Source organism: Aphelocoma coerulescens (genome assembly GCF_041296385.1).
Source record: "Aphelocoma coerulescens isolate FSJ_1873_10779 chromosome W unlocalized genomic scaffold, UR_Acoe_1.0 ChrW_unloc_scaf_1, whole genome shotgun sequence".
NCBI classification, from domain to species: domain Eukaryota; kingdom Metazoa; phylum Chordata; class Aves; order Passeriformes; family Corvidae; genus Aphelocoma; species Aphelocoma coerulescens.
Genome location: NW_027184080.1, coordinates 7,396,488 through 8,549,920, shown reverse-complemented (window position 1 = coordinate 8,549,920; position 1,153,433 = coordinate 7,396,488). Strand labels below are relative to the sequence as shown.

At 47.5% G+C, this 1,153,433-nt stretch overlaps 3 protein-coding genes and 1 pseudogene across 8 annotated transcripts; 2 read left to right on the top strand and 2 right to left on the bottom strand.

The window, feature by feature from the left end:
• The first annotated feature begins 191,389 nt into the window (after positions 1-191,389).
• LOC138102680 (NADH-ubiquinone oxidoreductase chain 2-like) lies at positions 191,390-200,984 on the top strand (annotated as a pseudogene).
• A 73,525-nt stretch (positions 200,985-274,509) lies between these two features.
• On the top strand, positions 274,510-333,738 carry LOC138102736 (mothers against decapentaplegic homolog 7-like). The gene is made up of 4 exons (XM_069000492.1): positions 274,510-275,341; positions 275,921-275,974; positions 290,993-291,064; positions 331,912-333,738. Exons 1-4 carry the CDS (start codon positions 274,837-274,839, stop codon positions 332,448-332,450), a joined length of 1,170 nt encoding a protein of 389 aa, XP_068856593.1. The 5' UTR covers positions 274,510-274,836; the 3' UTR covers positions 332,451-333,738.
• A 119,733-nt stretch (positions 333,739-453,471) lies between these two features.
• LOC138102788 (CBP80/20-dependent translation initiation factor-like) lies at positions 453,472-951,697 on the bottom strand. 6 transcript variants are annotated; one of them, XM_069000540.1, is made up of 13 exons: positions 951,548-951,697; positions 888,298-888,486; positions 883,619-883,831; positions 881,128-881,211; positions 788,531-788,604; positions 787,514-787,618; positions 778,463-778,538; positions 722,495-722,571; positions 585,090-585,531; positions 582,852-583,181; positions 515,918-516,073; positions 456,325-456,378; positions 453,472-454,536 (listed from the first exon to the last, which is right to left on the bottom strand). In XM_069000540.1, the coding sequence occupies exons 3-13, from the start codon at positions 883,796-883,798 to the stop codon at positions 454,321-454,323; spliced, it is 1,794 nt and encodes a 597-aa protein (XP_068856641.1). In that variant the 5' UTR covers positions 883,799-883,831; positions 888,298-888,486; positions 951,548-951,697; the 3' UTR covers positions 453,472-454,320. The 6 variants fall into 6 exon arrangements, with proteins under 6 accessions (XP_068856641.1, XP_068856640.1, XP_068856643.1 ...); XM_069000539.1 differs by lacking the exon at positions 888,298-888,486; XM_069000542.1 differs by lacking the exons at positions 787,514-787,618; positions 888,298-888,486.
• Positions 951,698-1,011,329: 59,632 nt separating this feature from the next.
• On the bottom strand, positions 1,011,330-1,012,910 carry LOC138102679 (uncharacterized). Its single transcript, XM_069000398.1, has one exon. The coding sequence runs from the start codon at positions 1,012,908-1,012,910 to the stop codon at positions 1,011,330-1,011,332; it is 1,581 nt and encodes a 526-aa protein (XP_068856499.1).
• Positions 1,012,911-1,153,433: the final 140,523 nt, after the last annotated feature.

Sequence of the window (1,153,433 nt, the reverse complement as noted above, 5' to 3'; positions counted from 1 at the left end):
CCACGGAGCCTGTCCCTGGGGCAGAATCTGACCCGGCGGAGGCTATGGCAGCAAAGAGGAGAGAGTTGTGGCAGGCGCTTGCCCGAGACGGCATGGAAAGGGGAGATTCCAAACTCCTAGCAGCGGCACAAGAAGCGATGGCTTTCCCTGTTGTTTTCACTACTAATGCGCAAGGGGGTCAGAATGCGCAGTTTGCCCATCTCGACTGGAAACTCCTGTCCCAGCTGAGAGCAACAGTCAGTAACTTTGGGGTGTCTAGTGAACCAGCTAAGCAGATGTTAGATTATCTTTTTAATGCCCACATTCTTCTGCCTGCCGATATCCTGGCTATCACGAAACTCATTTACACCCCCTCTCAGAGATTGCTTTTTGAGGCAAGGTGGAGAGAGGAAGCGGCAAGTAGCGCTAATCTCCCCAGACCCCAAGGGGACCCCTTAACAGGCCTTACTGTAGACGAGCTTATGGGACAGGGCCCGTATCTCAGAGTTGAAGCTCAAGCTGGACTAGGGCCACATAAACTTAGGGAGGCAATGGCAGTAGCTAAGAGAGCAATAGATAAAGTCAGGACATCGGGAGGGACCCCCCTATATATGAGCATCAAGCAGGGTCGTGATGAATCGTTAAGCTCCTTTGTTGATAAGGTTATGGATGCTATCTCTAGGGCAGGGATACCCGATCATATGCAAGATGCTATTTTAAAACAGTGCATTTTGCAAAATAGCAACCCTAGCACCAGATCTTTGATTACCTCTATACCTGGTGATTGGACCACTCAGGCATTACTAGATAAAGCTGCGACCTTGCCCTCAGGTGCTCAAGCCTTTTTAGTCCACGCGTTAGAAAAGCTGGGGGAGGGATTGAAGGAACAAGCAGCTAGTTCTCAGATGCAGGTAATGGCCGCCCTTGCTCCCCTCCAAGCAGCAGCCATGCGCCCCCGGTTGCCTCCAGAGGGAAACAGAATGAGATGCTATCGATGTGGCCAGTCGGGTCACCTTCGTCGGGAGTGCTCAGCATCCGGAGTTTGGTGCAACAAATGCCAATCCAACACGCATAACTCGAATGCCTGCCGTAACAAGAAGCGGGGAAACTCCCGGAGCAGCGCGTCCAGCAGCCGCGCAGGGACACAAGTAGCAGCTGCAAACCCTTGCCCTGCCTCCAGCCAGCAACAAGTGGCAGCCTTGGCCTGGACTTGGCAGCCTCAGTAGACTATGATCTCCTGACGTCTGAAATCCATAACATCCCTACAGGACTAACAGGACCCATCTGCCTCAATGGTACACCAGTAGGAGGCTTGATTCTTGGCCGATCATCTGCCACTGCCCTAGGACTATTCGTTCAACCAGGCGTGGTGGACGCTGACTCACAAGGTGATATCTTCATACTGGCTTATACTGTTCATCCACCTGTAAGGATTCCTAAAGGCCAAAGACTAGCTCAATTTGTACCTTTGCCTCAAGCCACACAAGGCATGCAACCCTTGCAGGCTCAACCAAATGCTCATACAGGCTACGGCTCAACTGGGGAACTAACCTTGCTCACCATCGATCTTAATAGCCGTCCACGGAAGCCGTGTGCCCTAACCTATAAAGGAGAAACAATCACGTTACAGAGCCTCCTAGACACAGGGGCAGACTCCAGCATTGTCGATGTGAACACATGGCCCTCACATTGGCCTCTTCTGCCAGCAATGACAGCCATCACTGGTGTCGGAGGAATGAAACTAGCACACAAATCTCCGCTGATAACTGTAGAAATTGAGGGCAAGAAAACTACCGCAACTTTTTCTATCGCCCCTCTACCCCCCACAGTTGACTTCCTCATTGGAAGAGATGTATTGGCCCAAATGAGTTTTGTGCTTACCGATGATCGCCATTTCTGCTAAGGGCCGTTGCTTGGAATTTCCCGCTGCCACTAAGATGGACTGACAATAACCCTGTAGTGGTTAAGCAATGGCCTTTAAAACGGGAAAATCTGCTTCAAGCACACGCTCTAGTCAATGAGCAGCTTCAACAAGGACATCTCAAGCCGTCGACAAGCCCATGGAACACCCCAATTTTTGTCATCCAAAAGAAGAATGGCACGTTTCGTCTGCTACAAGACCTTCGAACTGTCAATGCTCGTATGGAGCCTATGGGAGCGCTGCAGCCAGGACTCCCTAATCCAGCAATGTTGCCACAAGATTGGCCTCTTCTTATTATTGACTTGAAAGATTGCTTTTTCACAATTCCACTACATCCAGATGATACGAAGCGATTTGCCTTTTCATTGCCTGCTCTTAATCGTGGTGAACCAGACAAACGTTTTGAGTGGACCGTATTGCCGCAGGGAATGCGCAACTCTCCCACCATATGTCAATTGTATGTCGATGCAGCGTTGCAACCACTGCGACAAAAGTTACCTCAGACCATCATTTATCATTATATGGATGATATTTTGTTTGCGCAGAAGGAGCCTTTTGACCAAACAGAAATTCAGCTTATTACCTCCTCTCTTCAAGAATGGTCCTTAGTAATAGCTGCTAACAAAATTCAAATATCCTCCCCGTGGAAGTATTTAGGATGGGTCATCACCAATCAAAGAGTGAAGCCTCAAAAACTGCATATCCAAGCCTCAATCACCACTTTAAATGACGCTCAAAAACTGTTAGGTGATCTGCAGTGGTTGAAGCCAATAGTAGGAATCCCCAATGTTCTTTTAGACCAGCTCCGTCCCTTACTAAAAGGATCAGATCCATGCGCACCGGTACACCTAACGCCGCAGCAGCAAGAAGCTCTACAACAAATCACCACCTGTATCACAGACGGTTTTGTTTCGCGTCTTAATCCAGACATCCCCCTCTCTCTTACTATTTGGAATTCTGAAACTCACCTCCTCGGCGCAATTACGCAGCTAAAGAAAACAGGGGAGCTGACGGTTTTAGAATGGATATCACCACAGTTGCAGCAACGAAAAACTATTACCACAAAACTTGAAAATTTGGCTAATTTAATTAAGAAAGGACGTTTGCGCATTCTGGAAATTGGAGGACAAGAACCTGAGTGCATCAATCTCCCGATGGAAAAACCTGCCTTGGACTGGTACTTGCTAAATTCTTCATCACTCACGGAAGCGCTGTTGTCCTCAGGAGCCAAAATTCAGACCGGTCCCCTGTTTCCCAAGGCATTACAGTGGATAGGAGCATGGAACTGGATTTCAAAACCCTTGCGAGAAGATAAGCCTATCCACAATGCCATTACTGCATTCACAGACGCCGGAAGAAAGACAAGGAAAGCAGCCATCGTATGGAAACAAGACCAGCAATGGCATCAGCATTTAATAAATGCCTCGTCAGATGATACCCTGCAAACCTTAGAATTACTTGCAGTCGTTTGGGCAGTAACCCACCTCACAGGACCCTTAAACGTAGTTTCGGACTCGCTGTATGTAGTGGGCGTCGCCTCAAGAATTGAGGATGCAGTCATTAAGGAAGTACAAAACAAAAGGCTTTATGAACTCTTTCTGCAACTAAAACGCGCCCTAAGAGAACGGTCACACCCCTATTCCATTCTCCATATTCGCAGCCACATGTGGAATGAAGGCCTGGGTGAAGGAAACGAAAGAGCAGATAAACTTGTCTCGCTTGCCCAAAACATTCTCCCGAAACAAACAATGGCGCGAGAAAGCCATGCTATTTTTCATCAGAATTCCAAAGGCTTGTCAAGGGAATTCGGTATCCCAATCGAAGAGGCAAAAGCCATAGTTAAAGCGTGTCCCGTGTGCAGTTTCCACAATAAGGGGCTAGGTTTGGGAGCAGGTGTTAACCCCAGGGGCCTAAAGGCTAACGAAATTTGGCAAATGGATGTCACTCATGTCGCCAGCTTTGGACGGCTAAAATATGTTCATGTTACTATAGACACCTATAGTCATTTTATGTGGGCAACTGCACAAGCAGGAGAAACAGCCAAACGTTGAACGCCATATGAATAGCTGTATTGCTATTATGGGAGTCCCTATAACAGTTAAGACAGACAATGGGCCCGCCTATTGCAGTATGCGAATAGCCAGATATATGACCCAATGGAATATTGTCCACAAAAGGGGAATTCCTCACTCCCCCACGGGTCAAGCAATTGTGGAAAGAGCACACGGTACATTAAAACAATATCTAGAAAAATATCCTGACATTCCTAATACCCAAGACAAGCTACTGAAATGCTTATTTGTTTTAAATCATCTTTGCATTTTTGGAGATAGACAGTCTCCTCCTGCCATAATCCATTTTACCCCACCTTCTAATCCGCAACCAGAAGTGTGGGTCAGATTTAAAGACCCCCAGTCAGGATTATGGCAGGATCCAGCCAAAGTTTTGTACTGGGGCAGAGGTTATGTTTGTGTTTCTACCCCGACAGGACCGCAGTGGATCCCTGCCAAATGGACTAAGCCAGCTTATACGCAGGGACAGTCCGCGACAGAGGAAGAAGAGACGACTCCAACAGGTGGTCTCACAAGTGCTACATAACACCGAAGAGGAATTCCATACTAAATTTCTAATAGACTCTGAACGGGAAATTGAAGAGTCCCTCATTCCCCAATTATACATGGACTTTTTGCTACATTGCTAACGCTCATGCATTGTTTGTTATAATCGTTGCCATTTAGCTCGGGTTAGAATTCATTGCAGAGGTTGTAATTTACAGTGGTGGATCTTTCAGCGACAAGTGTCCACAGAGTTGAGGTGCCTCAATTGTGAGTTTCAGTGGAATCGAGCATCAGCTCAGGAAAATCTTGGTAAACTAACGGGAGTACCTCTAGATCAGAGTTTAGCGTTACTAGAAAATATCGAAGACCTCCACCTAAGAGAATTGCGGTGGGAATTAAAGCATATTAGCTAACAAACGTTCCGCTATCCTAGAAGCCCGTCACAAGACAGGCCTTGATGTCCCAGAGCTGTGGCAGGTTAAACCCCGTGACTGGGACAATGTGTGCCGCCGGTATACTCGCCGTATTGGGTCTTCTAAGCGTCCCAGGCACTTTGGCCCTCAAGCATAGTTACCCTCCTAAGCTATTCGATCCAAGGCAAAATGTTTGGGTATCTTTGGCACACGAATTAAATACAACTACGTTCTGTGCCAGCTTAGCTACCCCAAGTACTCCTTTTCTTACGTGCCTAATAGGAGTCCCCCTAACAAATACAACTTGGCTCCATTTCAGGTCAGCCGCCAATGATACAGGGTTCCGATCAGGCCGAATTACTGGCAATAACATCATTGAAAGTTTCGAGCAGTATGACGTTTGGGATGACGGCCTCCCATTTGGGCCTGAGCCGCAAGAGATTGAATTGATTGATTCTTTAAACGCCACTAGTTGCTTTTATATAGATAGCAGGAATTCACACTGCTCTGAAGGCACGCATACCAACTGCTGGAAAAATGTATCTACTCCTACTTGGTTGTCTCCCATAGGGAACAGTTTAGAATGGGAAAAATCGTGGTGCAACCACACTGGTAGGACACAGGAAAAACCTGCACCAGGCACAGTCATACCCAGAAGGCTGCCCCCTGGATATTTTCTAATTTGCGGAAATCGTGCTTGGTCCGGCATCCCTACCTTGCCCGTTGGCGGTCCGTGTACAATCGGACAGCTTAGTTTAGCCCTTCCACAGCACCACCCAAATAAAACCCACCCCACCAGATGGCGCAGAGACCTATCCCAGACCCTCCAATCAAATTGTGATGATGAATTGACCTTGTGGAACAAGTGGGAGGTAATTTTTTCATCACTATTTTTGCCTGGAGGGGCAGCAGCTCGAGCTCATCGCAATATAGAGAGATTAAGCTGCTGGGTAGTGAAGCAAGCAAATGGAACAAGTAGAGTACTGTCCGCACTTGCAGATGATTTAAGCACAGTCCAACATGCTGTATTACAAAATAGAGCTGCTATTGATTTTCTGTTGTTAGCTCATGGACACGGGTGTGAAGAATTTGAAGGACTATGCTGCATGGATCTAAATGATCATTCTCGCTCTATTCATGCAGAGATTCAACAGCTTATAAATCACTCTCAAAAAATTAAGGAAGATACAGGTTTCTTTGGCCTAGATGGGCTGGTCAGTGAATTGGGATTGGGTGGTTGGGTAAAAAGCATGGTAAAAACATTGTTTCTCTTATTGATCATGGTTTTGGTAGGATTAGTCCTGTTCAGCTGCGCTCTAACTTGTATCAAGAGGGTACTGCTAAAAACAACAACTCTGAGCATGATAGCACATAAAGAAAACGGGGGAAGTGTAGAGAGCTTATCTGAGGAATGGCTGCACAGCAGAGGACATGATAAGATAGAGCCTTGCAGGATGTAGGAGTTAGCCTGTCGTGGGAAAAGGGGTTTCTTATCAACAAGGTGTCCAACAGGACACAAGCCAGAGCAGATTGGAATGAAGAAACCATCACTGTGGGGTGTGTTGTTCCCACAAGAGAAGATGACCAATCGTGAGCTCAGGTTTTGCAATATGTATGAGCTGTTTAAGTGTTGTATAAATAAGAGATGAAAAGACAATAAAATCGAGGCTTGCCGATCATGAAATCATGAGCTCGTCTCCCGCGCCTTTCCCGACACTACGGCGTGAGCGATTTCCTGCTTGATCTGGGCAAAGGCTTGCTGCTGTTCAGGGCCCCAGTGGAAATCGTTCTTCTTGCGGGTAACCAGGTAGAGAGGGCTCACGATCTGGCTGTACTCAGGAATATGCATCCTTCAGAAACCTATGGCGCCTAGGAAAGCTTGTGTTTCCTTCTTGTTGGTCGGTGGAGACATCGCAGTGATCTTATTGATGACCTCAGTGGGAATCTGACGTCGTCCATCTTGCCACTTCACTCCCAGGAAGTGGATCTCTCGGGCAGGCCCCTTGACTTTGCTCTTCTTGATGGCGAAACCAGCTTCCAGGAGAATTTGGATTATTCTCTCTCCTTTCTCAAACACTTCTGTTGCGGTGTTCCCCCACACAATGATGTCATCAATGTACTGCAGATGTTCTGGGGCCTCACCCTTTTCCAGTGAAGCCTGGATCAGTCCATGGCAGATGGTGGGACTGTGCTTCCACCCCTGGGGCAGTCGGTTCCAGGTGTACTGCACACCCCTCCAGGTGAAAGCAAACTGAGGCCTGCACTCTGCTGCCAGAGGAATGGAGAAAAATGCATTCGCAATGTCAATAGTGGCATACCACTTCGCTGCTTTGGACTCCAGCTCATACTGGAGCTCCAACATGTCCGGCACAGCAGCGCTCAGTGGTGGAGTCACTTCATTCAAAGCACGATAGTCCACAGTCAATCTCCATTCCCCATCAGACCTGCGCACAGGCTAAATGGGGCTGTTGAAGGGTGAGTGGGTCTTGCTGACCACCCCTTGGCTCTCCAGCTCACGGATCATCTTGTGGATGGGAATCACAGCATCTTGATTCGTCCGATACTGCTGGCGGTGCACTGTCGAGGTGGCAATTGGCACTCGTTGCTCTTCCACTTTCAGGAGCCCAACTGCAAAAGGATTTTCAGACAGTCCGGACAGGGTGTTCAACTGCCTAATGCCCTCTGCCTCCACAGCAGCAATCCCAAACGCCCACCTGAGTCCCTTTGGGTCTTTGTAATAACCATTCCGGAGGAAGTCTATGCCCAGAATACATGGGGCCTCTGGACCGGTCACAATTGGATGCTTTTGCCACTCCTTCCCAGTCAGGCTCACCTCAGCTTCCAAAAGGGTCAACTGCTGTGATCCCCCAGTCACCCCAGCAATGGATACAGGTTCTGCCCCCACATGTCCCGATGGCATTAAAGTACACTGTGCCCCAGTATCAACCAATGCATCATATTTTTGTGGCTCTGATGTGCCAGGCCATCGGATCCACACCGTCCAGAAAACCCGGTTCTCCCGTGCCTCTTCCTGGCTAGAGGCAGGGCCCCTCTAGCCCTGGTTATCATTCTTTCCCGGGGCATACATACTAGAGGTACCTTCGAGGGGATCTGACATATCATCCTCCCTTCTGTAATACCTGGCAGCTCGGTCACGGGAGGCTGAGGCTACTTTCACCTTAGTGGAACCCCCTCGGTTAGTGCCTCCCTCCTTGAGTTCACGCACCCGGGCTGCCAGGACAGAAGTGGGTTTCCCATCCCACCTTCTCATGTCTTCCCCATGCTCACACAGGAAAAACCACAGCTCAGCTCGTGGGGTGTACCCTCTCTCTCTAGCAGGGGGACGACGGGCTCTGACTTGGGGGCCTGTGACTCGCACTGGTGCCACACTGACCTTCCTCATCTCCTCCATCTCCTCCCTGATTTCCTTCATCTCCTCTTTGAGGTCCTGGACCACAGCAGAGACATGAGCTTTCAGCGGGCCATTGACCATGCTGTCATAATTCCTGAGCTTGTTGGCAACAGAGCCCACTGTTTCTCGGTTATTGTCAGCATCAATGGTTGCAATGAAAGTGGTGTATTGCAATGGCCCTACCCTTGCCAGGTTCCACATCATCTGTCCTGTGCACCTGACCTTATCGGGGTCATTACCGTGCTGTCCATCCCTCCCAAAGAGTACCTCTAATACTGCCACCTCTCTTAGCTGTTGGATCCCTTCCTCAAGTGTCTTCCACTGCATTCTATGATGGTACTCCTGCATTCTCTCTTTGTGAATGAACCTTTCTCTCACACTCATTAAGAGCCGGTCCCAGAGAGAAAGGGGCCCTGGCTCCCTCACAAATACCTGGTTCACGCCGGGGTCCTGGGTCAACGATCCCAGATACCTTGCCTCACCACTATCCAGTTGCACACTTGTGCCCATAAGGTCCCAAACCCTAAGCAGCCAAGTGGTATAAGGCTCACGCCCCCTTCGCACAATGTCGTCTCGCATACCACAGAGACTGTCGTACGACAGGGACTCAATGATGATTTCTGGCTCTGGCTCCCCTGCTGGTTGTGAGGGCCCTGGTTCCCCATCATCATTAACTGGTCGTACTGATTTGGTCTTACACTTCCTCCTTTGCACAGGGGCGACTGCTGCTGGCTGTACTTGTCCTTGGGGTTCAGCTGAAACCTGGATGGTTGTAACATCCGTGGGTTCCACTGCTGCACCGTCGGACTCACCCTCTTTGGGGCAGGGAGAGGGTTTTTCACTAGCTGAGGAGGTGTATTCCCTTAGCAATTGGCATATCCCCTGGTGCACCTGGCCCATCTCCTGGCGCACCTGGCCCATCTCCTGGCACATCTCCTTGTGCACCTGGCCCATCTCCTGGCATATCTCCTTGCGCACCTGGCCCATCTCCTGGCACATCTCCTGCATCCCTTTCGCCAGTACCCCCACCCATTTCCGGTAGTCCATTTCTGAGGTGGGCTGTTGGGCGGTATCAGGCTGTGGGGCAGGGTCTCTAGTATCTGGGGCCGTGTCAGGTTCCGGGGCAGGATCAGGCTCTGGGGCAGGAACTCTACTCTCTGGGGCCGTGTCAGGTTCCGGGGCAGGATCAGGTTCTGGGCCAGGATCAGGCTCTGGGGTAGGATCTCTAGTCTCTGGGGCTGGTGTCTGGGTAGTTATCCAAGCCAATCTCAACTTATCCTTGAATGCTAAATAGAGTAGGCCTACCAGCAGCAGGTGGTTAGTATTCAGAGGGAATCTAAACCCTTCGAAAATTGATGGGGTGGGTCCAAAGAACTGGTTGAGGGGTTGGGGGAAAACTTCCCCTGGTGTCATTTCCTCACAGAAGGTACCATTGTTAACATAACCCCAAAAACATGCGCTCAGTGTGTGGTAGCCGTTTATCCACGTGCCCACATTCCGGAGGAAGTTAAAAACCCATGAATTCCTCACCTTCTCGACCCACAGCACAAGCTGGATAACAGCAATGGTAGCCTTAGTGAGAGGACCCATATTCAAGTAAGGAGCTGCAAAGGGGAAGAATATAGCCACGGCCACATGCCACCCGAACCAGGGCAAAGTAGACCACATAGTGCTGCCTACCAAGGTTCCTATATCCAACACACAAACTTAAGTTATTCAGCAACTGTTATTCCTTTTTCACCTCTCTCTCTTAATGCCCTCAGGCCCCACGGTTGGGCGCCAAAATCTGTCTCGGTTTGAAAGACAGGTGTCTGCTAAGGAAGGCAGAAGCCTCCCTTGAAGTGGCAGATATAACCCCTTTCCCTCTGAGTTATTATGATTTTGAAATCAAGGGTCTTTAGGCAAAGATGTGGGAAATAGGAATAACAGTTCTTTACTATATATATATATATATATAGATATATAGATATATAACCAGTCAAACAAAACAACAACAACTATGACAGTAACAGCAAACAATCACAAACCCAGTCTCAGCCTTCTTGGCTGTCAGGCTACTCCCCCTCAGGTGCAGTTCCGCTGGCAGCCGGCAGGTATCGCTGGCGGCTCCCGGTGAGCAGGGCAGGTGCGATGGTTCCCCCGCGGCTGCAGGGGGCGCTCCGGAGCGAGCTCGGGAAACATGCGGCTGCTCTGGTGCCCTGGGATCCCGGGGAAGGATGGAACAAAGGCTTCACAAACCCCTGGGCAGGCGATCCTGGACTCCCGGAACAGTAGACTGGAATGGCAGGCTGGAGCGGCAGGCACAAACCCAAATCCCGGGTGGCAGACGAGATGTATCCAAAAGGGGAACCCCCCGGGGCTCCAGGCAGGCAGGGTGAGCACGGCTACAATGCAGCGAAGGCTCGAAGCAGCAGCGGGGCAGGGAAAACAGCCTTGGGATCCCGGTGTTGTTTCCAGCAGAAAGGAAAGACGCCGAAAACGGGAACCAGCAGCTCCTCTCTCTGCAACTTCTCCGTCCAGACGCTGAGAGCAAACTGAACTGACAACCAGGTGAAAAACAAAAGTCTGGGCAGGCCCTTTTGCCTTTCTTAAGTACGGTCATCTTCTCTTAAGTACTGCCATTTATCTCCTAGCAACATGCATATGGGAAAAATTCCTTTAACAGAAAAAACTAGGACTAAACTAAAACCCCAGCATTATCCACCCCGAATTTTTTCCATACTAACATGTTACATGAAACTTAACCTTTTAAACCATATAAATACAAGCATCACCTAAATTATATACATATATACATGCTGATACTGATACAAGTACAGAGCCATGGGTAGTTCACTCTAAAACAAGGTCCCCTTGAGGTATGCATCGGGTCTCTCCATCCCTTTGCATCACCCACCAGGTACAACCTGGTCCCTGAGCAAAAACAACCCCACGGATGGGTTTGTCTTTGCTCAAGGCAGACTTTACCCAAACAGTTTTTCCAAGCATACCTCTCACATGCACCACTGGAACCATATCCCCGTCTGTCGTTTGTAGGGGTTCGGATTGGGCAGGGCCTGCTCGGCTGGTGGAGCCTCGGGTGTTAACTAACCAGGTGGCTCTTGCTAAATGCACCTCCCAGTTTTTGAAAGTCCCCCCACCCAGTGCCTTCAAGGCGGTTTTAAGCAGTCCATTACACCGCTCAACCTTCCCAGCTGCTGGTGCATGATAAGGGATGTGGTACACTCACTCAATGCCATGTTCTCTAGCCCAGGTGTTAATAAGGCTGTTCTTAAAATGAGTCCCATTGTCAGATTCAATTCTCTCAGGAGTGCCATGCCTCCAAAGGACTTGCTTTTCAAGGCCCAGGATGGTGTTCTGGGCAGTAGCGTGAGGCACAGGGTAGGTCTCCAACCATCCTGTGGTGGCTTCTACCATTGTGAGCACATGGCGCTTGCCTTGGCGGGTTTGAGGCAGTGTGATGTAATCAATCTGCCAGGCCTCCCCATACTTGTATTTGGACCACCGCCCACCATACCACAGGGGCTTCACCCGCTTGGCCTGCTTGATCGCAGCGCATGTCTCACAGTCATGGATCACCTGGGAGATACTGTCCATGGTCAGATCCACCCCTCGGTCTCGTGCCCACTTATAGGTGGCATCTCTGCCCTGATGGCCTGAGGCATCATGGGCCCATCGAGCTAGGAACAACTCTCCTTTATGTTGCCAATCCAAGTCTATCTGTGACACCTCTATTTTCGCTGCCTGATCTACCTGCTTGTTATTACAATGTTCTTCATTAGCCCGGCTCTTGGGGACGTGAGCATCTACATGACGGACCTTCACAGACAGCCTCTCTACTCGAGTGGCAATGTCTTTCCACTCCTCAGCAGCCCAGATTGGTTTTCCTCTGCGCTGCCAATTTGCCTTATTCCACCTTTCCAGCCAACCCCACAGAGCATTGGCTACCATGCATGAATCAGTGTAGAGGTAGATCTTTGGCCACTTCTCTCTTTCAGCTATGTCCAGAGCTAATTGAATGACTTTGAGTTCAGCAAATTGGCTCGATCCACCTTCTCCTTCAGTAGCCTGTGCAACTTGTCTTGTGGGGCTCCATACAGCAGCTTTCCATTTCGGGCTAGCGCCTACAATTCGGCAGGAACCATCAGTGAAGAGGGCATATTGTCTTTCACTCTCTGGTAGCTCGTTATATGGTGGGGCTTCTTCAGCACGCGTCACTTGCTCCTCTTCTTCTTCAGAAGATAACCCAAAAGTCTCACCTTCTGGCCAGTTTGTAATTATTTCCAAGATCCCAGGGCGATTTGGGTTTCCAATTCGTGCGCACTGCGTGATGAGGGCGATCCATTTGCTCCAAGTAGCGTCAGTGACGTGATGCGTGGAGGGAACCTTTCCTTTGAACATCCACCCCAGCACCGGTAGTCGGGGTGCCAGGAGGAGCTGTGCCTCTGTGCCGATTACCTCTGAGGCAGCTTGGACTCCTTCATAAGCTGCCAAGATTTCTTTCTCTGTTGGGGTGTAGTTGGCTTCAGACCCTCTGTAGCTTCGGCTCCAGAATCCCAGTGGTCGGCCCCGAGTCTCACCAGGCACCTTCTGCCAGAGGCTCCAGGACAGGCCATTGTTCCCGGCTGCAGAGTAGAGCACGTTCTTCACCTCTGGTCCTGTCCTGACTGGGCCAAGGGCTACGGCGTGAGCGATTTCCTGCTTGATCTGGGCAAAAGCTTGCTGCTGTTCGGGGCCCCAGTGGAAAACATTCTTCTTGCGGGTAACCAGGTAAAGAGGGCTCACGATCTGGATGTACTCAGGAATGTGCATCCTCCAGAAACCTATGGTGCCTAGGAAAGCTTGTGTTTCCTTCTTACTGGTCGGTGGAGACATCTCAGTGATCTTATTGATGACATCGGTGGGAATCTGACGTCGTCCATCTTGCCACTTTACTACCAGGAACTGGATCTCTCGGGCAGGTCCCTTGACTTTGCTCTTCTTGATGGCGAAACCAGCTTCCAGGAGAATTTGGATTATTCTCCCCCCTTTCTCAAATACCTCCGATGCTGTGTTCCCCCACACAATGATGTCATCAATGTACTGCAGATGTTCTGGGGCCTCACCCTTTTCCAGTGCAGCCTGGATCAGTCCATGGCAGATGGTGGGACTGTGCTTCCACCCCTGGGGCAGACGGTTCCAGGTGTCCTGCACACCCCTCCAGGTGAAAGCAAACTGAGGCCTGCACTCTGCAGCTAAAGGAATGGAGAAAAATGCATTGGCAATGTCAATAGTGGCATACCACTTTGCTGCTTTGGACTCCAGCTCATACTGGAGCTCCAACATGTCCGGCACAGCAGCACTCAGTGGTGGAGTCACTTCATTCAAAGCACAATAATCCACAGTCAATCTCCATTCCCCGTCAGACTTGCGCACAGGCCAGATGGGGCTGTTGAAGGGTGAGTGGGTCTTGCTGACCACCCCTTGGCTCTCCAGCTCACAAATCATCTTGTGGATGGGGATCACAGCATCTCGATTTGTCCGATACTGCCGGCGGTGCACTGTCGAGGTGGCAATTGGCACTTGTTGCTCTTCCACTTTCAGGAGCCCAACTGCAGAAGGATTCTCAGATAGCCCAGGCAAAGTGTTCAATTTCCTAATGCCCTCTGCCGCCACAGCAGCAATCCCAAATGCCCACCTGAGTCCCTTTGGGTCTTTGTAATAGCCATTCCGGAGGAAGTCTATGCCCAGAATACACGGGGCCTCTGGGCCGGTCACAATCGGATGCTTTTGCCACTCCTTCCCAGTCAGGCTCACCTCAGCTTTCAAAAGGGTCAACTGCTGTGATCCCCCCGTCACCCCAGCGATGGATACAGGTTCTGCCCCCACATGTCCCGATGGCATTAAAGTACACTGTGCCCCAGTATCAACCAATGCATCATATTTTTGTGGCTCTGATGTGCCAGGCCAACGAATCCACACCGTCCAGAAAACGCGGTTCTCCCGTGTCTCTTCCTGGCTAGAGGCAGGGCCCCTCTAGCCCTGGTTATCATTCTTTCCCTGGGCGTACATGCTCGAGGTACCTTCAAGGGGATCCAACATATCATCCACCCTTTTGTAACACCTGGTAGCTCGGTCATGGGAGGCTGAGGCTACTTTCCCCTTAGCGGAACCCCTCGGTTAGTGCCTCCGTCCTTGAGTTCACGCACTTGCGCTGCCAGGACAGAGGTGGGTTTCCCATCCCACCTTCTCATGTCCTCCCCATGCTCACACAGGAAAAACCACAGCTCAACTCGTGGGGTGTACCCTCGCTATCTAGTTGGGGGACGACAGGCTCTGACTTGGGGGCCTGTGACTTGCACTGGTGCCACACTGACCTTCCTCATCTCCTCCATCTCCTCCCTCATTTCCTTCCTCATCTCCTTCATCTCCTCTTTGAGGTCCTGGACCACAGCAGAGACATGAGCTTTCAGCGGGGCCATTGACCATACTGTCATAATTCCTGAGCTTGTTGGCAACAGAGCCCACTGTTTCTCGGTTATTGTCAGCATCAATTGTTGCAATGAAGGTGGTGTATTGCGATGGCCCTAATCTTGCCAGGTTCCACATCATCTGTCCTGTGCACCTGACCTTATCGGGGTCATTACCGTGCTGTCCATCCCTCCCAAAGAGTACCTCTAATACTGCCACCTCTCTTAGCTGTTGGATCCCTTCCTCAAGTGTCTTCCACTGCATTCTATGATGGTTCTCTTGCATTCTTTCTTTGTGAATGAACCTTTCTCTCACACACATTAAGAGCCGCTCCCAGAGAGAAAGGGGCCCTGGCTCCCTCACAAATACCTGGTTCACACCTGGGTCCTGGGTCAACGATCCCAGATACCTTGCCTCACCACTATCCAGTTGCACACTTGTGCCCATAAGGTCCCAAACCCTAAGCAGCCAGGTGGTATAAGGCTCACGCCCCCTTCGCACAATGTCGTCTCGCATACCACGGAGACTGTCGTACGGCAGGGACTCAATGATTTCTGGCTCTGGCTCCCCTGCTGGTTGTGAGGGCCCTGGTTTCTCATCATCATTAACTGTGCGTACTGATTTGGTCTTACACTTCCACCTTTGCACAGGGGCGACTGCTGCTGGCTGTACTTGTCCTTGGGGTTCAGCTGAAACCTGGGCGGTTGTAACATCCGTGGGTTCCACTGCTGCACTGTCGGACTCACCCTCTTTGGGGCGGGGAGAGGTTTTTTCACTAGCTGAGGAGGTGTATTCCCTTAGCAATTGGCATATCCCCTGGTGCACCTGGCCCATCTCCTGGTGCACCTGGCCCATCTCCTGGCACATCTCCTGCATCCCTTTCGCCAGTACCCCCACCCATTTCCGGTAGTCCATTTCTGAGGTGGGCTGTTGGGCGGTATCAGGCTGTGGGGCAGGGTCTCTAGTGTCTGGGGCTGTGTCAGGCTCTGGGGCTGAATCAGGCTCTGGGGTAGGATCTCTAGTGTCTGGGGCCGTGTCAGGTTCCGGGGCAGGATCAGGCTCTGGGGTAGGAACTCTACTCTCTAGGGCCATGTCAGGTTCTGGGGCAGGATCAGGCTCTGGGGTAGGATCTCTAGTCTCTGGGGCTGGTGTCTGGGTAGTTATCCAAGCCAATCTCAACTTATCCTTGAATGCTAAATAGAGTAGGCCTACCAGCAGCAGGTGGTTAGTATTCAGAGGGAATCTAAACCCTTCGAAAATTGATGGGCTGGGTCCAAAGAGCTCGTTGAGGGGTTGGGGGAAAACTTCCCCTGGTGTAATTTCCTCACAGAAGGTACCATTGTTAACATAACCCCAAAAACATGCGCTCAGTGTGTGATAGCCGTTTATCCACGTGCCCACATTCCGGAGGAAGTTAAAAACCCATGAATTCCTCACCTTCTCGACCCACAGCACAAGCTGGATAACAGCAATGGTAGCCTTAGTGAGAGGACCCATATTCAAGTAAGGAGCTGCAAAGGGGAAGAATATAGCCACGGCCACATGCCACCCGAACCAGGGCAAAGTAGACCACATAGTGCTGCCTACCAAGGTTCCTATATCCAACACACAAAATTAAGTTATCCAGGAACTGTTATTCCTTTTTCACCTCTCTCTCTTAATGCCCTCAGGCCCCACGGTTGGGCGCCAAAATCTGTCTCGGTTTGAAAGACAGGTGTCTGCTAAGGAAGGCAGAAGCCTCCCTTGAAGTGGCAGATATAACCCCTTTCCCTCTGAGTTATTATGATTTTGAAATCAAGGGTCTTTAGGCAAAGATGTGGGAAATAGGAATAACAGTTCTTTACTATATATATATATATATATAGATATATAGATATATAACCAGTCAAACAAAACAACAACAACTATGACAGTAACAGCAAACAATCACAAACCCAGTCTCAGCCTTCTTGGCTGTCAGGCTACTCCCCCTCAGGTGCAGTTCCGCTGGCAGCCGGCAGGTATCGCTGGCGGCTCCCGGTGAGCAGGGCAGGTGCGATGGTTCCCCCGCGGCTGCAGGGGGCGCTCCGGAGCGAGCTCGGGAAACATGCGGCTGCTCTGGTGCCCTGGGATCCCGGGGAAGGATGGAACAAAGGCTTCACAAACCCCTGGGCAGGCGATCCTGGACTCCCGGAACAGTAGACTGGAATGGCAGGCTGGAGCGGCAGGCACAAACCCAAATCCCGGGTGGCAGACGAGATGTATCCAAAAGGGGAACCCCCCGGGGCTCCAGGCAGGCAGGGTGAGCACGGCTACAATGCAGCGAAGGCTCGAAGCAGCAGCGGGGCAGGGAAAACAGCCTTGGGATCCCGGTGTTGTTTCCAGCAGAAAGGAAAGACGCCGAAAACGGGAACCAGCAGCTCCTCTCTCTGCAACTTCTCCGTCCAGACGCTGAGAGCAAACTGAACTGACAACCAGGTGAAAAACAAAAGTCTGGGCAGGCCCTTTTGCCTTTCTTAAGTACGGTCATCTTCTCTTAAGTACTGCCATTTATCTCCTAGCAACATGCATATGGGAAAAATTCCTTTAACAGAAAAAACTAGGACTAAACTAAAACCCCAGCATTATCCACCCCGAATTTTTTCCATACTAACATGTTACATGAAACTTAACCTTTTAAACCATATAAATACAAGCATCACCTAAATTATATACATATATACATGCTGATACTGATACAAGTACAGAGCCATGGGTAGTTCACTCTAAAACAAGGTCCCCTTGAGGTATGCATCGGGTCTCTCCATCCCTTTGCATCACCCACCAGGTACAACCTGGTCCCTGAGCAAAAACAACCCCACGGATGGGTTTGTCTTTGCTCAAGGCAGACTTTACCCAAACAGTTTTTCCAAGCATACCTCTCACATGCACCACTGGAACCATATCCCCGTCTGTCGTTTGTAGGGGTTCGGATTGGGCAGGGCCTGCTCGGCTGGTGGAGCCTCGGGTGTTAACTAACCAGGTGGCTCTTGCTAAATGCACCTCCCAGTTTTTGAAAGTCCCCCCACCCAGTGCCTTCAAGGCGGTTTTAAGCAGTCCATTACACCGCTCAACCTTCCCAGCTGCTGGTGCATGATAAGGGATGTGGTACACTCACTCAATGCCATGTTCTCTAGCCCAGGTGTTAATAAGGCTGTTCTTAAAATGAGTCCCATTGTCAGATTCAATTCTCTCAGGAGTGCCATGCCTCCAAAGGACTTGCTTTTCAAGGCCCAGGATGGTGTTCTGGGCAGTAGCGTGAGGCACAGGGTAGGTCTCCAACCATCCTGTGGTGGCTTCTACCATTGTGAGCACATGGCGCTTGCCTTGGCGGGTTTGAGGCAGTGTGATGTAATCAATCTGCCAGGCCTCCCCATACTTGTATTTGGACCACCGCCCACCATACCACAGGGGCTTCACCCGCTTGGCCTGCTTGATCGCAGCGCATGTCTCACAGTCATGGATCACCTGGGAGATACTGTCCATGGTCAGATCCACCCCTCGGTCTCGTGCCCACTTATAGGTGGCATCTCTGCCCTGATGGCCTGAGGCATCATGGGCCCATCGAGCTAGGAACAACTCTCCTTTATGTTGCCAATCCAAGTCTATCTGTGACACCTCTATTTTCGCTGCCTGATCTACCTGCTTGTTATTACAATGTTCTTCATTAGCCCGGCTCTTGGGGACGTGAGCATCTACATGACGGACCTTCACAGACAGCCTCTCTACTCGAGTGGCAATGTCTTTCCACTCCTCAGCAGCCCAGATTGGTTTTCCTCTGCGCTGCCAATTTGCCTTATTCCACCTTTCCAGCCAACCCCACAGAGCATTGGCTACCATGCATGAATCAGTGTAGAGGTAGATCTTTGGCCACTTCTCTCTTTCAGCTATGTCCAGAGCTAATTGAATGACTTTGAGTTCAGCAAATTGGCTCGATCCACCTTCTCCTTCAGTAGCCTGTGCAACTTGTCTTGTGGGGCTCCATACAGCAGCTTTCCATTTCGGGCTAGCGCCTACAATTCGGCAGGAACCATCAGTGAAGAGGGCATATTGTCTTTCACTCTCTGGTAGCTCGTTATATGGTGGGGCTTCTTCAGCACGCGTCACTTGCTCCTCTTTTTCTTCAGAAGATAACCCAAAAGTCTCACCTTCTGGCCAGTTTGTAATTATTTCCAAGATCCCAGGGCGATTTGGGTTTCCAATTCGTGCGCACTGCGTGATGAGGGCGATCCATTTGCTCCAAGTAGCGTCAGTGACGTGATGCGTGGAGGGAACCTTTCCTTTGAACATCCACCCCAGCACCGGTAGTCGGGGTGCCAGGAGGAGCTGTGCCTCTGTGCCGATTACCTCTGAGGCAGCTTGGACTCCTTCATAAGCTGCCAAGATTTCTTTCTCTGTTGGGGTGTAGTTGGCTTCAGACCCTCTGTAGCTTCGGCTCCAGAATCCCAGTGGTCGGCCCCGAGTCTCACCAGGCACCTTCTGCCAGAGGCTCCAGGACAGGCCATTGTTCCCGGCTGCAGAGTAGAGCACGTTCTTCACCTCTGGTCCTGTCCTGACTGGGCCAAGGGCTACGGCGTGAGCGATTTCCTGCTTGATCTGGGCAAAAGCTTGCTGCTGTTCGGGGCCCCAGTGGAAAACATTCTTCTTGCGGGTAACCAGGTAAAGAGGGCTCACGATCTGGATGTACTCAGGAATGTGCATCCTCCAGAAACCTATGGTGCCTAGGAAAGCTTGTGTTTCCTTCTTACTGGTCGGTGGAGACATCTCAGTGATCTTATTGATGACATCGGTGGGAATCTGACGTCGTCCATCTTGCCACTTTACTACCAGGAACTGGATCTCTCGGGCAGGTCCCTTGACTTTGCTCTTCTTGATGGCGAAACCAGCTTCCAGGAGAATTTGGATTATTCTCCCCCCTTTCTCAAATACCTCCGATGCTGTGTTCCCCCACACAATGATGTCATCAATGTACTGCAGATGTTCTGGGGCCTCACCCTTTTCCAGTGCAGCCTGGATCAGTCCATGGCAGATGGTGGGACTGTGCTTCCACCCCTGGGGCAGACGGTTCCAGGTGTCCTGCACACCCCTCCAGGTGAAAGCAAACTGAGGCCTGCACTCTGCAGCTAAAGGAATGGAGAAAAATGCATTGGCAATGTCAATAGTGGCATACCACTTTGCTGCTTTGGACTCCAGCTCATACTGGAGCTCCAACATGTCCGGCACAGCAGCACTCAGTGGTGGAGTCACTTCATTCAAAGCACAATAATCCACAGTCAATCTCCATTCCCCGTCAGACTTGCGCACAGGCCAGATGGGGCTGTTGAAGGGTGAGTGGGTCTTGCTGACCACCCCTTGGCTCTCCAGCTCACAAATCATCTTGTGGATGGGGATCACAGCATCTCGATTTGTCCGATACTGCCGGCGGTGCACTGTCGAGGTGGCAATTGGCACTTGTTGCTCTTCCACTTTCAGGAGCCCAACTGCAGAAGGATTCTCAGATAGCCCAGGCAAAGTGTTCAATTTCCTAATGCCCTCTGCCGCCACAGCAGCAATCCCAAATGCCCACCTGAGTCCCTTTGGGTCTTTGTAATAGCCATTCCGGAGGAAGTCTATGCCCAGAATACACGGGGCCTCTGGGCCGGTCACAATCGGATGCTTTTGCCACTCCTTCCCAGTCAGGCTCACCTCAGCTTTCAAAAGGGTCAACTGCTGTGATCCCCCCGTCACCCCAGCGATGGATACAGGTTCTGCCCCCACATGTCCCGATGGCATTAAAGTACACTGTGCCCCAGTATCAACCAATGCATCATATTTTTGTGGCTCTGATGTGCCAGGCCAACGAATCCACACCGTCCAGAAAACGCGGTTCTCCCGTGTCTCTTCCTGGCTAGAGGCAGGGCCCCTCTAGCCCTGGTTATCATTCTTTCCCTGGGCGTACATGCTCGAGGTACCTTCAAGGGGATCCAACATATCATCCACCCTTTTGTAACACCTGGTAGCTCGGTCATGGGAGGCTGAGGCTACTTTCCCCTTAGCGGAACCCCTCGGTTAGTGCCTCCGTCCTTGAGTTCACGCACTTGCGCTGCCAGGACAGAGGTGGGTTTCCCATCCCACCTTCTCATGTCCTCCCCATGCTCACACAGGAAAAACCACAGCTCAACTCGTGGGGTGTACCCTCGCTATCTAGTTGGGGGACGACAGGCTCTGACTTGGGGGCCTGTGACTTGCACTGGTGCCACACTGACCTTCCTCATCTCCTCCATCTCCTCCCTCATTTCCTTCCTCATCTCCTTCATCTCCTCTTTGAGGTCCTGGACCACAGCAGAGACATGAGCTTTCAGCGGGGCCATTGACCATACTGTCATAATTCCTGAGCTTGTTGGCAACAGAGCCCACTGTTTCTCGGTTATTGTCAGCATCAATTGTTGCAATGAAGGTGGTGTATTGCGATGGCCCTAATCTTGCCAGGTTCCACATCATCTGTCCTGTGCACCTGACCTTATCGGGGTCATTACCGTGCTGTCCATCCCTCCCAAAGAGTACCTCTAATACTGCCACCTCTCTTAGCTGTTGGATCCCTTCCTCAAGTGTCTTCCACTGCATTCTATGATGGTTCTCTTGCATTCTTTCTTTGTGAATGAACCTTTCTCTCACACACATTAAGAGCCGCTCCCAGAGAGAAAGGGGCCCTGGCTCCCTCACAAATACCTGGTTCACACCTGGGTCCTGGGTCAACGATCCCAGATACCTTGCCTCACCACTATCCAGTTGCACACTTGTGCCCATAAGGTCCCAAACCCTAAGCAGCCAGGTGGTATAAGGCTCACGCCCCCTTCGCACAATGTCGTCTCGCATACCACGGAGACTGTCGTACGGCAGGGACTCAATGATTTCTGGCTCTGGCTCCCCTGCTGGTTGTGAGGGCCCTGGTTTCTCATCATCATTAACTGTGCGTACTGATTTGGTCTTACACTTCCACCTTTGCACAGGGGCGACTGCTGCTGGCTGTACTTGTCCTTGGGGTTCAGCTGAAACCTGGGCGGTTGTAACATCCGTGGGTTCCACTGCTGCACTGTCGGACTCACCCTCTTTGGGGCGGGGAGAGGTTTTTTCACTAGCTGAGGAGGTGTATTCCCTTAGCAATTGGCATATCCCCTGGTGCACCTGGCCCATCTCCTGGTGCACCTGGCCCATCTCCTGGCACATCTCCTGCATCCCTTTCGCCAGTACCCCCACCCATTTCCGGTAGTCCATTTCTGAGGTGGGCTGTTGGGCGGTATCAGGCTGTGGGGCAGGGTCTCTAGTGTCTGGGGCTGTGTCAGGCTCTGGGGCTGAATCAGGCTCTGGGGTAGGATCTCTAGTGTCTGGGGCCGTGTCAGGTTCCGGGGCAGGATCAGGCTCTGGGGTAGGAACTCTACTCTCTAGGGCCATGTCAGGTTCTGGGGCAGGATCAGGCTCTGGGGTAGGATCTCTAGTCTCTGGGGCTGGTGTCTGGGTAGTTATCCAAGCCAATCTCAACTTATCCTTGAATGCTAAATAGAGTAGGCCTACCAGCAGCAGGTGGTTAGTATTCAGAGGGAATCTAAACCCTTCGAAAATTGATGGGCTGGGTCCAAAGAGCTCGTTGAGGGGTTGGGGGAAAACTTCCCCTGGTGTAATTTCCTCACAGAAGGTACCATTGTTAACATAACCCCAAAAACATGCGCTCAGTGTGTGATAGCCGTTTATCCACGTGCCCACATTCCGGAGGAAGTTAAAAACCCATGAATTCCTCACCTTCTCGACCCACAGCACAAGCTGGATAACAGCAATGGTAGCCTTAGTGAGAGGACCCATATTCAAGTAAGGAGCTGCAAAGGGGAAGAATATAGCCACGGCCACATGCCACCCGAACCAGGGCAAAGTAGACCACATAGTGCTGCCTACCAAGGTTCCTATATCCAACACACAAAATTAAGTTATCCAGGAACTGTTATTCCTTTTTCACCTCTCTCTCTTAATGCCCTCAGGCCCCACGGTTGGGCGCCAAAATCTGTCTCGGTTTGAAAGACAGGTGTCTGCTAAGGAAGGCAGAAGCCTCCCTTGAAGTGGCAGATATAACCCCTTTCCCTCTGAGTTATTATGATTTTGAAATCAAGGGTCTTTAGGCAAAGATGTGGGAAATAGGAATAACAGTTCTTTACTATATATATATATATATATAGATATATAGATATATAACCAGTCAAACAAAACAACAACAACTATGACAGTAACAGCAAACAATCACAAACCCAGTCTCAGCCTTCTTGGCTGTCAGGCTACTCCCCCTCAGGTGCAGTTCCGCTGGCAGCCGGCAGGTATCGCTGGCGGCTCCCGGTGAGCAGGGCAGGTGCGATGGTTCCCCCGCGGCTGCAGGGGGCGCTCCGGAGCGAGCTCGGGAAACATGCGGCTGCTCTGGTGCCCTGGGATCCCGGGGAAGGATGGAACAAAGGCTTCACAAACCCCTGGGCAGGCGATCCTGGACTCCCGGAACAGTAGACTGGAATGGCAGGCTGGAGCGGCAGGCACAAACCCAAATCCCGGGTGGCAGACGAGATGTATCCAAAAGGGGAACCCCCCGGGGCTCCAGGCAGGCAGGGTGAGCACGGCTACAATGCAGCGAAGGCTCGAAGCAGCAGCGGGGCAGGGAAAACAGCCTTGGGATCCCGGTGTTGTTTCCAGCAGAAAGGAAAGACGCCGAAAACGGGAACCAGCAGCTCCTCTCTCTGCAACTTCTCCGTCCAGACGCTGAGAGCAAACTGAACTGACAACCAGGTGAAAAACAAAAGTCTGGGCAGGCCCTTTTGCCTTTCTTAAGTACGGTCATCTTCTCTTAAGTACTGCCATTTATCTCCTAGCAACATGCATATGGGAAAAATTCCTTTAACAGAAAAAACTAGGACTAAACTAAAACCCCAGCATTATCCACCCCGAATTTTTTCCATACTAACATGTTACATGAAACTTAACCTTTTAAACCATATAAATACAAGCATCACCTAAATTATATACATATATACATGCTGATACTGATACAAGTACAGAGCCATGGGTAGTTCACTCTAAAACAAGGTCCCCTTGAGGTATGCATCGGGTCTCTCCATCCCTTTGCATCACCCACCAGGTACAACCTGGTCCCTGAGCAAAAACAACCCCACGGATGGGTTTGTCTTTGCTCAAGGCAGACTTTACCCAAACAGTTTTTCCAAGCATACCTCTCACATGCACCACTGGAACCATATCCCCGTCTGTCGTTTGTAGGGGTTCGGATTGGGCAGGGCCTGCTCGGCTGGTGGAGCCTCGGGTGTTAACTAACCAGGTGGCTCTTGCTAAATGCACCTCCCAGTTTTTGAAAGTCCCCCCACCCAGTGCCTTCAAGGCGGTTTTAAGCAGTCCATTACACCGCTCAACCTTCCCAGCTGCTGGTGCATGATAAGGGATGTGGTACACTCACTCAATGCCATGTTCTCTAGCCCAGGTGTTAATAAGGCTGTTCTTAAAATGAGTCCCATTGTCAGATTCAATTCTCTCAGGAGTGCCATGCCTCCAAAGGACTTGCTTTTCAAGGCCCAGGATGGTGTTCTGGGCAGTAGCGTGAGGCACAGGGTAGGTCTCCAACCATCCTGTGGTGGCTTCTACCATTGTGAGCACATGGCGCTTGCCTTGGCGGGTTTGAGGCAGTGTGATGTAATCAATCTGCCAGGCCTCCCCATACTTGTATTTGGACCACCGCCCACCATACCACAGGGGCTTCACCCGCTTGGCCTGCTTGATCGCAGCGCATGTCTCACAGTCATGGATCACCTGGGAGATACTGTCCATGGTCAGATCCACCCCTCGGTCTCGTGCCCACTTATAGGTGGCATCTCTGCCCTGATGGCCTGAGGCATCATGGGCCCATCGAGCTAGGAACAACTCTCCTTTATGTTGCCAATCCAAGTCTATCTGTGACACCTCTATTTTCGCTGCCTGATCTACCTGCTTGTTATTACAATGTTCTTCATTAGCCCGGCTCTTGGGGACGTGAGCATCTACATGACGGACCTTCACAGACAGCCTCTCTACTCGAGTGGCAATGTCTTTCCACTCCTCAGCAGCCCAGATTGGTTTTCCTCTGCGCTGCCAATTTGCCTTATTCCACCTTTCCAGCCAACCCCACAGAGCATTGGCTACCATGCATGAATCAGTGTAGAGGTAGATCTTTGGCCACTTCTCTCTTTCAGCTATGTCCAGAGCTAATTGAATGACTTTGAGTTCAGCAAATTGGCTCGATCCACCTTCTCCTTCAGTAGCCTGTGCAACTTGTCTTGTGGGGCTCCATACAGCAGCTTTCCATTTCGGGCTAGCGCCTACAATTCGGCAGGAACCATCAGTGAAGAGGGCATATTGTCTTTCACTCTCTGGTAGCTCGTTATATGGTGGGGCTTCTTCAGCACGCGTCACTTGCTCCTCTTCTTCTTCAGAAGATAACCCAAAAGTCTCACCTTCTGGCCAGTTTGTAATTATTTCCAAGATCCCAGGGCGATTTGGGTTTCCAATTCGTGCGCACTGCGTGATGAGGGCGATCCATTTGCTCCAAGTAGCGTCAGTGACGTGATGCGTGGAGGGAACCTTTCCTTTGAACATCCACCCCAGCACCGGTAGTCGGGGTGCCAGGAGGAGCTGTGCCTCTGTGCCGATTACCTCTGAGGCAGCTTGGACTCCTTCATAAGCTGCCAAGATTTCTTTCTCTGTTGGGGTGTAGTTGGCTTCAGACCCTCTGTAGCTTCGGCTCCAGAATCCCAGTGGTCGGCCCCGAGTCTCACCAGGCACCTTCTGCCAGAGGCTCCAGGACAGGCCATTGTTCCCGGCTGCAGAGTAGAGCACGTTCTTCACCTCTGGTCCTGTCCTGACTGGGCCAAGGGCTACGGCGTGAGCGATTTCCTGCTTGATCTGGGCAAAAGCTTGCTGCTGTTCGGGGCCCCAGTGGAAAACATTCTTCTTGCGGGTAACCAGGTAAAGAGGGCTCACGATCTGGATGTACTCAGGAATGTGCATCCTCCAGAAACCTATGGTGCCTAGGAAAGCTTGTGTTTCCTTCTTACTGGTCGGTGGAGACATCTCAGTGATCTTATTGATGACATCGGTGGGAATCTGACGTCGTCCATCTTGCCACTTTACTACCAGGAACTGGATCTCTCGGGCAGGTCCCTTGACTTTGCTCTTCTTGATGGCGAAACCAGCTTCCAGGAGAATTTGGATTATTCTCCCCCCTTTCTCAAATACCTCCGATGCTGTGTTCCCCCACACAATGATGTCATCAATGTACTGCAGATGTTCTGGGGCCTCACCCTTTTCCAGTGCAGCCTGGATCAGTCCATGGCAGATGGTGGGACTGTGCTTCCACCCCTGGGGCAGACGGTTCCAGGTGTCCTGCACACCCCTCCAGGTGAAAGCAAACTGAGGCCTGCACTCTGCAGCTAAAGGAATGGAGAAAAATGCATTGGCAATGTCAATAGTGGCATACCACTTTGCTGCTTTGGACTCCAGCTCATACTGGAGCTCCAACATGTCCGGCACAGCAGCACTCAGTGGTGGAGTCACTTCATTCAAAGCACAATAATCCACAGTCAATCTCCATTCCCCGTCAGACTTGCGCACAGGCCAGATGGGGCTGTTGAAGGGTGAGTGGGTCTTGCTGACCACCCCTTGGCTCTCCAGCTCACAAATCATCTTGTGGATGGGGATCACAGCATCTCGATTTGTCCGATACTGCCGGCGGTGCACTGTCGAGGTGGCAATTGGCACTTGTTGCTCTTCCACTTTCAGGAGCCCAACTGCAGAAGGATTCTCAGATAGCCCAGGCAAAGTGTTCAATTTCCTAATGCCCTCTGCCGCCACAGCAGCAATCCCAAATGCCCACCTGAGTCCCTTTGGGTCTTTGTAATAGCCATTCCGGAGGAAGTCTATGCCCAGAATACACGGGGCCTCTGGGCCGGTCACAATCGGATGCTTTTGCCACTCCTTCCCAGTCAGGCTCACCTCAGCTTTCAAAAGGGTCAACTGCTGTGATCCCCCCGTCACCCCAGCGATGGATACAGGTTCTGCCCCCACATGTCCCGATGGCATTAAAGTACACTGTGCCCCAGTATCAACCAATGCATCATATTTTTGTGGCTCTGATGTGCCAGGCCAACGAATCCACACCGTCCAGAAAACGCGGTTCTCCCGTGTCTCTTCCTGGCTAGAGGCAGGGCCCCTCTAGCCCTGGTTATCATTCTTTCCCTGGGCGTACATGCTCGAGGTACCTTCAAGGGGATCCAACATATCATCCACCCTTTTGTAACACCTGGTAGCTCGGTCATGGGAGGCTGAGGCTACTTTCCCCTTAGCGGAACCCCTCGGTTAGTGCCTCCGTCCTTGAGTTCACGCACTTGCGCTGCCAGGACAGAGGTGGGTTTCCCATCCCACCTTCTCATGTCCTCCCCATGCTCACACAGGAAAAACCACAGCTCAACTCGTGGGGTGTACCCTCGCTATCTAGTTGGGGGACGACAGGCTCTGACTTGGGGGCCTGTGACTTGCACTGGTGCCACACTGACCTTCCTCATCTCCTCCATCTCCTCCCTCATTTCCTTCCTCATCTCCTTCATCTCCTCTTTGAGGTCCTGGACCACAGCAGAGACATGAGCTTTCAGCGGGGCCATTGACCATACTGTCATAATTCCTGAGCTTGTTGGCAACAGAGCCCACTGTTTCTCGGTTATTGTCAGCATCAATTGTTGCAATGAAGGTGGTGTATTGCGATGGCCCTAATCTTGCCAGGTTCCACATCATCTGTCCTGTGCACCTGACCTTATCGGGGTCATTACCGTGCTGTCCATCCCTCCCAAAGAGTACCTCTAATACTGCCACCTCTCTTAGCTGTTGGATCCCTTCCTCAAGTGTCTTCCACTGCATTCTATGATGGTTCTCTTGCATTCTTTCTTTGTGAATGAACCTTTCTCTCACACACATTAAGAGCCGCTCCCAGAGAGAAAGGGGCCCTGGCTCCCTCACAAATACCTGGTTCACACCTGGGTCCTGGGTCAACGATCCCAGATACCTTGCCTCACCACTATCCAGTTGCACACTTGTGCCCATAAGGTCCCAAACCCTAAGCAGCCAGGTGGTATAAGGCTCACGCCCCCTTCGCACAATGTCGTCTCGCATACCACGGAGACTGTCGTACGGCAGGGACTCAATGATTTCTGGCTCTGGCTCCCCTGCTGGTTGTGAGGGCCCTGGTTTCTCATCATCATTAACTGTGCGTACTGATTTGGTCTTACACTTCCACCTTTGCACAGGGGCGACTGCTGCTGGCTGTACTTGTCCTTGGGGTTCAGCTGAAACCTGGGCGGTTGTAACATCCGTGGGTTCCACTGCTGCACTGTCGGACTCACCCTCTTTGGGGCGGGGAGAGGTTTTTTCACTAGCTGAGGAGGTGTATTCCCTTAGCAATTGGCATATCCCCTGGTGCACCTGGCCCATCTCCTGGTGCACCTGGCCCATCTCCTGGCACATCTCCTGCATCCCTTTCGCCAGTACCCCCACCCATTTCCGGTAGTCCATTTCTGAGGTGGGCTGTTGGGCGGTATCAGGCTGTGGGGCAGGGTCTCTAGTGTCTGGGGCTGTGTCAGGCTCTGGGGCTGAATCAGGCTCTGGGGTAGGATCTCTAGTGTCTGGGGCCGTGTCAGGTTCCGGGGCAGGATCAGGCTCTGGGGTAGGAACTCTACTCTCTAGGGCCATGTCAGGTTCTGGGGCAGGATCAGGCTCTGGGGTAGGATCTCTAGTCTCTGGGGCTGGTGTCTGGGTAGTTATCCAAGCCAATCTCAACTTATCCTTGAATGCTAAATAGAGTAGGCCTACCAGCAGCAGGTGGTTAGTATTCAGAGGGAATCTAAACCCTTCGAAAATTGATGGGCTGGGTCCAAAGAGCTCGTTGAGGGGTTGGGGGAAAACTTCCCCTGGTGTAATTTCCTCACAGAAGGTACCATTGTTAACATAACCCCAAAAACATGCGCTCAGTGTGTGATAGCCGTTTATCCACGTGCCCACATTCCGGAGGAAGTTAAAAACCCATGAATTCCTCACCTTCTCGACCCACAGCACAAGCTGGATAACAGCAATGGTAGCCTTAGTGAGAGGACCCATATTCAAGTAAGGAGCTGCAAAGGGGAAGAATATAGCCACGGCCACATGCCACCCGAACCAGGGCAAAGTAGACCACATAGTGCTGCCTACCAAGGTTCCTATATCCAACACACAAAATTAAGTTATCCAGGAACTGTTATTCCTTTTTCACCTCTCTCTCTTAATGCCCTCAGGCCCCACGGTTGGGCGCCAAAATCTGTCTCGGTTTGAAAGACAGGTGTCTGCTAAGGAAGGCAGAAGCCTCCCTTGAAGTGGCAGATATAACCCCTTTCCCTCTGAGTTATTATGATTTTGAAATCAAGGGTCTTTAGGCAAAGATGTGGGAAATAGGAATAACAGTTCTTTACTATATATATATATATATATAGATATATAGATATATAACCAGTCAAACAAAACAACAACAACTATGACAGTAACAGCAAACAATCACAAACCCAGTCTCAGCCTTCTTGGCTGTCAGGCTACTCCCCCTCAGGTGCAGTTCCGCTGGCAGCCGGCAGGTATCGCTGGCGGCTCCCGGTGAGCAGGGCAGGTGCGATGGTTCCCCCGCGGCTGCAGGGGGCGCTCCGGAGCGAGCTCGGGAAACATGCGGCTGCTCTGGTGCCCTGGGATCCCGGGGAAGGATGGAACAAAGGCTTCACAAACCCCTGGGCAGGCGATCCTGGACTCCCGGAACAGTAGACTGGAATGGCAGGCTGGAGCGGCAGGCACAAACCCAAATCCCGGGTGGCAGACGAGATGTATCCAAAAGGGGAACCCCCCGGGGCTCCAGGCAGGCAGGGTGAGCACGGCTACAATGCAGCGAAGGCTCGAAGCAGCAGCGGGGCAGGGAAAACAGCCTTGGGATCCCGGTGTTGTTTCCAGCAGAAAGGAAAGACGCCGAAAACGGGAACCAGCAGCTCCTCTCTCTGCAACTTCTCCGTCCAGACGCTGAGAGCAAACTGAACTGACAACCAGGTGAAAAACAAAAGTCTGGGCAGGCCCTTTTGCCTTTCTTAAGTACGGTCATCTTCTCTTAAGTACTGCCATTTATCTCCTAGCAACATGCATATGGGAAAAATTCCTTTAACAGAAAAAACTAGGACTAAACTAAAACCCCAGCATTATCCACCCCGAATTTTTTCCATACTAACATGTTACATGAAACTTAACCTTTTAAACCATATAAATACAAGCATCACCTAAATTATATACATATATACATGCTGATACTGATACAAGTACAGAGCCATGGGTAGTTCACTCTAAAACAAGGTCCCCTTGAGGTATGCATCGGGTCTCTCCATCCCTTTGCATCACCCACCAGGTACAACCTGGTCCCTGAGCAAAAACAACCCCACGGATGGGTTTGTCTTTGCTCAAGGCAGACTTTACCCAAACAGTTTTTCCAAGCATACCTCTCACATGCACCACTGGAACCATATCCCCGTCTGTCGTTTGTAGGGGTTCGGATTGGGCAGGGCCTGCTCGGCTGGTGGAGCCTCGGGTGTTAACTAACCAGGTGGCTCTTGCTAAATGCACCTCCCAGTTTTTGAAAGTCCCCCCACCCAGTGCCTTCAAGGCGGTTTTAAGCAGTCCATTACACCGCTCAACCTTCCCAGCTGCTGGTGCATGATAAGGGATGTGGTACACTCACTCAATGCCATGTTCTCTAGCCCAGGTGTTAATAAGGCTGTTCTTAAAATGAGTCCCATTGTCAGATTCAATTCTCTCAGGAGTGCCATGCCTCCAAAGGACTTGCTTTTCAAGGCCCAGGATGGTGTTCTGGGCAGTAGCGTGAGGCACAGGGTAGGTCTCCAACCATCCTGTGGTGGCTTCTACCATTGTGAGCACATGGCGCTTGCCTTGGCGGGTTTGAGGCAGTGTGATGTAATCAATCTGCCAGGCCTCCCCATACTTGTATTTGGACCACCGCCCACCATACCACAGGGGCTTCACCCGCTTGGCCTGCTTGATCGCAGCGCATGTCTCACAGTCATGGATCACCTGGGAGATACTGTCCATGGTCAGATCCACCCCTCGGTCTCGTGCCCACTTATAGGTGGCATCTCTGCCCTGATGGCCTGAGGCATCATGGGCCCATCGAGCTAGGAACAACTCTCCTTTATGTTGCCAATCCAAGTCTATCTGTGACACCTCTATTTTCGCTGCCTGATCTACCTGCTTGTTATTACAATGTTCTTCATTAGCCCGGCTCTTGGGGACGTGAGCATCTACATGACGGACCTTCACAGACAGCCTCTCTACTCGAGTGGCAATGTCTTTCCACTCCTCAGCAGCCCAGATTGGTTTTCCTCTGCGCTGCCAATTTGCCTTATTCCACCTTTCCAGCCAACCCCACAGAGCATTGGCTACCATGCATGAATCAGTGTAGAGGTAGATCTTTGGCCACTTCTCTCTTTCAGCTATGTCCAGAGCTAATTGAATGACTTTGAGTTCAGCAAATTGGCTCGATCCACCTTCTCCTTCAGTAGCCTGTGCAACTTGTCTTGTGGGGCTCCATACAGCAGCTTTCCATTTCGGGCTAGCGCCTACAATTCGGCAGGAACCATCAGTGAAGAGGGCATATTGTCTTTCACTCTCTGGTAGCTCGTTATATGGTGGGGCTTCTTCAGCACGCGTCACTTGCTCCTCTTCTTCTTCAGAAGATAACCCAAAAGTCTCACCTTCTGGCCAGTTTGTAATTATTTCCAAGATCCCAGGGCGATTTGGGTTTCCAATTCGTGCGCACTGCGTGATGAGGGCGATCCATTTGCTCCAAGTAGCGTCAGTGACGTGATGCGTGGAGGGAACCTTTCCTTTGAACATCCACCCCAGCACCGGTAGTCGGGGTGCCAGGAGGAGCTGTGCCTCTGTGCCGATTACCTCTGAGGCAGCTTGGACTCCTTCATAAGCTGCCAAGATTTCTTTCTCTGTTGGGGTGTAGTTGGCTTCAGACCCTCTGTAGCTTCGGCTCCAGAATCCCAGTGGTCGGCCCCGAGTCTCACCAGGCACCTTCTGCCAGAGGCTCCAGGACAGGCCATTGTTCCCGGCTGCAGAGTAGAGCACGTTCTTCACCTCTGGTCCTGTCCTGACTGGGCCAAGGGCTACGGCGTGAGCGATTTCCTGCTTGATCTGGGCAAAAGCTTGCTGCTGTTCGGGGCCCCAGTGGAAAACATTCTTCTTGCGGGTAACCAGGTAAAGAGGGCTCACGATCTGGATGTACTCAGGAATGTGCATCCTCCAGAAACCTATGGTGCCTAGGAAAGCTTGTGTTTCCTTCTTACTGGTCGGTGGAGACATCTCAGTGATCTTATTGATGACATCGGTGGGAATCTGACGTCGTCCATCTTGCCACTTTACTACCAGGAACTGGATCTCTCGGGCAGGTCCCTTGACTTTGCTCTTCTTGATGGCGAAACCAGCTTCCAGGAGAATTTGGATTATTCTCCCCCCTTTCTCAAATACCTCCGATGCTGTGTTCCCCCACACAATGATGTCATCAATGTACTGCAGATGTTCTGGGGCCTCACCCTTTTCCAGTGCAGCCTGGATCAGTCCATGGCAGATGGTGGGACTGTGCTTCCACCCCTGGGGCAGACGGTTCCAGGTGTCCTGCACACCCCTCCAGGTGAAAGCAAACTGAGGCCTGCACTCTGCAGCTAAAGGAATGGAGAAAAATGCATTGGCAATGTCAATAGTGGCATACCACTTTGCTGCTTTGGACTCCAGCTCATACTGGAGCTCCAACATGTCCGGCACAGCAGCACTCAGTGGTGGAGTCACTTCATTCAAAGCACAATAATCCACAGTCAATCTCCATTCCCCGTCAGACTTGCGCACAGGCCAGATGGGGCTGTTGAAGGGTGAGTGGGTCTTGCTGACCACCCCTTGGCTCTCCAGCTCACAAATCATCTTGTGGATGGGGATCACAGCATCTCGATTTGTCCGATACTGCCGGCGGTGCACTGTCGAGGTGGCAATTGGCACTTGTTGCTCTTCCACTTTCAGGAGCCCAACTGCAGAAGGATTCTCAGATAGCCCAGGCAAAGTGTTCAATTTCCTAATGCCCTCTGCCGCCACAGCAGCAATCCCAAATGCCCACCTGAGTCCCTTTGGGTCTTTGTAATAGCCATTCCGGAGGAAGTCTATGCCCAGAATACACGGGGCCTCTGGGCCGGTCACAATCGGATGCTTTTGCCACTCCTTCCCAGTCAGGCTCACCTCAGCTTTCAAAAGGGTCAACTGCTGTGATCCCCCCGTCACCCCAGCGATGGATACAGGTTCTGCCCCCACATGTCCCGATGGCATTAAAGTACACTGTGCCCCAGTATCAACCAATGCATCATATTTTTGTGGCTCTGATGTGCCAGGCCAACGAATCCACACCGTCCAGAAAACGCGGTTCTCCCGTGTCTCTTCCTGGCTAGAGGCAGGGCCCCTCTAGCCCTGGTTATCATTCTTTCCCTGGGCGTACATGCTCGAGGTACCTTCAAGGGGATCCAACATATCATCCACCCTTTTGTAACACCTGGTAGCTCGGTCATGGGAGGCTGAGGCTACTTTCCCCTTAGCGGAACCCCTCGGTTAGTGCCTCCGTCCTTGAGTTCACGCACTTGCGCTGCCAGGACAGAGGTGGGTTTCCCATCCCACCTTCTCATGTCCTCCCCATGCTCACACAGGAAAAACCACAGCTCAACTCGTGGGGTGTACCCTCGCTATCTAGTTGGGGGACGACAGGCTCTGACTTGGGGGCCTGTGACTTGCACTGGTGCCACACTGACCTTCCTCATCTCCTCCATCTCCTCCCTCATTTCCTTCCTCATCTCCTTCATCTCCTCTTTGAGGTCCTGGACCACAGCAGAGACATGAGCTTTCAGCGGGGCCATTGACCATACTGTCATAATTCCTGAGCTTGTTGGCAACAGAGCCCACTGTTTCTCGGTTATTGTCAGCATCAATTGTTGCAATGAAGGTGGTGTATTGCGATGGCCCTAATCTTGCCAGGTTCCACATCATCTGTCCTGTGCACCTGACCTTATCGGGGTCATTACCGTGCTGTCCATCCCTCCCAAAGAGTACCTCTAATACTGCCACCTCTCTTAGCTGTTGGATCCCTTCCTCAAGTGTCTTCCACTGCATTCTATGATGGTTCTCTTGCATTCTTTCTTTGTGAATGAACCTTTCTCTCACACACATTAAGAGCCGCTCCCAGAGAGAAAGGGGCCCTGGCTCCCTCACAAATACCTGGTTCACACCTGGGTCCTGGGTCAACGATCCCAGATACCTTGCCTCACCACTATCCAGTTGCACACTTGTGCCCATAAGGTCCCAAACCCTAAGCAGCCAGGTGGTATAAGGCTCACGCCCCCTTCGCACAATGTCGTCTCGCATACCACGGAGACTGTCGTACGGCAGGGACTCAATGATTTCTGGCTCTGGCTCCCCTGCTGGTTGTGAGGGCCCTGGTTTCTCATCATCATTAACTGTGCGTACTGATTTGGTCTTACACTTCCACCTTTGCACAGGGGCGACTGCTGCTGGCTGTACTTGTCCTTGGGGTTCAGCTGAAACCTGGGCGGTTGTAACATCCGTGGGTTCCACTGCTGCACTGTCGGACTCACCCTCTTTGGGGCGGGGAGAGGTTTTTTCACTAGCTGAGGAGGTGTATTCCCTTAGCAATTGGCATATCCCCTGGTGCACCTGGCCCATCTCCTGGTGCACCTGGCCCATCTCCTGGCACATCTCCTGCATCCCTTTCGCCAGTACCCCCACCCATTTCCGGTAGTCCATTTCTGAGGTGGGCTGTTGGGCGGTATCAGGCTGTGGGGCAGGGTCTCTAGTGTCTGGGGCTGTGTCAGGCTCTGGGGCTGAATCAGGCTCTGGGGTAGGATCTCTAGTGTCTGGGGCCGTGTCAGGTTCCGGGGCAGGATCAGGCTCTGGGGTAGGAACTCTACTCTCTAGGGCCATGTCAGGTTCTGGGGCAGGATCAGGCTCTGGGGTAGGATCTCTAGTCTCTGGGGCTGGTGTCTGGGTAGTTATCCAAGCCAATCTCAACTTATCCTTGAATGCTAAATAGAGTAGGCCTACCAGCAGCAGGTGGTTAGTATTCAGAGGGAATCTAAACCCTTCGAAAATTGATGGGCTGGGTCCAAAGAGCTCGTTGAGGGGTTGGGGGAAAACTTCCCCTGGTGTAATTTCCTCACAGAAGGTACCATTGTTAACATAACCCCAAAAACATGCGCTCAGTGTGTGATAGCCGTTTATCCACGTGCCCACATTCCGGAGGAAGTTAAAAACCCATGAATTCCTCACCTTCTCGACCCACAGCACAAGCTGGATAACAGCAATGGTAGCCTTAGTGAGAGGACCCATATTCAAGTAAGGAGCTGCAAAGGGGAAGAATATAGCCACGGCCACATGCCACCCGAACCAGGGCAAAGTAGACCACATAGTGCTGCCTACCAAGGTTCCTATATCCAACACACAAAATTAAGTTATCCAGGAACTGTTATTCCTTTTTCACCTCTCTCTCTTAATGCCCTCAGGCCCCACGGTTGGGCGCCAAAATCTGTCTCGGTTTGAAAGACAGGTGTCTGCTAAGGAAGGCAGAAGCCTCCCTTGAAGTGGCAGATATAACCCCTTTCCCTCTGAGTTATTATGATTTTGAAATCAAGGGTCTTTAGGCAAAGATGTGGGAAATAGGAATAACAGTTCTTTACTATATATATATATATATATAGATATATAGATATATAACCAGTCAAACAAAACAACAACAACTATGACAGTAACAGCAAACAATCACAAACCCAGTCTCAGCCTTCTTGGCTGTCAGGCTACTCCCCCTCAGGTGCAGTTCCGCTGGCAGCCGGCAGGTATCGCTGGCGGCTCCCGGTGAGCAGGGCAGGTGCGATGGTTCCCCCGCGGCTGCAGGGGGCGCTCCGGAGCGAGCTCGGGAAACATGCGGCTGCTCTGGTGCCCTGGGATCCCGGGGAAGGATGGAACAAAGGCTTCACAAACCCCTGGGCAGGCGATCCTGGACTCCCGGAACAGTAGACTGGAATGGCAGGCTGGAGCGGCAGGCACAAACCCAAATCCCGGGTGGCAGACGAGATGTATCCAAAAGGGGAACCCCCCGGGGCTCCAGGCAGGCAGGGTGAGCACGGCTACAATGCAGCGAAGGCTCGAAGCAGCAGCGGGGCAGGGAAAACAGCCTTGGGATCCCGGTGTTGTTTCCAGCAGAAAGGAAAGACGCCGAAAACGGGAACCAGCAGCTCCTCTCTCTGCAACTTCTCCGTCCAGACGCTGAGAGCAAACTGAACTGACAACCAGGTGAAAAACAAAAGTCTGGGCAGGCCCTTTTGCCTTTCTTAAGTACGGTCATCTTCTCTTAAGTACTGCCATTTATCTCCTAGCAACATGCATATGGGAAAAATTCCTTTAACAGAAAAAACTAGGACTAAACTAAAACCCCAGCATTATCCACCCCGAATTTTTTCCATACTAACATGTTACATGAAACTTAACCTTTTAAACCATATAAATACAAGCATCACCTAAATTATATACATATATACATGCTGATACTGATACAAGTACAGAGCCATGGGTAGTTCACTCTAAAACAAGGTCCCCTTGAGGTATGCATCGGGTCTCTCCATCCCTTTGCATCACCCACCAGGTACAACCTGGTCCCTGAGCAAAAACAACCCCACGGATGGGTTTGTCTTTGCTCAAGGCAGACTTTACCCAAACAGTTTTTCCAAGCATACCTCTCACATGCACCACTGGAACCATATCCCCGTCTGTCGTTTGTAGGGGTTCGGATTGGGCAGGGCCTGCTCGGCTGGTGGAGCCTCGGGTGTTAACTAACCAGGTGGCTCTTGCTAAATGCACCTCCCAGTTTTTGAAAGTCCCCCCACCCAGTGCCTTCAAGGCGGTTTTAAGCAGTCCATTACACCGCTCAACCTTCCCAGCTGCTGGTGCATGATAAGGGATGTGGTACACTCACTCAATGCCATGTTCTCTAGCCCAGGTGTTAATAAGGCTGTTCTTAAAATGAGTCCCATTGTCAGATTCAATTCTCTCAGGAGTGCCATGCCTCCAAAGGACTTGCTTTTCAAGGCCCAGGATGGTGTTCTGGGCAGTAGCGTGAGGCACAGGGTAGGTCTCCAACCATCCTGTGGTGGCTTCTACCATTGTGAGCACATGGCGCTTGCCTTGGCGGGTTTGAGGCAGTGTGATGTAATCAATCTGCCAGGCCTCCCCATACTTGTATTTGGACCACCGCCCACCATACCACAGGGGCTTCACCCGCTTGGCCTGCTTGATCGCAGCGCATGTCTCACAGTCATGGATCACCTGGGAGATACTGTCCATGGTCAGATCCACCCCTCGGTCTCGTGCCCACTTATAGGTGGCATCTCTGCCCTGATGGCCTGAGGCATCATGGGCCCATCGAGCTAGGAACAACTCTCCTTTATGTTGCCAATCCAAGTCTATCTGTGACACCTCTATTTTCGCTGCCTGATCTACCTGCTTGTTATTACAATGTTCTTCATTAGCCCGGCTCTTGGGGACGTGAGCATCTACATGACGGACCTTCACAGACAGCCTCTCTACTCGAGTGGCAATGTCTTTCCACTCCTCAGCAGCCCAGATTGGTTTTCCTCTGCGCTGCCAATTTGCCTTATTCCACCTTTCCAGCCAACCCCACAGAGCATTGGCTACCATGCATGAATCAGTGTAGAGGTAGATCTTTGGCCACTTCTCTCTTTCAGCTATGTCCAGAGCTAATTGAATGACTTTGAGTTCAGCAAATTGGCTCGATCCACCTTCTCCTTCAGTAGCCTGTGCAACTTGTCTTGTGGGGCTCCATACAGCAGCTTTCCATTTCGGGCTAGCGCCTACAATTCGGCAGGAACCATCAGTGAAGAGGGCATATTGTCTTTCACTCTCTGGTAGCTCGTTATATGGTGGGGCTTCTTCAGCACGCGTCACTTGCTCCTCTTCTTCTTCAGAAGATAACCCAAAAGTCTCACCTTCTGGCCAGTTTGTAATTATTTCCAAGATCCCAGGGCGATTTGGGTTTCCAATTCGTGCGCACTGCGTGATGAGGGCGATCCATTTGCTCCAAGTAGCGTCAGTGACGTGATGCGTGGAGGGAACCTTTCCTTTGAACATCCACCCCAGCACCGGTAGTCGGGGTGCCAGGAGGAGCTGTGCCTCTGTGCCGATTACCTCTGAGGCAGCTTGGACTCCTTCATAAGCTGCCAAGATTTCTTTCTCTGTTGGGGTGTAGTTGGCTTCAGACCCTCTGTAGCTTCGGCTCCAGAATCCCAGTGGTCGGCCCCGAGTCTCACCAGGCACCTTCTGCCAGAGGCTCCAGGACAGGCCATTGTTCCCGGCTGCAGAGTAGAGCACGTTCTTCACCTCTGGTCCTGTCCTGACTGGGCCAAGGGCTACGGCGTGAGCGATTTCCTGCTTGATCTGGGCAAAAGCTTGCTGCTGTTCGGGGCCCCAGTGGAAAACATTCTTCTTGCGGGTAACCAGGTAAAGAGGGCTCACGATCTGGATGTACTCAGGAATGTGCATCCTCCAGAAACCTATGGTGCCTAGGAAAGCTTGTGTTTCCTTCTTACTGGTCGGTGGAGACATCTCAGTGATCTTATTGATGACATCGGTGGGAATCTGACGTCGTCCATCTTGCCACTTTACTACCAGGAACTGGATCTCTCGGGCAGGTCCCTTGACTTTGCTCTTCTTGATGGCGAAACCAGCTTCCAGGAGAATTTGGATTATTCTCCCCCCTTTCTCAAATACCTCCGATGCTGTGTTCCCCCACACAATGATGTCATCAATGTACTGCAGATGTTCTGGGGCCTCACCCTTTTCCAGTGCAGCCTGGATCAGTCCATGGCAGATGGTGGGACTGTGCTTCCACCCCTGGGGCAGACGGTTCCAGGTGTCCTGCACACCCCTCCAGGTGAAAGCAAACTGAGGCCTGCACTCTGCAGCTAAAGGAATGGAGAAAAATGCATTGGCAATGTCAATAGTGGCATACCACTTTGCTGCTTTGGACTCCAGCTCATACTGGAGCTCCAACATGTCCGGCACAGCAGCACTCAGTGGTGGAGTCACTTCATTCAAAGCACAATAATCCACAGTCAATCTCCATTCCCCGTCAGACTTGCGCACAGGCCAGATGGGGCTGTTGAAGGGTGAGTGGGTCTTGCTGACCACCCCTTGGCTCTCCAGCTCACAAATCATCTTGTGGATGGGGATCACAGCATCTCGATTTGTCCGATACTGCCGGCGGTGCACTGTCGAGGTGGCAATTGGCACTTGTTGCTCTTCCACTTTCAGGAGCCCAACTGCAGAAGGATTCTCAGATAGCCCAGGCAAAGTGTTCAATTTCCTAATGCCCTCTGCCGCCACAGCAGCAATCCCAAATGCCCACCTGAGTCCCTTTGGGTCTTTGTAATAGCCATTCCGGAGGAAGTCTATGCCCAGAATACACGGGGCCTCTGGGCCGGTCACAATCGGATGCTTTTGCCACTCCTTCCCAGTCAGGCTCACCTCAGCTTTCAAAAGGGTCAACTGCTGTGATCCCCCCGTCACCCCAGCGATGGATACAGGTTCTGCCCCCACATGTCCCGATGGCATTAAAGTACACTGTGCCCCAGTATCAACCAATGCATCATATTTTTGTGGCTCTGATGTGCCAGGCCAACGAATCCACACCGTCCAGAAAACGCGGTTCTCCCGTGTCTCTTCCTGGCTAGAGGCAGGGCCCCTCTAGCCCTGGTTATCATTCTTTCCCTGGGCGTACATGCTCGAGGTACCTTCAAGGGGATCCAACATATCATCCACCCTTTTGTAACACCTGGTAGCTCGGTCATGGGAGGCTGAGGCTACTTTCCCCTTAGCGGAACCCCTCGGTTAGTGCCTCCGTCCTTGAGTTCACGCACTTGCGCTGCCAGGACAGAGGTGGGTTTCCCATCCCACCTTCTCATGTCCTCCCCATGCTCACACAGGAAAAACCACAGCTCAACTCGTGGGGTGTACCCTCGCTATCTAGTTGGGGGACGACAGGCTCTGACTTGGAGGCCTGTGACTTGCACTGGTGCCACACTGACCTTCCTCATCTCCTCCATCTCCTCCCTCATTTCCTTCCTCATCTCCTTCATCTCCTCTTTGAGGTCCTGGACCACAGCAGAGACATGAGCTTTCAGCGGGGCCATTGACCATACTGTCATAATTCCTGAGCTTGTTGGCAACAGAGCCCACTGTTTCTCGGTTATTGTCAGCATCAATTGTTGCAATGAAGGTGGTGTATTGCGATGGCCCTAATCTTGCCAGGTTCCACATCATCTGTCCTGTGCACCTGACCTTATCGGGGTCATTACCGTGCTGTCCATCCCTCCCAAAGAGTACCTCTAATACTGCCACCTCTCTTAGCTGTTGGATCCCTTCCTCAAGTGTCTTCCACTGCATTCTATGATGGTTCTCTTGCATTCTTTCTTTGTGAATGAACCTTTCTCTCACACACATTAAGAGCCGCTCCCAGAGAGAAAGGGGCCCTGGCTCCCTCACAAATACCTGGTTCACACCTGGGTCCTGGGTCAACGATCCCAGATACCTTGCCTCACCACTATCCAGTTGCACACTTGTGCCCATAAGGTCCCAAACCCTAAGCAGCCAGGTGGTATAAGGCTCACGCCCCCTTCGCACAATGTCGTCTCGCATACCACGGAGACTGTCGTACGGCAGGGACTCAATGATTTCTGGCTCTGGCTCCCCTGCTGGTTGTGAGGGCCCTGGTTTCTCATCATCATTAACTGTGCGTACTGATTTGGTCTTACACTTCCACCTTTGCACAGGGGCGACTGCTGCTGGCTGTACTTGTCCTTGGGGTTCAGCTGAAACCTGGGCGGTTGTAACATCCGTGGGTTCCACTGCTGCACTGTCGGACTCACCCTCTTTGGGGCGGGGAGAGGTTTTTTCACTAGCTGAGGAGGTGTATTCCCTTAGCAATTGGCATATCCCCTGGTGCACCTGGCCCATCTCCTGGTGCACCTGGCCCATCTCCTGGCACATCTCCTGCATCCCTTTCGCCAGTACCCCCACCCATTTCCGGTAGTCCATTTCTGAGGTGGGCTGTTGGGCGGTATCAGGCTGTGGGGCAGGGTCTCTAGTGTCTGGGGCTGTGTCAGGCTCTGGGGCTGAATCAGGCTCTGGGGTAGGATCTCTAGTGTCTGGGGCCGTGTCAGGTTCCGGGGCAGGATCAGGCTCTGGGGTAGGAACTCTACTCTCTAGGGCCATGTCAGGTTCTGGGGCAGGATCAGGCTCTGGGGTAGGATCTCTAGTCTCTGGGGCTGGTGTCTGGGTAGTTATCCAAGCCAATCTCAACTTATCCTTGAATGCTAAATAGAGTAGGCCTACCAGCAGCAGGTGGTTAGTATTCAGAGGGAATCTAAACCCTTCGAAAATTGATGGGCTGGGTCCAAAGAGCTCGTTGAGGGGTTGGGGGAAAACTTCCCCTGGTGTAATTTCCTCACAGAAGGTACCATTGTTAACATAACCCCAAAAACATGCGCTCAGTGTGTGATAGCCGTTTATCCACGTGCCCACATTCCGGAGGAAGTTAAAAACCCATGAATTCCTCACCTTCTCGACCCACAGCACAAGCTGGATAACAGCAATGGTAGCCTTAGTGAGAGGACCCATATTCAAGTAAGGAGCTGCAAAGGGGAAGAATATAGCCACGGCCACATGCCACCCGAACCAGGGCAAAGTAGACCACATAGTGCTGCCTACCAAGGTTCCTATATCCAACACACAAAATTAAGTTATCCAGGAACTGTTATTCCTTTTTCACCTCTCTCTCTTAATGCCCTCAGGCCCCACGGTTGGGCGCCAAAATCTGTCTCGGTTTGAAAGACAGGTGTCTGCTAAGGAAGGCAGAAGCCTCCCTTGAAGTGGCAGATATAACCCCTTTCCCTCTGAGTTATTATGATTTTGAAATCAAGGGTCTTTAGGCAAAGATGTGGGAAATAGGAATAACAGTTCTTTACTATATATATATATATATATAGATATATAGATATATAACCAGTCAAACAAAACAACAACAACTATGACAGTAACAGCAAACAATCACAAACCCAGTCTCAGCCTTCTTGGCTGTCAGGCTACTCCCCCTCAGGTGCAGTTCCGCTGGCAGCCGGCAGGTATCGCTGGCGGCTCCCGGTGAGCAGGGCAGGTGCGATGGTTCCCCCGCGGCTGCAGGGGGCGCTCCGGAGCGAGCTCGGGAAACATGCGGCTGCTCTGGTGCCCTGGGATCCCGGGGAAGGATGGAACAAAGGCTTCACAAACCCCTGGGCAGGCGATCCTGGACTCCCGGAACAGTAGACTGGAATGGCAGGCTGGAGCGGCAGGCACAAACCCAAATCCCGGGTGGCAGACGAGATGTATCCAAAAGGGGAACCCCCCGGGGCTCCAGGCAGGCAGGGTGAGCACGGCTACAATGCAGCGAAGGCTCGAAGCAGCAGCGGGGCAGGGAAAACAGCCTTGGGATCCCGGTGTTGTTTCCAGCAGAAAGGAAAGACGCCGAAAACGGGAACCAGCAGCTCCTCTCTCTGCAACTTCTCCGTCCAGACGCTGAGAGCAAACTGAACTGACAACCAGGTGAAAAACAAAAGTCTGGGCAGGCCCTTTTGCCTTTCTTAAGTACGGTCATCTTCTCTTAAGTACTGCCATTTATCTCCTAGCAACATGCATATGGGAAAAATTCCTTTAACAGAAAAAACTAGGACTAAACTAAAACCCCAGCATTATCCACCCCGAATTTTTTCCATACTAACATGTTACATGAAACTTAACCTTTTAAACCATATAAATACAAGCATCACCTAAATTATATACATATATACATGCTGATACTGATACAAGTACAGAGCCATGGGTAGTTCACTCTAAAACAAGGTCCCCTTGAGGTATGCATCGGGTCTCTCCATCCCTTTGCATCACCCACCAGGTACAACCTGGTCCCTGAGCAAAAACAACCCCACGGATGGGTTTGTCTTTGCTCAAGGCAGACTTTACCCAAACAGTTTTTCCAAGCATACCTCTCACATGCACCACTGGAACCATATCCCCGTCTGTCGTTTGTAGGGGTTCGGATTGGGCAGGGCCTGCTCGGCTGGTGGAGCCTCGGGTGTTAACTAACCAGGTGGCTCTTGCTAAATGCACCTCCCAGTTTTTGAAAGTCCCCCCACCCAGTGCCTTCAAGGCGGTTTTAAGCAGTCCATTACACCGCTCAACCTTCCCAGCTGCTGGTGCATGATAAGGGATGTGGTACACTCACTCAATGCCATGTTCTCTAGCCCAGGTGTTAATAAGGCTGTTCTTAAAATGAGTCCCATTGTCAGATTCAATTCTCTCAGGAGTGCCATGCCTCCAAAGGACTTGCTTTTCAAGGCCCAGGATGGTGTTCTGGGCAGTAGCGTGAGGCACAGGGTAGGTCTCCAACCATCCTGTGGTGGCTTCTACCATTGTGAGCACATGGCGCTTGCCTTGGCGGGTTTGAGGCAGTGTGATGTAATCAATCTGCCAGGCCTCCCCATACTTGTATTTGGACCACCGCCCACCATACCACAGGGGCTTCACCCGCTTGGCCTGCTTGATCGCAGCGCATGTCTCACAGTCATGGATCACCTGGGAGATACTGTCCATGGTCAGATCCACCCCTCGGTCTCGTGCCCACTTATAGGTGGCATCTCTGCCCTGATGGCCTGAGGCATCATGGGCCCATCGAGCTAGGAACAACTCTCCTTTATGTTGCCAATCCAAGTCTATCTGTGACACCTCTATTTTCGCTGCCTGATCTACCTGCTTGTTATTACAATGTTCTTCATTAGCCCGGCTCTTGGGGACGTGAGCATCTACATGACGGACCTTCACAGACAGCCTCTCTACTCGAGTGGCAATGTCTTTCCACTCCTCAGCAGCCCAGATTGGTTTTCCTCTGCGCTGCCAATTTGCCTTATTCCACCTTTCCAGCCAACCCCACAGAGCATTGGCTACCATGCATGAATCAGTGTAGAGGTAGATCTTTGGCCACTTCTCTCTTTCAGCTATGTCCAGAGCTAATTGAATGACTTTGAGTTCAGCAAATTGGCTCGATCCACCTTCTCCTTCAGTAGCCTGTGCAACTTGTCTTGTGGGGCTCCATACAGCAGCTTTCCATTTCGGGCTAGCGCCTACAATTCGGCAGGAACCATCAGTGAAGAGGGCATATTGTCTTTCACTCTCTGGTAGCTCGTTATATGGTGGGGCTTCTTCAGCACGCGTCACTTGCTCCTCTTCTTCTTCAGAAGATAACCCAAAAGTCTCACCTTCTGGCCAGTTTGTAATTATTTCCAAGATCCCAGGGCGATTTGGGTTTCCAATTCGTGCGCACTGCGTGATGAGGGCGATCCATTTGCTCCAAGTAGCGTCAGTGACGTGATGCGTGGAGGGAACCTTTCCTTTGAACATCCACCCCAGCACCGGTAGTCGGGGTGCCAGGAGGAGCTGTGCCTCTGTGCCGATTACCTCTGAGGCAGCTTGGACTCCTTCATAAGCTGCCAAGATTTCTTTCTCTGTTGGGGTGTAGTTGGCTTCAGACCCTCTGTAGCTTCGGCTCCAGAATCCCAGTGGTCGGCCCCGAGTCTCACCAGGCACCTTCTGCCAGAGGCTCCAGGACAGGCCATTGTTCCCGGCTGCAGAGTAGAGCACGTTCTTCACCTCTGGTCCTGTCCTGACTGGGCCAAGGGCTACGGCGTGAGCGATTTCCTGCTTGATCTGGGCAAAAGCTTGCTGCTGTTCGGGGCCCCAGTGGAAAACATTCTTCTTGCGGGTAACCAGGTAAAGAGGGCTCACGATCTGGATGTACTCAGGAATGTGCATCCTCCAGAAACCTATGGTGCCTAGGAAAGCTTGTGTTTCCTTCTTACTGGTCGGTGGAGACATCTCAGTGATCTTATTGATGACATCGGTGGGAATCTGACGTCGTCCATCTTGCCACTTTACTACCAGGAACTGGATCTCTCGGGCAGGTCCCTTGACTTTGCTCTTCTTGATGGCGAAACCAGCTTCCAGGAGAATTTGGATTATTCTCCCCCCTTTCTCAAATACCTCCGATGCTGTGTTCCCCCACACAATGATGTCATCAATGTACTGCAGATGTTCTGGGGCCTCACCCTTTTCCAGTGCAGCCTGGATCAGTCCATGGCAGATGGTGGGACTGTGCTTCCACCCCTGGGGCAGACGGTTCCAGGTGTCCTGCACACCCCTCCAGGTGAAAGCAAACTGAGGCCTGCACTCTGCAGCTAAAGGAATGGAGAAAAATGCATTGGCAATGTCAATAGTGGCATACCACTTTGCTGCTTTGGACTCCAGCTCATACTGGAGCTCCAACATGTCCGGCACAGCAGCACTCAGTGGTGGAGTCACTTCATTCAAAGCACAATAATCCACAGTCAATCTCCATTCCCCGTCAGACTTGTGCACAGGCCAGATGGGGCTGTTGAAGGGTGAGTGGGTCTTGCTGACCACCCCTTGGCTCTCCAGCTCACAAATCATCTTGTGGATGGGGATCACAGCATCTCGATTTGTCCGATACTGCCGGCGGTGCACTGTCGAGGTGGCAATTGGCACTTGTTGCTCTTCCACTTTCAGGAGCCCAACTGCAGAAGGATTCTCAGATAGCCCAGGCAAAGTGTTCAATTTCCTAATGCCCTCTGCCGCCACAGCAGCAATCCCAAATGCCCACCTGAGTCCCTTTGGGTCTTTGTAATAGCCATTCCGGAGGAAGTCTATGCCCAGAATACACGGGGCCTCTGGGCCGGTCACAATCGGATGCTTTTGCCACTCCTTCCCAGTCAGGCTCACCTCAGCTTTCAAAAGGGTCAACTGCTGTGATCCCCCCGTCACCCCAGCGATGGATACAGGTTCTGCCCCCACATGTCCCGATGGCATTAAAGTACACTGTGCCCCAGTATCAACCAATGCATCATATTTTTGTGGCTCTGATGTGCCAGGCCAACGAATCCACACCGTCCAGAAAACGCGGTTCTCCCGTGTCTCTTCCTGGCTAGAGGCAGGGCCCCTCTAGCCCTGGTTATCATTCTTTCCCTGGGCGTACATGCTCGAGGTACCTTCAAGGGGATCCAACATATCATCCACCCTTTTGTAACACCTGGTAGCTCGGTCATGGGAGGCTGAGGCTACTTTCCCCTTAGCGGAACCCCTCGGTTAGTGCCTCCGTCCTTGAGTTCACGCACTTGCGCTGCCAGGACAGAGGTGGGTTTCCCATCCCACCTTCTCATGTCCTCCCCATGCTCACACAGGAAAAACCACAGCTCAACTCGTGGGGTGTACCCTCGCTATCTAGTTGGGGGACGACAGGCTCTGACTTGGGGGCCTGTGACTTGCACTGGTGCCACACTGACCTTCCTCATCTCCTCCATCTCCTCCCTCATTTCCTTCCTCATCTCCTTCATCTCCTCTTTGAGGTCCTGGACCACAGCAGAGACATGAGCTTTCAGCGGGGCCATTGACCATACTGTCATAATTCCTGAGCTTGTTGGCAACAGAGCCCACTGTTTCTCGGTTATTGTCAGCATCAATTGTTGCAATGAAGGTGGTGTATTGCGATGGCCCTAATCTTGCCAGGTTCCACATCATCTGTCCTGTGCACCTGACCTTATCGGGGTCATTACCGTGCTGTCCATCCCTCCCAAAGAGTACCTCTAATACTGCCACCTCTCTTAGCTGTTGGATCCCTTCCTCAAGTGTCTTCCACTGCATTCTATGATGGTTCTCTTGCATTCTTTCTTTGTGAATGAACCTTTCTCTCACACACATTAAGAGCCGCTCCCAGAGAGAAAGGGGCCCTGGCTCCCTCACAAATACCTGGTTCACACCTGGGTCCTGGGTCAACGATCCCAGATACCTTGCCTCACCACTATCCAGTTGCACACTTGTGCCCATAAGGTCCCAAACCCTAAGCAGCCAGGTGGTATAAGGCTCACGCCCCCTTCGCACAATGTCGTCTCGCATACCACGGAGACTGTCGTACGGCAGGGACTCAATGATTTCTGGCTCTGGCTCCCCTGCTGGTTGTGAGGGCCCTGGTTTCTCATCATCATTAACTGTGCGTACTGATTTGGTCTTACACTTCCACCTTTGCACAGGGGCGACTGCTGCTGGCTGTACTTGTCCTTGGGGTTCAGCTGAAACCTGGGCGGTTGTAACATCCGTGGGTTCCACTGCTGCACTGTCGGACTCACCCTCTTTGGGGCGGGGAGAGGTTTTTTCACTAGCTGAGGAGGTGTATTCCCTTAGCAATTGGCATATCCCCTGGTGCACCTGGCCCATCTCCTGGTGCACCTGGCCCATCTCCTGGCACATCTCCTGCATCCCTTTCGCCAGTACCCCCACCCATTTCCGGTAGTCCATTTCTGAGGTGGGCTGTTGGGCGGTATCAGGCTGTGGGGCAGGGTCTCTAGTGTCTGGGGCTGTGTCAGGCTCTGGGGCTGAATCAGGCTCTGGGGTAGGATCTCTAGTGTCTGGGGCCGTGTCAGGTTCCGGGGCAGGATCAGGCTCTGGGGTAGGAACTCTACTCTCTAGGGCCATGTCAGGTTCTGGGGCAGGATCAGGCTCTGGGGTAGGATCTCTAGTCTCTGGGGCTGGTGTCTGGGTAGTTATCCAAGCCAATCTCAACTTATCCTTGAATGCTAAATAGAGTAGGCCTACCAGCAGCAGGTGGTTAGTATTCAGAGGGAATCTAAACCCTTCGAAAATTGATGGGCTGGGTCCAAAGAGCTCGTTGAGGGGTTGGGGGAAAACTTCCCCTGGTGTAATTTCCTCACAGAAGGTACCATTGTTAACATAACCCCAAAAACATGCGCTCAGTGTGTGATAGCCGTTTATCCACGTGCCCACATTCCGGAGGAAGTTAAAAACCCATGAATTCCTCACCTTCTCGACCCACAGCACAAGCTGGATAACAGCAATGGTAGCCTTAGTGAGAGGACCCATATTCAAGTAAGGAGCTGCAAAGGGGAAGAATATAGCCACGGCCACATGCCACCCGAACCAGGGCAAAGTAGACCACATAGTGCTGCCTACCAAGGTTCCTATATCCAACACACAAAATTAAGTTATCCAGGAACTGTTATTCCTTTTTCACCTCTCTCTCTTAATGCCCTCAGGCCCCACGGTTGGGCGCCAAAATCTGTCTCGGTTTGAAAGACAGGTGTCTGCTAAGGAAGGCAGAAGCCTCCCTTGAAGTGGCAGATATAACCCCTTTCCCTCTGAGTTATTATGATTTTGAAATCAAGGGTCTTTAGGCAAAGATGTGGGAAATAGGAATAACAGTTCTTTACTATATATATATATATATATAGATATATAGATATATAACCAGTCAAACAAAACAACAACAACTATGACAGTAACAGCAAACAATCACAAACCCAGTCTCAGCCTTCTTGGCTGTCAGGCTACTCCCCCTCAGGTGCAGTTCCGCTGGCAGCCGGCAGGTATCGCTGGCGGCTCCCGGTGAGCAGGGCAGGTGCGATGGTTCCCCCGCGGCTGCAGGGGGCGCTCCGGAGCGAGCTCGGGAAACATGCGGCTGCTCTGGTGCCCTGGGATCCCGGGGAAGGATGGAACAAAGGCTTCACAAACCCCTGGGCAGGCGATCCTGGACTCCCGGAACAGTAGACTGGAATGGCAGGCTGGAGCGGCAGGCACAAACCCAAATCCCGGGTGGCAGACGAGATGTATCCAAAAGGGGAACCCCCCGGGGCTCCAGGCAGGCAGGGTGAGCACGGCTACAATGCAGCGAAGGCTCGAAGCAGCAGCGGGGCAGGGAAAACAGCCTTGGGATCCCGGTGTTGTTTCCAGCAGAAAGGAAAGACGCCGAAAACGGGAACCAGCAGCTCCTCTCTCTGCAACTTCTCCGTCCAGACGCTGAGAGCAAACTGAACTGACAACCAGGTGAAAAACAAAAGTCTGGGCAGGCCCTTTTGCCTTTCTTAAGTACGGTCATCTTCTCTTAAGTACTGCCATTTATCTCCTAGCAACATGCATATGGGAAAAATTCCTTTAACAGAAAAAACTAGGACTAAACTAAAACCCCAGCATTATCCACCCCGAATTTTTTCCATACTAACATGTTACATGAAACTTAACCTTTTAAACCATATAAATACAAGCATCACCTAAATTATATACATATATACATGCTGATACTGATACAAGTACAGAGCCATGGGTAGTTCACTCTAAAACAAGGTCCCCTTGAGGTATGCATCGGGTCTCTCCATCCCTTTGCATCACCCACCAGGTACAACCTGGTCCCTGAGCAAAAACAACCCCACGGATGGGTTTGTCTTTGCTCAAGGCAGACTTTACCCAAACAGTTTTTCCAAGCATACCTCTCACATGCACCACTGGAACCATATCCCCGTCTGTCGTTTGTAGGGGTTCGGATTGGGCAGGGCCTGCTCGGCTGGTGGAGCCTCGGGTGTTAACTAACCAGGTGGCTCTTGCTAAATGCACCTCCCAGTTTTTGAAAGTCCCCCCACCCAGTGCCTTCAAGGCGGTTTTAAGCAGTCCATTACACCGCTCAACCTTCCCAGCTGCTGGTGCATGATAAGGGATGTGGTACACTCACTCAATGCCATGTTCTCTAGCCCAGGTGTTAATAAGGCTGTTCTTAAAATGAGTCCCATTGTCAGATTCAATTCTCTCAGGAGTGCCATGCCTCCAAAGGACTTGCTTTTCAAGGCCCAGGATGGTGTTCTGGGCAGTAGCGTGAGGCACAGGGTAGGTCTCCAACCATCCTGTGGTGGCTTCTACCATTGTGAGCACATGGCGCTTGCCTTGGCGGGTTTGAGGCAGTGTGATGTAATCAATCTGCCAGGCCTCCCCATACTTGTATTTGGACCACCGCCCACCATACCACAGGGGCTTCACCCGCTTGGCCTGCTTGATCGCAGCGCATGTCTCACAGTCATGGATCACCTGGGAGATACTGTCCATGGTCAGATCCACCCCTCGGTCTCGTGCCCACTTATAGGTGGCATCTCTGCCCTGATGGCCTGAGGCATCATGGGCCCATCGAGCTAGGAACAACTCTCCTTTATGTTGCCAATCCAAGTCTATCTGTGACACCTCTATTTTCGCTGCCTGATCTACCTGCTTGTTATTACAATGTTCTTCATTAGCCCGGCTCTTGGGGACGTGAGCATCTACATGACGGACCTTCACAGACAGCCTCTCTACTCGAGTGGCAATGTCTTTCCACTCCTCAGCAGCCCAGATTGGTTTTCCTCTGTGCTGCCAATTTGCCTTATTCCACCTTTCCAGCCAACCCCACAGAGCATTGGCTACCATGCATGAATCAGTGTAGAGGTAGATCTTTGGCCACTTCTCTCTTTCAGCTATGTCCAGAGCTAATTGAATGACTTTGAGTTCAGCAAATTGGCTCGATCCACCTTCTCCTTCAGTAGCCTGTGCAACTTGTCTTGTGGGGCTCCATACAGCAGCTTTCCATTTCGGGCTAGCGCCTACAATTCGGCAGGAACCATCAGTGAAGAGGGCATATTGTCTTTCACTCTCTGGTAGCTCGTTATATGGTGGGGCTTCTTCAGCACGCGTCACTTGCTCCTCTTCTTCTTCAGAAGATAACCCAAAAGTCTCACCTTCTGGCCAGTTTGTAATTATTTCCAAGATCCCAGGGCGATTTGGGTTTCCAATTCGTGCGCACTGCGTGATGAGGGCGATCCATTTGCTCCAAGTAGCGTCAGTGACGTGATGCGTGGAGGGAACCTTTCCTTTGAACATCCACCCCAGCACCGGTAGTCGGGGTGCCAGGAGGAGCTGTGCCTCTGTGCCGATTACCTCTGAGGCAGCTTGGACTCCTTCATAAGCTGCCAAGATTTCTTTCTCTGTTGGGGTGTAGTTGGCTTCAGACCCTCTGTAGCTTCGGCTCCAGAATCCCAGTGGTCGGCCCCGAGTCTCACCAGGCACCTTCTGCCAGAGGCTCCAGGACAGGCCATTGTTCCCGGCTGCAGAGTAGAGCACGTTCTTCACCTCTGGTCCTGTCCTGACTGGGCCAAGGGCTACGGCGTGAGCGATTTCCTGCTTGATCTGGGCAAAAGCTTGCTGCTGTTCGGGGCCCCAGTGGAAAACATTCTTCTTGCGGGTAACCAGGTAAAGAGGGCTCACGATCTGGATGTACTCAGGAATGTGCATCCTCCAGAAACCTATGGTGCCTAGGAAAGCTTGTGTTTCCTTCTTACTGGTCGGTGGAGACATCTCAGTGATCTTATTGATGACATCGGTGGGAATCTGACGTCGTCCATCTTGCCACTTTACTACCAGGAACTGGATCTCTCGGGCAGGTCCCTTGACTTTGCTCTTCTTGATGGCGAAACCAGCTTCCAGGAGAATTTGGATTATTCTCCCCCCTTTCTCAAATACCTCCGATGCTGTGTTCCCCCACACAATGATGTCATCAATGTACTGCAGATGTTCTGGGGCCTCACCCTTTTCCAGTGCAGCCTGGATCAGTCCATGGCAGATGGTGGGACTGTGCTTCCACCCCTGGGGCAGACGGTTCCAGGTGTCCTGCACACCCCTCCAGGTGAAAGCAAACTGAGGCCTGCACTCTGCAGCTAAAGGAATGGAGAAAAATGCATTGGCAATGTCAATAGTGGCATACCACTTTGCTGCTTTGGACTCCAGCTCATACTGGAGCTCCAACATGTCCGGCACAGCAGCACTCAGTGGTGGAGTCACTTCATTCAAAGCACAATAATCCACAGTCAATCTCCATTCCCCGTCAGACTTGCGCACAGGCCAGATGGGGCTGTTGAAGGGTGAGTGGGTCTTGCTGACCACCCCTTGGCTCTCCAGCTCACAAATCATCTTGTGGATGGGGATCACAGCATCTCGATTTGTCCGATACTGCCGGCGGTGCACTGTCGAGGTGGCAATTGGCACTTGTTGCTCTTCCACTTTCAGGAGCCCAACTGCAGAAGGATTCTCAGATAGCCCAGGCAAAGTGTTCAATTTCCTAATGCCCTCTGCCGCCACAGCAGCAATCCCAAATGCCCACCTGAGTCCCTTTGGGTCTTTGTAATAGCCATTCCGGAGGAAGTCTATGCCCAGAATACACGGGGCCTCTGGGCCGGTCACAATCGGATGCTTTTGCCACTCCTTCCCAGTCAGGCTCACCTCAGCTTTCAAAAGGGTCAACTGCTGTGATCCCCCCGTCACCCCAGCGATGGATACAGGTTCTGCCCCCACATGTCCCGATGGCATTAAAGTACACTGTGCCCCAGTATCAACCAATGCATCATATTTTTGTGGCTCTGATGTGCCAGGCCAACGAATCCACACCGTCCAGAAAACGCGGTTCTCCCGTGTCTCTTCCTGGCTAGAGGCAGGGCCCCTCTAGCCCTGGTTATCATTCTTTCCCTGGGCGTACATGCTCGAGGTACCTTCAAGGGGATCCAACATATCATCCACCCTTTTGTAACACCTGGTAGCTCGGTCATGGGAGGCTGAGGCTACTTTCCCCTTAGCGGAACCCCTCGGTTAGTGCCTCCGTCCTTGAGTTCACGCACTTGCGCTGCCAGGACAGAGGTGGGTTTCCCATCCCACCTTCTCATGTCCTCCCCATGCTCACACAGGAAAAACCACAGCTCAACTCGTGGGGTGTACCCTCGCTATCTAGTTGGGGGACGACAGGCTCTGACTTGGGGGCCTGTGACTTGCACTGGTGCCACACTGACCTTCCTCATCTCCTCCATCTCCTCCCTCATTTCCTTCCTCATCTCCTTCATCTCCTCTTTGAGGTCCTGGACCACAGCAGAGACATGAGCTTTCAGCGGGGCCATTGACCATACTGTCATAATTCCTGAGCTTGTTGGCAACAGAGCCCACTGTTTCTCGGTTATTGTCAGCATCAATTGTTGCAATGAAGGTGGTGTATTGCGATGGCCCTAATCTTGCCAGGTTCCACATCATCTGTCCTGTGCACCTGACCTTATCGGGGTCATTACCGTGCTGTCCATCCCTCCCAAAGAGTACCTCTAATACTGCCACCTCTCTTAGCTGTTGGATCCCTTCCTCAAGTGTCTTCCACTGCATTCTATGATGGTTCTCTTGCATTCTTTCTTTGTGAATGAACCTTTCTCTCACACACATTAAGAGCCGCTCCCAGAGAGAAAGGGGCCCTGGCTCCCTCACAAATACCTGGTTCACACCTGGGTCCTGGGTCAACGATCCCAGATACCTTGCCTCACCACTATCCAGTTGCACACTTGTGCCCATAAGGTCCCAAACCCTAAGCAGCCAGGTGGTATAAGGCTCACGCCCCCTTCGCACAATGTCGTCTCGCATACCACGGAGACTGTCGTACGGCAGGGACTCAATGATTTCTGGCTCTGGCTCCCCTGCTGGTTGTGAGGGCCCTGGTTTCTCATCATCATTAACTGTGCGTACTGATTTGGTCTTACACTTCCACCTTTGCACAGGGGCGACTGCTGCTGGCTGTACTTGTCCTTGGGGTTCAGCTGAAACCTGGGCGGTTGTAACATCCGTGGGTTCCACTGCTGCACTGTCGGACTCACCCTCTTTGGGGCGGGGAGAGGTTTTTTCACTAGCTGAGGAGGTGTATTCCCTTAGCAATTGGCATATCCCCTGGTGCACCTGGCCCATCTCCTGGTGCACCTGGCCCATCTCCTGGCACATCTCCTGCATCCCTTTCGCCAGTACCCCCACCCATTTCCGGTAGTCCATTTCTGAGGTGGGCTGTTGGGCGGTATCAGGCTGTGGGGCAGGGTCTCTAGTGTCTGGGGCTGTGTCAGGCTCTGGGGCTGAATCAGGCTCTGGGGTAGGATCTCTAGTGTCTGGGGCCGTGTCAGGTTCCGGGGCAGGATCAGGCTCTGGGGTAGGAACTCTACTCTCTAGGGCCATGTCAGGTTCTGGGGCAGGATCAGGCTCTGGGGTAGGATCTCTAGTCTCTGGGGCTGGTGTCTGGGTAGTTATCCAAGCCAATCTCAACTTATCCTTGAATGCTAAATAGAGTAGGCCTACCAGCAGCAGGTGGTTAGTATTCAGAGGGAATCTAAACCCTTCGAAAATTGATGGGCTGGGTCCAAAGAGCTCGTTGAGGGGTTGGGGGAAAACTTCCCCTGGTGTAATTTCCTCACAGAAGGTACCATTGTTAACATAACCCCAAAAACATGCGCTCAGTGTGTGATAGCCGTTTATCCACGTGCCCACATTCCGGAGGAAGTTAAAAACCCATGAATTCCTCACCTTCTCGACCCACAGCACAAGCTGGATAACAGCAATGGTAGCCTTAGTGAGAGGACCCATATTCAAGTAAGGAGCTGCAAAGGGGAAGAATATAGCCACGGCCACATGCCACCCGAACCAGGGCAAAGTAGACCACATAGTGCTGCCTACCAAGGTTCCTATATCCAACACACAAAATTAAGTTATCCAGGAACTGTTATTCCTTTTTCACCTCTCTCTCTTAATGCCCTCAGGCCCCACGGTTGGGCGCCAAAATCTGTCTCGGTTTGAAAGACAGGTGTCTGCTAAGGAAGGCAGAAGCCTCCCTTGAAGTGGCAGATATAACCCCTTTCCCTCTGAGTTATTATGATTTTGAAATCAAGGGTCTTTAGGCAAAGATGTGGGAAATAGGAATAACAGTTCTTTACTATATATATATATATATATATAGATATATAGATATATAACCAGTCAAACAAAACAACAACAACTATGACAGTAACAGCAAACAATCACAAACCCAGTCTCAGCCTTCTTGGCTGTCAGGCTACTCCCCCTCAGGTGCAGTTCCGCTGGCAGCCGGCAGGTATCGCTGGCGGCTCCCGGTGAGCAGGGCAGGTGCGATGGTTCCCCCGCGGCTGCAGGGGGCGCTCCGGAGCGAGCTCGGGAAACATGCGGCTGCTCTGGTGCCCTGGGATCCCGGGGAAGGATGGAACAAAGGCTTCACAAACCCCTGGGCAGGCGATCCTGGACTCCCGGAACAGTAGACTGGAATGGCAGGCTGGAGCGGCAGGCACAAACCCAAATCCCGGGTGGCAGACGAGATGTATCCAAAAGGGGAACCCCCCGGGGCTCCAGGCAGGCAGGGTGAGCACGGCTACAATGCAGCGAAGGCTCGAAGCAGCAGCGGGGCAGGGAAAACAGCCTTGGGATCCCGGTGTTGTTTCCAGCAGAAAGGAAAGACGCCGAAAACGGGAACCAGCAGCTCCTCTCTCTGCAACTTCTCCGTCCAGACGCTGAGAGCAAACTGAACTGACAACCAGGTGAAAAACAAAAGTCTGGGCAGGCCCTTTTGCCTTTCTTAAGTACGGTCATCTTCTCTTAAGTACTGCCATTTATCTCCTAGCAACATGCATATGGGAAAAATTCCTTTAACAGAAAAAACTAGGACTAAACTAAAACCCCAGCATTATCCACCCCGAATTTTTTCCATACTAACATGTTACATGAAACTTAACCTTTTAAACCATATAAATACAAGCATCACCTAAATTATATACATATATACATGCTGATACTGATACAAGTACAGAGCCATGGGTAGTTCACTCTAAAACAAGGTCCCCTTGAGGTATGCATCGGGTCTCTCCATCCCTTTGCATCACCCACCAGGTACAACCTGGTCCCTGAGCAAAAACAACCCCACGGATGGGTTTGTCTTTGCTCAAGGCAGACTTTACCCAAACAGTTTTTCCAAGCATACCTCTCACATGCACCACTGGAACCATATCCCCGTCTGTCGTTTGTAGGGGTTCGGATTGGGCAGGGCCTGCTCGGCTGGTGGAGCCTCGGGTGTTAACTAACCAGGTGGCTCTTGCTAAATGCACCTCCCAGTTTTTGAAAGTCCCCCCACCCAGTGCCTTCAAGGCGGTTTTAAGCAGTCCATTACACCGCTCAACCTTCCCAGCTGCTGGTGCATGATAAGGGATGTGGTACACTCACTCAATGCCATGTTCTCTAGCCCAGGTGTTAATAAGGCTGTTCTTAAAATGAGTCCCATTGTCAGATTCAATTCTCTCAGGAGTGCCATGCCTCCAAAGGACTTGCTTTTCAAGGCCCAGGATGGTGTTCTGGGCAGTAGCGTGAGGCACAGGGTAGGTCTCCAACCATCCTGTGGTGGCTTCTACCATTGTGAGCACATGGCGCTTGCCTTGGCGGGTTTGAGGCAGTGTGATGTAATCAATCTGCCAGGCCTCCCCATACTTGTATTTGGACCACCGCCCACCATACCACAGGGGCTTCACCCGCTTGGCCTGCTTGATCGCAGCGCATGTCTCACAGTCATGGATCACCTGGGAGATACTGTCCATGGTCAGATCCACCCCTCGGTCTCGTGCCCACTTATAGGTGGCATCTCTGCCCTGATGGCCTGAGGCATCATGGGCCCATCGAGCTAGGAACAACTCTCCTTTATGTTGCCAATCCAAGTCTATCTGTGACACCTCTATTTTCGCTGCCTGATCTACCTGCTTGTTATTACAATGTTCTTCATTAGCCCGGCTCTTGGGGACGTGAGCATCTACATGACGGACCTTCACAGACAGCCTCTCTACTCGAGTGGCAATGTCTTTCCACTCCTCAGCAGCCCAGATTGGTTTTCCTCTGCGCTGCCAATTTGCCTTATTCCACCTTTCCAGCCAACCCCACAGAGCATTGGCTACCATGCATGAATCAGTGTAGAGGTAGATCTTTGGCCACTTCTCTCTTTCAGCTATGTCCAGAGCTAATTGAATGACTTTGAGTTCAGCAAATTGGCTCGATCCACCTTCTCCTTCAGTAGCCTGTGCAACTTGTCTTGTGGGGCTCCATACAGCAGCTTTCCATTTCGGGCTAGCGCCTACAATTCGGCAGGAACCATCAGTGAAGAGGGCATATTGTCTTTCACTCTCTGGTAGCTCGTTATATGGTGGGGCTTCTTCAGCACGCGTCACTTGCTCCTCTTCTTCTTCAGAAGATAACCCAAAAGTCTCACCTTCTGGCCAGTTTGTAATTATTTCCAAGATCCCAGGGCGATTTGGGTTTCCAATTCGTGCGCACTGCGTGATGAGGGCGATCCATTTGCTCCAAGTAGCGTCAGTGACGTGATGCGTGGAGGGAACCTTTCCTTTGAACATCCACCCCAGCACCGGTAGTCGGGGTGCCAGGAGGAGCTGTGCCTCTGTGCCGATTACCTCTGAGGCAGCTTGGACTCCTTCATAAGCTGCCAAGATTTCTTTCTCTGTTGGGGTGTAGTTGGCTTCAGACCCTCTGTAGCTTCGGCTCCAGAATCCCAGTGGTCGGCCCCGAGTCTCACCAGGCACCTTCTGCCAGAGGCTCCAGGACAGGCCATTGTTCCCGGCTGCAGAGTAGAGCACGTTCTTCACCTCTGGTCCTGTCCTGACTGGGCCAAGGGCTACGGCGTGAGCGATTTCCTGCTTGATCTGGGCAAAAGCTTGCTGCTGTTCGGGGCCCCAGTGGAAAACATTCTTCTTGCGGGTAACCAGGTAAAGAGGGCTCACGATCTGGATGTACTCAGGAATGTGCATCCTCCAGAAACCTATGGTGCCTAGGAAAGCTTGTGTTTCCTTCTTACTGGTCGGTGGAGACATCTCAGTGATCTTATTGATGACATCGGTGGGAATCTGACGTCGTCCATCTTGCCACTTTACTACCAGGAACTGGATCTCTCGGGCAGGTCCCTTGACTTTGCTCTTCTTGATGGCGAAACCAGCTTCCAGGAGAATTTGGATTATTCTCCCCCCTTTCTCAAATACCTCCGATGCTGTGTTCCCCCACACAATGATGTCATCAATGTACTGCAGATGTTCTGGGGCCTCACCCTTTTCCAGTGCAGCCTGGATCAGTCCATGGCAGATGGTGGGACTGTGCTTCCACCCCTGGGGCAGACGGTTCCAGGTGTCCTGCACACCCCTCCAGGTGAAAGCAAACTGAGGCCTGCACTCTGCAGCTAAAGGAATGGAGAAAAATGCATTGGCAATGTCAATAGTGGCATACCACTTTGCTGCTTTGGACTCCAGCTCATACTGGAGCTCCAACATGTCCGGCACAGCAGCACTCAGTGGTGGAGTCACTTCATTCAAAGCACAATAATCCACAGTCAATCTCCATTCCCCGTCAGACTTGCGCACAGGCCAGATGGGGCTGTTGAAGGGTGAGTGGGTCTTGCTGACCACCCCTTGGCTCTCCAGCTCACAAATCATCTTGTGGATGGGGATCACAGCATCTCGATTTGTCCGATACTGCCGGCGGTGCACTGTCGAGGTGGCAATTGGCACTTGTTGCTCTTCCACTTTCAGGAGCCCAACTGCAGAAGGATTCTCAGATAGCCCAGGCAAAGTGTTCAATTTCCTAATGCCCTCTGCCGCCACAGCAGCAATCCCAAATGCCCACCTGAGTCCCTTTGGGTCTTTGTAATAGCCATTCCGGAGGAAGTCTATGCCCAGAATACACGGGGCCTCTGGGCCGGTCACAATCGGATGCTTTTGCCACTCCTTCCCAGTCAGGCTCACCTCAGCTTTCAAAAGGGTCAACTGCTGTGATCCCCCCGTCACCCCAGCGATGGATACAGGTTCTGCCCCCACATGTCCCGATGGCATTAAAGTACACTGTGCCCCAGTATCAACCAATGCATCATATTTTTGTGGCTCTGATGTGCCAGGCCAACGAATCCACACCGTCCAGAAAACGCGGTTCTCCCGTGTCTCTTCCTGGCTAGAGGCAGGGCCCCTCTAGCCCTGGTTATCATTCTTTCCCTGGGCGTACATGCTCGAGGTACCTTCAAGGGGATCCAACATATCATCCACCCTTTTGTAACACCTGGTAGCTCGGTCATGGGAGGCTGAGGCTACTTTCCCCTTAGCGGAACCCCTCGGTTAGTGCCTCCGTCCTTGAGTTCACGCACTTGCGCTGCCAGGACAGAGGTGGGTTTCCCATCCCACCTTCTCATGTCCTCCCCATGCTCACACAGGAAAAACCACAGCTCAACTCGTGGGGTGTACCCTCGCTATCTAGTTGGGGGACGACAGGCTCTGACTTGGAGGCCTGTGACTTGCACTGGTGCCACACTGACCTTCCTCATCTCCTCCATCTCCTCCCTCATTTCCTTCCTCATCTCCTTCATCTCCTCTTTGAGGTCCTGGACCACAGCAGAGACATGAGCTTTCAGCGGGGCCATTGACCATACTGTCATAATTCCTGAGCTTGTTGGCAACAGAGCCCACTGTTTCTCGGTTATTGTCAGCATCAATTGTTGCAATGAAGGTGGTGTATTGCGATGGCCCTAATCTTGCCAGGTTCCACATCATCTGTCCTGTGCACCTGACCTTATCGGGGTCATTACCGTGCTGTCCATCCCTCCCAAAGAGTACCTCTAATACTGCCACCTCTCTTAGCTGTTGGATCCCTTCCTCAAGTGTCTTCCACTGCATTCTATGATGGTTCTCTTGCATTCTTTCTTTGTGAATGAACCTTTCTCTCACACACATTAAGAGCCGCTCCCAGAGAGAAAGGGGCCCTGGCTCCCTCACAAATACCTGGTTCACACCTGGGTCCTGGGTCAACGATCCCAGATACCTTGCCTCACCACTATCCAGTTGCACACTTGTGCCCATAAGGTCCCAAACCCTAAGCAGCCAGGTGGTATAAGGCTCACGCCCCCTTCGCACAATGTCGTCTCGCATACCACGGAGACTGTCGTACGGCAGGGACTCAATGATTTCTGGCTCTGGCTCCCCTGCTGGTTGTGAGGGCCCTGGTTTCTCATCATCATTAACTGTGCGTACTGATTTGGTCTTACACTTCCACCTTTGCACAGGGGCGACTGCTGCTGGCTGTACTTGTCCTTGGGGTTCAGCTGAAACCTGGGCGGTTGTAACATCCGTGGGTTCCACTGCTGCACTGTCGGACTCACCCTCTTTGGGGCGGGGAGAGGTTTTTTCACTAGCTGAGGAGGTGTATTCCCTTAGCAATTGGCATATCCCCTGGTGCACCTGGCCCATCTCCTGGTGCACCTGGCCCATCTCCTGGCACATCTCCTGCATCCCTTTCGCCAGTACCCCCACCCATTTCCGGTAGTCCATTTCTGAGGTGGGCTGTTGGGCGGTATCAGGCTGTGGGGCAGGGTCTCTAGTGTCTGGGGCTGTGTCAGGCTCTGGGGCTGAATCAGGCTCTGGGGTAGGATCTCTAGTGTCTGGGGCCGTGTCAGGTTCCGGGGCAGGATCAGGCTCTGGGGTAGGAACTCTACTCTCTAGGGCCATGTCAGGTTCTGGGGCAGGATCAGGCTCTGGGGTAGGATCTCTAGTCTCTGGGGCTGGTGTCTGGGTAGTTATCCAAGCCAATCTCAACTTATCCTTGAATGCTAAATAGAGTAGGCCTACCAGCAGCAGGTGGTTAGTATTCAGAGGGAATCTAAACCCTTCGAAAATTGATGGGCTGGGTCCAAAGAGCTCGTTGAGGGGTTGGGGGAAAACTTCCCCTGGTGTAATTTCCTCACAGAAGGTACCATTGTTAACATAACCCCAAAAACATGCGCTCAGTGTGTGATAGCCGTTTATCCACGTGCCCACATTCCGGAGGAAGTTAAAAACCCATGAATTCCTCACCTTCTCGACCCACAGCACAAGCTGGATAACAGCAATGGTAGCCTTAGTGAGAGGACCCATATTCAAGTAAGGAGCTGCAAAGGGGAAGAATATAGCCACGGCCACATGCCACCCGAACCAGGGCAAAGTAGACCACATAGTGCTGCCTACCAAGGTTCCTATATCCAACACACAAAATTAAGTTATCCAGGAACTGTTATTCCTTTTTCACCTCTCTCTCTTAATGCCCTCAGGCCCCACGGTTGGGCGCCAAAATCTGTCTCGGTTTGAAAGACAGGTGTCTGCTAAGGAAGGCAGAAGCCTCCCTTGAAGTGGCAGATATAACCCCTTTCCCTCTGAGTTATTATGATTTTGAAATCAAGGGTCTTTAGGCAAAGATGTGGGAAATAGGAATAACAGTTCTTTACTATATATATATATATATATAGATATATAGATATATAACCAGTCAAACAAAACAACAACAACTATGACAGTAACAGCAAACAATCACAAACCCAGTCTCAGCCTTCTTGGCTGTCAGGCTACTCCCCCTCAGGTGCAGTTCCGCTGGCAGCCGGCAGGTATCGCTGGCGGCTCCCGGTGAGCAGGGCAGGTGCGATGGTTCCCCCGCGGCTGCAGGGGGCGCTCCGGAGCGAGCTCGGGAAACATGCGGCTGCTCTGGTGCCCTGGGATCCCGGGGAAGGATGGAACAAAGGCTTCACAAACCCCTGGGCAGGCGATCCTGGACTCCCGGAACAGTAGACTGGAATGGCAGGCTGGAGCGGCAGGCACAAACCCAAATCCCGGGTGGCAGACGAGATGTATCCAAAAGGGGAACCCCCCGGGGCTCCAGGCAGGCAGGGTGAGCACGGCTACAATGCAGCGAAGGCTCGAAGCAGCAGCGGGGCAGGGAAAACAGCCTTGGGATCCCGGTGTTGTTTCCAGCAGAAAGGAAAGACGCCGAAAACGGGAACCAGCAGCTCCTCTCTCTGCAACTTCTCCGTCCAGACACTGAGAGCAAACTGAACTGACAACCAGGTGAAAAACAAAAGTCTGGGCAGGCCCTTTTGCCTTTCTTAAGTACGGTCATCTTCTCTTAAGTACTGCCATTTATCTCCTAGCAACATGCATATGGGAAAAATTCCTTTAACAGAAAAAACTAGGACTAAACTAAAACCCCAGCATTATCCACCCCGAATTTTTTCCATACTAACATGTTACATGAAACTTAACCTTTTAAACCATATAAATACAAGCATCACCTAAATTATATACATATATACATGCTGATACTGATACAAGTACAGAGCCATGGGTAGTTCACTCTAAAACAAGGTCCCCTTGAGGTATGCATCGGGTCTCTCCATCCCTTTGCATCACCCACCAGGTACAACCTGGTCCCTGAGCAAAAACAACCCCACGGATGGGTTTGTCTTTGCTCAAGGCAGACTTTACCCAAACAGTTTTTCCAAGCATACCTCTCACATGCACCACTGGAACCATATCCCCGTCTGTCGTTTGTAGGGGTTCGGATTGGGCAGGGCCTGCTCGGCTGGTGGAGCCTCGGGTGTTAACTAACCAGGTGGCTCTTGCTAAATGCACCTCCCAGTTTTTGAAAGTCCCCCCACCCAGTGCCTTCAAGGCGGTTTTAAGCAGTCCATTACACCGCTCAACCTTCCCAGCTGCTGGTGCATGATAAGGGATGTGGTACACTCACTCAATGCCATGTTCTCTAGCCCAGGTGTTAATAAGGCTGTTCTTAAAATGAGTCCCATTGTCAGATTCAATTCTCTCAGGAGTGCCATGCCTCCAAAGGACTTGCTTTTCAAGGCCCAGGATGGTGTTCTGGGCAGTAGCGTGAGGCACAGGGTAGGTCTCCAACCATCCTGTGGTGGCTTCTACCATTGTGAGCACATGGCGCTTGCCTTGGCGGGTTTGAGGCAGTGTGATGTAATCAATCTGCCAGGCCTCCCCATACTTGTATTTGGACCACCGCCCACCATACCACAGGGGCTTCACCCGCTTGGCCTGCTTGATCGCAGCGCATGTCTCACAGTCATGGATCACCTGGGAGATACTGTCCATGGTCAGATCCACCCCTCGGTCTCGTGCCCACTTATAGGTGGCATCTCTGCCCTGATGGCCTGAGGCATCATGGGCCCATCGAGCTAGGAACAACTCTCCTTTATGTTGCCAATCCAAGTCTATCTGTGACACCTCTATTTTCGCTGCCTGATCTACCTGCTTGTTATTACAATGTTCTTCATTAGCCCGGCTCTTGGGGACGTGAGCATCTACATGACGGACCTTCACAGACAGCCTCTCTACTCGAGTGGCAATGTCTTTCCACTCCTCAGCAGCCCAGATTGGTTTTCCTCTGCGCTGCCAATTTGCCTTATTCCACCTTTCCAGCCAACCCCACAGAGCATTGGCTACCATGCATGAATCAGTGTAGAGGTAGATCTTTGGCCACTTCTCTCTTTCAGCTATGTCCAGAGCTAATTGAATGACTTTGAGTTCAGCAAATTGGCTCGATCCACCTTCTCCTTCAGTAGCCTGTGCAACTTGTCTTGTGGGGCTCCATACAGCAGCTTTCCATTTCGGGCTAGCGCCTACAATTCGGCAGGAACCATCAGTGAAGAGGGCATATTGTCTTTCACTCTCTGGTAGCTCGTTATATGGTGGGGCTTCTTCAGCACGCGTCACTTGCTCCTCTTCTTCTTCAGAAGATAACCCAAAAGTCTCACCTTCTGGCCAGTTTGTAATTATTTCCAAGATCCCAGGGCGATTTGGGTTTCCAATTCGTGCGCACTGCGTGATGAGGGCGATCCATTTGCTCCAAGTAGCGTCAGTGACGTGATGCGTGGAGGGAACCTTTCCTTTGAACATCCACCCCAGCACCGGTAGTCGGGGTGCCAGGAGGAGCTGTGCCTCTGTGCCGATTACCTCTGAGGCAGCTTGGACTCCTTCATAAGCTGCCAAGATTTCTTTCTCTGTTGGGGTGTAGTTGGCTTCAGACCCTCTGTAGCTTCGGCTCCAGAATCCCAGTGGTCGGCCCCGAGTCTCACCAGGCACCTTCTGCCAGAGGCTCCAGGACAGGCCATTGTTCCCGGCTGCAGAGTAGAGCACGTTCTTCACCTCTGGTCCTGTCCTGACTGGGCCAAGGGCTACGGCGTGAGCGATTTCCTGCTTGATCTGGGCAAAAGCTTGCTGCTGTTCGGGGCCCCAGTGGAAAACATTCTTCTTGCGGGTAACCAGGTAAAGAGGGCTCACGATCTGGATGTACTCAGGAATGTGCATCCTCCAGAAACCTATGGTGCCTAGGAAAGCTTGTGTTTCCTTCTTACTGGTCGGTGGAGACATCTCAGTGATCTTATTGATGACATCGGTGGGAATCTGACGTCGTCCATCTTGCCACTTTACTACCAGGAACTGGATCTCTCGGGCAGGTCCCTTGACTTTGCTCTTCTTGATGGCGAAACCAGCTTCCAGGAGAATTTGGATTATTCTCCCCCCTTTCTCAAATACCTCCGATGCTGTGTTCCCCCACACAATGATGTCATCAATGTACTGCAGATGTTCTGGGGCCTCACCCTTTTCCAGTGCAGCCTGGATCAGTCCATGGCAGATGGTGGGACTGTGCTTCCACCCCTGGGGCAGACGGTTCCAGGTGTCCTGCACACCCCTCCAGGTGAAAGCAAACTGAGGCCTGCACTCTGCAGCTAAAGGAATGGAGAAAAATGCATTGGCAATGTCAATAGTGGCATACCACTTTGCTGCTTTGGACTCCAGCTCATACTGGAGCTCCAACATGTCCGGCACAGCAGCACTCAGTGGTGGAGTCACTTCATTCAAAGCACAATAATCCACAGTCAATCTCCATTCCCCGTCAGACTTGCGCACAGGCCAGATGGGGCTGTTGAAGGGTGAGTGGGTCTTGCTGACCACCCCTTGGCTCTCCAGCTCACAAATCATCTTGTGGATGGGGATCACAGCATCTCGATTTGTCCGATACTGCCGGCGGTGCACTGTCGAGGTGGCAATTGGCACTTGTTGCTCTTCCACTTTCAGGAGCCCAACTGCAGAAGGATTCTCAGATAGCCCAGGCAAAGTGTTCAATTTCCTAATGCCCTCTGCCGCCACAGCAGCAATCCCAAATGCCCACCTGAGTCCCTTTGGGTCTTTGTAATAGCCATTCCGGAGGAAGTCTATGCCCAGAATACACGGGGCCTCTGGGCCGGTCACAATCGGATGCTTTTGCCACTCCTTCCCAGTCAGGCTCACCTCAGCTTTCAAAAGGGTCAACTGCTGTGATCCCCCCGTCACCCCAGCGATGGATACAGGTTCTGCCCCCACATGTCCCGATGGCATTAAAGTACACTGTGCCCCAGTATCAACCAATGCATCATATTTTTGTGGCTCTGATGTGCCAGGCCAACGAATCCACACCGTCCAGAAAACGCGGTTCTCCCGTGTCTCTTCCTGGCTAGAGGCAGGGCCCCTCTAGCCCTGGTTATCATTCTTTCCCTGGGCGTACATGCTCGAGGTACCTTCAAGGGGATCCAACATATCATCCACCCTTTTGTAACACCTGGTAGCTCGGTCATGGGAGGCTGAGGCTACTTTCCCCTTAGCGGAACCCCTCGGTTAGTGCCTCCGTCCTTGAGTTCACGCACTTGCGCTGCCAGGACAGAGGTGGGTTTCCCATCCCACCTTCTCATGTCCTCCCCATGCTCACACAGGAAAAACCACAGCTCAACTCGTGGGGTGTACCCTCGCTATCTAGTTGGGGGACGACAGGCTCTGACTTGGGGGCCTGTGACTTGCACTGGTGCCACACTGACCTTCCTCATCTCCTCCATCTCCTCCCTCATTTCCTTCCTCATCTCCTTCATCTCCTCTTTGAGGTCCTGGACCACAGCAGAGACATGAGCTTTCAGCGGGGCCATTGACCATACTGTCATAATTCCTGAGCTTGTTGGCAACAGAGCCCACTGTTTCTCGGTTATTGTCAGCATCAATTGTTGCAATGAAGGTGGTGTATTGCGATGGCCCTAATCTTGCCAGGTTCCACATCATCTGTCCTGTGCACCTGACCTTATCGGGGTCATTACCGTGCTGTCCATCCCTCCCAAAGAGTACCTCTAATACTGCCACCTCTCTTAGCTGTTGGATCCCTTCCTCAAGTGTCTTCCACTGCATTCTATGATGGTTCTCTTGCATTCTTTCTTTGTGAATGAACCTTTCTCTCACACACATTAAGAGCCGCTCCCAGAGAGAAAGGGGCCCTGGCTCCCTCACAAATACCTGGTTCACACCTGGGTCCTGGGTCAACGATCCCAGATACCTTGCCTCACCACTATCCAGTTGCACACTTGTGCCCATAAGGTCCCAAACCCTAAGCAGCCAGGTGGTATAAGGCTCACGCCCCCTTCGCACAATGTCGTCTCGCATACCACAGAGACTGTCGTACGGCAGGGACTCAATGATTTCTGGCTCTGGCTCCCCTGCTGGTTGTGAGGGCCCTGGTTTCTCATCATCATTAACTGTGCGTACTGATTTGGTCTTACACTTCCACCTTTGCACAGGGGCGACTGCTGCTGGCTGTACTTGTCCTTGGGGTTCAGCTGAAACCTGGGCGGTTGTAACATCCGTGGGTTCCACTGCTGCACTGTCGGACTCACCCTCTTTGGGGCGGGGAGAGGTTTTTTCACTAGCTGAGGAGGTGTATTCCCTTAGCAATTGGCATATCCCCTGGTGCACCTGGCCCATCTCCTGGTGCACCTGGCCCATCTCCTGGCACATCTCCTGCATCCCTTTCGCCAGTACCCCCACCCATTTCCGGTAGTCCATTTCTGAGGTGGGCTGTTGGGCGGTATCAGGCTGTGGGGCAGGGTCTCTAGTGTCTGGGGCTGTGTCAGGCTCTGGGGCTGAATCAGGCTCTGGGGTAGGATCTCTAGTGTCTGGGGCCGTGTCAGGTTCCGGGGCAGGATCAGGCTCTGGGGTAGGAACTCTACTCTCTAGGGCCATGTCAGGTTCTGGGGCAGGATCAGGCTCTGGGGTAGGATCTCTAGTCTCTGGGGCTGGTGTCTGGGTAGTTATCCAAGCCAATCTCAACTTATCCTTGAATGCTAAATAGAGTAGGCCTACCAGCAGCAGGTGGTTAGTATTCAGAGGGAATCTAAACCCTTCGAAAATTGATGGGCTGGGTCCAAAGAGCTCGTTGAGGGGTTGGGGGAAAACTTCCCCTGGTGTAATTTCCTCACAGAAGGTACCATTGTTAACATAACCCCAAAAACATGCGCTCAGTGTGTGATAGCCGTTTATCCACGTGCCCACATTCCGGAGGAAGTTAAAAACCCATGAATTCCTCACCTTCTCGACCCACAGCACAAGCTGGATAACAGCAATGGTAGCCTTAGTGAGAGGACCCATATTCAAGTAAGGAGCTGCAAAGGGGAAGAATATAGCCACGGCCACATGCCACCCGAACCAGGGCAAAGTAGACCACATAGTGCTGCCTACCAAGGTTCCTATATCCAACACACAAAATTAAGTTATCCAGGAACTGTTATTCCTTTTTCACCTCTCTCTCTTAATGCCCTCAGGCCCCACGGTTGGGCGCCAAAATCTGTCTCGGTTTGAAAGACAGGTGTCTGCTAAGGAAGGCAGAAGCCTCCCTTGAAGTGGCAGATATAACCCCTTTCCCTCTGAGTTATTATGATTTTGAAATCAAGGGTCTTTAGGCAAAGATGTGGGAAATAGGAATAACAGTTCTTTACTATATATATATATATATATAGATATATAGATATATAACCAGTCAAACAAAACAACAACAACTATGACAGTAACAGCAAACAATCACAAACCCAGTCTCAGCCTTCTTGGCTGTCAGGCTACTCCCCCTCAGGTGCAGTTCCGCTGGCAGCCGGCAGGTATCGCTGGCGGCTCCCGGTGAGCAGGGCAGGTGCGATGGTTCCCCCGCGGCTGCAGGGGGCGCTCCGGAGCGAGCTCGGGAAACATGCGGCTGCTCTGGTGCCCTGGGATCCCGGGGAAGGATGGAACAAAGGCTTCACAAACCCCTGGGCAGGCGATCCTGGACTCCCGGAACAGTAGACTGGAATGGCAGGCTGGAGCGGCAGGCACAAACCCAAATCCCGGGTGGCAGACGAGATGTATCCAAAAGGGGAACCCCCCGGGGCTCCAGGCAGGCAGGGTGAGCACGGCTACAATGCAGCGAAGGCTCGAAGCAGCAGCGGGGCAGGGAAAACAGCCTTGGGATCCCGGTGTTGTTTCCAGCAGAAAGGAAAGACGCCGAAAACGGGAACCAGCAGCTCCTCTCTCTGCAACTTCTCCGTCCAGACGCTGAGAGCAAACTGAACTGACAACCAGGTGAAAAACAAAAGTCTGGGCAGGCCCTTTTGCCTTTCTTAAGTACGGTCATCTTCTCTTAAGTACTGCCATTTATCTCCTAGCAACATGCATATGGGAAAAATTCCTTTAACAGAAAAAACTAGGACTAAACTAAAACCCCAGCATTATCCACCCCGAATTTTTTCCATACTAACATGTTACATGAAACTTAACCTTTTAAACCATATAAATACAAGCATCACCTAAATTATATACATATATACATGCTGATACTGATACAAGTACAGAGCCATGGGTAGTTCACTCTAAAACAAGGTCCCCTTGAGGTATGCATCGGGTCTCTCCATCCCTTTGCATCACCCACCAGGTACAACCTGGTCCCTGAGCAAAAACAACCCCACGGATGGGTTTGTCTTTGCTCAAGGCAGACTTTACCCAAACAGTTTTTCCAAGCATACCTCTCACATGCACCACTGGAACCATATCCCCGTCTGTCGTTTGTAGGGGTTCGGATTGGGCAGGGCCTGCTCGGCTGGTGGAGCCTCGGGTGTTAACTAACCAGGTGGCTCTTGCTAAATGCACCTCCCAGTTTTTGAAAGTCCCCCCACCCAGTGCCTTCAAGGCGGTTTTAAGCAGTCCATTACACCGCTCAACCTTCCCAGCTGCTGGTGCATGATAAGGGATGTGGTACACTCACTCAATGCCATGTTCTCTAGCCCAGGTGTTAATAAGGCTGTTCTTAAAATGAGTCCCATTGTCAGATTCAATTCTCTCAGGAGTGCCATGCCTCCAAAGGACTTGCTTTTCAAGGCCCAGGATGGTGTTCTGGGCAGTAGCGTGAGGCACAGGGTAGGTCTCCAACCATCCTGTGGTGGCTTCTACCATTGTGAGCACATGGCGCTTGCCTTGGCGGGTTTGAGGCAGTGTGATGTAATCAATCTGCCAGGCCTCCCCATACTTGTATTTGGACCACCGCCCACCATACCACAGGGGCTTCACCCGCTTGGCCTGCTTGATCGCAGCGCATGTCTCACAGTCATGGATCACCTGGGAGATACTGTCCATGGTCAGATCCACCCCTCGGTCTCGTGCCCACTTATAGGTGGCATCTCTGCCCTGATGGCCTGAGGCATCATGGGCCCATCGAGCTAGGAACAACTCTCCTTTATGTTGCCAATCCAAGTCTATCTGTGACACCTCTATTTTCGCTGCCTGATCTACCTGCTTGTTATTACAATGTTCTTCATTAGCCCGGCTCTTGGGGACGTGAGCATCTACATGACGGACCTTCACAGACAGCCTCTCTACTCGAGTGGCAATGTCTTTCCACTCCTCAGCAGCCCAGATTGGTTTTCCTCTGTGCTGCCAATTTGCCTTATTCCACCTTTCCAGCCAACCCCACAGAGCATTGGCTACCATGCATGAATCAGTGTAGAGGTAGATCTTTGGCCACTTCTCTCTTTCAGCTATGTCCAGAGCTAATTGAATGACTTTGAGTTCAGCAAATTGGCTCGATCCACCTTCTCCTTCAGTAGCCTGTGCAACTTGTCTTGTGGGGCTCCATACAGCAGCTTTCCATTTCGGGCTAGCGCCTACAATTCGGCAGGAACCATCAGTGAAGAGGGCATATTGTCTTTCACTCTCTGGTAGCTCGTTATATGGTGGGGCTTCTTCAGCACGCGTCACTTGCTCCTCTTCTTCTTCAGAAGATAACCCAAAAGTCTCACCTTCTGGCCAGTTTGTAATTATTTCCAAGATCCCAGGGCGATTTGGGTTTCCAATTCGTGCGCACTGCGTGATGAGGGCGATCCATTTGCTCCAAGTAGCGTCAGTGACGTGATGCGTGGAGGGAACCTTTCCTTTGAACATCCACCCCAGCACCGGTAGTCGGGGTGCCAGGAGGAGCTGTGCCTCTGTGCCGATTACCTCTGAGGCAGCTTGGACTCCTTCATAAGCTGCCAAGATTTCTTTCTCTGTTGGGGTGTAGTTGGCTTCAGACCCTCTGTAGCTTCGGCTCCAGAATCCCAGTGGTCGGCCCCGAGTCTCACCAGGCACCTTCTGCCAGAGGCTCCAGGACAGGCCATTGTTCCCGGCTGCAGAGTAGAGCACGTTCTTCACCTCTGGTCCTGTCCTGACTGGGCCAAGGGCTACGGCGTGAGCGATTTCCTGCTTGATCTGGGCAAAAGCTTGCTGCTGTTCGGGGCCCCAGTGGAAAACATTCTTCTTGCGGGTAACCAGGTAAAGAGGGCTCACGATCTGGATGTACTCAGGAATGTGCATCCTCCAGAAACCTATGGTGCCTAGGAAAGCTTGTGTTTCCTTCTTACTGGTCGGTGGAGACATCTCAGTGATCTTATTGATGACATCGGTGGGAATCTGACGTCGTCCATCTTGCCACTTTACTACCAGGAACTGGATCTCTCGGGCAGGTCCCTTGACTTTGCTCTTCTTGATGGCGAAACCAGCTTCCAGGAGAATTTGGATTATTCTCCCCCCTTTCTCAAATACCTCCGATGCTGTGTTCCCCCACACAATGATGTCATCAATGTACTGCAGATGTTCTGGGGCCTCACCCTTTTCCAGTGCAGCCTGGATCAGTCCATGGCAGATGGTGGGACTGTGCTTCCACCCCTGGGGCAGACGGTTCCAGGTGTCCTGCACACCCCTCCAGGTGAAAGCAAACTGAGGCCTGCACTCTGCAGCTAAAGGAATGGAGAAAAATGCATTGGCAATGTCAATAGTGGCATACCACTTTGCTGCTTTGGACTCCAGCTCATACTGGAGCTCCAACATGTCCGGCACAGCAGCACTCAGTGGTGGAGTCACTTCATTCAAAGCACAATAATCCACAGTCAATCTCCATTCCCCGTCAGACTTGCGCACAGGCCAGATGGGGCTGTTGAAGGGTGAGTGGGTCTTGCTGACCACCCCTTGGCTCTCCAGCTCACAAATCATCTTGTGGATGGGGATCACAGCATCTCGATTTGTCCGATACTGCCGGCGGTGCACTGTCGAGGTGGCAATTGGCACTTGTTGCTCTTCCACTTTCAGGAGCCCAACTGCAGAAGGATTCTCAGATAGCCCAGGCAAAGTGTTCAATTTCCTAATGCCCTCTGCCGCCACAGCAGCAATCCCAAATGCCCACCTGAGTCCCTTTGGGTCTTTGTAATAGCCATTCCGGAGGAAGTCTATGCCCAGAATACACGGGGCCTCTGGGCCGGTCACAATCGGATGCTTTTGCCACTCCTTCCCAGTCAGGCTCACCTCAGCTTTCAAAAGGGTCAACTGCTGTGATCCCCCCGTCACCCCAGCGATGGATACAGGTTCTGCCCCCACATGTCCCGATGGCATTAAAGTACACTGTGCCCCAGTATCAACCAATGCATCATATTTTTGTGGCTCTGATGTGCCAGGCCAACGAATCCACACCGTCCAGAAAACGCGGTTCTCCCGTGTCTCTTCCTGGCTAGAGGCAGGGCCCCTCTAGCCCTGGTTATCATTCTTTCCCTGGGCGTACATGCTCGAGGTACCTTCAAGGGGATCCAACATATCATCCACCCTTTTGTAACACCTGGTAGCTCGGTCATGGGAGGCTGAGGCTACTTTCCCCTTAGCGGAACCCCTCGGTTAGTGCCTCCGTCCTTGAGTTCACGCACTTGCGCTGCCAGGACAGAGGTGGGTTTCCCATCCCACCTTCTCATGTCCTCCCCATGCTCACACAGGAAAAACCACAGCTCAACTCGTGGGGTGTACCCTCGCTATCTAGTTGGGGGACGACAGGCTCTGACTTGGGGGCCTGTGACTTGCACTGGTGCCACACTGACCTTCCTCATCTCCTCCATCTCCTCCCTCATTTCCTTCCTCATCTCCTTCATCTCCTCTTTGAGGTCCTGGACCACAGCAGAGACATGAGCTTTCAGCGGGGCCATTGACCATACTGTCATAATTCCTGAGCTTGTTGGCAACAGAGCCCACTGTTTCTCGGTTATTGTCAGCATCAATTGTTGCAATGAAGGTGGTGTATTGCGATGGCCCTAATCTTGCCAGGTTCCACATCATCTGTCCTGTGCACCTGACCTTATCGGGGTCATTACCGTGCTGTCCATCCCTCCCAAAGAGTACCTCTAATACTGCCACCTCTCTTAGCTGTTGGATCCCTTCCTCAAGTGTCTTCCACTGCATTCTATGATGGTTCTCTTGCATTCTTTCTTTGTGAATGAACCTTTCTCTCACACACATTAAGAGCCGCTCCCAGAGAGAAAGGGGCCCTGGCTCCCTCACAAATACCTGGTTCACACCTGGGTCCTGGGTCAACGATCCCAGATACCTTGCCTCACCACTATCCAGTTGCACACTTGTGCCCATAAGGTCCCAAACCCTAAGCAGCCAGGTGGTATAAGGCTCACGCCCCCTTCGCACAATGTCGTCTCGCATACCACGGAGACTGTCGTACGGCAGGGACTCAATGATTTCTGGCTCTGGCTCCCCTGCTGGTTGTGAGGGCCCTGGTTTCTCATCATCATTAACTGTGCGTACTGATTTGGTCTTACACTTCCACCTTTGCACAGGGGCGACTGCTGCTGGCTGTACTTGTCCTTGGGGTTCAGCTGAAACCTGGGCGGTTGTAACATCCGTGGGTTCCACTGCTGCACTGTCGGACTCACCCTCTTTGGGGCGGGGAGAGGTTTTTTCACTAGCTGAGGAGGTGTATTCCCTTAGCAATTGGCATATCCCCTGGTGCACCTGGCCCATCTCCTGGTGCACCTGGCCCATCTCCTGGCACATCTCCTGCATCCCTTTCGCCAGTACCCCCACCCATTTCCGGTAGTCCATTTCTGAGGTGGGCTGTTGGGCGGTATCAGGCTGTGGGGCAGGGTCTCTAGTGTCTGGGGCTGTGTCAGGCTCTGGGGCTGAATCAGGCTCTGGGGTAGGATCTCTAGTGTCTGGGGCCGTGTCAGGTTCCGGGGCAGGATCAGGCTCTGGGGTAGGAACTCTACTCTCTAGGGCCATGTCAGGTTCTGGGGCAGGATCAGGCTCTGGGGTAGGATCTCTAGTCTCTGGGGCTGGTGTCTGGGTAGTTATCCAAGCCAATCTCAACTTATCCTTGAATGCTAAATAGAGTAGGCCTACCAGCTGCAGGTGGTTAGTATTCAGAGGGAATCTAAACCCTTCGAAAATTGATGGGCTGGGTCCAAAGAGCTCGTTGAGGGGTTGGGGGAAAACTTCCCCTGGTGTAATTTCCTCACAGAAGGTACCATTGTTAACATAACCCCAAAAACATGCGCTCAGTGTGTGATAGCCGTTTATCCACGTGCCCACATTCCGGAGGAAGTTAAAAACCCATGAATTCCTCACCTTCTCGACCCACAGCACAAGCTGGATAACAGCAATGGTAGCCTTAGTGAGAGGACCCATATTCAAGTAAGGAGCTGCAAAGGGGAAGAATATAGCCACGGCCACATGCCACCCGAACCAGGGCAAAGTAGACCACATAGTGCTGCCTACCAAGGTTCCTATATCCAACACACAAAATTAAGTTATCCAGGAACTGTTATTCCTTTTTCACCTCTCTCTCTTAATGCCCTCAGGCCCCACGGTTGGGCGCCAAAATCTGTCTCGGTTTGAAAGACAGGTGTCTGCTAAGGAAGGCAGAAGCCTCCCTTGAAGTGGCAGATATAACCCCTTTCCCTCTGAGTTATTATGATTTTGAAATCAAGGGTCTTTAGGCAAAGATGTGGGAAATAGGAATAACAGTTCTTTACTATATATATATATATATATAGATATATAGATATATAACCAGTCAAACAAAACAACAACAACTATGACAGTAACAGCAAACAATCACAAACCCAGTCTCAGCCTTCTTGGCTGTCAGGCTACTCCCCCTCAGGTGCAGTTCCGCTGGCAGCCGGCAGGTATCGCTGGCGGCTCCCGGTGAGCAGGGCAGGTGCGATGGTTCCCCCGCGGCTGCAGGGGGCGCTCCGGAGCGAGCTCGGGAAACATGCGGCTGCTCTGGTGCCCTGGGATCCCGGGGAAGGATGGAACAAAGGCTTCACAAACCCCTGGGCAGGCGATCCTGGACTCCCGGAACAGTAGACTGGAATGGCAGGCTGGAGCGGCAGGCACAAACCCAAATCCCGGGTGGCAGACGAGATGTATCCAAAAGGGGAACCCCCCGGGGCTCCAGGCAGGCAGGGTGAGCACGGCTACAATGCAGCGAAGGCTCGAAGCAGCAGCGGGGCAGGGAAAACAGCCTTGGGATCCCGGTGTTGTTTCCAGCAGAAAGGAAAGACGCCGAAAACGGGAACCAGCAGCTCCTCTCTCTGCAACTTCTCCGTCCAGACGCTGAGAGCAAACTGAACTGACAACCAGGTGAAAAACAAAAGTCTGGGCAGGCCCTTTTGCCTTTCTTAAGTACGGTCATCTTCTCTTAAGTACTGCCATTTATCTCCTAGCAACATGCATATGGGAAAAATTCCTTTAACAGAAAAAACTAGGACTAAACTAAAACCCCAGCATTATCCACCCCGAATTTTTTCCATACTAACATGTTACATGAAACTTAACCTTTTAAACCATATAAATACAAGCATCACCTAAATTATATACATATATACATGCTGATACTGATACAAGTACAGAGCCATGGGTAGTTCACTCTAAAACAAGGTCCCCTTGAGGTATGCATCGGGTCTCTCCATCCCTTTGCATCACCCACCAGGTACAACCTGGTCCCTGAGCAAAAACAACCCCACGGATGGGTTTGTCTTTGCTCAAGGCAGACTTTACCCAAACAGTTTTTCCAAGCATACCTCTCACATGCACCACTGGAACCATATCCCCGTCTGTCGTTTGTAGGGGTTCGGATTGGGCAGGGCCTGCTCGGCTGGTGGAGCCTCGGGTGTTAACTAACCAGGTGGCTCTTGCTAAATGCACCTCCCAGTTTTTGAAAGTCCCCCCACCCAGTGCCTTCAAGGCGGTTTTAAGCAGTCCATTACACCGCTCAACCTTCCCAGCTGCTGGTGCATGATAAGGGATGTGGTACACTCACTCAATGCCATGTTCTCTAGCCCAGGTGTTAATAAGGCTGTTCTTAAAATGAGTCCCATTGTCAGATTCAATTCTCTCAGGAGTGCCATGCCTCCAAAGGACTTGCTTTTCAAGGCCCAGGATGGTGTTCTGGGCAGTAGCGTGAGGCACAGGGTAGGTCTCCAACCATCCTGTGGTGGCTTCTACCATTGTGAGCACATGGCGCTTGCCTTGGCGGGTTTGAGGCAGTGTGATGTAATCAATCTGCCAGGCCTCCCCATACTTGTATTTGGACCACCGCCCACCATACCACAGGGGCTTCACCCGCTTGGCCTGCTTGATCGCAGCGCATGTCTCACAGTCATGGATCACCTGGGAGATACTGTCCATGGTCAGATCCACCCCTCGGTCTCGTGCCCACTTATAGGTGGCATCTCTGCCCTGATGGCCTGAGGCATCATGGGCCCATCGAGCTAGGAACAACTCTCCTTTATGTTGCCAATCCAAGTCTATCTGTGACACCTCTATTTTCGCTGCCTGATCTACCTGCTTGTTATTACAATGTTCTTCATTAGCCCGGCTCTTGGGGACGTGAGCATCTACATGACGGACCTTCACAGACAGCCTCTCTACTCGAGTGGCAATGTCTTTCCACTCCTCAGCAGCCCAGATTGGTTTTCCTCTGCGCTGCCAATTTGCCTTATTCCACCTTTCCAGCCAACCCCACAGAGCATTGGCTACCATGCATGAATCAGTGTAGAGGTAGATCTTTGGCCACTTCTCTCTTTCAGCTATGTCCAGAGCTAATTGAATGACTTTGAGTTCAGCAAATTGGCTCGATCCACCTTCTCCTTCAGTAGCCTGTGCAACTTGTCTTGTGGGGCTCCATACAGCAGCTTTCCATTTCGGGCTAGCGCCTACAATTCGGCAGGAACCATCAGTGAAGAGGGCATATTGTCTTTCACTCTCTGGTAGCTCGTTATATGGTGGGGCTTCTTCAGCACGCGTCACTTGCTCCTCTTCTTCTTCAGAAGATAACCCAAAAGTCTCACCTTCTGGCCAGTTTGTAATTATTTCCAAGATCCCAGGGCGATTTGGGTTTCCAATTCGTGCGCACTGCGTGATGAGGGCGATCCATTTGCTCCAAGTAGCGTCAGTGACGTGATGCGTGGAGGGAACCTTTCCTTTGAACATCCACCCCAGCACCGGTAGTCGGGGTGCCAGGAGGAGCTGTGCCTCTGTGCCGATTACCTCTGAGGCAGCTTGGACTCCTTCATAAGCTGCCAAGATTTCTTTCTCTGTTGGGGTGTAGTTGGCTTCAGACCTTCTGTAGCTTCGGCTCCAGAATCCCAGTGGTCGGCCCCGAGTCTCACCAGGCACCTTCTGCCAGAGGCTCCAGGACAGGCCATTGTTCCCGGCTGCAGAGTAGAGCACGTTCTTCACCTCTGGTCCTGTCCTGACTGGGCCAAGGGCTACGGCGTGAGCGATTTCCTGCTTGATCTGGGCAAAAGCTTGCTGCTGTTCGGGGCCCCAGTGGAAAACATTCTTCTTGCGGGTAACCAGGTAAAGAGGGCTCACGATCTGGATGTACTCAGGAATGTGCATCCTCCAGAAACCTATGGTGCCTAGGAAAGCTTGTGTTTCCTTCTTACTGGTCGGTGGAGACATCTCAGTGATCTTATTGATGACATCGGTGGGAATCTGACGTCGTCCATCTTGCCACTTTACTACCAGGAACTGGATCTCTCGGGCAGGTCCCTTGACTTTGCTCTTCTTGATGGCGAAACCAGCTTCCAGGAGAATTTGGATTATTCTCCCCCCTTTCTCAAATACCTCCGATGCTGTGTTCCCCCACACAATGATGTCATCAATGTACTGCAGATGTTCTGGGGCCTCACCCTTTTCCAGTGCAGCCTGGATCAGTCCATGGCAGATGGTGGGACTGTGCTTCCACCCCTGGGGCAGACGGTTCCAGGTGTCCTGCACACCCCTCCAGGTGAAAGCAAACTGAGGCCTGCACTCTGCAGCTAAAGGAATGGAGAAAAATGCATTGGCAATGTCAATAGTGGCATACCACTTTGCTGCTTTGGACTCCAGCTCATACTGGAGCTCCAACATGTCCGGCACAGCAGCACTCAGTGGTGGAGTCACTTCATTCAAAGCACAATAATCCACAGTCAATCTCCATTCCCCGTCAGACTTGCGCACAGGCCAGATGGGGCTGTTGAAGGGTGAGTGGGTCTTGCTGACCACCCCTTGGCTCTCCAGCTCACAAATCATCTTGTGGATGGGGATCACAGCATCTCGATTTGTCCGATACTGCCGGCGGTGCACTGTCGAGGTGGCAATTGGCACTTGTTGCTCTTCCACTTTCAGGAGCCCAACTGCAGAAGGATTCTCAGATAGCCCAGGCAAAGTGTTCAATTTCCTAATGCCCTCTGCCGCCACAGCAGCAATCCCAAATGCCCACCTGAGTCCCTTTGGGTCTTTGTAATAGCCATTCCGGAGGAAGTCTATGCCCAGAATACACGGGGCCTCTGGGCCGGTCACAATCGGATGCTTTTGCCACTCCTTCCCAGTCAGGCTCACCTCAGCTTTCAAAAGGGTCAACTGCTGTGATCCCCCCGTCACCCCAGCGATGGATACAGGTTCTGCCCCCACATGTCCCGATGGCATTAAAGTACACTGTGCCCCAGTATCAACCAATGCATCATATTTTTGTGGCTCTGATGTGCCAGGCCAACGAATCCACACCGTCCAGAAAACGCGGTTCTCCCGTGTCTCTTCCTGGCTAGAGGCAGGGCCCCTCTAGCCCTGGTTATCATTCTTTCCCTGGGCGTACATGCTCGAGGTACCTTCAAGGGGATCCAACATATCATCCACCCTTTTGTAACACCTGGTAGCTCGGTCATGGGAGGCTGAGGCTACTTTCCCCTTAGCGGAACCCCTCGGTTAGTGCCTCCGTCCTTGAGTTCACGCACTTGCGCTGCCAGGACAGAGGTGGGTTTCCCATCCCACCTTCTCATGTCCTCCCCATGCTCACACAGGAAAAACCACAGCTCAACTCGTGGGGTGTACCCTCGCTATCTAGTTGGGGGACGACAGGCTCTGACTTGGGGGCCTGTGACTTGCACTGGTGCCACACTGACCTTCCTCATCTCCTCCATCTCCTCCCTCATTTCCTTCCTCATCTCCTTCATCTCCTCTTTGAGGTCCTGGACCACAGCAGAGACATGAGCTTTCAGCGGGGCCATTGACCATACTGTCATAATTCCTGAGCTTGTTGGCAACAGAGCCCACTGTTTCTCGGTTATTGTCAGCATCAATTGTTGCAATGAAGGTGGTGTATTGCGATGGCCCTAATCTTGCCAGGTTCCACATCATCTGTCCTGTGCACCTGACCTTATCGGGGTCATTACCGTGCTGTCCATCCCTCCCAAAGAGTACCTCTAATACTGCCACCTCTCTTAGCTGTTGGATCCCTTCCTCAAGTGTCTTCCACTGCATTCTATGATGGTTCTCTTGCATTCTTTCTTTGTGAATGAACCTTTCTCTCACACACATTAAGAGCCGCTCCCAGAGAGAAAGGGGCCCTGGCTCCCTCACAAATACCTGGTTCACACCTGGGTCCTGGGGTCAACGATCCCAGATACCTTGCCTCACCACTATCCAGTTGCACACTTGTGCCCATAAGGTCCCAAACCCTAAGCAGCCAGGTGGTATAAGGCTCACGCCCCCTTCGCACAATGTCGTCTCGCATACCACAGAGACTGTCGTACGGCAGGGACTCAATGATTTCTGGCTCTGGCTCCCCTGCTGGTTGTGAGGGCCCTGGTTTCTCATCATCATTAACTGTGCGTACTGATTTGGTCTTACACTTCCACCTTTGCACAGGGGCGACTGCTGCTGGCTGTACTTGTCCTTGGGGTTCAGCTGAAACCTGGGCGGTTGTAACATCCGTGGGTTCCACTGCTGCACTGTCGGACTCACCCTCTTTGGGGCGGGGAGAGGTTTTTTCACTAGCTGAGGAGGTGTATTCCCTTAGCAATTGGCATATCCCCTGGTGCACCTGGCCCATCTCCTGGTGCACCTGGCCCATCTCCTGGCACATCTCCTGCATCCCTTTCGCCAGTACCCCCACCCATTTCCGGTAGTCCATTTCTGAGGTGGGCTGTTGGGCGGTATCAGGCTGTGGGGCAGGGTCTCTAGTGTCTGGGGCTGTGTCAGGCTCTGGGGCTGAATCAGGCTCTGGGGTAGGATCTCTAGTGTCTGGGGCCGTGTCAGGTTCCGGGGCAGGATCAGGCTCTGGGGTAGGAACTCTACTCTCTAGGGCCATGTCAGGTTCTGGGGCAGGATCAGGCTCTGGGGTAGGATCTCTAGTCTCTGGGGCTGGTGTCTGGGTAGTTATCCAAGCCAATCTCAACTTATCCTTGAATGCTAAATAGAGTAGGCCTACCAGCAGCAGGTGGTTAGTATTCAGAGGGAATCTAAACCCTTCGAAAATTGATGGGCTGGGTCCAAAGAGCTCGTTGAGGGGTTGGGGGAAAACTTCCCCTGGTGTAATTTCCTCACAGAAGGTACCATTGTTAACATAACCCCAAAAACATGCGCTCAGTGTGTGATAGCCGTTTATCCACGTGCCCACATTCCGGAGGAAGTTAAAAACCCATGAATTCCTCACCTTCTCGACCCACAGCACAAGCTGGATAACAGCAATGGTAGCCTTAGTGAGAGGACCCATATTCAAGTAAGGAGCTGCAAAGGGGAAGAATATAGCCACGGCCACATGCCACCCGAACCAGGGCAAAGTAGACCACATAGTGCTGCCTACCAAGGTTCCTATATCCAACACACAAAATTAAGTTATCCAGGAACTGTTATTCCTTTTTCACCTCTCTCTCTTAATGCCCTCAGGCCCCACGGTTGGGCGCCAAAATCTGTCTCGGTTTGAAAGACAGGTGTCTGCTAAGGAAGGCAGAAGCCTCCCTTGAAGTGGCAGATATAACCCCTTTCCCTCTGAGTTATTATGATTTTGAAATCAAGGGTCTTTAGGCAAAGATGTGGGAAATAGGAATAACAGTTCTTTACTATATATATATATATAGATAGATATATAGATATATAACCAGTCAAACAAAACAACAACAACTATGACAGTAACAGCAAACAATCACAAACCCAGTCTCAGCCTTCTTGGCTGTCAGGCTACTCCCCCTCAGGTGCAGTTCCGCTGGCAGCCGGCAGGTATCGCTGGCGGCTCCCGGTGAGCAGGGCAGGTGCGATGGTTCCCCCGCGGCTGCAGGGGGCGCTCCGGAGCGAGCTCGGGAAACATGCGGCTGCTCTGGTGCCCTGGGATCCCGGGGAAGGATGGAACAAAGGCTTCACAAACCCCTGGGCAGGCGATCCTGGACTCCCGGAACAGTAGACTGGAATGGCAGGCTGGAGCGGCAGGCACAAACCCAAATCCCGGGTGGCAGACGAGATGTATCCAAAAGGGGAACCCCCCGGGGCTCCAGGCAGGCAGGGTGAGCACGGCTACAATGCAGCGAAGGCTCGAAGCAGCAGCGGGGCAGGGAAAACAGCCTTGGGATCCCGGTGTTGTTTCCAGCAGAAAGGAAAGACGCCGAAAACGGGAACCAGCAGCTCCTCTCTCTGCAACTTCTCCGTCCAGACGCTGAGAGCAAACTGAACTGACAACCAGGTGAAAAACAAAAGTCTGGGCAGGCCCTTTTGCCTTTCTTAAGTACGGTCATCTTCTCTTAAGTACTGCCATTTATCTCCTAGCAACATGCATATGGGAAAAATTCCTTTAACAGAAAAAACTAGGACTAAACTAAAACCCCAGCATTATCCACCCCGAATTTTTTCCATACTAACATGTTACATGAAACTTAACCTTTTAAACCATATAAATACAAGCATCACCTAAATTATATACATATATACATGCTGATACTGATACAAGTACAGAGCCATGGGTAGTTCACTCTAAAACAAGGTCCCCTTGAGGTATGCATCGGGTCTCTCCATCCCTTTGCATCACCCACCAGGTACAACCTGGTCCCTGAGCAAAAACAACCCCACGGATGGGTTTGTCTTTGCTCAAGGCAGACTTTACCCAAACAGTTTTTCCAAGCATACCTCTCACATGCACCACTGGAACCATATCCCCGTCTGTCGTTTGTAGGGGTTCGGATTGGGCAGGGCCTGCTCGGCTGGTGGAGCCTCGGGTGTTAACTAACCAGGTGGCTCTTGCTAAATGCACCTCCCAGTTTTTGAAAGTCCCCCCACCCAGTGCCTTCAAGGCGGTTTTAAGCAGTCCATTACACCGCTCAACCTTCCCAGCTGCTGGTGCATGATAAGGGATGTGGTACACTCACTCAATGCCATGTTCTCTAGCCCAGGTGTTAATAAGGCTGTTCTTAAAATGAGTCCCATTGTCAGATTCAATTCTCTCAGGAGTGCCATGCCTCCAAAGGACTTGCTTTTCAAGGCCCAGGATGGTGTTCTGGGCAGTAGCGTGAGGCACAGGGTAGGTCTCCAACCATCCTGTGGTGGCTTCTACCATTGTGAGCACATGGCGCTTGCCTTGGCGGGTTTGAGGCAGTGTGATGTAATCAATCTGCCAGGCCTCCCCATACTTGTATTTGGACCACCGCCCACCATACCACAGGGGCTTCACCCGCTTGGCCTGCTTGATCGCAGCGCATGTCTCACAGTCATGGATCACCTGGGAGATACTGTCCATGGTCAGATCCACCCCTCGGTCTCGTGCCCACTTATAGGTGGCATCTCTGCCCTGATGGCCTGAGGCATCATGGGCCCATCGAGCTAGGAACAACTCTCCTTTATGTTGCCAATCCAAGTCTATCTGTGACACCTCTATTTTCGCTGCCTGATCTACCTGCTTGTTATTACAATGTTCTTCATTAGCCCGGCTCTTGGGGACGTGAGCATCTACATGACGGACCTTCACAGACAGCCTCTCTACTCGAGTGGCAATGTCTTTCCACTCCTCAGCAGCCCAGATTGGTTTTCCTCTGCGCTGCCAATTTGCCTTATTCCACCTTTCCAGCCAACCCCACAGAGCATTGGCTACCATGCATGAATCAGTGTAGAGGTAGATCTTTGGCCACTTCTCTCTTTCAGCTATGTCCAGAGCTAATTGAATGACTTTGAGTTCAGCAAATTGGCTCGATCCACCTTCTCCTTCAGTAGCCTGTGCAACTTGTCTTGTGGGGCTCCATACAGCAGCTTTCCATTTCGGGCTAGCGCCTACAATTCGGCAGGAACCATCAGTGAAGAGGGCATATTGTCTTTCACTCTCTGGTAGCTCGTTATATGGTGGGGCTTCTTCAGCACGCGTCACTTGCTCCTCTTCTTCTTCAGAAGATAACCCAAAAGTCTCACCTTCTGGCCAGTTTGTAATTATTTCCAAGATCCCAGGGCGATTTGGGTTTCCAATTCGTGCGCACTGCGTGATGAGGGCGATCCATTTGCTCCAAGTAGCGTCAGTGACGTGATGCGTGGAGGGAACCTTTCCTTTGAACATCCACCCCAGCACCGGTAGTCGGGGTGCCAGGAGGAGCTGTGCCTCTGTGCCGATTACCTCTGAGGCAGCTTGGACTCCTTCATAAGCTGCCAAGATTTCTTTCTCTGTTGGGGTGTAGTTGGCTTCAGACCCTCTGTAGCTTCGGCTCCAGAATCCCAGTGGTCGGCCCCGAGTCTCACCAGGCACCTTCTGCCAGAGGCTCCAGGACAGGCCATTGTTCCCGGCTGCAGAGTAGAGCACGTTCTTCACCTCTGGTCCTGTCCTGACTGGGCCAAGGGCTACGGCGTGAGCGATTTCCTGCTTGATCTGGGCAAAAGCTTGCTGCTGTTCGGGGCCCCAGTGGAAAACATTCTTCTTGCGGGTAACCAGGTAAAGAGGGCTCACGATCTGGATGTACTCAGGAATGTGCATCCTCCAGAAACCTATGGTGCCTAGGAAAGCTTGTGTTTCCTTCTTACTGGTCGGTGGAGACATCTCAGTGATCTTATTGATGACATCGGTGGGAATCTGACGTCGTCCATCTTGCCACTTTACTACCAGGAACTGGATCTCTCGGGCAGGTCCCTTGACTTTGCTCTTCTTGATGGCGAAACCAGCTTCCAGGAGAATTTGGATTATTCTCCCCCCTTTCTCAAATACCTCCGATGCTGTGTTCCCCCACACAATGATGTCATCAATGTACTGCAGATGTTCTGGGGCCTCACCCTTTTCCAGTGCAGCCTGGATCAGTCCATGGCAGATGGTGGGACTGTGCTTCCACCCCTGGGGCAGACGGTTCCAGGTGTCCTGCACACCCCTCCAGGTGAAAGCAAACTGAGGCCTGCACTCTGCAGCTAAAGGAATGGAGAAAAATGCATTGGCAATGTCAATAGTGGCATACCACTTTGCTGCTTTGGACTCCAGCTCATACTGGAGCTCCAACATGTCCGGCACAGCAGCACTCAGTGGTGGAGTCACTTCATTCAAAGCACAATAATCCACAGTCAATCTCCATTCCCCGTCAGACTTGCGCACAGGCCAGATGGGGCTGTTGAAGGGTGAGTGGGTCTTGCTGACCACCCCTTGGCTCTCCAGCTCACAAATCATCTTGTGGATGGGGATCACAGCATCTCGATTTGTCCGATACTGCCGGCGGTGCACTGTCGAGGTGGCAATTGGCACTTGTTGCTCTTCCACTTTCAGGAGCCCAACTGCAGAAGGATTCTCAGATAGCCCAGGCAAAGTGTTCAATTTCCTAATGCCCTCTGCCGCCACAGCAGCAATCCCAAATGCCCACCTGAGTCCCTTTGGGTCTTTGTAATAGCCATTCCGGAGGAAGTCTATGCCCAGAATACACGGGGCCTCTGGGCCGGTCACAATCGGATGCTTTTGCCACTCCTTCCCAGTCAGGCTCACCTCAGCTTTCAAAAGGGTCAACTGCTGTGATCCCCCCGTCACCCCAGCGATGGATACAGGTTCTGCCCCCACATGTCCCGATGGCATTAAAGTACACTGTGCCCCAGTATCAACCAATGCATCATATTTTTGTGGCTCTGATGTGCCAGGCCAACGAATCCACACCGTCCAGAAAACGCGGTTCTCCCGTGTCTCTTCCTGGCTAGAGGCAGGGCCCCTCTAGCCCTGGTTATCATTCTTTCCCTGGGCGTACATGCTCGAGGTACCTTCAAGGGGATCCAACATATCATCCACCCTTTTGTAACACCTGGTAGCTCGGTCATGGGAGGCTGAGGCTACTTTCCCCTTAGCGGAACCCCTCGGTTAGTGCCTCCGTCCTTGAGTTCACGCACTTGCGCTGCCAGGACAGAGGTGGGTTTCCCATCCCACCTTCTCATGTCCTCCCCATGCTCACACAGGAAAAACCACAGCTCAACTCGTGGGGTGTACCCTCGCTATCTAGTTGGGGGACGACAGGCTCTGACTTGGGGGCCTGTGACTTGCACTGGTGCCACACTGACCTTCCTCATCTCCTCCATCTCCTCCCTCATTTCCTTCCTCATCTCCTTCATCTCCTCTTTGAGGTCCTGGACCACAGCAGAGACATGAGCTTTCAGCGGGGCCATTGACCATACTGTCATAATTCCTGAGCTTGTTGGCAACAGAGCCCACTGTTTCTCGGTTATTGTCAGCATCAATTGTTGCAATGAAGGTGGTGTATTGCGATGGCCCTAATCTTGCCAGGTTCCACATCATCTGTCCTGTGCACCTGACCTTATCGGGGTCATTACCGTGCTGTCCATCCCTCCCAAAGAGTACCTCTAATACTGCCACCTCTCTTAGCTGTTGGATCCCTTCCTCAAGTGTCTTCCACTGCATTCTATGATGGTTCTCTTGCATTCTTTCTTTGTGAATGAACCTTTCTCTCACACACATTAAGAGCCGCTCCCAGAGAGAAAGGGGCCCTGGCTCCCTCACAAATACCTGGTTCACACCTGGGTCCTGGGTCAACGATCCCAGATACCTTGCCTCACCACTATCCAGTTGCACACTTGTGCCCATAAGGTCCCAAACCCTAAGCAGCCAGGTGGTATAAGGCTCACGCCCCCTTCGCACAATGTCGTCTCGCATACCACGGAGACTGTCGTACGGCAGGGACTCAATGATTTCTGGCTCTGGCTCCCCTGCTGGTTGTGAGGGCCCTGGTTTCTCATCATCATTAACTGTGCGTACTGATTTGGTCTTACACTTCCACCTTTGCACAGGGGCGACTGCTGCTGGCTGTACTTGTCCTTGGGGTTCAGCTGAAACCTGGGCGGTTGTAACATCCGTGGGTTCCACTGCTGCACTGTCGGACTCACCCTCTTTGGGGCGGGGAGAGGTTTTTTCACTAGCTGAGGAGGTGTATTCCCTTAGCAATTGGCATATCCCCTGGTGCACCTGGCCCATCTCCTGGTGCACCTGGCCCATCTCCTGGCACATCTCCTGCATCCCTTTCGCCAGTACCCCCACCCATTTCCGGTAGTCCATTTCTGAGGTGGGCTGTTGGGCGGTATCAGGCTGTGGGGCAGGGTCTCTAGTGTCTGGGGCTGTGTCAGGCTCTGGGGCTGAATCAGGCTCTGGGGTAGGATCTCTAGTGTCTGGGGCCGTGTCAGGTTCCGGGGCAGGATCAGGCTCTGGGGTAGGAACTCTACTCTCTAGGGCCATGTCAGGTTCTGGGGCAGGATCAGGCTCTGGGGTAGGATCTCTAGTCTCTGGGGCTGGTGTCTGGGTAGTTATCCAAGCCAATCTCAACTTATCCTTGAATGCTAAATAGAGTAGGCCTACCAGCAGCAGGTGGTTAGTATTCAGAGGGAATCTAAACCCTTCGAAAATTGATGGGCTGGGTCCAAAGAGCTCGTTGAGGGGTTGGGGGAAAACTTCCCCTGGTGTAATTTCCTCACAGAAGGTACCATTGTTAACATAACCCCAAAAACATGCGCTCAGTGTGTGATAGCCGTTTATCCACGTGCCCACATTCCGGAGGAAGTTAAAAACCCATGAATTCCTCACCTTCTCGACCCACAGCACAAGCTGGATAACAGCAATGGTAGCCTTAGTGAGAGGACCCATATTCAAGTAAGGAGCTGCAAAGGGGAAGAATATAGCCACGGCCACATGCCACCCGAACCAGGGCAAAGTAGACCACATAGTGCTGCCTACCAAGGTTCCTATATCCAACACACAAAATTAAGTTATCCAGGAACTGTTATTCCTTTTTCACCTCTCTCTCTTAATGCCCTCAGGCCCCACGGTTGGGCGCCAAAATCTGTCTCGGTTTGAAAGACAGGTGTCTGCTAAGGAAGGCAGAAGCCTCCCTTGAAGTGGCAGATATAACCCCTTTCCCTCTGAGTTATTATGATTTTGAAATCAAGGGTCTTTAGGCAAAGATGTGGGAAATAGGAATAACAGTTCTTTACTATATATATATATATATATATAGATATATAGATATATAACCAGTCAAACAAAACAACAACAACTATGACAGTAACAGCAAACAATCACAAACCCAGTCTCAGCCTTCTTGGCTGTCAGGCTACTCCCCCTCAGGTGCAGTTCCGCTGGCAGCCGGCAGGTATTGCTGGCGGCTCCCGGTGAGCAGGGCAGGTGCGATGGTTCCCCCGCGGCTGCAGGGGGCGCTCCGGAGCGAGCTCGGGAAACATGCGGCTGCTCTGGTGCCCTGGGATCCCGGGGAAGGATGGAACAAAGGCTTCACAAACCCCTGGGCAGGCGATCCTGGACTCCCGGAACAGTAGACTGGAATGGCAGGCTGGAGCGGCAGGCACAAACCCAAATCCCGGGTGGCAGACGAGATGTATCCAAAAGGGGAACCCCCCGGGGCTCCAGGCAGGCAGGGTGAGCACGGCTACAATGCAGCGAAGGCTCGAAGCAGCAGCGGGGCAGGGAAAACAGCCTTGGGATCCCGGTGTTGTTTCCAGCAGAAAGGAAAGACGCCGAAAACGGGAACCAGCAGCTCCTCTCTCTGCAACTTCTCCGTCCAGACGCTGAGAGCAAACTGAACTGACAACCAGGTGAAAAACAAAAGTCTGGGCAGGCCCTTTTGCCTTTCTTAAGTACGGTCATCTTCTCTTAAGTACTGCCATTTATCTCCTAGCAACATGCATATGGGAAAAATTCCTTTAACAGAAAAAACTAGGACTAAACTAAAACCCCAGCATTATCCACCCCGAATTTTTTCCATACTAACATGTTACATGAAACTTAACCTTTTAAACCATATAAATACAAGCATCACCTAAATTATATACATATATACATGCTGATACTGATACAAGTACAGAGCCATGGGTAGTTCACTCTAAAACAAGGTCCCCTTGAGGTATGCATCGGGTCTCTCCATCCCTTTGCATCACCCACCAGGTACAACCTGGTCCCTGAGCAAAAACAACCCCACGGATGGGTTTGTCTTTGCTCAAGGCAGACTTTACCCAAACAGTTTTTCCAAGCATACCTCTCACATGCACCACTGGAACCATATCCCCGTCTGTCGTTTGTAGGGGTTCGGATTGGGCAGGGCCTGCTCGGCTGGTGGAGCCTCGGGTGTTAACTAACCAGGTGGCTCTTGCTAAATGCACCTCCCAGTTTTTGAAAGTCCCCCCACCCAGTGCCTTCAAGGCGGTTTTAAGCAGTCCATTACACCGCTCAACCTTCCCAGCTGCTGGTGCATGATAAGGGATGTGGTACACTCACTCAATGCCATGTTCTCTAGCCCAGGTGTTAATAAGGCTGTTCTTAAAATGAGTCCCATTGTCAGATTCAATTCTCTCAGGAGTGCCATGCCTCCAAAGGACTTGCTTTTCAAGGCCCAGGATGGTGTTCTGGGCAGTAGCGTGAGGCACAGGGTAGGTCTCCAACCATCCTGTGGTGGCTTCTACCATTGTGAGCACATGGCGCTTGCCTTGGCGGGTTTGAGGCAGTGTGATGTAATCAATCTGCCAGGCCTCCCCATACTTGTATTTGGACCACCGCCCACCATACCACAGGGGCTTCACCCGCTTGGCCTGCTTGATCGCAGCGCATGTCTCACAGTCATGGATCACCTGGGAGATACTGTCCATGGTCAGATCCACCCCTCGGTCTCGTGCCCACTTATAGGTGGCATCTCTGCCCTGATGGCCTGAGGCATCATGGGCCCATCGAGCTAGGAACAACTCTCCTTTATGTTGCCAATCCAAGTCTATCTGTGACACCTCTATTTTCGCTGCCTGATCTACCTGCTTGTTATTACAATGTTCTTCATTAGCCCGGCTCTTGGGGACGTGAGCATCTACATGACGGACCTTCACAGACAGCCTCTCTACTCGAGTGGCAATGTCTTTCCACTCCTCAGCAGCCCAGATTGGTTTTCCTCTGCGCTGCCAATTTGCCTTATTCCACCTTTCCAGCCAACCCCACAGAGCATTGGCTACCATGCATGAATCAGTGTAGAGGTAGATCTTTGGCCACTTCTCTCTTTCAGCTATGTCCAGAGCTAATTGAATGACTTTGAGTTCAGCAAATTGGCTCGATCCACCTTCTCCTTCAGTAGCCTGTGCAACTTGTCTTGTGGGGCTCCATACAGCAGCTTTCCATTTCGGGCTAGCGCCTACAATTCGGCAGGAACCATCAGTGAAGAGGGCATATTGTCTTTCACTCTCTGGTAGCTCGTTATATGGTGGGGCTTCTTCAGCACGCGTCACTTGCTCCTCTTCTTCTTCAGAAGATAACCCAAAAGTCTCACCTTCTGGCCAGTTTGTAATTATTTCCAAGATCCCAGGGCGATTTGGGTTTCCAATTCGTGCGCACTGCGTGATGAGGGCGATCCATTTGCTCCAAGTAGCGTCAGTGACGTGATGCGTGGAGGGAACCTTTCCTTTGAACATCCACCCCAGCACCGGTAGTCGGGGTGCCAGGAGGAGCTGTGCCTCTGTGCCGATTACCTCTGAGGCAGCTTGGACTCCTTCATAAGCTGCCAAGATTTCTTTCTCTGTTGGGGTGTAGTTGGCTTCAGACCCTCTGTAGCTTCGGCTCCAGAATCCCAGTGGTCGGCCCCGAGTCTCACCAGGCACCTTCTGCCAGAGGCTCCAGGACAGGCCATTGTTCCCGGCTGCAGAGTAGAGCACGTTCTTCACCTCTGGTCCTGTCCTGACTGGGCCAAGGGCTACGGCGTGAGCGATTTCCTGCTTGATCTGGGCAAAAGCTTGCTGCTGTTCGGGGCCCCAGTGGAAAACATTCTTCTTGCGGGTAACCAGGTAAAGAGGGCTCACGATCTGGATGTACTCAGGAATGTGCATCCTCCAGAAACCTATGGTGCCTAGGAAAGCTTGTGTTTCCTTCTTACTGGTCGGTGGAGACATCTCAGTGATCTTATTGATGACATCGGTGGGAATCTGACGTCGTCCATCTTGCCACTTTACTACCAGGAACTGGATCTCTCGGGCAGGTCCCTTGACTTTGCTCTTCTTGATGGCGAAACCAGCTTCCAGGAGAATTTGGATTATTCTCCCCCCTTTCTCAAATACCTCCGATGCTGTGTTCCCCCACACAATGATGTCATCAATGTACTGCAGATGTTCTGGGGCCTCACCCTTTTCCAGTGCAGCCTGGATCAGTCCATGGCAGATGGTGGGACTGTGCTTCCACCCCTGGGGCAGACGGTTCCAGGTGTCCTGCACACCCCTCCAGGTGAAAGCAAACTGAGGCCTGCACTCTGCAGCTAAAGGAATGGAGAAAAATGCATTGGCAATGTCAATAGTGGCATACCACTTTGCTGCTTTGGACTCCAGCTCATACTGGAGCTCCAACATGTCCGGCACAGCAGCACTCAGTGGTGGAGTCACTTCATTCAAAGCACAATAATCCACAGTCAATCTCCATTCCCCGTCAGACTTGCGCACAGGCCAGATGGGGCTGTTGAAGGGTGAGTGGGTCTTGCTGACCACCCCTTGGCTCTCCAGCTCACAAATCATCTTGTGGATGGGGATCACAGCATCTCGATTTGTCCGATACTGCCGGCGGTGCACTGTCGAGGTGGCAATTGGCACTTGTTGCTCTTCCACTTTCAGGAGCCCAACTGCAGAAGGATTCTCAGATAGCCCAGGCAAAGTGTTCAATTTCCTAATGCCCTCTGCCGCCACAGCAGCAATCCCAAATGCCCACCTGAGTCCCTTTGGGTCTTTGTAATAGCCATTCCGGAGGAAGTCTATGCCCAGAATACACGGGGCCTCTGGGCCGGTCACAATCGGATGCTTTTGCCACTCCTTCCCAGTCAGGCTCACCTCAGCTTTCAAAAGGGTCAACTGCTGTGATCCCCCCGTCACCCCAGCGATGGATACAGGTTCTGCCCCCACATGTCCCGATGGCATTAAAGTACACTGTGCCCCAGTATCAACCAATGCATCATATTTTTGTGGCTCTGATGTGCCAGGCCAACGAATCCACACCGTCCAGAAAACGCGGTTCTCCCGTGTCTCTTCCTGGCTAGAGGCAGGGCCCCTCTAGCCCTGGTTATCATTCTTTCCCTGGGCGTACATGCTCGAGGTACCTTCAAGGGGATCCAACATATCATCCACCCTTTTGTAACACCTGGTAGCTCGGTCATGGGAGGCTGAGGCTACTTTCCCCTTAGCGGAACCCCTCGGTTAGTGCCTCCGTCCTTGAGTTCACGCACTTGCGCTGCCAGGACAGAGGTGGGTTTCCCATCCCACCTTCTCATGTCCTCCCCATGCTCACACAGGAAAAACCACAGCTCAACTCGTGGGGTGTACCCTCGCTATCTAGTTGGGGGACGACAGGCTCTGACTTGGGGGCCTGTGACTTGCACTGGTGCCACACTGACCTTCCTCATCTCCTCCATCTCCTCCCTCATTTCCTTCCTCATCTCCTTCATCTCCTCTTTGAGGTCCTGGACCACAGCAGAGACATGAGCTTTCAGCGGGGCCATTGACCATACTGTCATAATTCCTGAGCTTGTTGGCAACAGAGCCCACTGTTTCTCGGTTATTGTCAGCATCAATTGTTGCAATGAAGGTGGTGTATTGCGATGGCCCTAATCTTGCCAGGTTCCACATCATCTGTCCTGTGCACCTGACCTTATCGGGGTCATTACCGTGCTGTCCATCCCTCCCAAAGAGTACCTCTAATACTGCCACCTCTCTTAGCTGTTGGATCCCTTCCTCAAGTGTCTTCCACTGCATTCTATGATGGTTCTCTTGCATTCTTTCTTTGTGAATGAACCTTTCTCTCACACTCATTAAGAGCCGCTCCCAGAGAGAAAGGGGCCCTGGCTCCCTCACAAATACCTGGTTCACACCTGGGTCCTGGGTCAACGATCCCAGATACCTTGCCTCACCACTATCCAGTTGCACACTTGTGCCCATAAGGTCCCAAACCCTAAGCAGCCAGGTGGTATAAGGCTCACGCCCCCTTCGCACAATGTCGTCTCGCATACCACGGAGACTGTCGTACGGCAGGGACTCAATGATTTCTGGCTCTGGCTCCCCTGCTGGTTGTGAGGGCCCTGGTTTCTCATCATCATTAACTGTGCGTACTGATTTGGTCTTACACTTCCACCTTTGCACAGGGGCGACTGCTGCTGGCTGTACTTGTCCTTGGGGTTCAGCTGAAACCTGGGCGGTTGTAACATCCGTGGGTTCCACTGCTGCACTGTCGGACTCACCCTCTTTGGGGCGGGGAGAGGTTTTTTCACTAGCTGAGGAGGTGTATTCCCTTAGCAATTGGCATATCCCCTGGTGCACCTGGCCCATCTCCTGGTGCACCTGGCCCATCTCCTGGCACATCTCCTGCATCCCTTTCGCCAGTACCCCCACCCATTTCCGGTAGTCCATTTCTGAGGTGGGCTGTTGGGCGGTATCAGGCTGTGGGGCAGGGTCTCTAGTGTCTGGGGCTGTGTCAGGCTCTGGGGCTGAATCAGGCTCTGGGGTAGGATCTCTAGTGTCTGGGGCCGTGTCAGGTTCCGGGGCAGGATCAGGCTCTGGGGTAGGAACTCTACTCTCTAGGGCCATGTCAGGTTCTGGGGCAGGATCAGGCTCTGGGGTAGGATCTCTAGTCTCTGGGGCTGGTGTCTGGGTAGTTATCCAAGCCAATCTCAACTTATCCTTGAATGCTAAATAGAGTAGGCCTACCAGCTGCAGGTGGTTAGTATTCAGAGGGAATCTAAACCCTTCGAAAATTGATGGGCTGGGTCCAAAGAGCTCGTTGAGGGGTTGGGGGAAAACTTCCCCTGGTGTAATTTCCTCACAGAAGGTACCATTGTTAACATAACCCCAAAAACATGCGCTCAGTGTGTGATAGCCGTTTATCCACGTGCCCACATTCCGGAGGAAGTTAAAAACCCATGAATTCCTCACCTTCTCGACCCACAGCACAAGCTGGATAACAGCAATGGTAGCCTTAGTGAGAGGACCCATATTCAAGTAAGGAGCTGCAAAGGGGAAGAATATAGCCACGGCCACATGCCACCCGAACCAGGGCAAAGTAGACCACATAGTGCTGCCTACCAAGGTTCCTATATCCAACACACAAAATTAAGTTATCCAGGAACTGTTATTCCTTTTTCACCTCTCTCTCTTAATGCCCTCAGGCCCCACGGTTGGGCGCCAAAATCTGTCTCGGTTTGAAAGACAGGTGTCTGCTAAGGAAGGCAGAAGCCTCCCTTGAAGTGGCAGATATAACCCCTTTCCCTCTGAGTTATTATGATTTTGAAATCAAGGGTCTTTAGGCAAAGATGTGGGAAATAGGAATAACAGTTCTTTACTATATATATATATATATATATAGATATATAGATATATAACCAGTCAAACAAAACAACAACAACTATGACAGTAACAGCAAACAATCACAAACCCAGTCTCAGCCTTCTTGGCTGTCAGGCTACTCCCCCTCAGGTGCAGTTCCGCTGGCAGCCGGCAGGTATCGCTGGCGGCTCCCGGTGAGCAGGGCAGGTGCGATGGTTCCCCCGCGGCTGCAGGGGGCGCTCCGGAGCGAGCTCGGGAAACATGCGGCTGCTCTGGTGCCCTGGGATCCCGGGGAAGGATGGAACAAAGGCTTCACAAACCCCTGGGCAGGCGATCCTGGACTCCCGGAACAGTAGACTGGAATGGCAGGCTGGAGCGGCAGGCACAAACCCAAATCCCGGGTGGCAGACGAGATGTATCCAAAAGGGGAACCCCCCGGGGCTCCAGGCAGGCAGGGTGAGCACGGCTACAATGCAGCGAAGGCTCGAAGCAGCAGCGGGGCAGGGAAAACAGCCTTGGGATCCCGGTGTTGTTTCCAGCAGAAAGGAAAGACGCCGAAAACGGGAACCAGCAGCTCCTCTCTCTGCAACTTCTCCGTCCAGACGCTGAGAGCAAACTGAACTGACAACCAGGTGAAAAACAAAAGTCTGGGCAGGCCCTTTTGCCTTTCTTAAGTACGGTCATCTTCTCTTAAGTACTGCCATTTATCTCCTAGCAACATGCATATGGGAAAAATTCCTTTAACAGAAAAAACTAGGACTAAACTAAAACCCCAGCATTATCCACCCCGAATTTTTTCCATACTAACATGTTACATGAAACTTAACCTTTTAAACCATATAAATACAAGCATCACCTAAATTATATACATATATACATGCTGATACTGATACAAGTACAGAGCCATGGGTAGTTCACTCTAAAACAAGGTCCCCTTGAGGTATGCATCGGGTCTCTCCATCCCTTTGCATCACCCACCAGGTACAACCTGGTCCCTGAGCAAAAACAACCCCACGGATGGGTTTGTCTTTGCTCAAGGCAGACTTTACCCAAACAGTTTTTCCAAGCATACCTCTCACATGCACCACTGGAACCATATCCCCGTCTGTCGTTTGTAGGGGTTCGGATTGGGCAGGGCCTGCTCGGCTGGTGGAGCCTCGGGTGTTAACTAACCAGGTGGCTCTTGCTAAATGCACCTCCCAGTTTTTGAAAGTCCCCCCACCCAGTGCCTTCAAGGCGGTTTTAAGCAGTCCATTACACCGCTCAACCTTCCCAGCTGCTGGTGCATGATAAGGGATGTGGTACACTCACTCAATGCCATGTTCTCTAGCCCAGGTGTTAATAAGGCTGTTCTTAAAATGAGTCCCATTGTCAGATTCAATTCTCTCAGGAGTGCCATGCCTCCAAAGGACTTGCTTTTCAAGGCCCAGGATGGTGTTCTGGGCAGTAGCGTGAGGCACAGGGTAGGTCTCCAACCATCCTGTGGTGGCTTCTACCATTGTGAGCACATGGCGCTTGCCTTGGCGGGTTTGAGGCAGTGTGATGTAATCAATCTGCCAGGCCTCCCCATACTTGTATTTGGACCACCGCCCACCATACCACAGGGGCTTCACCCGCTTGGCCTGCTTGATCGCAGCGCATGTCTCACAGTCATGGATCACCTGGGAGATACTGTCCATGGTCAGATCCACCCCTCGGTCTCGTGCCCACTTATAGGTGGCATCTCTGCCCTGATGGCCTGAGGCATCATGGGCCCATCGAGCTAGGAACAACTCTCCTTTATGTTGCCAATCCAAGTCTATCTGTGACACCTCTATTTTCGCTGCCTGATCTACCTGCTTGTTATTACAATGTTCTTCATTAGCCCGGCTCTTGGGGACGTGAGCATCTACATGACGGACCTTCACAGACAGCCTCTCTACTCGAGTGGCAATGTCTTTCCACTCCTCAGCAGCCCAGATTGGTTTTCCTCTGCGCTGCCAATTTGCCTTATTCCACCTTTCCAGCCAACCCCACAGAGCATTGGCTACCATGCATGAATCAGTGTAGAGGTAGATCTTTGGCCACTTCTCTCTTTCAGCTATGTCCAGAGCTAATTGAATGACTTTGAGTTCAGCAAATTGGCTCGATCCACCTTCTCCTTCAGTAGCCTGTGCAACTTGTCTTGTGGGGCTCCATACAGCAGCTTTCCATTTCGGGCTAGCGCCTACAATTCGGCAGGAACCATCAGTGAAGAGGGCATATTGTCTTTCACTCTCTGGTAGCTCGTTATATGGTGGGGCTTCTTCAGCACGCGTCACTTGCTCCTCTTCTTCTTCAGAAGATAACCCAAAAGTCTCACCTTCTGGCCAGTTTGTAATTATTTCCAAGATCCCAGGGCGATTTGGGTTTCCAATTCGTGCGCACTGCGTGATGAGGGCGATCCATTTGCTCCAAGTAGCGTCAGTGACGTGATGCGTGGAGGGAACCTTTCCTTTGAACATCCACCCCAGCACCGGTAGTCGGGGTGCCAGGAGGAGCTGTGCCTCTGTGCCGATTACCTCTGAGGCAGCTTGGACTCCTTCATAAGCTGCCAAGATTTCTTTCTCTGTTGGGGTGTAGTTGGCTTCAGACCCTCTGTAGCTTCGGCTCCAGAATCCCAGTGGTCGGCCCCGAGTCTCACCAGGCACCTTCTGCCAGAGGCTCCAGGACAGGCCATTGTTCCCGGCTGCAGAGTAGAGCACGTTCTTCACCTCTGGTCCTGTCCTGACTGGGCCAAGGGCTACGGCGTGAGCGATTTCCTGCTTGATCTGGGCAAAAGCTTGCTGCTGTTCGGGGCCCCAGTGGAAAACATTCTTCTTGCGGGTAACCAGGTAAAGAGGGCTCACGATCTGGATGTACTCAGGAATGTGCATCCTCCAGAAACCTATGGTGCCTAGGAAAGCTTGTGTTTCCTTCTTACTGGTCGGTGGAGACATCTCAGTGATCTTATTGATGACATCGGTGGGAATCTGACGTCGTCCATCTTGCCACTTTACTACCAGGAACTGGATCTCTCGGGCAGGTCCCTTGACTTTGCTCTTCTTGATGGCGAAACCAGCTTCCAGGAGAATTTGGATTATTCTCCCCCCTTTCTCAAATACCTCCGATGCTGTGTTCCCCCACACAATGATGTCATCAATGTACTGCAGATGTTCTGGGGCCTCACCCTTTTCCAGTGCAGCCTGGATCAGTCCATGGCAGATGGTGGGACTGTGCTTCCACCCCTGGGGCAGACGGTTCCAGGTGTCCTGCACACCCCTCCAGGTGAAAGCAAACTGAGGCCTGCACTCTGCAGCTAAAGGAATGGAGAAAAATGCATTGGCAATGTCAATAGTGGCATACCACTTTGCTGCTTTGGACTCCAGCTCATACTGGAGCTCCAACATGTCCGGCACAGCAGCACTCAGTGGTGGAGTCACTTCATTCAAAGCACAATAATCCACAGTCAATCTCCATTCCCCGTCAGACTTGCGCACAGGCCAGATGGGGCTGTTGAAGGGTGAGTGGGTCTTGCTGACCACCCCTTGGCTCTCCAGCTCACAAATCATCTTGTGGATGGGGATCACAGCATCTCGATTTGTCCGATACTGCCGGCGGTGCACTGTCGAGGTGGCAATTGGCACTTGTTGCTCTTCCACTTTCAGGAGCCCAACTGCAGAAGGATTCTCAGATAGCCCAGGCAAAGTGTTCAATTTCCTAATGCCCTCTGCCGCCACAGCAGCAATCCCAAATGCCCACCTGAGTCCCTTTGGGTCTTTGTAATAGCCATTCCGGAGGAAGTCTATGCCCAGAATACACGGGGCCTCTGGGCCGGTCACAATCGGATGCTTTTGCCACTCCTTCCCAGTCAGGCTCACCTCAGCTTTCAAAAGGGTCAACTGCTGTGATCCCCCCGTCACCCCAGCGATGGATACAGGTTCTGCCCCCACATGTCCCGATGGCATTAAAGTACACTGTGCCCCAGTATCAACCAATGCATCATATTTTTGTGGCTCTGATGTGCCAGGCCAACGAATCCACACCGTCCAGAAAACGCGGTTCTCCCGTGTCTCTTCCTGGCTAGAGGCAGGGCCCCTCTAGCCCTGGTTATCATTCTTTCCCTGGGCGTACATGCTCGAGGTACCTTCAAGGGGATCCAACATATCATCCACCCTTTTGTAACACCTGGTAGCTCGGTCATGGGAGGCTGAGGCTACTTTCCCCTTAGCGGAACCCCTCGGTTAGTGCCTCCGTCCTTGAGTTCACGCACTTGCGCTGCCAGGACAGAGGTGGGTTTCCCATCCCACCTTCTCATGTCCTCCCCATGCTCACACAGGAAAAACCACAGCTCAACTCGTGGGGTGTACCCTCGCTATCTAGTTGGGGGACGACAGGCTCTGACTTGGGGGCCTGTGACTTGCACTGGTGCCACACTGACCTTCCTCATCTCCTCCATCTCCTCCCTCATTTCCTTCCTCATCTCCTTCATCTCCTCTTTGAGGTCCTGGACCACAGCAGAGACATGAGCTTTCAGCGGGGCCATTGACCATACTGTCATAATTCCTGAGCTTGTTGGCAACAGAGCCCACTGTTTCTCGGTTATTGTCAGCATCAATTGTTGCAATGAAGGTGGTGTATTGCGATGGCCCTAATCTTGCCAGGTTCCACATCATCTGTCCTGTGCACCTGACCTTATCGGGGTCATTACCGTGCTGTCCATCCCTCCCAAAGAGTACCTCTAATACTGCCACCTCTCTTAGCTGTTGGATCCCTTCCTCAAGTGTCTTCCACTGCATTCTATGATGGTTCTCTTGCATTCTTTCTTTGTGAATGAACCTTTCTCTCACACTCATTAAGAGCCGCTCCCAGAGAGAAAGGGGCCCTGGCTCCCTCACAAATACCTGGTTCACACCTGGGTCCTGGGTCAACGATCCCAGATACCTTGCCTCACCACTATCCAGTTGCACACTTGTGCCCATAAGGTCCCAAACCCTAAGCAGCCAGGTGGTATAAGGCTCACGCCCCCTTCGCACAATGTCGTCTCGCATACCACGGAGACTGTCGTACGGCAGGGACTCAATGATTTCTGGCTCTGGCTCCCCTGCTGGTTGTGAGGGCCCTGGTTTCTCATCATCATTAACTGTGCGTACTGATTTGGTCTTACACTTCCACCTTTGCACAGGGGCGACTGCTGCTGGCTGTACTTGTCCTTGGGGTTCAGCTGAAACCTGGGCGGTTGTAACATCCGTGGGTTCCACTGCTGCACTGTCGGACTCACCCTCTTTGGGGCGGGGAGAGGTTTTTTCACTAGCTGAGGAGGTGTATTCCCTTAGCAATTGGCATATCCCCTGGTGCACCTGGCCCATCTCCTGGTGCACCTGGCCCATCTCCTGGCACATCTCCTGCATCCCTTTCGCCAGTACCCCCACCCATTTCCGGTAGTCCATTTCTGAGGTGGGCTGTTGGGCGGTATCAGGCTGTGGGGCAGGGTCTCTAGTGTCTGGGGCTGTGTCAGGCTCTGGGGCTGAATCAGGCTCTGGGGTAGGATCTCTAGTGTCTGGGGCCGTGTCAGGTTCCGGGGCAGGATCAGGCTCTGGGGTAGGAACTCTACTCTCTAGGGCCATGTCAGGTTCTGGGGCAGGATCAGGCTCTGGGGTAGGATCTCTAGTCTCTGGGGCTGGTGTCTGGGTAGTTATCCAAGCCAATCTCAACTTATCCTTGAATGCTAAATAGAGTAGGCCTACCAGCTGCAGGTGGTTAGTATTCAGAGGGAATCTAAACCCTTCGAAAATTGATGGGCTGGGTCCAAAGAGCTCGTTGAGGGGTTGGGGGAAAACTTCCCCTGGTGTAATTTCCTCACAGAAGGTACCATTGTTAACATAACCCCAAAAACATGCGCTCAGTGTGTGATAGCCGTTTATCCACGTGCCCACATTCCGGAGGAAGTTAAAAACCCATGAATTCCTCACCTTCTCGACCCACAGCACAAGCTGGATAACAGCAATGGTAGCCTTAGTGAGAGGACCCATATTCAAGTAAGGAGCTGCAAAGGGGAAGAATATAGCCACGGCCACATGCCACCCGAACCAGGGCAAAGTAGACCACATAGTGCTGCCTACCAAGGTTCCTATATCCAACACACAAAATTAAGTTATCCAGGAACTGTTATTCCTTTTTCACCTCTCTCTCTTAATGCCCTCAGGCCCCACGGTTGGGCGCCAAAATCTGTCTCGGTTTGAAAGACAGGTGTCTGCTAAGGAAGGCAGAAGCCTCCCTTGAAGTGGCAGATATAACCCCTTTCCCTCTGAGTTATTATGATTTTGAAATCAAGGGTCTTTAGGCAAAGATGTGGGAAATAGGAATAACAGTTCTTTACTATATATATATATATATATATAGATATATAGATATATAACCAGTCAAACAAAACAACAACAACTATGACAGTAACAGCAAACAATCACAAACCCAGTCTCAGCCTTCTTGGCTGTCAGGCTACTCCCCCTCAGGTGCAGTTCCGCTGGCAGCCGGCAGGTATCGCTGGCGGCTCCCGGTGAGCAGGGCAGGTGCGATGGTTCCCCCGCGGCTGCAGGGGGCGCTCCGGAGCGAGCTCGGGAAACATGCGGCTGCTCTGGTGCCCTGGGATCCCGGGGAAGGATGGAACAAAGGCTTCACAAACCCCTGGGCAGGCGATCCTGGACTCCCGGAACAGTAGACTGGAATGGCAGGCTGGAGCGGCAGGCACAAACCCAAATCCCGGGTGGCAGACGAGATGTATCCAAAAGGGGAACCCCCCGGGGCTCCAGGCAGGCAGGGTGAGCACGGCTACAATGCAGCGAAGGCTCGAAGCAGCAGCGGGGCAGGGAAAACAGCCTTGGGATCCCGGTGTTGTTTCCAGCAGAAAGGAAAGACGCCGAAAACGGGAACCAGCAGCTCCTCTCTCTGCAACTTCTCCGTCCAGACGCTGAGAGCAAACTGAACTGACAACCAGGTGAAAAACAAAAGTCTGGGCAGGCCCTTTTGCCTTTCTTAAGTACGGTCATCTTCTCTTAAGTACTGCCATTTATCTCCTAGCAACATGCATATGGGAAAAATTCCTTTAACAGAAAAAACTAGGACTAAACTAAAACCCCAGCATTATCCACCCCGAATTTTTTCCATACTAACATGTTACATGAAACTTAACCTTTTAAACCATATAAATACAAGCATCACCTAAATTATATACATATATACATGCTGATACTGATACAAGTACAGAGCCATGGGTAGTTCACTCTAAAACAAGGTCCCCTTGAGGTATGCATCGGGTCTCTCCATCCCTTTGCATCACCCACCAGGTACAACCTGGTCCCTGAGCAAAAACAACCCCACGGATGGGTTTGTCTTTGCTCAAGGCAGACTTTACCCAAACAGTTTTTCCAAGCATACCTCTCACATGCACCACTGGAACCATATCCCCGTCTGTCGTTTGTAGGGGTTCGGATTGGGCAGGGCCTGCTCGGCTGGTGGAGCCTCGGGTGTTAACTAACCAGGTGGCTCTTGCTAAATGCACCTCCCAGTTTTTGAAAGTCCCCCCACCCAGTGCCTTCAAGGCGGTTTTAAGCAGTCCATTACACCGCTCAACCTTCCCAGCTGCTGGTGCATGATAAGGGATGTGGTACACTCACTCAATGCCATGTTCTCTAGCCCAGGTGTTAATAAGGCTGTTCTTAAAATGAGTCCCATTGTCAGATTCAATTCTCTCAGGAGTGCCATGCCTCCAAAGGACTTGCTTTTCAAGGCCCAGGATGGTGTTCTGGGCAGTAGCGTGAGGCACAGGGTAGGTCTCCAACCATCCTGTGGTGGCTTCTACCATTGTGAGCACATGGCGCTTGCCTTGGCGGGTTTGAGGCAGTGTGATGTAATCAATCTGCCAGGCCTCCCCATACTTGTATTTGGACCACCGCCCACCATACCACAGGGGCTTCACCCGCTTGGCCTGCTTGATCGCAGCGCATGTCTCACAGTCATGGATCACCTGGGAGATACTGTCCATGGTCAGATCCACCCCTCGGTCTCGTGCCCACTTATAGGTGGCATCTCTGCCCTGATGGCCTGAGGCATCATGGGCCCATCGAGCTAGGAACAACTCTCCTTTATGTTGCCAATCCAAGTCTATCTGTGACACCTCTATTTTCGCTGCCTGATCTACCTGCTTGTTATTACAATGTTCTTCATTAGCCCGGCTCTTGGGGACGTGAGCATCTACATGACGGACCTTCACAGACAGCCTCTCTACTCGAGTGGCAATGTCTTTCCACTCCTCAGCAGCCCAGATTGGTTTTCCTCTGCGCTGCCAATTTGCCTTATTCCACCTTTCCAGCCAACCCCACAGAGCATTGGCTACCATGCATGAATCAGTGTAGAGGTAGATCTTTGGCCACTTCTCTCTTTCAGCTATGTCCAGAGCTAATTGAATGACTTTGAGTTCAGCAAATTGGCTCGATCCACCTTCTCCTTCAGTAGCCTGTGCAACTTGTCTTGTGGGGCTCCATACAGCAGCTTTCCATTTCGGGCTAGCGCCTACAATTCGGCAGGAACCATCAGTGAAGAGGGCATATTGTCTTTCACTCTCTGGTAGCTCGTTATATGGTGGGGCTTCTTCAGCACGCGTCACTTGCTCCTCTTCTTCTTCAGAAGATAACCCAAAAGTCTCACCTTCTGGCCAGTTTGTAATTATTTCCAAGATCCCAGGGCGATTTGGGTTTCCAATTCGTGCGCACTGCGTGATGAGGGCGATCCATTTGCTCCAAGTAGCGTCAGTGACGTGATGCGTGGAGGGAACCTTTCCTTTGAACATCCACCCCAGCACCGGTAGTCGGGGTGCCAGGAGGAGCTGTGCCTCTGTGCCGATTACCTCTGAGGCAGCTTGGACTCCTTCATAAGCTGCCAAGATTTCTTTCTCTGTTGGGGTGTAGTTGGCTTCAGACCTTCTGTAGCTTCGGCTCCAGAATCCCAGTGGTCGGCCCCGAGTCTCACCAGGCACCTTCTGCCAGAGGCTCCAGGACAGGCCATTGTTCCCGGCTGCAGAGTAGAGCACGTTCTTCACCTCTGGTCCTGTCCTGACTGGGCCAAGGGCTACGGCGTGAGCGATTTCCTGCTTGATCTGGGCAAAAGCTTGCTGCTGTTCGGGGCCCCAGTGGAAAACATTCTTCTTGCGGGTAACCAGGTAAAGAGGGCTCACGATCTGGATGTACTCAGGAATGTGCATCCTCCAGAAACCTATGGTGCCTAGGAAAGCTTGTGTTTCCTTCTTACTGGTCGGTGGAGACATCTCAGTGATCTTATTGATGACATCGGTGGGAATCTGACGTCGTCCATCTTGCCACTTTACTACCAGGAACTGGATCTCTCGGGCAGGTCCCTTGACTTTGCTCTTCTTGATGGCGAAACCAGCTTCCAGGAGAATTTGGATTATTCTCCCCCCTTTCTCAAATACCTCCGATGCTGTGTTCCCCCACACAATGATGTCATCAATGTACTGCAGATGTTCTGGGGCCTCACCCTTTTCCAGTGCAGCCTGGATCAGTCCATGGCAGATGGTGGGACTGTGCTTCCACCCCTGGGGCAGACGGTTCCAGGTGTCCTGCACACCCCTCCAGGTGAAAGCAAACTGAGGCCTGCACTCTGCAGCTAAAGGAATGGAGAAAAATGCATTGGCAATGTCAATAGTGGCATACCACTTTGCTGCTTTGGACTCCAGCTCATACTGGAGCTCCAACATGTCCGGCACAGCAGCACTCAGTGGTGGAGTCACTTCATTCAAAGCACAATAATCCACAGTCAATCTCCATTCCCCGTCAGACTTGCGCACAGGCCAGATGGGGCTGTTGAAGGGTGAGTGGGTCTTGCTGACCACCCCTTGGCTCTCCAGCTCACAAATCATCTTGTGGATGGGGATCACAGCATCTCGATTTGTCCGATACTGCCGGCGGTGCACTGTCGAGGTGGCAATTGGCACTTGTTGCTCTTCCACTTTCAGGAGCCCAACTGCAGAAGGATTCTCAGATAGCCCAGGCAAAGTGTTCAATTTCCTAATGCCCTCTGCCGCCACAGCAGCAATCCCAAATGCCCACCTGAGTCCCTTTGGGTCTTTGTAATAGCCATTCCGGAGGAAGTCTATGCCCAGAATACACGGGGCCTCTGGGCCGGTCACAATCGGATGCTTTTGCCACTCCTTCCCAGTCAGGCTCACCTCAGCTTTCAAAAGGGTCAACTGCTGTGATCCCCCCGTCACCCCAGCGATGGATACAGGTTCTGCCCCCACATGTCCCGATGGCATTAAAGTACACTGTGCCCCAGTATCAACCAATGCATCATATTTTTGTGGCTCTGATGTGCCAGGCCAACGAATCCACACCGTCCAGAAAACGCGGTTCTCCCGTGTCTCTTCCTGGCTAGAGGCAGGGCCCCTCTAGCCCTGGTTATCATTCTTTCCCTGGGCGTACATGCTCGAGGTACCTTCAAGGGGATCCAACATATCATCCACCCTTTTGTAACACCTGGTAGCTCGGTCATGGGAGGCTGAGGCTACTTTCCCCTTAGCGGAACCCCTCGGTTAGTGCCTCCGTCCTTGAGTTCACGCACTTGCGCTGCCAGGACAGAGGTGGGTTTCCCATCCCACCTTCTCATGTCCTCCCCATGCTCACACAGGAAAAACCACAGCTCAACTCGTGGGGTGTACCCTCGCTATCTAGTTGGGGGACGACAGGCTCTGACTTGGGGGCCTGTGACTTGCACTGGTGCCACACTGACCTTCCTCATCTCCTCCATCTCCTCCCTCATTTCCTTCCTCATCTCCTTCATCTCCTCTTTGAGGTCCTGGACCACAGCAGAGACATGAGCTTTCAGCGGGGCCATTGACCATACTGTCATAATTCCTGAGCTTGTTGGCAACAGAGCCCACTGTTTCTCGGTTATTGTCAGCATCAATTGTTGCAATGAAGGTGGTGTATTGCGATGGCCCTAATCTTGCCAGGTTCCACATCATCTGTCCTGTGCACCTGACCTTATCGGGGTCATTACCGTGCTGTCCATCCCTCCCAAAGAGTACCTCTAATACTGCCACCTCTCTTAGCTGTTGGATCCCTTCCTCAAGTGTCTTCCACTGCATTCTATGATGGTTCTCTTGCATTCTTTCTTTGTGAATGAACCTTTCTCTCACACACATTAAGAGCCGCTCCCAGAGAGAAAGGGGCCCTGGCTCCCTCACAAATACCTGGTTCACACCTGGGTCCTGGGGTCAACGATCCCAGATACCTTGCCTCACCACTATCCAGTTGCACACTTGTGCCCATAAGGTCCCAAACCCTAAGCAGCCAGGTGGTATAAGGCTCACGCCCCCTTCGCACAATGTCGTCTCGCATACCACGGAGACTGTCGTACGGCAGGGACTCAATGATTTCTGGCTCTGGCTCCCCTGCTGGTTGTGAGGGCCCTGGTTTCTCATCATCATTAACTGTGCGTACTGATTTGGTCTTACACTTCCACCTTTGCACAGGGGCGACTGCTGCTGGCTGTACTTGTCCTTGGGGTTCAGCTGAAACCTGGGCGGTTGTAACATCCGTGGGTTCCACTGCTGCACTGTCGGACTCACCCTCTTTGGGGCGGGGAGAGGTTTTTTCACTAGCTGAGGAGGTGTATTCCCTTAGCAATTGGCATATCCCCTGGTGCACCTGGCCCATCTCCTGGTGCACCTGGCCCATCTCCTGGCACATCTCCTGCATCCCTTTCGCCAGTACCCCCACCCATTTCCGGTAGTCCATTTCTGAGGTGGGCTGTTGGGCGGTATCAGGCTGTGGGGCAGGGTCTCTAGTGTCTGGGGCTGTGTCAGGCTCTGGGGCTGAATCAGGCTCTGGGGTAGGATCTCTAGTGTCTGGGGCCGTGTCAGGTTCCGGGGCAGGATCAGGCTCTGGGGTAGGAACTCTACTCTCTAGGGCCATGTCAGGTTCTGGGGCAGGATCAGGCTCTGGGGTAGGATCTCTAGTCTCTGGGGCTGGTGTCTGGGTAGTTATCCAAGCCAATCTCAACTTATCCTTGAATGCTAAATAGAGTAGGCCTACCAGCTGCAGGTGGTTAGTATTCAGAGGGAATCTAAACCCTTCGAAAATTGATGGGCTGGGTCCAAAGAGCTCGTTGAGGGGTTGGGGGAAAACTTCCCCTGGTGTAATTTCCTCACAGAAGGTACCATTGTTAACATAACCCCAAAAACATGCGCTCAGTGTGTGATAGCCGTTTATCCACGTGCCCACATTCCGGAGGAAGTTAAAAACCCATGAATTCCTCACCTTCTCGACCCACAGCACAAGCTGGATAACAGCAATGGTAGCCTTAGTGAGAGGACCCATATTCAAGTAAGGAGCTGCAAAGGGGAAGAATATAGCCACGGCCACATGCCACCCGAACCAGGGCAAAGTAGACCACATAGTGCTGCCTACCAAGGTTCCTATATCCAACACACAAAATTAAGTTATCCAGGAACTGTTATTCCTTTTTCACCTCTCTCTCTTAATGCCCTCAGGCCCCACGGTTGGGCGCCAAAATCTGTCTCGGTTTGAAAGACAGGTGTCTGCTAAGGAAGGCAGAAGCCTCCCTTGAAGTGGCAGATATAACCCCTTTCCCTCTGAGTTATTATGATTTTGAAATCAAGGGTCTTTAGGCAAAGATGTGGGAAATAGGAATAACAGTTCTTTACTATATATATATATATATATATAGATATATAGATATATAACCAGTCAAACAAAACAACAACAACTATGACAGTAACAGCAAACAATCACAAACCCAGTCTCAGCCTTCTTGGCTGTCAGGCTACTCCCCCTCAGGTGCAGTTCCGCTGGCAGCCGGCAGGTATCGCTGGCGGCTCCCGGTGAGCAGGGCAGGTGCGATGGTTCCCCCGCGGCTGCAGGGGGCGCTCCGGAGCGAGCTCGGGAAACATGCGGCTGCTCTGGTGCCCTGGGATCCCGGGGAAGGATGGAACAAAGGCTTCACAAACCCCTGGGCAGGCGATCCTGGACTCCCGGAACAGTAGACTGGAATGGCAGGCTGGAGCGGCAGGCACAAACCCAAATCCCGGGTGGCAGACGAGATGTATCCAAAAGGGGAACCCCCCGGGGCTCCAGGCAGGCAGGGTGAGCACGGCTACAATGCAGCGAAGGCTCGAAGCAGCAGCGGGGCAGGGAAAACAGCCTTGGGATCCCGGTGTTGTTTCCAGCAGAAAGGAAAGACGCCGAAAACGGGAACCAGCAGCTCCTCTCTCTGCAACTTCTCCGTCCAGACGCTGAGAGCAAACTGAACTGACAACCAGGTGAAAAACAAAAGTCTGGGCAGGCCCTTTTGCCTTTCTTAAGTACGGTCATCTTCTCTTAAGTACTGCCATTTATCTCCTAGCAACATGCATATGGGAAAAATTCCTTTAACAGAAAAAACTAGGACTAAACTAAAACCCCAGCATTATCCACCCCGAATTTTTTCCATACTAACATGTTACATGAAACTTAACCTTTTAAACCATATAAATACAAGCATCACCTAAATTATATACATATATACATGCTGATACTGATACAAGTACAGAGCCATGGGTAGTTCACTCTAAAACAAGGTCCCCTTGAGGTATGCATCGGGTCTCTCCATCCCTTTGCATCACCCACCAGGTACAACCTGGTCCCTGAGCAAAAACAACCCCACGGATGGGTTTGTCTTTGCTCAAGGCAGACTTTACCCAAACAGTTTTTCCAAGCATACCTCTCACATGCACCACTGGAACCATATCCCCGTCTGTCGTTTGTAGGGGTTCGGATTGGGCAGGGCCTGCTCGGCTGGTGGAGCCTCGGGTGTTAACTAACCAGGTGGCTCTTGCTAAATGCACCTCCCAGTTTTTGAAAGTCCCCCCACCCAGTGCCTTCAAGGCGGTTTTAAGCAGTCCATTACACCGCTCAACCTTCCCAGCTGCTGGTGCATGATAAGGGATGTGGTACACTCACTCAATGCCATGTTCTCTAGCCCAGGTGTTAATAAGGCTGTTCTTAAAATGAGTCCCATTGTCAGATTCAATTCTCTCAGGAGTGCCATGCCTCCAAAGGACTTGCTTTTCAAGGCCCAGGATGGTGTTCTGGGCAGTAGCGTGAGGCACAGGGTAGGTCTCCAACCATCCTGTGGTGGCTTCTACCATTGTGAGCACATGGCGCTTGCCTTGGCGGGTTTGAGGCAGTGTGATGTAATCAATCTGCCAGGCCTCCCCATACTTGTATTTGGACCACCGCCCACCATACCACAGGGGCTTCACCCGCTTGGCCTGCTTGATCGCAGCGCATGTCTCACAGTCATGGATCACCTGGGAGATACTGTCCATGGTCAGATCCACCCCTCGGTCTCGTGCCCACTTATAGGTGGCATCTCTGCCCTGATGGCCTGAGGCATCATGGGCCCATCGAGCTAGGAACAACTCTCCTTTATGTTGCCAATCCAAGTCTATCTGTGACACCTCTATTTTCGCTGCCTGATCTACCTGCTTGTTATTACAATGTTCTTCATTAGCCCGGCTCTTGGGGACGTGAGCATCTACATGACGGACCTTCACAGACAGCCTCTCTACTCGAGTGGCAATGTCTTTCCACTCCTCAGCAGCCCAGATTGGTTTTCCTCTGCGCTGCCAATTTGCCTTATTCCACCTTTCCAGCCAACCCCACAGAGCATTGGCTACCATGCATGAATCAGTGTAGAGGTAGATCTTTGGCCACTTCTCTCTTTCAGCTATGTCCAGAGCTAATTGAATGACTTTGAGTTCAGCAAATTGGCTCGATCCACCTTCTCCTTCAGTAGCCTGTGCAACTTGTCTTGTGGGGCTCCATACAGCAGCTTTCCATTTCGGGCTAGCGCCTACAATTCGGCAGGAACCATCAGTGAAGAGGGCATATTGTCTTTCACTCTCTGGTAGCTCGTTATATGGTGGGGCTTCTTCAGCACGCGTCACTTGCTCCTCTTCTTCTTCAGAAGATAACCCAAAAGTCTCACCTTCTGGCCAGTTTGTAATTATTTCCAAGATCCCAGGGCGATTTGGGTTTCCAATTCGTGCGCACTGCGTGATGAGGGCGATCCATTTGCTCCAAGTAGCGTCAGTGACGTGATGCGTGGAGGGAACCTTTCCTTTGAACATCCACCCCAGCACCGGTAGTCGGGGTGCCAGGAGGAGCTGTGCCTCTGTGCCGATTACCTCTGAGGCAGCTTGGACTCCTTCATAAGCTGCCAAGATTTCTTTCTCTGTTGGGGTGTAGTTGGCTTCAGACCCTCTGTAGCTTCGGCTCCAGAATCCCAGTGGTCGGCCCCGAGTCTCACCAGGCACCTTCTGCCAGAGGCTCCAGGACAGGCCATTGTTCCCGGCTGCAGAGTAGAGCACGTTCTTCACCTCTGGTCCTGTCCTGACTGGGCCAAGGGCTACGGCGTGAGCGATTTCCTGCTTGATCTGGGCAAAAGCTTGCTGCTGTTCGGGGCCCCAGTGGAAAACATTCTTCTTGCGGGTAACCAGGTAAAGAGGGCTCACGATCTGGATGTACTCAGGAATGTGCATCCTCCAGAAACCTATGGTGCCTAGGAAAGCTTGTGTTTCCTTCTTACTGGTCGGTGGAGACATCTCAGTGATCTTATTGATGACATCGGTGGGAATCTGACGTCGTCCATCTTGCCACTTTACTACCAGGAACTGGATCTCTCGGGCAGGTCCCTTGACTTTGCTCTTCTTGATGGCGAAACCAGCTTCCAGGAGAATTTGGATTATTCTCCCCCCTTTCTCAAATACCTCCGATGCTGTGTTCCCCCACACAATGATGTCATCAATGTACTGCAGATGTTCTGGGGCCTCACCCTTTTCCAGTGCAGCCTGGATCAGTCCATGGCAGATGGTGGGACTGTGCTTCCACCCCTGGGGCAGACGGTTCCAGGTGTCCTGCACACCCCTCCAGGTGAAAGCAAACTGAGGCCTGCACTCTGCAGCTAAAGGAATGGAGAAAAATGCATTGGCAATGTCAATAGTGGCATACCACTTTGCTGCTTTGGACTCCAGCTCATACTGGAGCTCCAACATGTCCGGCACAGCAGCACTCAGTGGTGGAGTCACTTCATTCAAAGCACAATAATCCACAGTCAATCTCCATTCCCCGTCAGACTTGCGCACAGGCCAGATGGGGCTGTTGAAGGGTGAGTGGGTCTTGCTGACCACCCCTTGGCTCTCCAGCTCACAAATCATCTTGTGGATGGGGATCACAGCATCTCGATTTGTCCGATACTGCCGGCGGTGCACTGTCGAGGTGGCAATTGGCACTTGTTGCTCTTCCACTTTCAGGAGCCCAACTGCAGAAGGATTCTCAGATAGCCCAGGCAAAGTGTTCAATTTCCTAATGCCCTCTGCCGCCACAGCAGCAATCCCAAATGCCCACCTGAGTCCCTTTGGGTCTTTGTAATAGCCATTCCGGAGGAAGTCTATGCCCAGAATACACGGGGCCTCTGGGCCGGTCACAATCGGATGCTTTTGCCACTCCTTCCCAGTCAGGCTCACCTCAGCTTTCAAAAGGGTCAACTGCTGTGATCCCCCCGTCACCCCAGCGATGGATACAGGTTCTGCCCCCACATGTCCCGATGGCATTAAAGTACACTGTGCCCCAGTATCAACCAATGCATCATATTTTTGTGGCTCTGATGTGCCAGGCCAACGAATCCACACCGTCCAGAAAACGCGGTTCTCCCGTGTCTCTTCCTGGCTAGAGGCAGGGCCCCTCTAGCCCTGGTTATCATTCTTTCCCTGGGCGTACATGCTCGAGGTACCTTCAAGGGGATCCAACATATCATCCACCCTTTTGTAACACCTGGTAGCTCGGTCATGGGAGGCTGAGGCTACTTTCCCCTTAGCGGAACCCCTCGGTTAGTGCCTCCGTCCTTGAGTTCACGCACTTGCGCTGCCAGGACAGAGGTGGGTTTCCCATCCCACCTTCTCATGTCCTCCCCATGCTCACACAGGAAAAACCACAGCTCAACTCGTGGGGTGTACCCTCGCTATCTAGTTGGGGGACGACAGGCTCTGACTTGGGGGCCTGTGACTTGCACTGGTGCCACACTGACCTTCCTCATCTCCTCCATCTCCTCCCTCATTTCCTTCCTCATCTCCTTCATCTCCTCTTTGAGGTCCTGGACCACAGCAGAGACATGAGCTTTCAGCGGGGCCATTGACCATACTGTCATAATTCCTGAGCTTGTTGGCAACAGAGCCCACTGTTTCTCGGTTATTGTCAGCATCAATTGTTGCAATGAAGGTGGTGTATTGCGATGGCCCTAATCTTGCCAGGTTCCACATCATCTGTCCTGTGCACCTGACCTTATCGGGGTCATTACCGTGCTGTCCATCCCTCCCAAAGAGTACCTCTAATACTGCCACCTCTCTTAGCTGTTGGATCCCTTCCTCAAGTGTCTTCCACTGCATTCTATGATGGTTCTCTTGCATTCTTTCTTTGTGAATGAACCTTTCTCTCACACTCATTAAGAGCCGCTCCCAGAGAGAAAGGGGCCCTGGCTCCCTCACAAATACCTGGTTCACACCTGGGTCCTGGGTCAACGATCCCAGATACCTTGCCTCACCACTATCCAGTTGCACACTTGTGCCCATAAGGTCCCAAACCCTAAGCAGCCAGGTGGTATAAGGCTCACGCCCCCTTCGCACAATGTCGTCTCGCATACCACGGAGACTGTCGTACGGCAGGGACTCAATGATTTCTGGCTCTGGCTCCCCTGCTGGTTGTGAGGGCCCTGGTTTCTCATCATCATTAACTGTGCGTACTGATTTGGTCTTACACTTCCACCTTTGCACAGGGGCGACTGCTGCTGGCTGTACTTGTCCTTGGGGTTCAGCTGAAACCTGGGCGGTTGTAACATCCGTGGGTTCCACTGCTGCACTGTCGGACTCACCCTCTTTGGGGCGGGGAGAGGTTTTTTCACTAGCTGAGGAGGTGTATTCCCTTAGCAATTGGCATATCCCCTGGTGCACCTGGCCCATCTCCTGGTGCACCTGGCCCATCTCCTGGCACATCTCCTGCATCCCTTTCGCCAGTACCCCCACCCATTTCCGGTAGTCCATTTCTGAGGTGGGCTGTTGGGCGGTATCAGGCTGTGGGGCAGGGTCTCTAGTGTCTGGGGCTGTGTCAGGCTCTGGGGCTGAATCAGGCTCTGGGGTAGGATCTCTAGTGTCTGGGGCCGTGTCAGGTTCCGGGGCAGGATCAGGCTCTGGGGTAGGAACTCTACTCTCTAGGGCCATGTCAGGTTCTGGGGCAGGATCAGGCTCTGGGGTAGGATCTCTAGTCTCTGGGGCTGGTGTCTGGGTAGTTATCCAAGCCAATCTCAACTTATCCTTGAATGCTAAATAGAGTAGGCCTACCAGCAGCAGGTGGTTAGTATTCAGAGGGAATCTAAACCCTTCGAAAATTGATGGGCTGGGTCCAAAGAGCTCGTTGAGGGGTTGGGGGAAAACTTCCCCTGGTGTAATTTCCTCACAGAAGGTACCATTGTTAACATAACCCCAAAAACATGCGCTCAGTGTGTGATAGCCGTTTATCCACGTGCCCACATTCCGGAGGAAGTTAAAAACCCATGAATTCCTCACCTTCTCGACCCACAGCACAAGCTGGATAACAGCAATGGTAGCCTTAGTGAGAGGACCCATATTCAAGTAAGGAGCTGCAAAGGGGAAGAATATAGCCACGGCCACATGCCACCCGAACCAGGGCAAAGTAGACCACATAGTGCTGCCTACCAAGGTTCCTATATCCAACACACAAAATTAAGTTATCCAGGAACTGTTATTCCTTTTTCACCTCTCTCTCTTAATGCCCTCAGGCCCCACGGTTGGGCGCCAAAATCTGTCTCGGTTTGAAAGACAGGTGTCTGCTAAGGAAGGCAGAAGCCTCCCTTGAAGTGGCAGATATAACCCCTTTCCCTCTGAGTTATTATGATTTTGAAATCAAGGGTCTTTAGGCAAAGATGTGGGAAATAGGAATAACAGTTCTTTACTATATATATATATATATATATAGATATATAGATATATAACCAGTCAAACAAAACAACAACAACTATGACAGTAACAGCAAACAATCACAAACCCAGTCTCAGCCTTCTTGGCTGTCAGGCTACTCCCCCTCAGGTGCAGTTCCGCTGGCAGCCGGCAGGTATCGCTGGCGGCTCCCGGTGAGCAGGGCAGGTGCGATGGTTCCCCCGCGGCTGCAGGGGGCGCTCCGGAGCGAGCTCGGGAAACATGCGGCTGCTCTGGTGCCCTGGGATCCCGGGGAAGGATGGAACAAAGGCTTCACAAACCCCTGGGCAGGCGATCCTGGACTCCCGGAACAGTAGACTGGAATGGCAGGCTGGAGCGGCAGGCACAAACCCAAATCCCGGGTGGCAGACGAGATGTATCCAAAAGGGGAACCCCCCGGGGCTCCAGGCAGGCAGGGTGAGCACGGCTACAATGCAGCGAAGGCTCGAAGCAGCAGCGGGGCAGGGAAAACAGCCTTGGGATCCCGGTGTTGTTTCCAGCAGAAAGGAAAGACGCCGAAAACGGGAACCAGCAGCTCCTCTCTCTGCAACTTCTCCGTCCAGACGCTGAGAGCAAACTGAACTGACAACCAGGTGAAAAACAAAAGTCTGGGCAGGCCCTTTTGCCTTTCTTAAGTACGGTCATCTTCTCTTAAGTACTGCCATTTATCTCCTAGCAACATGCATATGGGAAAAATTCCTTTAACAGAAAAAACTAGGACTAAACTAAAACCCCAGCATTATCCACCCCGAATTTTTTCCATACTAACATGTTACATGAAACTTAACCTTTTAAACCATATAAATACAAGCATCACCTAAATTATATACATATATACATGCTGATACTGATACAAGTACAGAGCCATGGGTAGTTCACTCTAAAACAAGGTCCCCTTGAGGTATGCATCGGGTCTCTCCATCCCTTTGCATCACCCACCAGGTACAACCTGGTCCCTGAGCAAAAACAACCCCACGGATGGGTTTGTCTTTGCTCAAGGCAGACTTTACCCAAACAGTTTTTCCAAGCATACCTCTCACATGCACCACTGGAACCATATCCCCGTCTGTCGTTTGTAGGGGTTCGGATTGGGCAGGGCCTGCTCGGCTGGTGGAGCCTCGGGTGTTAACTAACCAGGTGGCTCTTGCTAAATGCACCTCCCAGTTTTTGAAAGTCCCCCCACCCAGTGCCTTCAAGGCGGTTTTAAGCAGTCCATTACACCGCTCAACCTTCCCAGCTGCTGGTGCATGATAAGGGATGTGGTACACTCACTCAATGCCATGTTCTCTAGCCCAGGTGTTAATAAGGCTGTTCTTAAAATGAGTCCCATTGTCAGATTCAATTCTCTCAGGAGTGCCATGCCTCCAAAGGACTTGCTTTTCAAGGCCCAGGATGGTGTTCTGGGCAGTAGCGTGAGGCACAGGGTAGGTCTCCAACCATCCTGTGGTGGCTTCTACCATTGTGAGCACATGGCGCTTGCCTTGGCGGGTTTGAGGCAGTGTGATGTAATCAATCTGCCAGGCCTCCCCATACTTGTATTTGGACCACCGCCCACCATACCACAGGGGCTTCACCCGCTTGGCCTGCTTGATCGCAGCGCATGTCTCACAGTCATGGATCACCTGGGAGATACTGTCCATGGTCAGATCCACCCCTCGGTCTCGTGCCCACTTATAGGTGGCATCTCTGCCCTGATGGCCTGAGGCATCATGGGCCCATCGAGCTAGGAACAACTCTCCTTTATGTTGCCAATCCAAGTCTATCTGTGACACCTCTATTTTCGCTGCCTGATCTACCTGCTTGTTATTACAATGTTCTTCATTAGCCCGGCTCTTGGGGACGTGAGCATCTACATGACGGACCTTCACAGACAGCCTCTCTACTCGAGTGGCAATGTCTTTCCACTCCTCAGCAGCCCAGATTGGTTTTCCTCTGCGCTGCCAATTTGCCTTATTCCACCTTTCCAGCCAACCCCACAGAGCATTGGCTACCATGCATGAATCAGTGTAGAGGTAGATCTTTGGCCACTTCTCTCTTTCAGCTATGTCCAGAGCTAATTGAATGACTTTGAGTTCAGCAAATTGGCTCGATCCACCTTCTCCTTCAGTAGCCTGTGCAACTTGTCTTGTGGGGCTCCATACAGCAGCTTTCCATTTCGGGCTAGCGCCTACAATTCGGCAGGAACCATCAGTGAAGAGGGCATATTGTCTTTCACTCTCTGGTAGCTCGTTATATGGTGGGGCTTCTTCAGCACGCGTCACTTGCTCCTCTTCTTCTTCAGAAGATAACCCAAAAGTCTCACCTTCTGGCCAGTTTGTAATTATTTCCAAGATCCCAGGGCGATTTGGGTTTCCAATTCGTGCGCACTGCGTGATGAGGGCGATCCATTTGCTCCAAGTAGCGTCAGTGACGTGATGCGTGGAGGGAACCTTTCCTTTGAACATCCACCCCAGCACCGGTAGTCGGGGTGCCAGGAGGAGCTGTGCCTCTGTGCCGATTACCTCTGAGGCAGCTTGGACTCCTTCATAAGCTGCCAAGATTTCTTTCTCTGTTGGGGTGTAGTTGGCTTCAGACCCTCTGTAGCTTCGGCTCCAGAATCCCAGTGGTCGGCCCCGAGTCTCACCAGGCACCTTCTGCCAGAGGCTCCAGGACAGGCCATTGTTCCCGGCTGCAGAGTAGAGCACGTTCTTCACCTCTGGTCCTGTCCTGACTGGGCCAAGGGCTACGGCGTGAGCGATTTCCTGCTTGATCTGGGCAAAAGCTTGCTGCTGTTCGGGGCCCCAGTGGAAAACATTCTTCTTGCGGGTAACCAGGTAAAGAGGGCTCACGATCTGGATGTACTCAGGAATGTGCATCCTCCAGAAACCTATGGTGCCTAGGAAAGCTTGTGTTTCCTTCTTACTGGTCGGTGGAGACATCTCAGTGATCTTATTGATGACATCGGTGGGAATCTGACGTCGTCCATCTTGCCACTTTACTACCAGGAACTGGATCTCTCGGGCAGGTCCCTTGACTTTGCTCTTCTTGATGGCGAAACCAGCTTCCAGGAGAATTTGGATTATTCTCCCCCCTTTCTCAAATACCTCCGATGCTGTGTTCCCCCACACAATGATGTCATCAATGTACTGCAGATGTTCTGGGGCCTCACCCTTTTCCAGTGCAGCCTGGATCAGTCCATGGCAGATGGTGGGACTGTGCTTCCACCCCTGGGGCAGACGGTTCCAGGTGTCCTGCACACCCCTCCAGGTGAAAGCAAACTGAGGCCTGCACTCTGCAGCTAAAGGAATGGAGAAAAATGCATTGGCAATGTCAATAGTGGCATACCACTTTGCTGCTTTGGACTCCAGCTCATACTGGAGCTCCAACATGTCCGGCACAGCAGCACTCAGTGGTGGAGTCACTTCATTCAAAGCACAATAATCCACAGTCAATCTCCATTCCCCGTCAGACTTGCGCACAGGCCAGATGGGGCTGTTGAAGGGTGAGTGGGTCTTGCTGACCACCCCTTGGCTCTCCAGCTCACAAATCATCTTGTGGATGGGGATCACAGCATCTCGATTTGTCCGATACTGCCGGCGGTGCACTGTCGAGGTGGCAATTGGCACTTGTTGCTCTTCCACTTTCAGGAGCCCAACTGCAGAAGGATTCTCAGATAGCCCAGGCAAAGTGTTCAATTTCCTAATGCCCTCTGCCGCCACAGCAGCAATCCCAAATGCCCACCTGAGTCCCTTTGGGTCTTTGTAATAGCCATTCCGGAGGAAGTCTATGCCCAGAATACACGGGGCCTCTGGGCCGGTCACAATCGGATGCTTTTGCCACTCCTTCCCAGTCAGGCTCACCTCAGCTTTCAAAAGGGTCAACTGCTGTGATCCCCCCGTCACCCCAGCGATGGATACAGGTTCTGCCCCCACATGTCCCGATGGCATTAAAGTACACTGTGCCCCAGTATCAACCAATGCATCATATTTTTGTGGCTCTGATGTGCCAGGCCAACGAATCCACACCGTCCAGAAAACGCGGTTCTCCCGTGTCTCTTCCTGGCTAGAGGCAGGGCCCCTCTAGCCCTGGTTATCATTCTTTCCCTGGGCGTACATGCTCGAGGTACCTTCAAGGGGATCCAACATATCATCCACCCTTTTGTAACACCTGGTAGCTCGGTCATGGGAGGCTGAGGCTACTTTCCCCTTAGCGGAACCCCTCGGTTAGTGCCTCCGTCCTTGAGTTCACGCACTTGCGCTGCCAGGACAGAGGTGGGTTTCCCATCCCACCTTCTCATGTCCTCCCCATGCTCACACAGGAAAAACCACAGCTCAACTCGTGGGGTGTACCCTCGCTATCTAGTTGGGGGACGACAGGCTCTGACTTGGGGGCCTGTGACTTGCACTGGTGCCACACTGACCTTCCTCATCTCCTCCATCTCCTCCCTCATTTCCTTCCTCATCTCCTTCATCTCCTCTTTGAGGTCCTGGACCACAGCAGAGACATGAGCTTTCAGCGGGGCCATTGACCATACTGTCATAATTCCTGAGCTTGTTGGCAACAGAGCCCACTGTTTCTCGGTTATTGTCAGCATCAATTGTTGCAATGAAGGTGGTGTATTGCGATGGCCCTAATCTTGCCAGGTTCCACATCATCTGTCCTGTGCACCTGACCTTATCGGGGTCATTACCGTGCTGTCCATCCCTCCCAAAGAGTACCTCTAATACTGCCACCTCTCTTAGCTGTTGGATCCCTTCCTCAAGTGTCTTCCACTGCATTCTATGATGGTTCTCTTGCATTCTTTCTTTGTGAATGAACCTTTCTCTCACACACATTAAGAGCCGCTCCCAGAGAGAAAGGGGCCCTGGCTCCCTCACAAATACCTGGTTCACACCTGGGTCCTGGGTCAACGATCCCAGATACCTTGCCTCACCACTATCCAGTTGCACACTTGTGCCCATAAGGTCCCAAACCCTAAGCAGCCAGGTGGTATAAGGCTCACGCCCCCTTCGCACAATGTCGTCTCGCATACCACGGAGACTGTCGTACGGCAGGGACTCAATGATTTCTGGCTCTGGCTCCCCTGCTGGTTGTGAGGGCCCTGGTTTCTCATCATCATTAACTGTGCGTACTGATTTGGTCTTACACTTCCACCTTTGCACAGGGGCGACTGCTGCTGGCTGTACTTGTCCTTGGGGTTCAGCTGAAACCTGGGCGGTTGTAACATCCGTGGGTTCCACTGCTGCACTGTCGGACTCACCCTCTTTGGGGCGGGGAGAGGTTTTTTCACTAGCTGAGGAGGTGTATTCCCTTAGCAATTGGCATATCCCCTGGTGCACCTGGCCCATCTCCTGGTGCACCTGGCCCATCTCCTGGCACATCTCCTGCATCCCTTTCGCCAGTACCCCCACCCATTTCCGGTAGTCCATTTCTGAGGTGGGCTGTTGGGCGGTATCAGGCTGTGGGGCAGGGTCTCTAGTGTCTGGGGCTGTGTCAGGCTCTGGGGCTGAATCAGGCTCTGGGGTAGGATCTCTAGTGTCTGGGGCCGTGTCAGGTTCCGGGGCAGGATCAGGCTCTGGGGTAGGAACTCTACTCTCTAGGGCCATGTCAGGTTCTGGGGCAGGATCAGGCTCTGGGGTAGGATCTCTAGTCTCTGGGGCTGGTGTCTGGGTAGTTATCCAAGCCAATCTCAACTTATCCTTGAATGCTAAATAGAGTAGGCCTACCAGCTGCAGGTGGTTAGTATTCAGAGGGAATCTAAACCCTTCGAAAATTGATGGGCTGGGTCCAAAGAGCTCGTTGAGGGGTTGGGGGAAAACTTCCCCTGGTGTAATTTCCTCACAGAAGGTACCATTGTTAACATAACCCCAAAAACATGCGCTCAGTGTGTGATAGCCGTTTATCCACGTGCCCACATTCCGGAGGAAGTTAAAAACCCATGAATTCCTCACCTTCTCGACCCACAGCACAAGCTGGATAACAGCAATGGTAGCCTTAGTGAGAGGACCCATATTCAAGTAAGGAGCTGCAAAGGGGAAGAATATAGCCACGGCCACATGCCACCCGAACCAGGGCAAAGTAGACCACATAGTGCTGCCTACCAAGGTTCCTATATCCAACACACAAAATTAAGTTATCCAGGAACTGTTATTCCTTTTTCACCTCTCTCTCTTAATGCCCTCAGGCCCCACGGTTGGGCGCCAAAATCTGTCTCGGTTTGAAAGACAGGTGTCTGCTAAGGAAGGCAGAAGCCTCCCTTGAAGTGGCAGATATAACCCCTTTCCCTCTGAGTTATTATGATTTTGAAATCAAGGGTCTTTAGGCAAAGATGTGGGAAATAGGAATAACAGTTCTTTACTATATATATATATATATATATAGATATATAGATATATAACCAGTCAAACAAAACAACAACAACTATGACAGTAACAGCAAACAATCACAAACCCAGTCTCAGCCTTCTTGGCTGTCAGGCTACTCCCCCTCAGGTGCAGTTCCGCTGGCAGCCGGCAGGTATCGCTGGCGGCTCCCGGTGAGCAGGGCAGGTGCGATGGTTCCCCCGCGGCTGCAGGGGGCGCTCCGGAGCGAGCTCGGGAAACATGCGGCTGCTCTGGTGCCCTGGGATCCCGGGGAAGGATGGAACAAAGGCTTCACAAACCCCTGGGCAGGCGATCCTGGACTCCCGGAACAGTAGACTGGAATGGCAGGCTGGAGCGGCAGGCACAAACCCAAATCCCGGGTGGCAGACGAGATGTATCCAAAAGGGGAACCCCCCGGGGCTCCAGGCAGGCAGGGTGAGCACGGCTACAATGCAGCGAAGGCTCGAAGCAGCAGCGGGGCAGGGAAAACAGCCTTGGGATCCCGGTGTTGTTTCCAGCAGAAAGGAAAGACGCCGAAAACGGGAACCAGCAGCTCCTCTCTCTGCAACTTCTCCGTCCAGACGCTGAGAGCAAACTGAACTGACAACCAGGTGAAAAACAAAAGTCTGGGCAGGCCCTTTTGCCTTTCTTAAGTACGGTCATCTTCTCTTAAGTACTGCCATTTATCTCCTAGCAACATGCATATGGGAAAAATTCCTTTAACAGAAAAAACTAGGACTAAACTAAAACCCCAGCATTATCCACCCCGAATTTTTTCCATACTAACATGTTACATGAAACTTAACCTTTTAAACCATATAAATACAAGCATCACCTAAATTATATACATATATACATGCTGATACTGATACAAGTACAGAGCCATGGGTAGTTCACTCTAAAACAAGGTCCCCTTGAGGTATGCATCGGGTCTCTCCATCCCTTTGCATCACCCACCAGGTACAACCTGGTCCCTGAGCAAAAACAACCCCACGGATGGGTTTGTCTTTGCTCAAGGCAGACTTTACCCAAACAGTTTTTCCAAGCATACCTCTCACATGCACCACTGGAACCATATCCCCGTCTGTCGTTTGTAGGGGTTCGGATTGGGCAGGGCCTGCTCGGCTGGTGGAGCCTCGGGTGTTAACTAACCAGGTGGCTCTTGCTAAATGCACCTCCCAGTTTTTGAAAGTCCCCCCACCCAGTGCCTTCAAGGCGGTTTTAAGCAGTCCATTACACCGCTCAACCTTCCCAGCTGCTGGTGCATGATAAGGGATGTGGTACACTCACTCAATGCCATGTTCTCTAGCCCAGGTGTTAATAAGGCTGTTCTTAAAATGAGTCCCATTGTCAGATTCAATTCTCTCAGGAGTGCCATGCCTCCAAAGGACTTGCTTTTCAAGGCCCAGGATGGTGTTCTGGGCAGTAGCGTGAGGCACAGGGTAGGTCTCCAACCATCCTGTGGTGGCTTCTACCATTGTGAGCACATGGCGCTTGCCTTGGCGGGTTTGAGGCAGTGTGATGTAATCAATCTGCCAGGCCTCCCCATACTTGTATTTGGACCACCGCCCACCATACCACAGGGGCTTCACCCGCTTGGCCTGCTTGATCGCAGCGCATGTCTCACAGTCATGGATCACCTGGGAGATACTGTCCATGGTCAGATCCACCCCTCGGTCTCGTGCCCACTTATAGGTGGCATCTCTGCCCTGATGGCCTGAGGCATCATGGGCCCATCGAGCTAGGAACAACTCTCCTTTATGTTGCCAATCCAAGTCTATCTGTGACACCTCTATTTTCGCTGCCTGATCTACCTGCTTGTTATTACAATGTTCTTCATTAGCCCGGCTCTTGGGGACGTGAGCATCTACATGACGGACCTTCACAGACAGCCTCTCTACTCGAGTGGCAATGTCTTTCCACTCCTCAGCAGCCCAGATTGGTTTTCCTCTGCGCTGCCAATTTGCCTTATTCCACCTTTCCAGCCAACCCCACAGAGCATTGGCTACCATGCATGAATCAGTGTAGAGGTAGATCTTTGGCCACTTCTCTCTTTCAGCTATGTCCAGAGCTAATTGAATGACTTTGAGTTCAGCAAATTGGCTCGATCCACCTTCTCCTTCAGTAGCCTGTGCAACTTGTCTTGTGGGGCTCCATACAGCAGCTTTCCATTTCGGGCTAGCGCCTACAATTCGGCAGGAACCATCAGTGAAGAGGGCATATTGTCTTTCACTCTCTGGTAGCTCGTTATATGGTGGGGCTTCTTCAGCACGCGTCACTTGCTCCTCTTCTTCTTCAGAAGATAACCCAAAAGTCTCACCTTCTGGCCAGTTTGTAATTATTTCCAAGATCCCAGGGCGATTTGGGTTTCCAATTCGTGCGCACTGCGTGATGAGGGCGATCCATTTGCTCCAAGTAGCGTCAGTGACGTGATGCGTGGAGGGAACCTTTCCTTTGAACATCCACCCCAGCACCGGTAGTCGGGGTGCCAGGAGGAGCTGTGCCTCTGTGCCGATTACCTCTGAGGCAGCTTGGACTCCTTCATAAGCTGCCAAGATTTCTTTCTCTGTTGGGGTGTAGTTGGCTTCAGACCCTCTGTAGCTTCGGCTCCAGAATCCCAGTGGTCGGCCCCGAGTCTCACCAGGCACCTTCTGCCAGAGGCTCCAGGACAGGCCATTGTTCCCGGCTGCAGAGTAGAGCACGTTCTTCACCTCTGGTCCTGTCCTGACTGGGCCAAGGGCTACGGCGTGAGCGATTTCCTGCTTGATCTGGGCAAAAGCTTGCTGCTGTTCGGGGCCCCAGTGGAAAACATTCTTCTTGCGGGTAACCAGGTAAAGAGGGCTCACGATCTGGATGTACTCAGGAATGTGCATCCTCCAGAAACCTATGGTGCCTAGGAAAGCTTGTGTTTCCTTCTTACTGGTCGGTGGAGACATCTCAGTGATCTTATTGATGACATCGGTGGGAATCTGACGTCGTCCATCTTGCCACTTTACTACCAGGAACTGGATCTCTCGGGCAGGTCCCTTGACTTTGCTCTTCTTGATGGCGAAACCAGCTTCCAGGAGAATTTGGATTATTCTCCCCCCTTTCTCAAATACCTCCGATGCTGTGTTCCCCCACACAATGATGTCATCAATGTACTGCAGATGTTCTGGGGCCTCACCCTTTTCCAGTGCAGCCTGGATCAGTCCATGGCAGATGGTGGGACTGTGCTTCCACCCCTGGGGCAGACGGTTCCAGGTGTCCTGCACACCCCTCCAGGTGAAAGCAAACTGAGGCCTGCACTCTGCAGCTAAAGGAATGGAGAAAAATGCATTGGCAATGTCAATAGTGGCATACCACTTTGCTGCTTTGGACTCCAGCTCATACTGGAGCTCCAACATGTCCGGCACAGCAGCACTCAGTGGTGGAGTCACTTCATTCAAAGCACAATAATCCACAGTCAATCTCCATTCCCCGTCAGACTTGCGCACAGGCCAGATGGGGCTGTTGAAGGGTGAGTGGGTCTTGCTGACCACCCCTTGGCTCTCCAGCTCACAAATCATCTTGTGGATGGGGATCACAGCATCTCGATTTGTCCGATACTGCCGGCGGTGCACTGTCGAGGTGGCAATTGGCACTTGTTGCTCTTCCACTTTCAGGAGCCCAACTGCAGAAGGATTCTCAGATAGCCCAGGCAAAGTGTTCAATTTCCTAATGCCCTCTGCCGCCACAGCAGCAATCCCAAATGCCCACCTGAGTCCCTTTGGGTCTTTGTAATAGCCATTCCGGAGGAAGTCTATGCCCAGAATACACGGGGCCTCTGGGCCGGTCACAATCGGATGCTTTTGCCACTCCTTCCCAGTCAGGCTCACCTCAGCTTTCAAAAGGGTCAACTGCTGTGATCCCCCCGTCACCCCAGCGATGGATACAGGTTCTGCCCCCACATGTCCCGATGGCATTAAAGTACACTGTGCCCCAGTATCAACCAATGCATCATATTTTTGTGGCTCTGATGTGCCAGGCCAACGAATCCACACCGTCCAGAAAACGCGGTTCTCCCGTGTCTCTTCCTGGCTAGAGGCAGGGCCCCTCTAGCCCTGGTTATCATTCTTTCCCTGGGCGTACATGCTCGAGGTACCTTCAAGGGGATCCAACATATCATCCACCCTTTTGTAACACCTGGTAGCTCGGTCATGGGAGGCTGAGGCTACTTTCCCCTTAGCGGAACCCCTCGGTTAGTGCCTCCGTCCTTGAGTTCACGCACTTGCGCTGCCAGGACAGAGGTGGGTTTCCCATCCCACCTTCTCATGTCCTCCCCATGCTCACACAGGAAAAACCACAGCTCAACTCGTGGGGTGTACCCTCGCTATCTAGTTGGGGGACGACAGGCTCTGACTTGGGGGCCTGTGACTTGCACTGGTGCCACACTGACCTTCCTCATCTCCTCCATCTCCTCCCTCATTTCCTTCCTCATCTCCTTCATCTCCTCTTTGAGGTCCTGGACCACAGCAGAGACATGAGCTTTCAGCGGGGCCATTGACCATACTGTCATAATTCCTGAGCTTGTTGGCAACAGAGCCCACTGTTTCTCGGTTATTGTCAGCATCAATTGTTGCAATGAAGGTGGTGTATTGCGATGGCCCTAATCTTGCCAGGTTCCACATCATCTGTCCTGTGCACCTGACCTTATCGGGGTCATTACCGTGCTGTCCATCCCTCCCAAAGAGTACCTCTAATACTGCCACCTCTCTTAGCTGTTGGATCCCTTCCTCAAGTGTCTTCCACTGCATTCTATGATGGTTCTCTTGCATTCTTTCTTTGTGAATGAACCTTTCTCTCACACTCATTAAGAGCCGCTCCCAGAGAGAAAGGGGCCCTGGCTCCCTCACAAATACCTGGTTCACACCTGGGTCCTGGGTCAACGATCCCAGATACCTTGCCTCACCACTATCCAGTTGCACACTTGTGCCCATAAGGTCCCAAACCCTAAGCAGCCAGGTGGTATAAGGCTCACGCCCCCTTCGCACAATGTCGTCTCGCATACCACGGAGACTGTCGTACGGCAGGGACTCAATGATTTCTGGCTCTGGCTCCCCTGCTGGTTGTGAGGGCCCTGGTTTCTCATCATCATTAACTGTGCGTACTGATTTGGTCTTACACTTCCACCTTTGCACAGGGGCGACTGCTGCTGGCTGTACTTGTCCTTGGGGTTCAGCTGAAACCTGGGCGGTTGTAACATCCGTGGGTTCCACTGCTGCACTGTCGGACTCACCCTCTTTGGGGCGGGGAGAGGTTTTTTCACTAGCTGAGGAGGTGTATTCCCTTAGCAATTGGCATATCCCCTGGTGCACCTGGCCCATCTCCTGGTGCACCTGGCCCATCTCCTGGCACATCTCCTGCATCCCTTTCGCCAGTACCCCCACCCATTTCCGGTAGTCCATTTCTGAGGTGGGCTGTTGGGCGGTATCAGGCTGTGGGGCAGGGTCTCTAGTGTCTGGGGCTGTGTCAGGCTCTGGGGCTGAATCAGGCTCTGGGGTAGGATCTCTAGTGTCTGGGGCCGTGTCAGGTTCCGGGGCAGGATCAGGCTCTGGGGTAGGAACTCTACTCTCTAGGGCCATGTCAGGTTCTGGGGCAGGATCAGGCTCTGGGGTAGGATCTCTAGTCTCTGGGGCTGGTGTCTGGGTAGTTATCCAAGCCAATCTCAACTTATCCTTGAATGCTAAATAGAGTAGGCCTACCAGCTGCAGGTGGTTAGTATTCAGAGGGAATCTAAACCCTTCGAAAATTGATGGGCTGGGTCCAAAGAGCTCGTTGAGGGGTTGGGGGAAAACTTCCCCTGGTGTAATTTCCTCACAGAAGGTACCATTGTTAACATAACCCCAAAAACATGCGCTCAGTGTGTGATAGCCGTTTATCCACGTGCCCACATTCCGGAGGAAGTTAAAAACCCATGAATTCCTCACCTTCTCGACCCACAGCACAAGCTGGATAACAGCAATGGTAGCCTTAGTGAGAGGACCCATATTCAAGTAAGGAGCTGCAAAGGGGAAGAATATAGCCACGGCCACATGCCACCCGAACCAGGGCAAAGTAGACCACATAGTGCTGCCTACCAAGGTTCCTATATCCAACACACAAAATTAAGTTATCCAGGAACTGTTATTCCTTTTTCACCTCTCTCTCTTAATGCCCTCAGGCCCCACGGTTGGGCGCCAAAATCTGTCTCGGTTTGAAAGACAGGTGTCTGCTAAGGAAGGCAGAAGCCTCCCTTGAAGTGGCAGATATAACCCCTTTCCCTCTGAGTTATTATGATTTTGAAATCAAGGGTCTTTAGGCAAAGATGTGGGAAATAGGAATAACAGTTCTTTACTATATATATATATATATATATAGATATATAGATATATAACCAGTCAAACAAAACAACAACAACTATGACAGTAACAGCAAACAATCACAAACCCAGTCTCAGCCTTCTTGGCTGTCAGGCTACTCCCCCTCAGGTGCAGTTCCGCTGGCAGCCGGCAGGTATCGCTGGCGGCTCCCGGTGAGCAGGGCAGGTGCGATGGTTCCCCCGCGGCTGCAGGGGGCGCTCCGGAGCGAGCTCGGGAAACATGCGGCTGCTCTGGTGCCCTGGGATCCCGGGGAAGGATGGAACAAAGGCTTCACAAACCCCTGGGCAGGCGATCCTGGACTCCCGGAACAGTAGACTGGAATGGCAGGCTGGAGCGGCAGGCACAAACCCAAATCCCGGGTGGCAGACGAGATGTATCCAAAAGGGGAACCCCCCGGGGCTCCAGGCAGGCAGGGTGAGCACGGCTACAATGCAGCGAAGGCTCGAAGCAGCAGCGGGGCAGGGAAAACAGCCTTGGGATCCCGGTGTTGTTTCCAGCAGAAAGGAAAGACGCCGAAAACGGGAACCAGCAGCTCCTCTCTCTGCAACTTCTCCGTCCAGACGCTGAGAGCAAACTGAACTGACAACCAGGTGAAAAACAAAAGTCTGGGCAGGCCCTTTTGCCTTTCTTAAGTACGGTCATCTTCTCTTAAGTACTGCCATTTATCTCCTAGCAACATGCATATGGGAAAAATTCCTTTAACAGAAAAAACTAGGACTAAACTAAAACCCCAGCATTATCCACCCCGAATTTTTTCCATACTAACATGTTACATGAAACTTAACCTTTTAAACCATATAAATACAAGCATCACCTAAATTATATACATATATACATGCTGATACTGATACAAGTACAGAGCCATGGGTAGTTCACTCTAAAACAAGGTCCCCTTGAGGTATGCATCGGGTCTCTCCATCCCTTTGCATCACCCACCAGGTACAACCTGGTCCCTGAGCAAAAACAACCCCACGGATGGGTTTGTCTTTGCTCAAGGCAGACTTTACCCAAACAGTTTTTCCAAGCATACCTCTCACATGCACCACTGGAACCATATCCCCGTCTGTCGTTTGTAGGGGTTCGGATTGGGCAGGGCCTGCTCGGCTGGTGGAGCCTCGGGTGTTAACTAACCAGGTGGCTCTTGCTAAATGCACCTCCCAGTTTTTGAAAGTCCCCCCACCCAGTGCCTTCAAGGCGGTTTTAAGCAGTCCATTACACCGCTCAACCTTCCCAGCTGCTGGTGCATGATAAGGGATGTGGTACACTCACTCAATGCCATGTTCTCTAGCCCAGGTGTTAATAAGGCTGTTCTTAAAATGAGTCCCATTGTCAGATTCAATTCTCTCAGGAGTGCCATGCCTCCAAAGGACTTGCTTTTCAAGGCCCAGGATGGTGTTCTGGGCAGTAGCGTGAGGCACAGGGTAGGTCTCCAACCATCCTGTGGTGGCTTCTACCATTGTGAGCACATGGCGCTTGCCTTGGCGGGTTTGAGGCAGTGTGATGTAATCAATCTGCCAGGCCTCCCCATACTTGTATTTGGACCACCGCCCACCATACCACAGGGGCTTCACCCGCTTGGCCTGCTTGATCGCAGCGCATGTCTCACAGTCATGGATCACCTGGGAGATACTGTCCATGGTCAGATCCACCCCTCGGTCTCGTGCCCACTTATAGGTGGCATCTCTGCCCTGATGGCCTGAGGCATCATGGGCCCATCGAGCTAGGAACAACTCTCCTTTATGTTGCCAATCCAAGTCTATCTGTGACACCTCTATTTTCGCTGCCTGATCTACCTGCTTGTTATTACAATGTTCTTCATTAGCCCGGCTCTTGGGGACGTGAGCATCTACATGACGGACCTTCACAGACAGCCTCTCTACTCGAGTGGCAATGTCTTTCCACTCCTCAGCAGCCCAGATTGGTTTTCCTCTGCGCTGCCAATTTGCCTTATTCCACCTTTCCAGCCAACCCCACAGAGCATTGGCTACCATGCATGAATCAGTGTAGAGGTAGATCTTTGGCCACTTCTCTCTTTCAGCTATGTCCAGAGCTAATTGAATGACTTTGAGTTCAGCAAATTGGCTCGATCCACCTTCTCCTTCAGTAGCCTGTGCAACTTGTCTTGTGGGGCTCCATACAGCAGCTTTCCATTTCGGGCTAGCGCCTACAATTCGGCAGGAACCATCAGTGAAGAGGGCATATTGTCTTTCACTCTCTGGTAGCTCGTTATATGGTGGGGCTTCTTCAGCACGCGTCACTTGCTCCTCTTCTTCTTCAGAAGATAACCCAAAAGTCTCACCTTCTGGCCAGTTTGTAATTATTTCCAAGATCCCAGGGCGATTTGGGTTTCCAATTCGTGCGCACTGCGTGATGAGGGCGATCCATTTGCTCCAAGTAGCGTCAGTGACGTGATGCGTGGAGGGAACCTTTCCTTTGAACATCCACCCCAGCACCGGTAGTCGGGGTGCCAGGAGGAGCTGTGCCTCTGTGCCGATTACCTCTGAGGCAGCTTGGACTCCTTCATAAGCTGCCAAGATTTCTTTCTCTGTTGGGGTGTAGTTGGCTTCAGACCCTCTGTAGCTTCGGCTCCAGAATCCCAGTGGTCGGCCCCGAGTCTCACCAGGCACCTTCTGCCAGAGGCTCCAGGACAGGCCATTGTTCCCGGCTGCAGAGTAGAGCACGTTCTTCACCTCTGGTCCTGTCCTGACTGGGCCAAGGGCTACGGCGTGAGCGATTTCCTGCTTGATCTGGGCAAAAGCTTGCTGCTGTTCGGGGCCCCAGTGGAAAACATTCTTCTTGCGGGTAACCAGGTAAAGAGGGCTCACGATCTGGATGTACTCAGGAATGTGCATCCTCCAGAAACCTATGGTGCCTAGGAAAGCTTGTGTTTCCTTCTTACTGGTCGGTGGAGACATCTCAGTGATCTTATTGATGACATCGGTGGGAATCTGACGTCGTCCATCTTGCCACTTTACTACCAGGAACTGGATCTCTCGGGCAGGTCCCTTGACTTTGCTCTTCTTGATGGCGAAACCAGCTTCCAGGAGAATTTGGATTATTCTCCCCCCTTTCTCAAATACCTCCGATGCTGTGTTCCCCCACACAATGATGTCATCAATGTACTGCAGATGTTCTGGGGCCTCACCCTTTTCCAGTGCAGCCTGGATCAGTCCATGGCAGATGGTGGGACTGTGCTTCCACCCCTGGGGCAGACGGTTCCAGGTGTCCTGCACACCCCTCCAGGTGAAAGCAAACTGAGGCCTGCACTCTGCAGCTAAAGGAATGGAGAAAAATGCATTGGCAATGTCAATAGTGGCATACCACTTTGCTGCTTTGGACTCCAGCTCATACTGGAGCTCCAACATGTCCGGCACAGCAGCACTCAGTGGTGGAGTCACTTCATTCAAAGCACAATAATCCACAGTCAATCTCCATTCCCCGTCAGACTTGCGCACAGGCCAGATGGGGCTGTTGAAGGGTGAGTGGGTCTTGCTGACCACCCCTTGGCTCTCCAGCTCACAAATCATCTTGTGGATGGGGATCACAGCATCTCGATTTGTCCGATACTGCCGGCGGTGCACTGTCGAGGTGGCAATTGGCACTTGTTGCTCTTCCACTTTCAGGAGCCCAACTGCAGAAGGATTCTCAGATAGCCCAGGCAAAGTGTTCAATTTCCTAATGCCCTCTGCCGCCACAGCAGCAATCCCAAATGCCCACCTGAGTCCCTTTGGGTCTTTGTAATAGCCATTCCGGAGGAAGTCTATGCCCAGAATACACGGGGCCTCTGGGCCGGTCACAATCGGATGCTTTTGCCACTCCTTCCCAGTCAGGCTCACCTCAGCTTTCAAAAGGGTCAACTGCTGTGATCCCCCCGTCACCCCAGCGATGGATACAGGTTCTGCCCCCACATGTCCCGATGGCATTAAAGTACACTGTGCCCCAGTATCAACCAATGCATCATATTTTTGTGGCTCTGATGTGCCAGGCCAACGAATCCACACCGTCCAGAAAACGCGGTTCTCCCGTGTCTCTTCCTGGCTAGAGGCAGGGCCCCTCTAGCCCTGGTTATCATTCTTTCCCTGGGCGTACATGCTCGAGGTACCTTCAAGGGGATCCAACATATCATCCACCCTTTTGTAACACCTGGTAGCTCGGTCATGGGAGGCTGAGGCTACTTTCCCCTTAGCGGAACCCCTCGGTTAGTGCCTCCGTCCTTGAGTTCACGCACTTGCGCTGCCAGGACAGAGGTGGGTTTCCCATCCCACCTTCTCATGTCCTCCCCATGCTCACACAGGAAAAACCACAGCTCAACTCGTGGGGTGTACCCTCGCTATCTAGTTGGGGGACGACAGGCTCTGACTTGGGGGCCTGTGACTTGCACTGGTGCCACACTGACCTTCCTCATCTCCTCCATCTCCTCCCTCATTTCCTTCCTCATCTCCTTCATCTCCTCTTTGAGGTCCTGGACCACAGCAGAGACATGAGCTTTCAGCGGGGCCATTGACCATACTGTCATAATTCCTGAGCTTGTTGGCAACAGAGCCCACTGTTTCTCGGTTATTGTCAGCATCAATTGTTGCAATGAAGGTGGTGTATTGCGATGGCCCTAATCTTGCCAGGTTCCACATCATCTGTCCTGTGCACCTGACCTTATCGGGGTCATTACCGTGCTGTCCATCCCTCCCAAAGAGTACCTCTAATACTGCCACCTCTCTTAGCTGTTGGATCCCTTCCTCAAGTGTCTTCCACTGCATTCTATGATGGTTCTCTTGCATTCTTTCTTTGTGAATGAACCTTTCTCTCACACTCATTAAGAGCCGCTCCCAGAGAGAAAGGGGCCCTGGCTCCCTCACAAATACCTGGTTCACACCTGGGTCCTGGGTCAACGATCCCAGATACCTTGCCTCACCACTATCCAGTTGCACACTTGTGCCCATAAGGTCCCAAACCCTAAGCAGCCAGGTGGTATAAGGCTCACGCCCCCTTCGCACAATGTCGTCTCGCATACCACGGAGACTGTCGTACGGCAGGGACTCAATGATTTCTGGCTCTGGCTCCCCTGCTGGTTGTGAGGGCCCTGGTTTCTCATCATCATTAACTGTGCGTACTGATTTGGTCTTACACTTCCACCTTTGCACAGGGGCGACTGCTGCTGGCTGTACTTGTCCTTGGGGTTCAGCTGAAACCTGGGCGGTTGTAACATCCGTGGGTTCCACTGCTGCACTGTCGGACTCACCCTCTTTGGGGCGGGGAGAGGTTTTTTCACTAGCTGAGGAGGTGTATTCCCTTAGCAATTGGCATATCCCCTGGTGCACCTGGCCCATCTCCTGGTGCACCTGGCCCATCTCCTGGCACATCTCCTGCATCCCTTTCGCCAGTACCCCCACCCATTTCCGGTAGTCCATTTCTGAGGTGGGCTGTTGGGCGGTATCAGGCTGTGGGGCAGGGTCTCTAGTGTCTGGGGCTGTGTCAGGCTCTGGGGCTGAATCAGGCTCTGGGGTAGGATCTCTAGTGTCTGGGGCCGTGTCAGGTTCCGGGGCAGGATCAGGCTCTGGGGTAGGAACTCTACTCTCTAGGGCCATGTCAGGTTCTGGGGCAGGATCAGGCTCTGGGGTAGGATCTCTAGTCTCTGGGGCTGGTGTCTGGGTAGTTATCCAAGCCAATCTCAACTTATCCTTGAATGCTAAATAGAGTAGGCCTACCAGCTGCAGGTGGTTAGTATTCAGAGGGAATCTAAACCCTTCGAAAATTGATGGGCTGGGTCCAAAGAGCTCGTTGAGGGGTTGGGGGAAAACTTCCCCTGGTGTAATTTCCTCACAGAAGGTACCATTGTTAACATAACCCCAAAAACATGCGCTCAGTGTGTGATAGCCGTTTATCCACGTGCCCACATTCCGGAGGAAGTTAAAAACCCATGAATTCCTCACCTTCTCGACCCACAGCACAAGCTGGATAACAGCAATGGTAGCCTTAGTGAGAGGACCCATATTCAAGTAAGGAGCTGCAAAGGGGAAGAATATAGCCACGGCCACATGCCACCCGAACCAGGGCAAAGTAGACCACATAGTGCTGCCTACCAAGGTTCCTATATCCAACACACAAAATTAAGTTATCCAGGAACTGTTATTCCTTTTTCACCTCTCTCTCTTAATGCCCTCAGGCCCCACGGTTGGGCGCCAAAATCTGTCTCGGTTTGAAAGACAGGTGTCTGCTAAGGAAGGCAGAAGCCTCCCTTGAAGTGGCAGATATAACCCCTTTCCCTCTGAGTTATTATGATTTTGAAATCAAGGGTCTTTAGGCAAAGATGTGGGAAATAGGAATAACAGTTCTTTACTATATATATATATATATATATAGATATATAGATATATAACCAGTCAAACAAAACAACAACAACTATGACAGTAACAGCAAACAATCACAAACCCAGTCTCAGCCTTCTTGGCTGTCAGGCTACTCCCCCTCAGGTGCAGTTCCGCTGGCAGCCGGCAGGTATCGCTGGCGGCTCCCGGTGAGCAGGGCAGGTGCGATGGTTCCCCCGCGGCTGCAGGGGGCGCTCCGGAGCGAGCTCGGGAAACATGCGGCTGCTCTGGTGCCCTGGGATCCCGGGGAAGGATGGAACAAAGGCTTCACAAACCCCTGGGCAGGCGATCCTGGACTCCCGGAACAGTAGACTGGAATGGCAGGCTGGAGCGGCAGGCACAAACCCAAATCCCGGGTGGCAGACGAGATGTATCCAAAAGGGGAACCCCCCGGGGCTCCAGGCAGGCAGGGTGAGCACGGCTACAATGCAGCGAAGGCTCGAAGCAGCAGCGGGGCAGGGAAAACAGCCTTGGGATCCCGGTGTTGTTTCCAGCAGAAAGGAAAGACGCCGAAAACGGGAACCAGCAGCTCCTCTCTCTGCAACTTCTCCGTCCAGACGCTGAGAGCAAACTGAACTGACAACCAGGTGAAAAACAAAAGTCTGGGCAGGCCCTTTTGTCTTTCTTAAGTACGGTCATCTTCTCTTAAGTACTGCCATTTATCTCCTAGCAACATGCGCATGGGAAAAATTCCTTTAACAGAAAAAACTAGGACTAAACTAAAACCCCAGCATCTAGGAACTGAGGTTTTCTCCTTTCCCGTCTGGAGCAAAAGTCCTCATCACTTCCATCTCTCCCTGTTCAAGCTTCTCATGAAATTACAGCTGCATCAGCATCTGCCTATCTCAGCGCAGGTGCTTTTGCTCACAAGTACAAGTTGAACGCTCCCCCCCCCCCCACGCCTTCATGAAATTACAACAGGTACTCTGATATATCATAACTTCACAACAGAATTTTAGCTTTAAGCATCTCCTCTTTCTTCTCCCTCAGGTTTTCAGCTCTTCACAGCACTAAAAGGGTTAATCTCCCCTCGGCCTTGCAGCTGGAATGTCGCTTATGGCTGTTGGTCACATGATCTTTTGCTGGCCAGCAGAGCAGCTTTCAGCTGAATCTTGGCCGCACTGGAGAGGGGGAGCCGAGACACTTTGGCTGCAACATAGCAGGCTGTGGGGGCGGGTTCCACGGGTGGAACAGGGCTCATCAGCCCCAGGATGGCTGTGACCTGGCCTCCGCACAGGGCCTGCAGCCACCTGTCCCAGCTCCAGAAATGAGAGAGAAACTCTGGCCGGGGCTTGTCTATTCTTTAGTGTGGATCACAGAGGTGGTCACAATTTTAAGTGGCTTGAAGAATTGTCCATATTCAAACTGGCCAGCTGATAGGTTCTGTCAGGTCACAGAGGAAAATGTAAGCACCCCTTTGCAAGAACATCACTTCCAAGACTATGCTTGCTAACCTATGACAGTATACTAGTTTGAAAGCAAACCAGTGAGAGACTCCAAGTCAGAACTAGAATTTAATAGGAAAATTAAAAATAAATGCAGTAGTACAGAAACACTGACACTGTCAGGATACAACCTGACACCCTGTAGGTCAGGATGGTGGTAGCAGTCTGACTAAATGGTGGCTACAGGCCTCTTGAGGTGATAGATATGTAATGCACTGTATGTGGGTTCGTGAAGGGTAGCTGCGTTTCCCTGAAACATCCCTGGCAAGGAATCGTTCCGGTGGGTGCAGTATAGCACTCCAGCAAGCTTACTCCTTTCACCCACGTGGCTGTTAGGCGCGGATTCTCACACACACACTCAAGCCAGATAGCTCACGTGTTACCAGAAGCAAAGAGTCAGGAGGGCTCTCCCACATGGCATTCCACAGAAGATGGTTTATTGCATCCTGCCACGAAGGGAACCAGAGATGAAAGAGAGCAGATCATGCAGGGTCCAGGGTTTATGTACTGGAGTGGGGCAAGCATCAGGAACCAATGATCTGAGGGCATTGGGGTGGTACAAAGGCGGGACTAGTGAAAGGGAGCCAATGTGGAAGATTAGGAGGCATGTAGGGGTACAAGCCATTCAGACAGACCAAGTCTGCACAGCACCACAAAGGCTGATGGGAGAGGCCTTTGCTTTCTCACCATGAGGTCAGGAGATGTTCTTAAACCTCAGAATCGGTCCACCAGCAGGCCCCTGCTATTTCGGGGCTCCTTGGCCCCTCAACCATCACAATCGCTGGCTCGGCGGCTACAACAGATATGGTTCTGTTGAAGCGGTGATCCTGTAGAAGGGTCTGGTCTTCCTCTGAAGGTCCAGTGGTGGTTATGTAGCTCTTGTCCCCTGGGAACCCAGTAGGTAAGGTCTGGCTGTGGTGTTCCAAACCTCAGATTATATCCAGGTAGGAATGCTTGGTTCCTCTCCCTTGGTGGAGCATCTCACAATGGGATGATGTAATTTTATGAGTCATGCAGTGAGGCTTGAAATCCCATTAACAGAAAAATATCTCTACAGAGGGAGTTATCAGGGATGTGTCATGGAAGAGATAAAAGAACACTTCCCCACCTGGTTTTAACAGATGGTGATAGAATACATACTTTTGGTTTCATCTTACATTGTAACCTAAGACAGTTGGGTAGGTATGTGTTGTATATAATACTTAGTCCATAAAGCATTTGATCCTTAGGTATAAATATTACTGTAATATGAATGAGCAGTCAGAATTGAAACATATTGTTCAGACAATAAAATTCTAATATTGGAACTGAATAATACCTACTTTTAATATCTCCTGTGTCTTCTGTTACATGGAGAATTATATATACATATATTGCAGTAGTCTCATAACTGTGGAAAGTTTTATGTTAGGATTTTGTGGGATGTTTTAATGTCTTATGGGTGAAAGATGGTGTAGTGGGTTGACCTTGGCTGGATGCCAGGTGCCCACTAAGTTGCTCTATCACTCCCTTTCCCAATGGGACGGGAGAGAATAAGATGGAGAACAACCAGCGGGTGAGATAAGGCAGTTTTATTACAGTGAAAGAAATAAGCAAGAATCTGTGCGTGCATAAGCTAAAGAAAAAAAGGTCAATCTCTACTTCCCATCAGCAGCAATGTTCGGACACTTCTTGGGAAGCAGGGCTTCAGCACACATAATGATTCCTCCAGAAGACAAACATTGAAGAATCATTAATGCCCCCCCCTTCCTCCTCTCTCCCTTAGCTTTATATATCTGAGCTGACATCATATGGTATGGAATATCCCTTTGGTTAATTTGAGTCAGCTGGCCTGGTTGTGTCTCCTCCCAGGATCTTGCCCACTCCCATCCCCTTTGATGGGGGAAGGAATGTCAGAGGGACAGTGCTGCTCAGCAGTAGCCAAAACACCGGTCTGTTATCAACACCCTTCCAGCTACTAATGTAGAGCACAGCGCTGTAAGGGCTGTGAACTTTATCTCAGTCAGACCCAATACAGATGATCTGAAACCTGGAGTTCTTGGATGCAAATAGGAATCAGCCAAAAACCTTGGTGCAGCAGCCTTGCTAATACTTGATGTATTGGGTCTGGCTGAGCTGGAGTTCATTTCCCCATAGCAGCCCTCATATTGCTGTACTTTGCATTGGTAGCTAGAAAGGTGTTGATAACACACCAGTGTTTTGGCTACTGCTGAGCAGTGCTGACACAGCATCAGCACTGTATCTCAACATTCCCCCCCATCAAGGTGAAAGAAGAAAAACAAAAAGTGATTGTGCAGCTGTAATTGTGGCCAGAGAAGAGCAGGGTGAGAATATGTGAGAGGAACAACTATGCAGACACCAAGGTCAGTGGAGAAGGAGGGGGAGGAGGTGCTTCAGGCACTGGTGCCGAGATTCCTCTGCAGCCTGTGGTGAAGACCATGGTGAAGCAGCTGTCTCACTGCAACCCTTGGAGGTCCATGGGGATGCAATGATCCACCTTCAGCCCATGAAGGAGACCCATGCTGGAGCAGGTGGATGCCTGAGAGGAAGCTGTGACCCTGTGGGAGGCATGTGGAGAGAGGATCCCATGCTGGAGCAGTTTGTCCTCAAAGGACTGCACCTCATGGAAGAGTGACCCATGCTGCAGCAGTCTTGGGAGGACTGTTCCTTGTGAGATGGACTCAGATTGGAGAAGTTCATGGAGAACTGTCTCCTGTGGGAGGGACCACACAGTGCAGCAGGGGAATGACTCCTCTCCCTGAGCAGTGGGAGAAACCATGGGTGATGAACTGACCATAACCCCCATTCCCTATCTCCCTGCGCTGTTGGTGGGATGAGGGAGAGCTAGGAAGGAGAGAGGGGTGGGAGGAAGGTGTTTTTAAGGGTTTATTTTACTTCTCATTATCCTACTCTGATTTTGTTAGCAATAAATTAAATTCATATCTCTAATTAGAGCCTGTTTTGCCTGTGACAGTATTTGATGAGTGATCTCTCGCAGTCCTTTTTTCAACTCATGAACCCTTTGTTATATTTTTCTCTCCCCAGTCCATCTCTGGAGGGGAGTGAGAGAGTGGCTTTGGTGTGTGCCTGGTGTACAGCCAGCATCAACCCACTTCACCGAGCAACCACTATGCGTGCTGAAGTTCTGCTTCCCAGGAAGTGGCTGAACATTACTTGCTGATGGGGAGTAGAAAATAAACTTGTTTTTTTCTTTGCTTGTGTGTGTGCAAACTTTTGCTTTTGCTTCCGAAAACTGCCTTATCTCAACCTATGAGTTGTTTTCCATCTTATTTTCTCTCCCCTGTCCAGCTGGGAAGGGAAGTGGTAGAGCAGCTTGGGGACCTGGCATCCAGCCAAGGTTAACCCACCACGCTTGAATAAGCACGTTCCTGTCTTTACAGTGATATTGTCCACTTTGCTTGAAAGGAAAGTGATGTCCATTTGTTTTAGTTCATAAAGCAACAAACTATATAGGTAACCAGAGTGCTGTTATATATGGAAATGGAAATTTGTTAGGTGGTCAAATGTATAACAACATCACTTCTTAATTTATTTTTATATGGTTGTGGTAAAGACCCACAGATGGCATCGTAAAATTGTCTGCATGACTGTCTCAAATACTTAAAGTACTCATTAAAGAAACCCCAAAACACAACTATATATAATCTATATTATTCAGGTTTTATTCAGGTTATCTTCAGACTCAGCCAGACAACCATGGCAAGGATAATTTTGGATAGGGGAGCTGGCTATACTGGACAAATTAGTAAAATGCCAGCATTGGCAATTAAGTTGTGAAAACAGTAGGAAATGTAATCCTTAAAAGAACTATAATTACTTGTCTAAAATTATTTAAATATAAGGTTTAGAAAACATGACCATTTTTTTTCCAAATTTTCTTGGTTTAAGACAATTTAAAGGGGCGGACACTCTAAAATGAGTTGCCTCCCTTTTAGTTGAACCCATCCTTTTCCACCCATAAGAAGAAATGAATATGAGTAGATATAAGTGAACAAATAACAGTTTACTAAAAAAACAAAATAGCAATAGGCAAAAAACCCCCCAGTAATAGTCACTAGTTACAAAGTTGCTGAAATCTTGTGGACTCCCTGGGAGCAAAGAGAAACTCAAAATGGTGGAGTAACCCCTCCAAGATGGTGCCCTCCGCAGGCAACCACACAGTCTGGGAGACAAAAGGGAGATGGCAGACAAACCCTGCTCAGCTCAACCTTCCCCCACAACAAAAAAACCAGGAAGGTAGTGAATCGCCCAAACTGGGCCAGGAGACACTTCAGAGACAGAGTCAGAGAAGTGGGTATTTGCTTTATTCAGCGCCAGGTGCGTGGGGGATCACTCCTCCAAACACACACACACGGCACTTCCTACAACACAATATTATGGGTAAAATTCATGAATAGTCATCACATTCCTTGGGATAGGAGTGGTTATACAAATTAGTTCTCGGAAGTCATTAATACCATTAGCATATGTGTCACACATGCGTGGTGTGTCCTGGTGGTCTCACTGAGGAAGACTCCTCTTCTTCTTCAGGGGTCTTTCTGATGCAGATCAGTAGTCTTCATCACAATGCACTTTTCACTTTTCTTTCTGGGGCATGCATAGTCCTTTGTAGGATGATTCAGCGGCTTCTGTGTTGGTCTCAAGTAAATTCTTGTTCCTCTGATCTTGACAAGATTAAGGTGAATCCTGCTTCTTAGGTTTTGTGATCAACATTTGCTGTGTCCCAATAGTTAACTGTGCTTACATGAGTTAACTATTGATCAGTCTTATCAATCCCCCCTTTTTCTTTGGTCATTTGTAATTCTTTACAAATCTCGCATATCTTGAAAGTAAGTACCCTTCTCTATCTTGCTTCTAAGTTTGTACTTTTGCCATTGAGCATAAGCATCATGATTCCAAGTACATAAAATCGTACAACAATAACTACTAATGCAAACAGTAAATAACAATTCAATAATACAAATAACTATTACGAACAATTGTTTAAGCCAGGATAAGTTGGGTAACCATGCTGTAAGTTTGTCCCATACCTCTTTAAACCCCCAAGAAGTGTCATCTAAGGTGATCTGATGCAATGTTTGTGTTTTGTCCAGAATTGTCTGCAAATCTGTTTCTATGTATTTATTTAAATCAACATAACTGCAACAGCTTGTATTTATATCTGTACATACTCCTCCCTCTTTGGCGTACAACAATTCTAATGCAAGTCTATTCTGTATAGCTAAGTGTGAGATGCTCTTAATCTCTATTTGCTGTGCTCTTATGGCATCTGCACTGGCATTCATTATGGTTTCTACGGTAGTGGAAAGATTCACTATTAATTTTAGCGGGGGGGGGGGGGGGGGGTCCCGGTTGCAGGGGAATCAGCCGGAGTAATGACACGAACACCGATACGATTTGAGCATCATGCTACCCTTTATTGTTTACTTACACCAAGTTATACTTTGCAAAGTTCACGCCCCCTTCCCACTAGAATGCGTCTAAGCAGCGGGGGAGCTGACCAGTGTATACCTTTTCCCAAGGCTGTTCAAGGCTGCTGGCTAGCAGGTGCCTTGCAAGCCTATCTTCAGCCTGAGGCCCTGTCAGGGGTACTTCTGCAACAACCCTGGGATGCCCAAGCTCTCCTGGGGTATCCTATGCCCCCACTCCACAAGGAATTCCTCTACATATCCACCGTTTTCTTTTTGGGCAACCCAGGCCTGGTCGATGATCTTTCACAGCCCCGCTTTAAGGCAAGAAAAAATGCACCCAAGTACTATTAAGCCTAATATAACTACAAATAGCAATTGGCAGCCTTCTACTACCAAGGTACGCAGCCATCCGGTGATACCCAGACCCTTAAGCCTATCTCCAATAGGGTCGTCTGTCTCCTGAATGTTGTGCAGGCCCCTCTGGAGGTCAGAGAGGTGCTTGTGAATTGAGACAGATTGGTCAGAAAGATTCATACAGCACATATCTTGGAAATCTTCACAGCCGTGGCCATGAGCTAGTAGTAGAAAATCAATGGCAGCCCGATTTTGTAATACTGCATGCCTAACACTAGTAACATCTGCGCTTAGCTCATCAAGCATCTGCGAAATTATGTTTAACTCATCCCTCTCCCAGCAAGCAAGTTTATGCAAAATCACGTGAGCCCTGGCTGCTGAAGCACCAGGTAAAAACATAGATACTAGCCAAATTATACCACAACTCCAAAAGACAGGCTCTTCATTTCTTTTACACTGGAGCTCATGGATTGAACGCCACGCCCTGGTTTCAGTGCGGTGGGTGATATTTAAGTGTTGATTCAGGCCTGGATGGAACAGGGTGAGTTTCCCTAAATAGCACGGTCCCCCATGTGGGCTGGCAGGAACCCCATTCCACGCATGGTGCCCGCATATTAAGAACGTACCACTGGGGAGGCGCTTCAGGGCTTGACCCGTGAGGTTGATTTGGGGGTAAATTGTAGTTTCTCAGAAGCCAGTCTGCAAGAGGGTCAACAGTGGTCCAAAGGCGCCTATTAACATTTACAGGGCAAGCAAGGGCATCCACTGCGTGCCAATCACCCTCAATGATTGCATCACGGATAACTCCATTCCATCTCCTTCTCAATGGGTCAGTCCTCCCCATCGGGGCTGATGGAGGCGATGGCTGCACCTCCCCTCGATGGAAGGGAGGGGCTGTAGGCACTGTGCCCCATTCTCCCTACGGGAATGTAGGAGCTCTGGGTGCTAACTTGACCGGTGGGGCCACGGGACGTGACGGTGCTGATGGTGTAATATCACAAGCCTTGGATTCCATCACGTCTTGCCGTGTAGATAATTCAGCAAGCCTCTTGATTACTTCATGCATCATCTCTCGGTGGTTCTCCTCCTCTTGGGGCTGACCCCTGGCTGCTCTGGCTGGCTCTGGCTCTGCAGGAGACGAAACCGCAGAGGCTGCTTTGCAGTGAGACATTGCTCCGCTGTCCGTCAGAGGGGGGTTATGCTCTGCCGCTTTCGGCCAGGCGCTAGGACTGCTCGTTTCTCCTTCGCCCGCCTGCGCCCCCGCCCCCTGAGTCGGGCGGCTCTGCATCCGCCTTTGCAGCCATTTCTCCCTCAGACGTAACTTCCTTCCCCGCCGAGTCCAGCAACTCCCGCAGCAAGCGGACAGGTGCTGCTGTGCCCTTAATCAGTCTACCCGCGGCCAACCCCAAGAACCGTGCTACCCTGGACTCCTCCCTGGTCCCTGGCCCCTGCTTTGTAAGACCTCCGTCTGTTTCCTTCCTGGAACCACCACGCCCTAAAGCCTCAATGGCCCCCGCGGCCACTGTCCTTTCGGCTTTCATCTCTGCGAGAGTGTTAGTTACTGGTCTCCAGGTTAAGCCAAGAGCTTTAGCTTCTTTAGCTTCCTTTCCACCCTCAATCGTGGACAGCCACAATTCGTTCCCTACTTCCCACCACGCTTCAGTCAAAAACAAAAGCGAAGTGTAACTCAATAATCCATTTCCCGGGCCCACGTAACGAGGGCATTCAGATCTCGGTCTTTCACAATCTCACCTCTCTTAGAGAGGATACTAGCTAGGAGTCGAGTCCCTGCCTCGTAATCCATAGCTTCTTTGCTGCGGGTACTCGCTTGGGCGTGCGAAAATACGGTCTCTGGCCACTCGGCTTTGAGGTTTAGCCCCCGGCTTTACTTGGCTTTGGGGCTTATCCTCCGGCCTTTTAATCGGCTTTGAGACCGGGCCCCTGACTTTACTCGGCTTTGGGGCCACCCACTCTGATTCCCCAGGCTTTGTCGCACCGATACGATGAGTTGAAGTCTTACCGCCTTTAAGCGAACCTGCATGTAGCAAAACTCACTCGGGTCCCTGCCGTTTGGGAGCCAGGTTTAGCAGGGGGGGGTCCCGGGTGCAGGAGAGCCAGCCAGAGTCACGACACGAACACCGATACGATTTGAGCATCGTGCTCCTATTTTATTGTTTACCTCCACCAAGTTATACTTTGCAAAGTTCACGCCCCTTTCCCATGAGAAAACCTCTAAGCAGTGGGGGAGCTGACCAGTGTATACCTTTTCCCAAGGCTGTTCAAGGCTGCCAGCTAGCAGGTGCCTTGCAAGCCTATCTTCAGCCTGAGGCCCTGTCAGGGGTACTTCTGCAACAGCCCTGGGATGCCCAAGCTCTCCTGGGGTATCCTATGCCCCCATTCCACAAGGAATTCCTCTACAATTGGTTTCTCTAGCTCACTTACTCCGAGGCTGGGTATAAACCATCTGGCAAAGCTGTGAAATCCAGTGGGTCTATCTATCAAGGGGTTTGATGTCCTTTTGGTCCTGCGTATAAAAGTTCAAAGCAAGCCTTGTAGTTGAGAGACAACTTTAATGTGGGGAAATACTGGTCCTATCGCACAGTGGCCTTGCCATCCTAAGGGTAAAACTTTATAGGCGCTGTGTCCACATATCCAGTACCAACCCTGTCCTGAGGGCACTGGCCAACCCTTGGGCTTTGGTCCTCATCTTGTTTGATTCTTATTCTACATGTTAGCCCCCCCATAGGTCCAAAAACTTGAGCAGTTGGGGTAGCTGCCTATAAATGTTAAGCTCCCACATTTGGAATCCGTCTTATTTCCTCCTGAGTTTTTGGGTATAGATTCCTCCCAGCACTGCTGCATGCAGGGTACCAGTGAGGACATTTATTGGCTCCTCAAGCTCTAATTTCCACTGAAGTAGATCTAGGGATATGTTGACATAATGTGAAAGGTTATTAGTACTAAGTGCAGCATGGATTTCTGTTGTATTAGGGAATGTTGCCCTGTCATAGGTTAGCAAGCATAGTCCCGGAAGGGATATCCTTGCTAAGGGGTGCTTACAGCTTCCTCTGGGACCTGATAGAACCTATCAGCTGGCCAGTTTGAATATGGACAATTCTTTAAGCCACTTAAAGTTGTGACCGCCTCTGTGATACACACTTAAGAATAGACAAACTCCCACCCCAGCTCTCTCTCGTTTCCGGCGCTGGGACAGGTGGCTGCAGGCCCCGTGCAGGGGCCAGCAGGCCCGGCCAGGCCCTGCTTGGGCCAGGCCGGGCCGGGCCACGGCCAGCCTGGAGCCATGGGCCTGTTCCAGCTGTGGAACCCCCCCCCCCCCCCCCACTGCCTTGCCGTGGGCAGCCGGAGCGGCTCGGAACCCCCCCTCCACTGCGGCCGAGATTCAGCAAAGCAGCACCTCTGTCCGGCAGAGGTCAGGTGACCAACAGCGATAAGCCACATTCCAGCTGCAAGGCCGAGGTGAGATTAACCCTTTTATTGCTGTGAAGAGCTGAAAACCTGAGGGAAGAGAGAGAGGAGATGCTTAAAGCTGAAAGTCTGTTGTGAAGCTATGATATATCAGAGTATCCTGTTGTAATTTCATGAAGATATGGGGGGTGGAGTGTTCAACTCATAAGCAGAAGCACCTGCGCTGAGATAGGCAGATGCTGACGCAGCTGTAATTTCATGAGAAGTTTGGACAGAGAGAGATGAACCAGATGAACCAGATGAGGACTTTTTGCTCCAAAGAGGAAAGGAGAAAAACCTCAATTCCTAGAGATGCTTCCAGAGATAGTTTTAAAGATGAAGATGACCCTTTGCTCCCAGGGAAGGAGAAGGGCCTCTGTTTTTCTTTGTTTCTGAACAGCTCAACCTTAAAATTGTACCCCAGAAAACTTTCAAGAGTGGACCCTCGAAAGCAGTTGCGGGAAAAGCTGCAAGTCGGGGGAAGGGACTCACATCGCAAGCAGAGAGACTCCTCTTCCTAAATGGACTGAACAATATTTGGAAGTGGGTGGCTGTCTCGGTGTGATACTGTTTTCATAGCATGAGCAAAAAGAGACTTCTCTTTCTAAATGGACTGAACCAGGTTATTATGGAAGTGGTAAACAGACTGAACATCTTAAGGGTTGTCTTTACATTGTCAGTGGGAGACGGGAGGAAGGTGGGGGGAGGAGGAGAGTTCTAAAGGTGGTATAATTTTTTTCTTTTCTTCTTTTAGGTCTGTTAATAAACTTCTTTATATTCATTCAAGTTGGTGCCTGCTTTGCATTTCTCCTAATTCTTATCTCACAGAAGATAAACAGTAATGAGTATTTTAGACCAAACCACTACATGCCCCAACCAAAAGAAAGCCTCTGGCAGAATTTTCAGGTAGCTGGGAACATATCCAGCAATCAATTAGATTAAAGTTCTCAACAACACCTTTGAGCAATCGAAGGTATGTATTTTGATCCCATGCACCCGCCCCAGTTACTAATGCCACTAATATGGTCCAAATCATGTTGTGTTGATTTTTCGTGTTTGAAGGCGCAGAGGTCCTGTTCTTCTTGCTTCCCACTCTGGTTTTGGTGCAGGTTTGGTCATTGTATAATGGATCCAAGTCAGTTTTCCTTGTACTTGAATTGCTGTATGAGTGGTCAGCAGTGTCTGATAAGGTCCTTCCCATTTTTCCTGAAGTGGATCCCCTGAAAGAGACTTAACATAAACCTAATGTCTTGGATTCACATTATGAAAGGGTTCATCAGGTGGTGGCAGTTGACAATTAAAAACTGTAGTGCGTATTGATTGTAATTTTTGACCTAAATGCTTTACATAATCTATTAAGTAGCTTTGCCCTACCAGAGCCACACTCACTGTGAATCACGTTTGTTCCATAGGGCCTTCCATACAGAATTTCAAAGGAACTTAGTTTTTCCTTAAGCCGTGGTTTTACCCTAATTCTTAGCAAAGCCATGGGCAGAGCCTGATACCAATATAAATTAGTTTCTTGACAAATTTTGGCTGTTGCTTTATTAAGTGATTCATCTTTTCCACTTGTCCACTTGCCTGAGGCCTGTATGGTGTATGTAACTGCCAGCATATACCCAGTAGATGACTCACTCCCTGCACCATCTGGGCTACAAAGTGTGATCCCCTATCAGAATTCATTTCCCTGGGCACCCCAAAATTGTGGAATAATTTCTTGTACTAAAGCTTTAACAACTTCTCTAGCTTTATTCATCCTACAAGGAAAAGCTTCTGGCCAACCTGAGAAAGTGTCTGTGAGGGCTAAAAGATACCTGTATCCCCCTTTTTTAGGTAGTTCTGAAAAGTCAATTTGCCACACATCCCCTGGTAAAGCTCCTTTAGGGATAGTCCCTGTGTTTAACCTAACAGTGGTATTAGGGTTGTTTTTAAGACAGATGTCACAAGTGGAAGTTATGTCCTCAATTGTCTCCTTTAATTTTGGTGCTATCACTTTGTCCTCTAAGTGGTTATGCAGAGCATCAACTCTCTAATGTGTCTTAGAATGTTTGCTCTGGATAAATAATTGTCATAGGTTAGCAAGGATAGTCCCGGAAGGGATATCCTTGCTGAGGGGTGCTTACAGCTTCCTCTGGGACCTGACAGAACCTATCAGCTGGCCAGTTTGAATATGGACAATTCTTTAAGCCACTTAAAGTTGTGACCGCCTCTGTGATACACACTTAAGAATAGACAAACTCCCCCCCCAAGCTCTCTCTCGTTTCTGGCGCTGGGACAGGTGGCTGCGGGGCCCGTGCGGGGGCCAGCAGGCCCGGCCAGGCCCTGCTTGGGCCAGGCCGGGCCGGGCCACAGCCAGCCTGGAGCCATGGGCCTGTTCCAGCCATGGAACCCCCCCCCCACTGCCTTGCCGTGGGCGGCCAGAGAGGCTCGGAACCCCCCCTCTCCACTGCAGCCGAGATTTCAGCAAAGCGGCACCTCTGTCCGGTAGAGGTCAGGTGACCAACTGCGATAAGCCACATTCCAGCTGCAAGGCCGAGGTGAGATTAACCCTTTTATTGCTGTGAAGAGCTGAAAACCTGAGGGAAGAGAGAGAGGAGATGCTTAAAGCTGAAAGTCTGTTGTGAAGCTATGCTATATCAGAGTATCCCGCTGTAATTTCATGAAGATATGGGGGGTGGAGTGTTCAACTTGTAAGCAATACGCAGATGCTGATGCAGCTGTAATTTCATGAGAAGTTTGGACAGAGAGAGATGAACCAGATGAACCAGATGAGGACTTTTGCTCCAAATGGGAAAAACCTCAATTCCTAGAGATGCTCCCAGAGATAGTTCTAACAATGAAGATGAGGAAGACCCTTTGCTCCCAGGGAAGGAGAAGGGCCTCTGTTTCTTTGTTTTCTGAACAGCTCAACCTTAAAATTGTACCCCAAAAAACTTTCAAGAGTGGACCCTCGAAAGCAGTTGCGGGAAAAGCTGCAAGTCGGGGGAAGGGACTCACATTGCGAGCAGAGAGACTCCTCTTCCTAAATGGACTGAACAATATTTGGAAGTGGGTGGCTGTCTCGGTGTGATACTGTTTTCATAGCATGAGCAAGAAGAGACTTCTCTTTCTAAATGGACTGAACAAGGTTATTATGGAAGTGGTAAACAGACTGAACATCTTAAGGGTTGTCTTTTTACATTGTCAGTGGGAGAAGGGAGGAAGGTGGGGGGAGGAGGAGAGTTCTGAAGGTGGTATAATTTTTTCTTTCTTTTCTTCTTTTAGGTCTGTTAATAAACTTCTTTATATTCATTCAAGTTGGTGCCTGCTTTGCATTTCTCCTAATTCTTATCTCACAGAAGATAAACAGTAATGAGTATTTTAGACCAAACCACTACACTAAATTGGTGTTTCCGCCCGGTTACAAACCCAACCCGTGACAATAATTTTAACAATTTTCTGGGTATGACTATGAGACCCTTTATCCCAGCCCACCCATCTGTTCCCATTTGTCTCTTTTCTTCTTGTATCTAATTTAAATCATCAGTGTCTGTCATAGGTTAGCAAGCATAGTCCTGGAAGGGATGTCCTTGCTGAGGGGTGCTTACAGTTTCCTCTGGGACCTGATAGAACCTATCAGCTGGCCAGTTTGAATATGGACAATTCTTTAAGCCACTTAAAGTTGTGACTGCCTCTGTGATACACACTTAAGAATAGACAAACGCCCCCCCCCCCCCCAAGCTCTCTCTCGTTTCCGGTGCTGGGACAGGTGGCTGTGGGCCCCATGCGGGGGCCTGCTTGGGCCAGGCCGGGCCAGGCCAGGGCCATCCTGGAGTCGGTGGACCTGTTCCAGCCGTGGCACCCCCCCCCCCCCGCCCCACTGCCTTGTCGTGGGCAGCCGGAGCGGCTTGGCTCTCCCCCTTCTCCTACTGCGATAAGAAAAATTCAACATTCCAGCTGCAAAGCTGCAAGGCTGAGGTGAGATTAACCCTTTTATTGCTGTGAAGAGCTGAAAACCTGAGGGAAGAGAGAGAGGAGATGCTTAAAGCTGAAAGTCTGTTGTGAAGCTATGATATATCAGAGTATCCCGTTGTAATTTCATGAAGATATGGGGGGTGGAGTGTTCAACTCATAAGCAATAGGCAGATGCTGACGCAGCTGTAATTTCATGAGAAGTTTGGACAGAGAGAGATGAACCAAATGAGGACTTTTGCTCCAAAGAGGAAAGGAGAAAAACCTCAATTCCTAGAGATGCTCCCAGAGATAGTCCTAACAATGAAGATGAGGAAGACTCTTTGCTCCCAGGGAAGGAGAAGGGCCTCTGATTTTTGTTTCTGAGCAGCTCAACCTTAAAATTGTACCCCAAAAAACTTCAAGAGTGGACCCTCGAAAGCAGTTGCGGGAAAAGCTGCAAGTCGGGGGAAGGGACTCACATCGCGAGCAGAGAGACTCCTCTTCCTAAATGGACTGAACAATATTTGGAAGTGGGTGGCTGTCTCGGTGTGATACTGTTTTCACAGCATGAGCAAGAAGAGACTTCTCTTTCTAAATGGACTGAACAAGGTTATTATGGAAGTGGTAAACAGACTGAACATCTCACGGGTTGTCTTTTTACATTGTCAGTGGGAGAAGGGAGGAAGGTGGGGGGAGGAGGAGAGTTCTGAAGGTGGTATAATTTTTTTTCCCCCCTTCTTTTAGGTCTGTTAATAAACTTCTTTATATTCATTCAGGTTTGGTGCCTGCTTTGCGTTTCTCCTAATTCTTATCTCACAGAAGATGAACAGTAATGAGTATTTTGGGCCAAACCACTACAGTGTGGTATGGTGGGGGGTTTTCACCCATAAAGATGTTGGAAGGGATTAGAGCTAGGGCTTGGATCTGAACCCCACTAACCACTGCCTTTGCTGTTTTGTCTGCCATAGCATTTCCCCGTTCAGGGATGGTGCTGCCCTGGGAGTGTCCTTTACATTGCATTATAGCCACTTTTGAAGGTTATAGCACTGCTTCCAGCAACTGTAAGATTTCAGTAGCATGCTTGATTTCTTTCTTCTGTGAGGTTAATAAACCCCTTTCTTTCCAGATAGCTCATGGTGAGCATGTACCACCCCGAAGGCATACCTTGAATCAGTCCAAATGTTGATAGGTTTTCCTTCGGCTAATGCCAGGGCTGGAGTCAGGGATATTATTTCAGCCTTTTGAGCTGATGTCTCCACAGGTAACGGATTTGCTTCGATGATGGCATCTGTGGTTGTAACTGCATACCCAGCAAGCCGCTTACCATTCTTGACATAACTGCTTTCATCAGTCAACCAGTTTTCCGCATTTTCTAGCGGAGAGTCCTTCAGGTATGGATGGCTGGAGTAAACTACCTCCACGGTTTCAATGCAGTCATGCTATACGGGCTCTTCAGTAACTTTGCCCTGGAGGTAAGCTGCTGGATTTAAGATGTTAGTTACTTGAATACTCACGTCCTTTGATTCTTCTAGGACAGCTTGGTATTTGAGAAAGCAAGATGGAGTTAACCAGTGATTTCCTTTCTGTGTGAGTGCTGCTGACACTGTGTGAGAGACAAAAACAGTCATCTGCTGGCCCATTGTGAACTTGCGAACTTCCTCTATGTTCAGGATCACGGCTGCCACTGCACGCAGACAGGGGGGCCATCCTTGGCTGACCATGTCCAGCTGCTTGGAGAAATAAGCCACTGGCCTTTTGTACAGTCCCAGCTTCTGTGACAAAAGTCCCGGCGCCAGTCCTTGTCTCTCATGTGAGAACAACAGAAAAGGTTTAGTGACATCCGGTATGCCCAATGCCTGAGCTTGCATCAACTCACGTTTCAGAGTTACAAATGCATTATTAGTTTCTGGTGTCCAGCACAGGTGAGTTCCCCCAGTCTCTTTTAGGAGTTGGCATAAAGGTTTCACAATTAGTCCATAGTTGTAGATCCATAATCTACACCATCCTGTCATTCCCAGAAAAGTTCTCAGGTTTTGTTTTTTTTATTGTAGTTGGCCTGGGCATTTGACAAATTGCCTCCTTCCTGTTATTTCCCAAGGCTCTCTCTCCTCCCGCCAGTTCATATCCCAGATATGTAACTTTCTGGAGGACTAGCTGAGCCTTTTCAGGGGAGAGCCTATATCCACTTAGTCCCAGAGACTTTAAAAGACTTACAGTCCAGTTCTTGCAGTCTTCACGGGTCCTTGCTGCTATTAGTAGGTCATAAATGTACTGCAGGAGTGTACCTTCCTGAAGTGGTGGTGTCCAGCCTTCCAGTTCCTTGGCTAATTGATCTCCAAATATCGTGGGGCTATTTTTGAATCTTTGTGGCAATATAGTCCATGTAAGTTGGCTTTTTCTCCCTGTTCTGGGGTTTTCCCATTCAAAGGCAAAAATTTCCTGACTGCTTTCAGCTAATGGCAGACAAAAGAAGGCATCCTTTAAATCTAAAACTGAAAACCACACCCAGTCACTTTGTAATTTTGTAAGTAAAGTGTAAGGATTGGCCACTAAGGGATGAAGTGGTTTTGTTATTGCCTTTATTGCCCTTAGGTCCTGAACCAATCTATAACTTCCATTTGGCTTTTGTACTGGTAGAATTGGTGATTTACAAAAATATGGGCATTGATTTAATATCGACACCCAACTAAGACGGACAAAGACTCTCTAACAGTTTAGAGTTAGAAAGTGTATGTTTATTCCAGCGCCATACAGCTGCACGGGATAGCTCCCTAATACGCAGTGCAAAGTTACAAGCCAATACAAAGTCTATTTATTTACAAAAGTTCTGAATATTAAAAATACAAATGCATATTTTTAACATCAACACCTCCCATTCTTTTCTTTGTATGATAATTAGCTTAAAAGTTATTAAGCATGCATGGTATGTTCTCTGAATTGGGTCGGTGGTCTCCCTATTTGGGGAGGGGTCCTGGAAGATGAAGTAAAACTACTCTTCCTCACTCTGAACTTTCTACCTTTCTGGGTTTTGACAATACAGATTACTCTTGGTGAACTTCCAGTTCCTCTCTTTGTGACTTCTAAATAGGTTGTCAGATGGCGGAAATTAGTAATTGTCTACATTTCTTTAGATCTATTTATCAATGTTTCTGTTTCTCATTATAAGCACAGCTAAACAAATATAAAAGTAACAAGCAATCAATTACCTAGCAATCAGTTACATCTTAAAAGCTCATTTCAGGTCTGGCTCTTCTTAACCAATTATTAACTTTTAATTGATTCCAGCTGGGCTTACATATCCATCTATTTTAACTAATTTCAACAAATTAACCTTTAACTAAAATCTTAATATTTCTTTTAAAATCCATGTTTCATTGGGGTATTGTAGGGAGACCTACACTCTCTCGACAACCTTTGATCAATAAATTTAGCAATTATTGGTTCTATTCCCACTCCTGCTTTTTGTCTTAGTGGATACTGTTTAACTGACACTGGTCGTGCGCCTTCCAGTAGGTCAATAATCATCGGGGAAGCCCGTTTTGATCTCCCTGGAATTTCAACATCCCATACTAGTGGGATCACTTGATCTGTTATTTCACTATCTATGGGTATTTCTCCTCTTTCAGGGAAATTTGCTAAACTTAAGGCCATAATTAATTTTTCCTTGGGAACCTGTAGTCTCATTCCTTGTTCTGTAAATTCTATTTTTGCTTCTAACCAAGTTAATAGATCCCTGCCTAGCAGTGGCTTTGGTGAATTTGGAATATATAAAAATTGATGTATTCCCATCTTTTTACCTAGTGTAAATTTTAAGGGTCTTAAAAAGTAGGCTTTTTCTGTTTTCCCTGTGGCCCCAATAACTTGGACATAATCACTGCTTATAGGACTCAAAGTCTGATCCAGGACTGTGGCTCCAGTATCTACCAAAAATTCCACCTCCCGTTCCCTGAGCCTAACTTTAACCAGTGGGTCTGCTAGGGAGGGACAGCCAGTCCCCGTCACTCCTGATACAGTTGTGCTACAGTCACTGGTTCTGACGGCGCTGATGATTGTGTCGTCGGAATCGCAGCATGATTCATAGGACAATTCCACTTCTAATGCCTGAGCTGGCCACACAGTAAACATTGGTTAGGGGCTGGGCATTGCTGTCTTTGCCCCCTAGGTGAAGGCCTCCTCCCACCCCTGGGGAATCTGGGTCCCCTAACCTGGGCAACCGCGACCGTAAGGGGCCGTGCTCTGTTTTTATAAACTTCCCACGCCACTGCTAAAAGTTTCTCTAAGTTTCGGTTATCTGTTTCCCTGATCTTTTGCACTTTTCTGTGTATATCTGGTGCTGACTGACCCATAAATAAGGATATTAACTGGTGCTGCTCTATTTTAGAAGCTGGATCCAGTGTAGTGTGTCTCCTCATATTATCCCTTAGCCTTTCTACAAATGAGCCTGGGAACTCAGTGGTTTCCTGGTTAATACTGAACAACAATGACCAATTAACCGTTTTAGGTATAGTGTTTAGCAGTCCCCAGTGTATTAATTTCCTGTATCTAACCAAAAACGGATATGTTTGTGGATCATTTGGGTCCCAATGTGGATCTGCCGTGGGGAAAATGTTATCTATGTTACCATGTAATATCCCAGTAGCTATTTGTCCCTGCACGTGTGTTCTTGCTGTGGATATTACAGCTGCTTTTTCTGTTTCAGTTAACTCTGATAGCATTAAGTCTATATCCTCCCAATCAACATCCTGATTTCTAACAACTAATTCAAACCTCTTTGCTACCTTTTCAGGGTCTTCTCTATACATTCTGGCTGCCTCCCTCCAGGTATCTAAATCCAGAGCTGTAAATGGTGCTTTTACTTTTGTTATTCCACCATCTGGCCCCACCACTTTGAGCGGTGCTATGAGCTTCTTCTCTACAGGGGCCTTGCTCCTAGTTCTGGATGATATTCCTGAGCTAGCCTCACTTGTCCCTTCATTCCCACTACCCTCTGGGGATCTTAGGGATGCTGGGGATATTGTCCCTGATGTTAGGGTGTCACCACTGCATTTCATTAACTCCTGGGTTTCTAAGGGATCCTGGTCTCCCTCAGTTTTGAACTTTAAACATCTCTGCCCTATAATGCATGATGAGCAACACCTCTTCATGCAGCTTTTCCCTTTTGCCTCCTTTTCTAAAAGCAGGACCATTGAATCCTGGGGTGCCAAATTGATACCACACTGTTTCTGCCACTCTGGTTTACGTCTTAAAGTAAAAAAACAATCCGCAAAGGAAATTTCATCCCATCTATTCTCCCTCCTTAAAAATAACATTAATTGTAGTAAGGTGTTGTAGTTTAAAGTCCCATTTTCTGGCCACTTTTCACCATCACCTAATTTGTATAGTGGCCACCATTGGTTACAGTATTTAATTAGGGCGCTCTTTTTCATAGTCCCTCCGGGGATTCCTCCTAGTTCCTTCCAGTGTGCCAACACACATCCCAGCAGACCCTTCTGGGTTATTTCCTTGCTTTCTGATGATCCCATTGCCACCTTTGTCTGTTCCGCTCCTTTCTCTCTATCTTGGGGTGACTTTATGATGTGTATCCCATATGCCCAGAAATTAATTTTGTGCCTTTCTATGCTTTTAAACTGAGCCTGAGAGGGGGAAGGAAAACCTGAGAAAAACTTCTTCAAAGCAGTTTGCAGCTTGTTCAAGGTCACACAGAGATAGAGACTTTTTTTTCAGCTGCGGCAGGAGAGCGAGGAAGCATCCGGCTTGCTGCTTTCCAGTCAGCTTTTGGCCAGTTTTTCAGCTTCTTTTTCTCCGGAGCAAGACTGAGAGTTGAACTTTTTTTTCCCTGGAATTTCAGATTTTTCCCTTTTCTGCTGGACTGCTTCAATATTAGAACACATCGGGAGGACTTTCCACCAAGCACAGAGGGCCTGGCCCTGGGCCAAGCCCCAGCTCCGAGGAGACCAAAGGGAGGACTCTAACACTTTTTCCCAGGTTTTTTTCTCCACAGCGAGAGATTTTATTATTTAGCATTATTTTCCTTTTCCTGTGTGTTTGGTAAATAAATAGTTTTTATCTCTTTCACTTTCCTTCGAGGAAAATTTATTTTTTCCTGAACCTGGCGGGGAAGGGGTGGTAGTAGCCTGCTTTCTCTTAGAGGATGTATTTCTAAATTTGGCCAAACCGGCACACTCTCCCTCTCTTCTCTCTTCCACGCAAGCCTTCCTGCACATCTCCTCCCACTTTTCTTTCCAAGCCTCCCAAATCCACACACTAAAGCCACAATAAACCTCTTACTATTCTCTGTCACTCTCCCCTTACTTTAGCATTACCTACACCCTCATTTTGGACACTACCAATTTCTTCTAGTACAATACCATTTTCTCTCACAATTAATACATGTACAAAAAGTACAAGCCTCACCACTGTTTCTATGGAATTTCAGAAGGGAAGTTAGGTGGAGCTACATTAGAAAAGGGGTTGGGTATCTGGGTGTTCTCAATTTAATGTCTAAAATCTCTGCCCTCCAGTGATACAATCCACCTCCCTCCGGATAACAAGGTTGAATTCTAAACCAATAGTTTATATGATTGTCTTGGGGTGACTTTGTGATGTGTATCCCCTATCGCTGCCTGTCTTGATTTTGAAAGACGGGTGTCTGCTAAGGAAGGCAGAAGCCTCCCTTGGAATGGCAGATGCAACCCCTTTCCCTCTGAGTTATTATAATTTTGAAATCAAGGGCTTTTAGGCAAAGATGTGGGAAATAGGAATAACAGTTCTTTACTATTATATATATAACCAGTCAAACAAACAACAATAACTATGGCAGTAACAGCAAACAATCACAAACCCAGTCTCAGCCTTCTTGGCTGTCAGGCCCTTTTCCCCTCAGGTGCAGTTCTGGTCACAGCAGGCAGGGGCGCTGGCAGCTCCCGGTGAGCAGGGCAGGTGCGATGGCTCCCCCGCGGCTGCAGGGGGAGCTCCGGAGAGAGCTTGGGAAGCACGTGGCACCGGTGGCCTGGGATCCTGGGGAAGGATGGAACAAAGGCTTCACAAACCCCCGGACAACTGGCCCCGGTGTCCGGCTGGACCTTCGGGAACAGCAGGCTGGAATGGCAGCCTGGAGCAGCAGGCTGGAGCGGCTGGGATGAGCACAAATCCTGGGTGGCAGATGCGATGTATCCAAACGGAGAACCCCCCAGAGGTCTAGGTAGGCAAGGAGAGCATGGCTACAACGCAGCGAAGGCTCAAAGCAGCGGCGGGGCAGTGCGGCCACAGCCTGGCTCCAGCGGGGCAGGGAAGGTGGGCCAGGAATCCTGGGATCTTTCTCCGAAGAAAGAAAAACGGCCGAAAAGAACCAGCAGCTTCTCTCGCCGAACACAGAGAGCAAACTGCCCCCACATCAAGTGAAACAGAAGAGTAGCCAGGTCCTTTATCTTCTTTAAGCACAGCCATTTGTTCCCTAGCAACATGCATATGGGAAAAATTCCTTTAACAGGAAAAAAAAACTAGGACTAAACTAAAACCCCAACATTATCCACCCCGATTTTTTCCCATACTAACATGTTACATGAAACTTAACCCTTTTAACCATATAAATACATGCATCGCCCGAATTATATACATATATACATGCTGATACTGATACAAGTACGGAGCCATGGGTAGTTCACCCTAAAACAAGGTCCCCTTGAGGTATGCATCGGGTCTCTCCATCCCTTTGCATCACCCACTAGGTACAACCTGGTCCCTGAGCAAAAACAACCCCATGGATGGGTTTGTCTTTGCTCAAGGCAGACTTTACCCAAACAGTTTTTCCAAGCATACCTCTCATGTGCACCGCTGGAACCATATCCCCGTCTGTTGTTTGTAGGGGTTCGGAATGGGCAGGGCCTGCTCGGCTGGTGGAGCCTCGAGTGTTAACTAACCAGGTGACTCTTGCTAAATGCATCTCCCAGTTTTTGAAAGTCCCCCCACCCAGTGCCTTCAAGGTGGTTTTAAGCAGTCCATTACACCACTCAACCTTCCCAGCTGCTGGTGCATGATAAGGGATGTGGTACACTCACTCAATGCCATGTTCTCGAGCCCAGGTGTTGATAAGGCTGTTCTTGAAATGAGTCCCATTGTCAGACTCTGTTCTCTCAGGGGTACCATGCCTCCAAAGGACTTGCTTTCCAAGGCCCGGGGTGGTGTTCCGGGCAGTAGCGTGAGGCACAGGGTAGGTCTCCAGCCATCCAGTGGTGGCTTCTACCATTGTGAGCACATAGCGCTTGCCTCGGCATGTTTGAGGCAGTGTGATGCAATCAATCTGCCAGGCCTCCCCATACTTGTATTTGGACCACCGCCCACCATATCACATGGCCTTCACCCGCTTGGCCTGCTTGATCGCAGCACGTCTCGCAGTCATGGATCACCTGGGAGATACTGTCCATGGTTAGATCCACCCCTCGGTCTCGTGCCCACTTGTAGGTGGCATCTCTGCCCTGATGGCCTGAGGCATCATGGGCCCATCGAGCTAGGAACAACTCTCCTTTATGTTGCCAATCCAAGTCTACCTGGGACACCTCTATTTTTGCAGCCTGACCTACCTGTTTGTTGTTACGATGTTCTTCGTTAGCCCGGCTCTTGGGGACGTGAGCATCTACATGACGGACCTTCACGGATAGCTTCTCTACTCGAGTGGCAATGTCTTTCCACTCCTCAGCAGCCCAGATTGGTTTTCCTCTGCGCTGCCAGTTGACCTTCTTCCACCTTTCCAGCCAACCCCACAGAGCATTGGCTACCATGCATGAATCAGTGTAGAGGTACAGCTTTGGCAACTTCTCTCTTTCAGCAATGTCCAGGGCTAGTTGAACAGTTTTGAGTTCAGCAAATTGGCTCGATCTACCTTCCCTTCCGTAGCCTGTGCAACTTGTCGTGTGGGGCTCCATACAGTAGCTTTCCATTTCCGGCTAGCCCCTACAATGCGGCAGGAACCATCAGTGAAGAGGGCATATTGTCTTTCACTCTCTGGTAGCTCGTTATATGGTGGGGCTTCTTCGGCACACGTCACCTGCTCCTCTTCTTCCATTTGCTCCAAGTAGCGTCGGTGGCATGATGCGTGGAAGGAACCTTCCCCTTGAACATCCACCCCAGCACTGGTAGTCGGGGTGCCAGGAGGAGTTGTGCCTCTGTGCCGATTACTTCTGAGGCGGCTTGGACTCCTTCATAAGCTGCCAAGATTTCTTTCTCTGTGGGAGTGTAGTTGGCTTCAGACCCTCTGTAGCTTTGGCTCCAGAATCCCAGGGGTCGGCCCCGAGTCTCACCAGGCACCTTCTGCCAGAGGCTCCAGGACAGGCCATTGTTCCCGGCTGCAGAGTAGAGCACGTTCTTCACTTTGGGTCCTGTCCTGACTGGGCCAAGGGCTACGGCGTGAGCGATTTCCTGCTTGATCTGGGCAAAGGCTTGCTGCTGTTCAGGGCCCCAGTGGAAATCGTTCTTCTTGCAGGGAACCAGGTAGAGAGGGCTCATGATCTGGCTGTACTCGGGAATATGCATCCTCCAGAAACCCTTGGCGCCTAGGAAAGCTTGTGTCTCCTTCTTGTTGGTTGGTGGAGACATTGCTGTGATCTTATTGATGACCTTAGTGGGAATGTGACATCGTCCATCTTGCCACTTTACTCACCGGAACTGGATCTCTCGGGCAGGTCCCTTGACTTTGCGCTTCTTGATGGCGAAACCAGCTTCCAGGAGAATTTGAATTATTCTCTCTACTTTCTCAAACTCTTCTGCTGCAGTGTTCCCCCACACAATGATGCCATCAATGTACTGCAGATGTTCTGGGGCCTCACCCTTTTCTAGGGCAATCTGGATCAGTCCATGGCAGATGGTGGGACTGTGCTTCCACCCCTGGGGCAGTCGGTTCCAGGTGTACTGCATACCCCTCCAGGTGAAAGTAAACTGAGGCCTGCACTCCGCTGCCAAAGGAATGGAGAAAAATGCATTAGCAATGTCAATAGTGGCGTACCACTTCGCTGCTTTGGACTCCAGCTCATACTGGGGCTTCAACATGTCCGGCACAGCAGCGCTCAGCGGTTGAGTCACTTCATTCAAGGCATGACAGTCCACAGTCAATCTCCATTCTCCTTCAGACTTGCGCACAGGCCAGATGGGGCTGTTGAAGGGTGAGTGGGTCTTGCTGACCACCCCTTGGCTCTCCAGCTTGCGGATCATCTTGTGGATGGGGATCACAGCATCTCGATTTGTCCAGTACTGCCGGCGGTGCACTGTCGAGGTGGCAATTGGCACTTGTTGCTCTTCCACTTTCAGGAGCCCAACTGCAGAAGGATTCTCAGATAGTCCAGGCGGGGTATTCAATTGCCTAATGCCCTCTGCCTCCACAGCAGCAATCCCAAATGCCCACCTGAGTCCTTTTGGGTCTTTGTAATAGCCATTCCGGAGGAAGTCTATGCCCAGAATACACGGGGCCTCTGGGCTGGTCAAAATCGGATGCTTTTGCCACTCCATCCCAGTCAGGCTCACCTCAGCTTCCAAAAGGGTCAACTGCTGTGATCCCCCAGTCACCCCAGCAATGGATACAGGTTCTGCCCCCACATGTCCCGCTGGCATTAAAGTACACTGTGCCCCAGTATCAACCAATGCATCATATTTTTGTGGCTCTGATGTGCCAGGCCATCGAATCCACACCGTCCAGAAAACGCGGTTCTCCCATGCCTCTCCCTGGCTACAGGCAGGGCCCCTCTATCCCTGGTTATCATTCTTTCCCTGGGCGTACATGCTCGAGGTACCTTCAAGGGGATCCAACATATCATCCTCCCTTTTTTAATACCTGGCAGCTCGGTCACGGGAGGCTGAGGCTACTTTCACCTTAGCGGAACCCCCTCTGTTGGTGCCTCCCTCCTTGAGTTCACGCACCTGCGCTGCCAGGACAGAAGTGGGTTTCCCATCCCACCTTTTCATGTCTTCCCCATGCTCACACAGGAAAAACCACAGCTCAGCTCGTGGGGTGTACCCTCTCTCTCTAGCAGGGGGACGACAGGCTCTGACTTGGGGGCCTGTAACTTGCACTGGTGCCACACTGACCTTCCTCATCTCCTCCCTCATCTCCTCCCTCATCTCCTTCATCTCCTCTTTGAGGTCCTGGACCACAGCTGAGACACGAGCTTTCAGCGGGCCATTGACCATACTGTCATAATTCCTGAGCTTGTTGGGAACAGAACCCACTGTTTCTCGGTTATTGTCAGCATCAATCGTTGCAATGAAGGTGGTGTATTGCGATGGCCCTAGCTTTGCCAGGTTCCACATCATCTGTCCTGTGCACCTGACCGTATCAGGGTCACTATCATGCTATCCATCCCTCCCGAAGAGTACCTCTAATACTGCCACCTCTCTTAGCTGTTGGATCCCTTCCTCGATTGTCTTCCACTGCATTCTATGATGGTACTCCTGCATTCTTTCTTTGTGAATGAACCTTTCTCTCACACTCGTTAAGAGCTGCTCCCAGAGAGAAAGGGGCCCCGGCTCCTTCACAAATATCTGGTCCATGCCTGGGTCCTGGGTCAATGATCCCAGATACCTTGCCTCACCACTATCCAGTTGCACACCTGTGCCCATAATGTCCCAAACCCGAAGCAGCCAGGTGGTATAAGGCTCACCCCCCCCTTCGCACAATGTCGTCTCGCATACCACGGAGACTGTCATATGACAGGAACTCAGTGATGATTTCTGGCTCTGGCTCTCCTGCTGGTTGTGAGGGCCCTGGTTCCCCATCATCATTAACTGGTCGTACTGATTTGGTCTTACACTTCCGCCTTTGCACAGGGGCGACTGCTGCTGGCTGTGGTTGTCCTTGTGGTTCAGCTGAAACCTGGACGGTTGTAACATCTGTGGGTTCCACTGCTGCACCATCGGACACCCTCTTTGGGGCAGGGAGAGGGTTTTTCACTAGCTGAGGAGGTGTATTCCCTTAGCAATTGGCATATCCCCTGGCATACCTGGCTCATCTCCTGGCACATCTCCTGCATCCCTTTCACCAGTACCCCCACCCATTTCCGGTAGTCCATTTCTGAGGTGGGCTGTTGGGCGGTATCAGGCTGTGGGGTAGGGTCTCTAGTGTCTGGGGCCGTGTCAGGTTCCGGAGCAGGATCAGGCTCTGGGGTAGGAACTCTACTCTCTAGGGCCATGTCAGGTTCTGGGGCAGGATCAGGCTCTGGGGTAGGATCTCTAGTCTCTGGGGCTGGTGTCTGGGTAGTTATCCAAGCCAATCTCAACTTATCCTTGAATGCTAAATAGAGTAGGCCTACCAGCAGCAGGTGGTTAGTATTCAGAGGGAATCTAAACCCTTCGAAAATTGATGGGCTGGGTCCAAAGAGCTCGTTGAGGGGTTGGGGGAAAACTTCCCCTGGTGTAATTTCCTCACAGAAGGTACCATTGTTAACATAACCCCAAAAACATGCGCTCAGTGTGTGATAGCCGTTTATCCACGTGCCCACATTCCGGAGGAAGTTAAAAACACATGAATTCCTCACCTTCTCGACCCATAGCGCAAGCTGGATAACAGCAACGGTAGCCTTAGTCAGAGGACCCATGTTTAGGTAAGGAGCTGCGAAGGGGAAGAATATAGCCATGGCCACCTGCCACCCGAGCCAGGGTAAACTAGACCACATATTGCTGCCTAGCAAGGTTCCTATATCCAGCACACAAAATTAAGTTATCCAGGAACTGTTATTCCTTTTTCACCTCTCTCTCTTAATGCTCTCACGCCCCACGGTTGGGCGCCAAGATCTGTCTTGGTTTTGAAAGACAGGTGTCTGCTAAGGAAGGCAGAAGCCTCCCTTGGAGTGGCAGATGCAACCCCTTTCCCTCTGAGTTATTATAATTTTGAAATCAAGGGCTTTTAGGCAAAGATGTGGGAAATAGGAATAACAGTTCTTTACTATTATGTATATAACCAGTCAAACAAACAACAATAACTATGGCAGTAACAGCAAACAATCACAAACCCAGTCCCAGCCTTCTCAGCTGTCGGGCCCTTTTCCCCTCGGGTGCAGTTCTGGTCACAGCTGGCAGGGGCGCTGGCAGCTCCCGGTGAGCAGGGCAGGTGCAATGGTTCCCCTGCGGCTGCATGGGGTGCTCCGGAGCAAGCTCAGGGAGCGCGCGGCACTGGTGGCCCTGGGATCCTGGGGAGGGATGGAACAAAGAAGCTTCACAAACCCCTGGGCAGCTGATCTCGGTGTCCGGCTGGAGCTTCGGGAACAGCAGGCTGGAACGGCAGGGACGAGCACAAATCCCAGATGGCAGATGAGGTGTATCCAAACGGGGACCCCCCCGGGAGGTCTGGACAGGCAGGGCGAGCATGGCTACAACGTAGCGAAGGCTTGAAGCAACGGCGGGGCAGGGCGGCCACGGCCCGGCTTTGAGCGGGGCAGGGAAGGCGGCTTTCTGATCCCGGGGCTTTCCAGCACAAGGAAAAGCAGCCGAAGAAAGCAGACTCCACTCTGTCTGAACACCAGAGACCCAACTGCCCACACACTCAGATGAAACAAAAGGAGCAGCCAGGTCTTTTGTTTTTCTTAAGCCACCAGCTATTTGTTTCCCTAGCAACATGGGGGGGGGGAATTCCTTTAACAAAAAAAAACCAAAAAAACCAGGAGAGCTCCTAAAAACCCCAACACCGTGGATGACTCTTGATTTTAAGACCAGGAAAAGGCATCATGGTCAGTGCTCTGGCATGGGGAACTTAAGAATTATAGGTTAAGGTGGAGGAATTTGAAGGCAGGGTTCCAGCTACCTCTTGTTTCTTTTCTCTCTTGGGTGTTCATCTTGGAGCAAGTGAGCTGAAAAGTGTGAGCAGAGGATCGGAACTTGAGGCAGACACAAACCTGATCTGTCTTTACTCCAAGAAATAAAGGTTTTGTGGCCCTCTGCTTGACCCTCTCCAGTAGCTCATTGTTTTTCTTGTATTGAGGAGCCCAGAACTGGACACAGTATTCCAGATGTGGCCTTACTAGTGCCAAATAGAGGGGGGAGGACCACCTCTCTCAACCTGCTGGCCACACTCATCCTGACACACCCCAGGATACCATTGGCCCTCCCGACCACATTGCTGGCTCATGGTCAACTTGTCATCCACCAAGACTCCCAGGTCCTTCTCAGCAGAGCTGCTCTCTAGTAGGTCAGCTCCCAACCTCTACTGGTACTTGGAGTTATTCCTCCCCAGGTACAGGACCCTACACTTGCCCTTGTTGAACCTCAGTAGGTTTCTCTCTGCCCAGTTCTCCAGCCTATCAAGGTCCTGTTGAATGGCAGCAGGACCTTTAGGTGAATCAGCCACTGCCCCAAGTTTCATATCATCAGCAAACTTGCTGAGGGTACATTCTATCCCTTCATCCAGGTCACTGATAAACAAGTTGAATAAGACTGAAGCCAGTATTGATCCCTGAGGAATGTCACTGACTACAGGCCTCCAACTGGATTCTACTGGATTTCTATTTAGAAAATAATATCAATAATAAACATTTTCCTCATTTTTGTCAGATCTCACCTTTTAAAGACTTCTTTATTGCTTAATAGTGTCCTATATTCTTTTTGCTGGCAATTAGTTGTTTCTGAAATATTTGGGTACTGTGAATTTGCTCTAAATCCCAAATATAAGTTCTTCAGAGAGCCTCCACAATGGCTGAAAACATTGCAGCTTTTTGTTGCATCTTGTAGTTTATTTTTAGTAAGCTTTCCTCATTTTTATGTTGTTCTTTATTAATATTAACTGCTTCTAGATTTGTCTTTTCTGGAAGTAACTGCTGCTGCAAAGATGATGAGTTCTAAGAGAATCCGTACGGGAGTGATTCTTGAAACAGGTCCTGTACCTTTGTCAAGTTTAAGGGAAGAGTTGCTGCTGAGTAGTAGCTCACATCTAATATAGCTGTCCCTGTTCTTATGTCTTCTACCAACTTAGGAGTGAGTAGGTTACACAGTAATATGCTGCACAGTGCTTTTATCTTGATGGGGGTGGTTTTTTTTAAATACCAACCTTTAAAGCTATTTGTCACAGTTATTTCTTCTCAAAAGATGGAAGATTATTGAAGCTGATGTCCTGGAATGATACAAATTGCATAGGAGCATCACTGGCACATAGTTAATAGCATTGTGGTGGTTTTTTTTCTTTAATTAAATTGTTTATAAAGGTGAGAAGTGCTGAAAAGCAGCATGAAGAATTGAAAGCTTCTCATTCTTCGCACAGATCAAGTACAACACAGCTAATAATGAAAAGAGGGTTTGGAGTGCCAACTTCTGCGGTATTGCTTCAAAAAGCAGTTGTGTTTCTGATGTGACCGATAGAGGGTCTGAAGCCAACTACACTCCAACAGAGAAGGAAATCTTGGCAGCCTACGAAGGAATCCAAGCTGCCTCAGAGGTAGTCGGCACTGAAGCACAACTCCTCCTGGCACCCCGACTACCAGTGCTGAAGTGGATGCTCAAAGCAAAGGTTCCCTCTACCCACCATGCCACCAATACCACATGGAGCAAATGGATTGCTCTCATCACACAGAGCGCCTGTATTGGAAAACTGAATCCCCCTGGGATTTTGGAAATAATCACAAATTGGCTTGAAGGTGAAAACTTTGGTCTCACTGATGAAGAGGAAGAAGAACAAGTGACACATGCTGAAGAAGCTCCACCATACAATCAACTGCCATCAGAAGACACACGCTACGCTCTTTTCACCGATGGTTCTTGTCGAATCGTAGGGATGAAAGGAAAGTGGAAAGCAGCCATATGGAGTCCCACACGACGGATTGAAGAAGCTACAGAAGGAGAAGGATCAAGCCAACTCGCTGAACTCAAAGCTGTTCAACTAGCCCTGGACATTGCTGAAAGAGAGAAGTGGCCAAAGCTCTACCTCTACACTGGCTCATGGATGGTAGCCAATGCTCTGTGGGGATGGCTGGAAATGTGGGAAAAAGCTATTTGGCAGCATAGGGGAAAACCAATCTGTGCTGCTGAAGAGTGGAAAGACATCTCTGCCCGAGTAATAAAGCTACTTGTGAAAGTCCACCATGTAGATGCCCATGTTCCCAAGAGTAGGGCTAATGAGGAACACCGAAACAACAAGCAGGTAGATCAGGCTGCAAAGATAGAAGTGTCACAGATAGACTTAGATTGGAAACACAAGGGAGAATTGTTCCTAGCTCGATGGGCCCATGATGCCTCAGGCCATCAGGGCAGAGATGCCACCTATAGGTGGGCACAAGATCAAGGGGTGCATCTAACCATGGACAGTATCTCCCAGGTGATCCATGACTGTGAGACGTGCTGCAATCAAGCAGGCCAAGCGGGTGAAGCCCCTGTGGTATGGTGGGCGGTGGTCCAAATACAAGTATGGGGAGGCCTGGCAGATTGATTGCATCACACTGCCTCAAACCCACCAAGGCAAGCGCTATGTGCTCACGATGGTAGAAGCTGCCACTGGATGGTTGGAGACCTACCCTGTGCCTCACGCTACTGCCCGGAACACCATCCTGGGCCTTGAAAAGCAAGTCCTTTGGAGGCATGGCACCCCTGAGAGAATTGAATCTGACAATGGGACTCATTTTAAGAACATCCTTGTAAACACCTGGGCTAGAGAACATGGCATTGAGTGGGTGTACCATATCCCTTACCCTGCACCAGCTGCAGGCAAAGTGGAACGGTGCAATGGATTGTTGAAAACCACTTTGAAGGCACTGGGTGGGGGAACTTTCAAAAATTGGGAGCAGCATCTGGCAAAGCCCACCTGGTTTGTTGTCACCCAAGGTTCTACCAATAGAGCTGGTCCAGCCAAATCTGAATCCCTGCATACAGTAGATGGGAGATAAGGTCCCAGTAGTGCATGTCAGAGGTCTGTTAGGAAAGACTGTGTGGATAAATTCTGCCTTGAGTACAGACAAACCCATCCGTAGGCTTGTCTTTGCTCAGGGACCTGGTTGCACATGGTGGGTAATGCAGAAAGATGGAACAACACGTTGGGTACCTCAGTGAGATCTGATTGTTGGGTGAAAACCATCTGTAATGTGACATGCCTGTATACCACTGCTTGCTGATTGTCACTGTCACTGTTTGTACATAGCTGTGTATATATATATGTATGTATTGGTGTGTGTGTTTAGAGTTAGAATATATTAGTTTGGGCATTGAGCCAATGATATGGGATAAGGGGTGGAATGACTTGGGGTGACTTTATGATATGTATCCTGTTGGAAGCCGCGTGGGACAGGGAGCCCGGATCCCCGGCGGGGGGAGCGAGAAAAACAGAAGCCAAACCAATATGGTTGAAAAATGAACTCCAATTTATTAGCAGTCTAAAGACACTTATATAGTATACCAGCTTGTTATCTCCTAAGTGGCTTAAAGCTTATCAAGATACATTTCTATTTCTACATAATTGGACTACATTGGCAGTTTTCCACAGTCTTGTTATGATCAAAAGAATTTTGTGCTTGCCTCCCTCCTATCACGCCCAGATATCACACCTGCAAGTTCTTTACTCCCTGAATTTTCTCAGGCCGAAACTGTTGTTTCACACAGGGACTTTCCCACAGAAAATGTCTCTCACACACACAAGCCTAAAAACCTCCAGCTCAATAGCTTGCACAGTTCTTTTATTGATCCCAATAATTCTATTCTCCAACAAATTCCCCGTTTTTCTTTTGTGCAAGCAATACTGGATGGGTGACAGATGTAGTGACTTAATATATTACCTACTGCAAGCATCGGGAGGCAAGGTGAACACACTGCTATTAACAGTATTGCTAGTTCTACAGTAATCAAATGCTACACAAATAAAACTAGTTATAACTTTAAACCTAATAACTTTAACATCACTTAAACTCTACACAACTTAAACTTAGCAGAACTTAAAATTAACTTCACTTAAACTTAACTTTGCTTAAACTTAACAACACTTAACACGAATTAACCTTAACACTACTTAAATGTTGCTCAACTTAACCTTATCTCTTAAATTCTGCAGAACTTAAACTTAACAGAACTTAAAATTAACTTCACTTAAACTTAACTTTACTTAAACTTAACAACCCTTAAAATTAACAGAAATTAAACTTAAAAGAACTTAACCTTAACAGAAATTACCCTTAACATCACGTAAACTTAACAGAACTTAAATGTACTCTTATTTCAAGACATTCAAAAAAACAATTCTTCACTTTACTTCTGAGTTTGGTGTTATACTCAAAGATTTTTTGCAATATACCCAAAAATTCATGCAATTATTTTTCTTAGTTTTGTCTTTGGAAAGAGTTCCCCGACATCCATCACCAGTCACTAGCAACCACCTAGGGCAGCTGTTAGATTTGCCCCAGAGTCTCATTATTTCTCCCACTATGGAGAATGGTGGATCTGGCAAGTCCTCAGCTCCTTCACTCTGAAACCTGTCCCGAGGAGCCTTGAGAGAGGCTGAGACATGGCTAAGTCCCAGCTGTTATGGTAGCCGCATCACGTTCCTCAGGAGCTGATGCCGACTGTGCCGTCTCGTTTCGGGGTCCTGTAGCATGGCACTACTTTGCTGGGCACCTCTCTGGTCAGTGATGCAGCGATGACTTGTCCCTGTTGTTGCAGGACATTCTGCAGTGTTGCAGTCCACGTTTGTTCCCAGAGCAGGAACTGTGAAGGGGTTAACAACAACTGTGCGATGCTGATGTAATGCTTTTGAACACAGGACATCTGCTATAAAGACAAACTGTAAAATGCTTAGTATAGATAAGTTAGCAAGCTTTTTGATGACTTTTTGCATTATTTGTTGTTACTTCTCTTTCATTTGGGGCTGTTTTTGGGCTGCCCCGGCCGGCTTTGGCTCTGCTGCTTTTGGCAGAACGGCAAGACTGTCTGTATCTCTTTGGCCTGCCTGCGCCGCCCCCCCCCCCCCCCCCCCCCCCCCCGGGTGTGGTGTCTGTGTTTCTGCGGCCATTACTCTTCCGGCCATCGGAGAGTTAACATCCGCCTCTGCCGGGTTTAGTAGCTCCGGCAATGAGCGAACGCACGCTGCTGTGTTTTTAATGGTTTTTATCGCGGCCAGCCCGAAGGACCGCGCTACCCCGAACTCCGCCGCGGTCTCTGGCCGCCGCTCTGTAAGTCCTGCGTCTGTTACTTTCGCAGAGCTGCTAAAGCCTGCACTGCAGCTCTCTACAGTCTCTATGGCAACCGCGGCAACTGTCTTTTCTGGTTTTACTTCTGCGAGAGTGCTAGTTACTGCTCTCCAGGTGAATTTGGGAGCTCTTGTTTCTGTAGCTTTCATTTTAAACGATCTTGGTTTAACTAGTTCCTTATAAAGGTTTATCTCCTTAATTCTCTGCTTTTCTAAAAAGCGTAAAAATACATTAAAGGCTACCTCAGTTTCCATGACCACGTCTTAACCACAAACCCGCGTCTCAGCGCGAAATACAACTGCGTGCAAACCGCGAACTACCAAAACCGCACCCAAAGCGCAAAACCCGCGTCTCTGCGTGAACTATACCCGCGGATAAACCGCAAACCCGCGTCTCAGCGCGAACTGTACCCGCGACCAGCGCAAACCCACTCCTCAGCGAGAAATGAAACCGCGGATAAACCGCGAACCGCGAACCAGCGGAAACTGTGTACCACACCGCAAACTACGTACCAAAACCGTAAAACCACAGACTACCCTGACACAACCCGCCTCTTTGCGCTCCTCTATTATCCAGGTCCTGCAGCATTCAGGTGAGCCTTTATCAGCCAGACGGCGAACCCCCGATGTCAGGGCGGTCCAGGCTGGAGGTTGGCCGACCCGCCGAACCTCCACGCCCTCTGGCGCTGCCCCGGCACTGCAGTAGGCTCCCGCCGGGTCAAAAGGAACAAAATACCAGTCCCAGTCCAAATTCCGAGCTCCGTGTTGGAGTCCCGTACTCCGTGTTCCAAGTTCTGAGTTCGGTGTTCCAAGTTCGGGCGCCAGATGTTGGAAGCCACGCGGGACAGGGAGCCCGGATCCTCGGCGGGGGGAGCGAGAAAAACAGAAGCCAAACCAATATGGTTGAAAAATGAACTCTGATTTATTAGCAGTCTAAAGACACTTATATAGTATACCAGCTTGTTAGCTCCTAAGTGGCTTAAAGCTTATCAAGACACATTTCTATTTCTACATAATTGGACTACATTGGCAGTTTTCCACAGTCTTGTTATGATCAAAAGAATTTTGTGCTTGCCTCTCTCGTATCATGCCCAGATATCACACCTGCAAGTTCTTTACTCCCTGAATTTTCTCAGGCCGAAACTGTTTAGTTTCACACAGGGACTTTCCCACGGAAAATGTCTCTCACACACACAAGCCTAAAAACCTCCAGCTCAATAGCTTGCACAGTTCTTTTATTGATCCCAATAATTCTATTCTCCAACAGTATCCCATATCACTGCCCTATGCCAAGAAATTAATTCTTGTGCCTTTCTATGCCTTTAAACTGAGCCTGAGAGGAGGAAGGAAAAACTGAGAAAAACTTCTTCAAAGCAGTTTGCAGCTTGTTCAAGGTGGCACAGAGATAGCAACTTTTTTTTTTTTCCAGCCAGCTTTCAGCCAGTTTTTCAGTTTCTTTTTCTCCGGAGAGTGACTGAGAATTGAACTTTTTTTCCTTCCCTGGAATTTCGGATTTTTTCCCTTTTTTCTGTGGATTGCTTCAATATCAGAACACATCGGGAGGACTTTCCACCGAGCACAGAGGGCCTGGCCCTGGGCCAAGCCCCAGCTCCGAGGAGACAAAAGGGAGGACTCTAACACTTTCCCAGGTTTTTCCTCCACAGCAAAAGATTTTATTATTTAGCAGTATTATCCTTTTCCCGTGTGTTTGTTAAATAAATAGTTTTTATCTCTTTCATTTGAGGAAAATTTTTTTTTCCCCAAACCTGGTGGGGGGAGGGGTGGTTGTGCCTTCTCTCAGAGGATATATCTCTAAATTTGGCCAAACTGGAACAAGATCACAGTGTGTTACTGCTAAAATTGGGAAATGCTTTTAATCTGTAATAAATTGGAAATGTGTTTGAGATTTTGAGCTTTCAATTTTTTTTTTTTTTTATTTTTGCTGTGTAGTGGTTTGGTTCACAATATCCATTACTCATGTACTACTGATGGAGCCCTCCTCAACCAAAAACCCAAACTATGCTAAACCATAACATTCTGTTAAAACAGAACTGCTGTCAAAATGAATGGTAGCCAAATGGGTTTTTCTTTTCAGACGGGGAAAAATTAGTGCAGATTTATGACTACCCTGAGCTCCTCGAATATAAATTAGTGATTGAATGAAGAATGGAATACAATTTCTGGTGAGGTATAGTTTATATGTGACATGACTTCCCTCTTTGCTGTCTTATGTGCAGTAGCTTCTGAAAGACAAAGAACCAAATTTATTTTCATAACACTTTGGAGTGGATCAGGTAGATAAACTGTGTCCTACTACTGTGTTCCTGTGAGTAAGTGAAAGTTCAGGCAACTGGAATCGAAAATGAATTGTTAAGTTTGGAAAAGACCTTCAAGATCATTGACTCCAACTGTTAACCCAACACTGCCAAGCCCACCACTAAACCATGTCCCTAAGTGCCACATCTACATGTCTTTTAAATCCCTTCAGGGATGGTGACTCCACCACTGCCCTGGACAGCCTGTTCCAATGCTTGACAACCCCTTCAGTGAAGAAATTTTCCCTAATATCCAATCTAAACCTCCCCTGGCACAACTTGAGGCCATTTCCTCTCATCTTATGACTTGTTACTTGGGAGGAGAGACTTACATCTTCTCACTTTGACAAAAGATTCACTTTTTAATATTATTTCCTGTTTTATAGTCACTGTACTTGAAATGCATGTTGCAGTGCCTGATAGTAGGATGACTGAGCACTGGAATGGGTTGCCCAGAGAGGTTATGGAGATATTCAAAAGCCACCTGGACATGGTCCTGGGCAACTGGCTCTAGGTGGCCCTGCTTGAGTAGGGAGGTTGGACAAGGTGACTTCCAGAGGTTCCTTTTTACCTCAGCCCCTCTGTGCTTCTGTAATATCTATGTAAACCAGCTAATGGGTTGGGAAAATTAAGTGCTTCATAGAAATATTTAATTGCTACTTTGTAGCGAATTTTCACTTCAAGTACAGGAACCCAATTGCTTGTGTAACCATTTTTATTTTTCCCCCCTTCCCTAGCGTTGAGTTAAAGCTCTTGGAAGAAGCCACAATCTCAGTCTGCAAGTCTTTAGGTGAGAAATTGACATCTTTTTTTCCATGTGCTTAATCAGAAAAATTAGGAAACAGCATTCATGTGCACATCCATGTCTTCAGTACTCTTACTGCTACCTGTATGTTTCACTAGTAAGAATAGTGTGTTTATATATAGCCCAAAGTTTTAGAAACTTCCATCATTAACTGTTTTCTAGAACTTAAAATGACTGAAAGGTTTAAGAAAAATAATTACATCCCTGCTATGTCTTTTTGCCTCTGCCCTCTAAGCTTATGAGTAAGAGGAAAGAATCAGATGATGAAAGAAAGGGATAATATAAATGTGATCAAAGATGTTTCAAGAAGGTAAAAGGTAGTTGTGAAAACCTGCCCAGTTTTCTGACAAGAGACTATTGTGCTGTAGACAAGCCTTGGAAAGGAAGCAATGTGAGTTCCATATTTGGGATATTTTAAATCTAGGATGAATAGTATGTTTAGAGAACAATTATGGAGTAGTAAAGCATGCACTGGAGAAACTTAAGAGAAGAACAATACCTGTACAGAAAAGCAGACACACTGTGCTTTATGTAGAAATATTTAAAGCATTGAAATTTCGTTTCATTCTGTATATTGTTGGAAATAAATAGTGTCAACTTATGCATGCTATATAATCATATCTTATTTTTCCTCATCTAGTTGAGAAGAATCCTCAAACAGGAAACCTTGGTTCATTGATTAAAGTCTTTCTTTCTAGGACCAAAGAGTTAAAAATTTCAGCAGAATGTCAGAAGTAAGTCCCTGGAAAAAAGCTGTGCATGTCATTTCACTTTCTAAATGTTCCTTTTGTTGCTACCTTTTGAGATTTTACCCACATACTCACGGACCAAAACTTAGAATTCTCCTCAGTTGTTATTTGAAAGAGAACAAGTATCTAGTACTTTTTCAAACACGGAAGATTAAGTGTAATGGGTAAATAGATTGCTCGGGGAAAAAGATGTTTGTATTCATTCTGTGTGTTAGATGACCACATTTGTGTACAAATGGTGCAACTTATGGTTTAGAGATCTTTAAAAATCACCTGAACTATATTTAGCTCAGTCTTAGTGTATGAGCCAGTATTTTATCTTGGAAATATTTTAAATTGGGTTAGATTTGAACACAAACTTCTGTATAAAGATATTACTTTCAAATCACATCATGCAACTGCCATTGGTTTTGCTTGCCCCTTTCAGCAGTAGGAAAGAACTCCAAGAGGTTATGTGTGCAGGACTGTATTGTGTGTGTTGCATAGAAAAATCATTTTATTGTGCTCATGAAGTCTGTAAATGCCTATGGTCATCTGAAGGATATTTTGACTGGGAGAAGTTTCAGAGAGCCAGAGTAGCTTTCAAGTCTGAACCTGTTGGAAATTTTCAAATGTCTGGGTGCCTTGCGTCTATAGTATCTAAAAACATTTAGAAGTATGATGAGCCATTTGGTGAGCTCTTCAATGAGTGGTACTTCTGACAACTGTAGTGTTTTTAACAATACAAATTTATTTAGGAATAAGATTGTATTTTCTTGGGGGAAGAAAAAAATACATTTTCAGTGTGTTTGCTGTGGCATCAACTGAAGACTCCCTGCTTGAGCACTTGGGCTTTTCCTTGCTTCAACTGTAGGAACCCCTTTGTTTACTCTGGCATTTATTTTCTTGTGTTTTTTGATGCATGTTCACAGGTGAAGCATTACTGATTCTTGTTTGTTCCTGCTTCTTTTCTAGTCACCTCTTTATTTGGCAGGCTCACAATGCACTGTTTTTTATTTTCTGTTTGCTGAAAGTATTCATCAGTCAAATGTCATAAGAGGAGCTCCAACTTCATTTTACTTATGAAGAGAAAGCACCAGGCTCATACGGTAGGTGTACACTATTGCTAGTGAAACAAATGTCCCACAAGACATAAAAACGTTCTGATGTTTGTAGATGTGGTGCTGAGAGGAACCAATCTGATTTTTATTCATGCCTCAATATATGTTATACATGAGGTGAAAAATCACTCTAGGGGCTGTACACGTGCTGAGAACCCTGTCCCTGGGGAGGCTTCGCCTGACAGCCAATCAGGAAAGAGGAAGCTTCCACGATTAGGCTGCAAGTGACCCCCCACTGGCTGGTGGGGCAGATCCCCGGATGCCCAGGAAAAATGCCCAGGAAATTGGGCTGTGGGAGGAGCCTTAGCACATAAAAGCAGTTAACTGCAACACAATGGGGGCCATTTTGCTTTGGGTTTCTTGGGAGGGATCAGGGGCTCGCCCAGAGGATCAGCTTGGCCCTCCTCCCCCCCCACCTTTTTCCTCCCTGCGGTCCTGCTTTCCTGTCCTCACCTGTCCTGCCCTGCTTCGCTGCTTCCCTGAGGCAGCTCGTTGCTGGGACGACCTGGTGCTCCGCTGTTTGCCCAATGGAGCAGACACTGCCTGCACCCAGCCGCGGCCATCGCCACCACCGTGTTTCACACGTTGTCCGTGGCAGCCATCCCACTGCACCAGCCTGCAGCAGCCAGCCCACAGTGGCCAGACCACAGCAGCCGGCCCACAGCCGTCTTTCGCCAGTGCCGGAGACACACTGCCGCTGCCGCTTGGAAATCGCACCGAGCCACTCATAAAAGCTATGTGGGTTGTTGCTGCTCGCAGCACGCACGCTTCATCTGCCGAGTTGACGCCAACAGGGAGCCCGGGGTACAGCAGTAACGGTCTGTCTCTGTCTTCTGTTTCTCTCTGTCTCTCTTTTTCCCTCTCTGCTCTCTTTTCTATCCCACTTTGGTAGGAACACTTACCCTTCTTTATCAATAAACAGTTCTCAGATATAATAGTGCCGCGTTTGGGCTTTATTTTCATCCAAGAAATCTATCAAAAAGAATCCTCCCCGACTCCCCCTTTGTAGTGGGTTCAGTTCATAAACCAGGCAGAAACACCAATTTAGTGTAGTGGTTTGGTTCAAAATATCCATTACTTACTTATTTTCCTTCTGTGAGATAAGAATTAGGAGAAAGCAAAGCAGGCACAAACCTTAAACAGTCGCAGTACAAAGAAAGAGTTTTATTACTAACAGAATTAAAAGTAAAGAGAAATAACAAGAAATTAAAGCAAACCCCCTCCCCCTTTCCAGCACTTTCTTCCTTTTACCCAACTCGCACAAAGGATAACAGAACATGGGATTTTAGTCAGTGTTGCAGTTCTTGAAAAGTCTCTTCCTTATGCTTAAGGGAAAAAGGGTTTTCTTCAGCTGCACATGGTTCCCAAACTGCCACCAAACTCAGACCCGCCCGGAAAGAAACAATCTGCTGTGGTGTAAAACATCTCTCCCATGAAAAATCTCACAGTTCGTTCACGCTGCAAAACATGAGCCATCACATGGGGTTATTAATCTTTTTAAGGATGAGTTACTTTAGTCTGAACACAAAGGCTTTTTTTTCTCCACAAGTCTCTAAAAGCCTCTCAATACTTCTATATAGCCTGGCATAGGCACTCTTCACAATTTCCACAGGCCACACATGAACTTTTTATCCCCCCATGTACTTCAAATGGATTAAAGAGACAAACAGTTTGTGATATTACAGTTTCTTACCACGGCATTGAAGAAGTTTTTTTAAGCTATGTGCAAGAATCGCGGCACCGCCCTCTTTTTCTCCCGTCGCCATGTTCAGCTTCGTCTCATGTGGCTCACTTTCTCTGACTCTGAAACCACCATGTTGAAGAGTGTCCTTGTTCAGGCTTTACGGTGGAGAAAGCCTCGCTCCCTTTGTGCTGCTGGCTGCATGGTGTCTTCTTCAGTTTGGCACGAAGTGTACTGGCTGCAGACAGGAGGCTACGCCGGGTACCGTTGGCTCAGCCGGCTCCACATGGACAGGAGAGGATAAGGACCCGCCGGTCCCAGGAAACCGCGCTGGACGAGTTTAGATGTGTGGCAGTCCATGGCTGGTTTTAGCTGCCTGCGGCTCTGGGACAGTTCCCTGTTACAGTGGGGATACTGTAACGCCTATATCAAACCAGAAGTCCAGTGGAAAAGAAATATATGTGGACGGATTCTTGATAGATGTTTCAGAGATGTTTATTTCTCCAGCCGCATGGCCGGGCTCTGCCGAGGAACTGCTACAGTCAGCACCCGAGGTCCTTTGCCCGCGCAGGAAACACAAACCAACCAATGGGGAACGAGGCTGACCAGGGGCAGGGAAACCCAGTGCCTCCCCTCAGGGCTACATGGCGGGCAGAGGAGACCCCGACATTTCACCCGTTTTATTTTAATAAAAGGAGAATGAAGACAACTGGATAAACATAACAAGAACAGTTTCAAAACAAAACAAGCCACCCTCCTGAGTCTTTAAATGTCCAAACAGATTCTCTGGAACATCTTAGGGCTGACAGAAGGGAGACAGAACTCTCTGAGCATGCTTTGTGGGGAAACTGAGGCAGGAGAGGGTTTCTTCCCTCCCCCTTTTCATCCCCCCATCGGCATCAGAGAGGAATTGTAGGGAAATGGAACTGTATAAGGAAGCCATGGAGTGAAAAACGGATTAGGAATAAACTGGGGATAGGGTAAACTTAGGAAAGGGTTCATATTGGGTATAGGGTAAAAGGGGAAATTAGGCTGTGGGTAGGGAAATTGCTGGAGTGGATATTGTTTATAATTTTGTGCATAACGGCTGCCTTTGACCGGAATACCTCCAGGCCCAGTAACATTCGCTGCTTGTAAACCCTTCTTTCCTTGCACTATATCAAATTGTACAACTTCCCCATCTCCTACACTTTGCAGGTAATTTTTAGGGTTATTCCTTTTAATGGCAGTTCTATGGATGAATAAATCTTCCCCTGTATCATCTCGTGTTATAAATCCATAGTTGTCTTTACATTGTACCATTTCACAGTTCCTGTGATTTTCTTTGCTAGAACTTCTCCTATCATGTGCTTACGTGTTTGTCGTGGGTGCCAGTCCCGCGTGGCTGCCGCCTCGCTGACTCCGACGTCTCGGTCAGGCCCCCACGTTGCGGCTGCTCTGTGCTCTCTGAGTGGCGCTGCGCGGCCCCGCTCCAGTGTGTGTCTGGGCTCTGCGCGGCCCCACATTGCCATCGCCGCTGGCTCCATGGCCTGTGAGTGGTTCGGCTCCGCAAACTCCATGCTGCTTTGAGAGCGGCCCTCTCTTGGCTCAGCTTTTCCTGTGAACATCTGTAGTTGTCTCTCTCCTTTTTTAAGGCTTCTAACTGCAGGGAATTGAGCGGGCAGGGAGCTATATTTCTCCCTCTTTGCTTCTGCTAATGGTATTTGCTCTGCAGCTGATACAGGTATCACTTTTAGAGCTATTAAAGTGCTAGATCGCCTGTGCTGCCTCTCTGGGTTGCTCGAGGCTTTCTAAGGCATTGAAATACAAGCGCTAGCCGGTATAAAGCTGAAAAGATACCATTCCACAGTTCCCCCACCATCGACCCAGGATCTGTGCTGTGGCGTTGGAAGGGGGCAGGGAGGGCAGGGGCCCCGGCCCAGCCCAGCGTGGTTCGGAGGGCCCCCCCCCCCGTGTTATGGCAGACCAGCTCGAACAAAAGGCAATTCCCGCCTTTCCGTGCGGTTTAAATATGTAAATTGTGAGAAGCGTCATTAGTCTAAAAGACTGTCCATCAGCTCAGGTTCAACCCACTATACCCTTTTACAGCAGGATGGGACAGGTGCTTAGGGACATGGTTTAGTGGTGGACTTGGTAGAGTTAAGTTAATGGCTGGACTCAATGATCTTAAGGAATCTCCAGGAAATGGAGCATGTATTACACAAGACAAAAGATGACAGGGAAGATGCTCTCTTTCTGCTATCAGCTCCTTTTTGAATGTGAATAATGCAAATGTCCTCAAACTCAGTTTGATTACAGCAAAAAGAAAGGCATAACACTATCTGCCACAAATCTTTGTATAACACTGTATCAAGATACCCTTATGGAACACATGATGGATAATGCTGGCACAGGAGCCTTGATTTCCTTTGCTTTGTTGTAAATCATAGAATCATTTAGTTTGGAAAAGACCTCTAAGATCACTGAGTCTAACCATTAACCCAGCACTTCCAAGTCCAAGTTAAGGTACTGTTGATTTTGTAATTACATGTTGTTTATTGCATAAAGCAAAAAATGGTGTCAGAATGTTAATACAGTGTTAGTGGATTGTGGAAGAACAGCCAAATGTACCTGACTGTGGACTTCCCTGAACAAGGACACGTGTTGAGGATGCCTAATAGCTGTTTGCTTATTGAATAGTGAAGACTGTTCATTAAAATCTGTTTTAACTCCTTGGCGCCTGCCATTGCTATAGGGAAATCAGACTTCTGGTGCCAAAAGATTAAGTACTGCATGTTCAAATGGTTTAATGTATTTAAACTGTTACGAGTGATATCCAAGAATGAAGTCAGCTAGCTGATGCATTAGAAAGGAAAACCTATTTATAAGCTATCACTGCAGACTGCTCATAAGTTTATACTTGGTTTAAAAAAATTGCCCACCTCTTCCTTCAGTGGTGTTTACACAGTTTTATTAGTACTTTAGTAAAGTTTTACATGCTTAACACTATCTGTGATGAACATACTTTATAAAGTTCTTACTTATCCTTGCTTGCTGTCTTTTCATTTACCAAAGCATGATATTGTTTTACTTTTCTTCAATTGCAAGCATGATAAAACAAACCTTATGAAAGACATTATTAACTATATAATGTAAATAAAATATTCATCTAGATAAAAGCTTTAATACAGTATCTGAATTTTAAAGTTTACTTATTTTCTTAATGGCTGGTGAGTAGCTATTGGAAAGAACAGTACAACCAACCAACACCACAAACAACCTTTCTGATCTTTGTATGCCTTGTTCAATCTCTCAACCTTTTGGGAAAAGGTAACCATTCTTTTCAGGATTACCTTAAAACTCCTTTGGAAATTACTGTGTGGTGGTGTTTGTTTCCCTGTTTAAACTATGAGCATAATTTTTTTTTCTTCTAGTCAGAGAATATACCCTAGTACCATGTTCTCTTAGTTTAAATATAGCACCTGGGAATTCAGAGTGCAAAACTGCAGTGTCAACACATTGGGATGCTCACACTGCAGTTGGTCAGAGCATCAGCTCCTGCTGTGAGGTATTTGGTACGTTGGGCAGAAGGGCATAGTGTATGATAGTAATGGTGTATGGAAAACAACCTTGTCACTGGCTACTCAGCAATATGTCTTGTATTTTGACAGGTTATATATGATAGAGGCACTATTGTTTAGTTATTTTTTATAATTGTCTTATCTGGAAGAATTCTCCTCTCAGATTTTGCAGTTCGAATACTTTCACTTTTTCTGAATGTCCAATTTGTACTTTTTCCCTGCTAGACTGTGTTTTAAACCCAGAAGAAAGCTGTGAAATTGTGCTTTGTCATAAAATGGGATTATCAAGGTTTTTCATTTTGCAAAAAGTTTGAGTGCATGGCTATGTTTTAGCCTACCATTGTAAAGTTGTAATGAATAAATTGCACAAAGTCGAGTCCCTGCTAACAGCACTGTTTATTGATTTCCTTCAAGAATAGTCAAACCACTAGTAGAAGTTTGTTCTGTTTGACAATTTTCAGATGGTTCTTTAACCCAGGAAGTGCAACCTTTGACTCTTCATCCATAATTAGGAATTTGCATATAATTTTGGAGGATATTGCACAATTTTAATTGCAGGAAAATCCTTATAGAGACTTAAACCATATTCTTTAAGAGTCAACTAAAAAAATACTGATATTAGTAAATCCTATACTGGACCCAGCATATGCTGATCTGAAGCTGGAGTTACTCTCATTAACACGAATAATTCACCTTTCTGCTGTCTGTAGCCCATAATTTCTGCAGTCTTTATTGTGATTCAGTGGTATAGGAGGGCATATGCTGTGTATTGTATTCTAAATCAAACCATCAGTTCATTTAACCTATTCCCTGAGCTGTAGTAGGAAACTTTATCCATTCTCTATAGAGAAGTTTTTATTACGAGACTGCTAAGGACTGTATTTGGTGTATTAAAGCAAATGACAGGACATAGAGGAGGAAATAAATAACAATACATTTAATGCAAACTTTAAATGATTTAATGAATGTTCAGCTATCATATAAAGGAAATGAGGGATTGCAATTAGTTTATGTACTCATTATTAACACTCTTAAGTGAAAGTTGGGCGCTTTTGAGAGATCAAACCACAAAACCCAAAGAAGGCTTAAGTCTGCTGGTTGTATAATAAATTGAATGGATGGGGCTTTAGGTACTGGTTTGCAAGTAATGAATTATTTCATTACTGGTGTCTAGGTTCAATCCTATCTGTAGGAGCAATAGGGCAGAAAAACAAGTAGCATCTAAGGTGAGGCAATACCTTGCTATTGCTTGAATATCTTATTAATATTAGACACATCCAGCTGATACAGCAGCTCAGTTCAGGTCTTGACAATATAATAGGTTTTTGAGAAGAAAGACTTATACTGTCTATGTTAGACCCTGAATCATGGCCAAGGATGGAGCCGGGCTAGTTTTAGCAGAAGTGGAGTCTCCTGTCAAATATGCTTTATTCTGGGTAAGCCATTTTGCCTGTGTGGCATCTGCTAATCCAATGTCTGTAATGTGCATAGATTTGAAAAAGTTTAAAAATAAAAATTTATTATTTGTGTTATTTAAAAATATTGAAATTATTTATGTGAAAACCCCACACCAAACCCAAAACAAATAAACCTCACCAAAAAGCCAAAATCTTACAGTCTTGGGGTGATTTTATGATGTTTAATCTATTCCCTGATTGTCTGCTTTATTCCTAAAAATGGCTGTTGTATCTTTAAGGTCGGTCCAGAGGGTAGGGGGAGCCTTGGGGCTCTTTGTCGGGTTTTTTCAAAGCCTCACTCCCCAGGCATCTGGGTTCCATGCATTCTGGGTTTTTTTTTGCTAAGCTAGCTTGGTTTTTTTGTTAGCTTAGGCAAGAAGTTTTTCCCTTCCCTGGTCTTGGAGAGGTTGCAGTAGCAATCCTTGGGCAGCTTTTCGAAGTGAACTGGACAGTTTGGTTTTGGTCCAAGATCAGAGAGAACAACCAGTGGTAGAGGAGTCGGCTTGGACTGGCGGGAAAGGTGAGGGGCCGCTCCATTTCAGCAGAATGTCTTGGAAAAAGCTGAGCTGGTAAGAGAAAGCACACCAAGCCCATCTGCTTCATCTGCTGCGAAGAGGGGACCAAGACCAGGGATTCACCAGGTTCCCATCTGTTTGCCCCAGCTGCTGCGTGAACCTTTTAGTTTGTTTTTTTCCTGAGGCAAGAGCCAGCATCATCTTTCTCCCCACCACGTGGCAGGTTTTTTTTCTTTCCCTGGCATTTTGGGTTTTTCTTCCAGTGTGTGTTTGGGGGTGGGGGGGGGGGGGGTAATGTCTGACAGTTCAATATCTAGCATTTATTTACCTTTTCTTGTGCCGTGTGGGTACTCTATTTGTCAATAAACGGTTGGGTTTTTTCACTTTCATCCACTGGTATTCATTTCCTATTGGCAGAAAGGGATAGTTGGAACCCCTGTTTTTTAGAGGAAACACTCATTCTAGAGTGTTTTTCTCCTAAACTTGTCTCTCAACCTGATACGCGGAAAAGACTCCACGACTCAAAAGTTGTAAAGTAGGTATGTTCTAATCAGCTGAGACGTGTGAGGGATCTTTCCTCCAAAGACATGCGCACCTTCAGTGGCTCTTGACTTAGTATTTATCCAGTTACAAACTACATATGCATCAAATTACACAATACACCTATACATATTCATTGCCTGTCCCTGCTTCGTATTATAATTAGCCCTAAAGTTGTTGCCGTGAACCATAGCCAACCCCAGGGTCAGCCAGATCAAGTGGACCCAAAGGTCCATTGGTTTCATGCCTCCACAGCCCAAAAGCCTTAAAGTCACAGGCAGCACCCAAAAGGCTGTGAAAAATATCTGTGCCTTACCATTGGCCACTGCCCTCCCCTCCCCTTATTTCTCATATTTGGTTGTCTTTCCAGAGAGTTCTATGTTCTTCGGTAGTTGATTGGCCCCTTGTTACTCCCCCCTGCCTACTCCTTCTCCCATTTGCTACCCTGCCTTTGTAGCGCCCCCTAACTGAAGTGTTATTGGTTACCCCGTGTTCCCCGTGCCCATTCTGTGGGGGTATAAGACCCCATGTCAGCCCCATTTTCTCGGCTTCTCCGTGGTTTTCCTGTGTTCTCCAATAAACCCTTTCCCCCACGAAGAAGTCCCTCCGCTTTTTTCCTGCCTCCTTTGTGCACCTTCGCCATCGGTGGGCAAGGCGAACCCAACCTGGAGCTTTGCATGCCCTACTGCACTGTGATCGGCCTCCGTCCTCCCCTTCGGGGCAGGCAGAAGATTGCCTGGTGCCCAGGGCAGCATGGTAGCTGGCAACGGCACCGCGGCAGCTGGCTACCATGGCCGGGCAGCTGACCAACTGACCAGCTGTCCATCACCCTGCCTGCCTCCGGCAGAGGCGGATTAGAGCATCCCCACCGGCTGAGGCCAGCGTGAGTTGTAGCTAGACACCAATCGCCTGCTTGTGGAGCTGCTGCCAGCATGCAGCTCCTCAAGGGTCTGCGGGACACCTCCTCGCCAGAGACCTGCAGCCAGAAGGAGGATGCTCACTTGATTTTCTGTTCCAGGGTATTCCTGCAGTAAGTGCACCCCTGGAGGGCTCGGCGCGTGGCGCTTAGCGTGCAGTGCGAGCAGCTCCGAGACAGGGGGGAAAGATACCCAGGTTTTCCGTTTATTTCTCCATTTTACACCCGGTGGAGGGGAGGAACATGAGTCATGGGGAATAAATTCTCCCAGGCTTAGCAGAGTTTTATGTCCCAGTTGTGGGTATTCTTCAGGGTTATGATTTTCAGTTTTCTAAAAGCCTTCCTAAGCAGTTTGTGAGGTGGATTTTCCACTGCTTCCCTGCAGACCGATTTCGAGACCCTATGTTTTGGGCTCGAGTCGGGGAGCGGCTAGGAGAAGCAGCTGCCACAGGAGACAGAGCAGTTTATCTGTTCATGCCTCTGTGTTCAGCTGTCATAAATGCTCTTAGGAGGTCCAGGGGGGAGGGCAACCCCAGTTCTACCCCCAGTTATGCCCCTTCATCTTCCCCTGCCCCCGGCTCTCCATCTCCCTGTGCCCCTAAAGGGACTAGTCTCTGAGATGCATCCCGCCTGACGGCGCAGGGCTGCTCTCGTCTCCCCGGCTCTCTGGAGGCTCCTCCCCACCCCCCTCAAGCTGGGTCTGTGAACCCCAACTTGAGCTCTTCCCTCAACCTCTTCTCCTCTCCCTCATCCCCTGTTCTGCCCAAGAAAGAGTCCATTGTACCCCCTAAAGACCTCAATCCCTTCTTGCCCCTGTGCCCCCCGCATCCTATTCTTCTCCACTTAATCAGTTCCTACCAACCCAAGATGGCACCCATGCCCTCGTGGCTGCCCCCGCCATCTTGGGGCAAGACAAAGGGTCCTCCATTTTGTGTCCCTTGTCCTCTCAGTTTCCGGCCGCTTCACACAGCTCTGCCCTCGGCCCCTCCTTTGTTCCCCCCCCCTTCTCTCCTCCCTCCTCCTCCACGTCAGCACCTCCCATTTCTGCGTCGATAGGCCGATAGGTGTTCCTGCGTTGGGCCCCTCCTACCTTGTCAGGTCCTTCCCCCTCCTCAGCTCCTCCCTGCTGGCTCCTCCTCACACCGGAAGCTCCACCCCCTACGCCCCTTAATCCAGTTCCCACGCTTCCTCTTCCCGTTCCCACAGCTCCAGAACCAGAAGTCAGGATGCAGAAGGCCAAATGCTGAGTCAAATACAGGCTGCCCCAGTTATTTATAACCAAGCTGAAGTGTACCTACAATGGGAACCCTTCCCCCATGCAGATCTAAAGGAGCTGTGCAAAGCAAGCAAAGAGTTTTGGTCCCTCATGACATTAAGAATGTCATGGCCTGCTTCCTTTCCCAGACTGAGTATCTCCTCTGGAAAAGGATGTGGAAAAGTGTAGGGTATGCCCAGCCACTGCCCTGGAGGGATGTCTGCTGAGATTGCAGAATCGTCCAGCAGGACTCCCTGGAAAGGCAACCACTTCTTTAGTCACGACGAGAAAAGACAGACCCACAATCCTTTAGGAGACCCTATGCAGATCCCTTGTAACCCATTGGCCTTTACCCTCTGAAACTCATCCCCTGTATCCCTATAAAAGCTAGCCCTCTGCCCCTATGAAGGGAGATGCTCGCCCGTAGCTCCCCTTCGCCGGAGTACGGATAATAAAGCTACCTCGTGCGGAACCAGCTACTCGAGCTTCTCGTCTCTCTCTGGTCTGGCTTGGCCTGGAGGCTGCCCTGCAGAGCTGAGCTGAAATCATGAGCTGACAATCACTAAAGAGCTGACAGTCTCTTCACGGGCCCTCCTAGCTAGCAGCTGAGGGAAGACACCGGGCCTCGGGAAGGCGATTCCTTTCAGAACCATCTCTCCTGACCAGTCACCTCTTCCTGGGTCAGAGCCACTGACCCCATCACCAGCTGTCATAGAAAAGGGGGCTGCGAGATCTTCTTGCCTCTTACCAAAGCTATCCCCAACTTGCAGTGCTCTCTATGGACCACCTCTGCGAGCAAGAGACTTGGACTAAGCCCCAAGATCAGGCTGCTAACATCCCTGAAGCAGTCCTGCAAGACATCAAGCAGGCCATCCAGAGAGCTCTGTTCCTCACTCCCACCACTGCCACCCATAAGCCCCACTTCACACAGGTCCTTCAAGGGTGATCAGAACCCTTTGTAGACTTTGTAGAGCGCCTTACACAGGCCGTTCGCTCGCAGACAGAGGGGCACAAATTTCAACAGCAGCTTCTGACAGAGATGGCCGGCTCCAACCCAAACAAAGCCTGTAAAGCAGTTCTCAGAGCCCTACCTTTAGATCCTCCTCCCATCTTAGACCAAATGATCGAAGCCTGTGTGAAACTGGTATCACTCAACCCCGAAGTTCAAAATAATAAAAAAGGGGGAGTTGTAGGTGTGGTGAGTCAAGGAGGGAAACCTCCATCCCAGAGTCGGTGTCACTGCTGTGGGAAGCTAGGGCACTGGGTGAAGGGATGTAAGGAACCCCAGGCAGTAACACCTGTGCCCGAGCCTCTCATTTCAGGTTTGGGCCACCCAGGGCAGGGATGTTGCTGCAGCCACCGACGGAACACCCAAGCACCACCCTTGGGAAACTGAGTAGACAGCGCAACACAGCTCCACGCGGGAACATAAATGGAGATGCGGTACCATCAAAAAGAGGCACCTTACAGGACTGGACAGAAGCTGAGCTAGCCAATGAGGCAGTTAAATTTTATACCTGGAGACTGGGTAGGACAGGGCCTATCATCCTGACCTCCAGCCTCATCTTCAAAAACCCTGGTGACAGAACTATTCCGGCTCGACTGGCAATATCCATCCCGCCAGAGTCAGACATTTTTATTACTGGACTTGCAGCACCTGAGCACCTGGAAATCCAAGTCTTCCCATCCATACTTACCACTGACAGGGGAGGGGGGCTTGTATTTCTAGTCAAATGTCATCATCCTCCTCTTTTCATTCCAGAGGTGCAGTGGTTTGGTCCAAAATACTCATTACTATTTACCTTCTGTGAGATAAGAATTAGGAGAAAGCAAAGCAAGCACAAAACTTGAAAGAATATAAAGGAGTTTATTAACAGACCTAAAAAGAAGGGAAAAAAGGAAAAAAAAATCATACCACACCTTCAGAACTCTTCTCATCCCCCCCCCCCCCCCCCTTTCCCCCTTCTCCCACTGTAAAAAGACAACCCTTGAGATGTTCTGTTACAGCGGGGAAACTGCAACACGATGTATCAGACAATGAGGCCCATGGAAAGAAATATATATGTACAGATTCTTGATTGATGTTTCAGAGAGATGTTTATTTCCCCAGCCGCGTGGCTGAAGATCTGCCAAGGAACTGAGGCTATCACAGGACCCGAGGGTCCTTGCCCGCACAGGGGAACACAAAACAACCAATGGGGAATGAGGCTGACCAGAGGCTAGGGAAACGCCTTGTCTCCCCCCCAGGGCCCCTCTCCCAGGACCACATGGCAGGGGGAGGGCCCCAACAATGTTCAGTCTCTTTACCACCTCCATAATAACCTTGTTCAGTTCACTTAGGGAGAGGAGTCTCTCTTGCTCATGCTATGGAGACATCTCCATAAGAGATTCTGTCATGGCTTCAGTATCACAACGAGACAGCCGCCCGGGTTGGTTCTCTGCTGGCATGTGAGAGTCCCTTCCCCCCACTTACAGCTTTTTCCCACAACTGCTTTCGAGGGTCCAATCTTGAGCTACTGGGGTACAATTTTAAGGTTGAGCTGTTCAGAAACAAAAGTTCTCTTCACCCATCTCTGGGAGCATTTCATCTCTAAGAATAGAGGCCCTCCTCCTTTCCTGGGAGACACAGGTCCTCATCATCTTCATCTCTAGGACTATCTCTGGGAGCATCTCTAGAAACTGAGGTCTTCTCCTTCTGATTGGAGCAAGAATCCTCATCTCTTCCATCTCTCCCTGTTCAAACTTCTCATCAAATTACAGCTGCGTCAGCATTTGCTTATTCCAGCACAGGTGCTTTTGCTCACAAGTTAAATGCTCCACCCCCCATGCCTTCATGAAATTACAACAGGTACTCTGATACATCATAGATTTACAACAGAATTTCAGCTTTAAGCATCTCTTCTGCACGTAGCAGGGCTGTGGGGGGGCCGCTTATCGGCTCCAGGATGGCTGTGTCCCAACCTGGGCCCGGCCTGAGCAGGTTCCAGCAGGCCCTCTGGGCCCTGTACAGGCCCAGCCCAGTTACCTGTCCCCTGGCCGGAAGCAAGAGAGAGGGCTTCCCGGGGTTTGTCCATTCTTAAATGTGGACCACAGAGGCGGTCAAAATTCTAAGGGGCTAAAAAAATTGTCAATATTCAAACTAGCCAGTTGATAGGTTCTGTTAGGTCACAGAGGAAGCTGTAAGCACCTCTTTGCAGGAAAATTGGGAGCTATGCTTGCTAACCCATGACACAATTGCACAAGGACGAGTCATCCCGAAAGGTTGCCTAACAACCCACCAAGAGCCACAAGTGTTCTGGGCAGAAGTGATGGGACCTAATCGGTCAACCCTCAAGTGTGAGTTGAGCCAAGGGGGTGAGCGAGTTCACATGCCAGGTATGGTGGATACAGGGGCAGACATCACTGTGATCTCTTGTAGAGAGTGGCCCCAAGCATGGGAACTCAAACCAGTGGCCAAGAACATTGCTGGGGTTGGGGGTAAAGCTACGGCTTTAAGGAGCACCCAAAATGTGACCATCCAAGGTCAGGAAGGAAATTTGGCTACTGTCCGGCCATTTGTTTTTGACACAGGGTTTACCCTGTGGGGAAGAGATACCTTGTCCCAGTGGGGAACTCGAGTTGTCGTTCCAGCAGCCCAGGGTTTTTAGGGCAGGCCACTGTTGAGTGCGACCACCCACACATTATTGGCTAACTGACACCCCAATTTGGGTGGAACAGTGGTCTTTATCCATCAAAAAGCTTCATGCCCTCGAGTCCCTCGTGGAGGAGCAGCTTAACAAGGGCCACATAGTTCCAACTAATAGCCCTTGGAATTCCCCCGTGCTCGTTCTCCCAAAAGCGAAAAGAAATGGGTGGAGGCTCCTACACAATCTGCGTAAAATTAACACAGTCATGGAGGATATGGGACCCCTGCAACCAGGCATGCCCACACCGTCGATACTCCCTCGTATGTGGAAGTTAGCTGTCATAGACATCTGTCTTGGGGTGACGTTATGATGTGTATCCCATATCGCTGCCTATGCCCAGAAATTAATTTTTGTGCCTTTCTGTGCCTCTAAACTGAGCCTGAGAGGGAGAAGAAAATACTGAGCAAAACTTTCTCAAAGCAGTTTGCAGCTTGTTCAAGGTCACATAAAGATAGGAGGCTTTTTTTTTTCCCAGCCGTGGCAGGGGAGCGAGGAAGCACCCGGCTTGCTGTGTTCCAGTCAGTTTTTGGCCAGTTGTCTTTCAGTTTCTGGTTCTCCGGAGAGAGACTGAGAGTTGGACTTTGCTTTTCCTTCTCTGGAATTCCGGATTTTCTCCCTTTTCTACTGGACTGCTTTCAACCTCAGAGCACATCGGGAGGACTTTTCATCGGGCACAGAGGGCCTGGCCCTGGGCCAAGCCCAAGCTCCAAGGAGACAAAAGGGAGGACTCTAACGCTATCCCAGGTTTTTCCTCCACAGTGAAAGATTTTACCATTTAACCTCATTTTCCTTTCCCGTGTGTTTGTTAAATAAATAGTTTTATCTTCTTCACTTTCCTTCGAGGAAAATTTATTTTTTTCCCGAACCTGGTGGGGGAGGGGTGGTTGTGCCTTCTCTCAGAGTATATATTTCTAAATTTGGCCAAACTGGTACAAATTTAGTGGCGCCCAACTGCATGGCTCGAAGGAAAGTGAAAAACCTGTGCTAATTACATTTTGGTTTGAATTTACTTATTCTGTGCTGGACTAAAATAGTCATCATGTTGGTTGAGTTCATAACATTTCTCTGGCTTGATATATTCATGTATTTCTGGTCTGTAAGCTTGTTTAAGGTACTAGTGCCTTTCTGGTCCCTAGGCTTATTTGCCTATCCACAACTTGGTCCGATCTTATCCTTGATAAGGAATTTTTGCAGAGCAGGGACACGAATTGGGATTTCTATTTTGCTGTGCTCGGTGATAATGATTTATAAGAAGTTGACAGAGGTACAGGCAGCTGTTCAAAGTGTGTATGATAAATGGTTTCTCCATCCTAACCCCAGTCCTAGCTTCAGTAGCCTGTTTTGGGAATTTATTAGTAACTGCACCGAGATTGTTAGAGGAGGAGGAGTCGGGGTTTCCCTTCCCTTTAAATTTGCTAGGTTTTCTTTTGAGAGTGTTCAGTTTCCCCTGGATGTTAAAGAGACCACCCTCCTGGTATTTAATCTGGTAAGCTTCCTCTATGTGCTCTGTATGTCTCGCAGCTTGTCTAGAATAAGAGCTCAGATTTCCCGGGCGACTGCCGAGACACCTGACCCAGAGGTGGAGCATCCTGAGTGGTGTGGGGAATGGGAGGATATAGGCCAAATCCTGAAGAAATTCTCTGACCCAACGGTTTGCAAATTTTCCCCTGAACAAGTTCAGAAACCAGCTGAGGTGGGGAAATATCTGAAAGAGAAATACAATGACAATTCTAATGCGAACAAGCTCCTTGCAATATGTTGGGTCTTGGCATATGCCTATCGCACACTGCAGCCGGTAAGGGTAGACAGGCAGGAAGATCAATCAGCAAAGCCTGCAGATACCCCAGTCACTCAGGCTGCAGACAAACCAGACAGCAAGCCCAAACCAGATGGAGGGTCTAAGCCAGTGGCTTCTGTTACAAGGAAAAAGCACATAACCAAAACTGATCGCCCAGTGAAAGATGAGGATAATGCAGGGGAAGGAACCTCAAAAGATGCAGGGGAAGGAACCTCAAAACCACCAACTGACTCAGGCACAGAAACCATTACAGAGTCCATGTCCATAAAGGACCTTCACAGCCTAAGAAAGGATTACACCCGAAGGTCTGATGAATCCATAATAAGTTGGATGATCCGTATTTGGGATGCGGCAGGTGATGATGTGATGCTGGACGGTGCTGAAGCGAGGCATTTGGGATCCCTGTCACATGATCCAGTGATCGACCAAGCGATGAAAAGGGGGGCTGACTCTACCAGTGTCTGGAGACGGGTTCTGACAGGCGTGATTGAAAGATATATGTGTGGAGATGATCTCTACATGCAGCAACCCCCGTGGAAGACCATAGAGCAAGGGATCCAACGCCTGAGAGAACTAGGGGTGGTAGAGGTTGTCTTCACAAATGACCCAGGATTGAGGAGTCCAGACCGGGCCAGAGTTATTCCATACATGTGGCGAAAACTCATACAACTTGGGCCACCAGAATATGCTTCTGCTTTAGCAATAATGAAACCGGACTACGGTGCGAATGAGACTGTGCGGGATATGGCAGTGAAGCTCCGAGCATATGCAGACTCCGTGCATGGCCCAACACATGCAAGAATCGCAGCTGTGGAAACACGTATGCAGAAAATGGAAGATGAAATGAAGAAGAATCACCAGGAGATTAAAGAGTGCCTTCTCCGCGGACGTTCCCCAGAGAGACGGCACATCCCACGAAGTGAGCTGTGGGATTTCCTGTGTGACAGTGGGGAAAACATGAAGAACTGGGGTAGACAACCCACTTCTGCTTTGGCAGCACGAGTGCGTGAATTGAAGGAGCGCAAGTCTCAGAAAGGAGGATCTACCAAAAAGGAAGTAGCTCCAGTTGCCTGTAGTCAAACTGCTGGAAATGATGGAAAAGAGGATGACATGTCCAATTCCCATGAAGGAACCTCTAAGATGCAGGCCCAGGGAAAGAAGGATAACCAGGCATAGAGGGGCCCTGCCTCTAGCCAGGTAGAGGTTAGGGAAAACCGTGTTTTTTGGACTGTGTGGATTCGTTGGCCTGGTACATCAGAACCACAAAAATATGATGCCTTGGTTGACACTGGTGCACAGTGTACAATAATTCCATCGCAGCATGTGGGGGTAGAATCTGTTTCTATTTCTGGTGTAACAGGTGGATCACAAAATTTGACCTTGGTGGAAGCTGAGGTGAGCCTGACTGGAAATGAGTGGAAGAAGCATCTCATTGTGACTGGCCCAGAGGCCCCGTGCATTTTGGGCATAGACTTCCTCTGGAATGGGTATTTTAGAGACCCAAAGGGACTCAAGTGGGCTTTTGGAATAGCTGCTGTGGAGACAGAGGGCATTAAGCAATTGAACACTTTGCCTGGGCTATCAGGAAACCCGTCTGCAGTCGGCCTTCTGAAGGTGGAAGAACAAAAAGTACCAATTGCTACCTCGACAGTGCATCGCCGACAGTACCGGACAACTCGAGATGCTGTGATTCCCGTCCACAAGATGATTCGTGAGCTGGAGAGCCAAGGGGTGGTCAGCAAGACCCACTCACCCTTCAATAGTCCCATTTGGCCTGTGCGCAAATCTGAAGGAGAATGGAGATTGACTGTGGACTGTCGTGCCTTGAATGAAGTGACTCCACCACTGAGTGCTGCTGTGCCAGACATGTTGGAGCTCCAGTATGAGCTAGAGTCCAACGCAGCGAAGTGGTATGCTACTATTGACATTGCCAATGCATTTTTCTCCATTCCTTTAGCTGCAGAGTGCAGGCCTCAGTTTGCTTTCACCTGGAGGGGTGTGCAGTACACCTGGAACCGACTGCCCCAGGGGTGGAAGCACAGTCCCACCATCTGCCATGGACTAATCCAGACTGCACTAGAAAAGGGTGAGGCTCCAGAACATTTGCAGTACATTGATGACATCATTGTGTGGGGGAACACTGCAGCAGAAGTGTTTGAGAAAGGAGAGAAAGTTATCCGGATTCTCCTGGAAGCTGGTTTTGCCATCAAGAAGAGCAAAGTCAAGGGACCTGCCCAAGAGATCCAGTTCCTGAGAGTGAAGTGGCAAGATGGACGGCGTCAGATTCCCGCTGAGGTCATCAATAAGATCACTGCAATGTCTCCACCAACCAACAAGAAGGAAACACAAGCTTTCCTAGGTGCCATAGGCTTTTGGAAGATGCACATTCCTGAGTACAGCCAGATTGTGAGTCCTCTTTACGTGGTTACCCGCAAGAAGAACGATTTCCATTGGGGCCCCGAACAGCAACAAGCTTTTGCCCAAATCAAGCAGGAAATCGCTCATGCGGAAGCCCTTGGCCCAGTCAGGACAGGACCCGAAGTGAAGAACGTGCTCTACTCTGCAGCCGGGAGCCATGGCCTGTCCTGGAGCCTTTGGCAGAAGGTGTCTGGTGAGACTCGAGGTCGACCACTGGGGTTTTGGAGCCGAAGCTACAGAGGGTCTGAAGCCAACTACACTCCCACGGAGAAGGAAATCTTGGCAGCCTTTGAAGGAATCCAAGCCTCCTCAGAGGAAATTGGAACCGAGGCACAACTCCTCCTGGCACCCCGACTACCGGTGCTGGGGTGGATGTTCAAAGCAGAGGTTCCCTCTACCCACCACGCCACCCATGCCACATGGAGCAAATGGATTGCTCTCATCACACAGCGCGCCTGTATCGGAAAACTGAATCGCCCTGGGATTTTGGAAATAATCACAAATTGGCCTGAAGGTGAAAACTTTGGTCTCGCTGATGAAGAAGAACAAGTGACACGTGCTGAAGAAGCTCCACCGTACAACCAACTGCCATCAGAAGACACACACTACGCTCTTTTCACCGACGGTTCTTGTCGCATTGTAGGGATGAAACGAAAGTGGAAAGCTACTGTATGGAGTCCCACACGACGGGTTGCCGAAGCTACTGTAGGAGAAGGTGGATCAAGCCAACTCGCTGAACTCAAAGCTGTTCAACTAGCCCTGGACATTGCTGAAAGAGAGAAGTGGCCAAAGCTCTACCTCTACACTGATTCATGGATGGTAGCCAATGCTCTGTGGGGATGGTTAGAAAAGTGGGAAAAAGCTAATTGGCAGCGTAGGGGAAAACCAATCTGGGCTGCTGAAGAGTGGAAAAACATTGCTGCCCGAGTAAGAAAGCTGGTTGTGAAAGTCCGCCATGTAGATGCCCATGTCCCCAAGAGTAGGGCTAATGAAGAACCCCAAAATAACCAGCAGGTAGATCAGGCTGCAAAGATAGAAGTGTCACAGGTAGACTTGGACTGGAAACACAAGGGAGAGTTGTTCCTAGCTCGATGGGCCCATGATTCCTCAGGCCATCAGGGCAGAGATGCCACCTATAAGTGGGCACGAGATCAAGGGGTGGATCTAACCATGGACAGTATCTCCCACGTCATCCATGATTGTGAGACATGCGCTGCGATCAAGCAGGCCAAGCGGGTGAAGCCCCTGTGGTATGGTGGGCGGTGGTCCAAATACAAGTATGGGGAGGCCTGGCAGATTGATTACATCACACTGCCTCAAACACGCCAAGGCAAGCGCTATGTGCTCACAATGGTAGAAGCCACCACTGGATGGCTGGAGACCTACCCTGTGCCTCACGCTACTGCCCGGAACACCATCATGGGCCTTGAAAAGAAAGTCCTTTGGAGCCATGGTACCCCTGAGAGAATTGAATCTGACAATGGGACTCATTTTAAGAACAGCCTTATTAACACCTGGGCTAGAGAACATGGCATTGAGTGGGTGTACCACATCCCTTACCATGCACCAGCTGCAGGCAAAGTGGAACGGTGCAATGGATTGTTGAAAACCACTTTGAAGGCACTAGGTGGGGGAACTTTCAAAAATTGGGAACAGCATCTAGCAAAGGCCACCTGGTTAGTTAACACCCGAGGTTCCACCAATAGAGCTGGTCCAGCACAATCTGAATCCCTGCATACAGTAGATGGAGATAAGGTCCCAGTAGTGCATGTCAGAGGTCTGTTAGGAAAGACTGTGTGGATGAATTCTGCCTCAAGTACAGACAAACCCACCCGTGGGGTTGTCTTTGCTCAGGGACCTGGTTGCACATGGTGGGTAATGCAGAAAGATGAAACAACACGCTGTGTACCACAGGGAGATCTGATTGTTGTGTGAAAACCACCTGTACTGTGAAATGCTTGTATACCCCTGCTTGCTGATTGTCACTGTCACTGTTCGTATATAGCTGTGTATATATATATATATATGTATTAATGTGTGTGTAGAATTAGAATATCTTAGTTTGGGCATTGAGCCAACAATATGGGATAAGGGGTGGAATGTCTTGGGGTGACATTATGATGTGTATCCCATATCGCTGCCTATGCCCAGAAATTAATTTTTGTGCCTTTCTGTGCCTCTAAACTGAGCCTGAGAGGGAGAAGAAAAAACTGAGCAAAACTTTCTCAAAGCAGTTTGCAGCTTGTTCAAGGTCACATAAAGATAGGAGGCTTTTTTTTTTCCCAGCCGCGGCAGGGGAGCGAGGAAGCACCCGGCTTGCTGTGTTCCAGTCAGTTTTTGGCCAGTTGTTTTCAGTTTCTGGTTCTCCGGAGAGAGACTGAGAGTTGAACTTTTCCTTCTCTGGAATTCCGGATTTTCTCCCTTTTCTACTGGACTGCTTTCAACCTCAGAGCACATCGGGAGGACTTTTCATCGGGCACAGAGGGCCTGGCCCTGGGCCAAGCCCAAGCTCCAAGGAGACAAAAGGGAGGACTCTAACGCTATCCCAGGTTTTTCCTCCACAGAGAAAGATTTTACCATTTAACCTCATTTTCCTTTCCCGTGTGTTTGTTAAATAAATAGTTTTATCTTCTTCACTTTCCTTCGAGGAAAATTTATTTTTTTTCCCGAACCTGGTGGGGGAGGGGTGGTTGTGCCTTCTCTCAGAGTATATATTTCTAAATTTGGCCAAACTGGTACAACATCAAAGACTGCTTCTTCCACATACCTCTACACCCCAGCGATGCTCCTAGATTTGCCTTCTCAGTGCCGTCTGTTAATTGACAAGCCCCCATGCACAGATATCATTGGACAGTGATGCCCCAGGGCATGGAGAACAGCCCCAGCATTTGCCAAAGGTATGTTGCGCCGGTCCTGTCCCCTGTCTGGAAACAGGCCTCAGAGGCAATCATCCTTCATTACATGGATGACGTCCTTGTGTGTGCTCCAGAGGAGACACACTTAGACCTAACCCTAGATCTGACAATTCAGGCAATTGAAGCTGCAGGTTTTATAGTCCATCCTGACAAGATCCAGTGCTTGTGCCCCCTGACCTACCTTGGCCTCCAGATCCATGAGACGACCATCGCTCCCCAACAGCTTGCCATTGCTGATGAGCCCCGGACCCTCCATGACCTGCAGCAACTGTGCGGTACAGTGAACTGGGTCTGGCCACTGTTAGGGATCTCCACAGAGAGCCTCACCCCCCTCTTTAACCTGCTGCAAGTCAATGGTGCATTGGACTCTCCCCAATCTCTAACCCCTGAGGCACGAGAGGTCCAGAAAGCTCTTTCCACCAAGCAGGCACACCAGATGGAACCAGATCTGCACTTCAAGTTTATAATTATGGGCCAACTACCACATCTGCAAGGCCTTATTTTCCAGTGGGACGAGAGGATCAAGGACCCCCTCCTGAGCATAGAGTGGGTGTTTTTGCCTCACCAGCTGTCCAAAAGCATTACCACGCCACAAGAATTGATGGCGCAACTGATAAGGAAGGCCAGGTCTCGTCTCCGCGTTCTCGCAGGGTGCAAATTTGCGTGAATTTACATGCCATTTAAATTAGATGATGTTGAATTTGCCCTACAGAGCAGCGAGTGCCCCCAGTTTGCCCGAGATAGTTACTCAGGGCAACTCTCTAGCCACCACCTGCCACACAAATTGTTTAATCTAAATTTCAAATTAGTCCCTAAATTGTTTCAGAGTAACAAACTTCACCGATGGCTCAGGGCCTTCTCACAAGTTCGTTATGACTTGGAAGAACCCCCAAACACCTGAGTGGGTAAAAGATGTTGAAGTAGTTGAAGGATCTCCTCAAATTGCAGAGTTAGCCACCATAGTCAGGACCTTTGAGCGATTCCAAAAAGAACCAATAAACATCGTCACCGATTCGGCCTATGTAGCTGGAGTGGTAGAGAGAGCAGAGTACTCAATGCTCAAAGAAGTATCAAATCCTAAATTCCTACTGCAAGCAGCTGCTTCAACTCTAGTACTATTTTCCAGCATAACTAATGCATGATACACTGGACAATGAGACATTACCCAGTTAACCCACCCAACATCCTCCCTAATCTTAACTGCAGCTATTTCAATGAAGTTAGGACTAGTACCATTCCACTTTTGATTCCCAGAAGTACTACAAGGTTCCCCCCTGACTACCCGTCTTCTTCTATCCACAGCCATAAAATTCCTACCAATTACCCTACTCTTTATAACGTCTCAATCACTTAACCCTATGCTACTAACCACTATGGCTATTCTCTCCACAGCTCTGGGGGGATGAATGGGATTAAATCAGACACAAACCTGGAAAATCATAGCCTTCTCCTCCATCTCCCACTTAGGCTGAATAGCCATTATTCTCATCTACTACCCCAAACTCACCCTACTCAACTTCTACCTATACACCATGATAACTGCTGCTGTGTTCCTAACCCTAAATTCAATAAAAATCCTAAAACTATCAACATTAATAACTGCATGAACAAAAGCACCTTCACTTAGCACAATCCTCCTACAAACACTCCTATCTTTAGCCAGCCTCCCCCCTCTGACTGGCTTCCTCCCAAAATTACTCATTATTCAAGAGCTAACTGTCACGATCCGCTAATGCAAGCCGGGGTCGTGATGGTTCGTTTATCGATCTCAGAGTGTAAAAGGACACAAGAGATTTCAGTTTTAATCAGAACAGTTCACCTTTATTAAGTGCCCACAACACAGTAATGCAATAGAAGAGTGAAAGAGAGAGAGAGAGAAAGAAACACAAAGTAGAGAGGAAGAAAAAGAGGGGGGGCAATAGCTACCAATGGATGAGACGAAGTCCTCGTGGTCTTCTGCCAATAGATTCGTCTTCTTTCCGTGGGGAGATCTCAGACTTGGTTATTTCAGAAAGTCCCTTTATAGTCCTTTTCAGAAGCGAGGGGCAACTGGCCAGGAGGTTGGGAAATCCACAGCCGTTGTTATGGGGCCCGTTGCTTTGGGAAACAGGTACAGGACAGACGTACAAGACAGGTGTACAGGACAGGTGTACAGGACAGGTCATTCCTTTTCGCTTCAGCGCAGTCCTTCCTGCCTGGGCAGCAAGAACGGCGCAGTCCATTGGGACCTGCACTAATTTCCTCAGGAATGCGTACCAGTTCCCAGCGGGTACACCTGCAGGCAACACTTGGCAGACATCCCACCTCAGCAGGGCCAGGACTCCTGTGTTCAGTCTCTGTCCTCGGCGATGATTGTGAGGCAGATGAGGGATTTTTGGACCATCTCTTACACCACCCCGTGACTCACGACTGTCGTCAGGAGAGCTCTATCAGCATGATTTTGTCGAAGTCTTCAAGACTCGTCAATGTTGGTAGCATATCCCGGAAAAGGGGTGGAGAACATATGAAAGGAAGGGAAAGAAAAGAAAAGAAAAAAGAAAAGAAAAGAAAAGAAAAGAAAAGAAAAGAAAAGAAAAGAAAAGAAAAGAAAAGAAAAGAAAAGAAAAGAAAAGAAAAGAAAAGAAAAGAAAAGAAAAGAAAAGAAAAGAAAAGAAAAGAAAAGAAAAGAAAAAGAAGGAAATAAATAATTTTTTAATCAGAATACGCATGTAATTTTCCAATCAAAATACCTCTAATTTCTTATCCACAACTTATTTTAATACTTGTGTAGTTCGTCTAATGTCAATAACCTTGGGTATGTCCACAGTGGATGGGATATTGGCCAAATCGTGGACATCTATTATAGATGTCAACTGTGTTAACCGTTTCATCATTCTCCAATTCATGATGTATAAGACTGCTGATAAAGCAAAACCAATCAAAACTAAAATCAAGAGAACAGTGATGAGATGACACAATTTGTTCAGGACACCTGTAGCAGTAGGTGACCACCCAAAAAGAGTATCCCACCACCTGTGTTCAGCATCTTTCTTTACCCTTTCTAGAACACGATGTATTTCTTTCACATTGTGATGAACAGTTACCAAGGTTTTCTGTCCATTTTTCTTGATCTTTTCCAAAATTTCAATTAAATCTTGGTGAAGCAACAATTGCTTTACCAAAGTAAGGTTCATCCCAATGGGGGTAGGCAATAATCGGTGGATCAGTGTGTAATTGGACTGTAAAAGGTGGTAAGAAGTAACTGGGGCTACATATGAAAAATCACATCCTATGATTTTAGTAAAGTTACAAACACAAAAATTTGAATGATTTTTTGTATCTACTACTAAATTTTCTACAAATACTTTATTGCAAGCAGTTCTTAAGCATGCACATCCATTACCTATATAGACAAGCACTGTTTCAGGAATCTCGTTAGGATGAATTTCAAAATGACAGATATTTTGTTCTGTATCTAAACAAATGTCTTGAGCTCTAATTGCATTACTTTCACAGATGAACCCTTGTTGTTCTTGGACAATACAAGTTTCTAAATTAACAGTTTGCCACTTCTCACCAATTTGACGGGCCCATTCTCTATGCTCAAAAGGATAGAGAACAGCTTCATCATGGTTCAGCCCTAATGCAATGATAGGGAATATCAAATGCACTGAAGCATTACGTATGGTCAGTACAAAGGCTGTGGCTGTGTTTTTGATGGGATCGTAGGTAAAATTTACTAAGTTCCACCAGGATTGGAATTCTCTTTCAAAATCAGTGGCACTGTCCCAGATTATTTTCCAAATTTCAGTAGGAAAAGTGCCTTCTTCGCCTTCTCTTATAATTGAGACAGGAACTGACTGCATCCATAATTGAGCCTGGATGCAGCTGAGAGCCAAAGAAATGTTATTTTGTGTAGCATCGAGTGCGTCAATTATCAATTTGTGGTCATTCATATTTACCTTTTCCCAATTTGGTAATATGTTTGATAACAACCACTGATGGCTTCCCAAGGCTAATAGGAATGACTGCAATGGTTGTTGTATTTTAGTCAAATCTGTAGTTGTGGCAGCCAATTTATTCATTAGTACTTCTGAATCAATACTATTTAAGATTCCCAATCCTGTTCTCACAACACCGGTTATGTCTCTTTGCATTCGTTTCTTAGAAGGGTTCCGCTTTCGCAACCAGGTTGTCCACCCCTAGAAGGAAGTTTGCAGAAAAAGGTGAACAAGCTGGCTGAACTTCTGACACATTGTTTTGCATCAGCAATTTGACTTGTTTAAGGGACCATGCCGGATTCTTCATGTCCCTCGGAGTTCTTCTGTGAAAAGCAAACACAAACAGAGTCTGTCACCAAAGGCAGAAAATTAGAATGATGGAATTATCCAGTGTGTATGTATCCGATGCTCTCTCCCTAGGGCATCAGAGGCTACCCATGCATATTTATTCAGAGGGCTTTTTAGCACTAGTGGTACTTCTACAGTAGGGAGGTCTACCAAAACAGGTTGTCCAGAGTAGTGTGCAGGATTCTTAGGATCATTTGGTCCCTGTAGTGAAGGAATTATGCTTGGAGCTGTTGGGCAAAAGGCAGTGATTTTGGGACACCTGTTTACCCCCCCTCTATCATTCACACCTTTCACAGCTTCCCATAGTCGAACATCCCAATTTCCCTCCTGTGGTTTCAGAAGTCGTTTCAAGAGACCATTGGTCCTTTCTACAATCCTGTTAGCTTGAGGGTAGTAAGGGGTGTGGAAAGTCCATTTAATCCTTTCAGTTTTTGCCCAGTCCTGTAAAACTTTGGCAGTAAAGTGAGACCCATTATCAGATTGAATTTCTTGTGGTTTTGGGAAAGTTCCAAACCATCCCTGCAATGCTTTGACAGTGTTATCTCCTGTAGCTCTTTTAAAGGCATCGGCCTGGACTAACCCAGATATAATCTCCACTCCTACCAGCACAAAGTGTTTGCCTCCTGACTTTTTAAAGGGGCCAATATACTCTACCTGCCACACATCCCATAAGCCTTTACCCTTTCTTAAATGCAGAGGGTCATCTTCCAAAGGGTGTCTTTCTAGCCGTCTGCGGCATTGTTCACAGGCTGATATGCATGTTTTACACATTTCTCTGGTAACAGGCCAACCGCGAGCAAGGGCTCCTGTTGGAGAATAGAATTATTGGGATCAATAAAAGAACTGTGCAAGCTATTGAGCTGGAGGTTTTTAGGCTTGTGTGTGAGAGACATTTTCCATGGGAAAGTCCCTGTGTGAAACTAAACAGTTTCAGCCTGAGAAATTTCAGGGAGTGGAGAACCTGCAGCTGTGTTATCCGGGAGTATACAGAGGAGTTGAGCACAAAATTCTTTTGATCATAACAAGACTGTGGAAAACTGCCAATGTAGTCCAATTATGTAGAAATAGAAATGTGTCTTGATAAGCGTTAAGCCACTCAGGAGCTAACAAGCTGGTATACTATATAAGTGCCTTTAGACTGCTAATAAATCGGAGTGTATTTTTCAACCATATTGGTTGGCGTCTGTTTTTCTCCCCCCGCCGGGGATCCGGGCTCCCCGTCCCGCGCGGCTTCCAACAGGCTTCTTTGTACAAAACTTTTGCACCTGTGTGTTTTCTTTTTACATGCAACCATTCTAATAAATGCTCCCAGTCCTCTGTAATCTGATCCTTTTTCACAGGACTTAGTCTTGCTAATTCATCAGCTTTATTGTTCCACTCTCCTGCTGGATTTCCATCTGTCTCGTGAGAGGCTACCCACCCCACAGAAAAATTCCCTTGACTTGCAATATTTAGAATTTCTTGCCACTTTTCCTTTTGCCATACTGGGATTCTGTTAACTTCCCAGTCATTTTGCTGCCAAAAAGGAAGCCACTCAGTACATCCCTTAAACACAGCATAGGAATCGGTGTAGACACAGACAAGAGAAGTATTCTGTGCCTCACGTTGGAAAACACTCCAAACAGCTATCAGCTCACCAACTTGGGCGCTGCCTTCCCCCTCTGTGATAATTCATTCACCTGAGGAAGTGTGGAGGGCTACAGCCTTATATTTCCACACCTTTCCTTCTCGCCTGGCAGAAGCATCTGTAAACCAAGAATTTGCTGACTGTTCAGGGGAAAAAGGAGGGGCTACTTTAATGACTGAGGCAGGTTTGTCCTGGCTGCTACTCAAGTTTTCAGTCTCTTGGATTGCCAGATTTTTTACAGCTCCTTCAGTTACTGAGAAGATGCTACAATAATGTTCAATCTGAGCATACCACTTCCTTACTGAGGCCCTCTGGGCCACCCTGTCAGATGGGGGGGGTCCCAGTAGAGACTGCCTTAATAACTTTGAAAGGGCCTCTCAAAACAATTGGTTGTTGTCGTGCAATCTTCTCCACTTATATGAGAGCTAAGCTAACCACAAACAATCCTTTCTCCCAGGTAGTGTACCTTTTTTCAGCATCTTTAAAGCCACGGGAGTAAAAACCAACAGGCCTCGTCGGACCCTCAGGACCCCGCTGCCATATGTGCACTGACAGCCCTGAGGAGGCAAATCCCCATTCCACCTGGAAAGGATCTGTAGGGTGAATAGGGCCCAGGGCTTGGTGAGCTGTTGATTCAAAAATCAACAATTGCAATGCTTCTTCTTGAGAAGCAGTCCATTCCCATTTTATCCCTTTTCTTAACAAGTTATAAAGAGGTCTGGCAATTATGGAAAAATCTGGGATGTGTTTTCTCCAGAATACTAATAATCCTAAAGCATGTTGGAGATCTTTTTTGGATTCAGGCATTTTAATCTGGTCTAAAGAGGTTAGGGTATCAGGTGGGATACGTCATACCTCCTTTCCACCAAATTCCCAAAAATTTCACTTCATGTGAAGGATTTTGGATTTTTTCTGAGGGAATTTTCAAATCAAGGCTTTCTAAGTGGGAGATTATTTTCTGTTGGGTATCTCTCACTTCTTCTATTTCATCTCCTCCCACAAGGATGTCATCAATGTATTGATAAACAGTCATATTGTCAGCTTTGGGTATTTTTTCTAACTCTTGGGCTAAAGCGTGATGAGCCAGGGTGGGGGAATGTTTGTACCCTTGGGGAAGCCTAGTGAAAGTGTATTGCTGACTTTCCCATGTGAAAGCAAAACGGTCCATATCTTCTGGCTGTAAAGGTATCAAAAAACATGTCTTTGACATCTATAGTTGCCATGATTGAATGAGCCTTTTCTTGAATCAATGTTATTAATTTTGCCAGATTTGGGACCGCTGCTGTAAGAGGGTCTGTGTTGGCATTTAGCCTGCGAAAATCTATTGTCAGCCTCCACTTCCCACTAGGCTTTTGTACTGGCCACACCGGAGAATTGAAAGGAGAATGAGTATTAACTATTACTCCTTGTTCTCGTAGCTCCTGTATCACTGGCTCAATGCCCTCTTTGGCACCCAGGGGGAGGGGGTATTGTTTCACATTAGTTACTTTGCTGAATGGTAGGGAGGGTGCGGCTTGGAGCAGTCTGACGTTAAAACATGGAGTGCCAAAAGACCACAGAAGACCCTCTGAGTCCTCCGACTGTCTTCCAACGAGGGCATTCGTCCCTAATAGATTGGTTGGGATATCTCCAATCACCACATTAATAGAGAGTTGGTTTTCCTCTCCAGGCAAAGTGAGCTTGACTAGGGCCACATTCATAGATTCTGTCATTCCCAAGGCATTTAAAACACAATATCGGTTCTTTGTTGGGACAATTCCACACCTCTGGGCGTCTTTCTTTGTCAGTGCAGAAATTTGTGCCCCAGTGTCAATCAGAAAAGTTACAGGTGCCCGTTTAGGGCCTGTAATAGCTGTGATCATTATATCTCCTGTTTTATTTTTAGTGAGCATTCTCAGGTACACCCATGCTCCGTCTCTTCGCCCACTGACAAGAGACGAAGGGTCTAGTTTCCCTGGTTTTGAGGGAGAGGTTGTTTTGGCTCACTGCACAGACTTTGAGGGAGAGGTTGCTTTGACTCACTGCCCAAATTCTGAGGGAGGAGGGGTGCACTGGGTTGAACTGACGGATTTGGTAGAACGGGTTTTCAGCAGTGCCAGTTAGACACTACCTTACTCAATTTATCAAGGGGTAAGCCATCCATCACATCTCTGGGGGCCCCCTTTTTGATGCCCAATAACCACCAATGCTGACGGTTAGAGATCTGTTTTACATTTTCCGGCTTTTCGCTATGAGGAGCCCTAATGTACCTGACACCTTTTGTTTTGTCTGATTTTTCCTCTGGGATTTTTATAGGTCCATATTTTCTACTGTAATTAATCAGATCTTCTGCAACCTCACTCCATGTCCAAACTTTGCCATCACCAGCAGATGAATTCGATTGTGAACCTGGCGGCTGAGAGGGGGTTGAGTATGGAGTAAACCCAGGACTGGTAGATCCAGTTTGATTGCTCGCGTTTCCAAGGAATCTATCCAGCCTTTCTACGGGACTTACAGCTGCTATGGTTTTTTGAAGGACAATTGCTGTAGGTTTGAGTGATTCTGGAAGGCCTCGAATTAAAGGGGTCATTAGTTCAGGTTTAACAGGTAATTGCATGGGGGATTCATATCCAGGAGTTAATTTCCTTTCATGGATCATTTGCAAACAGGCAGCTTTGTGGACACTTTCTAGGAGTTGATCGGGGGTACCAACTATAGCTAAAGGGTCTCCCCTTTCTAAAGGATTGAGTCCCCTGGCCCAGAAAGCCACGTGCCACGTTTGTCTCCTGTTGTCAAGAAAACTCCATGTCTCCAGTATCCACTGGCCTCCTGTTCAGTTAATTGAATTTGGTCTCCTCCAGTGAGAGACACTTGGAAGACATATTCCGTCTCAGATTCGTGGGGGAGCCGCCCATACTCCTTTTTTAATCTAGCCAATTCAACAGCAGTGTATGGTATTTGTTTAGTGGTGATATGCGGTTCAAAATCTTCATCATTGATATAATTATATTCTGTTTTAATCAGAGGCCTCATACGAGGGCAGCAGTTTTCTCCACAATTTTTTACTAGTATTAGTTCTTTCTGGGGGTATATTTGGTTAATGTGAGGAGTTTTCTTTTCCTCTGTCTCTTTTGGTGAGTCAGTATTCTTTGAATTCCTAAAATATTCCTCTTTTAAAGCAGCCTCTAGCAAATGATTTTTATTCTTCTCTTCATCTAATTGTTTTTGTAAAATCTCCACTAGGTTTTGAAGGGAATCTATGATTGCTTTCTCCTCAGTACATCGCTTTAAGCGATGATCTATAGCTGCCACAAGGCATGCCCCTAAAACAGAGCAGATTATGGTTTTATTTTGGCCAAATTTAAATCTAGTCTCATGTTGTAAAGAACATACTCTATCAGTCACATAATCCAAATTAAACCAGTTATTTTGAGCCCATTCTTCCCCTCCTGAAGAAGGCCGGGCATTATGTTTTGCTAGCAGAGCATAAAACGCAGCTTTAACTTTTGCACTGGGGTTTTCAGTCATTTTATGAAGGGATCAAAACCACCACAGGGAGGTAAAAGTTAATTACACACTGCAACACACACAGCTTTGCTGTGTCTCCCTTCGCTTCCCTGGGTGGGTGAAGAGACCAAATCTGCTTGGGAGGTACTCCTTAAGTTACTTATGGTTGTCTCTTCACTACACCAAGCAGTCCAAATTCACGCACACACCAAAAAAAACACAGTTCCCCCTTTTACACTAAGATCTTTTGCGAAAAATCTGAAGACAGAGCCCTCAACTGAGTATGGGGTGCTTTTCACCTAGGCATGTGCAGTTTGCGGGAAATTCGAGTCACCCCCCTTGCTTTCTGGACACCGCTCACCCTTTTCGGGGTGTCGGGCTAGGTGCGGCTGGAGCGAAACGTCCTTCCCCTATTACAGACTACACACAACCTTGCAACCCCTTCTGTCTGTCAGATCCTGTCCGTGACGCCAGTTTAATGTCACGATCCGCTAATGCAAGCGGGGGTCGTGATGGTTCGTTTATCGATCTCAGAGTGTAAAAGGACACAAGAGATTTCAGTTTTAATCAGAACAGTTCACCTTTATTAAGTGCCCACAACACAGTAATGCAATAGAAGAGTGAAAGAGAGAGAGAGAGAAAGAAACACAAAGTAGAGAGGAAGAAAAAGAGGGGGGGCAATAGCTACCAATGGATGAGACGAAGTCCTCGTGGTCTTCTGCCAATAGATTCGTCTTCTTTCCGTGGGGAGATCTCAGACTTGGTTATTTCAGAAAGTCCCCGTCTCTTACACTAACCAAACAAGATATAGCCCCAGCAGCAATGATTATCTCACTTCTATCCCTACTAGGGCTCTTCTTCTACCTTCGCCTCGCATATTGCGCAACAATTACACTCCCACCACACACTACAAACCACATAAAACAATGACATGTCAGCAAACCGATTAATGCCTCAATTGCTGTTCTAACCACCCTTTCCATCATGCTCCTCCCCATTTCCCCTATACTCATCACCATCGTCTGAAAAGAAACTTAGGATTACTTAAACCGAAGGACTTCAAAGCCTTAAACAAGAGTTAAACCCTCTTAGTTTCTGTTAAAATCTGCCGGACATTACCCTGCATCCCCTAAATGCAACTCAGGTGCTTTAATTAAGCTAGGATTTTACACCCCTAGACAGATGGGCTTCGATCCCATAATACTATAGTTAATAGCTATATGCCCAAACCAACAGGCCTCTGCCTAATGGACCCTGGTGTACAGCTAGTACACATCAATGAGCTTGCAACTCACCATGAACTTCACTACAGAGCCGATAAGAAGAGGAATCAAACCTCTGTGAAAAGGACTACAGCCTAACGCTTACACACTCAGCCATCTTACCTGTGATTTTCATTAACCGATGACTATTCTCAACCAACCACAAAGACATTGGCACTCTGTACCTAATCTTCGGGGCATGAGCCGGGATAGTAGGTACCGCTCTAAGTCTCCGAGCATAACTAGGTCAACCTGGTGCTCTATTAGGAGACGACCAAATTTATAATGTAATTGTTACGGCCCATGCCTTCGTTATAATCTTTTTCACAGTAATACCAATCATAATTGGAGGATTCGGAAACTGACTAGTCCCTCTAATAATTGGTGCCCCAGACATAACATTCCCACGAATAAACAATATAAGCTTCTGACTTCTTCCCCCTTCATTCCTACTCCTTCTAGCTTCTTCAACAGCAGAGGCAGGAGTAGGAACAGGATGAACTGTATACCCCCCACTAGCTGGCAACCTAGCCCATGCTGGAGCCTCAGTTGACCTAGCTATTTTCTCACTGCATCTGGCAGGTATCTCCTCTATTCTAGGGGCAATCAACTTCATCACAACAGCAATTAATATAAAACCGCCAGCCCTATCACAGTATCAAACTCCCCTATTCGTATGATCTGTACTAATCACTGCAGTACTACTCCTCCTCTCCCTCCCTGTTCTTGCCGCCAGAATTACCATGCTTCTAACAGATCGCAATCTCGATACCACATTCTTTGACCCAGCAGGGGGAGGAGACCCAGTACTATATCAACATCTATTCTGATTCTTCGGACATGCAGAAGTTTACATCTTAATTCTACCAGGATTTGGCATCATCTCCCACGTCATCTTTTTGCTGTCCCACCGAGAGCAACCCTATTATGTTATGCACATGAGGTCGCACACCGACCTCCCAGATCCTATTGTAGAAGGGAACCAGAATGCCGACGCCTTGGCTGCCCCGGTGCAATTACCATCATTACTGGGAATGTTCCAACAAGCAAAGTTGAGCCATCGATTCTACCACCAAAATGTCCCAGCTTTGGTCCGCATGTTCCATCTCACGCGCAGCCAAGCTAAGGCCATTGTGACAACATGCCCGGACTGTCAGAAACATCAGATCCCATCGCTAGGCTCCGGTGTGTGTCTGCGTGGTCTCAATAGCTGCCAGCTATGGCAGACCGATGTGACTCACATCCCTGAATTTGGAAGGTCTAAGTATGTCCATGTCTCTGTTGATACCTTCTCAGGAGCAGTTATTGCCTCTTCTCATTGCGGGGACAAGGCAAAAGATATCATTAAACACTTTCTGTTAGCATTAATCACTCTGGGAGTGCCAGCAGAAGTTAAGACAGACAACGGTACATCTCAAAGGACGTCCACCGGTTCTTCAACACATGGGGGATTCACCACACTACAGGTATCCCTTATTCCCCCACGGGCCAATCTATAGTCGATCGTACCCATCAAACGCTAAAAAGAGTCCTTGCCCAACAGCGGGGAGGAGCAGAGACTAATTTGCCCATTGAGTGACTATGCAGGGCCCTCTTTACTATTAACTTTTTTAATTGTTCCTTCAAGGAGCCCAACCCCCCCGTATACCAGCATGTTAGAAATTCAACCAGAACTAAACTGAAAGAAAACCCGCCAGTGTTGGTCAAAGACCCTGAGACTCACAAAGTTGATGGCCCGTTCAAGTTACTAGCTTGGGGAAGGGGATATGTGTCGACCCCAGCTGGACCAAAGTGGGTGCCAGCAAAGTTCATCAAGCCGCACCTAACCTCGCCAGGCAGTGACGACCCCAAAGCAACAGCTTGGAAGAGGCACCGACACCGGACAGCATCTGAAGAAGAACTTGCTGCCTTCTTCCTGCTGTTCCCTTTCCCTGAATGTTTTCCCTTTTCCCCTACTCCCTAACTTCCCACACCCACCTTTTAATTTGAAAAACAGGGAGTTAACAAGAGGCCAATGTTTCTTTAGAAGTTTCAAGCCATTTACCCTTTCTGTTTGTTTTACCCACAGAAATCTCGGCAAAATTTCTAGAGTCTCCAGGATGGTGACCCAGACCTTCCTCCTTGGCCTCAGACTTCTTGTCCTGCCCTTTCCACTGGTAACAGCGTAGATCGTGCAGCAGCCCCAAGCTAATGTTTGGGTTACATTAGCCCAGGCATTTAATGAAACTGGAGTTTCAAGGACTCTGCTGCCTCAATTTAACATCTCACAGCAAATCGATCCACGCCCAGATTGAGGAGATCCACAAGCAAGTTACCCATCTCAAAGAGGAAGGAAACGACTGGTTTACCAACATCTTTTCATCCTGGGGACTCTCTAGCTGGGTTTCTACAATAGTCAAAGGCACTGTTTGGGTCATACTCACCTTTTTGCTAATCCTACTTGCTCTCCCTATACTTAGATGTTTCATTCTAAAATCCATTAAAACTTACCTCCATTTGTTTCAAAATAATAAAAAGGGGGAGATGTTGCGTCGAACCATGGCCAACCCCAGGGTCAGCCAGATCAAGTGGACCCAAAGGTCCATTGGTTTCATGCCTCCATAGCCCAAAAGCCTTAAAGTCACAGGCAGCACCCAAAAGGCTGTGAAAAATATCTGTGCTTTACCATTGGCCACTGCCCTCCCCTCCCCTTATTTCTCATATTTGGTTGTCTTTCCAGAGAGTTCTATGTTCTTCAGTAGTTGATTGGCCCCTTGTTACTCCCCCCTGCCTACTCCTTCTCCCATTTGCTACCCTGCCTTTGTAGCTCCCCCTAACTGAAGTGTTATTGGTTACCCCGTGTTCCCCGTGCCCATTCTGTGGGGGTATAAGACCCCATGTCAGCCCCATTTTCTCGGCTTCTCCGTGGTTTTCCTGTGTTCTCCAATAAACCCTTTCCCCCACGAAGAAGTCCCTCCGCTTTTTTCCTGCCTCCTTTGTGCACCTTCGCCATCGGTGGGCAAGGCGAACCCAACCTGGAGCTTTGCATGACCTACTGCACTGTGATCAGCCTCCATCCTCCCCTTCAGGGCAGGCAGAAGACTGCTCACTGCCTGGGGCAGCATGCTAGCCGGCAAAGGCACCGTGGCATAAAGTCTTTAACATATCTGTGCGCTTGAGCAGTGCCGCCTGGTGGTCGCAAGATGGGGTCTCTGGGATGAAGTAAAGGTCTTCCTCCGATGAAGTAAGTAGTCTTCCTCAGGTTGAACTTTTAACCTCGCCTTCTTGCACATGCTCTCTGAGTTCCTGGCCCAAGTCCAAACTTCAGAGCTGGTTTGGGCTGGTTTCAGGGTCCGAGCAGGATCTTCGGTCACGGTTTCTTCCCCTTATCAATGGTCTGCTACATCCTCCCTTTTGCTTGGCAAGTGCAATAAATGTTAAACAAGCAATAAGCATTGTTTAGCAAGCAGCTACAAAGTTCAGCAATACTAGGAATACCACGGTCAATAGTTAGTTCTTAAAATCCAAAGCCCCCTGTATCAGTCCTCCCTTTTCTATGAAGTTAGTAAATTCTTTTACTAATACACAGATTCTTCTTCTAATAAACTCTTACGGTAAGCATCTCTTAGTGTTTTACCATGCGCATTTATCAGAATGGTTAAAAAGGATAATTTTCTTAATATTCTATAATTCCAAACAAGCAGCATGATGGATAACAGACGGCTAACACCTACCAAAATCAACAACACAATTATGGGGTGACATAACATATTCAAAATGCCAGTTGCAGTAGGTGACCATCCAAATAGTGCATCCCACCAATTGTGAGTTGCATCTTGTTTTACCCTCTTCAAGACCTTGCTTATTTCTTGTGTGTCATAATGGATGGTAACCAAGGTCTTTTTCCCATTTCTTTGGATTTCTTTTAAAATTTTAATCATATCTTGATGTTTTACTAATTGCCTTACTAATGTAAGGTTCATTCCAATAGGTGTGGGTAACAATTGGTGGTACAGGGTGTAGTTTGACCTTACCAATTGATGGGGTACAACTGGTGCTGAATACGAGAAGTCACACCCAATAATCCTGGTAAAATTACAAACACAAAGACTAGAATAGTTTTTAAAAGAAACATTGTCATTATCTATTTCTATAAAAGTACAAGCGGTTCTCAAACATACACAACCTTGGTCAATATATGATGCGGCTGGTGTGGGGTCTGTAGCTCAGACCCAGGAAGCTGTGACCAGTCCGGAGAGATGGTCCCGTGAGGAACCATCTTCCCAGGGCCCGGTGTCTTCCCTCAGCCATAGCCGGAGTGCCTTTGCAGAGAAGCTATCAGCTCTTTAGTGATTTTCAGCTCGTGATTTCAGCTTTTGCTCTGCAGGGCAATCTCCAGGCTAGACCAGGAGGAAAGAGACGAGAGACCCGTATAGCAGTTCTGCATGGGGCAGCTTTATTAGTCTGCACCCTGCGAAGGGGAGGCTAGGGATGAGCTCTCTCTCACAGGGGCAGAGGGCTAGATCTTATAAGGATACAGGGGGTGGGTGTCAGAGGGTAAAGGCCAATGGGTTACAAATGATCTGCATAGGGTCTCCAAGAGGATTCTGGGTCTGTCTTCTTCTCACTGTAACTGAAAGGCAGTTGTCTTTCCAGGGGAGTTCTGCTGGGAGGTTATGCAATCTCCTTATCTCAGCAGGCCTCCCTCCAGGGCAGAGGCTGGGCATACCACACAGATATATATGAATACTGTCTCCTGGGTAGTATCTGGCTGGATTTCAAAATGACAAATGCCTTGCTCAGCATCACGGCATATCGTCTTTGGCATCGTGTTACCTTTGCAGATAAACCCTTGTTGTTCCTGTGTGATACAAGATTCCAAATTCACAGTTTGCCACTTTTCTTCTACCATTTGGGCCCACACTCTATGTTTGGAGGGGTGAAAGACTGTTCCCTTGTGATTCAATCCTAGTGCAACAATAGTGTGGATTAAGTAAATGGTGGCATAACATACGGTTAAAACAAAGGCTGTAGCTATATTAGTAATTGGATCATGTTGCTATGACCCAGCCCACTGCGGGACTGGGGCAGCGAGATGCCAATCAACCCCGGACCATCCCATGGAAGACACAGACTCAGAGGGTGGGTTGAGGGGCGGCTCAGAAGCTTAAGCTGCATCCCCCCTGGGCGGCACCTGGATCCAAGCTCCCTCCCCATGTTTGGGAAATTTCTCGGTTACTCGGTTGTTCATGGGTTCTTCGTTATAACTCCCACCTCTCGGTTTCCCCCCATTGGTTCTTGTTGAATTGTATCCTCCCCCTGCCTTGTAACTCATTGGTTGTTTCCCCCTTTCCCCGCAGTTTTCAAACCCCCTATAAAACAGGAAAAGCCTCTTAGGGAGATCCCAGATTAAGATCATTGCCATGTTCTGGTTGCTAAACTTCTGACAATAAACCTGTTAGAAGCCAGACCAGAACCATGTCTCTCTTCCTTTATCTCCAAACTAACATGAGCTTATATTATTGGCTCTTGCCGTGTCTCCTCTGCAAAGAAGCCAGCGAGTGCGCCCAGCCAGTGCCTATCCTGATGCTGAAGTAACTTCTGCGATGCACAGAAGTAACGCAGCTGGACTGTCTCTGATCGAGGGCACGCCAGAGCTCGTGCCGCAAGCACTGAACTGCTTTAGGATCATAAGTAAAATTTACCAAAGTCCACCAGGATTGAAGTTTTCTTTCTAGCCCAGTGGCATTATTCCAAACAGCTTCTCTAATCTCAATAGGAAAAATGCCTTCATTCCCTTCTCTTATGATTAAGGAGGCTGTTGATTGCATCCATAACTGAGCTTGAATGCAGCTAAGGGCTGGTGAGACATTGTCCTGGATCACACCAAGCACGTTAATTATCAATTTGCGATCTTGATCATTAGCTTTTGCAAAATCCAGGAATATTTTTGAAACTTGCCACTGATCGTTCCCTAATGCTAATAGGGAAGACTGTAGGGGTTGTTTTAACTTGGTCAGGTCACTGATTGCTGTGCTCAATTTATTCATCAGTATCTCTGAGTCAATTCCATTTAGGACTCCCAGTCCTGTTCCTAGCATGCCAGTCAAATCTCTTTGCATTCTACTTTTGAGGGGTGTTTGCTTTTGCAGCCAGGCTGTCCACCCTTCAAAGGATGTTTGTATTAAAGGGGAGCAGGCTGATTGTATCTCAGAAACATTAATTTGCATTAGTAATTCTACACGTTTAAGAACGTAAAATTATACCAACAATTTGATTCACTTGAATGAATACAAATTTCATCGTGTCTGTTTGCAGGAGTGGTTGAGACACTAATTTGGGTTGCCTTTTTATGAGTAGTTCCATTAATCATTTGGCATCCTATTTTAATTTCTTCTCCTACAGTCCCTTGAAGTTGCCAAGTTTTTTGTCTTTCCCATTCTTGCCTTGTATATACTTGATTTCCATGCATGACCACAGTTAATAGATTTAAGTCCTTTAGATCAAAATATTTTCCCATGAGTCCAGTAAACCTAATAAAGGCTTGGGACCAAATGTCCTTTTGTCTATGGACAGCCTCACAGCCAAAAATTACAGATATGACTGCAAAAGGAATTATCAAACCCATGATGGGTTGGCCTTTATCTCTTCCCAATTTGATTTGGCTATTTCGCAGTCGCATTCTGGGACTTCTCAATTGCGTGGCAATGTGATTTGTTTTCCACACAAATATCCACAAATTAACAACTCCTTGTTTTCTCCTCTAAAACACCTTCTACACCTTGGTCATGCTCTAGAAATGGGGCAATAAAAGCGTTCCCCACAGCTATAACAATAACACAATACCCACGGTTTACAGTTTTCACAGCTGCACTGGTTAGGACGAGTTGTGAACTCATTATTTGTCAGCCACGCATTCTACCTCCAGTAAGCTTTAGTTTTAGTTCATCACCACCAGGGGTCACTCTCCATGGGGCCTCTGGAGCCTTCTTTACTCTGGTGTGACGAATCCAGGTATTCTGTTCTTTAATCTTGATTGCCATGAAAGTAGTGAGAAGCACCTGGAATGATCCTTCCCACTGTGGCTCCAGAGTCTTTTCTGCAAGAGACTTAACATATACATAATTCCAAGGCTGTATATCATGTACAGGACCATCTAAACCCGGGCTTCAGGTTCCAGCCACATGCTTTTCAATTTTCCTGAGCTGATTGCTCAAAGCTACCATATAGGTGGCTAGTGTTTCTTCCCCAATTTGATTAGATATTCCTTTTTGCACTCCGTATGGTCTCCCATAAAGCATCTCAAAAGGATTTAACTTTTCCTTAGTTCTGGGTTTTGTCCTTATTCGTAACAATGCAAGTGGTAGAGATTAGGGCCAAGATAAGTTTGCTTCTTGTCCTAACCTCACAATTTGTTGTTTAATTAAGTGGTTCATTTTCTCTACTTGGCCACTTGATTGAGGGTGATACAGAGTGTGAAGTTGCCAATCTATACCCAAATGACAGCTAATCTGCTGTACCACCTTTGAAATAAAGTGTGGTCCTCTGTCTGAGGAGATTGTGGCTGGGACTCCGAAACGTGGTATTATTTCTTGTAACTGCTTTAGTTACCTCCCAAGCTGACACTAACCGTGCCGTAATTATGCCTCCCCTGATGGGGGAGAATTTTAGAGTCTTTGCCAGGAGTCCGAGAGACGAACGGGACCTTCAGCCTTCTCTGATTTCAGATAGTTGTTCATTAAGTCTTATCAGAGAAATAGAGCCACTTAACATGACCCAGACAGCACAGAGCAGAGAATGCAGGAGAATGCCCCATTATCAAGATTTACACAGTCTTTTAAAGGTAAATCACCCAATGAAAACTTAAAACGAAAGATATTTTCACTTTTCTTCCAATGTCTAGTAAATTGTCTGGTCACGTAGACAGGAACTGCGGAATTCTTTATCCAATCATCCCAAACTACTTCTACTGCAGAATATGGAGTAGTAGAAGAAGAAGGTCTGGAGAACAATAACAATCCTCCATTTTGAAGTGTTTTGCTTTTATCAATTTACTACATTAACAAACGCAAATCCTCTAAATTTTTCACCCTGTGACAATCTTACATAGTATTCTATCACCTAGTTCACACCAGTGTAGATTCTAATTCTTCCCAGAGGGTAGGCAATTTTCTCCAAGCACGAAGGTCAAAAACAGTGTTGTCCAGGGGGGTAGAACCCTTCAAAACAGGCAGAGAAATATTCTCTGCACTCTGGGTTCCCACACCAAGCTTTAGTGGTTCTGGTGGGGAAGGCTTCTGGTAGTCCTGAAAAGGTATCTGTTAATACCAACAAATATCGGCACCCCCCTTTTCTTGGGAGTTCCATGAAATCAATCTGCCACTGTTGCCCAGCCCCATGGCTCATTTTTGGTTTAGGGGTATTCTTGGGCTTAGTCTGGAGGCAAAGATCACATTGTCGGGTTTCCTGTATAACAGTAGCTTGTAGGTTTCTTGTGATAATTCTTTCAATTAAATAGTTATATAGGGCATCTGTTCCCCAATGGGTTTTCTGGTGTTCTTCCTTTACTAACGACCACAACAAATAAGAGGGAATGTGGGACGCTAGCTGGGGATTACCCAAAGGGGCACAGCGTCCTCTCTGCAGACGTCTGTGGCTGAGCAGCTGCAGCTTGCGCAGGCGGGCTCCTCTGCTCTAGGAGCAAACCCCAGGAAAAGATAACAGGAGTGTCGGAGGAGGCAAAGAAGAGGGAGAGGTTCTCTGTATAGGTTCCACAAGCGAGGTTTATTCCATGTTCAGGTGAAGGGTCCAGGGACAAAGAACAATTTGAAGGTAGGGTCCAGGGTTCTTATACTAAGAGGGATAGGGGAGGGGAAAAGGGAAATAACCAGTGGGGTACAACAAGAGGGGTGGAACTTTTTGAGCAACAACCAATGGGGACAACATGAAGGCGGGAGTTAGGTCAGGGAGCCAATGGGTTGTCAAACTTAACAGAACCTTCTAGAGAAGGGTGGCGGCCTCAGATCTCGGTTCCACCCATGGATCTGCCCTCAGATCCCTCCTCAGATCTGCCCTCATCCAGCCATTGGAGGGCTAGAGTTTCATGGGCATTTGATCGCCACAGCCCATTGATGGGCTGGACCACAGTAACAACTCAGGACAGAGTCAGTATGATTTTGAGAAACCTGACTTGCAGACTTCCTAGCGCATCACCATAAACAAAGAAATTAATAATAATAATTATTATTATTATACTTGGCATGCAAGGACAATAGCTGTTGGGGCTGTGAATGGGATGATTCTTGCAAAGCACTGTTTACGGTGCTGGTCATATCATGAAGTCTGGCAGGAGGTCTGCAGCTCAGATTTCTTAAGAGCTTTAGGAGGTGGTAATTGTCTCACTTTTGCTTCAAACACAGCATTAATTATGTTTTTAAACAGTGACTATAAACTTGTCCTTTAATTCTTTGTAAAGTGGTCTTCCCTGTCTCTATGATCTGGGGAGGTAAGTGTTGGAAGGCATTGGGGGGGTGCCACAGTTAAATACCATCACTAGGGCTATCAAACAACAAGCCTCTCTTTTTAATTTTGCTCATTGTAGTTGATACACTTTAATCTCAAAGATCTTTCTCTAATCTTAAAGGCACAGTTAGCATAGGATCCATTAGAGTGCACTTTCCCTCTTTGCTTCAAATCAGTTTTCTTCTCTATTCCATAGGCGGGGTTAGGTTGTTCAACTTTGTGTCATTAATTTATGCCAGTAACCCCCCCAAAAAACCACAAAATGTGTCCTGGTTGTAGAGAAAGGACAGAGTTTAGAGCTGTGTGGGCATGGCTAGGTTGCTATTCTATACCACCCTGTCATCACTGGGGGGAGAAAAAAACCCATACCTCTGGAAATGTGCCATTTTGTCTCACTGTCTTGATTGGGGAGGTTGCCAGGATCAGCCCTGTGAAACCTGTCCTCTGCCGCTAGCACCCATCTCCTTCCCGTTCCTCCAAGACATGGCTCAGAGATGTGGTTCTGAAAAAGCAGCCATTGCAGCTCCGTGATGTAGTGCTGAAAAGTGGCACTGATGTAGGAAGTCACAGAACTGAGCCCACGTGGTCCTGGAAGCAGCTGCACAGAATCGAGTCCAAAGTGGCAGCGTCACATGATGCGGAAGATCTAGCTTTTGGGAGTTTGTCTGTCATTGTTTTCTGTTGTCAAGAGAGACCGCTGTGGGAAGTGCCCACCATCTTGTCTTTCTCTGACGAAACCAAGTGGTGCCATGCCCAGGAACAGCCACCATCTTGTCTTTGTCCTGGTGGCCAAGCAGAACTAAGTTGAGGTGGTGAATACCTTTCTTGTGTGTAAAGCACCTTCTCTGTTGTATACTTTTGTTATTAATATTGTTGTTGTTACTGCACATTTCCTATTCCATTGCTGTTTGCTTTCAATAAATTCTTATCTTAACCCACAGTCTCTGCCCCTCTCTTGCCAGAGCAGGGGGGAAGGGGAGTGGCTTTTTTGGAGTTGAATTTCTGGCTGGTGTTAAACCACTATGTGAGAAATGAGACAACTCTTAGTTAAATAAAAAAATTAAAATAATTTATTGAAAATGGAAAAATGGAAAAATTACAGAAATTAGAAAAATATAAAAATTTGGGATCCTATGGCTCTATAGATGGTATGCCCCAGGAGCGCAGGGATTTGAGATCCTCTGGCTGAGACAGCACTGGATCTCAGGTAGAGAAAAAGGACTTGCAGGGCTGGGCTGGATTTTGGCTGGTCCAAAAGTCAGGAAAAAAATTACTAAAGGCTCCTTAATAGGAGTAAGGCTTTCCCAGCACTGATGTCCACCACAGCTAGCCTGCAGAGAGAGAGGGCGTGTCTCTGTCTCATTGTTTTATAGTGCCTTTGCTCTGCCCCAGTCTGCCCACAGCCCGCCCACAGCCCACCCCTTCAGTTTAAAGTGATTGGTGCTTTCCCTTTGACAGATCATCTCTGTCCACCAATGGCGCATAGTTGTCAGAGGGGTGGTATTAGTTGAGATAAGGGTGCTAAAATGCCTTCATTAAAATTCAGGTTGCCATGGAGCTTGCCTACAGGGTAATGGCTATGGGGCTAAAAATAGCTGCTGGCTGTTAGAACTGGGGTTTTTGGAATTAGCCTTGGAACCAAAGTACAAGTAAAAACACCTAAAAAAAGTATTAAAATACATCCAACACATCTTAAAACACTTGTAAAAGTATACAGTAAACACAGGAAAGATAACTCTTATGGTGTACAGGTGGTTTGAAGTTTGAAAAGGGAGCATTAAGTTGGGAATTTTTAACTGGGGAATTTTTAACTGGGAAGGGTGCAACTCTCTTAATAAACTACTTTGAACAATTGAAAACACTCATAATGGAACTTGATTTTTGTACCTGGGCTGATGGGTTAATTTTTAACATTCAATTTAAAAATATTTAACTCAAAATTAATTAAAGCACTTAATATGCAAAGACCAAGCACAAATAGGAATTTCATGTATGACACACGCTAAGCAGTACAGAATTTGAAAAATATAAAAGTTAAAACCTAAGGCATCAGGGAGAATCAGACTAGATATAAGGAAGAATGTTTTTACACTGAGGGTGGTAAGTCACTTGCACAGGTAGTCCAGAGAAGTGGTAGATGCCCCATCCCTGGAAGTGTTCAAGGCCAGGTTGGATGGGGCTCTAAGCAAGTTTGTCTATGTTATACATGAAAGGCTAACTCCAAAAACCCCAGTTCTGACAGCCAGCAGCTATTTTTATCCCCATAGCCATTACCCTGTAGGCAAGCTCCATGGCAACCTGAATTTTAATGAAGGCATTTTAACACCCTTATCTCAACTGATACCACCCCTCTGACAACTATGCGCCATTGGTGGACAGAGATGATCTGTCAAAGGGAAAGCACCAATCACTTTAAACTGAAGGGGTGGGCTGTGGGCGGGCTGTGGGCAGACTGGGGCAGAGCAAAGGCACTATAAAACAATGAGACAGAGACACGCCCTCTCTCTCTGCAGGCTAGCTGTGGTGGACATCAGTGCTGGGAAAGCCTTACTCCTATTAAGGAGCCTTTAGTAATTTTTTTCCTGACTTTTGGACCTGCCAAAAGCCAGCCCAGCCCTGCAAGTCCTTTTTCTCTACCTGAGATCCAGTGCTGTCTCAGCCAGAAGATCTCAAATCCCTGCGCTCCTGGGGCATACCATCTATAGAGCCATAGGATCCCAAATTTTTATATTTTTCTAATTTCTGTAATTTTTCCATTTTTCCATTTTCAATAAATTATTTTAATTTTTTATTTATCTAAGAGTTGTCTCTTTTCTCACAGTGTAATTGAAGATATCCTTGCTCATTACAGAGGGGTTGAACTAGATGATCTGTAAAAGTCCCTTACAACCCAAAGCATTCGATGATTCTATGATTCAAACAGATTTTATTCCTTGTGGGTTAACAGTGCCCCCGGTATGTTGTGATGTCCCCTCAAGATTAGGATACAGTCTATTCTCTTCCTTATACAAATCACAGGCTAAGGCTAAAACCTGAGGACTCTGACAGAAACAGTCCTGATCCTCCAGTTTGGTATGGAAGTATTCCTCCCCAAGGGGGTGTCAGAGTGTTATAAATAAAGTATGTAACTCGTGCTATTATATATAAAACTGGAATGTAATTAGACCCCACAGAGACCGAGTTTCTAAATCCAATCCCTCCACCAGCCTGGCTGAGAGAAAAATCCTACAACACTAAAAGTATTTCTTTCGCAATAAGTGAGGATTCCACCTAGGTGGGGTTGGATCTTATCACCGGGACATTTGCACCATGACGACTTGATCACCACACTCTGATATCTACATCGCATCTGATAAGGAATCGGACATTCCGGGAACTAAGAATAACTATTCCAGGAACCAGAGATGGCCCATCCATCAGCAGAAATGACCCACTCATCACCCAGGATGGACAATTCATCAGACCCAGGAAAGGCTTTGTGCGGCCCAACTCCGGGACAAGAAAACTTCATGAATACGAGAAGAATAGAATTAATTCGGACTCTACCCAAAAACTGTATAAGAAGGGACCAGCCAAAGCAGCATCCATGAACTTGGGAGGTCTGGTGCGATAGAGATCAGATCTGTGCGTGTTCACCCATCTCCGACTGTGGGCTCGGTGCTGCTTTTCTCGATCATGGCTTTTGAAACTGATATTTCAGTCGCATAATAAATGTCATTTCTTTATAAATTTTGATTGGGAAATTTCTGTTTATCTCATTTTGGTGACCCCGACGTGATACAATTTGGGGTATCCCGGACCCCTTGTTGGGTCAGGAGGCGCCCCGCTAATTTTTCTAGCGGCCTGGCTGGACAGGGGATCCCGCGGACCAATCGTATCAATGAACCTAATTTAAAGTAGCACCTCGATCCAGAAAAGGGAATAAAATGAGCTCTCAGGGAACTCGGGGGGGACCCAGGGTGGGATCCCCAGAGCCGCAGCAGGGTAATTCACTCATAAAAGTCTACGTGCACGAAGAATCCACGCAGGAAAATGGACTGTAAGTATTGCGTGGTTGAGTGAGGGCAACCGAGCATGTGTGTGAGACGTGATATTATCACGAAGTGAGTGTGGACCCCAAGATCGCAGTTCCTCTCTCCCGCGAAGGAAGAGGTTGGTCAAGGGGGAAGCGAAAGAAAAACCTAATTTTTTTTCCACACGTCAAGCCCGAATAAATCAAGACATTCGGGGGATCGATCGTGGACGACTAGGGGGAAGGGTACATCCTTTATCGAGTTCAAGGATTGGTAAGCCCCCTAGTCTCGGACATAGTCCAGGTAAAAGTCAGAACTTTGAGAGCAGTTACAGGAGGAAAACCCCCAGACTGGTCCTCTGCGAGGGCTACTATGCCGGTAACATATTAAATACAAATTTGAAAGGGTACAGAATTCAGGAACTTAGAGGACTCTGCACAAAGTCCAGGTAAGAAGTAATTTTTTTTCTTTAAGATGGAACAGAAAAAGAGTAAAATCCCGAGAAAACCCCAAGAAAAATCAGGGGGTGGGAAAGAACAAGGGATACCTGAAATCCCGAGAGATAGTCCCTAAGCTGGATACTAGAACATTGGGGGGACTGTCCCGAAAGGAGAAATAAACCCAAGGAAAGGAGAAAAAGGCAAACAAGAAAGAGAGGGGTTGAGCCCCCTTGGAAGCATTGCCCCGCCCCCCCCAAGCCCAGGCTCCTGTTGCGCCTCCGCTCCTGGAGCCCGAGGTCGCGCCTGTCCCGGCTCTCACAGCACCGCCCGTGGCACCACCGCTTGTCCCAGCGGCGGCAGCTCCACCGGTAGCCCTGGTGCTCCCGCCGCCCCCTCCAGCCCCTGCGGGTCCGGCAGCAGACCAGCATCCCCTTATGGCCTCCCGCCCATGCCCCTGCCCCGGCCTCAGTGGTAGCCCCAGTCTCAGCTCCAGCCCCGGTCCCGATGTCCGTGGCCGTTCCGCCAGCCCCTGCCCCCGCTGCGTTGTCTGACACAGCTCCATTGAACCTGGCTGCGGTCCCATGGGCTACGCCAGGCCAGCCAGCAGCAGAGTTCTGCCGCCGTTGCTTCTGTGGACCCGTGCAGAGGGTCCACCCCAGGTTCTGGTGTCCGTCAGAGGAGCTTGTCCCCTTGCCAGTTCCAGCGGCACATTCCGCTAACCCCCCCCCCCCCGTTGCTGCCTGTTCTGAGCTTCCCCTCCCCCTCCCAAAGACACGTGCTCCTGCCCATGTGCTCCGAGCTCCTTTGTTCTAAGTGCGGGCAAAACCAAATGTGACTCAAACTCTTTAGCAGTGTCTGATTGGCCAGTCACCCTGGGTCCGCCCCCCAGTCCTCCCCTTTCCCCTTCTCCGAATAAAAGAGATGGTCGAGGGAGGCGCCGCCCTCTCTCTCAGCTCAGCTATCTTCCTGTGAACATCTCTGGTTGTCTGTCTCATTTTGAAAGCTTCTAACTGCAGGAAATTGAGCGGGCAGGGAGCTATATTTCTCCCTCTTTGCTTCTGCTGATGGTATTTGCTTTGCAGCTGATACAGGTACCGATTTAGAGCTACTAAAGTGCTAGATCACCCGTGCTGCCTCTCTAGGCTGCTCGAGGCTTTCTAAGGCATTGAAATACAAGCGCTAGCCGGTATAAAGCTGAAAAGATTCCATCCATATTTGCTGCCTAACATTCTATCTCTGAACTCCGGTTCTAAGAGACTTTCAGGGTGTCCCGGCAGCTGTGTGTCTGCTGGAGTTAGCTCTGCACGTCCTGCTGTGCCAGCTCTGTGTAGCGAGCTGTTACTTTTTGCGTAACAGTGAGCCCAGAGGCTCAGCCTGTACCCTCCCCCACACCACGTGGCGAGGGAACGGCTGGTAAGCAGAAGACCCTTCTCGCATGTTTTTTTTCTCCGGACCTGCTTTCCTGTGGTAAAATCCAGAATTCTGATGAGTATTTCCCTGCTGGTTTAGGGGCTCCTGTCTTAAGCTGGTGCTGGTTCAAACTTTCTCTTTTTTTTCCTCCTTTTTGGCGAGTTGGGTTGAGGTTTAAAGTGGTGGTGCATTCATAATGGGATCTGAAGTTTCTGCACACCATAGAGAAATATGCCACCAAGTTCAAAGCTACCTTTCTTGTACTGGGCATAAATACCCTAAAAATCTAGTTCAATCTTTTGTACAATGGCTTTTTCAGTACTCTCCTAATCTTACCTCCGAAGACATAAGATCTCCTGAATTTTGGGATAAGGTGGGGAGAAAACTTTCCTCTCTTAGGCGTGCAGGAGATGAAACAGTTTCAAAATTCTTTCCTCTCCTGTTACTAAGTTATACTTTGCCGGAGAAAAAGGCAGTACATGAAAAGCCTCTGCAAAAACCCCCTGTTAATTCCCTTATGCCCTCTTCCAACCCCTGTGTCCCAGACCCCTCTTCCCCTATGCTGGAAAACACAGCTAGAGCAGACTGCTTTTTAGCACAGGAGAGCTATCGTCCTCCTGGCTCACCCGTGTTTCCTCAGCACCCTGCCTTGGACAGGAATCCGGAGCCCGTCCCAGGACCTTCCCAACCCCTTTTCTCCACTCCCTTGTCCCCAGTTTCTAGCCCTCATGTTTCAAGCACGCGTAAAAACCCCTTCTCCCGTGATCTCTTTGTTCCCAGGGACAGCCATTGCCATGTGCTCGCAGCCTGGGAAAAACCCACTCCCCCCAACCCCTTTTCTCCGAGTTTGTTTGTCTCCAATAATGGCAGATGCAATGTTCCTTCCTCTCCAAACTACACTTCCTACAATCCCTTTCTCCCCCACCCCACAAATCCCTTCTTGTCCCCATCCCCTCCCACTCCCACGTCACAACCTGACCCTGCCCCTAACCCCGCCCCCACAGCGTCATGTTTCACCCCTCCCTCTGTTCCTGCCCATAGCTCAAGTACTGCCCCTGACTCCCACAACCCCACCCCGAACCCCTCCCCTCCTCCAGCCGTGTCCCCTGCCTCCACTCCCCGCCCCTGCCCCTCCACTCCCCGCCCCTGCTTCCCATTGTCCCGCCCCAAGTTCCCACAATCCTGTGACTACCTCTCTAAATCCGGGAACCCATGGCTACCAGGAAGTAACTCCAACTGCTTCTACTACACTCTCTCCTACTAGCAATGGAGCAAACCCTGATTGGAAACTCTTTCCTTATTCTAATATTAAGGATTTGTGCAAGGCAATTAAGGAATTTGGAATGCAGAGTAATTATTTTAAGAGCCTTTTAAGTGCTATTTTTGCAACTCACTTACTTGTACCTCATGATTTAGTTACATTGATGCAAACTCTTTTCACACCTGGTGATTTTATGATGTGGAAAAAGCAATGGAAAATAATTTTATCTGATTTATTAAAAATTTTGTGGCAAACACCAGATAATTACCTGGACTTTGAGAATAATTATATTACATTAGACCTTTTATCTGGTGACAATAATATGGCAAATCCTCAAAAACAAGCAATGCTTATCCCTCGTCCAGTTCTTACTGAAATCACACGTGCTGCTGAAAAGGCCTTAACATTATTACCATCTCAAACTCCTAATTCTCATTATACCACCATCAAGCAATTGCCAAATGAAAATATTATTCATTTTTATAACTGTTTGCAAGAAGCTGTCTCTTCCCAGGTCCCTAATCCCGACCTCCAACAAGCGCTCCTACTCGAACTTCTCCAAGTGAATACAAATGATGCTTGCAAACAAGTCATCCTCACTTTTCCTTTGCATCCCCCTCCGACTGTCGAATCCATCCTCGAAGTCTGTACAAAGAAGGTGCAGCTGAACACAGCTGCTCCCTTTTTGAAAAAAGTGGGGATGGTTGGGGAGCTTGTGGAGAATGCTACGGGTACAGGGGAAACTCAATCGCGTGGTAACCTTATATGCTATCGTTGTCAGAAAAAGGGACATGTAGCTCGCAATTGCAGAGCGATTATAACTGCTGATAAAAACTCTCCAAAGACTGTTTCCCCAGGCCAACAGCAGGGAAACTAGCGACTCAATGCGTCCTAACAGTTCCGCATTCAGACATAAATAGGGCTGCAGACAAAGCAACTTGGACTTCTGGACTCAGGTTTAAGGTAACCTGTGCTGAAACACACCATTTCAACAACAACAAACAGACTGTAATACCCATCTCATTCCAGAATGTGGACCACATGCAAGACTTTACATACCTTTTTGTTATTGGGGACACTTGGGTAACACCTGCTGGGATAGAGGTTACACCCACACTCATGAAAGTGGATCAGAATGGGTGTTCTAACCTAATTGTACAATGTATATATCCACCGTACTTTATGCCAAAGGGTCAAGTCATTGCACAGGCCATTCCACTGCCCAAATACCTGCCCACAGATGGTCATATCCCAGACATCTGTTGGACTGAGGTTTTGGGAAACGACAAACCTATAATAGAATGTAAGCTCCGTCACAAATCACATAAAATCAGTATAATGGGAATGATAGACACAGGTGCTGATGTGTCTGTCATTCCATTTGATAAGTGGCCTGAGCAATGGGAGTTACAATCTCAGGGCATCATACAAGGGATTGGAGGTACCCAAATTGCAAAGCAATCCAAACACACCATCCAAATTGAAGGTCCTGAAGGACAAATAGCAACTCTTCGTCCATATGTCCTGGACACCAAATTCACCCTGTGGGGAAGGGATGCCATGTCTCAGTGGGGAACAAAAATTGATATCAACCCTAGATATCAAATTTTTCCCTTGCAGGACACTGAAGCAGAGTGCCATCCACAAAAATTAACTTGGAAAACAGATGAACCAGTGTGGGTTAACCAGTGGTCGCTAAAAAAAGAAAACTTAGAGGCACTCAAAACGTTAGTAGCTGAACAATTAGCTAAAGGAAATATACTTCCAACTAACAGCCCATGGAACACACCTGTGTTTGTAATACAAAATCCGGGAAAGAACAAATACAGGCTCCTCCAAGATCTTAGAGAAGTTATTAAAGTTATTGAAGACATGGGACCCCTTCAACCAGGTATGCCATCACCTTCAATGCTCCCACAACATTGGCATTTAGCTGTTCTTAACATTAAAGATTGCTTCTTTCATATTTCACTCCATCCTGCAGATGCCCCTCGATTTGCATTTTCTGTACCATCTCTTAATAGTGAAACTCCCATGGAACGTTACCATTGGCTTGTGCTTCCCCAAGGTATGAAAAATTCCCCAACTCTCTGCCAAGAGTATATTGCTAAAATTCTATCTCCCATCCATGCCAAAGCAGAGAAAGCCATCATCCTACATTACATGGATGATGTGCTGGTGTGTGCTCCCAATAATCAGTATCTCGAGGAGACACTTAACATGGTGATTGAGGCCCTAGAGGCCAAGGGCTTTAAATTGCAACCTGAAAATTGAAGAGAACAAGCCCTTGGAAATACCTCGGACTCAAAATCACAGAAACCTCTATCACCCCAACACCTGTCACCATTAATAATAACCCAAAAACATTAGAGGAAGTACAACAGATCAGTGGGACACTGAAGTATTTAAGGTCCTGGTTAGGACTCACCACAGAGGATGTAGCTCCTATTGCAAACCTGGTAAAAGGGGAAGGCAGTCCAGCATCCCCCAGATCCCTGACAGAAGAGGCAAGGCAGTCTCTCAGAAAGATACAAGAGCTCATTTCCACCAGACAAGCACACAGGTATCAGCCCTCTCTACCCTTTAAGCTTGTAATTCTAGGGAAAGTACCACGTTTTCACAGCCTCATATTTCAGTGGGACAAAGAGCAGAAGGAACCCCTCATCATAAGTGAATGGGTATTCCTTCCACTCCAACCTCCTAAAACCATCACACAGCCACAAGAACTAATGGCAAAAATTATCATGAAGGGTAGAGCAAGGCTCCGCACCCTGGCAGGATGTGACTTTGCATGCATCTACTTACCGGTAACAACAGATGCATTAGATCACCTACTCCAAAATAATATAAATTTACAATTTGCATTAGATAGTTACTCAGGCCAAATCTCCAATCATTACCCAAAACATAACATGTTTAATCTGGCATTCTCTTTCATCCTGTCTCGGTTTGAAAGACAGGTGTCTGCTAAGGAAGGCAGAAGCCTCCCTTGGAGTGGCAGATATAACCCCTTTCCCTCTGAGTTATTATAATTTTGAAATCAAGGGTCTTTAGGCAAAGATGTGGGAAATAGGAATAACAGTTCTTTACTATATATATATATATATATATATATATAACCAGTCGAACAAAACAACAACAACTATGACAGTAACAGCAAACACAAACCCAGTCCCAGCCTTCTCGGCTGTAGGCTATTTCCCCTCAGGTGCAGTTCCGCTCGCAGCCGGCAGGGGCGCTGGTGGCTCCCGGTGAGCAGGGCAGGTGCGATGGTTCCCCCGCGGCTGCAGGGGGGCGCTCCGGAGCGAGCTCGGGGAACACGCGGCTGCTCTGGTGCCCTGGGATCCCGGGGAAGGATGGAACAAAGGAGCTTCACAAACCGGTGGGCAGCTGGTCCCGGGTTCCCGGAAACAGCAGGCTGGACTGGTAGGCTGAAGCGGCAGGCACAAACACAAATCCCGGGTGGCAGACGAGATGTATCCAAAAGGGGAACCCCCCGGGGCTCCAGGCAGGCAGGGTGAGCACAGCTACAGCGTAGCGAAGGCTCGAAACAGCAGCGGGGTAGGGCGGCCGCAGCCCCAGCCTCCAGCAGGGCAGGGAAAGCAGCTTTGGGATTCCCGGTGTTGTTTCCAGCAGAAAGGAAAGACGCCGAAAACGGGAACCAGCAGCTCCTTTCTCTGCACCTTCTCCCTCCAGACACTGAGAACGAACTGAACTGCCCGCCAGGTGAGAACAAAAGCCTGGACGGGCCCTTTTGTCTTTCTTAAGTATGGCTATCTCCTCTCAAGTATGGCCATTTATCTCCTAGCAACATGCTATGGGAAAAAATTCCTTTAACAGAAAAAAAACTAGGACTAAACTAAAACCCCAACACATCCCTCGAGAGATTCAAAGTAGAAAACCCCTCGATGCGATTACCGTTTTTACTGATGCTTCAGGAAAAAGTAAAAAGTCCATGGTCACATGGAAAAATCCAAAGACTCAAAAGTGGGAATCTGACATCAAGGTAATCCAAGGATCACCACAAGTAGCTGAATTAGCAGCTGTCGTTAGAGCATTTGAGAGGTTCAAAGAACCCTTTAATTTGGTCACAGACTCATCATATGTAGCTGGAGTAACTGTTAGAGCTGAGCATGCTCTCCTAAAAGAAATCTCAAACAAAAAAATTTATGATTTGCTCTCAAAATTAATTTATCTAGTTTCCCACCGAGAGCATCCCTATTTTGTCATGCATGTGAGGTCACATACAAACCTGCCAGGATTTATTGCAGAGGGTAATCGTAGAGCTGATGCTCTGGCTATGCCAGCAGACATAGTTCTATCAGCCGACTTACCAAAGCTCCCCCAAGTTTTTGAACAAGCAAAATTGAGCCATGCCATGTACCATCAAAATATCCCTGCTCTTATCCGCATGTTCCATCTGTCGCAGACACAGGCAAAAGCAATAGTGGCAACATGTCCCAACTGCCAGAAGCTACAGCTTCCATCACTGGGCATGAGGGTCAATCCCAGAGGCATTAATAGTGGTGAAGTGTGGCAGATGGACGTCACACATTTCCCTGAATTTGGGAGATTAAAATACATCCATGTCTCTAGTGATACCTTCTCTAGTGCTATATATGCCTCTGCACATGCAGGTGAAAAGGCTAAGGATGTTGAAAAACATCTTGTCCAAGCTTTTGCTGTGCTCGGTATACCTGAGGAGATAAAAACTGGTAATGGACCTGCCTACACCTCTCAGGAGTTTAAAAACTTCCGTCAGCAGTGGGGATTTCGACATGTTACAGGTATTCCTCACTCCCCAACCGGACAAGGCATTGTTGAACGTGCCCATCAAACCCTCAAGCGAATGCTGCTACAACAATCAGGGACCACCAAACTCAACTCACCTGTCCTCAGACTCAGCAAAGCACTGTTTACCATAAACTTCCTGAATGGTACCTTTGAGGATCCAAACCCTCCCATCTATCGTCATTTCCAGAACACCGGGAGACAGAAACTGAAGGAGAATCCAGAAGTCCTGATCCGGGACCCAGAGACTCAAAAAATCCAAGGACCATACAAACTTGTAACTTGGGGACGTGGGTATGCCAGTGTATCTACCCCTCAAGGACTGAGATGGATCCCAGGGAAATGGGTAAAACCTTATGTCACTTCCTCAAAAATTAAGGAGGTTAAAACTGCCTCCTGGAAGAGACGCCGTAAAAAGGATCCTGATTTTGCACTCTCATGTAAGCCCCCTACTGCAAATTTTGATGTTAATCCCTTAAGTTGCACTGTTTTGCACTCAGGTTTTGCACTGTATTCTGTAAATCTTCGTCCTGATACTCCATACCATAGATGTCCTGACTAACCCCCTGAGTTTTTTGCTGGGGAACTAGTTTAAAGGCATCCTAGGTACTATCGAGTTGTAGGGACGATAGATTCCAATTATGTTTTGCACTGTTGTTTTGTTACTGTTCTATGCACTTTAAGTTACTAAGAGTTACAACCCAGCTTTAAGGAAAAAAAATAGGGAATTGTTGCTGCCTGTTCTGAGCTTCCCCTCCCCCTCCCAAAGACACGTGCTCCTGCCCATGTGCTCCGAGCTCCTTTGTTCTAAGTGCGGGCAAAACCAAATGTAACTCAAACTCTTTAGCAGTGTCTGATTGGCCGGTCACCCCGGGTCCGCCCCCCAGTCCTGCCCTTTCCCCTTCTCCGAAGAAAAGATGGTGGAGGGGAGGCTCCGCCCTCTCTCTCAGCTCAGCTATCTTCCTGTGAACATCTCTGGTTGTCTGTCTCATTTTGAAAGCTTCTAACTGCAGGAAATTGAGCGGGCAGGGAGCTATATTTCTCCCTCTTTGCTTCTGCTGATGGTATTTGCTTTGCAGCTGATACAGGTACCGATTTAGAGCTACTAAAGTGCTAGATCACCCGTGCTGCATCTCTAGGCTGCTCGAGGCTTTCTAAGGCATTGAAATACAAGCGCTAGCCGGTATAAAGCTGAAAAGATACCTCCCACACCCCCCTCTCCTGGAAGAATCAGCCCCGGAGACGATCCTCACCTCCTACCCCGCCCCCCCCCCCCTCGACTGCACTGTTCCCTTTCCAACGACCGCTTCTGCCATTTCTCTTAAAGGAGAAGCAAACACCAAGGTTTGAGCAGATCTCAAATATTTAGCACACAAGAAGAAAAAGAGGTTGATTCATGGGAGAAGGATGAAAGATGAGAAAATCTTTCAGAACGTCTAGTACTGTCAGAGGCTTCTCAATCTAAGGTCCAGGAAGCCCTTGATAAAAGTCGTACCCTTAAAGAAAGAACTAATTTTTTGGTAGACTTGGGAGCTGAACAAACCACCGTTCAGTGACTGCCGAGTGGATGTACAACAAGCAAAGATACCCTTGTTGCCCACCGACCACAAACACAAACCAACAGAGAGTCAGTTTATGCGGTGCTTTATTCAGGGCCCGGGGACCTGGGGACTAGTGTCCCAAATCAGGCTTCCCCAAGGCCTATCGTTTCACTCAGCTCTTTATACAGTTTCAAACATTGGCACACATACAAGATTTAATCTTCAAAGTAAAACATACATCACAAGGATTAACAATTGATAATCATACCCTACGCCATATCTCTCTATGGTTGTCTAGTCTTAGATAATGCTCAACGAGCTCCTACCACTGAAATCCCCCTTGCATGCAACATATATCAACCCAGAACAATTTACTTTTAGACAGGTTCACCGTGCCTAGCTAATTCACTAACGGGTTCACCATGCCCAGCTAATTCACTAACGGGTTCACCATGCCCAGCTAATTCACTATTCCTAACCTCCCCACCCAGTACATTCTATTCCTGTTTCCCCAGAGAACTATTTCTACACCTGAGGCCTTACAGCCTAGCAGAGCCTTAGCCTTACTACTTCTAAAATCCAATATCCTATCCTTTTTGTAACAAGTCCCCCCTTTTGAGCATCCTTCGAGCTTCTTCTGGGTTCGCAAGGATGCTCAACAATTCATGTCGCTGTTTCGCGATAAGCAGGAGGTGGAACGGCTGGTTCTGCCAGGACTTCTCTTCGCATTATCGCCTTCATTATTCGCCGAGTATGTTGACCTTCCTTGACAATCATTCCTAAAAGACACTTATATACTATTAAGGCAACTAAAATGATTATAACAATCATGATTCCATATTGTACAATTGAGGATATCCATCCGGACATCCGAATTCCCAGGGAGCTGAACAGTTCTCCAACCCAATTGTGTTCTGCCTCTTTCTGAATATCATTCACCTTTCCTTCAATCCGTTCTAATTGACTTATATCCTTTTCTACTTCTTGTGTAACATTCGGGATGTGAATGCAGCAATGGTCGTCTCTACCATGCAGATATCCACATACGCCATGCTCCTTCAACAATATCATATCTAGAGCCATCCGATTTTGAATTGTCATTCTAGACGTAGCTTGTAACTGCAGATTTAAGTCCTTGAATCCCTTCTTAGTCACAGCCGCTAACCTTTCTGTTTGTCCTAACAATTTGTACAACATTTCCCTGTTTCGATATGATGATATTTGTGCAAAGAGAGATTCTAATACCCACCCAAATTTAATTCCTGAAGAAGGTTCATGCCAATCTTCCCCTTCTTCTAACCCTATGTCCCCAATTTCCTGACTTATATCTCGCTTATGTCTTATTTGTATTTCTGAGGCCGTCAATTTTGTCGATTTCCAGAAAGGACAAAGAGTTGGAACTCCTAAAGTAATTTGTGTAGTTGGACCATCTACCGGCATATGAGTGGTCCAATGTCCATGACCCATTACCCAAACTAAATTTCCTGGAGCTCGGATTGATGTAGTTTTACAGTTTAACTCTCCTTCTGTATTTTTGTCTGTTATCGTGTGGTTATATCCCCTACATTCACAGCCAAATCTCAAAAGTACCTTTACCGGCAGTAGACTCACAGACTCACTTGGGCTGTCACAAGTGAAGACCTCAGTGCAATTCCAATCGGTCATCCTAGGTGCATCTTTCCTCCAACTATCCTGTTCTTGATAGGTCTTTGAGTAAGTTTGATTTTTCCGTCCCTTCCAATGAATACACCATTGAACTGTTCCTATATAACTATAAGTTTCCAACAAACTAGGTCCCCAGATTGTCTGCCATTGTTCCATGGTAGTTGTGTTTGTAACATTCTGGCATGTTATTTCAAAATATTGTTCAGTTGCCGGGACTTCTCGTGTTTGCCTCTCATCGTATTCACACCATCCTACTCCCTGGAATCTTCCGATTCTGGTAAATACAGCATTCGGAAGCTTATAACAATCTGCTCGAGTCCTCGGGGTTTTCCTCCTTATCACATTTGTCCGATTAACCAATTTAGTTCGGCTCCTAATCTCCTGGGTACAACTTAAGGTAACTGTTCGATTAGATGCAGGCATGTCTGGAGCTGGTATAATTCCCCATGGTATAGGGTCTCCTGCCGCATGGGGCAAAGGCAGACATGCAGTGATTGCTGATACATTTTGTGTTTGCCCAAAATCCCTAATTAAACCCACAATCAGATTCTCTGGTTTGGTTTGGATTTCATCCTCTAGTACCTGCCGAGTCACCCTTGTTCTTTCAACATAAACACTAATCATCCCGGCTGCCCACCAATCATCTCGAGCAACCCAACACCAGTATTGTCCATTATCTTGCTGTTCTAGGACTTCTTTAATTACTAACACTATTTCTTGGGGTTTTCTTTTAATTTGATATTTCCCTTGAGCCACCAAGCTTTGTCCTCCAAACCACCATTCATACTCAGTGTAGCTTTCGGTTGGTATCCTACATCTTAAAACCAAATCCTGCCCTTCCTTTGCGTTATATATTTCCTGTTCAGGCTTGATTCCTCGCTCCTGTTGTAATACCACTTCTACCTTCCTAACCCCATAACCTCCACTATTACCACAAATGATAACACAAAGGTATTTACCCTCTGATCTACCAATCTCTGAGTTCGTTATATTCAACCATCCCCTGCTCTCATTTCCCAGCGTCCACCAACTTGTCCCTTGTACCTGTGGATTCCACATTTCCTGTGTCGTGTTCCATTTCCACCATTTCATTCTAATCTGTTTCTGACACCCTGTCTTAAACCTATGAGTACATTTTATTCTGAGGGGAGGTCCGTCCCACATATCTACTTTCCCATTTGGGAGATTCACCTGGACCTTATTTTCTGATTCTGTTTGGGAGATATTTAAAATGTCAAGATTTACGAATCCATAATCATAAGTCCCTTTTATCCAAACCACACAAGCGTATTTTCCTGTTCTGGCTTTTGTTATATTGGATATCTGCAGGGTAATCCTACCTTTTTGCTGCTTCTCATCCCAGACCGTTTCTACTCCTTTATCGGGAATTTGATCCTTGGTGATCCATTTCCATTGTGCCCTGACTCTGTCCCGTCCAGCTCCCTGATCATCGACAAACAAACATGTAAGATTTACATTTGAATTCTCCGGTACCCACACCCTTGATTCAGGTATTGTGATTTTAACAAAGGTTTCAACAATTATTATTTTACTCAAGAGTAACAACAACAGCATTAATTTTTGGCTTTGAACACCATTCTGGTGGGAGATAGGGGTTCCACCGACCATCGGGAGGGGACCTTTTTGACCCGTGTGTAATGGATCCAGCTGTTGATCCCGTCGACCTTGACGGCGGTGTAAGTTGTCATTATCACTTGATGGGGGCCGTCCCATGTTTCCTTCAGAGGTTCCACTGACCAGTTCTTCACGTAAACTTGATCTCCTGGGTGAATATCGTGAGCAGGAGTGTCCAGAGGTAACGGTCGATTCCACTCCAGCGTGGATCTCAGTGCTGCAAGGGTCTTATTTAAAGACAGAACATAATTTACAATCATCTGATCCCCAATTACATGTGGGTCCCCTTGATAGGTTACAGCATGATATGGTTTGCCGTACAAAATTTCATACGGACTTACCCCTATCCTTTCTCGTGGTTTAATCCTAATCCTCAGAAGGGCTAGAGGCAATGCTTGGGGCCACTGTATTTTAGCTTCTTGACAAATCTTTTTAATTTGATTTTTCAGAGTTTGATTCATTCGTTCCACCTGACCACTAGATTGAGGTCTCCAGGGGGTGTGTAAGTGCCACTGAATTCCCAGAATAGTAGAAACTTCCTGCACGATCCCTGCAGTAAAATGTGGTCCTCTATCTGATGATATTCCTAAAGGAACCCCAAACCTTGGAATAATTTCCTTGAGAAGGGTTTTCACTACCTCCTTGGCCTGATTCGTCCTGCAAGGGAAAGCTTCGGGCCATCCCGAAAAGGTGCACACATAAACTAGTAAGTACTTGTATGCCTGAGATTTTGGTAACTCGGAAAAATCTATTTGCCAATAATCCCCTGGTTGTGGCCCTACACGTATTTTCCCCATTTGGACCTGTCTTCTAACCAACGGGTTATTTTTAATGCAAATCGGGCAGGTGGCATTTATTCTTTTGGCCATTGTTATCATCGAATTAGAGAGTACTATTTTCTTTAGATATTCTACCAATGCTTCTGCACCACAGTGGAGTTTGTTATGTTCAGTTTCCATGACTACTTTCATCAATCCTACTGGCAGTATAACTTGTCCGACCGGTGTTACATACCATCCTACAACATTCCTTCTTGCTCCAGTGATTTGTGCCAACCGTTCATCCTCCGGAGAGTAGCACGGTTTCTCTTCTAAATAAGGTGCAGCGGGATTTTCTCTTGTCGGTATCAGAGCCATTTGAGTCCAGACCAATCTGGCTGCCCTTTTCGCAGCTTCATCTGCCATCCGATTCCCCTGAAATTCTTTCCCGGAGTCTGCTTGATGACCTCGGACATGCATGATCGCTACTGCTTTAGGTAAGTGTACAGCTTCCAGCAACTGAATTATTACTTCTTTATGTTTGATCTGTGAGCCTTGAGAGGTCAAAAGTCCTCTTTCTTTCCACAAAGCCCCATGGATGTGAACCACACCAAATGCATACTTTGAATCAGTCCAAATGTTTACTTTCCTGTCTTTACTAAGGACCAATGCCCTTACCAACGCCCATACTTCTGCTTTTTGCGCTGAAGTTTCTGGAGGCAGTGCTTTAGCTTCCACTATTTCTTGGAGTGTCACCACAGCATACCCTGCATACCTGGTTCCATGCTCCATAAAACTGGATCCGTCCGTGAACAGCTCCACATCGGGATCTGCCATCGGGACATCTTTCAGATCCTCACGGCTGGCATACACTTGTTCGATCACCTCCACGCAGTCATGCTCCAGTTCTCCTTCCTCTTGGGTGGACCTGAGGAATTCTGCTGGATTGAGATGGTTGGTTATTTTTAATTCAACATCATCTTGTTCCCGCAACTGAGCCTGGTACTGCATCATTCTGCTGGAGGAGAGCCAATGCCCCCCTTTTTGTTCCAAGACGGCTATGACCATGTGAGGTACATATACCGTGATGTGTTTTCCCAGCGTCAGTTTCCGTGCTTCCTGAATTAGGATTACCGTAGCAGCCACTGCTCGCAAGCACCCCGGCCACCCTCCGCTCACCATGTCCAGCTGTTTCGAGAAGTACCCCACGGGCCTCTTCCATGACCCCAATCGCTGTGTGAGTACTCCTAAAGCTAATCTCTGCCTTTCATGCACATACAATTGAAAGTCTTTTGTCAGGTCTGGCAGACCCAGGGCGGGGGCCTCTTTGAGTGCTTGCTTTAATTCCTGGAAAGCCTTGTGCTGTGTCTTACCCCACTTGAATTCGGGTTCCTTGATTGTTTCGTACAGTGGTTTGGCCATGAGTCCGAAATTCGGAATCCACAGGCGACACCAGCCGACTATCCCTAGGAAAGATCTTAATTCCTGATTATTTCGTGGTACAGGGATTGCATAGATGGCTTGTATGCGATTCACTCCTATTCTCCTGACTCCTTGTGATATTTCACATCCCAGATAAATTACCTTCTGTCGCACCAGCTGCGCTTTTTCCTTGGATACTCGGTATCCTGCCTGACCCAACATGTTTAATAGTTCAATTGTTAACTTTAAGCACAGTCCCCGCTCCTCTGTTCCCAGGAGTATGTCATCCACATATTGTAAAACAACATAAGAAAAAGGAGACTCTTTTACCTTGGTAGTTTTCCATTCCTCTAACTCCTTTGCTAGCTGGTTTCCAAAAATGGTGGGTGAACACTTAAATCCTTGTGGCAACCTGGTCCATGTTAACTGTCGCTTGCGGCGAGTGTCTGGGCTTTCCCATTCAAAGGCAAAAATGTATTGACTCTCGGGGGCCAGTGGGATGCAGAAGAAGGCGTCTTTTAGATCAATCACTGTGAACCACTGAAAATTCTCAGAAATCGATGTTAACAATGTATATGGATTGGCCACCACCGGGTGTATATCTTTGGCAATTGCATTTACTGCTCTCAGGTCCTGCACCAACCTGTATTTCCCATTTGGTTTCCTTACCGGAAAGATTGGAGTATTAAATTCTGATTCGCATTCTTGTAAAATCCCTAATGCTATAAATTGTGTGATCATTGGGGCAATTCCTTTCCTGGCTTCCAAACTAATAGGGTACTGTCGAACTCTTACCGGGTGTGCCCCTTCCTTTAGTTCAATTTTTACAGGAACGGCTACCCTGGATCTGCCCGGGGTCCCTGTTTCCCATACCCACGGGACTACTGCCTGCTCTATTTCCTGGGGTATCTCCTCTGTCTTTGTCTCTTTAATCACAAAAAGTTTTGCCAGATTCCCCTCCGGGATTTCTAGTTTAGCACGCCCTTTCTCGAATATGATTTTTGCATCCAGTGCCGATAATAAATCTCGCCCCAACAAGCATTCCGGGCTGCTTGGCATATATAAAAACTGGTGATCCAATTCTTTGTTTCCAAATTTGATTTCCAGTGGCCGCAAGAATGACCTCTCCACCACCTCCCCCGACACCCCTACTACTTTCACAACTGAATCACTTAACGGTCCTATTTGTTCATTGATTGCAGAGAAAGTGGCTCCTGTATCTACCCTAAATTCCCTGGGCCCCCCGTCAACTTCCAGGACCACTTTTAGATCTTTATCTAGTCAGCTCTGATTTTGATAGTTCCCCATCATAAAGGCTTGAGCAACACCTTGTGGTCCTGGCGCGAAAGGGTTTAACCCATCATTCGCGTTCATTCCCTGATTTATGAGATTCCTTCCTGGAAAGTTACTCATCGGTGTCCCCATCCCCAAATTGAGGGGGCACTCATTCTTCCAATGACCTTCGGCGAAGCATCGGGCGCACTGATTGGGCCCCAATTTACCTCTACCCCTACCCATCATCTGATTCCCTACATTCTGATTCACAAAACCTCCGAAACCACCTCTTCCCATGCCCCCGTTTCCTCTGCCTCGTCCCCTCCCCCGGCCTCTCACATTCATCTGACTTGCCTGTTGTAACACTGCCAACATGCTTGCTTGTTGCTTCTTTACTGCCTCTTTTTCTCTATTATTATACACTTTCCATGCTACTTCAAGCATTTTCTCCAAGTCCCGAGTGTCATTCCCTTCTAGCTTTTGTAGCTTCCTCCTAATATCCTCCTGTGACTGTCCCATAAATATCAAGGCCATTTGTAGTTTTCCTGCCTCCGATTCCACGTCTAAGTCTGTATACCTCCGTGCTATTTCTTTCAGCCTCTCCAAGAACGCAGATGGTGACTCTGCCTTATCCTGTCTTACCGCATACAACTTAGACCAATTTAAAGTCTTTGGGATTCCCCTCTGAATTCCTTCCACCAACAGCTCCTGATAAACCTGCAACCTATGATACTCTTCTGCCAAATTAGGGTTCCATTCTGGATCTTCCCTTGGTACTATTTCATTCACATTCCCTATTCCTTGTAGTGCTGGTGCTTGCAACTGAATCATGTCCCTTGCCCGATTAGACATAGCTTTAAATACCATCTCCTTTTCCGTAGAATCCATTATCGAGTCTAGCAACACCTGTAGGTCATTCCAGTCCGGATTCTGTGTCTTTATTACCATTTTCACCACCCGAGCCACCTTTTCAGGATTTTCTCTATAAGCTCCAGCAGATTGCTTCCACATTATTAAATCATTGGGGGAAAACGGAACTTTCACTCTGACCCGATCCCCTGTTGGTCCAACTGCTTCTCGCAATGGGGCCATTAGATGTGCTCGAGAAGCGCTTTTTCCCCTGTCCAGACGCCCTCTGCGAGTACGCTGGGAGAGTGGAGTTCGGGATTGTTCCCTCCCTCTCTCCCTGGGTTCGGGAGTTCGGGATCGTTCCCTCTCTCCTTCCTCGGAGTCAGATTCCTCTTCCGAAGAATCTGAGTCCGGGAGGGGGAGGTTGATTGGGTCGGATGGTGATACCAACAAAGACACATCCTCCTCAGGCTCAGAGAACCGTACCCTTCGCTCTTTACAACCCACGCATTCTTCTGGTTCCGTTTCTAACACCATCATTCCACATTTCCTCTGCCAATCCTTTTTTCCTATTAGCTGATAGAACAAATCCAAATAGGGTATCTCATCCCACTTCTCATTTTCCCGTAGGTACCGCATCATGGAGGTTATAATTTCAGAATTAATAGTGCCATTCCACGGCCACTGCATCCCCCCAGTTTCATATTCAGGCCATACCTTATTACAATAATCAATCAATTCCCTTTTCCGCAGCTCCCGTCCCAATTTACCCTCCTTCCAATGACTTAGCAAACACCCGAGGGGAGAATCCTCCGGAATATCCTTATCTGAACTTGACAAAGCCCGAAACACCCGCAACGGCATCATTCCAGAGGTATGCAACCACACAATAACACACACACACCTAGTAACACACAGACTAATACCAATACCAATTACCACAATATCCAATTCCCTCCTTGCTTATCTCGTCGCCGCGAGAAGCAAGGGCTGGCTCTGCAAAGCTTTCGCTCTGTCTGACGGCCAGCGCCTAGGCTTTATAATCCAACCCAATGCCCCAACCCTGCGAGTAGAGACTCGTCTTACCGGGCAGGCTACCACCACCGGTTTAAAAGGAATAAAGCACCTTATGGGCTTACCTCACAGTTGTCCGTCGGACGCGGGGTCGGGCACGGGCTGATGTCTCCCCAGAAATCACCTGGTGCCGGCACGGAGCAGATCACCCCGCGAACCGCCCCTACGACCCCCGGAGTCCTGCCGCGGTCGCCAGAAAACTGTTGCCCACCGACCACAAACACAAACCAACAGAGAGTCAGTTTATGCGGTGCTTTATTCAGGGCCCGGGGACCTGGGGACTAGTGTCCCAAATCAGGCTTCCCCAAGGCCTATCGTTTCACTCAGCTCTTTATACAGTTTCAAACATTGGCACACATACAAGATTTAATCTTCAAAGTAAAACATACATCACAAGGATTAACAATTGATAATCATACCCTACGCCATATCTCTCTATGGTTGTCTAGTCTTAGATAATGCTCAACGAGCTCCTACCACTGAAATCCCCCTTGCATGCAACATATATCAACCCAGAACAATTTACTTTTAGACAGGTTCACCGTGCCTAGCTAATTCACTAACGGGTTCACCATGCCCAGCTAATTCACTAACGGGTTCACCATGCCCAGCTAATTCACTATTCCTAACCTCCCCACCCAGTACATTCTATTCCTGTTTCCCCAGAGAACTATTTCTACACCTGAGGCCTTACAGCCTAGCAGAGCCTTAGCCTTACTACTTCTAAAATCCAATATCCTATCCTTTTTGTAACACCCTGACGGTGGTCGGAGCAAAAGGGGAATCCTTTAAGGTCCCAGTTATTAAAAATGTAGAGTTCAAATCTGAAACCAGGACATGCCGAGGGAATGTTTTGTTGATTGAAGAGGCAGACTACAATTTGTTAAGAAGAGATTTGATGGTGGCTTTGGAGGTAAGCTTGATTGTTCAGGAGTCACAGCTTGTAGTGAGCTTATACAAACTAACCATAGAAGATAAAGACAAGGTGAATCCGAAAGTCTAGTATACCAAAGGAGAGGCAGGGAGAATAGAAATGACACTCATTCATATCGAGATTAAAAGGCCAGAAGATCTGATTAAGGGTTAAACAATATCCTCTTCCTATAGAAGGGAGAAAGGGACTAAAGCAAGTAATAGCTGGGGTGCTGCTCCCCACGGTCCCCTAATCCTTGCACTTTGCTGGGTGACACCCCTGCTCAGATACCTGGTGTAGCGTGGTAGACTTGAGAGGTGCCTTTTGGACTTGTACTCTGGCAGAGGAAAGCTGGGATTGTTTCACTTTTCGGTGGGGGGATCCAGGAACCCGCTGGGGGCGGCGGCTCGGGTGAGCCTCCTTGCCTCAGGGGTTTGTGGACTTGTTGGGGTCTCCTCCCCCCCGCCATGTAGCTCCGGGAGCCCTGAGGGAGGCACGGGGTTTCCCTGCCCCTGCTCAGCCTCGTTCCCCATTGGTTGGTTTGTGTTCCCCTGCGCGGGCAAAGCAGCTCGGGTCTTGACTGTAGTAGTTCCTGGGCAGAGCCCGGCCATGCGGCTGGGGAAATAAACATCTCTGAAACATCTAGCAAGAATCCGTCCATATATATTTGTTTTCCACGGGACTCCTGGTTTGATATAGGCGTGTTGCAGTATCCCCACTGTAACATGGACTCACCGAGCTTGTTTGGTCGGGCTCTTGAGCAAGTGCTCAGCTGGTTTTGTTCGGGGAGCCAGGCTGCCTCAGTGCGTGGATGGCTTGCTGGTAGCTGGACCAGCAGAAAGCGATGTGAGAAAAGCAACTATCAGGTTGTTAAATTTCTTAGGAGACAAGGGGTTAAAAGTCTCCAAATCAAAACCCCAGTTCACTGAACCCGAGGTAGAATACCTGGGACATTGGCTAACGAAAAAAAAAGGGGGGGGGGGGAACTATTTTTACAGACTCCAAGTATGCATTTGGTGTAGTACACACTTTTGGGGAAATCTGGGAAGAAGGAGAGTTAATTAACACCAGAGGGAGAGGAGTAATCCATGGGGAAATAATAAAACAGATCCTGGAAGCTGTCAGGGAGCCAGAGGCGATTTCAATAGTGCATAGAGGAATGCAGTTCCAGACTCGAGGAGCTGATAAAGAGGCGAAGACAAAACATTATTAAAGGTGTCTTATAAACATATATTATAATATTGGCTTCTCGCAAAGTATAAAGGTAGATATTATATATTGTTAGAAATGCTTTTGCTGTGTGGATGTAGTTTTCTCTCTTTTTAGCAAGAATGTTAGCAAGTATGAGCAAGTAAGATAACCTCCAAGCGAACAGAGGATGAGGCCCAAGAAGCTGCTAATCAACATTTTGTCCAGGGAACAAAAGGGCCTAAAGGCTACTCCGCCCGGAGAACAGGTGGCAGCCAGGAGAGTCCGAGAGCCGTTATCACCACTCTGCCCGGAGAGACGAAGAGGCCCAAAGCTGCAATCAGCCCTGACTGTCTGGAAAATTAAGAGATCCACCCTACCATCGACTCTTACCTAGCAGGCCCAACCCCAAGAATCAAAAGAAATAAAACCGCAAGGCAGAAGACTACGCATGCTCTAAAAAGGCGGAACCAAGGAGTGGCCATGCAGAACAGCTCCGGGAAAAGTTTTAATATGAATAGAGAACAGACAGTAAAAATGGTATATAAAGGACTCACCTCGAGCATCAGGTGTGCTCTTGGCAGAGCGCCAAGGCACCCGGCCATTACCCCTTTGCTTTATTTTATGTGTCTCTTATTGTCTTTATATTAAACCCTTTAAATTCTCACAGGAGAGTGAACCTCGTTTTTCACAATTGGGGGCTCGTCCCGGAGCTACACCTTGCCTCTGAAAAGCGTGGGAGGATTCAAGAAGCAAGGGTAAGGTGCCTCCAGCCCAAGTTGGCAGGGCCTTTGCTTAGCATCCTCTGGAGCGATTTGGTGGCAGCAGGGCAATACCCAGAGGACTAGAAAGACACAAAAATAAAGCAAATGAAAGAGAGCGCTCTCAACAAAAATCCCACAGACACTGGAAAAGAAACAGGACTGGTAAGTATTGTCCAAAGAAAAAGGGGGTGGTTACGGGAGATGAGTGGGTGTGAATGAGACGCGGACTGGTTGCCCCAGATCTGCGAAGCGAGTGTGGCAGTCTCTGAGTGCTGCGGTTCCGTCTTGTTCGCGAGAACAGCGGCCAGCGAGGAGACGAAGCGAGAGATAAGAGGAGTGAAAGAATCTCCCGGGGTGACTGGGACGGGGTCCCAGGGAAGGGGTTGCAAAGTGGGAGCTACCCCCCCCCCCCCCTCCCATATGCTGGGTTGAGGAAAACTCCAAGAGCACCCAGGGCCTAAAAGTACCCCAAGAGAAGTTGGGGGGGTTGGATGCTAGCAATGCTGGGTTGAGGGAAATCCGAGAGCACCCAGAATCCTAAGGATTATATCATACCCATGGGTGGATACTAACAAGTGACTTAAAAGAGGTACCTTATTATTCTGTTGTGAGTAGGAATGAGTGAGTGAACAAATATTAAAAAGAGTGAATGTGTGAATGAAAAACAGTGTAATTAGAAGTTAACTTTGTTTTTGGGGAAGGTGGGCTACAATAATTTTTTTTTTTTTTTTGTACTGTGAAAGGGTGGGTAGTATTTTACAGCAGTGAAGATTGGTGTTTTAAAGGAATGAATTAGTATTTCAAAGGGGGGGATAAATTGGTATTTTGAGTAAGTTGGAATAGAGAACTCCTGGAAAAATGGGACAACAACCTAGTAAATTAAGTTCAAATTATAAAAGGGTGCCAGAGGATATACCCCAAGACAGTCCCCTCGGGGTCAAACTCGCAAACTGGGAAACTGATCCTTCTACAAAAGGAAAAGATAAAGTAAAAATGATTCAATTCTGCATGAAAGAGTGGGTAAAAAATGAAATCAGACCTGATCATGTGTACTGGCCAAAATATGGGTCTGATGAGGCATGGATTTGCCAGGCTCTAAATGTATTTGTAAATTCAAAAGAGCCATCACCCTGAGGAGAGAGAATATGCTTCTTGCTGGACAGGAATTACAAAACCTCTGGGAACCAAAGTCTTTAAAATATCAGAAACCCCAGAGGAAAAGCAAACAGAAGAGAAAAAAGGCTGGGACCCCTTAGAAGTATTGCCTCCGCCGCCAGCACCAGAAGCTGCCCCCCCCCCCCCCCCCCCCCCCCCAGCTCTGGGGTTTCCCCCGCCGCCAGTATCAGAAGCTGCCCTCCTCCCCCTGGCTCCGGGGCTTCCCCCGCCAGCCCCCCCTCCGCCCCCACCGGGGGCCTTTCCCCCGGCAGCCCTCCCGCCCCAATGGAGCGGGGGGGGAGCCCTGCCCCCACCCATGCCGGGGATCCCACCCTTCCCATATATCTCGGGAATCCCAGCACCCTCAATTGAATCAAGGGAAACGTCACAGGTCCCGGCTTCAGCCCCCACCTCTCCTGCCTTGAGAAACCTGGCTTTAGAGCCGGTCCCCGCCTCCTGTGCTCCGGAATATTTGGCTTCACTGCCATACCCCACCCCCACCCTCTGCACCACAGAATATTCGGCTTCAGCGCCAGACTTTGAATCTGCCCCTCCTCCCCAGGGGAGTTCGGTGCTTTCTTCCCAAATAAACCCTCTTCTTAACGAAGGAGCACCATACCAGAATACAAGAGGTGCCATTAAGGCTCAGAGGCAGCCCAACAATCCCTCCATTGCTAAACAAACAGAGGGAAGTCGAGAAATTCATTTATTTCCATTAAGAGAAGTACCTATGGGAGGAGGGGGAACCGGCTTTGTAAATGCTCCTCTAACCTCTACAGAGGTTAGGAATTTCAAAAAGGAAATTAAAGGATTATTAGAAGACCCCATAGGTACAGCTGAACAGTTGGACCAGTTCTTAGGTCCCAACATTTTCACTTGGGAAGAAATGCAATCAATAATGAAAATAATATTCTCCCAAGAAGAAAGAGAAATGATTAGAATTGCTGGAATAAAAATTTGGGAAAGAGAAAACCAACAAGGTCCACCCGGGGATCAGAAAATGCCCATTACACCTCCTAACTGGAACCAAAATGATGAAGCTGGGAGGGGACATATGAATGATTATCGTAATTTGATAATCAAGGGAATAAAAGAGGGGGCACCCCGAGGACAAAATGTCAGAAAGGTCTTTGAGGGGCAGCAAGGGAAGGAGGAAACCCCGACTGAGTGGCTGGAGAGGCTCCGAAAGAATATGAAACAATATTCTGGGATAGACCCGGAGTCCCTAGAAGGGCAAGCCCTGCTAAGAGTTAACTTTGTCACTCATGACTGGCCAGATATTAGGAAAAAATTGGAAAAAATAGAAGACTGGTACGAGAAACCATTACAAGACCTAGGAAGGGAAGCTCAAAAGATATATGTCCGGAGGGATGAAGAAAAAGCCAAAGTGGAAGCAAAGATCATGATAGCCACTATGCGAGAGAGTACCTTCCAAAAAAATCTAAAGCCCTCAGGTAACACTCCTAAACATTCAAGATTCAGAAATGGTGGAAAAGAGAAAAATAAAACCTCAGCACGGTCAAGATTCCAAGAACATCCCAGGGATGCCTGTTTTTATTTCAAGGAAGAAGGGCATTATAAAAGAGAATGCCCCCACCTGAGGAGGGATCTGAAAATATTTCAAGAGACACACACAGAAGAAAAATAGGGAAGTCATGGGCTCTAGTTTTTGGGGGATAAATACCATCTGGAGCCTTTGATAACTTTAAAAGTAGGCCCCCAAGAGGAAGTATAAGAATTTATAGTTGACACTGGGGCAGAAAGGACTTGTGTGATGAATATTCCAAAAGGGTGTGAAGTGAGTAATGATATGGTAAAAGTAACGGGAGCAAAGGGGGAAGGATTTAAGGTCCCTGTCATTAAAGATGTGGTTATTGAAGGGGAAACAAAAATAGGGATAGGGGATGTTTTGTTAGTTCCTGGGGCTGGCAGCAATTTATTGGGAAGGGATTTACAAATCCAACTGGGGATTGGAGTCACACCAGAAGAAGGGAAAATGACGGCCAACGTGTTAAAACTTAGCCAAGAAGATGAAAGCAAAATTAACAGAGAGGTTTGGGCTGGGGAAGGGAATAGGGGTGTGTTAGAAGCTTAGCGAGACGAGGAGCCCGGGCCCCGGCGGGGGGAGAGAGAAACAGTCCAAACCAATATGATTGATAAAGCAAACTCCATAAAACTCCGTTTATTAGCAGTCCAAAGGCACTTATATAGTATACCAGCTTGTTAACTCCTAAGTGGCTTAAAGCTTATCAAAACACATTTCTATTTCTACATAATTGGACTTACATTAGCAAGCTTCCATAGTCTTGTTATGATCAAAAGAATTAAGTGCTCATCTCCCTCATTCACTCCCGGATAGTACAGCTGCAAGTTTTCACTCCCTCTCTGTTCCTCAGGCCTGCTTGTTATCTTTCACACAGGGACTTTCCCATGGAAAGTTTTCTCACACACAAGCCTAAAACTTCCAGGCCTATTGCTTGCACAGTTCTTTTATTGATCCCAATAATTCTATTTCCCAACAGGGGTGGACTAGATATTGACCCCATAAGGGTCACAATTGAAAAAGAAGAATGTCCCATTCGTGTACGTCAGTACCCTATATCTTTAGAAGGGAGAAAAGGCTTAAAACCAGTGATAGAAGAATTAATAAAGGATGGGACACTAGAACCTTGTAAATCCCCTCATAATACCCCTATTCTCTCAGTAAAGAAATCTGATGGAAATTATAGATTAGTGCAAGATTTAAGAGAAGTAAACAAAAGAACACGGGCCTGCTACCCTATGGTTCCTAATCCCTACACTCTTTTAAGCAAAATTCCTCCTCAACATCAGTGGTTTAGCGTGGTGGATCTTAAAGATGCCTTTTGGGCCTGCCCACTGGCAGAGGAAAGCCGAAATATTTTTGCCTTTGAATGGGAAGATCCAAACACAGGGAAAAAGAACCAATTGAGGCGGACTAAACTGCCACAGGGGTATTGTGAGGCCCCAAATTTATTTGGGCAAGCCTTGGGAGAAATATGACAAACCTTCCCCACTCCCCCAGGAATACAAATTACCAATATGTAGATGATCTTCTAATATCAGGAGAAGATGAAATTAAAGTCAAAGAAGCTACTATAAAGCTTCTAAATTTTCTTGGGGAAAAAGGACTAAGGGCATCAAAAAGGAAATTACAGTTTGTGGAATCAGAAGTAAAATATCTCGGCCACCTGATAAGCAAAGGTAGACGAAAACTAAGTCCTGAAAGAATTACAGGGATTTTATCCCTCCCTCCTCCCTCTTCAAAAAAGGAGGTTAGGAGACTGCTGGGGCTACTGGGATATTGCAGAGTATGGATTGAAGGATATACACAAGCAGTAAAATTTTTATATGAAAAATTAACAGGGGGAGACAATATACAATGGACCAAAGATGATGATAATAAATTAGAAAAACTGAAGTTGAAACTAGCCTCGGTACCAGCCCTAAGCTTACCCTCACTAGAAAAACCGTTTCATTTATACGCGAATGCAGAAAATGGAGTAGCTCATGGTGTATTAGTCCAGGAATGGGGAGGGGTGAGAAGACCAATAGCTTATTTATCCAAATTATTGGACCCAGTAAGCCATGGCTGGCCAGTATGCATTCAAGCCGTAGCAGCTACTGCTATTTTGGTGGAGGAGAGCCATAAGCTCACCTTTGGAAGTAAACTGATTGTATACACACCCCATGCGGTCTGAAATGTGCTAAATCAAAAAGCTGAAAAATGGTTAATGGACTCCAGGATATTAAAATATGAAGCAATTCTGATTGACAGTAATGATCTAACTATAGAAACAAGCAAAAGCCTCAATCCGGCCCAATTCCTGTGTGGAGAACCAAAAGATGACCTGGCACATGATTGCTTGAGAAATTATTCAATACCAAACAAAAGTTCGGGAAGATCTAGCAGAACAAGCCCTCTTAGAAGGGGAAAGAATATATGTGGATGGTTCATCCAGATGCTTGCAAGGAAAAAGAATGTCAGGATATGCCTTAGTCGATGGGATAAATATGCAGACCATCGAAAAAGGAAAACTACCTTCAAATTGGTCAGCGCAATCTTGTGAATTATACGCTCTAAAGAGAGCACTGGAGCATTTAGCACACAAAAAGGGGACCATCTATACTGATTCAAAGTATGCCTTTGGGGTAATACATACCTTTGGAAAGATCTGGGAAGAAAGGGGTTTACTAAATTCAAAGGGGAAGGAACTGATACATGAAGGCCTGATTTCAGAAGTGTTGGAGGCATTAAAATTGCCTGAAGAAATAGCCATAGTGCATATCAAAGGACACCAAAAAGGGATGACCCCAGAAATAAGAGGGAATAATCTAGCAGACCAAGAAGCCAAAGATGCAGCAGAAAGTGGGACTGAAAGAATTATGTTAAACCTGACCCCAGAAAGGGGAGAATTTGAAATCCCCAAATTTAGTAAAGAAGAAGAAAAGGAATTATCTAAGATAGGGGGAGAACAAGATCAATCTGGAAAATGGAAACTCCCTGATGGGAGACAGTTACTTAATAAGCCACTCACTAAGAGAATATTAGAAGATATGCATCAAAAAACTCATTGGGGTACTCAAGCTTTGTGCGATCATTTTCTAAGAAATTATGGGTGTATTGGAATCTTTGGGGTAGCAAAACAAATAACTGGGAACTGTATAACTTGCCAAAGAGTGAATAGGAAAATAATGAGGAAAACAACATTAGGAGGACGTAAGTTAGCTCTGTGACCATTCCAAAGTATCCAAGTAGATTTCACTGAACTTCCTCAAGTACAGAGATGGAAGTTCCTATTAGTAATAGTAGACCACCTAACTCATTGGGTAGAAGCAGTTCCTGCTACTAGAGCTACAGCTAACGTAGTATGCAAAACCCTTCTGGAACAAATTATTCCCAGATATGGAATGGTTAATAAAATAGACTCAGATAGAGGAACACATTTTACATCCAAAGTCTTACAACAAATAACTCAAGCCTTGGGAATAAAATGGGAAGTACATACCCCCTGGCACCCACAAAGTTCAGGCCGAGTAGAAAGAATGAACCAGACTTTGAAAAAAACTTTAACAAAATTAATGATTGAAACTCAAATGTCATGGGTCAAATGCTTACCTTTGGCTCTGTTGAGAGTCCGAACACAGCCCAGGTCAGACCTGGGAGTATGTCCTTACGAGATGATGTTTGGATTACCCTTCCTTACCACTCAACATGAAACAGCCACTTATGAAGTAGGAGAAGTAAGTGTCAGAAAATATGTCACCACAATTGCCGGAACACTTGAAAATTTGCGGCTGAAAGGAATGATCCCTCAAACCACAACTTTGGAGTTCAAAATTCATAATATCCATCTGGGGGAATGGGTACTAGTAAAAACATGGAAAGAACCATCTTTGACTCCACAATGGGAAGGTCCTTTTCAGGTACTGCTGACGACTGAGGCCGCAATCCGGACCAAGGAACGAGGGTGGATCCATGCCAGCAGAATCAAAGGACCTGTAAAAGAACCTGAAGAGTGGACTGTAATATCCAAACCAGGTGATACCAAATTGATTCTTAAATGGAGGCCAGGTGGCAATGAACTGGAACAATCTAAATAATCCAAGGGATATGCAAAGAATCACACCTTACTGAGAAGTAAAAGCCAAATTTATATCAGTGGCCCCTGGACAAATTCTGGGACATCTTGGAGAAGAATATTCTCACTTCAAACAGGAAGGGTTGGGACTGTATCAAACAGGGAACTCTCATGTTCTGATTCTAGCCTGTGACTTGTATTAAGAAGGGGGAGAATCACAACTTCCATCAGTGCCACATCATATACCCTGTTTGAATCATTCTAACACGGGGCATGCCAGCCAGGTCAAATATAAGTAATTAATCTGGAGGGAAATTGGCATTTCACACCATCGACACCCTAGTTGTAAAGAGTGTCAAGCACAAAATTGACCCCCTATCAAGACAAAATCATAAGCAACAAAAGCAATAACTTTGCTCTGCAGATGGGAATTACTAGTGCCTGTTGAATGGGAAACACCTAAGATACAATAAGATACTACAGTTAAAAAAGGTGCCAAAAGAAATTTGCCTAAAAGCTACAAAGGAAGTGACAAGGAAATAGAGGGCAAGACCGGGTTGGCCACTGTACTCGCCACCGAGAAGATCCAATACACCTGCTATGGGTTGCAACCTCATAGGCAAGGGAGGTGGGAGTATAAGCCATGCCGGACCTCTGTTATTCCTTCTTTTGTCACTTATCCTGGTCCCTTTCGGGACACCGGCAAGACCATGTTACAAATGCTATCGAAAGCTCTACATGGAAAGATACCGGGGCTTCTTTCTTATTACTCATACCCATATCAACAGTCACTGTTATGACTCGTCCAAATTAGGTATTTGCATGCATAAAGGGGAAAAATATTGGATTACAGAAAATTTGGTAACAAGTGGAAACAGACTAGGAAGTAATTGTCCAAAAGGAGAAAAATGGATTTGCTTCACAGCTGCCACCAGGTTTGGTAACCAGATTTGGTAAAAGAACAAGTGGTAAGTAAAGATACAAAGCCAGCACAGCAACCTCGCCCTATATTCACCTCACGCCAGGACCTGTATGCAAAGCTCAAACAACAGTTAAAAGAGGAAAAAACCCCAAGGTTAGGAAAAAACCTGTTTGTGGAATTGGGGGAGAGGATAGGTAAAGAACTTAACATAACCAACTGTTGGGTCTGTGGAGGAGCTTTAATGGCAGAAGAATGGCCATGGAAAGGTAGCAGCGTAGGCCCAGTAGAACTCCTTAAATCGAACCGGACAAATATAAGAGGGGGGAACCGACCTGAGGGATGGATTTTAAGTTCAACAGTGATAGGGGAAGAATGCCTCAGGCGAACTGGGAAAAACTTTCTTAATGAAGTAGGAAACACTGCCTGTAAAAGGTATAAAGTGAGTAACAAAACTTCAACGTGGTGGGTCCCAGAAAAACCAACTTGGTATTGGGCTCAGAAAAAAGGAAAAGACTGTGTATATGATAATGAAGTTGGACTCTTTCAGTGTAATGACACAAGGAAAAATCCTTATTTTGGAATCCCAGAAATATCCAAATTTTGGGAGAAAATAAATCAACAAGAAGGTGATTATTGGAAAGCACCAGATGGCTTATTTTGGATATGTGGGAAAAGGGCATACCCAAGACTCCCTTCACATTGGAAAGGGAGTTGTACACTAGGAATCATTCAACCAGGGTTTTTCCTTCTACCAGAACCAGAGGGAGATCAATTAGGAATACCTGTCTATGAAGACTTCAAAAGAAATAAAAGAGATTTGATTGGAGGATTCCAAAAATGAAAAGATGAGGAATGGCCCCCTGAACGAATATTAGAAACATATGGGCCAGCTTCCTGGGCACAAGATGGAAGTTGGGGATATCGAACCCCAATTTCCATGCTGAATCGTATCATCAGACTCCAAGCTCTTGTAGAAATCATAACCAATGAAACAGCTGGGGCTATGGAATTAATAGTCAGCCAGCAACGCCAAACCAGAGCTGCAATATATCAAAATAGGCTGGCTTTAGACTATTTACTGGCTGAAGAAGGGGGTGTATGCAGGAAGTTCAATACATCGGACTGTTGTTTAAAAATTGATGACAATGGGGACGCCGTTCTAGATATCGCCAACAATATCAGAAAAATAGCCCATGTACCAGTCCAAAAATGGGAATCAATGATGACTGCTAGCTGGTGGGATGGCATATTGGGGAAAGAATGGTGGAAGAAGCTAGGTTTCTTCCTCTTATGTTCTACAGCTGGTCTAATATTTCTCCCTTGCTTGATCCCCTGCTTTATTCAGCTAATCACCAGCGTAGTTCAAGGCATGCAAGTTGTGGCAATGCCTACAGACCCAAAGTTGGCTATGTCTGGAACGGCAAAGAAAATTATGGTATTAAAAAGACAAAGTGATATAAAAGACCCTCTCGAAGAAGCCAAATTGACCTGTGAAAAGAATGAACGAACATTAGAAGCCAAGAAAAAAGAATTATTGCTCAAGCCAAATGATTTATAAAATAGAAAAAGGGGGGATTGTTATAAACATATATTATAATATTGGCTTCTCGCAAAGTATAAAAGTAGATATTATATAATGTTAGAAATGCTTTTGCTGTGTGGATGTAGTTTTCTCTCTTTTTAGCAAGAATGTTAGCAAGTGTGAGCAAGTAAGGTAACCTCCAAGCTAACAGAGGATGAGGCCCAAGAAGCTGCTAATCAACACTTTGTCCAGGGAACAAAAGGGCCTAAAGGTTACTCCGCCCGGAGAACAGGTGGCAGCCAGGAGAGTCCGAGAGCCGTTATCACCACTCTGCCCAGAGAGACAAAGAGGCCCAAAGCTGCAATCAGCCCTGACTGTCTGGAGAATTAAGAGATCCACCCTACCATCGACTCTTACCTAGCGGGCCCAACCCCAAGAATCAAAAGAAATAAAACTGCAAGGCAGAAGACTACGCATGCTCTAAAAAGGCGGAACCAAGGAGTGGCCATGCAGAACAGCTCTGGGAAAAGTTTTAATATGAATGAAGAACAGACAGTAAAAATGGTATAAAAAGGACTCACCTCGAGCATCAGGTGTGCTCTTGGCAGAGCGCCAAGGCACCCGGCCGTTACCTCTTTGCTTTATTTTATGTGTCTCTTATTGTCTTTATATTAAACCCTTTAAATTCTCACAGGAGAGTGAACCTCGTTTTTCACAATTGAGTACCCCAGAAGTCGAGCAAGGAGAACCCAAAGAATACCCCCCCACAACCCCCCAAAAATGAGATTGAAAACTACCTAGAAATATGAGCAAAACAAGAAGAAGGTCAGTGGAGGTTACCGGATGGGAGAGAGCTACTGTCAAAGGAATATAGTAGAAAAAAATTCTAAAAAGACTGCACCAGCAAACTCATTGGGGGGCAAGAGCTCTAGCAGAACAATTTAAAAAAAAAAAAAATTTTTTTTAGATGTAAGAATTTATGAGTTAACCAAGCAGGAGGTACAAGGATGCATGACATGCCAAAAAATAAACCAGGCTAAATCTCAACGAGCAGTGTTGGGAAGTTGCCCTCCAGCCCACCGGCCTTTTAAGAAAATTCAAATAAATTTTACAGAGTTGACTAAAGTGGGGAAGTATAAAAATCTGCTAGTTTAGTAGATAAATTAACACATTGAGTAGAGGCTTTCCCAACCCCTAGAGGTACAGCCCAAACGTTATAAAAAAAATATTATTAGAAGAAATTATACCCCGATATGGCATGATAGATTATATAGACTCAGATCAGGGGACACATTTTACCTCAAAAATTATTAAGCAATTGGCTGAAGCTCTGAGAATTCAATGGGAGTATCACACTTCTTAGCACCCCCAGAGTTCGGGTCAAGTTGAAAAATAATGAATCAGACACTAAAAGCTCAATTATTTAAATTAATGCTGGAAACAAAAATGTCATGGGTAAAATGTCTCACCTTAGCCTTGTTAGTTATCCAAACCATGCCGCATTCAGAGACAGGGCTGTCACCTTTCAAAATGTTATACAGGATGCCAGTAGGACACCCTGGGATAGAGGATGGACAAATACAACCATACCTATTAGAAATTAACAGGAATCTACAGAGATTGAGAAGGCATGGACTGATGCAGCAATTCAGACAGCAGAGAGAGGCTGGACGCACGCTTCTCGAGTGAAGAAAACAGGACTTCAAGAAGAGACACCTGAGTGGGGGATCACTTCTGCCCCAGGAGACTTAAAGATTAAAAAAAAAAGAACTGCGCCGCCGGCCCAGCAAATGACTGGAAGGGATCAGATAAGTTGTAATGTAATTGGTTGTGAATGTTATCCCTTTGTCTCTTTCAAGTGTGAATATGGTAATGAAATTTGGGTTGCTCATTATCACAAAGGGGATAGGCCCAGAGGCCTGTGTACAAAGTGTTTGCAGAAGGAGCAAGACCTGACTAGCCAATACTTAACCCTTGCTACTAAAGTAGGGAAATAGGAACTAGACTCCCCTGAGTGGTATGCCATATATAAATAGGGGGTCAGGGGAAAACTGGATGCACAAGCAGAAATTCTAACAGTTGAGTGCCGGAAAACAATCAAAAGTACCTTGCGGATCAGACACAATAAAGCTCTCTAGGTGGAACGTATACAAGAGAAGGTATGCTATTCGGTCCAGCCATAGGACCCCAGAAGAATATTCCTGCTGCCAAGAAGATGGCTTACCTCGCCACTGGCTGCACTCCAGTGGACGAAGGCAAAAGCAGAGGGATACACCTATGGGGGTTCCTGATGGTTCTGAGCCTGACCATATGCCTAACACTTAATACACCACTAGAGGGTTTGTCTCCCAAGGAGGGCCAAAAAGCTGCCAGCCTTTGCGAACTGTGTCAGCAGGTCCTCCTGAAAGGACAGGAGACACATCAGAGCCCAGAGAACTGCAAGGGAAATAGCAAACATTGTGATCTGAATGGCACTCGATTTCAAATTTATGAATTAAAAGGAAAAATTAAATGCTTATCTCGAAATGCAAGGTTTAAGAAAAGGAAGTCAAAAGTTCCTCCTTTCAAAACTAGAAACCAATATTATAGGAGACAAGAGAAATATAGACCAAATGCCGGTTTCAATCAGTGACCACTGTAATCATACTGTATGGGTTGGAGGGAAGAAAAAATCTATCTTTGTAGCCTATTCCCAGATCAACAAATTATGTTATGATAATTCAAAATTAAGCATGTGCTTGATGGATGGAAAAACTTACTGGGTGGGGAAAAATTAAAGGTACAAAGATAGATCACTCCTCGACAACGAACCAGTTATACTAGACCTCCTTGAGGAAAATGATGACAGGGCATGCTTGCAATATGATAACACCTTTTGCTTTTCTAAGAACAAGGATGGCATGGATCCAGAAAACACTATGAAACAGGTAACACTAGACCTCAAGAGACAAGAATCAGAAATAAGAAAAAAGAGGATAGAACAAGAGAGACTATTGGCATTAAGCAAACATTATGACCTTCTAGAAAAGCAGTATAACGATTGGGAATGGCCAGCCCCTAACACTAACTTGTTCATAGACTTAATGCAAGAAATCACCACTGAGTTAGGTTTATCCAACTGCTGGATATGCAGTTGGATGGAAATCAGCAGAAAAATGGCCTTGGAAGGGTGAAGGCTTAGCTCCAGAACAACTTCTAAAAAGAGATAAAAATCAGTTCTCAATGACTACACAGAGGCCTGAAGGTTCAATTCTAGACCAACGAGTAATAGGAATAATTTGCATCAGCAGGGAAGATAGTGAATATACTGAGGTTGTGGGATACACCCCATGTATATCCACCCTAGCAATATATTCAAATTATAAAAGTAAAATCTGGCAACCAGAACCCCCTGCAGGATATTGGAGTCAAGAAAGAAAAGCAAATAGTGATTGGAATAGTCGAGTCAACCTTTGCTGGTTGTCATAGGTTAGCAAGCATAGTCCCGGAAGGGATATCCTTGCTAAGGGGTGCTTACAGCTTCCTCTGGGACCTGATAGAACCTATCCGCCGGCCAGTTTGAATATGGACAATTCTTTAAGCCACTTAAAGTTGTGACCGCCTCTGTGATACACACTTAAGAACAGAAAAACTCCCCCCCAAGCTCTCTCTTGTTTCCGGCGCTGGGACAGGTGGCTGCAGGCCCCGTGCAGGGGCCAGCAGGCCCGGCCAGGCCCTGCTTGGGCCAGGCCGGGCCGGGCCACAGCCAGCCTGGAGCCATGGGCCTGTTCCAGCCATGGAACCCCCCCCCACTGCCTTGCCGTGGGCGACCAGAGAGGCTCGGAACCACCCCCCCTCTCCACTGCGGCCGAGATTCAGCAAAGCGGCACCTGTGTCCGGCAGAGGTCAGGTGACCAACTGCGATAACCCACATTCCAGCTGCAAGGCCGAGGTGAGATTAACCCTTTTATTGCTGTGAAGAGCTGAAAACCTGAGGGAAGAGAGAGAGGAGATGCTTAAAGCTGAAAGTCTGTTGTGAAGCTATGATATATCAGAGTATCCCGTTGTAATTTCATGAAGATATGGGGGGTGGAGTGTTCAACTCGTAAGCAATAGGCAGATGCTGACACAGCTGTAATTTCATGAGAAGTTTGGACAGGGAGAGATGAACCAGATGAGGACTTTTGCTCCAAATGGGAAAGGAGAAAACCTCAGTTCCTAGAGATGCTCCCAGAGATAGTCCTAACGATGAAGATGAGGAAGACCCTTTGCTCCCAGGGAAGGAGAAGGGCCTCTGTTTTTTGTTTCTGAATGGCTCAACCTTAAAATTGTACCCCAAAAAACTTTCAAGAGTGGACCCTCGAAAGCAGTTGCGGGAAAAGCTGCAAGTCGGGGGAAGGGACTCACATCGCGAGCAGAGAGACTTCTCTTCCTAAATGGACTGAACAATATTTGCAAGTGGGTGGCTGTCTCATTGTGATACTGTTTTCATAGCATGAGCAAGAAGAGACTTCTCTTTCTAAATGGACTGAACAAGGTTATTATAGAAGTGGTAAACAGACTGAACATCTTAAGGGTTGTCTTTACATTGTCAGTGGGAGAAGGGAAGAAGGTGGGGGGAGGAGGAGAGTTCTGAAGGTGGTATAATTTTCTTTTTTCTTTTCTTTTCTTCTTTTAGGTCTGTTAATAAACTTCTTTATATTCATTCAAGTTGGTGCCTGCTTTGCATTTCTCCTAATTCTTATCTCACAGAAGATAAACAGTAATGAGTATTTTAGACCAAACCACTACACTGGTACAAACAATCTGGAGCTAACCCTTACCAATCCTTAGAAGACTTAAAAGAATATTGGAGAGAACCAGAAAATACGAGAATAAAATGGAAAGCCCCTGATGGTATATATGGATATGTGGCAAAAAGGCATACAGCGAACTGCCCAGTAAATGGAAAGGTTCATGCACTCTAGGTATGATTCGACCTTCTTTCTTTATACTCCCCAGATCAGAAAGTGGCCTGTTAGGCGCTCCCTTGTACGAAACCTTAAGCCGAAAGAAAAGGGGGATAAAGAAAACACTGCCTATAGCAGGTGGGTGTCAAAAATGGGGTGAAGAAAAATGGCTCGCAGAAAGAATAATCCAATATTATGGCCCAGCAACATGGGCACAGGATGGGAGCTGGGGGTATAGAACCCCTGTATATTTACTCAATCAACTCATAAGGCTCCAAGCTGTAGTAGAAGTGGTTTCAAATCATACCTCGGATGCACTAGAACTGTTAGCTAAACAACATTCTCAGATGCGTGCCTTTGTATACCAGAACCGAATTGCATTAGACTATTTGTTAGCTGAGGAAGGGGGAGTCTGTGGGAAGTTCAATGAATCAGAATGCTGCATAGAAATTGATGACTATGGAGAGACCATCAGGGACCTTGCAGCTGAGATCAAAAAGGTGGCACATGTTCCAGTCCAAAAATGGAATTCCATCTCACAAGCATCTTGGTGGGAACAATTATTTGATGGTACATGGTGGAAGAAGGCAGCATTTTTCATACTTTGTTCAGTGGCCGGGGTGATATTCATATCCTGCATGATATCATGTTTTATTAGATTAATACACTCAGTAGTACAAGGCATACAAATAGCTGCAATGCCCATGGACCCGGAACTAGCTGCTGGAGGATTAGGCAAAAACAATAAAATCTCTAAAATCATGGAATTAAAAGAAGGAGAAGCAAATAGTAAAGCTGCTGAGGTTCTGATAAAGTTTGAAAAGCAGATAAAGGAGGAAAAGCTAGAGTTACAAGAAAAACTAAATAGCTATGACTAAAAGGAATTCTTTTGTTTGAATATTCATACCTTTATATTTGTAGTATTTGATGATACTATTTCTATTTTTAGTAACAAAAAGTAGCATGGATTAATGTTTCCATATAAAAAGGAGGGGAATTGTTATAAATAAAGTATGTAACTCGTGCTATTATATATAAAACTGGAATGTAATCAGACCATGTAGAGACAGAGTTTCAAAATCCCTCCACCAGCCTGGCTGAGAGAAAAATCCCACAACACTAAAAGTATTTCTTTCACAATAAGTGAGGATTCCACCTAGGTGGGGTTGGATCTTATCACTGGGACATTTGCACCATGACGACTTGATCACCACACTCTGATATCTACATCGCATCTGATAAGGAATCGGACATTCCGGGAACTAAGAATAACTGTTCCAGGAACCAGAGATGGCCCATCCATCAGCAGAAATAGCCCACTCATCACCCAGGATGGACAATTCATCAGACCCAGGAAAGGCTTTGTGCGGCCCAACTCCGGGACAGGAAAACTTCATGAATACGAGAAGAATAGAATTAATTCGGACTCTGCCCAAAAACTGTATAAGAAGGGACCAGCCAAAGCAGCATTCTTGGGAGGTCTGGTGCGATAGAGATCAGATCTGTGCGTGTTCACCCAGCTCCCACCCTGGGCTTGGTGCTGCTTTTCTCGATCGTGGCTTTTGAAACCGATATTTCGGTCCCATAATAAATGTCATTTCTTTATAAATTTTGATTGGGCAATTTTGTTTATCTCAAGAGGTTCCTCAAAACTTGTCCAGATGGCACTTGATATAAGCTTGGCCTTATTTCCCACTTAGGTGTGATTCTTGGTACATTCCTTGGATCATTTGGGTCTTCCCAGTTCATTACCACCCAGTCCTCGCTTAAAAGTCAACTTGATATCACCTGGCTTAGATGTTATAGCCCACTCCTTAGGTTCTTCCACAAGTCCTTTAATTTGTCTGGCATCGCTGTTGCAAGCAGGGAACGGCGAAAATCACGACATAAGTCCAGGTGAGATGATATGGCCGAAGCAACCTCGTTTAATCACCCATACCTTTTATAGCATGGTTAGCAAAAGAGAAATTACATGATTGGCCTATTGACCCACAACCTCTCAAGGTGATAGGTTGAGCAGTAAGACACCCATTTCCAAATATTATTCTCACAAGACTGAAAACAATTCCACAGTTCTCACAACAACCTGCAGGTGTAGAAATGGTTTACATTCTCTCAAACTGTTGTCCATCCAGTTCGCATGAGAACGAAAGCTTTCACAGAGAAGCTGTGAGAAGCTGGATTTCTCTAACTGCTCTCTCATGAGAAAGAAGAGTTTCACGGGAAAATTCCTCTGCTAGCCCTTGCTAGCATCCACAGGCTGGCGTGGATCCACCCTCTTTCCCTGGTTCGGATCTCTGCCTCAGTTGTCAGTAGTACCTGAAAAGTATCTTCCCATTGTGGAGTTAAAGATTGCTCTTTCCATGTGTTTACTAGTACCCATTCCCCTGGATGGATATTATGGATTTTAAATTCTAAAGGTGTGATTTGAGGGATCATCCCTTTAAACCTCATATTTTCAAGCGTTCTTGCAATTATGGTGACATATTTTCTATCACTCATTTCCCCTACTTCATAAGTAGCAGTTTCATGTTGGGTGGTCAGAAAGGATAATCCAAACATCATCTCATAGGGTGACACTCCCAGGTCTGACCTGGGTTGTGTTCAGACCCTTAACAGGGCCAAAGGTAAACATTTTACCCATGACATTTGTGTTTCAATCATTAATTTTGTTAAAGTTCTCTTTAAAGTCTGGTTCATCCTCTCTACCCGGCCAGAACTTTGTGGATGCCATGGGGTATGTAATTCCCATTTTATTCCCGAGGCTTGAGTTATTTGCTGTAAAACTCTTGAAGTAAAATGTGTTCCCCTATCTGAGTCTATTCTATTAACCATTCCATACCTGGGAATAATTTGTTCCAAAAAGGTTTTTGTTCCAGTTTGGCCAAATCTAGAAATATATCCTCTGAGAGAAGGCAGGCTATAACCATCCCTCCCCCACCAGTTTTGGGGGAAAAAAAAAAAATTTCCTCAAAGGAAATTGAAAGAGATAAAAACTATTTATTTAACAAGCACACAGAAAAAGGATAATGATGCTAAATCATAAAACCTCTCGATCTGCTGAGAGAAACCTGGGAAAATGTCAGAGTCCTCCCATAGATCTCTCTCTCCCCCTCCTTGGAGCTGGGATGGGGTGGTGGGCCCACCTCCAGGGCCAAGGCCTTGGTGGAAATTCCTCCTGATGTATTCTGATGTTGAAACAGTCCAGCAGAGAGAAAAGGGAAAAAAATGAAGTCCCAGGAAAACAAAAGTTCAACTCTCTAAAGGAAAAGGAGCTGCGGGAAAAAAACCTACCAAAAACTGGCTGGAAAGAAAAGCAAGCCGGGTGCTTCTTTTCCCTCTCGCTCTCCTGCCGCAGCTGAAAAAAAGTCGCTATCTCTGTGTGACCTTGAACAAGCTGCAAACTGCTTTGGAAAAGTTTTTGCTCAGTTTTTCCTTCCCCCTCTCAGGCTCAGTTTAAAGGCATAGAAGGGCACAAAAATTAATGTCTGGGCATAGGACAGCTGTTGGGGTCTCCTCCCCCGCCATGTAGCCCTGAGGGAGGCACGGGGTTTCCCTGCCCCTGCTCAGCCTCGTTCCCCATTGGTTGGTTTGTGTTCCCCTGCGCGGGCAAAGCAGCTCGGGTCCTGTGACTGTAGCAGAGTTCCTCGGCAGAGCCCGGCCATGCGGCTGGGGAAATAAACATCTCTGAAACATCTAGCAAGAATCCGTCCGTATATATTTCTTTTCCACGGGACTCCTGGTTGGATAAAGGTGTTGCAGTATCCCCACTGCAACAGACAGCGATATGGGATACACATCATAAAGTCACCCCAAGACAGTTTTACATACCACATTAGCTGTAGCTCTGACAGTGGGAACGGCTTCTACCCAATGAGTTAAATGGTCTATTATTGCTAATAAAAACTTCCACCTGTGCACTTGGGGAAGTTCAGTAAAGTCCACTTGGATACTTTGAAACAGTCGCAGAGATAACTCGCCGCCTCCTGGTGTTTTCTCATTACCTTTTTATTTACCTTTTGGCAAGTTATACATTTCTCAGTTACTTGCTTTGCCAATCCAAAGATCCCAATGCACCCATAATTCCTTAAAAAGTGATCACACAGAGCTTGAGTACCCTAATGAGTTTTTTGATGCATGTCTTCGAATATTTTTCTAGTAAGTGGCTTATTAAGTAACTGCCTCCAATCAGGGAGTTTCGATTTCCCAGATTGATCTTGCTCTCCCCCTATCTTACTTAATTATTTTTCTTCTGCTTCACTAAATTTTGGAACTTCCAATTCTTCCTTGTCTGGGGTCAAAATTAACAACCTTTTTGGCCCCATTTTCTGCTGCATCTCTAGCCTCTTGATCTGCCAAATTATTCCCTCCTATTTCTGAGGTCGTTCTCCTTTGGTGTCCTTTAACATGTACTACAGCTATTTCTTCAGGCAATTTTAATGCCTCTAAAACCTCTAAAATGAGTCCCTCGTATCAGTCCCTTTCCTTTTGAATTAAGTAATCCCCTTTCTTCCCATTTTTTTCCAAAGGTGTGTACTACCCCAAAGGCATACTTTGAATCAGTATATATGGTTCCTTTCTTTTGTGCCAAATATTCCATTGCTCTTTTTAGAGTGTATAATTCACAAGATTGAACCGACCAATTTGAAGGCAATTTCCCTTTTTCAATGGTCTGCATATTTTTCCCATCAACTAAGGCATCTCCTGACATCCTTTTTCCTTGTAAGCATCTAGATGAACCATCAACATATATTTTTTCCCCTTCTGGGAGGGCCTGTTCTGCTAGATCTTCCCGAATTTTAGTTTGGTATTGTATAATTTCTAAACAATTATGTGTTAAGTTACTCTTTGGTTCTCCATATAAAAATTGAGCTGGATTCAAACTTTTGTTTACTTCTAGTGTCAAGTCATCACTATCTATCAGAACTGCTTCATATTTTAACATCCTAGAATCTGTTAACCATTTTTCAGCTTTTTGATTTAACACATTTTGGACTGGGGTGACTTTATGATGTGTATCCCCTATCACTGCTCTATGCACAGAAATTAACTTTGTGCCTTTCTGTGCCTTTAAACCAAGCCTGAGAGGGGGTAGAGGAAAAAAACTGAGCGAACTCTTCAAAGCAGTTGTTCAAGGACACACATACACACTCCTCTGCTTCTAACAGCAGCAAGAGCAGAGGAAGCGCCCTTCTTGCTTTTCAGACAGCTTTCGGCTCCTTTCCTTGGGAGGGAGACGGACAGTTGAACTTTGTTTTCCTGGGACTTCGGTTTTTTCCCTTCTTCTGTTTTGGACTGTTTCAACATCAGAACACATCAGGAGAGTTCATCATCAAGGCCCCGGAGGTGGGCCCACGACCCAGCTCCAAGGAGAGGGAGAGAGACTACGGAAGGACTCTGAAATTTTCCCAGGTTTCTCTCCACAGTGAGAGGTTTTATTATTTAGCATTATTATCCTTTTCCTGTGTGTTTGTTAAATAAATAGTTTTTATCTCTTTCACTTTCCTCTGAGGAAAATTTTTTTTTTCCCAAACCTGGTGGGGGTGGTTGTAACCTGCCTTCTATCAGAGGATATTTTTCCTCCAAATTTGTCCAAACTGGCACAATGAGGTGTACACACAATTAGTTTACTCCCAAAAGTAAGCTTACAGCTCTCTTCTACCAGAATAGCCGTAGCTGCTTTAGCTTGAATACATACTGGCCAGCCATGGCTCACTGGATCCAGCAATTTAGATAAATAAGCTACTGGCCTTTTCACTCCTCCCCATTCCTGGGCTAAAACTCCATGAGCCACTCAATTTTCCACATTCACATACAGATGAAAGGGTTTTTCTAATGAGGGTAAGCTCTAAGCTGGTACCAAGGCCAATTTCAACTTCAGTTCTTCTAATTTATTATCATCTTCCCTGGTCCACTTTATATTGTCTCCCTCTGTCAATTTTTCATATAAAAATTTTGCTGCCTGTGTATACCCTTTGATCAATAGTCTACAATATCCCAATAATCTAAGCAGTCTTCTAACTTCCTTCTTTGAAGAAGGAGGGGGAAGAGATAAAATCCCTGCAACCCTCTCAGGATTTAGCTTTAGGCTGCCTTTACTTATTAAGTGACCAAGATACTTCACTTCCAATTCTGCAAATTGTAGTTTCCCTTTTGATACCCTTAATCCTTTTTCCCCAAGAAAATTCAATAGTTTTATAGTAGCCTCCCATCTTGGTTTGAAAGACAGGTGTCTGCCAAGGAAGGCATGAGTCTCCCTTGAAATGAAAAGAAATTGCAACTCCTTTCCCTGCAAATTATTATAATTTTGAAATTAAGGGACTTTCAGGCAAAGATATGAGGATCAGGAATAACAGTTCTTTACTATTATATATCTATATATGTATAACAAGGCAAACAAACAGCAATAACTATGGCAGTAACAGCAAACAGAACCACAAACCCAGTGCCAGCCTTCTCACTGTCAGGCCCTTTCCCCTTCGGTGCAGTTCCGCTCGCAGCCGGCAGGGGCTCTGGCGGCTCCCGGTGAGCAGGGCAGGTGTGATGGTTCCCCCACGGCTGCAGGGGGTGCTCCGGAGCGAGCTCAGGGAGCACACAGCACTGGTGGCCTGGGATCCCAGGAAGAGATGGAACAAAGGCTTCACAAACCCCCTGGGCAGCTAATCCCGGTGCCTGTCCGGACCCTCGGGAACAGCAGGCTGGAACAGCAGGGACGAGCACAAATCCTGGGTGGCAGACGAGATGTATCCAAACTCCGAAGCTGCAGTGGGACCCCCAGGAGGTCTGGGCAGGCAGGGCGAGCAGGGCTACAGAGTAGCGAAGGCTTGAAGCAATGGCGGGGGCAGGGCGGCCGCAGTCCGGCTCCCAGCAGGGCAGGGAAAGCCAGGCTTGGGAATCCCGGGGTTTCTCTGGTAGAAAGAAGGCAGTCGAAAAAGCAGAAGCCTGCCGTGCTGACGAATTCCTTCCAGCCTCTCTCTCCGTCCAAACGCCGGGAACTCACAGCCCACAAGCCCAGGTGAAAGAGAGTAGCCAAATGGACCCCTCTCTCTGTGGCCAGGTCTTTTGTTTTTCTTAAGCACCCAGTAGTTTGTCCCCCCGGGCAACATGTATGGGGAAAATTCTTTAAGAGAAAAAGAAAACAGAAGGAGAACTCCTAAAACCCCAACAACTGTCTATGGGTGTTTCTCTTCTTTCAGTTTTGTTTGTCTGTTTTAAGTAGTAAATTGCCTTCATCACATTCTTCACCTACAACTGATATTGCAGAATGTGCTATAAATAGGAGGCATGAGGCAAAGTTAAAATACTCTCTTAAGACATATGGCATGAGATTCGACAGCACATAAGTTTGACAGTTGGTAGAAGGCTTTTTTGTATTTTATTCATGTCTTATCTGCAGTCCATGGCTACCTTTTTGTTTAGGAAGGGGGATCCAATCATTTCTCATGTAGCATTTGCTTGTGTTTTGTCAAGATTCTTTAATTCACTAATTAGAAAATCTAAAATGTTTAGCCAGATTATAATAATTTTGAAGCCTTCTGAGGCAGAGCTGGGAAGGTTAGTCCATATTTGTAGGATTTCAAATATCTATAAATTCTTATACCAACTCTCAGGATAATGTTAGTTGAGCCAAATTATACATCTATAAGACCTTAGCTACAACATTTTTCAGTAAAAAGACAAAACAAGTTAGACAAAAGTTAAACTCAAGAATATGTAGAATGTTTTAACTTCTATTTGATCTCTCACCAAGTCACTTGCAATGAAAATGCAAACAAATTACAAACATTAACCAACTGACAATGCAAACAATTATGGTGACACTTTAAATATCATTGGTTTTCATGCAGCTCCATCTCATGTGTTGGTAGGTTCTTATAAAAGAGAAGTGAAAATTTGGCCCACTAGACTGATTATTAAAAAAGAAGTAGAACTTTTGGGGCTAACACAAAATGACAGTGAAGCAATGGTTATGACATTTAGATGTGATTTTGCTGCTTGCACTTTCTCTGCCCTCAAACTGCTTTCTTTATCTTTGATGCCAGGATGTTTGACATTCCTAGAAAAGAGAAAAGAAACAAACTTCCCCGAAAAAAAATATGAAAAATATGTCTGAGTGAAACAAGTTGTTAATTGCAATAACTTATTCAAGTGGCATTTTAGCTTTTATTCTATGAAGTGCTTGTTACACCACTTTTGTTGTTTCCCACAGGTTTTCAGTGGGGTTTCCTCCAGTTGCTTGTTCAGTGGAGGGAGTGAGACTGCTTTTAAAAGTTTTGCGAGAGTTGCAGTGTGTGAATCAGGCATTTGAATTGCTTTTTTTTTTCTTTTTTTTTCTTTTTTTTCTTTTTTTTTCTTTTCTTCATTGGACACTTAGGACAGGCATTTTCTCTTAAAGTTTCTCTATAGCCCCCACAGATGAGGCTGCATGACAAATACCTAGGCCTGCATAGGGACAACACTATCTCTACAAGGCTGTAGCTGCAGAATTGGCTTCAGGATTAGAATATGCCCATTCTAGTTCTCCACAATAAACCACAGACTGGTGGGGGGGTTCCCCACAAAATCGGAGCTCTATATTGGCCTCAGGACTGAAACCTGCCAATTTTGGCTTTTCACAACAAAACAAAAAGGCACAGGGGCATGGGTCCCCTCCAAACAGGAGTCTTACAGCTCCACACAAAACACCAAGCAGAAAAGGGAACTAAACACCCAAATCTATTAACCACAATGTCCACAATTTTTACAACTTCTGCCATCACCTTTGCCTTTGCTTTTGCCTTTTCTTCATCCCTTCTTTTTTAACCAGTTCCTCTCAAATTTCTCACTATTCTCTGCCACTCTCCCCTCACTCTAACATTATCTACACCTTCATTTTATGCCAAGTTCTTTATTCCTGCTCTTTCTAGTCTCCTACCAAGCTCTCTCCTCTGGCAGCTTGGGCACTACCCACTCCTTGTAGTAGAAGAACAATATCACTTTCTCTCACAGTTCTTTCCCAGTTTTCTTCCCGAACCTCCCAAACCTCAGGTACCAAATGTGACTTCCTGCACACAAACTTTAAAATCTCAGGCTCAAAATCAACTTCTCTAGAGTGCCTCCGATAACACTGAGAGCATAAGCTCTGCTGCCTGGCAGAAGAGCAGTACCACCTCTTCTTACAAATTTTACACTGTATTAGTACCCATGCAACATGCCACCCTCTCGCTGAATGAAAAATTCTAATGCATCCACAAAAACAAGTTATTCCATGTATTCTTTCAAAACCTAAATCCTCTGCCGCTGGTTGTTCCCAATCTAAAGCCACTAATCTTCCTGCAGGAGTTCTATATATTCCCTCTAAAGGAACTCATTCGCCTCTTCTCTCCATGCAGTGTTCTATCAAATTTACAAATTCCCAAGAATCAAGACCAAACCACGGAGGGGAAGGGATTCTTCTAACCTCTCGTCTAGCCACGATTCTAATTCTATTAGCACCGAAATCAATAATCTAGCACCGCTCCAAACAAATGCTTCAATACTAAATACTCAAACAACACACGACAACATACACATCTCCTATTTACAAACAAATAGGCGAGCTAATCCACAGCCACATACACATAAAAGCAGTTGTCTTGGGGTGACTTTATGATGTGTATCCCATATTGCTGCCCTATGCCCAGAAATTAATTTTTGTGCCTTTCTATGCCTCTAAACTGAGCCTGAGAGGGGGAAGGAAAAACTGAGCAAAACTTTTCCAAAGCAGTTTGCAGCTTGTTCAAGGTCACACACAGATAGCGACTTTTTTTCCAGCTGCGGCAGGGGAGTGAGGAGGCACCCGGCTTGTGGCTTCCCGGTCAGCTTCTGGCCAGTTTCAGCTTCTTTTTCTCCGAAGAGAGACTGAGAGTTGAACTTTTTTCCTTCCCTGGAATTTCAGATTTTTTCCCTTTTTCTGTGGACTGCTTCAATATCAGAACACATCGGGAGGACTTTCCACCGAGCACAGAGGGCCTGGCCCTGGGCCAAGCCCCAGATCCGAGGAGACCAAAGGGAGGACTCTAACACTTTTCCCAGGTTTTTTCTCCACAGGGAGAGATTTTATTATGTAGCATTTTTTTCCTTTTCCCATGTGTTTGTTAAATAAATAGTTTTTATCTCCTTCACTTCCCTTCGAGGAAAATTTATTTTCCCTGAACCTGGTGGGGGAGGGGTGGTGACCTGCCTTGTCTCAGAGGATATATTTCTAAATTTGGCCAAACCAGCACAGCAGTCCAACAACAACCAATATCCACACAGACATATAAGGAACCCAACAACACTCAAACCAGCTACTAGTAGCCAAAATATTCATAAGGCTCACTTGTAATAACTTCAGGATCCTGCTTATATTTTCCCCAATACAATCATCAACACGTTCCAGTGGAAACCCCCCTGGAATCACCCAATCAGCTCTCAGGATCTCTAGCAGCCACTCTATCAGTCGGTGACTCCCCCTTGCCAGCTCCCGTAGCTGGCTGCCCCTGCTGGCTCCGGTAGCCAGCCGCTTGCAATCTCCAACTTTGCCCACACAGGGACTATGCTGTGCGCCAGATGTCTCTGCGCCGCTTACCGGAAGCCCTGGCCACATGTACGACTTTCAGGCACCCTAAATCCAGAACATATCGTTTTATCCGCAGTCCCAGCAGGTTGTTGTCTGCCCCTACAGTGAGTGAGCTGAGAGACGGAGTTCCTCCAGGAAAAGCCCTGGGACCCGCCTAGGATGTCCGCTCCTCAGCTGATCCTGCAGCTGGACAGTTTCTCCTGCCTGGCTCACCAAAATTATATGCAGAAAAGACTCCACTACTGGAATAAGTAGTAAAGTAGGTATGTTTATTCCAGCACTGGGACGCATGGGGGCTAGTTCCTCCAAAGTCATGCGTGCGGACAGCTGCATTCAGCTTGGTATATATTGGGTTACAAACTCCATATTCATTAAGTTTCCCAATATGCCTATACATATTCATTACCTAGCCCCACCTAGCCTTGCCTCATATTACAATGAGCCCAAAAGTCATTTACATCCGCGTTGCGCTTGCGCAGTGTTGTCTGGTGGTTGTGGGCAGGGGTCGCTGGCATGAAGTGAAAGGTCTTCCTCATTCTGAACTTTTCACCTTGCTTTCCTGTGCATGCTCTTTATGTCCCTGGCCCAAGTCCAAACTTCAAGGCTGGTTTAAGTTAGTTTTAGGTTCGAAAACAGGATCTTTGGTCAAGAAGATCAAGATTCCTTCCCTTTATCAATAGTCTCATATCTTCTCATTCTGCTTTGGTAGGCACAATAAGTGTTGAGCAAGCTGTGTGCATTATTTTTAACAAACAACTTCTTAGCAAATCATTTAACCTCTGCATCCCCCTCCTCCCCCCGATTCAATACATATAGCATCCATTTTAACATTTGCAGAAAGCCAATATTATAATATGTGTCTATCACAAGGCTGACATTGGCCTATCCAAGAGCAATGCATCAACAGCAGCACAGGCTATGGGAATCACCCTTTCTGAGCATCCCTCCAATACAGGTTCCATGCCCATTTTTATCAGCTTCATTATGTTTATTTCTGTACTTTCCATATGGGCACATACATATGGTCTGTTTAAACAAGTTTGCAGGGTTAATTAGAAAGCAGTTCTTTACTGGTCATTTAATATTTTACACTTCTGGAGTAATTTTCACCTGCAGAGATTGCAAAGGCAAGTGCTGGTGGCCTAGCTGTACTTCAGGGAAAGGGATGTGCCCAAGATCACCTAGACTACCCATGACAGGGCCAAAAAATTATATTATTGACTCCTGGACCCCATTCCTGTTCTCTATCCCTTCACAGCATACATAACATTATACTTTTTGTCACTCTGTTTATGACAATAAAGAAATTGCAGTCATCACTGGTGAGACAAGAGGAACCACAAAGGGAAAAAAAACCCTAAAAACATTTATACCCGCCTGGAAAGTTTTAAAAATTTTAAAAGTGTAATGCATGGATTAATGGGCATGTCCAATGTGTCTTTCATTGGCAAATACAGGAATAAGAAGAAACTATTTTTACCCTATCAATTTACCATATGTATCACAGTGGGAAAGGGATTGAAGTCTACTAAGGAAGAAAGGAAATTGGCCTTGATGTACATGAGGTCACTCTGGAGGCTGGTGAATGAGATTTTAAACTAAAAGTATTTCTCAAATTCCATTTTTCAGGATACAGAAGCAACCATTTTAAAAGCAGTGGGATTTCCTTGTGCATGCAGCAGACCCAGATGTTGATGCTGTTCTCCTTTGGCCTCCTCCTCTGTCACCCCAAGGCCAGAGGGCTGTGCCCTGGGCTTCACTCAGCTCACCCCACCTCTGAAACTGCCTTGGCTGCAGCATCATCAACTGCAGAATTTAATGAGCATCTTCTGCTGTTAACTATTTGGAGGTGAAGTGAGAAGTCCCCTTCCCCTCCAACACCTTCCTCAGACTCAGAACAGTTTCAGAACAAACCATCCTGAATTATTCTTTCTGACACCAGCAAATTATGTTCTTCCCCTCCTCATTTTTTTCATACTATTAATCCAGATTTTAAGCAGATTTTGGGCCTAGATTAGATAAGTATAGTTTCATTAACATTTAATAAGGCTGCCCCAAAATCTCATCCCTTTCTAACTAATTTAGATCCAGATTTTGCAAATACCATGCCCATTTGAAGACTCCCTGACCTGCTCACATGAATATTTGCACCACTGGGCTTTAAAATTATCCCTGCACTCCTGCCAGCACCAAAGGCAGGGGTTCATGACAGGCACCCCAGGGATGCCCTGCCTGCATGGTGTGTTAGTTTTATGTGGTTTATGGTTGGTATTGCATTTAGTTGGGTGCAATTGTTTTAGAATTGGATTAGCTTATAGCATCCATGATTTGAGTCTTCACTTCTCCTTCCAATGTGATTACTGACTTACTGAGTGACCCTGAAGCAACTTATCCACCTGCACATATGAAAAAGGAGCTACTCCTCCGTGGGAATGCATGTGGGATGGGGACCCTTAGGGGCTTCTGCCCTGCCAAACCTGGTGCTAGGAAGTCTGGCTGGACTTCCCAGCTCTGCCACAGAGCACAGCGGGGCTGGTAGAGCTGCACAGCCTCTTGGTGGCTCAGTTTCCCCATCCTCTGCAGGTCCAGAGTTGGAATGTGGGATCTGCGGAGCTCCCAGGGTGCAAGGGATTATTACTGTGAAAAATGAGGTTCACTCTTTGTAAAATTTTAAGAAAAGTTTAATAAAAGGGACAATTAGGAGACAATAGCAAAAAGGGTATTACGGCCGGGTGCTTTTGCAGAGATCCAAAGGCACACTTCTACATCCAAAAGATCCTCTTTAAAAGTACATCTCTTATTGCATATTCACCACAATCATGCATGATTCATAAATTCTTTGGAGTTTCTATGTATCATCCCATCAGCCTTATCTTCCTCCTTGGCTCCATTCCGTCTCTGCTCCCTCCATAAATTCTTCTCTCTGGTTTTGGGGTTTCTTCTTTGTGGGAGACAGAGGAGTAGAAACTCCTGCAATTAAAGGAGGCTTTGATTTACAACCCTGGAAGAGACTAGGTCTGGCTTAATTGACAAAGATTTGTGGACTTTAAGCAACAGGATTACAAACTTGTGTTCCTATCATTATAAGTAAAATTGTACACTGGGTGTTTTGGTGAAGGGTTTTAAAATATAATAGTGTGATTTTATATAGTTTAAGTTAAGAATTTAGATGGTATAAGAGAGACATCTGTGTGTACGTGACATGAGAAGTTATTGGTCAAAACATAAGCTGCATTGCAGTGAGAAGTCCCACAGGTGATAGGTCATTAATCTAAAACAAAGTGTCGTTTTAAGTATCTATTGGATTAGAAAGTTATAAATTACGATGTAACCCTAAATCTTGTGACTAGTCGCCATTACTCGGAGGTGTTGTAAAATCTCACGCCTGGACTGATGTGTTTGTTATTTTAAACAATAAATTCGTGTAGTTGCATAGTCCCATCCCTGAAAAGTTATTTTCCTCCGACACGTGAAGCGCGAGAAACGGACAAGAGGTGCCCCGACACTTCTTCTCTGATAAGATACTCCAGGAATGTGAAGACTTTCTCTGCCTATCTTTTCTAAATTGACTACCTAAACAATAGACATTCTATATCATGTATGACATTACAGAATCTAAGTAAAGTTTTTCTAACATTAAGGAACATGCAAAAAGCCAACATCACAATACATTCATAACAATACCTCACTTTTCCTTTTTTTACAGATCATTTTGCTTGAGCAGTATCCCTTGTTTTCTAGCCTTTATTATTTGCTCCTTTTTTTCACAAATCAATCTTGCTTCTTCAAAGGGATCTGATATCATTTTGCTTCTTTAACACCATGATCTTTTGTGTCATTCCAGATGTAGCTAATTTTGGTTCCACAGGCATTGGTACAATTTGCATGCCTTGGACCACAGTAGATATTAATCGAATAAAACAGGCGATCAGGCAAGGGAGAAATATCAAGCCTGCGGTGGCACATAAAAGGAAGAAACCTAGCTTCTTTGACCATTCTATTCCCAATACATTATCCCACCGGCTAAGTTATAGTGCCGATTCCCACTTTTGGACCGGTACAATGGCTATTTTTCTGATATTTTTGGCTATATCTAGGACGGCATCCCCATGGTCATCTATCTTCAAACAACAGTCTGATGTATTAAATTTTCCACAAACACCTCCTTCTTCAGCCAACAGATAGTCTAAAGCAAACCTATTCTAATATACCGCAGCTCTTGTTTGGCTTTGTTGGCTAGCTAGTAATTCCAATGCCTGACCAGTTTGGTTCGTTACTATTTCTACAACTGCCTGGAGTCTTATAATCTGATTTAGCATGTAAATTGGGGTTTGATACCCCCAACTCCCATCTTGTGCCCAGGTGGCTGGCCCATACATTTCAATTACGGGCTCAGCGGGCCATTCTTCGTCTCTCTATTTTTGAGATCCTCCAATCAATTCTCTTATTTCTTTTTAGATCCTTATACACTGGTATTCTTTGTTGCTCTCCATCTGGCTCTGGTAAAAGAAAGAATCCTGGGTGTAGGATTCTCAGGGTACAACTCTCTTTCCACTGAGAGGGGAGCTTTGCATATGCCCTTTTTCCACATATCCAAAATAGGCCATCTGGTGCCTTCCAGTAATCAAATTTTTGTTGATTTATATTTTCCCAAAATTTTGAAATGTCTGGGATCCCAAAATAAGGATTTTTGTTTGTATCATTGCATTGAAAGAGTTTGACCTTATTATTGTACTTACAATTCTTTTCCTTTGTTTTTTCCTGAGTCTAATACAGAGCTGGTTTCTCAGGGACCCACCATGTAAAAGTTCCATTACTGACCTTATATCTCTTACAGGGAGTATTTCCTACTTTGTTAAGGAAATTGTTCCCGGTACGCCAGAGACACTCCTATCACTGTTGAACTCAGTACCCACCCTTCTGGACTGTTTTCTCCCCTTATCCTTGTCAGATTCCACTTAAGGAGTTCTGTTGGGCTTAAGCTACTGCCTTTCCATGGCCATTCCTCTGTCATCAGAGGCCCTCCACAGACCCAACAGTTGGTTACATTAAGCTCTTTACCTATTCTTTCCCCTAATTCCACAAGCAGGTGTTTTCCAAATTTAGAGATTTCATTTTCTAATTGTTGAGTTTCACATACATGTCTTGAATTGGGGTCGATATAGAGTTAGATTGCTGTGCTAGCTTTACTTTCTTGTTTACCAGTTGTTCTTTTACTAAGCCTGAGACTTTACTCCCAACAATATATGTGAAACAAATCCATCTTTCCCCTTTTGGACATTTACTTCCTAACCTGCTACCACTTGTTCCTAAGTTTTCTGCAATCCAGTATTTTTTCCCATTTTGTATACAGTTTTTCTATTTTGGATGGGTTGTAACAGTGACTGTTGACATGGGTATGTGCAATGAAAAAGGAACCTTGGTGTTTTTCCATAGACAGCTTTCAGTAACACCTATGGCATGGCTTTGTCGGTATCCCCAGAGGGAAGAGACAAAAAAGGAGTGACAGATAAAGGAATAACTGAGGTCCAATATGGCTTATACCTCCACCTCCCATGCCTATGAGTTTGCTACCCACAGCCGGGGTATATGATCTTCTTGGTAGCAAGTACAGTGGTAATTTGGTCTTGCCCTCTATGTCCTCGTCACTTCCTGTTCGCTAATTTCCAGGCAAATTGCTTTTGACACTTCTTAATTGTAACTTCCCACCATTCCTCAGGTATCTCCCATTCAACAGGCACTAGTAATTCCCATCCACAAAGCAAGGTTACTATTTCAGCTGTTCTTTGCTCTACCTGGATGGGGAATAGATTTGGGGTTCAATACTTCATGCAGTGAGAGTGTCGTTTTAGTGAACTACAATACCAATAATTTTTACAGTCTAGACATTTACATTTCACCCAGCTAGCATGTCCAGTATTGGGATGAATCAGACAGGAGACAGGGTATATGGTATGGCACTGTTGGAAGTGGCAATTCCTCCTCTTTTTTTTTAATAAGTCACAGGCTAAGGCCAGAATATGAGAACTCTCAGACCGAAATAGTCCTGATCCTCCTGTTTGGAGTGGAAGTATTCCTCCCCAAGGCGGGTATCGGAGGTGTCTCAGGACTTGTCCAGGCAACACTTGAAACCACTGATATAAGCTTGGCCTTATTTCCCAATCAGGTGTGATTCTTGGTGTATCTCTTGGATCGTTTGGGCCTTCCCAGTGAATTTCCACCCAGTTCCTGCTTAAGAGTTAACTTGGTATCACCAGACTTAGATGTTATAGTCCACTCCTTAGGTTCTTCCACAGGTCCTTTGATTCCGCTGGCATGGATCCACCCTCGCTCCTTGGTCCGGATTGCTGCCTCAGTCATCAGTAGCACCTGAAAAGGACCTTCCCCTTGTGGAGTTCAGATTCCTTTGAAAGTTACTTTTTCTCAGAATGGCTACCATAATTTTTGCTTCTACTTTGGCTTTTTCTTCATCTCTCCTGACATAAACTTTTTGAGCCTCTTTTAATAAATCATTTAATGATCTTTCGTGCCAGTCTTCCAATTTTTCTAATTTCTTCCTAATATCTGATCAAGCATGAGTGACAAAATTGACTCTTAGTAGAGCCTGTCCAGCTACTGTCTTGGGATCTATCCCAGAAAATTGTTTCATATTTCTCCTAAGTCTCTCTCTAACCATTCAGTTGGAGACTTTTCCTTTCCCTGTTGCCCTTCAAAAGCCCCTTTAAAATTCTGCTCTCAAGGTGCTGCCTCTTTAATTCCTTTGATTACTAAATTACGGTAATCATTCATATTCCTTCACCCAGTCCCTTCATTGTGATTCCAAGCAGGAGGTGTCAATGGCATCTTCTGGTCTCCTGGTAGTCCCTGCTGGTTTTCTCTTTCCCAAATTCTCATACCTGCAACTCTAATAATTTCTCACTCCTCCTGAGAAAATAATATTTTCATTATTGCTTGCATCTCTTCCCAAGTGAAAATGTTTGGGCCTAAAAATTGATCTAATTGTTCAGCTGTTCCCATGGAATCATCTAATAATCCTTTAATCTCCTTTTTAAAATTTCCAACCTCTGAAGAAGTGAGGGGGACATTTACAAATCCTATTCCCCCAGTTCCCATTGGAACTTCCCTTAAAGGGAACAAACGGACCTCTCCATCCCAATTCTTGTGTCCTTTTTCTCTTATGATACTTCTTTCCTGTCTTGGGGGGTGTCGGGAGAGGGCTGTTCTGTAACTGAGCTCCCCGTACTTTGGTGTTTTGCTTCCTCTTTAAGAGGAACAGCAGAAGCGGTCATTGCCAGGGGAACGGTGCAGGCGAGGAGGGGGGGGGGGGGGTAGGACTTGGGAGTCCTTTCCAAAGCTGATTCCTCCAGGACTGGGGGGGCATAGGCGGGGACTGCCGCCAGAACCATCAAGGGGACAAGCTCTTCTGGCGGATACCAGAGTTTGGCGTGGACTCTCTGCACACGGTCCACAGCAGCCATGGTGGCAGGACTCTGTGCTGCCGGAAGACCCAGGGGGTCTTCTTCGGGGTCGAAGCCAGGTTCAATGGAGCTGTGGCAGACAACGCAGCGGAGGCAGGGGCTGGTGGAACGGCCTGCAGACATTGAAACGGGGGCCGGAGCCGGGACCGGGGCCAGAGCTGGGGTAGGGGCGGGGGGGACCCCAAAAGCAGTGGGCTGGGCTGCCACAGGACCCACGGGGGCTGAAGGGGCGGCGGGAACACTGGGGCCACCGGCGGAGCCACTGTCGCTGGGACAAGTGGTGGAGCCATGGGTGGTGCCATAAGAGCCAGGATAGGCGGGACCTCGGGCCCCAGGACTGGAGGTGCAGCTGTGAGTGGCACAACAGGAGCCTGGGCTTGGTGCGGAGGCAAGCGGGAATGGAGGGGGAAATGCTTCCAGGGGGTCCCAGCCCTTGTCTTTCTTGTTTTCCCTTTGCTCCTTTTCTTGGGTCTCTGATAAGTTAAAAATTCTTATCCCCTTAGGCTCTATGTTTCCCACCCAGCATGAAGTGTACTTGCCGCCTTCTGTGTTAAAGGGTTCTTTCGAATTTACAAATACTTGTAAACCCTGACAGATCTAAACTTCAAAAGAGCCATACCTGGGCCAGAAAACATGGTCAGATCTTATTTCTTTCTCGGCCCAATCAAACATACAAAACTGTATCATTTTGACTTTGCTCTTTTCCTTTGTACTTGGTGTAGCGGGTTTGGTTCTGTAACCAGGCAGAAACACCAATTTAGTGTAGTGGTTTGGCCCAAAATACTCATTACTGTTTATCTTCTGTGAGATAAGAATTAGGAGAAACACAAAGCAGGCACCAAACTTGAAAGAATATAAAGAAGTTTATTAACAGACCTAAAAGAGGGAAAAAAAAATTATAGCACACCTTCAGAACTCTTCTCCTCCCCCCACCTTCCTCCCTTCTCCCACTGACAATGTAGAAAGACAACCCTTAAGATGTTCAGTCTGTTTACCACTTCCATAATAACCTTGTTCAGTCCATTTAGAAAGAGAAGTCTCTTCTTGCTCATGCTATGAAAACATTATCACAACAAGACAGCCGCCCACTTCCAAATAACTTTGTTCAGTCCATTTAGGAAGAGGAGTCTCTCTGCTCGCATGCAAGTCCCTTCCCCCGACTTGCAGCTTTTCCCACAACTGCTTTCCAGGGTCCACTCTTGAAGTTTTTTGGGGTACAATTTTAAGGTTGAGCTGTTCAGAAACAAAAGTTCTCTTCACCCATCTCTGGGAGCATTTCATCTCTAAGAACAGAGGCCCTTCTCCTTCCCTGGGAGCAAAGGGTCTTCCTCATCTTCATCGTTAGGACTATCTCTGGGAGTATCTCTAGGAATTGAGGTTTTCTCCTTTCCCATTTGGAGCAAAAGTCCTCATTGCTTCCATCTCTCCCTGTCCAAACTTCTCATCAAATTACAGCTGCATCAGCATCTGCCTATCTCAGCACAGGTGCTGAAATCACAAGTACGAGTTGAACACTCCACCCCCCATATCTTCATGAAATTACAACGGGCTATTCTGATATATCATAGCTTCACAACAGAATTTCAGCTTTAAGCATCTCCTCTTTCTCTTCCCTCAGGTTTTCAGCTCTTCACAGCACTAAAAGGGTTAATCTCACCTAGGCCTTGCGGCTGGAATGTGGCTTATCGCAGTGGAGAGGGGGGAGAGCCAAGCCACTCAAGCTGCCCACAGCAAGGCAGTGGGGGGGGTTCCATGGATGGAACAGGGCCTATCAGCTCCAGGATGGCCGTGGCCCGGCTCGGCCTGGCCCAAGCAGGACCTGCCTGTCCCAGCTCCGGAAACGAGAGAGAGAGCTGGGGGGGAGTTTGTCTATTCTTAAGTGTGTATCACAGAGGGGGTCACAATTTTAAGTGGCTTCAAGAATTGTCCATATTCAGTCTGGCCATCTGATAGGTTCTCTCAGATCACAGAGAAAGCTGTAGGAAGAACATCACTTCCGAGACTTAGCTTGCTAACCTATGACACTTGGGTTTTTATTTCAGTTAGCTAACATAACTCCCAAAGGACTTTCCTGAGGTATCTCTGCTGGCACGCCTCTATTCCCTTTTTTATTTCCTGATTCTTGCTTACTGGTTTTATGTTCCATTTTCTCAGAATCTTTTCCACCCTTCCCAGGCCTTTGTTTCCCACTATATATATATATATATTTTTTTTTTAATAGGAAAAAAACCTCCAACAATTCAGATCCCACCCCCTCTTCCCCCTTTTCCTCTCCTAGAAAATCAAAAGTTCCCCCCTCTTAATACAATATGCCTCCCTCCAGAAAATAAAGTTATATTTCAGGGTTTAACATTTCTATCATATACATTTTCATTCATTCTCACTCACTCCTTTTTTTTTTATTGTTCCAATTTCTCTTTCTCAATCGCTATCATTCACAACCACACAAGATAAAGGTACCTTTTAATTTCAAATTGTTGGCCCATATTCACCCATGGGCCCAATGTTCCAGGTTTCTTGAATTTATCCTCAATTTGGCAAAATTAAGTCTGGATTTCTTGGAATTTAATCCTCAATCCGGCAGTCTCAAAACCCAAATTTCTTGGAGTAATCCTCAATTTGGCAGAATTAAGCCCGGATTTCTTGGAATTTTTAATCCTCAATCCAGCAGTCTCAAAACCTAAATCTCTCGGATCCAATCCTCAACCTGGCAAATCTTTAGGGGCACTTTTACTTTTTGTCTGGTTTCCTCGTGGTTTGTACTAGGAAACTCTTGACTCCCCTCCTTCAAGGGATCCAATCCCTCCCCTACAACCCAGTCCCAGTTAACCCGGGGGTTCTTTCACTCCTTTTATCTTTCACTTCGCCTCTTTACTGACTTCTTCCCTCGTGGGAGAGCAGAAAGCAACCTTAGAAGCTCCTCACTCGCTTCGCAGGTCTGGGGATAACCAGCCCGTGTCTCATACACACACTTTCATCCCCCATATCTGCTCCCCCCCAAGAAAAAGAGGAAAGAAAAAAATACTCACCTTTCTCTGAGTCTTCGTGCAGAAGATTTTTACGTGCTTAACTACTGCGGTATCTTAGGGAGCCTTTTCTTTCCTTTCTTTTTGCTTTATTGTCTCCTCTCTTGTCCTCCAGGTGTTTGACCTGCAAACCCCCCGACCCACCCCGGGAAACACAAAGTGAGGCGACCAAAAGCGGGTGGGGGGCACCCCCCCACTCTGGGCTCCCCGGCAGATCTCAGAGGTGAGGCCTTTTCCCTTTATGGGCCACCAATTGTGAAAAATGAGGTTCACTCTGTGATAAACAAAATTGCCCAATCAAAATTTATAAAGAAATGACATTTATTATGCAACCGAAATATCGGTTTCAAAAGCCATAATCGAGAAAAGCAGCTCCGAGCCCGGGGTCGGAGCTGGGTGAACACGCATAGATCTGATCTCTATAGCACCAGACCTCCCAAGTTCACGGCTGCTGCTTTGGTTGGTCCCTTCTTATACAGTTTTTGGGTGAAGTCCGAATTAATTCTATTCTTCTCATATTCATGAAGTTTTCTTGTCCCGGAGTTGGGCTGCACAAAGCCTTTCCTTGGTCTGATGAATCGTCCATCCTGGGTGATGAGTGGGTCATTTCTGCTGATGGATGGGCCATCTTGGGTTCCTGGAACAGTTATTCTTAGTTCCCGGAATGTGGAATGTCCGATTCCTTATCAGATTTGATGTAGATACCAGAAGGTGGTAATCAAGTCGTCATGGTGCAAATGTCCCGGTGATAAGATCCAACCCCACCTAGGTGGAATCCTCACTTATTGTGAGGAACTTCTTTTGGTGTTGTGAAATTTTTCTCTCAGCCAAGCCGGTGGGGGGGGGGGGTTTGAAACTTTGTCTCTACATGGTCTGATTACATTCCAGTTTTATATATAATAGCACGAATTACATACTTTATTTATAACAACTCTTTGTAAAATTTTAAGAAAAGTTTAATAAAAGGGACAATTAGGAGACAATAGCAAAAAGGGTATTATGGCCAGGTGCTTTGGCAGAGATCCAAAGGCACACTTCTACATCCAAAAGATCCTCTTTAAAAGTACATCTCTTATTGCATATTCATCACAATCATGCATGATTCATAAATTCTTTGGAGTTTCTATGTATCATCCCATCAGCCTTATCTTCCTCCTTGGCTCCATTCAATCTCTGCTCCCTCCATAAATTCTTCTCTCTGGTTTTGGGGTTTCTTCTTCTCTGAAAAGATACTCCAGGAATGTGAAGACTTTCTCTGCCTATCTTTTCTAAATTGACTACCTAAACAATAGACATTCTATATCATGTATGACATTACAGAATCTAAGTAAAGTTTTTCTAACATTAAGGAACATGCAAAAAGCCAACATCACAATACATTCATAACATTACCACTATGTTATAAACATATATTATAATATTGGCTTCTCGCAAGTATAAAGGTAGATATTATATAATGTTAGAAATGCTTTTTTGCTGTGTGGATGTAGTTTTCTCTCTTTTTAGCAAGAATGTTAGCAAGTGTGAGCAAGTAAGATAACCTCCAAGCTAACAGAGGATGAGGCCCAAGAAGCTGCTAATCAACACTTTGTCCAGGGAACAAAAGGACCTAAAGGCTACTCTGCCCGGGGAACAGGTGGCAGCCAGGAGAGTCCGAGAGCCGTTATCGCCACTCTGCCCGGAGAGACAGAGGCCCAAAGCTGCAATCAGCCCTGACTGTCTGGAGAATTAAGAGATCCACCCTACCATCGACTCTTACCTAGCGGGCCCAACCCCAAGAATCAAGAGAAATAAAACCACAAGGCAGAAGACTACGCATGCTCTAAAAAGGCGGAACCAAGGAGTGGCCATGCAGAACAGCTCCTGGAAAAGTGTGAATATGAATCGAGGACAGTAAAAATGGTATAAAAAGGACTCACCTCGAGCATCAGGTGTGCTCTTGGCAGAGCACCAAGGCACCTGGCCATTACCTCTTTGCTTTATTTTATGTCTCTTATTGTCTTTATATTAAACCCTTTAAATTCTCACAGGAGAGTGAACCTCGTTTTTCACAACTAGTAGTACCCATAACGAGAACATCAGAGTGCTATGTGCTAATCATTTCTGCTTTGCATTTGATGCGAATTGAAGTGTAGCAACCCTCTATGAAATATTTTCCCATCCTTTGGCTACAGGTGCAGTAAAAGTGGAAAGTATTATTATTATTGCTTTTTGCGCCATGTCCTCTTTCGATGCCCAGAACCATCTACACATATATATATATAATTTTTTTTTAATGTTTATGACTGATTTGGCTTAATATTTCAATACTTAGAGTGGGCTCCTGCACACCCTGGCCCCGGAGGCTCCCTCTGCTGTGCCCTGCTGGGTGTAGGGGAGAGACTAGCCGCTCCGCACCCTCGCCGTGCTCCCGGAGAGCCCCCCCATCCTGCCGCAGGGGTGGAGGTTGGGGAGGGGGAACGGGGACGGGGGGACCCACAAGCTTTCAACAACCCGAGTCACCGATTGCGCAAGGCGGTTGGAGGTAAATAGAATATATATATATATTTTTTTTTTTCCCACGGAGCGACACGGTGTCTAGACGCCCATGTGACGGGGCCGGGGCCGAGCTGGGTCCGCTCCACTGGGCACTGAGAGCCGCCGCCGGAGCCAGGGGAGGAGCAGAGCCGGGGACTGAGCGGAGGGCAGGGGGCGCAGGCACCGCGCCGCTGTCGGCTCCGTTCCCGCTGTACCCCGCTCTGCCGCCGGGGCTCCTCTCTCCTGCATCAAGGAAAATACGGAGGCCCTCGTGCGGGGAGGGCGGCTCGTTGTAGTGAGTGGAGGGAAGGAAAAAACAAACAACCAAAAAAAAAACAAGAACGAAGGAGGAGGACGAGGAGAAGGAGGAGGACGAGGACGTGGACGAGGAGGGGAGGGGAAGGCAGGAAGAAGCGGGGGGAAGTAAGGCAGGCAGGAAGGAGGAGAGAGGAGGAAAAAAACCCAAAACACCGAAACAGAGGCACCGGCAGGAAGGAGAGGGTCTCCAGGCGGTGGGCAGCCCCGCACCCATGTAAGCACCGCCGGGAGCGGAGGGCGGCTGGCGCGGCTCGGCGAGGCTCCCCCCGCCGCCGCACCCTGCTGGGAAAGGCAAGGAGGAGGGGACACAGCCCCACTTTCGTTTCCCCCCCCCTCTTCGTAGCAGTCGGATCAAGATTCCGTGTGTGTGTCCATGTGGATTAAAACTTTTGGAAAAAACGAGGGAAAAACCGACCTCGACCACCCCCTCAAGACGACCTGGGCTTTAAAAAGGGATACAACACTGGATGCGCTTGTTCGTCTCTTTTGTGACAGATGCTTAAACCAACGTCCAAACCTTAGGGTTGGTGTTTCGGGGTTTTTTAATATTTCTATTTTTTTTTTTTTTTTTTTTTTTGCTAGACACCCTTTTGGCTCGCTTTTTTTTATTCTTTGATTCTGCCCTGCGCCGTATCCCTGCCTCATCATCCCCCCGCACTCCCTCCCCTGCCTGAAGGGTTGATGGGCTCTGCGGCCCCTGGGCAACCGAGGCCCTCCCGCGGCTCCGGCCGCTGTCCGCCGTCGCACAGGGCGGCGAGGAGCCGACAGCCTCCGCCCGCCTCACCCCGCGCCGGGCGCCGCAGGCTCTAGACGGGCCTTTCATTTTTCTTTTAAGGGCAAAGCCTAGGCGACCAGCGGCTCTCCACTGCTCCCCGATTTTTTTCCTAATTTGATTTTTTTTTCCTCTCTCGCGCGCTCGCGGCCCCAGCGCGGAGACTGGCGTATGTCACAGCTCGCCTTGGCCCCGCCGCCGCCCGCCGCTGTCCGCCGCCGCGTCTTGGCTCCCGGCCCCTTCATGCGCGGAGGACGACATGCCCGTTTTGTAGCCAGGGCACCCTCCTCTCGTCCCGTATGTTCAGGACCAAACGTTCGGTGCTGGTCAGGCGGCTCTGGCGGAGCCGCGCGCCCGGCGGAGAGGAGGAGGAGGCGGCGGCGGGCGAGTCCGGTGCGGCCGTGGCCGTGGCCCGGGCGTCTGCCTGCGGCGGGGGGCTCGAGTGCTGTCCGGGCAAGGCGGGCCGCGGCGGGCGGGCGGCGGCGGGCGCGGAGGAAGAACTGAAGGCGCTGACCCACGCCGTGCTGAAGCGGCTGAAGGAGCGGCAGCTGGAGGGGCTGCTGCACGCCGTGGAGTCCCGCGGCGGGGCGCGGACCCCCTGCCTGCTGCTGCCCGCCAAGGCCGACTCGCGGCTGGGACAGCACTGGTACCCGCTGCCCGTGCTGCTCTGCAAGGTGTTCCGCTGGCCCGATCTCCGCCACTGCTCCGAAGTGAAGCGGTTATGTTGCTGTGAATCCTACAACAAGGCTCACCCCGAGCTTGTCTGCTGCAACCCGCACCACCTCAGCCGGCTCTGCGAGCTAGGTACGGCGGCGGAGGGAGCAGGGGTACGGGGAGATGGAGGGGATGTGGGGAGATGGAGGGGATGTGGGGAGATGGAGGGATGAAGCCCCATTCGCCTTCCAGCCCACCAATCTTTTTTTTCCTTCTGGAAAAAAAAAGAACAACAAACCAACACACGAAACCTCCTTTCCACTGCCTTGGTTTATGTATTTTTTTCTGTTTAGGGGAGGGGGTGAGTTCCCGCCCCGGGGTCCCGGCGCGGCGGGCGGAGCAGTCTCCTCTCCGTCTCCGCGCGGTGCCGGGGATTAAGAGCCGGGCGGCCCTAGCGCTGCTGCGGTTCCGCCGAGCCAAGGAGGCCCCGATCAGACAGCCCGAGCGGCAGATAGCAGGGAGACTGGCGCCAGACGGCCCCTTTTGTTTATCTGACAGTTAAATATCAAGGCAATCACCACCTCTGCCCTGCCTCCAACCCCCAGAGCTAAGACAAACAGTTTTGATAAAAGAATGCCACTATTATAATAATTTCCTATCTTTTTTTCTTTTTTTTTTTTCCTTTCTTATGGCTCTGCCTTTATTTTCTCTGTACTTTTCTAATTCCAGAGTCTCCCCCTCCACCCTACTCCAGATATACAATGGATTTTCTCAAGCCAACTGGTAAGTGGACTTTTTGCAATGCAGACTACAGATAAAAGGGAAAACTGCCCCTTTCTTAGCTAAGGGAAACATCTCCTGCCTTTGTCATGCTTTTTGCTTTTAGGCTGCTTGCCTCTGTGCTTCTTGCTGCCCCTTGAAAAATTAACATATACTTAACATATAATTTATCTAAGACACCCTCTGCATAAAGTAGGATTTTAAAACTTTGGCAAGAAACTCTAGGAGGGATTGCAGTGCAGCGCAGGCCTGCACTGCTCGAATCAGCCAGGAAAATAATGGGCTCCAATTGGAAATGGCAGTGCTCCCGCACCCCTGGGTGAATTTTGTAGGGATTTATGCTGGGAGCCAGCACAGCATCTCCCTAATTACTGGGAATCCCAATGAACCTTGATAAACGGACTTCTTAGAAATCTTTATGTGTTTTAAAGGAAACTAATCCCACCTTGTCAGGTTGAAAAAAATTAGGAAAAGGGGTTGAAATGGTTTTTTTATTATTTTTTTTTAGCAACTCTTTGCATGCCTGTTGCTTGTAATTGAGTGTCAGGGTACCAGGGGAGAAGTCCATTTGAGGCTGGCACCAGCTCTTTTGCGATTGTCTGCATAAACGCTTGGTTGGCAGTGAGCTTGCCGGGTGTGAAATAAATCAGTCTGGAAGAAGGAGGAGATGTGGGGAGAATCTGAAATGGGGGGAGCTCAGGAAGGAGCAGCTCCTGGCTCCTCAAGGATTAGTGGATCTGGAATGTTGGCTGGAGCACGGTGGTCTCTGTGGTCATGTCCCATGGTCATGGCAGGCAGGAGGGGCAGGGTGGTACATGGAGGCAAAGAAGACCAATACTAGGTTACTGGGGTGCTTTTTTTGCCAAAAGAGCATTTTCTGTAAAATTGTTGCTCATCAGTTTCTTGGGACTAAAATAAACCCCAACCTTGAGGTTGCTTTGGTACCGTGTGGGGTCCCATCTTGCCTACTGCTCCTTTGGAGGCTGGACTGTTGTTTTTTCCCCCTCTGCAAACTTTTTAAGAAACACTGATAAGTCTTTTTATGACTTGTGGAAATAAGAAAAGATATTTAACAAAAAATTGGGTCACAAAGCATGAACTATTTTGCCTCAGCATGAAAAAAACAGGAGATAAAGAGTCATGAATGAAAGAAGGATATCTGGAGTAGGTTCAACATCCTGAGCACGTGCTGGTATGCAGAAGGGTTGCTCTGTAATAGACTTTGAGTGTCTGCCAGGTTGCAAAATTTTGTGGGTTTGTGTGAGATTGGCATCATTTTGCCTGCATCCCTGCAGTGCTTCCCCAAAAGTTTCTATTACTTCTGCCTTTATTGCTTTTCTTTCCACTCACCAATGATCCTGGCATGGGGTGTAAAGGGCTTCAGAGCTGCAGGAGAGAAGGGTTACAGCTTGATTTTGGTTTCCTGCAAAGATGTTAGGATAAATCTGTTAGCAGGGTTTAAACATCCAATCTGCCTCTGCCAGGACCTCATTTTCAGTTAGCCCAGTGATATATTTATTAATCATCAAGCGTTGACATAAGGTAGCAAAATGTGTGTAAACAGAAAAGCTGCATAACATGAATGTGCCATTTTGAAAGCAAAAGTTATTCCTATTGGCCAATAGGAAGTGATTAACACTGTCCATCAGAAACACAGGAAAAAATGGGTTACTCACCAAAAAATCCTCCTTTTTTTTCCTTTTTGAAAGAAAAATCCGTTTTACAGCTGAACTCTAACTGGGCTGCAACAGGCTGAAGTGGAGCCTGGAAGTCTGTTGTTGCAGGTGGGTTTTGCAAGCTCAGGGTTTCTTGGCATTTCTACTGGGGAGGGACCAAGAGTTTCCTGTCCCAGCATCAGTGTCATCTCCTATGTCAGTTTCCCACCTGAGGTTGAGGATTGTTTAGATGGGAGAGGGACAGTAGATGATGATGGGAAGGTGTGAAACCTTTTACCTGGCTGATGTACATCAGCCATCTTCTCCCCTGGGACCTTGGGGGGAGGATGGTCCCTCCATTTAGACTTGGGCAGCTGCATCTGCTGATAGAGCTGAGAACATGCATTCAGCAGGAAACTTTTGCTTTTCCATCAAGTGTGATAGTGGTAACAAAAATATTAAAGTATTTAGTGCCGTGTCTTGTGTTTCATTTGGACAGACAGACAGGAATACCAGGACAAATATGGGCTCTCAAAGTGGTCGCCAGGGCCCATGATCATAGAATCACAGAATGGTTTGGGTTAGAACGGACCTTTAAAGCTCATCCAGTCCAACCCCCCTGCCATGATCTGGGACATCTTCAACCTGACCATGTTGCTCAGACCCTCGTCCAACCTAACCTTGAATGTTTCCAGGCATGGGGCATCTACCATCTCTCTGGGCAACCTGTGCCAGTGTTTCACCACCCTCATTGTAAAAAATTTCTCTGTTCTATCTAGTCTGAATCTCCCCTCTTTTAGATTAGAACCATTATGATGGGAATTAAATTGGTTTCTTGGAGGTGATGGAGGCTGATACAGGCCGTGTCACTGGCTGGAGGAAAGCAGGGATGGACAGGGAGCTGGGGGTCTGCTGCAGGCAGTGAAATTCCACATCAGTTTGTGCATTGGCAGGATAGATCTGGCAGAGCGGAAAGATCTGGCCTTGATGGCCAGGTTACCTGCGGGAAGGTTGGAGGTCCAGGCTGGCTTGCTCATTCATAGAATCCTAGAATGGTTTGAGTTGGAAGGGACCTTAAAGACCATCTAGTTTCAAGTCTCCTGCCATGGGGCAAAGACACCTTTCACTAGACCAGGTTGCTCAAAGCCCCATCCATCTTGGCCTTGAACACTTCCAGGGACGGAGAGGACATTCATCAAGGAGAGGACTTCCCCTCTTCCTTACACAGGACATTTGCAGGGATGGGTGACAGTGGCTTGCACGGGGCTAGGCTCACCCTGCAAGCCTGAAGGCATGTGGGTGCTCAGCATCCCTGATGTCCCTGCAGGAGCTGCTGCTTGCAGCTGTGTTGGAAGTGAGATGGAGAGCAGTGCCTCCAAATAATTCAAGCAGGTATTTTGACCCATCATTAAGTGGGACAAGACGCTGCAAGTGGCTGTGTCCATCATGCTTCTGGGTGGCTGGTCATGGTGGTGCTGGAGTATGAGAGTTCAGGAAACCCACTGAGATGTCGCTGCAGAGTTGAATGCCCTCCTGTGGCATTGAATTTCAGGGGAGCTGAAGGTTTGGCAGCTTCCAGGAGCTATTGGACATGTTGCAAAGTTCTGCTGGTGGCCACCAGGATTAATTTTATGTCTCTGCCATGATTTTATATTGTGAGAAATATTGCATCTTCTAAAGAGACTTCAGAGGATAATTCATTGATGAGGAGAACTGGCTGTGGATGATGGGATACAAGAAGGGAGCTGATAAGTCATGAAAGCACATCACCCCAGTGCTAGGTTTATGCATTTTAAATTGGGATAGGATTCTCTCCTGCCATCCTGTTTGATGTGCTAACAGGGGACCTGGTTGCATATGATCCCTAGAACAAGACAACATGGAAAGGGTAAATGATGTTGTCTATCCCACAGGGACTCTTCAGGGACCTGTAGCTGGGGGCAGAAGGAGGCCAGTGCAGAGCAGGGTGGTCCAGCCTGCATTCGGAAAGCATCTGTAGCCCAAGCAGTTGTAGCCATCCTAGGAGAGGGGCAGGGGGAATCTTCTGCCTGGACTAGAAAGGGTTAAAAACAAGGACCACACCACACCCCCTCCCCACACACCCCCCATATTTCTTATAGCATAGAAAGCGTGACAAGTCATCATATACAGTATTTTGCAAGTAAGTCTATTTCCTGTCTCCCCTACTGGTTTTGGTTTGATTAAGTATATCCTGTTAAACTGTCTTATTTCTGTTAGGGCTTTACTCTGATAAAATGAGGTTATACAGACAGGAATTTCTTATTCACTTGGATTTCAGGGATGAAATCTTGAAAAATTACTTTATCAGTAGGGAGAAAATGATCTTGACTCTCCTGGTGATGGCCCTTGCTTTGAGATACAGCTGTGAGCAAATTGATGTCATTAGAGAGCCCAAATTTGACAAAACCCAAAGTCTCGGAGAACTTGCTGAGGAGCAGAAGGTTGTGTGAACTTCACAGGCCTTCTCAGGCTTGTCCTTGAGCTTGTCCCACACAGGGTAGTGACCAAAAAGGTGAAGTTTGCCTGCAGGACAAAGAGATTGGTGTTGGCTTCTGGCTGTTCTCACTTGGAGGAACAAGCATGGGATGGAAAGTTCCAAATCTTGACCTCCAATACATTCATGCATCAGGAGAAACTTTTAATAGGGCTGCCAATCTTACTCTGCCCTTTGATGGTGCATGGAGGAGTTGATCCAGTTGATCCAGTTGCCCACCTGTCTTAGGAGGTGACAGCAGGGTATAAGCAGCTGGTGGTGACAAAAATTGAGTGGAGAAATGCAAATGTAGACTGTTTGCTGCAAAAGGGCAGCAATGAGACATTTCCTTTTTGGTTCCCATTTGTGCCGGTTTGGGCAAATTTGGAAATATATCCTCTGAGAGAAGGCAGGTTACAACCATCCCTCCCCCACCGGGTTCGGGAAAAAATAAATTTTCCTCGAAGGAAAGTGAAAGAGATAAAAACTATTTATTTAACAAACACACAGGAAAAGGATAATAATGCTGAATAATAAAACCTCTCGCTGTGAAGAGAAAAACCTGGGAAAATTTCAGAGTCCTTCCGTAGGTAGCCTCTCCCCTCCTCCTGGAGCTGGTACAGGGTGGGCCCACCTCCAGGGCCAAGGGCTCGGTGGAAAGTCCTCCCGATGCATTCTGATGTTGAAACAGTCCAGCAGAGAAGAAGGGAAAAATCAGAGTCCTAGGAAAACAAAGTTCAGCTGTCCGGAGGAAAAGGAGCTGAAAAACTGGCTGAAAGCTGTCTGGAAAAAAAACCCAAGCAGGATGCTTCCTCCTGCTCCCGCTGCTGCTGTTAGAAGCAAGAGGAGTCTGTGTGTATATCTGTGTATCCTTGAAACACTGCTTTGAAAGTTCTCTGGGTTTTTTTCCCTCTCCCCCCTCTAAGGCTCAGTTTAAAGGCATAGAAAGGCACAAAATTAATTTCTGGGCATAGAATAGCGATATGGGATACACATCATAAAGTCACCCCAAGACACCATTTCAGTGAGTTACAGGTATTGAGTAAATTGGAAGTGTAAAACATTTGTACATTTAAGCATCTAATGTGGGATAAACAAAATTGCCCAATCAAAATTTATAAAGAAGTAACATTTATTATGCGACCGAAATATCGGTTGCAAAAGCCACGATCGAGAAAAGCAGCACAGAGCCCGGGGTCAGAGCTGGGTGAACACGCACAGATCTGATCTCTATCGCACCAGACCTCCCAAGTTCACGAATGCTGCTTCGGCTGGTCCCTTCTTATACAGTTTTTGGGCAGAGTCCGAATTAATTCTATTCTTCTCATATTCATGAAGTTTTCTTGTCCCGGAGTTGGGCTGCACAAAACCTTTCCTGGGTCTGATGAATTGTCCATCCTGGGTGATGAGTGGGCCATTTCTGGTGATGGAAGGGCCATCTCTGATGATGGATGGGCCATCTCTGGTTCCCGGAACAGTTATTTTTAGTTCCCAGAATATCCGATTCCTTATCAGATGAGGTGTAGATATTAGAGTGTGGTGATCAAGTTGTCATGGTGCAAATGTCCCGGTGATAAGATCCAACCCCACCTAGGTGGAATCCTCACTTATTGTGAAAGAAATACTTTTAGTGTTGTGAAATTTTTCTCTCAGCCAGGCTGGTGGAGGGATTTTGAAACTCTGTCTCTACATGGTCTGATTACATTCCAGTTTTATACATAATAGCACGAATTACATACTTTATTTATAACAATTCCCTTCCTTTTTATATGGAAACATTAATTTGTGCTACTTTTTGTTACTATAAAAAATAGAAATACTATGATCAAATATTTACTACAAATATAAAGGTATGAATATTCAAACAAAAGAATTCCTTTTAGTCATAGCTATTTAGTTTTTCTTGTAACTCTAGCTTTTCCTCCTTTATCTGCTTTTCAAACTTTATCAGAACCTCAGCAGCTTTACTATTTGCTTCTCCTTCTTTTAATTCCATGATTTTAGAGATTTTATTGTTTTTGCCTAATCCTCCAGCAGCTAGTTCCGGGTCCATGGGCATTGCAGCTATTTGTATGCCTTGTACTACTGAGTGTATTAATCTAATAAAACATGATATCATGCAGGGTATGAATATCACCCCGGCCACTGAACAAAGTATGAAAAATGCTGCCTTCTTCCACCATGTACCATCAAATAATTGTTCCCACCAAGATGCTTGTGAGATGGAATTCCATTTTTGGACTGGAACATGTGCCACCTTTTTGATCTCAGCTGCAAGGTCCCTGATGGTCTCTCCATAGTCATCAATTTCTATGCAGCATTCTGATTCATTGAACTTCCCACAGACTCCCCCTTCCTCAGCTAACAAATAGTCTAATGCAATTCGGTTCTGGTATACAAAGGCACGCATCTGAGAATGTTGTTTAGCTAACAGTTCTAGTGCATCCGAGGTATGATTTGAAACCACTTCTACTACAGCTTGGAGCCTTATGAGTTGATTGAGTAAATATACAGGGGTTCTATACCCCCAGCTCCCATCCTGTGCCCATGTTGCTGGGCCATAATATTGGATTATTCTTTCTGCGGGCCATTTTTCTTCACCCCATTTTTGACACCCACCTGCTATAGGCAGTGTTTTCTTTATCCCCCTTTTCTTTCGGCTTAAGGTTTCGTACAAGGGAGCGCCTAACAGGCCACTTTCTGATCTGGGGAGTATAAAGAAAGAAGGTCGAATCATACCTAGAGTGCATGAACCTTTCCATTTACTGGGCAGTTCGCTGTATGCCTTTTTGCCACATATCCATATATACCATCAGGGGCTTTCCATTTTATTCTCGTATTTTCTGGTTCTCTCCAATATTCTTTTAAGTCTTCTAAGGATTGGTAAGGGTTAGCTCCAGATTGCTTGTACCAGCAAAGGTTGACTCGACTATTCCAATCACAATTCGCTTTTCTTTCTTGACTCCAATATCCTGCAGGGGGTTCTGGTTGCCAGATTTTACTTTTATAATTTGAATATATTGCTAGGGTGGATATACATGGGGTGTATCCCACAACCTCAGTATATTCATTTCCTTCCCTGCTGATGCAAATTATTCCTATTACTCGTTGGTCTAGAATCGAACCTTCAGGCCTCTGTGTAGTCATTGAGAACTGATTTTTATCTCTTTTTAGAAGTTGTTCTGGAGCTAAGCCTTCACCCTTCCAAGGCCATTTTTCTGCTGATTTCCGCCCCCCGCATATCCAGCAGTTGGATAAACCTAACTCAGTGGTGATTTCTTGCATTAAGTCTATGAACAAGTTAGTGTTAGGGGCTGGCCATTCCCAATCCTTATACTGCTTTTCTAGAAGGTCATAATGTTTGCTTAATGCCAATAGTCTCTCTTGTTCTATCCTCTTTTTTTCTTATTTCTGATTCTTGTCTCTTAAGCTCTAATGCTACCTGTTTCATAGTGTTTTCTGGATCCATGCTATCTTTGTTCTTAGAAAAGCAAAAGGTGTTATCATATTGCAAGCATGCCCTGTCATCATTTTCCTCAAGGAGGTCTAGTATAACTGGTTCGTTGTCGAGGAGTGATCTATCTTTGTACCTTTAATTTTTCCCCACCCAGTAAGTTTTTCCATCCATCAAGCACATGCTTAATTTTGAATTATCATAACATAATTTGTTGATCTGGGAATAGGCTACAAAGATAGATTTTTTCTTCCCTCCAACCCATACAGTATGATTACAGTGGTCACTGATTGAAACCGGCATTTGGTCTATATTTCTCTTGTCTCCTATAATATTGGTTTCTAGTTTTGAAAGGAGGAACTTTTGACTTCCTTTTCTTAAACCTTGCATTTCGAGATAAGCATTTAATTTTTCCTTTTAATTCATAAATTTGAAATCGAGTGCCATTCAGATCACAATGTTTGCTATTTCCCTTGCAGTTCTCTGGGCTCTGATGTGTCTCCTGTCCTTTCAGGAGGACCTGCTGACACAGTTCGCAAAGGCTGGCAGCTTTTTGGCCCTCCTTGGGAGACAAACCCTCTAGTGGTGTATTAAGTGTTAGGCATATGGTCAGGCTCAGAACCATCAGGAACCCCCATAGGTGTATCCCTCTGCTTTTGCCTTCGTCCACTGGAGTGCAGCCAGTGGCGAGGTAAGCCATCTTCTCAGCAGCAGGAATATTCGGGGGTCCTATGGCTGGACCGAATAGCATACCTTCTCTTCTATACGTTCTACCTAGAGAGCTTTATTGTGTCTGATCCGCAAGGTGCTTTGATTGTTTTCCGGCACTCGATTGTTAAAATTTCTGCTTGTGCATCCAGTTTTCCCCTGACCCCCTATTTATATATGGCGTACCACTCAGGGGAGTCTAGTTCCAATTTCCCTACATTAGTAGCAAGGGTTAAGTATTGGCTAGTCAGGTCTCGCTCCTCCTGCAAACACTTTGTACATAGGCCTCTGGGCCAATCTCTTCTGCAACAATGAACAACCCAAATTTCATTACCATATTCACACTTGAAAGAGACAAAGGGATAACATTCACAACGAGTTACATTACAACTTATCTGATCCCTCTCAGTCATTTGTTGGGTCGATGCAATTTTATTTTTAAGTCTCCTGGTGAAGAGGTGATCCTCCACTCAGGTGTTCCTTCTTGGACTTCGATTTTCTTCACTCTGTTACAGCGGGGAATACTGTAACAAGTATATATCAAACCGGGAGTCCCGTGGAAAGGAAATATATCTGGACAGATTCATGGTAGATTGTTGCAGTGGGGATACTGTAACACCTATATCAAACCAGGAGTCCCGTGGAAAAGAAATATATACGGACGGATTCTTGCTAGATGTTTCAGAGATGTTTATTTCTCCAGCCGCATGGCCGGGCTCTGCCGAGGAACTGCTACAGTCAGGACCTGAGCTCCTTTGCCCGTGCAGGGGAACACAAACCAACCAATGGGGAACGAGGCTGACCAGGGGCAGGGAAACCCCGTGCCTCCCTCAGGGCTCCCGGGGCTACAGGGCAGGGAAGGGACCCCAACAGTAGATGTTTCAGAGAGATGTTTATTTCTCCAGCCACATGGCCGGGGCCCTGCTCAGGAACTGCTGCAGTCAGGGGACCCCAGGGACCTTTGCCCACACCGGGGAACACAAACCAACCAATGGGGAACGAGGCTGACCAGGGGCAGGGAAACCCTGTGCCTCCCCCCCAGGGCCCCTCCCCCCAGGGCCCCATGGCAGGGGGGGGAGACCCCAACATCACTTGAGAAGCGTGCGTCCAGCCTTTCTCTGCCGTTCGAATTGCTGCGTCTGTAGTGAGGAGGACAAGAAATGGACCCTCCCAGTGAGGAGTGAGAGGGGTTTCCTTCTATGTTATTATAAGAACTTTGTCCCCCGGCTGTATCTTGTGAATAGCAAATCCCAGGGGGGAATGTTGTGTCACCAGCCCACGTTTCCTTAACTTCTGTGAATTTTTATTGATTGCTGTCAGATAAGGATGGATTTGTCCATCCTCTATCCCAGGATGCCCTACTGGCATCCCGTATAACATTTCGAAAGGTGACAGCCCTGTCTCTGAATGCGGCATAGTTTGGATATCTAACAAGGCTAAGGGGAGACATTTTACCCATGACATTTTTGTTTCTAGCATTAATTTAGATAATTGAGCTTTTAGTGTCTGATTCATTATTTTTCAACTTGACCCGAACTCTGGGGGTGCTAAGGAGTGTGATACTCCCATTGAATTCTCAGAGCTTCAGCCAATTGCTTAATAATTTTTGAGGTATAATGTGTCCCCTGATCTGAGTCTATATAATCTATCATGCCATATCAGGGTATAATTTCTTCTAAATATATTTTTTTATAAGGTTTGGGTTGTACTTCTAGGGGTTGGGAAAGCCTCTACCCAATGTGTTAATTTATCTACTAATACTAACAAATTTTTATACTTTCCCACTTTAGGCAACTCTGTAAAATTTATTTGAATTTTCTTAAAAGGCCGGTGGGCTGCAGGGCAACTTCTCAACAGTGCTCGTTGAGATTTAGCCCGGTTTACTTTTTGGCATGTCATGCATCCTTGTACCTCCTGCTTGGCTAACTTATAAATTCTTTTATATCCGAAAAACCTTAAAAAATTTTTTGCTAAGGCTCGTGCCCCCCCCCTCCCCCCAGTGAGTTTGTTGATGTAGTTTCTTTAGGATTTTCCTACTGTATTCCTTTGACAGTAGCTCTCTCCCATCAGGTAACTTCCACTTACCTTCTTCTAACTTTTCCCTTATTTTTAAATAGACTTCAATCTCCTTTTTGGAAGGTTGTGGGGGGTATTCTCTGGGTTCTCTTTGCTCGACCTCCGGGGTACGCACCTTTAATAATGCTGCATTTTCGCCGCTTTATCAGCTCCTCGGGTCTGGAACTGCATTCCTGTATGCACTATTGAAATCGCCTCTGGCTCCCTGACAGCTTCCAGGATCTGTTTTATTATTTCTCCATGGATTAATCCTCTCCCTCTGGTGTTAATTAACCCTCTTTCTTCCCAAATTTTCCCAAAAGTGTGTACCACACCAAATGCATACTTAGAGTCCATAAAAAATAGTTCCCCTTTTTTTTTCTTTCGTTAGCCAATGTCCCAGGTATTTTACCTCGGGTTCAGTGAACTGCGGTTTTGATTTAGAGACTTTTAACCCCTTATCTCCTAAGAAATTTAAGAACTTTATAGTGGCTTCTCTCACATCCCTTTCTGCTGGTCCAGACACCAGCAAGCCATCCACGCACTGAGGCAGCCTGGCTCCCCGAACAAAACCGGCTGAGCACTTGCTCAAGAGCCCGACTAAACAAGCTTGGTGAGTCCACAAACCCCTGAGGCAAGGAGGCTCACCCGAGCCGCCGCCCCCAGCGAGTTCCCGGATCCCCCCACCGAAAAGTGAAACAATCCCAGCTCTCCTTTGCCAGAGTACAAGTCCAAAAGGCAACCTCTCAAGTCCACCACACTACACCAGGTATCTGAGGGGGGGTGCCACCCAGCAAAGTGCACGTGGGGAACAGTGCCCCAGCTATTACTTGCTTTAGTCCCTTTCTCCCTTCTATAGGAAGAGGATATTGTTTAACCCTTAATCAGATCTTCTGGCCTTTTAATCTCCATACGAATGGGTGTCATTTCTATTCTCCCTGCCTCTCCTTTGGTATACTAGACTTTCGGATTCACCTTGTCTTTATCTTCTATGGTTAGTTTGTATAAGCTCACTACAAGCTGTGACTCCTGAACAATCAAGCTTACCTCCAAAGCCACCATCAAATCTTTTCCTAACAAATTGTAGTCTGCCTCTTCAATCAACAAAACATTCCCTAGGCATGTCCTGGTTTCAGATTCGAACTTTACATTTTTAATAACCGGGACCTTAAAGGATTCCGTTTTGCTCCGACCACCGTCGGGGTATCTTTGCTTGTTGTACATCCGCTCGGCAGTCGCTGAATGGTGGTTTGTTCAGCTCCCGAGTCTACCAAAAAAATTAGTTCCTGCTTTAGGGGTCCGACTTTTAATTTTATCAAGGGCTTCCTGGACCCTAAATTGAGAAGCCCCTGACAGCCCTAGACCTCCTGAAAGATTTTCTTATCTTTCATCCTTCTCCCATGCATCAACCCCTTTTTCTTCTTGCGTGCTAAATATTCCAGTGTGCATAGTCCCCCCATCAACTAAAGCATACCCTGGCATTCTTTTTCTTTGTACACATCTGGAAGAACCGTCTACATATATGATTTCTCTTTCTGAAAGGGCTTGTTCATCGAGATCTGCTCGAACTTTGGTGTTTTGCTTCTCCTTTAAGAGAAACGGCAGAAGCGGTCGTTGCCAGGGGAACAGTGCAGGTGAGGATGGGGGGGGGTAGGAGGCGGGAATCCTCTCCGGGGCTGATTCCTCCAGGAGTGGGGGGGGGGGGGGGGGGGGTTAGCGGGAAGTGCCGCTGGAACTGGCAAGGGGACAAGCTCTTCTGGCAGATACCAGAGCCTGGTGTGGACCCTCTGCACGGGTCCACAGCAGCCACGGCAGCAGGACTCTGTGCTGCTGGCTGGCCCAGCGCAGCCCGCGGGGCCGCAGCCGGGTTCAATGGAGCTGTGTCAGACAACGCAGCGGGGGCAGGGGCCGGCGGAACGGCCGCGGACATCGGGACCGGGGCCGGAGCCGGGACTGGGGCCACCACCGGGGCCGGGGCACGGGCGAGAGGCCGTAAGGGGATGCTGGTCTGCCGCCGGACCCGCAGGGGCTGGAGGGGGCGGCGGGAACACCGGGGCTACCGGCGGAGCCGCCGCCGCCGCTGGGACAAGCGGTGGAGCCGCGGGTGGTGCCATGAGAGCTGGGACAGGCGGGACCTCGGGCTCCAGGAGCGGCGGCGCAACAGGAGCCTGGGCTTGGGGAGGGGGGAGGCAATGCTTCCAGGGGGCTTCAACCCCTCTCTTTCTTGTTTGCCTTTTTCTCCTTTCCTTGGGTTTATTTCTCCTTTCGGGACAGTCCCCCCAATGTTCTAGTATCCAGCTTAGGGACTATCTCTCGGGATTTCAGGTATCCCTTGTTCTTTCCCACCCCCTGATTTTTCTTGGGGTTTTCTCGGGATTTTACTCTTTTTCTGTCCCATTTTAAAGAAAAAAATAAATAATAAAATTACTTCGCTAGCGTATCTTACCTGGATTTTGTGGAGAGTCCTCTAAATTCCCGAATTCGGTACTGTTTCAAATTTGTATTTAATATGTTACCGGCATAATAGCCCTCGCAGAGGACTGGTCTGGGGGTTTTCCTCCGGTAACTGCTCTCAAAGTTCTGACTTTTACCTGGACTAAATATGTCCGAGACTAGGGGGCTTACCGATCCTTGAACTCGATAAAGGATGTACCCTTCCCCCTAGTCGTCCACGATCGATCCCTCGAATGTCTTGATTTATTCGGGCTTGACGTGTGGAAAAGAATTAGGTTTTTACCCCGTGTCTTTCGCTTCCCCCGTGACCGACCTCTTCCTTCGCGGGAGAGGAACTGTGATCTTGGGGTCCGCACTCGCTTTGTGATAATATCACGTCTCACACACACGCTCGATCGCTCCTCACTCAACCACGCAATACTTATGGTCCGTTTTCCTGCGTGGATTCTTCGTGCATGTAGATTTTTATGAGTGAATTACCCTACCGCGGCTCCGGGGATCCCACCCTGGGTCCCCCCCGAGTTCCCTGAGAGCTTGTTTTATTTCCTTTTCTCGATCGAGGTGCTTTTTTAATTAGGTTTGTTGATCCGATTGGTCCGCGGGGTCCCCTGTCCGGCCAGACCGTTAGAAAAATTAGCGGGGCGCCTCCTGGGCGAAAAGGGGTCCGCGATACCCCAAATCGGATCACGTCAGGGTCACCAAACTGTGATAAACAGAATTGCCCAATCCAAATTTATAAAGAAGTAACATTTATTATGCGACCGAAATATCGCTTTCAAAAGCCACGATTGGGAAAAGCAGCACCGAGCCCGGGGTCGGAGCTGGGTGAACACGCATAGATCTGATCTCTATCGCACCAGACCTCCCAAGTTCAGGAATGCTGCTTTGGCTGGTTCCTTCTTATACAGTTTTTGGGTAGAGTGTGGAAGGTATTTTTTCAGCTTTATACCGGCTAGCGCTTGTATTTCAATGCCTTAGAAAGCCTCGAGCAGCCCAGAGAGGCAGCACGGGCGATCTAGCATTTTAGTAGCTCTAAATCGGTACCTGTATCAGCTGCAGAGCAAATACCATCAGCAGAAGCAAAGAGGGAGAAATATAGCTCCCTGCCCGCTCAATTTCCTGCAGATAGAAGCTTTAAAAAGGGAGAGAGACAACCACAGATGTTCACAGGAAAAGCTGAGATGAGAGAGAGGGCGGAGTTTCCCTCGACCATCTCTTTTATTCGGAGAAGGGGGAAGGGGAGGACTGGGGGCGGACCCGGGGTGAGCGGCCAATCAGACACTGCTAAAGAGTTTGAGTTACATTTGGTTTTGCCCGCACTTAGAACAAAGGAGCTCGGAGCACATGGGCAGGAGCACGTGTCTTTGGGAGGGGGAGGGGAAGCTCAGAACAGGCAGCAACAGCAGAGTCCGAATTAATTCTATTCTTCTCGTAATTGTAGCATATTCATGAAGTTTTCTTGTCCCGGAGTTGGGCTGCACAAAGCCTTTCCTGGGTCTGATGAATCGTCCATCCTGGGTGATGAGTGGGCCATTTCTGGTGATGGAAAGGCCATCTCTGATGATGGATGGGCCATCTCTGGTTCCCGGAACAGTTATTTTTAGTTCCCAGAATATCCGATTCCTTATCAGATGCGATGTAGATATCAGAGTGTGGTGATCAAGTCGTCATGGTGCAAATGTCCCAGTGATAAGATCTAACCCCACCTAGGTGGAATCCTCACTTATTGTGAGAGAACTTCTTTTAGTGTTGTGAAATTTTTCTCTCAGCCAGGCTGGTGGAGGGATTTTGAAACTGTCTCTACATGGTCTGATTACATTCCAGTTTTATACATAATAGCACGAATTACATACTTTATTTATAACATAATGCATTTAAACATTTTTCGGAGCTCGCTTACATCAGAATGGCAACAACCTTGATCTTTTTACCCAGTGACTTGGGCAGAGACGTGGCAGCCAGTCTGTAATTTTTGCCAGTCTATAATCAGCGTTGGATGGTGATGAAGCATGGTGTGCAGACTTGACTGAGGCAATGAGTTAGGGTGGATGCTTCTTGATGAACTACAGTCTCTGTGCTGGACAATTAGTAATTGTTTCTTGCTAAGCCCTTTGGAATGTGTGTTCTGCTCATGGCATTGCTGGGAGCCTGCAAAGAGCTGCCTATATACTGTTTTTTTTTCTTTGCCTCTGCTCCATCAGATTGTCCAGATTCTGTGCCTTCCTCCACTGAAACAGGGAGAACTAATTGTCTAGCCCCTGGGGGGCTTTCAGGTAAGACATCTCTTTTTTTCCCTTGTGTTGCTGTGACCCAGCCCACTGCGGGGCTGGGGGCGTGATGCCAATCAATACCAGCCCATCCCCTGGATCGAGTTTCCCGAAGAGGCAGACTCAGAGGGTGGGTTGATGGGCGGCTCAGAAGCCTAAGCCGCAGCCCCCCTGGGCGGTGCCTGGGTACAAGCCACCTCCCCCGGTTCGGGAAAACTCCCGGTTACTCGGTTGTTCATTGGTTCTTTGTTATAACTCCCGCCTCTCGGTTTCCCCCAGTGGTTCTTGTTAAATTGTATCCTCCCCCTGACCCTTAACTCATTGGTTGTTTCCCCTTTCACCGCTGTTTTCAAACTCTATACAACTGAGGACAAGCCTCAGGGGAGGATCCCATCGTATTCCATCCCTTCCAAGCTTGTTCGGGTTGCGAAACTTCTGACAATAAACCTGTTAGGAGTCAGATCAGAACAGCCTCTCTCTTCCTTTTGTCTCCGAGCTAACGTGAGCCGATCCCATCGGCTCCTGCTGTGTTCCCTCTGCTGAGAAGCCAGCTAGCTAGCTCAGCCAGCAGCCCTTTTCCTGATGCCGAAGTCGCTTCTGTGACGCACAGAAGTAACGCAGCTGGGCTCTCTATGACCTGGGGCACACCAGAGCTCGTGCTTCGAGCACAAGCACTGCGTTACCCTTGATCTTGGATGCGGGTTGGGTTGACCGAGGGTCCCAACAGAAGGGGAAGTGATGCTGAGGAGTTGATGCTGTGCATTGTTGAGAAAGGCATGCTTGAAGGGGAAATTTGGTTTCATTTCAGTAGCAGTCACATACCTCTCATGCAGAGGGTGTGTTGAAATCCCAGGTGAGGTTCTCCATCCCCAAAAGCCCATATTTCCTTTGAATTCCAGCCTTATGCTCCATTAATTTTTGGATGCAGGCAGGAAGAAGCCTGTTGGGGAAGGCTAAATGATGTTGGCTGCTCATTTGTTCAGATACATGGATTATGGGAACAGGTGCAGTTGTGCCTTGCAGAAGGATTTGGTGTCAAGGTTTCCTTGACTTGGTGGTGGTGGCACTTCTTGTCTCTGGGATGAGAGTTGTGCTTGGGCTTTGCTCCTGGTAGGGTAACCAGTATCCTGCATCTAATGTGTGAGGCTCATGGTGCCTGGGAAGGAAAGGTGACCCCATTTTTTGCAGAGGACATTGCAGAAGGAGTTGAGCTCAATAATCCTTATGGATTTGTTCCAACTCGAGATACTCTATGGTTTTGATAATTTTCCTGTTTGCCATTTCCTTTAGCCTCCAGGTGCTGTTATGGGATGGAGGTTTGGAGGGTGGTTTCCTCACCCCTCTTGGGCTTTGGGTTGGAACAGACCTTTAATGCTCATCTAGTCCAACTCCCACCCCTTTTCCAAGGTGTGATGTTTTCAGCACCTCATCTTCCATCCTGGATGGGTTAAGTCGGTGGGTGGGCTCTGTCTCTACCAGGATTAGAGTGTCTGAAACCATGTACCTGCATGTACTCACTGATGTTTGAAGGTCCTTTCCTTTGTGCTGATGTTTCCTTGATTTATGCTTTATTCATCACCCTGAAACAAATTTCAGAAATAGGTCATTGGTGACTGCATGTACGCATCTGCCCCACCTCTCTTCAGGAATTGCATTTGGTGTGGATGTCTTTAAGTGCGTCTTGTTTGTTTTTATTTGTGTCTAATATATACCTTGTCTGTTATTTGAGAGGAGAGCATATTGTTTGCTCAAAGGCCCTAATGAGAATTAATCAAAAGAAGGGGGAGAGGGAACAGAGAAACTTGTCACCTTTTTTTTTAATACAGAAGACTTTTGGTTTTTGAGGGTTTTTTTGTTGTTGTTATTGGAGCCTATAGCTTTGGGGAATTTAAAAGAAAGAGACCGTAAAAAGAAAAAAGACAAGAAGCAAAACAATAAAATAAGGATGTTGTTAGATTTTATTTTCTTTTTCCTTCTGAAATATACTCATTGCAAAGGGGAGAAGAGAGTTCAGTTCCTCAGGATACCACATGAAATAAGCGGAGGAAGTACTCACTTTTAAAAGGGGGTTTTCTATAAGGGTCAACCTATTGATAGCATCTTGTCTGGCTGCTCTGCTCTCAAAGGGAAGGTGGGAGGTGGGAGCTTGGGCTACAGGAAATAACTTGGCTTGTTCTGGGTGCCTCCTGAAGGCCTCTGGGAAGGGGACCTCCAGCTCCTCAGTAGAGCTTCCTTTCCCAAAAGAAAGCACATTTGGCCCTGAAAATGTTTTTTTTACTTATTATATTTTTATCATTTCATTGTATTGCATTTTTTTTGGTCTTATCAAAGGTTCCTCCCCCATCAAGTCTGGAAACAGAACCTTTTATGATCATTACCTGCTCTTTTTTCCTCCCCAAATGTAATTGTAGCCATTTAATTTAATGAGGAGCTGAGAGGATAGTTGACTCATGAAGGAATACAGTTAACTACCTAAGCCCTGAAACAAAGCTGAATGCTTCCACATGAAAGAGCATTTTCTTTTTAATTTGCTGTGATTTACTGACATCTCCCTTCTGCATGCAGAAGTGCAGAGCTTAAAATTCCCAACTGGAAAGACCCAGTCAAGAAAGGAAAATAAATGCACTTGGCAGCAATGCTCCAAAACTTACTTTCTCATGCTTTTTTTCTACTCCTTCCTGCATATTTTAGTTAGCAGAAGAATGTATTTGAAGAGGGCTTTAATGAGTTATTGGCAGGGTATGTGGCAAGTGCTTTGGCTTGGTCTTATCTAGTTTGGGCAGATGGGGATCCATAATGCCAGTTGGAGAATCCAGCATCCCTCATCCTCTCCAGATCAGGGCTGTACACTCTTCTTGATGCTCCTTGATGAAAGAATGGCTTTAATAAAAGCAAAAAAATGCCAATTTTGCTAGATTTGGAAACTGCAGTAGGTGGCTGAGGAAGAAGACATCATGGGTGAATGGTGGTAGTGGTTTCCTATAGCACCGTAGGCTTTGGCCAACAGTGATGGGCAGTGGATGCTGGTGTAGTAACGGCGTTCAAGGCCAGTAGACCTCTAATGTCTTGAAGCTGGAAGGGCAGAATTTAGTGAGGCAGATTGCTCTCAGCAATGAGAATTTGGGAACGGGGCCAGCCTGGGGTTCACAGCCATTCTGTCGGGGAAATCACATGGGGGGGGGGGGGGGTTGAGAGAATGACGGCAAGAGGAGCATTAAAAAGGGGATCAAAGCGAGTGCCCTTGCAGCTCTCCACAAGGTTCCTTTGATGATCAGGAGTCTGAGATCCAGGCACCACTGGGGTCTCAATCTCTGTCTGGAGGCTGAAAGCAGTTTCATTGATGGATACCAGAGGCACTGGAGGATGTGGGAGGGGGAGCAGTGAGGCCAGGGGGATGTATGGGGAGTGTTTTTCCTTTTCAATAACTGATCTGAGCTGCTCTTTCCCTTCCCCCCTTGTGGATGGTATCTTTTCAGCTTTATACTGGCTAGCGCTTGTATTTCAATGCCTTAGAAAGCCTCGAGCAACCCAGAGAGGCAGCACAGGCGATCTAGCACTTTAATAGCTCTAAAATCGGTACCTGTATCAGCTGCAGAGTAAATACCATCAGCAGAAGCAAAGAGGGAGAAATATAGCTCCCTGCCCGCTCAATTCCCTGCAGTTAGAAGCCTTAAAAAAGGAGAGACAACTACAGATGTTCACAGGAAAAGCTGAGATGAGAGAGAGCGGAGCCTCCCCTCGACTATCCTTTATTCGGAGAAGGGGGAAGGGGAGGACTGGGGGCGGACCCGGGGTGAGCGGCCAATCAGACACTGCTGAAGAGTTTGAGTGACATTGGTTTTGCCCGCGCTTCGAACAAAGGAGCTCGGAGCATGTGGCAGGAGCACGTGTCTTTGGGAGGGGGAGGGGAAGCTCAGAACAGGCAGCAACAATTCCCTATTTTTTTTTCTTTAAAGCTGGGTTGTAACTCTTAGTAACTTAAAGTGCATAGAACAGCAACAGAACAACAGTGCAAAACATAATTGGAATCTATCGTCCCTACAACTCGATAGTACCTAGGATGCCTTTAAACTAGTTCCCCAGCAAAACTCAGGGGTTAGTCAGGACATCTATGGTATGGAGTATCAGGACGAAGACTTACAGAATACAGTGCAGAACCTGAGTGCAAAACAGTGCAACTTAACGTAAGGGATTAACATCAAAATTTGCAGTAGGGGATTTACATGAGGGTGCGAAATCAGGGTCCTTTTTACGGCGTCTCTTCCAGGAGGCAGTTTTAACCTCCTTAATTTTTGAGGAAGTGACATAAGGTTTTACCCATTTCCCTGGGATCCATCTCAGTCCTTGAGGGGTAGATACACTGGCATACCCACGTCCCCAAGTTACAAGTTCGTATGGTCCTTGGATTTTTTGAGTCTCTGGGTCCCGGATCAGGACTTCTGGATTCTCCTTCAGTTTCTGTCTCCCGGTGTTCTGGAAATGACGATAGATGGGAGGGTTTGGATCCTCAAAGGTACCATTCAGGAAGTTTATGGTAAACAGTGCTTTGCTGAGTCTGAGGACAGGTGAGTTGAGTTTGGTGGTCCCTGACTGTTGTAGCAGCATTCGCTTGAGGGTTTGATGGGAATGTTCAACAATGCCTTGTCCGGTTGGGGAGTGAGGAATACCTGTAACATGTCGAAATCCCCACTGCTGACGGAAGTTTTTAAACTCCTGAGAGGTGTAGGCAGGTCCATTATCAGTTTTTATCTCCTCAGGTATACCAAGGACAGCAAAAGCTTGGACAAGATGTTTTTCAACGTCCTTAGCTTTTTCACCTGCATGTGCAGAGGCATACATAGCACCAGAGAAGGTATCAATAGAAATATGAACGTATTTTAATCTCCCAAATTCAGGGAAATGTGTGACGTCCATCTGCCACACTTCACCACTATTAATGCCTCTGGGGTTGACCCCCATGCCCAGTGCTGGAAGCTGTAGCTTCTGGCAGTTGGGACATGTTGCCACTATTGCTTTTGCCTGCGTCCGCGACAGATGGAACATGCGGATGAGAGCAGGAATATTTTGATGATACATGGCGTGGCTCAGTTTTGCCTGTTCGAAAACTTGGGGGAGCTTTGGTAAGTTGGCTGATAGAACTATGTCTGCTGGCATAGCCAGAGCATCAGCTCTACGATTACCCTCTGCAATAAATCCTGGCAGGTTTGTATGTGACCTCACATGCATGACAAAATAGGGGTGCTCTCTGTGGGAAACCAGATAAATTAATTTTGAGAGCAAATCATAAATTTTTTTGTTTGAGATTTCTTTTAGAAGAGCATGCTCAGCTCTAACAGTTACTCCAGCTACATATGCTGAGTCTGTGACCAAATTAAAGGGTTCTTTGAACCTCTCAAATGCTCTAACGACAGCCGCTAATTCAGCTACTTGTGGTGATCCTTGGATTACCTTGATGTCAGATTCCCACTTTTGCGTCTTTGAATTTTTCCATGTGACCACGGACTTCTTACTTTTCCCTGACGCATCAGTAAAAACGGTAATCGCATCGAGGGGTTTTCTGCCTTGAATCTCTCGAGGGATGAAAGAGAATGCCAGATTAAACAGGTCATGCTTTGGGTAATGATTGGAGATTTGGCCTGAGTAACTATCTAATGCAAATTGTAAATTTATATTATTTTGGAGTAGGTGATCTAATGTGTCTGTTGTTACCGATAAGTAGATGCATGCAAAGTCACATCCTGCCAGGGTGCGGAGCCTTTCTCTACCCTTCATGATAATTTTTGCTATTAATTCTTGTGGCTGTGTGATGGTTTTAGGAGGTTGGAGTGGAAGGAAAACCCATTCAGTTATGATGAGGTGGTCCTTCTGCTCTTCGTCCCACTGAAATATGAGGCCGTGAAAGCGTGGTGCCTTCCCTAGAATGACAAGATTAAAGGGTAGGGAGGGCTGATATCCGTGTGCTTGTCTGGTGGAAATGAGCTCTTGTATCTTTTTGAGAGACTGCCTTGCCTCTTCTGTCAGGGATCTGGGGGATGCTGGACCGCCTTCCCCTTTTACTAGGTTTGCAATAGGAGCTACATCCTCTGTGGTGAGTCCTAACCAGCGCCTTAGATAGGTCAGTGTCCCACAGATCTGTTGCACTTCCTCTAATGTTTTCGGGTTATTATTAATGGTGACGGGTGTTGGGGTGATAGAGGTTTCTGTGATTTTGAGTCCGAGGTATTTCCAAGGGCTTGTTCTCTGCATTTTTTCAGGTTGTAATTCAAAGCCCTTGGCCTCTAGGGCCTCAATCACCATGTTAAGTGTCTGCTCGAGATACTGATTATTGGGAGCACACACCAGCACATCATCCATGTAATGTAGGATGATGGCTTTCTCTGCTTTGGCGCGGATGGGAGATAGAATTTTAGCAATATACTCTTGGCAGAGAGTTGGGGAATTTTTCATACCTTGGGGGAGCACAAGCCAATGGTAACGTTCCATGGGGGTTTCATGATTAAGAGAGGGTACAGAAAATGCAAATCGAGGGGCATCTGCAGGATGGAGTGGAATATGAAAGAAGCAATCTTTAATGTCAAGAACGGCTAAATGCCAATGTTGTGGGAGCATTGAAGGTGATGGCATACCTGGTTGAAGGGGTCCCATGTCTTCAATAACTTTATTAACTTCTCTAAGATCTTGGAGTAGCCTGTATTTGTCCTTTCCCGGTTTTTTTATTACAAACACGGGTGTGTTCCATGGGCTGTTAGTTGGAACTATATTTCCTTTAGCCAATTGTTTAGCTACTAATGTTTTGAGTGCCTCTAAGTTTTCTTTTTTTAAAGACCACTGTTTAACTTGCACGGGTTCATCTGTTTTCCAAGTTAATTTTTGTGGATGGCACTCTGCTTCAGTGGCCTGCAAGAGAAAATTTTGATATCTAGGGCTGATATCAATTTTTGTTCCCCACTGAGACATGGCATCCCTTCCCCACAGGGTGAATTTGGTGTCCAGGACATACGGACGAAGAGTTGCTATTTGTCCTTCAGGACCTTCAATTTGGATGGTGTATTTGGATTGCTTTGCAATTTGGGTACCTCCAATCCCTTGTATGATGCCCTGAGATTGCAATTCCCATTGCTCAGGCCACTTATCAAATGGAATGACAGTCACATCAGCACCTGTGTCTATCATTCCCATTATACTGATTTTTTGTGATTTGTGACAGAGCTTACATTCTATTATAGGTTTGTCATTTCCCAAAACCTCAGTCCAACAGATGGCTGGGATATGACCATCTGTGGGCAGGTATTTGGGCAGTGGAATGGCCTGTGCAATGACTTGACCCTTTTGCATAAAGTACAGCGGATATATACATTGTACCATTAGGTTAGAACACCCATTCTGATCCACTTTCATGAGTGTGGGTGTAACCTCTATCCCAGCAGGTGTTACCCGAGTGTCCCCAATAACAAAAAGGTATGTAAAGTCTTGCATGTGGTCCACATTCTGGAATGAGATGGGTATTACAGTCTGTTTGTTGTTGTTGAAATGGTGTGTTTTGGCACAGGTTACCTTAAACCTTAGTCCAGAAGTCCAAGTTGCTTTGTCTGCAGCTCTATTTTTGTCTGAACGCGGAGCTGTTAGGATGCGTTGAGTCACTAGTTTCCCTGCTGTTGACCTGGGGAAACAGTCTTTGGAGAGTTTTTATCAGCAGTTATAATCGCTCTGCAATTGCGAGCTACATGTCCCTTTTTCTGACAACGATAGCATATAAGGTTACCACGCGATTGAGTTTCTCCTGTACCCGTAACATTCTCTACAACTTCCCCAACCATCCCCACTTTTTTTAAAAGGGGAGCAGCTGTGTTCAGCTGCACCTTCTTTGTACAGACTTCGAGGATGGATTCAACAGTAGGAGGAGGATGAAGAGGGAGAGTGAGGATGACCTGTTTGCAAGCATCATTCGTATTTACTTGGAGAAGTTCGAGTAGGAGTGCTTGTCGGAGGTCAGGATTAGGGACCTGAGAAGAGACAGCTTCGCACAAACGGTTATAAAATTGAATAATATTTTCATTTGGCAATTGCCTGATGGTGGTATAATGAGAGTTAGGAGTTTGAGATGGTAATAATGTTAAGGCCTTTTCAGCAGCACGTGTGATTTCAGTAAGAACTGGACGAGGGATAAGCATTGCTTGTTTTTGAGGATTTGCCATATTATTGTCACCAGATAAAAGGTCTAATGTGATACAATTATTCTCAAGGTCCAGGTAATTATCTGGAGTTTGCCACAAAATTTTTAGTAAATCAGATAAAATCATTTTCCATTGCTTTTTCCACATCATAAAATCACCAGCTGTTAGAAGAGTTTGCATCAATGTAAGTAAATCATGAGGTACTAGTAAGTGAGTTGCAAAAGTAGCACTTAAAAGGCTCTTAAAATAATTACTATGCATTCCAAACTCCTTAATGGCCTTGCACAAATCCTTAATATTAGAGTAAGGTAAGGGTTTCCAGTCAGGGTTTGCTACATTGCTAGTAGGAGAGAGTGTAGTAGAAGCAGTTGGAGTTACTTCCTGGTAGCCATGGGTTCCCGGATTTAAAAAGGTATTTACAGGATTGTGGGAACCAGGGACAGGACAAGAGGAAGCAGGGGCGGGGAGTGGAGGGGCAGGGGCGGGGCGTGGAGGCGCGGACACGGCCGGAGGAGGGGAGGGGTTGGGGGCGGGGTTGTGGGAGGCAGGGGCGGTACTTGAGCCATGGGCGGGAACAGAGGGAGGGGTGAAACACGACGCTGTGGGGGTGGGGTTAGGGGCGGGGTCAGATTGTGACGCGGGAGTGGGAGGGGATGGGGACAAGAAGGGGTTTGTGGGGTGGGGGAGAAAGGGATTGTGGGAGGTGTAGTTTGGAGAGGAAGGAACATCGCGGCCGCCATTATTGGAGACAAACAAACTCGAAGAAAAGGGGTTGGGGGGAGGGGTTTTTCCCCGGGCTGCGAGCACATGGCAATGGCTCTCCCTGGGAACAAAGAGATCAGGGGAGAAGGGGTTTTTTTCGCGCGCTTGAAACATGAGGGCTAGAAACTGGGGACAAGGGAGTGGAGAAAAGGGGTTGGGAAGGTCCTGGGACGGGCTCCGGATTCCCGTCCGAGGCAGGGTGCTGAGGAAACACGGGTGAGCCAGGAGGACGATAGCTCTCCTGTGCTAAAAAGCAGTCTGCTCGAGCTGTGTTTACCAGCGTAGGGGAAGAGGGGTCCGGGACAAAGGGGTTGGAAGAGGGTATAAGGGAATTAACAGGGGTTTCTTGCAGAGGCTTTTCATGTACTGCCTTTTTCTCCGGCAAAGTATAACTTAGTAACAGGAGAGGAAAGAATTTTGAAACTCTTTCATCTCCTGCACGCCTAAGAGAGGAAAGTTTTCTCCCCACCTTATCCCAAAATTCAGGAGATCTTATGTCTTCGGAGGTAAGATTAGGAAAGTACTGAAAAAGCCATCCTACAAAAGATTGAACTAGATTTTTAGGGTATTTATGCCCAGTACAAGAAAGGTAGCTTTGAACTTGGTGGTATATTTCTCTATGGTGTGCAGAAACTTCAGATCCCATTATGAAAGCAACACCACAAACCTCAACCCAACTCGCCCAAAAGGAGGAAAAAAAGAGAAAGTTTGAACCGGCACCAGCTTAAGACAGGAGCCCCTAAACTAGCAGGGAAATACTCACCAGAAATCTGGATTTTACCACAGGAAAGCAGGTCCGGAGAAAAAAAACAGGCGAGAAGGGTCTTCTGCTTTCCAGCCGTTTCCTCGCCACGTGGTGTGGGGGAGGTACAGGCTGAGCCTCTGGGCTCACTGTTACGCAAAAAGTAACAGCTCGCTACACAGAGCTGGCACAGCACGACGTGCAGAGCTAACTCCAGCAGACACACAGCTGCCGGGACACCCTAAAAGTCTCTCAGAACCGGAGTTCAGAGATAGCACGTTGGGCGCCAAATGTGGATGGTATCTTTTCAGCTTTATACCGGCTAGCGCTTGTATTTCAATGCCTTAGAAAGCCTCGAGCAACCCAGAGAGGCAGCACAGGCGATCTAGCACTTTAATAGCTCTAAAATCGGTACCTGTATCAGCTGCAGAGTAAATACCATCAGCAGAAGCAAAGAGGGAGAAATATAGCTCCCTGCCCGCTCAATTCCCTGCAGTTAGAAGCCTTAAAAAAGGAGAGAGACAACTACAGATGTTCACAGGAAAAGCTGAGATGAGAGAGAGCGGAGCCTCCCCTCAACTATCCTTTATTCGGAGAAGGGGGAAGGGGAGGACTGGGGGCGGACCCGGGGTGAGCGGCCAATCAGACACTGCTGAAGAGTTTGAGTGACATTGGTTTTGCCCGCGCTTCGAACAAAGGAGCTCGGAGCATGTGGCAGGAGCACGTGTCTTTGGGAGGGGGAGGGGAAGCTCAGAACAGGCAGCAACCCCCCCTCTATTTTCTGTTCTCCTTCCTGGCCCAGGAATGCAATATTGGATAGTCCTTCATGCTGTGCTGGTGTTCTCTTCTCATCCCACCTATGCTGTCTCTTCCCCAGCCATCCCATTCTCCAGCTGATGTACCCCTTGTTCTCCCCGAGGCACTGGCTCTCAATTATTCTTACCTTTATTTTCATTGGTGGTCACTCTATGGGTAGGTAAGGACTCCTTGTTCATGGTGTCTCCCACTGACATGGTTGTACTCAGCCCAGATACTTTCTATCCTCAATGTGGTTAAAAAAGAGGACAAAAATATCCCATTGCAGACAAAAATAAATTCTGTAAATGGGAGACAGAGGGGAGTTTTTCCTGTATTTTGAGCTGACTAATTCTTGGCAGATTTGTTTGGTTATGACTCTTCTTTCAAACAAGATAAGCCATGCTTGGAAAGCCTGGAGGTGGCTGGCCTGTGGTCTGGAGGCATTAGATTGGTGGGAGATGAATTCCCATATGACCCATGGAGAAAGTTCTGTTGCAAGGGTAGAAGTGAGCTGATGGTGCTTGATGGTGTCAATGCTGGATCTCCATGGTATGGTCTCCATCCAGCCCTGGACATCTCCCTCTTGACCCATGTGTGGTGTGAGACTGGTGGCTCTTGGCTGATGGAAGGTTATGGTGCTCATGGTGGGTGAGAAGGTGTCTCTCTTTCAGGATAGATGAATGGTGCTGGATCTGCTGGCAAAGTGAAGCTCTCCAAGAAGCCCAGAGCTGGCCATCACAGAGGGAAAGCAAGATGAACTGGCTTATGTCCTCATCACCTCCACTGCTTTTGTATTTATAGGGGTTATTCATAAAATACCAAACCTGGAAGTTTATCCAGATTTCAGCCCAATCTCGTTGACTTTTCCTGACTCTGGAACTGCCCCAGGCTCTCCTGGAGCCCCAGTGGATGTTGAATGACAATGCTTGGTGGATGCTGGACCAAGCAAGGCTTTGCAAGGCTTGAGGCTGGGAGACCCATGGGGCTCTTCTGCAGCAAGCGCAGCCTCAGTTTCTCCTTCCCAACTCCTCTGCAACAAAAAGACAGGAAAAGACCTCTGGAGCCTGGAGAAGCATCAGCATCACTCTCTTCTCTGGTTCTGACGGTGGGACCTCATCTGGTTTAAGGGACCACTTGGCTGAATGACATTTCATTTCAAAATCACAGGCAGGCCAGAAATGTTTCAGTATGCCTCTGATCCCTGCTGGTATCTGCTCACCAGGGAAGAAGCACCTTGCCCAAATCCAGAGCTATTTGTGCCTCAAAGTGGCTCCTCATTATATAACCCCATGTAAACATGATCCCCATGCAGTTTCTCTGGCAGAGTCCTGCCTGTGTTTTCCCATTTCCCCTCCTTCCACCTCCCTCTTGTACGGAGTTTATAACCTCCTGTGAAATGCCTTTATTTACAAATTGGCATCCTATTATAATCTGAAATTGACATCTTCCTGTGGAACTGGGATTGTATATTTGTCCCAGGGATAAACAATTGCTTGGGAATTTTTTTTTAAGTCACTTATTCTTGGTTTATTTTTGAGCATGCATAATTTTAATTTTTTTTTTTTTTGCTTTGAGAATCACAGGGCATTGAACTCTTTCTTTCCCAGCTTCATTGGAGAGATGACCTCCCCTCCCTGCTTATCTAAAAACCCACCATTCTGTCCTAGAAAGGACAAGGTTATGAGGGGTTAATGCCAAGATGTCAGCAGTGGAGCCTCTGGAACAGAGCAGGCTGCCTGCCAGACTAGGAGCCTCTCAACTTGCCTTGCACATCATCTGACTGTGGCCGACAGGGAGGAGGGAGTTAGGAGCTTGGCACCAACCCTGGGACTCTTGGCTTGGCCACCAGCTCTGGCTCCTTCAGCCTTGTAAGATTTTTTTTAAGGGGGTTCTCGCCCTGCAGGGACCCCCCAGGAACATCCCAGGATAACCCCTCTGCTGCTGTGGAGATGCTGAGGTCATCCTCCTGCTGGCTCCGGGGTCTTCGCTAATTAAAATTCCCCCAAAGCAAATAGGACCCATTTAATAATTAATTTTTAAATGCTCTAGAGCCTTTTGAACCTTTCCTAGATACTCTTCTATGATGGGTTTTAAACAGAAATGATGGCAGAGGTGGTGCCCCCCATTAAATGCTGGGTATTTCAATCCATCCCTGTATAGCTCCATTAAATCCATTTTTCTGGATACTGATAGATTTTCCCAACCAAATGGTCCCTTGAGAGCAGCTGATGATAAAATGCAGAAGAGCCCACCACCAGCAAGTCCTTCATGATGGGGACCACTCATGTTTTATTCTGCAACCTGACACATTTTGGGGACGAACGAGGATAAAAAGGTGAATTTTGGAGGTTAGGTGTCAATTCAGACCATGCCATGCTTGCAAAAGCTGTCCCCATGAACACTGGCAACTAGATCATTGGGGACATTTAAAACTCAATGGGACAAAAACACTTGTAGAGGAGCAGCCCCAGGCTGGCAGGGATGTGGGCTGTATCGTTTCCATCCCTGCTGTCTGCCAGTGGCTATTACTTACACTAGAGGAACCAGTACTACTAACCACATGCATTTCCCTGCTGCCAGCACGGGAGGTGTCTATTTCAAACTGCAGCAGCCAAGACCATAAACTTGCATGCTGACTTAAAACAAGATACATCCCATTTTGGGGTGTACATGGAATAAATGGTGTGTAAGGACTCCCTCCCCAGCCCTAACCAGGTGCTTTAGGAGGGTGATGGGCTGGGCAACGAGTGGATGCCAGGTCCTTCTGCCATCCCCTGCCTGGCTGCCTGCCTACTGTCACAAAGGAGCTTCCTTTCCAGTTTATTTTCAGCACTGACATATTAACCGCTGAGGCATGGTCTCTGTTCTAACCACCCTCACTGTTTTGCCTAAATTGCTTTGTTTTCACCCCTCATCAGCATGCTGAGGCTGTTGGCTTGGCTTTGGTGCTGCCGAGGTACTGGCTGAGTCACAGTTGCTGTTGAGGAACAGGAAGGCACAGAGGAGAGAGTGGCCTGATCCTGCACAGGGCTGAGGTCAAGGAGGGGAGGGAAGGAGCTCAGCAGCTCCCAGGATTTCTGTCCACTTGCTTTGGATTATTCCCTTTGTTCTGGGTTTTTTGTTTGTTTGTTTGTTTTTTATTCTTTAACTTTGTTTAATAAAAGCAACATATTGGGTGTTGCCAGCTGCCTCTTTCTCTGCAGTTTATTTTATTTTATTTTATTTTATTTTATTTTATTTTATTTTATTTTATTTTATTTTCATATTTTTTCATTGGTCCTCCTTTTCTTCCTCCTCGTTCTCCTCCTAATGCAAGAAAAGAGCTTTTCTGGGCAAGTATTGCAGGGATTTTCCATTCTCATCCAGGGAAGAGCGGGGGCTTGCATCCCTTGTACACAGACCTACTGTGGGAGCCACCCCTGAGGGATCTTTGTTGATGGGCTCAAGTTGTTGGGTCCAAAAAGCTTTTTCCAGGGGATTTTGTGCTGTTGGGGATGTGACATGGTGCTTGCTAATAGACAGCCCTTCTCTCCCCTTTCTTTTTTCTTTTCTCTTTATTTTTCCTGGGTTTTTTTCCCCTCCTCTCTTTCAGGTAGACATTTAAATGCATGATGATAACTTTCACCCTGTTAATTAACAGGAAACATTGGATCAAGACAGGAAATTGCATCAGTCTTTTATGAGGAAAGAGCCAAGGGAAAGAAAATACAAGAAAACATAGTTATTAGTGAAAGAAAGTGCTGGGGGAAGAGGAGAAAGAAAAGGAGAAAAAAGGAGGAGAAACACATCCCATGGGCCCTGCTTTTCCAAGGGAGGCTGCTCCAGTACTTGATTTTATTTTTATTATGTCAGAAAAATATTTGACTAGCAGGATCATCTTTACCTGAGTGTGAGCTCCAGCTTCCCAAGGAATCTTTTTTTCCTCATGCTTTTTCTCAGCTTTCTTTCCCAAACTGTGAGGCCTAGGAAGCTCTCGTCTGAGACTAATTTTGGTTTGGCTGCTCAGCCCTTCAAATTGGTCCACACACAGTATCATTATCTTGGTTTTAACTTGCAAGGGGAAAAAAAATCCCACCCTTTTAAGAGCTGGCTCAGCCTTTTTTTACCCTTTTAACCTCTCTGCATAAAAAACTTCCTGGCTTCAGCTCCCCTGTTGGGTTGTGCTGACAATGCCAAAGCACTGTAGGGTGGTTGCAGGACGTCCTGATTATGCTCTCACTGATGCTCCTCCATGTGTGATGGCAAGTACCAGGCTCTGTGGCCTATCATCATCCTCCCTCAGGGATGAAGTAAGATGCTCAGTGAGGTAGTTGCAGGAGGTCTCAGTGATGCTCCTCCATGTGTGATGGCAGGTACCTGGCTCTGTGGTCCTTCCTCATCCTCCTTCAAGGATGAAGTAAGATGCCCAGTGGGGTGGTTGCAGAAGATCCTGGTGATGCTTTCAGTGATGCTCCTCCATGTGCAATGGCGAGTACCTGGCTCTGTGGTCCTTCCTCATCCTCCGTTGGGGATGAAGTAAAATGCCTGGTGAGTTTTTGGTGATGCTCCTTCATGTGCAATGGTGGATACCTGGCGCTGTGCCCCATCCTTCAGGGATGAAGTAAGATACCTGGTGGAGTGCTGGGGTTTGGTGAGCTATCTTTGAGGTAAAGTCCTGGCTCTCATGGACTTTCCTAGCTTTTCCCTGAATTCCTGAGCAGGTGGAAAGGCAAATATTGCTATTAAATGAATAATTCAGAAGCACTTGGGCTGTTAAGCCTTGTTGCAAATATGTACCTATATGTGTACATAATGAATGAGACTATGGATGGTTATATATTCAGCAAAATCTATTCAGTCTATATATATATATATTCAATATATATATATAATATATGGGTATATTCAGTATATAATGAATATATTCTATATATATAGGTTGAATATATTAAATATATTAATTGTATATTGAATATATTTTATATTTTTATAGAATTCTATACAATACATATATAGGTTGAATAGATTTTGTTTGTAGAGCTGCCAAATCTGCATCGATAAGAGTTGGCTTTGTGTTGGAGAAACTCAGGTGTTGGGAAGGTGGTGGAAGTTCAAACATCCTTTACTTTTACAACCAGTGAAGTTGGCTCTGGATCCAATGATTTTCAGTGATGGAAAGCAATGGGTTGAATTTATGTATGCTAAAAATTCCTGGGCATCACTGCTGGTGATGCAAAGTAATACCAGAGGGATTGTATGTCTGTTTGCATGTTAGTGTGCAAGGTGAGGTTTTGAGTAGAAAAGCAGGGAAAATGACAAAATAGTTGAGAAATTAAACCATAAGATGAGGTCCTACTTGCCCACACAGGACAGCTGCTAATGACCCTGTGTCTGGGCTCTGGCAGCACCTTCCCAGGCAAAGAAGACAGAGTAAATAACTCCATAAAATCATCCTTTGAGCAGGAATAAAATAACAGGAGTTTTATTTGGAAAAAGAGTTGGGACCCTGAAGTTACATCACTATGTTTGAACTGATGAATTTATTTTCTTTGTAAGCTAGGCTGAGACTTTTTAGCTCATGATAAGGAACAAACCCATAAGTCATACACAGTGGCCCATAGTTTTCCTGTTCTTTGTCACAGCCAGGCATAGAAAATGTATCATGGGTGTCAAGACCATGAAGCCTTGGCTTACCTGAGATGTTGCACTAAGGTTATTTTCTGGAGCAGCCAGTGTGGTTGGTGCTGGGTTTGCTGAATGGCAGTGCTGAGCCCCAAATCCCCTGGGATTTGTCCCCATGGGAGAATGCTGCTGGGTGTTGGTGAGACCCTAAATCCCCTGTGCTTTGTCCCTGTGGGAGGATGCTGCTGGGTCTTGGTAGTGCCACCCTGGCTGGCAGTGGCACAGTCCATGCCTGGGTCACATCTCAGCCGCTGCACCCAAAAGTGGGGTGGGATGAGCCACAAGGAGCTTTTTGGGTTGTTTTTTTTCTTTCTTAATCTGTGTGCTGCCTACCTGCCCTGATTTATAGCCCAGGGCAAACCTCTGCTGGCCTCCATCTGCAAAAAGAGGGTGCCAGCTCTGCTGGAGCATCAGGAGGGTTAATTAGTTAGTGAGTGCAATATTCTCTATAATTGCTACACATTATTAATCCAGAGCAAAGTGAGAGGCGAGGGGAGGGATGTGTGCATGGTCAAACTTGTGAACTCTATCCAAACACTGTGCATTCTGTCTGTCCATGCCTTGCTTGCTCCCTACCTGGGTAGGGGCTGATGCTGTTTGTCTATTGGTCCATCCCTGGGTGGTGACCCTGCCTGTACACCAGCATGCTTCACTGCCTGATCTTAGGAATAGGCATGATTAGATTATAAAGGCAGACAAGTAATGATTAGCTTTTTCAGTCTGCATGCTGTCTCCAGTCTGGCACTGGGTGTTGTTATTTTCCCCCCTATGTAGGCCCTGACCCTGCATCGACAGAGTATTAGGTTGTAAAGAAAGCCAGGAGGAATGAAGGGAAGGGAGGGAGGGGGAAGGGGGCAGCAGGGAGCCCTTTTCATCAGATCCAGGACTGGAATTTATTGGCAGGAATGCAGTAAATGCTCCAAATGCCAGCCCAGCTAAACAGTTTTCATAATTGTTACAGATCAGGGCACAACAAGCATGAAAAGGACTTTTGTTCCAACTCTGCTTTTACCATGTATTTACATCCCTGTGAGGGATGCTGCTCACAGGGAGCAGCATGGGCGGGGTGAGCTTTTTTTGGTGTGGGAGGGAAGCATGTTTTTATGTCTGTTTTCAGTCTTTGGGGAGAATTCTTGATTGATGTACTGAGCAGAGAGACTTTTTTCGGTATTTGAATGAGAGCGGCAGCGATGCCATGTGTGTGCATGGAACGCATTTGGGGGGGAATCCTTACACACATCTGTGTATTAGATGTGGGGTATGCCCAGCCCCTGCCCTGGAGGGATCTCCGCTGAGATAAAAGATTTCGTAATCACCCAGCAGGACTCCCTGGAAAGGCAACCACTTCTTTGGTCACCACGAGAAAAGACAGACCCACAACCCTTTAGGAGACCCTATGCAGATCCTTTGTAACCCATTGGCCTTTACCGATCCCCTGTATCCCTATAAAAGCAAGCCCTCTGCCCCTGTGGGGCTCAGAGGGAGTCCTCATCCCTGGCTTTCCCCTTCGCCAGAGTACAGACTGACAATAAAGCTACCTTCAGTGCGGAACCAGCCACACGAGCCTCTCGTCTCTCTGGTCTGGTCTGGCCTGGCCTGGAGGTTGCCCTGCAGAGCTGAGCTGAAATCATGAGCTGATAATCACTAAAGAGCTGACAGTCTCTGCACGGGCCCTCCTGGCCAGCAGCTGAGGGAAGACACCGGGCCTCGGGAAGGCGATTCCTTTCGGGACCATCTCCCTGGACCGGTCACTTCTTCCTGGGTCAGAGCTACTGACCCCATTACCAGCTGTAATAATTAGGTATCAGTGTGTATTTTTGTTTAAAACCCAGTGGGAAAATTGAATCCACTCAAGCTGCCTCTTTTGCCCCACCCCCTTCTGATAGTGGAGGAAACACTAGGAGAAATTATAAGATGGAATGACAATTTACTGAAAAATTGCAATAACAACAAAAATATTAATACGAGTATGCAAAAGAGAGCGTTTTTTACCCACAAAAGGGTATTCACCACTGAACAAACAAAAATGCTTCTCGAAGACAGCACCTGGCGTGGTTTCCCAGACAAAGGCAAAATGGCGACTGGCCCTCCACTGGGCCACATGGTGTATGGGAAAACAAAAGTAGTATGTTGGGGAGGCTTGCGGCTTAACTTTCTTACCCCAGCCAAAAACAATGGAAGAAACAGGGACAAGACAAAACCTGGTGGGACCTGACAGGGCTCTGAAACAGGTCAGGGGACCCTTCTCCTGGGCCTGACTTTGCTGGAGCAGGACTGGAGTGCTTGGTGGTTCTGTCTGTGACTTGGGCTCTGGCTGCAGCTATGGCAGCTGCTGCAGTTGCAGCGGCTGCGGCTTGGGGTCCACACGGCTTAGCTGGGCTGCGCTCCATGCTGCCGCTGCTCTCTCCCTTTTCTTTTTCTTGGAGCGGTGTTTTGGGCTCACCAGTGCTGTCTTTCAGCACCAAACCAGAAAAAATGTGGCTTGGAGAAATGGGAAAGGGACTGCCAGTGGCAGAGAGGAGCTAGGTCCACGGGGCTGACCCCAAAACCTGAACACCCCTCCCTTGAGCCCAGAAAAAGATGATGACCCTTCTGCCCTGGCTTCCTCCTGCTGAAACCATGCCACCGCCATGATGTGCTAGAAACTCCACCCCTTTTCTCTATAACCATGACAATTTGGAAATCTTAGACTGCTCTGCTTCAGTTTTTATTAAGGTCTTAACAAGGTTTTTAACTTGCCACCCACACAGCTACATGTTGTCAGTGGAGAGCTGTGGCTTTCCTAGGGACTATATCCCTGCCCTCCCAAGGGCATCACTGGGTACTAGGCAACCTTGTGACAGTGGAGCTTTATTTTTCATTTCAAAAGCTTTTTAAAGTCTTCATCTGTTGGAATTGTAAAAGGGAGAAAGGCCCCGGCTCCGGCCGGGGGAGAAAAGCAGTCCAAAACCAATTTGGCTGATAAGCGCAAAACTCCGTTTGTTAGCAATCCAAAGGCACTTATATAGTATACCAGCTTGTTAACTCCTAAGTGGCTTAAAGCTTATCAAAGCGCATTTCTACTTCTACCTAATTGGACTTACATTGGCAAGTTTCTATTAGTTATGTTATGATTAAAAGAATTCAAAGTTTACCTCCCTTCTCTGGGTCTTATCTGAACAGCTGCAAGTCTTCAAACTCCCTCTTTGTTCCCCAGGCCTTTTCTCACACAAGAATTTTCTCATGGAGAGTTTTTCTCACACAGGCCTTTTGCTTGCAGGCTCTTGCTACAGTTCTTTTATTGATCCCAATAATTCTATTTCCCAACATTCATCCTCTAAACCCGAGCTTGGTGTCTGCGTTGAGGGGGGCTGTGACCCCAGGGTTGGCATGGCCCCTGGCTTCTTGTGGCTTCAGCATCAAAATAGGATTTCTGGGGATTTTCCACATGGATCTGCATGCCTGTGTGCCTATCGGTGTGGCCCAGGAATCTTAAAAATCCCTGTGGATGTTGGCAGCAAACCTCTGGAAAGGTCTCCCCTCTTGAATCATCCCTTTATCCCACCTGACTGCCATGTTGAGGCTTGGGGAAGGGATTCCTGTCCTACTGCTTCTTTGAAACAAGGGAAAAGTTTTCCCACACCTTTGAGGGGAATAGAAGGAGATGCAGATAAAGAAGGTTCTTTAAATGAAAACTTCAAAAATAATTAGACTGACTGTATACTAAACAACAGCAAAGAAGCCCATTTACTGTAAATATTATGAATGGATTTGGCTGGCTAGTTTATCCCCACCCTTCCTCTAAGTCTTTTCTCTGGGCTGAGTCAAAATTTGTCCTTCAGACAGCATGGTACTCTATAATTTGCATGACTGATGGAGGCCCAAAGGCTGGTATGGAGGAAACTGGAATCAGCCAGCTCCTCTCTAACTGCTGGAGACAGGCAGACAGGCATTTTTGGTGTGTGCCTGTGTATTTCCTGCCTCACTTTGTAGCTCCAGCCTTATATGGCTTTTAAAGAAAATGGGCACAAAAAAAAAGGTTCTTCTCAAGTTGATTTTAGCTGTGGTAATTGATTAATCACCATAATTAGACAGTAGCAGTGACTAATAAGATGTTTATGAATCAAATTTCTGGTTTGGTGCACTCCATTAAATCAATGGTTTCGCTTTGGTTCTTTCTTTGCCGTCCTTTGATGCAGGGGAAATCAATCACCCCATATTTTTCAAGCTTGGACATTCCTCCTGGGCCAGTGTAGTGGTTTGGTCCAAAATACTCATTACTGTTTACCTCCTGTGAGATAAGAATTAGGAGAAATGCAAAGCAGGCACCAAACTTGAAAGAATATAAAGAAGTTTATTAACAGACCTAAAAGAAGAAAAAAATCATACCACACCTTCAGAACACTTCTCCCCCTACCTTCCTCCCTTCTCCCACTGACAATGTAAAAAGACAACGCTTGAGATGTTCAGTCTGTTTACCACTTCCATAATAACCTTGTTCAGTCCATTTAGGAAGAGGAGTCTCTCTTGTCCATGCTATGAAAACATTATCACAACGAGACAGCCGCCCGGGTTGGTTCTCTGTTCACGTGAGTCCCTTTCCCCAACCTGCAGCTTTTCCCACAACTGCTTTCGAGGGTCCACTCTTGAAGTTTTTTGGGGTACAATTTTAAGGTTGAGCCATTCAGAAACAAAAGTTCTCTTCACCCATCTCTGGGAGCATTTCATCTCTGAGAACAGAGGCCCTTGTCCTTCCCTGGGAGCAAAGGGTCTTCCTCATCTTCATCGTTAGGACTATCTCTGGGTGCATCTCTAGGAACTGAGGTTTTCTCCTTTCCCATTTGGAGCCAAAGTCCTCATCGCTTCCACCTCTCCCTGTTCAAACTTCTCATGAAATTACAGCTGCGTCAGCATCTGCCTATCTCAGCGCAGGTGCTTTTGCTCACAAATATGAGTCGAACACTCCACCCCCCATACCTTCATGAAATTACAACGGGTACTCTGATATATCATAGTCCATCACCACCATAGCTTTACAACAGAATTTCAGCTTTAAGCATCTCCTCTTTCTCTTCCCTCAGGTTTTCAGCTCTTCACAGCACTAAAGTGGTTAATCTCACCTAGGCCTTGCAGCTGGAATGAAGCTTATCGCTGCTGGTCACATGATCTCTGCAGGGCAGCTTCAGCTGAATCTTGGCCGCACTGGAGAGGGGGAGCTGAGCTGCTCTGGCTGCCCATAGCAGCGCTGGGGGGGGGGGGGGGGTTCCATGGGTGGAACAGGGCCCATCAACTCCAGGATGGCTTTGGCCCGGCCAGGCCTGGCCTGAGCAGGGCCTGGGCCGGGCCCACTGGCCCCGCATGGGGCCCGCAGCCAGCTATCCCAGCACCGGAAACGAGACAGAGCTGTGGGGGGGGGGTTGCCTATTCTTAAGTGTGGATCACAGAGCCGGTCAAAATTTTAAGTGGCTGTAGTGGTTTGGTCTAAAATACTCATTACTGTTTATCTTCTGTGAGATAAGAATTAGGAGAAATGCAAAGCAGGCACTAAACTTGAAAGAATATAAAGAAGTTCATTAACAGACCTAAAAGAAGGAAAAAAAATTATACCACCTTCAGAACTCTCCTCCTCCCCCCACCTTCCTTCCTTCTCCCACTGACAATGTAAAAAGACAACCCTTAAGATGTTCAGTCTGTTTACCACTTCCATAATAACCTTGTTCAGTCCATTTAGAAAGAGAAGTCTCTTGCTCGTGCTATGAAAACAGTATCACACCGAGACAGCCACCCACTTCCAAATATTGTTCAGTCCATTTAGGAAGAGGTCTCTCTGCTCGCAATGTGAGTCCCTTCCCCCAACTTGCAGCTTTTCCCGCAACTGCTTTCGAGGGTCCACTCTTGAAGTTTTTGGGGTACAATTTTAAGGTTGAGCCATTCAGAAACAAAAAACAGAGGCCCTTCTCCTTCCCTGGGAGCAAAGGGTCTTCCTCATCTTCATCGTTAGGACTATCTCTGGGAGCATCTCTAGGAACTGAGGTTTTCTCCTTTCCCATTTGGAGCAAAAGTCCTCATCTGGTTCATCTCTCCCTGTCCAAACTTCTCATGAAATTACAGCTGTGTCAGCATCTGCCTATTGCTTACGAGTTGAACACTCCACCCCCGATATCTTCATGAAATTACAATGGGATACTCTGATATATCATAGCTTCACAACAGACTTTCAGCTTTAAGCATCTCCTCTCTCTCTTCCCTCAGGTTTTCAGCTCTTCACAGCAATAAAAGGGTTAATCTCACCTCGGCCTTGCAGCTTTGCAGCTGGAATGTTGAATTTTTCTTATCGAAGTGGAGGGGGGGGAAGAGCTGAGCCGCTCCGGCTGCCCACGGCAAGGCAGTGGGGGGGGTTCCACGGCTGGAACAGGTCCATCGACTCCGGGCTGGCCGTGGCCCGGCCCGGCCTGGCCCAAGCAGGGCCTGGCTGGGCCCACTGGCCCCCGCACGGGGCCTGCAGCCACCTGTCCCAGCGCCAGAAACAAGAGAGAGCTTGGGGGGGGGGGGGGGGGAGTTTGTCTATTCTTAAGTGTGTATCACAGAGGCGGTCACAACTTTAAGTGGCTTAAAGGATTGTCCATATTCAAACTGGCCAGCTGATAGGTTCTATCAGCTCCCAGAGGAAACTGTAAGCACCCCTTAGCAAGGACATCCCTTCCGGGACTATGCTTGCTAACCCATGACAGCCAGCCTTGGCATTTGCCATACTGGTGCCCAGTCACGAGGCTTTTTAGGTCTGTAACAACATGTTTGCAAGGACCCTTTCTCACTTTATTTTCTTGCTATTATTATCCTATCCCTAAATTAACCCTCAAAGGTCAGGCCTGCGTTCCGGGTTGGGAGAAGGTTGACTCAAGGTACCACCCAAGTTGGGGTGGGAACTTGAGAGGATCAGTCATCTCTACCCACTTTCTAACCCAACCTTGTGTTTGACCTGATTTCACAAGAGGGTTTCCCAGCTGTGGAGAAGGAGACGGAAGTTCTTGGTTGGATCACAAGGGGACTGAGCAGAGCACTCCCAAGCTTGTAGGTTGCCGCTAACATGAGTCTGAACCAAAGAAACATTTCCCTAGAAATATCAGGAAATCCCAGACTCCTTTCCCTATTGGCTTCTGCCACATTTTATCCCCTTTGTTCCCATCAGACTTGCAAGGTTACAAATCCATTGGCAACATCTTGGCTTCTGGATATCAGTCTTTAGAAAATATCATCCAACTGAATTCTTGGGGGGAAATCAATTGGACATTTATTTTCACGGAAGGTTGACTGATTTTGCTAGGAGCAAGGAGCTATTTGAATGATTAGGTGGACAACTTGTTAAAAAATTTAAGAAATAATCTTAAGACTCTTTAGCCTGCATGACTACTGTCTATGATGAGTAATAAGAGCTGCCTAGTTAGACATAGACACAAATTTATGGTCTAGCCTGTCAATCTGCAGATTAAGGACTCCATAAGTACCTACTGACACAATGGGCTGTAATAGCTCCTAAAGAGATATTAGGGTTTATTGTGTCAATAGTCCACTGATTAAAGACTCCCTAAGTATATGTTGATGTGACTGACTGCCTCAGCTCTTTGAGGGCTCTTGTGTTGGTGTGGAAGGGCCCCATGGGCCACCTTGGGTGGTGGCATCCCTGCAGTAGGTAAGGGTTTATTTTCTCTGCAAACAACAGGAGCTTAACAAATGACCATCCCATCCTCTAAATTAGCTTTTCAGAAACCATCCCAGCCATCAAAAGCTGGGGGTGACACTGTCTAGCCCTTGTGTGTAGGGAGATATAAAAGGTTTGGGGCAAATATTTCTATGGGTAGTGTCTCTGGGCTGCCACAAACTCTGTTAAAGGCACAAAGATCCTTTTCTGCAGCAGGATATATGCTTTAATTTAAATGTTTTTCCTTTGTTTTTTTAAAGCATACCTGTAAATCTGTCTTTAAGGATTTTTCTTGGGTTTTTTTTTTTTTTGTTTGTTCTCCCACCCAAATAGCCTGTAAATTATCTGAGAAACTAGAAAGGAAGTAAAATTTCCCTTTTTGTGCCTGTTTTTCCTTGTTTTGATGAGCTGTGTGGTTGCACATTGTTGGGGTTTTGGGAGTTCCCCTTCTGTTTTCTCTTTTTTTTTTTTTCTCTTGAAGAATTTTCCCCATATATGTTGCCGGGGCGACAAATTGCTGGGTACTTGGGAGAAACAAAAGACCTGGCCATTGAGGGAGGAGTCCAACGGGCTACTCTTTTTCACCTGGGCTTGTGGGCTGTGAGTTCTCGGTGTTTGGACGGGGAGAGAGGCTGGAAGGAATTCGTCAGCACAGCAGGCTTCTGCTTTTTCGGCTGCCTTCCTTCTACTGGATTCCCAAGCCCGCCTTTCCCTGCCCTGCTGGGAGCCGGGCTGTGGCCGCCCTGCCCCCGCCATTGCTCCGAGCCTTCGCTATTCTGTAGCCCTGCACACCCTGCCTGCTGAGACCTCCGGGGGGTTCCCACCGCAGCTCCGGAGTTCGATACATCTCGTCTGCCACCCGGGATTTGTGCTCGTCCCTGCTGTTCCAGCCTGCTGTTCCCGAGGGTCCAGCCGGACACCGGGATCGGCTGCCCAGGGGGTTTGTGAAGCCTTTGTTCCATCTCTTCCCGGGATCCCAAGCCGCCAGCGCTGCATGCTCTCCGAGCTCGCTCCGAAGCGCCCCCTGCAGCTGCGGGGGAACCATCGCACCTGCCCTGCTCGCCAGGAGCCGCCAGCGCCCCTGCCAGCTGCGACCGAAACTGCACCGAAGGGGAAAGGGCCTGACAGCCGAGAAGGCTGGCACTGGGTTTGTGATTGTTTTGCTGTTACTGCCATAGTTATTGTTGTTTGTTTGCCTTGTTATACACATATCTATATATATATAATAGTAAAGAACTGTTATTCCTGTTCCTCATATCTTTGCCTGAAAGCCCCTTAATTTCAAAATTATAATAATTTGGAAGGAAGGGAGTTGCATTTTTTTTCTTCATTTCAAGGGAGGCTCCTGCCTTCCTTGGCAGACACCTGTCTTTCAAACCAAGACGCATCATGCTTGGTGTTTTCCTTGCCTTGATGTTCGCTTCTTGAGTAAGAGTTCAGGGAGGTGTTTTTCCTGAGATCCTGCAAAACCAGCACTTGCCAGTAACATGAGGGGCAAAACTGCAACTGGAGTGCCACAAACTGTCCTGAGAACAGTCCAGAAGAGCATGCAAAAAACCATAAAAAGCTCTGGGGTTTGTGTCTCCATCTCTTCCATTTTAACAAGCAGGAGAAGATGGGAGTCATGGCTCTGCCTCAGGCTTGCAAATGCCGCTTAAGTTCAGCCAAGAGAGATTATGGGGCATGAGATGCGCTGAGCTTGGTCTCAGCTTTGGTCCCAGTCAAATGACATGTTGTACTGACACTAGTCCAGCCAACATTTTTAAGCACAATGTGCTGATGGATAAAGGAGGAAGGACCATAGGTTCTTCTCTTCATTAGTGGTGCCCACAGTATTTATTTTCCAGCAGAGAGCTGCCTCCTGGGAACATAAGAAGGACATGGACCTGTTGGAGAAAGTCCAGAAGAGGCCATGAAGGTAATCAGAGGGCTGGAGCACCTCTCCTAAGAGGACAGGCTGAGAGAATTGGAGTTGTTCAGCCTGAAGAAGAGAAGGTGCCGGGGGGACTTTAGACCACCTTCCAGTACCTAAAGGGGCTACAAGAGAGATGGAGAGGGACTTTTGACAAGGGCATGGAGTGACAGGACAAGGGGGAATGGATTCAAACTGACAGAGGGCAGGGTTAGATTAGATATTGGGAAGAAGTTATTGATTTTGAGGGTGGTGAGGTACTGGCACAGGTTTCCCAGAGAGGTGATAGATGCCCCCCATGCCGGAAGTGTTCAAGGCCGGGTTGGATGGGGCTTTGAGCAACCTGGTCTAGTGGAAGATGTCCCTGCCCATGGCAGGGGGTTGGAACTAGATGATCTTTATGTTTCCTTCCAACCCAAACCATTCTAGGATTCTATGATCTCCTTGCTGCCCCAGGACCTCCCATCTGGGTCCTGGCCCTTCTAGGAGAAGTCCATAAGACCAATCTGCTTTTGGTGCTATGATTTCTTGGTGGACATCTACAGTAATTTATCTGTTGCCTTTACCTGTTCATGTTGGATTATTGGTTGTGTGTGCAGTGTCACCTCCACAAGTGGCCAAGGTGAGGGTACCACAAAACCTGAACATCCTGATCTAGTGGAAGGTGTCCTTGCCCATGGCAGAGGGGTTGGACTAGATGGCCTTTAAAGGTCCCTTCCAACTCAAACCATTCAATGGTTCTATGAAAATTAGGAGACTTTTGTTAGTAGTTCAGGGTAGATGATACCATGGTGAGTGTTGCATCAGGGTTGATGTTTGGTCGGAAATCCAGCCCTAGGGATCACAGAGGAATGAAGGAGAGGAGAGGGTGAGATGGTGAGAAGTTTAGGAAGAGCATGAGAAGATGCATTGGGTCAAAGGTGTGCTCTTAAAAAAAATATCTATAAATGTATATATTATATATATATATACAAATTCATAGTTTGAAACACTTCTGCAATTGCATAATTTATTTTCTGTCTAATCCTAATATCATTGAGGAAAGATCCAATTACAGACATTTAAAAACCTTATCAGGAACACAGTTGTATTCCCATTTACAGTGACAAGTTGTTATTATTGCAGATATCAGTGGTGATTTAGATAGTTCTTGACTTGATTGGCTTGGAGTAGTCCCAGCAGGTGAGATAGCTCACTGTGTGCTAAACTTGATGTTTCCTCTCAAGGTTGTTGATTACAGGAAAACCTTTAGCTATGTCAAAACAAAACAAGCAAAACAAGAGACCCAGCCTACCTCCCCTTTACATTCATGAACTTGGCACCAGGACAAGGCTGAGAGCTGAGAACTGGACAGAACCTGTGTTAGTTTTTTTATTATTGTAATTTAAATTCAATTTTGATAAAATGTTTTGGTTTTTCCTGAATGAAAAAAAAAAAAGAACTTTTTCTTCCCAAACTCCTAATAAAACTGCTGGAGCTTGGAAAGAAAAAGTATAGATGACATGGTTTCATCATCTTAAAAGTGTTCATGTGTCAAGGAGAAAAGCCACTCCAGAATTTTCCTGCCACTTCCAATTGATGGGAGATGTGAGTCGTCCTGCCACAGCTTGGGAGAACCAAGCATGGAGCCATTACTGATAAATTTGGGTGTTTCCATGGTGTGAATCTCCCACACCCACCTTCATCTGGACTTTCTTGGTTTCAGCAGCTTTTAATTTTTTGTGGTTATTGCTTTGGTGTCCCATCCTCCAGGATTTCTGTATGGATGTAGCAGTTTCTGCAGCATCTCTGCCCAGAGCAGGATGATGCTCCAAGCCCACAGGCAGCATGTGCACACTCAACGCTAGAGAAATCCTGGCTGTGGCCTTTTACTGAGTGATTTTGAGCAGGATTTGATGTTCATGAGGGTTGAGGCAGGTGGTGGGAAGCCTCACAACCTCTCGTATTGGGTGATGTATTGGGAAGTAGCTGGTCAAGTCAGGTCAGCCCCTCAGGAAAATTCAGGAGGGTATAAAAATATGGGGAAAAAATGAATAATGTGGTTGTGCTGGGGCATCACTGGTGATGAACATCTGCACCAAATTTCCAAGCAATGTTGCCCCAAAGACTTTGGGGGCATCAAGGCATTGTTTGATTTCTTCCCTCTGTGCAGAACTGCGCTCTGCTCTGGATGTCTGTTCTCTGTAGACCCAACTATGAATGATCAATACAACTAATTCCCTAAATTCCTGAGAGCAGAGTCACTTTTCTTTCAGTCCCTTTCCCTTTTTTTTTTTTTTGTCCTCTCAAAATAAGCTTGCACAATATGCTGAGGGGGCTTTTGCAGGAACTCAGGGAAAAAAAGAGGGTGCATCACCTTTGGAAAAAGGAGCAGGTAACTCAGGAAATGTTAGTGTTTAAGGATGTCATTAGGTCATGCAGAAGGAAAATTAGAGAGACAAAAGCTCAATTAAAACTTAATCTGGCCTCTTCTGTAAAGGATAATAAAAAGCGTTTTTATAAATACATTAATAACAAAAGGAGGGCCAAGGAAAATCTCCATTCTTTATTGGACGCAGGGGAATATAGTTACTAAAGATGAGGAAAAGGCTGAGGTACTTAACACCTTCTTTGCCTCAGTCTTCAACAGTAAGACCAGTTATCCTCAGGACAACCAGCCCCCTGAACTGGTAGACAGGGATGGGAAGCAGAATAGACCCCTTGCAATCCAGGAGGAAGCAGTTAGAGACCTGCATAGCCACTTAGATGCTCACAAGCCTACAGGACCAGATGGAATCCATCCTAGGGTGATGAGGGAGCTGGCAGAAGAGCTTGCCAAGCCACTCCACAATTTATCATCAGTCCTGGCTAACTGGGGAGGTCCCAGATGACTGGAAGCTGGCCAATGTGATGTCCATCCATAAGAAGGGCTGGAAGGAGGATCTGGGAAACTAAAGGCCTGTCAGCCTGACCTCAGTGCCCAGCAAGGTTATGGAGCAGATCATCTTGAGTGTGATCACACAGCACTTACAGGATAACCAAGGGATCAGACCCAGCCAGCATGGATTTAGGAGAGGCAGGTCCTTCTTGACCAACCTGATCTCCTTTTATGACCAGGTGACCTGCCTGGTGGATGAAAGGAAGGCTGTGGATGTTGTCTACCTGGACTTCAGCCAAGCTGTCTCCCATAGCATATTCCTGAAAAAGCTGGCAGCCCTCAACTTGGACAGGAGCACTCTTCACTAAGAACTGGCTAGACAGCTGAGCCCAGAGAGTGGTGGTGAATGGTGCCACATACAGTTGGCAGCCAGTCACTAGCAGTGGCCCCCAGGGATCAATGTTGGGCCCAGTACACTTTAATATCTTTATTGATGATCTGGATGAGGGGATCAAATCTACCATTAGCAAATTTGTGGATGACACCAAGTTGGAAGGGGGTCTCAATTTGCTGGAGGGTAGGAAAGCCCTGCAGAGGGACCTGGATAGATGGGCTGAGGCCAACAGCATGAGGTTTAACAAGACCAAGCGCCATGTCCTACACTTCAGCCACAATAGTCCCATGCTGGGGACAGGCTGGGGGGAGAATGGCTGGAAAGTGGCCCAGCGGAAAAGGACCTAGGGATGCTGGTTGACATCTGGCTGAACATGAGACAGCATGTGCCCATGTAGTCAAGAAGGCAAATGGCCTTCTGGCTTGTATCAGAGATAGTGTGGCCAGCAGGACCAGGGGAGTGATTGTCCCCCTGTACTCAGCACTGGTGATGCTACACTTCGAGTGCTGTGTCCAGTTCTGGGGCCCTCACTACAAAAAAGGCATTGAGGTGCTCGAACATGTCCAGAGAAGGGCAACAAGGCTGGTGAAGGGTCTGGAGCACAAGTCCTATGACGAGCAGCTGAGGGAGCTGGGGATGTTTGGTCTGGAGAAAAGGAGGCTCAGAGGGAACCTTATCGTTCTCTACAACTCCCTGAAAGGAGGTTGTAGCCAGGTGGGCATCAGCCTCTTCTCCCAGGCAACTAGCAACCAGATGAGAGGACATAGCCTCAAGCTGTGCCAGGGGATTTTTAGGTTGAATATTATAAAGAAATTCTTCACAGTAAGGGTGATAGGTATGGGAATGGGCTGTCCAGGGAGGTGGTGGAGTCATCATCCTTGGAAGTGTTTAAGGAAAGACTGGACATGGCACTTAGTGCCATGGTCTAGTTGACATGGTGGTGTTTGGTTATAGGTTGGACTTGATGATCTCAGAGGTCTTTTCCAACCTAATTGATTCTGTGATTCTGTGAAACCATGGAAAATCCTAATAACCTAGTGATAGCAGCAAATGGAGGGATGCTTAATAATGAAATAATAGTGCAGATGTTTATAGCATTAAACATTATCATTGTTTGCTGGAATATGAGAACACTCCCAGTTTGCTGGGAGTTTTCCAGGCATTTAGAAAGGGATGTGTTTGCTCCAAGGAGCTCGTAAAAAACAATGCTTTTAACTCAAACAAGAATCCCAAAGCATTGGGTGATGTGGCTGCAAATTTCCTGGGATATGGGTTTTTTGTGAGTTGGCAGCCGGCAGAGATGGGAGTTGAATAGTGGGTCACTGCCATGACTCCACGTTGCACAGGGTGAACACACTGGGGTGTTTTGGGGCAAAATCCATCTATTTGCTTCATTTGCCCAGATCCATGTTCATTGCCACCAAAAGTCTTTTGGGGAAAAAAAATGTCCATCACTGTAGGAAGCATCTCTGCATCATTTTTTTCCTCCTCTTCTGCCTCTGCTGCCCAAGTGATGCTACTGGCTTTTCCCACCTCTTTTCCCAGTGGATGCCAGAATCAGGAAGGCAGGTGAGAGCAGGGAGGCTCTGCTGGGGTCCCAACAACCATGAAAAGCAGCTTTGGTGGCAGCTGGCAGGGAGGCCTGAGACTACTTATCCAAGCTCAACCCTTATATTCTCATGTGTTTTGACTAGACATCCAGTCAACAGCCGAAGCCCACAAATGAAAGAGGTTCTGACATATTTATACTGTGTGCTGATATTGTCTCCTAAAAAAAGTATCCCAGATTACCTAAGACTTGTCCTTGAGGTCTGGTCACCCCACATCATTGAAAATCCTAGTGGGATTCATTCATGAACTTCCAGCCCTCCATAAAGGTCTCTTCATTCATTGCCAAGGCAGTTGGTTTTTTGTGGTTTGGGTTTTGTTTGTTTTTTTAATGTTCTGGCAATTAAATAACTCTTTGTAAACAGCAATGAGCTACTTGTTAAGTGGTCTTCACTAATGCAAGCACAAATATCAAGTGAAAAAGGCTTTCCCCCCCCCACTGCTTCCTGAAAGGGATGCTTTTATGTCCAAATAAATAAAAACCTATAAGAATTTCAGCATGTTCAATGTGTTGCTCCAAAATTCCCTCAACTGCTGTAAAACAAAACCCCAGAAGCTCTGAGCATCACTGGCAGGCAGTTGGCAGGAGGGGAGTGATGGGTGGTCAAGATGAGGATGGATGCAGGAGCATTCCCCCCATGGATTGAGGAGCATCTCTCCAAATTCCTCTGTCTCCTGAGCACTCCCCTCCTTAATGGGTGGAGGAAACACTATCCTGGGGATGTTTCTTGCCCAACTGGGGGCACCCCATTTGGGTTAGGGGAGAGGTAATTTAAACCACCCATTTTATCCCCCTTCATTCCCTTGTGTGGTGCCAGGTTTCAGCAGGATATAAAATTATTGACAACAAAGTCTTGGGAGGCACTGAAAGGGGGAGGTGGAAGGACAAACTGGGGCGCACCTTGATGGATGCTGTCCCAGGGACCACCCCCCCACTGCTGGAACTCCCATCCCCACTTTCACCCAGAAGTGAGGGTCCCTATTTTGGGGCATACGCAGCCAGGCCCATTTTTAGTAGCTGCCTCCAGCAACTGGAAAAATATTTTCCTCACTGGGATAGAAATGAGGAAATTAAAAGTGTGTGGCTGGGTTTTGTTTTTTTCTCTTAAAAGCACAGTGAAGGGCTTGAAGCACAACTCAGAGACAGGAGAAAAATGCCTGCACTGGGGAAATGGGCTTATTAATAACAAAAAATTAAGAAAACAGGGCAGCCAACATGTCGCTGCCATTGCTTATGCTGGGCAGAGGGGTTTTGGGGTCCACAGAAAGAGCTTTGGGGTGCTGGGTCACCCACTATTCCCATTCCCATATTTGCTCCCATGCTGCAGGGGATTATTTTGGTAGCACTTACTCGCATACCAAGCTTGATTTTTTTTTTAAAATGCAATTATACAGATTAATAGTTCCCAGGTCTTAACATGACTACCAAGGCTGGAAGGAATTACCTGCTGAGCAGTGCCAGGCTGCTAGGGATCCTCCATGAGGAAAAGGGGCCTTTTCACATTTCTCAGCCCTCCCCCCTTTGCTTTTTCCTCCTGCAATGTATCCCTGCTGCTTGCACAGGATAGCTATGCCCAAGGAAGTAAAAAATAAGGTTACATGAATGAATTTCAGGGGGGGGGGGGGGGGGGGTTAGGCCATTTTTGTTAACAAGTGTGAGATTTTCGGTCCCCACCATCTCTCAGTGCTTCCCACAAGTTGGGGCGTCATCCAATGTCTCCATCCTCTCAATCACCCAGTGTTGCAGTGGGGTCTCCTGAAACATGTATCGGACAGCGAGGCCCGTGGAAAAGAAATAGGGACCAATTCTTGATAGATGTTTTTCAGAGATCTTTATTCTCCAGCCACATGGCTGAGGTCCAGCCCAAGAACCCTTAATCACGGGACCAGCAGGGTCCTTCTCTGCACAGGGGAACCCAAAGCAACCAATGGGGAACGAGGTTGACCAGGGAGTAGGGAAACCCCGTGCCTCTACCCCAGGGTTCCCTCCCCCCGGACCCCACGCCAGGGGGGAGGAACCCCAACAACCCAGGCTCTGCCTATGGGCAGGGAAAAGCCCTGTGAACTAAAGTAGGTCAGTCCTTGTGATGCCTTGTCCTGATCTTAAAATCAAGAGTCCAACACAGTTAGAAGGGGAAAAGGGATTTTACCTTGGTATTTATTTTAACGATCCTTAGGTGCACACATCCAGGTCAAATGCACCGAAATGCACACCGCAATGCACATTCAAAAGGTCTGGTATAACATTATAGGTTTTACTGATTAGCATATCTATCAAAAATTCCCCAATGAGAGGCTTGAATGAGCCCCCCTCCCCAAGGAGCCTTCCCCTGGATGGTTCTATCTTAGTTTACAGAATGTGTTCTGGAGAGGACCTTGGGGTCTGGGGCACACTGATCCCTAGCTACGAAGCTTCTAAAATGTTTAGTCTCTCAGCTTGACAAACAAGTCCAAGAATGTAGGGAAAAGCACTAAGAATACAGAAATTGTAAAAAAGGTATAACAGGGGTATAAAAGAAAAGGCAAAAAATCTTCATGGCATCATTTCCCCCCTTTTAGAGACTAACAAAACTCTACCTTGTCTAGTCTCTACTCTACTCTACCTTTTACCCGCAGAACCGGTTTACACAACCGGCTGCTCCACAAGCTATTACACAGATAATAACTACAATTACAGCTATTATGAATATTTATTTTACCCAGGCCCGGTTTGGTAACCATAGGGTGAGGGTATCAAAAATATGATCAAAATTTAAGGTGTTATTTCTAGAAGCTACTTCATGTAGAATTTGAGTTCCCTTCTGAATTTCATCCAAATCTTTCTTAATTCTCCCACTTTGGTCCACATAAGAACCTTGGACACATTTTGGACCGCAGTCTTATGCAAATCATGGGGTGAACCCTGAACCATGGTTACCAGTTGGGCAAACAGCAAACATGTGAAAAACAGTTTAAACTGCATCTTTCTGATTTGTATCAGTCTCTGTCTCCTTGGTAGTTTTGGGAGCAGAAGCTTTCTTCACCCTGGAGTAATGAATCCACGATCCCTTGCCAGCAACCTTGACCGCAGTAAAAGTGGTCAGCAAAACTTGGAATGGTCCCTTCCACTTGGCTTGCAAGGGGTCGCTGTCCCACCACTTGATGTAGACCCAATCTCCAGGCTGGAATGGATGAGCAGGTGTGTCCAATCTTATTGGTTTGGAAAACACGACGAATCTCTGGAGCTTCTGCAAAGCGGAACTCAGAGCCATTAAATATTTATGCAAATCATTTTTACCTCTCATATGAACTTCACCTGGAATATGTGGAACCTGGTATGGCCTGCCATATAATATTTCATAGGGACTGATGTTGTCCCTTCGCCTTGGCTGTATGCGGACTCTCAGCAAGGCTATAGGTAGGGCTTGAACCCATGTCATGGATGTCTCATGACAAATCTTGCAAATCTGGGTTTTGGGGGTCCCATTCATGCGTTCAACTTTACCACTTGCCTGGGGCCTGTATGGTGTGTGCAAGTCCCAGGTAAGTCCCAAAATCCTGCTAACTTCCCCAACCACTGTTGCAACAAAATGTGGTCCCCTATCTGATGACATTCCCAAAGGAACCCCAAATCTTGGTATTATGTGATTGAGCAAAGATTTCACTACTTCTTTTGCTGTGTTGGTGCGACAGGGGAAAGCCTCAGGCCATCCACTGAAGGTGTCAACCAGTACCAGTATATACCTGCATCCCTCTGCTTGGCATCTCAGCAAAATCTATTTGCCAATAATCTCCCGGGAGATCTCCTGTTTTTGTCACTCCTAACACAACTCTCTTGCTTGTGTCAGGGTTGTTTTTACAGAAGGTTTCACACTTGCTTGTTACAGATTGTACAATATCAGTCATCCCTGTCCCTATCACTACTTTCCTCAAACGTTTTAAAAGATTTTGTGTTCCCCAATGGGTACTTTCATGCTTTCATTGGGCTATTTCCCGAAGGATCAGGGGTGGAACTATGATTTGTCCTACCGGGGTAACAGCCCACCCATCTTCTTTGATTTCAGCCTTAAGGAACTTAATTAATTTGTGATCCCTCTGATTGTATTTTGGGGTAAATGATGACAAATCTATCTCTTTCTGTGGTACCACTGCAAAAATGCCTTTTTCTGCAATCCCCCTGGCTGTTTTGTCAGCAAAACAATTTCCCAGTTCAGGGACTGTTTTCCCTTTCTGATGACCCTTGCAATGGACGATAGCCACTTCTGTAGGCTTCCAAATGCTCTGTAAAAGTGCAAGAATCTGTTTAGCATGCTTAACCTCATTACCCTGAGCAGTCAGCAGGCCATGTTCCTTCCAAATAGCTCCGTGGGCATGCACAACACTGAAGGCATATTTGGAATCAGGCCATATGTTCACCTTCCTCCGCTCGCTCAGTTCTAGAGCTCTCGTTAGTGCAATGAGTTCAGCTTTCTGTGATGATACATCTGGAGGCAAGGCTTTTGCCTCAATGATTTTATCTGAGGTGGTTACGGCGTAACCGGTCATCCTCCTACCATTTCTCATGAAGCTGCTCCCATCAATGTACAATTCCCAGTCTGGATCCTTCAAAGGAACATCTTTCAGGTCTGGTCTGCTGGAATAAGTTTCCTTTACTGTCTGCAAACAATCATGCTTAGGCACACTGTCAAGTAACATGGATGATAAAAACATTGCAGGGGTTACCACAGTTGTCTTTAGAGTAACATCATCCTGTTCTAATAACACAGATTGCTATTTGAGCATCCTGCTAGGGGAGAGCCAGTGTCCCCCCTTTTGCTCCAGCACATTTATCACTGCATGGGGTACATACATGACAATGTGCTGCCCAAGGGTGAATTTACAGGCCTCCTGTATCAGAAAGACTGTTGCTGCCACAGCTTTCAAGCATCCTGGCCAACCCTGGGCTACATTGTCTAGTTGTTTTGAGAAATAGGCCACAGCTCTTCGCTGGTCTCCAAGGTGCTGTGCCAGTACCCCCAGAGCAACATTCAGTCGCTCATGTGTAAAGAGTTCAAAAGGTTTAGTCAAGTCTGGCAGCCCCAGAGCTGGGGCTGACATCAGGGAATGTTTCAGCTGTTTAAATGCAGCCCTGGCATTCTCTGTCCACATGATTGTCCCTTTTTCAGCTGCTTTAAGGACCTCATATAAAGGTCTCACCAGTATACCGTAGTTTGATATCCATAGGCGACACCAACCTACCATTCCCAGGAAGGCCTGCATCTCCCTTACGATATGGGGCTCTGGAAGTCGACAGATGGCTTCCTTCCATTCTCTGCTGAGTTGGTGATGTCCACAGAAAATTTCCAGGCCCAGGTATACTACTGTTTCCCTGGCAACCTGTGCCTTCTCTTTCAAGACCCGATACCCACTTTGGCCTAAAAAGTTCAACAGACTTACAGTGAGCTGGATGCAGTCATCTCTCGTCTTGGCCACTATCAAGATGTCATCAACCTACTGGAGAACTGCTCCTCCTGGTTCTTGTTTCCTCCAGTCCTCCAGCTCCTTTTCCAGCTGGTTTCCAAATATGGTCAGGCTGTTTTTGAATCCTTGTGGTAAAACTGTCCAGGTAAGCTGGGTCTTTCTCCCTGTTTCAGGATTCTCTCACTTAAAAGCAAAGATTTCTTGGCTATTCTTATGCACAGGAATGCAGAAAAAGGCATCCGTGAGATCTAAAACAGTCCTCTGTTATCTTGTTAATTTCCCTCAAATCCTGTACCAACCTGTAGCTTTTACCATCAGCTTTCTTTACTGGCAAAATTGGTGTGTTGTACCTGGATTCACATTCCACTAACAACCCAAATTTGAGAAACTTTTCAATCACAGGTACTAATCCCTTGCGAGCTTCTAATTTCAGAGGATATTGTCTCTGCCTTACTGGTGTAGCCCCTGCTTTGAGTGTGATAGTCACAGGTTCAGCTTTTTTGGATCTCCCAGGAGAATCATCGGCCCACACTATTTGAATGACAGCCTCTTCAAATTCTTTGGGAATTTTTTCATGGCATTCCTGTACAAGCATAGCAGCTGCTTTGATAATTTTAGATTCTGGGATTATAACTTTCACTCCCCCTTCCTTGGAAAACTTAATTTCTGCTTCCAATTTTTCCAAGAAATCTCTGCCCAATAATGTCATTGAGGAATTTGGCATATACAGGAACTGGTGAGTGACCCAGTGTTTTCCCAATTTAAATTTTAAAGGTTGGAGAAAAGGCCTTATTTCACTTACCCCCTGTAGCTCCGATCACATCCACAGTGTCTTGACTCAGTTTACCTTTTAAAGTATTTAACACAGAATACGTTGCCCCTGTATCAACCAGAAATTCAACATCATCATTCCCCAGCTTAGCTACAACCGAAGGCTCTGCTGGGGTAGTTACCTTCGGTCCCCGTCAGTCCGTATTTACAGTTAGTTCTGAAACTGGGGGCTTCTTTTCTGCTCGTGATGGACACTCATTTTTCCAGTGCCCCCGCTTTTTGCAAATTGCGCACTGGTCCTCAGCTAGGGGAAAAGGGGGACCCCTTTTTGATGTGTCAGATGACTTTTCCTTATCATACTTCTTCTTGTGGTGGGGTTTATGATGTTTATCTTTATCTGCTAAGTCTCTGTTCTGGTATACCTTCCAGGCTGCATTCAACAATTTACTTATGTCCGGTGGCCCATCTATCTTTTGCAGCTTTTTCTTTATGTCATTAGCAGATTGACCTATAAACAGGTAGGCCAGGTGGATCTGCTGCTCAGGTGAGTCAGGGTCTAAGGTAGTGTATTTTTGTGCAGCCTCTTTAAGCCTATTTAGAAATTCTGTGGGGGTCTCATTTGGATTTTGTTTGATCTCATATAACCTAGCCCAATTCACTGCTTTAGGAACAGCACATTTTAACCCAACAACCACCCATTTCTGGTATCGCTTCAGCTTTTCCATCTGTTCTGGGACATTCGGATCCTAGCCAGGGTTTGCTAGGGGATAGATGTCATTAACTGACCCTTGGAGACTCTCAGTTGCAATTTGAGTTTCTATAGCAGATATAGCAGCTTTGTTGACCATTTGTCTCTCTGTTTTATCCAATAATTCATCTAGCGTAACATTTAGATCACCCCAATCTGGGTCTTGGGATTTTATGGCCATTTCTACACACATAGCTACTCTCTCTGGGTTGTCCCTGTACTTCCCAATTGAGTTTTTCCACTGCTGTAATTCTCTGAGGGAAAACGGTGTCTTTATATAAATCACTCCTTGATTTCCCACAGACTGTCTCAGAGGAGCTTCTAATGCAAGTTCTTCCTCCCCCCCTTTACCTGCTTTGGACCTTGTGTGTTTAGCGACGGGACTGACTGCTTTCATAGCTTCTCGGGCTATCCTGCCCCTTCTTCTACCACCCTCCCCGTGAGAACCACCTGTATCAAAATCATCCCATTCGCTTTTAATTGAGATTGGTTCATTGGTTTTAAAAATTTTTCCAGGCGAATGTTGATCAGGAACTGTCTTGCTTTTTGCGGCAGTGGAGGGGTAGGGAGGCAGGGGCTGCAAGCAGCTTCTCCCGTCCCTAGCTCCACAAGAGGCGCCTGGGTCGGGGCCATCCCATCTGCCCTCAGCTTTAGCACTGGCCATGCCACAGGGTGGGGAGAGCGAGCAGCTCCTCCTGTCTCTGGCTCAGAAACTTGCAATTCTCTGCGCTGGCAAAGGTACTCAGAACCGCCTGTGCCCATTTCTGCCTTCACTTCTGTGTTCAAGGTACTCGGGGAAAGGTGGCCAGCCTGTCCCTTCCCCTCCCCCTTCCCCGTCTCTGCCTCTGGAAAAGTCAGCGGGTGGTGGCCAGTCTGCCCCTTCTCCGCCTCTGGGGCAGTCAGGGGGTGGTGGCATACCCGCATCTTTCCTGCCTCCGTGCCCACCCTTCGCCTCTGACGAGGCTGGGGGCGGGGGGAGGCCCCGCGCCGCTCCTCTGGCTTGGAGCTGGCCGCTTGCTCCCTCCCTCGCCCCCGCTTGGATGGCCGCGGAGGCGGCAGCGCCACCGGCGGTGCCACCGCTCCTCCATCCTGCACTTGTGCAGGCTGCCTTGGCAGCGGCGGCAACAGAGCCGTCACTCCCTCACCCCCTGCCCCCACCAGCTACCCCGTCCCTCTGTCCCCCACCCCACCTGTGCGGGCTGCCCTGGCGGTTGAATGGGGGGGAGACCCCCCTATCACGCAAAGCTGGGGCCACCACATCTAGATCTGTCTATCGATTTCTCTGTCTGTATTAGTATGCGAGTTAGCTTGCTGAGGCTTTTTCTTTCCCTTCTCCTCCTCAAAGTCATTTCCATATTACTTTTGTCTACTGCATATGCTTCTTCCCTGTTCAGATACATAGTAAAAAGTTCTGCATATCTTAGTTCACCAAACCTACGTAATGATCTCAGTTCTACCATCAGGTCAGTAATGATGTTACTTTCCAAACTACCATGGTGAGGCCAATTTCCTTGACTTAAAGTTGGCCAAACCCGTGTGGACAGTCTGATCAATTCTCTGGTGTCCAAAGTAGTTTTTCGCCCTGTCAGCCATTTCCAGTGTTTTATTATAAACTCTAATGGGCTGTTAGGAGGGATTTTTTCATTTTCATCTGAAAAAACACCACCCATGTTTGCTCACAGACAGGAAAACTCTGCCAGAGGGAAGCTTTTAACTCCGGAATTCAGCCTGCAATCTGGCCTTGGAATTCCAACTTCCCGGGCAGTTTATCTAGCTTACTACATGAACTACAGCAGTTTAAAATACTAAGAAGCAACTAGTTTTAGCAAACAGTAAATGCGCAGGCGAAAATCTGGTCTCAACAGGATTCAAACCCACAGCCTCCCGACGTCCCAACCAACCAACCTCTCAAGCCTCTGAGCCACTCCTGCAGCTGTGAGGGGTGCAGCCTCTGGGCTCTTGTGGACTCCACGGAGGGCGTCCCCTCTTTTCCACAGTTTGCAGGGAAAAGGTTCAAGCTTTCCCTTTTCGTGGGCTTCTCTGCCCCCAACCTTTCTAACCCCCTCGGAGATCTGCTTCCCTAGTGCTAGCACAATATCAGTAATATCGGTCCCCTTTTAACTCACCTTCCTTTCTGTGCTTCTGCCTTTCTGTGCTGGGTCCTAAAGTCTTGGTCACAGTCCCGGATCGTTGCTCCGGCCCCTCTGTAATTTGCGAGCAGTGAGAGGGGCAAAGCAAGATGTGTTCCAACCCAAGACTGTGAGCTTCAAGGTCTTTAGGGTCCCTTTGTGGTCGCCAGCAACTGATGCCTTTTCTTGGTCTTAAAATCAAGAGTCAAACATGGTTAGAAGGGGAAAAGGGATTTTACCTTGGTATTTATTTTAACGATCCTTAGGTGCACACATCCAGGTCAAATGCACCGAAATGCACACCGCAATGCACACTCAAAAGGTCTGGTATAACATTATAGGTTTTACTGATTAGCATATCTATCAAAAATTCCCCAATGAGAGGCTTGAATGAGCCCCCCTCCCCAAGGAGCCTTCCCCTGGATGGTTCTATCTTAGTTTACAGAATGTGTTCTGGAGAGGACCTTGGGGTCTGGGGCACACTGATCCCTAGCTACGAAGCTTCTAAAATGTTTAGTCTCTCAGCTTGACAAACAAGTCCAAGAATGTAGGGAAAAGCACTAAGAATACAGAAATTGTAAAAAAGGTATAACAGGGGTATAAAAGAAAAGGCAAAAAATCTTCATGGCATCACTTGACCCCTCTGATCCCATGGGGTGACCTTCAGTGTGGTTTTCTCAGCAGCACCTCATTTTTTCTCAGCATCTGTGTCCAGTAGATAGTTATTTATGGAAATTGATCCATTTTCTAGTGGGTGAAAATAAGGACATTTAGGGTGTTTGGTCTTGGTAAATGCAGCTGCCTGGAGCATCTCATCTCTCCTATTGCCACTGAAGGTGGTTCTAGTGATGGTTTGAGTGAGGGTGACTGCACCGTGGATGCTGCTGCTGGGTCTCAAGCCACTTTTGAAGGTGGACCTGGTGATTTAGGACCCATAACTCTAATTAGAATTAGGCGCTGAACTAGCACAGGAATTCCCCAAATCTGGGTCAACTTAAATGGTCCTAATAACATTGGTTTTGGAAATGGTAGATGTGCCATGGGCATTGGTATGTGCATGGAGAGCATCATAAACACATTGGCAGACAATGACCTGCCAGCATTGTGCCACTTTTGGGTCGTATTACCCCCTCTGGTGATAAATTTCTCTTTTTCTTCCTTTTTTTCTCCCATTCTGTAGATTTTCAAGTTCTTCAGCAGCCAGGGGATTGGTCGAACTGGTGCGTGGTGGCATACTGGGAAGAGAAGACACGCGTGGGTCGGCTGTACTCTGTCCGAGAGCCCTCCCTGGATATCTTCTATGATCTGCCTCAGGGGAATGGTTTCTGCCTTGGACAGCTCAACTCAGACAACAAAAGCCAACTGGTGCAGAAGGTCCGCAGCAAGATCGGCTATGGCATCCAGCTCTCCAAGGAAGTGGACGGTGTGTGGGTGTACAACCGCAGCAGTTACCCCATCTTCATCAAGTCGGCCACACTGGACAACCCCGACTCCAGGATGTTGCTGGTTCACAAAGTGTTTCCAGGTTTTTCCATCAAGGCTTTTGACTACGAGAAGGCATACAGCTTGCGGAGACCCAATGACCATGAGTTCATGCAGCAGCCATGGACCGGATTTACTGTTCAGATCAGCTTTGTGAAAGGCTGGGGCCAATGCTACACTAGACAGTTCATCAGCAGTTGCCCATGCTGGTTGGAGGTTATTTTTAATAACCGATGACTCAAGATGGAGTGGACTCATGGCATTTATATTACTTTGCTGCTATTATTTCCTTCTGAGTGCTTGTTCTTCATGAAAACTTTTTTGTTTTGTTTTGTTTAGTTTGTATGTCCCCCCCTCTTTGTTTTGAGAAAAACCTTTGGAAAGATTTTTTTGTGCTTTGGGGTAGTTTGACAAATCTATTTTTTAAAAGTGTAAATGACCAATAACTCAGAAGGGTGAGAAAATGGTGTGGGAGGGGGTGGGTGGATGTGTGGATTGCATATGATAATTATTCTATGCCTCTGAAAGGATTATCCTATGTGATCAATGGATTCAGAAGCCACTTGCTATATGCTACAGTTCCTTCTCTTGGATAAAACAAGAAGATACTTGTATTTTTTATGCACCACCTTCCCACCCCATGTAACGGTGACACCGAGACCCCTTCCCCAGCAGTGCTAACCCCACATTGCTGCCAAAGGATGGTGCAAAATCTTCCCAACCAGGTCTTTACCCACCCTTTTTAATTTTTATTTTATTTTTCTTGTTGCTGAGTTGACATCTTGTCACTGTGTTCAATCTTCCACTGTTTTTTTTATTTTTTTATGGTCATTAATGGATGCAAGGGGAGAAAACAACAGCAGAGAAACCTCTTGCATGGACCATGCTTTATAATTTGAGATAAGATGTAAAGCAACAGAAGCCTAAGCCTAAAAAAATACAAAACAAAGCAAAACCAGCAAAACAAATTAAAAACAAATGGGAAAACAAAAGAAAAAGTGTTCACAATAGTTGGTCTGTTGTAACTTCTTAGATCAGGTTATCCCAGTACCATCCAATTTGAAAATGCAGTTGTGCTTTCATTTCTTCTTGAATTCATACACAAGTATGATACTTCTACACTGTTCTTAGCTCAATGAGCATGTTTAGACCTTAACATAAGCTATTTTTCTAAATATAAAGGTTTAAATGAACAAGAGACCATTTTCATTGGAACTTTAGCACTGTAGTGCTTTGAAAATACACACAAAAAAGGACTCTTTAAAACCCCCTGAGATTTATTAAAGAAAAAAATGCATTTTATGTTATATATAAATATATTATTACTTGTAAATATAAAGACATTTTATAAGCACCATTATTTATGTATTGTGCAATGTGTATAAATGAGGGAAAAAAAGAAATATGCACTTTGCTTTAATATAAATGCAAATAACAAATGCCAATTTTAAAAAAACCCATGAGATTGCTGTTTTTTTCTATGGGTGTTATCATCCAGATGAATGTTTTTTTCTAAAGGAGTTTATGGTCCATTAAAAAATAAAAATGTACACTTGATCTCAGGCTGTGCCAAGTGTCTTTTTTAGTGTCAGGGATGAGGCAGGCAGGAGAGATGCTGCTCTAAGTGGGTACCACATGGAGTTGGTGAGGGGGGCACCCACCCCAGTCCTCTGTGAAACCATTCTGGTGTGGGTAGCACCCAGATAGGGTCATCCTGAGCTTTGGTCTCCATTGGGCTAGTGTGCATGTGGCTTTGGGGTCCTTGGCATCGTTGCATCCCATCAACCCAAGTCTGGAGGGGCTGGCTGCCCAAAATCTGCTGTGGTTATTTTTGTTATTACTCCTGTTTCTCATAATTTCAACTTGAAAGAACACCCATGCTATGGACCCAGCTCCCATTTGGCCCTGTCCCAGTCCCTGAAGTACTGGGGGAGGCCAGGCTTTTGCTCTGTGCTGGGACATGGGTGGTCCATGCCACCAGGCAAAGAGGAAAATTTGAGAAGAGGGGAAAGCCGGTCTTCTAGGTTTTCCTCAACTAATTCCTGCCCCCTTCATCTCCCATGCCACTGGAAATAAAGATTGTTTTTTCTTTTGCCCCCCTTGGCCTGCCTTCAGGCGTTCACTGCTCTACATCCTGCTTGCACATGGCCTCTGCCAGGGAGAAGGTCCTTACAGCTGTTGTGGAGAGGGATCCTGAGTGGAAACCACCAGAGTCCTGGAGACTGATGGATTTTGAGAAGTAGATGGTCCAGATGGGCTTGTAAGCTCCCTCCCTGCCAAAGCACCTGGACCCCAGGAATGAGACTTCAGCCTCTGCTCTCCTTCATGTGGTAGATGGACATAGCAGTAGATCAGGCTTTGTAAGCATCTGGACCAGATTTGCTCAGTGCTGTGCCTTGCTGTTCAACGGAGATGTGCCCAACCCAGAGGATTTTACCAAGATGCAGTGTTTGATTTGCTCTGAATGTGTTGAGCTTTTGATGGAATACCCTTCCTTTTCGGATGAGGATGAAAGAGCAGAGGAGGCTGCTGTCCTGCTAAATTTTTTAATTTCATAGTCTCGTAGTTTTCCAAAAGTAGAGTTTGAAGGGGATACATGATAGGGCCAAGCAGTAGAAGCAGCAGCAATAGGCAAACAGCAAGTAGAAAACAGCTTCTTCTAATTCTAATTAATTTTTTCTTACAGACGTGTGGATTATATTTGTTAATTGACCAATAAGATTAACACACGATTCTAGTTTTTCTTTTCTTAACCTATCCTGGTCTAATTCTAATAGTCGTAAATCTTATGCAAGTATTACATAGGTATTACACAGATTTGCGTATACAGTTTCTATCAGTTCTTATTGCTTATGTGAACACTCTATCTAAAAAATGTGAACAGTATAGTTCTATCTATATTTTGTCTAAAGTAAAGAAATTCTGTGAAAAGGTAATGATGCCTTAATTTAACTTTTATATTTTTCAAATTCCATACTGCTTAGTGTGTAACTCTGAAAGTTTCTTGCAGCCTGTTAATTTCTGCTCTTGTGCTAGGTAGACATAACAAAGCCTCTCTGGGTCTGCTCTTCAAGGACACCAAGACTGTCCTAGGCCCAAAAGTATAAACCAAAGAGCCACTAAGGGGGGGGTAAGCTGAGGGGAAAACTGAAGCTTTAATTGGAGAATTAACCCTGCTATGCAAATGAACCAAACCTATAAAAGAGTGAAGAACTCGTGACCTGTCATCCATCTTGGGGTCCATCTTGGCAATAGCCTCTGGCCCCAGGGGGTACCTTTTACTCCCTTACTCCTGTCTAGTCTCTGTTTCTATGAGGCCTCTTAAGGCATCACTTCTTCAGCACCCCAGATGGGACAACGAGGCTTCCGAAAATCCTCTGGAACTCAGAAAGATCCAGCTCAGCGTCCATCCCCTGCCGGCACCGGGGGGGGGGGGCAGTTGCCAGCAGTCCAGGAGACACTGGAGCTCCAAGAGCCCGGATCCAGCACAGAGGCATGCGAATAACTGAATAAATGTGGTATTCTGTTGTTAACACCTGAATTGGGTATTAAGAGATCTCTTACAGTTTGTTTAAGGACTCGGGAGAGTCCAAGGGGGTTTTCATTTGGTGTTTCCCCCTTTAGTTAGCTTGTCAGCTCGTAAGAGCTTGTCCGGAAACTTGTGTGAGACTCCCAGGGAATTTAATTTTCCCTCTATTGGTTTGTTGCTAGCTTGTGTCCAGCCACCACCATCTGGCATCCAGCCAGGTGGCACAGTGGCTCAGAGGCTTGGAACCAGTTTTCAGCCACAGTTTAAATCCTGGGGTTGTGGGTTCGAACCCAACCTTCTCTAGTTTTCTCTCTTTGCTTTATAGAGTATTTTAGATCTCGTTGTTTTGTTTTTGTAAATTTTCTGTTTATAAGCATAATACCATGGGTGGTAATATTTGTTGTATGGGGAGTGAAATACCACAGAATTCACCTTTAAACTTATGTTATAAACATATATTATATTGGCTTCTCGCAAAGTATAAAGGTAGATATTATATATTGTTAGAAATGCTTTTTGCTGTGTGGATGTAGTTTTCTCTCTTTTTAGCAAGAATGTTAGCAAGTGTGAGCAAGTAAGATAACCTCCAAGTGAACAGAGGATGAGGCCCAAGGAGCTGCTAATCAACACTTTGTCCAGGGAACAAAAGGGCCTAAAGGCTACTCTGCCCGGAGAACAGGTGGCCAGCAGAGTCCGAGAGCCATTATCACCACTCTGCCCGGGGGGGCAAAGAGGCCCAAAGCTGCAATCAGCCCTGACTGTCTGGAGAATTAAGAGATCCACCCTACCAACGACTCTTACCTAGAGGGCCCAACCCCAAGAATCAAGAGAAATAAAACCACAAGGCAGAAGACTATGCATGCTCTAAAAAGGCGGAACCAAGGAGTGGCCATGCAGAACAGCTCCGGGAAAAGTTTTAATATGAATGAAGAACAGACAGTAAAAATGGTATAAAAAGGACTCACCTCGAGCATCAGGTGTGCTCTTGGCAGAGCGCCAAGGCACCCGGCCGTTACCCCTTTGCTTTAGTTTATGTGTCTCTTATTGTCTTTATATTAAACTCTTTAAATTCTCACAGGAGAGTGAACCTCGTTTTTCACAATTGGGGGCTCGTCCCGGATCTACACCTCGCCTCTAAAAAGCGTGGGAGGATCCACGAAGCAAGGGTAAGGCGCCTCCTGCCCAAGTTGGCAGGACCTTTGCTTAGCATCCTCTGGAGCGATTTGGTGGCAGCAGGGCAATACCCAGAGGACTAGAAAGACACAAAAATAAAGCAAATGAAAGAGAGTGCTCTCAACAAAAATCCCACAGACACTGGAAAAGAAACAGGACTGGTAAGTATTGTCCAAAGAAAAAGGGGGTGGTTACGGGAGATGAGTGGGTGTGAATGAGACGCAGACTGGTTGCCCCAGATCTGCGAAGCGAGTGTGGCAGTCTCTGAGTGCTGCAGTTCCGTCTTGTTCGCGAGAACAGCGGCCAGCGAGGAGACGAAGCGAGAGATAAGAGGAGTGAAAGAATCTCCCGGGGTGACTGGGACGGGGTCCCAGGGAAGGGGTTGCAAAGTGGGAGCTACCCCTCCATATGCTGTGTTGAGGAAAACTCCAAGAGCACCCAGGGCCTAAAAGTACCCCAAGAGAAGTTGGGGGGGTTGGATGCTAGCAATGCTGGGTTGAGGGAAATCCGAGAGCACCCAGAATCCTAAGGATTATATCATACCCATGGGTGGATACTAACAAGTGACTTAAAAGAGGTACCTTATTATTCTGTTGTGAGTAGGAATGAGTGAGTGAACAAATATTAAAAAGAGTGAATGTGTGAATGAAAAACAGTGTAATTAGAAGTTAACTTTGTTTTTGGGGAAGGTGGGCTATAGTAATTTTTTTTTTGTTTTTTGTACTGTGAAAGGGTGGGTAGTATTTTACAGCAGTGAAGATTAGTGTTTTAAAGGAATGAATTAGTATTTCAAAGGGAGGGATAAATTGGTATTTTGAGTAATAGAGAACTCCTGGAAAAATGGGACAACAACCTAGTAAATTAAGTTCAAACTATAAAAGGGTGTCAGAAGATATACCCCAAGGCAGTCCCCTCGGGGTCAAACTCGCAAACTGGGAAACTGATCCTTCTACAAAAGGAAAAGATAAAGTAAAAATGATTCAATTCTGCATGAAAGAGTGGGTAAAAAATGAAATCAGATCCGATCATGTGTACTGGCCAAAATATGGGTCTGATGAGGCATGGATTTGCCAGGCTCTCAATGTATTTGTAAATTCAAAAGAGCCATCTCACCCTGAGGAGAGAGAATATGCTTCTTGCTGGACAGGAATTACAAAACCTCTGGGAACCAAAGTCTTTAAAATATCAGAAACCCCAGAGGAAAAGCAAACAGAAGAGAAAAAAGGCTGGGACCCCTTAGAAGTATTGCCTCCGCCGCCAGCACCAGAAGCTGCCCCCCCCCCCCCCCCCCCCCCCCCCCAGCTCTGGGGTTTCCCCCGCCGCCAGTATCAGAAGCTGCCCTCCTCCCCCTGGCTCCGGGGCTTCCCCCGCCAGCCCCCCCTCCGCCCCCACCGGGGGCCTTTCCCCCGGCAGCCCTCCCGCCCCAATGGAGCGGGGGGGGAGCCCTGCCCCCACCCATGCCGGGGATCCCACCCTTCCCATATATCTCGGGAATCCCAGCACCCTCAATTGAATCAAGGGAAACGTCACAGGTCCCGGCTTCAGCCCCCACCTCTCCTGCCTTGAGAAACCTGGCTTTAGAGCCGGTCCCCGCCTCCTGTGCTCCGGAATATTTGGCTTCACTGCCATACCCCACCCCCACCCTCTGCACCACAGAATATTCGGCTTCAGCGCCAGACTTTGAATCTGCCCCTCCTCCCCAGGGGAGTTCGGTGCTTTCTTCCCAAATAAACCCTCTTCTTAACGAAGGAGCACCATACCAGAATACAAGAGGTGCCATTAAGGCTCAGAGGCAGCCCAACAATCCCTCCATTGCTAAACAAACAGAGGGAAGTCGAGAAATTCATTTATTTCCATTAAGAGAAGTACCTATGGGAGGAGGGGGAACCGGCTTTGTAAATGCTCCTCTAACCTCTACAGAGGTTAGGAATTTCAAAAAGGAAATTAAAGGATTATTAGAAGACCCCATAGGTACAGCTGAACAGTTGGACCAGTTCTTAGGTCCCAACATTTTCACTTGGGAAGAAATGCAATCAATAATGAAAATAATATTCTCCCAAGAAGAAAGAGAAATGATTAGAATTGCTGGAATAAAAATTTGGGAAAGAGAAAACCAACAAGGTCCACCCGGGGATCAGAAAATGCCCATTACACCTCCTAACTGGAACCAAAATGATGAAGCTGGGAGGGGACATATGAATGATTATCGTAATTTGATAATCAAGGGAATAAAAGAGGGGGCACCCCGAGGACAAAATGTCAGAAAGGTCTTTGAGGGGCAGCAAGGGAAGGAGGAAACCCCGACTGAGTGGCTGGAGAGGCTCCGAAAGAATATGAAACAATATTCTGGGATAGACCCGGAGTCCCTAGAAGGGCAAGCCCTGCTAAGAGTTAACTTTGTCACTCATGACTGGCCAGATATTAGGAAAAAATTGGAAAAAATAGAAGACTGGTACGAGAAACCATTACAAGACCTAGGAAGGGAAGCTCAAAAGATATATGTCCGGAGGGATGAAGAAAAAGCCAAAGTGGAAGCAAAGATCATGATAGCCACTATGCGAGAGAGTACCTTCCAAAAAAATCTAAAGCCCTCAGGTAACACTCCTAAACATTCAAGATTCAGAAATGGTGGAAAAGAGAAAAATAAAACCTCAGCACAATTAAGATTCCAAGAACAACCCAGGGATGCCTGTTTTTATTTCAAGGAAGAAGGGCATTATAAAAGAGAATGCCCCCACCTGAGGAGGGATCTGAAAATATTTCAAGAGACACACACAGAAGAAAAATAGGGAAGTCATGGGCTCTATTTTTTGGGGGATAAATACCATCTGGAGCCTTTGATAACTTTAAAAGTAGGCCCCCAAGAGGAAGTATTAGAATTTATAGCTGACACTGGGGCAGAAAGGACTTGTGTGATGAATATTCCAAAAGGGTGTGAAGTGAGTAATGATATGGTAAAAGTAACAGGAGCAAAGGGGGAAGGATTTCAAGTCCCTGTCATTAAAGATGTGGTTATTGAAGGGGAAACAAAAATAGGGATAGGGGATGTTTTGTTAGTTCCTGGGGCTGGCAGCAATTTATTGGGAAGGGATTTACAAATCCAACTGGGGATTGGAGTCACACCAGAAGAAGGGAAAATGACGGCCAACATGTTAAAACTTAGCCAAGAAGATGAAAGCAAAATTAACAGAGAGGTTTGGGCTGGGGAAGGGAATAGGGGTGGACTAGATATTGACCCCATAAGGGTCACAAGTGAAAAAGAAGAATGTCCCATTCGTGTTCATCAGTACCCTATATCTTTAGAAGGGAGAAAAGGCTTAAAACCAGTGATAGAAGAATTAATAAAGGATGGGACACTAGTATTACCGCAGGCCTGGTTCCTACAGTATATCACCGTGTCCCACAGCCATAGGGAGGAGGAGGAGGAGAAGATCCAGCAGGCAGGAATTGTGCAGCAAGATTGATCTATTTAATTATTTTACAAACTCTTTTATAGACTTTTTTCTTCATAGCCTAATTGGACAAAGGGCCAGCCACCCCTTGGGGGTGATTGGCTAAAATCCTAAAACATCCATTGTCAAAATATTTTTCTACTATACCACAAACAACACTTTTCAAGGTTGCAGGTGGCTTGGTTGTTTACATTCCCTGCTACCTCTTCTGTGAGAGAGAAAAGTCTCTCACGGACTTAGAAAATAACAAGAAAATCCTCGCTAGCAGCATTTTTGTAACTACAATTCCCCCTTTTTGTTTTATAAGATAACAACTCTACTATTAATGCCAAATAGAAATCTACATCAGTTATTAATTCTAAATATGTCCTTAAGGCTTTAACTATCTGACTCCATAACAAGAAATTTAAAGTTCAGTCTCTGCTTGTAGAAGGACCATCCCAGTCTCTGCTTGTAGAAGGACCATCTGCCTGATGGTTGACATCCTGGTCATCATCAGAAGAGTCATAAGGCTGATGATCCACATTCTGGTCGCCATTTGGATGATTGGCGTTCTGGTCATCATTTGGAGGTTGCCTGTTCTGCCTCTGGTGCCGCAGGTCAGGGTGAACGCATTTTGAAGGTAGCCACCGTATCCCAGTATCTGTGGAAACGCAAGCATACCCACGACCCCAAACGATAAGCTCATGAGGGCCTTCCCACTGGTTAGTGAGTAAATTCCGCACCCAGACTTTTGCCCGGGGCAGTTGTCTGTCGCCTGCAGACTGCAATGAGAGAAAATGATTCAGAATAACAGGATTATTTGAATTTTGTGGTACTGTAAGGTGATTAATTGTATACAAAGTTTTTGCTAGTCCACTCTGTGGGGTTTCTCCATGCATTCCCATTTTCTGCTTGCCCAAAATACGCTTCAAGGTACCATGAGCGCGTTCAACAATGGCTTGGCCAGTAGGAGAATGTGGGATACCAAAGGTATGGTCTACACCCCATAGGTGCAAGAACTGCCACGTCTTCTCCGAGGCGTAGGCAGGACCATTATCGGTTGTCACAGAAGCTGGCACGCCCAGGACTGAGAAAGCCAATTTCCAATGGGCAATGACATCACGGCCCTTCTTTCCAGTGTGAGCAGTAGCCCACATAGCTGAGGAGAAAGTGTCAATAGACACGTGCACATATTTCAGCTGACCAAATTCTGGGATGTGAGTTACATCCGTTTGCCAAATCTGCAAGGCTTTTAGCCCTCTGGGGTTTACCCCCGCTGGCAAAGGCGCAGCGAGTCCGTGACAGTCAGCACAAGCGCTGACAATGTTGCGCGCCTCGGTTGGCGTTAAATGAAACTGCTTCTGCAGGGTATGTGCACTTTGATGGAAGTAACCGTGCGATGCCTTGGCTTGTGCAATTTTGTCAGGCTGAGGCCCTACTCACGCAGGGTTGGTCAGCATGTCAGCCCTGGCATTGCCTTCCGTTAGAAAACCTTGTAAACTGGTGTGGCTTCGAATGTGCAGAATGTAATATGGATGCACTCGAGCCTGAATTGCAGACCACAAGGTTTGCAACAGCGAAAACAGAGCCGCATTGTTCACCTCCTTCAGAAGGGAACAATCTAAGCGTTGGGTGATATCTGCTACATAAGCAGAGTCAGTAACCAAATTCAAAGGTTCCTGTGAGAATCGCTGAAAAGCCATGGTAACAGCCCTTAATTCAACTAACTGAGCAGAGTCTGACTCGGATTGGTGTGTTAATGAACCACCTCAAAGGCAGTGTAGGATACTGTGCGCTCTTACACACAGTGACCCCTGCTAAAAATTTGTCCCAATCCGTACGCCCCAAGCTGCCAACACATCCCGTCCCCAAAGATTATGGGAAGCGGTAGCAACATAAGGCCTAATTGTAGCTGTGTGCCCCTCTGAATCCTTCACCACCACAGGCCGTTCGCTTAAATAGCTCTGTGTGGTTCCTCCTAATCCTGCGATGGCCGATCCCACCGGGGCTAAAGGCCATGAGGGAGGCCATGCAGAGAAGGAGATGATAGTTACATCAGCACCCGTATCGATCAAACCTCGAAGCTGAATCCGGGGTGGTTGGGCTCTTGGCAGGACCAGGGTACATGTCATCTGTGGCCTTTGGTCAGAGATGTCTGCAGTCCAGAAGGCCTGCGGAAGTCCCGTAGATCCACTGCCGTTATCTTCGTGAGTTTGTTCTACCCTGGGGACACAAGACTTAAAAGGCACTAATTTAGCAAGGCAGGTCTTTTCAGGAATAGTTACAGGGGGTTTTTGCGTGGACACCATAGCGCAAATCTGACCTTTAAAGTCAGCATCAATAACTCCAGAGTGCACTAAGATTCCTTGATGGGCAATATCAGGTTTTCCCACCAGCATCGCACTGGATCCCTGGGCTAAGGGTCCATATGCATCCAAGGGAACCTTATAAATACCGCTAGAGTCTAAGATGACTGCGGCTGAGGTGTGGACGTCAAAACCGTCTGATCCCTCGGTGCTGTCTCTAGGGTGGCTGGGTAGGCCTGTGCCTGTACCTGTGCCACTCTCTGGGGGAGCGACTGCATCGGAGAGCAATTCCCCCTCCTTGCACCCCGGTAGAAGTTTCCCGACAAAGGCCGACCATCGGCATGAGTCCGGGATCTACAGTAGCCCGTATAATGGCCTGGCCTGCCACACCTCTTGCACTGGGGGATCGGTGTGTTCAATTTTTGGCTCGGCTTAGGCCGCTTCCATTTCTTCACCTGTTTTGGTGGCTTTGGTTCACGACCAGAAGATGCGTGAACAGGCTGCAGGAACGCAGCCAAAGCAGACCTTTTCTGGTTCCCAGATCCCACCTTAGCGCAGGCTTCGACCATGTCTGTGACTTCAGGATCCCCTGGTAAGGCATCTATGATTTTTCTGCACGTCTCATTTGCGTTATCTCTCACTAACTGCCTTAACAACATCTGTCTTAACCCGTCATCCTCAACCTGCTTCTCGAGAGAAGCAGCAACTTTCTCTACAAAAGAGAGGAATGACTCTAATTTGCCTTGAACTATTTCAGCATATCGCTGTCTGGGCTCAGACAACTCTATGGTTTTCAACAGGGCAGCCATGCCGACCTGTTGAGCTTGCTGCAGGATGCTAGAGGGCAAGTTACCCTGTAGACTGGGATCAGAGAAGGGACCAGTCCCCATCAAAGCATCCACTCCTGCTGTGTGTCTAGGATCAGCAGCAGGGAGCTGCATATTTGCTAATGCAGTCTTGCCGGCCAGCTTTCTCCAGGTTTTCTCAAAAACTGTAAATTGTACAGGTTGAAATAGAATTTGACCTAAGTGTCTGATATCAAATGGAGCAAGCAAATCTGTATTTATCACTCTTATTATCTGCATAACCTCAGCAGAACCTAGTCCATATTGTGCCACCTTGGATTGGAGGTCCTGGGCAACTTTCCAGGCAATTACCTCATGCTTGTCATGCTCCCCTGAATCTGGGAGAGCTTTATACACTGGGAAAGCTTGGATCTCCCCTTTTGGGGAAGCACTACCATCCTGAACTTCTGGCACCGCCTGTGGATGGAGTGTAACAACTCCCCGGTTACCCCCAGAATCCTCAGATCTATATGGCATTCCAAGGATTTCTAATGACCTCCAGTCACCCTCCTCCAATGCTCGCATCTTAAGGGACTCTAAGAAGCTATTATAATGCATCGGACGCACTGTTACTGTGCAGTCCTGAAAGGTCCAAGGGCGAGACCGGCGCAGCCTTTTCTTTCGCCGCGCGGCTACAGCCGCCTGACGACCTGGGGCCAGCACCTCATCTGCCTCACTGCCTGACGAGGAATCATCAGGCAAAGGCAACTTTGGGGTGCTGGAAGTGAACAGAAATGTACGTGGAGGGGCACTTTGGCTAAGTTCGCTAGAGGCAGAACAGACAGGACAGACTACAGCTGGCTGCACGTCAGTTTTTACACCAGTTTCTATACGGGAGGCCGTCTCGGCCAGCCCCGACCGAACTGGTACTGGAACCGCTGCCGCTGTCTCTGGGGCTACAGCTGCTCTCGGCGCCGCCGCCTCTGGCACAGCAGCTGCGTTTGGCGCGGTCGCCGCTGCCGCTGCTGTTTCACTGCCGCCGCTGGCCCGTTCTCGGGGGTCGCTCTGGGCGCCGCCACCCCTGCCTGCTGCTCCGCAGCCGCCGTCTCTGGCCGCATCTCCGCAGCCGCCGCTGCTTCCGGGTTTTCCCGCGGCTGCGCCGCTTCTGGGTTCGCCGCCGGCCGCGCCGTTTCTCGGCTCGGAGCCGCATCTCCCGCGGATGGCGGGGGGGGCGCAGGCGGCGCGGGAGGCGCGGCCAGCGCGGGCTCAGGCATCCGCCATTCTAGCAGGCTGAGGAGTTCCTCCATTCTTCGGGATACGTTTGGCAGCTCCATCAGCAAAGGCAGATGCTGCATTAAGAGGTCGATGGCTCGGTTCTGCGACAGCGCAGAACAGTCCAGCGCCAGGGAGGGCAGCGGACCACACCCAGGGAGTCCCGGGGCAGGCACGCCTGGTGCTACGCCGGCTAAGAAGTTAGATCCAGGTCCATATGGAACCGAGCTAGGAGCCGCTCTGGGCGTCCAAGTGGCTAAGCCGTTGATCTGCGGCCCTGGATAAGCCGACGCCGCTGCCCAGCCGAACAGCAAGGCAGGCTGTGCGCCATCTCGCTGCCCTGACCCCCCCGCCTCTGGCGGCGCGGGGTTCCTGGGGGCTGTGGAATCCTGCGATTGTGCAGGGTGAGCCGTCGCAGGCTCTGCCTGTGGAGCCGGGGGGGATTTTCTGAATCCATTATCATTTGTCCCGGAAACCCAGTCAACGGGGCCCCCCTCGGACATTCCTCCATCACTCATCACCGAAATAGGCGAGCCAGCCCTGCTATCACAGTCAAGGTCTGTCAGCAGGATAAATAATGAACACCAGGTTTTGTATAATTCTAACGCTGTTGGGTTCCCAGTCGGGAGCTCCTGTCGGACAGCGCATCCGAGTTCCTGCCATAAGGCAAAGTCCAGGGCAGTATCTCTGTCCATGGAAATCCCTTTTAAAGTAGCCCAGCCTAATAATTCCCGAACTGAGTTTTCAGGAATGGAGGTATGCATTATACTAAACACACCTTTCCAGACCTGCATCACAGCTTCAATTTATGAGCCGCTGTTCACCATTTCTCAGTTCTGTCGGACCTCCCAGTCCCGGGGGGGCAAAAGGGAACAGCGCACCTCTAGAGGAATTCGGCTTGGCTCGCAGCAGCAGGACATGTCAGAGAGTGCAGATCACGTCGGGCAGCACCAAATATTACCGCGGGCCTGGTTCCTACAGTATATCACCGTGTCCCACAGCCATAGGGAGGAGGAGGAGGAGAAGATCCAGCAGGCAGGAATTGTGCAGCAAGATTGATCTATTTAATTATTTTACAAACTCTTTTATAGACTTTTTTCTTCATAGTCTAATTGGACAAAGGACCAGCCACCCCATGGGGGTGATTGGCTAAAATCCTAAAACATCCATTGTCAAAATATTTTTCTACTATACAATAAACAAGATTTTCAAGGTTGCAGGTGGCTTGGTTGTTTACATTCCCTGCCACCTCTTCTGTGAGAGAGAAAAGTCTCTCACGGACTTAGAAAATAACAAGAAAATCCTCGCTAGCAGCATTTTTGTATCTACGCACTAGAACCTTGTAAATCCCCTCATAATACCCCTATTCTCCCAGTAAAGAAATCTGATGGAAATTATAGATTAGTGCAAGATTTAAGAGAAGTAAACAAAAGGACACGGGCCTGCTACCCTATGGTTCCTAATCCCTACACTCTTTTAAGCAAAATTCCACCTCAACATCAGTGGTTTAGTGTGGTGGATCTTAAAGATGCCTTTTGGGCCTGCCCACTGGCAGAGGAAAGCCGAAATATTTTTGCCTTTGAATGGGAAGATCCAAACACAGGGAAAAAGAACCAATTGAGGCGGACTAAACTGCCACAGGGGTATTGTGAGGCCCCAAATTTATTTGGGCAAGCCTTGGGAGAAATATGACAAACCTTCCCCACTCCCCCAGGAATACAAATTACCAATATGTAGATGATCTTCTAATATCAGGAGAAGATGAAATTAAAGTCAAAGAAGCTACTATAAAGCTTCTAAATTTTCTTGGGGGAAAGGGACTAAGGGCATCAAAAGGGAAATTACAGTTTGTGGAATCAGAAGTAAAATATCTCGGCCACCTGATAAGCAAAGGTAGACGAAAACTAAGTCCTGAAAGAATTACAGGGATTTTATCCCTCCCTCCTCCCTCTTCAAAAACGGAGGTTAGGAGACTGCTGGGGCTACTGGGATATTGCAGAGTATGGATTGAAGGATATACACAAGCAGTAAAATTTTTATATGAAAAATTAACAGGGGGAGACAATATACAATGGACCAAAGATGATGATAATAAATTAGAAAAACTGAAGTTGAAACTAGCCTCGGTACCAGCCCTAAGCTTACCCTCACTAGAAAAACCGTTTCATTTATACGCGAATGCAGAAAATGGAGTAGCTCATGGTGTATTAGTCCAGGAATGGGGAGGGGTGAGAAGACCAATAGCTTATTTATCTAAATTATTGGACCCAGTAAGCCGTGGCTGGCCAGTATGCATTCAAGCCATAGCAGCTACTGCTATTTTGGTGGAGGAGAGCCATAAGCTCACCTTTGGAAGTAAACTGATTGTATACACACCCCATGCGGTCTGAAATGTGCTAAATCAAAAAGCTGGAAAATGGTTAACAGACTCCAGGATATTAAAATATGAAGCAATTCTGATTGACAGTAATGATCTAACTATAGAAACAAGCAAAAGCCTCAATCCAGCCCAATTCCTGTATGGAGAACCAAAAGATGACCTGGCACATGATTGCTTAGAAATTATTCAATACCAAACAAAAGTTCGGGAAGATCTAGCAGAACAAGCCCTCTTAGAAGGGGAAAGAATATATGTGGATGGTTCATCCAGATGCTTGCAAGGAAAAAGAATGTCAGGATATGCCTTAGTCGATGGGATAAATATGCAGACCATCGAAAAAGGAAAACTACCTTCAAATTGGTCAGCACAATCTTGTGAATTATACGCTCTAAAGAGAGCACTGGAGCATTTAGCACACAAAAAAGGGACCATCTATACTGATTCAAAGTATGCCTTTGGGGTAATACATACCTTTGGAAAGATCTGGGAAGAAAGGGGTTTACTAAATTCAAAGGGGAAGGAACTGATACATGAAGGCCTGATTTCAGAAGTGTTGGAGGCATTAAAATTGCCTGAAGAAATAGCCATAGTGCATATCAAAGGACACCAAAAAGGGATGACCCCAGAAATAAGAGGGAATAATCTAGCAGACCAAGAAGCCAAAGATGCAGCAGAAAATGGGACTGAACGAATTATGTTAAACCTGACCCCAGAAAGGGGAGAATTGGAAATCCCCAAATTTAGTAAAGAAGAAGAAAAGGAATTATCTAAGATACGGGGAGAACAAGATCAATCTGGAAAATGGAAACTCCCTGATGGGAGACAGTTACTTAATAAGCCACTCACTAAGAGAATATTAGAAGATATGCATCAAAAAACTCATTGGGGTACTCAAGCTTTGTGTGATCATTTTCTAAGAAATTATGGGTGTATTGGAATCTTTGGGGTAGCAAAACAAATAACTGGGAACTGTATAACTTGCCAAAGAGTGAATAGGAAAATAATGAGGAAAACAACATTAGGAGGACGTGAGTTAGCTCTGTGACCATTCCAAAGTATCCAAGTAGATTTCACTTCCTCAAGTACAGAGATGGAAGTTCCTATTAGTAATAGTAGACCACCTAACTCATTGGGTAGAAGCAGTTCCTGCTACTAGAGCTACAGCTAACATAGTATGCAAAACCCTTCAGGAACAAATTATTCCCAGATATGGAATGGTTAATAAAATAGACTCAGATAGAGGAACACATTTTACATCCAAAGTCTTACAACAAATAACTCAAGCCTTGGGAATAAAATGGGAAGTACATACCCCCTGGCACCCACAAAGTTCAGGCCGAGTAGAAAGAATGAACCAGACTTTGAAAAAAACTTTAACAAAATTAATGATTGAAACTCAAATGTCATGGGTCAAATGCTTACCTTTGGCTCTGTTGAGAGTCCGAACACAGCCCAGGTCAGACCTGGGAGTATGTCCTTACGAGATGATGTTTGGATTACCCTTCCTTACCACTCAACATGAAACAGCCACTTATGAAGTAGGAGAAGTGTCAAAAAATATGTCACCACAATTGCCAGAACACTTGAAAATTTGCGGCTGAAAGGAATGATCCCTCAAACCACAACTTTGGAACTCAAAATTCATAATATCCGTCCAGGGGAATGGGTACTAGTAAAAACATGGAAAGAACCATCTTTGACTCCACAATGGGAGGGTCCTTTTCAGGTACTGCTGATGACTGAGGCCGCAATCCGGACCAAAGAACGAGGGTGGATCCATGCCAGCAGAATCAAAGGACCTGTAAAAGAACCTGAAGAGTGGACTGTAATATCCAAACCAGGTGATACCAAATTGATTCTTAAATGGAGGCCAGGTGACAATGAACTAGAACAATCTAAATAATCCAAGGGATATGCAAAGAATCACACCTAACTGAGAAGTTGTTGGGGGCCAAATTGATATCAGTGGCCCCTGGACAAATTCTGGGACATCGTGGAGAAGAATATTCTCACTTCAAACAGGAAGGGTTGGGACTGTATCAAACAGGGAACTCTCATGTTCTGATTCTAGCCTGTGACTTGTATTAAGAAGGGGGAGAATCACAACTTCCATCAGTGCCACATCATATACCCTGTTTGAATCATTCTAACACGGGGCATGCCAGCCAGGTCAAATATAAGTAATTAATCTGGAGGGAAATTGGCATTCCCCACCATCGACACCCTATTTGTAAGGAGTGTCAAGCACAAAGTCAACCCCCTATTCAGACAGAATCATAAGCAACAAAAGTAATAACTTTGCTCTGCAGATGGGAATTACTAGTGCCTGTTGAATGGGAAACACCTAAGGTACGATAAGATACTACAGTTTAAAAAGGTGCCAAAAGAAATTTGCCTAAAAGCTACAAAGGAAGTGACAAGGAAATAGAGGGCAAGACCGGGTTGGCCACTGTACTCGCCACCGAGAAGATCCAATACACCTGCTATGGGTTGCAACCTCATAGGCAAGGGAGGTGGGAGTATAAGCCATGCCGGACCTCTGTTATTCCTTCTTTTGTCACTTATCCCGGTCCCTTTCGGGACACCGGCAAGACCATGTTACAAATGCTATCGAAAGCTCTACATGGAAAGACACTGGGGCTTCTTTCTTATTACTCATACCCATATCAACAGTCACTGTTATGACTCGTCCAAATTAGGTATTTGCATGCATAAAGGGGAAAAATATTGGATTACAGAAAATTTGGGAACAAGTGGAAACAGACTAGGAAGTAATTGTCCAAAAGGAGAAAAATGGATTTGCTTCACAGCTGCCACCAGGTTTGGTAACCAGATTTGGTAAAAGAACAAGTGGTAAGTAAAGATACAAAGCCAGCACAGCAACCTCGCCCTATATTCACCTCACGCCAGGACCTGTATGCAAAGCTCAAACAACAGTTAAAAGAGGAAAAAACCCCAAGGTTAGGAAAAAACCTGTTTGTGGAATTGGGGGAGAGGATAGGTAAAGAACTTAACATAACCAACTGTTGGGTCTGTGGAGGAGCTTTAATGGCAGAAGAATGGCCATGGAAAGGTAGCAGCGTAGGCCCAGTAGAACTCCTTAAATCGAACCGGACAAATATAAGAGGGGGGAACCGACCTGAGGGATGGATTTTAAGTTCAACAGTGATAGGGGAAGAATGCCTCAGGCGAACTGGGAAAAACTTTCTTAATGAAGTAGGAAACACTGCCTGTAAAAGGTATAAAGTGAGTAACAAAACTTCAACGTGGTGGGTCCCAGAAAAACCAACTTGGTATTGGGCTCAGAAAAAAGGAAAAGACTGTGTATATGATAATGAAGTTGGACTCTTTCAGTGTAATGACACAAGGAAAAATCCTTATTTTGGAATCCCAGAAATATCCAAATTTTGGGAGAAAATAAATCAACAAGAAGGTGATTATTGGAAAGCACCAGATGGCTTATTTTGGATATGTGGGAAAAGGGCATACCCAAGACTCCCTTCACATTGGAAAGGGAGTTGTACACTAGGAATCATTCAACCAGGGTTTTTCCTTCTACCAGAACCAGAGGGAGATCAATTAGGAATACCTGTCTATGAAGACTTCAAAAGAAATAAAAGAGATTTGATTGGAGGATTCCAAAAATGGAAAGATGAGGAATGGCCCCCTGAACGAATATTAGAAACATATGGGCCAGCTTCCTGGGCACAAGATGGAAGTTGGGGATATCGAACCCCAATTTACATGCTGAATCGTATCATCACACTCCAAGCTCTTGTAGAAATCATAACCAATGAAACAGCTGGGGCTATGGAATTAATAGTCAGCCAGCAACGCCAAACCAGAGCTGCAATACATCAAAATAGGCTGGCTTTAGACTATTTACTGGCTGAAGAAGAGGATGTGTGCGGGAAGTTCAATACATCGGATTGTTGTTTAAAAATTGATGACAATGGGGACGCCGTTCTAGATATCGCCAACAATATCAGAAAAATAGCCCATGTACCAGTCCAAAAATGGGAATCAATGATGTCTGCTAACTGGTGGGATGGCATATTGGGGAAAGAATGGTGGAAGAAGCTAGGTTTCTTCCTCTTATGTGCTACAGCTGGTCTAATATTTCTCCCTTGCTTGATCCCCTGCTTTATTCGGCTAATCACCAGCGTAGTTCAAGGCATGCAAGTTGTGGTAATGCCTACTGACCCAAAGTTGGCTATGTCTGGAACAGCAAAGAAAATTATGGTATTAAAAAGACAAAGTGATATAAAAGACCCTCTCGAAGAAGCCAAATTGATCTGTGAAAAGAACGAACGGACATTAGAAGCCAAGAAAAAAGAATTATTGCTCAAGCCAAATGATTTATAAAATAGAAAAGGGGGGAATGTTATAAACATATATTATATTGGCTTCTCGCAAAGTATAAAGGTAGATATTATATATTGTTAGAAATGCTTTTTGCTGTGTGGATGTAGTTTTCTCTCTTTTTAGCAAGAATGTTAGCAACTATGAGCAAGTAAGATAACCTCCAAGTGAACAGAGGATGAGGCCCAAGGAGCTGCTAATCAACACTTTGTCCGGGGAACAAAAGGGCCCAAAGGCTACTCCGCCCGGAGAACAGGTGGCAGCCAGGAGAGTCCGAGAGCCGAGAGCCGTTATCACCACTCTGCCCGGAGAGACGAAGAGGCCCAAAGCTGCAATCAGCCCTGACTGTCTGGAGAATTAAGAGATCCACCCTACCATCGACTCTTACCTAGCGGGCCCAACCCCAAGAATCAAGAGAAATAAAACCACAAGGCAGAAGACTACGCATGCTCTAAAAAGGCGGAACCAAGGAGTGGCCATGCAGAACAGCTCTGGGAAAAGTTTTAATATGAATGAAGAACAGACAGTAAAAATGGTATAAAAAGGACTCACCTCTAGCATCAGGTGTGCTCTTGGCAGAGCACCAAGGCACCCGGCTGTTACCCCTTTGCTTTATTTTATGTGTCTCTTATTGTCTTTATATTAAACCCTTTAAATTCTCACAGGAGAGTGAACCTCGTTTTTCACACTTAGTCTTAGATAACTGGGGAAAATTGACTGGCAAAGATAAAACCCTTACAAAAGCAGAATTAATTAGGCTTTCCACACTGATTTGGCCAGCTTATAGGTTAGATAACTGGCAAAAGTGGCCGCAATTTGGAAGCCTAGATGAAGAATTAATATTGAGTTTAATATCATATCACCGAAGAGACCACTGTTTCTTAGAACTAGAGTATGCGAAGCTCTTCTTGGCCGCATCTAAGTTACAAATATCTAAAAGAGAGCATGTACTGTTTTTAAGGAAAAAAGAGAAAAAGGTTAAGAAGTCTATGGGGGCCCCGACAAAAGGGGAAGACGTGGAGATGGACGTTATAGCTCCCGCCTTGAGAATAGGCCCCTCCTCCCCCTCCCCCTCTCCCTCCTCCTCCTCCCCCTCTCCCTCCTCCTCCTCCTTCTCAGCCGACATGGGTCCCGGGGGTGGGGGGGGGGGGGGGGGAGGAGACGCAGCTTTAGATGGGTTCCAGGTGGTAAAAAAGGAGAAGGGGGAGGCAGACTGGCCGCCCCCGCCGCCTCCCGGGGACCCGGGAGACTTCCCGGCCGCGACTCAGGCTCTGGCAGGGCCACATCTAAAAGAGGATGAAAACTTGCAGTGGCAGCTCTGGAAGGCGCTTGTCTTCAGTGGCTTCTGCCCAGAAGCTGCCTGGCTCTCCCTCTCCCCCCTCCCCTCCAGTCCCTCCAGGGGGGGAGGGGCTGAGGGGAGGGGACAGCCAGCTTGTGCAGCCTACGGCACTGCCCTTAGAGGTGGAGCCGGGAGGCAGGGCTTTCCACCAAGAGGGCGGGGAGGGAACCTCCCGCAGGGGGGGTGGCATTCCTCCTTCTCCCAGGCGTCCGAGTCTCCATGAAAACGCCGCGCGCCGAGCGGCTGGCTTAGAGGATGACATCATTGAAGCATGCAGGCCCAGGGACACTACCCGGCCACTGCGGCGGAGCAGGTCCCTGTCAGTGATACCAGGTACCAGAATGGGCCGGGGCAGACCTGACACAGCCGACTGCAGGGAATCAGACAACTCTCACTCAGGCAGTTCCTCTGAAGAGGAAGATGAGATAGCTGCTTTAAGCAGGCTGTAGTGGTTTGGTCCAAAATAGTCATTACTGTTTATCTTCTGTGAGATAAGAATTAGGAGAAAGCAAAGCAGGCACAAAACTTGAAAGAATATAGAGAAGTTTATTAATAGACCTAAAAGAAGGGAAAAAGAAAAAAAAAAATCATGCCACACCTTCAGAACACTTCTCCTCCCCCCACCTTCCTCCCTTCTCCCACTGACAATACAAAAAGACAACCCTTGAGATGTTCAGTCTGTTTACCACTTCCATAATAGCCTTGTTCAGTTCATTTAGGAAGAGGAGTCTCTCTTGCTCATGCTATGGAGACATCTCTACAAGAAATTCTCTCATGGCTTCAAGTATCACAACGAGACAGCTGCCCGGGTTGGTTCTCTGCTCGCATGTGAATCCCTTCCCATGACTTGCAGCTTTTCCCACAACTGCTTTCAAGGGTCCAATCTTGAGGGTTTTTGGGGTACCATTTTAAGGTTGAGCTGCTCAGAAACAAAATTCTCTTCACCCATCTCTGGGAGCATTTAATCTCTAAGAATAGAGGTCCTCCCCTTTTCCTGGCAGAAAAAGGTCCTCGTCATCTTCATCTCTAGGACTATCTCTGGGAGCATCTCTAGGAACTGAGATCTTCTCCTTCCAATTTGAGGCAAGTATCCTCATCGCTTCCATCTCTCCCTGTTCAAACTTCTCATCAAATTACAGCTGCTTCAGCATTTGCTTATTCCAACACAGGTGCTTTTGCTCACAAATACAGTTTGAACGCTCCACCCCCCATGCTTCATGAAATTACAATGGGTACTCTGATATATCATAGTCCATCACCACCATAGCTTTACAACGGATTTTCAGCTTGAAGCATCTCCTCTTTCTCCTCCCTCAGGTTTTCAGCTCTTCACAGCACTAAAAGGGTTAATCTCACCGGGGCCTTGCAGCTGGAATTTTGCTTATCTCTGTTGGTCACATGATCTTTACTGAGCAGCAGGGCAGCTTTAGCTGAATCTTCGGCCGTGCTGGAGGAGCAGGGCCCTGCCATCTGCACGTAGCAGGACTGTGGGGGGGCCGCGGGTGGAACAGGGCTCATCGGCTCCAGGATGGCCATGTCCCGACCCGGACCCGGGCCCAAGCAGGCCCCAGCGGGGCCCGGCAGGTCCCACTGGGTCCTGCAAGGGCCCAGGCCAGTATCCTGTGCCCCGGCTGGAAGCAAGAGAGGCAGCTTCCCGGGGTTTGTCCATTCTTAAATGTGGACCACAGTGGCAGTCAAAATTCTAAGTGGCTTAAAAAATTGTCTATATTCAAACAAGCCAGTTGATAGGTTCTGTTAGGTCACAGAGAAAGCTGTAAGCACCTCCTGGCAAGAACATAACTTCCGGGACTATGCTTGCTAACCCATGATGTCGGGGTGTTGGGGTTTTAGTTTAGTCCTAGGATTTTTTTCCTGTTAAAGGAATTTTTTCCCATATGCATGTTGCTAGGGGACAAATGACTGTACTTAAGAAAGACAAAAGGAGCTGCCCATTGGGGGTGGGGTGGGCCTGGCTACTCCTTTGTTTCACCTGAGTGTGGGGTCAGTTCGCTCTCAGCGTTTGAAGAGAGAAGCTACAGAGAAAGGAGCTGCTGGTTCTTTTTTTTTTCTTCGGCCGTTTTATTTTTCTGCTGGAAACAATGCCGGGATCCCAAAGCTGTTTTCCCTGCCCTGCTGGAGGCTGGGCTGTGGCCGCTCTGCCCCGCTGCTGCTTCGAGCTTTCACTACGCTGTAGCCGTGCTTGTCTGCCTGCCCGACCTCCGGGGGGTTCCCCGTTTGGATACATCTCGTCTGTCCTCTGAGATCTGTGCTCATCCCTGCCGCTCCAGCCCGCCGCTCCAGCCTGCCGCTCCAGCCTGCTGTTCCCGAAGCTCCAGCCAGACACCGGGGCCAGCTGTCTGGGGTTTGTGAAGCCTTTGTTCCCTCCCTTCCCGGGATCCCAGGCCACCAGTGCCGCGTGCTACCCGAGCTCGCTCCAGAGCGCCCTCTGCAGCCGCGGGGGAACCATCGCACCTGCCCTGCTCACCGGGAGCTGCCAGTGCCCCTGCTGGCTGCAAGTAGAACTGCACCCAAGGGGAAAGGGCCTGACAGCCGAGAAGGCTGGGACTGGGTTTGTGTTTGCTGTTACTGCCATAGTTATTGTTGTTTTGTTTGACTGGTTATATCTATATCTATATCTATATCTATATCTATATCTATATCTATATCTATATCTATATCTATATCTATATCTATATCTATATCTATATCTATATAGTAAAGAACTGTTATTCCTATTTCCCACATCTTTGCCTAAAGACCCTTGATTTCAAAATTATAATAACTCGGAGGAAAAGGGGTTACATCGGCCACTTCAAGGGGGGCTTCTGCCTTCCTTAGCAGACACCTGCCTTTCAAAACCAAGACAGATCTTGGCACCCAATGTGGGGCCTGAGGGCATTAAGAGAGAGAGGTGAAAGAGGAGTAACAGTTCCTGGATAACTTAATTTTGTGTGCTGGATATAGGAACCTTGTTAGGCAGCAATATGTGGTCTACTTTACCCTGGTTCGGGTGGCATGTGGCCGTGGTTATATTCTTCCCCTTTGCAGCTCCTTACCTAAACATGGGTCCTCTGACTAAGGCTACCATTGCTGTTATCCAGCTTGTGCTATGGGTAGAGAAGGTGAGGAATTCATGGGTTTTTAACTTCCTCTGGAATGTGGGTACATGGATAAATGGCTATCACACACTGAGCACATGTGTCGGAACTGAAGGCGAGATGATGGTGATGAGGGTGTGGGTTCGGTCGGGCCCGGCTGGAGATGGACGGATGGAGACGTCTCTATAAGCGGGTCTTTGGAGCATGCAGTTTATTGCAGAGGGCGTGGGTACAGAGGCACTGCTTAGAGCTGCCAGCTGCAGCTCCAAGCAGGCCCAAGGTGTAGGAGAGAGAGAGATGAATCAAGAGCAAGAGGCTAAGAGCTAAGAGAGTAAAGAGCAAGAGAGATGAATTAAGAGGAGAGCTGAATTAAGAAGAGTTACTAAGAGCGTTACTAAGAGGAGAAGAGCATTACTAAGAGGAGAGGAGAGTTAAGAGAGCGAGGAGCTTGTTACAATACAATAAATCATCTTCTGTAGTGAATATTCTAATTCTCAGTAGCCAATCTAATACAAGGTACAAATCCTATAGCATTTACATACAGCCTATAAGAGTTATTACATTACCATAGAGTGTTACATTTTAACTTCTAAAAACTACTCCTTGGACCCCTTCTGCTGAGCTAGTAGGGTCTGCTCTGACCCTTGGACCTGTCTGCAAGCAGAGGGTATTGTTCAATCAAGAGGGGATTACCTTCAGCCGGCTATACCATTGTTTTCCAGTTGTTCAGTAACTAAGACTCTATATCTCAAAGATGGCCTTCATTTCGATGTCGCTCACAGTTTTCATATTCCCAAAATCTTTTGTTAGGCAATCATATTTATAAGGCTTTCCTGTTTCATCTTCCCCAACATCTCCCCCGTTCTGATGAACAACTAAGATATTAGATACAGTCCTACTTGTTATTTTTTGCACACACTGAAGTATACAAGGTACTGCTACTAAAACTATAATTATTACTACTAGAATAATCAAGCCTATTTTACAGAGTTCCCTTAGCCAAGGTGCAAAGCTCCAACCATCAAACAGTCTAGCCAAGATGGTCATCTGTTGTAATTTGGTTAGCTAGGTCAGATTTATCAATTTTAGAATTATCAATATAAGTTTGGTGTCTATGGCTGGGAGTTGGAGATACATGATGATCGTCATATGGCCAATACTTATCAAGAGTAATATTATCAAAACCTTCTGGAAGAGGTATTCCAACTAAACAGGTTGAAAAAGGTTTGTCAGGGCTTGTCTCAGATAGACAGATGGTATCGGAGCCTGCAGATTTGGCTAAAGCAACCCAGACATTTGTCTTTGGTTGATTCACAGGTAAAGCTTCACTACAAAAACTAAAACAAAAGAATAAAAGCAACATGCACGCGCGCAAATGAGAAAACTCCATTCTTTTCTTGAGCTGTTTTTGGCAGATCACTTTCTTCTGGTGATTCTGCACAGTTCAGGTCTGGGTGCTTGCTTCCTGGCTTCCACTTGCAGGGTCACTGGCTGGTGTGGTGGCATCAGCAGGCTTTGATGCGAGGTATGGCTTCACGCTTTTTGCTGGAACCCACTTGATTCCTTCACCTGTGGAAACACATGCAAACCCCTTCCCCCACATTATAAGATTGTATGGTCCTTCTATTTTTCCTGAATCTAGATTTTTAATCAAAACTGGGGGACGTTCTTTCAGTTTTGCTTTTTTGTTGTTCAAAAAATGTCTATAAATGGGGGGATCAGGCTCTTCTGCAGAGCTATTAAAAAAATTGTAGACATACAAAGCCTTGTTCAACCTCCTTTGAGGTGTATCCTGGACTTCTCCCCCTTTCTGTTGATCTAAAATGCGTTTTAGAGTTTGATGAGTTCTTTTTAGGGTACTTTTTAGCAGTTGTTTAAGATACGGTGAGCAAATACCACTATCTCTTACAGCCCTTCTTAGTTCTTTAATTTCGTGAGTGGGGATGGGAACCCACGTTTTAGGACTGTCAGGCTGTTGGCTAGCTATCACAGGCTTAGCTAATAGACTTTCATCTTTACAGCTTTGGCGTCTTATTTCATGCCAATCTGTTAATTGAGAATAATCTGAGCACTTTGGAGGATTTTTTGATTCAGAAAGTAGCGCTAACAAACTCTCAGAACTCGTTTTCTCCTTATGGGTTGCAAGATCCCAGCCGCTCGCTGGCGGGACTCTGGGGCTCATTGCAAACAAATCTGGCTGCTTTTCAGGGTTTCCTGGTGTTAGATTTAAAGCATCAGCTCCGGCAGAGCGGCTCTCCGTCTTCCCTGCCACCGGAGCTGGACCATTGCCCTCCGTTCCCCCCCTGTTTGCGGCCTGTGAGGCGAGGCTGAGCTGCGCGGAGGGATGTTGCTGGGCGGCGGTAGCCGAGGGATACAGCTGCACGGTGCCGGAGGGCCCCGGCGGGGGCGGCGATGGCACTGCCGATCTCCGCGGTGGCGGGCGAGGAGGCGGGGGAGCCACGGGGAACTGGCTCCGCGGCAGCGGGCGAGGGGGTGCGGGTGGATCTATTGAAGGCGAGGTGAAAGCCGTGGGGGGCGGTGGCGGAGCTAGTTCCGTGAGCAGTGCTGTGGTTGGAGAAGTGTGAGCGTGCGTGGGTTGCGCCATCAGCTCAGCGTGGCGGACTGTGATGGCCGCTGTCTGTGTGTCGGGGAGAGCGGGAGGTGGCAGGGCTGTCCCGTCGGCAGGAGATGATCCCGGGGCTGCGGGAGGCGGGAGGGCCGGCGTGGAGGCGGCGGGAGTATGTTGCGGTGGGGCCATGGCGAACGGTGGGCCAGTCGGCGGCTGGACCGCGGCGTGCTGCCGCTGGGAGTTTGCAGGCTGGGCTGGTGTGGCTGCCGGCGCGGCGGTGCCAGGAGACGGGGCTGGAGCAGCGGCAGGCACGGGAGAGGCAGCAGCCATCTGTGTAGGCGCTGCAGCGCCGGCACCAGGTGGCTGGCGGGGCTGGGGCGCTCCGTGTCCCACGGACGCGGACGGGACGTTGACCACCACCGGCGCCGTGTCGGTGGCGGCGAGGGGGACCTGGGGGGCTGGAAGAAGGGTCGCCGCCTGGCTTTGCGGGGGGCCGGCTATGATGGCGGCTACAGCCATAACAGGCGCGGCTAGGGGAGCGGTAGGACCCGTAGGTGGCTGGGGAGCAGCCGCTGGCCCCGCGGGGCTATCGGCGGGGGGCGGGGCCACCATGATGCCAGCAGCGGGGGGTGGGGTAACAATGAGGGCAGCAGTGGGGGGTGGGGCCGCGAAGGCGCTGGAGCCGAGGGCGGGGACCGCGGGAGCCGGGGCAGCAGGGAGGAACTGGATGGGGGGGGCGGGGATGGGGGGAGCGGTGGGGGGGGTTGTAGGGTCCGGTGGGGCAGGGGTGATGGGTGCCGGGACAGCGGGGGCGGGGGGCGGGGAGGCACGAGTCAGTCGGACCGCGGCTACCGGAGCCGCGAGAGGCGGGACAGCAGGGACTAACGGGACCGTGGGGGTGGGGATGACAGGGGCGGTGGGGGGGGCGGTGGAGTCCGGTGGGGCAGGGGTGACCGGTGCAGGGACCGCGGTGGGGTGGGGCGGGGCGGCACGAGACAGCCGGACCGCGGGTACCGGAGCCGTGGGGTCCGGCTGCGGGGCGGGGGCCGTGCCCTGTTGCAGGCTCGCAGCGGTGAGGGGCGGGCTCGCAGCAGGAGCGGGACCCGGCGAGGTGAGTGCTGCGGGCGGCGCCTTCGCAGCAAACAGCTCCACGAGCGCTCTGCAAGCCGGGACCAGCTCCGCGGCAGCCCAATCCCGGCGGGAGATATTATTAAAGAGTTTAACCCCAACTGTGTCCCAGAAGTCTCTTGTAAAGACGGCTGAACGGTCAGCATTTGGGAAATTAATCAGAGTCCATTCTAAGAGGTTTTTTAGCTCCTGTTTAGGTAATTGACTTGGACCGGAGCTTAGTAAATACTTAAGTTGCTTATAGAGATGTCTGTCATGGGCAGAGTGAGTTTGTCCCATTATTGACCAGTATGATACTCACCTAGATGTCGCAGGGGGCAGGGTCCTTAATCAGAAGTCCGTCGTGGGGGGCTGGCCAGGCTCTCCACACGGCGCTCAGGACGCTGCTGTCGGGTCCCTCCTCAGAGCTCCGGTTTCAGGCGTCGCTTGGCAACGGCTTTCCGTGCTCGGGACCTCGCAGGTGTCTCCACTCAGAGCTCCAGCGCGGGCGGTGCTGAGCAATACCCGCCTGTGCTCGGGCGCGCGGCTGGATCCCTCCTAAGAGCTCCGGTCTGCACTGCTTAGCAGCGTGTCCGTGCTCGAGGGGTACCACGGCAAACTTCCTCAAAGAGCTCCAGGTAGCCGCTGCGCAGCAGTGGCCGTCTGTGCTCGAGGACTGCCAGGCAATTTCCTCCCTCCGAGAGCTCCAGGTAATCGCTACGAAGTAACGGCTCCCCGTGCTCGAGGGCTGCCTCGGCAGAGTTATAGAGCTCCGGCTTTTACGCTGCGCAGCAACGGTATGCCGTGCTCACGACACGTTCCAGGTGGCTATAACTGGTCATTTAGTTACCGTCCATGGAGAAGTCTCTCACAGGTGGAAGAAGCTGAATCGGGCCTTCACTCACGTTTGGGCGCCAGTTTGTCGGAACTGAAGGCGAGATGATGGTGATGAGGGTGTGGGTTCGGTCGGGCCCGGCTGGAGATGGACGGATGGAGACGTCTCTATAAGCGGGTCTTTGGAGCATGCAGTTTATTGCAGAGGGCGTGGGTACAGAGGCACTGCTTAGAGCTGCCAGCTGCAGCTCCAAGCAGGCCCAAGGTGTAGGAGAGAGAGAGATGAATCAAGAGCAAGAGGCTAAGAGCTAAGAGAGTAAAGAGCAAGAGAGATGAATTAAGAGGAGAGCTGAATTAAGAAGAGTTACTAAGAGCGTTACTAAGAGGAGAAGAGCATTACTAAGAGGAGAGGAGAGTTAAGAGAGCGAGGAGCTTGTTACAATACAATAAATCATCTTCTGTAGTGAATATTCTAATTCTCAGTAGCCAATCTAATACAAGGTACAAATCCTATAGCATTTACATACAGCCTATAAGAGTTATTACATTACCATAGAGTGTTACATTTTAACTTCTAAAAACTACTCCTTGGACCCCTTCTGCTGAGCTAGTAGGGTCTGCTCTGACCCTTGGACCTGTCTGCAAGCAGAGGGTATTGTTCAATCAAGAGGGGATTACCTTCAGCCGGCTATACCATTGTTTTCCAGTTGTTCAGTAACTAAGACTCTATATCTCAAAGATGGCCTTCATTTCGATGTCGCTCACAGTTTTCATATTCCCAAAATCTTTTGTTAGGCAATCATATTTATAAGGCTTTCCTGTTTCATCTTCCCCAACACACATGTTTTTGGGGTTATGTTAACAATGGTACCTTCTGTGAGGAAATGACACCAGGGGAAGTTTTCTCCCAACCCCTCAACCAGTTCTTTGGGCCCACCCCATCAATTTTCGAAGGGTTTTGATTCCCTCTGAATACAAACTATCTGCTGCTGGTAGGCCTACTCTATTTAGCACTCAAGGATAAGTTGGGATTGGCTTGGATAACTACCCAGACACCAGGCCCAGAGACCAGAGATCCTACTCCAGAGCCTGATCCTGCCCCAGAACTTGACACAGCCCCAGACACTAGAGATCCTACCCCAGAGCCTGATTCAGCCCCCGACACTAGAGACCCTGCTCCACAGCCTAATACCGCCCAACAGCCCACCTCAGAAATGGACTGCCCGAACTGGGTGGGGGTACTGGCGAAAGGGATGCAGGAGATGTGCCAGGAGATGGGCCAGGTGCGCCAGAGGATATGCCAGGAAATGGGCCAGGTGCGCAAGGAGATATGCCAGGAGATGATCCAGGTGCGCTAGGGGATATGCCAATTGCTAAGGGAATACACCTCCTCAGCTAGTGAAAAACCCTCTCCCTGCCCCAAAGAGGGTGAGTCCAAAGGTGCAGCAGTGGAACCCACGGATGTTACAACCGTCCAGGTTTCAGCTGAACCACAAGGACAACCACAGCCAGCAGCAGTCGCCCCTGTGCAAAGGAGGAAGTGTAAGACCAAATCAGTACCACCAGTTAATGATGATGGGGAACCAGGGCCCTCACAACCAGCAGGAGAGCCAGAGCCAGAAATCATCATTGAGTCCCTGTCGTACGACAGTCTCCGTGGTATGCGAAAAGACATTGTGCGAAGGGGGCGTGAGCCTTATACAACCTGGCTGCTTCGGGTTTGGGACCTTATGGGCACAAGTGTGCAACTGGATAGTGGTGAGGCAAGGTATCTGGGATCATTGACCCAGGACCCAGGTGTGGACCAGATATTTGTGAGGGAGCCAGGGCCCCTTTCTCTCTAGGAGTGGCTCTTAATGAGTGTGAGAGAAAGGTTCATTCACAAAGAGAGAATGCAGGAGTACCATCATAGAATGCAGTGGAAGACACTCGAGGAAGGGATCCAACAGCTAAGAGAGGTGGCAGTATTAGAGGTACTCTTTGGGAGAGATGGACAGCATGATAATGACCCTGATACGGTCAGGTGCACAGGACAGATGATGTGGAACATGGCAAAGCTAGGGCCATCGCAATACACCACCTTCATTGCAACGATTGATGCTAACAACAACCGAGAAACAGTGGGTTCTGTTGCCAACAAGCTCAGAAATTATGACAGCATGGTCAATGGCCCGCTGAAAGCTCATGTCTCTGCTGTGGTCCAGGACCTCAAAGAGGAGATGAAGGAGATGAGGGAGGAGATGAGGGAGGAGATGAGGAAGGTCAGTGTGGCACCAGTGCGAGTCACAGGCCCCCAAGTCAGAGCCCGTCGTCCCCCAACTAGAGAGAGAGGGTACACCCCACGAGCTGAGCTGTGGTTTTTCCTGTGTGAGCATGGGGAAGACATGAGAAGGTGGGATGGGAAACCCACCTCTGTCCTGGCAGCACGGGTGCGTGAACTCAAGGAGGGAGGCACTAACTGAGGGGGTTCCACTAAGGTGAAAGTAGCCAGGTATTACAAAAGGGAGGAGGATATGTTGGATCCCCTTGAAGGTACCTCGAGCATGTACGCCCAGGGAAAGAATGATAACCAGGGCTAGAGGGGCCCTGCCTGTAGCCAGGGAGAGGCATGGGAGAACCGCGTTTTCTGGACAGTGTGGATTCGATGGCCTGGCACATCAGAGCCACAAAAATATGATGCATTGGTTGATACTGGGGCACAGTGTACTTTAATGCCATCGGGACATGTGGGGGCAGAACCTGTATCCATCGCTGGGGTGACTGGGGGATCACAGCAGTTGACCCTTTTGGAAGCTGAGGTGAGCCTGACTGGGAAGGAGTGGCAAAAGCATCCGATTGTGACCGCCCCAGAGGCCCTGTGTATTCTGGGCATAGACTTCCTCTGGAATGGCTATTACAAAGACCCAAAAGGACTCAGGTGGGCATTTGGGATTGCTGCTGTGGAGGCAGAGAGCATTAGGCAATTGAACACCCTGCCTGGACTATCTGAGAATCCTTCTGCAGTTGGGCTCCTGAAAGTGGAAGAGCAACGAGTGCCAATTGCCACCTCGACAGTGCATCGCTGGAAGTATCGGACAAATAGAGATGCTGTGATCCCTATCCACAAGATGATCCGTGAGCTGGAGAGCCAAGGGGTGGTCAGCAAGACCCACTCACCCTTCAACAGCCCCATTTGGCCTGTGCGCAAGTCTGATGGGGAATGGAGATTGACTGTGGACTATCGTGCCTTGAATGAAATGACTCCACCACTGAGCGCTGCTGTGCCAGACATGTTGGAGCTCCAGTACAAGCTGGAGTCCCAAGCAGCGAAGTGGTACACCACTATTGACATTGCCAATGCATTTTTCTCCATTCCTCTGGCAGTGGAGTGCAGGCCTCAGTTTGCTTTCACCTGGAGGGGTGTGCAGTACACCTGGAACCAACTGCCCCAGGGGTGGAAGCACAGTCCCACCATCTGCCATGGACTGATCCAGGCTGCACTGGAAAAAAGTGAGGCCCCAGAACATCTGCAGTACATTGATGACATCATTGTGGGGGAACACCACAAAAGAAGTGTTTGAGAAAGGAGAGAGAATATTCCAAATTCTTGTCTCCGTTTGAAAGACAGGTGTCTGCTCAGGAAGGCAGAAGCCTGCCTTGGAATAGCAGATGTAACCCCTTTCCCTCTGAGTTATTATAATTTTGAAATCAAGGGCTTTTAGGCAAAGATGTGGGAAAATAGGTATAACAGTTCTTTACTATTATATATTTAACCAATCAAACAAAACAACAATAACTATGGCAGTAACAGCAAACAATCACAAACCCAGTGCCAGCCTTCTCACTGTCAGGCCCTTTCCCCTTCGGTGCAGTTCCGGTCGCAGCCGGCAGGGGCGCTGGCAGCTCCCGGTGAGCAGGGCAGGTGCGATGGTTCCCCCGCGGCTGCAGAGGGCGCTCTGGAGCGAGCTCGGGTAGCACGCGGCACTGGTGGCCTGGGATCCCGGGAAGGGAGGGAACAAAGGCTTCACAAACCCCAGACAGCTGGCCCCGGTGTCTGGCTGGAGCTTCGGGAACAGCAGGCTGGAGCGGCAGGCTGGAGCGGCGGGCTGGAGCGGCAGGGATGAGCACAGATCTCAGAGGACAGACGAGATGTATCCAAACGGGGAACCCCCCGGAGGTCGGGCAGGCAGACAAGCACGGCTACAGCGTAGTGAAAGCTCGAAGCAGCAGCGGGGCAGGGCGGCCACAGCCCAGCCTCCAGCAGGGCAGGGAAAACAGCTTTGGGATCCCGGCGTTGTTTCCAGCAGAAAAATAAAACGGCCGAAGAAAAAAAAAAGAACCAGCAGCTCCTTTCTCTGTAGCTTCTCTCTTCAAACGCTGAGAGCGAACTGACCCCACACTCAGGTGAAACAAAGGAGTAGCCAGGCCCACCCCACCCCCAATGGGCAGCTCCTTTTGTCTTTCTTAAGTACAGTCATTTGTCCCCTAGCAACATGCATATGGGAAAAAATTCCTTTAACAGGAAAAAAATCCTAGGACTAAACTAAAACCCCAACAATTCTCCTGGAAGCTGGTTTCGCCATCAAAAAGAGCAAAGTCAAGGGACCTGCCCAAGAGATCCAGTTCCTGGGAGTAAAGTGGCAAGATGGACCACGTCAGATTCCCACTGAGGTCATCAATAAGATCACTGCGATGTCTCCACCAACCAACAAGAAAGAAACACAAGCTTTCCTAGGCGCCATAGGTTTCTGGAGAATGCACATTTCTGAGTACAGCCAGATCGTGAGCCCTCTCTACCTGGTTACCCGCAAGAAGAACGATTTCCACTGGGGCCCTGAACAGCAGCAAGCCTTTGCCCAGATCAAGCAGGAAATCGCTCACGCCTTAGCCCTTGGCCCAGTCAGGACAGGACCAGAGGTGAAGAACGTGCTCTACTCTGCAGCCGGGAGCAATGGTCTGTCCTGGAGCCTCTGGCAGAAGGTGCCTGGTGAGACTCGGGGCCGACCACTGGGATTTTGGAGCCGAAGCTACAGAGGGTCTGAAGCCAACTACACCCCAACAGAGAAAGAAATCTTGGCAGCTTATGAAGGAGTCCAAGCTGCCTCAGAAGTAATCGGCACAGAGGCACAACTCCTCCTGGCACCCCGACTACCGGTGCTGGGGTGGATGTTCAAAGGAAAGGTTCCCTCCACACATCAAGCCACCGATGCTACTTAGAGCAAATGGATCACCCACATCACGCAGCGCGCCCGAATTGGAAACCCAAGTCGCCCTGGGATCTTGGAAATAATTACGAACTGGCCAGAAGGTGAGACTTTTGGGTTATCTTCTGAAGAAGAAGAGGTGCAGGTGACGTGTGCCAAAGAAGCCCCACCATATAACGAGCTACCAGAGAGTGAAAGACAATATGCCCTCTTCACTGATGGTTCCTGCCGAATTGTAGGCACTAGCCCGAAATGGAAAGCCGCTGTATGAAGCCTCACACGACAAGTTGCACAGGCTACTGAAGGAGAAGGTGGATCGAGCCAATTTGCTGAACTCAAAGCCGTTCAATTAGCTCTGGACATAGGTGAAAGAGAGAAGTGGCCAAAGCTCTACCTCTACACTGATTCATGGATGGTAGCCAATGCTCTGTGGGGTTGGCTGGAAAGGTGGAATAAGGCAAACTGGCAGCGCAGAGGAAAACCAATCTGGGCTGCTGAGGAGTGGAAAGACATTGCCACTCGGGTAGAGAAGCTATCTGCGAAGGTCCGTCATGTAGATGCTCATGTCCCCAAGAGCCGGGCTAATGAAGAACATCGTAACAGCAAACAAGTAGATCAGGCTGCGAAAATAGAGGTGTCCCAGATAGACTTAGATTGGCAACATAAAGGAGAGTTGTTCTTAACTCAATGGGCCCATGATGCCTCAGGCCATCAAGGCAGAGATGCCACCTATAGGTGGGCATGAGATCGAGGGGTGGATCTAACCATGGACAGTATCTCCCAGGTGATCCATGACTGCGAGACATGTGCTGCGATCAAGCAGGCGAAGCGGGTGAAGCCCCTGTGGTATGGTGGGCGATGGTCCAAATACAAGTATGGGGAGGCCTGGCAGATTGATTACATCACACTGCCTCAAACATGCCAAGGCAAGCGCTATGTGCTCACAATGGTAGAAGCCACCACTGGATGGCTGGAGACTTACCCTGTGCCTCACGCTACTGCCCGGAACACCATCCTGGGCCTTGAAAAGCAAGTCCTTTGGAGGCATGGCACCCCTCAGAGAATCGAGTCTGACAATGGGACTCATTTTAAGAACAGCCTTATTAACACCTGGGCTAGAGAACATGGCATTGAGTGGTGTACCACATCCCTTACCATGCACCGGCAGCTGGGAAGGTTGAGCGGTGTAATGGACTGCTTAAAACAACCTTGAAGGCACTGGGTGGGGGGACTTCCAAAACTGGGAGGTGCATTTAGCAAAAGCCACCTGGTTCGTTAACACTCGAGGCTCCACCAGCCGAGCAGGCCCTGCCCAATCCAAACCCCTACAAACAACAGACAGGGATAAGGTTCCAGTGGTGCACGTGAGAGGTATGCTTGGAAAAGCTGTTTAGGTAAAGTCTGCCTTGAGCAAAGACAAACCCATCTGTAGGGTTTTTTTGCTCAGGGACCAGGTTGCACCTGGTGGGTGATGCAGAGGGATGGAGAGACCTGATGCATACCTCAAAGAGACCTTGTTTTAGGGTGAACTCCCCATGGCTCTGTACTTGTATCAGTATCAGCATGTATATATGTATATAATTTGGGTGATGCATGTATTTATATGGTTAAATAGTTAAGTTTCATGCAACATGTTAGTATGGGAAAAATTCAGGGTGGATAATGTTGGGGTTTTAGTTTAGTCCTACTTTTTTTTCCTGTTAAAGGAATTTTTTCCCATATGCATGTTGCTAGGAGACAAATGGCTGTACTTAAGGAAGACAAAATAGCTACCCACTGGGGGTTGGGTGGGCCTGGCTACTCCTTTGTTTCACCTGGGTGTGGACTCAGTTCGCTCTCGGAGTTCTCAGAGGGAGAAGCTGCTGGTTCTTTTCGGCTGTTTTTCTTTCTTCGGAGAAAGATCCCAGGACCCCCGGCCCACCTTCCCTGCCCCGCTGGAGGCCGGGCTGGAGGCCGGCCTGCCCCGCCACTGATTCAAGCCTTCGCTGCATTGTAGCCGTGCTCACCCTGCCGGCCCAGACCTTCAGGAGGTCCCCCGCTTGAATACATCGTGTCTGCCACCTGGGATTTGTGCTCATCCCTGCCACTTCAGCCTGCTGCTCCAGCCTGCCGTTCCAGCCTGCTGTTCCCAAAGGTCCAGCCGGACACCGCGGTCAGCGGTCCAAGAGTTTGTGAAACCTTTGTTCCATCCCTCCCGGGATCCCAGGCCACCAGTGCCGCGTGCTCCCTGAGCTTGCTCCGGAGCGCCCCCTGCAGCCGCGGGGAAACCATCGCACCTGCCCTGCTCACCGGGAGCTGCCAGCGCCCCTGCTGGCTGCGAGCAGAACTGCACCCGAGGGGAAAAAAAGGCCCGACAGCCAAGAAGGCTGGGACTGAGTTTGTGATTGTTTGCTGTTACTGCCATAGTTATTGTTGTTTTGTTTGACTGGTTATATATATAATAGTAAAGAACTGTTATTCCTATTTCCCACATCTTTGCCTAAAAGCCCTTGATTTCAAAATTATAATAACTCAGAGAGAAAGGGGTTACATCTGCCATTCTAAGGCAGGCTTCTGCCTTCCTTAGCAGACACCTGTCTTTCAAACCAAGACACACAGGGTTTCCTAGCCCCTGGGCAGCCTCGTTCACCACTGGTTGTTCTGTGTTCCCCTGCGCGGGCAAGGACCCTCGGTCCCATGACTAGAGGAGTTCCTCAGCAGAGCCCGGCCATGCGGCTGGGGAAATAAATATCTCTGAAACATCTATCACGAATCTGTCCATATATATTTCTGTTCCACGGCCTCCTTGTTTGATACATTGTGTTACAGAATCCCCACTGTAACACCATGACACAGGTGAAAGAGGGGAAAGATAGCAAGAAAAGCAATAAGGGAGCGGAGCCCAATTGCTAAACGGACCAGATCGAAAAGGGAGCCAGTTTTACAGCCCCTCTGAGATATTCTGCAGGTAATCAAGGGCCAATCTATGTGAAAGTTCCATACTCCCTCATAGAGTTAGAACAATGGAAGTGGGAAAATATAAAGAAAATCCAGACAAAGTGGCTACTTTGGTACAAAGAGCAATTCAAACACAGAACCCTGACTGGAATGATTTGGCAGCTATGATAGTGACATTGCTTGATCCCACTGAAAGACAGATGGTAAACAAAGCTATATAAACTCTGTGGAATCAGGCATAGCTAGCGGGACGTTCCAAGGTACAGTTGCAGAAATTTTTCCAACAGATGATCCAGGGTGGGACCCAAATGTGCCAGCAGAAATGCAAAGATTAAAACGGTATCAAGATCTCATAGTATATGGGTTAAAGCATGGTGTCCCTAAAGCTCTTAACTGGGCAAAGCTTTATGAAGTGAAGCAAGGTCCTAATGAATCTCCTACTGATTTTTTGAATAGGTTAAGAGAAGCTGCTACCAAATAAACAAACATAAATCCTGATACAATGGAAGGGGGAAAGCATCTGGCTTATTTGTTTATAGGTCAGGCTTCAAATGATATAAGAAGAAAGTTGCAAAAGTTAGAAGGGGTTCAAGACATGAGTAAATTGTTAGAAGTAACCTGGAGAGTGTTTCGAGATAGAGACTCAAGTGACAAAGGTAAACCCTGTCCCAGGAAGAAGGATAGTCAGGAAAAGTCATCTAAGAAAGCCTCTCCCCCTAGGGAAAAAGACATATGCGCTTATTGCAAGAAGAAAGGACATTGGAAAGCTGACTGTCCGATGTTGAAGAAGAAACCCCCAGTTCCCCAGCTCCCATTAGAACAAAACTCAAGTTCAGAATGATGGGGACCGGAGGCTTCTCTCCCAGCAGAGCCTTTGGTTATAGCCAGGCTGGGGAAAGATGATATAGAATTTCTGGTAGACACCGGCGCGGCATATTCTGTGTTAAATACTTTAGAAGGGAAACTGAGTCATGAAAGTATTCATGTAGTTGGGGCAACAGGGGTAACTGAAACATGGCTTTTCTTCCAACCTTTGAAATTTAAACTCGGGAAGCACTGGGTAACTCATCAATTCCTTTATATGCCTAACTCCCCTAAACCATTGCTGGGGAGGGATTTGTTAGAGAAATTGGAAGATGAAATTAAATTTAGAAGAGGGGAGGGCGTTCGAGTTATCATTCCAGAAACTAAATTTGTTGAAGTTGCTGCATTTTTTATAGAGGACAGATGTGGCAAAATCCCCACTGAAGCCAAAAATGCTGTCAATCCAGTTGTGTGGGCCAGTGATGTTCCAGGAAGATCCAAACAGGCAGAACCAGTGAGCATTGCACTCAAATCAGAAGCCACACCGGTAAGGTAAAAACAATATCCTTTGAAATTAGAAAGTTGCAAAGGACTGGCACCTATAATTGAAAAATTCCTCTATCATGGGTTATTAGTGCAATGTGAATCCAGGTATAACACGCCAATCCTTTCAGTGAAGAAAGCTGATGGTAAGAGTTATTGGTTAGTCCAATATTTGAGGGCAATTGACAAAATTACAGAGGACATACACCCAGTGGTAGCCAATCCATACACACTTTTGACCACGCTGACAGATGAATTAGGGTGGTTTACTGTTGTGGACCTGAAAGATGCCTTTTTCTGCATTCCTGTGCATAAAAACAGCCAGGAGCTTTTTGCTTTTGAGTGGGAAAATCCCGAAACAGGAAGGAAAAGTCAGCTTACTTGGACAGTCCTACCCCAGGGTTTCAAGAATAGCCCAACAATATTTGGAAACCAGCTAGCAAAGGAATTAGAAGATTGGAGGAGACAAGAGCCAGGAGGGGTTATCCTTCAGTATGTTGATGACATCTTGATTGCAGCTAAGACCAGAGATGACTGCATCCAATTCACTATAAGCTTGTTAAACTTTTTGGGACAGAGTGGATACAGAGTTTCCAAAGATAAAGCACAGATCACCAAGGAAGCAGTAGTTTACTTGGAACTTGAGATCTTCCGTGGACACCAACAGCTCAGCAAGGAACAGAAAGAAGCCATCTGCCAACTTCCAGAGCCACACAACATGAGAGAAATGCAGGCTTTTCTGGGAAATGGTAGGTTGGTGTCATTTGTGGATAGCAAATTATGGGTTGTTGGTGAAACCCTTGTATGGAGCAATAAAAGCAGCTGAAAATGGCATTATAATTTGGACTGAAAGCACAAGGGCTGCATTTAAACAGCTGAAACTCTCTAATGTCAGCTCCAGCACTGGGCTTACCAGACTTGACTAAGCCTTTTGAACTTTATACACGAGACACCTAATGTGGCACTTGGCGTATTAGCACAGTGCCTTGGAAGCCAACGGAGGGCTGTGGCCTACTTTTCCAAACAGCTGGACAATGTTAGCCAAGGGGGGCCTGGGTGTTTGAAAGCCGTGGCGGCTACTGTCATCCTGATTCAAGAGGCCCGGAAACTCACCCTTGGACAACACACTGTAGTATGTGCCACGTGCAGTAGCAGCAGTACTGGAACAGAAAGGAGAATATTGGCTGTCCAGCAACTGAATGCTTAGATATCAGTCACTGCTGTTGGAACACGATGATGTTACCCTGAAAACAACTTCTGTTGTTAACCCTGCCATGTTTCTGTCCTCTACCTTAACTGACGATGTGCCTGAGCATGACTGTTTGCAGACAATGGAGGAGGTCTATTCCAGCAGACCAGACCTGAAGGACGTGCCCCTAGAAAATCCAGACTGGGAGCTGTTTACAGATGGGAGCAGCTTCATGAAAAATGGTAAATGAATGACAGGTTATGCAGTACCCACCCAGGACAAGGTGATCGAGGCGAAGGCCCTGCCAGCAGATGTGTCATTGCAGAAAGCTGAACTGATTGCACTGACAAGGGCCCTAGACCTGAGCGAAGGAAAGAAGGTAAATATTTAGACTGACTCTAAATATGCATTTAGTGTTGTCTACGCCCATGGAGCCATCTGGAAGGAGAGAGGACTGTTGAACGCTCAAGGTAACCAGATCAAACATGCTGAACAAATCCTTGCCCTCTTAGAGAGCATCAGAAAACCCACAGAAGTAGCCATCGTGCATTGTAGGGGTCACCAGAAAGGGAAAACCACTCCAGAATTGGGAAATTGCTTTGCTGATGAAACAGCAAGAAGGGCTACAGAAAAAGGTATTCTTGCAGTAATTCCACAAAAAGAGATTGATTTGTCAGGGTTCACCCCAAAATATGATCAGGCAGACCACAAGTTAATTAAGATTCTTAAGGCTGACATCACAGAAAATGGATGGGCTGTTACACCAGCCAATCAGGTTGTAGTCCCATCTCTAATTCTTCGAGACCCAGCTAGAAGAGAACATGAAAGCACACATTTCGGGGTTGAAAACCTTCTGAAACATCTAAAGAAGGTAGTAATAGGAAAGGGAATGACAGATGTTGTACAATCAGTAGTGAGCAGGTGTGAAATCTGCTGCAAAAACAATCCTGATGCAAGGTAAAGAATTGTGTTAGGAGTAACAAAGGCAGGGGACCTTCCTGGAGATTACTGGCAAATAGACTTTGCTGAGTTATCACGCAAAGAAGGATATAGGTACATACTGGTATTGGTTGACACCTTCAGTGGATGGCCTGAAGCTTATCCCTTAACACAGCCAAGGAGGTGGTGAAAGTTTTGCTTAATCATATAATACCAAGGTTTGGGGTTCCTTTGGGTATGTCCTTGGATAGGGGACCCCATTTTGTTGCAAATGTGATTCAAGAAGTTAGCTGGATTTTGGGAATTGCTTGGGATCTGCACACACCTTACAGACCCCAAGCAAACAGTAAGGTGGAACTCATGAATGGGACCCTTAAGGCACAAATTAGTAAAATTTGTCAAGAGACATCCATGACGTGGGTTAAGGCCTTGCCTATAGCTTTACTGAGGATCTGCATACAACCAAAGCAAAGGGATAACATCAGTCCCTATGGAACACTGTATGGCAGGCCATATCAAATTCCACATGTTCCAGGTGAAATTCACATGAGGGGGAAACTTGATTTACAGAGATATCTAATGGCTTTAGGTTCTACTTTGCAGAAGCTCCAGAATTACATTGTGTTGTCCAGACCCATAGGACTGGACACTCCTGCACATCCCTTCCAGCCTGGAGACTGGGTCTGTGTTAAGTGGTGAGACGGTGACCCTCTACAGGCCAAGTGGAGGGGACCAGTCCAGATTTTGCTGACCACCCTCACTGCAGTCAAAGTTGCTGGCAAAGGACCCTGGATTCACTACTCCGCAGTTAAGAAGGCTTCTGCTCCTGAAACAACTGAGAAAACAGAGACTGATACAAATGAAGATGATGTAGTTTAAATGATTTTTTCCTGTGTTTATTATCTACACAGTTGGTAACCCTGGCTCAGGTTTGGAACTAAATTTTGCACATGATTCTAGTCCAAATTGTATCCTAAGACATTCATTTGGATGCAAAACTAAAAATTGACATGTAAACTGAAGTGAAAAGATCAACAAAATTTGTTTACAATTTGATAACGAACTTAGATCTTGCATTGGATAATATTCAAAGCTGATTGTATCTTCCACACCCTGATTTCATAGTTACCAAACTGACCCTTAATTGAAGATTGTTTATAATGATTGTAATTATAATTCTTGTTTATAGATATATACTTGTCTTGGGGTGACTTTATGATGTTGTATCCCATATTGCTTCTCTATGCCCTGAAATTAATTTTGTGCCTTTCTATGCCTTTAAACTGAGCCTGAAAAGAGGGAAAACAAACCGACCAAAAGTTTCAAAGCAGTTTTGCAGTTTGTTTTCATGTTTTCAAGGACACAGAGATAGAGACTGCTCTCTGCATTCAGCTGCGGCACAGAACACATATTATTAGTAGATATTTAGAATATTTGGAATAGACTCACGACAAGATAGAGGCCTTGTCAAGCCTCTAAAGGGGGGAAATGATGCCTTAGGTTTTAACTTCTATATTTTTCAAATTCCATACTGCTTAGTGTGTAACTCTGAAAGTTTCTTGTAGCCTGTTAATTTCTGCTCTTGTGCTAGGTAGACATAACAAAGCCTCTCTGGGTCTGCTCTTCAAGGACACCAAGACTGTCCTAGGCCCAAAAGTATAAACCAAAGAGCCGCTAAGGGGGGGGTAAGCTGAGGGGAAAACTGAAGCTTTAATTGGAGAATTAACCCTGCTATGCAAATGAACCAAACCTATAAAAGAGTGAAGAACTCATGACCTGTGGTCCATCTTGGGGTCCATCTTGGCAATAGCCTCTGGCCCTAGGGGGTACATTTGAAGGTCTTTCAAATAAATACCTACTTTTATTCCCTTACTCCTGGCTAGTCTCTGTTTCTATGAGGCCTCTTAAGGCATCAGTAACACTGCTGCAATAAAAACTATGTTTAAGGTCTCTGCTGCAGCTTTTCAGTTTAAAGCACTTAGCATATATTTCTACTAAAAGTTAAAAATCTATATTTCTATTTCATTTTGGTGTGACTTCATGTATCTCAGCTTATCCAAAGGTTTTAATTCAACCCCTATACTTTGGCTTTCCTCTGGGCCTGGGTCCAGAGGAGCTTTCACTCCAACATGAATGGACTACCCTCAGCTGGGTTCAGGTCACTGAGCCCATGAACCAGCTTCAAAATGGCTTTTTCTCATGTGCAAGGTTTGCATGGGAGTTTCAATTTCTAGGCTCTTTCCATGTCCTTCAGGTGGGAGTCAGCATCAAAGGCTGAGGGCATGGTGGATGTGCCCACCCTGTCTTGCAATATCAATATGCACTAAGAGACACTGAGAAGGGCAGATGTTGGGACAATGTAATCTACATTACAGTGTGGTTCATTTATTTTCCATTCTTGAAATATCCAATAATAACATCATACCTGTGTGGTCCAGCAGTCAAGCTAGCATTGATGGCTTGCATCAGGGGCTCAAGCCGTGTCCTCCACACCCACCCAGGCAATACACCATCAAAGGCTCTGCAGATGAAGGATGAAGCAGACAACTTCATTGCAAAACTGACTGTCAACTCCTGAGTTTTGTAGTGCTTATCTGCAGGACTAGGGCTGTGCAGGCAGTAGGGACCTGGGGTTAGAAAGATCACACCAAGTCTAGGAGCCACCAGGTCAATGACCACACTAGGGTTAGTCATCTGGCTGAGAATCAGAAATCACAGAATGGCTTGGGTTGGAAGGGACATTAAAGACCATCTAGTTCGAAACACTGTGCCATGGGTGGGGACACCTTCCACTAGACCAGGTTGTTCTTTTCAAAGCCCTATCCAATCTGGCCTTGAACACTTCCAGGGATAGGGCATCTACAACTGGATGTCTTTTACTCTGGAGTAACCAAAAGATAGGGAATATTTGGCTCACTCATACTTCTCCCATCTCCAAAATGTTGTGCTGTCAACTAGACATGGGTCTTAACCCAGAAGAGATGAGATGATAGTTTTGTCCCTGATGTATGACACCAAAGTAGTAACAAGCCATGTGGACACACCAGAGGACTCTGTGATTCATAGATGTTTTGCAGATGTTTTCACCATGTTCCATGAGGTACGTACCATATCCTGGTGGTTAAAGCCCTGAAAAAAATTGTAGCATAGATGACTGTTCTTTGAACTGAGATCTGGGTTCTTGTCCCTGCTTATTGTTCCATGAGATGTGACAAAATCATCTAACCTTGCTGATTCTCAGGATTTCCACTTGTGAGATACAGACGCTACAAAATGCTCCTCCTGAGAGCTTGTCATGGGTTAGCAAGCATAGTCCCGGAAGTGATGTTCTTGCAAAGGGGTGCTTACAGCTTCCTCTGTGACCTGACCTGACAGAACCTATCAGCGGCCAGTTTGAATATGGACAATCCTTTGAGCCACTTAAAATTGTGACCTCCTCTGTGATCCACACTTAAGAATAGAAACCCCTCCCCCCCATATCTCTGTCTCGTTTACAGTGTTGGGACAGTGGCTGCGGGCCCTCTGCCACCCGCGGAACCCCTCCCCCCCCCACAGCAGGGCTGTGGGCAGCCAGAGCGGCTCGGGTCCCCCCCCCTCCAGTGCTGCCAATATTCAGCTAAAGCTGCACAAGGTCCGGCAGAGGTCATATGACCAACAGTGATAAGCCACATTCCAGCCACAAGGCCTAGGTGAGATTAACCCTTTTAGTGCTGAGAAGAGCTAAAAACCTGAGGGAAGAGAAAGAGGAGATGCTTAAAGCTGAAATTCTGTTGTAAATCTATGATATATCACAGTACCCATTGTAATTTCATGAAGATATGGAGGGTGGAGTGTTCAACTCGTACTTGTGATTTCAGCACCTGTGCTGAGATAGGCAGATGCTGACGCAGCTGTAATTTCATGAGAAGTTTGAACAGGGAGACATGGAAGCGATGAGAACTTTTGCTCCAAATGGGAAGGGAGATGACCTCAGTTCCTAGAGATGCTCCCAGAGATAGTCCTAGAGATGAAGATGAGGAGGACCCTTTGCTCCCAGGGAAGGAGAAGGGCCTCTGTTCTTAGAGATGAAATGCTCCCAGAGATGGGTGAAGAGAACTTTTGTTTCTGAATGGCTCAACCTTAAAATTGTACCCCAAAAAACTTCAAGAGTGGACCCTCGAAAGCAGTTGTGGGAAAAGCTGCAGGTTGGGGGAAGGGACTCACATGCGAGCAGAGAACCAACCCGGGCAGCTGTCTCCTTGTGATAATGTTTTCATAGCATGGGCAAGAGAGACTCCTCTTCCTAAATGGACTGAACAAGGTTATTATGGAAGTGGTAAACAGACTGAACATCTTGAGGGTTGTCTTTTTTACATTGTCAGTGGGAGAAGGGAGAAAGGAGGGGGGAGGAGAAGTGCTCTGAAGGTGTGGTATGATTTTTTTCTTCTTCTTTTTGGTCTATTAATAAACTTCTTTATATTCTTTCAAGTTTGGTGACTGCTTTGAGTTTCTCCTAATTTTTATCTCACAGAAGGTAAACAGTAATGAGTATTTTGGACCAAACCACTACAGACCTGAAAGGAGACGATGGGAATACTGTACCCCTGAATGAACCCTTTTCACAGCAGCTTTTCAAAATACATAGGGCCACAAAAAATGGTCAGAGGGCTGGAGCACCTCTCCTATGAAGACAGGCTGAAAGAGTTGGGTTTGTTCATCCTGGAGGAGGTTCCAGGAAGTCCTCAGTGTGGGGTGGGGACAAGGGGGGTGTGTGGAGGTGGCTGCATGTTATTTCATCTCTGGCTGGGCTTAAAACCATTACACCTTTCAATACTTAAAGGGAGCTTAGGAGAAAGATGGGGACAGAGTTTTTAGCAGGGCCTGTAGTGACAGGACAAGGGGTAATGGTTTTAAACTGACAGAGGGAAGATTCAGACTAGATATAAAGAAGACATTTTTTATGATGAGGGTAGTGAAGCACTAACACAGGTTGCCCAGAGAGGTGGTAGATGCCTCATCCCTGGAAAGATTCAAGGTCAGGTTGGACAGTGCTCTGAGCAACCTGATCTAGTTTAAGATGACCCTGCCTGTGGCAGGGGGGTTGGACTACATGGCCTTTAAAGGTCCTTTCCAACCCAACCCATTCTATGGTTCTATGATAATGCAAAGAGGAAAAATTATCCAGGAAAGCCAAAAGGCTGGCTGTTGAAGTGTCCCCATGATGAGAACAGTGCTAGTGGGCTGTTGTATCACTTGCAGGGTGTAGCAAGGGTCTGGGGTATCCTCCACACCATTTTACACGTTGTCCCACACGACTATCCGTGGCCATGGCTGGAGACACGTTGATCTGGCTGGACTCTCAGCTGGACGTGGCTTTCCAGGTCAAATGTTACAGTGATAGTCTGGAGGATGAGCTGAAACACTTTATTTTATGCGATCTTTCCTTGCATTCATCTGCCAAAATAAAAGACCAGGAAATGCTGTTGTCTTGGGGTGACCTTATGTGTATCCCATATCGCTGCCTATGCCCAGAAATTAATTTCTGTGTCTTTCTATGCCTCTAAACTGAGCCTGAGAGGGAGAAGAAAAAACTGAGCAAAACTTTTTCAGGGCAGTTTGCAGCTTGTTCAAGGTCACACAGAGATAGCAGGTTTTTTTTTCCCAGCTGCGGGAGGGGAGCGAGGAAGCACCCGGCTTGCTGCTTTCCAGTCAGTTTTTGGCCAGTTGTTTCAGTTTCTTGTTCTCCGGAGAGAGAGAGAGAGAGAGAGAGAGACTGAGAGTTGGACTTTGCTTTTCCTTCTCTGGAATTCCAGATTTTCTCCCTTTTCTACTGGACTGCTTTCAACCTCAGAGCACATCGGGAGGACTTTCCATCGGGCACAGAGGGCCTGGCCCTGGCCCAAGCCCAGCTCCGAGGAGACCAAAGGGAGGACTCTTAACACTTTCCCAGGTTTTTCCTCCACAGTGAAACATTTTATTATTTAGCCTTATTTTCCTTTTCCCGTGTGTTTGGTAAATAAATAGTTTTATCTTCTTCACTTTCCTTCGAGGAAAATTTATTTTTTCCGGATCCTGGGGGGGAAGGGGTGGTTGTGCCTTCTCTCAGCGGATATATTTCTAAATTTGGCCAAACTGGAACAGCTGTTCACAGTAAGAAAGCTGAAAAAGTCAGCAAAACTATGGCTTTTCAATACTACAGCAGCTTTAGCTAAAATGTTCCAGCCTTCACCTCCTGCTGAACTAATTTTAGCCCTCATTCAATGCAAAAAAAAAAAAAAAAAAAAAAAAAAAAGAGCATGTGTCTTGGGGTGATTTTATGATGATACTCTATTCCCTAATCATCTGCTTTATGCCCAGAAAGTCTGCTGTACCTTTAAGATGAATCAGGGGGCGGGGCCAGAGCCTAAGAACCCCAGGCGGGCTCTGTTTAAAGGCTCTCTCTCCGTGTGCTCCAGCAGTGTGGGTGTTACATTGTTCCCTTTGTTGGATTAGTTTTCTGCTAGACTGAAGCAAGAAGTTTTTTTCCTTCCCTTCCCCTAGCTTGGAGGCTGTACCGGGAATCCTCTTGGCAGCTTTTTGGGGTTTTTTTTTTTTTTTTCCTTTTTTTCCCTGGAACTGTTTCGGCTTGGCTTGTTTTTTCCTTTTTTGGCCCGTCCGGGGAGCCGGGGGGGGGAGGGGGGGGGGGGGTTGAGAAAGGGGTTGATCAATAGCTAACTCGTTTAAGCACAAGTTAACTATTAAGAGACAGCAAATGCTAATCACAAAACCTAAGAAGCAGAATTCGCCTTAATCTGGTCAAGATAATAGGAACAAGGATCTGTTGAAACCAGCACAGAAACCACTGTATCATCCAACGAAGGACTGCGCATGCTCCAGAAAGAGAGGTGAAAAGTGCATTGTGACGAAGACTACTAATCTTCATCAGAAAGAACTCCGAGGAAGAAGAGGAGCCTTCCTCAGTTCGACCACCAGGTTACACAGCACATGTGCGGCACGTATGCTAATGATATTAATGACTTCCGAGGAGTAATTTGTATAACTGTTGCAGTGGTTGAGTCCACTGCAAAAGTGACCAAGGAGCCACAGAGCCCCAAAACAGCGGAGGTCTGGTGGTGGGCAGGCCCAGAGGTCTAAGATCATGTCATAGGTTAGCAAGCATAGTCCTGGAAGGGATATCCTTGCTAAGGGGTGCTTACAGCTTCCTCTGGGACCTGATAGAACCTATCAGCTGGCCAGTTTGAATATGGACAATTCTTTAAGCCACTTAAAGTTGTGACCGCCTCTGTGATACACACTTAAGAATAGACAAACTCCCCCCCAAGCTCTCTCTTTCGTTTCCAGCGCTGGGACAGGTGGCTGCAGGCCCCGTGCTGGGGCCAGCAGGCCCGGCCAGGCCCTGCTTGGGCCAGGCCTGGCCAGGCCACGGCCAGCCTGGAGCCATGAGCCTGTTCCAGCCGTGGAACTCCCCCCCTACTGCCTTGCTGTGGGCGGCCAGGGCAGCTCGGAACCCTCCCCCCCCCCCCCCCCCACTGCCGCCAAGATTTCAGCAAAGCGGCACCTCTGTCCGGCAGAGGTCAGGTGACCAACAGCGATAAGCCACATTCCAGCTGCAAGGCCGAGGTGAGATTAACCCTTTTATTGCTGTGAAGTGCTGAAAACCTGAGGGAAGAGAGAGAGGAGATGCTTAAAGCTGAAAGTCTGTTGTGAAGCTATGATATATCAGAGTATCCCGTTGTAATTTCATGAAGATCTGGGGGGTGGAGTGTTCAACTCGTAAGCAGAAGCACCTGCGCTGAGATAGGCAGATGCTGACGCAGCTGTAATTTCATGAGAAGCTTGAACAGGGAGAGATGAACCAAATGAGGACTGTTGCTCCAAATGGGAAAGGAGAAAAACCTCAATTCCTAGAGATGCCCACAGAGATAGTTCTAATGATGAAGATGAGGAAGACCCTTTGCTCCCAGGGAAGGAGAAGTATTACCGCAGGCCTGGTTCCTACGGTATAGCACCGTGTCCCGCAGCCATAGGGAGGAGGAGGAGGAGAAGATCCAGCAGGCAGGAGTTGTGCAGCAAGATTGATTTATTTAATTATTTTTCAAACTCTTTTATAGACTTTTTTCTTCATAGCCTAATTGGACAAAGGGCCAGCCACCCCTTGGGGGTGATTGGCTAAAATCCTAAAACATCCATTGTCAAAATATTTTTCTACTATACCATAAACAAGACTTTTCAAGGTTGCAGGTGGCTTGGTTGTTTACATTCCCTGCTACCTCTTCTGTGAGAGAGAAAAGTCTCTCACGGACTTAGAAAATAACAAGAAAATCCTCGCTAGCAGCATTTTTGTAACTACAATTCCCCCTTTTTGTTTTATAAGATAACAACTCTACTATTAATGCCAAATAGAAATCTACATCAGTTATTAATTCTAAATATGTCCTTAAGGCTTTAACTATCTGACTCCATAACAAGAAATTTAAAGTTCAGTCTCTGCTTGTAGAAGGACCATCCCAGTCTCTGCTTGTAGAAGGACCATCTGCCTGATGGTTGACATCCTGGTCATCATCAGAAGAGTCATTAGGCTGATGCTCTACATTCTGGTCGCCATTTGGATGATTGGCGTTCTGGTCATCATTTGGAGGTTGCCTGTTCTGCCTCTGGTGCCGTAGGTCAGGGTGAACACATTTTGCAGGTAGCCACCGTATCCCAGTATCTGTGGAAACGCAAGCATACCCACGACCCCAAACGATAAGCTCATGTGGGCCTTCCCACTGGTTAGTGAGTAAATTCCGCACCCAGACTTTTGCCCGGGGCAGTTGTCTGTCGCCTGCAGACTGCAATGAGAGAAAATGATTCAGAATAACAGGATTATTTGAATTTTGTGGTACTGTAAGGTGATTAATTGTATACAAAGCTTTTGCTAGTCGGCTCTGTGGGGTTTCTCCATGCATTCCCCTTTTCTGTTTGTCCAAAACACGCTTCAAGGTACCATGAGCGCGTTCAACAATGGCTTGGCCAGTAGGAGAATATGGGATACCAAAGGTATGGTCTACACCCCATAGGTGTAAAAACTGCCACATCTTCTCCGAGGCGTAGGCAGGACCATTATCGGTTGTCACAGAAGCTGGCACGCCCAGGACTGAGAAAGCCAATTTCCAATGGGCAATGACATCACGGCCCTTCTCTCCAGTGTGAGCAGTAGCCCACATAGCTGAGGAGAAAGTGTCAATAGACACGTGCACATATTTCAGCTGACCAAATTCTGGGATGTGAGTTACATCCGTTTGCCAAATCTGCAAGGCTTTTAGCCCTCTGGGGTTTACCCCCGCTGGCAAAGGCGCAGCGAGTCCGTGACAGTCAGCACAAGCGCTGACAATGTCGCGCGCCTCGGTTGGCGTTAAATGAAACTGCTTCTGCAGGGTATGTGCACTTTGATGGAAGAAACTGCGCGATGCCTTGGCTTGTGCAATTTTGTCAGGCTGAGGCCCTACCCATGCAGGGTTGGCCAGCATGTCAGCCCTGGCATTGCCTTCTGTTAGAAACCCTGGTAAATTGGTGTGGCTTCGAATGTGCAGAATGTAATACGGATGCACTCGAGCCCGAATTGCAGACCACAAGGTTTGCAACAGCGAAAACAGAGCCACATTGTTCACCTCCTTCAGAAGGGAACAATCTAAGCGTTGGGTGATATCTGCTACATAAGCAGAGTCAGTAACCAAATTCAAAGGTTCCTGTGAGAATCGCTGAAAAGCCATGGTAACAGCCCTTAATTCAACTAACTGAGCAGAGTCTGACTCGGATTGGTGTGTTAATCAACCACCTCAAAGGCAGTGTAGGATACTGTGCGCTCTTACACACAGTGACCCCTGCTAAAAATTTGTCCCAATCCGTACGCCCCAAGCTGCCAACGCATCCCGTCCCCAAAGGTTATGGGAAGTGGTAGCAACATAAGGCCTAATTGTAGCTGTGTGTCCCTCTGAATCCTTCACCACCACAGGCCGTTCACTTAAATAGCTCTGTGTGGTTCCTCCTAATCCTGCGATGGCCGATCCCACTGGGGCTAAAGGCCATGAGGGAGGCCATGCAGAGAAGGAGATTGTTGGGGTCCCTCCCCCGCGCCATGTAGCCCTGAGGGAGGCACGGGGTTTCCCTGCCCCTGCTCAGCCTCGTTCCCCATTGGTTGGTTTGTGTTCCCCTGCGCGGGCAAAGCAGCTCGGGCCCCGACTGTAAGAGTCCCTCAGCAGAGCCCGGCCATGCGGCTGGGGAAATAAACATCTCTGAAACATCTAGCAAGAATCCGTCCGTGTATATATTTCTTTTCCACGGGACTCCTGGTTTGATATATGTGTGTTGCAGTATCCCCACTGCAACATATGGTGGAAGATTGCGAGCAGAACGATCCCTGCGACTGATTTGTGTGAGTAAACCCTGGAAACTTTGGATTCCTCTTCTTGGTTTTGTTTTGCTATTGCATATCTGGACTATGGAAGAATCGTGGGAAATGGGGCTCTCTGAGCCACAGAAAAAAATGTATCTAGAAGTAAAAGGGATCCTTGAACAACAAAACAAAAAAGTATTGGAACCGGGAGATCTTGAACACTTTTTTATCTGGCTTTTCAAAGAGTTCCCCTATATTTCTCGAGACTTACTTTTTGATATCAAACCTCCTGGATATTCTCAGGAGTGTTTCTGGAACGAGATCTGTGATAAGCTAAGGGATGGACTAGCGATAGAAGCTCTCCGTGGATCCTTTATAATCAGTGACGCTCTTCAGGAGCATCTGTATGATCCCATTACCCCTAAAGCAGAAGATCATACTTCTCCCGTGGCCGAGACCGCGTGGCGGCCACCCCAGGAGTGTATGACTGCAGCTGTGCCAGCGGAGGTGCCTGCGCTGGATGCGCCCGGCCCCCTCGGGAGCGCGCGCCTTACCGCGGACCCCATCCCTGTCTCGGGGCCCCCGGCTACGCGGCCGCGAGTGAGGGAGCGATGCCGCAGGCGCCATGGGTGCCGTGGGCCACGAGCAGCCAGGAAGCGGAGGTCAGCGTGGAAGCCCGCTCTGTGCATACGGCTCAGAGAGCCCTATGCAGGGAGAAGCGGCGGTTTCCACAGCGACACGAGAAGCTGTGCAGTGCAGCGCCGAGCCGAAACGAGGCCGCTCTCAAAGCAGCGTGGAGTTTGCGGAGCGGAGCCGTGCAGAGCCCAGACAGGCGCTGGAGCGGGGCCGTGCAGAGCCCAGACACGCGCCGGAGCAGCGTCGTGCAGAGAGCGCAGAGCGGCCGCGGCGCGGGGGCCTGACCGAGACGTCGGAGTCGGCGAGGCGGCGGCCACGCGGGACCGGCACCCACGACGAACATGCAAGCACGTGATAGGAGACGTTCTAGCAACGAAAGTCACAGGAACTGTGAAATGGTACAATGTGAAAAACAACTATGGATTTATAACACGAGATGATACAGGGGAAGATTTATTCATCCATAGAACTGCCATTAAAAGGAATAACCCTAAAAATTACCTACAAAGTGTAGGAGATGGGGAAGTTGTTCAATTTGATATAGTGCAAGGAAAGAAGGGTTTACAAGCAGCGAATGTTACTGGGCCTGGAGGTATTCCCGTCAAAGGCAGCCGTTATGCACAAAATTATAAACAATATCCATTCCAGCAATTTCCCTACCCACAGCCTAATTTCCCCTTTTACCCTATACCCAATATGAACCCTTTCCTAAGTTTACCCTATCCCCAGTTTATTCCCAATCCGTTTTTTCATCCATGGTTTCCCTCACAAAACCCTGCCTTTGCCAATTGTTTCCCCTACAATTCCTCTCCGATGCCGATGGGGGGATGAAAAGGGGGAGGGAAGAGATTGAACCCTCTCCTGCCTCAGTTTCCCCACAGGCATGTCCAGAGAGTTCTGTCTCCCTTCTGTCAGCCCTGAGATGTTCCACAGAATTTGTTTGGACATTTAAAGACTCAGGAGGGTGGCTTGTTTTGTTTTGAAACTGTTCTTGTTATGTTTATCCAATTGTCTTCATTCTCCTTTTATTAAAATAAAATGGGTGAGATGTTGGGGTCCCTCCCCCGCGCCATGTAGCCCTGAGGGAGGCACGGGGTTTCCCTGCCCCTGCTCAGCCTCGTTCCCCATTGGTTGGTTTGTGTTCCCCTGCGCGGGCAAAGCAGCTCGGGCCCCGACTGTAAGAGTCCCTCAGCAGAGCCCGGCCATGCAGCTGGGGAAATAAACATCTCTGAAACATCTAGCAAGAATCCGTCCGTGTATATATTTCTTTTCCACGGGACTCCTGGTTTGATATATGTGTGTTGCAGTATCCCCACTGTAACAGGAGATGATAGTTACATCAGCACCCGTATCAATCAAACCTCGAAGCTGAATCCGGGGTGGTTGGGCGCTTGGCAGGACCAGGGTACATGTCATCTGTGGCCTTTGGTCAGAGATGTCTGCAGTCCAGAAGGCCTGTGGAAGTCCCATAGATCCACTGCCGTTATCTTCCTGAATTTTTTCTACCCTGGGGACACAAGACTTAAAAGGCACTAATTTAGCAAGGCAGGTCTTTTCAGGAATAGTGACAGGGGGTTTTTGCGTGGAGACCATAGCGCAAATCTGGCCTTTAAAGTCAGCATCAATAACTCCTGAGTGCACTAAGATTCCTTGATGGGCAACATCAGGTTTTCCCACCAGCATCGCACTGGATCCCTGGGCTAAGGGTCCATATGCATCCAAGGGAACCTTATAAATACCGCTAGAGTCTAAGACGACTGCGGCTGCGGTGTGGACGTCAAACCCGTCTGATCCGTGGGGACCGTCTGATCCCTGGGTGCTGTCTCTAGGGTGGCTGGGTAGGCCTGTGCCTGTACCTGTGCCACTCTCGGGGGGAGCGACTGCATCGGAGAGCAATTCCCCCTCCTTGCACCCCGGTAGAAGTTTCCCGACAAAGGCCGACCATCGGCATGAGTCCGGGATCTACAGTAGCCCGTACAATGCCCTGGCCTGCCACACCTCTTGCACTGGGGGATCGGTGTGTTCTCTTTTTGGCTCGGCTTAGGCCGCTTCCGTTTCTTCACCTGTTTTGGTGGCTTTGGTTCACGACCAGAAGATGCGTGAACAGGCTGCAGGAACGCAGCCAAAGCAGACCTTTTCTGGTTCCCAGATCCCACCTTAGCACAGGCTTCGACCATGTCTGTTACCTCAGGGTCCCCTGGTAAGGCATCTATGATTTTTCTGCACTCCTCGTTTGCGTTATCTCTCACTAACTGCCTTAACAACATCTTTCTTAACCCGTCATCCTCAACCTGCTTCTCAAGAGAAGCAGTGACTTTCTCTACAAAAGAGAGGAATGACTCTGATTTGCCTTGAACTATTTCAGTATATCGCTTTCTGGGCGCAGACAACTCTATGGTTTTCAACAGGGCAGCCATGCCGACCTGTTGAGCTTGCTGCAGGATGCTAGAGGACAAGTTACCCTGTAGACTGGGATCAGAGAAGGGACCAGTCCCCATCAAAGCATCCACTCCTGCTGTGTGTCTAGGATCAGCAGCAGGGAGCTGCATATTTGCTAATGCAGTCTTGCCGGCCAGCTTTCTCCAGGTTTTCTCAAAAACTGTAAATTGTACAGGTTGAAATAGAATTTGACCTAAGTGTCTGATATCAAATGGAGAAAGCAAATCCGTATTTATCACCCTTATTATCTGCATAACCTCAGCAGAACCTAGTCCATATTGTGCCACCTTGGATTGGAGGTCCTGGGCAACTTTCCAAGCAATTACCTCATGCTTGTCATGCTCCCCTGAATCTGGGAGAGCCTTATACACTGGGAAAGCTTGGATCTCCCCTTTTGGGGAAGCACTACCATCCTGAACTTCTGGCACCGCCTGTGGATGGAGTGTAACAGCTCCCCCGTTACCCCCAGAATCCTCAGATCTGTATGGCATTCCAAGGATTTCTAATGACCTCCAGTCACCCTCCTCCAATGCTCGCATCTTAAGGGACTCTAAGAAGCGATTGTAATGCGTCGGACGCACTGTTACCGTGCAGTCCTGAAAGGTCCAGGGGCGAGACCGGCGCAGCCTTTTCTTTCGCCGCGCGGCTACAGCCGCCTGACGACCTGGGGCCAGCACCTCATCTGCCTCACTGCCTGACGAGGAATCATCAGGCAAAGGCAACTTTGGGGTGCTGGGAGTGAACAGAAATGTACGTGGAGGGGCACTTTGGCTAAGTTCGCTTGAGGCAGAACAGACAGGACAGACTACAGCTGGCTGCACGTCAGTTTTTACACCAGTTTCTATACGGGAGGCCGTCTCGGCCGGCCCCGACCGAACTGGTACTGGAACCGCTGCCGCCGTCCCTGGGGCTACAGCTGCTCTCGGCGCCGCCGCCTCTGGCACAGCAGCTGCGTTCGGCGCGGTCGCCGCTGCCGCTGCCGTTCCGCGCTCCCCAGCCGCGCCCGGTGCTGCCGCCGCCGGCCCGCTCTCGGGGGTCGCTCTGGGTGCCGCTGCCCCTGCCCGCTGCTCCGCAGCCGCCGCCGCTGCCGGGTTCGCCGCCGGCCGCGCCGTTTCTCGGCTCCGAGCCGCGTCTCCCGCGGATGGCGGGCGGGGCGCGGGCGGCGCGGGCGGCGCTGGTTCGGGCATTCGCTGATCTAGCAGGGTGAGGAGTTCCTCCATCCTTCGGGATAAGTTTGGCAGCTCCATCAGCAAAGGCAAATGCTGCACTAAAAGGTCGATGGCTCGGTTCTGCGACAGCGCAGAACAGTCCAGCGCCAGGGAGGGCAGCGGACCACACCCAGGGAGTCCCGGGGCAGGCACGCCTGGTGTTACACCGGCTAAGAAGTTAGATCCAGGTCCATACGGAACAGAGCTAGGAGCCTCTCTGGGCGTCCAAGTGGCTAAGCCGCTGATCTGCGGCCCTGGATAAGCCGTGGCCGCCGCCCAGCCGAACGGCAAGGCAGGCTGTGCGCCCTCCTGCTGCCCTGACCCCCCCGCCTCTGGCGGCGCGGGGTTCCTGGGGGCTGCGGAATCCTGCGATTGTGCAGGGTGAGCCGGCGCAAGCTCTGCCTGTGGAGCCGGGGGGGTTTTTCTGAATCCATTATCATTTGTCCCGGAAACCCAGTCAACGGGGCCCCCCTCGGACATTCCTCCATCACTCATCACCGAGATAGGCGAGCCAGCCCTGCTATCACAGTCAAGGTCTGTCAGCAGGATAAATAATGAACGCCAGGTTTTGTATAATTCTAACGCTGCTGAGTCCCCAGTCGGGAGCTCCTGTCGGACAGCGCATCCGAGTTCCTGCCATAAGGCAAAGTCCAGGGCAGTATCTCTGTCCATGGAAATCCCTTTTAAAGTAGCCCAGCCTAATAATTCCCGAACTGAGTTTTCAGGAATGGAGGTGCGCAATATGCTAAACACACCTTTCCAGACCAGCATCGCAGCTTCGGTTTGTGAGCCGCTGTTTGCCATTTCTCAGTTCTGTCGGACCTCCCGGTCCCAGGGGACAAAGGAGAACAGCGTACCTCTAGAGGGATTCGGCTTGGCTCGCAGCAGCAGGACATGTCAGAGAGTGCAGATCACGTCGGGCAGCACCAAATATTACCGCAGGCCTGGTTCCTACGGTATAGCACCGTGTCCCGCAGCCATAGGGAGGAGGAGGAGGAGAAGATCCAGCAGGCAGGCGTTGTGCAGCAAGATTGATTTATTTAATTATTTTTCAAACTCTTTTATAGACTTTTTTCTTCATAGCCTAATTGGACAAAGGGCCAGCCACCCCTTGGGGGTGATTGGCTAAAATCCTAAAACATCCATTGTCAAAATATTTTTCTACTATACCATAAACAAGACTTTTCAAGGTTGCAGGTGGCTTGGTTGTTTACATTCCCTGCTACCTCTTCTGTGAGAGAGAAAAGTCTCTCACAGACTTAGAAAATAACAAGAAAATCCTCGCTAGCAGCATTTTTGTAGCTACAGAGAAGGGCCTCTGTTTCTTTGTTTCTGAACAGCTCAACCTTAAAATTGTACCCCAAAAAACTTTCAAGAGTGGACCCTCGAAAGCAGCTGCGGGAAAAGCTGCAAGTCGGGGGAAGGGACTCACATCGCGAGCAGAGAGACCTCTTCCTAAATGGACTGAACAATATTTGGAAGTGGGTGGCTGTCTCAGTGTGATACTGTTTTCATAGCACGAGCAAAAAGAGACTTCTCTTTCTAAATGGACTGAACAAGGTTATTATGGAAGTGGTAAACAGACTGAACATCTTAAGGGTTGTCTTTACATTGTCAGTGGGAGAAGGGAGGAAGGTGGGGGGAGGAGGAGAGTTCTGAAGGCGGTGTAATTTTTTTTTCTTTTCTTCTTTTAGGTCTGTTAATAAACTTCTTTATATTCTTTCAAGTTTGGTGCCTGCTTTGCGTTTCTCCTAATTTTTATCTCACAGAAGATAAACAGCAATGAGTATTTTAGCCCAAACCACTACACTAAATTGGTGTTTCCGCCTGGTTACAAACCCAACCCGCGACAGATCACCCCCTTTACCCCTTTTAAGTCCATGTTCTAGATAGTTGTCCTTTCCTTGATACCCCACTGGTCCCCAGTTCCCTTGTTCCACCCCTCTCCTTCCCCAGTGGTCACTGTTCTGTCACCCCACGTCCTCTCCACTCCTTGGCCCCTAGAAGATTGGTCCCTGATGTTCTGCCCGCCCCTGGTGCCACCCCAGATAAAACCCTGGACCCCTCCGTGTTCTTGGTTCTTTGTCCCTGGATCCCTTCTAGCAGGGACCCCAATAAACCCCTTGGAACTCGATACAAAGAACCCCTCCCGCCTCTTTGTCCCTGGTGATGCTGCAGGAACTATCCGACTCTGTGTGTGAGTGGCTGAGAGTATCCACCTACTACGGTGTGTCAGAGTGTGTTCAAGTGCGTTTGCATGGCAGCCCCCAAGCTGCTCCAACAAGGATGCTATCAGGACAGACACGGCACTCTTTCCACCCCCCCCCACTCACATCGCGTCATATAACCACTACTATCCCAGGAAATGTGATGAATATTCATAAATTTTACCCATAATGCTGGACTGTATGGAGTGCTCTGTGTGTGTGTGTTAGGAGGAGCGATCCCCTACGCACCCAGCACTGAATAAAGCAAATACCTGCTTCTCTGACTCTGTCTCTGAGGCGTCTCTTGGCCCGGTTTGGGGCGATTCAGGGGGGCCGACCTCAGAGAAGCCGAACCAGCATGAGAAAGGACACTAAAACCCACCACTTTCGCCTGCTGTGAGGAAGAGACTAACGCCAGACAGGTTCCCATCTATTCTGTCTGAGCAGCTACGTGAACTCCTGTTCCTCCTGTCCCCTGAGACAAAGGGAGCAGCTGCCATCTTTGCCTCTCGGCCACATGGCAAGGTGGGGGGTGGGGTGTAAGGTTCAATTTTTTTTCTGTGCTTTGCTGGTATCTTGCTTTGTTAATAAACAGTTTTACTTTTTTTTCATTTTCATCCACAGGTATTCATTCCTCTCATTGGCAAAAAGGGATTATTGGACTCCTTCTCTTTGGAGGAAACGCTCATTCCAGGGCATTTCCTCCTAAAATTTGTCTCTAAACTGAGACAAAATGACAGAAGGATGCTGAGCACCAGCTTATATGTGGCCTCATCCACCCAGAGCTTGTTCAGCTCTAGGGCTGGTAGATACAGGGTGGGAAGCAGTCTGAAAGTAAAGATATAGATTGGAGGTTAAGCAACGAAGAATTTCCTCTTGGCTAGGGTTTGCTGATGCTGTAAATCCATCTTTAGGGCTCAGAAAAGCTGCAGCCACATAAAGCAATGTGCTGACCTGGTATAAACCTGGTCTGATGTGGTCCTGCTGGCATTGTGGTGTCAGGGTGGAGACTTGGTCTTGTACCATTCTCACCTCACGTGAGACCCTCTGCAACTCACATAAACCCAGAGAGCTGGAAATAATTTGTCAGAAATGCAGTTATATGGCCACTCTTGATCTGGTCAAACTTGGATGATCCAGTAATATCTGGATTAAGGGGCAGAACCATAACCCTTACCTGCCCTTGGATGGAGGAGCTGTGGGCAAGGGCAGAGCTGGCTCCTTCCCAAATGAAAACACAGATGTCCATCCTCCAGGTCACTCCTGGCCACTAACATGATGTCCTTATTGCTCCATGTCCCCAGGACCTAAATTCTGGCACCTCCCCAGGTATGAGCACTCCCCAGCTTGATGGACATTCATGGACAACTTCTAACAGAGCAGTGGTGGCCCTGGGACCTCACACATAATCATGCTCTGTACAGCTTAGCTGTGGTTTCTACTCTTCCCTCCTTGGAAATCACTTGTAGCAGGTTGGGCAGAAACACAAATTTAGTGCAGTGGTTTGGTCTAAAATACTCATTACTGCTTATCTTCTGTGAGATAAGAATTAGGAGAAACACAAAGCAGTCACCAAACTTGAGAGAATATAAAGAAGTTTATTAACAGACCTAAAAGAAGGAAAAAAAAAAATCATACCATAGCTTCAGAACTCTCCTCCTCCCCCCACCTTCCTCCCTTCTCCCACTGACAATACAAAAAGACAACCCTTGAGATGTTCAGTCTGTTTACCACTTCCATAATAACCTTGTTCAGTCCATTTAGGAAGAGGAGTCTCTCTTGCCCATGCTATGAAAACATTACCACAACGAGACAGCCACCTACTTCCAAATAACTTTGGTCAGTCCATTTAGGAAGAGGAGTCTCTATGCTCGCATGTGAGTCCCTTCCCCCAACCTGCAGCTTTTCCCACAACTGCTTTCGAGGGTCCACTCTTGAAAGTTTTTTGGGGTACAATTTTAAGGTTGAGCCGTTCAGAAACAAAAGTTCTCTTCACCCATCTCTGGGAGCATTTCATCTCTAAGAACAGAGGCCCTTCTCCTTCCCTGGGAGCAAAGGGTCTTCCTCATCTTCATCTCTAGGACTTTCTCTGGGAGCATCTCAAAGAACTGAGGTTTTCTCCTTTCCCATTGGAGCAAAAGTTCTCATCGCTTCCATGTCTCCCTGTTCAAACTTCTCATGAAATTACAGCTGCGTCAGCATCTGCCTATCTCAGCACAGGTGCTGAAATCACAAGTACGAGTTGAACACTCCACCCCCCATATCTTCATGAAATTACAATGGGTACTGTGATATATCATAGATTTATAACAGAATTTCAGCTTTAAGCATCTCCTCTTTCTCTTCCCTCAGGTTTTTAGCTCTTCTCAGCACTAAAAGGGTTAATCTCACCTAGGCCTTGCAGCTGGAATGTGGCTTATCACTGTCAGTCACATGACCTCTGCCGGACAGTGATGTAGCTTCAGCTCAATCTTGGCCGCAGTGGAGGGGGGGGGGGGGGGGACCCGAGCCGCTCTGGCTGCCCACAGCCCTGCTGTAGGGGGGGGGAGGGGTTCCGCGGGTGGCAGAGGGCCCATCGTCTCCAGGATGGCCATGGCCCGGCCGGGCCTGGCCTGAGCAGGGCCTGGGCCCGGCCTGCTGGCCCTGCACAGGGCCCGCAGCCACCTGTCCCAGCGCAGTAAACGAGAGAGAGCCTCTGCCTCAGGGTTTCTATTCTTAAGTGTGCATCACTGAGGCGGTCACAACTTCAGGTGGCTTAAAGAATTGTCCATATTCAAACTGGCCATATTTTCCGGTTTGGCCAAATTTAGAAACATATCCTCTGAGAGAAGGCACAACCACCCCTCCCCCTCCAGGTCCTGGAAAAAATAAATTTTCCTCGAAGGAAAGAGAAGGAGACAAAAACTATTTATTTAACAAACACACGGGAAAGGCAAATAATGCCAAATAATAAAATCTTTTGCTGTGGAGGAAAAACCTGGGAAAGTGTTAGAGTCTTCCCTTTGGTCTCCTTGGAGCTGGGGCTTGGCCCAGGGCCAGGCCCTCTGTGCTTCGTGGAAAGTCCTCCCGATGTGTTCTGATGTTAAAGCAATCAAGCAGTCCAGTAGAAAAGGGAGAAAAAAATGAAATTCCAGGGAAGGAAAAATTCAACTCTCAGTCTCTCTCCGGAGAAAAAGCAGCTGAAGCACTGCCCAAAAAAACTGTCCTCGGGAAACAGCAAAGCCGGGTGCTTCTTGCCTCCCCTGCCACAGCTGGGAAACAAATTGCTATCTGTGTTTGACTTTGAACAAGCTGCAAACTGCTTTGAAAAAGTAGTGCTCAGTTTTTCCTTCCCCCTCTCAGTCTCAGTTTAAAGGCAGAGAAAGGCACAAAAACTAATTTCTGGGCATAGCCAGCGATATGGGATACACATCATAAGGTCACCCCAAGACATTCCACCCCTAATCCCATATTGTTGGCTACACGCCCAAACTAAGATATTCTAATTCTACACACACATTAATACATATGTATACATATATACACAGCTATATAGGAAAAGTGACAGTGACAATCAGCAAACAGGGGTATACAAGCATTTCACACTACAGGTGGTTTTCATACAACAGTCAGATCTCCCTGTGGTACACTGTAGGTACAAAAATGCTGTCAGCGAGGATTTTCTTGCTATTTTCTAAGTCCGTGAGAGACTTTTCTCTCTCACAGAAGAGGTAGCAGGGAATGTAAACAACCAAGCCACCTGCAACCTTGAAAAGTCTTGTTTATGGTATAGTAGAAAAATATTTTGACAATGGATGCTTTAGGATTTTAGCCAATCACCCCCAAGGGGTGGCTGGTCCTTTGTCCAATTAGACTATGAAGAAAAAAGTCTATAAAAGAGTTTGTAAAATAATTAAATAGATCAATCTTGCTGCACAATTCCTGCCTGCTGGATCTTCTCCTCCTCCTCCTCCCTATGGCTGCGGGACATGGTGCTATACCATAGGAACCAGGCCTGCAGTAATAGTACACAACTTGTTGTTCCATCTTTCTGCATTACCCACCATGTGCAACCAGGTCCCTGAGCAAAGACAACCTCACGGATGGGTTTGTCTGTACTTGAGGCAGAATTTATCCACACAGTCTTTCTGAACAGACCTCTGACATGCACTACTGGGACCTTATCTCCATCTGCTGTATGCAGGGATTCAGATTGGGCTGGACCAGCTCTATTGGTGGAACCTTGGGTGTTAACTAACCTGGTGGCCTTTGCCAGATGCTGTTCCCAATTTTTGGAAGTTTCCCCACCCAGTGCCTTCAGGGTGGTTTTCAACAATCCATTGCACCGTTCCACTTTGCCTGCAGCTGGTGCATGGTAAGGGATATGGTACACCCACTTGTCCTGGGTTGAGGTGTATTCTATTACCATCCTCATGAGCTATTGAAATCAGGTGGGGCAGTGTTTCCTTGCCTCCTCCCCCCAGACTATCTTGCTGTTAATGGCCCATCATTGTCCTGCTGCATGACTCAGAGATAACTCCCTCCGGACTATCTTCTGTTAATGAGCCTAATCAACACTTGGCCTCATGACTCATTACCCTATTGTGAGATGCTCCACCCAGAGGGAGGAACCAAGCATCCCATCGTGGATATAATCTGGGACTCTGAGCACCAGAGACACTCTTTCCACTGGATTTCCAGAGGACAGAAGCTACACAGCCACCGCTGGACTTTCTGAGGAAGAGCAGACCCCTTCTACTACAGGATCACCACTTCGGAGGACTGCTACCACCACCCTGCCTAACAGGGACTCAGGTTGTATCTTGACTCTGTCAGTGTTTTCTTTTACTTTCTTTTCCTTTTCTTTAATTTCCATTAAATTGTTATTCTGACTTGGCGCCTCCCACTGGTTTGTTTTCAAACTAGCACACACCTCAATGCCATGTTCTCTAGTCCACGTGTTGATAAGGCTATTCTTAAAGTGTGTCCCATTGTCAGATTCAATCCTCTCAGGGGTGCCATGCCTCCACAGGACTTGCTTTTCAAGGCCCAGGATGGTGTTCCAGGCCGTAGCGTGAGGCACAGGGTAGGTCTCCAGCCATCCTGTGGTGGCTTCTACCATTGTGAGCACATAGCGCTTGCCTTGGCGGGTTTGAGGCAGTGTGATGTAATCAATCTGCCAGGCCTCCCCATACTTGTATTTGGACCATTGCCCACCATACCACAGAGGCTTCCCCCACTTCGCCTGACTGATCGCAGCACATGTCTCACAGTCATGGATAACCTGGGAGATACTGTCCATGGTTAGATCCACCCCTCGATCTCGTGCCCACTTATAGGTGGCATCTCTGCCCTGATGGCCTGAGGCATCATGGGCCCATCGAGCTAGGAACAACTCTCCCTTGTGTTTCCAGTCCAAGTCTACCTGTGACACTTCTATCTTTGCAGCCTGATCTACCTGCTTGTTGTTTTGGTGTTCTTCATTAGCCCTACTCTTGGGGACATGGGCATCTACATGGTGGACTTTCACAACCAGCTTTCTTACTCGGGCAGCGATGTCTTTCCACTCTTCAGCAGCCCAGATTGGTTTTCCCCTATGCTGCCAATTAGCTTTTTCCCACTTTTCCAACCATCCCCACAGAGCATTGGCTACCATCCATGAATCAGTGTAGAGGTAGAGCTTTGGCCACTTCTCTCTTTCAGCAATGTCCAGGGCTAGTTGAATAGCTTTGAGTTCAGCGAGTTGGCTTGATCCACCTTGTCCTTCTGTAGCTTCTGCAACCCGTCATGTGGGACTCCATGCAGCTGGTTTCCACTTTCGTTTCATCCCTACGATGCAACAAGAACCGTCAGTGAAAAGAGCATAGCCATGGCTCCTGGCTGCAGAGTGGAGCATATTCTTCACCTCTGGTCCTGTCCTGACTGGGCCAAGGGCTACGGCATGAGCGATTTCCTGCTTGATTTGGGCAAAAGCTTGTTGCTGTTCGGGGCCCCAGTGGAAATTGTTCTTCTTGCGGGTAACCACGTAAAGAGGACTCACAATCTGGCTGTACTCAGGAATATGCATCCTCAAAAAGCCTATGGCACCTAGGAAAGCTTGCGTCTCCTTTTTGTTGGTGGGTGGAGACATTGCTGTGATCTTATTGACAACCTCAGTGGGTATCTGACACCATCCATCTTGCCATTTCACTCCCAGGAACTGGATCTCTTGAGCAGGTCCCTTGACCTTGCCCTTCTTGATGGCGAAACCAGCTTCCAGGAGAATTTGGATGATTCTCTCTCCTTTCTCAAATACCTCCAATACCGTGTTCCCACACACAATGATGTCATCAATGTACTGCAAATGTTCTGGAGCCTCACCCTTTTCTAGTGCAGTCTGGATCAGTCCATGGCAAATGGTGGGACTGTGCTTCCACCCCTGGGGCAGTCGGTTCCAGGTGTACTGCACACCCCTCCAGGTGAAGACAAACTGAGGCCTGCACTCTGCAGCCAGAGGAATGGAGAAAAATGCATTAGCAATGTCAATAGTGGCGTACCACTTCGCTGCTTTGGACTCCAGCTCGTACTGGAGCTCCAACATGCCCGGCACAGCAGCGCTCAATGGTGGAGTCACTTCATTACAGGCACGATAGTCCACAGTCAATCTCCATTCTCCTTCAGATTTGCGCACAGGCCAAATGGGACTATTGAAGGGTGAGTGGGTCTTGCTGACCACCCCTTGGCTCTCCAGATCATGGATCATCTTGTGGATGGGAATCACAGCATCCGAGTTGTCCGGTATTGTCAGTGATGCACTGTCGAAGTAGCAATTGGTACTCTTTGTTCTTCCACCTTCAGAAGACCTCCTGCAGAGGGGTTCTCTGATAGCCCAGGCAAAGTGTCCAATTGCTTAATGCCCTCTGTCTCCACAGCAGCTATTCCAAAAGCCCACTTGAGTCCCTTTGAGTCTCTGAAATACCCGTTCCGGAGGAAGTCTATGCCCAAAATGCATGGGGCCTCTGGGCCAGTCACAATGAGATGTTTCTTCCACTCATTTCCGGTCAGGCTCACCTCAGCTTCCACCAAGGTCAAATTGGAACGATCTGATCGATTCTGTCAGGTCATAGAGGAAGCTGTAAGCACCCCTTTGCAAGAACATCACTTCCCAGACTATGCTTGCTAACCCATGACTGACTTCACTTTAGAGAAATTTCATTAATTTAAGAGTCTCATACAGTAGCTGGTTGAGACAGTTTGAAGTACAAATTTCCCTGCGGTCAGCGGGACATGTTTCCCTCTTCTCTTCCTTAGAAAAGGTTTTGTGTGGAAATTAGGGATATCTGAAATCAGTCTGTTCTAGTTAACTGTACTCTTGCATTGGATCATGGCTCCAGCATCATCAGTGCTAAATCTTCTAATGATATACTGCAACTCAGTAAATTTCAGCACAGCTGGGCCTTTTTTTCTCAATGTTGCCAAGCGATAATTGAAGAGTGCAATAAAGAAGGGTCAAACTATGTAATTTGTGCTGCTAAATCATATGTGAAACATGCTCAAAGCATCAACTGCTGATAAAAGTTCCCCACTGGGAAGGAGGTAAAACTGCCATCCTGAGATCATGGTTTTCCACACAGGAAAATAATTCGCAAGTATATTTCCACTGGGATCATTGTGCAGAGCCATGATCAGTCTCACTCAGGTGATGCTCAGCATCTGACTCATTCCCCATCCTCCCCAAAGCATCTGTGGGCTCTTGTCTTGCAGGTTGTCTGCAAGCCCATGTTATGAATGTATTGTGATGTTGGATTTTTGCATGTTCCTTAATGTTAGAAAAACTTTACCTAGGTTCTGTAATGTAATACATGATATAGAATGTCTGTTGTTTATGTAGTCAATTTAGAAAAGATAGGTAGAGAAAGTCTTCACATTCTTGAAGTATCTTATCAGAGAAGAAGAAGACCAGAATGTGGGAGTGTGTTTGCTTTGGTTCAGTCCGGGTCTCCCCTCTATGTTCCTTAAGTTTGGTGTACCCCAGTTGGCGCCCCCCCGTTTTATTAAAATCACCCTATATGACAGTTTTGTCTCCTCCCAGGACCCTGTCTGTCACTCTGGCACCCCTCCCAGGCTTCTGGAAAGTTCTAGCCAGGGGGCCAGGTGATTGATCCGGGGAAAGAAGTCCCTCCCTTCCCCTGTTACAGTTGGTTCCCTTATGTGTCCCTCGTTCTGTTTGCCGCACCCTTCCCTTCCCTGGTTGGTTGATCTGTACTCCCCCCCCTTGTCTCCCCCGCCCCCCATAAAATCCCCTGCATGAGATCGGTAGGTGCGCTGAGTTGGGCACCCCCTGGTGGTTGAGGTCCCCCCGTTCGGAGGGCCAATAAACTTTCTGGATTTAACCCAACTCTGAGCCTGCCCCCTTTCCTCCGCCGTCTGCCTTTATCGCTGCGGTCCCTTGGAAGGACCCATGAGCCAGACCTCTGATCCCTCCAATATCAGAGGCTGGCCCCCGCAGCCTGCTGTGTCCCGAGCTGACCGGGCTGAGAGGCAACTGTTCCTAGGGGACACAAAGGCAGCTTGGCGCCCAAGCGTGGGGCTTCCCGTTCCATCGGACCCCACGGAAGGGGCGTCCTCGGCAAAGGCAGCTTGGCGCCCAGGCGTGGGGCCCCGCTTCCATCGGACCCCACGGAAAGGGCTGATTGCTTCGGCAAGTGCGTCCTCGGGACGTCAAGCTACCCCAGTTGAAGCACGCTCTGTTTTAGTGAGCTGCGCTCCTGAGGGTGAGGACGGTAGCTTCACCCGCGCAGCGAAGTCGTTCTCAGCGGAGGAATCGGACGTTTGGAGCTAACCTGGACGCCAGTCAGGTAAGTATTTTTCCCCGGGGGGGGAAAAACTTGCCTCAAAGCCGGTAAAAGCTTTCGGAGGGACCAGGATGGTCCCCGGCTCTCGAAGAGCCGAACGTAGGCTGCGCAGCCCAGGAACAAGCGCGGTTCGCTTGTCTCCGGTTGGTTTTTGGGAAAACCAGCGTTCCAGGCTTGAAGTTTAGCTCCAGACGCTGTGCTGTCGGCTATGGGCACTAAACTCTCCACAGCACAGAAGGGGGCATTTTTCCAAGTTGCGGGACTCCTTGAGGGTGGGGGAATAAGTTTTTCAAAGGGATGTTTAAAACGGTTTATTCGGTGGCTGTTTCTGCACTTCCCACAGTGCGCTCAGGATTCGGTTTTGAGCGTTTCCTTTTGGAATGCTGGAGGAGAAAAACTGGCGCGATCTAATTCTGCCAAAGAGAAAGATTTCTCCTTTCTGTACTTGCAGATTAGTTGAATAAAAAAAGGGAGAGGGAAGGACGAACAACCCCTAATTCCCCAGTTGTTACCCCGAACCCGTGTCCCCTCAAACGGGCATCCTGAGGAGAGCAACCCGCGATGCACAGGGCTGCCACCGTCTCCCTGGCTTTCCTCGGGGTTCCCGGAGCCCCCGCTCGGACAGTCCCGGCCAGACTGCCTGAGGCTTATCCCGTTCCCCGGCTTCCCCAGTTGTTAAACCCCAAGTTCGGTTTAGCTATCCAGAGAGTTTAGAAAATGCCCTCCCTGCCCGAGGAGGACAAGATGGCGGGCGCCACGTGGAAGGGACCCCCTCTTGCCTTCCCCCGTGCTTTTCCACCCAAAATCCCTTTCTCCCGACTCCCAACCCCTTTCGCCCCCCCCAGTCCCAAGCTGGTTCCACCCCTCTTACCCCTCCTACCTGTCACCAGTGCGCGCCCCCGTGCTCCTCCCCCAGAAATCGCGGCTCCATGCCCGGCTGCCACCCACGCCTGCCCTTCCGGTTCCCACGATGTCTGGCCGGAAGGGGGGGGGCCCGAGGACCGGAACCCGGAACTGGATCCCATTGCCTCGGCCGCTCCGGTTTTTTATCAGAGGTCCCGGAGAGGAGGAACAACCCATGTCAATTGGGAACCCCTCTCCCACCAAACAATAAAGGAACTCTGCAAGGCGAAGAAGGAGTTTGGGAGAGAAAGCGAATATTTTTGCGGCCTTTTAAAGGCAAATCTCTCCGGAGCAGTAATGACACCTTTCGATCTGCGTCAGCTTTTCTCATGCCTGCTTTCCTCAGCAGAGTTTCTGCTCTGGAAGGCAGCGTGGGAAAGGGAGCTCCGCGGACTCCTTCCAGCGCTCTTGCAAGGTTCTGATACGGCTGTTGATGCCGATAATCAGGAACTCGCATTGGACCATATAAGCGGCGAAGGAGATTGGGCTTTGGCGCCGAAGCAGGCTCAAGGCCTGCCTTTGGAGGTTCTGCAACAGGTCAAGGAAGCGGCCGGTAAGGCATTCCTTGGTCTGAGGCCTGATGTGCCCGTAGAATCCTACTCGCAGGTCCAGCAGCAACCCACTGAGTCATTCCTAAAGTTTGTAGAGAGACTAACCCGGGCTGTAGAGTTGCAGGTCAAGCAGCCGGCGGCCAGGGAAGAGGTCATCGCAGAGATGGCTATGGTGAATGCCAATCCTCCATGCAAGGCAGCCATCCTGAGCCTCCTCCTGGACCCCCCGCCGACCATACAGACTATGTTGGAAGTTTGCGCTGCGAAGGCACCACACCTGCAACCTACCAGCTCAGAGAGACAGCGGCCCAGAGGAATGGCCTCAGTGGGAACAGCAACGCATTGCCCTGCAGCGGACCAGAGGAAGACCACGGGCTCGAACACTAAGCCACCTCCAACTGCGAACGGCCAGAAGCGAGCCCCGCAGGCCAGGAACACCTGCTTCCTATGTGACCAGCCTGGACATTGGACAAGGGACTGCCCGCTCAAGTGGCAGTTCCTGCAATTTAAAAAGGAACATGAACCTGGGGGACAGGAGGGCCAACTGCAACAAAAAAACTGAATGGGGAGCGCGCGCCCGCCCTGCGTGAAGACAAAAAAGGGACGGGATGTGAGGGGGAGGGGAAACTCAAAGAGGCAAAACTACCGGACACGACTTTAAAACCGGACTTGACTTCCTTTTCTGATGGTTCTTTCAGGTTGCAGCTGTTGACACCGCTCCACTTAAAACCAATGAGTGGCATACCGCACCGGTAAGCACTGGTAGTGAGCTGTGGGCAGAAGACCAAGGCCCTGACAGGTATGTCATAGTCGGAAGTGTTACCTGCACACCACAAGAGATCGAAGTCGCTCCGGGACTAATGACATCTAGTCCCGAAGGACCCGTTCTCTGGCTGCGCTGTGTCCACCCACCTCTGTTCCTGCCCAGAGGGCAGACAGTCGCCCAGGCTATCCCTGTAGAAAGGCCACACCCAACGGTGTGTGCCACACATGCTATAGAGACAGACAAGCCTCAGGTAGGCTGCGAGGTCAACAGAGGGGAGGAAGTCCTAAGCTCAGAGGGCTTCTGGACACAGGGGCAGATGTGACGATCATTCCCACACGGGAATGGCTGGCACATTGGGAATTGCAGAACGTGGCTGGACACGTGCAAGGTGTTGGGGGCGTTCAATTGGCCAAACAATCAAAGAGCATCGTGCAAATTAAGGGACCGAGAGGACAATTGGCAAACATACGTCCATTCGTATTAGACTACAAGGAACCCCTCTTGGGGAGAGACCTCATGCAGCAGTGGGGAGTCACAATTGACCTACCTGACCCCCCGAAAAATTTTTGGGTTGGGGCCACTGAAGAGCGCCCTATTTAAAAACTGAATTGGAAAACTGATCACCCCATTTGGGTAGAACAGTGGTGGCTCTATGGTGAGAAGTTGAAGGCGCTCGAGAAGCTCGTGGAGGAGCAACTTGAGAAGGGGAATATCGTGGAATCCAACAGCCCCTGGAATTCCCCTGTCTTTGTTATCAAAAAGCCTAACAAAGACAAATGGCGGCTCCTCCAGGATCTTCGTCAAATTAACAATGTTATCGAAGACATGGGTTCTCTCCAACCAGGGATGCCATCCCCAATGATGCTCCCTCAAAATTGGAATCTGGCAGTAATTGACATTAAAGACTGCTTTTTCCAAATTCCCCTGCACCCCGAGGATGCCCCGCGTTTTGCCTTCTCGATTCCTGTTATCAATCGAGAAGCCCCAAGGAAAAGATACCATTGGAAGGTGTTGCCACAGGGTATGAAGAACAGCCCGACCATCTGCCAATGGTATGTCTCTTCCTTGCTTGCCCCAGTTCGCGCAGCAGCAAAAGAGGCCATCGTCTTCCATTATATGGATGATGTCCTCGTGTGTGCCCCCGACAATGACATGCTTGCCAGTGTGCTCGACCTGACAATCAATGCATTGGTTGCTGCAGGGTTCAAGCTCCAAGAGGAAAAGATTCAACGGATGCCACCTTGGAAGTACCTGGGCCTGGAAATAACAAAGTGGACCATTGTGCCGCAAAAATTGGCTATTAATACTAACATCAAGACTCTGGCAGATGTCCACCATCTGTGTGGGTCTTTAAATTGGGTGAGGCCGTGGTTGGGTCTGTCCAACGAAGACCTAGCCCCCCTTTTTAATTTACTAAAAGGGGGAGAGGAGCTTAGTTCTCCCCGGACACTCACCCCAGAGGCCCAAACAGCTCTGGAGAGGGTGCAACATCTAATGTCCACCAGGCAGGCAAGCAGGTATAGGCCTGACTTGCCATTCAAATTCATCATCCTGGGTAATCTGCCACACTTGCACGGGGTTGTCTTCCAATGGGAAGACAACAAAAAGAAGAGCAAAAAGGACCAGGACCGGAGGGATCCCCTCTTAATCATAGAGTGGGTATTTCTCAGCCATCATCGGTCCAAGAGGATGACACAGCCACAAGAGCTGATGGCTGAACTGATCCGGAAGGCTAGGATCCGGATCAGTTATCAGGATGTGACTTCGACTGCATCCACGTGCCAATTAGGACAAAAAAGGGCCAAATTACTAAGGCAATGTTGGAGAGCCTGCTTCAAGATTGTGAAGCATTGCAGTTTGCTCTGGAGGGCTACACAGGCCAAATATCTTTGCATAGGCCAGCCCACAAAATTTTCAATTCAGAAGTTCAATTCGAATTAAGTATAATAAGTGTTCGGAGCAAGGAACCTCTAAAGGCCTTGACAGTTTTTACTGACACGTCTGGGGCATCCCGTAAGTCCTTGGTGACTTGGAAAAACGCCCAAACTCAGCGGTGGGAGGCTGACATCAAAGAGGTGGAAGGATCGCCTCAGGTTGCTGAGTTGGACGCAGTCGTCAGGGCTTTCGAAAGGTTCCCCGAACCCCTAAATTTGGTAACAGACTCTGCATATGTTGCAGGGGTAGTCTCCAGAGCCGAGCATGCCATTTTGCGTGAAGTCTCCAACATGGCCTTATATGAGTTGCTCTCAAAGTTAATAAATCTGGTCTCCCACCGAGAGCAACCGTTTTACGTGATGCACGTCAGGTCACACACGGACCTGCCCGGGTTCATCGCAGAAGGCAACAGGAGGGCAGATGCCCTCGCTGCGCCAGCTGCGATGGCCCCGACTCCAAATGTGTTTGAGCAGGCCAAAATCAGCCATCAGCTGTTCCATCAGAACGCTCCTGCCCTGGTTCGTCAATTCAATCTAAAGCACGACCAGGCCAGGGCGATTGTGGCTACATGTCCAGAATGCCACCAGCTAGCTCTTCCTGCCATTGGTACTGGCGCAAACCCCCGTGGACTTAACAGCTGCGAAGTGTGGCAGATGGACGTGACACATGTTGCTTCATTCGGCAGAATGAAGTACGTACATGTGTCAGTTGATACCTTCTTGGGAGCAGTTTTTGCCTCTGCCCACACAGGGGAAAAGGCTAGCGATGTCCAAAAGCACTTAGTGCAGGCATTCACTACCCTGGGCATCCCCAGTCATCAAAACGGACAATGGCCCAGCGTATACGTCCAAGGAGTTCAGGAGCTTCCTGCAGCAATGGGGAATAGAACACAAGACTGGCATCCCCTACTCCCCGACAGGTCAAGCCATTGTAGAGAGGGCCCACCAAAACATCAAAAGAATGCTCCAGCTCCAGTGCTCCTCCAAAAAGCTAGAGTCACCTGCTGTCAGGCTCTCAAAGGCATTGTTCACCCTAAATTTCCTCAACTGTGCCTTTGAGAACCTGAACCCACCAATCGTGCGGCACTTTGGGCGGTCTCAGCGGTTGCAAATGAAAGAAAGGCCTCCAGTGTTGGTTAAGGACCCAGAGACTAGGGAGATACAAGGGCCTTATGAACTAGTTACCTGGGGGAAAGGGTACGCATGTGTATCCACCCCCGAGGGCCCTAGGTGGATCCCATCAAAGTGGGTGAAACCGTGTATCTCCCAGACCGTCAGGAAGGGAGATCAAATACCCCCCAAGACCGGGGTAGGTTAGTCGTGTGCCTCTCTAAGCCCAGAGCCCCAAGTTTATCCCAGTTGTTATCCCCAGTTTCAACCTTATTTTTCTAAGTTTTGTTTTAGTTTGGAGACATCGGAGATGGGTCCTGTGCCAGCATCATCAGCGGATGGGGATTATCCGGATGGACTAGATCCATTCTCTGAACTGGACTGATCTTGTTTTTTATTCTCTTAGTTGTCATAATTATGTTCGGACTGCTGAAAAAACTGCTAACCAACATGATTATGAGCTCATTCTCCCCTGCAGACATCAACCAAGCAGAGCTCCCCAAAGACTTTGAACTCGAGCCTATGGCCCAGGAGATGACATGGTTTGGGGACCTGTACCCGGACTCAGAGTACTGTCCCCAACCCGAATTCATGTCATCTTAAAAAACAAAAAAGGAGGACATGTGTGAGTGTGTTTGCTTTGGTTCAGTCTGGGTCTCCCCTCTATGTTCCTTAAGTTTGGTGTACCCCAGTTGGCGCCCCCCCTGTTTTATTAAAATCACCCTATATGACAGTTTTGTCTCCTCCCAGGACCCTGTCTGTCACTCTGGCACCCCTCCCAGGCTTCTGGAAAGTTCTAGCCAGGGGGCCAGGTGATTGATCCGGGGAAAGAAGTCCCTCCCTTCCCCTGTTACAGTTGGTTCCCTTATGTGTCCCTCGTTCTGTTTGCCGCACCCTTCCCTTCCCTGGTTGGTTGATCTGTACTCCCCCCCCTTGTCTCCCCCCCCCCATAAAATCCCCTGCATGAGATCGGTAGGTGCGCTGAGTTGGGCACCCCCTGGTGGTTGAGGTCCCCCCGTTCGGAGGGCCAATAAACTTTCTGGATTTAACCCAACTCTGAGCCTGCCCCCTTTCCTCCGCCGTCTGCCTTTATCGCTGCGGTCCCTTGGAAGGACCCACGAGCCAGACCTCTGATCACTCCGATATCAGAGGCTGGCCCCCGCAGCCTGCTGTGTCCCGAGCTGACTGGGCTGAGAGGGAACTGTTCCTAGGGGACACAAAAGCACCAGAAACCAGAGAGAAGAATTTATGGAGGGAGCAGAGACGGAATGGAGCCAAGGAGGAAGATAAGGCTGATGGGATGATACACAGAAACTCCAAAGAATTTATGAATCATGCATGATTGTGATGAATATGCAGTAAGAGATGTACTTTTAAAGAGGATCTTTTGGATGTAGAGGTGTGCCTTTGGATCTCTGCCAAAGCACCCAGCCATAATACCCTTTTTGCTGTTGTCTCCTAATTGTCCCTTTTATTAAACTTTTCTTAAAATTTTACAAAGAGTGAACCTCGTTTTTCACACCCATGAGATGAATGAAACCTTCTGCCCATGCAGCCCTGAGGACAATGTGGTGGTTATGTCTTTCTGTAACCCATTGGTCTGTCCCAGACCCTCTGTAACCCATTGGTCCACCACTGATCCCCTGTATCCCTATAAAAGGAAGCCCCCTGGCTCTATGGGGGAGAGAGCTCGTCCCTGGCTTTCCCTTTCGCCGGAGGGGACCAACAATAAAGCTACCTTCGTGCGGAACCAGCCACACGGGCTTTCTCGTCTCTCTCTGGTCTGGTTTGGCCTGGAGGTGCCCTGCAGAGCTGAGCTGGAATCACAAGCTGAATCACTAAAGAGCTGATAGCCTCTGCAAGGGCCCCTCTGACAGCAGCTGAGAGGAAGACACTGGACCTCGGGAAGGCGATTCCTTTCGGGACCATCTCCCCGGACCGGTCACCTCTTCCTGGGTCAGAGCTGCTGACCCCACCACCAGCTGTAATAACTGGCGCCCGAACAGCCTTGGACCCCGGACCCCGGACCTGGCCTGAGCTGCGTCTTGATCGCCAAGACAGAACCAGCCGTTCGTGTGCTGATCCTCTGAAGATAGACCTGCGTTTTAGCAGGCCTTTTGGACAGGGACAGTTCGAGACCCTCACCTCCCACCTAGGACTGAAGTCCCTGAGGATCGAACTGCCAGACCACCCCCCCAGCAGACCTTTCCAGGAGCCAGCCCCACCAGAAAACGGGATTTGTAAGTTTAAATTTGGGGCTCTCCTCCTTTTGCACGCATTTTAAGTAATTTTGGTTTGTTTTTTTTTTTTTTTTCTCTTTTTCTGCTGAGGGAGGAACTAAGATGGGACAAAGTCAAGCTAAACCCAGCCTTTCCCAAACTGAGAGAGACCTATACCCCTTTCTTCTGACCCTTCTCTTAAAATCTGACTTTAAATTCCGTAAAGGTATCCTTTCTAAGAAAAATCTTAAATCTTTCAGTAATTGGATATCTCTAAATTTCCCTGATGCTACCACAGATTCTGTCCTTTCTGATTCGTTCTGGGACAGTGTGGGGAACAAACTGTATTCCTCTCAAGCCTCGGGAAACCTCTCTGTTTCCAAATTAATTCCTTTATTTCATTTACTGGTTAAAATGTGTCGTGCTAAAACCCCCCCCCAGCCAAACCCCTTCTCTGCCCTTCCTCCCTCCCACCCCCCCTCTCCGCCTCCGGCAATGGCCAGCCAGAGAGTCGACTCCGCCGGCCAGCCAGAGAGCGGACTCCGCCAGCCGCCCCGACCCTGGCCCGGCCGGGGCGCCGGCCCCCCCACTTCCCTTCCCCAACCCCCTGTTCCTGGCGGTCCTCCCATGCCCGCCCCCCCCCCCCCCTCCGTTTGCCCCCTTGGTTCCACTGCCACGCCCCAGGCAGCCCACTCGGGATCCATCCCAGACCCATCCCCCCTCCCCAGGATGGATGCCTCTGAGCCGCCCCCAGCCCCGTCTCCCTGTGCCCCTGGTATCTCGCAACCCTCCCCGCACAACACCACCCTTCCCCCTCTCGCACCGGCCCGCGGTGCCTCCGACCCCCCCCACCCCACCGCGTCCCAGCCTCCTGCCACATCCCTGCTCCACGCGGCCCTGCCCCCCCCCACCCCAGCTAGGCTGCCCTGTCCCAGCAAGCCGCCCCGCTGCCGCTGCCCCCCCCTGCACCCACGGAGCAGCCATGGTACAACACGGGGCCAGTCCTGCAGAGCCCCGCGCACGCAATGTGGGGCACGGAACAGGCGTCACGCCCCCCGCCAGCATCTGCCCCTCTTGCCGCTGGCTGAACGCAGCTATCTGCGGCACTGCCTCAGGCTATCGCCCATAGAATGGAATCTCTCTCCTCCCTTCCCCCACCGCAAATGGCCCTGACATCCTGACAGGTGCCGGCACACCCACTCCCCCCCCCCAGCTGCATCTTGCGCAATCCCTGCTGATGCTCCCCCTCTCCCTGCACCCCCGCCTCCCCCTACCATGGGGTTCTTGCGCAATCCCCATTCCCCCTGCTGCTGCGCTAGAGCCCACCGCCCCCCCACACCCTCCTTTCGCCCATCCCGATTCCACATGGAATTGCAAAACCGGCACTACCTGTAACCCGCCCCCCCCCCCCCCCAAACGACCTGCTGCTGTACAACTTCTCCACCTCCATGCTGCCATAACAGGACCCCTTCCCACCCCTCAAACCACCCCCAACCCCCCGCCATTCCCGACCTAGGTAAAGGAAAGTAGGCATTTCAAAAACGCCGCGCTACGCCCCCTGTATCCCAGCCCCGCCCTGCCACAGCTTATCCCTCCTGTTCAGATGACAGTAGCAGCAGCTCTGACTCTGAATCGGAGGACCGGTGGGCACAGACACGCAGGGAAGCGAACCGGGAGGGAGATTGGGAATTGGCTCAGAAAATTTCAGCCTTTCCAGTCATTATAGGGAGAGGGAGGAGGGTTGGTCCAACTACAAAAACATGGGAACCTATCCCATACAAAGAAATCAAAGAGCTTTGCAAGGCAGCAAAAGAACATGGGAGAGGGTCACATTTCTTTAGAAACTTATTGGAAGCCACTTTCTCTGCCTATACATTAGTACCACATGATATTAAAAACATTATTAATTGCATCCTTTCCCCTGCCGAATATATGTTATGGGAAAGGCATTGGAAAAGACATTTAAAAACACTGTTTGACACTTATGTTAAAGATGCAAATCAGACAGATTGGACAATAGAACAACTGGCTGGAGAAGGTGACCTCCAAAAACCCCTAGATCAAGCTACAACCTTACCTGAAGTAGCATTACAAGACATAGCTATTGCAGCTAAGACATGGCTGTTTCTTACCCCTGATGATTCTGTTCCTACACAATATTTCTCTAACATCAAACAGTCAGCAAATGAAAGCTTCATTCAGTTTGTTGATCGTTTAAAAGCTAGCTTAGAGAAACAGATAGAACGCCCGGATGGACGAAAGGAACTTTTGGGTAAACTTGCCATGGTAAATGCTAACGAACAATGTAAGAATATCTTGAGGGCCCTACCCATGGACACAGAACCCACAATAGAACAAATGATAGAGACCTGTACTAGACACACATCCACAGAGAACACAATGACCCAAGCAGTTGTAAAGGGCATCACAGAGGGAGTTTCTGGTGCATTTGCTGCAGCAGTCTCTAAGGAGAATGCCTGCTGTTTCTATTGTGGCAAACTTGGACACTTTATAAAGGACTGCCCACAAAAGTCACCCACCCAGGACCATCGTGCAGCCTACCAAAGGCACCAGAGACAGCAACAGCACCAGCAGCGTCCAAAAAACTTCTATCGGAGCGCGGTGTCAAGGCCCTGCACCCAGACAACAAATCAAAGGCCATACTACCCCGCCCCAGCTGTGAACTCCACATCGAACCACCGAGAGCAGACAACTGGACCTCACCTGTCACCATCATCCCAGGCGATCCCAGAACACATGAGAAGGATCCAACACATGGAGCGCTACCAATTGGAACAAGACGCCAACTGGTAACATCACTGCCATTTAACTTTGTTGACAAGTGTTTTTATCGTATTCCCACAGGAAAGTATGGACCGCTTGACGGCCCATGGGACATTCTTATCCTAAGCGATACCATCCATGGTCCAGAACAACTCTTTGTATTACCTGAGATACAAACAGTGCAACCTGGACAAGAGATTCTTGTCCAGCTTTGCTGCACGGACACACCTTTCTTTCTCCCACAGGGAACACCGATTGCCCAAGCCTTTTTACTTCCACAGAACCACCCAGAACAGCTTCCTCTCAATCCTACAGCAATGTGGATAGAGATTGTGGGCTCAAACAAACCGACCACTGAGTCCAGCCTGTTCTGTAAAGGAGAGAGGGTCTACCGCTCAGGGATGCTGGACACCGGAGCAGACGTGACCATCATCGCCCCCTCCAAGTGGCCAGGGAATTGGGAACTGGAGCCAGTGGCAGGTATGGTCTCCGGGATTAGTGGAGTTGCAGTATCCATGAGAAGCAAACGAAATGTTGTCATCTAAGGACCTGAGGGCAAGATAGCAACCACCCGACCATTCGTGGTAAGAGCCCCCATCACCCTATGGGGCAGAGGCCTTCTATCTCAGTGGGGTGCCACTCTTACCATTCCCAGCCAGGATTTCTGACTGGGGACACTGAGAAACGCGCGCTGGCATCTACTCCTCCGCTCACCTGGAAGACTGACAACCCAAAATGGACAAGGCAGTGGCCCCTTGAAAAAGAAAAACTCAGAGCGCTAGAAGCCCTGGTGGAAGAGCAACTCGCCAAAGGTCATATCACCGAGACCACCAGCCCTTGGAATTCCCCTGTCTTTGTACTGAAAAAGCCCAGCAAAGACAAATGGAGACTACTCCATGACCTACGAAAGATCAATGAGGTCATTGAAGACATGGGCCCCCTCCAACCCGGCCTGCCATCACCATCGATGCTGCCCCGAGACTGGCTGCTGGCCATCATAGACATAAAAGACTGTTTCTTTAACATCCCGCTCCATCCCCAGGACCCACCACAGTTCGCCTTCTCCATCCCCTCTCTTAACGATGAAGCCCCACTCAGAAGATACCATTGGCTCGTCCTCCCACAAGGCATGAAGAACAGCCCGACCATCTGCCAGTGGTACATCGCCCACATTCTGTCCCCCATCCGGAGCCTGTTCCCAGAGGCAATCATTTACCATTATGTGGATGACATACTAATCTGTGCATCAGAAAAAACTTACTTGGACAGAACTCTTAAAAAGACAATTGAAGCCATAGAAGAAGCAGGGTTTGAGATTCGTGAGGACAAAGTGCAGCACTCCAGCCCATGGACTTACCTCGGCCTCCAGATCCGTGAGACAACCATCGTACCCCAGCAACTCGCCATCAAAAAGGATCCCAAAACCCTGAGGGACTTACACAGCCTGTGTGGATCCATAAATTGGATACGCCCCCTACTGGGAGTCACAACAGAAGACCTTGCTCCCCTCTTCAACCTCCTCCACAGCAGCAAAGACTTGGACTCTCCACGTGCCCTCATGCCTGAAGCCCGAGATACCATCACCAAAGTTCAAGAAGCCCTGTCTTCACGCCAAGCCCATCACGTTGAACCCAGCCTGCCTCTTCAGTTTGCAGTTTTGGGTAAAGCTCCCCGTTTCCATGGACTGATCTTCCAATGGGACCCTAAACTCAGAGACCCTTTGCTGATACTTGAATGGGTCTTCACAAGCCATCAACCTACAAAGACATTAACCACCTTCCAAGAAGTAATGGCACATTTAATAAAAAAGGCCCAAACTCGTCTCCGCTCTCTTGCAGGGTGTGAGTTCACATGCATATACTTGCCATTGACCACTGAAGATCTGAAGCAGTTGCTCCAGACCAATGAGAGCCTCCAGTTAGCCCTAGATAGCTACACAGGCCAAATTTCCATCCACATGCCAAAACATAGACTTTTCTACCGTGATGCAGCTTTTAATTTCATTCCAAAATTAATCCAAAGTAGAAAACCTCTTAAAGCTCTGACCATCTTTACTGATGGGTCTGGTTCGTCACAGCGGTCTGTCATGACATGGAGACAACCCAATACCCAAAAATGGGAATCTGATATCCAAATAGTAGAGGGATCTCCACAGATTGCTGAATTAGCAGCTGTTGTCAGAGCCTTTGAAAAGTTTAAAGATGAACCTTTTAATTTGGTCACAGATTCAGCTTATGTCGCTGGCATAGCTATGAGGGCTGAACATGCTTTTCTAAAGGAGGTCTCCAACAAAAAATTATACCAATTGGTTTCTACATTAATCCATTTAATCTCGCACAGAAAACAGCCTTACTACATTATGCATGTGAGGTCACACACCGACCTCCCTGGTCCCATTGCCGAAGGGAACAGGAGAGCAGATGCACTGGCCATGCCAGCAGAGACTGCAAACGTCCCTGACATCTTTGCCCAGGCGAAGTTGTCACATGCATTTTTTCACCAAAATATTCCTGCCCTCGTCAGAATGTTCAAGCTTTCAAAAGATCAAGCAAAAGCTGTCATTGCAACGTGCCCGAACTGCCAGAACTACCAAATACCATCTATGGGTACCAGAGTCAACCCCCATGGTCTGAACAGCTGCCAATTGTGGCAAATTGATGTAACACACTTCCCATCCTTTAGGAGATCCAAATACGTGCACGTGTCAGTTGACACATTTTCTGGGGCAGTGTTTGCGTCAGCCCATGCAGGGGAAAGTGCCATCCACACCATCAAGCATTTTCTCCTTGCCTTCGCCACCCTGGGAGTCCCTGAAGAAATCAAAACAGATAATGGGCCTGCCTACACCTCTCATAAGCTAAAAGATTTCTTCAACCAATGGGGGATAAAACACAAGACAGACATACCCAGCAATCCCACAGGACAATCCATCGTAGAAAGGACCCACCAAACCCTCAAAAGAGTCCTCAACCAGTGTTCCAGTTTGGCCAAATTTAGAAATATATCCTCTGAGAGAAGGCACAACCACCCCTTCCCCCCCAGGTTCAGGAAAAAATAAATTTTCCTAGAAGGAAAGTGAAGGAGATAAAACTATTTATTTACCAAACACACGGGAAAAGGAAAATAAGGCTAAATAATAAAATGTTTCCCTGTGGAGGAAAAAACCTGGGGAAGTGTTAAGAGTCCTCCCTTTGGTCTCCTCGGCGCTGGGGCTTGGGCCAGGGCCAGGCCCTCTGTGCCCGGTGGAAAGTCCTCCCGATGTGCTCTGAGGTTGAAAAGCAGTCCAATAGAAAAGGGAGAAAATCCGGAATTCCAGAGAAGGAAAAACAAAGTCCAAACTCTCAGTCTCTCTCTCCAGAGAACAAGAAACTGAAAAAACTGGCCAAAAGCTGACTGGGAAAAAAAAAAAGCAAGCTGGGTGCTTCCTCGGTCCCCTGCCGCAGCTGGGAAAAAAAAACCTGCTATATCTGTGTGACCTTGAACAAACTGCAAACTGCCCTGAAAAAGTTTTGCTCAGTTTAGAGGCATAGAAAGACACAGAAATTAATTTCTGGGCATAGGCAGCGATATGGGATACACATCATAAGGTCACCCCAAGACAACCAGCAACGGAGAGAAACAGAAATCTTGTCTCCTGTTGAAAGACTCTGTAAGGCTCTCTATGTCATTAGCTTCCTAAATGGTACATCATCAGAGCCTGACCCCCCAGTACTCCGCCACTTCTCAAACTCAACCCAAGCTAAGCTCACGGAGAAGCCACCAGTGCTGGTAAAGGACCCTGAATCACACCAAGTCTCTGGGCCTTTCCAATTGATTACCTGGGGGAGAGGCTATGCCTGTGTCCAGCTACCATCCGGCCTGAAGTGGTTCCCAGGAAAAAGTATTAAACCATACTTAGGCCCTACAAACACTGCTACCACAAACACAAAGAACTCTCCTGAGACAAATACAGGACCTCCCCAAAACCAGACCAGCTCGGCATGGAGACGAAAACGTCACCGGATGCCCACCAACCAGGAAAAAGATCATCCCACCACATGGCAGCAGACGAAACAGAAAGCTGAACAAGAAGCAACAGCAAAAAGTCAAGCCGTAGGCCAGACACAGCCTGAAAAAACTGATCCTTAGTTTATATGTTATCACCCCTTGTTACCCCAAAATATCCCCTTCCCTCAACCCTTGTCAAACCTCCCTAAACCCCAAAACCTCCCCTCTCACCACAAAGCTAACAAATCTTGCTTATATTCCCTCTCAGAAGCCCCATCCCTGCCCAAAGATGAAATGTATCTATGTTGATGCTGTCCTCACCACAGCCTCGATAATGACCTTTTTGGACAATGGGAAATAACAGGATGGATTGCATCTTTGATTAAGGGGGCTTTGTGGGTATTCATTGTAATTATTACTGTGTTACTTATGTTCTCTTGCCTCCTACGTTGCTGCAGAAAGGCTGCTGGGAATGCCTGTTCAATAAATACAGAAGGGGGAGTTGTGGGATATGCCCAGCCCTTGCCCTGGAGGGATCGCTGCTGAGACAAGAGATTTCGCAATCGCCCAGCAGGACTCCCTGGAAAGGCAACCCCTTCTTGGGTCATGGTGAGGAAAGGTGGACCCACAATCCTTTGTAAGACACTATGCAGATCTTTCTGTAAGCCATTGGTCTGTCCCAGACCCTCTGTAACCCATCGGTCCCCCACTGATCCCCTGTATCCTTATAAAAGGAAGCCCCCTGGCTCTGTGGGGGAGAGAGCTCGTCCCTGGCTTTCCCCTTCGCCGGAGGGGACCAACAATAAAGCTACCTTCGTGCAGAACCAGCCACACGGGCATTCTCATCTCTCTCTGGTCTGGTTTGGCCTGGAGGTGCCCTGCAGAGCTGAGCTGGAATCACAAGCTGAATCACTAAAGAGCTGATAGCCTCTGCAAGGGCCCCTCTGACAGCAGCTGAGAGGAAGACACTGGACCTCGGGAAGGCGATTCCTTTCGGGACCATCTCCCTGGACCGGTCACCTCTTCCTGGGTCAGAGCTGCTGACCCCACCACCAGCTGTAATAGTTATGGGTTGGTGGCTCCAGACAATTCAAAGGGGAAGTCCTTGGAACAGTATTTGCTTTATGCTGGTTGTAATTTGCTCTCACTGTTTACTGGTGTAAAGTTGTTCCAGTGGAGCTTAACTCAGTCTGCAAATGGTAACTCAGTTAGATCTACATATATAGATGCATGTCCTGGTGTCATAGGTTAGCAAGGATAGTCCCGGAAGGGATGTCCTTGCTAAGGGGTGCTTACAGTTTCCTCTGGGACCTGATAGAACCTATCAGCTGGCCAGTTTGAATATGGACAATTCTTTAAGCCACTTAAAGTTGTGACCGCCTCTGTGATACACACTTAAGAATAGACAAACTCCCCCCCAAGCTCTCTCTTTCGTTTCCAGAGCTGGGACAGGTGGCTGCAAGCCCCGTGCGGGGGCCAGCGGGCCCGGCCAGGCCCTGCTTGGGCCAGGCCGGGCGGGGCCACGGCCAGCCTGGAGCCATGAGCCTGTTCCAGCCATGGAACCCCCCCCCCCCCCCATTGCCTTGCCATGGGCGGCCAGGGCGTCTCGGAACCGCCCCCTCCACTGCGGCCAAGATTTCAGCAAAGCGGCACCTGTGTCCAGCAGATGTCAGGTGACCAACAGCGATAAGCCACACAGCTGCAAGGCCGAGGTGAGATTAACCCTTTTATTGCTGTGAAGAGCTGAAAACCTGAGGGAAGAGAGAGAGGAGATGCTTAAAGCTGAAAGTCTGTTGTGAAGCTATGATATATCAGAGTATCCCGTTGTAATTTCATGAAGATATGGGGGGTGGGTGTTCAACTCGTAAGCAATAGGCAGATGCTGACGCAGCTGTAATTTCATGAGAAGTTTGGACAGAGAGAGATGAACCAGATGAACCAGATGAGGACTTTTGCTCCAAATGGGAAAGGAGTAAAACCTCAATTCCTAGAGATGCTCCCAGAGATAGTCCTAACGATGAAGATGAGGAAGACCTTTTGCTCCCAGGGAAGGAGAAGGGCCTCTGTTTCTTTGTTTCTGAACAGCTCAACCTTAAAATTGTACCCCAGAAACATTTCAAGAGTGGACCCTGGAAAGCAGTTGCGGGAAAAGCTGCAAGTCGGGGAAAGGGACTCACATCGCAAGCAGAGAGACTCCTCTTCCTAAATGGACTGAACAATATTTGGAAGTGGGCGGCTGTCTCGGTGTGATACTGTTTTCATAGCACGAGCAAAAAGAGACTTCTCTTTCTAAATGGACTGAACAAGGTTATTATGGAAGTGGTAAACAGACTGAACATCTTAAGGGTTGTCTTTACATTGTCAGTGGGAGAAGGGAGGAAGGTGGGGGGAGGAGGAGAGTTCTGAAGGTGGTATAATTTTTTTTCTTTTCTTCTTTCAGGTCTGTTAATAAACTTCTTTATATTCTTTCAAGTTTGGTGCCTGCTTTGCATTTCTCCCAATTCTTATCTCACAGAAGATAAACAGCAATGAGTATTTTAGACCAAACCACTGCAAAGGCTCTCCCAGATTCAGGGGAGCATGACAAGCATGAGGTAATTGCTTGGAAGGTTGCCCAGGATCTGCAATCCAAGGTGGCACAATATGGGCTAGGTTCTGCTGAGGTTATGCAGATAATAAGGGTGATAAATACAGATTTGCTTGCTCCATTTGATATCAGACACTTAGGTCAAATTCTATTTCAACCTGTACCATTTACAGTTTTTGAGACTACCTGGAGAAAGCTGGCTGACAAGACTGCATTAGCAAATTTGCAGCTCCCTACTGCTGATCCTAGACGGACAGCAGGAATGGATGCTTTGATGGGGACTGGTCCCTTCTCTGATCCCAGTCTACAGAGTACCTTGTCCTCTAGCATCCTGCAGCAACCGCAACAGGTTGGCATGGCTGCCCTGTTGAAAACCATAGAGTTGTCTGCGCCCAGAAAGCGATATACTGAAATAGTTCAAGGCAAATCAGAGTCATTCCCCTCCTTTGTAGAGAAAGTTGCTGCTTCTCTCGAGAAGCAGGTTGAGGATGACGGGTTAAGACAGTTGTTGTTAAGGCAGTTAGTGAGAGATAAAGCAAACGAGGAGTGCAGAAAAATCATAGATGCCTTACCAGGGGATCCTGAGGTAACAGACATGGTTGAAGCCTGCGCTATGGTGGGATCTGGGAAACCAGAAAAGGTCTGCTTTGGCTGCTTTCCTGCAGCCTGTTCACACATCTTCTGGTTGTGAACCAAAGCAACCCAAACAGGCGAAGAAACGGAAGCGGCCTAAGCTGAGCCAAAAAGAGAACACACCGATCCCCCAGTGCAAGAGGTGTGGCAGGCCAGGGCATTGCTCTTACTACTGTAGATCCCAGACTCATGCCGATGGTCGGCCGTTGCCAGGAAACTTCCGCCGGGGTGAAAGGAGGGGGAATTGCCCTCCAATGCAGTCGCTCCCCCAGAGAGTGGCACTGGTACATTGTAGTTGTTTGTTCTAAAATACTCATTACTGTTTATCTTCTGTGAGATAAGAATTAGGAGAAATGCAAAGCAGGCCCCAAACTTGAAAGAATATAAAGAAGTTTATTAACAGACCTAAAAGAAGAAAAGAAAAAAAAATTACACCGCCTTCAGAACTCTCCTCCTCCCCCCACCTTCCTCCCTTCTCCCACTGACAATGTAAAGACAACCCTTAAGATGTTCAGTCTGTTTACCACTTCCATAATAACCTTGTTCAGTCCATTTAGAAAAAGTCTCTTCTTGCTCATGCTATGAAAACAGTATCACAACGAGACAGCCACCCACATCCAAGTATTGTTCAGTCCATTTAGGAAGAGGTCTCACTGCTCACATATGAGTCCCTTCCCCCGACTTGCAGCTTTTCCTGCAACTGCTTGAGAGGGTCCACTCTTGAAGTTTTTTTGGGGTACAATTTTAAGGTTGAGCTGTTCAGAAACAAAAAAACAGAGGCCCTTCTCCTTCCCTGGGAGCACAGGGTCTTCCTCATCTTCATCTTTAGGACTATCTCTGGGAGCATCTCTAGGAATTGAGGTTTTCTCCTTTCCCATTTGGAGCCAAAGTTGTCGTCGCTTCCATCTATCCCTGTTCAAACTTCTCATGAAATTACAGCTGTGTCAGCATCTGCCTATTGCTTACGAGTTGAACACTCCACCCCCCATATCTTCATGAAATTACAACGGGATACTCTGATATATCATAGCTTCACAACAGACTTTCAGCTTTAAGCATCTCCTCTCTCTCTTCCCTCAGGTTTTCAGCTCTTCACAGCAATAAAAGGGTTAATCTCACCTCGGCCTTGCAGCTGTGTGGCTTATTGCTGTTGGTCACCTGACCTCTGCCGGACAGAGGTGCTGCTTTGCGGAAATCTGGGCCGCAGTGGAGGAGGAGGGGGGAAGGGGTTCCGAGCCGCTCGAGCTGCCCACAGCCCTGCTGGGGGGGGTCATCCTGGAGCCGTGGCCCCGCCTGGCCCAGCTCCGGAAACGAGAGAGAGCTTGGGGGGGGGGAGTTTGTCTATTCTTAAGTGTGGATCACAGAGGCGGTCACAACTTTAAGTGGCTTAAAGAATTGTCCATATTCAAACTGGCCGGCGGATAGGTTCTATCAGGTCCCAGAGGAAACCGTAAACACCCCTTAGCAAGGACATCCCTTCCGGGACTATGCTTGCTAACCTATGACATACAGGCACAGGCCTACCCAGCCACCCTAGAGACAGGACCCAGGGATCAGACGGCACCCAGGGATCAGATGTGTTTGACGTCCACACCTCAGCCGCAGTCGTCTTAGACTCTAGCGGTATTTATAAGGTTCCCTTGGATGCATATGGACCCTTAGCCCAGGGATCCAGTGCAATGCTGGTGGGAAAACCGGATGTTGCCTATCAAGGAATCTTAGTGCACTCAGGAGTTATTGACGCTGACTTTAAAGGTCAGATTTGCGCTATGGTCTCCATGCAAAAACCCCCTGTAACTATTCCTGAAAAGACCTGCCTTGCTAAATTAGTGCCTTTTAAGTCTTGTGTCCCCAGGATAGAACAACAAACTCATGAAGATAACGGCAGTGGATCTACGGGACTTCCGCAGGCCTCCTGGACTGCAGACATCTCTGACCAAAGGACACAGATGACATGTACCCTGATCCTGCCGAACGCCCAACCACCCCGGATTCAGCTTCGAGATTTGCTTGATACGGGTGCTGATGTAACTATCATCTCCTTCTCTGCATGGCCTCCTTCATGGCCTCTAGCCCCGGTGGGATTGGCCATCGCAGGATTAGGAGGAACCACACAGAGCTATTTAAGCGAACGGCCTGTGGTGGTGAAGGACTCAGAGGGGCACACAGCTACAATTAGGCCTTATGTTGCTACCACTCCCCTTAACCTTTGGGGACGGGATGCGTTGGCAGCTTGGGCCGTACGGACTGCGACAAATTTTTGACAGGGGTCACTGTGTGTAAGGGCGCACAGTATCCTACACTGCCTTTGCGGTGGTTCATTAAAGCACCAATCCGAGTCAGACTCTGCTCAGTTAGTTGAATTAAGGGCTGTTACCATGGCTTTTCAGCGATTCTCACAGGAACCTTTGAATTTGGTTACTGACTCTGCTTATGTAGCAGATATCACCCAACGCTTAGATTGTTCCCTTCTGAAGGATGTGAACAATGCGGCTCTGTTTTCCCTGTTGCAAACCTTGTGGTCTGCAATTCGGGATAGAGTGCATCCGTATTACATTCTGCACATTCGAAGCCACACCAATTTACCAGGGTTTCTAACAGAAGGCAATGCCAGGGCTGACATGCTGGCCAACCCTGCATGGGTAAAGCATCAGCCTGACAAAATTGCACAAGCCAAGGCATCTCATGGTTTCTTCCATCAAAGTGCACATACCCTGCAGAAGCAGTCTCATTTAAAGCCAACCGAGGCGCGCGACATTGTCAGCGCTTGTGCTGACTGTCATGAACTCGCTGCGCCTCTGCCATCGGGGGTAAACCCCAGAGGGCTAAAAGCCTTGCAGATTTGGCAAACGGATGTAACTCACATCCCAGAATTTGGTCGGCTAAAATATGTGCACGTGTCTATTGACACTTTCTCCTCAGCTATGTGGGCTACTGCTCACACTGGAGAGAAGGGCCTTGATGTCATTGCCCATTGGAAATTGGCTTTCTCAGTCCTGGGCGTGCCAGCTTCTGTGACAACTGATAATGGTCCTGCCTACGCCTCGGAGAAGACGCGGCAGTTTTTACACCTATGGGGTGTAGACCATACCTTTGGTATCCCACATTCTCCTACTGGCCAAGCCATTGTTGAACGTGCTCATGGTACCTTGAAGCGTGTTTTGGACAAACAGAAAAGGAGAATGCATGGAGAAACCCCACAGAGCCGACTAGCAAAAGCTTTGTATACAATTAATCACCTTACAGTACCACAAAATTCAATTATCCTGTTATTCTGAATCATTTTCTCTCATTGCAGTCTGCAGGTGACAGACAACTGCCCCGGGCAAAAGTCTGGGCGCGGAATTTACTCACTAACCAGTGGGAAGGCCCACATGAGCTTATCGTTTGGGGTCGTGGGTATGCTTGCGTTTCCACAGATACTGGGATACGGTGGCTACCTTCAAAATGCGTTCGCCCTGACCTACGGCACCAGAGGCAGAACAGGCAACCTCCAAATGATGACCAGAACACCAACCATCCAAATGGCAACCAGAATGTAGATCATCAGCCTAATGACTCTTCTGATGATGACCAGGATGACAACCATCAGGCAGATGGTCCTTCTACAAGCAGAGACTGGGATGGTCCTTCCACAAGCAGTGACTGAACTTTAAATTTCTTGTTATGGAGTCAGATAGTTAAAGCCTTAAGGACATATTTAGAATGAATAACTGATGTAGATTTCTATTTAGGATTATTAGTATAGTTGTTATCTTATAAAGCAAAAAGGGGGAATTGTAGGTACAAAAATGCTGCTAGAGAGGATTTTTTTGTTATTTTCTAAGTCCATGAGAGACTTTTCTCTCTCACAGAAGAGGTAGCAGGGAATGTAAACAACCAAGCCACCTGCAACCTTGAAAAGTCTTGTTTATGGTATAGTAGAAAAATATTTTGACAATGGATGTTTTAGGATTTTAGCCAATCACCCCCAAGGGGTGGCTGGTCCTCTTTCCAATTAGACTATGAAGAAAAAAGTCTATAAAAGAGTTTGTAAAATAATTAAATAGATCAATCTTGCTGCACAATTCCTGCCTGCTGGATCTTCTCTCCTCCTCCTCCCTATGGCTGCGGGACACAGTGATATGCCGTAGGAACCAGGCCGGCGGTAATAACTAATAACCAATTCACTGGACCATCTCCTTCAAAACAACAATCATCTCCAGTTTGCCTTTGATAGTTATTCGGGACAAATATCGGCTCACAACCCGAAACACAAATTGTTCAATTCGGCCTTTAAATTAATTCCAAAAGAAATTCAGAGTCGTCAACCCCTCAATGCCCTGACAATCTTTACGGATGGTTCTTGGGCATCTCACAAGTCTGTCATCGCTTGGAGGAATCCTTGTACTCAGAAGTGGGAGTCTGATGTGCAGGTGGTCGAAGGATCACCGCAGGTTGCAGAGCTTGCCACAGTGGTCAGAGCATTTGAGCGGTTCAATGAACCTTTTAATTTGGTAACAGATTCCGCATATGTAGCAGGAGTGGTGTCCAGAGCAGAAAGAGCATTGCTCAGAGAGGTGGCAAATCCAAAAGTCTATAACTTGCTTTCGAAGCTAATCCAAATTGTCTCCCACCAAAAGCAACCCTTTTACGTAATGCATGTGAGGTCACACACTGACCTGCCAGGATTTATTGCCGAAGGGAACAGGAGAGCAGATGCCCTAGCTATGCCCATCGAGTTAGCCAATCTGCCTAACAGATTCCAGCAAGCCCAGCTGAGCCATGCAATGTTCCATCAAAATGCTCCAGCTCTCATCCGAATGTTCCACCTCACTAGAGACCAGGCGAAAGCCATTGTGGCGACATGCCCCAACTGCCAGAAACATCAGCTTCCATCATTAGGTCAAGGGGTTAACCCCCGAGGCCTAGGCAGTTGTGAGGTATGGCAAACAGATGTCACCCACTTCCCCCAATTTGGCCGCCAGAAATATATTCATGTTTCTGTGGATACCTTTTCTGGTGCAACCTTTGCCTCAGCTCACCGTGAGGAGAGGGCCAAAGATGTCATCAACCACCTAGTCCAGGCCTTCGCTGTGTTGGGGACACCAAATAAATTAAAAACTGACAATGGCCCTGCATACACCTCTGCAGAGTTAAACAGATTCATGAGTGAGTGGGGTGTGGATCACATCACTGGCATCCCTCACTCACCCACAGGCCAAGCCATCGTAGAGAGGAAACATCAAACACTAAAACGACTGCTAGAACAACAAAAGGGTGGCAATGAGATCGCTGCCCCCATCATAAGACTGTCCAAAGCCTTGTTCACTTTGAACTTTTTAAACTGTTCTATGAGGAACCTGATCCTCCCATCCTGAGACACTTCACAAACTCTGCCAAACATAAACTGACTGAGAGACCTGAGGTCCTAATAAAAGACCCTGACACTTTACAGATATGTGGCCCGTACCCCCTAGTCACCCAGGGTAGAGGTCACGGGTGTGTTTTCACCCCAGAGGGTCCAAGATGGATCCCTGGAAAGTGGATCAAACCCTTTTTGAGACCACCTGCAGATGCCAGGCAAAGGAAAGAAGCTGCCACAGCCTGGAAAAGAAGAAAAACCAAGCCACCTGGAAAAAAGACTCCTCCTCCAGGCCTGAAAAACAAACCTTCCACCTCTCAGTCTCCTTAAAATGTGTCCCCCTTCCCAAAATGACCCCTCAGTTTTGTTTTGAAAGAGGGGGAGTCCAAGGGAGCCATTGTTATTTAAGTTAATTGTATTTGTATTAATTTTATTTATGTTACACTGTCCCTAAAGTTACCTTCCATGACTGCGTGATGACATCCTACATGCTGCTGTCCCACCTGCTGCTGCAGCTCCTCCTGTACACTGGGAGCTCCAGCGGCCAGATTCCTTCCATTATCAAGGACATTGTATGGGGTTTCTTTATGGAGCTAATTTTATTAGCCCTTCCCATTTTTAAGTGTTTGGTTTTGAAATCCCTTAAGCCTTTCCCCTCATTTCAATGTAATAAAAAAGGGGGAGATGTTGGGGTGGCTCAGCCTGCTCTTGGGCTGAAACCATCAGATGTCAGTCAAACCAGGGCCATCCACTGGGTGGATTTCCCCAGCCAGGACAGTGGATCGGAAGGTGGACCAGACGAGTTCACTGAGATCTAGGTTACCTCCCCCTGGGTGGCTCCCAATCCTAAATTACCTCCCCCTGTTCCAGAAAGTTCTCCCTTTCTTAGTCATTAATTGGTTCCCTGTTATGACTCCTGCCTCCCTGTTTTCCCCATTTGTTCTGAAAAATTGTACTCTCCCCTCTGCTTGTACCCCATTGGTTGTTTTCTCTTTCCCTGCCTTGTTCCACCCCCCCATAAAGGGGTGTGCCCGCTTCTTCTTGAGGCTTTTTTCTGGTTCCTGGACCCTCCTGCAAATAAACCTGTTGGAACCCACACCAGAGGCCCCTCCTGCCTTCTTTGCTTTCCGGACTAATGCAGGCCTAATCCATTGGCCGCCCGACGTGCTTCCTCTGAGGAGGAGCCAGCACACGCATCCATCTCATGCCTATTCCACTGAGCCGTCCAGCGAGGACATTGTGGAGGCTAACGCTGCGTCCCCTCTGCCCGAGGGCACACCGAGGCTTGTGATTACAAGCCCCCGGTTGCGTTAGGGTTGTACACAGAGGGGCAGGAGGAGCAGGGGCACATGAGGGTCCCTGCATACTCCTCACAGTATTTCCATGGGTGACATCGATGTACATGGGTGGTCGCAATTCCTGGTGGGATTTTGGGATGTAATCCCAGCACACTCCAGATAAAGTGTTTGCAGAAAGTGTTCAAAAGAGAGAAAACCCTTGTGCAAGATTCTGGGGATCTAGATGGGAAATGCAGGGATCAGGGATCACCCAAAAAGGTGAGTGCAGATGGGGACTGGCACAAGGACAACTCATCATCCTCAAGGGGGAGACATCCTCAGGTCTGGAAAGGGAGCCAAGGTGGCCAAATGTGACAGCATGGAAATGGAGAGGGGAAGGAGCCCTGCCTGCAAACACAGTGGGACCAAACAGAAATGTAAGTTACAGGACAGAGAGCAAATGGGGGAAAAAATGGGTAAATTGGGCTGAAAAACCGAACTCAAGCACCAGAGCCAGGTTATTTGGGCTTAGCCCCCTGGGAGAGTGGTGATCCCCTGCAGTACCACTTTTAAGTGTTCAGAAATCAACAGAAATGCAATTTTATATAAAGAACATATACAGTGTCCATGTAGTGATTGTAAAAACCACCTGCAGTCTCCACATGCAACACCATCCCTCTCCCAAATGTTTCATTGCTCTGAAAAAAAGAAGACTGCATTTATCCTTAGGAAAGCAGCACAAAACCTCGTTCTCAAACAAATATGCTGCATTTTTTGTGATTTAAAGGAAGAGCAGAGCAGACCTGTTGTCTTGGGGTGATTTTATGATGTGCATCCCCTATTGCTGCTCTATGCCCAGAAATTAATTTTGTGCCTTTCTGTGCCTTTAAACTGAGCCTGAGAGAATAAAAAACGAGTGAACTCTTCAAAGAAGTTTGTTCAAGGCCACAGAGATACAGACTCCTCTGCTTCTAACAGCAGCAAGAAGGGAGGATGCACCCTGCTTGCTTTTCAGCCAGGTTTTTTTATCTTTTTTTCTCCAGAGAGAGATGGAGAGTTGAACTTTGTTGTCCTGGGACTTTGGTTTTTTCCCTTCTTCTTTTTTGGACTGTTTCAACATCATAACACATCGGGAGAATTTTTCATCAAGGCCCTGGAGGTGGGCCCAAGACCCAGATCCAAGGAGGGGGAGAGAGACTATGGAAGGACTCTGAAATTTTCCCAGGTTTCTCTCAGCAGAGCAAGAGGTTTTATTATTTAGCATTATTATCCTTTTCCTGTGTGTTTGTTAAATAAATAGTTTTTATCTTTTTTACTTTCCTCTGAGAAAAAAAAAAATTTTTTTTCCCAAACCTGGTGGGGGAGGGCTGGTTGTAACCTGCCTTCTATCAGTGGATATTTTCCTCCAAATTTGTCCAAACCAGCACACCTGCAAACCAGGGGTTGGTTTCTTACACAAGTTCTAAAATCCAGCCCTATTGATAGAAGTTACCTTAGCTGTAAAACAATCCATCAACTGGATTTCACAACCTTTGTCATCTTTCTCTCCCCACAGAAATACTTTACAGTGTTTCCCTGTGGAGATACAGCTAGAAAGCAGAAGTGAGAACACTGCTAAACTCATGTCAGAAGTGGATGCGCTAACGCTGCTGGGCCAAAAACCATGGCAGGCAGTATGGCCTACCAGGAAATAGCTACTATAAGGGAACGGCATGCTTGGTATGTACCTGTGTTGGTTAGTGCTAGCTTGTAGTTTTGCAATGTTATTAAGAAACATAGATATGGTTGTTATAGTGATTGCTGCTTATATAAGAATCTATTTTTAGTAACTGCTGAAAAGGTAAAAATACTCAGCTCTGTATCAATAAAATCAGCTTATTGCATCCAAGCAATCTGCCCCTTCTCTTCCATCGCCGACCATCACGCGGCATTTGCCCTCAGATGTGTAATTACCAGCAGACAGGTTTTTGGTAATCCATCTCCTGGTGCAGTATTTCCTTTCACTCTCTGTAGCTGCTGATTTACCCAATCTGGCTTCTTCCAGACTTGCTTTGAATGGTGAATTTGGGTTCTTTTGGAGCTCAAAATTTAAAATTATCAAAAAAATGTTATTTCAAAGTTGATCTCTGAGCTTGAAGGGTGCTCTTCTCTGGAAGTGTTCAAGGCCAAGTTGGATGGGACTTTAAGCAACCTGGTCTAGTGGAAGTTGTCCCTGCCCATGGCAGGGGAACTGGAACTAGATGATCTTGAAGGTCCCTTCCAACCCAAACCATTTTGGGATTCCATGATTGTATGATCAAGGCAAGGAGTAATAAATGCTGATCAGGATTTCTTTCAGGTTTTATCCCATGGACAAAAAAGTCCCAATGACATAATTTGGCTGTGGTTGACACATGGGACCTGGGGAAACCCTAGCTCAGCTGATGCCTGACCACAGAATTTCAGGCTGATGCTGCTCGTGACCCACCTGTGAACGGCACCCTGGCTCCAGCTCCTGCACAGGGTGTTGCCTCTCGGAGGCGTAGCGACCTGGTTCAGGAACGGCACGACGACCACCTCAGGTCGTTCGGACCATCAGCTCACAGACACCAATGTGGTGGACGGCAAAATGGCGTTTATTCGTGGATTACATAGGGTTAAATAACCTGGGTTTGCCACGTCACTTCCTTCTGCTCACCTATCACCTGTAGAGGGGAGGGGTTTTACCTGTCCCGTACAACGCGATATCTTCCGAACGCCTGTCCCTAGTCACCTACATTTCCCCCCCCTCTATCCTGAGTTACCCGCATTTCCCCCCCCACCATGATTTATTAAGAAACATACAAAGTATAAATGCTATAAAATTTCAAGAACTAGTAAAACCTACATAACAAGTTACAAAAAGTGGTATAACATTCACAAAATAGATGTGTTCTAGAGCAATTGTTGGCGGTCAACAAATAGAATGTTAACCTTTTCTAACCGGCTTTTAACAAATGACACCAATTTGTTTAGTATGCAAGGCCCAAAAACCAACGTTAGGAGTAACATAGTGAGGGGGCCTATTAGAGTGGAAATAAGGGTGGTCAGCCATGGAGACTGGTTAAACCATGACTCGAACCATCCTTGTTGGGCTTCTCTTTCTCTTTTCCTCTGGGCTAGCCTTTCCCTTAGTTCAGTCATTGAGTCCCGTACGACTCCGGTGTGGTCTGCATAAAAGCAGCATTCTTCTTTCAAGGCGGCACACAGGCCTCCTTGTTGCATGAGCAGGAGGTCCAGTCCTCGCCTGTTCTGCAGGACGACTTCTGAGAGAGAGGAGACAGATTTCTCTAGAAAGGAGATGGATTTTTCGATTCTTTGTAAGTCCTCATCAATAGTCATCTGCAGCTGAGAAAGTCCCTGGTGTTGGGTCACGAGGGCTGAAACACCTGTGGCTGCGCCGGTGGCTCCAAGGCCGAGCAGCATTGCGATGGTTATGCCTGTTACTATTTCTCTCTTGTGGAGCCGGCTAGGTTCTTCAAGAAGGTGGTACATTTCTTCTTCTTGGTGATACAGGACTCTAGGAACAATTAAAACTTGGACACAAAAGTCAGTAGAGTTATCGAACTTATCAAGAAGCACACAGGGGCTTATTCCGGATCGCTGGCAAACAAATATCCCTGATGCGAATGGGACCACCCACTTATTGATTGTTTTGTTAAGTTTGACAAATTCAGTACAGACATTGCCTATTCGTTTTGCTAAGGCCGCATTGCCAAAGCACTTGCCTTGGCCTGTGATCTGACTCAGAGTCCTCTGGTTTCCGGCTTGCCCTCCTACTCGGACCGGGAAAGCTAGCGAGGCTGAAGGAGTCCATTCAGCACAGGCTGTTTTTATCTTTCTCCAGTCTGTAAGCGGAGTACGTTCTTTTTCAAATTTCCCCTTGGCCCGGGTTGGAGCGCGGTAATTATAGCTTTTATCTATTCTGAAATCATCTTTGTCAGAGTCGGAGTCGGTTACGGACCGTTCGTCAAGCCACTCGCTCCAGCTATAGTCCGACTCGGAGCCGGAAGTCGACTGACTGGATACTTCCGGGCTCCGGAGCTTTTTCCCCGGGCTTCTACCCCGCCCCTTTCCCTTAGGATTGGGCCGGTCCTTCCCCCTGGGCTCGCCCCGCCTCCTGCTGAGGGAGGCTCTTGCTATATAAGGGCATGTTTCCGGGCGAGCGCTCTGGTTGGCCTTGGCTCCCCCTCCGGGATTCCCTCCCCTTTTCCGTTCACGCGCGTCTGCGGCATCCAGCGGACCTCCCCCGCTCCCGCCGGCCGCGTGTGTGCCCCCCGGCGAACCTCCGCCGCTCCCGCCGGCCACGTGCGCACACCCCGGCGGACCACCGCCGCTCCCGCCGGCCACGTGCGCACACCCCGGCGGACCTCCCCCGCTCCCGCCGGCCACGTGCGTGCACCCCGGCGCATCTCCGCCGCTCCCGCCGGCCGCGTGTGTGCCCCCCGGCGAACCTCCGCCGCTCCCGCCGGCCACGTGTGCGCACCCCGGCGGACCACCGCCGCTCCCGCCGGCCACGTGCGCGCACCCCGGCGGACCTCCGCCGGCCACGTGCGCGCACCCCGGCGGACCTCCGCCGCTCCTGCCGGCCACGTGCGCGCACCCCGGCGGACCTCCGCCGCTCCCGCCGGCCACGTGCGTGCACCCCGGCGGACCTCCGCCGCTCCCGCCGGCCACGTGCGCGCACCCCGGCGGACCTCCGCCGCTCCCGCCGGCCACGTGTGCGCCCCCCCCCGTCCCCTCCGGGGTCGGCGCCATTCTGCGGGGCATAGGGCGGGGGTCTCGCCCACGCCGTTTCGGACTCCGCTTTAATGGCAGCCTCCCTGGCTTCCTCCACCAGCCCTCCCCAGAATGACTGCACCCGCTCCTTTCCCTCTGCAGGTAGGGTTGGGCTGGGGGGTCGTGGAGAGGGTGCCTGCTCCTGCGAGTCTGTGCGCTCGGCAGGGCTGCTTTCATCCGTAGTTTGCGTGGCCGCACCAACTCCCAACCGCGGTGTGGCCAGCAAACAGTTCCGTGCGGCTTTCCAGGTCTCCTGCTCTTGCAGGGCCTTACGCAAAGCCTGCACGACTTTTCCCCATAATTTAAGGTATTTCCCCGAACCCGAGGACATTGTTTCATCGGCTAGAGCCTTAGTACATCTGTCCCATACTTCTGGGTGGAGGATATCCACCGGTCGGTCTATGACCCCAATTTCCAATAGCCTCGCAACAGCGAGTGTAAAATCTTTCGGTTTGCAATCAATACCCCATTGCTTATGAATCTGAGATACGACCTTCGCGAGAGCTTCCATCCTCCTCGCTGGTCCGGGAGCGTCCTCCCCGCCGGGCTGGTCCTGCCGCACCGGCCGCCGTTCACCCGTCCAGGCGAATTCCCGATCCCGATTCCGATTCCGGATCCCGGGTTTCGGCACCACTTGTTGCCTCTCGGAGGCGTAGCGACCTGGTTCAGGAACGGCACGACGACCACCTCAGGTCGTTCGGACCATCAGCTCACAGACACCAATGTGGTGGACGGCAAAATGGCGTTTATTCGTGGATTACATAGGGTTAAATAACCTGGGTTTGCCACGTCACTTCCTTCTGCTCACCTATCACCTGTAGAGGGGAGGGGTTTTACCTGTCCCGTACAACGCGATATCTTCCGAACGCCTGTCCCTAGTCACCTACAACAGGGGGTTGCATATCTAATGTTGGAGCATGAGACTATGTCTGTGTGCCAAGAAAGCCCAGGATACTGAAGAATTCACTATTATTATTTTTAAAGGTAAGAGAGAGTTGCTTGTTCCCCATCTCCAGAAATAGGACAACAGACAGAAGAAATGCCTCTCTGGTGCATGCAAGATGCAAAAACTGATGAGATTTGTCTATTGGACCCAACCAGTACCCTTGTGATCATCCCCCAGATAAAAGCCAGGCTTAGTGCTGCCTGTGGAAGTGTGGAAATGCTCTCCATAACCACTGTCTTGGACTTTGCAAAGGCCCTAGGCACTGGGGACTCTCATGGACCACTTTTTCCACCTCTCATAAACCTGCAGACACTCGCTGCAGCCCAGTTGCTCAGCCAACTGTATTCACCACACCCCCACCTTTTGGAAGACACTGATCTGCTCCAGGACCTTGTTTCTTCTCACAGCTCCATCAGCCATGACTGCTGCAAGGTCACCAGCAGCACCGGTGTGGTCTGTGCAGCTCCTTCCCTGTCTTGGCTGTGAGGCCACATGTTCATGTCATGTATTTGGGCCTCAAGAATCACATGTGTGGGGACAAAAATTAAACGCAGTGCATTTCCCTCCATCAGGGCTGGGAGAAGAGGCATAGAGCAAGCCCAGGTCCACACAATGCACATTGGAGGCAATTGCTCCCATCAGACCTTTGCCACCCAGCATCACTTTCTTAAAGTGGAAACTTTTGACAGGAAAGCTCTATGGGAAGTTTTTGAAAAGGTCTGAGCTAATGAAGTCCAAACACTTTGTTTAAATATTATTGTTACAGCAACATAACATGCATTGAAACAAAATGTATTGGTAAAAAACTCAGACGATTTAGGACAGAATGGAATTTTGAAATGTCAGCATTTCTCTTGAGAGGGATTTTGCATTTTTTACCATTAACTCTGTGGCATGGCTATGACTAGTGGGAAATCGTTAGCCAGCTTTGATTTGGCATGGGATAAGGCATCAGCTTAGCATCCCATGGACCAAGGCTTTGTCCTCTGCAATGCTGCTAACCCCTCTGGAAGGCTGTAGCTCCAGGGGAAGTGATGACTCAGCAAAGGGCAGAGGAAGACAAACCTCCCTACAAAATATCCATTTCAGTGTCCTGCCCTAGGACCATCCATCCTTGAGGCCCTGTGAGGATAACCAGAGTTTGTCTCCAGGAGTTACAGGCAGTGTCTGCATCTCAAGAAATGCTTAAATCATTAAATTTTAGCCCAAGGATGTAATACTTTTTTGCAGAAATCTGTCTGTAGGAATTCAGAGAAGTCTTGAGGAGTGGCATAGACTTAAAGCTAGGCTCAATAGTCACATTTATGTATCCACTAAAGTATTTGGCTTTATAATTAGTGATGACAATGTAGGATCCAAAAGTAAGAGTCCACAGAGTCTTGTAATGCGCATTATTGTTTTAATAACATTGTTTTTCTTGTTGCACCCCAAGTAATAATAATTTAAGCTACAGTTCATCTTGCAAACATTGCAGCAATGCTGTTACTTAAGCGTGAACATCCTTTGTCACTTAGGATTTATCTTTGTTACTCATTTTGCTGCCAGCATGAGCATTTGTTCCGGTTTGGCCAAATTTAGAAACATATCCTCTGAGAGAAGGCAGGTTACAAACCACCCCTCCCACACCAGGTTTGGAAAAAAAAAACTTTTTCCTCGAAGGAAAGTGAAAGAGATAAAAACTATTTATTTAACAAACACACAGGAAAAGGATAATAATGCTAAATAATAAAACCTCTTGCTCTGCTGAGAGAAACCTGGGAAAATTTCAGAGTCCTTCCGTAGATCGCTCTCTCCCCCTCCTTGGAGCTGGGATGGGGTAGTGGGCCCACCTCCAGGGCCAAGGCCTCGGTGGAAAATCCTACCAATGTATTCTGATGTTGAAACAGTCCAGCAGAGAAAAAAAAAAGGAAAAAAACCAAGTCCCAGGGAAAAAAAGCTCAACTCTCCATCTCGATGCAGAGAAAGAAAAATGAGCTGAAAAAAACTGGCCGAAAGCAAGCAGGCTGCTTCCCCCACTCTTGCTCTGCTGCGGCAGCTGAACACAGAGCCGTCTCTATCACTGTGTCCTTGAAAACATGAAAACAAAATGCTTAGAAAGTTCCCTCGGTTTTGTCTCACCCCCCTCACAGGCTCAATTCAAAGGCGCAGAAAGGCACAAAATTAATTTCTGGGCATAGGGCAGAGATAGGGGATACACATCACAAAGTCACCCCAAGACATTCCACCCCTTATCCCATATCATTGGCTCAATGCCCAAACTAATATATTCTAACTCAACACACACACATTAATACATACATATATATAGCTATGTACAAACAGTGACCATCAGCAAGCAGTGGTATACAGGCATTTCACATTACAGGTGGTTTTCACACAACAATCAGATCTCCCAGTGGTACACAATGTGTTGTTCCATCTTTCTGCATTACCCACCATGTGCAACCAGGTCCCTGAGCAAAGACAACCCCACGGATGGGTTTGTCTGTACTCGAGGCAGAATTCATCCACAGAGTCTTTCCTAACAGACCTCTGACATGCACTACTGGGACCTTATCTCCATCTACTGTATGCAGGGATTCAGATTGGGCTGGACCAGCTCTATTGGTGGAACCTCGGGTGTTAACTAACCTGGTGGCCTTTGCTAGATGCTGTTCCCAATTTTTGAAAGCTCCCTCACCCAGTGCCTTCAGGGTGGTTTTCAACAATCCATTGCACCATTCCACTTTGCCTGCAGCTGGTGCATGGTAAGGGATATGGTACACCCACTCAATGCCATGTTCTCTAGCCCAGGTGTTAATAAGGCTATTCGTAAAATGAGTCCCTGTAGTGGTTTGGGCTAAAATACTCATTACTGTTTATCTTCTGTGAGATAAGAATTAGGAGAAATGCAAAGCAGGCACCAAACTTGAAAGAATATAAAGAAGTTTATTAACAGACCTAAAAGAAGGAAAAAAAAAAAAATTATACCACCTTCAGAACTCTCCTCCTCCCCCCACCATCCTCCCTTCTCCCACTGACAATGTGAAAAGACAACCCTTAAGATGTTCAGTCTGTTTACCACTTCCATAATAACCTTGTTCAGTCCATTTAGAAAAAGTCTCTTCTTGCTCATGCTATGAAAACAGTATCACAACGAGACAGCCACCCACATCCAAGTATTGTTCAGTCCATTTAGGAAGAGGTCGCTCTGCTCGCATATGAGACCCTTCCCCCAACCTGCAGCTTTTCCCACAACTGCTTTCGAGGGTCCACTCTTGAAGTTTTTTGGGGTACAATTTTAAGGTTGAGCCATTCAGAAACAAAAGTTGTCTTCACCCATCTCTGGGAGCATTTCATCTCTAAGAACAGAGGCCCTTGTCCTTCCCTGGGAGCAAAGGGTCTTCCTCATTTTCATCTTTAGGACTATCTCTGGGAGCATCTCTAGGAATTGAGGTTTTCTCCTTTCCCATTTGGAGCCAAAGTCGTCGTCGCTTCCATCTCTCCCTGTTCAAACTTCTCATGAAACTACAGCTGCGTCAGCATCTGCCTATCTCAGCGCAGGTGCTTTTGCTTGCGAGTTGAACACTCCACCCCCCATATCTTCATGAAATTACAATGGGATACTCTGTGTGCTAGTTTGAAAACAAACCAGTGGGAGGCACCAAGTCAGAATAACAATTTAATGGAAATTAAAGAAAAGGAAAAGAAAGTAAAAGAAAACACTGAAAGAGTCAAGATACAACCTGAGTCCCTGTTGGGCAGGGTGGTGGTAGCAGTCCTCTGAAGTAATAATCCTGTAGTAGAAGGGGTCTGCTCTTCCTCAGAAAGTCCACTGGTGGCTGTGTAGCTCCTGTCCTCTGGAAATCCAGTGGAAAGCCCATCTCTGGTGTTTAGAGTCCCAGATTATATCCACAATGGGATGCTTGGTTCCTCCCTCTGGGTGGAGCATCTCACAATAGGGTAATGAGTCATGAGGCCAAGTGTTGATTAGGCTCATTAACAGAAGATAGTCTGGAGGGAGTTATCTCTGAGTCATGCGGCAGGACAATGATGGGCCATTAACAGCAAGATAGTCTGGGGGGAGGAGGCAAGGAACCACTGCCCCACCTGATTTCCACAGCTCATGAGGATGGTAATAGAATACACCTCAACCCAGGACACTCTGATATATTATAGCTTCACAACAGACTTTCAGCTTTAAGCATCTCCTCTTTCTTCTCCCGCAGGTTTTCAGCTCTTCACAGCAATAAAAGCGTTAATCTCACCTCAGCCTTGCAGCTGGAATGTTGCTTATCGAGCTTAGGGGGTGCGGATTGGGACAAATTTTTGATGGGCGCCACTGTGCCGAAGGGCGCAGTATATCCTATACTGCCTTTGAAGTGGCTAGTACCCAAATCTATATGGATTCACCAGTGTTGGGGTTCCTCCCCCCTGGCGTGGGGTCCGGGGAGAGGGGACCCTGGAATAGAGGCAGGGCCTACAGGGTTTCCGTACTCCCTGGTTAATCTTGTTCCCCATTGGTTGTGTTCCCCTGCGTGGGGAGGACCCTGGTTGTCCCGTGATTGCTCGGTTCTTCGGCAGTCCCCTGGCCATGTGGCTGGAGAATAAAGATCTCTGAAACATCTATCAAGAATCAGTCCCTATTCCTTTCCACGGGCCTCGCTGTCTATACATGTTGCAGAAATCCCCGCTGCAACACACCAGTGGCCCCTACCAGAGGAGAAATTAGTCACCCTTCACCAGTTAGTCCAGGAACAATTACAACAGGGACATCTTGAGCCTTCTACTAGTCCCTGGAACACTCCTGGTTTTGTAATTAAGAAAAAATCAGGGAAATGGAGATTGTTACAGGGTCTCCGACAAGTCAATGCAGTGATGGAAAGCATGGGGGCATTGCAGCCTGGTATGCCCTCACCCACCATGATCCCAACAGGGTGGGAAATCCTGATCATTGATTTGAAGGATTGCTTTTTCACTATTCCTTTGCATCCTAATGACAAACCAAAATTTGCCTTTACTGTGCCTGCAGTTAACAATGCTGAACCTGTGCAGAGGTATCAATGGAAGGTTCTACCTCAGGGCATGAAGAACAACCCAACTATCTGCCAATGGTATGTGGCTCAGGCTTTGTCCAGAGTCCGTGAGCAGTTTCCTGAGGCACCCTGCTACCATTACATGGATGATATCTGTTGGGGAATAGAATTATTGGGATCAATAAAAGAACTGTGCAAGCAATTGGGCTGGAGGTTTTTAGGCATGTGTGTGAGAGACATTTTCCATGGGAAAGTCCCTGTGTGAAGGAAACAAACAGCCTGAGAAAATATACAGGGAGTAAAGAATTTGCAGCTATGCTATCCGGGAGTGATACGAGGGGGACAGCACAAAATTCTTTTGATCATAACAAGACTGTGGAAACTTGCCAATGTAGTCCAATTATGTAGAAATAGAAATGTGTCTTGATAAGCTTTAAGCCACTTAGGAGCTAACAAGCTGGTATACTATATAAGTGCCTTTAGACTGCTAATAAAACGGAGTTCATTTATCAACCATATTGGTTGGGCTTCTGTTTTCTCGCTCCCCCTGCCGGGGATCCGGGCTCCTTGTCCCGGGCGGTTTCCAACAGATATCCTGGTGGCGGCATCCATTCGGGACGAGCTTCTGAGGATACAGCCTCGTCTGCTCACTGCTCTGCATTATTATGGATTGCAAGTGGCTCCAGAGAAAGTTCAACAGCATCCTCCTTGGCAGTATTTAGGAGTCAAAATTCTGGATCAGACCATACAACACCAAGAGGTTCAATTCTTGGATTCTATTAAAACCTTGAATGATGCTCAGAAATTGCTGGGTATCATTAATTGGTAACGTCCTTATCTAGGCCTAACCACAGCACAACTTTCCACACTTTTTAATATTTTAAAGGGGGACCCCCAGTTGAATTCACCTCGAAAATTGACTCCTGAAGTGCGACAAGCACTGGAGGAGGTGCAGCAGGCTGTTTCTGCTCATTAGGTTTATCAAGTGGATCCCTCCATTGATATCACTGTTTTCATTACCATTCCAGATCTACATCCTACAGGTATCATTGGCCAATGGAATAAACAGTGGCCGGACCCTTTGCATATTCTGGAATCGGTCTTTTTGCCACATCAGCCAAAAAAGACATAATCCACATTGTTTGAATTGATCTCTTGTCTGATAATCAAATGCCGCCAACGGTGTTTGCAATTAATGGCAGTGGATCCTGCAACAATTGTTCTTCCGATGTGGCAGGAATACTTTGAGTGGAGCCTGGTCAATAGTGCTCCTTTGCAAAGTGCCCTGCAAAACCTTTTGGGACAGAATGTGCCGGTGTCCCTTTCCCCTGCCATGTAGTCCTGGGAGAGGGGCCCTGAGGGGAGGCACGGGGTTTCCCTGGCCCCTGGTCAGCCTCATTCGCCATTGGTTGTTTTGTGTTTCCCTGCGCGGGCAAGGACCCTCGGGCCCCGTGACTGTAAGAGCTCCTTGGCAGAGCCCGGCCATGCGGCTGGAGAAATAAACATCTCTGAAACATCTAGTGTTACAGCGGGGATTACTGTAACATGCATATATCAAACCAGGAGTCCCGTGGAAAAGAAATATATATGGACAGATTCTTGGTAGATGTTTCAGAGATGTTTATTTCTCCAGCCGAATGGCTGGAGCTCTGCCGAGGAACCTCACAGTCTGGACTGAGGGTCCTTGCCCATGCAGGGAAACACAAAACAACCAATGGGGAACGAGGCTGACCAGGGGCAGGGAAACCCCGTGTCTGTCCCCTCAGGGCCCCTCTCCCAGGGCTACATGGCAGGGGGAGGGACCCTGACATTTCACCCGTTTATTTTTAACAAAAGAGATGTAAAACTTAACATTGAAAACAACTGGATAAACATAAACAAGAACAGTTTCAAAACAAAACAAGCCACCCTCCTGAGTCTTTAAATGTCCAAACAGATTCTCTGGAACATCTTAAGGCTGACAGAAGGGAGACAGAACTCTCCGGGATGCTTTGTGGGGAAACTGAGGCAGGAGAGAGGGTTTAATTTCTTCCCTCCCCCTTTTCATCCCACACTCAGCATTGGAAAGGGATTTTTGGGGAAACAATTGGCAAAGGGATGGTTTTGTGAGGGAAACCATGGATGAAAAAAAGAATTGGGAATACACTGGGGGTAATAGGACATAGGGTAAAAGGGAAAGGTGGGATTAGGAAAGGGAGACTGTAGGGGGGGCTTACAATGGCAATATTGTCTAACATGACTACGATTTTTTGCATATATACTGCCTTTTACAGGAACACCATCAGGCCCAGTGACCTGCGATGCTTGTAACCCTTTTCTACCTAGTACAATTTTGAATTCTACCACCTCTCCATCTCCCAAGCTTGGGATACATTTTTCAGGGTTATTCTTTTTAATAGCAGTTCTATGCACAAATATGTCTTGCTGGTTGTCACATCTTGTTATAAAACCATAATTTTGTTTAACATTATACCATTTTACTATTCCTAAAATCTTAGCTACAATAGTATTTTCCTTTTTCGGAGTGGCTGCTGTTTTCTGTCTCGCTGCGTCTTTGCTCTCTCTTTTGGTCGCTCCCGTGTTTGAATTGTTGGTGCTGCTTGTGCCTGCGCGCTCTTCCCCGGGTTGCATTTGGGGCTGTGCTGGCCGTGCCGGGCCGCGCCGCTCAGTTCTCTGTGTGTTGCCTCCTCTGGTCGCAGCTTCGCTGCCGATGCCAGGAGCTGGATGCATGTCTTGGCCTGGCCCCCAAGCGATGACTCCCCCGCGCCCTGCTCCAGCGTGCGTTTCGGCTGGGCACCGCTCCACTCCGCCGCCGCCAGCCTCCGCCCGCACGCCGCCCCTCTCAGTCGGGCGTTCACGGGGCTCCCTCCACCATGCACGGTGCGGGGCCGGGCGGGCACCGCCGGGTCGTCCCGCTCCCGCTGCACCTCGCTCTGCCACCGACACTGCGGCTCACATGGCTCGGCCTGCGCTTGGGAATTGCCTTGCTGCTGCTCGCAGAGCGCTCGGTGCACATGGCCGAGGCCGCACGGTCCCTGAGGCACACTTCCCTTCACCAGGACACAGCTGACATTGCTCAACAGTCTCAGTCATTAAGTAATATTCACAAAAATATTCTTCCATCAGAATGTATTTTGACTCAAAAATTAACTGTGTCCAAACGGTGTTCCAAAAGTCTTTGGTAAGAATCAAATCCCAAGAAGCATAGAAAAAGTTCTTAAACAACCATGCCAGGAAGTGTTTCAGTTCTTTTTGAGCTTGAATCAAGCTAAAATTTACAAATCGTTTTTCAAGAATCTTTTCAAGTTTAAGATAAATGTCCATATGCGGCTCTGAAAGCCAAAAGTCTTCCCACAGTTCCTCCATAGTTTAGATATGGAATAGCAAAACAAAAACAAGAAGAGGAATCCAAAGTTTCTAGGGTTTACTCACACAAATCAGTCGCTTAGGGATCGGGGATCGTTCTGCTCGCAATTCTCCCACCATTTGTTACAGCGGGGATCACTATAACACGCATATATCAAACCAGGAGTCCCGTGGTAAAGAAATATATATGGACGGATTCTTGGTAGACGTTTCAGAGATGTTTATTTCTCCAGCTGCATGGCCGGAGCTCTCCCGAGGAACCCTCACAGTCTGGACTGAGGGTCCTTGCCTGCGCAGGGAAACACAAAACAACCAATGGGGAACGAGGCTGACCAGGGGCAGGGAAACCCCGTGTCTGTCCCCTCAGGGCCCCTCTCCCAGGGCTACATAGCAGGGGGAGGGACCCCGACAATCTAGCAAGAATTTGTCCGTATATATTTCTTTCAACGGGACTCCTGGTTTGACACATCGTGTTACAAAATCCCCACTGTAACAAATGGTAGTGAAATGCTGGCAAGACACCGATCCCTAAGGACAGAAAATTCATGAGTAAAAACCACTCTAGATCTCTCTCTTCTCACCTTGGTTTGGATATTGTCTCTGGACTATGGAAGAATCGTGGGAAATGTGGCTCTCTGAACCACAGAAAGAAATGTATCTAGAAGTTAAAGGAATCCTTGAACAGCAAAACAAGAAAGTAATTGTTCCGGGAGATCTAGAACATTTTTTTAACTGGCTTTTCAAAAATTTCTTCTATATTTCTCGAGACTTACTTTTTGATATTGAACCTCCTGGAACTAGTCATGGGTGTTTTTGGTACGAGATCTGGGATAAGATAAGGGATCAAACAAAACATGGACTAGCAACAGAAGCTCTCTGTGGACTAATTGTAATCAGTAAAGCTCTTGAGGAGCATTTATATGGTCCCATTACCCCTAGAGCAGAGGAGGACTGTAATCCCGTGGCCGAGACTGCGTGGGGGCCATCCCAGGAGCGCATGACTGCAGCCATGCCGCTGGAGGTGCCTGCGCTGGAAGCACCCGACCCCCTTGGGAGCCCGCACCTTATCGTGGACCCCATCCCTGTCTCAGGGTCCCCGGCCGCTCGACCGGGAGTGAGGGAGCGATGCCACAGGCGCCGCAGGTGTCGTGGGCCACGAGCAGCCAGGAACCGGGGATTGGTGTGGAAGCCCGCTCTGAGCACACGGCTCGGAGACCCTTGTACAGCCAAAAGCGGCGGTTTCCACAGCGACACGAGAAGCCACACAGCGCAGCACCGAGCCGAAACGGGGCCGCACTCGAAGCAGCATGGAGTTGGCGGAGTGGAACCGCTCGGAGGGCGACGGGGCCGGCAGCGATGGCAACACGGGGCCACACAGAGCCCAGACACATGCCGGAGCAGCGCCGCTCGGAGGGCACAGAGCAGCCACAATGCGGGGGCCCGGCTGAGACATTGGAGTTGGCGAAGCAGCAGCCACGTGGGACAAGCAGCCACGACAAACACGCAAGCACGTGATAGAAGTTGTAGCCACGAAAGTCACGGGAACTGTGAAATGGTACAATGTAAAAAACAACTATGGATTTATAACACGAGATGATACAGGGGAGGATTTATTCATCCATAGAACTGCCATTAAAAGGAATAACCCTAAAAATTACCTGCAAAGTGTAGGAGATGGGGAAGTTGTACAATTTGATATAGTGCAAGGAAAGAAGGGTTTACAAGCAGCGAATGTTACTGGGCCTGGAGGTATTCCCGTCAAAGGCAGCCGTTATGCACAAAATTATAAACAATATCCATCCCAGCAGCTTCCCTACCCACAATCTACTTTCCCCTTTTGCACTATACCCAATATGAACCCTTTCCTAAGTTTACCCCATCCCCATTTTATTCCTAATCCGTTTTTCACCCCATGGCTTCCCTGTACAATTCCCTTTCCCTACAACTCCTCTCCAATGCCGAGGGGGGGATGAAAAGGGGGAGGGAAGAAATTAAACCATCTCCTGCCTCAGTTTCCCCACAAACCATGCCCAGAGAGTCATGTCTCCCTTCTGTCAGCCTTAAGATGTTCCAGAGAATTTGTTTGGACATTCAAAGACTCAGGAGGGTGGCTTGTTTTGTTCTGAAACTGCTCTTGTTATGTTTATCCAGTTGTTTTCATTCTCCTTTTATTAAAATAAAATGGGTGAAATGTCGGGGTCCCTCCCCCTGCCATGTAGTCCTGGGAGAGGGGCCCTGAGGGGAGGCACGAGGTTTCCCTAGCCCCTGGTCAGCCTCGTTCGCCATTGGTTGTTTTGTGTTTCCCTGCATGGGCAAGGACCCTCGGGCCCCGTGACTGTAAGAGCTCCTTGGCAGAGCCCGGCCATGCCGCTGGAGAAATAAACATCTCTGAAACATCTAGCAAGAATCTGTCCATATATTTTTCTTTCCACGGGACTCCTGGTTTGATACATCGTGTTACAGAATCCCCACTGTGACAAGATTGCTTATCACCTGCCCAGCCATAAATTACTGCAAGTGGCAAAATCGACAAGCTTTACTTTACGACCAAAAAATAGTCGAGTTTCTGCCTGCCCCTGAGGTGCAGCCAGGCCCAGGACTGTGCAGGCATGCCCTGACTTGCTTGAACCATGTGCTCTGAAACCTCCTTTGTTGCCAGCACGGGCAAAAGTTGAAAAAAGCACTGACTCTCCAGAGAAATGTCTGATTGTCCAGTTACCCCAGGTCCGCCCCCTGCCTTCCCCTCTCCCTTCCCCTGAATTAAAGAGAGGGCTCGGGGTGGCCTGCCCTCTTTAGCTCGGCTCCCTTCTGCTAACAGCTTCTGTGTGTTTCTGTCTCGGACCGCGAGCAAACTACTCGCAAGATTAAAGCATAGAGCAAGAGCTATATTTCTACCTCTTTGCTTCTGCTCTTGATATTAGCTTTGCAGCTAACACTTGTCACCTTTTGTAGCTACTGGAGTGCTAGATCGCCCGTGCAGTCTCTCTAGGCAGCTCGGGGCTTTCTAAAGCACTGAACTATGAGCCTGGCCAGCTAAGTGTGCTGTGAGTATATCCACATTGTTGGGTGCCAGTGAAAGGACCCACTGTCTTCACCGATGGGTCTGGGAAAACTGGGAAGGCCATAGTTACCTGGAAGGAAGGATCTGAGTGGCAGGTGCTGGAAGGCCATGAGTCAGGCTCAGCCCAACTGCTTGAACTGAGGGCCGTTGCCATGGCTTTTCAGCGGTTCTCTCAGGTACCTTTGAATTTGGGCACTGATTCTGCCTATGTAGCAGACATAACTCAGTGCTTAGATTGTTCACTTTTGAAAGAAGTGAATAATGTGGCTCTGTTTTCACTATTGAGGGCCTTGTGGAGTGCAATTCAAGCTCGAGTGCATCCATATTACATTTTACATATTCGAAGCCACACCAATTTGCCAGGTTTCATAACAGAAGGCAATGCTAGGGCTGACAGGCTAGCTAGCCCTGCCTGGGTGGCGCCTCAGCCTTACAAAACTACACAAGCCAAAGCATCGCACAATTTTTTCCATCAAAGTGCGCATACCCTGCAGAAGCAGTTCCACCTAACACCAACTCAGGCTTGGGACAGAGTCAGTGCTTGTGCTGACTGTCACGAACTCTCTGCACCTCTGCCATCGGGGGTAAACCCCAGAGGCCTAAAAGCCTTGCAGCTTTGGCAGACGGATGTAACACACATTCCTGAATTTGGAAGACTTAAGTATGTGCATGTGTCTATTGACACGTTCTCCCCAGCTATGTGGGAGTCTGCTAATACTGGGGAGAAAGGCCGTGATGTCCTTGCCCATTGAAAACTCGCTTTCTCAGTCCTTGGAGTGCCTTCTTCTCTGAACACCGATAATGGTCCTGCCTATGTCTCTCAAAACCACCAACTGACTCAGGCACAGAAACCATTACTGAGTCCATGTCCATAAAGGACCTTCACAGCTTAAGAAAGGACTACACCCGATGGTCTGATGAATCCGTAATAAGTTGGATGGTCCGTATTTGGGATGCTGCAGGTGATGATGTGATGCTGGACGGTGCTGAAGCGAGACATTTGGGATCCCTGTCACGTAATCCAGTTATCAACAGAACGAAAATAAGGGCGGCTGACTCTGCCAGTCTCTGGAGATGGGTTTTGACAGGCATGAATGAAAGATATATGGGTGGAGATGATCTCTACGTGCAGCAAACCCAGTGGAAGACCATAGAACAAGGGATCCAGTGCCTTTCGAGAACTAGGGGTGGTAGAGGTTGTCTTCACAGATGACCCAGGATTGAGGAGTCCTGACCGGGTCAGAGTTAGTCCATTAATGTGACAAAAACTCATACGACTTGGGCCACAAGAATATGCTTCTGCTTTAGCAATAATGAAACCGAACTACGCTGCAAATGAGACTGTGCGGGATATGGCAGTGGAGCTCCGAGCATATGCAGATTCCGTGCATGGTCCAACACATGGAAGAATCGCAGTTGTGGAAACACGTATACAGAAAATGGACGATGAAATAAAGAAGAATCACCAGGAACTCAAGAAGGAGATCAAAGAAGGCCTTCTCCAAATCTCAACAGTACAGATCAGAGATTCTGATACCAAACGCGGATGTTCCCAAGAGAGAAATTGCATCCCATGAAGTGAGCTGTGGGATTTCCTGTGTGACACTGGGGAAAACATGAGGAAGTGGGGTGGACAATCTACTTCTGCTCTGGCAGCACGAGTGCGTGAATTGAAGGAGCGCAAGTCTCAGAAAGGAGGAGCTACCAAAAAGGAAGTAGCTCCAGTTGCCTGCAGCCAAACTGCCGGAATGATGGAAAAGACGATGACACGTCCGATTCCCATGAAGGAACCTCATAGATGCAGGCCCAGGGAAAGAAGTCTAACCAGGCATAGAGGGGCCCTGCTTCTAGCCAGGTAGAGGTCAGGGAAAACCGTGTTTTTTGGACTGTGTGGATTCGTTGGCCTGGTACATCAGAACCACAAAAATATGATGCCTTGGTTGACACTGGTGCGCAGTGTACAATAATTCCATCGCAACATGTGGGGATAGAATCTGTTTCTATTTCTGGTGTAACAGGTGGATCACAAAATTTGACCTTGGTGGAAGCTGAGGTGGGCCTGACCGGAAATGAGTGGAAGAAACATCTCACTGTGACTGGCCCAGAGGCCCCATGCATTTTGGGCATAGACTTCCTCCGGAACGGGTATTTCAGAGACTCAAAGGGACTCAAGTGGGCTTTTGGAATAGCTGCTGTGGAGACAGAGGGCATTAAGCAATTGAACACTTTGCCTGGACTATCAGAAAACCCATCTGCAATCGGCCTTCTGAAGGTGGAAGAACAAAGAGTACCAATTGCTACTTCGACAGTGCATCACTGACAATACCGGACAACTCGGATGCTGTGATTCCCATCCACAAGATGATCCGTGAGCTGGAGAGCCAAGGGGTGATCAGCAAGACCACTCACTCTTCAATAGTCCCATTTGGCCTGTGCGCAAATCGGAAGGAGAATGGAGATTAACTGTGGACTATCGTGCCTGTAATGAAGTGACTCCACCATTGAGCACTGCTGTGGCAGACATGTTGGAGCTCCAGTACGAGCTGGAGTACAAGGCAGCGAAGTGGTACGCAACCATTGATATTGCCAATGCATTTTTCTCCATTCCTCTGGCTGCAGAGTGCAGGCCTCAGTTTGCCTTCACCTGGAGGGGTGTGCAGTACACCTGGAACCAACTGCCCCAGGGGTGGAAGCACAGTCCCACCATTTGCCATGGACTGATCTAGACTGCACTAGAAAAGGGTGAGGCTCCAGAACATCTGCAGTACATTGATGACCTCATTGTGTGGGGGAACACCGCAACTGAAATGTTTGAGAAAGGAGGGAAAATCATCCAAATTCTCCAGGAAGCCAGTTTTGCCATCAAGAAGAGCAAGGTCAAAGGACCTGCTCAAGAGATCCAGTTCCTGGGAGTGAAATGGCATGACGGACTACGTCAGATTCCCACTGTGCTCATCAATAAGATCACTGCAATGTCTCCACCCACCAACAAAAAGGAGACGCAAGCTTTCCTAGGTGCCATAGGCTTTTTGAGGATGCATATTCCTAAGTATAGCCAGATTGTGAGTCCTCTTTACCTGGTTACCTGCAAGAAGAACAATTTCCACTGGGGCCCTGAACAGCAACAAGCTTTTGCCCAAATCAAGCAGGAAATCCCTCATGCCGTAGCCCTTGGCCCAGTCAGGACAGGACCAGAGGTGAAGAATGTGCTCCACTCTGCAGCCGGGAGCCATGGCCTGTCCTGGAGCCTTTGGCAGAAGGTGTCTGGTGAGGATCGAGGTCGACCACTGGGATTCTGGAGTCGAACCTATAGAGGATCTGAAGCCAACTACACTCCAACAGAGAAGGAAATCTTGGCAGCGTATGAAGGAATCCAAGCCACCTCAGAGGTAATTGGCACTGAGCTACAACTCCTCCTGGCACCCCGACTACCGATGCTGGAGTGGATGTTCAAAGCAATGGTTCCCTCTATCCACCATGCCACCACTGTCACATGGAGCAAATGGATTGCTCTCATCACACAGTGTGCCCGTATCGGAAAACTGAATCGCCCTGTGTCATAGGTTAGCAAGCTGAGTCTCGGAAGTGATGTTCTCCTTACAGCTTTCCCCATAACCTGACAGAACCTATCACCTGGCCACTTTGAATATGGGCAATACTTTAAGCCACTTAAAATTGTGACCGCCTCTGTGATACACACTTAAGAATAGAAACCCCCCCCCAAGCTCTCTCTCGTTTCCGGTGCTGGGAAAGGTGGCTGCGGGCTCCATGTGGGGGGCCAGCGGGCCCGGTCAGGCCCTGCTCGGGCCAGGCCGGGTTGCGTTATGGCCATCCTGAAGCCGATGGCCTCCCTGTTCTATCCGTGGAACCCCTCCCAGCAGGGCTGTGGGCAGCCGGTGCGGCTTGGCTCTCCCCCCTCTCCACTTCGATAAGCAACATTCCAGCTGTAAGGCCTAGGTGAGATGAACCCTTTTAGTACTGTGAAGAGCTGAAAAGCTGCGGGAGAAGAAAGAGGAGATGCTTAAAGCTGAAAGTCTGTTGTGAAGCTATAATATATCAGAGTATCCCATTGTAATTTCATGAAGATATGGGGGGTGGAGTGTTCAACTCGCAAGCAAAAGCACCTGCACTGAGACAGGCAGATGCTGACGCAGCTGTAATTTCATGAGAAGTTTGAACAGGGAGAGATGGAAGCGACGACAACTTTGGCTCCAAATGGGAAAGGAGAAAACCTCAGTTCCTAGAGATGCTCCCAGAGATAGTCCTAAAGATGAAAATGAGGAAGACCCTTTGCTCCCAGGGAAGGACAAGAGCCTCTGTTCTTAGAGATGAAATGCTCCCAGAGATGGGTGAAGAGAACTTTGTTTCTGAACGGCTCAACCTTAAAATTGTACCCCAAAAATCTTCAAGAGTGGACCCTGGAAAGCAGTTGCGGGAAAAGCTGCAAGTCGGGGGAAGCTACTCACATGCGAGCAGAGAGACCTCTTCCTAAATGGACTGAACAATATTTGGAAGTGGGCGGCTGTCTCGTTGTGATAATGTTTTCATAGCACGAGCAAGAAGAGACTTTTCTTTCTAAATGGACTGAACAAGGTTATTATGGAAGTGGTAAACAGACTGAACATCTTAAGGGTTGTCTTTTTACATTGTCAGTGGGAGAAGGGAGGACGGTGGGGGGAGGAGAGTTCTGAAGGTGTGGTATATTTTTTTTTTTTTCCTTCTTTTAGGTCTGTTAATAAACTTCTTTATATTCTTTCAAGTTTGGGGCCTGCTTTGCATTTCTCCTAATTCTTATCTCACAGAAGATAAACAGTAATGAGTATCTTGGACGAAACCACTACACTAAATTGGTGTTTCCACCTGGTTCCAAACCCAACCCGCTACACCCTGGGATTTTGGAAATAATCACAAATTGGCCTGAAGGTGAAAACTTTGGTCTCACTGATGAAGAGGAAGAAGAACCAGTGACACGTGCTGAAGAAGCTCCACCATACAACCAACTGCCATCAGAAGACACATGCTACGCTCTTTTCACTGACGGTTCTTGTGGCATTGTAAAGATGAAACGAAAATGGAAAGCACCCATATGGAGTCCCACACGACGGGTTGCAGAAGTTACTGAAGGACAAGGTGGATCAAGCCAACTCGCTGAACTCAAAGCTATTCAACTAGCCCTGGACGTTGCTGAAAGAGAGAAGTGACCAAAGCTCTACCTCTACACTGATTCATGGATGGTAGCCAATGCTCTGTGGGGATGGTTGGAAAAGTGGGAAAAAGCTAATTGGCAGCGTAGGGGAAAACCAATCTGTGCTGCTGAAGAGTGGAAGGACATCGCTGCCTGAGTAAGAAATCTGGTTGTGAAAGTCCCGCCATGTAGATGCCCATGTTCCCAAGAGTAGGGCTAATGAAGAACACCAAAACAACAAGCAGGTAGATCAGGCTGCAAAGGTAGAGGTGTCACAGATAGACTTAGATTGGAAACATAAAGGAGAGTTGTTCTTAACTCGATGGGCCCATGATGCCTCAGGCCATCTGGGCAGAGATGACACCTATAAGTGGGCACGAGACCGAGGGGTGGATCTAACCATGGACAGTATCTCTCAGGTGATCCATGACTGCGAGACATGTGCTGCTATCAAGCAGGCCAAGCAGGTGAAGCCCCTGTGGTATGGTGGGCGATGGTCCAAATACAAGTATGGGGAGGCCTGGCAGATTGATTACATCACACTGCCTCAAACACGCCAAGGCAAGCGCTATGTGCTCACAATGGTAGGAGCCACCACAGGATGGCTGGAGACCTACCCTGTGCCTCACGCTACAGCCCGGAACACTATCCTGGGCCTTGAGAAGCAAGTCCTTTGGAGGCATGGCACCCCTGAGAGAATTGAATCTGACAATGGGACTCATTTTAAGAATACACTTATTAACACCTGGGCTAGAGAACATGGCACTGAGTGGGTGTACCGTATGTCTTACCATGCACCAGCTGCAGGCAAAGTGGAATGGTGCAATGGATTGTTGAAAACCACCCTGAAGGTACTAGGTGGGGGAACTTTCAAAAATTGGGAGCAGCATCTGGCAAAGGCCACCTGGTTTGTTAACACCCGAGGTTCCACCAATAGAGCTGGTCCAGCCCAATCTGAATCCCTGTAGATGGAGATAAGGTCCCAGTAGTGCATGTCAGAGGTCTGTTAGGAAAAACTGTTTGGGTTAATTCTGCCTTGACTACAGACAAACCCATCCGTGGAGTTGTCTTTTCTCAGGGACCTGGTTGCACATGGTGGGTAATGCCGAAAGGTGGAACAACACATTGTGTACTGCAGGGAAATCTGATTGTTGGGTGAAAACCAGCTGTAATGTGAAATGCCTGTATACCAGTGCTTGTTGATTGTCTCTGTCACTGTTCATACCTAGCTGTGTATATATATATGTATGTATTAATGTGTGTGTGTAGAATTAGAATATATTAGTTTGGGCATTGAGCCAACGATATGGGATAAGGGGTGGAATGTCTTGGGGTGGCTTTATGATTTGTATCCCCTATCTCTGCCCTATGCCCAGAAATTAATTCTTGTGCCTTTCTATGACTCTAAACTGAGCCTGGGAGGGGGAAGGAAAAACTGAGCAATCCTTTTTCAAAGCAGTTTGCAGCTTGTTCAAGGTCACACAGAGATAGAGACTTTTTTTCCAGCTGTGGCTGGAAGACTTAGAAAAACTGATTGTTTGAATTTTTTTTTAAAGGAGGTTGAGTGGGGTAAAAGGACCAGGAGAGGGGCCCAATCCATCACCCATGAACCTCTGAGCCCTTTGCACTGCTCCCATGGGCTTCATCCTCACCTCTGTGTGAAGTAATAGGGAGAGGGACCAACTCCAACTGAAGCTGCAACAGGATGTGACCCAGTGCCAGGAGCACAGACTGAGCCATCCCCACATAGCATTTCCAAGCAGACACCATTAGGGATATTACCCCCCCCCCCCCCCCCATTTTCTTTTTCCTCCATCCTAAACAAAAGGAAGGTCTCTTCCAGACCAGCAGAAGTGATAGAGCATACCCACAAAGAGATGGGCAAGTGTCAAGCTTTAAACATTTATTACTCAGATTGTGCATTTTATAGCATACAGTGCATCTGCATGTTCTATAAACAAAGACTAAATTGCCACAAAGAGTTATTATCTCCCTTGTTTTAACAGTCTCTGAAATGCTGAACATGAGTTCCTGTTTTCTCTAGTATGAATATCTAGTCTTTATTCTCCCCAACATCTTTTTCCTTTTAAAAAAAAAAAATTAAAGCACTTAGTTTAACAAATATGATTAAATTAAAAATGTTGCTTGTTCAAATGCAAATAAATAAATTAAAAGAAAAAAAAATTGCTACCCTTAACTCCATGTTCTGCAGGACACTGCAGCTCCCTTGGCTATTGACAGTGAAGTTTGCAACCTTTAGAATGGTTTCTCCTGAAAAAATACTCTAAGTATAACTGGGTCTGTCTAATAGCTAACACCAAAAAGAGCAAAATTGGTGTAAAGCCATAAAATACCCATTGGGCAAATAATTTTTTTAAAAAGTATTTAAGATTTTGAGAGACTTCCAAGTGAGGGATGTTATAAAAATAAGCATGAAAATAAATAATAAGTTAATCTGACAAGTTTTCTTTCAAAACCATCAATCATGCCAAGAATAGATACTAATTAATTGCCTTGGGGGGAAGAGGGGAACCAAGCAAATCACTTACTTTTCCTTTTCCCCCCCCCATTTTCATTTCACCTCCATATACATGAAATTTCTCCAAACAAGGGTGAAATCCCTCATGGGGAAACCAAGCAAGTCACTTTCTGGGTAGCATAAATTTTCAGTTTGGAAAGAATTTCACCAGAAATGAGGTGAATTAGATGCTGAGGTGTTTGGCAGGGAGTTGACAAACCTCCTCTGCATCCAAGGGGGACTGTCGTGGTGATAGTGCAGAGCATTGATCCTCTGCAGATGCTTCAGCCACTTGTCTTCACACCAGCCCAAGGTTTGGTCCCACAACATATTAAAACCCCATGTGGATACTTTTATTGAGCAGTAAAGATCAGATCTGGCTAATTTGGGGAGATGTAGTTTGTGGCTTCACACCTTCAAAAATACACATTGGAGAATTACACTCTTTGGCAACTGTTTCTAAAGAAAGCTGAAAAAAAGAAGACACTCAATGACATTCCTAGCTGCTGTCACCAGGGACCCCAAAAAATTCCCAGTGTTGATCCCTGGCTGCCCATCAAATGGCCTCACAGTGTCTCTTTTCCCAAAATGGTACCATGGTTAACGATGACACATGCCTGCTGGCTTCCTGCTGATAGATTTCAGAAAAATACCACTGGCAGCATGTAATTTTGGGATTAAAAAAAGATTTTGGTCCACATTTTGATTCTCAGACATCAGTGGGGTGACTTATGTACCAAAGCAGTTAATGGGTGGATGAACATATGTTAATAATGGATATAAATGGCAAGACATTAAAAACCATAAGATTTCACATAAAAGTTCTTTGGTGGGAAAAATTCCAGTGTTGGGGGAAAAATCATGGACCAAGCCTGGTTGGTGGGGGTTGCAGGATTGCCCTCCAATGGGAAAATTGAATAAATACCCATGTCTTGCCAGAGTAGGGAAATACTTAAGCAGAAATACTGCCCTGTGGCTTATACTTCACCTCTGAATGCCTCCTGATGAAGAATTACCTGGGAGTCTTGGTGGATTACAAGTTGACCATGAGCGGGCAATGTGCTCTTGGGGCCAAGAGGCCCAATGGTATCCTGCGGTGGATTGGGAAGAGTGTGGCCAGCAGGTCGAGGGAGGTGATCCTACCCCTCTACTCGGACCTAGTGAGGCCACATCTGGAATACTGTGTCCAGTTCTGTGCGCCTCAATATAAGAAAGACAAGGAACTACTGGAGAGGGTCAAGTGGAGGCCACAAAGATGATTAGGGGTCTGGAGTATTTCTCTTATGAGGAGAGACTGCAGGAGATGGGCCTATTTAGAATCATAGATTATGCTGAGTTGGAAGGGACCCATCAGGATCATCCAGTCCAACTCCTGGCCCTGCACAGGACAGCCCAAGAATCACACCATGTGCCTGAGAGCATTGTCCAAACACTTATTGAACACAGACAGGCTTGGAGCTGTGACCGCTTCCATTGGGAGTTTGTTCCAGTGCTCAACTACCCTCTGGTTGAAAAACCTTTTCCTGATATCCAACCTAAATCTCCCCTGACTAAGCTTCATGATGTTTTCTTGAGTCCTGTTAATAAGAGTGAAGAGATCAGTACCTGCCCCTCCGCTTCCCCTTGTGAGGATGTTGAAGACCACAATGAGGTGTCCCCTCAGTCTCCTCCAGGCTGAACAAACCAAGTGACCTCAGCCACTCCTCATAAGGCTTCCCCTCCAGACCCTTCACCATCCTTGTGGCCTTCCTTTGGACACTGTCTAATAGCTTAATGCCTTTCTTATATTGCGGTGCCCAAAACTGCACACAGCGCTCAAGGTGAGGCCACGCCAGTGAAGAGCAAAGCGAGTCAATCACCTCCTTTGACCGGCTGGCAATGCTTTGCCTGATGCACCCCAAGACACTGTTGGCCCTCCTGGCTGCCAGGGCACACTGTTGACTCATATTCAACTTTCCATCAGCCAGGACCCCCATATCCTTTTCAGCAGCACTGCTTTCCAGCCTCTTGTTCCTCAGTCTATTAGTACATCCAGGGTTGCCCCACCCCAGGTGCAGAATTCAGCACTTGCCTTTGTTGAACTTCATACGGTTGGTGATTGCTCATCTCTCTAATTTGTCCAGGTGTCTCTGCAGGGTCTCTCTGCTCTCAAGGGAGTCGACACCTCTTCCCAATTTAATGTGTCTGTCAAACTTACTCAGTATTCCTTTGAGTCCTGTGTCCAAGTCATTAATGAAGATGTTGAAGAGAACTGGGCTGAAGATGGAGCACTGCAGAACCTCACTTGTGACTGTTGATCAGCCTGATGTCACCCCATTCACTATAACTCTTTGTGCCTGACCTGTGATCCAGTTGCTCAGCCATTGCGTAACATGGTTATGAAGTTGTGTGCTGGACGTTTTGTCCAGAAGGGTCCTGTGAGAGACAGTATCAAAAGCTTTGCTGAAATCCAAAAAGATTGCATCCTCTGGCTTTCCTAGATCAGCTAGGTGTGTTACCCTGTCGCAGAAGGAAATCAGGTTCAACAAGCAGGACTTTCCCCTCATGAAGCCATCCTGGCTGTGACTGCATTGTCCTCCAGATGTTTCTCAACACCTCCCTGAATAATCTTTTCCATGATTTTACTGGGAACTGATTTGAGACTGAAAGGCCTGTAATTTCCAGGATCCTTCTTGCCCTTCTTGAAAATCGGGACAATGTTCGCCAGCTTAAAGCCAGCTCTGACCTCTCCAGATTCCCAAGACTGCTCAAAAATCATCGAGAGATGTTTTGCAATGACATCAGCCATCTCTTTGAGGATTCTTGGCTGAATCCCATCAGGTCCATAGATTTGTAGGGATCAAGCTGGAGCAGCAGATCCTGCACAAGTTTAAGTTTGACTGGGAGTTGATCATTCTCACAGTCATGGACCTCCAGCTCAGGGCACTGAAACCCCCTTGGTCTGTCATCCATGTTGAAGACAGAGGCAAAGAATGCATTAAACACCTCTGCCTTGTCCATGTCCCTGTTTGTGAGGTGACCATCCTCATCCTGGAAAGGGCTGATGTTATTTTTACACTGCCTATTGCCATTAATATATTTGAAAAAACTCTTTTTATTGTCCCCCCACAATCATTATTATTTAGTCTAGAGAAGAGAAGACTGAGTGGGGATGCCATCAACACATATAAATATCTCAAACGTGGGTTCCCAGAGGCTGGTGCCAGACTCTTTTCAGTGGCACTCAGAAACAGGATGAGGAGCAAGGGCCATAAACTAAAACACAAGAAGTTGCATCTCAGCATGAGGAAGAACTTCTTTACATTGAGGGTGGCAGAGGGCTGGAACAGGCTGTCCAGGGAGGTAATGGATTATAGGACTTCTCTGTTCTTTAAAGAAAAAAAATTAAGACAAAATTGGTTTCCAGGTCTTCTCGCAGAAGATGGATGCCGTGCCTGAGTGCTCTGCAATGGGTGTTAAGTCCCCTTTTCCTCTGCTTCCTGAGAAATCAGGGAGTGGGAAAAACCAAGAGCAATGGGCACAACCCTGAGCCTTATATTGCTGATGGGCTTTACCACTGTACTGGGTTTGCATGGCCAAGCTTTGGTAGTGGGGAGGTGTTTTTGGTTTTGCACAGCCTGGTTTTTGGTAGCAGGGGGGCCACAGAGGTAGCTTCTGTGAGAAGCTGCTGGAAGCTTCCACCATGTCCAGCAGAGCCAATCCCTGATGTCTCTGAAGATGGACATGCTGCTGGCCAAATCTGGGCCAAGTAGAGATGGTGGAAACACCTCTGTGAAAACATATTTAAGAAGAAAATCAAAACAAAGTGGGGACAGTTGTTTTTCTAGCCAGAGAAGAGGAGGAGGTGAGAACATGTGAGGGAAACAACATGGAGACACCGAGGTCCGTGGAGAAGAAGGGGGAGGAGGTGCTTCAGGTGCCAGAGCTGAGATTTCTCTGCAGGCCATGGTGAAGACCATGGTGAAGCAGGTTATCCCCCTGTAGCCGATGGAGGTCCATGGGGGATGCAGAGATCCACTCACAGCCCGTGGGGGAAGTGCCCATGCCAGAGCGGGTGGATGCCTGAGAGGAGGCTGTGAGCCTGATCCAGTGGGAGTCCTGGTAGAGAGAGGGGGCCCCTGCTTCCAAGGTGGAGCAGCCTGTCCTTGGAGGACTGCAGCCCGTGGAAGAGTGACCCATGCCACAGCAGTTTTGGGAGGACTGTTTGCTCATGGGAGCTACTCACGTTGCAGCAGTTTTGGGAGGACTGCTGCTTGTGAGATTAGATCCACACTGGAGAAGTTCACGGCGAACTGTCTCCCGTGGGAAGGGACCCCACGGTCTCACAGGGGAAGGACTCTTCGCCTTGAGCAGTGGAAGAAAGCCTCAGGTGACGAACTGACCAAAACCCCCATGCTCCTGTCTCCCTGCACTGTCGGTGGGAAGGAGGGAGGAGTTGGCAGAAGAAAAGGTGTTTTTAAGGGCTTATTTTACATCTCATTATCCTCATTATCCTGCTCTGACTTTGTTAGTAATAAATTCACTTTGTACATCTAAGTTGAGACTGTTTTGTGCTTGGAGTGTTTTCTCCTAGTCCTTAACTCATGAAGCTTTCATTAAATTTTTCTCTCCTCTGCCCAGCTGTGGCAGGAGAGGGTGAGTGAGTGACTTTCATGGGTACCTGGCATTTGGCCAGTGTCAAACCACGACGGGGAGGGATACCCAGTAGCTTCTGTGAGAAGCTGCTAGAAGCTTCCTCAGTGTCCAGCAGAGCCAATCCCTGGCTGCTCCAAATACAGATGGTCAAGGCTGTGCCTATTAGAAATGGTGGTAATGCCTCTGTGATAACTTATTTAAGAGGAAGAAGGAAAAAAATGAAGAAAAAAAAAGTTATTGCACAGTTGTAATTGCAACCAGACAAGAGCGGGGTGAGAACATGTGAGAGGAACAGCTCTGCAGACACCAAGGTCAATGGAGAAGGAGGGGGAGGAGCTGCTCCAGGCGCCAGAGCCAAGATTCATCTGCAGCCTGTGGTGATGACCATGGTAAAGCAGGTTGTCTCCCTGCAGTCCATGGGGATCCATGGGGGATGCAGAGATCTACCCACAGGCCGTGGGGGAGGTGACCATGTCAGAGCAGGTGGATGCCTGAGAGGAGGCTGTGAGCCTGTGGGAGATCTGTGGAGAGGGGGCCCACACTGGAGCATTCTGTCCTTGAGGGACTGAACCCCGTGGAGGAGTGACCCACATGGCAGCACTTTGGGGAGGACTGTTGCTTGTGAGATGGACTCACGTTGGAGAAGTTCACAGAGAACTGTGTCCCGTGGGAGGGATCCCATGCTGGAGCAGGGGAACAATTCCTTTCCTTGAGCAGAGGGAGAAACAATGGGTGATGAACTGACCATAACCCGCATTCCTTGTCTCCTTGCACCGCTGGGGTAGGAGGTAGAGCTGGGAAGGAAGGAGGGGTGGTGGGAAGGTGTTTTTAAGGGTTTATTTTACTTCTCATTATCCTGCTCTGATTTTGTTAGGAATAAATTCAATTCATATCTTTAATTTGAGCCTGTATTTGATGAGTGATCTCTCCCTGTCCTTATCTCAACTCATGAACCCTTCTTTATATTTTGTCTTCCCTGCCCAGATATGGAGGGGAGTGAGAGAGTGACTTGGTGGGTGCCTGGCATCCAGCCAGAATCAATCCACTACAACCACCTTAATCAAGTTCAGCTGCTCATTAATTCGCTCAAACACCATTGCTACTAATGAAGCTGACCCAACGCAAGGTGCCATCATCATGCTAAGTTCCTGGGCTTGAATGCACAAAGCAGAAAATAAATTTTCCAGATAAGTCCAGTGGATCCAGCAATCATTTTTCTTCTTTCTGTGTAGACAGAAAAGCTGAAGCTCCTGTTGGTTGCTACTGATGCTCCATGTGCAGAATAAAAACTGCATCAGCAGACAACCAGATGAAAATTCAAATAATATTGAACCACAGCATCACGACCTAAGCTGCACCAGGGGAGGTTTAGGTTGGACATTAGGAAGAAGTTCTTCACAGAAAGGGTGATTGGGCATTGGAATGGGCTGCCCAGGGAGGTGGTAGAGTCACTGTCCCTGGAGGTGTTTAAGAAAAGACTGGATGTGGCACTTAGTGCCATGGTCTAGTTGACAAGGTGGTGTTAGGTCATAGGTTAGACTCAGTGATCTCAAAGGTCTTTTCCAACCTAGTTAATTCTGTGATTCTGTGTTTTAATAAGTAGTGTCACTAAACAACAAATAAGGAGAGCACCGAGTCATCTTCATCATTCGGGGAGGGATGCAACAGCATGGCATTTCTTCGTACCAGCCTCCTTGCCCTCTGGGCATTTCTTCATCCATGAGGCATCTTGTTTTCACTTCCCAGCAGCTGCTCTCTTCCTTGGGATGCCCTAGCACAGAGCAACCTGGGTATCCTGGAGCAACCTGGGGACCCCTGGGCAAACTCTCCCCCTCTGAATGTCACCCATCCTTCAATTATGTGGTGCCACTTACACCAACCATGGGACAGAGTTGCCCTTGTATATTGCCCACCTAGAAACACTGGACAGCAAATTCAGCTAGTTAGAAGCCAGGCTCAAAATCTCTATTTTTGGCTTTTTCTATTTTTCCCCTCTTCTTTTTTCCATGCATTGCTTGTCTTTTCTTTACCAGTCTCCAAAGAAGAACATTTAACCTTCATTTCTCCCTTGCCCTGTAAGTTATTAGGCCCAACTATAACAGGCCTGGATTTAAATGTATAATTATAACCATGACAGTAACTACAATAAAGCACTCCTTCAATGGAAAAAAAATTTATTACATTAAAAATAAGGGTTGTAGTGGTTGAGGGATAATGGTGACTTGAAAAGCAAGAGCCACAGAATTCCCTGTTTCTTAGAGCTCCCAGCTCAGAGGATGTGATTCTCAATCCATCGAGAAGGTTACTGGCAAGATGATGATGGCTGTGTTACTTCTGCAGTGGCTTTTGGTCTCCTTTAAAATAGTCCTTCTGCTTCAGCATCTTCACATAAACCATTAGTAAGCTTTTGGGAAGGCATTGCTTTCCTCATCTCTGAGGTGTTTGCCATCGTTGATTCAACAATACAATAAAATAAGAAGGAATTACAAATAATAAAGAAAAAGAAAACCCAGTGCAAATAAGAAAGTCATCCCACTCTCCAATCCACTTTCAAAGGGGTGGCAAGTAGGTGGGGGGCACACAGAAAGTTGAAGACAAGAGGAGGGGAACCTAGCGCAAGGCCCTCTTGACAAAAGCCGTCACTTATGAGCGTCTGGTGTAGTGTGTGTCTAGCTTTGTCCTCCCATCTGTTGCCTGCTGTCTCCTGCCAGTTGGCCAGGGCAAGGCAGGAGGACAGCATGAAAACAATACTAGCCCCCACTTGGATTAGTTGTTTGGGTTTTTTTCTTTTCCAAATTCTCTGTCTTCTTTCAAAAGCCAAACAATAACTTGGTGGGATGCGTTGCTGCTGATTGAGCAATGAGATCAGAAAAAGAAACCCAACACGGCTGAAAAAGAAACATGCTTCTCTATCCCCACCCCACAAATGTATTCTCAAGCATGCTGGGGTTTGGTCTCCTGGGGAATTTAAATCAGAAAAGCTTTTGCCAGATCCTATCAAGGTGCATGTCTTCTTCCTGTTCCTTCCCACCCCACCTTGTCCTGCCCCTCAAGCCGTCAGTTTTTGGATGGTCTTGTTGTAGTACTGAGTGATGGTGGGCATCAGGGGGTTCCAGTTGTTGGCGTGCAGCTCAATGACCTCCAGCAGCAGGGACCGTGTCAGCATGGACTCAGAGGGACAAAGCATCTTGTCACGTGCTATTGCCAACAGCTCTGTCATCATCTCAGGCAGCTGCTCCTCCAGCAGTCGGCCGGTGCTCTGCAGCTGTCGGGAGAAGAAGGGGTCAACCATGGCTTATTGATGCTTGTGTGTCCCTTCCAAGTTGAGACATTCTATGTTTCTATCATTCTATAATATTCAGACATCCCACTGGCTTTTACAAACGTGCTCCATCCCTCCAATTTTCCCTGCTTGGTGTGGTAGAGCCAACAGGCAAGGTTAAAGGCATTGTGACTTTTGAAAACCAAAACGACCCAGCAGCAGGCTCCAAGAGCATGAAGGGCAAGGTTTTCAAAAGCATCTGCGCTGGGCTGCTAGAGGAGCAAATGGTCCAGCTACTGCTGACATAAAAGGAGGATTGCTTTTGAAAAAAAATAATCACACCTAAAAATCATGCTATTGTCAAAACAAAGTGCAGGCTGTGATGTCTTATTCTTGCCTTCTACCTGGCCCTTCATTTACTTGCTGATTCACAGCTCACAGTAACTCCCAGTCATTAATCATAATAAGCAGAACCCTCCTGTATGCATAACAAATCCCACTCTGACAAGATCTGCATTTATACATCATGCTGCTTCACAGAGGACAGCCAAGGGATTTTTTTTAAAACAATTACTCCTTGGAGAGCCTCCATGGAGCAGCGTAAGCCTTAGGTGGTTCCACAGAGGAGAAGGTCCAAGCTGGACCTTGACAGCAGTGAGTCCATCATGGAAGATTAGTGGGTCTTGAATGCAGAGCTCCTCAAAGTCCTCACCTTAAAAATTCATACCCTTCTCCTCAGTTGCCTGCCATTTTGCTGAATTTCAACCATTTGGGCTATAATTTCAACCGCTCTCTGCAAGGAAAGCATCCATCCTTACAGGCAAATCAATTCCCAAAAAAGATACTAATGAAACTCTTCTATATTTGTACCAGCATTTCCCTGCAAATCTGCTGCTGAGCCAAACAAACCTGTCCATGTGAGCCATGGGGCAGTTTTAGCTCCAGTACAGCTGTTTTTGTGCCTAAAAAATAAGTGCAGGGTGAGATTTGAAGGAACCAGGATGATATAATTTTGTGATGGGACCCCAGCCACCAAACCTTTTGCATCCATGTACATGCATCAAAAGCCCAGTGATAGAGTCTCAAGGGCCATCTCTTATCTCACAGTAGTGTCTTTTATCTACTCTGCTCTCATGAGACCCCAACTGGAGTACTGCGTCCATCTCTGAGGTCTTCAGGACCGGAAAGACATGGACCCATTGAAGAAGGCCCAGAGGAGGCCGCAAAAATGGTCAGAGGGCTGGAGCACCTCTCCTAAGAGGACAGGCTGAGAGAGTTGGGGTTGTTCAGCCTGCAGAAAAGAAGGCTCCAGGGAGACCTTAGAGCACATTCCAGTACCTAAAGGGACTACAGGAGAGCTGGAGAGAGACTTTGGACAAGGGCATGGAAGGATAGGACAAGGGGCAATGGCTTCAAGCTGACAGAGGACAGGTTTAGATTAGATATTGGGAAAAAATTCTTGACTGTGAAGGTGGTGAGGCACTGGCACAGGTTGCCCAGAGAAGCTGTGGATGCCCCATTCCTTGAAACAGGGTCAGGTTTCAAGGTCAGGTTGGACAGGACTCTGAGCAACCTGATCTAGTTGCAGATGTCCCTGCCCATGGTAGGGGGTTGGATTAGATGCTCTTTAAAGGTCCCTTCCAACCCAAGCCATTTGGTGATTCCATAATGCAAAGGGGCAACACAGCTGTTTGGGTTTGGAAACATGTAATAGCTGCTTGACATGTGTGGCCAAGGACAGAAGCGGCAAAGCAATGAAGACTGGGGCAGGTAGTGCGGGTGTTTCCCTACCTCCATGGAGCAGCAAAGCACAGCATCTTCCTTCACATCCTGAGATTGCAACAACTGCAAAAGAGAAGAGAGAGGTGGTGAGAAATGCATGACTTCCTCCTCCCTTAAAACCTTCCTTTCATCTCTTCATCCAGATTGACTGTTGCCAGTTCCAGAAGGAAAGGATATAAAATCAGAAAGGGGGGAGGAAAGAGATAACACAAAAAGTTAAGATAAACAGTGACAAAATACAGGGTAAAGGGTATCACCAGCCTACCCACTGCTGAGAGCAAGCAAGCAGGGCAGAATGTAGACTTTAGATTAACAACTTTCAAAATCAAATTATTTAGGTTACATTGTTTCTTTTATTCCCCAGTGTACTAGTTTGAAAACAAACCAGTGGGAGGCACCAAGTCAGAATAACAATTTAATGGAAATTAAAGAAAAGGAAAAGAAAGTAAAAGAAAACACTGACAGAGTCAAGATACAACCTGAGTCCCTGTTGGGCAGGGTAGTGGTAGCAGTCTGGTGGAATGGTGGCTGCAATCCTCCGAAGTGGTGATCCTGTAGTAGAAGGGGTCTGCTCTTCCTCAGAAAGTCCAGCAGTGGCTGTGTAGCTCCTGTCCTCTGGAAATCCAGTGGAAAGCCCATCTCTGGTGTTTAGAGTCCCAGATTATATCCACGATGGGATGCTTGGTTCCTCCCTCTGGGTGGAGCATCTCACAATAGGGTAATGAGTCATGAGGCCAGGCGTTGATTAGGCTCATTAACAGAAGATAGTCTGGAGGGAGTTATCTCTGAGTCATGCAGCAGGACAATGATGGGCCATTAACAGCAAGATAGTCTGGGGGGAGGAGGCAAGGAAACACTGCCCCACCTGATTTCAACGGCTCATGAGGATGGTAATAGAATACACCTCAACCCAGGACATTATCCACCCCTTATTCTATTACCATCTACATCATCCCAAATCAATACCTTCTTAAACTCTAAACACACATACATATATATATATACAATGAAACCCTACACACCGTTCTCACCTAAGATTAGGTCTCCCTGTGGTACACAACGGGTTTCTCCATCTTTTTGCATTACCCACCAAGTGCAACCAGGTCCTTGAGCAAAGACAATCCCACGGATGGGTTTGCCTTTGCCTGAGGTGGGATTAATCCAAACAGTCTTTCCTAAAATACCTCTCAGGTGTACCACAGGGACTCTATCTCCATCCACTGTGTGCAAGGGTTCAGACTCGGCAGGACCAGCTCGATTGATGGACCCTCGGGTATTGACCATCCAGGTGGCCTTTGCTAAGTTCACTTGCCAATTTTGAAGGTCCCCCCACCAAGTGCCTTTAGGATGGTTTTAAGTAGTCCATTGCAGTGTTCAACTTTTCCGGCAGCTGGTGCGTGATAAGGAATGTGATATATCCATTCGATACCGTGTTCTCTGGCCCAGGTGTTGATGAGTCTGTTCTTAATATGAGTCCCGTTGTCTGACTCGATCCTGTCGGGGGTGCCATGTCTCCACAGGACTTGCTTTTCCAGGCCCAAGATGGTGTTCCGGGCTGTAGCATGAGGCACAGGGTAGGTCTCCAGCCATCCAGTGGTTGCTTCAACCATGGTCAACACGTAGCGCTTGCCTTGGCAGGTTTGGGGAAGGGTGATGTAATCAACTTGCCAGGCTTCCCCATACCTGTACTTTGACCATCGTCCACCGTACCACAGAGGCTTCACCCGCTTGGCCTGTTTGATTGCAGCACAGGTCTCACAGCTGTGGATGACCTGTGAAATGCTGTCCATGGTAAGGTCCACCCCTCGGTCACGGGCCCATCGGTATGTTGCATCTCTCCCCTGATGACCAGAGGCATCATGGGCCCAACGAGCTAGGAATAGTTCTCCTTTGTGCTGCCAGTCCAGATCCACCTGTGATACTTTCACCTTGGCAGCTCGGTCCACCTGCTCGTTGTTGCCATGTTCTTCATTAGCCCGACTCTTGGGTACGTGCGCATCCACGTGTCGAACCTTCACGGTCAGCTTCTCTACTCGGGCGGCGATGTCCTGCCAAATCTCAGCGGCCCAGATGGGTTTCCCTCTGCGCTGCCAGTTGGCTTTTCTCCAGCGATCCAGCCATCCCCACAGAGCATTAGCTACCATCCACGAGTCGGTGTAGAGATAGAGCCTCGGCCACTTCTCTCGTTCAGCAATATCCAAAGCCAGCTGGACGGCTTTAAGCTCTGCAACCTGACTCGACCCACCTTTTTCCTCGGTAGCTTGTGCAACTTGTCGTGTGGGGCTCCATACTGCAGCTTTCCACTTCCGGTTAGCACCTACGATTCGGCAGGAACCATCAGTGAAGAGGGCATAACGTCTTTCAGTCTCTGGTAGCTCATTATATGGTGGGGCTTCCTCAGCACGAGTCACTTGCTCTTCCTCTTCTTCAGAAGATAATCCAAAAGTCTCACCTTCAGGCAAGTTTGTTATAATTTCCAGAATCCCAGGGCGATTCAGGTTTCCAATACGGGCACGCTGTGTGATGAGAGCGATCCATTTGCTCCATGTGGTGTCGGTGGCGTGATGCGTGGAAGGAACCTTTCCTTTGAACATCCACTCCAGCACTGGTAGTCGGGGTGCCAGGAGGAGTTGTGCCTCTGTGCCGATTACCTCTGAGGCAGCTTGGACTCCTTCATAGGCGGCCAAGATTTCCTTCTCTGTGGGAGTGTAGTTGGCTTCAGACCCTTTGTAGCTTTGGCTCCAGAATCCCAGTGGTCGGCCACGAGTCTCACCAGGCACCTTCTGCCAGAGGCTCCAGGACAGACCATGGCTCCCGGCTGCAGAGTAGAGCACGTTCTTCACCTCTGGTCCCGTCCTGACTGGGCCAAGGGCTACCGCATGAGCGATTTCCTGCTTGATCTGGGAGAAGGCTTGCTGCTGTTCGGGGCCCCAATGGAAATCGTTCTTCTTGCGGGTAACCAGGTAGAGAAGGCTCACAATCTGGCTGTACTCAGGAATGTGCATTCTCCAAAAACCTATGGCGCCTAGGAAAGCTTGTGTTTCCTTCTTGCTGGTCGGTGGAGACATCGCAGTGATCTTGTTGATGACCACAGTGGGAATCTGACGTCGTCCATCTTGCCACTTTACTCCCAGGAACTGGATCTCTTGGGCAGGTCCCTTGACTTTGCTCCTTTTGATGGCAAAGCCAGCTTCCAGGAGAATCTGGATGATTTTCTCTCCTTTCCCAAATACTTCCTTTGCCGTGTTGCCCCACACGATGATGTCATCGATGTATTGCAGATGTTCTGGGGCCTCACCCTTTTCCAGTGCAGTCTGGATCAGTCCATGGCAAATGGTGGGACTGTGCTTCAACCCCTGGGGCAGTCGGTTCAAGGTGTATTGCACACCCCTCCAAGTGAAAGCAAACTGGGGCCTGCATTCTGCTGCCAAAGGAATGGAGAAGAAGGCGTTGGCAATGTCAGTAGTGGAATACCACTTCGCTGCTTTGGACTCCAGCTCATACTGAAGTTCCAACATGTCCGGCACAGCAGCGCTCAATGGTGGTGTGACTTCATTCAGGCCACGGTAATCCACCGTCAGTCTCCATTCTCCGTTGGACTTACGCACTGGCCATATAGGGCTGTTGAAAGGTGAATGGGCCTTGCTGACCACCCCTTGGCTCTCCAGCTTACAAATCATCTCATGGACGGGAACCACAGAGTCTCTGTCTGTGCGGTATTGCCGATGGGGTACTGTTGCTGTGGCAATTGGTACCTGTTGTTCTTCAACTCTTAGCAGTCCCACGGCAGACGGGTCATCTGAGAGGCCAGGCAATGTACTCAGTTGTCTGATATCTTCTGTCTCCACAGCAGCTATCCCAAAAGCCCAACGATGTCCTTTTGGGTCCTTGAAATATCCATTTTTGAGATAGTCTATGCCGAGAATGCACGGGGCCTCCGGGCCAGTCACGATGGGGTGTTTCTGCCACTCAGTCCCAGTTAAACTCACTTCAGCTTCCAGTACAGTCAGCTGCTGGGATCCTCCTGTCACCCCACAAATAGAAATGGGTTCTGTTCCCACATACCTTGATGGCATCAGAGTACATTGAGCGCCTGTGTCAACCAAAGCCGTGTATTTTTGTGGGTCAGCTGTGCCAGGCCATCGGACCCACACAGTCCAAAAGACCCGATTATCCCTTTCCTCTACCTGGCTAGAGGCAGGGCCCCTCAATTCCTGGTCCTGGTGCATGTTGCTCCCTTCCGGTGAATATGTTCCTGAGGTCCCTTCAAGAGGATCGGTTGTATTATCATTCCTATACCGTCTGGAGTTCTGTGTGCGAGAGACCGGAGCAATGTTGACTCTAGATGCGCTTCTTGTGGTAGTTGTCCCTCTTTTTAGTTCACGTACCCTGGCTGCTAAGGAAGAGGTGGGTTTTCCATGCCACTTACTCATGTCTTCTCCATGTTCCTGAAGGAAAAACCAGAGATTACCTCGTGGGGTGTATCCTCTCTCCCTGGTTGGGGGGCACCGGCTCCTAATAGCAGAGACTCTTGTTGGTTCTGGCGAGATCTGGTAAATCTCTTCCTTAAGCTCCTTTTTCAATTTCTGATGGCCGTCTTCAACCAAGCTCTGGACTTGCTCAGCCAAAAGACTTGTTTCCACAGATGAGACATGGGTGCGAAACGGGGCTGTGACGGTGTCCTCGTAAATCCTCAGCTTGTTCACCAAGACGCCCACCCTGTCCTCACCTTCCCTCCATTGCAGCGTTGCCAGGTAACGGGAGTATATCTCTGGTTCAAGGCATGCGAACCTCAACCACATCTGTGATGTGCACTGGGCACCATCTGGGCTCTTAGGAAATCTCTCGTCTTCTGAGAAAATGATCTCCAGCATAGCCAATTCCCTCAGGCACCGGATACCTTGTTCCATTGTGCTCCATTTCCCTTGGTGCACCTGGAGGTATTCTTTACAAAGGTACCTGTCCCTTACACTTGTAAGCAGTCGCCGCCAGAGGCTGAGAGTTTCTTGGGTTCTCCCAATCCCCTGGTCAATGACCACATCCCGGGACAGAGATCCCAGCTGCCTGGCCTCGCTTCCGTCTAGAATAATGTCATTGGCTGCAGCATCCCAGAAGCGGAGCAGCCAGGTCAGGATGGACTCATTTGTTTGGCGCGTGAATTCCCTCCGCAGGTCACGCAGCTCACCCAGGGATAGTGACCGAGTGATGATCTCTGGCTCTGCCTCTTCTGCTGGGTGCGAAGGTCCTGCTGCATCCTCGTCAGTCACTATGCGGACTGATTTACTTTTTGATTTCTTCTTCTGAACGGGAGCAACTGCAATCGGTTTAGGCTGTTCTGGTTCAGTGATGGTTTGCGTGGGGATGCTGACAAGATTTTGGTTCCTTTCTCCTCTGTGTCAGTCTGCGTAGACATGGGCGCTGTTGTTTTGCATTTGGTTTCTTTCTCCTCTGTGCCAGTCTGCGTAGAGATGGACACTGTTGCTTTGTGTTTGGTTCCTTTTTCCTCTGTGTCAGTCTGCATAGACATGGACGCTGTTGTTTTGCATTTGGTTTCTTTCTTCTCTGCGACAGTCTGTGCAGACATGGTGTTTGTTGCTCTGCTCTTCTTCCCTCCCTCCCTCCCTCATCCTGAGAATGCTGTGTCATAGCTCTGATTCTGAGCATAGTGTACATGGTGCAGGCTGTACAGAGAAGACAAAGCAGAACTGACAGCAAGTTTATGCTATCTTTGACATCCAGAGGGAGTTCAATGTTTTCAAAAACTGCTGTGCCTGGCCTGAAAGGCTGGAAGAAACCACTCTCTACTCCTCCCACCAGGGGCTGTCGTGCGATTGTTGAAGAGATCCCAGACATAGGCGCCCAGACTAGGACAGCCAAACAAAACTGAGTATATTTTCCAAATGGCATTCATCGCCTCGCAGGTTATTATGCTATAGACATAATAAACCATTAAAGCAATTCTCATACCAGTCCCTGGTTTTAACAGGAGTAATACTACAGGCAGGTAGTTCCCCATGTGAGGAAAGATATAGAGAGCAAGATACAGTACCCATGCAGACAAACTGAGCACCATGGTGAATACAAAATTGTAATTCTGACTTTCTCTCAGAGCAGGCCTCACATTGGGCGCCAAATTATGTACTAGTTTGAAAACAAACCAGTGGGAGGCACCAAGTCAGAATAACAATTTAATGGAAATTAAAGAAAAGGAAAAGAAAGTAAAAGAAAACACTGACAGAGTCAAGATACAACCTGAGTCCCTATTAGGCAGGGTAGTGGTAGCAGTCTGGTGGAATGGTGGCTGCAATCCTCTGAAGTGGTGATCCTGTGGTAGAAGGGGTCTGCTCTTCCACAGAAAGTCCAGCGGTGGCTGTGTAGGTCCTGTCCTCTGGAAATCCAGTGGAAAGCCCATCTCTTTGGTGCTCAGAGTCCCAGATTATATCCACGATGGGATGCTTGGTTCCTCCCTCTGGGTGGAGCATCTCACAATGGGCTAATGAGTCATGAGGCCAAGTGTTGATTAGGCTTGTTAACAGAAGATAGTCCGGAGGGAATTATCTCTGAGTCTTGCAGCAGGACAATGATGGGCCATTAACAGCAAGATAGTCTGGGGGGAGGAGGCAAGGAAACACTGCCCCACCTGATTTCAATAGCTCATGAGGATGGTAATAGAATACACCTCAAACCAGGACACCCAGCAGGCAATGAGAAAACACACTAGTTTCACATACACAGTGTATTGGTTTTGCATGGCCTGGTTTTTGGTAGCAGGGGGACCACAGAGGTGGCTTCTGTGAGAAGCTGCTAGAAGCTTCCACCATGTCCAGAAGACCCAGTCCCTGATGGCTCTGAAGATGGACATGACGCTGGCCAAGCCTGGGCCAATTAGAGAGGTTGGTAACGCCTCTGAGATAACATATTTAAGAAGAAAATCAAAACAAAGGGCATATTACTTTTCTTCTGTTTTTGTGTATCTCGAGTTCTTTTACTCAGAGTTTGGATTACAACGCAGGAGATGCCAGGCTTTTCTTCTTTACTGATGTTTATTATTTTCTTATCTGTAATACAGCTGCACAGTGTATGCCTTCTAGTTGGCAGGGTAGAAAATGGCTGTGAGTTTTAATTTTCAAAGCTTTTTAAAGTCTAAACTAACCAATTATGAGATATGATTTTACTTCCAACCCAATTACTAACTTTTCATGTTCTGCAGTGTGGAACTTTTGACCCAATGACAGATCATTCAGGTTTGTGAAGAAGAAGGAGAAGGAAGAAGACCTAAATCCACACCCAAAATCCTCCATATTGTAACCTACTATTACCTATATCTCCTAAACCTAATTTTCTACATTTCTACATATTTCACCCAGTGACATAACTTTTAATTACACAGCAACAACCTCAGTGTTATCACACAATTTAGGAAGCTTTTCCCAGGGTTTTGGATTGAATACAGTGTACTTCTGAGGATCACTGCTTCTCAACACTGACAGGCTGAAATTCTCAGAACCCAGGGTTCCAATATCCGCACACAGTTTTTTCTTCTAGTCAAAGAGGAGGAGGTGAGAACATGTGAGGGAAACAACATGGAGACACCAAGGTCAGTGGAGAAGAAGGGGGAGGAGGTGCTCCAGGTGCCAGAGCTGAGATTTCTCTGCAGGCCGTGGTGATGACCATGGTTGTTGCTGCCTGTTCTGAGCTTCCCCTCCCCCTCCCAAAGACACGTGCTCCTGCCACGTGCTCCGAGCTCCTTTGTTCGAAGGGCAGGCAAAACCAATGTAACTCAAACTCTTTAGCAGTGTCTGATTGCCCGGTCACCCCGGGTCCGCCCCAGTCCTCCCCTTCCCCCTTCTCCGAATAAAGGATAGTCGAGGGGAGGCTCCGCTCTCTCTCAGCTCAGCTTTTCCGGTGAACATCTGTAGTCGTCTCTCTCCTTTTTTAAGGCTTCTAACTGCAGGAAATTGAGCGGGCAGGGAGCTATATTTCTCCCTCTTTGCTTCTGCTGATGGTATTTGCTCTGCAGCTGATACAGGTACCGATTTAGAGCTATTAAAGTGCTAGATCGCCTGTGCTGCCTCTCTGGGCTGCTCGAGGCTTTCTAAGGCATTGAAATACAAGCGCTAGCCGGTATAAAGCTGAAAAGATACCATCCACACATGGTGAAGCAGGTTGTTCCCCTGCAGTCCATGGGGATCCACAAGCGATGCAGAGATCCACCCACAGCCCATGGGGGAGGTGCCCACGTTGGAGCAGGTGGATGTCTGGAGGAGGCTGTAATCCAGTGGGAGTCCCGGTGGAGAGAGAGGGCCCTTGCTTCCAGGCTGGAGCAGCCTTTTCCTTGGAGGACTGCACCCTGTGGAAGAGTGACCCATGTCACAGCAGTTTTGGGAGAACTCTTTCCCTATGGGGGGAATTCACGTTGCAGCAGGTTTGGCAGGACTGCTGCTCATGAGATTGGACCCATGCTGGAGAAGTTCACGGAGAACTGTCTCCTGTGGGAAGGGACCCCACGGTCTCACATGGGAAGGACTCTGGGAGCAGCGGAAGAAAATCTCGTGTGACAAACTGACCAAACCCCCATGCCCTGTCTTGCTGCGCTGTCGGTGGGAAGGAGGGAGGGGCTGGGGTTTTAAGGGCTTATTTTACTTCTCATTATCCTCCTTTGATTCTGTTAGTAATAAATTCACTTCACAACTTTAAGCCTGTTTTGCCCTTGAAGTGTTTTTCTCCAGGTCCTTAACTCATGAACCCTTCCGTAATTTTTTCCTCTCCTCTGCCCAGCTGTGACAGGGGAGGGTGAGTGAGCAGCTTTTGTGGGTACCTGGCATTGGGCCAGTGTCAAACCACGACACACAGTAACTAAATGCAATGATCAGACAACAACATTCCTTGTTTGGAAGGGAAGTGCTCTGCCCAAGAGGCAGCCACCCACCACTGAACCTTTCCATCCCTGTGGGGTCACTTATAACAGCCATGAAATTACCTGATGGTAAAGCATTACATCCAATACACTGTAATTAACACAGCTCCTTCTAGACTGATTACATAGTGGTGCAAGTGCAATGGGTGCCAACAAAACTATTGTGTCTTAAGTGTACTGACTCCAATCCTACTCTGCTGTCCATGAACTTTGTGTTACAAACATGAGCTTGTAAGCCCAAACAACTTTCAATAGAGACTGAAAAATGTTGGGCATGGCATGGGATGGCGAAGGAAGATGCTTGCCCAGTGGTTCAGACTCAGTGTTGTCATCATTACAGGAAAAAGGGTGCCAATATGGGTGTAACTGAACTGTATTCTACTGACATCTACATAATTTCTGATGAACTGTTAATGATGGGTTGTTCACAGTAGCTGCCCAGTGCACACCCAATCCCTCAGGCTACAAGCTGGGTGAGGCAAATCCTGCCAGATGGGGTAGTGTTTCTTTATCTTCACAAATGACCTAGCAGTGATAACTCCCTCCAGGGGAGTACCAACACAGTTACACCCATCCTGAGGGGGCCATCTCTGCTAATGGGCCATAATGGCTCAGCAGCACCAGCAGAATAGGCAGCTGCAGTATCCATCAAAGACTCCTCAAAATATCCTATGACTTACAGGATTACATCATTCCATTGTGAAACTCCCTTCCCTGGGGGAGGTACTGAGCATCCCTGCCTGGATTTGAGGGTATATAATCTAGGCAGTTTGGGGACTGGACACTACCACCATTGAACAGATCCAGAGGAGGGCCCTAACTTCCACAGGAGGACCAGAACTTCCACAGGACCACTGCTTTTGGCAAGACTGTGACCATCACTTCAACAGCACTGCAACCACTGTTTAATCGGACTGTGACCACCACCCTGACCAACAGGGTGCCAGGTGGTACTTTGATTTTGTGGGTTTAAGCCAGTTTTTCTGTATCATTGCATTTATAGTAATCTTTCTATTAAATTGTAACTCTGACCTGAAATCTCTTGCAAGGTATTTGTGTGAGGTTCATTTCTCCCACTGGTTGTGGCAGGATGTCCCCCCTTTCTCATGGCTGGGGCATTTGGAAGAGATAACTCAGGCCAGATTAATAGCCCAGCAAGGAGTCAGAGAGCCCAACAAGGGGTCAACTCCAGGCACCTGAGAGTCTAATCCTCGGCCCCAAGTACACATCTTGGTATGACAGCAGATGTGGAAAGAGAGAAAAGAAAATTAACATCGGCAACCAAAAGACATGGTTCTTATGTCTATAAAAGCCCACATGAATTATCATAAAGGCAGAAGTCTCTTACACACTCCTTGGGTATGTGTGAGATGATTTCTCCCCAAAGCTTGGACGCAACTTCGTGGTTACTTTTCCGGGAATTGAGGGAAAGGAATTCGATGTCTACCCCTTCAACAATTTGGTGGTACAAAACATTGGATCCTAAGTTACACTGTTTCTTAGCTAGCTGTAAATTTAATGGTACCTTTAACCCCGCATGTATAATACTAGTATCCCCTTTTGTCTTATCCCCATCTAGTAATAGTCTGTTTTAAGTCTTATGTCTGTTAGTTTTGTGTCTATTAATAAATAATTCATTTTGTAATAGACCAAATCAGCCATTATTAAAGAACTTGCGAATGAAAGTGGGTTTTTGGGGTGCTGGACACCTCAATAACATAACTGCCTGCTGCCAGAGGCCTGGGCAAAAGGCAGGGACTGATTTAGACCTACATCATCCATTCATAACACTGGTTTACTTCCAAACCAGCACAAGGGTGTACAGTGAGGGCCAATGCCTCTACCTGACAAGAGCAAAGCGTAGGAGCTCAGCATGTCTCACCCCACGAACCTTGAAACCATGAGCAAGGACCCTCAAAAAGGGATCAGAAAGACCCATTTTCCATTGTTTTTACTTTTATGGCTTTGTTACACCCACAAAGATGCCGTTTCAGGTATTTTGCTAAAAACACGGTTCTAGTAGATAAAATACTGAGATTCTCAATCAGCCAACAAAGTGAGATGGAGAGTTATGAAAAACACTGTATCATGAGGCAGCTGATAAAATTACAAGTGGTGGCAACACTTGAACCTAAAGCCACTTCCGTCCCATCACCTTGGGATGAACAAGCCCTGCTGGCCATGAGCTAATCCCTGTGGGCAGCAGGAAGATGAATGCATGCATTAAACACTGAGAAAAAGGAGAAAAATTGGGAAAACTGGCTTCATTAGTATCTGAAACTCATTAGGGGAAGGAAAACTTTGGAAAAGTGTTTGGACTGATTAAAGCTGCCCATATAAAATTTGCTCACCATAATTAAACATGCTCCAATGTCACATCTTTTAGTTAAAATCCCAGTTCATATTCTCAGCCTTATCTTTCTTTCCCACTCTTATTTTTTCATGTTTCCTTTCCTGTACAAATAAATGCCTATTTTTTTACCAGCTCCACAATGACTGGAAAGTAGCTAGGGAAAAAAAGAGGTAATTGTGTTGCTGTTGTTGCTGTTTGTTTGTCTTGTTATATATACATGTGTATATATATATATGTATATATATATGTATATACTAGTAAAGAACTGTTATTCCTTTTGCCATATCTTTGCCTGAAAGCCCTGTAATTTCAAAGTTATAATAATTCAGAGGGAAGGGGGTCACATTTTTCATTCCAAGGGAGGTTCCTGCCTTCCTTGGCAGATACCTGTCCTTTAAACCAGGACAGATCTTGGTGCCCAATTTGGGGCCTGAGGGCATAGAGAGGAAAGAGTGAAAAAGGAATAACAGTTCCTGGGTAACCTATTTTTGTGTGCTGAATATAGAAATCTCGTTAGGCGGTGCCATGTGGTCTAGCCTACCCTGGTTCGGGTGGCACATGGTTGTGGCTATGTTTTTCCTATTTGCAGCTCCTTATCTAAACATGGGTCCTATGACAAAGGCTGCTGTGGCTGTTATCCAGTTTGAACTATGGGTCAAGAAGGTGAGTAATTACTGGATTTTTAACCTCCTCTGGAAGGCGGGGACACAGATACATGGCTATCACACACTAAGTGTATGTTTTTGGGGTTTCATTAATAATGGTACCTATTGTGAGGAAGTAACACTGGGAGAAGTTTTCTCCCAATCCTTCACCCATTTCTTTGGGCCTACCCCAACAGCTTTCGAAGGGTTCAAATTTTCTCTAAATGCTAAAAATATCATACAATGGCTGATGTTGCTGATAGGCCCATTCTATTTAGCATTCAGAGATGAGATTGCCTTGGGTAACCACCCTGACATCTACCCCAGAGACTAGGGAGCATGCCCAGGAGCATGCCACAGGGGCTGGGGATACTGCCCAACAGCCTCACACTGCCCAACACCCCACCTCAGAAATGAACCACCTGGATTGGATGAGGGTATTGGAGGAGATACTCCAGGTGCTGAGGGAATAGTCTTCCCCAGCTGGTAGGAAACCCTCACCCTGCCTCAAAGAGGGAGAGTCTGATGGTGCAGCAGTGGAACCCACAGACATGACAACCATCCAGGTTCCAGCTGAACCACAAGGGCAGCCACAGCCAGCAGCAGTCGCCCTGTGCAGAGGAGAAAGTATAAGGCCAAATCAGTGTGCCCAGCTAATGATGATGAGGCACCAGGTCCCTCACAAGCAGCAGGGGAGCCGGAGCCTGAAATCACCACTGAGTCCCTGTCGTACGACAGTCTCCGTAATCTGTGTAAAGACATTGTGCGATGGGGGCATGAGGCTTATTTGACCTGGTTACTTTGGGTTTGGGACCTGTGGGAGACAGAGGAGTAGAAACTCCTGCAATTAAAGGAGGCTTTGATTTACAACCCTGGAAGAGACTAGGTCTGGCTTAATTGACAGAGATTTGTGGACTTTAAGCAAAAGGATTACAAACTTGTATTCCTATAAGTAAAATTGTACACTGGGTGTTTTGGTGAAGGGTTTTAAAATATAATAGTGTGATTTTATATAGTTTAAGTTAAGAATGTAGATGGTATAAGAGAGACATCTGTGTGTACGTGACATGAGAAGTTATTGGTCAAGACATAGCTGCATTGCAGTGAGAAGTGCCACAGGTGATAGGTCATAAATCTAAAACAAAGTGTCGTTTTAAGTGTCTATTGGATTAGAAAGTTATAAATTATGATGTAACCCTAAATCTTGTGACTAGTCGCCATTACTCGGAGGTGTTGTAAAATCTCACACCTGGACTGATGCGTTTGTTATTTTAAACAATAAATTCGTGTAGTTGCATAGTCCCATCCCTTAAAGTTATTTTCTTCTGACACGTGAAAGCGTGAGAAACGGACAAGTGGTGCCTGGTGTGCGGTGGATTTACAGCGCAGAGGTTGGAGTAGGATGAAGAGGATTCCCCCGGTTGACGCAAGTTACCCGAACCCTGAAATGAAGCTGAAAGGAAGCTTAACAGAGGGTCGCGGGCCGATTTGTCCCAAGCACGCCAGTAGGAAAACTGTCTTCAACGTTGAGTGAAGGCAGGGGCCGGGGAGGTGAAGAGATGGGTGAGAATATTTCAAAAGAACAGAGGGATGTTTATAATAAGTTAGATGCCTTGCTGAAGTTATATTCTGAGCCTCTTCCCAGCAGAGAAGTGAAAGATTTATTGCTTTGGGTTTTCCGTAATTGCCCTGACGTTGACTTTGACCTTCTTACTAAATCAGTTTGGGATGATATTGCAACTAGACTTTACGATCTCGCTTCGAAACGCGATAAGGAGGCGGCTATGTTAATCCCTGCTTGCCGGGTGGTGATAGAATTGTTGAACAGCTCAGTGATTAATGGCGGCTCCGAAATTTTAACTGCGCCACGAGCTCCCTCACAGTTGCCCCCTCCGGCTGCTTGTGATATTGCACCTGAAAGGGGGGGTGGTGAAGAAAAGAGGGGGGAGCCCTCGGAAGTGACGTATGGTGCTAGAGGGCGGGAGGCCCTGGAAATTACATCTCAGGAAATGACATCTTCCTAAGTGATGAAAGCAAAGATGGATGCCCCCATGACAGCTCGGAGGGTTGCCAGTAGCACAGCAGATGTGCAAACTCAGGATGAGTGTTTACCATCAGTGGATGAATCTAATTTAAGCCTTCAAGATATGAATAGGCTTTCCTCTGCTGATAAGCAGAGAGAGATAAATCTAAGGGAAAAGCCTGTTTTAACAAATTGGAATGTTATACATCGGGAGGTATCTAAAGAGGATGATCTTGTCCCAGCTCGTAAATCATTGTTAGCATTGCCGGTGAGGTATGGGAGAGGAGGAGCAAACCCAAGATGGGAAGCCCTGGCACATGATGACATTAAGGATTTAAGGAGAGCTATAAAGGAGAGTGGTTTGGGATCTCCCTACTTTAAGCAGCTGTTAAAAGCAACTTTAGATCATGTGGACTTAACACCTTTTGACTGTAAAATCATTGCCTCCATGCTTTTGACTGATTCACAGTATTTACTGTGGGATTTAAAGTGGCATAGACTTCTTGGAAAACTGATAGAGAATTACGCAGGAGGTCCTAATGCAGCTCTGACACTTGCACAATTGGCAGGAGATCCACCTCATGACAGGCCAGAAGATCAAGCAGATCTGGCAAGGGCGGTCCTTGCTGACCTCAAAGAAGCAGCTAAAAGGGAACTTTTGCAAATTGAGCCTGTGGGTTCTCTACAAGGTGCCTATACACAAATCAAGCAGGGTCCTACCAAGACCTTTTCTTCTTTCATTGATCGGCTGACCCAGGCTTTGGAGAGACAATGTGAGGATGATGTTGCTTTTCCAATTTTATTACAGAATCTTGCTTATGTTAATGCTAATGAGGAGTGTCAGCGAACTATTAGAGCTTTACCAGGGGTACAACCAAGTATTTCAGATATGCTTGAAGCATGTAGTAAAGTTGGTAATGCACAGCATAAGGCTGTTGTCCGAACTGATTCATTAGGAGAAAAACTGGAAAGAGCTATTACCAGCCAAGCGGAGATGATGGACAAAAGGCTTTCTGCTCAAGCTGAGATGTTGGATAAAAGACTTGTAACAGCACTTAACGCTCTTGCTGTAAGCAATTCTCGAGCAATGCCACAAGCTTATACAGCTAAGAGATAAGGGACTTCACCAACCTGGACTTCCTTGGCTTTCTATGATTCCCAGAGATTGGCCTTTAATTGCCTTTGGATGCTGTGACAATTTTTAGTGATGGATCAGGAAAGACATATCAATTGGTGGGAATGTGGCAAGACCCAGAAACTAAAACATGGAAACAGACTATTCAAATAGTAGAGGGTTCGACCCAGGTAGTAGAACTTGCAGCAGTAGTTAGAGCATTTCAGCTTTTCCCAGAGCCTTTTAATTTGATTGCAGATTCTGCTTATGTTGTTAATATAGTTAAGAGAATAGAAGGATCAGTTTTGAAAGATGTTAGCAATAATGCTCTGTGTCGTCATCTTAAATGTCTTTATACACTTGTGCAAAATAGAACTAATCAATATTTTGTCTCCCATATTAGGGCTCATTCTTCACTCCCAGGATTCCTGGGGGAGGGCAACTCCAGGGCTGATAAGTTAACAGTTGCCATAGTGAACACCTTGCCAAATATTTTTGAACAAGCAAAGTTGAGTCATGCCTTTTTTCATCAGAATGCACAAGCTCTTATGAGAATGTTTCGTCTTTCCAGAGATCAGGCTAGAGCAATTGTAAATACCTGCCCAGATTGCCAACTGGTGCAGCCTCCTGTCTCCATGGGAGCAGTAAACCCTCGAGGGCTACAGAGTTTGCAATTGTGGCAAAGGGATATCACTAAATATCCATCCTTTGGAAAATATAAAAATATCCATCTGTCAGTGGATACATTTTCCAATGCAGTTTTTGCATCTGTACACACAGGAGAGACAGCAAATCATGTGTGTCAGCATTTTTTGCAAGCTTTTGCTTCCTTAGGGGTGCCTCAAGAAATAAAAACAGATAATGGTCCTGCTTATACAGCTCAGAAAGTAGCCACATTTTTGATGAATTGGGGTGTTCGCCATACTTTTGGCATTCCTTATTCGCCCACGAGTCAGGCAATTGTAGAAAGGACACATCATTCCTTGAAGCGTATTTTAGATCAGCAAAAGGGAGATCTAGCACAAGCAACACCACAGATGCGATTAAGTAAAGCTTTGTATGTTTATAACTTTTTGAATAGTTCTTCTGCAGAGCCCGATCCTCCAATATTTAGGCATTTCTCTAATAGCACACATGCAAAGTTAAGAGAAAATCCTTTGGTTCTGATTAGATATCCAGAAACAGGACAAATAGAAGGTCCGTTCCCATTAATAACCTGGGGCAAAGGGTTTGCTTGTGTTTCTACAGGTACGGGACCTAGGTGGCTTCCTGCGAAGAATGTGAAACCATATCATGTGCAGAAGGAAGCTGACAATGCTACGAGTAGAGAAGAGAGTACGCAGACGTGAACTTCGCAGAGACTACAGCCCATACCTGCAATCTTTTATTTTATTGTTAAAGCTGTAAATTTTAGGTTTTAGATTGATATAAGAGTGCATAAGCAAATGTGTTGTGAAGATCTTTTGGCAAATAATCCTCATCATTAGATGAAGTGAAAGTAAAATTGGGAAATACAAAAATATTCTTACAAATTAGTTTAGAGATTGAGATTTGAGAAGGAGTCTTTTGCCAAGAGAACTTTCAAGAAACATGAAATTTAATCAAATGTTAAGTTTGTTTTTTGCTTTGTTTGCCTTGTTTGTTTTCGGTGGAGTAGCTTTGCCGGTTGATCAACCTAAGACCAATGTTTGGGTGACTTTAGCTAATGCTTCAGGGTTGGATACTCTATGTCTGTCTACCACAACTCCAGAAAATCCATTTTCAACTTGTCTAGTCAATGTTCCAACAGAGAATTGGCCAATCCCAGAGAAAATTGACAGGGCCTTATGAGGTACCTTTGCAGGATCAGAAGTTTGGGAACACTATATTCCAGTAAATACATGGGAATGGTGGACTCCCTATCTTCCTAAAATCTCTGATGAACCTGAAGAATTGGAAATCCTTGGTTCTGTAAAAGTGAAATTCTGTGTTGAGTTCTATTCTACAAACATGAATCAATCACTGATGAAAGATGTTTCTCCATATCACCCTGTGTATAAGAACCACTCCTTTTGGTGTAATAATACTTTTGTAGTTTCATCTGCACCTAGCTCTATTCCTCTGCAATTACCAAGAGGAATGTTTTTTGTATGTGGAGACAGAGCATGGCCAGCTATCCCTTCAAACATTAAGGGTGGTCCGTGTACTTTGGGAGAGCTTACATTATTTACTCCTAATATGAAGACAATTGCCAACATGAGACACAGACAAAAAAGATCTACTCCTCATCAATATGGACCAGAATGCAGAGATGATTTTACCCCATGGGGCTATGGAAAAAGGCTTGCAACATCTCTTCTTATGCCACCAGTTGCCTCAGTAGTTGAGTTAAAGCAGTTGGATCAGTTGGAATGTTGGCTGAGTAAACAATCTAATGCCACGTCCCTAGCACTAAGTGGCCTTTTAGCAGATGTCAAAAATGTGAGGCATACCACTTTGCAAAATAGAGCAGCCATTGATTTTCTTTTGCTGGCCCATGGACATGGATGCAAAGACTTTGAAGGGATGTGCTCAATGAATCTGTCTGACCACTCAGAGTCTATTCATAAGAGCATGCAACAACTTAAAGAGGGTGTGTCAAAAATAAGAATCGATGATGGAACCACCTGGATAATTTGTTTAGTGGATGGGGTTTAGCGTCGTGGGTAAAGAAGTGTCTTACAACAGGCCTATACATTTTGGCAGTCATAGTAATAGTTCTCATAATGGTGCCTTGTCTGTTTCAATGTGTACAGCAAATGATTGATAAATCCATCAAAGGAGTTTTTTTGGTGCAGAAAGGAGGGGGAGATGTGGGAGACAGAGGAGTAGAAACTCCTGCAATTAAAGGAGGCTTTGATTTACAACCCTGGAAGAGACTAGGTCTGGTATTGGAGAATGGTTAGAGAAGCAGGGACATGGCTCAGTGATAGAATTATTGGATCAATAATCCAACTGCACAAGTAAAAAGGCCTGTGTGAGAAAAATTCTACATGAGACAAATCCCTGTGTGAGAAACCAACCTGGGAACCAGAAGGGAGTTTTTGAGAGGTGCAGCTGTGCTGATAAGATGGACCATCTCTAAGAAGGGAGGAAGATCTTTGATCTCTCAAGACAAAGCATAAACAATAAGAAGCTTGCCAAATGTAGTCTTTTATCTCACCCAATTATGTAGAGGTCAGAATGTGCTTTTATAAGTTTCAACTAATTAAAGAACTGATAAGCGTGTATTCAATACTCTATATAAGTGCCTTTGTATTGCTAATAAACGGAGCTTGCTTATATCAATCGTATCGGTTGCCTGCAATGTGTCTCCTCACCTAAGTCATCGATTCATTTTGCAACAACAAACAGTTCACAGATTCTTTGCAAAAACCCACAAAATTATTTTAAATACAACAACAAGGAAAAAATATATCAATTAGGGACAAATATAAACAGGCAGTTGTCTGGAAATTCACTCCTGATGTATTTAGCTCATGAGCATGGCATGAAGCAGGGCTACAAATAAAATATATACTCACCTTTCTAATTTTTGCTATTCTTTAGTAAAGAATATAATGTGGAAATCAACGCAATAAAATGGAGTTAGGATCGATTAAGAAGGACCTATGGTGGCCAAACTCCAGTCCTTCCTCTGTCATGGTTTAGCATATTTTGGGTTTTTAGTAAAGAGGGCTTTAGCCATGGAAGTGATTCTTTGCAAAGAGGTGCTTACAGCTTCCTTTATGACCCAACAGAACCAATCAACTGGCTAGTTTGAATACTGGCAAATTTTTAAGCCACTTAAGAAGCTTGACACTCCTCTGTGATCCACATTTAAGAACAAACAAACCCCGGGAAAAGGTCTCTTGCTTCTGGCTTTTGGACAGGTAACTGGAGGGCCCACATGGCCCAGCTGAAGATCTCAGCTGCCGCAGCCCCTCAGTGCAGGCTGCCCCCCCCCCCCAGTGCAGCCGAAAATTCATCTGAGCCTGCTGCCTGGCAAAGATCATGTGACCAACATCGAGAGGTGAATTCCAGCTGCAAGGCCCGGATGAGATTAACCCTTTTAGTGCTGTAAGATCCTCCAGAACAGATGAAGCCTGCAGACATCAATCCTCTCCCAAGTCAGAGGAAGAGGAAAGGTGAAGGCACGTGAAGAAAACACCATAGACACACCAAAGTCAGTGAAGAAGGAAGAGCCGAAGCCCAGAGAGAGGAGAAAGAGGAGATGCTTCAAACCTAGAAGCTGAAATTCTGTTGTAAAGCTATGGTGATGAACTATGATACATCAGAGTACCCGTTGTAATTTCATGAAGCATGGGAGGTGGAGAGCTCAAACTGCAATTGTGAGCAAAAGTATCTCTGCTGAAATGAGCAAATGTTGAAGTAGCTGTGATCTGGTGAGAAGCTTGAACAGAGAGAGATGAAAGTGAAGAAGACCCTTCCTCCCAGGGGAGGAGGAGGGCCTCTGTTCCTGGAGCTGAAGATGCTTCCAGAGATAGATGAAGAGAAGCTTTGTTTCTGAACAGCTCAACCTTAAAATGGTACCCCATTAGCTCCAGATTGGACCCTCGAAAACAGTTGTGGGAAAGCTGTAAGTCGAGGGAAGGGACTTTCACATGTGAGCAGAGAACCAACCCGGGCGGCTGTCTCGTTGTGACATTGAAGCCATGAGAGAACTGTTTCTTGTGGAGATGTCTCCATAGCATGAGCAAGAGAGACTCCTCTCCCTAAGTGAACTGAAAAAGATTATTATAGAGGTGTTAAACTGACTGAAAATCTCAAGGGTTGTTTTTTTACATTGTCAGTGGAAGAAAGGAGAAAGGTGGGGGGAGGAGAAGTGTTCTGAAGGTTTAGTCTGACTTTTTTTCTTTCTTTTAGGTCTGTTAATAAACTTCTTTATATTCTTTTAAGCTTTGTGCCTGCTTTGCTTTCTCTTAATTCTTATCTCACAGAAGGTAAATAAGTAAGTAATGGATATTTTTGAACCAAACCACTACACTGTTATGGTGTCCTTGATGATCCTGCTCTCTGCCAAGAAAACATGGTCAGAGAAATCTCTAACTTCACTTGGGCTTTTCTTGCCCCAGCTTCCCACTCACAGGGTTGGGACACACTTCCCTACCTCAAAAGGCAATTATGAGGATGAATATGTCACTGTCAAGTGCTCAGATATTTGCTTACTGAAGAACAGTCTTATCTATCTATGATGAAACAGAGACCATATCCTGCCCCCAGACTTGAGCAGGTACCCTCCACCATCATGCTGCCCTCCAGGACCTCATTTGATGTGACTTGTCTGAACAAGGAGAATGCATATGCTCCATCTTGTCACACACACAGAATCACCAGGTTGGAAGAGACCTCTAAGATCATAGAGTCCAACCCATGCCCTAACTGCTCAACTAAACCATGGCACCGAGTGCCACATCCAATCTTTTTTTAAACACGTCCAGGGATGGTGATCCCACCACCTCCCTGGGCAGACAATTCCAGTACTTCACCACTCTTGCCATGAAAAACTTTTTCCTAATATCCAACCTATATTTCCCTTGGTGCAGCTCAAGACTGTGTCCTCTCATTCTGTCAGTTGCTGCCTGGAGAAAGAGACCAACCTCCACCTCACTACAACCACCTTTCAGGAAGTTGTAGAGAGTGCCCTGTCCATCAGGGCACCATGTGTTTCACCTCATCCATCCAAGCACTGTGTGCTCCACTACTCCATTGAGGCACCAAGAGATACCAGTTGCAAGAGCCACAGTTTGACCTTTGCCTATGATATCTGGGTTGGGAAGGCCCATAACCTGACCACCAAGCCCTGGCACAGGCAGCAGAGCAGGGCTCAGCAGGCAGAACTGCTGGTATTCTGGGAATCATAGCCAAAGTCCATGCCTGTGGTAAGCTGATCATGACTGGATGCCAGACACCCACCAGAGCCATTCTACCGTGCGACCTGGCCTGCCCCGAGGGTATAGGCAGCTCCGCACGCTGCAAGGAGTTGAAACAGTGGAGCAGCACCCCCTTCTCCATTCGCCACTCCACCTAGACCGAAAGCGAGCGAGTAGCAACCAAAAGAATGCCATCCCACCAGAAGAACGCGATAAGCTACAAAAGCAGCTGCTGTGTGAGAACTCAGCCAGCACCGATCTCCAAAGTCAACAACAACAACCAGCTGCCTCATCATTTTAAATTTAAATATTTTGCATTGTTTTACCATTTTTTTCTGTTGTATAAAAATTTTGCCCTTCCCTTTTCAGTTTAATATGAAAGGGGGAGATGTGGTGATCTGTTTACCCACTGCTTTTCTGATCCCATATTGTTCCCCCCCCACCTTCCCTTGCCCCTAGCCCTGGCCACTCCCTCAGGTTCTCCCTATTGGTTCCTGTACCCCAACTCTGCCCATGCACCGTCCCTGAGACCCTGAGAAAAAGCCCTTGCGCCCATATCATGAGGTCTCTCTGCCTCTGGGGATTGCTGGGACAAGATGTAAGATTAAATATCCTCTTAAACCCTCATGGAGAGACCCTTCTCGCCTCCTTCGCTGTCACTGTGTTGTAAAGCTGATAGCTAGCTGGAGCAAAACTGCGGAGCCATCCAAAATGGACTATGGGAGGGCGAAAATGGTTGCACTGCCCTAAGCAGCTCTGCTGAGCTCTCAGGGAAAGCTGCAGCTTGCTAAACTAAACCTAGCACTACAACAATCATGGGCAAAACAGACTCAGCTTGGGGATATTAATTGAATTTATTACCAATCACAATCAGAGCAGGATAATGAGAAGTAAAACAAATCTTAAAAACACTTTCCCTCCACCCCTCCTTCCTTCCCAGGTGTCATAGGTTAGCAAGCATAGTCCTGGAAGGGATGTCCTTGCTAAGGGGTGCTTACAGCTTCCTCTGGGACCTGATAGAACCTATCAGCTGGCCAGTTTGAATATGGACAATTCTTTAAGCCACTTTGAATTTTGACCGCCTCTGTGATCCACACTTAAGAATAGACAAACCCCCCACAGCTCTCTCTCTCTCGTTTGCGGTGCTGGGACAGGTGGCTGAGGGCCCCGTGCGGGGGCCAGCAGGCCCGGCCAGGCCCTGCTCGGGCCAGCCTGGGCCGGGCCACGGCCATCCTGAAGCCATAGGCCTGTTCCATCCGTGGAAACCCCCTACTGCCTTGCCGTGGGCAGCCGGAGCGGCTCGGCTCTCCCCCCTCTCCACTTCGATAAGCCACATTCCAGCTGCAAGGCCGAGGTGAGATGAACCCTTTTATTGCTGTGAAGGGCTGAAAACCTGAGGGAAGAGAGAGAGGAGATGCTTAAAGCTGAAATTCTGTTGTGAAGCTATGATATATCAGAGTATCCCGTTGTAATTTCACGAAGATATAGGGGGTGGAGTGTTCAACTCATAAGCAAAAGCACCTGCGCTGAGATAGGCAGATGCTGATGCGGCTGTAATTTCATGAGAAGTTTGAACAGGGAGAGATGGAAGCAATGAGGACTTTGGCTCCAAATGGGAAAGGAGAAACCTCAATTCCTAGAGATGCTCCCAGAGATAGTCCTAACGATAAAGATGAGGAAGACCCTTTGCTCCCAGGGAAGGAGAAGGGCCTCTGTTTTTTTGTTTCTGAACAGCTCAACCTTAAAATTGTACCCCAAAAAACTTCAAGAGTGGACCCTCTCAAGCAGTTGCAGGAAAAGCTGCATGTCAGGGGAAGGGACTCCTCTTCCTAAATGGACTGAACAATATTTGGAAGTGGGCGGCTGTCTCGTTGTGATACGGTTTTCATAGCATGAGCAAGAAGAGACTTCTCTTTCTAAATGGACTGAACAAGGTTATTATGGAAGTGGTAAACAGACTGAACATCTTAAGGGTTGTCTTTTCACATTGTCAGTGGGAGAAGGGAGGAAGGTGGGGGGAGGAGGAGAGTTCTGAAGGTGTGGTATAATTTTTTTTCCCCCTCTTTTAGGTCTGTTAATAAACTTCTTTATATTCTTTCAAGTTTGGTGCCTGCTTTGCATTTCTCCTAATTCTTATCTCACAGAAGATAAACAGTAATGAGTATTTTGGACCAAACCACTACACAGGCTCTGACTCCTACCCCAGCGGTGCAGGGAGACGGAATGGGGGTTATGGTCAGTCCATCACCTGTGGTTTCTCCTGCTGCTCAGGGAGAGGAGTCCTTCCCCTGCTCCAGCATGGGGTCCCTCCCACCGGAGACAGTCCTCCACAAACTTCTCCAATGTCAGTCCTTCCCATGGGCTGCAGTTCTTCATGAACTGCTCCAACATGGGTCCCTTTCCATGAGGTGCAGTTCTTCAAGAACAGGCTGCTCCAGAGTGGTTCCCCTACAGGGTGACAAGTCCTACCAGAAAACCTGCTCTAGTGTGGGCTCCTCTCTCCACAGGTCTGCAGGTCCCTGCCAAGAGCCTGCTCCAGCATGGGTTTCCCACAGGTTTACAGCCTTCTTTTGGGCATCCACCTGCTCCAGCATGTGTCTCCTCCATGGGCTGAAGGTGGATGTCTGCATCCCCATGGTCTTCCATTGGCTGCAGGGGAACAGCTGCTTCACCATGGTCTTCACCACAGGCTTCAGAGGAATCTCAGCTCTGGTGCCTGGACCATCTCCTCCCTCTCTGTCTCCACTGACCTTCATGTCTGCAGAGTTGGTCCTCTCACATGTTTTCACCCCGCTCTTCTCTGGCCGAAGTTACATTTGCACAATAATTTTTTTTCCTTCTTAAATAAGTTATCACAGAGGCGCTACCATCATCTCTGATTGGCTCATAGCAGGTCCGTCTTGGAGCTGGCTGGCATTGGCTCTGTTGAACATTAGGGAAGGTTCTAGGAGCTTCTCACAGAAGCCACTCCTGTAGCCTTGCGCCTCCCCAGCTACCAAAACCTGGCCATGCAAACCCAATACAATACCCACAGTTGGTTTTCAGCCACCTGAATCAGTTGAACAGCTCTGAAGTACTGGCACTTGTATGACCACAAACCTGAACCCAACCAATTGCATTCATCATTTGCAATCTAATTCATATTGACTTAAAATATTTTGATGCAAACACAGTATACCCATGCCAGTGAAACCACTGAAACAGTGAATCAACATGTGCTGGTTGTCAGTTGCCCCTGTACAGAAGCAAAAGAAATGTACACAAAAGTCACCCCATAAAAAAGCTTCAGCAAAGACAGTCAAGGAGGACAAGGACAGCAAAGAGGATGACGAAGCAGAACAAGAGTGATTTTCAGGGCCATCATCATGGCCATCACAGGAACTGGAAGAGGAGACAGAAGAAACAACCACCACTTGATCCCTATCCCTGAGTGAGCTGTGGGAAATACAAAAATATTTCAGCCATCATCCATGTGAGCGTGTTACCACCTGGCTGCTCTGGTGCTTGGACAACAGAGTCAACAGTGTGGAATTAGAGGGTAAGGAATCCAAGCAGCTGGGATCACTTCCTAAGGAACCAGGCATTGACAAAGCAATGGGAAAAGACACAAGTCTTTAGTCTCTGGAGGCGACTCTTGTCAAGTGTGAGGGCAAGATATCCCTATAGAGATGATATTCCATGTCACTCAGGCAAATGGACTGCAATAGAGAAAGGCATTCAATACCTGAGGCAATTTGCCATGCAAGAAATTATATATATTTTAACTCAGACAATTAACAGCTCCCCATGGATTCAGATGTTGTCTTATGTCAACAACCCATGTGGAAGAAATTTATACAGATTGCACCAACAGTGCATGAAACCCCTTGACTATATTACTTTGGAAAGATGATGCACCACCAACAGTGGGTGGCACGATTTGGCAACTCTGGGAATATGAAGACAGTATTCCTTCCTCTGTCACTGAGGCTGTGGAGAAGCTGTCAGATAAACTGACTCAGGTGTTCCAGAAATTCAGAGAGGATATGTCCTATTCCCTACCTGTATGGGCCCATATTTCAACAATTGGCAGCAGGTGTCCTCTTGCTCGAGAGAGGATATAGAAGGTATGCACCATGGGCTACCCTGTGGTTTTACCTACAGGACCACAGAGAGGACATGAGGAAGTGGAATAGACAACCCACCTCGATCCTAGATGCACGGGTGAGGGAATTGCAGCGAAAATAGCCACAAATGTTTTTTTTCTAGGAAAGTTGCTGCTCCAGTCTCCGGTGGACAGTTTTCCAGGCAGAATGGAAGGTCTGATCATATTACTGACTCTATGGTGAGAAGTTCTAGTCCATTTCTGCAAGATGTTAGCAGGGAACCTTGTGATCAGTATTAGAGGGGCCCTGCCTCCAGCCAGGTGGAGGAGAGGCATTACCCGGTTTACTGGAGTGTATGGATTCAATGGCCTGGCACAGCAGCCCCAGAGGAGTGCAAGGCTTTAATAGACACTGGTGCACATTATACCCTAATGCTATCAAACTATGCAGGGGCAGAATCCATTTGTATTTCTGGAGTGACAGGGGGATCCCAACAGCTGACTATATTGCAGGCTGAAATCAGCCTGAGTGGGAATGAGTGGCACAAACACCCGATTGTGACTGGCCCAGAGGCTCCGTGCATCCTTGGCATAGACTATCTCAGGAGCAGATATTTCAAGGATCCAAAAGGGTATCGGTGGGCTTTCGTTTTAGCTGCCATGGAGATGGAGGACATTGAACAATTGTCTACTATTACTATCCCTGCTCAGCTCTGTGGGGTCCCGCGTGCACCCACCGAAGCACGGGTGGGTTCAGTAATATAGTTGGTAGCAAAGAGTGGAGAAGGTCATTTGCGTGCATTCCGGCAGGAGCATTTATTGCTTCTACACTGTTGAAGGTTGCAGGGGCAAATACGAACATGATCCCAAAACTCACAGTTTTATCCGGGGGCAGGGAAAAGGCAGGACTAGGGAATGGGGACCAATGGGGAAGTTCTGGGGGAGTGACGAGGGGTAGAGGCTGACAGCCAACCGGGGAAGCCAAACTGGGATAGATTAACATAACAGAACAATGCATCCTGGGAGAAGCCTTTTTGGTCACCCTAACATAAATTGGTTCTTGTGGTACTAGGGACTTGTCTTACTGAGAACTCTCTGTCCCTTGTAATGTATGTTCACCGGCCACCACAGTCTACCTTGCCTGGTCTCTCAAACGATCCTTTTGTTGTGGGGTTGCTGAAGGTTGAAGAAAAGCAGGTGCCAATTGCTACCACCAATGCTGCATCGGAGGCAATATTGCACCAACCAAGACTCTGCAATTCCCATCCATGAACTAATTCATCACCTGGAGAGCCAAGGAGTGGTCAGCAGGACCCACTCACCCTTTAACAGCCCCATATGGCCAGTGCAAAATTCTAACAGAGAATGGAGGCTGGCAGTAGACTATTGTGGCCTAAATGAAGTTGCACCACCTCTGAGTGCTGCCGTACCAGACATGTTGGAACTTCAATATGAACTGAAGCCAAAGGCAGCAAAGTGGTGCCATGATTGATATCACTAATGTGTTTTTCTCAATCCCTTTGGCAGCAGAGTGCAGACCACAGACCACAGTTTGGTTTTACTTGGAGGGGTGTCCAGTACACCTGGAATCAACTGCCCCAGGGGTGTAAACACTGCCTGACCATCTGCAATGGACTGATCCAGACTGCACTGGAACAGGGTGGAGCTCCACAATGTCTCCAATACATTCATGATATCATTATGTGGGGCAATACAGGAGAAGCTTTTGAGAAAGAGAAGAAAATAAAATGAATCCTTCTAAAAGCCTGGTTTGCCATAAAACAAAATAAGGTAAAAGGACATGCACAGGAGATCCAGTTTTTAGGAATAAAATGTCAGGATGGACATCACCAGATCCCAATGGAGGTTATTAATAAAATAACAGCCATGTCCCCAACAATTAACAAGAAAAGCACAAGCTTTTTTAGGTGTTGTGGGATTTTGGAGAATGCACATTCCAAATTACAGTCTGACTGTCAGCCCTCTCTATCAAGTTGCCCAGAAGAAGAATGATTTCCAATGGGGTCCTGAGCAATGACAAGCCTTTGAACAAACCAAGCAGGAGATAGTTCATGCAATAGCCCTTGGACCAGTCTGAACAGGCCAAGATGTAAAAAACGTGCTCTATACTGCAGCTGGGGGGAATGGCCCTGCCTGGAGCCTCTGGCAGAAAGTGCCAGGGGAGACTCAAGATTGACCTCTAGGTTTTTGGAGTAGGGGATACAGAGGATCTGAAGCCCCCTATACTCCAATCAAAAAGGAGATACTGGCAGCTTATGAAGGTGTTTGAGCCACTTTGGAGGTGGTTGGTACTGAAGTACAGCTCCTTCTGGCACCCCAGTTACCCATGTTGGATTGGATGTTCAAAGGGAGGATCTCCTCTATACATCATGCAACTGATGCTACATGGAGTAAATGGGTTGCACTGATCACACAACAAGCTTGGATAGGAAACCCCAGTCATACAGGAATCTTAGAAGTGATCGTGGACTGGCCAGAAGGCAAAGATTTTGGAATGTCACCAGAGAAGGAGATAACACATGCTGAAGAGGCTCCGCTATATAATAAATTACCAGAAAGTGAAGCAATATGCCTTGTTTACTGATGGATCCTCCTGTCTTGTGGAAAAGCATTGGAGATGGAAAGCAGCTGTACGGAGTCTCCTATGACAAGTCACAGAAACCACTGAAGGAGAAGGTGAATTGAGTCATTTTGCAAAGGTGAACGCTATCCAGTTGTGTTACTGTGGGGATTCTGTAACACGATGTATCAAACAAGGAGGCCTGTGGAAAAGAAATATATATGGACCGATTCTTGATAGATGTTTCAGAGATGTTTATTTCTCCAGTCGCATGGCTGAGGATCTGCCAAGGAACTGTTACAGTCACAGGACCTGAGGGTCCTTCCCACGCAGGGGAACACAAAACAACCAATGGGGAATGAGGTTGACCAGGGGCTAAGGAAACCCCGTGTCTCCCCCCCAGGGCCCCTCTCCCAGGACCCCACGGCAGGGGCAAAGGGACCCCGACACAATTGGCCTTAGTCATTGCTGAACAAGAGAAATGGCCAATACTTTATACTGACTCTTGGATGGTGGCAAATGCCCTGTGGGGGTGGTTGCAGCAATAGAAGCAGAATAACTGGCAGCATAGGGGTAAACCCATCTGGGCTACTGCATTGTGGCAAGATATTGCTGCCAGGGTGGAGAACTTGGTTGTGAAGGCGCGTCACCTAGATGCTCATGTACCCAAGAGCCGGGCCACTGAAAACATTGGAACAACTATCAGGTGAATCAGGCTGCTAGGATTGAAGTGGCTCAGGTGGATTTGGATTAGCAACACAAGGGTGAATTATTTCTAGCTCAGTGGACCCATGACGCCTTGGGCCATCAAGGAAGAGATGCAACATATAGGTGGGCTCGTTATAGAGGGTTGGACTTAACCATAGACACTGTTGCACAGGTTATCAATGAATGTGAAACGTGCTGCAATCAAGCAGGCCAAGCAGGTAAAGCCTCTGTGGAATGGGGGACAATGGCTGAAATATAAGTATGGGGAGGCCTGGCAGATTGATTATATCACACTCCCTCAAACCTGTGATGGCAAGTGCCATATGCTTATGATGGTGGAAGCAACCCAGATGGCTGGAATCAAATCCTGTGCCCCATGCCACTGCCCAGAAAACTATCTTGGGCCTTGAAAAGCAAGTCCTATGGTCACATGGTACTCCAGAAAGAATTGAATCAGATAATGTAACTCATTTACAAAACAACCTCATAGACGCAGCAAAGAACATGGCATTGAGTGGGTATATCACATTCCCTATCATGCACCAGCCTCTGGAATGATCAAATGATGTAATGGACTGTTAAAGACTACACTGAGAGCAATGGGTGGTGGGACCTTCAAACACTGGGATACACATTTAGCAACCACCATTTAGCAGCCATCTTGTTAGTCAACAGCAGAGGATCTGCCAACTGGGCTGGCCCTGCCCAGTCAAAATTTTTACATATTGTAGAAGGTGATAAAGTTCCTGTAGTGCACACTAAAAACATGCTAGAGAAAACAGTCTGGGTTATTCCTGCCTCAGGCAAAGGCAAACTCATCCGTGGGATTACTTTTGTTTAAGGAACCAGGTGCACTTGGTGGGTAATGTGAGAGGATAGGGAAGTCCAGGCTGTGCCTCAAGGACATTTGATTTTGGGTGAGAACAGCCAATGAGTTAAATTGTATTATGTTAATAACTGTCCAACACTGTGTATTGCCACTTTTATGGCAGCTGCTTGCATATCACCTCACTGAGCACCTCATGGCATCGATCTTAACTGCAAATGGTCTGGGTATCTGAGCCTGACTTTCCTCTGATTGTCGCACTCTCACCAATGAATAATGAACTATGATAAAACTGAACAAGCGCAGCAGTACTGGAATCGGAACTGCCTCAAATGTGCAACATGCAACAATCCAACACCTCACACCATCTTTCCTGCTTGAAAGACTGTTACCAAGGAGGAAGGCCAAAGTCACAGACTAAATGAATTCAGCAAATTTTTTTTTTTTGGTGGACATTTTATGAACATTTGCAGAGGTGTTCCATAGACTAAGGGAATGATGTCTGTATGTATATTTATCAAAACAGATAAATAGGGAAGGTGATGGAATATTGGGGAGTGTGAAACATGGCATGACATAAATGGTATGGAATAACAGGTGGATATTGTCCTGGTTTCAGCTGATATAGAGTCAATTTCTTCTCAGTAGCTGCTACAGTTCTTTGTTTTGGATTCAGAGTGAGAATGGTGTCGATAACACACTGATGTTCAAGTTTTTTACTAAGTCGTGTTTATCCTAAGTCAAGGAATTTTTTTTCTTGTCTCATGCTCTGCCAGTGAAGAGGTTCATTAAAGAAACTGGGAGGGAGCATAGCTGGGACAGGTGACCCAAACTGACCAAAGGGACATTCCACATCATAGAACATTGTAGATACAAAAATGCTGCTAGCGAGGATTTTCTTGTTATTTTCTAAGTCCGTGAGAGACTTTTCTGTCTCACAGAAGAGGTAGCAGGGAATGTAAACAACCAAGCCACCTGCAACCTTGAAAAGTCTTGTTTATGGTATAGTAGAAAAATATTTTGACAATGGATGTTTTAGGATTTTAGCCAATCACCCCCAAGGGGTGGCTGGTCCTTTGTCCAATTAGACTATGAAGAAAAAAGTCTATAAAAGAGTTTGTAAAATAATTAAATAAAGGAATCTTGCTGCACAATTCCTGCCTGCTGGATCTTCTCCTCCTCCTCGTCCCTATGGCTGCGGGACACGGTGCTATACCGTAGGAACCAGGCCTGCGGTAATAGAACATCATGCCCAGTGTATAGACTGGGGGGAGTTACCTGGAAGGGCAGCTGACCTGGGTTTGGGAAGGATGGTCTGGCATCAGTCAGTGGGTGGAGAGCAATTGAATTGTGCATCACTTGTTTTTTCCATTTTTATTATCATTATTATTATAATTTACCATTATTACTGTATTTTGCTTTATTTTCAATTATTAAACTGTTCTTATCTCAACATACAAATTTTACTTTGATTCTTCTCCCCATTCCACCAGGAGGTGGGGCTCAGAGAAAGGAGGGGTTGAGCAAGCAGCTGCATGGTGCCTAATTTTCAGCTGGGCTTAAAACTATGACATCCCATTAAATTAGTACTCCCACAATGGAATTATTATTGATTTAACTATTCATAGCCACTTGTCCCTGCTGTAGGCATCTGCTCAACTCCCACCATGGGCACCATCCCATTCCTCTCTAATGGATTCCCACATGGTTCAAACCAGCTGATGAATGTTGACAAAGGAGTTGGAAAAGGAGTGTGAAGCAGACAACACAGTAGGTGAGCCAAGACGCACATGCTTCTCAGTTTAACCTCTAATTATGCCCCGGAAGCTGGGGCTGTTTGTGAGGAAAACTTCCCTTTGCTCTCCAGCAGGTTTCCCCCATATTGCCCAGGCAATGAAAGCAGCAGTTCCTGCTGCAAAGCAGACAGAGTCTGCTTGATTTCCTAAGAGAGCAGGCTGCATGCCAGAATCTGCCTGGCCTGTCATAATACTCAACCTCGGTTGCGAAAGGCTTTTCGCTTTTGTTTCTGGTTTGTTTTCTAGCAGCTTTGCAGATTGAGGAACTATATCAGGTTCCTCTTCTTCCAAATGTCTGTGTCCTGCTGAGAAATGGAGCACTGGGCAAGGTCCTCTGTGAGGCCTGTGTGCCTGGGTGGGCTCTGGGCACTAAATATTTTCATAAGCAACCCAAAATAAACTGTAGGGTCTGCTCCTGAAAGTGCTGCATGTGGTGGGGGAGATGCAGTGCTTTGCAAGGTGGCTCTTGAGCACAACTGCCTTCCATGGCATGCTACTGGGACCAGTCCCCCCGGCGTCCGTGGTCCCAAAACCTGCTCTTTACATCTTTGCAGAGGTAAGCATCATAAGCCCCATGTGGTGGGCATGCAATGGTGGTTGAAGGAGCAAAGAAGCTCCAAAACTGCAGCTGTGCTTCATCATGGAGAGAACCAGCTTTGTCCTCCTGGACAGCAATGGATGCATGTGTGTGGGGTACAGACCACCAGGAGCAAACCAGGGAGCTAAGCTGATGGAATTCACATACCTATGAATATTTGGGTTTATTATCTGCTTTCTGCGATCCTCTGGGCTGCTGAGAAGCTAAAGTGCTTACTTGGTATTCTCAGGGGTGCCCACACCACGAAGGGGACTGGAGAACCTGCCCCACCATCCCTTATCAGCAAACCACACAGGTTAATTGTATTTCTTCAGCAATTCTCCCTGGGAGATGGAGTTGGAGCAGCCCAATGCATACATTACCCTTTCCAGCTGCAATGACATTTCTCCTGCAAGACACAATACTAATTATTGTGTATGATATCACTTGCCAAATGACATATAAGCAACCCTTGCCACAAACTACCTCTTAGCATGCAGTGTTTTCTGATGCTTTGGTGATGACTCCAGCATGAAGGCACAGAAACCTTGAAAATATCCACCTAGAGCAATGGAGAGGTTGGGATGGGACCCAGAGAAAGTTGGACTGATTGCAGCTCATGCTTCACTTGCCCTAGCTCACCAACAGGCATCACAAGTTCATCTGTCTAGCTGGCAACACAAATGGACATCCAAACAGCCTTGGACATGAAGCTCCAGCTTCACTTTCACTTGGAAGTGCAGGAGACATGGTGCTTCCCAGTCCTGTTTTTAACCAGAGGGGCCCTTGGGAAGGGCCGTGGTGGACTTTGTTCTCAACAAGAAGGATCTGTTTCAGCTCTGCAGTCAGGATTATCACAGACACCCCCTTACAAGGGGGATTATAAGAAAGATGGGGACAGACTTTTAGTAGGGCCTGTAGCAATAGGACAAGGGGTCAGGGCTTTCAGTTAAAGAGGAGAGATTCAGACTAGTATCTTGGAGATGGTTTATATCCCATATCCATTTTTGGGTTTGTTTTTGTTTTGTGTCTGGAATGGTCACCGCCTCCCCTGGCTCTGGGAGTATAGCGATGGGTGAGAGGCAGCCCTGGATCCTGTGAGGGTTGGGGGCCAGGGTCTGCTTCCTTCTGGTGGGGCAATTGTCTCAGAGGCCACACAGCGCAATGCCTCTGACTGGAGATCCTGCTGCCCTGTGTTTTTTGCCTTTTTCTTTTTTCTTTTTTCTTTTTTCTTTTTTCTTTTTTCTTTTTTCTTTTTTCCCTCTTGTTTTTTTTTTCTTTTCTTCTGCACTGTGACTAGGGCTGGCCAGCTTGCTTCTCTGCTCCTGTGCCATTTGGGAGCCCAGGGCTGGTGCATGTTGTGCCAGGACCTGGGAGCACTCTGTCCCCTGCTGGGCTACTGCCTCACCAGGGAGCCAAGCAAAGAAGCAATCCCTGCCGAGTCCCCTCTGTTATTCTGACACTGCTTCAGGGGTTTTTGCTACACTTTAGCCCAACACTGGGACCCCCCGCTGCTTCTGCCACCGCTTGGGGCTTAGTACTATACTTTCGCTGCCCCTGGGGGTCTGTTCACCTCTGCTGTGCCAGCCTGCTGCTCCAAGGTTCCTGCTACAGTCCATTTCATGACCCAGAGGGGCACTGATACCGGCTGCCCCCCATGAGTTTGCAGAGGAAGCACCTTTTCTATCTCTTCCACCAGCTGAGCCACCATTAACCACATGGAGAGGTGTCAGAGCCCACACCACAGCGCTCCCTGCAGCTGCGGGGGAATCATTGCACCTGCCCTTCCTGGCTGGGAGCCACCAGCACCCCTTCTGGCTGTGGTCATTACATCAACAGGGAAAGTGCTTGACAGCTGAGAGAAGGCTGTTGTTGGGTCTCTGGTTTTTTCTGTTTGTTGTTGCTGCTGTTGTTGTTTGTTTGCCTTGTTATATGTATATATATTGTAGTAAAGAACTGTTATTCATTTTCCCATATCTTTGCCTGCTAGCCCTGTAATTTCAAAGTTCTAATAATTTGGAGGGAAGGAGGCCATATTTTCCATTCTAAGGGACATTTCCGCCTTCCTTGGTAAACACCAGTCTTTCAAACCAAAACAAGATATTAAGAAGAAATTCTTTACAATGAGAGTAGTAAAACACTGGCACAGGTTGCCCAGAGAGGTGGTAGATGCCCCATCCCTGGAAACATTCAAGGTCAGGTTGGACGGGGCCCTGAGAAACCTGGTCTAGTTGACGATGTCCCTGTTCATTGCAGGGGAGTTGGACTAGATGGCCTTTCAAGGTCCCTTCCAACCCTGTATTGGTTTTCTATGGCCTAGTTTTTGATAGCAGAGGAGCGCCACAAAAGTGGCTTCTGTGAGAAGCTGCTGGAAGCTTCCACCATGTCTGGCAGAGCCAATTAGAGAAGTTGGTAACACCTCTGTGATGACATATTTAAGAAGAAAATCAATACAGACAGGCGCAGTTTTGCTGGTGGGAGGGACTCACAGCATAGCAGAAGAAAGACTCTTCTCCCTGAGTGAACTGAAAAAGATCTCAGGTGGCAAATGGACGAAAACCCCCACACCCTGTCTCCCTGCGCTATCGGTGAGAAGGGCTGGGGGGAAAAAAGGTGTTTAAAAGGCTTATTTTACTTCTCATTATCATCCTCTGACTCTGTTAATAATAAATTTACTTTATACCTTTAAATTTGAACCTGTTTTGCCCTTAAAGTATTTTTCTCCCAATCCTCATCTCAACTCATGAGCCCTTCATTAAAATTTTTTTTCCCTCTCCTCTGCCCAGCTGAGAGCAAGAGAGGGTGAGCAAATGGCTTTCGTGGAGGCCTGGAATTTGGCCAATGTCAAACCACAACAAACCCAAACCATTCTATGGTTCTATGATCATCCCCTACAACCAGCAGTGCTTTTAAGGTGCAGGGTGTGCTGTCCTGCTGACACGACTCTGCAGGCACTCTTGGTGATCTAATGGACCACAGTTGGGGAACTCCTGCCCCCAAAACCTTCTGGAAGCCCTGCAGTCTGCTAGATGGGTCCTCCTGGGAGCACAAGCCAGTTCTGCTGCGCTTCACAGGCTTTCTGCAGACAGACATCAATAGCAACTTTCTGCTTTTCCAGCAGCCCCTAAGAAAACTATTGTTGCAAATCTCTAAGGAAGATGCCTGAGATAAGATCCATGGGACCGCTTGGCTACTCTGCATGGGGAGAGTCATACATTTCTCTGAGCTACAAACAATTGCTACAACTCTATTTTTTCTTATTGTCACAATGCACAGGGTGGTAAAAACAGCCAAGACTGGGGAAAAATGCAAAGTGCAAACAAGGGTGTGGGGAGCGAGTAATTACAAAACACTCCACCAGCAAAGCCACTTCCAGGATTTCTACAATCCAGTATCATCAGAAATATCAATTCCTTGACCCAGGACATCAGAAGGTCAGCACCCACCAAGAATCTGTGCCAGTGCCACCCTCTCTAAAGGGGTATCAAGTCCCTCTTTGGGAGCAAGAGAAGACAGGTTAGACCTTTCCCTAGAGAAGAAACAAGTGAGCACATGGAAACAGAAGGCCTTTAGAAGTCCACAGGCATAAGTGGCATCTTCTCTGCTCACTCAAACACAAAGTTTTGGGGAAAACCTTTCTCTTATGGAGCTGCCTGTGCTGATCCCTGCACAAGGCACAGGCTCTGTTGAGCTCCAAAAACCCAACTGAGCTGGGAGAAGCAGACTATGTTAGGCTGCATCCACTAGCAATGGTACTTTGCATGTCCTTCTGTTCATGCCTCTCTGTGGATCTGGTAAAGTGTTCAAGCGCACTGAAGATGCACAAGGTGCCACAAACCCATGCATCTCATAGAGGGGTCCTTCTTCCCAGGTCCCTGACTAGGGTGGCATGGTCTCAGCCCAGGTAAGAACATGCGAACAGCAACTCACACTGCTGCCAGCAAGAGGCCACCAGCATGGGACACTACTGGTCCCACAAGGAGCTGCCCAAATGAGGTAGCACAGAAGGGAGGGAGCTCTGGGCTGGAGCTGCTTGCACCAGCACAGATGCTTCAAGAGCTATGGACATAGCAGGCACTTTCCTTAATGTATTTTGGACAACTTGAAGGAGCTTGGTGGCACCTACTCCCTTTATGGTTATGTTCTGCTCTCAGCTGAGAAGACTTCTATACTCCTATTACCCAACCAGGACTCCCTGGGAGGATGGTAAGAAGAGAGTAGTTTGCTCATTGCATCAAGTAAGCCAAAATGTTGGTTATCCTCCTTGTCAGGTTCCTGAGGAACTCAGAGATACTTAACAGCAAATTGAATTAAGGCCAGAGGAACAAAATCCTGTACCCAGTCATGGGAAACTCCTCCTAGTCCTTCCCAGTGTAGACAAGAGAAACCATGAAACATGGCTCTTTCTCTCCAAATCTGGAATAGAGAAGGGATTCCTGTGAAGATTGAAACCATTAAGAGGCAATTACTGGAGACAATTATGAAGAAAATCTGGTCATTCATCAACCCAGATACTGCAATCCAACAGTAGCCTAGTGGTTACATATCCCCTGGCTGTAGATGTACCTTCAGGACCTGAAGGTGTGTGAGACAGATGAACAGAGCCACCCAGTGCACGCACAGGGAGACTGAGCCACTCAGATGGCTGGCTTCATCCTGTTTGCCCAAAGACATAATAACCCTGGGAGAGGAGGATGTAATCTCATTCCAAGGGTCCTGGGGAAACACAAAACATAGAGAGAAACAGTGGTAAGATGATTGCCCTTGATTGCAATGGGCTCCACTCTGGCTCAACCGAGGGTCTTTGCTTTCGTGGCTCTTTGGAGGGACAGAGTGCATGGCAGCAGACACAAATAATTGTGTTTACATCCCATTGAAAGGGTTTTTGGGAACTAACAATGCCTGATACAGAGGGTGAAGCCACAAACAAAGCCACGAGAGGAGGAGAGACCATCCTGTGAGATGGTATCTAGCTTCATTTCTTTATCTGCCCTAATTGCTTCCTCTGCCTTTCCATGGGTCCCACAGAAACAAGGGTGACATTTCCCCTCCCCTATTTAAAATATGCCATTATGGTTTTAATGCTGAGACTAAACAAGTCCCATAGCTTTCCAAGAATATATGTTCCTGCACGTAAAATACTCAACAGAGAAACTGGGCTCAAAGGCATCACCAGATTTCCTTCACCTTAATTCTGCCTTTTGACAAAAACAGTGACAATTAAGAATTTTTTTCCTATAAAAGCTGCATTCACAAGAGGGATTTTGCTAGGGCAGCTACGGGGGGTCTGCATGCATGGGAGCTTTTTGCATAGCTATTTATTTATTTATGGCATGGCAGGCATGGAGGCACAGGGACATCCATCCTTGCCTCCCGGAGCGTGGTCCTACAGACAAACATGTGCCTGTTCCTCCTCTTTTCAGATCCCTGCTCCTGTATGCTACCTCCTGCCACAGCTCTGAAGGTCCACATCACCCCACACATCAGCCCCACTTGTTCCAGATCCCAGACTTTTGTTCCAGCTCTTCACTCCTCCTCTTCTGAATTCCCACATTTCCCTACTTGTTTGCTCTTCCCATTTCTCCTTCTTTCCCATGTCCTCGATCCTCAGTCTCCTCTTTCTCCCTCCTTCTCTGGCATCCCTTTCCTCCCATGCCCACATTTCTCACCCCTTCTCCATCCTTTCCCCCTATAAACCACTTCTCAGTTTGTCCCAGTCCCACAGGACTGGAGACCAAACCACTGATTTTTGCAGAACTAGATGGGGGAAATTTTCCTTTTATGAGGAAATAAGTTCCCTTCTTCATAGAGAACTGATTTTCTCTGGTCATATCTGGCCTCATGAAGCTACCAGGGTGGAAGGGTGCCATGGGGTCAGGATCCAGCCCCCTTGGTGCTTTTGATCATTTGATAAAGGAAAAATTCTGTTTTGAAAGACAGGTGTCTGCCAAGGAAGGCAGGAGCCTCCCTTGAAATGGAAAATGTAACCCCCTTCCCTCCGAATTATTATAATTTTGAAATCAAGGGACTTTCAGGCAAAGATGTGGGAAATAGGAATAACAGTTCTTTACTATTATATGTATATATGTGTATAACAAGTCAAACAAACAACAATAACTATGGCAGTAACAGCAAAACAATCACAAACCCAGTGCCAGCCTTCTCAGCTTTCAGGCCCTTTCCCCTTCGGTGCAGTTCCGGTCACAGCCAGCAGGGGCGCTGGTGGCTCCCGGCAAGCAGGGCAGGTGCGATGGTTCCCCTGCGGCTGCAGGGGGCACTCCGGAGAGAGCTCAGGGAGCACGTAGTAAGGGCGGCTTGGGATCCTGGGAAGGGCTGGAACAAAGGCTTTACAAACCCCCTGGGGTGCCGATCCCAGTGCCCCAGCAGGACCCTCGGGAATAGCAGGCTGGAACAGCAGGGATGAGCACAAATCCCGGGTGGCAGACTAGATGTATCAAACTCTCGAGCTGCAGCGGGAACCCCGGGAGGTCTCAGCAGGCAGGGTGTGTAGGGCTATGTGGATACAAAAATGCTGTTAGCAAGAAATTTTCCTGCTTCTTTCTGGGCCGTGGGATACTTTTCTCTCTCACAGAAGATATTAGTGGAGTTCTATAAACTATGAACACCTGCGACCTTGTAGAACTATGTTTATGGTACAGTAGAAAAATATTTTGACAATGAATGTTTTAGGACTCTAGCCAATCACCCCAAGGGGTGGCTGATCCTTTGTCCAACTAGACTATGAAGAAAAAGTCTATAAAAGAGTTTGTAAAATAATTAAATGAATCAATCTTGCTACACAATTCCTGCCTGCTGGATCTTCTCTCCTCTCCTCCCTACAGCTGAGGGTTGCAGTAATAGGGCTACAGTTAGCGAAGGCTCGAAGCAACAGCGGGGGCAGGGCTGCCACAGCCCGGCTCCCAGAGGGGCAGGGAAAGGCGGGCTTGGGATCCCGGGGTTTTCCCTGAGGCACCTGAGCAGATGGTGAAAAGGTCCCTCTTTTAGTAAGGTGGGGTGTTAAGGTCCCAGTGTAACAGCCGCTCCAGTGAGCAAGTTCCACTCACGGTAGAAGGAAGGCAGCTGAAAGCAGAAGCCTGCAGCGCCAATGAATTCCCTCCACAACGATGGCAGCCCTCCTTTCCCTCTGAACTCCGAGAGAACAAGAGAGCTAGGAGCTGTACCCAACCCCTTTTTCTTAGTTCAAATCTCTCGGCATCCCCCACCCTCCATGAGAAAACCCCAGGTGAAAGAGAGTAGCCAGTTGGACCCCTCCCTCTATGGCCACGTCTTTTGTTTCCCTTAAGTACTCGGCAATTTGTCCCCCTGGAAACATGTATGGGGAAAATTCTTTAATAGAAAAAGAAAACAAAATGAGAGCTCCTAAAACCCCAACACATTCTTTGACTAGGAGATTAATATTAAAATCCTGGCATCTCATTATACTGTCAAAGACTTTTTTTTAACTCAAAAGGATGATGCATTTTAAAAAGTGAGAGCGATTAAAACCAAAAAAAACCCAGGCTAAAAGATACAATTGTCTTTTCCAAACAGCAACTGGAAAGGTTTTCCTCTCTCTTCCTCTGAAGGAGACAGTGAAAAGGCAGTGCCCTCATGAAGTTATTAATTACCACACTAGGATATTTTGTTAAATTATACAGCATGGCCCCTGGAGATAACAAGTATGAAGAGGAGAGGAGAGGAGAGGAGAGGAGAGGAGAGGAGAGGAGAGGAGAGGAGAGGAGAGGAGAGGAGAGGAGAGGAGAGGAGAGGAGAGGAGAGGAGAGGAGAGGAGAGGAGAGGAGAGGAGAGGAGAGGAGAGGAGAGGAGAGGAGAGGAGAGGAGAGGAGAGGAGAGGAGAGGAGAGGAGAGGAGAGGAGAGGAGAGGGAAGGGGAAGGGGAAGGGGAAGGGGAAGGGGAAGGGGAAGGGGAAGGGGAAGGGGAAGGGGAAGAGGAAGAGGAAGAGGAAGAGGAAGAGGAAGAGGAAGAGGAAGAGGAAGAGGAAGAGGAAGAGGAAGAGGAAGAGGAGATGCTCCTCTACATGCTGCGCTGCAGACTCAGATGTGGGGGAAAGGCAATTAGACGGAGAGTATTAATCCTCCCTGCACCACTGCCCCAAGGCTTTCACTTAGCAGTGTGTACCAAGGCAGGGAAGCAATGAGAGCATGCCAAGATTTTAACTAATGATGAAATGGGACCCTCTCTGCCAACCAGACTGGAGGTAGGAGACAACTCCTGCAGAGGAGCAACTGTCCAGCCTGCTGCCAGCCTGCTGGGTCTGGTCCGCACTACCTCTCTGGGGTTAATTCACTGCTCCTGGGCACTGGCCTCAGTCCCCAGGGTTCATAATAAGACCATAAAAGCATCTATCTTGGGTCAGGTCAATGCCCACATCTCCCTTATGGGTGGTGATGCTCAGGGTGATACCTCCAGGGTACCCACCTATTGCCGCAGTCCTGGTACCTATGGTATATCACCGTGTTCCGCAGCCATAGGGAGGAGGAGAAGAGAAGATCCAGCAGTCAGGAATTGTGCAGCAAGATTGATTTGATTAATTATTTTACCAAGTCTTTTATAGACTTTTTTCTTCATAGTCTAATTGGACAAAGGACCAGCCACCCCTTGGGGGTGATTGGCTAAAATCCTAAAACATCCATTGTCAAAATATTTTTCTACTATACCATAAACAACACTTTTCAAGGTTGCAGGTGGCTTGGTTGTTTACATTCCCTGCTACCTCTTCTGTGAGAGAGAAAAGTCTCTCACGGACATAGAAAATAACAAGAAAATCCTTGCTAGCAGCATTTTTGTACCTACAATTCACCCTTTTTGCTTTATAAGATAACAACTCTACTATTAATGCCAAATAGAAATCTACATCAGTTATTCATTCTAAATATGTCCTTAAGGCTTTAACTATCTGACTCCATAACAAGAAATTTAAAGTTCAGTCTCTGCTTGTAGAAGGACAATCCCAGTCTCTGCTTGTAGAAGGACCATCTGCCTGATGGTTGACATCCTGGTCATCATCAGAAGAGTCATTAGGCTGATGATCTATATTCTGGTCGCCATTTGGATGATTGGCGTTCTGGTCATCATTCGAGGCTGCCTGTTCTGCCTCTGGTGCAGTAGGTCAGGGCGAACGCCTTTTGAAGGTAGCCACCATATCCCAGTATCTGTGGAAACGCAAGCATACCCACGACCCCAAACGATAAGCTCATGAGGGCCTTCCCACAGGTGAGTGAGTAAATTCCGCACCCAGACTTTTGCCCGGGGCAGTTGTCTGTCACCTGCAGACTGCAATGAGAAAAAATGATTCAGAATAACAGGATTATTTGAATTTTGTGGTACTGTAAGGTGATTAATTGTATACAAATCTTTTGCTAGCTGGCTCTGTGGGGTTTCTCCATGCATTCCCCTTTTCTGTTTGTCCAAAACACGCTTCAAGGTACCATGAGCGCGTTCAACAATGGCTTGGCCAGTAGGAGAATGTGGGATACCAAAGGTATGGTCTACACCCCATAGGTGTAAAAACTGCTGCGTCTTCGCCGAGGCGTAGGCAGGACCATTATCGGTTGTCACAGAAGCTGGCATGCCCAGGACTGAGAAAGCCAATTTCCAATGGGCAATGACATCACGACCCTTCTCTCCAGTGTGAGCAGTAGCCCACATGGCCGAGGAGAAAGTGTCAATAGACACGTGCACATATGTCAGCCGACAAAATTCAGGGATGTGAGTTACATCCGTTTGCCAAATCTGCAAGGCTTTTAGCCCTCTGGAGTTTACCCCCGCTGGCAAAGGCGCAGAGAGTCCATGACAGTCAGCACAAGCGCTGACAATGTCGCGTGCCTCGGTTGGCGTTAAATGAGACTGCTTCTGCAGGGTATGTGCACTTTGATGGAAGAAACCGTGCGATGCCTTGGCTTGTGAAATTTTGTCAGGCTGATGCTTTACCCACGCAGGGTTGGCCAGCATGTCAGCCCTGGCATTGCCTTCTGTTAGAAACCCTGGTAAATTGGTGTGGCTTCGAATGTGCAGAATGTAATACGGATGCACTCGAGCCCGAATTTCAGACCACAAGGTTTGCAACAGCGAAAACAGAGCCGCATTGTTCACCTCCTTCAGAAGGGAACAATCTAAGTGTTGGGTGATATCTGCTGCATAAGCAGAGTCAGTAACCAAATTCAAAGGTTACTGGGAGAATCGCTGAAAAGCCATGGTAACAGCCCTTAATTCAACTAACTGAGCAGAGTCTGACTCGGATTGGTGTGTTAATCAACCACCTCAAAGGCAGGGTAGGATACTGTGCGCCCTTATGCACAGTGACCCCTGTCAAAAATTTGTCCCAATCAGTACGCCCCAAGCTGCCAACACATCCCGTCCCCAAAGGTTATGGGAAGTGGTAGCAACATAAGGCCTAATTGTAGCTGGGTGTCCCTCTGAGTCCTTCACCACCACAGGCCGTTCGCTTAAATAGCTCTGTGTGGTTCCTCCTAATCCTGCGATGGCCGATCCCACCGGGGCTAAAGGCCATGAGGGAGGCCATGCAGAGAAGGAGATGATAGTTACATCAGCACCCGTATCAATCAAACCTCGAAGCTGAATCTGGGGTGTTTGGGCGTTCGGCAGGATCAGGGTACATGTCATCTGTGGCCTTTGGTCAGAGATGTCTGCAGTCCAGAAGGCCTGCAGAAGTCCCGCAGATCCACTGCCGTTATCTTCCTGAATTTGTTCTACCCTGGGGACACAAGACTTAAAAGGCACTAATTAAGCCAGGCAGGTCTTTTCAGGAATAGTTACAGGGGGTTTTTGCGTGGAGACCATAGAGCAAATCTGACCTTTAAAGTCAGCATCAATAACTCCTGAGTGCACTAAGATTCCTTGATGGGCAACATCAGATTTTCCCACCAGCATCGCACTGGATCCCTGGGCTAAGGGTCCATATGCGTCCAATTGAACCTTATAAATACCGCTAGAGTCTAAGATGACTGCGGCTGCGGTGTGGACGTCAAACCCATCTGATCCGTGGGTACCATCTGATCTCTGGGTGCTGTCTCTAGGGTGGCTGGGTAGGCCTGTGCCTGTACCTGTGCCACTCTCTGGGGGAGCGACTGCATCGGAGGGCAATTCCCCCTCCTTGCACCCTGGCGGAAGTTTCCCAGCAATGGCCGACCATCGGCATGAGTCCGGGATCTACAGTAGCCCATACAATGGCCTGGCCTGCCACACCTCTTGCACTGGGGGATCGGTGTGTTCTCTTTTTGCCTCGGCTTAGGCCGCTTCCATTTCTTCACCTGTTTCGGAGGCTTTGGTTCCCGACCAGAAGATGCGTGTACAGGCTGCAGGAAAGCAGCCAAAGCAGACCTTTTCTGGTTCCCAGATCCCACCGTAGCACAGGCCTCGACCATGTCTGTTACCTCAGGATCCCCTGGTAAGGCATCTATGATTTTTCTGCACTCCTCATTTGCGTTATCTTTCACTAACTGCCTTAACAACAACTGTCTTAACCCGTCATCCTCAACCTGCTTCTCGAGAGAAGCAGCGACTTTCTCTACAAAAGAGAGGAATGACTCTGATTTGCCTTGAACTATTTCAGTATATCGCTTTCTGGGTGCAGATATTCTATGGTTTTCAACAGGGCAGCCATGCCGACCTGCTGAGCTCCCTGCAGGATGCTAGAGGGCAAGTTACCCTGTAGACTGGGATCAGAGAAGGGACCAGTCCCCATCAAAGCATCCACTCCTGCTGTGTGTCTAGGATCAGCAGCAGGGAGCTGCAAATTTGCTAATGCAGTCTTGCCAGCCAGCTTTCTCCAGGTTTTCTCAAAAACTGTAAATTGTACAGGTTGAAATAGAATTTGACCTAAGTGTCTGATATCAAATGGAGCAAGCAAATCTGTATTTATCACCCTTATTATCTGCATAACTTCAGCAGAACCTAGTCCATATTGTGCCACCTTGGATTGGAGGTCCTGGGCAACTTTCCAAGCAATTACCTCATGCTTGTCATGCTCCCCTGAATCTGGGAGAGCCTTATACACTGGGAAAGCTTGGATCTCCCCTTTTGGGGAAGCACTACCATCCAAGGTCTGTCAGCAGAATAAATAACGAACGCCAGGTTTTGTATAAGTCTAACGCTGTTGGGTTCCCAGTCGGGAGCTCCTGTCGCACAGCGCATCCGAGTTCCTGCCATAAGGCAAAGTCCAGGGCACTATCTCTGTCCATGGAAATCCCTTTTAAAGTAGCCCAGTCTAATAATTCCCGACCTGAGTTTTCAGGAATGGAGGTATGCATTATACTAAACACACCTTTCCAGACTTGCACGACAGCGTCGTTCTGTGAGCCGCTGTTCGCCATTTCTCAGTCCTGTCGGACCTCCCGGTCCCGGGGGGAAGGGGAACAGCGTACCTCTAGAGGAATTCGGCTTGGCTCGCAGCAGCACGCACGTCAGAGAGTGCAGATCACGTCGGGCAGCACCAAATATTACCGCAGTCCTGGTTCCTATGGTATATCACCGTGTCCCGCAGCCATAGGGAGGAGGAGGAGGAGAAGATCCAGCAGGCAGGAATTGTGCAGCAAGATTGATTTAATTATTTTACCAACTCTTTTATAGACTTTTTTCTTCATAGTCTAATTGGACAAAGGACCAGCCACGCCTTGGGGGTGATTGGCTAAAATCCTAAAACATCCATTGTCAAAATATTTTTCTACTATACAATAAACAAGACTTTTCAAGGTTGCAGGTGTCTGGGTTGTTTACATTCCCTGCCACCTCTTCTGTGAGAGAGAAAAGTCTCTCACAGACTTAGAAACTAGCAAGAAAATCCTTGCTAGCAGCATTTTTGTATCTACACCCACCCAGCCCCAGCATCAATAACCCCCTCAATCTGAAGGGATCTCCATTAATTGGTCCTGCAGTCACAGCCGGCAGTTTAGTCTCTCTGTGTTGAGCTGCTTCCCAGGGTTTATTCTAAACCTGCCACAACAGCCCGGTTAGATTAGAATGGGATGACGTCACAGCAAGGCTGTTCCCTGTCACCCCTGGAATCCAAAGCACTTGTATCCAAGCTAGAACATCATGGGTAGACAACCAGATGGGTAAAAAAAAATGGTTCTTTCTGGTCACCACAAAAATTCCTCCTTTCCCCCATCTGTCTTCAATTCAGATCCTTGGGGGGATCTTGGGTATCCATTTCCTTTCTCCAACCTAAACTATGCAGTAATCCAAGCAGAAAAACATGTTTTGATCCAAATCACCATTTGTCTTGGGGTGACTTTATGATGTGTATCCCCTATCGCTGCTCTATGCCCAGACATGATTCCTGTGCCTTTCTGTGTCTTTAAAACTGGGTGCTAGAGAAAGAAAAAAAGCCAGACAAACTTTTCAAAGCAGTTTGTGCTCCAAGGTCACAGTACTCCTCTGCATGCTTCTGCAGCAGCAAGAGTGGAGGAAGCACCCTTTGCTGCTTTTCAGCCAGCTTTCGGCTCTGTTTCTCTGGAGAGAGAAACTTTTTTTTCCTGGGACTGTGGCTTCTTCTCCTCTTCTGGAACTGTTCAGAACACACTAGGAGACCCTACACTGTTGGCCCGAAGGGGGGCCCACGCCGACCCAACCCTGAAGAGGGGAAGAGAGAGACCACACCCATAGAAAGGACTCTGAAAATTACCAGGTTCTCTCCACAGTGAGAGGTTTTATTATTTAGCATTATTCTTTTCCCATTGTGCATTGTGTCTGTCAAATAAATAGATTTTTTTCTTTCACTTTCCTCTGAGGAATTTTTTCCCAAACCTGGTGGGGGAGGGGCGGCTGAAACCTGCCTTCTATCAGAGGACATTCATTTTGGACATTCCTTCGAATTTGTCACAAACCGGGACACCATCCAAACTCACTATGCTCCATCAAACCAATTTCATGAGAGCTGGACCCACCACCTCTTTGCCTAAAATCCCAACACTGCACCAGACCCTGTTGTGAAGACATTCACTGCTTGCACAAATCTCACCTCAAACCCTGAGAGTGATTCTGGGAATTAAACTTTTTGATTCTTTGGGGATTGTGGCAGGAGGTTCCCCCCTGCCACAGGAGGGCTTATCTGTTTTGCCTATTAGCTGCTGAGATAACTCAGAGCATCTTCCCCCTCACATGAATTTGTTAATTGGTGAAACTACTCAATCAGGACAGCTTGTCTTGTAGTGAATTATTTCAGCACCATGGAGGTGACACTCCCAGCTGACAATAAACATCGTGCCTTGTGTCTTGGGGTGACTTTATGATGTGCATCCCATATCACTGCTGTATGCCCAGAAAATTAATTTTGTGCCTATGCCTTTAAACTGAGACTGAAAGGGGGGAGAGAAAAAAAACCCTAGCAAAACTTTCAAAGCAGTTTTTTTGTTTCAAGGACACACAGATATACACACAGATTCCCCTACATTCTGCTGTGGTGAGAGAGAGGAGCGGGAGGAAGCACTGCTTGCTTTCCAGCCAGCTTTCTTTTTCTCCGGAGGGAGACAGAGAGTTGAACTTTTGTTTCCCTAGGACTTTGGGTTTTTTCCCTTCTTCTTTTTTGGACTGTTTCAACATCAGAACACATCGGGACTTTTTCCACTGAGGTGGAGGGCCTGGAGGAGGGCCCACCCTGTCCCAGCTCTGAGGAGGAGGAGAAAGGCTACCTACAGAAGGACTCTGAAATTTTCCCAGGTTTTCTCTCAACAGCGAGAGGTTTTATTATTTAGCATTATTATCCTCTTCCGGTGTGTTTGTTAATGTTCCAGTTTGGCCAAATTAAGAAATATATCCTCTGAGAGAAGGCAGGTCACCACCCCTCCCCCCACCAGGTTTGGGAAAAATAAATTTTCCTCAAAGGAAAGTGAAAGAGATAAAAACTCTTTATTTAGCAAACACACAGGAAAAGGAAAATAATGCTAAATAATAAAATCTCTCGCTGTGGAGAAAAAACCTGGGAAAGTGTTAGAGTCCTCCCTTTGGTCTCCTCGGAGCTGGGGCTTGGCCCAGGGCCAGGCCCTCTGTGCTTGGTGGAAAGTTCTCCCAATGTGTTCTGATATTGAAGCAGTCCAGTGAAAAAGCGAGAAAATCCGAAATTCCAGGGAAGGGAAAAAAAAATTCAACTCTCAGTCTCTCTCCGAAGAAAAAGGAGCTGAACCACTGGCCAAAAGCTGACCTGAGAGTAGCAAGCCGGGTGCTTCCTCGCTCCCCTGCCGCAGCTGGAAAAAAAAAATTGCTATCTCTGAGTGACCTTGAACAAGCTGCAAACTGCTTTGAAAAAGTTTTGCTCAGTTTTTCCCTCTCCCCCCTCTCAGATTCAGTTTAAAGGCATAGAAAGGCACAAAAATTAATTTCTGGGCATAGGCAGCAAGATGGGATACGCATGCTAAAATCACCCCAAGACATTCCACCCCTTATCCCATATTGTTGGCTCAATGCCCAAACTTAGATATTCTAATTCTATACACACACATTAATACATATGTATATATGCACAGCTAGATACGAACAGTGACACTCAGCAAGCAGGGGTATACATGCATTTCACACTACAGGTGGTTTTCACCCAACAATCAGATCTCCCTGTGGTACACAACATGTTGTTCCATCTTTCTGCATTACCCACCATGTGCAACCAGGTCCCTGAGCAAAGACAACCCCACGGATGGGTTTGTCTGTACTTGAGGCAGAATTCATCCACACAGTCTTTCCTAACAGACCTCTGACATGCACTACTGGGACCTTATCTCCATCTACTGTATGCAGGGATTCAGATTGGGCTGGACCAGCTCTATTGGTGGAACCTCGGGTGTTAACTAACCTGGTGGCCTTTGCTAGATGCTGCTCCCAATTTTTGAAAGCTCCCCCACCCAGTGCCTTCAGGGTGGTTTTCAACAATCCATTGCACCATTCCACTTTTCCTGCAGCTGGTGCAGGGTAAGGGATATGGTACACCCACTCAATGCCATGTTCTCTAGCCCAGGTATTAATAAGGCTATTCTTAAAATGAGTCCCATTGTCAGATTCAATTCTCTCAGGAGTGCCATGCCTCCAAAGGACTTTCTTTTCAAGTCCCAGGATGGTGTTCCGGGCTGTAGCGTGAGGCATAGGGTAGGTCTCCAGCTATCCAGTGGTGGCTTCTACCATTGTGGGCACATAGCGCTTGCCTTGGTGTGTTTGAGGCAGTGTGATGCAATCAATCTGCCAGGCCTCCCCATACTTGTATTTGGACCACCGCCCGCCATACCACAGGGGCTTCACCCGCTTGGCCTGCTTGATCGCAGCACATGTCTCGCAGTCATGGATCACCTGGGAGATACTGTCCATGGTTAGATCCACCCCTCGATCTCGTGCCCACCTATAGGTGGCATCTCTGCCTTGATGACCTGAGGCATCATGGGCCCATCGAGTTAAGAACAACTCTCCTTTATGTTTCCAATCTAAGTCTATCTGTGACACCTCTACCTTTGCAGCCTGATCTACCTGCTTGTTGTTTTGGTGTTCTTCATTAGCCTGACTCTTTGGGACATGGGCATCTACATGGCGGACTTTCACAACCAGATTTCTTACTCGGGCAGCGATGTCCTTCCACTCTTCAGCAGCCCAGATTGGTTTTCCCCTATGCTGCCAATTTGCTTTTTCCCACTTTTCCAACCATCCCCACAGAGCATTGGCTACCATCCATGAACCAGTGTAGAGGTAGAGCTTTGGCCACTTCTCTCTCTCAGCAATGTCCAGGGCTAGTTGAACAGCTTTGAGTTCAGTGAGTTGGCTTGATCCAACTTCTCCTTCAGTAACTTCGGCAACCCGTCGTATGGGACTCCATACCGCTGCTTTCCACTTTCATTTCATCCCTACCATGCGACAAGAACCATTGGTGAAAAGACCGTAGTGTGTGTCTTCTGATGGCAGTTGGTTGTATGGTGGAGCTTCTTCAGCACGTGTCACTTGTTCTTCTTCATCAGCGAGACCACAGTTTTCACCTTCAGGCCAGTTTGTAATTATTTCCGAAATCCCAGGGCGATTCAGTTTTCCGCACGCTGTGTGATGAGAGCAATCCATTTGCTCCATGTGGCATTGGTGGCGTGGTGGGTAGAGGGAACCTCTGCTTTGAACATCCACCCCAGCACCGGTAGTCGGGGTGCCAGGAGGAGTTGTGCTTCAGTGCCGATCACCTCTGAGGCGGCTTGAATTCCTTCATAGGCTGTCAAGATTTCCTTCTCTGTTGGGGTGTAGTTGGCTTCAGACCCTCTGTAGCTTCGGCTCCAAAATCCCAGTGGTCGACCTCGAGTCTCACCAGACACCTTCGGCCAAAGGCTCCAGGACAGGCCATGCTCTTGGCTGCAGAGAAGAGCACATTCTTCACTTCGGGTCCTGTCCTAACTGGGCCAAGGGCTACCGCATGAGCGATTTCCTGCTTGATCTGGGCGAAGGCTTGCTGCTGTTCAGGGCCCCAGTGGAAATCGTTCTTCTTGCGGGTAACCACGTAGAGAGGACTCACAATCTGGCTGTACTCAGGAATATGCATCCTCCAAAAGCCTATGGCACCTAGGAAAGCTTGTGTCTCCTTCTTGTTGGTCGGTGGAGACATTGCTGTGATCTTATTGATGACCTCGGTGGGAATCTGACACCATCCATCTTGCCATTTCACTCCCAGGAACTGTATCTCTTGAGCAGGTCCCTTGACCTTGCTCTTCTTGTTGGCAAAACCAGCTTCCAGGAGAATCCGGATGATTTTCTCTCCTTTCTCAAACACTTCTGCTGCGGTGTTCCCACACACAATGATGTCATCAATGTACTGCAAATGTTCTGGAGCCTCACCCTTTTCTAGTGCAGTCTGGATCAGTCCATGGCAGATGGTGGGACTGTGCTTCCACCCCTGAGGCAGTCGATTCCAGGTGTACTGCACACCCCTCCAGGTGAAGGCAAACTGAGGCCTGCACTCTGCTGCCAGAGGAATGGAGAAAAATGCATTGGCAATGTCAATAGTGGCATACCACTTTGCTGCTTTGGACTCCAGCTCATACTGGAGCTCCAACATGCCCGGCACGGCAGCGCTCAATGGTGGAGTCACTTCATTACAGGCACGATAGTCCACAGTCAATCTCCATTCTCCTTCTGATTCGCGCACAGGCCAAATGGGGCTGTTGAAGGGTGAGTGGGTCTTGCTAACCACCCCTTGGCTCTCCAGCTCACGGATCATCTTGTGGATGGGAATCACAGCATCTCGAGTTGTCCGGTACTGTCGGCGATGCACTGTTGAAGTAGCAATTGGCATTCTTTGTTCTTCCACCTCCAGAAGGCCTCCTGCAGATGGGTTCTCTGATAGCCCAGGCAAAGTGTTCAATTGCTTAATGCCCTCTGTCTCCACAGCAGCTATTCCAAAAGCCCACCTGACTCCCTTTGGGTCTCTGAAATACCCGTTCCGGAGGAAGTCTATGCCCAAAATGCACAGGGCCTCCAGGCCAGTCACAATGAGATGTTTCTTCCACTCATTTCCTGTCAGGCTCACCTCAGCTTCCACCAAGGACAAATTTTGTGATCCACCTGTTACACCAGAAATAGAAACAGATTCTACCCCCACATGCTGCAATGGGATTATTGTACACTGTGCACCAGTGTCAACCTAGGCATCATATTTTTGTGGTTCTGATGTACCAGGCCAACGAAGCCACACAGTCCAGAAAACACAGTTTTCCCTGACCTCTACCTGGCCAGAGGAAGGGCCCCTCTATGCCTGGTTATCCTTTCCCTGGGCCTGCATCTATGAGGTTCCTTCATGGGAGTTGGACATGTCATCATCTTTTCCATCATTTCCGGCAGTTTGGCTACAGGCAACTGGAGCTTCTTCCTTTTTGGTAGATCCTCCTTTCTGAGACTTGCGCTCCTTCAATTCACGCACTCTTGCTGCCAGAGCAGAGGTGGGTTGTCCACCCCACCTCTTCACGTCTTCCCCACTGTCACACAGGAATTTCCACAGCTCACTTTGTGGGATGTTCCTTCTCTCTGGGGAACGACCACATTTGGTATCAGAATCTCTGATCTGTACGGTTGAGATTTGGAGAAGGCACTCTTTAATCTCCTGGTGATTCTTCTCCATCTTATCTTCCATTTTCTGCATACGTGTTTCCACAGCTGCGATTCTTCCATGTGTTGGACCATGAACGGAATCTGCATATGCTCGGAGCTTCACTGCCATATCCCGCACAGTCTCATTCGCACCGTAGTTCGGTTTCATTATTGCTAAATTGTCATAGGTTAGCAAGCATAGTCCCGGAAGGGATATCCTTGCTAAGGGGTGCTTACAGCTTCCTCTGGGACCCGATAGAACCTATCAGCTGGCCAGTTTGAATAAAGACAATTCTTTAAGCCACTTAAAGTTGTGACCGCCTCTGTGATACACACTTAAGAATAGACAAACTCCCCCCCCAAGCTCTCTCTCGTTTCCGGGGCTGGGACAGGTGGCTGCAGGCCAGTGCAGGGGCCAGCGGGCCTGGCCAGGCCCTGCTTGTGCCAGGCCGGGCCATGGGCCTGTTCCAGCCATGGAACCCCCCCCCCCCCACTGCCTTGCCGTGGGCAGCCGGAGCGGCTCGGAACCCCCCCCCCCCCCCACTGCAGCCGAGATTCATCAAAGCGGCACCTCTGTCCGGCAAAGGTCAGGTGACCAACAGCGATAAGCCACATTCCAGCTGCAAGGCCGAGGTGAGATTAACCCTTTTATTGCTGTGAAGAGCTGAAAACCTGAGGGAAGAGAGAGAGGAGATGCTTAAAGCTGAAAGTCTGTTGTGAAGCTATAATATATCAGAGTATCCCGTTGTAATTTCATGAAGATATGGGGGGTGGAGTGTTCAACTCATAAGCAGAAGCACCTGCGCTGAGATAGGCAGATGCTGACGCAGCTGTAATTTCATGAGAAGTTTGGACAGAGAGAGATGAACCAGATGAACCAGATGAGGACTTTTGCTCCAAAGAGGAAAGGAGAAAAACCTCAATTCCTAGAGATGCTCCCAGAGATAGTCTTGAAGATAAAAAAGACCCTTTGCTCCCAGGGAAGGAGAAGGGCCTCTGTTTCTTTGTTTCTGAACAGCTCAACCTTAAAAATGTACCCCAAAAAACTTTCAAGAGTGGACCCTCAAAAGCAGTTGCGGGAAAAGCTGCAAGTCGGGGGAAGGGACTCACATCGCAAGCAGAGAGACTCCTCTTCCTAAATGGACTGAACAATATTTGGAAGTGGGCAGCTGTCTCGGTGTGATACTGTTTTCATAGCACGAGCAAAAAGAGACTTCTCTTTCTAAATGGACTGAACAAGGTTATTATGGAAGTGGTAACAGACTGAACATCTTAAGGGTTGTCTTTACATTGTCAGTGGGGGAAGGGAGGAAGATGGGGGGAGGAGGAGAGTTCTGAAGGTGGTATAATTTTTTTTTCTTTTTTCCCTTTCTTCTTTTAGGTCTGTTAATAAACTTCTTTATATTCATTCAAGTTGGTGCCTGCTTTGCATTTCTCCTAATTCTTATCTCACAGAAGATAAATAGTAATGAGTATTTTAGACCAAACCACTACACTAAATTGGTGTTTCTGCCCGGTTACAAACCCAACCCGCGACATAAATCAAAAGCATATTCTTGTGTCCCAAGTCGTATGAGTTTTCGCCACATATATGGATTAACTCTGGCCCGGTCTGGACTCCTCAATCCTGGGTCATCTGTGAAGACAACCTCTATCACCCCTAGTTCTCTCAGGCACTGATCCCTTGTTCTATCGTCTTCCACTGGGTTTGCTGCATGTAGAGATCATCTCCACACATATATCTTTCAATCATGCCTGTCAAAACCTGTCTCCAGAGACTGGCAGAGTCATCTCCCCTTATCATCACTTGGTCGATCACTGAATCATGTGACAGGGATCCCAAATGCCTTGCTTCAGCCCCATCCAGCATCACATCATCACCTGCAGCATCCCAAATAAGGACCATCCAACTTATTATGGATTCATCAGACGGTCGGGTATAGTCCTTTCTTAGGCTGTGAAGGTCCTTTATAGACAATGACTCAGTAATGGTTTCTGTGCCTGAGTCCGTTGGTGGCTTTGAGGTTCCTTCCTCTGCATCATCCTCATCTTTCACTGGGCGATCAGTTTTGGTTGTGTGTTTCTTCTTCGTGACAGGAGCCACTGTCAGTGGCTTAGACTCTCCATCTGGTTTGGGCTTGCTGTCTGGTGTGGCTGCAGTCTGAGTGACTGGGGTGTCTGCAGGCTTTGCTGATTTATCTTCCTGCTGCTCTACCTTTACCTGCTGCAGTGTGCGATAGGCATATGCCAAAGCCCAACATATTGCAAAGACCTTTTTCTCAGAATTTTCATTGTATTTCTCTTTCAGATATTTCCCCACCTCAGCTGGTTTCTGAATTTGTTCAGATGGGAAATCCCAAACTATTGGGTCAGAGAATTTCTTTAGGGTTTGGCCGATATCCTCCCATTCCCCACACCACTCAGGATTTTCCACCTCTGAGCCAGGTGTCTCCTCAGTGACCCTGGAAATCTGAGCTCTCATTCTAGACAGGCTGAGAGACATATGGAAGAAGCCTACCAGATAAAATACCAGGAAGGTGGTCTCTTTAACATCCAGGGAAAACTGAACATTCTCAAAAGATAACCTATCAAATTTAAAGGGAAGGGAAACCCCGTCTCCTCCTCTTCTAACAATCTGGGTGCAATTACTAATCAATTCCCAAAACAGGCTACTGAAGCTAGGACTGGGGTTAGGACGGAGAAACCATTTATCATACAGACTTCGAACAGCTGCCTGTACCTCTGTTAACTTCTTATAAATCATTATCACCGAGCACAGCAAGATAGAAATCCTGATTCGTCTCCCTTCTCTGTAAAATTTACATATCAGGGACAAGATTGGAGCAAGTTGTGGATAGGCAAACAACCCTAGGGACCAAAAAAGAACTAGTACCTCAATGAAGCCTAAGTACCAGAAAGACATGAGTACATCAAGCCAGAGAGACATTATGAACTCAACCAACATGGTGACTATTTTACCCCAACACAGAATAAGTAAATTCAAACCAAAATGTAATTACTACAGTTTTTTTCACTTTCCTTCGAGCCACACAGTTGTGCGCCACTAAATTTGTTCCAGTTTGGCCTAATTTAGAAATATATCCTCTGAGAGAAGGCACAACCACCCCTCCCCCCACCAGGTTTGGGAAAAATAAATTTTCCTCAAAGAAAAGTGAAAGAGATAAAAACTCTTTATTTAGCAAACACACAGGAAAAGGAAAATAATGCTAAATAATAAAATCTCTCGCTGTGAAGAAAAAACCTGGGAAAGTGTTAGAGTCCTCCCTTTGGTCTCCTCGGAGCTGGGGCTTGGCCCAGGGCCAGGCCCTCTGTGCTTGGTGGAAAGTTCTCCCAATGTGTTCTGATATTGAAGCAGTCCAGTGAAAAAGCGAGAAAATCCGAAATTCCAGGGAAGGGAAAAAAAAATTCAACTCTCAGTCTCTCCGGAGAAAAAGGAGATGAACAACTGGGCCAAAAGCTGACCTGGGAGCAGCAAGCCGGGTGCTTCCTCGCTCCCCTGCCACAGCTGGAAAAACAAAATTGCTATCTTTATGTGACCTTGAACAAGCTGCAAACTGCTTTGAAAAAGTTTTGCTCAGTTTTCCCCCCTCCCCTCTCTCAGGCTCAGTTTGGAGGCATAGAAAGGCACAAAAATTAATTTCTGGGCATAGGGCAGCGATATGGGATACACATCATAAAGTCACCCCAAGACACCCCAATAGTTTTTATCTCTTTCACTTTCCTTCGAGGAAAATTTCTTTTTTTTTTCTGAACTTGTGGGGGAGGGGGTGGTTGTAACCTGCCTTCTCTCAAAGGATATATTTCCAAATTTGTCCAAACCAGCACATCTTGAAAGCAAGATTGTAGGAAGATAGGCTTGAATTTCTGACTGACAGACACTTCACTTTACAAACTATAAAAGCTACACCAAACTTTCACAAAGCAGAAATCTTCTGCACATTCCCTGGAAATGTGTTGGGCTTTTCCCCAAAGTTGGGATGCCACTTTGTGGTTACTCTCTCGAGGATTGAGTGAAAGGACTCTGTGCACACTATTGTAATTTTGGTGGTAAGTTACATTGACTCCTAATCTATACTATTTCTTTGCTAGCTTTAATATAGGTACCTTTATGTCGTGCACTGTTTTTATGCAATCCACTAGTAGGTCTTTTTGTTTTATCCAGTGTAGTAAGTAACTTTGTTTAAGGCCTTTGGTCTGTTAATCTATCTATTCAATAAATAACTATTTTTATAATAGACCTGATCCGCCATTCTTGAGAACTTGTGAGCCAGAGCAATTTAGGTGCAGGTCACCTGAGTAGACCTGCTGCCAAAAATCTGAGCCTAAGGCAGGGCTTGTCTGAAGTTCTCACTGGTTCCATAACAGGGATTCAGCTCCCAGGAGATGCAGCCACCATGTTGTATGTGGTGGAAGACCCTTCCTTCTTCCCCCACCGTGTTTTCCAGAAGGCAGCTCAGGCAATGGGCACAGAGGAGGATGGGGCAGAGGCCCCCGGGATGGGGGATCAGCATGGACCATGTTTGTGCCAAGGTGCATGACCACTCCCTTGGCTCCCGAAATGCATCCCAGGCAAGATGGCAGCTCTGATCCAAATTTCCTTTGCTGTGATTAAACACCCTTTCCCATGCCTGACATGAAAATGCAGTCTGCCTGCTTTCCTGAGGATGGTGATGAGTGCTGGTTCAATTAACCAGCAAACCCTAGCATTTGTCACTCCAGCCTTGCCTGAAATTAACTTCTTTTTTGATTTTTTTTTGTTTCAGTCCATGTGTTGGGTTTGCATGGCCAGGTTTTGGGGGGGGGGGGGGGGGGGGGGGGGAGCTACAGGAGGGGCTTCAGTGAGAAGCTGCTAGAAGCTTCCACCATGTCCATCAAAGCCAATGCCAGCTGGCTCCAGAACAGACCCACCACTGGCCATGGTCGAGCCAATCAGGAATGATAGTAACTCCTCTGTGATAACATATTTAAGAAGGAATAAAGGTTATTGCTCAATTGTAATTGCGGTCAGAGAAAAATGGGGTGAGAATATGTGAGAGGAACAACTCTGCATACACCAAGGTCAGTGGAGAAGGAGGGGGAGGAGGTGGTCCAGGCGCCAGAGCTGAGATTCCCCTGCAGCCCATGGTGAAGACTGTGGTGAAGACCATGGTGAAGCAGCTGTGCCCCTGTAGCCCATGGAGGACCATGGGGATGCAGAGATCCACCTGCCCTTGCAGGATACCCACGCTGGAGCAGATGGATGCCCAAAAGAAGGCTGTAAACCTGTGGGAAACCCATGCTGGAGCAGGCTCCTGGCAGAGACCTGCAGACCTGTGGAGGGAGGAGCCCACCCTGGAGCAGGTTTTCTGGTAGGACTTGTCACCCTGTAGGGGAGCCACGGTGGAGGAGGCTGTGCCTGAAGGACTGCACTCCATGGAAGACTGACCCATGTTGCAGTAGTTCATGGAGAATGGTTGCCCATGGGATGGACTCACATTGGAGAAGTTCATGGAGAAGTGTTTCCTGTGCGAGGGACCCCACATTGGAGCAGGCAAAGGACTCCTCCCTGAGCAGCGTCAGAAACAACTGTTGATGAACTGACCATAACCCCCATTCCCCATCTCCCTGTGCCACTGGGGGAAAAGGTAGAGCTGGGAAGGAGAGAGGGGTGGAGGGAAGGTGTTTTTAAGATTTATTTTACTTCTCATTATCCTGCTCTGATTTTGTTAGCAATAAATTCAATTAATATCTCTGATTCAAGCCTGTTTTGTCCATGATGGTATTTGGTGCATGATCTCTCCTGGTCTTTATCTCAACTCATGAACCCTTTGTTATATTTTCTCTCCCCTGTCCAGTTGTGGAGGGCAATGAGAAAGCAGCTTTGGTGGGTGTCTGGCATCCAGCCAGGGTCAACCCACTACACCAATCCATCCATACCTCTCAATAAATAATACTGCATTGTCACCTGACACCTCAGCCATGTCCTCAGCACAGATTCCTCACTGAGACACTGTTGCTGCCTGTTCCGAGCTTCCCTTCCCCCTCCCCATGACAAGCCAGGACTTGCCTCTGCCATGTGCTCTGAACTCCTTTGTTCCAAGCACGGGCAAAACCAAATGTAACTCAAACTCTTTAGCAGTGTCTGATTGGCCGGTCACCCCAGGTCTGCCCCCAGTCCTCCCCTTTCCCCTTCTCTGAATAAAAGAAAGGGCCCGAGAGGGGGCCCGCCCTCTGGCTTTGCAATCCTTCTGCGAACATCTGTGTGTTTCTGTTTCTGTTTGAAAGCTTCTAATTACAGGAATTGGCAACCAAAGACTATGTTTCTCCCTCTTTGCTTCCACTGGTGGTATCAGCTTTGCAGCTACTATTTGCCGCTTTTAGAGCTACTGAAATGCTAGATTGCCCATGCTACCTCTCTAGGCTGCCCGAGGCTTTCTAAGGCATTGAACTACGAGCGCTAGCTGGTAAAAAGCTGTGAGTATTTCCACAAGACACCTAGCACAAATTTCCTTGCTGCCATCCTCGCTCCTTCCCACCTTGGCCAGCTCCACAACTAATGATGGTGTTAATAAGTTTTTATTTGTGGGGAAAAGAAAGGAGCTGGAGAGAGGAAGCTTTGCAGGGGAAAGGGAAGAGACATTCCTGGCTCATTCATCAGGCAGCTTTCCCCTTCCTCGTTTGCTGAGCTTTGACTGAGTCTGCCAGAGCTATAAAGGAAAAGGAAGAGGAAAAAAGAAAAAAAAAGAAACAAAAAAGCACGAGGAGATGAAAGGACAGGCAGATGGAGATATGTTATCTTGCCTCTGCTAATGATTCATTGTCAAAGGATGGGGGGATGGATGCAGAGAGAGCTAAGCATAATTGTGGGCAGCACAGCGGGGGTTTGCTGGGGGATGCCCAAGGGGGTAGGAGTTAGGGGCAAGGGGATGAAACTGTACTCAGGGGCATATGTGCTGATCAGCAGGATGGGGAAAAAAAACCCTGTGAACCTGTCCTGAGGAAAGTGGAGGTCCCAAACCTTATAGGCCATGGTGACACCCCTTCCTACCCTGGAACACCAGCCCATGTGCTTCATGAAGCTCAAGAGACAAGCACTCTGCATTATTAGGGAATTTTCACCCTGTCACAGAGCACCCGGCAGGGCCAGTCTGTGCAAATATCCTTGTCCTCTCCTGGGTAAAGCTGGAGGAGCTCACCACCACCTCCTCGTCTGAATCTACAGCCTGACTTTGGTTCTGGCAACCATCTCAGAGCCTGGCACCTATCGCTACTGATAAATAGGTGATCTCCTGGGTTGGCCCTGTGCATCAGGATTAGCTGAAGGTGGCAAAAAATGGTGGCAAGATGAAAACCTATCACAGAGCCATGGAAGAGAAACAGCATGAGTCAACGTCACAACCCTGTAGAGCGAGCAGTCTCAGATCAACCATTTTGGGGCAGAAGCACTGGAAGACTCAGGCTCACCCATGTCCGCTAAGCTGAGAGTCTTCTCTTACAAACAACACCACAGGGACAGAGCTGTCCTGCTAAGGAATTCTTAAAAATTAAGAAGCAAATTTATGCATGACATCTTGATATAATTAGTAAAGGCTTTTATATGGATCTTCCCTGTAGCAAAAAAAAATCCCTAATACAAGAAATTTGTGTCCTGTGCACCTCTAGAGTGTCATTGTATCCCCACATACCAGCAAGATGACAAGAGGGACTGTGACAGCATGGCAAGGGTAGACAGAAGTGGGCAGAGAAAAATCCTGGCAGAATAAGGGCTGGGTTGTGTCATGACTGTGATGGGAAGTGGAGGGAAATGAGGACTTTGCTAGATGCCCAGATCTTCCCCATAAAGTGACACATACCTCCATGGGCAGAGATTTTGGGGAAGTTAGGCTATTTTTAGCATCCCTCTCCCACCTCCTCCTCTGGATATGTGTGCCCCATCACAATGTCTGCACTCTTACTCATTGCTACAGTCGCCATCTGTGAACCCTATGTACAATATTACCTCAAAGACAAAATGTTTATGATGTGTTTTCATTCAGAGAAAACTTCCCATACATGTTAAAGTCATTGTCAGTAGTTTCTTTATGCTTCCTTTGTCAAGGGTCTAGCAGAGAACTTATTTTACAGCAAGTTATTTATGGCCCGACAGAAGCATTACTGAAAATTTGAGATCCACAGCTCCAGCCCTGGGCAACGAGGCAGGTTTTTCTGAGAAAGTCTTCTACAGACAGCAGCAGGAGACAAAACCACCATTAAAACAGGATGGGGGAAAGCCCTCAAATTGCCTTTTCTGTTTGTCCTCACCAAGATTTCTGCCACCATCTCAAACCATGAGATTCTCAGGCTCTGAAACAATCTCATCAGGAGCTCGGGTTCTGAAATGTCCCCAACCCTGGTGGCAGGGCTGGGTTTCTGCTGCACTAGGTGGGGAACATATGGAACCTTACTTCTTTGCTCTTTTGTCCCCTCAGTCCATCTCATCTATTCAGGTGACTTCACCTTCTTTAAGAAGCTTTTTAAGCCCCGTAGGTGGGGATTTTCACAACACTGGGATTGGCAAACTCAAACATTGGGTTTGCAATCCCAACTGTTTGGCTTTTGCAAACCCTTGGACAAAGGGGTCTTGCTTGGAGCACATGCTCTTAATTAGCAGAAACACAATATGCAGGAAAAGCCAAGCATCCCTGCAGCTGCAGGTACTTTTGAGGTGGGAAGTGTTGATGCTAGCAAAGCAAACCTCTAGGAATCATAAAACAAACAGAATCATAGAATGGCTTAGGTTGGAAGGGACCTTAAAGATCAGCTCATTCCAACTCCCCTGCCATGAGCAGGGACACCTTCCACTAGACCAGGTTGCTCCAAGCCCCATCTAACCTGGCCTTGAACACTGCCAGGGATGGGGGGGGTCACAACTTCTCTGGGCAACCTGTGCCAGCATCATTTATGAATCATGAGCACCTCAGCACTGCAACGCAACAGCTTGGCCCACCAGTGGAGAAGGACAAACTGAAGGTATTTACCTCCCTGAGGCAGGTATAAATGGGGCAGACAAGCACTTGAAAGGGCTCTCCGGTGCTGCTCCTCATGGTACCAAAGACTTCACAGAGAAAGGTGATAAACCCCAGCCAGCGCTCCACATCCCGCTGCTGCAACTCCTCCCGCATGGTGAAGTCCTTCTGCAAGAGGGACAGAGACAACAGGCTATGTCAGCAAAACCGCATCACCACGGGAGAAGCAATGGCTGTCTAGAGAAAGAATTAAGAGGAAATTGAAATGGAGGGGAGGGAGGAAGACAGACAGACTGACTCTTTAGTAACAGCAGGGAGATTACTCAACGCACGTGGAGTGGCATGAATTTCAACACAGCAAAGCCACCAGAAAGCAGGTACTGGTAGAAATATTACCAACTCCTGCAATAACTGTCATGGCTTGTGCTAGACATGGTGTCCCCTGTGGCCTGCTGTCCCCCTTGGACAGACATATGCACAACCAACATCAAATAAAAGCAGGAACAAAGAGGTTAAATGAAATGCAGGGGAAACACAATGAATGCTGGTGGCCAGGCTGGGTTTGGTGGTCCAGGTGGACCTGCCCAGCCTGTTCATTCCAGTATCTTCAGCAGACCCAGTGCCTGGCCAGAAGCATCCTAATGGCCTGGCTGCTCCTTGGAGTCTCACAAAATTATGGTAATACTGGGTCCCTGACAGACCAGAAGATGATCAGTGCAGCCTCAGCTTGGCATTGAAAGATCACCCTGCTCCTGAGCTGATGGTTGTCATGATGAAGGATTATCCAAGTGACATGATTTATGAAGCTGGGGAGTTATCCAGCTGGGAAGATGTTGTGGGTTGATGCTTCCTGGATGCCAGGCACCCACAAAAGCCACTCACTCACTCCCCTCTAAACCCTCTTTTAGCAGGGGGGGTCCCGGGTGCAGGGGAATCCAGCCTGAGACACGACACAAACACCGATACAATTTGAGCATCGTGCTCCAGTTTTATTGTTTTCCTCCACCAAGTTATACTTTTTCAAAGTTCATACCCCTTTCCCATGAGAAAGCCTCTAAGCAGCAGGGGAGCTGACCAGTGTATACCTTTTCCCAAGGCTGTTCAAGGCTGCCGGCTAGCAGGTGCCTTGCAAGCCTATCTTCAGCCTGGGGCCCTGTCAGGGGTACTTCTGCAATAGCCCTGGGATGCCCAAGCTCTCCTGGGGTATCCTATGCCCCTACTCCACAAGGAATCCCTCTACACATCCCCCATTTTCTTTTTGGGCAACCCAGGTCTGGTCGATGATTTTTTGCAGCCCCACTTTAAGGCAAGAAAAAATACACCCAAGTATTATTAAGCTTAATATAACTACAAATAGCAATCAGCAGCCTTCTACTACCAAGGTATGCAGACATCCGGTGATACCCAGACCCTTAAGCCAATCTCCAATAGGGTCGTCTGTCTCCCGAAGGTTGTGTAGGCCCCTCTGGAGGTCAGAGAGGTGCTTGTGAATTGAGACAGAGTGGTCAGAAAGATTCATACAGCACATACCCTGGAACTCTGCACAACTGTGGCCGTGAGCTAGTAGTAGAAAATCAATGGCTGCTCGATTTTGCAATACTGTATGTCTAACACTAGTAACATCTGCGCTTAGCTCGTCAAGCATCTGTGAAGTTATGTGTAACTTATCCCTCTCCCAGCAAGCAAGTTTATGCAAAGTAGCATGAGCCCTGGCTGCTGAAGCACCAGGTAAAAACATAGATGCTAGCCAAATTAACTGCCTTCACTCGATCTAAATGGGCAGACAGCTGATTGAAAATGTCCCTAATCCTCCTGTCTCAAGACAGTCAAAAACTAATTCCCCACTCTACCTCTGTGTCTGGTGCTATACCCAAAAATTTATGCAATTCTCCTTCTTGGTTTTGCCTTTGGAGAGGGTTCCTTGACACCCACCACAAGTCACTAGCAACCACCTAGGGCAACTGTTACATTCGCCCCAGGGTCTCGCTATTTCTCCTGCTACAGAGAGTGGTGGATCTGGCAAGTCCTCAGCTCCCTCACTCAGCCACGTTTGCAGCCTCTCCCAAGGCTCCTCGGGAAGGAGGTCCCAGAGTTCTGGCTGTTATAGTAGTGGCGTCACTTTCTTCAGGAGCTGATGCTGACTGCGCCTTCTCGCTTTGGGGTCCTGTATGCGTAGCATGGCACCACTTGCTGGGCACCCTTCTGGTCAGTGCTGCGGCGATGACTTGTCCCTGTTGTTGCAGGACATTCTGCAGTGTTGCAGTAAAAGCAGCTGTTTGAGATGACTGTTCTGCATGGGTAGCATGTACGAGCATCTCGTCTAGACCTGCTCTCTGGGGCAGCGTAGCAAGAATTGTCTTAGTTTGCCTATTAGCTTTTTCAAAGGCAAGTGTTCAGAACATTTGCTTTTGGAGCTCTTCAGAGAGCTCAGTTGCATCCTTTAAGGCTGCTGACAAACGGTCAATGAACTGACCATATGGCTCTGACAGCCCTTGTCGGACTGCTGCATACGGGGGAGACTTCTTCTTTTCAGGTACTGACAACAAGGCTTTGTGGGCAAGAGTCTGTGACAACTGATGAATGACTATGGGCATGGTCAGCTGTGTTACTGTTGCCCCATATGCTCTGCTCCCAGTTAGCATGTCAGCTTGGAGTGCATGCAGTGGCTCTTGTGGGTCACCTTGGTGTTTGCTAGCTTCTTCTTGTGCTATCCGCTTTCACGTTCGCTCCCAGAGCAGGAACTGTGAAGGGGTTAATAACAACTGTGCGATGCTGATGCAATCATTCAGACACAGGACATCTGCTGTAAAGATAAACTGCAGAATGTTTTGTGTAGCTTCAGACCGCTAGCCATGCGTGGTGACCGTTTGCTTGGCTTGCTGCAAGAGCTTCCAGTCATGGGGCTCCCACTTTGCAGTGTCCCCTTGTATCTGTACAGGGCAAGCAAGGGCATTCACTGCTTGCCAATCACCCTCAATGATTGCATCACGGATAACTCCATTTCATCTCCTTCGCAATGGGTCAGTCCTCTCTGTCGGGGCTGATGGAAACGACAGCTGCACCTCCCCTCACGGGAAGGGAGGGGCTGTAGGCACTGTGCCTGATTCTCCCAATGGGAACGTAGGAGCTCTGGGTGCTATCTTGACCGGTGGGGCCACGGGACGCCACGGTGCTGATGGTGTAATATCACAAGCCTTGGACTCCAGTGCGTCCTGTCGTGTAGATAATTCAGCAAGCCTTTTGATTACTTCTTGCATCATTTCTTAGTGCTTCTCCCCCTCTTGGGGCTGACCTCCGGCAGCCCTGGCTGGCTCTGGCTCTACAGGTGACAAAACAACAGAAGCTGCTTCGCTGCCGGACGTTGCTCTGCTGTCTGGCAGAGGGGGGTTGCGCTCTGCCGCTTTTGGCTGGGCACCAGGACCGCCTGTTTCTCCTTGGCCCGCCTGTGCCCCGCCCCCTGAGTTGGGCGGGGCACCTTCCGCGTTCGCAGCCATTTCTCTCTCAGACGTTGGAGGAATAACTTTCTTCCCTGCTGAGTCCAGCAACTCCAGCAGCGAGCAGACGGGTGCTGCTGTGCCTTTAATCGGTCTTTTCGCGGCCAGCCCGAAGAACCGTGCAACTCTGGACTCCACCCTGGTCCCTGGCCGCCGCTCCGTAAGACCCCCGTCTATTCCCTTTCCGGAGCCACCGCATCTGGAGCTGCTACTCTCTAAAAGCTCTATGGCGGCTGCGGCCACTGTCCTCTCTGCTTTCATCTCTGCTAGAGTGCCAGTTACTGCTCTCCAGGTTAAGCCGAGAGCTTTAGCTTCTTTAGCTTCCTTTCCTCCCTCAATCGTGGACAGCCACAATTCGTTTCCAACTTCCCCCCACGCTTCAACTGAGAACAAAAGCGAAGTGTATTTCACACACCCATGTTCCCGGGCCCACGTAATGAGGGCATTCAGATCTCGGTCTTTCACAATCTCACCTCTCTTAGAGAGGATGCTAGCTAGGAGTCGAGTCCCTGCCTCGTAGTCCATAGCTGCTTTGCTGTGGGTACTCGCTTAGCCACACGAAAATACGGTCTCCGGCCACTCGGCTTTGAGGTTTAGCCCCCGGCTTTACTCGGCTTTGGGGCCACCCGCTCTGGTTCCCCTGGCTCCGCCGCACCGATACGATGCAATTCGGAGTCTTATAGCGTTTAAGTGAACCTGCATGTAGCAAAACTCACTCGGGTCCCTGTTCGGGAGCCAGATTTAGCAGGGGGGGGTCCCGGGTGCAGGGGAATCCAGCCTGAGACACGACACGAACACCGATACAATTTGAGCATCATGCTCCAGTTTTATTGTTTTCCTCCACCAAGTTATACTTTTTCAAAGTTCATACCCCTTTCCCATGAGAAAGCCTCTAAGCAGCAGGGGAGCTGACCAGTGTATACCTTTTCCCAAGGCTGTTCAAGGCTGCCGGCTAGCAGGTGCCTTGCAAGCCTATCTTCAGCCTGGGGCCCCGTCAGGGGTACTTCTGCAATAGCCCTGGGATGCCCAAGCTCTCCTGGGGTATCCTATGCCCCCACTCCACAAGGAATCCCTCTACACCCTCTGCTGTTGCAGTGGGGATTCTTGCAACATGTGTATCAGACAACGAGGCCCGTGGAAAAGAATATATGGACCGATTCTTGGTAGATATTTTCAGAGATGTTTATTTTTCCAGCCGCGTGGCCAGTGACTGCCCACGAACTGAACAATCATGGGACCAGAGGGTCCTTCCTGGGCAGGGGAACGCAAAACAACCAATGGGGAACGAGGTTGACCAGGGAGTAGGGAAACCCCGTAGGCCCTGCCTCTACCCTGGGGCCCCTCTCCCAGGACCATATGGCAGGGGCGAGGACCCCCAACACTGCAGCTGGACAGAGGAGAGAAAATTTAATGAAGGGTTCACGAGTTAAGATAAGGACCTGGAGAGATGGTTCACTAAATACCATCAAGGGCAAAACAGGCTCAAATTAGAGATTTAAGGTGAATTTATTGCTGCTGACAAAATCAGAGCAGGATAATGAGAATTAAAACAAGACCATAAAAAAACACCTTCCCCTGCACTCCTACCTCCTTCCTGGCTCTACCTCCTACCCGAGTGGCGCAAGGAGGCAGGGAATGGGGATTTTGGTCAGTTCATCACCCATTGTTTCTCTCGCTGCTCAGGGAGAGGAGTCCTTCCCCTGCTGCACCATGGAGTCCCTCCCATGGGAGACAGTTCTCTGCAAACTTCTCCAGCGTGGCTCCATCTCACAATCAGCAACTCTCTGAGAACTGCTGCAGCGAGAGTCACTCTTCCACGGGGTGCAGTCCCCCAAGGACAGGCTGCTCCAGCATGGGAGCAAGGCCCCTCTATCCACAAGTCATCCACAGGATCATAGCCTCCTCTAGGCATCCACCTGCTCTGGCATGGGCTCCTCCACAGGCTGCAGGTGGATCTCTGCATCCCCGTAGACCTTCATGGACTGCAGGGGGACAGCTACTTCACTGTCATACATAAAATCCCTATTAGTGCTTGGTCTTTGCATATTAAGTGCTTTAATTAATTTTGAGTTAAATATTTTTAAATTGGATGTTAAAATTAACCCATCAGCCCAGGTACACAAATCAAGTTTTATTACTTTGGTTTTCACTCGTTCCAAGCTGTTCATTTGTGCCCTTCCCAGTAAAAATCCCCAGTTAAAAGTTCCCCAGTTAAAATCCCTTTTCAAACATTTATCACTTGTACACCATAAGAGCTATCTTTCCTATGTTTACTGTATACTTTTACAAGTGTTTTAAGATGTGTTGGATGTATTTTTTTATGTTTTACTTGTACCTTGGTTTCAAGGCAGATTTAAAAAACCCCAGTTGCAACAAACAGCCCAGCCCCCATAGCCATACCCCCGTAAGCTCCATGACTCTTATCTCAACTAATACCACCCCTCTGACAAGGAGGAGCCATTGGTGGACAGAGATAATCTGTCAAAGGGAAAACACCAAGCACCTTAAACCAAAGGGGCGGGCTGTGGGCAGACTGGGGGCGGAGCAAAAGCTATAAAGGTGCAAGAGAAAGACACGCCCACCCTCATTTCCCCTTCCCCTCCAGCTTGCTAAGTTCAGTGCTGGAGAAACCTACTCCTTTTCAGGGGCCTTTAGAAATATATATTTCTTTTTGACCAGCCTAGCACTGCAAGTTTTTTTTCTCTACCTGAGGTTCAGAGCTGCCTAAGCCTGAAGCTCCTGAATCCCTGCGCTCCTGGGGCATACCTCCTGAGCCACTAGGATCCCAAATTTTTATATTTTGCTAATTTTTGCAATTTTTCAATTTTTTTGTTTTAATAAATTGTTTTAATTTCTACTAAGAGTTGTCTCATTCCTCACATTCACCATGCTGTCTTGGGGTGACTTTATGATGTGTGTCATACATGAAATCCCTATTTGTGCTTGGTCTTTGCATATTAAGTGCCTTAATTAATTTGAGCTTAATATTTTTAAATTGAATGTTAAAATCAATCCATCAGTCCAGGTACACTAATCAAGTTTTTCTGGTCTTCCTGTGTTTACTGTATACTTTTACAAGTGTTTTAAGATGTGTTAGATGTATTTTTTTGTTTTACCTGTATCTTGGTTTCAAGGCAGATTTTAAAAAACCCCAGTTGCAACAAACAGCCCAGCCCCCCATAAGCACATGACCCTTATCTCAACTAATATCACCCCTCTGACCAGGAGGAGCCATTGGTGGACAGAGATGGTCTGTCAAGGGGAAAACACCAATTACCTTGAACCAAAGGGGTGGGCTGTGGGCGGACTGTGGGCGGAGCAAAAGCTATAAAAGGAAGAAAAAGACACGTGCTCATTCTCTCTCCCTTCCTCTCCAGCTTGCTAAGGCAGTGCTGGAGAAACCTACCCCTTTCTAGGGGCTTTTAGAAATAGATTTCTTTTTGACCAGCCAAAACTGCAAGTTTATTTTTTTCTCTACCTGAGGTTCAGAGCTGTCTTAAGCCTAAAGTTCCTGAATCCCTGCGCTCCTGGGGCATATCTCTCGAGCCATCTGGATCCCAAATTTTTATATTTTGTTAGGGTTTTTTTTGCAATTTTTCAATTTTTCTGTTTTAATAAATTGTTTTAATTTCTACAAAGAGTTGTCTCATTCCTCACAACTCTTTTGGGGGCTCTCCGGGATCCTATTTTTGCCCTAAAATCCAGGTATTTTGGTTAATTTTACTATTTTTGAATTTTTGCGATTTTTTTGGTTTTTCTCCTTGGATTTTCTGGGCTCCCACAAGGATTACTGCAGCAGAGAAAGGACACCTCCGGTGGAGAAAGACTTGTGGTAAGGCTTGAACCCTTCTTAAAGGGAACTTAGTTAGGGACTTACCCTTTTTAAGGGCTATTAGTTTTTGGGGAACCTCCGAGTGGAATTCCTTTTGTGAGAGAGTGTGTGGGGGGGTTGGCCGCCCCCAGTGTGTGTGTGAGTGTGCTTGAAAGGGTTCATTTTTAAGGGCACCACGAGGGATCACCCCTTTAGAGACACAGAGGGGAAGATCGAGTGTGGTGATCAGCCTTTCTGGGGGGAGGTTTCCACGTTTTAGGGGTGTGCGCAGCCCCAAATTCATTTTTATTAGTGTCTCAGTCTCCTCGGGTCTAGAACTGAGGAGAAACCTCATTTTAAACCCCTCTCTTTTCCTTTTCGCCGCGTGGTCGGCGGCCATTTTGAAATTTCGTGCCGCCGCGTGGTCGGCGGCCATTTTGAAATTTCGGGTTTCCACGTGGTCGGCCGCCATTTTGAAATTTCGGGCCGCCACGTGGTCGGCCGCCATTTTGTGTCCTTTTAATTTGAACTGCACCCCTTTTGCTGTCCTAAGTGCATGTGTGAACTTGTTTTAGCTGCACTCTTGTGGTCAGTGCTATCTAGCACCTTTATACTTCCTGTTAGTTTGGAGTGTTTGGGTTATTGGATTGTAGTTGTAATTTGCTTTATCTGCTTTAATCATAAGACACTACTTTGATATTTTGAATTACTGTTTGTGTTATTCATTATAATCTTTTTCCTTTAATTTGGTTATAAATATTTTAATTTATCTCTCCTTTGCTAATAAAGACAACTCTTGTTTCTTAAATTTTAAGTATATATGTATAAAACTATCTAAATTTCAGTCATACTTTAACCAATTTAAATATTCACTAATTATTCTTTTTATAATTAAAATTAATTTTTCTTGCACCATATTTGTTTCTCACCAGCCTGCCATATTTAATTCTTTTCCCACAGACTCGCCATCATTCATTCCCTTATATATCTACTAACCCTGCTTGCTTTTCTCTACATTAGTTGTATTGTATTTTATGCTTATAACTTTATTATCATTTTTTTTATTGTGATAGTGTATTGAATTTAGGTTATTTTGTAACATTATTTCCTTATGCAATATTTTAATTGTTTTATATAATACAATACTTTGGTTTATTTAATTAGAAAAAAAAAAAAAATAATAATTTTTTTTCTTCTGCACTAGCTGCTTGTTTGCTTCCCAGTAACAAAATGGGACAAGCGAATAGCAAAAAGAAGGACCTAATGAAGAAATACAAAATCTTCCCAGACAGTCCGTTAGGGCAAATGCTCCTAAAGTGGGAAGAAAATCTTTTAACTAAAGAAAAAGACCAGTGTCAAATGATTAGGTACTGTGTTTTTAAGTGGCCAAAACATAAAATTAACAAAGATGGGCTCAGATGGCCCAAGTATGGGTCTTCTGAAAAATGGCTTTGTGAGGCTTTGCATTCTTATGTACATTACAAAGCTCCAAAACATTCTGATGAATTAGACTATGCTAAAATTTGGTTAAATTATTGGCAAAAACAAAATGAAGACCAAAGCAAAAAAATAGAATTGGAAGAGGAAACTAAATCTAATTCAATTGGACTTAATAAAAATTCAAACCAAATTTTTTCCAGTGCAGAAGAACACAAACAGAAAGAAAAACAAAAACCTAAATTAAATAAACCAAAGTGGGACCCCCTAGACTACCTTCCTCCAGTAACTCCTCCAGAAAGGAGGGTCCAAATTGAACAAGAAAGGGTCCTTCCTTCATCAAGCCACCCAATCGAAAGGGACTCAGAAAATGAGAATGAAAGTGAAAAAGAAAATTCTGTTCCTTCCTGCTCTCACAAAAAGACAACCGGACAAAGGATTTCTTCTAGCCAGGATGGCCCAGCATCTTGCACTAGAAAGAAATCATTTAAAACACCTGACTGTCCCACCTGCCTTAGCACTCCCCATGAGTCTAAAATTTTACCTCTTAGGGAGGTACCCATGGGAAATGCTCAAGGAGGAATTGGTTATGTAGTTGTACCTCTAGCTTCATCTGAGGTACGGGAATTTAAAAAGGAAATGAAAAGCCTGATGGCTGACCCCATTGGTCTAGCTGACCAATTTGATCAATTCCTCGGCCCTAATATTTATAATTGGGGAGAGATACAATCCATCCTTCACTCCTTATTCACCATTGAGGAAAGAAAATTGATTAGAGCTGCAGGAGTGACAGTCTGGGACAGAGAAAATAATTCTAATCAAGGCCCAATTGGAGAACAAAAATTACCACTGACAGACCCTGAATGGAACCCAAATTCAGAAGAGGGCAGGAGGAACATGAAAGACTACAGAAATTTAATTATAAAAGGGATTAGAGAAGCTGTTCCTCGAGTTAATAATATGAAAAAAGCATTTTGTGGGGAACAGGAAAAGGATGAGTCCCCAACAGCTTGGATGGCTCGGTTAAGGAATAACATTCAACTTTATTCTGTCATTGACTTAGACAGTGAGGGAGGCAAAACTATGCTAAAGGTACATTTTGTGCTTCACTCCTGGCCTGACATCAGAAAAAAATTGGAAAAATTGGAAAAATGGCCAGAGAGGGAACTAGATGAATTACTGGAGGAAGCCCAAAAAGTCTTTGTTAGGAGGGATGAAGAGAGGATGAAGGCTAAAAGCCGAATAATGAATAACAGTACTAATGCTCCAATCCACAACCCTCCTACACAAAGAACTTCCCAAAGGGGCATCCCACAACAGCAAACCCAAATCTGCTCTCAGCAACAGCCACAGGTTTGTGTTTGCAATAAACAATCTACCCCAATTGTTCAAAGACCTGAGAGGTTAATTTGCACATACTGTAATAAACCAGGCCACGGGCAGTGGTACTGTTTTAAAAAGCAGAGAGATCAAGGAGTCCTTCAAATGGAGGGACAAATTTTGAACAACTGAAGGGGTCAGGGGCTTTATTCTCTGGGGCAAAAACATCTTAGAGAGCCCTTGATAAAATTAGAAGCTGGACCCCAGAGACAAGTGGAGTTTTTAGTGGACACAGGTGCTGAAAGAACCTGTGTCACTGAAACACCTCCAGGATGTTTTATTTCTCAAGATACATTAGATATATATGGTGCTAATGGTGAAAGCTTTGCTGTTCCTGTAATTAAAAATGTAACCCTTTCCATACAAGGACGTACCCATACAGGGGATGTGCTATACCTACCTCAAGCTGGGATCAATCTTTTAGGACGTGACTTCCAAATACCTCTGAGGGTTGGGGTGGTACCGCAGGGTGGAAAAATGACCACTAAATTGTTTGTTTTATCTTTAGTAGATGAGCAACACATTGACCCGGTAGTGTGGGCCAAACCTGGCAACCGGGGAAAAATGGACATCACACCTCTAACAATTGAGTTGCTCCCAAATAGCCAGCCAGTACGTGTACCACAATATCCCCTCTCCAAGGACAAAAGAAAGGGCCTGAAGCCTGTTATCATGGACTTATTACAAGATGGAATTCTTGAGACCTGCAAATCCAGTTACAACACTCCAATTTTGGCTGTCCAGAAACCAGATAAGTCATTCCGGCTTGTACAAGATCTGCGTGAGGTCAATAAGAGAGTCCAAACCAGGTACCCACTGGTGCAGGACCCCTATACACTCCTGAGTCGGGTACCCCCAGCACATGCCTGGTTCTCTGTTATTGACCTTAAAGATGCTTTCTGGTCATGTCCTCTAGATTCTCGTTGCAGAGACATCTTTGCATTTACCTGGGAGGATCCAGACACTGGACGGAAGCAGCAGCTGCGCTGGACTCGCCTGCCTCAAGGGTACACCGAGGCACCCACACTCTTTGGCCAAGCGCTAGAAGATTTGCTAAGTTCCTTTTCTCCACCCGAAGGGATTCAGGTAACTCAGTACGTAGACGACCTGCTCCTCTCTGGGGAACAGGAGTCTATGGTAAGAACTGCTACAATTCAGTTACTGAATTTTCTAGGGAGGAACGGGCTGAGGGTGTCAAAACCTAAATTGCAATTTGTGCTACAGGAGGTGAAGTATTTGGGACATCTAATTGGCCATGGCACAAAAAAACTCAGTGCTGAAAGAGTAGAAGGAATCCTAAATCTACCACCTCCAACTTCAAAACGAGAAATCCGGCAATTATTAGGCCTATTTGGATACTGCAGACTGTGGATTGATCAGTACTCACAATCTGCCAAATTTTTATATGAAAAACTAATAGAAGAAGAACCTTTTAATTGGACTAATTCAGACACACAAAAATTACAAAATCTGAAAGAGAAATTAACAAAAGCACCTGTTTTAAGCCTTCCTTCACTAGAAAAACCCTTCGATCTATTTGTTAATGTGGAGAAGGGAGTTGCCTATGGCGTCTTGACCCAGGAGTGGGGAGGAGTCAGGAAGCCGGTTGCTTTTCTTTCCAAATTACTAGATCCAGTGTCCAGAGGATGGCCCGTCTGCATCCAGTGCATCGCCGCAGCAGCTGTTCTGGTCTCGGAGAGCCAAAAACTCATTTTTGGTGGAGACTTGACAGTGCATACACCACACTCAATCAAAACCATTTTAGCTCACAGGGCTGCAGAGTGGTTAACTGACCCAAGAATAGTCAAATATGAAGCCATTCTCATGCACTCAGACCACCTGAGGTTAGTTGTGTGTACACACCAAAATCCAGCTCAATTTCTTTATGGGACCCCATCAGAAAAAGAAATTGAACACAATTGCATTGAAATAATTGACATCCAAACAAAAGTCAGAGAGGACCTGGTGGACTGTCCCCTCAATGAAGGGGAAATCCTCTTCATTGACGGGTCATCTCGAGTGGTGGATGGAAAGCGATGCTCTGGCTATTCAGTGGTCGATGGACACCAAATGTGTGTGCTAGAAAAGGGCAGATTGCCACCAACCTGGTCAGCTCAGGTCTGTGAGCTCTATGCCCTAGAAAAAGCACTCCACCGACTAGCAGGAAGCATCGGGACCATTTACACTGACTCCAGATACGCTTATGGCGTAGTCCACACCTTTGGAAAAATCCGGTCCGAAAGGGGGTTCCTAAACACCAAAGGGAAAGATATCCTACATAAGGAATTGATCCTAAAAATTCTAAAAGCACTGCAACTGCCTCAGGTGATCTCAGTGGTGCATATTCCAGGTCATCAACCGGGAACCACAAAAGAAGCTCGGGGGAACAACCTAGCAGACTTGGCAGCAAAAGAAGCAGCAGTGGAAGAAGAGGTAAAAGTGATGGAAGTAAACCAACTTCCAACTAACACCACCACATCTGACACTATTCCACAAACTAACATTTTACCCACGCCCATTTTTACTGATCAGGAAAAACAGAAATTAGTTTTAATTGGTGCCAATGAGGATTCTCAAGGCCGCTGGTATTTACCAGATAAACGCCAAATTTTAAACAAAAATTTAACCCGAGAAATTCTACAAAATATTCACCAAAGCAATCATTGGGGTTCAAAGGCTCTGGCGGATCACTATCTCAGAACCTTTGGATGCACTGGTGTTTATGAAATAGCCAACCAAATAACCCGGGACTGTGTAATCTGTCAAAAAGTTAACAAAAAGGTAATGAAAAAGAACACGGGCGGAGGAATTGAATTAGCAATCAGGCCTTTCCAAAACATTCAAATTGACTTTACAGAAATGCCTCCTGTCCAGAGGTGGAAATACCTATTGGTAATCGTTGATCACCTTACCCACTGGGTGGAAGCTATTCCAACTGTCAATGCAACAGCCCAGACAGTGAGTAAGGTGATCCTCGAGCAAATTATCCCCCGTTATGGGATAGTCCACCGCATAGATTCAGATCGAGGTACTCATTTTACCTCCCAAATTGTACAACAATTGGCTCAGCAATTAGGAACAAATTGGAGATTACACACCCCGTGGCATCCACAGAGCTCTGGGAGAGTGGAACGGATGAACCAGACAATCAAGAACACCCTCACAAAATTAATGCTGGAAACAAAATGGACCTGGGTAAAATGCCTTCCACTTGCTCTTCTTAGAATCAGGACACAGCCAAGATCTGATTTGGGTTGTTCACCATATGAGATGTTGTATGGATTACCCTACCTTGCTACACCACAAGAGTTAAATGTGAAAGAGTGTGGAAACACCAATGTACAACAATATGTACAGATAATTGCCAAAAATCTAGAGTTGCTAAGGGAAAGAGGTTTTCTACCACAAACTCCCCCACTTGATTTTAATTTACATCACATCAACCCAGGTGACTGGGTGTTAATAAAATCCTGGAAAGAAAAGTCATTAACCCCATCCTGGGAAGGTCCATTTCAGGTCCAGCTAACCACTGAAACAGCTGTCCGGACATTTGAAAAGGGCTGGACGCATGTCAAGAGGGTGAAGGGTCCGGTGGCACCACCAATTGAAGAGAAGAAACCTCCAGACAAACCATCAAACTAAACACCCTGTTTGAAAGCTCCACTCAGCATCCCTCACTCCAAGTTAATAAAATCCTGTACTCCCAGTTCTTCCCCAGTTATACCTCAGTAATAAGTGCTAGCTACAAGTTGTTAAACTAAGTTGAAAATATTTTGCTGTTAATTCTGTTCTTTGTTATTCCCTTTTACAGATCCTGCCTTCACACAACCATATTGTCACATCAACTGTATAGTAAGGCTCCATTTGAAGCCAGCATTCTCTTCCAATAACAGTCCAATCAGACTCCAAAATTATGGGCACGATAACTCTAATCTTTGACAAGGCCAACCCTAAAATAACCATGAGCTTCCAGAAGCCTGAGGTCACTGAAGAACCATCTGAAGGTGAGATGCCTAAAGAAAGGACGAAAGAAGCAAAGATGACAACCCCCACCAGCAGAGGCAACCCAAATGCTGACAGCTCCTCTCGGGTATGCCAAAAGGGGAAAGTGAGCAACATCCTGCTACTGAGTGTCATCTGTCTCTGGGTCCTCTGGCCTCCCTTTACACAAGCAGCCGACAGCCGCTGTAACAGATGTTACAAGACTGTGTACCAGGCAGAAGGAGGCTCATTTCAAATTCGACACTTTTTCCGAGCACATACTTATGTTAATCCATCTTGTTACAACATAACAAGGTTGAGTATCTGCTCAGAAAAAGGTCACAAGTACTGGATTGGCAAAAACATTGGCACCCAAATACATAAGCAGAAGGGAGAGTGCCCCTCCCAAGATGATTGGCTCTGTTTCAATTTTAGATACATAACCAAGACAGAAGATTTGTTAAAAAGAAAGACCTATGACACTGACCTGATCCAAGAGGTGGTCATAGAAGAAAAGGAAAAACAAAAAGAAAACAATCCTTTGATGTCAAGGAAAAACTTGTTTATTGACCTGGCAGAAAGGATTGGACAACAGCTAAATTTAACAAATTGCTGGGTGTGCGGAGGAACTTTAGAATCGGAGAGTTGGCCTTGGCGGGGAGTCAGTCTTGGACCCCCCGATTTACTCCGACTGAGTAATCTCTCCCCCACAACCCGACATGACAATGAAACCTGGCTGCTAAGCAATACTGTTATTGGAGAAGAATGCATCTGGAGGAAAGGAAGAAAATTTTTAGAAGAAGTTGGTGAGACAATATGCAAAAGGTACCTGGTAACTGATGGGCAAAAACATTGGTGGATACCTCAAGAACCAGATGTATTCTGGTCTGCAGAAAAGGTTAAAAACAAAAACTGCATTTTGAATCCTGTTAAAAAACTCTGGCAGTGCTGGGATCAAGGAAATCCATATTCTGTCCTGCCACAAATTTCCAAGTACTGGATTACAGCAGCAAGTATACAACCCCACTTCTGGGAAGCACCACAAGACCTCTACTGGATCTGTGGTAACCGAGCTTATTCCAACTTACCACCTCGCTGGAAAGGGAGCTGCACTCTTGGAGCCATTCAACCAAACTTCTTCCTACTTGCTGAAAACGCTGGAGCCCACCTTGGAATCTCCCTTTATGATGAACTTTTCCGTACTAAGAGACATGTAATAGGAGGGACCCAGAGATGGGGAGAAGAAGAGTGGCCAGCTGAGAGGATCCTAGAGACTTATGGACCTGCAACATGGGCACAGGATGGGAGCTGGGGGTACCGAACTCCCATCTACATGCTAAACCGGATCATCAGACTGCAAGCACTAATTGAGGTAATCACTAATGAGACCTCTCTTGCTCTTGAACTACTTAACACACAGCAAGGGCAAACTCGAGCAGCCGTGTACCAAAATAGGCTGGCATTGGACTATTTACTAGCTGAAGAAGGTGGAGTATGCGGCAAGTTTAACACCTCAGACTGCTGCATCCATATTGATGATCACGGCGAAGCCATCACCAAGATTACCCAAAACATCAGGAAACTAGCCCATGTTCCAGTGCAGAAATGGCAGCCCTTGATCACTTCTGAATGGTGGGAAAATATTTTCCAAGGACAATGGTGGAAGAAAGCTTTAATTATTGTTGGACTTTCCCTTACAGGACTTATTTTTCTCCCTTGTTTAATCCCTTGTTTCATCCGTCTAATCACCACTGTCGTCCAAAGCATGCCACTGATCCAGGATCTTCAAGGACAACAGCAGCGTCCACCATTCGCTCAAAAGATTATGCATATCAATAATAGTAACAATAAGAAAACTAGAAAGGAGAGAAAAATTGCCCAGCAAGTGTGGGACAGTTTTAAAGAGCTTGAATCTATGCCTGAAGAGTTATCCACCTCCACTTAAATGCAAAGACCAAAGATGTGAACATAAGAGAAAAAGGGGGGACTTGTCATACATGAAATCCCTATTTGTGCTTGGTCTTTGCATATTAAGTGCCTTAATTAATTTGAGCTTAATATTTTTAAATTGAATGTTAAAATCAATCCATCAGTCCAGGTACACTAATCAAGTTTTTCTGGTCTTCCTGTGTTTACTGTATACTTTTACAAGTGTTTTAAGATGTGTTAGATGTATTTTTTTGTTTTACCTGTATCTTGGTTTCAAGGCAGATTTTAAAAAACCCCAGTTGCAACAAACAGCCCAGCCCCCCATAAGCACATGACCCTTATCTCAACTAATATCACCCCTCTGACCAGGAGGAGCCATTGGTGGACAGAGATGGTCTGTCAAGGGGAAAACACCAATTACCTTGAACCAAAGGGGTGGGCTGTGGGCGGACTGTGGGCGGAGCAAAAGCTATAAAAGGAAGAAAAAGACACGTGCTCATTCTCTCTCCCTTCCTCTCCAGCTTGCTAAGGCAGTGCTGGAGAAACCTACCCCTTTCTAGGGGCTTTTAGAAATAGATTTCTTTTTGACCAGCCAAAACTGCAAGTTTATTTTTTTCTCTACCTGAGGTTCAGAGCTGTCTTAAGCCTAAAGTTCCTGAATCCCTGCGCTCCTGGGGCATATCTCTCGAGCCATCTGGATCCCAAATTTTTATATTTTGTTAGGGTTTTTTTTGCAATTTTTCAATTTTTCTGTTTTAATAAATTGTTTTAATTTCTACAAAGAGTTGTCTCATTCCTCACAATGTGTATCCCATATCGCTGCCCTATGCCCAGGAATTAATTTTGTACCTTTCTATGCCTTTAAACTGAGCCTGAGAGGGGGGAGAGGGAAAAACTGAGCAAAACTTTTTCAAAGCAGTTTGCAGCTTGTTCAAGGTCACACAGAGATAGAGACTTTTATTTCCAGCTGCAGCAGGAGAGAGGGAGGGAAGGGAAGCACCCGGCTTGCTTTTCTTTCCAGCCAGCTTTCAGCAGGTTTTTTTCCTCAGCTCCTTTTCCTTTGGAGAGTTGAACTTTTGTTTTCTTTGGACTTCATTTTTTTCCCTTTTCTCTCTGCTAGACGGTTCCAACATCAGAATACATCGGGAGGACTTTCCACCGAGGCCTTGGCCCTGGAGGTGGGCCCACCACCCCATCCCAGCTCCAAGGAGGGGGAGAGAGAGATCTACAGAAGGACTCTGAAATTTTCCCAGGTTTCTCTCAGCAGATCGAGAAGTTTTATTATTTAGCATTATTATCCTTTTCCTGTGTGTTTGTTAAATAAATAGTTTTTCTCTCTTTCACTTTCCTTCGATGAAAATTTATTTTTCCTGAACCTGGTGGGGGGAGGGGTGGCTGTGCCTTCTCTCAGAGGATATATTTCTAAATATGACCAAACCGGAACACATGCTCTTCACCACGGGCTGCAGAGGAATTTCGGCTCTGGCACCTGAAGCACCTCCTCCCCCTCCTTCTTCACTGACCTTGGTGTCTCCATGTTGTTCTCCTCACATGTTCTCACTCTGCTCTTCTCTAGTCATAATTAAAACTGCACCACATCCTTTGTTATGATTTCTTCTTGAATATGTTATCACAGAGGCATTACCACCATTTATAATTGGCCCAGCCTTGGCTAGCGGCATGTCTATTTTTGGCGCCACCAGGGATTGGGTCTGCTGGACATGGTGGAAGTTTCTAGCATCTTCTCACAGGAGCCACCTCTGCCCCTCCCCCCCAAAAAACCCAAACTAGGCAAACTAGCCATGCAAACCCAATACAAGAGAAAAAAAAGAGGGGTTCCCAAAGGCAGTATATGAAAAGGGATGTGTGTTTTGGGCGTGTGTGGCAAAAAGAAAAGCAAATAAAAAACATTTCTAGAGGATGGCACAAGAGAATGCATTGCACTCAGAGACGAGGATTTTCCTGTGCTCTCTGCAATGCTACAGAGCTTCTTGCATGATGTCCCATGTGATTTTGTTTGTCTGTCTCCATGGTGACCATTCTTTGGTATTAAAAATTAGTAGACACTAAATAGTGGAAAGTTAAAGAACAGGAGAAGTTTATTATCAACACAGTGTGTTCCCAGTGCAGGTTGCAAGACATTTGAAATCCAGCAACTAAATAAGTTATCCTTTATCTTTTTCATCTCTGTTTATTCCTACTGCCTGAGACAAAGGGCTTTGCTGCTGTGAATGTTCCAACCTGCTGCTGTATTCTGCAAAGCCAGGGAGCTATAAAGCCACCACACCAAAGTTTGCTCTCATGGCCTGGACTACACATAGGAGATATTTCTTTTGAAATAAAGGTAAGTAAAGCAGCTGCTAAAGAGAGGCAAAATTATTAACATGACACAACTGTATGCATAGAAGATCCAAGATAGGAGCTATTTATATGTTTCATTACAAAAGGAAAAAAAATTGCATCTGAAGGAAAAAGATTTGTGAAATAACTGAGGCATTTATTAACCAAACAGTGATGACTAATTCATCTCCTCACCCATTTCTATAAGGCCCAACTGTGTCTGTGACTCTGAAGTCAACCTGCAGCCCAATCTTGTTGGGTCTTTTTAGACTCTCTGGGGAAGTTTGCAGAGTTCATCCTTTCATTATCCAGCCAGTCCCATGGAGGAGAGAGTTATTTGACAGCTCAAGTTATCACCCCAGGGTTACCAAATTATTCATTCTGGAGTTTTCACTTGAATTTTAATTTAAAAAAATGTCAGAGAAAAGATCTACTGACTATTGAGAAATTAAAATGAGTGACAGCATCCCATGTCCCTCTTCTGCCTCATCCACCCATAAGGTGAACAAAAAGCACCCTTTGAACCCTGGAGCTGTTCCTTGTTGCCCTGAGACATCTCCATCCCCTAGCACTGAGCTGTCTTCCACATCTCCCATGGCTCCAGCCCCCAAGCCATCCTGCCCCTTCCAGGTTGGATGCGCTCCAACAGCTGTCCTGTCCTGCCTGGGAAGGTCCACACTGATGCACACAGGGCACAGTGTAGTATTTCAGGATCCCTAGGGCATGATAGGAAATTCCTAGCATCTTGGGATAACCACATGGGCTCTGTGGTCTCAGATTACTGGGAAAGAATAAAAACCACCCCAGGAAACTCCCTTCCTGTTTCTGCTTCAAACACATCGCCCTGCTCCACAGCCTTGCAAGAGAGAAAACTGACTCTTCAACATTTTCTCTTTAAGAAAATATTTTCTGTAAAAAAACCCCATCAAACCAACCAACCCAACAAAAAATTTCCATAAAATAACCCTCAAACCAAACCAAACTCATCAGGCCTGGGATGGGAGCTGAACAGGAAGGAATGCCACCACTCAGTACCCTCTTTTTTCATCCTATGGCACCCAGTGGGTGATGCCACCAAGCAGAGACATCAATGAACTCTGCCTGCAACTTTGCATCTGAAGAAGACCCTTGCAAAAGAAAAGGGACTGGGGTCTTTTTTTCTGCTTGTACAGACTTTGATGGACCCTCATGAAGGACGGGAGCAGGGGATGGAATGTGGGGTGGATTCAAAGGTCACCGTGAACATTTTCACCCAGGTTGGGCCAAATTTTGCAAAAGGAGATTGTTTGCATGTTCTCTGAAAAAAGGGAGTGTGATATCAATTCATTTGACAAAGTAGGAAAAGCACCTTTTCAGAGGTAGGGATTACATTTTTTGGACTGTGCCTGCCTACAGGCAAGAGTTGGGCTTGTCAGGAGATGTGATTCTGTGAACCTTCATGGTAGCTGGACTTGCAGTGCTAGGGTTCTCCTGAAGCATCCTGAGATACCAACCTGCTTCAGCCCAGCAGGGCAGTGCTACACCAGTGTCACAGTGTGCATGAGGAAGGTGGTCCAGGGAGCTTTGTCCTTAAATTTGGCCTTTAGACAGTAGGTTTGACCAGTTCCACAGCATGCACAGACAGGCAAGCCAACCTGAATGTCACCCATGCAGAGGTGTCCCATCTCCCTTGGGTGTCCATGTTTGAGGAAACCACTGTTGTCATCTAGGTATTTGATCAATGGAGTTATGGGTGCAATTCATCTGGCTGCATGTCCGCCATGGTCCCAGCAGGATCTGCAACCCATCATGCTGGACTTTGAGAACATGAAGAGCAACTCAATTGCTTCTCCAAAGGGTGTGCAATAAAAATGGAGGAGCCAGACCAACAGTGTGGAAGAGGTTAAGAGCTGGTCAACAGCGAAGAGCAGCTCAGCAGAGAACCAAACCCATGTCCTATGTGCCTGGGGCACATCCAAAGGAGCCATGCCCTGACCCGCAGACCTCCACACCACTGATGAGAAGCCTTGAGGAGGCTGAAGAGCACTGAAACCAGAAGGCCAGGTCACTGCCCTGCCCAGTGAACTTTATTTGCTCTGGAAATGCCTCATGGAGTTATATAAAAACCTGTGGATTGGCTTGCCTCATGCTTAAGTAGTGATGTCAAGGCAGTAAGCAAATTATCTTTCATCAGGTTGGCTGTATTTTTAAACATGAATTGTATTACTAATTTGGGGGTGCTCTGGTGTGTAGATAATCCAGATGTGTTTACTGAATGACCTTCCTTCAGTGCCTATAGTTTAAAATAAAATGTATTTATAACAGGTAGCAGGGTTGACCTCCCTTCTCTGCCTGGTTTGAGAGAAGAGTTCCTTGGAAAACCATGTGGCAACTGGGGGGATGCCAAGGGGACCTCTAAAGAGGTTTCATACAGGCCAATTTTGGGGCACAGAGCTGAAAGCTAAGCATGTTCATCAAGTTGGGCCTCACCACATGTGATGGGGAGGTCAGGGGTGGCCCATGTTCATGCATGATAGAGATGGGCCATGGCTCTGCCCATTCTTTGACATCTCCCATTGGACTCTTTCTAAGCTTGACTGAAGCTTCGGCCAGCAATGGAAATAGAAAATGCCTTTATCTTGGAGGGCTTCACTCTTGCACCCAAGTGAAAGCCCACTCCTCATCTCAGTGTAGATGCAGCTCATGCAATGTTATACTTTCCTGGCCTGGACATGAGACCGCTTCAAGATAGGGACCAAGCTAGAAGAGCCAAGAAGACTAGCCATTCCACAGGAGAGGAGGAAAATCCATCCTCTACTAATTTTGGTGGGCAGCAAAGTCAAGCAGGACAACAATCAAACCCTCCTAGAAAGGGTTCCATAAATGACATTTTGAACACTTAACATCACTGCATTATTCCCTGTTTATAATTTAAATACTACTTGCATTTAGGTCCTGGCTTGGAGGAGGATCTAGAGCATAGCTTTGCTTTCTGGGGAGTATAACCCAGTGAGATGAGTAGTTTATAGCACCAGAATTTGGAAGAAGGTCAGGAGGTACTGAAGAAACCTGTGTGTCAGAGACTGAAATGGTTCATGCCTTAAACATTATTATGAAGGGGTTTTGCCCATTATAGCAAAAACTGTATAAAGAAGCTACAACCACAGAAGCCCACCCCTCCTTCAAGATGCCTGACTGGAACTTTGGGCTGTGAGTTTGTCAGAGACTGAAATAGTTCATGCCTCAAACATTGATATAAAAGAGTTTTGTCCATTATAACAAAAACTGTATAAAGAAGCTACAACCAAAGAAGCCTCCCTGAAGATACCTGACTGGAACTTAGGACTGTAAGTTAAACCACCTAGATGAGATGCTATTGTTCCTAGCCTATGGAAAAACAAACAAGGTGGAGGGAGAAGAACGCATCTACAAGAAAGCCAAACACAGCAGAAAATCATCCCTGGCTGTTTGTGGTGGGGGAGACCACAGCCCACAGAGGCCAGGTTTACACAGACTCCCCTGCAACTGAGGAGGGAAGGAGGTTTCAGGTGCGGGGCATAACCTCTGGTCAGAGGCACTGAACACCCATCCTCCCTTACACAAACTGGCCCAGCTGTGAAACCCCCAACCCCACAGGCCACACCCACGGGACATTCACTTGAGAAGCAGCTGAGGGGGTGTCATAATCCATCAAAGATCCCCCAAAGCACTCCCCAGAGGCCTTGCACCACAGGACTGCACGTGATGCAAAATGATGCAACAGATCCAGAGTCTGCTGCAAGAGACTCCCCCCCCCTCCCCAGGGGAGGTACCTGGGCATTCCCACCTGGCCTAAACGTATATTAATCCATCAGATTCTATGCTTTTCAGGGGACCCTCACCACCAAGAAGACCAGCTAGAGAGGATCAACGGAACATCGTTGGGATCCCCAGAGTGGTGATATTTTCTTTAATCTGTCTCTATCACTCTCTTTCTATCCCCCCACCTCTTTTCTATTTCTTTCTCTTCCTTTCTTTCTCTCTCTCTCTCTCATATTTACTATTAAATAAAAGCTATACTATTGACTTTGGTATATGGTCTCATTTGCACCTTAATTTGGGCAAAGGCATTTCTAATAACTTTAAAACCAGACCGTAACACTGTGACAGCACTAGGCAGTGATCAAACAGCTCTGTCCATGGATGCCTGGAGTCTCACCAAGAGCTTCTGAATCAGAGCTACTCCCCACAGCTTCATCAAGTACAGCTCATTCCACATGGACACCACTACAGAAGTTCCTTTGCTATACTAAAGTACTGGAGATGGTGGGACATGAGGTGGGACCATCAGCTCTTCCATGGGCTCTGCTCTTCCTCCAGTCACCCACAGCAACACTTCTGGTCTCTCTGACTGCACCCTGTTGACAGGCCCTGAGAACTGAAGCATACTGAGATGCCACCACAGCATCCCTGTCCATGCTACTGCTACCAAAGGGACAATAGGACAAAGCGATGATAGACAATCTGCTTTGAGACAACAGCTTCCACACAAGACTGGGAAACCACAGCACAGAAGACAGATTGATTTCCAATCCTGTGTGGGGTCCTATTACCTCTGTACCCTGATTTCCCAGCTGGCAAATGGGAACGATTTACTCATCTTCCTATGCAAAGTGCTTTAGAGTGTGTGACTGATAAATGCAAATAAAGGCAATTATTATTACTCCAGAAAGGGAGCTATTGACATTTAAAGCAGATAAAGCTTTTAAATTACAGATGATACCCTGTGCCCAGACTCACAAAGGTCCTGGCTTCACTCAGCCATGAGGCATTTCACTCTCACAGACTTTAATCACACAATTTCCTCCAAGCTGGATATTAACCAGATGAAGCACTGGCTTCTTTTCAGGGTGTTTTGGCCACTTTGGGAAGAGCAGTAAGTCCTACTGGTGGCCTTCAGTGTGGACTTGGTTCCATGATGGCCACAGCTCTCTGAATGTTTCTAATCACAGAAGTCTCCAAAATGCACTGCGTGGTGAAGGTCCAGGTTACCAGGACTGTGACCACCACTCTGTGAGCACCTATCACCCATCAGCTGACCATCAGCTGATATATAACTTGCATTAAATGCCACTGACCAATTCTACAAGAACAACTCACCAAAGGTCCTGCAGCCATCAGACAGACACAAATAGTGCTTATTACGCTCAAAAGAATTTGGGCAGAAAGGGGAAACCAAGATCAGAAAACTCCTGGTTCTCCTAAAGGAGATGCTGAGCAAACTCCCAGGATTAGGAACATACATGAATTTTAAATTCCTCCAGCTTGGGTAACTGAGGCAGCTGATAACCAGAGCCAACAGGAGCTGTGGGTACTTCCCATGTCTCCAAACATCCTGAGGTAACCAAGCAAGTGGTCACTCAAACCTCCTGCCCCCTGGTCTCACGATGACCTCTCTGGCTCCAGATCCAGGATCAGCAGCAATTACCCACCCAACATGGGCATCTCACACTTTGAACTAGCAATGTCTCTGAGGTCCTCAGGGGCTGTGGAGGTGCAAGTAGTTAATAATCAATTTATCTGAGGTCTAAAGCACACAGGTGGGAACATAATGTTCTTTACTGTACAGGTGACCTAGCACTGGAACAGATTGCCCAGAGAGGTTGGGGAGTCTCCCTTACTGGAGATATTCAAGAACCATCTGGATGCAATCCTGTGCAATGTGCTCTAGGACAACATTGCTTGAGCAGGGAGGTTGGACCAGATGACCCACTGTGGTCTCTTCCAACTTTACCCATTCTGTGATTCTGTGATAATGATGAATGTGCAAATAGAAAAGCACAGCTGTTAACCTTAGCAGTTGCTAGAGATCTTGAAACACTGTCTTGGTGGAAGCTCTGTGTTGACCAAGAGGGTGAAGTAGCATGGTCTGCATACCACAAACAGCAAACACCATTTTGTCCTGGATGTTCACCAGCACCTCCTCCAGCAGTACCCAGGTGATGGAGTTGTCTTCTTCATTACTTAATTTTATTGCCACCCTTCCTATCTTGAACCTTTCTGGATTTCCAAACACTTGCCCGGAATGTCAGCTCAGCTGGATAACAGCAGTTTATCATCACTTAAAAGCCCTGTTTTCCCATGAACCCAGAGACAATCACACTGAAAAATGTCATTGCCTGCCCTAGCCAGACCTTACAGTGAGCAGAGGAACACGAACAGACCACAGGACACACAGACGTAGGGAACTAATGATACCTTTGAGACCCAGAAGCCAACCTCTCAGTCCTGTGGAGAGGGAGTGGTGGGGAGACAAGGGACTGTGAAGAAATACAAATCAATTTCCTTGCTGGGTTATCATCAGAGCACCATTCGACCCGACCCTGCAGATGCCCCATGGCTATAACGCCTGGATGAGGCAGCTCTCTGCCAGCAGGCTTGCTCCTCTGGAGCATTTCAGAAGATCCTTGCTATATTTGTTTAAGTCCTGGTGCTGCAGGAACCCTGAGGCAGTGATGTGTCCTTTGTCTTTGCAAGCATGTGTGGGAAAACTTCAGGCTACCTTTGGATGTTGGGAGACACCATGAGTCCTCCCCTGGGCAGCCATTCCCTGAGACAGGGCAAAGCATCCATGTCCCCAAGAGCATTCTGTCCTCAGGTCAGCAATCCCCTCCCTGTTACATGGAGGTGGTAGGAAGAGAGGGCATTAAGCACAGCAGATCCCTGCTCATCCCAGCATCTGCAGCAGTGCTAGCACTCCCATTCCATGGTAAAATATATTAATATAAATCTCCCTGCCCATGGGCAGCATTTCCCAAAGCATGAGCTCTGTTTAAAACCATGCTGGTTTGAAGAAATCCCTCAAACAAGTGTAGAGGAGCTGTTTTATATGGGTAGGGATGGTTTGATGGGCAGTTTTCAAGCCCTTCCCCTCACCAGGGCAAGGTCTGAGCCCCAACACCATACGCATATCTGCTTAGAGGCCACTTCTGTGCCTGAAAAAATGCCCAACATTGTTGAAAAAGTTTGACGACTTCGGTGGGGGAAGACATTGCAGACAACCAATGTGATTGATAAAGCAAGCTCTGTTTATTAGCAATCCAGAGGCACTTATATAGTATACCAGCTTGTTAACTCTTAATTGGCTTAAACCTATCAAAGCGCACTTCTGCTTCTACATAATTAGACTACATTGGCAAGCTTCTACTAGTTATGTTATGATTAAAGAATTCAGAGTTCACCCTCCCTTCTCATGGTCAGTACATCTTATCGGCACAGCTGCACCTCTTCAAAACTCCCTTTTTGTTCTCAGGCCTGTTTCTCACACAGGTGCTTTCTCATGCAGGCAGTTTCTCACACTAGCCTTTGCTTGCAGGCCTTTTGCTTGTACAGTTCTTTTATCGTTCCCATAATTCTATCAATGACCCATGCCCCTGATCCTCTAACCATTCTTCAACACAACATCAACTTGGGGCAATGACTGGGACCCCAACAGAGGCTGATGGATGGATGGATCCTGCTTGCAAATGCCGCTGCTGTAGATACTCAGCCTTGCAGCCTGGGGGCATGCATAGGGGCCAGCTGGATTTTGCCAGGAGGATTCATTTGTATTTTAAGCACTTCACATGAAACGTTCTAAGGCAGAGGTGCTAGGCCTCTGTTTGGAAGGCCAGGTTTGGAAAGAGGGATATAAGAGAAGGAAAAGTGGCCATGGATGCAGGTGCTGCTTCATCCAGGCATCATAGCTGGAGAAATTCCACTTGCATTTGAAATGAAGATGCCCTATTGTAACACCAGCTTGCCTGTGGATGAATGAAACCAGGCAGAGAAAAAAAGCAGGAAGCTAATCCCGCTTGCCATGAGGAGCTTTTCTGCATGGGAGTTCCTAGTTCACATCGTCTGGGTCCTAGGAGGGATTTTCCTGGGTTCCTGAAAGATGGCAGCAGGATGCCTTCCCTGTGGGATCTAAGAACTTTCTAGCCAGTACGTGCTTGGTGGTGCATCACCATGGAGTGGGACTGGGACCATCAGTCTCCTGAACTGACTGTAGAGTGACCTCTACTCTTCAAGCCAGGACTGGTGGATGAATGAAGCCCTGGTGGCTTATCCCATCCCTAAAACCTGCCCCTGAAGTGGAAGTCCCTGAGCTGGGTGGTACAGGGAAGCAGACAACCTTCAGATGGACCTCAATGCACACAGAGGACTACAAACAGGTCCGAGAGGCATGGGGCATTGTAGAATCATGGTTTGGGTTGGAAGAGACCTTTAAAGGTCATCTAGTCCAATCCCCCTGCCATGGGCAGGGAAATCTTCAGCTAGATCGGGTTGCTCAGAGTCCTGTCCAACCTGACCTTCAATGTTTCCAGGGATGGGGCATCCACCACCTCTCTGGGCAACCTGTGCCTGTGTTTTACCACCCTCAGAATATTTGTTCCCACAGGCCCTACTAGAAAGTCTGTCCCCATCTGTCGTGGTTTGACACTGGCCCAGCACCAGTCACCCACGAGAGCCGCTCGCTCACCCTCCCCTGCCACAGCTGGGCAGAGGAAGGAAAAGGAAAAAAAGTTAAGGAAGGCTTCATGAGTGAGATAAGGACTGGGAGAAACACTTCAAGGGCAAAACAGGCTCAACTTAAGTTGTGAAGTGAATTTATTACTAACAGAATCAGAGGAGAATAATGAGAAGTAAAATAAGCCCTTAGAACATCTTCCACCCCCCAGCCCCTCCCTCCTTCCCATCAACAGTGCAGCGAGACAGGGCATGGGGGTTTGGTCAGTTCATCACTGAGACTTCCTTCCGCTGCTCTGGGAGAGGAGTCTTCCCCTGTGAGGCCGTGGGGTCCCTCTCACAGGACACAGTTCTCCGTGAACTACCCCGGCATGGGTCCACTCTCACGAGCAGCAGCCATACCACACCTGCTGCAGCATGAGGCCCTCCCACAGGCAAACAGTCCTCCCAAAAATGCTGCGCCATGGCTCTCTCTTTCCATGGCATGCAGTCCTCCAAGGACAGGCTGCTCCAGCTTGGAAGCAGGGGCCCTCTCTCTCCACCAGGTCTTCCTCTGGAACACAGCCTCCTCCAGGCATCCACCTGCTCCAGCATGGGCACCTCCCCCACGGGCTGCGGGTGGATCTTTGCATCCCACGTGGACCCATGGGCTGCAGGGGGACAACCTGCTTCACCATGGTCATCACCACGGCCTGCAGAGGAATCTCGGCTGCAGCGCCTGGAGCACCTCCTCCCCCTCCTTCTTCACTGACTTAGGTGTCACCATGTTGTTTTCCCTCACATGTTCTCACCTCCTCCTCTTCTCTTACTAGAATCCCAAAATCTTGTGACTTCGTTTGGATTTTCTTCTTAAATATGTTATCTCAGAGGCGTTACCAACCTCTCTCATTGGCCCAGTTTTGGCCAGCAGCATGTCCATCTTCAGAGCCATCAGTGATTGGCTGTTGGGGTTTTTCTCCCCCACCATGTAGCCCTAGGAGAGGGGCACAGGGTTTCCCAAGCCCCTGGTCAGCCTCGTTCCCCATTGGTTGTTTTGTGTTCCCCTGCGGGGGCAAGGACCCTCAGGTCCCGTGATTGTAACAGTTCCTCGGCAGATCCCAGCCATGCAGCTGGGGAACTAAACATCTCTCTGAAACATCTATCAAGAATCTGTCCATATATATTTCTTTTCCATGGGCCTCCTTGTTTGATATGCATGTTACAGAATCCCCACTGTAACATAATGGTAATGAAATGCTGGCAAGACACCGATCCCTAAGGACAGAAAATTCGTGAGTAAAAACCACTCTAGATCTCTCTCTTCTCACCTTGGTTTGGATATTGTCTTTGGACTATGGAAGAATCGTGGGAAATGTGGCTCTCTGAACCACAGAAAGAAATGCATCTAGAAGTTAAAGGAATCCTTGAACAGCAAAACAAGAAAGTATTTGTTCCGGAAGATCTAGAACATTTTTTTAACTGGCTTTTCAAAAATTTCTTCTATATTTCTCGAGACTTACTTTTTGATATTAATCCTCCTGGAACTATTTACTGGTGTTTTTGGTCCGAGATCTTGTGTGAGATGAAGGATCAAACAGAACATGCATTAGTGATTGAACCCCTCTGTGGATGCCTTGTAATCACTGAAGCTCTTCAGGAGCATTTATATGGTCCCATTACCCCTAAAGCAGAGGATGACTGTAATCCCGTGGCCGAGACCACGCAGCAGCCATCCAAGGAGAGTGTGACTGCAGCCGTGCCGGCAGAGGTGCCTGCGCTGGATGCGCCCGACCCCCTTGGGAACACGCGCCTTATCGCGGACCCCATCCCTGTCTCTGGGTCCCCGGCCGTGCGACTGCGAGTGAGGGAGCGACGCCGCAGGCGCTGCAGGTGCCATGGGACACGGGTCATGAGCAGCCAGGAACCAGGGGTCGGCGTGGAAGCCCGCTCTGAGCACATGGCTCGGAGAGCCCTGTAGAGCGAGAAGTGGCGGTTTCCACAGCGACACGAGAAGCCACGCAGTGCAGCGCCGAGCCGAAACGAGGCCGCTCTCAAAGCGGCGTGGAGTTGGTGGAGCGAAACCGCTCGGAGGGTGCGGGGCCGGCAGCGATGGCAATGTGGGGCCACGCAGAGCCCAGACACATGCCGGATCAGTGCCGCTTGGAGGGCACAGAGCAGCCACAATGCGGGGGCCCGGCTGAGACATTGGAGTTGGCGAAGCAGCAGCCACGTGGGACAAGCAGCCACGACAAACACGCAAGCACGTGATAGAAGTTGTAGCCACGAAAGTCACGGGAACTGTGAAATGGTACAATGTAAAAAACAACTATGGATTTATAACACGAGATGATACAGGGGAGGATTTATTCATCCATAGAACTGCCATTAAAAGGAATAACCCTAAAAATTACCTGCAAAGTGTAGGAGATGGGGAAGTTGTACAATTTGATATAGTGCAAGGAAAGAAGGGTTTACAAGCAGCAAATGTTACTGGGCCTGGAGGTATTCCATTCAAAGGTAGCCGTTATGCACAAAATTACAAACAATATCCATCCCAGCAGCTTCCCTATCCACAACCTACTTTCCCCTTTTACCCTATACCCAATATGAACCCTTTCCTAAGTTTACCCCATCCCCATTTTATTCCTAATCCGTTTTTCACCCCATGGCTTCCCTATACAATTCCCTTTCCCTACAACTCCTCTCCAATGCCGAGGGGGGGATGAAAAGGGGGAGGGAAGAAATTAAACCCTCTCCTGCCTCAGTTTCCCCACAAAGCATGCTCAGAGAGTCATGTCTCCCTTCTGTCAGCCTTAAGATGTTCCGGAGAATCTGTTTGGACATTCAAAGACTCAGGAGGGTAGCTTGTTTTGTTTTGAAACTGTCCTTGTTGTTTTCAATGTTAAGTTTTAAATCTCTTTTTGTTAAAAATAAACGGGTGAAGTGTTGGGGTTCATCCCCCCTGCCATGTAGCCCTAGGAGAGGGGAATGGGGTTTCCCGAGCCCCTGGTCAGCCTCGTTCCCCATTGGTTGTTCTGTGTTCCCCTGCGCAGGCAAGGACCCTCTGGTCCCGTGACTGTGGGAGTTCCTCGACAACCTCGGGCCATGCGTCTGGAGAAATAAACATCTCTCTGAAACATCTATCAAGATTCTGTCCATATATATTTCTTTTCCACAGGACTCCTGGTTTGATACATCGTGTTACAGTAGCCCCACTGTAACAATTGGCTCTGCTGGACATGGTGGGAAGCTTCCATCAGCTTCCTCACAGGAGCCATCTTTGTGGCCCCCCTGCTACCTAAAACCAGGCCATGTCAAACCAATACACCATCTTTTTTCTAAGTCCCCTTTAAGTACTGGAAGGTGTTTTAAGGTCTCCCCAGCACCTTCTGTTCTCCAGGCTGAACAACCCCAACTCTCTCAGCCTGTCCTCTTAGGAAAGGTGCTCCAGCCCTCTGAGCATCTTCATGATCTCCTCTGGACCCACTCCAACAGGTCCATGTCTTTCCTGAACTGAGGACCTCAGAGCTCCATTATGACCAGAGATCTTGGATTCCTCCTTTAAAAGAAAGGAAAAAAACCCCAGAAGGATGGGTGTGCAGAAACACATCAGGTATGCACATGGGGAGCAGTTGGTCAGATTCATCATGGGATAGGTTTTCCCTTCATTTGACCAGACATTGTACTGCACAGGCAAGGAGGGAACTGAAGGAGTTAACACTTCTAACCAGAGATATTCATGGCACCCAGAGTTCATGTAAAGTTTCATACCAGGACCCTTTACTAAATTCTTTTGATCATGGGAGAAAACACTGCAATTGTTTAGTCTGCAAGAAGGTGGTGGCTCTAGCACAGCACTCAACATTGCTGAGAAAACATGCTGGAAAGCCAAAGGGCTGAGAACTCTCTTATCTCTTCCTCCTGCTTTTCACCCTGTCTCTCCCACCACTTTGGTCAAGTATCCTATGGGCATCAGGTACTGGTGCCAGAGCTCCCTGCTGGAAACACAGCTCTGGGCTCCCTGGGGTGTGGGACAAGCAACCACTGAAAACCAGGACCTGGAGGTGAAGTACCAGTCTGCTAAAAAATGCTAATTACCCAAAAGAGCTCAGAAAATCTTTCTCAGGGGCTAATATTTTCAAAGCCCATGCAGCCAGGGAGCTTCTGCTATCAGAAATGTTCACAGAATCATGGAATATCCGGAGTTGGAAGGGTCCCACAAGGACCATGGAAGTCCAACTCCTGGCCCTGTACAGGACAGCCCCAAGAATCACACCATGTACCTGAGAGCATTGTCCAAACACTTCTTGAACTCTGGCAGTCTTGGCATCGTGACCACTTGTCACTCCTTGTATGGCTTCCCACCAGACCATTCACCATCTTAGTTGCCCTTCTTTGGACATTCTCTAATACCTTTATATCTTTCTTATATTGAGGCACCCCAAACTGCACACAGCACTCGAGGTGAGGCAGCACCAATGCAGAGCAGAGTGGGTCAATCACCTCCTTTGATTGGCTGGCAATGCTTTGCCTTATGCATCCCAAAACATGGTTGGCTCTCCTGGCTGCCAGGGCACTGCTGACTCTTAGTCAACTTGCCATCAACCAGGATGCCCAGATCCCTTTCCGTGGTGCTGGTCTCCAGCCTCTCGTTCCCCAGTCTATACACACAACCAGTGTTGCCCCTTGTTAAACTTCATGTAGTTGGTGATTGCCCAGCCCTCTCATTTGTCGAGGTCTCTGCAGGGCCTCTCTGCCTTCAAGAGAGTCAACAGCCCCTTCCAATTTATATCATCAGCAAACTGACTTAGTATCCCTTTGAGTCCTGCGTCCAAGTCTTTTATGAAGATGTTGAAGAGATGTATTTGGTTGGGTTTTTTTTTAATGGATGTAAAAGATGCATTAACTTTTTCTGCTCATCCCCTGAAGCATGCAGGTATGGAGCATCCTACAATGCCTCCAAAACTGCCTGTCCATGCTGGAAAAGCTGAGATTACAGAAAAGAGCTGCAGAAAACAACATTAACCTGTAAAGCCTTCAATCCCTCCAAACTTCCTCTGTCTAAAGGGATGCTCATGATTACTATGGCATATTTTACAGTGTATTGGTAGACTGAGCATTTCTGCGTAAGACTACTGGATGGTATGGGCAGGAATATTAAAGATATGCAAGGAAACACAGCTTGGTCTTATTAATGAATCAGAAATGGAAAGGTTTTGTTTTTCTAGCCTGACACTATTTCCTTAGCCAGTGCACACTTTGCTCTCACCATCTTTGCTTTTAGTTCCTGCTGCTCCTGGACTGGAGCTGATATTGCTGGGTTTGGGTTCCCAGTGCTGCCAGAGATGGTCCTTCTAGCCCCTCTTGATTAAAAAAGTAATATGGAGAGAAAGAGAGAAAGAGAGAGAGAGAGAGAGAGAGAAAGAGAGAGAGAAAGAGAGAGAGAAAGAGAGAGAGAGAGAGAAGAGAAAGAGAAAGAGAAAGAGAAAGAGAAAGAGAAAGAGAAAGAGAAAGAGAAAGAGAAAGAGAAAGAAGAGAAAGAGAAAGAGAAGAGAGAAAGAGAAAGAGAAAGAGAAAGAGAAAGAGAAAGAGAAAGAGAAAGAGAAAGAGAAAGAGAAAGAGAAAGAGAAAGAGAAAGAGAAAGAGAAAGAGAAAGAGAAAGAGAAAGAGGAAGGAAGGAAGGAAGGAAGGAAGGAAGGAAGGAAGGAAGGAAGGAAGGAAGGAAGGAAGGAAGGAAGGAAGGAAGGAAGGAAGGAAGGAAGGAAGGAAGGAAGGAAGGAAGGAAGGAAGGAAGGAAGGAAGGAAGGAAGGAAGGAAGGAAGGAAGGAAGGAAGGAAGGAAGGAAGGAAGGAAGGAAGGAAGGAAGGGAAGGAAGGAAGGAAGGAAGGAAGGAAGGAAGGAAGGAAGGAAGGAAGGAAGGAAGGAAGGAAGGAAGGAAGGAAGGAAGGAAGGAAGGAAGGAAGGAGGAGGAATTTATCACTGGGAGGGTAGAAGGAAACATTGGTTTTGGATGCTCAGCACAGGGGGAGAGCATGGGGGAGGCCACACATTGTTTGCTCCTGTCCTTGATACTTGCATGCTGTATTTCATGCTGATATCAGCCCTGGCCAGGTATGGGACAGGGACCTTAAACAATTCTTATGCATCTCATTCCTCACCCATTTCATACCCTCTGGCTCCTTTGCTCCTGGGACTCATCCTACCAAAGCCATTTTGCATCATCTTTTTACATTTGCTTGTTTAAATGCCAGCAGCAGGAAATAATGAGGCTGTGCAGAATGATCCCCACAGGGGAGGTAAAGGGAATGTGGACTCCATTGGCAGCACTGATTCTCCAAATCCAGATTTTGACAGATAGGTACATACAAAAACATCCAGCAGTGAAAAATAAATGAGCCTAAGCCTGGTTGGGGGATGCTGAGGGTGTCCATGCTGTGACACCCACACTGCAGGTCCCACAGGACTGTCCCTCTGAGGTACCACCACAGCAGGCCAGCTGTCAAGACCAACCAAAATCCATTAGGGGCAGTCTGTGCTCGAGCACACCAATCAAGCCCACTTGGTTGGAAACTGAATATGGTACAAATCCTTGAGGCTCAACTAGAAATCCTTAAAGAGATTTCCTGCTGACAAGCACAGGAGCATCCCCCGTATCCTGTGTGCCCAGAAAAAGCACGACCTATCCCATTTTTTCCCCTTCCCAAGAATGAAAGAGGTTCTGCCCTCTCCAACATCCTTCTACCCAAACCCCAGCTTTGGGCTGATGCTGGCACGTGTTTGCTCTGGCCTTGGCTCAGGAGGTGACATCCCTGGCACCTGCTTCTCCCATGTGTTCCTCTTCCAGAAGGATGCTTCATGCCCTATCAAAGTGCCTAGTGGATGTGGGGGTGTGCAGGATGGGTCCCAGGCAGCACAATGCATTGCAGGGTCTCAATAAGCCTCTGAAAATCCTGTCCACAGGCGAGGCAAAGGGAACCAGCTAAGAGAACAGCTGGGGATAGCAAGGTGGCTGCAGGTAACAGCAGCAGGGATCTTCCAACCCCACAGCATCATGAAATCTCTGCCTTGTGGTGGCTGCAGCAGGCTGAGCCAGATTTATGCTGGAGCAGGCAGGAGCAAATGGTCTGGCAGGAAGGTGCCTTAGGCCAGCTGAGTCCCTGGGCTGGCAGGAACATGCTCCTGCGTCCTAGGACTGGATATAAGCCTTTTAGAAGAAAATGGAGAGCCAGAGCTGATGCCTGTCCAGCCTGGTCTGAGGGGTCTCAATGCCGAAGTGCCTTCCAGGCCTCTAGCATAGCAGGTGGAGGGGGGTCCTCAAGCATTTTCTTGACTCTAAATCAATGGATACATGGATTTTGAGGCTTTTTTTCTGCTGCCTCTCCTAGCAAAACCCCAGGGGACCTCAAGCATACTCACCCACCAGCAATGACTGGGAGCAGCTAGGAGCCCAGCCCACCAGTAGCCCATTGCCTGTATCTGGCCCAGAGCTGCAGGCAGGCTGCACAGTCTGCAGTCCCCACTTGGAGCCCAGCAAAGCCTCTGCTCTGCAGTGCCTCCATGCTACAGTTTACACACATGATGTTCAAAAATCCCACCATTCAAAGCCCCCTGGTCTGAACTTGGCTGTGCTTTTAGCACGCAGTGGCAGCAGGCAGCAGCTCAGCCAGGGATGCTCCTGACATTGCTCACCACCAACGTGCAGGACCAAGAGGAACCTCAGCTGAGTCCCATCACCACTGGAAGATTCCCAGATAGGGCATCCATTGGCCAGAGGAGATGATGGGACACCAAGTACCATACCTGAGATCAGACCACACACTGGAGCAGGGGCTGGTCCCCACCATGGCCTTGAAGCCTTGGCCCTGTCAGGGTGAAAAGGAGTCAGGAGAAACTACACACAACTTATGGAGTAAAGGTGATGGCTATTTTTTTCATGACACACCTGAGATTTAGTCCTGCTTCCAATCAATCTCTCAACTGCACGATGACCTGCTACTCCAAACTAAACACCTTCTCTGTGCAGAGCCATGAGTGTGGCTCAAAGCCCCCAGCAACTTGCAGGGCAGTGGGGAATTGTCTCGGTTTGAGACAAGTTGTCATGGGTTAGCATAGTTCCAGAAGTGATTTTCTTGCAAAGAGATGCCTCTATGCCATGACAGAATCTATCAACTGGCTAGTTTGAATATGGACAATTTTTTAAGCCACTTAAAAATTTTTGACTGCCTCTGTGATCCACATTTAAGAATGGACAAACCCCGGGAAAGCTCTCTCTTGCTTCCAGCCTTGGGATAGGGAACTGGGACGGGCCTGTATGGGGCCCAGTGGGCCCTGGGCTGGGCCCTGCTCGGCCCAGGCCGGGCCAGGACACAGCCATCCTGGAGTCGTGAGGCCCTGTTCCACCTGCGGCCCCCCACATCCCTGTTACGTGCAGACGGCACGGCCCAGCTCTACATGCCCCCCTTCTCCAGTGCGGCCAAAGATTCAGCTGAAGCTGCCCTGCTGTCAGCAAAGATCATGTGACCAACAGCAATAAGCGAATTCCAGCTGCAAGGCCCAGGTGAGATTAACCCTTTTAGTGCTGTAAGTTTCCTCCAGAACAGATGAAGCCTGCAGACATTAAGTAAAGAAAGAAGAGCTGAAAATCCGTTGTAAAGCTATGGTGGTGATGGACTATGATATATCAGAGTACCTGTTGTAATTTCATGAAAGCATGGGGGGTGGAGCGTTCAAACTGTACTTGTGAGCAAAAGCACCTGCGCTGAAATAAGCAAATGCTGAAGCAGCTGTAATTTAATGAGAAGTTTGAACAGGGAGAGATGGAAGTGATGAGGACTCTTGCTCCAAATCGAAGGAGAAGACCTCTGTTCCTAGAGATGCTCCCAGAGAAAGTCCTAGAGATGAAGATGATGAGGACCCTTTTGCTCCCAGGGACAGGGGGAGGGCCTCTATTCTTAGAGATGAAGATGCTCCCAGAGGTAGGTGAAGAGAATCTTTGTTTCTGAACAGCTCAACCTTAAAATGGTACCCCAGTAGCTCAAGATTGGACCCTCGAAAGCAGTTGTGGGAAAAGCTGTAAAGTCGGGGGAAGGGACTCTCACATGCGAGCAGAGAACCAACCCGGGCGGCTGTCTCGTTGTGATAATGTGTTCATAGCATGAGCAAGAGAGACTCCTCTCCCTAAGTGAACTGAACAAGGTTATTATGGAAGTGGTAAACATACTGAAAATCTCAAGGGTTGTCTTTTTACATTGTCGGTGGGAGAAGGGAGAAAGGAGGGGGGAGGAGAAGTGTTCTGAAGGTGTGGTCTGATTTTTTTTCCTTTTTTTAGGTCTGTTAATAAACTTCTTTATATTCTTTCAAGTTTTGTGCCTGCTTTGCTTTCTCCTAATTCTTATCTCACAGAAGGTAAACAGTAATGAGTATTGTGGACTAAACCACTACACTCGAATTGGTAGTTCTGCTTGGTTACAAACTGAACCCACTACACGAGTTTCCTCCCCAGATGGCAGGTTTCAGCACTCCCTCCCCCACTGATATGAAAGAAATTTCTTGGAGGAAAGTGAAAAAAACTATTTATTTAACAAACAAAGTGACCGCATGGCACATGGAAAAAATGAATAACTTAAAATATTAAACCTCCTCGATGTGGAGAAAGCTGGTGGATTTAGAATTCCCTCTGTAGCTGGTTCAGCCCCTCCTGAGGAGGAAGAGGAAGAGGAAGAGGAAGGGGAAGGGGAAGGGGAAGGGGAAGGGGAAGGGGAAGGGGAAGAGGAAGAGGAAGAGGAAGAGGAAGAGGAAGAGGAAGAGGAAGAGGAAGAGGAAGAGGAAGAGGAAGAGGAAGAGGAAGAGGAAGAGGAAGAGGAAGAGGAGGAAGTTGCTACTGGAGGATTTTGGTATGCCGTTATGGGAAAATTTCTTGCCTTAGCTGACAGGCTGGCTAAAAGCAGGAAGGTGCTCCCTCGGCTCTGCAGCAGTGAGAATGTGGAGGACTGTGTGAGTCCTTGAACGCAAATGCACTGAAGAATTCACCCAGCTTCTCTCCCCCCTCTTCTGGACCCAGCTTAAAGCTGTGGAACCCATTTCTGGGCAATAAGCAGATGATAGGGGAATACAGTATTATCATAAAATCACCCCAAGACAGGAATGACCCCCTTGGGATCCCCTGTGATGCCCACTGGTATGTTGGTGGCTCTATGGCCACCTCCAGCTGCATCTTAACTCAAGGGGCTGCGAGCCCCAAAACCCACCCCTGAAACATAGATTTAAAAGAAACATAAAGATTTTAGTTATAGGCTAGCTGTGTTGAAATTAGTTAGAATAGGAAGGAATTCGGGCCCAGCTAGACTTAATTAAAATAGTTAAGAGAGCTGGACCTGAAACAGTTTTTAAGACGTTAGTAATTGATTACTGAATAATTGATGATCTGTCATTTGTATGTTTGCTTAGCTGTGCTTAGAATGAGGAACAGAAACATTGATAAGTTGGTCTAGGGAACAAGGACAATTACCAATTTCCTCCCTCTGTGGGAACCTATTCAAAAGTCACGCAAGAGGAAATTTGGAGGTCACTAAAGTAATTAGGATTGTTAAAGTTCAGAAAGGCGAAAAAGGTCAAAATGAGGAAGATGAGTTACTTCATTTATCTGGGACCACTGACCCAATTCGAGACCACCGACTCAATTCAGGACACACACTACTCATGCTTAATGACATTTAAGCTCATTTCTATACAAAGCGGAGAATGGGAGGTGTTAATGTTATGAATATGCATTTGTATTTTGGATATTCATAATTTTTGTAAATAAAAAGCTTTGTGCTTGCTTGTATCGGGGCCCTGCGTCTTAGGGAGCTATCCCACGCAGTGCCTGGTGCCAAATAAAACATACACTTTCTAACTCTAAACTGTTAGAGAGTTTTTGTCCGTCTCAGTTGGATATCGATATTAGATCGATATTCATATTTTGGTAAATCACCCCTGGGCTTGGGCTGAGGACTGATGTGCAGTGCAACCCCGCAGCCCATTTAGTTTGAGGTTTGGTTCGACTATTCCCATCTCAGAGGGCTCCTAGTGCTAGTGAGGCACAGCTGTCCCCATCCTCTCCTTCCTATCAATGGGAAATTGCCTTTTATTTTTTTGCTCCATTAAACCCCCTCATCTCACCATCAGCCTCCAAGGAGGTGATGCCCAGTGCTCCCTCACCCCTGCCATGTTCCCACATCATGGCATGGTTGTGAAGGAGGTGGATGGCTCCTATGGCCACTGCTCCACTAGGGAAAAGTGGCAAGTTTAAAGCACGCAGCTTGATATTTAATCTGGGGCTCCTGTCTTCCAGCAGCTCCCATAACCTCAATGGCAAAGCTGAGTATTATTATTACAGGCAGACATCAATGGCTTGGCCAGACTCACAGGTAACGGCAGGGCCAGCTTTAATTGATGTCTGGGTCTGCCCTTCACCTGCTGGCACAGGCAGGGTGCCAGCCCCTCCTGTCTCCTTCTCCTGCCTGCTGCCAACACTTGTAGGCATTACTTTTGGCCTCAGATGACTATGCAAAAGAAGAAAAAAATTAAAATAATAAGAATATAACATTATAAAAATAATAAAACAATAGATTATGACTAGAAATAATAAAATAATAAATAATATTAAAATTAAAATAATAAATACTCTGTTACAGAATTACAGAACATCTTCAGAGACACAACCGGAGGCAAACGAGGGAATGTGTCTCCTTCCCACTCCTTTTCTCTGTGCTTGAGAGCCGAAGGATGCAGGCAGCTGGAGATGCTTCTGGAGCCACCCATGAGGCTGCACTCCCCATCTGTCTCCAAGCCTGTATATATACTGCATATATATGTGTGTGCATGAATTTAGTATTGCCTTTGAATTCCCTGGGCATATAGAGAATAAATCTCATCTGCAAAACTGCTCTTCTCCCCAGAAGAGCTGTAGGGAGCAGATTGAGCCAAGGAAGCTTTCCCCATTGAATCACCACCTCACTGTGGGAAGAGCTCATCAAACTCTTCTGAAAGAGAAACCAAAGGCAGAAACATTGGGCTCATGCATAGATTGATGAGATGGATATGGTTCTGCTCCATGGAGCTGAGTGTGAGAACCATCACTGCTGTGGCACTCAAGATGGACACCTTTATGACTTTAGGGTTTGCTCCAGGGACCTTGGGACCTTTTTTCCCCCTATCTTTCAGTGAAGGAACCTCTCTGATGCCTCCTGGGCAGGGGAGGTTTAGCTTAGATATCAGTGTCCTAGGTTACAATGTAAGATGTAACCAAAAGCATGTATTCTATTATCATCTTCACAAGCTGTTAAAGCAGGTGGGGCAGTGTTCGTTATCTCCTACCATGACTCATCCCTGATAACTCCTGAGGAGGAGGCTACCTCTGTTTAATGGGCAATCAAGGACCCACTGCATGACTCATAGAATTACATCAGCCCATTGTGAGATGCCCTGCTCAGGGGGGAGGAGCCAAGCATTCCCACCTGGATGTAATCTGGGGTTTGGAACAGCACAAGCAGCCTTGCGTACTGGATTCCCAGAGGATAAGACCTACCACTGGACGTTCAGGTGAAGACCAGACCTTTCTACAGGATCACTGCTTTAACAGAACCACTTAATCTGGACTGCTACCACCACCTTGACTAACAGGGTGTCAGGTTGTATCCTGACTCTGTCAGTGTTCTTGTACTATTGCATTTATTTTAATTTTCCTATTAAATTATAATTCTGACTTGTGATCTCCAGATGGTTTATTTTCAAACTAGTACAATCAGGAAAAAGTTCTTCACTCAGAGGGTGGTTGAGCACTGAAACAGGCTCCCCAAGGAAGTGGTCACAGCACCAAGACTGACACAGTTCAAGTGCTTGGAATATGCTCTCAGGAACATGGTCTGATTCTTGGGGTATCCTGTGCAGGGCCAGGAGTTGGACTTGATGATCCTTGTGAGTCCCTTCCAACTCAGCATATTCTATGATTCTATGTCTTTTCCAAGATAAGTGGTACCACTGTGTTTTCTGTGCATGAACTGGACCATCTAAAATTAAATTAAAAACAGCCACATAAAGAGGGCCAATTAGTTTTGCAGTCAGTGTTGGACATGGCATACAGGTCAGATGCTCTCCAGCCGTGCTTGGTTCCTCCTGCCTCCATCTGTGCCAAATCACAAACTGCTCCACCGAAGACCCAGATCTTAATCATGTTAAGGGAGAAAAAAAATCTGCCTTTCAGCAATAACCATGTGTATTACTTAGAATATCATAGGCTAGCATAGAATCCTTAAGGTTGGAAAAGACCTCTAAGATCATCGAATCCAACTGACTTTCATGTCCCAATTCCCCCAGTATCCCCCCAGCATCTATTCTCAGAACCCCTATGATGCAGAAAGGGCTGCTATCGCTGTGAGGTTAAGTCAGTTGCTCAAATAAAGAGGAAGCCTATGGGAGAGGACGAATTTCAGTTAATTCCTCCCAAATCTGTGGGAGTGTGTTTGCTTTGGTTCAGTCCGGGTCTCCCCTCTATGTTCCTTAAGTTTGGTGTACCCCAGTTGGCGCCCCCCCTGTTTTATTAAAATCACCCTATATGACAGTTTTGTCTCCTCCCAGGACCCTGTCTGTCACTCTGGCACCCCTCCTAGGCTTCTGGAAAGTTCTATCCAGGGGGCCAGGTGACTGCTCCTGGGAAAGAAGTCCCTCCCTTCCCCTGTTACAGTTGGTTCCCTTATGTGTCCCTCGTTCTGTTTGCCGCACCCTTCCCTTCCCTGGTTGGTTGTTCTGTCGTCCCCCCCCCGGTCTTCCCCCCCCATAAAATCCCCTGCATGAGATCGGCAGGTGCGCAGAGTTGGGCACCTCTGGTGGTTGAGGTCCCCCCCGTTCGGAGGGCCAATAAACTTTCTGGATTTAACCCAACTCTGAGCCTGCCTCCTTTCCTCCGCCGTCTGCCTTTATCGCCGTGGTCCCTTGGAAGGACCCACAAGCCAGACCTCTGATCCCTCTGATATCAGAGGCTGGCCCCCGCAGCCTACTGTGTCCCGAGCTGACCGGGCTGAGTGGGAACTGTTCACAGAGGACACAAAGGCACAAATCCTCATGCTCAGCATGGTAAACACTTCACTAAATTCTCCTCTTCCATCCTCTGCCTGGTGAAGAAGGGGCAGTCAATAACTAACTCATGTAAGCACAAGTTAACTATTGGGAGACAGCAAATGTTAGTTCAGACAGCAAATGTTAATTACAAAATCTAAGAAGCCGAATTCACGCTAATCTTGTCAAGATAGAGAGGACAAGGATCATCTCAGAGACTGCTGAATCATTCCTCAAGGGACTACGCATGCCCAGGGAGAAAGGTGAAAAGTGCACTGTGAGGAAGACTACTGGTCTTCACCAGAAAGACCCCCGAGGAAGAGGAGAGGTCTTCCTCAGCGCAACCACCAGGACACACAGTGCATGCGTGGCCCATATGCTAATGACTTCCGAGAAATAATTTGTATAACCACACCTGTCCCAAGGAATGTGATGAATATTCATAATTTAACCCTTAATACTGTGTTGTAGAGAGCACCAGGTGTGTGTTTGGAGGAGCAATCCCCACACATCCGGCGCGCCGAATAAAGCAAATACCCGCTTCTCTGACTCTGTCTCTGAAGTGTCTCCTGGTCCGGTTGTGGCATGATTCACTGGGCTGACAATGACAGGTTTTTGACCACCTTCCTGGTTGAGCCCCTTGACCATCTCAAACCCAGACCAGTCCACTGAAACCTGAGTGCAACCTCTATTAAAAACCATGGGACTTGACTCAAGTATTTAAAACCAGAGCAAAGCACAGCAGCAAACCAAGGAAGGGCCATTTCTGGGTGTCTCAGTTTAGAGACAAGTTTAGGAGAAACCACTCTGGAATGAGCATTTCCTCTAAAAAAGGGTTCCAACAATCCCTTTCTGTCGATGAGAGATTAATACTAGTGGATGAAAGTGAAAAAACCCACAACCGTTTATTGACAGACTGCCAGCACGGCATGGGAAAAAAATGGTGAATAAATGCTAGATATTGAACTGTCAGACCTTACCCCCCCCCCACCCCCCACCCCCCCTCCCCCACCAGAACAAAACAAAAAAAACACCCCAAAATGCCAGGGAAAGAAAAAAACAACGGCCAACCATGTGGTGGGGAGAAACAAAATGGTGCCAGCTTCTGCCTCAGGGAAAAAAACCAGAAGGTTCACACAGCAGCTCGGGCAAAAACAGATGGGAACCTGGTGAATCTCTGATGTTGGTCTCCACAGCAGATGAAGCTAGTGGATTTAGTGTCCTTTCTCTTGTGGGTTCAGCTTTTCCAAGGTCTGGGGCAAGGAGGGAGCAACCCCTCAGCTTCCCACCAGTCCACGCCTGATCCTTCTCCTGTCGATTCTCTGATCTCAGACCAAAACCAAACTGAACAGTTCGGCAAAAAAAAAAAGAAAAGGGGTGCTAAAGGATTGCTGCTGCAGTCCCACAGTCTCCAAGGCCAGGGAAAGGGAAAAAAACTTCTTGCCTAAGCTAACAAAAACCCCCAAGCTACCTAAGCAACAAAGTAACACCATGTGCAGGGCACCATGGATGCCTGAGGAGTGAGGCTTTGCAAAAGCCTGTGCAAGAGCCCCAAGGCTCCCCTCTCCCCCGGACCCACCTTAAAGCTACAACAACCATTTATAGGCATAGAGCAGATGATCAGGGAATAGAAAACCACACCAAGACACTGGGGCATCAAGAGGTTAAATTAAGACAATGAAGAAACCTTGCATGGGTATGCAATAATGTATGCCATAGGGTATGCAACAGGGTATGCATTAGGGTGTGCAATAGGGTACGCAATAAAGTATGCAACAGGGTGTCTTGGGGTGACTTTATTATGTGTATCCCCTATCACCTCCTCTATGCCCAGACATGAATCCTGTGCCTTTTCTGTAGCTTTAAGGCAGACCTTTTGGGGGGAGGGGGCGGGGGGGGGGGGGAGCCGGTGGAATTCCTTAAGCACTGTGTTCAAAAACAGAGATAAGCTCGCTGGCTTCTTTTGCCTGGCTGCTCCGCTTCTGCAGCAGGGAAGAGAGTTACATTCCTTTTGCTTTTTAGCTAGTTTCTTGTTCGTTAGCTAAAGTATGGAGCCCGGGGACTTTGGCTTCTTCTTCTCTTCTAGACTGTTCAATAACACCAGAACATCGGCCAGGACACCTTACACTTCCGTCCGGAGGGGCCAACGCTAAACTCCAGCTCTGGAGAGGAGAAAGCCACACCCACAAAGGACTTTGAAATCTACCCAGGTTCTCTCCACAGCGAGAGGTTTTACTATTTAGCATTATTTTTTTCCCGTGCCTGCATGCATTGTGTTTGCTAAATAAATAACTTTTATTCCTTTTTCACTTTCCTCCAAGGAATTTTCTTTCCAAACCTGGTGGGGGAGGGGCGGCTGAAACCTGCCTTCTTTGGAGGGGACATTCCTCCCAGAGCATTTCCCTTAATTTGTCTCAAACCAGGACACAGGGTATGCATTAGGGTGTTGTAGTGGTTTGGTCCAAGATACTCATTACTGTTTATCTTCTGTGAGATAAGAATTAGGAGAAATGCAAAGCAGGCACCAAACTTGAAAGAATATAAAGTTTATTAACAGACCTAAAAGAAAGGAAAAAAAAAATTATACCATACCTTCTGTTGGGGTTTTAGTTTAGTCCTAGTTTTTTTCCTGTTAAAGGAATTTTTTCCCATATGCATGTTGCTAGGGGACAAATGGCCATACTTAAGAGAAGACAAAAGGGCCTGGCTAGTCTTTTGTTTGACCTGGATGTGGGTTCAGTTCTCTCTCAGCATCTGGAGAGAGAAGCTGCAGAGAAAGGAGCTGCTGGTTCCTTTTTTTGGCCGTTTTTCTTTCTGCTGGAAACAACACCGGGATCCCAAAGCCGCTTTCCCTGCCCTGCTGGAGGCTGGGCTGTGGCCTCCCTGCCCCGCTGCTGCTTTGAGCCTTCCCTGTGTTGCAGCCGTGCTCGCCCTGCCTGCCTGGACCTCCGGGGGGTTCCCCTTTTGGATACATCTCGTCTGCCACCCGGGATTTGTGCTTTTGCCTGCCGTTCCAGCCTGCTGTTCCCGAGAGTCCGGGATCGGCTGCCCAGCTGTTTGTGAAGCCTTTGTTCCATCCTTCCCCGCGATCCCAGGCCACCAGTGCCGCGTGCTCCCCGAGCTCCCTCTGGAGCGCCCCCTGCAGCCGCGGGGGAACCATCGCACCTGCCCTGCTCACTGGGAGCCGCCAGCGCCCCTGCCGGCTGCGACCGGAACTGCACCCGAGGGGAAATAGCCTGACAGCCGAGAAGGCTGGGACTGGGTTTGTGTTTGCTGTTACTGCCATAGTTGTTGTTGTTTTGTTTGACTGGTTATGTATATATATATATATAGAGAGAGAGAGAGAGAGTAAAGAACTGTTATTCCTATTTCCCACATCTTTGCCTAAAGGCCCTTGATTTCAAAATTATAATAACTCAGAGGGAAAGGGGTTATATCTGCCACTTCAAGGAAGGCTTTTGCCTTCCTTAGCAGACACCTGTCTTTCAAAACCAAGACACCTTCAGAACTCTTCTCCTCCCCCCACCTTCCTCCCTTCTCCCACTGACAATGTAAAAAGACAACCCTTGAGATGTTCAGTCTGTTTATCACTTCCATAATAACCTTGTTCAGTCCATTTAGGAAGAGGAGTCTCTCTTGCTCATGCTATGAAAACATTATCACAACGAGACAGCCACCCAGGTTGGTTCTCTGCTCGCATGTGAGTCCCTTCCCACGACTTGCAGCTTTTCCCACAACTGCTTGCGAGGGTCCACTCTTGAAGGTTTTTGGGGTGCAATTTTAAGGTTGAGCTATTCAGAAACAAAAGTTCTCTTCACCCATCTCTGGGAGCATTTCATGTCTAAGAACAGAGGCCCTTCTCCTTCCCTGGGAGCAAAGGGTCTCCCTCATCTTCATCTTTAGGACTATGTCTGGGAGCATCTCTAGGAATTGAGGTTTTCTCCTTTCCCATTTGGAGCAAAAGTCCTCATAGCTTCCATCTCTCCCTGTTCAAACTTCTCATGAAATTACAGCTGCATCAGCATCTGCCTATCTCAGCGCAGGTGCTTTTGCTTACAAGTTGAACTGAACACTCCACCCCCCATATCTTCATGAAATTACAGCAGGATACTCAGATATATCATAGCTTCACAACAGAATTTCAGCTTTAAGCATCTCCTCTTTCTCTTCCCTCAGGTTTTCAGCTCTTCACAGCAATAAAAGGGTTAATCTCACCTCGGCCTTGCAGCTGGAATGTGTCTTATCGAAGTGGAGAGGGGGGGGATCCGAGCCGCTCTGGCTGCCCACAGCAGCACTGGGGGGGGGTTCTGCGGGTGGAACAGGCCCATCACCTCCAGGATGGCCATGGCCCCGCCCAGCCTGGCCCAAGCAGGGCCTGGCCTGGGCCCACTTGCCCCCACACGGGGCCCGCAGCCACCTGTCCCAGCACCAGAAACAAGAGAGAGCCTCTGCCTCAGGGTTTCTATTCTTAAGTGTGCATCACAGAGGCGGTCACAACTTTAAGTGGCTCAAAGAATTGTCCATATTCAAAGTGGCCATCTGATAGGTCCTGTTAGGTCACAGAGGAAGCTGTAAGCACCCCCCTGCAAGGACATCACTTCTGGGACTATGCTTTGCCAACCCATGACAGGTGTGCAATAGGGTATGCATTATGGTATACCATAGGGTATGCACTATAGTATGCTATAGAATATGCAATAGGGTATACTATAGGGTGTGCACTGGGGTATGCCATAGAGTATCCAACAGGGCATGCAACAGGGTATGCATTAGGGTACACCATAGGATATGCAATAGGGTATGCAATAATGTATGAGTTTTGGAATACACTAGGGCATGCATTAGGTTACGCAATAGCGTATGCCATAGAATATTCTATACAACATCCAATAGAGTATGCATTAGGGTATGCTGTAGGGTATCCAACAGGGCATGCAGCAGGGTATGCCATAGGATATGCAACAGAAACATCCCTTCTCCACTGGCACTGAAGCCTGAATACTCTCAAGTGGGCAGAGATGTTCTATTTGTAGTGTTTGGGGTTTTTTTTATTAAAAGAAGGTATCGGCCTTCTTTTTGATGTCCTGTTGGTCATGGTTGCTAAGGGGAGCAGTGTACAGTTACAGTCCCAGTAATGTCCATTCTAATAATAACTTGACTCTGCATAGCTCAGATGCAGACACAGCTCTGATATAAAGAGCATGACTGATTCAACAGAGGAATACTCCAACTTATGTTACATGTGAAGGGTTTGTGGCACATTGCTTAACACCTCCCCAATGCAAGTGAAACTGACAAGCAAAAACCTCTCAGAGCAGACACACTTTCAATGTATTAATTAAGAAGGTATTTCTAGAGGGGTGAAGAAACTGCATGTGTGCCCACCAAGATGTCCTAGCATGTCCCCAGATGCCCACGCTCCCCAGGCCCAATTTGTCCAGGTCCATCCCAAGGGCTTGCACAGCTCAAAATCACTCTTTGTACCAAACACCCAACCAAACTCAATGAGCAGTAAATCAAACCCAAATAATAGAATTGTTTAGGTTGTAAAAGCCCTCTAAGATCATCAAGTCCAACTCTTAACCCAGCACTGCCAAGCCCACCATTAAACCATGTCCCCAAGTGTCACATCTACATGTCTTTTAAATCCTTACAGGGATAGTGACTCCACCACTGCCCTGGGCAGCCTGTTCCAATGCCTGACCACCCAGATGCCAAATGACCCTCCCAGCACCAAGACCCTGCATGGCAGCATCTCCCCGAGCTCCACCAGCTGCCCAGTCCATGACTCTGCATTTCCCTTCCTGAAAGGTTCTCAGTACCCAAATTCAAGACTCAGCCAAGATTTGGGACCAAAACACAAAGCATGGTTTTCTCAATGGGTCCCCTTAGAGACTGAAATGCTGCAACGCTGGTCAGGGAGATGCTCTTTAGAGGAGCTGCTGACAGAGAGGGGAATGATGTGACAACATTCCCATGCCACAGTGGGATGTGGGATCAAAACAAATCCCCCAAGATAAGCTGCAAATGTGCAGCCCCTGAGCATGAGCACCTTGTTAAACAGCTGAAAATATAAGAGGACTGTCTCGGTTTGAAAGACAGGTGTCTGCTAAGGAAGGCAGAAGCCTCCCTTGAAGTGGCAGATATAACCCCTTTCCCTCTGAGTTATTATGATTTTGAAATCAAGGGCCTTTAGGCAAAGATGTGGGAAATAGGAATAACAGTTCTTTACTATATATATATATATAGATATATAGATATATAACCAGTCAAACAAAACAACAACTATGACAGTAACAGCAAACACAAACCCAGTCCCAGCCTTCTCGGCTGTCAGGCTATTTCCCCTCAGGTGCAGTTCCGCTCGCAGCCAGCAGGGATCGCTGGTGGCTCCCGGTGAGCAGGGCAGGTGCAATGGTTCCCCCGCGGCTGCAGGGGGTGCTCCAGAGCGAGCTCGGGAAACACGCGGCTCTGGTGCCCTGGGATCCCAGGGAAGGATGGAACAAAGGCTTCACAAACAGCTGGGCAGCCGATCCCGGACTCCCAGAACAGCAGGCTGGAATGGCAGGCCGGAGCGGCAGGCACAAACACAAATCCCGGGTGGCAGATGAGATGTATCCAAAAGGGGAACCCCCCGGGGCTCCAGGCAGGCAGGGTGAGCACGGCTACAACGCAGCGAAGGCTCGAAGCAGCAGCGGGGCAGGACGGCCACAGCCCAGCCTCCAGCAGGGCAGGGAAAGCAGCCTTGGGATCCTGGTGTTGTTTCCAGCAGAAAGGAAAGACGCCGAAAACAGGAACCAGCAGCTTTTCTCTCTGCAGCTTCTCCCTCCAGACGCTGAGAGCGAGCTGCCCCACACCCAGGTGAAAACAAAGGAGTCGCCAGGCCCATCTCACCCCCGAGGGCAGCTGTTTTGTCTTTCTTAAGTACAGTCATTTGTGCCCTAGCAACATGCATATGGGAGAAAATTCCTCTAACAGAAAAAAAAACTAGGACTAAACTAAAACCCCAACAAGGACCCAGGTTAAAAAGAGTTTATTCCTGTTCTGCAGGAAAAACCTTTGCTGCTTGTTTTAAGGTCCAGTGGGCTATAGGTTCCAGGATGCTGGTAGGGCAGCTCAATGGATTAATGAGTTAATTTCTCAGATTTTCTGGTGGGACTGAGCTGTTGCCATCACAGTCCTGAGAGAAAGGGAGAAACACGCCCCTACAAAACAGAAGCATCTGTTGATCTGTATCACACCCTGGCAGAGTAATTCCCCAGCTTGCTGGGCACTAGTGAGCTGAGCTCCTTAGGTCTAGGGATCAGATTAGTCTGAAAGGTGCAAGAGAGACATAAATCCAACCCTGGGAATGTGTTTTATTAAAGTTGTTCCATTTATTTTTTAATTAACAGCAAATTATCTTGAAATGGCTGATGGAGGAGCCAGGATGTGATACAGGAGGCTCAGGCTTTAAGAGGTTAATTGCTGATTGTGGGTACCACTAGTATGGCAAAACTTTGCAGCTGCTTGCTAAACAATATACTGCTTGCTTAATATTTGCTATGCTGGCCAGGCAAAGGGGAAGAATGTATGGGAGGACAAGGATAAGATGCCAGACCATTGATAAGAAGAAGAAACCGTGACCAAGAGATCCTGCTTTCGGACCTTGGAACCGGCCCAAACCAGCTTTGGAGTTTGGACTTGGACCAGGACCTCAGAGAGCATGCACAAGGAAGCAAGGTGAAGAGTTCAAATCTGAGGAAGACTGCTTACTTCATCCTGGAGACCCTGGCCCATGACCACCAGGCGGCACTGCGCAGGCCTAATAAGATGCTGAGCTAATTATAATACAAAGCAGAGACAGACGATGAATATGTATAGGCGGATTGTGTAACTTGATGCATATGCAATTTGTAACCAGATATATTGCAAGCTGAGTACTGCAGTTGGCATGCATGGTTTTTGGGAGCTACCCCCCACGTGTCCAGTGCTGCAATAAATATACCTACTTTACAACTTTCGAGTTGTAGAGTCCTTTCCGCGTATCAGATGGGAGCTGGGTAATGTTATATCATCAAACATGTATCAATATATCATATTAATACGATATACCAACATTGTGGCATCAACTATATATCAATGTATATTAATATAGCAATATGATATCCATATTAATCCATAATATCATATATTATCCAATATGCCCGATTGATATTGATAATATATCATATAGCAATACCATCAACTAACTTATTTCACACCAAAGCAGTTGTGATGAGTCTTTTGGGCTTCATACCTGGGTCTATCTCCAGCCAGGGCTATCAAGCCTGAATGCATCACAAAAATTCCTGGTTTAGGGCTTGATTTAAGTATTTAATGAATCCGTGTGAATGTATCTGATTATTTTGGTTAGAAAAAGAAACTGTGCTTGGAGAAAGTCAAAATCCTTTACTATCAGAAAGGAAATGTCAAATTATTTAATTTCACATAGCAGTTAGTTTTTGACCTGTAGTGATATGTCCCCTTTTTGCCCGATCAAGACATTTATAAAAGATGTGCAGTTTGGGGCTGAGCAAATCCCTTCTGCATATTTTTCTATGCTTCAGAAAATTAAGTGGGTCACCTGTACACCCTATTCAGTCTTTGTGCTTCATTTCTCCCCAGCTTTCCACAATGGACATGTCCTGATTCTGGCCAGGACAGGGTTAATTTTTGCAGTAGACAGGAGGAGCATGACCAGGACCCTGAAGTTATTCTATATCACCTCATGCCATACTATGCAGGAAGTGGACAGGGATGGGTCCCTTCCAGTTGGATCAGTGTCAGAGTGAATGGTCAGGGTAGCGCTGGGTTCCACATGGTGAGCACTTGTGTGTGAATTGTTTGCCTATCTTGTACACTCTGTTATTAATATTATTGTTGTTACCATTCATTTCTTACTTCATTGCTGTTCCTAGTAAATTGTTCTTATTTCAACCTGTGATCTTTACCTTTTGAGCCTCCAATTCTCCTTTTCATCCTGCTGGAGGGGGAGGGGGAGTGAGGGAGCAGCACACATTAATGAGTGTTTCAGTGGGAACATTTAACTGGGGAATATCATTCCTAAACCACAACAGCCTGACTTTATCCACCCCTTATTATATACCATCTACCTCATGCCCAGATCATACATCTTCCAACTATATATATATATATATATATATACACACACGCAAAAGTATGAGTATCATTTCCATAGTCAATGGCCATCCCCCCATGATGTCTGTTGAGTTCATTTAGTCCAGGACTTTGGTTTCCATCTGTCCTAGATGTCTTCCAGGGCAGGAGGGCAGGTGTGCTGTCGCCTGGTTACAAGCTGTATCAGGAGCTCACATCTAGTGTATCTGGAGCAGTCAATCCTCATTGTCTATGGTAGTTATTGTTGGAGACTGAAATGTTATAGTTTATAGCTTAAACATCTTAATGAAGGACTTTTGCCTATTATAGCAAAACTGTATAACAGAAGCTGAAGACCACCATGCTCTAAGGCCCTGCACTGCACGTTGATGGAGATAAAATAAAGTGACTCAGGTCTCGGCTAGGGAAAGAATACATTCACAAGAGGATTAAGCTTATCACCTTCGGTGTGCAGACCACAGCCCCAGGGCTATCAGCTTCCAGGCTCGAATAGACCCTCATACCAAAGGGAGGGAGGAAGAGAGGTTTTGGGTATGTGGTAAAAAAGCCTCTGGTCTGATGCAGTGAATGCCCATCCTCTGCTGTGCAGACCACCTCAGCTGTGGGGCCCCTTCATCCCAGGAAAAGCCACATCCACGTGAAGGACAGCAGAGGGGGTGTCATGGCCCATCAAAGGCCCCCCCCAAAGGGGTCCCCAGACCCTGCACCAGAGCACTGCAACATGATGCAACAGATCCACAGTGTTGCAAGGGACAGTGTCAAACTTGCCCTCCCCAGGGGAGGCTCATGGGCATTCCCACCTGCCCCAAACATATTCATCCATTGGATGCTATACTTTTTGGTGGTGTGGGCAGCGGGGGATCATCACCACCAAGAAGACCAGGTGAAGGGGAGCAACAAGACATTGTAGGGGCCCTCGGAATGGTGATATGTTACTACCTAACCCCTGTCACTCTCTCTCTGCCCCCCCCATGCACACTCCCTTCCTTCCTTCCTTCCTTCCTTCCTTCCTTCCTTCCTTCCTTCCTTCCTTCCTTCCTTCCTTCCTTCCTTCCTTCCTTCCTTCCTTCCTTCCTTCCTTCCTTCCTTCCTTCCTTCCTTCCTTCCTTCCTTCCTTCCTTCCTTCCTTCCTTCCTTCCTTCCTTCCTTCCTTCCTTCCTTCCTTCCTTCCTTCCTTCCTTCCTTCCTTCCTTCCTTCCTTTCTCTTTGCCTCTTTCACTATTTGTAGCAGGTTCAGTTTGTAACTGGGCAGAAACACCAATTTAGCGTAGTAGTTTGGTCCAAAATACTCATTACTGTTTACCTTCTGTGAGATAAGAATTAGGAGAAAAGCAAAGCAGGCAAAAAACTTAAAAGAATATAAAGAAATTTATTAACCAACCTAAAAGAAGGAAAAAAAAATAAAATCATACCACACCTTCAGAACACTTCTCCTCCCCCCACCTTCCTCCCTTCTCCCACTGACAATGTAAAAAGACAACCCTTGAGATTTTCAGTCAGTTTACCACTTGTGCCGGTTTGGCCAAATCTAGAAATATATCCTCTGAGAGAAGGCAGGTCACAATCAGCCCTCCCCCACCAGGTTCAGGAAAAAATAAATTTTCCTCAAAGGAAAGTGAAAGAGAGAAAAACTATTTATTTAACAAACACACAGGAAAAGGATAATAATGCTAAATAATAAAACTTCTCGATCTGCTGAGAGAAACCTGGGAAAATTTCAGAGTCCTTCTGTAGATCTCTCTCTCCTCCTCCTTGGAGCTGGGATGGGGTGGTGGGCCCACCTCCAGGGCCAAGGCCTTGGTGGAAAGTCCTCCCAATGTATTCTGATGTTGAAACAGTCCAGCAGAGAGAAAAGGGAAAAAAATGAAGTCCAAAGAAAACAAAAGTTCAACTCTCCAAAGGAAAAGGAGCTGAGGAACAAAAAAACTGCCAAAAGCTGTCTGGAAAGAAAAGTTAACGGGGTATTTCCCTTTCCTCCGACTCTCCTGCTGCAGCTGAAAAATAACTCTCTATCTCTGTGTGACCTTGAACAAGCTAAAAACTTCTTTGAAAAAGTTTTGCTCAGTTTTTCCCTCTTCCCCCTCTCAGGCTCAGTTTAAAGGCATAGAAAGACATAAAATTAATTTCTGGGCATGGGGCAGTGATAGGGGATACACGTCACAAAGTCACCCCAAGATACGACTTCTATAATAATCCTTTTTCAGTTCACTTAGGGAGAGGAGTCTCTCTTGCTCATGCTATGGAGACCATCTCCACAAGAAATCCTCTCATGGCTTCAAGTATCACAATGAGACAGCCGCCCGGGTTGGTTCTCTGCTTGCATCATGTGAGAGTCCCTTCCCCCGACTTGCAGCTTTTCCCACAACTGCTTTCAAGGGTCCAATCTTGAGGTACTGGGGTACCATTTTAAGGTTGAGCTGTTCAGAAACAAAGATTCTCTTCACCCATCTCTGGGAGCATTTCATCTCTAAGAATAGAGGCCCTCCCCCTGTCCCTGGGAACAAAGGGTCCTCCTCATCTTCATCTCTAGGACTTTCTCTGGGAGCATCTCTAGGAACTGAGGTCTTCTCCTTTCGATTTGGAGCAAGAGTCCTCATCACTTCCATCTTTCCCTGTTCAAACTTCTCATCAAATTACAGCTGCTTCAGCATTTGCTTATTCCAGTACAGGTGCTTTTGCTCACAAGTACAGTTTGAACGCTCCACCCCCCATGCTTTCATGAAATTACAACGGGTACTCTGATATATCATAGTCCATCACCACCATAGCTTTACAACAGAATTTCAGCTTTAAGCATCTCCTCTTTCTCTTCCCTCAGGTTTTCAGCTCTTTACAGCATTAAAAGGGTTAATCTCACCCGGGCCTTGCAGCTGGAATTTTGCTTATCGCTGTTGGTCACATGATCTTTGCCGGACAGCAGGGCAGCTTCAGCTGAATCTTTGGGCACACTGGAGAAGGGGGACTGTGCTGTCTGCACGTAGCAGGGATGGGGGGGTTCCACGGGTGGAACAGGGTCGCACGGCTCCAGGATGGCTGTGGCCCGGCCCAGCCCAGCCTGGCCCGAGCAGAGCCTGGCCTGGGCCCGCCGGGCCCCGTATGGGCCCTGCAGCTACCTGTCCCAGTGCCGGAAACGAGAGAAACCTCCCCCGGGGTTTGTCCATTCTTAAATGTGGACCACAGAGGCAGTCAAAATTTTAAGTGGCTTAAAAAATTGTCCATATTCAAACTAGTCAGCTGATAGGTTCTGTCAGGTCATAGAGGAGCTGTAAGCACCTCTTTGCAAGAACATCACTTCCGGGACTATGCTTGCTAACCCATGACACTATTAAATAAATTATATCAATTTTTTTGGCACTAACATCTAATCTCGTTTGGTTTTAATCAAGTTTTAGGGTATATTTCAAACCTTTCTGGATGTCTTGGTTTGAAAGACAGGTGTCTGCTAGGGAAGGCAGAAGACTCCCTTGGAATGGCAGATGTAACCCCTTTCCCTCCGAGTTATTATAATGTTGAAACCAAGGGCTTTTAGGCAAAGATGTGGGAAATAGGAATAACAGTTCTTTACTATTATATATCTATATGTGTATAACAGGGCCAACAAACAACAATAACTATGGCAGTAACAGCAAACAATCACAAACCCAGTGCCAGCCTTCTTGGCTGTCGGGCCCTTTTCCCCTTGGGTGCAGTTCTGCTTGCAGCCGGCAGGAGCGCTGGCGGCTCCCGGTGAGCAGGGCAGGTGCGATGGTTTCCCTGCGGCTTCAGGGGAAATTCCGGAGCAAGCTCGGGGAGCACACGACACCGGTGGTCTGGGGTCCCGGGGAAGGATGTAACAAAGGCTTCACAAACCCCTGGCCGGACCCTCGGGAACAGCAGGCTGGAACAGCAGGGACGAGCACAAATCTCGGATGGCAGACGAGATGTATCCAAACGGAGAACCCCCCAGAGGTCTAGGCAGGCAGGGTGAGCATGGCTACAGCCTAGCGAAGGCTCGAAGCAACGGCGGGGCAGGGTGGCTACAGCCCAGCCTCCAGCAGGGCAGGGAAGGTGGGCCCCTGGGGATCCTGGGGTCTTTCTCCTCAGAAAGAGAAAACGGCCGCAAAGAACAAGCAGCTTCTCTCTCTCAAACCCAGAGAGCGACTGCCCACACACCCAGGTGAAACAAAATGTAGACAGGCCCACCCCACCTCTAGTGGGTAGCTCTTTTGTCTTCCTTAAGTACCCCAGCGATTTGTTGTCTTAGTAACAGTATGGGAGGAAAATTCCTTTAACAGAAAAAAACCGAGTACTCTTAAAACCCCAACACTGGATTCTATCCATTTTATTCACAGAGACTTAGTTTTCCTTGCTCTTCTGTGTTAATACGGATCATAACAGTTATGGCGTACAGTGGCACTGTCATTCAGCAACCAATATTATACTGTCTTAGTTAAAGACAATTACACAGGGCAGAGACTCCAAAATGAGTTAACTCTCCTTTAGTTTTAACCAATCCCCTTTCACCAATAAAGAGAGACAAATGTGAGAAGATATAGGTGAAAAAATAACATTTTACTAAAAAGAAAACCAGCAACAACGAAGATAACAGCAATAACCACTAGATACAAATGTGCTGAATCCTGTGGCCTACCCAGGAACAAAGAAAACAAGATCGCAGCCACCATAGAGACCACATGGAGCAGAAGACAAAGACAATAGGGTGGAGAAGTCCCTCTTGGCTCAACCTTCCCCCGGAACAAAAAAACCTATGAATGTAGGGGCTTATGAAGCGGTTCTGGTGGCAGATGGGGGGTGCTGGCATTGTCTGGGGCAGCTCCGGACCTCTGGTGTGTTTCCCTGCTCCTTCTCTATGACTGCAGTGGTGTGTGGCTGTGTAAGGTCAGTCCTGCCACATGCTGCCTCCTCCTGACACCTGTTGGACTCGGTGTCTGTGCTGCTGTCTTGGGACACTGCTCCAATTGGGCAGTGAGCAGGGGTGGGGGGGGAAGAAAATGGACTTGCCGGGCACCAAAACCTATGGCCCCAGCTGCAGTTCCAGAGCTGTCACTTCAGCACCATTTGGCTTGGGAATGGCCATGCTGCCTCTCAGCTCACTTGTCCTGCAGAAGCATGTTGGAAAGGCTTGGAAATGGGAAAGGATCCGCAGGTTGTCCAGTGCCAGGGTCTGCTGATCTCTTCATTTCAGCAAGCCAGAGAAAATGGACCCCTTTCCTTTTGTGCCATGGCTTTTTCCCTGCCGAAACCACACCCATAGCTGTGACATGAATGGCATTTGAATAGACAGTGCTGAAAACTCCACCCCTTGTCTCTGTACCCAAGACATATACAATTCAATATTATGGACTGTTCTCACCCAAAAATCAAATCCCCTTGTTATAAATAAAGTATGTACTTCGTGCTATTATGTATAAAACTGGAATGTAATCAGACCATGTAGAGACAGAGTTTCAAAATCCCTCCACCAGCCTGGCTGAGAAAAAAATTTCACAACACTAAAAGAAGTTCTCACACAATAAGTGAGGATTCCACCTAGGTGGGGTTGGATCTTATCACCGGGACATTTGCACCATGACGACTTGATTACCACCTTTTGATATCTGCATCTCATCTGATAAGGAATAGGTCATTCCAGGAACTAAAAATAACTGTTCCAGGAACCAGAGATGGCCCATTCATCATCAGAGATGGCCCTTCCATCACCAGAAATGGCCGACTCATCACCCAGGATGGACAATTCATCAGACCCAGGAAAGGCTTTGTGCAGCCCAACTCCGGGACAAGAAAACTTCATGAATATGCTAAAATTAAGAGAAGAATAGAATTAATTTGGACTCTGCCCAAAAACTGTATAAGAAGAGACCAGCTGAAGCAGCAAAGCAGCACTCGTGAACTTGGGAGGTCTGGTGCAATAGAGATCAGATCTATGCGTGTTCATCCAGCTCCAACCCCAGGCTGGGAGCTGCTTTTCTCGAACTTGGCCTTTGAGACCGATATTTCAGTCGCATAATAAATGTTATTTATTTATAAATTTTGATTGGACAATTCTGTTTACTTCACCCTTGAGGTACACATTATGTTTCCCTGTCCCTCTGTGTTACCCACCAAGTGCACCGAGGTCCTTTAGCAAAAACAATCCCATGGATGGGTTTGCTTTTGCTTGAGGCAGGACTAATCCAAACTGTCTTCCCTAACACATTCCTCATATGCGCCATGGGGACTTTATTCCCTTCTACAGTACGTGGAGGTTTTGATTGGGCAGGGCCAGCTCAATTGGTAGAATCTCTAGTGTTAACTAACCAGGTGGCATTTGGTAAATGTAGATCCCAATATTTTAAGGTCCCACCAGTCATTGCTCTTAGAGTGCTTTTTTTAATAGTCCATTGTACCATTCAATTTTCCCAGAGGCTGGTGCACAACAGGGAATATGATACACCCACTCAATACTGTGCTCTCTGGCCCAGGTGTCTATGAGACTATTTTTTAAATGAGTCCCATTGTCCAACTCAATTCTTTCTGGGGTGCCATGTCTCCACAGGACTTCCTTCTCAAGGCTCAAGATGGTGTTTCAGGCCGTGGCATGAGGCACAGGGTATGTCTCCAGCCATCCGGTGGTTGTTTCTTCCATAGTAAGCACATAGCACTTGCAAACCTTGGTGGGTTTGCAGGAGTGTGACATAATCAATCTGCCAGGCCTCCCCATATTTATATTTTAACCATCGTCCCCCATACCACGGAGGCTTTACCTGCTTGGCCTGCTTGATTGCAGTACGTTTCACACTTATGGATAACCTGGGAGATAGCATCCAGGGTTAAGTCCACCCCTTGATCACGTGTTGCATTTCTTCCCCGATGACGTGAGGCGTCATGGTCCCACCAAGCCAGAAATAATTCACCCTTGTGTTGCCAGTCCAGATCCACCTGGGACACTTTAATCTTGGCAGCCTGATCCCCCTGTCCATTGTTGTGATGTTCTTCAGTAGCCTGACTGTTGGGTACATGTACATTGACGTGATGTACTTTCGCAGTCAACTTCTCTACCCAGGCAGTGATGTCTTGCCACAATTCAGCAGCTCAGCTGGGTTTACCTCTGCACTGCCAATTGGTCTTTTTCCATCAGTCCAACCACCCCTATAGAGCGTTTGCCACCATCCACAAGTCAGTGTACAGGTAGAGCGCTGGCCATTTCTCTCATTTAGCTATACCTAAAGGCTGCTGGACAGCTTTCAGATCTGCAACATGACTTGATCCACCATGTCCTTCAATAGCTTCTGTGACTTGCCACGTAGGACTCCATATGGCAGCTTTCCATTTTTGATGTAGTCCTATAATACTGCAGGAACCATCAGTAAAGGGAGTGTATCACTTTTCATTTTCTGGTAGATGATTATATGATGGGGCCTCAGCATGTGATACCTTCTCCTCCTCCTCTTCCGACAATAGTCCATAATTTTCTCCTTTGAGCAAGTTTGTGATGACTTCCAAGATCCCTGGGCAATTTGGGTTTCCTATTTGAGCTCCCTGTGTGATCAGCGTGACCCACTAACTCCATGTGACATCAGTGGTGTGATGTGCAGAAGGGACTTTCCCTTTGAATATCCAGCCCAGCACTGGCAGTCAGAATGCCAGGAGGAGCGGTGCTTCAGTGCCAATCACTTGTGAAGTACCTCGGACCCCTTCATAAGCTGCCAGCATCTCCTTTTCAGTTGGGGTGTAATGGGCCACGGATCCTTTGTATCCCTGACTCCAGAACCTCAGGGGTCATCCTCGAGTCTCCCTGAGAACTTTTTGCCAGAGACTCCAGGAAGGACCATTCTCCCCAGCTGCTATGTAGAGCACATTTTTCATATCTTGTCCTGTCCTGACTGGCCCAGGTTTACTGAACGAACAACCTCCTTTTTAATTTTGAAAGGAGAGACTTGTCTTTACAAACAAGCTCTGGGCCTCCTGGTTGATGAAATTAACACTGAGAGATAAAAGAAACAATGAGAAGGGTTCCACTGATTGATGAATGGAAAGAGATTTGTCTCTACAAACAAACTGTAGGTCTGCTGATAAATGAAATTGGATATTGAGAGATGAAAGAAACAATGGGAAAATCATAACATTCAATAAGAACTAAAAGTAAAGGGGGGGTATACATTAGAAGGGAACCTTAGGTATTAGGCATTCCAGGAAGTCTGTACCTCTCAAGTACCTCAGCCAATGGGGAAAGAGAGAGGGAAATACGGCCGGGAAATTAGGATAAATAGGAGGCTGTGCCCTCCAAAAATTTGAGAGACCCCAGGGGAAATGCCCCATGCCCTCTCCCTTTATTAGAATAAAGTAACAGGACTCCTCTGTCTCCTTTTTGGACATAAACCTCTGGTGTTTGTGGATTAATTTTCCTGACAATTTGTTCAAAAGATAGATGTTGTTCAGGACCCCACTTGAAATCATTCTTCTTCTGGGGCACATGATAGAGGGTTTACAATTTGAGTGTAATCTGGAATATGCATCCTCCAAAAATTCACAGCACCTAGGAAACCCTGTGTTTCCTTCTTGCTGGTTGGTGGGGACATAACTGCTATTTTGTTGAACACATCCATTGGAATCTGACAGTGTCCATTTTGCCATTTTACTTCTAAAAACTGAATTTCCTGGGCAAGTCCCTTGACCTTACTTTGCTTTATGGCAAAACTGGACTTCAGGAGGATCTGGGTGATTTTCTCTCCTTTCTCAAATATTTCCTCTGCTGTGTTGCTCCACACAATGATGTCATCAATGTATTGCAAGTGTTCTGGAGCCTCACCCTTTTCCAGTGCAGTCTGCATCAGTTCATGGCAAATCGTGGGGCTGTGTTTCCACCCCTGGGGCAGTTGGTTCCAGGTGTATTGGACACCCCTCCAGGTGAAAGCACACTGTGGCCTGCACTTTGCTGCTAAAGGAATGGAGAAAAACACATTAGCAATGTTGGTGCCACCACTTCTGCCTTGGACTCCAGTTCCTACTGAAGTTCCAGCATGCCTGGCATGACAGTGCTCAGTGGTAGTCTGACTTCGTTCAGACTGCAATAGTCCACTGTCAGTCTCCACTCTCCATTGGACTTATGCACAGGCCATATAGGACCATGAAAGGGTAAGGGAGTCTTGCTGACCACTCCCTGGCTTTCCAGTTCACAGATCATTTATATCGATGGTTTTAGGGTTTATGATTTTTCCTTTTGTTTCTTTCTCTCAGGGAATTTTCTCCCATATGTTGCTAAGAGACAATAATGACGGGGTACTTAAGAGAGACAAAAGAAGTTGCCACAGCTCAGGGGAAGGGTGCAGCTGACTACTCTCTTAGCTGAGGGGTTTCTCTTGGAGGGGCAGAGATACCTCAAGATTTGGGCTGGGGGAAAGGGGACTGGGCTCTGCTCCTAGCTCTCTTTCTCTCTCGGCATTTAGAGGGGAAACAGGCTGTGGTCGCTGTGGGGAGATTTCGCCACCAGTGCTGGGTTCTGTCTCCTGCTGCCTTCTTGTACCGTGAGTGAAGCTCTGCTTGTGGGAGCGGCCGTTGCACTGGAACCTTATTAACACCCTACCTCACTAAAAAAGGACCCTTTCACCATCTGCTTGGGTGCCTCAGGGGAAACCCCGAGGCCCTGAGCCCTTTTCCCCTCCAAGGAAGCCTTTCCAGACTGTGTTCGGGAGCCGGGCTGCCTCTGCCCAGCCCCTGTCATTTCTTTGCTACTGCTCTGGGATTTGCTACACTGCAGCCCCACACCCTCTGTCTGCCGGGACATCCCGTGGTTCCAGCTACAGCTGTGGAGTTTCTGATACATCTCATCTACCACTCCAGGATTTTGCTCGTCCCTGTGGTTCCAGCTTGCTGCTTCCGAGGTTCCTGCTATAGCTCCTTTCGCCATCCAGAGGGGCACTGGGATCAGCTGCCCCTGTGAATCAGGGGAAGAGGGGGAAGCAGAGGTTAAATGATTTGCTAAGAAGTTGTTTGTTTAAAACAATGCATACAGCTTGCTCAACACTTATTGTACCTACCAAAGCAGAATGAGAAGATATGAGACTATTGATAAAGGGAAGGAATCTTGACCAAAGATCCTGTTTTCGAACCTAAAACTAACTTAAACCAGCCTTGAAGTTTGGACTTGGACCAGGGACATAAAGAGCATGCGCAGGGAAGAAACGTGAAAAGTTCAGGAGAAAGACCCTTCACTTCATCCCGGAGACCCCTGCCCATGACTACCAGACAACACTGCTCAAGCGCAACTGGGATGCAAATGACTTTTGGGCTCATTGTAATACAAGGCGAGGCTAGGTGGGGCTAGGTAATGAATATGTATAGGCGTATTGGGAAACTTAATGAATATGGAACTTGTAACCCAATATATACCAAGCTGAATGCAGCTGTTGGCACGCATGACTTTGGAGGAACTATCCTGCACGCGTCCCAGTGCTGGAATAAACATATCTACTTCACTACTTATTCCAGTAGTGGAGTCTTTTTAGCGTATCACCTGGGGGTTTGAAAAGGAAGTCCCTTTTCCATCCCTTCCGCCAGTGCGTCTGCCATTACCACATAAGAGAGATGGCTGAACTCGTGCCACAGCGCCCCCTGCAGCCGCGGGAGAATGGGGAGCCTGCCAGTGCCCCTGCCAGCTGTGACTGTAACTGCACCAAAGGGGAAAGTGCCTGACAGCTGAGAGAAGGCTGTTGTTGGGTTTCTGTTTTTGTTTGTTGTTGCTGCCATTGTTGTTGTTTGTTTGCCTTGTTATCCATATACATACTAATAAAGAACTGCTATTCCTTTTCCCATATCTTTGCCTGAACGCCCCTTAATTTCAAAGTTCTAATAATTCGGAGGGAAGGGGGTCATATTCTCCATTCCAAGGGAGGTTCCCGCCTCCCTTGGCAGACACCTGTCTTTCAAACCAAGACAGATGGCCATCATGGAGTCCCGGTTAGTGTGATATTGTCGATGGTGCACTGTTGTGGTAGTGATCAGTACCTGTTCTTCGAGACTCAGCAGTCCCACAGCAGAAGGGTCCTCTGAGAGGCCAGGAAAGGTATTCAGCTGTCTAATTTCCTTTGTCTCCACAGCAGCTATATCAAAAGCCCAATGATGCCCTTTTGGGTCCTTGAAATATCCTCTCCTGAGAGGATATTCATCATGCCAAGGATGAACAGGGCCTCTGGGCCAGTCACAATGGGGTATTTTTGCCACTCATTCCCAGTCAGGCTCTCTTCAGCTTCCAGTATAGTCAGTCGTTGGGATCCCCCTGTCACCCCAGAAATAGAGATAGATTCTGCCCCTACATATCTTGATGGCATCAGGGTACATTGTGTGCTGGTGTCAACTAAAGCCTTATACTCTTGTGGCTCTGATGTGCCAGGCCATCAGATCCACACAGTCCAATAGATCCGATTGTCCCTTTCCTCCACCTGGCCAGAGGCAGGGCCCCACTAGTCCTGGTCATAGTACTCATTGCTCACTTCTTGTAAATATGAACTGGAGGTCCCTTCAAGAGGATCAGAAGTAACATCAGCCCTTCTGTTCTGTCTGAGGACTTGCCCACAGGAAACTGGAGCAGCATTTATCCTTGAGGGGTTTCCTGCGGTGTTTGTTTTCCCTTTCAATCATGTCCCTGTTCTGCTAGGGCAGAGGTGGGTTTTCCATCCCACTTCATGTCTTCTCCATGGTCATGCAGGTAAAACTGCAGGGTACCTCATGGTGCGGACCATCTCCCTTGAGCAGGGAGGCACTTTTTCCTAATAGCTGAGATTCTGGTCCGTAGTGGCAGGGCATGGGACATTTCCTCTTTCAATTGCTTGAGGTCCTCTTTAAATTGCTGGTGGTCCTTGGACAGTCTTTCTACAGCGGCAGCACAGGTTGATAGGATGTCCTTCCTATAGCTGGAGTTGGGTAGTCACCTGAAGCACTGTTTGTTCTCCTTTCATTGACATAAATGCCAATGAATTGGCTTATGGCAATGACGTGCTACATGCAAACTTCTGCCACATGGATTGTGTACACTGGACTTCATCTGGATCTATAGAGTGATGCCTTAAAGAACCTAGAAATGAAACAACACACTTTCGGGATAATATTAGTATAGGAGGTAATATAAAGGCTGGTCTTTATTGGAGGCCTCCAGGGGCAGATATGGAAAATGCCTAAATGCCCATTCCTGCACAGGGTGAATACAGTTTTGTAAGTTTAGCAAATTAGCATAACTGACAAAAATCCACAATTAGAGACATAAGTGGTGAGGTAATTCCTCCCAGTTCAACCCCTTTTTAAATCCTCTCCCCTCAGACAGAAACTAAACTTTGTTTATGAAAATGTGTATTGAAGAGCGGGTTTTAACCTTGGTTCCCAGGAAGAACCAAGATAGGATAGGGGCCTTGGGTCCCCTGCTTGGAGTCTGGAATGTGTTTTGTCTTTCTGCCTATCAAGGTAGGGGAAAGTACTGGGGCTAGCTAGGAACTATATAACTACACAACAATAGAGCCAAAATATATGTGTAAAGAATTTAGAGAATATATAAAAGCAAAAATCATTCTGGCAACAAGAGGACTGGTCGTTATTTGAATCCTCATAAAGTACCTCCAGCACAGCTAATTCTGTCAGGTGCTGGATACCTTTCTGCATGTTGTTCCACTTGCCTGGGTACAATGGTAGATCATCCTTGAAAGGATAACTTTCCCTCATGCTTGACAGGAATCACCTTCAGAGGCTGAGAGTTTCTGTTCTCTTCCCAATCCCCTTGTCAATGCCCACATACCGGGACAGGGATCCCAGCTGCTTGGCTTCACTACCCTCTAATTTCCAATCGTGGACCTACTTCCTCTTCACCTCTCACTAAGAAAACTGATTTGGTCTTGGATTTCTGTGGTAGCCTGTTAACCCCCTGATTCTGTGATGCCATGTTCCCCCTGTTCCCTGCCCTAGCCTTGGCCACTCCCTCGGTTTCTCCCTATTGGCTCCTGTACCCCAACCCCGCCCAAGGACTGCCTCTGGGCCCCTGACAAAACCACCCCACACCCAGACCACGAGGTCTCTGTCTCTGCCTCTGAGGGCACTGGGACAAGATGTGAATAAAGCCATCTTACCACCCTCACGGGAGACCCTTCTCTACCTCCTTTATCACCACTGCGTTGTAACGCTGCTGGCTGCCGGAGCCAGATCGCAGGGGTGTCCAAAATGGACTCCGGGATGTGACTAGTTGCACGGCCCTAGGTAACTCCCACTGTGATCACAGGGAGCTGCAGCCTGCTAGGCAGAGTTAAGCGCTTACAACAGATTTCTTCTTCTGTATAAGGGCAACTGCTACCGGCATGGGTTGTTCCTCTGGTTCAGCTGCAGTTTGAGTGGCCACTGTGCCTGTTGGTCTGCTTTCCTCCTCCTCCTCCTTCCCCTGAGGGTGCTGTCTAGTGTCAAACCTTGTCCAGTAAAGAGTAGCCTGGGCCAAACACATTGCAATAACTTTGTGCCTCTCTGGAACTGCCACAGCACTTTCCTTGCAAATATTCTGTCACTTTATCAGGGTCCTGTAGTTGTTCAGGGGTGAACTTCCAAACCATTGGAGCAGAGAATTTTTCCAAAAACTGGCCCATATTCTCCCACATTCCATGCCACTCATGACTGTCCACCCTTGGCACAGATCTTTGAATGACCTTCCTAGAAATTTCTTTTGTAACTCTAAACATGGTGTTGACTGTACTGAGGAGACCTGGCAGACTGAGCAATAAGAACATGCTTTCCTTAACATCCAAAGAGAATTCAAAATTCTCAAAAGCTGTTGTAACAGGCCTGAAGGAGGAAAAGGGGGTGAAAAGCTGGGGAAAATCACCTTCCCTTGTTGTCCCTACAGACTGGGTACAATTATTAATGAATTTCCCAGAGGTAGTGCAGGGCAGGGCAGGGGAGCAACACTGAATACACATCCCAAATGACCCTCATTGCCCTTGATGTTATTATGTCATAAGCTGATATCACACAGTACAGCAACAAAACAATCCTGATTCTGATCACTCTTCCTGCTCTGAAAAAGATCATCATGAGGAGCCACATGTTGCATATACAGGAGTATACACAGTGTTAGGTACCACAACCACGTGAACAGACCAAGCAACATTGTGACCATCGGTTCTGTACCTAATACAACAAATGCTTAGATTCAATTTGGTTCCAACCCACTCTGGGCAAATCTGTTGTCATCTCAACCCTTCGAGCCCCATATTGGCCACTAAATAAGGCTGTCATGGTTTAGGAATGGTATTGCCCAATTTAGTGTTCCCACTGAAACACTCCAAACCAGCGCCACTCACTCACTCCCTCCTCTCTCTCCCCATATGGTAGGCTGGAGAGGAGGATTGGAGGCACAAAAGGTAAAGATCACAAGTTAAGAACAATATATTACAAACAGCAATGAAGTAAGAAACAAATGGTAACAACATTAATAACAGAGTGTACAAGACAGGTGAACGATTCACCCACAAGTGCTCACCATGTTGAACCCAGCGCTACCCTGACCATTCACTCTGACACCGGCCAAACTGGAAGGGACCCATCCCTGTTCACTCCATGTGTATGACATGAGGTGGTATAGAATAACCTCAGGGTTCTAGACATGCTCCTCCTGTCTACTGCAAAAATTAACCCTGTCCTGGCCGGAACCAGGACAGGACATCATGCTGTCATCATGCCGTGTCCAGCTACATGTTCCTGATAAGCACTTTGAGACTCTCTGTAGATATGAGATATATTATTTATCCTACATTCATGCTATGAAGAGCTGAATATGAAGCCATTTATTATTGCACACAATGCTGCAGTATAAGTCAGTCTATTGGGTCTGGTGGTAGGGGTGGAAATGCTGGGGCAAGAGAAGAAAGTAAGTTTGAAGAATCCTTCATAACCCACTGTCCTAAATTTTTGGATAACACCCTGCTGCTCCCTGGCCATTGCTCCTGGAATTTATTTTGGATTTCTTAGCATCACTCAGAAAAATGGGAGAAGACATAAGAGTTACTTGGCATGGGAAGAGAGAGATGCATGGAAGGTTTAGAGCTCCCTTCAGCCCCTTGCTGTTAAATCTGAAACTAATACGGACCACAATTTTTCTCCTCCTGCTGTATAATTGCTTTGGAAATAAATCAATCAGGAAAAAATCCAGGTCAGGTACAGGCAATGGGCAGATATGTGTGCTGCCCAAAGGCTTTGCAGGGGATAGTGGAGAAGGAGCAAGCACAGGAAGAGATGCTGAGTTTGATACGCACCCAGAGCAGCAAGAGAAGCAAAACCAATCTGTGACTTTCCAGAATAATGTTTGGTTATGCTAAATATTGATTTTCATTATTTTATTTTGGTTCTTCTTTCCGGCTTGCTGTGTTGCCCAAAAGCCAACTTAAGGTACAGGCACCCAGGCACAGCATCCAAGGGATATCACAGACAAATGAAATGAGAGCTTAATATGCCCCACAGATGGCATGGGTGCATGAGGGAATAGTCAAATGGAAACACATATTAAATTAAGGATAGAAATTCATGGTTTCAACTCTACATGTCCTGTCATCATAGAGGCAGAAAGACAGAGGCCCATGTGACACCCTCCCCAGAAAGCAAACTGTGGCACTACAGTAAAGCATGCTTCCTCCAGCAGATTGTGGGCAGCTGAGGATAGTCCTGTTTCCCCATCATCCACCATTGTCATAGAATCACCTAGGCTGGAAAAGACCTCCAAGATAATCAAGTTCAACTGTTAAGCTCATGGACCAGTTATCAGAGCCTGTCTTGGGGTGACCTTATGATGTGTATCCCATATCGCTGCCTATGCCCAGAAATTAATTCCTGTGCCTTTCTATGCCTCTAAACTGAGCCTGAGAGGGGGAAGGAAAAAAAAACTGAGCAAAACTTTTTCAAGCAGTTTGCAGCTTGTTCAAGGTCACACACACAGATAGCAATTTGTTTCCCAGCTGCGGCAGGGGAGGGAGGAAGCACCCGGCTGGCTGCCCCAGGACAGTTTATTTTTGGCCAGTGGTTCACCTGCTTTGTTCTCCAGAGAGAGACTGAGAGTTGAATTTTTCCTTCCCTGGAATTTCGGATTTTCTCCCTTTTCTACTGGACTGCTTGATTGCTTTAACATCAGAGCACATCGGGCGGACTTTCCACTGGGCACAGAGGGCCTAGCCCTGGGCCAAGCCCCAGCTCCGAGGAGACCAAAGGGAGGACTCTAACATTTTCCCAGGTTTTTCCCCCACAGCGAAAGATAGAGGATATATTTCTAAATTTGACCAAACCGGAACAGAGCCACTACTTTTTTTCTCCCCCCCCCCCCCCCCCCCCCCCAATGTTTTATTGTCAGTGATGATTTTGGAATAAGCAGTCAACCAATGCTGCATACACCAATAAACAAGTCACCCAAAATAATTAGCAAATACACAAATTATTTCAATCTGTGTTGCAATCAGAAACCAGGACCAAGCCCTTCGACCAAGCGATGAAACCAATAGCCTACTCAGGGAACATGACTTAACTTGGTATCTCTGGTGCTGAAATAGACCCTCCACTGTAAGACCCTCTGAGTTCTCTTCATGACATGGGGATGCTGCCACAAGCAGCCCACTAGTTTCACGGATAGGCCCTGGAGTGAGATACTGTAATTACATGTACAGCTCATGAAATGGGAATGAAGAGCAACTTGACTGCACTCAGTGCCATGTTATCTATGGTAACCATTAAAGATGTGCACAGACAAAATTGCAGGTACACTTCTGTTCTCCTCTCATCAACTGAGTTCAAAAGGAATTTGATAGCAACTCAGCTCCCGTCCAAATGCATGCTAAGACCAGGCAGGGTGATGCTGCAGTTATCTAACCAACTAATTTTATCTCATTACCTGCAACATGTTGAGGAGTAGACTCCGGAATTTGGTTCCTTCCACCATGAAGAGGGCCATTTTGTCACAGAGCTTGGCTGCTGTGGAAGCAAAGCTGCGGTCCATCACTGCTTTCTGGTAGATGGTCTTGACTATCTCCCCCAGCATTTCCTCAGAGTTGGTAGAGTTCTGGGCCTCCTCCATGAATGTGGTGAGCTTGGAGTCAACGTCACTGCTGTTGTTCCTCATGCTATTGAGAATTTCAATTAATTTGTCCATTTTATTCTTTTCAGGATTGGTGGTTTCCACCATGACTTTGTCCTGGTCCGTGAAAAGGGAAAGACAAGGCATCTGTTACACAAGGAAAAAACAGACATATCAGCCCTTGTCCTTCCACAAACAGAAAAGGGGGAAGGGGATTGGAGAAACATATAAACAGACATAGAAAAAACAAAGCATCTTTTAGCAACACAATGGTATAATTTCAGCATTGAAAACCACAAGTGAATGAATCCTGTCCCAGAAATGCTCTTTGTCCATTTCCCACAGCACTCAATCCCAAAGTCTTCCCCCTCAGCTCAGGAAGAAGATTTCTTCAAGGGTCCTGAGCCAGGATGTCAAAGTCTGACTACCCCTGACTGTCTTTGGCATCTTGGACTGGTTTCTGTGTGTGTCTGCCACATGGTGATAATGGATTTTTTTTTTTTTTTTGTCTCTATTTTGAAAGTGCACCAATGTTTGCAAAATGTTCAGATAAGAATCCTATGAAAATGTCTACTTTTTAATATACTCATGAGGGGAAGAGGAGGGGCAGACACTGACCTCTTCTGTGTGGTGAGCAGTGACAGGACCCGAGGGAATGGCCTGAAGTTGTGTCAGGGGAGGTTTAGGCTGGATATTAGAAAAAGGTTCTTCATCCAGAGGGTGGTTGGGCACTGGAACAGGCTCCCCAGGGAATGGTCACAGCATCAAGCCTGACAGAGTTCAAGAAGCATTTGGACACTACTCTCAGGCACATGGTGTGACTCTTGGGGTGTCCTGTGCAGGGCCAGGAGTTGGACTCAATGATCCATGTGGGACCTTCCAAGTCAACATATTCTGTGATTCTGTGATATATTTAATGATTTAAATTGAGATTAAAGATGTCACATGATCCCAGCATTTGAAAAACTCTTAAAACATGCTATATAATACAAAACTGCAACAATTTTTTGGACAACCCCAATGCCAAACAGCAGTTGGAATTGTCCAAAACTCCCATCAGGAGGCCAGTTGTTTTGACAATACCCACCCATCCCCTAAGATTGGGTACTTATGTGATGTGTTTCTTATAAGACTATAAATTCACAGGGAGAGCATTAATCATCTGAAAGTCTCTACTATACTCCTATTGCTTTAAAAAACATAAAAATAACTAACAAAATCTCTTCCTCCCCCTCATGCCACATACATAAATAGTAAATGCTCATGCATTCAAAGGTATACATTTCCAACATGCACTCCCATGGAGTTGTATATGTTCAGGTTATTTTTGCTACTTATTTTGGAAATCTCATTGGAGATACCTTTACAGATTCATTTCCTAGTCTGACAAAAGAATCTCAAGAGAAAGAATCTGAGTTTCACAGGGGGAAAATGGAAATATCATCTCCAAATTCTTCAGAAATCTGATGCTGAATATTGTTTTAAAAAAGTATTTCTCCTCTGTCACTTGCATGCAATAGTTTAGTTATTGTTAGGTTGTTGGAAGGAAGTGGGAAAGATAAGGTCATTTCAATTAATTGCTGAGATAAATGGATATCAATATTGAAGTAGCTGACTACAGCTATTCAGCACTCAAAAGTCAAAGCTTGGGATTTAGCTCTGTAATTGTAGAGAGACAAATTGCCTTTTTTAGACCTCTTTGCAAATTCGATGAGCTCTGCAGACTGGAAGGGAGTCAGTTGGAAGGTGCACTCACATCGTAGCTCATGTGTGAACCAGCTTTCCCCAAGGGTGTGCAGGAAAAGAGTTCCCAGTCTTTGAAGAACTCAAGCTGGTAGCAACCTCAACCAAGAAGTCAAGCTCCAAGACTTAATTGTGTCAATAAAAGGCCTCCTGAAGAAGCATGAAGACACTTTGAGAGAAGTGTTGACACTGGGAGATTAAGATGCATTGATGGAAAGGTTTCTTGAGCCCACCCCACCCTTTGTATGGAAAATGGCCAACAGCCAGACTCTTGTAAAAAGGGAAATTCAACATTTCCCTAAGAAATAATACCTTTTCTTTTAGTCTCCTTCGCAGCCTGTCTTTGGAAGACTGAAGCAAACTGATCTTGGGTCTTTCCCCAATGCGTTCATGAATGCTGTCTTTCTGCTTGGTCTCTGACTCTTGGATGTACTGCTGAGACTGTTTCTCCATAGCCTCCAGGCCTCGGTGCATCTCCAAGGGAATGTGAACTGCACAGATGGAGGTGTCCTCGATTTTCAAGTTGTCAGTCTCTTTGGTGTTTCTGTGTGTTTCTTTGTCATTGGGCAAGTGTTTCTGGTTGTGGTGCCATCTCCGGTTCTGACTGTAGCCATGGTGGCCTGTCCTGCCTGAGGAGTGAGGGGCCTGGCCTCCTTGGTAGAGTTTCTGGTGGTCCCTGTTGTGTTTGGTGCCACCTTGCTGATGATCTGCATGCTGCTGAGACTTGTTCCCACCAGGAAGTCTCTGCTGTCGCCTAGAAAGTCAAAGAAGGTCATTAGTTCAACCTTTTCTGCATGGTCCTTTTTGGTCAACACATCTGTCCCACCAAACAGACTGGCCCTTGGTGGGTGGGCTCTGTGGGTCTCCCTACTACAAGAGGGGACTCAATTTCTTGACATCTAACAATCTCGCACATCTAAATCTCTTTCAGAAAGAGGGATATTTCAGCTGAAAGTTTTCATGAACAGTTAGATATATTACTTTGGTTACCAGGAAAATCTCTCCCAGCTTTCTGTGTTTTCTGTGTTGCTTCCATACTGAACCAGGGAATATCTGGTTAGTCCCAGCTGAGCAAAGGGAAGTCAGGCAGGCAAGAAATATCAGGAGATATTTTTTTCTGAAGACCTAAGGACCTCCTGATACACCTGGCCTACAGCATTATTTGCTCCTCTTGACTGCCATCTCTGCTGTACTAACATGGCATACTGCTGCATGGGTTTGCAGTGAACCATTTAAAGTGTATCAGGAATTTCTAAGTGGAAAAAAATAAGCTAAAAAGTAAATTGCCAAGTAAACGAGGTGCCCACACTAAATGGTTTTGTTTGGCTTTTTGTAGTGGGTTGACCCTGGCTGGATGCCAGCCACCTACCAAAGCCTCTCTATCACTCCCCTCCACAACTGGACAGGGGAGAGAAAATAAAACAAAGGGTTCATGAGTTAAGGACTGGGAGACATCACTGAGCAAATACTGTAATGGGCAAAACAAGCTCAAATTAAAGATATTAATTGAATTTATTACCAACAAAATCAGAGCAGGATAATGAGAAGTAAAATAAGACCTTAAAAGAACACCTTCCCCCCCCCCCCCTTCCCAGCTCTACCTCCACCCTCAGCAGTGTAGGGAGACAGGGAATGGGGGTTATGGTCAGTTCATCATGTGTCATTTCTCTCCCTGCTCAGAGAAAGGAGTCCTCCTCCTGCTCCAACATGGGATCTCTCCCACTGGAGATAGTTCTCCATGAACTTCTCCAATGTGAGTCCATCCCATGGGAAACAGTTCTTCACAAACTGCTGCCATGTGGGTCACTCTTCCACAGGGTGCAGTCCTTCAAGGACAGGCTGCTCCAGCATGGGGTCCTCTCTCCCCAGGCCTCCCACGGGGTCACAGCCTCCTCTCAGGCATCCATCTGCTCCAGTGTGAGTGCCCTCCACAGGCTGTGGGTGGATCTCTGCATCCCCATGGATCTCCATGGGCTGCAGGGGGTCAGCTGCTTCACCATGGTCTTCACCATGGGCTGCAGAGGAATCTTGGCTCTGGTGCCTGGAGCACCTCCTCCCCTTCCTTCTCCCCTGACTTTGGTGTCTGCAGAGTTGGTCCTCTCACATGTTCTCACCCTGCTCTTCTCTGGTCACAATTGCAACTGAGACATAACTTTTTCTTCTTCTTCTTAAATATGTTATCACAGAGGTGTTGCCACCATTTCTATTTGGCCCAGTCTTGACCAGCAGCACATACGTCTTTGGAGATACCAGGGATTGGCTCTGATGGACATGGAGGAAGCTTAGGGCAGCTTCTCACAGAAGCCATCCCTGTAGCAACCCCCCCCCCCCCCCTTCCCCTGCTACCAAAGCTTGGCCATGCAAACCCAATACACCTTTCTTTATGCATGTCCTTCATCATTGCTACACCAGGACAGGACACATGCATGGATGAAGAAGCTGAGGATCATGCTTGGCTCTGGCAGCATGGGGAGCCAGGACCATTGTCTCCAGATAGGCTATATGCATACAGCTCCAAACAGATAACATGGAAATTCAACAGCCACAAAGAGGAGGAACTGCCTGCAAATGGTTGGCTTGAGAGACTACAGTGACTCAGAAGGGGCAAGCAAGCCCCTGTGTGCTGGCTAGAACCAGTAGCTGAGATGATAACTCCCCCCAAAAAAACCAGTCATGGAAAAAAACACTTTGGCAGCCTCAGACATTTCATATTTCCACATAGGCTGCAGCGTGGCTGTCCCGAGCAGAGAAGACAGAGACAGAATGCCATCATCAAGGATGCAACTAAGAAGGAAATTGTCCTGGAATGGTGTACTTTCACCCACGACAGTGCAGGGCTAGCCCTAAGCAGGGCAGAACCTCCCTGCCTTTCCAATGCCTCTTTAATGCTCAGTCTTGACTCTGAGAGCACGTGGGATGCTTTAATGCTCAATCAGATGAAGGGATTTGCCATTCACAAAGACATTTCAATGGTCAGCAGCTAAACAGTTTCCAACCCTGCCTGCCAAAGCCATCTGCCCATGGAATCTGTATTCCTTGGCATCCCCAGGAGTTAAAACCTATATTTGAGGCCAACTGGCTCATAACCATAGAGTGCGGGTTCGTGATTGGCAAACATGGGAGGAAGAGGCTTCGTGGTAGTGGCAGTAGAAGGAATTTGTCTTAAATCTCAAACCACCACATCCAGTTTTCTGAGATATTCAACGTGGGTTTTTTGTTTCGGTTGTTTTTGGGGTTTTTTGCAAGCTGAATGGCAGGGAAGTAAAAAAAAAGAAAAAAAAGGAAAAAAAGGAAAAAAAGAGGGGGAGAAGCTTTCCTGTTTGCTGGAGCTTACAAGCAGTTTATGAGTACAGATTCTCCACATCAAGTTTTCCTGGCATTTCTTTGTTTCCTCTCAGTAACGCAATCACATAAACAGCTTTGTAAAGAGCAGCACTTATTAAAAGGGGAATATCAAAATAAAAGTTAATTAAAACCCTTATCCAGTACCAAGCCCTCACATGCTTAAGCATGCAAGTTGTGCTTTCTGTGGCTTTGCTCTTCTCTCAAACATCTAACTGTTTGGGTACACTTGCAGCCTTGGGTCATAAACCAGACAGACTTCTACTTTATTTAAATGTGTAGTGGTTTGGTCTAAAATACTCATTACTGTTTATCTTCTGTGAGATAAGAATTAGGAGAAATGCAAAGCAGGCACCAACTTGAATGAATATAAAGAAGTTTATTAACAGACCTAAAAGAAGAAAAGAAAAAAAAAAAAATTATACCACCTTTAGAACTCTCCTCCTCCCCCCACCTTCCTCCCTTCCCCCACTGACAATGTAAAGACAACCCTTAAGATGTTCAGTCTGTTTACCACTTCCATAATAACCTTGTTCAGTCCATTTAGAAAGAGAAGTCTCTTTTTGCTCGTGCTATGAAAACAGTATCACACCGAGACAGCCACCCACTTCCAAATATTGCTCAGTCCATTTAGGAAGAGGAGTCTCTCTGCTTGCGATGCGAGTCCCTTCCCCTGACTTGCAGCTTTTCCCGCAACTGCTTTCGAGGGTCCACTCTTGAAGGTTTTCTGGGGTACAATTTTAAGGTTGAGCTGTTCAGAAACAAAAAAACAGAGGCCCTTCTCCTTCCCTGGGAGCAAGGGTCATCTTCATCTTTAAGACTATCTCTGGAAGCATCTCTAGGAATTGAGGTTTTTCTCCCTTCCTCTTTGGAGCAAAAAGTCCTCATCTGGTTCATCTGGTTCATCTCTCTCTGTCCAAACTTCTCATGAAATCACAGCTGCGTCAGCATCTGCCTATCTCAGCGCAGGTGCTTCTGCTTATGAGTTGAACACTCCACCCCCCATATCTTCATGAAATTACAACAGGATACTCTGATATATCATAGCTTCACAACAGACTTTCAGCTTTAAGCATCTCCTCTCTCTCTTCCCTCAGGTTTTCAGCTCTTCACAGCAATAAAAGGGTTAATCTCACCTCGGCCTTACAGCTGGAATGTGGCTTATCGCAGTTGGTCACCTGACCTCTGCCGGACAGAGGTGCCGCTTTGCTGAATCTCGGCCGCAGTGGAGGGGGGGTTCCGAGCCGCTCCGGCTGCCCACGGCAAGGCAGTGGGGGGGGGGGGGTTCCATGGCTGGAACAGGCCCATGGCTCCAGGCTGGCCGTGGCCCGGCCCGGCCTGGCCCAAGCAGGGCCTGGCCGGGCCCACTGGCCCCCGCACGGGGCCCGCAGCCACCTGTCCCAGCGCCGGAAACGAGAGAGAGCTTGGGGGGGGAGTTTGTCTATTCTTAAGTGTGTATCACAGAGGCGGTCACAACTTTAAGTGGCTTAAAGAATTGTCCATATTCAAACTGGCCAGCTGATAGGTTCTATCAGGTCCCAGAGGAAGCTGTAAGCACCCCTTAGCAAGGATATCCCTTCCGGGACTATGCTTGCTAACCTATGACATTCTCCACCCCTCGCCTCTGTGAAGACACATTTAAGAGTTATTATCAAAATTGCATTCAACTTCTGCCATATTCCACCCCTAGGTAGTTCAGTACAATTACAATATAAGTTTCTCACTATCATGCTACTTAACTTATGACCTAATACTTGCTTTGCCCAGTATTCCTCCTAATTAAGCTTTATCTCACAGATCTCATCAATTGCCCGCATTCTCCACCATTTTGTCGCGGGTTGGGTTTGTAACCGGGCAGAAACACCAATTTAGTGTAGTGGTTTGGTCTAAAATACTCATTACTGTTTATCTTCTGTGAGATAAGAATTAGGAGAAATGCAAAGCAGGCACCAACTTGAATGAATATAAAGAAGTTTATTAACAGACCTAAAAGAAGAAAAGAAAAAAAAAAAAATTATACCACCTTTAGAACTCTCCTCCTCCCCCCACCTTCCTCCCTTCCCCCACTGACAATGTAAAGACAACCCTTAAGATGTTCAGTCTGTTTACCACTTCCATAATAACCTTGTTCAGTCCATTTAGAAAGAGAAGTCTCTTTTTGCTCGTGCTATGAAAACAGTATCACACCGAGACAGCCACCCACTTCCAAATATTGCTCAGTCCATTTAGGAAGAGGAGTCTCTCTGCTTGCGATGCGAGTCCCTTCCCCTGACTTGCAGCTTTTCCCGCAACTGCTTTCGAGGGTCCACTCTTGAAGGTTTTCTGGGGTACAATTTTAAGGTTGAGCTGTTCAGAAACAAAAAAACAGAGGCCCTTCTCCTTCCCTGGGAGCAAGGGTCATCTTCATCTTTAAGACTATCTCTGGAAGCATCTCTAGGAATTGAGGTTTTTCTCCCTTCCTCTTTGGAGCAAAAAGTCCTCATCTGGTTCATCTGGTTCATCTCTCTCTGTCCAAACTTCTCATGAAATCACAGCTGCGTCAGCATCTGCCTATCTCAGCGCAGGTGCTTCTGCTTATGAGTTGAACACTCCACCCCCCATATCTTCATGAAATTACAACAGGATACTCTGATATATCATAGCTTCACAACAGACTTTCAGCTTTAAGCATCTCCTCTCTCTCTTCCCTCAGGTTTTCAGCTCTTCACAGCAATAAAAGGGTTAATCTCACCTCGGCCTTACAGCTGGAATGTGGCTTATCGCAGTTGGTCACCTGACCTCTGCCGGACAGAGGTGCCGCTTTGCTGAATCTCGGCCGCAGTGGAGGGGGGGTTCCGAGCCGCTCCGGCTGCCCACGGCAAGGCAGTGGGGGGGGGGGGGTTCCATGGCTGGAACAGGCCCATGGCTCCAGGCTGGCCGTGGCCCGGCCCGGCCTGGCCCAAGCAGGGCCTGGCCGGGCCCACTGGCCCCCGCACGGGGCCCGCAGCCACCTGTCCCAGCGCCGGAAACGAGAGAGAGCTTGGGGGGGGAGTTTGTCTATTCTTAAGTGTGTATCACAGAGGCGGTCACAACTTTAAGTGGCTTAAAGAATTGTCCATATTCAAACTGGCCAGCTGATAGGTTCTATCAGGTCCCAGAGGAAGCTGTAAGCACCCCTTAGCAAGGATATCCCTTCCGGGACTATGCTTGCTAACCTATGACAATGGAAATTATTGCACGGAAATTATTGCACAGAAATTATAAAAGTTTCACACAGACACAACTTTAATTTCAGCAGAGGTAAGGGAAAATGCCTGGAAATGAGCTGGAAACCAAACTGCTCTGAATTCCTGCAAGAAATGCATGCAGGGAAAGTTTTTTCCTAAAGACATAATGATATTATAACCCAAACTGTTTCTGTTTAATGGCTGTGAAAGAAAAAAATGTTTAAAAAAAAAACCAACCCAGTTAAGTCAATGTGGAATACACAAGATTGTTCTATTTGGGGCTTTTACATTGGATGGGGAGAGGACTGGCAGCTCCATCCCTGTATGGGACAGCTAAAAGGTGATATCCCCATGGCAAGGGGCAGAGCAAACACAGACTGAAGCTCTGCAGTCACTGACCACAGGACAGAAAACACCAGAGTTAAAGAAGTTAAGGAAAAAAGATTGCAAGAAAGAAACCGCAAAGGAGGTAGAATAGTAAACAAGGATCAACGTCTGCGACTTGGCAGCAGTCAGGGGTCTAGACAATTATCCAGCATTCAAGCAAAGACTTGTTGTGTGCTTTTATCTTCCCAACACTCCAGCAAAGAAGAAAAGCCAAGAAGAAATAGGATCTGCAGGGAAGAAGAGCCAAAGCAGGAAGAATGGGACCCAGATCTTGAAACTTTTTTGAATGCACAGCATGGCAAAGCCTGGGAGGTTGGGATGACCCGTCCTTGCTCTTAGGTGTGACCAAGATGATGGGCACATAGAGAGCCCCAGGAAGGGACAAATTGGTGTAGTAGGGCATCTTGCCCCCCACAAGAAATTATCTGTTGTTTGTTAACCGATCAGATAACTCAAGCAGGACAAGCTGTCTTATAGTGAGTTATTTCGGTGCCATGGAGTTAACACTGGTCTGGCATCTCCTAGCTGCCAATAAACATCTTACAGTTGAAGTGATATCTGGAAAGATAAGCTGGATTTCTAACAGACACCTCACTTTATGACTATAAAAGCAACACCAAACTTTCACAAAGCAGAAATTTTCTATACATTTCCCTGGAAATGTATGGAGTTTCTCCCATGAGTAGGGAAGCCTGCTTTGCAGTTGTTGACCTGGAGGTTAAGTGAAAGGAATCTGTGTACATCATCATAATTTCTGTGGTAAGTTACATTTAACTCCTAATCAATACTATTTGTTTTGTTAGCTTTAATATAGGTACCTTGATATCATGCACTATGTTATGCTGTAATCTACTAGTAGTTCTTTTTAGTTTTATACTGTGTAGTAACTCTAAGATCTTTTGTCTGTTTAATAAATAATTCATTTTTATAAATAGACATGATCTGCCATTACTAGAACTTGTGGGCCAGAATGATTCATTAAATTTAAACTGTTGTGCCAAAATTTGAAGCCAAGGCAGGGCTTGTCTGAAGCTCCCACTCGTCCCGTGACAGTTGGGGACCAGGGCAGGAATGTAGGTGCACAGATGGCAGCTTGGGGTGACATGCCAAGCTTAGGAAACCAGACCATGTAGGAACCTAGAGGCACTTTCCAACCCAGGCTTTTAGGTTGTGATGCTGAAGGGAGGAACAGCTGAAGCTTGAATCACACAGCAACATCTGCAAGAAAAGCAAGAATTCACCCCATAAAAAATGCTGCAGTTACTGGGAAATCCTTCTTCTGTCCCTCTCTGCTCATCCTTTGGTGTAAGGACACAGTGCCTTGTGGGGAACCCTACTTCAGCTACAAGAAAAAGTATCTAGACAGCACAGTAGTCTCTAACATCTTGACTCCATTTAATATTAATTAACTATTTTCACTTCAAAGGCCAAATTCCAATTCAGCTCAAAACTTCCCCTGACTTCAGTGGGACCAGGGATTTGGCCATTGGTCAATATGGAAACTAAAGAGACATTCAGAGTCACAGAAAAACTGCAGAAGTATTAAAAACCAAGGGGAGACAGTCAGGGTTACCAAACTGGAAATAGGATGGTATTGTTTCTGCTATCATTTCTCCATCAATTTTTAAATTTAATTAAGTAAATGAGATACCTTTCAACAGAATTTATATCTGACAAATGTCTACTCTGTCAGAGGAGCTTATGCAAACTAAGGCTTCAGTTGTCTTAGTGATTACCAGTCTATATGCTCAGAAATATGGGATTCCTGCAAGTTTTTTACTACATCATTTCCTCCCAAGGAAAGGGGCTAGAAGGCGCAGGGCTGGGGAAAATAACTCCAGGCACATGGACAGCTGTGGTCTAAAACAGTTGGTCTGTTCCATCAGCCCTGCTCATAGCCCCCTGTGCTAGCTTAAAAGTAAAGTGGCAGGAGAAATGAACCTCACTCAATTACCTCAAGAAAGATTACAGGTCAGTTACAATCTACTAAAGAGATTACAATGAATACAATGATACAGAGAAAACTGGTAGAGTAAACCTGGCACCCTGTTGGTCAGAGTGATGGTTGCAGTCTTGTCGAAGTAATGGTCACAGTCCTGTTGAAGTTCTGGTCCTGCTCTGGATCCAGAGTGGTACCAGAAGTCCCACAATGCAAAGATATGCTCAGGTTCAGGTGGGGAATGCTCAGTACCTCCCCCAGGGTGGGGAGTTGCACAATGGAATGATGTAATACTGTGAGTCATGGGATATTTTGGGAGTCTGATGGGTTAAGTCATTGCAGGAGGACTGCTCGCTGCACCACCGTGCCTCCAACCTCTTCCTCCTTCGCCGAGCAGGAGAGCCACATCTTCTTCCAGTGCCAGCTCTCGCTGCCACTTCCCTTCACGCGATATCTTCAATCCTACACCACAAGGGCAAGAAAGACTGCCTGGGCAGTGCCCCCACCCCGCGGCTGTGAAATCTTAAAGATACAATGACATTTTCGTTGCATTGCAGTCTTGGCACAGCAAGCCTCCCTGCTTTTTCCTGCTTCCCTGCCATTTGGGAGTCCAGAGCTGACGCGTGGGATGTCATCTGAGGCCAGGGCCAGCCCTGCCTGTTCCCTTTCTACGCAGTAGCTTGACATCGCAACCAAGCCCTGCCCACCTCCCTAGTGTGTGCGGGTTGCCATAGGTGGTGCCAAGGACCAATCGCCATTTGAGTGAGACCCTGAGGGAGTCGTCCCTTTCCTCCCACTCTCTCTGAGCCGCCGTTGACTGCCTGGAGAGGTTCCGGGCTAGCATTGGAGCACCCTCTGAAGCCGCGGGAGAGTCACTGCAGCCTCTCTGCCTTGCCTGAGCCACCAGCGCCCTCTGCCGGTTATAGTCATAACTACACCAAAGGGGAAACTGCTTAAAGGGTGGGGAATTTGTTATTGTTTCTTTTTGTTGTTTGTTCTGTCTTGTTACGTATATATATATATATTCTAGTAAAGAACTGTTATTCCTTTTCCCATATTTTTGCCTGGAAGCCCCATAATCTCAAAGTTATAATGATTTGGAGGGAGGGGGTCATCTTTCCTTGGCAGACATCTGCCTTTTAAATGAAGACAGACATTGAATCCATTATGGCTTATTAGCAGAGATGATCCCTCAGGCTGGGTGTGAATGTGCTGGTGCTTCCCAGAGGGGAGTTATCACCGATGAGTCATTTGTGTGAAGAAAAAAACCCACTAGCCTGCCTCACAGGGTTTGCCTCTTTTCCTTATCTCATTTAACACCCAGCTTGTAGCCTGCGGTGTCAGGTGTGCACTGGGCAGTTACTGCAAACAATCCATCATTAACAGTTTATCAGGAATGATGTAGAGGGGGTAGAATACATAGTTTGGTTATGCCCACATAGTTCTAAACTGGTGCCCTACTCCTGTAACTGGGACACCCCTCAAGGGAGACAAGTCCTCTGAGAACCCCCACCATTTGTCTGGCATGTGGAGAGCTTGAGGACAATGTGGGGTTACATTCTTCTCGTGGTTATATGCAGATTTGGTTAGGCAATTCTTAAAATTACTGAGAGGTAAGGAGCTACATTAGAGAACAAGTCTGATGAGCAGCAGCTGAGGGAGCTGGGGGTGTTCAGCCTGGAGAAAAGGAGGCTCAAGGGAGACCTCACTCTCTACAACTACCTGAAAGGAGGTTGTAATCAGGTGGGGCTCTGTCTCTTCTCCCAAGTTACAAGCAACAGAACATGAGTAAATGGCCTCAAGTTGAGTCAGGTAAGGTTTAGATTTGATATTAGGGAAAATGTCTTCCCAAAAAGGGCTGTCAAGCATTGGAACAGGCTGCCCAGGGCATGGGTGGAGTCACCATCCCTGGAGGGATTTAAAAGATGTGTAGATGCAGCACTTCGGGACATGGTTTAGCAGTGGGCTTGGCAGTGCTGGGTTGACAGTTGGACTCAGTGATCTTAAAGGTGTTTTCCAACCTAAATGATTATATAATTCTATACATCCCTAATGACACTTGAGACTTTTACTTCATGATGCAGAGCACCCTGCATGGCCAAACAGACTGAGATCCTGTGCATGTGCTCAGGGACTGGGTGATCTGGACATGCTGGTTCTTGCCTTTGAAGAACCTTCCTGGACACCACTCTTGCCCTCAATCCCAAGCAACTCTCCCATGGGACAAAACTCTCCAAGACATGCTACATTCCTTGCAGTGAAGGGATTCTGGTTTTGTCCTGTTATATTGCAGAGCCCGTGTGGCAGGGCATATCACCCCTCTCCCCACCACAGGTGGCTGTTGCTGCCTGTTCCGAGCTTCCCTTCCCCCTCCCCAAGACAAGCCAGGACTTGCTCTGAACTCCTTTGTTCCAAGCGCGGGCAAAACCAAATGTAACTCAAACTCTTTAGCAGTGTCTGATTGGCCGGTCACCCCAGGTCCGCCCCCAGTCCTCCCCTTTCCCCTTCTCTGAATAAAAGAAAGGGCCCGAGAGGGGGCCCGCCCTCTGGCTTTGCAATCCTTCTGCAAACATCTGTGCGTTTCTGTTTCTGTTTGAAAGCTTTGTGCTAGTTTGAAAACAAACCAGTGGGAGGCACCAAGTCAGAATAACAATTTAATGGAAATTAAAGGAAAGGAAAAGAAAGTAAAAGAAAACACTGACAGAGTCAAGATACAACCTGAGTCCCTGTTAGGCAGGGTGGTGGTAGCAGTCTGGTAGAATTGTAGCTGCAGTCCTCTGAAGTGGTGATCCTGTGGTAGAAGGGGTCTGCTCTTCCTCAGAAAGTCCACTGGTGGCTGTGTAGCTCCTGTCCTCTGGAAATCCAGTGGAAAGAGTGTCTCTGGTGTTCAGAGTCCCAGATTATATCCACAATGGGATGCTTGGTTCCTCCCTCTGGGTGGAGCATCTCACAATAGGGTAATGAGTCATGAGGCCAAGTGTTGATTAGGCTCATTAACAGAAGATAGTCCGGGGGGAGTTATCTCTGAGTCATGCGGCAGGACAATGATGGGCCATTAACAGCAAGATAGTCTGGGGGGAGGAGGCAAGGAACCACTGCCCCACCTGATTTCCACAGCTCATGAGGATGGTAATAGAATACACCTCAACCCAGGACAGCTTCTAATTGCAGGAATTAGGCAACCAAAAACTATGTTTCTCCCTCTTTGCTTCCACTGGTGGTATCAGCTTTGCAGCTACTATTTGCTGCTTTTAGAGCTACTGAAATGCTAGATTGCCCGCGCTACCTCTCTAGACTGCCCGAGGCTTTCTAAGGCATTGAACTATGAGCGCTAGCCAGTAAAAAGCTGTGAGTATATCTCCACATCTGGCACCCAGTGTTCTCTCTCTGAACCTCGGTTCTGAGAGACTTTTAGGGTGTCCCAGCCACTGCATGTCTGCTGGAGTTAGCTCTGCACGTCCTGCTGTGCCAGCTCTTTGTAGCGAGCTGTTACTTTGTCCGTAACAGCGAGCCCAGAGCCTCAGCCTGTACCCTCCCCCACACCACGTGGCGAGGGAATGGCTGGAAAGTGGAAGACCCATTACGCTTACTTTTTTTCTCCAGACCTGCTTTCCTGTGGTAAATCCAGAATTCTGGTGAGTATTTCCCTGCTGGTATAGGGGCTCCTGTCTTAAGCTGGTTCCAGTGCAAACTTTCTCTTTTTTTTTTTTTTCCTCTATTTTGCAATTAGGGGTTGAGGTTTGTGGTGCTGCATTCGTAATGGGATCTGAGGTTTCTGCACACCATAGAGAAATATACTACCAAGTTCAAAGATACCTTTCTTGTACTGGGCATAAATACCCTAAAAATCTAGTTCAATCTTTTGTATGCTGGCTTTTTCAGTACTTTCCTAATCTGACCTCTGAGGATAGGAGATCTTCTGAGTTTTGGGATAGTGTGGGGAGAAAACTCTCCTCTCTTAGGTGTTCAGAAGACGAAACAGTTTCAAAATTTTTCCCTCTCCTGTTACTGAGTTATACTTTGCCAGAGAAAAAAGCAGTACATGAAAAGCCACCTCAAAAACCCTCTTTTAATTCCCTTACACCCTCTTCCAACCACTGTGTCCCTGACACCTCTTCCCCTATGCTGGAAAACACAGCTAGAGAAGACTGCTTTTTAGCACAGGAGAGCTATCGTCCTCCTGGCTTACCCATGTTTCCTCAGCACCCTGCCTCGGACGGGAATCCGGAGCCCGTCCCAGGACCTTTCCAACTCCTTTTCTCCACTCCCTTTTCCCCAGTTTCTAGCCCTCATGTTTTAAGCGCGTATAAAACCCCCTTCTCGCCTGATCTCTTTGTTCCCAAGGACAGCCATTGCCATGTGCTCGCAGCCTGGGAAAAACCCACTCCCCCCAACCCCTTTTCTCCGAGTTTGTTTGTCTCCAATAATGGCGGATGCAATGTTTCTTCATCCCCAAACTACACCTCCCACAATCCCTTTCTCCCCCACCCCACAAATCCCTTCTTGTCCCCATCCCCTCCCACTCCCATGTCAGAACCTGTCCCTGCCCCCAACCCCGCCCCCACAGTGCTGTGTTTCACCCCTCCCTCTGTTCCTGCCCATGACTCAAGTACCGCCCCTGCCTCCCACAACCCCCCCCCAACCCCTCCCCTCCTCCCGCCGCGTCCCCAACTCCACTCCCCGCCCCTGCCTCTCCACTCCCCGCCCCTGCTTCCCATTGTCCCGCCCCAAGTTCCCACAATCCTGTGACTACTCCCTTAAATCCGGGAACCCATGGCTACCAGGAAGTAACTCCAACTGCTTCTACTACACTCTCTAGCACAGGAGCAAACCCTGGCTGGATGCACTTTCCTTATTCTAATATTAAGGATTTGTGCAAGGCAATTAAGGAGTTTGGGATGCATAGTAATTATTTTAAGAGCCTTTTAAGTGCTACTTTTGCGACTCACTTACTTGTACCTCATGATTTAATTACAATAATGCAAAATCTTCTCACACCTGGTGATTTTGTGTTGTGGAAACAACAATGGAAAATAATTTTATCTGATTTATTGCAAATTTTGTGGCAAACTCCAGATAATTACCTGGACTTTGACAATAATTATATCACATTAGACCTTTTTCTTGGTTTGAAAGACAGGTGTCTGCTAAGGAAGGCAGGAGCCCCCCTGTTAATGGCAAATGCGACCCCCTTCCCTCCGAGTTATTATAATTTTGAAATCAAGGGGCTTTCAGGCAAAGATGTGGAAAATAGGAATAACAGTTCTTTACTATTATATATCTATATGTGTATAACCAGTTGTCTTGGGGTGACTTTATGATGTGTATCCCATGTCGCTGCCTTATGCACAGAAATTAACTTTGTGCCTTTCTATGCCTCTAAACTGAGCCTGAGAGGGGGGAGAGGGAAAAACTGAGCAAAACTTTTTCAAAGCAGTTTGCAGCTTATTCAAGGTCTCATAGAGATAGCGGTTTTTTTCCAGCTGCAGCAGGGGAGGGAGGAGGCACCCGGCTTCCGGCTTTCCCGTCAGCTTTTGGCCAGTTGTTTCAGTTTCTTTTTTCTCCGGAGAGAGACTGAGAGTTGAACTTGGTTTTTCCTTCCCTGGAATTTCGGATTTTCTCCTGTTTCTACTGGACTGCTTCAACCTCAGAGCACATCAGGAGGACTTTCCACCAGGACCAGAGGGCGTGGCCCTGGGCCAAGCCCCAGCTCCGAGGAGACCAAAGGGAGGACTCTAACACTTTCCAAGTTTTTTTCTCCACAGTGAGAGATTTTATTATTTAGCATTATTTTCCCTTTCCTGTGTGTTTTTTAAATAAATAGTTTTATCTCCTTCACTTTCCTTCGAGGAAAATTTATTTTTTCCCGAACCTGGGGGGGGAGGGGTGGTGGTGCCTTCCCTCAGAGGATATATTTCTAAATTTGGCCAAACCGGAACACCAGTCAAACAAACAACAATAACTATGGCAGTAACAGCAAACAATCACAAACCCAGTCCCAGCCTTCTTGGCTGTCAGGCCCTTTCCCCTTGGGTGCAGTTCCGCTTGCAGCCGGCAGGGGTGCTGGCGGCTCCTGGTGAGCAGGGCAGGTGAGATGGTTTCCCCGCGGCTACAGGGGGCGCTCTGGGGCGAGGTCGGGGAGCACGCAGCACCGGTGCCCTGGGATCCCGGGGAGGCATGGAACAAAGAAGCTTCACAAACCCCTGGGAAGCTGATCCCGGTGTCCGGCCAGACCCTCGGGAACAGCAGGCTGGCACGGCAGGGACGAGCACAAATCCCAGGTGGCAGACGAGGTGTATCCAAACGGGGAACTCCCCGGGGGTCTGGGCAGGCAGGGCGAGCACGGCTACAATGTAGCGAAGGCTCAAAGCAACGGCGGGGCAAGGGCAGCCACAGCCCAGTCCCCAGCGGTGCGGGGAAGGCGGACTTTGGGATCCCGGGGCTTCTCCAGCAGAAGGAAAAGCAGCCGAAGAAAACAGCTTCCATCTCTGTCCAAATGCCAGAGACCAACTGCCCACACACTCAGGTGAAACAAAAAAAGTTGCCAGCTCTTTTGTTTTTCTTAAATACCCAGCCATTTGTTCCCCTAGCAATATGTATGGGGGAAATTCCTTTAACAGAAAAAAAAAAAAAACCCAGGAGAGCTCCTAAAACACCAACAACCTTTAATCTGGTGACAATAATATGGCAAATCCTCAAAAACAAGCAATGCTTATCCCTCGTCCAGTTCTTACTGAAATCACACGTCCTGCTGAAAAGCCCTTGACATTACTACCACCTCAGACTCCTGCATCTCATTATACCAACATCAAACAATTGCCAAATGAAAATATTATTCACTTTTATAACCGTTTGCATGAAGCTATCTTTTCCCAGGTCCCTAATCCTGACCTCCAACAAGCACTCCTACTTGAACTGCTCCAAGTGAATACAAATGATGCTTGCAAACAAGTCATACTCACTCTTCCTTTGCACCCAGCTCTGACTATTGAATCCATCCTCGAAGTCTGTACAAAGAAGGTGCAGCTGAATACAGCTGTTCCCTTTTTGAAAAAAGTGGGGATGGTTGGGGAGCATGTGGAGAATGCTATGGGTACAGGGGAAACTCAATCTCAAGGTAACTTTATATGCTATCGTTGTCAGAAAAAGGGACATGTAGCTCGCAATTGCAGAACAATTATAACTGCTAATAAAAACTCTCCAAAGACTGTTTCCCCAGGTCAACAGCAGGGAAACTAGCGACTCAACGCGTCCTAACAGCTCTGCGTTCAGACATAAATAGGGCTGCAGGCAAACCAACTTGGACTTCTGGACTCAGGTTTAAGGTAACCTGTGATGAAACACACCATTTCAACAACAACAAACAGACTGTAATACCCATCTCATTCCAGAATGTGGACCACATGCCAGACTTTACATACCATTTTGTTATTGGGGACACTTGGGAAACACCTGCTGGGATAGAGGTTACACCCACACTCATGAAAGTGGATCAGAATGGGTGTTCTAACCTAATGGTACAATGTATGTATCCACCGTACTTTATGCAAAAGGGTCAAGTCATTGCACAGGCCATTCCACTGCCCAAATACCTGCCCACAGATGGTCATATCCCAGACATCTGTTGGACTGAGGTTTTGGGAAATGATAAACCTGTAATAGAATGTAAGCTCTGTCACAAATCACATAAAATCAGTATAATGGGAATGATAGACACAGGTGCTGATGTGTCTGTCATTCCATTTGATCAGTGGCCGGCGCAATGGGAATTGCAGTCTCAGGGTATCATACAAGCGATTGGAGGTACCCAAATTGCAAAGCAATCCAAAAACACCATTCAAATTGAAGGTCCTGAAGGACAAATGGCAACATTCCATCCATATGTCCTGGACATCAAATTCACCTTGTGGGGAAGGGATGCCATGTCTCAGTGGAGAACAAAAATTGATATCACCCCTAGGCATCAAAATTTTCCCTTGCAGGCCGCTGGAGCTGAGTTGCCAACCACAAAAGCTAACTTGGAAAATGGATGAACCAGTGTGGGTTAACCAGTGGTTGCTAAAAGAAGAAAACCTAGAGGCACTCAAAACATTAGTAGCTGAACAATTGGCTAAAGGGAATATCGTACCAACTAATAGCCCTTGGAATACTCCCGTGTTTGTAATACAAAAACCAGGAAAGAACAAATATAGGCTACTCCAAAATCTTAGAGAAATCAATAAGGTTATTGAAGACATGGGACCCCTTCAGCCAGGTATGCCATCACCTTCAATGCTCCCACAACATTGGCATTTAGCTGTTCTTGATATTAAAGATTGTGTCTTTCATATTCCACTCCACCCTGCAGATGCCCCTCCATTTGCATTTTCTGTGCCCTCTATCATTCATGAAACTCCCATGGAACGTTACCATTGGCTTGTGCTTCCCCAAGGTATGAAAAATTCCCCAACTCTCTGCCAAGAGTATATTGCTAAAATTCTATCTCCCATCCGTGCCAAAGCAAAGAAAGCCATCATCCTACATTATATGGATGATGTGCTGGTGTGTGCTCCCAATAATCAGTATCTCGAGCAGACACTTAACATGGTGATTGAGGCCCTAGAGGCCAAGGGCTTTGAATTACAACCTGAAAAAAATGCAGAGAACAAGCCCTTGGAAACACCTCGGACTCAAAATCACAGAGACTTCTATCACCCCAACACCCGTCACCATTAATAGTAACCCAAAAACACTGGAGGAAGTGCAACAGATCTGTGGGACACTAACTTATTTAAGACACTGGTTAGGACTCACCACAGAGGATGTAGCTCCTATTATGAACCTGTTAAAAGGGGAAGGAGGTCCAGCATCCCCTAGATCCCTGACAGAAGAGGCAAGGCAGTCTCTTAAAAAGATACAAGAGATCATTTCCACCAGACAAGCACACAGGTATCAGCCCTCACTACCCTTTAAGCTGGTCATTCTAGGGAAGGTACCACGCTTTCATGGCCTCATATTTCAGTGGGACAAAGAGCAGAAGGAACCCCTCATCATAATTGAATGGGTGTTCCTTCCACTCCAACCTCCTAAGACCATCACCAAGCCACAAGAACTAATGGCAAAAATTATCATGAAGGGTAGAGCAAGGCTCTACACCCTGGCAGGATGTGACTTTGCATGCATCTACTTACCTGTAACAACAGACACTTTAGATCACCTACTTCAAAATAATATAAATTTACAATTTTCATTAGATAGTTACTCAGGCCAAATCTCAAATCAGTACCCAAAACATGCATTGTTTAATCTGGCATTCTCTCTCATCCCTCGAGAGATTCAAAGTAGAAAACCCCTAGATGTAATTACCATTTTTACGGATGCTTTAGGAAAGAGTAAAAAATCAGTGACACAAGGAAAGACCTTAAGATGCAAAAGTGGGAATCTGACATCAAGGTAATCCAGGGATCACCACAAGTATCTGAACTAGCAGCTGTCGTTAGAGCATTTGAGAGGTTCAAAGAACCCTTTAATTTGGTCGCAGACTCAGCATATGTAGCTGGAGTAACTGTTAGAGCTGAGCACACTCTCCTAAAAGAAATCTCAAACAAAAAAATTTATGATTTGCTCTCAAAGCTAATTTATCTGGTTTCCCACAGAGAGCATCCCAATTTTGTCACGCATGTGAGGTCACATACAAACCTGCCAGGATTTATTGCAGAAGGTAATTGTAGAGCTGATGCTCTGGCTATGCCAGCAGACATAGTTTTTTAGGGGCTCGAGTCTGAAGAGCTAGCCAGAGTAACGAATCATGCACCGATATGATTTGAGCATCGTTCTCCACTTTACTGTTTACCTATACAAGCTTATATCTACTTTGCAAAGATTCAAGCCCAGTCCCTCTAGACTACCTCTAATCCGTGGGGGAGCTGACCATTGTATAACTTTGCCAAGGACTTTCAGAGCTGCCTGCAGCCAGGTGTTTTCCAGGATTGCCTTCAGCCAGGGGCCAGTTCAGAGGTTTTTCCTCCGCAACCCTGGGTTGTGCAATTTTCCCAGGGGTATCATATGCCCCTGTTCCACAAGGAATCCCTCTACACATCCCCTGTTTTCTTTTTGGGCAACCCGGGCTTGGTCGATGATCTTTCGCAGCCCTTCTTTAATGCAAGAAAAAATGCACCCAAATACTATTAAGCCTAATATAACTACAAATAGCAATTGGCAGCCTTCTACTAGCAAGGTACGCAGCCATCTGGTGATATCCAGACCCTTAAGCCAATCTCCAATAGGGTCATCTGTCTCCCGAAGGTTGTGCAGGCCCCTCTGGAGGTCAGAGAGGTGCTTGTGAATTGAGACAGAGTGGTCAGAAAGATTCATACAGCACATACCTTGGAAATCTTCACAGCCATGGCCGTGGACTAATAGCAGAAAATCAATGGCTGCCCGATTTTGTAATACTGCATGCCTAACACTAGTAACATCTGTGCTTAGCCCGTCAAGCATCTGCGAAGTTATGTTTAGCTCATCCCTCGCCCAGCAAGCAAGTTTGTGTAATGTTGCATGTGCCCTAGCTGCTGAAGCACCAGGTAAAAACATATATGCTAGCCAAATTATACCACGACTCCAAAAGACGGGCTCTTCCGTCCTTTCACATTTGAGCTCATGGACTGAACGCCGCACCCTGGTTTCAGTGTGGTGGGTGATATTTAAGAGTTGATGCAGGTTTGGATGGAACAAGGTGAGTTTCCCTAAGTAGCACAGTCCCCCATGTGGGCTGGTGGGAACCCCATTCCACGTGCGGTCCCCGCATATTAAGAACAAACCACTGGGGACGCGCTTTGGGGCTTGACCCATGAGGTTGATTCGGTAGTAAATTGCTTCAGACTTGTAGTTTCTCAGAAACCAGTCTGCAAGAGGGTCAACAGTGGCCCAAAGGCGTCTATTAACATTTAACTGACTGGTAGTGGGTGGCTCGAATGTCATGTAACCATCCCCAGTTTGATTTGTGGAACCCAGTAGATCTAACTCTTCTGGTGTTCCCATGGTGACATTGATGCTTTTCAAGAATGCAGCTTGCCAGCAGGTACGCTGCTGCACAGGCTTGAGTCCGATCAGCCCTGAACAATTGCCATTGCTTGTGGAGTTCCCTATCAGGGAGCTGTTGTCTAGCATCCCTCGCAAGTCTTGCTGGTTAAAATATGGGACCCCAATTAAGCAGGTGCGAAATGGGTCCCCTGGCGTGGCCAGGCTCAGACACATGGAGTCTTGCCCCGTTAAATTAGCTAGGGTGACCCACATGTTTTGTCTCTTTTGGATTGCTTTCAACATTGCCTGGGACCCGGTTAGGATGCTTACAAGAAGCAAACCTCTTAGAATGTTTGTGGGCCCAGCGCTGCTTTGTCGCTTCCCAGCGCTCAGGGGCCACCACATGCTGCTGCAGGACACGAATCTGTGTGCTACACTCTCGCCCTAACACTGCCACACTCCGTACTGCCTTCACTCGGTCTAAACGGGCACCTAGCCAATCAAAGATGTCTGCCAATGCTCTTGTCTCAAGACAGTCTGTTCTGGTTTGGCCTAATTTAGAAATATATCCTCTGAGAGAAGGCACAACCACCTCTCCCCCACCAGGTTCGGGAAAAAAAAAAAAATTCCTCAAAGGAAAGTGAAGAAGATAAAACTATTTATTTAACAAACACACGGGAAAGGAAAATAATGTTAAATGGTAAAATCTTTCGCTGTAGAGGAAAAACCTGGGAAGGTGTTAGAGTCCTCCCTTTGGTCTCCTCGGAGCTGGGGCTTGGCCCAGGGCCAGGCCCTCTGTGCCCGGTGGAAAGTCCGCCCGATGTGCTCTGATGTTACAGCAATCAAGCAGTCCAGTAGAAAAGGGAGAAAATCCGAAATTCCAGAGAAGGAAAAGTTCAACTCTCAGTCTCTCTCCGGAGAACAAGAAACTGCAAAAACTGGCCAAAAGCTGACTGGAAAGCAGCAAGCTGGGTGCTTCCTCGCTCCTCTGCCGCAGCTGGGGAAAAAACAACCTGCTATCTTTATGTGACCTTGAACAAGCTGCAAACTGCTTTGAAAAAGTTTTGCTCAGTTTTTTGGTTTTGTTTTTTTTTCCTTCCCCCTCTCAGGCTCAGTTTAGAGGCATAGAAAGGCACAAAAATTAATTTCTGGGCATAGGCAGCGATATGGGATACACATCATAAGGTCACCCCAAGACATAGTCAAAAACAATTCCCCATTCTACCTCTGTGTCTGGTGCTACACCCAAGAATTTAGGCAACTCCCTTTCTTGCTTTCGCCTTCGATCACGGTCCGCACCAGGTGGGCACATATACCACCCGCTTTCTAACATTAGCTTGTGCATCCAGAGGGTCTGCTGACAACCACCGCAAGTCACTAGCAACCACCCAGGGCAGCCGTTACATTCGCTACAGGGTCTCCCTATCGCCCCCACTACAGGGAGTGGTGGACCTGGAAAGTTCTCAGGCCCTCACTCAGCCACGTCTGCAGCCTCTCCCAAGGCTTCTCAGGACGGGGGTCCCAGTGTTCCAGCTGTTGTAGTGGTGGCGTTGCTTTCCTCAGGAGCTGATGTTGACTGCGTCTTCTCGCTTCGGGGTCCTGCATGGGTAGCACGGCACCACTTGCTGGGCCCCCACAGCGGTCCCTCTGGGGAGGAAACACACATATATCCTCGGCCGTTAAATAGCACTGGGCTGGGACCTTCCCACAACCCTGTTCGGGTTACGGTACAAAACACTTATTCCTGGAAGAGCTCGCTCGATTCCCCTATAAACTGTCTGATGATGGATTGCCACTGGAGGCTCCTCCCTATCCCAAGCCAGAGAGAGGAAGTTCAATGTAAACAGCACTTTGCTTAGCCGTTTAGTTGGTTCCATCTCTTCCCCTTTCTGTCGGCCTAGATATTCTTTTAGCGTACGATGGGCTCTCTCTACCACTGCCTGACCAGTGGGCCAGTGTGGGGTCCCCGTGATATGTTCTACCCCCCACTGCTGCATAAATCTGGCTAGGCGACGGCTGGTGTATGCTGGCCCATTGTCCATTTTGATCTTTTTGGGTACCCCCATTACTGCGAAGCAAGAGAGCAGATGCCGCTCCACATGCAGTGCCTTCTCTCCTGTCTGAGCGGTAGCCCACAGGAAGTGTGAAAAAGTGTCAATTGTTACATGGACATAGCGCTGTCGACCAAACTCAGGGACGTGAGTGACGTCCATTTGCCAGAGTTTGAGGGCTTTCAAACCCTTGGGGTTAACTCCCACACCTAACACCGGGCCGTGATGGCTACAGCGGGGACAAGCCCGCACTATGCCTTTCGCTTCTATCAGCGGGATCCTAAACTGTCTCTGCAGGGATTTTGCATTTTGGTGGAACAAATCATGGCTACATCTGGCTTGCTCAAAAATGCTCGCTGGCGGGAGATGCACTATGGGAGCACAGGTCACCGCCTCATCTGCACGGGCATTGCCCTCTCCCAGCTGGATGTTCCACTGGTGGCTCCGAACGTGCAGGATACAGTAGGGGTGTTTCCGTTGTTGCAGGGTATGCCGCAATGTGATAAGCAGTCTGCCCAAATTTTCTTTGTTAGTATGCTGGATTTCTGCATCATGGATCCGTTGGGTGTTGGGGTTTTAGGAGCTCTCCTGGGTTTTTTTCTGTTAAAGGAATTTCCCCCCCCCCACCCCCCCCCCCCCAATACATGTTGCTAGGGGAACAAATGGCCAGATACTTAAGAACAAAAGACCTGGCTGCTCTTTTTGTTTCACCTGGGGGTGAGGGCAGTCGGTCTCCACGTTCGGACAGAGAGGGAAGCTGATTTTCTTTGGCCACTTTTCCTTTTGCTGCAGAAAGTCCCAGGATCCCAAGCCCGCCTTCCGTGCCCCGCTCGTAGCCGGGCCTTGGCCGCCCTGCCCTGCCGCCACTTCGAGCCTTCGCTACGTTGTAGCCGTGCTCGCCCTGCCTGCCCAGACCTCCGGGGGGGTTCCCTGTTTGGATACATCTCATCTGCCATCTGGGATTTGTGCTCGTCCCTGCCGTTCTAGTCTGCTGTTCCAGCCTGCTGTTCCCGAAGGTCCGTCCGGACACCAGGATCGGCTGCCCAGGGGTTTGTGAAGCTTCTTTGTCCCATCCCTCCCTGGGATCCCAGGGCACCAGTGCTGCGTGCTTCCCGAGCTCACTCCGGAGCGCCCCCTGCAGCCACGGGGAAACCATCTCACCTGCCCTGCTCACCGGGAGCCGCCAGCACCCCTGCCAGATGCAAGCAGAACTGCACCCGAGGGGAAAAGGGCCTGACAGCCGAGAAGGCTGCCACTGGGTTTGTGATTGTTTGCTGTTACTGCCATAGTTATTGTTGTTCGTTTGACTGGTTATATATATAATAGTAAAGAACTGTTATTCCTATTTCCCACATCTTTGCCTAAAAGCCCCTTGATTTCAAAATTATAATAACTCGGAGGGAAGGGGGTTGCATCTGCCATTCCAAGGGAGGCTTCTGCCTTCCTTAGCAGACACCTGTCTTTCAAACCAAGACAGGGCTATTCCAATGACATACGACATATAGGGAATTGCTGACTACATTCACCGGTTCCTTTGACCACTGTTGTAAGGCCCATATCACGGCGTGCAGTTCGAGTGTTTGCAAGGTTGTCCTGCTATGACATGAGTCTTCCAGTGGTTGTTTTCTTTCCATGCACAGGCGGCCCGCTTTGTCTTCCTCCCCGCATCTGTGAACACTGTGCGCCCTAGTACCGGCCTTTCTACATTCAGTGGGGGGTCCAGCCACTCATAGCGCCCCAGCAACTGCACCAGCCTTCCCTGTGGGCGCTTGTTATGGACCACGCCGGTGAATCCGAGCAGAGCTTCTTGCAGTGCCTCCGCATGGTGTAGCATCCACTCCAAGTCCCCTGTCTGGACCGGTATACTGATGTCCTCTGCCTCCCTGCCGTCCAACTCCACCCTTCAGTCGTGACTCTTTCGGATTAAAAGCGCCACCATCTCTACCCTGGACTGCAGTCTGAAGCGTGGCTGAGTCAGCGGGAAGATCCATTCGAGAATCCGGATGTCCTCCCCCTTTTTCTTTTGCCATTGGTGGATGATGGCATGTGAACCTGCTGGGTGATGAGGATGGTGAGTGGGACTCCTTCTTCTCTGTGCGACACCCATGCATGCTGCAGCTTATCTGCGACCTTGGCAAGAGCTGCTGCTTGGTCCAGGGAGCATTCTCGAGGTTCAGCAGCATTCGTCCAGTACAGCCATGGCAGGAAGGAGGTGAGGTTGGCGTTCGTGATTCCTGCGACTCTGCAGACACATTGCAGATCTCCTAGCAGCCATTGCGCATCATGGAGCGTGGAGATTTCTGTGTTTAGCTCTATCTTTTGGGGCCTAATTTGCAAGTCTGATATGAGCCAGCCCAGGTACTTCCATGGTGCAATCCGCTGGATCTTCTTGGGGGCGATCTTTAATCCAGTCTCATGCAGTTGCTCTCTGACCCATTGCATCCCATTATCTGGGAACTCTTTACCAATAGCTATCAGGATGTCATCCATGTAATGGTAGATGAGTGCTTCTGTGTAGCGTCGTCAAATCGGATGGAGTGCCCAGTCAACATATAGCTGACACAGCGTGGGGGAATTTTTCATCCCCTGGGGCAGGACAACCCAATCGTAGCACTTAGTAGGCTCACTGCAATTCTTTGTGGGCTCTGTAAATGCAAAACGTTCTGTGTCCTTTGGATGCAGTGGGATTGTGAAAAAGCAGTCTTTTAAGCCAATTACAGTGATTTGCCATCAATCATTGTAGGAGCCGGTAGCCCAGGTTGCAGCGCTCCCATAGTTTGCATGCGCGCATTCACTTGTCAAAGGTCATGAGGGAGGCGCCATTTTCCTGACTTCTTTGGGATCACAAAGATGGGGGTGTTCCATGGGCTGACTGAAGGCTTGATGTGTCCTGCCACTAGCCATATGGCTCCAACAGCCCCTGTCAGACTGCTGCTTATGGAGGAGACTTCTTTTTTTCAGGTACTGACAACAAGGCTTTGTGGGCAAGAGTCTGTGACAACTGATGATTGTGGGCGTGGTCAGTTGCACCACCATTGCTCCAAAAGCCCCGCTTCCAGTTAGCATGTCAGCTTGGATCGCATACAGTGGGTCTTGCGTATCGCCTTGGTGTTTGCTAGCTTCTTCTTGTGCTAGCCGCTTCCACGTTCGCTCCCAGAGCAGGAACTGTGAAGGGGTCAACAACAATTGTGCGATGCTGATGCAATCATTAGGACACAGCATTAGGACACAGGACATCTGCTGTGAAGATAAACTGCAGAATGCTTAGTGTAGCTTCAGACCGCAAGCCATGCGTGGTGACCGTTTGCTTGGCTTGCTGCAAGATCTTCCAGTCATGGGGTTCCCACTTTGCGGTGTCCCCTTGTATCAGTACAGGGCAGGCTAGGGCATCTACGGCTTGCCAAACTCCTTCAATAACTGTGTCATGGAAAACTCCATTCCATCTCCTTCGCAATGGATCAGTCCTCACCATCGGGGCTGACGGAGGGGAGGGCTGCACGTCCTCTTGCGGGAAGGGAGGGGCCGTAGGCACTGTGCCCATTTCTCCCGACGGGAACGTAGGAGTTCTGGTGGCTGTCTTGACCAGTGGGTCCACGGGACGCCACGGTGCTGATGGTGTGGTTTGGCAAGCCTTAGATTCCAGCGTGTCCTGACGAGTAGACAATTTAGCAAGCTTCTTCGTTAATTCATGCATCATCTCTTCGTGCTTCTCCTCCTCTTGGGGCTGACCCCCGGCAGCCCTGGCTGGCTCTGGCTCTGCAGGCGACAAAGTCGCAGAGGCTGCTTTGCAGTCGGACGATGATCTGCTGCCCAGCAGAGGGGGGTGGCACACTGCCTTTTTCAGCCGGGAGCTAGGACCGTTTGTATCTCCTCTGCTCGTCTGTGCCCAGCCCCCAGGGTCAGGAGCCTGAACTTCCTTACTTTGCGGCCATTTCTCCCTCAGACTTCTGCAGGGTAACTTCCTTCCCTGTCGTGTCCAGTAGCTCCCGCAGCGAGTGTACAGGTGCTGTTGTTCCCTTCATTGGTCAACCCGCAGTCAGCCCGAAGAATTGTGCAACCCTGGACTCTGCCCTGGCCTCCAGCTGCCTCTCTGCGAGACCCCCCGTCTCTTTCCTTTCCGGGGCTGCCACCCCCCAGGGCTTCCATGGCTGCCACGGCCACCTTCCTCTCTGCTTTCATTTCTGCAAGGTTATTAGTCACAGCTCTCCATGTTAATCTGAGAGCTTTACCTTCTTTACCTTCCTTTCCACCCTCAATTGTGAACTGCCACAGTCTGTTTCCAACTTTCCACCACTCTTCAGTCGAGAACAAAAGCAAAGTGCATTTCAAAAACCCTTGTTCCCGGGTCCACGTAATTAGGGCATAGAGATCTCGATCTTTTACAGTCTCGCCTCTCTTAGAGAGGATACTGGCTAGGAGATGAGTCCCAGCCTCGTATTCCATAGCTTCTTACCTGCGGGGACTAGCTCTGCTGCGCGAGCTCTGGTCTCTGGTTCCGCTCAACTTTTTTGCAGGGACACTCCCGCTGGAGCTCTCCAGGCTCCTCACCATCCTTGCAATGATTCGGAGTCTTGCCGCATTCAAGTGAAACCGCATTTAAGCGAAAAAACCACATTTAAGCAAAAACAAACCGCATTTAAGCGAAAATCACTCGAATCCCTGCTCAGGCGCCAGGTTTAGGGGCTCGAGTCTGAAGAGCTCGCCAGAGTAACGACCCATGCACCGATATGATTTGAGCATCGTTCTCCGCTTTATTGTTTACCTATACAAGCTTATATCTACTTTGCAAAGATTCACGCCCAGTGCCTCTAAACAGCCTCTAATCCGCGGGGGAGCCAACCAGTGTATAACTTTGCCAAGGACTTTCAGGGCTGCCTGCAGCCAGAGGCCAGTTCAGGGGTTTTTCCTCAGCAACCCTGGGTTGTCCAATTTTTCCAGGGGTATCATATGCCCCTGTTCCACAAGGAATCCCTCTACATAGTTTTATCAGCCAACTTACCAAAGATTCCCCAAGTTTTTGAACAAGCAAAATTGAGCCATGCCATGTACCATCAAAATATTCCTGCTCTTATCCGCATATTCCATCTGTCTTGGACACAAGCAAAAGCAATAGTGGCAACATGTCCCAACTTCCAGAAGCTACAGCTTCCAGCACTGGGCATGGGGGTCAACCCCAGAGGCATTAATAGCGGTGAAGTGTGGCAGATGGACGTTACACATTTCCCTGAATTTGGGAGATTAAAATACGTTCATTTTTCTATTGATACCTTCTCTGGTGCTATGTATGCTTCTGCAAATGCTGGTGAAAAAGCTAAGGACGTCAAAAAACATCTTGTCCAAGCTTTTGCTGTGCTCGGTATACCTGAGGAGATAAAAACTGATAATGGACCTGCCTACACCTCTCAGGAGTTTAAAAACTTTCGTCAACAGTGGGGATTCCCATATGTTACAGGTATTCCTCATTCCCCAACTGGACAAGGCATTGTTGAACGTTCCCATCAAACTTTCAAGCGAATGCTGCTACAACAGTCAGGGACCACCAAACTCAACTCACCTGTCCTCAGACTCAGCAAAGCATTGTTTACCATAAACTTTGAGGATCCAAACCCTCCGATCTGTCATCATTTCCAGATCACCGGGAGACAGAAACTGAAGGAAAATCCAGAAGGCCTGATCCAAGACCCAGAGACTCAAAAAATCCAAGGACCATGCAAACTTGTAACTTGGGGACGTGGGTATGCCAGTGTATCTACCCCTCAAGGACTGAGGTGAATCCCAGGGAAATGGGTAAAAGCTTATGTCACTTCCTCTAAAGTCAAGGAGGTTAAAACTGCCTCCTGGAGGAGACGCTGTAAAAAGGATCCTGATTTCGCACCCTCATATAAACCCCCTACTGCAGATTTTTATATTAATCCCTTAAGTTGCACTGTTTTGCACTCACATTTTGCACTGTATTTTGTAAATCTTCGTCCTGATACTCCATACCATAGATGTCCTGACTAACCCCCTAAGTTTTAACTGGGGAACTAGTTTAAAGACATCCTAGGTACTGTCAGGTGTTAGGGACGATAGATTCCAATTATGTTTTGCACTGTTGTTTTGTTACTGTTCTATGCACTTTAAGTTACTAAGAGTTACAACCCAGCTTTAAAGAAAAAAAAATAGGGAATTGTTACTGCCTGTTCCGAGCTTCCCTTCCCCCTCCCCAAGACAAGCCAGGACTTTCCTCTGCCATGTGCTCTGAACTCCTTTGTTCCAAGCACGGGCAAAACCAAATGTAACTCAAACTCTTTAGCAGTGTCTGATTGGCCGGTCACCCCAGGTCCGCCCCCAGTCCTCCCCTTTCCCCTTCTCTGAATAAAAGAAAGGGCCCGAGAGGGGGCCCGCCCTCTGGCTTTGCAATCCTTCTGCGAACATCTGTGTGTTTCTGTTTCTGTTTGAAAGCTTCTAATTGCAGGAATTGGTAACCAAAGACTATGTTTCTCCCTCTTTGCTTCCACTGGTGGTATCAGCTTTGCAGCTACTATTTCCCGCTTTTAGAGCTACTGAAATGCTAGATTGCCCATGCTACCTCTCTAGGCTGCCTGAGGCTTTCTAAGGCATTGAACTACGAGCCTAGCTGGTAAAAAGCTGTGAGTATATCTCCACAGGTGGCCAGTGCAGGTAGGAGAGATAACCCAGGCGGGCAAGGCCCAGTGGGTATCATCTCCTGGCACCAAAAGGTCTGCCAGCTTAACACATGTGGGAAGAGATAAACAAACATAGGTGACCAGAAGGCCTGTTTTTACACTATAAAAATACTACAGTTTATTACAGATTTAGAACTCTCTTATACACTCCCTGGGAACGTGCGAGACGATTTCTCCCCGAAGCTTGGATGCAACTTCATGGTTACTTTTCTGGAAATTGAGGGAAAGGATTTCTATGTGTGCCCCTTCAACAATTTAGTGGTAAGAAAAATTGGATCCTAAGTTATACTATTTCTTAGCTAGCTGTAAATTTAATGGTACCTTTAACCCAGCGTGTATAATACTAGTATCCCCTTTTGTCTTATTCCTGTGTAGTAATAGTCTGTTTTAAGTCTTATTTCTGTTAGTTTTGTGTCAAATAAATAATTCATTCTATAATAGACTGAATCAGCCATTATTAAAGAACTTGCAAATGAGAGTGGGTCTTGGGGTGCTGGCCACCTCAATAACAGGACTGCCTGCTGCCAGAGGCCTGGGCAAAAGGCAGGGACTTATTTATACCCACATCATCCATTCATAACAGCCCGATACCTGGTGCGCATGGCTGGGGTCACCCAGCATTTAACAACTGTCTTGGGGTGACCTTATGATGTGTATCCCATATTGCTGCCTATGCCCAGAAATTAATTTCTGTGTCTTTCTATGCCTCTAAACTGAGCCTGAGAGGGGGAAGGAAAAAACTGAGGAAAACTTTTCAAAGCAGTTTGCAGCTTGTTCAAGGTCACACACAGATAGCAGGTTTTTTTCCCCAGCTGCGGCAGGGGAGCGAGGAAGCACCCGGCTTGCTGCTTTCCAGTCAGCTTTTGGCCAGTTGTTTCATTCTTCTGGTGATTGAATGAAAACATTCCTCACTGCAGTTGGCAGACAATAAATTTCTCTCCACTCTTCTGCCCAGGCAGGATCTCATCTATGTGCCAGGATCAGGCCCAGGAATATGATGCTAAGTCTTGGGAGTATCTCATGAGCAGATTTGTTATTAACATGCCTGAAATTAAGTAGCCATTGCCATTATAAGGGATAGATTAAGATCTGCTGCAGAAATGGACTCTGTGGGACTTTCCACTCCCATAAGGACCCCAGATCCCACTTATCTGCAACACCCCTCAAAGCTGGAGAAGCAGACCATCCTCAAGTCATGCAGCAACTGTACCTGCAAATGGAGTACTGGTGGGGCTGGCTTTATGGAATAAAGGGCCACCTTTCCCCACCTTCTTTTTGAAAATCCCACTGCAATTCTGCATTGAGGGAGGCAAATTATAAAAACCTCTTAGTCACCACTGAAAGAGTTAAATTCACCACTGAAAGAGTTAAATTCACAGAGATGGATAGCAGCTGGGTTCTTCCCAGCTGTACTAGTTAGCTGTCCAGAATACTCAGCCTGAGAAGGGAAAGGATAGGAAGACACTAAGTCCTCTGAAACATACCCATAATAAAACAATTTCTCCAGGCACAGCCTTTCTGAACTAAGCATATTCCAGCCAGACCAGCTGCTTCACCTTGTGCAATGCAGCTCCACAAATAACTGGACTGGTATCCCCAAACAGGCACTGCCAGAGGGGTTTGGGTGTGGCAGTGCTGTTGAGGTAAAAAATGCCCATCATCACTGGTTTTGGGCACCTAAGGGACATTGTGGTCCAAACTGGAGGGCCTGAAGGACCCCAGTTAGGAGCTGATAGAATTTTATAATATCTAAATCTAGTCCTGGAGGTCTGGGGAATATTGTTACTAATATGAGGAGAAAGGTCTGAATTTCTATTCCAGAGGCCTGACTTCCCCCAAAAGTATTCTTCACCAAGCCTATATCCATCAAAGACGCTCTGATGTTTTACACTCATCTATAATAGTAACTCAGAATTGCTTTGGTGCAGGGAGTATCACAGTCCACACAATTTAATCAAAAACCTCAAAACCCCACAGAAAGCAACAACCACCAGCTCCAAGGATGAAGAACATGGGACTTGCATGTGTTTTTCCTTTGACTTTCTCTTTAAAACTGGTTTAAATTGGCTCCAGTTTAATTTCTGCTTGCATTTTCCTCAGAAGAGAAGAGAACAAGATGTCACGTTCACTTCTGAAAACAGAAATGAAGTTATTCACACTTCTTTTATGCCTTTCTATCACTAGGATTAAAGACTATCCTGATCACTAGACTGAGCCCATGCGTCTGGATGGACACAGCATTTTGGAATCATAGAAAATCCACCTGTCAAAATTGTGATGATCAGGATTTAAAATCATCTTTGAACAGCTGAGATGCAGTGTGTGCTTTAGATGTTACATGTACACATCCTTGAAAATATACAATGAACTCCAGAAGAAAAGCACAGCCAACAAAACCAACACTATGAGGGGTAGAGGTGTTTCTGATGAGCTTCACAGCAGCTGGTTGCTGGGAAAAACCTTATGAAACCTTCACATGAGCTGCCTATATGGGCACAACTCCTCTTGTCACCACCTTGGTCCTGGGGTACAGCTGCTGTTGACAACCCTCCTTTGGGTCTGGACAATGACATCTGTCTTGTTTGCTAGAGTTTATTTGGTTTAACCTTTACAACATAATTACTCACTATAAACCAACAGAGTAGCATTGATTTTTACAGTGGGGGTGGTGAAACAGTGGCACATATTGCCCAAAGAGGTTATAGATGCCCCATTCTTGGAAACATTTAAGGTCAGGCTGGACAAGGCTCTGAGCAACCTGATCTAGTTGAAGATGTCTCTTCTCACTGCAGGGGGGTTGGACTGTGTTGGTGTGACCCAGCCCACTGCGGGGCTGGGGCTGCGTAATGCCAATCAATCCCAGCCCCTCCCCTGGATCGAGTTCCCCGAAGAGTCAGACTCAGAGGCCGGGTCGAGGGGCCACTCAGAAGCCTAAGCTGCACCCCCCCGGGTGGTGCCCAGTTACAAGCCACCTCCCCCAGTTCGGGAAAATTCTCGGTTACTCGGTTGTTCATTGGTTCTCTGTTATAACTCTCGCCTCTCGGTTTATCCCAGTGGTTCTTGTTACATTGTATCCTCCCCCTGGCTTGTAACTCATTGGTTGTTTTCCCCTTTCACCGGGGTTTTCAAATTCCCTATAAAACTGAGGACAAGGCTCTGAGGAGCGATCCCATCACAATACCATCATTACTATCACATCGGATTCCAGCCTTCCAAGCTCGTTCGGGTTGCAAGACTTTTAACAATTAACCTGTTAGAAGCCAGACCCGAACAGCCTCTCTCTTTCTTTGAGCTAATGTGAGCTGACACCATTGGCTCCTGCTCTGTTCCCTCTGCAAAGAAGCCAGCTATCTAGCCCAGCAAGCAGATCTTTTCCTGACTCTGAAGTTGCTTCAGCAACGCGTGGAGGTAACGCAGCTGGACTGACTGACCTGGGGCACACCAGAGTTGGTGCCTCAATCACCTAACCCTGCATTAGGACTGGATAACTTTTAAAGGTCCTTTCCAACCCAAACAATTCTGTGATTCTATGATTATATGATGGAAGGGCTTCACACAGAGATACCCAAGGTGCTCATGCAATAATGCATCCAAAAAAGTGGTGTAGGATTGACATAAAGCATGGTTCACCATAGGATGTGCTATCTTCTGCTATGGGATGCCATTTGAGTCAGCCTTTCCAAACACAGAAATGGACCTGATTTCTCCCTGTGGCTTCCTACAGTATCACTTCACACCATTGGTGTCCACTACTTCTCCCACAACAGTGCTGGACACCCCATTCACAGGACCACCAGATGAGCACCCAGGATGTGCTGCAGGAGCAAAGACAGCACTGCTGGGCCGAAAGGACGTGGTACAAAGTGCATTGGAGCAGACTCAGCAAAGCATTGAAGAGCAAACTTGTCTACTGCTGAAGTCCAATGAAAGTCCTCACATTCTGCAACGCTTAGCTACACAGGCTGCCTGAGTCAGCTATTTTCTTATAAGCTTCGTGGAAATGAATCTTCAGGAGGAATTTAAGTAGCTGTTTTGCAACACCAGCTTGGGAAAGACATCCTAAGTACAGATGGCATGCAAGATAGCTCTAAAACAGCTCTTTAAATGCTTTGCTGGATCTTCCACAAATCATTAGGGATGTTCAGATTAAGGCCCTTGTTGCACAGAGTGGGCAACCAGATAGGAAGACATCCCTCCAGACTTCAAGGCTGACTGCCCAGACTGGTGTGGAAATCACTGCAGTAGATTTCAGGTAGAATTTGCTTGAAAATGGTGCTCTGCATAAACTCCATTACTTGGAATTATGATTTTGGATTCTTAGTGCACTGTAAACATGACTGCAAAAATTACATGAAAACCATTGAAAACTACAATGACAAAGAATTGAATCCAGTTTAGTTTAAACTTGAAATACACAACCAGAATACGAAGCATTTCCCAAAAATCTGCTGAGTGCAAAGACGGACAGATCCTGGACTACTGATGTGACTTGAATGAATACAGATTCATCTTTTATTACTTTGCAATAAAATAACTTATTCTTCAGACTCCAGACTGCCTCCTTTAAAAATACAGCCAGGCTAATCACTTATCCTGAGATCTGATAATCCTCCAAAAGATATAAACTTTAAACTCATGACAAGATGCACAGATGCAGCCCACCACCATCACTCCACAACCCTGTCCCTCAAGATACATCTTAAATAGTATGCACGAGCCCCCACCTTCTGTCTTTGTGTTCAGCTGACTTCCTTTAGACCTCAGTGACTCTTTGATCTGCAGCAAGGAGACATCCTAGGATTTTTTTCCATGTTCTATTTATACTAGTGCTTTCTAGTGAAGAAATAAATGTCTTTCCTGTAGAAGCCAAGGCAAGATTTGACAGGATGTCCCAACAGCTGTCCAGACAACTGACCCAAAGTCAATGGCAAGCAGTTACTTTCAACACAGGGATTTGGTAAAGCACCAACTCAAGAAACAGAGATGCTTTGAACTTACATGTGCAAAAGCCTTTATTAAACACATTAAATAAATTTCTTTAAAAATAATGCAGCATGCTGTAGCATGTAGTGTAGGGCTTTGGGAGTCCGGATCGATCTGGACATTGACTTATTGCAATCCAATGACAATCCTAAGCCATTTTCCAAATGTTTGCCTAACTCTGTACTGCTGTCAAAAGAACAGTTATCTCCTCTTGACCCCTGTCCTGGTTTGAAGGAGAGGTGTCTGCCAAGGTGTCAGAGACTGAAATATTGTAATTTATGACTTAAACATTTTCTGGAAGGACTTTTAAAACTGTATTACAAAAGCTGCAAAAAAAGACTACTGCACCCTAAATGGGGCCCTGAGTGAGGCCTTACACTGCTTGCTGATGAAGATAAGATAAAGTAACAACTCAGAGCTGGGGACATTCACAAAGCACAAGCTCAACACCTCAGAAATGGAGATCACAGCCCCAGGGCTATCAGCTGCCAGGCTTGCAGAGACTCTCACACCAAAGGGTGGGGGGAGGAGATGCTTTGGGTATCTTGGAAAAGCCTGTGGTGAGAAGCTTATCCACAGCAGAAGGGGGTGACGTGGCCCATCACAGGAGCCCCCCTCAAAGGGGTCCCCAGACCCCACACCAGAGATGATGCAACAGACCCTCAGTGTTGCAAGGGACAGTGTCAAGCTAGCCCCTGCAAGGGGAGACACATGGGTGTTCCCACCTGGCTCACAGCATATATTAATCCACGGGATTCTGTACTCTTTGGCGTGGTGGCGTGGCGTGTGGCCACAGCGGCGACGGGGGACCCTCACCACCAGAAGACCAGATGGAGGGGAGCAACGAGACATCATTGGGACCCTCAGATGGGTGATATGCTTCCACCTAACCCCTGTCACCTTTCCCTGTTCCCCCACCCCCCCCCCCCCCACTTTTTCTATTTCTTTCATTCTCTTCTCTTTCCTTCTCTTTGCCTCTCTACTATTAAATAAAATACATACATTTTTTAGCAACAATATTTAATCTCGTTTGGTTTTAATCTCGTTTCTGGGAGTATTTAGAACCTTCTAAGTTCTTTCCGGTTTATGCTCAGAGACTTAGCTTGCTTTGCTTTTCTGAGTTTAAACCGGATCCTAACACAAGGAAGGCGGGAACCTCCCTTGGAGCAGAAAATGTGACCCTCTTCTCTCCAAATTATTAGAACTCCAAAATTACGGGGCTTTCAGGCAAAGATATGGGAAAAGGAATAACAGTTCTTTACTAATGTGTGTGTATATATATATATATACACATATGTATAACAAGGCAAACAATCACAATGGCAGCAACAATAAACAAAACCAGAAACCCAATAACAGCCTTCTCTCAGCTGTCAAGCACTTTCCCCTTTGGTGTAGTTATGGTCACAGCCATCAGGGGCGTGGTTGGCAGGGCAGGTGCAATGATTCCCCCTTGGCTACAGGGGGCACTGTGGCACGAGCTCAGCCACCTCTCTGCATGTGGGTAATGGCAAAATGGGCTGTAGCAGGAAGCTCAGAGCAGCAGCTGGAATGGCAGAGGCGGGCACACCCCAGGGTGGCAAACAAAATGTAACAGAAAACTCTACAGCCTTAGCAGAAGCCACGGGGGATCAGGAAGACACGGGGTGTTGGGTTAGAGTGTAGCGAAAAAGCCTGAGGCAGCGGCAGAAAACAGCAGGGTTGGGCAGGGGCAGCTGAGCTTCTCCATAGCAATTGCCACACACAGCCATGGAGATACGGCCCTCCAGGAAGGGGGAGGGGGTCGGGGTCCCAGGTTTTTCCCCTGAGGCACCTGAGTAGATGGTGAGGGTCCTTTCCAGTCAGATCAGGTGTTAATAAGGTCCAAGTTTACCGGCTGCTCTTACGAGCAGAGGCTCACCCACGGTAAAGAAGAAGCAGTGCAAGGCTGGACTCCGCAGTGGCTGCGAATTCTCCCACAGTAGTAGCAGCTCGACCATTCCCTTCCGATCCCAAAAGCGAGAAAGAGAGCCAGGAGCTGAGCCCAGCCCCCTGACCCCCCAGCCAAAAATCTTGCAGTATCTCTGCCCTTCCCAAGAGAAAAGCCCCCGGCTAAGAGGCTGTAGCCAGCTGCACCCCTTCCCCCACCTTGGCCTCTTCTTTTGTCTCTCTTAAGTACTGGTCGTTATTATCTCTTAGTCAACAGATGAGAGAAAATTCCCTGAGAGAAAGGAAAAAAAAATTTAAAATCCTAACCTCCAACATTATCCACCCTGAATTGCTTCCCATACCAACATGTTATATCAAACTTACACTTTTAAACTATATACATACATGTATTAAACTAATTATAAACATATATACATCTAGATCTAGATACAGGCACAGTGTGACAGACCGTTCACCCAAAAACAAGGTCCCCTTGAGGTATACATCGTGTCTCTCCATTCTTCTGCATCACCCACCAGGTGCAACCAGGTCCCTGAGCAAAGACAACCCCACGGATGGGTTTGTCTTTGCTTGAGGCAGAATTAATCCAAACAGTTTTTCCCAGTATACCTCTCATATGTATCACCGGAACCTTATCCCTGTCTGTTGTACACGGGGGTTCAGAATGGGCAGGGCCAGCTCTGTTAGCGGAACATCGGGTGTTAACTAACCAGGTGGCTTTTGCTAGATGCTGGTCCCAATTTTTTGAAAGTCCCCCCACCCTGCGCCTTCAAGCTGGTTTTAAGCAGTCCGTTGCACTGTTCAACTTTCCCAGCTGCTGGTACATGGTAAGGGATGTGGTACACCCACTCAATGCCATGTTCTCTAGCCCAGGTGTTTATAAGACTGTTCTTGAAATTAATCCCATTGTTTGACGCAATTCTATTGGGAGTACTATGCCTCCAAAGGACTTGCTTTTCAAGACCCAAGATGGTGTTCCGGGCAGTGGCATGAGGCACAGGGTAGGTCTCCAGGCATCCCGAGGTGGCTTCTACCATTGTGAGCACATAGCACTTGCCTTGGCGTGTTTGAAGCAGTGTGATGTAATCAATCTGCCAGGCCTCCCCATACTTGTATTTGGACCATCACGCACCATACCACAGAGGTTTCACCCGCTTGGCCTGTTTGATAGCAGCACGTCTCACAATCATGGATCACCTGGGAGATACTGTCCATGGTTAGATCCACCTCTCGATCTCGTGCCCACTTATAGGTGGCATCTCTGCCCAGATGGCCTGAGGCATCATGGTCCCATCGAGCTAGGAACAACTCTCCTTTATGTTTCCAATCTAAGTCTATCTGTGACACGTCTACCTTTGCAGCCTGATCTACCTGCTTGTTGTTTTGGTGTTCCTCATTAGCCCTACTCTTGGGGACATGGGCATCCATATGACTGACTTTCAGAGGTAGTTTCTCTACCCGGGTGGCAATGTCTTGCCATTCTTCAGCAGCCCAGATTGGTCTTCCTCTATGCTGCCAGTTGACCTTCTTCCACCTTTCCAGCCAACCCCATAGAGCATTGGCTACCATCCATGAATCAGTGTAAAGGTAGAGCTTTGGCCACTTCTCTCTCTCAGCAATGTCCAGGGCCAGCTGAACGGCTTTGAGTTCAGCAAGTTGGCTCAATCCACCTTCTCTTTCAGTAGCTTCTGCGACCTGCCATGTGGGGCTCCATGCAGCTGCTTTCCATTTTCAATTTGTCCCTACAATGTGACAGGAACCATCATTGAAAAGAGCACAGTGTGTTTCTTCTTGTTGCAGTTCATTGTATGGTGGAGCTTCCTCAGCATGGGTTATCTGTTCTTGTTCCTCTTCGTCAGTGAGACCAAAGTTTTCACCTTCAGGCCAATTTGTAATTATTTCCAAGATCCCAAGGTGATTTGGCTTTCCAATAGGGGCATGTTGTGTGATGAGGGCAATCCATTTACTCCATGTGGTGTCAGCGGCGTGGTCACTAGAGGGAACCTTTCCTTTGAACATCCACCCAAGCACCAGTAGTCGGGGTGCCAGGAGGAGTTGTGCTTCTGTGCCAATAACCTCTGAGGCACCTTGAACGCCTTCATAGGCTGCCAGGATTCCTTCTCTGTTGGGATGTAGTTGGCTTCAGACCCTCTGTAACTTCGGCTCCAGAATCCCAGTGGTCGACCCCGGGTCTCGCCAGACACCTTCTGCCAAAGGTTCTAGGACAGACCATGGCTCCTGGCTGCAGAGTAGAGCACATTCTTCACCTCTGGTCCCATCCTGACTGGGCCAAGGGCTACCCCATGAGCGATTTCCTGCTTGATCCGGGCGAAGGCTTGCTGCTGTTCAGGGCCCCAATGGAAATTGTTCTTCTTGTGGGTAACCAGGTAGAGAGGACTCAAATTCTGGCTGTACTCGGGAATGTGCATTCTCCAGAAACCTATGGCACCTAGGAAAGCTTGTGTTTCCTTCCTGCTGGTCGGTGGAGACATTGCAGGGATCTTATTGATGACCTTTGTGGGAATCTGATGCCCTCCATCTTGCCATTTCACTCCCAGGAACGGGATCTTTAGAGCAAGTCACTTAACCTTACTCTTCCTGATGGTGAAACCAGCTTCCAGGAGAATATGGATGATTTTCTCTCCTTTCTCAAATACTTCTGTTGCTGTGTTCCCCCACACAATGATGTCATCAATGTACTGCAAATGTTCTGGAGCCTCACCCTTTTCTAGTGCAGTCTGGATCAGTCCATGGCAGATGGTGGGACTGTGCTTCCACCCCTGGGGCAGTCGATTCCAGGTGTACTGCACACCCCTCCAGGGGAAGGCAAACTGAGGCCTGCACTCTGCTGCCAGAGGAATGGAGAAAAAAGCATTAGCAATGTCAGTAGTGGCATACCACTTTGCTAACTTGGACTCCAGGTCATACTGGAGCTCCAGCATGTCCAGCACAGCAGCGCTCAATGGTGGAGTCACTTCATTTAAGCCATGATAGTCCACAGTCAATCTCCATTCCCCTTCAGACTTGCCCACAGGCCAAACTGGGCTGTTGAAGGGTGAGTGGGCCTTGCTGACCACCCCTTGGATCTCCAGCTGGTGGATCATCTTCCAGATGGGGATCACGGCATCCTGATTTGTCCAGTACTGCCGGCGGTGCATTGTTGAGGTGGTAATTGGTACCTGTTTGTTCTCCACCTTCACAAGTCCAACTGCAGAAGGGTTTTCTGACAGTTCAGGCAAAGTGTTCAATTGCTTAATGCCCTCTGTCTCCACAGTAGCTATCCCAAAAGCCCACTTGAGTCCCTTTGGGTCTTTGAAACACCCGCTTCGGAGGAAGTCTATGTCCAAAATGCACGGGGCCTCTGGACCAGTCACAATAAGTTGTTTCTGCCGCTCCTTCCCAGTCAAGCTCACCTCGGCTTCAACAGGGTCAATGTGCGAATTAACAGCAGGTCAGCAAGCCTGTCTGGTTCCGACATTGATCTTGGCACAACACATTTATACCCGTGAGAAACAGAAGCAAGAAATCTAAACAATACAGAGAGAGAACAGCAACAAACTTGCACCTGGTGTTTTTCTGAATGTTTAGAATGCTTAGGATGCTTATGCTGCATAGAACCAATAATGATATATTATAGTTACCTAATAGCCAATAAGTCTATTGTAGTAGTTAAGTGACCAATGGATAAGTGACATGAATGATAAACATACAAAAGTGTATAAATGACACTGGCTTCATAGAATAAATGTTTTTTTGCCTGGAACTGTTCTGGGATCTGTATGTGTCATGCCCGTCTCAACAGTGACATCTGCTGACCCCACGTGATATTGCAACACGAAGTGATATTGCAGCGAAAAGCCATTCTGTATCTAACAGTGATATCGCAACTTAGCGAAAAGTGATAAGATCACAGCAACAGCAGGGCGAGGTGCCGTGGAGACGGAGCCTGGTGTAGCTGAAAGAGCAGAGGAGTTCTGCCAATGTCCCGGGTCGTGATTTGATACCTTGTGGAGTTTTTCTCAAGGTAAGCAGCCAGGACCAGATTAAAATGGGAAATCATTTATCACAGGAGGAAAAGACTGTAGTGTCGACCTAGAAGGAGCTTTTAAAGTGGAAGGGTGTTAAAACCACTGACTTTGCCCTTCAAAGCATCTTGCTGTGGGCGCAGTCCCGAGACTTCCCTGTGGATGCTAAGGTAGCATTCAGTGTGTCTGCATGGAAGGCGGTGGGGGAGAAACTCTGGGATGTGATATCCACTGGAGACAAGAATACTGTATGAAATGCTGAAGGAGTGGAAAAGCGAGCAGGACCAGCAAGACAGGGAGGCGGCAGAAGCTGCGCAGTTGGGGGCTGACATGGAAGGGGACATGCCGATGGCGGAAGCAGAGGAGCGGGAGACCTCAGGTGCTTCGGGTGCCTGCTTTGGTGGGCTTAACAGCATGCCCAATGTTGTTAAAGTAGAAGTAAAAAAGAACCCCAGCGGGTCTTCCATGTATCTGTCTCCGAGACACTATGTTAAACCTATGTATCCCTTCCCTGCTGACTATGTTAAGCCTAAGTACCCTTCTCCCCCTGAGCAGCTGGCCAGCTTTCGCTGGAACATCACAAGGGCGCGCTTCCAGCTGTGCCCTCCATTCCGCCACCCCTCTCTCTGCCTGACCTGGGTGGCAATTGTCAACCGCTGGGGGAGGGACCTTATCCCCCATTGCCTTGCAGCTCTGAGAGTGACGCAGAGGACTCTGTCGTGGTTGCAAGGAAGGAGTGTCAGCAGGGACAGATGGACTGTAACCACCGTCCCTTGAATAGATCGAAACCAGGACAACCATGGACACTACCTCCTTGTCAGGTGACTGTGCAACCCAGGCAGCCTCTCCGATTTTGGGATCATGTGAGACGGAAGGCCGCGGAGGTTGGGGACTGGGATTTGGTTGAAAAAATAGTAATGCCTAGATCCGGTGATGAGTTAACTGCTGGGGGAGTGACCAAAGGGGTGGGTGAACAGATGGCCTGCCTGGTTTTTAAGGCAGCCCCTAATTCAGGCCAAAATGATGACCATCATGTTATAGCGTGGAAGGTTATGCAAGATTTACAAACAAAATGGATAAATATGGAATCAATTCTACAGAAGTAATGCAGGTGATTCGGGTTATTAACACTGATCTCCATGCACCTTATGATATTTCCCACCTGGCACAAGTGATATTTCAACTGGTGCAGTTTACTGTTTTTCAAAACACCTGGAGGCAGCTTGCTGAGAGAACTGCATTAGAAAATATGCGGCTCCCCCAGCAAGATTCATGACATGCTGTGGGAGTGGATGCCTTAATGGGCTCTCAGTTGTTTGCTAACCCTCAGATACAGGCTCACTGGGATCCCCTTGTGCTGGAGCAGTGTCAGCAAGTTGGCATGACAGCACTGATAAAAACAATGGAGCTGGCATCCCCAAAGCCACAATATGTTACAATACAGCAAGGGGTGAGGGAACCTTTTTTACAGTTCATAGAAAAGGTTGCTGCCTCTCTCTCGAAGCAAGTGGAGGACGAGAATTTGTGGCAAATCTTCTGCAAACAATTGGCTACAGACAATGCAAATGAAGATTGTAGGAAAATTATTGAAGCTCTGCAGGGGGATCCTAGTCTAGCTGATATGGTCACTGCCTGATCTAAAGTTGGGTCAGTAGAACACAAAATGTCTGTTTTAGCTGCTGTCCTGTGCCCATCCCAGAGATGCTTTACATGTGGGCAGCAGGGACACATAAAGGCTGATTGTAAACAGAGACAGGACAAAAGGAAAAGGAGGTTGGAAATTTTGGGGTTTTTCATGTAATCATTGTGGAAAGCCTGGTCATTATGAGAGATATTGTAGATCTAAGTATCATATTAATGGTCAGCCTCTGAGGGAGTCAGGAAAGGGAAAGAGGAGTGCAAAGGGGAAGGACGTGTGGACACAAGCACTTCCCCAGGGAATGTCACCATTACAGGCCTATTCGACTAATTTAGCGGGAGCACCAAGGGAGCAGCCAGCGTGGATGATTCCACCACAACAACAGTAACTTTGGACTCATACCAGGTGTACAAAATTCCCTTGAATGTGTGTGGGCCTTTGGACCAAGGACTAAGTGCATTGCTTTTGGGGAGATCTAGTGCCACTGTGGGAGACAGAGGAGTAGAAACTCCTTCAATTAAAGGAGGTTTTGATTTACAACCCTGGAAGAGACTAGGTCTGGCTTAATTGACAGAGATTTATAGATCTTAAGCAACAGAATCACAAGCCTGTGTTCCTATAGTTATGTTCCGGTTTGGCCAAATTTAGAAATATATCCTCTGAGAGAAGGCAGGTGACCACCCCTCCCCCACCAGGTTCGGGAAAAAATAAATTTTCCTCGAAGGAAAGTGAAGGAGATAAAACTATTTATCTACCAAGCACACAGGAAAAGGAAAATAATGCTAAATAATAAAATCTCTCGCTGTGGAGGAAAAACCTGGGAAAATGTTCGAGTCCTCCCTTTGGTCTCCTCGGAGCTGGGGTTTGGCCCAGGGCCAGGCCCTCTGTGCCCAGTGGAAAGTCGTCCTGATGTGCTCTGAGGTTGAAAGTAGTCCAGTAGAAAAGGAAGAAAATTCCGAAATTCCAGGTAAGGAAAAGCAAAGTTCAACTCTCAGTCTCTCTCCGGAGAAAAAGAAGCAGCTGAAAAACTGGCCAAAATCTGACTGGAAAGCAGCAAGCTGGGTGCCTCCTCGCTCCCCTGCCGCAGCTGGGAAAAACTGCTATCTCTTTGTGACCTTGAACAAGCTGCAAACTGCTTTGAAAAAGTTTTGCTCAGTTTTTCCTTCCCCCTCTCAGACTCAGTTTAAAGGCATAGAAAGGCACAAAGTTAATTTCTGGGCATAGGGCAGCGACATGGGATACACATCATAAAGTCACCCCAGGACAAGTTATAAGTAAAAATGTACACTGGGTGTTCTGGTGGAGGGTTTTAAATATAATAGTGTGATTTTATGTAGTTTAAGTTAAGAATTTAGATGGTATAATAGAGACATCTGTGTGTACGTGACGTGAGAAGTTATTGGTCAAGACACAGCTGCATTGCAGTGAGAAGTGACACAGGTGATAGGTCATAAATTCAAAATAAAGTGTCGTTTTAAGTGCCTATTGGATTAGAAAGTTATAAATTACAATGTAACTCTAAATCATGTGACTAGTTGCCATTATTGTATTGCCAGTATTGTAAAATCTCACGCTTCGAGGCTCATGCGTTTTTTTATTTTAAGCAATAAATCCGATTAGTCACATAGTCCCATCTCTTGAAGTTATTTCCTCCGACGAGTGGAACATGCGATTTCTACATGCCACTATACAAGGAATATTTGTTCACCCTGGAATTATTGATGCTGATTTTACGGGCCAAATTTGCGCTATGGTTTCTACTCCCACACCCCCTGTTACAATTCCAGAAAAGACTCACATTGCTCAACTTGTACCTCTTAAGTCATGTGCTTCCAGAACAGATCAATGAATTTGTGGAGATGGAGGTTTTGGATCCACTGGGGTGCTGCCGGTTTTTTGGGCCAAAGACATTTCCAGACGAAGGCCGCACATGACCTGTACTGTAATTCTGCCTGAAGCCAGTCTGTCACACATCCGGCTCCAAGGTTTGATTGACACTGGTGCTGACGTGTCCATCATTTCCTTCTCTGCATGGCCTCCTATGGGGCCTTTAACGTCCGTAGGGTCAGCTATTGCAGGGTTGGGGGGAACAACTCAAAGTTATTTAAGCAAGCAGCCTGTGTTGGTTAAAAATGAAGAAGGGCAAGTAGCCACAATCAGACCTTATGTTACTGCAGCACCTTTGAATCTCTGGGAAAGGGATGTACTGGCAGCCTGGAGGGTGAGAATTGGCACAGATTTTTGATAGGGGTCACTGTGCAGAAGGGCACACAGTATCCTACACTGCCTTTGCAGTGGCTCACAGAACGGCCTATATGGGAAAACCAGTGGCCCCTATCAAAAGAGAAATTAGCCGCCCTTCAGGAATTGGTTCAAGAACAATTACAGCAGGGACACATTGAACCATCTACAAGTCCCTGGAACACACCTGTTTTTGTGATCAAAAAGAAATCAGGGAAATGGAGATTGCTCCATGATTTATGTCGAATTAATGCAGTGATAGAGAGCATGGGAACTTTACAACCTGGAATGCCTTCACCCGCAATGATACTTATGAGGTGGGACATTTTGATTATTGATTTGAAGGATTGTTTTTTCACCATTCCTTTACATCCTAAAGATGTGCCGAAGTTTGCCTTTACAGTGCCTTCAATTAATAATGTTGAACCTGTGAAGCGATATCAGTGGAAGATGTTGCCTCAAGGTATGAAAAACAGCCCAACCATTTGTCAATGGTATGTGGCACAAGCCTTGTTTATTGTTTGTGAACAGTTTCCTGGTGCATATTGCTATCACTATATGGATGATATATTGGTAGCAACACTGGCTGAGGAGGAACTGTTGAGCATTCAGCCTCAATTGCTCGCTGCATTGCAGTCATACGGGCTGCAAGTGGCCCCAGAGAAGGTGCAGTGACACCCTCCTTGGAAATATTTAGGAGTCAAAATTCTTGAATGAACCATACAACATCAAGATATGCAGTTCCAAAATTCAATTAAGACTCTTAATGATGCTCAGAAATTGTTAGGTACCATTAATTGGCTATGTCCTTATTTAGGGCTAACCACAGCTCAATTGTCTCCATTGTTTGATACATTGAAAGGAGACCCAGATTTGAATTCACCACAAACCCTGACTCCTGAAGCACGACGAGCATTAGAAGAGGTTCAACATGCTGTTTCCACCCGTCAAGTATATCGAGTGGATCCTTCCATTGATGTCGTTATTCTTTTTGTCATTCCAGATCTCCATCCTACAGGGATCATTGGACAGTGGAATGAACAATGGCCTGATCCCTTGCATGTTTTAGAATGGGTCTTTTTGCCTCAGCAGCCTAAGAAAACAGCACCTACGCTGTTTGAACTAATTGCCCAACTGATCATCAAATGTCAGCAGAGGTGCCTGCAATTGATGGCTGAGGACCCTGCAAAAATTGTGCTTCCTGTTCTACAAGAGCATTTTGAACGGTGCTTTGCAAACAGTGCTCCTTTACAGAGTGCACTGCAAAACTTTCTAGGGCAGATTGCTTACCATCTGCCCAGCCACAAATTGCTGCAATTGGTAAAATCAACCAATTTGTCCTTACAGCCAGAGAACAGTCGTGTGCCGTTGCAAGGACTCACAGTTTTTACTGATGGATCACGAAAAATGGGCAAGGCCATTGTCACCTGGAAGGGTGAGTCTGGGTGGCAGGTGCTAGAAAGCCACAAGTCAGGCTCTGCCCAGCTTGTTGAACTAAGGGCCGTGGCTATGGCATTCCAGCATTTTTCTCATGTACCACTGAACCTTGTTACTGATTCTGCTTATGTTGCAGACATTACACAGTGCCTTGATTGCTCATTTTTGAAGGAAGTTAAAAATGCTGCTTTTTTCCTGCTATTGAAAACCCTGTGGTGTGAGATTCAGAACCGAGTCCATCCCTATTACATTTTACACATAAGAAGTCACACCACTTTGCCAGGATTTATAGCAGAGGGTAATGCCAGAGCTGATAAGTTAGCCAACCCTGTGTGAGTAGCACCTCAATGTGATAAAATAGCACAAGCCAAAGAATCACACAATTTTTTCCATCAGAGTGCATGTATGTTGCAAAAGCAATTTTTGCTAATGCCTACTGAGGCTCATAACATTGTTAATTCCTGTTCTGTCAAGGGTTCACCGCAGCTTTACCAGCAGGCATCAACCCCAAAGGCCTACAGGCCTTGAAGATTTGGCAGACAGATGTCACTCATATTGCTGAGTTTGGTCATCTCAAGTACGTGCATGTTTCTATTGATACCTTCTCCTCTGCCATGTGGGCATCTGCACACACAGGGGAGAAGAGTCGTGATGCCATCGCACACTGGCGGCTGGCTTTTGCTGTTTTGGGCATACCTTCCTCTGTGAAGACTGACAATGTCCCCCCTACATCTCTGAGAAAACATGAAAGTTTTTACAAATGTGGGGTGTGACACATAAATTTAGTATTGCTATTATCGAGCGTGCTCATGGTCTTATTAAGTGTGTTTTGGAAAAACAGAAAGGAGGAATGCTTAGAGAAACTCCACAGAACCGACTGGCAAAAGCTTTGTACACAATTAACCATCTTACAGTGCCACCAAATTCTAATAATCCTGTTCTTTTGAATCATTTTTTCTCTTTGCAGTCTGCAGGTGACGCACCTGCCCCGAGCGAAAGTATGGGTATGAGATTTACTCACTAACAAATGGGAAGGCCCGTGGGACTTTATCACTTGGGGGCACAGGTATGCTTGTGTTTCCACAGATACTGGTGTGTGTTGGATACTGTCTTGGGGTGATTTTACGATGTGTATCCCATATCGCTGCCCTATGCCCAGAAATTAATTTTTGTGCCTTTCTATGCCTTTAAACTGAGCCTGAGAGGGGGAAGGAAAAACTGAGCAAAACTTTTTCAAAGCAGTTTGCAGCATGTTCAAGGTCACACAGAGATAGAGACTTTTTTTTCCCAGCTGCGGCAGGGGAACAAGGAAGCACCTGGCTTGCTTTTTTTTTCCAGTCAGCTTTTGGCCAGTTTTTCAGCTGCTTCTTTTTCTCCGGAGAGAGACTGAGAGTTGAACTTTTTTTGCTTCTCTGGAATTTCGGATTTTCTCCCTTTTCCACTGGACTGCTTCAATATCAGAACACATCGGGAAGACTTTCCACCGGGCACAGAGGGCCTGGCCCCGGGCCAAGCCCCAGCTCCGAGGAGACCAAAAGGAGGACTCTAACACTTTCCCAGGTTTTTTCTCCACAGTGAAAGTTTTTATTATTTAGCATTATTTTCCTTTTCCTGTGTGTTTGGTAAATAAATAGTTTTATCTCCTTCACTTTCCTTCGAGGAAAATTTATTTTTCCCGAACCTGGTGGGGGAGGGGTGGTCACCTGCCTTCTCTCAGAGGATATATTTCTAAATTTGGCCAAACCGGAGCAGATACCCCCAAGGTGTGTTCTCCCTGATCTGTGACATCAAAAGAGTCAACAGGCCAACAAGCAACCTTCAGAAGATGACAACGGTGTGGACCAACAAACCAACGAGCAACCCTCAGAAGATAATTGTAGGAACCCAGAGTGCCGAGAATATTTCTCTGCCTGTTTTTAAGGGTTCTTACCCCCCTGAACAACACTGTTTTAGCTTCAAACCTTGGATAAAATTACCGACCGTCAGACAAGAACTAGAAAATACAGTGGTGTGAATTAGGTGATAGACTACTATGTAAGATTGTCACAGGGTGAAAAATTTAGAGGTCTTGGTCTTCTCTTTGTAGTACATAGATAAGAGTAAAAAAATGCCAAAAGTTGTTCTCTAGACCTTCTTTTCCTTCTTCTACTACTCCATATTCTGCAGTAAAAGTGGTTTGGAATGATTGGATAGAAAATTCCGCAGTTCCTAGTCGTGTTTCTGAATAATTGGTAAGAAAGTGAAAATAATGTACCTTTTTAGTAACTATTGGTTAAAATATCTTTAAAAGGCTGTGTAAATCTTGATAATGAGACTCACTCCTTCTTTTCCTCCTTCTATGCTGTACCTGGGTCACGCTAGTGGCTCTGTTCCTCTGATAAGACTTAATAAACAACTATCTGGAAGCATTGAAACTAAAAGAAAAGTCTCAGTTTATCTCTCAAACTCCTTGCAAGGACTTTCAGCAGATTCTCTCCCATCAGGAGAGACTTGATTTAAGTCACGGTAAAGTGTCAATAATGATGGCATGGATCAGTGGTTGGATGATCCTGCTTCAGGTTGAGATAGAGCAAGGGCTTACCATGTTACTCCCAATGCCAAAGGACAATGTGTGGCTGACCCTTGCCCACACCCTGAATCAATCATCCTTATGCCTATTTCTTACGACCCCTCAATCGCCTTTTCACACGTTTGGTTGTCGTACCAGTTGAACCTTCTGTAATAATTCAGGAGGCCAATAGCCGTGTTCCTAAAATTGCTTGCAGTAATACCATGAAAAAGTGTCTTCAGGACATTGATGTATGGGATGTTGCACTCCCTACCACCTTTGAGCCACAAGAAATAGATATTCTGGGATCAATAAGGGCACCAGCGTGTGTCTTTTTTAACTACACATGGACTTGGTGCTGGGACAACCCACGTTGTCCCAGTACTCAAGACGTGTCACCTGAAAATCCTGTATTTCGGAATGCTTCAGCTTGGTGTGATTGGACAGTTCTAAATCGAGATGGTGTTACATACTACCAAGCAGCCTCAGACCACATGCCGCGTAAATTGCCTCGAGGAGTGCACTTGATTTGCCAAGATTGCGCGTGGCCTGCAATGCCCTTTCATGCTGTTGGCGGACCATGTACTATTGGCCACCTGATTATGCTCACTCCAAATTTAACTACGATTGCAAATCACACGCATGCAACTTGTAGCAAACAGCCCTTGCATTCTTTTGCAAGTGGCTGCGATGACACTCTTGATTTCTGAAATTTGGAAAAATGTGTTTTATCTTCTCTTTTTGTCCCAAGGGTGGTGGCATCAAAGGCCCTGGGATTGCTGAATAACTTAGGTTGCTGGCTTGCTAAACAGGCTAATGCTACTTCGCTTGCTTCATCAGGATTGTTAACTGATGTAGATTCTATTAGACATGCTACTTTGCAAAATCGAGCTGCCATTGATTTTTTGCTGTTAGTACATGGGCATGGTTGTGAAGAATTTGATGGCATGTGTTGCATGAATCTCTCTGACCACTCTAAATCGGTGTTCGCTAATATCAAAGAACTACAAATAAGTGTTTCAAAGTTAAGAGAGGAGAGTGAATCTAATTGGTTCAGTGTTCTGTTTGGTAATTGGCAATTTACCAGATGGATCAAAAATCTCCTGAAAATAGGATGTTTGATTGTGATTGCCATCTTTGTCATTTTACCCCTTGTGCCGTGTTTATTGTCCTTTCTGCAAAGGGCCCTGCAGAGGACCATAAACGCCGAATTTATGGTTGAAAACAAAAAAGGGGGGACTGTGGGAATTAACAGCAGGTCAGCAAGTGTGTCTGGTTCTGATATTGATCTTAATACAACACATTTATACCCGTGAGAAACAGAAGCAAGAAATCTAAACAATACAGAGAGAGAACAGCAACAAACTTGCACCTGGTATTTTTCTGAATGTTTAGAATGCTTAGGATGCTTATGCTGCATAGAACCAATAATGATATATTATAGTTACCTAATAGCCAATAAGTCTATTGTAGTAGTTAAGTGACCAATGGATAAGTGACATGAATGATAAACATACAAAAGTGTATAAATGACACTGGCTTCATAGAATAAATGTTTTTTTGCCTGGAACTGTTCTGGGATCTGTATGTGTCATGCCCGTCTCAACAGTGACAGGTAAACTGCTACGATCCCCCTGTCACCCCAGCAATCGAAACGGGTTCTGCCCCCACATGTCCCGATGGCCTTAGGATACACTGAGCACCAGTATCAACCAAAACTTCGTATTTCTGTGGCTCTGAGGTGCCAGGCCATCGGATCCATACAGTCCAAAAGACACGATTCTCCCATGCCTCTACCTGGGTAGAGCCAGGACCCCTCTAGTCCTGCCTATCATTCCCTCCCTGGGCATACATTATGGAGGTTCCTTCAAGGGGTTCAGACACATCATCCTCCCTTCTGTTACACCTGGCAGCTTGGTCACACGAGGCTGAGGCTGCCTTCACTTTAGCAGAACTCCCTTGGTTAGTGTTTTCCTCCTTGAGTTGACGCAGGACAGAAGTGGGTTTTCCATCCCACCTTCTCATATCTTCCCCATGGTCACACCGGAAGAACCACAGGTCAGCTCTTGGAGTGTACTCCTCCCTAGCTGGGGGACGTCAGGCTCTGACATTGGGGCCTGTGACTCGCACTGGTGCCACATGGGAACTGTTCTTCCTCACCTCCTCCATCACCTCCTCCCTAATCTCCTCTTTGAGGCTCTTAACCACAGCAGAGACATGAGCCTGCATTGGGCCACTGACCATGCTCTCATAATTCCTGAGCTTGTTGGCTACGGAACCGTGTCTCTCTGTTGTCCTCAGCATTATTCTTTGCAATGAAGATGATGTATTGGGATGGCCCTAGATTTGCCAGGTTCCAAAACATCTGCCCTGTGCACCTGACCTTGTCAGAGTCATTACTGTGCTGTCCATCCCTTCCAAAGAGCACCTGTATTACTGCCACTTCTCTCAGCTGTTGGATCCCTTCCTCAATGGTCTTCCAGCGCATTCTATGATGGTATTTCTGCATTGTCTCTCTGTGAACAAACCTCTCTCTTACAGTCATTAAAAGCCACTCCCAGAGAGAAAGGGGCCCTGGTTCCCTCACGAATATCTGATCCACACCTGGGTCCTGGGTCAAGGATCCCAGATACCTTGGCTTGCCACTATCCAGTTGCACGCCTGGACCCATAAGGTCCCAAACCCAAAGTAACCAGGTCGAATAAGCCTTATGCCCCCATTGCACAATGTCTTCACACAGATTACGGAGACTGTCATACGACAGGGACTCGGTGATGATTTCAGGTTCCAGCTTCCCTGCTGGTTGTGAGGGACCTGGTACCTCATCATCATTAGCTGGGCGCACTTAGTTGGCCTTATACTTCCTCCTCTGCACAGGGGGACTGCTGCTGGCTGTGTCTGCCCTTGTGGTTCATCTGAAATCTGGATGGTTGTAATGTCTGTGGGTTCCACTGTTGCACCATCAGACTCTCCCTCTTTAAGGCAGGGAGAGGGTTTCCCACCAGCTGGGGAAGTGTATTCCCTCAGCATCTGGCACACCTCACGCATCTCCTTCACCAGTACCCCCACCCAATCCAGGTGGTTAATTTCTGAGGTGGGCTGTGGGGCAGTGTCAGGCTCTGGGGCAGCATCCCTAGTCTGGGGTAGGTGTCAGGGTGGTTATCCAAGTCAATCTCACCTTATCTCTGAACGCTAAATAGAATGGGCCTATCAGCAACACATGGTTAGCATCTAGAAGTAATTTGAACCCTTTGAAAACTGGTGGGGTAGGCCCAAAGAAATGGGTGAAGGGTCAGAGTAAACCTTCAGAACACTTCTCCTCCTCCCATCTCTCCTCTCTTCTCCCACTGACAACGCAAAAAGACAACACTTGGGACTTCTCCAGTCAGTTTACCACATCTATAATAACCTTCCTTCAGTTCACTTAGGGAGAGGAGTCTCTCTTGCTCATGCTATGGAGACATCTCCACAAGAAACAGTTCTCTCATGGCTTCAATGTCACAGCAAGACAGCTGCCCGGGTTGGTTCTCTGCTCACATGTGAAAGTCCCTTCCCTTGACTTACAGCTTTCCCCACAACTGCTTTTGAGGGTTCAACCTTTAGCTGATGGGGTACCATTTAAGGATGAGCTGTTCAAAAGCAAAGGTTCTCTTCATCTATGTCTGGGATCATCTTCATTTCTGGGAACAGAGGTCTTCTTCCCTGGGAGCAAGGGTCTTCTTCACTTTCATCTCTGTTCAAGCTTCTCACCAGATCACAGCTACTTCAACATTTGTTTATTTCAGCACAAGTACCTTTTCTCATGGTTGCGGTTTGAATGCTTCACCCCCCGCAAATGCTTTTCATGAAATTACAAAGGGTACCCTGATGTATCATATGGATGCTAAAAAAGCTGGCAGAGAAATTCTCCCAGCTTTTTCCAGCCACTTGTGAAAGTCTCCTTTCTCACGCAAACTAGCTGGGAAAATGGTTTGCTGTTTTGTAAACTATATTGCAGGTGCAAGCTGTTTGTGTCTTGTTTTCCACACTGGGAAAAATATTTTGTAAATGGGTGTTATAGCGTTCAGCCAATCACTCTGGGAGGTAGATCGTCAAGCACCCAATGATGTTGTACCACTCTTGAGAACAAAGCTATATAAATGAGTCTGTAATTAATTAAATAATCAATTTTATCCTGGACTTCTGTGTCGTTCTTCACGCCGTCTTTGCGGACAACAGCAACAGTATCATAGTTCATCACTATAGCTTTACAAAAGAATTTCAGCTTCTAGGTTGAAGCATTTCCTCTTTCTCCTCTCTCTGGGCTTCAGCTCTTCCTTCTTCACTGACTTTGGTATCTCTATGGTGTTTTCTTCACATGCCTTCACCTTTCCCTTTCCTTTGACTCGGGAAAGGATTGATGTCAGTAGGTTTCATCTGTTCTGGAGAATTTTTACAGCACTAAAAGAGTTAATCTCACCCGGGCCTTGCAGCTGGAATTCACCTCTCCGTGTTGGTCACGTAATCTCTGCTAGGCAGCGGCTGGAGCTCATTTTGGTGTAGCATTGTGGATACAAAAATGCTGTTAGGAAGGAAGTTTCCTGCTGCTTTCTAAGCTGTGAGATACTTTTCTCTCTCACGGAAAATAATAGCAGAAGTTCTATAAACTATAAACACCAGCGACCTTGTAGAACTATGTTTATGGTACAATAGAAAAATATTTTGACAATGGATGTTTAGGATTTCTAGCCAATCCACCCAGGGGGTGGCTGATCCTTTGTCCAATTAGACTATGAAGAAAAAAAGTCTATAAAAGAGTTTGTAAAATAATTAAATAAATCAATCTTGCTGCACAATTCCTGCCTGTTGGATCTTTTCTCCTCCTCCCTATGGCTGAGGGTTGCAGTAATATTTGGTGCATGCCGACGTGATCTGCACGCTGCGACGCGTCCTGCAAGCTGCGAGCCAAGCCGAATTTCTTTAGAGGTATGCTGTTCCCTTTTCCCCCCCCTGGACCGGGATGTCCGACAGGACTGAAAAAATGGCGAACAGCGGCTTAAAAACCGACACTGTGTAAACGGTCTGGAAAGGTGTTTTAAGTATAATGGGCACCTCCATTCCTGAAAATTCACTTTGTGAGTTATTAGACTGGGCTGCCCTGCATGGCATTCCCCTGGACAGAGACACGGCCCTGGATTTTGGGCTGTGGCAGGAGATAGGCTGTGCTATCCAGTGCAACCTTCCATCTGGGGATCCGTCAGTGCTAGAATTATTACGCACATGGTGGTTTTTATTTAACCTGCTGATAGACCTTGACTGTAGCAGTAAAGCTGGCTTGCCTGCCTCAGTGGAATGTGAAGGAGAGACATCCAAAAAATCCACCCTGGCTCCACGGGCGGAGCATGCCCCGAAGCCTGCGCCAGGTCACCCTGCACAGTCGCAGGACTCCGCGCCCCCCAAGGACCCCGCACTGGCAGAGCAACTGGCGGGGGTGTTGGGGCAGCAGGAGGGTGCACAGCCCGCCTTACCGTTCGGCTCAGTGGCGGCCACTGCTTTTCCGGGGCCATGGTATAGTGGCCTGGCATCTTGGATGGCCATGGTGGCTCCTAGCCCGTCTGCGCAAGCGCCTGCCGCACCAAGGATACCTGGATGGACGTTTTTGGCCAGCATAGCCCCGGACAATACTGCGCATGCGTCTACTGCACTGAGAATGCCCGGATACGGGCCATCACTCTCTCTGGTGCCGGACTGTTCTGAGCAATTGCAAAACTGAGCAATCGACTTTCTAATACAGCATCTGCCTTTGTTGACAGAATTGCCAAATATCTCACGGCAGCTATTGGAACTGCCAAATATATCACGGCAGCTATCGGAACTGCTCAGCTTGCAAAAGCAGCTGCTGCATCTGCCGAAGGCACCCGCGCTGCCCACGAGAGACGCGGCTCCAAACCCGGAAGTGGCGTGGCCAGTGGGGAGCCCGAAAGTGGTGGGGCCAGGGGCTCCCAACCCAGAACCTGCTGCGGCAGCAATCCCTGCGTTATCCGCTGGCACGGCACCGGCGCTCCAGCTGCCAGCAGAGCCGAGAACAGCGACAGAAGCGGCTCCGGGGGCGACCATGGTGCAGGAGGTAGCAGCGGCTCTAGATGCTGCCGCAGCACAGGAGACGGCCGCAGCTCCGGGCGTGACAGCAGCACCGGACACAGCCGTGGCAGCTCCAGTGCCGGGTTGGTTGAAAATGGCCGAGACCACATCCCGAAAAGTAGCTGCAGTTCAAACCACGGCACAGCCAACTGCAGCCTCTGCTGTCAGTTTCTCTTCTGGTCAGCTCATTCCTCCCCACCCACCTCTGTTTGCTCACGGCACCTCAAAGTTGCCTTTAACCGATGATTCATCATCGGGCAGTGAGGCAGAGGAGACTTTGGTCACAGGTCGTAAAGCGGCTGTAGCCAGGTGGCGAAAGAAAAGGCCGCTCCGGTCTCGTCCTTGGACCTTTCTGGACAGCACTGTGACAGTGCGTCTGACCCACTACAATAGTTTCGTGGAGTCAGTTAGGATGCGGGCTTTGGAGGAGGGTGACTGGAAGTTATTGGAAACACTTGGAATGACAAAGAGATTTGAGGATTCTGGGAGCAATCAGGAAGCTGTTACACTGCATCCTGAGGCTGTGCCAGTAGTTCAGGATGGTAGTGACACCCCGAAAGGGGAGATACAAGCTTTCCCAGTGTATAAGGCTCTCCCAAATTCAGGCCAGCATGATAAGCATGAGGTAATTACTTGGAAGGTTGCACAGGATCTACAAACCAAGGTGGCACAACATGGGCTAGGTTCTGCTGAGGTTATGCAAATAATAAGGATGATAAATACAGATTTTCTTGCTCCATTCGATATCAGACACTTAGGTCAAATCCTATTTCAACCTGAACAATGTGCAGTTTTTGAGACTACCTGGAGAAAGCTGGCTGACAAGACTGCATTAGCGAATATGCAGCTCCCTGCTGACGATCCTAGACCTGCAGTGGGGATGGATGCTTTGATGGGGGCTGGTCCCTTCTCTGATCCCAGCCTACAGGGTACCTTTCCCTCTAGCGTCCTGCAGCAAGCTCAACAGGTCTGCACGGCTGCCCTGTTGAAAACCATAGAGCTGTCTGCTTGTCCTGGGTTGAAGTGTATTCTATTACCATCCTCATGAGCTGTTGAAATCAGGTGGGGCAGTGTTTCCTTGCCTCCTCCCCCCAGACTATCTTGCTGTTAATGGCCCATCATTGTCCTGTCACATGACTCAGAGATAACTCCCTCCGGACTATCTTCTGTTAATGAGCCTAATCAACACTTGGCCTCATGACTCATTACACCATTGTGAGATGCTCCACCCAGAGGGAGGAACCAAGCATCCCATTGTGGATATAATCTGAGACTGAACACCAGAGACAACCCTTCTCCACTGGATTTCCAGAGGACAGGAGCTACAGAGCCACCACCGGACCATCTGAGGAAGAGAAGACCTTTTTTTTTCTCTACAGGATCACTGCTTCAGAGGACTGCAACCACCATTCTACCAGACTGCTACCACCACCCTACCTAACAGGGACTCAGGTTGTATCTTGACTCTGTCAGTTTGAACCAGTGTTTTCTTTTAGTCTTTCTTTTTTCCCTTTCCTTTAATTTCCCCCATTAAATTGTTATTCTGACTTGGTGCCTCCCACTAGTTTGTTTTCAAACTAGTACACTGCTCCTAGAAAGCAATATACTGAAATAATTCAAGGGAGATCAGAGTCATACCTCTCTTTCGTAGAGAAAGTCACTGCTTCTCTTGAGAAGCAGGTTGATGATAACAGGTTAAGGCTCTTGTTAAGGCAGTTAGACAGAGACAACTCAAAAGAGGAGTGCAGAAAAATCATAGATGCCTTACAAGGCGAACCTGAGCTCACAGACATGGTCAAGGCCTGCTCTAAGGTGGGATCTGGGAACCAGAAAAGGTCTGCTTTGGCTGCGTTCCTGCAGCCTGTTCACGCATCTTCTGGTCGTGAACCAAAGCAGCCCAAACACGCGAAAAAATGGAAGCGGCCTGAGCCGAGCCAAAAAGAGAACACAGTGATCCCCTAGTGTAAGAGGTGTGGCAGGCCAGGGCATTGCTCAGACTATTGTAGATCTCTGACTCATGCCAACGGTTGGCCTTTGTCAGGAAACTTCCGCCAGGGTGCAAGGAGGGGGAATTGCTCTCTGATGCAGTCGCTCCCCCAGAGGGTGGTACAGGTACAGGCACAGGCCTACCCAGCCACCCTAGAGATGGCACCCAGGGATCAGACGGTTTTGACGTCCACACCGCAGCTGCAGTCGTCTTAGACTCTAGCAGCATTTATAAGGTTCCCTTGGATGCATATGGACCCTCAGCCCAGGGATCCAGTGCGATGCTGGTGGGAAAACCTTATGTTGCCCATCAAGGAATTTTAGTGCACTCAGGAGTTATTGATGCTGACTTTAAAGGCCAGATTTGGGCTATGGTCTCCACGCAAAAACCCCCTGTAACTATTCCTGAGAAGACCTGCCTTGCTAAATTAGTGCCTTTTAAGTCTTGTGTCCCCAGGGTAGAACAAACTCACGAAGATAACAGCAGTGGATCTACGGGACTTCCACAGGCCTTCTGGACTGCAGACATCTCTGACCAGAGGCCACAGATGACATGTACCCTGGTCCTGCCAAAAGCCCAACCACCCTGGATTCAGCTTCGAGGTTTGATCGATACGGGTGCTGATGTAACTAACATCTCCTTCTCTGGGTGGCTTCTCTCATGGCCTCTAGCCCCGGTGGGATCGGCCATCGCAGGATTAGGAGGAACCACACAGAGCTATTTAAGCGAACAACCTGTGGTGGTGAAGGACTCAGAGGGGCACACAGCTACAATTAGGCCTTATGTTACTACCACTTCCCTTAACCTTTGGGAACGGGACGTGTTGGCAGCTTGGGGGGTACAGATTGGGACAAATTTTTAGCAGGGGTCACTGTGCATAAGGGCCCACAGTATCCTACACTGCCTTTGCAGTGGTTGACTAACTCACCAATCCGAGTCAGACTCTGCTCAGTTAGTTGAATTAAAGGCTGTTACCATGGCTTTTCAACGATTCTCACAGGATCCTTTGAATTTGGTTACTGAAGCCAACTAGAAAAAGCTTTGTATACAATTAATCACATCACAGTAGCACAAAATTCAAATAATCCTGTTATTCTGAATCATTTTCTCTCATTGCAGTCTTCAGGCGAGACACAACTGCCCCGGGCAAAAGTCTGGGTACAGAATTTACTTACTAACCAGTGGGAAGGCCCTCATGGGCTTATCATTTGGGGTCGTGGGTTCGCTTGCATTTCCACAGATACTGGGGTACGGTGGCTACCTTCAAAATATGTTCGCCCTGACCTTCAGCACCAGAGGCAGAACAGGCGACCTCCAAATGATGACCAGAACGCCAACCATCCAAATGGCGACCAGAATGTAGATCATCAGCCTAATGACTCTTCTGATGATGACCAAGATGTCAACCATCAGGCGGATGGTCCTTCCACAAGCAGAGACTGAACTTTAAATTTCTTGTTATGGAGTCAGATAGTTAAAGCCTTAAGGACATATTTAGAATTAATAACTGATGTAGATTTCTATTTGGCATTAATACCTAGTAGAATTGTTATCTTATAAAACAAAAAGGGGGAATTGTAGATACAAAAATGCTGATAGCAAGGAAGTTTCCTGCTGCTTTCTAAGCCGTGGGATACTTTTCTGTCTCATGAAGAGATTAGCAGAAGTTCTATAAACTATGAACACCTGTGACCTTGTAGAACTATGTTTATGGTACAGTAGAAAAATATTTTGACAATGGATATTTAGGGGGTGGCTGATCCTTTGTCCAAGTAGACTATGAAGAAAAAAGTCTATAAAAGAGTGTTTAAAATAAATAAATAAATAAATCTTGCTGCACAATTCCTGCCTGTTGGATCTTTTCTCCTCCTCCCTATGGCTGAGGGTTGCAGTAATATAGCATTTCATTTCAGCGGCTGCACGGTGGGGGGGGGGGGGGGGGGGGGGGCCTGGCTGAGCTGCGCCATGGGCCAGCCCGCAAAGAGCAGGGCCGTTGATAGAGCAGGGCCACACGGCTTCGGGGTGGCTGTCTCCCGGCTGGCCCAGGCCCATGCCACCATGCAGAGGGACGGCCCCACCGGGGCACACCGTCCCGTCCCGTCCCGTCCCCCCCCCCCCCCCCCCCCCCCCCCCCGGTTACCTGTCCAAAAGCTGGAAGCAAGAGAGCTTTCCCGGGGTTCGTTCATTCTTAAGTGTGGATCACAGAGGCGTGTCAAGCTTCTTAAATGGCTTAAGAGTTGTCAATATTCAAAGTAGCCAGCTGATTGGTTTTGTCGGGTCTGGAGGAAGCTGTCAGCACCTCCTTGCAAAAAATCACTTTCATGGCTGATGGAGTTCTCTTTAACTAAAACCCAAGCTGTGCTAAACCAGGACATCCCCTCACCTTTTTTTCTGGTGTTATCACTTGCAACGCCCTCCCAGCCAGGGCCTTTTCAATGGAATGTTGTGACACCCAACTACACCTTTGTTTTCTTAAGTATCGATAGTTATTGTTTGCTAGCAACTTATGGGACAAAATTCCATGAGGGAAAGAAACAAAAGGAAAAATCCTCACCCCCAGCACAACCACAGAAACCTCCTTGAAGAACTTTGAACTGAAAGTCAAACTGCTGAGATTAGATAAAGGGAAAACCCATTCTTCAATCAGCTCAGGCCTGGGGAGAAACAAACAAGTAAACAAGGAAAAAAATGCGAGCCAAACCCAGCAGCCATGCTAAGAATCATCTCTGGCTTGCTTTGGGGTGAGGGAGGCCACAGCCCACAGACCCATTTTCCTGGGAGCAGGTTTGCACAGATTTTCCCCCTAGCCAAGGTGGGGGAAGGAAGATTCAGTGTGTCGTAACCTCTGCTCAGGGGCAGTGAACCCATCCTCCCTTACACAAACTGGCTATGGAACCCCCAACCCCAGGAAGGCTACATCCATGGGACATTCACATGAGGAGCAACTGAGGGGGTGCCTTAATCCATCAATGGCCCCCCAAAGTGCCCCCCCAGAGTAATTCCTGAAGCCTCGCACCACAGGACTGCACGTGATGCAACAAATCCAGACTCTGTTGTAAGAGACAGTGGCTAGTCCCCTCCCCCATGGAGGTGCCTGGGTTTTCTTACCTAGCCTGAGCATATATTAATCCATCAGATTCTATGCTTTTCGGGGAGGACCATCACCACCAAGAAGACCAGCTGGAGAGGATCAACGGAACATCTTTGGGATCCACGGATGGTGATATTTTCTTTATTCTGCTCTGTCAGTCTCTTTCTGTCCCCCCACCTATTTTCTATTTATTTCTTTCTTTCCCTCTCTCTCTCTCTCTCTCATATTTACTATCAAATAAAACCCATACTACTGACATTGGCATATGGTCTTGTTTGCACCTTAATTCGAGCAGAGGCATTTTTATTACCTTTAATTAGCCTTATCATGACACCTTGAAAGGCAGTCTCATGGGTCATGAAGTTCACACATATGAGGATCTGGTGGCCACAAGTTCATTGCAAGATCTGCAGTGGGGGAAGGTCCAACCATAGCCCCTTCCCTCCTTTCTGCCTTGGTTTTCTCCCAAGGAAATGGGGAATGCTGAGAGCAGCCCTTTGCCAAAAAGTATTTTGAGGTTGTTGGACAACAAAACACTGCAGCATTGTTTCATCTCTGGCTGTCTTCCCTGGGGGCAGCTTTTGCATTGCTTCCCCATAACCCTTCCTACAGCTGATTGACCCAACAGCACCTTATGTTTGATGAGGACTTTCATGCCAAGTTGGTTAAAAAGAAATAAGTAACATAATTAGCTACCAAAGCAACACCAATACAACCAAGGTGATCAAGGTGCCATGGGCGGAAAGCCACAAAAGTGATTGGAGGGCTGGAGCACCTCTCCTATGAGAAAAGACTAAGAGGGCTGGGGTTGTTTAGCCTGGAGAATGCTCTGAGGAGACCTTATTTACCTTTGACACTGTGTCCCACAGTAAACTCCTGGAAAAGCTGGCAGCCCACGGCTTGGACAGGAGCACTCTTCGCTGGGTCAGGAACTGGCTGGATGGTCAGGCCCAGAGAGTGATAGTGAATGGTGCAGCATCCAGCTGGTGGCCAGTCACCAGTGGTGTCCCTCAGGGGTCTGTACTGGGACCAGTTTTGTTCAATATTTTTATTGATGACATGGATGAGGGTATTGAGTCCTTCATTAGTAAATTTGCAGATGACACTAAGCTGGGAGTGTGTGTCGATCTATTGGAAGGTAGGAGGGCTCTGCAGAGAGACTTGGATCGGTTGGATGGATGGGCAGAGTCCAACAGGATGAAGTTTAATAAGTCTAAGTGCTGAGTTCTGCATTTTGGCGACAAAAATCCCCTACAACATTACAAACTGGGGACAATGTGGCTGGACAGTGTTCAGGTGGAAAGGGACCTGGGGGTGCTGGTCGACAGCCGACTGAATATGAGCCAGCAGTGTGCCTTGATGGCCAAGAAGGCCAACGGCATCCTGGCCTGCATTAGGAACTGTGTGACCAGCAGGAACAGGGAGATCATTCTTCCCCTGTACCCGGCACCGGTGAGGCCACACCTTGAGTACTGTGTCCAGTTCTGGGCCCCTCAGTTTAGGAAGGACATTGAGATGCTTAGGCGTGTCCAGAGGAGTGCAACAAGTTTGGTGAGGGGCTTGGAACACAAGCCCTTGAGGAATGATTGAGGGAACTAGGGTTGTTTAGCCTGGAGAAAAGGATACTTAGAGGTGACCTTATTGCTCTCTACAACTTCCTGAAAGGAGGTTGTAGACAGGTGGGGGTTGGTCTCTTCCACCAGGCAGCAACTGACAGAACAAGAGTACTGAAAAAAATGCCCTAGGGTATATTACCGTGTCCCGCAGCTGTAGGGAGGAGGGGACAAGATCCAGCAGGCAGGAATTGTGCAGCAAGATTGATTGATTTAATTATTTTACAAACTCTTTTATAGACTTTTTTCTTCATAGTCTAATTGGACAAAGGATCAGCCACCCCTTGGGGTGTTTGGCTAAAATCCTAAAACATCCATTGTCAAAATATTTTTCTACTATAAACAAGACTTTTCAAGGTTGCAGGTGGCTTGGTTGTTTACATAACTCTTCTACCTCTTCTGTGAGAGAGAAAAGTCTCTCACGGACTTAGAAAATAGCAAGAAAATCCTTGCTAGCATCATTTTTGTATCCACGCAAGAGGACACTGTCTCAAGCTGCGTCAAGGAAGGTATAGGTTGGATATTAGGAAAAAGTTTTTCACTGAAAGAATAATAAAGTACTGGAATGGTCTGCCCAGGGAGGTGGTAGAATCACCATCTCTGGATGTGTTTAAAAAAAGACTGGACATGGCACTTGGTGCCATAGTCTAGTTGAGGTGTTAGGGCATGGGTTGGACTCAAAGATCTTGGAGGTCTCTTCCAACCTTGTTATTCTGTGATTCTGTGATATTGCAGCCTTTCAGTACTTAAATGGGGTGTAGAAAAAAGATGGGGACAGACTTTTTATCAGGGCCTGTTGCAATAGGACAAGGGGTGATGATTTTAAACTGAAAGAGGGTAGAAGATTGATACTAGATAGAAGGAAGAAATTTTTTATGATGAGGGTCGTGAAACAGTGGCACAGGTTGCCCAGAGAGGTGAGGGATGCCTGTGCTGGTTTGAAAGTAAACCATTGTGAGAAATTAACCCCACACAAATACCTTGCAAGAGATTTCAAGTCAGAGTTACGATTTAATAGAAAGATTACAATGAATGCAACAATACCGAAAAACTGCCTTAAAACCACAAAGTCAGAGTACAACCTGGCCCCTGTTAGTCAGGGTGGTAGTCACAGTCGGATTAAACAGTGGTTGCAGTGCTGTTGAAGTGATGGTTGTAGTCTTGTCAAAAGCAGTGGTTCTGCAGAAGGTCTGGTCCTCCTGTAGAAGTTCAGGTCCTCCTCTGGGTGTCCAGTGGTGGTGGTGTCCCAAGTCCCCAAACTGCCTAGATTATATAAGGTGGAGTTCAGGTGGTACCTTCCCCAGGGCAGGGGGTTTCACAATGGAATGATGCAATCCTATTAGTCATAGGATATTTTTGGAGTTCCTAAAGGTCGTTCCAGCTGCCTATTTGGCTGGTGCTTTTTTGGTTCATTATGGCCCATTAACAGAGAGAAAGAGACCCCTTCAGGATGGGTGGGACTGTGCTGCTGTATTCACGGAGGGAGTTATCAGGGCTGAGTCATTGGTGTGAAGAAAAAGAAACAATACACTGCATTGCAAGGTTGCCCCTTTTTCCTTATCTCATTTAAAGGCTAAAAGCCTGAGGGGTGGGGTGTGCACTGGACAGCTATTGCAAACAACCCACCATTAACAGTTCACCAAGAATAACGTAGATGGGTGTAGAATACATAGTTTGCTTACACCTGTGCTGGTTTGGAGAAATTTGGAGGAAAATATCCTCTGATAGAAGGCAGGTTACAACCACCCCTCCCCCACTAGGTTTGGGGAAAAAAAAATTTCCTCAGAGGAAAGTGAAAGAGATAAAAAACTATTTATTTAACAAACACACAGGAAAAGGATAATAATGCTAAATAATAAAACCTTTCGCTGTGGAGAGAAACCTGGGAAGATTTCAGAGTCCTTCTGTAGGTGTGGTCTCTTTCCTCCTCCTTGGAGCTGGGTCGATGTGGGCCCACCTCCGGGGCCTCGGTGGAAAATTCTCCCAATGTATTCTGATGTTGAAACAGTCCAGAAGAGAATAAGGGAAAAACCGAAGTCCTGGGAAAAACCGAAGTCCCAGGAAAAACAAAGTTCAACTCACTGTCTCCCTCCGGAGAAAAGAGTCGAAAGCTGGCTGAAAAGTAAGCAGGGTACTTCCTCCGCTCCTCTAGCCGCAGCAGAAGCAGAGGAGTGTGTATCTGTGTCCTTGAACAACTGTTTTGAAAAGTTTGCTCGGTTTTTTTCTCTCCCCCCCTCAGGCTCAGTTTAAAGGCACAGAAAGGCACAAAATTAATTTCTGGGCATAGAGCAGCAATAGGGGATACACATCAGAAAGTCACCCCAAGACAACACCTCACAACTCAGGACAATGCCCCATCCCTGAAAACATTCAAGGCCAGGCTGGACGGGGCTCTGAGCAACCTGGTCTAGTGGAAGGTGTCCCTGCTCGTTGCAGGGGGTTTGGACTAGACTGCCTTCCCTTCCAACCCAAACCATTCTATTGATCCCAGAGCTGGCACTGCTAAATGCTTCTGTTGATAGTCTTATGGTCTTGCTTTCAAAATGGCAAAACCTCTTTTAAATGCTGACTCCCACTTTGCTGAACACAACCAAAGAGCTAAGGTAGTGCTCAACAGGCACTTAGACTGCAGGCACAGCTACAGCCACATCAGCACTTTAATTCTCATGATGTGAAAAGAAGGATTGTTCAAAATAAGCAAAAGGAGGTATTTCTTTGTTGCGGTGACCCAGCCCACTGCTGGGCTGGGGCAGGCGAATGTCAGTCAATTCAGGGCTCTCCCTTGGGTAGATTTCCCCACCCAGGACAGTGACAATGAGGGTGGGTCGATGGGCGGCACAGAGACCTAAGCCACATCCCCCTGGGCAGCGCCCAGGTCCAAACCGCCTCCCCCTGTTCGGGAAAATTCTCTGTTACTTTATTGTTCATGGGCTCCTTGTTGTAACTCCCGCCTCCCAGTTTCCCCCATTGGTTCTTGTTGAATTGTATCCTCCCCCTAGCTTGTATCTCATTGGTTGCCTTCCCTTTCCCCGTGGTTTTCAAACCCCCTATAAAACTGAAAGCGTTAAGTCACTGAGGGCCATTTTCTGGTTGCTGAACTTCTGACAATAAACCTGTTAGAAGCCAGACCAGAAGCCGCTCTCTTTTCCTTTGCCTCCGGATTAACACAAACCCAGACCATCAGGTCCCTGAAGTGCCTCCTTTGTGGAGGAACCAGCACACGCGCCCAGCCAGCGCCTTTCTGCTGCTGAAGCCAGTCCTGTAGGATGTCACAGAAGTAATGCTGCATTCTCTTCTGACTGAGGACACTTCAGAGCTCGTGGAAACAAGCCAGGGACAGCGTTATTTCTTCACATAATGCACAGCTAAACTGTGGAGATATGTTATAGGAAATGTAAGTACCAGGAGTTTACAAGGCTTCAAAAAGCACACTGCCCAATTCATGAAAAGAAAATCCATCAGGAGCTACTGTACACAAAGGTGCTCGTATGTGGTGCTGTAGATCCTCAAAGTGTAAATTCCTGGAGAATCATTTCATTTAGAAAGGAACCTTAAGACCATCAAGTCCAAACATTAAGAAAAGGAGAGCACTGCTGGGAAGCAGCATTACATGCATACCCTATTCTCACACTTCTGGAGTCCATTACTGGTCACCAAGCCAGGTGGTCTGGTGTGACCCATCACAGCTCTCCTCCTGCTCTTAATGACCTCCCAACCAGCTCCAGCATGCCACTTGCACATCTAATTGCAAATTAAAAACTCCTGCCCCTCTGCTGATACAGGATGGCATGGGAACCATAAGATGAGTTATCTCCCAACTGGGTGGAGGGATTGCAGCTCAAGGCACTCTTCACACACAACCAGCAGCACACGCAGGCAATTACTGCTGCTCAGCTCATCTGCCGTAATTCATTAAGTCACAGTAACACAATCACCCCTCTGAACCCTTTTAGGAACAAACCACTGAGATAATATTATCCTCCAGGGACCTGCAGTTAAGAGAATTAATTTAGTCTACTAACTCCCAGCGATGTTGCAGGCAATCAAACCAAAAGAAATTATGACCTGTGTCTAAATTGCCTGTACCCAACCCTTCAGGTGATGTTCTGCAACCACCAGGTCTGCTTGGGCAGGTGGAGCAAGTACCAACTGTTTACTAGGGATTTTCATGCATATGAACACTTAATCCTTGAGGAACTTCATTGTGAAGGACTAGCACTCCAATAAGTTCTTCACCTTGTTCTTCAGGATGGTCAGCTTCAGCCAGCACAGCTTTCTTAGTCCTATGGTTTAGTTTTAGGTAGTCCTGCAAGGAGCAGGGAGTTGGACTTGATGATACCTATGGGATCCACCCAACTTGAGTTATTCTATGATTCCTTTCTGAGATGAACATTTAGTGCAGTTGTTCCTGAAAACATGGCCTGTCCTTCACTGGTTCACAGTTTCCAAATCTTAAACAGGACAGTGACTATCATTTTAACAGCATCTCTGCTTAGATGCTTTCAGCTTCCTAGAAGTTTTTGCATCTTTACACTCTAAACACTATGCTTTAGCTATGTGCTACTATTGCTGCTGATCCTTGCAGGAAAGTATACTACCAGGCTTACTATTGTCCTTTTAAAAAAAAAAAAAGTTATTGGTCCTGAGTTTCCTCAAGAGAAGAGCTCACCCACAAATGGCAGCTTTTCATCGCCACCATTACACTGGCTCAAGTCTGCACCCTGCTAAACATGGACAGCTGTGACATCCCCAGTTGAGTTGGGATGTTCCCTCTGCACCCCAAAAGAGAGTCCCCGTGGTGGCTTCACCAAAACCCCCATCAGCTCCCAGGAGGGCATGGAGAAGACAGGAGCATAAGGAGGAAGATGAAAACCTGATTTCCAGATGCTGCTTCAAGGGTTCAGACTGTTGCCAGAATGATTTTTGCTTTTATATTTCCTTCATATATATTCATAGCTCTGTAGACTATTGTGTATAGTTATATAGTTCCTAGCTAGCCCCAATACTTTTCCCTACCTTTTTGCTACCCTGATAGACAGAAAGACAAAACATATTCCAGGGCTCCTATCCTATCTTAGTTCTTCCTGGCAACCAAGATTGAGACCAGCTCTTTGAGACATATTTTTATAAACAAAGTTTAGTTCCCATCTGAGGGGGGAGGATTTAAAAGGGGCTTGAACTAGGGGGGGAATTGCCTCAACACTTGTGCTCCTAATTGGTGATTTTTGTCAATTATGCTAATTTGCTAAACTTATAAAACTGTATTCACCCTGTGCGGGGGGTGGGCATTTTGGGTATTTTCCATATCTGCCCCTTGGAGGCCTCCAATAGACCAGCCTTTATATTACCTCCTATACTAATATTATCTCAGAAGTGTGTTGTTTCATTTCTAGGTTCTTTAAGGCATCAAGACCCACACACTGCTAAACCTAATTAATTTGATTTGGAAATCCTACTAAGAAGGAAAAGAGTGCTTCAACCTTTTCAATTCCTTTCCTTCTTCTCTCTTTCTTTTGTTTAAACACCATTTGTTGAGTTCAGTAAATATGCTGCAAGTCATTTAGCTTGATGCTAGTTTTCAGCAAGTACCCAGTTCATCAAAAACATTTTGTTTTGTTCCAGTTAGGAACAGCACTTCACCACTAAAACAACATCTTAATATTGTTGCTTTCTTTAATACACATCCTCTCCTCTCATTGCAAAGCCTTCAGTAAATGGCCCTGAAAGAACAAAAGACATTTCTGCATTGGCTTCTTTTCCTTTCTGAAAATCTCTATTAAACAATGAAAAAGCAAATGTGTCACTACTATACTCGGTAATTATGAACTCATTTCTATTCACTCGCCCAGCAGGAGAGGTTTGTCCTGGTGACCTCTGGGAACAGGTTTCTAGGGTTTTTCCAAAATTTCACAACCTTAAACCTGACATATTCATGCCAGCTTTAAAACACATTCACCTTTGCCTTCACCCAAAACAACTTGCAATCTTAAAATCCAGGGTGAGGACCATTCCTGTGACTATTTTTGTTTGTGAAAGGAGCCCTAGTGCTGGCCTGTGGGTGATTAGGTGTTACAGCGGGGATTACTGTAACACGCATATATCAAACCAGGAGTCCCGTGGAAAAGAAATATATATGGACAGATTCTTGCTAGATGTTTCAGAGATGTTTATTTCTCCAGCCGCATGGCTGGGGCTCTGCTCCGGAACTCCTCCAGTCACAGGACCCGACCGTCCCTGCCCGCGCGGGGGAACACAAAACAACCAATGGGGAACGAGGCTGAGCAGGGGCAGGGAAACCCTGTGCCTCCCCTCAGGGCTCCATGGCAGGGGAGGGACCCCAACATCTCACCCGTTTTATTTTAATAAAAGGAGAATGAAGACAACTGGCTAAACATAACAGTTTCAAAACAAAACAAGCTACCCTCCTGAGTCTTTAGATGTCCAAACATTCTGTGGAACATCTTAGGGCTGATAGAAGGGAGACAGAACTCTCTGAGCATGCTTTGTGGGGAAACTGAGGCAGGAGAGGGTTTAATTTCTTCCCTCCCCCTTTTCATCCCCCCACCAGCATCGGAGAGGAATTGTAAGGAAATGGAACTGTATAAGGAAGCCATGGGGTGAAAAACGGATTAGGAATAAACTGGGGATAGGGTAAACTTAGGAAAGGGTTCATATTGGGTATAGGGTAAAAGGGGAAAGTAGGCTGTGGGTAGGGAGATTACTGCGATGGATGTTGTTTATAATTTCGTGCATAACGGCTGCCTTTGACAGGAATGCCCCCAGGCCCAGTAACATTCGCTGCTTGTAAACCCTTCTTTCCTTGTACTATATCAAACTGTACAACATCCCCATCTCCTACACTTTGCAGGTAATTCTTAGGGTTATTCCTTTTAATGGCAGTTCTATGGATGAATAAATCTTCCCCTGTATCATCTCGTGTTATAAATCCATAGTTGTTTTTGACATTGTACCATTTCACAGTTCCTGTGATTTTCGTTGCTAAAACTTCTCCTATCACGTGCTTGCGTGTTTGTCGTGGGTGCCGGTCCCGCGTGGCTGCTGCCTTGCCGACTCCAATGTCTTGGCCAGGGCCTCGCGTTGCGGCTGTTCTGTGTCGTCCGAGTGGCGCTGCTCCAGCGCGTGTCTGGGCTCTGCGCGGCCCGGCGCTGCCATCGCCGCTGCCTCTGTGGCCTGTGAGTGGTTCCGCTCCGCAAACTCCACGCTGCTTTGAGAGCGGCCCCGTTTCGGCTTGGCGCTGCGCTGCACGGCTTCTTGTGTCGCTGTGGAAACCGCCTCTTCCCCCCCGACAGGGCTCTTCGAGCTGGTCGCTCAGAGCGGGCTTCCACGCTGACCCCCGGTTCCTGGCTGTTCGTGGGGGCCGCCTCTCTGCTGCACGTGGCCCATGGCACCCGCGGCGCCTGTGGCATCGCTCCCTCACTCGCGGCCGCGTGGCAGGGGACCCCGAGACAGGGATGGGGTCCGCGATAAGGCGCGCGCTCCCGAGGGGGCCGGGCGCATCCAGCACAGGCACCTCCGCCGGCATGGCTGCAGTCATGTGCTCCTGGGGTGGCCGCCATGCGGTCTCGGCCACGGAATAAGTATGATCTTCTGCTTTAGGGGTAATGGGACCATACAAATGCTCTTCAAGAGCGTCCCTGATTATAAGGTATGCACGGAAAGCTTCACTTTGATCCCATACCTTATCCCAGATCTCGTTCCAGATACACCCCTCACAAGATTCAGGAGGTTCGATATCAAAAAGTAAGTCTCGAGAAATATAGGGGAACCTTTTGAAAAGCCACATAAAGAAGTGTTCTACATCTCCCGGTTGCATTACTTTTTTGTTTTGTTCTTCAAGGATTCCTTTTACTTCTAGATACATTTTTTTCTGTGGCTCAGAGAGCCCCATTTCCCATGATTCTTCCATAGTCCAGAGAGAATATCCAAACCAAGATGAGAAGAGAGAGGCCTAGAGTGGTGTTTTACTCACGAATTTCCTCAGGGATCGGTGTCTTGCCCGCATTCCTCCACCAGTTGTTACAGCGGGGATTACTGTAACACGCATATATCAAACCAGGAGTCCCGTGGAAAAGAAATATATATGGACAGATTCTTGCTAGATGTTTCAGAGATGTTTATTTCTCCAGCCGCATGGCTGGGGCTCTGCTCCGGAACTCCTCCAGTCACAGGACCCGACCGTCCCTGCCCGCGCGGGGGAACACAAAACAACCAATGGGGAACGAGGCTGAGCAGGGGCAGGGAAACCCCGTGCCTCCCCTCAGGGCTCCATGGCAGGGGAGGGACCCCAACAATTAGGGATAGGCGTTCGGAAGATTTCGCGTTGTACGGGCAGATAGAACCCCTCCCCTCAACAGGTAATACGTAAGCAGAAGGAAGTGATGCGGCAAACCCAAGTTATTTAACCCTATGCAACCCATGAATAAAGGCCATTTTGCCGTCCACCACATTGGTGTCTGTGAGCTGATGGCCCGAACGACCTGAGGTGGTCATCGTACCGTTCCTGAACCAGGTCGCTACGCCTCCGAGAGGCAACAAGTGGTGCCAAAACCCGGGAGCCGGAATCGGAATCGGGATCGGGAATTCGCCTGGACGGGTGAACGGCGGCCAGCACAGCGGGTCCAGCCCGGCGGGGAGGACGCTCCCGGACCAGCGAGGAGGATGAAAGCTCTCGCGAAGGTCGTATCTCAGATTCATAAGCAATGGGGTATTGATTGCAAACCAAAAGATTTTACTCTCGCTGTTGCCAGGCTTTTTCAAATCGGGGTCATTGACCGACCAGTGGATATACTCCACCCAGAAATAGGGGACAAATGTACTAAGGCTCTGGCAGAGGAAACAATGTCCTCGGGTTCGGGGAAAAACCTTAAATCATGGGGAAAAGTTGTACAGGCTTTGCGTAAGGCTCTGCGAGAGCAAGAGACCTGGAAAGCCGCACAAAACTGTTTGCTGGCCACACCCCGGTTGGGAGTTGGGGCGACCACGCAGACTACAGATGAGAGCAGTCCTGCCGAGGGCACGGATTTGCAGGAGCAAGGACCCTCTCCACAGCCCCCTAGCCCAACCCTACCTACAGAGGGAAAGGAGCGGGCGCAGTCATTCTGGGACGGGCTGGTGGAGGAGGCCAGGAGCGCTGCCATTAAATCAGAGTCTGAAACCGCATGGGCGAGACCCCCGCCCTATGTGCCACAGAATGGCGCTGAACCCCAAAGGGATGGGGGGGGCGCAGACGCGGCCGGCGGAAACAGAGAAGGTCCGCTAGATAATGCAGACGCGCATGAATGGAAAAGGGGGGGAATCAAGGCCAATCCGAGCGCTTGCCCAGAAACATGCCCTTATAAAGCAAGACCCTCCCTTAGAAGGAGGCGGGGCGAGCCTAGGGGGAAGGAGCGGCCCAACCCTAAGAGAAAGGGGCGGGGTAGGAGCCCGACAAAAAAGTTCCGGAGCCCAGAAGTATCCAGTCAGTCGACTTCTGTCTCCAAGTCAGACTCTAGCTGGAGCGAGTGGCTTGACGAGTGGTCCGTAACCAACTCCCACTCCGACAGGGATGAAGTGAGAGCAGATAAAAGCAATAACCACTGTGCTCCTACTTGGGCCAAGGGGAAGTTAGAAAAAGAACGTACTGCGCTTACAGACTGGAGGAAAATAAAAATAGCATGTGCCGACTGGGCCCCATCAGCCATGCTAGCATTCCCGGTCGGAGTAGGAGGGCAAGGCGGAAACCAGAGGATTTACTCACCGATAAATCCTAAAGATATACAAGCAATTGTTAAAGCAATTGCAGACAAAGGGATTAATTCGGCTATGGTTTCCACCCTCATTGACAGCCTTTTTGGAGGGGACGACATGCTCCCATTTGACATTAAACAAACCTGCAGATTAATTTTTGATGGGGCGGGGATGATCGTTTTCAAACAAGAGTGGGAAGACAATTGCAAAAAGCAACTAGCCCTAGTAACTGGGGCCGACCATCCGCTACACGGCTCCAGCCTACAGCGGCTAATGGGCACGGACCCAACCATGATCACCCCCCAGGCGCAGGTGCAGGCCGAGGGCCTAGGGGCCCACGAAGTCATGGTAACTACCCGCGCCGCTAGAGAAGCTATGCGCTCTGCTTCCAGAGTTATTGCTAGGCCATCGCCATGGTCCACAATAAAGCAAAGTGAGAGCAAAAGTTTCACACAATTTGTGGACCGCGTCCAGGCAGCAGTCAATTCCTTTGCTTTGCCCTCAGAAGCAAAAGTCCCTGTAGTGGCAGAATGCTTGCGTCAGCAATGCAATTCAGCCCCTAAGGACATTTTACGGTCATTACCAGCCGGGTCCAGTATTGGGGATATGATTAAGCATGTCGCGAAAGAAGAACATCTAGCCCCAATCCAGGCAGCTGTCCGCACTGCGATAACCAGTGTAATGTCATGCTTTAAGTGTGGCCAGGCAGGCCACATTGTAATAAATTGCTCCCAGTTAGAGCATCCATCAACAGCAGTTCCCCCACACCAGACGTGACCTAGAGGGCCATGCTGGGCATGTGGAAAAAAGGGACATTTTGCCAGAGAATGCAGATCAAAGCCCCAGGGAAACGGGAGGGGGAGGGAGCATCCGGGCCGCACACAGCTCCCTCTCACTCGGGACGTGAAGAGGCCCAACTATGCCAATCCTCGATGGGGGGTGGAACTCCCGCACCCACTGCCCCCCCAGGAAATGACCAATTTCACGGCTCAACCGATGGCTCAGTTAAACCCATCTGCCCTCCAGGCACAGCAGGAACAACTCCCTGGGAGCGAGATCCCTGGGTGGCTTTGGCCATGAAGGATGCCAGCCACCTGCTGATAGTGTGGGGAGTGTTCTGTCTCCATAACAACCCAGATGACTCTGCTATTCGTCTCCCCTTTAGGATTGATACGGAATCAGATGTTACCGTGGTCCCAGAAACGTACTGGCCTATACATTGGGAACTGGAGGAGGCCCCCATGGTGGGCGGAGTTGGGGGACTATCTCGGGCCCAAAAAAGCACCCAACTGATAGCGATCACGCTCAGCACCGAAAGAGGACCGGAGAAAACTATCACCCTTTTCCCATACGTTATGTCGAAATGTCCACCCTTGTTGGGGAGGGATGCCCTTGCCCTACTGAAAGTCAGGGTGACAAATTTATCCTAAGGGCCACTGCCGCGTACCCGCCGTTGCCCATCAAACTAATATGGAAATCGGTCGACCCGGTGTGGGTCGAGCAGTGGCCCTTGTCAAAGCCTCAAATGACCGCCCTCCTCGAGCTAGTTAGCAGCGAGCTACAGCGGAACCACATAGAGCCCTCCACAAGCCCATGGAACACCCTGGTTTTTGTAATACCCAAACGATCTGGCGAGGGCTTCCGCCTCCTGCACGACCTGTGGGAGGTGAACAAGAAAATCCAACCAATGGGTCCAGTCCAAACTTTGCTACCCATGAACTTGATGATACCAAAAGGGCAGCCCTGCGTGGTGCTTGACATTAAAGACTGTTTCTTTTCCATACCCCTGCATGATGAAGACAAAGAGCGGTTTGCCTTTTCCCTCGTCTTCCCGAACAGCCAACGGCCTGACCTGCGCTTCCAGTGGAAGGTGCTGCCCCAAGGGATGATCAACTCCCCCACCATCTGCCAGATCACGGTAGACCGAGCACTAGCGCCGGTCCGGCGCAGTGACCCAGCCGCGACCATTATTCAATACATGGATGACATCTTGATCGCCGCGCCATCAGCGAGCCAGGTAGACCGACTAGTGTCGACAGTCTCAGAGACCCTGAAAACAAATGGCTTTGAAATCGCGAGCGCGAAAATAAAAAAGGGACCATGTGTAACCTTTCTAGGAGTAGGAATTACAAGTTCCTACATAACCCCTCTCCAGATAAAAATCCGCAGGAATATCAAGATGCTCCATGATATGCAGCAGCTGGTGGGATCTCTACAATGGCTCCGTAACATCATCCTGATTCCTCCCGAGGTCATGGACCCCTTAAATGACCTCCTGAGAGGAAAAGACTCATGGGAACAGGAAGTTCTGACACCAGAAGCGACAAGCTCGCTCGACTTTATCGAGCAGCAAATGTCTGTAAGTACGCTTACCAGGTGGGACCTGGGAGCACCACTCGATTTATATGTTCACTTTACAAAGAAAGGAGGGGTAGGAGCTCTAGCCCAAGGGCCCCCCGACAAAGCCCAACCAATACAGTGGGTAGTCTTGGGAAAGCCCTCACGCGCATTTTCCCCTGGAGTTGAGTGTCTTGGCAACCTCATCATGAAAGGCAGAAGACTTGCCCTAAGGCACTTGGGCACGGAACCTGCCAAGATATACCTACCCTTCCGCAAACAGCTCTCCGTGCAATCAACGACAATATCAGAGCATTTAGCCATAGCCCTCTCTGGTTTTGGAGGAGAGATTCGCTATGCTGCAAAACCCCCATGGACCCAGCTGCTTGCGATTGTCGACATTGATCTCCTGCCAAAAGTCATCAACCGACAGCGACCGGGACTGACAGTCTTCACAGACGCATGTTGGCTAACCTCAACCGCAGCAGCGGTATGGAAGTCGGGAGAGCAGTGGCAGTGCATCAAAGCAACCGACCCTACGCTTTCGGTCCAACAACTTGAAGCAGCCACCGTAATACTGGCGTGCGGACTGTTCCCAGAAGAGCACCTCAACATTGTAACTGACTCTATATTTGTGGCTAAGCTCTGCCTAGCCATGTCAGGGCCAGGCGTGTCAGCGTCCACGGTGGCTGTGATGCTTGAAGAAGCACTCTTTTTGCGGAAGGGCACCATATCTGTCATCCATGTTAACAGCCATAATCCAGTTAAAAGATTCTTTCAAATGGGTAACGACAAGGCAGACGCCGCCGCAAAAGGACTGTGGACACTGAGAGATGCTCGTCAGCTACACGAGTCTCTCCACATCGGAGCTAAAGCACTAGCAAAAAGGTGCGGGATTTCAACCGCTGATGCGAAACACGTCGTAGCCACATGCCCCCACCGTCAAAAATCACTGCTGTGGTCCAGCGGAGTCAACCCCAGAGGCCTTAAAGCCTCAGAAATATGGCAAACAGACTTTACACTGTGTCATCTACTAAAACCCCGAGCATGGCTTGCAGTGACTGTGGCCACACAACACCTAAAAACTGACTCCAAAGCAACCATCCAACATTGGCTAACGGCCATGGCGTGGCTCGGCGTTCCAAAGCAGATCTAGACAGACAACGGCCCAAACTTTATTTCAAAATCGAGCCAAACATTTGTTTCAAAGTGGGGTATCACTCTAGTACATGGCATCCCGTACAATAGCACCAGGCAGGCCATTGTTGAGCGGGCAAATCAGACCCTGAAAACCAAATTGGAAGTGTTAGCAAAAACAGAGGGCTTTACCAATTCTATTCCCCCAGGAGACCAGGCGTGTATTCGAGCAACTGCCCTGCTAGCACTGAATCAATTCCCTAGGGGGGATGAAATAAACAGTCCCGCCCAGAGACACTGGGCCACTCGAGCACTAGACGAAGGCCCACAAGTTGTAATCAAAAATGAATTGGGGGAATGGGAACAAGGCTGGAGACTATTGCTCACGGGGCGAGGGTAAGCGGCTGTTAAAAAAGATGGTAAAGTCAAATGGTGTCCACTTAAGTCAATCAAACCAGACCTTCAGAATAAAACTAATGAAAACTGGGAGGTTTTGTTTGCAGGACTGGATCTTTGGACGCCTCCATGACCAATACATCCCAGTGCCTGAAGAAAGCGACAAGTCATCGAGCAGACCAACAGCGCCCAAGAATCCTACACCAGTGAAATCCAAGCAACAACGGTATCTTTGTGTAATTTTGCTTTTACAGTCTCTTGGCAGAGGGCAAGCCAATGCAAGACATTACCCTCACCAGCCATTCAGGTGGGTCCTACGCCACCTTTCGGGTGACAAAGCAATCAAAGAAACTATCACACCAGGCAGCCCATCTTTCGAGTTTAAGCTAAAAGACATTTTTCCTTCACATCTACAATTCCCCAATTTTAATGATTTATCACTGTACCAAACCTATTGGTGTCCTGCTTCAAACCCAGGTAAAAGCTACTGTAACTATCCAGGGTACGGATATTGTGGGTATTGGGGGTGTGAAACTATCATGACAAGCGATAGATGGCAACTGCAGCAACCTGATGAGTTCCTCCAAGTCAAGTATGCACCCCAAGGCTGTCGCGAATCAAAATTTGGAGGTGACAAGCAAATATACACTCCCCAAGACGGGAAGAAACACACTTGCAAAAACTACATAATGACAATTCTACAGCCGGCCCACAAGAGTTGGGCCACGGGTAAAGTGTGGTCAGTGTTTGCTCTCGCCTTTCGCGACATTTGGGTAAACATACAAATTATCAGGCTCCTACTGTCAGAATCCCGACCAGGCAGGCCTAATCAGATTCATACAGTAAACAGACCCAAGACCGATTTTACTCTTAATACACAAATATTAAATCCCACCTCCACCCCACCCGGCCCATTAGTTACCTATCAAATACCTAAATCAGCTCCTTACAATCTGTTTCTCAGCGTATTAAATGCTACCTTTTTGTCATTGAATCAATCAAACCCGAACCTTACAAAATCATGCTGGTTGTGTTATGATGCGCAACCCCCTTTTTATGAGGGCATTGCACTTAATGTTCCTTTTAACTACTCAGCGGCACAAAATCCACACCAGTGCATGTGGGATATGCCCAGCCCTTGCCCTGGAGGGATCTCTGCTGAGACAAGAGATTTTGCAATCGCCCAGCAGGACTCCCTGAAAGGGGCAGCCGCTTCTTGGGTCATGGCGAGAAAAGTGGACCCACAATCCTTTGAGAGACACTATGCAGATCTTTCTGTAACCCATTGGTCCGTCCCAGACCCTCTGTAACCCATTGGTCCGTCCCAGACCCTCTGTAACCCATTGGTCTGTCCCAGACCCTCTGTAACCCATTGGTCCCCTGCTGATCCCCTGTATCCCTATAAAAGAAAGCCCCTTCGCCGGAGGGAGAGAGAGCTCGTCCCTGGATTTTCCCCTTCGCCGGAGGGAACCAACAATAAAGCTACCTCTGTGCGGAACCAGCCACACGGGCCTCTCGTCTCTCTCTGGTCTGGTTTGGCCTGGAGGATGCCCTGCAGAGCTGAGCTGGAATCACGAGCTGATAATCACTAAAGAGCTGATAGCCTCTGCAAGGGCCCTCCTTTGCCAGCAGCTGAGAGGAAGACACTGGGCCTCGGGAAGGCGATCCCTTCCGGGACTATCTCTCCGGACCAGTCACCTCTTCCTGGGTCAGAGCCACGGACCCCCCCACCAGCTGAAATAACTGGCGCCCGAACAGCCCTGGACCCCGGGACCCCCGGATCCCGGACCTGGCCTGAGCTGCGTCTTGATCACCAAGACAGAACCAGCCGTTCGTGTGCTGACCCTCTGAAGATAGGCCTACGTTTTAGCAGGACTTTTGGACGAGGACAGTTCGAGACCCTCACCTCCCACCAAGGACTGAAGTCCCTGAGGATCGAACTGCCAGACCACCCCCCCAGCAGACCTTTCCAGGAGCCAGCCCCACCAGAAAACAGGATTTGTAAGTTTAAGTTTCGGGCTCTCCTTCTTTTGCGCGCATTTTACTTTTGGTTTGGTTTTTTTTTTTTTTTCTCTTTTTCTGCTGAGGGAGGGACTAAGATGGGACAAAGGCAAGCTAAACCCAGCCTTTCCCATTCTGAGAGAGACCTATACCCCTTTCTTCTGAATCTTCTCTTAAAATCTGACTTTAAATTCTCTAAAGGTATTCTTTCTAAGAAAAAGCTTAAATCTTTCAGTAATTGGATAGCTCTAAATTTCCCTGATGCTACTACAGATTCTGTTCTTTCTGATTCATTCTGGGACAGTGTGGGAAACAAACTGTATTCTTCTCAAGTCTCGGGAAACCTCTCCGTTTCCAAATTCATTCCTTTATTTCATTTACTGGTTAAAACGTGTCGTGCGAAACCCCCCTCTCCGCCAAAGCCCTTCTCTGCCCTTCCCCCCTCCCACCCCCCCTCTCCGCCTCTGGAAACGGCCAGCCAGAGCGCGGACTCGGCCGGCCGTCCCGACCCTGGCCCGGCCGGGGCGTCGGCCCCCCTACTTCCCTTCCCCGATCCCCTGTTCCCGGCGGTCCTCCCGGGCCCGCCCCCCCCCGCTCGCCCCCTCGGTTCCGCTGCCACCCCCCAGGCAGCGCGCGCGGGATCCATCCCAGACCCATCCCCCCTTCCCGGGATGGATGCCCCTGAGCCGCCCCCAGCCCCGCCTCCCTGTGCCCCTGGTATCTCGCAGCCCTCCCCGCACGGCACCACCCTTCCCCCTCTCGCACCGGCCCGCGGTGCCTCCGACCCCCCCCACCCCACCGCGTCCCAGCCTCCTGCCGTATCCCTGCCACACGCGGCCCTGTTCTCCCCCCACCCCAGCACGGCGGCCCCGTCCCAGCGAGCCGCCCCGCCGCCGCTGCCCCCCCCTGCACCCACGGAGCAGCCATGGTACAACACGGGGCCCGTCCCGCAGAGCCCCGCGCATGCACTGTGGGGCCCGGAACAGGCGTCACGCCCCCCGCCAGCATCTGCCCCTCTCGCCGCTGGCGGGACCCAGCTATCCGCGGCACCGCCCCAGGCTATCGCCCATAGACCCTGGCAGGCGCCGGCACATCCGCTCCCCCCCTCCCCAGCTGCATCTGGCGCAATTCCTGCTGATGTTCCCCCTCTCCCTGCACCCCCCCCTCCCCCTACCACGGGTTCTTGCGCAATCCCCATTCCCCCCGCTGCTGCGCTAGAGCCCACCACCCCCCCCCACCCTCCTTTCGCCCATCCCGACTCCACATGGAATTGCGAAACCGGCACTACCTGTAACCCAACCTCTCCCCAAACGACCTGCTGCTGTACAACCTCTCCACCCCCATGCTGCCATAACGAGACCCCCTCCCACCCCTCAAACCACCCCCGACCCCCCGCTATTCCCGACCTAGGTAAAGGAAAGTCGGCATTTCAAAAACGCCGCGCTACGCCCCCTGTATCCCAGCCCCGCCCTGCCACAGCTTATTCCTCCTGTTCAGATGACAGTAACAGTGGCTCTGACTCTGAATCGGAGGACCGATGGGCACAGACACGCAGGGAAGCGAACCGGGAGGGAGATTGGGAATTGGCTCAAAAAATTTCAGCCTTTCCAGTCATTATAGGAAGAGGGAGGAGGGGTGGTCCAACTACAAAAATATGGGAACCTATCCCATACAAAGAAATCAAAGAGGTTTGCAAGACAGCAAAAGAACATGGGAGAGGGTCACATTTCTTTAGAAACCTCTTGGAAGCCACTTTCTCTGCCTATACATTAGTACCACATGATATTAAAAACCTTATTAACTGCATCCTTTCCCCTGCTGAATATATGTTATGGGAAAGACATTGGAAAAGACATTTAAAAACACTGTCTGACACTTATGCAAAAGATGCAAATCATACAGATTGGACAATAGAACAACTGGCTGGAGAAGGTGACCTCCAAAAACCCCTAGATCAAGCTACGACCTTACCTGAAGTAGCATTACAAGACATAGCTACTGCAGCTAAGACATCACTGTTTCTTACCCCTGATGATTCTGTTCCTACACAATATTTCTCTAACATCAAACAGTCAGCAAATGAAAGCTTCATTCAGTTTGTTGATCGTTTAAAAGCTAGCTTAGAAAAACAGATAGAAAGTCCAGATGGACGAAAGGAACTTTTAAGCAAACTTGCCATGGTAAATGCTAATGAACAATGTAAGAATATCTTGAGGGCCCTACCCATGGACACAGAACCTACAATAGAACAAATGATAGAGAGCTGTACTAGACACACATCCACAGAGAACACAATGACCCAAGCAGTTGTAAAGGGCATCACAGAGGGAGTTTCTGGTGCATTTGCTGCAGCAGTCTCTAAGGAGAACACCCGCTGTTTCTATTGTGGTGAACTTGGACACTTTATAAAGGACTGCCCACAAAGGTCACCCACCCAGGACCGTCGTGCCGCCTACCAAAGGCACCAGAGACAGCAACAGCACCAGCAGCGTCCAAAAAACTTCTATCGGAGCGCGGTGTCAAGGCCCCGCGCCCAGACAACAAATCAAAGGCCATACTACCCCGCCCCGGCTGTGAACTCCACATCGGACCACCGAGAGCAGACAACTGGACCTCACCCGGCACCATCATCCCAGGCGATCCCAGAACACATGAGAAGGATCCAACACACGGAGCGCTACCGATCGGGACCAGACGCCAACTGGTAACATCACTGCCATTTAACTTTGTTGACAAGCGTTTTTATCGTATTCCCACAGGAAAGTATGGACCGCATGACGGCCCATGGGACATTCTTATCCTAAGCGATACCATCCATGGTCCAGAACAACTCTTTGTATTACCTGAGATACAAACAGTGCAACCTGGACAAGAAATTCTTGTCCAGCTTTGCTGCACAGACATACCTTTCTTTCTCCCACAGGGAACACCAATTGCCCAAGCCTTTTTACTTCCACAGAACCGCCCAGAACAGCTCCCTCTCAATCCTACATCAATGTGGATAGAGATTGTGGGCTCAAATAAACCAACCATCGAGTGCAGCTTGTTCTGTAAAGGAGAGAGGGTCTACCGCCCAGGGATGCTGGACACCGGAGCAGACGTGACCATCATCGCCCGCTCCGAGTGGCCAGGGAATTGGGAACTGGAGCCAGTGGCAGGTATGATCTCCGGGATTGGTGGAGTTGCAGTGTCCATGAGAAGCAAACGAAATGTTGTCATTGAAGGACCTGAGGGCAAGATAGCAACCACCCGACCATTCGTCGTAAGAGCCCCCATCACCCTATGGGGCAGAGACCTTCTATCCCAATGGGGTGCCACTCTTACCATTCCCAGCCAGGATTTCTGACTGGGGCCACTGAGAAACGCGTGCTGCCATCTACTCCCCCGCTCACCTGGAAGACTGACAACCCAAAATGGACAAGGCAGTGGCCCCTTGAAAAAGAAAAACTCAGCGCGCTGGAAGCCCTGGTGGAAGAGCAACTTGCCAAAGGTCATATCACCGAGACCACCAGCCCTTGGAATTCCCCTGTCTTTGTGCTGAAAAAGCCCGGCACAAACAAATGGAGACTACTCCATGACCTACGAAAGATCAATGAGGTCATTGAAGACATGGGCCCCCTCCAACCCGGCCTGCCATCACCAGCGATGCTGCCCCGAGACTGGCTGCTTGCCATCATAGACATTAAAGACTGTTTCTTTAACATCCCGCTCCATCCCAAGGATGCACCACGGTTCGCCTTCTCCATCCCCTCTCTTAACGATGAAGCCCCACTCAGAAGATACCATTGGCTCGTCCTCCCACAAGGCATGAAGAACAGCCCGACCATCTGCCAGTGGTACGTCGCCCACATTCTGTCCCCCATCAGGAGCCTGTTCCCAGAGGCAATCATTTACCACTACATGGATGACATACTAATCTGTGCATCAGAAAAGACTTACTTGGACAGAACTCTTAAAAAGACAATTGAGGCCATAGAAGAAGCAGGATTTGAGATTCGTGAGGACAAAGTGCAGCACTCCAGCCCATGGACTTACCTCGGCCTCCAGATCCGGGAGAGAACCATCGTACCCCAGCAACTCGCCATCAAAAAGGACCCTAAAACCCTAAGGGACTTACACAGCCTGTGCGGATCCATAAATTGGATACGCCCCCTACTGGGAGTCACAACAGAAGACCTTGCTCCTCTCTTCAACCTCCTCCATGGCAGCAAAGATTTGGACTCTCCATGCGCCCTCACACCTGAAGCCCGAGGTACCATCGCCAAAGTCCAGGAAGCCCTGTCTTCACGCCAAGCCCATCGCGTTGAACCCAGCCTGCCTCTTCAGTTTGCAGTTTTGGGTAAAGCTCCCCGTTTCCATGGACTGATCTTCCAATGGGACCCTAAACTCAGAGACCCGTTGCTGATACTTGAATGGGTCTTCACAAGCCATCAACCTACAAAGACATTAACCACCTTCCAAGAAGTAATGGCACATTTAATAAAAAAGGCCAGAACTCGTCTCCGCTCTCTTGCAGGGTGTGAGTTCACATGCATATACTTGCCATTGACCACTGGAGATCTGAAGCTGTTGCTCCAGACCAATGAGAGCCTCCAGTTAGCCCTAGATAGCTACACAGGCCAAATTTCCATTCACATGCCAAAACATAGACTTTTCTACCGTGATGCAGCTTTTAATTTGATTCCAAAATTAATCCAAAGTAGAAAACCTCTTAAAGCTCTGACCGTCTTTACCGATGGGTCAGGTTCGTCACATCGGTCTGTCCTGACATGGAGACAACCCAATACCCAAAAATGGGAATCTGATATCCAAATAGTAGAGGGATCTCCACAGATTGCTGAGTTAGCAGCTGTCGTCAGAGCCTTTGAGAAGTTTAAAGATGAACCTTTTAATTTGGTCACCGATTCGGCTTATGTCGCTGGTATAGCTATGAGGGCTGAACATGCTTTTCTAAAGGAGGTCTCCAACAAAAAATTATATCAATTGGTCTCTACATTAATCCATTTAATCTCACACAGAAAACAGCCTTACTACATTATGCATGTGAGGTCACACACCGACCTCCCTGGTCCCATTGCCGAAGGGAACAGGAGAGCAGATGCACTGGCCATGCCAGCAGAGACTGCAAACGTCCCTGACATCTTTGCCCAGGCGAAGTTGTCACATGCATTTTTTCACCAAAATATTCCTGCCCTCGTCAGAATGTTCAAGCTTTCAAAAGATCAAGCAAAAGCGATCATTGCAACGTGCCCGAACTGCCAGAACTACCAAATACCATCTATGGGTACCGGAGTCAACCCCCGTGGTCTGAACAGCTGCCAATTGTGGCAAACTGATGTAACACACTTCCCATCCTTTGGGAGATCCAAATATGTGCACGTGTCAGTTGACACATTTTCTGGGGCAGTGTTTGCATCAGCCCATGCAGGGGAAAGTGCCGTCCACGTCATCAAGCATTTCCTCCTTGCCTTCGCCACCCTGGGAGTCCCTGAAGAAATCAAAACAGATAATGGGCCTGCCTACACCTCTCATAAGCTAAAAGATTTCTTCAACCAATGGGGAATAAAACACAAGACAGGCATACCCAGCAATCCCACAGGACAATCCATTGTAGAAAGGACCCACCAAACCCTAAAAAGAGTCCTCAACCAGCAACGGAGAGAAACAGAAATCTTGTCTCCTGTTGAAAGACTCTGTAAGGCTCTCTATGTCATTAACTTCCTAAATGGTACATCGTCAGAGCCTGACCCCCCAGTACTCCGCCACTTCTCAAACTCAACCCAAGCTAAGCTCACGGAGAAGCCTCCAGTGCTAGTAAAGGACCCTGAATCACACCAGGTCTCTGGGCCTTTCCAATTGATTACCTGGGGGAGAGGCTACGCCTGTGTTCAACTACCATCCGGCCCGAAGTGGTTCCCAGGAAAAAGTATAAAACCATACTTAGGCCCTACAAACACTGCTACCACAAACACAAAGAACTCTCCTGAGACAAATACAGGACCTCCCCAAAACCAGACCAGCTCGGCATGGAGACGAAAATGTCGCCAGATGCCCACCAACCAGGAAAAAGATCGTCCCACCACACGGCAGCAGACGAAACAGAAAGCTGAACAAGAAGCTACAGCAAAAAGTCAGGCCGTAGACCAGACACAGCCTGAAAAAACTGATCCTTAGTTTATATGTTATCACCCCTTGTCACCCCTTGTTACTCCAAAATACCCCCTTCCCTCAACCTTTGTCAAACCTCCCTAAACCCCAAAACCTCCCCTCCCTCCACAGAGCTAACAAATCTTGCTTATATTCCCTCTCAGAAGCCCCATCCCCGCCCAAAGATGAAATTTATCTACGTTGATGCTGTCCTCACCGCTGCCTCGATGTTCTTCGCCGTGCCACACGCCTTCAGCTGGCTTGTCCCACAGCCTAGCCATAATGTTTGGGTGACCCTAGCAAAGACACTCAATCAAGACAATCTGTGCCTGTCCATGGGAAGCGTAGACAACCCACTCTCTACGTGCCTGGTAGGAATTCCCTTAGTAGCAGATGATTGGCCCATCACTAACTCAGAACTCCTCCGCACCACAGGTAAGAGGCCCAACCCGGTAGATACTTGGGATGAGTGGACAAAGATTCTGCCAAATGCTCGAGATGAACCCCAAGAATTGAACCTGCTGGGGTCCTCCAAAGCAACATATTGTGTCAAATTTTACTTTAGACTACAAAGCCAACGCTGGCCAGGGATTGACCAAGCAAAAAATACATACAGAAAAGACATATCGCCATCTAACAAAGCCTATAATAGTCAAGATTGGTGCAATTACACCAGCCACGTACTCTCTGTGTCCACTCTCCACCCAAAAGTGTTGCCCCGGGGAGTCTTTCTTATCTGTGGTGACAGAGTATGGGCCGGGATCCCCTCACGCCTCCAAGGAGGCCCCTGTAGCCTTGGCAAGCTTTCTACTCTCACCCCAAATATTACATTGTTACATAATTGGAGACAAACAGACACATCAACACGTCAAAAGAGATCCTTTTCTGAGTTTGACGAAAGCTGTGACAGCCACATTTACAACTGGAATAAGGCAGGACAAGTTGCAGCTTCCGTATTCACCCCTTGGTTAGCTGCACTCAAGGCCCTCGGGGATATCAATCACCTAGGGTGTTGGCTAAGCAAACAAGCTAATGCGACATCTGCCGCCTTGAGCGATCTTTTAAGAGATGAGGAGACTACCAGACACGCAACCCTACAGAATCGAGCAGCGATAGACTACCTACTGCTTGCCCACGGGCATGGCTGCCAAGACTTTGAAGGGATGTGCTGCTTCAATCTCTCTTCACACTCAACATCCATCCAGGCAAACATCCAGAAACTACAAGAACTAGTAAAGGACCTAAAAGTAGATAAGAGCCTAGACTGGGTCAAAGACCTTTTTGGACGATGGGGAATAACGGGATGGATTGCATCTTTGATTAAGGGAGTTTTGTGGGTATTCATTGTAATTATTATTGTGTTACTTATGTTCTCCTGCCTCCTACGTTGCTGCAAAAAGGCTGCTGGGAATGCCTTTTTAAATACAGAAGGGGGAGTTGTGGGATATGCCCAGCCCTTGCCCTGGAGGGATCTCTGCTGAGACAAGAGATTTTGCAATCGCCCAGCAGGACTCCCTGAAAGGGGCAGCCGCTTCTTGGGTCATGGCGAGAAAAGTGGACCCACAATCCTTTGAGAGACACTATGCAGATCTTTCTGTAACCCATTGGTCCGTCCCAGACCCTCTGTAACCCATTGGTCCGTCCCAGACCCTCTGTAACCCATTGGTCTGTCCCAGACCCTCTGTAACCCATTGGTCCCCTGCTGATCCCCTGTATCCCTATAAAAGAAAGCCCCTTCGCCGGAGGGAGAGAGAGCTCGTCCCTGGATTTTCCCCTTCGCCGGAGGGAACCAACAATAAAGCTACCTCTGTGCGGAACCAGCCACACGGGCCTCTCGTCTCTCTCTGGTCTGGTTTGGCCTGGAGGATGCCCTGCAGAGCTGAGCTGGAATCACGAGCTGATAATCACTAAAGAGCTGATAGCCTCTGCAAGGGCCCTCCTTTGCCAGCAGCTGAGAGGAAGACACTGGGCCTCGGGAAGGCGATCCCTTCCGGGACTATCTCTCCGGACCAGTCACCTCTTCCTGGGTCAGAGCCACGGACCCCCCCACCAGCTGAAATAAGTGCAGGTGGGACACCCCCCGGAGAGGAGTTACTCTGAGTCAGGTCACAGGCCAAGGCAAGTGCTTTGGCAATGCAGTCTTAGCAAAATGAATAGGCAATGTCTGTACTGAATTTATCAAGCTTGACAAAACGACCAATAAGTGGGTAATCCCATCTGTGTCAGGAATGTTTGTCTGCCAGCAATCCGGAGTAAGCCCCTGCGTGCTTCTTGATAAATTCAATCACTCTGCTGATTTTTGTGTCCAAGTTTTAATTGTTCCTAGAGTCCTGTATCACCAAGAAGAAGTGTACCACCTTTATGAAGAACCTAGCCGGCTCCACAAGAGAGAAGTAATAACAGGTATAACCATCGCAATGCTGCTCGGCCTCGGAGCCACCGACGCGGCCACAGGTGTTTCGGCCCTCGTGACCCAACACCAGGGACTTTCTCAGCTGCAGATAACTATTGACGAGGACTTACAAAGAATTGAAAAATCCATCTCCTTTCTAGAGAAATCTGTCTCCTCGATCTCAGAAGTCATCCTGCAGAACAGGCGAGGACTGGACCTCTTGCTCATGCAACAAGGAGGCCTGTGTGCCGCCTTGAAAGAAGAATGCTGCTTTTATGCAGACCACATCGGAGTCGTATGGGACTGAATGACCGAACTAAGAGAAAGGCTAGCCCAGAGAAAAAGAGAAAGAGAAGCCCAACAAGAATGGTTTGAGTCATGGTTTAACCAGTCTCCATGGCTGACCACCCTTGTTTTCACTCTAATAGGCCCCCTCACTATGATACTCCTAACGTTGATTCTCGGGCCTTGCATATTAAACAAATTGGTGTTGTTTGTTAAAAGCCGTTTAGAAAAGGTTAACATTTTATTTGTTGACTGCCAACAATTGCTCTAAAGCGCGTTTATTTTATACGTTATATCACCTTTTACAACTTGTTATGTAGGTTTTACTAGTTCTTGAAATTTTATACCGTTTATACTTTGTATGTTTTTTAATTAATCATGGGGGGGGGGAAATGTGGGTGATTAGGGATAGGCGTTCGGAAGATTTCGCGTTGTACGGGCAGGTAGAACCCCTCCCCTCAACAGGTAATATGTAAGCAGAAGGAAGTGACGCGGCAAACCCAAGTTATTTAACCCTATGCAACCCATGAATAAAGGCCATTTTTCCGTCCACCACATTGGTGTCTGTGAGCTGATGGCCTGAACGACCTGAGGTGGTCATCGTGCTGTTCCTGAACCAGGTTGCTACGCCTCCGAGAGGCAACACTGGCCATGAATAGATTGGCAGAGCGTGGCTCTGGAAATAGCGCAACCCTTCAAGACAGCATGAAAATTGCATCAATACTGGCTGTCAGTTTATTGTAAAGAGTTTTAAAATAAATACCTTGCATTACACACTCCCCAGTGATGGTCAGGCTTCTCTTAGCAATCTTTCCAGCACAAAAACTACCTGGCCCGAAGCGGATGCCTGCAAGTGTGATCCCAACCTCTTGACTTGCAAATGGGATGTTTGTGGGAACAAGCACAGAGATTTCTTTTAGTCAAGTCCTGCTGAGAAAACATTTCGTGAGGCAAAATGCTGGGACAACTTGGTTATATGTTTCTTAGTTATATATTGCTGACTTTCGGGTGGGAGAAGCAAGCCAATATGATGGATAAGCAAGCTTTGTTTATTAGCAATACAGAGGCACTTATATAGTATTGAGTACAAGCTTATAAATTCTTTAATTAGTTTAAGCTTACAAAGGCGCATTCTTACTTCTACATAATTGGGTTAGATAAAAGCTACATTTGGAAAGCTTTATGTTTTGTCTTGAGAGATCAAAGTCTTTCCTCCCTTCTCATGGTCAGCACATTTTATCAGAACAGCACTGTACCTCCTAAAATACTCCCTTTTTGTTCCTAGGCTTGTTTCTCACATAGGCACTTTCTCATGGAGCTTTTTTCTCTTGCAGGCCTTTTGCTTGCACGGTTATTGATTTGTTCCCTTTATCAATAATCCATGTCCCTGATCCTCTAATCATTTTGAAACAATATATGTGTTTATATATGTATCTTTAAGCAGAGAGTGAAAGATTAAGGACAAGAAGGAAAACCATTTTTTTATAAAAGAACAAAGAGTGGACAGGAAGATAATTCCTGAGAACTCAAAATTATATAATAATGTATGTGGAATAGCAGATTTTCACATAAAATAAAGGAATATTGTCCTCTAAATACAAGCTAGAAAAAATAGCTTTAAAATTCACACATAGGACTACAAGCCACACTGCTTTAGGGTCCATTCCCAATCCTCCCATGATTTTATGTGCCCATGATTCACCTAGCCATATATATTTCTTTTAACATTTAAGACCAAATCCAAGGGAGCATATAAGCATCCACAGCACAGCCTAGGCAGAGCTGAGGACTCTACTGTGGGAGTGTGTTTGCTTTGGTTCAGTCCGGGTCTCCCCTCTGTGTTCCTTAAGTTTGGTGTACCCCAGTTGGCGCCCCCCCTGTTTTATTAAAATCACCCTATATGACAGTTTTGTCTCCTCCCAGGACCCTGTCTGTCACTCTGGCACCCCTCCCAGGCTTCTGGAAAGTTCTATCCAGGGGGCCAGGTGACTGCTCCTGGGAAAGGAGTCCCTCCCTTCCCCTGTTACAGTTGGTTCCCTTATGTGTCCCTCGTTCTGTTTGCTGCACCCTTCCCTTCCCTTCCCTTCCCTGGTTGGTTGTTCTGTACCCGCCCCCCCATGCCTCCCCCCCCCATAAAATGCCTTGCACGAGATTTGCAGGTGCTCTGGGTTGGGCACCCCCTGGTAGTTGAGGTCCCCCCGTTCGGAGGGCCAATAAACTTTCTGGATTTAACCCAACTCTGAGCCTGCCTCCTTTCCTCCGCCGTCTGCCTTTATCGCCGTGGTCCCTTGGAAGGACCCACGAGCCAGACCTCTGATCACTCCGATATCAGAGGCTGGCCCCCGCAGCCTGCTGTGTCCCGAGCTGACCGGGCTAAGTGGGAACTGTTCCCAGAGGACACAAAGGCAGCTTGGCGCCCAAGCGTGGGGCTCCCCGTTCCATCGGACCCCACGAAATGGGCGTCCTCAGGAAAGGCAGCTTGACGCCCAAGCGTGGGGCCCCCCGTTCCATCAGACCCCACGGAAGGGACTGATTGCTTCGGCAAGTGCGTCCTCGGGACGTCAAGCTACCCCAGTTGAAGCACGCTCTGTTTTAGTGAGCTGTGCTCCTGGGGTGAGGATGGTAGCTTTGCCGCGCCTGCGAAGTCGTTCTCGGTGGAGAAATCGGTCGCCTGGAGGGTGCCTGGACGCCAGTCAGGTAAGTATTTTTCCCTGGGGGTGGGAAAACCTTACCTCAAAGCCGGTAAAGGCTTTTGGAGGGACCGGTACGGTCCCCGGCTCTCGAAGAGCCGAACGTAGGCTGCGCAGCCCCGGGACAAGTGCGGTTAGCTTGTCTCCGGTTGGTTTCTGGGAAACCGGCTTTCTAGGCTTGAAGTTTTTAGCTCCAGACGCTGTGCTGTCGGCTATGGGCGCTAAACTCTCCACAGCACAGAAGGGGGTATTTCTCCAAGTTGCGGGACTCCTTGAGGGTGGGGGAATAAGTTTTTCAAAGGGATGTTTAAAACGGTTTATTCGGTGACTGTTTCTGCACTTCCCTCAGTGCGCTCAGGATTCGGTTTTGAGCGTTTCCTTTTGGAACGCCGCGGTAGAAAAACTGGCGTGATCGAATTCAGCCAAAGAGAAAGATTTCTCCTTTCTGTACTTGCAAATTAGATCAGCGTTGAATAAAAAAAGGGAGAGGGAAGGACAAACAACCCCGAATTCCCCAGTTGTTACTCCCAAACCCATGTCCACTCAAACGGGCATCCTGAAGAGAGCAAACCGCAATGCGCAGGGCTGCTACCGTCTCCCTGGCTCTCCTCGGGATTCCCGAAGCCCCCGCTCAGACAGTCCCGGCCAGACTGCCCGAGGCTTATCCCGTTCCCGGGCTCCCCCAGTTGTTAGACCCCGAGTTCGGTTTAGCTATCCAGAGAGTTTAGAAAATGACCTCCCTGCCCAAGGAGGACAAGATGGCAGGCGCCACGTGGAAGGGACCCCCTCTTGCTTTTCCCCGCGCTTTTCCACCCGAAATCCCTTTCTCCCGAGTCCCAACCCCTTTCGCCTCGACCCCTCCTACTCCCAAGTTGGGTCCACCCCTCTTACCCCTCCTACCTGTCACCAGTGCGCGCCCCCTTGCCCCGCCCCCAGAAATCGCGGTTCCATGCCCGGCTGCCACCCACTTCCTGCTTCCGGTTCCCACGCCTGTCCTTCCAGTTCCCACGGTGTCTGGCCGGAAGGGGGAGGGCCTGAGGACCGGAACCCGGAACTGGATCCCATTCCCTCAGCCGCTCCGGTTTTTTATCAGAGGTCCGGGAGAGGAGGAACAACCCATGTCAGCTGGGACCCCCTCTCCCACCAAACAACAAAGGAACTCTGCAAGGCACAGAAGGAGTTTGGGAGAGAAAGCAAATATTTTCGTGGCCTCTTAAAGGCAAATCTCTCCGGAGCAGTAATGACACCCTTTGATCTGCGTCAGCTTTTCTCATGCCTGCTTTCCTCAGCAGAGTTTCTGCTCTGGAAGGCGGCGTGGGAAAGAGAGCTCCGCAGACTCCTTCCAGCGCTCTTGCAAAGTTCTGATACGGCCGTTGATGCTGACAATCAGGAACTTACATTGGACCATCTAAGAGGCGAAGGAGATTGGGCTCTGGCGCCAAAGCAGGCTCAAGGCCTGCCTTTGGAGGTCTTGCAACAGGTCAAGGAAGCGGCCAGTAAGGCATTCCTTGGTCTGAGGCCTGATGCGCCCGTAGAATCCTACTCGCAGGTCCAGCAGCAACCCACTGAGTCATTCCTAAAGTTTGTGGAAAGACTAACCCGAGCTGTAGAGTTGCAGGTCAAGCAGCCGGCGGCCAGGGAAGAGGTCATTGCAGAAATGGCTATGGTGAATGCCAATCCTCAATGCAAGGCAGCCATCCTGAGCGTCCCCCTGGACCCCCCGCCGACCTTACAGACTATGTTAGAAGTTTGCTCTGCAAAGGCACCACACCTGCAACCTACCAGCTCAGAGAGACAGCGGCCCAGAGGAATGGCCTCAGTGGGAACAGCAACGCATCGCCCTGCAGCCGACCAGAGGAGGACCACGGGCCTGAACACCAAACCACCTCCAACTGCAAACGGCCAAAAGTGAGCCCCGCAGGCCAGGAACACCTGCTTCCTATGAGACCAGTCTGGACATTGGACAAGGGACTGCCCGCTCAAGTGGCAGTTCCAGCAATTTAAAAAGGAACATGAACCTGGGGGACAGGAGGGCCAACTGCAACAAAAAAACTGAATGGGGAGCGCGCGCCCGCCCTGCGTGAAGACAAAAAAGGGACGGGAGGCGAGGGGGAGGGGAAACTTAGAGAGACCAAACTATCAGACACGACTTTAAAACCGGATTTGACTTCCTTTTCTGATGGTTCTTTCAGGTTGCAGCTGTTGACACCGCTCCACCTAAAGACCAAAGAGTGGCATACCGCACCCGTAAGCACTGGTGGTGAGCTGTGGGCAGAAGACCAAGGCCCTGACAGGTATGTCATAGTCAGAAGTGTTACCTGCACACCACAAGAGATCGAAGTCGCTCCGGGACTAATGACATCTAGTCCCGAAGGACCCGTTCTCTGGCTGCGCTGTGTCCACCCACCTCTGTTCCTGCCCAGAGGGCAGACAGTCGCCCAGGCTATCCCTGTGGAAAGGCCACCCCCAACGGTGTGTGCCACACATGTTATAGGGACAGAGAAGCCTCAGGTAGGCTGCAAGGTCAACAGAGGGGAGGAAGTCCTAAGCTCAGAGGGCTTCTAGACACAGGGGCAGATGTGACGATCATTCCCACACGGGAATGGCGGGCACATTGGGAATTGCAGAACGTGGCTGGACACGTGCAAGGTGTTGGGGGCATTCAATTGGCCAAACAATCAAAGAGCATAGTGTAAATTAAGGGACCGAGCAGAAAATTGGCAAACATACGTCCGTTCTTATTAGACTACAAGGAACCCCTCTTGGGGAGAGACCTCATGCAGCAGTGGGGAGTCACAATTGACCTACCTGACCCCCCGAAAAATTTTTGGGTTGTGGCCACTGAAGAGCGCCCTACTCAAAAACTGAATTGGAAAACTGATCACCCCATTTGGGTAGAGCAGTGGTCGCTCTATGGTGAGAAGTTGAAGGCGCTCGAGAAACTCGTGGAGGAGCAACTTGAGAAGGGGAATATCGTGGAATCCAACAGCCCCTGGAATTCCCCTGTCTTTGTTATAAAAAAGCCTAACAAAGACAAATGGCGGCTCCTCCAGGACCTTCGTCAAATTAACAATGTTATTGAGGACATGGGCTCTCTCCAACCAGGGATGCCATCCCCAACGATGCTCCCTCAAAATTGGAATCTGGCAGTAATTGACATTAAAGACTGCTTTTTCCAAATTCCCCTGCACCCCGACGATGCCCCGCGTTTTGCCTTCTCGATTCCTGTTATCAATCGAGAAGCCCCAAGGAAAAGATACCATTGGAAGGTGTTGCCACAGGGTATGAAGAACAGCCCGACCATCTGCCAATGGTATGTCTCTTCCTTGCTTGCCCCAGTTCACGCAGCAGCAAAAGAGGCCATCATCTTCCATTATATGGATGATGTCCTCGTGTGTGCCCCTGACAATGACATGCTTGCCAGTGTGCTCGACCTGACAATCAATGCATTGGTTGCTGCAGGGTTCGAGCTCCAAGAGGGAAAGATTCAACGGATGCCACCTTGGAAGTACCTGGGCCTAGAAATTACAAAGCGGACCATTGTGCCACAAAAATTGGCTATTAAAACCAACATCAAGACTCTGGCAGATGTCCACCAGCTGTGTGGGTCTTTAAATTGGGTGAGGCCGTGGCTGGGTCTGTCCAACAAAGACCTAGCCCCGCTTTTTAATTTACTAAAAGGGGGAGAGGAGCTTAGTTCTCCCCGGACACTCACCCCAGAGGCCCAAACACCTCTGGAGAGGGTGCAACATCTAATGTCCACCAGGCAGGCAAGCAGGTGTAGTCCTGACTTGCCATTCAAATTCATCATCCTGGGTAACCTGCCACACTTGCACGGGGTTGTCTTCCAATGGGAAGACAACAAAAAGAAGAGCAAAAAGGACCAGGACCGGAGGGATCCCCTCTTAATCATAGAGTGGGTATTTCTCAGCCATCATCGGTCCAAGAGGATGACACAGCCACAAGAGCTGATGGCTGAACTGATCCGGAAGGCTAGGATCCGGATCAGAGAGTTATCAGGATGTGACTTTGACTGCATCCACGTGCCAATTAGGACAAAAACGGGCCAAATTACTAAGGTGATGTTGGAGAGCCTGCTTCAAGATTGTGAAGCATTGCACTTTGCTCTGGAGGGCTATACAGGCCAAATTTCTTTGCATAGGCCAGCCCACAAAATATTCAATTCCGAAATTCAATTCGAGTTAAATACAATAAGTGTTCGGAGCAAGAAACCTCTAAAGGCCTTGACAGTTTTTACTGACGCGTCCGGGGCGACTTGGAAAAACCCCCAAACTCAGTGGTGGGAGACTGACATCAAAGAGGTAGAAGGATCGCCTCAGGTTGCTGAGTTGGATGCAGTCGTCAGGGCTTTCGAAAGGTTCCCCGAACCCCTAAATTTGGTGACAGACTCTGCATATGTTGCAGGGGTAGTCTCCAGAGCCAAGCACGCCATTTTGCGTGAAGTCTCCAACATGGCCTTGTATGAGTTGCTCTCAAAGTTAATAAATCTGGTCTCCCACCGAGAGCAACCATTTTACGTGATGCACGTCAGGTCACACACGGACCTGCCCGGGTTCATCGCAGAAGGCAACAGGAGGGCAGATGCCCTCGCTGCGCCAGCTGCGATGGCCCCGACTCCAAACGTGTTTGAGCAGGCCAAAATCAGCCATCAGCTGTTCCATCAGAACGCTCCTGCCCTGGTTCGTCAATTCAATCTAAAGCCCGACCAGGCCAGGGCGATTGTGGCTGCATGTCCAGAATGCCACCAGCTAGCTCTTCCTGCCATTGGTACTGGCGCAAACCCCCGTGGACTTAACAGCTGCGAAGTGTGGCAGATGGACGTGACACATGTTGCTTCATTTGGCAGAATGAAGTACGTACATGTGTCGGTTGATACCTTCTCGGGAGCAGTTTTTGCCTCAGCCCACACAGGGGAAAAGGCTAGCGATGTCCAAAAGCACTTAGTGCAGGCATTCGCTACCCTGGGCATCCCCAAAGTCATCAAAATGGACAATGGCCTAGCGTATACGTCCAAGGAGTTCAGGAGCTTCCTGCAGCAATGGGGAATAGAACACAAGACTGGCATCCCCTATTCCCCGACAGGTCAAGCCATTGTAGAGAGGGCCCACCAAAACATCAAAAGAATGCTCCAGCTCCAGTGCTCCTCAAAAAAGCTAGAGTCACCTGCTGTCAGGCTCTCAAAGGCATTGTTCACCCTAAATTTCCTCAACTGTGCCTTTGAGAACCTGAACCCACCAATCGTGCGGCACTTTGGGCGGTCTCAGCGGTTGCAAATGAAAGAAAGGCCTCCAGTGTTGGTTAAGGACCCAGAGACTAGGGAGATACAAGGGCCTTATGAACTAGTTACCTGGGGGAAAGGGTACGCATGTGTATCCACCCCCGAGGGCCCTAGGTGGATCCCATCAAAGTGGGTGAAACCGTGTATCTCCCAGACCGTCAGGAAGAGAAATCAAATACCCCCAAAGACCGGGGTAGGCTAGTCGTGTTCCTCTCTGGAACCCAGCCCCAAGTTTATCCCAATTACTATCCCCAGTTTCAACCTTATTTTTCTAAGTTTTGTTTTAGTTTGGAGACATCGGAGATGGGTCCTGTGCCGTCAGCGGATGGGGAATGTCCGGATGGGCTAGATCCATTCTCCGGACCGGACTGATCTTGTTTTTTATTCTCTTGGTTGTCATAATTATGTTCGGACTGCTGAAAAAACTGCTAACCAACATGATTATGAGCTCATCCTCCCCTGCAAAAATCAACCAAGCAGAGCTCCCCAAAGACTTTGAACTCGAGCGTATGGCCTAGGAGATGACATGGTTCGGGGACCTGTACCCGGACTCAGAGTACTGTCCCCAACCCGAATTCATGTAATCTTAAAAAAAAGCAAAAAAGGAGGACTCTACTGTGGGAGTGTGTTTGCTTTGGTTCAGTCCGGGTCTCCCCTCTGTGTTCCTTAAGTTTGGTGTACCCCAGTTGGCGCCCCCCCTGTTTTATTAAAATCACCCTATATGACAGTTTTGTCTCCTCCCAGGACCCTGTCTGTCACTCTGGCACCCCTCCCAGGCTTCTGGAAAGTTCTATCCAGGGGGCCAGGTGACTGCTCCTGGGAAAGGAGTCCCTCCCTTCCCCTGTTACAGTTGGTTCCCTTATGTGTCCCTCGTTCTGTTTGCTGCACCCTTCCCTTCCCTTCCCTTCCCTTCCCTTCCCTTCCCTTCCCTGGTTGGTTGTTCTGTACCCCCCCCCCCCCCCCCCCCCATGCCTCCCCCCCCCATAAAATGCCTTGCACGAGATTTGCAGGTGCTCCGGGTTGGGCACCCCCTGGTAGTTGAGGTCCCCCCGTTTGGAGGGCCAATAAACTTTCTGGATTTAACCCAACTCTGAGCCTGCCTCCTTTCCTCCACCGTCTGCCTTTATCGCCGCGGTCCCTTGGAAGGACCCACGAGCCAGACCTCTGTTCACTCCGATATCAGAGGCTGGCCCCCGCAGCCTGCTGTGCCCCGAGCTGACCGGGCTGAGTGGGAACTGTTCACAGAGGACACAAAGGCACTCTACAGCTCATCAACTCATTCCTAATGATGCCATGATGATTCTTTGCCTTTTCTTTTATACCCCTTTTATATACCGTTTTATAGCTTTTGTATTCTTAGTGCTTTTTGCCGGCATTCTTAGACTTATTTGTCAAGCTAGGAGACTAAACATCTTATAAGCTTTGTAGTTAGGGATCGGAGTGCCCCAGACCCCAAGGTCCTCCCCAGAACACATTCTGTAAACTAAGATAGAACCATCCAGGGGAAGGTTCCTTGGGGAGGGGGGCTCACTCGAGCCTCTCATTGGGGAATCTTTGATAGATATGCTAATTAGTAAGACTTAAAATGTTATATTCTATCTACTGCCCGCGCAGGGGAACACAAAACAACCAATGGGGAATGAGGCTGACCAGGGGCTAGGGAAACCCCATGCCTCCCCCCCAGGGCCCCTCTCCCAGGGCTACATGGCAGGGGGAAGGGACCCTGAAATTTCACCCATTTATTTTTAACAAAAGAGATTTAAAACTTAACATTGAAAACATCTGGATAAACATAACAAGAACAGTTTCAAAACAAAACAAGCCACCCTCCTGAGTCCTTAAATGTCCAAACAGATTCTCTGGAACATCTTAAGGCTGACAGAAGGGAGACAGGACTCTCCAGGCATGCGTTGTGGGGAAACTGAGGCAGGAGAGGGTTTAATTTCTTCCCTCCCCCTTTTCATCCCCTACTCGGCATTGGAAAGGGATTTTTGGGGAAACAATTGGCAAAGGAATGGTTTTGTGAGGGAAACCATGGGTGGAAAAATGGATTGGGAATACACTGGGGGTAATAGGATATAGGATAACGGGGAAAGGTGGGATTAGGAAAGGGAGACTGTAGGGGGGGGCTTATAATGGAGATATTGTCTAACATGACTACGATTTTTTGCATATATACTGCCTTTCACAGGAACACCATCAGGCCCAGTGACCTGCGATGCTTGTAACCCTTTTCTACCTTGTACAATTTTGAATTCCACCACCTCTCCATCTGCCAAGCTCGGGATGCATTTTTCAGGGTTATTCTTTTTAATAGCAGTTCTATGAATGAATATGTCTTGCTGGTTGTCACATCTCATTATAAAACCATAATTTTGTTTAACATTATACCATTTTACTATTCCTAAAACCTTAGCTACGGTGATTTTTTCCTTTTTCTGAGTGGCTGCTGTTTTCTGTCTCGCTGCATTCTTGCTTTCTCTTTCGCTCACTCCTGTGTTGGAATTGTCGGGGCTGCTCGTGCCTGCGCGCTCTTCCCGGGGTCGTGCGGGCTGGGCTGGGCCGGGCCACTCAGTTCTCCGTGCATGGCCGCCTTAGATCACAGCTTCGCTGCCGCTGCCAGGCGCTGCATCCATGTCTCGGCCGGGCCCCCGAGTGATGATGCCCCCACGCCCTGCTCCAGCGCGCCTTTCGGCTAGGTGCGGCTCTGCTCCACCGCTACCGCCGCCAGCCGCCACCCCTCTCGGTTGAGTGTTCATGGGGCTTGCTCCACCACGCACCGGGGAACTGCCTCGCTGCTGCTTGCAGAGCGCTGGATACACAAGGCCGCGGTTGCACGGTCCCTGAGCCAGGCTTCCCTTCGCCAGGACACAGCTGACATTGCTCAAAAGTCTCGGTAATTAAATAATATTCATGAAAATATTCTTCCGTCGGCATGTATTTTGACTCAAAAATTAACCGTGTCCAAACAGTGTTCCAAAAGTCTTTGGTAAGAATCAAATCCAAAGAAACATAGAAAAAGTTCTTAAACAACCATGCCAGGAAGTGTTTCAGTTCTTTTTGAGCTTGAATCAAGCTAAAATTTACAAATCGTTGTTCAAGAATCTTTTCAAGTTTAAGATAAATGTCCATATGCGGCTCTGAAAGCCAAGAGTCTTCCCATGGTTCCTCCATAGTTTAGATATGGAATAGCAAAACAAAAACAAGAAGAGGAATCCAAAGTTTCTAGGGTTTACTCACACAAATCAGTCGCTTAGGGATCGGGGATCTTTCTGCTCGCAATTCTCCCACCATTTGTTACAGCGGGGATCACTATAACACGCACATATCAAACCAGGAGTCCCGTGGTAAAGAAATATATATGGACGGATTCTTGGTAGATATTTCAGAGATGTTTATTTCCCCAGCCGCATGGCCGGAGCTCTCCTGAGGAACCCTCACAGTCTGGACAGCTTAACAGGAGGAGGAGCCCAGGCCCCCGGCGGGGGGAGAGAGAAACAGTCAAAACCAATATGGTTGATAAAGCAAACTCCACAAACTCCGTTTATTAGCAGTCCAAAGGCACTTATACAGTATACCAGCTTGTTAACTCCTAAGTGGCTTAAAACTTATCAAAACACATTTCTATTTCTACATAATTGGACTTACATTGGCAAGTTTCCATAGTCTTGTTATGATCAAAAGAAGTCGGTGTCTCTCCCTGGTTAACTCCCGGATAGTACAGCTGCAAGCTTTCATTCCCTCTCTGTTCCTCAGGCCTGCTTGTTATCTTTCACACAGGGACTTTCCCATGGAAAGTTTTCTCACACACAAGCCTAAAACTTCCAGGCCTATTGCTTGCACAGTTCTTTTATTGATCCCAATAATTCTATTTCCCAACAGGAGAAAATTATTTAAGAGAAAAAAAACAAAAGAAGAACTCCTAAAACCCCAACAAAGGAGTTGAGCTAAAAGTGTTTGAGGGATCCTCATCAGCCATGTGCATCTTCCAGGTACAGACACAAGGAAATTATCTTCAGACACCAGAAATACTTATGGCAAGCATGGTCTGAAGTGGAAACTGCTGCCCCTAAAGCTTCTCAAGAAGTGGCAAGGCGTCACTCTCTGCAAACATAAAAATCTCTTGGTGGAAACCCTTGCTTTCCTTGGCTGAGAAGGGATTTCCCCTCCATGAGATGGGAAAAAATGGGATGCCCAGTTTCAAGTCTTTGTTCTCGCTGAAGAGACCCCAGAAACAAATCCCTGTCTCAGCGCTTCCTCCAGTGCAAGATGTTTTGGCTCAACTCCTGCCACGGCTCTTTGTTTTTCACACTTCCTTGGTTCCAGTCAACATGGGAAGGCAAAATAAATCAAGGAAACCTGTTCTTATAAGATGGCCAGACTGATTTTTTTTGTGTTGGGGTGAACCATCCTCCAAACTCCACTGACCACATCCCCTCTGAGCATAAAGGGAACTTTGGCACTCGGTTCATATATGATTAACATAATTATGGACACATGGAGTAGGATCCAGATGGTGGTGCAACTGGAGATGCTTTATGCCATCTTGTCTGGCTCCCACTCAATTTTGGTGCAGGTGTCACAAGGTCTGGTGTCTGCCAGCTCCTTGCATGGATTTCACTATATGCTAGGGTATCTGAAATAGCACCTGAGATCATGGAGGTGAAGCCCAGAAGTTTGATAACAGTAGCATGTTTTTCCAGTGATACATAGTCTTTCAATCAGCTGCAGAGATGGAGAAAAACAATCAGCAAAAGCCTCCTGATGCTATAAAGTATACTGGCAGCTTGGCAAATCATGTTAAATTTAGTCTGCAGGACAGGTATTGTGGGGTATGCCCAGCCCCTGCCCTGGAAGGAGGCCTGCTAATAAGGAGATTGCACAACCTCCCAGCAGAATCCCCTTGAAAAAGGCAGCACTTTTCGGTTACGGCAAGAGAGGACACAGAACCATGATCCTCTAGGAGACCCTATGTAGATCCTTTGTAACCCATTGGCTTTTACCCTCTCACACTCACTTTTGTATCCCCATTTAAGAATTCCGGCTAGCTTAGTCAGGAGAGCGAGCCTGTCACTGGCCACCTTTCATGGGTGCAAGACAATAAAGCCACCTATGCCGGAATGCCATACAGGCCTCTCGTCTCTCTTTCCTGGTCTGGCCTGGAGATTGCCTTGCAGAGCAGGAGCTGAAATCACTAGCTGAAAATCACTAGAGCTGTTAGCCTGCTGAAACAGGCACCTCTCTGCAAAGGCACTCCAGCAGCTGAGGGAAAGCTGCACGGTCCCTGGGAGACGGTTCCTCGTGGGACCATCTCTCCAGACCAGTCACAGCTTCCTGGGTCTGAGCCACAGACCCCATACCAGCTGCCACAAGGGATCACCAAGATTGTTAAAATAAAATAGGGAATAAAAACTCTTGTGTTGTAGAGTTTTTATGTAATGACAAAACAGCTTTCAATTGAGAGGTGGCAAACCTGGAGCTGGAAAACATACCTGGCTCAGTCCTGCCACTGCCTCCTGGCATTAAAAAAAACAGGAACGCCCCACTCGCACCCCCGCTGCGGCAGCTGCCCCAGCCTGCAGCCGCGCTGCTCGCCCCGCTGCAACCCCAGCCGCTGCCCACCGCTGCTGCACTGTTGGCCCAGCCCCTGTCCGCCACGCTGCTGCCGTGACCCCAGCCGCTGCCTGCTGCCGCCGTGTCCCTGCTCCAGCCCATTGCTGCCACACTTCCCCCCCCTCCCGGTGCCGCGGGGCCCGTGATGTTCCACCAAGCCGCCCTGCCCCAGCCCACACTGCTGGCGCAAGAACCATACAGCACGGCACCGCTCCCGCAGCACAGGCACAATTGGGCACAGTGCACATGCCATGTGTCACACTGCAGCAGCCGCCGCCAGCGCCTGTGTCCACCGCCGCTGGCGGAGGACAGCAAGAGTACCACCAGGCTCCTGCGCCACCGTGGCAGCCTGCTGCCCGTCGAACAGAAGCCCCCTCCCCCCATTAGCAGCACCACTGCCAGCCTGGCAAGCGCCGGAAAACTGCCCTCCTCCCCCCCCCCAACTGGGTCTTGTGCAACCCCCACTTCCTCCACTACTAATCCCCCCCCCCGTTCCTACCCCCTCCTCCACGGTCTCTTGCGCAATTCCCACTTCCTTTGCTACCAGCACTAATCCCACGGCTCCCAGCCCCCCCCCCGCAACCTCCCGCAGCCTATCCCGACTTCACACAACATCCCACGGGCGGCTACAGTGGCAACCCGACCCCCCCATAACGTGCAGCTGTAGCACAGCTTCCCCGCCGCCCCCCTGCTGCCAGGACACGCCCCCCTCACAACACCCTTGACCTCCTGCCACTCCCGCCTTGGCTAAGGCAAAGCCGGCATTTAAAAAAGGTCACGCTATGCCCCCTGCAGCCCAGCCCCACCCTGCCATGGCTAGCTCCTCATTTTCAGAGGACAATAGCAGCAGCTCGAATTTTGAATCAGATACTGAGAATCGCTGGGCACAGACAGGTAGGGAAGCCACCTGAGAGGGAGACTGGGAGCTAGCCCAAAAGATCTCAGCCTTCCCAGTCGTTATAGGGAAAGGGAGGGGGGGGGTAGACCATCAACTACAAAAACATGGGAACCTATCCCATACAAAGAAGTCAAAGAGCTTTACAAGGCAGCAAAAGAACATGGGAGAGGATGACATGGTTTTAGAAACTTATTGGAAGCCACCTTCTCCGCCTATACGCTCGTACCACATGATATTAAAACATTATTAACTGCCTCCTTTCCCCTGCTGAATATATGCTATGGGAAAGGCATTGGAAGAGACATTTAAAAACATTGTCTGACACCTATGCTAAAGACACAAATCAGACAGATTGGACAATCGAACAATTAGCCGGAGAAGGTGACCTCCAGAAACCCTCAGACCAAGCTACCACCTTACCTGAAGTAGCACTACAGGACATATCTATCATCGCAAAGACAGCGCTGCTCCTTACTCCTGATGACTCTGTTCCTACACAATATTTTCTAACATCAAACAGTCAGTAATTGAAAGCTTCATTAAGTTCATTGATCGCTTAAAAACAATCTTAGAGAAACAGAGTCCTGATGAACGAAAAAATATTTTGGGTAAATGTTGGGAAATAGAATTATTGGGATCAATAAAAGAACTGTAGCAAGAGCCTGCAAGCAAAAGGCCTGTGTGTGAGAAAAAACTCTCCATGAGAAGATTCTCGTGTGAAGAAAACAAGCAGGCCTGAGGAACAGAGAAGGAGTGAAGACTTGCAGCTGTTCAGATAAGACCCAGAGAAGGAAGGTAAACATTGAATTCTTTTAATCATAACATGACTATGGAAGCTTGCCAATGTAAGTCCAATTATGTAGAAGTAGAAATGTGCTTTGATAAGCTTTAAGCCACTTAGGAGTTAACAAGCTGGTATACTATATAAGTGCCTTTGGATTGCTAATAAACGGAGTTTTAAGCTTATCAACCATATTGGTTTTGGTCTGCATATCTCTCCCCCCGCCAGGGCCTGCTTTCTCCCTTTTACAATTCCGACAGGTAAACTTGCCATGGCAAATGCTAATGAACAATGTAAGACTATCTTAAGGGCTTTACCCATGGACACAGAACCCACCATAGAGCAGATGGTGGAAAGCTGCACATGCTATTCATCCACGGAAAACACAATGACCCAAGCAGTTGTTAAGGGCATTACAGAGGGAGTTTCCGGTGCATTTGCAGCAGCAGTCTCTAAGGAGAATATCCGCTGTTTCTACTGCGGTGAACTTGGACACTTTATAAAGGACTGCCCAGAAAGGTCACCCATCCAGGACTGTCGCGTCACCTACCAAAAGCACCAGAGACAGCAGCAGCACCAGCAGCACTCAAAAAACTCCTATCGGAGCGTGATATCAAGGCCCTGCCCTCAGATAACAAATCAAAGGCCATACTACCCGACCCTGGCTGTGAACTCCACATCAGATTACCGGGAGCAGACAAGTGGACCTCGCAAGGCACCATCATCCCAGGTCATCCCAGAACACATGAGAAGGATCCAACACACGGAGCGCTACCGATGGGAACCAGACGTCAACTGGTAACGTCACTGTCACTTAACCTTGTTGACAAGCATTTCTATCGTATCCCCACAGGAAAGTATGGACCACAGAACGGCCCATGGGACATTCTCATCCTAGGTGACACCTGCCATGGTCCGGAAAAAATTTTTGTTTTACCAGAAATACAAACAGTACACTCTGGAAAAAAGATTCTTGTCCAGCTTTGCTGCACGGACACACCTTTCTTTCTCCCACAGGCAACACCGATTGCACAAGCCTTTTTGCTTCCACAGAACTGCCCAGAAAAGATGCCACTCAATCCAACAGCAATGTGGACAGAGATTGTGGGCTCAAACAAACCGACCATCGAGTGCAGCTTGTTCTGTAAAGGAGAGAAGATCTACCATCCAGGGATGCTGGACACTGGAGCAGACGTGACCATCATCGCCCGCTACAAGCGGCCAGGGAATTGGGAACTGGAGCCAGTGGCGGGTATGATCTCCGGAATTGGTGGAGTCGCAGTATCCATGAGGAGCAAACGAAATGTAGTAATCGAAGGACCCCAGGGCAAGATAGCGACCACCCAACCATTCGTGGTAAGAGCCCCCCATCACCCTATGGGGCAGAGACCTTCTATCCCAGTGGGGTGCCACCCTTACCATTCCCAGCCAGGATTTCTGATCGGGGCCACTGAGAAACGCGCGCTACCATCCACTCCCCCGCTCACCTGGAAGAGTGACAACCCAAGATGGATTAAACAGTGGCCCCTCTCAGAAGTAAAACTGCGTGCATTGAAAGCCCTGGTGGAAGAGCAACTTGCCAAGGGCCATATCACCAAGACCACCAGCCCTTGGAACTCCCCTGTCTTTGTGCTGAAATAGCCTGGAAAAGACAGATGGTGACTTCTTCATGATCTCCTCAAAATCAATGAAATCATTGAAGACATAGAGCCTCTCCAACCCAGTCTATCATCACCATCGATGCGGCCCTGAGACTGGATGCTTGCCATCATAGATAGAAAAGACTGTTTCTTTAACATTCCGCTCCACCCCCAGGATGCCCCACAGTTTGCCTTCTCGGTCCCCTCTCTTAATGAACAAGCCCCACTCAGAAGATACCACTGGCTTGTCCTCCAACAAGGCATGAAGAACAGCCCGACCATCTGCCAGTGGTAGGTCGCCTACATTCTGTCCCCCATCAGGAGCCTGTTCCCAGAAGCAATCATCTACCATTATATGGATGACATCCTGGTCTGTGCACCACAAAAAACTTAACTGGACAGAACTCTTAAAAAGACAATTGAAGCCATAGAAGAAGCAGGGTTCGAGATTCGTGAGGACAAAGTGCAGCACTCCAGCCCATGGACTTACCTCGGGCTCCAGATCCATGAGAGAACCATGGTACCCCAGCAACTCACCATCAGAGATGATCCAAAGACCCTAAGAGACTTACACAGCTTGTGCGGATCCATAAATTGGATACACCCACTACTAGGGGTCACAACAGAAGACCTTGCCCTCTTCAACCTTCTTTGCGGCAGCGGAGACTTAGGGTCTCCACACGTCCTAACGCCTGAAGCCCGAGATACCATCACCAAAGTCCAGGAAGCCCTGTCTTCACACGAAGCCCATTGCATCAAACCCAGACTGCCCCTCCAGTTTGCAGTTCTGAGTAAGGCTCCCCGTTTCCAAGGACTGATCTTCCAATGGGACCCTCAACTCAGAGACCCTTTTCTGATACTTGAATGGGTCATCACAAGCAATCAACCAACAAAGACAATAACCACCTTTCAAGAAGTAATAGCACATTTAATAAAAAAGGCCAGAACTCGCCTCCGCTCTCTTGCAGGGTGTGAGTTCACATGCATATACTTGCCACTGACCACTGGAGATCTGAAGCATTTGCTCCAGACCAATGAGAGCCTCCAGTTCGCCCTAGATAGCTACACAGGCCAAATTTGCATCCACATGCCAAAACATAAGACTTTTCTACCGTGATGCAGCCTTTAAATTGATTTCAAAATTAATCCAAAGTAGAACACCTCTCAAAGCTCTGACCGTCTTTACAGATGGCTCTGGTTCATCTCACAGGTCAGTAATGACATGGAGGGATCCCAAGACCCAAAAATGGCAGTCTGATATCGAAATAGTAGAGGGATCTGTAGATACAAAAATGCTGCTAGCGAGGATTTTCTTGTTATTTTCTAAGTCCGTGAGAGACTTTTCTCTCTCACAGAAGAGGTGGCAGGGAATGTAAACAACCCAGACACCTGCAACCTTGAAAAGTCTTGTTTATGGTATAGTAGAAAAATATTTTGACAATGGATGTTTTAGGATTTTAGCCAACCACCCCCAAGGGGTGGCTGGCCCTTTGTCCAATTAGGCTATGAAGAAAAAGGTCTATAAAAGAGTTTGTAAAATAATTAAAGAAATCAATCTTGCTGCACAACTCCTGCCTGCTGGATCTTCTCCTCCTCCTCCTCCCTATGGCTGCGGGACACGGTGCTATACCGTAGGAACCAGGCCTGCGGTAATATTTGGTGCTGCCCGACGTGATCTGCACTCTCTGACGTGTCCTGCTGCTGCGAGCCAAGCCAAATTCCTCTAGAGGTACGCTGTTCCCCTTTGCCCCCCGGGACCGGGAGGTCCGACAGAACTGAGAAATGGCAAACAGCGGCTCACAAACCGAAGCTGCGATGCTGGTCTGGAAAGGTGTGTTTAGCATATTGCGCACCTCCATTCCTGAAAACTCAGTTCGGGAATTATTAGACTGGGCTACATTAAAAGGGATTTCCATGGACAGAGATAGTGCCCTGGACTTTGCCTTATGGCAGGAACTCGGATGTGCTGTGCGACAGGAGCTCCCGACTGGGAACTCAGCAGCGTTAGAATTATACAAAACCTGGCGTTCATTATTTATCCTGCTGACAGACCTTGACTGTGATAGCAGGGCTGGCTCGCCTATCTCGGTGATGAGTGATGGAGGAATGTCCGAGGGGGGCCCAGTTGACTGGGTTTCGGGCACAAATGATAATGGATTCAGAAAAATCCCCCCGGCTCCACAGGCAGAGCCTGCGCCGGCTCACCCTGCACAATCGCAGGATTCCACAGCCCCCAGGAACCCCGCGCCGCCAGAGGCGGGGGGGTCAGGGCAGCGGGAGGGCGCACAGCCTGCCTTGCCTTTCGGCTGGGCAGTGGCCACGGCTTATCCAGTGCCTCAGATCAGCGCCTTAGCCACTTGGATGCCCAGAGAAGCTCCTAGCTCGGTTCTGTATGGACCTGGATCTAACTTCTTAGCCGGCGTAGCACCAGGCGTGCCTGCCCCGGGACTCCCTGGGTGTGGTCCGCTGCCCTCCCTGGCGCTGGACTGTTCTGCGCAGTCGCAGAACCGAGCCATCGACCTTTTAATGCAGCATTTGCCTTTGCTGATGGAGCTGCCAAACTTATCCCGAAGGATAGAGGAACTCCTCACCCTGCTAGATGGGTGAATGCCAGAACCAGCGCCGCCCGCGCCGCCCGTGCCCCCCCCACCATCTGTGGGAGACGCGGCTCCAAGCCGAGAAACGGCGTGGCCGGCGGCGAACCCGAAGCGGCGCAGCCACGGGAAAACCCGGCGGCGGCTGTGGAGACGCGGCCAGAGACGACGGCTGCGGAGCAGTGGGCAGGGGCAGCGGCACCCTGAGCGACCCCCGAGAGCGGGCCAGCGGCGGCAGCGCCAGGCGTGGCTGAGGAGCGCGAAACAGCAGCGGCGACAGCGCCGAACGCAGCTGCTGTGCCAGAGGCGGCGGCACCGAGAGCAGCCGTAGCCTCAGAGACGGCGACAGCGGTTCCAGCACCAGTTCGGTCGGGGCTGGCCGAGACGGCCTCCCGTATAGAAACTGGTGTTAAAACTGCCGCGCAGCCAGCTGCAGTCTGTCCTGTCTGTTCTGCCTCAAGCGAACTTAGCCAAAGTGCCCCTCCACGTCCATTTCTGTTCACTCCCAGCACCCCAAAGTTGCCTTTGCCTGATGATTCCTCGTCAGGCAGTGAGGCAGATGAGGTGCTGGCCCCAGGTCGTCAGGCGGCTGTAGCCGCGCGGCGAAGAAAAAGGCTGCGCCGGTCTCGCCCCTGGACCTTTCAGGACTGCACAGTAACAGTGCATATAATCGCTTATTATAATCGCTTCTTAGAGTCCCTTAAGATGCGAGCATTGGAGGAGGGTGACTGGAGGTCATTAGAAATCCTTGGAATGCCATATAGATCTGAGGATTCTGGGGGTAACCGGGGAGCTGTTACACTCCATCCACAGGCGGTGCCAGAAGTTCAGGATGGTAGTGCTTCCCGTAAAGGGGAGATCCAAGCTTTCCCAGTGTATAAAGCTCTCCCAGATTCAGGGGAGCATGACAAGCATGAGGTAATTGCTTGGAAAGTTGCCCAGGACCTCCAATCCAAGGTGGCACAATATGGACTAGGTTCTGCTGAGGTTATGCAGATAATAAGGGTGGTAAATACAGATTTGCTTTCTCCATTTGATATCAGACACTTAGGTCAAATCCTATTTCAACCTGTACAATTTACAGTTTTTGAGAAAACCTGGAGAAAGCTGGCCGGCAAGACTGCATTAGCAAATTTGCAGCTCCCTGCTGCTGATCCTAGACACACAGCAGGAGTGGATGCTTTGATGGGGACTGGTCCCTTCTCTGATCCCAGTCTACAGGGTAACTTGTCCTCTAGCATCCTGCAGCAAGCTCAACAGGTCGGCATGGCTGCCCTGTTAAAAACCATAGAGATATCTGCACCCAGAAAGCGATATACTGAAATAGTTCAAGGCAAATCAGAGTCATTCCTCTCTTTTGTAGAGAAAGTTGCTGCTTCTCTTGAGAAGCAGGTTGAGGATGACAGGTTAAGACAGATGTTGTTAAGGCAGTTAGTGAGAGATAACGCAAACGAGGAGTGCAGAAAAATCATAGATGCCTTACCAGGGGATCCTGAGGTAACAGACATGGTCGAGGCCTGTGCTAAGTTGGGATCTGGGAACCAGAAAAGGTCTGCCTTGGCTGCGTTCCTGCAGCCTGTTCACGCATCTTCTGGTCGTGAACCAAAGCAACCAAAACAGGTGAAGAAACGGAAGCGGCCTAAGCCGAGCCAAAAAGAGAACACACCGATCCCCCAGTGCAAGAGGTGTGGCAGGCCAGGCCATTGTACGGGCTACTGTAGATCCCAGACTCATGCCGATGGTCGGCCTTTGTTGGGAAACTTCCACCAGGGTGCAAGGAGGGGGAATTGCTCTCCGATGCAGTCGCTCCCCCAGAGAGTGGCACAGGTACAGGCACAGGCCTACCCAGCCACCCTAGAGACGGCACCCAGGGATCAGACGGTCCCCACGGATCAGACGGGTTTGACGTCCACACCGCAGCCACAGTCCTCTTAGACTCTAGCGGTATTTATAAGGTTCCCTTGGATGCATATGGACCCTTAGCCCAGGGATCCAGTGCGATGCTGGTGGGAAAACCTGATGTTGCCCATCAAGGAATCTTAGTGCACTCAGGAGTTATTGATTCTGACTTTAAAGGCCAGATTTGCGCTATGGTCTCCACGCAAAAACCCCCTGTAACTATTCCTGAAAAGACCTGCCTTGCTAAATTAGTGCCTTTTAAGTCTTGTGTCCCCAGGGTAGAACAAACTCACGAAGATAACGGCAGTGGATCTACGGGACTTCCGCAGGCCTTCTGGACTGCAGACATCTCTGACCAAAGGCCACAGATGACATGTACCCTGATCCTGCCGAACGCCCGTCCGCCCTGGACTTAGCTTCGAGGTTTGATTGATATGGGTGCTGATGTAACTAACATCTCCTTCTCTGGGTGGCCTCCCTCATGGCCTTTAGCCCCAGTGGGATCGGCCATTGCAGAATTAGGAGGAACCACACAGAGCTATTTAAGCGAACGGCCTGTGGTGGTGAAGGATTCAGAGGGACACCCAGCTATGATTAGGCCTTATGTTGCTACCACTTCCCATAATCTTTGGGGACGGGATGTGTTGGCAGCTTGGGGCGTACGGATTGGGACAAATTTTAGCAGGGGTCACTGTGTGTAAGAGCGCACAGTATCCTACACTGCCTTTGAGGTGGTTCATTAACACACCAATCCGAGTCAGACTGTGCTCAGTTGGTTGAATTAAGGGCTGTTACCATGGCTTTTTAGCGATTCTCACAGGAACCTTTGAATTTGGTTACTGACTCTGCTTATGTAGCAGATATCACCCAACGCTTAGATTGTTCCCTTCTGAAGGAGGTGAACAATGCGGCTCTGTTTTCACTGTTGCAAACCTTGTGGTCTGCAATTCAGGCTCGAGTGCATCCGTATTACATTCTGCACATTCGAAGCCACACCAATTTACCAGGTTTTCTAACGGAAGGCAATGCCAGGGCTGACATGCTGGCCAACCCTGCATGGGTAGGGCCTCAGCCTGACAAAATTGCACAAGCCAAGGCATCGCGCAGTTTCTTCCATCAAAGTGCACATACCCTGCAGAAGCAGTTTCATTTAATGCCAACCGAGGCGCGCGACATTGTCAGCGCTTGTCCTGACTGTCACGGACTCGCTGCGCCTTTGCCAGCGGGGGTAAACCCCAGAGGGCTAAAAGCCTTGCAGATTTGGCAAACGGATGTAACTCACATCCCAGAATTTGGTCGGCTGAAATATGTGCACGTGTCTATTGACACTTTCTCCTCGGCTATGTGGGCTACTGCTCACACTGGAGAGAAGGGCCGTGATGTCATTGCCCATTGGAAATTGGCTTTCTCAGTCCTGGGTGTGCCAGCTTCTGTGAAAACCAATAATAGTCCTGCCTGTGCCTCGGAGAAGACGCGGCAGTTTTTACACCTATGGGGTGTAGACCATACCTTTGGTATCCCACATTCTCCTACTGGCCAAGCCATTGTTGAACGTGCTCATGGTACCTTGAAGCGTGTTTTGGACAAACAGAAAAGGAGAATGCATGGAGAAACCCCACAGAGCCGACTAGCAAAAGCTTTGTATACAATTAATCACCTTACAGTACCACAAAATTCAATTATCCTGTTATTCTGAATCATTTTCTCTCATTGCAGTCTGCAGGTGACAGACAACTGCCCCGGGCAAAAGTCTGGGTGCGGAATTTACTCACTAACCAGTGGGAAGGCCCACATGAGCTTATCGTTTGGGATCGTGGGTATGCTTGCGTTTCCACAGATACTGGGATACGGTGGCTACCTTCAAAATGCGTTCGCCCTGACCTACGGCACCAGAGGCAGAACAGGCAACCTCCAAATGATTACCAGAACGCCAATCATCCAAATGGCGACCAGAATGTAGAGCATCAGCCTAATGACTCTTCTGATGATGACCAGGATGTCAACCATCAAACAGATGGTCCTTCTACAAGCAGGGACTGGGATGGTCCTTCTACAAGCAGAGACTGAACTTTAAATTTATTGTTATGGAGTCAGATAGTTAAAGCCTTAAGGACATATTTAGAATTAATAACTGATGTAGATTTCTATTTGGCATTAATAGTAGAGTTGTTATCTTATAAAACAAAAAGGGGGAATTGTAGTTACAAAAATGCTGCTAGCGAGGATTTTCTTGCTATTTTCTAAGTCCGTGAGAGACTTTTCTCTCTCACAGAAGAGGTAGCAGGGAATGTAAACAACCCAGACACCTGCAACCTTGAAAAGTCTTGTTTATGGTATAGTAGAAAAATATTTTGACAATGGATGTTTTAGGGTTTTAGCCAATCACCCCCAGGGGGTGGCTGGCCCTTTGTCCACTTAGGCTATGAAGAAAAATGTCTATAAAAGAGTTTGTAAAATAATTAAAGAAATCAATCTTGCTGCACAACTCCTGCCTGCTGGATCTTCTCCTCCTCCTCCTCCCTATGGCTGCGGGACACGGTGCTATACTGTAGGAACCAGGCCCGCGGTAATAGGGATCACCACAGATTGCCGAGCTAGCAGCTGTCATCAGAGCCTTTGAGAAATTCAAAGATGAACCCTTTAATCTGGTCACAGATTTGGCTTATGTCACTGGCATAGCCATGAGGGCTGAACATGCTTTTCTCAAAGAGGTCTCCAATCAAAAATTATACCTATTGATTTCTACATTAATTTATATAGTCTCCCACAGAAAGCAACCTTATCACATTATGCATCACACACTGACCTCCCAGGCGCCATTGCAGAAGGGAACAGGAGGGCAGATGCACTGGCCATTCCAGCAGAGACTGCAAACATCTCTGACATCTTCACCCAGGCGAAGTTGTCACATGCATTTTATCACCAAAATGTGCCTGCCCTCGTCAGAATGTTTAAGCTCTCAAAAGATCAAGTGAGAGCTATCATTGCAATGTGCCCGAACTGCCAAAATTACCAAATACCATCTATGGGTACCGGAGTCAAGCCCTGCGGTCTGAACAGCTGCCAATTGTGGCAAATGGACGTAACCCACTTCCCATCCTTTGGGAGATCCAAATACGTGCACGTGTCAGTTGACATGTTTTCTGGGACAGTGTTTGCGTCAGCCCACGCAGGGGAAAATGCTATCCACACCATCAAGCATTTTCTCCTTGCCTTTGCCACCCTGGGACTCCCTGAAGAAATCAAAACAGATAATGGGCCCACTTATGCCTCCCATAATTTGAAAGATTTCTTCAACCAATGGGGGATACAACACAAGAAAGTCATACCCAGCAATCCCACAGGGCAATCCATCATGGAAAGGACCCACCAAACCCTCAAAAGAGGCCTCAATCAGCAACGGAGAGAAACAGAAATTTTGTCTCCTGTTGAAAAACTCTGTAAGGCTCTCTATGTCATTAACTTCCTAAATGGTACCTCATCAGAGCCTGACTGAGCCCCAATACTCCTCCACTTCTCAAATTTGACCCAAGCTAAGCTCACAGAAACCGCCAGTACTAGTGAAGGACCCAGAATCACACCAGGTCTCTGGGCCTTTCCAGTTGATTACATGGGGGAGAGGCTACGTCTGTGTCCAGCTACCATCTGGCCCGAAGTAGTTCCCAGGAAAAAATATAAAACCATACCTAGGCCCTGCAAACACTGCTCTCACAGACACCAACAAGAACTCTCCTGAGTCAAATACAGGACCTCCCCAAAACCAGACCAGTTCTGCATGGAGACGGAGACATCGCCGAATGACCGCAAACCAGAGAAAAGACCATCCCACCACACGACAGCAGACAAAACAGAAAGCTGAACAAGATGCTACGGCAGAAGTCAGGCCGTAGGCCAGACACAGCCTGAAAAAATTGATTCCTAGTCTGTATGTTATCACCCCCTTTACCCCAAAATATCTCTCTCCCTCAACCCTTGCCAAACCTCCCTAAACCCTAAAACCCTCCCATCTCACCATAAAGCTAACAAATCTCGCTTATATTCCCTCTCAGAAGCCCCATCCCTGTCCAAAGATTAAATTTATCTATGTTGATGCTGTCCTCATCGCTGCCTGGACGCTCTTCGCCGTACCACATGCCTTCAGCTGGGTTGTCCCACAGCCTAGCCATAATATTTGGGTGACCCTAGCAAAGACACTCAAACAAGACAATCTGTGCCTGTCCATGGGCAGCGTAGACAACCCACTCTCCACGTGTCTGGTAGGAATGCTTTTAGTAGCAGATGATTGGCCCATCACTAACTCAGAGCTCCTCTGCACCACAGGTAAGAGTCCCAACCTGGTAGACACCTGGGACAAGTGGACAAAGATTCTGCCAAATGCTCAAGATGAGCCCCAAGAATTGAACCTGCTGGGGTCCTCCAAAGCAACATATTGTGTCAAATTTTACTTTAGACAGCAAAGCCAACGCCGGCCAGGAATTGACCAAGCAAAAAATACATACAGAAAAGACATATCACCAATTAACAAAGCCTATAATAGTCAGGTTTGGTGCAATTACACCAGTCACATACTCTCTATGTCCACTCTCCACCCCAAAGTGTTACCCCGGGGGGTGTTTCTTGTTTGTGGTGACAGAGTATGGGCCGGGATCCCCTCACGTCTCCAAGGAGGTCCCTGTAGCCTTGGCAAGCTTTCTACCCTCACCCCAAATATCATATTATTACATTACTGGAGACGAACAAATGTATCCACACACCAAAAGAGATACTTTGCTGAATTTGATGATAATTGCAACAGCTGCATTTACAATTTGAATAGGGTAGAGCGAATCGCAGCTTCTGTGTTCACTCCTTGGTTAGCTGCACTCAAAGCCCTTGGGAATATCAATCACCTAGGGTGTTGGCTAAGCAAGCAGGCCAATGTGACATCTGCCGCCTTGAGCGATCATTTAAAAGATGAGGAGACTACCAGACACGCAACCCTACAGAATCGAGCAGCAATCGTCTACCTACTGCTTGCCCATGGACATGGCTGCCAAGACTTTGAAGGGATGTGCTGCTTCAATCTTTCTTCGCACTCAACATCCATCCAGGCAAACATCCAGAAACTAAAAGGACTAGTAAAAGACATAAAAGTAGATAAGAGCCTAGACTGGGTCAATGAACTTTTTGGACGATGGGGAATAACGGGATGGATTGCATCTTTGATTAAGGGAGCTTTGTGGGTATTCATTGTAATTCTTATCGTGTTACTTATGTTCTCATGCCTCCTACGTTGCTGCAGAAGAGCTGCTGGAGATGCCTTTTTACTAAATACAGAAAGGGGAGTTGTGGGATATGCCCAGCCCCTGCCCTGGAGGGAGACCTGCTGAGATAAGGAGATTGCACAACCTCCCAGCAGAATCCCCTTGGAAAAGGCAGCACTTTTCAGTTACGGCGAGAGAGGACACAGACCCATGATCCTCTGGGAGACCCTATATAGATCCTTTGTAACCCATTGGCTTTTACCCTCTCACAATGTCTTGGGGTGACTTTATGATGTGTATCCCATATTGCTGTTCTATGGCCAGAAATTAATTTTGTGCCTTTCTATGCCTTTAAACTGAGCCTGAGAGGGAGAAGGAAAAACTGAGCAAACCTTATTCAAAGCAGTTTGCAACTTGTTCAAGGTCACACAGAGATAGAGACGGTTCTCTGCGTTCCGCTGTGGCAGCAGCGTGAGAGTGGGGAAGCACTCGGCTTGCTTTCCAGCCAGCTTTCAGCCAGTTTTTCAGCTCCTTTTCCTCCGGAGAGTTGAACTTTTGTTTTCCTGGGACTTTGTTTTTTTCCCTTTTTCTCTGCTGGACTGTTTCAATATCAGAATACATTGGGAGGAATTTCCACCAAGGCCTTGGCCCTGGAGGGGGGCCCACTACCCCGTCCCAGCTCCAAGGAGGGGGAGAGAGAGATCTACAGAAGCACTCTGAAATTTTCCCAGGTTTCTCTCAGCAGAGCAAGAGGTTTTATTATTTAGCATTATTATTCTTTTCCTGTGTGCTTGTTAAATAAATAGTTTTTCTCTCTTTCACTTTCCTTCAAGGAAAATTTATTTTTTCCCAAACCTGGTGGGGGAGGGCTGATTGTAACCTGCCTTTTATCAGAGAATATATTTCTAAATTTGGCCAAACAGGCACACACACCCACCTTTGGTTTAGCATAGTTTGGTTTCTTAGTAAAGAAGGCTCCATCAGCCACGGAAGAGATTCTCTTGCAAAGAGGTGCTTACAGCTTCCTCTATGACCTGACAGAACCTATCAACTGGCTAGTTTGAATATTAGCAACTTTTTAAGCCACTTAAGAAGCTTGACATGCCTCTGTGATCCACATTTAAGAACGAACAGAGCCCAGGAAAGCTCTCTTGTCTTCCGGCTTTCGGACAGGTAGCGGGGGGGGGGGGGGGTGTAGGCGGCCCAGTGGGGCCGGGCCGGGCCTTCCCCGGCCCGGCCGGGTCACCTGTGACACAGCCCTGTTCTATCCGCGGCCCCCCCCACAGCCCTGCTCAGTGCAGGCAGCCCCCCCACGGCACTGGTCTGTGCCGGTGGCCCCTGGCGTGGCCGGGCCCTGCTGCCTGGCAAAGATCATGTGACCAACAGTAATAAGCGAATTCCAGCTGCAAGGCCTGGGTGAGATTAACCCTTTTAGTGCTGTAAGTTTCCTCCAGAACAGTTGAAGGCTGCAGACATTTATCATCTCCGGAGTCAGAGGAAGAGGGAAGGTGAAGGGACATGAAGAAAACGCCATTAAGACACCAAAGTCAGTGAAGCAGGGAGAGCTGAAACCCTGAGGGAGGAGAAAGAGGAGATGCTTCAAGTTTAGAAGCTGAAATTCTGTTGTAAAGCTATGGTGATGGACCATGATACATCAGAATACCTGTTGTAATTTCATGAAAGCATGGGGAGTTGGAGCTTTCAAACTGTAATTGTGAGCAGAAGTACTTGTGCTGAAATAAGCAAATGACAGTAGCTGTAATTTGATGAAGACCATTGCTCCCAGGGAAGGAGAAGACCTCTGTTCCTAGAGATGAAGATGCTCCCAGAGATAGATGAAGACAACCTTTGCTTCTGAACAGCTCATCCTTAAAATGGTACCCCATTAGCTACAGACTGGACCCTTGAAAACAGTTGTTGGGAAAGCTGTAAGATGAGGGAAGGGACTTTCACATGCAGGCAGAGAACCAAACCGGACGGCTGTCTCACTGTGATATTGAAGCCATGACAGAACTGTTTCTTGTGGAGATGTCTCCATAGCATGAGCAAGAGAGACTCCTCTCCCTAAGTGAACTGAAGGAAGGTTATTATAGATGTGGTAAACTGACTGGAAATCTCAAGGGTTGTTTTTTACAGTCAGTGGGAGAAGGGAGAAAGGTGGGGGGAAGAGAAGTGTTCTGAAGGTTTAGTCTGATTTTTTTTTCCTTTCTTTTAGTTTTGTTAATAAGCTTCTTTATATTCTTTTAAGTTTTGTGCCTGCTTTGCTTTCTCCTAATTCTTATCTCACAGAAGCAAAATAAGTAAGTAATGGATATTTTGAACCTAACCACTACATATCCCCATTTAAGAAGCCTGGCTAGCTCAGTCGGGAGAGCAAGCCTGTCACTGGCCACCTTTCGCGGGTGCAAGACAATAAAGCCACCTATGCCGGAATGCCATACAGGCCTCTCGTCTCTCTTTCCTGGTCTGGCCTGGAGATTGCCTTGCAGAGCAGGAGCTGAAATCACTAGCTGAAAATCACTAAAAGAGCTGTTAGCCTGCTGAAACAGGTACCTCTCTGCAAAGGCACTCCAGCAGCTGAGGGAAAGCTGCACAGTCCCTGGAAGACGGTTTCTGGTGGGACCATCTCTCCAGACCGGTCACAGCTTCCTGGGTCTGAGCCACAGACCCCATACCAGCTGCCACAAGGGATCACCAAGATTGTTAAAATAAAATAGGGAATAAAAACTCTTGTGTTGTAGAGTTTTTATGTAATGACAAAACAGCTTTCAATTGAGAGGTGGCAAACCTGGAGCTGGAAAACATACCTGGCTCAGTCCTGCCACTGCCTCCTGGCATTAAAAAAAACAGGAAAAATGAAAAGAAAGGATTAAATTTGCTTTTATGAGTATCTTTTAACCCTTCGGCAATATGCCTTTATCTAGACACACAAGGAGGACAGAGTAGATATGGAGAACAGTAATGGATAGGCAACTCCTGAAGTCCTGCTCATGTGGGCATGTTGGGGTTTTAGGAGCTCTCCTGGGTTTTCTTCTGTTAAAGGAATTTTGCCCATACATGTTGCCAGGGAAGCAAATGGCTGGGTATTTAAGAAAAAGAAAAGATCTGGCTACAGGGAGGGGCACATCTGGCTACTCTTTTGTTTTCACCTGAGTGTGTGGGGGCAGTCGGTCTCTGTGTTGGGACAGAGAGGAAAGCTTCTTTTTTTTCGGCCGCTTTTCCCTCTGCTGGAGAAGCCCCGGGATCCCAAGCCTGCCTTCCCTGCCCCGCTTGGAGCCGGGCCGTGGCCGCCCTGCCCTGCCCTGCCCCTGCTTCGAGCCTCTGCTACGTTGTAGCCGTGCTTGCCCTGCCTGCCCAGACCTCCAGGGGGTTTCCCCGTTTGGATACACCTCGTCTGCCATCCGGGATTTGTGCTCGTCCCTGCCGTTCTAGCCTGCTGTTCCCGAAGCTCCAGCCAGACACCGAGATCAGCTGCCCAGGGGTTTGTGAAGCTTCTTTGTTCCATCCCTCGCCGCGATCCCAGGCCACCAGTGCCACGTGCTTCCCGAGCTCGGTCCGGAGCACCCCCTGCAGTCGCAGGGGAACCATTCCACCTGCCCTGCTCACCGGGAGCCGCCAGCACCCCTGCCGGCTGCAAGCAGAACTGCACCCGAGGGGAAAGGGCTGGACAGCCGAGAAGGCTGGGACTGGGTTTGTGATTGTTTGCTGTTACTGCCATAGTTACTGTTGTTTGTTTGACTGGTTATACACATATAGATATATAATAGTAAAGAACTGTTATTCCTATTTTCCATATCTTTGCCTAAAAGCCCCTTGATTTCAAAATTATAATAACTCGGAGGGAAGGGGGGTTGCATCTACCATTCCAAGGGAGGCTTCTGCCTTCCTTAGCAGACACCTGTCTTTCAAAACCAAGACAGATCTATATCCTTTTGCACTCACAAAGGTTATCTTTCTCTTAACATTAGCCTTGAGCCCACAAAGTGCTCTGATATTTACAAAAGTACATTTTTCCTGCATCACATGAAATGCAAAAGACTTTTAGTTGTTGCTAGCATCAGGAAAAAAGCTGTAAATATGGCATCGTCTTTCGTGGTGTTTTGCTGACAGGATCACAGCCATACATCTGCCTTCAGGGGTGACTCATGGCTGGGCATATTTTCACTGATACCCTCAAGTGCGTAAGGGCTTAGCACTGATCACAACAGTAGAAACAAAAACAGCTGGGTAGAAAACCTCATCTTGCCAGAGCCTGAGACGTGGGTGACAGGCAAAACAAACTCCCTGATGGATGCTACATACCAACTGCTCCACATTGCTACTACTGGCATTTCACATGGACCGCTTGGCTAATGTGAAGACTCTACACGTGCAACTCTGGGGATGGTGCTGGGGCAGCCAAGTCGTTCTTAGATGAGCCAGTTCAGGATTGATGCTAGATATATACTTGACTGAACTTCAGATGGCTTCTGCTTGACCCCTCCTGATACCGTCTCTGCCCTGCTCTATCATCACCTTGCCTAAAGAGCACCTGATGGACTAACTGGATCCCAATGATATATCCAATAGCCTCATGAGAGGGTGTGGGAGTAACCACAAACATGGGGAGAAAGGACCTTGTGCCACTGCAACCCTCTCCAGTTCCCTATATCTGTTATTCCCTTGGTGGCAATCAAGGCTGACCTTCATCCGATTTCCAGTCTTAATTAAATGACCAGTTTTAACTGTTTGCTGTTCACAACAGCATGTTTCTTCAGCAGAAACAGCCCTTCTCCCTCCACATCATTTACCTCCAAGTACCTTGAAAGCATCTGCATCTGCTCCCAGCCTCTTCTGGGCTAGGTTGAACCAACTGATATGTGCGAAGCAGCATTTCCTTCTCTGGGCTTTCAAGTTCATTTTATCCTTCACTTCCCTGGGTGACCCTGGATCCTCATATTAACAAACAGCAAAAAAAAAAAAAACAAGCAGAAAACTTTTGCTTTACATCTCATCTCAAATCCCCCTTGCTAATGGCTCCATCTCACTCCAGCATCATGCAACCCTGCAACTCCCACCTGACCCCGGATATTGTCGCAGAATAAGATCTTGCCCTTGAAGAAGCAAACTGGGCAAAGCAGGTCCACATGATGTTTATGAGAGGGTAAAGTAGTAGAGTGCCCTTTATGGTGTTTTGAAAGGAAATTGTACAGGAACAATGTTCCGAGCAGTGTGGCTATTGAAAACCCTTCACAAAAGGAGCTTGCCACAAGAGGAAAAGCAGCTTAATCAGTCAAACTAATAACTGTAGGTGATTGAGTGTCCCTGAGGGTCTGTAAAATCCTATATAATGGGAGAAGCAATATATCACAGCTTGCCTATGCTCCTCAATGGAGCTGCCAGTGGATCTGGGACATTCCCTGCCTGGCCCCGAACCTACTGTGACTGTCCTTTGGGCCATCTTTGTACAGGACCATGCTTGTTTCCCTGTGAGACCCCTGCTGGGATCACAGGGATGGACTGGGATGAGCCCAGGGAGGTGTCTCAGATACATGGACTGAGTGCCCACCCCATCCATTCACCCCAGCTAACCTGTTTTTTGGCGTGGGCATGAGCAGGAGGGTCAGTGGCATTTACACAACCCTCCTGCTTCAGGAAGAGGAAACCATCCCTGACAGCCTGTCATAGGTTAGCCACATGGAGCTCTCCAGGGAAGGAAGATATTTCTGCCTCCCCCAGTTCTGAATCTAATTAAAACCAGAAAACAACACACAAAATAATGCAGACTCTTCTTTCCTCCTCATTTAAGTGTAAAGCCAAGTTAACAGTAGGAAGCAAATTGGGACAACACTAGAGAAAACTTGGGGACATTTCTGTAATACTGTTGTTGAAAGCTATAAGTATTTGGGGCATGCTGAAGGGAGATGGGGAAAGTACACGAGCCTCTTTGCTCCCATCCCTTCTCTCTGTGTATGAGGCAGGAGGACCTATGCAGCTTTCTGCTCCAGCTCCTTATCATCACACAAAGGCTTTATGAAGGATGGATTTTCCAGGTGCAGAAACACCCCTCTTCAACCCACATTCAACAGGAAAAGGAGGAGATGACACAAAGCTCAGCCACAGCTAAGGGTGATGGTCCTTCACCCAAGACTGGCCATGGTCCCCAACAGCCTGGGCTGCGACAGACAGAGCAGCCCCTTGTGGCTCTGGTCATCTCAAAGCCTGGAGACACACCAGCAGCACATGGAGGAAGCACAAGGGATCCATATTTTTTCTAATGAAAAGGGGAATTCAGATGCTTTTTGCAAAGAGGGTATTGATAAACTCAGTCTTTTACTCCATCCTCCCCAAGACATGGGGCTGTGCTTCCCTCTTTCATCCTCTCCTGTCCTTCCCATAGATTGACCACCAAAAGCCTTGTGAGATACCAGCCAGCATCTACGCACACATGAGGATTTCCTTTAGATAAGGTATTCAGCTTGATTTGACTTTTGAACCCAACAAGATGTGATTGAATCAATGTGATTATGATGGCACAAACTTTTAAAGACTTCCACAGCAACCTTTTCCTGGTCTTCAGCAAAACTGTCCCTTTCCTTAGGTGGCACAGAACCATTTCAGTACTCTGTTAACTAGAAGACCAAGAAGTAGGTACAAACTCAACTGTCTTAATCTGTTGCAACGCCATATATTCTTTGCAAATCCTATCTAAATTGAACAAGGTTTCTTATCACTCCTACAAGGCTGGTGTAAACCTCTGTCCACACATTTTTTTAGGCCATGGGGTTTGGTCAGCCAAGCCTTCCATCCCAAAGCACATCATACCAGGATGTGATGGGAATTAGAGAAACCCTGTGCAGCACCAAGTTGACTTGCAAGGCTTCAATATATACTTAAGAAATGATGGTTTTTCAAACTTTTTGAAAAATGAAGAGCCAAACTCAGAGCCCACCTGCCCAAGGAGACAACATTCAAGCACAGCTTGTGGTCTGCTAGCAGAGACGCATTGGGTTGGGACAGGTCCGAGGAGAGGACTTGAGAAATGGGTCCATTGTGCCCCATTTCCCAGAATATTTTTTTCTTGCAGGAGAGGTCATGCCACTTCCCAGGAAAACTCCCTCCCTCCCTAGAGTAGTTGCTTATGGGAGGTCAAACCAAGTTGCCCTTGGTGATATCTTGGTAGGATGGATCTTGTATGACGGCAAACAGCGGAATTGCATTCAGCACAATAAAACCCTCAATGGTGTTTGACACCTGCTAACATGGACATCTATGAAAAATTTGCCTCTGCTGCTCTCCTTCAATGATCCCATCAAATGGTGATGTCCTCCATCACCCTCATCAGGAGATGGCGATTACACCTAATGTGTCAGCCAACAGAGAAAACCCCAGGTGCAGGATTTCTGCTGGGTGAGGTAGGGAGGGTGATACGTCTCCCTGGTCTCCTGCCCTCATTATAATCTCTTTGCAGTAGGGACCTCACCACCTCATGTAGGCTTTTACAACACCCTGTGGAACCAAACCTTCCACCAGATGTGGCTCTGATGTTGATCACTGTTACCAAAAATGTGTCCAACTGTCCGAGATTACAATGTAAGATGTGCCCACAAGCATGTATTCTATCACCATCTTCATGAGCTGTTGAAACCAGGTGGGGCAGTGCTCCCTGCCTCCTCCCTCAAGACTATGTCCTGTTAATGACCCCATCAGTGCCTTATCTCATGACTCATCATTCCACTGTGAGATGCTCCACCCAGAGGGAGAAACCAAGCATCCCATCCTGGATATAAACTGCAATTTTTGAAGACCACAGGCAGCCTTTCCCACTGGATTTCCAGAGGACAAGAGCTACATAACTACCACTGGACCTTCTGAGGAAGACTAGATCTTTCTACACAGGATCACCGCTTCAACAGAACCACATCCATTCACTCCAGGAGAACTGCAGCCACCACCTTATTGGACTGCTACTGCCACCCTGACTAACAGGGTCAGGTCGTATCTGACTGTCAGTTTAAATCAGTTTTTTTCCTGCCTTGTTTTATATATATATATATATATATATATATATATTAGTAAAGAACTGTTACTCCTCTTTCCCATATCTTTGCCTGAAAGCCCCTTGATTTCAAAATTATAATAACTCGGAGGGAAGGGGGTTGCATCTGCCATGCCAAGGGAGGCTCCTGCCTTTCTTAGCAGACACCTGTCTTTCAAACCAAGACACCAAAAGACCCGCAGTGGTCCGTAACTGGGAAAGTTGAAGACTGTTTTAATAACACCTCTAATTTGCTCTTCATGTCTATCTTATGCAAAAAATGAAGCATGCATCCCATGGAAAAATGACTCATGGAACATAAAAACATATCCTACATGCAAGGAGAGAGCTATGGTTCCACATCCATAGGGTTGCTTCTCCCCAAGGGAGTGAAAGGTTGTTCCGGTTTGGCCAAATTTAGAAATATATCCTCTGAGAGAAGGCACAACCACCCCTCCCCCACTAGGTTTGGGAAAAAATAAATTTTCCTCGAAGAAAGTGAAGAAGATAAAACTATTTATTTAACAAACACACGGGAAAGGAAAATAATGTTAAATGGTAAAATTTTTCGCTGTAGAGGAAAAAACCTGGGAAAGTGTTCGAGTCCTCCCTTTGGTCTCCTCGAAGCTGGGGCTTGGCCCAGGGCCAGGCCCTCTGTGCCCAGTGGAAAGTCCTCCCAATGTGCTCTGATGCTACAGCAATCAAGCAGTCCAGTAGAAAAGGGAGAAAATTCCGAAATTCCAGAGAAGGAAAAGTTCAACTCTCAGTCTCTCTCTCCGGAGAACAAGAAACTGGAAAAACTGGCCAAAAGCTGACAGGAAAGCCGCAAGCCAGGTGCTTCCTCGCTCCCCTGCCGCCGCTTGGGAAAAAAAAAAACCTGCTATCTTTATGTGACCTTGAACAAGCTGCAAACTGCTTTGAGAAAGTTTTGCTCAGTTTTTTTCCTTCCCCCTCTCAGGCTCAGTTTAGAGGCATAGAAAGGCACAAAAATTAATTTCTGGGCAGAGGCAGCGATATGGGATACACATCATAACGTCACCCCAAGAAATTCCACCCCTTATCCCATATTGTTGGCTCAATGCCCAAACTAAGATATTCTAATTCTATACACACACATTAATGCATATATATATATATATATATATACATAGCTATATACGAACAGTGACAGTGACAATCAGCAAGCAGGGGTATAGAAGCATTTCACACTACAGGTAGTTTTCACACAACAATCAGATCTCCCTGTGGTACACAAGGTGTTGTTCCATCTTTCTGCATTACCCACCATGTGCAACCAGGTCCCTGAGCAAAGACAACCCCACAGATGGGTTTGTCTGTACTCGAGGCAGAATTTATCCACACAGTCTTTCCTAACAGACCTCTGACATGCACTACTGGGACCTTATCTCCATCTACTGTATGCAGGGATTCAGATTGGGCTAGACCGGCTCTATGGTGGAACCTCGGGTGTTAACTAACCAGGTGGCCTTTGCTAGATTCTGTTCCCAATTTTTGAAAGTTCCCCCACCCAGTGCCTTCAAAGTGGTTTTCAACAATCCATTGCACCATTCCACTTTGCCTGCAGCTGGTGCATGGTAACGGATATGGTACACCCACTCAATGCCATGTTCTCCAGCCCAGGTGTTAATAAGGCTATTCTTAAAATGAGTCCCATTGTCAGATTCAATTCTCTCAGGGGTGCCATGCCTCCAAAGGACTTGCTTTTCAAGGCCCAGGATGGTATTCCGGGCTGTAGCGTGAGGCACAGGGTAGGTCTCCAGCCATCCAGTGGTGGCTCCTACCATTGTGAGCACATAGCACTTGCCTTGGCGGGTTTTGGGCAGTGTGATGTAATCAATTTGCCAGGCCTCCCCATACTTGTATTTGGACCATCACCCACCATACCACAAAGGTTTCACCCGCTTGGCCTGCTTGATCTCAGCGCATGTCTCACAATCATGGATCACCTGGGAGATACTGTCCATGGTCAGATCCACCCCTCAATCTTGTGCCCACTTATAGGTGGCATCTCTGCCCTGATGGCCTGAGGCATCATGGGCCCATCGAGCTAGGAACAACTCTCCCTTGTGTTTCCAGTCCAAGTCTACCTGTGACACTTCTATCTTTGCAGCCTGATCTACCTGCTTGTTGTTTTGGTGTTCTTCATTAGCCCTACTCTTGGGGACATGGGCATCTACATGGCGGACTTTCACAACCAGCTTTCTTACTCAGGCAGCGATGCTTTTCCACTCTTCAGCAGCACAGATTAGTCTTCCCCTACGCTGCCAATTAGCTTTTTCCCACTTTTCCAGCCATCCCCAAAGAGCATTGGCTACCATCCATGAATCAGTGTAGAGGTAGAGCTTTGGCCACTTCTCTCTTTCAGCAATGTCCAGGGCTAGTTGAACAGCTTTGAGTTCAGCGAGTTGGCTTGATCCACCTTCTCCTTCAGTAGCTTCTGCAACCTGTTGTGTGGGACTCCATATGGCTGCTTTCCACTTTCGTTTCATTCCTACGATGCGACAAGAACCGTCGGTGAAAAGAGCGTAGTGTGTGTCTTCTGATAGCAGTTGGTTGTATGGTGGAGCTTCTTCAGCACGTGTCACTTGTTCTTCTTCATCAGCGAGACCACAGTTTTCACCTTCAGGCCAGTTTGTAATTATTTCCAAAATCCCAGGGCGATTCAGTTTAACGATACGGGCACGCTGTGTGATGAGAGCAATCCATTTGCTCCATGTGGCATTGGTGTCATGGTGGGTAGAGGGAACCTCTGCTTTGAACATCCACCCCAGCACTGGTAGTCAGGGTGCCAGGAGGAGTTGTGCCTCAGTGCCAATTACCTCTGAGACGGCTTGGATTCCTTCATAGGCTGTCAAGATTTCCTTCTCTGTTGGGGTGTAGTTGGCTTCAGACCCTCTGTAGCTTCGGCTCCAAAATCCCAGTGATCGACCTCGAGTCTCACCAGACACCTTCTGCCAAAGGCTCCAGGACAGGCCATGGCTCTGGGCTGCAGAGTAGAGCACGTTCTTCACTTCGGGTCCTGTCCTGACTGGGCCAAGGGCTACAGCATGAGGGATTTCCTGCTTGATTTGGGCAAAAGCTTGTTGCTGTTCAGGGCCCCAATGAAATCGTTCTTCTTGCAGGTAACCAGGTAAAGAGGACTCACAATCTGGCTGTACTTGGGAATATGCATCCTCCAAAAGCCTATGGCACCTAGGAAAGCTTGTATTTCCTTCTTGTTGGTCGGTGGAGACATTGCAGTGATCTTATTGATGACCTCAGTGGGAATCTGACACCATCCATCTTGCCATTTCACTCCCAGGAACTGGATCTCTCGGGCAGGTCCCTTGACTTTGCTCTTCTTGATGGCGAAACCAGCTTCCAGGAGAATTTGGATTATCCTCTCTCCTTTCTCAAACACTTCTGTTGCGGTGTTCCCCCACACAATGATGTCATCAATGTACTGCAGATATTCTGGTGCCTCACCCTTTTCTAGTGCAGTCTGGATCAGTCCATGGCAGATGGTGGGACTGTGCTTCCACCCCTGAGGCAGTCGGTTACAGGTATACTGCACACCCCTCCAGGTGAAAGCAAACTGAGGCCTGCACTCTGCTGCCAGAGGAATGGAGAAAAATGCATTGGCAATGTCATTAGTGGCATACCACTTTGCTGCTTTGGACTCCAGCTCGTACTGGAGCTCCAACATGTCCGGCACAGCAGCACTCAGTGGTGGAGTCACTTCATTCAAGGCACGATAGTCCACAGTCAATCTCCATTCTCCTTCAGATTTGCGCACAGGCCAAATGGGGCTGTTGAAGGGTGAGTGGGTCTTGCTGACCACCCCTTGGCTCTCCAGCTCATGGATCATCTTGTGGGTGGGACTCACAGCATCTCGAGTTGTCCAGTTCTGTCGGTGATGCACTGTCGAAGTAGCAATTGGTACTCTTTGTTCTTCCACGTTCAGAAGGCCTACTGCAGATGGGTTCTCTGATAGCCCAGGCAAAGTGTTCAATTGCTTAATGCCCTCTGTCTCCACAGCAGCTATGCCAAAAGCCCACCTGAGTCCCTTTGGGTCTCTAAAATACCCGTTCCGGAGGAAGTCTATGCCCAAAATGCGTGGGGCCTCTGGGCCAGTCACAATGAGTTGTTTCTTCCACTCATTTCCAGTCAGGCTCACCTCAGCTTCCACCAAGGTCAAATTTTGTGATCCACCTGTCGCACCAGAAATAGAAACAGATTCTACCCCCACATGCTGCGATGGAATTATTGTACACTGCGCACCAGTGTCAACCAAGGCGTCATATTTTTGTGGTTCTGATGTACCAGGCCAACGAATCCACACAGTCCAAAAAACACGGGTTTCCCTAACCTCTACCTGGCTAGAGGCAGGGCCCCTCTATGCCTGGTTATCCTTCTTTCCCTGGGCCTGTATCTTAGAGGTTCCTTCATGGGAATTGGACATGCCATTGTCTTTTCCCTCATTTCTGGCAGTTTGGCTACAGGCAACTGGAGCTACTTCCTTTTTGGTAGATCCTCCTTTCTGAGACTTGCGCTCCTTCAATTCACTCACTCATGCTGCCAGAGCAGAAGTGAGTTGTCCACCCGACTTCCTCATGTTTTCCCCACTGTCACACAGGAAATTCCACAGCTCACTTCGTGGGATGTGCCTTCTCTCTGAGGAATGTCCGCGGAGAAGGCACTCTTTAATCTCCTGGTGATTCTTCTCTATTTCATCTTCCATTTTCTGCATACGTGTTTCCACAGCTGCGATTTTTGCATGTGTTGGGCCATGCACAGAGTCTGCATATGCTCGGAGCTTCACTGCCATATCCTTCACAGTCTCATTCGCACCATAGTCAGGCCACATATATGGATTAACTCTTGCCCGGTCTGGACTTCTCAATCCTGGGTCATTTGCGAAGATAACCTCTACCACCCCTAGTTCTCTCAGGCGTTAGATCACTTGTTCTGTGGTCCTCCATGGGGTTTGCTGCATGTAGAGATCATCTCCACCCATATATCTTTCATTCATGCCTGTCAAAACTTGTCTCCAGACACTGGTAGAGTCAGCCCCCCTTTTCATCGCTTGGTCGATCACTGGATCATGTGACAGGGATCCCAAATGCCTCGCTTCAGCACCATCCAGCATCACATCATCACCTGCCGCATCCCAAATACGGACCATCCAACTTATTATAGATTCATCGGACCGTCGGGTGTAATCCTTTCTTAGGCTGTGAAGGTCCTTTACGGACATGGACTGAGTAATGGTTTCTGTGCCTGAGTCCGTTGGTGGTTTTGAGGTTCCTTCCCCTGCATCTTTTGAGGTCCCTTCCCCTGCATCATCCTCATCTTTCACTGGGTGATCAGTTTTGCTTGTGTGCTTTTTCCTCATGACAGGAGCCACTGTCAGTGGCTTAGACTCTCCATCTGGTTTGGGCTTGCTGTCTGGTTTATCTGCAGCCTGAGTGACTGGGGTGTCTGCAGGCTTTGCTGATTGATCTTCCTGCCTCTCTACCATTACCTGCTGCAGTGTGCGATAGGCATATGCCAAAGCCCAACATATTGCAAGGAGCTTGTTCTCATTAGAATGGTCATTGTATTTCTCTTTGAGATATTTTCCCACCTCAGCTGGTTTCTGAATTTGTTCAGATGGGAAATCCCAAACTATCGGGTCAGAGAATTTCTTTGGGGTTTGGCCGATGTCCTCCCATTCCCCACACCACTCAGGATTTTCCACCTCTGGGTCAGGTGTCTCCTCAGTCACCCTGGAAATCTGAGCTCTCATTCTAGACAAGCTGCGAGACATAGAGGGCACATAGAGGAAGCTTACCAGATTAAATACCAGGAGGGTGGTCTCTTTAACATCCAGGGGAAACAGAACACTCTCAAAGGATAACCTATCAAATTTAAAGGGAAGGGAAACCCCGTCTCCTCCTCCTCTAACAATCTGGATGCAATTACTAATAAATTTCCAAAACAGGCTACTGAAGCTAGGACTGGGGTTAGGACGGAGAAACCACTTATCATACACACCTCAAACAGCTGCCTGTACCTCTATCAACTTCTTATAAATCATTATCACCGAGCACAGCAAGATAGAAAACCTGATTCGTCTCCCTTCTCTGTAAAATTTACATATCAAGGACAAGATTGGAGCAAGTTGTGGGTAGGCAAACAACCCTAGGGACCAAAAAAGCACTAGTACCTCAATGAAGCCTAAGGACCAGAAAGACATGAGTACATCGAGCCAGAGAGACATTATGAACTCAACCAGCATGGTGACTACTTTACCCCAACACAGAATAAGTAAATTAAAACCAAAATGCAATTAGCACAGGTTTTTTTTTCACTTTCCTTCGAGCCACACAGTTGGGCGCCACTAAATTTGTTCTGGTTTAGCCAAATTTAGAAATATATCCTCTGAGAGAAGGCACAACCACCCCTCCCCCACCAGGTTCGGGAAAAAATAAATTTTCCTCGAAGGAAAGTGAAGATAAAACTATTTAACAAACACACGGGAAAGGAAAATAATGTTAAATGGTAAAATCTTTCGCTGTAGAGGAAAAAACCTGGGAAAGTGTTTGAGTCCTCCCTTTGGTCTCCTCAGAGCTGGGGCTTGGCCCAGGGCCAGGCCCTCTGTGCCCAGTGGAAAGTCCTCCCGATGTGCTCTGATATTACAGCAATCAAGCAGTCCAATAGAAAAGGGAGAAAATTCCGAAATTCCAGAGAAGGAAAAGTTCAACTCTCAGTCTCTCTCTCTGGAGAACAAGAAACTGGAAAAACTGGCCAAAAGCTGACAGGAAAGCCGCAAGCCAGGTGCTTCCTCGCTCCCCTGCCGCAGCTTTGGAAAAAAAAAAAACCTGCTATCTTTATGTGACCTTGAACAAGCTGCAAACTGCTTTGAGAAAGTTTTGCTCAGTTTTTTTCCTTCCCCCTCTCAGGCTCAGTTTAGAGGCATAGAAAGGCACAAAAATTAATTTCTGGGCAGAGGCAGCGATATGGGATACACATCATAAGGTCACCCCAACACAAAGGTCCATGACAGAGACCTCAGGTAAGTGAGCTGCGCTCCACTACGATGCGGTGATAGCATTTCCCGAGGAAAGGTGATGGAAAGGAAGCAGGGACAAGAACTATTTATAGCACAGCTGGACATCAGCATCGTTTTGCGTGAGAAACAAAAGGTGCTTCACTAGCCCAAGATGTGATCCTTTCTGAGTATCACCATCAGGGAGGGGAGAGGAGCCTGCACATGCTCTGGGGAGGAATCGGTATCATTTATAAGACTAGCTAGAAAAAAATAGGCAGATTTCTGAGTTCCAATGTGCTTTATCAGCTTTTTTATAATAGCTGTGTTATATAGAGTACCAGCCAACCTGAAGTCAGCTACAACCAGGCTGGACCTGTGCATCGAGCAGAGGTCAGCCTGAGAGTTGACTCCTCAAACCTAAGCTGGATGTCCACTTGAGAGCAATGACTCTTGCACATGGCAGAAGGATGCCCACCATGGTCACTTGGGATGTGTCATCCTTGGATGAGGCAGGTCCTGAGGGGGGAAGAGACAGTGCACCATGTAAAGGCATTGCTCATGGGGTCTGCGGCGCTGCTTAGTGCTAAGTGCTCATAACCTTCAGGAGAAGGGGAAAAGCTGCCCAATGAAAACCAGACCCAACTGTGCCAGGGCTTTGGGGCCACACCTGCTGATGCCAAAAGATTTTTTCTTTTTATATATTTTCCATATAATCATAGCTCTGTGGATTATTATTGGATAATTATATAGTTTCTTAAGCTAACTCCAATACTTCATTAGACAAACACATTCCTGGAATCCTATTCTAATCTTGCTTCTTCAGTGAACCAAGGCCATGTCATTTTCCCATGTATTTAGACATAAACAATATGGGGCTAGAAGCAAGGGGAAAGGCTACAGTAGGGGGCCGAACCAAGCAGGGAATTACTTCATTAACTGTATTTCTACTTGGGGATTCTTGTAAATTATGCTATTTTGCTAAACTTATAAAAGTGTTGAAGCCCTATATCACGGGTGCATTCCGCCATAAGTGCACCTGGAGGACCTTCAATAAACAGTAAACAGCAACTGCTTTTTATCATTTTATTCTTGTTTGGCTTGTAATTTTAGGGCTTAAAAGGCATCACTGCTTCTAACCAATGGAGCAGGATGACCTCTTCTCTTCTTGCAAATTCATTGCATGTCAACCCTACTCCCTTCCTTAGATGCTACCAACCTTTCCTAACCCTCTCCCAACCCATGCACCACCAAATGGCTCTGCTCAGTCTCTCCCAAGCCTCTCTGTTTTGAATGCCCCATCCACAGTCTTGCAATTTTGAGTCTTTCCATATCCAGATGAAGTTTAAAATAAAAAGCCCAGAACTCACAACTATTTTGCTGGCCATAAAATCTCACCCTGAGGGATGTTTATACCACCTGTGTGGTTCTACCAGTTCTGAAATGAAGTTTTTCTCTCCCAGAATGATGCCTGGGACATGAAGGCAATAGCACTTCAATAAAGTATAAACAGCTTTGTAACCTGTTTGTGCTCCACAGAATCACAGAATTATTTAGTTTGGAAAAGACCTCTGAGATCATCAAGTCCAACCCTTGACTGATCACCATTTTGTCAACTAGACCATAGCATAAGTGCCACATCTAGTCATTTCTTGAACACCTTCAGGGATGGTCATTCCACTACCTCCCTGGGCAGCCCACTCAAATGTTTAACTACCCCTTCCATGCAGAAATTTCTCCAATGCAGTCTGGGATTTTTTTCCTATTCCCTTCCCCCCCCTTATTTCTACCTTCCCCCCCCCTTATTTCTACCATGCTTTTAAAGTAACAATTCTGAGACTTCATTTACTGCTAGAAATCAATTTTAAGGAGCAAATGCTCTCTGGGGGCAACTTAAGCAGCACTATATGGACTAAAACTCCCCTCCTAGTCCCAAATGCACTGCAGAGTCAAGGGGACCTTGAAAACCCCCAGCATCAAACCACATGGCATGGGGATAGGAGGGCTGCTGAGGTCCCCAGCCAAAGTCTAGGGGATGGGACCATGACTTTTCTGCTTAAATAATTATTTAAGAGACTGTTGCTTCACTCCAGCTTCCTCTACCTGGGCTTCTTGGCTTTTTGCAATTAAAATTCTGTTTTTCTGTCTAAGTTTTGACAGCACCGTGAAAAACTTGGGCAGCACTGCATACCCTCTGCTCTTTCCATTTTATTTCATTTGTGACTGATTAGGGCTGAAACAACCCCATGTCTCCTCCCCCAAATGATGCTGTATCAATTGGTTTTTAAGGCTTTTGTCTCTCCTCCTGGGATATTATCCCAGTGCTACTAGGTTTGGGCTGCATCTCACCCTTCCATCATCCAACTCCAGCCCAAGGCAGTTTCTTTTGCTATCTCTCCTTGCCATCTGTGCAGGTGGCAGGGATGCCCGGGGGGGCTGAATACCTCTGTCTGTTGATGGTTTATCTAAAGGAACCAGAAAGAAAAAGAAATAGAAATAGAAATAGAAATAGAAATAGAAATAGAAATAGAAATTAACATCTAGCGTGATCCCTCCAACTGGCTGTTTTATTGGATGGGAGGGAAGAACCAACATGCATTTCCATGTCTCTGGTCCAGCACCGTTTTGGGCAAGGGGGTTTCAGGCAGAAGGTATCCTTTCCCTCAGCATCATGCACTCTTCAGATGGCAGAGGAAGATCCCCTCAGTGTGTAGATACAAAAATGCTGCTAGCAAGGATTTTCTTGCTATTTTCTAAGTCTGTGAGAGACTTTTCTCTCTCACAGAAGAGGTGGCAGGGAAGGTAAACAACCAAACCACCTGCAACCTTGAAAAGTCTTGTTTATGGTATAGTAGAAAAATATTTTGACAATGGATGTTTTAGGATTTTAGCCAATCACCCCCAAGGGGTGGCTGATCCTTTGTCCAATTAGACTATGAAGAAAAAAGTCTATAAAAGAGTTTGTAAAATAATTAAATGAATCAATCTTGCTGCACAATTCCTGCCTGCTGGATCTTCTCTCCTCCTCCTCCCTACGTCTGCAGGACACAGTGATATACCTAGGGTCTAGGCCTGTGGTATATTTGGTGACCCTGACTTGATCTGCACACTGCGAAGTGTCCTGCTGCTGCAAGCCAAGCGAATTTCTCTAGGGATACGCTGTTCCCCTTCCCCCCCGGGACCAGGAGGTCTGACGGGACTGAGAAATGGCAAACAGCGGCTCACAAACCAACGCTGTGGTAATGGTCTGGAAAGGTGTGTTTAGTACAATGCACACCTCCTTTCCTGAAAACTCACTTCCGGAATTATTAGATTGGGCTGCCTTGCAAGGTATTTCCATGGACAGAGATACTGCCCTGGACTTTGGAGTATGTCAAGAACTTGGCTGTGCTGTCCGGCACGAGCTCCCGTTTGAGGACTCAGCAGTGTTAGAATTATACCAAATTTGGTGTTCGTTATTTATGCTGCTGACAGACCTTGACTGTGGCAGCAGAGCTGGCTCGCCTATTTTGGTGATGAGTGACGGAGGGATATCCAAAGGGGACCCCACTGACTGGGCTCCAGGGGCAAGTGATGGTGAATCCGAAAAAACACCCTCGGCTCTACAGGCAGAGCCTGCGCCACCTCACCCTGCACAGTCGCAGGACTCCACTGGGCCCAGGCAGAGGCGGGGGTGTTGGGGCAGCGGGAGGGTGTGCAGTCCGCCTTGCCGCTCGGCTCAGCGGTGGCCACAGCTTATTCAGGGCCACAAATTAGCGATTTAGCCAATTGGACCGTGGCGGCTCCTAGCCCATTTGTGTATGCGCCAGCACAGCCAAAACTGCCCAGATCTACCTTCTTGGCCAGCGCAGCTCCAGGCATGCCTGCACCAAGACTGCCTGGGTGTGGTCCGCTGCCCTCCTTGGCACTGGACTGTTCCACACCGCTGCAGAACCGAGCCATCAACCTTTTAATACAGCATCTGCCTTTGCTGACAGAGTTACTGAACATATCACAGAAGATGGAGGAACTGCTCAGCTTGCAAAAGCAGCTGATGCAGATGCCAGAGGCATCCCGCCATGCAGGGTGCACCGGGCCCACATCTCCCACGGGCAGCACGGGTGGCCCGGCTCCGAACCAGGAAGCAAGGGACGAGCGCGGTGCCGGGCGCAGCTGCAGCATGGGGTCAGCGGCAACGCCAAATGAAGCCGCGGTGCAAGAGACGAGCACAGCGCCGGGCGCGGCTGCAGCCCCAGAGACGGCTGCAGCAGCTCCACTACCAGTTCGGTCAGGCGAGACGGCATCCTGTAAAGAGACTGCTGTTCAAACTGCAGCGCAGCCAGCTGTAGTCTGTGCTGTCTGTTTGGCCCCTAGTAAACCTAGCCAAAGTTCCCCTCTCTGCCCACCTCTGTTCGCTCACAGCATCTCAGAGTTGCCTTTGCCTGATGATTCCTCTTCGGGAAGTGAGGCAGATGAGGTTCTGGCCCCAGGGCGTAAAGCTGCCGTAGGCGGGGGGCGAAGGAAAAGGCTGCTCCGGTCTCGCCCCTGGACCTTTCAGGACTGCATGGTAACAGTCTGTCCAACCCACTACAATTGCTTCTTAGAGTCAGTTAAAATGCGAGCATTGGAGGAGGGACATTGTAGAGGAATTCCTTGTGGAGTGGGTGCATAGGATACCCCAGGAGAGCTTGGGCATCCCAGGGTTGTTGCAGAAGTACCCCTGACGGGGCCTCAGGCTGAAGATAGGCTTGCAAGGCACCTGCTAGCAGGCAGCCTTGAACAGCCCTGGGAAAAGGTATACACTGGTCAGCTTCCCGGCTGCTTAGAGGCTTTCTCATGGGAAAGGGGCATGAACTTTGCAAAGTATATCTTGGTGTAAGTAAAGAATAAAGGGGAGCACGATGTTCAAATCGTATCGGTGTTCGTATCGTGACTGGCTGGATTCCCCTGCACCTGGGACCCCCCCCCCCCCCCATGCTAAAGGACATTGGAGGTTATTGGAAACACTTGGAATGCCAAATAGATCCGAGGATTCTGAGAGTAATCTGGAAGCTGTTACATTCCATCCACAGGCTGTGCCAGAAGTTCAGGATGGTAGTGACACCCCAAAAGGGGAGATCCAAGATCCAAGCTTTCCCAGTGTATAAGGCTCTCCCAAACTCAGGGGAGCATGACAAGCATGAGGTGATTGCTTGGAAGGTTGCCCAGGACCTCCAATCCAAGGTGGCACAATATGGGCTAGGTTCTGCTGAGGTTATGCAGATAATAAGGGTGATAAATACAGACTTGCTTGCTCCATTTGATATCAGACACTTAGGTCAAATCCTATTTCAACCTGTACAATTTACAGTTTTTGAGAAAACCTGGAGAAAGCTGGCCCACAAGGCGGCATTAAGGGAATATGCAGCTCCCTGCTGATGATCCTAGATGGACAGCAGGAACGGATGCTTTGATGGGGACTGGTCCCTTCTCTCATCCCAGTCTACAGGGTACTTTGTCCTCTAGCGTCCTGCAGCAACCTCAACACGTCGGCATGGCTGCCCTGTTGAAAACCATAGAGTGGTCTGTGCCTAGAAAGCGATACAATGAAATAGTTCAAGGCGAATCAGAGTCATTCCTCTCTTTTGTAGAGAAAGTTGCTGCTTCTCTCGAGAAGCAGGTTGAGGATGACAGGTTAAGACAGTTGTTAAGGCAGTTAGTGAGAGATAACGTGAACGAGGCGTGCAGAAAAATCATAGATGCCTTGCCAGGGGACCCTAAGGTAACAGACATGGTCTCAGCCTGCGCTAAGGTGGGATCTGGGAAACAGAAAAGGTCTGCTTTGGCTGCATTCCTGCAGCCTGTTCACGCTTCTTCTGGTCGTGAACCAAAGCCACCAAAACAGGTGAAGAAACAGAAGCGGCCTAAGCCGAGCCAAAAAGAGAACACACCGATCCCCAAGTGCAAGAGGTGTGGCAGGTCAGGGCATTGCTCAGACTATTGTAGATCTCTGACTCATGCCGATGGTCGGCCTTTGTTGGGAAACTTCCACCAGGGTGCAAGGAGGGGGAATTGCTCTCCGATGCAGTCGCTCCCCCAGAGAGTGGCACAGGTACAGGCACAGGCCTACCCAGCCACCCTAGAGACAGCACCCAGGGATCAGACGGTTTTGATATCCACGCCGCAGCTGCAGTCGTCTTAGACTCTAGCGGTATTTATAAGGTTCCCTTGGATGCATATGGACCCTAGCCCAGGGATCCAGTGCGATGCTGGTGGGAAAACCTTATGTTGCCCATCAAGGAATTTTAGTGCACTCAGGAGTTATTGATGCTGACTTTAAAGGTGAGATTTGCGCTATGGTGTCCACGCAAAAACCCCCTGTAACTATTCCTGAGAAGACCTGCCTTTCTAAATTAGTGCCTTTTAAGTCTTGTGTCCCCAGGATAGAACAACAAACTCACGAAGATAGCGGCAGTGGATCTACGGGACTTCCACAGGCCTTCTGGACTGCAGACATCTCTGACCAAAGGCCACAGATGACATGTACCCTGATCCTGCCGAACGCTCGTCCGCCCTGGACTTAGCTTCGAGGTTTGATTGATATGGGTGCTGATGTAACTAACATCTCCTTCTCTGGGTGGCCTCTCTCATGGCCTCTAGCTACTGTGGGATCGGCCATCACAGGATTAGGAGGAACCACACAGAGCTATTTAAGCGAACGTCTTGTGGTGGTTAAGGACTCAGAGGGGCATAGAGCTACAATTAGGCCTTATGTTACTACCACTTCCCTTAACCTTTGGGGACGGGACGTGTTGGCAGCATGGGGGGTACGGACTGGGACAAATTTTTAGCAGGGGTCACTGTGCGTAAGGGCGCACAGTATCCTACACTGCCTTTGCGGTGGTTGACCAACACACCAATCTTTGAGCTGCAGTGGCCCCTACCAAAAGAGAAGTTAGATGCCCTTCATCAGCTGGTTCAGGAACAGTTACAACAGGGGCACCTTGAACCTTCTACTAGCCCCTAGAATACTCCTGTTTTTGTAATTAAGAAGAAATCAGGGAAATGGAGACTGTTGCAGGATCTCCGGAAAGTTAATGCAGTAATGGAAGGTATGGGGGCATTGCAGCCTGGCATGCCCTCTCCCACCATGATTCCTATGGGGTGGGACATCCTGATAATTGATTTAAAGGATTGTTTTTTCACAATTCCTTTGCATCCTGATGACAAACCAAAATTTGCCTTTACTGTGCCTTCCATTAACAATGCTGAACCTGCTAAGAGATACCAATGGAAGGTCCTCCCTCAAGGGATGAGGAACAACCCAATTATCTGTCAGTGTTATGTTGCCCAAGCTTTAGCCGGAGTTCGCAAGATGTTTCCTGATGCACGCTGCTACCATTACATGGATGATATCCTGGTGGCAGCGTCCACTCAGGACGAGCTGCTGAGAATACAGCCTCAGCTGCTCGCTGCTCTGCATGCCTATGGATTAGAGGTAGCTCTGGAGAAAGTTTAACAGCATCCTCTTTGGAAATATTTAGGAGTGAAAATTTTGGACCAAACTATCCAACGCCAAGAGGTGCAATTCCCGGATTCAATTAAAACATTTAATGATGCTCAGAAGCTGCTGGGTGTCATCAATTGGCTATAACCTTATTTAGGTCTAACCGCAAAGCAACTTTCCCCACTTTTTAATACATTAAAAGGGGATCCCGATCTGAATTCACCTCGGGAGTTGACTCCAGAAGCGCAACGAGCGCTGCAGGAGGTCCAACGGGCTGTTTCCGCTCGCCAGGTATATTGAGTGGATCCCTTCATTGCTATCACTGTTTTCATTACTATTCCAGACCTCCATCCTACAGGTATCATTGGCCAGTGGAATGCACAATGGCCTGATCCTTTGCATATCCTAGAATGGGTCTTTTTGCCTCATCAGCCGAAAAGGACTGTGACCACAGTGTTTGAATTGGTCGCTTCTCTGATAATTAAATGCTGTCAACGGTGTTTGCAACTGATGGCTGCGGATCCTGCAGTAATTGTCATTCCTATCTCAAAGGAATACTTTGAGTGGAGTCTTATCCATAGCGCTCCTTTGCAAAGTGCGCTGCAAAACTTTTCAGGGCAGATCACTTACCATCTGCCCAGCCATAAATTACTGCAGTTGGCAAAATCAACCATACTTTCCTTGCGGCCGAGAAATAGCCGAGTGCCGGTGCAAGGACCCACCATCTTTACGGATGGTTCTGGGAAAACTGGAAAGCCATCGTTACCTGGAAGGAGGGATCGGAATGACAGGTGCTGAAGGAACACAAGTCAGGCTCTGCTCAGTTAGTTGAATTAAGGGCTGTTACCATGGCTTTTCAGCGATTCTCACAGGAACCTTTGAATTTGGTTACTGACTCTGCTTATGTAGCAGATATCACCCAATGCTTAGATTATTCCCTTCTGAAGGAGGTGAACAATGCGGCTCTGTTTTCACTGTTGCAAACCTTGTGGTCTGCAATTCAGGCTCGAGTGAATCCGTATTACATTCGGCACATTCGAAGCCACACCAATTTACCAGGTTTTCTAACAGAAGGCAATGCCAGGGCTGACATGCTGGCCAACCCTGCATGGGTAGGGCCTCAACCTGACAAAATTGCACAAGCCAAGGCATCGCGCAGTTTCTTCCATCAAAGTGCACATACCCTACAGAAGCAGTTTCATTTAACGCCAACCGAAGCGCGCGACATTGTCAGCGCTTGTCCTGACTGTCACGGACTCGCTGCGCCTTTGCCAGCGGGGGTAAACCCCAGAGGGCTAAAAGCCTTGCAGATTTGGCAAATGGATGTAACACACATCCCTGAATTTGGACGGCTGAAATATGTGCATGTGTCTATTGACACTTTCTCCTTGGCTATGTGGGCTACTGCTCACACTGGAGAGAAGGGCCGTGATGTCATTGCCCATTGGAAATTGGCTTTCTCAGTCCTGGGCATGCCAGCTTCTGTGAAAACCAATAATGGTCCTGCCTACACCTCGGAGAAGATGCAGCAGTTCTTGCACCTATGGGGTGTAGACCATACCTTTGGTATCCCACATTCTCCTACTGGCCAAGCCATTGTTGAACGCGCTCATGGTACCTTGAAGCGTGTTTTGGACAAACAGAAAAGGGGAATGCATGGAGAAACCCCACAGAGCCGACTAGCAAAAGCTTTGTATACAATTAATCACCTTACAGTAGCACAAAATTCAAATAATCCTGTTATTCTGAATCATTTTTTCTCATTGCAGTCTGCAGGCGACAGACAACTGCCCCGGGCAAAAGTCTGGGTACGGAATTTACTCACTAACCAGTGGGAAGGCCCTCATGAACTTATTGTTTGGGGTCATGGGTATGCTTGTGTTTCCACAGATACTGGGATACGGTGGCTACCTTCAAAATGCGTTCGCCCTGACCTGCGGCACCAGAGGCAGAACAGGCAGCCTCCAAATGATGACCAGAACGCCAGCCATCCAAATGGCAACCAGAATGTAGATCATCAGCCTAATGACTCTTCTGATGATGACCAGGATGTCAACCATCAGGCAGATGGTCCTTCCACAAGCAGAGACTGAACTTTAAATTTCTTGTTATGGAGTCAGATAGTTAAAGCCTTAAGGACATATTTAGAATTAATAACTGATGTAGATTTCTATTTGGCATTAATACCTAGTAGAATTGTTATCTTATAAAACAAAAAGGGGGAATTGTAGATACAAAAATGCTGCTAGCAAGGATTTTCTTGCTATTTTCTAAGTCCGTGAGAGACTTTTCTCTCTCACAGAAGAGGTAGCAGAGTTATGTAAACAACCAAACCACCTGCAACCTTGAAAAGTCTTGTTTATGGTATAGTAGAAAAATATTTTGACAATGGATGTTTTAGGATTTTAGCCAATCACTCCCAAGGGGTGGCTGGTCCTTGTCCAATTAGACTATGAAGAAAAAAGTCTATAAAAGAGTTTGTAAAATAATTAAATGAATCAATCTTGCTGCACAATTCCTGCCTGCTGGATCTTCTCTCCTCCTCCTCCCTACGTCTGCAGGACACAGTGATATACCCTAGGGCCTCGGCCTGCGGTGTATCAGTGAACTGTCATAGAAGCAGAATCCTCCAACTCCACTGCAATTTCTTGGAGAGTCCAGCCCAGAACTATGAGGAAGCCCACCCAGCTTGATCTTCTAACACAATCAGACTTCAGCTTGCTTTTAACCATGTTTTGGTGATCACAGGGCTGCAACCCAGCTGAAACAAGACCTTTTTTTCCTAAATCACAAGACTAAATTGGCTTTTAAATTGCATACAGAAAAAAGGATGGAGCCCCAAAGAGGAGAGAGATAGAATTCACTGCTGAAGAACTGCCCAGACCACAAAAGAATGTTTCTAGGATGCCTGAGCAAACTCTTTTCAGCAGGTTTTTTTTTGGGTCGCTTGGTAAAATTCAGGAAAACCAAACCACACACAGAATTAGCTACATCATGGCTGTTCATGAGTCGAGAAGCAATGGGGTGATTTGAGGACACACTCCAACTACTGTTACAGGTGTCTGTAGGACTTCTCTGAAAATCCTCCCTGTGAGGCATCACAGTTCAAACACAGATTTCAGCTCATTCTAGGAGAAAAAATTGGCCACTTTTTCTCCTGTTCAATCACATTAACCTTGAAAACTCCTAGTTTTAAAAATGGTTGTCTCAGCCACAGCAGAACACATCTGCAGAAATAAAGCTGCATGTACAACTAACTCCCTTATTTCCTGCTTATTTTCACATTTAACCATACTCATGACTCCTATCAAGGACTCTATATGCCCTTGAATAATTAAATTTTCAATTTACACAATTAAATATCCAATTGACCCAATTAAATTAACTCAAGGGATTGAAATCACCCATGCCACAGGAACTCAGCTGCCTATTTAGCAGACAGGCATCTGAGGTTCACTGCAACCCCCTCTCAACCAAACCATGTCCACTTTGTAGGCATCCTGAATGTCAGCAAATTTTGCTTTTCAAGAGACAGAGGGGAAGCAAGTCCCAAGGACTCAAAGCTTTTACAAGGTAATACCTTGCCAACTGCCTCTTCTAATATAACTGGGAGGATCTGGCTATGCTGGAATAAGTATAAAGAGAAGAGAAGGTCCTTAAGATACTTCTGGAACAATATAGGACATAACCCAGACAAACCAAGGGGATGGACAGACTGCATTTTCAAGACATTAGTGTTCAAATAAGGGTTTATGCATTAACCCAATGCTGGCAGCTGCTAAAGAGCAGTATTGTCCAAAGACACTACATGAGAGTGGGAGAAGATGTGCAACAAAGAAGAGTAGATTTAAAAAAAAAACATTAAAGGTTTCATCTACCTCCGGTCGTTTCTCCTCCTTCTGAACAGTTTTTTGGTGTGTGCTATTTCAGCTTCATGAGGCAACGAATGGTAGCCCTGTAAAACAGAGGGAAAAGCAATGATCAGCTTCAAGAGACATCAATATGGAAGGGGTCAGAGAGAGAGCTGTACATTCAACATGCGAGTGTGATAAAAGAAACAGTTGCCATCCAAACATCCTTACAACATCTCAGACCCTATTGAAGCAGGACTGAAAATCCACAGATTTGTACACTCTCAGGGCTGTTGCAATGAGCAGATGAAGTTATCTGCAATTTCTGTATGGGAGAAACCACATGGGGCAAATAGCTGGGCCATGGATGGATGGATCCCAATACACACCATTGACAGGGAATTCTCCCACTTCACATGACACTGCTGACAGTGGTGCACCTAAACCACCCACTTTCACTGGGCTGCTTCATTTGTATATTTATCTAAAACCCAGCTGTACAAATTTTTGCTGTTTCTGTGGATTCTGCCTGCTTATTTTTGGGTTTTTTGTTTTTTTGTTTGTTTGTTTGGTTGGTTGGTTTTTTTTGCTTCAGCACTACTGTGACTGAGCTTCTTGGCTTGGCTTCTTTTGCTGCTTTGCTGTCGGGAAGCCCAGAGCCAGTGCGTGCCCTGCCAGGACCCGGGAACACCCTTGTTTTTCCTGCCGGGGGGCTGGCCCCCTTCCTCTGCACAGCCCCGACCCTAAGGACCAGCCAGCGCCAGTGATAAATCCCAGGGAGCCTTTTCCCTACTGTGTTTGGGAGCCGGGCTGCTGCTGCCCAACCCCTGCGGTACCTCTGCCATTGCTCCGGGTTTGTGCTACACTGTAGCTTTTCACCCCCTGCCTGCCAGGAGGTCCGGCTGTTCCAGCTTGCTTCTCCTGAGGTTCCTGCTACAGCTCCTTTTGCTATCCAAAGGAGGCACCAGGATCGGCTCTCCCTGTGAATTTGTAAAGGAAACCCCTCTTCCGTCTCTTCCGCCAGCTGCGTCAACCATTACCCATGTGAGACAGATGGCTGGCCTCTCGCCACAGCGCTTCCTGCAGCCGCGGGGGAATCATCGCACCTGCCCTGCCCGGCTGGGGAGCCACCAGCACCCCTGCCGGCTGTGACCATAACTACACCAAAGGGGAAAGCACTTGCAGCCAAGAGAAGGCTGTTACTGGGTTTCGGGGAGGGGGTAAGGTTCCACAATTTAAATATCTAGAATTTATGCAATTTCTTTTTCTTTTTCTTTTTTTTTTTTTTCTGTGTCTTGCAGGCACCCTTATTTTTTTGTTAATAAACAGGGAGTTTTTTCCACTTTCACCCCTGGTATTCATTTTTCTTATTGGCAAAAAAGGATTATTGGACCCCTTCTCTTTAGAGAAAACATTAATTCCAGGGTGTTTTCTCCTGAAATTTGTCTCAAACCGAGACAGGTATCTTTCCCACATAGGTTTTACTTTGATATTTATTCACAGGTGGCTGGAGGAGAACATAACAAACCAACATTTCAGTGCTGCTAGTTCTGGAAGCAAGGGGTGTGGGAAAAGCAAAGAACAAGGAGACCATGGTCTCAGGAAGGATTGCTATTGGGGTAATTTTCAATTGTTGAGCTAAACATTCTGTGGTTTACATGGTGGGAAGCTTGGAGTAGAACCTGAGAAGCCCATGGGACTTCTAATGCATATACATTCAAGTTTAAATCATAATCATCTGCACTCTAACAAAAAAAGGCCAATAGCTCTGGAAAAGAAGGGGTGTTTGGTCCTGGTCTGCTTTCTGGGCCAGACCCCTAGATATAAGCTATGTTGTGATGTGCATATTCAGCTCTTGAAGAAGGGAAGGTGATATGACTGTGAAGCTTAGGTGACTGTCATATGGGCAGCTAGCATATGCCAAGGGAAATCTGTCATCTACCAGAATTGTTGCAAAAAGACAGTAAAGGGAAGCAAGTTTGAAGCCCATGTGCATACTTTTTGAGCTTTACCTTCCTAATGAAGGTGTCTATCCAGCCCTCAACCCTGTCCACTTAACTGAAGGAATGCAGAAAGCTGGCAACTGCCTCTCTGTTGCCCCAGACCCATTTACATCAAAGTTTAATGAAAGAACAAATAAAAAGCTTTCAATATTTCGTTGGCAATCTGCAGCAACCAAGAGCCTCCACCTCTTCCCACACTGATACCTGCCTCTCCCCAGCAACATCCCTCTCCTGAGCCTTCCCACCAAAGCTGTGGGGTACTGGCCTGGCATGGACACAAGGCAGAGGGGGAGGACCAGAGAAGGGAAATGGTTAGTTTTAGAGCTACCCTGCTACAAGCAGGAGCTTTGTTATTATTTTTCTCATGCCTCCTCTGCATCAGCATCAGCTGAAGAAGTTAAAGGAAGGCACCAGCTTTGCCTCTTTTACTGGTGTTGGTAAATGACAGAATGACAGAATCGTAGAATGGTTTGGGTTAGAAGGAACCTTTCAAGATCATCTTGTTCCAACCCCCCTGCCATGGGCAGGGACATCTTCCACTAGACCAGGTTGCTCAAAGCCCCATCCAACCTGGCCTTGAACACTTCCAGGGATGGAGCAGCCACAGCTTCTCTGGGCAACCTGTGCCAGTGCCTCACCACCCTCACAGGGATGAATTTCTTCTTAATATCTAATCGAAACCTGTCCTCTGTCAGTTTGAAGCCATTGCCCCCTGTCCTAACATTCCATGCCCTTGTCCAAAGTCCCTCTCCATCTCTCTTGTAGCCCCTTTAGGTACTGGAAGGTGATCTAAGATCTCCCCAGAGCCTTCTCTTCTCCAGGCTGAACAACCCCAACTCTCTCAGCCTGTCTCCATAGCAGAGGTGATCCAGCCTTCTGAGCATCTTTGAACCTTCCTCTGGACTTGCTCCAGCAGATCCACATCCTTCTTATCATGTTGGGGGCCCTAAAGCTGGATGCAGTACTCCAAGTGGAGTCTCATGAGAGTGGAGTAGAAGGGGGCTGTCACCTCATGTCTAGCCTCTCATCAACCAATACTCTCAAATCACAAGGAGGTAAGCAGAAAGGAAGAAGTTTTTTTTTGCTGCTGCTGGTCCTTCTGTAACCACTCAGGTAGAAAATCCCAGCAACTCCTTCAGCCTCTGAAAACAACTGCCTTACAAAAGAGATGGTCCTATTTGGCACCAACCTGCACCCTCCCTCCTTCTCCCCCACTTCTACACTTCCAAGAGCAACTGTTGCCAGGGGTGTCTGAAATTATGGGTGTTTCACAAAGACTTGAGGGGCTATGAGAGCTTGGGGTCCATTGCTTCATCCCCATGGTCTTCATGTCTAACACAGCCTGACTTTCAGATCTGAAACCTCACCCCACAAAGTGACTGTCTTCACTCATACCCACTAATTCAGCCTCTTCCAGAGATGTTCCCCATGCAGCAGAAACATTCCCAGCCTGTGATGGTCAAGCAGGTGAAGATGCCTGAATAGGAAACAGCAACACTGAAACCCTGAGAGTGAAAAAAATGTTGAGAAAAGCAACTGAACTGATGGAAAAAAAGCAATGCTGGGATGATGAGAGGAGGAAAAGAAAAATTAGGCCATATTGCAGGATCAGTCTGCAGGAGCTTTATCTCAAGAACATTTTGTGCCCTCAAGAAACATCTCCACCCTTGCTTATCTTAAACAAATATTTGCAGAAGGCCTGAACTGAATGAACAGGTTATTAGGCCTTCAGTAGGTGCTGGGAGTTTTGCTTGATTTTACTGCACAGAAAGTTCAGGGTGGGTTTTATTTTCCGGCAAGGCAGGAAGGGTGAGGTGGGGTCAGGTTCACGGCAGCCCAGAAGACTCCCCATCTGCCTGTGCAAAGACAACAACAGAAATACTGAGGATAGAGGGAACATAAAAAGAAATGATCTGCAGAAACCAACCCTGTGACTTGAAACACCCTGCGATAAGGCTTTCATCTGCCTATCGGATGGATTATCCATGGCAGGAAAATCCCGGACAGCACAGAGCGGCTGATATATTTAACTTTTATTTGCCGGTTCCACACTTGTGATGTCTATGGGATTGAATGTGCCAATACTCATTACAGCCATCTCAGCCAGTCCATTGCACATGAAAAACATGGCAAAGGCACCACTATCTTCCCACTGGCAGCATCACCATCACCTCTACCCATCCAAGGCCTCCATTGCAGGGGGTTTTAACTAGATGATCTTTAAGGTCCCTTCCAACTCAAATCATTCTATGATTTATCAACATACAAGTCTTGTGGGCACTTCCAGCAGAGCCATCTCCTTGGAGGCCACTTGCTACTGCCTTTTCCCCTTCCAGGGACTCCCATGACACTGACCTGCCATCTACTCTCCTTTCTTACACGAGGGGAATTTTTTACTTCTTGAAAGGAGAGAGCCGGGCACAACCCAAATTCTTGACTTGCTTTGGAGACCATTGAAGAATACCAAACAATGTCAGGAAGTCACCTGGAAATTATTTCCTCTCTGTTAAAATGTAAGTGAAAAATCTCTTTCTTCAAATTGCAAGCTATTAATTTTTCCTGGAAGGTGCTTATAATAAGAGTAGCTTCTGAATAAGAAATCAGTCGGTGCTTAACATCAATGGAATAAAAAGTGCAACAACTTTACAAAATACTCCTCACCCAAGATAAAAGGGGTAAATCCTTACAGCACATCACAGTTGTGGCTTTCTCATCACTTCTCACCCACAACACAGCACACACGAGTCCTGGAAACCTCCAAGGATGCTTTCTTCAGCCTCAGTCATTGGAGCCAAAGCTAAATTAAACTATAGGATTGGCAAAAAGGACTTAGTTTTCAACCACCCAGGAGTTGGAAAAGGAGCAAAGCTCCTCTGGCTTTTCCACCACTGATCTGACAAGTCCCATGGCAGAGGAGGGATGCTCTGTGGCACCTTGACAGTAGGATGTGCTTGCCCGATGAATCATGGCATGGTGCAACATGCCTCAAAGAGGAGGCATAGGAAATCGTTTCTTGGGAGATGTCCCGGTTTGGATGGTTCTCCAATTAACTGCATCTTTGGAGAGCACACCATTAACCATACATCACCAGCAAAAGCAGAATGCATACTACAGCACTGTGGCACTACATTCCCCTTGAATCGCCCCAAACTGGGCCAGGAGACACTTCAGAGACAGAGTCAGAGAAGTGGGTATTTGCTTTATTCGGCGCCGGGTGCATGGGGGATCACTCCTCCAAACACACACACACGGCACTTCCTACAACATAATATTATGGGTAAAATTCATGAATAGTCATCTGTCTTGGTTTGAAAGACAGGTGTCTGCCAAGGAAGGCAGGAGCCTCCCTTGAAATGGTAGATGCAACCCCCCTTCCCTCTGAGTTATAATTTTAAAATCAAGGGGCTTTTAGGCAAAGATATGGGAAATAGGAATAACAGTTCTTTACTATTATATATATCTATATGTGTATAACCAGTCAAACAAACAACAGTAACTATGGCAGTAACAGCAAACAATCACAAACCCAGTCCCAGCCTTCTCGGCTGTCCGGCCCTTTCCCCTCGGGTGCAGTTTCGGTCGCAGCCGGCAGGGGCGCTGGCGGCTCCTGGTGAGCAGGGCAGCTGCGATGGTTCCCCCGCGGCTTCAGGGGGAACTCCGGAGCAAGCTCTGGGAGCACGTGGCACTGGTGGCTTGGGGTCCCGGGAAGGGATGGAACAAAGAAGCCTCACAAACCCCCTGGGCAGCTGATCCCGGTGTCCGGCCAGACCCTCAGGAACAGCAGGCTGGAACAGCAGGCTGGAGCGGCAGGGACGAGCACAAATCTCGGGTGGCAGACGAGATGTATCCAAACTGCGGAGCTGCGGTGGGAACCCCCTGGAGGTCTGGGCAGGCAGGGCGAGCACGGCTACAATGTAGCGAAGGCTCAAAGCAACGGCGGGGGCAGGGCGGCCATGGCCCTCTTTCTGTTTGGCCAAATTTAGAAATATATCCTCTGAAAGAAGGCACAACCATCCCTCCCCCACCAGGTTCGGGAAAAATAAATTTTTCTCAAAGGAAAGTGAAGGAGAGAAAAACTATTTATTTAACAAACACATGGGAAAAGGAAAATAATGCTAAATAATAAAATCTCTCACTGTGGAGAAAAAACCTGGGAAAGTGTTAGAGTCCTCCCTTTGGTCTCCTCAGAGCTGGGGCTTGGCCCAGGGCCAGGCCCTCTGTGCCCAGTGGAAAGTCCTCCCGATGTGCTCTGAGGTTGAAGCAGTCCAGTGGAAAAGGGAGAAAATCCGAAATTCCAGGGAAGGAAAAAAAAATTCAACTCTCAGTCTCTCTCTGGAGAAAAAAGAAACTGAAAGAACTGGCCAAAAGCTGACGGGAAAGCCGCAAGCCAGGTGCCTCCTCCCTCCCCTGCCACAGCTGGGGAAAAAACCTGCTATCTCTGTGTGACCTAGAACAAGCTGCAAACTGCTTTGAAAAAGTTTTGCTCAGTTTTTCCTTCCCCCTCTCAGGCTCAGTTTAGAGGCATAGAAAGGCACAAAAATTAATTTCTGGGCATAGGGCAGCGACATGGGATACACATCATAAGGTCACCCCAAGACAGGCCCATCTCCCAGCGGGGCAGGGAAGGCGGGCTTGGGATCCCGGGATTTCTCTGGCAGAAGGAAAAGCAGCCGAAGGAGTAGCCTCTCTCTCCATTCAAACTCTGGGAACTGACTGTCCACACACCCAGGTGAAACAAAAGAGTAGCCAGATGCACCCCACTTCAATGACTAGGTCTTTTATTTTTCTTAAGTACCCAGCAATTTGTCCCCTTAGCAACATGTATGGGGAAAATTCCTTTAACAGAAAAAAACCCAGGAGATCTCCTAAAACCCCAACATCATCACATTCCTTGGGATGAGAGTGGTTATACAAATTAGTTCTCGGAAGTCATTAATACCATTAGCATATGTGTCACACATGCGTGGTGTGTCCTGGTGGTCTCACTGAGGAAGGCTCCTCTTTTTCTGCGGGGGTCTTTCTGATGAAGATCAGTAGTCTTCATCACAATGCACTTTTCATCTTTCTTTCTGGGGCATGCGTAGTCCTTTGTAGGATGATTCAGCAGTTTCTGTGTTGGTCTCAAGTAAATTCTTGTTCCTCTTATGTTGACAAGATTAAGGTGAATCCTGCTTCTTAGGTTTTGTGATCAACATTTGCTGTCTCCCAATAGTTAACTGTGCTTACATTGATGCCATGAAGATTTTTTGCCTTTTCTTTTATACCCCTGTTATAACTTTTTTACAACTTCAGTATTCTTAGTGCATTTCCCCTACATTCTTGGACTTGTTTGTCAAGCTAAGAGACTAAACATTTTAGAAGCTTCACAGCTAGGGATCAGTGTGCCCCAGACCCCAAGGTCCTCTCCAGAACACATTCTGTAAACTAAGATAGAACCATCCAGGGGAAGGCTCCGTGGGGAGGGGGGGTCACTCGAGCCTCTCACTGGGGAATCTTTGATAGATATGCTAATTAGTAAAAGCTATAATGTTATACCTGATCTTTTTTTTGGGGGGGGGGGGGGGGGGGGGGTCATTTTGGACGTGTGCACCTAAGGATCCTTAAAATAAATACCAAGGTAAAATCCCTTTTCCCTTTCTAACCGTGTATGACCCTTGATTTTAAGACCAGGAAAAGGCATCAACATGAGTTGACTGTTGATCAGTCTTATCACCCTCTGCCACAGAAGAGCTTATCTGTTCTGTCTATTAGCTGGTGCAATAACTCAGGGCATCTTCCCCCTCACATGAATCTGCTAATTGGTGAGATAACCCAAGCCAGGTAGTGAGTTATCTCTGGAGCCATGGAGGAGGCGTTCCCAGCTGACAATAAACATCTTGCCTTGAGAGCAGATTGAAGGGAGATAAGCCTTGAATTTATGACTGACAGACACTTCACCTTACAAACTATAAAACTGTTGGTGTGACCCAGCCCCCTGAGGGGCTGGGGCTGCGTAATGCCAATCAATCCCAGCCCCTCCCCTGGATCGAGTTCCCCGAAGAGTCAGACTCAGGGGGCGGCTCAGAAGCCTAAGTGGCATCCCCCCGGGCGGTGCCTGGGTACAAGCTGCCTCCCCCAGTTCAGGAAAATTCTCGGTTACTTGGTCGTTCATTGGTTCTCTGTTATAACTCCCGCCTCTCGGTTTACCCCAGTGGTTCTTGTTCCATTGTATCCTCCCCCTGGCTTGTAACTCATTGGTTGTTTTCCCCTTTCACTGGGGTTTTCAAATTCCCTATAAAACTGAGGACAAGGCTCTGGCGAGCCATCCCATCATCATCCCATCGCATTCCATCCCATCCCATCTCATCGGATTCCAGCTTGTTAGGTTTGTGAAACTTCTAACAATAAACCTGTTAGAAGCCAGACCAGAACAGCCTCTCTCTTCCTTTGTCTCCGAGCTAACGTGGGTCGACATCATCAGCTCCTGCCATGTTCCCTCTGCAAAGAAGCCAGCTAGCTAGCCCAGCAAGCAGCTCTTTTCCTGACTCTGAAGCTGCTTCAGCGACGCGTGGAGGCAAAGCAGCTGGACTGTCTCTGACCTGGGGCATGCCAGAGCTCGTGCCTCAAGCACCAAACTCTGCACTATAAAAGCTACACCAAACTTTTACAAAGCAGAAATCTTCTGCACATTCCCTGAAATGTTTAAGGCATTTTGTTAACCTCATGTCTATTCAATAAATAACTCATTTTACAATAGACCTGATTTGCCATTTTTAAGAACTTGTGAGCCAGGGCAATTTAGGTGCAGGTCACCTGAGTAGATCTGCTGCCAAAAATCTGAGCCTAAGGCAGGGCTTGTCTAAAACTCACTCAATCCATAATAAGTATGCATGCCTTGGTGATGAGCACTTTGGAGGAGACTTTTTCCAAAAAAAGGGTGGGAGCACAGAGAGGAGATGGCTGTGATGATGATCAGGACTCATAGCTAAAAACTACTCTTTAGTTATAAAAACACTGGCACTATTCCCTATAGGGCTCTACCCTCCCACAATGCCCCAAAGATGCAACCTCTTGGATTCCCACTTGCTGAGTGTTAATGCTGGTCTATACATTCCCTCTTATAAAACTGTGGGTGTTTTAATTAATTACAGACTCTACACATGCAGTCCCAGACCTGAAGAAGTATCATTTAGACCCTTATCTTTCCACTGCCTCTCCTTGGCATTTGCTATTGGCTCCTAGAAGAGAGCGGACACCCAGAGAGAGGGAAGACAGCATTTAAAATGGCATTAAATACTTGGTTGCAGCTAAGCTCTCCCACCTCATCCCTCTGCAGCCAGCTCTGGGATGACATGTGTCTTGGGGTGACTTTATGATGTGTATCCCATGTCGCTGCCCTATGCCCAGAAATTAACTTTGTGCCTTTCTATGCCTCTAAACTGAGCCTGAGAGGGGGAAGGAAAAACTGAGCAAAACTTTTTCAAAGCAGTTTGCAGCTTGTTCTAGGTCACACAGAGATAGCTGCGGCAGGGGAGGGAGGAAGCACCCGGCTTGCTGCTGCCCGAGTCAGTTTTTTTGGCCAGTTTTTCAGTTTCCTTTTCTCTGGAGAGAGACTGAGAGTTGAATTTTTTTTTCCTTCCCTGGAATTTCGGATTTTCTCCCTTTTCTACTGGACTGCTTCAATATTGGAACACATCGGGAGGACTTTCCACTGAGCACAGAGGGCCTGGCCCTGGGCCAAGCCCCAGCTCTGAGGAGACTAAAGGGAGGACTCTAACACTTTCCCAGGTTTTTTCTCCACAGTGAGAGATTTTATTATTTAGCATTATTTTCCTTTTCCCGTGTGTTTGTTAAATAAATAGTTTTTCTCTCCTTCACTTTCCTTTGAGAAAAATTTATTTTCCCCGAACCTGGTGGGGGAGGGATGGTTGTGTCTTCTCTCAGAGGATATATTTCTAAATTTGGCCAAACCGGTACAACATGAAAGACACACAGAATGGCAGAACAACCCAGCATGAAACTCCCTCTGTGGGGTGAAGGATGCAAATGCAATTAAAGCATTAGAATAATTAAGCAAAACATCCCAAGTGAAACATAATGTGAACCTTCCTCAATGCTTTCTGCTGATTATTGACAGTGAGTTTTTTGGGATCTATTTTTAACTCTTGACCCCTAAGCTCCTGAATTATACATAATTCAGAGATAATAAAACTTTAAAATCCAGGACAAAGTCTCCTAGGAGGAACTGCCTCTGCAAACACACACCTGCATATCAGTGCAACAAGGACCAGCAGGCAGAAAAGCCCAACCAGTGCCAGCAAGCCCCAGCTAACCCACCAAGATGGGGACAGGATGGAAATGCGGCTGCATTGAAACAGGGTGCTACAGACACACTGACACAGATGCATGGTGCCATAGGAAGACTATAAATAATAGACAAAATAAATCCCCTTTTGTTACAAGAATCTGCAAATCCAAAATCAGCTACAAGCTGACTTAGGAAATGGAGTTTTTTTCCCATGTTATAGCAAAATGGGAACAATATTTTGTGAGTGGAATTAATTCTAATTAACTGATGTTATTTTAGTGTTGTTTAGGTTTATTGTTTATTTGTATGTATTTCCTCTACCCTGGTCAGGCTTAAAACCAAACCTTGCTGTCAGCAATAAAGCATCCAATCCATAAATCAATATATTTATCCAGTAAATATAGATATAACCACACAATTGCTGTGAGTCCTTAAATGCAGAATATTTAAAGAATCATTGAAATAAATAGTGTTGATGACCTGGCTTTGCTTTTCCCTGTAAAAGAGATCCTTTTCCAGATAATATTTGGAATAAATACCAACCACATTACTTGTGACCAGTAGGCACCACACCTGCTATTTGGTTTTTGGTCCATCCAGGTAACCCAAGCTCATTCTGAGAAAGGACTGTGCTGCTCTGAAAAGCTTTTCCTGCATTTTCCTTGTCTTGTGCTAGTTTGGGGATGAGGGAGGGATTGCTTTAGCTGGGACTTAGTGTTATGAGGTTGCTATGGGAATATTTGTAACTTGAACTCTTTCAGTCCCTCTGGGACCTCACATTTCTTTAAAGTATACTTTTCCTTTGCATTTTTCACATTACCAAGTCTTGTTTTCCCCGTCTCTTGTCCTACCACCCCCCATTTTTACACCTCAATGTGCCATTTGACCATGCCTCTCCAGCCGAGATGAAGTGGGCAGGTAAGATGGCAGGAGGACCCTTCATTCACCATCCACCCTCAACAACTCCCCATTGTGCCATTGTGGTGGACAGTGTCACAAGAAAGAGACATGCAGGCACGACAGGGACCTCCCAAATGATTTTTAATGTGACCTATTGACAGAGGCCAGAGAGCAATGAAAGCTGATAGTTGTGCAGATCTTCTAGCCTTGGTGCCTCGAAAGCCATGGGACAGATAAAAACTCAAGGCAAGAATTAGAAGCAGGGACAAAACAAAGCCCAAGTGCAAGAACAAGAGGCAAGATACGGGACAAACAGGATGACATGGCCTGAGCCTCTGGCACAAAAGGATGATTAGCCAGGACACTGCTGTTGCAAGAGGGAATCTGCAAGGACTTGATAGTGTTGCTATGGGAATAGGGAAGGGGGGCTTGAGCCTATGGAACTACCCAGAAGTAGAAAACTATAAAATGCTGGTAACTTGTTGTTGGGGGGTTGGGAGTTCTCCTTCTGTTTTCTTTTTCTCTTGAGGAATTTTCTCCATATATGTTGATGGAGTGACAAATTGCTGGATGCTTGGGAGAAAACAAAAGACCTGGCCACAGGCGGAGGGGTCCAACTGGCTACACCCTTTCATCTGGGGTTTTCTCGTGTAAGGTGGGGGGATGCCACGAGATTAGAACTGGAAAAAAGGGGATTGGCTGCAGCCCCTAGGGAGCTGGTGTTCTCAGCGTTCGGAGGGAGAGAGGCTGCCATCGTTGTGGAGGACATTCGTCAGCGCTGCAGGCTTCTGCTTTTCGGCTGCCTTCCTTCTCCCGTGAGTGGAGCCTGCTCGCTGGAGCAACTGTTACACTGGGACCCTAACACCCCACCTTACTAAAAGAGGGACCGTTTCACCATCTGCTCGGGTGCCTCAGGGAGAAACTCCGGGATTCCCAAACCTGCCTTTCCCTGCCCTGCTGAGAGCCGGGCTGCGGCCGCCCTGCCCCGTCATTGCTTTGAGCCTTTGCTACACTGTAGCCGTGCTCGCCCTGCCTGCTGAGACATCTCGTCTGCCACCCGGGATTTGTGCTCGTCTGTTGCTGCCTGTTCTGAGCTTCCCCTCCCCCTCCCAAAGACACGTGCTCCTGCCACATGCTCCGAGCTCCTTTGTTCGAAGCGCGGGCAAAACCAATGTCACTCAAACTCTTCAGCAGTGTCTGATTGGCCGCTCACCCCGGGTCCCCCCCCAGTCCTCCCCTTCCCCCTTCTCTGAATAAAGGATAGTCGAGGGGAGGCTCCGCTCTCTCTCGGCTCAGCTTTTCCTGTGAACATCTGTAGTTGTCTCTCTCCTTTTTTAAGGCTTCTAACTGCAGGGAATTGAGCGGGCAGGGAGCTATATTTCTCCCTCTTTGCTTCTGCTGATGGTATTTACTCTGCAGCTGATACAGGTACCGATTTTAGAGCTATTAAAGTGCTAGATCGCCTGTGCTGCCTCTCTGGGTTGCTCGAGGCTTTCTAAGGCATTGAAATACAAGCGCTAGCCGGTATAAAGCTGAAAAGATACCATCCACATTTTGGCGCCCAACGTGCTATCTCTGAACTCCGGTTCTGAGAGACTTTTAGGGTGTCCCGGCAGCTGTGTGTCTGCTGGAGTTAGCTCTGCACGTCGTGCTGTGCCAGCTCTGTGTAGCGAGCTGTTACTTTTTGCGTAACAGTGAGCCCAGAGGCTCAGCCTGTACCTCCCCCACACCACGTGGCGAGGGAACAGCTGGAAAGCAGAAGACCCTTCTCGCCTGTTTTTTTTCTCCGGACCTGCCTTCCTGTGGTAAAATCCAGATTTCTGGTGAGTATTTCCCTGCTAGTTTAGGGGCTCCTGTCTTAAGCTGGTGCCGGTTCAAACTTTCTCTTTTTTTCCTCCTTTTGGGCGAGTTGGGTTGAGGTTTGTGGTGTTGCTTTCATAATGGGATCTGAAGTTTCTGCACACCATAGAGAAATATACCACCAAGTTCAAAGCTACCTTTCCTTAACTGGGCATAAATACCCTAAAAATCTAGTTCAATCTTTTGTAGGATGGCTTTTTCAGTACTTTCCTAATCTTACCTCCGAAGCCATAAGATCTGCTGAATTTTGGGATAAGGTGGGGAGAAAACTCTCCTCTCTTAGGCGTGCAGGAGATGAAACAGTTTCAAAATTCTTTCCTCTCCTGTTACTAAGTTATACTTTGCCTGAGAAAAAGGCAGTACATGAAAAGCCTCTGCAAAAAACCCCTGTTAATTCCCTTATACCCTCTTCCAACCCCTTTGTCCCAGACCCCTCTTCCCCTACGCTGGTAAACACAGCTCGAGCAGACTGCTTTTTAGTACAGGAGAGCTATCGTCCTCCTGGCTCACCCGTGTTTCCTCAGCACCCTGCCTCGGACGGGAATCCGGAGCCCGTCCCAGGACCTTCCCAACCCCTTTTCTCCACTCCCTTGTCCCCAGTTTCTAGCCCTCATGTTTCAAGCGCGCGAAAAAACCCCTTCTCCCCTGATCTCTTTGTTCCCAGGGAGAGCCATTGCCATGTGCTCGCAGCCCGGGGAAAAACCCCTCCTCCCAACCCCTTTTCTTCGAGTTTGTTTGTCTCCAATAATGGCGGCCGCAATGTTCCTTCCTCTCCAAACTACACCTCCCACAATCCCTTTCTCTCCCACCCCACAAATCCCTTCTTGTCCCCATCCCCTCCCACTCCCGTGTCACAACCTGACCCCGCCCCTAACCCCACCCCCACAGTGTCATGTTTCACCCCTCCCTCTGTTCCTGCTCATGGCTCAAGTATCGCCCCTGCCTCCCACAACCCCGCCCCCAACCCCTCCCCTCCTCCGGCTGTGTCTGCTCCTCCACTCCCCGCCCCTGCTTCCTCTTGTCCCGTCCCTGGTTCCCACAATCCTGTAAATACCTTTTTAAATCCAGGAACCCATGGCTATCATGAAGTAACTCCAACTGCTTCTACTACACTCTCTCCTACTAGCAATGTAGCAAACCCTGACTGGAAACCCTTACCTTATTCTAATATTAAGGATTTGTGCAAGGCCATTAAGGAGTTTGGAATGCATAGTAATTATTTTAAGAGCCTTTTAAGTGCTACTTTTGCAACTTACTTACTAGTACCTCATGATTTACTTACATTGATGCAAACCTTTCTAACAGCTGGTGATTTTATGATGTGGAAAAAGCAATGGAAAATGATTTTATCTGATTTACTAAAAATTTTGTGGCAAACTCCAGATAATTACCTGGACCTTGAGAATAATTATATCACATTAGACCTTTTATCTGGTGACAATAATATGGCAAATCCTCAAAAACAAGCAATGCTTATCCCTCGTCCAGTTCTTACTGAAATCACACGTGCTGCTGAAAAGGCCTTAACATTATTACCATCTCAAACTCCTAACTCTCATTATACCACCATCAAGCAATTGCCAAATGAAAATATTATTCAATTTTATAACCGTTTGTGCGAAGCTGTCTCTTCCCAGGTCCCTAATCCTGACCTCCGACAAGCACTCCTACTCGAACTTCTCCAAGTAAATACGAATGATGCTTGCAAACAGGTCATCCTCACTCTCCCTCTTCATCCTCCTCCTACTGTTGAATCCATCCTCGAAGTCTGTACAAAGAAGGTGCAGCTGAACACAGCTGCTCCCCTTTTGAAAAAAGTGGGGATGGTTGGGGAAGTTGTAGAGAATGTTACGGGTACAGGAGAAACTCAATCGCGTGGTAACTTTATATGCTATCACTGTCAGAAAAAGGGACATGTAGCTCGCAATTGCAGAGCGATTATAACTGCTGATAAAAACTCTCCAAAGACTGTTTCCCCAGGTCAACAGCAGGGAAACTAGTGACTCAACGCGTCCTAACAGCTCCGCGTTCAGACAAAAATAGAGCTGCAGACAAAGCAACTTGGACTTCTGGACTCAGGTTTAAGGTAACCTGTGCTGAAACACACCATTTCAACAACAACAAACAGACTGTCATACCCATCTCATTCCAGAATGTGGACCACATGCCAGGCTTTACATACCTTTTTGTTATTGGGGACACTCGGGTAACACCTGCTGGGATAGAGGTTACACCCACACTCATGAAAGTGGATCAGAACGGGTGTTCTAACCTAATGGTACAATGTATATATCCGCCGTACTTTATGCAAAAGGGTCAAGTCATTGCACAGGCTATTCCACTGCCCAAATACCTGCCCACAGATGGTCATATCCCAGCCATCTGTTGGACTGAGGTTTTGGGAAATGACAAACCTATAATAGAATGTAAGCTCCGTCACAAATCACAAAAAATCAGTATAATGGGAATGATAGACACAGGTGCTGATGTGACTGTCATTCCATTTGATAAGTGGCCTGAGCAATGGGAGCTGCAATCTCAGGGCATCATACAAGGGATTGGAGGTACCCAAATTGCGAAGCAATCCAAACACACCATCCAAATTGAAGGTCCTGAAGGACAAATAGCAACTCTTCGTCCGTATGTCCTGGACACCAAATTCACCCTGTGGGGAAGGGATGCCATGTCTCAGTGGGGAACAAAAATTGATATCACCCCTAGACATCAAAATTTTCTCTTGCAGGCCACTGAAGCAGAGTGCCATCCACAAAAATTAACTTGGAAAACAGATGAATCCGTGCAAGTTAAACAGTGGTCTTTAAAAAAAGAAAACTTAGAGGCACTCAAAACATTAGTAGCTGAACAATTGGCAAAAGGAAATATAGTTCCAACTAACAGCCCATGGAACACACCCGTGTTTGTAATAAAAAAACCGGGAAAGGACAAATACAGGCTACTCCAAGATCTTAGAGAAGTTAATAAAGTTATTGAAGACATGGGACCCCTTCAACCAGGTATGCCATCACCTTCAATGCTCCCACAACATTGGCATTTAGCCGTTCTTGACATTAAAGATTGCTTCTTTCATATTCAACCCCACCCTGCAGATGCCCCTCGATTTGCATTTTCTGTACCCTCTCTTAATCATGAAACCCCCATGGAACGTTACCATTGGCTTGTGCTCCCCCAAGGTATGAAAAATTCCCCAACTCTCTGCCAAGAGTATATTGCTAAAATTCTATCTCCCATCCATGCCAAAGTAGAGAAAGCCATCATCCTACATTATATGGATGATGTGCTGGTGTGTGCTCCCAATAATCAGTATCTCGAGCAGACACTTAACAGGGTGATTGAGGCCCTAGAGGCCAAGGGCTTTGAATTACAACCTGAAAAAATGCAGAGAACAAGCCCTTGGAAATACCTCGAACTCAAAATCACAGAAACCTCTATCACCCCAACACCCGTCACCATTAATAATAACCCGAAAACATTAGAGGAAGTGCAACAGATCTGTGGGACACTGACCTATCTAAGGCGCTGGTTAGGACTCACCACAGAGGATGTAGCTCCTATTGCAAACCTGGTAAAAGGGGAAGGCGGTCCAGCATCCCCCAGATCCCTGACAGAAGAGGCAAGGCAGTCTCTCAGAAAGATACAAGAGCTCATTTCCACCAGACAAGCACACAGATATCAGCCCTCCCTACCCTTTAAGCTTGTCATTCTAGGGAAGGCACCACGCTTTCACGGCCTCATATTTCAGTGGGACAAAGAGCAGAAGGACCACCTCATCATAACTGAATGGGTTTTCCTTCCACTCCAGCCTCCTAAAACCATCACACAGCCACAAGAATTAATAGCAAAAATTATCATGAAGGGTAGAGAAAGGCTCCGCACCCTGGCAGGATGTGACTTTGCATGCATCTACTTACCGGTAACAACAGACACATTAAATCACCTACTCCAAAATAATATAAATTTACAATTTGCATTAGATAGTTACTCAGGCCAAATCTCCAATCATTACCCAAAGCATGACATGTTTAATCTGGCATTCTCTTTCATCCCTCGAGAGATTCAAGGCAGAAAACCCCTCAATGCAATTACCGTTTTTACTGATGCGTCAGGGAAAAGTAAGAAGTCCGTGGTCACATGGAAAAATTCAAAGACGCAAAAGTGGGAATCTGACATCAAGGTAATCCAAGGATCACCACAAGTAGCTGAATTAGCAGCTGTCGTTAGAGCATTTGAGAGGTTCAAAGAACCCTTTAATTTGGTCACAGACTCTGCATATGTAGCTGGAGTAACTGTTAGAGCTGAGCATGCTCTCCTAAAAGAAATCTCAAACAAAAAAATTTATGATTTGCTCTCAAAATTAATTTATCTGGTTTCCCACAGAGAGCACCCCTATTTTGTCATGCATGTGAGGTCACATACAAACCTGCCAGGATTTATTGCAGAGGGTAATCGTAGAGCTGATGCTCTGGCTATGCCAGCAGACATAGTTCTATCAGCCAACTTACCAAAGCTCCCCCAAGTTTTCGAACAGGCAAAACTGAGCCACGCCATGTATCATCAAAATATTCCTGCTCTCATCCGCATGTTCCATCTGTCGCGGACGCAGGCAAAAGCAATAGTGGCAACATGTCCCAACTGCCAGAAGCTACAGCTTCCAGCACTGGGCATGGGGGTCAACCCCAGAGGCATTAATAGTGGTGAAGTGTGGCAGATGGACGTCACACATTTCCCTGAATTTGGGAGATTAAAATACGTTCATGTTTCTATTGATACCTTCTCTGGTGCTATGTATGCCTCTGCACATGCTGGTGAAAAAGCTAAGGACGTTGAAAAACATCTTGTCCAAGCTTTTGCTGTGCTTGGTATACCTGAGGAGATAAAAACTGATAATGGACCTGCCTACACCTCTCAGGAGTTTAAAAACTTCCGTCAGCAGTGGGGATTTCGACATGTTACAGGTATTCCTCACTCCCCAACCGGACAAGGCATTGTTGAACGTGCCCATCAAACCCTCAAGCGAATGCTGCTACAACAATCAGGGACCACCAAACTCAACTCACCTGTCCTCAGACTCTGCAAAGCACTGTTTACCATAATCTTCCTGAATGGCACCTTTGAGGATCCAAACCCTCCCATCTATCGTCATTTCCAGAACACCGGGAGACAGAAACTGAAGGAGAATCCAGAAGTCCTGATCCGGGACCCAGAGACTCAAAAAATCCAAGGACCATACGAACTTGTAACTTGGGGACGTGGGTATGCCAGTGTATCTACCCCTCAAGGACTGAGATGGATCCCAGGGAAATGGGTAAAACCTTATGTCACTTCCTCAAAAATTAAGGAGGTTAAAACAGCCTCCTGGAAAAGACGCCGTAAAAAGGACCCTGATTTCGCACTCTCATGTAAATCCCCTACTGCAGATTTTGATGTTAATCCCTTAAGTTAAGTTGCACTGTTTTGCACTAAGGTTCTGAACTGTATTCTGTAAGTCTTCGTCCTGATACTCCATACCATAGATGTCCTGACTAACCCCTGAGTTTTGCTGGGGAACTAGTTTAAAGGCATCCTAGGTACTATCGAGTTGTAGGGACGATAGATTCCAATTATGTTTTGCACTGTTGTTCTGTTGCTGTTCTATGCACTTTAAGTTACTAAGAGTTACAACCCAGCTTTAAAGAAAAAAAAATAGGGAATTGTTGCTGCCTGTTCTGAGCTTCCCCTCCCCCTCCCAAAGACACGTGCTCCTGCCACATGCTCCGAGCTCCTTTGTTCAAAGCGCGGGCAAAACCAATGTCACTCAAACTCTTCAGCAGTGTCTGATTGGCCGCTCACCCCGGGTCTGCCCCCAGTCCTCCCCTTCCCCCTTCTCCGAATAAAGGATAGTCGAGGGGAGGCTCCGCTCTCTCTCGGCTCAGCTTTTCCTGTGAACATCTGTAGTTGTCTCTCTCCTTTTTTAAGGCTTCTAACTGCAGGGAATTGAGCGGGCAGGGAGCTATATTTCTCCCTCTTTGCTTCTGCTGATGGTATTTACTCTGCAGCTGATACAGGTACCGATTTTAGAGCTATTAAAGTGCTAGATCGCCTGTGCTGCCTCTCTGGGTTGCTCGAGGCTTTCTAAGGCATTGAAATACAAGCGCTAGCCGGTATAAAGCTGAAAAGATACCATCCACACTCGTCCCTGCTGTTCCAGCCTGCTGTTCCCAAGGGTCTGGCTGGGCACCGGGATCAGCTGCCCAGGGGGTTTGTGAAGCCTTTCGTCCATCCTTTCCCGGGATCCCAAGCTGCCATTACCGTGTGCTCCCCGAGCTCACTCCGGAGCGCCCCCTGCAGCCGCGGGGGAACCATTGCACCTGCCCTGCTCACCGGGAGCCGCCAGCGCCCCTGCCGGCTGGGACAGTAACTGCACCCAAGGGGAAAGTGCCTGACAGCCAAGAAGGCTGGCACTGGATTCCTGAATCTGTTTGCTGTTACTGCCATAGCTATTGTTGTTTGTTTGCCTTGTTATGCATATATATATATATATATATATATATATGTATGTATATATATGTAAAGAACTGTTATTCCTATTCCTCATATCTTTGCCTGAAAGCCCCTTAATTTCAAAATTATAATAATTCGGAGAGAAGGGGGTTGCATTTTTCATTTCAAGGGAGGCTGCGGCCTTCCTTGGCAGACATCTGTCTTTCAAACCAAGACACTTGTGTTGGAGTGAAAGCTTCTCTGGACTCAGGCCCAGAGGGAAGCCAAAGCACAGGGGTTGAATTAAAACCTTTGCACAAGCTGAGATACATGAAGCCACACCAAAGTGAAAAAGAAATATAGATTTTTAACTTTTAGTAGAAATATATGCTAAGCGCCTTAAACATTGAAAAGGTGCAGCAGAGACCTTAAACACAGTTGTCACTGCAGCAGTGTTACCTTTTCACAGAATTCTTTAATTTAGACAAAATATAGATAGAACTATTCTGTTCACATTTTTTAGATAGTGTTCACATAAACAATAAGAGCTGATAGAAACTGTATACTCAAATCTGTGTAATACCTATGTAACACTTGTGTAAGACTTACGACTGTTAGAATTAGACCAGGATAGGTTAAGAAAAGGAAAACTAGAATCATGTGTTAATCTTATTGGTCAATTAACAAATATAATCCACACTTCTGTAAGAAAAATATAGAGCAAATAGAAGAAACTAAAATTAGAAGAAGCTGTTTTCTGCCTGCTGTTTGCTGTTGCTGCTTGACTTTATCATGTAACTCCCTTCGAACTCTGCCTTCAAGAAAGCTATGAGACTATGAAATAAAGAACTTGGCAGAACAGCAGCCTCCTCTGCTCTCTTACCCTGGTCCGAAAAGGAAGGGTAACTGATCCAAGCTCAACAACTTGTATAATAAACTGGCTTTGCATGCAACACCCAGCAGAGTCCATGCCTCGTCAATCTCCACAAATGGTGTACCCCATGTGAGGAGTACGACAAGCTGCCTAGCTGGCAGCCAGTGGAGATGCCCCACAGAACTTGAAGTACCACTGAAAGGAAGTGGGAATTCGGCCAATCAATCCCTTCAGGTTTTGAAGGTGAGCTGTGGGGAACATGGGCGGCAATATGTCCTCAGAAGAGAGGCATGTGTATGAAGTTATGTCTAAATGTTTGGAGAAGCAAGGGAAGTCGGTTGCTTCTCCCTCTCTCAAGCTGATTTTGCGCTGGGCGCAATCACACGTTAGAGGGTTAAGTCCCTGGGACACAGCCTTTACAGCGGAACTGTGGGACGAAGTGGGGGTGAAACTTTGGGACAAAGCAATTAAAGGTGACAAATTGTTACCTGTTTGGAGAGCAATTTTAGAGACCCTTAAAGCTCAAGAGACTGCCGGGGAAAAGTCGGCTACTGCTGTTGCTGACTTTAGCTGCAGCTCTGCAGCTTTGCCTGCCGAGCCGCTTCCTACCACCGGCTCCGCTGCTTTACCCACCGTGCCGCGCCCCGCGGCTGCTGCCTCTGCCGGCGCTTCCTCGCCACCCACTGTGCAGCGCTTCCCTGCCCCAGCCCTCCCGACCGCTGCAAGTCCCTGCCAAAGCATCGCAGGAGATTCCCTGCCATCTTTCGTTCCTCCACCACCCACGCGAACAGGAGCCGCCGGCGCTCCGGCACAGGCTCCCGCAATCCAATTCGTCCCTTCTGATGGGGACTCGGAATTTGGAGACGACCCCTTTGACTATGAATTTGGAGATCCTGAGAAGGAGCCTGAGCTAAATCGCCCTCATTTACATAACAACTGGGGCAAGTTGAAACAAAGAGCGTTGGAATCTGGTCACTTAGACATAGCTCAAGCTATAGTAGCACCAGTAATATATCACGGCCATGGACCACCACCGTGGGACGGACTACCTTTTTCAGTTATTAAGGAATTAAGACTTTGCGTAACTGATTATGGTATTTCCTCTCCTTATTTCACTAATATGCTTTCTACTCTGCTCAATTCTTATGTTATGACCCCCCACAATTTAAAATCTCTTTCCCAGCTGCCCCTTTCGCCTATGCAGTATGCGCTTTGGGAAGCAGAGTGGAGGAGGTTGTTAGAAGTGAGATTGCAAACTTACGCGGGGAATGCAAATCAACAGCTCGCAGCTTTAACATTTGACCACCTTATGGGACTGGGCCAGCATTCTGCACCAGAAACCCAAGCACGGGATATCCTGCTCGAAGCCCTAAATTATATTAAAGATGATGCATATCGTGCTTTTATGAAAGTCCCTGATGTCAGCAAGCCGCAAAAGTCTTTTACATCCATAACCCAGGGGCTGAAAGATTCTTACATGCAGTTCATAGACCGATTGCGACAGGCGTTAGAGAGACAGGTAGCCCATCAGGAGGCCAGCGATGTCATTCTTTTAAAACTGGAAGTTGAGAATGCGAATTCAGACTGCCAGAAAGTCTTAAGGCCACTTTAAATCCCCACAATTGTAGAAATGGTTGAAGCTTGCAATCGTATAGGAACGGTTGAACACAAATATGAAGCCATGGCTGCTGCCTTTGCTCTTAAGGCGGCTCCTGGTCCCACGGGACAGACTTGTTTCGGCTGTGGAAAGCCGGGCCACCTTAAGAAAGACTGCTATGCCTCAAAGGGAGCAAAGTCCAAAAAACCTGGAGTTTGCCCGCGCTGTCAAAAAGGGTGGCATTTTGCTAATCAGTGCGGCTCTAAATATGATATTGACGGCAAACCAATTCCAGGAAACACGAAACAGAGCGGGAGTTGGCCCTGCGCGCAGACACAAATCCCTCAGCCGACGCCCTCGGCAGCAGCAGGAGTGTTTCAGCCTTGCAACCAGCCACTTCTGGTAGCGCCGGCTTGGATCTCATCACCGTATTTACAGTAACTATTTTAGACTCCTCCGTCCATCTGATCCCCACAGGAGTCAACGGACCTTTAGGACAAGGACGGAGTGCGTTGCTTTTGGAGTGCTCTTCAACTACTTTAACGGGACTGTTTGTACTTCCAGGTGTTATTGATGCAGACTTTCTAGGAGAAATTAAAATCATGGTCTGGACTCCCTTTCCCCCATTTACTGTACCCCAAGGGTCCAAAATTGCTCAGTTAATATTTTTTACAGCATCAATGCCTACTAACACAGTGCAAAAACAGAGGGGGGAGGAGGGCTTTGGATCCACAGGAGCACCTCAAATCTTTTGGGCTCAGCAGTTAACTACAGCATCCCACTTGTAAGTGTAAACTGTCCCAGCAGGGACAGCATGTCACGCTCACAGGTATTATGGATACGGGACCTGATGTTACGGTCATTTCACAAGCTAAGTGGCCCCATACATGGCCACTTACTGCAGTCTCCCAAGCACTCACTGGTATTGAGGGGAACAGTACCAGCTTCCAAAGTAAAGATTTCATTCAAATTGTGGGTCCTGATGGACATATTGCTACCATCAAGCCTTTTGTTTTGCAAATTCCCATGGTGTTATGGGCCTGTGTCATGCTTTCTCAAGTGGGAGTCAGGATTGGATCTGACTTTATGTAGGGGCCACTGAATAGTGCACTGTCCTAAAGGTGGTTCCTCAGTGGCCCTTGCAAACTGAAAAATTGTGTGCTTTACAAAATTTAGTTAAAGAACAACTACAAGCAGGATGTATTGTCCCCTCCACAAGTTCTTGGAATTCTCCTGTATTTGTCATTCAGAAAAAGAGTGGTAAGTGGTGTTTGCTTCATGATCTCAGAAAAATAGATGCAGTCATGGAAGACATGGGAGCCCTGCAGCCAGGACTCCCATCACCTACTATGATTCCTTGAGATTGGCACTTGACAATCATCGATTTAAAAGATTGCTTTTTTACAATTCCTCTGCACCCAGAGGATGCACCAAGATTTGCCTTTTCTGTGCCCAGCTTGAATATGCAAGAGCCTTTGCAAAGATACCACTGGGTGGTTTTACCCCAAGGGATGAAAAACAGCCCTACAATTTGTCAGTGGTTTGTCACACGGGCCCTTAGCCCAGTACGACAGGCAAAGCCTCATGTGTTACTATATCACTATATGGATGATATTCTCATTGCAGCTGAAAAACAAGAAGACATGAAAGAAACCTTGGCCCTTACCACAGAGGCTCAAAAATGTGCAGGATTGCAAATAGCCCAGGATAAGATTCAACAAATGCCCCCGTGGCAAGATCTAGGTTGGCGTATTAGATCCCAAACTGTACAGCCACAGCAATTACAAATTCAAAACAAAATTTCTACATGACATGAAGCATAGAAATTATTAGGAGTTATTAATTGTGTAAGGCCCTTACTGGGAATCACAAATTCAGATCTAGCTCCCCTTTTTGCATTATTAAAAGGAGAGCCTGACTTGTCTTCCCCAAGACATTTGAATCATGAAGCACAATTGGCCTTGCAAAAGGTAGCAGATGCCATTGCCCACAGGCAAGCGTCACGATGGGCACCTGATCTTCCATTTTCACTGATTCTTTTAAACCCTTCATGACAGCCACATGCCTTGTTGTACCAATGGGATCCTAATATAGCTGACCCCCTGCTTATCATTGAATGGATTTTTTTACCTCATCAGATGACAAAGACAATTGTTACTCAACATGAAATGTTTGCACAGCTTATCATTAAGGCACGTCAGAGATTGCAAATGTTGGCAGGTCGTGATTTTAAACAAATTTGTGTACCTATAACTACTGTTTATCTGGATTGGCTTTTGCAGACATCAGGACCTTTCTAGTCGGTGCTTGCTGATTTTTCAGGTCAGATTACCCTCCATTCACCACCTCATAAATTGTTAACTACTAATTTTAATATTCTTTAAAAACCCAAGCGCAGTGAAACTCCTTTAAAAGCTCTTACAGTATTTACTGATGGTTCTGGATGATCCCACAAATCTGTTTTAGTTTGGAGGGATGATAAGACTGGTACATGGGCCTCCAATGTGACTGTAGTTTCTGGGTCCTCACAAATTGTGGAATTAGCTGCAGTTGTTCGTGCTTTTCAAAAATGGCCCACACCTTTAAATTTGTGTGCTGGTTTGGCCAAATTTAGAAATATATCCTCTGAGAGAAGGCAGGTTACAAACCACCCCTCCCCCACCAGGTTCAGGAAAAAAACCTTTTTCCTTGAAGGAAAGTGAAAGAGATAATAATTATTTATTTAACAAATACACAGGGAAAAAAATACTAATGCTAAATAATGAAACCTCTAGCTGTAGAGAGAAAACCTGGGAAAATTTCAGAGTCCTTCCGTAGTCTCTCTCTCTCCCCCTCCTTGGAGCTGGGACGGGGTGGTGGGCCCACCTCCAGGGCCAAGGCCTAGGTGGAAGGTCCTCCCAATGTATTCTGACGTTGAAACTGTCCAGCAGAGAAGAGGGGAAAAAAACCGAAGTCCCAGGAAACAAAAGTTCAACTCTCCGGAGGAAAAGGAGCTGAAAAACTGGCCGAAAGCTGGCTGGAAAGAAAGCAAGCCAGGTGCTTCCCTCTGCTCTTGCTCTCCTGCCGCAGCTGAACGCAGTCCTCTCTATCTCTGTGTGACCTTGAACAAGCTACAAACTGCTCTGAAGAAGATTTGCTCAGTTTTTCCTTCCCCCTCTCAGGCTCAGCTTAAAGGCATAGAAAGGCACAAAATTAATTCCTGGGCATAGGGCAACGATATGGGATACACATCATAAAGTCACCCCAAGACAATTTGGTAACAGATTCTGCTTATGTTGCAGGTGTTCTTGAAAGAGCTGAAGCTGCTGTTTTGAGAGAAGTTTCTAATGTTGATCTTTTTCAGTGGTTGCAACAATTAATTTCCCTTTTAGACACCAGACAACATCCTTATTTTGTTATTCATGTTCGCTCTCACACAACTTTACCTGGTTTTATAGCAGAAGGAAACTGACAATCTGATTTGCTTACCTTACCTGTTGAGGTACTTCCTGATCGTTTTGCACAAGCCAAACTTATCCATTCCTTTTCTCACCAGAATGCTGCAACCCTTTGTCGCACATTTGCTTTAAAGCGCCAACAAGCGAAAGACATCATTGCTGCTTGCCCTGATTGTCAGTGTCATAATTTTGTGGGAATTAACCCACATGGCCTACAAAGCCTCCAGGTATGGCAAACTGATGTCACTCACTATCCTGAATTTGGCTGCCTCAAATATGTTCACTCATCTATTGACACCTTCTCAGGTGCATTTTTTGCATCATGTCACACAGGAGAAACTGACAAAGGTTTGCCGCCATTTTATGGCAGCTTTTGCAGCTTTAGGGATTCCCCAGCAGATTAAAACTGATAATGGTCCTGCTTACACTCCTCAATGACTTTCCTTCTTTTTCACACTATGGGGAATCTCTCATATTACCAGCATCCCTCACTCCCCCACAGGACAAGCAATTATTGAACATGCTCATTCAACACTTAAACGTCTTCTAGCACAACAGAAGGGGGAATGCAGGGGTGCACACCAATGGAAAGGCTACACAAGGCACTGTATGTTTTTAATTTTTTAAATTGCTACGGTGATAGCAAGGTTCCCCCTATAATAAAACACGTTTCCACTTCTAAGGAAATGTCATTAAACACAGGGCAGAAAGCAAGAGTCCTTGTAAAAGACCCAGTAAGTGGGAAAATCATAGATCCATTTCCCCTCATTACATGGGGAAGGGGTTATGCTTGTGTTTCCACAGATACCGGTCCTCACTGGGTTCCAGCTAAGAACATCAGACCCTTCATCAAACAACCAGCTGATCAGAATACACAAAAGGATTAATACCCTTGAATCAGTGATATATAGATAAAGACTCTAGTGTGCGGGCACAGCTATGGTTTGCCTGAACACTTGGAAGTCTTTGCTGAACAATGGCCCACTACAGTGGCCAAATATTCTAGTAGTACTCTTGTTAAAAGGTAAAGTTTGCTTTATGCTAACAAAAGCTTTTTTAGTATTAATGCTTCTTTCTGTCACTTTTGCTTGGCCTGTTAATCAGCCAAAAACAAATGTATGGATAACTTTAGCCAATCTAACAGGGCAGGATACTTTATGCTTGGCCACGGCCTCTCCTGAGAATCCATTTTCTACTTGCCTTGTTGGTTTACCTTTAGATGAGTGGTCACACCCCTCTCAAGCTCACATTCTTGATTCCAAGAATCATGACGATGCTTGGGACGAATGGGTCCCATATCTCCCTCATGCAACACTTGAACCCCAAGAAATAGAGCTTTTGGGGTCCATAAAAATGGACCTCTGTGTTAAGTTTAATTATTCCGGGAGCAACCAATCCAAAGCATGGGATGTTTCTTCGATCCATCCTATATTTAGAAATGCAAGCGTTTGCTGTAATTACACTACTAATATTATCTCTTGCTCTATTAATGCTTCATTATTGCTACCAACAGGAGTGATTTTTATTTGTGGAGACAGAGCTTGGGCTGCTATTCCATCACATATTAAGGGAGGCCCCTGTAGTTTAGGGCAATTCTCGCTGTTAACACCCAACACATCCATGATTTTGCAACATAGATTTCCACAGAAAGAAAAGCGCAGTATTCATGCGTTTGCCCCTGACTGTGATGATAACCTCGACTTTTGGTCACTACAGCGAAGTTGGGCAGCCTCTTTTTTTGCTCCAGGAGTAGCGGCCGGAAAGGCACTGGGATTGTTAAACAAGCTAGGGTGCGGGCTAGCTCGACAAACTAATGCCACTTTGCTTGCTTTAACAGGATTGTTAACCAATATTGATTCAATTAGACATGCTACATTGCAGAATTGAGCTGCTATTGTTTTTTTGCTTCTAGTGCATGGACATGGATGCGAAGATTTTGATGAAATCTGCTGTATGAACCTTTCTGATCACTCTCAATCGGTTCATGTAAGTATTAAAGCTTTACAAGATAGTGTAGCCAAATTAAGAGTAGAAGATAGTGCTGATTGGTTTAATAGCCTTTTTGTAGACTGGGGATCACTGGATGGATCAGAAATTTAGTTAAGATGGGAATGTTTATATTAGGGGTGCTGTTAATCATAGTGATATGCTTGCCTTGCTTGATTCAATGTATTCAGAGATTAATTAATAAAGCAAATAATGATCGTTGAACAGAGAGGGGGAATTGACAGAAGCCAGAGAGCAATGAAAGCTGATAGCTGTGCAGATCTTCTAGCCTTTTTGCCACGAAAGCCATTGGACAGATAAAAACTCAAGGCAAGAATAAGAAGCAGAGACAAAACAAAGCCCAAGGCAAGAACAAGAGGCAAGATACGGGACGAACAGGATGACATGGCCTGAGCCTCTGGCACAAAAGGATGATTAGCCAGGACACCGCTGTCGCAAGAGGGAATCTGCAAGGACTTGATAGTGTTGCTATGGGAATAGGGCAGGGGGGCTTGAGCCTATGGAACTACCCAGAAGTAGAAAACTATAAAATGCTGGTAACTTGTATAATAAACTGGCTTTGCATGCAACACCCAGCAGAGTCCGTGCCTCATCAATCTCTGCAACCTATAAACAGACTCCATAGGACATCAGGGAGTTTGGAACCAAAGTTCAGGTCATCCTCTAAGCTGGAGGGCTTGTTGAATCTTTGTGCAATCCCCAGCATTGGTACAGCCTCCTCTGACCGAGCATGCTCACCTCAAACCTCAGCCTTGCTCTCAGCAGGTGGTAAAGGGATGTATCCAAGTATATTTTCATGTCACCCTTATTATTAACAAAAGATTGTCCATTTTCCATGTGCATTTGTGCAATCCCCTAGAACCAGCATCCCACAAATCTCCTCTTGGGTGGACCTGGTGTAGTGGTTTGGTTCGAAATATCTATTACTTACTTATTTTCCTTCTGTGAGATAAGAATTAGGAGAAAGCAAAGCAGGCACAAAACTTAAAAGAATATAAAGAAGCTTATTAACAAAACTAAAAGAAAGGAAAAAAAAATCAGACTAAACCTTCAGAACACTTCTCTTCCCCCCACCTTTCTCCCTTCTCCCACTGACAATGTAAAAAGACAACCCTTGAGATTTTCCAGTCAGTTTACCACCTCTATAATAACCTTTTTTCAGTTCACTTAGGGAGAGGAGTCTCTCTTGCTCATGCTATGGAGACATCTCCACAAGAAACAGTTCTGTCATGGCTTCAATGTCACAGTGAGACAGCCGCCCAGGATGGTTCTCTGCTCACATGTGAAAGTCCCTTCCCTCGACTTACAGCTTCCCCACAACTGTTTTCGAGGGTCCAATCTTGAGCTAATGGGGTACCATTTTAAGGATGAGCTGTTCAGAAGCAAAGGTTCTCTTCACCTATCTTTGGGATCATCTTCATTTCTGGGAACAGAGGTCTTCTCCTTCCCTGGGAGCAAGGGTCTTCATCACTTTCATCTCTCTCTGTTCAAGCTTCTCACCAGATCACAGCTACTTCAACATTTGCTTATTTCAGCACAAGTATTTTTGCTCACAATTGCAGTTTGAACACTTCACCCCCCCATGCTTTCATGAAATTACAATGGGTACTCTGATATATCATAGTCCATCACCATAGCTTTACAACAGAATTTCAGCTTTTAGGTTTGAAGCATCTCCTCTTTCTCCTCTCTCGGGCTTTCAGCTCTTCCTTCTTCACTAACTTTGGTGTGTCTATGGTGTTTTCTTCACGTGCCTTCACCTTTCCTCTTCCTCTGACTTAGGAGAGGATTGATGTCTGCAGGCTTCATCTGTTCTGGGGAATCTTACAGCACTAAAAGAATTAATCTCACCCGGACCTTGCAGCTGGAATTCGCCTCTTGATGTTGGTCACATGATCTTTTCTGGGCAGTGGCCTCATATGAATTTCAGCTGCACTAGGCGAGGGCCGGCCTGGCTGAGCTGCACTGCGGGGCTGCCTGCATGGAGTAGGGCCGCAGATGGAACAGGGCCAAGCGGCTCTGGGGTGGCTGTCTCCTGGCCGGCTCGGACTGCACTGAGGGGGCTGCACCGGGTGTCCAGGGAGCAGATGCGGCTGAGATCTTAGCCAAGCCGTGCTGCGGCTGACTCGGCTGGGCCGTGCTGAGCAGGGCCCAGCCTGGCCCCACTGTCCCACGCCACAGGCCTCCCCCAGTTACCTGTCCAAAATCCAGAAGCAAGAGAGCTTTCCCGGGGTTTGTTTGTTCTTAAATGTGGATCACAGAGGTGTGTCAAGCTTCTTAAGTGTCTTAAAAAAAGTTGCCAATATTCAAACTAGCCAGCTGATTGGTTCTGTGGGGTCTAGAGGAAGCTATCAGCACCTCCTTGCAAAAGAATCACTTCCATGGCTGATGGAGCCCTCCTTAACTAAAAACCCAAACTATGCTAAACCATGACACCTGAGTTTAAGCCCATAGGAGCTCCAGCTCATGTAAGCTCCCAGGAGTTGGAACAGTCCAACAGCAATGAGACCCCTTATTTGCAGAGTGAAAACTTCACAACCATACAAACAAGAGGTGGCTTCTTTCTTCTTTCAATGTGAATAGATCCAGAGGCACTAGGAGAACTTTCTCACCAAGGATGGGTAAGAAGAGCATGTTTGTAGCTGCTTTACAGCAGTCTGCAAATGTGACATTTGGAAACTTATCTCTACCAAAAAAAATCCTGAAAAACTGTTTTTCTCCAAATTTACTAGAGAACATGCAGCAAGAGGGATGTATCCACTCTCCTGTGTCTTGCAAAGGCTGAACCTCAGCCATGAAAACTCCAAAGACACTGGCAGCATTCAAACATCAGCTTTCCTGCCAGAGAAACCATGAGTTACATCTGCTTTTTGTGTTGGTTTTGCACAGCCTGGTTTTTGGTAGTGGGGAGGGCACAGAGGTGGATTCTGTGAGAAGCTGCTAGAAGCTTCCACCATGTCTGGCAGAGCCAATCCCTGATGGCTCTGAAGATGGACATGCTGCTGGCCAAGCCTGGGCCAATTAGAGATGATGGCAATGCCTCTGTGATAATATATTTAGGAAGAAATCAAAACAAAGCATGTGGCGCAGTTTTCATTCCAGCCAGAGAAGAGGAAGAGGTGAGAACATGTGAGCGAAACAACATGGAGACACCAAGGTCAGTGGAGAAGGAGGGGGAGGAGGTGCTCCAGGTGCCAGAGCCGAGATTCCTCTGCAGGCTGTGGTGATGACCATGGTGAAGTAAGTTGTCCCCCTGCAGCCCATGGGAATCCACAGGGGATGCCAAGATCCCCCCGCAGCCCATGGGAGAGGTGCCCACACCAGAGCAGGTATATGCCTGGAGGAGGTTGTCATTTGGTGGGAGTCCTGGTGGAGAGAGAGGGCCCCTGATTCCAAGCTGGAGCAGCCTGTCCTTGGAGGACTGCACGCCATAGAAGAGTGACCCATGCCGCAGCAGTTTTGGGAGGACTGCTGCTTGTGAGATTGGAGCCACGCTGGAGAAGTTCACGGAGAACTGTCTCCTGTGGGAAGGGACCCCACGGTCTCACAGGGGAAGACTCCTCTCCCTGAGCAGTGGAAGAAAACCTTGGGTGACAAACTGACCAAAACCCCCATCCCCCGTCTCCCTGCACTGTCAGTGGGAAGGAGGGAGGGGTTGGGGGAAAAAGGTCTTTTTAAGGGCTTATTTTGCTTCTCATTTTCCTGCTCTGATTTTGTTAGTAATAAATTCACTTAATATCTCTAAGATGAGCCTGTTTTGCCCTTGGAGTATGTCATAGGTTAGCAAGCATAGTCCCGGAAGGGATATCCTTGCTAAGGGGTGCTTACAGCTTCCTCTGGGACCTGATAGAACCTATCAGCTGGCCAGTTTGAATATGGACAATTCTTTAAGCCACTTAAAGTTGTGACCGCCTCTGTGATACACACTTAAGAATAGACAAACTCCCCCCCAAGCTCTCTCTCATTTCCGGTGCTGGGACAGGTGGCTGCAGGCCCCGTGCGGGGGCCAGCGGGCCCGGCCAGGCCCTGCTTGGGCCAGGCCGGGCCGAGCCACGGCCAGCCTGGAGCCATGGGCCTGTTCCAGCCATGGAACCCCCCCCACTGCCTTGCTGTGGGAGGCCAGAGAGGCTCGGAACCACCCCCCTCTCCACTGCGGCTGAGATTCAGCAAAGCGGCACCTCTGTCCGGCAGAGGTCAGGTGACCAACTGCGATAAGCCACATTCCAGCTGCAAGGCCGAGGTGAGATTAACCCTTTTATGGCTGTGAAGAGCTGAAAACCTGAGGGAAGAGAGAGAGGAGATGCTTAAAGCTGAAAGTCTGTTGTGAAGCTATGATATATCAGAGTATCCTGTTGTAATTTCATGAAGATATGGGGGGGGGGAGTGTTCAACTCGTAAGCAATAGGCAGATGCTGCCGCAGCTGTAATTTCATGAGAAGTTTGGACAGAGAGAGATGAACCAGATGAACCAGATGAGGACTTTTGCTCCAAAGAGGAAAGGAGAAAAACCTCAATTCCTAGAGATGCTTCCAGAGATAGTCTTAAAGATGAAGATGACCCTTTGCTCCCAGGGAAGGAGGAGGGCCTCTGTTTTTTTTTGTTTCTGAACAGCTCAACCTTAAAATTGTACCCCAGAAAACTTTCAAGAGTGGACCCTCGAAAGCAGTTGCGGGAAAAGCTGCAAGTCGGGGGAAGGGACTCACATCGTAAGCAGAGAGACTCCTCTTCCTGAATGGACGGAACAATATTTGGAAATGGGTGGCTGTCTCGGTGTGATACTGTTTTCATAGCATGAGCAAAAAGAGACTTCTCTTTCTAAATGGACTGAACAAGGTTATTATGGAAGTGGTAACAGACTGAACATCTTAAGGGTTGTCTTTACATTGTCAGTGGGAGAAGGGAGGAAGGTGGGGGGAGGAGGAGAGTTCTAAAGGTGGTATAATTTTTTTTTCTTTTCTTCTTTTAGGTCTGTTAATAAACTTCTTTATATTCATTCAAGTTGGTGCCTGCTTTGCATTTCTCCTAATTCTTATCTCACAGAAGATAAACAGTAATGAGTATTTTAGACCAAACCACTACAGAGTATTGTGGATGCTAAAAGGCAGGAGCAGAGGAATTTTCCTGTGAAACTTTTCTTTCTCATAAGAGAGCAGTTAGAGAAATCCAGCTTCTCACAGCTTCTCTGTGAAAGCTTTCATTCTCATGCAAACTGGATGGACAACAGTTTAAGAGAATGTAAACCATTTCTATACCTGCAAGTTGTTTTGAGAACTGTGAAAATTATTTTCCTTCTGTAAGAATAATATTTGGAAATGGGTGTCTTACTGCTCAAACTATCACCTTGAGAGGTGGTGGGTCAATAGGCCAATCATGTAATTTCTCTTTCACAAACCATGCTATAAAAGGTATTCGTGATTAAACACAGTCGCTTCGGCCATATCATCTGACCTGGATTCATGTCGTGATTTCACTGTTCCCTGCCCCCAACAGCGACAGAGTATTTTCTCCTGGTCCTTATCTCAACTCATGAAGCCTTCATTAAACTTTCTGCCCAGCTGTAGCAAGGGAGGGTGAATGAGTGGCTTTCATGGGTGCCTGACATTTGGCCAGTGTCAAGCCATGAAACTTTTGTTATGACTGCCAAGAGCTGGGTGAAGCCCCTTCAATTAATTTCACATTGGAAAAGAGAATGCACCTTCAAGTGTTTCAACAAACCCAAGTGAGGACAAAGAAGATTAGATTGAGATTGGATATTGGGAAAAATTTCTTTACTGAAAGGGTTGTCAAGCATTGCAAAAGGCTGCCCAGGGCAGTAGTGGAATCGCCATCCCTGGAGGGATTTAAAAGACATGTAGATGTGGCACTTGGGGACATGGTTTGGTGGTGGGCTTGGCAGTACTGGGTTAACAGTTGAACTTGATGATTTTAAAGGTTTTTTCCAACCTAAATGATTCTATGATTCTATAAGAATCAGCATCAGAACTCAACAAACCAACCCAACTCCTGGATATTTTCATGTGCCAAGAGACCATCACCAAAGACTGCTTACTGGGATGTCTCAGGTCATTATGCCCCTCCTCATTAGAGCTTTTTTAGCTCCTTTCTACTTTCCTCAGTGCCTATTACTGTATCGTGCAGCCATAGGGAGGAGGAGAGAGATCCAACAGGCAGGAATTGTGCAGCAAGATTTATTTATTTAATTATTTTACAAACTCTTTTATAGACTTTTTTCTTCATAGTCTAATTGGACAAAGGATCAGCCACCCCCTGGGTGGATTGGCTAGAAATCCTAAACATCCATTGTCAAAATATTTTTCTACTGTACCATAAACATAGTTCTACAAGGTCACAGGTGTTCGTAGTTTATAGAACTTCTGCTAATCTCTTCGTGAGAGAGAAAAGTATCCCACGGGCTTAGAAAGAAGCAAGAAGATTCTTGCTAGCAGCAATATTGTATCCACAAGTGCCCTTCTTGCTGGCAGGACTGTGCCCATGTGATGGACTCTGCTCCAGAAGATGGGAAGGGTATGAGATAGCAGTCACTTAAAGTGGTATGACCAACAAGCAGAAAGAGTCACAACGGGAAAACCATACATGCACTGCATTATGAGCACTTCAGAAGTGGATATCAAGCTGCTTGCTACCAAAGAGAGGGGAATTTTGGCAACCAGCACATTCCCCACATCCATTCAGATGGCTACCTTCTCTGTCCAGGATCCCTGCCCACCACCATCAGCACCACAGCCATAAGCATCCTATAGATGCTGTGTCTTCACCGTGTCTCTGAAGTCACGCAGGAACACTATGGCAGCCCCAGGATGCAAAATCAGGTCTCCCATGCTATATTCCATGCTCACCTGGGTAGCTCTCCTGTGGGTCCACCTATGGCCTTAAGTACCTTCCCAAAAGCAGTCTTAGACATCCTCACTGGCATATTGCTCTTTGCCCACTGTAGATTGCTACACTTGTGTATAAGATGCTAAAGGCATATGGGGTCCTTCCTCCTGCCTGCATTTCTACTGGGATTGGAGATAACCCCACGAGCCGTGATGACTCAAGCCTGCCCTTCCCAAAACTAAGTCATCAGATGCCTGTGACTGTCTGCTTGGCAGCCTCAGCCTTTCTCTCCTTATCACTGCCAAAAATTATTCAGTTGACATCCATGGCCTTTCACCAGCAAAAATGCAGCGCAAGGAGCAGAACCATCTACTCTGCTCCTCTGAAAAACCTAAGCAATAAAAGCAAGGCTCTTCCTTAAAAAAAATCAAATAAATGAAAAAAATTCACATCAGCTAAGAAAAGTTGGAGGTTAATATAAATTCCATGGGTTTGAGGGGGAAATGGCGCTTCATTCAAAGACTCAATGGCTAACCACTCTTCCTTCATCTGGCAACTGCCCCCTCCCCTAGCAGAGTTATTGAGGAAGATGAGCACTGTATTTGTTCCAGCTGCAGATTTCCCTTAAGCCCTGGTAGTGGTGTTTTCAAAAACCACAGATCTTGTTTTCTGATAGTGGCTTTTCATTTTCGTGCTTGCCACAGCTACAGTCATTAGCTGTCATTCATAGATTAAAAATAAAGAAAAAACCCCATTGCCATTCTAAGAAGTCCAGGCAGGATGAGCAAAATGGGGATTAAAAGAAGGCTTTCAGGAAGTAGCTTGGAACAGGAAAAAAGAAGATAAAGCCATTATAAAAGCTTGTGCTAATACAGGAATCTTTTTTGTTGTGTTAATGTAGGCACAAGAATACCTATGAAGATTTATTAGTCAGGTCATATAATCTGCTCTCCTTCCTCTTCTGATGATAAAATCAAGACTATTTTCCTCCACTAAGATGTTCCATTCTCTCAATTAAGAGAAAAAAGCTATATATTTTTTCTAAGACTCTGTGGTATACACAAGGCTATGGATGAGGCTGATGCCTTCAGAACAGCAAAATATGAAATACAGAAATTAAGGCACTCATTTAGAGACTACACTGTTAGGATGTTCCCCATAAGGCAAGCATAGTCCCAGGTCTGTGGTATCTGAAGCCGAATAACTTGATGGAGGTGGGATATGCAGCATGATCCCCTTCCATCATCCCAGACCTGCTATAGCATCCACTGTCCCTCAGGACTTCAGTCCAGTAAAGCATTTACTTTATGCGAATCTGCTCCTATGTCTGCTATTTGCCTTGGCCCTCAGCCAGCAAAGCACTTAGGCACATGCTTAAAGTTAAGCAGAAGAGTAATAAGATTGAAGTCAGGGAGACAATTTTAAGCACGTATTTCAAGGATTTCCTGGATAAGGCCCTTAACCCTGGTGTGCAGCATTTAAGTGGGATGATTCCAGCTGATTAGCTCCCCTCTTCCCTGACCTCTCTCCATCAGACCAGGCAACAAACAGTTTCTGTTTTGCCACCAGGCTAAAGGCTTGGCTTTAAAGAAACCTTGTTTACCCTCCAGGCAAAGCATGTCTTTATACCTGCCTGTGAAATACCTTCCAGAAATCCCCACCCAAACAAAGCCTCTGGAAAGGAAATAAGAGAAATTCTTGATGGTTTCTATGGGGAAAATTATCCTAACCAGTGAGATGAGGTGTACATAAGATGAGGTTGATGACTGTTCCTACTGTACACAGTTCCAAAACCAGAGAGAGTCCTTAAAGCTCCAGCAGAAACCCCCAGCTATCATAGTCCTCATCTCCCAGGGCAGAAGCCTCCTTGAACCTGGCCCCTGGATGTGGCTCTCTGCATGTGTTAAGATCTGAAAAGCCTTTTGGTGGACGCCCAGGCAAAGAAGAGAGATGTGGCAACACAAAATACATGAAACCACCCCATAGCAAAGTTCAGCACCCAATGGGGAATCTTCAAAGAGGCCTGTCTTGGTTTGAAAGACAGGTGTCTGCTAAGGAAGGCAGAAGCCTCCCTTGGAATGGCAGATGCAACCCCCTTCCCTCCGAGTTATTATAATTTTGAAATCAAGGGGCTTTTAGGCAAAGATATGGGAAATAGGAATAACAGTTCTTTACTATTATATATCTATATGTGTATAACCACTCAAACAAACAATAACTATGGCAGTAACAGCAAACAATCACAAACCCAGTCCCAGCCTTCTTGGCTGTCGGGCCCTTTTCCCCTTGGGTGCAGTTCTGCTTGCAGCTGGCAGGGGCGCTGGCGGCTCCCGGTGAGCAGGGCAGGTGCGATGGTTTCCCCACGGCTGCAGGGGGCGCTCTGGAGCGTGCTCGGGGACCACGCGGCACTGGTGGTCTGGGGTCCCAGGGAAGGATGGAACAAAGGCTTCACAAACCCCTGGGCAGCTGGCCCCCGTGTCCGGCCGGACCCTTGGGAACAGCAGGCTGAAACGGCAGGCTGGAACGGCAGGCTGGAGTGGCAGGGACCAGCACAAATCCCAGATGGCAGACGAGATGTATCCAAACAGGGAACCCCTCCCCCCCCCCCCCCCCCCAGAGGTCTGGGCAGGCAGGGCGAGCACGGCTACAACGTATCAAAGGCTCGAAACAACGGCAGGGCAGGGCGGCCACAGCTTTGCCTCCAGCGGGGCAGGGAAGGTGGCTTTGGGATCCCGGGGCTTTCCAGCACAAGGAAAAACAGCCGAAGCAAGCAGACTCCTCTCTGTCCAAACGAAGGAGACCCAACTGCCCACACATCCAGGTGAAACAAAAGGAGCAGCCAGGTCTTTTGTTTTTCTTAAGCACCCAGCTATTTCTTCCCCTAGCAACATGTATGGGGGGGAAAAATTCCTTTAACAGAAAAAAAAAAAACAACAAAAAAAACAAACAAAAAAAAACAAACAAAAACAAACAAACAAAAAAAAAACAACAAAAAAAAACAAAACAAAACAAAAAAAAACCCAAAAAAACCCCAGGAGAACTCCTAAAACCCCAACATGGCCACACAGCTGCTAAAGGGCTGGAGGTCACCTGCATGACTTGTTTTTTTGGCCTTCCATGCTCTTTCACATGAGATTTTAAACTTTATTTCAATTGCATCTACCCATGCTAGGACCTCTGTAGCTGTGGGCACGTGAGCAGGTCTGCAATGAAAGCCCTCGGCACAGACGCAACCACTCCAAACAGGCATCACAGGCAAGACTTAAAAGATATGGACAAAACAGATGAGCAAAAGATTAGAGACCTGGACACAGAAGATTAATATTTGTTGTTGATTTATCTAGAAATAGGATTGCTTTTATCAAGGAGCAGCTACTAGCCCAGACTTGACAGTTGACTAATGGAACATCACCAAGGCTCATTCCCATCCCTTACTTAGCCCCATCCAATTCACTTCTAACCATCCTCTGCTGCATTATCATCTACTCCTGAACAGTCAGTCCTCCCCACCAGGGCACGAACATCTGATTTGCCTGTGCTACACATAGCAATGGCACTAAATAACCAAATACCTTTGAAAAAGCACCTGTGAAAGATGCCTGGATTACTTCAAACTGCAAACCACTTTAGGCAACCAGTACATCATCAATTTTCACTGCAGCACATGCAGAAAGACTTCTGCACTGCCAAAACACCTTTTTGATTCAACCTCATGTCAGGAAAGCTACCTTAGACCTCCCAGAAGAGTACGACCATCAACTGCTGCACTGCAGCCTTGCCCTTCCTGAACCAACAACTCTCAGGACTGGCAGAATAAATTCAAGTCCTGTCTTGTATGCAAATCACACCATGAAAAGATGTGTCAAGTAGAAGCCAAACAAGGCAATCTCCTACTTCAGACAGGAACAGCAGAATGGTCTAGTGGTCAAGAAGCTCCACCTCTAATGCAGCAGCTTTCCAGCCTCATGTACATTTGCAACCCTTGGAACTACTTGCATTATATTTTTGTGACAGCTGGGCACTATTTCTTCTGATAGATGAAGAATAGAAACAAAGGAGCCATGTCTTGGAAGTCTGTCAACACTTCACCCGCCCTCCACCAAGGTCAATATAGCCCATGTAATTATCTTTCATTACTCTGCTTGGAAACACCACCAAAATCCTGGAGCTAGATGCTGAACACAAAGATCAGAAAGCTGCTCCAGCACCAGGAGAAAAGCAGCTGAAAGAATAATTTGCTGCTTGCTTGCTTTTACTGTCAAACAAGGGCATTTGTAAAAAATAAAAGAGTTTAAATCTGTTTGCCTAAGCATTTATAAAGCGAACTACAAATAGTTTAACTTTCAGCTAAAGGACTCTGTAGTGTGTGTGGTCCCAAGACTGTAGCAACACAAGAGGGGTGGGGGGTGAGACCCTGAATTCCTCCCTGGCCATGAGTGTTCCCACCATACCTTTAGGATTTCAGGCAAGACATGGGACCACTCCCCCCCCCCTCCCCCCATCTCCATTGCCAGGAGTCCTGGTCTCTTGACAGTTTTTCATAACTAGGTTTGGTCTTGCTTCAGCCCTCAGAGCATTTGCAGAAGAGGAGTTCACACCTGCCTGCACTGACAAAGCAGACAAGGGGAAAGAGAAGCTGCTGCTGTGCTCTTCAGATTGTCAAGCCACACATACATTTGAAGTTGGCCACCCAGTTCTCAGCAGCCAGGAGAAATTTTGTAACAGCTACTTCCTCCACTGCTCACAGAGCTGATCTTCAGGAAAGCTCATGTAGTGTGAGGAAATCCTGACCATCACCATCAAAGCATTATTGACACAGAAAGGAGGTAATAACAACAGGAATTGCCTTATGGCAAAATCACCATAATGATTCATGTGACTGATGCCATGAAGATTTTTTGCCTTTTCTTTTATACCCCTGTTATAACTTTTTACAACTTCTGTATTCTTAGTGCTTTTCCCCTACATTCTTGGACTTGTTTGTCAAGCTGAGAGACTAAACATTTTAGAAGCTTCACAGCTAGGGATCAGTGTGCCCCAGACCCAAAGGTCCTCTCCAGAACACATTCTGTAAACTAAGATAGAACCATCCAGGGGAAGGTTCCTTGGGGAGGGGGGCTCACTCGAGCCTCTCATTGGGGAATCTTTGATAGATATGCTAATTAGTAAGACCTATAATCTTAGACCAGATCTTTTGGGGGTGTGCACTGCGGTGTGCATTTCGGTGCATTTGACTTGGACATGTGCACCTAAGGATCCTTAAAATACCAAGGCAAAATCCCTTTTCCCCTTCTAACCATGTTTGACTCTTGATTTTAAGACCAGGAAAAGGCATCACTGTGGCACGACATTGCTACCTGGGTAGAGAAGTTGGCTGTAAATGCACATCATGTAGATGCACATGTACCCAACAGTCGGGCTACTGAAGAACATCACAACAATGGACAGGTGGATCGGACTGCCAAGATTAAAGTGTGTCAGGTAGATCTGGACTGGCAAGATAAGGGTGAATTATTTCTCACTTGGTGGGTCCATGGCGCCTCAGGTCATCAGGGAAGAGATGCAACATACAGATGGGCTTGTGATCAAGGAATGTTGGGGTGGATCAGCCTGCTCTCAGGCTGAAACCATAAAATGTCAGTCAAACCAGGGCTATCCACTGGGTGGATTTTCCCACCCAGGACAGCGGATCGGAAAGCGGACCAGATGAGATCACTGAGGTCTAGGTTACCTCCCCCTGGGTGGCTCCCAATCCTAAATTACCTCCCCCTGTTCCAGAAAGTTCTCCCTTTTTTTGTTATTAATTGGTTCCCTGTTATGACTCCTGCCTCCCTGTTTTCCCCATTTGTTCTGAAAAATTGTATCCTCCCCTCTGCTTGTACCCCATTGGTTGTTTTTCCCTGCCTTACTCCACTCCCCCATAAAGGGGCTAGCCCACATCTCCTCGACGCTTTTGCTGGTCCCTGATTCCTCCTGTAAATAAACCTGTTGGAACTCACACCAGAAGCCCCTCCCGCCTTCTTTGACTCCGGGCTAATGAGAGCCTGATCATCGGCGGCCCGATGTGCTTCCTCTGAGGAGGAGCCAGCGCACGCACCCATCCCACGCTGATTCCACTGAGCCGTCCAGCAAGGATGCTGTGGAGGCTAACACTGTGTCCCCTCTGCCCGAGGGCACGCCGAAGCTTGTGGTTAAAAGCCCCCGGCTGCGTTAGGTTGGCGCACCGAACAGGGACGACACACACGTGCGTTCCTGCATCGTCCTCGCTGCCAGGAGGCTGCGAGTGTGAGCGATTCGGAGCTGCCGACGCCTCTCGTGGCAGTGCGCTCTGTTTTAAAAGCCGAGCTCCAAGAGGAGGTTGCCAACTCCTGCCAGGAGAGTAGCCTGTCCCGGAGGACCCCACCGTGCCTTTTTGCTTCCAGGACCGGACACCTGTGTCTTCTTGTGAGTATTCTCGTGATTCCCGGCCCCTGGGACATTATTTTTAATTTCTCCTTTTTGCCGGTGGTGGGTGAAGTTGAGGCTGAGGTTAAGATGGGAGCTAAGCTTTCCCAGCCTCAGTGGGAGGTGTATCTCCAAGTTGGGGAGTCCCTGAAGAATTGTGGGTTAAAGTTATCAAAGGGGTTTTTGAAAAGGCTTGTTAAGTGTCTGTTCTTTTATTTTCCCCAGATGTCCCCTGTTAATTTGAAGTTAGCCATGTTTTGGCAATTTGTGGGGGACAAAATATTAGAATTAAACCAAAGGGGAGATCCCTCTGGAGAGAGGTTTCTGTACGTGGTCTGGGCTTTGAGAGATATACACAAAGCTAATCGGAAAATAAAAGAAAAGCCCCGAATTCTCCCCAGTTCTTCCCAAGTCCCTCTTTCCCCCCCTCGCGTTCCTCATCCCACTACCCAGTCTCTGAGAAGACTGGGAGTTGTACAATGCCCAGAGGCACAGGGATGCCACCATCTCCCTGGCTCTCCTCGATCCTCTCAGCCGCCCTGCCGAAGTATCTCTGGCCAAGCTGTTTTGGCTTCTACCCAAACCCGCTCTCCTATGCTGTCTTCCCTGGTTGTTCGCCCAGGAAGCGGTTCCCAGTTTTATTGCCCTGAAAATGACGGCAAAGGCTTTTCTTCGTCTACAGTTTTGTTCCCTTTCCCTGCTGTTCCTGCACTCCCCCAAAATGGAGGAGACCGCATGGCACAGCCTGCCTTTTTTCCTTCTTCTTCCCAAAATCCTCTTGCCTCCCCTCCTCCTCACCCTGTCCTGGTCCCGCACCCTTCCTAATGTGACGGCTGTGAGCTCCTCCTTCCTGTTGGGTCCCGCCCCCTGCGTTGGGAGTCCCCACCTTTCCCATGGCCACTCCTCTTTGTCCTCAGCCCCCGTCTACCGGGAGGAGCCTTCTGGTTCCCACGCCTTGTCTTCCGGTTCCGAGGCTGTGGAAACCGGAACCGACGCCATCTTGAACCCGGAACCGGGAGCCTCCTCCGGTCCCTTCGCCACTCCGGTTACTTATAACCGAGCTGGCGGCAACCCCACTTGGAAACCCTTTGACCCTGCTGGGCTCAAAGAACTTTGTAAAGCCCAGAAGGAGTTTGGGAGGGAGAGTCCATATTTCCGGAATCTCCTGCGGGCCACCCTCACTAATACAGTGTTGGTCCTGGCAGACCTCCAAAGCATTTTTTCTTGCTTGCTTTCTCCAGCGGAATTTGAGTTGTGGGATGACGGGTGGAGAAAGCAACTAAGAGAGGTCCTCCCAATCCTGTTGCAAGACCCTAATAATGCAGGGGTTTCCATGGACCACCTTACCGGTGAGGGGTCGCTTGCCAAGCCACAAGACCAGGCCCGAAACACCCCAGAGCCGGTCTTAAATGCTGTTCAACATGAGGCGGAGCAAGCATTTTTAATGATGCCCCCTAAATCGGTGCCTCTACTAAATTTTACTGAAATTCGGCAACTCCCAAATGAGCCATTTATTGACTTTATTGACAAATTAAAATTAGTGGTGGAGAAGCAAGTGGAAGATACAAGAATTAGAGAAAGCATAATTACTCAAATAGCAAAAGCTAATGCAAATGAACCTTGTAAGAGAGTGATTATGACCCTTCCACTTGATCCTCCACCAATGTTAAAGCAGATGATGCGGCACTGCACAACCTTGGTTCCAATTGGCCAACCAAATTTAAAAACGAGGGGGAATGTGGTAGGAGCTGCGGGTGCCCCTGAGGCAACGGCACCTCAGGACAAGAGAATGACAAACAGAACCTGGACTTGTCACAGATGTGGCAAGCCAGGACATGTGGCCTGGAACTGCAGAGCTCCAGCCCCAATTAATCAAAGTTCCGGAGCTGTTTCCCCAGGGCAAGCAGCGTCGCCCACTCCCATGGAGGTACAGCCAGGAAACTGAGGACCCAGCGTGGATCTGCGGCCCCTCATGTTGACATAAATAAAGAAGCCGCAACCAGAAAAACTGTGACTACCACTACTGCAACCACGATGGACTCTATCACACCTCGACAGGTCCTCGTGAGCTGCGAAGGACTGAAAGACTGCTGCTTGTTTGTTATAGGAGACACCACGTGTACACCACCAGAGATCTCAATAACACCAGAGATCTCAATAACACCAGAGATCATCCAAGTAGGATCACAAGGACTCTTTACAATTAACATCCAATGTATTCATCCACCTTTCTTTCTTGAAGCTGGCCAGGTTCTCGCCCAGGCCATCCTCATGCCCAGAAGTTCACCAGAAAACTACAACCCATCTGTCTTCTGGGCTGAGGTGGTAGGGGAGGACAAGCCGATGCTAAGCAGCAAGATTTCATGCCAGGGCTCAGACATCAGCCTAGCAGGGATGATGGACACGGGGGCAGATGTGACGGTCATTGACTCCAACAACTGGCTGTGACATTGGGGGTTGCAACTGGTGGAAGGTGTTGTTACGGGTGTGGGAGGATCCGTGGCTGCCCAGAGAAGCAGGACGCTTGTCCAGATTGAGGGTCCAGAGGGGCGGATTGCAACAGTCCGTCCATTTGTTATTGACTCTGGGTTTGCATTGTGGGGCAGGGATCTCATGTCCCTGTGGGGAGCCCAGGTTGAGATCCCATCTCAACCCTGGGATTTTTAGTAGGGGCCACTGCGGAGCGCCCCACCCAGAAATTGAATTGGCTCACTAATAAAAGGGTCTGGGTGGATCAGTGGCCTTTAAAAGGACACCAATTGAGAGCGCTCACTGCACTCGTGGAGGAGCAGCTGGGGAAGGGGAACATCGAGCCTTCCAACAGTGCTTGGAACTCCCCGGTCTTTGTGATCCGGAAGCCGGGGACAGACAAGTGGAGACTCCTTCACAACCTGCGGAAAATTAATGAGGTCATTGAGGACATGGGACCCCTGCAGCCCAGAATGCCATCACCCTCTATGCTCCCTAGGCAGTGGAAGCTAGCAGTCATAGACATCAAGGACTGCTTCTTCCAGATCCCCCGGCATCCAGACGACGCGCCCCGGTTTGCCTTCTCAGTGCCTTCCCTCAACCGAGTGGCTCCCATGCAATGCTACCACTGGTGAGTTCTGCCGCAAGGCATGAAAAACTCGCCCACCATCTGCCAGTGGTATGTCGCTCGCATTCTGTCCCCTGTCCAGAAAAAGGCAGTTAGAGCTGTGATCCTACACTACATGGACGATGTTTTAGTGTGTGCGCCCACGCAGCAGTACCTGGACTGGACTCTGGGGGAGGTAATCAGGGCTTTAGAGGCTTATGGATTCAAAATCCATCCCGAAAAGGTCCAGAAGACCTCACCTTCTAAATATCTAGGACTCAAAATTGAGGAGCAGACAGTGGTGCCCGAACCATTAAAGATCAATGATAACCCCAAGACTCTGCAGAAACTCCATCAACTCTGTGAGTCCATCAACTGGGTGAGGCAGCTCCTGGGACTGACGACTGAGGACCTTGCCCCTCTGTTCAACCTGCTTCGTGGGAATGAGGATCTCAAATCCCCAAAGCAGTTGACAGAAGAGGCAAGAAACTCCCTCATCAAGGTCCAAGAGGCGCTGTCATCTCTCCAAGCCCATCGTTATGCCCCAGGTCTGCCCTTTCAGTTCATAGAGTTGGGGAAAATGCCATACGTCCATGGGCTGGTTTTCCAGTGGGACAAGGTGCAGAGGGATCCCCTTCTGATTATTGAGTGGGTTTTCCTCTCGCACCAGCTGTCCAAAAGCATTACCACGCCACAGGAGCTCCTGGCTCAGTTGGTGATAAAGGCTAGGTCTCGCCACCGTACCCATGCGGGGTGTGATTTCACATGTGTTTACCTGCCACTAACAACCAATGCACTGGACCATCTCCTTCAAAACAACAATCATCTCCAATTTGCCTTTGATAGTTATTCGGGACAAATATTGGCTCACAACCCGAAACACAAATTGTTCAATTCGGCCTTTAAATTAATTCCAAAAGAAATTCAGAGTCATGAACCCCTCAATGCCCTGACGATCTTTACGGATGGTTCTGGGGCATCTCACAAGTCTGTCATCGCTTGGAGGAATCCTTGCACTCAGAAGTGGGAGTCTGATGTGCAGGTGGTCCAAGGATCACCGCAGGTTGCAGAGCTTGCCACAGTGGTCAGAGCATTTGAGCGGTTCAATGAACCTTTTAATTTGGTAACAGATTCCGCATATGTAGCAGGAGTGGTGTCCAGAGCAGAAAGAGCATCGCCCAGAGAGGTGGCAAATCCAAAAATCTATAAATTGCTTTCAAAGCTAATCCAAATTGTCTCCCACCGAAAGCAACCCTTTTACGTAATGCATGTGAGATCACACACTGACCTGCCAGGATTTATTGCCGAAGGGAACAGGAGAGCAGATGCCCTAGCTATGCCCATCGAGTTAGCCAATCTGCCTAACAGATTCCAGCAAGCCCAGCTGAGCCATGCAATGTTCCATCAAAATGCTCCAGCTCTCGTCCGAATGTTCCGCCTCACTAGAGACCAGGCGAAATCCATTGTGGCGACATGCCCCAACTGCCAGAAACATCAGCTTCCATCATTAGGTCAGGGGGTTAACCCCCGAGGCCTAGGCAGTTGTGAGGTATGGCAAACAGATGTCACTCACTTCCCCCAATTTGGCCGCCAGAAATATATTCATGTTTCTGTGGATACCTTTTCTGGTGCAACCTTTGCCTCAGCTCACCGTGGGGAGAGGGCCAAAGATGTCATCAACCACCTGGTACAGGCCTTCGCTGTGTTGGGGACACCAAATAAATTAAAAACTGACAATGGCCCTGCATACACCTCTGCAGAGTTAAACAGATTCATGAGTGAGTGGGGTGTGGATCACATCACTGGCATCCCTCACTCGCCCACAGGCCAAGCCATCGTGGAGAGGAAACATCAAACACTAAAACGACTGCTAGAACAACAAAAGGGTGGCAATGAGATCGCTGCCCCCATCATAAGACTGTCCAAAGCCTTGTTCACTTTGAACTTTTTAAACTGTTCCTATGAGGAACCTGATCCTCCCATCCTGAGACACTTCACAAACTCTGCCAAACATAAACTGACTGAGAGACCTGAGGTCCTAATAAAGGACCCTGACAATTTACAGATACGTGGCCCGTACCCCCTAGTCACCCGGGGTAGAGGCTATGGGTGTGTTTCCACCCCAGAGGGTCCAAGATGGATCCCTGGAAAGTGGATCAAACCGTTTTTGAAACCACCTGCAGAAGCCAGGCAAAGGAAAGAAGCTGCCACAGCCTGGAAAAGAAGAGAAACAAGACCTCCTGAATAAACAAGAAATTCTCCTCCCAGGCTGCAAAGACAAACATTCCCTTTCCCACCTTCTCTAATGTGTTTCCCTCCCCTAAGTGGCCCTTTGCTTTGAAAGAGGGGGAGTCCAAGGGAGCCATTGTTATTTAAGTTAATTGTATTTGTATTAATTTTATTTATTTTACACTGTCCCTAAAGTTATCTCCCATGACTGTATGATGACATCCTACATGCTGCTGTCCCACCTGCTGCTGCAGCTCCTCCTGTACACCGGGAGCTCCAGTAGCCGGATTCCTTCCATTATCAAGGACATTGTATGGGGTTTCTTTATGGAGTTGTTAATTTTATTAGCCCTTCCCATTTTTAAGTGTTTGGTTTTGAAATCCCTTAAGCCTTTCCCCTCATTTCAATGTAATAAAAAAGGGGGAGATGTTGGGGTGGATCAGCCTGCTCTCAGGCTGAAACCATAAAATGTCAGTCAAACCAGGGCTATCCACTGGGTGGATTTTCCCACCCAGGACAGCGGATCGGAAAGCGGACCAGATGAGATCACTGAGGTCTAGGTTACCTCCCCCTGGGTGGCTCCCAATCCTAAATTACCTCCCCCTGTTCCAGAAAGTTCTCCCTTTTTTTGTTATTAATTGGTTCCCTGTTATGACTCCTGCCTCCCTGTTTTCCCCATTTGTTCTGAAAAATTGTATCCCCTCTGCTTGTACCCCATTGGTTGTTTTTCTCTTTCCCTGCCTTACTCCACCCCTCCCATAAAGGGGCTAGCCCACATCTCCTCGACGCTTTTGCTGGTCCCTGATCCCTCCTGCAAATAAACCTGTTGGAACTCTCACACCAGAAGCCCCTCCCTCCTTCTTTGACTCCGGGCTAATGCGAGCCTGATCATCGGCTGCCCAACGTGCTTCCTCTGAGGAGGAGCCAGCGCACGCACCCATCCCACGCTGATTCCACTGAGCCGTCCAGCGAGGACGCTGTGGAGGCTAATGCTGCCTCCCCTCTGCCCGAGGGCAAGCCGGGGCTTGTGGTTACATAGCCCCCGGTTGCGTTAAAGGGGTGGACTTAACTATGATAGTATCTCCCAGGTTATCCATAACTGTGAAACATGCACTTCAATCAAGCAGGCCAAGCTGGTAAAGCCTCTGTGGTATGGGGGACGATGGTCAAAGTATAAATATGGGGAGGCCTGGCAGATCGATTACATCACACTCCCGCAAACCCACCAAGGCAAGCGTTACATGCTTACAATGGTGGAAACAACCACTGGATGGATGGAGATGTACCCTGTGCCTCACACCACTGCCCAGAACACTATCTTGGGGCTTGAAAAACAATTTCTGTGGAAACATGGGACCCCAGAAAGAACTGAGTCAGAAACAGGACTCATTTCAAAAATACCCTTATATTCCCTATCATGCACCAGCCTCTGGGAAAATTGAATGGTACAATGGACTGCTAAAAATCACAGCAGATGCAATGGGAGGTAGGAACTTCAAACATTGGGATCTACATTTAGCAAAGCCACCTGCTTAGTTAACACCCGAGTCTCTACCAATCAAGCTGACCCTGCCCAATCAAAACCTGCATGTACCTTAGAAAGGAATAAAGTCCCCATGGTGCATATAAGTGTTGGGATTTTAGGACCTCTCCTGTTTTATTTTTTTCCTGTTAAAGGACTTTTCCCCATACATGTTGCTAGGGGGACAAATGGCTGGGTACTTAAGAAAAACAAAAGAGCTGGCTACTCTTTTGTTTCATCTGGATGTGTGGGCAGTCGGTCTCCAACATTTGGACAGAGAGGGAGGCTGCTTTCTTTGGCTGCTTTTCCTTCTGCTGGAGAAGCCCTGGAATCCCAAAGCCTCCTTCCCCACCCCGCTGGGAGCCGGGCTGTGGCTGCCCTGCCCCGCCGTTGCTTCGAGCCTTTGCTACATTGTAGCCCTGCTCGTCCTGCCTGCCCAGACCCTTAGGGGGTTCCCCGTTTGGATACATCTCATCTGCCACCTGGGATTTGTGCTCGTCCCTGCCGTTCCAGCCTGCCGTTCCAGCCTGCTGTTCCCGAGGGTCCGGCTAGACACCGGGATCAGCTGCCCAGGGGTTTGTGAAGCTTTTTTGTTCCATGCCTTCCAAGGATCCCAGGCCACCAGTGCCACGTGCTCCCCAAGCTCGCTCCGGAACACCCCCTGCAGCCTCAGGGGAACCATCACACCTGCCCTGCTCACCGGGAGCTGCCAGCACCCCTTGCCGGCTGCGACAGTAACTGCACCCAAGGGGAAAGGGCCTGACAGCTGAGAAGGCTGGCACTGGGTTTGTGATTGTTTGCTGTTACTGCCATAGTTATTGTTGTTTGTTTGAGTGGTTATACACATATAGATATATAATAGTAAAGAACTGTTATTCCTATTTTCCACATCTTTGCCTAAAAGCCTCTTGATTTCAAAATTATAATAACTCGGAAGGGGGGTTGCATTTTTCATTTCAAGGGAGGCTCCTGCCTTCCTTGGCAGACACCTGTCTTTCAAACCAAGACAGTAAGGAATGTATTAGGGAAGACAGTTTGGATTAGTCCTGCCTCAAGCAAAGGCAAAGCCATCCATGGGATTGCTTTTGCTCAAGGAGCTGGGTGCACTTGGTGAGTAATGCAGAGGGACAGGGAAACATGATGTATACCTCAGGAGGATTTGATTTTTTTGGTGAGAACAGTCTGTAATGTTGAATTGTATGATATTGGTTGGTGAATGACACTACCACTGTATGCCAGAACTACCATGGACAATGAGGATGGACTGCTCCAGATACAGCAGTCGTGAGCTCTTGATGCAGCTTGCAACCATCTGACAGCACGCCAGCCCCCCTGCCCTGGAAGACATCTAGGATGGATAGGACCTATAGTCATGGACTAAATGAACTCAACAGGCATCTTGGAGGAATGGCCGTTGACTATGGCAATTACACCCATGATTGTGTGTGTATAAATATATAAATATCTATCTATATATATATCTCTATATATATATTTATAGTTGGAAGGTGTAGGATAGGATTTGGGCTTGATGTAGATGGTAAAGAAAAAGGGGTAGGTAGTGTCCCAGTTTTGGCTAGGACAGAGTTAATTTTTTCACACAAGCCGTGAGGGGGCAGACCCTGGAGCCATGTGGGTGTATCTAGGTTGTTATTCTATACAATCTCATCTTATTACCAGGGGTGGAAGTAAGGAACTCTCCCTTCCAGAAGAGGGGCATGGCTTGGGGTCAAGAAAAGAATTTCGGGAGGGGGAAGTTAACTGTTCTTATCTCAACCCACTATCTCTGCCTTTTGTGTCTCTCACTGGAGGGGGGAGGGGAGTGGCTCATGGTTTTCTTTTTAGTGGGAGTACTAAATTGGGGAATACCATTCCTAAACCTGGACAGAGGGGATGCCAGACAAAGGGATGAGCCACTGAGAGAGGGCCACGTTATGGGCAAGACTGAAAGAGGAAGGATCTGGGCTGCCTAACAAGCTGGCTAAAATGTCAACTGCCCAACCTTGCAGTGCAGAAAGAGTGGGCAAGAGAGGATGTGGAGAGGATGAGGACTCTGTATGGTGATAGTAAATAACACCACCTCATCAAAGAGCTGTTCCTGAGCTCCAAAGAGACCTGTCCCCCTGCCACTACCACCCTGGAAGGGTCAGTGATCTGTAGGGTCCAGGAGCAAGCCCTCATACCAGTGCTGGACACTGATCCCCCCTCCCCCCTCACATTCAGAGTGACAGCAGAGGGGATCCACCCTTCTCCCCTTGGACACATGGGTTGACTTCATCACTCTTAAAGAACCTACCATATCTGACTAAGTCCAGGTGCGAGCTGGTCCCTCTGGGCTCCTTGCAGAGCTGACAGGGAAAGGACATGGGTATCCTCAGATAGGAATCATTCAGCCTTCTCTGGATCTCTACACTGAGATGCAACAAATCATGTCCTAATGTGTCCATGCCTCTCCTAGGGCAAGAAATTTGAGTGACCAGCCCACACAGAGGTCCTGCCTTTACTCACATGATCTCCACACTGAACTGTAATGTCTGACTTGAAAATACTTGTCAGTGAGGGAGGGTTCCAATGCCTGGTAGGTGCCTAAATTCAGGTGAGATCCAGCACAGTCAAGAATCCCCGCACTTCTAAGCCTGTTTGGACAAAGTCAAGAAAACAGTGGTGCTAAGAGGAACATGAACAATTAGAGAGTCTGCTTTTCTCCTGAGGAGCTGCTCCCTTGTTTTTCATCCAACAAGGAAGCTGGATGACAAGTTGTTGCGGGTTGGGTTTGTAACCGGGCGGAAACACCAATTTAGTGTAGTGGTTTGGGCTAAAATACTCATTACTGTTTATCTTCTGTGAGATAAGAATTAGGAGAAATGCAAAGCAGGCACCAACTTGAATGAATATAAAGAAGTTTATTAACAGACCTAAAAGAAGGAAAGAAAAAAAAATTATACCACCTTCAAAACTCTCCTCCTCCCCCCACCTTCCTCCCTTCTCCCACTGACAATGTAAAGACAACCCTTAAGATGTTCAGTCTGTTTACCACTTCCATAATAACCTTGTTCAGTCCATTTAGAAAGAGAAGTCTCTTTTTGCTCGTGCTATGAAAACAGTATCACACCGAGACAGCCACCCACTTCCAAATATTGTTCAGTCCATTTAGGAAGAGGAGTCTCTCTGCTTGCGATGTGAGTCCCTTCCCCCGACTTGCAGCTTTTCCCGCAACTGCTTTCGAGGGTCCACTCTTGAAAGTTTTTTGGGGTACAATTTTAAGGTTGAGCTGTTCAGAAACAAAGAAACAGAGGCCCTTCTCCTTCCCTGGAAGCAAAGGGTCTTCCTCATCTTCATCATTAGAACTATCTCTGGGAGCATCTCTAGGAATTGAGGTTTTTCTCCTTTCCTCTTTGGAGCAAAAGTCCTCATCTGGTTCATCTGGTTCATCTCTCTCTCTGTCCAAACTTCTCATGAAATTACAGCTGCGTCAGCATCTGCCTATTGCTTACGAGTTGAACACTCCACCCCCCATATCTTCATGAAATTACAACGGGATACTCTGATATATCATAGCTTCACAACAGACTTTCAGCTTTAAGCATCTCCTCTCTCTCTTCCCTCAGGTTTTCAGCTCTTCACAGCAATAAAAGGGTTAATCTCACCTCGGCCTTGCAGCTGGAATGTGGCTTATCGCTGTTGGTCACCTGACCTCTGCTGGACAGAGGTGCCGCTTTGCTGAAATCTTGGCCGCAGCGGAGAGGGGGGGTTACGAGCCTCTCTGGCCACCCATGGCAAGGCAGTGGGGGGGGGTTCCATGGCTGGAACAGGCCCATGGCTCCAGGCTGGCCGTGGCCCGGCCCGGCCTGGCCCAAGCAGGGCCTGGCCGGGCCTGCTGGCCCCTGCACGGGGCCTGCAGCCACCTGTCCCAGCGCCGGAAACGAGAGAGAGCTTGGAGGGGGAGTTTGTCTATTCTTAAGTGTGTATCACAGAGGCGGTCACAACTTTAAGTGGCTTAAAGAATTGTCCATATTCAAACTGGCCAGCTGATAGGTTCTATCAGGTCCCAGAGGAAGATGTAAGCACCCCTTAGCAAGGATATCCCTTCCGGGACTAGGCTTGCTAACCTATGACACAAGTGTAGCCTGAAGAGAAACAAGCAGTTTATTATGACTCTAAGCATATGACAAAAAGGGTCAAAAATCAGTAAGGAAATAGAAGGACGCGAGCTGCAAGGCAATTAAGATGCCAAACCAAATTATATCAGTGCTGTCTTCCAAGTTTATCCCATAGCACCAGTAAAGCCCAGCATTTGAAAAATGCCATATAACACAAGACAAGGAGCAGCTGGCCAGCAAAGGCACAACCACACTGTTCAGAGGAGGGCAAGCCCATCCTGGAGGCACAAGTCCAACAAACTGAAAGCCAAAAAATGCAAGATGCCAGTCTACAAAACACTTGAGATATGTCCCAAAACTCTCTGCTCATTTTCTAGCAGCATTTACAGCATGTCCCCATGACATGCAGCCTCCTGTATCCTTTGTGAGCTACAGCAGCTTCACAGGGAGGAGGGGGAGTATCTTGTAGGACATGACCCCCTGGGTTGTTTTCTCTGGTAAGTGTAGAGTTTGCCAAGCCCTCGCAGTCTGAAGACTCTATCTAGGACCGGGACATTTGGCTGTGACACATCCAAGCATGAAAGTCTTTCCAAGCATTTGCCGAAGGGAGCAAAAGAAAAATGCACTGACTCAACCCTCCCTGTGATGTCTTCATGATGCCAAGATGGTTATGTGGTCTCCTCCAACAAACCAGCTGAGATGAAAATGGAGAGGGTGATGGAGACCAGCTCTGCATCTGAGCTGCATGTCTCAAATGCAGCAGATAACTGATCCTCCCTGGAGTGCAATACAAAGATCTTATGAATGGGCAATACTTATCTTCAAAAGATTCTTTTCTTCCAAAGTCATTTTTTGGCAGCACTTAGGTGAATTACTGCCCAAATCCAACTACAGACTCTTATGAGTAAGGGGAGATGAAAAGGTTACAGCTAATGAGCTGAGCCAAAGCAATGACCTCATGAGCTCCTAGCCATGAAGCTTTCAAAACAAAGCCTATTTAACAGTAAGAACAAGCACCTCAGATGAGCTTTGAAAAGATGGGGCAGGAGAAAGCTTCAAAATACCAGTTGTGGCAAAGGAGTTGCGCCCACTGCCAAAGTGGAGACAGATTTGCCTGCCTGTGCACGTTCACAAGATGGCAGTGTGCCATGGTGTAAGAGCATCTCTGAGGAGCAGATGAATCCATTCTCCAATTTCCAAACAAAATAAGAGGATTTTAGGGGAAGTTGTTTTGGTTTTTGTTTATTTTTTCACCTTTTAATTGCCAAATAGTTATAGGCTTTCTTTGGAATATTTTGTTAAAATACTATTGATAGATTCCAGCAGCAAAACTCATGTATATATATTAACATCCAGATATCCAGAATATTCTGCTTAACCCATTAGGGGTGTCACTGTATCTCTCTGTAGAGATACACATACAGATCTGGATGTACACTACAAATTATTCTTGATTTGTGTCCTATAATACCTTATCATCAAATGAAACCCAAATTTCCAAAGCAGCCTGCAAGTAAGACTCACCACATCTCTCAAACATGGTACTCTTAACCCTACTATAGCTGCTGAAGCACACTCAGCAGCAAAACATTTTCAGCTGAGTCATGTTGAAGGATGCTTGGACTGGCCCAGTCATGCTGGAGGATGCTTGGACCACCCCAGTGGTGCTTGGAGGGTGCTCTGACCACCCCAGTGGCACTGGAGGATGCTCAGATTGACCCCTCTGTCCATGTACAGCTGCTGTATGCAACCCCTGAGTTCTTAAACAGAGACAGAACAAGAGTTTATGTATCTCCAACCTGAAAAGCCTCTTCTTCAGGATATGACACAAAAATAACCACAGTGTGGGACAGCCCCATAGAAGGTGGATTTTTCTTCCATAGGCTCAGGCAAATATTTTCCCTTATGCCCCCACACACTGCTCCACAAAGCCATTTAAAACAAGGGATAAAGGCCAACAAAATCATTTCACAATTGCATCCAAATCCAGTTAATGATATGTCAGGATTAAACCAGCTGTCCACAAGTATTTCACTTGTCAATGCCAAACAAGATAAATCCTTATGCAGAACTACCCAGCTCCTAGTTCCCACATGCACATATGACTGTACATGCCTAGGTAAGTGTGTCTCCAAAATAATGCAGCATTGCACGAGTCTGCCCAGAGGCACAAACAAAACACCAAATCCAGCATTCTCACTAGGTTTTCCACCTTAGAGATGCCACAATAGCAATTAATCTAGATATCAAGCTATATGTTGGAATTAATTCACTGGAGTCAATGGACTCAACCTGGTGTTGATGCCTTAGGTTTTAACTTTTATATTTTTCAGATCCTGTACTGCTTAGTATATAACTCTGAAACTTCATATAGCCTGTTAGCTACTGTTCCCTCATTCTGGTTAGACATAACAAACCCTCTCTAGGTTTGCACTTCAAGGGCACCTTGTTGTCCCAGGCCCCAAAATATGTAAACTAAAGCCTTTGAACTGGGGAAAGGGGGGGGGGGGGGAGGGGAACTGGGGGTAATTACTTCATTGCCTGAGATTGTAATTGGAGAATTAACCCTTATATGCAAATGAACCAAACTTATAAAAGTGTGAAAAACCTGTGACCCAGGGTCCATCTTGGGTGTAGCCTCTTGACTGTCCAAGGTGTACCTTTGAAGGCTCTTCAAATAAATACTGCTTTTATTCTCTTAATCTTGTCTAGCCTCTGTTTTCAAGTAGTCACTTCAAGGCATCAGTGTTAGGACAAGATAAGATGACAACTTGGTGTTAGGACACAATCAGGTGGTAACCAGACTAGGAGGGTCTGGCTTATTTAATACTTTTTGACTGAAAGTTAAACCCTAGAGAAGAAAATAAGTTCCTTTTATGGGGAATTTTAAGAGAGAATTGGGTTGTGAGCTGTAAAACCTGCCTGCAGAGGCACATGGCAGCACAAAGGAGCACATGGTGGCACACAGAGGCTTGTCTCCACCGGACCCTGGGGGGAGGAGGTGTCACACGGCAGACCCCTACAGAGAGGAGCCTGCCGAGAGCTGACGGACAGGTAAATAGTGAGTGATCATCCCATAGAAGGAAGTGTGTTGCTGATGTGGCAACACACGATAGGTCGCATAGTAAAGACTACCATATAAAGAAATATTGTGCCTTAGAAAAGTGTATAAAACCAGCTCATTCCTTTGAATAAACGATTCAGATTCCCTGCCGGTCTGGGTCCATGATTCAATTGCTGACACCTTTCACCAGAGATGGTTTGATTTCTCATTTCCAATTATTCCTCAGGGAAAATCACCTTATTTTGCAGAATTACTGGGGTCTGTATCAGCTGAACCTGATGTTTTCTTCCTGTGACCTAAAGTCCAGACATATCAAGCATGGAAGAGACTGAGCAGGAAGCAGCTGCAGGCTTCCTGGCTAAGTTAGCAGCACTTCTCCACTCCTTCCACTGATTTGTGTATTTAGTGCCAGCTAGCTCACCCAAAAGAAACAATAAGGCAGATCATCCCATATTTTTCAGGATGAGCAAAGCTTTTTCTCACATGATGCATGAGCAAGAAGCCCAACGAGCTTTTTGCTCAGCACTGGAAAGGGTAACACTACCACAGCACATATGTCTCCACCCTTCCCTCTGAAGGCAAAGAGGAGACTTCAGCAAAAACATGCTGAGCATCCTCAGAAACTTGTCCAGCCCAGGACACTCAGATCCATTGAGGACTAGGGCTCTGGAAAGTGAAAAATTATATGATGCTGACAAATTGACTTATTCAATTAGACTTTTTAACTGAGGGTCTCATCCTGCTATTTCCCAACATCCAAACATTAAAGGTCATTTAACCAGAACTACTGAAACTGGGCTGTATAGAGAGATCTGGAAAAGGAACAGGCTGGAGAAAACATGCAAGTGGATGACCACTGCATACAAACATACATACACTGCATAGGGGAAACACCCGAGTCAGCACACTATCACTGCTGGCTTCCTGGCAGCAGTTTATTTTGGAGCTGTCAGGAGGGTTGATGCTTTTCAAAATCTCCTTTCCTAAAATATATGAGCTTTGTGTACATATACCTATATATATGTATGTGTGTATATATACGGTCCTCAATATTTCACCTCCCAATGAAATCTACATGATAACTGCCCTCACCCAGCATCAAGGGTCATTGCAAGCCTTGATGAAACCACAGGCATAATTCTCCATCATAAACCCCAAAGGACCATAGCTTGGCACATCCAACCCAGCAGTTTTCCCACTTCTGGGAAGGGTTTTGTAAGGATAGGTAAGGAGCTGCTGGTCTCCACCATAGCATGGGCAGGAGATGTCCTCATCACCTACCTGCCACACTGGAAGGACTTTCTCTATGTCGTTCAAGTTGATGCTATCACCATCCTCGAATTTCCCTTTTCCAAGCCTGTGGCAAGAAGAAAACAAACAAAACCACGTGAAACCTCACTGGAGCCAAAGCTAATTTTCAATTATGGCACATGGGGAAGATTGCTTCTTACTGCAAAGGACCCTCATGACAACAAAGAGGCTTTCTGAAGCGAGTATGCTGTGCCTTCAAAACACTCCCACGAAGACACAAAGCTGTTAATACAAAATTAAATGCTTTTCTCAGTCCTGCACCTGTACCATCTGCCACAGCATTCAAATGTTTTTGGTAATAGCAGCAGTGAGAAAACCAAAGGCAATCCTGAGCAGTGGCGTTGGGTGATTAGATTCCCAGTTCAAGGAAAACCAAAAGCACAGCCCATCTGGACAAAAAAAAAAAAAAAAAGAACACAAAAAGTAATGAAAAATGTTTCCTTTGAAGCACTTCTCATTTGCTGGTCTTCCACAGGAGCTCCAGTTCCATGTCTGAGAAAGGCGTTGGTAAACAAGCACAAACATACATCTCAGACAGCAATCAGTATAAACACAAACATAAAATTTGAAAGTAAAAATAATTGGAGTGAGAAGCCAAGCACTCACAGACCGAACACAAAGCTGGCAGCTAAAAGGACTTTTTTGTATCAAGAAAGGAACAAAACCATTCCAAAGATAATTACTAACTGGATGCAGAGAGTTTGTAACAATACAGAAGAAGAAAAAATGGTCAATAAATATCATACTTCTGCATTTATAAACAATTAGCAGCAGACCCAGGTAATCAGTGCCTGGAAGTCAGAGAACAACATATTTTGGTGGAATTACAGCAAATGGGGGGGGAAACCAGAAAAATGGCATGTGCTGAAGTACTAGGCTGAAAAAGTAGCAAGCTGAAGGGAAACAATTAATTTAATTAACACCCTAATTGCAACCTGATGTAGTGGAAGGTGTCCATCCCCATAACAGGGGGGTTGGAACAAGATGGTCTTGAAGGCCCCTTCCAACCCAAACCATTCTGTGATTCTATGATTTATGGGAAATCAAAGGTGTTCAACAGTTGACTTTCCCTCATAGATGAAATAGTGACTTTAATTTACAAAGGGAAAAATATAGAATGTATATATATGTAAATAAATATTTGTATATATATTTTTATATATTATAAAAATCAAGTAAAACATCTGGGGACAAGTAATATCAGTTGCAGGTACAGAATGTGCAACCATATTGTAGGAAAAGGTTGTCTAAAAAGGTTGGAGACTGTCCCAGGTTGAATGTCTGATGCCGGACTGTGGCATAAAGGCAGGGGATGAGGATACAGGGATTAGGAGGATGAAGGTAGCTTTCCTCTAGAGACAGCATGCACAACTGAGCCTGAACTACAGAACCGCAGGCAGCACTGGCAGTCATGTTTCAAAGAGGTGTTAGAGAAATTTCTTAGAGTACAGAAAAAACTAAAGTAATACATGGGCTTGGGAGATATCTGGAATGAAGAGAAAATATCAGCTACAAAAGGTTTTTTGAACTGTGTCATGGGTTAGCTAGCATAGTCTCGGAAGTGATGTTCTCGCAAAGGAGTGCTTACAGCTTCCCCCATGACCTGATAGAACCTATCAGATGGCCAGTTTGAATATGGACAATTCTTTAAGCCACTTAAAATTGTGACCGCCTCTGTGATACACACTTAAGAATAGACAAACCCGCTCCACAACTCTCTCTTGTTTCCAGTGCTGGGACAGGTGGCTGCAGGCCCCGTGCGGGGGCCAGTGGGCCCGGCCAGGCCCTGCTTGGGCCAGGCTGGGCTGGGCCACAGCCATCCTGGAGCCGATGGGCCCTGTTCCACCCGCAGAATCCCCGCCAGCAGGGCTGTGGGCAGCCAGAGAGGCTCGGCTTCCCCCCCTCTCCACTGCGGCCAAGGCCAAGATTTCAGCTAAAGCTGCCCGCTGTCCGGCGGAGGTCATGTGACCCACAGTGATAAGCCACATTCCAGCTGCAAGGCCTAGGTGAAATTAACCCTTTTAGTGCTGTGAAGAGCTGAAAACCTAAGGGAAGAGAAAGAAGAGATGCTTAAAGCTGAAATTCTGTTGTGAAGCTATGATATATCAGAGTATCCTGTTGTAATTTCATGAAGATACGGGGGGTGGAGTGTTCAGTTCAACTTGTAAGCAAAAGCACCTGTGCTGAGATAGGCAGATGCTGACGCAGCTGTAATTTCGTGAGAAGTTTGAACAGGGAGAGATGGAAGCTATGAGGACTTTTGCTCCAAATGGAAAAGGAGAAGACATCAGTTCCTAGAGATGCTCCCAGAGATAGTCCTAACAATGAAGATGAGGAAGACCCTTTGCTCCCAGGGAAGAAGAAGGGCCTCTGTTCTTAGAGATGAAATGCTCCCAGAGATGGGTGAAGAGAACTTTTGTTTCTGAACAGCTCAACCTTAAAATTGTACCCCAAAAACCTTCAAGGGTGGACCCTCGAAAGCAGTTGTGGGAAAAGCTGCAAGTCGGGGGAAGGGACTCACATCGCAAGCAGAGAGACTCCTCTTCCTAAATGGACTGAACAAAGTTATTTGGAAGTGGGCGGCTGTCTCGTGATAATGTGTTCATAGCATGAGCAAGAGAGACTCCTCTTCCTAAATGGACTGAACAAGGTTATTATGGAAGTGGTAAACAGACTGAACATCTCAAGGGTTGTCTTTTTACATTGTCAGTGGGAGAAGGGGGGAAGGTGGGGGGAGGAGAAGAGTTCTGAAGGTGTGGTATTTTTTTTTTCCCCTCCTTTTAGGTCTGTTAATAAACTTCTTTATATTCTTTCAAGTTTGGTGCCTGCTTTGCATTTCTCCTAATTCTTATCTCACAGAAGGTAAACAGTAATGAGTATTTTGGACCAAACCACTACACTAAATTGGTGTTTCTGCCCAGTTACAAACCAAACCTGCTAAAAACTGGAAGAGTAAAAGCAACGCAAGAGCTCATGCTGGAAATTAAAGGCAGATTAATTCAGATCGGAAATTAGGTACAGTTCCCTGGTTTTCCTTAGCCACTCTGCTTTGATTATTCATCATACCACCAAACTCAGAATCTTCCAATGAAATCAGATGTCTTTCTGGAGGAAAATGCTTCAGCCAAGCAAATGTGACAATGTCAATCAACTCGATACAGCTGCATGGCCAACCTTGGGCAAGTGATTGGACTAAGGAATAAAATGGTCCCTTTGGTACTTACAGTGCAGAAAACATACTGAATGGCATCTTTCCTTTTTTTTCTATTAATTTGTTCATTGCACACCTAGCATGTTAAAAAACTCCACTCAAGCAAGAGGGAAAATGCCTAGCTAGCAGGTGGAGATTCTTGGTTCAGCAAACTGAATCATGCTCAGCACAGATTTTTGCACAGAGAACTGATGAATGCACAATACAGACAACTTTAAAAGTTAAAAAATAAAAACAATTTTGTCTGTGCTTTCTGTATTTTAACAGAGGTTACTCATATGACTTGCATTTTGGGAGATGCATTGCTTGTGCTGACAGCAACTGTTTAACTTTTCTGCGTATACACTAATTCTTATTCAATTTTTACAGCAGTAATATTTAGGAGTAATTAAATGTCTCACCTCCACACTGCTTTCTCTACCTGTTTTCATCCTGGGCATTCACAGTACACCAGGAACCAGAGGCAAACCACAAAGCAGACCCTGCTGCATCCTCCCTATACGTAGCAGGTGTCACTGGCAGGATCACCTGGCAAGTGCCATCAACCATGGAGCATATTATATCTTATTTTACAGAGGGCACTTCATTATATTTGTCAAAACCATCTGTAAAAATGGGAGTAAACATGTCTAAGGCACATAATGACTTAAAAATTTAGTGTCACATCATTTCAAATATTCTGAAAATTTCTGCTTATATACCTACAGTAAATATTAACAGTGCAGGAAAAAAAAGTCTTATCTAGTTGTGTGAATCTGCCTGTCACTATATGGTATAGAAGTCTTCTGCAGATTCTGAGCCTGGGCTGGGGTGGGATTGCTGGCCTGGTGTTTCTAATGAAGATGTGCAGCCCAGACATATGGTATTGGCCAGTACTTTGGCAAAACCAATGTATCAACAGAATAACTTCTGAGAGAGGATTTCAATCCCCACATGCAAAGTGGCAATGATACATCACCTGCAATCTTCTCAACCCCATCTTTTAGACCTGTTCTGATTTTTTTCCTTCACATATGTCCTGAACAACAAGGAGAGGAAAACCCAAACAATAGAATAGAATAGAATAGAATCATTTAGGTTGGAAAAGACCTCTAAGTTCAAGTCCAACTGTTAACCCAGCACTGCCAATCACACCACTACACCATGTCCCCGAGTGCCGCATCTACATGTCTTTTAAATCCCTCCAGGGATGGTGACTCTACCACTTCCCTGGCCAGCCTGTTTCAGGGCTTGACAACCCTTTCCTGTTGCAGTGCGGATACTGCAACACGATGTACCAAACAAGGACAGCTGTGGAAAAAAAATATATATGGACAGATTCTTGGTAGATGTTTCAGAGATGTTTATTTCTCCAGCCACATGGCCGGAGCTCTGCTGAACAACTCTTGCAATCACTGGACCGAGGGTCTTTGCCCGTGCAGGGAAACACAAACCAACCAATGGTGAACGAGGCTGACCAGGGGCTAGGAAACCCCGTCTCTGTCCCCTCAGGGCCCCTCTCCCAGGGCTACATGGAAGGGGGAGGAGACCCCGACATTTCACCCATTTATTTTTAACAAAAAGGGATTTAAAACTTAACATTGAAAACAACTGGATAAACATAACAAGAACAGTTTCAAAACAAAACAAGCCACCCTCCTGAGTCCTTAAATGTCCAAACAGATTCTCTGGAACATCTTAAGGCTGACAGAAGGGAGACAGGACTCTCCAGGCATGGTTTGTGGGGAAACTGAGGCAAGAGAGGGTTTAATTTCTTCCCTCCCCATTTTCATCCCCCACTCAGCATTGGAAAGGGATATTTGGGGAAACAATTGGCAAAGGAATGGTTTTGTGAGGGAAACCATGGATGAAAAAACGGATTGGGAATACACTGGGGGTAATAGGACATAGGGTAAAAGGGAAAGGTGGGATTAGGAAAGGGAGACTGTAGGGGGGGGCTTATAATGGAGATACTGTCTAACATGACTACGATTTTTAGCATGTATACTGCCTTTCACAGGAACACCATCAGGCCCAGTGACCTGCGATGCTTGTAACCCTTTTCTACCTTGTATAGTTTTGAATTCTACCACCTCTCCATCTCCCAAACTTGGGATGCATTTTTCAGGGTTATTCCTTTTAATAGCAGTTCTATGAACGAATATGTCTTGCTGGTTGTCACATCTAGTTATAAAACCATAATTTGGTTTAACATTATACCACTTTACTAATCCTAAAACCTTGGCTACTATGATCTTTTCCTTTTTTTGAGTGGCTGCTGTTTTCTGTCTCACTGCGTTCTTGCTCTCTCTTTCGCTTGCTCCTGTGTTGGAATTGCTGGAGCTGCTGGGGCTGCCAGGGCTGCTGGAGCTGCTCGTGCCTGTGCGCTCTTCCCGGGCTCGCGTTCGGGGCTGCGCGGGCCAGGGTGGGCCGCGCTGCTCAGTTCTCCGTGTGTCGCCTCCTCTGGTCGCAGCTTCGCTGCCGCTGCCAGGCTCTGCAGCCACGTCTCGGCCAGGCCCCCAAGCGATGACCCCCCCGCGCCCTGCTTCAGCGCGCGTCTCGGCTGGGCGCGGCTCCGCGCCCCTCTCAGTCAGGCGTTCACGGGGCTCGCTCCACCACTCGCTGCACGGGGCCGGGCGGGCACTGCCGGGTCATGCTGCTCCTGCCCCGCCTTTCTCCGCCGCCGACGCTGCAGTTTGTGTTGCTCTGCCCGCACCCGGGAACTGCCTCGGTGCTACTCGCAGAGCGCTCGGTACACGTGGCCGCGGTCGCACGGTCCCTGAGCCAGGCTTCCCTTCGCCAGGACACAGCTGACATTGCTCAACAGTCTCGGTAATTAAATAATATTCACGAAAATATTCTTCCATCAGCATATATTTTGACTCAAAAATTAACTGTGTCCAAACGGTGTTCCAAAAGTCTTTGGTAAGAATTAAATCCCAAGAAACATAGAAAAAGTTCTTAAACAACCATGCCAGGAAGTGTTTCAGTTCTTTTTGAGCTTGAATCAAGCTAAAATTTACAAATCATTGTTCAAGAATCATTTTAAGATAAATGTCCATATGCAGCTCTGAGAGCCAAGAGTCTTCCCACGGTTCCTCCATAGTTTAGATATGGAACAGCAAAACAAAAACAAATAGAGGAATCCAAAGTTTCTAGGGTTTACTTACACAAATCAGTCGCTTAGGGATTGGGGATTGTTCTGCCAGCAATTATTCACCATTAGTTACAGTGGGGATTCTGTAACACGATGTATCAAACCAGGAGTCCCGTGGTAAAGAAATATATATGGACGGATTCTTGGTAGATATTTCAGAGATGTATATTTCCCCAGCCGCATGGCCAGGGCTCTGCTGAGGAACTCTTGCAATCACCAGACCGAGGGTTTTTGCAAGCGCAGGGAAACGCAAACCAACCAATGGCGAACGAGGCTGACCAGGGGCTAAGAAACCCCGTCTCTGTCCCCTCAGGGCCCCTCTCCCAGGGCTACATGGAAGGGGGAGGAGACCCCGACACTTTCCATGAAGAAATTTTCTCTAATATCCAATCTAAACTTCCCTTGGTGCAACTTGAGGTTATTTCCTCCTGTCCTATCACTTGTTACTTGGGAGAAGAGACTGACCCTCACCTTGCTACATCCCCCTTTCAGGTAGTGTTTGTTTCTCACTCTCCAAAGAATCTGCAGAGAAACAGTGATGGTCATCTAAGCAATATCGGTGATCCTCTTGGTGCCAGTATGCATTTATTTGTCTTAACCAACCAAAAATCAAAGAGAAATCCAGCAATGTAGCAACCGGGATGGGGTCTGTGGCTCAGACCCAGGAAGCCGTGACAGCTCCAGAGAGAGTGCCCTGCAAGGGACAGTCTTCCAGAGGTCTGTGGTGATCCCTCGGCCGCCGGGGTGCCTCTGCAGAAAAGGGGGCCTGTCTCAGCAGGCTATTAGCTCTTTAGTGATTCAGCAAGAGTGACTTCAGCTCTTGTTCTGCGAGGCAAACCCCAGGCTGGATCAGGAGGAAAGAGACAGGAGGCCCGTATAGCAGTTCCGCATGAGGCAGCTTTATTAGCCTGTACCCCTGCAAAGGGGAAGGCTAGGGACAAGTTCTCCAACCTCAAACGGGCAGAGGGCTAGATCTTATAGGGATACAGGGATGGGTGTGAGAGGGTAAAAGCCAATGGGTTACAAAGAATCTACATAGAGTCTCCCAGAGGATCATGGTCCTTGTTTTCTCTCACCCTAACTGAAAAGCGCTGCCTTTTCCAAGGGGATTCTGCTGGGAGGTTATGCAATATCCTTATCAGGAGGCCTCCCTCCAGGGCAGGGGCTGGGCATACCCCACACAGCAATACCATGGAAGCCCCTAGAGACTGTCACCACCAAAATGAACTGTTTCATATTTTCACTGTTTTATGGCTAGCAGGGGATGAACACTTGGATCTACATTTATCACACTGATGCTCTTTCCTTCCCTGAAATCTTGCTGGGGAGAACAGCAGAAGACCAGTCACCTGTAACCAGGATCAGCAGTAAGACAGGATCTTTACTCCAATATCCTGAGATGTTTAAATCTTAGGAGACTTGGATCTAGAAAACTTGGATCCAGCATAGTCTAAAGACTGAATTCTACCAAGCAAGGTAAAAATACAGTGAACAACTCTGCTTTAGCCCAGAACAGGATGATAGAAGAGTCAGATAGATACACTGTGGCATCCTCAAACCCTGTATGTGGTCCAGCACCTTTTCCCCATGTTCTCCACATGAGCCATGCCACCATGCTAGCATTCCTACAAAAAGGGAGAAGTTAGAGACCTTCCCAGAGAGCACGTCCCGTCCCGCTGTAAAAGGGGGAGTCGGGGAGGATTATTTTTTATAGATTTCTCAGACAACAATAAAGCGCCAAAGTAGCAAATATTATATCGGAGAACTGTTTATTGATAAAGAAAGATAAGTGTTCCTACTTAAGGTGGATAGAAAAGGGAGCGGGGGGGGGGGGGGGGGAAGAGAGATGGAGAGAGAAACAGAAGACAGGGACAGCTTTACCACTAGGATCCCGGGTGCCCTGTCGGTGTCAGCTTGGCAGATAGGGCATGTGCTGCAAGCTACGGTGACCAGCCAGGTGTGATTTCCTAGGGGTGGCAGACAGCCTGCCTTTGGCGTCGGCCAGCAAACGACGGCTGCGGGCTGTCTGCTGCGGGCTGTTGACGGGCAACACGGGAAACATGGCGGCGGTGACGGCTGCGGGCTGGGTGCAGGCAGGGTGCAGGCGGCAGCTGCTCCGTTGGGGAAACAGCAGAGCACTAGGTTGTCCCGGCAATGAGCTGCCTCAGGGAACCGGCGAAGCAGGGCAGATGGACAGGTGCGGACAGGGAAGCAGGATTGCAGGGAGAAAAAGGCGAGGGGGGGAGGGGGGCCAAGCTGACCATCCAGGTGAGCCCCTGCTCCCTCCAAGAAACCCAAAGAAAAATGACGCCTGTTGTGGCGCAGTTAACTGCTTTTATGTGATAAGGCTCCTCCCATAGCTTGATTTCCTGGGTATTTTTTTGTTTTCCGGGACATCCGGGAGTCTGCCCCGCTGGCAAAGGGGGGGGGGGGGGGGGTCGCTTGCAGCCCAATCGCGGAAGCTTCCTCTCCCCTGATTGGCTGCCAGGCAAAGTCCCCCCAGGGACAGGGCTCCCCTTCATTTTCTGCCTCCTTAACATGTGATGCATGTTAAGGCTCACAGCACGTGTATAGCCCCTATAGTAATTTTTCACCTCATGTATAACATATGTTGAGGCATAAATAAAAATCAAATTGGTCCCTCTCAGCATGGTATTGCACGCACAGCACTCACCCTTCTCTGTCTATGTGAGGCAACAGGTGTTTGGAGGTGGTTTGCAGCTTCTTGTGAAATTGGGTGAAATCTAGTTTTTCAGGCTGCAAGTCCCATGTCGCACCACTAATAAAAGAAAAACAGGAAAAAACAAAGAAAGAAAGTCCACTACTAACTAAACACTCCTGAGCTGAAGACCAGAGGGCACACTGGAGCCTACAGGCAAGGAAAGCTATTATTTCTCAAGGCACCACTCCCTGCTGCAGAACGCATGGATGCAGGCCTCCAACCTTCATACTTCTGCATCTCCTTTCTTTTAATTTTTTCTCGGGTTTTTTTGAGATGCTGAGCTCCTGTTGCTTGATCTAAACCCCTAGTTTTGATATATGATGCAGCATGATCCAGCACACACTTTGCAAGCTATACTTGTTCTCTGTATAAAGGGGGTATCACAACAGGTAGTGGTCTGGTCCATGCAATGGAAATGTTCTCTGGTCCTGCACAACCTTCTCCAATGTTCTGGAGTAAGTGCCAGGTGGGAACTCAACCCCCGCAGACTCTTGCAGTGCTCCAGGCACAGAGAGAGAGATGCATAAAACTTGACAGAAAGGATATCTCACTGCTTTCCCCATGTTGAAGCAGGAGTTGAAGAGCTCTTTCCAGTAGCTGCAAAGCCAACACATGATCACACTTCCAATTAATGGAAGAAGAGTAAAAACCTGGAGCAGTAGCTCAGAGCTTTCTCAAGTCTTGCCTGTGCAGCTCTTGGATGATTACAAGTAATTGAATCAGTACCAGGTTTAGATGTTTGGACTGAAAACCCATCCAGAAGCTTCTCCAAAGCACATAGGATACTTTAAGTAGATTGATCATGCTTGGTGCCGCAGGTTAAACTGGGATGGAGAGGAGGAGGAGCAGTGATGTGAGTACTGGCAGGGTACTCACTGGCGCTTGGGTACTGGCAGGATGGATATGCAGGCAAAGGCTAAGAGAGGCCACAGTTCATCTCTCTCTTAAAGCATTTTAAAACTGACTTACCTGAAGGAGTCAAAGGTGTTGGCAGCCCAGATGTCCGTGCCCAGCATGTCAAGGGAGCTCTCCTTGTTGCCATTCTAGGAGGGAGGGAAAGGCAGTTACTCGCCAGAAGGCACAAGGTGCTATCCGAACCACAACACAGCCTTGCACAGCCTCTCCCACTGCCAGCTGCTGAAGTGTTCCAGCTCTGCATGTGGGCTCCTCCACTCCTATGTGAATCCATGCTCACTGCAATGCAGAGTCCCCTTGCCCACTGCAAAAATGCACCATGAAGGCAAGGAGTGAGAGTTTCAGCCTTCAGGACACAAAGCTGTGGACAACAAGGAGCAGACAATTTATAGGCTCAGCTCTGACTCCAGCCCTGTCCTCCTGCCCCACTATCCACAAGCTTCAAGACCCACGAAAGTCCAGTGAGCACATTGACATTCCAGTTATGAAGACGCTCAGCTTCAGAGTCACAGACCAGTTGAGCTGGGAAGGAACCTCTGAAGCTCATTTTGTCCAGCCCTCCTGCTCAAGCAGGGCCACCTAATATAGAATAGTTTGGGTTGGAAGGGACCTTTAAAGGTCACCTAGTCAAATCAGGTGCCCAAGACCACATCCAAATGGCTTTTGAATATCTGTAAGGATGGAGATACTCTTTACCAGCAGCTATCAGAGCCTGCTGTCACCAATAAGGATGGGGAAAGTCATCCTGTTTCTTCAAGGAGTCATGGTGTCATGAATTCTCCTTGCTCTAAAAACAGGGAGGGAATGTTGGAATCCTGCACTGTGCCACCTCTGCCATGCACACCAGCAAATGGGTTCACACAGTTATTCTGGTACACTTTCCACCAACACCAAGGTGAAGACCTTACACATCCTTCAAGGCCTCTTTACAGTCATCAGCCCTCACATATCCTCCTTGCAGAAAGAGGGCTGCCATCTCTACCCTTTACAGGGAAAGAAGTAAAGCTGTGGGAGACAGAGGAGTAGAAACTCCTGCAATTAAAGGAGGCTTTGATTTACAACCCTGGAAGAGACTAGGTCTGGCTTAATGGGCAAAGATTTGTGGACTTTAAGCAACAGGATTACAAACTTGTGTTCCTATCATTATAAGTAAAATTGTACACTGGGTGTTTTGGTGAAGGGTTTTAAAATATAATAGTGTGATTTTATATAGTTTAAGTTAAGAATTTAGATGGTATAAGAGAGACATCTGTGTGTACGTGACATGAGAAGTTATTGGTCAAAACATAAGCTGCATTGCAGTGAGAAGTGCCACAGGTGATAGGTCATTAATCTAAAACAAAGTGTCGTTTTAAGTATCTATTGGATTAGAAAGTTATAAATTACGATGTAACCCTAAATCTTGTGACTAGTCGCCATTACTCGGAGGTGTTGTAAAAGCTCACGCCTCGACTGATGCGTTTGTTATTTTAAACAATAAATTCGTGTAGTTGCATAGTCCCATCCCTGAAAAGTTATTTTCCTCCGACACGTGAAGCGCGAGAAACGGACAAGAGGTGTCCCGACAAAAGCAGATCAGATTTTAAAATTCAAGACCATTCAAGAAATCAAATTACTCAGACTTACATGGGATGGACACGTAAATGCATCACAAATAGGGAATCCCATATTACCAATTTTCCCCCCACATTTCTTACCCATTTTCAGATTATTCATAATCTTGAACATAGTCAGATTATTGAAGTATTTCAGCACAAATAGTCCCACTCTGGTGAAACATGCTGGAGAAGGTGGCTTCCATATACTCCCCATTGTATAATTTCTATATTTTTAAAATATTATTAATAATAACCAAGACACTAAAAACTCATAAAAATGTGACCATTTCTTAATGAAGTCCCAGACCTCAATCTGCCCATAAAGCGATGAATCTTCTCCCAATGAGCAGGATGCACATCGTCAGTGCACATTACAGATGGTCACACTTCATAGCCGTTCCCAGTACAATCAATTTAGACAACACATACTCCAAACAAAGCCATATTGCTCCCCTTTTTTTGGTGTCTTCAAAGGGATTTATGGACTATGATTTTAACCTCCAGGGATCTGCAGGTTAACATGTCTTCACAAAGAAACAAAACACCAGAAATATATGAAATTCTCATGATCAGTTATGGAAACTGATCTTTTTATTTTAGGCAAATGTAAGCATGATTTTCTCCCACCAAGGAGATAAATTAGTTTTCTAAATCCGTAGAATCATCCTCATGCAGTATAATGAAAATACACATGGGCAGGTCTTCTAAGCTATCATCTTGCAGACAAATCCATTTCTCTTTCCCTTTCATAGAATCACAGAATCATTAAGGTAGGAAAAGACCTCTAAGATCATTGAGTCCAGCCATTAACCCAGCACTGCTAAGTCCACCACGAAGCCATTGTAGCAGGTTTGGTTTGTAACCAGGCAGAAACACCAATTTAGTGTAGTGGTTTGGTCCAAAATACTCATTACTGTTTACCTTCTGTGAGATAAGAATTAGGAGAAATGCAAAGCAGGCACCAAACTTGAAAGAATATAAAGAAGTTTATTAACAGACCTAAAAGAAGAAAAAAAATCATACCACACCTTCAGAACACTTCTCCTCCCCCCCACCTTCCTCTCTTCTCCCACTGACAATGTAAAAAGACAACCCTTGAGATGTTCAGTCTGTTTACCACTTCCATAATAACCTTGTTCAGCCCATTTAGGAAGAGGAGCCTCTCTTATCCATGCTATGAAAACATTATCACAACGAGACAGCCGCCTGAGTTGGTTCTCTGCTCGCATGTGAGTCCCTTCCCACGACTTGCAGCTTTTCCCACAACTGCTTTCCAGGGTCCACTCTTGAAGTTTTTTGGGGTACAATTTTAAGGTTGAGCCGTTCAGAAACAAAAGTTCTCTTCACCCATCTCTGGGAGCATTTCATCTCTAAGAACAGAGGCCCTTCTTCTTCCCTGGGAGCAAAGGGTCTTCCTCATCTACATCTCTAGGACTATCCCTGGGACCATCTCTAGGAACTGAGGTCTTCTCCTTTCCCATTTGGAGCAAAAGTCCTCATCGCTTCCATCTCTCCCTGTTCAAACTTCTCACGAAATTACAGCTGCGTCAGCATCTGCCTATCTCAGCACAGGTGCTTTTGCTTACAAGTTGAACTGAACACTCCATCCCCCGTATCTTCATGAAATTACAACAGGATACTCTGATATATCATAGCTTCACAACAGAATTTCAGCTTTAAGCATCTCCTCTTTCTCTTCCCTCAGGTTTTCAGCTCTTCACAGCAATAAAAGGGTTAATCTCACCTAGGCCTTGCAGCTGGAATGTGGCTTATCGAAGTGGAGAGGGGGGAGAGCCGAGCCGCTCTGGCTGCCCATAGCAGCGCTGTGGGTGAGATTCCACGAGTGGAACAGGGCCCATCGACTCCAGGATGGCCATGGCCAGGCCCGGCCTGGCCTGAGCAGGGCCTGGGCCAGGCCCACTGGCCCCCAAACGGGGCCTGCAGCCACCTGTCCCAGCACTGGAAATGAGAGAGAGACTCTGCCTAGGGGTTTACTATTCTTAAGTGTGTATCACAGAGGCGGTCACAATTTTAAGTGGCTCAAAGAATTGTCCATATTCAAACTGGTGAGCTGATAGGTTCTGTCAGGTCCTAGAGGAAGCTGCAAGCACGCCTTTGCAAGGACATCACTTCCGGGACTATGCTAGATAACCCATGACACATGGAAACAGAATATCCAAATAGTAGAGGGTTCAACCCAGGCGGTAGAACTTGCATCAGTAGTTAGAGCATTTCAGCTTTTCCAAAGCCCTTTAATTTGATTACGGATTCTGCTTATGTTGCTAATAGAGTTAAGAGAATAGAAGGATCAGTTTTAGAGGATGTTAGCAATGATGCTCTATGTTGTTATCGTACGTCTTTATACACTTGTGCAAAATACAACTAATCAATATTTTGTCTCTCATATTAGAGCTCATTCTTCGCTCCCAGGATTCCTGGCAGAAGGCAACTCCAGGGCTGATAAATTGATAGTAGCCGTAGTGAACACCTTGCCAAATTTATTTTAACAGGCGAAACTGAGTCATGCCTTTTTTCATCAGAATGCTGTCTTGGGGTGACCTTATGATGTGTATCCCATATCGCTGCCTATGCCCAGAAATTAATTCCTGTGCCTTTCTATGCCTCTAAACTGAGCCTGAGAGGGGGAAGGAAAAAAACTGAGCAAAACTTTTTCAAAGCAGTTTGCAGCTTGTTCAAGGTCACACACAGATAGCAATTTGTTTCCCAGCTGCGGCAGGGGAGCGAGGAAGCCCCCGGCTTCCTGTGCCCAGGACAGGTTTTTTTTGGCCAGTGGTTCACCTGCTTTGTTCTCCAGAGAGAGACTGATAGTTGAATTTTTCCTTCCCTGGAATTTCGGATTTTCTCCCTTTTCTACTGGACTGCTTGATTGCTTTAACATCAGAGCACATCAGGAGGACTTTCCACTAGGCACAGAGGGCCTGGCCCTGGGCCAAGCCCCAGATCCGAGGAGACCAAAGGGAGGACTCTAACACTTTCCCAGGTTTTTCCTCCACAGCGGAAGATTTTATTATTTAGCATTATTTTCCTTTCCCGTGTGTTTGTTAAATAAATAGTTTTATCTCCTTCACTTCCTTCGAGGAAATTTTTTTTTTTTTCCCGAACCTGGTGGGGGAGGGGTGGTTGTGCCTTCTCTCAGAAGATATATTTCTAAATTTGGCCAAACTGGAACAAATGCACAGGCTCTTATGTGAATTTTTCACCTTTCCAAAGATCAGGCTAGAGCAATTGTAAATACCTGCCCAGATTGTCAGCTGGTACAGCCCCCTGTTTCCACAGGAGCAGTAAACCCTCGAGGACTACAGAGTTTGCAATTGTGGCAAACAGATATCACCAAATATCCACCTTTTGGAAAATATAAAAATATCCATCTATCAGTGGATACATTTTCCAATGCAGTTTTTGCTTCTATACACACAGGAGAGACAGCAAATCATGTGTGTCAGCAGTTTTTGCAAGCTTTCGCTTCCTTAGGGGTGCCTCAAGAAATAAAAACAGATAATGGTCCTGCTTATACAGCCCAGAAGGTAGCCACATTTTGATGAATTGGGGTGTTCGCCATACTTTTGGCATTCCTTATTCGCCCACAAGTCAGGCAATTGTGGAAAGAACACATCATTCCTTAAAATGTATTTTAGATCAGCAAAAAGGAGATCTAGCACAAGCAACACCACAGATGCAATTAGGTAAAGCCTTGTATGTTTACAACTTTTTGAATAGTTCTTCTGCAGAGCCTGATCCTCCAATATTTAGGCATTTCTCTAATAGCACACATGCAAGATTAAAAGAAAATCCTTTAGTTCTGATTAGAAATCCAGAAATAAGACAAATAGAAGGTCCATTCCCATCAATAACCTGGGGCAAAGGGTTTGCTTGTGTTTCTACAGGTACGGGACCTAGGTGGCTTCCTGCAAAGAATGTGAAACCATACCACATGCAGAAAGACATTGACGACTCCACGAGTAGGGAAGAGAGTACGCAGATGTGAACTTCGCAGAGACTACAACCCATACCTGCAATCTCTTGTTTTATTGCTAAAGCTGTAGATTTTAGGTTTTAGGTCAATGTAAGAGTGCATAAACGAAAATATTGTAAAGTGCTTTTGGCAAATAATCCTCATCTTTCTATTTAAAGAAGGTACAAAATATCTTTGTGCCTAATCATTAACTGAAGTGTAAACAAAATTGGAAAAATACAAAAAAAGTTCTTAAAAATTCATTTAAAGATTGAAATTTGAGAGGGAGTCTTTTGCCAAGAGAACTTTCAAGAAACATGAAGTTTAGTCAAATGTTAAGTTTGTCTTTTGCTTTGTTTGTTTTGTTTGCTTTTAGTAGTGTAGCTTTGCCAGTTGATCAACCTAAGACCAATGTTTGGGTGACTTTAGCTAATGCTTCAGAGTTGGATACTCTATGTTTGTCTACCACAACTCCAAAAAATCCATTTTCAACTTGTCTAGTCAATGTTCCAATAGAGAATTGGCCAATCCCAGAGAAAGTTGATAGAGCTCTATGAGGTACCTTTGCAGGATCAGAAGTTTGGGAACACTCTACCCCAGTAAATACATGGGAATGGTGGACTCCCTATCTTCCTAAAGCCTCTGATGAACCCCAAGAATTAGAAATCCTTGGTTCTGTAAAAGTAAAATTCTGTGTTGAATTCCATTCTACAAACACTAATCAGTCAATGATGAGAGATGTTTCTCCACATCACCCTGTGTATAAGAACCACTCCTTTTGGTGTAATAGTAATTATATAGTCTCATCTGCACCTGGCTCTATTCCTCTGCAATTACCAAGAGAAATGTTTTTTGTATGTGGAGACAGAGCATGGCCAGCTATCCCTTCAAACATTAAGGAGGTCTGTGTACTGTTGGGGTTCCTCTCCCCTGCTATGTGGTCCTGGGAGAGGGGCCCTGGGGGGGTGGACATGGGGTTTCCCTAGCCCCTGGTCAACCTCATTCCCCATTGGTTGTTTTGTGTTCCCCTGCGCGGGCAAGGTCTCTCGGGTCCCGTGATTGCCACAGTTTCCTTGGCATCCTCAGCCATGTGGCTAGGGAAATAAACATCTCAGAAAATATCTACCAAGAATCGGTCCATATATTCTTTTCCACCGGCCTCATTGTCTGATACACGTTGCAACAATCCCCATTGCAACAGTGTACGTTGGGAGAGCTTACATTATTTACTCCTAATAGGAAGACAATTGCCAACATGAGACACAGACAAAAAAAATCTGCTCTGCATCAATATGGACCAGAATGAAAAGATGATTTTACCCCATGGGGCTATGGAAAAAGGCTTGCAACATCTCTGCTTATGCCACCAGTTGCCTCAGTAGTTGCGTTAAAGCAGTTGGATCGGTTGGGATGTTGGCTGAATAAACAATCTAATGCCATGTCCCTTGCATTAAGTGGCCTTTTAGCAGATGTCAAAAATGTGAGGCATGCCACTTTGCAAAATAGAGCAGCCATTGATTTTCTTTTGCTGTCCCATGGACATGGATGCAAAGACTTTGAAGGGATGTGCTGTATGAATCTGTCTGATCACTCAGAATCTATTCATAAGAGCATACAACAACTTAAAGAGGGTGTGTCAAAAATAAGAATCGATGATGTAACTTGGCTGGATGATTTGTTTAGTGGATGGGATTTAGCATCATGGGTAAAGAAATGTCTTACAACAGGCCTATACATCTTGGCAGTTATAGTAATAGTTCTCATAATGGTACCTTGTCTGTTTCAATGTGTACAGCGAATGATTGATAAATCCATCAAGGGAGTTTTTTTGGTGCAGAAAGGAGGGGGAGATGTGGGAGACAGAGGAGTAGAAACTCCTGCAATTAAAGGAGGCTTTGATTTACAACCCTGGAAGACACTAGGTCTGGCTTAATTGACAGAGATTTATAGATCTTAAGCTAAAGGATTACAAGCCTGTGTTCCTATAATTACAAGTAAAATTGTACACTGGGTGTTTTGTTGGAGGGTTTTAAAATATAATAGTTTGATTTTATATAGTTTAAGTTAAGAATGTAGATGGTATAAGAGAGACATCTGTGTGTACGTGACGAGAAGTTATTGGTCAAGACATAGCTGCATTGCAGTGAGAAGTGCCACAGGTGATAGGTCATAAATCCAAAACAAAGTGTCGTTTTAAGTGCCTATTGGATTAGAAAGTTATAAATTACGATGTAACCCTAAATCTTGTGACTAGTCGCCATTATTCGGAGGTATTGTAAAATCTCACACCTTGACTGATGCGTTTTGTTATTTTAAACAATAAATCCATGTAATCGAGTAGTCCCATCCCTGAAAGTTATTTCCTCTGAAGAGTGGAACACATGCGAAATTCTACAGATGGGGACTGGGGGAAGAAAGTGCTTCCCACTATAAGTGAAGATCAAGTTGTGAGAGACTGAAATGTTAATGGTTAATGACTCAAAACAATCAGCCATTTCTGGAGGCAGCAGGGTGCTTTTCTGAGGCCAGGTTTTCACTCCCTTTGGGGGAGGAGGTGTGTTTGGGTGTGTGGTGGCACAGCCTCTGGTCTGCATAAAACAGAGGAGAACACCCACCACTGAAGCTACAAACCAGATGAGGCAGCCCCTGCAGAGATAGGATGGTGCTTTTTATCATGACAACTGTCCTCCCTTACACAAACTGGCTAAGTTGTAAAACTTCCCCCACCCCCACAGCCCCTGGGGAAGGTCACATTCACAGGGGACATTTGGATGTTCAAACAAAGGCTTGAGGGTATTCATCCCTTCTGATGGGGCATAACTGGCTCAACTGCACAGAGGTGAGAGGCAGCCGTCATGTCTTAGAAGGTGTCATAAACCATCAAAGACCACCCAAATCGTGTCCAGATTAATTTCTGAGGCCTTTCACCAGAGGACTGAAAGCTCCCAGCCCCCCAGGGAACGTACCTGGGAGTTCCCACCTAGCCTGAGCATATATTAACCCATTGTATTTTGTGTTTCATGGGCTTTTTTGCCCACCCCAACAGATCAAGATGGTGACCATCACTTTGACAAGACTAAGACCATCACTTCGACCAACGGACATATTAATTGCAACAATCAAGTCTCGTTGGGAGATTCATTGGTGGTGATATATTTCTTAAGTGATATTTTTATGCTTTCATATTGCTATATTACTATAGATAATAACCAAAATGGCTACATACCTGCTTTCCACTGCAGCCAAATTGTTCTAAAATAAACCCTACATACATATATTTACAAACACCAATCATTCAGTGGCATTTCACTCTAATCCACCCAAAGGGATCTATTAACAAGAACCTGGGTGTTGCTGCCTGTTCTGAGCTTCCCTTCCCCCTCCCCAAGACACTTGCCTCTGCCATGTGCTCTGGACTCCTTTGTTCCATGTGCAAACAAAACCAAATGTAACTCAAACTCTTTAGCAGTGTCTGATTGTCCGGTCACCCTGGGTCTTCCCCCAGTCCTCCCCTTTCCCCTTCTCTGAATAAAAGAGAAGATCAAGGGAGGCCCTGCCCTCTCTGGCTCTGCTACTCTTTCTGCGAACATCTCTTGTCGTTTGTTTCTTTTTGAAAGCTTCTAACTGTGGGAAATTAGGCTAGTCAAGAGCTATATTTCTCCCTCTTTGCTTCTGCTAGAGGTATTTGCTTTGCAGCAGATACAGTTACCGATTTTAGAGCTACTAAAAGGCTAGATTGCCCGTGCTATCTCTCTGGGCTGCTCAAGGCTTTCTAAGGCATTAAACTACGATTGCTAGCTGGTAAAAAGAGGAAAGGATACCTCCCTCACCTGGGTTACTCTTGCCCTCTGGAGTGGATCATAACAAAAGTTTGTGAACACCCAAGGAACCTGATTGTACATAAGTCCACAGGACCTGATGAGATGCATTCCAAAGTCCCAAGGGAATTAGCTGATGTAGCTGCCAAGCCTCTCTCCATGATACTTGAAAAGTCATGGCAGTCAGGTGACATCCCTGGTGACTGGAAATAGGGAAACACCATAGCCATGTTTAAAAAGGGTAGAAAGGAGGACCCTGGGAACTACTGACCTGTCAGTCTCACTGGTATGCCTGGGAAGATAATGGAACAGATCCTCCTAGAAGCTATGCTAAGGTACGTGGAGGACACGGAGGTGATTTGAGACAGCCAGCACAGTTTCACCAAGGGCAAGTCCTGCCTGATCAACCTAGTGGCCTTCTATGATGAAGTGACCACGTCAGTGAATAAAGGAAGGGCTACAGGTGTCATTTATCTGGACTCCTGTAAAGCCTTTGACACGGTCCCCCACAACATCCTTCCCTTTAAATTGGAGAGATATGGATTTGATGGGTAGACTGTTCGATGGATAAGGAATTGGTTGGATGATTGAATCCAGAGGGTAGTGGTCAATGGCTCAGAGTCCTGATGGACATCAGTGTGTATTGGGTTTGCATGGCCAGGTTTTGGTAGTGGGGGGGGTTACAGGGTGGCTTCTGATGGAAGCTTCTAGAAGCGAGAAGCGTCCGCCGTGTCCAGCAGAGCCAATGCCAGCTAGATCCAAGTCTGGGCCAATTAGAAATGGTGGTAATGCCTCTGTGATAACATATTTCAGAAGAAGAAGAAAAAAAAGAAGTTATTATGCAGATGTAATTGCAGACAGAGGAAAGTGGTGTGAGGATATATGAGAGGAACAACTCTGCAGACACCAAGGCCAGTGGAGAAGGAGGGTGTCATGGGTTAGCAAAGCATAGTCTCGGAAGAGATGTCCTTGCTAAGGGGTGCTTACAGGTTCCTCTGGGACCTGATAGAACCTATCAGATGGCCAGTTTGAATATGGACAATTCTTTAAGCCACTTAAAATTGTGACCACCTCTGTGATACACACTTAAGAATAGACAAACCCCAGGCAGAGCTCTCTCTCATTTCCGGTGCTGGGACAGGTGGCTGCAGGCCCCCTGCAGGGGCCAGCGGGCCTGGCCCAGGCCCTGCTCGGGCCAGGCAGGGCTGGGCCACGGCCATCCTGGAGTCGATGGGCCCTGTTCCACTCGCGGAACCCCTCCCACAGCCCTGCTGTGGGCAGACGGAGCGGCCTGGCTCCCCCTCTCCAGTGCTGCCAAGATTCAGCTAAAGCTGCCCTGCTGTCTGGCAAAAGATCATGTGACCAACAGCGATAACCTTCATTCCAGCTGCAAGGCCTAGGTGAGATTAACCCTTTTAGTGCTGTGAAGAGCTGAAAACCTGAGGGAAGAGAAAGAAGAGATGATTAAAGCTGAAATTCTGTTGCAAATCTATGATGTATCAGAGTACCCGTTGTAATTTCATGAAGGCATGGGGGGTGGAGCATTCAACTTGTACTTGTGAGCAAAAGCACCTGCGCTGAGATAGGCAGATGCTGAAGCAGCTGTAATTTCATGAGAAGTTTGGACAGGCAGAGATGAGGACTCTTACTCCACATGGAAAGGGGAAGACCTCAGTTCCTAGAGATACTCCCAGAGATAGTCCTAGAGATGAAGATGAGGAAGACCCTTTGCTCCCAGGGAAGAAGAAGGGCCTCTGTTCTTAGAGATGAAATGCTCCCAGAGATGGGTGAAGAGAGCTTTTGTTTCTGAACAGCTCAACCTTAAATTTATACCCCAGTAATTTAAGAGTGGACCCTCAAAAGCAGTTGTGGGAAAAGCTGCAAGTCGGGGGAAGGGACTCGCATGCGAGCAGAGAACCAGCTCAGGCCACTGGCTCGTTATGATAATTCCTCCATGGCATGAGCAAGAGAGACTCCTCTTCCTAAATGAACTGAACAAGGCTATTACAGAAGTGGTAAACAGACTGAACATCTCAAGGGTTGTCTTTTTACATTGTCAATGGGAGAAGGGAGAAAGGTGGGGGGAGGAGAAGTGTTCTGAAGGTGTGGTACGATTTTTTTTTTCCCTTTTCTTTTTCCTTATTTTAGGTTTATTAATAAACTTCTTTATATTCTTTCAAGTTTTGTGCCTGCTTTGCATTTCTCCTAATCTTATCTCACAGAAGGTAAACAGTAATGAGTATTTTGGACCAAACCACTACAAAGGGGGAGAAGGTGCTCCAGGTACCAGAGCTGGAATTCCTCTGCAGCCCCTGGTAAAGACCATGGTGAAGTGGGCTGTCCCTCTGCAGCCCACGAAAGACTACAGGGATGCAGACACCCACCTGCAGCTTGTGGAGGAGACCCATGCTGGAGCAGGTGGATGTCTGAGACGAGGCTGTGACCCTGTGGGAGGCCTGTGCTGGAACAGCCTGTACTTGAAGGATTGCAGCCATGGAAGAGTGATCCACGTTGCAGCAGTTTGTGGAGAACTGTTGCCCATGGGATTGACTCATATTGGAGAAGTTCGTGGACAACTGTCTCCCATGGGAGTGATCTCACAATGGAGCAGGGGAAGGACTCCTCTCCCTGAGCAATGGCAGAAACGTGATTAACTGATTGTAACCCCCATTCCCTGTCTCCCTGCACCACTGGGGGGGAGGAGATAGAGCTGAGAAGGAGGGAGGGATGGGGGGAAGTTATTTTTAAGGTCTTATTTTACTTCTCATTGTCCTACTTTGATTTTACTAGTAATAAATTCAATTAATATCTCCAATTCCAGCCTGTTTTGCCTGTAACAGTATTTGGTGAGTGATGTCTCTGTCCTTAACTCATCAACCCTTCGTTATATATTCTCTCCTCTGTGAAGTACTAAAGCCTGAACAACAGGCCCTGAGCCAAAGTTGACCTCTAGATGAACCTTCCAACCAAATGTTATATGCATCCACTCATTAACAAAGTATTATTAGTAATATGATATATGTATCCATTCATTGGTGAAACATGTATTTATCTTTCCTTATTTAGAAACTGGACAAGGCCACATCTGGCCTTGTTTGGGGGTGCAGGATCAAAGACAACTCCCTTGGTTCCTCCTTAAGCCCTGGCCAGGCTTTAGGAGAAACCCAACAGGAGAATAAAACCAGATGTTCCCGCATTAGAAGTAATGGTAGGTTGCTTATGGTAAAAGCTGGGCTACTCTCATAGTGAAGTCGGAAGCCTCATTGCCTGCAAAGGTGGATGCATCGCAGGATTTCCCAGTTACTGGGAGTAGTTCTCCAGTCCTTCACTGTGACAGCTTCCCCCAGCTGATGATTGCGGATCTGGATGAAGGAGTAATGTATTAGGGTAACTGGTGATGTCTCTTTCTTAATCACTATAAGCAATCTTCTGCAGTAATGATTAGGTGCATTGCTTAGCTTATCCTTCTGTAATTCTTTGCAGTTTTGCATTATAGTAAATTACACTATTCCTTAATTTGATGTCTGTGTTTTTGGTGTTGACCGTACCCACCAGCAAAACACCCTGTCCAGCTGTAGAGGGGAGTGATAGAGTGGCTTTGGTGGGTTCTTGGAATCCAGCTAGGGTCAACTCACTACACAGTGACAAGTGGTGTCCCTCAGGGGTCCATATTGGGACCAGTGTTATTTAATATTTTCATTAATGACATAGATGAAGGGATCAAGTGTACTCTCTGCAAGTTTGCAGATGACACCAAGCTGAGTGGTGCGGTTGACATACCAGAAAGACAGGATGCCATTCAGAGGGACCTGGACAAGCTCGAGAAGTGGGCCCATAGGAATCTCATGTGGTTTAACAAGACCAAGTGCAAGATCCTCAAGTGGGGTTGGGGCAACCCTCAATATCAATACAGGCTGGGGGATTAACAGATCAAGAGCAGCCCTGCTGAGAAAGACTTGGGGGTGCTGTTGGATGAGAGGCTGGACATGAGCTGGCAATGTGCTTTTACAGCCCAGAGAGCCAATTGTATCCTGGGCTACATCAAAAGAAGAGCGGACATCAGGTCAAGGGAGGTGATTCTGCCCCTCTACTCTGCTCTGGTGAGACCCCACCTGGAGTACTACATCCAGCTCTGGGGTTCAGAGCACAAAAAGGATATTGACCTGTAGGAGTGTATTCAGAGGAGGTGTTGTGGTTTGACATTGGCCAAATGCCAGGCATCCACAAAAGCCACTCACTCACCCTCCCCTGCCACAGCTGGAAAGAGGAGAGAAAAAAAACTAACAAAGGGTTCATTAATTGAGATAAGGACTGGAAGAAAACACTACAAGGGCAAAATAGGCTCAGCTTAGAGGTACAAAGTGAATTTATTACTAACAGAGTCAGAGGAGGATAACGAGAAGTAAAATAAGCCCTTAAAAAGCCTTTTCTTCCCCCAACCCCTCCCTCCTTCCCACCAACAGTGCAGGGAGACAGGGTGTGGGGGTTTGGTCAGTTCATCACCTGAGGTTTTTTTCTGCTGCTCAGGGAGAGGAGTCCTTCCCCTCCTGCACCGTGGGATCCCTTCCCACGGGAGACAATTGTCCATGAACTTCTCCAGCGTGGCTCCAATCTCACAAGCAGCAGTCGTCCCAAAACTGCTGCGACATGGGTCACTCTTCCATGGGGTGCAGTTCTCCAAGGACAGGCTGCTCCAGCCTGGAAGCAGGGGCCCTCTCTCTCCACCAGGTCTTCCAGTGGAACAAAGCCTCCTCCAGGCATCCACCCACTCCAGCACGGGTACCTCCCCCATGGGCTGTGGGTGGATCTCTGCATTCCCCATGGATCCCCATGGACTGCAGGACAACCTGCTTCACCATGGTCATCACCATGGCCTGCAGAGGAACCTCGGCTCCGGTGCCTGGAGCACCTCCTCCCCCTCCTTCTCCACTAACCTTGGTGTCTCCATGTTGTTTCGCTCACATGTTCTCACCTCCTCCTCTTCTCTGGCTAGAATAAAAAACTGTGTGTGCCCCCCTTTGTTTTGATTTTCTTCTTAAATATGGTATCACGGAGGCATTACCAGCCTCTCTTATTGGCCCTGCTTTGGCCAGTGGCATGTCCATCTTCAGAGCCATCTGGATTGGCTCTGCTAGACACGGTGGAAGCTTCTAGCAGCTTCTCACAGAAGCCACTTCTGTGGCCCCCCTGCTACCAAAAACCAGGCTGTGCAAAACCAACACAGGAGGCCACCAAAATTATTAGAGGGATGGAACATGTCTCTCATGAGGAAAGGATCAAAGAGCTGGGGTTGTTCAGTCTTGTTGGGGTTTTAAGAGATCTAGTTTCTTTTTCTGTTAAAGGAATTTTTTCCCATTCTGTTACTAAGATACAAATCGCTGGGTGCTTAAGAGGAGACAAAAGACCTGGCTAGTCTTTTGTTTCACCTGGGTGTGGGGTCAGTTCGCTCTCGGGGTCCAGAGAGAGAAGCTGCAGAGAAAGGAGCTGCTGGTTCCTTTTTTCCGGCCGTTTTTCTTTCTGCTGGAAACAATGCTGGGATCCCCAAAGCTGCTTTCCCTGCCCTGCTGGAGGCCGGGCTGTGGCCGCCCTGCCCCGCTGCTGCTTTGAGCCTTAGCTATGCTATAGCCGTGCTCACCCTGCCTGCCCGACCTCCGGGGGGTTCCCCGTTTGGATACACCTCGTCTGTCCTCTGGGATTTGTGCTTTTCCCTGCCGCTCCAGCCTGCCGCTCCAGCCTGCTGTTACCGAGAGTCCGGCCGGACACCGGGGCCAGCTGCCCAGCAGTTTGTGAAGCCTTTGTTACATCCTTTCCCAGGACCCCATGCCACTGGTGCCGCGTGCTCCCCGAGCTTGCTCCGGAGTTCCCCCTGCAGCTGCGGGGAAACCATCGCACCTGCCCTGCCGGCTGCAAGTAGAACTGCACCCAAGGGGAAAGGGCCTGACAGCCGAGAAGGCTGGGACTGGGTTTGTGATTGTTTGCTGTTACTGTCATAGTTATTGTTGTTTTGTTTGACTGGTTATATACATAATAGTAAAGAACTGTTATTCCTATTTTCCTACATCTTTGCCTAAATGCCCTTGATTTCAAAATTATAATAACTCGGAGGGAAAGGGGTTACATCTGCCATTCCAAGGGAGGCTTCTGCCTTCCTTAGCAGACACCTGTCTTTCAAACCAATACAAGTCTGGAAAAGAGAAGGCTCTGGGGTGACCTTATTGCAGCCTTTTAGTACCTGAAGGGAGCCTATGAGAGAGATGGACAGGGACTTTAGACAAGGTCATGCAATGAAAGGAAGAAGGAAAATGCCTTCAAACTGGCAGAGGGCAGGGTAATTAGATATTAAGAAGAAATTCTTCATTGTGAGGGGGGTGAGGCACTGGCACAGGTTGCCCAGAGAAGCTGTGTATGCCCCATCCCTGGAAGTGTTCAAGGCCATGTTGGATGGGGTTTTGAGCAGGCTGGTCTAGTATGAGGTGCCCCTGCCCATGGCAGGGGGATTGGAATGAGATGATCTTTAAGTTCCCTTCCAACCCTAATCATTCTATGATTCTATGACTCTATGAGACAAAACAGCAACAAAGATATTAAATAGCAAACATTCAAGTGAGTTCCTAATGCAACAGGTTGCATCCTAAAATAATTGCCCAAATTCAGCTTGGTAGAGAACTTCTGAAGAGCCCCTTCCTAAGCTCTTGTCATGGTTATAGAGAAAAGGGAGTGGAGTTTTTAGTGCTGTCTATTCAATACCAACCACATCATGGCTGAGGGCATGATTTTTGGCAGGAAGAAGCCAGGGCCAGAAATGGAAAGTGCCGTTTTTTGCCTCTCTGTGGGGAGAAGGTATCAGGGTCAGCCTAGCAGATCTAGTCGCACTCCATCACTGGTGGTCTCTTTCCCATTCCTCTGTGCTGCAGCTTTTGTGGCTTGGTGCTGAAGGACAGTGACAGTGATCTTGAGATGCTGCTCTGAGAAAAAGAAAAGGGAGATAGAGGAGGCAGTACAGGTCAGAGCCCAGCCATGCTCTGTAGAGCCCAAGCCCCAGCAGAGCCTAGCAGAGCAGTACTGGTGCTGGAGGCAACTGCATGGAAGCGAACCAGAAAAGCAGAGCAGTCCAAGGCAGAGGCGTGGCACAACACGAATGGTCTAGCTGATGCCATGAAGATTTTTTTGCCTTTTCTTTTATACCCCTGTTATACCTTTTTTGCAACTTCTGTATTCTTAGTGCTTTTTGCCTACATTCTTGGACTTGTTTGTCAAGCTAAGAGACTAAACATTTTAGAAGCTTCATAGGTAAGGGATCACTGTGCCCCAGATCCCAAGGTCCTCTCCAGAACACATTCTGTAAACTAAGATAGAACCATCCAGGGGAAGGCTCCTTGGAGAGGGGGGCTCATTCAAGCCTCTCAGTGGGGAATTTTTGATAGATATGCTAATTAGTAAGACCTATAATGTTATACCAGACCTTTTGGGGGTGTGCATTGCGGTGTGCATTTTGGTGCATTTAACCTGGATGTGTGCACCTAAGGATCCTTAAAATAAATACCAAGGCCAAATCCCTTTTCCCCTTCTAACCGTGTTTGACTCTTGATTTTAAGACCAGGAAAAGGCATCAGTTGCTGGCGACCACGAAGGGACCCTAAAGACCTTGAAACTCGCAGTCTTGGGTTGGAAAAAATCTTGCTTTTCCCCTCTCTTTGCCGGCAAATTACAGAGGGGCCGCAGTGATGATCCAAGACTGTGACCAGGACTTTAGGACCCAGCACAGCAAGGCAGAAGCACGGAAAGAAAGGTGAGTTAAAAAGGGGACTGATATTGTGCTAACACTAGGGAAGGAGATCTCCGAAGGAGGTGGAAAGGTTGGGGGCAGAGAAGCCCACAAAAGGGGAAAGTTTTGGGGTGGCTCAGCCTGCTCTCGGGCTGAAACCATCAAATGTCAGTCACCAGAAGAGATCACTGAGATCTAGGTTACCTCCCCCTGGGTGGCTCCCAATCCTAAATTATCTCCCTCTGTTCCAGAAAGTTCTCCCTTTCTTAGTTATTAATTGGTTCCCTGTTATGACTCCTGCCTCCCTGTTTTCCCCATTTGTTCTGAAAAATTGTATCCTCCCCTCTGCTTGTACCCCATTGGTTGTTTTCTCTTTCCCTGCCTTGCTCCACCCCCGCATAAAGGGGCGAGCCCGCTTAGTCTCAAGGCTGCTCTGGTCCCTGATTCCTCCTGCAAATAAACCTGTTGGAACCCACACCAGAAGCCCTCCCGCCTTCTTTGCCTCCGGGCTAACGCGAGCCTAATCCATCGGCCATCCGATGTGCTTCCTCTGAGGAGGAGCCAGTGCACGCACTCATCCCACGCCGATTCCACTGAGCCGTCCAGCGAGGACATTTTGGAGGCTAATGCTGCGTCCCCTCTGCCCGAGGGCAAGCCGAGGCTTGTGATAGCAAGCCCCCGGTTGCGTTAGGAAAGCCTAAACCTTTCCCCTGAAAACTGTGGAAAGGAGGGAACGCCCTCCATCAAATCCACAAGAGCCCAGAGGCTGCACTCCATGCAGCAGCAGGAGTGACTCAGAGGTTTGAGAGGTTGGCTGGTTGGTTGGGACATCAGGAGGCTGTGGGTTCAAATCTTCTTGAGACCAGATTTTCGGGCACGTGCATTTACTGTTTGCTGAAACTAGTTGCTTTTTAGTATTTTAAAGTGCTGCAGTTTGTGTATTAAGCTAGATAAACTGCCCGGGAAGTCGGAATTCCGAGGCCAGATTGCAGGCTGAATTCTGGAGTTAAAAGCTTCCCTCTGGCGGAGCTTTCCTGTCTGTGAGCAAACATGGGTGGTATTTTTTCAGATGAAAACGAGGAAATCCCTCCTAACAGCCCATTAGAGTTGATAATAAAACACTGAAAATGGCTGACAGGGTGGAGAATTACCCTGGACACCTGCGAATTGATCAGACTGTCCACACAAGTTTGGCTGACTTTAAAATTAAGTCAAGGAAGTTGGCCTCACTTTGGTATCTTGGAAAATAACATCATTACTGACCTGATGGTAGAACTGAGATCATTACGTAGGTTTGATGAACTAAGATATGCAGAACTTTTTACTATGCATCTGAACAGGGAAGAAGCATATATGGCAATAAGGACTGGAAAGTTATGCCTGTGAACAAAGACCAGGCTTGTGCCATTGGGGCTGTGGTCCCAAATATAACAATATTTGACCATCTTGAAAAACCAAATGAGAGGAGAAAAAGATCTCTTAATCCCGTCATTGAACGTCCCACACTTTTCCATAGCATAATCAGAGCCCTCGTACCCGCTTGTGGTTGAACTGGAGAGAGCAATTGTAAACATCTCAGCCGTCATTGAATGTATTGAGCAGCATACTGCAGATGCAATTTCAGCCTTACAGGAGGAAGTTGACAGTCTGTCCCGTGCAGTTATGCAAAACAGGATAGCTCTCAATTTCATACTTGCTGCACAAGGAGGTGTATGTGCTATTGTCAATACCACCTGTTGTTCTTATGTGGACCAAAGTGAGAGAATTAAGAAAGATTTAGATAAAATTTGGAAGAGAACTCAAATTCTACATGAAGTAGCTTCTAGGAATAACACCTTAAATTTTGATCATATTTTTGATACCCTCACCTCATGGTTACCAAACTGGGCCTGAATAACAGAGTTGTTCCTCTCACATATTTTCACCCCTCTCTTCTCTGGCCACATTTACTTCTGCACAATAATATTTTTCCCCTTCCTAAATATGTTGTCACAGAGGCATTACTACCATCACTGATTGGCTTGGCCTTGGCCAGCAGTGTGTCCATCTTGGAGCCGGCTGGCATTGGCTCTGTTGGACATAAGGGAAGCTTCTAGTAGCTTTTCAAAGAAGCCACACCTGTAGCCCTCCCACTACTAAAACCTTTCCACACAAACCCAATACACCCAGCAATTAGGGGAAATGGCAACTATAGTTCAGGTGGTGCAAGAGGTCAGATGGGTGCAAGCTTCTAGGCAGCGGTTCGATGGTCTCACCCAAACCTGCTCCTTGTAGACAATGTCCCTATGACCTCTGGAGACACCCCAAGAATTAGCCAGACTCCAAGAAGATGGCACCAGGGCCAAAAAATAACACACCTTGTCATTAAGTTGTGTGTCACTATGATCATTTCAAGATGTCCTTTTGGTCTTTGATGACCTGTCTTTATAAGAGGTTTCTCTCTTGACTCACAAGGGAGGGAGTGTGTCTGCTGCCCTGCACTGCAGGGTGTTTACTAAAATGCTCACAGCACGATACCAAGACTTAATAACAAGACTCTAAAAAAGTCAATTCTCAAGTTCAGTGACAAAAAACTCCCAACAAACTGCAAGTTTTCAGGAAACAAAGTGAGTTGCTGTCAGTCTCCCCAGGACTGGAACCTGTTCCAGTTTGGTCAAATTTAGAGATATATCCTCTAAGAGAAGGCACAACCACCCCTCCCCTCACCAGATTCGGGAAAAATAAATTTTCCTCAAAGGAAAGTGAAGGAGAGAAAAACTATTTATTTAACAAACACACGGGAAAAGGAAAATAATGCTAAATAATAAAATCTCTTGCTGTGAAGAAAAAACCTGGGAAAGTGTTAGAGTCCTCCCTTTGGTCTCCTCGGAGCTGGAGCTTGGCCCAGGGCCAGGCCCTCTGTGCTCAGTGGAAAGTCCTCCCGATGTGCTCTGATATTGAAGCAATCCACAGAAAAAGGGAAAAAATCCGAAATTCCAGAGAGGGAAAAAAAAGTTCAACTCTCAGTCTCTCTCCAGAGAAAAAGAAACTGAAAAACTAGCTGAAAGCTGGCTGGAAAAAAAAGTTGCTATCTCTATGTGACCTTGAACAAGATGCAAACTGCTTTGAAAATGTTTTGCTCAGTTTTTCCTTCCTCCTCTCAGGCTCAGTTTAAAGGCATAGAAAGGCAAAAGAATTAATTTCTGGGCATAGGGCAGCGATATGGGATACACATCATAAAGTCACCCCAAGACATAACCATATGCAGTTTTAACAGGAAGCTCCCAATAACCCAAGCCTCACCTTTAGATAATCGTTTTCCCCGTGATGCCTTTTTTTGTTCTTAAAATCAAGAGTCATACACGGTTAGAAGGGGAAAAGGGATTTGACCTTGGTATTTATTTTAAGGATCCTTAGGTGCACTCGTCCAGGTCAAATGCACAGAAATGCACACCGCAATGCCCCCCCAAAAGATCTGGTATAACATTATAGGTTTTTACTAATTAGCATATCTACCAAAAATTCCCCAATGAGAGGCTTGAGTGAGCCCCTGTCTCGGTTTTGAAAGACAGGTGTCTGCTAAGGAAGGCAGAAGCCTCCCTTGAAGTGGCAGATATAACCCCTTTCCCTCTGAGTTATTATAATTTTGAAATCAAGGGCCTTTAGGCAAAGATGTGGGAAATAGGAATAACAGTTCTTTACTATATATATATATATATATACATTTAGATATATAACCAGTCAAACAAAACAACAACTATGACAGTAACAGCAAACACAAACCCAGTCCCAGCCTTCTCAGCTGTCAGGCTATTTCCCCTCGGGTGCAGTTCTGCTCGCAGCCGGCAGGGATTGCTGGCAGCTCCCGGTGAGCAGGGCAGGTGCTATGGTTCCCCCGTGGCTGCAGGGGGAGCTCTGGAGCGAGCTCGGGGAGCACACGGCACTGGTGCCCTGGGATCCCGGGGAAGGATGGAACAAAGGCTTCACAAACCCCTGGGCAGCTGATCCCAGACTCTCGGAAACAGCAGGCTGGAACGGCAGGCTGGAGCGGCAGGCACAAACACAAATCCCGGGTGGCAGACGAGATGTATCCAAAAGGGGAACCCCCCGGTGGTCCAGGCAGGCAGGGTGAGCACAGCTACAATGCAGCGAAGGCTCGAAGCAGCAGCCTCCAGCAGGGCAGGGAAAGCAGCCCTGGGATCCCGGCGTTGTTTCCAGCAGAAAGAAAGACGGCCGAAAAACAGGAACCAGCGGCTCCCCCCTCTGCAGCCTCTCTCTCCAGGCGCCGAGAGCGAACTCAACTCACACCCAGGTGAAAAACAAAAAAAGCCTGGCGAGGCCCTTTTGTCTTCTTTTAAGTACGGCCATTTGTCCCCTAGCAACATGCATATGGGAAAAAATTCCTTTAACAGGAAAAAAAACTAGGACTAAAGTAAAACCCCAACAGCCCCCCTCCCCAAGGAGCCTTCCCCTGGATGGTTCTATCTTAGTTTACAGAATGTGTTCTGGAGAGGACCTTGGGATCTGGGGCACAGTGATCCCTAGCTACGAAGCTTCTAAAATGTTTAGTCTCTCAGCTTGACAAACAAGTCCAAGAATGTAGGCAAAAAGCACTAAGAATACAGAAGTTGTAAAAAAGGTATAACAGGGGTATAAAAGAAAAGGCAAAAAATCTTCATGGCATCACCTGCAAAGGAGCTAGTACAACTGAAATTTAATTAAGTCACTGGGAATGATGATTGAGATGCACACTAACAAGAATGACATCAGTACTCAAGAGAGGTCAGAGGGCTGGTAAAGCAGATCCTACACACAGAATGTTTTAAATGCACATTAATAACATCTGTCTTCCAGCCCCTGTGAGCACACCTTACCTCCATCCACCACTGCCCAACCCCTGTAGCTGAGGAGGGATGGACCACACTACCAACCACATGGACTGACTGTTTACCCATGCATGCAACTTCAGCAAATTCCCCACAAAGTCTGTATTTGCATGCATGCAGCAACTTTTCAAAGCCTAGCTCAGCATCCCCCCCTTGACATTCCTTATTATCATCCTCCAGCAAAGCATTACAAATACAAAATAATGCTCTTTGTTGCATGATTGCAGCCTTGTTAGTTCATCTCTGTGCTTGGCATTGATGTAGAACAATACCAAGTGCTCGGCTCAATCCATGGGATAAATTCAGGAATTATCCTGTGTCATGTGTTACCTCAAGCATTTTTCAGTTCTAAGTTTGAGGAGCTTCACCCACCTTTCCTCCTTCTCAGCTGCTGTGAGAGACTGGAAGGATTGTTGGCTTGAAACATTTTGGGTGCGTGTGTGGAGAAAAGGGAAGGTTGAGTCTTGCCCTGGTGAGGCGATGCCCTGCTTTGCACACCTCCCTCCCCCCCCGCCCCACTAGAGCCTAGTATAAGTGCCTCTGGATTGCTAATAAACAGAGTTTTGCTCTTATCAACCATATTGGTTTTGGACTGCAATTTTCTCCCCCCGCCAGAGCCCGGGCCTCTCTTCTTTTTACAATTCCAACATTTGGCGCCCGAACAGGGACTCGGACTGGGACTGGCACTTCGTTTTTTTTGACTTCGGTGGGAGCCGACGTGGCACCAATATAGCAGCAACCGGAGGGCAAAAGATCAACACTGCAGGCCAGTGTCTGACCTGTGCCTGGGCTGACCTGACATCAGGGGTCCGCCGAATCAGCTGACAAGGGCTAAACCTGAAGGCTGCACAACCCTGACAGCAGGGACAGCAGTAAGACGCAGATTTTGTGGTTAGACGCAGGGGGGTTGCGGTGGAGACGCAGTTATGGAAACAGAGGTGGTCCTTGGTTTATTTTTACGCTTTTTAGAAAAGTGGGGACTTAAAGAAGTACACCTTTATAAGGAACTAGCTGATCCAAGATTGTTTAAAAAGAAAGCCAAAGAAACAAAAGCTCTCAAATTCACCTGGAGAGCAGTAACTAGCACTCTCGCAGAAATAAAAACAGAAAAGACAGTTGCTGTAGCTGCCATAGAGACTTTAGAGAGTGGCAGCGCGGGCTGTAGCAGCTCCGGGAAAGAAACAGACGCGGGTCTTACAGAGCAGCGGCCAGAGACCGGAGCAGAGCCCGGGGTGGCACGGTCCTTTGGGCTGGCCGCAAGAAAATCGGTTAAAAACACAGCAGCACGCGTCCGCTTACTGCAGGAGCTGCTAAACTCAGCAAAGCCGGATGTTATCCCTCCGACGGCCGAGGGAGGAATGGCTGCGAATGCGGAAGCAGAGCCGCCCAACCCAGGGGGCGGGGCGCAGGCGGGCCAAGGAGACACAGGCAGTCCTGCTGCCCGGCCAAAAGCGGCAGAGCAACGGAGCGGTCCTAAAGCCCCTCCAAAAGCGGCAGAGAGTAACCCCCTCAGCCGAACAGCGGGATGTTCGGCAGCAGCGCAACTTCTGCGGTTTCGTCTCCTGCAAAGCCAAAGCCAGCCGGGGCGGCCCAGAAGCAGCATCAAAAGAAGGAGAAGCACCAACAAATAATGCAAAAAGTAATCAAAAAGCTTGCTGACTTATCTACACAAAGCATTTTCCAGTCTATCTTTACAGCAGATGTCCTGTGCCCAAATGATTACATCACCATCATACAGTTGTTATTAACCCCTTCACAGTTCCTGCTCTGGGAACGAACGTGGACTGCAACACTGCAGAATGTCCTGCAACAACAGGGACAAGTCATTGCTACATCACTGACCAGAGAGGTGCCCAGCAAAGTGGTGCCATGCTACAGGACCCTGAAACGAGACGGCACAGTCAGCATCAGCTCCTGAGGAAAGTGACACCACTACTTCAACAGCTGGGACTCTGAGACCTGTCCCGAGGAGCCTTGAGAGAGGCTGCAGACGTGGCTGAGTGAAGGAGCTGAGGACTTGCCAGATCCACCACTCTCCATAGCAGGAGAAATAGTGAGACTCTGGGGCGAATGTAACAGCTGCCCTAGGTGGTTGCTAGTGACTTGTGGTGGGTGTCGGGGAACCCTCTCCAAAGACAAAACTAAGAAAAAATTGCATAAATTTTTGGGTATATTACATAAATTTTTGGGTATAACACCAAACACAGAAGTAAAGTGAAAATTTGTTTTTTAACTATCTTGAAACAAGAGCATTAGCAGGCATTTTCAATCAGCTGCCTGCCCATTTAGATCAAGTGAAAGCAGTTAATTTAGTTAGCATTTTTGTTTTTACCTGGTACTTTAGCAGCCAGGGCTTACGCTATTTTACATAAACTTGCTTGCTGGGAGAGGGATAAGGTTAATATGACTTTGCAAATGCTTAATGAGTTAGGTGTAAATGTTACTAGTGTTAGACATATAATATTATAAAATTAAGTAGCCATTGATTTTCTACTATTAGCCCACAGCCACAGCTGTGAAAGGTTCCAAGGTATGTGCTGTATGAATCATTCTAACCACTTTTTCCTACTTCACAAGCAGATAAGTGAGTTACATCAATTAACTACACAATTACAGAAAAAAGAAGACGGTCTCAACTTAGAGGGATGGTTAAACTTATTACATTTAAAATCATGGCTAGTTTTATTTGTGTAGCATTTGATTACTGTAGGACTAGTAATATTATTAATAATAGTGTGTTCACCTTGCCTTCCAATGCTTGCAAAAGATAATATACAAAGTCACTACATCTGTGACCCATCAAGTATTGCTTGTACAAAAAGAAAAAAAAAAAAGAGGAAATTGTTGCAATTATTAAAGGATCAGGGGCATGGATCATTGATAGAATTATGGGATCAATAAAAGAACTGTAGCAATAGGCCTGTAAGCAAAAGGCCTGTGTGTGAGAAAAACTCTCCATGAGAAAATTCTTGTGTGAAGAAAAAACAGGGCTGGGAACAAAGAGGGAGTTTGAAGATTTGCAGCTGTTCAGATAAGACTGGGAGAGAAGGGAGGTAAACTCTGAATTCTTTTAATCATAACTGTAGAAGCTTACCAATGTAAGTCCAGTTAGGTAGAAGTAGAAATGCACTTTGATAAATTTTAAGCCACTTAAGAGTTAACAAGCTGGTATACTATATAAGTGCCTCTGGATTGCTAATAAACGGAGTTTAGCTCTTATCAACCATATTGGTTTTGGACTGCAATTTTCTCCCCCCGCCAGAGCCCGGGCCTCTCTTCTTTTTACAATTCCAACAGCCTAGCCCCCCCAGTGGCCATCAATCGCTGGCACACCAGAGGCAATGCTCCACACCCCACCCCTAGAGCCTCAATCTAGCCCCAGAGTGGCCCGATGACTGGAAGTCTTACCTGGGGGAATGGCCCAGGAAAGCCAAAGTTTACTTAAGACAAAACATGAGGCAAGCACATGTCATGACCCTATCTTCCCTTGGACTTTATATCAGCTGAACACCACTGGAACCAGGAGAGGTAGCTATATTCGTTCTTTTCTATATCTTTTCTCTCTTCCTCTCTTTCTCCTTCTTCTTCTAATTCCCTCTTCTCGGAGTTTTGAGTAACTTAAAATCGGATGGGCTTGGTGTTTTCTAAGTTGAATGGGCTAAGTTAATGCTTTGTGAAATGTTTTATGTTGATTGAATGCTGCTCTAAACTTTTGCCAAAGTTCTCTGATTTTCTGAAGTTGCCAGTAAGGTTTTTTGTTGTTTTGACCACTTGAGACTATCTTGTCACCATTTAACTCCATCTATGTGGTGTCCACTCATCTATCAACTTCTAATGAAGACTTAACAAAAAATAATACAGACATCTCTTAATTTCTCAAAATTAAATTATTCCAAGACTTCAAATAAAGAGAAAAACCCAATTTCCTTTGCACTAATGTTGCTGCCTGCTCCGAGCTTCCCTTCCCCCTCCCCAAGACAAGCCAGGACTTGCCTCTGCCATGTGCTCTGAACTCCTTTGTTCCAAGCGTGGGCAAAACCAAATGTAACTCAAACTCTTTAGCAGTGTCTGATTGGCCAGTCACCCCGGGTCCGCCCCCAGTTCTCCCCTTTCCCCTTTTCCGAATAAAAGAAGGACCCGAGAGGGGGCCCGCCCTCTTTGGCTTTGCATTCCTTCTGCAAACATCTGTGTGTCTCTGTCTCCTATTGAAAGCAGGACTATAGCTTAAGCTGAGAGCTATATTTTTCCCTCTTTGCTTCTACTAGTGGTATTAGCTTTGCAGCTACTATTTGCCGCTTTTAGAGCCACTGAAATGCTAGATTGCCCGTGCTACCTCTCTAGGCTGCTCGAGGCTTTCTAAGGCATTGAAATACCAGCGCTAGCCGGTAAAAAGCTGTATTCCACACGCTAAACCAGCTGACTAGGGACTTTCCCATTATTAAGGCACTCAGGACATCTCATCAGATTTCTTGAGGTTGAAGGACAGCTACAGCCTTCAGCAGCCAGGTTATGCATTATGGAGCAATTAGGTAAGTCTTTGAGGTGTCCTTCATAACTGACATTGTCTTGGTTGGAAAGACAGGTGTCTGCCAAGGAAGGCAGGAGTCTCCCTTGAAATGAAAAAAAAAAATGCAACCCCCGAAGCTCTCAGTAGGCAGGACGTGCAGGGCTACAGAGTAGCGAAGGCTTGAAGCAACGGCAGGGGCAGGTGAAGAAGGGGCAGTCAATAACTCATGTAAGCACAAGTTAACTATTGGGAGAAAGCAAATGTTAGTTCAGACAGCAAATGTTAATTACAAAATCTAAGAAGCCAAATTCACCCTAATCTTGTCAAGATAGAGGGGACAGGGATTATCTCAGAGACTGCTGAATCATTCCTCAAAGGACTACGCATGCCCAGGGAGAAAGGTGAAAAGTGCACTGTGAGGATGACTACTGGCCTTCATCAGAAAGACCCCCGAGGAAGAAGAGGAGCCTTCCTCAGTGTGACCACCAGGACATACAGCGCATGCATGGCCCGTATGCTAATGATATTAATGACTTCCAAGAAATAATTTGTATAACCACGCCTGTCCCAAGGAATGGGATGAATATTCATAATTTAACCCTTAATACTGTGTTGTAGGGAGCACCGGTGTGTGTGTTTGGAGGAGCGATCCCCACACTTCCGGCGCGCTGAATAAAGCAAATACTCACTTCTCTGACTCTGTCTCTGAAGTGTCTCCTGGCCCGGTTGCGGCGTGATTCACAGGGCTTGGGAACACCAGGGTTTCTCCAGTAGAAGGAAGGCAGCCAAAAAAGCAGAAGCCTGCCGTGCTGACAAATTCCTTCCAGCCTCTCTCCCTGTCCAAACGCTGAGAATTAACTGCCCACAAGCCCAGGTGAAAAAGTGTAGCTGGTTGGACTCCTCCTTCAGTGGCCAGGTCTTTTGTTTCTCCCAAGCACCCAGCAATTTGTCACCCCCGGCAACATATATGGGGAAAATTCCTCAAGAGAAAAAAGAAAACAGAAGGGGAACTCCCAAAACCCCAACAGACATGCACTCACACCCTATGTGTGACACACACACACAAAACAAGTTTTTAGGAGTATAGCTCCAATAAACAGCAAGCAAAGAACACCACTTCAGTATGTTGCTACCAGGTATACCTTGTTTGATTGCCTGAACTGGCTGCTTCTCTCATGGCTACCAGACCTGGATCCAGACCCATGCCTGGAGCCTGACCCTAGACAGGATCCTGAGCTCCCACTGCTACTGTGATCCCACTCTTCTGGAAACAACTAACAGCTCACTTTAATCAAGGGCAACAACATCCCACACCAGCAAAAACCACCAACCTGGTGAGCCAGGAGAGCTTCAGCTCCCAGATCACACGTGCAAGCACTTACAAAACCATGTCCGTGCCTAATGCCCTGATTTCAGGATTTTCTCAAGAGTCCTTTAACATGTTCTATTTACACTTTTCAAAGGGATGACAATGTGTGAGGCTTCAATATAGATAAGATTTGGCTCTAGTGCTACAGTATATGCATGGGGAAAATAATACTTACCTCCTCTATCTTCATGAGGATTAATTGTGCATATTCAGCAAGCCCATATCCTCTAAAAACTGCTTAAGGGCATTTACATAATGCCCTTAACAACATTCTTTAACTTTTGGTCAGCCCCGAATTGATCAGGCAGTTAGATTAGATGATCACTGTAGGTCCCTTCCAACCACAATATTCTATTTTGTTCTCTTCTATCCTGTCCTATCCTATATCATTAATTCCTCTCCCAAGAGCAAATCAACTTCTCAGTCAGTTTTTCCCTCTGCTTAGCCCGCTGTTGGAGTCCAACTATTAACATACCTGAAAACACTTGGAGTTCACGAGGAGACACATTGCACAAATAACTATTTTTGCCTCTTAAGGAGCTGTGTCCAATGTTCTCCTTTATTCTCCTACACTAATTCTTCTGTCAAGCAACCTGCAGGTTTCTTGTTCACCTGGCAGCCCTGAGGGCAAGATGAGTCATCTGAAAAACAGAATAACTCACCTGACCAGCCCTATCTACATAAATATCCCACAAGGTGCTTGGGTGTATATTGTCAGGGTTATTGCTCCAAAAAGTTTGCTCAGAGGCTTGGGAAAGACTTTTGAAGTGACCTAAAAAAAAACACGAAATCCCAGACTGCAGAATATTCAACTGTTTCAAGCACTTTGAAAACCTGGGAAATACAAAGGGGAGCATTCATTTTAGGACTGGTGTGAGAGCTGACACAAAGAAGGCTTCTCTTGCCTCAGACATCCTTGCAGGACTACATGAGGTCCTGCAGACACCGCCATGGGCTAAGGCAAGGGCAGAGCAACCTTGGCCTTCAAGAACCAAAAGGACTCACCACTCAAACTTCCTCTTTGCACACAACAGCCAAGTCCAGGTCACTAATTTGAGGGCACAGACCAGGTCCCAGCTCCACCACTACCACCTGGGTTGGATAGGTCAGGGAGACAGTTCCACAGCAGACCCTAAACTACCTAAGGTCATGCTACCCAGTGGTCCAGAACTGATCTTGAATCAGGGGGAGGGGGAAGCAGGGGTTAAAAGATTTGGTTTGTTAGAAACAATACATACAGCTTGCTCAGCTCTTACTGTGCATACCAAGGCAGGAAGAGAAGATAAGAGACCACTGATAAGGCTAAAAGGATTCAGACCAGAGACCCTGTTTCTCACCTAAAACTAGCTCAAACCAGTCTTGAAGTTTGGACTCCGGCCAGGGGCATAAAGAGCATGTGCAGGGAGGAAAGGTGAAAAGTTCAGGATGAGGAAGACTCCTTACTTCATCTGAGGAAGACTCTTATCCCATCTCAGCGACCCCTGCCCACGACCACCAGACAACACTGCGCAAGCACAACATGGATGTAAATGACTTTTGGGCTCATTTTAATACGAAGCGAGGCTGGGCGGGGCTAGGTGATGAATATGTATAGGCGTATTGGGAAACTTAATGAATATGGAACTTGTAACCCGATAAATACCAAGCTGAATGCAGCTGTCAGAGCACATGGCTTTGGAGGAGCTATCCCCCGTGCGCCCCAGCGCTGGTGAATCAGGGGGATGGGAAGCAGAAGAATTAGTTTGTTAGGAACAATGCATCTAGCTTGGTCAGCATACCAGAGCAGGAAGAAAAGATAAGAGACCACTGATAAGGGCAGAGGGAATCTCAGACAGACATCCTGTGCTCAACCCAAAACTAGCTCAAACCAGTCTCGAAGCTTGAACTCGGGCCAGGGGTATAAAGAGCATGCGCAGGGAGGAAAGGTGAAAAGTTCAGGATGAGGAAGACTCCTGACTTCATCGAAGGAAGACCCTTGGAGACCCCTACCAAAGCCAACAGACAACACTGCGCACGCGCAACGTAGATGTAAATGACTTTTGGGCTCATTTTAATACAAAGCGAGGCTGGGCGGGGCTAGGTGATGAATATGTATAGGCGTATTGGGAAACTTAATGAATATGGAACTTGTAACCCGATAAATACCAAGCTGAATGCAGCTGTCGGCAGGCATGACTTTGGAGGAGCTATCCCCCATGCGTCCCAGCGCTGGAATAAACATACCTACTTTACTACTTATTCTAGTAGTGGAGTCTTTTCCACTCATCACTAGAATAAAACATACCTACTTTTACTACTTATTCTGGTAGTGGAGTCTTTTCCGCTCATCAATCTTAGCACACAAGAAACATCTAAGTATTTACCCAACATGAGGGACTGGAAGCAAAACACATCAGTGCTGGTTTCTGTATTGCTCCAGCTGCATGTTCTCCATCCTCAAACCGACCAAGTCTCAAGTAAGCTCAAATATATTGTGGTTGCTATAGCCTAAAATCAGTACTGACTTCAAAAGAGGTCAACTGGTTTTCAAGTTGTCTATAGATGAGATTTGAGAGGTTGTGGTTACTCTCACCATGTTACAATAACAGTAGAAAGCACCTTATTTCCCTCCTCATCACACCCTGACCTGAATCTCCAATGGCTGAGAAATACTAAGTGGCACAAAGTTAAGAGAACTGTTAAATTGACACAGAGGGAAAACAAACTTGATCGATGCCACTTGTGAGATACAAGCAGGTGACCACTTTAGGAAGCCATGGGGAAGATCCAGCCTTGCAGGCATCCTGAGAAGTGAGAAATATCTCATTTGATGTGAGAAAGATGCGCAGCAACTGAAAAGGTGGTTGGGAGAAATGACCCTTCACCACCTAGATGTTCTAAGGCTTAATTACCGGTTTACTGTATCCTACACATTGAACATTTTGTTCATCCATGTATGAAAAATTTCTGTGTCAAATGCTATCACAGGACCACATCAGCATTGTGCCGGTTTGGAGAAATTTGGAGGAAAATATCCTCTGATAGAAGGCAGGTTACAAACCACCCCTCCCCCACCATGTTCGGGGAAAAAAAATTTTCCTCAGAGGAAAGTGAAAGAGATAAAAACTATTTATTTAACAAACACACAGGAAAAGGATAATAATGCTAAATAATAAAACCTCTCCCTGTGGAGAGAAACCTGGGAAGATTACAGAGTCCTTCTGTAGGTGTGGTCTCTCTCCTCCTCCTCAGAGCTGGGTCGATATGGGCCCACCTCTGGGGCCTTGGTGGAAAATCCTCCTGATGTGTTCTGATGTTGAAACAGTCCAGAAGAGAAGAAGGGAAAAACCAAAGTCCCAGGAAAACAAAGTTCAACACTCTGTCTCCCTTCGGAGAAAAGGAGCCGAAAGCTGGCTGAAAAGTAAGAAGGGTGTTTCCTCCACTCTTGCTACCACGGCAGGAGAACGCAGAGGAGTGTGTATGTGTGTCCTTGAACAACTGTTTTGAAAAGTTTGCTTGGTTTTTTCCTCTTCCCCCTCTCAGGCTCAGTTTAAAGGCACAGAAAGGCACAAAATTAATTTCTGGGCATAGAGCAGAGATAGGGGATACGCATCATAAAGTCACCCCAGGACAAGCATCCACACCCACCCTTTGCTTTAAAACACACACTGAATATAAACATCACCATTCAGTTATAGTCAGTGGACCCAACTTTTGGTTGTGGTTTTCTACAGGCAACCTGCAAATTCCAGAGACATGGCTGACCACAATAAAACACTTCTGAGAAATGGGGAGGTTGGTAGCACCACGCATCAATGTCCAAACTCACCAAGACAAGCCAGCAGGTACAGCACAAACCAGTTAGATAAAAATCACATGTACCTGTTCACTAAATCAGCTTGTCTCCTAGCTCTAACTCATGGCCTGGGGTCTTTTCCCCATTCACATTCCTCATCTTTATCATGCCCTGTTAATATATATATTTAAAACCAAAATATTTTTAAAAGAAAAAGTGTTAAATTAAAAATTGTTGAAACTTCTGTTGAAGCTGAAATAGTTCATTCAAGTATGGCTTAAATATACTCATGTTCAAACTCACCAGCACAACCAAGCTCAATATTTCCCCAAAACTTCTGACTAATTGACAAAGATGAACAACTTTTTAATGCTACCTTACCAGTGGGGGTTCAAAATTCTAGAACAAAAATATGTCCATCAGAAACTCTCCCAGACATTTCTGGTGGCTTTGTCTCCTCTAATAAAACCTTTTTGTGCTAAAATGAATACTCCCTGCAGACCTCCTTTCTGCAGGAGCTGGGAAGCTCACACAAACCTCATAGGTGAAGTTCCAGGACCAGGCAAGTGTATGCAAGTAACGAATGATCCTTAAATAAACAACCAAGCAACAAAAGTCCTCCACCAGCATCATCACAAACCCCATAAAAACCCCATCCCAAACCCATACAGGCAGCTGGACTTTAGCAGAAAGCTGAAGCTCCATGGTGGTGAGATCTGGCACTGCTCACCCTCCATTCTGCAGCTTCCACTGCTTCCTCCTACCACCAGCTGGACTCCACCGGTGTTGGTGCTGCTGGTGTGTTGCGGGGGGGCAGGGACGGGGTGGGAAGAAACGGTCTCTCCGCACCGACACAAGGTGGCCCGGCCTTGGGACCAGCTCAAGCTCTGTGTCACTGACAGGGTTTGCAAAATTCACTCCGAAAGAGTTTCTGATTGCAAAATGCAGTTTTTCTGAGTTGCTGCTGTTGCCAACCCAGAAAAACCCACCTGAGACAACCTGCAACGAAATGAAGCTTCTGCCCCAAGCAAAAGCCACCAGGAAAAAAAGGACTTGGCTTGGGTGCCCCAACTTTTTAAAGAGACTAGCACCTCCCGATTTTGCGATTCCATTTCTGGCTGCACTGCCAGGACTTAAAGAGACAGTAAAAACTTTTTGGAACAGATAGATATGGAGTACATCATCATCTTGGGATACTGAGGACATTACCCACCCCTTACTCCATATGATTTACCTCATGCCCAAATTAATACCTTTCAGATGTACACATATCTATAGATATACATATAACTATATACAAATGCAATTATTATTTCAGTAGCCACTGACTATCCCCCGGGATACGGATTGAGTTCATTTGGTCCATGACTGATGTAACTGGAGCAGTCCATTCTCATTGTCCATAGTAGTTAAAACATGCAGTGGCAGTGCCATTCAGCAACCAGGGTTACATATGCATTCCAATGTTACAGGCTGTTCTCACCCAAAGTCAAATGACCCTGAGGTACACAACATGTTTCCCTGTCCCTTTGCATTATACACCAAGTGTAACCAGCTCCTTGAGCAAAAACAATCCCACAGATGGGTTTGCCTTTGCTCAAAGTGAGATTAATCCACACCATCTTTCCTAACATACCTCTCATATGCACCACAGGGACTTTATCTCCATCAGCTGTACGCAGGCATTTGGACTGAGCAGGGCCAGTTCAGTTAGTGGAACTTCTGGAGTTAACCAACTGATGCCTTAGGTTTTAACTTTCATATTTTTCAAATTCTGTACTGCTTAGTGTGTAACTCTGAAGTTTCTTGTAGCCTGTTAATTTCTGCTCTCTCATGCTAGGTACACATAACAAAGCCTCTCTGGGCCTGCTCTTCAAGGACACTTAGACTGTCCTAGACCAAAGGCCCGCTAAGGAAGAGGGGGGAGGAGGGGGTAAGCTGAGGGAAAACTGAAGCTTTAATTGGAGAATTAACCCTGATATGCAAATGAACCAAACCTATAAAAGGGTGAAGAACTCGTGACTGGTAGTCCATCTTGGGGTCCATCTTGGAAAAAGCCTCTGGCCCCCAGGGGGTACCTTTGAAGGCCTTTCAAATAAATACCTACTTTTATTCCCTTACTCCTGTCTAGTCTTTGTTTCTAGGAGACCCCTTATGTTGCTGCCTGTTCTGAGCTTCCCCTCCCCCTCCCCAAGACACTTGCCTCTGCCATGTGCTCCGAGCTCCTTTGTTCTAAGCGTGGGCAAAACCAATTGCAACTCAAACTCTTTAGCAGTGTCTGATTGGCCGGTCACCCCGGGTTCGCCCCCAGTCCTCCCCTTTCCCCTTTGTAGGAACCCAGAGTGCCGAGAATATTTCTCTGCCTGTTTTTAAGGGTTTTTACCCTCCTGGACAACCCTGGTATAGCTTTAAACCTTGGAAAAAATTACCAACAGTTAGACAACAGCTAGAAAATACAGTGGTGTGAATTAGGTGGTAGACTACTATGTAAGATTGTCATAGGGTGAAAAATTTAGAGGTTTTAGGCTTCTCTTTATAGTAAATAGATAAGAGTAAGAAATATCAAAATGGAGGATTGTTGTTGTTCTCTAGACCTTCTTCTCCTTCTTCTACCACTCCATATTCTGCAGTAAAAGTAGTTTGGATTGATTGGATAGAAAATTCCTCAGTTCCTAGTCGTGTTACTGAATAATTGGTAAGAAAGTAAAAATAATGTACGTTTTTAGTAACTATTGGTTAAAATGTCTTTAAAAGGCTGTGTAAATCTTGATAATTAGTCTTTCTCGCTCTCACTCCTACTTTGCCTCTTTCCATGCTGTACCTGGGTCACGCTAGTGGCTCAGTTTCTCTGATAAGACTTAATAAACATCTGGAAGCATTGAAACTACAGAAGACGTCTCGCTTTATCTTTTAAACTCCTTGCAAGGACTTTCAACAAATTCTCTCCCATAGGAGAGATTTGATTTATGGCACAATAAAGTGTCAAATGGTGCTCCGTGTTCGACCTCCACGGAACGGAACGACCCAGACCCTTCTGGACAGCAGCACGCAGCTAAGACCAGACGAAAAGAAAACCCCGCGGGTTGGCCTTGAAATTCCAGGATCTTCTAACCTCGGTCGACAGGGGGGAGGAGGAGCCGTGGTCTGCTGGACGGAACTCGGACTGGGACTTCACAAGCTGGTAACATCAATCAAAAACGAGGTAAGCTGTCCAAAACTAGACCACGAAACAAAATTATGGATGCAGTTCCATCCCAACCGGAGGCGAACTTAGTTCGAAACCACCCCATACCAGCATTTCTACAAGAAATACGATGCTTGGTATCCTGGATAACGAGAGTTTCCTGATGCAGTGATTGGAGATTTATGTTTACCATCTTTTTGGGAGAATATTAATTCTATTCTATATCATTATGCCAGCCTAAAAGACGAAACAGCTCAGAAATTAATACCATTAGCTACAGTGATTTCTGAAACGCTTTTGGAGGTGTCACCTCCTGCTTCTGATGAAGAGGAGATGTTTAACACTCCCGCGAAAGCTTTGCTGGCACCCGTAAGTGCAGCGGGAGATTTTAAAACCCCGCTCGAACCCTCCCCACCCTCAGACGCGGGCGGAGAACGCGATGTTCGTGCGAAAGTCCCCGCGACTCTTATCAAAAGCGGTTATGAGTCCCTGCAGACACCGCAGGCGGCGGGGGAGGGGGGGGGGCGCGGCCATTCCGGAGGCGAAACCCGAATTTTTGCCGGAACCGAAGTTAAAACTTTTAATCGGTCCGGCGGAGGAATATGATACAACAGTTTTAGAATTTCCTTCACGCGCGCATGCCCCGGGGGGAGACGGGGGGCCCCCGGCCACCTCCCTAAAAATGGAGCCTGCCTCGGAGGGCGTGGTTTCCATCTCGCCCGATCCATCCGTTACGGCGCAAGGCTGAGGCAAGTCCCTACCTCCCGAGCCTGGGGTCCTCCCATCAGATGAACCATGCGCGCGGCCAGGGGCGGTCCCGGAGCTTCCATCTGTCCCTCCCGCTACCCCCGCGCGGCCCCGATTCGCGGCCGCTTCCGCGTTTGAACGGCCCGCCGCGGCGGCGGCGGCGCCTGCTGCTGACGTCATCACTCCCGCCGCTGCCAGCCCAGCCTTACTTCCGCGTTCGGGAGACCTCGCTTCCACGCCTGCGCGGCGCGGCATAAACCACCCATCTACAGATACCGCGGTTACCCCGGCAACGCCGCTCGCAAGTCAAGCCGCTCCTGGCCCGGCCCCCAGCCCTGGCCGGGGCGTCAGCCACGCCCCCGCTTCCAGCCCAGCCACGCCACCGCTGCCCGGCACCAGCGCTTCTCAGGCCAGCCCGGCCCCGCCCACGGTCCCGGCCGCCCGCTCCGCACGCCAGCCACACACCGACGCCGCAGCTGCTACGCCGATACGACCGATAAGCACAGCACCTCCAGCCAGCACTGCAAATCTTTCGGCTACTGCAGTTTCATCCTACGAGCTTTCAGCAGCTACACCTCCTACCAGCCCTGTGTCAACACAGCCCCCGTCTGCAACGCAGCCACAGCCGTGGACATACAGCAGAGACATTTCAACAACTACCGTATCATCATCGCATGTATCCCCTATCATCACTCTGACAACACACCTCAGAGGATTATCACAACAATCACACGATGTTGAATCACATCTCCCATACAATTTCAGCGAAAAAAACACGATTTTATCTCCAGAACAGAAAGAGGACTTTCTCAACTATATGTGGACACCTCTTCCATCACAACAGGACCAAGCACGTGTTATTAATAGTGACGTCTCGCATCGAAACATTCCACTTCATGCACATTCTTCTCGAACTTCTCAGGGACATTCAGCTGATTTTATGGGATTTTTTCATCCTCAAATGCCTGCTCAACACTTCAGTGAGAAGGATATAGTGACCAGCACAGCTTCAGAAAGCATTCCTATCTTCCCAAGCTTCACCTTGTTGCTGCCTGTTCTGAGCTTCCCCTCCCCCTCCCAAAGACACTTGCTCCTGCCCATGTGCTCCGAGCTCCTTTGTTCTAAGCGTGGGCAAAACCAAATGTAACTCAAACTCTTTAGCAGTGTCTGATTGGCTGGTCACCCCGGGTCCGCCCCCAGTCCTCCCCTTTCCCCTTCTCCGAATAAAAGATGGTCGAGGGAGGCCCCGCCCACTCTCTCAGCTGAGCTACCTTCCTGTGAACATCTCTGGTTGTCTGTCTCATTTGAAAGCTTCTAACTGCAGGAAATTGAGCGGGCAGGGAGCTATATTTCTCCCTCTTTGCTTCTGCTGATGGTATTTGCTTTGCAGCTGATACAGGTACCAATTCTAGAGCTACTAAAGTGCTAGATCGCCCGTGCTACCTCTCTAGGCTGCTCAAGGCTTTCTAAGGCATTGAAATACAAGCGCTAGCCGGTATAAAGCTGAAAAGATACCTTCCACATCACCTCATTCTTTTACAACGACCAATACAACTCCAACTTCTCATATGCCTTCTTCACAGTTTCGAATTCCACAACAGGCATCTGATTCCTCATTTTTCCACCGTTGCTTTCAGCTTTCGGATGACTTTGTTCGTCATCTTTATTTCCGACTGAGAGAATGTGCAGATTATCTACCTCAAAAGGTTGCAGCACTGAGTCCCCACCCTTCACCCATCCTGCATGGTGGCAGTATCCTACCCAGATCCACTGTACCCTCTCCTTCAGTATCCAGATCAAAGCCACCTGTGATGGCAGGTTCAGCCACGCCTCGTTTATTTCCTTACAGTGCATGTTGGGGTCTCCTCCCCCTGCCATGCAGCCCTGGGAAGAGGGGCCCTGAGGGCACAGACACACGGTGTTTCCCTGCCCCTGGTCAGCCTCGTTCCCCATTGGTTGGTTTGTGTTTCCTGTGCGGGCAAAGGACCCTCAGGTCCCGGACTGTAGCAGTTCCTTGGCAGAGCCCGGCCATGAGGCTGGAGAAATAAACATCTCTGAAATATCTGTCATGAATCTGTCTATACATATTTCTTCTCCAGGGGACTCCTGGTTTGATATAGGCATGTTACAGTAATCCCCACTGTAACAAAATGGTGGGAGAATTGCGAGCAGAACGATCCCCGATCCCCAAGCGACTGATTTGTGTGAGTAAACCCTGGAAACTTTGGATGCCGCTTCTTGGTTTTGTTTTGCTATTCCATATCTAAACTATGGAGGAACCGTGGGAAGACTCTTGGCTTTCAGAGCCACATATGGACATTTATCTTAAACTTAAAATGATTCTTGAACAACGATTTGTAAATTTTAGCTTGATTCAAGCTCAGAAAGAACTGAAACACTTCCTGGCATGGTTGTTTAAGAACTTTTTCTATGTTTCTTGGGATTTAATTCTTACCAAGAGCTTTTGGAAGACCGTTTGGACCCAGTTAATTTCTGAGTCAAAATATATGCCGATGGAAGAATATTTTCATGAATATTATTTAATTACTGAGACTGTTGAGCAATGTCAGCTGTGTCCTGGTGAAGGGAAGCCTGGCTCAGGGACTGTGCGACCCAGGCCATGTGCACCGAGCCCTCTGCGAGCAGCAGCAAGGCCGCTGCCGCGCGCGGGCAGAGCCACGCGAGCCACAGTGTCGGTGGCCGAACGGGGAGCGGCGGGAGCGGCGCGGCCCGGCGGTGCCCGCCCGGCCTCGCGCAGCGCGTGGTGGAGCGAGCCCCGTGAACGCCCAAACGAGAGGGGCGGCGCGCGGGCGGCGGCGGCGGCGGTGCTGGTAGAACGGAGCTGCGCCCAGCCGAAACGCGCGCTGGAGCAGGGCACGGGGGGGCATCACTTGGGGGCCCAGAGACGTGGGTGCAGCCCCAGGCAGCGGCAGCAAAGCTGCGACCAGGGGAGGCGACGCACGGCGAACGGAGCGGCGCGGCCCGGCCCGCGCGGCCCCGAACGCGACCCCGAGAAAAGCGTGCAGGAACCAGCAGCACCGACAATTCCAACACGGGAGCAACCGAAAGAGAGAGCAAAGACACAGCGAGACAGAAAACAGCAGCCACTCGGAAAAAGGAAAAGAACATAGTAGCTAAGATCTTAGGGATAGTGAAATGGTATAATGTTAAACAAAATTATGGTTTTATAACAAGATGTGATAACCAGCAAGACATATTCATGCATAGAACTGCTATTAAAAAGAATAACCCTGAAAAATGCATCCCAAGCTTGGGAGATGGTGAGGTGGTGGATTTCAAAATCATACAAGGTAGAAAAGGGTTACAAGCATCGCAGGTCACTGGGCCTGATGGTGTTCCTGTGAAAGGCAGTATACATGCTAAAAATCGTAGTCATGTTAGACAATATCTCCATTGTAAACCCCCCCTACAGTCTCCCTTTCCTAATCCCACCTTTCCCCGTTATCCTATGTCCTATTACCCCCAGTGTATTCCCAATCCGTTTTTCCATCCATGGTTTCCCTCACAAAACCATACCTTTGCCAATTGTTTCCCCAAAAATCCCTTTCCAATGCTGAGTGGAGGATGAAAAGGGGGAGGGAAGAAATTAAACCCTCTCCTGCCTCAGTTTCCCCACAAAGCATGCTCAGAGAGTTCTGTCTCCCTTCTGTCAGCCCTAAGATGTTCCACAGAATCTGTTTGGACATTTAAAGACTCAGGAGGGTGGCTTGTTTTGTTTTGAAACTGTGCTTGTTATGTTTATCCAGTTGTCTTCATTCTCCTTTTACTAAAATAAAACGGGTGAAATGTCGGGGTCTCCTCCCCCCTGCCATGCAGCCCTGAGAAGAGGGGCCCTGAGGGCACAGACACACGGTGTTTCCCTGCCCCTGGTCAGCCTCGTTCCCCATTGGTTGGTTTGTGTTTCCTGCACGGGCAAAGGACCCTCGGGTCCCGGACTGTAGCAGTTCCTTGGCAAAGCCCGGCCATGAGGCTGGAGAAATAAACATCTCTGAAATATCTGTCAAGAATCTGTCTATATATATTTCTTCTCCACGGGACTCCTGGTTTGATATAGGCGTGTTACAGTATCCTCACTGTAACAAGTGCACAGCCACAAATTCTGACCCCTATTCCTCATCCAGGAGGGGGTGAGGAAAATGGTATGCATGGATTCTTCGGTGAAGAAGAACCTGCATCCTTGCAATCTAATCAAGCTGCAAGTACACGAGATACTGGTATGGACATGGTTTCACCTAACAAATATGTTTCAAGAGATACGTCTGTTACAACAGACTGGTCAAGTATTAAGAAAAAAGGTCTCAAAGACAGAGATTTTAATATAGCTGAAACAGATAGTATTGTAATGCTGGTTATGTATACCAGACACAATCAAAATCCTCCTGTATGGCAACCTATGGATCATCAAGTGATCAAAGATTTAATGGATGCAGTAAAGAATGATGGACTGCGAAGTCCATACTTCCAACAACTTTTGAGAGGCACATTTAACAATTATGATTTGGTACCTTTTGACTATAGAAGCATTGCCTCAATAATAATTACAGATGCACAACTCCTGCTATGGGATGCAAGATGGAGAAGAGCACTTCGTGAGCTGAGAGAAAAATATGCAGGAGGACCACATGCAGGTCTCACATTGGAGCAATTGGCTGGTGATGAACCTCATGCTAGACCTGAAGATCAGGCAGTGGTTTTGCCTCAAAATGTGCTTATAGATATCAAAGAAGCAGCACAAACAGCAATTTTCCAAATTCCACCTACTGGAACCCCAGCAGGCATTTACACAAAAATAAAGCAAGGTCTTGCTGAAAGTTTTACCTCGTTCGTCGATCGTCTGAAGCAAGCTTTGGACAGACAAGTCAGTGATGAAGCAGCAAAACCATATCTGCTACAAGGTCTTGCTTTTGCAAATGCTAATACAGAATGCAAATGTGTAATCAGTGGTATACCTGGTCATGCAACCATAGCAAAAATGATAGAAGCATGCAGTAAGGTGGACACACCTCAGCATGTTGCAGCAGTCCAAGCAAGTGCTTTTGGACAAGAACTTGGAAGACTTCTTAGAGAGCAAATAGCAACGCTTCACTCAGATCTGTAATGAAATAACTGCACAGGAGCTTCCAAATTAGTATGTTTTCTGAATGAGAATCATGCAATGATACCCTCAGGGATCACTGGAACATCTTGAAAGAGACAAGATTTTTTAATAGCAAGCAAGGAAAGATTTAGCATCATAGGGCTCATTGCTTTTTCATCAATTGTTTCAGCAGATCACAATATAGAGCTAAATGTTTTGACTCAACCTTTACATCCTCCACTAATTATTCCAGAAAATACTCCAATAGCCAAAGCTACTGTGTTACCATCTGTTCCGGTTTGGCCAAATTTAGAAATATATCCTCTGAGAGAAGGCACAACCACCCCTCCCCCACCAGGTTCGGGAAAAAAAATAAATTTTTCTCAAAGGAAAGTGAAGAAGATAAAACTATTTATTTAACAAACACACGGGAAAGGAAAATAATGTTAAATGGTAAAATCTTTCGTCATAGAGGAAAAACCTGGGAAAGCGTTAGAATCCTCCCTTTGGTTGCCTCGGGGCTGGGGTTTGGGCCGCGGCCAGGCCCTCTGTGCCCGGTGGAAAGTCCTCCCGATGTGCTCTGATGTTACAGCAATCAAGCAGTCCAGTAGAAAAGGGAGAAAATCCGAAATTCCAGAGAAGGAAAAGTTCAACTCTCAGTCTCTCTCCAGAGAACAGGAAACTGGAAAAACTGGCCAAAAGCTGACTGGAAAGCAGCAAGCTGGGTACTTCCTCCCTCCCCTGCCGCAGCTGGGGAAAAAAAAACTTGCTATCTTTTTGTGACCTTGAACAAGCTGCAAACTGCTTTGAGAAAGTTTTGCTCAGTTTTTTTCCTTCCCCCTCTCAGGCTCAGTTTAGAGGCATAGAAAGGCACAAAAATTAATTTCTGGGCATAGGCAGCGATATGGGATACACATCATAAGGTCACCCCAAGACATTCCACCCCTTATCCCATATTTTTGGCTCAATGCCCAAACTAAGATATTCTAGCTCTACACACACAAAAATACATATGTATACATATATACACAGCTATATACGAACAGTGACAGTGACAATCAGCAAGCAGGGGTATACTGGTATTTCACACTACAGGTGGGTTTCACACAACAATCAGATCTCCCTGTGGTACACAACGCATTGTTCCATCTTTCTGCATTACCCACCATGTGCAACCAGATCCCTGAGCAAAGACAACCTCACGGGTGGGCTTGTCTGTACTCGAGGCAGAATTTATCCACACAGTCTTTCCTAACAGACCTCTGACATGCACTACTGGGACCTTATCTCCATCTCTTGTCTGCAGGGATTCAGATTGGGCTGGGCCAGCTCTATTGGTGGAACCTCGGGTGTTAACTAACCAGGTGGCTTTTGCTAGATTCTGTTCCCAATTTTTGAAAGTTCCCCCACCTAGTGCCTTCAAAGTGGTTTTCAACAATCCATTGCACCGTTCCACTTTGCCTGCAGCTGGTGCATGGTAAGGGATATGGTACACCCACTCAATGCCATGTTCTCTAGCCCAGGTATTAATAAGGCTATTCTTAAAATGAGTCCCATTGTCAGATTCAATTCTCTCAGGGGTGCCATGCCTCCAAAGGACTTGCTTTTCAAGGCCCAGGATGGTGTTCCGGGCTGTAGCATGAGGCACGGGGTAGGTCTCCACAGCAGCTATTCCAAAAGCCCACCTGAGTCCCTTTGGGTCTCTAAAATACCCATTCCGGAGGAAGCCTATGCCCAAAATGCACAGGGCCTCTGGGCCAGTCACAATGAGATGTTTCTTCCACTCATTTACAGTCAGGCTCACCTCGGCTTCCACCAAGGTCAAATTTTGTGATCCACCTGTTACACCAGAAATAGAAACAGATTCTACCCCCACATGCTGCAATGGAATTATTGTGCACTGCGCACCAGTGTCAACCAAGGCATCATATTTTTGTGGTTCTGATGTACCAGGCCAACGAATCCACACCGTCACAAAAACACGGGTTTCCCTGACCTCTACCTGGCTAGAGGCAGGGCCCCTCTATGCCTGGTTATCCTTCTTTCCCTGGGCCTGTATCTTAGAGGTTCCTTCATGGGAATTGGACATGCCATTGTCTTTTCCCTCATTTCCGGCAGTTTGGCTACAGGCAACTGGAGCTACTTCCTTTTTGGTAGATCCTCCTTTCTGAGACTTGCACTCCTTCAATTCACTCACTCATGCTGCCAGAGCAGAGGTGGGTTGTCCACCCCACCTCTTCATGTCTTCCCCACTGTCACACAGGAAATTCCACAGCTCACTTCGTGGGATGTACCTTCTCTCTGGGGAACGTCCGCAGAGAAGGCACTCTTTAATCTCCTGGTGATTCTTCTTCATCTTCCATTTTCTGCATACGTGTTTCCACAGCTGCGATTCTTGCATGTGTTAAGCCATGCACAGAGTCTGCATATGCTCGGAGCTTCACTGCCATATCCTTCACAGTCTCATCCGCACCGTAGTCTGGTTTCATTATTGCTAAAGCAGAAGCATATTCTTGTGTCCCAAGTTGTATGAGTTTTTGCCACATGTATGGAATAACTCTGGCCCGGTCTGGACTCCTCAATCCTGGATCATTTGCGAAGAGAACCTCTACCACCCCTAGTTCTCTCAGGCATTGAATCCCTTGTTCTATGGTCTTCCACGGGGTTTGCTGCATGTAGAGATCATCTCCACACATATATCTTTCAGTCACACCTGTCAAAACTTGTCTCCAGACACTGGTAGAGTCAGCCCCCCTTTTCATCGCTTGGTCGATCACTGGATCATGTGACAGGGATCCCAAATGCCTCGCTTCAGCACCGTCCAGCATCACATCATCACCTGCCGCATCCCAAATACGGACCATCCAACTTATTATAGATTCATCGGACCGTCAGGTGTAATCCTTTCTTAGGCTGTGAAGGTCCTTTATGGACATGGACTCAGTAATGGTTTCTGTGCCTGAGTCCGTTGGTGGTTTTGAGGTTCCTTCCCCTGCATCTTTTGAGGTCCCTTCCCCTGGATTATCCTCATCTTTCACTGGGCGATCAGTTTTGGTTGTGTGCTTTTTCCTCGTGACAGGAGCCACTGTCAGTGGCTTAGACTCTCCATCTGGTTTGGGCTTGCTGTCTGGTTTATCTGCAGCCTGAGTGACTGGGGTATCTGCAGGCTTTGCTGATTGATCTTCCTGCCTCTCTACCATTACCTGCTGCAGTGTGCGATAGGCATATGCCAAAGCCCAACATATTGCAAGGAGCTTGTTCTCATTAGAATGGTCATTGTATTTCTCTTTGAGATATTTTCCCACCTCAGCTGGTTTCTGAATTTGTTCAGATGGGAAATCCCAAACTATCAGGTCAGAGAATTTCTTTGGGGTTTGGCCGATGTCCTCCCATTCCCCACACCACTCAGGATTTTCCACCTCTGGGTCAGGTGTCTCAGCAGTCACCCTGGAAATCTGGGCTCTCATTCTAGACAAGCTGTGAATTACATGGAGGAAAATTACCAGATTAAATACCAGGAGGGTGGTCTCTTTAACATCCAGGGGATACTGAACATTCTTAAAAGATAACCTATCAAATTTAAATGGAAGGGAAACCCCGTCTCCTCGTCCTCTAACAATCTGGGTGCAATTACTAATAAATTCCCAAAACAGGCTACTGAAGCTAGGACTGGGGTTAGGATGGAGAAAACACTTATCATACACATCTCAAACAGCTGCCTGTACCTCTATCAACTTCTTATAAATCATTATCACTGAGCACAGCAAAATAGAAATCCTGATTCATCTCCCTTCTCTGTAAAATTTACATGTCAAGGACAAGATTGGAGCAAGTTGTGGATAGGCAAACAACCCTAGGGACCAAAAAAGCACTAGTAGCTCAATGAAGCCTAAGGACCAGAAAGACATGAGTACATCGAGCCAGAGAGACATTATGAACTCAACCAGCATGGTGACTACTTTACCCCAACACAGAATAAGTAAATTCAAACCAAAATGTAATTAGCACAGGTTTTTTTCACTTTCCTTCGTGCCTCACATTGGGCGCCACTAAATTTGTTCCGGTTTGGCCAAATTTAGAAATATATCCTCTGAGAGAAGGCACAACCACCCCTCCCCCACCAGGTTCGGGAAAAAAAATAAATTTTTCTCAAAGGAAAGTGAAGAAGATAAAACTATTTAGTTAACAAACACACGGGAAAGGAAAATAATGTTAAATGGTAAAATCTTTCGTCATAGAGGAAAAAACCTGGGAAAGCGTTAGAATCCTCCCTTTGGTCTCCTTGGGGCTGGGGTTTGGGCCGCGGCCAGGCCCTCTGTGCCCGGTGGAAAGTCCTCCCGATGTGCTCTGATGTTACAGCAATCAAGCAGTCCAGTAGAAAAGGGAGAAAATCCGAAATTCCAGAGAAGGAAAAGTTCAACTCTCAGTCTCTCTCCAGAGAACAGGAAACTGGAAAAACTGGCCAAAAGCTGACTGGAAAGCAGCAAGCTGGGTGCTTCCTCCCTCCCCTGCCGCAGCTGGGGGAAAAAAAACTTGCTATCTTTTTGTGACCTTGAACAAGCTGCAAACTGCTTTGAGAAAGTTTTGCTCAGTTTTTTTCCTTCCCCCTCTCAGGCTCAGTTTAGAGGCATAGAAAGGCACAAAAATTAATTTCTGGGCATAGGCAGCGATATGGGATATACATCATAAGGTCATCCCCAAAACACCATCTCATGCCACAGGACAGATCATGCCAGTGACTGATCAACAAGCTTCAGTTGACATTGAAGACCTGGACATTCATGCTAGTTGGATGAAGCAGATAGGCTGTGATCGAACTGTGCTCGTTTGCAGCGTCTACACAACAAGACCTACAAGAAGTTCGTGACAGTGTGATTACAGAAGTCCAAAATGCCGGATTGGAAATCTCTACTTCAAAAATCCAAGGAAATTCACCGTGGAGATATTTAGGATAGAGACTTACAGAGCGAACAATAAGGCCACAGAAAATACAAGTTAGAACTCAAGTTAAAACCTGCAAGATTTACAACAACTTTTAGAAGAAATCAACTGGATCAGACCAATCTTAGGAATCACAAATGATGAACTTGCACCACTTTTTAATCTCTTGAGGGGAGACTGTGATATCAATTCAACTAGAACCCTCTCATCTGAAGCTCAAGAAGCTCTTGGAAAGATTGCTGAAGCTCTTCAACAGAGACAAGCATATCGCTTTATACTGAGCCAACCATTCTTCCTTGCAGTGTTAGGAGAAAAGATGCAATTGTATGGTCTCATATTTCAATGGGACTCGTCACAGCGAGATCCTCTATTGATATTAGAGTGGATTTTTCTGCCCTATAGATCCCCTAAAACGATTTTTACAATTTTAGAAATGGCAGCTCAAATTATAATCAGAGCTAGAGCAAGGTTGCTAACAATGGCAGGCAAGGACTTCATGGCAATCTATCTGCCTTTGAAAAAGAAATATTTTGATTGGGCAATGCAAACATCAGATGATTTGCAGGTTGCATTGTTAGATTACTCAGGCGTTTGCTCATTTCATTTTCCAAGCCACAAACTGCTACAAGCGAAAATAAGCTTCAGAGAAAAACCCATGATAAGTAAAATGCCATTAGATGCCATAACGTTATTTAATGATGGTTCAAGGAAAACACATAGGTCAGTGATAACATGACAGAATGCAACTACAAAAGAATGGGAATCAGATATTCAGATAGTACAAGGCTTACCTCAGATAGTGGACTTAGCAGCAGTTGTTCGTGCATTTCATTTGTTTCAAGAACCACTTAATCTAATTACAGATTCAGTTTATGTAGCAAATATAATTAAATGAATAGAAGGATCATTTTGGAAAGAAGTTGATAATAAGAATCTGTGTTCTTATCTTTTGTGTTTGAAAAAATTAAATTTTTGGTAAAGGGAAATGTACAAGCAGACGAATTGACCATGGTCATTTTAAACACTTTGCTAAACATTTTTGAACAAGAAAAACTGAGTCATGCATTTTTTCATCAGAACGCACAAGCACTAATGCGGACATTTCGCAAAGATCAAGCGAAGGCCATCATAAGTGCCTGTCCAGTCTGTCAGCTTGTGCAACCCCCTGTATCCACAGGAGCAGTCAATCCAAGAGGATTGCAGAGCCTGCAATTATGGCAGACAGATGTTACAAAATACCCATCTTTTGGAAGATTTAAAAATATTCATATATCTGTGGACACCTTCTCAGGTGCAGTCTTTGCTTCCTTACATATAGCCGAAATAGCGAAACATGCATGTCAACATTTTTTGCAAGCATTTGTAACATTGGATGTTCCTCAGGAAATTAAAATAGACAGTGATCCAGCTTATAGAGGATGAACCCTTGACACATTTTTGAAAAATTGGGGTGTTCGTTATATATTTGGCATTCCTAATTCTTCTACAGGCCAAGCCATCATTGAGAGAAAACACCATACTCTAAAATCCCTTTTAGATGAACAGAAAAAGGGGGGAAGCAGAGGCTACGCCTCAGATGCGATCGAACAAAGCTTTGTCTGTCTTAAACTTCTTGAATAGCTTCTTTTCAGAACCTACTCCACCAATTATTAGGCATTTTTCAAATAGTACTCAGGCAAAATTGAGAGAAAATCCTTTAGTCTTGATCAAAGATTTAGAGACGGGAAAGATCGAGGGTTCATTTCAACTAATAACTTGGGGAAAAGGGTATGCTTGTCTCAACAGGTGCAGGACCGAAGTGGATTCCAGCAAAAAACGTGAAACCTTATCAAGTCCAGAAACAAGCAGGAATCGACTCCGGGAACAAGGAGGTGAGCACGCAGACGTGAATCAGCGTCAACACTACTGTCGATGCCACAGACATCAATTGTGGTTTTTTGTGCAAGAACTGTGGACTGAATATTATGTAAAAAGTTAATGGTGTAAATTTTGTATGTAAGAATGTGTTAGAAGTTCTGTTACAGATCAGAGATTCTTATATGGGATAAAGCTGTTGAGAATGAAGTTCAATCAGGTATTACACTTGTGCCTTATCATCTCACTGATTGCCTTAAGCAATGCATCTTTCCCAGTAAAGCAGCCAAAAGAAAATGTCTGGGAGACTTTGGCCAATGCATCAGGCCTAGATACCATCTGTCTAACTCATTCAAGGCCAAAGAAGCCATTTTCAACATGTTTGGTCAGTCTACCAGCAGATAAATGGCCACCTTCCAAACATGCTGATTTAAAACTTTCATGATTTGGTTCAAATACAGTAGAGAGTTGCGATGTTTGGACCAAATCCCTTCTGGAGGCTCCATACGAACCTCAGGAATTGGAAATTCTTGGTTCAATAAAGATAGAGTTTTGTTTAGTATGCAGTTCTCCAGGGTTGAAACAAAATAAAAACAAGATAACAGATGTCAGTCCAAATTACAAAATATATAGAAATGCAACATCTTGGTGCAATTCAACAATAAAGATGAGCATATCGTTCAACCAGGATCCATTGCAATCGCCACAAGGGATGTTTCTCATTTGTGGAGACAGAATTTGGCCTGCAATTCCCTCATATGTCAAAGGCGGTCCATGCAGCTTTGGAAAGCTTTCTTTGCTAACACCTAATGCAAAAATGATAAAAGAACATAAGAGAAAGGAGAAAAGATTTGTTGAGCAATATAAATCTGATTGTAATGATAAAATTTGTAGCTTGGAATTTTGGACAAAGGTTTTCTGCAGCTCTCCTTTTACCTGGTGCTGCTGCAGGAGCAGCCTTAAGACAATTGGATCAATTGGGCTGTTGACTAAGTAAGAATTCTCATGCTGTCTCTCTCGCACTGAGCGATATGTTAACTGATGTTCAGAGTGTGAGACAAGCGACTCTGCAAAACAGAGCAGCAATTGATTATCTTCTGTTAGTGCATGGACATGGATGCAAAGAATATGAAGGTATGTGTTGTATGAATTTCTTGTATCATTCGAAATCCATCCATGAAAGTATACGGCAATTAGAGGATGGAATAGTTAAACTTGGAGAAGAAAGCAGATCATTGTTGGATGATTTGTTCAATTGGTTTTTCCTTACACCTTTATGGAGAAAACTTTTGAAGACAGGTTTGTATGATTTAACTATAGTTGTAATTCTTTTAGTATTTGTACCTTGTATACTCCACTGTGCTAGACGAGCCACGGACAAAGCTGTTAAGGAAGTGTTTTTGGTTCAAACAGGAGGGGGAGATGTAGGAACCCAGAGTGCCGAGAATATTTCTCGGCCTGTTTTTAAGGGTTTTTACCCCCCTGGACAACCCTGGTATAGCTTTAAACCTTGGAAAAAATTACCAACAGTTAGACAACAGCTAGAAAATACAGTGGTGTGAATCAGGTGATAGACTACTATGTAAGATTGTCATATAGGGAAAAATTTAGAGGTTTTAGGCTTCTCTTTATAGTAAATAGATAAGAGTAAGAAATATCAGAATGGACGATTGTTGTTGTTCTCTAGACCTTCTTCTCCTTCTTCTACCACTCCATATTCTGCAGTAAAAGTAGTTTGGATTGATTGGATAGAAAATTCCACAGTTCCTAGTCATGTTACAGAATAATTGGTAAGAAAGTAAAGATAATGTACGTTTTTAGTAACTATTGGTTAAAATGTCTTTAAAAGGCTGTGTAAATCTTGATAATTAGTCTTTCTCGCTCTCACTCCTACTTTGCCTCTTTCCATGCTGTACCTGGGTCACGCTAGTGGCTCAGTTTCTCTGATAAGACTTAATAAACAACTATCTGGAAGCATTGAAACTACAGAAGACGTCTCTCTTTCTCTTTTAAACTTGCAAGGACTTTCAACAAATACTCTCCCATCAGGAGATATTCGATTTATGGCACAATAAAGTGTCACCCTTCTCCGAATAAAAGAGAAGATCAAGGGAGGCCCCGCCCTCTTTTGGCTCTGGAACCCTTTCTGCGAAGCTCTCTTGTCGTCTGTTTCTTTTGAAACCTTCTAACTGTGGGAAATTGAGCAAGCCAAAAGCTGTATTTCTCCCTCTTTGCTTCTGCTAGAGGTATTTGCTTTGCAGCTGATACAGTTACCAATTTTAGAGCTACTACAATGCAAGATTGCCTGTGCTACCTCTCTAGGCTGCTCGAGGCTTTCTAAGGCATTACACTACAAGCGCTAGCTGGTAAAAAGCTGAAAAGATACCTCCCGCATTTGGCGCCCAGCGTGCTATCTCTGAACCCCAGTTCTGAGAGACTTTCAGGGTGTCCCGGCAGCTGTTTGTCTGCTGGAGTTAGCTCTGCACGTTCTGTCGTGCCAGCTCTGTGTAGCGAGTTGTTACTTTTTGCGCAACAGCGAGCCCAGAGTCTCAGCCTTTACCCTCCCCCACACCACGAGGTGAGGGAACAGCTGGAAAGCAGAAGACCCATTTCGCATGGTTTTTTTTCTCCGGACCTGCTTTCCTGTGGTAAATCCAGAATTCTGCTGAGCATTTCCCTGCTGGTTTAGGGGCTCCTGTCTTAAGCTGGTGCCGGTGCAAATGTTCTCTTTTTTTTCCTCCTTTTTGGTGAGCTGGGGCTGAGGATTTGTGGTGCTGCATTCGTAATGGGATCTGAAGTTTCTGCACACCATAGAGAAATATACCACCAAGTTCAAAGCTACCTTTCCTTAACTGGGCATAAATACCCTAAAAACCTAGTCCAATCTTTTGTACAATGGCTTTTTCAGTACTTTCCTAATCTGACCTCCGAAGACATAAGATCTCCTGAATTCTGGCATAAGGTGGGGAGGAAACTCTCCTCTCTTAGGCATGCAGGAGATGAAACAGTTTCAAAATTCTTTCCTCTCCTCTTACTAAGTTACATTTTGCCTGAGAAAAAGGCAGTACATGAAAAGCCTCTGCAAAAACCCCCTGTTAATTCCCTTATACCCTCTTCCAACCCCTGTGTCCCGGACCCCTCTTCACCTACGCTGGAAAACATAGCTAGAGCAGACTGCTTTTTAGTACAGGACAGCTATCGTCCTCCTGGCTCACCCGTGTTTCCTCAGCACCCTGCCTCAGACGGGAATCCGGAGCCCGTCCCAGGACCTTCCCAACCCCTTTTCTCCACTCCCTTGTCCCCAGTTTCTAGCCCTCATGTTTCAAGCGCATGTAAATCCCCTTCTCCCGTGATATCTTTGTTCCCAGGGACAGCCATTGCCATGTGCTCGCAGCCCGGGAAAAAACCCCTCCTCCCAACCCCTTTTCTCCGAGTTTGTTTGTCTCCAATAATGGCAGATGCAATGTTCCTTCATCCCCAAACTTCACCTCCCACAATCCCTTTCTCCCCCACCCCACAAATCCCTTCTTGTCCCCATCCCCTCCCAGTCCCGCGTCACAACCTGACCCCGCCCCTAACCCCGCCCCCCCATAGCGTCGTGTTTCACCCCTCCCTCCGTTCCCGCCCATGACTCAAGTACCGCCACTGCCTCCCACAACCCCGCCCTCAACCCCTCCCCTCCTCCGGCCGCCCCTGTCCCTTCACTCTCCGCCCCTGCTTCCCATTGTCCCGCCCCAAGTTCCCACAATCCTGTGACTACCTCTCTAAATCCTGGAACCCATGGCTACCAGGAAGTAACTCCAACTGCTTCTACTGCACTCTCTCCTACTAGCAATGGAGCAAACCCTGACTGGAAACCCTTTCCTTATTCTAATTTTAAGGATTTGTGCAAGGCAATTAAGGAGTTTGGAATGCATAGTAATTATTTTAAGAGCCTTTTAAGTGCTACTTTTGCAACTCACTTACTTGTACCTCATGATCTAATTACAATAATGCAAACTCTTCTCACACCAGGTGATTTTGTGTTGTGGAAAAAGCAATGGAAAAGAATTTTATCTGATTTATTGAAAATTCTGTGGCAAACTCCAGATAATTACCTGGACTTTGACAACAATTATATCACATTAGACCTTTTAACTGGTGACAATAATATGGAAAATCCTCAAAAACAAGCAATGCTTATCCCTCGTCCAGTTCTTACTGAAATCACACGTGCTGCTGAAAAGGCGTTAACATTACTACCATCTAAACTCCTAATTCTCCTTATACCACCATCAAGCAATTGCCAAATGAAAATATTATTCACTTTTATAACCGTTTGTGCGAAGCTGTCTCTTCCCAGGTCCCTAATCCTGACCTCCAACAAGTGTTCCTACTCGAACTTCTCCAAGTTAATATGAATGATGCTTGCAAAGAAGTCATCCTCACTCTCCCTCTGCATCCCCCTCCGACTATTGAATCCATCCTCGAAGTCAGTACAAAGAAGGTGCAGCTGAACACAGCTGCTCCCTTTTTGAAAAAAGTGGGGATGGTTGGGGAGGTTGTTGAGAATGCTATGGGTAGAGGGGAAACTCAATCATGAGGTAACTTTATATGCTATCATTGTCAGAAAAAGGGACATGTAGCTCACAATTGCAGAACATTTATAATTGCTGATAAAAACTCTCCAAAGACTGTTTCCCCAGGCCAACAGCAGGGAAACTAGTGACTCAACGCGTCCTAACATCTCTGCGTTCATACAAAAATAGGGCTGCAGACAAACCAACTTGGACTTCTGGACTCAGGTTTAAGGTAACCTGTGATGAAGCTCACCATTTCAACAACAAACAGACTGCAATACCCATCTCATTCCAGAATGTGGACTACATGCCAGACTTTACATACCTTTTTGTTATTGGGGACATTTGGGAAACACCTGCTGGGATAGAGGTTACACCCACACTCATGAAAGTGGATCAGAATGGGTGTTCTAACCTAATAGTACAATGTATATATCCACCGTACTTTATGCCAAAGGGTCAAGTCATTGCACAGGCCATTCCACTGCCCAAATACCTGCCCACAGATGGTCATATCCCAGCCATCTGTTAGACTGAGTTTTTGGGAAATGATAAACCTGTAATAGAATGTAAGCTCTGTCACAAATCATGTAAAATCTGTATAATGGCAATGATAGACACAGGTGCTGATGTGTCTGTCATTCCATTTGATAAGTGGCCTGCACAATGGGAATAGCAATCTCAGGGCATCATACATGGGATTGGAGGTACCCTAATTGCGAAGCAATCCAAAAACACCATTCAAATTGAAGGTCCCGAAGGACAAATAGCGACACTTCGTCCATATGTCCTAGACACCAAATTCACCCTGTGGGGAAGGGATGCCATGTCTCAGTGGGGAACAAAAATTGATATCACCCCTAGACATCAAAATTTTCCCTTGTGGCCGCTGGAGCAGAGTGCCAGCCACAAAAGCTAACTTGGAAAACAGATGAACCAGTGCAGGTTAACCAGTGGTCGCTAAAAAAAGAAAACTTAGAGGCACTCAAAACATTAGTAGCTGAACAGTTGGCTAAAGGGAATATAGTTCCAACTAACAGCCCTTGGAATACACCCGTGTTTGTAATACAAAAACCAGGAAAGAACAAATACAGGCTCCTCCAAGATCTTAGAGAAGTTATTAAAGTTATTGAAGACATGGGACCCCTTCAGCCAGGTATGCCATCACCTTCAATGCTCCCACAACATTGGCATTTAGCTGTTCTTGATATTAAAGAGTGCTGCTTTCATATTCTACTCCACTCTGCAGATGCCCCTCGATTTTCATTTCTGTGCCCTCTATTAATTGTGAAACTCCCATGGAACATTATCATTGGCTTGTGCTTCCCCAAGGTATGAAAAATTCCCTAACTCTCTGCCAAGAGTATATTGCTAAAATTCTATCTCCCATCCGTGCCAAAGCAGAGAAAGCCATCATCCTACATTATATGGATGATGTGCTGGTGTGTGCTCCCAATAATCAGTATCTCGAGCAGACACTTAACAGGGTGATTGAGGCCCTAGAGGCCAAGGGCTTTGAATTACAACCTGAAAAAATGCAGAGAACAAGCCCTTGGAAATACCTTGGACTCAAAATCACAGAAACGTCTATCACCCCAACACCGGTCACCATTAATAATAACCCGAAAACATTAGAGGAAGTGCAACAGATCTGTGGGACACTGAATTATTTAAGACCCTGGTTAGGACTCACCACAGAAGACGTAGCTCCTATTGCAAACCTGTTAAAAGGGGAAGACAGTCCAGCATCACCTAGATCCTTGACAGAAGAAGCAAGGCAATCTCTCAAAAAGATACAAGAGATCATTTCCACCAGACAAGCACACAGGTATCAGCCCTCTCTACCCTTTAAGCTGGTCATTCTAGGGAAGGTACCACGCTTTCACGGCCTCATATTTCAGTGGGACAAAGAGCAGAAGGAATCCCTCATCATAACTGAATGGGTTTTCCTTCCACTCCAACCTCCTAAAACCATCACACAGCCACAAGAACTAATGGCAAAAATTATCATGAAGGGTAGAGCAAGGCTCCGCACCCTGGCAGCATGTGACTTTGCATGCATCTACTTACCTGTAACAACAGACACTTTAGATCACCTACTTCAAAATAATATAAATTTACAATTTGCATTAGATAGTTACTCAGGCCAAATCTCAAATCAGTACCCAAAATATGCATTGTTTAATCTGGCATTCTCTTTCATCCCTCGAGAGATTCAAAGTAGAAAACCCCTTGATGCTCTAACCATTTTTGCCGATGGCTCGGGAAAGAGTAAAAAGTTCGTGATCACATGGAAAAATCCAAAGACGCAATAGTGGGAATCTGACATCAAGGTAATCCAGGGATCACCACAAGTAGCTGAACTAGCAGCTGTCGTTAGAGCATTTGAGAGGTTCAAAGAACCCTTTAATTTGGTGCCAGACTCAGCATATGTAGCTGGAGTAACTGTTAGAGCTGAGCATGCTCTCCTAAAAGAAATCTCAAACAAAAAAATTTATGATTTGCTCTCAAAGCTAATTTATCTGGTTTCCTACAGAGAGCATCCCTATTTTGTCATGCATGTGAGGTCACATACAAACCTGCCAGGATTTATTGCAGAAGGTAATTGTAGAGCTGATGCTCTGGCTATGCCAGCAGACATAGTTCTATCAGCTGACTTACCAAAGCTCCTCCAAGTTTTTGAACAAGCAAAATTGAGCCATGCCATGTACCATCAAAATATCCCTGCTCTTATCAGCATGTTCCATCTGTCACGGACAAAGGCAAAAGCAATAGTGGCAACATGTCCCAGCTGCCAGAAGCTACAGCTTCCATCACTGGGCATGGGGGTCAACCCCAGAGGCATTAATAGCGGTGAAGTGTGGTAGATGGACGTCACACATTTCCCTGAATTTGGGAGATTAAAATACTTTCATGTTTCTATTGATACCTTCTCTGATGCTATGTATGCCTCTGCATATGCAGGTGAAAAAGCTAAGGATGTTGAAAAACATCTTCTCCAAGCTTTTGCTGTGCTCGGTATACCTGAGGAGATAAAAACTGACAATGGACCTGCCTACACCTCTTAGGAATTTAAAAACTTTCGTCAGCAGTGGGGATTTCGACATGTTACAGGTATTCCTCACTCCCCAACTGGACAAGGCACTGTTGAATGTTCCCATCAAACCCTCAAGCGAATGCTGCTACAACAATCAGGGACCACCAAACTCAACTCACCTGTCCTCAGACTCAGCAAAGCACTGTTTACCATAAACTTCCTGAATGGCACCTTTGAGGATCCAAACCCTCCCATCTATTGTCATTTCCAGAACACCGGGAGACAGAAACTGAAGGAGAATCCAGAAGTCCTGATCTGGGACCCAGAGACTCAAAAAATCCAAGGACCATACAAACTTGTAACTTGGGGACGTGGGTATGCCAGTGTATCTACCCCTCAAGGACTGAGGTGAATCCCAGGGAAATGGGTAAAAGCTTATGTCACTTCCTCTAAAGTCAAGGAGGTAAAAACTGCCTCCTGGAGGAGACGCCGTAAAAAGGATCCTGATTTTGCACCCTCATATAAACCCCCTACTCCAGATTTCAATGTTAATCAGTTAAGTTGCACTGTTTTGCACTCAGGTTTTTCACTGTATTTTGTAAATCTTCATCCTGATACCCCATATCATAGATGTCCTGACTAACCCCCAGAGTTTTGACTGGGGAACTTGTTTTAAGACATCCTAGGTGCTGTCAAGTTGTAGGGACAATAGATTCCAATTATGTTTTGCACTGTTGTTTTGTTACTGTTCTATGCACTTTTAAGTTACTAAGAGTTACAACCCAGCTTTAAAGAAAAAAAAATAGGGAATTGTTGCTGCCTGTTCCGAGCTTCCCCTCCCCCTCCCCAAGACACTTGCCTCTGCCATGTGCTCGGAGCTCCTTTGTTCCAAGCGCGGGCAAAACCAAATGTAACTGAAACTCTTTAGCAGTGTCTGATTGGCTGGTCACCCCGGGTCTTCCCCCAGTCTTCCCCTTTCCCCTTCTCTGAATAAAAGAGAAGATCAAGGGAGGTCCTGCCCTCTTTTGGCTCTGGAACCCTTCCTGTGAACATCTCTGGTTGTCTGTCTCATTTGAAAGCTTCTAACTGGGGAAAATTAAGCGTGAGCAGAGAGCTATATTTCTCCCTCTTTGCTTCTGCTGGTGGTGTTTGCTTTGCAGCTGATACAGTTACCAGTTTTACAGCTACTACAATGCTAGATTGCTCGTGCTACCTCACTGGGTTGCTCGAGGCTTTCTAAGGCATTAAACTACAAGCGCTAGCCGGTAAAAAGCTGAAAAGATACCTCTCTCACTCTTAAGGCATCACAACCATATAGCCTTTCTTAAATGCAGATCCCACTGCTTGAAGGTCCCACTGCACATTGCCTTTAGTGTGGTTTTCAACAGTCCATTGCACCGTTCGACTTTCCCAGTGTCTGGTGCATGACAGGGAATATGATACACCCACTCAATAGCATGTTCTCCAGGCAAGGTGTCGATGAGGCTATTTTTGAAATGAGTCCCACTGTTCAGCTCAATTCTTTCAGGGGTACCATGTCACCAAAGGACTTGCTTTTCAAGGCCCAGGATGGTGTTCCGGGCAGTGGTGTGAGGCATAGGGTATGTCTCCAGCCATCCAGTGGTTCGTTCTACCATTGTAAGCATGTAAGGCTTGCCTTGCCAGGTTTGCAGCAGTGTGATGTAATTGATCTGCCAGGAATCCCCATACTTAGATCACTTACCCCCATACCACAGGGGCTTTACCCACATGGCCTGCTTTGATTGCAGCACGTTTCACACTTATGGATAACCTGGGATATAGTGTCCATGGTTAAGTCCACCCTTCGTCATGAGCCCATTGGTATGTTGCATCTCTTCCCTGATGACCTGAGGTGTCATGGGCCCACTGAGCCAGAAATAACTCTCCCTTATGTTGCCAGTCCAGATCTACCTGTGACAATTTGATCTTGGTGCCCAATCCACCTGTTTGTTGTTGTGGTGCTCCTCATTAGCCCAACTCTTCGGCACATGTGCATCTATATGACAGACTTTCACAATCAGCTTCTCTACTTAGGTAGCAATGTCTTGCCACTCTTCAGCAGCCCATAAGTGTTTTCCTCTGGGCTGCCAATTGGCCTTTTTCCACCTTTCCAGCCACCCTCACAGAGCATTTGCTACCATCCACGAGTCAGTGTAGAGTGTTGGCCATTTCTCTCGCTTGGCAATGTCCAAAGCCAGCTGCATAGCTTTCAGCTCTGTAATTGGACTCGATTCATCTTGTCCCTCAGTAGCTTCCATGACTCACCGCATAGGGCTCCATACAGCTGCTTTCCATTTTCAATTGGTCCTGACAATATGGCAGGATCCATCAGTGAAGAGTGTGTATTGCCTCTCACTTTCTGGTAGCTGGTTATATGGTGGGGCCTCCTCAACACGTGTCACCTGCTCATCTTCCTCTTCTGATGACAATACAAAACTCTCACCTTTGGGCCTGTTCATGATGACCTCCAAGATCCCAGGGCGATTCAGATTTCCTATTCGAGCTCACTGTGTGATGAGAGCAATCTACTTACTCCATGTTGCATCAGGGGCATGATGTGTTGCAGAGACTTTTCCTTTACACATCCAGCTCAGCATTGGTAGTCAGGGTGCCAGAAGAAGCTGTGCTTTGGTGTCCATCACTTCTGAGGCAGCTTAAACCCCTTCATAAGCTGCTAACATTTCTTTTTCAGTTGGGGTGTAGCTGGCCTCAGATCGTCTGTATTGTTACAGTGCGGATACTGTAACACGATGTATCAGAAAATGAGGCCCGTGGAAATATATATATGGACCGATTCTTGATAGATGTTTCAGAGAGATGTTTATTTCTCCAGCCGCATGGCCGCAGGTTGCCGAGGAACTGAGGCAATCATGGGACCCGAGGGTCCTTGCCCGTGCAGGGGAACACAAAACAACCAATGGGGAACGAGGTTGACCAGGGGCTAGGGAAACCCCGTGTCTCCCCCCCTAGGGCCCCTCTCCCAGGACTACATGGCGGGGGGGGGGGGGGGGGGCCCAACACTGTATCCCCCACTTCAGAACCTGAGAGGTCATCCTCGAGTCTATCAAGGTACCTTCTGCCTGAGGCTCCAAGAAGGACCATTATCCCCAGCTGTGGTGCAGAGCATGTTCTTCACATCCTGTCCTGTCCTGACTGGGCCAAGGCCTACCGCATGGCCAATCTCCTGTTTGATCTGTTCAAAGGCTTGCTGTTTCTCAGGGCCCCACTTGAAGTTGTTTTTCTTTCATGTCACAAGGTAGAGAGGACTTACAATCTGGCTGTACTTGGGGATGTGCATCCTCAAAAAACCCATGGCACCTAGTAAAGCCTGTGTTTCTTTCTTGATGGTCGGGGAGACTTGGCATCTATCTTACTGATCACCTTGGTTGGAATCTGTGGGCATCCGTCTTGCCACTTAACTCCTAGGAACTTAATTTCCTGGGCAGGACCCTTGACTTTGATGGCAAAACCTGCTTTCAGGAAAATCTGGATTATTTTCTCCCCTTTCTCAAAAACTTCCTCTGCTGTGTTGCCCCACATGATGATGTCATCAACGTACTGTAAGTGTTCTGGAGCCTCACCCTTTTCCAGTGCAGTCTGGATCAGTCCATGGCAAATGGTGGGACTGTGCTTCCACCCCTGGGACAATCAGTTCCAGGTTTACTGCACACCCCTCCAGGTAAAAGCAAACTGTGGCCTGCACTCTTCTGCTAAAGGAATGGAGAAAAACACATTAGCAATGTTGATGGTAGCACCACTTTGCTGCCTTGGACTCCAGTTCGTACTGAAGTTCCAGCATGTCCGGCATGGCAGCACTCAGGGATGGTGTGATTTCATTCAGGCCACAATAGTCCACTGTGTCTCCACTCTCCATTAGACCTACACATTGGCCATATAAGGCTATTGAAGGGTGAGTGAGTCTTGCTGACCACTCCCTGGCTCTCTAGTTCATGGATCATCTTATGGATGGGAATCACGGAGACTCAGTTTGTGCGGTACTGCCAACAATGCTGTGTTGTGGTGGCAATCGGTGCCTGTTGTACTTCAACTGTCAGCAGTCCTACTGCAGAAGGGTCCTCTGAAAGACCAGGCAAGGTGTTCAATTGTCTAATACCTTCTATCTCCACAGCAGCAATCCCAAAAGCCCACCAATGTCCTTTTCAGTCTTTGAAATACTTAGTCCTAAAATAATCTATACGTAGACTACAAAGAGCCTCTGGACCAGTCACAATGGGGCATTTCTCCCACTCCTTCCTGGTCAAGCTCACTTCAGTTTTCAACAGAGTCAACTGCTGAGACCCCCCTATCATCCCAGCAATGGAAACAGGTTCTGCCCCCACATATCCTGATGGTATTAGAGTACATTGAGCACCAGTGCCAACCAAAGCCTTGTATATTTGTGGTTCTGATGTGCCATGCCATTGGATCCACATATAGCGGGGGGGGGTCCCGGGCGCAGGGGAATCCAGCCAGAGTCAAGATATGAACACCGATACGATTTGAACATCGTGCTCCAGTTTTATTGTTCATTTACACCAAGTTATACTTTTTCCAAAGTTCACGCCCCTTTCCCATGAGAAAGCCTCTAAGCACCGGGGGAGCTGACCAGTGTATACCTTTTCCCAAGGCTGTTCAAGGCTGCCGGCTAGCAGGTGCCTTGCAAGCCTATCTTCAGCCTGAGGCCCCGTCAGGGGTACTTCTGCAACAACCCTGGGATGCCCAAGCTCTCCTGGGGTATCCTATATTCCACAAGGAATCCCTCTACATCCACACAGTCCAAGACACCAGATTTTCCCTGGCCTCTACCTGGCTAGAGGCAAGGCCCCTCTATTTCTGGCTATTGTTTCCTCCCTGTGCATACATTGTGGAGGTCCCTTCAAGGGGATCAGACACGTCATTCTCCCTTCTATTATGCCTGTGTCATAGGTTAGCAAGCATAGTCCCGGAAGGGATGTCCTTGCTAAGGGGTGCTTACGGTTTCCTCTGGGACCTGATAGAACCTATCAGCTGGCCAGTTTGAATATGGACAATTCTTTAAGCCACTTAAAGTTGTGACTGCCTCTGTGATACACACTTAAGAACAGACAAACTCCCCCCCCAAGCTCTCTCTCGTTTCTGGCTCTGGGACAGGTGGCTGCAGGCCCCATGCGGGGGCCAGCAGGCCCGGCCAGGCCCTGCTTGGGCCAGGCCGGGCCGGGCCACGGCCATCCTGAAGCCATGGGCCTGTTCCAGTCATGGAATCCCCCCCACTGCCTTGCTGTGGGCAGCCGGAGCGGCTTGGCTCTCCCCCCTCTCCACTGCAATAAGAAAAATTCAACATTCCAGCTGCAAAGCTGCAAGGCCGAGGTGAGATTAACCCTTTTATTGCTGTGAAGAGCTGAAAACCTGAGGGAAGAGAGAGAGGAGATGCTTAAAGCTGAAATTCTGTTGCAAAGCTATGATATATCAGAGTATCCCGTTGTAATTTCATGAAGATATGGGGGGTATGAGAAGTTTGGACCGGGAGAGATGAACCAGATGAGGACTTTTGCTCCAAACGGGAAAGGAGAAAAACCTCAGCTCCTAGAGATGCTCCCAGAGATAGTCCTAACGATGAAGATGAGGAAGACCCTTTGCTCCCAGGGAAGGAGAAGGGTCTCTGTTTTTTTTGTTTCTGAACGGCTCAACCTTAAAATTGTACCCCAAAAAAACTTCAAGAGTGAACCCTCGAAAGCAGTTGCGGGAAAAGCTGCAAGTCGGGGGGAAGGGACTCACATTGCGAGCAGAGAGACCTCTTCCTAAATGGACTGAACAATATTTGGAAGTGGGTGGCTGTCTCGTGATACTGTTTTCATAGCACGAGCAAGAAGAGACTTCTCTTCCTAAATGGACTGAACAAGGTTAGTATGGAAGTGGTAAACAGACTGAACATCTTAAGGGTTGTCTTTTTACATTGTCAGTGGGAGAAGGGAGGAAGGTGGGGGGGAGGAGGAGAGTTTTGAAGGTGTGGTATAATTTTTGGTGTTTTTTTTTTTCCCTTCTTTTAGGTCTGTTAATGAACTTCTTTATATTCTTTCAAGTTTGGTGCCTGCTTTGCATTTCTCCTAATTCTTATCTCACAGAAGATAAACAGTAATGAGTATTTTAGACCAAACCACTACACTAAATTGCTGTTTCCGCCCGGTTACAAACCCAACCCACGACAGCCTGGGAGCTCAGTCATGGGAAACTGGAACCACATTCTTGTAGAACTTCCTCTGTTAGTAGTTTCCTCTTTTAGCTTACCCACCTGTGCTGCCAGGACAGAAGTTGATTTTTCATTACATCTTCTCATGTCTTCCCCACACTCATGCAGGAAGAACTACAGGTACGCTCATGGGGTGTAACCATGCTGGGGGACATCTGCTTCTGATAGCAGGGGCTCTGGTCTGTACTGAAGAAACTTGGAAAAGGCTCTCTTTAAGCTCCTTTCTGAGATTCTGATGGGTCTCTTCAATTCTCCCAATTTCTGCATACACTAGGTCAAATCTATTTCTACAGTCGAGACTTGGGCTTGTGTAGGGGCATGGACAGTATCTTCATATGTCTGGAGCTGTGGAAACTGAATCCTGGTCAGAAAGCTTCACAGACATTGATTTGAGCACAATTACTCTTTACCCTTGAGAATTCATTTTGTACCCATGAGAATTTTAACATCAACAGAAGCAAGAAACCAAAACAAGAGAAGAAAACACACAGCTGTCCGAGGATGATGTTTTTAGCTTAGATTTGTTTTCTTATGGGTGGTGGTTGCAACCTACCAATAAGTTTTAAGAGGTGTTAATGTAGAAGCCTATGAGGACACAGCATGAGTGCCAAGAGACTATATAAATGGAGACTTTGTAGAATAAAATGTCTTTTCTGTTCTTTTGCCTCCTGACGGAGTTGGTGTGCATTATTCGTGAGTGTCGCGTCCGTCTCAACTGCCACATCTGGTGACCCTGACCGACATGGAATGCCAACTCTACAACTGTATCACGCAACTGAGCCACGATCAAGTGACGGGAGACAGACAATTCAGCAGATGAAAATGGCTAAGAAAGTTGTGTTAAAAGAAAGCTGCTACTACTTATTCAACCTGTTTTAAAGGTGAGCTGATGAGAGGATAAAATCGGATCTCAGGTATCTCAGGAAGAGAGACCTATTGTAAATATTTGGACATCATTGCTAACTATACGGGATATTAAATATGATAAGCACCAGTTAAAGGCTCTGCTCCTATGGTGCAAAAGCCAAGGTATAGAAGCAAATTCTGAAAATGCCTTTATGTTAGAAGCTTAGCGAGATGAGGAGCCCGGGCCCCCGGCGGGGGGAGAGAGTAAAGCAAGCCAGCCAATATGGTTGACAGAGCAAACTCCGTTTATTAGCAGTCCAAAGGCACTTATATAGTATACCAGCTTGTTAACTCCTAAGTGGCTTAAAGCTTATCAAAACACATTTCTATTTCTACATAATTGGACTTACATTGGCAAGCTTCCATAGTTTTGTTATGATTAAAAGGATTCAGTGCCTATCTCCCTCGTTCACTCCCGGATAGTACAGCTGGACCATCTCAAGACTCCTCTTTGTTCCCAGCCCTGCTCGTTATCTTTCACACAGGGACTTTCCCATGGAAAGTTTTCTCACACATAAGCCTAAAACTTCCAGGCCTATTGCTTGCACAGTTCTTTTATTGATCCCAATAATTCTATTTCCCAACAATTCGCCCGTTTTTCTTTTGTGCAAGCAATACTTGATGGGTCACAGATGTAGTGACTTTGTATATTATCTATTGCAAGCATTGGGAGGCAAGGTGAACACACTGTTATTAACAGTATTGCTAGTTCTACAGTAATCAAATGCTACACAAATAAAACTAGTTATGATTTTAAACCTAATGACTTTAACCATCCCTCTAAGTTGAGACCGTCTTCTTTTTTTCTATAATTGTGTAGTTAATTGATGTAACTCACTTATCTGTTAGTGAAGTAGGGAAAAGTAGTTAGAAAGATTTAAACAGCACAAACCTTGGAACCTTTCACAGCCGTGGCTGTGAGCCAATAGTAGAAAATCAATGGCTACTTAATTTTATAATATTCTAACACTAATAACACACACACTTAACTTATTAAGCATTTCCAAGGTTATATTAAACTTATCCCTCTCCCAGCAAGCAAGTTTAAGCAAAATAGCATAAGCCCTGGTTGCTAAAATACCAGGTAAAAACATAAATGCATAACTAATTGCTAAATTGACTGCTTTCACTTGATCTAAATGGGCAGACAGCTGATTAAAAATGCCTGCTAATACTCTTATTTCAAGACAGTCAAAAAACAAATTTTCACTTTACTTCTGTGTTTGGTGTTATACTCAAAAATTTATGTAATATACCCAAAAATTTATGCAATTATTTTTCTTAGTTTTGTCTTTGGAAAGGGTTCCCCGACACCCACCACCAGTCACTAGCAACCACCTAGGGCAGCTGTTACATTCGCCCCAGAGTCTCACTATTTCTCCTGCTACGGAGAGTGGTGGATCTGGCAAGTCCTCAGCTCCTTCACTCAGCAACATCCGTAGCCTCTCTCAAGGCTCCTCGGGACAGGTCTCAAAGTCCCAGCTGTTATGGTAGTGGCATCACGTTCCTCAGGAGCTGATGCTGACTGTGCCGTCTCGTTTCGGGGTCCTGTAGCATGGCACCACTTTGCTGGGCACCTCTCTGGTCAGTGATCTAGCGATGACTTGTCCCTGTTGTTGCAGGACATTCTGCAGTGTTGTAGTCCACGTTCGTTCCCAGAGCAGGAACTGTGAAGGGGTTAATAACAACTGTACGATGCTGATGTAATACTTTTGAACACAGGACATCTGCTGTAAAGGCAGACTGTAAAATGCTTTGTGTAGATAAGTCAGCAAGCTTTTTGATTACTTTTTGCATTATTTGTTGGTGCTTCTCTTTCTTTTGGGGCTGTTTTCAGGCTGCCCCGGCCGGCTTTGGCTTTGCAGGAGACGAAACCGCAGAAGCCGCTCTGCTGCCGGACATCCCACTGTTCGGTGCGGGGGGGTTACCCTCCGCCGCTTTTGGCTGGGCTTTAGGACCTCTTTGTTGCTCTGCTGCTTTTGGCAAGACAGCAGGACTGCCTGTGTCTCCTTGGTCCGCCTGCGCCCCGCCCCCTGGGTCTGGTGTCTGTGCTTCCGCGTTCGCAGCCATTTCTTTCCCGGTTGTCGGAGAGTTAACGTCCGGCTCTGCCAAGTTTAGCAGCCCTCGCAGTGAGCGGGGGGTGCCGCCGAGTTTATAATCGGTTTTCTCCTGGCCAGCCCGAAGGACCGTCCTACCCCAGACTCTGCCGCGGTCTCCGGCCACCGGTCTGTAAGTCCCGCGTCTGTTTCTTTTTCGGAGCTGCTACAGCCGGTGCTGCCGCTCTCTACAGTCTCTATGGCAACCGCGGCAACTGTCTTTTCTGTTTTTACTTCTGCGAGAGTGCTAGTTACTGCTCTCCAGGTGAATTTGAGAGCTTTTGTTTTTGTAGCTTGTTGGGGTCTCCTCCCCCTGCCATGCAGCCCCGGGAGAGGGGCCCTGGGGGGGAGGCACGGGCTTTCCCTGCCCCTGGTCAGCCTCGTTCCCCATTGGTTGGTTTGTGTTCCCCTGCGCGGGCAAAGCAGCTTGGGTGCTGTGACTGTAGCAGAGTCTCTCGGCAGAGCCCGGCCATGCGGCTGGGGAAATAAACATCTCTGAAACATCTAGCAAGAATCCGTCCGTATATATTTCTTTTCCACGGGACTCCTGGTTTGATATAGGCGTGTTGCAGTATCCCCACTGCAACAAAATGGTGGAGATTTGAGGGCAGAACTATCCCCGATCCCTAAGCGACTTTGTGTGAGTAAACCCTGGAAACTTTGGATTCTTCTTCTTGGTTTTGTTTTGCTATTCCATATCTAAACAATGGAGGAACCGTGGGAAGACTCTTGGCTTTCAGAGCCGCATATGGACATTTATCTTAAACTTAAAATGATTCTTGAACAACGGTTTGTAAATTTTAGCTTGATTCAAGCTCAGAAAGAACTGAAACACTTCCTGGCATGGTTGTTTAAGAACTTTTTCTATGTTTCTTGGGATTTAATTCTTACCAAGAGCTTTTGGAAGACCGTTTGGACCCAGTTAATATTTGAGTCAAAATATATGCCAATGGAAGAATATTTTCGTGAATATTATTTAATAACCGAGACTGTTGAGCAATGTCAGCTGTGTCCTGGCGAAGGGAAGCCTGGCTCAGGGACCGTGCGACCCAGGCCACGTGCACTGAGCGCTCTGCGAGCAGCAGCGAGACGGTTCCCGTGCACGGGCGGAGCCACGCGGGCCGCAGTGTCGGTGGCGGAGCGAGGCGTGGCGGGAGCGGCGGGACCCAGCCGTGCCCGCCCGGCCCCGCGCAGCGCATGGTGGAGCGAGCCCCGTGAGCGCCCGAACGAGAGGGGCGGCGCGCGGGCGGCTGCTGGCGGCGGCGGAGCGGAGCCGTGCCCAGCCGAAACACGTGCTGGAGCAGGGCACGGGGGGGTCATCGCTTGGGGGCCTGGCCGAGATGCAGCCCCTGGCAGTGGCAACGCAGCTGTGACCAGAGGAGGCGACGCACGGAGAACGGAGCGGCGCGGCCCGGCCCGGCCCGCGCGGCCCCGAACGCGACCCTGGGAAAAGCGCGCCGATAATTCCAACACGAGAGCGACCGAAAGAGAGAGCAAAGACACAGTGAGACAGAAAACAGCAGCCACTCGGAAAAAGGAAAAGACCATAGTAGCTAAGATCTTAGGGATAGTGAAATGGTATAATGTTAAACAAAATTATGGTTTTATAGCAAGATGTGATAACCAGCAAGACATATTCGTGCATAGAACTGCTATTAAAAAGAATAACCCTGAAAAATGCATCCCAAGCTTGGGAGATGGAGAGGTGGTGGAATTCAAAATCGTACAAGGTAGAAAAGGGCTACAAGCATCGCAGGTCACTGGGCCTGATGGTGTTCCTGTAAAAGGCAGTATATATGCAAAAAATCGTAGTCATGTTAGACAATATCTCCATTATAAGCCCCCCCTACAGTCTCCCTTTCCTAATCCCACCTTTCCCTTCTACCCTATGTCCTATTACCCCCAGTGTATTCCCAATCCATTTTTTCATCCATGGTTTCCCTCACAAAACCCTGCCTTTGCCAATTGTTTCCCCAAAAATCCTTTTCCAATGCCGAGTGGGGGATGAAAAGGGGGAGGGAAGAGATTGAACCCTCTCCTGCCTCAGTTTCCCCACAGGCATGTCCAGAGAGTTCTGTCTCCCTTCTGTCAGCCCTAAGATGTTCCACAGAATCTGTTTGGACATTTAAAGACTCAGGAGGGTGGCTTGTTTTGTTTTGAAGCAGTTCTTGTTACGGTTATCCAATTGTCTTCATTCTCCTTTTATTAAAATAAAATGGGTGAGATGTTGGGGTCTCCTCCCCCTGCCATGCAGCCCTGGGAGAGGGGCCCTGGGGGGGAGGCACGGGCTTTCCCTGCCCCTGGTCAGCCTCGTTCCCTATTGGTTGGTTTGTGTTCCCCTGCGCGGGCAAAGCAGCTTGGGTGCTGTGACTGTAGCAGAGTCTCTCGGCAGAGCCCGGCCATGCGGCTGGGGAAATAAACATCTCTGAAACATCTAGCAAGAATCCGTCCGTATATATTTCTTTTCCACGGGACTCCTGGTTTGATATAGGCGTGTTGCAGTATCCCCACTGCAACAGTAGCTTTCATTTTAAACGATCTTGGATCAGCTAGTTCCTTATAAAGGTATACTTAAGTCCCCGCTTTTCTAAAAAGCGTAAATGTAAACCAAAGGCCACCACCGTTTCCGTAACCGTGTCTCCACTTCGAACTGCGTCTCCACCGCGAACTGCATCTCCACCGCAAACTGCGTACCACACCGCAAACTGCATACCAAACCGTAAGCTGCGTACCAAACCGCACTAACTGTATCTTCCCATAAGCTGCGTCTTTTCCGCACTAACTGTGTCTTGCCACAACCTGTGTCTTTCCACAAAGCCACGTCTTACTGCTGTCCCTGCTGTCAGGGTCTTGCAGCCTCCAGGTTTAGCCTTTGTCAGCCAAACGGCGAACCCCTGATGTCAGGTCGGTTGAAGCTGGGACCTGGCGAGCCCCGCTCCGTACGCCCGCTGGCCCTGCTCCAGCACCGCAGTTGGCTCCCGCTGGGTCGAGAGGAACAAAGTGCCAGTCCCAGTCCAAATTCCGAGGTCCGTGTTCGAGTCCTGTATTACATGTTTGAGTTCCGAGTTCCGTGTTCGGGCTCCGTGTTCCATGTTCCAAGTTTGGTGGTCCCTGTTCGGGCGCCAGATGTTAGAAGCTTAGCGAGATGAGGAGCCCGGGCCCCCGGCGGGGGGAGAGAGTAAAGCAAGCCAGCCAATATGGTTGACAGAGCAAACTCCGTTTATTAGCAGTCCAAAGGCACTTATATAGTATACCAGCTTGTTAACTCCTAAGTGGCTTAAAGCTTATCAAAACACATTTCTATTTCTACATAATTGGACTTACATTGGCAAGCTTCCATAGTTTTGTTATGATTAAAAGGATTCAGTGCCTATCTCCCTCGTTCACTCCCGGATAGTACAGCTGGACCATCTCAAGACTCCTCTTTGTTCCCAGCCCTGCTCGTTATCTTTCACACAGGGTCTTTCCCATGGAAAGTTTTCTCATACACAAGCCTTAAACTTCCAGGCCTATTGCTTGCACAGTTCTTTTATTGATCCCAATAATTCTATTTCCCAACACCTTTAGCGTGACAACCTGGGAGCGAGCGGGACTACTTCTTGAATCTGGTTCTCGGGGAGACAAAACAGCCTAATCTGTCATGACAACTTGGCGGGTGGTCTTGGACGCTTTAAGAACTCTGGAAAAGGAACAGGATGTGGAAAATTAAACCCCTGCAGATGCAGAGGGTTGGAACAGAAAAGAGGGGTGGGTGGAAGAAGCGGGCTGCACCCCCACAAAGCAAAGGCTTTGCAAGGAGCTGATTTTGCCGGCGGCTTTTTCCTTGCCCTTCGCATCAGCCCCCCCCCCCCCCCCCCCCCCCCCCCCCAAGACTCTGACTGTGGCGTAGGTGCGGGGAAGGGTGGTGGCGCGGGGAAGGGTGGTGGCACGTCAGACTGCCTCGGTAAAGATGGCTGTGGTGATGCAAGGTTTTTATTGTATTTTCATATGTTTTCTGTACCCCAGTGGTTCATCCCTACCTTCCCCACTCCTACTCCCAGTTGGTTTGCCCCAGACCCAAGCCGCTCCCCCAGTGCTCCCTATATGGTTGTTCTCCTCCCCTTGTTCTGGCTCTTTCCCTATCAATCACCCAAACCCCTCCTGTTGTTCCCGAAGGTTCGGTGTCCATCACCTGTACCCTCCCTAATTACCCTTATATGGTCCCCGTCAGTCCCCTGAGATCCTGCCCCCTCGGATACCTCCCCTCTTGGAAATCCCCTAAACCTCGATGCCCCATTGGGGCATGTGACCCCTCTCCCTCCACTCACCAAGACCATTGGACCAGATGTGAGTCCATCCCTCCAGTGTCCCTCCCTCCTAATCCGCTTATTGGTCCCTAGTTGGTTTACTCCCCTTGTTCAACCCCCCTTTGTAAGGCATGGTCACGTAGCAGCGGGGGCTTGTCCTCAGAGGAGACCCTTCAATAAAGTTGGATTACGTCCCATGGCAAGCCTCCTCGCTACTTTTTATCTCTCCCTTCGTCGAGGGCTGCTGGCTGATACAGTGTCTGGAGCCTGTGCTCCGCAGCGTAGAGCAGAGGCTTCAGAGGAGCAGCTTTAAAGCTCCGTGCCTCCGGCTGCTCCCCAGTCCTGCCACACACCGCTGGAGCTAGCCTGGACAGTGGACAGTAGAGGTCAATGTGCCAGCTGGAGACGGTGCGCCTGGGCGGGGCAGTGCTGGAGGAGGGATCAACCTTAGCGCAGACTGCCCCAACCCTCCCATTCCCTCGAATCCACTTTATTTACCCCTGACTAATGATTCTTGGACTGACAGCGAAGATGAGCTCATACCTGTAGATCCCCCTGCTCCAAATGTCCTGGACATGCCTCTACCAGTTCATCAGCTGCTTCAGCTGCCACTACCAGGGGCACAGCCATTACAGGTCCCGCCCACCCCCTGACCCCACTGCACGAACACGAATGCGCAGCATTCAAATAGATATCCACCAGCACATTTCCCTAGCAGACTTTCCACCCATACAGTCCTGCAGTGAATTAGCGCCTGCGCAGACCGGAAGTTGTTGTGTGGCTCAGCAGTTGCCTTCTGGAAATTGATGTGCTGTTCTGCCAGCCCCCAGAGGGGATGGCCCCACACCTCCACGAAATGGCCCAGGGACCCCCCCTGCTCTCATAGACCTGTGGGACCCACACATGGGGGGACCCGACTGCTATCCGTTGACTAACCCTCCGAAAGATGTATTTGCTATACAACCGGCTACAGTCACTATATCTGCCTATGACTCACTAAGTTTTTGGAAACATGTAAAAACATTAGCAATTAATAATGGAAATCTTGAAATGGCTGACTCTATAGTAGGACCCAGGCAACCTAATATGGGGAATAAGCAATTGAGATCTGACGGAATGCCTGCAGCATTCCCTGTTATCAGAGGAGGAGGTCAGATGCCTGACCAACACTCTCCTTTTAATTGGCAAGTCCTTTCAGGTCTGCATAAGTTGTCTGCACAGCATGGCTTGAGATCCCCTGCTGTACAGAAGATGCTTTCATTTTTAGCTGCAGAGGAGATGACTCCATTTGATGTGAAACAGATAGCCAGACTAATTTGTTCTTCAACTCAATATATGATGTTTGAGATAATATGGCGATGACGTGCCGAGGAGGCGTCGCTAGCCAATCTTGAGTTATCACCGGATGACCCCCAATTCAGAGCAGGCCCGGCTCAGCTGATGGGGCTACCCCCTGTTGATAATCCACAGCTGCAGGCTCGCCTGAATCCTTTTGTGTTAGTCCAGGCTCGAGATATAGGTATGAAGGCTCTCTCGAAAGTTGCACACCTATCTACATCCACACAGCAATATGCAACTATAAAGCAAGCACCTCAGAAACCATTAATGCAATTCATAGAACGCTTGAGAGATGCCATGGAGAACCAGGTAGCAGATGACTATGCAAAAAATCTATTGATACTGCAATTGGCCAGAGACAATGCGAATGATGAATGTAGAAAGGCCATAGACCTCTTACCAAAAGAAAATCCTACCTTAGAGGAGATGATAAATACTTGTGCTAAAGTGGGAAATGTCTCTCACCAAATAACTATGCTAGCAGAGTCTCTTGCAACTGTAGCCAAGGTAACAAGTCGTTGTTCTCCCTGCAGACAGCAAGGTCACGACAAAACCGATTGTCCCTGCAATAATCAGGCACTAAAAAGCCCTGCAGAAAGGTGTAAGAGATGCGGAAAACCAGGACATCATGTAAAGTGATGTAAATCCACATTTCATGCAAATGGACATCCTCTTAGAGAGCAGGGAAACGGGAGGAGAAGCGCGACAGGGAAGTGCACGCAGACACAAATATTTTCCCAGAGAGCACGACCAACACAAGCCTATGCGACCAGCTTGTTGGAAGGACATGAGGATCAGCCGGCATGGATGTTTCCACTGTCAACACAGTAACTTTAAACTCATTGAAGGTACATAAAGTCCCCCTAAAGGCACATGGACCCATAGGACAGAGTCTAAGTGCTTTGCTAATAGGGAGATCAAGTGCAACATTGCAAGGTATTTTTGTACATCCAGGGGTTGTGGATGCTGATTACATGGGACGAATACATGCTATGGTGTCCACACCCACCCCTCCTGTTACTATACCTGCTCAGACTCGTATTGCTTGTCATACATGAAATCCCTAATTAGCTTGGTCTTTGCATGTTAAGTGCCTTAATTAGTTAATTTGAGTTAAACAGCTCTTTTAATTGAATGATAAAGTTAACCCATCAACCCAGGTACAAAAATCAAGCCTTATTAGGGTTTTCACTATCAAGCTTCATTATTAGTGTCTTCACTTGTTCAGAACAGTGTATTTGCACTAGTCCCAGTTAAAATTCCCAGTTAAAAGTTTCCTAGTTAAAAAAAAAATCCCTTTTTCAAACTTTAAACCACTTGTACACTGTAAGAGTTGTTTCTCCTATGTTCATTGTCTGCTTTTGTGGATGTTTTGGGAGGTATTAGATGTATTTTAATATGTTTTTAGGGTTTTGCTTTGCACTTTAGTCTCGGGACTAACTCCAAAACCCCAGTTTCTAATAGCCAATTGCTATTTTTAGCCCATAGCCGTTATTCTGCAAGTAAGCTCCATAGCAACCTGAATCTTAATGAGGGCATGTTACCACCCTTACTTCAGCTGTTACCACTCCCCTGACAACGATGAGCTATTGGTAGACAGAGATGATCTGTCAAAAGGAAAGCACCAATCACTTTAGACCAAAGGGGTGTGCTGTGGGCAGGCTGTGGGCGGACTGGGGCGGAGCAAAGGCACTATAAAACAATGATGCACCCCTCAGAGCAGAGCAGAGCCCCCTGCAGATCAGCTGTAGTGGACACCAGTGCTGGGTACTTAAGCCTTACTCCTATTAAGGAGCCTTTAATAATTTTTACCTTTGACTTTTGGATTAGCTAAAAGTCAGCCCAGCACTGCAAGTTCTTCCACCAGAGGTCCAGTGCTGTCTAAGCCTGAAGATCTCTAATCCCTGCGCTCCTGGGGCATACCTCCTGAGCCACTAGGATCCCAAATTTTTATATTTTTCTAATTTCTGTAATTTTTCAACTTTTCCGTTTTAATAAATTATTTTAATTTTTACTAAGAGTTGTCTCATTCCTCACATTGCTCAACTTGTTCCTTTTAAGTCTTGTGTCCCAAAAACAGACTACAGACTGCAAGGGAATCAAGGCTTCAGATCAACGAGACCACCTGAAGTATATTGGTCTCAAGACGTATCAGACCAGAAACCACAAATGGTTTGTACTTTGACTATGCAAGATGTGACTCCATCACAAATAAGACTCAAGGGACTCATAGACAGAGGGGCCGATGTTACCATCATCTCTACTTCTGCGTGGCCACCCTCGTGGCCCACGATGCCGGTAGGGTCTGCTGTTGCCGGCCTTGGGGGCACTGCACAAAGCTACGAGTGCCAATCCTGTATTACTCAAAAACTCAGAGGGACAGACAGCTACTGTCCATCCCTATGTCAATGTGGCACCTCTAAATCTGTGGCGATGGAATGTCCTAGCAGCTTGGGGGGTGAAAGTGGGGTCAAATTTTTAAAGGGGGCTGCTGTGCAGAAGGCCGCAAAGTACCCTACACTGTCTTTTCAGTGGCTCACAGAACGACCTATCTGGATAGAGCAGTGGCCCCTGACAAAAGAAAAATTAGTTGCCCTTCACGAATTGGTTCAAGAACAATTACAACAGGGGCACATTGAACCATCTACCAGTCCCTGGAATACACCTGTCTTTGTGATCAAAAAGAAATCAGGGGAATGGAGATTGCTCCATGATTTATGTCGAATTAATGTGGTGATACAGAGTATGGGTGCTTTGCAGCCTGGAATGACATCCCCCACAATGATACCTGCTGAATGGGATATATTAATTGTTGATCTGAAAGATTGCTTTTTTTACCATTCCACTGCATCCGAAGGATATTCCATAATTTGCATTTACAGTGCCATCTGTTAATAATGCTGAACCTGTGAAATGATATCAATGAAAAGTCTTGCCACAGGGCATGAAAAATAGCCCAACCATTTGCAGATGGTATGTAGCACAAGTCTTGTCAATGGTTAGGGAACAATTCCCTGAAGCATATTGCTATCATTATATGGATGATATCCTGGTAGCAACTCCCACAAAAGAGGATTTGTTACAAATCCAACCACATTTGCTCAAAGCGCTGCAAAATTATGGTTTGCAGATAGCTCCAGAAAAGGTGCAACTGCAACCACCTTGGAGATATCTGGGAGTGTCTTGGGGTGACTTTACGATGTGTATCCCATGTCGCTGCCCTATGCCCAGAAATTAACTCTGTGCCTTTCTATGCCTCTAAACTGAGCCTGAGAGGGGGAAGGAAAAAACTGAGCAAAACTTTTTCAAAGCAGTTTGCAGCTTGTTCAAGGTCACACAGAGATAGCAGGTTTTTTCCCCAGCTGCGGCAGGGGAGGGAGGAGGCACCCGGCTTGCGGCTCTCCAGTCAGTTTTTGGCCAGTTGTTTCAGTTTCTTTTTTCTCTGGAGAGAGACTGAAAGTTGAACTTTGCTTTTCCTTCCCTGGAATTTCGGAATTTTCTCCCTTTTCTACTGGACTGCTTCAACCTCAGAGCACATCAGGAAGACTTTCCACCAGGCACAGAGGGCCTGGCCCTGGGCCAAGCTCCAGCTCCGAGGAGACCAAAGGGAGGACTCTAACACTTTCCCAGGTTTTTTCTCCACAGTGAGAGATTTTATTATTTAGCATTATTTTCCTTTTCCCGTGTGTTTGGTAAATAAATAGTTTTATCTCCTTCGCTTTCCTTCGAGAAAAATTTATTTTTCCTGAACCTGGTGGGGGAGGGGTGGTTGTGCCTTCTCTCAGAGGATATATTTCTAAATTTGGCCAAACCGGAACAGGGAGTCAAAATATTTGAGCAAACAATACAGCCACAAAATGTTCAATTTGAAAAATCAATTCAGACTTTGAATGGTGCACAGAAATTTTGGGTACCATAAATTGGCTATGACCCTATTTAGGGTTGACTACAGTGCAATTATCCCCACTGTTTAATGTCCTTAAAGGAGACCCGGAGTTAACTTCACTGAGGAAGTTAGCCCTTGAAGCAGAACAAGTGCTGGAAGAGGTGCAACAAGCTATTTCAAATCGTCAGGTCTACAGGGTGGACCTCACCATTAATACTGTTGTGTTTCTTGTCACTCCAGATTTCCATCCTACAGGCATCATTGGACAGTGGAATGATCAATGGCCTGACCCTTTGCACATTTTGGAATGGGTTTTTTTGTCTCACCAGCCTAAGAAAACAGCACCTACGTTGTTTGAAGTAATTGCTCAACTGATCATCAAATTTCGGCAGAGATGTCTGCAGTTGATGGCCAAAGACCCTGTAAAAATCATACTTCCCATTCAACAAGAACATTTTGAATGCAGTTTTGCAAACAGTACTCCTTTACAGAGTGCACTGCAAAACTTTTCAGGGCAGATTGCTTATCATCTGCCCAGCCACAAATTGCTGCAATTGGCAAAATCCACCAGCTTATCTTTATGACCTAAGAACAGTCGTGTGCCGTTACAGGGGGCTCACTGTTTTTACTGATGGATCAGGAAGAACAGGAAAGGCCATTGTCACCTGGAGGGATGAGTCTGGGTGGCAGACGCTGGAAGGCCATGAATCAGGCTCTGCCCAGATTGTTGAATTAAGAGCTGTAGCTATGGCATTTCAGCGATTCTCTCATGTACCATTGAATCTTGTTACTGATTCTGTTTATATTGCAGACATTACACAATGCCTTGATTGTTCACTTTTAAAGGAAGTTAATAATGCTGCTCTTTTCTCATTGTTGAAGACCTTGTGGTGTGCAATTCAGAATCGAACTCATCCTTATTACATTTTGCATATAAGGAGCCACACCAATTTACCAGGATTTATAGCGCAAGGTAATGCCAGAGCTGATAAGTTAGCCAACTCTGCGAGGATGGCACCTCAGCCTGATAAAATAGTGCAAGCCAAAGCCTCGCACAACTTTTTCCATCAGAGTGCTCGTACTTTACAAAAGCAATTTCTGCTAATGCCTACCGAGGCTTGTGACATTGATAATTCCTGTTCTGATTGTCAGGGGTTTGCCACACCTTTACCAGAAGTCGTTAACCCCAGAGGCCTACAAGCCTTGCAAATTTGTCAGACAGATGTCACCCACATTGCTGAATTTGTCTGTCTTAAGTATGTGCATGTTTCTATTGATACCTTCCCTTCTGCTATGTGGGCATCTGCTCATGCAGGAGAAAAGAGTCGTGATGCTATTGCTCATTGGCGACTGGCTTTTGCTGCTTTAGGCGTGCCTTCCTCTGTGAAAACTGATAATGGCCCTGCCTATGTCTCTCAGAAGACTCGGCAGTTTTTACAATTATGGGGTGTGACGCACAAGCTTGGTATTCCACATTCTCCCCCGGTCAAGCTATTATTGAATGTGCTCACCGTTATTTAAAATGTGTTTTGGAAAAACAAAAAGGGGAAATGACTGGAGAAACCCCACAGAGCAGGCTGGAAAAAGCTTTATACACAATTAATCATCTAACAGTGTCACCAAATTCTAATAATCCTGTTCTTTTGAACCATTTCTTCTCCTTACAGTCTACAGGCGAAACGCACCTACCCCAAGTGAATGTATGGGTACAAGATTTACTCACAAACAAATGGGAAGGCCCGTGGGACCTTATCACTTGGGGGCACAGGCATGCTTGTGTTTCCACAGATACTGGTGTGCAGTGGATACCTGCAAGGTGTGTTCGCCCTGATTTGCGACATCAAAAGCATCATGAGACCAACAGGCAACCTTCTGAAGATGACGATGGTGTGGGCCATCTGTTGGATGGTCCTGCTTCAGGTTGAGATGGAGGAAGGACTAGCCGTGTTACCCTCAATGCCAAAAGAAAATGTGTGGGTAACCCTTGCCAACGCCCTGAACCAATCGTCTTTGTGCATGTCTCTTGCAACACCACAATCGCCTTTTCACACATTTGGTTGGAGTACTGGTCGAACCTTCTTCAATAGGTCAGGAAACCTATGGCCAGGCTCCTAAAACTGCTTGTAGTACTGACCTGAAAAAGTGCCTTCGTGACATTGAGGCATGGGATCACACACTCCCTGTGGGCCTTGAGCCACAAGAAATAGATATTTTGGGGTCAATAAGAGCTCCAGAGTGTCTTCTTTAATTACACATGGACGTGGTGCTGGGAGAACTCATGTTGTCCCAGTGCTCAAGATGTGTCACCCGCAAATCCTGCATGTCAAAATGCTTCAGCTTGGTGCAATTGGACGGTTTTAAATCAGGATGGTGTTACATACTACCAAGCTGCTTCAGACCATTCTCCATGCAAATTACCTTGGGGGATATTTTTAATTTGTGGAGACCACACGTGGCCTGCAATACCTTCACACACTGTTGACGGATCATGTACTATTATCCGCCTAACTCTGCTTACTCCAAATTTAACTATGCTCTTAAATCACAAGCATGCAACTCGTGACAAACGGTCCTTGCATTCTTTTGCAAGAGACTGCAATGACACTCTTGATTTTTGGAATCTGGAGAAACATGCTTTAACTTCTCTTTTTGTTCCAGGAGTAGCAGCTGGAAAAGCATTGGGACTGTTAAACAAGCTAGGTTGTTGGCTTGCTAAACAGACTAACACCACTTCGCTTGCTTTGTCAGGATTGTTAACTGATGTTGATTCTATTAGACACACTATCCTGCAAAATTGAGCAGCCATCGACTTCTTGCTGTTGGCACAGGGACACGGTTGTGAAGAATTCGATGGCATGTGCTGCATGAATCTTTCTGACCACTCTAAGTCAGTCTTTGCTAATATCAAAGAACTGCAAATAGGTCTTTCAAAATTAAGAGAAGAAAATGAGTCCGGTTGGTTTAATGATCTGTTTGGTAACTGGCAAATTACTAAATGGATCAAAGATCTCATAAAAGCAGGAGGTCTAATTATAATTGTTACCCTTCTTATTTTCCTCCTTGTGCCGTGTTTGTTCTCCTTTCTGCAAAGGGCCCTGCAGAAGACCACAAACGCTGCATTTCCGATTGAAAAACAAAAAGGGGGAGCTGTGGAAACTGACAGCTGGTCAGAAACCTTCACAGACATTGATTTGAGCACAATTACCCTTTACCCTTGAGAATTCAGCTTGCACCCGTGAGAACTTTAACATCAACAGAAGCAAGAAAACAAAACAAAGAGAAGAAAATATTGAAGAATGGTAAGAGGATCAGGGGCATGGGTCATTGATAGAATTATGGGATCAATAAAAGAACTGTACAAGCAATAGGCCTGCAAGCAAAGGTTAGTGTGAGAAATTGTCTGCAGGAAAAAAATCCCTGTGTGAGAAACAGGCCTGAGAACAAGAAGGGAGTTTGAGAATGTGCAGCTGTGCAGATAAGACCCGGAGAAGGGAGGGTGAACTCTGAATTCTTTTAATCATAACATAACTAGTAGAAGCTTGCCAATGTAGTCTAATTATGTAGAAGCAGAAACACTCTTTGATAGGTTTTAAGCCACTTAAGAGTTAACAAGCTGGGATACTATATAAGTGCCTCTGGATTGCTAATAAACTGAGCTTGCTTTTATCAACCATATTGGCTGGGTCAGGAATTTCTCCCCCCACCGCAGTCCACGGACTTTTTCCAACAAGAAAAGACGTAGCTGTTCAAGGGATGTTGTTTTTAGCTTAGATTTGTTTTCTTATGGGTGGTGGTTGCAACCTACCAATAAGTTTTAAGAGGTGTTAATGTAGAAGCCTATGAGGACACAGCACGAGTGCCAAGAGACTATATAAATGGAGACTTTGTAGAATAAAATGTCTTTTCTGTTCTTTTGCCTTCTGACGGAGTTGGTGTGCATTATTTGTGAGTTTCGCATCCATCTCAACTGCGACACGGAGCCTTCTTGTCATAGCTCCTACTGTCTCATTTTCTTCATTCCACTGAAGTGACACTGGGAATTGAGCATATGCTTGGGTCCCAAGTTGTGCCACTTTGAGCCACATCAGTGTTGTACTAATTATTTGTCCTGGTTTGAGACAAATTCAGAGGAACGCCAGAATTTGAACATCCTCTGATAGAAGGCAGGTTACAACCACCCCTCCCCCACCAGGTTGGGGAAAAATTTCCCTCAGAGGTAAGTGAAAGGAAAAAAACCTATTTATTTAACAAACACACGGGAAAAGAATAATAATGCTGAATAACAAAACTTCTTGCTGTGGAGAGAAACCTGGGAAGATGTGAGAGTCCTTTTCTGTGGGTGTAGTCTCTGTCCTCCTCTTTGGAGCTGGGTTTTCGGTGTAGGCCCCTCCAGGCCTCAGTGGAAAGCTCTCCCAGTGAGTTCTGGTGTTCTCAACAGTTCCAGAAGAGAAGAAGAAGCCGAAGTCCCAGGAAACAAAATTTAACTCTCCATCTCTCTCTGGAGAAAATAGAGCCAAAAGCTGGCTGAAAAGTAGGAAAAGGGTGCTTCCTCCACTCTTGCTGCCACAGAAGCTATCTCTGTGTCCTTGAACACAAAGCTGCTTTGAAAAGTTTGTCTGGCTTTTTTTTTTTTTTTTTTTTCCTCTCATACTCAGTTTTAAAGACACAGAAAGGCATGGGAATCATGTCTGGGCATAGAGGGGCAATAGGGGATACACATCATAAAGTCACCCCAAGACAATTTCCTACTCTGGACAGGGGCGACTACTACTGGCTTAGGCTGCCCTTCTGGTTTAACTGCAGCTGAATGACCGTGGTGTCTGTAGATTTGTTCTCCATTGTTGCTGCCTGTTCTGAGCTTCCCCTCCCCCTCCCAAAGACACTTGCTCCTGCCATGTGCTCTGAACTCCTTTGTTCCAAGGGCGGGCAAAACCAATTGTAACTCAAACTCTTTAGCAGTGTCTGATTGGCCAGTCACCCTGGGTCCGCCCCCAGTCCTCCCCTTTCCCCTTCTCTGAATAAAAGAGACGATCGAGGGAAGCCCCGCCCTCTCTTGGCTCAGCTATCTTCCTGTGAACATCTCTTGTTGTCTGTCTCATTTGAAAGCTTCTAACTGCAGGAAATTGAGTGAGCAGGGAGCTATATTTCTCCCTCTTTGCTTCTGCTGATGGTATTTGCTTTGCAGCTGATATAGGTAACGATTTTAGAGCTACTAAAGCGCTAGATTGCCTGTGCTACCTCTCTAGGCTGCTCAAGGCTTTCTAAAGCATTAAAGTACTAGCCTAGCCGGTATAAAGCTGAAAAGATACCTTCCACATTTGGCGCCCAGCGTGCTATCTCTGAACTTTGGTTCTGAGAGACTTTCAGGGTGTCCCGGCAGCTGTGTGTCTGCTGGAGTTAGCTCTGCACGTTCTGCCGTGCCACCTCTGTGTAGTGAGCTGTTACTTTTTGTGTAACATCGAGCCCAGAGCCTCAGCCTGTACCCTCCCCCACACCACGTGGCGAGGGAACAGCTGGAATGTAGAAGACCCTCTTTGCTTATTTTTTTCTCCTGACCTGCTTTTGTGTGGTAAATCCAGAATTCTGCTGAGGATTTCCCTGCTGGTTTAGGGGCTCCTGTCTTAAGCTGGTGCCGGTGCAAATGTTCTCTTTTTTTCCCTCCTTTTTGGTGAGCTGGGGCTGAGGATTTGTGGTGCTGCATTCGTAATGGGATCTGAAGTTTCTGCACACCATAGAGAAATATACCACCAAGTTCAAAGCTACCTTTCCTTAACTGGGCATAAATACCCTAAAAATCTAGTTCAATCTCTTGTACAATGGCTTTTTCAGTACTTTCCTAATCTGACCTCCGAAGACATAAGATCTGCTGAATTTTGGGATAAGGTGGGGAGAAAACTCTCCTCTCTTAGGCATGCAGGAGATGAAACAGTTTCAAAATTCTTTCCTCTCCTCTTACTAAGTTATACTTTGCTGGAGAAAAAAGTAGTACATGAAAAGCCTCTGCAAAAACCCCCTGTTAATTCCCTTATGCCCTCTTCCAACCCCTGTGTCCCGGACCCCTCTTCCCCTACGCTGGAAAACACAGCTAGAGGAGACTGCTTTTCAGCACAGGAGAGCTATCGTCCTCCTGGCTCACCCGTGTTTCCTCAGCACCCTGCCTTGGACGGGAATCCGGAGCCCGTCCCAGGACCTTCCCAACCCCTTTTCTCCACTCCCTTGTCCCCAGTTTCTAGCCCTCATGTTTCAAGCCCGCGTAAAAACCCCTTCTCCCGTGATCCCTTTGTTCCCAGGGAAAGCCATTGCCATGTGCACGCAGCCAGGGAAAAACCCCCTCCCCTCAACCCCTTTTCTCCGAGTTTGTTTGTCTCCAATAATGGCAGATGCAATGTTCCTTCATCCCCAAACTTCACCTCCCACAATTCCTTTCGCCTCCACCCCACAAATCCCTTCTTGTCCCCATCCCCTCCCACTCTCAGGTCAGAACCTGACCCCTCCCCCAACCCTGCCCTCACAGCGTCATGTTTCACCCCTCCCTCTGTTCCCGTCCATGACTCAAGTACCGCCCCTGCCTCCCACAACCCCGCCCCCAACCCCTCCACTCCTCCAGCCATGTACCCGCCTCCACTCCCTGCCCCTGCGCCTTCACTCCCCGCCACTGCCCCTTCACTCCCCGCCCCTGCTTCCCATTGTCCCACCCCAAGTTCCCACAATCCTGTGACTACCTCTCTAAATCCGGGAACCCATGGCTACCAGGAAGTAACTCCAACTGCTTCTACTGCACTCTCTCCTACTAGCAATGGAGCAAACCCTGACTGGAAACCCCTTCCTTATTCTAATTTTAAGGATTTGTGCAAGGCAATTAAGGAGTTTGGAATGCAGAGTAATTATTTTAAGAGCCTTTTAAGTGCTACTTTTGCAACTCACTTACTTGTACCTCATGATCTAATTACAATAATGCAAACTCTTCTCACACCTGGTGATTTTATGATGTGGAAAAAGCAATGGAAAAGAATTTTATCTGATTTATTGAAAATTCTGTGGCAAACTCCAGATAATTACCTGGACTTTGACAACAATTATATCACATTAGACCTTTTATCTGGTGACAATAATATGGCAAATCCTCAAAAACAAGCAATGCTTATCCCTCGTCCAGTTCTTACTGAAATCACACGTGCTGCTGAAAAGGCCTTAACATTACTACCATCTCAAACCCCTAACTCTCCTTATACCACCATCAAGCAATTGCCAAATGAAAATATTATTCACTTTTATAACCGTTTGTGCGAAGCTGTCTCTTCCCAGGTCCCTAATCCTGACCTCCAACAAGTGTTCCTACTCGAACTTCTCCAAGTTAATATGAATGATGCTTGCAAAGAAGTCATCCTCACTCTCCCTCTGCATCCCCCTCCGACTATTGAATCCATCCTCTAAGTCTGTACAAAGAAGGTGCAGCTGAACACAGCTGCTCCCTTTTTGAAAAAAAGTGGGGATGGTTGGGGAGGTTGTAGAGAACACTATGGGTAGAGGGGAAACTCAATCGTGAGGTAACTTTATATGCTATCGTTGTCAGAAAAAGGGACATGTAGCTCACAATTGCAGAACAATTATAATTGCTGATAAAAACTCTCCAAAGACTGTTTCCCCAGGTCAACAGCAGGGAAACTAGTGACCCAACGTGTCCTAACAGCTCCATGTTCAGACAAAAATAGAGCTGCAGACAAAGCAACTTGGACTTCTGGACTCAGGTTTAAGGTAACCTGTGATAAAGCACACCATTTCAACAACAACAAACAGACTGTGATACCCATCTCATTCCAGAATGTGGACCACATGCCAGACTTTACATACCTTTTTGTTATTGGGGACACTGGGGAAACACCTGCTGGGATAGAGGTTACACCCACACTCATGAAAGCTGAAAAGATACCTTCCACACTCCCTCCCCTCTGTAGCTGCTGTACAGTAACAAGCAGTGTGAGATAAGCATTAGCCGGGATCCAGTAAAATACAATGAGCTGCTTCTCTTTGGAGCTGCCACAGTAATTTTCTTTCAGATATTTTTCTACCTTAGCTGGGTTCTGAGTTTGTTCAGGGGGAAAATTCCAAACTATTAGGGCAGAGTATTTCTTTAGGACCTGGCCTATGTCCTCCCACATCCCATGCCACTCAGGATTTTTCACCACTGGGGCAGATCTCTGGGCAACCTCCCTGGAAATCTCAGCCCTAATTCTAAATGTGTTGTAGACCATTGTATTGGTTTTGCACGGCCTGGTTTTTGGTAGCAGGGGGGGCCACGAAGGTGGCTTCTGTGAGAAGCTGTTAGAAGCTTCCACCATGTCTGGCAGAGCAAATCCCTGAAGGCTCCGAAGATGTATGTGCCACTGGCCAAGGCTGGGCCAATTAGAAATGGTGGTAACACCTCTGTGATAATATATTTAAGAAGGAAGAAAAAAAGTTGTTGCACAGTTTTAATTCCAGCAAGAGAAGAGCAGGGTGAGAATATGTGAGAGAAACAACTATGCAGACACCAAGGTCAGTGAAGAAGGAGGAGGAGGTGATCCAGGTGCTGGAGCTGAGATTCCTCTGCAGCCTGTGGTGAAAACCATGGTGAAGCAGGCTGTCCCCCTGCAGGCCATGGAGGTCCATGGGGATGCAGACACCCACCTGCAGCCCATGCAGGAGACCCACGCTGGAGCAGATGGATGCCTAGAGAAGGCTATGATCCTGTGGAAGGCCCATGGAGAGAGGGGCCCTGCTCCCAGGCTGGAGCAGCCTGTCCTTGGCAGACTGCACCCTGTGGAAGAGTGACCCACACTGCAGCAGTCTGAGGGGTACTGTTGCCCGTGGGATGGACTCATTCTGCAGCAGTTCGCAGAGAGAGATGGAGCCAAGTCAGAGAAGTTCATGGAGAACTGTCTCCCGTGGGAGGGACCCCATGGTGCAGCAGGGGAACGACTCCTCTCCCTGAGCACTGGGAGAAACCGAGGGTGATGAACTGACCAAAACCCCCATTCCATCTCCTTGCACCACTGGGTAGGAGGTAGAGCTGGGAAGGAGGGAGCAGTGGGGGGGGGGAAGGTGTTTTTAAGGGCTTGTTTTGCTTCTCATTATCCTGCTCTGATTTTGTTTGTAATAAATTTGCCTTATATCTCTAAGTTGAGCCTGCTTTGCCCTTGATGGTATATAGTGAGCGATCTCTCCCAGTCTTTATCTCAACCCACAAACCCTTTGGTAAATTTTTTCTCCTCTGTCCAGCTGCAGCAGAGTGAGTGAGCAGCTTTGGTGGGTGCCTGGCATTTGGCCAGTATCAAGCCACGACAACCATACAGAGGAGACATAGCAGAATTAGTAACAAAAATATGGTGCCTTTAACATTCAGAGGGAAATGAACATTCTCAAAAGGTGATGTGTCAGACCTGAAGGAGAAGAAGGAAGTGAAAGGCTGGGAAAAATAATTCCCTACTGTTCCCCCAACAGGTTGGGTGTGATTATTAATAAATCCCCAGAAGTAGCAGCTGAGACCAGGGCAGGCAAACAGCAATGAATACACATCCAAAATAATCCTCATTGCCTCTGATCTTATCTTTACATAAGCTGATATTGCAGAATGTATCAACAAAGCAATCTTGGTTTGTGTCCCTGCGACAAAGAGCCAGATCTTGGGCAAATTGTACCATTTATACAGACAAGTACACAAGCCTAGGTTCCACTGTCCCATTATTAGACTGAAGACCATTGTGATGAGTGAGTTCTGTACCCAATACCAAATTTTTTGGACAAAATTGTTATTTTTTCACTTTCTAGTGCCATGTAAGTTGCATGCCAAATTTGTCTTGGTTTAAAACAACTGAAAAGGTAGGCACTTTGGAATGAGTTGCCTCTCCTTATAGTATTAACCAATCCCTTTCCATCAATAAGGAGAAATGAAATATGAGTAGATATAAGTAAAAAACCCCAGTTTATTAACAAGCAAAACTGCAACAGGCAAAAAATAACAGTAAATAACCACTAGATACAAAATTGCCAAATCTCATGAACTCCACGAGAAAAAAGAGAAACCCAAAATGGTGGAATATTCCTCCCTTCCAAGATGGTGGCCTTCACAGGTGACCACGCAGTCTAGGAGACAAAGGGAAAAGATGGCGGACCAAAAGAAACCCTCCCAGGAAGATAGGAGCTTACAAAGCAGTTCTAGTGGCAGATGAGAATTGCTGGTGCATGTGGGGTCAGCACCGCTTCCTCCTGCTGCCTGCTGGACTCCACCAATGTTGGTGCTGCTGTCCTCCGAGCTGCAGGTGTGTTGGGGAGTGGCAGGGAGGGGCCGGGGGGGGGGGGGGGGCAGGAAGAAACGGTCTCTCCACACCAACGCAAGGTGGCCCAGTCCTGGGACTGGATCAAGCTTGGTGCCACTGACAGGGTTTGCAAAATTCACTCCAAAAGTTTATGATTGCAAAATGCAGTTTTTCTGAGTTGCTGCTGTTGCAAACCCAGGAAAACCCACCTGAGAAAACCTCCATTGAAGCAGGGCCTCTTCCCCAAGCAAAAGCCACCAGGCAAAAGAGGACTCAGCTTGGGTGCCCCGACTTTTTAAAGGGACTGGTGTGTCCCAACCTCATGATTCCATTTCCAACTACGCCACCGGGACTTAAAGAGATAGTAACAATTTTTGAGCACAGATAGATATGAAATACAACAGCATTTTGGGTTACCCAAGACAGCCTACAAGACCGTTCTGGACTCTCCAGAAAGGGTCAAACCTGTGTGGTTGTGTTCCTTCCAGACAACATTGAGAGAGCCATTACCCAAGGATGTGCTAGATAGCTCATTTATGCACGAGAATGAAGATGAGGAGCATTGAGAGCACTCAGAATGACACTGAGAACTTCCGACATGCTATGGAGACACAGCAGCAAGCCCCTGCCAGAGCCTCAGAGGAAATGGCTCATGTCATCCCTTCCCTGCCAAGAGCTTTCACTTGTTGATGTATTCAACCAACTCTGGAAGAAGAATTAAGACCTCAAAGGGAACTCAACTACTTCAATTTTCACAAAAAAATAGTGTTGGAAGCTCTCCCTTCATTGGGAAGACCAGCACCACCCTGTCCACTCTACACAAATGAAAACTGAGGGTGGCAAAATGTCATCTTATGTGAGTCACTAGTGACAGCAGTCCTAGAAGATACCATCCTCCATCCTCGGTAAGCAGCAACAATTTTCCTAAATCAGGCAGCAAAGCAGTGAAGCATTTCACTCCCAGATCTTCAGATACCCATGCAGGTGTCTGCTTCATGAGATGCATCCCAAACAGAAGTCCCAAAGTTAAATCTATACATTAGCTAAAGGACTTGATTTCTTTTTCAGTAGTCCTCTCCAACTGTAACTGAACAGGACTGCATTCACTACATGGAGGTGTTACAGCGGGGATTACTGTAACAAGCATATATCAAACCAGGAGTCCCGTGGAAAGGAAATATATATGGACGGATTCTTGATAGATGTTTCAGAGATGTTTATTTCTCCAGCCGCATGGCTGGGGCTCTGCTCAGGAACTCCCAGTCACGGGACCTCAGGGTCCTTCCCACACCGGGGAACCCAAACCAGCCAATCTGGAATGAGGCTGACCAGGGGCAGGGAAACCCCGTGTCTCCCCCCCAGGGCCCATCTCCCAGGGCTCCATGGCAGGGGGAGGGACCCCAACATCTCACCCGTTTTATTTTAATAAAAGGAGAATGAAAACAACTGGATAAACATAACAAGAACAGTTTCAAGACAAAACAAGCCACTCTCCTGAGTCTTTAAATGTCCAAACAGATTCTGTGGAATATCTTAGGGCTGATAGTAGGGGGACAGAACTCTCTGAGCATGCTTTGTGGGGAAACTGAGGCAGGAGAGGGTTTAATTTCTTCCCTCCCCCTTTTCATCCCCCCACCAGCATCAGAGAGGAATTGTAAGGAAATGGAACTGCATAAGGAAGCCATGGGGTGAAAAATGGATTAGGAATAAACTGGGGATGGGGTAAACTTAGGAAAGGGTTCATATTAGGTATAGGGTAAAAGGGGAAATTAGGCTGCGGGTAGGGAAGTTGCTGGGATGGATATTGTTTATAATTTTGTGCATAACGGCTGCCTTTGACAGGAATACCCCCAGGCCCAGTAACATTCGCTGCTTGTAAACACTTCTTTCCTTGTACTATATCAAACTGTACAACTTCCCCATCTCCTACACTTTGCAGGTAATTTTTAGGGTTATTCCTTTTAATGGCAGTTCTATGGATGAATAAGTCTTCCCCTGTATCATCTCGTGTTATAAATCCATAGTTGTTTTTGACATTGTACCATTTCACAGTTCCTGTGATTTTCGTGGCTAAAACTTCTCCTATCACGTGCTTGCATGTTTGTCGTGGGTGCCGGTCCCGCGTGGCTAGTGCCTCGCCGACTCCAATGTCTTGGCCAGGGCCTCGCGTTGCGGCTGCTCTGTGTCGTCCGAGCGGCGCTGCTCCGGCGCGTGTCTGGGCTCTGCGCGGCCCCGCGCTGCCATTGCCGCTGGCTCCGTGCCCTGTGAGTGGTTCCACTCCGCAAACTCCACGCTGCTTTGAGAGCTGCCCCTTTTCGGCTAGGCGCTGGGCTGCGCGGCTTCTTGTGTCGCTGTGGAAACTGCCGCTTTTCCCTCCACAGGGCTCTCCAAGCCAGTCGCTCAGAGCGGCCTGCCACGCCGAGCCCCGGTTCCTGGCTGCTCGTGGCTCACGGCACCCGCGGCGCCTGCGGCATAGCTCCCTCACTCGCAGTCGCGTGGCCGGGGACCCCGAGACAGGGATGGGGTCTGCGATAAGGCACGCGCTCCCAAGGGGGTCGGGCGCATCCAGTGCAGGCACCTCCACCGGCACGGCTGCAGTCATGCGCTCCCGGGGTGGCCGCCACGCGGTCTCGGCCACGGAATAAGTATGATCTTCTGCTTTAGGGGTAATGGGACCATACAAATGCTCTTCAAGAGCGTCCCTGATTATAAGGTATGCACGGAAAGCTTCACTTTGATCCCATACCTTATCCCAGATCTCGTTCCAGAAACACCCCTCACAAGATTCAGGAGGTTCGATATCAAAAAGTAAGTCTCGAGAAATATAGGGGAACCTTTTGAAAAGCCACATAAAGAAGTGTTCAAGATCTCCCGGTTCCATTACTTTTTTGTTTTGTTGTTCAAGGATTCCTTTTACTTCTAGATACATTTTTTTCTGTGGCTCAGAGAGCCCCATTTCCCACGATTCTTCCATAGTCCAGAGAGAATATCCAAACCAAGATGAGAAGAGAGAGGCCTAGAGTGGTTTTTTACTCACGAATTTCCTCAGGGATCGGTGTCTTGCCCGCATCCCTCCACCAGTTTGTTACAGCGGGGATTACTGTAACAAGCATATATCAAACCAGGAGTCCCGTGGAAAGGAAATATATATGGACGGATTCTTGATAGATGTTTCAGAGATGTTTATTTCTCCAGCCGCATGGCTGGGGCTCTGCTCAGGAATTCCCAGTCACGGGACCTCAGGGTCCTTCCCACACCGGGGAACCCAAACCAACCAATCTGGAATGAGGCTGACCAGGGGCAGGGAAACCCCGTGTCTCCCCCCCCAGGGCCCATCTCCCAGGTCTCCATGACAGGGGGAGGGACCCCAACACGGAGGGACTGTTACCCAGCAATTACAGGCAGAAAACCATAAAGTGACTGGTTTTCTTAGAGCTGCTCTTTGATCATGGGCAGGTCACCCCACTTAAAGATTTAATTTCTTCCTCTGTCAGGCAGGGCTACACCAACCTGTATTCACTGGCAAAGCCTCAAAGTAATTCCCTGTCTTTCACTTTCTCTTTTTCTTTTGGAAACAATGGAGACTGTAGCATCTGCCAGCACCCACTTGCCCCAACAGGTCTTCAGCATGGTGGCCAATCTCAATGAAATTCACTGTACAAACTGGACTTGGGCTATGATACAAGCAGGTCAATGAGATGGAGAACCTCAAAATGCCCCCAGGATCTTCCCTCACATTTTGCTTCAAATCTGAACCCAAGGATGGACAACTAAAGCTAGACACAGGCTGTCTACCAGCATGGGGAAATGAATTACATCTTTTGTCAGGAGATCCTGCCAGCCTCTGCAAGCAGTACTCACTCACTCTACAGAGCTGATCTGGTTAGTCAAGAATTTGGGACATTGCATGCTGCCTGCTGTTGTCATCAGATTTAAGACAGCAAGAAGACAACTTCACTGCTGCCTTGAGATGTTTACATGACAGCAGTGCTGGTTGCAGGAGCCTCAGTCCAACTCTGGACCTAGTGATGTGGCCCCTATCCAAGACCATGATCCCTTGCCACCTGTCTCTGCAGCATCTATAGAGGAGGATCTCCTGGTGTTTGATCCCAAGAAGCACTGATGCCCGCAAAATAAATTTCTGGAATTTCAAGAGAAATCTGCACTGATACTTTGGTTTTTCCACTTTCTATAAAATTAAGTTCTACTGTGCATTGAAATCTGCTGTTTCCCAAGAGGCAACTTTCACATATCACCCCACTCCTACTACTGCCTTTGGCATGTAGTCATGGCTGGAAAAGTTGCTACATTGCCAAAGCAAAGGCATGTACTTATAGGAAAAGGGGGAATAGCTTCTCACTGTAAGAGGGCAGGTTTAGATTAGATATTAGGAAGAAATTATTCATTGTGAGGGTGGTGAGGCACTGGAACAGGTTGTCCAGAGAGGTCATAGATGCCCCATCCCTGGAAGTGTTCAAGGCCAGGTTGGATGGGGCTTTGAGCAACCTGGTCTAGTTGAAGGTGTCCCTGCTCATGACAGGGAGGTTGAAACGAGATGGTCTTAAGGTCCCTTTCAACCCAAGCCATTCTAGGATTCTATTAAAAACTTAATGAAAGGAAGTTGTTTGACCCTGAGGTTAGAGCATGGTGCTAATAACATCCAAGGTTGTGTATTCAATCCCTGTATGGGCTATTCTCTCTTAAGAGTTGGACTTGATGATCCTTGTGGGACCCTTCCAACTCAGAATATTCTGCGATTCTGTGATATAGTTGGAAGCCAAGTGCTCATCATCAAAGGGGGTTTTGAGGTTCAGGCAAGACACATGAAAGAGAGACCTGAAAGATTTAAGTGGATCTTCTCTGCTCTCACCCCACACACAGCAGTCAGACACCTCCTCAGATGCAGGCAGGTCAGATGTCCTCACATGACACAAAGCATGTCCTGCCTTGAAACGTTTTGGTACTAGCACAGCATTGCACTTCTTTGAGTCACTGAGATATTTGAGATAGTTTCTTGTGATACATTTGATTTTGTGGGAATTTCTTATGCTTTCCTTATCAGTAAGGCTTGGGCTTCAGTTCAGACATCCTTTGGCAGAACATGCCAGATTCAGTAACAGTGGTACACAATACCTGCAAAGCTCTTTACATCTCCACACTACCAAACAGCACAGGACACTCAATATCTTATAATCACAGAATAGTTTGGGTTGGAAGGGACCTTAAAGATCATCTAGTTGCAACCCCCTGCCATGGTCAGGGACACCTTATACTAGACCAGGTTTCTCAGAGCCCCATCCAACCTGGCCTTGAACACTTCCAGGGATGGGGCAGCCACAGCTTCTCTGGGCAACCTGTGCCAGTGCCTTATCACCCTCACAGGAAAGAGTGTCTTCAGAATATCTAATCTAAACCTGCCCTCTGTCATTTTGAAGCCATTCTCCCTTGTCCTGTCACTACATACCCTTATAAAAAGTCTTATGCTGTTAACTTGATAGCCCACCACCTCTGCCTGTGACAGGCATGCTGCTGTTTCTACTGGCTTAATGGGAAGGCAAGCCGAGTCATCATCTCCACCACCAGCTCCTCAGGGAGGACAGAAGGTTGCTACGAGCAGGGTGTAGGATAGTCCAGATGTGATCCACACACCCTCCTTCACTGCTCAGTAGATAGTAAACATGACCATCAATTGGAGAAACCTCTGATGTCCACAATCATGCACCAAGTCCCTGCTGCACCTGGTGGGACATGGGCACGCATGCAAATAAGCAGTAAAATAAAGGCAGTCCTATTCAACACAAGCTTTTGTTTGGTGATGATGGGTGACAGCCAGCCACCATGGGGGAAGGGATGGACTTGTCCAGGAAGTAGGATTTTTAGCTCTCCCTCTCCCATCACCTGGAGAAATGGGACAAACCCGCTGAGTTGCTGGTTTTTGTTAATGCCCTTTACATAAGGTGAGCCTGGGATAGAACTGCTGCCAGGCCTGTCATGTACCAAGAGCTCTACTGGCTGTCTAAATACGTACCATACCAGAGGTCTTTTACTTAATGGATTGCTCTCCAAATTATATCAAAGAGCTTCCTACTTGCAACAGCCTCACAAGGGGAATGCAAATGCAAAAAAGTATTATATAAAATCTTCCCATTGGGTCTTTTTGGGAAAAAAATTCCAAACATAAAAAGATTTTAAATTATTCCATTATCTAAACTTTCCTCATTTATAGAGGTAAAATGGTGCTCAGATATTATCTTGCATACCTCAATGGAGTAGTCTTCACCCCAGAGGCTCACACGGTGCTATCAGACCTTCTGGTGAGTATTGCTCAAACACAGCAGGGCTTAGCAGAGCACAGCCATGCCATGCAGCAAACAAAAGTGTTCACTGTAGGAAACAAGAATTATATATGAGCTGAATGTAGTTTTGAGGCCAGGATTTTCTCAGCACACCAGGAGTTCACAAAATGTATCTCATGAGATCCTCCATCAGCAGACCACCCTCTTGCAGTGACCTGCCCAGAGAACTGGAAAGACCAGAGTAAAAGGCTTCTAGAGGGAATTTTCTCCATTTGTAAGCCACTGCTTTGTATGGGATGCACAAGTGCCAGTCTCCCACAGCTGCTAATAGCAGATGTTTCACCAAGCAGTGAAAAATCAACAGCCAGAAATGGTAATAAACTGCACCTAGTCCTCACCAGCAGTATTTCACTCGTATATCAGCCACAGCAAGAGAAATGCTTGCCTGGACAGAATAACAATAGCTTGCAGCTCCTCTTTGGTGCCAATGAAAATTTGTTACTCACTGTTAAAGGAAGCCAAACATGGAGAGAGAGTATTACTAGCTCTGCCACAGACTGGGAGAGAGCTCAAACACTGGGGAAACAGCTTGGGCATCGGTGAATGGTATTTGTATGTAGAAAGCAAGCTCCCTGTTTGAGGAGATCAAATAGGTTTAATTCACAGGAAAAAAAAAAAAAACCAAAACACCATCCCTCTTCCACATAAGTTGAAACAAAAGAGTGCACAGCATCAGGCAGATGGAAGATGTTGGGGCTGTGTTGATTTGAGTCAGGCAAGCATCACTCATGTATGACTCTTGCATCCTCCTATAGTACCCACCAGCTCAGCACATTAGCTGAGCCTTTGGGTGAAGAGCAAGGGACCTTCTTCCCCAGGGTAAGCACCTGGTCTTGTTATCACCTTTAGCAACCCAAGGAGGCTAGATGGAAATGGCCAGCTTCTCAGCTGAATATCAAGCAGCTGGCTGGAACCCGGATGAGGTTTTGATGATGAATATTTCTGAGCAGAACAAAACTATAATAAATTAAGTCCACAATTCCATCTTGCACCTTCAGAGGTTCATGTGAAGCAGCATTTCCATACAGCATGCACCTTCCTACACAACAAGATCTTGTCTTTGTTGAGTACAGGTGTTGGCATAGATATTCCCAGCATCCTTGCATCCAAACCCATGGCAGGGAGGGGATGCGTGAGCCCCCATCCCATAGTCAAGCAGTTTCCATCATGGGTCTGTGCAGGAAGAAATTGTACCCAAAATTAAAGTTGCAATAAGCACTGCTCCGACTGACGCAGCCTCTTGTACACCCTGCAAGAGGCTCCCAGGCTTCTTCTAATGGATCCCACATGTGGGACTGAAGCCTGGAGGACATCAAGCATGGCAAGAGCACCAAAACCACCAGCCTGAAGCCCCTTCTCCAGGTGGCACATGCATCAGCCACAGCTACTGCAAATGCCACTTCACCCTTTCCTCAGCCGCCTCAGTCTCATATCTCCTCAGGCAAACACTGTTCTTATAGAGTTGATGGCCTCGTAGTGGCACAGTAGCTCCTTAACTAGGTGACAATGGTCAGACCCATTCCTACACCCTACCCAACCCTCTCCCACGCTAGTGCTCACACAGAGGAGGGACAGCCACCTCCAGCAGCACTTGGTAAATACTGTTCACTGATGTTCACACCACGTACAACCACCCAAACCAACTTACACCTGGCTTCTGTCATTGCTCACCCAACACAGGTTCTTGGCACATGCAGTTTTGCTTCTCCCAATTCATTCCCTCAGCTATTTAATCCTCTTCCCTACAACACCATCCTTGTGCTGTGGCATATAACCAAGAAGCCCATCTACACAAAGATTCCTCATCCCAGATACATCTCATACTTTCAAGTCAGCTTCGATGCTCCAAATAGGTTGCTTTCACAGGTGGCCACAAGAAGCTCTTCAGCAATAAATGAGACACTCCATATTTTTTCCCCTTTATCACAGAGCAATAAGCTCCCGATCAAAGCACCCATCCTCACATTGGGATGTTGCCCATCTTCCATGGTTTGGGTAGGAATGAGCTTTCCGATGCCAAACAGAGGGACACATCTCCCCTTCCATGGGACAGGGAAAGTTGGTAGCACGGGCAGGCTCCATGCTGATGGATGAGACAGTACAAGAACAAAAGCAAAGGTTTGGTGAGGAAGAGATAAACACAACCCCTACCTGACTGTGTTCATGAGATGACGAGACCTTCCCTTGGGATAGGGAACAGCTGCCATCAAGCTGCTCACTACAATCTGCTGTCCACTGTAATAGGGATAAAAAAAGGCATTGTGTAAAATAATAGCCAGGCTGGAGAAAACTGCTGTGTCAGACCACAACACACAGCAAACACCATCTGGCCACAGGCATCACATTACATGTGCAGCACTCCCTCATTTTAGAGGATGATCCCAAAGGCTTTGGCTTGGAAACACTCTACCTGCTGATGGCAAGCAGAGGGAAGATGCAGGAACAACTACAGGAAGGCACCTGAAATGATACTTTGCAATAAAATCCATCCCCAGTATTTCTTGGCAGACTCCATCAGTGTTTGGTATCTCAGGCATGTGGTATGCACCAAGGTGACTTGAGTTGATAACTCTTTTCTATGGAGTCTTCCATGGAAAGTTGGGAAAATTCTGCTTTTCCCAATTCCATTTGCTTCAGGGACAGATATAAGCCCTGAGCTGCCAGAAAAACTGTGGTTTTATTTTAAACAAAACAGAAAATGTGGCAACTGTGACATGCCACCAGATGACAGCACTACTCCCACACCAGCTTTGCCCCATGGTGAAGGACATGGACATCAGGGGACTTCCCGGACATAGGGGATCATGAGCTGCTTAGGTCAGCTTCCCCCAAGGTGCCTCCACAAAAATAATTCAGTTTTGGGTAATTTGTTTTGTTGGGTTTTTTCCTTAGAAGAAATGAAGGGCTGCATCATACTGAGAAAAACATAATATATTAAAAAAGCAATTTTCATTAGACAAATATAAAGGATGCTGCTTAATCCTAAAGTCATTTTATCACCCCTACCAACAAAGTTGAGACTGAACATCGGTGACCAACCCCATTTTTGAGGTCTTTCATCCTGGAAGTGTTTGGCTGCTCCAGAGAGACTCACTGCTTGAATGCCATCACCAAGGCAAATGAGTCGAGAAAATGAAGTCAATTCCATACAAGCAACAACCACTTGAGAGCTCCTTGACAGGTATGGATGAGGCCACAAAATAAGAGGAAGAGCCACCAATAGAACCACCCATGATCCCTACACAGCTCTGCCCTTATTGGAGCACTTGTTCTAGCTCACAGATGGAGGACCTCAGCCTCCTCTCATTAAAGAGCTGCTCATCACTCTCCTGCCACCTCTGCTCACCTACCTGGAGAAGCTCATGATGCTATCATGCTTGAGAGCCTTCTGCTAGACCTATGCCTATCTCCTTTAACAATTTTGAGTGCAACCACATGCCTGGAAAGGTCTCCCAAGGTACAGCTCAACTATTATTATGTCTACAGCCAAAAGAAAATTACATTTTCCCTCTGACTTTCTTCTCTTTCCTGGTGGGAGCAAGGTTGGAGACATCCCCACCATAGGAACATCCACACCTTGGAATTTTCTAGACTGGTGATGGATTCAGCCCTGCTGTGAGTGGTATGGAGGATGAGGCAGCATACAGTGTGCCTTGCCTTCCTTCCCCCAGCATGGAGAGCAGTTATCGGGGGATGTGGTACCATCTGAGCATCTCACACACATGGGTGAGTGGATTTATCCTCTCTCAGGCAGGAAAAACATTTTTACAGCCACAAGGAAAAGAACTGCAGAGATTAAGCAACTTGCCCAACATTAAAGATTAAGTTGCTAGCAGAAGCTCACAGTTAAAAACAATTTTCTTGGTCTCAGTCCAGTGCCTTCCCCCTAAACCCATTATTTTTTCTCTGGCTCTCATTAAGAGGGAACATGCCACCTTCAATCAGGCTGGCTTCTACCAGGGTTACTTCAGCAAGCTTCAGGATATACGAGTGTTTATTCCTTGCTTTGCTAAGAAGTGATCAGGAAGAGAAAATCAGAAATTAAAATTCCTGATTATTTCTTATCCAAATTTGGGATATGAGATGGGAAAAAATATCTTTGGGAGATGAGATAATTCCTTCTTAATGCATCCTTTAAGACAGTAAACTGTAGTGACTACAGGAACTTCATGGTTGCATGCAGCATGTTGAGGGCAACGGAGTCTGTAGGATGGTCTTCTTGTGTGAAGATTTGGTTTAACTTGGATCAATCAATCAGTCAAGTACTTATGTCCTGAAAGACTTCATGTATTCATAGAATCCTAGAATGGCCTGGGTTGGAAGGAACCTTCAAAGCTCATCTAGTTCCAACCCCCTTGCCATGGGCAGGGACACCTTCAACTAGGCCAGGTTGCTCAAAGCCCCATCCAACCTGACCTTGAACACTTCCAATGATGCACCTTGAGACCATAAAAACCAAAACCCAGTTGGCAGGAGACCTCTACCAGCTGGTTAGAGACCTCATATATATAGCTGTACAAGCAAGCTGCCCTAAATCTTGTGTTTTACTACATCCTGCTTAAGCTGAACGTGCATCCCCAAGCCAGGCTGTGAGCCACCAGCACCCCCCAGACCCTCTCCCACCCCACAATGGTCCACCTACCTGCAAGATGTGGGACTGTGTCTTCTCACTCTCACCATCCCCCTCAATTTTATCCATCAGCAGCCCCTGGACCTGGTACTCCAGGACATAGCTGTCAATGAAACGCTCCAGCTCCTCGATCTCCTGAGAGCGGCTGCTCCCTGCCTCTGAGGAGGCTGATGCCACTGATGAGTTCTCCATCCCTTCAGGAGAGATGTCGAGAACAGAGGGGGCCTGAGAAAGCAAAATTAAAAGGGGCAAGAAATTATTTCCCAGTAATTATAAAAAGGTTAAAAAAACAGCAGCTGAAGCTTATCGGTTTCCAGGGACAGGATATTTTCTGCTGTACATCGGCATTTCCAGTAATATTTATAATAATCCTAGGTGGTCATATTTGGAGTTTTCATGTGTGCAAAAAAAAGAAGTCCCATTTCTGTAATATTCCTACATCTAAGGACAACAGACAGTTTTCCTGTCCTCCTTAAAACCTAAACTACTGAAAACCTCCAGACATGCACAAGAGAAAAACAAAATTAAAAAACTTAATTTGAAAAGCCCACAGCATTAGCTGTGCTGGATAAGGGTGAGAAGCTGGGGATAATGGACAAGGGTGTGAGGAAGAGGATGATAATTGAAAAGCTTCTCTAGGACAGCAGCAGTAAATGGTGCTGAATTAATGATGTGACTGCAAATGGTTGAAAGAGGAGGTTTGCACATGGCGTTGAAACAGACATCCCACTAGAATCTAATTTTAAAACCTCTCTTTCTTCAGGACGGTGGCTCTATAGAAGATGTACAGGCTTTATGATGCTCTTCTCCTTCCTATTTCTCCAAAGCTCAACAGGTATGAGGCTCTGGAACTAGAAGACCAGACAACTGATGAGGTGGGCGAAGGTCCTTCTGGGATAGTGGGGCATCCTAAAACACCACCACCCTTACCCTGCATCAAGACCTCCTCTGTTAAGAGGAAAAAAAGAGCAATTGTAATAGAAGACTCCTTTCTAAGGGGAACGGATGGCCCAATATGCAGACCAGACAAAACTCATGGGGAAATCTGCTGTCTCCCAGGGGCTCGGATAAGGGACATCACTGGAAAACTCTCCAGTCTAGTAAGGCCCTCTGATTATTATCCACTGTTGGTTGTTCAAACTGGCAGTGATAAAATAACAAAGAGAAGTCCAAGGACAATCAAGAGACTTCAGGGCCCTGGGAAAATTGGTAGAGGGATCAGGAGAACAGGTAGTAATTTCCTCGATTCTTCCAGTAACAACAAATAGTACTGATAGGAATAGGCAGATCCATCAGGACAATGCATGGCTCCGAGATTGGTGTCAGGGGAAAAACTTTGGGTTTGTTGACTACAGGATGAACTACTCAACACCTGGTCTACTGACACCTGTCAGGATGCGCCTACTCAGAGGGGCAAAAGAGTTCTAGCACAAGAGCTAGTGGGCCTTGCTGACAGAGCTTTAAATGTGCTTGGAAGGGGGAAAGGGATAAAACCAAGCTCGCCAATGATGAGCAATGGGATGGTGTGCCAAAACTTGAGGAAAGGAGCACTAATGGGATCCCTCAATCTACTTCACAAGGTGTTGGATACAATGTACCACACCTGAAATGTTTCTACACTAATGCATGAAGCATGAGGAACAAACAAGAGGAGGTCGAGGCTTTGGCCCAGTCCCAGAGATTTGACATCATTGGCATAAGTGAAACCTGGTGGGATGAGTCCTGTGACTGGAGTGCCCTGCTGGACAGTTCCAGACTATTCAGGAGGGATAGGCAGGACAGAAGAGGCGGACGGGTGGCACTGTATGTAATAGAAGGGTATGTATGGAGCTCACAGTTTGCAATGTGTTGGGGTTTTAGGAGCTCTCTTGTTTTTTGAGGGTTTTTTTTCCTTTTTCTGTTAAAGGAATTTTCCCTATTCGTGTTGCTAGGGGAGAAAATGGCTGGGTACTTAAGAAAAACAAAAGAGCTGGCTACTCTTTTGTTTCACCTGGGTGTGTGGGCAATTTGGTCTCCTGTGTTCGGACAGAGAGGGAGGCTGTTTTCTTCGGCTGCTTTTCCTTCTGCTGGAGAAGCCCCGGGATCCCAAAGCCCGCCTTCCCCGCCCCCCTGGGAGCCGGGCCGTGGCCGCCCTGCCCTCCATTGCTTTGAGCCTTTGCTACGTTGTAGCCATGCTCGCCCTGCCTGCCCAGACCTCCAGGGGGTTTCCCGTTTGGATACACCTTGTCTGCCCCCTGGGATTTGTGCTCGTCCCTGCTGTTCCAGCCTGCTGTTCCTGAGGGTCCGGCCAGACACCAGGATCGGCTGCCCAGGGGTTTGTAAAGCCTTTGTTCCATCCCTCCCTGGGATCCCAGGGCACCGGTGCTGCATGGTCCCTGAGCTCACTCCGGAGCACCCCCTGCAGCCGCGGGGAAACCATCGCACCTGCCCTGCTCACTGGGAGCCGCCAGCGCCCCTGCCGGCTGCGAGCAGAACTGCACCCAAGGGGAAAGGGCCTGACAGCCAAGAAGGCTGGTACTGGGTTTGTGATTGTTTGCTGTTACTGCCATAGTTATTGCTGTTTGTTTGAGTGGTTATACACATATAGATATATAATAGTAAAGAACTGTTATTCCTATTTTCCACATCTTTGCCTAAAAGTCCCTTGATTTCAAAATTATAATAACTCAGAGGCAAGGGGGGTGCATCTGCCATTCCAAGGGAGGCTTCTGCCTTCCTTAGCAGACACCTGTCTTTCAAACCAAGACACAATGACACAGTTGAGAACTTCTGGGTAAGAATCAAGGGGCAAACAAATAATGCACATGTCATTGTGGGAGTCTATTATAGATCTCCAAGCCAGGACAATGACACTGACAAATTATTCTTTGAGGAACTATGGGATGCTTCCAAGTCAACTGCCCTTGTCCTTATGGGGGAACTTCAGCTTGCCAGAAATTAACTGGGAGCATCACACAGATGGTACAACCTGGGCCAGAAGATTCCAAAAAAACCTGGACGACAACTTTATGGAACAGGTCCTAAGGGATCCAACTCGGAAAGATGCCCTCCTTGATCTCCTGATTGTCAACAGAGCAGAGATTTGCAGCTGTCTTGGCCACAGTGACTACAAAGCGATTGAGTTTAAAACCTCTGTTGACAGGAGGAAAAGTGCCTGGACATGAGAAGAGCACACTTCAGGCTGCACAGAGAATTAGTAAGTAAGGTCCCCATGGAAAATGTTTTTGCAGGTGCTGGGGTCCATTAGTGCTGGTCACTTTTGAAACATCACCTCCTAAGGGCACAGGATCAGGCAATTCCCAAATGTCAGAAGTCAAGCAGGTGAGGCAGAAGGCCAGCTTGGCTGAACAGGGATCTTCTGCCAGAAATAAGGCAAAAGAGGAAGGTGTATGCCCAGTGGAAGCAAGGCCAGGTGACATGGGAAGAATACAGAGATGCTGCTCACCACTGTAGGGAGAAAATTTGTGAGGCCAAGTCTCAATTGGAGTTGAAGGTGCCAGAACTGTGGGAGGCAATAAAAAGTTTTTTCAAATTAATTAATGGCAAAATGCAGTGTAAAAAAACCATCAGCCCATTACAGGATAAGGATGGTCACTTCACAAACAGGGACAGAGGCAAGGCAGAGGTGTTTAATGCATTCTTTGCCTCTGTCTTCAACACGGATGATGGACCAAGGGGGTCTCAGTGCCCTGAGCTGGAGGACCATGACTGCAAGAATGGTACCCTCCCAGTCGACCTTGAAATTGTGGGGGATCTGCTGCTCCAGCTGGATCCCTACAAATCTATGGGGTCTGATGGGATTCATCTGAGAATATTCAAAGAGCTGGCTGATGTCATTGCAAAACCTCTCTCGATGATTTTGGAGCAGTCTTGGGAATCTGGAAAGATCCCAGCTGACTGGAAGCTGGTGAACATTGTCCCGATTTTCCAGAAGGGCAAGTAGGAGGCCCCCAGAAACTACAGGCCTGTCAGTCTGTCAAGATCCAATTATTAAGGTTCTTTAGAAATTCCTCTGCCCAAATTAAGGTGCAAACGAGACCATATGCCAGTGACAATAATATGGGTTTTATTTGATAGTAAATATGAGAGAGAGAGAGAGAGACAGAGAGAAAGAAAGAAATAGAAAATAGGTGGGGGGGACAGAAAGAGAGTGAAAGGAAAATATCACCACTCCGTGGATCCCAACAATGTTCTGTTGATCCTCTCCAGCTGGTCTTCTTGGTGGTGAAGGTCGCCCCAAAAAGCATAGAATCCCATGGGTTAATATACCCTCAAGCCAGGTGGTAATGTCCAGGCATGTCCCCCTGGGGAAGGGGGGCAGTGTCTTACAGCAGACTCTGGATCTGTTGCATCACATGCAGTCCTGTGGTGCAAAGCCTCTGGGGAGCACTTTGGGGGGTCTTTGATGGATTATGATACCCCCTCAGCTGCCTCTCACATGAAAGTCCCATGGATGTGGCCAATGGGGTTGGGGGTTCCACAGCTGGGCCGGTTTGTGTAATCGGAGGATGGGTGTTTATTGCCTCTGACCAGAGGTTCTGCAGTGCACCAGAAACCTCCTCCTCCCCCCTCGCTTGGGGGGGAGTCTGTATAAATCTGGCTTCTGTGAGCTGTGCTCTCCCCCCACCCCAAACTCAGCAGGGGATGATTCTCAGTGTAGCTGGTGGCTTTGGCCTTTTGTGGATGCATACCTTTCCCTCAGCCTGAGATGATTGAACAATAGGTTTCCCTTTATCTAATGAGCAGTTTGACTTTCAGTCCAAAGTCCCAGTCTTCAGGGAGGCTTCTTTGGTTGTAGCTTCTTCATAATGAGCAAAACTTTATAGCAATGTTTGAGGCATGAACTGTTTTCAGTCTCTGAGAAAGTCTCACTTCAGTGCCTGGTAAAGTTATGGAGAAGATTACACTAGGAGGTATTGAAAAACACACAAAAGACAGCACAGTCATCAGTCACAGCCAGCACAGCTTCATGAGAGGGGAGTTCTGTTTATCAAACCTGATTTCCTTTTATGACAAGGTTCCCCACCTAGTTGATCAAGGGAAGCCAGTTGATGTCATCTTTTTGGATTTCAGTAATGCTTTTGATACTCTCACAGTATCCTTCTGGACAAAATGTCCAGCACATAGCTGGATTAAACACATAATGTGATGGGTGAGCAACTGGCTCACGGGTCAGGCACAAAGGGTTACAGTGAATGGGGTGACATCAGACTGGCGACCTGTCACTAGTGCAATTCCACAGGGCTCCATCTTAGGCCCTGTGCTCTTCAACATTTTCATTAATGACTTGGACGCAGGACTTGAAGAAATACTAAGCAAGTTTGCAGAGGATAGAAAACTGGGAGGAGCTGTTGACTCCCTCGAAGGCAGGGAGGCCCTGCAGAGACCCACTGACAAATTAGAGGACGGGGCAATCGCCAACCATATGAAGTTCAACAAGGGAAAGTGCCAGATTCTGCACGTGGGATGGGGCAACCCTGGATGTACTGATAGACTGGGGAATGAGGCGCTGGAAAGCAGTGCTGCAGAAAGGGACCTAGGGGTCCTGGTTGATGGAAAATTGAATAAGAGTCAGAAGTGCCCTGGCAGCTGTGTCCTGGGGTGCATCAGGCAAAGCATTGCCAGCTGGTCGAGGGAGGTGATTGTCCTGCTCTACTTTGCACTGTGTGGCCTCACCTTGAGCATTGTGTGCAGTTTTGGGTACCACAATGTAATAAAAGTGTTGTGGTTTGACACTGGCCAAATGCCAGGCACCCACGAAAGACATTCGCTCACCCTCCCCTGCCACAGCTGGGCAGAGGAGAAGAAAAATTAACGAAGGGTTCATGAATTGAGATAAGGACCAGGAGAAAACACTCCAAAGGCAAAACAGGCTCCGCTTAAAGGTACAAAGTGAATTTATTACTAACAAAATCAGAGCAGGAAAATGAGATGTAAAATAAGCCCTTAAAAAGACCTTTTTCCCCCAATCCCTCCCTCCTTCCCACTGAGCGCAGGGAGACAGGGGGGTGGGGGTTTTGGTCAGTTCGTCACCCAAGGTTTTCTTCCACTGCTTAGGGAGAGGAGTCCTTCCCTTGCTGCACTGTGGGGTCCCTTCACATGGGAGACAGTTCTCCGTGAACCTCTCCAGTGTGGGCCCAATCTCATAAGCAGCAATCCTCCCAAAATGACTGCAACGTGATTTCCTCCCATGGGAAGACAGTCCTCCCAAAACTGCTGTGGCATGGGTCTGGAGGTACAAAAATGCTGCTAGCAAGGATTTTCTTGCTATTTTCTAAGTCCGTGAGAGACTTTTCTCTCTCACAGAAGAGGTAGCAGAGTTATGTAAATAACCAAACCACCTGCAACCTTGAAAAGTCTTGTTTATGGTATAGTAGAAAAATATTTTGACAATGGATGTTTTAGGATTTTAGCCAATCACCCCCAAGGGGTGGCTGGTCCTTTGTCCAATTAGACTATGAAGAAAAAAGTCTATAAAAGAGTTTGTAAAATAATTAATCAAATCAATCTTGCTGCACAATTCCTGCCTGCTGGATCTTCTCTCCTCCTCCTCCCTATGACTGCGGGACATGGTGATACACCATAGGAACCAGGCCTGCGGTAATATTTTGTTGGGGAAGATGAAATAGGAAAGCCTTATAAATATGATTGCCTGACAAAAGATTTTGGGAATATGAAAACTATAAGCGACATCGAAATGAAGGCCACCTTTGAGATATAAAGTCTTAGTTACTGAACAACTAGAAAACAATGGTATAGCCAGCTGAAGGTAATCCCCTCTTGATTAGACAATACCCTCTGCTTGCAGACAGGTCCAAGGGTCAGAGCAGACCCTACTAGCTCAGCAGAAGGGGTCCAAGGAGTAGTTTTTAGAAGTTAAAATGTAACACTCTATGGTAATGCAATAACTCTTATAGGCTGTATGTAAATGCTATAGGATTTGTACCTTGTATTAGATTGGCTAGTGAGAATTAGAATATTCAGTACAGAAGATGATTTATTGTATTGTAACAAGGGCCTCGCTGTCTCTTAGGTCTTAGCTCTTTACTCTCTTAATTCGTCTCTCTTACGCTCTTAACTCTCTTAGCCTCTTGCTCTTGCTCTTAGCTCTCTCGCTCACTGTCTCTCTCTCTCTCTCTTACACCTTGGGCCTGCTTGGAGCTGCAGCTGGCAGCTCTAAGCAGTGCCCTTGTACCCACGCCCTTTGCAATAAACTGCGTGCTTCCAAAGATCTGCTTATAGAGATCTCTCGTCTCCAGCCAGGCCCGACCGAACCCACCCGATCAGTTTCTACAGACTGGCGCCCAAACGTGATTGAAGGCCCGATTCAGCTTTTTCCACCTGTGGGAGACTTCTCCATGGACAGTAACTAAAAGACCAGTTATAGCCACCTGGAACGTGTCGTGAGCACGGCATACCGTTGCTGCGCAGCGTAAAAGCCGGAGCTCTATAACTCTGCCGAGGCAGCCCTCGAGCACAGGGAGCCGTTACCTCGTAGCGATCACCTGGAGCTCTCGGAGGGAGGAAATTGCCTGGCAGTCCTCGAGCACAGACGGCCACTGCTTTGCAGCGGCTACCTGGAGCTCTTTGAGGAAGTTTGCCGCGGCACCCCTCGAGCACGGCCACGCTGCTAAGCAGTGCCGACCGGAGCTCTTAGGAGGGACCCTGCTGCGCGCCCGAGCACAGGTGGGTATTGCTCAGCACCGCCCGCACTGGAGCTCTTGAGTAGAGACACACCTGCGAGGTCCTGAGCACGGAAAGCCGTTGCCAAGCGACGCCTAAAACCAGAGCTCTGAGGCGGGACTCAACAGCAGCGTCCTGAGCGCCGTGTGGAGAGCCTGGCCAGCCCCCCACGACGGACCTCTGACTAAGGACCCTGCCCCCTGCGACATCTAGGTGAGTATCATACTGGTCAATAATGGGACAAACTCACTGTGCCCATGACAGAGATCTCTATAAGCAACTTAAGTATTTACTAAGCTCCGGTCCAAGTCAATTACCTAAACAGGAGCTAAAAAACCTCTTAGAATGGACTCTGATTAATTTCCCAAATGCTGACCGTTCAGCCGTCTTTACAAGAGACTTCTGGGACACAGTTGGGGTTAAGCTCTTTAATAATATCTCCTGCCGGGATATGGCTGCCGCGGAGCTGGTCCCGGCTTGCAGAGCGCTGGTGGAGCTGTTTGCCGCAAAGGCGCCGCCCGCAGCAGCCACCCCGCCGGGTCCCGCTCCTGCAACGTGGCACGGCCCCGGCCTCTCCGCCGCGCCTTGCAGCTCCAGTACCTTCGGACTCGTGCCGCCCTGCCCCCCGCCCTCGCTGTCCCAGCACCCGTTACCCCTGCCCACCGGACCATATGACCCCCCCCCACCGCTCCCCCCATCCCCGCCCCCGCCATCCCGTTCCTCGCTGCTGCCCCGGCTACCGCGGTCCCCACCCCGTCCCCCAGCGTCATCGCGGCCCCGCCCTTCGCTCCTCCCACCCCGTCCACCAGTATCATCGCGGCCCCGCCCCTTGCCCCCGCCCCCATGTGCCCCCCCACCGTTTCCGTCACCCCCCACTGCTGCCCTCATTGTTACCCCGCCCCCCGCTGCTGGCGTCATGGTGGCCCCGCCCCCCGCAGATAGCCCTGCCGGGCCAGCGGCTGCTCCCCTGCCACCTACGGGTCCTACCGCTCCCCCAGCCGCGCCTTTTATGGCTGTGGCCGCCATTATAGCCGGCCCCCCGCAAAGCCAGGCGGCGACCCCTCCTCCAGCCCCCCAGGTCCCCCTCGCCGCCACCGACACGGCGCCGGTGCCGGCCCCCCCGCATCCGTCGCTGCTGCGTCTTCACAGTTTCCTCCGCCATTCCCCGATCCCGGCACAACATCGCCCGTGCTGGGACACGGTGCGCCCCACCCCCACGAGCCACCTGGTGCTAGCGCTGCAGGGCCTACACAGATGGCTGCGGCCTCTCCCCTGCCTGCCGCTGCTCCAGCCCTGTCTCCCGGCACCGCGGCACCAGCACCCACACCAGCCCAGCCTGCAAGCTCCCAGCGGCAGCATGCCGCGGTCCAGCCACCGCCTGGCCCACCGTTCGCCATGGCCCCACCGCAACATACTCCTGCCGCCTCCACGCCGGCCCTCCCGCCTCCCGCAGCCCCGGGATCATCTCCTGCCGACAGGGCAACCCTGCCACCGCCGCTCGCCTCCGTGGTCCCAGGCCGGGTCGCGCCACCTCCATCGCAGCCTCCCGCTTCTCAACTGCTCAATAGCTCGGGCCCACCGCCACCTGCATCTATGACCGTCCGGTTGCCCCCTTCCTCGACCGCGACCGCAGTCCCAACCCCTGGTTCCGCAGCCCTGCCACCTCCCGCTCTCCCCGGAGAGCCCGACACACAGACAGGCACCATCATAACCCGCCACGTTGACCTGATGACGCAACCCACGCATGTGCAATCGCTGCAACCCCCGGACCAATGCTATCATTTGGCTCACACCCCTCCAGCCCCAGCACTGCTCACGGGACTAGCCGCACACAGCAGTTATCTTTCCGCAGCCCCGCTGCCACCCCCCCCAGCTTTCACCTCACCTTTAATACAGCCATCTGCACTCCCTGCGCTGCCTCCGCCGCCGCCGAATTTATACACAGCACCACAGCAGCCGTATCCCGCATCGCCTTGCCCTGTCCCTCCGCCGCCTGCCTCCCTGCCTTCGCCGCCGCATCCCGGAGCCAACCCAAGCAGCACCGAATCACGCCCGCATCCCCTCGACCGCCCAGCCACGCTATCGCCCTCCGCTCTCCTGGCACCTAATGGGACTATTTTGTATCACCAACCACCTACGCAGCCACAACCAGGCACTCAAACCGTGCAACGAGGAGGGGGAGAGTGGAATAGGACACCTGCTTTAATAAATACAGGACAGACTGAGAACAAGCTTGCCCGTGCAAATGTCAACCCCATAATCCCAACACAAAACAATTCTGAAAAAGAATTAAGTCTATTCCCAAACAGCTCCGGAATCCCCCCAGTGTTTGGGACAGATTTCTCAACCCAAAATGAGACACTAAACCCTGAAAATTCGCCCGCATTAATCCCAAAAGTAGAAAACTCCCAAAAATGTTTTAATAATTTTCAATTAACAGACTGGCATGAAGTCAGACGCCAGATTTGCAAAGAGGAAAATCTGAATCCTCTAGCTATGCCTGTACTATTCAGCCAGCAAGCTGGTGGACCTAGAACATGGCAAGCTATCCCACACCATGAGATTAAAGAGCTGCGGAAAGCAATAAAGGACAGTGGTATCTGTTCCCCATATTTTAAGCAGCTGCTGAAAAGTACCCTAGAAGGACATACACTTACACCAAATGACTGTAAAAATCTTGCTAGCATAATTCTCACAGACTCACAATATATGTTATGGGAACTCAAATGGAAGAGACTGCTTGCAGGGGTGCTAGCCACTTATAAACAAAGTACTGATGCAGACCTTCGTACCCTTGTCCTATCTAAGCTGACTGGTGACCATCCTGATGATCAAAATGACAATCAAGTAAATTTACCCAAAACAGCATTAGATTACATCAAAAAGATGGCTCGCAAAGCCTTCTTGCAAATTCAGCCTGCAGGAAGTTTTGAAAAAGCCTATAAACTCATTAGCCAAGAGTTGTCTGAACCATTCACCACATTTGTGGACCGGGTCATCCAAGCAGCAGAACGGCAATGCATTGACGACATAGCTCGCCCAATAATGATACGGGACATTATTGAGAATAATGCCAATGCAGAATGTAGAAAAGTTATCAAAACTCTGGGAAAAGAAAGACCCACAGTGCCTGAGATGATTGATGCCTGTAACAAAATAGGAGGTCCACAGCAGGTGGCAACTATCCAAGCAAATGAACTTGGAAAAGCTCTAGGAGAAAAAATTGAGAGGGCTCTGACAGCTCAAACAGCACAAGCAGCTGCACAGGCAGCACAGGCAGAAGCCCGAGACCAAAAACTTACTGAAATCCTGGCTGCCTTGCATCTGAACTCCCAGCAACAAGGAAACACTATGGCGGTTATGCAAGCTGCGGTAACTTCAGGACCTTGCTATTTCTGTAAAAAACCCGGCCATATCATGAAGAACTGCCCAGAACTCAAAAGGAGTGCATAAGCACCAGATCACTGCTCTATCTGCAAGAAGGGAAAGCATTTTGCCTGGCAGTGTCAATCCAGACAAGATAAAAGTGTGTGCTAGTTTGAAAACAAACCAGTGGGAGCCACCAAGTCAGAATAACAATTTAATGGAAATTAAAGGAAAGGGAAAGAAAGTAAAAGGAAACACTGACAGAGTCAAGATACAACCTGAGTCCCTGTTAGACAGGGTGGTGGCTGCAGTCCTCTGAAGTGGTGATCCTGTAGTAGAAGGGGTCTGCTCTTCCTCAGAAAGTCCAGTGGTGGCTGTGGGGTTCCTGTCCTCTGGAAATCCAGTGGAAAGAGTGTCTCTGGTGTTTAGAGTCCCAGATTATATCCACGATGGGATGCTTGGTTCCTCCCTCTGGGTGGAGCATCTCACAATAGGGTAATGAGTCATGAGGCCAAGTGTTGATTAGGCTCATTAACAGAAGATAGTCCAGAGGGAGTTATCTCTGAGTCATGCAGCAGGACAATGATGGGCCATTAACAGCAAGATAGTCTGGGGGGAGGAGGCAAGGAAACACTGCCCCACCTGATTTCCACTGCTCATGAGGATGGTAATAGAATACACCTCAACCCAGGACATTATCCACCCCTTATTCTATTACCATCTACATCATCCCAAATCAATACCTTCTTAAACTCTAAACACACATACACATATATATATATACATACACATGCATATACATACATACATACATACATACATACATACATATATACATATACACACATGTACAATGAAACCCTACACACAGTTCTCACCTAAGATTAGGTCTCCCTGTGGTACACAACGGGTTTCCCCATCTTTCTGCATTACCCACCAAGTGCAACCAGGTCCTTGAGCAAAAACAATCCCACGGATGGGTTTGCCTTTGCCTGAGGTGGGATTAATCCAAACAGTCTTTCCTAAAATACCTCTCAGGTGTACCACAGGGACTCTATCTCCATCCACTGTGTGCAAGGGTTCAGACTCGGCAGGACCAGCTCGATTGATGGACCCTCGGGTATTGACCATCCAGGTGGCCTTTGCTAAGTTCACTTCCCAATTTTTGAAGGTCCCCCCACCAAGTGCCTTTAGGGTGGTTTTAAGTAGTCCATTGCAGCGTTCAACTTTTCCGGCAGCTGGTGCATGATAAGGAATGTGATATATCCATTCGATACCGTGTTCTCTGGCCCAGGTGTTGATGAGGCTGTTCTTAAAATGAGTCCCGTTGTCTGACTCGATCCTGTCAGGGGTGCCATGTCTCCACAGGACTTGCTTTTCCAGGCCCAAGATGGTGTTCCGGGCTGTAGCATGAGGCACAGGGTAGGTCTCCAGCCATCCAGTGGTTGCTTCAACCATGGTCAACACGTAGCGCTTGCCTTGGTGGGTTTGGGGAACGGTGATGTAATCAACTTGCCAGGCTTCCCCATACCTGTACTTTGACCATCGTCCACCGTACCACAGAGGCTTCGCCCGCTTGGCCTGTTTGATTGCAGCACAGGTCTCACAATTGTGGATGACCTGTGAAACGCTGTCCATGGTAAGGTCCACCTCTCGGTCATGGGCCCATCGGTATGTTGCATCTCTCCCCTGATGACCAGAGGCATCATGGGCCCAACGAGCTAGGAATAATTCTCCCTTGTGCTGCCAGTCCAGATCCACCTGTGATACTTTCACCTTGGCAGCTCGGTCCACCTGCTCGTTGTTGCGATGTTCTTCATTAGCCCGACTCTTGGGTACGTGCGCATCCACGTGTCGAACCTTCATGGTCAGCTTCTCTACTCGGGCGGCGATGTCCTGCCAAATCTCGGCGGCCCAGACTGGTTTTCCTCTGCGCTGCCAGTTGGCTTTTCTCCAGCGAACCAGCCATCCCCACAGAGCATTAGCTACCATCCACGAGTCGGTGTAGAGATAGAGCCTCGGCCACTTCTCTCGTTCAGCAATATCCAAAGCCAGCTGGACGGCTTTAAGCTCTGCAACCTGACTTGATCCACCTTGTCCCTCGGTAGCTTGTGCAACTTGTCGTGTGGGGCGCCATACTGCAGCTTTCCACTTCCGGTTAGCGCCTACAATTCGGCAGGAACCATCAGTGAAGAGGGCATAACGTCTTTCAGTCTGCGGTAGCTCATTATATGGTGGGGCTTCCTCAGCACGAGTCACTTGCTCTTCCTCTTCTTCAGAACATAATCCAAAAGTCTCACCTTCAGGCCAGTTTGCTATAATTTCCAGAATCCCAGGGCGATTCAGGTTTCCAATACGGGCACGCTGTGTGATGAGAGCAATCCATTTGCTCCATGTGGTGTCGGTGGCGTGATGCGTGGAAGGAACCTTTCCCTTGAACATCCACCCCAGCACTGGTAGTCGGGGTGCCAGGAGGAGTTGTGCCTCTGTGCCAATTACCTCTGAGGCAGCTTGGACTCCTTCATAGGCAGCCAAGATTTCCTTCTTTGTGGGAGTGTAGTTGGCTTCAGATCCTCTGTAGCTTCGGCTCCAGAATCCCAGTGGTCGGCCCCAAGTCTCACCAGGCACCTTCTGCCAGAGGCTCCAGGACAGACCATGGCTCCCGGCTGCAGAGTAGAGCACGTTCTTCACCTCTGGTCCCGTCCTGACTGGGCCAAGGGCTACGGCATGAGCGATTTCCTGCTTGATCTGGGCGAAGGCTTGCTGCTGTTCAGGGCCCCAGTGGAAATCGTTCTTCTTGCGGGTAACCAGGTAGAGAGGGCTCACAATCTGGCTGTATTCAGGAATGTGCATTCTCCAGAAACCTATGGCGCCTAGGAAAGCTTGTGTCTCCTTCTTGCTGGTCGGTGGAGACATTGCAGGGATCTTGTTGATGACCTCAGTGGGAATCTGACGTCGTCCATCTTGCCACTTTACTCCCAGGAACTGGATCTCTTGGGCAGGTCCCTTGACTTTGCTCTTCTTGATGGCAAAGCCGGCTTCCAGGAGAATCTGGATTATTTTCTCTCCTTTCTCAAACACTTCCTTTGCTGTGTTTCCCCACACGATGATGTCATCGATGTATTGCAGATGTTCTGGGGCCTCACCCTTTTCCAATGCAGTCTGGATCAGTCCATGGCAAATGGTGGGACTGTGCTTCCACCCCTGGGGCAGTCGGTTCCAGGAGTATTGCACACGCCTCCAAGTGAAAGCAAACTGGGGCCTGCATTCTGCTGCCAAAGGAATGGAGAAGAAGGCATTAGCAATGTCAATAGTGGCATACCACTTCGCTGCTTTCGACTCCAGCTCGTACTGAAGTTCCAACATGTCCGGCACAGCAGCACTTAATGGTGGTGTGACTTCATTCAGGCCACGGTAGTCCACTGTCAGTCTCCACTCTCCGCCGGACTTACGCACTGGCCATATAGGGCTGTTGAAAGGTGAATGGGCCTTGCTGACCACCCCTTGGCTCTCCAATTTGTGAATCATCTCATGGATGGGAACCACAGAGTCTCTGTCGGTGCGGTATTGGCAACGGTGCACTGTTGCTGTGGCGATTGGTACCTGTTCTTCTTCAACTCTTAGCAGTCCCACGGCAGAGGGGTCATCTGAGAGGCCAGGCAATGTACTCAGTTGTCTGATATCTTCGGTCTCCACAGCAGCTATCCCAAAAGCCCAACGATGTCCTTTTGGGTCCTTGAAATATCCATTTCTGAGATAGTCTATGCCGAGAATGCACGGGGCCTCCGGGCCAGTCATGATGGGGTGTTTCTGCCACTCGTTCCCAGTTAAACTCACTTCAGCTTCCAGTACAGTCAGCTGCTGGGATCCTCCTGTCACCCCACAAATAGAAATGGGTTCTGTTCCCACATATTTTGATGGCATCAGAGTACATTGAGGGCCAGTGTCAACCAAAGCCGTGTATTTTTGTGGGTCAGATGTGCCAGGCCATCGGACCCACACAGTCCAAAAGACCCGATTATCCCTTTCCTCTACCTGGCTAGAGGCAGGGCCCCTCTATTCCTGGTCATGTTGCATGTTGCTCCCTTCTGGTGAATACGTTCCTGAGGTCCCCTCAAGAGGATCGGTCATATTATCATTCCTATACCGTCTGGAGTTCTGTGTGCGAGAGACCAGAGCAATGTTGACTCTAGATGCGCTTCTTGTGGTAGTTGTCCCTCTTTTTAGTTCACATACCCTGGCTGCTAAGGAGGAGGTGGGTTTTCCATGCCACTTACTCATGTCTTCTTCATGTTCCTGAAGGAAAAACCAGAGATTACCTCGTGGGGTGTATCCTCTCTCCCTGGTTGGGGGACGCCAGCTCCTAATGGCAGAGACTCTTGTTGGTTCTGGCGAGATCTGGTAAATCTCTTCCTTAAGTTCCTTTTTCAATTTCTGATGGCCTTCTTCAATCAAGCTCTGGACTTGCTCAGCCAGCCTTGTTTCCACGGATGAGACATGGGTGCGAAACGGGGCTGTGACGGTGTCCTCGTAAATCCTCAGCTTGTTCACCAAGACGCCCACCCTGTCCTCACCTTCCCTCCATTGCAGCGTTGCCAGGTAACGGGAGTACATCTCTGGTCCCAGACGTGCGAACCTCAACCACATCTGTGATGTGCACTGGACACCATCTGGGCTCTTAGGAAATCTCTCGTCTTCTGAGAAAATGATCTCCAACACAGCCAATTCCCTCAGGCACCGGATACCTTGTTCCATTGTGCTCCATTTCCCTTGGTGCACCTGGAGGTCTTCTTTACAAAGGTACCTGTCCCTTACACTTGTAAGCAGTCGCCGCCAGAGGCTGAGAGTTTCTTGGGTTCTCCCGATCCCCTGGTCAATGACCACATCCCGGGACAGCGATCCCAGCTGCCTGGCCTCACTTCCGTCCAGAATGGTGGCATTGGCTGCAGCGTCCCAAATGTGGAGCAGCCAGGTCAGGATGGACTCATTTGTCTGGCGGGTGAATTCCCTCTGCAGGTCACGCAGCTCACCCAGGGATAGTGACCGAGTGATGATCTCTGGCTCTGCCTCTTCTACTGCATCCCCGTCAGTCACTATGCGGACTGACTTGCTTTTTGATTTCTTCTTCTGAACGGGGGCAACTGCAATCGGTTTAGGCTGTTCTGGTTCAGTGACAGTTTGTGTAGAGATGCTTACAGCTCCTTTGGTTTTTCCTCCTCTGTAACAGTCTGAGTGGACATGGACGCTGTGGTCTTGTGTCTGGGTTCTTTCTCCTCTGTGACAGTCTGCATGTACATGGACGCTGTGGTCTTGCGACTGGGTTCTTTCTCCTCTGTGACAGTCTGCGTGGACATGGACGCTGTGGTCTTGGGTCTGGGTTCTTTCTCCTCTGTGACAGTCTGAGTAGAGATGGATGCTGTCACTTTGCTTTTGGTTCCTTTCTTCTTTGCAACAATCTGTGTAGACATGGTGCTTGTTGCTCGGCTCCTTTTTTTCCTCTCATCCTGAGGATGCTGTGCCATAGCTCTGATCCTAAGCATGGTGTACACAGTGCAGGTCATGGAGAAAAAAGAGAAAAGAACTGACAAGAAGATTATGCCATCCTTAACATCCACAGGGAACTCAATATTTTCAAAAACTGTTGTGTCCGGTCTGAAAGGCTGGAAAAAACCATTCTTTAATCCTCCCCCCAGGGGCTGGGTATGATTGTTGAGGCCCCAGATGTAGCAGCCTAAAGTAGGACAAGCAGACAAAGTTGAGTATATATTCCGAATTATGTTCATTGTCTCGGAGGTTATCATGCAGTAGGCATAATAGACTAATAAAGCAAATTTTATACCATACCCTGGTCTACACAGGAGCATTACAATCGGCAGATAGTTCCCCATGTGCGGAAAAATATAGAGAGCTAGGTACAAGACCCATGTAAGCATGTTGAGCATCATAGTGAGTAGGTGGCTTCTACAATACAAAATTGTAATTCTGACTTTTCTCAGCAGTCGGGCCACACATTGGGCGCCAAATTATGTGCTAGTTTGAAAACAAACCAGTGGGAGCCACCAAGTCAGAATAACAATTTAATGGAAATTAAAGGAAAGGGAAGGAAAGTAAAAGGAAACACTGACAGAGTCAAGATACAACCTGAGTCCCTGTTAGACAGGGTGGTGGCTGCAGTCCTCTGAAGTGGTGATCCTGTAGTAGAAGGGGTCTGCTCTTCCTCAGAAAGTCCAGTGGTGGCTGTGGGGTTCCTGTCCTCTGGAAATCCAGTGGAAAGAGTGTCTCTGGTGTTTAGAGTCCCAGATTATATCCACGATGGGATGCTTGGTTCCTCCCTCTGGGTGGAGCATCTCACAATAGGGTAATGAGTCATGAGGCCAAGTGTTGATTAGGCTCATTAACAGAAGATAGTCCAGAGGGAGTTATCTCTGAGTCATGCAGCAGGACAATGATGGGCCATTAACAGCAAGATAGTCTGGGGGGAGGAGGCAAGGAAACACTGCCCCACCTGATTTCCACTGCTCATGAGGATGGTAATAGAATACACCTCAACCCAGGACAAAGTGGAAAACATAGTCCAAAAAACTCCAATATGAGCGCGCAATGCCATCGCGTGACGAAACAAGTAGCGGCACCCCAAGCACCCAAGGTAAAATTTGCGAATACCCCGACTCAGATGCCCTTCGCTTCACCATCAGCGCAATCCCAAGCAATGACCCAGGCCTGCTACCCCCTGGGTCCCGGCGCACTCTGGCAACCTGCAAGCCAACAGCCTTTTTAAAAGATAATGGCTATGACTATATTTCAACAGGAACTACTGGGACTTCACAAAATAGACAAGATTTTTTGGTTATTGGTAAAGAGAGAAATGGCATCCTGGGACTGCTTGTTTTGCCCTGCGTAATATCTGTTAACTGCAATGAAGAATCACTTGTGCTAGCCAATGCCTGCCATCCCCCATTTTATATCCCACCTAGAACCCCTATAGCTATTGCCATAGCACTATCCATGGGAACTGCGGAGCAAATGCCACCACGCTGTTTCTCAGTTGCTCCCGAAAATCCTGAGGTTCTATGGGTTCAACACATAAGTCAAGAAGGACCAATGCTAACTTGTGAATTGTCAAATGGTGGGATTCAAGTTAATATCAAGGGGATGATTGATATGGGGGCAGATGTTTCTGTTATCTCTTATTATCGTTGGCCAACAGGTTGGAAATTAATAACCCCCCCAGGCGCTCTCACAGGCATTGGAGGTGTCACTCCATGCTTGCAAAGCGAATCTGTAATCAGTATTACAGGACCGCAAGGGAAAAAAGCATTGATCTGTCCCTATGTAGTGCAAAAACCCATCACAGTGGGGAGAAGAGATTTGCTTTCTGAATGGGGAGCCAAAATTGAACTGGATTTTTCATAGGGGCCACTAAAGCACTCAGCACTTTAAAACTGACCTGGAAAACTGACACCCCTGTCTGGGTCGACCAGTGGTCCCTACCAGATCATAAGCTGAGTGCCCTCAAAAAACTAGTGGCTGAACAACTGCAAAAAGGCCATATTAAACCTACCAACAGTCCCTGGAACTCACCTGTGTTTGTGATCCATAAAAAAACTTCTGACACCTGGCAATTGTTACATGATCTCAGAAAGATTAATGCAGTAATTGAGGACATGGGCCCTCTCCAACCTGGCCTGCCCAACCTTTCTATGATCCCAAGAAATAGGCCACTTGTAATTATCGATCTAAAAGACTGTTTCTTCAACATCCCACTGCATCCAGATGATGCTCCTCGTTTTGCCTTTTCTGTTCCAAGTACAAACCTGCAGGAACCACTTCAAAGGTATAATTTGCTAGTTTTGCCTCAAGGCATGAAGAACTCACCGACTATTTGCCAACATTTCGTAGCCCGTGCATTGTCCCCAGTCCGTGAGCAATTCCCGCAATCAGTTATTATCCACTACATGGATGATTTGCTCATCGCAGCGTCAACACAAAAACAAATGGAAGAAACTCGTGACAGTGTTGTTGCTGAAATCAAAAAGGCTGGACTGGTGATCTCTGAATCAAAAATACAAGAGACTGCTCCCTGGAAATATCTGGGTTGGAAACTAACAGAACAGTCTATTACACCTCAAAAAATACAAATCCTAACTGATGTTCACACTTTGCAGGACTTACAACTGCTTTCAGGAGAAATCAATTGGGTCAGGCCTGTACTGGGAATCACTAATGATGAACTTGCTCCACTCTTTGATTTGTTGAAAGGAGACAATGATATTAAAACCCCTAGATTTCTCACTCCTGAATCTTGCAAGGCCCTGGAAAAAATTACCGAAGCTCTACAGAACAGGCAGGCACATCGCTGTATTCCTGATAAACCCTTTTTCCTTGCGGTTTTAGGAGAAAAGCTGAGATTGTACGGTCTCATTTTTCAATGGGATTCCTCTCAAAAAGATCCGCTGTTAATAATTGAATGGGTTTTTCTTTCTCACAGGTCGCCAAAGACAATCCTCACACCTTTAGAAATGATGTCTCAAATCATCATCAAAGGCAGAGCAAGGCTTCTTTCAATAGCAGGTTGTGAATTTGCGATTATCTATTTGCCCATGATTAAAACCTATTTTGATTGGGCATTGCCAAAATCAGAGGACCTGCTGTATGCCTTGCTCGATTTTCCAGGCACTTGCTCTATTCATTATCCGGCACACGAAATAATCAAAGCTAAATTATGCTACAAAGAAAAACCCCTAATCAGTGAAGAGCCTTTAGATGCAGTCACTATCTTCAGTGATGGGTCAGGGCGGACACACAATTCTGTGGTTACATGGCAAGATAAAGACACTAAAGTCTGGAAACAAGATGTTCAAAAAGTTGAAGGTTCTCCTCAAATTGTTGAATTGGCAGCTGTTGTAAGAGCTTTTCAGCTCTTTCCAGAACCTTTCAACCTAATCACTGATTCAGCATATGTTGCTAATATTATTAAGAGGATTGAAGGATCTGTTCTAAAGGATGTGAACAACGACAAATTGTGTCTTTGGCTCACCTGTCTCTACCAAATTTTATCACACAGAACTAATCCCTATTTTGTTTCCCACATTAGAGCTCATTCTGGTCTTCCAGGATTTATGGCAGAAGGAAATGCACGAGCTGATGCATTGGCATCAGGAGCATCTGATGGAGAAGTTGCAGCAGACATCGAAAATCCTACCTCGGTGTTTGCTGCAACTACCTTGCCTAACACTATTAAACAAGCCAAATTGAGTCATGCGTTCTTTCACCAAAATGCACAGGCAATCAAACGAGATTTTCACATTACCTTAGAGCAAGCTCAGAATATTGTACGAGCTTGCCCAAACTGTCAGCTTGTTCAACCTGTCCCCCCCTCAGGAGCCACCAACCCACGGGGGTTGGAGAGCTTGCAGAAATGGCAGACAGATGTTACTAAGTACCCCTCTTTTGGAAAACTTAAAAATATCCATGTCTCTGTCGATATATTCTCAAATGCAGTCTTTGCTTCTGTACATACAGGAGAAACAGCTAAGCATGCTTGCCAGCATTTTTCACAAGCTTTTTCCTATTTGGGTATCCCGCAAGAAATTAAAACTGATAACGGTCCTCTATATGTTTCACAAGAATTAGCTTCATTCTTAAATGACTGGGGTGTCCGCCATACATTTGGCATTCCCTACTCCCCCACGAGTCAAGGAATAATAGAAAGAACACATCAAACTCTAAAACGCATTTTAGATCAACAGAAAGGGGGAGAAGCCCAGGATACACCTCAAAGGAGGTTGAACAAGGCTTTGTATGTTTACAATTTTTTTAATAGCTCTGCAGAAGAGCCTGATCCCCCTATTTATAGACATTTTTTGAACAACAAAAAAGCAAAACTGAAAGAGCGCCCCCCAGTTTTGATTAAAAATCTAGATTCAGGAAAAATGGAAGGACCATACAATCTTAAAATGTGGGGGAAGGGGTTTGCGTGTGTTTCCACAGGTGAAGGAATCAAGTGGGTTCCAGCAAAAAACGTGAAGCCATACCTTGCATCAAAGCCTGCCGACGCCTCCACACCAGCCAGTGACCCTGCAAGTGGAAGCCAGGAAGCAAGCACCCAGACCTAAACTGCACAGAATCACCAGAAGAAAGTGATCTGCCAAAAACAGTTCAAGAAAAGAATGGAGTTTTCTCATTTGCGTGCATGCATGTTGCTTTTATTCTTTTGTTTCAGTTTTTGTAGTGAAGCTTTACCTGTAAATCAACCAAAGACAAATGTCTGGGTTGCTTTAGCCAAATCTGCAGGCTCCGATACCATCTGTCTATCTGACACAAGCCCTGACAAACCTTTTTCAACCTGTTTAGTTGGAATACCTCTTCCAGAAGGTTTTGATAATGTTACTCTTGATAAGTATTGGCCATATGACGATCATCATGTATCCAACTCCCAGCCATAGACACCAAACTTATATTGATAATTCTAAAATTGATAAATCTGACCTAGCTAACCAAATTACAACAGATGACCTGTCTTGGCTAGACAGTTTGTTTGATGGTTGGAGCTTTGCACCTTGGCTAAGGGAACTCTGTAAAATAGGCTTGATTATTCTAGTAGTAATGATTATAGTTTTAGTAGCAGTACCTTGTATACTTCAGTGTGTGCAAAAAATAACGAGTAGGACTGTATCTAATATGTTAGTTGTTCATCAGAATGGGGGAGATATTGGGGAAGATGAAACAGGAAAGCCTTATAAATATGATTGCCTGACAAAAGATTTTGGGAATATGAAAACTATAAGCGACATTGAAATGAAGGCCACCTTTGAGATATAAAGTCTTAGTTACTGAACAACTAGAAAACAATGGTATAGCCAGCTGAAGGTAATCCCCTCTTGATTAGACAATACCCTCTGCTTGCAGACAGGTCCAAGGGTCAGAGCAGACCCTACTAGCTCAGCAGAAGGGGTCCAAGGAGTAGTTTTTAGAAGTTAAAATGTAACACTCTATGGTAATGTAATAACTCTTATAGGCTGTATGTAAATGCTATAGGATTTGTACCTTGTATTAGATTGGCTAGTGAGAATTAGAATATTCAGTACAGAAGATGATTTATTGTATTGTAACAAGGGCCTCGCTGTCTCTTAGGTCTTAGCTCTTTACTCTCTTAATTCGTCTCTCTTACGCTCTTAACTCTCTTAGCCTCTTGCTCTTGCTCTTAGCTCTCTCGCTCACTGTCTCTCTCTCTCTCTTACACCTTGGGCCTGCTTGGAGCTGCAGCTGGCAGCTCTAAGCAGTGCCCTTGTACCCACGCCCTTTGCAATAAACTGCGTGCTTCCAAAGATCTGCTTATAGAGATATCTCGTCTCCAGCTGGGCCCGACCGAACCATCCCCAATGAGTTTCTACAATATTTGGTGCTGCCCGACGTGATCTGCACTCTCTGACGTGTCCTGCTGCTGCGAGCCAAGCCAAAATTCTCTAGAGGTACACTGTTCCCTTCCCCCCCGGGACTGGGAAGTCCGACAGGACTGAGAAATGGCGAACCGAGGCTCACAAACCGACGCTGCGGTACTGGTATGGAAAGGTGTGTTGAGTATAATGCATACCTCCATTCCTGAAAACTCAGTTCGTGAATTATTAGACTGGGCTACTTTAAAAGGGATTTCCATGGACAGAGATACTGCCCTGGACTTTGCCTTATGGCAGGAACTCAGATGCGCTGTCCGACAGGAGCTCCCGACTGGGGACCCAGCAGCGTTACAATTATACAAAAAGCTGGCGTTCGTTATTTATCCTGCTGACAGACCTTGACTGTGATAGCAGGGCTGGATCACCTATTTCGGTGATGAGTGACGGAGGAATGTCCGAGGGGGGCCCCGCTGACTGGGCTTCCACGTAAAATGATGGTGGATTCGAAAAACGCCCCCCAGCTCCACAGGCAGAACCTGCGCCGGCTCACCCTGCACAATCGCAGGACTCCACAGCCCCCAGGGACCCTGCGCCGGCAGAGGCGGGGGGGTCAGGGCAGTGAGATGGCGCAAGGCCTGCCTTGCCATTTGGCTGGGCAGTGGCCACGGCTTATCCAGGGCCGCAGATCAGTGGCTTAGCCACTTGGACGCCCAGTGCGGCTCCTAGCTCGGTTGTGTATGCACCTGGATCTAACTACTTAGCTGGCGTAGCGCTGGGCGTGCCTGCCCCGGGACTCCCTGGGTGTGGTCCGCTGCCCTCCTTGGCGCTGGACTGTTCTGCGCAGTCGCAGAACTGAGCCATCGACCTTTTAATACAGCATCTGCCCTTGCTGACAGAGTTACCGAACCTATCCCGAAGGATGGAGGACCTGCTCAGCCTGCTAGAGCAGTGGATACCCAAGGCACCCTGCTGTGCGGGGCGCACCGAGCCCGTGCCGCCCGCCCCCCCCCCCCCCCCCCCGCCAGCCGCGGGAGACGCGGCCCTGAGCCAAGAAACGATGCAGCTTGCTGCGAAACCGGAAGCAGCGCTGTCGCAGGAGAACCTGGAAGCGGCGGCGGCTGCGGAGACGCGGCCAGCGACGGCGGCTGCAGAGCGGCATGCAAGGGTGGCAGCACCGGGCACAGCTGCAGAGAACGGGCCAGTGGCGCAGCCAGGCGCATCCGCACAGTGCGGGCCAGAGACGGCAGCGCCGGGCATGGCCGGGGAGCGTGAAACAGCTGCAGAGACAGCGGCGCCGAGCGTGTCCAGGGACAGCGAAAGAGCAGCGGATGCGGTGAAGAAAAAGGCTGCGCCGGTCTCGCCCCTGGACCTTCCAGGACTGCACGGTAACAGTACGTCCGACGCATTATAATCACTTCTTAGAGTCTATTAAGATGCGAGCATTGGAGGAGGGTGACTGGAGGTTATTAGAAATCCTTGGAATGCCAAATAGATCTGAGGATTCTGGGGGTAATCGGGGAGCTGTTACTCTCCATCCACAGGCTGTGCCAGAAGTTCAGGATGGTAGTGCTTCCCCAAAAGGGGAGATCCAAGCTTTCCCAGTGTATAAGGCTCTCCCAGATTCAGGGGAGCATGACAAGCATGAGGTAATTGCTTGGAAAGTTGCCCAGGACCTCCAATCCAAGGTGGCACAATATGGGCTAGGTTCTGCTGAGGCTATGCAGATAATAAGGGTGATAAATACAGATTTGCTTTCTCCATTTGATATCAGACACTTAGGTCAAATTCTATTTCAACCTGTACAATTTACAGGTTTTGAGAAAACCTGGAGAAAGCTGGCCGGCAAGGCTGCATTAGCGAATATGCAGCTCCCTGCTGCTGATCCTAGACGGACAGCAGGAATGGTTGCTTTGATGGGGACTGGTCCCTTCTCTGATCCCAGTCTACAGGGTAACTTGTCCTCTAGCGTCCTGCAGCAACCTCAACAGGTTGGCATGGCTGCCCTGTTGAAAACCATAGAGATATCTGCACCCAGAAAGCGATGTACTGAAATAGTTCAAGGCAAATCAGAGTCATTCCTCTCCTTTGTAAAGAAAGTTGCTGCTTCTCTCGAGAAGCAGGTTGAGGATGACGGGCTAAGACAGTTGTTGTTAAGGCAGTTAGTGAGAGATAACGCAAACGAGGAGTGCAGAAAAATCATAGATGCCTTACCAGGGGATCCTGAGGTAACAGACATGGTCGAAGCCTGCGCTAAGGTGGGATCTGGGAACCAGAAAAGGTCTGCTTTGGTTGCTTTCCTGCAGCCAGTTCACGCATCTTCTGGTCGTGAACCAAAGCCACCAAAACAGGTGAAGAAACGGAAGCGGCCTAAGCCGAGCCAAAAAGAGAACACACCGATCCCCCACTGCAAGAGGTGTGGCAGGCCAGGCCATTGTACGGGCTACTGTAGATCCCAGACTCATGCCGATGGTCGGCCTTTGTCGGGAAACTTCTGCCGGGGTGCAAGGAGGGGGAATTGCTCTCCGATGCAGTCGCTCCCCCCGAGAGTGGCACAGGTACAGGCACAGGCCTACCCAGCCACCCTAGAGACAGCACCCAGGGATCAGACGGTCTTGACGTCCACACCGCAGCGGCAGTCATCTTAGACTCTAGCGGTATTTATAAGGTTCCCTTGGATGCATATGGACCCTTAGCCCAGGGATCCAGTGCGATGCTGGTGGGAAAACCTGATGTTGCCCATCAAGGAATCTTAGTGCACTCAGGAGTTATTGATGCTGACTTTAAAGGTCAGATTTGCGCTATGGTCTCCACACAAAAACCCCCTGTAACTATTCCTGGAAAGACCTGCCTTGCTAAATTAGTGCCTTTTAAGTCTTGTGTCCCCAGGGTAGAACAAACTCAGGAAGATAACGGCAGTGGATCTACGGGACTTACGCAGGCCTTCTGGACTGCAGACATCTCTGACCAAAGGCCACAGATGACATGTACCCTGATCCTGCCGAACGCCGAAACACCCCAGATTCAGCTTCGAGGTTTGATCGATACGGGTGCTGATGTAACTATTATCTCCTTCTCTGCGTGGCCTCCCTCATGGCCATTAACCCTGGTGGGATCGGCCATCGCAGGATTAGGAGGAACCACACAGAGCTATTTAAGCGAACGGCCTGTGGTGGTGAAGGACTCAGAGAGGCACCCAGCTATGATTAGGCCTTATGTTGCTACCACTTCCTGTAACCTTTGGGGACGGGATGTGTTGGCAGCTTGGGGCGTATGGATTGGGACAAATTTTTAGCAGGGGTCACTGTGTGTAAGAGCGCACAGTATCCTACACTGCCTTTGAGGTGGTTCATTAACACACCAATCTGAGTCAGACTCTGCTCAGTTAGGTTAATTAAGGGCTGTTACCATGGCTTTTCAGCGATTCTCACAGTAACCTTTGAATTTGGTTACTGACTCTGCTTATGTAGCAGATATCACCCAACGCTTAGATTGTTCCCTTCTGAAGGAGGTGAACAATGCGGCTCTGTTTTCACTGTTGCAAACCTTGTGGTCTGCAATTCAGGCTCGAGTGCATCCATATCACATTTTGCACATTCGAAGCCACACCAATTTACCAGGTTTTCTAACAGAAGGCAATGCCAGGGCTGACATGCTGGCCAACCCTGCATGGGTAGGGCCTCAGCCTGACAGAATTGCACAAGCCAAGGCATCGCACGGTTTCTTCCATCAAAGTGCACATACCCTGCAGAAGCAGTTTCATTTAACGCCAACCGAGGCGCGCGACATTGTCAGCACTTGTGCTGACTGCCATGGACTCGCTGCGCCTTTGCCAGTGGGGGTAAACCCCAGAGGGCTAAAAGCCTTGCAGATTTGGCAAACGGATGTAACTCACATCCCAGAATTTGGTTGGCTGAAATATGTGCACGTGTCTATTGACACTTTCTCCTCAGCTATGTGGGCTACTCCTCACTCTGGAGAGAAGGGCCGTGATGTCATTGCCCATTGGAAATTGGCTTTCTCAGTCCTGGGTGTGCCAGCTTCTGTGAAAACCGATAATGGTCCTGCCTACGCCTCGGCGAAGACGCAGCAGTTTTTACACCTATGGGGTGTAGAACATACCTTTGGTATCCCACATTCTCCTACTGCCCATGCCATTGTTGAACACGCTCATGGTACCTTGAAGCATGTTTTGGGCAAGCAGGAAAGGGGAATGCATGGAGAAACCCCACAGAGACGACTAGCAAAAGCTTTGTATACAATTAATCACCTTACAGTAGCACAAAATTCAAATAATCCTGTTATTCTGAAGCATTTTCTCTCATTGCAGTCTGCAGGCAACGGACAACTGCCCCGGGCAAAAGTCTGGGTGCAGAATTTACTCACTCACCTGTGGGAAGGCCCTCATGAGCTTATCGTTTGGGGTCGTGGGTATGCTTGCGTTTCCACAGATACTGGGGTACGGTGGCTACCTTCAAAATGCGTTTGCCCTGACCTACGGTGCCAGAGGCAGAACAGGCAACCTCCAAATGATGACCAGAATGTAGATCATCAGCCTAATGACTCTTCTGATAATGACCAGGATCTCAACCATCAGGCAGATGGTCCTTCTACAAGCAGAGACTGGGATGGTCCTTCCACAAGCAGAGACTGAACTTTAAAATTCTTGTTATGGAGTCAGATAGTTAAAACCTTAAGGACATATTTAGAATTAATAACTGATGTAGATTTCTATTTGGCATTAGTAGTAGAGTTGTTATCTTATAAAACAAAAAGGGGGAATTGTAGATACAAAAATGCTGCTAGCAAGGATTTTCTTGCTAGCTTCTAAGTCCGTGAGAGACTTTTCTCTCTCACAGAAGAGGTAGCAGGGAATGTAAACAACCAAGCCACCTGCAACCTTGAAAAGTCTTGTTTATGGTATAGTAGAAAAATATTTTGTCAATGGATGTTTTAGGATTTTAGCCAATCACCCCCAAGGGGTGGCTGGTCCTTTGTCCAATTAGACTATGAAGAAAAAAGTCTATTAAAGAGTTTGTAAAATAATTAAATCAATCAATCTTGCTGCATAATTCCTGCCTGCTGGATCTTCTCTCCTCCTCCTCCCTATGGCTGTGGGACACGGTTATATACCCTAGGAACCAGGCCTGCGGTAATACAGGGGTGACTCTTCCACTGGGTGCAGTCCTCCAAGGACAGGCTGCTCCAGCCTGAAAGCAGGGGCCCCCTCTCTCTCCTGGGTCTTCCACTTGACCACAACCTCCTCCAGGCATCCACCTGCTCCAGTGTGAGCACCTCCCCCACAGGCTGCAGGTGGATCTCTGCATCCCCTGTGGGCCTCCATGGCCTGCAGGGGGACAGCCTGCTTCACCATGGTCATCACCATGGCCTGCAGAGAAACCTTGGCTCTGGCACCTGGAGCACCCCCTCCTTCTTCTTCACTGACCTTGGTGTCTCCATGTTGTTTCCCTTACATGTTCTCACCTCTTCCTCTTCTCTGGCTAGAAGAAAAACTGTGCGTGCTCCACTTTGTTTTGATTTTCTTCTTAAATATGGTATCACGGAGTCATTACCAGCCTCTCTAATTGGCCCTGCTTTTGCCAGCAGCATGTCCATCTTCAGAGCCATCAGGGATTGCCTCTGCCGGACATGGTGGAAGCTTCTAGCAGCTTCTCACAGAAGCCACCTCCGTGGCTGTGCCGGTTTGGCCAAATTTAGAAATATATCCTCTGAGAGAAGGCAGGTCACCACCCCTCAGTTTAGAGGCGTAGAAAGGCACAAGAACTAATTTCTGGGCATAGGGCAGCGATATGGGATACACATCATAACGTCACCCCAAGACAGTGGCCCCCTCGCTACCAAAAACCAGGCCATGCAAAACCAACACAGAAAGATATTAAACTGTTATAGAGTGTCCAAAGGAGGGCAATGAAGATGGTGAAGGGCCTTGAGGGGAAGCTGTATGAGGAGCTATAATGGGTCTGGCTGAGATAGAGTTCATTTACCTTGAGCAGCCCTCACAGTGCTGTGCTTTGCATCGAGAGCTGGAAGGGTGTCGATAACACACCAGTGTTTTGGCTACTGCTGAACAGCGCTGTCCCTCTAGCATTCCTTCTCCCATCAAGGGGGCTGGGAGTGGGCAAGGTCCTGGGTGTAGGTGATTAGGGACAGGCATTCGGAAGATATCGCGTTGTACGGGACAGGTAGAACCCCTCCCCTCTACAGGTAATAGGTGAGCAGAAGGAAGTGACTTGGCAAACCCAGGTTATTTAACCCTATGTAATCCACGAATAAACGCCATTTTGCCGTCCACCACATTGGTGTCTGTGAGCTGATGGTCCGAATGACCTGAGGTGGTCGTCGTGCCGTTCCTGAACCAGGTCACTACGCCTCCGAGAGGCAACACCTGGGAGGGGACACAACCAGGCCAGCTGACCCCAATTAACCAAAGGGATATTCCATGCCATATGGTGTCAGCTCAGATATAAAAGCTAAGGGAGAGAGGAGGAAGCAGGGGGGGATTCATTATTCTACAATCTTTGCCTTCCGGAGCAACCGCTATGCATGCTGAAGCCCTGCTTCCCAGGAAGTGTGTGAACATCGCTCACTGATGAGAAGTAGAGATTAAGTTTTCCCCTTTGCTTTTGTGTGCAAACTTTCACTTTTTTTTTTTTTTTTTGCTTTAGTAAACTGCCTTATCTCAACCTATGAGTTATTTTCCATCTTATTTTCTCTCCCATCCCGCTGAGAGGGGAAGTGATACAGTGGCTTGGTGGGCACCTGGTGCCCAGCCAAGGTCAAACAACTTGGTCTGTTCAGCCTAGAGAAGAGAAGACTGAGGGGAGACCTCATTGCAGTCTACAACTTCCTCATGAGGGGAAGAGGAGGAGCAGACACTGACATCTTCTCTCTGGTGACCAGTGACAGGACCTGAGGGAATGGCCTGAAGTTGTGTCAGGGGAGGTTTAGGCTAGATATTAGAAAAGAGTTCTTCAGCCAGAGGGTGGTTGGGCACTGGAACAGGGTCCCTGGAGTAGTCACAGCACCAAGCCTGACAGAGTTCAAGAAGCATTTGGACAATACTCTCGAGGACATGGTGTGACTCTTGGGGATGGTCCTGTGCAGGGCCAGGAGTTGGACTCGATGATACTTGCGGGAACCTTCCAAGTCAGCATATTCTGTGATTCTATGAAAGTTAGTCATAATGACAACATGGGAGGAGGGCTATAATTGCAACAAATGGGAGCAACATTAGCAATTTCAGCAAAAACATCATAGCAGGACAACTGCTACTGACATACCTCTGAATTCAGAGATGCAAATAAAAAGCCCAAACTATATAGCTTTGGGGGAGAAAAAAAAGGAAAGAGGTGAGAATTTGTTTAATCAAGAGATTATATAACACTATATACCCAGATGGTATCTCACATCAAAGGGCCTTGCAGGTGAAAGCCCACTGTTGCCAGCTCTTGGATGCCTGTACAGTGCAGGTCAGATGAGGTCATATGAGGGATCTTTATGGCCCAGAAATTTAGTAGCTGAGCTTAACAAGGGACTGAAAAAGACACTTCTGGAATAAATTATACAATATGAATGATCAAGAAAATAAACTTTGTACCTAGCCCTGAGTTACTGCAGCACTTGAAGACTTCAGAGGAAGATGCAACAAATGCCAACATAAATACAGAATGCTGGAGCTTGGGACAAGCTTTCCCCACTCCTGCTAGTGCTTTCATAGAACCATGGAAGTGTTGGGGTTGGAAGGACCTTAAAAGGTCATCTAGTCCAACCCCCTGCAATGAGCAGGGACATCTTCAACTAGATCAGGTTGCTCAGAGCCCCATCCAACCTTGCCTTGAATGTTTCCAGGGATGGGGCATCCACAACCTCTATGGGCAACCTGTGCCAGTGTTTTACCCTCTTCAGGGCTTCTCCCTCCTGGAGGGCCCTTGAAGAACCTTTGTGCTTGCTAATGACCCCCAGTCCACAGGGACACCCTGCTTCTGATGAGCATCCCCACATGTCCACAATGTCCAGAGAAGCCCAATGCCTTTCAGTACCAGGAACCAGAGGTGACATCTAGCACTCAAGCCCCATGTGTTCCCTCCTCCAGTGTGGGATAAGGGTCAAGTTTCTCCTTTGTCACAGTCACTCAAGGGATTGAATCTACCTTTGCAGAAGTAAAAGGCTGAACCCATCAAATAATAATTTTTAAAAAAACCACATGTTTGCTAGCAGCCCACCTTTGGCTTGGTGAATTTTAAATAGTTTTGGTCAAGTCACTGCAGCCAAAACACTAGGAAGAAAATACCAGAAAAAGTTCTTTCGTGGTTTTTTTAGGGACTTGTATTTTTAAACGATTGATTTTTACTTTTATTTTATGTTGACATACACTAAATTTCCACATCTCTCCATTATGGTGTAAAATATTGAAAGACAGATTTCATTTTGGATTTAAATAGGACTTGACATTCTTTTGTTTCCTGTTTTAACAAAGTAAAAATACCTATTCTCATTTATCCCAGCTAAAAATCCTCTTATCCTCCAAAACTATCCTTACGACCAAAATTTTTCTACAGGCTAATTAACTGGAAAAAAAAAAAAAAATAGCATCAACTATTTGTTCTATGGGCTGAAGTTGAGGAGCATTCAGAATACCTGAGGATAACTTGGGGTACTCACCTAAAGGATGCAGCAGTACTCCAGGACAGAAGATGTAGTTTAAAGTGCTACTGTAATCCACATATATGTTAGAAAATCATAGGAACCTCAGGGAAGGTCACATATATATGTTTTTTTTAAAGAGGGAAATCTTAGAGGTCTTTTCCAACCGAAATGATTCTGTGAATCTGTGACATAAGGAAAATGGGAACCCACATTTCCCCAAAGAAAGGGGACACTGCTGCAGCCCCAGTTCTAGAGGCAAGGCATGATGTGGGGCACAACCCCAGTCACAGCATTTTGGGCTTTATCCTCCCAGTAATGCCTCTGCTTTGGCTTGTTCCCAGCTCCTCCGTGGGCTGCTCTGCCTCAGGAGAAAATATTTACTCTCTGGAGACTATCAGGCATCACACAAGATAATACCCAGGGCTGCAAAAACTCCAATCCAGATAAAACCTTGCTGATGCTCAGATGCCCCACTACATTCTCTCCTGCTCCCTTTCAGGTGAAACTGGATCTTGTACATGACAAGGGGATAAAAACCCAAATGTTTTCAGGATAATGCTGCTGACTTGTTTTTCAAACCCTCTGCCAGCAAGCCTCCAGGGTGCTGCTTACCTCTGTTGATCCCATCAGGTGGTTTAACTGGGAAGCTTACCAATAAGCCCTCCCCCTGCAAGGAGGCACCATGTTATATCAGGTTATTCTCTGGCTGACAGGGAACATAGAGGCTTTCAGATAGCACAGGGATAAATCCCAAATAAAATTTTCAAGAAGAAAATTAAGTTTATGAATGAAGGGAACTCATACCAGGTTCCAAGGCTTTATTGTTGGGTTGGGTGGGTTTCGTGTTTTTTTTCTCTTCTAAGATTTATTTTATTTATGTTGAAGTACCTGTTAAATCCTGTTAACATGCTGCAAATCTCTGTCTTGCTGAAAAAAGAATTTGGCACCTTTAAAAGGTACCTGGCCTATATCTGTGGCCAAATAAACCCCTTATGAACAGGGAAGGGAGCAGGTAAGGAAGGGAGAATCCACAGCAGGGAAGGCAGGGCAGAAGGAAGAAAAAATAGGATAGGGAATAAAAAAAGAAGGGTAGGGAACAATTTAAAAAAAATGGGATAGGGAACAAAAAAGCAGGATAGGGAACAACAACAAAAATAGGATGGGGAACAATAAAATGAACTGGGGGACAAAAAAATGGGATAGGCAACAACCCTGCATCCAAGAACAGGGAAGAAAGTGGCAATGCACAATTTTCACCTGTCATAGGTTAGCAAGCATAGACCCAGAAGGGATGTCCTTGCTAAGGGGTGCTTACAGCTTCCTCTGGGACCTGACAGGACCTATCAGATGGCCAGTTTGAATATGGACAATTCTTTAAGCCACTTAAAGTTGTGACCGCCTCTGTGATCCACACTTAAGAATAGGCAAACTCCCCCCCAAGCTCTCTCTCGTTTCCAGGGCTGGGACAGGTGGCTTCGGGGCCCGAGCAGGGCCCAGTGGGCCCGGCCCAAGCCCTGCTTGGGCAAGGCCGGGCCGGGCCACGGCTCCAGGATGACTCCCCCCCCCAGCATAGCTGTGGGCAGCCAGAGCGGCTCAGAAACAACCCCCCCCCCCCCACTTCGGCCAAGATTTCAGCAAAAGCAGCACCGATGTCCGGCAGAGGTCAGGTGACCAACAGCGATAAGACACATTCCAGCTGCAAGACCTAGGTGAGATTAACCCTTTTAGTGCTGTGAAGAGCTGAAAACCTGAGGGAAGAGAAAGAGGAGATGCTTAAAGCTGAAATTCTGTTGTGATGCTATGATATATCAGAGTATCTCATTGTAATTTCATGAAGATATGGGGGGGTGGAGTGTTCAACCCATAAGCAAAAGCACCTGCGCTGAGATAGGCAGATGCTGACGCAGCCGTAATTTCATGAGAAGTTTGGACAGGGAGAGATGGAAGCGATAAGGACTTTTGCTCCAAATGGAAAAGGTGAAAACCTCAGTTCCTAGAGATGCTCCCAGAGATAGTCCTAAAGATGAAGATGAGGAGGACCCTTTGCTCCCAGGGAAGGAGAAGGGCCTCTGTTCTTAGAGATGAAATGCTCCCAGAGATGGGTGAAGAGAACTTTTGTTTCTGAACCGCTCAACCTTAAAATTGTACCCCAAAAACTTCAAGAGTGGGCCCTGGAAAGCAGTTGCGGGAAAAGCTGCAAGTCGTGGGAAGGGACTCACATGCGAGCAGAGAGACCTCTTCCTAAATGGACTGAACAATATTTGGAAGCGGGCGGCTGTCTCGTTGTGATAATGTTTTCATAGCACGAGCAAGAAGAGACTTCTCTTTCTAAATGGACTGAACAAGGTTATTATGGAAGTGGTAAACAGACTGAACATCTTATGGGTTGTCTTTTTACATTGTCAGTGGGAGAAGGGAGGAAGGTGGGGGGAGGAGGAGAGTTCTGAAGGTATTATATAATTTTTTTTCCTTTTAGGTCTGTTAATGAACTTCTTTATATTCTTTCATGTTTAGTGCCTGCTTTGCATTTCTCCTAATTCTTATCTCACAGAAGATAAACATTAATGAGTATTTTGGGCCAAACCACTACACTAAATTCGTGTTTCCGCCCGGTTACAAACCGACCCCATGACATCACCCATTAACTTCAGCAGCCAGATTATTTCCACAGTAAAGAGGATGCATGTGTACAATCGGGGCAGGGGAAAGAGGAGGGAGTCACAATGAAGAGCAGGGCTGTAAGGAAAGGCACGCAGGGGGCTGCCTGGAAGGTTTGGCAGGCTGAGACCACCTGTCGTGGTTTAGCATAGCTTGGTTTTTAGTTAAGGAGAAATCCATCAGCCACGGAAGTGATTCTTTAGCAAGGGGATGCTGACAGCTTCCTTCAGACCCGACAAAACCAATCAGCTGGCTAGTTTGAATATTGACAACTCTGTTAAGGCACTTAAGAAAGCTGGACACGCCTCTGTGATCCACATTTAAGAACGAACAAACCCCGGGAAAGTCTCTCTTGCTTCCAGCTTCTGGAAAGGGAACTAGAGGGCCTGTGCGGCCCGGCGGGGCTGGGCTGGCCCTACTCCATCGCGGCCCGGCCGGGTCAGCCCCCAGCACGGTTGTGCAGGGCCACCCCGGAGCCGCGGGCAGCCGCACGGCCGGAAAACCTCCCCAGCTGAGGCTGGGACAGCCGGCCGAAATTCATCTGAGGCCGCCCGCCTGGCAGAGATCAAGTGAGCAGCATCTAGAGGCGAATTCCTGATGCAAGGCCCGGGTGAGATTAACTCTTTCAGCACTGTAAGATTCCCCAGAACAGATGAAACCTGCAGACAGCAATCCTCTCCCAAGTCAGAGGAAAACGAAAGGTGAAGGCATGTGAAGAAAACACCATAGAGACACCAAAGTCAGTGAGGAAGGAAGAGCCGAAGCCCAGAGAGAGGAGAAAGAGGAGATGCTCCAAACTTAGGAGCTGAAATCCTTTTGTAAGGATGTGGTGATGGACTATGATACATCAGAATACCCTTTGTAATTCATTAAAAACATGGGGGATGGAACGTTCAAACCACAACCATAAACAAAGGCACCTGTGCTGAAACAAGCAAATGTTGAAGCAGCTGTGATCTAATGAGAAGCTTGAACAGAGAAAGATAACAGTAATGAAGACCCTTGCCCCCAGGGAAAGAGAAGAAGACCTCTGTTCCCAGAAATTAAGATGATCCCAGAGATAGATGAAGAAAACCTTTTCTTCTGAACAGCTCATCCTTAAAATAGTACCCCATTAGCTAAAGATTGAACCCTCTAAAACAGTTGTGGGGAAAGTTGTAAGTCGAGGGAAGGGACTTACACATCAGGAGCAGACTTTCATTCCCAGGCAGCATGATTCACTGTGACAGTGAAGCCATGAGAGAAATGTTTCTTGTGGGGAAGTCCCCATGGCATGGCAAGAGAGACTCCTCTCCCTAAGTGAACTGAAGGAAGATTATTATAGAGGTGGCAAACTGACTGAAAATCCCAAGTGTCGTCTTTTTATGTTGTCAGTGGGAAAAAAAAGAAGTGGGGGGATGTAGATACAAAAATGCTGCTTGCAAGGATTTTCTTGTTATTTTCTAAGTCCGTGAGAGACTTTTCTCTCTCACAGAAGAGGTGGCAGGGAATGTAAACAACCAAGCCACCTGCAACCTTGAAAAGTCTTGTTTATGGTATAGTAGAAAAATATTTTGTCAATGGATGTTTTAGGATTTTAGCCAATCACCCCCAAGGGGTGGCTGGTCCTTTGTCCAATTAGACTATGAAGAAAAAAGTCTATTAAAGAGTTTGTAAAATAATTAAATCAATCAATCTTGCTGCACAACTCCTGCCTGCTGGATCTTCTCCTCCTCCTCCTCCCTATGGCTGCGGGACACGGTGCTATACCGTAGGAACCAGGCCTGCAGTAATATTTGGTGCTGCCCGACGTGATCTGCACTCTCTGACGTGTCCTGCTGCTGCGAGCCAAGCCGAATTCCTCTAGAGGTACGCTGCTCCCCTTTTCCCCCCGGGACCGGGAGGTCCGACAGAACTGAGAAATGGCAAACAGCGGCTCACAAATCGAAGCTGCGATGCTGGTCTGGAGAGGTGTGTTTAGCATATTGCACACCTCCATTCCTGAAAACTCAGTTCGGGAATTATTAGACTGGGCTACTTTAAAAGGGATTTCCATGGACAGAGATAGTGCCCTGGACTTTGCCTTATGGCAGGAACTCAGATGCGCTGTCCGACAGGAGCTCCCGACTGGGGACTCAGCAGCATTAGAATTATACAAAACCTGGCGTTCATTATTTATCCTGCTGACAGACCTTGACTGTAACAGCAGGGCTGGCTCGCCTATCTCGGTGATGAGTGATGGAGGAATGTCCGAGGGGGGCCCCGTTGACTGGGTTTCTGGGACAAATGATAATGGATTCAGAAAACCCCCCCCGGCTCCACAGGCAGAACCTGCACCGGCTCACCCTGCACAATCGCAGGACTCCGCAGCCCCCAGGAACCCCGAGCCGGCAGAGGCAGGGGGGTCAGGGCAGCGGCAGGGCGCACAGCCTGCCTTGCCGTTCAGCTGGGCAGCAGCGTCGGCTTATCCAGGTCCGCAGATCAGCGGCTTAGCCACTTGGACGCCCAGAGAGGCTCCTAGCTCGGTTCCGTACGGACCTGGATCTAACTTCTTAGCCGGCGTAGCGCCGGGCGTGCCTGCCCCGGGACTCCCTGGGTGTGGTCCGCTGCCCTCCCTGGCGCTGGACTGTTCTGCGCAGTCGCAGAACCAAGCCATTGACCTTTTAGTGCAGCATCTGCCTTTGCTGATGGAGCTGCCAAACCTATCCCGAAGGATGGAGGAACTCCTGACCCTGCTAGAGCGGCGAATGCCCGAGCCCGTGCCGGCCCCGCCGCCCGCGCCGCCCACGCCGCCAGCCCTGCCATCTGCGGGAGACACAGCTCCGAGCTGAGAAACGGCGTGGCTGGCAGCGAACCCGGAAGCGGCGCAGCCGCGGGAATACCCGGCAGCAGCGGCTGCTGCGGAGACGCGGCCAGAGACGGCGGCTGCGGAGCAGCGGGCAGGGGTGGCGGCCCCCAGAGCGACCCCCGAGAACGGGCCAGCGGCGACTGCACCAAACGCAGCTGCTGTGCCAGAGGCGGCGGCGCCGAGAGCAGCTGTAGCCCCAGAGACGGCGGCAGCAGTTCCAGTACCAGTTCGGTCGGGGCCGGCAGAGACGGCCTCCCGTATAGAAACTGCTGTAAAAACTGCCGTGCAGCCAGCTATAGTCTGTCCGGTCTGTTCTGCCTTTAGCGAACTTCGCCAAAGTGCCCCTCCACGTAAATTTCTGTTCACTTCCAGCACCCCAAAGTTGCCTTTTCCTGATGATTCCTCATCAGGCAGTGAGGCAGATGAGGTGCTGGCCCCTGGTCGTCAGGCGGTTGTAGCCGCCAGGCTAAGAAAAAGGCTGCTCCGGTCTCGCCCCTGGACCTTTCAGGACTGCACTGTAACAGTGCGTCCGACGCATTATAATAGCTTCTTGGAGTCCCTTAAGATGCGAGCATTGGAGGAGGGTGACTGGAGGTCATTAGAAATCCTTGGAATGCCAAATAGATCTGAGGATTCTGGGGGTAACCGGGGAGCTGTTACTCTCCATCCACAGGCTGTGCCAGAAGTTCAGGATGGTAGTGCTTCCCCTAAAGGGGAGATCCAAGCTTTCCCAGTGTATAAGGCTCTCCCAGATTCAGGGGAGCATGACAAGCATGAGGTAATTGCTTGGAAAGTTGCCCAGGACCTCCAATCCAAGGTGGCACAATATGGGCTAGGTTCTGCTGAGGTTATGCAGATAATAAGGGTGATAAATACAGATTTGCTTTCTCCATTTGATATCAGACACTTAGGTCAAATTCTATTTCAACCTGTACAATTTACAGGTTTTGAGAAAACCTGGAGAAAGCTGTCTGGCAAGACTGCATTAGCAAATTTGCAGCTCCCTGCTGCTGATCCTAGACAGACAGCAGCAGTGGATGCTTTGATGGGGACCGGTGCCTTCTCTGATCCCAGTCTACAGGGTACCTTCTCCTCTAGCATCCCGCAGCAAGCTCAACAGGTCGGCATGGCTGCCCTGTTGAAAACCATAGAGATGTCTGCACCCAGAAAGCGATATACTGAAATAGTTCTGTCATACATGAAATCCCTATTTGTGCTTGGTCTTTGCATATTAAGTGCTTTAATTAATTTGAGCTTAATATTTTTAAATTGAATGTTAAAATCAGTCCATCAGTCCAGGTACACTAATCAAGTTTTTATGGTCTTCCTGTGTTTACTGTATACCTTTACAAGTGTTTTAAGATGTGTTGGATGTATTTTTTTGTTTTACTTGTATCTTGGTTTCAAGGCAGATTTTAAAAACCCCAGTTGCAACAAACAGCCCAGCCCCCATAAGCACATGACCCTTATCTCAACTAATATCACCCCTCTGACCAGGAAGAGCCATTGGTGGACAGAGATGGTCTGTCAAGGGGAAAACACCAATCACCTTGAACCAAAGGGGTGGGCTGTGGGCGGACTGTGGGCGGAGCAAAAGCTATAAAAGAAAGCAAAAGAAAGACACGTGCTCTCATTCTCCCTTCCTCTCCAGCTTGCTAAGGCAGTGCTGGAGAAACCTACCCCTTTCTAGGGGCTTTTAGAAATAGATTTCTTTTTGACCAGCCTAGACTGCAAGTTTTTTTTTTTTTTTTCTTTCCTCTACCTGAGGTTCAGAGCTGCCTTAAGCCTAAGTTCCTGAATCCCTGCGCTCCTGGGGCATACCTTTTGAGCCACTTGGATCCCAAATTTTTAAATTTTGTTAGTTTTTTGCAATTTTTCAATTTTTTCTGTTTTAATAAATTGTTTTAATTTCTACAAAGAGTTGTCTCATTCCTCACAACTCTTTTGGGGGCTCTCCGGGATCCTATTTTTGCCCTAAAATCCAGGTATTTTGGTTAATTTTACTATTTTTGAATTTTTGCGATTTTTTTGGTTTTTCTCCTTGGATTTTCTGGGCTCCCACAAGGATTACTGCAGCAGAGAAAGGACACCTCCGGTGGAGAAAGACTTGTGGTAAGGCTTGAACCCTTCTTAAAGGGAACTTAGTTAGGGACTTACCCTTTTTAAGGGCTATTAGTTTTTGGGGAACCTCCGAGTGGAATTCCTTTTGTGAGAGAGTGTGTGGGGGGGTTGGCCGCCCCCAGTGTGTGTGTGAGTGTGCTTGAAAGGGTTCATTTTTAAGGGCACCACGAGGGATCACCCTTTAGAGACACAGAGGGGAAGATCGAGTGTGGTGATCAGCCTTTCTGGGGGGGAGGTTTCCACGTTTTAGGGGTGTGCGCAGCCCCAAATTCATTTTTATTAGTGTCTCAGTCTCCTCGGGTCTAGAACTGAGGAGAAACCTCATTTTAAACCCCTCTCTTTTTCTTTTCGCCGCGTGGTCGGCGGCCATTTTGAAATTTCGCGCCGCCGCGTGGTCGGCGGCCATTTTGAAATTTCGGGCCGCCACGTGGTCGGCCGCCATTTTGAAATTTCGGGCCGCCACGTGGTCGGCCGCCATTTTGTGTCCTTTTAATTTGAACTGCACCCCTTTGCTGTCCTAAGTGCATGTGTGAACTTGTTTTAGCTGCACTCTTGTGGTCAGTGCTATCTAGCACCTTTATACTTCCTGTTAGTTTGGAGTGTTTGGGTTATTGGATTGTAGTTGTAATTTGCTTTATCTGCTTTAATCATAAGACACTACTTTGATATTTTGAATTACTGCTTGTGTTATTCATTATAATCTTTTTCCTTTAATTCGGTTATAAATATTTTAAATTTATCTCTCCTTTGCTAATAAAGACAACTCTTGTTTCTTAAATTTTAAGTATATATGTATAAAACTATCTAAATTTCAGTTATACTTTAACCAATTTAAATATTCACTAATTATTCTTTTTATAATTAAAATTATTATTTCTTGCAACATATTTGTTTCTCACCAGCCTGCCATATTTAATTTTTTTCCCACAGATTCGCCATCATTCATTCCCTTATATATCTACTAACCCTGCTTGTTTTTCTCTACATTAGTTGTATTGTATTTTATGCTTATAACTTTATTATCATTTTTTTATTGTGATAGTGTATTGAATTTAGGTTATTTTGTAATATTATTTCCTTATGCAATATTTTAATTGTTTTATATAATACAATACTTTGGTTTATTTAATTTAAAAAAAAAAAAAAATTAAAAAAAAAAAAATTTTTTTCTTCTGCACTAGCTACTTGTTTGCTTCCCAGTAACAAAATGGGACAAGCGAATAGCAAAAAGAAAGACCTAATGAAGAAATACAAAATCTTCCCAGACAGTCCGTTAGGGCAAATGCTCCTAAAGTGGGAAGAAAATCTTTTAACTAAAGAAAAAGACCAGTGCCAAATGTTTAGGTACTGTGTTTTTAAGTGGCCAAAACATAAAATTAACAAAGATGGGCTCAGATGGCCCAAGTATGGGTCTTCTGAAAAATGGCTTTGTGAGGCTTTGCATTCTTATGTACATTACAAAGCTCCAAAACATTCTGATGAATTAGACTATGCTAAAATTTGGTTAAATTATTGGCAAAAACAAAATGAAGACCAAAGCAAAAAAATAGAATTGGAAGAGGAAACTAAATCTAATTCAATTGGACTTAATAAAAATTCAAACCAAATTTTTTCCAGTGCAGAAGAACACAAACAGAAGGAAAAGCAAAAACCTAAATTAAATAAACCAAAGTGGGACCCCCTAGACTACCTTCCTCCAGTAACTCCTCCAGAAAGGAGGGTCCAAATTGAACAAGAAAGGGTCCTTCCTTCATCAAGCCACCCAATCGAAAGGGACTCAGAAAATGAGAATGAAAGTGAAAAAGAAAATTCTGTTCCTTCCTGCTCTCACAAAAAGACAACCGGACAAAGGATTTCTTCTAGCCAGGATGGCCCAGCATCTTGCACTAGAAAGAAATCATTTAAAACACCTGACTGTCCCACCTGCCTTAGCACTCCCCATGAGTCTAAAATTTTACCTCTTAGGGAGTTACCCATGGGAAATGCTCAAGGAGGAATTGGTTATGTAGTTGTACCTCTAGCTTCATCTGAGGTACGAGAATTTAAAAAAGAAATGAAAAGCCTGATGGCTGACCCCATTGGTCTAGCTGACCAATTTGATCAATTCCTCGGCCCTAATATTTATAATTGGGGAGAGATACAATCCATCCTTCACTCCTTATTCACCATTGAGGAAAGAAAATTGATTAGAGCTGCAGGAGTGACAGTCTGGGACAGAGAAAATAATTCTAATCAGGGCCCAATTGGAGAACAAAAATTACCACTGACAGACCCTGAATGGAACCCAAATTCAGAAGAGGGCAGGAGGAACATGAAAGACTACAGAAATTTAATTATAAAAGGGATTAGAGAAGCTGTTCCTCGAGTTAATAATATGAAAAAAGCATTTTGTGGGGAACAGGAAAAGGATGAGTCCCCAACAGCTTGGATGGCTCGGTTAAGGAATAACATTCAACTTTATTCTGTCATTGACTTAGACAGTGAGGGAGGCAAAACTATGCTAAAGGTACATTTTGTGCTTCACTCCTGGCCTGACATCAGGAAAAAATTGGAAAAATTGGAAAAATGGCCAGAGAGGGAACTAGATGAATTACTGGAGGAAGCCCAAAAAGTCTTTGTTAGGAGGGATGAAGAGAGGATGAAGGCTAAAAGCCGAATAATGAATAACAGTACTAATGCTCCAATCCACAACCCTCCTACACAAAGAACTTTCCAAAGGGGCATCCCACAACAGCAAACCCAAATCTGCTCTCAGCAACAGCCACAAGTTTGTGTTTGCAATAAACAATCTACCACAATTGTTCAAAGACCTGAGAGGTTAATTTGCACATACTGTAATAAACCAGGCCACGGGCAGTGGTACTGTTTTAAAAAGCAGAGAGATCAAGGAGTCCTTCAAATGGAGGGACAAATTTTGAACAACTGAAGGGGTCAGGGGCTTTATTCTCTGGGGCAAAAACATCTTAAAGAGCCCTTGATAAAATTAGAAGCTGGACCCCAGAGACAACAAGTGGAGTTTTTAGTGGACACAGGTGCTGAAAGAACCTGTGTCACTGAAACACCTCCAGGATGTTTTATTTCTCAAGATACATTAGATATATATGGTGCTAATGGTGAAAGCTTTGCTGTTCCTGTAATTAAAAATGTAACCCTTTCCATACAAGGACGTACCCATACAGGGGATGTGCTATACCTACCTCAAGCTGGGATCAATCTTTTAGGACGTGACTTCCAAATACCTCTGAGGGTTGGGGTGGTACCGCAGGGTGGAAAAATGACCACTAAATTGTTTGTTTTATCTTTAGTAGATGAGCAACACATTGACCCGGTAGTGTGGGCCAAACCTGGCAACCGGGGAAAAATGGACATCACACCTCTAACAATTGAGTTGCTCCCAAATAGCCAGCCAGTACGTGTACCACAATATCCCCTCTCCAAGGACAAAAGAAAGGGCCTGAAGCCTGTTATCATGGACTTATTACAAGATGGAATTCTTGAGACCTGCAAATCCAGTTACAACACTCCAATTTTGGCTGTCCAGAAACCAGATAAGTCATTCCGGCTTGTACAAGATCTGCGTGAGGTCAATAAGAGAGTCCAAACCAGGTACCCACTGGTGCAGGACCCCTATACACTCCTGAGTCGGGTACCCCCAGCACATGCCTGGTTCTCTGTTATTGACCTTAAAGATGCTTTCTGGTCATGTCCTCTAGATTCTCATTGCAGAGACATCTTTGCATTTACCTGGGAGGATCCAGACACTGGACGGAGGCAGCAGCTGCGCTGGACTCGCCTGCCTCAAGGGTACACCGAGGCACCCACACTCTTTGGCCAAGCGCTAGAAGATTTGCTAAGTTCCTTTTCTCCACCCGAAGGGATTCAGGTAACTCAGTACGTAGACGACCTGCTCCTCTCTGGGGAACAGGAGTCTACGGTAAGAACTGCTACAATTCAGTTACTGAATTTTCTAGGGAGGAACGGGCTGAGGGTGTCAAAACCTAAATTACAATTTGTGCTACAGGAGGTGAAGTATTTGGGACATCTAATTGGCCATGGCACAAAAAAACTCAGTGCTGAAAGAGTAGAAGGAATCCTAAATCTACCACCTCCAACTTCAAAACGAGAAATCCGGCAATTATTAGGCCTATTTGGATACTGCAGACTGTGGATTGATCAGTATTCACAATCTGCCAAATTTTTATATGAAAAACTAATAGAAGAAGAACCTTTTAATTGGACTAATTCAGACACACAAAAATTACAAAATCTGAAAGACAAATTAACAAAAGCACCTGTTTTAAGCCTTCCTTCACTAGAAAAACCCTTCGATCTATTTGTTAATGTGGAGAAGGGAGTTGCCTATGGCGTCTTGACCCAGGAGTGGGGAGGAGTCAGGAAGCCGGTTGCTTTTCTTTCCAAATTACTAGATCCAGTGTCCAGAGGATGGCCCGTCTGCATCCAGTCCATCGCCGCAGCAGCTGTTCTGGTCTCGGAGAGTCAAAAACTCATTTTTGGTGGAGACTTGACAGTGCATACACCACACTCAATCAAAACCATTTTAGCTCACAGGGCTGCAGAGTGGTTAACTGACCCAAGAATAGTCAAATATGAAGCCATTCTCATGCACTCAGACCACCTGAGGTTAGTTGTGTGTACACACCAAAATCCAGCTCAATTTCTTTATGGGACCCCATCAGAAAAAGAAATTGAACACAATTGCATCGAGATAATTGACATCCAAACAAAAGTCAGAGAGGACCTGGTGGACTGTCCCCTCAATGAAGGGGAAATCCTCTTCATTGACGGGTCATCTCGAGTGGTGGATGGAAAGCGATGCTCTGGCTATTCAGTGGTCGATGGACACCAAATGTGTGTGCTAGAAAAGGGCAGATTGCCACCAACCTGGTCAGCTCAGGTCTGTGAGCTCTATGCCCTAGAAAAAGCACTCCACCGACTAGCAGGAAGCATCGGGACCATTTACACTGACTCCAGATACGCTTATGGCGTAGTCCACACCTTTGGAAAAATCTGGTCCGAAAGGGGGTTCCTAAACACCAAAGGGAAAGATATCCTACATAAGGAATTGATCCTAAAAATTCTAAAAGCACTGCAACTGCCTCAGGTGATCTCAGTGGTGCATATTCCAGGTCATCAATCAGGAACCACAAAAGAAGCTCGAGGGAACAACCTAGCAGACTTGGCAGCAAAAGAAGCAGCAGTGGAAGAAGAGGTAAAAGTGATGGAAGTAAACCAACTTCCAACTAACACCACCACATCTGACACTATTCCACAAACTAACATTTTACCCACGCCCATTTTTACTGATCAGGAAAAACAGAAATTAGTTTTAATTGGTGCCAATGAGGATTCTCAAGGCCGCTGGTATTTACCAGATAAACGCCAAATTTTAAACAAAAATTTAACCCGAGAAATTCTACAAAATATCCACCAAAGCAATCATTGGGGTTCAAAGGCTCTGGTGGATCACTATCTCAGAACCTTTGGATGCACTGGTGTTTATGAAATAGCCAACCAAATAACCCGGGACTGTGTAATCTGTCAAAAAGTTAACAAAAAGGTAATGAAAAAGAACACGGGCGGAGGAATTGAATTAGCAATCAGGCCTTTCCAAAACATTCAAATTGACTTTACAGAAATGCCTCCTGTCCAGAGGTGGAAATACCTATTGGTAATCGTTGATCACCTTACCCACTGGGTGGAAGCTATTCCAACTGTCAATGCAACAGCCCAGACAGTGAGTAAGGTGATCCTCGAGCAAATTATCCCCCGTTATGGGATAGTCCACCGCATAGATTCAGATCGAGGTACTCATTTTACCTCCCAAATTGTACAACAATTGGCTCAGCAATTAGGAACAAATTGGAGATTACACACCCCGTGGCATCCACAGAGCTCTGGGAGAGTGGAACGGATGAACCAGACAATCAAGAACACCCTCACAAAATTAATGCTGGAAACAAAATGGACCTGGGTAAAATGCCTTCCACTTGCTCTTCTTAGAATTAGGACACAGCCAAGATCTGATTTGGGTTGTTCACCATATGAGATGTTGTATGGATTACCCTACCTTGCTACACCACAAGAGTTGAATGTGAAAGAGTGTGGAAACACCAATGTACAACAATATGTACAGATAATTGCCAAAAATCTAGAGTTGCTAAGGGAAAGAGGTTTTCTACCACAAACTCTCCCACTTGATTTTAATTTACATCACATCAATCCAGGTGACTGGGTGTTAATAAAATCCTGGAAAGAAAAGTCATTAACCCCATCCTGGGAAGGTCCATTTCAGGTCCAGCTAACCACTGAAACAGCTGTCCGGACATTTGAAAAGGGCTGGACGCATGTCAAGAGGGTGAAGGGTCCAGTAACACCACCAATTGAAGAGAAGAAACCTCCAGACAAACCATCAAACTAAATACCCTGTTTGAAAGCTCCACTCAGCATCCCTCACTCCAAGTTAATAAAATCCTGTACTCCCAGTTCTTCCCCAGTTATACCTCAGTAATAAGTGCTAGCTACAAGTTGTTAAACTAAGTTGAAAATATTTTGCTGTTAATTCTGTTCTTTGTTATTCCCTTTTACAGATTCTGCCTTCACACAACCATATTGTCACATCAACTGTATAGTAAGGCTCCATTTGAAGCCAGCATTCTCTTCCAATAACAGTCCAATCAGACTCCAAAATTATGGGCACGATAACTCTAATCTTTGACAAGGCCAACCCTAAAATAACCATGAGTTTCCAGAAGCCTGAGGTCACTGAAGAACCATCTGAAGGTGAGATGCCTAAAGAAAGGACGAAAGAAGCAAAGATGACAACCCCCACCAGCAGAGGCAACCCAAATGCTGACAGCTCCTCTCGGGTATGCCAAAAGGGGAAAGTGAGCAACATCCTGCTACTGAGTGTCATCTGTCTCTGGGTCCTCTGGCCTCCCTTTACACAAGCAGCCGACAGCCGCTGTAACAGATGTTACAAGACTGTGTACCAGGCAGAAGGAGGCTCATTTCAAATTCGACACTTTTTCCGAGCACATACTTATGTTAATCCATCTTGTTACAACATAACAAGGTTGAGTATCTGCTCAGAAAAAGGTCACAAGTACTGGATTGGCAAAAACATTGGCACCCAAATACATAAGCAGAAGGGAGAGTGCCCCTCCCAAGATGATTGGCTCTGTTTCAATTTTAGATACATAACCAAGACAGAAGATTTGTTAAAAAGAAAGACCTATGACACTGACCTGATCCAAGAGGTGGTCATAGAAGAAAAGGAAAAACAAAAAGAAAACAATCCTTTGATGTCAAGGAAAAACTTGTTTATTGACCTGGCAGAAAGGATTGGACAACAGCTAAATTTAACAAATTGCTGGGTGTGCGGAGGAACTTTAGAATCGGAGAGTTGGCCTTGGCGGGGAGTCAGTCTTGGACCCCCCGATTTACTCCGACTGAGTAATCTCTCCCCCACAACCCGACATGACAATGAAACCTGGCTGCTAAGCAATACTGTTATTGGAGAAGAATGCATCTGGAGGAAAGGAAGAAAATTTTTAGAAGAAGTTGGTGAGACAATATGCAAAAGGTACCTGGTAACTGATGGGCAAAAACATTGGTGGATACCTCAAGAACCAAATGTATTCTGGTCTGCAGAAAAGGTTAAAAACAAAAATTGCATTTTGAATCCTGTTAAAAAACTCTGGCAGTGCTGGGATCAAGGAAATCCATACTCTGTCCTGCCACAAATTTCCAAGTACTGGATTACAGCAGCAAGTATACAACCCCACTTCTGGGAAGCACCACAAGACCTCTACTGGATCTGTGGTAACCGAGCTTATTCCAACTTACCACCTCGCTGGAAAGGGAGCTGCACTCTTGGAGCCATTCAACCAAACTTCTTCCTACTTGCTGAAAACGCTGGAGCCCACCTTGGAATCTCCCTTTATGATGAACTTTTCCGTACTAAGAGACATGTAATAGGAGGGACCCAGAGATGGGGAGAAGAAGAGTGGCCAGCTGAGAGGATCCTAGAGACATATGGACCTGCAACATGGGCACAGGATGGGAGCTGGGGGTACCGAACTCCCATCTACATGCTAAACCGGATCATCAGACTGCAAGCACTAATTGAGGTAATCACTAATGAGACCTCTCTTGCTCTTGAACTACTTAACACACAGCAAGGGCAAACTCGAGCAGCCGTGTACCAAAATAGGCTGGCATTGGACTATTTACTAGCTGAAGAAGGTGGAGTATGCGGCAAGTTTAACACCTCAGACTGCTGCATCCATATTGATGATCACGGCGAAGCCATCACCAAGATTACCCAAAACATCAGGAAACTAGCCCATGTTCCAGTGCAGAAATGGCAGCCCTTGATCACTTCTGAATGGTGGGAAAATATTTTCCAAGGACAATGGTGGAAGAAAGCTTTAATTATTGTTGGACTTTCCCTTACAGGACTTATTTTTCTCCCTTGTTTCATCCCTTGTTTCATCCGTCTAATCACCACTGTCGTCCAAAGCATGCCACTGATCCAGGATCTTCAAGGACAACAGCAGCGTCCACCATTCGCTCAAAAGATTATGCATATCAATAATAGTAACAATAAGAAAACTAGAAAGGAGAGAAAAATTGCCCAGCAAGTGTGGGACAGTTTTAAAGAGCTTGAATCTATCCCTGAAGAGTTATCCACCTCCACTTAAATGCAAAGACCAAAGATGTGAACATAAGAGAAAAAGGGGGGACTTGTCATACATGAAATCCCTATTTGTGCTTGGTCTTTGCATATTAAGTGCTTTAATTAATTTGAGCTTAATATTTTTAAATTGAATGTTAAAATCAGTCCATCGGTCCAGGTACACTAATCAAGTTTTTATGGTCTTCCTGTGTTTACTGTATACCTTTACAAGTGTTTTAAGATGTGTTGGATGTATTTTTTTGTTTTACTTGTATCTTGGTTTCAAGGCAGATTTTAAAAACCCCAGTTGCAACAAACAGCCCAGCCCCCATAAGCACATGACCCTTATCTCAACTAATATCACCCCTCTGACCAGGAAGAGCCATTGGTGGACAGAGATGGTCTGTCAAGGGGAAAACACCAATCACCTTGAACCAAAGGGGTGGGCTGTGGGCGGACTGTGGGCGGAGCAAAAGCTATAAAAGAAAGCAAAAGAAAGACACGTGCTCTCATTCTCCCTTCCTCTCCAGCTTGCTAAGGCAGTGCTGGAGAAACCTACCCCTTTCTAGGGGCTTTTAGAAATAGATTTCTTTTTGACCAGCCTAGACTGCAAGTTTTTTTTTTTTTTTCTTTCCTCTACCTGAGGTTCAGAGCTGCCTTAAGCCTAAGTTCCTGAATCCCTGCGCTCCTGGGGCATACCTTTTGAGCCACTTGGATCCCAAATTTTTATATTTTGTTAGTTTTTTGCAATTTTTCAATTTTTTCTGTTTTAATAAATTGTTTTAATTTCTACAAAGAGTTGTCTCATTCCTCACAGTTCAAGGCAAATCAGAGTCATTCCTCTCCTTTGTAGAGAAAGTCGCTGCTTCTCTCGAGAAGCAGGTAGAGGATGATGGGTTAAGACAGTTGTTGTTAAGGCAGTTAGTGAGAGATAACGCAAACGAGGAGTGCAGAAAAATCATAGATGCCTTACCAGGGGATCCTGAGGTAACAGACATGGTCGAAGCCTGCGCTAAGGTGGGATCTGGGAACCAGAAAAGGTCTGCTTTGGTTGCTTTCCTGCAGCCAGTTCACGCATCTTCTGGTCGTGAACCAAAGCCACCAAAACAGGTGAAGAAATGGAAGCGGCCTAAGCCGAGCCAAAAAGAGAACACACCGATCCCCCACTGCAAGAGGTGTGGCAGGCCAGGCCATTGTACGGGCTACTGTAGATCCCAGACTCATGCCGATGGTCGGCCTTTGTCGGGAAACTTCTGCCGGGGTGCAAGGAGAGGGAATTGCTCTCCGATGCAGTCGCTCCCCCAGAGAGTGGCACAGGTACAGGCACAGGCCTACCCAGCCACCCTAGAGACGGCACCCAGGGATCAGATGGCACCCAGGGATCAGATGGGTTTGATGTCCACACCGCAGCCGCAGTCGTCTTAGACTCTAGCGGTATTTATAAGGTTCCCTTGGATGCATATGGACCCTTAGCCCAGGGATCCAGTGCAATGCTGGTGGGAAAACCTGACATTGCCCATCAAGGAATCTTAGTGCACTCAGGAATTATTGATTCTGACTTTAAAGGACAGATTTGGGCTATGGTCTCCACACAAAAACCCCCTGTAACTATTCCTGGAAAGACCTGCCTTGCTAAATTAGTGCCTTTCAAGTCTTGTGTCCCCAGGGTAGAACAAACTCAGGAAGATAACGGCAGTGGATCTACGGGACTTCCACAGGTCTTCTGGACTGCGGACATCTCTGACCAAAGGCCACAGATGACATGTACCCTGGTCCTGCCGAACGCCCAACCACCCCAGATTCACCTTTGAGGTTTGATCGATACGGGTGCGGATGTAACTATTATCTCCTTCTCTGCATGGCCTCCCTCATGGCCTTTAGCCCCAGTAGGATCGGCCATTTCAGGATTAGGAGGAACCACACAGAGCTATTTAAGCGAACGGCCTGTGGTGGTGACGGACTCAGAGAGGCACCCAGCTATGATTAGGCCTTATGTTGCTACCACTTCCTGTAACCTTTGGGGACGGGATGTGTTGGCAGCTTGGGGCGTACGGATTGGGACAAATTTTTAGCAGGGGTCACTGCGTGTAGGAGCGCACAGTATCCTACACTGCCTTTGAGGTGGTTCATTAACACACCAATCCGAGTCAGACTCTGCTCAGTTAGGTTAATTAAGGGCTGTTACCATGGCTTTTCAGCGATTCTCACAGTAACCTTTGAATTTGGTTACTGACTCTGCTTATGTAGCAGATATCACCCAACGCTTAGATTGTTCCCTTCTGAAGGAGGTGAACAACGTGGCTCTGTTTTTGCTGTTGCAAACCTTGTGGTCTGCAATTCAAGCTCGAGTGAATCCGTATTACATTCTGCACATTCGAAGCCACACCAATTTACCAGGTTTTCTAACAGAAGGCAATGCCAGGGCTGACATGCTGGCCAACCCTGCATGGGTAGGGCCTCAGCCTGACAAAATTGCACAAGCCAAGGCATCGCACGGTTTCTTCCATCAAAGTGCACATACCCTGCAGAAGCAGTTTCATTTAACGCCAACCGAGGCGCGCGACATTGTCAGCACTTGTGCTGACTGTCATGGACTCGCTGCGCCTTTGCCAGTGGGGGTAAACCCCAGAGGGCTAAAAGCCTTGCAGATTTGGCAAACGGATGTAACTCACATCCCTGAATTTGGTTGGCTGAAATATGTGCATGTGTCTATTGACACTTTCTCCTCGGCTATGTGGGCTACTCCTCACACTGGAGAGAAGGGCCGTGATGTCGTTCCCCATTGGAAATTGGCTTTCTCAGTCCTGGGCGTGCCAGCTTCTGTGAAAACCGATAATTGTCCTGCCTATGCCTCGGAGAAGATGCGGCAGTTTTTACACCTATGCGGTGTAGACCATACCTTTGGTATCCCACATTCTCCTACTGGCCAAGCCATTGTTGAACGTGCTCATGGTACCTTGAAGCGTGTTTTCGGCAAGCAGAAAAGGGGAATGCATGGAGAAACCCCACAGGGCCAGCTAGCAAAAGCTTTGTATACAATTAATCACCTTACAGTACCACAAAATTCAAATAATCCTCTTATTCTGAAGCATTTTCTCTCATTGCAGTCTTCAGGTGAGACACAACTGCCCCGGGCAAAAGTCTGGGTGCCGAATTTACTCACTAACCAGTGGGAAGGCCCTCATGAGCTTATCGTTTGGGGTCGTGGGTATGCTTGCGTTTCCACAGATACTGGGGTATGGTGGCTATCTTCAAAATGCGTTCGCCCTGACCTACGGCACCAGAGGCAGAACAGGCAACCTCCAAATGATGACCAGAACGCCAATCATCCAAATGGTGACCAGAATGTAGATCATCAGCCTAATGACTCTTCTGATGATGACCAGGATGTCGACCATCAGGCAGATGGTCCTTCCACAAGCAGAGACTGAACTTTAAATTTCTTGTTATGGAGTCAGATAGTTAAAGCCTTAAGGACATATTTAGAATGAATAACTGATGTAGATTTCTATTTAGGATTAATAGTAGAGTTGTTATCTTATAAAACAAAAAGGGGGAATTGTAGATACAAAAATGCTGCTAGCGAGGATTTTCTTGCTATTTTCTATGTCCGTGAGAGACTTTTCTCTCTCACAGAAGAGGTAGCAGGGAATGTAAACAACCAAGCCACCTGCAACCTTGAAAAGTCTTGTTTATGGTATAGTAGAAAAATATTTTGACAATGGATGTTTTAGGATTTTAGCCAATCACCCCCAAGGGGTGGCTGGTCCTTTGTCCAATTAGACTATGAAGAAAAAAGTCTATAAAAGAGTTTGTAAAATAATTAAAGAAATCAATCTTGCTGCACAACTCCTGCCTGCTGGATCTTCTCCTCCTCCTCCTCCCTATGGCTGCGGGACACAGTGCTATACCGTAGGAACCAGGCCTGCAGTAATAGGGGGAGGAGAAGTGTTCTGAAGGTTTATTCTGACTCTTATTATTCTTCTTTTAGTTCTGTTAATAAATCTTTCTTTATATTCTTTAAAGTTTTGAGCCTGCTTTGCTTTTCTCCAAAATCCTTGTCTCACAGAGGAAAATAGATGTGAACTAAACCACTACACCACCAAACCCAGTAAGATATCCATCAGAGCAAGAAAGGCAGTTCACAAGTATTACACTCTATCTGGCTACAAGCCTTATTCTCTGGCTTTACCTAGCCTGAATGAACAAATAATATTATTAAGACAGATGAGAGATCAAAACAGCCGCTTGGAGAAACCTGGGAAGCCTCCTGACAGCCAAGGAAACCTGCACTATCTAGGGAAGAGTGAGATTATAATAATTAGGTCAGCTGGTGATAAACTTCAGTGCACACAGGCACGTGTGTGCTGCTGCCTTGCTAGAAAGAAAGTGGTAACTTTCCTGAGGAGCTGAGAAACCCAACAGTGATATCCCAGGGGCTTCTAAATCTCTTCTCATAGAATGTAGCATCAAATGGGTTTAAAGGTTGCTAAGTTGAATGGGCTAAGTCTATGTCGTGATAAATGCTTTATGTTGTACTAAATCTTTTGCCAAAGTTCCCTGATTTTCTATATTTTGCCAGTAAACTTTTGTGTCATTTTTATCTCTTGAGAATATCTGGTCAGTATCTCTCCCTTGCTCCTACCCAGAGCAAAGGAACCTTGGTTTACCCCCTTACATTTAAGTGTATGGGGTGTTACACCACTCCACGAGTTTCCAGCTGCTGCCAGCAGATCACCGCTGGCCCCAGTCCAGCCACGCAGTGCTGGGAGGGAGATGGCCCACTCCATGAGTTCCAGCCACTGAGGAGGTCAGCCCTGCAACTGCCAGGAAGTTTCTTCCAGCATTTTGGCAGCATTGACTCCTGAACAAAAAAAAAGTTTTTCCAGGTTTTGTTTTTGTTTTGAGGGGAAGGGACTTCTGGAATCGTGGAGACTCGGCTGCCGTGTTGTTTTTCCTTTGTTCTCTCTCTCGGCAAGGTGGTCCAGAGAAGGGGCTTCTCCCCCATCTTGTCTTTGTCTTCTGGGCTACGTGGACTTCCCCAGTGGCCGCCATCTTGTTTTCTTTGTCCCTGGAGGGCCACGTGACTCAGCACCTTTGTATCTAGTGGTTATTGCTGTTTCTTTTTTAGTAAACTGTTATTTTTTCATTTGTATCTTCTTGCATTTGTCTCTTGAAAACTAAGGGGAGGTAACTTATTTTGGAATCTACGCCCCATAAATTGTCTTAAACCAAGACACTGATCCAAGTTAAACCCAATCTTCACACCAGAAGAGCATCCTACAGACTCAACTGTACCTCTACATGCTTCATGCAACCATGAAGTTCCTGCAGTCACTACGGTTCACTAGCAAAAAAATGGCAGTCCCCCTTAGATACACACAAACATTTTTGCATACTCCTAGGTCCTGCAGAAGACCTGTCCTGGGTTGCAGTGTATTCTATTACCATCCTCATTAGCTGTTGAAACCAGGTGGGGCAGTGTTTCCTTGCCTCCTCCCTCTGGACTATCTTTCTGTTAATGAACCCATCAATGCCTTGCCTCATGACTCATCATCCCATTGTGAGATGCTCCACCCAGAGGGAGGAACCAAGCATTCCATACTGGATATAATCTGAGATTCTGAACACCACAGACACCCTTTCCACTGGATTCCCAGAGGACAGGAGCTACATAGCCACCACTGGACCTTCCGAGGAAGAGAAGACCCTTCTACAGGATCACCGCTTCGACAGAACCACATCCACCACTTCAGGAGGACTGCAGCCACCATCTTATCAGACTGCTACCACCACCCTGACTAACTCTGTCAGTTTGAACCAGTGTTTTCTGCCTTTTTTTTTTTAATTTCCCTATTAAATTGTTATTCTGACTTGGTGCCTCCCACTGGTTTGTTTTCAAACTAGTACAAGACCGCATGCATCATGCTCACGTTCTGTAGATACAAAAATGCTTCTAGCAAGGATTTTCTTGCTATTTTCTAAGTCCGTGAGAGACTTTTCTCTCTCACAGAAGAGGTAGCAGTTATGTAAACAACCAAACCACCTGCAACCTTGAAAAGTCTTGTTTATAGTATAGTAGAAAAATATTTTGACAGTGGATGTTTTAGGATTTTAGCCAATCACCCCAAGGGGTGGCTGATCCTTTGTCCAATTAGACTATGAAGAAAAAAGTCTATAAAAGAGTTTGTAAAATAATTAAATGAATCAATCTTGCTGCACAATTCCTGCCTGCTGGATCTTCTCCTCCTCCTCCTCCCTATGGCTGCAGGACACGGTGATATACCCTAGGGCCCAGGCCTGTGGTAATAACGTTCAGCCTGCAAACTCCTCTCATTAGCTTCCCAATCAATGCTCTCATTTGGTTATGTGCTTCAACCTCCCTCCAGCACATTAAAAACCAGTGGCTACAGCTTCTCATGTACTTTTAATCAAAGTTCACTGCTTTTTTTGTTACAATAATTGGCTAATCAAACCCATTGCTTCCAAGATGACATTCCTCCTAATGCTTTAATCAATAGACAGAGATGCTCACAAGAGAGCTAACATGGCCTGAGCTGAGTGTAGGTGCTGCAAGAACAAGGCTACAGCTTTTCATTCATGTCACTGGATGATGTGGAAGAGACATGAGAAGAGATACGCTGGAAGCACATAATGGATGTGTCTACTGTAATCAAGTGGATAGACAGAATTACCAAAATAAGTGGAAAATTATATTCTTATGCTTATTAGCCTATGAAGAGGAGATGGAGGCTTTACTGGCTTACACTTCTCATCAAGCTCAGTGTAACACTTGTAGACGTGTGGAAAAGGTCAGAAGCATTAAGGGATGGGGACAAATCATCAACAGCTCTACCTCTTCACATCCAGTTAGAAGGATCCAAGAGTCACATCACTGGATGTTCTACAACCACCACACTGGTTAACTAACAGCCTCCAACAGGTTCATGATTTGGTTGGATTTCTTAAAAGAAAAAAAAAGATGAACATGAGCAAGCCAAACCCAAGTTGGGTTACTTAAGCTTTTCTTGGTGAACTTCAGACTTCCCAGCACACTTTATTTCTTCATGCAAATATTCACCTTGGCTGCTAAATTTCTACAACTCCTCAATTACAAGCTTTCACAACATCAGCCACCACCTTATCATGACTCAAGTTTAAAGCATTTCCAATAAAACTTGACTATAATGCTTGTATTGTCTCACAACAGCCAGAACTGGACAGAAAAGACATGATGTCCCCAGGCATCCATGCTCCACCTGCTGCAATGGGCTGGCCCAGGTCAAGGACCAAGGGACTCAAGGAAGGAGAAGAAATGTGATCTGACATGGCTATTACAAGAAACAATAGGCTTAGTTTTCTGGGGTGAAACCTGCCTCTTGCAAGGCAACCAAGCCTTCTTCAGAAACATCTGGCTAAACTGGTGTCTTGGGGTGACTTTATGATGTGTATCCCCTATCGCTGCTCTATGCCCAGAAATTAATTTTGTGCCTTTCTGTGCCTTTAAACTGAGCCTGAGAGGGGGGAAAGGAAAAAAAAACAACTGAGCGAACATTTCAAAGCAGTTGTTTCAAGGACACAGATACACACTCCTCTGAGTTCTTCTGCTGTGGTAGAGAGCGGAGGAAGCACCCTTCTTGCTTTTCAGCCAGCTTTCAGCTCTTTTTTCTCCAGAGAGAGACAGAGTTGAACTTTGTTTTCCTAGGACTTCGGTTTTTCCCTTCTTCTCTTCTGGACTGTTTCAACATCAGAACACATCGGGAGAATTTTACACTGAGGCCCCAGAGGTGGGTCCACGACCCAGCTCCGAGGAGGAGGAGAGAGACCACACCTACAGAAGGACTCTGAAATCTTCCCAGGTTTCTCTCCACAGCGAGAGGTTTTATTATTTAGCATTATTATCCTTTTCCTGTGTGTTTGCTAAATAAATAGTTTTTATCTCTTTCACTTTCCTCTGAGGAAAATTTCTTTTTTCCCCGAACCTGGTGGGAGAGGGGTGGTTGTAACCTGTCTTCTATTAGAGGATATTTTCTTCCAAATTTGTCCAAACCGGCACAACTGGATGGATCCAATTCAACAGATTCAACCCTCAAAGTTTCATTTGACTGGACTCCCCTCTCCACAGATGTCTGTTTTCATGGATGAGGAGCAGAGCAGACCTGGAGCTGCCACAGGTCTAGCAGTGTCCTCCTCGCTGCATTGCTATCCTCCTGGCACAGGGAAAACTCATGCTGATAGCTCATTCTCCCCCACCATGCCCTTCCCTACTGAAATGTGCAGTGAGGAGGAAGACACAATTCTGCTGAATGAAGCAAGTGTAACAGGAGGTGCTCAAGGAAAACCTTAGCTAAGCTAGCAAGGGATGACTATGAAAACCAGAGCATGGGAAAGGCTGTCACTTTCCCCCCACAGCCCTAAATACAGAAGAGCATAAGGAAAATCATTCTCCAAGCTGACAAAAAAGGAAAAGAATCCACAGTTTAAAAAAAATGAAAAATGAAAGTGCATATAGTGACAGTAGAAGGGGAAGGGATAGAAAAGGCAGCCTCGTGCTGCAGCTGTAATGGGAAAGGCTGTCAAGAGCAGAGAGGGGCAGAGCATCATCCCCAGCTCCTTTGGGAACCGGAGGTTCACCAATCACTTCTAACAGCAGCTCCAGCTTCAAGACAAGTTCATGGACCATGGATGATGCTGAAAAGCCACTGCATTGCTGCCTCATCTCCAGGCAATGCAATCAATCAAGACCTTGGTCTCAACAGGAAACTGCAGCAAGCCTGGGAACAGCCTGGCCAAGCTTTTGAGGACAGATTTTATCCAGTCGTCAGGGTGCAAATGCTCTATGTGAGCTAGGTGGTAGCACATGAAATGTCATTATTAAGAGTAGTAACAATATAATACCTGATTATCCACCCCAGCAGGCATGCAGTGAGGCTAAGCTCAAGGCTGGAAAAGCCTTTTGAACTGCAGGATACCAGTACAGGCAGGATGTTGGGAAATAGAATTATTGGGATCAATAAAATAACTGTGCAAGCAATAGGGCTGGAAGTTTTTAGGCTTGTGTGTGAGAGACACTTTCCATGGGAAAGTCCCTGTGTGAAGGAAAACAAACAGCCTGAGAAAAAACAGGGAGTGAAAAACTTGCAGCTGTGCTATCCAGGAGTGAAACGAGGGAGATGAGCACAAAATTCTTTTGATCATAACAAGACTGTGGAGACTTGCCAATGTAAGTCCAATTATGTAGAAATAGAAATGTGTCTTGATAAGTTAAGCCACTTAGGAGCTAACAAGCCGGTATACTATATAAGTGCCTTTGGACTGCTAATAAACGGAGTTCATTTATCAACCATATTGGTTTTGGACGGTGTCTCTCTCCCCCCGCTGGGATCCGGGCTCCTCATCCCTCGCAGCTTCTAACATCTGGCGCCCGAATGTGGAACACCGAACTTGGAACACCGAACTCAGAACTTGGAACATGGAGTACGGGACTCGAACACGGAGCTCGGAATTTGGACTGGGACTGGTATTTTGTTCCTTTTGACCCAGCGGGAGCCTACTGCAGTGCCGGGGCAGCGCCAGTGAGCGTGGAGGGTCGGCGGCTCGCCCGACCCCCAGCCTGGACCTCCCTGACATCGGGGGTTCGCCATTCGGCTGATAAAGGCTCACCGGAATGCTGCAGGACCCTGATAGCAGGGGCGAGCAAAGACGCGGTTTGTGTCAGGGTAGTTTGGGGTTTGGACGTGATTTTATGGTTTGGTACGTAGTTTGCGGTTTGGTACGCAGTTAGCGCTGGTTCGCGGTTTTATCCGTGGTTACGGTTCGGGCTTGGTTTGCGGTAGACGCAGTTCGCGGTTAAGACGCGGCTATGGAAACTTAGGTGGCCTTTGGTTTATTTTTACGCTTTTTAGAAAAGCAGGGAATTAAGGAGCTAAACCTTTATAAGGAACTAGCTAATCCAAGATCGTTTAAAATGAAAGCTACAGAAACAAGAGCTCCCAAATTCACCTGGAGAGCAGTAACTAGCACTCTCGCAGAAGTAAAAACAGAAAAGACAGTTGCCGCGGTTGCCATAGAGACTGTACAGAGCGGCAGCGCTGGCTGTAGCAGCTCCGGGAAAGTAACAGTCGCGGGACTTACAGAGCAGCGGCCAGAGACTGCGGCGAAGTCCGGGGTAGCGCGGTCCTTCGGGCTGGCAGCGAGAAAACCGATTAAAACCACGGCAGCACGCGTCCGCTCCTTGCGGGAGCTACTAAACTCGGCAGAGCCGGATGTTAACTCTCCGACAACCGGAAGAGTAATGGCTGCGAAAGCGGAAGCACAGACACCAGATCCAGGGGGCGGGGCGCAGGCAGGCCAAAGAGACACAGGCAGTCCTGCTGTTTTGCCAAAAGCAGCAAAGCCAAAGCCGGCCGGGGTAGCCCGAAAACAGCCCCAAAAGAAAGAGAAGTACCAACAAATAATGCAAAAAGTAATCAAAAAGCTTGCTAACTTATCTACACAAAGCATTTTACAGTCTGTCTTTACAGCAGATGTCCTGTGTTCAAAAGTATTACATCAGCATCCTACAGTTGTTGTTAACCCCTTCACAGTTCCTGCTCTGGGAACGAACGTGGACTACAACACTGCAGAATGTCCTGCAACAACAGGGACAAGTCATCGCTACATCACTGACCAGAGAGGTGCCCAGCAAAGTGGTGCCATGCTACAGGACCCCGAAATGAGACGGCACAGTCAGCATCAGCTCCTGAGGAAGGTGATGCCACTACCACAACAGCTGGGACTTTGAGACCTGTCCCGAGGAGCCTTGAGAGAGGCTGAGACGTGGCTGAGTGAAGGAGCTGAGGACTTGCCAGATCCACCACTCTCCATAGCAGGAGAAATAGTGAGACTCTGGGGCGAATGTAACAGCTGCCCTAGGTGGTTGCTAGTGACTTGTGGTGGGTGTCAGGGAACCCTTTCCAAAGACAAAACTAAGAAAAATAATTGCATAAATCTTTGGGTATATTGCATAAATTTTTGAGTATAACACCAAACACAGAAGTAAAGTGAAAAATTGTTTTTCATCTGCCTTGAAATAAGAGTATTAGCAGGCATTTTTCAATCAGCTGCCTGCCTATTTAGATCAAGTGAAAGCAATCAATTTAGCAATTAGTTATGCATTTATGTTTTTACCTGGTATTTTAGCAAACAGGCCTTATGCTATTTTGCTTAAACTTGCTTGCTAGAAGATGTTATGTTAAAGTTCTGTTACATAAGTTCTGTTAAGTTTACGTGATGTTAAGGTTAATTTCTGTTAAGGTTAAGTTCTTTTAAGTTTAATTTCTGTTAAGTTTAAGTGTTGTTAAGTTTAAGCAAAGTTAAGTTTAAGTGAAGTTAATTTTAAGTTCTGTTAAGTTTAAGTTCTGTAATATTTAAGTGATAAGGTTAAGTTGTGTAAAGTTTAAGTAATGTTAAGGTTAATTCATGTTAAGTTTAAGTGAAGTTAATTTTAAGTTCTGCTAAGTTTAAGTTTTGTAGAGTTTAAGTGATGTTAAAGTTAAGTAGCCATTCAGTTTATTATATCCTTGCAAATGCTTAATAAGTTGTGTGTGTGTTATTAGTGTTAGACATATAACATTATAAAGTTGAGTAGCCATTAAGTTTAGTATAGCCTTGCAAGTGCTTAAGAAGTTGGGTGTGCGTGTTATTAGTGTTAGACATGTAATATTATAAAGTTAAGTAGCCATTGATCTTCTGCTATTAGCCCACAGCCAAGGCTGTGAAAGGTTCCAAGGTTTGTGCTGTTTAAAGGTTTGTGCTGTTTAAGTCTTTCTAACCATTTTTTCCCACTTCACTAATAGATAAGTGAGTTACATCAATTAACTACATAATTATAGAAAAAAAAAAAGAAGACGGTCTCAACTTAGAGGGATGGTTAAAGTTATTAGGTTTAAAAATCATAACTAGTTTTATTTGTGTAGCATTTGATTACTGTAGAACTAGCAATACTGTTAATAACAGTGTGTTCACCTTGCCTCCCGATGCTTGCAATAGATAATATACAAAGTCACTACATCTGTGACCCATCAAGTATTGCTTGCACAAAAGAAAAACAGGGAATTTGTTGGGAAATAGAATTATTGGGATCAATAAAATAACTGTGCAAGCAATAGGGCTGGAAGTTTTTAGGCTTGTGTGTGAGAGACACTTTCCATGGGAAAGTCCCTGTGTGAAGGAAAACAAACAGCCTGAGAAAAAACAGGGAGTGAAAAACTTGCAGCTGTGCTATCCAGGAATGAAACGAGGGAGATGAGCACAAAATTCTTTTGATCATAACAAGACTGTGGAGACTTGCCAATGTAAGTCCAATTATGTAGAAATAGAAATGTGTCTTGATAAGTTAAGCCACTTAGGAGCTAACAAGCTGGTATACTATATAAGTGCCTTTGGACTGCTAATAAACGGAGTTCATTTATCAACCATATTGGTTTTGGACGGTGTCTCTCTCCCCCCGCTGGGATCCGGGCTCCTCGTCCCATGCAGCTTCTAACAGCAGGAGACTCGGTAGAAATCAACCACTAGCTTTTCACTGCAAGCTTGGTGGTCATGCACAAGCACAAAGTCCTGGGACAACAGCATGGCAGCATAGAATAGTTTGGGTTGGAAGGGACCTTTAAAAGTCATCTAGCAGCATCTCATCACACCCTCCCTGGCAGCATCCCTATAGCCAGCTTCTCTTCCCCATGTTCAAGACAATTTAGGTTATTTCCTTAAAGAAAATGTAGTGATTTACTAAAGGTACTTCTGAGTTAACTAGTCTGCTTGCACCCAGACAGATAATATTTAAGCTCACAATTGCTGCAGACTCTCCTTGGAGGCAAGAAGAAATCTGCATTTCATTTTTCCACCCTCTTTCTTACAGCCTGCAATTTCTTATCTTTGAGACCTGCACTCCTCTGTCAAATTTGGCTGAAATTAGTCCCTGGATTAAAAAAGCTTCCAGAGGAATAGCAAGTGACAGCCAGTCTGAGTTACATAAGCTTCATTTCTGTTAATTTAAAAAAAAGAGCAAGCACAGAAACAGTAAATTAATTTTTCACCCAATGTAATGAAAATATATATTAATAAAACAACGTGCAAATATCCTATTTCAGAGCAAATTCTGAGAAAGATGATGAGTGCTCTGAAACTCAGGAGGGAGGGAGAGAGACCAGCATCCTGGGGTGAATCTTTGCATTAAAAGCATCCTGGCAGGGAGGGATGTTGCAGTTCTGCCAACAACTAAGCACTCCACAGGGTTATAACATCCTGCCCACCACTGATGCTTCTCTGAGCATCTGCAAAGGCAAGAAAAAACACTCCTCTACCTGCACCAGGCCAGCACGGGAATGGACAGAGCAGGAATGCAGAAAGGGATGGAAAACCTGCTGTTCACCAGAAGAGCTTTCCAGAAGTGTGCATTTCATTGCAGAGCTGCCATAAGGATGCAAGAATCTGCTGGTCTCAAAAGAAATGGAAAAAACTGTTGGAGAAGGCTATCCATCACCTCATCACAGCTGGTCCCTTGCAGCTCTTCATCCACATCCATGGCTTCTTCTTTCTTTACAGGCATCTGTAGCCATCACCGTGAGACCCCATGGACACTGAAAACTCCAAGTCACTTGCAATAATGAAATATGCGTGTGGCAAGAAAAATAAAGAAATAGTTTCCAAAAGCACTCCCAGCCTTCATGTCCTGCTATAAAACCTCCAGCTCTAAAAATTATTGCTGCAAGTTTTAGAATCACCAGCCTGGCTTCCTGAGCTAGAGAAAAATGTAATCAAAGATGCCTCCAAGGCATTTGCCCAGCTGGGAATATGCCCTGATTTAAGGGAATACAGCTCCTGTGGGTGCAGGCATCCTCCCCTGTCTCCTCCCACCATGCAAAGCAAAGACCACCTTAAACATAGAACATTTCTCTATTATTAAACTCCAGCTGACAACCACAGCACAACCATAATCCTTCCTGCTTTCTTTTCCTCTCTTGCCCAGGCATCCAACATGGTATTTTTGACAACACATTATTAAAATCCTCTCTGGCTTCATTGCAGTTGGACACGGCACCCAGGAGCCCTCCAGTCCAGGGGGTTTGCTTCTGTCTGGGTGGGTGGTGCAGGGAGATGCCAGCACCCAAAAGCAAATCAGCATTTGCAGACTACTGCTTTGGACTGGCTTGGTAGGACCTAGACTATACCATAGTCCCACTTGGAGCGCACACTTCTCTGCAGAACAAAAAAATCCTTTAAAATACACCCCAGGATTATTCATGCACGATCTCCCATTAGCAAACACTAAGATGTGTTTTCACAGACATGAACACCCTTCATAGTCCTCTGCAGAAGATGGTGGCCCTAAAACAGTGCCTTCATGGACCATGTAACAGAAGGAGCAGCTCGCAGTCACAGACACAGGGGAGCCCAGCTGTGCAAAGCAGCTGCCCCAGCCCCGATCTCACCCAAGGTTATGTCATCCGTGACCAGCTCCGGGCCAGTTGGCAAAGCTTTGGCTTCACAAAGGAGATGCTCAATGCTTGGGATGGCCAAGACCCCTGAATTATCTGCAATGCAATTCTGTTCTAGCTCGAAAGCAAAGACAGACTTGTGAGACTTAATCAAACTATGCAAAACACTTGAGATTGTACATACTTATTTGCAGAAGACCTCAGTGCTAGCTTGGGGATGGACTGGGTGCCCTCCCTGCCACATGGCACAGCACACCTGATGGCAGAGACCTGGACTGTTGCAGCATGCTACACTGCTATGTTGCAGTCTCTCAAGTCACCCTTCCCATGCCAACCCAACCACTCACCTCCCATGCCAGCTATCACCCAACACAACCGGCAGCAGAGGGATGGCGACAGCTTGGTTGTGAACACCAACTTCTCCCAAGCTTCTCTCAAGGTCCCAGAGAACACAAGCCAAGCAACACAGCTCCTCCAGAATTTTATGAGTTCAAAAGCATTTTTCAGAATTAATTATGAGCCCCGTCAATGGTTCCCCATCACAGGTGGCTGGGGAAGCTGGTGGGAGCTATGTGTCTCCCTGTAGTTTCTGTTCCAGCATGGGGCAGGCTCCAGTGGTGATGAAGCCTCCCCAGGTCAGCACAGGTTGTACAAACAAGTCCCAGTGAGCCAGGCCAGCTCCAGAGGAAGGGGGAAGGTTGGTTGGGTTGTTTTCTTTTGCATTAAGGCAAATTAAAATTGCTGGTGAGAAATGAGAAGCTTGTGGAAGCCCACATGCATCCTCAGATCACCCAGGCATGACATGACACCAAGGGATGAGGCACACCACACAGCTGCCCAGCTCTGCTCCCCATCTCAGGGACATTCCCATCATGGACATGTCATCTCATCCATAACCCTTTCCATCTTGCCACTTGAGAGATGCAGATGACTTCCACCACCACCCAGCAGCATGGTGGACACAACCATGCTAGGGAAGAAGATGAAGCTGAGCCAGTGCTGGTGGCCACAGAGGAGATGCTCTTAATAAATGGCTGTACATTATGAAATATTCCTGTGGCAGGCTCCTAGCCAACAGGTGTGTGGCAGGATTTAGTCCTGCAGAGATAGCAGAGGCAGAAGTTTGTCACCACAGTTTCTCCTACCACCTAAGAAACCAGGTTTTTCTTCTCATGTACCACAACTGTTACGTGCCTGGAGGACAGAGGAGGCCAAGGATTGTCTCTATAGAAGAGGAGATGGAAGTAGTGACTTTTCTGAAATAAGCACAAGACCACTCCTAGTTGAGCTGTGGTCCCTAAAGCCTCAGAGGTCCATCAACTGCCTCAAAGTAGTCTCCAAAACTAACTCAAAACAGCAAAGATCTCAAATCCATTATTTCCATAACAAATTTTTCACAATCCACCCACGATAGAGACACCATCTCCATTCCTGGCCACTGTTGAAGTACCTCTACATTGCAGAAGCCCAGCCGTGGCACAGCCCAAAGTAGATGCGGAAGAAACAAAACCTCTCTTTTCAGCAGGAAAGTTGATGGTTAAATGCACAAAAGTTTTGAGAACATCCAATGTCATTCCCATTTCAGCCTGAACCGAGCAAGAAATATATTTTTCTTAGGATCACTAGCAAGGCATCTATGTTGTAAATGAATATATATATATATATATGTGCATACACACATATATATGAATAAATAAATATAAAATAGCCAGGGCCTCAAACAAACAGAAAATTATTGGTTAGCTACAGTAGTCCTTTATTTTGGATGACTCAGTAATGCGCTAATTATACTCAGGTAGCAGAACTGTACCTTCTCCAAGAAGTTTCAGAAGAACATCCCAAGGCTCATCCAGAAGCATCAATGCTTCCAGATTTTCAAGATAGGAAGAGGTGTCCTTTTCCTAACCTGATGAAGACTATGAGTTACCCCCAACAGAGCACCATACTGTTAACTTTGAAACTTAACAATGGCATGAGTAATGTAAATGTCTTAATACTTCTGCCAAACATAAAAACTGTGAAATAATTAACAGTATTTAATTGCTCCATTGAAATAGTCAGGCAATATGCTAAATGTGCCCCAAAGAGCTCCCGAAATAGCTCTTGTCTTGGGGTGATTTTATGATGATTCTATTCCCTGATCATCTGCTCTACACCCAGAAATGGTTGCTGTAACTTTAAGGTGGGTCCAGGGGGAGGGGGGGGACCTTGGGGCTTTTCGACAGGCTTTTTTCAAAGCCTCACTCCCCAAGCATCCATGGTTCCCGTGCGGACTGTGGGTTTTTTTGCTTAGTTAGCTTGGGGGTTTGTTAGCTTAGGCAAGAAGTGGTTTTTTTCCTTTCCCTGGCCTTGGAGACTGTGACAGCAATCCTTCGACGGCTTCTTTCTTGAATTGGACAGTTTGGTTTTGGTCCAAGATCAGAGAGAACAATAGACAGGAGAAGAATCAGCTGGGGACCGGTGGGAAGGCGAGGGGCCACTCCCTTTCAGCCCCAGACCTCGGAAAAGCCGAGCCGCTGAGAGAAAAGGACACCAAATCCACCTGCTTCATCTGCTGTGAAGAGAGGACCAACACCAGAGATTCACCAGGTTCCCATCTGTTTGCCCAAGCTGCTGCATGAACCTTTTGTTTGGTTTTTTTCCTTGAGACAGGAACTGGCGCCATTTTTTTTTCCTGTGCCATGTGGGCACTCTATTTGTCAATAAACGGTTGGGTTTTTTTCACTTTCACTTTCATCCACTAGTATTCACCTCTTATTGGCAGAAAGGGATTGTTGGAACCCTTTTTTTAGAGGAAACACTCATTCCAGAGTGTTTTTCTCCTAAACTTGTCTCTAAACCAAGACACTCATCTGCTGCCCCCAGCTTCCTTAGAAACCATAGGGTCTTGCTATATTTTTAGCTATAGCTCCTTACAAATACACAAGACCCCAAAGACTCACTTGAGAAGCAAGAACATGAAATTAAATAAGGTCCAGGAGGGTTTTCTTGCTGCTCTGCAGAGACCAGCAGACAAAAACTCAACCAGCAATAACTACCACAATTTCATACCACTCCCGCTGGGAAAAGACCAAGCAGCAGCAAGGATGAAAACAGGAAACAGGAGAGAGACCCAAAATGAAATGGGAGAGTCAGCATAGCAAAATTTGTCCTCACCAGGAGATCCTGGTAGAGTGAACTCAACGGAGCACTTAATCCCAAAGTGAGGCTGCTGAGAGAGCAAAAAAGTATTTTTCTCATTCAAGATCAAGTGCTGAAGGAGAGACATCTAAAGATAAAGCTCAGCACCTTGTCACCTTCCCTTCCACAGTTTGGATCAAAGGCTAACAAGTATCAAGTATGTTTTCATGCTTTGCACATTATTTTTCACACCTCTCAGGTACCCTGCATAGACCAGTCCCATCCCATTTGTGGATGAGGTTGACTCAGCTATGGAAATGAAGGTGTCAAAACCAGCCAAGCCCCTCAGGAAGCTCACTCCTCTCCCAAATCCCATTGCAAAGGCAGAGCTGATGTTTAATTCATCTCCACAGTTTCTCCAGTCTCCCATCAGCAGGGGAGCTCCTGGGTGCTAGACCTTACCCTCCAGCTCACCTGAGACAAGTTGCTTCCCCACATCACTTTCACCTTCAGCATCTAACCACTGCTTCTCTACTTTCCTTTAAAAGCAACCTGAGATCTTATAAATTATTTTTTTAAATGCTTTCTAAGAGCTGTACAAGTTCCACAAGACACTAACCACAACACCTCAAATTCACAGAGCTCTCTGGTACAGTATCTGCATTGCAAGAAGGGCTCAGATAGAGCTCAGAAGGAAAGAGCATCACATACAAGCACAGCCTGAACTTCCTCAGACACCACTCATCTTGTTGCCAGACGATAAATTGTCTACACCTGGTGAGCTAACATAATGCTCATTCTACCAAAACCACTGACCTATGGAATTGCACAATGCCCATTGTGTAAGAAGGACAACTGGAAGTTCACCAGTCTCAGTGCCCTGCCAACTCAGCCAGGTCGACTGGAACATTGGGGTCTACGACCACTAGGGACCACCAGAGAGACTCCCAGGACAGAAGAACGCATGCGTAAAGGGGAGGGGAAATACGTTAATGATTTTGGGGAAATGATTATCATATGTATGTTTAGTCTGAGACGATCAATGAATATGTATGTAGAATACAGTATATAAAGAGAAACTTCCCTGTACTCAAGTACACATGGCTTTGGGAGGAGCTATCCCCCCCCCCCCCCACCGCCCGTGCATCCAGCCAAATAAAGAATGCTGCTTCTTAATGTTATATTGATGTTAAGGAGTTTCTTTATTTTACCGAATTTTTGGTAACAATCTCTCTGCCAAAGATAACATACCTAAAACAGGGAAACCACAACCTACACATTTTACCCAAGGCTTGAAGGAATAAAATCCAGTGCAAGGTTTTGCTCTTGGACCTCAGGATCATCAATGGCACAGCAAAGCCTTTATGGTCCTTATGGGGAAACATAATATGTATCACCACAATAAAATGCTTTTTTTACACTCACTGGAGACAGAATGTGAATATTTGTTTGTCAGGGTCACATAAGCTGCAAGGGGAGTGGGATGCTTCCCTCTCCATCCCATGTGGCACTCCCCTGCCATCATCTGGATGCTCAGAGGATGGTCCACCATCAAAAAGCCTTTCTAGATTTTGGAGAGGAGTGACTATTAAATCTCCTGGCCTTATTTTGGTACCTTTGGGTTGAGAGAAACAACCTGGAAGCTCAGTATATCTTCTGCTCCTTCACACCTTTTTTATTTCTGTTAACAAGGCTGTGACTTCAAGCTTCATCCCATACCTGCTTGAGTGGTGGAGGAAGAATAGCATGGATTACTGAAGCGGGAGTGAAAGTGATAGAAATGGACATGTGGAAACAGCCTATTTCAGAGGAGCCATCAGGTCTCCAGAGAGGCCCAGGGCACTCCAGCCCTCCACATCATGCTGCACCTGTCCCTTTCCAATCTAATGTCATTGCTACCTCATCCAGTGTGGGGTCTTACTGGTGGGGGTCTCGCCCCTCCCAGAGGAGCCTGACACATGGAACAGCCCCAGGAGATAAATCTTAGTCTCATTTTATGGAAAAACAACTCCAAGGACTGAGTTTTGAGGCATTGGGATGCCAGGGACAACCAGCAAATGTGCCTCCAGCCGTTCAGCATTGCTGGGGGCAGCTGTGGCAAAAAAGTCTTGCAACTGCCGGCTGCTCCGCTGCCACAACATCTGTTTTCCCCTACTGTCACCCACAGCCCCTGAGACCACATGCAGCCAGAATGACTCTGCAGGAAAATGATAACCATAAAATAACAACAAAATTGAGTCCCTGCTGTGTCCTCGCTTGCTACACCCAAACCCAACCCTGCACCAAAGAGGTGGGAGATGCTCCCACCTAGGTACCACACAGCAGCATTCCCACTGGGAATGTCCCCCCTGTGAAGATACTCAGGGCTAAACCAGGTGGTACCATTGTGTCTGCAGATGCTGCTGTACAGGAACCTCCACTGGCTTTGCTGCGACAAGGACCACAATGAACAATAGTCATTGCGATGGGGACCCAATTGGTCTCCCTCTCCTTTTTGTCCATGTGGGGTTCGCCGGAGGACCCGGAGAGAGAGGCCACCCCTGCCCTTTGGCCGGGCTAATGAAGCTGCCAGGAAGCTTCCAGAGGCCGGGAGCGTATCCAAATCCGGCCCTGGACCTCGCCGCCGCAGTTACTGCCCTGCCCGCCGCTCACCTACACCAGGAGAGGGAATATCATGGGAGAAGGGAGGGCTCCAAGTCCACGCACAGAATGTCAGCGAAGAGGGGGAATCCCACCCAGGACGAGGCCACTCGGGTAGCACCGTCGCTGGTACCAGATGAGAAACCGGGTCCATGTGTAAAACAACACCCCAGACCCACGGCAGCCTGGCGCGTGGGGGTTTGATTCTTTCCTAGGGAGACAAAGGCCGGACGTGCCCCCCCCCCCCCCCCCCCCCGCTGCTGTGTCATGGCCCCCCCGCTCTGGCCTTACCGTGCAGGGCGCTGGGCGCTGGGCGCAATCAGACCCCCGCCGGGAGGTTCATGGGCGCAGCGCCGAGGTGAGGGTAAACGCGGAGGGACACCAGGAGCGCCACCCGCTCGGGAAGAGAATCCAGCTCTGCAGAGACGGGCAGGGACGGCCGGGGAGTGACGCGCAGCCCTCCCAGCCCCGCCCGCCCGACCCCGCCGCCGGCCTTGCCGTCGGCCCTGTCGGGAGATGTAGTTCGGGCCTGAGCCCAGCCTGCCCTACCCGCCGGATCCCCCGGGCCCCGAGGCTCTGCCGCGGCCCCAGCGACCACCGAGAGGCCAGCCCGGCGGGGCGACTGAGACCGATCAGGTAGCAGAGCAGCCTTTGTGGTGCTATTTATTTCCCCCTGCACACACCCACACTTCCCTGCCCGGGCTAAACACTGATTCTCATGTTCCTACCCTCATCCTTTGGGATTCAGACGTAGAACCGCATCCTTTCCGGTCCCATCCCCCCTCCCCATGGCCAAGCAGCATCCATCGAGCTTTCAGGAGGGTGATTTCAACTGAGCTTAAAAGAAGTAAACAGCAAGTGTTTCAGAATCCTTGAAAGGTTTGGGTTGGAAGGAAACATAAAGATCATCTAGTTCCAACCCCCTGCCATGGGCAGGGACATCTTCCACTAGACCAGGTTGCTCAGAGCTCCATCCAACCTGGCCTTGAACACTGCCAGGGATGGGCCAGCCACAGCTTCTCTGGGCAACCTGTGCCAGTGCCTCACCACCCTCACAGGGAAGAATTTCTTCTTAATATCTAATCTAAACCTGCCCCCTGTCATTTTGAAGTCATTGCCCCTTGTCCTATCACTCCATGCCCTTGTCCAAAGTCCCTCTCCATCTCTCTTGTAGCCTCTTTAAGTATTGGAAGGTGCTCTAAGGTCTCCTTGGCACCTTCTCTTCTCCAGGCTGAACAATCCCAACTGTCTCAGCCTGTCTCCATAGAAGAGGTGCTCCAGCCCTCTGAGCATCTTCATGGCTGCCTCTAGACTCGCTCCAGCAGGTCCACATCCTTCTTATGTTGTGGGCTCCAGAGCTGGATGCAGTACCACAGGTGGGGTCTCACCAGAGCGGAATAGAGGGGCAGAATCGCCCTCCCTTGACGTGCCTTTGATGCAGCTCAGAACACAGTTGACTTTCTGGGCTGTGAGTGCACAGTGCTGAGTCATGTTGAGCTTCTCATCCACTGATGCCTTGAGAGGCCACCTAAAAACAGAGACTAGACAGGAGTAAGGGAATAAAGGTAGGCATTTATTTGAAAGGCCTTCAAAGGTACACCCTGAGGAGCCAGAGGCTATTGCCAAGATGGACCCCAAGATGGATGACAGGTCAAGAGTTCTTCACCCTTTTATAGGTTTGGTTCATTTGCATATCAGGGTTAATTTTCCAATTAAAGCTTTAGTTTAATGATGTAATTTCCCCTCAGCTTGCCCCCCTCTCAGAGGCTTTTGGTTTATACTTTTGGGCCTAGGACGGACTGGGTCTCCTTGAAGAGAAAGCCTGGAGAGGCTTTATGTCTACCTAGCATGAGAGAGCAGAAATTAACAGACTACAAGAAACTTCAGAGTTACACACTAAGCAGTACAGAATTTGAAAAATATAAAAGTTAAAACCTAAGGCATCACCACCAACACCCCCAAGTCATTCTCCTCTGGGCTGATCTCCATCCATTTTCTGCCCAGCCTTTACTTGTGCTTGAGATTGCTCCAATCCAGATGCAGGACCTTGTACTTGGCCTTGTTGAACCTCATGTGGTTCACAAGGGCCCATCTTTCAAGCCTGTCTAGGTCCCTCTGGATAGCACATAATTGAAGTGTTTCCATATAAATACACAAAACTCTGAGTTAAGAAATGTAAAAAAAAAAAGAATTCAAACACCTTTTAAACACCCTTCTAGCTAACTGGATCCATTTAGCCCCTTCAGACCTGCTCAAATGTTCCTACAAGGGATTAAAACCACTTTTTCTTTACCCCACCAGGCTCTCAAAAACACTGACCCAAAAATCATTCCCCTTTTCTTATTGCTTGGGCTATATTCAAGAGATTAACTTTATTTCTGACCATGGATTCTTTATTGCTTTCTGTCTAGTTCTGCTGTAACATTAATCCAGATAAATGGATCATGTTAATGAACATCAACAGAAGAACCACAGCCATAAATTCACCGGAAGAACTGGCCTCTGAAGAAACCTTAATTCTACTCTAACAGCAAAATCAGATTCAAAAGATCTCTCTCCCTGCTGCGCCCAGGGCTGTATCAGTTTGCTGGGCAAGTTGCCATGACAACCCAATATTCACAGGAGGGTAGCTATAATTAGGAGAGTACATCATTAATTTAGCTCCAGATATTTTTATTTTGTTGTATTTTAAGCGAAGGAGAGCTGCCTGGATTTTCATATTTTTATCTATGATCATATTATGGTTTAATTATTACTCTGATGACTTAAGAGGCCTCCTAGACACAGAGACTAGACAGGAGTAAGGGAATAAAAGTAGGTATTTATTTGAAAGGCCTTCAAAGGTACCCCCTGGGGGCCAGAGGCTATTGCCAAGATGGACCCCAAGATGGATGACAGGTCACGAGTTCTTCACCCTTTTATAGGTTTGGTTCATTTGCATAACAGGGGTAATTCTCCAATTAAAGCTTCAGTTAAATGATGTAATTCCCCTCAGCTTATCCCCCTTTGAGGCTGTTTGGTCTATACTTTTGAGCCTAGGACAGCCGAGGTGTCCTTGAAGAGCAGGCCCGGAGAGGCTTTTTTATGTCTACCTAGCACGAGAGAGCAGAAATTAACAGGCTACAAGAAACTTCAGAGTTACACACTAGGCAGTACAGGATTTGAAAAATGTAAAAGTTAAAACCTAAGGCATCAACTCCAAGCATAAATAGCATTGCTCCAGTGACAGTGGAGCTGCCATGCTGTCATGGGTTAGCAAGCATAGTCCCGGAAGTGATGTTCTTGCAAAGAGGTGCTTGCAGCTTCCTCTGTAACCTGACAGAACCAATCAGCTGGCTAGTTTGAATATGGACAATTCTTTAAGCCACTTAGAATTTTGACCGCCTCTGTGGGCCACATTTAAGAATGGGCAAATCCCGGGACGCTCTCTCTCTTGCTTCTGGCTGGAGGACTGGTAAGTGGCCTGGGCCCAGCTGGGGCCCAGCGGCCCTGCCAGGCCCTACTGGGCCCGGCCGGGGCCTGCTCAGGCCGGGCCCGGGCCAGGCCCGGCCACTGCCTTCCTGGAGCTGATGGGCCCTGTTCCACCCGCGGCCCCCTACAGCCCTGCTACATGCAGATGGGTCGCTCCCCCCCTCCAGTGCAGCCGAAGAACTTAACTGAAAGATGCCCGCTGCCAGGCAAAGTTCATGTGACCAACAGCGATAAGCAAAATTCCAGCTGCAAAGCCCAGGTGAGATTAACACTTTTAGTGCTGTGAAGAGTTGAAAACAGGAGGGAGGAGAAAGAGGAGATGCTTAAAGCTGAAATTCTGTTGTAAAGCTATGGTGGTGATGGACTATGATATTTCAAAGTACCCATTGTAATTTCATGAAAGCATGGGGGGTGGAGCGATCAACTTGTACTTGTGAGCAACAGCACATGTGCTGGAATAAGCTGTAGCGGGTTTGGTCTGTAACCGGGCGGAAACACCAATTAAGTGTAGTGGTTTGGTCCAAAATACTCATTACTGTTTACCTTCTGTGAGATAAGAATTAGGAGGAGAGCAAAGCAGGCACAAAACTTGAAAGAATATAAAGAAGTTTATTAACAAACCTAAAAGAAGAAGAAAAAAATCATACCACACCTTCAGAACACTTCTCCTCCCCCCACCTTCCTCCCTTCTCCGACTGACAATACAAAAAGACAACCCTCAAGATGTTCAGTCTATTTACTACTTCCATAATAACCTTGTTCAGCCCATTTAGGAAGAGGAGTCTCTCTTGCTCATACTATGGAGACATTATCACAACGAGACAGCTGCCCGGGTTGGTTCTCTGCTCGCATGTGAGTCCCTTCCCATGACTTGCAGCTTTTCCCACAACTGCTTGCGAGGGTCCACTCTTGAAGGTTTTTGGGGTACAATTTTAAGGTTGAGCCGTTCAGAAACAAAGGTTCTCTTCACCCATCTCTGGGAGCATTTCATCTCTAAGAACAGAGGCCCTTCTCCTTCCCTGGGAGCAAAGGGTCTTCCTCATCTTCATCTTTAGGACTATCTCTGGGAGCATCTCTAGGAACTGAGGTTTTCTCCTTTTCCATTTGGAGCAAAAGTCCTCATCGCTTCCATCTCTGCCTGTCCAAACTTCTCATGAAATTACAGCTGCCTCAGCATCTGCTTATCTCAGCGCAGATGCTTTTGCTTACAAGTTGAACTAAACAATCCACCCCCCATATCTTCATGAAATTACAACGGGATGCTCTGTTGCATCATAGCTTTACAACAGAATTTCAGCTTTAAGCATCTCCTCTTTCTCTTCCCTCAGGTTTTCAGCTCTTCACAGCACTAAAAGGGTTAATCTCACGTCAGCCTTGCGGCTGGAATGTGGCTTATCGAAGTGGAGAGGGGAAGGGGAACCAAGACGCTCCGGCTGCCCACAGCAGGGTGGTGGAGGGGGGGTTGGGGGGTGTGGGTGTTCCACAGGTGGAACAGGGCCTGTCGGCTCCAGGATGGCTATGGCCTGGCCTGGCCCGGCCTGGCCTGGCCCGAGCAGGGCCGGGGCCGGGCCCACTGGTCCCCGCACAGGGCCCGAAGCCACCTGCCCCAGAACAGGAAATGAGAGTGAGCCTCTGCCTCAGAGTTTCTATTCTTAAGTGTGGATCACAGAGGCGGTCACAACTTTAAGTGGCTTAAAGAATTGTCCATATTCAAACTGGCCATCTGATAGGTCCTGTCAGGTCCCAGAGGAAGCTGTAAGCACCCCTTAGCAAGGACATCCCTTCTGGGACTATGCTTTGCCAACCCATGACATAAGCAAATGCTGAAGCAGCTGTAATTTGATGAGAAGTTTGAACAGGGAGAGATGGAAGTGATGAGGACTCTTGCTCCAAATTGGAAGGAGAAGACCTCTGTTCCGAGAGATGCTCCCAGAGATAGTCCTAGTGATGAAGATGATGAGGACCCTTTTTCTCCCAGGGAAGGGGGAGGGCCTCTGTTCTCAGAGATGAAATGCTCCCAGAGATGAGTGTCATGGGTTAGCAAGCATAGTCCCAGAAGTGATGTTCTTGCAAAGGGGTGCTTACAGCTTCCTCTGGGACCTGAAAGAACCTATCAGATGGACAGTTTGAATATGGACAATTCTTTAAGCCACTTAAAGTTGGGACCGCCTCTGTGATCCACACTTAAGAATAGGCAAACCCCCCCACAGCCCTCTCTCGTTTCCGGTGCTGGGACAGGTGGCTGCGGGCCCGATGCGGGGGCCAGTGGGCCTGGCCCAGGCTCTGCTCGGGCTAGGCCAGGCTGGGCCATTGCCATCCTGGACCCGATGGGCCCTGTTCCACCTGCGGAACACGCCCTCACAGCACTGCTGTGGGCAGCAGGAGCGGCCCGGCTCCCCCTCTCCAGTGCGGCCAATATTCAGCTGAAGCTGCCCTGCTGTCTGGCAAAAGATCATGTGACCAACAGGGATAAGTGACATTCCAGCTGCAAGATCTGGGTGAGATTAACCCTTTTAGTGCTGTGAAGAGCTGAATACCTGAGGGAAGAGAAAGAGGAGATGCTTAAAGCTGAAATTCTGTTGAGAAGCAATGATATGTCAGAGTACCCGTTGTAATTTCATGAAGGCATGGGGGGTGTAGCATTCAACTTGTACCTGTGAGCAAAAGCACCTGCGCTGAGATGGGCAGATGCTGAGGCAGCTGTAATTTCATGAGAAGTTTGGACAGGCAGAGATGGAAGCGATGAGGACTTTTGCTCCAAATGGAAAAGGAGAAAACCTCAGTTCCTAGAGATGCTCCCAGAGATAGTCCTAAAGATGAAGATGAGGAAGACCCTTTGCTCCCAGGGAAGGAGAAGGGCCTCTGTTCTTAGAGATGAAATGCTCCCAGAGATGGGTGAAGAGAACCTTTGTTTCTGAACGGCTCAACCTTAAAATTGTACCCCAAAAACCTTCAAGAGTGGACCCTCGCAAGCAGTTGTGGGAAAAGCTGCAAGTCGTGGGAAAGGACTCACATGCGAGCAGAGAACCAACCCGGGCAGCTGTCTCGTTGTGATAATGTCTCCATAGTATGAGCAAGAGAGACTCCTCTTCCTAAATGGGCTGAACAAGGTTATTATGGAAGTAGTAAATAGACTGAACATCTTGAGGGTTGTCTTTTTGTATTGTCAGTCGGAGAAGGGAGGAAGGGGGGGGGGGGGTGGGGAGGGGGAAGAGAAGTGTTCTGAAGGTGTGGTATGATTTTTTTTTCTTCTTCTTTTAGGTCTATTAATTAACTTCTTTATATTCTTTCAAGTTTTGTGCCTGCTTTGCTCTCCTCCTAATTCTTATCTCACAGAAGGTAAACAGTAATGAGTATTTTGGACCAAACCACTACAGATGCAGAGCTCACTGGCGCATAAAACACCTCTGCCTTCATCCCATTTTCATTGCACATGTCCTCATGCAGCCCCCTCATTCCCTCCAGCTCCCAAGCCCCTAAGCTGAGAGCCCCCAGGACCAGGATTTCCCAGGGATGCTCCTCGTATATAGGAGGAGGTTGGGGAAAAAAAGGCAGGATCTGCTCCTGCATTAATGATCATTTTTTGAAATGACAGTGCAACTGGAATTGTCACCTTTAACCTGATAACAATTCATCTCATCTAGCTATTTAAAGCAAATAGCCCTCTTTGGAGAATACTGGCCCATAATATTAATGGTGTCAACACACTGTCGTGTAAATTCAGCTCCTAGGTGGGTGTGATACATGAAGGGATGAGACCCACCAGCAGAGATGTGAGTAAGTCTAAGGTTTTATTCAGAAGCATCAGTATATATATGTCTACTCCTAAGACCTTTTTTATGGTTACAACATACAGGCTTAATCACAGTTCTACAATAAATCAGTCCTCTTGACATCCATGGTTCTCGCCAAAGCCACGGCTAGTAGAGCCCAAAGTGTGTACTGTTCCAAGTGTCTTCATGGACTAGTGGAGATGGTGTGCTGATCTATGTTGAAGTAGAAACTTCTTGGTCCAGTTCTGGCTCAGGTACGCACTGTCTAGAGAGATGCTGCTGCTGCTGCTGCCCGTGCTGCTGCTGTTGCTTTCTGTTTAACTCTTTCCTTACACCAACACCTGTTACCCCAACAGGTGGGCACAGCAGGTCTTGGCCCCACATAGTGGGACCTCTCTATGCATCCTGGTCCTGCCCCAACCTGCTCAAGGCATCCTTGGCCTGGTGACATCACAAAATGCCACTAGGAGCTTCCCTCCATCCTTGCTGGAAGTAGGAAGGTGGCAAGGCTGGGAGCTGGGGGCTCTGGTTCAGGAGCCCAGATAGGTGGTGGATCAGGGCACACAACTTCCAGCCTGAGATTTTTGGGCAATGAACCATCCAGCAGAGCGTGATGTCTGTGAGAGTGTATGAGGGAGTTGGATTCATTCCTCTAGTAGGTGGGGGTGGAATTTGGACAGGGATAACTGTAGGGTGACTAAAGGTAAATCCAGAGATGGGTGTTGGGCAGCATCAGCTTGGGATTTGGGAAAAGGGCCAATCACTGCTGTCTCACCCTTGCACTCCCTCCCTCACATGGGTTCCAAGCTCCATGGCCACCCTGGTCATGGCATTCCATTCATTATTAATCTGTCCAAGTACAAAGCAAGTGCAACTTTATGGTAACTGGAGATTTGTCTCTAGGAGCTGGCATAGCTCCAGGTTCAAAGAGCACAGCAGAGCTGCTGGTCCTTGTCCCCATGTGGGTGCAACCCTGCTCCCCTCAGCCTGGTACCTCAACCCCTCCAACCTGCATGTCCTGACCTCCTCCTTTTATCCCTGCTTTTGGCTTAATCCTATTGTAGGAGGGAACACAAATATCCTTCTTTCAAGGAAAAGATGTTGTGGCTGCTGTTTTGGGTACCATATGCCAGGTAATAACACAAGTTGACTCAATGATTGGGAAATTAAAATTGCTCTTTATTAAAAGTGTGTATTCAGGGAGGTAGTGAGGTATCAGAGGAGTTCCTACATCACCTTAGCAGTGGGAATTGAGGCAGGCTTGCCTGGCTCCTTATGCTGCCAAGCACAGAGCCCACAAGGTGCTGGGACCTGTGCGGGAAGGACTGTATCCTGCCTCAGAATCCTCCCAGGGCTGCTTCTGGGGAAGCACTGAGCATCTCTGGGAAGATCTTAAGAGCCTCCCTAAGTTCTTTCCTAATTCAGTGGGAACTGGTGGATGTCTGCCAATGGGAAATGCTCCAACCTCAAGGTTTTTGCCCCAGGAAAATCACAAGAGGCTTAGCAATGATGAGACCTCCTGCTGCTTCAAAGGGGTTATTTGCTAAAGGCAAAATTTGATGTACTGTATTCTACCCAAATTTTACATCCCCTGCATGGAAAGCTCAGGTATACATACAGATAGGTACTGAAAAAATAAGCTAAAGCAGAAGAGAGATCCTTTCTTCTTCCTCAAGTCCTTCTGGCATAGGTGGGATGATGGGAATATCTTCCAGGATGAAGACACAGTGATGCCCTCAGCAGGCGACTTACAAAATGCCACTGTGGTTATCAAGTGCTTAAATGCTCCATCAGACACTCCTGCAGGAAAAGAAACCCTTAAAATAGTTGGGTCAACAATCATCCTGCCTGTTGCAGCGGGGATTTCTGCAACATGTATAGACAGCGAGGCCCGTGGAAAGAAATAGGGAGTGATTCTTGCTAGAAGTTTCAGAGATCTTTATTTTCCAGCCACATGGCCGGGGGACTGCCGAAGAACTCAACAATCATGGGACCACCAGGGTCCTCCCTGTGCAGGGGAACACAAAATAACCAATGGAGAACAGGATTGACCAGGGAGTAGGGAAACCCAGTAGGCCGTGCCTCTACTCCAGGGTCCCCTCCCCCCGGATCCCACACCAGGGGGGAGGAACCCCAACACCTGCCAGAATCAGAGAGATCATGATTCTCACTGGGCTGCAGTTAAGTTGAAAGCTAATAGACCTCCTTTAAAAACCCAAATAATACACATACTGTGAAAGCAAGAACTGGACACAGACAAGGTGTTTATTCTCATCCTGAAAGAGCCTGAGTGAGTGGCTCTGCCCTACTTCCTGAGCACAGAGACTTCTGTCCATGCCTGAAGGGCTGGCAGCATTGGATGTGGGGCTCCAGCAGCTCTTCCTCCATCCAAATCTTATGGAGTGAGATATCCTGACTGCAAAGCAAGAGACAAACTGAGGTCATGGGGTGTGAATGTGGCCAGCCAGGACATTTGTGGCAAAAGAAACAGCACAAAGCTGTCAAGACTCTCTCCTATATATATATATAAATCAAATTTCAGACCAGAGTACCCACAGCTGAAGCAATGCTTGTCTATACCAAGAGGAGAAGCTGGTTTTCAAACACCAAATGTGGGGACAGACTCCTTCCCCCATGTCCTGGTGACAGAGAAAGGGGATGGAGTTTTTAGCGCTGTGTGGGTATGACCATATGGTTTCTTCCATACCTCTCTCTTAACATAGTCTTCAACAGTCCATCATACCTTTCAATCTTCCCAGAGGCTTCTGGATGATAAGGGATGTGATATATCCACTCAATGCCATGTTTCTTTGCCCAAGAGTTTATGAGGTTGTTTTGAAAATGAGTCCCATTGTCTGATTCAATTCTCTCTGGGGTACGATGTGGCCACAAAATGTGCCTCTCAAGGCCTGAGATGGTGTTTCAAGCAGTGGCATGGTTTACTGGGTATGTATCCAGCCAGCCAGTTGTTGCCTCTACCGTGGTGAAGATGTAATGTCTGCCTTGGCGTGTTCGTGGCAGTGGTCCAATATAGTCAGTTTGCCAGGTCTCACCATATCAGAAACGCAGCCACTGCCCTCTGTTCCAAGGAGATTTCACTCATGTGGCTCGCTTGATGGCAGCACGTTTCACATTCGTGAATGACCTGTGTGATGGTCTCCATAGTCAGGTCCACCCCTTGATCATGAGCCCATCTGTATGCTGCAGCCCTTCCTAGATGCCTAGATAGCAGCTTTCCACCTCTGATGGTTTCCTATGACATGACAGGATCCATCAGTAAATAAAGCATAGCCTCTTTTGTTTTCTGGTAACTTGTTATATGGTGATACTTCTTGGGCACAAGTAACCTTCTCAGCCAATGCTGTCACCAAATCTTCTGAAATATCAGAATAAGACTACTTAACACTAATGTGGTGTTAAAGAGGGCATCATTTATTCAGGCCTGAGGTCGCACAGGGGATAGCTCCTAACCTTGCATGGACACGTGATTCTACAAATGTGTTGCTTATACACAGTCCTTACATGCGTATTACAATTTATCCATTACCGTAAATCCCACCCAAAGTTCCCAGATTCAGTCCTTGTTTTGTCTATTACTGCATTCTTGAGCCAGATGTCTTCTTCTTATCTTCCAATGATCCTTGATGGGAAAGCAATGTTTGCATGCCTTGTTTCTGTGCTAAAAGTTCACAGGCACAGTAAAAATTGAATTAACCCTTTTGGTGTCAATGTTCCAATATCTCTGGCTTCTGGCCAGTCCATAATCTCTTCTAGGCTTCCTGGGAAATTGGGTTTTCCCATTTGGGCTCATTGTGTGTTGGGATTTTAGGAGTTCTCCTTTTGTTTTTCTTTTTTCTCTTGAATAATTTTCCCCATATGTGTTGCCAAGAGACAATAACGACTGGTTACTTAAGAGAGACAAAAGACCTGGCCACAGAGGGAGGGGTCCAGCTGGCTACCCTTTTTTACCTGGGGTTTTCTCGTGTAGGGCAGAGATGCCGAGAGATCTGGACTGGGAAAAAGGGGTTGGGTGGAACCACTAGCTCTCTTGCTCTCTTGGCATTCGGAGGGGAGAGAAGCTGCGATCGCTGTGGGGAGAATTCATCGCTGCTGTGGGGTTCAGCCTTCTGCTGTCTTCCTTCTACCATGAGTGGGGCTCTGCTTGCTGGACCAGCCATTGCACCGGGACCCTATTTAACACCCTACCTCACTGAGGGGGGAACTTCTTCGCCATCTGCTCAGGTGCCTCAGGGGGACCCCGGGATCCCAAGCCCGCCTTTCCCTGCCCCACTGGGAGCTGGGCCGCTCCTGCTCTGAGCCTTCGCTACACTGTAGCTCTGCACAGCCTGCCTGCTGAGATGTCCAGGGGTTCCCGCTGCAGCTCCGGAATTTGATACATCTCACATCTACCACCCGGGATTTTGTGCTCATCCCTGCTGTTCCAGCCTGCTGTTCCCGAGGGTCCTGCTGGGGCATTGGGATCAGCTGCCCCAGGGGGTTTGTGAAGCCTTTCTTCCATCCCTTCCCTGCTCAGCCAAGCCGCCATTACCGCGTGCTCCCCGAGATCGTGCCAGAGTGCCCCCTGCAGCCACAGGGGAACCATCGCACCTGCCCTGCCCACCAGGAGCTGCCAGCGCCCCTGTCGGATGTGACCGGAACTGCATCAAAGGGGAAAGTGACTGACAGCCAAGAAGGCTGGCACTGGGTTACTGGTTCTGTTTGTTGTTACTGCCACAATTATTGTTGTTTGTTTGTCTTGTTTTATATATATATTATAGTAAAGAACTGTTATTCCTATTCCATATATCTTTACCTGAAAGCCCCTTAATTTCAAAATTATAATAATTCAGAGGGAAAAAAGGGGGAAATTGTTGGGAAATAGAATTATTGGGCTCAATAAAAGAACTGTAGCAAGAGCCTGCAAGCAAAAGGCCTGTGTGTGAGAAAAAACTCTCCATGAGAAGATTCTCGTGTGAAGAAAGCAAGCAGGCCTGAGGAACAGAGAAGGAGTGAAGACTTGCAGCTGTTCAGATAAGACCCAGAGAAGGGAGATAAACATTGAATTCGTTTAATCATAACATAACTAATAGAAACTTGCCAATGTAAGTCCAATTAGGTAGAAGTAGAAATGCGCTTTGATAAGCTTTAAGCCACTTAGGAGTTAACAAGCTGGCATACTATATAAGTGCCTTTGGATTGCTAATAAACGGAGTTTTGCTCTTATCAACCATATTGGTTATGGACTGCATATCTTCTCCCCCCCCCCGGGGCCCGGGCTTCTCGTCTTTTTACAATTCCGACAAGGGGGTTGCATTTTCCATTCCAAGGGAGGCTCCTGCCTTCCTTGGCAGACACCTGTCTTTCAAACCAAGACATTGTGTAATCAGTGCTACCCACTTACTCCATGTAGCGCTGTTTGCGTGATGTATTGAGGGGATGTTTCCTTTGAACATCCAGTGTAGCATGGGCAATCGCAGTTCCAAGAGGAGACATGCTTCTGTCCCAACAACTTCTGAGGCAGCTCAAACCCCCTCATAGGCTGCAAATATCTCTTTTTCAGTTGGAGTATAGTGGGCTTCTGATCCCCAATAACTCTGGCTCCAAAACCCTAATGGTTGACCTCGGGTTTCTCCTGAGGTCCTTTGTCAGAGGCTCCAGGACAGATCCTGCTCCCCAACTGCAGTGTAGAGTATAGTTTGCACACCTGGTCCTGTTCAAAGAGGCCCAAGAACTACGGCACAAGCTATTTCCTATTTGATCTGCTCAAAGGCCTGTCGTTGCTCAAGGCCCCACTCAAAATGGTTCTTTTTCTGGGTCACTTGATAAAGGGGCCCCACAAGCGGGCTATAACCTGGAATATGCATTCTCCAGAACCCCACGAGGCCTATAAAAGCTTGTGTTTCCTACTTGTTAGCTGATGGAGACATAGTTGCTATTTTGTTAACCACCCCTGTAGGCACATGAAAGCGTCCACTCCGTCATTTTATTCCCAAGAACTGGATCTCGTGTCCAGGTCCCTTTACCTTGCTTTGTTTTATGGCAAGAACAGCTTTCAGAAGAATTTGGATTATTTTCTTTACTTTCTCAAAAACTTCTTCTTCTGTATTGTCCCACACACTGATATCATCAGTATATTGCAGGTGTTCTGGAGCTCCACCCTGTTCCAGGGCAGTCTGGATCAGGCCATGGCAGATGGTGAGGCTGTTTCCACCCCTGGGGCAGTTGGTTCCAGATGTATTGGACACCCCTCCAGGTGAAAGCAAATTGTGGCCTTGTAGTCGTTTGGTCCAAAATACTCATTACTGTTTACCTTCTGTGAGATAAGAATTAGGAAAAAGGCAAAGCAGGCACCAAACTTAAAAGAATATAAAGAAGTTTATTAACAGACCTAAAAGAAGGGAAAAAAAAAAAATCATACCACACCTTCAGAACACTTCCCCCCCCACCTTCCTCCCTTCTCCCACTGACAATGTAAAAAGACAACCCTTGAGATGTTCAGTCTGTTTACCACTTCCATAATAACCTTGTTCAGTCCATTTAGGAAGAGGAGTCTCTCTTACCCATGCTATGAAAACATCACAACAAGACAGCTGCCTGAGTTGGTTCTCTGCTCGCATGTGAGTCCCTTCCCACGACTTGCAGCTTTTCCCACAACTGCTTTCCAGGGTCCACTCTTGAAGATTTTTGGGGTACAATTATAAGGCTGAGCCATTCCGAAATAAAAGTTCTCTTCACCCATCTCTGGAAGCATTTCATCTCTAAGAACAGAGGCCCTTCTCCTTCCCTGGGAGCAAAGGGTCTCCCTCATCTTCATCTTTAGGACTATTTCTGGGAGCATCTCTGGGAACTGAGGTTTTCTCCTTTTCCATTTGGAGCAAAAGTCCTCATCACTTCCATCTCTGCCTGTCCAAACTTCTCATGAAATTACAGCTGCCTCAGCATCTGCCTATCTCAGCGTAGGTGCTTTTGCTCACAGGTACAAGTTGAACACTCCACCCCTCATGCCTTCATGAAATTACAACGGGTACTCTGACATATCACTGCTTCTCAACAGAATTTCAGCTTTAAGCATCTCCTCTTTCTCTTCCCTCAGGTTTTCAGCTCTTCACAGCACTAAAAGGGTTAATCTCGCCTAGGCCTTGCAGCTGGAATGTGGCTTATGGCTGTTGGTCACATGATCTTTTGCCAGACAGCAGGGCAGCTTCAGCTGAATCTTGGCTGCACTGGAGAAGGGGAGCCGAGCCGCTCCTGCTGCCCACAGTAGGGCTGTGGGGGGGGTTCCGCGGGTGGAACAGGGCCCATCGGGTCCAGGATGGCAATGGCCTGGGCCGGCCTAGCCCAAGCAGGGCCTGGGCCGAGCCCACTGGGCCCCGCACAGGGCCCCGCAGCCACCTGTCCCAGCACCGGAAACAAGAGAGAGCTTGGGGGAGGAGTTTGCCTATTCTTAAGTGTGGATCACAGAGGCGGTCGCAACTTTAAGTGGCTTAAAGAATTGTCCATATTCAAACTGGCCATCTGATAGGTCCTGTCAGGTCATAGAGGAAGCTCTAAGCACCCCTTAGCAAGGACATCCCTTCTGGGACTATCCTTGCTAACCCATGACAGGCCTGCATTCTGCTAGCAGAGGAATTGAGAAAAATGCATTAGCAATATCAATTGTGGCACCATGTGGCTGCCTTTGACTCCAGCTCCTATTGAAGTTCCAACATGTCTGGTAGGGCAGCACTCAGAGGCAGCATGACTTCATTCAGGCCCCAATAGTCTACTGTCAGCCTCCATTCCCCGTTAGACTTTCACACAGGCCATATGGGGCTGTTGAAGGGTGAGGGGGTCCTGCTGATTACTCCTTCGCTCTCCAGTCAATGAAGTAATTCTTGGATGGGAGTTACAGAGCCTCAGTTGGTGTGATATTGCTGCCAATGCACTGTCCTGGTAGCAATTGGTACCTGCTGATCTTCAACCTGCAGCAATCCTACAATGAAGGGATCTTGTGAGAGGCCTGGCAGGGTGGATAACTGTTTTCTCTTCTCTGTATTCACTGTAGCTACACCAAAAGCCCATCAATACCCTTTTGGATCCTTGAAATACCTTCTCCTGAGGTAGTCCATGCCAAGGAGACAAGGGGCCTCTGGGCCAGTCACAATGGGGTGCTTTTGCCATTTGTCCCCTGTTAAGATCACCTCAGCCTCTATTACAGACAAGTCCTGGTATCCCCCTGTCACTCCAGAGATCCAGATAGGTTCTGCACTCTTGTGCCTTGATGGCACCAGTGTACACTGTGCACCAGTATCTACTAAAGCTTTATACTTCTGTGGATCTGATGTGCCAGGCTATTGAATCCAGATGGTCCAGTATGCTTGGTCATCCCTTTCTTCCTCCTGGCCAAAGGCAGGGACCCTCTATTCCTGTTCCTGGTCAGAGTACTCACTATCTGACCTTTGCAATGCCAGATCAGAAGTCCCCATACCAGGGTTTTAAAGGAAGTGATTGTAGTTCTTTTATATCTGGGAGATTGCTTATTGCCTTCTTGTCTCTCTGCAGCAACTACACTGACAGCCTTCTTGGGTGACCCCTTAACAGCTCTCTTCCCCCTCAGTTCATAGACATGGGCCTCCAGCATAAAGGTGGGTTCATCGTCCCACTTCGTCATGTCCTCCCCCTGCTCACACAGAAAGAACCAGAGTTCATTATGTGGCCTGTGCTTGGGGCTTCCCTTCCCTCTCACCCAGGCAGGAAAGGAGGGATCTCTTGGGCTGTCCCTAAAAGCTGGGATGTTGGCTCATAGGGATGTGGAAGTACCCAGAGTTTCTTCTACATTTTGGAGCCAGGACGATGCCATCTCTACAGCTGGTATATCCATTTGTGGGTGACAGAATAACAAGCTTCTGGAATGTGATGCAGGGGAGCTTTTAACCACCTTCCTCCACATGGCCAGTGTGCAAGGAACATCCTCTGGATCTTTAGAGACCCTGTAACTTTTTAGATTGCTAATTCTTTCAAGTACTAGATACCTTCATCTGCAACGGTCCACTTCCCTGGTGAGTTCACAAGATCTTCCTTAAATTGATATCTTGCCCTCACACTTGAGAGAAGCCATCTCCAGAGGGCGCAAATTGCTCCTTCCTTTCCAGTTCAAGTTCCCGATCTTTAGCAAGGAATCCAGCTGTTGGGCTTCATGACCTTCTAACTGCTGACTGTCAGCCCCGTTATCCTAGCATCAAAGCAGCCAGGCAGAAATCTGCTCACCTGGCTGGCAGCTGTAATATTTTCACAAGTCTTGAAGTTCTGATGAGGTCAGGGACCAAATAACTTTGGTTTCCTGTTTGATTGACCTCACTCCTTTCAATTTCTTTGTTGAAGGGCCTTCCTCTTGATCTAACCCCTCCTTTCCTATTGTTACTTCCTCTCCTTCTTCTTCTTCCTCTTTTTTTCCTCCCTGTCTTGGGGGGGGTGGGTCATGGTGATGGGGTTATCCCATAGTCATTTTGTGCCCAGAATTGTCACTGTAGCCCCCCCTTCCCCGCAGCTTGGGGAATACCGCAATGGGTGAAGGCTCGGCCTGGGATACAGAGGAGATTGGGGCTGGGGCTGGCCCTTCCTTCCGGTGGGGGGATCAAGGCAGCAGCCATATGGTTGGCATGGTGAGTGGATCTGACCTGAAATCCTATTGCCCTGTAGGGGCTCTTTTCTTTTTTCTTTTCTTTTCTTTTCTTTTCTTTTCTTTTCTTTTCTTTTCTTTTCTTTTCTTTTCTTTTCTTTTCTTTTCTTTTCTTTTCTTTTCTTTTCTTTTCTTTTCTTTTCTTTTCTTTTCTTTTCCAGGGCCTGGCTGCTTGCTTCCCTGCTTCCCTGCCACTCTGGAGCTCAGACCCAGCACGTGTGGTGCTGAAACCTGGGACCGGGACTGCCTTCTGCCGGGCCCTTGCCCCTGTGTCTGCTCCTGTGTGTTAGGCTCCCAGACTCCAATCTGCCGTGGTTTCTACACTGCAAGCCTGCTCACCTTCTCCCTGTTTCCCAGCCATTTAGGGGTCCAGAGCCATTATGTGGGGTGCCGCTGGGACTGGGGCTGCCCCCGCCGGGCCACTTCTCTGGCCGGTAGCCTGACATCGCGACCAGCAGCTGCCTGTGAGCTGTGCAAAGGAGCAATCTCCTGTCCTCCCCTTTGCCCGAGCTCCCAGCCCCCCCCAGAAGGTTGCCGAGCCAGCATCGGAGTGCCCCTGAGGCCACAGGGGAACCATCGCAGCTCCTCTGCCTTTCCAGGAGCCAACAGTGCCCCTTGAAGCCGAGGGGGAGTCACTGCAGCCTCTCTGCCTCAATGCAAGCCAACAGCGCCCCCTGCCGGTTGTGGTCGTAACTACACCAAAGGAGAAATTGCTTGACGGGCATGAAAAGGCTGTTATTGGGTTGTCTGGGGGGGTTTTGTTGTTGCTGTGTGTAGTGGGTTGAACCTGAGTTGATGTACAGTCTTTTAGACTAATGACGCTTCTCACAATTTACATATTTAAACCACGTGGAAAGGCAGGAATTCCCTTTTGTTCCAGCTCTCCTGCTGGAAGGCAGGGGGGGGCCTCGGAGTGTCCAGGCTCTGCCAGGCCAGGCCGGGGCAGGCCAGGGCCCCTGCCCCCCTCCCCTTATCCCAACTCCATGGCACGGACCCTGGGTTGCTGGGGGGGAACTATCCCAGAGCAGCAGGCAGCTAAAACCAGCCATGGACTGCCACACAGCTAAACCCATCTGGTGTTGGAAAGGTTCGAGGACTTCGGCAGGGGGAGAAATTGCAGAACAACCAATATGATTTATAAAAGCAAGCTCCGTTTATTAGCAATCCAGAGGCACTTATATAGTATACCAGCTTGTTAACTCTTAAGTGGCTTAAACCTATCAAAGCGCATTTCTGCTTCTACATAATTAGACTACATTGGAAAGCTTCTACTAGTTATGTTATGATTAAAGAATTCAGAGTTCACCCTCCCTCCTCATGGTGAGTACATCTTATCCGCACAGCTGCACCTCTTCAAAACTCCCTTTTTGTTTCTCAGGCCTGTTTCTCACACAGGGATTTTCTCATGCAGGCAGTTTCTCACGCTAGCTTTTGCTTGCAGGCCTTTTGCTTGTACAGTTCTTTTATCGTTCCCATAATTCTATCAATGACCCATGCCCCTGATCCTCTAATCATTTTGCAACAATCCGGCACGGCTTCTTGGGACAGGCAGGTCCCTCTCCTCTCCATGCGGAGCTGGCGGAGCCAGCGGGAGCCAGCGGAGCCTCCTTCTTGCAGCCAGCACACTGCGCACTGAACTGAAGAAGACACCATGCAGCCAGCAGCACAAAGGGAACAAGGCTTTCTCCAATGTAAAGCCTGAACAAGAACACTCTTCAACATGGCGGCTTCAGAGTCAGAGAGAGAGTCATGTGAGATGAAGCTGAACATAGCGACGGGAGAAAAGAGGGTGGTGCTGCATTTCTCACACATAGCTTAAAAAAACTTCTTGCATGCAGTGGTAAGAAACTGTAATATCACAAACTGTCTCTTTAATCCAGTTGAAGTATATTGGGGGATGGAGAACTCACGTGTGGCCCATGAAGATTGTGAAGAGTGCCCATGCCAGGCTATATAGAAGCAGTGAGAAGCTTTTAAAGACTTGTGGCGAAGAAAGCCTTTGTGTGCAGGCCAAAATAACTCATCCTTAAAAAGATTAATAACCCCATGTGATGGCCCATGTTTTGCAGTGTGAAGGAACTGTGAGATTTTTCATGGGAGAGATGTTTTACACCACAGCAGATTGTTTCTTTCCGGGCGGGTCTGCTGTTGGTGGCAGTTTGGGAACCATGTGAAGCAGAAGAAAACCCTTTTTTCCTTAAGCATAAGAAAGAGACTTTTCAAAAACTGCAACACTGACTAACATCCCATGTTCTGCTACCCTTTGTGTGAGTTGGGTAAAAGGAGAGAAGTGCTGGGGGGGGAGGGGGGGGTTTGCTTTAATTTCTTGTTATTTCTTTTTACATTAAATTCTATTAGTAATAAAACTCTTTCTTTGTACCACAACAATTTAAGTTTGAACCTGTTTTGCCTCGCAGCTCTCCAGTTTTCCTCAATATTTTCTTATTTTCCCCTTATGAAAATAACAGATTTCGTGTGCTTGATGCTTAGCTGCGTCAAACCATGACACTGTGGTTTTGGTTGTTTGTCTGTCTAGTTATCTATATACATATTCTAGTAAAGAACTGTTATTCCTTTTCCCATATCTTTGGCTGAAAGCACCTTAATTTCAAAGTTATACTAATAAGGAAGGAGGGGGTCATATTTTCCATACCAGGAAGGTTCCTGCCTTCCTTGGCAGACACCTGTCTTTCAAACCAGGACACTCCTTTATTAATTGATGGTACAGGCCTGTAACTCACCTTGTCCATGTTTTTGTTTTCACTACTGGGGTGCCACTTTCGCTTTCACGTGTCGGAGGAAAATAACTTTAAGGGATGGGACTATGCAATTACACAAATTTATTGTTTAAAATAACAAACGCATCAGTCAAGGTGTGAGATTTTACAACACCTCTGAGTAATGGCAACTAGTCACAAGATTTAGGGTTACATCGTAATTTATAACTTTCTAATCCAATAGATACTTAAAACGACACTTTGTTTTAGATTTATGACCTATCACCTGTGGCACTTCTCACTGCAATGCAGCTATGTCTTGACCAATAACTTCTCATGTCACGTACACACAGATGTCTCTCTTATACCATCTACATTTTTAACTTAAACTATATAAAATCACACTATTATATTTTAAAACCCTCCAACAAAACACCCAGTGTACAATTTTACTTATAATGATAGGAACACAAGTTTGCAATCCTTTTGCTTAAGATCTATAAATCTCTGTCAATTAAGCCAGACCTAGTCTCTTCCAGGGTTGTAAATCAAAGCCTCCTTTAATTGCAGGAGTTTCTACTCCTCTGTCTCCCACACTGGGGCAATTACTGTAGTTGCTGGGGTTTGAGTCCCTGTCTCAGGCATAGTGTCCTCAAACGCAGTTTGGGTTCCTGCCTCAACTACAGTCCTCTGAGAGTACTGAACAGTGGCTCCATAGGCACAGACCAGGCCCTGGTACAGGGCAAGAAGCTGCTGGTTTTCATTAGGGTAGGAAATGCATTGTTGCTGCCTGTTCTGAGCTTCCCTTCCCCCTCCCCAAGACAAGCCAGGACTTGCCTCTGCCATGTGCTCTGAACTCCTTTGTTCCAAGCGCAGGCAAAACCAAATGTAACTCAAACTCTTTAGCAGTGTCTGATTGGCCAGTCACCCCGGGTCCGCCCCCAGTTCTCCCCTTTCCCCTTCTCCGAATAAAAGAAGGACCCGAGAAGGGGCCCACCCTCTTTGGCTTTGCAATCCTTCTTCGAACATCTGTGAGTGTCTGTCTGTTTGAAAGCTTGTAATTGCAGGAATTAGGGAAAACAAAGGCTATATTCCTCCCTCTTTGCTTCTACTGGTGGTATCAGCTTTGCAGCTTCTATTTGCCACTTTCAGAGCTACTGAAATGCTAGATTGCCCGTGCTACCACTCTAGGCTGCCCGAAGCTTTCTAAGGCATTGAACTACCAGTGTGGCCGGTAAAAACTGTGAGTATTCCACAATGCATCCTTCTGTTAGTTGATGTGTCAGTTTCTTAGGGTTGTTTACCTGTTCAGGTCTAAAATCCCAGGTAATGGGAGGTGATGACTGCCTTAAAAACCTGCCCAAATTCTTCCACGCACCCTGCCACCCAGGAACTGGATGCCTCAGGGCAGATTCCAATAGCTCCTCACCTAAAATTTGTTTTCTCTTACACCAGGATGGCAACAGATTCCATAAACTCCATAGTGTACCAACAATATTAGCTAATATTATTTACAGTATTAAACAGCTTACATAAGGATGAGCAAAGACGATGGGAGCCTGCATTATAAAATCATTCACATCCACCTCCAGCGAGGAGAAGGAGGTGTATTGCCTCATCTTCATTGTTTGTGTTAACATGTTCCCAAACTCAGCAAAATAAAGAGATAAGCAGTGCAGCTGACAAATGCCGTGTGCTGCACAGGAGGAGCCTGCTGCTTGATAACTACTATTTACCATTTACTATAGCATACAATACTTCTATCTATATAACTGCCTCAATTTCACCCCACATTTGGGAGCCAAAAAGGACTGTAGTGGGTTGACTTTGGCTGGGTGCCAGGTGCCCACCAAGGCACTGTATCACTTCCCTTCTCAGCAGGATGGGGGAGAAAAAACAAGATGGAAAATAACTCGTAGGTTGAGATAAGGCAGTTTACTAAAGTAAAGGAAAAAAACAAGTGAAAGTTTGTGCACACATAAGCAAAGGGATAAGAAAGTTAATCTCTACTTCCCATCAGCGAACAATGTTCAGACGCTTCCCAGGAAGCAGGGCTTCAGCACATGTAGCGGTTGCTTCAGAAGGCAAACATTGTAGAATCATGAATGTCCCCCCTTCCTCCTCTTTCCCTTAGCTTTTATATCTGAGCTGATGTCATATGGTATGGAATTTCCCTTTGGTTAATTTGGGTCAGCTGGCCTGGTTGTGTCCCCTCCCAGGACCTTGCCCACCCCCCAGCCTCCTTGATGGGAGAAGGAATGTTAGAGAGACGGCACTGTTCAGCAGTAGCCAAAACACTGGTGTGTTATCGACACCGTTCTGCAACAGTACTGTCCTATGGCTAGCACGTTGTCCTGGTACCGTGCAAACTGCCGCTTGCCCTGAGCCAGACAGATGGAGCCCGATCGCGGCGTGCAGGGGGGCGGGCAAATCTCCGGCTGGGGTTCACCCGGCTCCAGATGGCTGATGCGCAGGGAGGAGGTAGGAAAAAGCAGAGGGCCTCTCATGGGAGAAGAGAGTTTATTCCAGGGCAACAGCCCACGAGGAGAACCAGAGCTGGGCGAAGCAGTTTGTACCCCGACAAGCAGGCGTGGAAAACACACAGTAACCAATGAAACATCAGCTAGGGGGTGCTACCAGGGCAGGGAGAAGGGATTACAGCCAATGGAGGAAGGGGTAGGCAGGGAGGAGTAACATGGACCAATTCGCTGCTCAAGAAATTAGAGCTTGCCCTGAGTCACTCTGGGAAAGCAGACAGATATGGGGGAAGGGAGATATGCAGCTAAAAGGTAAGGCACGGATTTATGTATTTTTCCCAGCCTTATGAATGCTCAGGGCTTTTGGGGTGCTCCCTGTAATTTCAGGGGTTTTCGGCTGTAGAAGGATCAAACCACTGGAATGTTTGGTCTCTGTGATTCGGCCTATCATAGCTCACCGCAACACCCTTCCAGCTCTCAATGCAAAGCACACCACTGTGAGGGCTGCTAAGGAGAAAAATGAACTCTATCTCAGTCAGACCCAATACAGGAGGGAACATTAACCCACAGGAGCTCTCCTTGCCATATTGCCTTTGTCTGGACACCATGTGGTACTATCTTCGGGAAGTGGTTTTCTTTTGTTCCCAGTGGTGAATACCCTTTTGTGGATAAAACACCTTCTCTTTTGTATACTTTTGCTATTAATTCTGCTGTTGTTATTGTATTACCACAGGCCTAGGCCCTAGGGTATATCACCGTGTCCCGCAGCCATAGGGAGGAGGAGGAGAGAAGATCCCGCAGGCAGGAATTGTGCAGCAAGATTGATTCATTTAATTATTTTACAAACTCTTTTATAGACTTTTTTCTTCATAGTCTAATTGGACAAAGGACCAGCCACCCCTTGGGGGTGATTGGCTAAAATCCTAAAACATCCATTGTCAAAATATTTTTCTACTGTACCATAAACAAGACTTTTCAAGGTTGCAGGTGGTTTGGTTGTTTACATAACTCTGCTACCTCTTCTGTGAGAGAGAAAAGTCTCTCACGGACATAGAAAATAGCAAGAAAATCCTTGCTAGCAGCATTTTTGTATCTACATTATTGTGCTCTAAGTGATTTGTTATTTCAATTTATAATCTCTTATTTATTGTCCCTTCTTACCTAAAGGGGTGGGGGAAGGGGAGTGGCTTATTTGGAGTTTAATTTCCTTGCTGGTGTTAAAATCAGTACATCGAATTGGCGCCCAATGTGAGGCTCAAGAGAGAACTTGAAATAACAATTCTGATTGAAGCATTTCTTTACTGGGTAGAGAACTCCCTGGTTACAATGTCGCTTGATTTGTTCATGCGGGTGTGGTACTTAGCCCAGTGTATATTCCCATATATGCTCCTTGTGATAATATTTGTCAAAGTAGGGAGAGGGATCTAGATTGCTTTGTTGCTGTATTGTGTGACATCAGTTTATGACATGATAATATCAAAGGTAATGAGGGTGATTTGGGATGTATATTCAGTGTTGTTTGCCTGTCCTAGCCTTGGCTGCTACCTCTGGGAATTGATTAATAATCATACCCAACATGTAGGAGGAACAGGAGAGGATGATTTTTCCCAGCCTTCCCCCCACTTCTCCTTCAGGTCTGCTACAACAATTTTTGAGAATTCTAATTACCTTTGTATATTAAAGAAAGCATCTTCTTGTTGCTGCCAGGTCTCAGTGCTGTCTACACCCTGTTTAGAGTCAAGACAGCGATTTCTCTGGAAGTTGTCCAGAGACCTGCCCTGGGGGTGGGTAGTCCTTAGTGGCATGGAATGTGGGAGAAAATGGGCCAGCTTTTGAAGGAGTATTCTGTTCCAATGATTTGGAAGTTCATCCCTGAACAAATACAGGACCCTGATAAAGTGGCAGAATATTTGAAAAAAAATTGCTGTGGCAGTTCCAGAGAGGTGCAAAATTATTCCATGTGCTAGGCCCTGGCTACTGCTTATCGCACACTGTTCATTACTGTACAGCACCCTCAGGGGGAGGAGGAGGAAAGCAGAGCAACAGGCACTGTGGCCACTCAAACTGCAGCTGAACCAGAGGAATAACCTGTGCCATTAGCTGTTGTTCCTATACAGAAGAAGAAATCCAAGACCAAATCAGTTAACTTAGTGATGGATGAAGAGGAAGCAGGGCCCTCAGAACAGGAGAAAGAGGCAGGGCCAGAGATAATCCCCCAATTCATATACCCAGGTGAGCTGCATATGTGGAAAGATTACAGCCACCAGCCAGGTGAGCCCCTATTGACTTGGCTGCTCTGATGCTGGGATGTCACAGCTGATGGTGTGGCACTAGATTGTAATGAAACCAAGCAACTGGGATCCCTGTCCCGGAATGCAGGCATTGACCAGGGAATCTGGAAAAGACCATAAACTCTCAGCCTCTAGAGGAGACTCCTGTCAAGTGTGAGGGAAAATACCCTTGTAAAGTTGACCTTTCAGTGCACCAAGATGGATGAAACACCATGGAGCAAGGCATCTGGTGCCTGAGAGAATTAGCTGCACTGGAGATAATCTTCTCACAATGTATTGGTTTTGCATGGCCTTGTTTTTGGTAGTGGGGGGGCTACAGGGGTGGTTTCTGTGAGAAGCTGCTAAAAGCTTCCTCAGTGTCTGGCAGAGCTAATCCCTGGTGGCTCCAAAGATGGATGTGCCACTGGCCGAGGCTGGGCCAATTAGAAATGGTGGTAATGCCTCTGTGATAACATATTTAATAAGAAATCAAAACAAAAGTTGTTGCACAGTTGTAATTTTCCAGCCAGAGAAGAGGAGGAGGTGAGAACATGTGAGAAGAACAACTGCAGACACCAAGGTCAGTGAAGGAGGGGGAGGAGGTGTTCCAGGCACCGGAGTCAAGATTCCTCTGCAGCCTGTGGTGAAGACAATGGTAAAGCAGCTGTCCCCCTGCAGCCCATGGAGGAGCCCCATGCTGGAGCAGATGGATGCCTGAGAGGAGGCTGTGACCCTGTGGGAGACCCATAGAGAGAGGGGCCTTGCTCCCATGCTGGAGCAGCCTGTCCTTGAAAGACTGCAGCCCATGGAAGAGTGACCCATGCTGCAGCAGTTTTGGGAGGACTGTTGCCCGTGGGATGGACTCAGTTGCAGCAGTTCGCAGAGAGCTGTTGCTCATGAGATGGACTTACATTGGAGAAGTTGCCTGTGTTTGTATATAGTTATCTGTATGTGCATACGTATACAGTTGAAAGGTATAAAATCTGGGCATGATCTTAATGGTATAGAATAAGGGGTGGGCAATGTCCTGGGTACAGAGACAAGGGGGTGGAGTTTCATTTTACATCATGGCCATGAACGCGGCAAGGAGTGGTTCGGGGGGGGGGGCAGTTTCCTGCAGGGTATGCGGAGGAAGTTGAAGTTTTTGCTTTACCCCATTCACGGAAGGGGAGTGGACCCCATGGTGCAGCAGGGCAACAACTCCTCTCCCTGAGTAGAGTGATGCCTGAAGTGGCCACCTAAAAACAGAGACTAGACAAGAATAAGGGAATAAAGGTAGGTATTTATTTGAAGGGCCTTCAAAGGTACACCCTGGGGAGAAGAAGCCACGGGTGATGAACCGACCAAAATCCCCATTTCCTGCCTCCTTGCACCACTGGAGTAGGAGGTAGAGCTGGGAAGGATGGAGAGGTAGGGGGAAGGTGTTTTTAAGGGCTCATTTTACTTCTCATTATCCTGCTCTCATTTTGTTAGTAATAAATTCATTTCATATCTCTAATTCAAGCCTGTTTTGCCCATGATGCCATTTGATGAGTGATTTTTCCCTGTCCTTATCTCAACCCATGAATCCTTTGTTATATTTTCTCTCCTCTGTCCAGCTGCAGAGGGGAGTGAGAGAGCTGCTTTGGTGGGTGCCTGGCATCTGGCCCGGGTCAACCCACTACACACATAATGAGTGATTCCCTAATAATCCAGACAGCATCCAGTATACATAAATCATGTGGTGGAAATTTGTACAGCATGTGCCAGCACCATATGCCAACTCCTTGGGAGTGATGCCATTGAAGGGGTGTTATGATCCGGTTTAAACCCAGAAAAGCAAAGCAAACTAAGTCTCTGTGCATAAACTGAAAAGAAATGAGATTAAAACCAAACGAGGTTAGATGTTGTTGCCAAAAAATGGATGTATTTTATTTAATAGTATAAGAGGCAAAGAGAAGGGAAGAGAAGAGAGAAAGAGAGAAAGAAAAAGAAGTGTGCGGGGTGGGTGGGGGAACAGGGAGAGGTGACAGGGGTTAGGTGGAAGCATATCACCCATCTGAGGGTCCCAACGATGTCTCGTTGCTCCCCTCCATCTGGTCTGCTGGTGGTGAGGGTCCCCGTCGCCGCCGTGGCCACGCCACTACATGCTGCCACACGCCACACCACACGCCGCCACACCACACGCCGCCACATGCCGCCACACACCAAAGAGTGCAGAATTCAGTGGATTAATATACACTTCGGGCCAGGTGGGAACGCCCACGTGCCTCTCTTTCAGGGGCTAGCTTGACACACTGTCCCTTGCAACACTGAGGGTCTGTTGCATCATCTCTGGTGCTCTGATGCAGGGTCTGGGGACCCCTTGGGGGGGCCCCTGTGATGGGCCATGTCACCCCCTCCTGCTGTGGATAAGCTTCCCCCCCCAGTGAGGACCCCTCAGCTGGGCTCCTCTGCACAGTTGGAGGATGGGCAGTCACTGCACCTCTGACCAGAGGCTTTTCCAAGATACCCAGAGCCTCTCCTCCCTCCACCCCTTGGTGCGAGGGTCTGTTTGAGCCTGGCAGCTGATAGCCCTGGGGCTGTGGTCCTCATCTTGGAGGTGTTAAGCCTGTGCTCAGTGAATGTCCCCAGCCCTGAGTTGTTACTTTATCTTATCTTCATCAGCGAGCAGTGTCAGGCCTCAGTCAGGGCCCCATTCAGGGTGTGGTAGTCTTCTCTTCAGCTTTTGTAATACAGTTTTAAAAGTCCTTTAAGAAAATGTTTAAGTCATAAAATATAATATTTCAGTCTCTGACAAGGGGGGAGAACAAAAATTGTACATTATGGTTGGCAAACTCCATATATATGAAGAAACTATCTCTGCCCCTTTATAGGTCTATGCCTCGTCCATGGAAAGAATGACCAAGGATTGCCTGAATTTAAAAGAGGAAATTAAAGAGGGCCACCAGAAACTTAAGGAGGAGATGAAAGAGGAAATTTTCCATGCCCCGCCAGTACAGACCAGAGTCTCTGCTATTAGGAGCAGGTGCCTGTGAGAGACTGGAGGAGATTGCTGTCTTAAAACATTTTGGGCGCGTGTGTGGATGAAGGGGCAGGTCGGGTCTTACCCTGGTGAGGTAATGCCCTGCTCTGCACACCCCACCCCCCCTAGACCCCAGTCCCCACAGTGGCCACCAATCACTGGCACACTGGAGGCAATGCTCCACACACTGCCCTTGGAGCTCCAATCTAGCCCCAGAGTGGCCAGATGACCAGAAGTCCCACCTGGGGGAAGGGTCAAGGAAAGCCAAATGGTACTTAAGTCAAAGCATGAGGAGACCATGTCTTGACCCTACCTCCTCTTGAAATTTCTATCAACTGAATGCTGCTGGAACCAGGAGTGGGAGCGATATTTGATCTTTTCTATATTTCTTATCTCTTTCTCTCTTTCTCTTTCTTCTTCTTCTAATTCCCTCTTCTTTAAGTTTGAGTAACTTAAATTCAGATGGGCTTGGAGTTTGTTAAGTTCAATGGGCTAAGTTGTTGCAGCGGGGATACTGTAACACACATGTATCAAACAAGGAGTCCCGTGGGAAAGATATATATATGGACAGATTCTTGATAGGTGTTTCAGAGATATTTATTTCTCCAGCTGCATGGCTGGGCTCTGCTGAGGACCTCTCCAGTCATGGGAATGTTGCTCTAAACTTTTGCCAAAGTTCTCTGATTTTCTGAAGTTTGCCAGTCAATTTTTGTTGCTTTGACCTCTTGAGAATACCTTGTCAGTATTTCTCCCATGTGTCTAACTCAGGGTACATAACGCAGTTCTGTGCTTGTTGCATGAGCTCTGGCGTGCCCTCGATCAGAGAGAGTCCAGCTGTGTTACTTCTGTGCATCGCAGAAGTTACTTCGGCATCAGGAAAGGTGCTGCTGGCTGGGTGAGCTAGCTGGCTTCTTTGCAGAGGAGACAAGGCAGGAGCCAATGATACAGGCTCACGTTAGTTCAGAGATAAAGGAAGAGAGAGGTGGTTCTGGTCTGGATCCTAACAGGTTTATTGTCAGAAGTTTCACAACCAGAACATGGCAATGATCTTAATCTGGGATCCCCCAAGAGGCTTTTCCCTGTTTTATAGGGGTTTTGAAAACTGTGGGGAAAGGGGAAAGCAACCAATGAGTTACAAGCCAGGGGGAGGATACAATTCGATAAGAACCAATGGGGGAAACCGAGAGGCGGGAGTTATAACAAAGAATCCATGAACAACTGAGTAACTGAGAAATTTCCCAAACACAGGGAGGCAGCTTGGGACTGATTGGCATCTCGCTGCCCCAGCCCAGCAGAGGGCTGGGTCATAGCAACAGGTACATAAATAAAAATGTAAGCACTTTTAGGGTGCTCGTTGAGGCAGTTCTGGGGCCTTACAGTACCCCCCGGCTTGAGAGAGAGAGTACACTCCACAAGGTAATCTGTGGTTTTACCTGCATGAACATGGAGAAGACATGAGGAAGTGGGATGGAAAACCCACCTCTGCCCTAGCAGCACAGGTGCGAGTTGGGAGAAGGAGCAACTACCACAGGAAACTCTTCAAGGATAAATGCCACACCAGTTTCCAGTGGGAAAGTCCCCAGACAGAATAGAAGGGCTGATGTTACCTCGGATCCTCTTGAAGAGACCTCCAGTTCATATTAACAAGAAGTGAGCAATGAGTACCATGACCAGAACTAGAGGGGCCCTGCCTCTGGCCAGGTGGAGGAAAGGGATAATTGAATTTATTGGACTGTGTGGATCTGATGGCCTGGCACATCAGACCCACAAGAGTATAAGGCTTTAGTTGATATGAGCGCACAATGTACCCTATCAAGATATGTAGGGGAAGAACCCATCTCTATTTCTGGGGTGACGGAGATCCCAACAGCTGACTGTACTGGAAGCTAAAGTGAACCTGACTGGGAATGAGTGGCAAAACACCGCATTGTGACTGGCCTAGAGGCCCTGTGTATCCTTGGCATAGATTACCTCAGGAGAGGGTGTTCCAAAGACTCAAAAGGGCATTGTTGGGCTTTTGGGATAGCTGCTATGGAGACAGAGGAAATTAGACAGCTGAATACCTTGCCTGGTCTCTCAGAGAACCCTTCTGCTGTGGGAGTGCTGAGCATCAAAGAACAACAGGTACCAATTGCTACCACAACAGTGCACCATCAGCAATACCACACCAACTGGGACTTGGTGATCCCCATCCATAAGATGATTCATGAACAGGAGAGGCATGGAGTGGTCAGCAAGACTCGCTCACCCTTCAATAGTCCTATATGGACTGTGTGGAAGTCCAATGGAGAGTGGAGACTGACAGGACACTATCATGGCCTGAACAAAGTCGCACCACCACTGAATGCTGCTGTGCCGGACATGCTGGAACTTCAGTACGAGCTGGAGTCCAAGGCAGCAAAGTGGTGCCACCATCAACGTTGCTAATTCATTTTTCTCCATTCCTTTAGCAGCAGAGTGCAGGCCATAGTTTGCTTTCACCTGGAGGTGCATGCAGTACATGTGGAACCGCCTGCTCTGGGATAGTAACAGCCCCACTGTACTAGTTTGAAAACAAACCAGTGGGAGGCACTAAGTCAGAATGACAATTTAATGGAAATTAAAGAAAATGACAAGAAAGTAAAAGAAAACACTGGTTCAAACTGACAGAGTCAAGATACAACCTGAGTCCCTGTTAGGCAGGGTGGTGGTAGCCGCCTGGTAGAATGGTGGCTGCAGTCCTCTGAAGCCGTGATCCTGTAGAAAAAAGGGTCTGCTCTTCCTCAGAAGGTCCAGTGGTGGCTGTGTAGCTCCTGTCCTCTGGAAATCCAGTGGACAAGGGTTGTCTCTGGTGTTCAGAGTCTCAGATTATATCCACGATGGGATGATTGGTTCCTCCCTCTGGGTGGAGCATCTCACAATGGGGTAATGAGTCATGAGGCCAAGTGTTGATTAGGCTCATTAACAGAAGATAGTCTGGAGGGAGTTATCTCTGAGTCATGCAGCAGGACAATGATGGGCCATTAACAGCAAGATAGTCTGGGGGGAGGAGGCAAGGAAACACTGCCCCACCTGATTTCCACAGCTCATGAGGATGGTAATAGAATACACTTCAACCCAGGACACCCACTATTTGCCATGAACTGATCCAGACTGCACTGGAAAATGGTGAGGCTCCAGAACACTTGCAATACATTGATGACATCATCATGTGGGGAACACAGCAGAAGCAGTTTTTGAGAAAGAGGAAAAGATAATCCACATCCTCCTGAAAGCTGGTTTTACCATAAAATAAAGTGAGGTTAAGGGACCTGACCAGGAAATTCAGTCTTTAGGAGTAAAATGGCAAGATGGACATTGTCAGATTCCAATGGATGTGGTTTACAAAACAGCAGCTATGTCCCCACTGACCAGCAAGAAGGAAACACAAGGTTTGCTAGTGTCTTGGAGTGAGTTATGATAGTGTATTCCATGATCCTCTGCTTTGAACCCTCTCCCAGGAGCCAGGGACTGGATGAGTGTGGGCCTGGCGAAGGGAGAGGCTTCTGCCTCGCTGCCAAGGTTTTCAGCGGCTCTGTACAACGTGATTTTTGCTTGGCTGAAAAGCTTTTCTGACCCAGGCAAAATAGCTTTTCTGTGGAATACTCACAGCTTTTTACCGGCTAGCGCTCGTAGTTCAATGCCTTAGAAAGCCTCAAGCAGCCTAGAGAGGTAGCACGGGCAATTTAGCATTTCAGGAGCTCTGAAAGTGGCAAATGGTAGCTGCAAAGCTAATACCACCAGTAGAAGCAAAGAGGGAGAAATATAGCCTTTGTTTTGCCTAATTCCTGCAATTACAAGCTTTCAATCAGAAACAGAAACACACAGCTGTTTGCAGAAGGATTGCAAAGCCAAAGAGGGTGGGCCCCTTCTCGGGTCCTTCTTTTATTCGGAGAAGGGGAAAGGGGAGAACTGGGGGCGGACCCGGGGTGACTGGCCAATCAGACACTGCTAAAGAGTTTGAGTTACATTTGGTTTTGGCCATGCTTGGAACAAAGGAGTTCAGAGCACATGGCAGAGGCAAGTCCTGGCTTGTTTGACCAGGGACGGGGAAGGGCAGCTCGAAGCCGGCAGCAACAATTCCCTATTTTTTTTCTTTAAAGCTGGGTTGTAACTCTTAGTAACTTAAGGTGCATAGAACAGTAACAAAACAACAGTGCAAAACATAATTGGAATCTATCGTCCCTACAACCTGACAGTACCTAGGATGTCTTAAAACTAGTTCCCTGTTGCAGTGGGGATACTGTAACACGCCTATATCAAACCAGGAGTCCCGTGGAAAAGAAATATATATGGACGAATTCTTGATAGATGTTTCAGAGACGTTTATTTCCCCAGCCGCATGGCCAGGCTCTGCCGAGGAACTGCTACAGTCACGGGACCCGAGCTCCTTTGCCCGCGCAGGAAACACAAACCAACCAATGGGGAACGAGGCTGACCAGGGGCAGGGAAACACCGTGTCTCCCTCAGGGCTCCCAGGGCTACATGGTGGGGGAGGGACCCCGACATTTCACCTGTTTTATTTTAATAATAGGAGAATGAAGACAACTGGATTAACATAACAAGAACAGTTTCAAAACAAAACAAGCCACCCTCCTGAGTCTTTAAATGTCCAAACAGATTCTGTGGAACATCTTAGGGCTGACAGAAGGGAGACAGAACTCTCTGAGCATGCTTTCTGGGGAAACTGAGGCAGGAGAGGGTTTAATTTCTTCCCTCCCCCTTTTCATCTCCCACTCAGCATTGGAAAGGGATTTTTGGGGAAACAATTGGCAAAGGAATGGTTTTGTGAGGGAAACCATGGATGGAAAAACGGATTGGGAATACACTGGGGGTAATAGGACATAGGGTAAAAGGGAAAGGTGGGATTAGGAAAGGGAGACTGTAGGGGGGGTTTACAATGGAGATATTGTCTAACAGGACTATGATTTTTAGCATGTATACTGCCTTTCACAGGAACACCATCAGGCCCAGTGACCTGCGATGCTTGTAACCCTTTTCTACCTTGTACGATTTTGAATTCCACCACCTCTCCATCTCCCAAGCTTGGGATGCATTTTTCAGGGTTATTCTTTTTAATAGCAGTTCTATGCACGAATATGTCTTGCTGGTTATCACATCTTGTTATAAAACCATAATTTTGTTTAACATTATACCATTTTACTATCCCTAAGATCTTAGCTACTATGGTCTTTTCCTTTTTCCGAGTGGCTGCTGTTTTCTGTCTCGCTGTGTCTTTGCTCTCTCTTTCGGTCGCTCCCGTGTTGGGATTGTCAGCGCTGCTGGTTCCTGCACATTTTTCCCGGGGTCGCGTTTGGGGCCGCGCGGGCCGGGCCGGGCTGCTCTACTCAGTTCTCCGTGCATTGCCTCCTCTGGCCGCAGCTTCGCTGCTGCTGCCAGGCTCTGCATCTCGGCCGGGTCCCTGAGCGATGACCCCTCTGCACTCTGCTCCAGCACGTGTTTCGGCTGTGTGCGGCTCCGCTCCGCCGCTGCCAGCCGCCACCCGCGCGCCGCCCCTCTCGTTTGGGCGTTCACGGGGCTCGCTCCACCATGCGCTGCGCGGGGCCAGGCGGGCACTGCCGGGCCGCTCCGCTCCCGCCACTCCCCGCTCGGCCACCGACACTGCGGCTCGCGTGGCTGCTTGCAGAGCACTCGGTGCACGTGGCCTGGGTCGCACAGTCCCTGAGCCAGGCTTCCCTTCGCCAGGACACAGCTGACATTGCTCAACAGTCTCGGTAATTAAGTAATATTCACGAAAATATTCTTCCATCGGCATATATTTTGACTCAAATATTAACTGGGTCCAAACGGTCTTCCAAAAGCTCTTGGTAAGAATTAAATCCCAAGAAACATAGAAAAAGTTCTTAAACAACCATGCCAGGAAGTGTTTCAGTTCTTTCTGAGCTTGAATCAAGCTAAAATTTACAAATCGTTGTTCAAGAATCATTTTAAGTTTAAGATAAATGTCCATATGCGGCTCTGAAAGCCAAGAGTCTTCCCACGGTTCCTCCATAGTTTAGATATGGAATAGCAAAACAAAACCAAGAAGCGGCATCCAAAGTTTCCAGGGTTTACTCACACAAATCAGTCGCTTGGGGATCGGGGATCGTTCTGCTCACAGTTCTCCCACCATTTTGTTGCAGTGGGGATACTGTAACACGCCTATATCAAACCAGGAGTCCCGTGGAAAAGAAATATATATAGACAGATTCTTGATAGATGTTTCAGAGATGTTTATTTCCCCAGCCGCATCGCCGGGGCTCTGCCGAGGAACTGCTACAGTCAGGACCCGAGCTCCTTTGCCCGCGCAGGAAACACAAACCAACCAATGGGGAACGAGGCTGACCAGGGGCAGGGAAACCCCGTGTCTCCCTCAGGGCTCCCAGGGCTACATGGCGGGGCGGGGGAGGGGCCCCGACAGTTCCCCAGTTAAATCTCAGGGGGTTAGTCAGGAAATCTATGGTATGGGGTATCAGGAAGAAGATTTACAAAATGCAGTGCAAAATGTGAGTGTAACACAGTACAATTTAAGGGATTAACATCAAAATCTGGAGTAGGGGGTTTACATGAGGGTCCAAAATCAGGATCCTTTTTATGGCATCTCCTCCAAGAGGCAGTTTTTACCTCCTTGACTTTCGAGGAAGTGGTATAAGATTTTACCCATTTCCCTGGGATTCACCTCAGTCCTTGAGGGGTAGATAGACTAGCATACCCACGTCCCCAAGTCACAAGTTTGTATGGTCCTTGGATTTTTTGAGTCTCTGGGTCCCAGATCAGGACTTCTGGATTCTCCTTCAGTTTCTGTCTCCTGGTGTTCTGGAAATGACGATAGATGGGAGGGTTCGGATCTTCAAAAGTGCCATTCAGGAAGTTTATGGTAAACAATGTTTTGCTGAGTCTGAGGACAGGTAAGTTGAGTTTGGTGGTCCCTGACTGTTGTAGCAGCATTCGCTTGAGGGTTTGATGGGAACGTTCAACAGTGCCTTGTCCAGTTGGGGAGTGAGGAATACCTGTAACATGTCGAAATCCCCACTGCTGACGGAAGTTTTTAAACTCTTGAGAGGTGTAGGCAGGTCCATTGTCAGTTTTTATCTCCTCAGGTATACCGAGCACAGCAAAAGCTTGGACAAGATGTTTTTCAACGTCCTTAGCTTTTTCACCGGCATGTGCAGAGGTATACATGGCACCAGTGAAGGTATCAATAGAAAACTGAACGTATTTTAATCTCCCAAATTAAGGGAAATGTGTGACGTCCATCTGCCACACTTCACCGCTATTAATGCCTCTGGGATTGACCCCCATTCCCAGTGCTGGAAGCTGTAGCTTCTGGCAGTTGGGACATTGTCATAGGTTACCAAGCATAGTCCCGGAAGGGATGTCCTTGCTAAGGGGTGCTTACAGCTTCCTCTGGGACCTGATAGAACCTATCAGCTGGCCAGTTTGAATATGGACAATTCTTTAAGCCACTTAAAGTTGTGACCGCCTCTGTGATACACACTTAAGAATAGGCAAACAGCAGGCAGAGCCCTCTCTCGTTTCCGGTGCTGGGACAGGTGGCTGCCGGGCCGGAGCGGGGCCCAGTGGGCCAGGCCCAAGCCCTGCTCGGGCCAGGCCGGGCCGGGCCACAGCCAGCCAGGATGACTCCCCCCCCCAGGATAGCTGTGGGCAGCCAGAGCGGCTCAGAAACAACCCCCCCTCTCCACTGCAGCCAAGATTTCAGCAAAGCAGCACCAATGTCCGGCAGAGGTCAGGTGACCAACAGCGATAAGCCACACAACTGCAAGGCCGAGGTGAGATTAACCCTTTTATTGCTGTGAAGAGCTGAAAACCTGAGGGAAGAGAAAGAAGAGATGCTTAAAGCTGAAATTCTGTTGTGAAGCAGTGATATATCAGAGTATCCCGTTGTAATTTCATGAAGATATGGGGGGTGGAGTGTTCAACTCGTAAGCAAAAGCACCTGCGCTGAGATGGGCAGATGCTGAGGCAGCTGTAATTTCATGAGAAGTTTGGACAGGCAGAGATGGAAGCGATGAGGACTTTTGCTCCAAATGGAAAAGGTGAAAACCTCAGTTCCTAGAGATGCTCCCAGAGATAGTCCTAAAGATGAAGATGAGGAAGACCCTTTGCTCCCAGGGAAGGAGAAGGGCCTCTGTTTTTTGTTTCTGAACGGCTCGACCTTAAAATTATACCCCAAAAAACTTCAAGAGTGGACCCTCGAAAGCAGTTGTGGGAAAAGCTGCAAGTCGGGGGAAGGGACTCACATGCGAGCAGAGAGACTCCTCTTCCTAAATGGACTGAACAATATTTGGAAGTGGGTGGCTGTCTCGTTGTGATGCTGTTTTCATAGCACGAGCAAGAAGAGACTTCTCTTTCTAAATGGACTGAACAAGATTATTATGGAAGTGGTAAACCGACTGAACATCTTAAGGGTTGTCTTTTTACATTGTCAGTGGGAGAAGGGAAGAAGGTGGGGGAAGGAGGAGAGTTCTGAAGGTGTGGTATTATTTTTTTTCTTCTTTTAGGTCTGTTAATAAACTTCTTTATATTCTATCAAGTTTGGTGCCTGCTTTGCATTTCTCCTAATTCTTATCTCACAGAAGATAAACAGTAATGAGTATTTTGGGCCAAACCACTACAGACATGTTGCCACTATTGCTTTTGCCTGCGTCCGCGATAGCTGGAACATAAGGATAACAGCAAGAATATTTTTATGATACGTGGCATGGCTCAATTTTGCCTGTTGAAAAACTTGGGGGAGCTTTGGTAAGTCGGCTGATAGAACTATGTCTGCTGGCATAGCAGGAGCATCAGCTCTACGATTACCCTCTGCAATAAATCCTGGCAGGTTTGTATGTGACCTCACATGCATGACAAAACAGCGATGTTCTCTGTGGGAAACCAGATAAATTAGCTTTGAGAGCAAATCATAAATTTTCTTTTTTGAGACTTCTTTAGGAGAGCGTGCTCTTCTCTCACAGTTACTCCAGATACATATGCTGAGTCTTTGACCAAATTAAAGGGCTCTTTGAACCTCTCAAATGCTCTAATGACAGCTGCTAGTTCAGCTACTTGTGGTGATCCTTGGATTACCTTGATGTCAGATTCCCACTATTGCGTCTTTGGATTTTTCCAAGTGATTACGAACTTCTTACTCTTTCCCGAGCCATCGGTAAAAATGGTTAGAGCATCAAGGGGTTTTCTACTTTGAATCTCTCGAGGGATGAAAGAGAATGCCAGATTAAACAATGCATGTTTTGGGTACTGATTTGAGATTTGGCCTGAGTAACTATCTAATGAAAATTGTAAATTTATATTATTTTGGAGTAGGTGATCTAATGTGTCAGTTGTTACAGGTAAGTAGATGTATGCAAAGTCACATCCTGCCAGGGTGCGGAGCCTTGCTCTACCCTTCATGATAATTTTTGCCATTAGTTCTTGTGGCTGTGTGATGGTTTTAGGTGGTTGGAGTGGAAGGAACACCCATTCAATTATGATGAGGGGTTCCTTCTGCTCTTTGTCCCACTGAAATATGAGGCCGTGAAAGCGTGGTACCTTTCCTAGAATGACAAACTTAAAGGGTAGTGAGGGCTGATACCTGTGTGCTTGTCTGGTGGAAATGAGCTCTTGTATCTTTTTGAAAGACTGCCTTGCCTCTTCTGTCAGGGATCTAGGAGATGCTGGACCGCCTTCCCCTTTTAACAGGTTTGCAATAGGAGCTACATCCTCTGTGGTGAGTCCTAACCTCTGTCTGAAATAAGTTAGTGTCCCACAGCTCTGTTGCACTTCCTCCAGTATTTTTGGGTTACTATTAATGGTGACAGGTGTTGGGGTGATAGAAGTCTCTGTGATTTTGAGTCTGAGATATTTCCAAGGGCTTGTTCTCTGCATTTTTTCTGGTTGTAATTCAAAGCCCTTGGCCTCTAGGGCCTCAATCACCATGTTAAGTGTCTGCTCGAGATACTGATTATTGGGAGCACACACCAGCACATCATCCATATAATGTAGGATGATGGCTTTCTCTGCTTTGGCACGGATGGGAGATAGAATTTTAGCAATATACTCTTGGCAGAGAATTAGGGAATTTTTCATACCTTGGGGAAGCACAAGCCAACGGTAGCATTCCATGGGAGTTTCACCATTATTAGAGTTCACAGAAAATGCAAATCGAGGGGCATCTGCAGGGTGGAGTGGAATATGAAAGACACAATCTTTAATGTCAAGAACAGCTCAATGCCAATGTTGTGGGAGCATTGAAGGTGATGGCATACCTGGCTGAAGGGGTCCCATGTCTTCAATAACTTTATTAACTTCTCTAAGATCTTGGAGTAGCCTGTATTTGTCCTTTCCCGGTTTTTTTATTACAAACACGGGTGTGTTCCATGGGCTGTTAGTTGGAACTATATTTCCTTTAGCCAATTGTTCAGCTACTAATGTTTTGAGTGCCTCTAAGTTTTCTTTTTTTAAAGACCACTGTTTAACTTGCACGGGTTCATCTGTTTTCCAAGTTAATTTTTGTGGATGGCACTCTGCTTCAGTGGCCTGCAAGAGAAAATTTTGATATCTAGGGCTGATATCAATTTTTGTTCCCCACTGAGACATGGCATCCCTTCCCCACAGGGTGAATTTGGTGTCTAGGACATATGGACGAAGTGTCGCTATTTGTCGTTCGGGACCTTCAATTTGAATGGTGTTTTTGGATTGCTTCGCAATTTGGGTACCTCCAATCCCTTGTATGATACCCTGAGACTGCAATTCCCATTGTGCAGGCCACTTATCAAATGGAATGACAGACACATCAGCACCTGTGTCTATCATTCCCATTATACTGATTTTATGTTATTTGTGACGGCGCTTACATTCCACTACAGGTTTGTAGTTTCCCAAAACCTCAGTCCAACAGATAGCTGGGATATGACCATCTGTGGGCAGGTATTTGGGCAGTGGAATGGCCTGTGCAATGACTTGACCCTTTTGCATAAAGTACGGTGGATATATACATTGTACCATTAGGTTAGAACACCTATTCTGATCCACTTTCATGAGTGTGAGTGTAACCTCTAACCCAGCAGGTGTTTCCCAAGTGTCCCCAATAACAAAAAGGTATGTAAAGTCTGGCATGTGGTCCACATTCTGGAATGAGATGGGTATCACAGTCTGTTTGCTGTTGTTTAAATGGTGTGTTTCATCACAGGTTACCTTAAACCTGAGTCCAGGAGTCCAAGTTGCTTTGTCTTCAGCTCTATTTATGTCTGTACGTGGAGCTGTTAGGATGCGTTGAGTCACTAGTTTCCCTGCTGTTGGCCTAGGGAAACAGTCTTTGGAGAGTTTTTATCAGTAGTTATAATTGTTCTGCAATTGCGAGCTACATGTCCCTTTTTCTGACAACGATAGCATATAGGGTTACCTTGAGATTGAGTTTCCCCTGCACCCATAGCACTCTTCACAACTTCCCCAACCATCCCCACTATTTTCAAAAAGGGAGCAGCTGTGTTCAGCTGCACCTTCTTTGTACAGACTTCGAGGATGGATTCAACAGTCGGAGGGGGATGCAAAGGGAGAGTGAGGATGACTTGTTTGCAAGCATCATTCGTATTCACTTGGAGCAGTTCGAGTAGGAGCGCTTGTGGGAGGTCAAGATTAGGGATCTGGGAAAAGATAGCTTCGCGCAAACGGTTATAAAAGTGAAAAATATTTTCATTTGGCAATTGTTTGATGTTGGTATAATGAGATGTAGGTGTCTGAGGTGGTAGTAATGTTAAGGCCTTTTCAGCAGCATGTGTGATTTCAGTAAGAACTGGACTAGGGATAAGCATTGCTTGTTTTTGAGGATTTTCCATATTATTGTCACCAGATAAAAGGTCTAATGTGATATAATTGTTGTCAAAGTCCAGGTAATTATCTGGAGCTTGCCACAAAATTTGCAATAAATCAGATAAAATTTTTTTCTATTGTTGTTTCCACAACACAAAATCACCAGATGTGAAAAGAGTTTGCAATATTGTAATTAGATCACGAGGTACAAGTAAGTGAGTTGCAAAAGTAGCACTTAAAAGGCTCTTAAAATAGTTACTATGCATACCAAATTCCTTAATTGCCTTGCACAAATCCTTAATATTAGAATAAGGAAAGGGTGTCCAGGCAGGGTTCGCTCCTGTGCTAGTACGAGAGAGTGTAGTAGTAGCAGCCGGAGGTACTTCCTGGTAACCATGGGTTTCAGGATTTAAGGGGGTAGTCACATGACTGTTGGAACCTGGGGCGGGACAATGGGAAGCAGGGGCAGGGAGTGGAGGGGCAGGGGCAGGGAGTGGAGGCGGGGATGCGGCGGGAGGAGGGGAGGAGGTGGGGGTGGGGTTTTGGGAGGCAAGGGCGGTACTTGCATCGTGAGTGGGAACAAAGGGAGGGGTGAAACACAACGCTGTGGGAGCGGGGTTGGGAGCGGGGGCAGGTTCTGACGCAGGAGTGGGAGGGGGTGGGGACAAGAAGGGATTTGTGGGGTGGGGGAGAAAGGGATTGTGGAAGGTGTAGTTCGGAGACGAAGAAACATTGCATCCGCCATTATCAGAGACAAACAAACTTGGAGAAAAGGGGTTGGGGGGAGGGGGCTTTTTACGGGATGCGGGCACATGGCAATGGCTTTCCCTGGGAAAAAAGAGGTATGGGGAGAAGGGGTTTTTACACATGCTTAAAACATGAGGACACAAACTGGGGACAAAGGAGTAGAGAAAAGGGGTTGGAAAGGTCCTGGGACGGGCTCCGGAGTCCCGTCCAAGGCAGGGTGCTGAGGAAACACGGGTGAGCCAGGAGGACGATAGCTCTCCTGTGCTGAAAAGCAGTCTCCTCTAGCTGTGTTTTCCAGCGTAGGGGAAGAGGGGTCAGGGACACAGTGGTTGGAAGAGGGTGTAAGGGAATTAACTGGGGGTTTTTGCATTGGCTTTTCATGTACTGATTTTTTTCACTGCAAAGTATAACTTAGTTTCAAAATTTTTTCCTCTCCTCTTACTGTTTCATCTCCCGATCGTCTGAGAGAGAAGAGTTTTCTCCCCACCTTATCCCAAAATTCAGAAGATCTCATATCCTCGGAGATCAGATTAGGAAAGTACTGGAAAAGCCATCGTACAAAAGATTGAACTAGATTTTTAGGGTATTTATGCCCAGAACAAGAAAGGTAGCTTTGAACTTGGTAGTATATTTCTCTATGGTGTGCAGGAACCTCAGATCCCATGACGAATGCAGCACCACAAACCTCAGCCCCAAATCAGGAAAAAGAGGAAGAAAAAAAGAGAAAGTTTGCACTGGAACCAGCTTAAGACAGGAGCCCCTATACCAGCAGGGAAATACTCACCAGAAATCTGGATTTTACCACAGGAAAGCAGGTCCAGAGAAAAAAATAAGCAAAGAGGGTCTTCTACATTCCAGCTGTTCCCTCGCCACGTGGTGTGGGGGAGGGTACAGGCTGAGACTCTGGGCTCCCTGTTACGCAAATGTAACAGCTCGCTACAAAGAGCTGGCACAGCAGGAGGTGCAGAGCTAACTCCAGCAGACACGCAGCTGCTGGGACACCCTAAAAGTCTCTCAGAACCGAGGTTCAGAGATAGCACGCTGGGTGCCAAATGTGGAATACTCACAGCTTTTTACTGGCTAGCAATCGTAGTTCAATGCCTTAGAAAGCCTCAAGCAGCCTAGAGAGGTAGCATGGGCAATCTAGCATATCAGTAGCTCTAAAAGTGGCAAATAGAAGCTGCAAAACTGATACCACCAGTAGAAGCAAAGAGGGAGGAATATAGCCTTTGTTTTGCCTAATTCCTGCAATTACAAGCTTTCAATCAGAAACAGAAACACACAGCTGTTTGCAGAAGGATTGCAAAGCCAAAGAGGGTGGGCCCCTTCTCGGGTCCTTCTTTTATTCGGAGAAGGGGAAAGGGGAGAACTGGGGGCGGACCCGGGGTGACTGGCCAATCAGACACTGCTAAAGAGTTTGAGTTACATTTGGTTTTGGCCATGCTTGGAACAAAGGAGTTCAGAGCACATGGCAGAGGCAAGTCCTGGCTTGTTTGACCAGGGAGGGAGAAGGGCAGCTGGAATCCGGCAGCAACACTTTTCCTTTCCTTGGTTCAGAGGCTACAGTGTCGAGCCTTGGACTGCCTTGAGGCGAACTGAGCAGCCACTTTGTCGGAGACCGAGGACTCTGCTCCAGTCTAAAGCCCCTGCGAGCCAGGCTGAGTGGGGAGAGAAAAAACACCGAGACTTCAGCCCAGCTGCTTCACTGCCGTGACCGTTTCCGTGGAGCCCTGCTGTGTGTGATAGAGGAATCTACAAGCTGAATTTTCAGCTGCATAATATTGAACATTTATTAGTAGAACAAAGGCATATCACAGCGCTGGGAAGCTTAGCAATATTGCCAGACGCGCCGTTCCATTCATTTTACTGTAAACCTAAATACTTTCTTAAAATGTTACATATTCATTAAGCCCAGAAAGCAATTTACACTTCACTCAACTTTCCCCCCTCTCTGGTCCCTGCCCCCTTCTGCCAGCATGACGCCGTCTTGGTCCTCTGGATAGCAGCAGAATTGAAGACAGACCTCCCCCTCCAGTGCCTCCTCAGTCTCCAACCTAATTTGTAGTTGACAGTTTCCTTGGGAGGTGTGAGTTTTGATGAGATAACAGACTTCCTGGGGAATCACGGGGGTAGAGGTTAAATGATTTGCTAAGGAGCTGCTTGTTAAAACAATGCATATAGCTTGCTCAACACTTATTGTGCCTACCAAGCAGAAAGGGAAGATGCAAGACTATTCATAAGGGGAAGGAACCGTGACCAAAGATCCTGTTTTCGAACCTGAAACCAACTCAAACCAACCTTGAAGTTTGCACTTGGGCCAGGGACATAAAGAGCATGTGCAGGGAAGCAAGGTGAAAAGTTCAGCCCGAGAAAGACTCCTTACTTCATCTGAGGAAGATTCTTACTTCATCCCAGAGACCCCTGCCCATGACCACCAGAAGACTCTGCAGAAGCGCAATGCAGATGTAAATGACTTTTGGGCTCATTATAATACGAGGCGAGGCTAGGCAGGGCTAAGTAATGAATATATATAGACGTATTGGGAAACTTAATGAATATGGAGCTTGTAACTCGATATATACCAAGCTGAATGCAGCTGTCGGCATGCATGACTTTGGAGGAGCTATCCCCCGTGCGTCCCAGCACTGGAATAAACATACCTACTTTACTACTTATTCCAGTGGTGGAGTCTTTTCCGCGTATCATTTTGGTGAGCCAGCAGGAGGAACTCTGTCCAGCTGCAGGATCAGCTGAGGAGCGGAGTCCTAGGTGCGTCCTTGAGCTTTCCTGGAGGAACTCCACCTCTCACTGCGGGGGCAGACAACAACCTGATGGGACTGCGGATAAAACTGTATGTTCTGGATTTAGGGTGCCTGTAAATTGTATGCGTGGCCAGGGCTGCTGGTAAGCTGCACAGAGACGTCTGGTGCACAGCGTAGTACCTATGTGGGTAAAGTTAGAGCTTGCAAGCAGCCGGCTACGGCAGCCAGCAGGGGGGAGTCACCGACCGATAGAGTGGCTGCTAGCCACCCTGAGAGTGGATCGGGTGATTCCGGGTGGGGTTTCTGCCAGAACTTGATGATTGTATTGGGGAGAATAAATAAGCAGGACCCTGAAGTTATCAAAAGTGAGTGTTATGAATATTTTGGCTACTAGTAGCTGATTTGATTATTGTTGGGTTGCTTATATGTCTGTGTGGATATTGGCTGTTGTTGGACTGCTTTTATGTGTATGTGGCTGTATATTAGCTGGCTTGTTTGTAGATTTGAGATGTGTACATTGTCGTGTGTTGTTTGAGTATGTTGTATTGAAGCAGTTGTATTGAAGCAATGCTAGATTATTGATTTTTGTGCTATTTGAATTAGAATTGTGGCTAGGTGAGAGGTTAGAAGAACCCCTCCCCCTCAGTGGTTTGGCCTTGATTCTTGGGAATTCGTAAATCCAATAGAACATTGGATAGAGAGAAGAGGCGAACGAGTTCCTTTGGAGGGAATATATAGAACCTCTGCAGGAAGATTAGTAGCTTTAGATTGGGAACAACCAGCAGCAGAGGATTTAGGTTTTGAAAGAATACATGGAATAACTTGTTTTTGTGGATGCACTAGAATTTTTCATTCAGCGAGAGGGTGGCATGTTGTGTGGGTACTAATACAGTTTAAAGTTTGTAAGAAGAGGTGACACTGTTCTTCTGCCAGGCGGCAGAGCCTATGTTCTCAGTGCTATCAGGGGTATTCTAGGGAAGTCGATTTTGAGCCTGAGATTTTAAAGTTTGTGTGCGGGAAGTCGTATTTGGTACCTGAGGTTTGGGAGGTTCGGGAAGAAAACTGGGAAAGAACTGTGAGAGAGTGTGAAGAAAGGTTTGGGTGGAAGTGAGATAAAACTAGGAGAAGGAGATAGAAACAACAGTGGCTAAGCAGGGAGGGAGGTCGTTGCCCCCCTCCATCCTTCAGCAGTTATATGGTAGGAGTATAGCCCCCGACTCTTTCCATTCGTTTGTCCTACCTGCACGAGTGATAGAAGGGATTCCTTGTTTTGTGTGTGGGCATAAGAAGACTCCAGCCCCACATCGGCTGTGGGTTTTACCTCAGTGCGGATTTTGTGGAAATCTGAGATATTACAATTCTACTTATTTGACAGACAGAGATCTGTGCCCAGAGTGCTGGAAAAGTAAGGACCATTTTATCTTAAAACTTTTGTGTGGCAAAGAGCATCACGTCCCTGAAAATAGCAGTGTGCTAGAAAATGATTGGGAGGAAGTAGTAAAGGCTTTTGAAGAAGATTTTAAGTGGCAGTGAAGCAGGCCTGGCAGAAAGCATAAGAGAATTTATAAAGAGTGGCTTATACACTATATGTGTGACCCGGAGTGGGTGGTACAGTATTTGAGTGAACTCGAAATCTGAATAGGATGGGAACTGGACAGAGTAAGAAAATCTCTAGAGCGAGCCCGCTTGGCTGTGTTTTGGCACATTGGAAAGAGATAGTAGGAACTGGAGGCACAGAAAATAAAAGAACTCTTGTAAAATATTGCAGCCAATGGTGGCCACTGTATAAATTAGAAGATGGAGCAAAGTGTCCAGCTAATGGAACTTTAGATACCTTGCTACAGTTAATGCTGTTTTTGAGACAGGAAGGCAAATGGGAAGAAGTTTCCTATGCTGATGCATTTTTCTCTCTCCGAAATCACCCTGAATGACAGAGAGATTGTGGAATCAAACCCCCCAGTGATCCAATGGTGCTAGCTCTGGAAAAAGAAAATAAAAAAGGCCGAGGAAGAATTAAGTGGTGGTGTTCATCATGCAGTATAGGTCAGAGGTGTACAAGGTCAGACAAAGTCTATCACGCAGCAGCTCAGGGACAAGACGATGATGAACTAACTGATTTGCTTAAGCCTCCCCTTAGGAGACAGGAAGAGGATGCAGACTTGGAAGGAACACCAACGCCAACCCCCTCTCCCCCAGGCAGTCCTGTTTTGTCCTGAACCAGGAAACAGGTACTGATGGCGCCCCTGCGGGAGGCAGTGGCACCTGATGGGAATACAATGTTGATTAGAGTACCTTTCTCTACTGCTGACCTAGATGCATGGTATAAAGTTGCCAAAAATTACCAAAGTGATCCAGCGGGTACCGCTGAACACTTGCGACTCATAAACAGCATAACCCAGATTGGGCTGATAAACAATTACTATTGGGTGGACTAACAGACACAGAGAAACAGTTAGTTTTGAAAACAGCAAAAGATTTGGCAGAGGATTATTACAAAACGCAACAATTAGATGTTAAAGATTACTTCCCACTCCAGGAACCACACTGGAGTCTGAATAGAACAGCCAAATTGGAGAAATTAAAAGGTTATCAAGAATGGATAGCAAAAGGGGTGGAAAGGGCCATTCCCAAAACCCAAAATTGGGCAGCTTTGTATGCAGTGAAACAGGGTCCTTCCGAGTCACCATCCAAATTCCTGGATCATCTGAGGGATGCAATGCCCCGCAATACATCGCTGGATCCTGAGACCGAAGTAGGGGTACAACAGCTAGTATCTGTTTCTAGGACAATCCACAGGAGATATCAGACGTAAATTGCAAAAACTTCAGGGGCCAGAAGGGAGGAACCTGGAAACTCTATTAGATGCAGCTTGGAGGGTATTCAGTAATCGAGAAGAAAGTTACAAGCAAGGGATGAAGAAATTTGTAGCAGTAGTAAGGGAAGGAAATAATGAAAAACTTAGACAAGAACCCCCCAGACAAGGACCTCCCAGACAGGGCCCACCCCAGCTAGGTAAAGACCAATGTGCGATTTGCAGAAAGTTTGGTCATTGGAAAAATGAGTGCCCAGAAAGAAGACAAGAAGACCGTCAGAACAGAGGAGACCGAGAAAGAGGGAGGGTGGTTGCACACGTGAAAGAAGATTGAAGAGGACTGGGGGATTCCACCCTAGCAGATCCACTGGTTATAATGAAGCTAGGGGAAAAGAAAAAAGAAATAGAATTTTTGGTTGATATGGGGGCAGCATATTCAGTTTTGAATAAAGCTTTAATGCCTGTGGGGGATGACTACATTGTGGTACAAGGAGCAACTGGTCAATCTGAAAAAGCTTATTTTTGCAAGCCATTGAAATATAAATTTGGGAAACAATGGGATATTCACAAGTTTTTATATTTACCTGTGAAGGTTTTCGACCCCCACATATCCTCCCCAGATGGGGGAGAAAGTCCTTGTCAGGAATAAGAGACGAATGGGACTTTTGGATCTTCTCAGTCTTCAGGTTGTTTATTATATCTTATCAGTAACTTACATGCCGGCAACATAGCATGAAGCAGAGCAGATACCAAAAAGCAAATGCAGGAAAACTCAAGGCCTTTTAAAGGTAAATTATCCAATAGCTGTTGAATGCGTATACATTTTTACTTTTCTACCAATGCCTAATGAACTATCCATTCTCGTGGCCTGTACTGTGGCATTTTCTAAGCAATCATTCTGTACTACCAACACTGCAGAAAATGGAGTAGGTGAAGAAGAAGGAAGAGACCTGAGAAACCACAGGGATCCTCCATCTTGCCTTCATCTACTTACTATACTAATAAACCTAAAAACTCTAAATTTTTCACTCTGTAACAAACTATGTATTATACTACCACATAACTCACACCCTTGTAGATTCTAATTCATCCTAAAGCCTTGGCAGCTTTCTCCATGGACGAAGGTTAAAAACAGTGTTTTCCAGGGGGGATGGATCTTTCAGAACAGGCAGAGAAACACTCCCTGCACTTTGGGTTCCAACATTTACCCAATTCTCCAAAAGCACTTTTAGGAAGAGATCTACTGGAACAATTACAAGCAACCATTACATTTAGAAATGGGGAAATTATTCTGGCAGTAAATGACCAACAGTATGTGGAAATACTAAGCCTAATATTAACAACCACAGGCTCTGCATAGGAAATTAGAGAAGAGATAATGAGTCAAGTGCTCCCAGGAGTCTGGGCCACAGATGTACCTGGGAGAGCCAAAAATGCAACCCCAATACAGATCAAACTCAAAGAGGGAAAACAACCAGTTAGAATTAAACAATACCCCCTCAAAAAGGAAGACAGAGAAGGAATTAGCCCAGTAATTAAAAAATTCTTACAGTTAGGACTGTTAAAAGAGTGCCAGTCTGATTTCAATACTCCTCTCTTGCCTGTCCGTAAACCTGATGGGTCGTACCGGGTGGTACAGGTTTTACGGGCTGTTAACAAGATAACTGAGGATCTCTATCCTGTGGTAGCTAATCCTTACACTCTGTTAACATGCTTAACACCAGAGCTAACTTGGTTTACTGTTTTAGATTTAAAGGATGCCTTCTTTTGCCTCCCTCTCCATGAAGTCAGCCAGAAAATTTCTGCATTCGAATGGGAAAGCCCTGAGTGGGTGCAAAACCCAGCTCACACGGACGGTGTTGCCTCAAGGATTTAAGAACAGTCCCACCTTGTTTGGAGGACAACTTGCAAAAGACGTAGAGTCCTGGGAAGCTGCACCAGAAGAAGGGAAGCTATTGCAGTACGTGGATGATCTATTAATAGCTACCCAAACAGAGGAAGCTTTCGTAGCCTGGACGGTAAGCATGTTAAACTTTCTGGGGCTCCAAGGGTACAGGGTATCTAAGAAAAAGGCTCAGGTGGTGAAACAGAAAGTGATCTGCCTGGGCTATGAAGTCAGTGCTGGGCAACGAACTTTGGGGCAAGATCGCAAAGAAGTGATATGCCAAACCCCGGAACCCCAGACAGTGAAAGAGTTACAGACTTTTCTGGGGATGACAGGATGGTGCAGATTATGGATCTACAATTACGGGCTGCTCGTGAAACCGCTATACGAGCTCATTACAAAGGAAAGCAGAGATCGCCAGTGGACAAAGGACGGCACGCGGGCCTTCAATCAGCTAAAGAATGTCCTCATGTCAGCTTCCAGACATGAGTAAACCATTCCTTTTATTTTCCCATGAGAAACAAGGGATTGTGTTGCATTGCTCAGTTTGATTTAGCAAGCCGCAGCCTTCTCAAAAAGCACTGCGGGGCTGCTTAGGACAGAGTGGCCGTTCCGCTCTTCCGTAGTCATTCTGGACAGCCCCGCATACCTGCTCCCACTAGCTGTCAGCCCCTCAAAACGGTAACAGTAAAGGAGGCGAGAAGGGTCTCTCCATGTGGGCCTCAGAGGACTTTTATTGTTACATGTTGTCCAGCCGGTTCCCAGGGGCAGAGAGACCTCATAGTCAGGGAACAGGGGGGTTTTCTCAGGGCCCAGGGGCGGTACATGGGCAGAGTTGGGGTACAGGAACCAATAGGGAGAACTGGAGGGAGTGGCCAGAGCTAGAGGCAGGGGAAAGGGGGGGGAACAATGTGAAAGGCATACATTTAATAAGTGAATCAGTGGGAAATACAACACCACAGGATTGCCCTAGGAATACTAGCACAGGACCTGGGCCCATACCGATGGGCAGTTTCCTATTTTTCTAAGCAGGTAGACTAGATGCAGCAGCCAAAGGATAGCCGGGGTGCCTGTCATGGGTTAGCAAAGCATAGTCCAGTAAGTGATTGTCCTGGGTTGAGGTGTATTCCATTACCATCCTCATGAGCTGTGGAAATCAGGTATGGCAGTGTCTTCCTTGCCTCCTCCCCCGAGACTATCTTGCTGTTAATGGCCCATCATTGTCCAGCCGCATGACTCAGAGATAACTCCCTCCAGACTATCTTCTGTTAATGAGCCTAATCAACACTTGACCTCATGACTCATTACCCCATTGTGAGATGCTCCACCCAGAGGGAGGAACCAAGCATCCCATCCTGGATATAATCTGAGACTCTGAACACCAGAGACAACCCTTGTCCACTGGATTTCCAGAGGACAGGAGCTACACAGCCACCACTGGACCTTCTGAGGAAGAGCAGACCCTTTTTTCTACAGGATCACGGCTTCAGAGGACTGCAGCCACCATTCTACCAGGCGGCTACCACCACCCTGCCTAACAGGGACTCAGGTTGTATCTTGACTGTCAGTGTTTTCTTTTACTTTCTTGTCATTTTCTTTAATTTCCATTAAATTGTCATTCTGACTTAGTGCCTCCCACTGCTTTGTTTTCAAACTAGTACATAATTTGGCGCCCAACATGAGGCCTGCTCTGAGAAAAAGTCAGAATTACAATTTTGTATTAACAGAAACCTATTCACCATGGTGCTCAGTTTGTCTGCATGGGTACTGTATCTCGCTCTCTACATTTTTCCTCACATGGGAGGAAAATGCCTGTAGTATTACTCCTGTTAAAACCAGGGAATGGTATGACAATTGCTTTAATGGTTTATTATGTCTATAGCATAATAACCTGCGAGGCGATGAATGCCATTCGGAATATATACTCAATTTTGTTTGGCTGTCCTAGTCTGGGCTCCTATGTCTGGGATCTCTTCAACAATCACACCCAGCCCCTGGTGGGAGGAGTAGAGAGTGGTTTCTTCCAGCCTTTCAGGCCAGGCACAGCAGTTTTTGAAAATATTGAACTCCCTCTGGATGTCAAAGATAGCATAAACTTGCTGTCAGTTCTGCTTTGTCTTCTCTGTACAGCCTGCACCATGTACACCATGCTCAGAATCAGAGCTATGGCACAGCATCCTCAGGATGAGGGAGGGAAAAAGAGCAGAACAACAAATACCATGTCTACACAGACTGTCACAGAGAAGAAAGAAACCAAATGCAAAACAACAGCGTCCACGTCTATGCAGGCTGCCACAGAGGAAAAAGGAACCAAACACAAAGCAACAGTGTCCATGTCTACGCAGACTGACACAGAGGAGAAAGAAGCCAGACGCAAGACAACAGCGCCCACAGCGACCGGAACTACACCCAAGCGGAAAGGGCCTGACAGCCAAGAAGGCTGGCACTGGGTTTGTGATTGTTTGCTGTTACTACCATAGTTATTGTTGTTTGTTTGACTGGTTATACACATATAGATATATAATAGTAAAGAACTGTTATTCCTATTTTCCACATCTTTGCCTAAAGGCCCCTTGATTTCAAAATTATAGTAACTCGGAGGGAAGGGGGGTTGCATCTGCCATTCCAAGGGGGGCTCCTGCCTTCCTTAGCAGACACCTGTCTTTCAAACCAAGACAGGAGTACAAAAAGGAATATGTATCCAAATTGGGGAAGAAATGCTGACTACCTATATGGTCGCCCTGAGCAAATAACTTAAAGAAATTGAAAAACATGTGGCTGGAACCTGAAGTTGAGATTTAGATGGTCCTGTACATGATATCCAACCTAGAGATTATGTATATGTTAAGTCTCTTACAGAAAAAACTCTGGAACCACAGTGGGAAGGACCATTCCAGGTACTTCTCACCACTTACACCGCGATTAAGATCAGAGAGCAGAGTGCCTGGATTCACCATAGTCGAGTAAAGAAGGCTCCAGAAGCCCCTTGGAAAGTGACTCCTGGTGATGATGAACTGAAATTGAAGTTTACCTGAACGAAATGAAAATGTTATGGTGGCACAGAAGTATAACCCAGAAAATTATTCTTTTTACAGTCATAATTGTAGCCTTAAGTTGGGAAGTTGCTTATGGGGAAGAAGACATTTGGTCCCAAGCCTTTATTCGGTTTACTGGACTCATGGGGAAATATTCTGATTTAAAGGACTTAAATCTATTTGGCTGTGGTCATGCACGGAAACCAAGTATATACAAGGCAAGAATGGGAAAGGCAGAAAACTTGGCAACTTCAGGGGACTGTAGGAAAAGAAATCAAAATAGGATGCCGAATGATTAACGGAACTACTAATAAAAAAGCAACCCAAATTAGTGTCTCAACCACTCCTACAAACAGACACTATGAAATTTGTAGTCATTCAAGTGAACTAGATTGTTGCTACAACTTGACATTAGTACAGAACATTGAAGTAGTTTGTCTTTGGGCCCAGGATCCTAATGGGCTCTCATTTAGATTTAAGATAAATGCTATGGCTAGGCCTGTTACACTAGCACTCAAGCCCAAACCCAAGTTACACGACTCAAACCTGAACCAAGAATTTATGAAATTGGCCCTTACGTAGTGAGAAACACAGGCCAGCAATTATTACTGTTTAATCCAGAATGGTCTCTTAAACGTGTAGAATTACTAATGCAAATTAATATTTCTGAGATGCAACCAGCCTGCTCCCCTTTAATACAAACATCCTTTGAAGGGTGGACAGCATGGCTACAGAAACAAACACCCCTCAAAAGTAGAATACGAAGATATCTGACTTGGCATGCTGGGAACAGGACTGGGAGTCCTAAACGGAATTAATTCAGAGATACTGATGAATAAATTGGCCACAGCAACCAGTGACCTGACCAAGTTAAAACAACCCCTACAGTCTTCCTTATTAGCATTAGGAAACAGTCAGTGGCAAGTTTCAAAAATACTCCTGGATTTCGCTAAGGCCAACAAGCAGGACCACAAACAAATACTAAATACACTTGGTGTGGTCCAGGACAATGTATCACTAGCCCTTAGCTGTATACAAGCACAATTATGGATGCAGTCAACGGCCTCCTTAATTATAAGAGAAAGAAATTAGAGTGTTTTCCTTATTGAGATCTGAGAAGCTGTTTGGAATAATGCCACTAAGTTAGAAAAGAAACTCCAATCATGGTGGACTTTAGTAAATTTAACTTATGATCCCATTACTAATGTAGCCACAGCCTTTGTTCTCACTATACGTAATGCCACAGTTTACGTAATCCACCCTATTGTGGCATTAGGACTAAACTATGAAGGAACAGCTTTTTATCCCTCTGAACATAGAGTATGGGCTCGGATGGTAGAAAAAAAAATGGCAAATGATAAATTTAGAATCTTGTATCACACGAGAACAACAGGGATTTATTTGCGAAGGTAATACATTTGATGCCAAAGACATATGTCTTGACATGGACCAAGGCATTTGTCATTTCGAGGTTCACCCTGACACTACACCTAAAACTATACTTGTATATATTGGTCAGGGTTGTGTATGTTTAAGCAATATTTGTGCTTTTATGATAGTAGATAACAACAATGTAAACGTAGCTGCCAGGAATTACTTAATTTTTGTATTTGTAATTTTACCAAGATTGATGAGTGTGACTTTTCGTATTTAGCACCAGTTGTGTCTCATCAATTGATAAAGACTAACTACTCCCTATACCACAAATTGCTACCCACACCTATCAGGATGAACCTTACAATAATAAGGCAATTAATAAAGCATCAAGATCTAATTGAAATTCTGGAAGAAATCCAAAAAAGCAGGAAAAAGACCTTAGTTACCATCCATAATGACACACAAGAAATAAGCAAAGTCTTGCAAAGAGTAAAACAAAATGTAAGTCACAATTGGTGGGATGTGCTTTTTCGATGGTCACCTACTGCAACTAGTATTCTGAATACATCATGTCACCCCATAATTGTTTTACTAATTTTGGTGAGTGCTAGCCTTGCATTATCTGTTTTGTTGCTTATTTGGAGTTGTAAGCTGTTAAGGAAGTTATCAGTTTTAGCTACTTTATCAAATGCACATGGAAAAGCATTAAGAGATGTCTATCATAGAAGCTTGTTAGAAGAATCATCTGTGTATTAGTAAAAGAATTTACTAACTTTATAGAAAAGGGGAGACTGAGTTGGGGAAAAAAGGGTTAAGTAAATTACTAAAGGGGCTGCTTGCTAAGACAATGCATATAGCTTGCCTAACATTTATTAAATTTGTCAGGTAGAAAAAGGGAGGATACAAGACTATTGATAAGGAGAAACAGCTGTGACCAAAAGATCCTGCTTTGGACCCAAGAACCAGTTCAAACCAGCCTTGGGGTTTGAACTTGGGCCAGGGACTCAGGGAGTATGTGCGAGGAAGCAAGGTAAAAAGTTCAAATCGAGGAAGACTCCTTACTTCATCCCAGAGACCCCTGCACGAGGCACTGTGCAAGTGCAAGCCATATGGAAATTACTTTGGGCTCATTATAATATGAGGCAGGGCTATGGGGCTAGGAAATGAATATGTATAGGTGCATTTGGAAACTTAATGAATATGTAGCTTGTAACTCGATATATACCAAGCCAAATGGTATTGCTAGCACGCATGCATTTGGTGGAGCAGTCCACATGTGCCCCAGTGCTGGAACAAACATACCTACTTTACTACTTCTTTCAGTAGTGGAGTCTTTTCTGCGTATCAGTCTTATCCTTATCCTCCCATACATCCTTCCCCTTTGCCTGGCCGGCATAGCACATGTTCAGCAAGCAATACATTGTTTAGCAAGCAGCTGCAAAGTTTTGCAGTACTAGCAGTACCCACAGCAATTAACTTCTTAAAACCTTAGCCCCCTGTATCAAACTCATCCCATATGGATGTATTGGGACTCAGCCTGTAACAACAATAATTTCAAATCTTCCTTCTGCCAAACCTCTTTTCCATTCACTTGCCAATTTAACATTTCACACTGACACAATCACTGTGTTAACATACACCATCCTTGCTTTTGCCTTTACTGCCAGCAATACAGCTTTTAATTCTCTTACCTGTGCACTTTCCATCATTCCTTCTTCTACTATTTCCATTCCTGTTTTGAGAGCAACTGCTCTATACTACCAGTTACCATCAATGCGTTTGGCTGAAGCATCAGTGAATGAGTCATCTCCAACTTCAGAGTCTGAAGTGGATGCCTTGGCATCCAGTATAGGGCTAGATTTTGTAATGTTAACATCTCTGGAGTAACTGTTATCTGTAACATTCATCTGATCTGTGACCCCTGAGTTATATGCATACCATTTGTGAACTGTCGGTTCCCTCTGGCGGAGCTGCCTTTCTTAATGCTGGCTAGCAGATTGAAAGGTTTTTGGATTTTTTGCAGGCTGCTGTGGTTGAATTTTTTTCTACTTGTTTGAGAGCTCAAGTCAGAGATAATCCCTTTTCCCAATCAGTGTATCTCTTTTCAGTATCTTTTAACGCTGTGGAACTGAATCTTAATGGTCATTTTGGTTCATGTGTCCCTTTCTGAAACATTACAATAAGTTCCATGTTTAGCAAAACCCCATTCAGCTATTATAGGATCACTGGGGTGAACTGGCCCAAGTGATGGATATGTTTTCAATCCTTCTATCATCATTTGGAAACACTGTTTGTGGCTGTCAAGCCATTCCCAATTTTGGTTTTTTCCCATTAATGTGTACAAGGGTCTTGCTATTACAGAAAATCCAGGAATGCGATTTTTTCCAGTATCCCAAAGTACCCATGATTTTTTTTAAGTTCTTTTTTTAGCAGTGGGTGTAGATATGAGATCTACTTTTGTAATTACAGCTTGGTCTGCTAGTTACCAGTTCCCAGTGTTGGAAAACATATCCGTTTAAAAGTTTTTTTATATATTACTTTAGCCAGGTTTGTTCACCTTTGCCCCAGGGGAAGGGAACTGAAGCTTCTTTCCAGGGCATTGTTTCTCTAGGTGAGGCTGTCATGATCTGCTAATGCAAGCGGGGGTCGTGATGGTTCGTTTATCGATCTCAGAGTGTAAAAAGGACACAAGAAATTTCAGTTTAAATCAAAACAGTGCACCTTTATTAAGTGCCCACAACACAGTAATGCAATAGAAGAGAGAAAGAGAGAGAGAAAGAGAGAGAGAGAAACACAAAGTAGGGAGGAAGAAAAAGAGGGGGGGGGGGGGGGCAATAGCTACCAACGGATGAGACGAAGTCCTCGTGGTCTTCCGCCAATAGATTCGTCTTCTTTCCGTGGGGGAGATCTCTCCAACTTGGTTATTTCAGAAAGTCCCTTTATAGTCCTTTTCAGAAGCGAGGGGCAACTGACCAAGAGGTTGGGAAATTTACAGCCATTGTTGTGGAGTCCGTTGCTTTGGGAAACAGGTACAGGACAGACGCACAAGACCGGTGTGCAGGACAGGTGTACAGGACAGGTCATTCCTTTCCGCTTCAGCGCAGTCCTTCCCGCCTGGGCAGCAAGAACGGCGCAGTCCATTGTTACCTGCACTAATTTTTCTCAGGAATGCGTACCAGTTCCCAGCGGGCACACCCGTAGGCAACACTTGGCAGACACCCCACCTCAGCTAGGCCAGGACTCCTGTGTTCAGTCTCTGTTCTCGGCGATGATCGTGAGGCAGATGAGGGATCTTCAGACCGTCTCTTACACCACCCCGTGACTCACGATTGTCGTCAGGAGAGCTCTATCTGCACGATTTTGTAGTGTCGTTGTGAAGTCTTCAGGACTCGTCAATGTTGGTAGCATATCCCGGAAAAGGGGTAGAGAACATAAGAGAGGAAGGGAAAGAAAAGAAAAGAAAAAGAAGGAAACAAAAGAGAAGGAAATAAATAATTTTGAATCAGAATACACATATAATTTTTTAATCAAAATACTTCTGATTTCTTATGACATCTTATTTTAATACTCGTGTAGTTCGTCTCATGTCAATAACCTTGGGTGTGTCTACAGTGGATGGGGTATTGGCCAAATTGTGGACATCTATTATAGATGTCAGCTGTGTTAACTGTTTCATCATTCTCCAATTCATGATGTATAAGACTGCTGATAAAGCAAAACCAATCAAAACCAAAATCAAGAGAACAGTGATGGGATGACACAATTTGTTTAGGACACCTGTAGCAGTAGGTGACCACCCAAAAAGAGTATCCCACCACCTGTGTTCAGCATCTTTCTTTACCCTTTCTAGAACACGATGTATTTCTTTCACATTGTGATGAACAGTTACCAAGGTTTTCTGTCCATTTTTCTTGATCTTTTCCAAAATTTCAATTAAATCTTGGTGAAGCAACAATTGCTTTACCAAAGTAAGGTTCATCCCAATGGGGGTAGGCAATAATTGGTGGATCAGTGTGTAATTGGACTGTAAAAGGTAATAAGAAGTAACTGGGGCTAAATATGAAAAATCACATCCTATGATTTTAGTAAGGTTACAAACACAAAAATTTGAATGATTTTTTGTATCTACTACTAAATTTTCTACAAATACTTTATCACAAGCAGTTCTTAAGCATGCACATCCATTACCTATATAGACAAGCACTGTTTCAGGAATCTCATTAGGATGAATTTCAAAATGACAGATATTTTGTTCTGTATCTAAACAAATGTCTTGAGCTCTAATTGCATTACTTTCACAGATGAACCCTTGTTGTTCTCGGACAATACAAGTTTCTAAATTAACAGTTTGCCACTTCTCACCAATTTGACGGGCCCATTCTCTATGCTCGAAAGGATAGAGAACAGCTCCATCATGGTTCAGCCCTAATGCAATGACAGGGAATACCAAATGCACTGAAGCATTACGTATGGTCAGTACAAAGGCTGTGGCTGTGTTTGTGATGGGATCGTAGGTAAAATTTACTAAGTTCCACCAGGATTGGAATTCTCTTTCAAAATCAGTGGCACTGTCCCAGATTATTTTCCGAATTTCAGTAGGAAAAGTGCCTTCTTCGCCTTCTCTTATAATTGAGGCAGCAACTGACTGCATCCATAATTGAGCCTGGATGCAGCTGAGAGCCAAAGAAATGTTGTTTTGTGTAGCATCGAGTGCGTCAATTATCAATTTGTGGTCATTCACATTTACCTTTTCCCAATTTGATAATATGTTTGATAACAACCACTGATGGCTTCCCAAGGCTAATAGGGATGACTGCAATGGTTGTTGTATTTTAGTCAAATCTGTAGTTGTGGCAGCCAATTTATTCATTAGTACTTCTGAATCAATACTATTTAAGATTCCCAATCCTGTTCTCACAACACCGGTTATGTCTCTTTGCATTCGTTCCTTAGAAGGGTTCCGCTTTCACAACCAGGTTGTCCACCCCTCGAAGGAAGTTTGCAGAAAAGGTGAACAAGCTGGCTGAACTTCTGAGACATTGTTTTGCATCAGCAATTTGACTTGTTTAAGGGACCATGCCGGATTCTTTATGTCCCTCGGAGTTCTTCTGTGAAATGCAAACACAAACAGAGCCTGCCACCAAAGGCAGAAAGTTAGAATGATGGAATTATCCAGCGTGTATGTATCCGATGCTCTCTCCCTAGGGCATCAGAGGCTACCCATGCATATTTATTCAGAGGGCTTTTCAGCACTAGTGGTACTTCTCCTACAGTAGGGAGGTCTACCAAAACAGGTTGTCCAGAGTAGTGTGCAGGATTCTTAGGATCATTAGGTCCCTGTAATGAAGGAATTATACTTGGAGCTGTTGGGCAAAAGGCAGTGATTTTAGGACACCTGTTTACCCCCCATCTATCATTCACACCTTTCACAGCTTCCCATAGCCGAACATCCCAATTTCCCTCCTGTGGTTTCAGAAGTCGTTTCAAGAGACCATTGGTCCTTTCTACAATCCTGTTAGCTTGAGGGTAGTAAGGGGTGTGAAAAGTCCATTTAATCCCTTCACTTTTTGCCCAGTCCTGTACAACTTTGGCAGTAAAGTGAGACCCATTATCAGATTGAATTTCTTGTGGTTTTGGGAAAGTTCCAAACCATCCCTGCAATGCTTTGACAGTATTATCTCCTGTAGCTCTTTTAAAGGCATCGGCCTGGACTAATCCAGATATTATCTCTACTCCTACCAGTACAAAGTGTTTACCTCCTGACTTTTTAAAGGGGCCAATATAATCTACCTGCCACGCATCCCATAAGCCTTTACCCTTTCTTAAATGCAGAGGGTCATCTTCCAAAGTGTGTCTTTCCAGCCGTCTGCTGCATTGTTCACAGGCTGATATGCATGTTTTACACATTTCTCTGGTAACAGGCCAACCACGAGCTAGGGCTTCTTTGTACAAATCTTTTGCACCTGTGTGTTGTCTTTTTACATGCAACCATTCTAATAAGTGCTCCCAGTCTTCTGTAATCTGATCCTTTTTCAAAGGACTTAGTCTTGCTAATTCATCAGCTCTATTGTTCCACTCTCCTGCTGGATTTCCATCTGTCTCGTGAGAGGCTACCCACCCCACAGCAAAATTCCCTTGACTTGCAATATTTAGAATTTCTTGCCACTTTTCCTTTTGCCATACTGGGATTCTGTTAACTTCCCAGTCATTTTGCTGCCAAAAAGGAAGCCACTCAGTATATCCCTTAAACACAGCATAGGAATCGGTGTAGATACAGACAGGAGAAGTATTCTGTGCCTCATGTTGGAAAACACTCCAAACAGCTATCAGCTCACCAACTTGGGCGCTGCCTTCCCCCTCTGTGATAATTCGTTCACCTGAGGAAGTGTGGAGAGCTACAGCCTTATATTTCCACACCTTTCCTTCTTGCTTGGCAGAAGCATCTGTAAACCAAGAATTTGCTGACTGTTCGGGGGAAAAAGGAGGGGCTACTTTGATGGCTGAGGCAGGTTTGTCCTGACTGCTACTCAAGTTTTCAGTGTCTTGGATTGCCAGATTTTTTACAGCTCCTTCAGTTACTGAGAAGATGCTACAATAATGTTCAATCTGAGCATACCACTTCCTTACTGAGGCCCTCTGGGCCACCCCCTCAGGTGGGGGGGTCCCAGTAGAGACTGCCTTAATAACTTTGAAAGGGCCTCTCAAAACAATTGGTTGTTGTCGTGCAATCTTCTCCACTTCTATGAGAGCTAAGCTAACCACAAACAATCCTTTCTCCCAGGTAGTGTATCTTTTTTCAGCATCTTTAAAGCCACAAGAGTAAAAACCAACAGGCCTCGTCAGACCATATGTGCACTGACAGCCCTGAGGAGGCAAATCCCCATTCCACCTGGAAAGGATCTGTAGGGTGAATAGGGCCCAGGGCTTGGTGAGCTGTTGCTTCAAAAATCAACAATTGCAATGCTTCTTCTTGAGAAGCACTCCATTCCCATTTTATTCCTTTTCTTAACAAGTTATAAAGAGGTCTGGCAATTATGGAAAAATCTGGGATGTGTTTTCTCCAGAACACTAATAATCCTAAAGCATGTTGGAGATCTTTTTTGGATTCAGGCATTTTAATCTGATCTAAAGAGGTTAGGGTATCAGGTGGGATACATGTCATACCTCCTTTCTACCAAATTCCCAAAAAATTCACTTCATGTGAAGGATTTTGGATTTTTTCTGAGGGAATTTTCAAATCAAGGCTTTCTAAGTGGGAGATTATTTTCTGTTGGGTAACTCTCACTTCTTCTATTTCATCTCCTCTCACAAGGATATCATCAATGTATTGATAAACAGTTACATTGTCAGCTTTGGGTATTTTTTCTAACTCTTGGGCTAAAGCGTGATGAGCCAGGGTGGGGGAATGTTTGTACCCTTGGGGAAGCCTAGTGAAAGTGTATTGCTGTCCTTCCCATGTGAAAGCAAAACGGTCCATATCTTCTGGCTGTAAAGGTATCATAAAAAACATGTCTTTGACATCTATAGTTGCCATAATTGAATGAGCTTTTTCTTGAATTAATGTTATCAATTCTGCCAGATTTGGGACAGCTGCTGTGAGAGGGTCTGTGTTGGCATTTAGCCTGCGAAAATCTATTGTCAGCCTCCACTTCCCATTAGGCTTTCGCACTGGCCACACTGGAGAATTGAAAGGAGAATGAGTATTAACTATTACTCCTTGTTCTCGCAGCTCCTGTATCACTGGCTTGATGCCCTCTTTGGCACCCAGGGGGAGGGGGTATTGTTTCACATTAGTTACTTTGCTGAATGGTAGGGAGGGTGCGGCTTCGAGCAGTCTGATGTTAAAACGTGGTGTGCCAAAAGACCACAGGAGACCCTCTGAATCCTCCCACTGCCTCCCAACGAGGGCATTCATCCCTAATAGATTGGTTGGGATATCTCCAATCACCATATTAATAGAGAGTTGATTTTCTTCTCCAGGTAAAATGAGCTTAACTAGGGCTACATTCATAGATTCTGTCATTCCTAAGGCATTTAAAACACAATATTGGTTTTTTGTTGGGACAATTCCACATCTCTGGGCATCTTACTTTGTCAGCGCAGAAATTTGTGCCCCAGTGTTAATCAGAAAAGTTACAGGTGCCCGTTTAGGGCATGTAATAGCTGTGATCATTATATCTCCTTTTTTATTTTTAGTGAGCCTTCTCAGGTATACCCATGCTCCGTCTCTTCGCTCACTGACAAGAGACGGAGGGTCTAGTTTCCCTGGTTTTGAGGGAGAGGTTGTTTTGGCTCACTGCACAGACTTTGAGGGAGTGGTTGGTCTGACTCACTGCCCAGATTCTGAGGGAGGAGGGGTGCACTGGGTTGAACTGATGGATTTGGTAGAACGGGTTTTTGGCAGTGCCAGTTAGACACTACTTTACTCAATTTATCAAGGGGTAAGCCGTCCATCACATCTCTGGGGACCCCCTTTTTGATGCCTAATAACCACCAATGCTGACGGTTAGAGATCTGTTTTACATTCTCTGGCTTTTCGCTATGAGGAGCCCTAATGTACCTGACACTTTTTGTTTTGTCTAATTTTTCTTCTGGAATTTTTATAGGTCCATATTTTCTACTGTAATCAATCAGATCTTTTGCAACTTCACTCCATGTCCAAACTTTGCGATCACCGGCAGGTGAATTCGATTGTGAACCTGGCGGCTGGGAGGGGGTTGAATAGGGAGTAAACCCAGGATCGGTAGATCCAGTTTGGTCGCTTGGGTTTTCAAGGAATCTATCCAGCCTTTCTATGGGACCTACAGCTGCTATGGTTTTTTGAAGGGCAATTGCTGTAGGTTTGAGTGATTCTGGAAGGCCTCGAATTAAAGGGGTCATCAGTGCAGGTTTAACAGGTAATTGCATGGGGGATTCATATCCAGGAGTTAATTTTCTTTCATGGATCATTTGCAAACAGGCAGCTTTGTGGACACTTTCTAGGAGTTGATCGGGGGTACCAATTATAGCTAAAGGGTCTCCCCTTTCTAAAGGATTGAGTCCCCCGGCCCAGAAAGCCGCACGCTGAGTCAGGGACCACGTGCCACGTTTGTCTCCTGTTGTCAAGAAAACTCCATGTCCCCAGTATCCACTGGCCTCCTGTTCAGTTAATTGAATTTGGTCGCCTCCGGTGAGAGACACTCGGAAGACATATTCTGTCTCAGATTCGTGGGGAAGCCGCCCATACTCCTTTTTTAATCTAGCCAATTCAACAGCAGTGTATGGTATTTGTTTAGTGGTGATATGCGGTTCAAAATCTTCATCATTGATATAATTATATTCTATTTTAATCAGAGGTCTCACACGAGGGCAGCAGTTTTCTCTACAATTTTTTACTAGTATTAGTTCTTTTTGGGGGTATATTTGGTCAATGTGAGGAGTTTCCTTTTCCTCTGTCTCTTTTGGTGAGTCAGCATTTTTCGAATTTCTAAAATATTCCTCTTTTAAAGCAGCCTCTAGCAAATGATTTTTATTCTTCTCTTCATCTAATTGTTTTTGTAAAATCTCCACTAGGTTTTGAAGGGAATCTATGATTGCTTTCTCCTCAGTACATCGCTTTAAGCGATGATCTATAGCTGCCACAAGGCATGCCCCTAAAACAGAGCAGATTATGGTTTTATTTCTGCCAAATTTAAATCTAGTCTCATGTTGTAAAGAACATACTCTATCAGTCACATAATCCAAATTAAACCAGTTATTTTGAGCCCATTCTTCCCCTCCCGGAGAGGGCTGGGCATTATGTTTTGCTAGCAGAGCAAAAAACCCAGCTTTAACTTTTGCACTGGGGTTTTCAGTCATTTTATGAAGGGATCAAAACCACCACAGGGATGTAAAAGTTAATTACACACTGCGACACACACAGCTTTGCTGTGTCTCCCTTCGCTTCCCTGGGTGGGTGAAGAGACCAAATCTGCTTGGGAGGTACTCCTTAAGTTACTTATGGTTGTCTTTTCACTACACCAAGCAGTCCAAATTCACGCACACACCAAAAAAAAACACAGTTCCCCCTTTTACACTAAGAGATCTTTGCAGAAAAAAAATCTGAAGACAGAGCCCTCAACTGAGTATGGGGTGCTTTTTACCTAGGCGTGTGCAGTTTGCGGGAAATTCGAGTCACCCCCCTTGCTTTCTAGACACCGCTCACCCCTTTTGAGGTGTCGGGCTAGGTGCGGCTGGAGCGAAACGTCCTTCCCCTATTACAGACTACACACAACCTTGCAACCCCTTCTGTCTGTCAGATCCTGTCCATGACGCCAGTTTAATGTCACGATCAGCTAATGCAAGCGGGGGTCGTGATGGTTCATTTATCGATCTCAGAGTGTAAAAAGGACACAAGAAATTTCAGTTTAAATCAAAACAGTGCACCTTTATTAAGTGCCCACAACACAGTAATGCAATAGAAGAGAGAAAGAGAGAGAGAGAGAGAGAAACACAAAGTAGGGAGGAAGAAAAAGAGGGGGGGGGCAATAGCTACCAACGGATGAGACGAAGTCCTCGTGGTCTTCCGCCAATAGATTCGTCTTCTTTCCGTGGGGGAGATCTCTCCAACTTGGTTATTTCAGAAAGTCCCTTTATAGTCCTTTTCAGAAGCGAGGGGCAACTGGCCAAGAGGTTGGGAAATTTACAGCCATTGTTGTGGAGTCCGTTGCTTTGGGAAACAGGTACAGGACAGACACACAAGACCGGTGTGCAGGACAGGTGTACAGGACAGGTCGTTCCTTTCCGCTTCAGCCCAGTCCTTCCCGCCTGGGCAGCAAGAACGGCGCAGTCCATTGTTACCTGCACTAATTTTCCTCAGGAATGCGTACCAGTTCCCAGCAGGCACACCCGTAGGCAACACTTGGCAGACACCCCACCTCAGCTAGGCCAGGACTCCTGTGCTCAGTCTCTGTTCTCGGCGATGATCGTGAGGCAGATGAGGGATCTTCGGACCGTCTCTTACAGAGGCCTGATGGGCTTAGCATTTCAACAGACTGGGAGTAGCCCCAACGAGATAAGGCCAGGGAAGGAACATCAACAGAACATCAGCGGCCATCTACGAACATCTACCCCAGACTCTGCCTCTGGCAGAATTGGAGACATCTCCTCCCGGGAAAGACTGATAAGAAAATCAAGGAATGAAGATCTAATTGACATCAGAAGCGGAGAAATCTGGATCCAGTAGGGGACCAAATACTAAGAACTACACAACTTGAGACCAATGAGCACTGACCCAATTCATTTCTATGAGTTTTGACTGTATAAAAGATCTGAAAAATCTAGTAACGGTCATGTGTCATGGAATGATTCTCTCTGCACACCGGGGCTATGTGTGGATGAGATGATTTCTGTGGTACATCCTGGCCAGAACAACATCCTGGCGAGAGAATAAAGTAATGCCTTGACTGTTTATCATTAAAAATGTTGTTGGAGGGTTTTTGCTTCTCCAGCAGTTTTGGTGACACCAGGAATTTCACCTTTGTGAAAAACGAGGTTCACTCTCCTGTTAGGATTTAAAAGTTTAATAAAGGACAATAAGGGACAAAGATAATAAAGCAAAATTCACGGTGCCGGGTGCCTTGGCACTCAGCGAAGAGCACACCTGTTATTGCGGAGACACTCTTTAAATACCTGTCCTATTGCATCAGCCTAGAGCATATTCATTGTGAGAAATGAGACAACTCTTTGTTAAAAATTAAAATAATTTATTAAAAACGGAAGAATTGAAAAATTACAAAAATTAGCAAAATATAAAAATTTGGGATCCTATGGCTCGATAGATGGTATGCCCCAGGAGCGCAGGGATTTTAGATCTTCTGGCTGAAACAGCACTAGACCTCAGGTAGAGAAAAAGGGCTTACAGTGCTAGGCTGGCTTTTGGCTGGTCCAAAAAAAAAAAAAATATTTCTAAAGGCTCCTTAATAGGAGTAGGCTTTCCCAGCACTGACCTCCGTCTCAGCAGGGCTGGAGAGAAGAGGGGCGTGTCTCTCTCTGGCCCATTGTTTTATAGTGCCTTTGCTCCGCCCCAGTCTGCCCACAGCCCGCCCCTTCGGTTTAAAGTGATTGGTGTTTTCCCTTTGACAGATTATCTCTGTCCACCAATGGCTCATCCTTGTCAGAGGGGTGGTATTAGTTGAGATAAGGGTCATTAAAATTCAGGTTGCTATGGTACTTGCCTACAGGATAATGGCTATGGGGCTGGGCTGTTTGTTGGAACTGGGGTTTTGAAATTTGCCTTGGAACCAAAGTACAAGTAAAAACACCTAAAAAAAGTACTAAAATACATCCAACATCTTAAAACACTTCTAAAAGTATACAGTAAACACAGGAAAGATAACTCTTATGGTGTACAAGTGATTAATGTTTGAAAAGGAATTTTAACTGGGGAACTTTTAACTGGGGAGTTTTTACTGGGAAGGGTGCAAATAAACTGCTTTGAACAAGTGAAAACCATACTAATAAAACTTGATTTGTGTACCTGGGCTGATGGGTTAATTTTAACATCCAATTTAAAAATATTTAACTGAAAATTAATTAATTAAAGCACTTAATACGCAAAGACCAAGCTAATTAGGGATTTCATGTATGACATTCATAATCAATTATGCATATTCAAACTTTTCCTTAAACTAGTTTACATGTTCCAGGAGCTGTTTAGCATGGCTCCTTCTTGGGTTCGCCTTTTTAGAGCATGAGCATTTCTTGGCTGCGGTTTTAGTCAGTTTTTATTATCATCCTCAGAGTGGGGTTTGGTCCATGGTTTCTGCAGATGGTAGTTGCTGAGAGTTGGTATGTCAGTAGCAGGGGACTTCAACACACGTTGGTTGGATGTTATCCAGTCAAGCAGACAGTTCACAAGCATAACTATATCAGCTATTTCATTATTATGTATTTATAACAAAGCTACTTTAACATTATACATATAGCATCTATTTGTAGAAAGCCACTATTATAATGTGTATCCATTACAATAACAAAGCTACTTTAACATCACTCATTTTAACATTTGCAGGAAGCCAATGAGGCAAAGAGATTAAGCCAAATTAAATTTAATAAAGAAATAGATTTTATTCCGTGCCTATAGGAGACAGTTTCACGAAGGATGTCTGGACTTCAGGCGGCTCTCTTGAAAGCTATTTATTGCATAGGCAAAGTTACAGCATTTCAGGGAGTGGGTATCCAGAGCCAGCCCTACAGCTGCCAGCTCCAGCTGTAGGCATACCTGAAGCCACTTTCTGTTCAAGTTACTAAGCATTTTATACTTTTCTTTGCAGAGTATCTTAACACATAACAACCAATAAGCACCATACACAATACCTTTACATTTGCCTATAGCCTATCATAGCTACTACCATCACCATATTATAGTCATTATTATCCAATCACAAGAGTAAGTAAGTTACAATTTAAGCTTACAGTGGAAAATTCTTAGACCTTTCTTCTTGCTACATCAACATTTCTTGTTTGCCTGCCATATCTTTCTTTTTGGTAAAGACATGTTTTCTATGTACTTATGCTCTTCTTGAGACTTACTCACTTGGTGAAAAACATGTCTTTGTTTGTAGTCACATACCTTTGTCCTACTCCTAAAAATCTCCTTCCAACTCATCTCCAACCTTTGCCTTCTATGTTACTCATCGATCACTGTTTCAGCAAAACATCTTTTATTCTATTTCAAAACGTGCTTTCATTTCTATCTCATCCCCAGTTTCTACATTCACAGATCTTTCTGCCAAGCCTACATACCTGTGAAACTTTCTTACCAAACTTTCATCCTCCCCAACACGCCGCCAAAAGATCGGTCACACAGAAAGCCACGATCGAGAAAAGCAGCTCCGAGCCCGGGGTCGAAGCTGGGTGAACACGCATAGATCTGATCTCTATTGCACCAGATTTCCCAAGTTCACGAGTGCTGCTTCGGCTGGTCCCTTCTTATACAGTTTTTTGGGCAGAGTCCGAATTAATTCTATTCTTCTCGTAATTTTAGCATATTCATGAAGTTTTCTTGTCCCAGATTTGGGCTGCACAAAGCCTTTCCTGGGTCTGATGAATTGTCCATCCTGGGTGATGAATGGGCCATTTCTGGTGATGGAAGGGCCATCTCTGATGATGAATGGGCCATCTCTGGTTCCTGGAACAGTTATTTTTAGTTCCCGGAATGTCCATTCCTTATCAGATGAGATGTAGATATCAGAGTGTGGTGATCAAGTCGTCATGGTGCAAATGTCCCGGTGATAAGATCCAACCCCACCTAGGTGGAATCCTCACTTATTGTGAGAGAACTTCTTTTAGTGTTGTGAAATTTTTTTCTCAGCCAGGCTGGTGGAGGGATTTTAAAACTCTGTCTCTACATGGTCTGATTACATTCCAGTTCTATACATAATAGCACGAATTACATATTTTATTTATAACAATTCCCCCCCTTATTATATGGAAACATAAATTCGTGCTACCTTTTGTCACTATAAAAAAATAGAAATACTATCATCAAATATTTACTACAAATATAAAGGTATGAATATTCAAACAAAAGAATTCCTTTTAGTCATAGCTATTTAGTTTTTCTTGTAACTCTAGCTTTTCCTCCTCTATCTGCTTTTCAAACTTTATCAGAACCTCGGCAGCTTTACTATTTGCTTCTTCGTCTTTTAATTCCATGATTTTAGAGATTTTATTGTTTTTGCCTAATCCTCCAGCAGCTAGTTCTGGGTCCATGGGCATTGCAGCTATTTGCATACCTTGTACTACTGAGTGTATTAATCTAATAAAACATGGTAACATGCAGGGTATGAATATCACCCCGGCCACTGAGCAAAGTATGAAAAATGCTGCCTTCTTCCACCATGTACCATCAAATAATTGTTCCCACCAAGATGCTTGTGAGATGGAATTCCATTTTTGGACTGGAACATGTGCCACCTTTTTAATCTCAGCTGCAAGGTCCCTGATGGTCTCTCCATAGTCATCAATTTCTATGCAGCATTATGATTCATTGAACTTCCCGCAGACTCCCCCTTCCTCAGCTAACAAATAGTCTAATGCAATTCGGTTTTGGTACACAAAGGCCCACATCTGACAATATTGTTTAGCTAACAGTTCTAGTGCATCCAAGGTATGATTTGAAACCACTTCTACTACAGCTTGGAGCCTTACAAGTCAATTGAGTAAATATACGGGGGTTCTATACCCCCAGCTCCCATCCTGTGCCCATGTTGCTGGGCCATAATATTGGATTATTCTTTCTGCGGGCCATTTTTCTTCACCCCACTTTTGATTCCCACCTGCTATAGGTAGTGTTTTCTTTATCCTCCTTTTCTTTCGGCTTAAGGTTTCGTACAAGGGAGCTCCTAACAGGCCACTTTCTGATCTGGGGAGTAAAAAGAAAGAAGGTCGAATCATACCTAGAGTGCATGAACCTTTCCATTTATTGGGCAGTTCCCTGTATGCCTTTTTGCCATATATCCAGTATATACCATTAGGGGCTTTCCATTTTATTCTCGTATTTTCTGGTTCTCTCTAATATTCTTTTAAATCTTCTAAGGATTGGTAAGGGTTAGCTCCAGATTGCTTGTACCAGCAAAGGTTGACTCGACTATTCCAATCACAATTTGCTTTTCTTTCTTGACTCCAATATCCTGCAGGGGGTTCTGGTTGCCAGATTTTACTTTTATAATTTGAATATATTGCTAGGGTGGATATACATGGGGTGTATCCCACAACCTCAGTATATTCATTTCCTTCCCTGCTGATGCAAATTACTCCTATTACTCGTTGGTCTAGAATCCAACCTTCAGGCCTCTGTGTAGTCATTGAGAACTGATTTTTAGCTCTTTTTAGAAGTTGTTCTGGAGCTAAGCCTTCACCCTTCCAAGGCCATTTTTCTGCTGATTTTAGCCCCCCACATATCCAACAGTTGGATAAACCTAACTCAGTAGCAATTTCTTGCATCAGGTCTATGAACAAGTTAGTGTTAGGGGTTGGCCATTCCCAATTATTATACTGCTTTTCTAGTAAGTCGTATTGTTTGCTTAATGCCAATAGTTTCTCTGGTTCTATTCTCTTTTTTCTTATTTCTGATTCTTGTCTCTTAAGCTCTAATGCTGCCTGTTTCATTGTTGCAGAATGATTAGAGGATCAGGGGCATGGGTCATTGATAGAATTATGGGATCAATAAAAGAACTGTACAAGCAATAGGCCTGCAAACAAAGGTTAGTGTGAGAAACTGCCTGCATGAGAAAAATCCCTGTGTGAGAAACAGGCCTGAGAAACAAAAAGGGAGTTTTGAAGAGATGAAGCTGTGCAGATAAGATGTACTGGCCAGAAGAAGGGAGGGTGAACTCTGAATTCTTTTAATCATAACATAACGAGTAGAAGCTTGCCAATGTAGTCTAATTATGTAGAAGCAGAAATGTGCTTTGATAGGTTTTAAGCCACTTAAGAGTTAACAAGCTGGGATACTATATAGGTGCCTCTGGATTGCTAATAAACGGAGCTTGCTTTTATCAACCATATTGGCTGGTCTGCAATTTCTCCCCCCGCCGCAGTCCATGGACCTTTTCCAGCATTTCATAGTGTTTTCTGGGTCCATGCCATCTTTGTTCTTAGAAAAGCAAAAAGTGTTATCATATTGCAAGCATGCCCAGTCATCATTTTCCTCAAGGAGGTCCAGTATAACAGGTTCGTTGCCAAGGGGTGATCTGTCTTCGTACCTTAAATTTTTTTCCTACCCAGTAAGTTTTTCCGTCCATCATGCACATGCTTAATTTTGAATTATCATAACATCATTTGTTGATTTGAGAATAGGCTACGAAGATCAATTTTTTTTCTTCCCTTTAACCCATACAGTATGATTACAGTGGTCACAGATTGAGACCGGCATTTGGTCTATATTTCTTTTATGTCTCCTAGAGTATTGGTTTCTGTTTAAGAAAGGAGGAGCTTCTGACTTCCTTTTCTTAAACCTTGCATTTCGAGATAAGCATTTAATTTTTCTTTCTGATTCACAAATTTGAAATCGAGTGCCATTCAGATCACAGTGTTTGCTATTTCCCTTGCAGTTCTCTGGGCTCTGATGTGTCTCCTGTTCTTTCAGGAGGACCTGCTGACACAGTTCGCAAAGGCTGTCAGCTTTTTGGCCCTCCTTGGGAGACAAACCCTCTAGTGGTGTATTAAGTGTTAGGCATATGATCAGGCTCAGAACCATCAGGAACCCCCATAGGTGTATCCCTCTGCCTTTGCCTTCGCCCACTGGAATGCAGCCAGTGGCGAGGTAAGCCACCTTCTCGGCAGCAGGAATATTCTTCTGGGGTCCTATGGCTGGATCGAATAGCATACCTTCTCTTATATACGTTCTACCTAGAGAGCTTTATTGTGTCTGATCCTGTGGGTGATTAGGGATAGGCGTTCGGAAGATTTCGCATTGTACAGGAAGGTAGAACCCCTCCCCTCAACAGGTAATACGTAAGCAGAAGGAAGTGACACGGCAAACCCAAGTTATTTAACCCTATCTAATCCATGAATAAACGCCATTTGCCGTCCACCACATTGGTGTCTGTGAGCTGATGGCCCGAACGACCTGAGGTGGTCGTCGTACCGTTCCTGAACCAGGTCGCTACGCCTCCAAGAGGCAACAAGTGGTGCCGAAACCCGGGAGCCAGAATCGGAACCGGGATCGGGAATTCGCCTGGACGGGTGAATGGCGGCCGGCGTGGCTGGTCCAGCCCGGCGGGGAGGACGCTCCCGGACCAGCAAGGAGGATGGAAGCTCTCTCGAAGGTCGTATCTCAGATTCATAAGCAATGGGGTATTGATTGCAAACCGAAAGATTTTACTCTCGCTGTTGCGAGGCTTTTGCAAATTGGGGTCATTGACCGACCGGTGGATATACTCCACCCAGAAATATGGGACAAATGTACTAAGGCTCTGGCCGAGGAAACAATGTCCTCAGGTTCGGGGAAAAACCTTAAATTATGGGGAAAAGTTGTACAGGCTTTACGTAAGGCTCTGCAAGAGCAAGAGACCTGGAAAGCCGCACAAAATTGTCTGCTGGCCACACCCCGGTTGGGAGTTGGGGCCACCATGCAGACTACAGATGAGAGCAGTCCTGCCGAGCGCACAGATTCACAGGAGCAAGGACCCTCTCCACAGCCCCCCAGCCCAACCCTACCTACAGAGGGAGAGGAGCGGGCGCAGTCATTCTGGGGCGGGCTGGTGGAGGAGGCCAGGAGCGCCACCATTAAATCAGAGTCCGAAACGGCATGGGCGAGACCCCCGCCCTATGCGCCAAAGAATGGCGCTGGACCCCAAAGGGAGGGGGGGAGTGCGGATGCGGCCAGCAGGAACAGAGAAGGTCCGCTAGATAACGCAGACGTGGGTGAACGGAAAAGGGAGGGGAATCCCGGAGAGGGAATCAAGGCCAGTCAGAGCATTCGCCCAGAAACATGCCCTTATAAAGCAAGACCCTCCCTTAGCAGGAGGCAGGGCAAGCCCAGGGGGAAGGAGCGGCCCAATCCTAAGGGAAAGGGGCGGGGTAGGAGCCCGGCGAAAAAGCTCCGGAGCCCGGAAGTATCCAGTCAGTCGACTTCCGGCTCCGAGTCGGACTATAGCTGGAGCGAGTGGCTTGACGAGTGGTCCGTAACCGACTCCGACTCCGACAAGGATGAAGTGAGAGCAGATAAAAGCAATAGCCACTACACTCCTACTTGGGCCAAGGGGAAGTTAGAAAAAGAACGTACTCCGCTTACAGACTGGAGGAAAATAAAAATAGCATGTGCCGACTGGGCCCCATCAGCCACGCTAGCATTCCCGGTCGGAGTAGGAGGGCAAGGCGGAAACCAGAGGATTTACTCACCGATATATCCTAAAGATATACAAGCAATTGTTAAAGCAATTGCAGACAGAGGGATTAATTCGGCTATGGTTTCCACCCTCATCGACAGCCTTTTTGGAGAGGACGACATGCTCCCATTTGACATTAAACAAACCTGCAGATTAATTTTTGATGGAGCGGGGATGATCGTTTTCAAACAAGAGTGGGAAGACAATTGCAAAAAGCAACTAGCCCTAGTAACTGGGGCAGACCACCCGCTACACGGCTCCAGCCTACAGCGGCTAATGGGCACGGACCCAGCCATGATCACCCCCCAGGCGCAGGCCGAGGGCCTAGGGGCCCACAAAGTCATGGTAACTACCCGCGCCGCTAGAGAAGCTATCCGCTCTGCTTCCAGAGTTATTGCTAGGCCATCGCCATGGTCCACAATAAAGCAAAGCGAGAGCAAAAGTTTCACACAATTTGTGGACTGTATCCAGGCAGCAGTCGATTCCTCTACTTTGCCCTCAGAAGCAAAAGGCCCTGTGGTGGCAGAATGCTTGCGTCACAAATGCAATTCAGCCACTAAGGACATTTTACGGTCATTACCAGCTGGGTCCAGTATTGCGCATATGATTAAGCATGTCGCGAAAGAAGAACATCTAGCCCCAATCTAGGCAGCCGTCCGCACTGCGATAACCAGTGTAATGTCATGCTTTAAGTGTGGCCAGGCAGGCCACATTGTAATAAATTGCCCCCAGCTAGAGCATCCATCAGCAGCAGTTCCCCCATGCCAGACGCGACCTAGAGGGCCATGCTGGGCATGTGGAAAAAGGGGATATTTTGCCAGAGAATGCAGATCAAAGCCCCAGGGAAACGGGAGGGGGAGGGAGCATCTGGGCCGCACACAGCTCCCTCCCACTCGGGAGGTGAAGAGGCCCGACTATGCCAATCCTCGATGGGGCATGGAACTCCCGCACCCACTGCCCCCCCGGGAAATGACCAATTTCGCGGCTCAACCTATGGCTCAGTTAAACCCGTCTGCCCTCCAGGCACAGCAGGAACAACCCCCTGGGAGCGAGATCCCTGGGTGGCTTTGGCCATGAAGGTGGGCAGCCACCCGCTGATAGTGTGGGGAGTGTGGGAGTGTTCTGTCTCCATAACAACCCAGATGACTCTGCTATTCGTCTCCCCTTTAGGATTGATATGGGATCAGACGTTACCGTCGTCCCAGAAAGGTACTGGCCTATACATTGGGAACTGGAGGAGGCCCCCATGGTGGGCGGAGTTGGGGGACTATCTCAGGCCCAAAAAAGCACCCAACTGATAGCGATCACGCTCAGCACCGAAAGAGGACCGGAGAAAACTATCACCCTTTTCCCATATGTTATGCCGAAATGTCCACCCTTGTTGGGGAGGGATGCCCTTGCCCTACTGAAAGTCAGGGTGACAAATTTATTCTAAGGGCCACTGCCGCGTACCCGCAGCTGCCCATCAAACTAATATGGAAATCGGTCGACCCGGTGTGGGTCGAGCAGTGGCCCTTGTCAAAGCCTCAAATGACCGCCCTCCTCGAGCTAGTTAGCAGCGAGCTACAGCGGAACCACATAGAGCCCTCCACAAGCCCATGGAACACCCTGGTTTTTGTAATACCCAAACAATCTGGCGAGGGCTTCTGCCTCCTGCACGACCTGCAGGAGGTGAACAAGAAAATCCAACCAATGGGTCCAGTCCAAACTTTGCTACCCATGAACTCGATGATACCAAAAGGGCAGCCCTGCGCGGTGCTTGACATTAAAGACTGTTTCTTTTCCATACCCCTGCATGATGAAGACAAAGAGCAGTTTGCCTTTTCCCTCGTCTTCCCAAACAGCCAACGGCCTAACCTGCGCTTCCTGTGGAAGGTGTTGCCCCAAGGGATGATCAACTCCCCCACCATCTGCCAGATCATGGTAGACCGAGTACTAGTGCCGGTCCGGCGCAGCAAGCCAGCCGCGACCATTATTCAGTACATGGATGACATCTTGATCGCTGTGCCATCAGCAAGCCAGGTAGACCAACTAGTGTCGACAATCTCAGAGACCCTGAAAACAAATGGCTTTGAAATTGCCAGCACAAAGATAAAAAAGGGACCGTGTGTAACCTTTCTAGGAGTAGGAATTACAAGTTCCTACATAACCCCTCTCCAGATAAAAATCCTCAGGGATATCAAGATGCTCCATGATATGCAGCAGCTGGTGGGATCTCTACAATGGCTCCGTAACATCATCCTGATTCCTCCCGAGGTCATGGACCCCTTAAATGACCTCTTGAGAGGAAAAAACTCATGGGAACAGAAAGTTCTGATGCCAGAAGCCACAAGCTCGCTCGACTTTATCGAGCAGCAAATGTCTGTAAGTACGCTTACCAGGTGGGACCCGGGAGCACCACTCGATTTATATGTTCACTTTACAAAGAAAGGAGGGGTAGGAGCGCTAGCCCAAGGGCCCCCCGACAAAGCCCAACCAATACAGTGGGTAGTCTTGGGAAAGCCCTCGTGCACATTTTCCCCGGGAATTGAGTGTCTTAGCAACATCATCATGAAAGGCAGAAGACTTGCCCTAAGGCACTTGGGCACGGAACCTGCCAAGATATACATACCCTTCCACAAACAGCTCTCCGCGCAATCAACAACAATATCAGAGCATTTAGCCATAGCCCTCGCTGGTTTTGGAGGAAAGATTCGCTATGCTGCAAAACCCCCATGGACCCAGCTGCTTGCGATCGTTGACATTGATCTCCCGCCAAAAGTCATAGACCGCCTGTGACCGGGACCGATGGTCTTCACAGACGCATCTTCACTAACCTCTACCGCAGCAGCGGTATGGCAGTCGGGAGAGCAGTGGCAATGCATCAAAGCAACCGACCCTACGCTTTCGGTCCAACAACTCGAAGCAGCCACCGTAATACTGGCATGCGGACTGTTCCCAGAAGAGCACCTCAACATTGTAACTGACTCTATATTTGTGGCTAAGCTCTGCCTAGCCATGTCAGGGCCCAGCGTGTCAGTGTCCACGGTGGCTGTGATGCTTGAAGAAGCACTCTTTTCACGGAAGGGCACCATATCTGTCATCCACGTTAACAGCCATAATTCAGTTAAAGGATTCTTTCAAATTGGTAACGACAAGGCAGACGCCTCCGCAAAAGGACTGTGGACACTGAGAGATGCCCGTCAGCTACACGAGTCTCTCCACATCGGAGCTAAAGCACTAGCAAAAAGGTGCGGGATTTCAACCGCTGATGCGAAACACGTCGTAGCCACATGCCCCCACTGTCAAAAATCACCACTGTGGTCCAGCGGAGTCAACCCCAGAGGCTTTAAAGCCTCAGAAATATGGCAAACAGACTTTACACTGTGTCATCTACTAAAACCCCGAGCATGGCTTGCAGTGACTGTGGACACATATAGCTGAGTGATCATGGCCACACAACACCTAAAAACTGACTCCAAAGCAACCATCCAACATTGGCTAATGGCCATGGCATGGCTCGGCGTTCCAAAGCAGATCAAGACAGACACCGGCCCGAACTTTATTTCAAAATTGAGCCAAACATTTGTTTCAAAGTGGGGTATCACTCTAGTACATGGCATCCTGTACAATAGCACCGGGCAGGCCATTGTTGAGGGGGCAAATCAGACCCTGAAAACCAAATTAGAAGTGTTAGCAAAAACAGAGGGCTTTACCAATTCTATTCCCCCAGGAGACCAGGCGCGCATACTAGCAACTGCCCTGCTAGCACTGAATCAATTCCCTAGGGGGGATGAAATAAACAGTCCCGCCCAGAAACACTGGGCCACTCGAGCACTAGACGAAGGCCCACAAGTTGTAATACAAGGCTGGAGACTAGTGCTCACTGGGGGAGGGTACGCGGCTGTTAAAAAAGATGGCAAAGTCAAATGGTGTCCACTTAAGTCAATCAAACCAGACCTTCAGAATAAAACTAACTACTCAGCAGCACAAAATCCACACCAGTGCAGGTGGGACACCCCCCGGAGAGGAGTTACTCTGAGTCAGGTCACAGGCCAAGGCAAGTGCTTTGGCAATGCAGTCTTAGCAAAACAAATAGGCAATGTCTGTACTGAATTTATCAAGCTTGACAAAACGACCAATAAGTGGGTAATCCCATCCACGTCAGGAATGTTTGCCAGCAATCCGGAGTAAGCCCCTGCGTGCTTCTTGATAAATTCGATAACTCTGCTGATTTTTGTGTCCAAGTTTTAATTGTTCCTAGAGTCCTGTATCACCAAGAAGAAGAAGTGAACCACCTTTTTGAAGAACCTAGCCGGCTCCACAAGAGAGAAGCAATAACAGGTATAACCATCGCAATGCTGCTCGGCCTCGGAGCCACCGGCGCGGCCACAGGTGTTTCGGCCCTCGTGACCCAACACCAGGGACTTTCTCAGCTGCAGATAACTATTGACGAGGACTTACAAAGAATCGAAAAATCCATCTCCTTTCTAGAGAAATCTGTCTCCTCGCTCTCAGAAGTCGTCCTGCAGAACAGGCAAGGACTGGACCTCTTGCTCATGCAACAAGGAGGCCTGTGTGCCGCCTTGAAAGAAGAATGCTGCTTTTATGCAGACCACACCGGAGTCGTACGGGACTCAATGACCGAACTAAGAGAAAGGCTAGCCCAGAGAAAAAGAGAAAGAGAAGCCCAACAAGAATGGTTCGAGTCATGGTTTAACCAGTCTCCATGGCTGACCACCCTTGTTTCCACTCTAATAGGCCCCCTCACTATGATACTCCTGACGTTGATTCTCGGGCCTTTCATATTAAACAAATTGGTGGTGTTTGTTAAAAGCCGTTTAGAAAAGGTTAACATTTTATTTGTTGACTGCCAACAATTGCTCTAAAGTGCGTTTATTTTATACATGTTATATCACTTTTTACAACTTATTATGTAGGTTTTACTAGTTCTTGAAATTTTATACCGTTTATACTTTGTATGTTTTTTAACTAATCATGGGGGGGGGGGGGGGGGGAAATGTGGGTGATTAGGGATAGGTGTTCGGAAGATTTCGCATTGTACGGTCAGGTAGAACCCCTCCCCTCAACAGGTAATACGTAAGCAGAAGGAAGTGACGTGGCAAACCCAAGTTATTTAACCCTATCTAATCCATGAATAAACGCCATTTGCCGTCTACCACATTGGTGTCTGTGAGCTGATGGCCCGAACGACCTGAGGTGGTCGTCGTGCCGTTCCTGAACCAGGTCGCTACGCCTCCAAGAGACAACATGATCCGCAAGGTACTTTGTTTGTTTTCCGGCACTCGACTGTTAAAATTTCTGCTTGTGCATCCAATTTTCCCCTGACCCCGTATTTATATATGGTGTACCACTCAGGGGAGTCTAGTTCCAATTTCCCTACGTTAGTAGCAAGGGTTAAGTATTGGCTAGTCAGGTCTCACTCCTCCTCCAAACACTTTGTACACAGGCTTCTGGGCCTATCCCCTCTGCGACAATGAACAACCCAAATTTCGTTACAATATTCACACTTGAAAGAGACAAAGGGATAACATTCACAACGAGTTACATTACAACTTATCTGATCCCTCCCGGTCATTTGTTGGCTCGGTGTAATTTTATTTTTAAATCTCCTGATGAAGAGGTGATCCTCTACTCAGGTGCTCCTTCCTGGACTTCGATTTTCTTCACTCAAGAAGCATGTGTCCAGCCTTTCTCTGCCGTTCGAATTGCTGCGTCTGTAGTGAGGAGGACAAGAAATGGACCCTCCCAGTGAGGAGTGAGAGGGATTTCCTTCTATGTTTTTATAAGAACTTTGTCCCCCGGCTGTATCTTGTGAATAGCAAATCCAAGGGGGGAATGTTGTGTCATCAGCACACGTTTCCTTAATTCCTGTAAATTTTTATTGATTGCTGTCACATAAGGATGGATTTGTCCATCCTCTATCCCAGGATGCCCTACTGGCATTCCGTGTTCATAAGGCATCCCATACAACATCTCAAAGGGTGACAGCCCTGTCTCTGAGTGAGGCATAGTTCGGATGTTTAGGAGGGCTAATGTTACAAAAAGGATAGGATATTGGATTTTAGAAGTAGTAAGGCTAAGGCTCTGCTAGGCTGTAAGGCCTCAGGTGTAGAAATAGTTCTCTTGGGAAACAGGAATGGAATGTGCTGGGTGGGGAAGTTAGGAGTAGTGAATTAGCTGGGCATGGAGAACATGCCTAAAAGTAAATAGTTCTGGGTTGATATATGTTGCATGCAAGGGGGATTTCAGTGGTGGGAGTTCGTTGAGCATTATCTAAGACTGGACAACCATGCAGATGTATGGCTTAGGGTATGATTATCAATTGTTAATCCTTGTGATGTATGTTTTACTTTGAAAATTAAATTTTGTATGTGTGCCAATGTTTGAAACTGTATAAAGAGCTGAGTGAAACGATAGGCCTTCGGGAAGCCTGATTTGGGACACTAGTCCCCAGGTCCCCGGGCCCTGAATAAAGCACCGCATAAACTAACTCTCTGTTGGTTTGTGTTTGTGGTCGGTGGGCAACAGTTTTCTGGCGACCGCGGCAGGACTCCGGGGGTCGTAGGGGCGGTTCGCGCGGTGATCTGCTCCGTGCCGGCACCAGGTGATTTCTGGGGAGACATCAGCCCGTGCCCGACCCTGCGTCCGACGGACAACCGTGAGGTAAGCCCACAAGGTGCTTTATTCCTTTTAAACCGGTGGTGGTAGCCTGCCCGGTAAGACGAGTCTCTACTCGCAGGGTTGGGGCATTGGTTTGGGATTATAAAGCCTAGGCGCTGGCCGTCAGACAGAGCGAAAGCTTTGCAGAGCCAGCCCTTGCTTCTCGCGGCGACGAGATAAGCAAGGAGGGAATTGGATATTGTGGTAATTGGTATTGGTATTAGTCTGTGTGTTAATTAGTTGTGTGCGTTATTGTGTGGTTGCATACCTCTGGAATGATGCCGTTGCGGGTGTTTCGGGCTTTGTCAAGTTCAGATAAGGATATTCCGGAGGATTCTCCCCTCGGGTGTTTGCTAAGTCATTGGAAGGAGGGTAAATTGGGACGGGAGCTGCGGAAAAGAGAATTGATTGATTATTGTAATAAGGTATGGCCTGAATATGAAACTGGGGGGATGCAGTGGCCGTGGAATGGCACTATTAATTCTGAAATTATAACCCCCATGATGCGGTATTTACGGGAAAATGAGAAGTGGGATGAGATACCCTATTTGGATTTGTTTTATCAGCTAATAGGAAAAAAGGACTGGCAGAGGAAATGTGGAATGATGGTGTTAGAAACGGAATCAGAGGAATGCGCGGGTTGTAAAGAGCGAAGGGTACGGTTTTCTGAGCCTGAGGAGGATGTGTCTTTGTTGGTATCACCATCCGACCCAGTCAACCTCCCCCTCCCGGACTCAGATTCTTCGGAAGAGGAATCTGACTCCGAGGAAGGAGAGAGGGAACGATCCCGAACTCCCGAGCCCAGGGAGAGAGGGAGGGAACAATCCCGAACTCCGCTCTCCCAGCGTACTCGCAGAGGGCGTCTGGACAGGGGAAAAAGCGCTTCTCAAGCACATCTAATGGCCCCATTGCGAGAAGCAGTTGGACCAACAGGGGATCGGGTCAGAGTGAAAGTTCCGTTTTCCCCCAATGATTTAATAATTTGGAAGCAATCTGCAGGAGCTTATAGAGAAAATCCTGAAAAAGTGGCTCGGGTGGTGAAAATGGTAATAAAGACACAGAATCCGGACTGGAATGACCTACAGGTGTTGCTAGACTCGATAATGGATTCTACGGAAAAGGAGATGGTATTTAAAGCTATGTCTAATCGGGCAAGGGATATGATTCAGTTGCGAGCACCAGCACTACAAGGAATAGGGAATGTGAATGAAATAGTACCAAGGGAAGATCCAGAATGGAACCCTAATTTGGCAGAAGAGTATCATAGGTTGCAGGTTTATCAGGAGCTGTTGGTGGAAGGAATTCAGAGGGGAATTCCAAAGACTTTAAATTGGTCTAAGTTGTATGCGGTAAGACAGGATAAGGTAGAGTCACCATCTGCGTTCTTGGAGAGGCTGAAAGAAATAGCACGGAGGTATACAGACTTAGACGTGGAATCGGAGGCAGGAAAACTGCAAATGGCCTTGATATTTATGGGACAGTCACAGGAGGATATTAGGAGGAAGCTACAAAAGCTAGAAGGGAATGATACTCGGGACTTGGAGAAAATGCTTGAAGTAGCATGGAAAGTGTACAATAATAGAGAGAAAGAGGCAGTGAAGAAGCAACAAGCAAGCATGTTGGCAGTGTTACAACAGGCAAGTCAGATGAATGTGAGAGGCCGGGGGAGGGGACGAGGCAGAGGAAACGGGGGCATGGGAAGAGGTGGTTTCGGAGGTTTTGTGAATCAGAATGTAGGGAACCAGATGAGGGGTAGGGGTAGAGGTAAATTGGGGCCCAATCAGTGCGCCCGATGCTTCGCCGAAGGTCATTGGAAGAATGAGTGCCCCCTCAATTTGGGGATGGGGACACCGATGAGTAACTTTCCAGGAAGGAATCCCATGAATCAGGGAATGAATGCGAATGATGGGTTAAACCCTTTCGCGCCAGGACCACAAGGTGTCGCTCAAGCCTTTATGATGGGGAGCTATCAAAATCAGAGCTGACTAGATAAAGATCTAAAAGTGGTCCTGGAAGTTGACGGGGGGCCCAGGGAATTTAGGGTAGATACAGGAGCCACTTTCTCTGCAATCAATGAACAAATAGGACCGTTAAGTGATTCAGTTGTGAAAGTAGTAGGGGTGTCGGGGGAGGTGGTGGAGAGGTCATTCTTGCGGCCACTGGAAATCAAATTTGGAAACAAAGAATTGGATCACCAGTTTTTATATATGCCAAGCAGCCCGGAATGCTTGTTGGGGCGAGATTTATTATCGGCACTGGATGCAAAAATCATATTTGAGAAAGGGCGTGCTAAACTAGAAATCCCGGAGGGGAATCTGGCAAAACTTTTTGTGATTAAAGAGACAAAGACAGAGGAGATACCCCAGGAAATAGAGCAGGCAGTAGTCCCGTGGGTATGGGAAACAGGGACCCCGGGCAGATCCAGGGTAGCCGTTCCTGTGAAAATTGAATTAAAGGAAGGGGCACACCCGGTAAGAGTTCGACAGTACCCTATCAGTTTGGAAGCCAGGAAAGGAATTGCCCCAATGATCACGCAATTTATAGCATTAGGGATTTTACAAGAATGCGAATCGTAATTTAATACTCCAATCTTTCCGGTAAGGAAACCAAATGGGAAATACAGGTTGGTGCAGGACCTGAGAGCAGTAAATGCAATTGCCAAAGATATACACCCGGTGGTGGCCAATCCATATACATTGTTAACATCGATTTCTGAGAATTTTCAGTGGTTCACAGTGATTGATCTAAAAGACGCCTTCTTCTGCATCCCACTGGCCCCCGAGAGTCGACACATTTTCGCCTTTGAATGGGAAAGCCCAGACACTCGCCGCAAGCGACAGTTAACATGGACCAGGTTGCCACAAGGATTTAAGTGTTCACCCACCATTTTTGGAAACCAGCTAGCAAAGGAGTTAGAGGAATGGAAAACTACCAAGGTAAAAGATTCTCCTTTTTCTTATGTTGTTTTACAATATGTGGATGATATACTCCTGGGAACAGAGGAGCGGGGACTGTGCTCAAAGTTAACAATTGAACTATTAAACATGTTGGGTCAGGCAGGATACCGAGTATCCAAGGAAAAAGCGCAGCTGGTGCAACAGAAGGTGATTTATCTGGGATGTGAAATATCACAAGGAGTCAGGAGAATAGGGGTGAACCGCATTCAAGCCATCTGTGCAATCCCTGTACCACGAAATAATCAGGAACTAAGATCTTTTCTAGGAATGGTCGGCTGGTGTCGCCTGTGGATTCCAAACTTCGGACTTATGGCCAAACCACTATATGAAATAATCAAGGACCCCGAATTCAAGTGGGGTAAGACACAGCACAAGGCCTTTCAGGAATTGAAGCAAGCACTCAAAGAGGCCCCCGCTCTGGGTCTGCCTGACCTGACAAAAGACTTTCAATTGTATGTGCATGAAAGGCAGAGATTAGCTTTAGGAGTACTCACACAGCGATTGGGGTCATGGAAGAGGCCCGTGGGGTACTTCTCGAAACAGCTGGACATGGTGAGCGGAGGGTGGCCAGGGTGTTTGCGAGCAGTGGCTGCTACGGTAATCCTAATTCAGGAGGCACGGAAATTGACACTGGGAAAACACATCACGGTATATGTACCTCACATGGTCATAGCCGTCTTGGAACAAAAAGGGGGGCATTGGCTCTCCTCCAGCAGAATGATGCAGTACCAGGCTCAGTTGCGGGAACAAGATGATGTTGAATTGAAAATAACCAACCATCTCAATCCAGCAGAATTCCTTAGGTCCACCCAAGAGGAAGGAGAACTGGAGCATGACTGCGTGGAGGTGATCGAACAAGTGTATGCCAGCCGTGAAGATCTGAAAGATGTCCCGATGGCAGATCCCGATGTGGAGCTGTTTACGGACGGATCCAGTTTTATGGAGCATGGAACCAGGTATGCAGGGTATGCTGTGGTGACACTCCAGGAAATAGTGGAAGCTAAAGCACTGCCTCCGGAAACTTCAGCGCAAAAAGCAGAAGTATGGGCGTTGGTAAGGGCATTGGTCCTTAGTAGAGACAGGAAAGTGAACATTTGGACTGATTCAAAGTATGCATTTGGTGTAGTTCACATCCATGGGGCTCTGTGGAAAGAAAGAGGACTTTTGACCTCTCAAGGCTCACAGATCAAACATAAGGAAGTAATAATTCAGTTGTTGGAAGCTGTACACTTACCTAAAGCAGTAGCGATTATGCATGTCCGAGGTCATCAAGCAGACTCCGGGAAGGAATTTCAGGGGAATCGGATGGCAGATGAAGCTGCGAAAAGGGCAGCCAGATTGGTCTGGACTCAAATGGCTCTGATACCGACAAGAGAAAATCCCGCTGCACCTTATTTGGAAGAGAAACCGTGCTACTCTCCGGAGGATGAACGGTTGGCACAATTCACTGGAGCAAGAAGGAATGTTGTAGGATGGTATGTAACACCGGTGGGACAAGTTATACTGCCAGTGGAATTAATGAAAGTAGTCATGGAAACTGAGCATAACAAACTCCACTGTGGTGCAGAAGCATTGGTAGAACATCTAAAGAAAATAGTACTCTCTAATTCGATGATAACAATGGCCAAAAGAATAAATGCCACCTGCCCGATTTGCATTAAAAATAACCCGTTGGTTAGAAGACAGGTCCAAATGGGGAAAATACGTGTAGGGCCACAACCAGGGGATTACTGGCAAATAGATTTTTCCGAGTTACCAAAATCTCAGGCATACAAGTACTTACTAGTTTATGTGTGCACCTTTTCAGGATGGCCCGAAGCTTTCCCTTGCAGGACGAACCAGGCCAAGGAGGTAGTGAAAACCCTTCTCAAGGAAATTATTCCGAGGTTTGGGGTTCCTTTAGGAATATCATCAGATAGAGGACCACATTTTACTGCAGGAATCGTGCAGGAAGTTTCTGCTATTCTGGGAATTCAGTGGCACTTACACACCCCCTGGAGACCTCAATCTAGTGGTCAGGTGGAACGAATGAATCAAACTCTGAAAAATCAAATTAAAAAGATTTGTCAAGAAGCTAAAATACAGTGGCCCCAAGCATTGCCTCTAGCCCTTCTGAGGATTAGGATTAAACCACGAGAAAGGATAGGGGTAAGTCCGTATGAAATTTTGTACGGCAAACCATATCATGCTGTAACCTATCAAGGGGACCCACATGTAATTGGGGATCAGATGATTGTAAATTATGTTTTGTCTTTAAATAAGACCCTTGCAGCACTGAGATCCACGCTGGAGTGGAATCGACCGTTACCTCTGGACACTCCTGCTCACGACATTCACCCAGGAGACCAAGTTTATGTGAAGAACTGGTCGGTGGAGCCTCTGAAGGAAACATGGGACGGCCCCCATCAAGTGCTAATGACAACTTACACCGCCGTCAAGGTCGACGGGATCAACAGCTGGATCCATTACACACGGGTCAAAAAGGTCCCCTCCCGATGGTCGGTGGAACCCCTATCTCCCACAAGAATGGTGTTCAAAGCCAAAAATTAATGCTGTTGTTGTTACTCTTGAGTAAAATAATGATTGTTGAAACCTTTGTTAAAATCACAATACCTGAATCAAGGGTGTGGGTACCGGAGAATTCAAATGTAAATCTCACATGTTTGTTTGTCGATGACCAGGGAGCTGGATGGGACAGAGTCAGGGCATGATGGAAATGGATCACCAAGGATCAAATTCAAGATAAAGGAGTAGAAACGGTCTGGGATGAGAAGCAGCAAAAAGGTAGGACTACCCTGCAGATATCCAATGTAACAAAGGCCAGAACAGGAAAATATGCTTGTATAGTTTGGATAAAAGTGAGTTATGATTATGGATTCGTAAATCTTGACATTTTAAATATCTCCCAAACAGAACCGGAAAATAAGGTCCAGGTGACTCTCCCAAATGGGAAAGTAGATATGTGGGACGGACCTCCCCTCAGAATAAAATGTACTCATAAATTTGAGACAGGGTGTCAGAAACAGATTGGAATGAAATGGTGGAAATGGAACACGACACAGGAAATGTGGAATCCACAGGTACGAGGGACAAGTTGGTGTACGCAGGGAAATGAAAGCAGAGGATGGTTGAATATAACGAACTCAGAGATTGGTAGAGCGGAGGGTAAATACCTTTGTGTTCTCGTTTGTGGTAATAGGGGAGGTTATGGGGTCAGGAAGGTAGAAGTGGTATTGCAACAGGATCGAGGAATCGAGCCTGAACAGGAAATATATAACGCAAAGGAAGGGCAGGATTTGGTTCTAAGATGTAGGATACCAACTGAAAGCTACACTGAGTATGAATGGTGGTTTGGAGGACAGAACTTGGTGGCTCAAGGGAAATATCAAATTAGAAGAAAACCCCAAGAAATAGTGTTAGTAATTAAAGAGGTCCTGGAACAGCAAGATAATGGACAATACTGGTGTTGGGTTGCTCGAGATGACTGGTGGGCAACCGGGATGATTAGTGTTTATGTTGAAAGAACAAGGGTGACTCGGCAGGTACCAGAGGATGAAATCCGAACCAAACCAGAGAATCTGATTGTGGGTTTAATTAGGGATTTTGGGCAAACACAAAATGTATCAGCAATCACTGCATGTCTGCCTTTGCCCCATGCGGCAGGAGATCCTATACCATGGGGAATTATACCAGCTCCAGACATGCCTGGATCTAATCGAACAGTTACCTTAAGTTGTACCAAGGAGACTAGGATCCGAACTAAATTGGTTAATCGGACAAATGTGATAAGGAGGAAAACCCCGAGGACCCGAGCAGATTGTTACAAGCTTCCGAATGCTGTATTTACCAAAGTCGGAAGATTCCATGGAATAGGATGGTGTGAATACGATGAGAGGCAAACGCTACAAGTCCCGGCAACTGAACAATATTTTGAAATAATATGCCAGAATGTTACAAACACAACTACCATGGGGCAATGGCAGACAATCTGGGGACCTAGTTTGTTAGAAACCTATAGTTACATAGGAACAGTTCAATGGTGTATTTATTGGAAGGGACGGAAAAACCAAACTTACTCAAAGACCTATCAAGAACAGGGTAGTTGGAGAAAAGATGCACCTGGAATGACCGATTGGAATTGCACTAAGGTCTTCACTTGTGACAGCCCAAGTGAGTCTGTGAGTCTACTGCCTGTAAAGGTACTTTTGAGATTTGGCTGTGAATGTAGGGGATATAACCACACGATAAAAGACAAAAATACAGAAGGAGAGTTAAACTGTAAAACTACATCAATCCGAGCTCCAGGAAATTTAGTTTGGGTAATGGGTCACGGACACTGGACCACTCATATGCCGGTAGATGGTCCAACTACACAAATTACTTTAGGAGTTCCAACTCTTTGTCCTTTTTGGAAATCGACAAAATTGACGGCCTCAGAAATACAAATGAGACATAAGCGAGATATAAGTCAGGAAATTGGGGACATAGGGTTAGAAGAAGGGGAAGATTGGCATGAACCTTCTTCAGGAGTTAAATTTGGGTGGGTATTAGAATCTCTCTTTGCACAAATATCATCATATCGAAACAGGGAAATGCTGTACAAATTGTTGGGGCAAACAGAAAGGTTGGCGGCTGTGACCAAGAAGGGATTCAAGGACTTAAATCTGCAGTTACAAGCTACGTCTAGGATGACAATTCAAAATCGGATGGCTTTAGATATGATATTGTTGAAGGAGCATGGCGTATGTGGATATCTGCATGGTAGAGATGATCATTGCTGCATTCACATCCCAAATGTTACACAGGAAGTAGAAAAGGATATAAGTCAATTAGAACAGATTGAAGGAAAGGTGAATGATATTCAGAAAGAGGCAGAACATAATTGGGTTGGAGAACTGTTCAGCTCCCTGGGAATTCGGATGTCCGGGTGGATATCCTCAATTGTACAGTATGGAATCATGATTGTTATAATCATTTTAGTTGCCTTAATAGTATATAAGTGTCTTTTAGGAATGATTGTCAAGGAAGGTCAACACTCTCGGCGAATAATGAAGGCGATAATGCGAAGAGAAGTTCTGGCAGAACCAGCCACTCCACCTCCTGCTTATCGCGAAACGGCGACATGAATTGTTGAGCATCCTTGCGAACCCAGAAGAAGCTCGAAGGATGCTCAAAAGGGGGGACTTGTTACAAAAAGGATAGGATATTGGATTTTAGAAGTAGTAAGGCTAAGGCTCTGCTAGGCTGTAAGGCCTCAGGTGTAGAAATAGTTCTCTTGGGAAACAGGAATGGAATGTGCTGGGTGGGGAAGTTAGGAGTAGTGAATTAGCTGGGCATGGAGAACATGCCTAAAAGTAAATAGTTCTGGGTTGATATATGTTGCATGCAAGGGGGATTTCAGTGGTGGGAGTTCGTTGAGCATTATCTAAGACTGGACAACCATGAAGATATATGGCTTAGGGTATGATTATCAATTGTTAATCCTTGTGATGTATGTTTTACTTTGAAAATTAAATGTTGTATGTGTGCCAATGTTTGAAACTGTATAAAGAGCTGAGTGAAACGATAGGCCTTCGGGAAGCCTGATTTGGGACACTAGTCCCCAGGTCCCCGGGCCCTGAATAAAGCACCGCATAAACTGACTCTCTGTTGGTTTGTGTTTGTGGTCGGTGGGCAACACTAAGGGAAGACACTTTATCTAGGACATTTTTGTTTCTGACATTAATTTTGATAATTGTGCTTTTAGGCTTTGGTTCATTCTCTCGACCTGGCCCGAGCTCGGACGGTGCCAAGGGGTATGATATTGCCATTGAATCCCTAGTGCCTCGGCTAATTGCTTAATAATTTTAGAGGTGAAATGTGTCCCTTGATCCGAATCTATGTAGTCTATTATACCATATCGGGTATAATTTCTTCCAATATCTTTGAAACTGTCTGGGCTGTTGCCCTTGAGGTAGGGAAAGCGTCCACCCAGTGGATTAGTTTATCAACTAATACCAACAAATTTTTATATCTTCCGACTTTAGGTAGCTCAGTAAAATCTATTTGGATCCTTTCGAAAGGCCGATGAGCAGCAGGATGACTTCCCAGTACTGCCTGTTGGGAGTTAGCCCGGTTTATTCTCTGGCATATAATGCACCCCTGTACCTCTTGCTTTCCTAATTCATAAATACCTTTACATCTGAAAAATTTTAAAAATTGTTCTGCTAGGGCCCTTGCCCCCCAATGAGTTTGCTGATGTAGTCTTTTTAGAATTTTCTTACTATATTCCTTTGACAGTAGCTCCCTCCCATCAGGTAACCTCCACTTACCTTTTTCTTGTTTTGCTCTTATTTTTAGGTAATCTTCAATTTCCTTTTTGGAGGGTTGTGGGGGGTATTCTTTGGGTTCTCCTTGCTCGACCTCTGGGATACTTACCTTTAATAATGCTGCGTTCTTCGCTTCTTTATCAGCTAGATTATTTCCTCGGGTCTGGAACTGCATCCCTGTCTGGTGTCCCTTAACATGCACTATTGAGATCGCCTCTGGCTCCCTGACAGCTTCCAGGATCTGTTTTATTATTTCCCCATGGATTTATCTTCTCCCTCTGGTGTTAATTAGCCTTCTCTCTTCCCAAATTTTCCCAAAAGTGTGTACCACACCAAATGCATACTTGGAATTTGTAAAAATAGTTCCCTTTTTTCCTTTCAATCCTTTCAGAGCTCTTAATACTGCATACAATTCACATGCTTGAGCTGACCAACTAGCACTTAGAGGTCCCGACTCCACCACTTCTCCTGTCTTTCCATCTATCACTGCATATCCTGACTTTCTTTTACCTTCCACTACTCTTGCTGAACTGTCCACAAACCATTTCTCTCCTTCTTCCAGTTCTTCTTGCTCCAGATCCTGTCTTATCTTTGTTTGTAGTTCTACTATTTCAGCACAATTATGAGTTGGTGTCTCTGAGACCCCCCCATACAGAAACTGTGCAGGGTTTTGTGCTGTAGTTGTCCGCAGTTCTAAATCATGAGAATGGACCAATATTGCCTCATATTTCAGGAGCCTAGCATCAGTAAGCCATTTATCAGCTTTTTGTTGCAGCAGGTTCCTGACACTATGAGGAGTATATACAATTAAAGGTGCCCCAAAGGTCACTTTTTTTGCTTCTTCTACCATCAGTGCCACAGCTACTATTGCCTGCAAGCATGTGGGCCATCCTTTGCTTACTGGATCTAACAGCTTTGACATATATCCTATTGGTTTCTTAACTCCTGCCCAATCTTGAGTTAAGACCCCATGGGCAGTGTGGTTGCTGACGTCCACAAATAATTGAAACTGTTTCTTCACATCTGGAAGACTTAAGACCGAGGCTGTTATTAGGGCATCTTTTAATTCTTTAAATTCTTTTCCATCTTGCTCCGTCCACTTTATCCTGTCAGTGGTTAGTTTCTCATATAGAAATTTCACCTTCTCACTATAGCTCTCAATCCATTGTCTGCAGTACCCTAGGAGTCCTAGTAACTGCCTGATTTCTCTCTTTGTACCAGGCGGGGGCAGAGCCACAATACCTGCTACCCTTTCCGGATCTAATTTCATTTTTCCTTTTGTTAGCCAATGTTCTAGGTATTTTACCTCGGGTTCAGTGAACTGAAGTTTTGACTTGGAGACTTTTAACCCTTTGTCCCCTAGGAAGTTTAGCAACTTTATAGTGGCTTCTCTTACATCTTTTTCTGTTGGTCCGGCTACCAGCAAGTCATCTACATACTGGAGTAGCTTGGTTCCTTGAATAGGTTCAAACTGGCTGAGTAATTGTTCAATAGCCTGGCCAAACAGGTTCGGTGAGTCTACAAACCCCTGAGGCAAGGAGGTCCACCTGAGCTGTTGTTTGCGGTGGGTCTCAGGATCTTCCCATTGAAAAGCGAAATAGTCCCGACTCTCCTCTGCTAGAGGACAAGTCCAAAAGGCATCCTTTAAGTCTATTACACTATACCAGGTATCTGAGGGGGAGACGTTGCTTAATAGAGTGTATGGGTTAGGGACTGTGGGGAATAGTGTTTTAGTTCTCGCATTTACTGCTCTCAGATCTTGTACTAGTCTATAACTGCCATCTGATTTCTGTATTGACAGAATAGGAGTGTTATGTCTGGACATACAAGGCTCCAGAGTCCCTTTCTTTATTAGTTCATGTATCACTGGTTTCAGTCCCTTTCTCCCTTTTACAGGGAGAAGGTATTGTTTAACTCTAATCCGGTCTTCTGGTCTTTCAATTTCAATGCGAATGGGTGTCATTTCTATTTTGCCAGCCTCCCCTTTATTATACCAGACTTTTGGATTCACTTTGTTTTCATCCTCTATGGTTAGTTTGTATAAGCTCACCATAAGCTGTGATTCTTGAACAATCAAGCTGTCTTGGTTTTGAAAGACAAGTGTCTGCTAAGGAAGGCAGAAGCCTCCCTTGGAATGGCAGATGCAACCCCCCTTCCCTCCGAGTTATTATAATTTTGAAATCAAGGGCCTTTAGGCAAAGATATGGGAAATAGGAATAACAGTTCTTTACTATATATATATATATATATAACCAGTCCAACAAAACAACAACAACTATGGCAGTAACAGCAAACACAAACCCAGTCCCAGCCTTCTCGGCTGCCAGGCCCTTTCCCCTCGGGTGCAGTTCCGGCGGCTCCCGGTGAGCAGGGCAGGTGCGATGGTTTCCCCGCGGCTGCAGGGGGCGCTCCGGAGGGAGCTCGGGGAGCACGTGACACTGGTGGCCTGGGATCCCGGGGAAGGATGGAACAAAAGCTTCACAAACCCCACACGGCTGGCTTCGGTGCCCGGCCGGACTCTCGGGAGCAGCAGGCTGGAGCAGCAGGCTGGAACAGCAGGCTGGAACAGCAGGCTGGAGTGGCAGGCTGGAGCGGCAGGGACGAGCACAGACCCCAGAGGACAGATGAGATGTATCCAAACGGGGAACCCCCCCCCGGCGGTTGGGCAGGCAAGGCAAGCACGGCTACAGCATAGCAAAAGCTCGAAGCAGCAGCGGGGCGGGGAAAAACAGCTTTGGGATCCCAGCGTTGTTTCCAGCAGAAAAAGAAAGAAACAGCCGAAGAAGAAGAAACAGCAGCTCCTTTCTCTGCAGCTTCTCTCTCCGAACACTGAGAGCGAACTGACCCCACACTCAATTTAAAACAAAAAGCGTAGCCAGGTCTTTTGTCTTCTCTTTAGTATGGCCCTTTGTCCCCTAGCAACATGCATATGGGAAAAAATTCCTTTAACAGAAAAAAAACTAGGACTAAATTAAAATCCCAACACAAGCTTACCTCCAAAGCCACCATCAAATCTCTTCCCAACAAATTGTAGTCTGCTTCTTCAACTAATAACACATTCCCTAGGCACATCCTGGTTTCAGATTCAAATTCTACATCTTTAATAACCGGAACTTTAAAGGGTTCTCCCTTTGCCCCGACTACTATTTGGGTATCTTTATTTTTTTTACATCCGCTTGGCAGTTGCTGAACAGTGGTCCGTACAGCTCCTGAGCCTACTAAAAAAATTAGTTCTTGCTTCAGGGGTGTAGATACAAAAATGCTGCTAGCAAGGATTTTCTTGCTATTTTCTAAGTCCGTGAGAGACTTTTCTCTCTCACAGAAGAGGTAGCAGAGTTATGTAAACAACCAAGCCACCTGCAACCTTGGAAAATCTTGTTTATGGTATAGTAGAAAAATATTTTGACAATGGATGTTTTAGGATTTTAGCCAATCACCCCCAAGGGGTGGCTGATCCTTTGTCCAATTAGACTATGAAGAAAAAGTCTATAAAAGAGTTTGTAAAATAATTAAATAAATCGATCTTGCTGCATAATTCCTGCCTGCTGGATCTTCTCTCCTCCTCCTCGCTATGGCTGCGGGACACAGTGATATACCCTAGGGCCCAGGCCTGCGGTAGTACAGGGGTCCAACTTTCAATTTTATCAAGGGCTCTCTGGATGTTCTGGACCCTAAAATGAGGACCCCCTCACACCCCTAATCCTCTTAAAAGATTTTTTCATCTTTCATCCTATTCCTACAATCCTTCTTAAAATGCCCCCTCCTCCTGCAGTAAAAGCACTCCGGAAGATTTCTCCGGCTATCTTGGTTCCGTTGCGGGGGAGGGACCCGATTTCTCTGAAGCTCAGGGCCCGCCCCAGGCTTACCATGTCCCTTGGGCGTTCCTGCTTCTGTACCTCCCTAACTGCTGCCACTAGCACCTTTGCTTGTGCCTTTTGTTTTTCCTCATCTCTCCTCATGTACGTCTGCTGAGCTTCTCGGAGCAACTCCTGCAAATTCTTCTCCTGCCAATTATCAATTTTCTCAAGTTTCCTCCGTATGTCCTCCTAGGATTTTGCAACGAATTGTGTTTTTAATAGAACTTCCCCAATCGGTGAATTAGGGTCAGTTCCTGAGTACATTTGTACATTTCGCTTCTATCTTTCTAGCCATTCTGTGGGTGTTTCATCCTTTCCCTGGCATTCCCCAAACACTTTACTCAGATTCTGCCCTCTGGGTACTGCCTCCCGTATCCCTTGTATTACTATGTTTCTCAGATCTATCATGTTTCGTCTACTATCCCCCGTCTGAGAGTCCCACCCCGGATCTTGGCTTGGCCATTTCTGACTGCCTGGTGTTCCCTGTGGATTCCTGTGTTCCCATCCCCATATCCCTGCTTGTTTAATCATTTCCCGTTCCTCGGTGTTGAATAGGGACCTTAGTCTTGCACATATATCATCATATGAATATATGCTGTTTCCCAGAAATTCATCTAGCCGATCTGCCACCCCTAGGGGATCATCCATTAAGTTTCTCATCTCTTTCTTAAAAGCCCTCACATTGCCCATGTTAATGGGCACGTTTACGAACCCTATAACCCCTGGTGCAGTTGGCACCTCTCTCAGGGGAAGCAGCTTATGCTTTTCTCCCTCCCCCTCCCCATGATCTCCGCTGGCTTTCTTTGTTTGAAAATGTGTTCTGCTGGAGGGGGGGGGAACCAGACTCCTGGTGTGGGGGTGGAGGGATTTTCGTTTCCCCCAGGTGGCAGTGAAGGCAAGGGTTGGAGTTGGGGATAAATTTGTGATACCGGTACTTGTCTCGGTATCGCCTTGGCACCGTCCATTTGAGGCGCTTGTGCTGGCACGGGTGAGTGTGGAGGAACCAAATACGGGGGCGGAAGGTTGTCTAAGCGGTCCCATGTCCCATTTGGGGTGGCAGGCCCCTGTTGTGTTTTTATCGGGAGTAGCTCAGTTCGAGCAGACGCCCGCATCTTAGCATATTCTTCTTCCTCTTTCCCCGGTGGAGTCTTAGTGTTTATATAATTACTTAAAGCTTGGCACATCCACTTTTCGAAAGTGCCAAAAATAGGCCAAATTACATGTTCCCTGATTTCTTTGCCCCCCCATACTTCCATACAGAAATAAACCATTTTTTCCTTGGATTTATTTCTCCTTTCGGGACAGTCCCCCCAATGTTCTAGTATCCAGCCTAAGGGACTATCTCTCTGGATTTCAGGTATCCCTTGTTCCTTCCCACCCCCTGATTTTTTGGGGGGTTTTCTCGGGATTTTACTCTTTTTCTATCCCATCTTAAAGAAAACAAACAAACAAACAAACAAACAAATAACTTTGCTAGCGTATCTTACCTGGACTTTGTGGAGAGTCCTCTAAATTCCTGAATTCGGTACCATTTCGAATTTGTATTTAATTTGTTACTGATATAGTAGCCCTAGCAGAGGACCGGTCTGGGGGTCTTCCTCTGGTAACAGTTCTCAAAGTTCTGACTTTTACTTGGACTAACTATGTCCGAGACTAGGGGGCTTACCAATCCTTGAACTCGATAAAGGACGTACCCTTCCCCCTAGCCGTCCGCGGTCGATCCCCCGAATTTCTTGATTTATTCGGGCTTGACGTGTGGAAAAGAATTAGGTTTTTACCCTGTGTCTTCCGCTTCCCCCACAACCGACCTCTTCCCTTGTGGGTGAGAGGAACTGCGATCTTGGGGTCCGCACTCGCTTCGTGATAATATGACGTCTCACACACACGCTCGATCGCTCCTCACTCAACCACGCGATATTTATGGTCCGTTTTCCGGAGTGGATTCTTCGTGCACGTAGATTTTTATGAGTGAATTACCCTGCCGCGGCTCCGGGGATCCCACCCTGAGTCCCCCCCGAGTTCCCTGAGAGCTTGTTTTATTCCCTTTTCTCGATCGAGGTGCCACTTTAAATTAGGTTCGTTGATCCGATTGGTCTGCGGGGTCCCCTGTCCGGCCCGACCACTAGAAAAATTAACGGGGCGCCTCCTGGGCGGAAAGGGGTCCGCAGTACCCCAAATCGGATCACGTCGGGGTCACCAAACTGGGATAAACAGAATTTCCCAATCAAAATTTATAAAGAAATGACATTTATTATGCGACCGAAATATCGGTTTCAAAAGCCACGATCGAGAAAAGCAGCCCCGAGCCCGGGGTCGGAGCTGGGTGAACACACATAGATCTGATCTCTATCGCACCAGACCTCCCAAGTTCACGAGTGCTGCTTCGGCTGGTCTCTTCTTATACAGTTTTTTGGGCAGAGTCGGAATTAATTCTATTCTTCTCGTAATTTTAGCATATTCATGAAGTTTTCTTGTCCCAGAGTTGGGCTGCACAAAGCCTTTCCTGGGTCTGATGAATTGTCCATCCTGGGTGATGAGTGGGCCATTTCTGGTGATGGAAGGGCTATCTCTGATGATGGATGGGCCATGTCTGGTTCCCGGAACAGTTATTTTTAGTTCCCAGAATGTCCGATTCCTTATCAGATGAGATGTAGATATCAGAGTGTGGTGATCAAGTCGTCATGGTGCAAATGTCCCGGTGATAAGATCTAACCCCACCTAGGTGGAATCCTCACTTATTGTGAGAGAACTTCTTTTAGTGTTGTGAAATCTTTTTCTCAGTCAGGCTGGTGGACGGATTTTAAAACTCTGTCTCTACATGGTCTGACTACATTCCAGTTCTATACATAATAGCACGACTTACATACTTTATTTATAACACTATGTTTCTATAGTTATAAGTAAAAAATAAGTATGGGGTGTTATGGCGAAGGGTTTTAAGTATAATAATGTGATTTTATAGTTTAAATTAAGAATTTAGAAGTCTTGGTGTGTACGTGACAACAAGCTATTTTTCAAGACACAGATGCACTGCAGTGAAGGGGTACTGTCTTGGGGTGACTTTATGATGTGTACCCCATATCACTGCCCTATGCCCAGGAATTAATTTTGTGCCTTTCTATGCCTTTAAAATGAGCCTGAGAGGGGAGAGGAAAACCTGAGCAAAACTTCTTCAAAGCAGTTTGCAGCTTGTTCAAGGTCACACAGAGACAGTGACTTTTTTTTTCAACTGCAGCAGGAGAGAGAGGAAGCACCCAGCTTGCTGTTTTCCAGTCAGCTTTTGACCAGTTTTTCAGCTTCTTTTTCTCCAAAGGGAGACTGAAAGCTGAACTTTTTCCTTCCCTGGAATTTTGGATTCTCTCCATTTTCTGCTGGACCGCTTCAATATCAGAACACATTGGGAGGACTTTCCACCGAGTGCAGAGGGCCTGGCCCTGGGCCAAGCCCCAGCTCAGAGGAGACCAAAGGGAGGACTCTAACACTTTCCTAGGTTTTTTTTTCCACAGCTAGAGATTTTATTATTTAGCATTATTTTCCTTTTCCCATGTGTTTGTTAAATAAATAGTTTTTATCTCCTTCACTTTCCTTCTAGGAAAATTTAATTTTCTCGAACCTGGTGGGGAAGGGGTGGTGGCCTGCCTTCTCTCAGAGGATATATTTCTAAATTTGACCAAACCGGAACAAATTTAGTGGCGCCCAACTGCGTGGCTCGAAAGAAAGTGAAAAACCTGTGCTAATTACATTTTGGTTTGAATTTACTTATTCTGTGTTGGGGTAAAGTAGTCACCATGCTGGTTTAGTTCATAATGTCTCTCTGGCTTGATATATTCAGGTATTTCTGGTCTGTAGGCTTGTTTAAGGTACTAGTGCCTTTCTGGTCCCTAGGCCAATTTGCCTATCCACAACTTGGTCCGATCTTATCCTTGATAAGGAATTTCTGTAGACCAGGGGCACGAATTCAGATTTCTATTTTGCTGTGCTCAGTGATAATGATTTATAAGAAGTTGACAGAGGTACAGACAGCTGTTTGAAGTGTGTATGATATGTAGTGTCTCCGTCCTAACCCCAGTCCTAGCTTCAGTAGCCTGTTTTGGGAATTTATTAGTAATTGCACCCAGATTGTTAGAGGACGAGGAGACGGGATTTCCTTCCCCTTTAAATTTGATAGGTTATCTTTTGAGAATGTTCAGTATCCCCTGGATGTTAAAGAGACCATCTTCCTGGTATTTAATCTGGTAATCTTCCTCCATGTGATTCGCAGCTTGTCTAGAATAAGAGCTCAGATTTCCAGGGTGACTGCTGAGACACCTGACCCAGATGTGGAACATCCTGAGTGGTGTGGGGAATGGGAAGATATGGGCCAAATCTTGAAGAAATTCTCTGACCCAATGGTTTGCAATTTCCCCCTGAACAAGTTCAGAAACCAGCTGAGGTGGCAAAATATCTGAAAGAGAAATACAATGGCAATTCTAATGAGAACAAGCTCCTTGCAGTATGTTGGGCTTTGGCATATGCCGATCGCACACTGCAGCAGGTAATGGTAGAGCGGCAGGAAGATCAATCAGCAAAGACTTTAGACACCCCAGTCCCTCAGGTTGCAGCCACGCCAGACAGCAAGCCCAAACCAGATGGAGACTCTAAGCCATTGACAGTGGCTCCTGTCACGAGGAAAAAACACACAACCAAAACTGATCGCCCAGTGAAAGATGAGGATGATGCAGGGGAAGGAACCTCAAAACCACCGACGGACTCAGGCACAGAAACCATTACTGAGTCCATGTCCATAAAGGACCTTCAGAGCCTAAGAAAGGACTACACCCGACGGTCTGATGAATCTGTAATAAGTTGGATGGTCTGTATTTGGGATGCTGCAGGTGATGATGTGAGGCTGGACTGTTATAGTGGGGATACTGTAACACGTGTATCAGACAAGGAGGCCAATGGAAAAGAAATATATATATGGACCGATTCTTGATAGATGTTTCAGAGAGATGTTTATTTCTCCAGCCGCATGGCCGGAGCTCTGCCGAGGAACTGCTCGATTACGGGACCAGAGGGTCCTTGCCCGCGCAGGGGAACACAAAACAACCAATGGGGAACAAGGTTGACCAGGGGCTAAGGAAACCCCGTGCCTCCCCTCCAGGGCGCCTCTCCCCGGACCACATGGCAGGGGGGGAGATCCCAACATTTCACTCGTTTATTTTTAACAAAAAGAGATTTAAAACTTAACATTGAAAACAACTGGATAAACATAACAAGAACAGCTTAAATGATGCTAAAGCGAGGTATTTGGGATCCCTGTCATGTGACCCAGTGTACTAGTTTGAAAACAAACCAGTGAGAGGCACCAAGTCAGAATAACTATTTAATGGAAATTAAAAAAAAAAAAGGAAAAGGAAGTAAAAGAAAACACTGGCAGAGTCAAGATACAACCTGAGTCCCTATTAGGCAGGGTAGTGGTAGCAGTCTGGTGGAATGGTGGCTGCAGTCCTCTGAAGTGGTGATCCTGTAGTAGAAGGGGTCTGCTCTTCCTCAGAAAGTTCAGCAGTGCCTGTGTAGCTCCTGTCCTCTGGAAATCCAGTGGAGCCCGTGTCTTTGGTGCTCAGGTCCCAGATTATATCCACGATGGGATGCTTGGTTCCTCCCTCTGGGTGGAGCATCTCACAATGGGGTAATGAGTCATGAGGCCAAGTGTTGATTAGGCTCGTTAACAGAAGATAGTCCAGAGGGAGTTATCTCTGAGTCATGCAGCAGGACAATGATGGGCCATTAACAGAAAGATAGTCTGGGGGGAGGAGGCAAGGAAACACTGCCCCACCTGATTTCCACAGCTCATGAGGATGGTAATAGAATACACCTCAACCCAGGACACCCAGTTATCGACCAAAGGATGATAAGGGGGGCTGACTCTGCCAGTCTCTGGAGATGAGTCTTGAATGGCATGAGGGAGAGATATCTGTGTGGAGATGATCTCTATATGCAGCCAACCCAGTGGAAGACCAAAGAACAAGGGATCCAATGTCGGAAAGAACTAGGGGTGGTAGAGATTGTCTTCACAGATGACCCAGGATTGAGAAGTCCAGACCGGGTCAGAGTTCATTCATGTGGCAAAAACTCATGCGTCTTGGGCCAGAAGAATATGCTTCTGCTTTAGCAATAATGAAACAGAACTACGGTGTGAATGAGACCGTGTGGGATATGGCAGTGAAGCTCCGAGCATATGCAGATTCCGTGCATGGCCCAACACATGCAAGAATCGCAGCTGTGGAAACACGTGTGCAGAAAATGGAAGATAAGATGGAGAAGAGTCTCCAGAAGATGAAAGAGTGCCTTCTCCAATTCTCGGCAGCACAGATCAGAGATTCTGATACCAAACGCGGACGTTCTCCAGAGAGAAGGAACATCCTATGAAGTCAGCTGTGGAAATTCCTGTGTGACAGTGGGGAAAACATGAAGAGGTGGGGTGGACAACCCACCTCTGCTCTGGCAGCACGAGTGCATGAATTGAAGGAGCGCAAGTCTCAGAAAGGAAGTTCTACCAGAAAGGAAGTAGCTCCAGTTGCCTGTAGCCAAACTGCCGGAAATGATGGAAAAAGACAATGGCATGTCCGATTCCCATGAAGGAACCTCTAAGATGCTGGCCCAGGGAAAGAAGGATAACCAGGCATAAAGGGGCCCTGCCTCTAGCCAGGTAGAGGCCAGGGAAAACCGTGTTTTTTGGACTGTGTGGATTCGTTGGCCTGGTACATCGAAACCACAAAAATATGATGCCTTGGTTGACATTGGTGCGCAGTGTACAATAATCCCATTGCAGCATGTGGGGGTAGAATCTGTTTCTATTTCTGGTGTAAAAGGTGGATCAAAAGATTTGACTTTGGTGGAAGCTGAGGTGAGCCTGACCGGAAATGAGTGGAAGAAACATCTCATTGTGACTGGCCCAGAGGCCCCGTGCATTTTGGGCATAGACTTCTGTGAGGTATGCCCAGCCCTTGCCCTGGAGGAATCTCTGCTGAGACAAGAGATTTTGCAATCGCCCAGCAGGACTCCCTGGAAAGGCAGCCACTTCTTGGATCATGGCAAGGAAAGGTGGACCCACAATCCTTTGGAAGACACTATGCAGATCTTTCTGTAAACCATTGGTCTGTCCCAGACCCTCTGTAACCCACTGGTCCCTCACTGATCCCCTGTATCCCCATAAAAGGAAGCCCCCTGGCCCTGTGGTGGGGAGGGAAATCTCGTCCCTGGCTTCCCTTCGCCGGAGGGGACCAACAATAAAGCTACCTCTGTGAGGAACTAGCCACACGAGTCTCTCGTCTCTCTCTGGTCTGGCTTGGCCTGGAGGTGCCCTGCAGAGCTGAGCTGAAATTACGAGCTGATAAACACTAAAGAGCTGACAGCCTCTGCAAGGGCCCCTCTGCCAGCAGCTTGAGAGAAAGACACTGGACCTCGGGAAGGTGATTCCTTTCGGGACCATCTCCCCGGACCGGTCACCTCTTCCTAGGTCAGAGCTGCTGACCCCATCACCAGCTGTAATAGACTTCCTCCGAAGTGGGTATTTCAGAGACCCAAAGGGACTCAAGCGGGCTTTTGGAATAGCTGCTGTGGAGACAGAGGACATTAAGCAATTGAACACTTTGCCTGGACTATCAGACAACCCATCTGCAGTAGGCCTTCTGAAGGTGGAAGAACAAAGAGTACCAATTGCCACCTCGACAGTGCATCACCGACAGTACCAGACAAGTCGACATGCTGTGATTCCCATCCACAAGATGATCCGTGATCTGGAGAGCCAAGGGGTGGTCAGCAAGACCCACTCACCCTTCAACAGCCCCATCTGACCTGTGCGCAAATCGGAAGGAGAATGTAGATTGACTGTGGACTATCGTGCCTTGAATGAAGTGACTCCACCACTGAGTGCTGCTGTGCCGGACATGTTGGAGCTCCAGTACGAGCTGGAGTCCAAAGCAGCAAAGTGGTAAGACACTACTGACATTGCTAATGCATTTTTCTCCATTCCTCTGGCAGCAGAGTGCAGGCCTCAGTTTACCTTCACCTGGAGGGGTGTGCAGTATACCTGGAACCGACTGCCCCAGGGGTGGAAGCACAGTCCCACCATCTGCCATGGACTGATCCAGGCGGCACTGGAAAAGGGTGGCGCTCCAGAACATCTGCAGTACATTGACGACATCATTGTGTGGGGGAAAACGGCAATGGAGATATTTGAGAAAGGAGAGAAGATCATCCAGATTCTCCTGCAACCTGCCTTTGCCATCAAATGGAGCAAAGTCAAGGGACCTGCCCAAGAGATCCAATTCCTGGGAGTGAAAGGGCAAGACAGACGACATCAGATTCCCACCGAGGTCATCAATAAGATCACAGCAATGTCTCCACCAACCAACAAGAAGGAAACACAAGCTTCCCTAGGTGCCATAGGCTTTTGGAGGATGCATATTACTGAGTATAGCCAGATTGTGAGTCCTCTCTACCTGGTTACCCGCAAGAAGAACGATTTCCATTGGGGCCCTGAACAGCAACACGCTTTCACCCAAATCAAGCAGGAAATGGCTCGCTCCATAGCCCTTAGCCCAGTCAGGACAGGACCAGAAGTGAAGAACGTGCTCTACTCTGCAGCCGGGAGCCGTGGTCTGTCCTGGAGCTTTTGGCAGAAGGTGTCTGGTGAGACTCGAGGTCAACCACTGGGATTTTGGAGCCTAAGCTACAAAGGGTCTGAAGCCAACTACACCCCAACAGAGAAGGAAATCTTGGCAGCCTATGAAGGAATCCAAGCTGCCTCAGAGGTAATCGGCACAGAGGCACAACTCCTCCTGGCACCCTGACTACCGGTGCTGGGGTGCATGTTCAAAGCAGAGGTTCCCTCTACCCGCCATGCCACCAATGCCACATGGAGCAAATGGATTGCTCTCATCACACAGCGCGCCTGTATCGGAAAACTGAATCGCCCTGGGATTTTGGAAATAATTACAAACTGGCCTGAAGGTGAAAACTTTGGTCTCACTGATGAAGAAGAACAAGAGACACGTGCTGAAGAAGCTCCACCATACAACCAACTGCCATCAGAAGATGCACACTACGCTCTTTTCACCGATGGTTCTTGTCGCATCATAGGGATGAAATGAAAGTGGAAAGCAGCCGTATGGAGTCCCACACGACAGGCTGCAGAAGCTACTGAAGGAAGAAGGTGGATCAAGCCAACTCGCTGAACTCAAAGCTGTTCAACTAGCCCTGGACATTGCTGAAAGGGAGAAGTGGCCAAAGCTCTACCTCTACACTAATTCATGGATCGTAGCCAATGCTCTGTGGGGATGGCTGGTAAAGTGGGAAAAAGCTAATTGGCAGCGTAGGGGAAAACCAATCTGGGCTGCTGAAGAGTGGAAAGACATTGCTGCCCGAGTAAGAATGCTAGTTGTGAAAGTCCGCCATGTAGATGCCCATGTCCCAAAGAGTAGGGCTAATGAAGAACACCAAAACAACAAGCAGGTAGATCAGGCTGCAAAGATAGAAGTGTCACAGATAGACTTGGATTGGAAACATAAAGGAGAGTTGTTCTTTGCTCGATGGGCCCATGATGCCTCAGGCCATCAAGGCAGAGATGCCACCTATAGGTGGGCACGAGATCGAGGGGTGGATCTAACCATGGACAGTATCTCCCAAGTGATCCATGATTGTGAGACATGTGCTGTGATCAAGCAGGCCAAGCAGGTGAAACCCCTGTGGTATGGTGGGCGGTGGTCCAAATACAAGTATGGGGGGGCCTGGCAGATTGATTACATCACACTGCCTCAAACACGCCAAGGCAAGTGCTATGTGCTCATGATGGTAGAAGCCACCACAGGATGGCTGGAGACCTACCCCGTGCCTCACGCTACAGCCCGGAACACCATCCTGGGCCTTGAAAAGCAAGTCCTTTGGAGGCATGGTACCCCTGAGAGAATTGAATCTGACAATGGGACTCATTTTAAGAATAGCCTTATTAACACCTGGGCTAGAGAACATGGCATTGAGTGGGTGTACCACATCCCTTACCCTGCACCAGCTGCAGGCAAAGTGGAATGGTGCAATGGATTGTTGAAAACCACTTTGAAGGCACTAGGTGGGGGAAATTTCAAAAATTGGGAACAGCATCTAGCAAAGGCCACCTAGTTAGTTAACACCCAAGGTTCCACCAATAGAGCTGGTCCAGCCCAATCTGAATCCCTGCATACAGTAGATGGTGATAAGGTCCCAGTAGTGCATGTCAGAGGTCAGTTAGGAAAGACTGTGTGGATAAATTCTGCCTTGACTACAGACAAACCCATCCGTGGGGTTGTCTTTGCTCAGGGACCTGGTTGCACATGGTGGGTAATGCAGAAAGATGAAACAACACGTTGTATACCACAGGGAGATCTGATTGTTGGGTGAAAACCATCTGTAATGTGAAATGCCTGTATACCGCTGCTTGCTGAGGGTCACTGTTCGTACATAGCTATATATATATATATATGTATGTATTGATCTGTGTGTGTAGAGGTTGTGTTGTTGTCATAGGTTAGCAAGCATAGTCCCGGAAGGGCTGTCCTTGCCAAGGGGTGCTTACAGCTTCCTCTGGGACCTGACAGAACCTATCAGATGGACAGTTTGAATATGGACAATTCTTTGAGCCACTTAAAGTTGCAACCGCCTCTGTGATCCACTCTTAAGAATAGAAAACTCCGAGGCAGAGCCTCTCTCTCTCGTTTCCGGTGCTGGGACAGGTGGCTGCAGGCCCCGTTTGGGGGCCCAGTGGGCCTGGCCCAGGCCCTGCTCGGGCCAGGCCGGGCCGGGCCACGGCCATCCTGGAGCTGATGGGCTCCCTGTTCCACCCGCGGAACTCCCCCCACAGCCTTGCTGTGGGCAGCAGGAGCAGCTCGGTTCCCCCTCCCTCTCCACTGCGATAAGCCACATTCCAGCTGCAAGGCCTAGGTGAGATTAACCCTTTTAGTGCTGTGAAGAGCTGAAAACCTGAGGGAAGAGAAAGAGGAGATGCTTAAAGCTGAAATTCTCTTGTGAAGCTATGATATATCAGAGTATTCCATTGTAATTTCATGAAGATATGAGGGTGAAGTGTTCAACTCGTGCTTGTTAGCAAAAGCACCTGCGCTGAGATACGCAGATGCTGAAGCAGTTGCAATTTCATGAGAAGTTTGGACAGGGAGACATGGAAGCGATGAGAACTTTTGCTCCAAATGGGAAAGGAGAAAACCTCAATTCCTAGAGATGCTCCCAGAGATAGTCCTAAAGATGAGGAGGACCCTTTGCTCCCAGGGAAGGAGAAGGGCCTCTGTTCTTAGAGATGAAATGCTTCCAGAGATGGGTGAAGAGAACCTTTGTTTCTGAACGGCTCAACCTTAAAATTGTACCCCAAAAACCTTCAAGAGTGGACCCTGGAAAGCAGTTGCAGGAAAAGCTGCACGTTGTGGGAAGGGACTCGCATGCGAGCAGAGAGACTCCTCTTCCTAAATGGACTGAACAAAGTTATTTGGAATTAGGTGGCTGTCTCGTTGTGATAATGTTTTCATAGCATGAGCAAGAGAGACTCCTCTTCCTAAATGGACTGAACAAGGTTATTATGGAAGTGATAAACAGACTGAACATCTTAAGGGTTGTCTTTTTACATTGTCAGTGGGAGAAGGGAGGGAGGTGGGGAGGAGGAGAAGAGTTCTGAAGGTGTGGTATGATTTTTTTTTCTTCTTTTAGGTCTGTTAATAAACTTCTTTATATTCTTTCAAGTTTGGTGCCTGCTTTGCATTTCTCCTAATTCTTATCTCACAGAAGATAAACAGTAATGAGTATCTCTGACCAAACCACTACAGTTTGTTAAATAAATAGTTTTTATCTCTTTCATTTTCCTGCGAGGAAAATTTATTTTTTCCTGAACCTGTTGCGGGAAGGCTGGTTGTAACCTGCCTTCTATCAGAGGATATTTTTCCTCCAAATTTGTCCAAACCGGTGCAGTAGGAGTAATCAAAGAGGTTTTAAGTTCCAATGCTAATTACGAATTTCAAAGGTTGTCTTTCTGCTCCTACAGCTAGATAAATAATAGGGGTTATCAGAAAGCTATTGAAAATCAGGAATGTGTCAGGCAAGGCCCAAGGTTTGCCCAGCGCTTAGGCTTTCTCTCCCTGTTGTATTGCAAGGAATTTGGAGTGGTTTTTTTTTCTGTAACAGGTTCAGGTTTGAATTTGCTGCTTTTCCCCCCCACTGCCTGGAAAGCAGCTCTCAGTATTTCAAAGCTAAGGCAGTTCTCTGTAATGCATTTCTCTTGGGTGGGTTATGTACAACAGTTCTCACCCATTTGTTGGGGGTTTCTGCATTTCAGTACTTGGCCTTCTTTTGTGATATTCCCAGTCCATTTTTCTTGTAGGGTTTACTACATTATGCAGGAGTTTTCCCCATGTAGGGACCAGTCTTCTTAGGGTTTGTGGGCCGTGAAAAGCTTCACTATGCACCATATCTCCCCAGACTTGGTCCCATCTCCCCATTAAACAATCTCTTAGCACAGTTGGAGCCCCCTCTCAGCAAAGATTTTAATACATTAAGATTCACCTCTGCAGAGGTTGGGATATCTCCATCTGCATGTTTGTGTATTGCCTGCAAACAGGTGTTTTTTGTAGCAGCAGCAGAGATATCCTTAGCTAGACTGCACAGGGGTTGATGCAGGTTCCCCTCTTTCCATATTTACTGCTCCTGCCCAATATGCAATTCTTCTGGTTATTGAATGGGGTTCATCAGAAGGGTGTAGTCCTAGGTGCAAAAGGACACTCACATCCCAGAATCCGAAACTTTCCACACCATCCAATAATATCCCATTGTGACAAATGAGTGAATGATAAATATTGTCTTTCACATATATGATTTTAACATTTACAAGTGATAATGTACTATGTAGGAATAGTGTTAAGGTAAAATATAGTTAAGTAGAAACAAAGGGCAAATTGTAACTTCGAAATAGTTGTAATATGTTGGGAAACGTAGTAATAAATACATGGTAAAAAATATCTTTTAAGTTGCTGAACTACAGAGCCAGAAACCAGGACATCTTAAAGAAACAAAGATAAACTGCATGCCTCCCAGGAAGTCTGTTATCTCATCAAAACTCACACCTCCCAAGGAAACTGTCAACTACAAATTAGGTTGGAGACTGAGGAGGCACCGGAGGGGGGTGCCTGCCTTCAATTCTGAAGCTATCCAGAGGACCAAGACAGCGTTGTGCTGGGGGAAGGGGCAGAGACCGGAGAGGGGGGAAAGTTGAGTGAAGTGTAAATTACTTTTTGGGCTTAATGAAAATGTAATAGTTTAAGAAAGTATTTAAGTTCACAGTAAAATGAATGGAGTGCGCCTCTGGCAATATTGCCAAGCGCCCCAGCGCTGTGATATGCCTTTGTTCTACTAATAAATGTTCAATATTATGCTGCTGAAAATTCAGCTCACAAATTCATTTATTCCAGCATTTTCCCCAGTGAAGCAAATTCTCCACAGATATTCAGTTTCTATGTTCTGGAATTTCTGGAATTTCTTCCTCTTTAAGAGGTAGGGGTTCTGTGATTTTGTCAGAATGCAATTCAACATTTTCATCACTAATTTCATCAGAGCTTTTCTGAATATTACCATCTGTGGCATTTAAGTAAAACCTTATAAAATGAAGGCCTTGTTGCCTTTGTAAAATTATGGCTCAGGCCTGTTCCTTAGGCTAGAGAAGGACTGTGAGAAAAGTCCATGAGAAGAAAAACAATTAGTTTTTACCCATGAGAATGTAGTATCAACAGAAGCATGAAAGTTAATCAATAGAAGGAAAAAAACAGCAACATATCTGCACCTGTTATTTTTCTGAATGCTTGAATGCTTATGCTATAGGTAGCCAATGGTAGTATACTGAAGTTAATAATAGCCAATGAGTCTATTGTAGTAGTTTAGCAGCCAATGAATCTGTAATACAAATGATAGCATACAAAAGGTGTATAAACGAAGCTGATTTGTTTAATAAATGGCTTTTTGCCCTTTGTCCGAGGCACTGTCCATGTGTGTCATGACTGCCCCAACAACGACATCTGGTGCCCTGTGTGAGGAACTGCAAGCTAATTGACTGCCTGGAGAGCGGAGGGGGCAGGGCCCTGTAGCCAAAGAGCACCGGAGAGAGGTGCCAAAAGTCCCAGGATGACTAAAAATTAAAGGTAGGCTACAGGGGACCATGGGAAATCAAATATCCCAAGAAGAGAAGGCTATAGTAAATATGGACGCTTATGCTAAACAAGCGTGATATTAAGTATGACAAACATTCTTTAAAAACTTTATTACTGTGGTGTAAGAGCCAAGGACTTGAAGCCACTTGTTTGGGTGCTTTTAAGGTGATAACCTGGGAAAAAGATGGACTGAGAATTCTTGATTTCACTTCCCAGGGTGATGAGACTGGTATATCTTTGCTGGCTACCTGAAGGTGGTGCTGGATACCTTAAAAGCTGTGAAAAAGGAGCAGGACCTAGAACTACAAACCTCTGTGGACATGGGGGGGGTGAGGGCGTAGGTGGGTAAAACTGGCGAAGAGCTGTATGGAGCGCTGACCGACCCCACTTGTGAGCCTTGTGTTGAACCACCAGGCTGTGTGCCACCTACAAGCCCTAGGACAGACTGCCCTACTTCCCCGATTCCCGCAAAACCACTTTATCCACCCTTGCCTGTGGATGAGTGGAGACATTGGAACAACCCTTGGTAACATCTTTGGAACCCTCCGGCACTCTCTGTGGGACAGGGCGGCTCCAGTGGCGGCAGGCAGAATGATTCATTAAATCCCGATATGCACGGACAAAAGACCCTCTAACTAATTAAAGTTAGAAAGTGGTATGTTTAGTCAGGCACCGGCGGGTGGCCTGGGAGCAGCCTCCTAAAAACATGCCAGCAAAGTACAAGGTTCTTTGTTCTCTATTTATTACTCAAAGTTTTACATCTTCTACATATGTATGACTGCAGCAGCTCCCATCCTCCGCTTTGTATTAAAATGAGATCATTAGTCTTTCACACATGCGCAGTTTCTCTCTTTAATTGGGTCGGTGGTCTCGAATTGGGTCAGTGGTCCTGAAAGATGAAGTCAGGAATATCTTCCTCACAGTGACCTTTTTACCTTCTTGCTGTTGGCAGGCCTTCATGACCTCTTGGCGCAGCCCAAGATCTCCTACTTTTGATTAATTATTACGAAACCCAGGTGCTGTTCTTGGTTCTATTAGTTTCAATTTGTTTTGATGACAGTTCATTGATTCTGTTTCCTTCTATAAACAAAACTTAAAACAAAATATAATGGCAAATAATACATCACTTAGCTCTAGCTTAAGCATCTACTAATCATTAACTAATCTTTTGTTTTTCTACTTTATATGCTAATCAATACAAATTTCTTCTAACTCTTAGCTAAAATTTTAACCTTTTAGAACCTTGACTCAGCAGTGGCTCTGTCTGAGGCCCTGGCAGACCGCCCAGGAACAGCAGCAGCTTCTTTCCCCCCTTTCTCCCCCTGCTGCTGCCTTTTCGCTGTGTCTCACCGAGCTGAAGAGGGCAGCAAGGGGGGACAGGCGAGCCCTGGCATCCTCCCCACGCTGTGCTCGGAGGACCCAGACACCTGCGGGGGGGGCCCGGGGGGGCCCTTTCAGGGCTGCGCAGCTCCATTCCTGCATGTTTTTTCAAGGCGCTTTTTTAATTAATGAAACTGAGTTGCAGGGAATTTGTTCAACTCGAAGAAAGGGAAAGGCCAGCTTCCAACTTCTACCCTGCTCTTCCTCTCAGTTCCCGTGTTCGTGATATGGAAAGGTTACTCCTGGAAGAGCTGCTGAGAAGTGCTTGCTTTGTCCCAACCTTAGTGCCCTTGCAAATGTCTATTACTCGTGTTAACAAATACGTTTTACTATGCATCTCAATAACATTTGTGGCTTCTGTTAAAAGTAACTTAAATTTTCAGTAAGCTGTGTATTCTGATAGGATTGTTTACTGGAGAGGTTCAAGATTATCTGTACTGGTACCCTCAGATCCTTCCTTGAAAAGGGCAATTAACTTTAAGGTCTGATGTTGAAAACTTGAATGATTTACAGGGTTGCTGAGAGCAATTAGATGACTGAATTCCTTTCTTTACTCCCTTATTAACATTATCTGCAGAAACTATTCGAGGTTTACGTATAATTGGCTCATGATTCTCCACTGCAAAAGCAGAGGGACCTGTTCCAGCTTTACCATTTTGCTTGCCCTTTTATCCCACAGCTTTACTATTGTCATTTTTTTTTGAGTACGCCTGATACTTGGAAAATCATGCAAACTTGTGCCAGAGGAGTCCTGACTGTGAACAAATATTTTCAATCATTGCTACAATGCCATCCCTGGCTAGCACAATGTCCTGGCACTGAGAAAACTTCTGCCTGCCCGGAGCTGGGACAGATGGAGACTGAACGCGGCATGGGAGGGCTGGCGAAGCACCTGCTCGTGTTCGCCTTGCCCACGGGTGCTTAGGGCACACGAAGGAGGTAGGAACAAAGCAGAGGGCCTCCTTCGTGGATGAAGGGGTTTATTGCAGGGAGAAATCCACAGAGAGAAGCCCCAGCCAAGTGGCTTGCAGGGAGTCATGTACTCCCAAGATCGGGGCATGGGAAACACACAGTAACCAATGGGACATCAGCCAGGGGGTGTTACCGAGGCGGGAAGAAGGAATTACAGAAAATGGGAGAAGGGGTAGGCGGGGAGGAATAACAAGGACCAATTAACAACTGAAGAACAAAGAACTCTCTGGAAATACAACCAAATATGAGAAATGAGGGGAGGGGAGGGCTGTGGCCAATGGTAAGACATGGATTTATGTATTTTTCACAGCCTTATGGATGCTCATGGCTTTTGGTCTGTGGCAGCATCAAACCAATGGACCTTTTGGTCCACCTGATCTGGCTGATCCTGGCTTTGGTCATGGTTCACTGCAACATATAATGTTTATGGTTATCAGGACCTATTCTCACAACGGAATTATGTCACATCACAACTGAATAGTATGGCACTCTGGCCATTCCCTCTGAGGGCTTTCCTCAGCATTTGGTCCTTCTTCCTGTTTCAGCAGTTTTGCTATGGCTGGATACAGTACAGCTTCATGGTTTTTCAGTGTTTCCAAAGTTCCAGGAAATGATATCTGGACCTCATCGAAGGCCTCCTCCAGGCTGATGGTGTTCTCGCAGAGACGCTCTGGCAGTCTGCCGTGCTCAAGACAGCCCAGCTAGCTCAGTCGGTAGAGCATGGGACTCTTAATCTCAGGGCCGTGGGATCCCTCCCACGGGCACACAGTCCTCCCAAGACTGCTGCGCTGCGGCTCCTAGAGGAAGGAATCCCACAGGATCACCTTCTCTGGCTGGCCAGAGTTTTCCCCCTTCCTCGTGCATTGCACTTTCTGCTTTTCCTCCTCTTGGTGCGCAGGAGCATCCATAAACTTCTGCACTATGTTGCGGAGGTGGGAGTTGGGCTGCAGCTCCCTGACAGGTGACTGGCAAAGCGGGCACTGGGCAGGACTCTGCTGGCACTGGAGCGCCTGCTTGATGCAGCCCCTGCAGAGGTGTGGCTGCAGCCCAGGGACACAGGGTCCTTGTAAATGTCCAGATTTGCCACACTTTATAATTTCTCTAGTAAATCCATGTTGCTGCTATTTCAGTTATACATCTGTTGCTTGCTTGTATATTGTTCATTGATGTTAACTGCTATATGACAAATTTTTGGTAACTTTCTTGTACTGATGAAGTCAAGATGAGTTACATTCTGCTGTATCAGAAACTTTTATAAGAACACTCTCAACTCTGAATTTAGTTCTGTCAAAATTTGAGTGATGTTAATTTTAAGTTCTGCTAAATGTAAGTGTTGTAAGTTTATATGAGGCTAAGGCTACATTCTGTTGAGTTTGTCATTAATTTATGGGATGTCAAATTTAAATTCTGTTAATTTGATATTCTGTTACATTTAAGTTCTGTTAGGCTTAAGTTCTGCTGAAGTTAATTTCTGACAAGTTTAACTGCTGTTCAGTCTAAAGTTTAAGTTCTGTTTTTTAATTTCTGTTAAGTCTAAGTCATAGATTGATTTCTGTTCAGTTTCAATGATGTTAACTTTAAGTTCTGTTTGGTTAACTCTGCTCCATTTAAGTAACAAGTTTAAGTGAAGTGAAGTTTAGATTCTGCTGGAATATGCTCGTTTAAACTGAAAGATGCAGTTCTTTTGTTACAGAGATAAGATTGAACCAACTGAAACAATTATGATGAGAATTGGTAAGCAACTGTTTAAGAACATGAAATAATAAGTTGTAAAAATATGTGAAGATTCGGTTTGCTAAATCCTTAAATTAATTGAAAATTCCATGGGTGTGAATGTTCTGCATTGGCCCATTGGGATGGTTATGCATAACAATCTTTGCTGTTCCATCTTTCACAGGTAACACAGAAGAATGACTAACAGTTCTAAGTTATGGATATTATTGATTGTAAGCTGCTCAGTCCTTTCTTTCTTGCTTTTATTTTGCTTTATTGTCTTATATGCATAGATGTATGAAGAAATATACTCTCGATTTTTTTAAATAAGTTACTGTAGATGTATTATTGATTCTGAATATATTCTTAATATCATACCGTGAATTCACTGACTTTTTATAAAGGGAATTATCCATAAAATGTTATTTGATGTTATGCAGATGCGTTTCTTTGATTGTTTGCAGTTTGTTTATGGTACCACTGACTATTTAGCTAAGGATGAATGATAAAGCCAGCTGTTTTACAGACTTTCACATACTGTTATGTAGCTATCTGCAAGATATGTCATTTTAAGAAACTTTCCCAACTGCTATTAATAGAGGCTTGTTTCTAGGATATGTTAGGGGAACCCTTCCAGTTAAGGCCTTGGCTCGGGCCAAGCCCTGGCCCTACCTGGTTGGGAAGCATGCCAACAGACCCAGGTGTTCCTGCACTAAAAATGTAATTGAGGCACTTTGACTTGCTGATTGGGATGTATAGAAGCTGGACCCCTTTCGAGGTACACTTGGAGGCCTTGTCCGGGAAGGTCCTCCAGGTCCTCATTGTGAAACAGGGTTCATCAGCTATGGCAGACTCTGGGTGATGGTACAGTATTTAGGCAATTGAAAGTGTATTGTTCTAGAGCACTATCCTTTTGTTGTGTGATACTGATTACACATCTTACTTTGCTTTTTTGCTGGGTGTAGGTTTATTGTTTCATTACATGTATTTCCTTGCTTTTATGTTGCCTTCACATTCATAGTGACAAACACACATGTTATCATAAAAACAAAAAGGGGGAATATGACATCTCAGGAATATCTAGATAATGCAATATTTGCACTAAAGTTTTTTCAGGAGGATCATCAATCTTGATCCCCAGCAGTGCGATATCAGTCTGAAGATTTGCGTGTGTGGAACCAATTTCTAAAAGGTTTTACATAAGGATCCACAATTGGGCGTGCAATGACAAGGCCTAGCTGATCTACTAACCTAGGGGAGAAGGTACGTATGTGTTTTATTGCCAACAGGTCTAGCGTAGATACCTGCTCGACCTGGCAAACATCAATCGTCTCTGAGAAAATGAGGCCCAGCGAGAGGAAAAATGACCCAATCACCATCCAGCCCTCATGGCCAAGGCAGGAGCAAGAGTAGGACTGCCAGGAACATGGCTGTGACCTGAGGGCTTGCAGAGGCAGCCTGCCAACTGCCTTGTGTCCTACTGCATCTGCCATCATGTTGTTGTGTTCCTGCTTACCTTCTTCAGTAGTTCCCTGTTCCATTCTTCCAGAGAGACATTTGGTGGTGTTGGGGTCCGTGTTTCCAGCTGGTGGACTCCCTCCTGTCTGGGTGGCGTGACCCCTGAGCTCCAGCCATGGGAGCTTTGGAACAGTAGCCATTTACTGCCAAGTGCAGAAGAAGCAGCAGCTCTCTCTGGGAACATTGGACACTATTTTTGTTTTCCTATGCTATGGGTCTCTTTGTCAGTGGCATGGTTGTTCTCAGTGGGTCTTGTTGATTGTGATCTGTATTCCATGTATCTTATCCTGCGACCTGCAAATGACCACTAACAGTCTTAATAAGATGATGGCTTTACAGGTGCAGACTGTTTCAAAATTAGAATACATGAGCCCTTTACTTAAAAAACAAAAAAGGGGATGATGTTGCATAGAGGTAAAATCTTATAAAATGAAGGCTTTGTTGTCTTTGTAAAATCATGGCTCAGGCCTGTTACTTCGGCTAGAGAAGGACCGTGGGAAAGAGGCATAGCTGAATTAGAGGTAGAAAAACATGCTGCGTGATTATCATGTGTTCACCCAGTGATGTGTACTGATTGGTTGAATTAAGCTTGTTGTGCTTTAAAACTATGTAAACAGCTAAGAAACTATAAAAGATGCTGTGTGGTATTAAAGATAAGCTTTTTGCCTGAAGTTGTTGTGGGGTTCATGTGTGTCGTGTCCGTCTCAACAGCGACGGGTTAAGGGACCTGCTCAAGAAATTCAGTTTCTAGCACTCAAGTGGCAAGATGGACATCACCAAATCCCAACAGAGGTAATCAGCAAAATCAACACTATGTCCCCACCTACCAACAAGAAGGAAACCCAGGCTTTGCTAGGAGCCGTGGGCTTTTGGAGGATGTATATCCTGGAGTACAGCATGATTGTAAGCCCTCTTTATCTCGTGACACGAAAGAGAAATGATTTCCAGTGGGGCCCCAACCAACAACCGTTTGAACAAATTAAGCAGGAGATTGCCCATGTAGTAGCCCTTGGGCCAGTCAGAACGGGGCAGGATGTGAAGAATGTGCTCTACACTGCAGCCGGGGAGAATGGTCCTTCCTGGAGCCTGTGGCAGAAGGGACCTGGAGAGACTTGAGGACGACCGCTCAGGTTTTGGAGTTGGGGATACAATGGGTCTGAGGACAGCTATACACCAACAGAGAAGGAGATTCTTGCAGTTTATGGAGGGGTTTGAGCTGCCTCAGAGGTAATTGTCACTGAAGCGCTGCTGCTTCTGGCACCCCGACTACCAGTGTTGGGTTGGATGTTCAAGGGAAAGGTTCCTTCCCCGCATCATGCCACCGACACCACGTGGAGCAAGTGGATCTCTCTGATCACACAGTGAGCCCGGATAGGACATCCTAATCACACTGGGATTCTGGAAATTATAGCAAACTGGCCTGAAGGTGAGACTTATGGATTATCCTCTGAAGAAGAGTGTTGTAGTGAAAGCTCCTCTGGACCCAGGCCCAGAGGAAAGCCAAAGCACAGGGGTTGAATTAAAACCTTTGGATAAGCTGACATACATGAAGTCACACCAAAGTGAAATAGAAATATAGATTTTTAGCTTGTAGTGGAAATATATGCTAAGTGCCTTAAACATTGAAAAGCTGCAGCAGTGTTACCTTTTCACAGAATTTCTTTAGACAAAACATAGATAGAACTATACTGTTCACATTTTTTAGATTGTGTTCACATAAACAATAAGACCTGATAGAAACTATATACGCAAATCTGTGTAATACCTATGTAACACTTGTGTTGATGAGCGGAAAAGACTCCACTACTAAATAAGTAGTAAAGTAGGTATGTTTATTCCAGCGCTGGGATACATGGGGGATAGCTCCTCCAAAACCATGCCTGCCGACAGCTGCATTCAGCTTGGTATTTATCGGGTTACAAGTTCCATATTCATTAAATTTCTCAATTTGCCTATACATATTCATCACCTAGCCCCGCCCAGCCTCGCTTCGTATTATAATGAACCCAAAAGTCATTTACATCCTCGTTGCACGTGCGCAGTGTTGTTTGGTGGCTTTGGTAGGGGTCTCCGAGGGTCTTCTTCTGATGAAGTCAGGAGTCTTCCTCATCCTGAACTTTTCACCTTTCCTCCCTGCGCATGCTCTTTATACCCCTGGCCTGAGTTTAAGCTTCGAGACTGGTTTGAGCTAGTTTTGGGTTGAGCACAGGATGTCTGTCTGAGACTCCCCCTGGACTTATCAGTGGTCTCTTATTGAATCAGGGGGATGGGGAGCAGAAGAATTCGTTTGTCAGGAACAATGCATCTAGCTTGGTCAGCATACCAGGGCAGGAAGAAAGATAAGAGACCGCTGATAAGACCAGCGGGAGTCTCAGACAGACATCCCGCCTCATCCTAAAAACTAGCGCAAACCAGTGCCAAAGCTTAAACCCAGGCCAAAGGTATAAAAGATCATGCGCAGGAGAGAAAGGTGAAAAGTTCAGACGAGGAAGACTCTCCCTGACTTCATCACAAGACCCTCAAAGACCCCTACCACAACCACCAAATAACACTGCGCAAGCGCTACGCAGATGTAAATGACTTTTGAGTTCATTATAATACGAAGCGAGGCTGGGTGGGGCTAGGTGATGAATACGTATAAGTTTGTTAAGAAACTTAATGAATATGGAACTTGTAACCCAATAAATACCGATCTGAATGCAGCTGTCGGCACGCATGATTTTGGAGGAGCGATCCCCCGTGCGTCCCAGCGCTGGAATAAAGCATACCTACTTTACTACTTATTCTAGTAGTGGAGTTCTTTCCGCTTTTCATTTGGCGAGCCAGCCATGAGGAACTCTGCCCGGCTGCAGGATCGGCTGAGGAGCGGACATCCTAGGTGCGCCCCAGGGCTTTCCTGGAGGATCTCCTCCCCTCAGCTCGCTCACTGCGGCGGACAGACAATGACCTGCTAAAGCTGCGGACAAACGGTATGTTTTGCATTTAGGGTGCCTGTAAGTCGTACGCGTGGCCAGGGCTGCTGGTAAGCCGTGAGGAGACGTCCCAAGCACAGCGCAGTCCCTGTGAGGGTAAAGGTGGGGCTTGCAAGCAACCGGCTACGGAGCCGGCAAGGGGGAATCGCCGACCGATAGAGCGGCCGCTAGCGATCCTGAGGGCGGATCGGGTGATTCCAGGGGGGGGGGGGGGGGTCACGCTGGGACTTGTTACTGTGTTGGGAAAATATAAGCAGGACCCTGAAACTATTACAAGTGAGTGTTACGAACATTTTTGCTACTAGTAGCTGGTTTGAATGTTGTGTTGCTTATATGTCTGTGCAGACATTGGTTGTTGTCGGACTGCTTTTATGGGTGTGGATGTGTATTAGGTCACCTATTCGTCTGTAAAACGAGAAGCGTGCGCCTTGCCTTGTGTCGTTTGAGAGTGTGATATTGAGACATTTGTTTGGGAGAGTGCTTGCTTGTTGGATTTGGAATCCTGACTGGGAGAACCTCTGCAGGAAGATTAGTGGCTTTTGATTGAGAACAACCAGCAGCAGAGAATTTAGAGTTTGAAAGAGTACGTGGAATAGCATGTTCTTGTGGATGTATCAGAACCTTTTATTCAACGGGAGGGTGGCAGGTTGCATGGGTATTAATGCAGTGTAAAGTTTGTATTTTGAGCCTGAGATTTTAAAGATTGTGTGTAGGAAGTCACATTTGGTACCTGAGATTTGGGAGGTTCGGGAAGAAAATTGGGAAAGAACGGTGAGAGAGTGTGAAGAAAGATTTGGGTGGAAACGAGATAACACTAGGGGACGAAATTCTATCCGTTCATGTGTCCTATCTGCTTGAGTGATAGAAAGGACTCCCTGCTTTGTGTGTGGGTGTAAGCTCAGTGCAGATTTTCTGGAAGTCAGAAAGGTTATTAAAAAAAAAAAAAAAAAGGAGATTTCAAGCAGCAAAGCAGGCTTGGCAAAAGGAAATCCCCAGAGCAAGCCCACTCGGCTGCATTCTAGCCCATTGGAAGGAGATAGTAGGAGCTGGAGGCACAGAAAATAAAAGAACCTTTATAAAATATTGTACCCAGTGGTGGCCACTGTATAAATTAGAAAATGAAGCCAAATGGCCATCTAATGGAACTTTAGATTATAATACTTTGCTTCAGTTAATGCTGTTTCTGAGGCGGGAAGGTAAATGGGAAGAAGTTTCCTACGCTGATGCATTTTTCTCTCTCTGAAAACACCCTGAATGGCAGAGAGACTGTGGAATCAAACCCCCCAGTGATCCTATGGTGTTAGCTCTGGAAAAAGAGAACAAAAAGGGCCAAAGAAGAATTAAGCGCTGCTGTTCGTCGTGCAGCATAGGCCAGAGATGCACAAGGTCAGACAAAGTCTATCAAGCAGCAGCTCAGGGGCAAGATGATGATGAATTAACCTATTTGCTTAAGCCTCCCCTTAGGAGACAGGAAGAGGATGCGGACTCGGAAGGAACACCAGCGCCAACTCCCTCTCCCCTGGGCAGTCCTGTCTCATCCCGAACCAGGAAACAGGTACTGATGGCACCCCTGAGAGAGGCGGTGGCACCTGATGGGGATACAATGTTGATTAGAGTACCTTTCTCTACTGCTGACCTAGATGCATGGTATAATATTGCCAAAAATTACCGAAATGATCCAGCGGGTACTGCTGAGCGCTTGTGACTTATAATTAAACAGCATAATCCAGATTGGGCTGATATACAACTATTATTGGGTGGACTAACCGAGACAGAAAGACAGTTAGTTTTGAAAACAGCTCGAGACTTGGCAGAGGATTATTACAAAACACAACAATTAGATGCAAAAGATTACTTCCCACTCCAGGAACCACACTGGAACCCGAATAGAACAGCTGAATTAAAGAAATTAAAAGGTTATCAAGAATGGATAGCAAAAGGGGTGGAAAGGGCTATTCCCAAGACCCTAAACTGGTCAGCTTTGTATGCAATAAGACAGGGTCCTTCCGAGTCACCATCCGAATTCCTGGATCGTCTGAGGGATGCAATGCACCGTAACACATCGCTGGATCCTGGGACCGAGGTAGGGGTACAACAGCTGGTATCTTTGTTTCTAGGGCAATCCACAGGAGATATCAGACGTAAATTGCAAAAACTTCAGGGGCCAGAAGGGAGGAACCTGGAAACTCTATTAGATGCAGCTTGGAGGGTATTCAGTAATCGAGAAGAAAGTTACAAGCAAGGGATGAGGAGATTAGTAGCCGTAGTAGAAGAAGGGAATAGAGGAAAACTTAGACAAGGACCCCCCAGACGAGGACCTCCCAGACAAGGCCCACCCCGGCTAGGTAGAGACCAATGCGCGATTTGTGGAAGGTCCGGCCATTGGTAAAATGAGTGCCCAGAAAGAAGACAAGAAGACCGCCAGAACAGAGGAAACCGAGGAAGGGGGAGGGTGGTTGCACATGTGAAAGAAGATTGAAGAGGACTGGGGGATTCCACCCTAGCAGATCCACTGGTTATAATGAAGCTAGGGGACAAGGAAAAAGAAATAGAATTTTTGGTGGATACGGGGGCAGCATATTCAGTTTTAAATAAAGCTTTAATGCCTGTGGGGGATGACTATATTGTGGTACATGGAGCAACTGGCCAATCTGAAAAAGCTTATTTTTGTAAGCCATTGAAATATAAAATCGGGAAACAATGGGGTATTCACAAGTTTCTATATTTACTCAATTCTCCAAAAGCACTGTTGGGAAGAGATTTATTAGAACAATTACAAGCAACCATTATTTTTAGGAATGGGGAAGTTATTCTGGAGGTAAATGACCAACAGTACATAGAAATACTGAGCCTAATATTAACAACCAAAGGCCCTGGGGAGGAAATTAGGGAAGAGATAATAAGCCAAGTGTTCCCAGGAGTCTGGGCCACAGATGTACCTGGGAGAGCCAAAAATGCAACCCCAATACACATCAAACTCAAAGAAGGGAGACAACCAGTTAGAATTAAACAGTATCCCCTCAAAAGGGAAGGCAGGGAAGGAATTGGCCCAATAATTAAAAAATTCTTACAGTTAGGACTGTTAAAAGAGTGCCAATCTGATTTCAATACTCCTATCCTGCCTGTCAGTAAACCTGATGGATCTTATTGGGTGGTACAGGATTTACGGGCTGCTAACAAGATAACTGAGGACCTCTATCCTGTGGTGGCAAACCCTTACACTCTGTTAACATGTTTAACACCAGAGCTAACTTGGTTTACCGTTTTAGATCTAAAGGATGCCTTCTTTTGCCTCCCTCTCCATGAAGCCAGCCAGAAAATTTTTGCATTCGAATGGGAAAGCCCTAAGAGTGGGCGCAAAACCCAGCTCACATGGACGGTGTTGCCTCAGGGATTTAAGAACAGTCCCACCTTGTTTGGAGAACAGCTCGCAAAAGACATAGAGTCCTGGGAAGCCCCACCAGGAGAAGGGAAGCTATTGCAGTACGTGGATGATCTCCTAATAGTTACCCGAACAGAAGAAGCTTGCACAGCCTGGACGGTAAGCCTTTTAAACTTCCTGGGACTCCAAGGGTACAGGGTATCCAAGAAAAAGGCTCAGGTGGTGAAACAGAAAGTGATCTATCTGGGCTATGAAGTCAGTGCTGGGCAACGAACTTTGGGGCAAGATCGCAAAGAAGCGATATGCCAAACCCCGAAACCCCAGACAGTGAAAGAGTTACGGACTTTTCTGGGGATGACAGGGTGGTGCAGACTGTGGATTTACAATTACGGGCTGCTCGTGAAACCACTATATGAACTCATTACAAAGGAAAGCAGAGATCTCCAGTGGACAAAGGAGGCCACGCGGGCTTTCAGCCAGCTAAAGAATGCCCTCATGTCAGCTCCAGCTCTAGGACTCCCAGATGTGAGTAAGCCATTCTTTCTATTTTCCCATGAGAAGCAAGGGATCGCCCTGGGAATACTAGCACAAGACCTGGGCCCATACCGACGGGCAGTTGCTTATTTCTCTAAGCAGCTAGATGCAGCAGCCAAAGGATGGCCTGGGTGCCTCAGAGCTGTTGCAGCAGTCGTGCTAAACATCCAGGAAGCACGCAAGTTCACCTTGGGTCAGAGAATGACTGTACTGGTATCCCACACGGTGTCTGCAGTGCTGGAAGTGAAAGGTGGGCACTGGCTCTCCCCACAAAGGTTCCTGAAATATCAAGCCATCATGGTGGAACAAGATGATGTAGAAATAGTGGTAACTTAACATTGTCAACCCAGCTTCCTTTCTCAGTGGAAATCAAGGGGAACCGGTACGCCATGATTGCCTGGAGACTATCGAAGCTACCTACTCCAGCCGTCCGGATCTAAAGGATACCCCTTTAGACAACGCAGAGACCTGGTTTGCTGATGGGAGCAGCTACGTCATCAGTGGAAAGCGACATGCTGGGTATGCAGTTACCACCTGCCAGGAGGTGATAGAATCCGGACCCCTGCCAACAAACACCTCTGCACAAAAGGCTGAAATAATCGCCCTAACCCGTGCCTTAGAGATGGCAAAAGGAAAGAAAATAAACATCTATACAGACTCAAGGTATGCGTTTGGAGTTGTACACGCACACGCGGCCATTTGGAAAGAAAGAGGACTGTTAAATTCGCATGGAAAGAACATCAAACATGCACAAGAAATAATGCGGCTGTTGGAAGCAGTCCAGCTACCTGAGAAGGTAGCAATCATGCACATAAGGGCACATCAAAAGGTGAGCTCAGAATTGGAAGAAGGGAATGAACTGGCAGACAGAGAGGCAAAAGAAGCAGCAAAAGGTGAGGTAACAAAAACTGGAGCCTTGATCCCAGATGGACAACTTTCCCTAGAGGGTAAGCCAACATATAATAAAAAAGACAAGAAATTGATTAAAGATGAAAGGGGAACATTTAACCAAGAGGGATGGGCTATCACTGCAGGAGGAAAAGTAGTTATTCCTGTTGGGGTCCCTCCCCCGCCATGTAGCCCTGAGGGAGGCACGGGGTTTCCCTGCCCCTGCTCAGCCTCGTTCCCCATTGGTTGGTTTGTGTTCCCCTGCGCGGGCAAAGCAGCTCGGGTCCTGTGACTGTAGCAGAGTCTCTCGGCAGAGCCCGGCCATGCGGCTGGGGAAATAAACATCTCTGAAACATCTAGCAAGAATCCGTCCGTATGTATATGTTTCTTTTCCACGGGACTCCTGGTTGGATATAGGTGTTGCAGTATCCCCACTGCAACATATTCCCTCTCATTTGCTATGGGCCGTAGTTAGAGAGGAACACCAGAAGACATACTGGAGAACAAATGCCTTATATAACTACTTAATTGAGAAAATTATCGCCAGAAACTTATACGAAACTGTTATGCAAGTAACTCGACAGTGCAACCTTTGCCTCCAGACTAATCCCAAAAATACCCCCAAACCAAAAATGGGCCAGATTGGGAGAGGCCATGGGCCGGGACAGCAGTGGCAAATTGATTTCACAGAACTTCCAAGAAAAGGGGGGGTATCGATATTTATTAGTGCTAACAGATACTTTTTCAGGATGGCCAGAAGCTTTTCCTACTAGGACCGCTAAGGCTCGAGAAGTAACCAAGGTGTTACTACAAGAAATAATATCGCGCTTCGGAGTTCCAGCCACAATGTCCTCAGATAGGGGACCACATTTTATTTCAAGGGTGGTACAACAAACTAGCCGACATTTAGGCATAGACTGGGAACTCCACACTCCATAACATCCCCAGTCAAGTGGCCAAGTAGACAAAATGAACCATATGATTAAACAGCAAATTGTGAGATTAGGGCAAGAAGCTAACCTACCCTGGCCCCAATCTCTTCCACTTGCATTGTTACGAATTCGGACCAAGCCCAGAATTAAGGAGAAGTTAAGTCCCTTTGAAATACTTTATGGGAGACCATATGGGGTACAGAAAGGAATATCTACCCAAATTGGGGAAGAAACGCTAACCACCTACATGATTGCTTTAGATAAACAGCTTAGAGAAATTGGAAAACATGTGGCTGGAACTCGAAGTCGAGGCTTGGATGGTCCTGTACATGGCATTCAGCCTGGAGATTATGTATATGTTAAGTCTCTTACAGAAAAGACTCTGGAACCACAGTGGGAAGGACCATTCCAGGTGCTCCTCACCACTTATACCACGATTAAGATCAGAGAACAGAGTGCCTGGATTCACCATACCCGAGTAAAGAAGGCTCCAGAGACCCCTTGGAAAGTGACCCCTGGGGATGATGAACTGAAATTGAAGTTTACCTGAACAAAATGAAAATGTTAGGGTGGCACGCAAGTATAACCCAGAAAATTGTTTTTCTCACAGTTATAATTGTAACCTTCAGCCGGGAAGTTATTCATAGGATAGAAGACATATGGTCCCAAGCCTTTTTATCCGGGTTACTGGACTCATGGGAAAATATTCTGATTTAAAAAATTTAAACCTGTTGACTATAGTCATGCACGGAAACCAAGTGTATACAAAGCAAGAATGGGAAAAACAAAAAACTTGGCAGCTCCAGGGGACTGTAGGAGAAAAAATCAAGATTGGATGCCAAATGATTAACGGGACTACTCATAGAAAAGCAACCGAAATCAGTGTCTCAACTACTCCTACAGAAAAACACCGTGAAATCTGTAGTTATTCAAGTGAAGCAGATTGTTGGTATAATCTTACATTAGTACAGACTGTTGAAGTGGTTTGTCTTTGGGGCCAAGGCAGTAATGGACTCTCATTCAAATTCCAGATAAATGCCATGGCTAGGCCTACTACGACCTACTCTGGCAATCAGATCCAAACCCAGGTCACACCACTTAAATCTGAGCCAAAGGTTTATGATATTGGCCCTTATGTAGTAAGGAACACAGGCCAACAATTACTGCTGTTTAATCCAGAATGGTCTCTTAAGCGTGTAGAACTACTAATGCAAATTAACATTTCTGAAATCCAACCAGCCTGCTCCCCTTTAATTCAAACATCCCTTGAAGGGTGGACAGCCTGGCTGCAAAAGCAAACCCCCCTCAAGGGCAGAATGCGGAGAGACCTGACTGGCATGCTAGGAACAGGACTGGGAGTTATAAATGAGATTGATTCAGAGATACTGATGAACAAATTGGCCACAGCGACCAGTGACCTGACCAAATTAAAACAACCCCTACAATCTTCCCTATTAGCATTAGGAAACAGCCAGTGGCAAGTCTCAAAAATACTCCTAGACCTCGCGAAAATCAGCAACCTGGACCACGAACTGATATTAAACACACTTGGCACAGCTCAGGACAATGTCTCATTAGCCCTTAGCTGCATACAAGCTCAATTATGGATGCAGTCCACAGCTTCCTTAATCATAAGAGAAGGTAATGAAGGTGTATTTCCTATTGAAATCTGAGAGGCTGTTTGGAACAATGCTACTAAATTAGAAAGAAAGCTCCAATCCTGGTGGACCTTGGTAAATTTCACCTATGACCCAATGACTAACATAGCTACTGCCTTTGTCCTTACGATACGGAATGCCACAGTTTATGTAATTCATCCTATTGTTGCATTGGGATTAAACCATAAAGGGACAGTTTTCTACCCCTCTGAACATAGAGTATGGGCTCGGATAGTAGGAGAAAAATGGCAAACGGTAAATTTAGAATCTTGCATTACACGGGAACAACAAGGATTTATCAGTGAAAGTAATACACTTGATGCCAGAGACATATGTCTTGATACAGAACAAGGCATATGTCACTTTGAGATCCACCCAGACACTTCACCAAAAACTGTACTTGTATATATTGGTCAAGGCTGTGTGTGCTTAAGAACTACCTGCACTTCTATGATGATAGATGACAATAATATAAATGTAGCTGCCAGGAATCACTCTAATTTTTGTATTTGTAATTTTACCAAGATTGTTGGGTGTGACTTTTTGTATTTAGCACCGGTTGTGTCTCATCAATTGATAAGGTCTAACTACACCATTTACCATAAATTGCTACCCACACCTATTGGGATGGACCTAACATTAGTAAAGCAATTAGTGAAACATCAAGACCTGATGGAGATTTTAAGAAAAATCCAAAGAAACGGAGAAAAGACCTTAGTCACCGTCCATTATGACACACAAGAAATCAGCAGAATCTTGCAAAGAGTAAAACAAGACGCAAGCCATAACTGGTGGGACTCACTTTTCGGGTGGTCACCTACCGCAACTGGTATCCTAAATACGTTATGTCTCCCCATAATTGTCTTATTAACCTTGGTTAGTACCTGCCTCGCACTATCGCGTTACTTATTTGGAACTATAGAGTACTAAAAAGGCTATCAGTTCTAACTACTTTGTCAAACGCACACGGAAAAACATTAAGAGATGCCTACCAAAAAATTCATTAGGAAAAGAATTTAAGTATTAGTAAAAGAATTTACTAACTCTTTAGAAAAGGGGGGACTGAATCAGGGGGATGGGGAGCAGAAGAATTCATTTGTCAGGAACAATGCATCTAGCTTGGTCAGCATACCAGGGCAGGAAGAAAGATAAGAGACCGCTGATAAGACCAGCGGGAGTCTCAGACAGACATCCCGCCTCATCCTAAAAACTAGCGCAAACCAGTGCCAAAGCTTAAACCCAGGCCAAAGGTATAAAAGATCATGCGCAGGAGAGAAAGGTGAAAAGTTCAGACGAGGAAGACTCTCCCTGACTTCATCACAAGACCCTCAAAGACCCCTACCACAACCACCAAATAACACTGCGCAAGCGCTACGCGGATGTAAATGACTTTTGAGTTCATTATAATACGAAGCGAGGCTGGGTGGGGCTAGGTGATGAATATGTATACATTTGTTAAGAAACTTAATGAATATGGAACTTGTAACCCGATAAATATCGATCTGAATGCAGCTGTCGGCACTCATGATTTTGGAGGAGCGATCCCCCGTGCGTCCCAGCGCTGGAATAAAGCATACCTACTTTACTACTTATTCTAGTAGTGGAGTTCTTTCCGCTTTTCATTATCATCTTTTCTTCCTGCTCTGGTATGCTGACTAAGCTAGATGCATTGTTCCTAACAAACTAATTCTTCTACTTCCCATCCCCCTGATTCAGTGTAAGATTTACAACTGTTAGAATTAGACCAGGATAGGTTAAGAAAAGAAAAACTGGAATCATGTGTTAATCTTATTGGTCAATTAACAAATATAATCCACACTTCTGTAAATTTAGAAAATAAGAAGAAGCAGCTGTTTTCTACTTGCTGTTTGCCTGCTGCTGCTGCTGTTACTGCTTGGCCTTACGTAAACAGAACTGCTTGGACTCCTACTCTGGAAGTCCTGGAGAGAGCGACTCCTGCACAGCTGTTAGCAGGACTTAAAGCTTCTCTGAGGAGACCCCCTGCATTCTAGCAGAGGCTATCCAAAGAGACATGTCGAGCCCCTCACCTACCATCTCAGAGAAGAAACACCTCTTGAGGATCGACCCTCAGGCTGACCACCTTCCCAGCAGACATTTCTTTGACCCTACTGACTGCCTCCATGCCTGAAGAAAGAATTGTAAGTTGAAATTGGGGTCTTTCTACGTGCTTCTATATTTTTGGGTCCTTTTTACTTTTTTTCTGCTGGGTTAGGGAGTGGGATAGCCAGGATGGGACAGAGGCTGGGAAAACCTAGCCTCACCCAACCTGAGAGAGACCTTTATTCCCAAGTATTAAAAATCCTTCTTGTTAGTAATTTTAAGTTTTCTAATGGGAATCTTTCTAAGAGGAAACTCAAGTTCTTTATTATTTGGATTTCTAAGCATTTCTCTGATATTAATGGTGACTCTATCCTTTCTAACTCTTTTTAGGACCTCGTCGGGAAAAAAATCTACTCTCTTCAAGCTTCTAGTGATTTTTCTGTTTCTCAGTTTATCCCCTTGTTTCATATTATTGTCAGGTTAGTAGAAAAAACCGGTAGTATTTCGGGAATGTCGGAAAATCCCCAGTCAAAAACCTCGCCCCCCCCCTCCCTCTCCTTCCCCTGCCTGTGCTCCCAAGCCCGCTTCTCCGCCAGAGAGGGAATCGAAAAACGGCAGATTCCGTACGGAACAGGGTAGCCATGGAAACCCTGACGCCTTCCGACCCCCTCTCCTTCCCTGCCAAGGCGACTCTGGCCAAGCTGTCTTGGAACCTCCCCCCCACCCCCAAATCCGAACCCCTGTTCCCAGTTATCTATCCGTCTCTCCCCCCGCAAAATGGCTCTGGCGAGGTAGCCGGCCCTGTCACCCTGCCTCCCCCCGTTCTAAGCTATCCCGCTCTCCCACAGTATCATCCCCCCCGCCGCAGCCCCCTGCCGCCCCCTGCCGCTCCCCCCTCACTCCTTTTCGCGCATTCCAATCCCCCTGCCGTGTTTTGTGATGCTATCGCTTCTACTAAGTTCATACACCCCCCCACCCACACCTCAGCAGCAGGCCGACAAACGCCCGGCTCCCTGAAAAGTGATCCACCAGCCTGTATGCCCGCAGGCTATTCCCTTGCCGTCACCCACCCTACCTCCCTTTCAATTGCAAATGAGGTGGCTCCTGCTTCTCCCTACAAATCTCGCTACCCCCCAGCCTCCCCCCCTCAGGGGAGGGGACCCCGGGTCCCATTTCCCTCCCTGCCTTTTCGGTTTCTTCCGCAAACTGCCCTCCCGTAGTTTCTGCTTTAAACCCCACCGCCCGGGCCCCTTCCCCACAACCACTTCCAGCCGCTGCTGCTGACTTCAAACAGCCTTGCAGCAGCAACAGCGGTACCCTATCCCCTGCTTCTCCCAAAATCTGTAGATGCCGCACGGCTGCAGCCTCCCCGCCGCCTTCCTGCGGCCGGGACGCGCCCTCCGCTCCGGCACGGCACTCCCGGTCCCCCGCGACTCCCGCCCCCAGCCTGGTTCGGGGGGTGCCGGCATCCAAAAGCTGCCACGCTTTTCCCCCCGCCGTTCAGCTCCAAGCTGCCACGGCTCGCCCTAGGGAACACTGCTCCTCCTTTTCAGAGGATGACAGCAGCACAGCAGACTCGGAATCAGAGCCCGACGATCGCTGGACGCAAACACGGAGAGAAGCCACCCGGGAGGGAGACTGAGAATTGACCCAAAAGATTTCAGCCTTCCCAGTCGTTTTTACGAAAGGGAGGCGGGGGAGACCCACAATTAAAAGAATATGGAGCCAATTCCCTACAGAGAAATCAAAGAGCTTTGCAAGCTCGCTAAGGAACACGGGCCGGGATCCCATTTTTTCAGAAACTTATTAGAAGCCACCTTCTCCACCTACACGCTCGTCCCTCACGATATTAAAAATATTGTTAACTGCCTCCTTACCCCGGCAGAATATAGGCTATGGGAGAGGCTTTGGAAAAGACATTTAAAAACATTATCTGACTCCTATTCCAAAGACGCGAGTCGGCCAAGTTTGACCGTTGAGCAATTAGCCGGAGAAGGTGAACTTCAAAAACCCTCACACCAAACAAACACTATACCTGAAGCTGCACTGCAGGATATATCCATTGCAGCAAAAACATCACTGCTTCTTACCCCGATGACTTGATACCCACACAACATTTTTCTAACAGCAAACAAGGAGGGGATGAGAGTTTTATTAAATTCGTGGACAGGTTAAAGGTAGTCCTTGAAAAACAAATAGAAAGTCCAGAGGGACGAAAGGAACTTTTGAGTAAACTTGCTATGGCAAATGCTAATGAACAGTGTAAGGCTGTCCTAAGGGCTTTACCCTGGACATGGAACCCACCACAGAGCAAATGGCGGAAGGCTGCACACACCATACATCCACCGAAAACGCAGTTGCCCAAGCAGTTGCAAAGGGCATTGCAGAAGGGGTATCTGGTGCATTTGCAGTGGTGGCTTCGAAAGATAATGCCTGCTGTTTCAATTGCGGAGAATTTGGACACTTTATAAAAGACTGCCCAGAAAAGTCACCCACCCAGGACCGTCGCACCAGCTACCAAAGGCCCCAGAGACAGCAGCGGTACCAACAGTGACCGGGAAACTTCCAGCAGAGCGCAGGATGGCCCTGCTCTTTGACAAGAAATCAAAAGCTGTATCACTTCAACCAGTATGCAAAGTTCACCACCAAGTGTCAGGAGCAAGCAGGTGGATCTTGGAAGGCACCATCACCCCCGGAGATCCCAGCGCACATGAAAGAGACCCGTCACACGGAGCGTTACAGATGGGAACCCGGGCCCAGCTGGTAACCGTGCTGTCCATTGACTTTACAGATGAGTGTTTTTACCATATCCCCACAGGGAAGTACGGACCACAAAACATTCTCATGGTCCAGAACAAATTTCTGTATTACTGGAAATACAAACAGTACACCCTGGACAAGAGATCTTTGTCCAGCTTTGCTGCACAGACACACCCTTTTCCTTTCACAGGGAATACTGATTGCACAAGCCTTTTTGCTTCCACAGGACTGCCCAGAACAGGCTCCACTCAATCCAACCATAATGTGGGCACAAATTGTGGGCTTAAACAAGCCTACCATCGAGTGCGGCCTGCTCTGTAAGGGGGAGCAGATCTACTGACCAGGGATGCTAGACACTGGCGCACACATGACCATCATCGCCTGCTCCAAGTGGCCAGCGAACTGGGAACTGCAGCCGGTGGCAGGCGTGATTTCTGGGATTGGTGGAGCCACAGTGTCTATGTGGAGCAAGCGGAATGTCATCGTTGAAGGCCCTGAAGGCAAGATAGTGACCATCTGGCCATTTGTGGTGAGGGCCCCCATCACCTTATGGGGCAGGGACCTCTTGATCCAATGGGGGGCTTCCTTACACATCCCCAGTAAGGATTTCTAACTGGGGCCACTGAGAGGTGCACACCACCTTCCATCCTTCGGCTCACCTGGAAATGAAAGGACTCAGTGTGGATCAAGCAGTGGCCCCTTTCCAAGGCAAAATTGTGCGCTCTGGAAGCCCTCATGGAGGAACAACTTGCCAAGGGTCACATCATCGAGATCACCAGCCCTTGGAATTCCCCTGTCTTTGTGCTGAAAAAGCCCAGCAAAGACAGGTGGAGGCTCCTCCATGACCTCCATAAGATCAATGAAGTCATTGAGGACATGGGCCCCCTCCAGCCCAGCCTGCCCTCACCATCGATGCTGCCCAGAGACTGGATGCTTGCCATCATAGATATAAAAGACTGCTTCTTCAACTTCCCACTCCACCCCCAGGATGCCCCCTGATTCTGTCCCCTCCCTCAACAGAAAGGCCCCACTCAAAAGGTACCACTGGCTTGTCCTTCCCCAAGGCATGAAGAACAGCCCGACCATCTGCCAGTGGTATGTCGCCCATGTTCTGTCCCCCATCCGGAGCCTGTTCCCAGAGGCAATCATCCACCACTATATGTGATGCCTTAGGTTTTAAGTTTTATATTTTTCAAATTCTGTACTGCCTAGTTTGTAACTCTGAAATTTTCTTGTAGCCTGTTAATTTCTGCTCTCTCATGCTAGGTAGACATAACAAAGCCTCTCTGGGCCTACTTTCCAAGGACACCAAGAGTGTCCTAGGCCAAAAGTATAGACCAAAGAGCTGCTAAGGGGGGGGTAAGCTGAGGGGAAAACTGAAGCTTTAATTGGAGAATTAACCCTGCTATGCAAATGAACCAAACCTATAAAAGAGTGAAGAACTCATCACCTATGGTCCATCTAGGGGTCCATTTTGAGAATAGCTTCAGACTCCCCAGGGTGTACCTTTGAAGGCCTTTCAAATAAATACCTCTTTTAATCCTGTACTCCTGTCTAGTCTCTGTTTCTAGGAGGCCTCTCAAGGCATCATATGGATGATATCCTGATCTGTGCATCAGAAAAAACTTATTTGGACATGACTGTTAAAAGGACTATCAAAGCCATAGAGGAAGCAGGGTTGGAGATTCGTGAGGACGAAGTGCAGTACACCAGCCCATGGACTTACCTCGGCCTCCAGATCTGTGAGAGGACCATCGCACCCCATCAACTCGCCATCCAAGATGACCCAAAGACCCTAAGAGACACAAGTTATGTGGATCCATCAGTTGGATACGTCCCCTGCTAGGGATTACAACAGAAGACCTCACCCCCTTCTTCAGTCTTCTCCGCGGCAGCGAGGACCTGGACTCTCCATGCTCCCTCATGCCAGAAGCCTGAGATTCCATCACCAAAGTCCAGGAGGCCCTGACTTCACGCCAAGCACATCGCGTTGAGCCCAGCCTGCCCCTCCAGTTTACCATTATGAGTAAGGCCTCCGTTTATACGGGTTGATTTTTCAGTGGGATCCTCAACTCAGAGACCTTTTATTAATACTTGAATGGATTTTTACAAGCAATCAGCCTACAAAAACAATAACCACTCCTCAAGAAATGATGGCACATCTAATAAAGAAGGCCAGAACTCGCCTCTGCTCTCTTGCAGGGTGTGAATTCACATGCATATACTTGCCATTGACCACTGGAGATCTGAAGCATTTGCTCCAGACCAATGAGAGCCTCCAGTTCGCCCTGGATAGCTAACCAGGCCAAATTTCCATCCATGTGCCAAAACATAGACTTTTGAATCGCGATTCGGCCTTTAACTTGATCCCAAAATTAATCCAAAGTAGAACGCCTCTCAAAGCTCTAACCATTTTTACCGATGGCTCAGGGTCATCCTACAACTCAGTAATGACTTGGAGCGATCCCAGTACTCAGAAGTGGGAGTCTGATGTCCAAGTTGTGGAAGGATCACCACAGATTGCTGAGCTAGCAGCCGTCGTCAGAGCCTTTGAGAAATTCAAAGACGAACCCTTTAATCTGGTCACAGAGCCAGCTTACGTTGCTGGCACAGCTATGAGGGCTGAACACGCCTTTCTCAAGGAGGTCTCTAATCCAAACTTACATCATTTGATTTCTACATTGATTAATTTCCTACAGAGCAACCTTACCATATTATGCATGTAAGGTCACCCACTGACTTCCCAGGTGCCATCGCAGAAGGGAACATGAGGGAAGACCCACTAGCCATGTCAGTAGAGACTGCTAACATCCCTGACATCTTCGCCCAGGCGAAGTTATTGCATGCATTTTATCATCAAAATGTTCCTGGCCTCATTAGGATGTTTAAGCTCTCAAAAGACCAAGCGAGAGCAATTGTAGCAACATGTCTGAACTGCCAAAATTACCAGATACCATCTATGGGTACTGGGGTTAACCCCCAGGGCCTGAACAGCTGCCAATTATGGCAGTTTGACGTGACCCACTTCCCATCCTTTGGAAAGCCTAAGTATGTGCACGCATCAGTGGACACGTTTTATGGGGAAGTGTTTGCATCAGCCCATGCAGGAGAGAATGCCACCTGTTGGGAAATAGAATTATTGGGATCAATAAAAGAACTGTGCAAGCAATAGGCCTGGAAGTTTTAGGCTTGTGCGTGAGAAAAACTTTCCATGGGAAAGTCCCTGTGTGAAGAAAACAAGCAGGCCTGAGAAAGAGCGCGGGAGTGAAAAACTTGCAGCTGTGCTATCCGGGAGTGAACAAGGGAGATGAGCACAGAATTCTTTTGATCATAACAAGACTGTGGAAACTTGCCAATATAAGTCCAATTATGTAGAAATAGAAATGTGTCTTGATAAGCTTTAAGCCACTTAGGAGCTAACAAGCTGGTATACTATATAAGTGCCTTTGGACTGCTAATAAATCGGAGTTCATTTATCAACCATATTGGTTTGGATTGTGTCTCTCTCTCCCCCCGCTGGGATCCGGGCTCCTCGTCCCCCGGAGCTTCTAATAGCCACGCACACCATCAAGCATTTTCTCCTTGCATTTGCCATCCTGGGAGTCCCTGGAGAAATAAAAACAGATAATGAACCCTCCTATACCTCCCACAAATTGAAAGATTTCTTCAACCAATGGGGAGTAAAACACACGAGGGGCATACCCGCTAATCCCACAGGACAATCCATAGTAGAAAGGACTCATCAGACCCTCAAAAGAGTCCTCAATCAACAGCAGAGAGAAACAGAGATTATGTCTCCTGTTGAGAGGCTCTGTAAGGCTCTCTACGTTATTAATTTCCTAAATTGTACATCATCAGAGCCTGACCCCCCCGTACTCTGGCACTTCTCGAATTCGGTCCAAGCTAATCTCACTGAGAAACCGCCAGTGCTGATCAAGGATCCAGAAACACATCAGATTTTTGGGCCTTTCCAGTTGATTACCTGGGGGAGGGGGTATGCCTGTGTTTCACTACCATCCAGCCCCAAATGGCTCCCAGGAAAAAACATCAAACCATACTTTGGCCCTGCAAACACTGCCTCCACAAATAATAACTTAAATATCCCCGAGTCTGACACATCAGGTCCAGATACCAGAGAAGTTCAGCCTGGAGACGGAGGAAGTGTCGACTGCCAAGAAGAATCCACTGTCCTGTCATCAGGTCACAGACAAAACTCAACAAAATGCAAACTACAGGCCAGACATACATCTGGCCAATGCTGTTATAAATAACAAGTTATACCCCAGTTACCCCTAAAACCCCACTTACCTATATACCTGCCTTCCTGTTCCCTCCCCTCCCTCTCCTCCCCAGCCCTCACTTACCTCCAACCAGAATATCCCAAACACTCTATCCCACCCAACAGTATTCATTTTAAAAAACAAAGAAAGGGGAAATGGAAAGGGAGGAGGGAGGAAAAGTGAAGACAGCCCTTCCTCTTCACCTCAAAGCTGTGCCAGTTTGGACAAATCTGAAGGAAAACATCCTCTGATAGAAGGCAGGTTACAACCATCCCTCCCCCACCAGGTTCAGGAAAAAAAAAAATTTCCTCAGAGGAAAGTGAAAGAGATAAAAACTATTTCTTTAACAAACACACAGGAAAAGGGCAATAATGCTAAATAATAAAACTGTTGCTGCCTGCCCCTGAGGTGCAGCCAGGCCCAAGGCTGCGCAGGCATGCCCTGACTTGCTTGAGCTATGTGCTCTGAATCCCCTTTGTTCTAAGCGCGGGTAAAACTGAAAGTAACTCCGATTCCACCAAAACAGAGTCCGATTGGCTGGTTACCCTGGGTCCACCCCTAGTTCTCCCCTTTCCCTTCCCTGAATAAAAGACGAGCTGAGCTGGCTCCGCCTCCTCTTGCTCTGGCTACCCTTCTGCTAACAGCTTGTGTGTGTGTCTGTCTCGGACCGAGCGCAATCTACTAGCAGGATTAAAGCAAAGAGCGAGGGCTATATTTCTACCTCTTTGCTTCTGCTCTAGGTATTAACTTTGCAGCTACCACTTGCCGCTTTTGGAGCTACTGAAGTGCTAGATCGTCTGTGCAGTCTCTCTAGGCAGCTTGGGGCTTTCTGAGGCACTAAACTAAGAACCTAGCCGGCTAAGTGTGCTGTGAGTATTTCCACATAAAACCTTTCGCTGTAGAGAGAAAACCTGGGAAAATTTCAGAGTCCTTCCGTAGGTAGCCTCTCTCCTCCTCCTGGGAGGAGGTGGTCCCTCTTCCAGGGCCTCCACCTCGGTGGAAAAAATCCCAATGTGTTCTGATGTTGAAACAGTCCAAAAAAGAAGAGGGGAAAAAAAACCCAAAGTCCCAGGAAAACAAAGTTCAACTCTGTCTCTCTCTCTGGAGAAAAATTAGCTGGAAAACTAGCTGAGAAAGCAAGTGGAGTGCTTCCCTCCGCTCTCGCTCTGTTGCCGCAGCTTAACGTGAAGAACCGTCTCTATCTCTGTGTCCTTGAAAACAAAACTGTAAACTGCTTTGAAAGTTTTGCTGGGTGTTTTTTTTCTCTCCCCCCTCTCAGGCTCAGTTTAAAGGCACAGAAAGGGCAAAAAATTAATTTCTGGCATAGAGCAGCGATATGGGATACACATCATAAAGTCACCCCAAGACACCTCCTGATGTATTCTAATGTTGAAACAGCCAAAAAAAAGAAGAAGGGAAAAAAATCAAAGTCCCAGGAAAATAAAGTTCAACTCTCTCTGTCTCCCTCTGGATAAAAGGAGCTGAGAAACTGGCTGAAAAGCAAGCAGGGTGTTTCCTTCCGCTCCTCTCTCCACCACAGGATGCAGAGAGGAGTCTGTGTATCTCTGTGTCCTTGAACAAACTGCTTTGAAAAGTTTTGCTCAGTTTTTTTTTTCTTCCCCCTCTCAGGCTCAGTTTAAAGGCACAGAAAGGCACAAAATTAATTTCTGGGCATAGAGTGGTGATAGGGGATACACATCATAAAGTCACCCCAAGACAAAAGCTAACAAATTTTCGTTTATATTCCCTATCAGAAGCCCCATCCTTGTCCAAAGATGAGACCCATCTACCTTGGTGCTGCCCTTACTCCTGCCTGGACGCTCCTCACAGCGCCACAGGCCCTCAGCTGGGTTGTCCCACAGCCCAGCCATAACCCTATGTCATAGGTTAGCAAGCATAGTCCCGGAAGGGATATCCTTGCTAAGGGGTGCTTACAGCTTCCTCTGGGACCTGATAGAACCTATCAGCTGGCCAGTTTGAATATGGACAATTCTTTAAGCCACTTAAAGTTGTGACCGCCTCTGTGATACACACTTAAGAATAGACAAACTCCCCCCCAAGCTCTCTCTCGTTTCCGGCGCTGGGACAGGTGGCTGCAGGCCCCGTGCGGGGGCCAGAAGGCCCGTCCAGGCCCTGCTTGGGCCAGGCCGGGCCGGGCCACAGCCAGCCTGGAGCCATGGGCCTGTTCCAGCCATGGAACCCCCCCCCCCACTGCCTTGCCGTGGGCGGCCAGAGAGGCTCGGAACCCACCCCCTCCACTGCGGCCGAGATTCAGCAAAGCGGCACCGCTGTCCGGCAGAGGTCAGGTGACCAACAGCGATAAGCCACATTCCAGCTGCAAGGCCGAGGTGAGATTAACCCTTTTATTGCTGTGAAGAGCTGAAAACCTGAGGGAAGAGAGAGAGGAGATGCTTAAAGCTGAAAGTCTGTTGTGAAGCTATGATATATCAGAGTATCCCGTGGTAATTTCATGAAGATATGGGGGGTGGAGTGTTCAACTCGTAAGCCATAGGCAGATGCTGCCGCAGCTGTAATTTCATGAGAAGCTTGGACAGGGAGAGATGAACCAGATGAGGACTTTTGCTCCAAATGGGAAAGGAGAAAAACCTCAATTCCTAGAGATGCTCCCAGAGATAGTCTTGAAGATAAGAAAGACCCTTTGCTCCCAGGGAAGGAGAAGGGCCTCTGTTTTTTTTGTTTCTGAATGGCTCAACCTTAAAATTGTACCCCAAAAGACTTCAAGAGTGGACCCTCGAAAGCAGTTGCGGGAAAAGCTGCAAGTCGGGGGAAGGGACTCACATCGCAAGCAGAGAGACTCCTCTTCCTAAATGGACTGAACAATATTTGAAAGTGGGTGGCTGTCTCGGTGTGATACTGTTTTCATAGCATGAGCAAAAAGAGACTTCTCTTTCTAAATGGACTGAACAAGGTTATTATGGAAGTGGTAAACAGACTGAACATCTTAAGGGTTGTCTTTACATTGTCAGTGGGAGAAGGGAGGAAGGTGGGGGGAGGAGGAGAGCTCTGAAGGTGGTATAATTTTTTTTCTTTTCTTCTTTTAGGTCTGTTAATAAACTTCTTTATATTCATTCAAGTTGGTGCCTGCTTTGCATTTCTCCTAATTCTTATCTCACAGGAGATAAACAGTAATGAGTATTTTAGCCCAAACCACTACACCCTAGCGTGACCTTAGCAAGGACATTAAAACAAGATAACTTGTGCCTGTCCATGGGCAACCTAGACAACCCATTGTCGATATGCCTGGTAGGGATTCCTCTAGCAGCACATGAATACCCATATACAGGTAAGAAACCCAATCCTGTAAACATTTGGGACGAGTGGACCAAGATTCTTCTGCAAGCACCAGAGGAACCCCAGGAATTGGACTTATTGGGGTCCTCCAAAGCTCATTACTGTGTGCAATTTTATTATAAACTATCCAGCCAACATTTGAACCACCTTGACCTTATTAGGTCTACCCATAAAAAAAATGTATCACCAAACAACAAAGTTTATAATCCTCCAAATTGATGCAATTACACCAGTCATACAATTTCTTCATCCTCACTCCATCCCAAAGTGTTGCCCCGGGGAGTGTTTCTTATTTGTGGAGACAGGGCATGGACTGGGATCCCCTCATACCTTCAAGGGGGTCCTTGTAGCCTTGGCCAGCTTACTACCCTCACTCCAAACATTACGATACTCCAAGGTTTAAAGAATAATTCGGCACACAAATTGGCATGCCAAAAACAATCGTACATGGAATATGATGAAAATTGTGATTCCCAAGTTATTAATTGGAGTAAAGGAAAAAGGGTAGCAGTCTCCCTACTTCTACCTTGGGTAGCTGCTGCTAAAGCCCTTGGTGAGCTAAATCACCTGGGGTGCTGTCTTAGCAAGCAGGCCAATGCAACATCTGCTGTTACAGTGGGGATACTGTAACACGCCTATATCAAACCAGGAGTCCCGTGGAAAAGAAATATATATGGACGGATTCTTGATAGATGTTTCAGAGAGATGTTTATTTCTCCAGCCGCATGGCCAGGCTCTGCCAAGGAACTGCTACAGTCACCGGACCGAGGGTCCTTGCCCGCGCAGGAAACCACAAACCAACCAATGGGGAACGAGGCTGACCAGGGGCAGGGAAACCCCGTGTCTCCTCCCCAGGGCCCCTCTCCCAGGGCTCCATAGCAGGGGGAGGGACCCCAACATCTCACCCATTTTATTTTAATAAACGGACAATGAAGACAACTGGAAAAACATAACAAGAACAGTTTCAAAACAAAAAAAGCCGCCCTCCTGAGTCTTCAAATGTCCAAACAGATTCTGTGGAACATTTTAGGGCTGACAGAAGGGAGATAGGACTCTCTGAGCATGCTTTGTGGGGAAACTGAGGCAGGAGAGGGTTTAATTTCTTCCCTTCCCCTTTTCATCCCCCACTCGGCATTGGAAAGGGATTTTTGGGGAAACAATTGGCAAAGGTATGGTTCTGTGAAGGAAACCATGGATGGAAAAACAGATTGGGAATACACTGGGGGTAATAGGACATAGGGTAAAAGGGAAAGGTAGGATTAGGAAAGGGAGACAGTAGGGGGGGTTTACAATGGAGATATTGTCTAACATGACTACGATTTTTTGCATATATACTGCCTTTCACAGTGTCGCAGGTTAGGTTTGTAACCGGGCAGAAACATCAATTTAGTGTAGTGGTTTGGGCTAAAATACTCATTACTGTTTATCTTCTGTGAGATAAGAATTAGGAGAAATGCAAAGCAGGCACCAACTTGAGAGAATATAAAGAAGTTTATTAACAGTCCTAAAAGAAGAAAAGAAAAAAAAAAAATTATACCACCTTCAGAACTCTCCTCCTCCCCCCACCTTCCTCCCTTCTCCCACTGACAATGTAAAAAGACAACCCTTAAGATGTTCAGTCTGTTTACCACTTCTATAATAACCTGGTCTAGTCCATTTAGAAAGAGAAGTCTCTTTTTGCTCGTGCTATGAAAACAGTATCACACCGAGACAGCCGCCCACTTCCAAATAACTTTGTTCAGTCCATTTAGGAAGAGGAGTCTCTCTGCTTGCAATGTGAGTCCCTTCCCCCGACTTGCAGCTTTTCCCGCAACTGCTTTCGAGGGTCCACTCTTGAAGTCTTTTGGGGTACAATTTTAAGGTTGAGCCATTCAGAAACAAAAAAAACAGAGGCCCTTCTCCTTCCCTGGGAGCAAAGGGTCTTCCTCATCTTCATCGTTAGGACTATCTCTGGGAGCATCTCTAGGAATTGAGGTTTTTCTCCTTTCCCATTTGGAGCAAAAGTCCTCATCTGGTTCATCTCTCCCTGTCCAAGCTTCTCATGAAATTACAGCTGCGGCAGCATCTGCCTATGGCTTACGAGTTGAACACTCCACCCCCCATATCTTCATGAAATTACCACGGGATACTCTGATATATCATAGCTTCACAACAGACTTTCAGCTTTAAGCATGTCCTCTCTCTCTTCCCTCAGGTTTTCAGCTCTTCACAGCAATAAAAGGGTTAATCTCACCTCGGCCTTGCAGCTGGAATGTGGCTTATCGCTGTTGGTCACCTGACCTCTGCCGGACAGCGGTGCCGCTTTGCTGAATCTCGGCCGCAGTGGAGGGGGTGGGTTCCGAGCCTCTCTGGCCGCCCACGGCAAGGCAGTGGGGGGGGGGGTTCCATGGCTGGAACAGGCCCATGGCTCCAGGCTGGCTGTGGCCCGGCCCGGCCTGGCCCAAGCAGGGCCTGGACGGGCCTTCTGGCCCCCGCACGGGGCCTGCAGCCACCTGTCCCAGCGCCGGAAACGAGAGAGAGCTTGGGGGGGAGTTTGTCTATTCTTAAGTGTGTATCACAGAGGCGGTCACAACTTTAAGTGGCTTAAAGAATTGTCCATATTCAAACTGGCCAGCTGATAGGTTCTATCAGGTCCCAGAGGAAGCTGTAAGCACCCCTTAGCAAGGATATCCCTTCCGGGACTATGCTTGCTAACCTATGACACACAGGAACACCATCAGGCCCAGTGACCTGCGATGCTTGTAACCCTTTTCTACCTTGTATGATTTTGAATTCCACCACCTCTCCATCTCCCAAGCTTGGGATGCATTTTTCAGGGTTATTCTTTTTAATAGCTGTTCTATGCACAAATATGTCTTGCTGGTTGTCACACCTTGTTAGAAAACCATAATTTTGCTTAACATTATACCTTTTCACTATCCCTAAGATCTTAGCTACTATGGTCCTTTCCTTTTTCCGAGTGGCTGCTGTTTTCTGTCTCTCTGCATCGTTGCTCTCTCTTTCAGTCGCCTCCGTGTTGGAAATGTCTGGGCTGCTGGGGCTGCCAGAGCTGCTCGTGCCTGCGCGTTCTTCCCAGGGTCGCGTTCGGGGCCGCGCGGGCCGGGCCAGGCCGCTCTGCTCAGTTCTCCGTGCGTCGCCTCCTCTGGTTGCAGCTTCAGGCGCTGCATCTCTGCCGGGCCCCCGAGTGATGACCCCCCCACGCCCTGCCCCAGTGCGCGTCTCAGCTGGGCGCGGCTCTGCTCCACCGCTGCCAGCCGCGGCCTGAGCGCCGCCCCTCTCGTTCGGGCGTTCACAGGGCTCTCTCCACCACCTGCTGTGCGAGGCCGGGCAGGCCCCGCCTGGTCGCGCTGCTCCCGCTGCGCCTCGCTCCGCCACCGACACTGCAGCTCGCGTGGCTCCGCCCACGCGCAGGAATTGCCTCGCTGCTGCTCGCAGAGGGCTCGGTGCACATGGCCTGGGTCGCACAGTCCCTGAGCTAGGCTTCCCTTTGCCAGGACACAGCTGACATTGCTTAACAGTCTCGGTAATTAAATAATATTCATTAAAATATTCTTCCATCGGCATATATTTTGATTCAAATATTAACTGTGTCCAAACGGTCTTCCAAAAGCCCTTGGTAAGAATTAAATCCCAAGAAACATAGAAAAAGTTCTTAAACAACCATGCCAGGAAGTGTTTCAGTTCTTTCTGAGCTTGAATCAAGCTAAAATTTACAAATCGTTGTTCAAGAATCATTTTAAGTTTAAGATAAATGTCCATATGCGGCTCTGAAAGCCAAGAGTCTTCCCACGGTTCCTCCATAGTTTAGATATGGAATAGCAAAACAAAACCAAGAAGAGGAATCCAAAGTTTCTAGGGTTTACTCACACAAATCAGTCGCTTGGGGATTGGGGATCGTTCTGCTCGCAATTCTCCCACCATTTGTTACAGCGGGGATTATTGTAACATGCCTATGTCAAACCAGGAGTCCCGTGGAAAAGAAATATATATGGTCAGATTCTTGATAGATGTTTCAGAGAGATGTTTATTTCTCCAGCCGCATGGCCAGGCTCTGCCAAGGACCTGCTACAGTCACCGGACCGAGGGTCCTTGCCCGCGCAGGAAACTACAAACCAACCAATGGGGAACAAGGCTGACCAGGGGCAGGGAAACCCCGTGTCTCCCCCCCAGGGCCCCTCTCCCGGGGCTCCATAGCAGGGGGAGGGACCCCAACAATCTGCCACCCTTAGTGATCTCCTCCAAGATGAAGAAACCACCAGACACGCGACACTGCAAAACCGGGCAGCCATTGACTTCCTGCTCCTAGCCCATGGACATGGCTGTCAAGATTTTGAAGGCATGTGCTGTTTTGATTTAACATCACATAGTGACTCCATCTCAAAGAACATCCAGCTGCTAAAAGATCAAGTCCACCAAATCAAGACAGAAGAAAAAATCACAGATGGTCTCAACAACTTTCTTGGACAATGGGTATGGCAGCTGGTGAGGGGTCAGTAGCTCTAACCGAGGAAGAGGTGACGGGTCTGGAGAGATGGTCCCAAAAGGAATCGCCTTCCCGAGGTCCAGTGTCTTCCCTCAGCTGCTAGCTAGGAGGGCCCATGCAGAAGCTGTCAGCTCTTTAGTGATTGTCAACTCGTGATTTCAGCTCAGCTCTGCAGGGCAGCCTCCAAGCCAGACCAGGGAGAGACGAGAGGCTCGTGTAGCTGGTTCTGCACGAAGGAAACTTTATTGGTCCGGCAAAGGGGGGAGCTAGGGACGAGCATCTCTCTGCCCTTGCAGGGGCAGAGGGCTAGCTTTTATAGGGATACAGGGGGTGGGTGTCAGATGGTAAAGGCCAATGGGTTACAAAGAATCTGCATAGGGTCTCCCAGAGGATTCTGGGTCGATCTTCTTCTCGCGGTAACTGAAGAGTAGCTGCCTTCCCAGGGCGAGTCCTGCTGGGAGATTGAGCAATCTGCTTATCTCAGCAGACATCCCTCCAGGGCAGTGGCTGGGCATACCCTACAAATGGGGACTCCAAGGGTAGGCACTTTCTTTAGTTAAGGGTGCTTTGTGGATTGTCATTGTAATTCTTATCGTATTGCTTATGTTCTCATGTTTTTTACGCTGCTTCAAAAAGGCTGTTGGGGAGGCGTTCTTGGTAAAAAAAGAAGGGGGAGTTGTGGAGGGCTGGGAGCCCTTGGCACAAGAGCCCTCTGCACTCCCTTGGAGGAGAGAGGCCTGAGGGCAAGATGACCTTCCCCAGAGATAAGCAACCTTCCTCTGGGTCATGTCGAGAAAGTGAACCGCCCCCAGCATGCCTTGTTTCTATATGGTAATAGCCTGTACCTAGTTGGCTAGTTGGTTTCTACCCCACCCCCTGCCTTTCCCATAAAAAGCCCCCTGTTTTTGCCCCTTGGTAGGGAACCTTGTCCCTGGCCTCACCTTCACAGGGGCTGCTGGGCAATAAAAGCTACTGTCGCGGGTTGGGTTTGGAACCGGGCAGAAACATCAATTTAGTGTAGTGGTTTGGTCTAAAATACTCATTACTGTTTATCTTCTGTGAGATAAGAATTAGGAGAAATGCAAAGCAGGCACCAACTTGAGAGAATATAAAGAAGTTTATTAACAGACCTAAAAGAAGAACAGGGAAAAAAAGGGGAAAAAAAAATTATACCACCTTCAGAACTCTCCTCCTCCCCCCACCTTCCTCCCTTCTCCCACTGGCAATGTAAAAAGACAACCCTTAAGATGTTCAGTCTGTTTACCACTTTCATAATAACCTTGTTCAGTCCATTTAGAAAGAGAAGTCTCTTTTTGCTCGTGCTATGAAAACAGTATCACAACGAGACAGCCACCCACTTCCAAATATTGTTCAGTCCATTTAGGAAGAGGAGTCTCTCTGCTTGCGATGTGAGTCCCTTCCCCCGACTTGCAGCTTTTCCCGCAACTGCTTTCGAGGGTCCACTCTTGAAGTCTAGTCTTTTGGGGTACAATTTTAAGGTTGAGCCATTCAGAAACAAAAAAAACAGAGGCCCTTCTCCTTCCCTGGGAGCAAAGGGTCTTCCTCATCTTCATCGTTAGGACTATCTCTGGGAGCATCTCTAGGAATTGAGGTTTTTCTCCTTTCCCATTTGGAGCAAAAGTCCTCATCTGGTTCATTTGGTTCATCTCTCTCTCTATCCAAACTTCTCATGAAATTACAGCTGCGGCAGCATCTGCCTATTGCTTACGAGTTGAACACTCCACCCCCCATATCTTCATGAACTTACAACGGGATACTCTGATATATCATAGCTTCACAACAGACTTTCAGCTTTAAGCATCTCCTCTCTCTCTTCCCTCAGGTTTTCAGCTCTTCACAGCAATAAAAGGGTTAATCTCACCTCGGCCTTGCAGCTGGAATGTGGCTTATCGCTGTTGGTCACCTGACCTCTGCCAGACAGAGGTGCCGCTTTGCTGAAATCTTGGCCGCAGTGGAGAGGGAGGAGAGCCAAGCTGCTCTGGTTGCCCACGGCAAGGCAGTGGGGGGGGGAGTTCCACGGCTGGAACAGGCCCATGGCTCCAGGCTGGCTGTGGCCCGGCCCGGCCTTGCCCAAGCAGGGCCTGGCCGGGCCCACTGGCCCCCGCACGGGGCCTGCAGCCACCTGTCCCAGCGCCGGAAAACGAGAGAGAGCTTGGGGGGAGTTTGTCTATTCTTAAGTGTGTATCACAGAGGCGGTCACAACTTTAAGTGGCTTAAAGAATTGTCCATATTCAAACTGGCCAGCTGATAGGTTCTATCAGGTCCCAGAGGAAGCTGTAAGCACCCCTTAGCAAGGATATCCCTTCCGGGACTATGCTTGCTAACCTATGACAGCTACCTCTGTGGAATATCCATATGAGGCTCCTGTCTCTCTGTCCCCGAGTTTGCCTTGGGTGATTTCACAAAGAGCTGAATCACAAGAGCTGGAATCACTTGTAGCTGAGAAATCGCTACACTTGCTGAAATCACTTGCTGCTTATGGAGGTGTGCCACCACCCCTGGAAGAGTTGTTCCTTGCAGGACACTCCCTCTAGGAAGGTCATGGCACACCGGGTTGTCCACCCCCGGCTCTTTGGAAGCAATAGCACGGTGGACAATGGTCAGAGTATAGGTACAGTGAAGCCTGGCAAAATTGACTACATCACCCTTCCCCAAACCCTCCAAGGCAAGCGCTATGTGCGGACCATGGTAGAAGCCACCACTGGATGGTTGGAGACCTACCCTGTGCCTCACACTACTGCCCAGAACACCATCTTGGGCCTGGAAAAGCAAGTCCTGTGGAGACATGGCACCCCGAGAGAATCAAGTCGGACAATGGGACGCATTTCAAGAATAACCTTATAAACACCTGGGCCAGGGAACACGGTATCGAATGGATCTATCATATCCCCTATCATGCACCAGCTGTCGGGAAAGTTGAACGGTGAAACGGACTACTAAAGACCACCCTGAAGGCACTTGGCAGGGGGACCTTCAAAAATTGGGAACTGAACTTAGCAAAGGCCACCTGGATGGTCAATACCCAAGGTCCTCCTCAATCCAGCTGGTCCTGCCCAGTCTGAACCCTTGCACACAGTGGATGGAGATAGAGTCCCTGTGGTACACATGAGAGGTATTTTAGGAAAGACTGTTTGGATTAGTCCCACCTCAGGCAAAGGCAAACCCATCTGTGGGATTGTTTTTGCTCAAGGACCTGGTTACACTTGGTGGGTAATGCAGAAAGATGAGGAAACCCGTTGTGTACCACAAGGAGACCTAATCTTAGGTGAGAACTGTGTGTAAGGTTTCATTGTGTGTATATATAAAAGTAGAGTTTAAAGAGAGTATTGATTTGGGTATGATGCAGATGATAATAGAATAAGGGGTGGATAATGTCTTAGGTTACAATGTAAGATGTAACCAAAAGTATGTATTCTATCATCATCTGTTAAAACCAGGTGGGGCAGTGTTTTTATCTCTTACATCTTTTGTAGCTTGTTCTTGCTGTCTTCCTTGCTGTGATACAACAGGCTGATTAAGTTCCAAATCTGACTTTAGCAGCCTGTGTGCTGTGATTTCCTCATCTCTGTTGCTTAAAATTATATGATCTGTAAACTGTTTGCCTGCAGTTATGCCAAACTTGCATAAAGAACCTAACTTGGCTAAACTGCAGTTTCAGGTTTTGTTTAGTCATATCTATCAGAAAACATACCTCTCCATTTCCATTTTCACTAACAATACTACCCTAAAGCATTTAAGATCTCATTGTCTGACCTTTCTTCACCTGTAAGTGCTGAGGTCTGAAAAATCAGAAGCTGTCCTTGCCTGTGGCTGGGAGTCTTTTCCTACTGGCATGTTGCATAAATATTGACAAATTACTTTTATAGACTGATCTGTGTAATGCAGTAACACAGTTCTGTGCTCGCGGCACGAGCTCTGGCATGCCCTCCATCAGAGAGAGTCCAGCTGCGTTACTTCTGTGTGTTGCAGAAGTGGCTTCGGCATCAGGAATGGTGCTGCTGGCTGGGCAAGTTCGCTGGCTTCTTTGCAGAGGAGACACGGCAGGAGCCGATGATATAGGCTCATGTCAGTTCGGAGATAAAGGAAGAGAGAGGTGGTTCTGGTCTGGCGTCCAACAGGTTTATTGTCAGAAGTTTCACAACCAGAACATGGCAATGATCTTAATCTGGGATCCCGCTGAGAGGCTTTTCCCTCAGTTTTATAGGGGTTTTGAAAACCGTGGGGAAAGGGGAAAGCAACCAATGAGTTACAAGCAAGGGGGAGGATACAATTCAACAAGAACCAATGAGGGAAACCGAGAGGTGGGAGTTATAACAAAGAACCCATGAACAACTGAGTAACTAAGAAATTTCCTGAACACAGGGAGGCAGCTTGGGATTGATTGACATCTTGCTGCCCCAGCCCAGCAGTGGGCTGGGTCATAGCAACATCTCCTCCCTTTTATTATATTGAAATGAGGGAGAGGACTTAAGGGGTTTTAAAACCAAACACTTAAAAATGGGAAGGGCTAGTAAAATTAACAACACTATAAACAAAACCCATACAATGTTCTTGATCATGGAAGGAATCCAGCTGCTGGAGCTCCCGGTGCACAGGAGGAGCTGCAGCAGCAGGTGGGACAGCAGCAGGTAGGAGGTCATCACGCAGTCAAGGGTGGTAGCTTTAGGAAAAGTATAACACAAATATAATTAACACAAGTGTTGCTGCCTGTTTTGAGCTCCCCCTCCCCAAGACACTTGCCTCTGCCATGTGCTCTGAGCTCCTTTGTTCCATGCGCGGGCAAAACCAAATGTAACTCAAACTCTTTAGCAGTGTCTGATTGGCCGGTCACCCCGGGTCCGCCCCCAGTCCTCCCCTTTCCCCTTCTCCGAAAAAAAGAGAAGATCAAGGAAGGCCCCGCCCTCTTTTGACTCTGGAACCCTTTCTCCGAACATCTCTTGTTGTTTGTTTCTTTTGAAAGCTTCTAACTGTGGGAAATTGAGCGAGTCGAGAGCTGTATTTCTCCCTCTTTGCTTCTGCTAGAGGTATTTGCTTTGCAGCTGATACTGTTACCGATTTTAGAGCTACTAAAATGTTAGATTGCCCGTGCTACCTCTTTAGGCTGCTCGAGGCTTTCTAAGGCATTGAACTACAAGTGCTAGCCGGTAAAAAGCTGAAAAGATACCTCCCTCACACAAGTACAATTAACTTAAATAACAATGGCTCCCTTGGACTCCCCCTCTTTAAAAAGAAAACAAAACTGAGGGGTCATTTTGGGAAGGGAGACACATTTTAAGGACACTGGGAAGTGGAGGGTTTGTTTTTCAGGCCTGGAGGAGGAGTCTTTTTTCTAGGTGGCTTGGTTTTTCTTCTTTTCCAGGCTGTGGCAGCTTCTTTCCTTTGCTTGGCATCCGTAGGTGGTCTCAAAAAGGGTTTGATCCACTTCCCAGGGATCCATCTTGGACCCTCTGGGGTGGATACACACCCATAGCCTCTACCCTGGGTGACTAGGGGGTATGGGCCATGTATTTGTAAAGTATCAGGGTCTTTTATTAGGACCTCAGGTGTCTCAGTTAATTTATGCTTGGCAGAGTTTGTGAAGTGTCTCATGATGGGAGGGTCTGGTTCCTCATAGGAACAGTTTAAAAGTTCAAAGTGAACAAGGCTTTGGACAGTCTTATGATGGGGGCAGCGATCTCATTGCCGCCTTTTTGTTGTTCTAACAGTTTTTTTAGTGTTTGATGCTTTCTTTCCACGATGGCTTGGCCTGTGGGTGAGTGAGGGATGCCAGTGATGTGATCCACACCCCACTCACTCATGAGTCTTTTTAATTCTGCAGAGGTGTATGCTGGGCCATTGTCAGTTTTTAATTTATTTGGTGTCCCCAACATAGTGAAGGCCTGTACCAGGCGTTCGATGACATCTTTGGCCCTCTCTCCACGGTGGGCTGAGGCAAAGGTCGCGCCAGAAAAGGTATCCACAGAAACATGGATATATTTTTGGCGGCCAAATTAGGGGAAGTGGGTGACATCTGTTTGCCATACCTCAAAACTGCCTAGGCCTTGGGGGTTAACCCCTTGACCTAATGATGGAAGCTGATGTTTCTGGCAGTTGAGGAATGTCTCCACAATAGTTTTTGCTTGGTCTCGAGTGAGGTGGAACATTCGAATGAGAGCTGGAGCATTTTGATGGAACATTGCATGGCTCAGCTGGGCTTGCTGGAATCTGTTAGGCAGATTCGCTAACTTGATGGGCATAGCTAGGGTGATGCCATGAAGATTTTTTGCCTTTTCTTTTATACCCCTGTTTTACCTTTTTTACAACTTCAGTATTCCTAGTGCTTTTTGCCTACATTCTTGGACTTGTTTGTCAAGCTGAGAGACTAAACACTTTAGAAGCTTCGTAGCTAGGGATCAGTGTGCCCCAGACCCCAAGGTCCTCTCCAGAACACATTCTGTAAACTAAGATAGAACCATGCAGGGGAAGGCTCCTTGGGGAGGGGGGCTCACTCGAGCCTCTCACTGGGGAATTTTTGATAGATATGCTAATTAGTAAAAACCTATAATGTTATACCAGATCTTTTGGGTGGGCACTTTTGGTGGGGTGCATTTCGGTATATTTGACCTGGACGTGTGCACCTAAGAATCCTTAAAATAAATACCAAGGTAAAATCCCTTTTTCCCCTTCTAACTGTGTTTGGCTCTTGATTTTAAGACCAGGAAAAGGCATCAAGGGCATCTGCTCTCCTGTTCCTTTCTGCAATAAATCCTGGCAGGTCAGCGTGTGATCTCACATGCATGACATAGAATGGTTGCTTTCAGTGGAAGATCAGTTGAATCAGTTTCGAAAGCATGTTGTGAATTTTTGGGTTTGCTACCTCTTTTAGTAAAGCTCTCTCTGCCCTGGAAACTAGGCCAGCAACATAGGCCAAATCAGTTATCAAATTTAATGGTTCACTGAACCGCTCAAATGCTCTGACCACGGCTGCAAGTTCTGCCACTTGTGGGGATCCTTCGACTACCTGCACATCAGACTCCCACTTCTGAGTGCGAGGATCCTTCCAAGTGATTGCAGATTTGCGGGAAGCACCAGAGCCATCTGAAAAGATTGTCAAGGCATTTAATGGTTTTCAGCTTTGAATTTCTTTTGGAATCAGTTTGAAGACTGAAGTAAACAGTCTGTGTTTTGGGTGGTGTATAGAAATTTGGCCTGTGTAGCTGTCCAGGTGAATTGGAGGTGCTCCTTGTTTTGAAGGAGGTTATCAAGTGAATCGGTTGCCAATGGTAAGTAGATGCATGTAAAGTCACACCCTGCAAGGGTGCGGAGGCGGGATCGAGCTTTCATCACCAACTGAGCCATGAGCTCCTGTGGCGTTGTGATACTTTTGGACGGCTGGTGTGAGAGGAAAACCCACTCGATGATTAACAGGGGATCACTCTGCACCTCGTCCCACTGAAATATCAGCCTATGTAGGTATGGCATTTCCCCTAATACAATAAATTGAAAAGACAGACCTTGGGCGTAGCGGTGTGCCTGCTGGGACAACAGCGCTTCCTGTACCTTACAGATGGATTGTCTCGCCTCCTCTGTTAGATGCCTAGGTGATGTTAGGTCATCTTTCCCTCGCAGGAAGTTGAACAGAGGAGTGAGATCTTCTGTTGTCAGCCCTAGGAGCGGCCTCACCCAATTTATGGTCCCGCAGAGCTGGTGGAGTTCCTGCAAGGTTTTAGGGTGATCATTAATTTTGATTTGTTGGGGAACCACAGTCTGTTCATGGATTTTCAGTCCAAGGTATTTAAATGGAGAGGTTTTCTGGACCTTTTCAGCCTGGATTTCAAATCCATTTGCCTCTAAGGCCTCGATTACCTTCCCTAATGTCCAGTCTAAATAGGATTGGTTAGGAGCACACACTAAAACATCGTCCATATAGTGGAGCACTATTGCCTTTGCTGCCAACTTTCTGATGAGGGACAGAATGCAGGCAATGTACCACTGGCAGATGGTGGGTGAGTTTTTCATGCCTTGCGGCAGAACTCACCACTGGTAGCACCGCATGGGAGCCTTTCGGTTGATGGAAGGGATAGAGAAGGCAAACCTGGGAGCATCGTCTGGGTGCAGAGGGATCTGGAAGAAACAGTCTTTAATATCAATGACTGCTACCTTCCACTGCCTGGGGAGCATGGAGGGTGAAGGCATTCTGGGCTGCAGGGGTCCCATGTCCTCAATGACTGCATTTATTTTCCACAAGTCCTGTAGGAGGCGCCACTTGTCTTTCCCCGGCTTTTTGATTACAAATACCGGGGAATTCCTAGTGCTATTAGATGGTTTGATATTTCCTTTTTCAATTCCTCTTCCACAAGTGTGGTGAGCACCTTTAATTTGTCTTTTTTCAAAGGCCACTGATCCATCCAGATATGTTTGTCAGGGATCCAATTTAATTTCTGGAAGGGGTGCTCCGCAGTGGCCTTTAATGAAAATTCTGGGGTTGGGATGGAATTTCAACTCGAGCCCCCCACTGGGACATGAGATCCCTGCCCCACAATGTAAACCCAGAGTCAATTACAAAAGGACAGACTGATGCTATCTGTCCCTCTGGACCCTCAATTTGGACAACTGCCTAGCTTCTCTGGGCAGATATAGATCCCCCCACACCCGTCAAGATACCTTCTGCCAGCTGCAGCTCCCAGTGTGACGGCCAATTGTGGGAAGGAATGACTGTCATGTCTGTTCCTGTGTCCATCATTCCTGTCAGGCTGATATCCGAGCCTTGGCAAGACAGTTTGCAATTAAGCATGGGTTTGCCGTTCCCAACTACCTCAGCCCAGAAGACAGAAGGTGTCATAGGTTAGCAAGCATAGTCCTGGAAGGGATATCCTTGCTAAGGGGTGCTTACAGCTTCCTCTGGGACCTGATAGAACCTATCAGCTGGCCAGTTTGAATATGGACAATTCTTTAAGCCACTTAAAGTTGTGACCGCCTCTGTGATACACACTTAAGAATAGACAAACTTCCCCCCCAAGCTCTCTCTCGTTTCCGGCGCTGGGACAGGGGGCTGCAGGCCCCGTGCGGGGGCCAGCAGGCCACAGCCAGCCTGGACCCATGGGCCTGTTCCAGCCATGGAACCCCCCCCCCCCAACTGCCTTGCCGTGGGCAGCCGGAGCAGCTTGGCTCTCCCCCCTCTCCACTGCGGCCAAGATTTCAGCAAAGCGGCACCTCTGTCTGGCAGAGGTCAGGTGACCAACAGCGATAAGCCACACAGCTGCAAGGCCGAGGTGAGATTAACCCTTTTATTGCTGTGAAGAGCTGAAAACCTGAGGGAAGAGAGAGAGGACATGCTTAAAGCTGAAAGTCTGTTGTGAAGCTATGATATATCAGAGTATCCCGTTGTAATTTCATGAAGATCTGGGGGGTGGAGTGTTCAACTCGTAAGCAGAAGCACCTGCGCTGAGATAGGCAGATGCTGACGCAGCTGTAATTTCATGAGAAGTTTGGACAGGGAGAGATGAACCAGATGAGGACTTTTGCTCCAAATGGGAAAGGAGAAAAACCTCAATTCCTAGAGATGCTCCCAGAGATAATCTTAAAGATGAAGATAAGGAAGACCCTTTGCTCCCAGGGAAGGAGAAGGGCCTCTGCTTTTTTTGTTTCTGAATGGCTCAACCTTAAAATTGTACCCCAAAAGACTTCAAGAGTGGACCCTCGAAAGCAGTTGCGGGAAAAGCTGCAAGTCGGGGGAAGGGACTCACATTGCAAGCAGAGAGACTCCTCTTCCTAAATGGACTGAACAATATTTGGAAGTGAGTGGCTGTCTCGGTGTGATACTGTTTTCATAGCACGAACAAAAAGAGACTTCTCTTTCTAAATGGACTGAACAAGGTTATTATGGAAGTGGCAAACAGACTGAACATCTTAAGGGTTGTCTTTTTACATTGTCAGTGGGAGAAGGGAGGAAGGTGGGGGGAGGAGGAGAGTTCTGAAGGTGGTATAATTTTTTTTTTCTTTTCTTCTTTTAGGACTGTTAATAAACTTCTTTATATTCATTCAAGTTGGTGCCTGCTTTGCATTTCTCCTAATTCTTATCTCACAGAAGATAAACAGTAATGAGTATTTTAGACCAAACCACTACAGAAGGGTTGTAGTCCTGTAGTGGACTACTGGGCATGAGAATAGCCTGGGCAACAACTTGGTTAGCAGCAAGAGAATAGGGAGGGTTAACACACTGAATATTGACAGTAAAGAACCCTTGTGGGCCCACTTGAACAATTTCTGGGGTAACACAAATGTCAGCTGGTGAATGTACAACATCTTTTAACACAAACAATATACAGTCTCTCAGATTCTCGCAACTCATGATGATTCTCTGGGGTGTTACCGTGTCCATTTGAGTTGCAGTGGTCGTGGTAACCATTTTTCTGGTGGCAGTTTCTTGATTTGTTCCCCGGCATGGCCCTGCCAATCCACGCCATCCTGTCAGCTTTTTGGCTGCATCCCATCGGCAGCAGGTAATGTCATTTGCCCTGGGGAGATAGCTTGGGAACCCTGATTAATTGGAGCCGGAGCTCTGCAGTTTGAGCCTGGTTCTGGGGCTTGGCTAATAACCCTTCACTGGCAAGGTGATCCATGGAAACTCCTGCATTGTTTGGAACCCTCAGTAAAATTGGGAGGACCTCTCCCAGTTGCCTTCTCCAACTTTCTTCCCACACTTGAAACTCGGTTGGGGAAAGCAAGCAGAAGAAAATGCTTTTGAGGTCATGTGGCACAATCACTGTACTAGTGAAAGTTATCTTAAGAAGGTTCTTAAAATACTGACTCTCCCTCCCAAATTCTTTCTGTGCTTTGCAAAGCTCTTTGAGCCCTGCAGAATCAAAGGGTTTTCATGTGGGATTATTGCCTGCTCTGTCATATGTTACAGGAGCGGCGAAGGGGTAGGAGGGGGCTGAGGGGACTGCCGGACCCGATTTCACGATGGCATTGGTTACGGTTTCCACCCTGTGGGAACCGGAAGGGGAGGCATGGGAACCAGGAAGTCCTCCACAGGGGGCAGGGTTCGAGGACCAGGAGGCATGGTCACAGGATGGGCGGGGATTCCCGACACAGGGGGCGGTACCCCATGTGTGGGAGGAACCCGAAGATGTCATGTCTGGGGGCGGGGATAGGAAAGGATTGGACGTAGGAGGGAGCAAGGGACTGTGGGAAGAAGAAGAGGGGGAAGGGGTGAACTGTGCCATGCGGTCAGGGCCATTGTTCAGACACGTGGAGTGGGGGGGATAATGGCAAACAGCATTTAGAACAGTTTTCTGGGCTTACAACTGGGGAAGAGGGCGAGGGATATGGGGTTTGGGAAGGGGTCGAGGCAGCCTGGCCAGGGCTATCTCGACAGAGTGGCTGAAAAGACCGAGAGGGGTCAGAGAAAAGGTAGCAACTCTGTGCCTCTGGGCATATCACCCCATTCAGATTTTCCAACGAAGGGGAAGTGGGATGAGGAGCAGGTGGGGAGGAAGGAGGGATACGGGAAGAACTACGGGGGTATTTGTGCTTTTCTTTTACTTTCTGATCCATTTTATGTAAGTCCCTCATGACTGGAACTAGAGGAAAGAATTTTTCTCCAGAAGAGTCTCCCTTTCTCTTTAAATCAGTAATCTTATCACCTACAGCTTGCCAGAAGTCAGGAGTTTTTAAATTTGCAGAAGATACTTGAGGAAGGTAAAAGAAAAGCCAGCGAACAAACTGTTTTAACAGACCCTTTGAAAATTTAAACCCACTAACTGCAAGGAATTTCACAACTTGGAGAAAAACCTCTCTTTGGGGCTGAGAGAGTTTTGATCCCATCTCTCTCTCAACACTTCTTCCACCCGCCACCCGCAAAATGAAAAAAGAAACAAATTATCAGGGGCCAGGGATACTCACACAAGTTTCAGAAATCAGTTAAAAGGCATCTGGTTCCAAACTAAAAAGCACAGGTGGGGTTCTCTGAGGAACAGCTGCTCTCCAAAATCAGTTCAGTGCAGAATCAGTGGGAGTTAGCAGCCTTCTCTCAGGGCAGCACTCCTAAAAGAGAGCGGACTGCACCGAGAGGTGTCGGCAGGTCCAAAGTCGCTTCTTCTCGCTGTCCACCAACAGCAACGACATTGCAGGGATCCACTAGCATGAGCTCCACATTGGGCACCAACCTAACACAGTTCTTGTGCTCGTCGCACGAGCTCTGGCATGCCCTCGATCAGAGAGAGTCCAGCTGCGTAACTTCTGTGCATCACAGAAGCGACTTCGGCATCAGGAAGGGAGCTGCTGGCTGAGCTAGCTAGCTGGCTTCTTTGCAGAGGGAAACACGGCAGGAGCCGATGATGTCGGCTCACATTAGCTCAGAGACAAAGGAAGAGAGAGGCTGTTCTGGTCTGACTCCTAACAGGTTTATTGTTAGAAGTTTCGCAACCCGAACAAGCTCGGAAGGGATGGAATGCGATGGGATGCTCCTCCAAGGCTTGTCCTCAGTTTTATAGAGAGTTTGAAAACCACGGTGAAAGGGGAAAACAACCAATGAGTTACAAGCCAGGGGGAGGATACAATTTAACAAGAACCACTGGGGGAAACCGAGAGGCGGGAGTTATAACAAAGAACCAATGAACAACTGAGTAACCGAGAATTTTCCTGAACCGGGGGAGGCAGCTTGAACCCGGGCGCCACCCAGGGGGGCTGCGGCTTTAGCTTCTGAGCCGCCCCTTGACCCACCCTCGGATTTTGTCTCTTCGGGAAACTCGATCCAGGGGAGGGGCTGGGATTGATTGGCATCTTGCTGCCCCAGCCCCGCAGTGGGCTGGGTCATAGCAACACTTTTTGCCTACATTCTTGGACTTGTTTGTCAAGCTGAGAGACTAAACATTTTAGAAGCTTCGTAGGTACAGGATAGTGTGCCTTAGAGTCTGAGGTCCTCTCCGGGACACATTCTGTAAACTAAGATAGAACCATCCATGGGAAGGTTCCTTGAGGAGGGGGGTTCATTCAAGCCTCTCATTGGGGAATTTTTGATAGATATGCTAATTAGTAAAACCGATAATGTTATACCAGATCTTTTGGGGTGTGCATTGCGGTGTGCATTTTGGTGCATATGACCTGGACGTGTGGACCTAAGGATCCTTGACATAAATTCCAAGGTAAAATCCCTTTTCCCCTTCTAACCGTGTTTGACTCTTGATTTTAAGACCAGAAAATGCATCAGTTGCTGGCGACCACGAAGGGACCCTAAAGACCTTGAAACTTGCAGTCTTGGGTGGGAACACATCTTGCTTTGCCCCTCTCTTTGCCGGCAAATTACAGAGGGGCCTGAGCAACGATCCGGGACTGTGACCAGGACTTTAGGACCCAGCACAGAAAGGCAGAAGCACAGAAAGGAAGGAGAGTTAAAAGGGGACCGATATTACCGAGATTGTGCTGGCACTAGGGAAGGAGATCCCCGAGGGGGTTAGAAAGGTTGGGTGCAGAGAAGCCCATGAAAAGGGAAAGTTTAAACCTTTCCCCTGAAAAATGTGGAAAAGAAGGGATGTCCTCCGTAAAGTCCACAAGAGCCTAGAGGCTGCACTCCATGCAGCCACAGGAGTGGCTCAGGGGTTTGAGAAGTTGGTTGGTTGGTTGCTTAGGACGTCGGGAGGCTGTGGGTTTGAAGCCTGTTGAGACCAGATTTTTGCATGTGCAGATTTACTGTTTGCTAAAACTAGTTGCTTTTTATTATTTTAAAGTGCTGTTTTGAGGTGTTTGTGTAATAAGCTAGATAAAATGCCTGGAAATCATCGCCCAGGACAGAGACTGAACACAGGAGTCCTGGCCTGGCTGAGGTGGGATGTCTGCCAAGTGTTGCCTACGGGTGTGCCCACTGGGAACTGGTACGCATTCCTGAGGAAAATTAGTGCAGGTAACAATGGACTGCGCTGTTCTTGCTGCCCAGGCGGGAAGGACTGCACTGAAGCGGAAAGGAATGACCTGTCCTGTACACCTGTCCTGCACACCTGTCTTGTGCGTCTGTCCTGTACCTGTTTCCCAAAACAACGTACCCCATAACAACAGCTGTAGATTTCCCCACCTCTGGGCCAGTTGCCCCTCGCTTCTGAAAAGGACTATAAAGGGACTTTCTGAAATAACCAAGTCCGAGATCTCCCCACGGAAAGAAGAGTGATCTATTGGCAGAAGACCACGAGGACTTCGTCTCATCTGTTGGTAGCTATTGCCCCCCCCCCCCCCCCCCCCCCCCCTTTTTCTTCCTCTCTACTTTGTGTTTCTTTCTCTCTCTTTCTCTCTTCTATTGCATTTCTGTGTTGTGGGCACTTAATAAAGGTGCACTGTTTTGATTAAAACTGAAATCTCTTGTGTCCCTTTACACTCTGAGATCGATAAACGAACCATCATGACCCCCGCTTGCATTAGCGGATAGTGACAAGCTCTTCGCTGGTTGTGGCAGTGCAAGTGGCTCCAGCCACTCTCTCTCCTGAGGAGAACTCAGACAACCAGCTGTGGTGGTCAGCAACACAAGCTTAGCATGTAACTTTACAGTCATGGTAAGAACCCATGATTCCCTTGTTTTGCCTTTTGCATGTTTTCTCCCAGTTGGTTAATGTTTTCCCCTCCCTGTTTTATGTATGAAGTTATGTATATTCATTTCCCTTCTTTAATATGTTTCAGTTCTAGAAAGTTCTTTGTTCCTTGACGCCCCATTGGATCTTTCCCTAAGTCCCTCCTATCTGTTGTTCCCATTGGTTCCCTTGCTGTCAACCCCACCTGCTTGCGCCTGTCCCATTGGCTGAGATCCCTTTCCCCGCCTATTCTGTACCCAGTATAAGATCCCTGCACACTTCTACCAATCTCTCTCTTTGTCCCTGTCATTTCACCAGAAAAAACCTGCGTGGAACACATACGGAGAGTCCCCTCTCTTTACTTCTTTGCCTTCGCCTGTGTGTCTGCTTAACGTCAACAGGAAGATACAGCCCCTTTTGGGTGAGGAGCTCTACCCCTTTTTCACTGTGTGATGGGCACTGAGTGCCACCTTCCAGAGGGGTTTCAGTGTTGACCTCCGGGCTTCTTTGTGTTGGCACGTGAGGGGTAAAACCCCCTTCTGCCAGCTCCCAGTGGCTGCTAACCCCTCCAGCTGGTCTCTAAGGTGCTGTTCCAGTACCCCCAGAGCAACATTCAGTCGCTCGTGTGTAGAGTTCAAAAGGTTTAGTGAAGTCTGGCAGCCCCAGAGCTGGGGCTGACATCAAGGAATATTTCAGCTGTTTAAATGCAGCCCTGGCATTCTCTGTCCACATGATTGACCCTTTTTCAGCTGCTTTAAGGACCTCATATTGATGCCATGGAGATTTTTTGCCTTTTCTTTTATACACCTGTTATACCTTCTTCACAACTTCTGCATTCTTAGTCCTTTTTGCCTACATTTATAGGCTTGTTTGTCAAGCTAAGAGACGAAACATTTTAGAAGCTTCGTAGTTAGGGATCAGTGTGCCCCAGACCCCAAGGTCCTCTCCAGAACACATTCTGTGAACTTAGACTGAACCATCCAGGGGAAGGCTCCTTGGGGAGGGGGGGTCACTCGAGCCTCTCACTGGGGAATCTTTGATAGATATGCTAATTAGTAAAACCTATAATGTTATACCCAAACTTTTGGGGTGGGCATTGTGGCGGGGTGAATTTCGATGCATATGACCTGGATGTGTGCACCTAAGGATCCTTAACATAAATTCCAAGGTAAAATCCCTTTTCCCCTTCTAACCGTGTATCCTGGGTTGCAGTGTATTCTATTACCATCCTCATGAGCTGTTGAAATCAGGTGGGGCAGTGCTTCCTTGCCTCCTCCCCCGAGACTATCTTTCTGTCAATGGCCCATCATTGTCCTGCTGCATGACTCAGAGATAACTCCCTCCAGACTATCTTCTGTTAATGAGCCTAATCAACACTTGGCCTCATGACTCATTACCCCATTGTGAGATGCTCCACCCAGAGGGAGGAACCAAGCATCCCATCTGTGTATATAATCTGAGACTCTCAACACCAGAGACAACCCTTTCCACTGGATTTCCAGAGGACAGGAGCTACACAGCCACCACTGGACCTGAGGAAGAGCAGACCCTTTTTTCTACAGGATCACCGCTTCAGAGGACTGCAGCTACCATTCTACCAGACTGCTACCACCACCCTGACTAACAGGGTGTCAGGTTGTATCTTGACTCTGTCAGTTTGAACCAGTGTTTTCTTTTATTTTTTTCCTTTTCTTTAATTTCCCCATTAAATTGTTATTCTGACTTGGTGCCTCCCAGTGGTTTGTTTTCAAACTAGTACACGTATTGAGCAGCATACTGCAGATGCAATTTCAGCCTTACCGGAGGAAGTTGACAGTCTGTCCCGTGCAGTTATGCAAAGCAGGATAGCTCTCAATTTCATAGTTGCCGCACAAGGCGGTGTATGTGCTATTGTCAATACCACCTGTTGTTCTTATGTGGACCAAAATGGGAGAATTAAGAAAGATTTGGACGAAATTTGGAAGGGAACTCAAATTCTACATGAAGTAGCTTCTAGAAATAACACCTTGAATTGTGATCATATTTTTGATACCCTCACCTCATGGTTACCAAACTGAGCCTGGGTAAAAGAAATATTCATAATAGCTGTAATTGTAGTCATAATCTGTGTAATTGCCTGTGGAGCAGCCGGTTTTGTAAACTGGTTCTGCAGGTAAAAGGTAGAGTAGAGACTTGTTGGAGAATAGAATTATTGGGATCAATAAAAGAACTGTGCAAGCTATTGAGCTGGAGATTTTTGGGCCTGTGTGTGTGAGACACTTTCCGTGGGAAAGTCTCTGTGTAAAGCTAAACAGTTTCAGCCTGAGAAATTTCAGGGAGTAACGTACTTGCAGGTGTGATATCTGGGAGTATAAGGGAGGCAAGGGCAAAATTCTTTTGAACATAACAAGACTGTGGAAAACTGCCAATGTAGTCCAATTGTGTAGAAATAAAAATATGTCCTGATAAGCGTTAAGCCACTTAGGAGCTAACAAGCTGGTATACTATATAAGTATCTTTAGACTGCTAATAAACGGGAGTGTATTTTTCAACCATATTGGCTGGCTTCTGTTTTTCTCCCCCCGCCGGGGATCTGAGCTCCCCGTCCCGCCGCGGCTTCCGACAGAAGCTAGACAAGGTAGAGTTTTGTTAGTCTCTAAAAGTGGAGAAATGATGCCATGAAGATTTTTTGCCTTTTCTTTTATACCCCTGTTTTACCTTTTTTACAACTTCAGTATTCTTAGTGCTTTTTGCCTACATTCTTGGACTTGTTTGTCAAGCTGAGAGACTAAACATTTTAGAAGCTTCGTAGTTAGGGATCAGTGTGCCCCAGACCCCAAGGTCCTCTCCAGAACACATTCTGTGAACTAAGATAGAACCATCCAGGGGAAGGCTCCTTGGGGAGGGGGGCTCACTCGAGTCTCTCATTGGGGAGTCTTTGATAGATATGCTAATTAGTAAAACCTATAATGTTATACCAGATCTTTTTTTGGGGGGGGGCATTTTGGCGGGGTGCATTTTGGAGCATTTGACCTGGATGTGTGCACCTAAGAATCCTTAAAATAAATACCAAGGTAAAATCCCTTTTCCCCTTCTAACCATTTTTGACTCTTGATTTGAAGACCAGGAAAAGGCATCAGCAGGATTTCTAATATGTATAAATTCTTATACCAACTCTCAGGATAATATTAGTTGAGACAAATTATACATCCATAAGACCTTAGCCACACCATTTTTCAGTAAAAAGACAAAACAAGTTAGACAAAAATCAAACTTAATTATATGTAGAATGCTTTAACTACTATTTGATCTCTCACCAAGTCACTTGCAATGGAAACACAGACAAATTACAAACATTAACCAACTGACAGTGCAAGCAATTATGATGACACTTTACATTTCATTGGTTTTCATGCAGCTCCATCTCATGTGTTGGTAGATTCCTATAAAAGAAAAGTGAAAATTTAGCCCACTAGACCGATCATTAAAAAAGAAGTAAAACTTTTTGGGGCTAACACAAAGTGACAGTTGAAGCAATGTTTATCACATTTAGGTGTGATTTTGCTGATTGCAGTTTCCTTGCTCTCAAACTGCTTTCTTTGTCGTCGATGTCAGGACATTTGACATTCCTAGAAAAGAGAAAAGAAACAAACTTCTCCGAAAAAAAATATAAAAAATATGTCTGAGTGAAACAAGTTGTTAATTGCAATAGCTTATTCAAGTGACGTCTTAGCTTTTATTCTATGACGTGCTTGTTACACCACTTTTGTTTTTTCCCACAGATTTTCAGTGGGGTTTCCTCCCATTGATTGTTCAGTGGAGGGAATGAGAGTGCTTTAAAAAGTTTTGCAAGAGTTGCAGTCTGTGAACCAGGCATTTGAATTGCTTTTTCTTTTTTCCCAGGGTTTTAGTAGGCTTCTGCTTTTCGCCTTGGAGCAGTTTGCCTTATCAGGTTGCTCTTTATGTTCTAGTGATTTTCTTTTTGGACAAGATCAAGTTTGGCAGCAAGCAATGCTACTGCCTAAAACCCTTTTTTTTTTTAATAACCAATCACATTTTTAGTAATCAATCTTCTTTTAGTAACCAATTGCTCCTTATCTTTTTTTTTTACCAAGTCCACCCCAGGAGTAGAGAGGTGACTAGCAAAACTTTTTTTTCCACTGGCCACTCAGTAACGCAGTTCTTGTGCTCGAGGCACGAGCTCTGGCATGCCCTTGATCAGAGAAAGTGCCGCTGTGTTACTTCTGTGCATTGCAGAAGCAACTTCGGCATCAGGAAAGGTGCTGCTGGCTGAGCTCGCTGGCTTCTTTGCAGAGGAGACACGGCAGGAGCCGATAATATAGGTTCACGTTAGTTCAGAGATAAAGGAAGAGAGAGGTGGTTCTGGTCTGGCGTCCAACAGGTTTATTGTTAGAAGTTTAACAACCAGAACATGGCAATGATCTTAATCTGGGATCCTGCCAAGAGGCTTTTCCCTCAGTTTTATAGGGTATTTGAAAACCGCAATGAAAGCTTGGAAGGGATGGAATGCGATGGGATGCTCCCCCAAGGCTTGTCCTCAGTTTTATAGAGAGTTTTGAAAACCACGGTGAAAGGGGAAAACAACCAATGAGTTACAAGCCAGGGGGAGGATACAATTCGACAAGAACCAATGGGGGAAACTGAGAGGCGGGAGTTATAACAAAGAACCAATGAACAACTGAGTAACCGAGAATTTTCCTGAACCGGGGGAGGCAGCTTGAACCCGGGCACAGCCCTGGGGGGATGCGGCTTAAGCTTCTGAGCCGGCCCTTGACCCACCCTCCGAGTCTGTGTCTTGGGGAAACTCGATCCACGGGACGGTCCAGGGTTGATTGGCATCTCGCTGCCCCAGCCCTGCAGTGGGCTGGGTCATAGCAACAACTCAGGACAGGCATTTTCCCCTAAGGTTTCTCTATAGCCCCCACAGACAAGGCTGCATGACAAATACTTAGGCCTGCATAGGGACAACACCATCTCTACAAGGCAGCAGCTGCAGAATTGCCTTCAGGATTAGAATCTGCCAATTCTAGTTCTCCACAATAAACCACAGACTGGGTGAGGGGGTTCCCCACAAGATAGGAACTCCAGATTGGCTTCAGGACTGAAACCTGCCAATTTTGGCTTTTCACAACAAAACAAAAAGGGACAAGGGCATGGGTCCCCTCCAAACAGGAGCCTTTCATCTCTGCACAAAACACCAAGCAGAAAAAGGGAACTAAACACCCAAATCTATTAACCACAATGTCCACAATTCCTACAACCTCTGCCATCACCTTTTCCTTTGCTTTTGCCTTTTCCTCATCCTTTCTTGCATACACTTGCTGTACTTTTCTAACCAGTTCCTCTCAAATCTCTCACTATTCTCTGCCACTCTCCCCTCACTCTAACATTATTTACACCTTCATTTTCTGCCAAGTTCTTTATTCCTGCTCTTTCTAGTCTGATACCAAGCTCTCTCCTCTGGCAGCTTGGACACCACCCACTCCTTCTAGTAGAAGTACAATACCACTTTCTCTCACAATTAATACATGCACACAAATACAAGCTTCACAACTGTTTTCACATACTAAACATGGGATTTCAAAAGGGAAATCAGATGGAGTTATATTAGAAAGGCGTTGGGGGTCTGGATGTTTTCAATTCAATAGCTAAAATCTTTCCCCTCCAATAATACAATCTGCCTTCCTCTGGATAACAAGGCTGAACTCCAAATCAACAGTTTATATGATTTATACTCATTCACTCCTTCTCATTCTCCCACTCATTCCACAATAAAAACCCATAATAACACAGTAAAAAAAAATAGCAATACGGCACGACTGTGGGGCCCGACCCCTGGGGCCTCCAACCCCTTAAAGGTACTTTTCCTTTTGCCCAGGGCTAATTTTGGGAGACTCAGTCTCCTTGGGACTTTCAACCCACCCTTGGGGACTCGAACCCTCGACTCACGGGAATTTCTACTTAGCAAAAAATAGCAAATACCTTAATTTGGTGCAGATGGTCCTTGTCTGCTCCTGCTGTGAGCCAGGGGACAGCTGAGCTCCCCCTGAAAATTCAGGGCTGCAACTGGGAGGTCTGCTTACCCCTGGATCCAGCAGCCGGGCAGAGTTAGGGTCCCATCTGGGGTGCCCGTTGAATCGACCCAAACCGGGCCAGGAGACGCTTCAGAGACAGAGTCAGAGAAGTGGGTATTTGCTTTATTCAGCGCCGGGTGTGAGGGGGATTGCTCCTTCTAACACACACACACAGCACTTCCTACAACACAATATTATGGGTAAAATTCATGAATAGTCATCACATTCCTTGGGATAGGAGTGGTTATACAAATTAGTTCTCAGAAGTCATTAATATCATTAGCATATGTGTCACACATGCGTGGTGTGTCCTGGTGGTCTCACTGAGGAAGGCTCCTCTTCTTCCTCGGGGGTCTTTCTGATGCAGATCAGTAGTCTTCATCACAATGCACTTTTCACCTTTCTTTCCGGAGCATGCACAGTCCTTTGTAGGATGATTCAGCGGTTTCTGCGTTGGTTTCAAGTAAATTCCTGTTCCTCTGATCTTGACAAGATTAAGGTGAATCCTGCTTCTTAGGTTTTGTGATCAACATTTGCTGTCTCCCAATAGTTAACTGTGCTTACATGAGTTAACTATTGATCAGTCTTATCAACCATCTGCTCGGGTGCCTCAGGGAGAAACCCTGGGATTCCCAAGCCCACTTTTCCCTGCCCCGCTGGGAGCCGGGCTGCAGCCACCCTGCCCCTGTTGTTGCTTTGAACCTTAGCTACCCTGTAGCCCCGCACACCCTGCCGACCTCTGGGGGTTCCCACTGTAGCTCCGGAGTTTGATACATCTCATCTGCCACTCGGGACTTGTGCTCGTCCCTGCTGTTCCAGCCTGCTGTTCCCAAGGGTCTGGCCAGGCACCAGTATCAGCTGCCCAGGGGTTTGTGAAGCTTTTCGTCCATCTCTTCCTGGGACCCCAAGCCGCCATTGCAGAGTGCTCCCTGATCTCACTCCAGAGGGCCCTCTGCAGCCGCGGGGGAACCATCGCACCTGCCCTGTTCACCGGGAGCTGCCAGCGCCCCTGCCGGCTGCGACCATAACTGCACCAAAGGGGAAAGGGCCTGACAGCCGAGAAGGCTGGCACTGGGTTTGTGGTTCTGTTTGCTGTTACTGCCATAGCTATTGATGTTTGTTTGCCTTATTATACACATATAGATATATAATAGTAAAGAACTGTTATTCCTGTTCCTCATATCTTTGCCTAAAAGCCCCTTAATTTCAAAATTATAATAATTCAGAGAGAAGGGGGTTGCATTTTTCATTTCAAGGGAGGCTCCTGCTTTCCTTGGCAGACACCTATCTTTCAAACCAAGACATTGTGAGAGCCTGTGAATTATATAGGGACAAGATAGTGAATTTTTTTACTGATTCTAAATATGCATATGGGGTGATACTTGCATTTGGGAAACTATGGGAAGAAAGAGGTTTATTAACCTGCAGGGGAAAAACGTTAGCTTATGAGAGCTTAATCTCTCGCCTATTGGAGGTGGTGAATTTACCAAAAAGGATGGCAATAATACACATTAAGGGGCACCAGGCAGGGCGCTCATAGGAGGCAATAGGTAACCGACTGGCTGATGAAGAGGCTCAGAAAGCTGCCTTGTTGTCAGAAATCTCTCAGCTCCTCCCCTTGTTCCCAGTAACTGCACCACTGCCAGAGAAGCTGTCTTTTCCACCAGAGGAGCTTGAGATAATTAAAAAGAGTGGGGCAAAGGAAAGAGGGGATAATTGGTTTACAAGGGATGGTAAGCAGTGGATACCAAAAGCTCTGGCCTTACAGATATTAAAACAACTTCATGAAGGGAGTCATTGTGGCTCCCGAGGACTGGCAGAAGCCTTCCTCAAAATGTATGCTGCTGTGGGTCTTTTAACTTTGGCAAAGTGAGCTATTGAGGATTGTTTGATTTGTGCTAAAACCAATAACAGGGTTACAAAGAAAAGTGCCAGGGGAGGGAGGCCTTGGGTTGTATGTCCCTTCCAAAGATGCCAGGTGGATTTTACTGAAATGCTCTAAGTAGCAAGTTTTAAATATCTTCTGGTAATAGTATGTCAGCTTATAGGGTGGCCAAAAGCATTTCCAGCTGTTTCAGCAACTACAGTTCAGTTATTAAGGTGTTAGGGACGGAGTCCGGAGAGCTGGCCGGATAAATGACACATACACCGATATGATTAAGCATCGTTCTCCCTTTATTGTTCAACTATGCCAACTTATATCTACTTTGCAAAGATTCACGCCCAGTCCCTCTAGACGGCCTCTAATCAGCAGGGGAACCGACCAGTGTATACCTTGCCAAGAACTCTCAGGGCTGCCTGCAGCCAGGTGCTTTCCAGGCCTGCCTGCAGCCAGGGGCCTGTTCAGGGGCTTTCCCTCAGCAACCCTGGATTGTCCAGTCTTTCCAGGGGTATCATATGCCCTTGTTCCATAAGGAATCCCTCTACATTAAGGTTTTTTTAGAACAAATAATCCCAAGATATGGGATTGTGGTGATGCCTGAAGTGGCCACCTAAAACCAGAGACTAGACAGGAATAAGGGAATAAAGGCAGGTATTTATCTGAAGGGCCTTCAAAGGTACACCCTGGGCCGGTCAAAGGCTGCAGCCAAGATGGATGCCGAGTCACGAGTTCTTCACATTTTTATAAGTTTGGTTCATTTGCATATCAGGCTTAATTCTCCAATTAAAGCTTTAGTTAATGTTGTAATTTCCCCAAGCTTATCCCCCTTCTAAAGATGTTGGTTTACACATTTTGGGCCTAGGACAAACTAGGTGTCTTTGGAAAGCAAACTTAGAGAGGCTTTGTTATGTCTAACTAGCATGAGAGAACAGAAGTTAGCAGACTACAAGACACTTCAGAGTTACACACTAAGCAATACAGGATTTGAAAATATGAAAGTTAAAACCTAAGGCATCAGTGGAAGCAATAGACTCAAATAGGGGAACTCATTTTACAGGAAAAATTCTGCAAGGGGTTATGACTGCTTTAGGAATACAATGGAACCTCCATACCCCCTGGCACCCCCAGAGCTTGGGCCAGGTTGAAAGGATGAATGGAGAAAAAAAGAAACACCTTCTGAAGCTGGTGATAGAAACCAAGATGCCATGGGTGCAACTCTTGCCACTGGCTTTACCAGGAATAAGGGCCAGACCCAGAGGAGATATTCAATTATCTCCCTTTGAATTGATGTTTGGAATTCCTTACCCTTGTAATTCTCAACCTAGTGAGGGGGGTGGAAAGAAGTGATGTATATTTAAAACAATATGTGGCCAGGATACTGCCTCTTGTGAAATCTCTTTGACAGGAAGCTCAGCTGGCACAGACCCTGCCTTTGGATTTTGCTGTTCACAAAATCCAACCAGGAGATTGCATCCTAGTTAAGGAGTGGAAAGAAGCACCACTGGTGGCGAAGTGGCGCGGACCTTTCCAAATGTTAATGACCACAGAAACAGCCGTCAAGACAGCTGAACATGGGTGGACCCATCACACTCGGGTCAAGGTCTCTGAAGCCCCCGAGATTTGGACATCTCAGCTGGAGGAGAAGGATGGTAGGTCATAACTGACACTCCACAGGAGTGGACCGGAGCAGTAGCCAGTGCGTCGACACAATCCTCGTGTGCCTACCCACAGACTGTCTACTGAAATAGTCTGTATGGGCATCCCTCCTTTTGGATCTCCAGTCATTGGGGGGCCAATCCTTGCTGTCATTGTTTTCTTTATGTTAAGCTGTTTCTGTGCCTTCACTCACCACAGGTGGTGCAGAAAATGTGAGAAGTAGATTACGTGATTAGATTGCACCATTAGAATGTTTTTCTTAATAATCTTACCTTTATATTGTCAGTTAGGTTTGGGCCAGAGGTGGGAGAATCATTTTTTAATCCTAGGAGAAAAAGTAGCAAAATCTTTAACTTTAGCAATTGTTGAGTCTGTGAAGGGCCAGGAAGATCTGAAATCTGGCCATGGGTAACATTGCAGGTTACCTCCAAACTGGTCAGAGGTATGTTATGTAGGGTATATTAGACAGTTGTTCTTTTTGCTACCACAAGTTCAGGGAAATCAGTTAGGAATCAAGGTATATGATGATCTAATTAGAGAAAAGCTGTCAATTGATGCAGCCCTGGCTGAAGGGAGCACCCAAAAATGGAGAAAAGATGAATGGCCTCCAGAGCGAATCATACAACACTATAGACCAGCCACTTGGAACCCTAATGAATTGATATCAGGTGCCAGAGAACTCATTTATAATTTAAATTGGATAATTAAGTTACAAGCTGTCTTTAAAATAATAATCAACCAGACAGCTACAGCTCTTGACCTTCTTACTGACCAATCCACTCAGATGAGGAATGTGATATTTCAACATCACATGGTATTAGATTATCTGTTAGCAGAAGAAGGGGGAGTCAGTGGAAAATTAAATGACTCAAACTGCTGTTTGCAAATAGATGACAATGGAAAAGTGATGAAACAAATAACAAAAGGAATAAGAAATTTAGCCCATGTACTGGTCCAAACGTGGAAAGGATGGCAATGTGGCATGTTTTTGTGGTTACCTGGTGGACTGTGGGTTGAACAAATGCTTTTTTTCCTCTTATGTGCTGTAGCAACTTTAATCTTTTTACCATGCATGATCCCTTGCTTAGTGCAACTTATTCAACGTGTGATCAAAGGGATGCAAGTAGCCATGCCTACAGATCCAGAGATGGCTACAGAAGGACAGAAAATTATGTCACTGCATATAATTGCAAAACCAAAAAAAGACCCAGGAACAGAAAGTTAAATTGATGATAGCTAAGGTTTGTAAAGACAATTATTGAGAAAATAAGAAGAGGAGGGATTGAAAGGAATGAGAAGGAGGTGTCTTTACAAACAAGCTGTGGGTCTTCTGGTAGATAAAGCCAGATACTGAAAGGTGAAAGAAGCAATGAGAGGAATCATAAATTCCATAGGAATTCCACTAAATTGACACAGACACAGACTGTTACTCACTCAAGACTGTGCTAATCCCTGGATTTAGAGAAAAAGAACAGAGACACAAGGAAAAATAATGGGGGGGGGGGTTTACACATTACAAAGGGGGTTTGTATTAAGCAATCCAGGAAGTCTGTACCTCTCAAGTACCCCAGCCAACGGGGAAAGAGAGAGGGAAATGCAGCCGGGAAATCAGGGTAAAAAGGAGGCTGCCTCCTCCTAACATATTGAGAGACCCCATGGAAAATGCCCATGACCTCTCCCTTTATTCAAATAAAGTTACAGGACTCCTCTGTCTCCTTTTTGGACATTTTCTTGGGGTGACTTGATGTTGTATTCCCTATAGCTGCACTATGCCCAGAAATTCATATATATACCTTTCTATGCTTTTTAAACTGAGCCTGAGCAGACAAAGAAGAAAAAAAAAACCTCAAGGATGCAGACAGAGATAACACACTCTAGTTCTCTGCATTTTTTTTTTTTTTTTTGGCTCCTGCGTTCTGCGGCTGAGAGAGTGGGAGCGGGAAAGAACCCTGCTTGCTTGTTCAGCCATTTTTCGTTTTTTTTCCCTCCAGAGAGTTGAATTTTGTTTTTCCGGGAATTTCGGAGTTTTTCCCTTTTTCTGCTGGACTGCTTCAATATCAGAACATATCGGGAGGACTTTCCACTGAGCACAGAGGGCCTGGCCCTGGGCCAAGTCCCAGCTCTGAGGAGGAGGGAGACCAAAGGGAGGACTCTAACATTTTCCCAGGTTTTTCTCCACAGCGAGAGATATTATTATTTAACATTATTATCCTTTTCCTGTGTGTTTGTTAAATAAATAGTTTTGATCTCCTTCACTTTCATTCAAGGAAAAAGTTTCTTTTCCCCAAACCTGGTGGTTTTTAACCTGCCTTCTCTCAGAGGATATATTTCTAAATTTGGCCAAACCGGAACAAATTTAGTGGCGCCCAACTGTGTGGCTCAAAAGAAAGTGAAAAAAACCTGTGCTAATTGCATTTTGGTTTGAATTTACTTATTCTGTGTTGGGGTAAAGCAGTCACCATGTTGGTTGACTTCATAATGTCTCTCTGGCTTCATGTACTCATGTCTTTCTGGCCCATAGGCTTGTTTAAGTTACTAGTGCCTTTCTGGTCCCTAGACCTATTTGCCTATCCACGACCTGGTCTGATCTTATCCTTATTAAGGAATTTTTGCAGAGCAAGGGCACAAATTAGGATTTCAATTTTGCTGTGTATTACCGCAGGCCTAGGCCCTAGGGTATATCACCGTGTCCCGCAGCCATAGGGAGGAGGAGGAGAGAAGATCCAGCAGGCAGGAATTGTGCAGCAAGATTGATTTATTTAATTATTTTACAAACTCTTTTATAGACATTTTTCTTCATAGTCTAATTGGACAAAGGACCAGCCACCGCTTGGGGGTAATTGGCTAAAATCCTAAAACATCCATTGTCAAAATATTTTTCTACTATACCATAAACAAGATTTTCCAAGGTTGCAGGGGTATTGGTTGTTTACATACTCTGCTACCTCTTCTGCGTGAGAGAAAAGTCTCTCACGGACATGGAAAATAGCAAGAAAATCCTTGCTAGCAGCATTTTTGTATCTACAATTCCCCCTTTTTGTTTGATAACAACTCTACTATTTATCCTAAATAGAAATTTACATCAGTTATTAAATCTAAATATGTCCTTAAGGCTTTAACTATCTGACTCCATAACAAGAAATTTAAAGTTCAGTCTCTGCTTGTAGAAGGACCATCTGCCTGATGGTTGACATCCTGGTCATTATCAGAAGAGTAATTAGGCTGATGCTCTACATTCTGGTCGCCATTTGGATGGTTTGCGTTCTGGTCATCATTTGGAGGTTGCCTGTTCTGCCTCTGGTGCCGTAGGTCAGGGTGAACACATTTTGAAGGTAGTCACCGTACCCCAGTATCTGTGGAAACGCAAGCATACCCACGACCCCAAACGATAAGCTCATGAGGTCCTTCCCACTGGTTAGTGAGTAAATTCCGTACCCAGACTTTTGCCCGGGGCAGTTGTGTCTCACCTGAAGACTGCAATGAGAGAAAATGCTTCAGAATAACAGGATTATTTGAATTTTGTGCTACTGTGATGTGATTAATTGTATACAAAGCTTTTGCTAGTCGGCTTCAGCAACCAAATTCTAAGGTTCCTGTGAGAATCATTGAAAAGCCATGATAACAGCCCTTAATTCAATTAACTGAGCAGAGTCTGACTCGGATTGGTGCATTAATCAACCACCTCAAAGGCAGTGTAGGATACTGTGCGCCCTTAAGCACAGTGACCCCTGCTAAAAATTTGTCCCGATCTGTACACCCCAAGCTGCCAACACGTCCCGTCCCCAAAGGTTAAGGGAAGTGGTAGTAACATAAGGCCTAATTGTAGCTGTGTGTCCCTCTGAGTCCTTCACTACCACAGGCCGTTCGCTTAAATAGCTCTGTGTGGTTCCTCCTAATCCTGCGATGGCCTATCCCACCGGGGCTAAAGGCCATGAGGGAGGCCATGCAGAGAAGGAGATGATAGTTACATCAGCACCCGTATCAATCAAAACTTGAAGCCGAGTCTGGGGCGGATGGGCGTTCGGCAGGATCAGGGTACATGTCATCTGTGGCCTCTGGTCAGAGATGTCTGCAGTCCAGAAGGCCTGTGGAAGTCCCGTAGATCCACTTCCCCTATCTTTGTGAATTTGTTGTTCTATGCTGGGGACACAAGACTTAAAAGGCACTAATTTAGCAAGGCAGGTCTTTTCAGGAATAGTTACAGGGGGTTTTTGTGTGGAGACTATAGCGCAAATCTGACCTTTAAAGTCAGCATCAATAACTCCTGAGTGCACTAAGATTCCTTGATGGGCAACATCAGGTTTTCCCACCAACATTGCACTGGATCCCTGGGCTAAGGGTCCATATGCATCCAAGGGAACCTTATAAATACCGCTAGAGTCTAAGACGACTGCGGCTGCGGTGTGTACGTCAAAACCGTCTGATCCCTGGGTGCTGTCTCTAGGGTGGCTGGGTAGGCCTGTGCCTGTACCTGTGCCACTCTCTGGGGGAGCGACTGCATCGGAGACCAATTCCCCCTCCTTGCACCCCGGCGGAAGTTTCCCGACAAAGGCCAACCATCGGCATGAGTCAGAGATCTACAATAGTCCGAGCAATGCCCTGGTCTGCCACACCTCTTGCACTGGGGGATCGGCGTGTTTTTTTTTTGGCTTGGCTTAGGCTGCTTCCTTTTTTTCACCTGTTTCTGTTGCTTTGGTTCACGACCAGAAGATGCATGAACAGGCTGCAGGAACGCAGCCAAAGCAGACCTTTTCTGGTTCCCAGATCCCACCTTAGCACAGGCTTCGACCATGTCTGTTACCTCAGGATCCCCTGGTAAGGCATCTATGATTTTTCTGCACTCTTCATTTGTGTTATCTCTCACTAACTGCCTTAACAACAACTGTCTTAACCCATCATCCTCAACCTGCTTCTTGAGAGAAGCAGCGACTTTCTCTACAAAAGAGAGGAATTACTCTGATTTGCCTTGAGCTATTTCAGTATATCGCTTTCTGGGTGCAGATATCTCTATGGTTTTTAACAGGGCAGCCATGCCGACCTGTTGAGCTTGCCGCAGGATGCTAGAGGACAAAGCACCCTGTAGACTGGGATCAGAGAAGGGACCAGTCCCCATCAAAGCATCCACTCCTGCTGTCCGTCTAGGATCAGCAGTAGGGAGCTGCATATTCCCTAATGCAGCCTTGTCGGCCAGCTTTCTCCAGGTTTTCTCAAAAACTGTAAATAGTACAGGTTGAAATCAAATTTGACCTAAGTGTCTAATATCAAATGGAGTAAGGAAATCTGTATTTATCACCCTTATTATCTGCATAACCTCAGCAGAACCTAGCCCATGTTGTGCCTCCTTGGATTGCAAATCCTGTGCAACCTTTCAAGCAATCACCTCATGCTTGTCACACTCCCCTGAATTTGGGAGAGCCTTATACACTGGGAAAGCTTGGATCTCCCTTTTTGGGGCGTCAGTACCATCCTGAACTTCTGGCACCGCCTGTGGATGGAGTGTAACAGCTCCCCAGTTACCTCCAGAATCTTCAAATCTATTTGGCATTCCAAGGGTTTCCAATAACCTCCAGTCACCCTCCTCCAATGCTCGCATGTTAACTGACTCTAAGATGCGACTGTAATGGGTCGGACGCACTGTTACCGTGCAGTCCTGAAAGGTCCAGGGGCGAGACCGGAGCAGCCTTTTCCTTCGCAGCCCGGCTATGGTTGCTTTACACCCCGGGGCCAGAACCTCATCTGCCTCACTGCCGGACGAGGAATCATCAGGCAAAGGCAGCTCAGATGCTGGGAGCGAACAGAGGTGGACGGAGAGGGGCACTTTGGCTAGGTTGGCTAGGGGCAGAACAGACAACACAGACTACTGCTGGCTGTGCTGCAGTTTAAATAGCAGCCTCTTTACGGGATGCTTTCTCGGCCAGTCCCGACCGAACTGGTACTGGAGCTGCTGCAACCATCTCTGGGGCTGCTGCCGTGCCTGGCGCTGCGCTCGTCTCTTGCTCTGCGGCAGCGCTTAGCACCATCGCTGGGCCCCGCGCTGCAGCCATGCCCGGCACCACGCTCATGTCTTGCACGGCGCCGGCGCCCGGCGCCGTTGCCAAAACCGCTGCTGTTTCTCGCTCCCCGGCCACGTTCAGCGCCGCCACCCCCGGCTGCTGCTCTGCAGCCGCGACTGCTTCCAGGTTTTCCTGCAGCAGCGCTACTTCCGGGTTCACCGCCAGCCGTGCTGCTCCCTGGTTCGGAGCCGCGCCGCCCATGCGAGATGCCGGCCCGGCGCACCCCACGCGGCAGGGTGCCTCTGGTGTCTGCAGCAGCTGCTTTTGCAAGCTGAGCAGTTCCTCCAGATGCCGGGAGATCTTCAGTAACTCTGTCAGCAAAGGCAGATGCTGTATTAAAAGGTTGATGGCTCGGTTCTGCAGCGGTGCAGGACAGTCCAGCGCCAAGGAGGGCAGCAGACCACACCCAGGAAGTCTCGGTGCAGTCACACCTGGCGCTACGCCGGCTAAGAAGGGACATCCGGGTGACTTTTGCTGTGCTGGTGCACACGCAAATGTTCTAGGAGCTGTCACAGTCCAATGTGCTAAGCTGCTAATTCGCAGCCCTGGACTGTGTGCCACCCCGCTGCCCCGACACCCACGCCTATGCCGGCGCGGGGTCCCTGGGGGCCGCGAAGTCCTGCGACTGTGCAGGGTGAGGCAGCGCCGGCTCTGCCTGTGGAGCCGGGGGTGTTTTTTGGATTCACCATCACTTGCCCCTGGAGCCCGGTCAGCGGGGTCCCCCTCGGACATTCCTCTGTCACTCATTACCGAAACAGGCGAGCCACAGTCGAGGTTGGCCAGCAGAATTGTTCCGGTTTGGCCAAATTTAGAAATACATCCTCTGAGAGAAGGCACAACCACCCCTCCCCCACCAGGTTCGGGAAAAAATAAATTTTCCTCGAAGGAAAGTGAAGAAGATAAAACTATTTATTTGACAAACACACGGGAAAGGAAAATAATGTTAAATGGTAAAATCTTTCGCTGTAGAGGAAAAAACCTGGGAAAGTATTCGAATCCTCCCTTTGGTCTCCTCAGAGCTGGGGCTTGGCCCAGGGCCAGGCCCTCTGTGCCCAGTGGAAAGTCCTCCCGATGTGCTCTGATGTTACAGCAATCAAGCAGTCCAATAGAAAAGGGAGAAAAACCGAAATTCCAGAGAAGGAAAAGTTCAACTCTCAGTCTCTCTCTGGAGAACAAGAAACTGGAAAAACTGGCCAAAAGCTGACTGGAAAGCCGCAAGCTGGGTGCTTCCTCGTTCCCCTGCAGCAGCTTGGGAAAAAAAACCTGCTATCCTTATGTGACCTTGAACAAGCTGCAAACTGCTTTGAAAAAGTTTTACTCAGTTTTTTTCCTTCCCCCTCTCAGGCTCAGTTTAGAGGCATAGAAAGGCACAAAAATTAATTTCTGGGCATAGGCAGCGATATGGGATACACATCATAAGGTCACCCCAAGACATTCCACCCCTTATCCCATATTGTTGGCTCAATGCCTAAACTAAGATATTCTAATTCTACACTCACATTAATACATATATATATATATATATATACACAATCAGCAAGCAGGGGTGTACAAGCATTTCACACTACAGGTAGTTTTCACCCAACAATCAGATCTCCCTGTGGTACACAACGTGTTGTTCCATCTTTCTGCATTACCCACCATGTGCAACCAGGTCCCTGAGCAAAGACAACCCCACAGATGGGTTTGTCTGTACTCGAGGCAGAATTTATCCACACAGTCTTTCCTAACAGACCTCTGACATGCACTACTGGGACCTTATCTCCATCTGTTGTATGCAGGGATTCAGATTGGGCTGGACCAGCTCTATTGGTGGAACCTCGGGTGTTAACTAACCAGGTGGCCTTTGCCAGATGCTGTTCCCACTTTTTGAAAGTTCCCCCACCCAGTGCCTTCAAAGTGGTTCTCAACAATCCATTGCACCGTTCCACTTTGCCTGCAGCTGGTGCATGGTAAGGGATATGGTACACCCACTCAATGCCATGTTCTCTAGCCCAGGTGTTAATAAGGCTATTCGTAAAATGAGTCCCATTGTCAGATTCAATTGTCTCAGGGGTGTAGATACAAAAAATGCTGCTAGCGAGGATTTTCTTGTTATTTTCTAAGTCCGTGAGAGACTTTTCTCTCTCACAGAAGAGGTAGCAGGGAATGTAAACAACCCAGACACCTGCATCCTTGAAAAGTCTTGTTTATGGTATAGTAGAAAAATATTTTGACAATGGATGTTTTAGGATTTTAGCCAATCACCCCCAAGGGGTGGCTGGCCCTTTGTCCAATTAGGCTATGAAAAAAATGTCTATAAAAGAGTTTGTAAAATAATTAAATAAATCAATCTTGCTGCACAACTCCTGCCTGCTGGATCTTCTCCTCCTCCTCCTCCCTATGGCTGCGGGACACGGTGCTATACCGTAGGAACCAGGCCAGCGGTAATATTTGGTGCTGCCTGTCATACATGAAATCCCTACTTGTGCTTGGTCTTTGCATATTAAGTGCTTTAATTAATTCTGAGCTTAATATTTTTAAATTGAATGTTAAAATCAATCCATCAGTCCAGGTACACTAATCAAGTTTTTATGGTCTTCCTGTGTTTACTGTATACCTTTACAAGTGTTTTAAGATGTGTTGGATGTATTTTTATGTTTTACTTGTATCTTGGTTTCAAGGCAGATTTTAAAAAAACCCCAGTTGCAACAAACAGCCCAGCCCCCCATAAGCACATGACCCTTATCTCAACTGATATCACCCCTCTGACCAGGAGGAGCCATTGGTGGATGGAGATGGTCTGTCAAAGGGAGAGCACCAATCACCTTGAACCAAAGGGGTGGGCTGTGGGCGGACTGTGGGCGGAGCAAAAGCTATAAAAGAAAGCAAAAGAAAGACACGTGCTCTCAGTCTCCCTTCCTCTCCAGCTTGCTAAGGCAGTGCTGGAGAAACCTACCCCTTTCTAGGGGCTTTTAGAAATAGATTTCTTTTTGACCAGCCTAAACTGCAAGTTTGTTTTTTTTTTCTCTACCTGAGGTTCAGAGCTGTCTTAAGCCTAAAGTTCCTGAATCCCTGCGCTCCTGGGGCATACCACTCGAGCCATCAGGATCCCAAATTTTTTATATTTTGTTAGTTTTTTGCAATTTTTCAATTTTTCTGTTTTAATAAATTGTTTTAATTTCTACAAAGAGTTGTCTCATTCCTCACAACTCTTTTGGGGGCTCTCCGGGATCCTATTTTTGCCCTAAAATCCAGGTATTTTGGTTAATTTTACTATTTTTGAATTTTTGCGATTTTTTTGGTTTTTCTCCTTGGATTTTCTGGGCTCCCACAAGGATTACTGCAGCAGAGAAAGGACACCTCCGGTGGAGAAAGACTTGTGGTAAGGCTTGAACCCTTCTTAAAGGGAACTTAGTTAGGGACTTACCCTTTTTAAGGGCTATTAGTTTTTGGGGAACCTCCGAGTGGAATTCCTTTTGTGAGAGAGTGTGTGGGGGGGTTGGCCGCCCCCAGTGTGTGTGTGAGTGTGCTTGAAAGGGTTCATTTTTAAGGGCACCACGAGGGATCACCCCTCTAGAGACACAGAGGGGAAGATCGAGTGTGGTGATCAGCCTTTCTGGGGGGAGGTTTCCACGTTTTAGGGGTGTGCGCAGCCCCAAATTCATTTTTATTAGTGTCTCAGTCTCCTCGGGTCTAGAACTGAGGAGAAACCTCATTTTAAACCCCTCTCTTTTCCTTTTCGCCGCGTGGTCGGCGGCCATTTTGAAATTTCGGGCCGCCGCGTGGTCGGCGGCCATTTTGAAATTTCGCGCCGCCGCGTGGTCGGCGGCCATTTTGAAATTTCGGGTTTCCACGTGGTCGGCCGCCATTTTGAAATTTCGGGCCGCCACGTGGTCGGCCGCCATTTTGTGTCCTTTTAATTTGAACTGCACCCCTTTTGCTGTCCTAAGTGCATGTGTGAACTTGTTTTAGCTGCACTCTTGTGGTCAGTGCTATCTAGCACCTTTATACTTCCTGTTAGTTTGGAGTGTTTGGGTTATTGGATTGTAGTTGTAATTTGCTTTATCTGCTTTAATCATAAGACACTACTTTGATATTTTGAATTACTGTTTGTGTTATTCATTATAATCTTTTTCCTTTAATTTGGTTATAAATATTTTAATTTATCTCTCCTTTGCTAATAAAGACAACTCTTGTTTCTTAAATTTTAAGTATATATGTATAAAACTATCTAAATTTCAGTCATACTTTAACCAATTTAAATATTCACTAATTATTCTTTTTATAATTAAAAATTAATATTTCTTGCACCATATTTGTTTCTCACCAGCCTGCCATATTTAATTTTTTTCCCACAGATTCGCCATCATTCATTCCCTTATATATCTACTAACCCTGCTTGCTTTTCTCTACATTAGTTGTATTGTATTTTATGCTTATAACTTTATTATCATTTTTTTTTATTGTGATAGTGTATTGAATTTAGGTTATTTTGTAATATTATTTCCTTATGCAATATTTTAATTGTTTTATATAATACAATACTTTGGTTTATTTAATTAGAAAAAAAAAAAAAAAAAAATTTTCTTCTGCACTAGCTACTTGTTTGCTTCCCAGTAACAAAATGGGACAAGCGAATAGCAAAAAGAAAGACCTAATGAAGAAATACAAAATCTTCCCAGACAGTCCGTTAGGGCAAATGCTCCTAAAGTGGGAAGAAAATCTTTTAACTAAAGAAAAAGACCAGTGTCAAATGATTAGGTACTGTGTTTTTAAGTGGCCAAAACATAAAATTAACAAAGATGGACTCAGATGGCCCAAGTATGGGTCTTCTGAAAAATGGCTTTGTGAGGCTTTGCATTCTTATGTACATTACAAAGCTCCAAAACATTCTGATGAATTAGACTATGCTAAAATTTGGTTAAATTATTGGCAAAAACAAAATGAAGACCAAAGCAAAAAAATAGAATTGGAAGAGGAAACTAAATCTAATTCAATTGGACTTAATAAAAATTCAAACCAAATTTTTTCCATTGCAGAAGAACACAAAGAGAAAGAAAAACAAAAACCTAAATTAAATAAACCAAAGTGGGACCCCCTAGACTACCTTCCTCCAGTAACTCCTCCAGAAAGGAGGGTCCAAATTGAACAAGAAAGGGTCCTTCCTTCATCAAGCCACCCAATCAAAAGGGACTCAGAAAATGAGAATGAAAGTGAAAAAGAAAATTCTGTTCCTTCCTGCTCTCACAAAAAGATAACCGGACAAAGGATTTCTTCTAGCCAGGATGGCCCAGCATCTTGCACTAGAAAGAAATCATTTAAAACACCTGACTGTCCCACCTGCCTTAGCACTCCCCATGAGTCTAAAATTTTACCTCTTAGGGAGGTACCCATGGGAAATGCTCAAGGAGGAATTGGTTATGTAGTTGTACCTCTAGCTTCATCTGAGGTACGGGAATTTAAAAAGGAAATGAAAAGCCTGATGGCTGACCCCATTGGTCTAGCTGACCAATTTGATCAATTCCTCGGCCCTAATATTTATAATTGGGGAGAGATACAATCCATCCTTCACTCTTTATTCACCATTGAGGAAAGAAAATTGATTAGAGCTGCAGGAGTGACAGTCTGGGACAGAGAAAATAATTCTAATCAAGGCCCAATTGGAGAACAAAAATTACCACTGACAGACCCTGAATGGAACCCAAATTCAGAAGAGGGCAGGAGGAACATGAAGGACTACAGAAATTTAATTATAAAAGGGATTAGAGAAGCTGTTCCTCGAGTTAATAATATGAAAAAAGCATTTTGTGGGGAACAGGAAAAGGATGAGTCCCCAACAGCTTGGATGGCTCGGTTAAGGAATAACATTCAACTTTATTCTGTCATTGACTTAGACAGTGAGGGAGGCAAAACTATGCTAAAGGTACATTTTGTACTTCACTCCTGGCCTGACATCAGGAAAAAATTGGAAAAATTGGAAAAATGGCCAGAGAGGGAACTAGATGAATTACTGGAGGAAGCCCAAAAAGTCTTTGTTAGGAGGGATGAAGAGAGGATGAAGGCTAAAAGCCGAATAATGAATAACAGTACTAATGCTCCAATCCACAACCCTCCTACACAAAGAACTTCCCAAAGGGGCATCCCACAACAGCAAACCCAAATCTGCTCTCAGCAACAGCCACAGGTTTGTGTTTGCAATAAACAGCCTACCCCAATTGTTCAAAGACCTGAGAGGTTAATTTGCACATACTGTAATAAACCAGGCCACGGGCAGTGGTACTGTTTTAAAAAGCAGAGAGATCAAGGAGTCCTTCAAATGGAGGGACAAATTTTGAACAACTGAAGGGGTCAGGGGCTTTATTCTCTGGGGCAAAAACATCTTAAAGAGCCCTTGATAAAATTAGAAGCTGGACCCCAGAGACAACAAGTGGAGTTTTTAGTGGACACAGGTGCTGAAAGAACCTGTGTCACTGAAACACCTCCAGGATGTTTTATTTCTCAAGATACATTAGATATATATGGTGCTAATGGTGAAAGCTTTGCTGTTCCTGTAATTAAAAATGTAACCCTTTCCATACAAGGACGTACCCATACAGGGGATGTGCTATACCTACCTCAAGCTGGGATCAATCTTTTAGGACGTGACTTCCAAATACCTCTGAGGGTTGGGGTGGTACCGCAGGGTGGAAAAATGACCACTAAATTGTTTGTTTTATCTTTAGTAGATGAGCAACACATTGACCCGGTAGTGTGGGCCAAACCTGGCAACCGGGGAAAAATGGACATCACACCTCTAACAATTGAGTTGCTCCCAAATAGCCAGCCAGTACGTGTACCACAATATCCCCTCTCCAAGGACAAAAGAAAGGGCCTGAAGCCTGTTATCATGGACTTATTACAAGATGGAATTCTTGAGACCTGCAAATCCAGTTACAACACTCCAATTTTGGCTGTCCAGAAACCAGATAAGTCATTCCGGCTTGTACAAGATCTGCGTGAGGTCAATAAGAGAGTCCAAACCAGGTACCCACTGGTGCAGGACCCCTATACACTCCTGAGTCGGGTACCCCCAGCACATGCCTGGTTCTCTGTTATTGACCTTAAAGATGCTTTCTGGTCATGTCCTCTAGATTCTCATTGCAGAGACATCTTTGCATTTACCTGGGAGGATCCAGACACTGGACGCAGGCAGCAGCTGCGCTGGACTCGCCTGCCTCAAGGGTACACCGAGGCACCCACACTCTTTGGCCAAGCGCTAGAAGATTTGCTAAGTTCCTTTTCTCCACCCGAAGGGATTCAGGTAACTCAGTACGTAGACGACCTGCTCCTCTCTGGGGAACAGGAGTCTACGGTAAGAACTGCTACAATTCAGTTACTGAATTTTCTAGGGAGGAATGGGCTGAGGGTGTCAAAACCTAAATTACAATTTGTGCTACAGGAGGTGAAGTATTTGGGACATCTAATTGGCCATGGCACAAAAAAACTCAGTGCTGAAAGAGTAGAAGGAATCCTAAATCTACCACCTCCAACTTCAAAACGAGAAATCCGGCAATTATTAGGCCTATTTGGATACTGCAGACTGTGGATTGATCAGTATTCACAATCTGCCAAATTTTTATATGAAAAACTAATTGAAGAAGAACCTTTTAATTGGACTAATTCAGACACACAAAAATTACAAAATCTGAAAGACAAATTAACAAAAGCACCTGTTTTAAGCCTTCCTTCACTAGAAAAACCCTTCGATCTATTTGTTAATGTGGAGAAGGGAGTTGCCTATGGCGTCTTGACCCAGGAGTGGGGAGGAGTCAGGAAGCCGGTTGCTTTTCTTTCCAAATTACTAGATCCAGTGTCCAGAGGATGGCCCGTCTGCATCCAGTCCATTGCCGCAGCAGCTGTTCTGGTCTCGGAGAGTCAAAAACTCATTTTTGGTGGAGACTTGACAGTGCATACACCACACTCAATCAAAACCATTTTAGCTCACAGGGCTGCAGAGTGGTTAACTGACCCAAGAATAGTCAAATATGAAGCCATTCTCATGCACTCAGACCACCTGAGGTTAGTTGTGTGTACACACCAAAATCCAGCTCAATTTCTTTATGGGACCCCATCAGAAAAAGAAATTGAACACAATTGCATCGAGATAATTGATATCCAAACAAAAGTCAGAGAGGACCTGGTGGACTGTCCCCTCAATGAAGGGGAAATCCTCTTCATTGACGGGTCATCTCGAGTGGTGGATGGAAAGCGATGCTCTGGCTATTCAGTGGTCGATGGACACCAAATGTGTGTGCTAGAAAAGGGCAGATTGCCACCAACCTGGTCAGCTCAGGTCTGTGAGCTCTATGCCCTAGAAAAAGCACTCCACCGACTAGCAGGAAGCATCGGGACCATTTACACTGACTCCAGATACGCTTATGGCGTAGTCCACACCTTTGGAAAAATCTGGTCCGAAAGGGGGTTCCTAAACACCAAAGGGAAAGATATCCTCCATAAGGAATTGATCCTAAAAATTCTAAAAGCACTGCAACTGCCTCAGGTGATCTCAGTGGTGCATATTCCAGGTCATCAATCAGGAACCACAAAAGAAGCTCGAGGGAACAACCTAGCAGACTTGGCAGCAAAAGAAGCAGCAGTGGAAGAAGAGGTAAAAGTGATGGAAGTAAACCAACTTCCAACTAACACCACCACATCTGACACTATTCCACAAACTAACATTTTACCCACGCCCATTTTTACTGATCAGGAAAAACAGAAATTAGTTTTAATTGGTGCCAATGAGGATTCTCAAGGCCGCTGGTATTTACCAGATAAACGCCAAATTTTAAACAAAAATTTAACCCGAGAAATTCTACAAAATATTCACCAAAGCAATCATTGGGGTTCGAAGGCTCTGGCAGATCACTATCTCAGAACCTTTGGATGCACTGGTGTTTATGAAATAGCCAACCAAATAACCCGGGACTGTGTAATCTGTCAAAAAGTTAACAAAAAGGTAATGAAAAAGAACATGGGCGGAGGAATTGAATTAGCAATCAGGCCTTTCCAAAACATTCAAATTGACTTTACAGAAATGCCTCCTGTCCAGAGGTGGAAATACCTATTGGTAATCGTTGATCACCTTACCCACTGGGTGGAAGCTATTCCAACTGTCAATGCAACAGCCCAGACAGTGAGTAAGGTGATCCTCGAGCAAATTATCCCCCGTTATGGGATAGTCCACCGCATAGATTCAGATCGAGGTACTCATTTTACCTCCCAAATTGTACAACAATTGGCTCAGCAATTAGGAACAAATTGGAGATTACACACCCCGTGGCATCCACAGAGCTCTGGGAGAGTGGAACGGATGAACCAGACAATCAAGAACACCCTCACAAAATTAATGCTGGAAACAAAATGGACCTGGGTAAAATGCCTTCCACTTGCTCTTCTTAGAATTAGGACACAGCCAAGATCTGATTTGGGTTGTTCACCATATGAGATGTTGTATGGATTACCCTACCTTGCTACACCACAAGAGTTGAATGTGAAAGAGTGTGGAAACACCAATGTACAACAATATGTACAGATAATTGCCAAAAATCTAGAGTTGCTAAGGGAAAGAGGTTTTCTACCACAAACTCCCCCACTTGATTTTAATTTACATCACATCAATCCAGGTGACTGGGTGTTAATAAAATCCTGGAAAGAAAAGTCATTAACCCCATCCTGGGAAGGTCCATTTCAGGTCCAGCTAACCACTGAAACAGCTGTCCAGACATTTGAGAAGGGCTGGACGCATGTCAAGAGGGTGAAGGGTCCGGTGGCACCACCAATTGAAGAGAAGAAACCTCCAGACAAACCATCAAACTAAACACCCTGTTTGAAAGCTCCACTCAGCATCCCTCACTCCAAGTTAATAAAATCCTGTACTCCCAGTTCTTCCCCAGTTATACCTCAGTAATAAGTGCTAGCTACAAGTTGTTAAACTAAGTTGAAAATATTTTGCTGTTAATTCTGTTCTTTGTTATTCCCTTTTACAGATTCTGCCTTCACACAACCATATTGTCACATCAACTGTATAGTAAGGCTCCATTTGAAGCCAGCATTCTCTTCCAATAACAGTCCAATCAGACTCCAAAATTATGGGCACGATAACTCTAATCTTTGACAAGGCCAACCCTAAAATAACCATGAGCTTCCAGAAGCCTGAGGTCACTGAAGAACCATCTGAAGGTGAGATGCCTAAAGAAAGGACGAAAGAAGCAAAGATGACAACCCCCACCAGCAGAGGCAACCCAAATGCTGACAGCTCCTCTCGGGTATGCCTAAAGGGGAAAGTGAGCAACATCCTGCTACTAAGTGTCATCTGTCTCTGGGTCCTCTGGCCTCCCTTTACACAAGCAGCCGACAGCCGCTGTAACAGATGTTACAAGACTGTGTACCAGGCAGAAGGAGGCTCTTTTCAAATTCGACACTTTTTCCGAGCACATACTTATGTTAATCCATCTTGTTACAACATAACAAGGTTGAGTATCTGCTCAGAAAAAGGTCACAAGTACTGGATTGGCAAAAACATTGGCACCCAAATACATAAGCAGAAGGGAGAGTGCCCCTCCCAAGACGATTGGCTCTGTTTCAATTTTAGATACATAACCAAGACAGAAGATTTGTTAAAAAGAAAGACCTATGACACTGACCTGATCCAAGAGGTGGTCATAGAAGAAAAGGAAAAACAAAAAGAAAACAATCCTTTGATGTCAAGGAAAAACTTGTTTATTGACCTGGCAGAAAGGATTGGACAACAGCTAAATTTAACAAATTGCTGGGTGTGCGGAGGAACTTTAGAATCGGAGAGTTGGCCTTGGCGGGGAGTCAGTCTTGGACCCCCCGATTTACTCCGACTGAGTAATCTTTCCCCCACAACCCGACATGACAATGAAACCTGGCTGCTAAGCAATACTGTTATTGGAGAAGAATGCATCTGGAGGAAAGGAAGAAAATTTTTAGAAGAAGTTGGTGAGACAATATGCAAAAGGTACCTGGTAACTGATGGGCAAAAACATTGGTGGATACCTCAAGAACCAGATGTATTCTGGTCTGCAGAAAAGGTTAAAAACAAAAATTGCATTTTGAATCCTGTTAAAAAACTCTGGCAGTGCTGGGATCAAGGAAATCCATACTCTGTCCTGCCACAAATTTCCAAGTACTGGATTACAGCAGCAAGTATACAACCCCACTTCTGGGAAGCACCACAAGACCTCTACTGGATCTGTGGTAACCGAGCTTATTCCAACTTACCACCTCGCTGGAAAGGGAGCTGCACTCTTGGAGCCATTCAACCAAACTTCTTCCTACTTGCTGAAAACGCTGGAGCCCACCTTGGAATCTCCCTTTATGATGAACTTTTCCGTACTAAGAGACATGTAATAGGAGGGACCCAGAGATGGGGAGAAGAAGAGTGGCCAGCTGAGAGGATCCTAGAGACTTATGGACCTGCAACATGGGCACAGGATGGGAGCTGGGGGTACCGAACTCCCATCTACATGCTAAACCGGATCATCAGACTGCAAGCACTAATTGAGGTAATCACTAATGAGACCTCTCTTGCTCTTGAACTACTTAACACACAGCAAGGGCAAACTCGAGCAGCCGTGTACCAAAATAGGCTGGCATTGGACTGTTTACTAGCTGAAGAAGGTGGAGTATGCGGCAAGTTTAACACCTCAGACTGCTGCATCCATATTGATGATCACGGCGAAGCCATCACCAAGATTACCCAAAACATCAGGAAACTAGCCCATGTTCCAGTGCAGAAATGGCAGCCCTTGATCACTTCTGAATGGTGGGAAAATATTTTCCAAGGACAATGGTGGAAGAAAGCTTTAATTATTGTTGGACTTTCCCTTACAGGACTTATTTTTCTCCCTTGTTTAATCCCTTGTTTCATCCGTCTAATCACCACTGTCGTCCAAGGCATGCCACTGATCCAGGATCTTCAAGGACAACAGCAGCGTCCACCATTCGCTCAAAAGATTATGCACATCAATAATAGTAACAATAAGAAAACTAGAAAGGAGAGAAAAATTGCCCAGCAAGTGTGGGACAGTTTTAAAGAGCTTGAATCTATCCCTGAAGAGTTATCCACCTCCACTTAAATGCAAAGACCAAAGATGTGAACATAAGAGAAAAAGGGGGGACTTGTCATACATGAAATCCCTACTTGTGCTTGGTCTTTGCATATTAAGTGCTTTAATTAATTCTGAGCTTAATATTTTTAAATTGAATGTTAAAATCAATCCATCAGTCCAGGTACACTAATCAAGTTTTTATGGTCTTCCTGTGTTTACTGTATACCTTTACAAGTGTTTTAAGATGTGTTGGATGTATTTTTATGTTTTACTTGTATCTTGGTTTCAAGGCAGATTTTAAAAAAACCCCAGTTGCAACAAACAGCCCAGCCCCCCATAAGCACATGACCCTTATCTCAACTAATATCACCCCTCTGACCAGGAGGAGCCATTGGTGGATGGAGATGGTCTGTCAAAGGGAGAGCACCAATCACCTTGAACCAAAGGGGTGGGCTGTGGGCGGACTGTGGGCGGAGCAAAAGCTATAAAAGAAAGCAAAAGAAAGACACGTGCTCTCAGTCTCCCTTCCTCTCCAGCTTGCTAAGGCAGTGCTGGAGAAACCTACCCCTTTCTAGGGGCTTTTAGAAATAGATTTCTTTTTGACCAGCCTAAACTGCAAGTTTGTTTTTTTTTTCTCTACCTGAGGTTCAGAGCTGTCTTAAGCCTAAAGTTCCTGAATCCCTGCGCTCCTGGGGCATACCACTCGAGCCATCAGGATCCCAAATTTTTAATATTTTGTTAGTTTTTTGCAATTTTTCAATTTTTCTGTTTTAATAAATTGTTTTAATTTCTACAAAGAGTTGTCTCATTCCTCACATGCCTGACGTGATCTGCACTCTCTGACGTGTCCTGCTGCTGCGAGCCAAGCCGAATTCCTCTAGAGGTACGCTGCTCCCCTTTGCCCCCCGGGACCGGGAGGTCTGACAGAACTGAGAAATGGCAAACAGCGGCTCACAAACCGAAGCTGCGATGCTGGTCTGGAGAGGTGTGTTTAGCATATTGCACACCTCCATTCCTGAAAACTCAGTTCGGGAATTATTAGACTGGGCTACTTTAAAAGGGATTTCCATGGACAGAGACAGCGCCCTGGACTTTGCCTTATGGCAGGAACTCGGATGCGCTGTCCGACACGAGCTCCCGACTGGGGACTCAGCAGCGTTAGAATTATACAAAACCTGGCGTTCATTATTTATCCTGCTGACAGACCTTGACTGTGATAGCAGGGCTGGCTCGCCTATCTCGGTGATGAGTGACGGAGGAATGTCCGAGGGGGGCCTCGTTGACTCGGTTTCTGGGACAAATGATAATGGATTCAGAAAATCCCCCCCGGCTCCACAGGCAGAGCCTGCGCCGGCTCACCCTGCACAATTGCAGGATTCCACAGCCCCCAGGAACCCCGCGCCGCCAGAGGCGGGGGGGTCAGGGCAGCAAGAGGGCACACAGCCTGCCTTGCCGGTCGGCTGGGCAGCGGCGTCGGCTTATCCAGGGCTGCAGATCAGCGGCTTAGCCACTTGGATGCCCAGAGAGCCTCCTAGCTCGGTTCCATATGGACCTGGATCTAACTTCTTAGCCTGCGTAGCGCCGGGCGTGCCTGCCCCGGGACTCCCTGGGTGTGGTCCGCTGCCCTCCCTGGCGCTGGACTGTTCTGCACAGTCGCAGAACCGAGCCATGGACCTTTTAATGCAGCATCTGCCTTTTCTGATGGAGCTGCCAAACTTATCCCGAAGGATGGAGGAACTCCTCACCCTGCTAGATCGGCGAATGCCCGAACCAGCGCCGCCGGCGCCGCCCGCGCCCCCCCCCGCCATCTGCGGGAGACGCGGCTCCGAGGCGAGAAACGGCGCGGCCGGCGGCGAACCCGGAAGCGGCGCAGCCGCGGGAAAACCCGGCAGCGGCTGCGGAGACGCGGCCAGAGACGGCGGCTGCGGAGCAGCGGGCAGGGGTGGCGGAGCTCAGCATGACCCCCGAGAACGGGCCGGCGGCGGCAACGCCGAGCGCGGCTGGGGAGCGCGAAACAGCAGCGGCAGCGGCGACCGCGCCGAACGCAGCTGCTGTGCCAGAGGCGGCGGCGCCGAGAGCAGCTGTAGCCCCAGGGACGGAGACAGCGGTTCCAGTACCAGTTCGGTCGGGGCTGGCCGAGACGGCCTCCCGTATAGAAACTGGTGTAAAAACTGCCGCGCAGCCAGCTGCAGTCTGTCCTGTCTGTTCTGCCTCTAGCGAACTTAACCAAAGTGCCCCTCCACGTAAATTTCTGTTCACTCCCAGAACCTCAAAGTTGCCTTTGCCTGATGATTCCTCGTCAGGCAGTGAGGCAGATGAGGTGCTGGCCCCAGGTCGTCAGGCGGCTGTAGCCGCACGGCGAAGAAAAAGGCTGCGCCGGTCTCGCCCCTGGACCTTTCAGGACTGCACAGTAACAGTGCGTCCGACGCATTATAATCGCTTCTTAGAGTCCCTTAAGATGCGAGCATTGGAGGAGGGTGACTGGAGGTCATTAGAAATCCTTGGAATGCCATATAGATCTGAGCATTCTGGGGGTAACCGGGGAGCTGTTACACTCCATCCACAGGCGGTGCCAGAAGTTCAGGATGGTAGTGCTTCCCGTAAAGGGGAGATCCAAGCTTTCCCAGTGTATAAGGCTCTCCCAGATTCAGGGGAGCATGACAAGCATGAGGTAATTGCTTGGAAAGTTGCCCAGGACCTCCAATCCAAGGTGGCACAATATGGACTAGGTTCTGCTGAGGTTATGCAGATAATAAGGGTGATAAATACGGATTTGCTTTCTCCATTTGATATCAGACACTTAGGTCAAATTCTATTTCAACCTGTACTATTTACAGTTTTTGAGAAAACCTGGAGAAAGCTGGCCGGCAAGACTGCATTAGCAAATATGCAGCTCCCTGCTGCTGATCCTAGACAGACAGCAGGAGTGGATGCTTTGATGGGGACTGGTCCCTTCTCTGATCCCAGTCTACAGGGTAACTTGCCCTCTAGCATCCTGCAGCAAGCTCAACAGGTCGGCATGGCTGCCCTGTTGAAAACCATAGAGTTGTCTGTGCCCAGAAAGCAATATACTGAAATAGTTCAAGGCAAATCAGAGTAATTCCTCTCTTTTGTAGAGAAAGTCGCTGCTTCTCTTGAGAAGCAGGTTGAGGATGACAGGTTAAGACAGATGTTGTTAAGGCAGTTAGTGAGGGATAACGCAAATGAGGAGTGCAGAAAAATCATAGATGCCTTACCAGGGGACCCTGAGGTAACAGACATGGTCGAAGCCTGTGCTAAGGTGGGATCTGGGAACCAGAAAAGGTCTGCTTTGGCTGCTTTCCTGCAGCCTGTTCACGCATCTTCTGGTCGTGAACCAAAGCCACCAAAACAGGTGAAGAGACGGAAGCGGCCTAAGCCGAGCCAAAAAGAGAACACACCGATCCCCCAGTGCAAGAGGTGTGGCAGGCCCGGCCATTGTACGGGCTACTGTAGATCCCAGACTCATGCCGATGGTCGGCCTTTGTCGGGAAACTTCTGCCGGGGTGCAAGGAGGGGGAATTGCTCTCCGATGCAGTCGCTCCCCCAGAGAGTGGCACAGGTACAGGCACAGGCCTACCCAGCCACCCTAGAGACAGCACCCAGGGATCAGACGGCACCCACGGATCAGATGGGTTTGACGTCCACACCGCAGCCGCAGTCGTCCTAGACTCTAGCGGTATTTATAAGGTTCCCTTGGATGCATATGGACCCTTAGCCCAGGGATCCAGTGCGATGCTGGTGGGAAAACCTGATGTTGCCCATCAAGGAATCTTAGTGCACTCAGGAGTTATTGATGCTGACTTTAAAGGCCAGATTTGTGCTATGGTCTCCACGCAAAAACCCCCTGTAACTATTCCTGAAAAGACCTGCCTTGCTAAATTAGTGCCTTTTAAGTCTTGTGTCCCCAGGGTAGAACAAATTCAGGAAGATAACGGCAGTGGATCTACGGGACTTCCACAGGCCTTCTGGACTGCAGACATCTCTGACCAAAGGCCACAGATGACATGTACCCTGGTCCTGCCAAGCGCCTAACCACCCCAGATTCAGCTTCGAGGTTTGATTGATACGGGTGCTGATGTAACTTTCATCTCCTTCTCTGCGTGGCGTCCCTCATGGCCTTTAGCCCCGGTGGGATCGGCCATCGCAGGAATAGGAGGAACCACACAGAGCTATTTAAGTGAACGGCCTGTGGTGGTGAAGGATTCAGAGGGACACACAGCTACAATTAGGCCTTATGTTGCTATCACTTCCCATAACCTTTGGGGACGGGATGTGTTGGCAGCTTGGGGCGTACGGATTGGGACAAATTTTTAGCAGGGGTCACTGTGTGTAAGGGCGCACAGTATCCTACACTGCCTTTGCGGTGGCTGACTAACACACCAATCTTTGAGCCGCAGTGGCCCCTACCAAAAGAGAAGTTAGACGCCCTTCATCAGCTAGTTCAGGAACAGTTACAACAGGGGCATCTTGACCCTTCTACTAGCCCCTGGAACACTCCTGTTTTCGTAATTAAGAAGAAATCAGGGAAATGGAGATTATTGCAGGACCTCCGGAAAGTTAATGCAGTAATGGAAGGTATGGGGGCATTGCAGCCTGGCATGCCCTCTCCCACCATGATTCCTACGGGGTGGGTGATCCTGATCATTGATTTAAAGGATTGTTTTTTCACAATTCCTTTGCATCCTGATGATAAACCGAAATTTGCCTTTACTGTGCCTGCCATTAACAATGCTGAACCTGCTAAGAGATACCAATGGAAGGTCCTCCCTCAAGGGATGAGGAACAGCCCAATTATCTGTCAGTGGTATGTTGCCCAAGCTTTAGCCGGAGTTCGCAAGCAGTTTCCTGATGCACGCTGCTACCATTACATGGATGATATCCTGGTGGCAGCGTCCACTCGGGACGAGCTGCTGAGAATACAGCCTCAGCTGCTCGCTGCTCTGCATGCCTATGGATTAGAGGTAGCTCCAGAGAAAGTTCAACAGCTTCCTCCTTGGAAATATTTAGGAGTGAGAATATTGGACCAAACTATCCAACGCCAAGAGGTGCAATTCCCAGATTCAATTAAAACCTTGAATGATGCCCAGAAGCTGTTGGGTGTCATCAATTGGTTACAACCTTATTTAGGTCTAACTGCAAAGCAGCTTTCCCCACTTTTTAATACATTAAAAGGGGATCCTGGTCTGAATTCACCTCGGGAGTTTACTCCGGAGGCGCGACAAGCGCTGCAGGAGGTCCAACGGGCTGTTTCCGCTCGCCAGGTTTATCGAGTGGATCCCTCCATTGCTATCACTGTTTTCATTACTATTCCAGACCTCCATCCTACAGGTATCATTGGCCAGTGGAATGCACAATGGCCTGATCCTTTGCATATCCTAGAATGGGTCTTTTTGCCTCATCAGCCAAAAAGGACTGTGACCACAGTGTTTGAATTGGTCGCTTCTCCGATAATCAAATACCGTCAAAGGTGTTTGCAACTGATGGCTGCAGATCCTGCAGTAATTGTCATTCCGATCTCAAAGGAATACTTTGAGTGGAGCCTCATCCATAGTGCTCCTTTGCAAAGCGCGCTGCAAAACTTCTCAGGGCAGATCGCTTACCATCTGCCCAGCCATAAATTACTGCAGTTGGCAAAATCGACCGTACTTTCCTTGCGGCCGAAAAATAGCCGAGTGCCGGTGCAAGGACCCATCGTCTTTACGGATGGTTCAGGGAAAACTGGGAAAGCCATTGTTACCTGGAAGGAGGGATCGGAATGGCAGGTTCTGAAGGAACACGAGTCAGGCTCTGCTCAGTTAGTTGAACTAAGGGCTGTTACCATGGCTTTTCAGCGATTCTCACAGGAACCTTTGAATTTGGTTACTGACTCTGCTTATGTAGCAGATATCACCCAACGCTTAGATTGTTCCCTTCTGAAGGAGGTGAACAATGCGGCTCTGTTTTCGCTGTTGCAAACCTTGTGGTCTGCAATTCAGGCTCAAGTGCATCCGTATTACATTCTGCACATTCGAAGCCACACCAATTTACCAGGTTTTCTAACGGAAGACAATGCCAGGGCTGACATGCTGGCCAACCCTGCATGGGTAGGGCCTCAGCCTGACAAAATTGCACAAGCCAAGGCATCGCACGGTTTCTTCCATCAAAGTGCACATACCCTGCAGAAGCAGTTTCATTTAACGCCAACCGAGGCGCGCGACATTGTCAGCGCTTGTGCTGACTGTCATGGACTCGCTGCGCCTTTGCCAGCAGGGGTAAACCCCAGAGGGCTAAAAGCCTTGCAGATTTGGCAAACGGATGTAACTCACGTCCCAGAATTTGGTCGGCTGAAATATGTGCACGTGTCTATTGACACTTTCTCCTCGGCTATGTGGGCTACTGCTCACACTGGAGAGAAGGGCCGTGATGTCATTGCCCATTGGAAATTGGCTTTCTCAGTCCTGGGCGTGCCAGCTTCTGTGAAAACCGATAATGGTCCTGCCTACGCCTCGGAGAAGACGTGGCAGTTTTTACACCTATGGGGTGTAGACCATACCTTTGGTATCCCACATTCTCCTACTGGCCAAGCCATTGTTGAACGTGCTCATGGTACCTCGAAGCGTGTTTTGGACAAACAGAAAAGGGGAATGCATGGAGAAACCCCACAGAGCCGACTAGCAAAAGCTTTGTATACAATTAATCACCTTACAGTACCACAAAATTCAAATAATCCTGTTATTCTGAATCATTTTTTCTCATTGCAGTCTGCAGGTGACAGACAACTGCCCCAGGCAAAAGTCTGGGTGCGGAATTTACTCACTAACCAGTGGGAAGGTCCACATGAGCTCATCGTTTGGGGTCGTGGGTATGCTTGCGTTTCCACAGATACTGGGATACGGTGGCTACCTTCAAAATGCGTTCGCCCTGACCTACGGCACCAGAGGCAGAACAGGCAACCTCTGAATGATGACCAGAACGCCAATCATCCAAATGGCGAGCAGAATGTAGATCATCAGCCTAATGACTCTTCTGATGATGACCAGAATGTCAACCATCAGGCAGATGGTCCTTCTACAAGCAAAGACTGGGATGGTCCTTCCACAAGCAGAGACTGAACTTTAAATTTCTTGTTATGGAGTCAGATAGTTGAAGCCTTAAGGACATATTTAGAATGAATAACTGATGTAGATTTCTATTTGGCATTATTAGTAGATTTGTTATCTTATAAAACAAAAAGGGGGAATTGTAGATACAAAAATGCTGCTAGCGAGGATTTTCTTGCTATTTTCTAAGTCCGTGAGAGACTTTTCTCTCTCACAGAAGAGGTAGCAGGGAATGTAAACAACCCAGACACCTGCAACCTTGAGAAGTCTCGTTTATGGTATAGTAAAAAAATATTTTGACAAGGAATGTTTTAGGATTTTAGCCAATCACCCCCAAGGGGTGGCTGGCCCTTTGTCCAATTAGGCTATGAATAAAAATGTCTATAAAAGAGTTTGTAAAATAACTAAATAAATCAATCTTGCTGCACAACTCCTGCCTGCTGGATCTTCTCCTCCTCCTCCTCCCTATGGCTGCGGGACACGGTGCTATACCGTAGGAACCAGGCCAGTGGTAATACAGGGGTACCATGCCTCCAAAGGACTTGCGTTTCAAGGCCCAGGATCGTGTTCCGGGCAGTAGCGTGAGGCACAGGGTAGGTCTCCAGCCATCCAGTGGTGGCTTCTACCGTTGTGAGCACATAGCGCTTGCCTTGGCGGGTTTGAGGCAGTGTGATGTAATAAACCTGCCAGGCCTCTCCATACTTGTATTTGGACCATCGCCCACCATACCACAGGGGCTTCATGCGCTTGGCCTGCTTGATCGCAGCGCATGTCTCACAGTCATGGATCACCTGGGAGATACTGTCCATAGTCAGATTCGCCTCTCGATCTCGTGCCCACTTATAGGTGGCATCTCTGCCTTGATGGCCTGAGGCATCATAGGCCCATCGAGCTAGAAACAACTCTCCCTTGTGTTTCCAATCTAAGTCTATCTGTCACACCTCTATCTTTGCAGCCTGATCTACCTGCTTATTGTTTTGGTGTTCCTCATTAGCCCTTCTCTTGGGGACATGGGCATCTTCATGGTGGACTTTCACAACCAGCTTTCTTACTCTGGCAGCGATGTCTTTCCACTCTTCAGCAGCCCAGATTGGTTTTCCCCTCTGTTGCCAATTAGCTTTTTCCCACTTTTCTAACCATCCCCACAGAGCATTGGCTACGACCCATGAATCAGTGTAGAGGTAGGGCTTTGGCCACTTCTCTCTTTCAGCAATGTCCAGGGCTAGTTGAACAGCTTTGAGTTCAGCTAGTTGGCCTGATCCACCTTCTCCTTCAGTAGCTTTTGCAACCCGTCGTGTGGGACTCCATACGGCTGCTTTCCCCTTTTGTTTCATTCCTACGATGCGACAAGAACCATCGGTGAAAAGAGCGTAGCGTGCATTTTCTGATGGCAGTTGGTTGTATGGTGGAGCTTCTTCAGCACGTGTCTCTTGTTCTTCTTCATCAGCGAGACCAAAGTTTTCACCTTCAGGCCAGTTTGTGGTTATTTCCAAAATCCCAGGGCGATTCAGTTTTCCGATACAGGCGCGCTGTGTGATGAGAGCAATCCTTTTACTCCATGTGGCATTGGTGTCATGGTGGGTAGAGGGAACCTCTGCTTTGAACATCCACCCCAGCACTGGTAGTCGGGGTGCCAGGAGGAGTTGTGCCTCAGTGCCAATTACCTCTGAGGCAGCTTGGATTCCTTCATAGGCTGCTACGATTTCCTTCTCTGTTCGGGTATATTTGGCTTTAGACCCTCTGTCGCTTCGGCACCAAAATCCCAGTGGTTGAGCTCGAGTCTCACCAGACACCTTCTTCCAAAGGCTCCAGGACAGGCCATGGCTTCTGGCCGCAGAGTAGAGCACGTTCTTCACTTCGGGTCCTGTCCTGACGGGGCCAAGAGCTACCGCGTGAGCGATTTCCTGCTTGATTTGGGCAAAAGCTTGTTGCTGTTCAGGGCCCCAATGGAAATCGTTCTTCTTGCGGGTAACCAGGTAAAGAGGTCTCACAATCTGGCTATACTCAGGAATATGCATCCTCCAAAAGCCTATGGCACCTAGGAAAGCTTGTGTTTCCTTCTTGTTGGTCGGTGGAGACATTGCAGTGATCTTATTGATGATCTCAGTGGGAATCTGACGTCGTCCATCTTGCCACTTTACTCCCAGGAACTGGATCTCTTTAGCAGGTCCCTTGACGTTGCTCTTCTTGATGGCGAAACCAGCTTCCAGGAGAATCCGGATAACTTTCTCTCCTTTCTCAAACATTTCTGTTGCGGTGTTCCCCCACACAATGATGTCATCAATGTACTGCAAATGTTCTGGAGCCTCACCCTTTGCTAGTGCAGTCTGGATCAGTCCATGGCAGATGGTGGGACTGTGCTTCCACCCCTGGGGCAGTTGGTTCCAGGTGTACTGCACACCCCTCCAGGTGAAGGCAAACTGAGGCCTGTACTCTGCTGCCAAAGGAATGGAGAAGACTGCATTGGCAATGTCAATAGTGGCATATCACTTCGCTGCTTTGGACTCCAGCTCGTACTGGAGCTCCAACATGTCCGGCACAGCAGCGCTCAGTGGTGGAGTCACTTCATTCAAGGCACGATAGTCCACAGTCAATCTCCATTCTTTTTCCGATTTGCGCTCAGGCCAAATCGGACTGTTGAAGGGTGAGTGGGTCTTGCTGACCACCCCTTGGCTCTCCAGATCACGGATCATCTTGTGGATGGGAATCACAGCATGTCGACTTGTCCGGTACTGTCGGCGATGCACCGTCGAGGAAGCAATTGGTACTCTGTTCTTCTACCTTCAGAAGGCCTACTGCAGATGGGTTGTCTGATAGCCCAGGCAAAGTGTTCAATTGCTTAATGGCCTCTGTCTCCACAGCAGCTATTCCAAAAGCCTGCTTGAGTCCCTTTGGGTCTCTGAAATACCCACTTCAGAGCAAGTCTATGCCTAAAATGCATGGGGCCTCTGGGCCAGTCACAATGAGATGTCTCTTCCACTCATTTCCAGTCAGGCTCGCCTCAGCTTCCACCAAGGTCAAATTTTGTGATCCACGTGTTACACCAGAAATAGCAACACATTCTACCCCCACATGCTGCGATGGAATTATTGTGCACTGCGCACCAGTGTCAACCAAAGCATCATATTTTTGTGGTTCTGATGTACCAGGCCAACGAATCCACACCGTCACAAAAACACGGGTTTCCCTGACCTCTACCTGGCTAGAGGCAGGGCCCCTCTATGCCTGGTTATCCTTCTTTCCCTGGGCCTGTATCTTAGAGGTTCCTTCATGGGAATTGGACATGCCATTGTCTTTTCCCTCATTTCTGGCAGTTTGGCTACAGGCAACTGGAGCTACTTCCTTTTTGGTAGATCCTCCTTTCTGAGACTTGCGCTCCTTCAATTCACTCACTCGTGATGCCACAGCAGAGGTGGGTTTTCTACCCCACTTCCTCATGTTTTCCCCACTGTCACACAGGAAATTCCACAGCTCACTTCTTGGGATGTACCTTCTCTCTGGGGAACGTCCGCGGAGAAGGCACTCTTTAATCTCCTGGTGATTCTTCTCTATCTTATCTTCCGTTTTCTGCACACGTGTTTCCACAGCTGCAATTCTTGCGTGTGTTGGGCCATGCACAGAGACTGCATATGCTCGGAGCTTCACTGCCATATCCTTCACAGTCTCATTCGCACCGTAGTCCGGTTTCATTATTGCTAAAGCAGAAGCATATTCTGGTGGGCCAAGGTGTATGAGTTTTCGCCACATATATGGAATAACTCTGGCCCGGTCTGGACTCCTCAATCCTGGCTCATTTGCGAAGCCAACCTCTACCACCCCTAGTTCTCTCAGGCGTTGGATCCCTTGTTCTCTGGTCTTCCACGGGGTTTGCTGCATGTAGAGATCATCTCCACACATATATCTTTCAGTCATGCCTGTCAAAACTCGTCTCCAGACACTGGTAGAGTCAGCCCCCCTGTTTCATCGCTTGGTCGCTCACTGGATCATGTGACAGGGATCCAAAATGCCTTGCTTCAGCACCATCCAGCATCACATCATCACCTGCCGCATCCCAAATACGGACCATCCAACTTATTATGGATTCATCGGACAGTCGGGTGTAATCCTTTCTTAGGCTGTGAAGGTCTTTTATGGACATGGACTCAGTAATGGTTTCTGTGCCTGAGTCCGTTGGTGGTTTTGAGGTTCCTTCCCCTGCATCTATTGAGATCCCTTCCCCTGCATCTTTTGAGGTGCCTTCCCCTGCATCATCATCATCTTTCATTGGGCGATCAGTTTTGGTTTTGTGTTTTTTCTTCATGACAGGAGCCACTGTCAATGGCTTAGACTCTCCATCTGGTTTGGGCTTGCTGTCTGGTTTATCTGCAGCCTGAGTGACTGGGGTATCTGCAGGCTTTGCTGATTTATCTTCCTGCCTCTCTACCATCACCTGCTGCAGTGTGCGAATAGGCATATGCCAAAGCCCAGCATATTGCAAGGAGCTTGTTCTCATTAGAATTGTCATTGTATTTCTCTTTCAGATATTTTGCCACCTCAGCTGGTTTCTGAATTTGTTCAGATGGGAAATGCCAAACTTTAGGGTCAGACAATTTCTTTAGGGTCTGGCCGATGTCCTCCCATTCCCCACAGCACTCAGGATGTTCCACCTCTGGGTCAGGTGTCTCAGCAGTCACCCTGGAAATCTGAGCTCTCATTCTAGACAAGCTGCGAGACATACAGAGCGCATAGAGGAAGCTTACCAGATTAAATACCAGGAGAGTGGTCTCTTTAACATCTAGGGGATACTGAACACTCTCAAAGGATAACCTATCAAATTTAAAGGAAAGGGAAATCCCGTCTCCTCCTCTTCTAACAATCTGGGTGCAATTACTAATAAATTCCCAAAACAGGCTACTGAAGCTAGGACTGGGGTTAGGACGGAGAAACCACTTATCATACACACCTCAAACAGCTGCCTGTACCTCTGTCAACTTCTTATAAATCATTATCACCGAGCACTGCAAAATAGAAATCCCGATTCGTCTCCCTTCTCTGTAAAATTTACATATCAAGGACGAGATTGGAGCAAGTTGTGGATAGGCAAACAACCCTAGGGACCAAAAAAGCACTAGTAGCTCAATGAAGCCTAAGGACCAGAAAGACATGAGTACATCGAGCCAGAGAGACATTATGAACTCAACCAGCATGGTGACTACTTTACCCCAACACAGAATAAGCAAATTAAAACCAAAATGTAATTAGCACAGGTTTTTTTTCACTTTCTTTTGAGCCACGCAGTTGGGCGCCACTAAATTTGTTCCGGTTTGGCCAAATTTAGAAATATATCCTCTGAGAGAAGGCACAACCACCCCTCCCCCACCAGGTTCGGGAAAAAATAAATTTTCCTAGAAGGAAAGTGAAGAAGATAAAACTATTTATTTAACAAACACACGGAAAGGAAAATCATGTTAAATGGTAAAATCTTTCGCTGTAGAGGAAAAACCTGGGAAAGTGTTTGAGTCCTCCCTTTGGTCTCCTCAGAGCTGGGGCTTGGCCCAGGGCCAGGCCCTCTGTGCCCAGTGGAAAGTCCTCCCGATGTGCTCTGATGTTACAGCAATCAAGCAGTCCAATAGAAAAGGGAGAAAAACCGAAATTCCAGAGAAGGAAAAGTTCAACTCTAAGTCTCTCTCTCCGGAGAACAAGAAACTGGAAAAACTGGCCAAAAGCTGACTGGAAAGCCGCAAGCAGGGTGCTTCCTTGCTCCCCTGCCGCAGCTTGGGAAAAACATTCTGCTATCTTTATGTGACCTTGAACAAGCTGCAAACCGCTTTGAGAAAGTTTTGCTCAATTTTTCTCCTTCCCCCTCTCAGGCTCAGTTTAGAGGCATAGAAAGGCACAAAAATTAATTTCTGGGCATAGGCAGCAATATGGGATACACATCATAAGGTCACCCCAAGACAAATAACGAACGCCAGGTTTTGTATAATTCTAACACTGCTGGGTCCTTTGATGGGAGTTCGTGCCGGACAGCACAGCCAAGTTCCTGCCATAAGGCAAAGTCCAGGGCACTATCTCTGTCCATGGAAATCTATTTTAAAGTAGCCCAATCTAATAATTCCCAAACTGAGTTCTCAGAAATGGAGGTGTGCAATATACTAAACACATCTTTTCAGACAAATACCACAGTGTCGGTTTGTGAGCTTCTGTTCACCATTTCTCAATCCCGTCGGACCTCCCGGTCCCAGGGAGGAAGGGGAACAGCGTACCTCTAGAGGAATTCAGCTTGGCTTGCAGCAGAGGGACAATTCGCAGCATGCAGATCACGTCGGGCAGCATCAGTTATTACCGCAGGCCTAGGCTCTAGGGTATATCACCATGTCCCGCAGCCATAGGGAGGAGGAGGAGAGAAGATCCAGCAGGAAGGAATTGTGCAGCAAGATTGATTTATTTAATTATTTTACAAACTCTTTTATAGACATTTTTCTTCATAGTCTAATTGGACAAAGGATCAGCCACCCCTTGAGGGTGATTGGCTAAAATCCTAAAACATCCATTGTCAAAATATTTTTCTACTATACCATAAACAAGAATTTTCAAGGTTGCAGGTGGCTTGGTTGTTTACATACTCTGCTACCTCTTCTGTGAGAGAGAAAAGTCTCTCACGGACTTAGAAAATAGCAAGAAAATCCTTGCTAGCAGCATTTTTGTATCTACAGCTGTGCTCGGTAATAATGATTTATAAGAAGTTGACAGACGTACAGGCAGCTGTTCAAAGTGTGTATGATAAGTGGTTTCTCCGTCCTAACCCCAGTCCTAGCTTCAGTAGCCTGTTTTGGGAATTTATTAGTAATTGCACCCAGATTGTTAGAAGAGGAGGAGACGGGATTTCCCTTTCCTTTAAATTTGATAGGTTATCTTTTGAGAGTGTTCAGTATCCCTTGGATATTAAAGAGACCACCTTCCTGGTATTTCTGGTATTTTATCTGGTAAGCTCCCTCTATGTGGTTCGCAGCTTGTCTAGAACGAGAGCTCAGATTTCCAGGGTGACTGCTGAGACATCTGACCCAGATGTGGAAAATCCTGAGTGGTGTGAGGAATGGGAGGACATCGGCCAAACCCTAAAGAAATTGTCTGACCCTAAAGTTTGGGATTTCCCATCTGAACAAGTTCAGAAACCAGCTGAGGTGGTGAAATATCTGAAAGAGAAATACAATGACAATTCTAATGAGATTAAGCTCCTTGCAATATTTTGGGCTTTGGCATATGCCTATGGCATACTGCAGCAGGTGATGGTAGAGAGGCAGGAAGATAAATCAGCAAAGCCTGCAGATACCCCAGTCACTCAGGCTGCAGATAAACCAGACAGCAAGCCCAAACCAGATGGAGAGTCTAAGCCATTGACAGTGGCTCCTGTCACAAGGAAAAAGCAAACCACCAAAACTGATCCTCCAGTGAAAGATGATGATGCAGGGGAAGGAACCTCAAAGCCAGCAACTGACTCAGGCACAGAAACCATTACTGAGTCCATGTCCATAAAGGACCTTCACAGCCTAAGAAAGGACTACACCTGACGGTCTGATGAATCCATAATAAGTTGGATGGTCCATATTTGGGATGCTGCAGGTGATGATGTGATGCTGGACGGTGCTGAAGTGAGGCATTTGGGATCCCTGTCACGTGATCCAGCTATTAACCTGTGCCGGTTTGGTCAAATTTAGAAATATATCCTCTGAGAGAATCCACAACCACCCCTCCCCCACCAGGTTCGGGAAAAATAAATTGTCCTCGAAGGAAAGTGAAAGAGATAAAAACTATTTATTGATCAAACACACAGGAAAAGGATAATAATGCTAAATAATAAAACCCCTCGCCCTGCTGAGAGAAACCTGGGAAAATTTCAGAGTCCTTCCGTAGATCTCTCTCTTCTCCTCCTTGGAGCTGGGACGGGGTGGTGGGGCCACCTCCAGGGCCGAGGCCTCGGTGGAAAGTCCTCCGGTAGTGGGTTGAACCTGAGTTGATGGACAGTCTTTTAGACTAATGACGCTTCTCACAATTTACATATTTAAACCGCACAGAAAGGCGGGAATTGCCTTTTGTGCTAGCTCAGCTCGCCTGCTGGAAGGTGGGGGGGCTCCGAGCCTCCAGGCCCTGCTGGGCCGGGCCGGGGCCACTGCCCCTTTCCCCCTTTCCTAACACCACGGCACAGACTCTGGGGGACTGTCCCAGAGCCGCAGGCAGCTAAAACCAGCCATTGACTGCCACACAGCTAAACCCATCCAGCGCGGCTTCTGGGGACCGGCGGGTCCTTCTCCTCTCCATGCGGGGCCGGCGGAGTCAACGGGAGCCAGCGGAGCCTCCTTTCTGCAGCCAGCACACTTCGTACTGAACTGAAGAGGACACCACGCAGCCAGCAGCACAAAGGGAGCGAGGCTTTCTCTACCATAAAGCCTGAACAAGAACACTCTTCAACATGGCAGCTTTAGAGTCAGAGAGAAAGTGAGTCACGTGAGACGAAGCTGAAAATGGCGAGGGGAGAAAAGAGAGCGGTGCCGTGTTTCTCGCGCGTAGCTTAAAAACCTTCTTGCATGCCGTGGTAAGAAACTGTAATATCACAAACTGTTTGTCTCTTTAATCCATTTGAAGTACATGGGGGGATGGAGAATTCACGTGTGGCCTGTGAAGATTGTGAAGAGTGCCTATGCCAGGCTATATAGAAGCAGTGAGAAGCTTTTAAAGACTTGTGGCGAAGAAAGCCTTTGTATGCAGGTCAAAATAACTCATCCTTAAAAAGATTAATAACCCCATGTGATGGCCCATGTCTTGCAGTGTGAAGGAACTGTGAGATTTTTCATGGGAGAGATGTTTTACACCACAGCAGATTGTTTCTTTCCGAGCAGGTCTGCTGTTGGTGGCAGTTTGAGAACCATATGCAACTGAAGAAAACCCTTTTTTCCTTAAGCACAAGAGAGAGACTTTTCAAGAACTGCAACACTGACAAACATCCCATGTTCTGTTATCCTTTGTGCGAGTTGGGTAAAAGGAGAGAAGTGATGGAAGGGGGGGGGGGGGGGTTGCTTTAATTTCTTGTTATTTCTCTTTACTTTTAATTCTTTTAGTAATAAAACTCTTTCATTGTACTGCAACTGTTTAAGGTTTGTGCCTGCTTTGCTTTCTCCTAATTCTTATCTCACAGAAGGAAAATAAGTAAGTAATGAATATTTTGAACCAAAACCACTATACTTAATTGGTGTTTCTGCCTGGTTTACGAACTCAACCCGCTACACCTCCCAATGTATTCTGATGTTGAAACCATCCAGCAGAGAGAAAAGGAAAATAACTAAGTCCCAGGAAAACAAAAGTTCAACTCTCCAAAGAAAAAAAAGAGCTGATAAAACAAACCTGCCAAGAGCTGGCTGGAAAGAAAAGCAAGCCAGGTGCTTCCCTTCCTTCCTGCTCTCCTGCTGCAGCTGAAAAAAAAAAAAAGTCTCTATCTCTGTGTGACCGTGAACAAGCTGCAAAATGCCCTGAAAAAGTTTTGCTCAGTTTTACCTTCCCCCTCTCAGGCTCAGTTTCAGGGCATAGAAAGGCACAAAAATTAATTTCTGGGCATACGGCAGCGATATGGGATACATATCATAAAGTCACCCCAAGACACGACCAAACGATAAGGGGGGATGATTCTGTCAGTCTCTGGAGATGGGTCTTGAATGGTGCGAGGAATAGATATCTTTGTGGAGATGATCTCTATATGCAGCAAACCCAGTGGAAGACCATAGAACAAGGCATCCAATGTCGGAAAGAACTAGGGGTGGTAGAGATTGTCTTCACAGAAGACCCAGGATTGAGAAGTCCAGACCGGGTCAGAGTTAATCCATTCATGTGGCAAAAACTCATGCGGCTTGAGCCACAAGAATATGCTTCTGTTTTAGCAATAATGAAACAGAACTACGGTGTGAATGAGACTGTGCGGGATATGGCAGTGAAGCTCCGAGCATATGCAGATTCTGTGCATGGCCCAACACATGCAAAAATCGCAGCGGTGGAAACACGCATGCAGAAAATGGAAGATAAGATGGAGAAGAGTCTCCAGGAACTCAAGAAGGAGATGAAAGTGCCTTCTCCAAATCTTGGCAGTACAGATCAGAGATTCTGCTACCAAACATGGACCTTCCCAAGAGAAAAAGAACATCCCACGAAGTGAGCTGTGGAATTTCCAGTGTGACAGTGGGGAAGACATGAAGAGGTGGGGTGGACAACCCACCTCTGCTCCGGCAGCACGAGTGTGTGAATTGAAGGAGCGCAAGTCTCAGAAAGGAAGTTCTACCAAAAAGGAAGAAGCTCCAGTTGCCTGTAGTCAAACGGCTGGAAATGATGGAAAAGATGATGACATGTCCAATTCCCATGAAGGAAACTCTAAGATACAGGCCCAGGGAAAGAAGGATAACCAGGCATAAAGGGGCCCTGCTTCTAGCCAGGTAGAGGTAAGGGAAAACCGTGTTTCTTGGACTGTGTGGATTCGTTGGCCTGGCACATCAGAACCACAAAAATATGATGCTTTGGTTGACACTGGTGCGCAGTGTACAATAATCCCATCGCAACATGTGGGGGTAGAATCTATTGCTGGTGAAACAGGTGGATCACAAGATTTGACCTTGGTGGAAGGTGAGGTGAGCCTGACTGGAAATGAGTGGAAGAAACATCTCATTGTGACTGGCCCAGAGGCCCCATGCATTTTAGGCATAGACTTCCTCTGAAGTGGGTATTTCAGAGACCCAAAGGGACTCAAGCAGGCTTTTGGAATAGCTGCTGTGGAGACAGAGGCCATTAAGCAATTGAACACTTTGCCTGGGCTATGACAACCCATCTGCAGTAGGCCTTCTGAAGGGGGAAGAAGAAAGAGTACCAATTGCTTCCTCGACGGTGCATCGCCGACAGTACCGGACAAGTCGACATGCTGTGATTCCCATCCACAAGATGATCCGTGATCTGGAGAGCCAAGGGGTGGTCAGCAAGACCCACTCACCCTTCAACAGTCCGATTTGGCCTGAGCGCAAATCGGAAAAAGAATGGAGATTGACTGTGGACTATCGTGCCTTGAATGAAGTGACTCCACCACTGAGCGCTGCTGTGCCAGACATGTTGGAGCTCCAGTACGAGCTGGAGTCCAAAGCAGCGAAGTGATATGCCACTATTGACATTGCCAATGCAGTCTTCTCCATTCCTTTGGCAGCAGAGTACAGGCCTCAGTTTGCCTTCACCTGGAGGGGTGTGCAGTACACCTGGAACCAACTGCCCCAGGGGTGGAAGCACAGTCCCACCATCTGCCATGGACTGATCCAGACTGCACTAGAAAAGGGTGAGGCTCCAGAACATTTGCAGTACATTGACGACATCGATGTGTGGGGGAACACCGCAACAGAAGTGTTTGAGAAAGGAGAGAAAGTCTTCCAAATTCTCCTGGAAGCCAGTTTTGCCATTAAGAAGAGCAAAGTCAAGGGACCTGCTAAAGAGATCCAGTGCCTGGGAGTGGAATGGCAAGACGGACGACATCCAATTCCCACAGCCGTCATCAATAAGATCACTGCGATGTCTCCACCAACCAACAAGAAAGAAAAACAAGCTTTCCTACGTGCCATAGGCTTTTGAAGGATGCATATTCCTGAGTATAGCCAGATTGTGAGTCCTCTCTACCTGGTTACCTGCAAGAAGAACGATTTCCATTGGGGCCCTGAACAGCAACAAGCTTTTGCCCAAATCAAGCAGGAAATCGCTCACGTGGTAGCTCTTGGCCCCATCAGGACAGGACCCGAAGTGAAGAACGTGCTCTACTCTGCGGCCAGAAGCCATGGCCTGTCCTGGAGCCTTTGGCAGAAGGTGTCTGGTGAGACTCGAGCTCAACCACTGGGATTTTGGAGCCGAAGCTACAGAGGGTCTGAAGCTAACTACACCCCAACAGAGAAGGAAATCTTGGCAGCCTATGAAGGAATCCAAGCTGCCTCAGAGGTAATTGGCACTGAAGCACAACTCCTCCTGGCACCCTGACTGCCGGTGCTGGGGTGGATGTTCAAAACAAAGGTTCCCTCTACCCACCATGCCACCAATGCCACATGGAGCAAATGGATTGCTCTCATCACACAGCGCGCCCGTATCGGAAAACTGAATCGCCCTGGGATTTTGGAAATAACCACAAACTGGCCTGAAGGTGAAAACTTTGGTCTCGCTGATGAAGAAGAACAAGTGACACGTGCTGAAGAAGCTCCACCATACAACCAACTGCCATCAGAAGACACACGCTACGCTCTTTTCACCGACGGTTCTTGGCGCATCGTAGGGATGAAACGAAAGTGGAAAGCAGCCGTATGGAGTCCCACACGATGGGTTGCAGAAGCTACTGAAGGAAGAAGGTGGATCAAGCCAACTCGTTGAACTCAAAGCTGTTCAACTAGCCCTGGACATTGCTGAAAGAGAGAAGTGGCCAAAGCCCTACCTCTACACTGACTCATGGATCGTAGCCAATGCTCTGTGGGGATGGCTGGTAAAGTGGGAAAAAGATAATTGGCAGCGTAGGGGAAAACCAATCTGGGCTGCTGAAGAGTGGAAAGACATCGCTGCCAGAGTAAGAAAGCTGGTTGTGAAAGTCCACCATGAAGATGCCCATGTCCTCAAGAGTAGGGCTAATGAAGAACACCAAAACAATAAGCAGGTAGATCAGGCTGCAAAGATAGAAGTGTGACAGATAGACTTAGATTGGAAACACAAGGGAGAGTTGTTCCTAGCTCGATGGGCCCATGATGCCTCAGGCCATCAAGGCAGAGATGCCACCTATAGGTGGGCACGAGATCGAGGGGTGGATCTAACTATGGACAGTATCTCCCAGGTGATCCATGACTGTGAGACATGCGCTGCGATCAAGCAGGCCAAACGGGTGAAGCCCCTATGGTATGGTGGGCGATGGTCCAAATACAAGTATGGGGGGGCCTGGCAGGTTGATTGCATCACACTGCCTGAAACACGCCAAGGCAAGCGCTATGTGCTCACAACGGTAGGAGCCGCCACAGGATGGCTGGCGACCTCCCCTGTGCCTCATGCTAAAGCTCGAAACACCATCCTGGGTTTGAGGAATGAGACAACTCTTAGTAAAAATTAAAATAATTTATTAAAAATGGAAAAATTGAAAAATTACAAAAATTAGGAAAATATAAAAATTTGGGATCCTAGTGGCTCAGGAGGTATGCCCCAGGAGTGCAGGGATTAGAGATCTTCAGGCTTAGACAGCACTGGACCTCTGGTGGAAGAACTTGCAGCGCTGGGCTGACTTTTAGCTAATCCAAAAATCAAAGGTAAAAATTATTAAAGGCTCCTTAATAGGAGTAAGGCTTAAGTACCCAGCACTGGTGTCCACTACAGCTGATCTGCACTGGTCTCTGTGCTGCTCTGGCGTGCATCGTTGTTTTATAGTGCCTTTGCTCTGCCCCAGTCCGCCCACAGCCCGCCCACAGCACACCCCTTTGGTCCAAAGCGATTGGTTCTTTCCTTTTGACAGATCATCTCTGTCTACCAATAGCTCATCGTTGTCAGGGGGGTGGTAACAGCTGAAGTAAGGGTGGTAACATGTTCTCATTAAGATTCAGGTTGCTATGGAGCTTGCCTGCAAAATAACGGCTATGGGCTAAAAATAGCAATTGGCTATTAGAAACTGGGGTTTTGGAGTTAGTCCCTAGATTAAAGTGCAAAGCAAAACCCTCAAAAAAACCATTAAAATACATCCAATACCTCCCAGAACATCCACAAAAGCAGACAATGAACATAGGAGAAACAACTCTTACAGTGTACAAGTGGTTTAAAGTTTGAAAAAAAGGGATTTTTAACTAGGAAACTTTTAACTGGGAATTTTAGCTGGGGCTGGTGCAAATACACTGTTTTGAACAAGTGAAAACACTAATAATGAAGCTTGATAGTGAAAACCCTAATAATAAAGCTTGATTTTTGTACCTGGGTTGATGGGTTAACTTTATCATTCAATTAAAAGAACTGTTTAACTCAAAATTAACTAATTAAGGCACTTGACATGCAAAGACCAAGCTAATTAGGGATTTCATGTATGACACTGGGTCTGGAAAAGCAAGTCCTTTGGAGGCACGGCACTCCTGAGAGAATCGAATCTGACAATGGGACTCATTTTAAGAATAGCCTTATTAACACCTGGGCTAGAGAACATGGCATTGAGTGGGTGTACCATATCCCTTACCATGCACCAGCTGCAGGCAAAGTGGAACGGTGCAATGGATTGTTGAGAACCACTTTGAAGGCACTGGGTGGGGGAACTTTCAAAAATTGGGAACAGCATCTGGCAAAGGCCACCTGGTTTGTTAACACCCGAGGCTCCACCAATAGAGCTGGTCCAGCCCAATCTGAATCCCTGCATACAGTAGATGGAGATAAGGTCCCAGTAGTGCATGTCAGAGGTCTGTTAGGAAAGACTGTGTGGATGAATTCTGCCTTGAGTACAGACAAACCCATCCGTGGGGTTGTCTTTGCTCAGGGACCTGGTTGCACATGGTGGGTAATGCAGAAAGATGGAACAACACCTTGTGTACCGCAGGGAGATGTGATTGTTGGGTGAAAACCACCTGTAATGTGGAATGCCTGTATACCAGTGCTTGCTGAGTGTCACTGTCACTGTTCACACATATCTGTGTATATATATATGAGTATGTATTAATGTGTGTCTGTAGAGTTAGAATATATTAGTTTGGGCATTGAGCTGACGATATGGAATAAGGTGTGGAATGTCTTGGGGTGACTTGCTGTCGTATTACCTATCGCTGCTCTATGCCCAGACATTAGTATATATACCTTTCTATGCTTTTTAAACTGAGCCTGAGCGGAGAGAGAAGAAAAAAAATCCCTCAAGGACGCATACAGAGATAACACACTCTCGTTCTCCGCATTTTTTTTTTTTTTTTGGCTTCTGTGTTCTGCGGCTCAGGGAGTGGGAGTGGGGAAGTACCCTGCTTGCTTGTTCAGCCATTTTTCATTTTTTTTTCCTCCAGAGAGTTGAACTTTGTTTTTCCGGGAATTTCGGAGTTTTTCCCTTTTTCTGCTGGACTGCTTCAACATCAGAACACATTGGGACGACTTTCCACTGAGCACAGAGGGCCTGGCCCTGGGCCAAGTCCCAGCTCTGAGGAGGAGGGAGACCAAAGGGAGGACTCTAACATTTTCCCAGGTTTTTCTCCACAGCGAGAGATTTTATTATTTAG

What these genes read in the sequence shown, in the direction of transcription:
- LOC138102679 (XM_069000398.1), bottom strand. Translation starts at nt 1,012,910, where the DNA reads ATGACTGAAAACCCCAGTGCAAAAGTTAAAGCTGGGTTTTTTGCTCTG.
- LOC138102788 (XM_069000540.1), bottom strand. Translation starts at nt 883,798, where the DNA reads ATGGAGAACTCATCAGTGGCATCAGCCTCCTCAGAGGCAGGGAGCAGC. An exon ending in CATCTCATGAACACAGTCAG is followed by an intron (nt 788,605 to 881,127) that starts GTAGGGGTTGTG and finishes CCTCCCTCCTAG; the next exon opens with AATGGCAACAAGGAGAGCTC. An exon ending in AACACCTTTGACTCCTTCAG is followed by an intron (nt 787,619 to 788,530) that starts GTAAGTCAGTTT and finishes TTCTTTTATTAG; the next exon opens with TGGTGCGACATGGGACTTGC.
- LOC138102736 (XM_069000492.1), top strand. Translation starts at nt 274,837, where the DNA reads ATGTTCAGGACCAAACGTTCGGTGCTGGTCAGGCGGCTCTGGCGGAGC. An exon ending in CAGCCGGCTCTGCGAGCTAG is followed by an intron (nt 275,342 to 275,920) that starts GTACGGCGGCGG and finishes TTCTAATTCCAG; the next exon opens with AGTCTCCCCCTCCACCCTAC. An exon ending in AGCCCCTGGGGGGCTTTCAG is followed by an intron (nt 291,065 to 331,911) that starts GTAAGACATCTC and finishes CCCATTCTGTAG; the next exon opens with ATTTTCAAGTTCTTCAGCAG.